At 46.8% G+C, this 1,046,024-nt stretch overlaps 22 protein-coding genes, 2 long non-coding RNA genes, 2 other non-coding genes and 1 pseudogene across 74 annotated transcripts; 16 read left to right on the top strand and 11 right to left on the bottom strand.

Moving 5' to 3' along the window:
* Positions 1-8,717: 8,717 nt before the first annotated feature.
* Tada3 (transcriptional adaptor 3) lies at positions 8,718-21,412 on the bottom strand. Of its 2 annotated transcripts, none has more exons than XM_046425642.2 (9): positions 20,910-21,412; positions 20,025-20,257; positions 18,429-18,679; positions 18,242-18,347; positions 15,972-16,113; positions 15,765-15,868; positions 13,771-13,880; positions 12,932-13,117; positions 8,718-9,208 (listed from the first exon to the last, which is right to left on the bottom strand). In XM_046425642.2, exons 2-9 carry the CDS (start codon positions 20,229-20,231, stop codon positions 9,016-9,018), a joined length of 1,299 nt encoding a protein of 432 aa, XP_046281598.1. In that variant the 5' UTR covers positions 20,232-20,257; positions 20,910-21,412; the 3' UTR covers positions 8,718-9,015. The 2 variants fall into 2 exon arrangements, with proteins under 2 accessions (XP_046281598.1, XP_046281597.1); XM_046425641.2 differs by having other exon boundaries at positions 20,914-21,411.
* Positions 21,413-21,662: 250 nt separating this feature from the next.
* Arpc4 (actin related protein 2/3 complex subunit 4) lies at positions 21,663-33,908 on the top strand. The gene is made up of 6 exons (XM_046425648.2): positions 21,663-21,817; positions 24,956-25,074; positions 26,371-26,482; positions 28,955-29,050; positions 30,199-30,369; positions 32,992-33,908. Exons 1-6 carry the CDS (start codon positions 21,815-21,817, stop codon positions 32,995-32,997), a joined length of 507 nt encoding a protein of 168 aa, XP_046281604.1. The 5' UTR covers positions 21,663-21,814; the 3' UTR covers positions 32,998-33,908.
* Positions 33,909-34,049: 141 nt separating this feature from the next.
* Ttll3 (tubulin tyrosine ligase like 3) lies at positions 34,050-59,421 on the top strand. 13 transcript variants are annotated; one of them, XR_006847475.2, is made up of 15 exons: positions 34,050-37,234; positions 37,430-37,521; positions 39,597-39,765; positions 39,860-39,987; positions 40,970-41,098; positions 41,985-42,099; positions 43,214-43,312; positions 45,043-45,238; positions 46,325-46,473; positions 50,411-50,654; positions 52,243-52,678; positions 57,579-57,849; positions 58,401-58,477; positions 58,780-58,877; positions 59,107-59,209. XR_006847475.2 is itself a non-coding variant. In XM_046425636.2 (15 exons), exons 1-15 carry the CDS (start codon positions 36,835-36,837, stop codon positions 59,222-59,224), a joined length of 2,667 nt encoding a protein of 888 aa, XP_046281592.1. In that variant the 5' UTR covers positions 34,050-36,834; the 3' UTR covers positions 59,225-59,421. The 13 variants fall into 13 exon arrangements, 11 of the variants coding, with proteins under 11 accessions (XP_046281592.1, XP_046281586.1, XP_046281587.1 ...); XM_046425636.2 differs by having other exon boundaries at positions 58,834-58,877; positions 59,107-59,421; XR_009225038.1 differs by having other exon boundaries at positions 58,401-58,877; positions 59,107-59,157.
* Positions 42,988-68,726, bottom strand: Rpusd3 (RNA pseudouridine synthase D3). 3 transcript variants are annotated; one of them, XM_046425647.2, is made up of 9 exons: positions 68,602-68,710; positions 68,141-68,280; positions 66,818-66,862; positions 66,578-66,677; positions 66,139-66,246; positions 65,972-66,056; positions 65,642-65,765; positions 43,686-43,799; positions 42,988-43,282 (listed from the first exon to the last, which is right to left on the bottom strand). In XM_046425647.2, the coding sequence occupies exons 1-8, from the start codon at positions 68,700-68,702 to the stop codon at positions 43,714-43,716; spliced, it is 789 nt and encodes a 262-aa protein (XP_046281603.1). In that variant the 5' UTR covers positions 68,703-68,710; the 3' UTR covers positions 42,988-43,282; positions 43,686-43,713. The 3 variants fall into 3 exon arrangements, with proteins under 3 accessions (XP_046281603.1, XP_046281599.1, XP_046281601.1); XM_046425643.1 differs by lacking the exons at positions 42,988-43,282; positions 43,686-43,799 and adding exons at positions 63,710-64,309; positions 65,097-65,236 and having other exon boundaries at positions 68,602-68,726; XM_046425645.2 differs by lacking the exons at positions 42,988-43,282; positions 43,686-43,799 and adding exons at positions 64,168-64,309; positions 65,097-65,222.
* Positions 68,727-75,009: 6,283 nt separating this feature from the next.
* Positions 75,010-85,312, bottom strand: Cidec (cell death inducing DFFA like effector c). Of its 2 annotated transcripts, none has more exons than XM_046425716.2 (6): positions 85,244-85,312; positions 83,982-84,059; positions 83,000-83,153; positions 79,607-79,765; positions 79,342-79,523; positions 75,010-75,579 (listed from the first exon to the last, which is right to left on the bottom strand). In XM_046425716.2, the coding sequence occupies exons 2-6, from the start codon at positions 84,032-84,034 to the stop codon at positions 75,414-75,416; spliced, it is 714 nt and encodes a 237-aa protein (XP_046281672.1). In that variant the 5' UTR covers positions 84,035-84,059; positions 85,244-85,312; the 3' UTR covers positions 75,010-75,413. The 2 variants fall into 2 exon arrangements, with proteins under 2 accessions (XP_046281672.1, XP_046281671.1); XM_046425715.2 differs by lacking the exon at positions 85,244-85,312 and adding an exon at positions 84,297-84,427.
* Positions 85,313-93,588: 8,276 nt separating this feature from the next.
* On the top strand, positions 93,589-96,240 carry Jagn1 (jagunal homolog 1). The gene is made up of 2 exons (XM_046425490.2): positions 93,589-93,808; positions 95,319-96,240. Exons 1-2 carry the CDS (start codon positions 93,720-93,722, stop codon positions 95,779-95,781), a joined length of 552 nt encoding a protein of 183 aa, XP_046281446.1. The 5' UTR covers positions 93,589-93,719; the 3' UTR covers positions 95,782-96,240.
* A 5,726-nt stretch (positions 96,241-101,966) lies between these two features.
* On the top strand, positions 101,967-114,508 carry Il17re (interleukin 17 receptor E). 4 transcript variants are annotated; one of them, XM_046425726.2, is made up of 16 exons: positions 101,967-102,325; positions 102,663-102,678; positions 103,375-103,497; positions 104,989-105,086; positions 105,325-105,484; positions 105,583-105,722; positions 106,959-107,027; positions 107,967-108,033; positions 108,951-109,126; positions 109,215-109,262; positions 109,346-109,391; positions 109,527-109,681; positions 111,433-111,501; positions 111,999-112,050; positions 112,125-112,223; positions 112,701-114,508. In XM_046425726.2, the coding sequence occupies exons 1-16, from the start codon at positions 102,194-102,196 to the stop codon at positions 113,327-113,329; spliced, it is 2,079 nt and encodes a 692-aa protein (XP_046281682.1). In that variant the 5' UTR covers positions 101,967-102,193; the 3' UTR covers positions 113,330-114,508. The 4 variants fall into 4 exon arrangements, with proteins under 4 accessions (XP_046281682.1, XP_046281683.1, XP_046281684.1 ...); XM_046425727.2 differs by lacking the exon at positions 104,989-105,086 and having other exon boundaries at positions 105,389-105,484; XM_046425730.2 differs by lacking the exons at positions 102,663-102,678; positions 103,375-103,497 and having other exon boundaries at positions 102,199-102,325.
* Positions 114,509-114,598: 90 nt separating this feature from the next.
* Il17rc (interleukin 17 receptor C) lies at positions 114,599-128,918 on the top strand. 4 transcript variants are annotated; one of them, XM_046425723.2, is made up of 18 exons: positions 114,599-114,906; positions 115,196-115,217; positions 115,632-115,784; positions 116,037-116,111; positions 116,206-116,315; positions 117,859-117,970; positions 118,303-118,347; positions 120,817-120,929; positions 121,116-121,175; positions 122,869-122,923; positions 123,004-123,185; positions 123,279-123,329; positions 124,468-124,513; positions 124,668-124,789; positions 125,037-125,096; positions 125,793-125,841; positions 127,918-128,013; positions 128,254-128,918. In XM_046425723.2, the coding sequence occupies exons 1-18, from the start codon at positions 114,802-114,804 to the stop codon at positions 128,883-128,885; spliced, it is 2,088 nt and encodes a 695-aa protein (XP_046281679.1). In that variant the 5' UTR covers positions 114,599-114,801; the 3' UTR covers positions 128,886-128,918. The 4 variants fall into 4 exon arrangements, with proteins under 4 accessions (XP_046281679.1, XP_046281678.1, XP_046281681.1 ...); XM_046425722.2 differs by having other exon boundaries at positions 120,790-120,929; XM_046425725.2 differs by lacking the exon at positions 118,303-118,347.
* A 149-nt stretch (positions 128,919-129,067) lies between these two features.
* On the top strand, positions 129,068-138,322 carry Creld1 (cysteine rich with EGF like domains 1). Of its 2 annotated transcripts, none has more exons than XM_046425732.2 (11): positions 129,068-129,241; positions 129,722-129,914; positions 130,158-130,240; positions 133,651-133,761; positions 134,073-134,164; positions 134,871-135,047; positions 135,131-135,226; positions 136,152-136,235; positions 136,408-136,503; positions 136,722-136,856; positions 137,639-138,322. In XM_046425732.2, exons 2-11 carry the CDS (start codon positions 129,741-129,743, stop codon positions 137,851-137,853), a joined length of 1,263 nt encoding a protein of 420 aa, XP_046281688.1. In that variant the 5' UTR covers positions 129,068-129,241; positions 129,722-129,740; the 3' UTR covers positions 137,854-138,322. The 2 variants fall into 2 exon arrangements, with proteins under 2 accessions (XP_046281688.1, XP_046281687.1); XM_046425731.2 differs by having other exon boundaries at positions 129,071-129,499.
* A 622-nt stretch (positions 138,323-138,944) lies between these two features.
* Prrt3 (proline rich transmembrane protein 3) lies at positions 138,945-147,199 on the bottom strand. 9 transcript variants are annotated; one of them, XM_046425721.2, is made up of 6 exons: positions 146,857-147,199; positions 143,831-143,933; positions 142,396-143,693; positions 142,106-142,261; positions 139,420-141,056; positions 138,945-139,108 (listed from the first exon to the last, which is right to left on the bottom strand). In XM_046425721.2, the coding sequence occupies exons 3-6, from the start codon at positions 143,402-143,404 to the stop codon at positions 139,016-139,018; spliced, it is 2,895 nt and encodes a 964-aa protein (XP_046281677.1). In that variant the 5' UTR covers positions 143,405-143,693; positions 143,831-143,933; positions 146,857-147,199; the 3' UTR covers positions 138,945-139,015. The 9 variants fall into 9 exon arrangements, with proteins under 9 accessions (XP_046281677.1, XP_058428941.1, XP_058428942.1 ...); XM_058572958.1 differs by having other exon boundaries at positions 138,945-141,056; positions 146,857-147,196; XM_058572959.1 differs by having other exon boundaries at positions 138,945-141,056; positions 142,396-143,460; positions 146,857-147,196.
* Positions 141,030-146,555, top strand: LOC124079877 (uncharacterized). Its single transcript, XR_006847496.2, has 3 exons — positions 141,030-141,735; positions 144,309-144,404; positions 146,293-146,555. It is a non-coding gene; the product is annotated as an uncharacterized LOC124079877 (long non-coding RNA).
* Positions 147,200-156,909: 9,710 nt separating the features above from the next.
* Emc3 (ER membrane protein complex subunit 3) lies at positions 156,910-175,721 on the bottom strand. Of its 2 annotated transcripts, none has more exons than XM_046425486.2 (8): positions 175,401-175,718; positions 169,539-169,596; positions 169,107-169,200; positions 166,373-166,477; positions 165,561-165,642; positions 163,950-164,029; positions 163,088-163,170; positions 156,910-158,108 (listed from the first exon to the last, which is right to left on the bottom strand). In XM_046425486.2, the coding sequence occupies exons 1-8, from the start codon at positions 175,553-175,555 to the stop codon at positions 157,980-157,982; spliced, it is 786 nt and encodes a 261-aa protein (XP_046281442.1). In that variant the 5' UTR covers positions 175,556-175,718; the 3' UTR covers positions 156,910-157,979. The 2 variants fall into 2 exon arrangements, with proteins under 2 accessions (XP_046281442.1, XP_046281444.1); XM_046425488.2 differs by lacking the exon at positions 156,910-158,108 and adding an exon at positions 160,359-160,982 and having other exon boundaries at positions 175,401-175,721.
* Trnaa-ugc (transfer RNA alanine (anticodon UGC)) lies at positions 166,561-166,633 on the bottom strand. Its single transcript has one exon. It is a non-coding gene; the product is annotated as a tRNA-Ala (tRNA).
* Fancd2 (FA complementation group D2) lies at positions 175,694-233,448 on the top strand. Of its 2 annotated transcripts, none has more exons than XM_046425485.2 (44): positions 175,694-175,966; positions 177,347-177,430; positions 180,030-180,170; positions 180,808-180,875; positions 181,038-181,141; positions 181,818-181,878; positions 183,123-183,175; positions 186,610-186,688; positions 187,725-187,849; positions 190,198-190,285; positions 190,790-190,894; positions 191,280-191,377; positions 191,742-191,850; positions 192,413-192,442; positions 193,524-193,667; positions 195,164-195,298; positions 196,261-196,392; positions 199,115-199,222; positions 202,049-202,158; positions 204,065-204,122; positions 205,109-205,228; positions 205,636-205,709; positions 206,011-206,157; positions 206,834-206,934; positions 207,370-207,485; positions 209,377-209,485; positions 211,483-211,593; positions 211,853-211,965; positions 212,960-213,103; positions 214,264-214,380; positions 215,421-215,549; positions 215,662-215,780; positions 219,605-219,715; positions 221,553-221,683; positions 223,010-223,103; positions 224,002-224,124; positions 225,216-225,309; positions 225,899-225,970; positions 226,642-226,680; positions 227,531-227,605; positions 228,475-228,549; positions 229,612-229,758; positions 230,907-231,002; positions 233,023-233,448. In XM_046425485.2, exons 2-44 carry the CDS (start codon positions 177,367-177,369, stop codon positions 233,095-233,097), a joined length of 4,344 nt encoding a protein of 1,447 aa, XP_046281441.1. In that variant the 5' UTR covers positions 175,694-175,966; positions 177,347-177,366; the 3' UTR covers positions 233,098-233,448. The 2 variants fall into 2 exon arrangements, with proteins under 2 accessions (XP_046281441.1, XP_046281440.1); XM_046425484.2 differs by having other exon boundaries at positions 214,264-214,386.
* LOC124079895 (U6 spliceosomal RNA) lies at positions 215,040-215,143 on the bottom strand. Its single transcript, XR_006847508.1, has one exon. It is a non-coding gene; the product is annotated as a U6 spliceosomal RNA (small nuclear RNA).
* A 725-nt stretch (positions 233,449-234,173) lies between the features above and the next one.
* Fancd2os (FANCD2 opposite strand) lies at positions 234,174-235,899 on the bottom strand. Its single transcript, XM_046425619.2, has one exon. The coding sequence runs from the start codon at positions 235,060-235,062 to the stop codon at positions 234,466-234,468; it is 597 nt and encodes a 198-aa protein (XP_046281575.2). The 5' UTR covers positions 235,063-235,899; the 3' UTR covers positions 234,174-234,465.
* Positions 235,900-239,826: 3,927 nt separating this feature from the next.
* Brk1 (BRICK1 subunit of SCAR/WAVE actin nucleating complex) lies at positions 239,827-247,168 on the top strand. Its single transcript, XM_046425620.2, has 3 exons — positions 239,827-239,987; positions 246,219-246,301; positions 246,543-247,168. Exons 1-3 carry the CDS (start codon positions 239,870-239,872, stop codon positions 246,567-246,569), a joined length of 228 nt encoding a protein of 75 aa, XP_046281576.1. The 5' UTR covers positions 239,827-239,869; the 3' UTR covers positions 246,570-247,168.
* A 7,686-nt stretch (positions 247,169-254,854) lies between these two features.
* Vhl (von Hippel-Lindau tumor suppressor) lies at positions 254,855-261,826 on the top strand. The gene is made up of 3 exons (XM_046425680.2): positions 254,855-255,269; positions 257,429-257,551; positions 259,371-261,826. The coding sequence occupies exons 1-3, from the start codon at positions 254,930-254,932 to the stop codon at positions 259,544-259,546; spliced, it is 639 nt and encodes a 212-aa protein (XP_046281636.1). The 5' UTR covers positions 254,855-254,929; the 3' UTR covers positions 259,547-261,826.
* A 4,238-nt stretch (positions 261,827-266,064) lies between these two features.
* On the top strand, positions 266,065-321,717 carry Irak2 (interleukin 1 receptor associated kinase 2). Its single transcript, XM_046425586.1, has 13 exons — positions 266,065-266,241; positions 277,464-277,646; positions 293,741-293,884; positions 298,579-298,685; positions 300,696-300,890; positions 300,973-301,037; positions 305,103-305,217; positions 306,932-307,041; positions 308,922-309,117; positions 313,427-313,489; positions 317,421-317,621; positions 319,065-319,329; positions 320,518-321,717. Exons 1-13 carry the CDS (start codon positions 266,148-266,150, stop codon positions 320,628-320,630), a joined length of 1,851 nt encoding a protein of 616 aa, XP_046281542.1. The 5' UTR covers positions 266,065-266,147; the 3' UTR covers positions 320,631-321,717.
* A 1,345-nt stretch (positions 321,718-323,062) lies between these two features.
* On the top strand, positions 323,063-347,855 carry Tatdn2 (TatD DNase domain containing 2). 3 transcript variants are annotated; one of them, XR_006847477.2, is made up of 8 exons: positions 323,066-323,479; positions 323,593-324,009; positions 330,616-331,104; positions 339,679-340,563; positions 344,826-344,953; positions 346,541-346,724; positions 346,922-347,018; positions 347,142-347,277. XR_006847477.2 is itself a non-coding variant. In XM_046425667.2 (8 exons), exons 2-7 carry the CDS (start codon positions 323,599-323,601, stop codon positions 347,280-347,282), a joined length of 2,238 nt encoding a protein of 745 aa, XP_046281623.1. In that variant the 5' UTR covers positions 323,069-323,479; positions 323,593-323,598; the 3' UTR covers positions 347,283-347,317; positions 347,470-347,855. The 3 variants fall into 3 exon arrangements, 2 of the variants coding, with proteins under 2 accessions (XP_058428940.1, XP_046281623.1); XM_046425667.2 differs by lacking the exon at positions 346,922-347,018 and adding an exon at positions 347,470-347,855 and having other exon boundaries at positions 323,069-323,479; positions 347,142-347,317; XM_058572957.1 differs by lacking the exons at positions 344,826-344,953; positions 346,922-347,018; positions 347,142-347,277 and having other exon boundaries at positions 323,063-323,479; positions 346,541-346,712.
* A 5,173-nt stretch (positions 347,856-353,028) lies between these two features.
* Ghrl (ghrelin and obestatin prepropeptide) lies at positions 353,029-357,654 on the bottom strand. 2 transcript variants are annotated; one of them, XM_046425703.1, is made up of 5 exons: positions 357,540-357,654; positions 356,972-357,093; positions 356,622-356,738; positions 353,896-354,004; positions 353,029-353,168 (listed from the first exon to the last, which is right to left on the bottom strand). In XM_046425703.1, exons 2-5 carry the CDS (start codon positions 357,077-357,079, stop codon positions 353,149-353,151), a joined length of 354 nt encoding a protein of 117 aa, XP_046281659.1. In that variant the 5' UTR covers positions 357,080-357,093; positions 357,540-357,654; the 3' UTR covers positions 353,029-353,148. The 2 variants fall into 2 exon arrangements, with proteins under 2 accessions (XP_046281659.1, XP_046281658.1); XM_046425702.2 differs by lacking the exon at positions 357,540-357,654 and having other exon boundaries at positions 356,972-357,125.
* A 7,556-nt stretch (positions 357,655-365,210) lies between these two features.
* Sec13 (SEC13 homolog, nuclear pore and COPII coat complex component) lies at positions 365,211-382,152 on the bottom strand. 2 transcript variants are annotated; one of them, XM_046425479.2, is made up of 9 exons: positions 382,034-382,152; positions 379,240-379,284; positions 377,029-377,144; positions 372,214-372,365; positions 371,589-371,722; positions 367,410-367,543; positions 367,065-367,188; positions 366,593-366,739; positions 365,211-365,655 (listed from the first exon to the last, which is right to left on the bottom strand). In XM_046425479.2, exons 1-9 carry the CDS (start codon positions 382,034-382,036, stop codon positions 365,542-365,544), a joined length of 969 nt encoding a protein of 322 aa, XP_046281435.1. In that variant the 5' UTR covers positions 382,037-382,152; the 3' UTR covers positions 365,211-365,541. The 2 variants fall into 2 exon arrangements, with proteins under 2 accessions (XP_046281435.1, XP_046281436.1); XM_046425480.2 differs by lacking the exon at positions 382,034-382,152 and adding an exon at positions 381,527-381,545.
* A 4,349-nt stretch (positions 382,153-386,501) lies between these two features.
* Positions 386,502-738,408, bottom strand: Atp2b2 (ATPase plasma membrane Ca2+ transporting 2). Of its 11 annotated transcripts, XM_058572956.1 has the most exons (27): positions 738,317-738,408; positions 659,586-659,631; positions 577,035-577,129; positions 498,506-499,023; positions 468,887-469,084; positions 459,453-459,710; positions 458,358-458,483; positions 446,405-446,530; positions 444,719-444,751; positions 443,519-443,578; positions 438,274-438,315; positions 437,268-437,426; positions 434,391-434,605; positions 429,817-430,059; positions 417,747-417,988; positions 416,590-416,824; positions 409,953-410,132; positions 409,688-409,775; positions 406,113-406,219; positions 405,479-405,670; positions 402,824-403,037; positions 400,296-400,507; positions 400,076-400,183; positions 397,959-398,141; positions 395,957-396,132; positions 392,327-392,381; positions 386,502-389,588 (listed from the first exon to the last, which is right to left on the bottom strand). In XM_058572956.1, the coding sequence occupies exons 4-27, from the start codon at positions 498,702-498,704 to the stop codon at positions 389,277-389,279; spliced, it is 3,963 nt and encodes a 1,320-aa protein (XP_058428939.1). In that variant the 5' UTR covers positions 498,705-499,023; positions 577,035-577,129; positions 659,586-659,631; positions 738,317-738,408; the 3' UTR covers positions 386,502-389,276. The 11 variants fall into 11 exon arrangements, with proteins under 11 accessions (XP_058428939.1, XP_046281408.1, XP_046281410.1 ...); XM_058572951.1 differs by lacking the exon at positions 392,327-392,381 and having other exon boundaries at positions 389,422-389,588; positions 395,961-396,132; XM_058572952.1 differs by lacking the exon at positions 386,502-389,588 and having other exon boundaries at positions 395,961-396,132.
* Positions 547,997-554,263, top strand: LOC131423442 (uncharacterized). Its single transcript, XR_009225037.1, has 3 exons — positions 547,997-548,368; positions 550,111-550,192; positions 551,183-554,263. It is a non-coding gene; the product is annotated as an uncharacterized LOC131423442 (long non-coding RNA).
* A 94,454-nt stretch (positions 738,409-832,862) lies between the features above and the next one.
* LOC124079739 (large ribosomal subunit protein uL14m-like) lies at positions 832,863-833,300 on the top strand (annotated as a pseudogene).
* Positions 833,301-839,310: 6,010 nt separating this feature from the next.
* On the top strand, positions 839,311-967,933 carry Slc6a11 (solute carrier family 6 member 11). The gene is made up of 14 exons (XM_046425574.2): positions 839,311-839,616; positions 842,609-842,743; positions 842,865-843,005; positions 846,336-846,426; positions 868,633-868,765; positions 902,069-902,203; positions 939,146-939,249; positions 946,102-946,226; positions 953,496-953,608; positions 955,534-955,671; positions 960,358-960,460; positions 961,563-961,663; positions 962,629-962,799; positions 965,617-967,933. Exons 1-14 carry the CDS (start codon positions 839,355-839,357, stop codon positions 965,767-965,769), a joined length of 1,905 nt encoding a protein of 634 aa, XP_046281530.1. The 5' UTR covers positions 839,311-839,354; the 3' UTR covers positions 965,770-967,933.
* Positions 967,934-1,000,509: 32,576 nt separating this feature from the next.
* Positions 1,000,510-1,041,935, top strand: Slc6a1 (solute carrier family 6 member 1). Of its 2 annotated transcripts, none has more exons than XM_046425615.2 (16): positions 1,000,510-1,000,561; positions 1,024,159-1,024,213; positions 1,024,977-1,025,306; positions 1,025,998-1,026,129; positions 1,026,530-1,026,630; positions 1,028,106-1,028,215; positions 1,030,716-1,030,848; positions 1,033,753-1,033,887; positions 1,034,239-1,034,342; positions 1,034,687-1,034,811; positions 1,035,765-1,035,877; positions 1,036,252-1,036,383; positions 1,037,588-1,037,690; positions 1,038,559-1,038,659; positions 1,039,416-1,039,583; positions 1,041,691-1,041,935. In XM_046425615.2, exons 3-16 carry the CDS (start codon positions 1,025,069-1,025,071, stop codon positions 1,041,793-1,041,795), a joined length of 1,800 nt encoding a protein of 599 aa, XP_046281571.1. In that variant the 5' UTR covers positions 1,000,510-1,000,561; positions 1,024,159-1,024,213; positions 1,024,977-1,025,068; the 3' UTR covers positions 1,041,796-1,041,935. The 2 variants fall into 2 exon arrangements, with proteins under 2 accessions (XP_046281571.1, XP_058428932.1); XM_058572949.1 differs by lacking the exon at positions 1,000,510-1,000,561 and adding an exon at positions 1,004,976-1,005,253.
* Positions 1,041,936-1,046,024: the final 4,089 nt, after the last annotated feature.

The following is a 1,046,024-nucleotide window of genomic DNA, read 5'->3' as shown; positions in this document are numbered from 1 at the left end:
CTTTCATTTGATGCTTGCTTAAGTCCTCTTGAGGAAAAGGGAAAGAAAAATGGAGAAAGCAAGAAGGAAGGAAGGGAAAGAAGCAGATACAGTCTGAAAGGAATGCTTGGTGTACCATATGCCAATGGTATCAGCTAGGATACAGGTTTGGTTTCTCTAACAGACACCCGAAAATAACTGTGACTCAAATAAAATGGAAGTGTACAACAGCCTGGCCAAAAACAGACTGAGTCTGACATGGTGACTACATGGTAAGAGGGACCCTGGCTGCCTCTCCTCTATTGCTCCACTGTTGGTTGGGATTGTCTCTGACCCTGTTTCAAGATGGCTTGACACCACATTTCATCCGAGTTCAACAGAAATGTGCACATAACACAGCCCTTGGGAACCGTGATCACATAGTTACACAAATCTCTTCCACCCTCTACTCACATCTTATGGATCAAAACTTAGGCCCATGTTCAAAGAGAAGCTGGGGTATTGCGTCTTTCAGAGGCACAGGTCTAACTAAAAGTCAAGGCTTCTGTTCTATAGAAGAAAGACTTTGGAGGACATCTACTGCAACCAGTGTTTTTCTTTGCACATGCTTGTTTTCTCCCATCACCCTGACTTGACTTTTACCCCCTCTAATCAGTCCACTAGCAGAGTATGTTCTGATTCAGAGTGCAGTTATGGCACTAATTTGCTTGTAAACCAGCCATAGTTCCCTTGTACCTAGGAAAGTGAGTCTCAGACTTTAATGGGCACCAAGAATCATGTAGAGGACATGTTATGTTTAATTTTTAATTATTTATTTATTCTTTTTTTTGCAGTTCTGGGGATTAAACTTGTTTCACACATGCTAGATAAATGCTCTACTACTGAGCTACATTTCTAGCCCATAATTCTTATTTTTTTTTTTTAAGGCAAGGTTTCACTGTGTTTTCCAGGCTCGCTACATACTCCTGGGCTCAAGTGGTCCTTCTGCCTCAGCTTCCCAAGCAGGTGAAGCTGCAGACATGTACCTCAGCACCTGACTCGGAGGGCATGCTAAAACATGGCTAAGTCCCATTCCCAGAGTTTCTGATTTTGGAGGTCTGGGGCCTGAGAATTTGCATTTTTAGCAAGTTCCTAGGTGAAGCTGTTGCAGCTGGTTCAGGAACCATACTTTAAGAACTATTGACCTGGAGGAATATGAACATGGTGGCACATGTCTATAATCCCAGTGACTTGGGAGGCTGAGGCAAGATTGCAAGTTTGAGGTAAGCCTCAGTAACTTCATGAGACCCTGTCTCAAAAGGGACTGGGTATGTAACTCAGTAGTAAAGCACCCCTGGATTAACCCCTAGTACCAAAAAAAAAAAAAAAAATTGGCCTGGAGAATAAACTCCATGCTAAGTCCGCCATCTAAAGCCTCTCCCAGCCTTGTCTCAACCTACTTTCCAGCTTCATCTTTTATCCTTCCTCCCCCCTCCACACACCCAGGGCTCCAGTCACACTGAAGTTTTCACCTCTCTCTAAGCAGGCCAGCTGTTCACACCTCTGTGCCTTGCTGTTCCTTTTATCTGGAATGTCATCTTCTGCCTGGCAACTTCCTTTCCACATCCTTCTGAGCCTCTCTGGACTCTGATCTATTGTTTTTTTGTTTGTTTGTTTTGTTTTGTTAATTTGTTCTAATTAGTTGTACATGACAGTAGAATACACTTTGACACATTGTACACAAATGGAGGACAACTTCTTCAAAGACATGGACAAATTTCTAGAGAGATATGACCTACCCAAACTGAATGAGGAGGTCATACATGATTTGAACAGATCAATTTCAAGTAATGAAATAGAAAACACCATCAAAAGCCTACCAATCAAGGAAAGCCCAGGACCAGATGGATTCTCAGCTGAGTTCTACAAGACTTTGAAAGAATAATTAACACCAATACTCCTCAAAGTATTCCAAAAAATAGCAAAGGAGGGAACCTTTCCAAACTCATTCTATGAGGCTTAAATCACCCTGATACCAAAACCAGACAAAGACATATCAAGGAAAGAAAACTTCAGACCAATATCCCTGATGAACATAGATGGAAAAATTCTCGATAAATTCTGGGAAATTGCATACAAAAACATATTAAAAAGATAGTGCACCACGATCAAGTGGGGTTCATCCCAGGGATGTAGGGTTGGTTCAACATACGAAATAAATACATGTAATTCATCATATAATAGACTTAAAAACAAGAATCAGGGACTGGGGTTGTGGCTCAGTGGTAGCACACTTGCCTAGCATGTGTGACGCACTGGGTTTGATTCTCAGCACCACATACAAATAAATAAAATAAAGGTCCATCAACAACTAAAAAATATTTTTTAAAAAAACAAGAATCATATGATCATCTCAATAGATGCAGAAAAAGCATTTGACAAAATACAGTACACTTTCATGTTCAAAACACTAGAAAAACTAGGGATAGTAGGAACATACCTCAACATTGTAAAAGCTATATATGCTAAACCCAAGGCCAGCATCATTCTAAGTGGAGAAAAATTGAAAGTATTCCTACTAAAAACTAGAACAACACAAGGATGTCCTCTTTCACTTCTATTCAACATCATCCTTGAAACTCTAGCCAGCCAGACCAATTAGACAAAAGAAAGAAATTAAAGGTAATTAAAGAAGAACTCAAACTTCACTATTTGCTGATGACATGATTCTATATCTAGAAGATCCAACAAGTTCCATCAGAAAACTTCTAGAACTAATAAATGAATTCAGCAAAGTAGCAGGATATAAAATCAACACCCATAAATCAAATGCATTTCTATATATCAGTGATGAATCCACTGAAAGAGAAATTAGGAAAACTACTCCATTCACAATAGCCTCAAAAAAAAAAAAAAAAAAACAACTGAGAATCAGATAGAGGTTAAAGACCTCTACAATGAAACTATAGAACACTAAAGAAAGAAATTGAAGAAAACATCAGAAGATGGAAAGATCTCCCATGTTCCTGGATAAGCAGAATTAATATTGTCAAAATGGCCATATTACCAAAACATTAAACGGATTTAATGCAATTCCTGTTAAAATCCCAATGACATTCTTCATAGAAATAGAAAAAGCAATCATGAAATTTATTTGGAAAAATAAGAGACCCATAATAGCTAAAGCAATCTTTATCAAGAAAAGTGACGCAGGAGACATCACAATACCAGACCTCAAACTTACTACAGAGCTATAGTAACAAAAATGGCATGGTACTGGCACCAAAATAGACTTGTAGACCAGTGGTACAGAATAGAGGACACAGAGACAAATCCACATAAATACGGTTATCTCCAGGGTGCCAAAAACATTCACTGGAGAAAAGATAGACTATTCAACAAATGGTGCTGGCAAAACTGGAAATTCATGTGTAACAAAATGAAATTAAACCTCTGTCTCACCCTGCACAAAAATCAACTCAAAGTGGATCAAAGACTTAGGCACGAGAACAGAGATCCTGTGCCTAATAGAAGGAAAAATAGGCCCAAATCTTCACCACATTGGCCTAGGATCTGTCTTCCTTAACAAGATTCCTAAAGCGCAAGAAGTAAAATCAAGACTCAATAATAGGATGGATTCAAATTAAAAAGCTGCTTTTTAGCAAAGGAAACAATTAATAACATGAGGAGGGAGCCTACAGATTGGGAGAAAATCTTTACCACATGTGCCTCTGATAAAGCATTAATCTCTAGGATATATAAATAACTCAAAAAATTTAACTCCAAAAAAATTAATAAATAAATAAAACAAATCAAAATGTGTTAAGGAACTGAACAGGCACTTCACAGAAGAAGAAATATAATTGATCAACAAATATACGAAAAAGTGTTCAACATCTCTAGCAATTAGAGAAATGCAAATCAAAACTAAGATTTCATCTCCTGTCCGGATGGCAATCATCAAGAATACAGGCATCAATAAATGTTAGCAAGGATGAGGGGGGAAAGGTACCCTCATATATTGCTGGTGGGACTGCAAATTGGTGCATCCACTATGGAAAGCAGTATGGAGATTCCTCAGAAAACGGGGAAAGGAATCACCGTTTGACCCAGCTATCCCACTCCTTGGTTTATACCCAAAGGACTTAAAATCAGCATAGTACAGTAATGCAGCCACATCAATATTTATAGCAGCTCAATTTACAATAGCTAAATTATGGGACCAACCTAGGTGTCCCTCAATAGACTAATGGATAAAGAAAATGTGGTGTATATACTCAATGGAATATTACTCAGCTTTAAAGAAGAGTGAAATTATGGCATTTTCCAGTAAATGTATGAAGTTGGAGAATATCATGCTAAGTGAAATAAGCCAATCCCACAAAACCAAAGGCCAAATGTTTTTCTCTAATATGCAGATGCTAATTCACAATAAGTCGAGGGGCACTTGGGAAGAATAGAGTTACCTTAGATTAGATAGAGGGAGGTGAAGGGAGGCGAGGAGAGGGGAGGAGAGGGTTGTGGAGATAGGAAAGGTAATAGAATGAAAGAGACATTTTTAAAAAATATTTATTTCTTTTAGTTGTACACATACCTTTGTTTTTGTTTATTTATTTTTATGTGGTCAAACCCAGGGACTTGCACCCGCTAGGTGGGCGCACTACCTGAGCCACAACCCCAGGCCCCAGACATTATTACTTTATGTATATATATGACTACATAACCAACATGATTCTGCAACATGTACACTCAGAAAAATGAGAAATTATACCCCATCTATATATGCTATGTCAAAGTGCATAAATGCACTCCACTGTCATGTATAACTAATTAAAACAAATTTAGAAATTAAAAAAAAAAAAGCACATAGTGGCTGGGTGGGTAGAGCACACCTGTAATCCCAGCGGCTCAGGAGACTGAGACAGGATGATTGCAAGTTCAAAGCCAGCCTCAGCAAAAAAGCAAGGCACTAAGCAACTCAGCGAGACCCTGTCTCTAAATAAAATACAAAATGGGGTTGGGGATGTGGCTCAGTGGCCTAGTGCCCCTGAGTTCAATCCCTGATACCCCAGGAGGAAAAAAAAAAAAAAAAAGCACAGAGTGGCTGGATGAATGGGTGAAAAGAATGGATGAAAATCAAGATCCACCAATATGTTTTCTGCAAAATAATTGACTTAAGGACACACATAAGTTGAAACTAAACAGATGGGAAAAAGATGTTTCATGCAAAAGGTAATCTCATAGAGCAGGAATAGCTATACTTATCTCAGACAAAACAGGCTTCATGTCAAAAACTGTCTCCAGAAATACAAAAGTAATTTAAAAAAAAAGAATACATTTTGACACATTGTACACAAATGGAGCTCAACTTCAACTTCTCATTCCTCTGGCTGTACACTAGTGTAATCATGTTTGTAGATATGGTAATAATATCTGTCTCACTCCACTGTCCGTCCCACCCCCACACCCCTCTGATCTGTTGTTAAGTCACTGTCTGCCCCAGGTGCCTGCAGACTTAGTGCATTCTTCTAAGATGCCTCTGTCACCTTTGATAGAGATTCCATCCAGTATCTTCCCATCACCTGAGCTTTAGTCACTTCATAGCTCTCAGCCATGTCAACAGTGTCACTGGGTGAGAGACAGAAGTCTGAAAGAAGAAATGGAGGCAAGTAGAGGGGGTCATAAATGAATGGAATAACTGGGCACGTGAAGAGTAAATGAACCCTGAGGGAGGACATGGCTCATGTGTAGTTCTCTCCACTGAGTCCTGAGCCCCAGGCCAGGAAAGAAATTTACTCCTTGACTCTGTTTCTCCAGAGTTCCAGCCATTATTTCCTTCTCAGCAGGAGTTAAGTGAGAGGCAAAGTGTTCCCCAGAGCACTCAGGACCCCCCACCACACACACACCATGGGTCAGGGCTGAACCCCTCTACTTTTATTCCCCTTGGTGTTTCCTTTTCTTTTTTGGTACTGGACATTGAACCAAGGGGTGCTTTACCACCAAGGTCCCCGGGCATTCTTATGTTTCATTTTAAGTCGGGGTCTTGCTAAATTGAGGAGGCTGGCCTCGAACTTGCAATTTTTCTACCTCAGCCTCATGAGCAGCTGGGATTACAGGCGTGTGCCACTGGGCTGGCTCCCCCTGCTATTTCTCAGGGTATTTGGGATTCTAGAGAAACATGGTTGTACACGGTGGCAGCCTGCTAGGGCCAAGACACAAAAGCCTTTCCTACAAATTACTGATAAAGTACCGGATGATTTTATTTATTTATGTTTTTTAGAATGTTTTTAAATTGAAATTTAAAATTTGAAGTCCTCGAACTAATTTCCCCCTCTTCACGGGGAACCCAGCTTCCTCCAAACCTCACAAGGGAGGTCCCTTTGACTCCAGATGTAAGAACTGTCAAAGGCAAGGCATGGTAGCACACGTCTGTAATCCCAGCAACTCAGGAGGCTGCGGCAAGAGGATCACAGGTTCAAGGCCAAGTTCAACAACTTAGTGAGACCCTGTCTCAAAATAAAAATAAATAAATAAAAAGATCTGGGGATGTGGCTCAGTGGTTACACACCCTTGGGTTCAACCCCAGGTATAGAGGGTTGGGGGTGAGGGAGGGAGAGAAAATAATTGGTGATTTCACAACTGATCCTTGAAAGTTTGGTCTTTTCCCTAGTGAGCCAAGCCCACTCAGTCTTTTAACATTCTTCCTTCTATTTATAAGATCTACCTTCCTCTCCCTTAAAATTCTACCCAACTATGGGACCTCCATTCCCATTCCACCTCCTGCACAAAACCATTTCTGTTTCTGGAACTCTCTACCAATGACGCCTACCATACTTATGGTCTTGGCCTAATGAATATGGAAATGAGTGGTTAATTAAGAGAGAGGTATCTACAAATAGGGTTGCCATGTATGGCTGCACAGGTTGGGCACTGCCCAAGTGTAGGAAGTACTATTCATGTAAAATAATGGGACTGAAGAGGCTCTACCACCAAATCAAATGGCCTGACATTGAACACTGGCTCAATTACTCAATTGTTTGACTAAGCCTCAGTTTCCTCATCTGTGAATGGAATGGATGCAATTAGTACCACCATATGGGATAACTGGGAAGATCAGGTAGTTGAGCAAGCTTAGGACAATACTTGGTATCTGGTTAACATTTACTGAGCACTTAATTTCATTATAATTATTATTATAGCTGATTTCTCATTTCATGTATGGGTTTCTTTTTTCTCTGAAAAGGCTATGAGCAACTTGGGGAAAATGAGTCACTCAAAAATTACAGCAGCTTATCCCTGAACCTAAGGGGAAGCAGGATCTCATGTTGTCCCCTCTTAGGAGCCTATGCCATTTCTCTTTTTGCCAAAGTCCACTTTTACTAGTTAGGCATTTTTTAAGTTATAGATGACAAAACTTCAAAGCAAACTAGCTTAAGCTAAAAGCAAGATTTATGGGCTAATGTAACTGGGAAGTTCAAGGGAGGATCTAGTGGCTTCAGATGTGGCTTGATCCAGGCCTCTAGCTACATCATTGGGACTCTATTTCCTTCTCCATCTCTTGGCTCTGCTTCTCTGAGTGGACTTTATTCTCAGGCAGATTCTTCCACATGGCAGGCAAGCGGGACAGTGGGTGGTCAAAGCTTATCATCTGTGGCTTATGATCCAGAAGGAAGTGACACTCAGCATCCATACAGGAATCTTAAGGAGGGCCTGAGTGGCCAGGTTGGGTTACATGGCCATTCTGCGGGTTAACCACTGTGACCAGAGGGATGGGGTGCTGTGATTGACCAAGCTGGGGTCATGCATCTACCCTCATTTGACAGTGACAGTTACACAACATCCACATGCAAGAGGCAAGGGACATTTATCCAGCAGAAAGAAATTTGCCATCTTTCTTATAGCTCAGTTCACATGTCACTTCCTCAGGGAAGCTTCTTCTCCCCTGTGCCTTCTGTGACCTCAACTTTCCCACAGTAAATTATTCTCTGACTCTCCTTCAGACTAGTCTGGGAACTTGAGACAGGGACAAGAGCTTATTTATCTGTTTCTCAGGCCTAGCTTTCTCCCCAGGCTGAGCTGCTGCTGGTGGCCTGTCTGTCTAGCATTCGCTGCCCCCTCCCTACTCAAACCATGTTGGGTTCCACCCTTTCCTCCCATGGCATAGTGGAGTAGCAAATTCCACTCTATAGACTAGCTTACACCCGTTAGAGTCATCCCTTGCCAAGGGAGTGTTCCAGGAACAGGCATGTGAGCCCTCGTTTGGGTAGCTGAGACATACAGATACCTGAGAAAGAGCTTTTTGCTCTTCTGAGTGGGCCCTGGGAGCCAGCCAGCTCCTGCTCTCTCCAGTGCTGGACATAAACAAGGGAGCATTTGGCCTCAGCTGCCATGGCCTGCCACCCCACAGCTGGCAGGGAACCCCCCTGAAGAGGAAGCTGACATGGTGGAGAGTAGTGGGGTGACAGCTGAGAAACCTACACCCTTGATGGCCCTGTGAGTTGCTGGATTGGCCCATCCTGAAGTCAACCCTGCCCTAGAACTGCCGGGAGCCCTGCCACCATGTTTCTGGGGTGTTCTGTTACCTGTAGCAACAAATAACCTCAGGAAGGCCTCCCTTGGGCCAGGCTGGGCTACCAAGTGTGCCCTCTTAGACCCCCTGCCACGCACACCAGTCCTTCCCACCTCACAGTCGCAGACACTCAAAACACCTGGATGTTCTCTGTTTTTTTTTTTTTTTTTAAAAAAACCACAGCAGTCACTTTATTCTTAAGTTTGCACTTTACAAAACCACAAAGGAGAAGTCCTTGGTGGGGGAAGGGAGTGGGGGATGGTGAAGAGGGAAAAGAGGGAGACCCAGAAACTAAGCCTTGCCCCTGGGGACCAAGTAGAAACTGGACCCCAGGACAGCCCAGTACGGCCTCCTGCAACCTAGCTGTACAGAGCTAGGCCTAAAGACCTCAGAAGAGGGCTGCAGTCCTCTAATGACTGTCACCATTTGATGGGCAACCATAGGCCAAGGCTTTTGCACCCAAAGAAGGAAGTGGGCCTGCACCAGGGCTACCCATCAAGCAGCTTCAGGATGCTCTCACGCTCCTTCAGGGTCTTCCAGGCCTGGTCCTTTTCCTTTTTGGTGGGGGTCCGCTTCTTCTGCCGGGCAGCCATGATCTTGCGAAAGGCGTCCATGACTTCATTGTCTGCCATACGGACCCGCTGCCTTAGCTCCTGTCGGCTCACCTCCTCCTTCGCCAACCTGTGGGGAAAAGGGGCCATGCTCTTCCCACCTCCAGAATGTGGCCCCTCCTTCCAGACTCAGCCCACCATCCTAGGCTGGCACTCCTGTGGCCCATTTCACACAACCATGACCAAAGTGTCAAGTTAATGAACACGCTTATATGGTGCTATGGCTAGCCACTATTTTAAGCTCCTGAAAAATACGAACTCATATTGATTATGGCTGTGCACATGTGAGGCAGGGGGTATGTGGGAAATCTCTGTACCTTCCTCTCAATTTTGTTGTGAACTTAAAACTGCTCTAAAAAATATGTAGACACACATACTTTGATTGATCCTTCTAATAATCCTGTAAAATAAGTACTGTTATTCTCATGTTAACAATGAAGACACTGAGGCTCAAGAAGGACAAGAGATGTCCCAAGATCCCACACTTAGTGAGGGAGATTTGGAGTAGGCTGGCTCCAAACTCTTTTTGTTTTTTAAAATTTTCTTTATTCTGCTAGGTGTGGTGGTGCACACCTGTAATCCCAGCAACTTGGGAGGCTGAGGCAAGAGGATCACAAGCAACTTAGTGAGGAGACCTTGTTTCAAAATAAAAAAGAGGGGCTGGGGCTCAGTGGCAGCACACTTGCCCGGCATGGGTTCAATTCTCAGCACCACATGTAAATAAATAAAATAAAGGTCATTCAACAACTAAAAATAAAAATAAAAAATAGAAAGGAGTGGGGATGTAATAGTAAAATGCCCCTGGGTTCGATCCCCCCAAATTTTTAAAATTATTCTCATTTATTTTTGGGGTCCTAGGGACTGAACACAAGGCACTCTACTACTCAACTACATCCCTATCCCTTTAAAAAAATTTTTTTTGAGGGGGGTACTGGGACTGAATTCAGGGGCACTTGGCCACTGAGCCACATCCCCAACACTATTTTGTATTTTATTTAGAGACAGGGTCTCACTGAGTTGCTTAATGCCTCATCATTGCTGAGGTTGGCTTTGAACTTGAGATTCTCTTGTCTCAGTCTCCCAAGCCGCTGAGATTACAGGCATGTGCCACCACACCCGGCCCTTTTTAAAAAATTTTGACACAAGGTCTCACTAGTTGCCCAAACTGCCCTTGAACCTGTGATCCTCCTATCTTAGGTTCCCATGTTGTTGGGATTACAGGCAGGTGCCACCTCACCCAGCTCCAAACTGTTTTTAAATAACGCTGTTTAAAAAGTGTTCTGGTGCTAACAGGAGATCTGTTTACTTCAGCATCCATATTCCATAGCAGCCTAAGGCCTTGGTAGCCTGAGGCCCATAAGAAGTAGGGAGTGCTCAATCAGTCCCTCCAACTAAGATCAGACTTGTGAATTCCACTGATGGTGGAACTGAAGGTCATTAAGAGATCTGGTCCAACCTGTTACTTTTTTATAAGGGAAGCCTGCAGCTTGGGTAAGGAGTGTCTTGTTTAAGACCCGGAAGTTGGTCCACAGCAGGGCTCAGGGCTATCTCTGGCCTTCTGATAGCCTTAAACTAACTCTCCACTGCTCATTACTTCTGCAACTACACATGTGACTCTTCTCTCTTCTAGCTCTTTCTCCCCTTCCCTCTGTACTGTTATTCTCATGTTAATAATGAGGACACTGTTGTTTTTGTATTTCTTTTTGTATTTCATCTTCTTGCCCTTGAGAGGAAACATGAACTAAAAAGAGGCTTAGAATCAGCCTTGGGCTCCAATCTCAGCTTGGCTGTTTAATGGCCATGTGACATTCAGCAGAGCATTTCATTTCACTGGACCTTTATTTCCTCATCTGGTAAACAGGGAAAATACTACCTACTGCCTAGGTGGTTGTCAAGATTAAAGGAGGTGGTGTGCAGAAAGCCTGGGTACATGGTAGGCACTTGGGACACATTAGTTCCCGTTATCCTTAAAACCCTACCAGCTTGTCGGAAACTACTACTTCTGGGAGTGGTGCACTCTTTTTCTTTTCTTTTTTATTGGTGTATTATAGTTGTCCATAATGGTGGGATTTGTTGTTATATATTAGTACATGCACACAATGTAACAATATAATGTGGCCAATACTGAATGGCGCATCTCTTTACTGATCATCTACTAATAGACTGGAGGTCCTTTGCTCTGCCTTTCCTCCTAGCCCCCAGGACAATGTCAGAAGAGATGCTAAGAGCTTGGCCAAATGAACAAGTGTCTTGCCTTGTCAGGGTTCTGTGAAAATAAGACACAGTACCTGCCTGAGAGAAGCAAACAATCTTGTGTAGGTTGTTTCTTTTCTTTCTTTTTGGTACTGGGGGTGCTTTACCACTGAGCTGCATTCCCAGCCCTTTTTATTTTTTGAGACAGGCCTTGCTAAATTGCTTAGGGCTTAAGTTGCTGAAGCTGGCCTTGAAGTTGTGATCCTCCTGTCTCAGCCTCTCAAGTTGCTGCGATTACAAGCATGTACCACTGTGCCTGGCTTGGCTTATTACTTGATCTCCCTAATAACAGGACAGTTCCTACCATGGTCTTCCTCTAAATGTCACCTATATCCTTGTTGTGATCAATGTAGGGCAAGATGGATGGGAATTCATATAAAATGAATAGCACCATAACTGATTTCCTAAACAATGAGTTTTTCTGTTTTTTCCCCACCTGGTTCTGGTGACTAAAACCAGGACTCTGCCAGTGAGCTACATTCCTAGGCTTTTTTTTTTTTTTTTCCATCTTATTTTTACACTGAGATTACAGGTGTATGCCACTGTGCAGAACAAGTTTTAAAACACTGGTCACTTTCAAGTGATAGACCAATAAAAATCATACATGTCTAAAAAAATGTTAACAGTTGATCAATCTAGGTGAAGAGCATATTGGTATTATTGTATTATTCTTTCTGATTTTTTTCTTTGAATGAAATGTTTCATAATATGAAACAAAACCATGAAAGAAAAAGAAAATAAGGTGAGGGCTGGGGATAGCTCAGGGGTAGAGTGCTTGCCTAGCATGTGTGAGGCCTGGGTTTAATTCTCAGCACTACATATAAATAAATAAAATAAAAGTCCATTTGCGGGGCTCAGTGGTGCACATCTGTAATCCCAGCAGTTCGGGAGGCTGAGACAGGAGGATCATGAGTTCAAAGCTAGCCTCAGCAATGGCGAGGTGCAAAGAACTTAGTGAGACCCTGTCTCTAAATAAAATAAAAAATAGGGCTTGGGATGTGGCTCAGTGGTTGAGTGCCCCTGAATCCAACTCCCCCACCTCAAATAAATAAATAAAGGTCCACCGACAACTGAAAAAGAAAAAAAAAAAACCAACCCTCAAAACACCAGGCACAGTACAGCACACCTGTAATCCCAGTGACTTAGAGGGTTAAGGTAGGAGAAGCACAAATTCAAGGCGAGCCTCAACTACTTAGTGAGAACCTTCTCAAAGTAAGAAAATAAAAAGGCTAGCAATGTAGCTCAGTGGTAGAGCACCCCTAGGTTTAATCCCCAGTACCGAAAAACAAAACAAAAATCCCTCAAATCAATCAATCACAGGTGCCTGAAGGCCTTAGTCCTGCGGAATGAGACTCCCTCAGAGGCATAACCAGAGGGGTGTTGCCTAACACTGATATTTTTTTCAAGACTTTCCTGGTGATACAAAGGCTCAGCTAGGTTTGAGAAGCCTGTCTAAAGCCTTGAGAGGTGACCAGCAGTGGCTGAGGCCTCCTTGGCCTCTTCCTTGAAGCCCCTGGACCATGCCTTGGTCTATACTCACCTCAGCAGGTCGTGCTTCTTGGTGCGGTTGTGAGCACTGAGTGCCTTTAGCTCAGCCTGTCGTTTGCGCAGCTCAGCAAGGACCTCATCCTCTGAGTCCTCTGCAGGGCGGTCCTCAGACTCCAAAAGGCCCTGGGCAATCAGCTCTTCCTTGATGCGGCTCTCCAGGGACTTGGTATGCGGCACACTGTGGGGCATGGCAGGCCCCCTTAGTCTCCAGAAAATGGCCCCTCAGCTCTAGGGTCATCTTGGAGGGGGGGTGTACTTAGAGGTTCCCAGGGCTTCCGAAAGTCAGAGAACACTTTCTATTTGCTCTGGGAACCCCATTTCCAAATATAGATACACACGTACATATACATATTTTCCAGATTTTGCTATACATTAATTATAATGTTTGCTATAAATTATTCCAGGGAAAACTATGCATACACATTTAAATATATTTTAAGTAAAAATAGGATCATACTGTCCATATTGGACTACAATGAATAGTTTCACCATTTGTTACTCTATTGTTTATATGCTTTTATGTCAATTAAGTATTTTTTTTAATATGATTCAAAGTTGCAAGTTACCTCACCATATGGAGGTAGGACAACTGAGCCAACAAATCCCCTTCAGTTGGGCATGCAGGCTATTTACACGATAAGCAGTATGAACTAGCCTGTACTCAGCCTGTGTACGCAGAAATGCTGGGCTAGCACTCATGATGAGACTTCTACTGGGCTTTACTAGACTCCCCAGCTTTGCTGTTAATGCAAATCTCCCCACATCAAGATGAGCAGAAGCCAAAAGGCAAGCAAGGGCCAGGCTGCGAGGTGTAGACAGGATGCCACTCACCTGAAGGGCTTATTCTGATTGCGGGGAGAGGTGCTTGCCCCGTCGGCCCCTGATTCTTTCCCAGACATGTCAGGAATAGGAGAGTCCTCCATAGGGGAAATAATATTTTCCTGGAAGACCACAGAAATGGAGTGGAAAGAGAAAGACTTGTAGTATTTCGTTTTTCCTACTGATCTTCATAGATAAGCCTTCAGGGGCCAGAAATACCCTTTAATTTTTTCATTTCACCCTCTTCTGGGAAGCCTTAGCGAAAAGTGTTGATCATTCTACAAATTCCTTTTTTGTTGTTATTGTTTTGGGAATTGATACCAGAAACAGGAAACACAGAAGAATAATGATAATAACTCAACAACAGTAGTAGGAGCAGCTAAGGTTGATAAAGCATTTGCAAGGAACCCCACACTGTGGGACATGTGTGGGAGAGGGGGCGTGCCGACCCAACTGTGCTCTCCTTTCTTCTATAATAGCTGGGCACAACTGCATTTCCTAAGTTCCCTTGTAGTCAGGTGTGGCCATGGAATACTTTTCTCCAGGGGAAAATAATCAAGAGATGTCCCAGCTAGTTACGGCCCCCAAAGCTTCCTTTACATATTGCTCCTTGTTGCCCGGCACAGTAGTGTATACCTGCGATCCTAGTGACTCAGGAGGCTGAGGCAGGAGGATGGAAAATTTGAGGTCAGCCTCAGCCAACTTAGCTAGGTCCTAAGGAATTTAGTGAGACCTTGTTTCAAAATTAAAATTAAAAAAGACTGAGGATGTAGCTCAGAACCTGGGTTCAATCCTCAGAACCAACCAACCAAACATACTCTTCCATTTTCAATCTTTGTAGGATTGAAGTAGCAATCACATCCAGAGTGACTGTGCAAAGCCACCATCAGTCTTGGTGGTGTAGGGCCATGACCTTCCCCTACCTCTACCTTATTCAACCTGGAACATGTGCCCCAGATTGTTATATGAGAGAGAAATAAATTATTGTCTTTGAGACAAAAGAAGAAACTGAGGCCCAGTAAGGTGAGAGGTTGTGCCCAAGGTCAGGCAGTGGGTATTAAGATATAGACCCTGAAGTAAAGGTTTGATCCTACCTTTGCCTATTAGCTGTGTGATCTTAAGCAAACTTTTCTGAACCTCAGTTTTCTCACATGTAACACAGAGCTAACCACTGTCATTGCTCGCATAAGATGTGTGGAAAGCCTCACACAAGACTTAGCCCTTTGCCTACACTCAGCAAAAGAGACTGTGGAAGAGAAGCTATCTTTGGAGGTTAGAGACTAGGAAGGATGTGAGACTAGCTTCTAGAATATAGTAATGTTTTATTTTATGATCTCTAGGTTGGTAATACAAGCTTATCTGTGAAATTTTATAAAGCTGATAAACATAAAGCTCTTTCTCCTTTTTTTTAAAAAATTATTTTGTACAGGGGATTGAACCCAGGGGCGCTTTACCACGGAGCCACATTCCAGTCCTTTCTATTTTATTTTTGAGACATGGTCTTCCTAAGTTGCTCAGGGTTTTACTAAGTCGCTGAGGCTGGCCTCAAATTTGCCATCCTTTTTTTGGCGGGGTACTGGGCACTGAACTCAGGGACCAACACTCAACCACTGAGCCACATCCCCAGACCTATTTTTTTGTATTTAGAGACAGGGTCTTAGTAAGCTACTTGGTACCTTGCTGTTGCTGAGGCTGGCTATGAACCTGTGATCCTCCTGTCTCAGTCTCTCAAGCTGCTGAGATTACAAGTGTGCACCACTGTGTCCAGCCAAACTTGCCATCCTTCTGCCTCAGCCTCCTGAGTCACCACACTGGATAAAGCATTTTTTTTTTAATTGTACATGGACACAATGTCTTTATTTTATTTATTTTTATGTGGTGCTAAGAATTGAACTCACTGCCTCACGCCTGCTAGGCAAGTCCTCTACCACTGAGCCACAACCCCAGCCCTAAAGCATTTTTTTAAAAAAGGAAATGTGGTTCCTGTTTTGAGCTGGCATACTCACCTCCACCAGGGCCTGCAGGAGGCGCTGTGTGAGGGCACCAAAGGGGCACCCATCTTCTGGCTGTTCATGCTGGGCCTCTGACTTCTTCAACAGAGCATCCACATCTGAGGTAGGCAGAATAGAGAAGGACAGGTGGGCTGAAGATGGAAACCCAAGTCCTGGCCTGGGGTGGGACAGGAAGGGAGGGGCAAGGAGGAAGGAACCTACCTTTAGTGTCTAGTTCAGTCAGTGGCCCCATGAGGCCTTTCTTCTTGTCAGCCACAGCTGCTGCCCGGGCCCCGTCCTTCTGCTCTTCCAGCAGGTCCTCCTGGGCCCAGCGCTGGGAATAATGCTTCCCCAGGGGTGGGATCTGTGGGAGAAATGCCATTTAGCCTTGAAGGGTAAACACTAGCTGGCCATGCCTAGAGCATGGAAGGCTCTGCTTGCACTTGACATTGCCAGCAAGCTTTCCATTCACTTATTTTTACTGTCCCCCAAGTCCTTAACCCAGGGTCATAGGTGGTGCCACATACAGATGAAAAGGAACAAAGAAGATAAAATCTCTACACTCACATTCTAGACAGGCACATAAAGAACCCAAACACAGCTGGGCACAATGACGCACACCTGTAATCCTAGCAATTTGGGAAGCTGAGACAGGAGAATTCCAAGTTTAAGGCCAGCATCAGTCATTTAAGCAAGAACCTCAGCAACTCAGTGAGACCCTGTCTCAAAATAAAAAATAAAAAGGGGTGGGGATGTAGCTCATTGTTCATATGCTTTTATGTCAATTAAGTATTTTCTTTAATATGATTCATAGTTACAAGTTACTTCATCATATGGAGGTAGGACAACTGAGCCAATAAATCCCCTTCAGTTGGGCATGCAGGCTATTTACACTACCTGGATTCAATCCTGAATTGAAATGATTTCCTAACTATGGAGTCCAAAATAATATGGACATATGGGCTGTCTCAGTCACAACTATTGCCTCCACAGAAGAGAACTAGGAGATTCTGGGTGAAAGCAAATTATTTTTTGTGTTGCTTGAGCTTACTACTGCCTATATGGACTGCTTTTTCAAGTAATTTGGTGGTTGTTTTGTTTTGTTGGTTGAGTATTGACCATAGAGCCTCTCAAAAGCTAAGCATGGGTTCTGACACGGAGGTAGAGCCTGTCCTCAAATTTTAAAAAAATTCAGACACGTGAAATTAAAGAGGTAGATTCAAGGTGTTGTGGTAGTACAAATATGAGAATGTTTTGTTGTGAAATGTGAAGTCATTTTGGTGGTGGTAATACGAGATCAGGGCCTTGAAGGGAAAGTCAATCCCTGAAGGGGAGAAGAGCTTATGTACGGGCCTAGAGACCTAGAGTGATGGCAAGGTACTTGGCAGGGCTGGTAAATACAGCAAGGAAGAGGGATGTGGCCAAGGAAACTAGAGAGGGGCACTGGGGCAGTATCACCATGAACCAAGACACTTGAACTCAATCCTGTGGATAACAGCAGCTAGGCCAGGCCTGGAAGCAGGCCCACGTCATAAGCACCTCTGATTGTGGCAGGTGAGCTATTGTAGAGGACCCCCGCCCCAAGTACTTTCTCATATTTTCTTTAATAAAATATGCTTTTATTTTCATTGTAGAAAAACTAACTTTTAATGTGGGCATAGTAGTGCATGTCTGTAGTCCCCAGCCACCGAGGGGGCTGAGTCAGGATTGCTTGAGCCCAAGGGTCAAGGCTAGCTTGGACAATATAGTGAGATCTGTCTCTTTAAAAATTCTTTTAAGCTGGGTGTGGTGGCACAAGCCTGGAAACAAGCTTCAGGAAACAGGAGGCAGTAAGATCACAAGTTCAAGGACAGCGTGGGCAACTTAGTAGGACCCTGTCCATAAATAAATAAATAAATGGGCTGGAGATATAAACGGGTATATCTCCAGCCCATTTATTTATAATCTCCAGCCCATTTATTTATGGTGCCCTTTGGTTTGATCCCTAGTATCTCTCATACACACACACACACACACACACACACAATTCTCATATATTAAAGTAAACTCAGTCTGAGGCAGGAAGACTGTAATTCAAGGTCAGCCTCAGCAACATAGTGAGACCCTGTCTGAAAATAAAAAATATAAAGGGCTGTGACTTGGTGGTTAAGCACCCCTGGGTTCAATCCCTGGTACACCCCACCCCCACAAAAAAAGAGGCTCTATAAAAGGTGAAGGCTTGAACCAAAGCAGAGGGGATAGAGATGAGGGGACAAGGGGGAACTTCACTGATGTAGCTGCCTGAGGCTGTGGTGCCATGTCTGGGGTCCAGAGAAAGTGGTGCAAGAAGAAAGCTGAGAGTCTGAGTCTGGAGTCTGGATAGGCTAATGCAGCATACAGGGGGCTGCCAGGGTAGGGAAGGGCACATGATGCATGGCTCTGCTGTCTATGATTCTGAGGCACCACTGACCCTCTTGTTCTCCCCCTTGTCTGTGCAGGCCCAGCATTTCTACCTTGTAATGTTCAGCTTCATCTTCTGGGGGTTTCAGGAGTTCCTCCAGCGTGCGCACCTCCTCACTGGTGATATCAGCACAGTAAGGCTCCACAGAAGCCCAGAACCTGTAGGGAGAAGCAGATCCTGAGTGAGTACCCTTCTGGGCCTCAGTCTTGGGTCCTCCCACTGTGTTCTCTAACCAGAACCTGTTGGGGGCATCGTTCTTGGGGATCCGCGGCACATCGATTGGGTCATCAGTAAATTCATATTCCTGGATCTTGGGTTGAAGGTTTTTGGATTTGGGTCGCCCAGGGCCAGGGCCTGGCCCATGTCCAGTCTTCCCTTCCAGTTTCTGCTTCTTGGGTTTCCCATGTTTAGGGGGAGCTCCAAGCTCATGGTCTCGACCCAGTTTCATGAATCTTCGGTCACCTTTCTTATCCTGCCAGTCAGTAAGGATCTGAAATTTACAGAGATTGTCACTGAGAAGGAGGGAAGACATAGAATAACTCTTTTTTTCCAATGAATAAATGAGGATCTAGAATTCAAGGAGGCTCCAGGATTTCCCCCTTACCGTTTTGCTTAACAAACTCCTAACCATCCTTTAAAACTAAGTTGTTTTTTTTTTTTTAATGGATCATTTATTTATTTATTTATTTATTTATTTAATATGCTGGGCTAAGGAGTGAACCTAGGGCCTTACACATGCCAGGCAAGTATTCTACCACTGAGCCACAACTCTAGACCCTAAAACTCAGGTTTCATAGGATTTTATTCACATACTTCTCAACTTTCCATTCACCTGTCTGTCTGTAGTCTTATTCACCTATGTATCACCCAAGCTAGTCACACACAGTAGAAAAGTCAAATAAATGATCAGACCCCAGTGCATGTCAGCCCTGGGGAAATATGCTGGAGGTGACTTTTTGTGAAGACTCCCAGTAAACTTTAATTTCAAATGTCAACCGCCTGCAAAGCTTTCCTTGGCTCAGTTACTTAGCTTCCTTGGTTTTAAAACACAACTGATTGTACCACAAATTCTTTTAGGTAAAGTTAAAATGGCATCTCCTCCCTCTCTGAATCTGGCACCTTGCACTTCCACTGGAGACCCAATCATGTTGCCTGATCACACTGCAAAAGCACTGTACCTTGTCTCTTTACTGGACTAAGCTACCTGAGATCAGGAAACTTATCATAACCATCTCTATTCCCCAAGATCCAGATTGATGCCTAGGACTTGGAGCTCTGGGGATGTTAATACACTGAATAAAAATAACTGGAATAGTAGCTATAAATAACATTTGGAATGTTTACTTAGTGTCAGACACTGGGCTGAGCCTTTGCAAACATTCTTTTAATCCTCACAAAAGATCTAAAGTGAATTCTATTGTTAAGCCCACTTTGCTGACAGGCTCAGAGATAGGAGCTAACTTTCTCAAAGTCACATAGGTAAGAAACATCAACACTACAAAGTGCTTAGGCAAAGGTTCAAATCTAGATCTCCCCATTCCTTTTAGTTGGCAAGTTCCCTGATGGCAAAATGGTTCTAAATTATCTCCCTCTACTGACTAGCACAGGACCCAAAACATAATGGTAAGTGGGATCAATAAAAGCTTAGTGAATGAGAACACTTGCAATTTACAAGGATTATGAACATTATATGTATTTAATGTATCACATGAGCTGTTTGTGTATCTCTCTCTTCTCATCAGTCCCTCAACCTCAGCATATGAAGCTAACCTAATGACCCACCCCATAACTTGACACAGTGCATTTCCGGTGATGTCCCCTCTTTGGGGTATCACCTGGGTTTCAGCCTCCAGCACACGCAGACGCCGGCTGGCAGAGGACAGCAAAGTCTCAAGCTCCAGCTGCAAGGTGTCCAACTCCTCAATGCCGATGCCATCATCCTCAGAGCGGGCCAGCACTGCTGTGTAGCGAGGACACACCTTCAAGTGGTCCACAGATTTGAAGTCATGGAACTGCAACGGGCAGTCCTTTAGCTCACTCATGGCCCAAGAGATGTAACCCTGTGGAGCTGGAGAGGAAAGGGCTGTTGATGGGAGACAGTGGCATAAGAAAAGCCCAAAGGCTTCTTCCACTGGGGAATTCAACAAAAAAGTCAAGTTTCTTCCTTACTAACAAGATTGACAGCACAGCTCCTATTTACAAAGCACCTACCATGCACTAAGCTAGGTGCAGAGCTTATCTTACTGAATTCCTCACCCACCTCCATATGCAGGGACCACTGTGATGGTCTTTTTACAGAGAAAGAAACCAAGACTCTGAAAGGGTGAGGACATGCTTAAGCTTACAAAACTCAACTTGACCCCAGGTAGTTCCTGAGTGTGCAGTCTCTGTGCCCAGGCTTCCTGATGCCCTTCCCTCCTGTTCTTCTCCTGAGCCTCTGAGTTTCAATCATCCCCCTCCTTACAACGTTCTCAGTGCCTCCCAGCCTCTCCTTGTTTCATCCTATTCCACCTTTTTCCCCTTTCTATGCCACCTTGGCTGGTTTGGAAGGCTGGTCGGGAGACAAAACTGAGTTCAAGCCCATTTTCTACTTATGTGCCCCTGAACACGTTATTTAAACGGAGTCTCAGTTTTTCCATACGCAAAATGGGGACAAAACAAGAGGTCTCTGTTTCCCGCATAGAAGTATGAATCTGTAAAATGGGGACAACAGTACCTACCTACCTGGGATGTGCTGAGGATTAAGAGATGATGCCCAGTTCAGTGCCTGGCACCGAAGAAGTGGGACTGCTTAATGGCTGCCCCACCCGTGGGTCGCCTCAATGTCCCGCCTCCAGCGTCCCCGTCCTCTAGGGAGCCCCTAACGCAGCCCCCGCCCCCTCTGCCTCCTCTCTGCGGCCTCCCGCGGCCCCCGGGCCGCAGGAGGGGGCGGGGAGCCGTGGTCTAGCCGAGCAACCGCCCCGGAACTGGCTATGGGCGGAACCCTGTAGTTGACGCGGGGGCGGGGAGACGGCTAGGGCGAGCCCACTGAGGCTAGCGGGGTGGGGGGGGGTTGGGGTGCGGGCAGCCAGCGAGCCTGCGGAAGGCCCCTGTAATAGGCCTCCAGAGGACCCTTGGGGACAGCCCGAGGCCGGGGGCGGGGCTCGGCAGCCGAGATCTCCGCGCGGCAGTTAGCTCCACCAAGCCCCAGGGGCTGCAGGTAGGAGGGGCGCGGAAAAAGGATGGGGGCGCAGCGCCGGAAGGAATTGGAACGTAAGCTTCTCCGCCTCGGCTTGTCCTAATTTGGTGCCCAACCTAAGGTCGGGCTGTACTATTGTATGATAGGGGGAAGGCTACGGGAAAAGGTGGCCCAAGAGTCGAAAGCATGAGGGAAAGATGCATGGGTAGAGGGAAAAATTTGATTAGTTATTTGGAGCTGCAGGACTTTAAAGATACCATGATAGTCCCAGAGTGAAAATTTCATGAAGATCCAAACGTTCCTAGACTGTCCTGCCCTGTTCTGAAAACAAGATGGTGCCGCCCGGAAGTCTGGGCGGAGACTGCGGCTGCGCTGCTCGCGAAAGGGCAGTCGTCGCGGGGCCGGCCACTTCCGCACTTCCGCTTTCCGGCCGAGCCAGCGCCCGCGATGGTGAGAGAGCCGGGCCCTGCGCCAGGGACCCCCTCAATTCTGTCTTAAGGCTACGGGTTTAGGGGAGATGCTACTTCGCCGCGGTGACCTGGGGCCGAGGGGTGTCAGAGAGTGTGGGGGCACGATGAGGGTTGGAAAAAGGGTGGGGCGCGGGCCAAAGTGAGGAAGGGGCAAGCAGGGGAACTGGCTGATAAGAAGCAGGCCTTGCGGCTTCCTGGTTGGGCATGCAAGGCAGGTATAGAATATTCCTGAAGCATGGAGGAAGCCGGAAGCGGGGCATCTAGGCTTGTGGTAGTGCCTGAAGGCCCGCAGTAGGCCCAATAGCCTTGTCTTGAGGCCGCTGAAGTATGTATTAGGGCCACTTCCTTGTCTAGACTAGAGCTTCAGTGAATACACCGCCTCGTCCTCTCTTTCCTTCTTGACTCCACTGTTTTACCAAGTCAGGTGCCCACTTTTCCTTGACCTCCGGTGGGTACCTCCAACCTTGTTTCTATCCCAGTGGAAGGTCACTCTGTGTTGCCTCCATTCACGGGTCATCCTATTCAGAGCTAAACTGTGTTGACTTTATGTAAAGTCGTACTGTCCATCCCTCCCTTCCTGGGAATCTTTCCCTTTCATATATGTGATAGTTCCAGGGAGTTGTGACTGGCTCACCACCTCTCCCTCTTATCACTTTTCTTGCCTCCAGGCTTTGGTGACCTGTGTTCTGGTGACTCCTTAGTCTGCATTCCCAGCTGTCATTCAAGGATCACCTAGTTGTTTTGAAATTAGACCACTAGTTCAAAAGCCTGTCTAAACCGCCTGTTCCTCCTGTGCTACTTTTCATACCTCGCTGAGAAATGTGGTGATGGGGTTTTTGTTTGTTTTATTTTGGTCTGATTGAGAAGGTGCTTTTTTACCTATTTATTTTTGCGGTTCAGGAGATAAAATTCAGGGCCTCATTCATGCTAGACAAGCTCTCCGACACTGAACTACCTCTCCATGCCTGTGTGTGTGTGTGAGAGAGAGAGAGAAGGGAACGTCCTTGGAAAGGAACCTGGGGTGCTCTACCATATTCTCAGCCCTTTTTATTTTATTTTATTTTGTATTAGGGTCTGGCTAAGTCACCCAGGCCACTTGAGATCTTCCTATCTCAGCTGCTGTAGTAGCAGGGATTACAGGAATGCACCATATCTGGCTTGATTTTTTAAAAAATTCAAGTTTGAGACATTTCATCATACTATCTTATTTTATTCATAAAAGTAAGGCATCACAGGGTTGGCCACCTAAATTTTACCTTTATATTTATTATCTATAAATGTTGACAGGCATGTAACCATTGCTACAATCAAAGTACAGAATATTTTCATCACCTCACAACATTTTTTCCAGTCCCTTTGTAATCCTCTTCTTTTCCCCAACCCTGAATACCACTGATTTTTTTTTTGCCCTTATAGTTTTGTTTGCTTTTTCCATATTGTCTTATATATGGAGTTATTTCATGTACTAGCTTTTTATTATTATTATTATTTTACATGATGCAGGGGATTAAACTCAGGGCCTGGCACATGCTAGGCAACCACTCTACCAATGAACTATACCCCTGTTCTCTAATATATAGACTTTTAAGTATGGCTTTTTGCTCTAATACATTTGACATCCATTCATGTTGTGTGTATCATAGTAGTTATTCCTTTATTGCTTAATAGCATTTTATTGTATGAGTGGACCATGTTTTTTTTTTTTTTTTAATATCATTATCTTCTGCATCTAATGTCACTCCTTGTGGTTCTCTGTCCTCTTTACTGTCCCTGTCCAGGTTCTCATAAGAACTTCTTGAATAACCCTCTCTGCTGTATGTCTCACTTCCCTCTCCAGCCCATTCCCCAAAGAGCCACTGTGCAGCTGAAGTCATGTAACTTCCTCCTCAGAAAGCCCCAGTTTAAAAGAAAAGCTAACTTAGTAGCCTAGCATATAACATCCTCATGATTTTAGACCAGCCTTCTGTTGGCAGCTTCATCTATACAATCTAAAATGCTTCACATGTACAGAAACCTTATACTTGTTACTGCTATTGGAACTCCTAATGCCCTTTTTTATTCTATCCTTGTTATTTCATTTTTTTCTACAGAAAGTTGGTAAGACATTAAATGTGAGGTACTGAGCTAGCTAGGTCCAAGCTGTGTAACTGAATGAGGTAGACATGGTTTACAGTCTAGTGTGAAAGAGAAATCACTTTACAGGGAGACATAAAAGATATGTCATGGTAAATTATAATAAATGCAAAGAAGGGGGAAGTCAAGAAAGATTTCTTTGAGGAAGGAAGAGGCCTTCCCTAATAAGCTGAGCTCTGAAGGATTGAAGCAGTAAGAGGAGAAAAGCCTCCAGATAGGTGTTCAACTTGTATAATGTCTTGAGGTGAGAAAGAACTTGACTAATGTAACTAACCAGTGTAGGTAGAAGCTGATTCCTCTACTGGGAATGTTTTTATTCTATTTTTTTTTTCCTCATTGTAAATTCCTGATCCTATATCCAGTCAAAACCAGTTTTTTTTTCTGTCAATATAGATTACTTATAATTCTGATTGTTTTGTACTTATAATTCTGATTGTTTTGTACTTCGTCCTACATTAAACCACATGTCCTCCACCCAGTTGAGCTATTTGAGGGCAGAAATGATCTACACATCTTTGAATTCCCAGCTAGCTCACTGCCTGGCAAATGGTTGACCTCTGTGCTTATTGGCTTAATGTACAGGTTAAGGACATTCACCTGGGTACCTCTGGATCAATTACTTGGCACCTTTTACATTTAGAGCTGGATGATTTTGTTGTATGTCACAGGATGTTCAGCATCACCTCTGTCCTAACCATAACCCTAACCCTGTCCATTTAATACCAGTTGTACCCAGACAAGTCATGACAATCCATATGTTTATTCTGAATGTCTGGTCAGGCAAAATTGCTTCCTGTTCAGAACCACTGCTCTACACTTAAGACTGAAAGGCATCTTGAAAGCCTAATGGATTCTGTTCACTGTGACATCCCATAGCTGGATACTTTCAGGCCAGCCTGGCTCCAGGAGAGCTGGAGTAGTAGACCAGTGGGGTGGGTGAGGCAGATTCTGATTCTCCCCAACTCTTGTTTTTTTTTTCCTACAGACTGCCACTCTCCGCCCCTACCTGAGTGCCGTGCGGGCCACACTGCAGGCTGCCCTCTGCCTGGAGAACTTCTCTTCCCAGGTTGTGGAACGACACAACAAGCCAGAGGTGGAAGTTAGGTAGGAAAGGAAAACATCATCAGGGGCAAAGTATTAGTGCTATTTAGACAGTGCCATGAACCTATGTCCTGGAATTGTCAGGATAGCTTCAGTTCACATAATTTGTCTTGCTGCCAAGGTGAACAGTGATTCCTGATTTGGAGTGAAGAAAAGAGGGTCAGTGGATTGGCAGGGCAAAACCCAGGGGAATATTTCTTTTGGAGCCAAGACTGCCTGAACAGGGCTGTTCATGAAGTAACTCCTGTGGCTTTATTGAATTCATTGGCAGTTTAAGTAGAGTTTGGATAATTTGTTTATCTGAGATGCCATCTCTACACGTCTCTGTTGTTTTTGTTGTTACTGCATATTGAACCCAGGGGTACTCTACCACTGAGCTACACCCCCAGGACCACCCCCCTGACACCTTTTTTTTTTTTTTTAATGTTGAGACTGAGTCTCTTAAGTTGCTGAGGCTAGCCTCATACTTGTGATCCTCCTGCCTCATCCTTCCAGGTTTCTGGGATTACTGATGTGCACCATCACACCCAGCTACTGTTATGCTTCTTAATATACATGGTTTCTACTAGACATTTAAAAATATTAACAGCTCACAGACTGCCACAGTTAACTACCTTAGAGATAGCAGAGATTTGGAGGTGTTAACTTGAGACCTGAGCTTATAGGAGTCCCAATGGTACAAAAGTGAATCATTCTAGGTTAATAATTAAAGGACTTTAGGGCTGGAGGTGTAGATTAGTGGAAGAGCACTTGCCTAACATGCATGATGCCTGGGCTCAACCCTCAACCATGTCCCCCCAAAAGAAGAAGAAATTAAAAGAGGCTAAACTGTGTTTATTCAGTTTTAGCCTGTCATTATTCTGGAACAGAGGCTTTCCTCATCCCCTAAGTGGCATATTGGTTTGCCTATAATCATTAAAATCAGCTATCTTTGGCAAAGCTCTTAACATGTACTGGGCACACTGTTTAGACATTTGAGCCTTTTTGATTTCTCCTAATCTTCACCTGTGAAATAAGAATCAGAGTCATTTTACAGATGAGGAAGTTAAAATTCCAATCCTGTGACATGTCCAAGGAACATAACAGGAAGCTGAATTTCAAAACCTTTTTTGCCCTGACTCCAAGGCCTGTGCTCTTTCTGCTGCAGAATATGCTCCCTGGCTTCTGTCTTGGAGTATTCTTGCTTGTTAATCTTCTATAGTTTGGATTCTGTGGTCTCAGTGATGATAGGACCTGCTGTGAGGTCACCTTAACTCTTCTTTCTCTAATAATGAGGTCTCTGTGACTTTGTGTTTTCAGGAGTAGCAAAGAACTCCTATTACAGCCCGTTACCATCAGCAGAAATGAGAAAGAAAAGGTGCTGATTGAGGGCTCCATCAATTCTGTCCGGGTCAGCATCGCTGTGAAACAGGTGAGTCACCATGCAGGAGGCCCATAGTTAGGAGCTCTCTTTGAAATAAAGGATCCACATCTAACAGACCGATGTGGCATATTTAGTTTAGGTTCTTCTTGCTTGAATGTACTCAGGAAATGGTTTGCCAAAGCAGGTCAGAAGAATAATATGAGCAGTTATGTCCAGTAGACCTTGCTCTGGATTAGAATGCAGCCAAGGTTGTAGGACAAGTTAGGGATCAGGTCACAGAACCATTCTTAAGGAATGAGGAATACATTTACTTAAGAAAATAAAAAGCAATGCCGGTACCAATTTCATAGCCATACTGTTTGCCACTGCCACTTAGTTTAAGAAATAAAGTACCAGGGCTGGGGTTGTGGCTCAGTGGTAGTGTGCTCACCTAGTATGCATGAGGCACTGGGTTCAGTCCTCAGCACCACATAAAAATAAAGACAATAAAGTCCATCAACAACTAAAAAAGTACCAATTCTACTATGTTTCCTCAAACAGCATTTCACCAATATCTATACTTCCTGCTACCCCTCCAGTGCTTGATGTATTCATGTAGGACCTGGATGGTTAATTTACTTAATGGATTTTGAAATTTTGACTTATTTCCCCTTTCTCAAATTGGAAAAGAAACTTTATGCCATAAATGGAAATACAGTATCACTTTCCACAATCTATTACAACTCTAAAAATAAACACAATAAAAACAATGTTATTCAATTCAAACTAGATACTATTGCCTACATAAAGCTCCAACATGAGGTCTGCTGTCTTTATTCAAAATGGAAGATCGCAAAAGCCTGTGATCCCCGCTGCTAGGGAGACTGAGTCAGGAGGGTCACAAATTCAAAGGCAGCCTCAGCAACTTAGCAAGAACTTGTCTCAAAATAAAAAAGAAAACAAAAAAGAGCTGGGAATGTGGTTCAGTGGTTGAGTGTCCCTGGATTCAATCCCTGATAATAAAAAAGAAGATCAGCTAGATATGGTGGTTGTAATCCCAGTGACTCAGGAGGCTGAGGCAAGAGGAGTTCAAGTTTGAGGCTAGCCTCAACGACATAAGGAGGGCTTCAGCAATTTAGTGAGACCCTGTCTCAAAATTAAAAAAATAAAATGGACTCGGGATGTAACTCAGTGCATGTGGCCCCTGGATTTAATCCCTGGTACAAAAAAAAAAAAAAAGGGAAATGAAATTGATCAAATAATGTTGAGTGCATGTATGTAACAACGAATTTCATTATTATGTATAATTAAAGTGTACCACTAAAAAAATAAATAAATGGAAGATCATCGGGTATAGGGAGGTATTAAGGGCATTCTAGCACCCAGCTATAGAATTCTTCTTTAAGAAATATTGAAATAGTTCAAAAGGTGAAAACTCAGCCGGGCTCAGGGTTGCACACCTATAATCCCAGCAGCTCGGGAGGCTGAGGCAGGAGAATCACAAGTTCAAAGCCAGCCTCCGCAACAGCAAGTCACTAAACAACTAAGTGAAACCCTATCTCTATAAATAAAATAAAAAAAAGGACTGGGGATGTGACGTGACTGAGTGGTTAAGTGCCCCTGAGTTCAATCCCCGGAACCCCACCACCACCCCCCAAAAAAGGTGAAAACTCTGTTGATTGATGTATAGTGACAGTAAAACAGAGACTACCTAAAGTTGTCTCAGTTACCCTGGGTGGTATGTGCCACATATTTCGAGAAGTAGTGCACTGTGAAACGAAAAAGAGAAATTTTTTTTTTTTTTTTTTTAAACAATGGCCTAGGCCTGTAATCCCAGCTACTCTAGAGGCCGAGACAGGAGGATTGCAAATTCAAGGCCAGCCCCAGCAGCTTAGCAAGACCTCAAAATAAACAAAAAGAGCTGATGAAGATGTAGCTTTAGTGGTGGAACATCTTTGTGTTCAATTCTCACTACTGGAAAAAGCAGAATGAAAGAAATCAACAGAAATCATCTAGGCAGTACGATTGAGGATCATTTTGCTGGGCATGATGGCACATACCTGTAATCCCAGAGAGCTGGGAGGCTGAGGCAGGAGGATCACAAGATTGAGGCCAACCCAAGAAACTTAGCGAGACCCTAAGTAACTTAGTGGGACCCTATCTCAAAAAGGGCTGGGGATGTGGCTCAATGGTAAAATGCCCCTGGGTTCAATCCCCAGTCCAAAAAAAAGGCAGCTTTGAATGGAGATGTGGACTGTGAAAGAGCTGATAAGAGGTTTGCCAGAATTGCCCCCCTGGAATGGATGAGGATGCTATTACAGTAATGCTTCATTAGGATAGAGGGGCCCTTAAGTAGATCCTCCTTTCAGTTGGCATCTATGTCCCCACCATTCACAGTTTTGTCAGTGATTGATCCCAGTACCAAATCCCACTGTCTCCCATGGGCCTGAGGGCAATTGGGTCCAAATACCAAGCTACTAGTTGTTTTTGGCCTCCCAGTGTCAGCTTTAGAGAACCATCTTTTTCCTTTGCTCTCACCAGGCTGATGAGATTGAGAAGATTTTATGCCACAAGTTCATGCGCTTTATGATGATGAGAGCAGAGAACTTCTTTATCCTTCGAAGGAAGCCAGTGGAGGTAAGACCTTATATATCTATGTCTCTAACTCCTGAGATTCTGTGCCTGAGTGGCCTATAATTGTCTGTTGAGCCAGGATTGCTACCTCTTAGGTGTTTTTTTTTTTTGTGTGTGTGTGTGTGTGTGGTGCTGGCTATTGAACCCAGGGCTTCATGAACACAAGGCAAGCACTATACCACTGGGCTACAGCCCCAGCCTGCTACTTCTGCAGCTATAGGATACCCCCTGACTGAGGTGAGAGTCGGCCTTCATCTCAGCTGGAGTAGTAGCAGGCAAGATTAGAAGCTTAGGGTCTATACATCACTCATTACCAGAGTCTACAACATAACAGCAGAAAGAGCACAATGAATTAGAAATCCTTTTAAACAGGCTGGGGATATAGCTCAGTTGATAGAATCTTGCCTCGCATGCACAAGGCCCTGGGTTCAATCCCTAGCACCACAAAAAGAAAGAAAAAGAAATCATTTTAAACTCTGCCACCAATTTGAATCTTAGTTTTTCAAAGCCGCAGTTAACATTGGGTCAGTTGTGGTGTGACTTTGTACTTGACTCCTTTACACAGATTCCCTACCAGGTTAACTTAAAATATCCCTACCAGCTGCAAGGCAGAGCATGGGCAGAACAGGCAGATGTGTTGATTAGACACACCAGATGTGTCCGCCAAGTTTTTCCTCATCTTGAGCCATATTCTCTCTCCTGGTCTTAGAGCTAACTTCAGTGGCCACATAGAGTAAATAAAATTGCTCTTCATTACACACCCTCTTGTAGTAAAAGACATTCTTACCCGCCAAGTCTCACCCCTCTTCCATGTTATCTATTCTCTGGACTAAAGTCTTCTTTATTGTTTGATTGGATTATTCTGAAGCAAGATTACAAGTCCCTTCATTCTCCCTTAACTTATTTTGAATGCAGGGCTTTTTGTGCCACAGATAGTTTTCCAGAGGCATCTGATACATACAAAATTCTCTTCTGGGTTCAGTTGTTTGGGTCCACAGGATGTGGACTCCTGACAGGGCCAGTTATCTTGGGAGAAGATCACAGCCAGCTAGAAGCATGTGGGTAAGTAGAGTAGAAAACATGGCTAGTTAAGTGTCCCCTGGGGCTAATTCTCTCCTGTTTCTTCTCTTCCTCCTCCCTACCTTCCCTAGGGCTATGACATCAGTTTTCTGATCACCAACTTCCACACAGAACAGATGTACAAACACAAGTTGGTGGACTTTGTGATCCACTTCATGGAGGAGATAGACAAGGAGATCAGTGAGATGAAGCTGTCAGTCAATGCCCGTGCACGTATAGTGGCTGAGGAGTTTCTCAAAAATGTAAGTAGGGGGCCTTCCTGCTTTCCTGCCTGAGGTGGAAGGAGCCATGGGTTGTGTGGAGTTAGCACCTGGTGGGAAAGAGGTGCCAAATTTCCACATCTTAAAATGTCCACAAAATTCTTAATCTATTCAGCCCCCAAGTGAGGCTAGGGAAGTGCATATGCCAAGTTTCCAGAAACATAACAGTTAATCGTCATGTAATTCCATTTCTCAAACAGAATTAAATATCTTTCTTTAGCATCTGTTTCTGAGGCTTCAGGTCCTGATTTCCTCAGCCTGTTTCCCATCACTTTGATGGCTTAAGGCCTCTGGATCCCTCTGAAATTGTTTGTGCCTTTCTAACAGAAAGGACTGCAGTTCTGAAGAGGAGGTAGTGTTTACATTGAGAAACTGATGACATAGTTGTTCTTGTTTAGATATTCAGGACATGCCTTCTTAGGCATTTTCCCCCTTTCTTCCAAACAATCTTTGGTTTGTTGATATGTTCCACTCAAAGTTGACTGTGATCCCCAGATGGTAGGTTTAGTGTTTACTCCTCCCTGTTCATACAGATCACCCAGAAGGAGCTCAGATTTCTAAAAATGGAAATTTAACACACTTCCCCTGGGATTTAATCATACTGAGGGTGGCCCAGTGCACAAAGTCATTGTACCATGTGTGCAAGGGAGTACTGTCGTCCAGCTGCCTACCAGTCAGACCTCCTGGGTGTCAGTCTATTTCCTTTGCCTACTCAGCTATGTCACTGAGCCTCTCAACTAAGCCTGAGTTTCCTCAGCTGTGAAATGAGGATGCTATTAATATTTACCTTTCAGAGTGGTTGAACTTTAAATGAGATCACGTATGTCAAATGTAACGCCTGATACCTAGTAAGCTTTCTGTGTATGGTGGTACGAAAGTTTATGCCCAGGGCACTAGGAGGCCTCTAGATTCAACTAGCATGTTCACAATTCCTACTTAATATTCAAAACAGGAGTCTAATACTCCCATGCGTTTGACATGTGAAAAATGTGGTGTGTTTTTTCTCCTACTTAAAAAACACAAAATTCTGCTAGCCACAGTGGCCCATGCCTGTAATCCCAGTGGGTTGAGAGGATGAGACAGGAGGATTGCGAGTTCAAAGCCAGCCTCAGCAATGGCAAGGCGTTAAGCAACTCAGTGAGACCCTGACTCTAAATAAAATATAAAGTAGAGATAGGGTTGTGTCTCAGTGGCCAAGTATCCCTGGGTTCAATTTCTGGTACTTAAAAAAAAAAAAAAAAAAAGGCCAGAAAACCCAATCTTTTGAGTTAAGTGTTACTGTGTGATTTTGCGGCATGGGGTACTGGGGATTGAACTTAGTGGTGCTTTCCCATTGAGTCATATCCCTAGCCCTTTTTATTATTTTGAGACAAGTGTTCACTAAGTTCCTGAGGGCCTCACTAAATTGCTGAGGCTGACCTTGAACTTGTGATCCTCCTGCCTCAACCTCCCAAGTTGTTAGGATTACAGTAATGTGTGCCACTGCGCCCAGCAGGTGTTACCATAATTATAGATGAATAAACTGAGGTCTGGAAGTTATTTAATCACCTGCTAAACGTTCCAGAGCCAGGAAGTGGAGGAACTAGATGTGGAATTGGGTTTTCTGATGTAAAGATCTAAAACAGTACCACAGTACCTTGTGGGGTTACAAATTCAGGTACATACACAGGTCAGGCAGCAGCACATGTGAGCGAGGTGGGCTGAGTGGGGACCTGGTGAGCTTGGGCCTCATTTGAGGAACATTGCCACCATGTAGCTCCAGCCTGTTGTACTTTTCGAAAGAATTCCAAATCTAGATTTATATATGACATCTTCCATGTTATCAAGGTTGGCAGCTAATTCATAGTCTTTTAAGCACCACATGGGCTAATCTTTGGGCTATGCTCGGTCATCAGCCATTGATTCACAGCCTCTGGCTTATTAAGTGTTGTTCTTGGCACCATGGGGGATATTTGAGGGCAGAAAATTTTCTAAGGCCTGTGCTGGTTGGAGGATCACCCAAAGCTGTATCCCTCTCACCTTGGCCTGCAGAGTTCCCATGTCTTTTTTTTTTTTTTTTTTTTTTTGTCTTTGGTATTAGGCATTGAACCCAGGAGTTTTTGACCACTTGAGCTACATCCCCGCCCCTTTTTATTTTCTGTTTTGAGACAGAGTCTTGTTAAGTTGCTTAGGGCCTCTGCTAAGTTGCTGAGGCTGGCCCTGAACTTGTGATTCTTCTTCCTCAGACTCCTGAGTTGCTATGATTACTGGAGTGCACCCTGCACCCAGCACCCAGCTCTGAGTCCCCATGTCTAAAGAAGGCAACTTCTGTTTATATGTAAGACACTGACAGAGCTTTATGGCAGCATCCATAGCAACAGTCTAGGGGAACTGTGGAGAAGCCCTCAATACTTATCTAGTGCTAGATTTAGGGTCAGTGCCCCCACAGGTCTCTGCTGAAGATTGGCTGAGTTAAGAGTGTGCTCAAAGGATGTTCTGGGACCCAGCCCCACCCTTCAGAACTCTGTGTACAGTGGCAGCTCTCAGATCAACCCACCATCCTGGAGCAGGCCCACCCAGATACAATAATAACCACCATTCACTGCCTCTTGGTTCTCTTGACAGTTTTAAACCATCTGGCTGGATCTCGCGGCCTACCCCCTCAGCCTCTCCCTGTGTCTCTGCGAAAGCATCCTGGAGTCACTCCCCAGAGCGGCAACGGCAACAGCGGCAGCAGAAGCGGGGAGCTGGGTCGGGTGGGCACTAGATGCGGGAGGGGGGTGGTGTGCTTGCTAGCTGGGCAAGAAAGCAGCAGTGGACCTGCCCCAAGGCCACACGTGCCTGGTCAGGCTGGCTTCTGATGTTCAGTCCCCTGGGCCGGGACAGATTTTTTTTAACGTCTTGAAATTTAAACTTTGTGCTTGTAGGAGACTGTAACCTTTTTGTCTTTTTTTTTTTTTTTTTTTTTTTTAAACAAACAACCTCCACCTCCAGTGGCTGTGACTGGTCCCAGTGATTGTATCTTATTGGTCGCTGTGGGTCTGGGCGGGCCTGGAGCCAGAAGGCGACTACTTTTTCTCCCCTGTGCTACCCCAGGTGGGGAGAGAGGGAGGTTTTAGACTCCAGTTTCTCTCCATTGCTCTCTTAATCCCAAGCCTCCTTGGGCCCAGTAGAGGTGGTGGGAACCCTCTATGAGCTTCCTGAGCTCTGCCTGAAGATGGCCTCCCAGCATTCAATGGGGACAAGGGCTGAATCCATGAGTACCAGCCATACCTAGGAGCTGGAGCCCAAAAGCCAGGCAACTTCTGGCTGCATGGGGCCGCTTGGTACCCTTCCAGCTGAGAGGGGCCACTGTCATGCTTTATCTCAGTGCAGTGCCTGTGCTAGAGGTGTGGAGAGGTAAGTCCTCCTCCAGAGCTCCCGCTGGGCCCTCTCCGCCTGCTCTGGCTCCTCTGCTCCCACACGCTCGGTTTCTTTTCTGATTCTAGTGGATCCTCCCACCCCTGATTAAAGTCTCTTCTTGCCCTTTTGGGGCTGCATGAGGTCTGAACTCTGTGTGTATATGTGAAGGGAAGGGAGGTGGTGCTATTTTTATTTCCTGAGACCAAGCAGCTGGTGCTTGGGCCTGGAGCTCCCCATCAGTCTTATAGATTGATCCCACCATTATCCCTGCCAAAGACTCCAACCCAGTAACCATTGCAGTCCAAGTACCATGTGTTTCTGAAAATGTTCTCTCTGCCTATTCAGTGTTGGTGCTTTTCACATGATCTCATGTGGGCTAAAAGATAACCTCAGAGAAACATCCGTCCTATTTTTGGATAAGAAAACTGAGGTTCAGTGAGATGAAATAGCTTGCTGCAAGTCTCCAGACCATGAGCAAGAAGTTTAGACTTCTGCCTGGGCTAAAGCAGTAGTTATTTCTTTTGGTACCAGGGGTTGGACCCAGGGGTGCTTAAGTACTGAGCCATATCCTTACCCCTTTTCATGATTTATTTTGAGACAGGGTTTTTTAAAGTTGCTCAGGGCCTTGCTCAGTTGCTGAGGTTGGCCTCATATTTGTGATCCATCTGCCTCAGCCTCCTGAGTCTCTGGTATTACAGGCATGCACCAATGTGCCTGGCTTCACCTTTATCTATTTAAATTACTACAGTTAAATGAAGTTTATAATCTGGTTCCTCAGTTTCTCTGATGTCATGTTAAGTATTCAGTAGCTACAGTGACTAGTAACTACCATATCAGCACATATATTTCCATTGTCAAAAAAAATTATATTGGATAATGCTAGACCTTTTTTAGTGATAACTTGAAGTAAACAAACAAAACTGATTTATGTTTGAGTTCTGACTCTTGTTGCTGGATTTGGACAAGCTGTGTATATTCTATGCCTCGGTTTCTTTTTTAAACTGGGGATTGAACTCAGGGGTATTTTTACCACTGAGCTACATTTCCAACTCTTCCTTTTTTTCGGACAGGATCTTACTAAATTGCCCAGGTTGGTCTAGACCTTCCAATCCTCCTGCTTCAGCCTCCCAGGTAGCTGAAATTACAGGCATGTGCCACCATGCCTGGGTCAGTTTCTTGATCTCTGACATGGAGACTATGAAAGTGAACTGGCACAATCTCTGCCACGCAGGCACTGAATGAACCACTAGTTGTTTGTTCAGTATCTGAGTTGTCTGATAAAACTCCAACATGCTAGGCTTGGGGATATCCCTGCTTTGAGAAGACTTGGGGGTCCAGTAAAAGAGCTAGCCATGTAAATAAATATATTGAAATGTTTCATATGTATTGTTGGAAGTCTGGGGACTGGGAGGGGGCCATATGTATAGGAGGGTATAAAGCTTCTAGAATGGTTGGCCTTTGAGCTGAACTTCACAAAAAGATTTTCTTAGAGATGGCCAAAGGGATCTCTTGAAGGGAAGAATAAAGAAATAATAAAGGAAGGAGGGGCTAGTGGTGGGAACAACTTGAATAGGTATAATCCCCTTTATGACATTACCTCTGTGACCTCCTGCCTTGCTAAATTAGCTAGGCTCTCCTCAGAGGCACATGGCTATGTTGTATCATTGCAATGAATGTGAAAGGTACTCGCAGCAAAGTGCGTGACCACGAGTGTGTGGCAGTTTCTTACTCCCCTCTCACAGGATGGCATTTACCAGGTGAGCCAGCAAGAACCCTAATTTGTGGCAAATTTCTCTCCCAGGATCCAAAGTTCCTTAAAACCAGATTTGCAGGCTAATGAGAACAGACTGTGTGGTTTTAGTCAGCTGGTTCTCTCTTAGGTCTCTCTTACCCCAGCTAAGGGGGTTTGGGAAATGTAATCTTTGGTGTCAGTTGGACAGGTAGTTAAGGGACCTACCTTCACTGTAAGAACGGAACTGCCCAGTGACTGGGTTCCAGCCAGGACTCTCCTGGATTGCACTTGCATGGGCAACTGCTCAGGTTAGCCTGTCAACCTGCTGATTTGGTACTTTGTGATCAACAGGTCAAACCCCATTGAGTGATAATCACAGGAAGATATATATAAGTGTGTGTCAGACCTGGGTTCCAGTGTTGCCTGTGATTTGTGGCAGTTATTTAACATCTTGGAGCCATATTGCCCCTATGACTTTTGAGGATAATACTTTACCACTTTCTCTAAATGGTCATTTACAATCTTGACCTTTTAAATTTATTTTGCATTTGATTTGAATGATGATCAGTTTTTCTGTTTCTGAGTTACCAGGAGAGGAGGTATGTGTTCTGCACCCATGATTGCTCCCCGCAAATACAGCCTCGACTTTCATTTTCATATCTGTTCCCCACCACCACCAAACTTATTAGCCGCATCTATCTGCTAGGCTTTCAGATCTGAACTGGGCTCACTAGGCTCCAGCCACACTGGCTGCCTTGTATTTCCCCAGAAAGGGTCTTGCCTTTCGAGGTTGCCAAAACTGTTTCCCCTGCCTAGAATGCTAAAATGTTACCTCTTCGGAGAGGACATCTTTGCCCTAATGTGTACTTCTTTCCTGGTTTCAGCTCATTGCTTATTCACTGCCCTCATACCTGTAGCTATTTTGTTACTTGCTTTTATCCCACACTGGGCTATAAGCCTCTTGGGGTCGGGGTTCACTTGTCAGTCCCCAGCCCAGAGCTTAGCACGTGGCCCTCTATAAATATGGTTGGGGCCGTTCCACGCAGGAACTGCTGGATAAGGAACCAAGATTCCAGCCCAACGTTCTGTTCTACCCACAGTGCCTTGCCCATCAAAGGGGTGGGGATAAATGAGGCCCAGAGCCTGGCTCACAGTGGAAAACCCCAGCTCCTCTGACCCAGGGCGGCTCCGGAACCCTCGGGTCTGATTGTGCCCGGGGGAATGGTTTCTATAGTGACAGCAAACAGAGGGCGGGGCCTGGGTGCTTCTCGGACAGGCAGCGCGGGGAGGGAGGCGGGCTCCAGCGCTGGAAGGGCGCGCGCAGCGAGGGGCGCATGCAGGGCCCTGGCGGGGCACTTCTGAGCACCAGGGAACTGGGCCCCGTGAGCCAGGGTTCGGCCACCTTGTTCAGCCAGGATCAAGGCCCGGCGTGCAGTTGGCGGCGGAAGCCGCAACCACCAGATCCACACAACAGTTACCCCGCCTCTTGGACCTGTGTTCCCTACCCACAATACCGGCTGCCTGGGAGGCTGCCATGGCCGGGGCCCGCCTCCGCCCAGCCCGAGGCGAGTGGCGCTGGCCGTCAGCGCCTGGCCAGCAGTGCTGGCTTCATGCCCTGCCTAGGCCGCGCCTCCGTGACTCCTGCCTGCGGCACTCGCGCCCAAGGCGCTGCGGATCCCCATCTATTCAGCCCCCGGCCTGCCCAGGTCCTGGATGATCCCCCCACGCAAGACGGTGAGGCCCAGAGCGTTGCCTGCCCTGGCCGGTGGCAGCTGCAAGAAGAAGCATGGGGACGGAACGAAATGGTGTCGGAAGAAGAGTGGCAGTGGGTGGGCGTCCTGATGAAGGGTGGAGGGAGGGAAGAGGGTGCCAAAAAGACCCCGGCTAAGCCCCAACCTATCCCCGCCCCTATAACGCCTCTTTCTGCAGGATCCCTTGTCCTCTGGCGAGGATTCTCCAAGACACCTCACCACATGGGCCGGCTCGGAAACGCCAAAATCCACGTGGAGAGAGCTGTCAAGGTCGGAATGGGTTGGTGGGGAGGAGTTTAGAAAGGACTCTGGAGTAGTTTGTCCTGCCTCCTTGTGGTATTTTTGTCATGTCCTTCAAAAACAACCAAAAAAACTCAATTCTACACTCATCTTCCAATACCTCCCCATTTTCACTTATCATTCAGGGCCAAACTTCTTGACAGAATTGTCTGGGCATTGTTCCACTTCTTTACCTGGAATTCACTCCTCAGTTCCCTTCCCTCTGATTTCCTGCCTTTCCCATCCCATTCCTTTTAAAAAACACTCTCATTAAGGCCCTTGGTGACCTCCAAGGAGCCAAATCCAGCAGCGCCTCTTCAGTCCTGCCATCTTGATTGAGTTGCCTGTGGGTGTGCACTGATGCCCCACACACCCATCCTCCTTAGCTATCTGACTGCACACTCCTACTTTTCTTTTCTCTCTTTCTGGCTGCTGCTTTTCAGTTGCTTTGGGCAGTTTCTTAGATATTAGTGGTTCCATAGATCCCTACCCATGCATGCTGCATGCATTGCTTCTCTCTGGTTGTGAGTCCAATGTGCTGCACCCACTGCATACCCTCTCCAGCCCCCTAGTTGACATCTCTACCCAGAGTTTATCAACATTTCAATCTCATGCTCTGATAATCCTACCCAAACTTGTCATTCCTTCTAGTCTGGACTTTCTCATCTCAGTTGTTCAACCCCAAATCCAATATTTCTGTTTTTTCACTACCACATGGGATTACATCAGCAAAATCATTCATCTCTGATTCCAAAATGAATCCCAACCCCACACTTTTGCCCCATTTTCACTGTAAGCACAACAGCCTTCCAAACGGTCTGCTTCCATACTTGTTCCCATCTTTTTTTCCATACAGTAGCAAGCCAAACTTAACAAAGCTTCCAACTAAGCACACCCTCACCTAACCTGTATTGCTTCGTGCTACTCATATAAAAACCCATATCCAAGGCTCAAGCCTGCAGGGCTGTCCATGGTCTGTCCATACTACCTAACTTCTCATGGGCTCTCCCTTTCATTTTCCAAACTGCACTCACCCTTTCAGTTCCTTTTGGTCTCCATTCTGCCTTTGGGCCCTTGCACATGCTTTTCCCTCTGCCTATACTGCCATTTGCTCAGCTCTGTATATTCATGACTCTTTTTTGATCTTCCCTAACCATGTATTCCTAAGTAGTTTCTCTGGGTCTCATTAAGGATGTAGATTTTAGACTGCCTGGATTTAAATCCATACTCTTGGGGTTGGGAGTGTAACTCAGTGATTGAACTGTGCTTAGCATGGGTGAGGCTTTGGGTTCAATTCCCAGCACAAAAAGAAATCTCTTTCACTTAACCATGGTATGTCCAAGCTACTTAACCTCTCCACATCTTTATTTCATAACCAGTGAGTATCTAATAAAAATGTATGTCATTGTAAGTAATACATGAGGGCTGGGGATGTGGCTCAAGCGGTAGCGCGCTCGCCTTGCATGCATGCGACCCGGGTTCGATCCTCAGCACCACATACAAACAAAGATGTTGTGCCCACCTAAAAACTAAAAAATAAATGTTAAAAAAAAAAAAATTCTCTCTCTCTCTCTGTCTCTCACTCTCTCTTTAAAAAAAAAAAGTAAGTAATACATGAAGCATTTACCACATAGTAGATACTCAGTAAATATCAGCTATTATTGCCAACATTGTTACTATGCATATTTGTTTATTTTGGTACTAGGGGATTGAACCCAGGGGCACGTTACCATTAAGCTATGTCTCTATAGAGCCCTTTTTGTTTTTTTATTTTTAGACAGTTCTTGTTTAGGGCCTTGCTAAATTGCAGGGACTGGCCTTGAACTTGCAATCCTTCTGCTCTAAATTCCCAGGTCATTGGAATTAACAATCATGCACCACCACCCCCGGACACTATGCATATTTATTTCCCTCCATGTTTTTTAGCTATTTTTCCCAGTAGAATATAAAAATTCCCTACAGAGGCCAGCTTGGAGGCAGAGACTGTAACTGGGTCACCACTATATCCCCTGTGTTTGGCACCTTGGCAATGCTTATTGAACAAGTCTCTATCTCTCACCTTATAGCAGAAGAAGATCTTTATGATCCAAGGCTGCTACCCAGTGATCCGGTATCTCTTACGCCGGAGAGGCTGGGTAGAGAAGAAGATGATCCATCCCCCGGGCACCACCCTAATGCCATCCCAGAAGGATCTGGACAGCTCAATGCTAGGTGATAGTGACACCACTGAGGAAGGTGAACAGTTCCCTCTCTTTCCACAAGACCCCTCCCAGTCTTCTTCCTTATGTTCTCACCATCCCAGGGTTGAGGATTTGTACCTATGGGGCAGGGACATGGCTCTCATCAGGTCTGGGCTCTGCATACATTGAAGATGAAGAGCATTATCAACAAACACAGCTGTTTGACTTAAATGGCCTTCTGGAATTTGATGACCTAGATGGGACACATGCTTTGATGGTGAGCGTCCTGGGGGCCAGCTGAAGCACAGGATTGGCTGGAGGGTGGCTATTCAGAAGGAGAGGTCTGGCGCCCAATGGGGTGACCTCAGACAAATCCTTTTCTTCTCTGGGTCTCAGTTTCCCCATCTGTATAAAGATGATTGTTTCTCTAAAGGCTGGATAGGCCCCCAGAGCAGTGAAGGACTCAGTGGGGCTCTGACAAGGCTGTTACATCCTCTGTGCATGCTAGTTATCCCTTCCAGGTAAAAATCTCTTTGTTCATCTGCTTCCTTTGCCCTTAGCAATTGAAGGCTCGTAGGAAGGGCTTACACAACTCTGAGAGAGGCTGGTGAGATGGTGTGGAGGACATGTGTGTGGAGGTTAAAGACACTTGGATTCATTAGATTGGCACCAACTCTTACTAAGTTGAACTATATGAATAGCCATTTCTGCACGTCAAGATAAGTTGAAAATCGGTAGTTTCATGTGGTTCAGCTTTGTGAACCCTGGGGCAAGTTGTTTACCCTCCGTGTACCTCAATTCCCTCACCTGTGAAATGGTAGCTCCTACCTCATAGGGTTGGATGAGGAGTCAATGGATTAACATAGAAAGTATTTCAAACAGAGCATAGCATATGGTGTTATTAGTTAATAATAACCTACCTCCCAGATTTTTAGAAAGGATGGAGAGGTGGGGACCACAAAAGAACCTCTGTTACATGCTGTGTGCACATCAGTTTGGAGGCTGTGTCAGACTTCTGGCAAGTAACTGATGGCCATTGGTCAGAGAAAGGTCCAGCATTCTATTGTGCAGTTTAACACTCAGACGAAGCCTGCTCTCTTTTGGCCAAGCTTGTGCCCTGGAGAAGAAATGCCCTTCATGCCTTACACAGAAACGTTGTGAGGACCACAGGATAGTTTGGAAGTATCCTGTCCTTCGTGCTCAGGAGGGTTGGGGAGAAGCTGCCCACACTGGCCTCCCTATCTCTATCTCCTCCCCAGTCCCGCATGGTTCGGAATGAGACACCTTACCTTATCTGGACCACCCGGCGAGATGTGATGGACTGTCGCTTCCTCTCTAAGGATCAGATGATAAACCACTATGCTCGAGCTGGCTCCTTTACTACAAAGGTGGGCTCCTCAGGGCAGTAGGAAGGACAGCTTCCAACCCCCACCCTTAGACTAGTAGTCCCAACCCCGTCTCTCCCCTTGTCAGTAAAAGAAAGTTCTCAGGAAAGCAGGAGATAAATAATTCAGTGAGACCTGAAGTCAGGAAGACTTGGACTCTAATTCAACCCTTGTGGGATATCTGGTAGTGTAGACATCTTGACTAAACTGGACTCCAGCTGGATGTGATGGTGCACACCTATAATCCCAATGGCTTGGGAGGCTGAAGCAGGAGGATCAAAAGTTCAAAGCCAACCTCAGCAACTTAGCAAGACTGTCTCAAAACAAAAAAGGCTGGGGATGTGGCTTAGTGGTTAAGTGCCCCTGGGTTCAATCCTTGGTACCAAAAACAAACAAATAACTGGGCTCCAGGATTCAAATAGGATCTGAAGCCCACACAAACACCAAATCCAAACTGTGAGCAAGGGTACATCTGGCTGATGGCTTCATTCTGTCTTATCTCTGATAGCAAGTGGCTTTACATCTCTGAGCCTCAGTGTCCTCATATTTAAATGACAGAAGCAGTAAGGTCTGTTTTCTAGGGTGAAGGATGAAGAAAGAACTTTATAAAATGGTCTGTCATTTTATCATTGGCAGAGACTTGGAGAGGAATTCCTAGACGAGGCAGGTCTTTAAGGATATGAATGAAGGGTGAATGGGATTTGTGACAAAGGGGACCACGAGGCAGACATGGATATAGATGTGAGTAAGTTAAGCCTAGTGAGTGGAATAGAGGCTCTGAGAGCATTTGGGCAAGGTCTTCCTGACTGGATGTGTGCTGCCTGTGGGGGAGTCTCTTAGAGCTCCCTGGGCAAGTCCTACCCTGCCCCCTCAGCAGCTAACTCCATAGGTGGGTCTGTGTCTCAATCTCCGGAACTTGCCCTGGTTTGATGAAGCTGATGCTGACTCCTTCTTCCCACGATGCTACCGCCTGGGTGCTGAAGATGACAAAAAAGCCTTCATAGGTAAGGAGAACCCCCAGCCCCATGCCTGGACCACCCAGGCTGAAGGACCAAGACTAAATCTCTGGCTCACACCAGGGAATAGCAGGCCTCTCCTTATGCCCTCATCTACCCCAGCAAGTTCCTTCCCTATCCCCAGTCCTACTATACCTCACTTAATGATACTCCTAGCTTGGCCAGCCCTGACCTCCAGAAAACTTAGGTAGCTTGCTTGTATTCTAGAGCAGGTTCTAAAAGTTAGTGGTTGGTTGAGTTTGGAATCCAGAATGGATTTCAGGCTTATGTCAAGTTCTGTTGGCTGGATTGGGTTCCATAAAAGACTATAGGTTATGGGTTTCTAAGGCAGAATAGCTTCCAACTCCACAATATGTTCTAAATAGAATTTGGATCCAGGTTAGATGCTAGGCCTTAAGTTATGTTCCAAATCTGAACTAGGTTTTGGGTCAAGGTTTGGGTTCTTAGGCTAGAATAAGTATCAAAAGTATATAAGGGGGACTGGGATTATGGCTCAGTGGTAGAGCACTTACCTAGCACACGTGAGGCACTGGGTTTGATCCTCAGCACCACATACAAAAATAAATAAAATAAAGTTATTATGTTCATTTACAACTAAAATATTTTTTAAAACTGTATGAGGAGCCGGGCGCAGTGGCACATGCCTGTAATCCCAGTGGTTTGGGAGGCTGAGGCAGGAGGATCACGAGTTTAAAGCCAGCCTCAGCAGCTTAGGGAGACCCTAAGCAACTTAGCAAGACCCTGTCTGAAAATAAAAACATTAATAGGGATGAGGATGTGGCTCAGTGGTTACTCACCCCTGGGTTTAATCCCTGGTACAAAAGGGGGAAAAAAAAGTAGATGAGGAACTGAAGAAAGAACTAAGACAACAGACAATCTGGTCCACACCAGATTCTGAAGACAGAGTATAAGCCAAGTCCAGTCACATTGTCACATTCTGGGTCTAACTGAAACAGGATCCAGGTTCTCATTCAGGTTCTAGAGTCAGAAAAGGTAGAGTCAGGTTACACATCCAAAATGGGGCAAGTCACGATCAGGTTCCAGAACCAGAACAGGCCTTGAGCCTAGGGGCTGAGCAGGGTATCCCCTGCCCCGGGAGCAGAGGACTTCTGGCTGACAGCTGCCCGCAACGTTCTCAAGCTGGTGGTGAAGTCGGAATGGAAGTCATACTCTGTCGAAACAGAAAAGGAAGAAGCTGCAAGTAAGTACTGTGGTTACCTTCACTCCCTTACCCTCCGTGCTCCCATTATCCATATCCATATGACCATCTAACACCTTTCCCACCCTTCTTTTCATCCATGTGTTCACCCATCCTTCAGTCTACCCATTAACCCATCCATCCATCCATCCATCCATCCATGTATCCATCCTCCCACCTACCAACCCACTGTTGATCTCCTCATTCACCTACTTGCCATCAGCACACTCCCTATCCATTTATCCACTCCCCACTTTCCTTCCCATCCTTCTACAAAACCATTTATCCATGTATTATTCCATCTTCCTAACTACTGTTTATCTACCCTCTAGTCTGCTCACTCATCCATTCTTCTATTTCCCAACTTCCCACATACCTGTCTTCTGGTTTGTTTGGTGATCAGCCTATGCATGGGCCTGGCATGTGAATGAGCACCCTACAGAGAGCAGGCTAAGAAGACATGGTCCATCCTTGTCTGGGGGAGATAGGTCTAGGAGAAGGAAGAAGTGAACCCAGCAGTTTACAGGAGTCCTGAGCACCCTATGTGACCAAAAATAAGGAACATCTGGGGCTGGGATTGTGGCTCATCAGTGGAGCGCCCACCTAGCACGGGCGGGACCTGGATTAGATCCTCAGCACCACATATAAAATAAAGGCATTGTGTTGTGTCCATCTACACCTAAAAAATAAATATTTAAAAAAATAAGGAACATCTGGGAGTAAAGGGCACACAGAACACAGCCCATTACTTGCCCCTTCCCTTTATGGACTTAGCTCCTACCTCCAAGCCACTAATCCTTTAAATGCAAGGGCTCCTTAGCCAGGGATTCAGAGAAGTAAAGGGCAACTATAAGGGAAGGAGAAAAAAGTCCCTGGCTCTTCCCCATTCTGTCTCTTACATAAGTGTGCCAGGTACAAGATGACTCTTATTATGTGCTAGGATCAGGAGCACAGGGGTCCCCTACTAGGCAGAGACCCTGCACTTAAGCTTTCTCTGACAATGGGCTCAAGTGTGGGTCCGGCTGCAGGGGGTTAAGGGCTCACTTATATTTCAGGATGTTCAGGAATGAGTCAGGGCTGTGGGTGTGCATTGAGTCTTCTGAGATGTCAGTTTCTAGAGATTCATTTTCAGGTGTATGTCAGGGCCTCGCATTGCACATGTAAGGTTAGTGTTTCTATGGGTTGATGATGGTTGATTTATGTCAGGATTCTGGGAGTGAGTAGATTTCCGTTGTGTTTCAAGACTTAAGAAGCCATATTGGGGGCTGGGGATGTGGTTCAGTGGTAGAGTGTTTGCCTGGCATGCATTCAATTCCCAGCACTGTGAAAAAATAATAAAATAAATAAAGAAGCCATGTCAGGTTTGGTTTCATGTATATCTAGGTTCAAAGGCCAAGGTTTCCAGGTGCAGGGTCTCAGATGTGTCAGAGGTCCCAGGGTTAGAGAGGCTGCAGCTATGTGCTGGGGCTTTAGGTGCTGTAGGACTTTGGGGACATTTAGGGTGGAGTGGGGGCCAGGGATGAAGTGCTAGAGTTGCAGGTAAATTTAGAGCAAAACCTCAGGTAAGTGACAAGTCCCAGGGCAGCTGGGGATCGGGGTTCATGGTAGGCCTCAGGTGTCTTTCAGGTGAGGCCTGAGGTGAGTGACAAGCCTCGGGTTGGTAAGCACTGTAGCATGTGTCATTTTACCTGCCTTGATGTGTTCTAGTGACAGACTCTTCCCTATCTCTGCAGGAGAGAAGAACCTCAAGAAACAGGAAAAAAAGCTCATGACAGTGTCCCCAGAGTTTGTGGATGAGGCCCTGTGTGCATGTGAGGAGCACCTTAGCAACCTGGCTCACATGGACATCGACAAGGACCTGGAGGCTCCACTGTACCTCAGCCCTGCGGGCTGGACCCTCTTCCTCCAGCGCTACTATCAAGTGGTCCAGTGAGTACTCCTGCAGCCAGGGCTATGGGCTGAGGCAGGTAATTAGGAACAGACTCTCACAATCTAACACAGCCCTCACCTCCTCCTGAAGCCTCTCATTTTTGTTCATATTGCTACTCTTCGGCTCAGGAACCCTCAGGGATTCCCACTGCCTCCCTGATAGAGTCCAGACCACTCTTCCTGGCTCTTAGCACAATGTAGGCACTAAGATGATGGCCTGTGCTGTCAGGTAGACCTAAGTTCAAGTCCTGGCTTTGCAACTTCCAAGCTCTATGACTTTGGCAACATCACTAATCTATTTGAACTTTCCTTTTCTGGACTGGTGGTATAGTTAAGAGTGCTTGCCTAGAATATGCAAGGCCCTGGGATCGATTTCCAGCACCATTAAAAAAAAGAAAGTTCTAGTTTGGGGAGCCAGATGATAACCAAGTAAATGAATGGGTCAGGTGGGGGTGAGTGATGGGAAGAGAAAGGAAGGGGAGCTATGATACAGATGTGCTTGAGTGAATTAATCTAGAAGGGAACCCACCTATCAAGCATTGTTAGGTCTAGATAAAGAGGACAGGAATGCCAAAAAGCACCTGCAGATTAACTAATCAGGCATTTGAATCCTGGTTCAGCCACCAAGTGGGTAGCCTTGGGCAAATACCTTAATTTTCCAAGCTTTAGTTTACTTTCCTCTAAAATGGGACAGGTGATACCTCCCTGAAAGGGCTGCTAGAGGATTAGAGATAATACATGGAAAGCCCTTGGTGTGTTGCCCCATCATTTGGAGCTGGAATGATTCAGTTTTAATAGGAAGGGAGTGGGCAGAAAATGGAATATTGGAGTGGATTGTGAACTGTGAAGTAAATGGGATTTACTCAGTCATTCCCATTGCTATGGTCTGGGCAAGAGGGCTCGTGGGGTGGCTTGAGGTTGAAGATGGAGGTTCGAGAGAGATCCATGTGGATCTCTAGGGGGAAGGCATGACCAAGGTGGTTGAACCTTGGCCTAGGGGGAAGGAGGAGGATATGTCTCCCCTTGTCCTGCCCTCCTGCCTGCCCCCAGGCCTTGCCCTGCCTAAGTCCCACCATCTCCCCACAGTGAGGGGGCAGAACTCAAGCATTTGGATGCACAGGTCCAGCGCTGTGAGGATCTCCTGCAGCAGCTGCGGGCTGTGATGCCCCAGATTGATATGGAAGGGGACCGCAACATCTGGATCGTGAAGCCAGGAGCCAAGTCCCGTGGACGAGGTGGGGGATCAGCCTTTGCTTTTTGCAACAATACCCTGTGACCTTGTCCCCCGTTAGAGGCCAGGGAGGTTAATAGTGCACTCTGCCAAACTGGACTGAAAGCCCAGCTCTGTCAGTAATATTCTTTGTGACCTAGAGCAAGTCACATCACCTATCTGAACCTCAGTTTCCTCCTTTGTGAAGTGAAGATTGATAAAGCCTTCTACAAGGTGAGATTAAATGCAGAGTACATCTTAAGTTGTAGGTCAGCACAGTCACCCCCATATGAGAGCTGCTGGGATGATAGTCCCAACTGTTCCTCTCCTGCCCCTGAGTTTGGATCAGTGCTTTAGGTAAGTTTGGTGACACTCACAAGCACTTAGTTGCTTATTATCTAAAGGGTCTCAGATTTCACCAGCACATCCCTATAGTCCTAAGGCCAGGACCCCTAGTTCAAGGTTAGCTTTCCCCTACTTATAAGACTTTAGGCGGGGTTAATTAACCTTTTCTGTGCCTCATCATCATCACTGGTAAAATGGAGCCAATACTTCCTGAGAAGATTAAATGAGTATAATGTTTATAAAGTATTTAGAAGCCATGCATGGTGGCACATGCCTGTAATCCCAGCAACTGGGGAGGCAAAAATAAAATAAAAAATAAAAAAATCTAGGGATGTATCTTGGTGGTTAAATGCCCTTGGGTTTAATCCCCAGGACCAAAAAAATGTACTTAGGTCCTGGATCTGTGCATAGTAACTGCCACATTGATGCTTCTATTATTAGCTGTTATTCTGACTCCTCAGCCAAGTGTGACTGGAATTTGAACAGGAAAGCCAGCAGTGCCTTAGCCCGGCCTTTAAAGACTGTGAAAGGATGCCCAAGAGCTAGAAAACAGATTTCAGTATCAGCTTCTTTCGAATACTGCTCTTGGATGGGTTTATTTATGCCAGGGTGAAGCCATTGCAGCTCCAAACATTGGAATGCTTCTCTTGAGGATGTCACATTAAAATCAGGAGGGCTGGAGATATAGCTTAATGGTAGAGTACTTGCCTAGCATGCTTGAGTCCCTGGCTTCAATCTCCAGTACCACCAAAAGAAACTGTTAAACAACTATCATTCACAATGGTACACACCTGTAATCCCAGCCACTGGGAGTCTGAAGCAGGAGGATTTCAAGTTCAAGGCCAATATAGGCAACTTGGCGCACGAGACACTGTCTCAAAATAAAAAGGACTGAGGATAAATCTCAGTGGTAGAGCACCCCTGGGATCAATCCCACAAAACAACAACAATGAAAAAAGCATTGGATTCTTTTCTTTTTATACCTTAGAAATACTTGATTTTTTTCCCAATCATGAAAATATGTGTTTATTGTTTTAAAAAAAGAAAACAAAACAATATAGGAAATTAGAAGCAAATGTCCCTTAATTTCACCAAAAGATAACCTATTAACTTTTTAATGCGATTCTATCTATACTTGTTTCTATGCATTTGGTGTGTGTATTATAAGTTTTTCTCCTTTTTTAAATTTTTGGTACCAGAGATTGAACCCAGTGGCGCTTAACTCTGAGCCAACTCCCCAGCCCTTTTTATTTTCTATTTCGAAACAGGGTCTCACAAAGTTGCTTAGGGCCTTGCTAAATTGATGAGGCTGGCGTTGGAATTTCGATTCTCCTACCTCATCTTCCTGAGTTATTGGGATTACACTGCACCTGGCAGTTATAATTTTAAAAAAACATATTTTTGTTGTAGATGAACACAATACCTTTGTATATTTTATTTTTATGTGGTGCTCAGGATCAAACCCAATGCCTCACACGTGCCAGGCAAGCACTCCACCACTGAGCTACAACCCCAGCTCAGCAGATGTAATCTTTTCTTATACAAGGCATTATGGTCTTGGGCCAGGCACAGTGTGCATGCTTATAATTCCAGGGTTGGGAGGCTGAGGCAGGAAGACTGTAAATTCAAAGCCAGCCTCAGCAACAGCGAGGTACTAAGCAACTCAGTGAGACGGTCTCCAAATAAAATTCAAAAAAGGGGGCATGAGGCACTCAGTAGTCGAATGCCTCTGAGTTCAATCCCTGATAACCACCCCACTCAGAAAAAATAAAAAGATATTATGTTCGTGGAAATCCTGATGATTGGTCTACCCACCACCCTTTTTTTAAAAAATATTTTTCTAGTTGTAGATGGTCACAGTACATTTATTTTGTTTATATATTTTTATGTGGTGCTGAGGATCAAACCCAGTTCCTCACACGTACGAGGCAAATGCTCTGCCACTGAGCCACAACCTCAGCCCTACCCACCACCTTTTTAAAATATTTTTTTAGTTGTCAATGGACTTTTATTTATTTATCTATTTTTTAATTTATATGTGGTGCTAAAATTTGAACCCAGTGCCTCACACATGCTAGGCAAGTGCTCCACCACTGAGCTACAACCCCAACCCCAATCTGGCCCTTTAGGAAAAGATCCAGACTGGGAACCAGGCACAAGTTTTTCTGTGCCATTGGCAGGCAATAGGCTACTTTGGGCAAAGGAATGAGATTATTTGTGATTTTGTGTCTGGTGATATGATTCTGATATTTACTAGCATTAAAGCTATGCCTTAAGCCAAACAAGCTGGTGCACATTCGAAATCCCAGTTCAGAGGCTGAGGCTGGAAGCTTGCCTGAGCCCAGGGGTTCCAGACCAGTCTAAGCAACATAGTGAGAACCCTGTCTAAAAAGAAAAACCTTGATGGGCAGAATCAAAGTCTCTGGGACACAGGTCCGCTGTGTTAGCAAAGCAATAAAACTTCTTTTTCCTTTTCCTCAAAAAAAAAAAAAAAAAAAAAAGAAAATTTTCTATCTAGAAGAAAGTCTAAAATAGATAATCATAATCAACAGTGTTGGGTAGGATTTGAACAAACACAATTTCATACATTCTTGCTGGGACTGAAAATTAGAAGAACATCTTTGGCAATATAAAATGAAGAATGTGGGGCTGGGATTGTGGTTCAGCGGTAGAGCACCCCCCTAGCACGGGCAGGACCCAGGTTCGATTCTCAGCACCACATAAAAATAAAGGCATTGTGTTATGTCCATCTACAAAAAAAAAAAAAAAAAAAAATATATATATATATATATATATATATATATATATATATATACTCTCTCTCTAAAAAAAAAAAATTAAGAATGTACACACCCTTTGAGCCAGCAAACCGATGGCTAGAAATTTATTAAACAGGTGATAGTAATATGTGTTAACATTTATTGAATGTTTACCTTTGCCAAGCCCTATCCCAGACCCTTATCCTGCTTTAATTTGTGTAATACTGTGTAACCAAGGCATGTTTATTCTCCCATAACCTGGAAGAAAATCCTTAAGGATTCCATAAATGTTTAGAAGCAGTAGTTGGCTGCCTCTGAAAAGGGAGATGTATTTTTAATATGCCATTTTTTTTACTAATTTTTGGGTTTGTTGGTTTATATTTTGTTAATTATTGGAGAAAAATAATATATGCACATACTTTTAAAGCCCAGTACAAAAAAATAAAAGCAGCAGCCCATTACATGGCAGGACACAGTGGCACATTCCTATAATTCCAGTGACTGAGACAGGAGAATCACAGAGTTGAGGACAGCCTCAGCATTTTAGTGGGACCCTGTCTCAAAAAGTTTGGGGAATGTAGCTCAGTGGTAGAGCACCTCTGGATTTAATCCATAGTACCTCAAAAATAACAACAAAAAAATCAATACTATTCAGAAATTTTCAATGCATATATTCCTTTTCAATCAACCCAAAATGACTTGTTACCAAAAAAATTAAAATCATTTTCAGTTTTCCCAAAGGGAACACGATACTAATTGACAAAAGACATCCTTACCCATGTGGCCTGACAGTTTTGTGGGGATGAGGGCCAGCCCAAGTTTGACCTCCTAGACCCTGATTACCCCTTTTCCTGCTAGGCATCATATGCATGGACCACCTGGAGGAGATGCTGAAGCTAGTGGACTGCAACCCCATGATGATGAAGGACGGCAAATGGGTGGTACAGAAGTATATTGAGCGCCCCCTGCTCATCTTTGGCACCAAGTTCGACCTGAGACAGTGGTTCCTGGTGACCGACTGGAACCCACTTACTGTGTGGTTTTACCGCGATAGCTACATTCGCTTTTCCACACAGCCCTTCTCCCTAAAGAACCTGGACAAGTGAGCCCCACCACTCACCTCCCATGAACTCCCAGACTAGTTGGGGAGCTGGCAAAACAAAACAACACAACAACAAAAAAAGGCAATGAAAATATGCAGTGGAATCTATGCAGCATTGCTGGGTTCCAAACACAAATTGAGCAGGCAGGCAGGACCTCTACCCAGCCATCTTTCCATCCAACAGATATTTACCAAGAGTGTACCCTGTGCCATTCATTATTCTAGGCACTTGGGATACAACAAAAACAAATGAAGAGCCCAGCTCTTAAGTGTTCATATTCTAGCAGGGAGAAACACACAAGCATTGATCTAATAGGATAAAGTGCAATATGTGTTTTAAAAAAAGAAAATATAGAACAGGATTAAGGGACGTCAGTGGAAATTCCAGAGGAGAAAGGCAAGATGTAGTATTAATTTGGGTGAGGTGAGAGGAAACCTTGCTGAGGCCTCAGTTCAAATTCCATCTCTGTAGCTTCCAAGCTGTGGGCCTTTTGTTCAAGTGAAAACCTATTTAAGGGCTGGAGATGTAGTAGAATGCTTGCCTAGCATTTGTAAGGCCCTGTGTTTGATCTCCAGCACCACACATACAACAATACTTGAACCTAGCTGGGCATGGTGGCACATGCCTGTAATCCTAGCAGTTCTGGAGGTTGAGACAGGAAGACTGTGAGTTTAAAAGCCAGCCTCAGCAACATAAGTGAGGCCCTAAGCAAGACCCTGTCTCTAAATAAAATACAAAAAAGGGCTGGGGATGTGGCTTAGTGGTTTGAGTGCCCCTGGGTTCAGTCCCTGGTACCAAAACAAAAAAACAAAAAAACTTAAACCTCACTTTCCGCATCTGAAGAATGGAGGAAGTAATATGAAAGTGAAAACTGTTGATTATCAAGTGCTTCATGTGTGATAGATGCTAAGCACTTTATGTACATAGTTATTTTTCATAAAAGCCCAATGCAGTAGGTACTATCATCCCTATTTTACAGGTTCAATGACTTGCCTAAGATCTTACAGCTAGTCAATGTGAAGATGGGCTTGACTTCATCTTGACAACTACAAGGCTTTATGGTTACCTACCTGCTTGTCTTCCAGGCATTGGGAGGACAAACAGACTAGGCACAAGCACTTAATACTGTGGCTATCATGATTAGCACCCTCAAAGCCTCCTGAGAGATAAAACTAATTCTCACCCTAGAAGAATATAGGGTCCAGGCCTTTGTCATTCTTGTCCTCCCCAGTAGGGCCCTATTTCAAGTCGAACTGACCAGCGTGGCCCAGGGCTGATGTCGAAATTTTCCTGCCCTCCCTCATTTTGGATAGGTGGGGCAGCAGGAGCTAAGCCCCAATTTTCTTTCTTTCCTTTTTTTTTTGGTAACTGGGATTGAACTCAGGCACTTGACCACTAAGCCATATCCCCAGCCCTATTTTGTAATTTATTTAAACACAGGGTCTCACTGAGTTGCTTAGTGCCTCGCCATTGCTGAGGCTGGCTTTGAACTCACAATTCTACTGCCTCAGCCTCCCAAGCCGCAGGGATTATAGGCATGTGCCACCGTGCCCGGCTTGAACCCCAGCTTTCTACTTTGTGTTTCAGCTCTGTGCACCTCTGCAACAACTCTATCCAGAAGCATCTGGAGAACTCCTGCCATCGCCATCCCATGCTACCCCCAGACAACATGTGGTCCAGCCAGAAGTTCCAGGCCCACCTGCAGGAGATAGGGGCACCAAATGCTTGGTCCACTGTCATCGTGCCTGGCATGAAGGCTGCTGTGATCCATGCGCTTCAGACCTCCCAAGACACAGTACAGTGTCGGAAGGCCAGCTTCGAGCTCTATGGTGCTGACTTTGTATTTGGTGAGGATTTCCAGCCCTGGTTAATTGAGATCAATGCCAGCCCCACCATGGCACCCTCCACAGCTGTCACCGCCCGGCTCTGTGCCGGTGTACAAGCAGACACCTTGCGTGTGGTCATTGACCGGCGGCTGGATCGTAACTGTGACACAGGAGCCTTTGAACTCATCTATAAGCAGGTGAGGTGGACGTGGAGGACTCCAGGGAGTGTGCCTTCTTTTCTAGGCTGCTCCACAATGAAGCACAGGGCTCTGCAGTCAGACCAGTTCAAAACCTGGGCTTGAGGCCTGGTTTTGCCAAGTTGTCCTAGTATATAGCCACGTCCCCTCCTCAGTTTCCTCATCTGTAAAATAGAGATATTACCATCTTTCTCATGAGCTGAGTAAATACAATGAGTTAATATGCCTGGATAATAATGCATGGACTCTGCGACATCCTTGGATTCAAATCCTAAGTCAGTAACTAAGCTGCATAACTTCAAACAAATTCCCAACCTCTAGGTGGTCTGTTTATTCATCTATAAAGAAAGAACAAAAATACTACCTAATTCATAAGATTATAAGAATTAAATAGTTAATATAAGTGAGGTACTTCAGAATAGTGCCTGGCATACAATAAATGCTGTACAAGTTTTAGCTATTGTTATAACCTAATAAGGTTGTTAGGAATTTCATGAAAAATAGCATCACTTGTGAAGTGCCTGGAATATATATAGTAAGAGTTGATTACAGGCAGCTGCTATTATTTTTATTATCTTTTGGAGGTATTGAGGACTGAACCCAGGATCCCTTTACTACTGAGCTACTTCCCAGCTCCTTTTTTTAATATTTATTTTTTAGGTGTAGTTGGACACAATACCTTTATTTTATTTATTTATTTTTATGTGGTGCTGAGGATTGAACACAGGGCCTTGCATGTGATAGACAAGCGCTCTACCACTGAGCTACAACCCCAGCCCAGCTATTTATTTTATAGGATAAGATAGGGTTCTTAAAAATCAGGACTGGAATTGGGTGTGGTGGCACACACTGTAATCTCAGAGGCTTGGGAAGTTGACACAGGAGGATCGCGAATTCAAAGCCAGCCTCAGCAATAGTGAGGTGCTAAGCAACTCAGTGAGACCCTGTCTCTAAATAAAATACAAAACAGGACTGGGAATGTGGCTTAGTGCCTGAGTGCCCCTGAGTTCAATCCCTGGTACCCCCTCACACCCCAAAATAAAATCAGGGCTGGACAGCTCATGAGAATGAGACAGAAGGACTGTGAATTTAAAGCCAGCCTCAGCAGCTTAGTGAAACCCTAGGCACTCAGTGAGACCCTGCCTCTAAACAGAATATAGAATAATCAGTTAAGAAAGCTATTTTCAGTTTTTTTGAGCTTAGGAAGTTTTTTTTTTTTGTTGTTTTTTTTTTGGCAGTTAAGGACCTTCTGACCAGCATTCTGTTTCTGTCAAAGTTTGGTTATATACAGGAAAGGTGCCGATCCTATGCCGATCCATTCTCTCTGGGATTATAGGCATGTGCCACTGCACCTGGCTCCAAATGCCTTTTATTGCTGATTTGTTTTTTAGGCCACTGTGTAATCACACCCTGTACTGGCGGTTTTGTCTCTTTAATCTTTTTTAATCTAGGACAGCTCCACTACTTTTCCCCCCAATCATTTTGATCTTTTGAAGGGACCAAGCTGGTTGTTTTATAGAACTGTCCTACATCCTGGATTTATCAGATTGTTTCCTGGTGGTGTCGTTTACTTGGTCTTCTGTTATCTAGATGTCCTGTAAACTAGAAGTTGGGTCAAACAGCTTGAATGAGGTTCAGGTAAAACATTTTTAGCAAAAATACAGCAGAGGTGATGCTGGGTACCTCTTGTAATGTCACAAGGAACCTACTGTTAGAGTGTCTCATGATAGGTTAATGATGCTGAATTTGACCATGGGTTAAGGTAGTGGCTACCACGTCTCTCCATTGGAAGCTCTTCCTACCCTATTAATTATATTGTGTATTAGTCCATTTTCTGTTGCTAATAACAATACCATACACTGGAAAAATTATAAAGAAAAAAGGTTCGTTTGTGCTCACAGTTCTAGATGTGCAAGATCAAGAAGCCACATTTGTTTTTTTTGGCTTTCTTGCTGGCAGTGTCCCAAGGTGGTATAAGGCATCATATGTCAAGAGACAGAGAGGCACTGGAATGTAGCTCAGTGATACAGCACTTGCCTAAGCACATGCATAAGGTCCTTGGTTCCATTCCCAGCACCATACAGAGAGAGAGAGAGAGAGAGAGAGCGTGCCTGGCGCAGCAGCGTACACCTATAATCCCAGATAATCAGGAGAATCAAAAGTTTGTGTCCAACCTCAGCAACTTAGTGAGGTCCTAAAAAAAGAGAGACAGACATGCATACATGTCTGTGTGCCACCAGCGTTCAATCATTCAGGCTCTACCCTGATGACTTTATCTAATCCTAATCACCTCCCAAAAGCCCGATCTCTAAACATCATAGATTAAGTTTCCCCCTCTTAATAACTCACTATGGTGATTATATTTCAAGACATAAACCCTTGAGGGACACTCAAAATATCCAAACATAGCACTTTATAAGATGGTACTTTGGCTGTCTTCAACTTACCCATTTCCTGTCATCCTTTCTACTGGTTTTGATATCCAGTTTTGATTCTTACCTATTAGAGTTCCAATTTCTAGTTTTTTTTTTTATTGTTCACTCTACGATTGATTATTAAATGAGGTTTCTGCCAGGAGTGGAGGTGCATGCCAGTAATCCCAGAGGCTCAGGAGGCTGAGGCAGGAAGATTGTGAATTATTCAAAGCCAGCCTTAGCAATTTAGCAAGGCCCAAAGCAAGTTAACAAGACCTTGTCTCAAAATAAAACATTAAAAGGGCCAGGGATGTGGCTCAGTGGTAAAGTGCCCCTGGGTTCAATCCCTACTACCAAAAAAAAAAAAAAAAAGAGGTTTCTTCTGTAAAGATGACCTTTCTCCAATCACCTAGGGCTATTTGGTAGCTCAGGTTCTGCAATGGTTTTATTCATTTATTCATTTTTTTTTAAAGTAGGCAAAGATCCAACACCCACTTACAATTTTTTTTTTAAAGAGAGGGTGTGAGGAGAGAGAGAGAGAGAATTTTTTTTTTAAAGTCAATATATATTTTATTTATTTTTTTTTTAATTTTTTATTGTTGGCTGTTCAAAACATTACATAGTTCTTGATATATCATATTTCACAATTTGATTCAAGTGGGTTATGAGCTCCCATTTTTACCCCATATACAGATTGCAGAATCATATCAGTTACACATCCATTGATTTACATATTGCCATACTAGTGTCTGTTGTATTCTGCTGCCTTTCCTATCCTCTACTATCCCCCCTCCCCTCCCCTCCCCTCCCCTCTTCTCTCTCTGCTCCCTCTACTGACATTCGTTTGTCCCCCTTATATTATTTTTCCCCTTCCCCTCACTTCCTCTTGTATGTACTTTTGTATAACTCTGAGGGTCTCCTTCCATTTCCATGCATTTTCCCTTCTCTCTCCCTTTCCCTCCCACCTCTCATCCCTGTTTAATGTTAATCTTCTTCTCATGCTCTTCGACCCTACTCTGTTCTTAGTTACTCTCCTTATATCAAAGAAGACATTTGGCATTTGTTTTTTAGGGATTGGCTAGCTTCACTTAGCATAATCTGCTCTAATGCCATCCATTTCCCTGTAAATTCTATGATTTTGTCATTTTTTAATGCAGAGTAATACTCCATTGTGTATAAATGCCATGTTTTTTTTATCCATTCATCTATTGAAGGGCATCTAGGTTGGTTCCACAGTCTTGCTATTGTGAATTGTGCTGCTATGAACATCGATGTAGCAGTGTCCCTGTAGCATGCTCTTTTTAGGTCTTTAGAGAGAATTTTTTAATATTTATTTTTTTTAGTTTTTGGCGGACACAACATCTTTGTATGTGGTGCTGAGGATCGAACCCAGGGCTGCACGCATGCCAGGCGAGCGCGCTATTGCTTGAGCCACATCCCCAGCCCAAAATAAAGCTTTTCTCTTTTTTTTTTTTTTTAAGAGAGAGAGACAGAGAGAGAGAATTTTTTAATATTTATTTTTTAGTTTTCAGCAGACACAACATCTTTGTTTGTATGTGGTGCTGAGGATCGAACCCGGGCCACGCGCATGCCAGGCAAGCGCGCTACCACTTGAGCCACATCCCCAGCCCTCATTTATTCATGTATTTCAAAACCTAGGGTACTCTACCACTGAGCTACATCTCCAGCCTTCTGCTTTTTATTTTGAAACAGGTTGGCCTCAAACTCATGATCCTCCTGCCCCAGCCTCCCGAGTAGCTGGGACTATAGGTGCACATAACCATACCAGGTGTGCTCTGCCTTCTTTCTTTCTTTCTTTATTTTAGTTTTTTTTAGTTGTAGACAGACACAATACCTTTATTTTATTTATTTATTTTTATGTGGTGCTGAGGATCGAACTCAGTGCCTCACCTGTGCAAGGCAAATGCTTTACCAACTGAGCTACAACCCAGCCCCAATGCTTTGCCTTCTTTAAGGCTCTTAGTTTCTGCTCCCCTGTGACTTGAGCTCATATAAGGTTCCAGGCAGTCTCTAAGCCTGCTGTCTATGTGGGTATCATAAGTCAAATTCTCTCTGTAGAGACTCTGATTGTTGGTAGTGACTTGTAGAACACAGCCACACATATTCCATCATGGACTGGAAGCACAAGCAACCTGAGAGGGCAGTAGATGTGGAGGTGTGGTTGTGGGGACTTGACTAGAATTCCCCTCCTCTTCTGGGTTACTAGTCCCTGAGGCTCTGTGACTCCTTAATCACTCTAGGATTAAGGGGTCTCCCAGAGGACAGAGGTGGGCTTCCCATTTCTCAGCTCAGTTTTGATTCTTACCTATTTTATTAGAATTGCAAAAAATGCAAATTTCTAATTTTATTTTTCATTCTACATGACCAGGTGCTTCAGAGGAAAATTCTATCCATCTCTGCCCTGGGTCCTGCTGCAAGGATTCCAACACCACTGACAGGGCCTTGTCTCTTCTTCTTGCCCACAGCCTGCCGTGGAGGTGCCCCAATATGTGGGTATCCGGCTCCTGGTGGAGGGTTCCACCATCAAGAAGCCCACAGCACTGTGTCATCGGCGGATGGGGGTCCACCCATCACTCCCTCATCTGCTAACCCAGCAAGGCTCTGGGGAAGGCAAGGAGCTGGGGACCCCTACCCACAGGTCAGCTTCCAGGAAAGGTGCTGGGTCCAGGAGCCAGGGGCACATTGAGAAGCCAGACTCCACTGCTACCACCTCAGTCCCCGGGAAGGGGAAGAAAGGCAAGACCAAAAGTGCCACAGCCCTGCTCTGCCCCATCCCCCATAAGTGGGACCCCTCCCCCAACACCAAAATGGGCTACATTGTTACCATGACCTGTGTTAGTGGGAACAGGCAGTCTCATTCCTTGAAAAGACTGCCATTGAGTAAGAGGAAGACCTCAATCCCTGGGTAACAGCATTCCCTCAAACACCCCAGTGTCCCAAAGTGATTTCTTCTGTTCTCTAAGCCCCTCAACCACTTGGATTTGTCCTACCATTAGAACCACCAATAGATGGAAAGAACCACTACTCACAAAGTAATCTTTTAAAATATACAGCCAAGTAAGCATTGTCCTCTCCAGAGTCTCAGTCACCCTGCCTGGACTCAGTCCCAGGGTGCTCTGTCTCCAGAGTCCAGGCTTTTGCCACAGCAGTATTCTTCCTTTGCTTCCATGCAGAATGTCCTTTGGGGAAGAAACTAATCACTTAAATGTTCACTACCACTACCTAACCAGCTCCTTTAGTCTTCACAGCAACCTAGTGAGATAGGTGCTATCGTCCCCATTTTCCAGCCGAGGTAGCAGAAAGTTTAAGGAAGTTGCCTGAGGTTGCACAGCCCAGAAGGGGCAGAGCTGGGATGCAGACCCAGGTCTGTTGGACTCCAAACCCTGGATTCTTCCCACTGCCTCTGGAGGAGGAACCGGGAGGGCTCCACTGCCCTCACCCTGCCCCTGTCTTCCCTACCCTATGCACATACCCTGTGGGGCAGCAGGGCAGCTGGTCAGCCTCTCTAGGCCCTCACAGCTTCCCTTGCTCCCACAGCCCCTTACCACTTCCCCAGCCTCCACGCCAAGGCACGGCTTCCTTCTTCCTGTGTGCTCCAACCCCAGGGGCGCATCCTCATAGTGCAGCCCTGCAAACTGGTGGGCACTAAGGCCCTGTCGCCCACAGGCAAGGCCCTGATGACTATACCAACCGCCAAGGTTATGATTTCCCTTCCACCAGACTCTGACCTCAAGATGGCACCCAGCATCCCAAAGCCAAGAAAGGTGGGCCTGGATCTATGACTCATACCCTGGTGGACAGTGCTGAGCACTGGGGTCAGGGCTGGAGGGCACAGGCAGAGAGCAGCTCCCAGGCTGCCCAGAGGGTGTGGGTTTGTCCCTTTCTCAGCAAGGGACCATTATCAGGTAAAAGGGAAGGACTTGTCCCCCTCAAAACCCCTTCCTATACAGATTCCTGATCATCTCTCCCTTTCTCCCCCCCTTTCACACCGAGGCTGTTGCTCCCAAGCGCCTTCGAGGTCCCCAACCTGCCCGTGTCTTGTGGCCTCAGACCTTTGAAGTCGGAACTCTTCCCAGCACCCATAGGAAGGTCAAGGGCAAAGGCAAGTTGAAGGCCAGACTCTGCGACAAACCCAAGGCGGAGGCATACCCTATGAAGAGGCTGGGCCATCCTATATCCCTGCCCCTTACTGATACATTCCAGAAGCTGAGGGGTACGGAGGTTATGAGGCTAGGGAAATCTTGCTCTGTTCTTGTGGGGCACTGCCTCTGTCCTGGATCTAGCACCAAATAAAGAGGAGCAAACAAACTGTGGAATTGTGGTAGGCTTTGGCTCCACCACTATTGGGTGAAAAACAGATGGGGTGAAGTCTCTATCCAACAGTCCAGATCAAGAGCTAGCAGCAGCCATAATTCCCACTTAGTGACAGACATGGGACTTCCTGTTCAGATACTTCCTTGGTATGTCTGAGCCTTCACTTATATATATGAGGAAACTAAGTCTGAACAAGAAGATGTGGCTTGACCAAGATCACACGGCAGTGAAAAGTCAGGGACACATTGCCAGACTGTGGACCACTGGGAATCCCTAGCCCCAGAGGCTGAGCTGGGCTGGAAGAATGGCATCCAGTGGGCATAGAAACATTTACGATACAACACAGGGAAAAGGGTGGACCTTGCTGAAACCCCAGCCTTTCTCCAGAGGGTGTGGGTTTGTCCCTTTCTCAGCAAGGGACCAATATCAGGTAAAATGAAATATCCAACAAACCACACCTGTGTGTAAAAATCTGGTATTACCTAGTCTTAGTGGATTGAATGGTGGCCCCCTAAAAGATATGTCTGTCACCTGCATGTATGTCCTTAAACAGGTAAGGAGTTTTGTAATTGATGATCTTGAGATGAAAGCACCCCAGATTATCTGAGTGGTCTCTAAACCCAACAATAAACCTCTTTGTAAGAATCAGAAGAGATGATAAGAGATGTGGGAGCCAAAAAATTCTACTTCCATTTTCTTAGATCCTAACTGGATCTGAGAATTAAATTACATAAGTTATATTAACAAGAGAAAATCTGCCTATAAATTTAATGTAAGTTTGACTTGGCATGGGAGCCCTTATAAATGAAGACCCAAAGAGGCACAGTCAGTTACTTATGATTCTGGCTCAGATAAAGAATAGTTGTGAAGAAGCTACTAAATTATATAGGGACGATTAAAAGATGGGAGTTGGCCATGCTTGGGATGGAACCCAGAGCCTCACACATCCTACACAGGCACTCAACCCTTGAGCTACATCCTCAGCCCTGGAGTTACTTTAACAAGGTCTTTAGAGAATTCTCTTGGTTTTGACATCTTAGGTATAAGTAGGGATGCTGTATATTTCTAGCATAGGGAGAGTATCTTTCATATTGGAATGGAGTTTCATCTGCTTTTAAGAAGATGCACAAAGGTCAAAATGATGTTTTTCTCTTTTGCCTACTAGGGATGGAACCCAGGGCCTATTAGGCTATGTGAGCACCCGGCCATTGAGCTACACACCCAGCCCAGAAATGATCTCACACCTACTGCCTTTCAAGTTCCATACAGTCAATCTGCCAGGGTGGACTTTTTTTTCCCCTCCCCGTACTGGGGATCGAACCCAGAGAGAGTTAACCACTAAATGATATCCCCAGCCATTTTTACTTTTTATTTTGACAAGTGGCTGGGATTATAGGCCTGTACCACTGCACCTGGCCCAGGCTGGTATATTTTTTAACTCCTTCAATGACCATGTGAAACTGGGTATGGTGGTGCCTGCTCGTAACCCCAGCTACTTGGGAAGTTGAGGCAAGAGGATTACAAGTATAAGGCCTGCCTGGGCAACTGAGTGACACCCTGTCTCAGAATTTTAAAGAAAGGCTGGGGATATAGCTCAGTGGTAGAACATTTGCCTAGCATGTGTAAGGCCCTGGGTTCAATCTCCAGCACACACACACAAAAAAAGACAAATTAGTATGGGATACTGGAAACCACAGAAGAATATAGGAGTGGTTCTCCCCTAGAGCTCTTCATTTTGGATTTGCCGCCTTGGTTTTGGATTTCTGGTCTCCCAAAAGGAGAAAATCCACTTCTATTTTTTTTTTTTAAACTATTCAAGCTTGTGGTAATTTGTTAGGGCAGCTCTGGGCAGCTCTTGACACTAGTCAAGTTGAAGATACAAATGCTATGACCCAGAAATTCTTGCATCCCTGAACCAGGAAATGAGTGCAAGCAGGTTCACAGTAGCTTTGTGGTGACAACCAAAAGATGTAACTGTCCAATTAATGGTAGAATGGATAATTGTGGTCTGTTCAAATTCTGGAATTCAAACTTATATGCCATACAACACAACTGCAGGTCACAATGTAGAACAAGAGCAGGTTGCAAAAGAATACACACAGCCTGAGCTCTTTTTTGTTTGATTATTTTTGGTACCTGGGACTGAACCCCAGGGCGCTTAACCACTGAGCCACATCCCCAATCCTTTTTATTTTTCATTTTGAGAAAAGGTCTCACTGAGTTGCTTAGGGCCTCTCTAAGTTGCTGAGGCTGTTCTCAGACTTGTAATCCTCATGCCTCTGCCTCCAAAATCATTGGGATTACATGTATCTGTCACCATACTTGGCAGCATGAGCCCTTTTATGGAAGCATCAAAAATATAGGGTGTGGTTGGAGCACACCTGTCATCCAAGCAGCTCAGGAGGCCAAAGAGGGAGATCACAAGTTAGAGGCCAGCCTTGGCAACTTAATGAGACCCTCACAAACTTAGTGAGACACTGTTTGAAAATAAAAAAGGATTAGGGCTGGGCACAGTGGTGCACGCCTGTAATCCCAGGGGTTCAGGAGGCTGAAGCAGGAGGATTGCGAGTTCAAAGCCAGCCTCAGCAACTTGGCGAAGCACTTAGCAACTCAGCAAAAGACCCTGTCTAAATAAAATATAAAAAAGGGCTGGGATGAAGCTCAGTGGTTGAGCATCCCTGGGTTCAATCCTCAGTACCAAAAAAAAAAAAAAAAAAAAAAGGATTAGGGATATAGCTCACTGGTAAAGTACCCTTGGGATCAATCCCCAGTACCAAAGGTGGGGAAAAAAAGGCAAAATGAAGAGTATTGTTTAGAGATACTTAAGCATGCAGTATAACTTAGAAAGAAAAGCAAGGAACGAATCCTCACAAGTTGGGCAGTGGCTTCTAACCTAGACTGAACAGAACCCCTTAGGGATCTTTTTTTAAAAGACTGATGGCTCGGGGGTGTAGCTCAGTGGTAAGGAGGGGGTATGCTTAGCATGTGTGAGGAAGCCCTGGGTTTAATCCCTAGCACTGCAAAAATCAACAAGCATTGCAGTCAGGATCTCCACCAAGCCAATTAAGTTAGAACCTTTCAGCTGCAGAATCATGGGGAGTCCTAGGGATTTAAACTTCCTAGGAGGGGAGGAGGATTCTAACATGGGCTCAGGGTTGGGAATTGTTGCTTTGCAGAAAGGAGAGGGAATACATCTATGTGCTCCAAGTGGGGTTTATATGGGTATCATTTTATCATTAGTCTTTGATATTTTAGGCATTGTCAGCATGTTTGATATATTTCAAAAAGTTTTGTGTGGGGAGCGGCTAGGGATGGAATCCAGGGCCTCCTACATGCTAAGCATAAGCTCTACCACTGAGCTACACCCCAAGCCCTACTCTATGTCACTTCCTTTTTTTTTGGGGGGGGGTACTCAGAATTGAACCCAGGGACACTTTACCACTGAGCTACATATATTTCCAGCCTGTTTTATTTTTTATTTTGAAACAGAGTCCTGCTAAGTTTCCCAGGTCCAGAATTATGATCCTCCAACCTCAGTCTCCTGGGTCACTGGGATTACAGGCAAGCACCACTGAGCCCAGCTGTTTCACAATTTTTTATTTTATTATTTATTTATTTATTTGGTTCTGGGGATTGAACCCAGGGGTGCTTAACCAATGACTCATATTCCTAGCAATTTTAATTATATATTTTTTGAGACAGAGTCTCAGTCACTTAAATTGCTAAGACTGTTCTTTTTTAAAAAAAAGAGAGAGAATTTTTTTAATATTTATTTTTTAGTTTTCGGCGGACACAACATCTTTGTTTGTATGTGGTGCTGAAGATCAAACCCAGGCCGCACACATGCCAGGCGAGCGCGCTACCACTTGAGCCACATCCCCAGCCCTCTGAGACTGTTCTTGAACTTTCAATCCTCCTGCCTTAGCCTCCCAAGCCTCTAGGATTACACCACCAAACCTAGCCTCACAATTTTTTTTTAAAGTAAAAGGTCTAATATATCCACTTAGATGGAGATACCTGGAGTAGTCAGTTTCATAGAACGTAGAATGGTGGCTACCAGGGACTGGGAGTGGGGGAAATTATGAGTTAGTGTCCAGTTGGGTACGAAGTTTCACTTTTAGAAGATGAAGACCTTTCTGGAGGTCGACAGTGGTTTTGGTTATAGAACACATTAAGTACACAATTACCAGAGAGCTTGAGGCAGGAGCATAGTTTGAGCCCAGGAGTTTGAGGACAGCCTAGGCAACATAGCAAGACCTCATCTCAAAAGAGAGAGAAATGGTTAAGATGGTAAGTTATGGTGTATTTATTTTTTTAACCACAATTTAAAAAAATCTAACATCTCTTCCTAGTCAGGTTCACAACAGAAACTGCCAAATAAAAAGACCACATATTCAAATCAGCAGAAAGCATGGTCCATGGTAAATATTTACTTTCTCAGCAAATCTCCAAATCCAGATCATGAGGTGTAGGAGCTTCTATTATTTCAAGTCCAGACAGAAGTCACTTACCCAACACCACACAGCAAGCAAGAGCCCTAACCAGGTTTGCCTGACTACAGAGCCCAGGACCTTACATCACGGCCTTTACCATGTTGAACACTGACCTCATTCTCTTTGGGCCTGGCTGGCCACAGGCCCCTTCCCCTCAGTGCACTCTGCTCTCCAGCTGTGGGGTCAGGAACAGAGGCCTATTGTTGGCAGAGCCCCAGGTATTGCAGGGTCCTGGAGAAATAAGGGGGCAGGGGTGCCAGAAGCTCCATGGGGGTGTCCCTGGGCCCAGGGCCTGGGAGGAGAAGACGATGCAAGTGAAGGTGCAAGGGCAGCTGGGAAGACTGGGAGGGAGTCAGGTGGAGGCATCTGAGGAGAGCTTCATCCAGGACCTGGAGAGGAGTGAGTGAGCACTCAGCCACCCATGTTCCCACCAGCTAAGGACTAGCTCTAACCTAAATGGTAGTGAAGTGAGCACTTCCTCCCTCCTCCCCCCCTTCCCCTTATGGCCTACAGCTATTATTCATTTCCTCTCTCTGTAGGAAGACACACATGCATGTACATACACACATGGTTTGGGGTCCATCAAACCAGTTTTCTCCTGGGCACACAGCTAAAGCTTCTTCTGTAACCCCTCATGCAGTTTGGTAAGGCCATGTGATTGAGCTCTAGCCACTAGAGTGAGTGGAAGTACACATGCCACTTCCAGACCTGTTTCATAAAATCCTCATCCATATGAATCTACACTGTCATCATCTGGCTGGATTATCAACAGCCTGGGCTCCTGAGTGCCTGGAACAAAGCCCACTCCACATCCCTCCCATGTAACAGATTTCATGTAAGGAGGAGATCACTGATTCAGAGCCTGGACGACAGGATTACTTGCTAGAGTAGGCAGAGGGGCCCTCACACACACAACCTGTGTTACTCCCCTGCAACAGACTTAAAGAACAGCAGACTTAGAAGGGCTTTTAGAAATCAGACACTTCAACTCCCTTATTGAACAGATGGGCAGAATGAAGCCCAAGAAAGCAGGTGTTTGAGCCACACAGAAAGACAGGGGTACAGACAGCCCTGAAGGCCAAGAGGGTTGTCTCCTAGTCCCAAGCTACATAGCTAATATCTGTAGATGCTGGCCACCCTCACCCCCAACCCTGGAAGGAAGTAGGAGCTTGGTACCTGACTCTGGGGCTTGGTGCTCTGGGCTGACAACAGGAAGCGCTGACCCAGGACAGTGCCCAAGCGAGCAGAATAGGTGTGGTCCCCAAGCAGAGGGCAGAGTTGCAGCATCATGTGTACCTGCAGCTGACCAGGGAACACTGGGTGACAGGACACAGGAGAGATGATGGGCAGCTCCTTTTTTCATCTTAACCAGGGCTATCCGCCCTGCTCCGCTCTGGGGAAACACTACCCCATTCTCAGATCACAAAGAGGCGGTGAGGTAGCCCCTGCCTTCTGGGCAGGGCACAGGAGCAGCTCAGGACTGTCACCTGGCAATGTGCCTAGCTTCTGGGGCTCCACCCTGATGTCTCCACCTACTGGCAATAAGGACTGCTCTTTACTGCTGAGGTGCTCAACTGTGGAGAGTGACACTGGAGTGGTCACTTATACCCTTAGGTCCATCAAATGCCCCCCAAGCTGTTAGGGAGTCACCCTCTTCCACCCACCCACCTTGCCTCCCAGATCCAAGTACAATTCTAAAGGCCGTGAGGCTCCAGACCCACCTGTCAGTGGCTGCAGCTGGACCAGGGCACAGCCTGAGCCTGTGGCCATCACACGGAAGTGGCTGAGAGTCCTTTTGACTCCTTCCAAGATGTCCTTTCGGGATGGGGACTTTACTGGAACTACCTGTGGTGTGAGCAAACTTCACATATACCTGGGAGCTATACCCTGTTCCCAACAGACTCAGGCTAGGCCCATAGTACAGAAGGAGGTCACCCACTTATGTTAGGGGACAAGAGAGAGCCAGCCACCCCAGTCTGGACCTGGGATTCCTCTGCAGGACTAATATATCTGGAGGGACCCCTCTACTTCCCTGCCAGTCCCCAACTCACGAGATTGACGCCATCAAAGCATTCCAGCCTCAGAGCTACCTCGATCTTCCCCTCAGCAGTAGCTGGGATCCCATTGGTGATGGCACTGAGAATGGTGACAGGAGGAGGTCACCAAGTGGCTTGCTGGGACCTCCCCACTGTTCTAGAAGTCTTCCCCTCACTCTCACCAGTAGGTGGCTGTGGGTCTCTGGGTCTTCCTTGAGTGGGTGAAGAACTTCTGGAGGCGGCTTGCTGTCTGGGGACAACTGGAGAGAAGTACAAGCCCAGAGGCCTCCCTAAAAGAACAGGATAAATCACACAGGTTACTTTGGGCTTGCTCACAAAAAAGGAGACCCTATGAAGGAACAATGACTCACTTAAGGGCAAAAAGAAATGCCAGGACTATCACCCAGACTTCCTGAGAAAAAGGTAAGGTCTCCCCTTGTTGAATACCAAAACTATGTAGCTCAATGTATTTCTCATTTTGCCCTTGCTCTCAGGGAGCTCAGAGTCAAATGTCAACAATGAGCACCAATTACTAAGTGTCTACCAAATGCCTGGTACTGTACCTGGAATTTTACATATACTAACTGTCAAATAATTATATTCTCCATCTGCATCACTTACTTCCCAGGTGCTTGGACAATGTGAAGCTCCTGCTCGCTGAGCCCCAGGGACTGACTCAGCTCTGGCAGCACTGAGAGCAATGTAAGCTCTCCTGATTTTCCTGGAAAATAACAGAGGAAAGTACAAGTTGCTGCCAGAGGCCAAAGCTGAATTCCACCATCCCCTTCTATTCATATTCCCCTTCTCAGACACAATGAACCCCCTTTCATTGCATTTCCTCCCCATAGCCCTTGCTCATACCTGTCACTGGCAGACCCTGGGGCTTGTTCAATGTCACTAGGGGTCCTGAAACATATATTGCAAGAGCAGCAACAAAAGCAACGTTAAATCTTTATGCAGAACTTAAGAATTTACAAAGCACCTTCCCATTCATCTTAGCATGGGACACCACAAGGACGCTCAGACAAGAGTTATCAACCTCACATAAGCCAAACTCCCTGCCACCTCAGGGCCTTGGCACTTGCTGTTTCCACTGCACCAGATTTTCACAGGCCTGGCTGCATATCATCCTGGCTCAAATGTCATGAAACAGGTGTGAATTCCCAATGTACTGTGTCCCCCCACCCAGTTCCTTGCTATCATAACATCCTGATTGACAGACTGATTTTTGTGGTACTGCGGATAGAACCCAGGGGCACTTTCTTTATTCCTGAGCCATATCTCTAGCCCCCCACCTTTTTTTTTTTTACTACTTTTTTTTTTTTGTACTGAGGATTGAGCCCAGGGGCACTTTACCACTGAGCTTCATCCCCAACCTTTTTTTTTTTTTTTAGTTATACATGGACATAATGTTTATTTTGTTTGTTTATTTTTATGTGGTGCTGAGGATCGAACCCAGTGTCTCACATGTGCGAGGTAAGTGCTCTGCCACTGAGCCACAATCTAAGCCCCCCAGCCCTTTTTAATTTTTTATTTTGACCCAAAGTCTAGCCAAATTGTTCAGGCTGGCCTTGAACTTACAATCTTCCTACCTTAGCCTCCTGAGTCTCTGGGATTACAGGCATGATAACACTGTTTTAATTTATTCAAAGCACTGATCACTAGTAACATTTATTTGCTGATTAAGCAATTTCTCCCACTAGAAGTAGGATAGGAACCATTTCTCTCACAGCACTGCAGAGTCCACCCAGGACAGTGGGTGGCACATGTTCAGCACATAATTGAGGAAATGAACAAATCATTAAAGGTTCAGAGTTTACCAAGGTTCAGGAAAATGAGGTTATTTTTCAAATGTCACACAGCAAACTGCTTACAGAATCTAGATACATGTGATTCCAAAGTTAGTATTTTGACAATCAATGAACAATTTATTATTATTACAGCAATTTTTGTTACTGATTGCCTACTATTGGTAAGACTGCCTGGTTATTTACACCCCAGCCCCACCACCCTATTCCCATAATGCTGAGGCTCAGAGAGATTATGTGGCTAGTCGCAGTTTATGCTGCTAGTGGGAAACAGAAAAGGATTTGGCTCCAGGGCTGTAGCCAACACCCCAGAAGGCTGGCTCTGGAGTGAGTCTCTGTTCCTGGGTCTCTGTGCAGCAGTCCCTCCATCCCTCACCTTTCTGGTCCACCACGGCTTCCCTAAGCACATCAACCAGCTCCTCCCTGCTGAGGTTCTTTAGCTGCAGCACCCCCGGGAAGGGCTGGTCCCGGGGGACACCCGACCGTTTACTGGAGCCTTGTGGTTGCAGCTGATTCCTGGAAGAGGTGGGAGAAGCAACAGGGGAATCACTGGTTTGGCGAAGTCCATTCCATTTATAACTCCGCCCACCTCTTCTCAAATCCTGCCTCCTCCAAAAGCCTCAAAATGCCCAAGCTGGGTTTTTGGAAAATTGAGGTTCGACTTTAACTTCCACTTTACAGCGGAAGGATCTGAGGTTCAGAGAGGCCCAGGAACTAGTTTAGGGTCACAAAGCGGAACCAGGATTAGAACCTACAACGTACGTAAATCCTTATTTTGTACATCCCCTCCCCCTGTCGTAATCTCCCTTCTACACGAAGGTGGGGGAGCTTAATCACCGGGATTTGGTGCTATAGCCTGACTCCTTGGGCGGTCCGTGGGCCCCCAGGGCCCGCCACCAGCCACTCGTGCCCCGACCCAAAATACGGAAGCCACCCATCTTCTGAATAAGACTAGTGCGCATGTGCGTTCAGAAGGGTCCTTGGTCACCCACTGCACGCTGATTGGTCAAGTCAACTGTCAATCCGAATATTGGGGGAGGGACTGAGAACCTTGAGAAGGTGGGGCTTTGCCTCCGCCCGGGAGGGAATGCATAAATTCGCGCCGTTGATTTAGGGTAAACCAAAGCGCTACATCGGTGTTTACCTGGGGTGGAGATCTAGTTTTAAGACAAAACCAGTAAGGTCGAGGTGTTCAGATTGCCGTTCAAACTCTTAGGAACCTTCCAATTTAAAGCTACCAGTGTCAGGGCTGGAGATGAGCTCAGAGGTAGAGCTCCCGTCCTGGCTTGTGTCACCACCACAGGCTAAGGGCGCTGTCACTTTCAAGTCGCATTAGCAAAAGACTATAAATAAATCTAAATCCATGGAGAGGAGTGGTTAAATCAATTGCAGCACATACGTAAGTTTATTGTGAGTTTAAATAAATCAAACTTAAGAACATATGAAATCAAAAAAGCAAAGTAAAGGGGCCGGGCACAGTGGCCCACGCCTGTAATCCCAGCGAGACAGGAGGATCTAGAGTTCAAAGCCAGCCTCAGGCATCAGCAACCGTGAGACCCTGTCTCTAAATAAAATACAAAATAGGGCTGGGGAGGTGGCTCAGAGGTTGAGTGCCCCTGAGTTCAATCCCCCATACCAAAAAAGAAAAGTAAAGCACAGTGCGACTAGAATATACACATGTGCGTGTGTGTATATATTTATTCATTGTGTTATATACTAATCTATTTCCTAAAGGCATACAAAAATGGGAAAGAATCAAAGGGAATGCTATGGTTTGAATGTCTCCCCAAAATTCATGTGTTGGAAATTTATTTCTTACATTCACAATAATGGCACTTGGAGGCGGGCCTTTGGGAAGTAATGAGGATTACATGAGGTCATGAAAGTGGGGCCCACATGATGGCATTAGTGTCTATGTAGGAAGACAGACCCTCTTCCTCCAGAGCAAGAAAGCTCTGGTTGGGGGGTGTAGGGGGCTGGGTAGAAGTTCAGTGGATTAGGGGAAGGGAGGGGGTATAGAAAAGACAATAGAATGAATCTTACATAACTTTGTATGTTCATGTATGAATACATCACCAATGAAACTCCACATCATGTATTGTTGAGAGCCACAGCGGAAGAGGCCCCAGCAAACTTTCAGCTGCCCGCTGATGATTGGCTCACAGAGGTCCCAACAAACTTCTAGCTGCCAGCTGATTGGCTCCTCTGCAGTGATGCTCATTGGGCTGTTTCCCCGCCCTTTCAGACCAGGGAGCTGCTCATTGGGGGACTTTTTTTTGGCTCCGCCCACACAATCCAGCCAATGGGCCTCAAGAGCAGGAGGAGTGGGAAGCCGCAGTGGCAGTTGGGCTCTGAGGGAATTCCTGAGCTCTGTGGTGTGGGGTGTGTTCTAAAAATAAAGTTCCTTTCTGCTTGATAAGTGGCTCTTGAATTGTGCCCAGCCAGACTGAGGCAATGTATAGGATCCTAAGTAGAAGAAGTTGTACTCCATGTGTGTATAATATATCAAAATACGCTCTGTTATGTATATCTTAAAAAAAAAAAAAAAACCCTCGCCATATTCCCAGAAGTACTGATGCCTTACACTTGGATTTGGCAGCCTACAGAAACATGAGCCAAATAAACTATTTTTTAAATAAGTTACCTAGTTTCAGCTATTTTGTTACAGCAACAGAAAACAGACAAAGGTAGAGGTGAATATGAGTAATTATTTTTATCCTTTGGGACTTGTTACGGTTTGGATATGAGGTGTCCCAGGAAAAGTTCATGTTAGGCAGTGCAGAAAAAGTTCAGAAGTGAGACTATAACCTCACCAGTGGATTAATCCATTTGATAGATTAATAATTTGGATTTTGGGTGGTAATTGTAGGCAGGTTGAGTATGACTGAAGAAAGCAGATCACTGGAGTGTGCCTTTGGGGATTATAATTTTGTCTCTGGCTCCTTGAACTCTTTGGTTCTGGGCTTCCATGCGCAGATCAGTGATCCTCCATCAGGCCTCCCGCCATGATGTTTTTGCCTCATCCGGGACCCTGAGCAATGGAGTCAGCTGACCGCGAACTAATCCTCTGAAACGTGAGTCAGACTAAATTTTCCTCCTCCAAATTGTTCTTGTCGGGTCTTTTGGTTATAGTGACAAAACGTTAAAAAACACAAAACTATTCAAATTTTGTACTTTGTCAATATATTTCTTCTTCACACCCTTGCACACAAAGTTTAAAAATCTAAGCCAGAGAGCTGGGGTTGTGGCTCAGTTGTAGAGCACTTGCCTCCCATATGTGAGCCACTGGGTTTAAGCCTCAGCACCATAAAAATAAAGTAAAGGTATTGTGCCCATCTATAACTAAAAAAAAAAAAAAAGGAAAAAGTCCGGTGTGGTAACACACGCCTGTAATCCCAGCAATTTGGAGGCTGAGACAGGAAAATCACAAATTCAAGGCCAGCCTCAGCATCTTAGTGAGACCTGCTAGCACAAAAAGACCAAATTTCACAAATCAGCTCAGTGCTTTTATTCAGGAACAAAGTTTCACACACAAACAGGGGAAGCAGGGACGAAGTGACTGCGTGGTGGGACCCACTTTCCTGGTGGAAAATGAGCCCCCAAACAAAAAAAAAAAAGGGACTTGGATTATATAGGTTATCCTGAGAGGTGATCAGTTTTCTTGGGCACACAGGAATTTGGGGTCTAATTGATCAGTGAATGTGTCAGTTTTAGTGCTTAGGAATTTGGACTTTTGAGTTGGGGATCTGTGTTCCATGTCTGAGGGGAATTTACTCTGAGGGAGATCAATGCCTCCCAGATATTTGTCACTTTAGGTATAATGAAACACCTCCTCCCACCTGCAACAAGCATTTGTCTTGAGGGAGGAAAGCTGTCAATGGATGGTTTTCTTTCTCAGGTCATATTATCTTGGGGATTTTTCATTTTCCATATCTATTAAGACCCTGGTCTCAAAATTAAAAAATTAAAAGGGCTGGGAATGTGGCTCAGTGATCCCAATACCAAAAAAAAAAAAAAAAAGACACAACTAAGCCAGATACAAAAGACTGATTCATAATATTTTTTTTAAATGTACAAAAAATAGAAATAAAAAAATTAAAAGACAGAATCAGGTGTGATCCCAGCACCTACATAGATGGAGGCAAGAGGATCACAAGTTAGAATTCAGCCTTAGCAACTTAAGGAGGCTCTAAGCAGCTTAAAATGACCCTGCCTCAAAATAAAAAAAATAAATGGACTGGGGATCTCTGTAGCTCAGTGGTAGAGTGCCCCTGGGTTCAGCCTTCAGTACCCAAAAATTTTTTTAAAAGACAAATACAAAAGGCTGGCCTTGTATAAATCTGTGATTCTCAGAGTTGAAAATTACGTCATTCCTAACACTTAGTATAAAGCCCATTTGGATTCAGTAATTACTAAGACAAAGGGTTGGGTTACCAAAGCTAGTCTGGGAAGCTAATGCTGGCAGTTGTCCCCTGCCCTGCAGACATGTGGGAAAAGCTCCCAAATTCAGCCAAAGAGAGCTTTCTACTCTGGGCTGTCCTGCACTTGCAAGTTGTGGTGGAGGCCGGCTCCATGGGGTGGGTCTTCTGGCAGGGAGGCATAACATTTGTATTAGCACACAAGTTATTCCTGTTCCACTCTCGCTGAAACAGTGGCCTACCCACTCAAAGTTATTAATAACTGAGTTGGAGAGGGACAGTGCAAGCTGGTTTGTCCCAAGCTCCATTCCTCCCAAGGCCAGGAGTTTCACAAGTGAGTCTTGAGTGACGAACTGTGGTTTCTTGGCACTGAGCCCTCTCAGCCCAGGGGAAATTAGGTTCTTCCTTTTCTTCCAGGAGTTCAGGGTCTAATGGAGTCAAAGCAGCTGTAGGAAGTGAAGAGAAAAGTGCAGTCCTTGGGGAACTGGGGGGATGGGAAGGGAAAATTCCAAAGAGCAAAGGAGCCGGGACCTCTGGAGTGCCAGGGGCCAGTCCAAGTGGGAGAACGGCCTTTCCTGGACCAGGCACAGCCAGTGGAGGAGAGGTCTGCTGCAGGTGGGCTGTGAGCCAGACCCTTGAACTTAGTTTTTCCTTAGTTCTTGCTCCAACTGGTACTTGAGTGCAGAGAGGAATTTTCAAAAAAGGATTCTCAAATACTGAGAGCTTATAACAATGCAGTTATACCCTCAAGGTGGAGCATTTTTGCTAAATTTCTTGTCAGTCTTGTGCATCTTTTTTTTTTTTTGTACCGGAGACTGAATTCTGAGGTACAACCACCGAGCCCCGTCCCCAGCCCTATTTTGTATTTTATTTAGAGACAGGGTCTCACTGAGTTGCTCAGCACCTCACCTCTGCTGAGGCTGGCTTTGAACTCATGATCCTCCTGCCTGAGCCTCCCACATCACTGGGATTACAGGTGTGCGACACCCACAACCGGCTAGTCTTATTCATATTTTTTAAAAATTGACTATTTGTCTGGGCATGGTAGCACATGTTTGTAATCCCAGTGATCTCAAGTTTGAGGCCAGCCTCAGCAATTTAGGTAGGCCCTAAGCAACTTAGTGAGACTCTGTCTCAGAATAATAAATAAAAAGGGCTGGGGATGTAGCTAGATGGTAGAGCACCCCTGGGTTCAGCCCCCAGTATCAATAACTAAGTCAATAAATGACAGCATGACCCTATTTATATGACATTTTTAAAAAGGAAAATTATATTGGCAGAAACGAGTGATTGCCAGAAGTTTGGGGTGGGAATAGGTGATGGGGGGATAGATGAAGGGACGTAGGAGGAATTTAGGGAATGCCAGAAATGGTGGTTACGTGACCACCATGACCATATTTGCCAAAACTTATTGAACTATCTGTATTTTTGTCTTTCTTCCTGGTACTGGGAGTTTAACTCAGGGGTGCTCTACCACTGAGCTACAGCCCAGTCCTTTTTTATTTTTTCAGACAGGATCTTGCTAAATTGCTTATGGCCACAATAAATTGCTGAGGCTGGCCTTGAGGAAATCCTCCTGCTTCTACCTTCTGAGTTGCTGGGGTTATAGAGTGTGCCATGCACCAGCCTTCATGCTTGTGAGTTGCCTGAGATTGAAAAATGCCAGTTCACACCAATGAGACACGAATCTTTGTACTTTGAAGCTACCCTAAGGGCTTTTTAAAAAAAATTTGTTTTTGTAGTTGTAGATGGACACCATGCCTTTATTTTATTTGTTTATTTTTATGCAGTGCCACGGATCGAACCCAGTGCCTCACATATGCTAGGCAAGCTCTCTACCACCAATAAAAGCTCACTTGAAATCCCAAGGTTGAAAGTTCTGAACATGCCAGTCCCAGTAGTGTACAACTATAATTGCAATGATTTGAAGGCTGAGGCAGGAGGATCATAAGTTTGAGGCCAGCCTCAGCAACTTAGCAAGATCCTGTCTCAAAATGAATAATAAAAAGGGTTGGGGGGCTGAGGCTGTAGCTCAGTGGCAGAGCACTTGCCTCGTATGTGTGAAGCACTGGGTTCGAGCCTTAGCACCACATAAAAATAAACAAATAAAATAAAGGCATTTTTTCTACAAAAAATTTTTTAAAAAAGGGTTGGGGATCTAGCTCAGTGGCACAGTGCCCCTGGGTTCAATGCTCAGGTACTAAAAAAAGACAAGAAAGTTCTATCATGAAAGATAAACTAGCAAGCTAGGATAGGCATTAACAGAGAATTGCCTTATTGCTTGACTAGTTCTTTTCCACCTCAACATTTTAAAAGTTGTTATAAAATGTGACACTGAGGAGTTAGAAGAATGACTAAATCCACTAATGGAAGCTCTTCCAATAGGCAAATTTCATTTTGAAGTTGACCTGGTATTGGTTACATCATCTGTTCAAGGCTCAGATTCAGCAGACTTTAAATCCAAACTTGTGATTTTTTGGGGGGAGGGGTGGTAATTGGGGATTGATCCCAGGGGGCACTTTACGACTAAGCTACATCCCCAGCCCTTTTTATTTATTTATTTTATTTCTCACTAAGTTGCTTTTGATCTGGCTTAGTTCCTGAGGCTGGCCTCAAACTTGTGATCCTCCTGCCTCAGCCTTCCAAGTTGCTAGGATGACAGGCACATACCACTGCCCCCCAGCTGTGATTTTCTTAAAATAAAAAGTGCTGTTCCCTGTAATGCCACCTATACAGAATTATTTGCAAGTGGATTATTCTCTTGCTTTGATCTTTTTCAACCTTCCAAACAGAGCCCCACCCCCAAAGAATACAAGCAAAGAGGATATATTTGTATAAATAGTTTATTGTGAACTCTCTACTCTCATACATTAGTGGGCTTGACGATTCACTCAGGAGTAGGGTGGGAAGGCAAGGGGGAGGGAGTGGCATAAAGTGCAGCATGTGGAGACAGATTTTTGAGGGACAGACTGAGGGTGACCAGTCTTAGGTCAGCTAAGCTACCTGGGGAAGGAAGGAGCTGGGTCAGGCCAGGAACCCAAAGTTCTCCTTTGACCAGCCCACCCCAGGGTCCCAGTCCTTCCTCTGCTTCCTTATTCATGGTCTTCTGCAGTGAGGGAAGTATGGGGGAGGTAAGAAGCTCTCTAGCTGCCAGGCTTGTGGGTGCTACCAGCTGAGCACAGGGTCCCCAGTCTCGTCCTGGGCTGGTGGAAGACCTTGAGATCTGGGCTTTCACTGCAGTATCTTCAGACAACCCGGAATGAGGGATGAGGCCTTGGCCTTGGAGGGCTGCCCTTCTTCCTCTGTAGCATCCAGGAACTGCTGCAGGTAGCAGGAGGTGCCCAGCAGCATGTGGCCTGTGGCCTGCATGCTGAAGAGGACCCAGCGAATCATTTCCCTGGGGACGGGCGGGGATGAAAAAGCAAAGTCAAAAATATGAACACTCTCCCTCCTTGCATCCTCTCAAATGCATCCTCCCCCAGATTCCCACACTGGCCTGGAGGAAGTACTTTCAAGTTAGCTTTCTCCATTAATAAAATGAAATGTCCACTGAGATAGAAAGACTAAAAACACTTCTTGATTTTAGAGCAACATGCAAAAAGGAGCAAGGGTTGTCTTCCCTCTGCCCATGGAACTGGGTTAACAGAAATTAGCTAAGCTTTCTGGAACCTCAGCTTTCCTCATGCAAACGTAGGCTCCTTGAATAAGGCCTTTATTTGTATATTTTGTAGTGCTGGGGATTGAATCTAGGGCCTGGTGCATGCTAGGTAAGCACTTTACCTCTGAGCTACTAGCCCACCTCTAGATTTTTTCCAATTATTTGATTAATTTATAATAATATGTGGGGAGGGGTGCCAGGAGTGTGGCTTGTGGCTCAGCAGTAGAGCACTTGCCTAGCACGTACAAGGTCCTGGGTTTGATACCTATCACTGCAAAAACTAAAAATAAAAATAAAAAAATAGAGAGACATACATATATACAAGCATACATATACTCACATATATTTATAAAATGAAATAATATACTTAAGGGATATATAACTGAGAAATACACCCATTTCTCAAGTTTGAAAACTCAGGCTTTAAACCTAGCTCACCAGCCATAAAATGGAATGAATTTCTGTCAAATGCTACAATACAAATGAGCCTCAAAAAACACTATGCTATTTGGCTGGGATTGTGGCTCAGAGGTAAAGCACTCGCCTAGCATGCATGAGGCACTGGGTTCAATCCTCAGCACCACATAAATATAAAATAAAGACACTGTGTTCACCTATAACTAAAAAATAAATATTTTTAAAAAATCAGTATGCTAGGGCTGCGAATGTGGCTCAAGCAGTGGTGTGCTTGCCTGGCATGCGCGGGGCGCTGGGTTCAATCCTCAGCACCAAATAGAAAAAAAAAATGAAATGGAAATGTTGTGTCCACTGAAAACTAAAAAATAAAAAAAAATTGAAAAATTCTCCCTCTTTCTCTCTCTCTCTCTCTCTCTCTCTCTTAAAACAAAACAAAACAAAAAAACAGTATGCTAAGTGAAGAAAGCCAGTCACCAAAGGACAAATATTGTGTCATTCCACTTTTACGAGGGACCTAAATAGAAAAGTTGAGAAAAAGTAGAATAGAGGTTGCCAGGACCTAAGGGCAAGAGGAATGAGGGTTATTATATAAAGGGTACAGTTTCTGTGTTAGGATGATGAAAAAGTTCTGGAAATGGATAGTGGCCATGGTTGCACAACATTGTAAATGTACTCAACGCTACCAAATAGTACACTTAAAAATGATGAAGATGGTAAATTTTATGCTATCAATATTTTATCCGAATTTTTATTAAAAAATGTAGTGACGGGGTTAGGGCTGTAGCTTGGTGGCAGAGCACTTGCCTGGCACGTGTAAGGTGAGAGGCACTGTGTTAATCCTTAGCACCACATAAAATAAAATAAAGGCATGCGGTTCATCTACAACTACAAAAAATTTTTTTTAAATGTAGTGATAATACTAAGCTAAGTCCAGCTTGGTTTTGATTTTTTTTTTTGGGGGGGGTGAGCGGTACCAGGATTGAACTCAGTAGCACTCAGCCACAGAGCCACATCCCCAGCCCTATTTTGTGTTTTATTGAGAGACAGGGTCTCACTGAGTTGCATAGTGCCTCACCATTGCTGAGGCTGGCTTTGAACTTGCAATCCCCTTGTTTCAGTCTCCCAAGCTGCTGGGATGACAGGTGTGTGCCACTGCGCCCAGCTGCTTTTGATTTTTGATAATGATATATCTACTTTGCTTAGGTCTGAGAGTTCCATTTCCCGTAAATGGACTGAGTTTAAAGGCTAAAACTTCTTGCTTTAGATTTTGAAATCTGGTAGATACTGACAGCAATCTCATATCAAGATGGGGAACGGTATGGCCATATGACGGGGGAAATAGCTACTGGGGAAAATAGAAGCTTTAGCCACAGAACCAGGCTCCAGCCTGCCCCTGACTTGCCTCTGACAGGTAGCACCTCACAGCCTCAGTTCCCCCTTCTGAGATCGGCTACGCAGAGGGGAAACTAAACAAGCCAAGAAACCTGATAATAGTTTAGCTATACATGATTTGGTGGAGCTCTGGAGACCCTCAGTAGGATTTCCCTGAAAACAAAGATCACATACATTTTTATTCATTCTACTCTGTCCCCCTGCAATATCAGGGATGGAACCCAGGGCTTCGGTGGTGCTAGGCAAGCACTCTACCACTGAGCTACACCCCCAGCTGATTATTTGAATAATTCTATGATTATTTAATAATTGAACAATTCTATGATTATTGCATAATTCTATGATTATTTGAATAACTACTATGTGCTGGCATTCACCAAGGTTCCAGAAGCAACAGACATTCTTGCTCTCATGGAACCTTGTTCTTGTTCTCATGTCTGATTCATCTCTGTATCTTTAATTTGTAGCATAGGACCAGGCACACAGTATGTACTCAGGAAACACTAAATAAAACAATTGTGGACAACTAAAATCTAGCATAAGAAACTGGCTGGAGGCCATGCTCTGCTGCTATCTAGTTTTGTGGCTTTGGACAGATTGTATCACTTTAGCCTCAGGGACCATAAGCCACCTAATGGGATAAGAATTCTCCAGAACGACACTGGGGCAGTAGGATTTGGGAAACACATCGTAACCATACTTGTCTTATGATTTCATATCCTTTCATGTTTCTTGTGATACTTGATTAAACTTTCAAAAGAAAAAGTTTAAGACAACACAAATACTTCTTCTCCATAGACATACAAATTAATTTGTCCCTATGGAAGGAAGATTATTTCATCTCTTCTACCGCCATGGAAAAATTCTTTTATTTATTTTATTTTTTATTTTTATTTTTTTTGCCATGGAAAAATTCAGTTTGTTATCTATAAATTTTTAACTCATCATTATCAGCAGAACTACATATGTGGGAATTTGAATTGTTCTTTAAACTGATTGTAACTTCTTGCTAGTTCTCTCATTAATTGATGAGTTCAATAAAATCTTTGACACGTTTGTTTTTAAAAACTTGATTCATTGGCTCAGGGTGCAGTGACACACACCTACAATCCCAGAGGCTCAGGAAGCTGAGGCAGGAGGATCTCGAGTTCGAAAGCCAGCCTTAGCAACGGAAAGGTGCTTAACAGCTCAGTGAGACCCTGTCTCTAAATAAAATACAAAATAAGGCTGGGATGGAGCTCAGTGACCGAGTGCCCCTGAGTTCAATGACTGGTACTACCCGCCCCTCCCCCAAAAAAGTTGATTCACTGCTCATCGCTATAGCATGTGTTCAGTGTATATGGGGCTCTGGGTTCAATCCCTCCCTCCTTTTTGCCCCAAAAAAGTTAATAAGAAGACTGCTTAAGAAAACTTACTTTTTTAGGTGAAAAGATGCAGTTTGCCATAGTAGAAGGTAAACAACTACCTGTATCCAGGTTGCATCATGGAGTACCTGTACCCCTCTGGCACACACTAGGAGTGCAACTCAAGCACTTAGATATAATTCTAAGTCCTACATGAATGCTTACTGTTACGCTTGTTACTCCAGTGCCAGACCCAGGCCCTGAGAAGGGCAGGGCTCAATATGGACAGATAGGGGCTCTGCCATTGCTCTGTACCCACTCTGACCCCACTTCACCCCAGTTCACTCACTTCACCATGCTCTTGGCTTTGTAGCAGTGCAGATCATAGGAAAGGGAGTATGTATTATAGAGTGTTGCCTTCACATTCAGGCAGCCAATGAAGTCCTGTGGGTTCAGCTTGTACAGGTCAAAGGTTATGCGGGCCACATCAATCTTCTTGGTGGGCTTATGGGAAAGTTGGTACCTAAGCCCCTGTAGCAAGACAAACGTGGTTGGCATACTTCAAGACTTCTCCAAAGCTCTCTGTTTTCTCCCCTACATAGGTAGGAGCTCACCTGTTTTGATGGAGGCTGCCATTTCTCCCCCTTTTGGAGGACCATGAACACCGTATCATCTGCCAGGGCTTGGAAATACTCTTCTGTCTCTACAATTGTGCCATCTTTCTCCAGCACCAGGGAGAAGGGTTTGTTTGCCAGCATCAAGACATCCCGAACCTGGGGAATAAGGTTAGTGATGCTTCTGCCATCCACATGTAGCCACAGAGCTGGTGTGTGGAAGACACTCATCATACCACTTCAGTTGCCAGGTAAAGAGCCAGGGTCTCAAACCAGGAGATGGCACAGAGACCCAGGCATCATTCTACCATGGCATCCCCACCAAAGATTTTTATATTATGGTACCTCTTGGTACTTGACTTCAGAGTTAATAGTCTAGAACAGTGCAGTCCAATAAAATATAACAGAGGTTATATATATGAAATTTCATATATATATGAAATTTTAGTGAGATATAATTTATGTACAATAAATTTCACTCTTTTAAAGTGCTTTTCAGTATATTTGCTAAGTTGTACACCATCATTACTATCTAATTTCAGAGCATTTTCATTACCCCTGAAATAAACCTACTATTCATTTTTCCCATTCCCCATCCCATAGCAACTTTCTACTGTCTGTATCTATGGGTTTGTCTTTTCCAGACATTTCATATAAATTGAATTATACAACATGGGATCTCCTAAGACTCACGTCTAAGAATGTTTTCAAAAGTCATCTATATCATAGCATGATTCATTCCTCATTTTGGCTAGTAATATTCCACTAGATAGATGTATCATATTTTTAATTCTTTCAACAGTTGATGAACATTAGGGTTGTTTCCACTTTTTACTATTATAAAAATGCTGCTGGGAACTCTTATGTACAAGTTTTTTGTTTTGGGGGTTTTTTTTTGGTAGTGGAAATTGAACTCAGGGATATTCAACCATTGAGCCAAATGGAAATAGTAGTAACTACCTTAAGGTTTTAATTAAAATAAATAAATTAATTAAATAAAGGTACCATGTCCATCTACAACTAAAATATATATTTTTAAAAAATGTAAGTGTCCTTTTAAAAAATATTTATTTTTTAGCTTTTTTAGGTGGACATAATATCTTTATTTTATTTGTATGTGGTGCTGAGGATCAAACCCAGTGCCTCACGCATGCTAGGCGAGCGTGCTACTGCTTGAGCCATATCCCTGGCCCTAAAATTGCAAGTGTTCTTGAGTTCACTTCCTGAGTTTAAATGCCAGAATATGGTCAGGCACAATGGTCACATCTGTAATCTCAACTACTTGGGAGGGTGAGGCAGGAGGATCTCATTTGCCCAGCCAACCTGGACAACTTAGTGAGACCCTGTCTTACAATAAAATAAAAAGGGCTGAAGCTGGGTGTGGTGCCGAATGCCTGTAATCCCCGTGGCTCAGGAGGCTGAGGCTGGAGGATCGCGAGTTCAAAGCCAGTCTCAGAAAAAAGAGAGGTGCTAAGCAACTCAGCAAGACCCTGTCTCTAAATAAAATACAAAATAGGGCTGGGGATGTGGCTCAGTGGTTGAGTACCCCTGAGTTCAGTCCCTGGTTACCACCCCACCTCCCAAAAAAAGGGCTGAGGATGTAAATCCAGCACCCCTGAGATTAATCTCTACTACTACTACTATTAATAATGATAATAAAAATCTCAGAGAATAAACTCAGCCTCTGCCTCTGGAATATGGAAATTGTAGTAACTGCCTTAAAGGTTTTAATTAAAAGAAATGCTGTAAAATGGGCTGGGGATATGGCTCAAGCACTAACGTGTTCGTCTGGCATGCGCGAGGCACTGGGTTCAATCCTCAGCACCATATAAAAATAAGAAAAAAAAATAAAGATGTTGTGTCCACCGAAAACTGAAAAATAAATATTAAAAAATTCTTTCTCTCTCTCTCTCTTCTATCTTAAAAAAAAAAAGAAATGCTGTAAATCATCTAGCAGAGTACATGATCCATAAGCAGCATTTACTACATTTGTATACTGTATTGATTAAAATGGAAAGAAATCCATGACATGTCATAGAATATATGTTTATATAAGAATAGACCATTCAGGACATTTATAACCACATTATTATATTTTGGAATGACAGAATTCTCACATTTGTTTTTAAAAAACTTTCTAAGTTTTAGATGGACACAACACCTTCATTTTATTTTATTTATTTGTATGTGGTGCTGAGGATTGAACCAGTGCCTCACACATGCTAGGCAAGCGCTCTACCACTGAGCTACAGCCCCAGCCCCTCACTTTACATTTCTTGATTGATTCACTAGAGAATATATTTTCCTGCTTAAAATTCTTCAAAAGGGGTCTGGGTTGAGCAATACACCAATAGATTAATATACCTAGCTTCCAGATCCTGATTTTTGAAATACCGTTCTCCTTGGAAATGAAGCAGAATTTTTAGGAGAAAAATGACCAATCCAAAGACTAGGGCAAGGAAAATACAAGATGAGCCTGCAGTAGGATTCCCTTCAGGCCTGTCTATCATCTTGAAAAGATGGAGTCTCACTGTTGTTCCTCCTCACATTTTTTGGCAATAGGACTGAGTGGAGGACTCCAAAGCTCAGTGGCTACAAGAATCTCCTTTTGAACCGGGGACAACGAGGCAGGACACTGCATAGGAATCAGGAAGCAGGTTTATTTGGCTATAGCCAGGTTCAGAGGGCAAAGCTTTCTCTGTAATCCATCAATCCCCCTGAACCCCAAGTTCAGGCAGTTTCAGAACTTTATACCCAGCATGTAAGGGAAAGGGCTCAGAAGTTCACAGTCTGCAGAAGTTCACACAAAAGCAGCTTTTTTCTTTCACCTTTCTGGGAAATTAACCCTTCAAGGACAACACCTGAGAAGGGGAGAGCTTCTTCTCCCCTTTCTTCCCTCCCCCTGCTATCTTGGGAGTAAACATCTCTGTGAAGCTCTGGCTCAAGACCAGAGGCCTTGTTAAAGGATCTGTCTTTTTTTATCACACTTTGCATTTGCAAACACACTTTTACAAACTACTACACTGGATATTCCATAAATGTTTGTGAAAAACTAGTAAAGGGGTGTTTAGCACCTGGAGTGCTGATCTCTTGTAGGCTGGTGGCCAAATAAGATAGAGCAATAGGAAATACAAAGTTTAACTACATTGAACTCTTTTGTAGAGACGCTTTTGCTGATAGTCCAAAGATCAATTATGGTGAAGAAGATTTCTGGAGAAGCTTAATTAAGATTTTCTGTGAAAGGGTACCAAAACACCAGGGTGCTAATATCAGAAAGGAAGACTTTCCACTCCTGTCAAATCCCAGCTCATGACCTGGAAGACAGAAGGCAGGGCCAGCTCTCAGCCAAGGCCCCAGGACTTGGACTGTGTGGAGTACAGGCAGGCCCCTCACCTTGTGGAGCAGGTCCTTAAGGCTGTGTGCCGTGATGCCCTTGCGCACTCTCCGATCTGCTGTGCTTACTCGGCAGGGCCGGGCCCTGGGGGCCTCCAGGCTGGGCTCAGACAGCAGCTGCTGGGTCACCACTGAAGTGCTCACTGCCACATGCCTGGGAGAAGTTGGGAACATCAGGATGAGCCACTTATCTACCACTTCAGACTAGGATCATCATGTGCCTTCTTCATCCCACCCAGATGGTGGGATGTGCTCCAGATGGCCTTACTCAAAAACCTGCTCAGACTGTGATGGGCATATAAGTCACCTGCAGATCTTGCTCAAATGTAGATTCTGATTAGTGTGGGTGGGATGGGACCTGAGGGTCTCATATGTCTAACAAGTTCCCAAGTAATGACAATTTGGCTGGTTCTTGGACCATGAAGAGTAGCAAGTTGATAAAAGACCCACCCAGCATTCCCCCAAAGACCACTTTCTTCTCATGGCCTTGCTAATTTCACCTGTAAAGTGGGATGAAGTCGGGGAAGCCTGTGAGATGTTTTTGGACACTGAGGTGCACAAAGCAGAACTAAAGGAGTAGAGAGAAGATGGAGCTTGGATTTGCATAGGCCCAAATTCAAATCTTGGCTCTGTTACAGATCTGCTAGGTGAGGGAGAGTGCCCACCCTGTGCCTCAGTTTCCTTTTCTATCCATTTGGTATAATGAACCCTACTTCCCATAGTCATTGTGAGGCCTACCCAAGATCAGGAATGGAAGTGCCAAGCACAGAGCCTTCCCACCCCTACCCCAAGTGTGGTCGTGTTCACTTCACCTAGGGGCTTCTCAAACTTGCAAAACCCCAGGTACCACTTCAGATCTCCAGATCAGAATCTATCTTTTAACAAGATTCCCACGTGACTTATGCAACCATTCACATTTGAGAAGGTCTCACCCACAGCTCCTAGGTAGCTCTCCTACCCCTCCACCATTGACTCTCCTTACCTGGACAGGGACTTGGGGTGGAGAAGGCTGAGGGACTTCATGGCATATTCCATCCTCCTCAGCTGGAGTGTTTTGGATCTGGGAAGGAGGCAGAAAAAGGTGGTTAGAGTGGGAAGGAAGGGTGTCCCTCTCTCTGGTCATTGGACACAGTACAACTCAGCCTCCAGTCCAGCAAGTCCCGGCACTGATCTCTCATCCCAGTTCACACACACCAGCCCCATGCATGTCTATGACCAAGCCATAGGCTCCCCTCCTCATCTCTGTGCTCAGGCTCAGCCCCCCTGGTAGCTGCTCCCCTGCCCCAGCTCCACTCACTCCATGTTTCTCTGTCACTGGCTCTGTCACACTGAACAGGGATCCCAAGTTGGGGCTGAAGAGGCCCTGCCTGGGTTGCTCCTGTCCCCAGGGCAGAGTTCACTTTACACTGGCAGGAGGTGAGTCACACCACCTCATGCTTGCTTCTGGGGACCTGAAGGTCACCTATAGTCCAGAGACTTCCTAGGCAGCCAGCCTGGTCTGAGCCTGCCCTCTCCCATGAGTCCTTAAGTAATCAAGTCATTCAGACTTCCCGCTGGCCCAAAGAACTTTCTGTGATGGTGGAGATGTTCTGTTTGTGCTCTCCAATACCATAGCTATGAGCCACATGGGGCAATCGAGCACTTGAAATGTGGCTAATATGACTAAGAAGCTGGATTTTTAATTTTGTTGAATTTTAGCTAACTTCAGTTTAAATTGCCACTGTGGCCTGTGACTCCTGTCACCCACATTGAACAGCACAGGTCTAGGCAGGTAGCCCTGGGCTCACCTGCCTCCACGTTTACTCCCATATCACCACACTGAAACTTTTGCATACTCCAAACCTTTTGCACAAGTCACTCCTTCCTATAATGTCTTTCCCTGACACAGAGCTGAACATTTAGTCTTGAAGCCCCAGTTTCTAGTCTCTCCAATCCCTGGCTACCTGGCCTTGAGCTGCTCGCTCTTATTTTTAGCGCCCAGCATAGAGAGCGCTGGGCACAGAGCAGGGGACACAAGGAGTGGGCATGGAACAAAAGCCCCCTCCCCAGACAGGTAGCATTGCTCTTCCAAAATCTCCGGGCTCTCCCCAAGCCAGCCCCCACAGAGGCCGAAAGCCCCGCTTTCGCACTTAGTACTACCTCAGCCCACTTGCTTTGGCCACACTCCTCAGTCCTGTCCCTAGGAAAACTGCCAATCACTACCACACCTGCTCTCCAGGAGCACAAACACCCCAGACTCCTCACCTCCCCCTCACAGCCTCCTAGCCTCCTTGCAGTTGTGCCCAGCCCGGCCCAGGCCTCCCTCCATTTTATTTCCAGTTCCCAGGAAGCCACTCCCCTGGCCTTCAGCCCAGCCAGGGAAAAGAGCATAGGGAGTAAGTTTGCAGCTCTCCCTAGGGATTCCAAGCCAGTCTGATTTCCAGAAAAGTCTTGAAAGGAGGGAAGAAGGCATGTTTTGAAAGCTTTGGAAATGGGTATGGTCCAGACCATGCTATCAGGTAAGAGGGCACAGAAAGCAGGCATATGCAAGTTAGGGTTCTACCTCTGCCCCACATGGGTTGTTTCGGCTCAAACCAGTCCTCTTTCTTCTGTGAGCTCCACAGAGACAGTGATTCCTGTTTTATAGGGTTGAGGTGAGGATTAGTGATGGTAATGGTTTTGCAATGTAGAGAATGGATGGAGTGATATTGGTGTTATTCACAGTAAATTTTAAATATAGCAGAAAGTAAAAGAAATTGAAATGTGTCGTGGGTAAGAGTGTTAGATTGGCTGTGGAGGCTGAGGCATGAGGATTGTGAGTTCAAAGCCAGACTCAGCAACTTAGCAAGACCCTAAACAACTGAGCAAGACCCTGTTTCGGGGTGGGGGATGGGGTTGTGGCTCAATGGTAGAGCGCTTGCCTAGCATGTGTGAGACACTGGGTTCAATTATCAGCATCACATATAAAAAAATAACGTTCATTGACAACTAAAAATAGTATTTATATAAAAAAAAGACCCTGTTTCAAAATAAAAAATAAAAAGGGCTGGGGATGTGACTCAGTGGTAAGGCACTCCTGGATTCAATTCAAAAGTAAGATCTATAATACAGCAATCTCTCTCTCACTTTCTCATTCATACACACACAAACACACCCTTAAGAGAAATGAAAACATATGTCCACGCCAAAACTGTATACAAATGTCACAGCATATTTCTTAATAGCCAAAAGGTAGAACTAACCCAAACGTTCATCAATTGATAATGGGTAAGAAAATAGAGTATATACACAGTATATCACTTATCAAAAAGATTAATAAAATATTTTATTAAAAACATACATGTTACTATGTGGATGAACCTTGAAAACATTATGCAGAGTAGGACTGGGAATGTAGCGCAGTGGTGGACTGCTTGCCTAGCTTCCACCAAACCCCAGTACATAATGTTTTGTAAAATAAACCCCATAATGTTTTATGGGGTTTTATTTATTTATTTATTTATTTGTTGTTGTTGTTGTTTTACAAACCAACCCCAAACATTATACAGAGTGCAGGAAGGCAGTCACAAAAGATCATATCATACACCTACTGTCTGATTTTGTTATGGACCAGAATACATGGGCAATGACCAAACAGACTCCATTTTACCCCGAGACTCCGTATCATATAAGAAATGCTTCTCCCATGGGAACACTCTGCCTCTGTACCTATCTATGGTTGCTTAGCATGGCATATTTGGCAACCCAAAATGGCAATTCTTATACAATGTAAAATTGTTCTCTCTTTGGTTCCCTTTTTTCTTGGCCTGTCAGAGATTATCTAGACATTAGTAACCATTCTCTATCTTGTACCTCAACTAGGGTCATTTTGACCCAGTTCCCTTCTGCTTGCTTGTTGTTATGCCAACCTGGAAAGTCCCCTGGGAAATACCAATGTACCCATTGCATTGTTTCGCTAGCTACTCAATTCAGCTTCTGTACCCCTGCTTGCTTGTAGCTACGTAAAACCAGATGTGGTTTTTGCGGGTTTTTTTTTTTAATATTTTTTAGTTATAGATGGATGCAATATCTCTATTTTTGTTTATTTTTATGTGATGCTGAGGATTGAACCCAGTGCCTCACATGTGCAAGGCGGGCGCTCTGCCACTGAGCCCCAGCCCCAGCCCCATAAAGAACTAACATTTTTTTTGTGTGGTGCTGGGGATTGAACCATGTGAGTCAAACACTCTACCAACTGAGCTATATCCCCAGCCCCGGTTTTTGTGGTTTTTGCCTTCAAAGATCCTGAAATTATCAGGCTCCATGCTATTCTCCAATTTGGACAAAAATTGGACAAAATGGACTTGGTATGTTTTCTGAGCAGTCTGCCCAATAACAATTCTACATATATTTCATGCACAGAATAGACAAATCTAAAATCAGAAAATAGATTAGTGGTTGCTTAGGGGTGTAATTGTAGAGTGGGAGGGAAATGGAGAGTAGCTGCTAGTGGGTACAGGGTCTCTTTTAGGGGAAACAAAATGTTCTAATCTGTTCATCTAAGTACAGTGTATTTTGGTGATGGTTGCACAACTCTATAAATATACTAAAACTCATTGAATTGTATACTTGATTGGGCAGATGAATTATAGAGTAAAGGAAATATATATATGTATGTGTGTGTGTGTATAAATATATAAATATATATATATATATATATATATACACACACACACACATTCATCACCTGTGCCTGACATGGAATTATATTTTAATAAGGTGGCACATGCCTATAATCTCAGCAGCTCCAGAGGCTGAGACAGGAGGAGGATCTCGAGTTCAAAGCCAGCCTTAGCAATTTAGTGAGGCACTAAGCAACTCAGAGAGACCCTGTCTCTAAATAAAATACAAAATTGGGCTGGAATGTGACTCAATGGTTAAGCACCTGTGGGTTCAATCCCTAGTACCCCCCAAAAAAATAAATAAATAAAAACAAATAAAAATTTAATCTTATCTTTCTTTTAGCACAGGGTTTTTACACTTTAGTGAATCATAATCACCTGAGGGCTTGTTGAGGTTCAGATTGCTGGGCTCCACCCCAGACTTTCCAGCTCAGAATGTCTGAAATGGCATCTAAGAATTTGCATTTCTTTTTCTTTTTTTTTTGGTGTTAATTGTGGTGCTGGGAATCAAATCCAGGACCTCCAGCAGCACCATGCTCTTCCATTGAGCCACACCCCCTGCCCCAAATTTACATTTCTTTCCTTTTTTATTAATTAATTAATTAATTTGTTCTAATTTATTATACATGAGAGCAGAATGCACTATAGTTCATAGTACACAAATGGAGCACAATTTTTCATTTCTCTTGTTGTACACAAAGTAGAGTCACACCATTCATGTTTTCATACATGTATCTAGAGTTATGATGTCCCTCTCCACCATCTTTCCTACCCACATGCTCCCTCCTTCCCCTCCCTCCCCTTTGTTCTATCTAAAGTTCCTCCATTCCTCCCATGCCCTCCTACCCCCATTATTGATCAGCATCCACTCATCAGAGAAAACATTTAGCCTTTGGTTTTCTGGGATTGGCTTACTTCAGTTAGCATGATATTCTCCAACTCCATCCATTTACCTGCAAATGCCATGATTTTATTCTCTTTTAATACTGAGTAATATTCCATTGTGTATATATACCACAGTTTCTTTATCCATTCATCTGTTGAAGGGCATCTAGGTTGGTTCCACAATTTAGCTATGCTATTGTGAATTGTGCTGCTATAAACATGGGCTTCATGAATGCTAGGCAAACACTCTACCACTGAGCTACATCCCCAACCCCTCTGTAGTTTTCATTGTAGAGGTTTTTCACCTCTTAGTTACTAAGTTGATTCCCAAGGTTTTTTTTGTTTTTTTGTTTTGTTTTGTTTTGTTTGAGGCTATTGTAAATGGGGTAGTTTTCCTTTCAGAGGATTCATTACTGATGTACAGAAATGCACTTGATTTATGAGTATTGATTTTATATCCTGCTACTTTGCAAAATTAATTTATTAGTTCTAAAAGTTTTCTGGTGGAATTTTTCAGATCCTCTAAGTATAGAATCATGTCATCAGCAAATAGTGATAGTTTGAGGTTTTTTTTTCCTATTTCTGTTCCTTTAATTTCTTTCATCTGTCTAACAGCTCTGGCTAGAGTTTCAAGGACTATGTTAAATAGAAGTGATGAAAGAAGGCATTCCTGTCTTGATCCAGTTTTTAAAGGGAATGCTTTAAATTTTTCTCTATTTAGAATAATGCCCTTGGGTTTAGCATAGATAGCTTTTACAGAGTTGAGATATATTCCTATTATCCCTAGTTTTTCTAGTGTTTTGAACATGAAGGGGTGTTATATTTTGTCAAATGCTTTTTCTGCATCTACTAAGATGATCATATGATTCTTATCTTTAAGTCTATTGATGTGATGAATTACATTTATTGATTTCCATATGTTGAACCAACCTTGCATCCCTGGGATGAACCCCACTTGATTGGGGTGCACTATTTTTTAATATGCCTTTGGATTCCATTTGCCAGTCCAAATTTGCATTTCTTCCCCTTTTTTGCGGGGTACCAGGGATTGAACTCAGGGGAACTCAACCAATGAGCCACATCCCCAGCCCTGTTTTGTATTTTATTGAGAGATAGAATCTCACTGAATTACTTAGCCCTTGCAGTTGCTGAGATTGGCTTTGAACTTGTGATCATCCTGTCTCAGACTCTCTAGCCCCTGGGATTACCTCCACTGTGCGGACCCAAATTTGCATTTCTTTTTCTTTTTTTAACTTTTTTTTTTTTAGTTGTTGATAGACCTTTATTTATTTATACATGGTGCTGAGAATCAAACCCAGTGTCTCACACATGCCAGGCGAGTGTGCTACCATTGAGCCCCAGCCCTAGCCCCCAAATTTGCATTTCTAACAGGTTCCTTTGCAAAGCCAAAGTTGTGGCTACTTTGAGAACTGCTGGTTTAGCACTAGCTATATGATCTAACTTATCTAAACTTCAGTTTGAGCTGATCAATGGGGATACAAATAGCTCCTACTCCATCAGGTTTTCACAAAGATTAAAAGTGATATCAGTCAGGTGTAGTGGCGCTTGCCTTGTGTGTTATTCTACTCAGAAGGCTGAGGCCAGAAGAATCTCAAGTTCAAGGCCAGCTGGGCAATTTAGGAAGACCCTGTCTCAAAATAAAATTTAAAATGGACTAGAGGTGTAGCTCAGTGATAAAGTGCTTGTCCTACATGAAAGAAGCCCTGGGTTTGGTCCCCAGAATGACAAAAACAAAAACAAACAAACAAACAAAAAAAAACCACACATATATGCACACACACAAACAAATTTAAGGCAGACCAAGGGCCAGGGGAAAAGTGCAAGAGTTCAAACACTACACATCAGGGAGGAAGTTCTGGGGAAAGGGTCAGGCCCCTCCCTTGGACATTCACGCCTCAAACATTTATTGAACATTCCTTGTGTACTTGGTGTCCAATGACAGGCCAATGGATGACTCAGAAGCAATCTGGGTCTTGAGGAACTCCAAGTACATCGGGGAAAGCAGACTCATCTGACAAAGATAACACAAGCTAAAGCCAGAGAACATCTGTCTGCGGGGGAGGGTGAACCTGAGGATTCTTCATGGTGCCTAGGAGAAGAGGATGGTTTGGGCTTAGTTAATATATTCAATGAACATTTTATTCAACTTTTACACTATGCCTGGCAGTCAGTGATTCTGGGGACACAAATTATGCTGTTCTTATTTGTTCCTTTGGAGAATTCACCTTCCAGTGAGGGAGGCAATGTCTAAGCATGATTCTCATACTCTATGCATGAAAATCATCAGAGCAAGCGTAGTTGCACATACCTGTAATCCCAAGGACTCAGAAGGCTGAAGCAGGAGGATTGCAAGTTTGAGGCTAGCGTCAGCAACTTAGCAAGACCCTGTCTCAAAATTTTAAAAAGATTGGACATGGTGGCACATACCTGAAATCCCAGCAGCTCAGGAGGCTGAGGCATGAAGATCATGAATTCAAAGCCAGCCTCAGCAACAGCGAGGTGATAAGCAATTCACTAAGACCCTGTCTCTAAATAAAATACAAAATAGAGTTGGGGATGTGGCTCAGTGGTTCAGTGTCCTTGGATTAAAAAAAAAAATTCCCAAATTCTGTGTGTTCAGCTTGTAACACTATAAGCAAAGTCAAGACATGCTATGAGCCAGGCAAACTGGCCCATGCTTGTGGTCGCTGCTGCTTGGAAGGCTGAGGCAGGAATTGAATTCAAGAGATCTGGGCAAACATGGTCAATAAAACAAGATGCTTGTCTCTTAAACAAAAACAAAAACAAGCAAATAATAAAACCCTGACATACAATGTATAGGGAAAACACAGTTCAACTAACATTATAGACAAGAAACTAATTCATTCTCTTTCCCTGTCTCTCTTTTCCCTTCCCCCTCTCCATATAAATTAAGAAGGCAACACAATAGAAAAATGAGTATAAAAACATAAGCAATTCAACTCAAAAACCTTTACCCCAAAATATCAAATAACCCAATTAATAAGTGGGCAAACAAGTTAAACAGACACTTCTCAAAAGAAAAAATACACATGACCAACAGATCTTTGAAAAAAATGTTCAACATCATTAGCAATTAGGGAAATATAAATCAAAACTACTCGGAGATTTCATGTCACGTCAGTCAGAATGGCAGTTATCAAGAATACAAATAATAATAAATGCTGGAGAGGATGTGGAGAAAAAGAAACACTTTTACATTGCTGGTTACCTTAGCAACAGGTTGATAGGGTGGAGGAAGTGCTCTGAAGGCATTTCAGTCCCTCACAGGGCAGTCTCCAACATCCAGGACTCTTTCAAATTGGCCTCCTTAATCCAACCTGACTTGATTCACCTGTCTATACCGACTGCCTGACTAATTCTGTTTTCACCAGCGGCTTGGGAGGCTGAGGCAGGAGGATTGTGAGTTCAAAGCCAGCCTCAGCAAAAGTGAGGCACTAAGCAACCTAGTGAGACCCTGTCTATAAATAAACAAAATAGGGCTGGGGATGTAGTTCGGTGGTAGATTGCCTCTGACACAATCCCCTGCACCCCACCTCCCAAAAGAAGGGAGGGCTAGGATAGGGCTATGGTTCATTGATCACCTACTACACTGTAGGCATTATGATTGGAAGACTGAGGACAAAGGGAGATGGGGGGGAGCTCAAATGGTTACATTTCAACTACATGGTTTAGATGACAATAAATATACTTATTTTTTTTACATATTAAAAAATGCAGACTACATGTTTAACTTTTTAAAAAATCTTTATTTTATTTATTCATTTTTATGTGGTGCTGAGGATCAAATCCCACGCCTCACACATGCTAGACAAGCGCTCTACCACTGAGCCACCACCCCAGCCCTACAGGTTTAACTTTGACAGGAAAGAGAACATAAATCTCACAGAGTATCACTGCCACCCATTTTCGGAATGTTTTCATCCTCTCACACAGAAACTGCACCCATTAAACAATAACTTCCCATTCCCCCATCCATACTGCTAGGCAACCACCTTTCTACTTTCTGATTTTACAGATACTATTTTATTTGGAAATTAGTTCTTTTTTTCTGTCATGATCTTGAAAAATTTTGACTACAGTCCAACTACCTCATAGAGCATCCCTCCATTTGGGTTTATCTGGCATTTCTTCATGATGAGGTTCAGGCTAAGCATCTGACAGGCGTATCACAGAAGTGATTGCTGTGTTCTCAATGTATCAAAAGGCAAAAGATTTCAGTTGGCTCATTATTGGTCAAACTGATAATAATAATTTTGGTTACTTAGCTGAAAGGGTGCACGCCCACGTTTTTTCGCTGTAAAGTTACTGATTTCTCCACCCCCCCCCCTTTTTTTTTTCTTTTGGATACCTGGGATTGAACCCAGGGGCGCTCAACCACTGAGCCACATCCCCAGCCCTATTTTGTATTTTATTTAGAGACAGAGTTTCCCGAGTTGCTTAGCCCTCGCTCTTCCTGAGGTTGGCTTTGAACTCGCGATCCTCCTGTCTCATCCTCCGGAGCCGCTGGGATTATAGGCGTGCGCCACCACCCCAGCTGATTAAGCGATTTTAACCAATTTTTTTTTCTATGTTCTTCTTCTTCTTCTTTTTTTTTAGTTGTAGTTGGACACAATACCTTTATTTTATTTATTTACTTTTATGTGGTGCTGAGGATGGAACCCTGGGCCTCACACGTGCAAGGCCAGAGTTTTACCGCTGAGCCACAACCTCAGCCCAATTTTAACCAAATTTTGGGGATTTATGAATGCTGAGTGCTGGCATGGAGCAGGGTGAAAGAACACTTCCTGGCAATCCGTTTCCCTGGCTGTGAAATGAGAACACCTGCGTCTTAAATTCAAGTTGGAGCTTAATAAACTGTCAATGCAGGAGAGGCCTTCGGGCAAACAGCATAGGACGCCTAAACTGGAGATTAATTTCCTGCGCGCTCCACGCGCGCAGACGTGGGGAGGGGCCCGAGAGACCGAGAGCGCATGCGTGAGGGCAGTAACCACAGAGTCGGTCCTCCCGGGACAGAGAGGCCGGAAGTCCTCCTCGCAGAGCCGCGCGGCTGTTGGGTAACTGTGCTGAGGCGGCGCGAACAGGGTCCCTGGGGTTCTTGACTGTGTAGTTGTAGCCGGTGGGCGCGAGGGGCTCTGGGGTTCTGTTCGGACACAATGGCTTCTCGGGCAGGCCCGCGAGCAGCCGGCACCGACGGCAGCGACTTTCAGCACCGGGAGCGCGTCGCCATGCACTACCAGATGAGGTATGAAGTGAGGCGAGGAGCACGGAGGCCTTCCTGGCTGGAGCCTGCAAGGGTCTGGGAGGCAACACCAGTCCGGTTTCAGCGTTTTACTCCCCAGCCCCCGCGCACCTGCCCAGACCTCGCCGCCCGTGACGGCCTCCCCAGTTCTGGGGAAACCCCATCGCCCCTGTGAGCTCCACCCATTGATTTCGCGTTAGGGGATCCAGCCCTTCGTGGGCTCTGGAGTCGCGTAAATGCTGGTCATGCCACGTGACCTTGGAAACTTGAAAACATCATTTCTGCTTGAGCCTCTGTTCCCTCATCTGCAGAGGGAGAAAATAATCCACCTTTTAGGTTTTGATGAAGCATTAGCGAATAACTCGTGTAAAGGACATAGCATAGAGCCTACTCATTGATTAGTTCCATAAATTCTTGTTGAGCTTCTACCCATTCTGCATTGTGTTAGGATACAATAGGGAGCAAAAGCAGACGTAGTCTTTGTTTGCATGCCACACCTTGAAGTTTATTTTAAACCAGGCACAGTGGCGCATGCCTTTGTGTAGGCCCAGTTACTAGGAGGCTGAAGCTGGAGGGTCGTTGGAGGCCAGCCTGAGCAACACAGGAGACCCCAACATTTAAAAAAAAAGCAACTCTCAACCTTTACCCCTCATAAAGCTTGAAGTCTGGAGGTGTTTGACACACACCCCTTCCCCATACTTTTTTATAATGAATATTTTTAAATTAAATTATTTTCTTTATTAAATTCATTGACTCCTCCCAGAATGTTCTTCACATCTTTCTTCAGGATTTTGAAGAATGACAAGCTCTTTGGATCCTCACTTCATTTTCAACCTTAGGCCCCTGCCTAAGGTGTCCTCACAACCCAAGCAATGTTTTCTTGCCTCCCCAGAGCAGAAACATTGCCCACAGGAGTATGAGAAGGTTACATTTGGGACCGAGAGAATTCAAAGAATAGAAGAAATATTCTTTTAGATGAAAAATCTATAGCTGAAGAATGGGCAGCCTTAGCTGGGTCCTTGTTGCCAATACCTTCTCTCTCCAGGCTGTAGTCCTCTGGTGCAACATTGCAGCGTTATTCTGCCATTTATAGTCTTTGCACCTTCATGTCCTGTTCCCCTCCCATTCACATTCAACCATTTGGTTTCCTGGAACACGAATGCTTATGCTTTTGTGCCTGCATGCTATTGTCTCTGCATAGAATGCTCATCTCTAGCCATCTCTAGAGCTTGAATCAAATATCCCAGTTGAGATAGCCTTCTGTGACATTCCATCCCATACAGAATTGATTCCTTTCTTGTGATCCTGTATATCTTGGAACGTACATTTTACTAAAGCGTTTTTTCATTTTTTTTCTCTAATTGTTTTTTTCCTCTGTTCTTTGTGCTCAACGTCTGTCAGAGACTATATCATTCAAATTTGTATCCCCCTGTCCAGTAAAATTGCCTGGCATATAGCTGGTGGTCAAAAAAATTTGAATGAAAGGTGCTTCTCCCTCTGCTCTGCCCCACAGTGTGACCCTCAAGTATGAAATCAAGAAGCTGATCTACGTGCATCTGGTCGTATGGCTGCTGCTGGTTGCCAAGATGAGCGTGGGACACCTGAGGCTCATGTCACATGATCAGGTGGCCATGCCTTATCAGTGGGAATATCCATATTTGCTGAGCATTGTGCCCTCTCTCTTGGGCCTTCTCTCCTTTCCCCGAAACAATATTAGCTACCTGGTGCTCTCCATGATCAGCATGGGGCTATTTTCCATTGCTCCCCTCATTTATGGCAGCATGGAGATGTTCCCTGCTGCTCAGCAACTCTACCGCCATGGCAAGGCCTACCGCTTCCTCTTTGGTTTTTCTGCTGTCTCTGTCATGTACCTGGTGTTAGTACTGGCAGTACAAGTGCATGCCTGGCAGTTGTACTACAGCAAGAAACTCCTAGACTCTTGGTTCACCAGCACACAGGAGAAGAAACGAAAATGAAGCCTGCTTGATTGATGGACTTCTCTGAGTGAAGCCCAAGCCTCCCATTGAGCAGAGAAGGCTAGAAGAACTGTTTGTAAATCTCTTCCGGTGATTAAGGCAATTGTCATGTTGGCACCTAGGGTAGACTAAGCCCAAGTTCTGGCTTAGAGTTCTCCTACTGCCATCTGCTGAGGTGGCAAAACTATATTTAATTTATTCCTGATTGGCTAAAACTGGGTGACCAACAGCTGTGAAACTTCAGTTGGTTGAAGTTGAGCCACTTAGGACTTTTTCTGCCTTACCTTGCCTCCTCTTGGTCATTCTCCCCACTTCCATCAAGACCGAAGGAGATAAGGAATAAATCATTCTATTTTAATCAATAGGGCAGGAAACATTTGGGAAACTGCTCCCCCTGAAGGCTGTGCTCTCTACTGAAAAGCATTTTAATTAAATAAAAAGAACCTCAATAAAAGTTAAGACTGCCCTCTCCAACTTGTTCCTTGTGTCTGGGATTTGGTAAGAATGTGAAAGGTGTGTTGCTTGAGTAGCCTTAGAAATGGGGGTAAGCAGCAGCTCTTAAGAAACTTGGCAGTAGCTGGAAAGAAATGAACTGGGCATGGGAAATACAAGTCATAGTTGTAGTCCTGCAGCTGATTGGCATAAACTCCCATGGGTAGACACTTAGTCTCTACCCATAACATGGGCCACTTTCATTTATCTAGCCTGGGTTATAGACTCTTACTAAATACTCATGTTTATCATTTATGTGCCCAAAAGAATTTCAAAATATCTTTGTGCACAGGAAGTGTGAGCTGAAGTAAATCAGACAAAAGGTTTATTTTGGCTCTTGGTTTTGAAATTTTCAGTCCCTTTTCAGTTGTCCCATTGCTTTTGGTGAGGTAGTAAATCATGATGGGAGCATGTAGGGGAAGAAGCTGCTCATCTCATGGCAGCTGGGAATTGAAAAAGAGGAAAAAGTCTCAATATCCCCTTTGAAGGCACACCCCTAGTGACCTAACTTCCTTCTATTTGGCTTCACCCCCTAAAGGTTCCATCATCTCTCAGTAGGGCCACAGGCTAGGGACCAAATCTTTTATACATAGACCTTTGAGGGACAGTATCCAAGCCATACCAGGAAATTTAGCGATCCAGTGGGAAAGAGCTGTGTGTGTAAAGTAACCAGTAAGAATAGGATCTAATGGTGTGGAGCAGATAATTTTTAAAAATATTTTTTAAGTTGTTGATGGACCTTTATATTTTGTTTACTCATTAATATGTGGTACTCAGAATCAAACCCAGTGCCTCACGAGTACTAGGTAAGCACTTAACCACTGAGCTACAACCCCAGCCCCCTGAAGCAGATAATTTAAGTGGAAGGCTGTGGTCGTAACTTAGTGGTAGAGCATTGCCTAGTATGTGTGAGGTAATTTGTTCAATCCTCAGCACCACAAAAAAATGTGTCCATCTACAACTAAAATTAAAAAAAAAAAAAAAGAAGTGGAAAAGAAATCTGTTACTGAAATAACACTTTGAAGTTTGATGCACAGTAAATATTTATTACATGAAAGATGAATGTCCCTTTGCACTTCATTATGTATGAATGATGCCCAGACCTACAACTGTAGAGCTCTGCCCTCTCCAAAATTGTAGTCATTCTTTATTCTAGAAACAGGATTTCTGTACTGTCTTTATTACATACTTGTGATAGTTTTAACTGCAGAACCTCTTCCTTTAGTTGTCCTGTTATCTCAAACTTATGTCCCAAATTTAATTTTGCCTTCTGCCTCATATTCATTACTCTTCCCTGCATCCCTGTGTTCAAGTGAGCCTACCAAGAGCATAGATTTGCATCATCTTCCATTCCTATCTTTTGGCAGAGGGGAAGTTGAACCCAGAGCCTCACACCTGCTGGGCAAGTACTGAGCTACATCCCCAGTCTTTTTTTTTTTGGAAGGGAGGGGGGTTTACCTGGGATTGAACTCAAGGATATTCAACCACTGAGCCATATCCCCAGCTGTATTTTGTATTTTATTTAGAGACAGGGTCTCACTGAATTGCTTAGCACCTTGTTGCTGAGGCTGGCTTTGAATTCATGGTCCTCCTGCCTCAGCCTCCAGAACTGCCGGGATTACAGGCCTGCGCCTCCACACCCAACTAAACAAACTTTTAAACATAAGTACTTTGGATTGCAGTACTACTGAGCTACATCTCAACCCTTTTTATTTTGACACAAGGTCTTGCTATAATTCCCAGGCTGGCCTTGAACTTGGAATCCTCCTGCCTCAGTCTCCTGAGTAGCTGGGATTACAAGTGTGCACCACCATGCCTGAACTCCTTTTCTTTAGTAACTACCCAGCCTTCAGTATTTTGTTATAGTAATGGATACCAGAGTACTTAGAGCCATCCAATGAAGACCTTGAACATAAACTGTAAAAGTTTAAATATTCTTCTCTCCCAACTCCCCCACCCTGCCCGCAAAAGCACTTCTGCTTTAGCCAGAAACCTGAAAGTCACATGACACCTGCCTGTCCAATCAATCAGCGAGACCCAATGATTCAACCCCAAACCTACTTCTCTAGGCTCTCTGTCCTATGGCTGGCACTAAGTCCGTCACTGTCTCTTGCCACCTGAACAGTTGCAACAACTTCCATTTAGTTTCCAGCCTTGACTTTTGTCTCATTACAATCCAGTCCCCACCCAGCAGCCAGAGTAAGCTTTTTCAAATGCAAACTCTACCTTATTCCCCTCCCTTAGCTTCTGCCTCCTGCTAGAATAAAGCACACATAGAGCCAGGCCTATGGGGCATGCCTGTAATCCCAGAGATTTGGGAGACTGAGGCAGGAGTTCAAAACCAGCCTCAACAAAAGTGAGGCACTAAGCAACTCAGTGAGATCCTGTCTCTCAATAAAATACAAGATAGGGCTGTGGATGTGGCTTAGTGGTCGAGTGCCCCTGAGTTTAATCCCCGGTACATTTGCCTAATGGGTATACATAGGACATACAAATAGTGTATACAGTTGCTCCAACAGACCTTAAGAATTGGTCAGGAAGATCCTGGAACTGCTGCACCATGGTCTCTCCAGAGTCTCTGCATGGCAAGGTTAGCACCAAAAAAGGGAGGGAGGGAGGAAGGAAGGAAGGAAAGCTGCCAGAAGTCCCCCACAGGTGCTCTACCTGAGCATGTGCAAAGGCCTAAGGCCTGTGAAGATCCAAGTTCCTGGCCTGGTCCGCTAGTAAGCGTTATTAGACCATGAGGTCTTGATCAGGTCATTCAGACACAAACCATAGGTGGGTCAAGTCTCAGTCACACTTAGGGAACACAAGGCCTCTGGGCCGAGGTCCTAAACCACACCCCTGTTGCCTTCATACTAGTTGGCCACCTCTGATTCCAGCCATCCAGTTACTTACTTACTCCTCCCATATTGACACTTGCCAGTCTCCTCCCTCCTACAAGGAAGGGACTGCTGATCTCTCACTGTCATAATGCCTACTTTCCTTTATTCTTCCAACCATTCCAATTTTTCTCTTTGTTGTTTACTCTGCCAACACCGCTAAATCTAGTACCTTCTGTGGTCAACAGGATCCAGAAACCTCTGATTCCAAGCAGTGTGTTCTGGCAGGAAAAAAAAAAAAACGGGAAGACAGGGAGATAGGGTGGTATATTCAGTTGTGTGTTGGAACAAGTCACCTAATTCCCCTGAGTGTTTCCCGGTCAATATAATTGGGTCATAAGCCTGACCTCAGGGGTTTTAGTGCCAATAAAATGAGATTAAGTGAGCAAAGCATTTGATGCTGAACCTCATCATAGGAGTTTAGCATTATTGATCTCGTCCCCCACTCTTCCTCAGGATGTCCTGGAATTCATTCCTATGCTTTTTTACTTTAAATCCTTTTGGGAACAGGTTCCACACTAAATAAATAAAAGAAAGCCAGGAGGGTTGGGGTTATGGCTCAGAGGTAAAGTGTGCGCCTAGCGTGCATGAGGCACTGGGTTTGATCCTCAGCTCTACATAAAGTAAAATAAAGACATTGTGTCCACCTATATCTAAAAAATAAATATTAAAATAGTAAGCCAGGAAAACAATAAAATGTAGACCTACTTTTCTCTTTTTCCCTATTTTTTTCATCTTTATTCCTTTTCTACATGCTCCTTTTCTCCTTCTCCCCTTTCCCTTCCCTCTCCCAACTTTCCCTGGTATCTCCATTTTGTTCAAATCTCCCTTTCTTTCTTTTCTGCTTTAACCAGGGTCAGAGAGAAATTAACCAAATATTTTCACTTTGAAATTGAAATCGGAGGATTCAGAGGTCTAGAAGGACTAGTGTTACAGAATAGAAACAAGCTTCTCATTTCATGCCCAAGATTTAGAAAAACTCAATTATTTATATAGAGCAAAGCCACTGTACTGTAGAGTTTGGGGCAAGGCTTCCTAGCCCATTTATTTATTTATTTATTTATTTATTTATTTTGTGTGTGTGTGTATTTTGTGGTGCTGAGGATTGAACTCAGGGCCTTGTGCATGCGAGGCAAGCACTCTATCAACTCAACTGTACCCCCAGTGACTCCTAGCCCATTCTTGGTATGGCTAGACCACCTTTTCTCTCTTCAAATTTTACTAATTTGTTGCACAGATGAGCTCCAAGGCCATAAAACAGCACTGTGTCAGGCAGATCCTCGGTTCAAAGAGCAGAAGAGGATCAGGCAGTGGGAAAAGAGATCACAGGATGCTAGAAAGAGCATTTGAGTTGCGAGGGCCTAGCAGAAGTGGGGCTTCCTGGGCTATAGACTTTGACCTTGTCTAAATCACTCTCCCATCTGCTTCCTTATTTCTCTTTATGAAATGAAAACAATAATTCTCACTTATCTGTCTCATAAGGTGCTTGGCTCAGATAGGAAAATGCTTTGTGAAGTGTGAAACAGATAAACTAGTTAGATGAAATGTATCTAACTTATATTTGTTCAACTACAGAGCACCAAAATTTAAGAGATTCACTACTAGGTATTGGAAAAACATAAAGAATTTTTATCGTTTTTTATAATTTTTTTTCAGTTGTATGGATTCAATGCCTTTATTTGTTTTTATGTGGTGCTAGGATTGAACCAAGTGCCTCACACTTGCGAGACAAGCACTCTACCACTGAGCTACAACTCCAGCCCAAGAATTTTTATTCTTTAGTGAGCTCAAAAGATAGAGGATATTTTTAGGATAATGGATAGGATGAGTCCTTCAGGTAGAGCACCTGAACATTTAGGCCAAAAGAAGGTCATGGTTAGAGCCAGGTGGGGGGTGTGTACCTGTAATCCCAGCTACTTGGGAGGCTGAGGCAGGAGGATAACAAGTTCCGAGCCAGGCCTGGGCAACTTAATGAGACACTCTCAAAATAAAATAGCTCAGTAGTAGAATGTCCCTGGATTCAATACCCAGAACAGCTAAAAAAAGGAAATAGAAGAAGGCTTTGATCAGGCTACTGAGGATTTTTAGGATTAAGTCGCCGAGGGACAAAAAACAACCTCAAAATGCTTTGAGTATACTGAGTATGCCCCCAAACTTTCCTTCTACTGTGGGTGTCACCAATATTAGGGCTGAAGCAGCTCAAGTACTCCATGAGGGGGAGGAAGCTGTGGGATGATGGGGAGGGTCCCCACAAAGATTGGAGCCTTGTCAGCCTTTTCCTGCACCGGAAACCACAGGAAACCAGGTCAGTGTGTGGGGCCCGCTCCCTCTGCTCCAGGGCTCATCTATGAGCTCTGGGGCTTCCTTAGCAGGCTGTACTGTTTAGTGGGTCCTTGAAGCTGGAGAGCCCTTGACATGAAACCCTTTGCCCAAAAAGTCTAATGGGTAGAAAGAGCCAGCCAGATGGGGGAACCAGGGTAACATTGGGGCATATAAGATTTCTGTGCACCCTATAGTGTCTTTTTCTTTTTCTTTTTTGCTCAACTTTAAAATGGTTTGTCACTCACCTCTAAATTTTCAGCATCCAGCGTAGAGTAGTGCTGCTTAATAGCTTTATTAATTCTCCAGGCGAGGGGAAGAAGCTTGTGTCTATGGGAGACCTAAATTCAAGAGCATGTTAATGGATGGGTGTTTAGGTGTAGGAGGGGTTAAGAAATGGGTACACCATCCCCCAACTTGGTAGTGGCCCCTTTCCTGTTATTTCTCTGCCACTGCAAGAGCCCCTGATTGTTTCAGATGGGAGCGAAAGGTTTTCTAGGGAACAAGTAACCCCAATCCCTTTGCTTGGAGAAGGAATGTGACCTAGCCTGCTGGTTAGGATCAAGGAGGAGCTTTGGGGCAGGGCGGGGCCTGGGCAGGGTAAGGCGAGGGCTCCTGCTGGTACCGTACTCCTACTCCCGCTGCTGCACAGCAAGGCCCTGCTGCCCACCTTCAGGCCACAAAGCCATGTCCTGGGTTCCCTGATCCCCCAGAAGCCCATGGAGAGCCCTAGACCAGCAACCCTGCTACTGCCTCTCCTACTGCTGCTCATCGGCCTCTCTGCCTCTTCTGGGATTGGCTGCCCCCACCTGCCACACTGGATTACCCACTGTCTACTGGCCTCTCACATGGTAAGGTGCCACTGCTGGGGGGTGGGGGATACCTGCCTGGCACAGGCATAAAGCTCCCCACTCCTCTACCTGCCAGTTCTTACTTCTCTGTCCCTGTGTTCTTGTGGTAGCCACAGTGTGTCCTCTAAAGTCTGGAAGGGATTGTCAAGGTCCTGGTGTGTTGAGGGCATGGGCAGGGTGGAACTCGGAAGAAAAGAGCCACGGTGGAGGGCTTTTAGCCATGGGATTAAGAACTGGATAGTTCCTGGCAAAGAGCCCAGGGAGAATGCTTCTTAAAGGGAGTATCTTCTATTAATACCTCTTTTCTTCTTTTTGCTGCTGGGCCCTGTGCCTTCAGGACAGGAGTTTTCCTGGTGAGTCTTATTTCCTGCCCTACTAGTGCCTCTTACACTCCCTTTTGTTCTATATCCCCAGTGAGCCCTTTATTGTACTGTTTGGTTCCCACCCTGGCAAGTAGCATAAATCAGTGCAAACGTGCAGGACAGCCTGGACTTGCATGGCAGTTTACCCCAAACTCCATGAGTGGCCTCTTTTACTTAAATCCTCTTCAGATTCTGAGCTATATAGTAGTGGTGGAGAACTGATTATACCACAGAGACAGTCTTTCTTCTGACCTGTGGGGAGGATTAAGTGAGGAACATGGATACATCTGGCAATCCATGAATGTGGTTCTTCCCCTTAACCAGTCCTTTACTCATAAAAATACAAAACTAATTATACAAATAATACAAAACTAATCCTTCATATTTTATAGTACATTCTACTTGGCCAGGCATTTCCTCACATATCATCGTACTTGATCCTAACAATAGCCCTGCTTTATGAATGAAGAGGCAGATAGGTAGGTCCCATAACTTGCCCACAGTCACCTGTCCAGGATGTAAATGTCAGAGTTCAGCATGAAATCCAACGGTTAAAAATCATCATCATCATCATCATCATCATCATCATCATCTAATTGGTCTGAAGGAGGAGAGACCTCTTTATTTTTTATTTTTTGAGGGACCTCTTTACACCCTATCATTTCCTTTCCTTTCCATCTTGCATAGGAAATTCTGTGCCTGCTGTCTGTCATACGAAGTTGGCTCTCCTTCTCTCCACAAAGCCAAGGCATGCGTGGGTCTGGTACTGGCCCTGCTGTTTGTGCCTGCATCAGGTATCAGAGCCCTCAGGTATGAGAAACAGCCCAATGGAGGTGTGAACTGGGGACCTTTTTTGGGGTGGGATACTTAGGCTGAGGCAAATGGGACCTGTCATGGTAGAACAATGTCAACCTCAACAGGGACTTAGAGCATCCTCAAATATTACACCATGACTGATATCCACAAGTGTAACTGTATGATTCTGTGAAGGTGTTAATCTCTTCAGTCAATTCAAAATTTGGACATTTCTGTTAACTTGAAGGTTATTATTTCCTATTTTTTAATTTTTATATTTTTAGTTGTAGATGAACACAGTACCTTTATTTTATTTATTATTTTTTATATGGTGCTGGGGATCAAACCCAGTGCCTTACATATGCTAGGCAAGTACTCTGCCACTGAGCCACAACCCCAACCCCATTACTTTTTATTTTTAAGGTAGGATATTCTTTCTTTTTCAACTATATTTTCATTGCCTTGCATGGTTACATACTAAATATTCATATAATGCTTAAAAATTAGAAATTTCTAAGTTTTCACTATTAGAAATAATGCTACCTTTGATCCAGGCATGGTGGTTCATGCTTGTAATACCAGTTATTCAGGAGTCTGAGGCAGAAACATTAAAATTTTGAGGTCACTGGGCAACTTTGTGAGACCCTGTCTCAAAACAAAAAATAAAAAGGGCTTGGGATGTAGTTCAATGGTAAAGTGCCTCTGAGTTCCATTCCCCATTACAAAAAAAAAAAAAAAAGAAGAAGAAATAATGTTACAATGATCTATTCTGAATATGTGCATGTATCACTTTTTCTCTTCTTAATAAATTAACTGTTTTTTCATTATGTCTTACTTTTTATATAAATATTTATTATATTTTAGGTGTAGATGGACACAACACAATGCCTTTATTTTTATATGGTGCTGAGGATCGAACCCAGGTTTCGCCCGTGCTAGGCGAGTGCTCTACCGCTGAGCCACAATCCCAGCCCCTCATTATGTCTTACTTTTGAGGATTAAAGAAGCTTGGCATCATTATGCTTCTTTTTTTTTTTTTAATATTTATTTTTTAATTCTCGGTGGACTCATCTTTGTTTGTTATGTGGTGCTGAGGCTCGAACCCGGGCTGCATGCATGACAGGCGAGCGCGCTACCGCTTGAGCCACATCCCCAGCCCCCATTATGCTTCTTGATAAGATGATTTACAATCTGGGTGTGGTGGCACATACCTGTAATCCCAGCACCTCAGGAGGCTAAGGCAGGAGGATTGAAAGTTTGAGACCATCCTTGGCAATTTAGCAAGACCCTGTCTAAAAATACAAATAAAAAGGTTGAGTATATACCTCAGTGGTAGAGCATGACTGGGTTAAATCCTCAGGACCACAAATAAATAAATAAATAAATAAATGAAAAATAAATAAATAAATAAATAGAATGCCTTATTTCCCAACATTGGACCACATCTCCAAATAGGAGAGAGGCATTGAAGCCTAGATACTGAGTATGTCCTCCTCCCCTGTGCAGGCCTTCAGAGGGCCTGGTTCTACCTCCTGCTGCTGAAATCCAAAAAGTCTTACAAGTTCAAGTCCTCTCAGAGGCACAGGATGCCAGCATCTTCTCAGGTACTCTCTCTGCCAGTTTCAGCCCTGCCATGTACCCCACAGCCCTTTGCTTCTTAGTCTCTCATTTTGTTCTCTAGCCACATGAGGGAAGTTGAAAATGTGGAGATTACACAGTAAGGGAAACTAAGGCCAAAAGAGGTTGTTCAACTTGCCTGTGATTCCTCAGGTTCCAGAGGCACAAATAGAAGCCAGATTTCCTGATTCCTGACCTAAGGCCAACCTTGTTCTCTGCTTTCAGTGGAAGCTGCTAGGTAGCTGCACCCTGTCTGAGAAGGACTATCATATTTCCATCCCTTCCCCAGACATCTTTCAGAAGGGGCTGCGCTCTAAAAGGACCCAACATTCGGATCCAGAAGTAGTGGAGAGTCTCCCCAGACCAGGTTCACAAAGGAACGAAGGTAGGTTTGGGGAACAATAGGAGTTTGCTTGAGTTGTGTAGTGCTACCTGCTAAGCCCAAGTGACAGCCCAAGTAACTGAGTACCTAACTCTCCTCAGGACCTGAGTTCTCCTTTGATTTTCTGCCTGAGGCACGAGCTATTCAGGTCACCATTCCTCCAGGCCCAGAGGTCAACGTGCGTCTTTGCCACCAGTGGGCACTGGAGTGTGAAGAGCTGAGAAGTCCCTTTGATGCCCAGGTATGGAGTGTCATCCCTCTGTAAAACAGAGCCAGATCATGCTGGGTGCAGTGGCACATACCTGTAATGCTAGCTACTTGGGAGGCTGAGGCAAGAGGATTTCAAGTTCAACACCAGCCTGCTTGTTGGAGACCCTGCCTCAAAATAAAATTTTAAAAATGCCTGGGGAGGTAGCTCAGTGGCAGAGCTCTTCCCTGACATGTATTAGGCCCTGGGTTCCATCCCCAGCACACATGCACAAAAAGAACAAGAAAGAAAGAAGCTAAAACACCCAGTGCTATAGCAGATGGGGAGAGTGGGGAGCAAGGTCATTGTCCCAGACAAATTGAGATGTCTAGATTAAGCCTTCTTTGGACTAAATAGGAAAAGCAGGGGTCCTGTTACTTGGGAGGAGAGAAAAAAAAGGGGCAGGTAGAGTCCTGGAGCGACCAGGAATGATGAGTAGCAAAATGAGTATGTTTTGTACCCCCAATAAGACCTTCAGTGTGATTCAGCTTGCATTAGAAGCCTTTTCAGGGCTGGGGTGTGGCTCAGCGGTAGAGCACTCGCCTTGCACGCACGATGCCCTGGGTTCGAGCCTCAGTACCACATAAAAATAAATAAGTGAAATAAAGGTATTATGTCCAACTATAAATAAAAAATAAATTTAAAAAAGAAGCCTTTTCAATTCCCACAAGAGGTTCTTCTCAAGGGGAACAGAGTGGTGACATGTCTTGATACCCTCCCTTCTCTCATCCTTTGTTGTGCCCCTCAGGGAATGAGCATTCCCTCAAACTCCCTGCCCTTGCCCTAACATCTCACCTCCACCTCCAGTTTCCACAGATGTCATGTGTACAGTTAATACAATTTGCACAGACTGATGCCATACCCCAGAGGCCCTCAGCACTCTTCATTTATTCAGTGGTGTTGATAACTCACAACTTCTCTCTGATATTAGTATATGGATTAACTTAATTAATGCTACTAATACACTGTCTGGCATATAGTTGGAGCTCAATAAATCCATATTCCTTTCCTGTCTTTTTCCTCCTCACTCCAAGTAGAATACCTAGAGCAAATGGTCAGAATACAGAACAGAGACCCTGAGAGGAAATTTTTCAGTGTAAGAAATAAATGCCATATAAGAGAAAAATAGAGTGTGTGGGCCAATGTCCCAGCTTCCTCTTGCCCTTGTTCATGGTTCCCATATGCTCTTTCTCAGATGTCTCTTCTGACCCTTTGCTGTCTCATCAACAGAAAATCGTTCCTGGGGGCCACACTACAGACTTGCCTTATGAATTCCTTCTGCCTTGTCTGTGCATAGAGGTGAGCAGAGGAAAATGTGTGGGTTGTCGGTGGCTCCTCGGTCAAGCATCTCTCTAGTAAGTCAGGTTTTTAAAAGAACTGGATAGGGCTGGAGGTGTGGCTGAATGGTAGAGCACTGCCCAGTATGTGTAAGGTCCTGGGTTCTATCCATAGCACTATTTAAAAAAAAAAAAAGGAAGGAAGGAAGGAAGGAAGGAAAAGATTGAGTGTGACTGAGATGCTTAGGAAGACTGGTACCAGTGGGGTTGTGAGCCATATGGGGTCCAAGGTGGAAGGGTCCTGCTGAAGGGTGAAAGGGTGATCCAATCAGCCTCACCCAGATCCAGCATTCCCTGTGCAGATCTGGCTCAGCCTATAGAGAAAATACTGTGTGTTCTGGGGAATGTTCTAGCCCCAAATTCTTCTCCCATCTACCCCTCCATTTTAATCCTCCACCTTTCTGTATAAGTCTGAGGTGCTAGCACAAAACCTTGTTTGGATTAGACAAAACAAAACAAAACAAAACAAAAAAGCAGGGGAATGTCACTGCAGAGACCAGACAGCAGGCACAGCAGAGAGCTGGAGCAATGAGCAACTGCCAGTTGGAAAGCAGTTGGGTACTTGGGCAATTCAGAGTGAGGGTAACAAAGGGTACTGTGCACCTTGGGAATGGTCAAGGTGGAGGCCAGGGCAGGTGAAAGTTGAGGAAGGTGAGCCTTGTGATTTTCTTCTTGCTGGGACTAGTTCTCTCCAGGGAGAAGAGGTATCAGCCCCTCACATGCTGATCTCTCTCATACTCTGGAGTTCTTCCCCATCTCTGCCCACACCATACCCTGTCTACCCTCCGTGGTACCCTGCTGGCTTGGGTAGCTTGCATTACACTAAGGTAGAACCAGAATGAGTTTTAGGTCTGAGTGATGCAGGGAATGCCACGCCCCTGACTCTCTCCCGTTCCCCCAGGCATCCTACCTGCAAGAGGACACTGTGAGGCGCAAAAAATGTCCTTTCCAGAGTCAGCCTAAAGCCTGTGAGTGCTTCTTGTATGTACTGTAGTGCGCACAAACCCTCTCTCTGTTTCTCTTACACACCCATCACACACACACACACACACACACACACCACCTGTATTGGAGGAAGCCCCAGAAGGCATGCAGGCACTTCCCCCTGCAGTTCTGTCTGTCTGCACATCAGCCTGCCAATAAGCCTAGGGTACTGAGCATTGTAGGACTGTGAAAAGGTCAGGTGAAGTCCAGGATGTGGTCCTAAGAGGTAGGGCCAGAGACTTGGGTTCACCCCTCAGCTCTGCCACTTATTTTCCTTTGAGCCTTAGTGTCCTCATATATAAAATCATGGAACTTGTGCTGCTTCATTTTCAAACTATAAATCTTTAATAAAATATTACATGTGAAGATGGTCTGTGATATCTAAAGTGCTGCATGCACATTGTCCTCCAGGAGAAACAGGACACTGACACAAGTAAGTAGCACCAGGCAGCCTGAAGCATATGCAGGGCAGAGTTATAATTAAGGGCTAGGCTTTGGGACATAACCTCAGAAAGGGGACAAGCCCATGAAGGCTGTTGTGAGTAAAGACATTCCCTCAAAGGATCTAGGACCTGAACAGGGCTCAGAAAATGGGAGGATTTAGAAAGGAGAGATGGGAAAGGAAGGCATTCCAGGTTCTGCAAGGAGCCTAAGCAGATTTCCAGCATGGAGTACAGCAAGGGGCTGGCTGTAATGGGGCCAGGATGGAAAGAAGGATAATAAAAGGATAGAAAGGTAATCAAAGAGACTCAGAAGTAATGTTTACTCTCTGAGTACCTATTCATGCCAGGAAACATGCTGGACACTCCCACATCATCTCCTGGTGCCACTGGGATGGGGGCAGCAAGATGGGCCTAGAACAGGGCCGAGGCCTTACTCTTTGACCCTGCCACCTGCTCAGATGGCTCCGACTTCTGGAAATCAGTGCACTTTACTGACTACAGCCAGAGCGATCAGATGGTCATGGCCCTGACACTCCGCTGCCCACTGAAGCTGGAGGCCTCCCTGTGCCAGAGGCAGGATTGGCATGGCGTCTGTGAAGACCTCCCCAATGCTACTGCTCAAGAGTCAAAAGGAGTGAGGACAGACCCCCTTCCCCTCACTTAGATGGGCAGGCTTGGGACTCAGAGACCTTCTTCCTAACTAATACTCTTCTCTCCCCCAGTGGTACGTTTTAGAGAAGGTGGACTTACACCCCCATCTCTGCTTCAAGGTACAACCATAGGCAACAGAGGAGGGGGAGAGGGAGTGGGTGGTTCCTGGAGCTTGCTGACTTGCCATTTCTGAATTTCTCAGTTCTTCTTTGAAAACACCAGCCATGTTGAATGCCCCCAGCAGAGTGGTAAGTCAATAAATGACCTCAGTTAGAATCCCCTCCCCATATTTTACCCTTACCCAGATGTGACTGAACAAACCCCAGTCCAGTACTGACTTCCCTGTTCACCATAGCCCAGCCCCAATCACCTTCCACAAACAGGGTCTCTCATATCCTGGAATGTGAGCATGGACATCCAGGCCCAACAGCTGGTCCTTCACTTCTCCTCGAGGATGCAGGCCACCTTCAGTGCTGCCTGGAGCTATCCAGGTTTGAGGCCGGACACCTTGATTCCCCCTGTGTACAGTGTCAGCCAGGTATGGCCCAGCCAGGGCTGGCTCCACTAGGTCCTGTTGTTTAGAGCATGGCCCACACATCTACATGCCACCTTGGTGAGATAAATCCTGGGTGGGTGGAGACAAGCAAAACCCTGATTTCTATCTGGTTAATTTATTTACCAATCAGCCTTTGTTTAGCTGGTCCTCTGTCAGCCAATGGGTCCTCAAATGGGCAATTTCTAAACCTTTCAGCTCCTGTACTGTCACTGACCTTTCCACATTTAGCTATTCTCTAGTCCACCTGAACTGCTGCCACATTTCATATTAATGTCATCCCTGAACACAGCTCTCCTCTACCCACTCTCCTATTTCCTCAAGGCACCTGAGCAGAAGTTCTCTGATTCTCTCAAAAGTCAGAGCCCCTAGAAGCCAAAGTGTTCTCTGTACAATACTGTGAACAGATTTAACACAATATGTAGACTAAGAACAGTTTGACTAATAGACTCTCTTCTATGTATATGATATAAAAACCACAATCAAACATACCCACAAAACCACAGCACCAAGCTTACTCAGTATGACTAGCTTGTTCCAGTTCTTTCTTAAATGCTCACTTGCAGGTTATTTATTTGTTTTGCATTTTATATATATATATATATATATATATATATATATATATATATATATATATATATATATATATATATATATATATATATATATATATATATATATATATGGATTCCCAAATAGATAGTGGCAAACACATAGGATTTAAGACCAAATTATATGGGATAACCTAAAAGTAAGACCTAAACCCATTGATTCGTGTATTTCTGCAAGGTGTGGAAAAAGACTACCTTCCTTTTGAGAATCAAAAGGAAGATATAGTGATTTGAGAATCACTATATCACTATCTGCTTACAAGCTGACTGGAGAGTTAGGTTTGAGACAGGTGTGAGGCACTGGGTTAGAGCATAGAGGGTGCTCCTCAAAGATGGAGACTGGTCAATCCCCTATTTCTCAGAACACAGAGGGGAGCCACATCCCACTTGTAGACAGATAGCAATCATTTCTGTCCAATTCAGCGTGTATTTGAGGACCTACTCAGTGCTCACCCTGTATTAAGCTCTGGGAGATACAAGAGAAGTACATAACACAGTCTCTACCCTTCAGAAGTTCACTGTCTAGTAATAGGTACTACCAAAAAATGAATATATACTGCAGTTTATTAAAAGAGCATTCATATACATATCCCCTTTTAGTGCCCTCAACCCATTAATGTATAAATATTATGGCTCCCTGGGTACAAATGAAGAAACTGAGGCCCAGGGAGAAGAGGTAATCATTTCCATGCAAAAATCAGACAGCTAGGATTACAAAGGCAATAGTTAAGCCTGAATGTAGTTTTTCTGACTCCATAACTCAATTCCTCACAATATTACCTCCTTTCTTGGGTGGGAAAGTAAAGGGAGCACATAGAATTAGCCTCTCTGGTTTGTGAGCTGTTGAAGGACAGAGACAATGTCTGTGGCCACCTTCCCCAGGGCTTGGCCCAGAGTAGCACTCAGAAGATGTGTGTTGTGTGACATCTTTTCAGGAGTTGAGATCTGGGAAAGATCAGTAGGGGCTGCAGTAGCCAAGGAATCTTGACTGAAGTGACACTTGGGTCTGTAAACCTGGGTGGAATATTTTGGGGCTGGGGAGAAACTGCATAGGCAAAGACTCAGAAGCTGTACAGAGCCAGGTTTGCTTCTATGGGACAACCATTCTGCTGTTTGTTCCTACAGACCCAGGGCTCAGGCCCAGTGGCAGTGGACCTCATCATTCCCTTCCTGAGGCCAGGGGGCTGTGTCCTGGTAAGGAATCCTCCTACCCTCACTCTGTGTATACTCCCTAGCTCCTCAGGTAGTAAACATGGAAAATATAGTCTGAAAAACTGGCTTTAGCCAGGATAGTTTTTTAAATTGGATATGATTGTCATATTTACATATTTTTTAGAGCTGTATTTCAGCTTTTCCTGAAAAATTAGAAAAGCTAGGGCTCTATGTCCACATTTGGGCATGGTGACAATGGTCTAGGGCTCAGCGGTGTCTGATTGTTTCTGCTTTCCAGCTCCCTCCTGTAGCCCTGGCCAACTTTGTGAATTTACTTTTTGAATTTGGCCACATCACACTTGCACTTGCCACCCCTGCCCTGTTCTGTGCCAGCCTGGGAACTGGAACACACACAGCCTGAACTGAAGGCATCCCCTAGCCAGTGGAGACTTCCCTTCTTGTCCCCACCCCTCCTCACCCAACTCCCCCTGGAAGGCAGGGATGTTGTGGCTCAAAGGGCAGGGGCTCTGTGCCCTCAGGTGTGGAGATCCGATGTCCAGTTTGCCCGGAAGCACCTCTTGTGTCCTGATGGTGAGTTCTTGGGAGAGAGCTAACAGAGGTTGGGCGCTGAGGAGCTGGGTTTGGCCTCACCCTGCTTGACTCAGTCTCTCATAGACGCCTGGGGCTCTTGACCCTGGCACTGCTGGGCCTCACCACCCTACTGGGCGTTGTTCTGGTCTTCACCTGCCGGCGCCTACTGCCAGGTATGTTCACCTGGGGGTAACCAGAGGCTTCAAACGTGCTGGCTCCTAGGTTAGTTGCTCCCTCCTGTCCGCACCCGCCCCCAGCTCCCGACCTGTGCCCCTAAGTCTCTCAGGCCCCCTAGTGGGCAGAAATGGTTAAGGCAGAGCAAAGGGTCCTCTGTGTAGGTTGTCTTGGTACCAAGACAGTGGGCGGGGGGGGGGGGGGCAAAACTCCAGTCTGCACGGAGCTTGCCAAGTGTTGTGTGCTCCATAAGGTGTGCCTTTATTTAATTAGCCCACAAGAACCTTATGGGTCCAAGCTGCCCTAGGTACTGACTCTTCAGCACAGATAGGAGACAGCGGGGCGGGGGGTGGGGGTGGGGGAGTCACTCTACCGTGTAGCCGAAAGGCTGGGGAGGAGAGGGCCGGCTGTCCCTTGCCCTCCCCTCCCCCGCCCCGCCCCACCCCACTCTGTTCAGGTGTTGCTCCCGCCCTCAGGCCGGGGCAGAGCGCGACTGGTGCTGCTCCTGCACGCAGCGGACTCAGAACCTCAGCAGCGCCTAGTGGGAGCTCTGGCTGAACTGCTTCGGACAGCGCTGGGCGGTGGATGCGACGTGATTGTAGACCTGTGGGAGGGGACACACATGGCACGAGTGGGCCCATTGCCGTGGCTCTGGGCGGCGCAGGCGCGCGTGGCACGGGAGCAGGGCACCGTGCTACTGCTGTGGAGTGGCGCAGGCCCTGGTCCCACCCAAGGCCTGGATCCTGGCTCCACTTCCCTGCGCGCCTTGCTCCGGGCTGCCCCACGCCCGCTGCTGCTGCTCGCTTACTTCAGTCGGCTCTGTGCCAAAGGCGACATTCCCCAGCCGCTGCGCGCCCTGCCGCGCTACCGCCTGCTCAGAGACCTGCCGCGCCTGCTGCGGGCTCTGGGCGCTCGGCCTTCCACCCGAGCCACCAGCTGGAGCCACCTTGGGGCTCAGCAGTGCTTGCGTGGCCGTCTGGAGCTGTGCCGCCAACTAGAACGTGAGGCCGCCAAATTCGGCTGCCAAAGCTCGGCGGGGTTCCACCGCAGTCCCAGATGTTTGTGGCCACAGTCTGTAGGGGCACTGGCTGGAACCCCAGAATGAGCCTTTGGACCTGGATTCCTTAGGGGATCTCTTGAGGACTATTGACAGAAAAGCCTTCTTGTCTGCCTCCTAATCCAAGAGGCCTAGCCTGGGCCTCATAGTTTTGGGTTTCCTTTTCAGACTTGCTTGCCTCTTACAAACTCTAGGGGAGAGAGGCGCCCTTCAACTGAGAACTCAGACCCAGGTTCTGATGGAGAGAGGGCCCTCTTCCCATTCGAGCTCTCTAAAGCTCCAGGAAGAGCTGTCTGCCAGAGCTCTAGTCCATGCTGGAGGGGATGGGGCAAGGGTGGTGACTGCAAGAGCTGTCAGTCCTTCAGGGGGTTGGAAGAAAACCACCTGGGGCCAGGGTTCTCCATATTTTTTGGACCAAGGGAGGACTCTTGATCAAGGAAAAGTTGCTTTGGTCCTGGGTGACAAGGCTAAAGGTGGAACAGGATCCAGAGATCCAGAAATATGAATAAAAGTGTACATTATAAAGGAAGGAACACAACATGCTTCTCTAGTATGGCTGGAATGCCAAGTTGGGAGAGGGTCCCTGTGAGCCTGTGAAGTATGGGGGACATGGGGTGTATGGGGGAGTTGTATCAGTTTGTGAGTCCAAATCTTCTGCCTGCACACCTACACCCTTGACCATGTGTTCTCACAAGTAGTGCCTGGGCAAGGCAAAGGAGGACCAAGCAATCTCCTGGATCCTCACAGTGATTCTTTCAAGAGGAGGGAGAAGAAACACAGGCTCTACTAGGTGGTGTGTTCATCCTCCTGTGACTAGCCATGGCAATAGCACAGGCAGGACCTCGGCCTGGCTCTGGATCCTGTTTTCCTTCCCCGATACCATACTTGAGCCTAGTCTGGGCAGTGGGGAAAAGCCACTTTCTGGTACCTTTTAGAGCTCCTGTCCCACAAAGGGATAATGAGACCCAGGAAAGTGTGTGAAACGGGACCCGAGGTATCCCTAAGAAGGAACCCATTGGCCCTGGGATCTCAGGTTCACATGGGAAGTGGAAGTGCCCCAGGATTGCCCAAGCCCTGGGCTGGATTCAGTTGGAGCTCCTTTTTAGGACTCCCAGGATGAGTAGGAATTCCCTTGCTCAGCTATGATGCTGCACTGTCTTTCTGGGGTCCCCTCCCAGTCAGGTGTCAGCTATGGAGGAGGAGGAGAGGCCACCATCCCAGTCCAAGACTGCTGGAAGCCAGGATTGGTGTGGGTGGGAGGGACAGGGCGGGGCGGGAACAGCCGGTTGCCTGCTGGGAGCCAAATCGAAAGCACTCGGCTGGAACTGGGACTGGAGTCAGGGCTCCCAGGAGTGGGAGCGCATAAGCTCTCAAGTGCTGGGACCCCTGAGGCTGGGGAGGGATTCCAGCTCCACTGCCCACAGACACTGGGCTGAGTGGGGGCTAGGATAGGGTGTCTGCCCCCCCGTGGGGGGGGCAGGACAGGGCCCCAGGCCTGGGTGCTTCCTGGCACCTGGAAGATGCCTGTGCCCTGGTTCCTGCTGTCCTTGGCATTGGGCCGAAATCCCATGGTCGTCTCTCTGGAGAGGTTTGTGGGGCCTCAGGATGCTGCCCGCTGTTCTTTGGTGAGTCGGAGGCCCTGGGACGGTTGGGGAGGCTCAGGGTTCAGGCTACGGCTCATCAAATCCTTAGTCTGGCTCCTGTCACTGCCACTGCCACCAGAACTGCCCTGGCTGGTCTGTCTGGTATGGATGGGGGAAGAGAAGAATAGGAAGGGGGCTGGGGCTGGTCCCGTCTTCTTCTGGAGGGAGACTTGAGATAGAGAGCCTCAGAAAGAGGTGGAGGGGTCTCGGGCAGGGGACATTGCTTAGACTTGGGGGTATAAATTCTGACTCTACTTTCCCTCCCTTCAAGGGCCTCTCCTGCCACCTCTGGGGTAAGTATCTCCACTTTTTTTTTTTTTGGTACTGGGGATTTAACTCAGGGGAAAACTTGACACTGAGCCATATCCCCAGCCCTTTTTTGAATTTTATTTAGAGACAGGGTCTCCCTGAGTTGCTTAGTGCCTCGCTAAGTTGCTGAGGCTGGCTTTGAACTTGTGGTACTCCTGCCTCAGCCTCCCAAGCCACTGGGATTGCGGGTATGTGCGACCATGCTCGGCAGTATTTCTTCTTTTATAGAGAAAAGAACTTTCCATGTTGATGAAAGGGAGAGAAACCTTCCTAGCCCCATGCCTACTCTGCTCACCCTCATCCCAGGAAGAGCTGGGCTCCTTGGTGCTCTGGGATGTAGGTTTCAACTAAACTGGGTTCTGAACAACTTCAGCTTCCACCCCACCCTTCATAAACAGATGGTGATGTGCTCTGCTTACCTGGGAGCATCGTGTCCACCCCAGGCCCTGTGCTGGTGCCCACGCGCCTGCAGACAGAGCTAGTGCTGAGGTGCCACCAGGAGACAGACTGTGACCTATGTGTACGTGTGGTTGTCCACTTGGCCGTGCAAGGTGAGTGAGTCATCCTGAGACTGCAAGTGTACATGTCAGCATGTCTAGCGCAGGCATGAGAGCCAGGGAGTATGTCGGGCAGTAATAAGCATCTTCAGTGTTGAGATGACTGGCCAAAGGACCCCAAGGTCCACCTGGTCTCTCGAGGCTTAGCCCATGCTTCTCAGCACTGGAATTTTTAGAAGGAAGCCACGCCTAAAGCCAGCCCAGAGCTGGGGATCTGATCTGGTCCTTGCTCTCTGGTCCTTCCAGAGCATTGGGAAGAGCCTGGAGAGGAAGAAAAATTTGAAGGAGCAGCTGACCTGGAGCTTGAGGAGCCTATGAATGGTAAGAAGAACCTGCTGGCCCAACTGGCCCTCACCAGGGTCCCTGGTCCCTGCCCACATCCCTGGTCTGCCTGACACCTGCCTGTTGCTCACAGCCTCTCTGCAGGCCCAAGTCGTGCTGTCCTTCCATGCCTACCCTACTACCCGCTGTGTCCTGCTGGAGGTGCAAGCGCCTGCTGCCCTGGTGCAACCTGGTCAGTCTGTGGTATGTGAAACCCTCCTTCTCACAACCAGACTAACCACCTGCTAGATATGAACTCTAGAAAACACTTTCATAAGCATTATTTCCCTTCGTGCCTCAGTTTTTCTGTCTGTAAAATGGGGATGAGAATATCCTACCTCATATGTTTGACTTTATGAAAAACTATCAAGGAGAGTTCTACTATTTCATACCTATTAGCAGTACATGGGAGTTCTAATTGCTTCCCGTCTTTGTCAACACTGGTATTATAATTGTAAAATTTAGCCATTCTACTATGTGTATAGTGGTTTATCATTATGTTTTTTTCTCTCTTGTCATTCTTCCTTCTTTCTTTTTCCCCTTCCTTCCTTCCTTTCTTTCTTTCCTTCCTCTCTCCCTCCTCTCCATCTCCCTTCCTCCCTCCCTCCTTCCCCCCTCTTTTTTTTTCTCTCTCTTTTTTCTTAGTTGCCTGTAATCCCAGCTACTAGTGTGGCTAAGACAGGAGGATCACTAGTTCAAGGCTGGCCTCTGCAATTTAACAAGGCCCTGTCTCAATAAAATATACAAAAAAGCCTGGGGATCTAGCTCAGTGGTAAACTGCTCCTGGATTCAGTCCCTAGTTCCACACAAAAATAAATAAATTTGGGGGGTTACTACTTTAAAAAAAAATAGTCCTACTGCATACGGCTGGGTTTTCTTTGTTTTGGTTTTTTGGTGCTGGGGACTGAACCAGGGCCCTGTGCATGCAAGACAAGCACTTTACCTACTGAGCTATATCCCCAGCCCTGCATATGGCTGTTTTAAGAATTAAATAAATTATTATCTGTAATATACTTTGTATAATACCCAGTGCTGAAGGATATCAATAATTTTTTTCCTTTCTTTTGTAATACTGAGAACTATCCCCCATGAACGAGGCATTGTTATCACCCTTATTTTCCAGATAGAGAGACTGAGGCTTGGAGAGGGGTAGTTTGTAGTCTGCATGCAATTCTCCAAACTCTTGAATAATAATCCTGCCATCCCATGGTATATACACCTGGTTGAAGGTGTTGGGACTTCTCCCCGCCTCAGGACATCACACATGGTTCCAAGAGCTCTTTGCTAGAGTTAGATCACTCAAACTCTATGACTACTCCTGCACACCTAGGCCCCAGCTGGAAAATTGTAAAATGGGAGAAATTCTTAGCCCACCACAGTCCTACTGAGGCACTGGGTATTGGAACCACTTCTATAGGGAGGGGTGAGCCACATTTGTGCTGGGTATCTCATCAGCTTAGCTTTGGACAAGTGGTCCAAGCCAGCAGAGGTCAGGGCAGGGACTGGGATAGCTAGAGCCCATTCTTGCCTTGCCCACGCTGCCACAGAGGATGTTTGCTTCAGAATTGGAGACCTTCAGTGGGAACTCTGATGGTAGATTTCAGGGTATTTGGTACAATGGAGTCATTGGTTAGGAAAGGCAGGTGGTGAGCAGAGTGGTCCATGCAGAGAAGCCCAAGCCCTCAGTCTGGATTCTGAGCCCTTTACCAGGGCCTCTCTCTAGCCTTCTACCACCCTTTCCTCACAGGGCTCTGTAGTCTTTGACTGCTTTGAGGCTGCTGTGGGAGCTGAGGTACGAATCTGGTCCTATACTCAGCCCAGGTATCAGAAAGAACTCAACATCACAGAGCAGCTGCCTGGTAAGTGCCTGCAGAACCTCAGAAGCCCCACATCCTAGCTTCCGAGTTTCTGTCCCCTCCAGGCACTCCCCTCCTGCTTTTACCCTCTTTCCCATTCACCATTCATCTCAGGCAGGAGTCTGGGTTTGCATCCTCTCAAGGGACTGATTCAGTCCCTCAGGCCTCCTCTCCCCATGTGACACAGTTTTCCGGCCCCTCTGGAAGAGCTTTGTGCACTGGATAGATGTGGGTAGTATTTAGGGGACAGGGTGTTCCCCATGGGTTGGATTGCCCCCCTTTCTGTCTTTGGTGCCCAGTCCCACTGGAGGCATTTCTGTGATCTCTCTCTCCAGACTGCAGGGGGCTGGAAGTCCGGGACAGCATCCAGAGCTGCTGGGGTAGGGGCTAGGGCCATTGGGCTGGGAAGAGGGAGGGGCAGGGTTTGGAGTTCATGTGAGGGACTCTTGGAGTTAGCTTCAGACTGGCCTGCCACACTCACAGAGCCCATTCATTCATTCATTCATTCATAACACATGAAGTACGGCAGCTGCTATCTGTGCCAGGCAATGGAAATAACAAAATTGATTTCTCACTTATAACAAATATTTATTCATACCAGTAACATCTAGAGGCCCAAAGCATTGTCAAGATTATGGTGGTCTCATCCATATATCAATTATAATAAACCTGTAATAAGAGCTAAGAAAGGCAAGTTTCTGATTTGTCTCTCCTGTGTGCACTATTTGGATTCTGCTTTTTTTTTTTAATTAAATTTTTTTTTTTGTAGTTGTAGATGGCCTTTTTGTTTATTTTTATATGGTGCTGAGAATGGAACCCAGTAGTGCCTCACACATGCTAGGCAGGTGCTCTGCCTCTGAGCTGCAGCTCCAGCCCGGGATTTTGCTTTTTTTTTTTTTTTTGTACCAGGGATTGAACCCAGGGGCACTTAACCACTGAGCTACATCCTCAGCGCCACCCCCTTCCCTTTTGTGGGGGAGTACTGGGGATTGAACTAGGGCACTCAACCACTGAGCCACATCCCCAGCCCTATTTTGTACTTTTATTTAGAGACAGGGCCTCACTGAGGTTGCTTAGTGCCTCACTTTTGCTGACGGTAGATTTGAAGTTACGATCCTCCTGCCTCAGCCTCCCGAGCTGCTGGGATTACAGATGTGTACCATCATGCCTGGCTGTTGTTTTGTTTTTATTCTCTGTGTATAACATACATATAGAAAGGTATGTAAAGTGCATTAATTTTAATGTCCAGATCAGTAAGTTTTTATATATATGTACATATATAAGTATATATGTGTGTGTGTCTGTGTGTATATATATACACTTGCACACTACATACACACACTTGCATAACTGGAACCCAGATCAAGATTTAAACACTGTGTAATGTTTTGAACAGCCAACAATAAAAAAAAAAAAAAAAAAAAAAAAAATTATTATAAAAAAGATTTAAACACTGTGATTTTTTTTTTTTTTTGTACTGGGGATTGAATGGGGGGAGGGTTAACCACTTAGCTACATCCTACAACCCCCCTTTTTAAAATTTTGATGCAGGTCTCACTAAGTTGCTCAGGGTCTTACTAAGTTTATGAGGCTAACTTTAAAATTGTGATCTTCCTGCCTCAGCCTCCCAAGCGGCTGGGATTATAGGCATGCGCCAACATGCCCAGCTAACACTGTGATTTTTTTTTTTTTTGGCCAGAGATTAAACTCAGAGGTGCTTAACCACTGGGCCACATCCCCAGTGCTTTTATAATTTTTTTTAGAGATGGGGTCTTGCCAAGTTGCTGAGGCTCTCTTTAAACTCATGATCTTCCTGCCTCAGCCTCCCAATCCACTGGGATTAATTATGATTTTTTTTAACTATTAAACTTTTTCAACTTCATTTTCTTTTTGTTTCCTTAAACTTGGCCTGCCTCTTTGGCAATCCATAAAGATCCATCAGCACCAGGGCTTTGAAAACACAGATGCACATCCTGCATTTCATTTCTTGATTCATTCAATAGACATTGTTTCACTTATTCAAAAGATATTTACTGAATAATTACTCTGCACCAGACATTGGGGATAAATCAATAAACAAAACTGACAAAACTCCCTGATTTATGGAGCTGGGAGCGGGACTGGGGTAGGGGCAAGGGAGGACACAATAAACACATGGAGATATGAAGTAGACAGTAAGTTAAATGGTGATTAGAGCTGTGAATAAAATTCAAGGAGGCGGGATAGGAAGGTTGGGGTTTGTAGCAGTGGAATGACCTCATTCTAGTGAAGGAGGTGATGGAGGAGCCATTTGAGAGACAAGGGTTCTATGGGGAGAGAATAGCTGGTGCAAAGGGTCTGGGGTGGAAATATGTCTGGTGTATTTAAGAAGTAGTAAGGAGGCCAGTGTGTCTGCAGCAGAATAATTAAGGACATAAGTGCTAGAGAATGAAGTTAGAGAGGTCACAGTATCTAGATTGGGTAAAGACTCCATCTTTTACTGGGAGCTCTAGGGGAGGACCATATATGGGTTCTGAGAAGAGGAAAGTGGTTTGTTTAATAGTGGTTATAGGATCCAACTGGCTGCAGAAGAAGAAGCAGGGAGAAGAGCTATCCCAAGATCACATACTGGGACCTCTATGGGCTTGACCCTAAGTCAGTGGCTGGGGACAAAGTCTGGTCTGAAATGGAGATGCAGAGGACACACCCAAAGCAAGGGCCTCCTAGTGTAAGAGATTTGAAGGAGACCAAAGGGTCAGTTGGTAAGTATGGCCCAAGCTTAGGTTTGTAGCAGAGGTGAAGGAAGTCTAAGCTGCCCTCTTTCCCTGTGTCTCCCCCACCAGCCCTGCCCTGGCTCAATGTGTCTGCAGATGGTGACAGTGTGCTCCTGGTGCTGGCCGTTTCTGAGGAGCAGCACTACAGCCTCTTACTGTACTGGAATCAGGTCCAAGGTCCCCCCAAGCCCTGGTGGCACAGAAACCTGGTGAGGCCTTTCCCTCTCTGAGTCCATTTTCAGTCCAAGCCAGTGCTTATACTAAGAATATGCATGTCTTACCAAAGGGGATCCTTGAAGAGGACACACCCAAAGCAAGGGAACATTGATAGGGGAACTTTTACTTGTCTGATTTTCTTGTTTTCTCCAACTTCTCTCCTTATGCTTTTCCCACAGACTGGACCACAGACCATTACCTTGAACCATACAGACCTACTTCCCTGCCTCTGTATTCAGGTAGGAGCAAAGTCTAGCAGGGCACCAGGAGAAGGGGACTGGGAAGATGTTGAGAGGGTAGATGCCACCTTCCTGGTCTTACCATCTTCCGTACTGTTCTTTGAGGCAGAGACTCCTCCTCCCTTGACCCTTACTGTGCTATATCTTCTGCCTATAATATACCTAGAATGCTCTTCCTGTTCCTCCATCCATATTACTCCTACTTATGCTCCATAGTCCACTCAGACATCACCTCCGACTTGAAGCCTTCCTCTGTTCCTTAATTTCCCTCTTTGTGCTCACAAGGAGAGTAGAGTATATGCTATGGATTCAGACTATTTTCAATCCTTGCTCTTGTCATTTGCTAGCTGTGTGATCTTTGAGGAGTCACAACCTCTCTGAGCCTGTTTTGTATCTGTAAAGTGGAAATATAATCGTACCAACTTCATAGGGCTATTATTAGAAGGAAGTGCACCACATTCTGGCTTAAATTCTGATTGTACATTTAATTGGTCATCAGGTCCTATTCATCTGACCTCTCCACATTAGTGTCTTTCATTCTCTTTCTCCCTGCTTCTATCTCAGTTCAGTTTGGGCCTCTGTCATCTTTCTGCCAGACTGTTTTAATAATTCCAGCCCCATCTCCCTTCCCATCACTTCTCTGGCATTTTGGACCCCATACTCAATCCCCAGTTGAACCTTCCCCACTAGGTGTTCCCCACGATTCCCCTTTATAGGAATTTGGTATGTCCAGTGGAGCTGTTTACCGAGGTACAACCACCTCTGTGCCTTTGCTCAGGCATTGCTCTCTCTCTGAACTTCCCTTACCTCTTTCCCTACAACCAAATTTTCCCAGCTCATATGGCATCTCTTTCCCAAAGCTTTTCTCTAACCACCTGGCCTCTCCTAGCTCCAAATCCACTTGTACTTCCTCTTTCCTTCCTTGTCTATGTATCATTTCTTTTCATATTTGGACAACCATCAGCTGCTTCTTCTACACGATAGATACTCAATATATACTTAAAAATGATTGATTTATTTACTAATTTATGTACATATTTTATTGTGACTACTACTGTGAGTTTGTGATTTCCTTGAAAGCAAGCAAAGCTTATCTAATTTAAATATGATAACTTTGCCAGAGCCTTGCACAGGGCCTGGCATATAGTAGGTGCTAACTAATGAATGAATAAATGAATCTCTACTGCCTAGCACAGAGGTAGGACACATAGCAGATGTTTAAGAAGGAAATGTTTGCTGTAAGTTAACTGTCCTCATTGCCACACACAATGCCTAACCACATAGTGGGTGCTCTTAATTAAAAGGTTTTTTTTTTAAATTTTTATTATTGGTTGTTCAAAACATTAATTAAAAGTTTGATGAATAAAATAATAGGTGCTCTTTAAAAAATCTACTGAAAGGGCTTGGGGTATGGCTGGGAGGAAAGGTGCTTGCCTAGGAGGTGTCCCCAGCACTGGGGGAAAATTGTTGAATGAAGATATTGCCTGTATTCGGCAGAGTGTTTGCTGACAGAATGAATTTTTGCATCTCTAGAGCTTTGTAAAGGGTTGATAAGACCTGGTAAGTGCTTATAAAATATCAGCTGAGTGATTGTGTCCCTAGTGCCTAGCAGAGGACCCTGGCACTGGCTGGTAGAGGGCTGGAATGAGTTGGGTGATTTGAATAGAGCTGAGCATCCCTTTTTTCTTTCCAGGTGTGGCCCCTGGAGCCCGACTCTGTTAGGACCAGCTTCTGCCCCTTCAAGGAGGGTAAGCAGATATCCAGAGGTGAGATTGGGGTCAGCGGGGAACCAAGCCGGTAGCAACTTGACCCTCATGCCCTCCTGCAGACCCCCGCGCGCATCGAAACCTCTGGCGCGCCACTCGGTTGCGGCTGCTGTCCCCGCGGACCTGGCGGCTAGACGCGCCCTGCTCGCTGCCTGCGGAGGTGGTGCTGTGCTGGTGGACACCGGATGGTGGCCCCTGCCAGCCACTTGCCCCGCCCTTGCCCCAGGAGAATGTCACTGTGAATGTAAGCAAGGCCAAGGGCAGTGCCCAGGGTGGGGGATGGGAGGGAACCCAGGAGTTCATTTTTACCACCTGACCTCTTCCCTGCTTTTTGCAGAAGGCCAACGAGTTCCCGTTGCTGAAAGGCCACCCCAATATCTGTGTCCAGGTCAGAATGGGATACCAGAGCACTGGGTTTGGGGCCAGACACCACATAGACACAGAAGTCAGTCTTCTGCTTGTACTTTGTTCTTCAGCCCCTAAGGCATAGTAGTTACCAGCTTCCTCTTTGGGAGTCCCCCAGTGGACTTCAGCAGTGCATGGGACCCTATGCACTTCACCTCTCTGAAAGTCATTCTTCTCATCTGTTTAATGCAGATGATAATAACTACTTCCTCGAGTTGTTATGAGGATGAAATGAGAGAAGTGCTTTGCCTCAGGGGCTGGCACAGACCAAACACTCAATAAGTATAAGTTGCTTTTATTATTGCTCTCATAATCCCATTTCCCCATTTGTAGAATAGGTTGCTCTACAGCTTCAAAGGGTGGTTATATTCAAGATTTATTTATTGAGCATCCACTTTGTGCCAGGTACTGTTTTAGGCCCTGTGATCTGCAAATGAACAAAATAAAAAATGCTCCCTCCCCATACATAGAACCTATTTTCCGATGGAGAAAGGCAAATAAGATACCATAGTGAGTAAATTAAAGTACATAGTAAGTATGTCAAGGTGGAATACAAACACTACCAGTAAAAGGTGAAGGATTGGGGCTGCAATTATAAATGGGGTTGTCAGGTAAGAATGGAACCTTCTCTTTGAGAAGGCACTTGGTTGAGAAGGGAATGTAATAAAGTGCTTGGTTAGGACATTAAAAGAGCTTTAAGATCAGGTGTGGTGATTAATGCCTGTACTCCCAGCAACTCAGGTGGCTGAGGCAGGAGGCTTACAAGCTTCAGGCCAGCCTCTGCAATTTAGCAAAACTCTCAGCAACTTAGATACTGTCTCAAAACATAAAAAGGGCTGGACATGTCATTCAGTGGTAGAGTGCTCCTGAGTTCAATCTCTGGTACCCGTCCCCCCGCAAAAAAAAGCTTGAAGGGTCATCAAGCCCTTAAGTGCAGATGACTTTGCAAGGCTGAAACTGAGAAAGATGAAATTACTCCTAACCAAGGAACTTTGAAACCAGACCTGCCCAACCTCAGCTCCACAGTGCAGATTCCAACCTGGCTTACTCTTGTCTGCCCCTTCTCTTTTGTCCTTTCTGGCCTTGGCTTTCTGTTTTCTTGTGCCCTTAATTCCAAGCAGGTGAGCAGCTGGAAGAAGCTGCAGCTCCAAGAGTGCTTGTGGGCTGGTGAGTGGGACCCATGGGGAGGCTGTGACCAGGCCACTGTAATAAGGGTGAACCCTGGAGGTGCTGGGGGTGAAGGTCAGGGCATGGGAGGGGGATAAGGGGCAACTCCCAGAAAGACTGAATCTTGTTCACAGTCACCTGTCATTCCTCCCAGACTCACTAGGGCCCCTCAAGGATGATATGCTGCTAGTGGACACACGAGGCCCCCAGGACAACAGATCACTCTGTGCCTTAGAACCCAGTGGCTGTACTCCCCTGCCCAGTCGGGACTCCACGGTGAGGGATAGTGGAGGCATAGATCTGTCCAGCTCTATCTCACCTGACTTCAAATTTTCACTCCACACACGTTGTGTCAAGGCTTGTGCTAGTCTTGGGGGATGGATGTGTGAATGTGTTCATATGTGTGTTCTGTGGCCTCTCAACTCTCCCAGCGGGCCTCCCACTCCAATTCTGCCCATCTGCAGCCTGGTGGTTTCCCCAGGGTTCTGACCCCAGGTGACAGTCCCCATTCCTTTCTTGGCAGAGGGCAGCTCGCCTTGGAGAGCAGTTAATACAAGATCTGCAGTCAGGCCAGTGTTTGCAGGTGAGTAAATGGCAAAAGGGCCTTTCCCTAATGCCCAAGGGCAATGGGCCTAAAGCTAGTCCTCACTTATCATTTGTATTTCTTTTGCAGCTAGCCTTGGAGAGGTTAAGGGTAGAAGAAGCATAGTTCCTATCTCTGTGGAGTTCACCACTGGCTAGAGACCAGTAAACCAATACTTACACCCACAGTGCTAAGTTTGGGGACCCAGAGAGAGTTTCAAGGAAGGATCTCATCCTGTGGGTCAGATTTGGCATGGAGGAAATCCACCTAGAGAGTAGATAGCTTTAAAAAGTGCAGAGTATGGGCTGGGGTTGTGGCTCAGTGGCAGACATTTGCCTCACATGTATGAGGCACTGGGTTCGATCCTCAGCACCACATAAAAATAAATAAAATAAAGGTATCGTATCTATCTACAAGTAAAAAAACATTTTTTTTTTAAAGTGCAGATTATGGGCTGGGGTTGTAGCTCAGTGGAAGAATGCTTGCCTAGCATGTATGAGGTACAGGGTTCGATTCTCAGCATACAAACAAATAAAAGTCAACAACTAAAAAATATTTAAAAAAAAAAGTGCAGAGTAGAGTGCAGAAACTTACAGTGTGGGGGGAAATCTGCATGGCCCAGGCTGGCCAGAAACTGGTGGATGTTGAACACCAACCTGGAAGGAGGTTCTGGACTTGGTTGTTTGTGTCTTGCAGTTGTGGGATGGTGACCTGGGAGCACTATGGGCCTGCCCCATGGACAAGTGTGAGTATTACAAGAGCTGCCCTTCCTCTGCATACTCGGAGCTAGAATCTTGACAGGGACCATTCCTGAGACAGCACATGCAATGGCCTTGTCCTTCCCTGCACTCAGATAAATCAGAGGGTCATTCCTTTATTCAAAAAAAAATATCATGAGCCATATGTGGTGGAACTGGAAGATTGCAAGTTCAGGACCAGTCTCAGCAATTCAGTGAGACCCTGTCTCAAAATTTAAAAAAGAAAAAGAAAAAAGAAAGATTTTAAATTTAAAAAGGACTAGGTGGGCTGGGGTTATGGCTCAGTAGTAGAGCACTTGCCTAGCAACTGTGAGGCACTGGGTTTGATCCTCAACACCAAAAACAAACAAACAAAGGTATTATGTCCATTTACAACTAAAAATATTTAAAAACAAAAAAGGACTGGAGGTGTAACTCAGTGGTAGAACACCTCTGGGTCAATCTCCAGTACCACAAAATACATGAGTGCTTACAGGGATGCCAGCATCACTAAAATGATACAATCCTGCCCCCAGTAAAAGAAGATAAAAGATAAGCCAAATAACCCATTACAATTAGTAACTATGAGCTACTGAATATTCACAAAAGTGTGAGCTTACAATAGGGTGAGCTATTGAAGTTATAGAAGCCCTCTAAAATGTTCAGTGCTGTAAATGCATATAATGGAGACCTACGTGAGATAAGGGGTTCAGAGAAGTTTCTAGACACACTCTGAAGGCTGACCTAGGTGATGGGAACAGGAATACATTTTTATGAAGACTATGAGATACTTTTCTTGAGAAATTCCAAGGTAGTATGGATAGAAGGTCCTGGTCAGACAGATCTCTGTCATGAGATGAAGATGCAGAGGCCAGGCAGGGAATTTAGGTTTTATATTTACAGCAGCAGGAGCTTCCATTTTATTGAAGGGTTATAATAAAATGTGTATACATATTTTTTAATTTTTTCTTTTTTAAATATTTATTTTTTTAGTTGGACATAATATCTTTATTTTTATGTGATATATATTTTAAAACTTAGGGCTACAATTTTTTAAAATTTTTTTTAGGTGTAGTTGGACACAATGCCTTTATTTTATTTGTTGTTATGTGTGCTGAGGATCGAACCCAGAGCCTTGCATGTGCTAGGCAAGTGCTCTACCGCTGAACCACAACCTCAGCCCCTACAATTTTTTTTTTACATTTATTTTTTAGTTGTAGGTGGACACCATATGTTAATTTCATTTTTAGTGGTGCTGAGGATTGAACCCAGAGCCTCTACCACTGAGCCCCAGCCCCAGCCCTCTTTTAATATATATTTTAATTGTCAATAGACCTTTATTTATTTATATGCAGTGCTGAGAAAGGAACCCAGGGCCTCACACATGCTAGGCAAGCATTCTACCACTGAGCCACAACCCCAGCCCTAAAAATGTATATTTTAAAAAGATCTTTGAAGATGCCACAGAGGAAATGGATTGGAAGCAAAAAAAGATGGACTGGGGGGGCTGGGGATATAGCTTAGTTGGTAGAGTGCTGTAGGCTTAGGGGACAATGTTAGCTAACATTTGAGCACGTACAATGCTTGGCATCCTATAAACACTTCATGTGCAACTCTATTAAGTTGGTACTGCTGTTATCTCAATTTTACAGCCACAAAAACTGAGGCAGAATGTAAATTCACTTACAGAGGTTCGCCTAAATAGATGGAGTTATGCTAATACACTGGCTTTGATTATGTGTTTTTGGCAATGACTTCATTTCTTTTTGTTTTATTACTATTTTTACTTTTTGTTTTTCAATCATATCATTTCTGTACGCCTGTTTTTCACCTCTGTGATGTGGGGTGAAAGTGTAAGATTTTGCTGAGCATGGTGGCTTGCACCTGAGGCCAGCCTCCACAACATTTAGCAAATCAGTGAGACCCTGTCTCAAAAAACAAAAAGGACCGGGGGTGTAACTCAGCAGCAGGGCACACCTGGATTCAATCCCCTGTATACCAACAAAACAAAACACAAACAAACTAAACAGAAAAAGAAAGTGTAAGGTTTTCTAACTAGCCGTTTTCTTCCCTGGCTTTCTCAGATATCCACAAGCGCTGGGTCCTGGCGTGGCTGGCCTTCCTTCTCTTTACTGCAGCGCTGATCCTCTTCCTCCTTTTAAAAAAGGATCGCGTGAAAGGTGAGAGCTTCCCGGCTCCCCAGGAGGAGGGCCACAGTGGGCTTGAGAGTTCCCCGAGGGAAGGGGCGGACGAGCTCACTGGCTGCCTAGGCCCTCTCCCTCGCAGGGTGGCTGAGGCTCTGGAAGCAGGACCTCTGCTTGGGGGGTGAGTGTGAGTGTGCGTGGCCTAGGACTGACTGCACGCAGAGGCCAGGCCGCTAGCTTTCTCATCTCTGCCCACACCTCTGTCCTTTCTCGTAGTGGCCGCTAGGGGCCGCGCGGCTCTGCTCCTCTATTCCGCTGATGATGTGGGCTTCGAGCGCTTGGTGGGCGCGCTGGCATCGGCGCTGAGCCAGCTGTCGCTGCGTGTGGCCGTAGACCTGTGGAGCCGCCGTGAGCTCAGCGCTCAGGGTCCCCTGGCCTGGTTGCACGCACAGCGGCGCCAGACCTTGCAGGAGGGCGGTGTGGTGGTCCTGCTCTTCTCGCCTGGGGCCGTGGCGCTGTGCAGAGAGTGGCTGCAGGACGGTGCAGCTGCGGCCCCAGGGGCTTACGGCCCGCACGACGCCTTCGCCGCCTCGCTCAGCTGCGTACTGCCAGACTTCTCCCAAGGCCGGGCGCCGGGTCGCTACGTCGGGGCCTGCTTCGACAGACTGCTCCACCTGGACGCTGTACCCGACCTGTTCCGCACAGTGCCGGTCTTCTCACTGCCCTCCCAGCTGCTGGACTTCGCAGGCGCCCTACAGGGGCCCAGCGCCCCACATCCCCGGCGGCTGGAGGAGTGGGCGGAGCAAGTGTCCCAGGCCCTGCAGCCCGCTCTGGACAGCTGCTTACAGTTCCCGGGAGCCCCGGAGCTGAGGCGTGGGATGGAGCCTGGGGCGGGGAACTGGATTTGAATAAAGGCAGACGCTATTTTTCTATCGTCACTACCCACACGTGCCTCTGTGGCGGAGCAGCTAGGCTGGCAAGTCCTCTTTTAACCCCGCGGCCCTTTAAAGCCAAGACAGGTGCAGCCCGTCGCCGCCTCTGGTTGGTTATCGTGGGGTGACGCAATGGCACATGGCCCGGCGCTATTGGCTGGGAGGCAGGCTCCGCCTCCCGGACTGCGGCGCTGGTGAAGGTTGTACGTTTTACGCAGGCGGTGGTGGCCGTGGCGTTGACGAGACGTCGCTGGCGGCGCCCAAGGGCTGGGCTGTAGCTGCTCTTCCCTCCTCCGCGGTCTAGGCGGGCCTGGATCCTCCCCTGCCGACTTGTGAGCCGTGACTTTGCCTACCTGCGAGGCTCCCAACCTGACCCCTGCTCTTCATATCCGGATCCGGGCTCTTCCCAGGACTGGGGTTCCAGACTCCTCCCCCAAGACCGCCCATCCGGCCTCCTCTCTCCCAGTATTTGGAATCCGACCCCTTCTCCTTAATTCTGCGGATTTGACCCCTAATAACTCTTATTGGGACCCTAAAACAATGGGCTGACTCCTGTCCCTTTGCCAAGGATTCCGGCCACTTCCCCCACGGTAACGGGGATAATTTATTTATTTTCTGGAATTGAAGATTAAGCAAGCTTCTTTCTCCACCCAACTCCACTCCCTCCTCTCTAATACCCCACTTTATTTTCCTTTACTGATAATTACGCAGGCCTTGGTTCTCTGCCCTGCGGCACCTCAGAACCGACCCTTCCTTTCTCACCTGGAACCTGACTTCTCCAGTGAACCTTCCTCACCCCTTCTTATCTGCAGGTCCTCAACCTGGGAAAAGATGGCCCCCCAGTCCCAGAAGGACTTAATCCCAGCTCTGCTCTGGGGCCTGAGCCTCTTCCTCAGTCTCCCAGGTCCTGTCTGTCTCCAGCCCTCTCCTCTTCCCCATTCTTCTCCCCCACCTGAACCCCATCCTTGTCATACCTGCCGGGCACTGGTCGACAGCTTCAACAAGGTTGGTGCACCAACAGCCTTGAGGGTGGGGGTCTCAGCTATTATAGCACAGCAGTAGTGAGTAGGAAGCTCTCAGAGGCACATCTGCATGGATTCACATCTTGGTCACTTACTAAAACTTCGTTGCTGGATGACCATAGGCAAGTTGCCTGTCTTTGTCTTAGTTTCCTGGTCAGTTAGATAGTAAAGTGCTAGAATGTGTCAGTCTCTGTACTTAGCTATTATTAAATGTCTTCATGTCCAGGGCCTGGAGAGAACTATCCGGGACAACTTTGGAGGTGGAAACACTGCCTGGGAAGAAGAAAAGTTGTCTAAATACAAAGACAGGTAACGGGTTGGGCCAGGGAGGAGTGTACTCTTGTCTCCCAATCTCAGCCTTGGAGCTCTTGGGGAGCACTTACTCAGTGAATATCGCAGAACATCTTTAGTACAAGAGTAAACAAAGAAGCAAAGTCCAGTTTTCATGGAGCTTTAGTTCTAGTAGAGGAGATGAGAAATGAATGAGTAAATTATGTCAATGAAAAAAAAAAAAGCAACAAGGTAGACTACAGAAGGGTGGGAGGCAAGATGTGAAATTTGAACAGAGACCTGAAGTAAAGAAGCAAGCTATGTGAAAGTTTGAGAAGGGATTTGGGCACAGGGTAGGACTGATCTTGATCTATGTCAGAAATGGCTGGAATGTAGTGAGCAAAAGGGAGGGTGATGAAAATTCAGGACAGAGGTCCAGGCATTGAAGGCTACAGAAAGGAGTTTAGATTCTGTTCAGAGTGTAATGGGAAGGTTTTGAGTAGAGAAGTGATGTGGTCTTATTTATTCCTTGAAAAGATCATTAACACTGCTGTAACAGGGGCCAGGGTAGAAGAAACAGACTCCTTTGGGAAGCTAAAGTACAGCCTAGGCATGAATGCAGCATGAGCCTGCGTGACATCTGGTGGTGGATATGGTAACAAGGGGTCAAAATCTGGGTATATTTTGCAGGTAGACAAGTGGAACTCATTGATAGATTTATTATGGAGGTATGAGAAAACTAGAATAAAACACTCTAGCCATTGGGTGAATAGTGCATGTGTTTTCTGAAATGGTAAGACTACAGAGAAGATTTAGGGGAGAGGTGGGATCAGGCACTTTGTTTGAAGGTGTTGGGCTGAGATGTCCACTACACATCCAAGTAGACTCCATTCTACTCTGTATCTCAGGGGAGAGAGGTAGAAACTGGAAACAGGAATTTGAGGGTTGTCAACATATAGTCAGTACATAAAGCCACAAGGAAGATAAGGAAGATTCAGAAAGCCGGACCTGAGCGTCCTAGGCTTTCTGCCTTTTCTTTCTTTTTATGTACTGGGGATTGAACCTAGGAGTATTTAACCACTGAGCCACATCCCCAACACTTTTTATTTTTTATTTTGAGATGGAGTCTTGCCAAGTTACTTAGGGCCTTGCTAAATTGCTGAGGGTGGCCTTAAGCTTGTAATCCTCCTGCCCCCAGAGTTGCTGAGATTACAGTTGTGCACCACCACACCTGGCTACCTTCACCTTTTCAAAATCTGATGGAGAAGGGGTCAATGAAGACTTAGAGTTATACCTAGTTGTCAGTCCTTACCAGTTTGTAATCTTGGAAAGGTCACTTATCCTCTGAGAGCCACAGTTTCCTCACCTGTAAGAGAGGTATACTAACACCTATTTTGCCTCTCTCATGGGATTGTGGAAAGAGTTAAAAGATTATATTGTGATGCCCACCAGAGATTAAAAGTTTTGCTGCACCAGGTGGTGCATGTCTGTAATCCCAGCAACTTTAGAGACTAAGGCAGGAGGATTGCAAATTTCAGGTCAGCCTGGGCAATTTAATTAGAATCTGTCTCAGAATAAAAAATAAAAAGGACTGGGGATGTAGCTCCAATAGTAGAACCACCCTAGGTTCAAACCCCAGTATAGCCAAAAAAAGAAAAAAAAGGGTTTGGTATTCTATGATGGTCAATCTCCTTTTCCTCAGTGGTCCTCAGTTTCCTTATTTAGGAATGAGGGGATTGGCCAAGATGACCCCTTGGCTATAGTGACTCCTGGGTTATTTCTGTTGTTTTGTTTTTTAATCACCTCCTATATGCCAACCACTGTGCCAAATTTTTTAAATACACAGTACATCAAGTTTTGTACATTAATTTTTAAAAAATTGTGGTAAGATACACATAAAAAATTTACTATTAGGAACATTTAGTACATTCACAGTGTTGGGTAACCATCCCCACTATCTATTTCAAGACCTTTTTTTTTTCCCTCCACTATTAAGACTTGCACCCAGGGGCTCTCTACCACTGATCTACATCTCTAGTATTTTTCATTTTTATTTTCTGAAAGGGTCTCCCTAAATTACCAAGGCTGGCCTTGAACTTGCAATTCTCCTGCCTCAGCTTCCGAAGGAGCTGGGATTACAGGGGTGTGTCACAGTGCTTGACCCAGAATATTTTCATTACCCCCACCCAAAAAACCATACCCTCCAAGTAGTCATTCCTCATTCTTCACTTCCACTAATCTGCCTTATTGAAGCAGAAATTTCTGTGGTTCCTTGGGAATCATACTGTATATTTCATAGCTTTTGGGGTCTAGCTCATTTCACTTAGCATAATGTTTTCAAGGTTCATCCATATTGCAGTATAGTATTCCTTTTTATGGCTGAATAAGTGAATGGATATACTGCATTTTGTTTAAACATTTATCCATTGATGAATATTTGGGTTCTTTCTACCTTTTGGCTCTTACAAAGATTGGTTGCTGTGAACATTTATGTACAAGTTTTTGTTTAAACACCCGTTTTCTGTTCTTTTGGGTTTATGCCCAGGAGAGGAATTGCTGAGTCATATGATGGCTCCATTGTTAACTTATTGAGAATCTTCTTTATCATGATGGTTGCTCTTTTTTTCTTTTTATACCAGGGATTGATCCCAGGGGGCACTTTATCACTGAGCCACATCCCCAGCCCTTTTTTAATTTATTATTTTGAGATAGGATATTGCTAAGTGGCGTAGGGTCTTGCTTTGTTGCTGAGGCTGGCTTTGAACTTGTGATCTTCCTGCCTCAGCTTCCCGAGTTGTTGGGAATATAGGTGTGCGCCACCATGCCCTGCTAATTGTGCCTTTTTTCTATTTTTTTAAAAATTTTTTTTGTAATTATAGATGGACAGAATTATGTGATGCTAAGGATCGAACCCAGTGCCTCACATGTGCTAGGCAAGTGCTCTGCCACTGAGTTACAGCACCAGCCCTAGTTGTGCCATTTTTTATTCCAACCTATAGGGTAGAAGGGTTCCCAGTTTCTCCAGTTCCACTCCAACATTTGTTATATGAAACACACACACACTTTTTTTTTTTTTTTGGCAGTGCCTCAAGCATGCTAGGCAAGCACTCTACTACTGAGCTACGTTCTCAGTCAGTCCTATGATACATACTTAATCGTATCTACTCAGCAAGGGTATATTCTGTTGTTCACTTGCAGAAACTGAGATGTCATCTAACAAACCTGCAGGGAAGGTATTGCCCCCATTTTACAGATAAGAAAAACAGGTTCAGAGAGGTTTAGTGACTTGCCCAAGGACACACAAGTAGATTTAAAACCATAAACAGTATCCCTTCCATTATGTTCTATGGCCTCTCCTTTGATATTGTCACAGAACAGGAAGGTTAGAGAGATCTGAGGTTGGTGGATGGGGCAGAGCATGTTCTGACCACCCTGCCTTGTTCCTACAGTGAGACCCGCCTGGTAGAGGTGCTCGAGGGCGTGTGCAGCAAGTCAGACTTTGAGTGCCACCGCCTGCTGGAGCTGAGTGAAGAGCTGGTGGAGAGCTGGTGGTTTCACAAGTGAGTGACATGGAGGCCTTCCGGGAGTAGGTTACAGGCAGGGCCTGGTGGCAAAATCTTAGCTTGGCCAAGAAGTATAGGGTTGTGTGCGTGTCCCAGTTCAGTGTCTTCCAACCCCAGATCTTCCAAGGACTTGCTGGAGGACCCAAGCTCCCGTGCTGAGGTTGTTTAACTCCTTGCCAGATAAGAGCATGATTGGGTGGCCTTATGGCCAAGATGGGTGGAATCAGAGATTCTGTGGGCAGTAGGGGGCTGAGCAGCACCTCTGACACTGTCTCAGAATCCCCTCCCTTTTACCTAACCTGCCTCAGGCAGCAGGAAGCCCCGGATCTCTTCCAGTGGCTCTGCTCAGATTCCCTGAAGCTCTGCTGCCCCTCTGGCACCTTTGGGCCCTCCTGCCTTCGTGAGTTTCTCAAGTTCCTCTTGGGGAATGGGAGGGATTTGCTAAGGCCAGGGATTCAGTTCTTTCTCTACCTCCTTGTGAGCTGAAGCTATTCAGATAACTTCTCTGAGTATCAGTTCTTGGCTGCCTCAGGAGCAGGTAAGATGAGCAAATCAGTGGGTTAGGCTTTGAAAAAATGTACAGGGGCTAGACTGAGCGAGATGCAGTTGTGGTTATTATCAAGTTGTGGTTATTATCAAGAGAGCTCCCTTGCCCTCTTCATTTCCTGCGCCAGACCAGACTAAGTTACCTTCCTGGGAGGAGCAGGGGTTGCCCTGAACCCCGATTATTCACCATTGATGCCCCTCCCCAGAACTGACACAAGAGCTGAACTTACCACCAGCTCCTGAAGATAAAAGGCTGGAGCTACTAAGATGGTCAGTTCAGTCTCTGTAAAAGATTTGGGAGGGATGTAGCTCAGTGGTGGAGTGCTTGACTCCCATGTATGAAGCCTTGGGTTCAATCCCCAGCACTACCCAAAGGGGGGAAAAAGATTTTTAACAAGCTATGTGTTCTACAATAGGATATAGATTGTGCAGTTTTATGACCAAATATGTAATCATTAAAATAAACTTTCCTCTCCAAATGTATTTGATGTTATGCAAAATATACTCTTCTATGTCAAGGTGGTATATATGGTCTCACCCAGTTTGGTGTCTGCCCACAGCTTGTCCTGGGGGTACAGAGAGGCCCTGTGGCGGCTACGGGCAGTGCGAAGGGGAAGGGACACGAGGGGGCAGTGGGCACTGTGACTGCCAAGCCGGCTACGGGGGTGAGGCCTGTGGCCAGTGTGGCCTTGGCTACTTTGAGGCAGAGCGCAACACCAGCCATCTGGTATGTTCGGGTAGGTAACCAACTGTGTGGTGGTGGGCAAGGGCAGAAGGGGCATCTGCCTGCCCATCTTCATACCACACCTATTCCACCCAGCTTGTTTTGGCCCCTGTGCCCGTTGCTCGGGACCCGAGGAATCAAATTGTTTGCAATGCAAGAAGGGCTGGGCCTTGCATCATCTCAAGTGTGTAGGTAAGTGGGGCCTGTGTGGTCCTGTGTGGTCTTGGGTGGGCAGGGCCTGGCTTCATTTTTTTCAACACACACACACACACACACACACACAAACACAGGTGCCTGAGCTAGACAACACAGTTCTCATCTTCATGGAGATCTCACCCTGGCTGGGAAGGCAGAAAAGTAACCAGTGGAGATTGACCTGTGTCTGGTGAGGGGTGGTCTGGGATGCAGCTCAGGGGAGGTAGTGGTGAGAAATCAGTGGCTTCCTGGAGCATGTGTCACTTTGGCTAAGTCTTGAATATTGGAGAATGTTTAGCCAGAGAAACAAGGACACTGAATGTAGGGTCAGGAAACCTGGGTTCAATACTTATTTTGGTTCCTGCTTTGCCACTTAGAGGGACTAAGCCATTGTAATAGAAAGATTCCCAAAAGACTGTGACTTGAAGAATGTAGAGATTTATTTATTGTTTTATATTACAGTCCTGAAGTGAGTGGGCCAGTCTGGCAGGGAAGCTCTGTTTGTCACAGTCACTCAGGGACCCCGGTTCCTTCTTTCTTACTACCTAGTCCTCCCCTTGGGCATTATCTGTGTGTTTATGCTGAGTCACAGGTCCCTGAGATCCATGTCCGGACGTTAGTAAGTGAGAAGGGGAAGACTGTTTTAAGGCCAGGCCAATAGTGGAGTACATTACTTTTGTTTACATCCTGTTGTTCGGATGTCAATCCCAGGGCCACGTTCAACTCCAAGGCAGGCTGGAAACCATAGTCTCTGCATGGGCAGCTGAGTCTAGCTACACCTCTACTTCTGTTTGTGGGAAGCTTGTCGTCTCTGCCACAGCACATAATCCTAAGCAAGTTTATTCTTTGACCATTCTGGCCTCGGTTTCCCTGCTGATTAATTAAATAAGGATTGAAATTCCCACCCTTTCCATCTCTGCAGACATCGACGAGTGTGGCACTGAGCGAGCCAACTGCGGGGCTGACCAGTTCTGTGTGAACACAGAAGGCTCCTATGAGTGCCGAGGTCTGTGTCTGTCCTGTGGAGGGGATGTGAGTGTGAGGAGGGGAGGAGGAACTGCTGCATGCCTCTCCCTCCAAAATTCTGTCTTCTCAGGCTGGAGTCCCCTAGGCCTCCTCTTCTGGAGCATTTCCCCAGGCCTAGGGGCAGCTTTCATGTTTGTCTCTCCCTTCCCTAGACTGCGCCAAGGCCTGCCTGGGCTGCATGGGAGCAGGGCCAGGCCGCTGCAAGAAGTGTAGTCCTGGCTACCAGCAGGTGGGCTCCAAGTGTCTCGGTGAGTCTTCTCTGATGGGACCGGCATCTGGGAGGGCCTTGTCCACCGTGAATTGAGAGGGGCTGGAATACAGGCAGGGAGCAGAAGGAAAGCAGGTGGAATGTAGATTGGGCAGCAACAGAGAGAAATATCAGGTCGAGAATGGGATTGAGTCAGGGTGCTGCATGGGGGGGCCTTGCAGTCAGCACTCTGACCCCTCCCCATTCTCCCCCCACCAGATGTGGATGAGTGTGAGACTGCAGTGTGTCCAGGAGAGAACGAGCAGTGTGAGAACACGGAAGGGGGTTACCGCTGCATCTGTGCTGAGGGCTACAAACAGGTAGAGGGCATCTGCGTCAAGGAACAGATCCCAGGTGAGCCCCTTCTCCAGTTGGCAGCAGCAGGAATAAGCTCTTGTCCCATCCCCACTGCCACTCAGTCCCCTAGGAGGCTGCACTGAATTCTGGACCCTGCATCTTCTGTCCAACTTGGCTTTTAGTAGCTTTACCTCCCAGGGAAGAATGAAAATTGAACTTGGGATCAAGTCACCCTGTTCCCTAAGCCTGTTCCTCATCTGTTCAGTGGCACCAGTCCCTGTCCCCTGTGCCTGAGAGCTGCCATAGGCTGGAGATGTGAGAAGAGTAATTACAGCCGTGACCTTAGGGACTACTTCCACAGCTCTTATCTTGTCTGACATGCTGTTCCAAGCACACGAAATGTATTATTTAGCTCCTTGAAACAACCCAAGGCCATACAGATTCTCATCCCCATTTTATGTATATGGAATCTAAGATGCAGAGAGGCAGAGAGGCGGAACAACCTACCCAAGCCCACATTGCAAGCAGGTTGCAGAGTTGGGATTCAAATGGGGATGGTCTGGCACTGGAACTGGACTACACATAGTATGTGTTCTGCCCCCAACTCGCCCATTGCATGGCCTTGGACCAGCCCCTCCATCTCTCTGAGCCTGCTTTCCATTTAGCAAGACTGGGGTAACTGCCCCATGTGGAGTCATTCTGAGCAGTAAACAATGCTGTGTGCCTGGTGTGCTGTGCAGGCCTGGCAGCAGTTGAGTATGTGGGAGTCCTGGGATAGCTCCAGGAACTGCCAGGAACAGGAGTAGGAATGACAGGCTGCATCTTCTCCTCCTCCACAGAGTCGGCGGGCTTCTTCTCAGAAATGACAGAGGATGAGCTGGTGGTGCTGCAGCAGATGTTCTTTGGTGTCATCATCTGTGCATTGGCCACACTTGCCGCTAAGGGTGACTTGGTGTTCACTGCCATCTTCATAGGGGCTGTGGCAGCCATGACTGGATACTGGTTGTCAGAGCGCAGTGACCGAGTGCTGGAGGGTTTCATCAAGGGCAGATAATCCCTGTCACCACATGTAGGATCTCCTCCCACCCAGGCTGCCCCCACTGTTGGGCCTCTCTCCAGATAGTCACTCAGGGCAGCTTGGTTTATTTTGGAAAGTGGGATTAACATCCCCTTCCTGCCTTATGGAGGAGCACAGGCTCTCAGGCCTGGGCAGGCGTGGCCCCTGTGGTGAAGAAGTAGCCCTGATGCTGGATCTCATGAAATCTTTGCCTGTAGGGGTGGGAGGGGGGACTGGGCAGCCTTCACAACAGTATTGTGAATTTGAAAGGTTTCCCCTCGTGGTGGTTGCTAGAGAACTTTGGCTCCTGCCTAGGATGAGAGGGGTCCCCACAAGGGGCAGGGCTGCCACAGCCCTCTCCTGCCAGCTGCATGCTGCCAGCTCCTTTTCTGTATTCACCCCATCTCCCTCAGCCATCCATTTATTTATCCATCTCAGGAAATAAAGAAAAGTATTGGAAAATGGAGTAGCTCCAGTCTTACTACCTGTCTCCCACCACCTGCTTAGGGAAGTTTTTTAACATTCTGGGAAATTGAGAGCTGACCTGAAAAAGTAGAGGGAAGACAGAAGGTTGGCCCTGGAGTAGTGTTAAGAGGAGGAGGATAGAAGAACCAACCTAAGAGAGGGACTCTCTGTGTTCAGTACCAGCTGTCATTTGCAGAAGGACTTAAGATAAATGGCTTTTACTTCTAAACTTCACTCCTTTTATTCCTAAAATGGGTCTGATAATGTTTTTTCAGGCTTAATGTGAGATTTTTTTTTTTTTTAATGTATACTGGGAATTAAACCTAGGGGCGCTTTACCACTGAACTACATCTGCAGTCCTCTTGTGAAATTTTGAGACATGGTCTCTCCAAGTTGCTGAAGGTAGCATCGAACTTCAGACCCTCCAGCTCAGCCTCTGGATTATAGGCGTGCACCACCGTGCCTGGCCTTAATATGATAATTAAATGAGATGATGTTGAGAGCTGAAATCAGTGCCCAGCAGATATTCTGGTGAGACACTGATAGTTGTCATTAACAAAGCCTGGAGCAACTTGTCCTCTTGTTGGATACTGGAGCCTGGCTTGAGCAGAGGGACGCGTGAGCCAAATCTTAAGATTTTATTTCTTTGGCACAAAGAGGACAGTCAATCTGGACAAGCAAGGCTCATCTCTCCTCACTGTGGGGAACCTGTTCCCTGTTCCCGACGCTCAAATCCATGCACTTCCACCCTGTATTCCCTGTAAGTCACGGCCTCTGTGTAAAATACCTGCTGAAAAAAATAGAGATATTTAAAAAAAAAAGTGGGGGGGGGGCGAGTTCACGCCTGGCTGTCGGGTGGGGTCCGGTGTGCTGTCAGGTGGAGGCCCAGGAAAGCCAGTTTTTCAAATGGTCGACTGTCCTGGTATGCCATAGCGCAGGGTCCAGGTCCTGCAGCGGGACAGCTCAGAGCTCTATGGTATCGCTGGAGGCGCTGCGGGAGTCCCCAGCCTTGCAGCGCGGCTTCACCTCACCCTGGGGCTCCCCAGGCCGCGCAGGAGAGGATGCAGGGGCTGGTGTTGCAGCGGGCAGTAGCTGTACCGTGCTGGGAAGTTCATCTAGGGGTAGACTATCCACCGACGACAGCCCATGACGCCATGGATTCCAACTGATCTTGAGCGAACCTCTGGAGAAGCTGTCTAGGGAGCTGCCAGAGGCAGCTGCCGTCCCGTCTGGCGCGTCCACTACGTGCGGCGGGACCGGCCCGCGCACGCGCACATCGCTGAGTGACCGGCAGCGGCCGCGGAGGAGCGAAGAACCCGCGCCGTCGAGCTCGGCGTCCGGGTGGCTGCCCCTGCGCGGCCGTAGAGCGCCCCCCGGCGGTGGGGAGGCCAGGCCACGCAGGCCGCAGCGCTGAAACACGCTGTCTCTCACTAGATGTTCCCGGAAGAGAGCGGCGTCGATGCTCTGGCTCAGGTTGATGGGTGATGGCGGCCGCAGGTCTAGCTCGCTTAGCGACGGCGCCGGCCCCATGCTGCTGCGGGATATTCCCGGGCCATTCAGGGGACCGCGACCCAGGGACGCAGCTGAGCCCCAGGCTCCTGAATTTGGCGTGACAGGCGGCCCGCCTTCTGCCGGGTTGCGGATGAGGCTCTTGCTGATGTCCAAGCCGCCTGTGCCCATGCCACTGGGTCCCGCATAGCAGTTATTGGGTCGCTCAGGCACCTCGCTCTTTCCAGACGGTGCAGGGCACGCCAGGCGCAGCAGCTTAGCCCAGCAAGCGTGCTCCGTGGGCGGCCTGGGTCGTGCAGCGACCAAAGCGGCCAGAGCCAGGGCGAGCGCCCACGTCAGCTCCAGCAGGCGCAGCCAGAAGTGGACGCCCCACCAGGCCCACGAAAAGCGGCCCACCCGGCCTGGGCCTGGGTACAGCCAGAGCGCGGCCGCCAACTGCAAGCCGCTGGCCAGCAGCCCCAGTGAGCCCGCCACGGCCAGCAACCGAGGACCGGGGCTGGCATCCCAGCCCCGAGGGCCTTCCAGCAGGCGGCGACGGCACAGGCATAGCGTGCCTAGAGCCACCGACGCGCCCCAGGCGCAAGATAAACCCTGCGCCAGGAGGTTGAGCACAGGCCTCACGGAGAACAGGTCTGTCATGAGCAACCCCACGCCGTGCACCAACGCCACAACCCCCAGCAGGAGCGGGTTCTGTAGCGGCTGTGGCAGCCCCACGCCCAGGCCGAGTAGGGTCAGGGCCGCCAGGGCCGTGAGTAGCAAGGGGAACGGCAGGTTGTAGAGCACCAGGCCAGCGCGCATCCCCAGCCGCGCCTGGGCGCCATAAGGGTCGGTGAGCATGTAGGCAGACCGCAGCCCTGAAGCTACCAGCACCAGCACCGCGGCTACCAGTGCCAGTCGGGGTCCCGCCAGGGCGGCTGCCAGCGTGGCCAGTGCCAGTAAGGCAGGCAGCAGGAAGAGGACTCCCACCCCATAAACGTGCAGCTCCCAGGAAAAACTCAACACCCGTCGCAAGGGCCCCCAGCGCAGGGGGGGTGCGGTGGCGTTGGCTGGGGGGCCGGCAGCGGGCGCTGAAGCTGTGGAGCTGGCTGAGGGCTCCGGAGGGGGCGGCTGGCCCAGGGCTCGCTGCGTAGTGACACGAATGAGGCCCCTTCGTGAGGTTGATGGGGCCTGGACTGGGGGTGCCGGGGGATGGCTTTGGGGACGTCCAGGCCACTCCTCCGATTCATCTGCAATAATATTAAAATGCCTTTTGAAAAGTGCTCTTGATTTTCCATCGTTCTCTACTGTGGTTGGCAAGTAGAACATTTAACTTCTCTAAGAACATCCATCAAATGAAGAAAACAGCTCCTGCCTCATCGAGTCGTGGAGAAGAATGTTTAACATGGTGCTGGATGCCAGTGAGCACTTAGTGGGTGTGAACCACCATTTTTATTAAGCTAACTATTAAGGAAATCCCAGCATTTCTCATCATGCCCTGCATATTGGAATCACCTGCAGACCAAGGAATCAATTTCTTGTAATGTGACCTGGAGCCTAGGATTTTTTTTTAATATATATTTTTAAATTACCTTTATTTTGTTTATTTAGTTCGTTTATGTGGTGCTGAGAATAGAACCCAGTGCTTCATGCATGCTAGGCAAGCACTGTACCACTGAGCCACAATCCCAGCCCTTTTTTTAGTTGTTGATGGACCTTTATTTTGTTTATTTATATGTGGTGCTGAGAATCAAACCCAGTGCCTCACACATGCTAGTCAAGCACCCTACCACTGAACTACAAGCCCAGCCCTCACTGGGATTTTTGAAAAACTCCTCTGGAGATCACAGCACCAAACGTGTCCATGTTACTATGTTACAACATTCTAGCCCCTCGCAAAAGAGCAAATGACTTCTCTCAGAGTACCCAGTAAGTATTAATTTATTATCCTCAGTTCTTGAACAAGGTCTTTGCCAATTTCTTTCTTTCTCTCTCCCCCACCCCTCCACCCAGGGATTGAAGCCAGGGTCATTTTACCACTGAGCTACACCCTTAGCCCCTTTTATTTTTTATTTTGAGACAGAATATTGCTAAATTGCTGAGGCTGTCCTCAAACTTGCAATCCTCCTGCCTCAGCCTCCTGAGTTGCTGGTATTACAAGCACATAAACAATTTCTTTAAGCAAGTATTTATCTCCGGTTACTCCTGAGCTCCCTTTCCCCTCTGCGAACATCACATGGGTTCCTGATTATTGAACAGAGTATACCCTCTCCCCCCAGACCCCCAGCCATGCTCTCACCTGGCTGCAGGGCTCCCATAGGGCTCTCTGTTTGGTTTGTAGCTGGGCCAGGGTCTAAGAGACCAGGGATGAGGGACTTGGGGGTTCCTGGAACCTCCATTGCTCCTCTCACCCGCTGTGGGGAGATGGGGTCTGCTCCATTCATTGCTGCTATCTCTGAAATGATTAAAAAAAAAAAAAAGTCCAAATGAGGAAAATGGGACCTTGAGTCAAACAGAACTGGGGTCTTCGACTGCACAGGAACATTGTCCCTTCCCACCCCTGCTCAGCACCCTTTCTTTGATACCTACCTGGCTTTGGTTGCCCATCAGGAGCCTCTGAGGCTGGAGGATGTGTGGGCTGAGGTCCTGGGGGATCCTTAACATCAGGGAGGTCCGTCTGCATGGGCTGGGGACCTGGGGAGCTGACTTCCCAGGTTTCCCCAGCTCCAGTCTTCTTGGGAGGCTCTACTGGTAGCTCCTCAGCAGGAGGAAGGCTTCTAGCCAATGCCAAGTCTGGCCGGGACCCTGCTTCCCGAGTGAGTGCCACCTCAACCGGGGATACTGAGCCAGCATTGGGGACTGCTGGATCTTGTTGGGTGAAGAGGGGGCCTTGAACTGCCTCTTGGAAATCCTCCTCATGGCCCACCTCTTCCTCTAGCACTGGCCTCTTGACAACACCTGCGTGGGGCTCAAGAGTGTGGGGAGGGCCCTGGGGGTCTGAGGGAGAAGTCTGTGGGAGCCTGATCTTGGCTTTGGCCTTTGGACCCTCATCTCTAGGTGGTAGCTGTTCTGCTTGACCTTGGGGCTCCTGTGGAAGGGGAGGAACTGTGGCTACCCTGAGTTGAAGCTTGGGAGTTGGAATGAAAGGGAGGTGGGGGAGACCCACTGGGTGGGGGACTGCTGCTTCTGGCTCTGGAGGCTCCTGTGAATCAGGGGGTCCTGTCCAGCCCTGGGAGCTGGGCCCTCGAACTATCTGGAGGTCATCAGTTACTGGGAGTCGCTCTCCCTGAATCCCGTGAGCTGCTTTGGGCCCATGCAGAGCTGGGCCAAGGGGAGAGTCTGCAGGCCTCTCAGGGCCTTCAGCAGGAACCTGGGGGACATCAGAGTGCCAAGGGCCCTCATCACTGGGGTTCTCCCAGAGGAAATCAGAGGCCTGGGACACTGAGCCAACAGGGCCCTTGGGGTGGGCTCCTGGGGTCAGGTGGGGTTCTGAGTCCTCAAGTGGCCTGGGAAGGCCCCTTCCCAGAGCAGGGCCAGCCCCCAGGTTCAGCAACAGTAACAGCAGCAGGAGGCCATGCGCACGAGGCCGTGGGGCCATGATCTACTCTGATGTCCGGTGTAGAGACCTCAACTTCCAATCCTCACTGGATGAGCCTAAAAAGAGGAGAGAGGATGACGTGAAGGTTGGGGGTTCCTATGGCTTCCCCAAGGGACTGGTGGGAAAGAAAGAAGAGACACAGGCAGTAGCTTCTCCCCTGCTTTTAAAACTGCATCTCTCTTGGGGCTGGGGATGTGGCTCAAGCGGTAGCGCGCTCGCCTGGCATGTGTGCGGCCCGGGTTCGATCCTCAGCACCACATACAAACAAAGATGTTGTGTCTGCTGAAAACTAAAAAATAAATATTAAAATTCTCCCTCTCTCTACAAAAAAAAAACAAAAAAAAATTGCATCTCTGGTCATGCCCACTTGCCCTGCCCACTTGCCCTGCTTCAAAACCTTCCATGGCAGGGCGCGGTATCACATACCTGTAATTCCAGCGATTCAGGAAGCTGAGGCAGAAGGATCTCAAGTTCAAAGCCAGCCTCAGCAACTTAGCGAGGCACTTAGCAACTCAGCAAGTCCCTGACTCTAAAGAAAATACAAAAAAGGGCTGGAGATGTGGCTCAGTGGTTAAGCACCCCTAGGTTCAATCCCTGGTACAAAAAACCAAGAACAAACAAACAAATTCCATGGCTCATCTCTAGGTGGTGGCTGTTCTGCTTGACCTTGGGGCTTCCTGTGGAAGGGGAGGAACTGTGGCTACCCTGAATTGAAGCTTGGGAGTTGGAATGAAACACTGCCCTTAGGAGGGAACACAAGCTCCTTTCCCGGCCTTCTAAGGCCACAGCCAGCCCCGTCTGCTCACCTGTTGTCCTAATTCCCAGGGCTTTGCTCCTGAGTGCCTTCAGCTTGGAATACCCTCTGCCTTCTCTTTCTTTACTAATTGAAATTCTATTTTTGAAGGCCCAGCTTCAATAAGAGAATGGTAGACAGGAAGAAGAATGTGCACCTGTCTTTGAGGAGGGACCAAGTTGGAATCCCTGCTTTGCCATTTACTGGGTGAGAATGACTTGACTTTTTTTTTTTTTTTTTTTTTGCCATGCTGGGCATCCATCCCTGGGCCTCACATGTGCTGGCCAAGTGCTTTAGCACTGAACTACATCCTCAGCCCTTTTTATTTTATTTTGAGACAGGGTCTTCCTAACTTGCCTGGGCTGTCCTCCAACTTGTGATTCTCCTGCCTTAGCCTCCTGAGTTGCCGGGATTATAGATGTGCTCTGACATGCCTGACTTTTTTTTTTTTAATACTTTTTAGTTGTAGAAGGACACAATACCTTTATTTTATTTATTTTATGTGGTGCTGAGGATCGAACCCAGGGCCTCACATGTGTGCTAGGTGAGTGCTCCACCACTGAACCACAACCCCAGCCCTTGACTTCACTTCTTTGCTTCACAGTTTTCTCATCTATAAAGCAAGATTATAAGAGCACCTAACTTCAAGGGGGTTCTCATGAGACTTAAAGGAGAAAACACACAGGACCAGGCCTATAATAGGGGCTTAGTTAACATTAGATCCCTATTGTTTTTCCCTTTGTCCAGAAAGATTTTTCTCCCCATTCTCTTTTTTTTAAAAAAAAAAATTTATACTTGTCGATGGACAGAACACCTTGAGACCCACCCCAACCCTCTCTGTTCCTCTTAATTATTTCTTTTTTAAAAATATTTTTTAGTTGTTGATAGATCTTTTTTTTTTATTTATTTGTATGTGGTGCCGAGTATTGAACCCAGTGCACTACCACTGAGCCACAGCCCCAACCCCTCTCTTAACTATTCCAACAAATAGATTGAGCGCATACTGTGTGCCAGGTCTTGGGGATAAAGCAGTGAACAAGATTGCCCTCATGAAGAAACAGACAATAAATAATTTTAAACAAGTTAAGCTATAAAGGAAATAAAACAGGGTTAAGAAAGAGAGGGATGAGGGCCTCTTTACACAGGGGGTGCCAGGAAGGCCTCTCTGGAGTGATAACTAAGCTCAATGTTGAATACTAAGAAGGTTGGAAGGAAAAGCAGTTGGCAGAGGGTCCAGAGAGTGCAAAGGCCCGGAGACAGGCATGAGCTAATGAGTTCAAGAACTAAGAACACTAGCGAGGCTGGAGCACAAAGGAGAAAGTAGAAGATGAAGTCAGAGTTGGGCGCGGGGTGCACACCGATGATCCCAGCAACTCAGGAGGCTGAGGCAGGAGGATAGGAATTCCCAGGCCAGCCTCAGCAACTAGCGAGGCCCTGTATAACTCAGTGAAACCGTGTCTCAAAGTGTTTAAAAAGGGCTGGGAAGGTAGCTCAGTGGTACAGCCCCCCCCCCCCAGGCTCAATCCCACTAACCACTGCCCCCAAATCAGGAAGGCAGGGGCTAGATCGAAAGGTGTTTTGCAGGCCACCATAAGGCCCTTGGAGGTTATTCTTCATGCCCCAGGAAGCCATTGGAGACGGGACCATGGGAACACCAAGGGAGAGAGAGGCCAGCGCAGATAGATACCCAGGAGCAGTAAAGCACTGGCTCATTTCAGCCTGGGCCCCCTTCCTCCAGGAAGCCTTCCTTGCCTGACCCCTCCTAGGCCCTGGTTGTCATGGTTCTACATGTAATAATTTCAGGGGGGTTCCAAGACCTCAAACCCGAATCCAGACTCTGCCTTTACAGCCTGGTTTGTTGGTTTCTTAGACATTCCCCAAGCACAGTGCTGTGCTCCCAGCCCAGGGGAGGGGCTGGAGACCCACAGACAGGTCTCAGTTCCAGGGTTGGAACTAAGGGTATGCAGAGGGTGACCCAGAGAGGCCCTTCTGTAACACAGGTACTGGTTATTAATAGTGCTCCTGGGCTGAACTACCCATTAGGCTCCTGTGCTAAGCTGAGCTCTAGGTCATTCTGCCCTCCTTTTACAAGCAGGTGGGAGTATACCCATCTCCCAAGGGAGGAAACCAAGGTTCAGAGAGGTTGAGCAACTGGTCCAAGGTCACACAGCCAGCCTAGTGGACACACCAGGGGAAATGAAGCCCACTATGGCTCTTCTTGCAGAGGGGATTGGAAAAGCTTTGCAGAGGAGGAGCTGGTTCAGTTGAGCCCTCAGTGGTAGAGATGCCATCTGCCTACCACCCCCATCGATCGGAGAGATGTGGGCACGTGCAGATAAGGCGGGGGCTCGCCCAGAGCTGGGGACCCACTGCTGGAGTGACGCTGGGGGGTGGGGAGGTTTCCCTGCCGCAGGACGGAGAGAATGGCCTGGGGGCAGGGCCGGGGCTGCCGCAGGGCAGCCCGCAGGAGCTGGTCGGTCTCCGGTTACCTCTCTTCCTCCTCCTCCGGTCTCCTCGCCCTGGCTCCGCGCCTTCCCGCAGTGTCCCTGCTGCGGGTGGGCTCCGTGCCGGCCTGGTCGCCCGCACCCTCAAGGAGGGCTGCAGGCCACGCGCCCGGCCTGGGTCCTGCCATCGCCCCCTCCCAGGGCCGGCTCCTCACCTGGGCGCAGCCCCGTTCACCTTGCGCGCGTCCCCGCAGCCGCTCCCCGCCGCAGCCTCCGAGATGCTCAGACTTGGCCAACAGAGCCCGGCGCTGCCGATCGAGCCCGCCCACAGGAGCGCCAGCCCCGCTTAACCCTTTCCCCTTGGGGGTGGACTCTTCTCCCAGTCCTGACCTCCCTTCTCTCAGAGCTTCTCTCGGAGCAGAGCTGAGGTCGCCTCCCAGGGACGTGGGAAAACCTGCAGCATCCCTGCAAGCAGGACAGCCAGCCTCCGTTTGCATTCCTCCCAAGACGGGGAGCTCACTTCCTTGATATCTTATGGGGACTCACACATGCATGCATCCTCACCCACTGGTAAATCCTCCCTGCAGCTTGGTGTGTATTCTTCAGATCATTTTCCAATGCAGTTACATATACAATTACATAAATAGGAATGAGATCATACTGTATGTGTTGTTTTTGTAACTTGCTTTCCCCCTTCACGTTACAAAGCATCCTGGCACATATCTCACGTATATATCCAAAGGTCTACTTCACTTCTTGTGTATGCTGTTGAGAATGCCTGCATATGGTCAGCTGGTAATCTTTATTTTTCCTGTCCCTTGTGGTTATTATATTTAGCTTGGGTCTAGCCATTTACTAGCAGGAATAATGGAGTGGGGCCATTCTTGCATGCATGTCTTGTGCACATTGACACCTGTCAGACCTGTCAAACTGTTTCCTAGCTGAGGCATGGTTAGATCTGTAGTTCTGTACATTTTCATGTCTGATATCAAATGTCCAAAGGTCCCACTTTGGATTGTTCCTGACATACTAAGTATCCATCACTACACTCAATGTACACTTGTACATTGCTGGTGGGACTGCAAATTGGTGCAGCCAATTTGGAAAGCAGTATGGAGATTTCTTGGAAAGCTGGGAATGGAGCCACCATTTGACCCAGCTATTCCCCTTCTCGGTCTATTCCCTAAAGACCTAAAAAGAGCATGCTACAGGGACACTGCTACATCGATGTTCATAGCAGCACAATTCACAATAGCAAGACTGTGGAACCAACCTAGATGCCCTTCAATAGATGAATGGATAAAAAAAAACGTGGCATTTATACACAATGGAGTATTACTCTGCATTAAAAAATGACAAAATCATAGAATTTACAGGGAAATGGATGGCATTAGAGCAGATTATGCTAAGTGAAGCTAGCCAATCCCTAAAAAACAAATGCCAAATGTCTTCTTTGATATAAGGAGAGTAACTAAGAACAGAGTAGGGTCGAAGAGCATGAGAAGAAGATTAACATTAAACAGGGATGAGAGGTGGGAGGGAAAGGGAGAGAGAAGGGAAAATGCATGGAAATGGAAGGAGACCCTCAGAGTTATACAAAAGTACATACAAGAGGAAGTGAGGGGAAGGGGAAAAATAATATAAGGGGGACAAATGAATGTCAGTAGAGGGGGCAGAGAGAGAAGAGGGGAGGGGAGGGGAGGGGAGGGGGGATAGTAGAGGATAGGAAAGGCAGCAGAACACAACAGACACTAGTATGGCAATATGTAAATCAATGGATGTGTAACTGGTGTGATTCTGCAATCTGTATATGGGGTAAAAATGGGAGCTCATAACCCACTTGAATCAAAGTGTGAAATATGATATATCAAGAACTATGTAATGTTTTGAACAGCCAACAATAAAAAATAAAAAAAAAGAAATATATATATGTATATATATATATATGTATATATGTATATATTTATATAATACATATACTATATAATTTATATCATATATATATATATATATATAAAAAAATATATATATGAGAGTGCTTAGTTGGTAGTTGCACGTACCTGAAATCCCAGTGACTTGGGAGGCTAAGGCAGGAGGATTTCAAGTTCAAGGCCAGCCTCAACAACTTAATGAGGCCCTTAGCAACTTAGTGAGACCCTATTTCAAAATAAATAAATAAATAAATAAAAAAGGCTGGGGATGTTGCTTAGTGGTAAAGTACTCCTGGGAGTTCAGCACCCAGTACAGAGAATAAATAAATAAAGGAAGAAATAAATAAAGAAAAATTCTTTCCAAAATTAAGTTAAACCTCCCTCCCAGTGGTTTCCTACCTCTGGCTATGCCAAGGCCTATATCATGTAGTTCTCTCTCTCTCTCTCTTTCTCTCTCTCTCTCTCTCTCCCTCTCCCTCTCCCTCTCCCTCTCCCTCTCCCTCTCCCTCTCCCTCTCCCTTTCCCCCTCCCTCTCCCTCTCCTTTAAGATGGGCCTTGCTATCTTGCCCACGCTGATGTTGAACTCCTGGGCAGAAGTGATACTCCTGCCTCAGCCTCCTAAGTAGGTGTGGCTCCAGGTCTCTTCCCCCACGGCTTCCCTGAAGCTCTTCCGACTCTGGAAGGTGGCATGGGCTTTTCCCATCTCACCATTGCCATCTGACCAGCCCTCTTTCCACTCTGTGAGCCCCTTCAGAATCGGATCGGCCCCTCTCATTTCTCTGGAGTCTTCTTCCATTTCTTTCAGCCTTCCCTTTTAGAACAGGATTCTGGGCTCTTGAGGTTATGGTGTCTCTCCTGTTTGCTTCTTACCACTCCATGATGCACCCCTTAAAGTACGACTCTTGGGAATGAACCCTGTTGGCCATAAACTAAGCTTTCACCTCCTCTTTCCTAATATCTACTCCTGTGTTAATATGACCTCTTATAGATTGATTTGCAGTGTCTCTCAAGGGCTCATGTGTTAAGGCTTGGTCACCAGCCTGTGGTGCTACTGGGAGGTGGTGGAACGTTTTGGAGAAAGGGATGAGTGGAAGAAAGTTATGTCACTGGGGGTGGCCTTTGAAGGGGTTATTGGGACCTCAGCCACTTCCTTCCCCTCTCTCTGCTTCTATGAGGTGAACAGACCTCCCTACCACATGCTCCTGCTATCATATACCGTGCCACAGGAGGCCCAAACCCAACAGGACCTTATAGTTTAGATATGAGTGTCCCCCCAAGAGACAACGCAAGAATTTCCAGAGGTGAAATGATTAGATCATAGGAGGCATGACCTGATCCATGGATTAATCCATTCATGTGGATTAAGTGGGTGATAACTGTAGGCAGGTAGGTGTGGCTGTACGAGGTAGGTCACTGGGGATGTGCTTTTGGGGTTTATGTTTTTTTCCTGGGAGCAGAGTTCTCTCTCTACTTCCTGGCCATCCTGTCCTGAGCTGCTTTCCTCTACCACACCCTTCCGCCATGATGTTTGGCCTCATCTTGGGCCCAGTACAATGGATGCAGCTGACCACAGACTGAACCCCTGAAATTGTGAACCAAAATAAACCTTTTTTCCTTATGAGTTGCTTAACTCGAGCATTTTGTCACAGTGACAGAAAGCTGAGTAGCACATGACCTCACGCTAAATGGATGTTTTTGGAGGTCAGGTCATTTTGTTGACCAATATGGATCTACTAGGTCTTCCCTATCTCTTGTGTGCTCTTGGTTTCCTTTTCTTTTAACTTTTTTATAGTTGTCATAGACAGGATGCCTTTATTTTATTTGCTTACTTTTATGTGGTGCTGAGGATGGAACCCAGGGCCTCATACATACTAGGCAAGCGATCGACCACTGAGCTACAGCCCCAGCCCCTCTTGGTTTCTTGGTCCTCAATCTAGCATTTGACCCGTGCTGGTTAATTTATCTTGTTAGATCTGGCCAGTTGTTCTGTCCTTGTTGGACATTCTCCGGATCTTGATTCTATGTATAGCAGATAACTGGCATTTTGGGGGATTGTCCCAAATCTTCTCCTCTGGCCAGTCTTAGAGGTCACTTCAGAAGCTGCAGGGTCCAGATCCCTCCTCTCGCTGCTGCCCCTGGCGACCTCTGATGGACCTCCTTTCGAGATGTCAAGATCCCCTTAGCAGCTCAGCACTGGCCTGGTTCTCGTCCTCAGTTTCTCCTTAGGGGGCAGGTGTGTGTTCAGCCCCCATCCGCAGGACGGCCCTCTGGCTGCCCTCTTTGGAATCAGGAGCCCCAATCCCGTAGTGTTTCCAAGCCACCCATTGCAGACAAAGGCAAGAGAGATCATGATCCCTTTGGCCAGAGGCCAGACGGGGAGTGGAGGGAATGTGAGTGGGGAACATTAGGCACCAGGTGTGGTCAGGAAACAGCTCCACAAGGATCTCTCAGCTTCAAACTGGGGACTCTGGGATGGCAGGGGTCAGGCCCTGGGGTGTGTGGGGAGAGTGGTGGCCGGTAGCTCCCATTGAGGTACACACCTTATGTGCCTTCTTCTTTTTAAGCCCTCACAACAACCCTATATACTATTATGCTCTTCATTTTACATCTCACAAGTGGAAGCAACTTGTCAAAGGTCACACAGCAGCTAAAAAGGCCGCAAGTCGGACTTTCATGATGATGACACCGTTCTGCCTCTCTGGAAGAGCCTCAGAGAGAGAGAGAGAGAGAGAGAGAGAGAGAGAGGAGAGGAGGATGAAAACTCCATGCCTTCCAGATGGCCCCTGTAATTTGGAATAGAGTCTATGAAATCCGGCCCTCCAACTGGGAACTCTGTAGAGAGGACTTCAGACCAGCACATCTGGAATCCGTTGGGAGCTGTCACTCAAAAGTACCCTGAAGGCTTCCAAGGAAACAGAGAAGGAAGGAAAAAGTAAGGGAGATGTGGCTGGCAGAGATGAATTCTCAGTCTTGGATAATGCCCAGAACAGTGGGCTGGATTTTCCTTCTGGCTGGTCACTCTGGAAGGCACAACTAATGAACAAAACTGGTGCGGGCTGGTGCACCTGCCAGCTGTCCTTAGCTCTGGGGGCGTGGCAGTTCTGCTGGCCAAATTGAATCTTCCCCCCTCACCACCCCACACAGTGCTGGGGATTGAACCCAGGGCCTTGTGCATTCGAGGGACACATTCTACCAACTGAGCTGTATCCCCAGCCCCCAAAATGAGTCTTAAGGGCTCCTGAAGTCTTAAGCCATTCTTACTCAGATTTTAGCCTCCAGCAACACCAACTAAACAAACCTGATCTTTTTTATTTTACTTTATTTTTTTTTAGTATTTATTTTTTAGTTGTAATTGGACACAAATACCTTTATTTTTATGTGGTGCTGAGGGTCAAACGTGCTAGGTGAACGTTCTACCGCTGAGCTACAACCCAAACCCAAACCTTATCTTTTAAACAAGTTATTTTTTTTTTTGGGGGGGGGAGGCTGGGCATAGTGACACACACCCATAATCCCAGTGATTCTCTTGAGAGGCTGAGCCAGAGAATTGCAAATTTGAGGCTACTGAGCAACTTAGCAAGACCCTGTCTCAAAATAAAAAAGATTCTAAAATAGGTTGGGGATGTAGCTCAGTGATAAAACGCCTCTGGGTTCAATCTCCCATACTGAAAAAGTTATTTTTTTGCTGGGTGTAGTGGCGCAGGCCTGTAATCTCAATAAGTCAGGAGGTTAAGGCAGGAGGATTGCAAGTTCGAGACCAGCCTCAGCAACTTAGTGAGATCCCCAGAAACTTAGTGAGACCCTGTATCTAGACAAAAAATAAATAAGAGAAAAGAACTGGGCGTGTAGGTCAGTGGAAGAGCACCCCTGGTTTGGGGTGGGGACTGTAAAACAGTCATTCAAGCCAATTGAACAAGTGTACTGTGATTGTAATTGTCTTCCTGGGCGTTTTGTTTCCTCTCGTGGTAAGAACTGCTTAATTTTTTATTTGCTTAATCTATGCATCCATCATCAGTTCATTCTTCTTTTTTTTTTTTTTTTTGAAGTGAAGATTTGATTTCCTCTCCAGACAAGAATATTTTCTTGTCACAGAATTCTCCAGAACGTACAAATAACACGGTTTCTTCAACAAATGATGGGCTTAGGGTGGGGGACAGGGGAGGGAAGGAGGGAGGGAAGGTGTTACATAAGAGAGATTGAAGAGACCATAGCAACGAAATGCCACAGGAGGGCCTCATTGTGATCCTCCTTCAGACAGACTTGATGTCAAAAGACATTTTAAGACAACTGGGAGAAATCTGAATGTGGACCAGGTCTTAGAACATGGTAAAGAACAGGCATGTTTATGTCACAGTGGCCTTGAAGGTTGTTATTTATTGATTTATTTGGGGTCCCAGGGATTGAACTCAGGGGCACTCAACCACTGAGCTCCATCCCCAGCGTTATTTTGTATTTTATTTAGAGACAGGGTCTCACTGAGTTGCTTATGTCCTCGTGTTTTTGCTGAGGCTGGTCTTGAACTTGTGATCCTCCTGCCTCAGCCTCCGGAGATCCTGGGATTACAGACGTGCGCCACCGCGCCTGGCATCATTTATTTTTTATTTTTATTTTTGTGGTGCTGGGGCCTTGTGCATGCTAGGCAAGTGCTCCACCATGAACCACATCCCCATTGCTTTCATGGGTTAAAAAGAATTCCTTACCCATTAGAAATACTTGCTCAGATGTTTATTTGTGCCATGATATCTGGGGTATCATGTCAAATATTTGCAAATATTCCAGTCCCCACCCCAACAAAACAAGTGGGTTTGGGAGATTATATATTGATAATTATGAAACAGAGTGACGGACACACAGAAATTTATTATACTATACAAATTCTCCATAATGAAACTTTAAAAATAAAAAAAGATTCCAGAAACAGAAGAAAGGAAAAGGGTACGCTGGGCTGGCTCACCCATCTTGTGAGCGGGTTGCAGAGATAAAGTGTTTAGCTGGAGGTGGGGCTCAGTGGTGGAGCACGTGCTGAGCATGCGTGAGGGCCTGGGTTCCACTCTACTAGCACGTGTGAGGCACTGGGTTCGATCCTTAGCACCACATAAAAATGAAATAAAGATATTGTGTCCACCTACAACTAAAAAGTAAATATTATTATTTTTTTAAGTGTGTGATTTGTTAGGTACTCACTTCCTGAAACCCAGTTTTTTGAACACTGTGGGTCTTCCCAGGCTGACTCCAGTGAGGCAAAGCCCAGAGCTGGAAGGAAGCCAAGGTGGGACCAGGTGGGAGCAGGGCAGCTGGGCTGTGTTAAAGCACAACAGAAGCTCAGGAACGTGCTGGCTGGCCCCTGAGACCCCTTTGCACCCAGCGACACAAGGGTCTCCTTGATAGTCATTTTTTTTTGGGGGGGGGGTAGGGGCAGTACCAAGGCTTGAACCCAAGGGTGCTTAACCACTGAGCCACATCCTCAGCCCTTTTTTATATTTAATTTTGAGACAGGGTCTCGCTAAGTTGTTAAGGCTGGGTTTGAATCTGGGATCCTCCTGCCTCAGCCTCTCAAGTTGGGATTACAGGTGTGCAGCATGGCACTCAGCTCTTCAGTGTTTTTTTTTTTAAGTAGACTCAAAGAGTTCTCATCTATCACCACATTATTATTATTATTATTATTTAAATTTTTCTTTTTTTTCTAAAAAGGGCAACAGAGACCATCGCCTGTCCCTTTGCCCATCTCTCAGGACTGACTGACCCATATTCAACTGCTGTTCACATGGAACCCTTCTCCACTTTGGCCTTCAAAGTTCTCCTTTGAATATTTGATACTACCACCAAGATCTGCACCTGTGGCAGCTCCAAGGGGCCACCCCCTAGGCTTCCAGGCTCACCACAGCGGCCCTCCTCCTCCTTTAGCAGGTCTGCAGATCTCTCTCGCCTCGCCCCTGTCCATTGTGTTCTGACAGCCAGCGACAGCCTGGTCCGGGCCTATGCTCCAGCAGCATCCATTTTCAGGGCTAGTTGATTCAGCAGGTGAGTTGTTACACACTCCTTAGCGGATTCTGACTTCCATGGCCATCATCCTGCTTATTATTATTTTTTTAATATTTATTTTTTAGAAGTAGTTGGACACAATACCTTTATTTTATTTATTTTCATGTGGTGCTGAGGATTGAACCCAGGGCCTCGCACATGCTAGATGAGTGCCCTACCACTGAGCCACAACCCCAGCCTTCACCACATTATTATTATTATTATTATTATTATTATTTTTTGTGGCACTGGGGATTGAACAGGACCTCATGTATGCTAGGTAAGACCACTGGGCCATGCCCCCAGCTCCTGTCACGTTCAGCTTTAGAACACTTCCTGTATCTGCTAGTTTACATCTGGAGTGTCCCCCAAAGGATTATGTGTTGAAGGCCTGGTCACCAGCCTGTGGCTCTCTTGGGAGGTGGTAGACCCTTAAGAGGTGGGGCCTAGTTGGAGGAAGTTAGATCATTGGGGGGCGTGTCCTGGAAGAGGATATTAGAACCCTGGCACCTTCTTTTCTCTCTGCTTCCAGCTGCTGGGAGGTGAGCAACTTTGTTTCACTGCACACTCTCACTGTGATGTGCTGCCTCGCCACAGGCCCAAAAGCCACATGAAGTGAAACCTCCCAAACCGTGAGCCAAAAAAAAACCTGTTTTCTCCTTTCAAGTTTAATTTCTCAAGCTCTTTGGCACAGCAATGGAAATCTGCCTAGTACATTACCTCCAACAAGAAAATCAAGACCCATTAGCAATTACTTCCCATTCTTCGTCCCCCAAACCCTGGCAACCACAAATCTACCTTGTATTTCTATGGATTTGCTAATTCAGGATGTTTCATAAAACATGGGAGGGGTTATGGGTGTGGTACAGTAGTAGAGATGAGCTTAACATGTGTGAGGCCCTGGGTTCCATCCCCAGCACTGCAAAAGAGAAGAAAAAAGGGGTATGTGTGGTGTGAGGATTCACGGTTCATCTGTACTGTAGCGTCAGTACTTCATTTCCTTTTATTGCTGAATAATATTGTCATATGATGCACCATATTTTATTTATCCATTTATTAGTTAATGGATAGTTGGGCTGTTTCTCACTTGGTGACTTTATGAATAATGTTGCTATAGCTGGATGCCATTGTGCACACTCGTAATCCCAGCAACTCAGGAGGCTGAGGCTAGAGGATTTCAAGTTGGAGGTCAGCCTGGGCAATTTAGCAAGACCTTGTCTCAAAAATAAAAGGGACTGTGGGTGTAGTTCAGTGGTAAAGTGCCCCTAGGTTCAATCCCCAATACCCGCCCCCTCAAAAATGCTGCTATGAATATTTGTATATTTTGTGTGGAATGTTTTCATTTGTTTTTACTAGTTGTCTATTGATAGGACGTTCAGATTGTTGCCTTTCTCCCTTCTACTGTTTTTATTGTTTCCATAATCATTAGCACATGGCAATAACTGCCTCACATGTACTGCTTGGCATGTCTACTGGCAGCACTGGTACAAGAGGTGTTCCAGTGGCATGCTATTAAAGGCAATAGCAAGTCCCTCTTTAATTTCTGTATTTAAAATTCACCCGAGGGGGGGGATTTTTTTTTTTTTAATGGACCAATTTTGAGAGCCTCCATGTTTCTAGGTGAGCAGATGAACCCGCACATTGCTTAGCCACTTAGAGCACTTACCCTTCAGCTTAAGATCAGGGAATACCCTGTCCATTTTGTCTATCTGCTAGCAGATCTGCTGGGTCACCTGGAAATTTTGTTAGCTTTTAGAGGACTGCCAGACTTTTCCCAAGTGGCCGCACTATGTGATCCCCTTTTGACAGATGAGGAGACTAAAGCCCAGAGAGGGGAGGTGTATTCACGCAGAGCCAGGCAAAGGCGAGTGTAGGAGCAGGCACTACTGCTCCAGGGGAACCCAAGGCCACCCTATTCTGACCTCTGGACCATCTCACTCTCACTTCAACACTCTGCACCCCTTTCCCTCAGTCCCTCCCAAAGGCTCCCTCCTCTACCACCATCAGGGTCAAGTCTGCTTCTGAGATGACTCATGAGCTCATCTGCCTCTGGCCTTAGATTCTCAAAGAGGTTCTGTGACCTTACAAAAAGGGTTTGTTATATAAGGTTTTGTTTTGTTTTGTTTTGTGTGGGGGATGGAACTCGGGGCCTTGTGAATGCTAAGCTCATGCTCTAGGGCTGAGCTACACTCCACAGCCCCCTCTCTGGGTTTTTTGTGGGCATGGGTCACATCTCTCACTGTTACTCTCTCCAGCACAGGTCTCAGACACTCATAACTGGTGGCAGAAGCTGTCAGTGACCCACAGAGGCAACACTTTCACAGGCAAAGAAAAAACAGAACGGTTTAATTTGTAGAGTCAAGAGTCGTTTGTTCTTGATTACAGTGCTCAACATGCAAATTACATCCATCTCTTGGTACAGAAATGGGTCTCTGCCATTTCCCTGGGACTGTTAATCTAGACAGAAAGATTCCTGGGCACCCTGATCAGCAGCTGCCTTCTCTCCCCTCTGACAGTGATATGTGAATTCTCTCCTGTCCAGAGTAACCGGGAAATGAGGTCTTTCGTTCAACTGAGTAGCCATTTACAGTACAGCACCATTGATTTGTCAATGGGTTTGATATATTCTGAAGTCTAGATCAAGAACTTATATTATTGAACCTGTCTTTGATAATCCCAAAGGCACTTGAGAAGCCGGCAGTGCCTCGGGGTCATTGATTTTCACTGGACAATGTTAAGACTTATCAAAGGTTTGCTTATCAAAAGTCTGCCCTGGCCCTGGGTATTCACTCTGAACAGAGTTTATCTGAACAAGGTTTGGACACATTTTCTGTGTCCTTCTGTAGGCTCAAAGTGAATAATACAGGGATATTCATTTTGCTCATCCATAGTTTCTAAAATCTGGGACATGAAAAAGGGGTACTTTTGTAAAGAAAGTTAAAAATACTAACCAAAAAATTGAAGGTAAAATGCAGAGGGGAAGGTGCTTGGATCCCAAGAAAACAGGAGTTCACTGTGGTTAGAAGTCAGGCTGACTGAACATAATAACTAGTTATAATTGACAATGCTTCTTCGAAAGACGGAATTTTTGCTAAGTTTTTATATATTATCAGTAGCTTGAGTTTTCCCCTTTCTCTGACTGTCACTACTAGAGTCACCAGAAGGAAACTTTAAACACTTTTTAAAATAGTGAATCGCTGGCATACTCCTCCTCTTCCCTCTAGTTTCCAACGTCAGGGGAACCCAGCTCAGACAAGAACGAGCCTTGCTGCACGCCCGCCAGCCCTTGCACCCTCCTTTTTATTCTCAGAGGCTCCAGCTCCAACGAAAGTTACAAGGTTAAATGCTACTCTTCGCTCCTGACACAGCTAATCCTGGTTCGGTCTTCAAAAAATAGATGTCTGTAATTCCTTTTTGAACATGCCTTCAAAGTGGAGGTCTTTGGCCATGAGCTCCTCTTCTACATCATCTAGTGCCCACTGGTGATCCGTCAGCTCCAGGGCTTCCCATTCTGTCTGTAAAGGAAGAGAAGAGCAGGGCAGGGAGAGAGGGGCTTGTTACTGACAGCTCTGGCTGACATGGAGGATTCTACCAGAAGCCGGCTGAGCTATTCACATGTGTAAGCTCACTGTGAGGTAGAGCTACTGCCCTCTCCCACCACCTCTATTTAGATTAGAAGACTCAGGCTAAGAAGGGTCACAATTTATTCAGAGTCACTAGTATCAGTAACTGATGCAGCTGAGATTAAATTTAGTGCTTATGACTCAAAAAGTGCATACCCCATTGGCTCATGGTCACTAAGCACCCACTATATGCCCTGCACTATCCTTGAGGAATACACAATAGATTAGTGCTTTGTGATTCTGAGTCCTTGCCATCCAGGAGGGAATATCATTAAGGGGTTTAAGAACATTTCCTCTAACCTTATGTATAAATACATGACATTTCATTATGGTTTGTGGAAATCTAGTAATTTGCTACCAACTTCAACAATGGAAGAAAGAATGATACTATGAATCATAAAACTGCTTTGGAATATAATTATGTTATATTTACTTGCACAGAAGCTATTAATTTTGAGCAAAACAACATTTGTTTGTTATATTCCATTTGTTAGAAAACCTACTTTTGCCTTAGTGAGTTTTAACAAATGATTCATGAATTTTTTAACCCCAGCCCCCTTCATGAAATTTTAATACAATGTTAGCAATACAAATGTTAGTACATGGGTAGGTTTTTTTTTCTTCTCTTTTTTACCCCCACATTTTCTATTGGTACACTGTAGTTGTAAATAATGGTGTGATTTGTTGTTACATGTTCATACATGCACACAACATTTGGGTGTGGTTTTTTGAGATAAAATTCACATGCTAGAAAATTCACCTTCTTAATGTATCCAAGATGTGATTTTTAATACATTCACAAATATGTACAAACATTTCCACTAATTTCAGAACACTTTTATCACTACAGAAAGAAACTCCACTCTAAATGCAGGCCAATCCCTATTACTCACTTCCTTCAATCCCTAGCAACAACCACATTATTTCCTGTATCTTCCAGTTCACTTATTCTGGAGATAACATGGCCTGTCCTTATTGTTTCCTTTTACTAAGCATGTTTTCAGGGTTTATTCCTGTTGTACTATGTTTCAGCACCTCATTTGTTTTATAGCTGAAAAATATTCCACCATATAGTCAGTGTATATATACTCCAAAAATATCTCATTTTGTTTACCCATTCATCAGTTGATGAGCATATTTGGATTATCTGTTTGCTTTCTAAAGTGGCTGCACTAGCAATGTGGGAGGGTTCCAATTTCTCCACACCCTAACCATTTGTAATTATCCATCTTTTTGACTGCAACCACCTGAGTGGGTGTGAAGCAGAATCTCAGTAATTATTTTTGCAGTATTGGGGATGGAACTCAGACCCTCACACATGCTAGGGCAAGGGTTCTACCACTGAGCTATACTCCAGCCCTTTTTTTCTTTTTCAGGGCAACCAAGAGATCTTTATTGCAGTGGCATCTGATTAACAGGGAAGGAAGAGAAAGAGAGAGAGAGAGAGAAAGAGAACAGGGAAAGAGAGAAAAAAAGAGAGAGAACAAATTGTGTGTGTGTGTGAGAGAGAGTGGGGGTGGTGAGAGGGGAGACAGAAAGAGAGAGAGAGAGAGAGAGAGAGAGAGAGAGAGAGAGAGAGAGAGAGAGAGAGAGAGAGAGAGCGCTATATTCCAGTCCTTTTTATTTTTAGAAAGTATATTTTATCAGTGCCTAGTCTAAGGTCACAAAGATTTAAGCCCATGTTTTATTTTTATTTTTTTGTACTGGGGGGGTGCTCTACCACTGAATTCTACTACCATCCTCATCCCTTTTTAAAGTTTTAAAAATTTTGAGACAGCATCTTGTTAAGTTGCCCAGCTGGCCTTGAACTTAAGTCCTCATGCCTCCTGAGTTGCTGGGATTACGGTGTGCATCATCAAGCCTATGTTTAATGTTTTTTATGACTTTTATTTATTTAAACAAATGTTTTTTGGTTGCAAATGGACACAATACCTTTATTTTATTTATTTCTTATGTGGTGCTGAGGCTCAAACCCAATGCCTCACATGTGCTAGGCAAGTGTTCTACCACTGAGCTACAACTGCAGCCCCCCCATGTTTAATTTTAAAATACCATAGTTGTATCTTTTATATTTAGGTCTTTGACCCATCAAAAATACTTTTTGAACATTTAATATTTTTATTGGAATAAATAATACGTACAACATCAAGCCTGCCACTTTTAGCCATCAATCACATTCATGGTGTTTTATAACCATCTCCAGTATCTATTTCCAAAATCTTTTCATCCTCTGAATAGAAGCTCTGTTCCCAGTAGGCAATAACCCCCACTGTCCCCTCTTCCCAGACTCTGGTAACTGCTAACCCACTTTTTATCTCTATGGATTTTCCTATTCCACATATTTCATGTGAGCAGAACCATACAACATTTGGGTCTCTGACCCATTTTGACTTAATTTTTGTGCATACTGTGAAGCATGCATCTTCATTCTTTTTTATGTAGAAATCATTTTCCTAGCACCATTTGTTCAAAAGACTATTCTTTCCTTCACAGAACTGTCTGGCATTGTGGCTAAAAGTCAACAATTATATGTTAGTATCAAATGATCATAAATTTATTAAATCATAGCTATGCATTTATTTCAGAACTCTCAATTCTATTGCATTAATCTACGTGCCTGTCATTCTGCCATTACTTCAGAGTTTTGATTACTGTCTTTGTAGGTTTTTGAATCAGGAAGTATAAGTCCTCTAACTTGTTTTCTTTCAATTTTAGGCAATTTTGGGTGTCTTATATTTTCCTGTGGTCTTCACGATCAGCTGGTTTCTGTAAAAAAGGGAGGTAGATTTTGATAGGGATTGTGCTGAATCTGTAGGTCAATGCAGGGACTATTTCCATCTTAACATGATGCTCAATATTCTTATCTATAAACATAAATGTCTATTCATTCTAATTTAGATCTTTAATTTCTTTTGGCAATGTTTATGGAATTTTCAGGTATAAATTTTACATTTCTTTTGTTGGACTTATTCCTCTTTTTGAAATTATTATACATAAGTGGAATTTTTTTTTCTTAATTTCATTTTCAGATTCTTTGTTACCAATGTGTTGAAGTCCAGTTAATTTTTTTCTTTTTTCATTTAGAGACAGAGTCTAACTAAATTGCCCAGGCTGGTCTCAACCTCATGATCTTGCTACCTTATTACAATGCACCTGATTACATCTATTTTGCATATATTGATTTTTTTTATGCATTAATTTTTTTTTTAATATAGTTGTGCTGAGGATTGAACCCAGTGCCTCACAAATGCTGGGCAAGTGCTCTGCCACTGAGCTACAGCCCCAGCCCTGTATATTGATCTTGTATCCTAAAACTGCCAAACTCGTTTTTCAGCTCTGATGGTTATTTGTGTGTGTGTGTGTGTGTGTGTATTTCATCTGTAAAGAGAGGTAGTGTTACTGCCTGATTTATTTCTTCCATGCCCAGCTGTCCTGGCTAGAACATCCAGTACAATGTTGAATAAAAGTGGTAACAGAAGTGGCAGATATCCTTGTCTTGTTCTTGATCTTGGGAGAAAAGCTTCCAATCTTTCACCATTAAGTACGATAGTAGCTGAGGGTTTTTTTTTTTTTTTTTAATAGATGACCTTCATCAGGGTAAGAGTTTCCTTTTATTTTTAGTTTTTTTTTTTTTCAGTGCTAGGGACTGAAAGTAGGGTATTTTTAGTTTTTATCATGGAAAATTAGTGAGGTTATATAGGATTTTACAAATTCCAGAATCCTTTAATGAAAAGGCTTTAAAGTACTGACACTTTATGGATGCAGTGAATGAATGACTTATGATGCTGGGGATGGAAACCAGGGCCATCTGAATGCTAAACATGTTCTACCACCGAGCTACATCCTTTGTCCCTATATATTTATTTATTTTTAATGCAATTTATACCTGATGTCTGCCAGGTTCAAGAAAGTTTAAAGTGTCCCATATGTTACATGGGGCCTTTGAAAGGATTGTTTTATAGCCTCATTTACAGTGTGGATTAAATTTGGGTGATCATTTAATACCAGTGAAAGTGCCAAGAATCTCCAATTTACTCAACAGACGATTCTGTCTCAGGAACAAAACACACATAAACTTTATTTTTCCTACTCTAAATTCAAACAATGAAACCACACTACATTCACTGCAGAGCTTTTCTTGTTGTTTGATATGGTGGGAGAGTGGGTCTCACTATGTTGCCCAGGCTGGCCTTGATTTCTTGGGCTCAAGAAATCCTCCTGCCTCAGCCTTCTGAGTACTGGGACTATAATGGGACATTGTGCTTGGATTGAGAATTCATTTTTAGTTTTTGTTTAATTTTTTTTCTTCTTTTCTCCTTTTGGTTTTTGAGAATTTATTTTTAAAGTATAATAATCCCCCCTTATCCCCAGATGATCTATGTTCCAAGTCCACCAGTGAGTGGATTTCCATGACTGCAAAGCAGTACTAAATCTACATATACTATTCTCCCTATACATACATAACCTCTGATTAAGTTTAATTTACAAATTAGGCACAGCAAAAGATTTAACCTGAATACCTAGTAACAAAAATAGACCAATCACAAGAATATGCTGTAATAGAAGATGTGAATATGATCTCTCATCTTCCATGAGGTGGGTTGTGTGTGATGTGGATGCACTGGACAAAGGGATGACTTGTGTCTTGGGTAGGACGGAAGAGGACAGAGCAAGATTTCATGACACTACTCAGAACAGTGCAGTTTGAAGACTGTGACCTGTTTATTTTTGGAATTTTCCACTGAATATTTTTGGATGCAGTTGACCGTGGTAACTGAAACTGTAAAAAAGTGAAACTGAGTAAGAGAGCACTACTGGTTCTGGGAACCATTCAGAGCCTCAATAAAGCTCTGGAAGACAATGAAGCGTACCTTGAAAGCTTTGTTGGTGTCTGCAGGCATGGCCATGGCTGCTCCGGTCATCTGCTCCTGCATCATTCGTGATTGGTCAGCGGCTGCAGTGTAAGACATGCCAATGTGAGTGCTGAGGCTCAGCAGGCACCCCTGCACCCTTGTAGAGGAATGAGCACTGCACTGCATTTAAGCTGTCTAGCAGTGGGTTCGAGAACTAGACAATTGGCCCTGTCACCCACTGGCTGTGTGATGTCAAGCAAGTCATTTTATCTCTCCTGAAAAATGGGGATGACAAGAGCTGGAAAACAGAAGGGAACTAAAGGAAGCTCCAAAGTTTATTTCAGACTTCAATAACAACAGCTACCAGATAATTAGAAACTACTATATGCCAGATTCTTTGCCAACTGCTTTGTGCATTCTTCCTTATCTACTCCTAATCACCCTATAGTTAACTCCCAAGATCCCTATTTACAAGACAGCAAAAAAGACAGGATCAGAGGAGTTAAATAACTTGTCAGACGTCCCCACCATTATATGAGAATCAGGATTAGTACCGGCAAGGTCTCTAGTCAGTGAGCTAACTGAACCATTCAGGCCTTCTTTAGTCTTCAAATTAATGGTCTTCATCACTGGTGCTGGATTCCCCAGGGGTGTCAGACTTGGGGAAACCAAATGATGTCCTAGTGATTGCCAGAGAAAATCAGATCTTCAGTTTGGACCCAGAAATTTTGAATATGCTTTCAGAATGTTGAAGAAACTTAAAGAATGAAGCACCATATTTGAATGTGCTAATGAACAGTATAACCTATATCTTTCTTGCTCTAGCATGGATGAGTCATCTATTGAAGTTTTTGCTTATTGAACCTGATGTGCTTCTTACCATTATCTTGGCCCAGAATCAGAGAGTATATGCTCCGAAGCCCAAATACATTGAGAAAGTACCAGGATGCAGAACTCACCCTAGCAAAGCAAAGGTATTAATGAAGTTTAATTAATTTCAGGTATTAATGAAGTTTACACCTTTGTATCAGGCAAAGTTGTTCAGCATATGTAAGGAAATCACCCAGGATAGGCTATATGCAGCCAAAGCACAACCAGAGAAGAAATATAGGTATTAAGACAGTCTGACCAATATAGAAGTATATTAAATAAAAAGTGAAAGAGTCCTCCTGTTTGGTATTCCATTCTTTAGAAAAAAAATCACAAGTGTTGGTGTGTTCATGTGTTCCACACTTAGGAAGGATTAGAGGTGGCTTTCAAAGCTGAGGATGGCAGCAACTGGGAAAGCATTCCAAGTTTGAATTTTATCACCAAGGCTTCCTTTATCTTAAGTTTCCCACCTTGCCAATGAAAAATAATTTGCATATGATAAAACTAAAGGGAATATGAAAAATGATACATAAATGGAAAAGTTCTGTACTTCATTCCAATACTTGGGTCACAGGAGTCTATTCTGGTCACTCCATCAGGTTGCAGGTAAGTAAATGATCTCTCTGTGTACAATATTGCTGATCTATCTGCAATGGTAATTCTTCACTCAGGCTATAGTTTCCCCTCTGTCCTTGACATTATCAGACACATACCTGCTCAGAAGCTTAGAAAAGATAAATAAGCTTTTCTTTAACCTATGGAGCTATTGCTTAGCCCAAATGAGAGTGGACGATCAGAGTTTAGTAGAATCATGCTGCTCATATGAAGTACAGCTTTTCTTCTATACTAGAGCTGTGCAGACCCAAGACTCAATCAGCATCTGGTCTGCCCCACCCCTCCCACATAACCAGAGATGCCTCTGCTCAAACCCAGTGAATCCAATCACTGCTGGTGACCCCCATGGTCCATCCTCCTCTTCTTAACTGGTTCTTGCAGAAGCCCATGGTGTTAAGGGAAAGTGATGGAACCTTTTGGGGCTTAGTGGGAAGTCTTAAGTCATTGGGAGTGTGTCCTCAAACAGGACTGGGGGTGTTCTTCCTCTTTTCTCTTTCAGAACCTGATCACAAGGTGAGTGTTTTGCTCCATGATTTGCCTTACTACACGACCAAAGCAATGGGGCCAATTGTTCATGGACAAAAACCTCCAAAACTATGAGCCAAAATAAATCTTTCTTCATAATAAGCTGATTATTTTGGGTATTTGTTATGGTAACAGAAAACTAATACAAACATCCACTCATAAGCTCCAGGGCACTTCTAAAAGATTGGCCTAACCAGAGTTCTTTGCTTAACCTTTCAATTTTTAAGGGGGTAAACACATCCACCCTTGTATTCCTAAGCCCTATGAAAAGAGACTGACATGTTCTCCTCTTTTGCAAGGCTTATGTAAAAACGGCTATAACCCAGCAGGGACATTTTGAGTGGCGTTTAATGGGACAAAATGCAAAATTAAAAAAAAACCAAAAAACCTATTCCCAGTGAAATATGCAAATTTGATCTTTAAGAGACACTGGTTTTAGATTTTTGGTTCGTGTTTTTATTAGATAAAAGAAAGTTCTTACCAGGATGCATCTAATGTGAGTAGCTCGATTCCTTGCTGTAGCATAGGCTTAAAACGAAGGGTCAGTGGAAATGGCACCTTGGCTGCAGAGAAGAAAGAGAAAGTTCACAACCACTCCAAGCTGTTTTTATTTTTAGAGCAGTCGAAGTGTGAATGCACAGCACATATTCTTTCCCTAAGGAGGTGAGAACTCTGAGCCACACAGCTTTTGGAAAATGATTTCCACAAGGAAATCAGTGGCAATTTCAGAAGGAAAAAAATAGTCAAGATGTTGCTGTGCTCTAGTTTTCTTGAATAATACCACTTTCTAGGTGGCTGAAGAAGCAAGAACTCAAACTGAGCTGTGACCTAAAATTCAGAAGAAATTTATATTGATCCATTAAACCCTGAGTGGAACAGGTACACACAAAGACCTACATCACTAAGAAGCCACACTGATTAAAACCAAATCAAATAAAACAGAAAACTTACCCCAACACTTAGTAAATGAAGTGAAAAATAGAAGTAGGCTTCTCTCTATCCTATTAACTGGAATACCTATCAGTTGTGGAGGTCAACTAGCAGGTCACTCATTTGAATCTCTATTAGTAAAAAAGCAACCACATATGAACTTAGGATTGGTTTGGAACAGGGTTGCCATAACATCACAGCAGATTAATTTTTTGTTGTTTTTCAAAGAATGTTCTTGGTTTCCATAAGAAAACATAAGGTCTGTGATGTTAGGGTCTCAGTAACACTTGAATTTCTCTGTACAAGGACAGGAAAAAGAACACAAATGATGTAAACATGAAGTCTGCAGGGTCTGTAACTTACTTGTAACAAAGCCTGAAAATGTCATGTTGATCCATCCACCAATAAGAATCATAGGGAGGACGTTGGTGACATTCCCTTTCATCATGTCTGTGAGCATAGTGGGATCTAAAATAAAAGCACAAGAAAGAAACCACTAGGTTTACTTCTGTTGGCAGACCATCTCATTTTCTGTAATTTTTTTTTTTTTTTGGTGGTGCTGGGGATTGAACCCAGGGCCTTATGCATGCAAGGCAAGCACTCTACCAACTGAGCTATATCCCCAGCTCTCTTGTAAATTAAATTTTTAATATATTTAATGATTTGAGTAAGACGTGTTCATTGCTAAAAAATGCAAATAACAGAAATGTACCATAAGGATGGTTCCTCTCAGTCCACTCTCTAAACACTTTCAACTATTCGTAGCATATCTTTCATCTTTCAATTCACACACACATACTATAGATATATATATATTTTTATATACATATATATGTATATATATTATATTACATATATTCTGCTTCTTTTAATTTTTAAAAATTTGTTCTAATTAGTTGTACATGACAATGAAATGCATTTTAACACATTGTACACAAATGGAGCACAATTTCTCATTCCTTCTCATTCCACCATACTATTCTGCTTCTTAATCACCCCCCCCACTTTTTTTTTTTTTTAATTTGGCACTGGGGATTGAACTCAGAGGTGCTCTACCACTAAGCTACATCCCTACCCCTTTTCATTTTTTATCTTTGAAACAGGGTCTTACTAAGTTGCTCAGGGTGGCCTGGAACTTGCAATCCTGCCTCAGTCTCCCAAGTTGCTAGAATTACAGGCATCTGCCACCATGCCTGACTTGTGTTTCTTCGTCTTTTAAAATGAATAATTTGTGAAAGGTATTTCTCATGGGGATAATATCTATCCCTCAATATTTTCAGTGTTTAGGCAGATTCTACTATATGGTTGCACCATTTATTTTTTGATAGACCTAGAGGTTGTTTCCAATTTTCTTTGAGACTAAACAATGCTGCCAACACCATCTTGTACATAAATTGCACGTTTATGTAAGTATTTCTTTTTTTTTGGTGGGGGGGAGTATCGGTGATTGAACTCAGGGGCACTTGGCCACTGAGCCACATCCTCAGCCCTATTTTGTATTTTATTTAGAGACAGGGTCTCACTGAGTTGCTTAGTGCCTCGCAGTTGCTAAGGCTGGCTTTGAACTCGTGATTCTCCTGTCTTAGCTTCCTGAACTGCTGGGATTATAGGCATGAGCCACCACCGCAGGCTATGTAAGCATTTCTGTAAGATAAATTCTTTAAAAAATTTCTGGATCAAGGGACTCATATATTTAAAATTGACAGATGTTAGGACTTTGTGGCAGGGTGTGGTGGTGTATATTTGTAATCCCAAAGACTTGGTAGGCTGAGGCAGGAGGATAACAGGTTTGAGGGCAGCCTGGGCACCTTAGTAAGATCCTGTCTCAAAAAATAAAAAGGGCTGGGATGTAGGCCAGTGGTAGAGCACCCCCTGGATTCAATTTTTAGTATAAAATAATAAAAAAGATTAGGGGCTTGGAGTATAGCTCAGTGTAGAGTGCTTGTGTAGCATGTGCAAGACCCTAGGTTCAATGTGCAGCAATGCCACTCCCCAAAAAACAAAACAAAAACAACAAAAACAAAAAGATATAAACCGTCAGGCCCCACCATTTGATACTCTCACCAGTGATGAGCGGGCCTAATTTCCCTCGACCTTGACCATAGTGACTTTGGTCAATCTCTTAATCTTTGTCAATTTAATGGGTTATAAAAAGGATATCTTGTTTTGTTTTGTTTGCAGTACTTGGGCTGAACCCAGGGCCCCACTCATGCTAGGCAAGCACTCGACCATTGAGCCATACTCTGAACCCTTTTTTTTTTTTTTTGAAATTCCAAGACAGAGTCTCCCTAAATTATCCAGGCTGACCTTGTGATCAGGCTGCCTCAGCCTTCCAAGTAGCTAGGATTATAGGTGTGCACCACTGTGCCTGGTAACATATTATTTTTATTTGTCTTCTGTGGATTATTAGAGAAATCAAATATATTTTCATATATACTTTTGAGACTTGGAAGTTTTTTCCTAAATTGTGTTAATTCTAATACCTTATTCATGGGTTAAAAGAACTAGTTATCTCATCTAAAGAAATGAATACTGAAGTGAGAAAACAGTCAACAAAGAAAAATAAATTATTTTGTTTTACTTTACGGTATATTTTTCATAAGGCAGAAGTTAGTGGAAGTCACATATCTGTTGGAGCAGACATTGTAGGATGGACTAAGCAATCAGGTCTGACCAAGAACTGGTTGCTACTGGGAGGGAGGCAGCTCCTCCTCATTTAGGCAGAAGCTGGGTAGCCATCTGTCAGCAATAGGATCTAGGCAGTGGGTGGGAGCTGGGACTGGAAAGCATCCTCAGCTGTGCTCCACAGAGCCATGGGTCTTGAGGACTAGCAACGAGGAGAGACCCAGGGACAACAGTGTTGGTTTCCCCACTCTATCAGCTTTTTAAAATTTGCTTTATAAACTGGGTTCCCAGGAGATTTATTTGAAAAAGAGAACTCTACTATATTAGATGATTTCTAAGGTCACTTACATTATTAATTCCTATAATTTATTTAAATAAAACTATATCTGCCCTGCCTTCCCTCCTTCCCCTCTCACTCAGTACCCCATGTAAACTTTTTTTTTTAAAAGCAAGAGAAAAGGAATGAACATACCGGTCATAGGAGAAGGTGGCACTACCTTTCTTTTAGTTTTTTTGAAAAATCCATCCTCTGGGTTGTTGAAGTAATATTTTCGTGTCAAGAAAGACTAGTAGGAAAGAAAAAGCTTTTTAAATCCAAGAACTGTGATATGGCAAGTTGTCAAGTGACTCCCCAGAGATTTGGTCAGAAGGGCCTTGGAATATGCTGTTGCCCTCAGAGCTGGCATCCTACTTGGCAGGCGACCTGACACTTTAGCTGAGTCACATTTAAAAACAATTTCCTAAGAGTGAGGTCACAGTGACAGCAAACACCACTGGGCCACAGCTTAATTACTGAGTGGCCAATCTCCAGTTCTCCCCAAAGAGTCCCCTTATAAAACATTCAGATTATCTGCTGCTCTCCACAGTCAATGGTGGAGCTTTTTAATAAAAGATAAGTAAGTACCTGTTTGGGAATGTATTTTCCATTTTCCCTGAGGACTCTGCTTCGAATTAAGACTTGGCTGAAAAACATGACCAAGACAATGAGATTTTTTAAAAGTGAAACACTAGAAGAAAATGAGAGTATAAAGTAGAAGATCTGTCTAAACACGAGAGGACCTATTTGGCAACAGGTGCATGTGGAACATTCAAGTATCCTAAAAACCAGCATGACATAGTTAACCTTACATTCAGGTTTTCAAAAGAGCAGTCTTCACAAGTGACTGTGGTTCTGTACACAGATTTCTAAGTGAGGCATATTTGGGATATCACACTCAGTTTTTTTTTTTTTAAATTTATAATGAGCCAAGAAGGAACTTTCTCTGAGGGAAAAGTGTAGCAGTTGGATGATGTTCAGAAGATGTGGGGGCTGGAGGAGGGGAAAGGCATAGGATAAAAGAAGGGAAGAAATTCTTAATATGCATGGAGCAATGAGGACAGGTAGCCAGGTCCAGTGGTGCACACTTGTAATCCCAGCTATCTGGGATGCAATTTTGAGGTCATTTTGGGCAACTTAGCAAGACCCTGTCTCAAAATTTTAAAAAGTGAAAAGATCAGGTGGTGTAGCTCAGTGGTAGAGCACTTGCTTAGCCTGCACAAGGCACTGGGTTTAATCCCTAGCACTGGCAGTGGGAGTAGGGTGGGGGAGGGTGGTTGCATATTGTTGTGGGGGACACAGACAAGAAGAAATGAGAAGTCTCAAGAAGATTATTATCTGATTGACAACAAATAGAAATGCCACTCAGAATTCCAAGTATAAGTTCTCAATAAACAATGAATAAATGAAATTATTTGGTGTTATCAGGGCACAGTTGATCACTAAAGATAATAGTCCATGTAACTAAGATATAAATAGCAAACAGAGAAAAGAACACTGTGCTTAACTTTCCCTTCTTTACTTCTGTGTACAAACCACCTGCTGTGAGCAGTCAGTGCCCCTAAACACATCTCAGCTTCACTGTATGATGTGTGAAGTGCTTGATGGCCCCTCTCCTTTGCTGGTGCTACCTCATCAAGCCTAAATACTTTCCTCAAGCCCCGTCTTTCCCACAGTCTCTTCCTGATGCTGGAACTCTTGTGGAACTTTCCCTGGTTTCCCTCCTTTTGGCCTTGTTATATTACACAGTTGACTAAACACAAGCTACAGAAGTGACCTGTAATACATTCTGTTCCTTGGGAGCTAAAGTTACTCAGAGTGTGGCCTATGTATCAATGCTGGTCTGTGACAAGGTGAATACAGACATATATTCACATAGAGGGTAAGGGTTTAGAGACATAATAATTTGATATTACCAAATATCCAAGCATGTGATCAAAATATTTTAGCCAGCTGGACTAGAAATTAAAAAACAGCTGTATGGGATATGGCTCAGTGGTAAAATGCCCCTGGCAGTATCTATCAATCCCTAGTATCTATCAGTTAACCAACTAATTAAAAAGAAATAAAATTTAAAAATAAAAAAGCCCCCAAACTGGCCCTTTACCACCAACAGTTTAAGAAGCACTGGATATAGAAAAATGAATGAAAATTTAAGCTCTAGAGTTGGGTTCAAATCCTGTTTTTGCCATTTATTAGCTGAATATCTTGGCCAACTCATTTCAATTCTTTAATCCACCATTCACATTCTGTAGAGTAACAAATTTATGCTTTCAATGAAAATATATTTCTTAAATTTCTAATTGTCAGGTACTGTGTACATGAACAGCAGCGATCAAAACGCAAATATCTCATGATGGTAATTCTAGTGGGAAATGCCAGGTGTGGTGGTGCACACCTGTAATTCCAGAGGCTCTGGAGGCTGAGGCAGGAGTCTTAAATGAGGTCAGCCTCAGCAACTTGTGAGACCCTGTCTCAAAAATAAAAAGGGGTGGAGATGTAACTCTCTACAAGAGCACCCCTGGGTTCAAACCCTAGTACTGCCCCAAACAAACAAATAAAACCAAAAAAGTCTGGTGGGAGAGAAAGAAATGAATCAAATAACCACATGAGCCAATGTGAAATTTGACTGTTATATTCTAGGAAGAGAGATGGATGGGGAATTCCCCCATTCTGGAAAGTTAAGGTCTGAAAGAAAACCTTGCTGAGAATATAGGATTAGGTTGGAATCTTATATGGGAAAATGCTGGAGGGAATGTTATGGACATAGGCCCTGTTGCAGGAATAAATACTATGTCTCTGAGGACCTGAGAAAAGGCCATATGGAGAGAAAAGAGGACTATGTGGTGAAGAGGAGGCTAGAGAGGTGGGCAAGAGCTGGACTACACAAGGCCATGTAGATCCTACTTATTAAATCATGAAGAGCAAAAGAGAAACAGAGGAGGGTTTTAAGCTGAGTCCTTTGTGTGTATTACCTTATTTAAAGCTGAGATCCATCACTATATTTTTTCAAAGTCTATAAATCCTGTAACAAGTTTTTAATTTTGTGTTTTTATTCTGATGAGTACCTAAAATAAGTCATTTACTGGTTGTAAAGATAAAGCTTTGGTAATCTGCAACTGAAAGATCTTTTCTTAGAATAGAACTTTAGTTTTTTTTTAATATTTATTTTTTTAGTTGTAGTTGGATACAATACCTTTATTTGTTTTTATGTGGTGCTGAGGATTGAATCCAGGGCCTTGCGCTTGCTAGGCGAGCGTGCTACCACTGAGCTACAACGCCAGCCCCAAACTTTAGTTTTTAAAGTCAATTCAAACTAAAGTTTCCTATTCTTGTTTTTTTGTTTTGAGGGGATTGAACCCAGGGGTGCTTAACCACTGATTCACATCCCCAGCCCTTTTAATATTTTTAAATTTTGAGACAGGGTCTTGCTAAGTTGCTTAGGGCCTGGCTAAGTTGCTGGTTCAACTCTACTTCCTCTCAAGTGTTTTATAATTAATATTAAAATTAGGTTTGAGAATCTAATTCCATTTTCTTTATGAGGGGGGCACAGTTTTTATGTTTATAAAATTTCTAAGCACCAAATAAACATATGAGAAATTGTACTTTATGAAGAATAATATACCACCTAAGAAACTAATGTAGTACTACCTTCTGTGATATTCATCTATATTAGCCATCTATTAACTGGTCCCAGTTAAAGTGATTTTTTAGTGAGGTGCATATATATATATATGACTTCTGCATTATGCCTTATACAACAGTTGTGCCCAAGCTCCTATGAAATATAAATTACCACAAATTACTTTTCTTTTATTTCTCCTGATTATTACAACTAAATCATAATGTTGCTTTTAAAAAAATAATTCCCCTGTGGGCTGAAGAATTAGTTCAGTGGTAGAGTGCTTGTCTAGCATGAGCAAGGGCCTGAATTCAATCCCTAGCAAAAGAAGAATGAAACCAAAACCAACCAATCAACCAAACAAACAAACCCAAACAAATTCATATTTAGATTGTACCAACTGTGAATTTCATTTTGGAGATGGAAAAAAAAAAAAAACAGCTGTGGGTCTGATACCATTCAGAACCACAGCTCTAAAATGACATAGTAAAAACCAGGATAGGAAATTGTGTCAGAATATCTATCGTAGCAGGAATGGTGGTTAAGAATCATCATAGTATCTGGTAAAAAAAAAAAAAAAGAATCATGACAGCAGGATCAGTGAACCAATCTAGGTTCAAGAACATGCACAATATTTTACAACTTTGGTTACTCTGGGAATGCTACTTAATTTCTCCAGGCTTCCTTTTCTTCAACTATTAAAATGGGTTTAGGATTACCTAACTCGAACTATTGTAAGGATAAAATGAGAATAATTTCTAGGTATCATTGAATGCTAATTATTTGAGCTCTCTCCACCCTGCATTTTTCTATAGGATTTCTTTTTGTGGTAAACTGACTTTTTCCCTCTCCTAATATTGGGATATTGGGGATTGAACTCAGGAGCATTCTACTGCTGAACAAAATCCTTAAAATTTAAAAAAAAATTTTTTTTAAAGTTATAGATGGATACAATACCTTTATTTTATTTATTTTTATGTGGTGCTGAGGATTGAATCCAGTGCCTCACATGTGCTAGGTGAGTGTTCTACCACTGAGCCACAATGCCAGCCCCGTAAAAAAACTTTTTTTTTTTTTTTTTAATTTTGAGACAGTTTCAATAAGTTGTGCAGGCTGTGCTTGAACTTGTAATCCTCCTGCATCTGTCTTCAGAGTGGCTGGGATTAAAGGTATTAGCTACCACATCTGGTTGTAAACTGACTTCTAAAGATCAGTTCTAGGAGGATGGCTCAGGTCAGTTCTCAAATTGATGTCTCAAAAAAATAATCCAAGTGGCTAATTTGTAGTAAAATGGAAAGAGCCTTAGGCTTGGCAACCAGAAGACCTTGCTTAAAGTCCTGAATATTATCATATGTGACCATGGAACCCCCTTAAGCTTCAGTTTCTATAAAATGGGAAAACAGTACCTACCTCATAGTTGCTCTGCGTTTTAAATAAGTACTTTAGCATAGTGCATGGTACAGAATAAGTATTTAATAAACGTTCGCTTATTATTATTGTCAGCATAATTGGTAAGGACAACTGAAAATGATAAAGAAGTTTCCCATACTTCAGTAGCACTTATACTATATGTACTTAATATTTTTAGACATCAACTTTTCTTCTGCCTGTATTAGTTTTTTAAAAAATATTTTAAGTTGTAGATGGACAAAATACTTTTATCTACTTATTTATTTATTAAAATTTTTTTAGTTATAGGTAGACACAATTTCTTTATTTTACTTTATGTGGTACTGAGGATCCAACCCAGTGCCTCACACATACCAGGCAAGTGCTCTACCACTGAGCCACAACCCAGCTCCTATAAAATTTCAGCAAATGGAAATCCAGTATGACTTGCCACAAAACAAAGCAATTTTAAAAATAAATACAATAAAATCAAAACAACATTAAATTTTCCCTAGATACTGTCATCTGTAGAAAACTCTTTAAATTTTTTTTTTCTAGTTGTTGATAGACCTTTACTTTATTTATTTATGTGTGGTGCTGAGAATGGAACCCAGTGCTTCAGGTATGCCAGGCAAGTGCACTACTACTGAGCCATAGCCCCAGCCCATCTGTGGAAACTTCTGAACCTGATGCTTGCTCTTTTTGTTAAAAAGAGATTCCTAAGTAATCAGGAGGGGTTAAAGATAGAGTACCACTTGATTAAGATGGTCTCTGAAAATAATCATAACAATTGGCTGAAAATTGTTATTTATTTTAATAGAAGGGCACGTGTCTGGATACCATCTAGAGCCATCTCAAATTTGTTTCTGCAAATACTAAATGAAAGCGTGTGAGGAGGAAGTTGCCTTCACTATAGGAGGGAAAATGATCTTTAAAAATCCACACATCTCTAATGGCACTTTTACGGTTTGCAAAGCATTTTGTTTCTTAGCATCTCTGCTGATCATTACAGTAATTCAGTAAAATGCGATTATCTAATATTATCAAAGAATAAAAAGACCTGGCACTCAGTGGGCACTTTTCCTAAGGAAAGGATGGGATCGGACAGTTCACAGATAACCCCACTGAGAGTTGGCTACTAGCCTAACAATGTTAACAACGTGTTTTTTTTTTTTTTTTTTTTTTTTTAGCACTAATACGTCCCAGGCCCTATGATCAGGCTTTAAAGATGTCACCTAATTTAATCCCCACGTCTGTTCTATGAGGTAGGCACTGTTATAGTTCTCATTTTAGAGACGACAAAAGTGAAATACAGGTAACGGCCAAGGTCACCTGCCAGCAGGGGCGCGACGAGAACTCAGGTAAACTGACAGAACTCCTGCACTTTCTTGCCCAAGGTCACGAGGAGTGAAGGCGGCCGGTTAGGGTAGGGTGCTGACCTGTCGGAGACTTGTTCCTGGGTCAGTTTCTTGTCGCTCTGCAACAGGATGGACACATAGTGGCGGATCATGCCCACGAAGAAAGTGATGATAACGATGGGTAAAACCACCCAGAGACGTATGTTGGAGTCGAGCAACAGCTCTGGCCCCGCCATCTTCTCTGAAGGCCGACTGCCAGCCGCGGGGAGTCGAGTTCCTCTTGGATTTCGCCTCCGGGCCTTCTAACGTTCCTCAATCTGGCTGGCCCGGGACTCCGCGACTGTCTCAATCCGCCGCTTACGGTTTCCAGCTGGGCCGCCGGGCGCCGACTTCCGGCGCGGAAGTTTGACGTCACTCAGCGGCGCGCCTCGGTAGCGTCAGAGCGACGTCGCGCCGGGCGGGAAAGTCGAAAGTGAGGGGCGGTGACGACTTCTGCGTGTTGAGTGGATCTGCAGTTGGCGTCGCTCGAGGCTTCGCGCCACTGGGGCCTAGTCCCTAGGTCCAGGCAGAGCCCGGCCTTTCCTTCTGGGGCTCTGCGCCCGGAACCTGGCTTCCTCATCCGCCCTATTGTGGGGTAATTCCCTCAGGTACCTCCAGCGTCGTTACAGGGACGAAATGAGAAGGGACGCTATCGCTCCCATCCTCCAAACCTGAATGGTCTGGTTTTGGTGACTGGCCCTCTTCCTTTAGACTTTTCTGGAAACGAGGTGGTGTCGCACGTGTTGAGGGTGTGTGCTCTAAAGTCGCAAGATCCTTAGTTGTCTTAGTTTTTCTATCTGCAAAATGGCCGACAATGGTTTTACAGTATTAAATGAGGTAATGGATAATATAGAAGGATTAACACATCGTAAGTGTTAATCCTTGTTAGAAGCCATTGTTAAGTACTGGTGGTAGTTAATGTAGATTCCGGAGTCGGTCTGCTGGAGTTAGAATCCTGGACTATGGAAATAATAATTGTATTATTATTATTTTTATATTACTATTACAATTTATAATATAATGTAATACAAATTTATGTTATTATTATTATTATAATTCCTCACACAGATTTTTGTGAGGAATAAATGAATTATTAAATACAAACCACTTTAGGAAAAAAAAGCCCGGTAGGGCACCTAAAATACTGATAATTTATAACATTTAAGCGGGTCGGCAGGCTGAGAAAGGAGCACCGCACGTTCAAAGCCAGCCTTGGCAATTTAGCGAGGCCGAAAGAAACTTAGCGAGATCTTGTCTCAAAAAAAAAAAATAAATAAAGGCTGGGGATGTGGCTCAATCCCCTGGATTCAGTCCCTGGTACAAAACAAAACAAGAAAAAAAGACTTTCTGGGGCTGGGAGCATAGGTCAGTGGCAGAGCTCTTGCATAGTGCATGAAGCCCTTGGGTTCCATCCTTAGCCCTCAGGCGTAGGGAGGACTTTCTCCGGAAAATTGTCCCTGCTTTTCTTCTCCACCTAGACTAAATTTCATTGTAAGCCTTCACTCAGAGTAACCTGTACTTTCCTTTTATAGGATTTACCCAACTGAAGTTAAATGTATTAAGACTATTAGCCTTTATACTGTAAACTCCCTCTGGGCAGCAGCGTCCATGTCCATCTTGTTCACAGTTGTAACCCCAGCACCTAGCACAGTCCTTATATTGTATTGAATTAATGAGTTAAAAGACAGGTGTCTTGAATCTCAGAGGAAGAGCTGTGAATTTTCTCCTTTTAGGAAGTGTTCTAGTGAAAGAGGAAACTAGGAAAACAAGTCTTGAAGAATTGCCCAAATGTGGGAGTTGAAATGTGTTGAGCACATGGTGATAGAATTAGTATGAAGACTAAAATTCTTTTGGTTTTGGAAAGAACATTTATTTTTTTAAACTGTAATTTTGACTTATCAGAATTTTGCTTCTAGAGGATAACTTTTTTCCTGTCGTTTTACTCTTGTAAGTTGACTCTTGTAAATTATTTACTCTTGTAATTTAAGTGTGGAGAACTTCACTCAAAATGATTTCCAAAAGAACACTTTCAAAATCTGAGGATAAAGAGACCCTGATGGAAGATGCCTCCAGTAAGTATTTGCCATTTATTGCTTTATTTCCTATAGGAAATGTATGAGACATTTAGTGATATGTAAAGTTTTTACTTTTCAAGTCCTAGGCATCATCAAGGCCTAATAGATACAGCATGAAGAATCTACTGTCAGGAGATCTGGGATAGAGTTCTATCTCTGTTTCCACATATAACTTCAGGCATACCCCTCTAAGCATCAGTGGCTACATTCATTAGAGGATTTTGTCTTATCTGTGGACTTCTGTACATTATCTCTGTGTTGGGACACAAAGAAAAGACAGTCCCCATCTTTTTAAAAAGCTTGGTCTTTTCTAGCTTAAAAAGTTAAGGTAGCTATGGTAGTGATATATAAAGGAAAGGTATGTGAAAGCAGAGGCAAAGAAACTGTATAGAGCTTTGCCCAAATGAGAATGTGACTGACAAAGACCCTAGGAGTTTGGAAAAGAAGAAACTGAAAGTTCTTTTCATTTATTAAACTCATTTAAGGGCTGGAGTTGTGGCTTGGGCTGGGGTTGTGGCTCAGTGGTAGAGCACTCGCCTTGCACGTGCAGGACCCTGGGTTCGATCCTCAGCACCACATAAAAATAAGTAAGTGAAATAAAGGTATTGTGTCCAACTACAACTAAAAATAAATATAAAAAGAATCATTTAAGGTTGTTCTAACTGATTGAAGTGTTCTTTCTTATTAGCTTATAGGAATTTAGGTCTGACTCATGGTCAAATACAACTGATGTTGATGAAAATGTTATTGACAATATTTAGAATAAAGAAATAAAATTTTAAGGCTAAAACCCTGTTAGTAAAGGCTTGATTTAGGCTCTATCTGTTGGTGAAGGAATTGTAGAATACAGACAAATTGATAAAAAAATTGAAACTGAAGAAAAATAATATAAGAAGTTACTAAATGAAGATTTTGTACTTTCAAAATACTGTTCTCTAAAAGGGAAGAGACTTCTGAGTTAAATTTATGAGAAGGGACTTTGTTTTTTTTGGTGTGATGAGCAAACTCAATCTTTTCTGGTTATGCCTAAATTTCTTTTTTTTTTTTGGGTTCAGGGATTGAACTCAGTGGCATTCAACCACTGAGCCACATCCCCAGCTCTATTTTGTATTTTATTTCGAGACAGGGTTTCACTGAGTTGCTTAGCATCTTGCTTTTTGCTGATGCTGGCTGTGAACTCGTGATCCTGTCTCAGCCTCCTAAGCTGCTGGGATTACAGGTGTGCACCACTGTGCCAAGCCTAAATTTCTTTAAGGAAGGTAGTGAGTGGTCTTTGTTTCATTCTGTTTAAGGCTTTGTTGTTGGTTTTTTTTTTTTTTTCCTTTGTTAGGAGGGATTAAACTCAGGGCCTATCCCCAGACCTTTTTCTTTTATTTTGAGACAGGGTCTTGCTAAATTGCTTAGGGCCTTGCTAATTTGCCAAAACTGGCTTCAAACTTTGGATTCTCCTGCCTTAGCCTCCCCACCCCCATAGCTGGAATTACAGGTGTGCACCACTGTGCCTAGCTTGTTACTTTTTATTGGTTGAAAACCTTGGGATAAAACCAATCTGTGCTTTGTATTAAAGATGTGATGTAGGAGAACCTGTTCCATTCTGTTATTTATTTATTTATTTATTTTTGCATTACAATTCTTAATACACCATTATACAATGATTTATCATGTCTCTGATTATTTATAAGGTATGTTGATACCAAATTCACATCTGTATTTTGTATAATGATGAGGGTCTCCTTTTACCATCCATGCTAATCCCCTCCATTCTGTTTTTGTATACACACCATTGATCCTCAAATTTGGTGTACATCAGGATTATTACCTGAGGAGTTTGTAAAAAAAAAAAAAAAATTAGACTCCTAGGTGCCATTCTCAAGATTTCACTCAGTAGTTCTAGAATTTAGCCTGGGAATGTGCATTTTTTTTTTTTTTTTTTTTTTAATTTTTTAATATTTATTTTTCAAGTTTTGGCGGACACAACATCTTTGTTTGTATGTGGTGCTGAGGATCGAACCCAGGCCGCACGCATGCCAGGCGAGCGCGCTACCACTTGAGCCACATCCCCAGCCCCTGGGAATGTGCATTTTAATAAGCTTTTCAGTGATTTCAATACAGTGGTTTGACAATAACTTGAGAGAGCTGACTGCTTTAGGTTTTGGGTGGAAAGCATTCTGTTTATTCTTGTTTCAAGTGGTACAATTTGATTTCTTCAAATGAAAACCTGGTAAATATAATTCTGTGTGCTGCTTGTTTTATTTTTCTATTTGGAAGTCAGTATTGCTGACCATTGTTAGAGATAGTTCATTTCATTGTAGCACCAATTCTAGTCTTAATACTTCAGGAACACCCCAGATTTCCTCTCAAAGGTATTATTCCTGGATTTACATTTTAATCTTTTTTTTTAAAATATATATATATATATATATTTTTAGGTGTAGATGGACACAACACAATGCCTTTATTTTTATGTGGTGCTGAGGATTGAACCCGGGTCCCACCCGCGCTAGGCGAGCACTCTACTGCTGAGCCACAATCCCAGCCCCTTAATCTTTGTTTTACTTTTTTTTGTCATAATCTTTAAAATTTTGTCTGTTTTCAGGAGCCAGGAAGAAATCACTTTCCAAAAAGACAAAGGAACCTTATGCTTCTAATGAAGTTGAAGAAAATGACAGTGTCTTTCTAAGACTTCTTAAGACATCAGGACTTATTCTTAAAACTGGAGAGAATCAAAATCAACTAGGTAATATTTTATCTAAATCTGTTTTTGGGGTTTAATGACAGGGCTTAGGATTAAATCGTGGATTTTTCTACATTGAGAGGCAGTGAAGATTAAAGATGAGTGGATCATCTGTCAGGAGAAAAGAATGAAATTACTTTTTAGAGAATATTGTTTTATTCTGTTGTACTGGTTAATGCACATTAAGTACTTCTAATTTTTTTTTTCCAGGAAAAAAAAAAGTTATATGCTAGTATTCTTCCATGCTTTCTTGTGAAAAATATATTAATATCCAGGAAGTAAATAGATTGTGTCAGAATAATTTCAGAGAAAAATGTATAGAGTTACATAAGGCCCTGTTTTTAGGGCATAGTTTATTCTATTGTGCTAAGGTTATGGCAGGTGTTTTTTTAGGACACTTAGTGACTATCCTCTATTAAAACTACATCTAGGGGCTGGGGTTGTGGCTCAGTGGTAGTGCGCTTGCTATTGTGTTAAAACAACAACAACTACATTTTTACTGCGGGTTTAGGAAGCTTCAAACAAAATTAGGTTGAAGATATTTTAAGTGGTTTTATCAGATTAGAGACTCAGATCTTTTGGGAAGAAAACTGTTAGATGTCACAGACCATGGTAACCAGCTCTCTTTCTTTCCTCATAGCTGTGGATCAAATAATTTTCCAAAAGAAGCTATTGCAGTCCCTGAGGAAGCATCCTTCGTATCCCAAAGTATGTATTTTCTCTGGTATTTTTGATTTTTTTCAGCAGTACTCTGGAATTAGGAATTTAAAGACACTTGCAAATAGTTGAGTGGGCTAGAATAATTTTTAGTTGACAATAAATGTTAAAACTGATAGTCTTACTCTCATTTATATTTAAAATCTCATTAAGGTGATAGAAGAATTTGTTGATGGCCTGGAATCTTACATTGAAGACCATGACAGTTTCAGGAATTGCCTTTTGTCTTGTGAACGTCTACACGACGAGGAAGCCAGGTGTGGAGAGGAGGCATGGAGCCTCCATAAATTCAGTCTCTTACAGTAACTGGCTTGGGTGTGGGGGGTGCAGTTTTTTATAATTTCACTTTTGATTTGTAGCTCGTTTTCTCTCAGAGTTTAAACCTAAACTTAAAATTGTTAAATTTGTGACTTTAAGGCTAAGCACTAGAGTGTTTTCTAGACTACTTCTACCTGTGTTGATAGAACTTAAAATTCTCTACCTCTCTATCATGTTCTGTATTTCTTGTCTAACAAGATTATATAGTGGCCACCCGCATGCCTGTAATCCCAGTGGCTTGGGAAGCTGAGGCAGGAAGATCATGAGCTCAAAGCCAGCCTCAGCAATTAAGTGAGGCCCTAGGCAACTCACCAAGATGCTCTAAATAAAATATGTGAGGCACTGTCGATCCTCAGTACCACATAAAAATAAACAAGTAAAATAAAGGCATTCTATGTATCTATGACTACAAAAAAACAGGGAGTGGGCTGGGGTTGTGGTTCAGGTTAGGCACTGCTGGGTTCAATCTCCAGTACCACACCTCCCTAAAAAAGATTATATTGTGGGCTTAATCTTTAGATTGTGTACCTAACCAGTTTTCTGGAGAAAAGATAGTAAAAATGTTAAAAAAAAAAAAAAGGAAAACAAAATAGTAAACAAATGTGTCTTTTATAGCATGGGCGCATCTTACTCTAAGAGCCTCATCAAACTGCTTCTGGGGATTGACCTATTACAGGTGAGACTCTACTACTTTTTCTGTGAACATTTGATAGATATGATTTGTGGTATGTGCCCAATTATAAGTGGCTAGAACAGGGCAGAGTAGGGTTAATTGGAGAGTTTAAGTTTGCAACAGCCTTATCATAGCTCGTTTGGTGAGCTGAGTCTGTTAGGGTTATTTAGGGTATTATTTACATCTCTGAACTGTGCCCATTAGTCCCTCTCATCTGGCAGTCCCTTTTATTCACTCAGCATCTAAGTCCTCTTTCTGAAGGCTGCATCCTATGTGCACTGAGAACCTTATAATCTTTGTCACACTCACATTTGCATCATTTCCCAATTAGCTTTTTAGTTGCTTAATAATTTAATTTTTCCCTTTCCTTCCCCCTTCTTTCTTTTTTAATGTATTGAGTGTTATGCAGTGGTATGTTTTAAATATCTCAAATTATACAAAATTAATGTACAGTGGAAAGTCTCCCTCCTATCCTATCCACCATTTTTCTTCTCCCCGTCTTTTATCTCTTCGTTTTCATTGGAAATCTTAAATATAATGCTTACCTTAAGTCTAAGAGCTCTTGTTCTCTGAAGAGAAGTCTTCTTCTCTTGAAAAATGTTCGATAAATTGCATGGAAATGGAAGGAGACCCTCAGGGTTATACAAAATTACATACAAGAGGAAATGAGGGGAAAGGGGAAAATAATACAAGGGGGAGAAATGAATGACAGTAGAGGGGGTAGAGAGAGAAGAGGGGAGGGGAGGGGAAGGGAGGGGGATAGTAGAGGATAGGAAAGGCAGCAGAATACAACAGACACTAGTATGGCAATATGTAAATCAATGGATGTGTAACTGATGTGATTCTGCAATCTGTATACGGGGTAAAAATGGGAGTTCATAACCCACTTGAATCAAAGTGTGAAATATGATATATCAAGAACTATGTGTGATGTTTTGAACAACCAACAATAAAAAATTTAAAAAAAAGTGTTCGATAATTTTTAAAGAGTACATTTCATAGATTAACAGTTATGTTTGTTCATATTTTATTATCTGATTATTTTGTCTTAGCAATTGATTTTTACTATTTTAAAAGACAGATTATTCATATCTTTGTATTTCAGCAGCTTATGTTCAGTATCTATGTGAACATTCTTATAATTAAGAGGACATCAAGAGCTCTGGTGGGAGAGAATTCTGGCTAATTATATATTTCTGTTGTGTATTTTGAGACTATCTTGTAATGCTCTACATTTTTTTTTTTAGCCTGCCATTATCAAGATCTTATTTGAAAAGTTGCCAGAATTTCTTTTCAAAACGTAAGTGAAGTTTTTCTGGAATACTTTTAGCACCCTGTTAGAGTTGTTTCTCTCTGGAACATCATTGTTTTCTCTGAAGACCATGTTAATTATGATGCCAGGTTCTTACATGAGTACTAAACTTTTATTGGGGTACCTTTCTTTGAAATTTCATCTATTATTGGCTTCATAAGAAATTAGCAGAAATGTGGTTAAAAGTAAATAATATATATGTATGTACATGCATGGGATTATTCCTAGTGCCAATTGACTGGAGGCAGGTATTCTCTGAATATTGTTCTTTACCTTTTTGTTTTTATAGTGTATGTGTACTGCATATTTTTAAAAGTTTTTTACATTTAATTTAATTTTTTATTTTTAATTTTCTTTTAGTTGTAGATGGACATAATAGCTTTATTTTCTTTGCTTTTATGCGGTGCTAAGGATTGAACCCAGTGCCTCACATGTGCTAGGCAAGTGCTCTACCATTGAGCTACAACCCCAGCCCAGTACTCTCTAAGTGCTCTATCTATTTAAGTACTCTACCACTGAGCTACAACCCCAGCCCTGTACTATCTATTTTAAAAATTATTATGTCATAAAAAACTGAACAGTTTATAATAGAAAAGTAGACAGAGATCGTGAACAGACAATTCACAAATGCAAGAACATTAAACATTAAAAGTTCAATTTCATTAGCAAAGACACAGTTTTAAAACAATAAATGCATTTATTCTTTCCATTCTCAAAAGGGTCTTCTATGTTGAGTGTAATTAACAGGTATGTGCATTCATTGCTAATGAGCATATTAATTTGTTCAGTCATTTGAAAATCAAGAGGTAATACGTAAAACCTAAGGTTTTGGCCATGCGCATGCAACATGCTTATATTCCTAGGGGCTCAGGAGGCTGAGGCAGGAGGATCGTGAGTTTAAAGCCAGCGACTTAGGGAGACCCTAAGCAACTCAGTGAGACACTGTCTCTAATTAAATACAAAAATGGGCTGCAGATGTGACTCAGTGATAAGAGCCCCTGGATTTATTCCCTGGTACAAAAGAAAAAAAGGAAAAGAAGAACCTAAGGTTTTAGGTTGATGTAGCATAGTAGTAGAAGTGTGTGTGAGGGTGCTGGGTTCCATTCCCAGCATCACATACACAAAAAAAGACTTAGATTTTGCAGACCCTTTAATTCTCACTGCTCTCTCCTGTTTTACCCCAAAATGTTTACTAACTGAAAACAAAGACATAAGATTATTGTCTAAAATAACAAAAAAATTAGAACTGGTTATAGATTAGTGGTTGAGCTCTTGTACAGTATGCAGGAGGCTCTATGTTCAGTCCCCAGCACTGCAAAACAAAGCAAAAGAAAAACAACAAAACCACAGACAAGAAAATAACAAAAAATTGTGAACAACTGACATATTAAAAAATAGAAACATCATGTGGACATTAAAATTATAATGACTGGGGCTGGAATCATGACTCAGTAGTAGAGTGCTCATCTAGCAGTGCAAGTCCCTGGTTCAATCCTCAAGCACCATATAAAAATAAATTAAAGGTATTGTGTCCTACTACAACTAAAAATAAAATATTAAAAAAAATTATATTGACTATTTGATGCCATACATTAATTGAAAAAAAAAAAAAAACCCATGTTATAAATCAATGTCTTGTTTTAAAAAAATATAAACCATACATAATGCATTATTAATAGTGGATATCTTCGGTATGACAGATACATAGTCATTTTCATTTTCTCCATTTTATGTCCTTTACATAATATACTTTGAAGATGCATTTTTAAAAATTTCAGGTTTTAGATGAATGGTTCATAGTGGATGCTTTATGTTCTGGCTAAGTCTTTCTTAGTGCTTAAGATGGGCTGTGGAGGAAGGAGGGGAGGGCATGGGGAATTACTGGGGAATGAAATCTACAAAATTATGCTGCATCTATGTATGAATATACTAGAGTGAATAATAATAATTCAGTAATTAAAATACAATATTAGGGAGATCAGTGGAGCAGTCAGATGGCAGCTGGAGGAGATGAGGGAAAGAGAAAGTACTTGGGAATGAGATTGATCTTATTATGTCCATGTATGAGTATAGTATAGTGAATCTCACTATTATTTATAATTATAATGTCCCAATACAAAAATTTTTTTTAAAGATTGGTTGTAGTAAACAAGAACCAAGAATACTGTTAAGAAAAGGAGCTGGGGATAGTCCAAAAATTTAGGTTAGGAGGAAGGCATAGATTCTTATTTTGTGGAAAATAATAGTAACTGAGCCAACATTTCTTCATAAGTGAAGAAATGCTCGTCACAATACTTTCATGAACATAATCTAATTTGAACTCATGAGTTTTCATAGCAGTTGATGTGCTTGCCTTTTCTTTTTCATTGATGTAATAATTTTTTTACCTTTTGAAAAATATTATTCTATTCAGTTTTAATTTGTTAGCTTTCTATCTTTTAAAAATTATAATATATTAAGGTCCGTGTGATGGTGCACGCCTGTAATCCTAGGGAATCATGAAGCTGAGGAAGGAGGATTCTGAGTTCAAACCCAGCCTCAGCAACTTAACTAAGGCCCTGAGCAACTCTGTGAGACTCTGTCTCTAATAAAATATACTAAAGAGGGGCTAGGATTGTGGCTCAGTGGTACAGTGCTTGCCTGGCGTGTGTGAGGCCCTGGGTTCAATCCTCAGCACCATGTATAAGTAAATAAAGTAAAAAATCTAAAAAAAACCCCAAAATAAAAAAAACCAACAATCATACATTTTATATATATATATATATATATATATATATATATATATATATATATATATATATATATATATATAAAATAAAAGGGCTGGTGATATGGTTCCGTGGTTCAGTGGCTAAATGTCCTTGGGTTCAATCCCTGGTATAGAAAAAATTATATTAAGAAATACTATCTTGGGGCTGGGGATGTGGCTTAAGCGGTAGCGTGCTTGCCTGGCATGCGCGGGCGCTGGGTTCTATCCTCAGCACCACATAAAAATAAAATAAAGATGTTGTGCCCACCGAAAACTAAAAAATAAATATATATATAAAAAAGAAATGCTATCCAGCCCTATTTTCCCTTCTTTTATAAACTCTCTCCAGCTGTAGCCGTTGCTAATAGTTTGACGTGTCTTCTTCCAGACCTCTTTCTTAATATGTGTAACCCTATGTCTGCTGCTTTTTGGTCTAGCACATTGCCCAGTGCATGGAAATATTTCAGTAAATGTTAATTGAATGAATGGAATATTTTGCACCGTATTAGTGCTGTTATAGAAAAATCAGAAAGGCTAAGATCTGGGGCAGGGAGTGTAGCTCAGCAGCACTTCCTTAGCATGTGTGAGGCTCAGTATTCAATTCCCTGCACAAAAATAAAATAAAATAAAAAACAAAGTCTAACTTCCTTGAATTCTCATTCTAACCTTTCAGTGCGAGCAGTGATGGAATCAACATGCCTCGACTCATTTTCAGTCAATTAAAATGGCTTGACAGAATTGTGGATGGCAAGGTAGGCTTTGGAGCTTTATTATTATTCATATTTAAAGAATGTTTTTTGAGTGGATGTGAATCTGCAATATGTATACGGGGTAAAAATGGGAGTTCATAATCTGCTTGAATCAAATGTATGAAATATATATGTCAAGAGCTTTGTAATGTTTTGAACAACTATAATAAAAAAAAATTAAAAAAAAAATAAAGAATGTTTTTCGTACTTGCCAACTTTTAGAATTTGTAGGGTTTTCCCCCTTGTTTTTATGCTGAGCATTCACACTTTTCTGACTATCCATTAGCTTTTTCCAGTTTTCATAATTTTAGAATTATGATTATTTTGCCCTTTAAATTTTTTCAGAAAAGCTTATCTAATTATAAAATTAGATATCATTTAATATATAAATTAAATGTTTGGAAATAAATTACTTTTTCTAAGTAAAGAGATTGAAGTGTATTTCTGAAGTGATGAGATACCAAACCATCTTACTTCACTACAATTGTTTTAATTTGATTACATATTGAGGAACATTGTAAAAGTTTTTGTAGTTATATGATTTGTTATTCAAGCACCTTGATAAAGTTAAATCTATTTTGAGCCAAGTGCTTTAGGTTCATTTTTCTTTAGGAGTTTATAAATTCATCTTTCTAAGTTGACAGACATTCTGATGCTAAATTTCTGTTTGGAAGAATATGAGTTTTGGGGGTTTCATCTGGGATGGAATTTGGGGTCTGCCAATTAACCATGTATCCTTGGGTAATTCATTCATACATTTAAAATATGGGAATTATTGTAAAACCCCATAGTTGTGAAGATTAAATGGAATAATGTATGTAATAGACCTATTAGATAATATACTATCCATCTTATATTTTTTTCTGTTTTGTTTTATATGAAATGATCTGGGCCATTTGCCTCTAAACTTAAGTTTTGAGCTTGCATCTGTAGTTGAGATATTGTACAAAAGATAACTTGAGCTCTGCATTTCATGAGTAGGTAGTGTTTCTGTATTCAGGATAATGTGCTGCAATTCTAATAGTGTCCCTCACTGCAGGACCTTACCACCAAGATCATGCAGTTGATCAGTATTGCTCCAGTGTACCTGCAACATGACTTTGTTACCAGCCTACCTGAGATCTTAGGGGATGCCCAGCATGCTGATGTGGGGAAAGAACTCAGGTAGATGAGCACTCTGCTACTATCTCAAAGAGGCACCAATATGGGAGCTTTATCGCTGCAGTGTGTAGAGTGGTAGTAATATGGTATCAAAGGAGCATGGTATATCTATCTCTCAATAATAGGGCATGGGATTTGACTTGTATTTTTAATGACAGGTATATATTTGAATAGACCCATCTGCTTTTTATTCTTTTTTTTTTTTTTTTTAATTTTTTATTGTTGGTAATCTGCTTTTTTTCCCCCAATATTTTTTAGTTGTAGAAGGACGTAATACCTTTATTTTACTTTACTTCTTTATTGGTGCTGGAGATTGAACTCAGGGCTTTGTGCATGTATCAACTGAGCTATATTCCCAGCTCTATTTTATTTTTATGTGATGCTGAGTATTGAACCCAGTGCTTAACATTTGCTAGGCAAGCATTTAACCACTGAGCGATAACTTAAGCCCCAAGACCCATATACTTTTTAAAAAATGATATACCTGTGAATGAAGATGTCTTGATTAGGATTAGGTATACAAATTTGGCATATAAGAACTTGAACATGATGACTTTGTTTCATTAGCATTTCCTCCAAGGAATTCTCAATCTGACTTGCACATCACGATTATTTATGGATTTTTTAAACATCTACATTCTTTTTTTTTAATTCTAATTTGTTATACATGATGGCAGAATGCATTTCAATTTATAGTACACATAAAGCACAATTTTTCATGTCTGTGGTTATACACAGGGTTACATCATTCGTGTCTTCATACATGTTCTAGGGTAATGATATCCATCTCATTCCACCATCTTTCCCACGCCCCCTTCCTTCCCCTCCCTCCCCTTTGCCCTATCTAAAGTTCCTCCATTCCTCCCGTGGTGGCGGCCCACTCCCCATTATGGATCAGCATCCACATATCAGAGAAAACATTCGGCCTTTGGATTTTGGGGATTGCCTTACTTAGCATGATATTCTCCAGCTCCATCCATTTACCTGCAAATTTCATGATTTTATTCTCTTTTAATGACAAATAATATTCCATTGTGTATATATACCATAGTTTCTTTATCCATCCATTTATTGAAAGGCATCTAGGTTGGTTCCACAGTTTAGTGGATTGTGGTGGTATAAACATTGATGTGGCTGTTTAACATCTACATTTTTTGAGTCCCTACATGATTCATTGTGATATACTCCCTGCATTAGACCTGTTGCTGATACCCATTGCTTACTGCCATTCATTTGAAAAATAGTACTATAATTGGTGGATTAGTAATAAAGAAGGGAGAACTACATCCCTAGAATATAGCTTCTGTATTAATGTAACTTTTTACTTGTCCTAGAGGTAGTTTTTAAAAAATTTGAATTCTGCAGTTGCCTACTTCCAAATATGTCCAGTGATTTGCTTTTGTGCTTTTGGGCAGGATGCTCCCTTTGGGTGGGGTCCTAACTGCTCACTTTGCCTGCTTCCTGCCAGCTTGTTCTTTTGTACAGCCTTCTTTTAGAGTCCATCCCTATACTTTTCACTACTGTATGCTCTTGTAGCACCCTGTATATGCATCTTTTATATTTAATCATGCTCTATTGTAATTGTTCTGTTTTTGTTTTTTTTTTTTTTTTCTATTTTCAGGAAGGATGTTTGCCAAACTCAATAGTGACCTCTGGGTAGTTGGTGTGGTGAAGGAGGGCTTCTTGTTTCTTAATTTATTTACTTGAATTTTTATAATGAGCAATGAGCATGTATTTTTTTTTATAATGAAGACAGCTTCTAGTGAAATATAACATCAGTATTTTAATTGGAACTGAGTACAACTGGCCCTCTGTATGCACATCCTCTGATTCAATCAACTATAGATCAAAACTATTCAGAATAAATGCTGCATCTGTATTAACATGTGCAGACTTTTTCCTTGTCATTTTTCCCTAAGCAATATAGTAGAAGAGGGGCAGGGGTTGTGGCTCAATGGTAGAACACTTGCCTGGCATGTGTGAGTTACCGGGTTTATTTCTCAGCGTTGCATATAAATAAATAAAGGTTCATTGACTAAAAAATATAGCAGAAAAACTATTTACATAGCATTTACCTAGTTTTAAGTGTTATAAATGATTCAGAGATGATTTACTGTTTATAGGGAACTGTATAGGGCATATCCAAATGCTATGCCATTTTATGTAGGGGACTTGAGCATGTATTCAATTTGGTATCCATGAGGAGTGGGGTCCAGAAATCCAAGGTCAGATACCAAGGGACAACTGTGTATCCTGTCTTTCCATAATCTGATGAGTCATTTTTCTCAAGTGTTTAATCTGCCTAGTTCTCTTTAAACCTTTATACAACTTTCTTTTTCCAACATTCACAGTGACCTATTAATGGAGAATACTCCCCTTACCGTCCCAATCCTGGATGTCCTTTCCAGTCTCCGACTTGACTCAACCTTCCTATCTAAGGTAGGAAAGACTGTGCCCTCCAGAAACAGGGCCAGCTTTCTGACCTCTTGGAACCATTGTCAGTTAGGCATTACCTTGGAAGAAATTATGTAAAGAAAATTGCCCTTTGAAACTGTACTGAATGACATTTGATCTTTTTTTCTCTTCAGTGAGTTTCAGATGCTCTAAAGTTAAAACTTTATGTCTCAGCCTCCTGAACTTCTGGGATTGCAGGCATGCATCTCTGTGCCTGGTGGGATAACACATTTTTATGCTTTCTTAGAGCCAATTGTGAATTCGGGCTTCAAAATGTAAGACAATACACTTGCCAGCTGTTTGTGAGGAAGTTTTTGCATTAACAATTGAAAACTTGTAATTTGGAGGATAGCAAAAGAAGGCGTTTTTTTCCCTCAAGTTGTGGATGGGAAAACTGAGAGTTATGTTTCTGATTTTACCTAAGAAGTCAGTTTGGGGTTGAGGTAGAGACATGGAAATAGTTAAGGTTTGTGTGCTTTCTAATTTTAGGTCCGCCAGTTGGTGATGGGTAAGCTGTCCTCAGTCGCTTTGGTTGACTTACCTGTGATAATCAAGTTCATTCTTCATTCCATAACAGCCACCAATGCACTTGAGGTATAGTACTCTTTCCCACCCAACGTAGATAAAGGTACATCAGGATAAATTTATTTAAATTAATAGATCCATATTGCTCTTCTCTGGCCCCAAACTAAATGATAAATACTGATTAATCCACATAGCATTCAGGGAAAAGAATGATACTATGATTGATTATTATGTATAAGCCCTTACAGGAATTTCTGTGTACCTCAAAGAATTCTGGAATTTGGGTGTGACATACTATACCTGCATTAACCATTCTCATCAACTATTTCAATGTTGCCTTGTCCAGCATTTAAACTTTCTTCAGTCTTTAAGGGGTTGTTATAATTCTGTCGAGAGAATGGGCTGTCTCTATCCACTATGACCACAACAACATGGCTAATTTTACTTTCTTCAGGTAATTTCTGAGCTTCGGGAGAGGTTGGATCTGCAGCATTTTATTTTGCCATCAATGTTTCAGGCTTCCCAAATCAAGTTGAAAATTACAGGAGCAAGGTAATAGAGCTTTTGACAGTTGCCATCCTTTTTCTAGCAGTAAAAGAAAAGTTTTCTGACATCTGTTTTTTCTGAAAGTCAGGACTGTTGGAACTTAATACTTAAAATTTACAAATAATGGTAGTAATATTACATTCACGTACAGTACCATTTAGTTTCTCACGTCGTGTGTGTGTGTGTGTGTGTGTGTGTGAGAGAGAGAGAGAGAGAGAGAAACGCCATTCAGATCACTTCCATCTGGACTGCAAGTTTTTTACATATGCGATTATGACTTGCTCCCAGGTACCTGGCTAGGAAACAGGTACTGAGATGTTCTTCTTTGGTCAGTAGAAGAAACAATTTTTTTCCTCTCTTCTACTTGTAGTTCTTCAGAATACCAAGAAGATGACAGTCCAAACTGTGTTATGCTTCTCTTTGATATCTTAAAGTTGACTGTTAGGTATGAGAAAATCATTTCAGAAGCCTGGATTAAGGTGAGTGAGATCTTTGGAACATCATGGAGGAAAGGGGTGTTAATCAGTGATGGATAATGTAAGTAAGAAGTAGAAATGAACTCCCATTTTTACCCTTATACAGATTGCAGAATCACATCAGTTACACATCCACTGTTTTACATATTGCCATACTAATGTCTGTTGTGTTCTGCACTTGAATCAAATGTATGAAATATGATATGTTAAGAACTATATAATGTTTTGAACAACTAATAATAAAAATAAAAAAAAAAAAGATAAGTAGAAATAACTGGGCATGGTGACGCACGCCTATAATGCCAGTGCGCAGGAGGAACATGAATTCAAAGCTAGCCTCAGCAAGACCCTATTTCTAAATAAAGTACACTCAGTGGCTGAGTGCCCCTGAGTTCAGTCCTGTTCCTGTCCCCCGCAAAAAAAACTTAGAAATAAAAACTGAGATAAAAATGATAGATGATTGGCAGATTGGCTGTCAAGTCACAGAACAGGGCATGCTGAATAAGGCATGAAGAAATGTTCCACTGATCTGTCGTAATGTTTTTGTGACCCTCTTTTTCCCCAGGCAATTGAAAACATTGAGTCTGAGCACAAGGTAATGCTTTTGTCCTACGAATTTTAAGTATTATAGTCTAAGTAGTGACTTCAGCTAGCTTGTTCTGTTTTCTCTCTCCCTTCAGTTGTTCCTTCTGTGTCTTCTCTAGCTCCTCCAATAAATAATTGCTACTGGGCAACTTGCCAGATGGTCTGCTCCTACTGGTTAATTTTTGCAGCAAAATAAGCCTATAGTATCCAGAAAGAGAAATCTGGACATTTCAAACATAAGTTGTAGTCAAAGAAAGTGACATCTCTACTTGGGTCAGTCCTATCCCTGCTTTGTCTGATAACCCTTTCTTTCTCCTACCTGGTGGAATTGTCGAGATGATGGCATTTTGTGTTTTACTTTACTTTATCCATGTAGTCCTGAGTAGATCAAAGTCTTCCCACTGTCAAGATCTGGTACTGGTCTTTCTCTTATTTCTAGAAGCCAGATGATTGAGTTTCTTATGTACTGATTTGATCTCCCTAAAGCTTTTTTTTTTTTTTTTTAGTTGGAATCTGTTTTGTTCTGTGGGATTTTTGTTAGACTATTCAGTTGTTGTTGAAAGACTATCTTAAAAGCTTTTCTGATATGGAATAAAAGACTGAAAATAATATTTTTTTAAAAATAGTTTTTTAGTTGTAGGTGGACACAATACCTTTATTTTATTTACTTATTTTTATGTGGTACTAAGGATTGAACCCAATGCCTCGCTCATGCTTGGCAAGCACTCTACCATTGAGCCACAACCCCAGCCCACAAAACAGTTTTTTTAATGATGAAAATATATTCTGGAATTGGCAAGTGATTTAATCTTTTGACAAATGTGAAGATGTTCAAAATTACTTCTTTGATAATATCACTTTCACTTATGTTCTGATGTGTTTTTAAGACAGTGGTTAATAATCATGGCACTTTATTTCTTTGAAAAATATTTCTGGCTTTTGTGAAAATTGAGGCACTCCCATGGGAGTATGTTGAAAAAGTAAATATATTTATTCTGAGTTTTAATGGGAAAATGTTGAGAGCTACTCTTTTATTATAGTAAATGTACTGATTTACTAACTATTTTCATCTGTTGTGTACTTATCAATAGAGTTTCGACCTGGCAATGATTTTCATCATTTATAGCACTAATACTCAGGCAAAGAAGAACATTGAGAGGGTGGTAAAAAACAAGATCCGATCTGGCTCTATTCAAGAAGACTTGCTGGAGAGTACTTTCTGTATTCATTATGTGGTAAGTGTCAGAAAGTTAGGCAATATTAGTCTGACATATATAGAGAGGTAACTGTTCCTATCCAGTGTAGAATTCCTAATATCTTTGCTGAGTGTTTGTTTTTCAGAAGGAGTTCCAACATTTCAAAACATGTGAGAGGTCTGAGGGCATAGCTCAGTGGTAGAATGCTTGCCTAGCATTCACAAGGCCCTGGGTTCAATCCCCAGTACTTAGGGGAAAAATCCAACAAAATAGGATTCTTTTTATTTATTTTTTTAATATTTATTTTTAGTTTTCGGTGGACACAACATCTTTGTATGTGATGCTGAGGATCAAACCCGGGCCGCATGCATGCCAGGCGAGCGCGCTACCACTTGAGCCACATCCCAGCCCACAAAATAGGATTATTACCTTGATTGAGACATTATCGTCTTAGTAAACAAATCTAAGGTTTTTTTTGTTTTTTTTTTTTTTAAGATTGATTTTCATGAAATTAAAACTAATTTTAACTGACTTAAATTCAGTTCTTTTATAGGAATTGTTTTAATTCAGGTCTTCGGATTCTGCCCTATAAGTTGATTTTTAATCTAAGATAAAAGTCTTCTACAGCTGCCTGTCATCTCATTATTGAGACTTTTGAATCTTTTTTTTTTTAATATTTTTCAGTTATCGACTTTACTTATTTATTTGTTCATATGTGGTGCTGAGAATCGAACCTAGTGCCTCACACATGCCAGACAAGTGCTCTATCACTGAACTACAACCTCAGCCCCAGAGACTTTTTAATCTTAATTTTGCATTTGTCATTTTACTTGTCTGGTTCTCTGCAACTTGCAGCTTTGTAAATTGGCCTTACAAAATCTTGTCCAAAGATGTTTGTAAAAACCTTGAAAAAAATAAGAACCAGAAGAATGCTAGTAGAGATGTAAATATGGATCTGTTGATCCATTAGTGTTTCAACATTTGACATTGAGAACCGCAGGTGATGATTCTTATCAAAATGTGAACCATTCAAACTGGAATTTCAGAAGCTGGGAGTAGTGTTTTGCTAGCTAAATATTAGAAGGGTTTGGTTTAGGAATTAATAAAAATACGTAGTTGCGTCTTAAGATTTTATATAGAAAATGGGTTTAATATTTGTATTATTATGTTATGTATTTTGTCGAGTACTGGGGATCAAATCTAGGACCTCACACATATAAGACAAGCAGTCTACCACTGAGTTATAAGTTATCCCTAGCCTTTTCTTTTCTTTTTTTTTTTTGACAAAGGGTCTCACTAAATTTCCCAGGCTAGCCTTGAACTTGGAATCCTCTTCCCAAGTCACTAGGACTGTAGGTGTGTGCTGCCATGCCCAACCAAAAGGGATATTTTCTTAAGAGATACTAGTGGTTAATAGCAACTCTTAGAAATAACCATTATTTCTAATAATTATTTTATTAATTATTAAATAATAACTAATTATTTCTAATAGTTTTTCCCATAGTTTGTTTTCTGTTTATTCTTTGCTTTTTCAGGTTCTGAAGGATATTTGTCCATCCATTCTATTACTGGCTCAGAGTTTGTTCCACTCTCAAGATCAAAATATAATTTTGTTTGGCAGTCTCCTATACAAATACTCATTTAAGTTTTTTGACACTTACTGCCAGCAGGTATGTTGAAATATTTATTTTGGTTAAGGAGGTAAGAGAATGAAAGAATTCTGAGTGAATTGCATGTGATGTAATGTTTATTTCTTCAGTTGGAAAGCATTAAGAAAGAACTGGACTTTAGGAAAGGTCAGTTCTGTTCCCTGTCTTAAAATGAGGAGTCTGATGTGGGGTATCTTGTGAGCTTCAGAATTCTTTGGGTCTAAAATTAAAGTCCAAATTCATTCTACTTCAGATACACATGGCTGAATGGGTTGGGTTTTTAGGTAGCTTTCCCAGTACAGGGATGACAAACTTAGCTTTAAATAATAAACTCCATTTGATCCTAGAGTTGTCCCTTAAAAATAAGTATAGTAAAAAATAAATGAGAAATATTTAAGTTCTAACACTGTCCCCATGAACATGAGACACAAAATTTAATAGTGCATATCCAGAGGGAGGGCTATACTTGTGGAGAGTGATTATGAAAGCTAAGCAACTCACCAAGATGCTGTCTCTAAAATACAAAAAAGGGCTGGGGATGTGGCTCAGTAGTTGAGTGCCCCTGATTTCAATCCCTGGTACCCTCCTCTTCTCCAAAACAGAAAATCTATAAAACTTTTACCTCCTTGAGTGCCATCTTTTCAAGAAATTTCAACAGATGATGTCCAACCTTAACTTTAAGAGTAAAATTCAACTCATATGGGAAAGAGAAAGAAAGATACACCAAGGATCAAAATCAGGAGGGCTGAGATAGTGTTCACTGATAAATTGTGGGAAATAGGTTAAGATGGGATGATAGTGAAGTTCCATTGTCTGAAGCCAATGACAATGAAAATTAGATAATAAATAATAAGACCAGGTGAGTTGTGATTTTAACAAAGGAGAAACTGGAAAGTTCTTGGGCATGAACCCCTTTTGATAGACTGTGCCGTATTTTTTTTTTTCCCACACTGTCCTATTGACTCCCTCTCTGCATTGTACAGGAAGCAGTTGGTGCCCTAGTGACCCATGTCTGCAGTGGGAATGAAACGGAAGTTGATACTGCATTGGATGTCCTCCTTGAGTTGATAAGATTGAATCCATCTGCTATGAGACTGAATGCTGTCTTTGTGAAGGTATGTCTTGGCTCTTTTGTTGTATGTATTGAATAATTTTTCTTTGTTGAATGTGTTTGAGAGTAATCTAATGTCTGTTAGTAGTCACTTATTTTGTATTCTTTAGATTCTGAGCATTACAATGGGTGGGAAGAGTGGAAGGAAGTACATTGATGGGCCAATAATACGAAAAAATGACTCATCACTTACATATTCATTCAGTAAAACTTCTTAATACTTAACTATGTGCCACACTGTTCTGGGTGCTCTGGATGTAAAGATCTTTGCCCTTGATGATAGAGATTAAGACACGTAAGCAAGTCACTGAAATAGAAATGATGAAGTCTGTAATGAAGAGAAATTGCTATAGGTATAACAGAGAAGGAATAATTAAATTTGGTCTGCAAAGCTGGAAAAGCCTTCAAAACGGGGCTACCATTTGAGTGAGTTTTTTTTTTTTTTTTTTTTAAGGAAAGGAAAGACTCCAAGAGGAAGGAAGGAAGGAGTGAGTTCTGGAAGAGAACAGTGTGAGCAGAAACAAAGTAGTGCCTAAGTCCATGTGTGCCTGAGTGATGATAAGTGGAAAAGCATGGATATAGAGTAGGGTATGGCAGGAAGTGTTAGGAATTGAGACTGATAGGACAGGGCCAGGTATAGAGGGTATCAAAACCATGCTAAAACTGGATGTGGTGGTGCATTCCTGTAATCCCACTTGCTTGGGAGACTGAGACAGGAGGGTTTTAAGTTCAAAGGCAGCCTGGGCAATTTAGTGAGACCCTGAATCAAAAAGGGCTGGGGATGTACAGTAGTAGAGCACCCCTGGGTTCGAGCCCTGTACTGTAAGAATCAAGCAAACAAATCATGCTAAGGAGTTTCAGTTTGATTTTATAAACAATAGGGAGCCAGTACTGACTTTTTTTTTTTTTTAAGTATTGGGGATTGAACTCTAGTCTCACACATGCTAGGTGAGCACTTTACCACTGAGCTGCATTCTCAGCACTTTTTATTTTATTTTGAGGCAGAGTCTCACTAAATTGACCTGGCTGGCTTTGAACTTGAGATCCTCCTTAGCCTCATGAGTAGCTTTGATTATAGCTGTCCACCACCATTCCTGGCTTGCTAATAAAGATTTTTATAAGAAGTTGACCTAATCACATATTGTGGTTGGATTGGAGACCACTGAAATGGTCCAAAGGAGTGAGAATAAGAAAAGAGAGGGAATGATTTGCTTTTAAGACAAGTTAGTGTTACCATCCATATGATTATCAGGAATATTTAACAAATGAGGAACAGAGAACTAGGTCCAAATTTTGTATCTTAGAAAACTATCTGATTGGCTGTCCATTTCCTGAGCTGAGAAGAGCCGGAAGAGAGTTGCATCTTCTGCAGAAAGGATAATGAATTCAGTTTGGTATCTCCATATGTACCTGATTATGGAGAGTTGGAAATTCTGGTTTGGAGCCTAGGGGACATGTGTGGAGGAGGGTTTAGTTTAAATGTGCATATATCGATAACCATACAGGTGTGAGTTAAAGTGAGACAGTTTTTGAGGCGGAAGCCCAGGAGAATGCAGAAATTTTGAGAACATTAAAGTGGTAGACTAGAGCAAATGTCCATGCAAGGAGAATGAGAAAACAAGAAGGTGAATAATATAAACTAGCAGGATGTCAGGTAGTAAAAGCTCAGTTGAGGGGCTGAGGTTGTGGCTCAGTGGTAGAGTGCTCACCTAGCATGAACGAGCCACTGGGTTTGATCCTCAGCACCACATAAGTGTAAAATAAAGATATGGGTCCACCTAAAACTAAAAAATAAATATTAAAAAAAAAAAGCCCAGATGAAAGGGAGCTTCAAGACTCATGGATTTTCTGTAGTGTTGGATGGTATAGAGAATGAAGGTCGACAAGAAGCCATTTTCTTGGGCAGTTAAGCTATCTCTGGTAACCTTTGTCAGAAGAGTGTTACTTGAATAAGGAGCAATAACTTGGGGGTATGGAGTCAACATTTGAGAAAACTTAAGGGGGGGAGGGAGTAGCTTGAGAGAGAAACAAGGGAGATATATTTAGGTGACGAGGTTTGAGATAACTTGTGGACCAAAAGAAGGATTCAATAGAAAGGAAGAAATGGAAAACATTCTTTAATTAATTAGTTGAAAATTTATAAAGCTAGTACTACATCATCCTCAGGCCACCTTTGAAAGGCCTTCTGTTATCCCTTTATAAGAGAAAACTGAGGTGTTGCCCAAGGTCAAAAAGTACAGTTTCCTGGTGACCTCCTCCAGATCTGCAGAGACAGGATAAATAATTCATGGAGTAGAAGCTGGAAAGGGATGACATCATAAGGAGTAGGATTAGAGACAACTTTTGGTGGAATATTGTTTTCACTGAGAAAAAAAAGGAAGAGTGGAAATAAAGAATACAGTGAAGTCAGAGGTGTACTAGGAAGACAAAGAGGCCAACGTGATAAGGGCAAATATGCCAGCCTCAAGAGTATGGAGACTTTATCTTTCCTGGTGGTGCTTCCTAGTCTCTGATAATAAGATGGGCTTACAAAGCTTCATAAGCCCTTTCAGCTTACGTTCAGAATATGAAATCTTCAGGTTCTGAGCATAGTGTTCACAAATTAAGCTTTTGGTGAATAGCTGTTGTGCTATATGTTTATGTTTCTTATAAGGATTTTAAGTTTCTGATTTAAAGAGAAAAAAATGTTAGCCAGTAAACTCACTGTTATTTTACTCCCATCACAGGGCATTTTAGATTATCTGGATAATATGTCCCCTCAGCAAATACGAAAACTCTTCTATATTCTTAGCATGTTGGCATTTAGCAAACACGAAGCTAGCAGCCACATTCAGGTAAGAGTTTGTGTGTTAAGAAAGAATCTTTACTTCTTTACTAAAATTTTGCTAGGCAAATCACTCTAAACTGTGCAGTAGTGATGTAAAAGAGAATACATAGTGACAGTCCCGAATTTTTCATTCTTTTCTTACCATTAGCATTAAAGTGCCTACTGTTTGCCAGGCACTGAGGTGCTTGGTAGATTGGATCTTATGTCTTGGAGAAACTTGGTCTTTTGGAGTAAAGATGGGTTGGTAAAATCAAGAAAGAAAAGCTGTTTAGGCCGGGCATGGTGGTGCATGTCTGTAATTCCAGTGGCTCAGGAGGCTGAGACAGGAGGATCATGAGTTCAAAGCCAGCCTCAGCAGTGGTGAGGCGCTAAGCAACTCAGTGAGACCCTGTCTCTAAATACAATACAAAATAGGGTTGGGGATGTGGCTTAGTGGTCGAGTGCCCGAGTTCAATCCCTAGTACCAAAAAAAAAAAAAAAGAAAAGAAAAAAGCTATTCAGGTTCTATTTTGAGTGTTTTAGAGATTTTTTTCTTCTTAAAAAAAATACTCTCTCTCTCTCTCTCCCTCTCCCCCCTCCCCCCCTCTCCCTTCTCCCCCCTCTCTATATAAATAAATTAAGAGCAGTTAGGTTGGAATTATAACTCCTAGTGATTTTGTATCTTTAGTGCCACCTTGTGGTGGTAATCTGTATTGGACTATAGTTTGAACAACCAGTGCTTCTTAATTAAAAAAATATTTTGGCAAGATAATATATACATGTGATACAAAATTCAAGATGTATAGAAGGCGGCTGGGGCTGTAGCTCAGTGACAAAGCACTTGCCTAGCATGTGTGAGGCACTGGGTTTGATCCTTAGCACCACATAAAAATTAAAATAAATTCTGTGCATTTACAACTACAAAAAAAATTAAAAAAAAAAAACCAAAATGTATAGAAGATATATAGTAAAAAATAACTCCCTCTCTCCCAGTATTCTAGGCATCTGAATTGTCTTTCTAATGACAGTATCCCTATTTATATCTTTCTGAGAATTCTGAGCATTTACAAATTTGTGTTTATCTGTGGTCTTCCCCTCCCTCCTCTTATTCTATGTCTTTGCTTTTTGCATTTAGAAGACTATATTGGAGATTGCTTCATTATCAATGATGTAAAACTACTTCATTATTTTTATTTTTTATAAGGTATTGATTCTATTTTATATATATTTATTTTTTAGTTGTAGTTAGACACAATATCTTTATTTTATTTATTTTTATATGGTGCTGAGGATTGAACCCAGGGCCTCACATGTTAGGCAAGCACTCTACTGCCAACCCCCTTCATTATTTTTATTTATTTTTATTTTTATTTTTTTAATTTTATTGTTGGTTGCCTTCATTATTTTTAAATTAGTAAAATATACTTAACATAAAATTTACCATTTTAACAGTTTTTAGGTGAATAATTCAGGGGCATGAGATCATCATGATAGGGCAAATAAGCCAGAGAAAGGAGAAGATGCTGGAATGGCACAGCAAAAGAATCTATGGGTGCTGGGTTAAAAAAAACCAAAACTAGACCAGGAAGGATTCTATCATTTACTGTGTGATCTTCAGCAAATTGTTTCATCTCTCTGAGTTTCAAATTTTTCCTCTAAAATGGAAAAGATTGCTTTAAGGATTGGAGACAAATTATAAAAAATTTCTAGAACATTACCTGGCTCAGAAAGACAAGTATTGAATGTTTTTTCTCATGTGGAATATAGGGGAAATTTTTAAAAAGATCATGAAAGTAGAAGGGAGTCTGATTAGAGAAGGTAGAAAGGGAGCAGGGAGGGGAAGGGGGCTAATGCGGATGGAAACGATCAAAATGTGTTATATTTATGTATGAAAAGGCTACAGTGTAACCATTTATGTGCATAAAAACAAAGAGCAAACATTTCCTCTGATTTTAGGAGTTTCTCATCATCCCAAATAGAAATCTTTTACTCTTTAGCCAATAATTTTATATTTCCCTGCTCTCAGCACCTCCTAATCTCTAAACCACTGTCTATGGATTTGTCTATTCCAGATACCTCATATAAGTGGAATCATACAATATTTGTCTTTATGTGTCTGGCTTATTTCACTTGGTATAATGTCTTAAAGGTTTGTCTATGTTGTAGGATATGTCAAGACTCACTCTTTTTTTTTTTAATATTTATGTTTTGGTTGTTGTTGGACACAATACCTTTATTTTATTTATTTATTTTTGTGTGGTTCTGAGGATCGAACCTAGGGCTCGCATGAGGTAGGCAAGCACTCTATCACTGAGCCACAACACCAGCCCCCAGAATTAACTGTTTATTATAGCTGTATAATCAATTTTATATATACCACAGTTTATTTCATTTATTGATGGACACTTGGGTGGTTTCTACCTCTGGCTATTTGAATAATGCTATTATGAACATTGGTATACATTTGTTTTAGTTTCTATTTTTTGGATGTATACTTAGGAATAGAATTGCTGGGTCATTTGGTGATTTATAATATTTTGAGGAAGCCAGGAACAGGGACATAACCGTATAGAACATCCACCATGATGATAATAACAGTTTGTTATTGAATGTCTATCATGTGCCAGGCAGTGTTCTAGAAATTTTTTATAATTTGTCTCTAATCCTTAAAGCAATCTTTTCCATTTTATAGAGAAAAATTTGAGACTCAGAGAGATGAAACAATTTGCTGAAGATCACATAGTAAATGACAGAACCCTTCCTACTCTAGTTTTCTTTTAAGCTCAGCATCCATAGATTCTTTTGCTGTGCCATTCCAGCATCTTCATCTTTCTCCATCTTTCTCTCATTGCAGGATGACATGCATCTGGTGGTACGGAAGCAGCTCTCTAGCACCATATTTAAGTATAAACTTATTGGTATTATTGGTGCTATCACCATGGCTGGTGTCATGGCGACAGACAGGTATGCGTGAAGATTCTGACTTGTGTGTCTCAAGATCCATCAATCAAGTTGCTGCCTTAGAAAATAAAATGTTACTTTGTGCTTTAACAGTAGACATTAAAGCTGATAGAAACCAGGTGCAGTGTTGTACACCTGTAATTCTAGCTTCTTGGAGGCTGAAGAAAGACAAGGCTAGCCTGGGTAACTTAGTGAGATCCTGTCTCAAAAGATTAAAGGGAGAGCCAGGCATGATGGCACATACCTGTAATTCCAGTGGCTTGGGAGGCTGAGTCAGGAGGATCATGAGTTCAAAGCCAACCTCAGCAATAGTGAGGTGTTTAGTAACTCAGTGAGACCCTATTTCTAAATAAAAATACAAAAATAGGGTTGAGGATGTCCTCAGTGGTTGAGTGCTCCTGAGTTCAATTTCCAGTACCAAAAACAAACAAACAAAAAAATTAAAGTGGACTGAGGATGTGGCTCAGTGGTAGAGCGATTACTTGTGTGAGGCACTGGGTTTGCTTCTCAGCATCGCATATAAATAAATGAATAAAATAAAGGTCCATCAACAACTAAAAATTAATTAATTAAAAGGGCTGCAGAAATAGCTTAGTGGTATGGTGCTCAGGTTTCATGCCCCAGTACTGGGGGTCATAAGAGAAGTTAACTAATGTCTTTTGCTACTTTTCTATCTTCCCTTCTAATCTTGACTATGTATACCATATATAATATTTACAGAATTGTGATCAAAGTCATTATATTTTGTTGGTTAAACACTAGGAATTGGGACTGTAGTTCAGTGGTAGGGTTCTTGGCTAGCATGGGTGAAACGCCCAGAGATACAATTCTAGAAGTCTTTCATTAAAAAAAAAAAAAAAGGAGAAATTTGATCTTCCTGCAATGTATTTTTTTTTCTGTATCTGCTCCTCACGTAGGCAGTGAATCGTGCAGGTCTACATTGCTGTGTTAATTCTGTCTAAAACTTCATGTTTGGTATGAATAAGGTCTTCCTTGTAGATTTCCTCCCTTTTTGCTCCTGGATTGTAACATCTAAAGTCATGTTGGATTTGGGGTTTGATAACGGTGTTGCCATTTCAAACTGACATTAGTTTAATTCATGCTTTTTGGAATTATTTATCAGAAATTCCCAAGACCCCAGGATACATCCTTAGAATCAACATTAATAATCTGAAGAGGCCTCATTGTGTATTGGTTAAGAATTTATTCACTGAAGCCACACTGCTTGCCTGGAGTCAAATCCTGGCTTCTTTGTGTACTAGCTGAATGATCTTGGGCAAGTTACCTCACATCTGTGAAATGAGGACAATAATAATATTTAGTTCATAGTTACTGAATGTATTAAGTGGTTAGAGCAGTGTCCAGCACATAGTCTACACTTAAGAAGTGTTTGCCTTCAGCAGGCATGGTGCTTCACATCATAGTTCCAGCTACCCAGGAGGCTGAGACAGGAGGATCACTTCAGGCCAGGGGTTCAAGAGGCCAGCCTGAGTCAACATAGGTAGATCCAATCTAAAGAGAAAAAAAAAAAGTACTTGCCCTTATTTGTATTATTTTTACTAATTTTCTGTGCCCTTAAAAAAAAAAATGTATGAGCTGGGTGTGTTGGCGCCTACCAAGATCTTAGCACTTGGGGAACAGAGACAGGAGGATTACGTAAGCCCAGAAGTTTAAGACCAATCTGGGCAACATAGTGAGACTGCCTTCCACATCCCAAGCCAAAACAAAACAAAAATCATAAAAATATATATTAGATAGCTGTCCTTTGCTCTAATCCACATTTTTGTGGACAAAATACTCCTCCTCCATGCCTTCATAAACTTTTATCTTCTGCCTCAGGGAAGGCAGGGTTCTTAAACTTGTAAATAAATAAAATTTTACAAAATGAAACTAAAATTCTTGTTTCTAGAATTATATCTGCTTTGACCCAAAGGAGAGATGACCTGAACAATGAGCAGTGTACACAGGTGAGTTTGTGCAGTATAGTCAAATATATTTATGAGTAATGTGAATTGTTTCTCATTACTGTCAGTTGACTAGAAAGAGTACTTGTTTTTAATAATTTGATTTCCTGAACTCATACCTCTTATGATGTTTACCATTATCGGCACACTTAGAATCTATTGATATAGACCCTATTTCTATATCTGTTTAATCTTTCCAATTAAACTATAAATTTAAAAAAAAAATTTTTTAGTTGTAGTTGGACACAATGCCTTTATTAATTAATTTATTTATTTTTATGTGGTGCTGAGTATTGAACCCAGGGCCTTTCATATGTTAGACGAGCACTCTACTACTGAGCCATAAGCCCAGCCCCTAAACTATAAATTCTTACCAAGAACAATGAGCCATGTTTAAAGAGTAGCAGGGTGGTTCCGTGTTAGATCGTTTACCTGGTGTGTACAAGGCCCTGGGTTCCATCCCCAGCATAGCCAAAAATGAAAAAGAGTTGCAGGTTGGTTGGAGTATAGGGGATAATAAGTGTACTTAAATCTAATTCAGAGGGAGCCATGGTTATAGTTCAGTGGTAGAGACTTGCCTAGCCCATGTGAGGAATTGGATTCAATCCTCAACACCACATAAAAATAAATAAACAAATAAATAAAAAGGTATATAAAAAAATAAGCTAGTTCAGAGATAGAAAACATAGGGATGTGAATATCAGACAGATATTTTTATTTTACTTTTTAAGCAGAGGTAATCCTTAAGTTTTCTTAGCATAGAATTGAAATAATTGTAGCTTTTGCTTTAGAAAAAATTAATGAGACTGCATATGTCTTATGTATTGGAGAAAGTATGTGACTAGATAGAGACAGACTAGTCAGGAGGCTCAGGAAAACCTCAAGTGAGAGGTAGAGCTTTGCCATTAATGTTGGAAGGAGCTTGATATTGAATGGAGTAAATGGAGCTTAGGGAGGGGTGAAGCATTCATTCTCTTCCACCACTCCAGGAGACCTCCTTGTTGCAGTTGGTTCATTCCTGTAGTGAGCAGTCTCCTCGGGCCTCTGCACTTTATTATGATGAGTTTGCCAACCTAATCCAAGAAGGGAAACTAACTCCAGAAACCTTGGTAAGGCTGTGGCTTTTCTTAAATCAGTAAAGCATGAGAGCCTCAAATTCTGTCTGTTATAATGTGAAAATAGATTATTCTGTGAGTTCTCCCACATTTTAATGGAAAGGCTGTTCTACCCTTCCCTGTTTCAGGGCTCTCCTCTGATGCCTCCTTCTCATGATAATAGTTACGAAGAGGAGGAGGAGGAGAATTGATGGAGGTGTTGATAGACATCATTCGTTTGAGAGCCCTATTCTATGCCAAGTACTCGGCTAAGCACTTTCTATGCATTCTGTCTTTCCTACTTTCTCCTTTTTAGAAATGAGGAACTGAGGCTTAGAAAGGTTAACAATCATTTGTCTAGGGAAAGTACATCTCTATCACAAGTACATCCTGAACTACTGTTTCTTTTTTGTTTCCTGAAGGAATGGATTGGACCAACTGTCTTTAATGATTTCCAAGATGCCTTTGTGGTGGATTTCTGTGTTATTCCAGAAGGGTAAGAATTGGTTTGGTAGTAGTGGTAAAGAAGTTGCCTCAGTTCAATCAGTAACTGTTGCAAACTTCAGAATACCCTTGACCTCAGCCAAATCTGCCCACTCCCTCTGCTTCTTTCCTCCAAGCCCCCAACAGTCCTGTACCCCCAACTCCAGAATTGCTAAGATTGCCCACTTGTTCTATTCCCCATTTCTAACTTTTCTCCATAATACTTTTGTTTGAAATTGGCTTGTTCTAGTGGTTTCTCTTATAACCTTACTTAATCCTGAGCTTGAGCATCAGCTTCTGGGTTCTCTTCACAGTGACTTTCCGTTTCCTGTGAAAGCTCTCTATGGTCTGGAAGAATATGATACTCGTGATGGGATCGTCATCAACCTCCTGCCACTGCTATTTTCTCAGGAATTTGAAAAAGAGGGAAGTCAAATGACTTCACAGGAACCAGGCAAAAAGTCAGTACAAGTTTTCTTTTCTATAACCTCTGTTGATATTTTGAATGTTTATAGGAAATGCCCATAGTTTTTTCCATCTGAGGAAAGCTTGAGTCAAACAACTTGATTCCAAGGGGCTGGGATTTTTAGCTCAGTGGTGGAGCATTTGCCTAACACTTATGAGCTACCAGGTTCGATCCTCAGCACCACATAAAAATAAATAACAGTTATTATGTCCATCTATAACTAAAAAATAAAATATTAAAAAAAAAAAGACTTTATTCCAAAAGAGATGGTATTTGGAGGGAATAGAGAGACTGGAACAGAGTTTTTGTTTTTTTCTTGGATCCTAGAGTTGAGATTTGTGTTGCCTGTCTGAGAGCCAACAGACGTTCCAGTGAGGCTATTTTCTCTATTCATTATTTCTTTCTTTCCTCTCATGAATATCTTGGCTACCTCTGTCTCTGTCACACCTTCCTTGATCTCAGTTCTGCTTCACGTTCATTCCACATACTCCCCACCTTCCTATAATTTAGGTGATTGTTTGCTGAGCATTCTTGCCATTGGGAAAAATGGCAAGAAAGTAGACATTTATTGTGGGCAAACTTTTTAATTATAAACTTGAGCTCCTAATAGGCTTGGACTGACATAACTGTGACAATAGAGTGTGTTCTAGCAGTGGGTTTTTCTTTCCCAGATTGGTGTCTCCGTTGTGCCTGGCTCCCCATTTCCGGTTATTGAGACTTTGTGTGGCAAGACAACATAATGGAAACCTGGAGGAGATTGATGGTCTCTTAGGTATAGGAGAAAGCTCTCAGATCCTTTCTTCTTTGTGACCTTTTGGTATACATAGACAAGGACCATACCAGTACATGGTGTATGTGGAAAGCAATTTTCTTACTTCATAGAGTGGTATAGCAATAATGATGGGATTCCAGAGACAAAATAGTCTGAATGGAATCCCATATGTTAATAGATCAATTGTTGTTGTAGTTTCATATTACTTCCTAGTGTTTCTGTCCATAATTCTTATAGAAACTTCCTAATTATATTTGTTGTTTGCTGTGTAATATTCAAGTATTTTTTTGAAACTAGTATGGAAGTATTTTTTGAGGTGAATCAAAGCTTGACCCTCAAATATGAAATAAGGTGAAAAGTTAGTAATCCAGGGGCACAACCAGATTTTTTTGGTTTAAGCTAAAGGTGTTGGAAATATTTTTTCTTCTCCCTCAGATTGTCCTATATTCCTTACTGACTTGGAGCCTGGAGAGAAGCTGGAGTCCATGTCTCTCAAGGAGCGTTCCTTCATGTGTTCACTCATATTTCTTACCCTCAACTGGTTCCGAGAGGTGAGCAGAGTTGCTAGGATATTTCACCTATTGTCCATTGTTTTTTTCAAAACAAAACTGTTTTCTTGGCTCTCATAAGACTCCCTGAAAAGTCTCCACCAAGCACTAATGCCTGTGTGCCTCTCTAGCTATTACATCCCACATCTCACTACTCTCCAATTCTGTGTACTTCTTCAACTCACTAAATCAAAGTACTTTGCTCATGTAGCCCAGCTTTGCCTCCTCCCAGCCTCCTCTGCTGAGAATGAACTCTTCACATCTCCACTGTGGAAATGATGCTTATTCTAGCATAGGCATGTGCTGTTGTTTGGAATAAATGAGATGAGTGCTGGTAGTTTCCCTTCCTTCAGAACATGTTTGTGATTGACAGCAGTGGCAACATCTTTACTACCCTCTCACTGACTTTCCCTTGCATTTTATTTCAGAGAATGTTTGTGCGCTTGAATGAACTTAAATTTGATTGTCACAGTTTTATTTTGATATGGGCAGGAGAGGTGTTTGACCTCGTTTTACACATAGGGTTTCATGTACAGAGTGCAAAGTCATTAAAATGTTTAAGTGCTGAGATGATTTCTTTATGTTATTTAATTCATACAACAACTATATTTGTATTTTATGGTTGAAGAAATAAAATCTCAGAAAAGTTAGATTGAGCCAAGGTCACAGCTAGTAAGTAGCAGAGTAAGACTTGTATCACTAGAATTTGTGTTCTCCAGCTATTCTCCTTTTTTTTATAAAGTAGTATAAAGTAGAACTAGGATTAAAAGTCATCTTTCTTGTGTTTTAGCCTAGGGATATGTTTTCCTCTGTACCACTTTGTTGAGAATAGTTACATTATTGACTTTGTTAATCAGCTTTTCCATCACTATTAACAAAATACTTGAGAAGATTAACTTTGAGAAAAGGTTTATTTTAATTCATAGTTTTTGAGATTCCAGTCCATTCAGTTGCAGCACTGCTTTGAGCATGTGATAGTGCAGCACATTATGATGAGGAGCATGTGGTGGACCCCCCATAGCTAGGAATCAAAAGATGAAGAAACGGGGGTCCCATAAGTCCCTTCAAAGGCACACCCTCTGATGTCCACAGAACCTTCCCTGAGGCCCCACCTCTAAAAGGCTCTACCCCTCCCAATAGCACCATACTTGGGGAGATGTGAGCTATTTTTTTCCCCTTTCTTTTTTTTTTTTTTTCGTAGTGCTGAGGATTGAACCTAGGGCCTTGCATATACTAGGGAAGCACTTTACCACTGAGTCAAATCTGCAGGCCTATTTTTTTCTTTAAAGAAACTTTTTTTTTTTTTTTAAGTTGCAGTTTGACATTTATTTATTTTTATGTGGTGCTCAGGATCAAACCCAGTGCCTCGCACACGCTAGACAAGTGCTCTAATGCTGAGCCACAACCCCAACCCTACAGACCCATTTTTTTTTTTTTTTTTAAAGAGAGAGGAGAGGGAGGGAGGGAGAGAGAGAGAGAGAGAGAATTTATTTATTTATTTTTAGTTTTTCGTTGGACACAACATCTTTGTTTGTACATGGTGCTGAGGATCGAACCCGGGCCGGCCGCACGCATGCCAGACGAGCGTGCTACCGCTTGAGCCACATCCCCAGCCCCAGACCCATTTTTTATTTAGGATCTTGCCAAGCTGCCCAGGCTGGTTTCCAACTTGTGATTCTCCTGCCTCAACCTCCCAATTCGCTGGTATTACAGTCATGAGCCACTGTGACTGACTACCACATTAGCCTTTTGGGGATATTCATGATCCAAACTGTAGCACAGACTAAATTCACAGATATGCTGCTTAGTGACATCTTTCAGATCTGGGAAATAATGCAAATAAGATTGAAATCTAAAAAGTTCAAAGGATGAAAATGTAGTTTGCACTTTGCAGGTTGTAAATGCCTTCTGCAGACAGACATCACCTGAGATGAAGGGGAAGGTGCTCTCTCGATTAAAGAACATTGTAGAACTGCAGGAAATTCTGGAAAAGTACTTAGCAGGTAAGGAAGTCCTATATTGGTAGCCCTAGTAAGGTCAGTGGCAAGGAAATAAGGAACTAAGCTATTGAGCCTGGCTCAGTGACAGCAGTTTCCTATACCTCTAGATCAAGAAGGATGTGTGCTCAACAAATTTTTATTTTTATTTTTTAGTTGTAGTTGGATACAATATCTTTATTTATTTTTATGTGGGGCTGAGGATCAAAGCCAGTGCCTCACACGTGTGAGGCAGGTGCTCTACCACTGAGCTATAGCCCCAGCCCTGAACAAAATTTTTGATGAGTACTTCTGTTTTTCTCTGAGAGATCCTATTGCTTAAGGAAATAAAATATAAAAGGAAATAAAATATAAAAAATTATGTGCCTTGCATGTGCAAGGCCCTGGGTTTAATCTGTAGTAGTGCCCAAAAAACTATTTTATATAAAACATTGGTTGGGCTATTTTAAAGTTACTTTGCTACTTTAAAATTTATTTATTTATTTATAAGCATAAGCAGAAAATTACTTAAGAAAGTAAGGAGTGCTAAGTGTGGGCTTTCTCAAGAGTAAGAAGCCAGGGCCGGGGTTGTAGCTTAGTGGTAGGACGCCTGCCTAACACATGTGAGGCTCTGGATTTGATCCTTAGCACCACATAAAAGTACATAAATAAAACAAAGGTATTTTGTCTATCTACTACTAAACAAAATTAAAAAAAAAAACAACAAGAAGCCTGTTTATTTATTTATTTATTTTTGCAGTGCTTGGAATTAAACCCAGGGACACTCTGCTACTGAGTTATGCCCCAGCTCTCTCTCTCTCTCTTTTTTTAAAAAAATATTTATTTTTAGTTATAGGTGGATACAATATCTTCATTTTATTTTTATGTGGTGCTAAGGATGGAACCCAGTGCCTCACACATGGCAGGTGAGCGCTCTACCTCTGAGCCATAGCCCCAGCCTGGCCCCAGCTCTTTTTAAAGTTTTAATTTATGTTATTATGTTAGTCTTGCTAAGCTGCCTAGGCTGGCCTCAAACTTGTGATCCTTCAGCGTCAGCATCTGAGTAGCTGGGAGTATAGATAGACATGTACCACTGTACCAAGCTACTTTGCTGTTTTGGATGTTAAACTTCCAGTGACCTTTTGCCTTCTTAAACATAGTCATGAGGGCTGGGGATGTGGCTCAAACAGCAGTGCATGCGCCTGGCATGCATGCGGCCCAGGTTCGATCCTCAGCACCGCATACAAAGATGTTGTGTCCGCCGAAAACTAAAAAATAAATATTAAAAAATTCTCTCTCTCTCTCTCTCTCTCTCTCTCTTAAAAAAACAAAACAAACAAACAAAAAAAAAAAAACATAGTCATGAACCAGGAGTAAGGATTAAGACCTTGCCGGGTGTGATAGCATGACTGTAAACTCAGCTACTTCATAGGCTCAGGGTAGCCTGGGCAACTTAATGAGCCCCTATCTCAAATAAAAAGGACTAGGAGTTATTAGCAGAACATTCCTGGGTTTAATCCTCATCAGTACCCCTCCCACACACACACAATAAATAAATTTATGTATACATAAAGACCTCTTCATACCTTTTGATTATTAAATAAACTGGTTGGAAGTTCTAGCTTGATTTCTCTGAAGAAAATATGAAGCCTCCCTTAAATTTCATCTAAAATAAATGGGTATAAAGCAAACTGCTGTGTGATCAAATGTTATTAATATTGTTAGGTTTTAAATGTTAGTCTGTTTATTTTTAGTCCTTATCTGTTTGGTTATTTTATATCATCATTTAGAATGGTTTTATGTTAATTGATCATTATCAATCATGGTAATATAATTTTCCTGTAAGTTCTCTGGCCATTTGCTTATGAAAACAATATCAGTTGACTTTAAATGTGTCTTACAAAAATTCACTGCTATAATTGGTAATTTTAGAAATTGGTTTTTAGCCTAGTGGGTGGTTGCATCCCATGTCTGATGGTGATATATGGTTGGTATACATTGGGCTTCTGCCTGCTCTATTTCAGTCACCCCGGACTATGTTCCTCCTCTTGCAAACTTTGACTTGGAAACTTTAGATGTAATACCTCATAGCAATTCTGCTGCTTCAGCAAAAAACAGAAAAACAGGAAAGATAGGTGAGTATATTCTTTTGTCTTACCGCTATCTGAGCCACGTTGAATTAACCCAAGAGGTTATATATTGAGGCATCAGTAATTGAAAAGATGATGTAATTAAACCTCTTTGTTAGTAGGCTTATAAATGTACTATAATTTGGTCATAAAATTAACTTCTTTTACCTGTAGGTAGTGTTCAAAAGTTATTTCTTGAGAGCAGAAATATTTGGCAAACCATGTGTTTTGATTCTTGAGTTTCTTTTTCTCTTTGAAACACAAGGAGGAAGGAAACGAAAAGCAGATGGCAGCAAAGCACCCTCCCCTGACACACTTTCAAAAGAGGATAATTCAGAATGTGATGCTATGCCAACTGGTAGAAGCCAGCTAGAGAAGGTATTGGAGTGGTGGGTGTGTGACAAAGGTGTGCAGCAGCCCAGTAAGATCTTTAGAGAGCCAGCTTTATTCTCCCAGCCCTTGGAGGACTCTCTGAATAACAAAATTCAAATTATACTCCTAAATCCTCTTGCCTCCCACATACTTAGTTATTTTCCCTAATTATTTTCTTGCATGTTTTACTTCCCTTGTTCTGTACCCCAGTGGTACTTGAATTCTCTCTCATAGCAATTATCAAGTTGTCAGTCTTTTAAAATTATATTTCTTAAGCTCCTTCTCATTCTGACCCCAGATTATCAATTTCTCAATGAATTGAGATAACTTGAAATGCTTTAGACAGTTTCTGGTAATTGATTAGTACCAGAACTTTGTACTATTCATGGAATGGTTTTCATGTATTTGTGAAATTGCCTGAACCATGTGGAACCCAATTATTTCTGTTTTTCAGTTACCACTTTTTAATGTAATTTATTATGTATGATTCCAATAATTTTTCTATGGCTGGTATTAATGTCTATATTTAATACATGAGGCAACTAAGACCCAAGGAGGATGAGTAACCTGCCCAAGGTCACACAGTAAGTGCTTGAGCTAGGAGTTGAAGCCAGATCATATTGCCCTAAGCTCATATTTTTCTTTACCAAATTATAATGTCATGATCTGCTTAATGTTATCCCTAAGCAGAAGCCAACCAAGAGTCTTGATGTTGACTTATATTTCCACATGAAATTAAGTGCTCTGCCTTAGAATATTTAGGGATTTTTGTGAAAAGAAGGTGATGATGTAATGGAAATGTAAATTTTTGCATAAAATTAATGTGTATTTGCACTTTGGAATCTTCTTTAAAAATTAGATTGATACCGGGCTAGGAATGTGTAGTGTGTTGGTAGATAGTATCAATGGTTCCCCAGTACTGCCAAAAAAAAAAAAAAAAGTTAGATTAATACAGAAGACCTTTTTTTTATTCTCTTGGTTGCTGATACTTTCTTCCCAGGAGCTCACAGGGAAGGAAGGAAAAACATCAGTGTCACTACAGAATTACAGTGCATTTTTTCGAGAGGTGGACATTGAGGTCTTCTCTATTCTGCATTGTGGACTTGTGACCAAATTCATCTTAGATACTGAAATGAACACAGAAGTAAGTGACATACTGGGATCTTTGAAATTAATCATCTTTCACAAAATTCCTAGCTCTATTTTTGTTTCAAAAAGAACACTGTGATATTGAAACACTGTGACATTAAAATTTTTAGAGGGCTGTGGGCAAGGCCCTGAGTTCAATTCCCACCACTGAAAAAAAGGAAAAAGAATGATGACTTCAAATGCCTTTGTATGTGAGAATAACAATGCGTATTTGTGCTCATCTTCTATGGTGTTATAGACTATAAAATATTGTGCTGATGTTATTCTTGACTTTAGGGTAATAAACTACTTAGTTTACTTTTGTAGAGGAGCACTGTTCTGGTTTATAGAGGTCAAAGCTGTGTTTACTTTTTTAGGATGTTGAATGTCCACTAATGTAGATAGTGGGAGTAAACTAGTACTTTTAGCATGATGCATGCTTTCAGATAGGTTATAATCTAATAGAGAAAGTAGAGATAACTAGCAGTACCTGTTCTATTGGTGGCCTATAATATATTAATGGTCTGAACTAAGTGTGTACAAAACTCTGATAAGAGAATGGTTTTTATAATAACAGATTTTTTTTTTTTTACCTGATACTTGTAAGAATATAGGCACCTTCAGAATATGATTTGTATTTTTTTTTTTTTCATTTCTTGCTACATTAGTTTCCCCATGGAGATTCTCCATAAATGTGTGTTAAGTGAATAGTTGAAAGTGAGACTATTTCACCCTTTTCACCTATGGCAATGTAATATACTTTCCACCTATAGTTTATAATAGTAAAATATTAGGAAAAGAAGTATATTAGGTGCAGTTGCCTTGAGTTAAGTCATATTTTTATCATAGTATATTTAAGAGATACATCTTGGTTACACAGGTGGAAAAATACACAAAGGAATTTATTTCTAGAGAAAAATTATGACTTCTAATGTATACTGTGTCTCAAATTCCTACTTTAATAACTTGAGAATTTGTTTTATTTTGGAAATGCTTGACTTTTTGATAAGTTGATAGAACACAACAGCCATTCTTTATACGAGATAGGGAAATTTTTTTCTTTTTTTTATTAGAAATTCAATTCTTCACCTGTTGGGAGGAATGTTTATGAAATGTATCAAAAATAAAATGACTAGGACATATCTGGAATTATTCCATCTTTCTTCTATGTCACAGGCTACAGAAGTTGTACAGCTTGGGCCTCCTGAGTTACTTTTCTTGCTGGAAGATCTCTCTCACAAGTTAGATAATATGCTGACACCATCCTTTACTAAGAGAAACCCCTTTCTCAAGGTTAGTGTAAGTACAAGTTTAGAACCTGGGTTCAGTGGATTTGGAAACAAAGCTTGTAGTGGTGAATAATTATCACTTTTTTTTTTGCATTGTGTTTGGGTCACTGGGTAAGATGGTGGCAGCCCTATTGCCAGATCATATTCACCTTGAATTGAAGGATTCTGGGACTAGCCTAGCACACATGAGGCACCAGGTCTGATAGCACTGCAAAAAAAAAAAAAAAGGAAAAGAAATGGAAACCCAGAAAACACAAAAGATACCCATAATAAGACATTTATTTCTAAATTCCCTGAACATTCCTGAATTCTCATCTATGCACAGGTTTTGGGTTTTTTTGTTTTGGTTTGTGGTGCCAGTGGCTGAACCTGGGGACTCACAAATGACCAAGCAAGGGCTCTACCACTGAACTACACCTCCAGCCCTTAGGTTTTAGTTTTAACAGCCTCCTAAACTAAGCCTTAGTATCGTAATCAGCTGCCTAGAGAGGCCAGAACCTCAGGTGTGTACATAAGGTACAAATGTGGACCTGCTGGGGGAAGCAATTGATGGTGCAAACAGTACAATGTGAAGGTCTTGGGTATCAGCACTTAAACATTGATACAGATAGTTACTTGATTCTTTGTACTATTTGTTCTAAATTTCTGTCTACCTAAATGATTTTTTTAATAGAACACTTCACAAATTTGTGTGTTATCCTTGTGCAGGGGCCATGCTAATCTCTGTATTGTTCCAGTTTTAGTGTATGTACTGCCCAAGTGAGCACAGTGATTTCTACTTTTGTGTGAGTTTTATGTCTTTAGTTATGATGGGTCTGTACTTCTTGATCAGACACTATTCTTACTCTAGAAAGGTTAATCTCAGTCATTCAGAAATGGAGCAAGATTTTTATCCCTTTGCTGAATATAGTCTTAGACAAATAACTCATTTCTCCCACCCAGTCCTACTTAATGACATAAGTTTGACTAAACTCCATGAGGAACACGTAGATTCAGAAAAGATGTCTAACAGTTTCTTCCCTTATAACTCTGAATTTATTGTAGAATAAAGGAAACCGGAATATTGGATTCTCACATCTCCATCTGAAGTCTACCCCAGAAGTTGTTCATTGTGTTGTTCAACTGCTGACCCCGATGTGTAACCATCTGGAGAATATTCACAACTATTTCCAGGTCAGAAGACTATCTTATCCTTATAGAGACTTAAAAGTCACCCAGTGAACTGGAGATTTCCTTTTCAAAGAAAAATTGAAGGGAAATTAGGACAATTTGTTTTTCTTTTTAGAGCTTAGTTGCTGAGGATCATGGTGAAGTTGATGGACCAGGAGTGAAGGCTCAAGAGCACCACATAATGGCTTCCTGTTATCAGAGGCTACTGCAGATTTTTCATGGGCTTTTTGCTTGGTGAGTGTATGGGAAGTATGATTATAGACAGAAATGAATGAATAAGTACTTAATTATACTTGATGATTAGGCGCTGGGATATAATGGATAGGCCCCAAACTTTGGGTAACAATGGTGATTTAGTCTTTTTCATTTGCTCTTGCATCCTCTGGGTCTTATGGGGCCATTATCATTAACCTATTTGACAAATTGAATGACTTGCTGATTAGCTAATGATGACAAATCTGGCCATATTATTTCTTTTGTTTCCTGTCACAAATGTTCTATAATAACTTGGAAGACTGTTACTTAAAAAATTGTGGTAGAGTGCTCACCTAGCACATGGGAGGCTCTGGGTTCGATTTTCTATACCACATTAAAAAAATAAACTAACAAAATAAAAGTATTGGATCCATCTACAACCAAAAAAGAAATTCTTTAAAAAAATTGTTTCTCAAAAAGTTGTAAATAAATCACAGATTTTGTGGTAAAGAACTGAACACAGTGTGAGCTAGGATATTTTTGGACACCATGGAAGCAGGTAATCAGGCCTTTAAAGGGTAGGTGGCCTTTGGGGAGGTTAACAAAAGAATTGAAAGGCACAGCATGGGTGAACATAGAAAAAAAGGATGTCTGTCCCATAAATTTGATTCCTCAGAGCTAGGTCCTGTCCCCTCTCTCTTTTCTATACAGGTTTTCTGGGTAGTCTTACCGAAGCTTAAAGTTATGCCAAATTTTATCCTCTGAGCTCTAGGCATTTATATTCAATTGCCTACTCAACACCCCCTTAGATGTGTCAGTAAAACCTCAGACTCATCACATCCCAAGCAGAATGTGTCATCACTGTTCCTCCAGCTTTCTCTGGCTCTGTCAATGGTACCACTAGTTGTCTGAGCTCCAAATTAGGAGTTATTTTTTGTCCCTTCCTCTACTTTCTAACCTTTCTCTCTCCCACATGTGATCTCCAAATTCTGATGACTTCATCTCTGGATAACATTTAGATAACCATCTGTCCTCTCTCCACTGCTGCTAGACTCCCATCATCTCCCACTTATACTAGATTAGTCTCACAGTTGGTTTCTTTGCCACTGTTTCTCCTGCCTGGGTCCATTCCTCACTTACGAGTCACAATGATCTTCCCATCACAGACCTAATCTGATCTTGTCCTCGTTCTGGTCTCTGATTGCTGTTAGATTTTTCAAACTCTTTTGCCTAGTTTCTCAGGCTTTCTCCTGCCGCCTCCTGCTCCACCTGTTGTCTTTTCTTCTGCCTGTAGTCATATTGAATTCGAACTAATTCAGCACCCTACATGGCTTTCACCTAAAAGGCTTTACACATACTCATCCTCTGCCAGGATCCCCACACTTCTTGATCCTTACTCTTTTCTGACACATCTAATCTCCTGAGAGCTAACTTCACTTCTTCAGTGGCATTTTCTTTAGCCCTTAGACTAGGTAAACCTTTTTTATGCCCATCGAGTCCCACGTTCCTCCTACCACTTTTATATCCTCTTATGATAAAACATCACATTTTTCAAAAAATGGCAATTCTTTTTTTTTTTTTTTTTTTTAATAGTTTTTTAGTTCTTAATGGACCTTTATTTTTGTTTGTAGTGCTGAGAATCAAACCCAGGACTTCACACATGCTAGGCAAGTGTTCTACTGAGCCACAATTCAAGCCCCAAAACATCACATTTTTTATAATTACTTGTTCAGCTGTCTTCCCTGCTATACTTTGAGCTCCATGAAGGCAGATATCAGTCATTTTTGTATTCTCTATACTTAAAAGTAGTGCCTGACAACATATTTGTATAGACCATCAAGGAGATTTATTTATGACAGATGATAAATGAAAGGATGTTTGTTATTTTTAGTTATTAAGGAAATTCAAATTAAAAGCAACTTGGGGTGCAGCTCAGAGGAAGAGCACTGGTCTAGTGTTTACTAGTGAGGAATTGGGCTCAATCCCCAGCACCATAGAAAAGCACAGTGAGATAGTACAACACACTAGCATAGCAAAATGAAAAAAGATTTTATGCCATGTGTTGGTGAAAATGTGGATCAGCTGATATGCTCACTTGTTGCTGGTCTTACTTTGGAAAACAGTTTCGAAAGTTTCTTGAAAAGTTAAACAAATACCTACCATATGACCCAGTTGTTCTATCCCTATTGTATTTACCCCCCAAAAAATGAAAACACATGTTCACACAAAGTCTTATGCATGAATGTTTATAGTAGTATTATTCGTAATAGTTACAAAGTAGAAATAACCCAAATGTTGATCAATTGGTGAATGTATAAATAAATCATGATATATACATATGGGGGAATGCTACATGCAGCAACATGATAAATAAATATGCTAAATAAAAAGCAAGAATATAAGGAATCACAGTATTTGATTCCCTTTATATAAAATTCTAGAAAAAGCATATTTGTAATGATGGAAAATTATCAGTTGTTGAATAGCATTGGGCAGGAGGTTTGAAAGAGGAATGGATTACAAAGGAATGTAAGGAATCTTAGGGGAGTGATGGGTATATTCAGTATCTTCACTCTGGTGGTTTCATGAGTTTATAAATCAAATCTGATCAAATTCAGCATTTTAAATATATATAATTTATTATTCATCAGTTATACCTCAAAATGGTGGGGAGAAAACCTGACACATAGCCCTCAGAGTACATTTGTTGAAGGAAGGGCAAATAGCACTGGTGATGTGGAGAATGTTTCTATAGAAGATCTAGGGGTCACATTGTACTGAGCCTTGAAGGTCTTGCAGAATTTAAAAGTGCAGGGAAGCAGTTTGGAGTTCTGTGATCACAGCCATAATATAATGAAAGCATTTTAAGAAAATCTTTTTGGTAACAGTGTACAAGACAGTGGAAAAGGATGCAAAAAGATCAGCAGGTGGGGCTGGGGTTGTGGCTCAGTGGTAGAGCACTTGCCTAGCATGTGTGAGGTTCTGGGTTCGATACTCAGCACCACATATAAATAAATAAAGGTCTATTGACAACCCAAAAACACTAAAAAAAAAAAAAAAAAAAAAAACACAGCAGATGTTGTCATGATCTGTGCATGTAATGACAGGGACCTGGCCTGGAATGATAGTCTGGACTTGGGGGAAAAAGGGACAAATAGAAAATCCAAGATAAAATTGTTAAGACAATTTATTAACGTAGAGAAAGGGTTAAGTACTTTATTGAGCACCTACTGGGGACTGGACATTAATTTAGCAATTTGACAAAAGACTAAGGCTTACCTCTAAAATGTAAGGGAGGAGAAGAGTTCCCTGCCCCCTTGATAATAAGCCTTGAACGAGGCTTGGTGGTGCATGCCTATAATCCCAGTGGTTTGGAAAGCTGAGTCAGGAGATTGCAAGTTTGAGGCCAGTCTCAGCAATTTATCAAGGCCCTAACCAACTCAGACCCTGCCTTAAAAGAACAAGGGCTGGGGTTGTGGCTCAGTGGCAGAGCACTTGCCTTGCACATGTGAGGCATTGAGTTTGATCCTCAGTACCACATAAAAATAATTAAAACAAAATAAAGATACTAAAAACAACAAGAACAACAAAAGACTGGGGATGTAGCTCAGTGGTACAATTACCTCTGGGTTCCATCCCTAATACAAAAAAAAAAAGAAAAAAGAGAACAAGCCTGTGAGAGGACTGTTAGGTCCTTAAGGATGGACTATTCTGGGTATACCTCAATTTATAATCTGATTCTTAGAGTTGAGATTGGATTTGTCAATTGAGGATGATGCAGACTGGAGCTGAGAATCCTTGAATACTGTCCAGGTAATCTTCCTGAAACCCAGCTAACCCACCTTACCTTGCCTTTCCTTTAGGAATGGATTTTTTAACCTTGGATATCATAATTTACTGTATTCAGCCCTTGAGGTCCTTGCTAGCCGACTGAAGCAAATAGAACATGAGCAGTCATTGGAGGAATTGGTCAGGTGGGTCAGATGCATGTCCTAGAGTGTTTTCCCAAGAGACTCTCAGGAGCTGGATTGTCAATTTCCTTGAAAAGGGCTGGGAATATAGCTCAGTTGGTGGAGTGCTTGCCTCACATGCACAAGGTCCTGGGTTCAATCCCCAGCACCAAAAAAAAAAAAAAAAAGTCCTTGAAAAATTTTAGGACTCTCAGTAGTTGGGAAGGAAATTGATATTTTCAACACTTTTCCTCAGCATATGAGCTTTCTCACTTACGCATTTGGATAAATTGTGCAACATTAGTTATACCATGCTAAATCTTCATGCATACATCAGCCCTTGAATGTGCCTTTTCAGGTAATGATCACGAAAACATTAACCATCTACATTCAAGTCTTGAGTGTCCAAGGACTTCCTCTGTCTCCTACCAGGGTTGGATGTGTAGATAGCAGCTAGTTATCACTAATGGCCAGTCTCCTTTCTCCATCCTTAGAGGAAGACCATATGTGACTGAGGGCAAGGCTATGGAGGAGGGAGGTGAGAATATAATTTAAAGGACAGGCTGTCAGCCTCCTATCCAGCATCAGCCAGAGTGACTTGGTCTTTCCCTCTCCTCCTTGATAGCCTAGGCCATCACTATGTCAGCAGTCAGTACTTGTCTTCCTGCCTGTAGGGCAGGACCTTATTTTAAATTGACTACTTTTAGAGGTATAGCTCAGTGGTTGAGTATTTGCCTACTCTGCTTAAGGCCCTGGATTCTATCCCCAGCTCTGAAAAATGAAAGGGAGGAAGGGGGGGGGGGTGTGCAGAGAGAAAGAGAAAATGTTTAATTTGACCTCTTTCTCACCAAACAATCAGGAATTGACTCTGGTATCATTTTAACAACAATTTAACAGTTCTAGACTGATTTTCATTCCCTATCTCCCATTATTTTATTGCATTGAAACTAGACTGTGTATGATGCATTCATTAAAAGCTGTGTTTTCAGCCAGGCAACTTAGTAAGATACTCTCAAAATAAAATTTTAAAAAAGGGCTTGGGGACTGGGGTTGTAGCTCAGTAGTGGAACATTTGCCTAGCATGTGTGAGGCACTGGGTTCAATTCTCAGCCCCATTTAAAAATAATAATAATAAATATTCATTGACAGCTAAAAATATTAAGGAGGTGGGGTGCTGGGAATGTAACTAAGTGGTAGAGTATTTGCCTAGCAAATGTGAGGCCCTGCATTTGATCCCCACTACTGGGGGAAAACAAAACAAATAAACTATGCTTTCTCTGCATTGTATTATAATTTCCTTCCACATTGTCTCTGTTGGATACACACACAAACACACTCTTTTTTTTTTTTTTTTTTTTTTGATACCAGAGATTAAACCCAGGGATGCTTAACCATTGAGCCACATCTCCAGCCCTTTTTATTTTTTATTTAGAGACAAAGTCTCATTAAGTTACTCTGGCTTTGAATTTGTAAACCTCCTGCCTCAGATTCCTGAGCCTCTGGGATTACAGGTGTGTGCCACCATACATTGCCAAACTTGGATTTTAAACATGATTTTCAGTGTTTCATAAGTCTTTGAAGGGCAACTAATTTATCAGGGGTTGCACAAATTGCATTTTTGACATACATGACCCTTTTGAGGCCAGCATTCCATTCCTGGGGTGCTCTTTTACCCTAAATTTCTACATATACAGAGTTTTCTGTCAAGATGCTTGAAACTTGGTCCTAAAGCACCTGAAAATGAGGATTCTGATTTGGCTCTCACTTACAGGGAAGTTGGGCAACTCCTGTGGATTTAAATGTGTCTTTAATACATGTGATGCTGTTGTGTTTTGTTGTTTTGTTTCTTGTCTCCTTACAGTCAGAGCTTCAATTACTTGCAGAATTTTCATCCCAGCATTCCTAGTTTCCAGTGTGGTCTTTACCTTATCAGACTTTTGATGGTCCTGTTGGAGAAATCTACAGCTCCTGCTCCAAAGAAAGAAAAAATTGGTGATGGGCCCAATTCCTCTTTTTCAAGAATAGAATTAATGTCTAACTCTTTAAATTTGGAGCTTCCCAGAACCTTGTACATTTTTGCATGTAAATCCCCACAAAGTCTTGGATATGCCCTCTTTGACACCAAAGAGGCCTTTTTTCCCTAAGAAGCTCTGACTGACTTCTGCTGACATTGCTTAGTGTGACATTGGTCAACTGTCTAGAGGATTTTTTTTTCTTTTTTTTGGTACTGAGGATTGGAACCCAGGGCCCTAGCACATGCTGACCACAACCAAACTCTTCACACTGAGCTGCATTCCCAGTCCTGGATAATTTTCTGTTTGGCTCAAGTTTTAATCATATCCTTTAAAAAAAAAAGAAAAAATAATTGGGGACTGAGGTTTAGCTCAGTGGTGGAGCGCTTTCCTAGCATGTGTGAGGTACTGTGTTCAATCCTTAGCACTGCATAAAAATAAATAAAGGTATTATGTCCATTTTCAACTAAAAAAATTTAAAAATTATCTGACACATTTGACAAAAAGACATAAACCATGAGGTTAATAAAGTGGGAGAAAAACATGGGAAGATTAGACAAACTCTAGATAGGGCAAAGGGGAAGGAGGGCAAGGGAGGAAGCAAGGGGATAAAAAAGAATGAGCTGGACATTATTACCCTAAGTACATGTATGGAATCATGAATGATGTGAATATACTTTGTATACAATCAGAGATATGAAAAACTGTGCTCTATATGTATAATATAAATTGTAATGCATTCTGCTGTTGTATATGACAAAATAGAATAAAAAATCTTTAAAAAAAAAGGGAGAAAAAGATGAAATAAGGATCAGGTGTAGAGGAAGTATTAGCCTCTTCCTTGACTTTTCTTTAACTGTATTATATCATAATTCTTGGAATACACCTCACTGATTATACATCCTAGTTAATAGCACAAACAGCAGCATGAAAATGTGAAATGGTGCTTTGGGAAGGGCCACTGACCTGCTCACCAGGAGCACGTTTGACTTTCCCACTGCCCAGCAGTATCCTTGTGTGGCTGTATTGGTTTATGTTCATAGCAGCCTTCTAAAAATTTCTTGATAAGACAGGAACAACTTAGTAAATTTAGAATAATAATCCCTTTGAACAATGATCATCCCAAAAGCCTGGAAGACAAGTGAGGTTATCTGATCATTATACATTATATACATACATTGAAATGTCACTATACCCCATGAATGTATACAATTATTATGTGTCAAAATAAAAACTTTAAATTTATATTTTTTAAAAAGAGGTCATTTTCCTGCTAATGAGAACTCTCTGTCTTGTTTTCTAACAGCTTCCCTGGCTAGACAGTGCCTCTGTCGGGCATGGTCACATGGGGAAAAAGAGAAGAGCAGCATCTTTAATGAGCAGCTGCATGATATGCTTTGGTGAGATGTTTGGTTTCTTCCATAAGCCAAATACCTCTTTTCCATTTTACTACTGATGGGATTTCTCATCTGGTTAGGGGAGACTTGAGAGCAATGAAGTAGGTTTAAACTAAACAGAATTTGGAATCTGGATCTTAAAATCCTCTGCTTCTACCTTCCTATTAGTTAAAATTGTTAAAATATAGAGGAAGTGGAGGAGTTTGCAGTTGTATCCTACCTTATTAATCAGCCAAATACATCTATTGTCTACCATATTCAAGATGTATTAATCACTTCCAAGGTGTCTGTTTCTAATTGGGTCTCATTTACTTTGCCTTTGGACAAGTATCTGGAATCTTTGTTATTAAAAATAAAAGCCCGGGGCTAGGGCTGGGGCTCAGTGGTATAGCGCTTGCCTAGCACGCATGAGGCACTGGGTTCGATCCTCAGCACCACAGGAAAAAATAAGCAAACAAACTAAAGGTATGGAGTCCATCTTTAACTTAAGAAAATAAAAATAAAAGCCTGAAATTGTTTTTATGGTGTGCTGGGGATCAAACCCAGGTCCTTGTGCATGCAAGGTAAGCACTCTACCAACTGAGCTATATCTCCAGCTCCTGAAATTGTTTTAAAGCTTAATACCAGCCAGGCTTGGTGATGTATGCCTGTAAGCCAACTGTGGGGAGGCTGAGGCAAGTTCAAGACTGGGCAACTTACCAAGACCCAGTCTCAAAAAACGAAAAGGACTGGGAATGTGGCTCAGTGGTTAAGTTCTTGCTAGCATGCATTAGACCCTGGGTTTAATCCTCAGTATTGCTGGGGCTGGGGGAAGCTTGATATTTGGTAACATCTCAAGAAAGAAATCTGAACTACTTAGAAGTTCAGTAACGTGTTCATACTCCTCCAACTCTCCATGCAGCATCTACCTGGAGCACACAGACAATGTTCTGAAGGCCATAGAGGAGATCGCTGGCATTGGTGTCCCAGAGTTGATCAACTCTCCAAAAGATGCATCTTCCTCTACATTTCCTACACTGACAAGGTAAAGGAATTCTTGCCTCCAGTTCTCTTTTTCGGATATGTTTACATTGTTTAGTGTATATAGTTTCCAAATAACCACCTTACTCCTCTAATTTTTTAAAAAATATTTATTTTTTAGTTGTAGTTGGACACAATACCTTTATTTCACTTATTTATTTTTATGTGGTGCTGAGGATCGAACCCAGGGTCTCGCACATGCGAGGTGAGTGCTCTACTACTGAGCTACAACCCCAGCCCACCCCTCTAATTTTGATACATTTGGTAGGTACCATCTTTAGTTAGTCTATGCATTCCTTCCAGAGGCTCTCAGTCAAACTATGTGAGTGGGCCTTATTGTGGAATAAATTGTCAGAAGTTACAGTTTGAAAGGAGATGAACTTCTCCTATCTATACTTTTGTCCTTTAAACTTGAAACTAGGACTGGGGATGGTAGCTTAGTGGTAGTGCATGCCTACCATGCATGAGGCCCAGGTTTGATGCCGAACATCATAAAAAATATGTGTGTGAGTGTGTGTTTGTGTGTATGTGTATAATATAAGCTTCAGGCTATTGTTCTAATATTTTAACCACTTTGAGAAGGTGATTGTCATATCTAATCATGTATGTCTCAATGAGTTTGTGTCTCCTATCAGTAGTTATACTTGTGTAGTCTTTCAGGTTTATAAAGCACTTTAACATTCTTTATCTCATTTGATTGATCCTTTTAATAATTCTATCAGGTAGGTATCATTACCCCCATTTTACTGTTGAGAAAAGTGAGGGTAAGAGAGGGAACCTCTCCAGCTTGTAAACAGTAAAATGAATGTGGAAGCAGGATTAAACTTGGGTCTTCTCCCTACTGCTTCACTACTCTTTCTATACCACTCTATCATCTCCTTCCATGAAGCTACCTCAGACCCATTGTTTTGTAGGTCATCTACTTGGACCCATTTCTGAAGCCTTTCCACTTTCCTATTCTCTTTTCAGTGGACCCTAGTGAAAGAACATTCAGAGGGGTGGGGGAGGAATTATTGTGGTTCCTGACTTCTTCTTGGGAAGTTCTTCCTAAGCAGTGCATTGCTGTAGGACTATGTATACTTGTCCCTCTTTTAGGCACACCTTTGTCATTTTCTTCCGTGTGATGATGGCTGAACTTGAGAAGACGGTGAAAGGTCTCCAGGCTGGCACAGCAGCAGACTCACAGCAGGTGGGTCAGATGCTCCCCCACCAAGAAATGGACTCTGGATTTCTTGGAATTTCCTGATCCTGCTATTTCTTGGGCCTAGGGTTTCTCCTGAGCTACTTACTTTGAGTTACCAAAATACAGGATATTTTTCAAAGACTCCTGCTTTAATTTCCTTTCCCTCTAGTTGGAGGTGAGAATTGGGCTTTATTTTCCCTGGCCACTGTCCAATTTGTCACTTGTTTGCTAGCATGAGGTAAGTTAGTCTGTTTGAGATGCTGTGGATCTTGGCAGCTTGGCTAACCAGAACTGAACTGGATTGTTGAGATCAAGGGCTAGCATAGGCAGTCAGAAGCCACTGAGATCTGCTGCAGAAGCTGTACCTACTTGGAAATTCCTAAAAAGACACTCTATCAGGCACTCCAATGTTATCACAACATGTAGGCCTTAGAACCATCTTGTGGGTGCACTGGTTGCCACATTTCTTTGGTAGCGTAATTAGCTTTAACCTCTGAATATCTGTGTGATTGAAGAACTGTGCATTAGTTGGGAGTACAGGATAAGAATGATTCTGTGAGCTGTGATTCAGAGGCATCTGTTTGTTTGTCTCCAGATTCATGAAGAGAAGCTTCTCTACTGGAACATGGCTGTTCGAGACTTTAGTATCCTCATCAACCTGATGAAAGTGAGCATGGAGGCTCCAGTTATCCAGATAACTGTGGAAAATGAGGCCCTGGCTTCCAAAATGGATCCTGTTTGCTCCTGTCCTCACCCTTCCTGAGACATATCTCCTCCATACACACACATTTCCATTGTCTTATTGCCTGTTCTCCTGCCCATCCGTGCTAACCCCTTTCTCTCCTAGGCAATGTCCTTTTCCTTTTCTTCCTGCCTCCCACACACAATAATAATACTTAATCTCTGTCATTTTCTCTCACCTTGCTCTGGGTCCTCTCTAATCTCACTCCCTTTTCCAACCCTCAGTGTCTTCATTATTTTTCAAACTAGTGCTTTCTCTCCAAGATTTTGTTCAGGTTGGTCCCTCAGCCTAGGATGTCATTCTCTTATTGTTTCACTTCACTTATAAAAAGTTTTTCTTAAAGCATCAGATCAAGGTTTTGGCCCTCTTATGTCATATTCTAACATCTCCAGTTAGAATCAATCTCTTGTCCCTCTTTGCTCATTTCTTCCTTTCTTTAACCTCAGCTATGGCAGTTACTCTGTTCCGTAAATTAATTTGTAATTAAACTGTTGACTTGCTGTCTTCATTTTAGAATTCTCTGCAGTACCCAGAGCTGTGCTGGGATGCTCAAAGGAGCCATCCTTAGCTTTGGTTTCTTGTCTTTTCACCTCCAGGTATTTGATAGTCATCCTGTTCTGCATGTATGTTTGAAGGTGAGAGCTTTACTGGCCCTGTTCAATATTTCTTCTTCTTGTGGTTGTTCTAAAGAGGCCTCAGCTAAAATGAGTTGCCAATACCTTGCATACGTCAGAGGCTGAAGGATCTATTCTATGCTAATAGCCTTAGGGAAGGCAATAGATATGTTAGCTCAGTGGTACAGTGCTTGCCTAACTTGTGCAAGACCCTGGGTTCCATCCCCAGCATTGTTTAAAAAAGAAGAAGAAAAAAAAAAGAGGGAAGAGGAAAGGCCTTTGGTGGCCTTGTGAATGTGGAAACTGATATATTCTATGTCTTCATGACTCCTCTCTATGGGGATTTCCCAGATTAGCTCTAGATTTGATAGTAAACCCAATGGGAATATTGTAGAGAGAATGCTTCTTTCCCACTCCTGATGTCTCCTTCCAAGTGGGTTGGTGCCCCATTCTATTTTCTGGCCTCTCTACTCTCATACACTGGGAGATGGGGGAGTCGGGGACAAGGGGTGATTTCTTTGATCTGATAATATTGGAAATTGGTGTGGGCTCCCTCATCCCTACACAGTTTCCTCCTCTTGAGAGTCATTCATTCTCAAGAGTTGGGAGTTCCCGGTGCTCCTCTCTGCTCTCATTCTTGAGTTAGGCCTTTGGCCTTTGGCTGTGTCTGGAATAGGTAATTCATCAAATTCTGGGGTTTGTTACAGACAATTTTCATATTAAACTACCTTCTCCAAATTAACCTTTTGGACTACTCCCAACTATTTTTTACATATAAAAAAGGAACATAATGCCTTTGGGCTGGTGATGCTATGGTGCTTCAGCAGGGGCCTTTCAAGTAAAAGAAGTCACCAGTGTCTCTTTTCTTCAGTATGGACGTCTCTTTGTGGAAGCATTTCTGAAGCAGTGTATGCCGCTCCTAGACTTCAGTTTCAGAAAACACCGGGTAAGAGCAGAGAGCAAAGAGTTACTCTCAAGAGTTGCTTGGGGACTGCGTTTGTGGCTCAGTGCTTGCCTAGCATGCATGAGGCACTGGGTTGGATCCTCAGCACCACATAAAAATAAAGATATTGTGTCCACCCAAAACTAAGAAATATATATATTTTTTTAAATCAAGTTGCTTGGAGGGTATATGCATAGTGACTTATGGGGTAGGGTGGGGGTGGGAGTGGGAGCAGTCTCCTTGCTCACATTCTGGGCAGAACTGTTTAGACCCCTCCTGTGCTTCTGCCCTAATGGTGCTTTTTCTCTTAAGCTTGATTTCATTGTGATACTGCACTCCTAGGACCTTGATTTCAGTTGATTGCTACTTTGTGCTTCCCTAGGTCTACTCTTTGGAATAATAAAGATGGAGTTTATTTGTGTCACAAAATACTTTGCTGTTTTAAAGAACAATCTTGATAGTTTTTTTTAGTAAAGTAGTACCCAGGGATAGATTAGTGAAGTAAGGAAAGAAACAAATGATTTCTTATATATCTTTAGCAAGTAAAACTTGCAAAACACCAATAATAAAACATCTAGGATATTTGGTTAATCCCTCATAACCCTAAAAGAGAAAGGAGAGGTGGGGAAAATTGAGATGTGGTAACCTATTTAGCTCTATAGTCAAGGTCTTATGGCAGTAGGGGCAGAAATGGGACACTAGAGAAATCTCTTTAGCTAATTCTGTTTCTGAGGGCCAAATGAAGACGATTGTCACCATAGGCTGCAACCTGTAGAATGTATCATCTTTGATTCCCTCAGTTACAAGGATATCTTGCATCTAAAATGAAATGAGAATATTTCATGCTGCATTTATGAATTTTGTAATCTTAGGAAGATGTGCTGAGCTTACTGGAAACCTTCCAGCTGGACACAAGGCTGCTTCATCACCTGTGTGGGCATTCCAAGGTGAGAGGGGAGTAGGTCAGGCACTGCTGGCTGGATCTGCAGGTGCTTTTGGGAGTTCCATTGGTTCTATTTACTTCTTCCTTTGTTACCCCTTCTTTAAGCCTTTAGATCTTAGACTGTGTCCAAAGGCATTTTATGACTATTCAGATCCTTAGTTGCTGGTTGATATTGGGCAGTGTCTAAAGGGAAGTTCTGCGTCTGTAATTTGATTCAGATCCCATAGCCGTTCTCTAGAAATGCTTCTTGGGTGAGGAATATAGAATGCTGCTGGATGGCTGGGCATGGTGGTTCACACCTGTGATCGGAGCCACTCAGGAGGCTGAGACAGGAGGATCACAGTTTGAGGCCAGACTGGGCAACTTAGTGAGACCCTGTCTCAAAAAAATAAAAAGGACTGAGGATATAGCTCAGTAGTAAAGTATCCCTGGGTTCAATCCCTAGTTAAAAAGAAGAAAAAAAAAAAACTTACAAAGTGCTCTGGGTGGGAAAAACACTAGGTCAGGGGTGGCACTGTTGGGCAAGGTATTGCTAAAGCAGCCATCTCAGATTTTCCAGCTGGACTACTTAGTTGTCAAGGGGCACATCTGTTGTGAGAACATTTTTGCATTGAAGGGTTTTTCTGCTTGAAACCCTCTTAGAGTTGATAAACCATTGTCACCTTTTTTTTCTGAAGGAACACGGAATCCTAGGGTTCTATAGTCACTGGAAAACCAAATGATTCTTTGAGCCAGTTCCTATTACTTATTTCCTCTCCTGGTTTTAAGTTGAAAAGTTCTGAGCAATGGAATTTTAAGGACTCTGTGCTAAGCAGAGATTTTTTTTTTTTTTTTTTAATATCCATGTAATATTGGCTCAAGAATATTTTTGGTGCCAGGTGAGGTGACTCATGATTGTTACCCCAGCAACTCAGGAGGCTGAGACAGGAGGATTACAAGTTCAAGTCGGGCTTCAACAACTTAGTGAGACCCTGTCTCAAATTGACAGGGCTATGCTGTCATTCAGTGTACAGATTTATGCTTGACGATAAGCTCAGATGAGATGTATGTATGTATTTTCATTCAGATTCACCAGGACATGAGACTCACCAAACATGTGCCTTTACTCAAAAAGACCCTGGAGCTCTTAGTTTGCAGAGTCAAAGCAATGCTGGTCCTCAACAATTGCAGAGAGGCTTTCTGGCTGGGCAATCTCAAAAACCGGGACTTGCAGGTAAGCCTTTGGACCACCAGTGCTAATACCTCATTCCCATTCCTTGACAGAACATCAGAAGGAATGTAAGGAAGGTCACTTAAGCCCTGTTTTGCCAATGAGACTGCTTTGAAGTCTGGTTGTTTAGTTTTTAAAGCTAGGGTACATTGCTGTGGTCTCTAGTCACAGGCTGTACTAGAGACAGGCAGCAAAGGTGCCATTGGTGTGAACAGGTCTCAGAAATAGAGCCAGATTGGTGCAATCCTCTCCAAGGCAGTTTTAAGCCCTAGTCTGTATTTTTCACGAAATCATTTTGGCTAACGTTAACAAATGAACATTTCTAGGGTCTTACAGTTGTCTGACTGAATGAAATCTTGTGTTGATCATAGTATTGCTTACAGCATTTTTCATAAAGGATCTAAGCCCTTTTTTTTTTCATGCTGACAATATCATAGTTTTATAATTGGTTATATATGAAAATAGACCCGAGAATTAGCTTCTTTTCCTCACCTCAGCTGTATGAGATTGATTCTATTTGAGAAAATTGAAACTCAGAGAAGTAACTTATGTAAGGCCTGTCAGCAGCAAGTGAGTGGAGCCAGAGCTTGAGTCCAAACAGTTCTGATCCAGAGTTGATGTTCTTCAACCACTTGACTGTTCTTCAGCCTCTTCATAGCTGTTTGTGGTTCCTGTGTTGGAACTTATTTACTTTAAGATACCGGGGACGGCTGGGGTTGTGGCTCAGAGGTAGAGCGCTTGCCTAGCATGCGTGAGGCACTGGGTTTGATCCTCAGCACCACATAAAAATAAAGATGTTGTGTCCACCTAAAACCAAAAACCAAATATTTAAAAAAAAAAAATACTGGGGAAACTAGATCTGTATTCAACGATAACCAAAAGTCACTAATACATTCTTACCTTGTAAATCTACTGTGATACTAGAATACAAAGATAAATTCTTTTTTGTAGAAATACATATTATATCAGAGCCACAGGCATCCCAGAAACCTGGGGTTGAGCATTCCTTCCCTAGATGCTGTAACACAAGTTGGTGTTAGTGTTTTGAATGACTTAGAACATCTTTCTTTGTATTGCTCAGCCTTTCTCCTCGTACGAACCCTAATGTAATCATTATAACCCACCATTTGTCTCTGTCCTTCCATATTTAGGGTGAAGAGATTATATCCCAGAATTCCCAGGAGAGCACAGCAGATGAGAGTGAGGGTGGCACGTCATCCCAGCTCACTAAGAGGAAAGCAACAGAGGTATCGAAAGGGCACCAGAGTCTGGCATTGATGGTTTCATGTTAACTGTTGTGAATTGGTAGAATGCAGACCTTTCCCTGCTTATATTTGATGATATAATACTATTTCTTTACTTATGAATTCTTTGGGGCCCAGAAAAAAAAAAAGAGTTCCACAATTTTAGAATCATTTGAGTATCTCAAGCTGTGGCATGTGTTATGGAGTTGAAAATTGCCTTCCAAGTGACTTGGGCTGTGGCTCACTAGTAACGCCTGTGCTTAGCATGCACAAGTCCCTGGATTCAATCCCCAACACTAAAAACAAAGAAAAAAAATTTTCCCTTCCATTGTGTATTGTACTGTTTTCTACAAACTCATGTATGAAACTATTTTAGAAGGAAGAAAAGAAGAGTTTAATATATTTTCTAAGTTCTGAGAAGATGAGCTAAGCCACTTAAACATGTTTGAATAGACAAAAATAGGCAAGCCAGCTTGGTGGCCCACACCTGTAATCTAGATGGCTCAGGAGGCTGACGCAGGAGGATCATGAATTCAAAGCTAACCTTAGCAAAAAAGAGTTGCTAAGCAACTCAATGAAACCCTGTCTCTAAAATACACACACAAAAAAAGACTGGGGATGTGGCTCAGTGGTCAAGTGTGCCTGAGTTCAATTTTTGGTTCCCCCCTGTCCAAAAAAAATCACCAAAGAAAGCATTTGATGGAAGCCAAAACCTAGAGTCAGAAGTTGCTACCACATAGAAATAAAATAACAGAACTCCTTTTTTTTTTTTTTTCAATGCTTTTGTTAATTTAAAGAAAGCTAAATAAAAATTTGCATATTTATAAAATTTTGCTATAATTCAAGTGGGTCATGGACATCAAGAAGTTCAGATACAAGAATTCCTGCTGTGTGGCCTAAATAAAGGCCGTTTAGTATGAAAAATTATTTGCATGGTTCTCTGTTTTAATGTATAACATGCCTCCTGCACCTGTTAGCTTTGTATTTTATCCTAAACAAACCTACCATACTAGATTTGCGAAGCAATTTTATGTGTATTCCCTGTTGAATATGCCAGTACTTTTAATATCTATTTCATTTTCTATTGAAGCATATGGTGATTTTGTTTATGTCACATCCATGTAGAAGAGCTGGAGAGCTATGGCCAATTTTAAAAATCATGAAAATTTGGTTTGCTTGCAGTATGGGATGAGTCAGTATCAAAATGATCTCCATCCATGGTCTTGGCTTAGAGCTCAAGAATTAAGATGGTGTTGAATGCCTATAATTCCAGCTACTCAGGAGGCTAAGGGCAGAAGATTTCAAGTTCCAGACTAGCCTGGGTGACTTAGGGAGACTGTCTCACAAAAATAAGAAGGGCTGGGGATATAGTTCAGTGGTAGAGTACTTGCTTAGCATGTGTGAGGCCCTAAGTTTGATCCCCAGTACTTCAGTAAAAATGAGAAGAGCCTCTGGTTCATTTTACAAAGAAGGTATTATTCAGCTTTTCATCGCTGTGACCAACATATATCCAAGAACAACTTAAGAGGAGGAAAAGTTTGAGGCTCACAGTTTCAGAGGACTCAGTCCATAGACAGCCAAGTCCATTTCTCTGGGCCTAAGATGAGGCAGTGCATCTTGGCAGAAGGGTGAGGTGGAGGAGCACTGCTCCACTGTGGCAGCCAGGAAGCAGAGACAGCAGGTGAGGAAGGGGCCACAGGGAAGATGAACCCTCCCTTCACTCACACCTCCTGTGACACTTTTCCTTGCCCCATCTGCCTACAGTTACCACCCAGCCAGTCGATTCAAATTAGAATAATTAGGTAGCAGGTCTCATAATCTAATCATCTCTCCTCTGAATATCCTTGCATTAACACAGGAGCATTTGGGGGTCACCTCACATCCAAACCATAGCAGTAGTTTAAAATCTATCATTGGTTTCAACAATGAAGTAGTATAGTATATATCGGTGGGAACTTTTTTGCAATTCATTGAGTCTCCTAGATCAATGGCCTAAAATACTTACTTGTCCTTTGCTCCTTAGGATGGTGAAGAAGAAGAAGCAAGTGATGGAGAAAAGGAGCAATATAGTGATGAGAGTGACGACAACTCTGATTAGACCCCAAGAGGCTGCTGCTGTCTTTCCCTTCTCTGCCACTCTCTTACCATTTTGTATTCAGGGTTTGAAATCTGCTCTTTCTGTTTGGAAGTATCCTGTTTTGTCCTCCAAGAGGGGGTTTATTTAATTTGTGAATTTCACGGATTGTCTAGCATTGTCAAAGTCCCTGGCTTGGAATCCCAGTGAAGCGTTGTTTCTGGTTTCGATAAATGTGGCTGTGCTGTGCTTCAGAGTAAACTCTCTGAGTCATGATTCTGGACTTTGTGCACTAGTTTTGAAACAGATTTATTCTAGAATTTAGGCTTATATCACTTTAACAAATAAATTCTAAGTTTTTCCTTAGTCATCTTATTCTTGTTTTTTAGATTTCTTTTATTAATCAAGGACTAGGTAGAATTGAAGTTTGTGCAGAGAAATAATAGGGATAGGTGCCAACATAGTTTTTCTGCTCAAAATCATCTTCTCTATTACAAGGACTGTTCTCACATATGATGGCAACATCTTTGTGATCTTTCTAGAGAAGTGACCTGAACTTCTTTCAATACTCAAGACAGAATCAAAAGGAATATTTTGCTACCTTATAATTTTTTGGATCCTTATAGTAATATAAGACAAAGGAAGAAGAGGCATCATCAAATTTATGCTGACTTTGCATACATATATTTATTTCCACATTATTCTGAATTGCACCTATAATCTAATTACAAGAATACTACAAAATTGTTTATTAGAAACAGAACATTATGAATATACTTCATCTAAAATGGAGGGCTCTCCTTTCTTCTGTCAAAAAGCCCAATTTCAGTGCTGCTACCAAGTTCTTTCTTGCCAGGCTGTAAAGATTGTTTAATATTTGTTAATATTTCTATCCATTTAAGTACTATCCTGAGGTATTGTTTTTTGGTCATTGTATTGATGGGGGAAGGCTATTCAGTTTTTAAACTAATTCTTGACTCATAAATATTTTTTACCCCATCTTCCTCTGGTACAAAAAAATGCACACTCCTTTCTCAAAATCCCCTTTTCCCCCAATTCATTATTGTCTTTGGTGTTTAAGTGAGTTCACAGTAGGCTCATTGATTTATATGGTTTAATGGTTCTTTATCACATGTACATGTCAATGCTAGTTTGACTCTTTTAAATGGTCGTTTCAAATTTACAATGGAAATGTTCTCCCTTGCACTGTTATCACTGCCCACCCTCCCCTTATTTTGGAGAGACAGGGGCTCCTGAATTATCACTGCTTCACAGGAAAGCAGAATAGCTGGGGCAGTGTCACAGTTTCATTTATGTGAACAGATTTGTGTAAGCTTCAGGTACATACCAAAGAACATGGTGTGAAGATTGGGGGGATCAGATGGGGACCCTTTACTTGGAGTGTTGTAAGGCAAAGGTGCACTTCTTATATGTTGCATACAGCAGGAGGATGGAGCGCAGCATCTGTTTGCACATAGTCACTGTCATCTGAATCTGAGGCTCCTTAAGTCCAGTGGGCCACTGGTGCTCCCTGCTGATAATTTTGCAGAAGGCTGACTTGTCTGAAACTCTGAAGGTCCCAGTCCACTTGGGTGGCTGAGCCGTGATGACCCTGCCAAAGACAGAATCCACTCCACTGAGGCGGATGGGCTGGGGCTTCCTGACCAGTCCTTTCTTGTTGCTCATGGTTCGGAGCTCTGACGTGTGGCAGGGTAACTTGGGACTCACTCCGGTTTCCAGGAATGGGCTGTCTAGGACTAGAGTGACCTCTTGAAAGCACAGCTGCACTTCAAGGTCAGAAGGGGTATGTGGAAAACAGGGGGAGGCCCTAAAGGGGTGCTTGGAGGAAGGGGTAGGTGTTGTGTGCCGCAGCCATTGGAAGCTCTCATCCAGTGGGGTCCATGGTGACCAGAGCTGATATCCTGCCATTGACAGTCCTAAAGGAGAGGAATCAAAAACATGGAATTTCCCCGGCGAGGTCATGGCCATGACAGTTCACATCTGTCTCATTACTGACTTATTAAACTTACTTTGTGGTTCCCATGAACAGATTCCAGTAGTGATAGGGTATTAGTAATTCTAGAAAGGACAGTAGGGGATGGGGATGGTAATGAGTATTGAATGTGTCAACTGATATGTGCACTAAAATTCTATTAAACCTTTTACAAGCCTCTAAAGGGAGGTTTTAACCCATCCTACAAATGAGGAAATGGATTTGTCTGACATGGAATGTCCCAATCCACTGTTGGGACTTGGGCTGTGTTGGTAACTGCTCATGACAGAATATATACCTCTGAGGTGACAGAGGGTGCTGGGACTTCATGATGAGATCTTATTATTTGAGATTAGAAGCAGCTCAGGCCATATCTTAAAAATAGGTCACCCTTAATGCCATGTATTTTAACATCAGTGGTTCCCAAGTATGCTTTCTGGACTAACAGATTGAACATCCTTTGGGAAGTAGGTAGAAATGCAAATTCTTAGGCTCCAATTCAGACCTACAGAATCAGAAACTCTGGGGTGGGGTCCAGAAACCTGCATTTATACAAACCCTTCAGGGGACTCCACTGTACTTTTCAGTTTAAGAACAACTTACACTGTTCCTTTTAAGCACTTCCAGCCAGCTTGCACTATTTTTCATAATGGAGACAGTCTGCTCCCTCTTGCCCCTAAAAGTCTGTTTCCTCATACAAAGGTAACAGCTCTTCTGAGTCCTAGGCAACTGGGGACCACCTTAGAGGAGTTATACCAGGCTGAGGGGAAACACTTCCACGGGCAAGTCTCTTAAAATGTTCTAAAGCGTTTTTTTGTTGTTGTTTTTCTGGGTATGGGTTTTTGTTTTTTCATCCATGTGAGACCCACTGACCCACTGGTTAAGACCATGATGATGATGATGATGATGATGATGATTTTGTCTTTAAAAATGAAGGATTGGGAGGTGGGCTGGGGATAGAGCTCAATTGGTAGAGTGCTTGTCTCACATGCACAAGGCCCTGGGTTCAATCCCCAGCACCACCTCCCAAAAAGGGGCGGGGGGGGGGGAGGTGGGTTGGGAGGAGATTGCTAACTCATACTTTATCCAAGTAGATTTGGAGCTTTCCATCATTCTGTTTCAAAACTGACAATACTTAAGGGCCTTACTGATTTCAAGAGATGCTCACATTTCTTGAGTATCTACCTTTTATGTCAAGGGACATATACAGCAAATCCCTTTTCTTTCTAGCCTAGTGTATTTTTCTCTCTCTTTGCTTCTCCCACAAAATACAGTGGTAGATTTGATCTCATCCTACCCAGTAATTGTCATCATTGAGAAGTTGACAGCTTCACCATAGTGTTGAAGCAATGAAATTCATCTTTTAAAAAGAATTGTTGGTGACATTTCAACCCAGAACTGCCCCAGCAATGGTTAGTATGAAGAAGATGGGTTGGTTTACTGCAGCTGGTATGTTTCTCATGTTCTATGCAGCCTTCCTGCAAATTACTAAACATTCAAATATCTGGGCTGCCTTAGGATGAGAAATTGGCACCCAAGGGATAATTATCTATTCCAGTCTCTGAAGGGCTTTTGATGCAAGATATCTTGACCTTAAGAACATACATACAAGATTGGGGCCACTTTGGTATGCCACTTATGACAAAATGGGATGGAGAATATTAATTCCTCTAAACATATGCCCCCTCCCCCCAAAAAAAAAGAAGTCAAATCCTCAGGATTCTTTTCTTGACCCTCCTAAGAGGAAACAGCCTAAGTTAAAAGGCTTTGTCACATGTCCAGCCTGAATATTCAGAAACAACATGGAAGAGAGGGCTTACTTCACACAGGTTTAAAAATGGTTCAGCCCATCCCAAGCAAGAAGTCACTGTCACCCATTCCAGGAGGGATTGAATAGGAAGTATACTAAAACTACTGTAATAGCTCCGAAATAGGGAACACCTGGTTTTTCTGGCCCCAAAGTATTCCCTTTCATACCATTCCTCCCATTCCAAGGGACCCAGTCCCTTGATTTCCCCACCTTGGAAAGGGGAACGCAGCGCCCAGATGCAGCTGAGGTCCTCGTGAACTGTGTGAACAGATCCCGAGGAGCTGGAGTGCTTGGAGAAGGGAATTGTCCCCCTGGGGCCCCTCCCCGGGTGCGGTGGCCAGACGGCGCTGGCCGAGGCGGAAGAGGAGGTGGGAGCCCGGGCCCGGTCCCACCATCCGGGCCGGGGGCTCACCTGCTGAACTCCGTGGGCCGCACGCTCCAGAGTGGCAGCAGCATCTTTTCTCCACCCGCGCTTGGCAACCGCCTTTGTGACCCAGGACCCCTGGGGGAGAATCCGAGCCCCGCCCCACTGGGAGGTGTCAGGATTGGCCTCCCACTCACTCCTTGGAACGCCTGGTCCAGGACTCGGGTTTCAGCAGGGCTAGTTAGAATTCCTTCCCATCCCCATCCTACCATACCTGCGAGCCTTTGATCAGGTCACAGAGAACAGAAACCCCCACCACAAAGGCTGTGGTCAGGTGTAAAAATCCTGGGCCTGTAGTTAGGGATAAAAATCTGTATCAAGCCGTGGGTGGTGGTGCACGCCTGTAATCCTAGCACCTTGGGAGGCTGAGGCAAGAGAATCGCGGGTTCAAAGCCAGCTTCAGCAATTTAGCGAGGACCTAAGCAACTCAGCAAGACCCTGTCTCTAAATAAAATACAAAAAAGGCCTGGGGGTGTTGCTCAGTAGTTAAGCATACATGGGTTCAATCCCCAGTACTACTACTACTACTAATAATAATGTGTATTAATTACCCTCTGCCCATATTCAGGATTAAGGACCGAGGGTCCTGAAGGCTTTTGCTGCTGTATTGAAATGATCCAGTGCAAGGAGACAGAACTTATTACAAATGTTTGCCTGTCAAGAGGGGAAAAAAAAAAATCTTTCCTTGACTTCCTGATTGAAAACCTGTCTGCTTCTGTTAAACTTCAGGATTATTATTCTGGGGAATGGTGGCATATGCCCTGTAATCACAGCTACTGGGGAGGCTGAGGCAGGAGAATCGCTAGTTCTAGATCAACCTGGGCACCCTAGTGAGACCCTGTCCCCCTAAAATAAAAAGGGATAGGGTGTAGCTTAGTGGTAGTGCATCCCTGGGTTCATCTGCTAGTACTCACAGGTTGGGGAGGGCGATTCTGTCTCATGTTGCAATGCTGAAAAACTGATGCTTTCATCATACTGAAAAAGTGACTTGACAAGTTTGTAAGCATTGCTTCAATTGCCTTGGATGGCTGAGGGAAGGAAGGAGTCCACCAAGCTAACTCCTGAATCCCCAGTGCCTATCTACTGCATTGTCTAGCAGTATTTGTGGGGGGAACTAATGGCCCACCTGCCTTTTTCTTGTACACCCATAATTGTCCTAGCACAGCACCATTAAGAATGGTTACCTTGGGCTGGGGACGAGTTCTGGAAGTGTCATTTATCATCCTTCCAAGTGTGATATGAAGCAACATACGGAAAACCAGAATCTCCTTGTATTAGCTTTTTTATTCCTGCAATGAAATAGCTGAGGCAGGTTACTTATGAAGGAAAAAAAAAAAGTTCTTTACCTTGCAATTGTAGAGGCTGAATCCATAACAATGTGGTGTAGGCTCTGGAGAGGGCCCCATGGCACATGGTGGCAACATACATGAAAGATGGAAATACAAGGAGAGGCAGGAAGCAGAGAGGTGGGAGGGGCTGGCAGGGTTCAGGCTTTTATAACAACTTCCCTTCTGGAGAACTTGCTCCAGGCGGCCAGTATTCCCTTTCCAGGGCAGCCCTAATCAACTAACACATAGTTGCCACTAAAGAAAAATATGTATTCTGTTTTCCCCTTCAGTTTATCATGTGACATTTTATGTTGCCAAAGTGATCATAATTAACATTTCATGACTGCATAATATTTACAATATTAGCCATTCTTCCATAGTTATACTACTACCACGAAGAACATCTTTGTGGTTAAAGTGGTCTTTGTGGGTTCCCCCCCCCCACTGATTTTTTTTAATGAAATGATTAGGGGGTCAAAAGCTTTGAAATGTTTACTTGCTACCAGTTTACAAGATTCCTTCTGAAAGGATGATACTAGTTAACATTGTGACCAACTACCTCTGACCCTACCAATTTTGGCTTGGCCTCTCCATCGCTGGGTCTTAAACGTTTATTTGCGTCACTGGGAACTGAATCCAGGGGCGCTCTATCACTGAGCTAACACCCCAGCCCTTTTTATTTTTATTTTTATTTTTTTTTTACTTTGAGACAGTGGCTAAGTTGCCCAGGCTGGCCTTGAACTTGTGATCCTCCTTGCCTTTGCCTCTCAAGTCGCTAGGATTACAAACGTGAGCCACTGGGCCCGACTGTTGCCATGTTTTGCTCATTTGTTAAACGCAAAGTGGGACATCATATTACATGGTGCATCATATGAAAGGCATTTCCTAAGTGACTTGTATTTAGTGTGGCTTAATCAACCATGCCTGTCTTATTGCTGAGACAGATTGCGCAAAAGATCTTGGAGCCGCTAAGGGAGTAGGCGAGGGGAGCCCACGCGCCCCCTAATGACCAGAACTGCCAGTGACAGGCGTGGGTGTGCAGCTCGCCCAAGGAGTTCAGGCATCTGTTTTCCAGGGCGTGGGAGCGGAGCGAGAACGCAGGCGAGGGCGCTACAGTGCGCAGGCGCACCACAATGTCGGGGTTTAGTGGGTACCGATTGGGCGTGGGCTGGCGGCGCAGGCGCACTGGCGGCCTATGGGGTCGAGGCGCCGGCGCACTCACTCTTCTTCAGACGGCAGCCATGGCGGGACAGGAGGATCCGGTGCAACGAGAGATTCACCAAGACTGGGCGAACCGGGAATACATTGAAGTCATCACCAGCAGCATCAAGAAAATCGCGGACTTTCTCAATTCGTTCGGTCAGCGGGCGGGCTGGGGGAGGCGGGGAGGAGGGAGGCCTCGGAGGCGGTTCTGCAGGGGCGCCGAGGAGGAGCTTTCCGGGGACCCCCGGGAGACTTCTGCTCTTGCCGGTTTTCGCTTCCTCCTTTAGGCTCCACCTTTTCCCCCGACCTTAGGCTCCACTGGCAGTTCCTGTGAGGTTGCCCAGCCCTAAGCTGATGGTTTCGTTGTCATCTCTCTGGACTCATTAACAGGCCCTCTCCCCAGACACATAAGGCAGCGCCCTCCGCCCTCCGTGGGATTTCTCCTCCTCAGTGGTCTCCTGGTCCTTTGGGCTCCGCATCCATTCCAGTCTCCACTTTGCATCTAGACCGTGCAGTCTTGACAGTGTCACTACCCAGTTTAAAGACTCCTCAAACAGTTCCCCGTCTCCTTCAGGATCAAGTCAAAACCTCTTTCTTTAGTCTCTTTTAGTCGCCCCTGTCATCCATTCACTGTTCATTCTTTCCTGTCTTCAGTGTATGCTGTGCTCAGAATGGTAGGCGGTGAGACAGAGTTAAGGCCCGGGTCCTGTAGGGCCTTGAAAATGCCCTCTTTATGGATGGTATATTGTTTATAGTAGGTATTCTGCCTTCTTCTAGCCCATTCTTCCAAGCAGTTGTTCTCAGTATAGAGACAACTTTACCAAAATCTCTCCTGGGTGTAATGCTCGTGACAGTCTTAAATTCTTTATGCACTGTTCATATTCTTCTGGGCAGTAACCTATAGTAGAAACTTCTACCCTATGTTCTCCAAGTGTTTCTTTCAGACGCCTTGGTGCTGGATAGACTTTCTAAGATCTCTTATTATTTAATTTTGGTGCTGGGGATTGAATCCAGGGCTTTATGCTTGCTAGGCAAGCACGTTACTACTGAGCTACTTCCCCAGCCCTGGATAGTGTTTCTTAGGTAATTACAAGAAGAAGGGATGATGTCTAATAATCTTTTTTTGGTACCACTAATTCAGCAACATCAAGTTGTTAAGATTAAATAGGAGCCTGAGCAAAGGGATACCAGCTTTGTAATACCAGCTTGTGATACCAGCTCCTAATACCAGCTCCTAGGGAAGCTGAGGCAGGGGGATCAACTGGCCAAACCTGCCCCAAAAAAGGTGCTGGGGATATAGCTTAATGGTAGAGTGTCCTGTGTTCAAACCCCAGTAGTAGAAAAAGAAAAAAGATTAAGTAGGAAAAGCTGATTATTTAAAAAAAGAAGAATTGAGAATGAATTAACTGTTCTGTAGAGAGAGGACTGATCCTTGTAGCAGGAGTAAGGGTTTTGTCAGTGGGCTGAAAGTGTAGCTCAGAGGTAGAGCATCTGCTTACCATAGAGTGAGTACTTTAGTTCCTTTCTCAGCCATGTTAAATAGCAAAAAAGAGGCCGGGTGCAGTGGTGCATGCTTTTAATCCCAGTGGCTTGGCAGGCTAAGGCAGGAGGATTGGGAGTTCAAAGCCAGCCTCAGCAACTTAGGAAAGGTGTTAAGTAACTCAGGAGACGCTCTCTCTTAAAAAAAAAAAAAAAAAGGCTGAGGGTGTGGTTAGTGGTTAACCTAGTTCAATCCCTGGTACCAAAAAAAAAAAAAAAAAAAAAAAAAGATTAGTAGTATAAACATATTCACACATAAGAAGTTGCTGTAGAAATTTTGGTAGAGGATGGTAATCAGGATATTATAGAGCTCATGTATCCTAAAAAAGAACTTATTTTTTTCTTTTAAGAAATACAAGTGAAGGAATATGATTTAGTGGAAAGAATGGATTTGGAGCTAGGAGACCCAGAAAGGCTAGACTGATTGATTTTAATGACCTGAAGATATTGCAAAAATACAGGCCTATTTACCCTATTACTCTTGTAGTTTGGGTACCCTCAGATTTAAGATGGGGTCTAGCTATATTGCCCAGATTGGTCTTGAACCCTTGGATTCAAGTGACCTTCTCTTATCCTCCCAGTGCTGTGGCTACAGGTCCATGCTATCACACCTGGCCTTCACTGCAAATCCGAAACTCTTTTTCATTCAGTCCCAAGACTCATCCTAGGAGTAAAATGTACCTGCAAAAACAGTTCAGGATGTAATTCCAGTGACTCAGGAGGATTGAAAGTTTGAGGATAGCCTGGGCAACTTAGCAAGATGCTGCCTCAAATAAAAATTTTAAAAGGGCTGGGGATATAACTCAGAGATAGAAAGTTCCTGAGTTCAATTCCCAGTACCCCTCCTGCCCACACCCCTCCTGGGAAAAGAAAAATTTAAGAGAAAAAAAATTTGATGTATGTAGTACTAAGATTATATGAAATAAGCATTCAGAGAAGTAGCTGACAACAGGCATGTACAACTGTGGTGACGTGTGCACACTATTAAGCATCCTAATAAGGTAGCATTTGCTGTGAAAATCTTGTGATAACGTATACATTAATACACTCTGGTTTTAGATTTGTCCAGCTGCTGAATGCTTTCTCAGTGTTTTTTATTTGAATCAGTACATATTTAATGGGATCTGAATATGACTGGAGTTTCTGCAGCTGAACATTTTATATTCTTCAGTGCTGTTTATCCATGTAGGCCAGTAGCATAGTATCATTACTAGATTCTGGTTCATTACCAGATTGACCACTAGAGTAGAAGCAGTCAGCCAGGAAGGAACTCTTCCTCTTACCTCTCCCACGCTACCCATAATTTTGGTGTGTCTCTCTTCTTGGGAAATGACAGGTTGTCAGAGTTGATATTCATGTTTTTACTAAATGGCATACATAATGTGTGTTTTTGAGATGAAAAACAGTCTGAAAAACAATTTGGTTCTGTTGAAAATGAGAGTGTATCTAGGAATAGTGGGGTATGAGGTGGTCCTGTGCAAGCTAGATCTGGGAATTAGAGGAAGCAGCTCTAGCAGACAGAAAACAAGACTGAAAAGAATAGGGCTATAGTGGCACACACCTGTAATCCTAGTCACTCAGGAGACTGAAGCAGGAGGATAATTAGTTTGAAGGCAGCCTCCACAACTTAGCAAGGCCCTGTCTCAAAAGGGCTGGGGGTGTAGCTCTGTGGTAGAGCACCACTAGGTTCAATCCCCAGTACCTCTCCACAAAAAAGGCCGGGTGGTTGGGATATAACTCAATGGTAGAGCACTTGCTTAGCATGGGAAAGGCCCTGGTTTCCTTCCCCAACACTGTAAAAGAATTTTTTAAAAAAATAAAAAGAAAAGTGAAGAATATTCAGAAAAGCCAATTCTGAAGAGACAAAGATTAGTGGGTTCCAGAGGACGAGGGGAGGTACAGTGAGGACTGAAAGTACTAATAGGAACAGGTGTCTTTTAGGGATGATGAAAGTATTCTAAAATTAGATTCTGGTAATGATTGTATAACTTTGCAAATAATACTAAAAACCATTGAATTAGATACTTTATGCAGGTGAACTTTTTGGTATGTAAATTACCAAAAAATAAGAGAGCAGGCTGGGGATATAGCCTCAGTTGGTAGAGTTGCCTCACATGTTCAAGACCTTGGGTTCAATCCCTGCAATCACACACACACACAAAATAAAGAGTAGGAGTGAAAATAGGCAAGAGTGAGAAAGAAAAGCATAAAAACAGTAAGAAAAATAAGTAGAAAGTGGAAGACTTGGGCTGTAACCAAATTTTAAGAGGTGTGGGGAATAAATTATAGCTCCCTAGGCTCTGTAATTTTTAATGACTTTTTTTTTTTTTTTTTGGATGCCAGGGATTGAACCTCATGCTTGCTCTAGGCAGGGGCATTCTACCGCAGAGCTACATCCCCAGCCCCTAATGATTGTTTTAATAGTTCTTTATACTTTACAGACCTTTCCTTTAACGCTGGGCATGTTTTTGTTTTTTCACCATCATAAGTAATAATGATGAACATTCTTGTTAAATCTTCATGTAAAGGGGAAGTAACAACCAAAGACCAAGTACACTAATAACTTAGAGACTAGAAGTTCATCCACAATTGTTCAGATAGATTCAGAAAAGGTTGATTATGTTCTAGTAAGACCTCCCAAATGGAATTTGAACTGGGTCTTGATGGAAGATGCTTAGGCAGGCAGGATGAGTAAGATTTGGACAGGATGAAATGAAACTTGAGGCAGGATCAGAGTGTAGGCAGATTTGTCAAAATCTGCTGAAGCACTTTGCAAAACAGCCAGGGAAGAGATGAAAAGGAAAGTTGTTAGGGTGTTGAATCATTGTGTGGGAGACTCTCAGGGAGTGTATGTTTTAGATATAAAAAGTAAAGGTTATTGAGAGATATGACTGAGCGACGGTGTTGGAGGAGGTAGTGAGAAATAATCACCATGCTTTGATGCCTTTCTCTTTTTTATGTTGAGGGTAGTTGGAAAAAGAGAGGTCAAGCAGTTTCGGTGAGAGGAGTTTGCAGAGGAAAAGTTATTTTGGGGGAAATCTAGGTTGCATTTTGGGTGAGGTGAAAGGAGACTAGAAAAGGTAGAGGAAAAGAAGGGATTTGGGCTGTTTTTCACAGATGGAGTGTGGGTTCCAGAGGGTTCTTGATGTTCTCTGAGTTTTCTCTAGTCCTAAAAGGTCTAGGCAGATAAAGATGAAAGATTAAGTATACTTCTAGGGTTGTGGTAATGGTGAGGCTTCCAAGAGCTCAAAAACTTTTGATACGGGCTGGGGATGTGGCTCAAGTGGTAGCGCGTTCGCCTGGCATGCGTGTGGCCCGGGTTCGATCCTCAGCACCACATACAAACAAAGATGTTGTGCCCGCCGAAAACTAAAATAAATAAATAAATATATAAAAAAAACCAAAAAACTTTTGATACCTTATTTCTTCTCCTTAATATCTGCTGTTTTTTTGGCCTCAGCTTTTCTCTCTTGGCATTACAGACATTACATCCCTGACTTTTGATGGTCCAACATTAGACTTTTTCAATTTCACCATGGTTTGAAAGTAATATACATGCAGTAAAAACAATACTTCATTTTCCCCCATGCTGAGGATCCAACTCAGGACTTTTCACATGCTAGGCAAGTGCTCAACCAAGATAAGGGCTGGGATATAGCTCAGTGGTAGAATGGTTGCCTAGCATGCACAAGGCCTTGGTTTCAGTTTCCAGTACCGCAAAAACAAAAGCTGGACATGGTGGTACACACCTGTAATCCCAGTGACTGAAGAGGCTGAGGTAGGACAAGTTTAAGGCCATCCTGGGCAGCTTAGTGAGGCTCTAAGCAACTTAGTTAGACCCTGTCTCAAAATAAAAAATTAAAAAGGGCTGGGGATGTAGCTCAATGGTAAAGCACCCCTGGGTTCAACCCCTAACACCAAAACAATACTGAACCACGCCCCTAGCTTGTCAACTTCCTGTGGGTTTATTGGACATAACCTCATCTTAAGTTTGGGCATGTCTATTTTCTTTGCTTTGTCACTTCTCGTTTTTTCCCCTACATTTTTTATTGGTACATTATAGTTGTACATTTTGAAAGGATTTTTTAAATTAAGTGTTTGCACATGCACACAATATGTCTCTTCTCTTGAAACTTAGTGGCCTTTTGTACATCCTTAGTGTGTTAGTTTTCTATTGCTGCCATAATAAATTTTCACAGATTTAGGAGCCTAAACTAAATAAATGTATTTTACTGTTGTGTAGGTCAGAAATCCAACACTGATCACTAGGCTGAAATCAAGGTGTCAGCAGGCCTTCCTTCTGGAGATTCTGAGAGAGGGTCTACATCTTTGCTTGTTAGATTGTTGGCAGAGTTCACTTTCTTGTGGTGGTGGGACTGAGATTTGTTTCCTTGTTGGCTGTCAGCTGAAGCTATTTCCTGTTTCCAAAGATCACTTACATCCCTTGGCTCATTGCCTCCTCGCCTTTTCAAAACCAGCTATGACAGGTTGTATGTGTCTTCTTCATGCTTTAAATCTCATCTCTTTCTTCCATCTCATTTCAACCTTCTACCATTGTCATCTATATTTATGGACTTGTATGATACATATTTACAGGTTCCAGGAATTAGGGCATGGACGGGTTTTAGGGGCCACTCTTCTGTGCCTTCTATCCTTAGTAGGTTGTTCAGTAGCATCTGAACAACTGTGCTTCTAAGATCCTTCTCACCTTGTCCACTAAGGTCCCATTATATATTATTCCTCTTCTTTAGCACAGGGTGTATGTGTTTCTGTGTACTGTGTGTGGGTGCATGTGCTTACATGTGTTTGGAGTGACATTAATCCTGAACATCAGTCTCCTTTTACCAGATATGTCTTGTCGTTCAAGACTTGCAACACTAAATGAGAAATTGACAGCCCTTGAACGGAGAATAGAGTACATTGAAGCACGGGTGAGTATGATGGGCAGGGGCTATCCCAGAGAGAATGCATGTTTCCATTTACTATTGAGAAAACTGAAAGCAGAAACAGGCGTAGAGGAATTAAGTACCTTGCCTGGATTTAGGTATCTCTGACTCTTTTAATCTTTGATCTGAATGATATGAAAAAAGTGTTTTTTTTGTTTTTGTTTTTGTTTTCAAAGGCTCCCTTAGTCCCTTTGAATTTATCTGAATGTCAATTTTCCTTTGACAGGTGACAAAAGGCGAGACGCTCACCTAGAACTATGCTGTTCTGCTGCTGGGAAGTTGCTTTACAGAACACAGGCCACGTGGGAAAGGCCCCAGCAGCCTTCAGCTCCTTGTCTCCTTAAAGAACAACAGGGCTTTTTCTTGTTTTTCTTTTTTCAAAAGTGTGGCCTTTGGGCTCTGCCATGTACCTCTGGGAGTGTGATGTGGCATGGGGGAGAAGTCCAGGGGAATTGTTGGAAACAACATTAGGCATTTTACCTTTTCAGTAACATTTTATGGACCTACTTATCAATGTATTTGAGGTGTTCAAAGCCAACAGTCTGAGATTCTTTGTTAAGGTCCTTTCACTTCTGTTTCTCTCTCAGACTTTTCTCTTTGCCTCTGCACTGATTCTGTGGACAGTCTTTGTCTCATTCCCACCTTGGATAGGAGGTGGGGGGCAGTCCTGCTTGAGATACTTGTGCACTGGCAGTGGCTGCCAGAGAATGTTATTGCAAACCCACTGATTTCCCTTTTTGGGGAGGTCAAGGCCAGGCCCCCACCTGGCTTAAAAGGACATTTCAGAGTTTTCTTTCTGTCACTTGGGGTGTCTATGCCTCTCATATTTCCTTAATAAACTCTTCAACTTCATCTGGCTGCTTTGATTGTGGTGGGGAGAGAAACTATAGATGGTTTTATCTAGGTCACAGAATCGTTATATATAGGATTATTATTCTAACTTACAACTTTCAGATGTAGCTGTTTGATTCAAAGTCTAGGTAGCTTACCAGCCTGAATCCTGGTGTTTGTACTTCAGCTAACTAATTCATCCTGGAAATCGTTTGGTCATTCAGCAGGAGACCAAGTATTACTATGCAGGCACGTTATTCACCAATAAAAGAAAGCACTGAATCAGACATAATGGTTATATTCTGTTGAAATACCAGCATCCACAAAATTTAACCACAATCCAGGGCAGATTATCAGTTTTACAAGATTCAAGCTAAATATCTACTTCCTTTGAAAAGCAAACCCTGGAGTTCAGACAGAAGAGTCTATAATGGTTCATCCTGGTATGCAGAGCTTTCTATAAACTTGGGCCAACCTGCTTCTGAAGGCTTTTGTCCAAAATCAAATCTCCACTTTTGGGGCTGGGGATGTGGCTCAAGTGGTAGCGCGCTTGCCTGGCATGCGTGCGGCCCGGGTTCGATCCTCAGCACCACATAATAAACAAAAATGTTGGAAAAAAAAAAAAATCTCCACTTTCATCACATGGAATTCATCGTGTTCTGCACACACTAATTTTCCTCTACACAAGTCATATTTGCCATTCAAAGTCTAACTCAAATCAAACTTCCCCCAGAAAGTACCCACAGACTTTTCCATTCAGTATTTGCCCTGTCCTTTTTCTTGGTTCCTCCTGTCACATTGTGCTAACACTGCCCTTCAGCTCTGGATTTGATCTTGTTGTATATGCATTCCATTCCCTTTTTCCTATACTGCCCAGCTGGATGCCTTGAGGAAGGTGTGTAGTCAGTAAATACTAATTAAACTGACTTGCAGAATTCAAGCTGTGTTGCACTGAGTTCTTTCTGTGTGTGTGTGTGTGTGTGTTGCTGGGGATTGAACCCAGGGCCTTGTGCATGTGAGGCAAGCATTCTACCAACTGAGTCAAAACCCCAGCCCCTGCACTCAGGTCTTTTTTAGAACCCCGGGAAGACCATTTTTAGTAGTACAGATGGAGCATCCATGAAATTCTCCAAAATCCAGTACTTTCTGAGCACCAACAACATGATACCATATGTGGAAATTTCTGTATCTGACCTCATGTGGGCTGCTGTCAAAACAAGCAACCTACACATATAAGATTAACTTCAAGCTATTCTAGGTGTATAAGATGTATATGAAACACTAAGAGATTTAATATTTAGACCTGGGTTCCATCACCAGATTATCTTATGTATGTACAAATATTTCAAAACCCCCAAAAATCTGAAAGCTGAAAGACTTATGATCCTTGCATTTTATATAAGGCATTAACCTGTACTTGTATTTAAAAACAGAATCTTATAATGGAGACAGCTGACATCCTTTACCGTGGTAAGTGCTCTTTTCAACATTATTGAGCTCATGTAGTATATTTTTAGAGTCACTTGAGTTTGTTATTCATAATATTTTACCTGTCCTTTTTCTTGGTTCTTTTCCAGGATGAAAAAGCACATTTAAAGGCCAAACGTTAGGTTATCTTGTGCTCTCAACATTGGCTTCTGTTATGTGTAAGGACCATAACATGAGAATGCTAATAGGGGAAAAGTAAGGGTAACCCATATATGCAGAAAGGCCCTTTTCATGGGATATGTGTGAAAATGCTCACGTTTTATCACCTTATCGATGCCCATCTGTTAATTTATTGGTATTACAATACTGAGTTTCTAGGTATGGTGGTGTATGCCTGTTATCCTAGCAACTCAGGAGGCTGAGGCAGGAGGATTACAAGTTTTAGGCCAGCCCTAGCAATTTAGCAAGGATCTAAGCAACTTGCTAAGACCTGGTCTCAAAAAATAAAAAGGGCTCGGGATGTAGCTCAATGGTAAAGCACCCTCGGTTCAGTCCCTAGTACCACAAAATGAAATGAAAGAAAAATATAAAAAGGGCTGGAGATACAGCTCAGTGACAGAGTGGCCCTGGGCTCAATCCCTAATACCTTGGGTGGGGGTAGGGGCGATGTAATGAATGTTAAAGAGTTAGTGCCCTAAGTACAATATAGGCTGGAAAAATAGCAATTGGTATGTACCATTTGTTTTGGAGAAACTGGTGAACCTGGCCTCCTCTAGTGACAGCAGTTCCTACATCCTGCATGGTGCTTTAATTTGTCCTGTATAATCATCCCCTGTTCACACCAGGCCCTGGCCTTCCAGGAGATGTGTGTGTATACACAACCACCCTCTAAGTTATTGTTACAACATGTTAAGTGCTTTATGCATTTTCTTTAATTTCATCCTCAAACAACATTCAAGTTGTTTTGTAACATATAGGCATACAGGCATTCTTATCTCTAGGTGATGGTTAGGAACAGGTTCAGAGAGGCTGCAACTTGCTCATGTCTTAAAAAGTAAAGAGGTGCTGGATTTGGGCCTAGATCTACCTCACTTACAAACTTCTTTAATCAGATAGGCATGATGACACATGCCTGTAATCCAGCAGTTGGGGAGGCTGAGGCAGGAAGATTTTGAGTTCAAAGCTAGCCTCAGCAATTTAGCGAGGCCCTAAGCAACTCAGTGAGACCTTGTCTCTAAATAAAATATTAAAAAGGGCTGGAGATGTGACTCAATGGTTAAGTGTTCTGAGTTCAATCCCTGTTACCCCCAAAATAAATAAACTGCTCTAGCCAGATCTGAAACTGATTTTCTTATTCCTAGTTCAGTGCCTTTTCACTACTCTCAGATATTTTAAGCAATCACACACCCATGCAAGTCTTATATACCTCCACACCATCATTCTTTTTCTTCATCTTTGGGGATGGAACCCAGGGCCTTAGCATGCTCAGCTTGTGCTCAGCCCCTGAGCCACATCTGCCTATGCTCGTTCATTTTGTGAAGATGGTTTCATGAATTTCCCTTGCAGAATCTGGACTACTACTACTTGTGTGGCTTCACTTCTGCCAGCTTTCCTTATATTTTATATATATATATATATATATATATATATATATATATATATATTTTTTTTTTTTTGTAGATGGAAACAACACCTTTATTTTTTATTTATTTATTTTTGTGTGATGCTGAGGATTGAACCCAGTGCCTCACGTGCTAGGTGAGCTCTCTACCGCTGAGCCACAACCCCAGCCCTCTGCCAGCTGTCTTTTTCCAGAGGCTTCTCACATGCCAGGAAAGTGCTCTCTGAGCTACATACTCATCTCACTATGTGGTGTTTTCTAAAGTCTTGCCTAAGGAATTTAATCCATTCCAGCACTTCCTGTAGCTATCTCTGAGTTACAGATGCTTCTGGAGCACAAAGAAACAGCTCTATTTGGTTGGGCTCCAGTAACTGGGATTTTACTTGCAAGTCGCATCTTTGTTCCCAGCTTGTTGCAGTTCATAAATAGTGTTATGCTAAACCACCATTTATTTTTGTCTCCAGTGCGTCACTAATCAATGTATGCAGGCATGGTTCTAGAATACTAACATTTCACTTTCCCTGGGGACGATAAAATTGTTTTTACATTTTAATCTAGGTTTGCTGAATGTTTTTTTTTTCTCTTTTTAAACATTACATTTAATTCTTATAGCAAAGCTAAGATGTTGACAAGATGGTTATTTTAAACTAAGGAGACTTGAGTTTCAGAAGTTAAAGTGTTTCCAGAGATACTGAATTTTATTGTTTTCAGTTGCTTCGTCATAATGGAAAATTGGATTTAGTTCCTTTTCTTCTTCCTAGGTTAGACAATACAGAGAAGAGACTCACATTGTACCTCCCTTCCTTTTGTTACAAAACCTTACTGGTCTCTGAAGAAAGATTATGCTGAAAAACTTTCCTGTTTTCTCCTGTGAGAAATGAGCTAAATTTTAAAAATCAGCCATCCAGCTGATGTACATGTACAGCACATGCCTGTAATGCCAGCAATTCAGGAGGCTGAAGCAGGAGGATTACAAGTTCAAGGCCAACTTCAACAATTTACTGAGGTCCTAAGCAACTTTAGCAAGACTCTATCTCGAAATAAAAAATAGAAAGGGCTGGGGCTATAGCTCAGTGGTAAGCACCTCTAGGTTCAATCCCTAGTACTAAACAGTTGGACAACTGGGCTTGGTGGCCCATGCCTGTAATCTTAGCAATCAGGTGGCTGAGATAGGAGGATTGCAAGTCTGAATTCAGTCTCAGCAATTTAGTGAGACTTCAGCAACTTAGCAAGATCCTGTCTCAAAAAATAAAAGATATAGCTTAGTAGTAAAGCACCTCTTAGATCAATCCCTAATACCACAAAACAAAAACAGCTTGAGGACAAGAGGTGGAGGTTTAGCTCAGTGGTATGCTTAGCATCCATGAGCTCTGAGTTCAATACCAACACCACAAAAAGTAAAGAAAAAGAAAACCTTGAACTGGATTTTAGAAAGCAGGAAAAAGGGGAACTGATCATTCGGCATTAGACAAGTATCTACTTCTCAGCTCTCCTTCTGTTACTCAAGCCTTGAACTACCTCTTGCATCAAGTTAAAGAAGTACACATAGGAGCCAGGTACCATGGCCTGTCATCTCAGTGATTTGGGAGGCTGAGGCAGGAGGATCACAAGTTCAAGGCCAGCCTCAGTATCTTAGTGAGACCCTGTTTCAAAAAAGAAAAAGGACTAGGGATGTAGCTCAGTGGTAAGAGTGTTACTGGGTTCAATCCCTAGTAACCCTCTCGCAAAAAAATATACACACATAATTTTTATACTATGTATGGTATACTGTAAGCCATACTAAATGGGGTAGAAAGCCCTTTTATCTCTAGGCTCCTTCCACACATTTGTATTCAGTTTCAAACAGATGCCTGCAAAAAAAGTTTGCCCTCACTCTTCTGGAGAATGATAGATGAAACTTGTTCTGGTAGTTTGTAGACAGTTGCTGCCATTAATAACTACCAAAATGTGATTGGGCTACGGGTAGAGTTCAATGGTAGAACACCTGCTCGAGGATTTGGGCTCCATCCCCAATACCACATAAGAAACAAAAAGAAAAGCTACTGTTGTAGTCAACTTTTCCATCACTGTGCCCAAAAGACCTGATAAAAACAATTTTAGAGTAGGAAAAGTTTATTTGGTGATCAGTTTCAGCAGTTCACAGATGGCTTACTCTAACCCGGGGTAAGGCAGGAGTTCATGGGGGAAGAGTGTGACAGACGAAAGTGGCTCAGGACACAGCCACCAAGAGCTACAGAGAGAGCTCTCCTCACCAAGGCAAAATATAAACCCCCAAAGCACACCCACAGTGACCCACCTCCTCCAGCCATATCCCACTTGCCTACAGTTACCACCCAGTTAATCCATATAAGGGGATTAATGCACTGATTAGGTTAAGACTCTCATCCAATCATTTCATTTTGAACTTTCTTGTATGAGCTTTTGGGGGTCACCTAGTATCTAAACCATAACACCTACCTGCAGACTAAGTTGTCAAAGTTTAGTATTAGCTACAATTAAAACTCAGAACATTAGGACAGGTAAGATTATCTTCGAGATAATCTTTGTTTCTATAAAAAAAGAAGCAAACCCAGATACGCCAAGTAATTATACCCACTATAATGGCAAAGCCAAAGCTAGAACCCAGTCCTTATTCCCAAGGTCAGTGCTGAGTCACTCATGTTACAAGGGAGTTTCATTTTCTGAACCATGCTGGTCATCTATCAACCTCTTTCTGGATCTCACTGACAACTCAGAGCAAAAGGGCAGTTGCCTGTGGCATTTAGTCAGGTGGTGTCCATTGGCATAGACATTTGCATTTGAGGGTGTCTAGGACAAGTTTATCTTTGGTTCCTTTGGGCTTTGAGACTAAGAGGGAGGTTGGTATTGTGTCTCAGTCTGCATCTCCCAACCATAATCTGTGAAGCATTTTTCAGACTCACAGAAAAGCTGTAAGAATAGTACAAAGAATATATGGATTCATCACAAAACAGTTTTGAATTGAGATTATCCTCAACCTGAACTCATTCAATGTGACAAACTCAGTGTTTCTTTTCAGAGTGAATACAGGGTGGGCATGGTGGTGTACACCTGTAATCCCAGTGATTTAGGAGGCTGAGGCAGGAGGACTGCAAATTTGAAGCCAGTCTTAGCAGTTTAGCTAGGCCTTAAGCAACTTGGCAAGACGCTGTCTCAAGAAAAAAAAAAAAAAAAGGACAAAATAAGTGTAGTCAAGGATGTGAGGAAGAGAGACCTTTTGTATATTGTTGGGAATGTACATTAGTATGGTCATTATGTAAAACAGCATAGTGTTTCCTTAAAAACTTAAAAAATAGAACTACCATATGATCCAGCAGTCTCACTACTTGCTATGTAGATGGTCCATAACCTAGAATGGCTTTACTATTTTTCAGCTTTACAATGGTTTTAAGCACAATAGACTTTTCAGTGGAAATTATCATTTCCCGACTATGTAGTACTCTTATGATGCCCTGTGGCAGCACTGAGCTGCAGTTCCCAGTCAACCTATGCAGGGTACTGCACTGCTAAACTTTTTTTTTTTTTTTTTAACCCCTGTAGACGGTTTTGAACCCAGGGACACTCTACCACTTAGTTACATTCCCAGCCTTTTTTATTTTGAGACAGACTACTTACTAATGTAATTCCTCAGTCTGCAATCTTCCTGCCTCAGCATCCCCAAATGCTGGGATTACAGGGGTGTGCCACCATGCCCTGCAGCTGTGCTATTTGATAGACTAAATATAATTAAATGTAATTATATAATTAAATTTCAATTGAAATATTTTCGCCTTCTGAAAGTTTATCAAGGCATAATTCTGGGCACAAGTGAAAGAGTATTTGAAATACAAAGGAAATGAAATCAGTATGTTGAAGAAACATCTGTACTCCCATATATAAGTAGTTATAGCCATAATAACCAAGATATGCTCTTGGTGTGATGGTGCACACCTATAATCCCCATTTACTTAGGTTTCATCCCTAGATCACAGGCAAAAAACAAACAAACAAACAAAAAAACTCTTCTTAAACTTGTTTAATTGCTTTCATATGCACAAGTATCTTTGAAAGAAAGCAAAACAAGTCGGACCTGGTGGTGCACGCCTGTAATTCCAGCGGCTCGGGAGACTGAGTCAGGAGGAGCGCGAGTTCAGTCAGCCTCAGCAATTTAGCGAGGCCCTAAGCAACTTAGTGAGACCGTCTTAAAACATACAAACAGGCTGGGGAGTGGCTTGGTGGTTAAGCACCCCTGGGTTCAATTCCTGGTACCAAAAGCAACAACAAACACCGGTTATACTTTTTTGTTTCCAGGAACTCTTTCGGTGAGTGGGGGGTGCAAAGGTGGGAGGGAAATTTTGTCCCTTAGGTACGCTGCTGTGCATGTTAAATTTTGTAACCCAAAGTAGAGACGAAACAAACGATGAGTAAGAAAAACTTTAAATGATAGGGCAGATGGTAAGAAAAACGTGGCAAATACCTTGAAAGTCTTAGGAACGAAGGAAGATTAAGAGAGGAAATCGCGGTAGAAACGCGACAACGGAACACACCCACTCCGCCCCCGGCTCGAGGTCCCATCTGCGCACGCGCATAGTCTCTGCGGCTGCGTGTTCTATGCCTGACCGAGAGCGCGCGAAGAGTGGCGCAGGCCTGCCCGGGGCGCGCACGCACGTCCCGCCCCGCGTCCGGCCCGCGAATCCTGAGGCCACCGGGCCAGGGTTGCCTAGGCTGCTGGGGTAATGCCCCGGAAGGCGGGGAGCCGGGAAGGGGCTGAGGAGGGCGCCGAGGAGGCGGGCGCCGAAGAGTACGGCCCTGAGGAGTACGGCCGGGAGGAATCGGGCGCTGAGGAGTCCGGTCCGGAGGAGTCAGACCGGGAGGAATCGGGCGCCGAGGAGGAGATGGAGGCCGGGCGACAGCGGCCGGTGCTGCGCTCGGTGAACTCGCGCGAGCCCTCCCAGGTCATCTTTTGCAACCGCAGCCCGCGCGTCGTGCTACCTGTGTGGCTCAACTTCGACGGCGAGCCGCAGCCCTACCCCACGCTGCCGCCGGGCACGGGCCGCCGCATCCACAGCTACCGAGGTACGAGGCCCGGCCGCGCCGCCTGCTTTGTCCCGGGGCGCGAGGCGAGCCCTTGCGGATGCCGATGCTGATCGCTGCTCCGCTCCCTAGGCCTGTGGACCGCAGGACGATAAAGCGATGCTACTCAGTCCTTCCCCCATCCTGGAAAGCAGGCGAAATTACTGTTTTTCCCATTTCATGGTCGAGGAACAGAAGCCACACAGACGTAGTGACAGATCCAAGTTGATGCTGCAGGTGGCAGAACCTTCTTTGTAAAACTGAAAGATTTACATTTGAAGGTGGCTTTTCCCCCTTTCAAGTGCATTTATCCCCCAAATGTGGCTCCATCTCTAATGCCTGTTCGTTCAGTCCTGATATTCCCAGTGCTTCAGTTTCCAATAGGGTCCCTGCCATCGTGGAGACCATAGTCCCATTGGGGAGAGAGATTCATGAATAGACAAGAATAAGCCAGTGTCATAATTGCTGCGATAGGAACAGAGCTCAGGGGGTTGTGGGAGCGTGGGAGGGGATTGTGGTCTCAGTTCAGAAGCAGGGTTGACTAGAAGTCAGCCAATCCAAGAAATATGAGTTCAGTTGTAGACAGAAGGAACCTCGTGTGCCAAGACTGGGGCCTTGCCAGAAGGGGTGGTGGATATGGAATGGTAGGAAAAGAAGCTCAGAAGTAGCCCTAGTGAAATAGGGCTGTTTGACATAGTCAGATTTACATACCAAGAAGCTCACCCAGGTTGCATAGGGGCTTGGAGAGGGAGAACTACTTACTGGTCTACCAGTTAGGAAGCTGTTGTAAAAATCTTGGTGAGGGGAGGCCAAGGATGTGACTCAGTGGTAAAGCGCTTGCTTAACATGTGTGAGGCCCTAAGTTCAGTCCCAGCACCGCCAAAAACAAAACAAAACAAAAAACCCTGGTGAGGGATAACCAGGCCTTATCTAAGGTGGAGTCAATAAGCTTCCCCTAGCTCAGGCAGAGAGTAGTCCTACTCTGGATTAATTTTCCTAATTTTCTTGTGCTGATCCTTCTTGATGGGTCTTTTCTTCTTTTAGGGTGACATACTTAATAAGCTAATGAATTTTTTATGGTACAGGGGTTTGAACCCATGACCTCATGCATGCTAGGCAAGCACTGTATCATTGAGCTACACCCCCAGCCCTCTCCTTTTTCTTTTCTTTTTAAAATTTATGTAGAAAATAAATGTATTTTAAATAGTTATAGGTTAAGAAATCTTCAGTCAAGGGGCCACATCTGCTTTGAATCTGGTGTCAGTCTTCTTGCTGTATTACAACATTAAGTTATGTCTCAGCCTTTTAGACCAAACTAATGTTTGAAGAGGAAGAACACAGACACAGTGCCTCCAGGGATCCATATTTCTATAGAACTTATTTTATGGAGGAAATTGTGTGAGTTTTGTATTCTTCAAAATTTGCCTGGCTTAATACAAAATTATTTAAAAATGTGGATTTACTTAATGCTACCAAATTGTACTCTTAAAATAGTTAGTGTTAAATTAGGGGGGAGACCCCTTTCACCTGGGTATATTTTGCCACAGCAAAAAAATTACCAGTTTAAAGTTCTGAAAATTTCCCACCTAAATCTTCAAGTACTTATGCCCAAGGAAGGAGTGCGATATTTATTCTGAGCTTCCTTCCTCAAATGGAATCTTGGTTCTGAAGGTTTGCCTCCTTCCCTGTGGTCCCCCCCCCATTTTCCCCACCATTTGTTAATTTTGCCTGTTCATACAGAATGCACCCTATTTTTGTCTGGCTCATTTCTCACACCATGCTCTTTTTGTACCTCCTTTTTGAGAATTAGATATGAGGAACCTGTGGCTTATTCTCTTACTGTTTGCAATGTTTATTATGACTTGCAATTGATTACTTGACCTAGGCTTTGCTTTTCTGCCCAAATTTTAGATTTGGAGCCCTAGGTACAGGTTCTGCATTCTGTATGTTGCCTAGAGCAAGTGACTTGCCTTCTTTAACCAGTTTTCTTATCTGTAAATAGATCCTTTTTAAGGATTGCTGTTGTTATTGATGGTGGAAAGACTTTGTGACTTGTCGGCAGAACAAGAGGCAAGCACTTCATGTATGTCAGGGGAGAGAGAGAATAGGTGCCTTGTCTTAGACCAGTGTGTCTCCTTAACAGCCTCTGCTTGTGTTAACAGGTCACCTTTGGCTCTTCAGAGACGCAGGCACATATGACGGGCTTCTGGTTAACCAAACTGAACTATTTGTGCCATCTCTCAATGTTGACGGACAGCCTATTTTTGCCAACATCACTCTGCCAGGTACTGATGCTCAGTCTTTTTAAAAAGATAAGATTGTTCCTTGGAATAAGTAGAAGATAGGTTACTTGGAGTACCATTTCTTACTATTTTTTGCTAGAGGTTTGTGAGCCTTCTCATTCAGTCTTTTTATGCTTTGTTCTCTACTGTAAATAATATTTTTTCATATGTTGTGTGTATGAGTGTGTGTGTGTGTGTATGTGTGTGTATGTATGGTATTGCATATTAAGTCCAGGGGCTTTTAACCACTAAGCCACATCTCCAGTCCTTTTTAGTTTTTATTCTGAGACAGGATCTGGCTAAGTTGCTGAGGCTGGTCACCAATTTGTGATCCTCCTGCCTCAGCATCCTGAATTACCAGGATTATAGGTGTGCACTACCACGCCTGTTCAATAGATGTGTATTGAACAAAGATGTTTTGGTATCTCAAAAGCACTCTGGGCTCTTAAAAGATGGTCTAAACTGAATATCTGATTGTAGAATTATGGATGCCATTTGGAGTAGGCTTGTCCCTAGGGTCCCAGAAGAATAGGAAAATAAGATATCATGGGGCTGGGGTTATGGCTCAGCGGTAGAGCGCCCGCCTCACACGTGTGAGACCCTGGGTTTGATCCTCAGCAACACATAAAAATAAATAAACAAAATAAAGATATTGTGCCCATGTATAACTAAAAAAATATTTTTAAAAAAGATATCATGGCTTATTTGTTGACTTCTGGTGTTATATTTTTAATTTAATCCAGTTAAACTCGGTGTCAATCAGGGATTAATAAATCAATGAATTAAAGATTAATACCATAGTTCACTATTCGTTTAAAGCTCAAAATATTTTATTTATTAAGTTGAACCCTGTGAAATTAAAGTTCTTCAGGAAAAAAAAAAAAAACCAAATAAGTACCTATGGGTTCATTGGGTTAAAACTAAAATGTATGTATAGATACTGTTTTAAAGAAGTGGGGCCAGACTCAGTGGTGCATGCCTGTAATCCTAGCAGCTCAGGAGGCTGAGACAGAAAGATTGAAAGTTCAAAGCCAGTCTCGGCAACTTAGCGAGGCCCCAAACAACTTAGTGAGACCCTGTCTCAAAATAAAAAATAAAAAGGGCTGAGGAATGTGACTCAGTGGGTGTCCCTGGGTTCAATCCCTAGTGGGGGAAAAAAAAATGGGGGGGGGGTGTTCAGAATGAGCACTGTTAGGTTAAATTTTGCCTCTTTTGATACCTTTAAAAAGTTAGTTCCCCAGTGAGATTAAAATAAAAATTGAGTTATTCCCAAATCTAGTTACACACTGGTTTTGATATCTATTGCAATATGGCAACAGCCCCTAAAACTTAAAAAAAAAAATCTGTTCTAATTCTGCTGCCTATGCTGAGTTCAGCTTGGTGTTTATTTTGTAGACTGGCAGTGTTGCTGTCTTCTGCTGGCAGGTGGCCTGGGGTTGGGCCCCTCTTCCAGGTGGTCTCAGGGACTGTCCCTCCTGTGTGCTCTCTCCAGCAGTGAAACTCAGGGCTCCTAAGAATGTAAAAGCAGAAGTCACCACCCCTTCTTAAGGCTTAGGCTCAGAGAAGCCAGCATCACCTCATCTGCCTTCATTTAAGCAAATCACAGTCTCACTTTCAAGGGGAAGTTACTATACAGGGGCATGAAACTCATGAGGCACCCATTAATGTCACACACAACATATGTGCTCACCCTTTTCTTTTTTTAACCTAATGTAAGGTTCGCCTTTAGTAAACATACTTGCTGGGATTGGCAGAGCCTCTCACTCATTCCTTGCTCTGAGGCCTAAGCCTGCCACTGAGGATTTGGTTTCCTGCCTTACAGTGTATACCCTGAAAGAGCGATGCCTGCAGGTTGTCCGAAGCCTAGTCAAGCCCGAGAACTACAGGAGACTGGACATCGTCAGGTCCCTCTACGAAGATCTGGAAGACCACCCGAATGTGCGGAAAGACCTGGAACGGCTAACACAGGAGCACATTGAAAATCAACGACTGGAATAGGAGACTGAAGAATTTAATTGAAGTTACCGTTCCTGCATCTCAGCTTTTGATCATACTGATGAGGATTGATCTAGATATAGGACTGGTCACTTACTCTCGGTTTCAAAATATCTTTTTTGGAGTAAAATAAGCTCCTATTGCCTAGAAAGAAGTATGTTAACTGACTTCACTAGGCGCTGTGATGCTTAGGGGCAAATGTCAGAAGTGTCACTTAGTACCTGCTCTTTTGAGAAGTACTCACCAAGAGAAAATACTTGCATTTTTGCCTCCTAGTAAGTCAGGAAAGTTTCAGTGTAAGGATATTTGTGTAAGTAATTCAGTGAGAATTGCAGCATGTTCTTTAATGGTAAGAAAGAGGCAGTGTCTGCTTTTAAGGGACATGTGGTGGTTGGGGATATGTCCACCTCCCACTTTTGCAAGACTGCAACGTCCTTGAGACAGGGACAGGTTTTCTCCTCTTTGAGACCCTAGTGCCTCGGACACTGTGCGCCTTCAGTCTGATGGATGATTTAGAAGAAAGCGTTTGGAGGGTCGGCCTCCTCTCTTGTTGAGGGGAAAGGAGGGAGGCCTTAAAGTGTGTGCAGTAAAGAAACATGTTAAAGGGAATCATTTTTATAGAAAGCACTTTTTCTAAGTGTTGCACTTTTCTTGTCCACTCTTGTTGTAATACTGTTTTATTAATGTTTCTAAACGAGGATCAGGTTTCCATAGCCACTGTGATAATAGTGTTTATGCTTTTTGTTTTTGTTGTTGATACTGGGGATTGAACCCAGGGGTGTTTTACCACTGAGCCACCTCTCCAGCCCATTTTGTTTTTTATTTTGAGACAGGATTTTGTTAAGTTGCTGAAGGTCTTGCTAAATTGCCAAGGCTGGCCTTGAACTTAGAATCCTGCTTCAGCCTCTCAAATCGCTGGGATTATAGGCATGGGCCACTATGCCTGACTGATAATAGTGTTCTTGTAACTTGACATGTATCTAGGCAATAGCAGGAAAGAGCCATCCTCATGTTTAATTTAGTGTGGAAGAGCTCCTACTATAAAAAAGTTGTTGCCAGGCATGGATATCTGTTCCTTTCTGTAAAACCATTACATTTCTGTTCAGTTCAGCATTTGCATCAGTAGGACCTGGTCACACTTTTTTCTGGGATGTGGAGAAGCCGAACCCCTCTACCCTCAGGCTAGTTACTCCCAACAGTAGGATTGTCAAGGAGCCTGGAATGTTTTACAGTTTTATGAACATTCGCATCCTTTCTTATAGATTGGATTCAAATTCAAAACTTAATTCAGACTTACTTCTTTGTAATTAATATTTTTTGAAAAAAAATCCTCCCATGAGAGAAAATTTAGAAGAGACAGGAAAGTTAAAAAAAGAAGAAAAAAAAAAGATCACTGTAGACACATTACTTAAATACAACCGCTGTTGAGCTTTTCCACTAATTTCTTTCAGCCTCTTACAGGGCATATTTTGTTTTATTGCTTTTGACATAGTTGAGATCATAATGCATATACAGTTTTGTATCCTTCTTTTTCATTTAACTTTATAACTTAAATATTTTTCCACATTAGCATAAGCTTTTCATAAACATTAGCATAGTCCTTCTTTATAATTAGTGTTTGGGGTATTTCTTGGCATCATTAGTTCCTTTGGGCACAATCCTATGTTCTAAAACCAGAGTGAAGCAAATGAGACAAATGTGAATAGTTTTCCCTATGCCCTTTAAGCATCATCTAATCTTACTCCTCTCTTTCAACAAATAAATTGGCTTTTTTTTTTTAGCATGTTATAGTAGTTTTAATTCAGTGACAAACCTCTAAATATTTAATTTTCTGTTGAGGAAACAAGGGTGGAGGGGGAGAGTTCCCCGTGCAGCTGTGGGTGGTGTGGTGTGGGACAGAGTGGAAGCTGTAGGAAGTCAGCTGGTATCACAATAGATTCAAGGTTGTTTTAGTTCTTTAAACTTGTCTTTGTGTCAAAATGAGATTTCACATTCCTCCCATAAAAACACACAGGTTGAGTTCTGTGTTTTTTGAGTGGAAACTGAAGGAAGTCAGCTGGTGCTGCAGTAGTTTAATGTTGTTTTTATTTCTTTAAACTTGTTTGTGTGTCAAAATGAGAGTATATGTGTCAAAATGAGATTTCACATTCCTCTGGTGAAAACGCAAGGTTGAGTACTGTGTTTTTTTGTGTTGTCCAAGGAAAACTGAAAACATATAGCATGAGTAATGTTGTTTTTCATTTGGAATCCTGTGAATGTATTAAATGTATTGTTCTTAAGAGATTGTGATGTTTCCTGTTTTGATTTTTTTTTTTAAGGCTGTTTAATACATTAAATGGCACAGAGTAGAAGAAACAGGTAGGGCAGGTTATTTTAACCTGATTTTTCTCTGAGAGAGAGTTTTGAAAGCTGTTTGCTTAATGGCTTTGTGTGGGATGGGGAAGCAAACACAAGTAACCTCATTCAAGTCTCTTTTTCCAACCTTAGGTTGCATATGTATTTATTTATTTAACATTGCTTCTTCTAGCTTTATTGTTTTTATTAGAATGAAATACCATTGTAAAAAAAATTAAGCACTGCAGAAAATTTTTAAAAAGGAAAGCATTCATACTGGAAACAGTTTTTCTTTACGTCCATGAAAACATGACCAAAAAAAGGTAAGTTAATATTTTTACCAGCAGCTACGTAGAATCATAGGAGAGAGTGCTGGGCTAGAAATAAGAAGTAGGGCTGGGGGAATACAAATAGTTCAGTGGGGAAGCACTTGCCTAGCATGTGAGGGGACCTGGGATCTGTCCCCAGCAACACACACACAAAAGATGGGAAGTCGAAATTGATGCTTTGCCCTCTTGATTCATGAAGTCCAGTCTGCATCTTTTAGGTTTTCTTGACATTATAATTCTGCATCTTAGGCTGGGGGTGTAGCTCAGTGGTAGAGTGCCTTCCTAACATGCCCAAGACTCTGGCTTTTATTCCCAGGATCAAAAGAATAAAAAATAAGTAATAAGTTGGATATGGTAGCTCATGCCTGTAATCCCAGCTACTTGGGAGACTGAAGCAGGAGGATTGAAAGTTCGAGGCCAGCCTGGGCAACTTAGATGCTGTCTCAAAATTAAAAAATAAATTAAGAGGGCTGAAAGTATAGCTCAGTGGTAGAGTACCTCCCAGATTCAATCCCCAGTACCACCAAAGAAATAATAATAAAAGGCTGAGATAAGCTAGGTAAGGTGGAACACCTGTAATCTCAGGTGTGGGAGATCAACCTTGCACGTGACTGAGTCACATTCCCTGGCTGGGTGCTGAGGCGCTCAGTCGCAGAAATGTGGCAGAGCTTTCCCCACCCTTCTTGGGTGCAAGGGTCAGTGTCTTGTGCATGGTTGTGTCTTGCTACAGCCCCGTGGGTGAAGCTACGCTCACCTGTTCCTTTGTAATATAACCCCTTGTCCTGTTTAGGATAGAATCTTCCATGGAAGTGCCTTGTGTGTATCCCCTTCTCTTACTGTGCCCTTGGGTGTGGCCTACCAGGTATCAGTCAACCTGCTTACAGTGGACGTCATGAAGATACTCAGCCCCCTGAAACCTGACCCTTGCCTCATTTGAATAGCTTCTCCTCAATAAAAGGGGTCAGCGCGTGCTCTCGCTCTTTCTCGTTCTGCGGACCCTTAAGGTTAGAGGAGCCGTCACAGCGACTCCAAATAAAAAGGTATTTGTGTCTCGTGTGGTTATTTCATGTAGCCCAGTTAGCCCAGTTCAACTGGAGTGACCCCTGAGCCTTTTAGTCTCGAGAACAGAAACCCAGCACTCAGGGGCTCAGGTGGCTGAGGATTGCAAGTTTGATGCCAGCCTTGGCAACCTGTCTCAAAATTAAAAAAAGAAAGAAGGCCTGGGAGTGTAGCTCAGCAGTAGAGCCCCTGGTTCAATCCCTAGTATTGTTGAATTAAAAAAAAATAAATACATAGAAAAAGAAAGGGATAAATAAATGGGAGACTGTGCCAATAGAGAAAAGGGAGAAAGATGAAGGCCTTGGTTCTCCTTTGTCCCCTTGCACCTGGGTTGTAGGTGCTTTCCTGCTCAGCCTATCAATCCATCCTAGTCTTCCACCTTGGAGTCCATCTGCAACCCTGCGAATACCCTAGAAGAGCATCTCAGCACACTGAGACATGCTTCACTTCTGGCCTCAAGGCCATAGATGTCCAATCTCTGAGCCACATCCCCAGCCCTTTTTAAAATTTTATTAAATTTTGAGATAGATTCTCAGTTGCTTAGGGGCTTGCTAAATTGCTGAGGCTGACCTCAAACTTGCCATCCTCCTGTCTCTGTGTCCTAAGTTGCTGGGATTACAGGTGTTTGTGTCCCCCCCCCCCGCCAGGTTCCTGCTGAGTTGCCCAGACTGGTCTTGAACTTACGATCCTCCTGACTCAGCCTCCTGAATAACTGGAGTTATGAATATGCACCATTGTGCCCAGCTCATTTTAGATGTTCTCGGTGGACTGTATAATTTGGTCTTATTTGCTTCCTTCACTCACAATGCAAAAGTTGTAGGGGAATGATCAGTCCCACTTGTGAAAAACAAGGCTTGACCAATAAAATTGTTACTGACCTAGCCCTCTTAGACCCAGAGTTGTAGAAATAAACAAAGGACCCTGAAATGATTTAAACATGCAAGGGTTTAAGGACTTCTATTCTAGACAGAAGGGAGATAGCACTTGGGGGACAAAGATCCCTGGGGAGAAGAGCTTTTATGGCATCTGTGGGGCAGGCAGGAGCTACAGGAGCTCAGCCACTTGATGTCATTATGCATACAGGTGGCACTGAAGTTGCATCTTTGCACATCTCATTCCCTTGGGGGGGTGTTTTATTATGCTAATAAGATAAAGGTAATTGTGGTTTACTTTAATGGTAACTATTTTACCTATGCATTTGTCACTCATCATCTGGGAAAGTATTATTATTTTCAGAGTAGTGCAGACCCTGCTTTGCCTGTCTTGGGCTGGCATATCTGCTGACCGACCGAGTGGACTCAAATGGCTAAGCCCACTTCCCCAGCCTCTCATCTTTGGGGCTATTACCTCATTTCCATAACCTTAAAAACTAGCCTACCTTTTAACTCCTCATTTTCTGGAATGTGTATCAATTCCATAAGACTGCTAGCTTGGCCCTATTTCCCCTGAAAGGTTTTCATTCCTTAGTCCTAAGGGGTCCTATTTTGCGTAGGGGAGGGGTCCCTGACCATGTCAAGGTAAGCTGTCCAGGGTCACAAAGCCTGTTGATGGCAGAACTGAGATTTGGTCCCAGGTCTTTTCATTTTGATTTCAGTTTCCTTCTGTGGCAGCCACACTCCCAAGCTGGTGTTTACAGCTACATGTTATACTCAGTGCAGTTGCCTAACCTCTTGAAACCTATTTAGCCCTGTATAAAATGGGAATAATAAGTTGGATGTGGTGGTGCACAACTATAGTTCCAGCTACTAGGGAGGCTGAGGCAGGAGGATTACTTGAGCCAGGAGTGCAAGGCCAGCCTGGGCAATAGAGTGATTCCCTATCTCAGCAAACAAAAAGAATATAACACAGGCTTGTGAGAATTACCTAAAATCAAACAGGGAAAGCACATTGTAGAAATAAAGAAACAGTAATTAGGGTAACAGGCAATTTGTGGCTAGTGGGGAAGAAGAGTTTGGCACTAAGACTGTTTGAGTTCACATCCCATTTCAGTCACTTTGTACTTATATTATTTTAGGCACATTATTAAATCCCAGCTTGGCCACTTGTATATGTGTGATTTTATTTTATTTTTTATTAGAGAGAGAGAGAGAATTTTAATATTTTATTTTTTTAGTTTTCGGCGGACACAACATCTTTGTATGTGGTGCTGAGGATCGAACCCGGGCCGCACGCATGCCAGGCCAGCGCGCTACCACTTGAGCCACATCCCCAGCCCTATATGTATGATTTTAGGCACTTTATTTGACCTGTATCTCAGTTCCCTCATTTGTAGGATGAGGGTTAATCACCATACCTACATTGAGTCATTGTAAGGAGTAAGTAAAATAATCTGGGTGCAGTCTGTATATAGTTAAGTGCTTAATAAATATTAGCTATTATTAGTATAAATTCTGTTCCTCCTACTTCGTTCATGTAAAGACAAGTTTGGTACTGAGGATTGAACCTAGGGGCACTGTACCACTGAGCTGCATCCCTGGTCCTTTTTTCTTTTCTTTCTTTTTTTTTTTAAATTTTGAGACAGGGTCTTGCTTAATTGCTGAGGTTGGCCTCCAACTCGCGATTCTCCTGCCTCAGCCTCCTGAATGCATGAGGCGGTGTAGTGCCCAAAGCCCTGGAAGTGGACTTATAAGGCTTCCCGTGGCTGTCACAGAATGCCCACGCGGCCTGTGTCCCTTCTTGCGGCGGCCTCACTCCCCCCCCCCGGCTGCGCGGCCCCTCCCGCTAGTCTACGCAAGAGCGAGCTGTGCCGCTGGTGACCGCTGGGGGGCGGTGGCGGCCGGCGCGCCCCGCCCACTTCCCGCGCGGCCCTCGCGCCTAACGCCAGAGCCGTGGCGTCCGCGGTTCGCGACACAGTCTCTCTTGGGCCCGCCGGCCAGCCTGACATGGCCTGCTACATCTACCAGCTGCCCGCCTGGGTGCTGGACGACCTGTGTCGCAACATGGACACGCTCAGCGACTGGGACTGGATGCAGTTCGGTGAGTGGGGCCCCGGGCGGCTGTGAGCCGCGGCTTGGGGCACTCCAGCCGGGACTCGGCCGGTCGGCGGCTGAGATTTCTGTACCCCGGCCTCGCCGTGTGGCCCTGGGCAGGTCCCCGCCGCCGCCCCGAACCTCCTTTTAGCCTTCTGGAAGGTAGGGTGGCCTTTGAAGACTTGTGTCACAAGGCTGTCGTTGGGTCGTCATCGCCTCTACCTTGCTTTTACAGTTTACAGGCAAACGACAGTTAGGGAGCGCTTCCTCTGAGACGGGCGCTCTGCTCTCTCTAATCCCCGCACACGGCCCGGGAAGTGCGTCCTCCTCTCCCTGTGTCGCACATGAGGCAGAGGAACTTGCCCGGGGGTGGCCCAGTGGCGGAGTGGGGTGGGATTGGGAGCCGGGGCTCACTACCTTGTAAATCCTCGTTGGGTTTTGCTTGGTGTTTGCGGCTTATGATTGGCCGAGAGCCCTGGCAGCTAGGGAGAGGATGCGTGCGTGATGGGCTCAGCTTCCAGCCTCCTTCACTTGTCAGCTGTGTGACGTGGAGACGGTTTGTTAGAGCTGCTCTGTAAAGTTGTTCTAAGGGAGTAAAATACTGTGTAGAGAGTAGTCTTATAAGGAAGTGAAAAGAACAATTGTTATTCTTGGCTATATGACTTAAATCAGTGTCCAGGTGGCACCTAATTTTTAACATACTGTCACATATTATTTTTTTCTTTCCACACCTTTTATTGGTGCATTATAGTTGTATATAATGATGAGGTTTGTTGTTTCATATTTGTACATGCACACTCTATGACAATATAATTTGGCTACTATCACAATCCTCAAACACTTCCCTCCACCTTCCCTGCCTTCCATCCATTGGTCCCTTTCCTCTACTGATCTCTCTTTGCTTAAAATATAGTTATATATTTTATTTATTTTTAAATATTTATTTTTTAGTTGTAGTTGGACACAATATCTTTATTTTATTTTTATATGGTGTTGAGAATCAAACCCAGGGCCTCGCATGGGCTAGGCAAGCACTCTAGCGCAGAGCCACAATTCCAGCCCTAGTTATATATTTTAATTAAAATTTTTAGATTATAAAATACACCATTTATCCAAAAAAACGTATATACTACATATGTGCTGTGTACACACACACACAACACACACACACACACAGTCAAAATAATAATAAAATGAACATGTATGTGTTATCCATCCAGATTGAACAAATGGTATATTTTAGGGCTGGGGGTGCAGGTCAGTGGTAGAGCACTTGCCTAGAAATACTAGGCCCTGGGTTCCATCCTCAGTAAAAAGTTAAAAAAAAAAAAAAAAAGAAAGAAAACAACAAAAGAAATAACTTGTATTTTAATCTAGTGGTTCTCAGTCAGGGACACTTTCACACACTAGGGGACACTGCTAATGTCTGGAGAACAAGTTGTTTGTCACAACTTGGTCAGTGCAGTGGATAAACACCAGGGACATTGGTATCTACCAACATCCAACCCAAAGTGTGAATGGTGCTGAGGTTCAGGAACCCTGTTTTAACCCAGTAAAAACAATACGTACCCATTGTAAAATACTGTGGGAAACAAGCAACAAAAAGATTAGCTCAGACTGCCTCTCAGAGATAACCATCCCGAGTATTTGGTGCAGGAAGTCACAATAACAGCTGATATTTCTTGGCTTCTTACTGTGCTAGCAGCCTGCTACGGATGTTCAACCTGGTCGTTTTTGTAGACATATTTATATATGTGTATGTATCTTTCAAAAATCTCCACTTTGTGCATTCATTATACATGCTATGCTAGTACACCCCCCGCCTTAAAATGTACCACACTCATTTCCCCTTGCCAGGCAATAATCTTGAACAATATGGATAGAAGTTTTTATTTGTAGCATGTATTTTTATTTAGCTATCATTACTTGAAAAGCAGAAAATGCATAAGGTAAAATGATGTAGATACCACACCTAGGATGGGGAGATGTCTTTCTCTTCCCTGTTGCTCAGTCTCCTGCTTCCCTTCCTTGCAAGCTCTGCCTGAGGCTCAGGGAACCTGTGAGAATGTCTTTTTTTAAAAAAAAAATATTTAATTGATTTTATTTTTAAGTACATGACGTAGAATGCATTACAATTTTTATTATACATATAGAGCACAATTTTTTGTATCTCTGTTTGTATATAAAGTATGTTCACACCAATTCATGTCTTCATACATGTACTTTGGATAGTGATGTCTATCATATTCCACCATCTTTGGTAATCCCCCTCCCTTCCCTTCCCACCCCTCTGCCTTATCTAGAGTTCATCTATTCCTCCCATGCTCCCCCTCCCTCCCTACCCCATTATGGGTCAGTCACCTTATATAAGAGAAAACATTCAGCACTTGTTTTTTTGAGATTGGCTAACTTCACTTAGCATTATTTCCTCCAACGCCATCCATTTACCTGCAAATGCCATGATTTTATTCTCTTTTATTGCTGAGTGTATTCCATTGTGAATATATTTTTTAATACATTCATCTACTGAGCGGCATCTAGGTTGGTTCCATGTTTAGCTGCTACAAATATTGATGTGGCTGTGTGCCTGTATTATGCTTTTTAAAAGTCCTTTGGGTACAGACTGAGGAGTGGGATAGCTGGGTCAAATAGTGGTTCCATTCCCAGTTTTCCAAGGAATCTCCATACTGCTTTCCATATTTTCACCAATTTGCAGTCCGCGAGAATGTCTTGCACCTAATTTTCTAGGTGACTCTGTGTCCCATTTCTTGGGTGACTTTATTTGAATGTTTCCTGGTCAGTGATTCATCTGTGGGTGGGACTTCCTCTGATTTCTTCCACATTAGCTCAACTCTTAATTATAAGCAGTAGAACAACTTATCTTCCTAGGAAGTTAATTTAGAAGGCACTGTATGGTTTTTTAAAAACAGCTGGGAGCATTGGTTCATACCAGTAAACCCTGCGTTTTGGGAGGCTGAGGCAGGAGGATCACAAGTTTGAAGCCAGCCTCAGCAATTTAGCAAGACCCTGCCTCAAAATAAAAAGGGGATGTAGCTCAGTGATAAAGCACCCCAGGTTTCAATCCCTAGTACTAAAACAAACACACAAATAAAACAAAAACCCAGCCATACAGTTCACAGAGCTGGAGCATATCTTAAATGGAAGAGCATGTACTTCGTGGATGTGAGGTCCTGGGTTCAGTCCCAGCACCAAAAGCAAAGATAAATAAATAAAAAAGGCATAATTCACATACCATACAATTCACCCATTTAAAGAGTAGAGGGGGACTGGGATTGTGGCTCAGTGGTAGAGTGCTCGCCTAGCAAGTGCGAGGCCTTGGGTTCGATCCTCAGCACCACATAAAAATAAATAAAGATATTGTGTCCAACTACAACTAAAAAGAAAAAAAGAGTAGAGGGTACAGAGCAGTGGCTATCTCCACAGTCTCAGAACATTTCTATTACTGCAGAAGAAACCCTGTACCCCTTAAATGTCACTCTAAACCCTCATTTTTCTCCAATATGCCTATTCTGGATATTTCATGTAAATGGAATTATGCAGTATTCATTGTCCTCTGTGATTGACTTCTTTTCATTTAGTTGTAGATGGACACAATATGTTTATTTTATTAATTTATTTTATGTAGTGCTGAGTGAACCCAGTGTCTCTGCCACTGAGCCCCAGCCCCAACCTCTCTTTCTTTTTTTTTAATTGCAGTGCTGGGGATAGAACCCAGGGATTTGATATGCTAAGCAAGCACTCTGCCACTGAGCTACACCCTCAATTTCTTTTTAAAACAAAAATAATGTTTCTGGGCAAGGCACAAACCTATCATCCTAGTAGACTTGGAAGGCTGAGCGGGGAGGATCACAAGTTCAAAGCCAATCTCAGCAATTTAGCAAGGCCCTATGCAATTTAGTGAGACCCTGCTCAAAAGAAAAAAGTGGCTGGGGATGTGGCTCAATGTTAAGTGCCCCTGGGTTCAATTCCTGGTATCAAAACAAATAAACAAAGAACCCCACAAAACAAACACTAAACAATATGGGGGTACAGGGATGCATGCCTGTAATCCCAGCGACTCAGGAGGGTAAGGCAGGAGGATGGCAGGTTTGAGGCCAGTCTCAGCAACTAAGTGACACCCTGTCTCAAAATAAAAAAAGAAACAGCTGGGGCTCAGTGGTTAATTGCTTCTGGGTTCAATCCCCAGTACCTAATATGATAATAATAGTAGTGAGTGATATTTCATTGTATGAAAGTACTACATTAATTTATCCATTTGCTAGTTGATGGGAATTTGGGTTCTTTCCACTTTTTGGCAATTATGAAAAATGTCTTTGGATGTTTGTATAAGTGAGTGTGGACATGTGTTTTTGTTTCCGTTTGTCTATGCAGTATGTACCCAGGAGTGGAATTACTGAGTCATATGTTAATTCTTTTGAACCATTTGAGGAACTGCCAGATTGTTTTCAGAGTGGCTGAACCAATTCACATTCTTACCAACAGGGTAAGAGGGTTGGGATTTCTCTGAGTCCTGGTCAACCTGTTAGGGTCCCTCTCTTGTTTGTCATCCTGCCAGCTGAGCAGGTGTGAGGTAGCATCTCCCTGTGGTTTTGATTTGCATTTCCCTTGTGACCAGTGCTGTTGAGCATCTTTTCACCTGCTTATCAGCCATTCTTACATCTTCTTTGGGAATACCTCTGAGTTTGCAGCCCCTGGAGGTACCAGAATTTCCCACAGGAATTGAGGATGTAGTCTACCCTCCTCACCTGACTTGCCAGCTGCAGCCCCTCTGACCTTTCCCCCTGCCTCAACCTCAAGGGCCTCCTCTGTCCAGACTACTCAGGGCCTTTGCATTTGTTGTTCTCTCTTCTTGGAAGGTTCTCCCTCCCTGCCTTTTCGATGCCTGGTGTTCTAGTCCGTATTATTTTCCTCTTGTTGGTAAAACAAGTTACCACATTTGAATGGTAATTAAAAACTGCACAAATTTATTATCTTATGATTCTGGAGGTATCTTTTGGCTCATGACCCCTCCCTCCGTCTTCAAAGCCAAAAGTGCAGTGTCTTTTTTAAAAAAATTTATTTTTGTAGTTGTAAATGGACAGAGTGCCTTTATTTGTTTATTTTTATGTGGAGCCAAGGATCGAACCCAGTGCCTCACACATGCTAGGCAAGCACTCTGCCTCTAAGCCCCAGCCCTAGCTCGGCAGTGCAGTATCTTCAGATCTCTTTCCAACTTCTGTTTTTGTCATCACTTCTCTGAATCTTATACTCTGCCTCCCTCTTATGAGGATCCTGGGAATCACACTGGGCTGATCCAGGTTATCTAGGATGATCCCCTCATCTCTGAATCCTCACTTCATCCCATCTATGAAGTTCCTTTGCCACACTGGGTACTACACTCACCCAGATCTGAGGATGTCTTTGGGGTGGGCATTATTCTATTGGCCGTTGCCCTGTGGGTCAGCTCACTTGGAGAGGCCTTTTCTGCCCCCCTCCCCCCAAGCTCTTTAGTCCATTGTGGGTTTCATTTCCTCCATTCCACTCAGTGAGCTATGTATTACCTTACTCCTGATATGTTTATGTCAGTCTGTCCCCATGAGATAAAAATGCCACCAGGGCAGGGACCTTGCCTGTTTAGTTCACTTCCATATTTCCCAGAGCAGGACCCATGACATGCTTCTCACCCTGCAGAGACTGCTTTGAGCCCATGGCTGGCTGGCTGTTTTGGGACAGAGGTCACTGATTGGGTGCTGATTGTGCAACCCAGTCACTTGCTCTCTCTGGGTCTCCGGACTCAGGTTTCCTCATTAGTGACATGAGCAAGTCCCTCCAATCCTAAAAAGTCTTTGCTGACATGAGTCATTTTAGAAAGAGAGAGTCTCTCTCTGAGATGATTGTGGTCCTGGGAGGAGGGTGTGGGGGCGTAGGAAGAATTCTAAAGTGAAGTCGAAACTCCCACAGTCACAAATATGTATGTTCTTCTGGATTTGACATCTGTTGCCTCTTGATTGTTTCTCTGTGATTGCAGTTGTGGCCCTTTTTGCTGTTGAAGAAATAAATGCTGGGGGCTGGGATTGTGGCTCAGTGGTAGAGCGCTCACCTAGCATGCATGAGGCATTGGGTTGGATCCTCAGCACCACATAAATGTAAAATAAAGATATTGTGTCCACCTAAAACTAAAAAATAAGTATTTAAAAAAATAAAAAAGAAAGAAAGAAAGAAATGTTGGAATCTGAGTTCGTGTAAAGTCGGCAACTTACAATTTCACCCTTGAGGCTATGTGCAGTGGGGCTGGGGATGAGAGGCTGTTTAGTGGCCACCTTGTTCGCTGTGCCAGGCCTGTGCACAGCCTGCGCTGCCTTGCCCAGCTGTGTGACTTCAGACCTGTCTGAGCCCTTATTTTCCTCCTCCATAATGCTGCCCTCACAGAGTCATGGAGAGGTAGAGGGATGCCATGGGTGCAGAGGTCATTGGGGCTTCCCCTTCCTCCACCCAGGGACGTCTAGTTGGTCTGGAGCAAGGGCATTTGATGCTGGAACAGGTCATTTCAGGAGGCTGTGCCATCCTTGCTGAGGCCTTTGAGGATAGGCCAGATTTCCACGGGATTCAAGATCTTGAATATGGAGGGACAGCGTGATGGTCTCCACATGGGATTCCTCATTGACTAGATGACAGGTTTTCACAGAGTCTGGGTTGCTTGACATTTGTGTCATTTTTTTTTTTTTTTAAGTTGTAGATGGATGCAATACCTCTCTTTTTATTTATTTATTTATTTATTTATTTATTTATTTTGATGTGGTCCTGAAGCTTGAACCCAGTGCCTCACACCTGCTAGGCAAGCGCTCTATCACTGAGCCACAATCATAGCCCTCATTTGTGTCATCTTTTCTCTGTGCCAAGCTCTACTCCAAGCATTTCTGTTCTTAGAGCTCATTTAGAGCTTGTTCAGCAGATGAGGAAGTTGAGGCCAGAGAGAGGTGAAGGGCCTTCCCCAGATGCACAGCTTGGGTTCACATCTGGCCTTGGAACCAGGGTTTGGCCTCTGCACCGTTTCTGTACTGTCCTGCTCACTCTTGGTGTCACTATGACAAGTGCCTGAAATAATCCACTTAGAAGTAGAAAAAATTTATTTTAACTCATGTTTTCAGAGATTGCAGTCCATGGTCAGTTGGCCTCATTTTTTTGGGCCTGAGGCAGCACATCTTGGTGCAGAGCCTGTGACCAAGTAAGCTGCTTACCTTGTGGCCAGGAAGTGAAAGAAGGGAGGAAGAGGAAAGAGTTGGGGGTCCCATTATCTCCTTTACTGCACAATCTCCAGTGATCAGAACACCTTCTTCTAAGCCTCACTTTAGGTTTGCACTACCTCCTGAAGGCGCCCAGCTGGGACCAGGCCTTGAGACACATTTATAAACTATAGCACATATGCATATGTTATTTTTTTTTAGTTGTAGATAGACAGAATGCCTTTATTTTATATTATTTTTAATTTTTTTGTAGTTGTAGATGGACAGAATGCCTTTTATTTTATTTGTTTATAAGGTGCTGAGGATCAACCCCAGTGCCTCACATATGCTAGGCAAGGGCTCTGCTGCTGGGCTACAGCCCCAGCGCTTATTTATTTATTTTTTTATGTGGTGCTGAGGATGGAACCCAGTGCCTCATGCGTGCTAGGCAAGCGCTCTGCCACTGAGCTATAGTCTTAGCCCCCACATGGTTTTTTATCTATAGGAAAAAGTCTAGACTAAAGGATGCAAAAATGTTACCAGTGGTTTTCTCAGGGTCTTCCAAGTGGTTATATTGTGGATACTTTGATTTCTTCTGTTTTCCTAAGGTCCTACAGTGACCAGGTGTTGAGAAAAAAAAAAAAAAAACCAAAAAAAAAAAACAAACCTGTGACTTAGCAGAAGCCCTCGGTAGTGACTCATCCTCTCAAGATCTCTGCCCTGTCCTGACCCCTTTTCATGGGTGTGGGTAAAGGCTGATGGGCCAATACCTTAATATACGTCGCATTCTTGGAAACTTAAATGTCTAAGCTGGAGGCTGGGACAGCAGAGCCCTCTCCCTGCACACGCAAGGCCCTGGGTTCCATCCAGCGCCATGAAAGAACAAAAGGAAAGAAAAAGAAAAAAGAAGTTCAAGCTGGAAGAACCCCAGAGTTTAATTCCTGTTTCTCCAGGATTAGCAGGGGAGGAAAGCGCGTCCCAGAGAGGGAGACTGAGGGCAGAGGCTGAGTTCCCACTGCCAGCAGCCACAGTGGCAGGGTAGGCTTGTCTTTCCCACGACATGCCCCACCCCATGGGTGGGAGGTGAGCACATGACAGTAGCATTGTGTAGGGAAGGGGGGTGTGCTGGAACAGGTTCCTTCCTCTTCCCTCTACTCTTTGTAGGCTGGAAGCAGCTTCTGTCCCCACTGACATCACTTCCTACCAACCAGGATTCTGGCCTGGGATTTCCAGTGACTAAAGTTATAACTCCAAAACTTTCCATTCCTAATTGGGCACTTCTCCTGCGGGCTTTTTTTCTGCGGGAGGCCATCAGAGCTCTTCCTCATTTCCCAGAGAGGAGAGACATAATCTAATGTCACTCCCTGGCTCTGAGATTTTCCATGATGCCCCAAGGCTCTATTTTCTTTTTTGAATTTAGGGGTGCTTTACCACTGAGTTACATCCCCAGCCCTTTTTACTTTTTGAAACGGGGTCTTGCTAAGTTACTGAGGGTCTTGCTAAATTGCAGGGGCAGGCGTCAAACTTGCTATCTTCCTGCCTCAACTTCCCGAATCTCTGGGATTACAGTCATGCACCACTGTGCAGGGATTGATTTTATGTTTTTCTAATAGAAAAGCCACATGGGGTTTTAGTTTACTCACTTCAATATCTCTAGTGTTTGTCACAGACCTAGTATACAGCACAGGCTCCATGATATTTTATTGAATGATGAATGAGTAAATGAACGATTTGATGTTCACATAGATTTTTGCTTCATGATTTCTGAAATCCTGGAACTGAAGCTTAGGTTTGTTGTTTGTTCTGTGGTGTTGGGGATTACACCCAGGGCCTTGCACATACTAGGTCAGCACTCTACCACTTAGTCACACCTCCCAGGCTGTTTTATTCCTAGTTTTATTTTATTTATTTATTTATTTATTTATTTTTTAGAGAGAGAGAGAGAGAGAGAGAGAGAGAGAGAGAGAGAGAGAATTTTAATATTTATTTTTTAGTTTTCGGCAGACACAACATCTTTGTATGTGGTGCTGAGGATCGAACCCGGGCTGCACGCATGCCAGTCGAGCGTGCTACCGCTTGAGCCACATCCCCAGCCCATTTATTCCTAGTTTTAAAAAAATGCTTCTTTCACATAACAATAAAATAGATCAGCTATAATAACATATTGCAATAAATGTTATTTAAAACCTATGGGCTGGGTGTGGTGGCCCATGCCTGTCATCTCAGTAGCTCCAGAGTCTGAGGCAGGAGGATCATGAGTTCAAAGCCAGCCTCAGAAAAGGAGGTACTAAGTAACACAGTGAGACTCTGTCTCTAAATAACATACAAAATAGGGCTGGGGATGTGGCTCAGTGACCCCTAACCCCCCCCCCCCCCCCCCCCCGCCAAAAAAAAAAACACCTATGAAGTATGTATAACTAATTAAAACAAATAAAAAAATAAAAAAGGGCTGGGGCTGTGGCTCAGTGGTAGAGCGCTTGTCTACCATTCATGAGGCATTGGGTTTTATCCCTAGCACCATATAAAAGAATTAAATAAACAAAATAAAGGTATTGCGTCCATCTACAACTAAAAATATTTAAAAATAAATAAATAAGAAACAAAAAAGACTCAAGTCATTAAACTTAGTGGAGTAGTGGTTTACCTTTAAAAATGCCATTTATGAGGCTGGAGTTGTGGCTCAGTGCTTTTGCTTAGCATGTATGAAGCACTGGGTTCGATCCTTAGCACCACATAAAAATAATTAAATAAAATAAAGGTTTAAAATGCCATTTATGAAGAGCTGTAACAACTTGAACAAAGTTTATGCCATAATTTAATAAATCAGAGCAGGATTCAGAATCTGTTGGACAAAGTGTCTGGCAAAACCTATGCTTAAAAGTTACTGGGCGCAGTGGTGTGTGCCTATAATCCCAATGGCTCTGGAGGCTGAGGCAGGAGAATCACAAGTTCAAAACCAGCCTCAGTAAAAGTGAGGCATTAAGCAACTCAATGAGACTCTGCCTCAAAATAAAATACAAAATAGGGGGGCTGGGGATGTGGCTCAAGCGGTAGCACGCTCGCCTGGCATGCGTGCGGCCCGGGTTCGATCCTCAGCACCACATACAAACAAAGATGTTGTGCCTGCTGAAAACTAAAAAATAAATATTAAAAAATTCTCTCTCTCTCACTCTCTCTTTAAGAAAAAAAAAAACAAAACAAAATAGGTCTGGTCAAGTGCCCCTGAGTTCAATCCCCAGTACCACCACCCCCCTACCACAAACAACAAACAAACAAACTACACTTAAAGCTATGCCTATATAGTTGGGGTGATTTTTGGAAAGGAAGAGAGTACCCTAGTGGCCTTGGGGAAGGTGGTGGGATGCTGTGTATCCTGCCCATCCCCTGCATGCTCCATATTTTCTTTAGTTTACAAGCATTAATTGTATGTAAAAATTGAGAAGAAGGAATGCATTATTTTTGCTATCACTGGCCAACAGTGGCTTCCTACAGATTTTGTCTGGTACTTCAGAATTTAAGGAGGCACCTACTCTCATGGTCCTGCAAGTGCAGGATGAGTCCTGATAGCCAGGGCTCCAGGGGCCTCCCTTGCCCTGCTGCCTCATGCTGACCCTGCCCAACTCTGCCATGCAGTGTCTTCTGTACAGTAAATAGGATGAATGAAACTCCCTGCTGTGTGGGGTGTCCATTCTAGAAAGGAATGTGGGAGGAGTTCTGTTCCCCACTGAGGTTCCAGAGGGTGAAGTGACTGTCCCTAGCAAAGAAACTGCGTGCATTCAAGACTCCTGTCTGTGTGTTTCTCGTCCTGTGATCTTTCTTCTGCCTTGGGCAGCAGCCAGGCTGATACTTATGTGCCAGTCCCCATTGGTATTCAATAGGATCAGCGTGGAGAATGACAAGTGGGGCTGTACTCTGCATAGTGGGAGTGGCTAGGTTATTGTGGGGATCCCTCAGAGGGATTGCTGCTCTGCTCCGACTTTAAGCAGAATTCTCTCTCGCCCTCCAGCCTCCAAAGTGATCCCAGACCTGACCCAGCTGCGGAAGATCAAGTCCATGGAGCGGGTGCAGGGCGTGAGCATCACCCGCGAGCTGCTCTGGTGGTGGGGCATGCGGCAGGCCACTGTCCAGCAGCTGGTGGACCTCCTGTGTCGCCTGGAGCTCTACCGTGCTGCCCAGATCGTCCTGAGCTGTGAGTAACCAGTTGGCTTCTGCAGAGTTTTGGCGTGGGCTGTATTCTCTGGTCTTAGACCTTTATAAGCACCCTCCACCTGCTGTGATCCTGGAGATAGAACCCCAAGCCTTGTCCATGCTAAGTAAGCACTTAGCCATTAGCTCAGCCTTAAAACCTTTTTAATTTTGTGATTTTAAAAAAAATTAAGAGCTGGAGATGTAGCTTAGTGGTAGAGTGCTTGCCTAGTATACGTGACGCCCTGGGTTCTATTCTTGATACTGCAAAGAGAGGAAAAAAAGAGAAGGATGGGTTATCTATTTAAAAAACAGTTAAGTGAAAAAAAATTTAAAGGTCTGATAGCTGTTACATAAAAATTCAAAATAAGGCATAGAATAAAAATAATTCACATTGCCCTGTTTATATCTTAAGTGGTAACCACTGTTAACAGTTTCTTGTCTATCTCTCTGTCTGGACAGCCCCTGTTAACACACTAGGGCACCCAAGTACACTGTTGTACACTGATGTTTCAACCTAGCACTAGATCTTGGAGACTGTTTCATGCTGACATATTTTTTTATTTGATTGTTTATGTCTTTATTTTGTGTGGTGCTGGGGATGGAACCCAGGTTTTTTGGGCATGCTAAGCAAGCCCTCTACCACTGAGCCACATCCCCAGTGCTGACATATTCTTTTTAACAGTTAGAGATTTGGGTTGTTTCTAGCTTTTTCCTCTTCTATACAGCATCATGATGCACATCTCTGGACATAAGTAACTGTGCTCTGCACACGTTTTGAGTATAGCCATAGAAGACTTTCTAGCATTGGAGTGGCTGGGTCGGAGCTTTGCGTATTTCAAGTTTCATTTGCTGTTGAGATCAGTATTACTAAATTGTTCTCCTACAATCATAGTGGAAACATATTTAGCAGCAATCATACCTCCCTGCCTGGAAGGATGGCTGTGGAATTGAAGGGTCATAATGTGATAGGTGCCTCATGTTGAGCAGAAGGCAGTAGGGATGTGGCGCCTGGTTACCTGGACCCTTCTCTGTCCCCAAGGACATCCCTTCCATGTGGGTCAGGGAGCCATTCTGAGCCCCTGGCTTGTGTCTAGTACTGTGTTTGGTTCTAGAAATACCACATAGATGACAGTTAGTCCTCTGCCCTCAGAGAGCATTGTCTTGAGAGGAGGCAGTTAATAGGAAAAGAAGTAAAACTGGATATACCAGTTAAAGAAAGAAGCCAATAGGACAGAGTGACCAGGTAGGGGAGTCTTCTAGGACAAGTGGTCAAGGAGGTACTATCTGCTGAGATGAAACTGCAGGAGTGGAAGGGAGACAGTCACATGGAGTTGGGGTAAGAGAGCCCTGGGAGAGGGACCAATTTGTACAAAGGCCCCAAGGAGCCTGGGCTGTGGAAGGAGATGGAGCTGCCTTGTGTGGGGTTCCTGAGCTGAGGATAACCTCGCTGGACCAACACACGCAGGTTCAGCAGTTGCCTGAATGTCTCTGAGACCCTTCTGGAATCAGGGAGGGTTTCCAGAAGGAGGGGCTTAGAGCAGGGGACCAAGGGCTGGGTGCTTCGAGAGCACCAACCTCAGATAAACTGGGGGCATCTAGAACTGCAGACCACTTGTGACTTTCAGAGTCACTATGAGCAGATCACACTGGGTGGGGAGGCCAGGCAGGATAGCAGGATTGTCATTACTCTTCAGCTGCCAGGGGACTTCCCAAGACTTGGCATGCTGGGGGGACCTAGGGTTTCACACACCAAGACTTCCTGCCAGAAATGGGGACAGTCCTGCTCCAGTGGGCGTGACATTCCCGCATGAGAGACTCCAGCCAGGCTTGTTTCTGCACAGGCCTGTTATCTACAAATCTAGTCAGTGTCTCTTGAGTCAGGTCCTTTCCCAGGCTTCTGCCTGCCCTGCCTCGCCAAGCGTGCCTTCCTCAGCTTGGGAAGGTGAGCTGCCCAGCATACAGCCTGCCCACCTTCTAGAACCCACCTGAAGCCCCTCCCTGCCCTGTTCTGGGGCTTCAGACCCATGTGCTGTGGTTAGTCAGAGAGACTCAGGTGCTTTAGGATCAGTGCTGAGGCAGTCATTTGCTCTCTGGTGACCCTTCCTTTCCTTGGGCCCCAGACCACACCTTTGTCCACTGGTAGTGTGACCAATACCTGCCAGCTGGATTGGCTTCTCTGTGTTCCCAGAACCTGGTATGTGGCAGATGCTGAGAAATGATCATTGACTGGATGAGCCCTAAAGTGTTTTTGAGAGAATTATTGGTAAAGTCCTATGAAATCCAAAAGAGGCAAGGAGAGGGCCATGGGCGACGGCAGGAAGAGCTGCTTGCTCACGTGTGATCAGGAGCACAGGGCTCGGGACCAGGCCAGTCTCCTTTGGGGAGGGATGCAGTGAGGCAAGGCCTGTGCAGACCCCACTGTTGCCCTGTGGAGTGGGCTGAGGTGTTCCAGGGGGAACACACTTCTTGTGTGAAGTATGCCCCCTGGGTGAAGGCAGTTCTCTGAGGACTGAGACACAGGTCCCGGATAGGCATCCTCTTATGGATGTCAAAACCTGACTGCTGACTTATGTGAATAGACTCTTTGAGGTCAAGAAACAGCACAGGGCTGGGGATTTAGCTCAGTTGGTAGGGTGCTTGCCTTGCATGCACAAGGCCTGCAATTCCCCAGCACCACCCAGAAAAAAAAAAAAAAGAGCACAGCATAAGATTTAGGGAAAAACACCCATGTAGCAGGACTGTGCCTCAGCAGGACACTTAAACTCACATTCAGGAGTACTTTCGAGGTGCTGGGTCCTCTGTGGAGTGCTTGGCTCCCTCTAGCAGCCTTAGAGGGTGTCAGGAGCCTTTCTCCACCCAGGAAACCAGGCCTTGCATGGCTTACAGCCTCCTCCAAGGGCCACAAGATCACATCTACCTGTCTGCATCCAGAGCCCTCTGCCTAACCTGTCATTGGAGCTTCAGTGGCAGGAGTTGCTACTCAACTGTGGGCTCTCAGCCCTCCCAAAACACCAGTGATGTCCTGCCCATCTGCCTCCATTCTGTAGAACCTTCCTTACCCATGCTCTCCTGTTCTGCCTCCACCTTGCTCTCTTCTGATCCCCTCAGCTCTGCTGATTCGAGTTGCCTGAGGAAGAGGGACGGAGGCTGTTTCCAGACCCGTAGTCTCCTGGCTGTTCTGCATAGGGCATCTGGTTGTATTTTTACTATTGCTATGAGTCCTGAGGCAAGGCATTGCCCCTTTCTGTGTCTTGATTGTGGCAGTCCCGGTCACTTTCTAGAGGTAAACATTCAGGCCATTTGTGGATCATTTTAAGTTTCTATAATCACCTTGTCACCCCCGCTCCAAAAAAAAAAAAGGTTGTTGCTCAGTTGGTAGAATGCTTCCCTCGCATGCCCAAGGTGCTGGGTTCAATCCCTAGCACCACCATTCCGCGCCCCTCCCCAGTTATAACATTGTTTAAACCTTATTGCTCAGCTGTACCTGGCAGTCTGAGAGACTGATTTCTGCCAACTTTTTTTTTTTTTTTGGTGGTACTGGAGATTGAATCCAGGGCCTCCTACATGCTAGGCAAGCACTCTACCACTCAGTTACATCCTCAGCCCTTTGTCTCTTTTATTTTAAGGCAGACAGCTAAGTTCTTGAGGCTGGCTTTGAACTTGTGATCTTCTTGCCTCAGCCTCCTGAGCAGCTGGAATGACAGCCATCTAGCCCACTGCCTCCAAGGAATTCTGATGCACTTTAAGTTTAAGGACATCTCAGATACCTGGTTCTGTGGTTTTTGACTTCACCTCAGTGGGCAGCAAGAGTGGAACTTCCTTATTCTTTACTCCCTGAAGCCTTATCTGAAGTGGAGTCAGAAAGCATGTGCTTTTACTGAGAACTCCTTGATTTTCACATCCTTTTCCTGCTGGTGTGGTTTGAGGGCCCAAAGGGAGTTGGGGGAGTCAAATAATCACAAGGTGTTTTCTTTTTTTTTTTTTTTTTGATGTACTGAAGACTGAACCCAGGGGTGCTTTACCACTGAGCTACATCCTCAGCCCTTTTTATTTTTTAATTTTTTGAGACAGGGTCTTGCTAAGTTGCTGAGGCTGGCCTCCAGCTTGTGATCTTCCTCCCTCAGCCTCCCAAGAGGCTGGGATTACAGGCCTACATCACTGAGCCTGTTTGCTAATCACAAGCCTTTATCAGACCAGGCCTGTGGTTTCTTTGGTGATACAGTTCTCACGAAAACTAGAAGCTTCCAGTTTCTTGGTTTCTAATCACTTCTACTGTGGTTATCACAGCCAGAGATCCAGCCTAGACCTATCAGTACTGAACCCTGACACCTTTTATCTTTCCTGCACTGGCTTCTAAGCTTAGTTGCCCACCAGTCCTAATTTAAAGTACTTACCAGGCGCCTCCCTTGATGCCACTGGAACCAGTTGGATGGGAAGTGTCAAAGGACAAAAAGTATAATTTAAAGATTTACCTGGTATGAAGTTGTGAGGAAAAAAAATAGTGTTACCTTAGAATAGTTAGAGAGAAGTGATGGGAGGGGAGGGGAGGGGATGGGGAGATAGGAAGGATAGTAGAATGAAACAGACATTATTATTGCTGTGTGTATATATGTGACTGCATGACCAATGTGATTCTACAACCTGTTTACTCAGAAAAATGAGAAATTATATCCCATCTGATTCAAATGTATGATATGTCAAGGTCATTATACTGTCATGTGTAACTAATTAAAACAAATTAAAAAAAATAAATTCCTACATAGCAAACTATTAAAAAAAAGATTTACCTGTTTTAATTTTTAATTCTAGAGTTGTGCATTGTTTACTCTATGTAATAGCGTAAATATACCAGTGAGGACAGCAGAGGAGGTTGGATTTAAAGACAAGACAAAGCTGAGCAAAAGAAATAAGGAGCTGGTGATGTAGCTCAGTGGTGAAGCATATGTTCTGCATGCATGAACTCTGGGCAGAATTTACTTTTTTCATATATGTATGTATGTATGTATGTATATATATATATATATATATATATATGAGATAGAGTTCTCACGAAAACTAGAAGCTTCCAGTCTCTTGGTTTCTAATCACTTCTACTGTGGTTATCACAGCCAAAGATAAACAATAAAGATGGTTTATTTTTAGGTATATATGTTTTTTTTCTTTTTAAATTTAGAGAGAGAGTTTTGCTAAGTTGCTTAGGGCCTCACTGAATTGCTGAGGCTGGCTTCAAACTCTCAATTCTTCTTCCTCAGCCTCTTGAGCTGCTGGGATTACAGGTATGTGCCATCTTGCTCAGGGTAAAGTAGCATTTTTCAGACTATGCTCTCTAGAAGAAAGATGTCTCTTGAAAACAAAAGGTTCATGTAGCTGGGCATGGTGGCGCATGCCTGTAATCTCAGTGGCTCAGCAGGCTGAGGCAGGAGGATCGCAAGTTCAGAGTCAGCCTTAGCAAAGGGGAGGTGCTGAACAACTCAGTGAGACCCTGTTTCAAAATAAAAAACAGAAAGGGTTAGGGATGTGGCTCAGTGGTTAAATGCCCCTAGGTTCAATCCCTGGTACCCCATCCAAAAAAAAAAAGATGATCCTGCTCCTGAGAGAACTTGATCAGGCTCCAGGCCTAGCTGGTGAATGTGAGGTAGCTCTAGAGCTATCTTAGAAGTTTAGGAGCAGGAATTGGGGCAGAGGTCATGGTATCTCACAGTGGCTTCCAGTGAAAGGCAGCGCTCCAGGAGCTTGAATGCCATCAAAGGAGGCGGTGCTACCAGCCTAGGAGCTGAGCCTGTGGGTGGAACTTGACAGTGGGGTCTGGCTGCGAAGGTTGGTGCTGAGAACCAGCTGTGCCTAACGTGAGGTGAACTTCTCCATATATATATGTTTATTTGTTTATTTTTATATTTAGGCAGGGTCTTGCTGAGTTGTGGAGGCTGGCCTCTCATTCATAATCCTCCTGCCTCAGCCTCCCACAAGGCTGGGATTACAGGTGTGCACCACCACGCCCACTCCATTTCTCTTGTATCCTAGAATCTGAATGAGAGAGTCAGTGCTAAACCAACAAAACACTTACCCAGGACTTACGATGAGCCAAACAGGGACACAGCCATTAAACCACCAACCGGGTCAGCTTTTATCTGATGTGGGAGACAGATACAATAATTACACAGATGCACTTACCAGCCACAGTGTAAGGACTCAAAGAAATGTACAGAGGGCAGTTTGGGTAGGCAGTGTTACTGCTGTTGACCGGTGACGAGTCTTTGCTTCCCCAGTGTTGAAGAATAACACCAGAGAAGCACGCTGAAGCAAGGTCAGAGTAGAAATTAGAAGTTTATTAAAGGGCAACAGAAAAGACTTCTCCCGGAGGAAGAAGGGGACCCAAGAGGTGGAATCCGTGGAAGTGCGGTTGTTTCCCCTTTTTATAGTTCTTTCAGTGATGGAATGTAGGTGGGAAGGCCTGAGGGGTGGGACACAGGAGGGCCAAAGAAGTAATAGGCCTAGGGATGTTGCTCAGTGGTCGAGTGCCCCTGAGTTCAATCCCTGGTACCCCACCACCAAACAAAAACAAAAACAAACAAACAAACAAAAACCCAACCAACCTCTTTAGCGCAAACCATCAGAACACTTATTATCTTTTAAAGAATGGAGTATTGTTCAGTTCTAGAACCCCGAATGAAGTCATTTGATATTGTTTAAGGCTGGGTACAGTAGTGTACACCTGTAATCCCAGCTACTCAGGAGGCCAAGGCAGGAAGATTGCAAGTTTGAGGCCAGCCTCAACAACTTAGGAAGACCCTGTATCAAAAAGGGCTGGGGGTGTAACTTGTCTAGTATGTGCAAGACCTTGGGTTTCATCCCCAGCACTGTGTACATTCACATATGCAAAATTGTGATTTGAAAATTCACTACCACTCTGTGACTATGAGGTTCCTGATGCTTCAGGTTGCCAAAGGGACTTGGGAGGTGATCAGGTTTTTATTTTCCATCTGATAATTACCATCTTTCTGGGAATTTTTTTTTTTTTTTAAAGTTTTGCAATTTTCACACAGTCTCTTGTTGGTTATGCAATCCTGACGGTTTCAAACTTGGGGTTTGACATCTCTGCCAAAGTCATTTCCTTCCTGGAGCAGGGCTCTTTTTGAGAGGGGAATTTTGGGCTGCTGCTGAAATGAAACAGGAGAATGGTCCCTCTGTTTTCCAAAGAGGCTGGGCTGTTGCAAGGTCCAATAAGGGTTTCTGGGTTTGCTCTCCTGAAAGGTTCTGCACATCCACCTCTTTCTACCCTCTTGGGAAGAACAAAACAGGGATCAGATTCTGACCCCAGGGTTAATAAGTCCTTGTTACTGGAGCTGGAATTGAGTTGGGCCAAGACTCCCAGGGCAAGAACTCAGGGTCTCTGGATTCTAGGAATAACTTGTATTTAGCAAGTAATGTATGTTAGCAAGCATCTTTTCTTGTTATTTTTATTTTATAGATGTGGAAACTGACTGAGAGACAAAGGACCTTGCCCAAGACCACATAGGGCTGAGATGGGAAATGAGGTCTGCTTGACGTTAATCCATATTTGAGTAGGTCACTAGATGGCATGAATATTCACTTTTCCCTTCTGAAAAATGGGTACAGACATTTCCCTGTTTACTTTGCTTGTAAACCACGAAGCTACACAACAAAAGTATGGTATTGTTTTAGTTATTGCATTGAGGCTCATGACATATAACCTGACTTTTCCTCCATTTATTAGTTATTCCATAGTTAAAAAAGGTGTTAAATGGGCTGGGGATGTGGCTCAAGCGGTAGCGCGCTCGCCTGGCATGCGTGCGGCCCAGGTCCGATCCTCAGCACCACATACAAACAAAGATGTTGTGTCTGCCGAAAACTAAAAAATAAATATATAAAAAAAAAAGTGTTAATCATTGATGGTTTCTTGGGAGTGTTGTGATAATGAACAGAGGTGCATGTGCAGTGCATTTAAACTGGTCCCCAAGTTTTCAGAGGGTGGGTAAGGTGAACTTCAATTTATTTATTTTGTTTTATGTTTTTTGCAGCTCTGGAGATTGACCCCAGGATCTCATGCATGCTAGGCAGGTACTCTGCCACTGAGCCAAATGCCCAGCCTAGCTGTCATTTGGCTTCTCTGCTTGACTATGCTCCTCTGTATTGAAAGTTTTGGACATAGATTATGCAATAATCAGGACAGGCTAGATTGTGCTGCAATAATACAACCCCCAAAATCTCAGTTGTTCAACACAATTAAGATTGACCTCTTGCTCCTGTGGTTTTGTATGGGTCAGGCCACCTCCTGCTTTGTTCTGGAAGTGACAGAATCTTCACTTAAGGTCCATTGGCCAGACCAGTTTTATTCTCCTTCCTAATTGTAAGGGAGGCTTGATATGAGAGGGGAATGAGTGGGTGTTTGGTAACATTGTCTCATCCAGAGGTTATCTCTCTACGAGCTTGTGAGAAGTTCCTGCCTAACAAGGTCCCCTTGGTCTCACTCTTGCCCAGCTCTCTGACCTCATCACTACCAAATCCTTCCTCTTTCCCTTGACTCCTTCAGCTCGACCACTAGGGTCTTTATTCAGGGGGATGTGCCAAACTGTTTTCTGCCTTGGGACCTTTGCACATGTTGCTCCTGCTCCTCTGAGCACCGATTTCTCCTCACCTCTTCTGCATTCTTTCTGTGGCTGGTTTTCATCATCTTTTGGGTCTCTGATTAAATGGCACCTACTCACTGAAGTTTTCCCTGGCCACCCTATAGAGGTAGGCCTATTAGGCCACCCTCCCTTAAGCTTCTTTAATTAGATATCTTTTTTTTTTTTTTTTTTGTATTGCTGGATGGAATCCAGGCCCTTGCTGATGTTAGGCTGAGCTACACCCTCATCCCCTAGAGAGTTTTTATTTAATAAGCTTAATGTAGAGATTTAGTCCACTTTGATGAAGGATGCTTCCTTAGTCCCTAACAGCAAATGAATGAGGCACCTTTGTCACCTTGGCCGTGGATGAGATTCTCTGGAGAACCAGGGTGAGAGCAATCTAGGAAGACAGATCCTGCCCTCAGATTTGCCTGATTTTATGTCTCCAGGAGGTTGGAGACTGGAGATGAGGAAGGAAAGGTGCCTCATCCCTGGTATGGGCAGCTGGCCCCTGGGTTAAGCTGTGGCTGAATCCCTTTGTTTTTGAAGGAATCCATTTCAGTCAGGAGTCAGCTTCAGAATAAAAACAAATACACAGATATTGATTGCATCACTGTCTAGTTTGAGGGTGAAGGGTGGGGGATTTCCCAAGTGTGCTCACCAGGGAAGGACTTTGTGGGCAGCTGAGCCCTGTTTTCCTCAGTGAGGAGGCCTGGATTTGCTATTGTGCTGAATGTCCCCAGGCAGCAAGTGAGGGCCCTGGGGTCAGCCAAGGCCTCAGCATGCAGAAACCTCCTTCAATCCTTTGCATGGAGGAAGGTGGGAATAAGTACAGACTGTAAGTCACTGTTCTAGCTTCCACTTTCATGGAGTAAAAGACAGACCTTTGCCTCAGAGCTGTGATCTGAATTAAGTAGGCCACACTTGGGGAAAGTGCATAGAGAAAGAAGGCCTATCCAGAGTCGGTCAGGGAGGGTGTGGTAATTTTTACCTGTAGTAAATAATAATACCTTGAATCTTTCTCTTTTTTTTGTTTTTTTTGGTATTGGGAATTGAACTCGGGCACTCAACCACTGAGCCACATCCCCAGCCCTATTTTCTATTTTATTTAGAGACAGGGTCTCTAAATAGTGCCTTGCTGTTGCTGAGGCTGGTTTTGAACTCAAGATCCTCCTGCCTCAGCTTCCCAAGCTGCTGGGATTACAGGCGTGCGCCTCTGTGCTCTGCTTAGTCTGTGTCTCTTGAGTACTTATTCATCTCATGGCAAGTCTCAGGTGGTGGAGGGTCCAGTTCCTCGTCTGATTGTCAGAGGAGGAAGCAGAGACTGGGAGAGACCACCTTGGGGGAGCCCAGCTGCAGAGTGCGGAACTGATGGAGTCCATGCCGAGCGAGTGCTGGGAGGCCAGTAATTGATTCACACTCATTAGACAGAATGCAGGACATTCCCAAAATACAACGGAGAGAGAAAGATAAATGCCCATCAACCAGCCCTGGTGAGTTGTGAATGGGACATACTGAAGTGCTGCTGCCCCCACCTGCTGTCTTCCTGCTGCCCCAGACTTCACTGTCACTCTGGGTTAGATCTGCTGTCAGCCTCAGTTGTCAAAATCACCCCCATCTAATCTGATTGTCTGAGAACCAAGTTGTCAGCCTCTTCCTGCTCACAGCCACCAGTTTCCCGTTTGTCTCCATAGGCCCCCAAGCTGCCCACTCTGCTATGTGCCATGAGGCTGGCCACAAGGGCACAGGCAGGGGAGAGCAGGTCCCCGCCTCTTCTGCCACCACCTGGCTCTTGTGTCGTTTTGCCCCCTTGGCCATATCTTTGGGGTCATTCACCAAGTTGCCGCCCACCTGGATTCAGTTTCCATGAGAGCATTTAAAATGTGGAAAATTGTCTTCTATCTTCCATGCCTCCTTCAGAAGCCCTCTATGGGAGCCAGAGGTGTGTTTTAGGTAGCCATAAGGGACATTCTCATCACACTGAGCCTCTGGGTGGGGCCAGGAGGAGGAGGGTTATCATTTATTTCAACTCCCCTGAAGAGGACAGGAAGCTGGGGGTGGGGGTTAAGAAACTTGGCCACAGGCACTCAGCTGCAGTGATGGAGGCTAAGGTGGCCCAACCCGAAACAGAAGCTTTAACCACTTACTCCTGGAGAAGAAAAAAGGCGTAGTTCTGGAAGTGTGAGGCTGTCCTGTGTGTCAGGGATGAGAACTCTAACCAGCCTGCTTCTTGACCTTGACAGACAGGAAGCCCAGATTGAACCCTCTTTACCCCTTCTTATGAACATTTGGCTTCCTTCGCCTCATCCTGCGTTGCTGTTCTATTTTTATTTCACCAGCATCTTAGGGTGGCAGCCTGAAGGAGTGGGCATTGTATCTGCTTAGCAATCAGAGAGCAGATTTCCAGAGAACGAGGACAGAGAGGCCACATTTTCCCTGTCTTGCAGGTGTTTTTTTTTTTTTTTTTTTGGTACCAGGGATTGAATGCAGAAGCGGTTAACCACTGAGCCCCAGCCACAGCCCTTTTCATTTTTTTTCTTTTGAGACAGGGCCTTGTTAAGTTGCTGAGACTGGCCTCTAACTTGTGATCTTCCTGCCTCAGCCTCCTGAGCCGGCTGGCCTGCAGCTTTGATTGTAGGAAATGAGGCAAAGACCTGTCCCGCCTCTTCCAATTCAGATCACATATCAGCAATTCCAGGGCAGAAATCAATATGTTTAAAATTTTTTGCTTTGTTTTCTTCTTTTGTGGTGTGGGGGATGAAACCCAGGGCCTTGTGTATGCTGAACCACACCCCAGCCCAAGTTGTCTGGTGTTTATTCATTATATTTATTGTTTGCATTTAAAAGACATTTAGTCAGGCCTAGTAAGTCACACCTTCAATCCCAGCTACTCAGGAGGCAGAGGCAGGAGGATCTCAGGTTCAATGCCAGCCTGGACAATTTAGCAAGACGTGTCTCAAAATAAGAAGGGATGGGGATGTCACTCAGTGTTAGTGTACTTTACTAGCATGCATGAGGCCATGGGTTCAATTCCCCAGTATTGCCATTAAAAACAAAACAAAAAAAGATATCCAAATCCAGAGCACACTGAGACAGGGGTTTCAGGAAACCGAAACTTCTCACGAGTCCTGACATTGGCTGTCAGCTGATGTTGGTGCTGGGTGTGGCTCTCCAAGTGTGACTAGGTACCTTCTGTGTGGGAGGATGGCTGTCACCCCAAGGGAACCGCCAGGTTTCCTTGAAGGCTGATGCCCTGTCCCCGCCCCAACGCCCTTCTGTTACCACTGTTTATCGGTGAAGAGTCCTTGCTTCCCTGAATGCTGAAGTATAACACCAGAGAAGCGTGCCGAGGCAAGTGGAGAGTGGAAAGTGGAAGCTTTATTAAAGGATAGCAGGAAAGACTTCTTCCCGAAGGAAGAAGGGGACCTGAAAGTTGGAATTCGTGGAAAGGGGAGGTCTTCCCTATTTTATATCTAAGGTCTTCTTTTGTCCTCTCTCATCTATCTTTTGTTTCTCTCTATCTTGCAGTGATGGGGGATGCAGGTGGGAAGGCCAAAAGTTGGGATATGGGTGGACTGATGGATCAGGGAGGAGTAATCTGGGCATTGGAAGGGCCTGGGGTGGTTTGATTGGCACCTCCCCATTTGCTGGGAGTTACTTCATTAACAGTTCTTTAGGATGGGTCGGAGCCTTGGGGACATTAAGATTTCAATTTCCCCAGGTGTTGTTCTGGTTTCTTGGACTCCATTCTCCACATTAGACCCAATTTACCTAACTACACTAACTACCTGTCTTTAAATCTGGCATCACTTCCGTGTGATCCAGAGTGCCACTGTGTGTCACTGAGAAAAGAAAAAAAGAGACAGAAGAGCTGGACTCTCCCTAGGATGAAAACAGAGAAAGAAGCTTCCTATATTCCACATGGTTGGAGCCCTCAGGGGTCACCAAATGGGCTGGTGGTTTTGATGTTCCTACCAACTATGACTTGACAAAGCAAAGATTTGTACTGAACAAAGATGTCATCGGGGGTGGGGCACTGAGGATAAGTGAGGCCAGATGGCCTCCTTCCCCCAGTGGAAACTAAGGCTCATACAGACAGGGCCAGGTGCCTCATCTGCTGTGGCCAGGGCTGTGCCCAGTGCAGATGGGACCCTTGGGGAGTGTCACACACTGTGGGCCTGGCCTCTGTAGGTCACTGTTGGGGACCCTTCCCCAGCCAGCACGAGGGAGCCACTTCTGCCCTTGGGCTTCACACATGAGGTAACAAGGATGCCACCAATGTGGCAATTGGAGGAACATGGCATTTCCACCCGACGTGGTTCTGTGGAAGGAAGGTGATAGGAGAGAGGCAGTGTCCCTGGCCAGAGAGCCTAGGCTGGGGAATAAGATGCCTTGGAATGGCATGAAGTGGCCCTTCCTCCACACCCTGGGAGTGGGCAGCTCTGTCCCAGACCTGCTCTTGAGTCACTGTTCTCTTGTAATTGTTCTAATTGTTCTTTGCTGCTGTTGTGTACCACGACCCATTGTTCCCTTCCTGCCTGCGCCTGCTGAAGGCAGGACACCATGGGGGCAGGACACCATGGGGCCAGGTGGCTGCCGGGAAGGAGCTGCTGCTAGAGTCCCTCTGCAATGTGAGAGGACCCTGGGGGGAGGGATGACATCCTGTTGGGGAGGTGCCTTCCTGACTCAGGGCCTTCTCCTCTCTGCATCCATCCATCCATCCATCCATCCATCCAGGTCTGGTCTCATAACTTCCATGAGTCTGTTTCCTTACCTCAGACTTCCAGGGTGTTAGGGGGAGGAAGGGTACTTGGAGTGAGAAATAGAACATCCGTGGGGAGGTAAAAGCACAAGTTAGTCAGTTGAATCAGTGGAGGGCTGGCTCATGGGCTCACATGCTTAGGAATTGGGCCAGTGGTGTCCCCAGGGCAGGCTGCTCACTAGGGTGTGGAAGATCCATCCTAGTCATTATTTGAACTCACTGGCTCACTCATTTTTTTTTTTAGCGAATATTCTTTATTTTGCAAATAATGAATGATCATTGTTGAAAAATTCTGTGATATGAATAAACCAAAAGGAAAAAATAAACAATATAAAATCCCTGCCACTCTCTCCACCCTGAAATGATCACTGTCACCCATATTTTGATGTGATTCTTCAGGTTCCTTTTCTCCTTCTCTCTTTTATATATCTGTTTATTTATTTTTATTTAGTTACTGGGTATTGAACCCAGGGCCTTGCATGTCGCGACCCCTCGCTGGCAAGGGAAAACACGACACAGGATTCTTCTTTCAGCAGTTTATTCAGGCCTTGATTCAAGTATCATCTTCTAGTGACCCCCCCCGCCGAGCGCCCAAGCACAGCCTAATAAAGCCTCCCGCATACCAATCCCAAGCTGCCACGTGGATCTCTCTCATAGGGTGGTAAGGGATTGCGCGCCAACTCTCCAAAAAAGGAGTTGTTTATCACAGGCCACAGTGGAAGCCGGCGCCATCTTCTAATGGCGGCCACGGTCTATAAGAATGGCTTACCACACTTGCATATGCTAGGAAAGTGCTCTCTACCACTGAATCACATCCCCAACCCTTTTTATTTGTTTATTTTTAGGCAGGGTCTTGCTGAGTTGTGGAGGCTGGCCTCTCACTTATAATCCTGCTGCCTCAGCCTCCCAAGTGGCTGGGATTACAGATGTGCACTACCATGTCTACTCCTTTTCTCTTTATATATATAGACTTCTTCTATACTTTTACACGTATTTTACACCAAGCTATTAACATATGATATATGCTCTTCTGTTGCTTACTCTTTTTATTCAACAGTATGTTCTTAGCACCTTTTCATGTCAATGGATAAAGTCATACATCTTTTAATTTATTATTATCCTTATTCCAGAGTTCAGTTAACTAAAGCCCATATGCCAAATCTGGCCTGCCTTTTGTTTGTATAGATAAAGTTTTATTGGAACACTGATGAATTTACATAGTGTCCCTGTTTATGTTGCTATGATGGCAGAGGTAACCAGTTGCAGGAGAAACCATTGGAGGCCCACAGAGCTTCTAGTATGTTCTGGCTGGTGCTTGTCAGCTCTTGCCCTATTTTTTGTAACTGATCTGGTGAGTTTCCTTCCTATCTCTGTGACTGTGTCAGAACGCCCTCACAGCATCTTTGGGGTTTCTCAAATCCATGTCAATGGGAAGTGATTGCTCTTGAGGAGCAGAGGACTTCTGCAGCCAGCCCAGCCTGCCTCTGGCTGTGTGATCATGGGCAAATCACTGACCTGCCCAGGCCTCAGTTTCCCCATATTTAACAGAGATGAAACACAAAGATGTAAGGATTTAACTTCTCTGACACTGGACCTGGACCTGGCTTGGTGGGTCCTCTGTTGTGCTGATGAGTAGCATGTCTACAAACTGGGGAAGGGTACTTGTGTTGCATGGCTTATGGAGGGAAGCTGTAGGACAACAAGAACTTTTATGCCTCTGAGTATAAGGAGCAACTTAGAGGGACAGGTTTTTATTTTTTATCTTTTTTTTTTTTTTTTTTCAGTGCTGGGCTGCAACCTAGGGCCTTGTGCATGCTAGGCAAGTGCTCCACCACTGAGCTGCATCCACAGCCTGGGAATGGGTATCTTTTTTTTTTAAAGAGAGAGAGAGAGAGAGAGAGAGAAAAAATATCTTAATATTTATTTTTTAGTTCTTGGCGGACACAACATCTTTGTTTTTTGTATGTGGTGCTGAGGATGGAACCCAGGCTGCACGCATGCTAGGCAAGCGCGCTACCGCTTGAGCCACATCCCCAGCCCAAATCTTTATTTTATTTTTATGTGGTGCTGAGGATTGAACCCAGTGCCTCACGCATGCCAGGTGAGCGCTCTACCACTTGAGCCATATCCCCAACCCTGGATATCTTTTTTGTTTGTTTTTTTAGTTGCAGATGGACACAATACCTTTATTTTATTTAATTTATTTTTATGTGGTGCTGAGGATTGAACCCAGTGCCTCACACATGTTAGGCAAACGTTCTACCACTGAGCTACAACTGCAGCCCTGGGATTGGGTATCTTTAACTTGCTCATGTGCTCACAGGAAATGGATGGTGTTTAAAGCCCTTTCACACTTGTGTTCTCATTTCCTTCTTACATCAGTCCTGCAAGGGAGGCAAGTGGATGTTATTATTATCAAGATCTCTATTTTATAGGTAAGGAAACAGGCTCAGAGATGGAAAGTCACATGTCTGAGGTTACACAGCTGGCAGGGTCAGAAAACAGGCGTGTGTAACACAGAATGTCAGAGCTGGCGCATTACCAGGCATCATGGTGCATAGACTTGATCCAGAGAGAGAAAGACCCTTCATCCCAGGCACTCTGTGAATCTAGGGCATAGCCAAGTCTGTTACTTCCAGGCCCAGCCTCTCCATGGCTACCCCATGCCAGGAAATGATAATGACCTTCTTTCCATCTTGTTTTCAGGGAAACCAGTTCCTGAAACCAGACCTTCCTTCCCAGCCTCCCCAGAGGTGGTGAAGCCAGGACCTGTAGCAGCCTCTGGGAGAAACACCCAGGATGAGCAGGAAAGGGGGCAGCCCTTGAGACCCACTGCCTTCCCAGGTCCAGGTATCGTCAATTTAATTTGATTTTTTTAACTTACAGCAAAAATGTTTAAGGAAACGAGGATGTATCTAGAAGGACAATCAACTCAGGATATCAGATCAGAATTTTAGGGGTGGGGGATAGAAAAATGACAGACCTTCATAGTGATAAAGTACAGTTAACGATGTCGTAGATATGTGCATATTCATGGAGACATGTTCACATATAGTGAGTTAAAAGTGGGAAAAAAAAACCCATGCCTGTAAGTCCAGCAACTCGGAGCCCAGACAGGAGGATCACTAGTCCAAAGACAGCCTTAGCAAGTTAGCGAGACCCTGTCTCAAAATATAAAGGGCTGGGGATGTGACTTAGTGGCTAAGTCCCTCTGAGTTCAATCCCTGGTAGCAAAAAAAGCAAAAAAAAAAAAAAAAAAAAAAAGTGAAAAAAACCCCCCATAGTTCTAGCACTTGGGAGGATTGAGACTGAAAGATTGCCTGAGTCCAGGAGTTCCAAATAAGCCTGGGCAACATAGGGAGACTCTATCTTAACAAAAACCCAAATCCCAAAACAAGCAAAAACCAAAAAGTAAAATAAATTGGTAACAAACAAAAATATACATATGGACTGGTGGTGTAACTCAGTGGTAAAGCTTGTGCTTAGCATATGTGAAGCCCTGAGTTTTATCCCTAGTACCTAAATAAATAAATAAATAATCCAAAAGGACATATAGAATTTGTTACCTTCTTATTCTGTGGTGCTGGGGATGGAAGCCAGGGCCTTACACAGGCTAGGCAGGCACTCTACCACTGAGCTGCATCTCAGCTCTCATTATCATCTTTGTCAAAAGCAAAAAATTACTCAGTAATTAAGGACCTTTAATCCTTAGCCAAGTATATGAGTTATGTATTATTCTTATCTCCACTTCACCAATGAGGCTACTGAAGTATAGAGAGGTCACACAGTCTGGCCAAGGTCAGGGGTTACCATGTTTAACTGGTGCCTTCCCATAGGTCAGGCATAGGTCAGGCCTGCATGGGGACTCTGAGCTGGGTGCCTGACCCCATCTCTGTCCAGAGCCCAGCATTCAAAGCCCAGCCATGGAGAGAAGAGGGTGCCCTCCCCCACGCCTCCTCTCTGTCAGTCACAGTTCTGCTCCTTTGTCCTGAGGGACCTGAGATAGGAGAGTGACCCCTTTAAGGGCACATGAGTAGGAAGAGATGTCTGGGTCATGGGATCTGGTTGCATAAGTCCCTAAGTACTGCACATGCTGCTATCCCAGAGCCTGGCAGACCACTTCAGATTCATTTCCTTCCCCTGTGTCCAGACAAGGGCTGGGGGACAGTTTGCCAGATGAGAGGATGTCTCAGCTGATGGATGGCTTCCCAGGAGAAACCCATAGTTGGCTTCTGGTCTCCCTCTTGCCTCTGTAGCTGAGTCTCACCTCCTCTCTCTTGTGGCCTTCTGAGTGGAAGCCAGAGATCCCAAATCCATGAAATCTGTTTACTGACGCAGTTTCCAGAGGCCAGGGAGTGCACTGGCCAAGAGGAGCAGATCTTTGGCATGAGGCAGACCTGTATTTGAATCCCATGGCTGTCACTTTCTAGCAGGGAGAATGACTTAGCCTCCCTGTACTTTCAGTTTCTTCATCTGTAAAAATAACAGAACCCATTCCATGTTGTTGGAAGGATCATACACTTCAGTGTTGCCAGGGTGGTAGTGCTCACTAAATGTTAACAGACACTAGGAACATTCCAGACTCCCCAGCTAGGTTGAGTCTGAATAATTTCCTGTAGCTAAACATATATTTTTAAAAGTACATTCAGATGTGGTGGCACCTGTCTGTGTTCCTAGCAACTCAGGAGACTGAGGCAGGAGGATCACAAACTTGAGGCCAGCCTTAGCAACTGAGCAATACCCTCAGCAACTTAGGAAGACTGTCTCTCAAAATAAAATAAAAAGGGCTGGGGATTTAGTTCAGTGGTATAGCATTTGCCTAGCACAGACAAGGTCCAGGGTTTGATACCCAGTACCTGCACCACCCTACACATACACACACAAAAGAAAAGAAAGAGGAAAAATAAATACAGACTTCTAATCAGCAATTAAAGGTAAGGGGAACTGGTCCAATAGCCAGAGGGAAAAATAAGAGAGGGGAATTCTAGCCAGGCACCCCTCAGGATGGAGCAGGTAACAGGTATAGCAGTTCCTTCCAGGATTCATTATCCCGGTTACTGTAAAAACAAGCGTCGCCTTGTCACCTTTGCCACCAGTCTTTGTACTGTTTACTTTCTTGCATGGCCCGGGGAGCAGGTATGCCTGGCAGGTCCAGATGATGACTGCAGTGTGAGACAGGAAGTCAATGGTCTGTTTGCCCAAACTAAAAATAGGAGAGTAATCATTCACAGCGTCAGATCAAGGCCTGCTCTGCCTTAGGAAAACCCTAAGATTTTACATCAGAACAGCCACATGGGGATCAGCACAGGGGCCACACCTACCTTTCTTAGAGTCACAGGAGGTGAACCTGCATTCCATCTAGAAAAGCAGGTGTTCTACAAAGAGTTCTGAAATAAGTGTTTGTTTTTTTGTTATTGTTGTTAACAGTTCTCAAAGGGTTAATTCCCAGTGTTTTGGAGGCACTTATGTAGATAGTGCCTCCCCTGACCTTGCTGGATAAAGGAGGCATGAAAGTGCATTCTGGCCCCCAGGCCTTCTGAGGTCCTCTGTGAGCTCACAGAAGAGGCCAGTTGCTTACTAGCTGTGGGACACACCAGCCCTGTTTCCTGACCCACTTGTGGCTCTTCTTGTTGAAGATCTTCAACATACATACATGGAAGCCACACAGCAGTCCCACCCATGCCACCCCACAGTACCCATCACCCACAGGTCACCCATGACCCATCTTGCATCATTGGCTATTTTGACCTATTCTCCTATTTTTCCTTAGATACTCTCTCTCCCCCACCCCCAGTACTGGGGATTGAACCCAGGGGTACTCTACCACTGAACCACCCCCAGGTTTTTTGATTTTTATTTTGAGACAGGGTCTTGCTAAGTTTCCCAGGCTGGCCTCCACCTTGCCAGCCACCTGCCTCAGCCTCTGAGTCACTGGGATTATAGGTGTGCCACCACCTTACCTGGCTTAAAACATTTTCTCATACAGGAAATTCCATACACTTACAAAAGCAGAGTTTAATGACCTTTCCTGTCCCAATCAGCTTGCTCAGTAGTGATCAAACAATGATGAAATTCTGATTACAGTTGTCCCTTAGTTACCCATGGGCTTGGTTTCAGGACCTCCATGGCTGCCAGATTTTGGACACTCTAGTCCCTTAATTATAGTGTTGTTTGCAGATAACCTGTGCATGTATTCCTGTCTATTTTCAGTCGTCTCTAAATTTCTTGTAATACCCAATACAATGTAAGTGTTGTATAGATAGTTGTCAGACTATTGTTTAGGAAATAATGACAAGAAAAAAATCTGTCTGTGTTCGGCACAGATACTGTCTGTTAAGCCTATTTTCCATCTGAGCTTGGTAGACTGCATTGGTGCAGAACCCATAGCCCGATGCACTTTGAACCAGACCCTCAATGGCAGGAGAATCCCTCTCTTCCTCTTCTCTCTGCTCTTTGGACATATAGTGGGAGTCTTTGAAGATTGTTATTGCGGGTGCTGGAAGTCTAACTCAGCAGTAGAGTGTGCGCTTAGCATATGCGAGACCCTGGGTTCCATCCCCAGTTCTATCTCTTCTACCATAGTCGCCCTTAACATGGGGAGCTAAGACTAAGTCCCAGCGCACCTTACCTGACTCATCCATTGTGCTATATGTCCAAGCCCCATTCCCTTTTACCAGAACCACAGGGAGAGATGCAGCCTCTCTCCTGGCTAGTAGCCTTCCTGGCATGGGATAGACCTTAATGATCCACCCAAGTCAAGAGATGAATAACACACGTGAAGCGTTTAAAACAGGGCCTGGTGGATCTGCTGTGCTGGGGCCTCCCGCTGCCCTGCCTCTGCATGGCGGATCCACTGCCTCAGTTCCTCCCACCCCACATCCACTTAGCAAAAAAGTTTCCCCACGGGGTGATGGCAGCAGCCTGGGAGACTGAGGCAGGAGAATCACAAGTTTGAGGCCCAATCTGGGCAACTAGTGGGACCCTGAAAATTATTGTTTGGGGGGCTGGGGGGTAGTAGTAGAGCACCCCTAGGTTCATCCCAGCAACCCTTGCCACCCTGTTAAAAAAAGTTCCCCATCTTTCAAGGCCAGGTCTAATGCTCCTTCCTCCCTGAAGTCCTCCCTTTTCCCAGCCCACTGTGGTCTCTTTGGCCTCTGACCACCATGGGCTTTGGCCTCAGAGGTTGCTCACTGCCTCGTGAGCTGCTGTGGAGGCTTCTAGAAGGCATGCTTGGCAGCTGGTTGGGCTGAGTGGGTGGTGGCACAGGGCAGGGGGAATCCTGGCTCTACCACACACCAGCTATGTGGTCTTGGGTGTGGCCCCACCTCTAGTGCTTCCACATCTCCACCTGTCAAGTTGTCAAGTTGTCACATAGCTTAAATGAGGTGATGCCCACCTAAGGAGTGTGTGGCCTGGCGTGTGGTGAGTGGCAGGAAGTGGCAGCACTGAGAAAGTGCCAGTCTTGGTCTGGGGACTAGATGGGAGCCCACCCCTCAGCTCCTCCCCTTATAGGCAAGTCCTGACCCTAAGTCCTTCCTTTCCAGGGTCTTCTCCAGCCAGAGACCAGCAGCAGGCCTCTCTCCTGCTTTCTTCTAAGGGGGTTGTGCTTCATTCCTCAAGACCTCACCTCCCCACCTCATTGGATTCAAAGGTAAATCCCCACTCTACTTCTACCCCTTTCTGCACTGCCCAGCTCACGGAGCCTCTCATTTCTTCATCCTGAGACCAGTTTGAAGGTGGGGAAGAGAAGGGAGACCCATGAAATTACTCGAGCCCTCTATGACCACAGGCATAGGCAGGCAACAAAATCTGCAGGGGTGGAGAGAGTGCACTTCACGGAGTGCATTTTTCTTTTCTTTTCTCTTTGTGAGTTGCTGGGGATGGATCTCAGTGCCTCACACATACCGGGTAAGCGCTGTGCCACTGAGTTACCCTCCAACCTACATACATGCTTTTCATGGATTTTCCCATTATTTATGTTTAAATGAGAGATGAGCTGATTATTGACCTCCTTCCTCCCCAAATGTGTTGACACGGTGGTCATTTGCTTATAAACCCCCTCCCCTACCTTTTTTCAACTCACTTGTTCTGGGTTGAATAACTCAGTCTGAGTTAGCTGTATTTTGAGTGATTTGGGTTTTAGGATGCACTGACTTCCTTTGCTAACAGAAACAAACAAACAAAAAAAAAAACAGAATTGTCTTTTCTGACATTAATATTCATATAAATATTAATCCACATTGGATTAAAATGAAAACCCTCGGCTGGGAGTGGGTGCAGTGGTAGAGTGCATTCTCAGAGCACATGAGGCTCTGGGTTCCGTCTCAGCACTGCAGAACAAAACAAAATCAAACAATTTTTTTGATTCTAAAAATACATTTATTTTCTTCTAATTTTAAAAGAAACTAACGTGTTTTCATGGTCCTTAAAAGTATTACCGGTTCAGTGTCTTGGGTAGAAGGCAGCTGCATGGATCTGATTAATGAAGTTCCGCCATAAAGAACTCTTTCAAGGGGGCTGGAGTTGTGGCTCAGCGGTAGAGCGCTCGCCTAGCATGTGTGAGGTGCTGGGTTCAATCCTCAGCATCACATTAAAAAAATAAATAAAATAAAGGTACTGTGTCCAACTACAGCTTAAAAAAATGTTAAAAAAATTTTAAAAAAAGGAACTCTTTCAAGCAGGGATTTTCATTTAAAAAAATGTTTTTAACCCTGGTGTGGTAGTGCATGCCTATAATCCTAAAGATTCAGGAGGCTGAGGCAGAAGGATTACAAGTTTGAGGCCAGTCTCAACAACTTAGCAAGGCTCTGTCTCAAAATAAAAAATGAAAAGGGGCTGAGGGTATAGCTCAGTGGTTTAGCGGTAAAGTGTGCCTGGGTTTGGTCTGTAGTACCCTCCTCCCCCCAAAAAAAATGATGGTCTAATCCCTTAGGAGAATGATCATGGTATAATATCAAGAGGAAAATAACTAGAAATTCAAGCTGTATATGTGTGCAGCACAGGCCTGTTTTTGCTCAATAAATCCTGATGTAGCTTACTGGCAGGAAATACGCTAAATTTTAATAGCAATTAAATGGATAATGGGATTATGGAGAATATTGTGCCCCCAATTTTCTAAAACTGTTAATAAGAGCACATATAACTTTGCCAAATTTCAATTTGTATGTATCCCTTTTTAAAAAGGGAAGGTGCTGAAGGAGAGCATCTTTTTATAGGGTTCCATGTGCACCAAGACTCCGAGACTGTAGAGAATTGTGCTTGGTTTTATGAATCCATTCCCCACTTCCTGAAGTCTGGAGGCCCAGCATCCTGCTATGTTACAGGACTGAGGGCACCAAGTGTGGCAGTTGACCAGATGTGTGACCTCACTTCATTTATTTGACTCCCTGCACACCAATACCTTAGTGAATCTTCAAAATTGCCTTCCGGGGTACTATTGTTATATTTGCCAGTGGGGAAATTGAGGGGTTGAGTAATTCATTCAAGGTCACAGAGGTACAGCTGGGATCTGAGCTCAGGCCCATCAGTGTCCTTTCTACCACTTCCTACTGAATAAGATGATCAGCTCTATTCCCTCAGCTCTGGTTTCCAGGGACCTTGGAGGTAGCAGGGGAAGCAAGCTTCCATGGTAACCTCAATCTCTCTCTCTCTCAATTCTTAGGACTTCAGTACCTCCGTTCCACAGCAGGAAAAGTGCTCGAACATGACTGAAGAAAGCCTTTTCTGGAGTGAGGCAGAAGTGATCCAGGCAACAGGTGACTTTGACCAAAGCCACAGAATCAGCGAAGGCACCTTTGCTGATGTCTACAGAGGGCAAAGGCACGGAATGCCCTTAGCCTTCAAGAAGCTCAGAGAGGTGAGCCTGGTGGGTTTCTAGAGAGGGGTGGAGGCTACACAGGAGAGGCTGGGTCTTCATGTTCCAGTGTCTTTCTCCACAGACAGCCTGCTCAAGTCCAGGGTCAGTGGAGAGGTACTTCCAGGCAGAGGTGCAGCTTTGTCTTAGGTAAGTTCCCCTTTGGAAAATGCTTTGTCCAATTATGATAACAGGTAGCCCCTCTATGGTGCTTCCTATGTGCCAGGGGGGTGTGAAGTGCTCTGTGTTGTCTCTCTTCTTCTTATAAAGCCACTAATGCTGTCTTAGGGGCACCACCCTCATGTCCCCATCTAATCCTAATTACCTCTCAAAGGGCCCACCTTCAAATACCATTAACGTTGAATTTGGAGATTAAGTTTCAAACACATGAACTCTGGGGGGCACATTTAAATCAGCATATAAACTCATTCAGTCTTCATGAACACTATAACATAGCTACTATTATCACTTTGTTTTACAGGTGGGTGAGTGGAGGCACAGAGAGGATAAGTGTCTGGTCCAAAATCACAAAGCTAGTAAGTGGTAGAGCCACTTACTGATGAACCTACATGGTCTGTGTCCAGAATCCATGCTTTTCCCATGTAGCAAGTATGTGCATAGGTTAGAGTTATAAAGGAAACCTGGCTCATTCCATCCCCTGCTTTCCATGTGGGAAGAAATGTTTCTGTCCCATGCTTTGATATAGGCAGAGACTTATGAATTGCAACTCTAATGGTGAATCCACCTTAAAATTGTAGCCCACTAGAATTGGGTTTGGCAAATGCAGACCCACCGGCTAAATCTGGCCCCACTTATGTTTGTACAGCCTGAGAGCTAAGAATTGTTTGTACATTTTTAATTGGTTGGGAAAAAAGTACTCCATGACACAAGAATATTATATAAAATTCAAATTTTGGTGCCTATAATAAAGTTGCATTGGGAACATAGCCATAATTACTCATTTCTAAATTATCTGTACCTACTTTTGTGCTACAGGGTATGGTTGAGTAGTTGGAACAGAGACTGTATGGCCTACAGAGTCTAACCTATTTACTAAGCAGTCCTTTACTGGAAAAGTCTGCTGAAGGGCTGGGAATATAGCTCAGTGGTAGTGCACATGCTTGTAAGTGTGAGACTGAAAAAAAAAAGGGGGTTTACTGAACCCCAGGGTACAGAAATAAAGGCCTTCAAAAGTGATTTTCAGCTGGGTGCAGTGGTATATGCATATAACCCCAGCTATTTGGGAGATCGAGGCAGGAGGATTGCAAGTTTGAGGCCAGCTTCAGCAATTTAGTGAGATTGTCTCAACATAAAAAATAAAAAGGGCTTAGAGATGTAGCTTATAGTGGTAGAGCATCTTGGGTTTAATCACCAGTCCCACAAAAACAGAAGTTAAATCTGCTCATTTTACAAATTGATAAATTCAGACCAGAGAAATGAAGTGGGCCTTCCAATTCCAGAGCTGGGTGGGGACTGGGAAAGCTTTTTCACAGTCCTGGGAACTTTGTCCTGGCTCTCCCTTCATGAACACACATTGACCACCTATTGCATGCTGGCCACATGATGCATGATTATTATGGAATAATGCATGATTACTAGGGAGTATTTTAAGAAATAATATAACTTTGAGTACTGGATGTGTAGCCCCATGGTGGAGCTAGCATGCATGAGGCCCTCCCTAGGTTCTATCCTCAGCACTGGAAAAAAATTATAAATAAGAAAATATATGAGCTGGAATTGTAGCTCAGCGGAAGAGCGCTCGCCTAGCATGGGCGGGATCCAGGTTTGATCCTCAGCACCACATAAAAATAAAGGCATTGTGTTGTGTCCATCTACACCTAAAAAATAAATATTTTAAAAAAATATTTAAAGTACCATAGCAGTGTGTATTAATATTTTGTTTTGTGTGTGATACAGGGGATTGAACCTAGGGAGGGTATAGTATAGCTATACTACTGAGCTACATCCTCAGCTTTTTTCATTTTTGAGTCAGGGTCTTGATACATTGCTCAGACTGGCCTTCAACTTATGATTCTCCTGCCTTAGCCTTCTTCTTCTTTTTTTTTTTTTTTTTGGTACCAAGGACTAAACTCAGGCACTTGACCACTGAGCTACATCCTCAGCCCTACTTTGTATCTTATTTAGAGACAGGGTTTCACCAAATTGTTTAACAACACCTTGCTTTTGCTGAGGCTGGTTTTGAACTCGTGATCCTCCTGCCTCAGCCTCCCAAACCACTGGGATTACAGGTGTATGCCACTGTGCCCAGCCTGCCTTAGCCTTCTAAGTAGCTGGATTACAGGTGTGTACCACTGCGCCCAACATTTTTTTTTTCTTTTTGCAATGCCTTGAACTTACTAGGCAGGTACTGTATTACTGAGTTACACCCCCAGGCTTTCTAAAATTTGTATTTTGAGAGAGGATCTTGCTACATTGCCTAAATTGACCTCAAAGTTGCGATCCTCTTGCCTCAGTGTCCCAGGTCACTGGGATTACCGGCAGGTGCTGCTGTGCCTGGCATTATTTTGATACATTTTCTTTCATTATTTTTCTTTTTGTTGATGGATATGTGTGTACACGGTGCACATCTCCATCAGTGCACAAGGCTGCCAGTGCCTTGCCAGGGGGTCCCTTTTCCTGCCCACGAGGTTATAAACCACCACAGAAAATAAGTCAGAAATAATTAGTGAAGAACAAAAGATACAAAGTCAGAAATAGTTTTGAAGCAGAGCACCTGATAGATCCAGCCCACACAGGAGTTGGAGCTGGACAATTAGAAAATGGCTCCTGTGGTTTATTTAAGGGTGTACATCAAAGCAGGGATAGGTTTCAGGGATGGAGTCTTGCTTCTGATGTTTTGCAGTCAACAGGTTGATTGTCATCTTGGCAGGTCAAACCCATTTCTGAGAGGCTGTGCTACTACAGCAGGTCACCCCATCTCTGGTACTGTGGGGGACCAGGCAGAGCTGAATAGGGCTCACATGAGTTTGGACAGTTACAGCCAGAGGAAATTTCCACTGGAAGAGTTCCCAGACACCAGATTCTCCTGTTCATTGGCTGCAATGCCGATTTTTGGTTCACACATAGCGCATGGATGGCTCTTGACATACATACACACACACACACACACACACACACATATATATATATATATATACACACACACACACACACACACACACACACACATACATACACTTTATTAAAACTGGAAACATAATTCTGCTTCCACTTTGACTTAGTGCCTGGGTAGAGTTGGCAGTCGCTCCCTCATTCATTGATTGAAATAATGGAGCCATCCATCCCTTTCCTAGGCTCCAGGACATGCAGACCTGAAGCAGTCGGTCCCTGCCTTGGAGAAGTTAATGGTCCAGTGGGGGACTGGCCTGTAAATAACTAATGGGCATGACGAGTGTGGATAGGAAGTAGAGGGGGATAGAGAGATCAGGCAGAAGGTGGAGGGAAGCAGAGAGGCAATGGGATGGGATGGGGTTGACCAAGGCCAAGGAGAGGGAAACGAAGAGGCATTTAGAAAGCTGTCTATGTGACAAATAGTGACTCATTAGATGGGGGAGGTAAGGAAGCGTCCAGGAAGCTGGATAGGTGGTGTGCCCATTGCAGATATAATAAATACAGATGGAGAAGCAGGTTTGGTACTTGCTGAGCCTAAGATGACATTGACTTGAGCATCAGGATACAGTTAGACATTCAGGTGTGGAGCTGAGGATGGGGCTAGGAGTCAAGGGGTTTGGGATTGTTTCTAATAGCAGCAGGAGGCACTTAAAGCCGGCTGAGGAGCTCAGCTGCAGGAGACCCTTATTTCAGAGGAAGGCAAAAGAGAAGGGTCTTAGTAAAAAGTCTAAGAGTGGCCAGAAAGGAGGGAGGTGATCCTGGAGGGAATGGTGACTGAGACCCAGTAGGAAAGGATGGCGGGGAAGAACTCCAATCCCAGAGTCATACTGACATGGAGCTGGGTCCTGGCTTCACTGCTTATTGGCTGTGGCCTTGGGCAAGTTCCCTAATCTCAAGGCTTCTGTTCCTGGAAATGGGTTGGTAAAGGTGTCACACTACAGGGAAGTGCAGCAGGGTGAGGTCATTAGGGGTTGGAGTGTGTGGCACCTTTGAGGTTGCCATGGCCTTGTGGGTGGAGAGGGTGGAAGTCTTTGGCTCTTCTTGTTGTCTGAATTGTCACTGTGCACTGATGTCTGATTTCAGATGTTGCCACCCCAACATCTTACCTCTGCTGGGCTATTGCTCCGGAAAACAGTTTCACAGCCTGATCTACCCCTACATGACAAATGGTTCTCTACAGGACAGACTCCAGAGTCAGGTAAGGGACTGGGTCATAATCAGAGAACAGGAACAGGAAGCACCCAGTTAGGGAATCAAGGTAAAGGACTTATTGGAGGGCAGAGGAGAGAAGGCCACTCGGGGAGGACCAGGGATGGCTTTGAGAAGAGAAGATGGATCAAGGGAGATAAGATCTGAGTAAATGTCTTCAGGAAAAACCTATGCAAAAATTATTTGACAAGAGGCATGTCGTTCAAGTCAAGAGCAAGCCAGAGGTATGCCACAGTACTAATTAGGTTCATCATTGTTCTGGAGGTAGCAGCCAATGCAGCAGGATAAGAAAAATAATTAAGAAGAAAGAGTATAGAAAAGTGGAGGTGAATTTTTATTACAAATGTTAGTCCAATATATACCTTTTTGCTTATGTATTAATGGACTGTCCCTGAAAAGATATGTAAGGAACTGGTCAACTGGCTGCCTCTGGGAAGGATAACTAAGTAGCTGGGGTACAGAGTGGGAGGAAAACTTACACTATCTTCCCTTTGATACCTTTACCATCATGTGAATGTAATACCTGCTAAAATTTATAGTTTTTAAAATAGACCTCCTGCTTATAAAATCCTCTGACAGGTTAGAGAATTTCTCCACAACAAATTGTTGCTTCCCTTGGCAGGGACCAACGAAACCATTAATTGTGGTGTATGAAGGGTCACCAACTGTTCCGAACTCTCACCATGTGCCAGATACCTTGAGAAGGGCTTTACATGTGTCGTTTCTTTTGGCCTTGCAACAACAAAAAAGGTCCCTCCTCCGTTGTCCAAAAGAGGGGTCTCTGGCACAGGGACAAAGTGACTTTCCCAAAGGAGCACATTTGACAAGGGTATGAGCTGAGCCATCGATTGGGTTCCTCTGGCTCCAGATTTTGGTGTTTTTGAGAAGAAATCTATTAACAGGGGCCATCCAGGCCAGTTGTTGGGGGATATGGGAGCTAAAACAGTGGTTGAAAAATAGGTGGTGGTTTCGCCTGGGAGATTCAGTCTCAGAGCAGAAGTGCCAATGCCTGGGAGCAAGTGGGAGGCTTCAGCCCACCCTGCATTTCTCTCAGAGCACATGAGATGGGCTTAAGGCCTACGAACGAGGCATGCAAACACAAGCTCCCTAGCTTCTTTTCCAGGAGGGAAATCTCAAGAGCTGCCCCTGTCATGGTAAAAATGACTGCTGTTTATTGAACACCTACTGTAAGGCAGGCACTATGCTTTACCGCCCCTGAATCTTTACATTAGTCCTACTAAAACAGGGATAAATCTTCCCTTTTTTTTTTTCTTTTCTTTTCCTTCCTTCCTCCCTCTCATTTTCCCTCTGTTTTCTCTGTCTCTCTTTCTCCCTCCCTCCTTCTCCCCACCCCTTCCTTCTTTCCTTGCTTTCATTTGAACCCAGGACTTTACACATAGTAGGTGAGCACTCTACCACTGGGTTACACCTCCAGCCTGATGTTTCTATTTTTACCCAAGGAAGCAGCCTCAGAGACATTAAATGTCTTTACCGAAGTCACACAGCTAGTGTGTGTCTGAGGGGATTTACACACAGTTCCGTCTGATGTCAGGGGCCATAGTACCATGTCAGTGAGTCATGTGGCTGAGCCCTGTTGTGAGGACAGACATGAAGGACTAGGGGAGAGAGGAGACCAGGACCAGTCCATCAGGACCTTAGGAAGTGGCAGGCGTGACTGTTTCTACACTTTTCCTTTCTTTTAGGGTGACTTGGAGCCCCTTCCTTGGCCCCAGCGTGTCAGCATCTGCTCAGGGCTGCTCTGTGCTGTTGAGCACCTGCATGGCCTGGAGATCATCCATGGCAACATCAAGAGGTGAGAGTTGGGTTGGACTCACCAAGGGCCTGGGCTACAAGGCTGGGCCTAGCACCAGTTCTTGCGTCTCCTTTCTCCCTCTGCATCTCATCTCTTTGCTTTTCTCTCCCCACTTCCCTCCCCTAGATATCTTCTTTCTCCTTGTTATGCCCTCAAAAATCATTGCTTTTGGGCTGTGCCCTCTGGTTGCTCTCTGCATTCATGCCTGCCTGACTCCATGTTTGTCTTCCTGAGCTGCTGTTTTCCCAGCAAGCCCTCCGTGCCTCAGTGCATTTCACTGTCCACTCAGCAGCCACTGTGGACCTCATTCTTGAGCTTCGGGCCATGTCTGCCAATCCCCCTGGGATTTTGAGCTCCCTGATCTTCTTAGAGACCCGTGCACTGTTGCTTGTGTATCATGGTGATAGCATCTTGTCAGGAGAGCTTCCTATACTCCAGCTTCTCAGTAACATGTGTCCAAGAATAGAGGTCACAACATGGGTTTCAGCATCTGCGATTTTTAAAAGATTTCTGAAAATCTGATAGAACCAGCTGTGGAATCACAAGACTCATAGTTCCCCAGAGGCTTATCTCCATTTGACACATGCAAATGTGGAAGCCCTTTCCTCTTTTCTCTCCCCTGATTTTCATTTCATTGAATCCACAATTGTATTGTCAAGGAAGGAACTGGAAGGGCTAGAGGTCATCACTGGTATGTATACTATCCTGACTCATCAGTAGGCCTTTGGTTTTTTTTTTTTTTTTTATTATTATCTACACATGACATTACAGTGATCTTGGCAATTCATACATTTGTATCATTGGGGTATAATTTCTCATTTTTCTAATTGTACAGATTGCAAAATCACACTGGTCATAGAGTCACCCGAGCCTTTGTTTTTTTCTTTCTTTTTGTAGTACTGGGAATGGAGCTCAGGCCCTTGTGCACACTGGGCAAGTGTTGTACCACTAAGCTGCTCCCCAGCCCAGCCTTTTTATAGCTTGTTTCAATTCCTCCCTACACAGATCCTTAGTCCTAGATAATAGTTGACTGGTTGCCAGTTCATCTTCTGTTTCCTCTCTTTATTTCCCCACATTGAGTATCAACCTCGTGGTTAGTGACTCCATAATCTTCCATTAAAAGGTTTTACCCGTAATTTACTTAACCCCTCCTAACAGTGAGTGTTGGAATTGGTGTCTACATTTGAAGATACACATGTCGCCTAGCTTATCTCCCCACTTTCACATTCTTTCCCAGAGTTATTTCCCATCAATGAGATAAATGGGTCAAAGAATATTTTTATTGTTTTTTGTAAAATTTTTTATTGCCCTTTTTATTTCTTAGGATCTGGGATGCTGATATTTTGACTTGCATCAGCCATGCAGAGCTGGGGTCAGAACAGCTTTGGAAGGGACCAGATTGGCGCACTGCGTGGGCTTGGCCAGCTGAGCTGATCAGGGTTGACATTTGTGGGGAGCAGGAAGGCTCCACCTCTGTAGCCACATTCCTGGGGCAACAAGACTAATTCTTTTTTTTTTTTTTTTTTAATTTATTTTTTAGTTGTAGTTGGACACAATACCTTTATTTTATTTATTTATTTTTATGTGGTGCTGAGGATCAAACCCAAGGCCTCATACATGCTGGGCGAATGCTGTACCACTGAGCCACAACCCCAGCCCAAGACTAATTCTTAAGTCCATCCTCATTTGTTAGAGGAAGTGGGTTCCCAGTGCCCTGCCTTTGCCTGACTGGTCTGGCTCGTGAGCTCTGTGTTGAGGGTCTTCAGTAACTCCACCACTTCCAGGGGCTGACATTGCCTACCCCTAAGTCGTCTTCCAAAAGAGGGTCCATGGCAAACCTTCCAGCTTAGAATGAGAAGATTCTCTTTGCTTTTCCACAGCTCCAATGTTTTGCTGGACCAAAATTTCACCCCCAAGCTGGCTCATCCAATGGCTCACCTGTGTCCTGTCAACCAAAGGTCAAAATACACCATGATGAAGACCCACCTTTTCCAGGCCTCCGCGGCGTACCTGCCAGAAGATTTCATCAGGGTGGGGCAGCTGACAAAGCGAGTGGACATCTTCAGCTGTGGAATAGTAAGAGCTTTCTTCTTGGCTCAAACTTGGGTCTGTACTCACTTGCCTTCCCAGAGCTGCTTTGTAAGCCCAGGATATAATGGGTTCTGGGGTGGGGGGACATACGTATGTGATCGACTGTATGTGGTTCAAAAAGGCTAAAATATTTCCTCTCTGGCCTGTTAGAAAAATGTTTGCCAACCCTTGAAGAAAAGGCATTCCTGACTGTCTGGATTCTAAAAGGCTATAGATATTATCTCCTGACTTACCTAATTCCACCCAGTCATCCATCAGTTGTTTATTTGTGGGGTTTCCCTCATTTGTTCGTTCACTGTGCAGCCATCTATCCTGTGTCCAGCATCCATTTGTCCAATAGCCATTCAGTGCCCATCTACCCAGCCAATATCCCTCCCTGCCACCACCTCCAACCTTGCCCTTTGTGACCGTGCACCAGGCCCCCGGGGTATAATGTAACTACAACACATTTCCTCCCTCAGGAGCACATGGTCCAAATATAGCAGTCCTCAAAATATCTCTCTGTATAACACACCCCAGTTCCTTGAGATCTCTACAGGATCGATGTGTTGTTAGACCAGGATGCAAGAAAAGACCCCTGATTCCAATTAAAATCAAATTAAAGCAAGCTTATTATTTCGACCGGCCGGGCTGCCTCTCCCAACAAAAACCACGGGAACAAGACAGCCCTGCAACTTTCTTGCAACCCAGCTTTATAGCCCAGAAAGTTACACAAAGGGGGGTTACAGATAACACAACTCTGAGGAGCATAACACAAAGGCTAGTTTACATTTTTGCTGGCCCCGACATCAGAATTTATGAAGGTCATTAGAGCCTCAGAGAGGGTTGTTATCTGGCCAGGGAAGGCCAAGATTGATGAGGCATCACTAAAGTTTCAGAGAGGGCTACTATCTGGTCAGAGAGAACCAGGCATGGGTGAGTTCAAGGCACGGGCAGGCATTCCAAGCTAGTTCAGAATTTGCAGGAATTTATAGTAAAACTGAAATTATCTTTTCATGGCTTTGTGGCGAGATGGCTCCCAATTTTAAGAGAAAATCAGGCTGGGTTTATCAGTGTAAAAAGGGTTTTGTAGCCAATCATGTTTGCAAAATACTGGGTTGGTTAAACACAGTCAAGCAGGGTTCTTTACGTTGTGAATTCATCAGAGAAAGGTATGCTGAGTTTCCGTTCACTTGACCTTGTTTTCTCAGAGTATCTGTCAGCGTCAGTGTTCCATGGAACCCAGTCTGGGAAACATTGGCTAGAAAAGCGGCAGCCTGTTTGGCCTCAGCCAAACACAGTCAGCTGTACCTGGGCCTTGTCCTCTCTCTGCTGCTCCAGTCTTGAACTCTGCATTTCCGGTCTCTGACCATGATGTCTTACCCAGTCACATCTGCCACGAGAGCCCTCATCCGGACCACCGTGGGCCAGATTCAGCTGCCTTCTGTCTCAGCTTGTCTAGCTCTGCTGGTTTGCTCGCCTCCCTTGGCCTATTTCGAATTTTCCTGTTCCTTTAAGAACCAGCAGGCCAGGCATGGGATGCATATCTGTAATCTCAGCTACACAGGAGGCTGGGGTGGGAGGATTGCAAGTCCAAGGCCAGCCTGGGCAACTTAATGAGACCCTGTCTCAAAAAAATGAAAATGGTGGGAGATATAGCTCAGTAGTATAGCACCCCAAGATTCAATCCTCAGTCCTACAAAAAATAAACAAATAAAAAATTTAAAAAGTGAAAAAGAATCCATAAGACTGAACTCCTAAGTGCTGAGCACCTAGACCCAGCTGTTACTTTCTATCCTGTGGCCTAGATTACATTACCCTTATCTCTGGGCCTCAGTTTTATCTTCAGTAAAATGGGGGTAATGGTACATATGGGATTATATATGTGAACTGGTTAGCACAGTACCCTGCACACATCGAGATATTTATTTATTTGTTTATTTATGCTGGAGATGGAGATGGGGCCTTGTGCATGATAGGCAAGTGCTGTACTACTGAGCTGCACCTTAAGCTCTCCCAAGTATTTTTTTTTTTTTTTTTTTGGTGGTATTGGGGATTGAACCCAGGGGCACATGTCACTGAGCTACGTCCCTGGCCCTTTTTCAAAGTCCAGACTGGCCTCCATCTTAAATTCTTTTGTTTCAGCCTCCTAAATAGTTGGGGTTACAGGCCTGTGCCACTGGGCCCGGCTATTAGCATTTTTTTTTTAATATTTATTTTTAGTTTTTCGGTGGACACAACATCTTTATTTTATTTGTATGTGGTGCTGAGGATCGAACCCAGCGCCCCGTGCATGCCAGGCAAGCGCATTACTGCTTGAGCCACATCCCCAGCCCTATTAGCATTTTTTAAAATACATTTTTTAGTTGTAGTTGGGCCCAATACCTTTATTTATTTATTTTTATGTGGTGCTGAGGATCGAACCCAGGGCCTCGAATATGCTAGGTGAGTGCTCTAACTGCTGAGCCACAACCCCAGCCCCCCTTGGCATTTTTTTTTTAATTTCTTGTAGTTGTAGATGGACAGACTACCTTTATTTTGTCTATTTTTGTGTGGTGCTGAGGATCACACATGCTAGGCAAGTGCTCTGCCGCTGAGCTACAGCCCCAGTCTCTTAGTGTTTTTTAAAAACTTTTTTATAGTTGTAGATGGACAGAATGACTTTATTTTATTTGTTAATTTTTATGTGATGCTGAGGATCGAACCCAGTGCTAGGCAAGTGCTTTGCCACTGAGCTACAGCCGCAGCCCTCTCTTAGCATTTTTTTTTTTTTTTTAGAGAGAGAGAGAGAGAATTTTTTTTTAATATTTATTTTTTAGTTTTCGGCAGACACAACATTTTTATATGTGGTGCTGAGGATCGCACTCTGGCCGCACGCATGCCAGGCGAGCGCGCTACCACTTGAGCCAAGTCCCCAGCCCCATCTTAGCATTTTTTTGATGAGCACCAAATAACTGCTGTAAATGGCTCATCCATTACAGGCCCTGTGAAAGGGGCAGAGGAAATATTTGCTTATTAATTTCCCCTCATTCTCTCCCTTCCTGGAAGGACCTGGACTTTGAACTGGCTCCAGTCCCACTTGCTGCAGTGGTGCCCTCTGCTGCCCCCTCCTGGCCACTGGGTCATTCAGCCAGTAAATGGGCCCCTATTCCACCTTGGCTGAAGGAGAGTTTTGGGAAAAAGATTTGACCCCAAGGGTCAGATGTTCATTCCTGTAACATTCTCATGTGCTTGATCCCTATTTCACAATTAGGACACTGAGGCTCAGATTTTAATTACTTGTCCAAAGATCCCCTAAATATGTGAGGAACAGTCACAGAGTTTGAACTCAGTTCTTTACCACCACACTTCTCTCTGCTGCAAATTCTTGTTCAGAGGTTTCCTGTTTAGTAAGACACACATCATGGTTTTACATAATGGTGGGGTTCATTGTTAGGTATGATAATATAATTTGGGTATAATATCATTCTCCTTTTCCTTCCCTTCCTCCTTTCCCTGGTCCCTTTCCTCTGCTCTGTTGATCTCCCTTCAATTTTCATAAGACATTCCCCCCAACCATCTTTCTTTTTCCTTTTTCTTCTCTAATTTCTACATATGAGATAAAACATACAGATTCTCGACCTTCAGAATTTGGCTTATTTTGCTCAACAAAATGATTTCAGGTTCCATTGATTTTCCTGCAAATGACATAATTTCATTCTTTTTTATAGGTGAATAAAAATCCATTGTGTATATATACCACAAAATGAAATAATCTTTAAAAAACAGCATGTTGGAAGCCAAGCAAAGTGGTGCATGCCTGTAGTGAGGCTGAGGCAGGAGGATTGCACATTTGAGGCCAGCCTCAGCAATTTAGTGAGACCCTGTCTCAAAGTTAAAAATAAAAAGAGCTGGATGTAGCTCAGTGGTAAGGTGCTCCTGAGTTCAATACCTTTACAAAAAAAATGTGTATTGGAGCTGGGCACAGCATCACATATCTATAATCTCAGCTAGTTGGGAGGCTGAGGTGCAGGAGGGAGGATCAAGAGTTTGAGGACTCCTGGACAATGCAGCAAGATGTTGTCTGCCAAATAATAACAACATACACACATTTACACACTTGACTTTTTGAATTCCATCCTCCCTGTTTTGCTGTTGGTGAGACTGCTGGCAGCATGTCCCAGACTTTGAGCAAGTGTCTGCTGGCAAATGGCAGAGCCATCCTGGGGCTCAAACTGCACTACAGAGAAGCTTCCCTTATGGCCAATTCTCCCGCTGACCTTGTGCATGAATGTCAGAGCTGAACTGTGGTAACTCCCTGTTCTGTTCTCTCCAGGTGCTGGCAGAGATCCTCACTGGCATCCCTGCAGTGGATAATGACCGCAGCCCAGTTTATCTGGTAAGGGACTAGGTCACTTCTGGCCAACAGGCTGGTACCTGTGGGTCATTGCTGTGTGTAGGGAGGTCTGGGTCCGTTTTAAACACACTCATGAGGCCTCAGTCCAGGGTTTGATTTGCATTTGTGCAAAATGACTTTCACTGCCCAACCTCCATTGGCCAAACAATTGCTTTCTCACGATGGTTGAATTTAGAATGGGTAGGGAAGACCCATTTCTTCTCTACCTATCAGGCAGTGAGATAGGGTTGTCTTCAACTTGGTCAAAGTTAATTTCTGCCCCTTTAAGTGGGTTTTTTTAAAAAAAATAATAAATGGGGTTTTTGTGAGACTGGGGTTGTGGCTCAGAGGTAGAGTGCTTGCCTAGCATGCATAAGGCACTGGGTTCCATCCTCAGCACCATGTAAAGTAAAATAAAGACATTGTGTTCACTTATGACTAAAAAGATTTTAAAAAATGGGGTTTTGTAATAAAAGCAGTACTTTTATAGGTCAAAGATCACACAGACACACACAAACACAGTGTCATTTCAAAAATGTGCTGACTAGGTATGACTCTGCTCTGTGCTAGGCACTCTTCATATATAATCTTTCAGAATCTTCTCAAAATCCCCATGATGGGATCATGATGATGGTCCACAGATGAGGAATGTGGGCCCTGAGAGAGACCTCAGAGTCCTACATGCCACAATTCTGACTTGGGTCCTTTGGGTTCCAGATCTTAAGCTCTTGACCATGATACTTTTCTGAGTATTTAACTATTGTGACAGTCCACCCATCCAAACTCACAGTTATCGCCCCCATATTGCTGCTGAGAAAGCTTAGGCTCAGGTGCCACATGGCAGGGCTGAGATTGAGTCCATGCCTTCTGCAGAATTGCTCAGGGGCTGTGCTAGCCCAGGGTACTTTCCTGCCCAGATGTTGAGACCATTGGAAAACCAGCTGTGTGTGTGTGTGTGTGTGTGTGACCCCCAAACACACCCTGTGCTCTAGGGTGGGGAGCCTGCTGGCCTTCCTTTCTATATAGAAAAATCACCCTTGTCCCTTTGCTGAACTCTGTGGGCTCCACCCTTTTTGGCTCTGGATCCCAGATGCTGTAAAGAGGGCATAGATCCAATGTGGATGTGGTTTGGGGCCCTTTAGGGGTGATCTTTCTTTCCTGACTTTTCCTCAAGACATAGTCTCTAGCAGTCCTCTGGGACTCCCTGGAGAATGTCATATGAGGAGGAGGTTTTTTTTTTTTTTTTTTGGTTAAATGGTTTCCACAAATGTGGAGGGATATCATTTTTGATAACCCTTTTTTGAAATGAGGGGACAGTTAACGTTTGACCCCCAAATCTAACCACTTTGTGTAATGTATTATTATTATTATTATTATTATTATTATTATTATTTTTGGTGCTGGGGATTGAGCCCAGGGCTTCTTGAATCCTAAGCATGTACTTTACTACTGAGCTACACCCCCAATCCCTGTCATATTTTAAATTTTAACAAAAAATTCTTGTAATACTTAAATACTACTATTTTTTATTTCAGTCACTCCATACACTTGGCTTAGGAAACCCAGCAGCTCAGGGACTCCATTCCTCTGTCTCCATCATCCCTTCCTACTGCAGGGATGGTCACTTCTCCAAACCCCTTGTTATCATGGACAATTTTAAAGCAAATCCCAGATATTATGTGATTGTATACATGAAATAGTTATTTTCTTAGTTCCTTGATATGATTTAATAACCACTCCTTATTAAGAGTGGAGTTATTAATGGAGCCAGAGCCTCGTACATGCTAGGCAAGCACTCTACCACTGAGCTGCACCCCCAGCCCCACGGTTGTTTTTGCAAGGTGGTTTGCTTGTGGACCCAAAAAAGTCCTCAGTCCAGTTGTTTCTTGTGGGTGTCCTCTCTCGGCCCCTCCTCCCTTTGCCTTTTGAACGTCATTGCATTTTTGTGAGTCAATAGTAGACTGCCCCACTGTGTCCTTATGGTGTCTTTCACTTGTTTCTCTGTACCCTGTATATTTCCTGTGCCCTGGCTGCTGGCGATTCAGACTAGGTGTGGGTTTGTGGGTTCGTGTCAGTGCACTTCCTCCAGGTGCCCTGGGCTTGCAATTGCATCAAGCGGCCCTGAGCCCTGTGTCCTACTCGTGAATGGTGAGTGCTGAGATTAGCTGCTGACTCCTCCATTGTGAAGTTCCATCATCCTGTCACAGCCTGTTCTCAGCACCTCTTGCTGATGGTGGCTAGATAAGACCTGTCTTTCCATCAGGCTGCTGCTTTTATCAGTCTTGCAGCATAATCACCCTGAGTAGTTTCTGGTTCCATTCCAGGCGGTGGTAACCTATGTGCCTGTCAATCACAAACCTTGACTGTCACTTATTCGTCTGTCCACTTTGAACACCATTATTTATTTAATTTTATGATGCTGGGGATGGAACCCAGGGCTTTGCTGATGGTAGGCAAGTGCTCTACTATTGAACAACACCGCCAGCCCCCATTACACTTTTTAAAAATATAAACATTTAAAAGGCAGAGCTCATACAAGGGAATTGTGCAAATGCACCCCTTATCTGCTACAGGTTTCTCTCCAGGTATTGAGCTTGTGGCTGCTTCTCAGATCCTCTTACCCCCCATTGGCTGGATGGGGAGACTGCAGTAGAGTGGGATTTGTTTGCTTATTTATTTATTTAATTTGTTTTTGAAGTAAGCATCATGACCCATGACTGATAATCTTTCAGAGCTGTTTTTTTTCCTGAATTGTAAACATACTTGTAGTTTTTCTTCCTTTTTTCTTTGGTACCAGGCATTAAACCCAGGGGGTTTAAACACTCAACAATATTCCCAGCCCTTTTTATTTTTTATTTAGAGACAGGATCTCGCTAAGTTGCTTAGGGCCTTGCTAGGTTGCTGAGGCTGGCTTTGAACTGTGATCCTCTTACCTCAGCCTCCTATGTCACAGTTTGGCACCACAATGCCCTGGCACTACCCTTAGCTCTCTTGTTTCTTTTGATCGTTACAGCTCCTGTTCTGAAATTCCCAATTCCCAACTTTTCCATTCATTTTTATTCTCTCCTGAAGAACCTGCTGGCAATGGCAGTGCCCAGGATTCCATCTTCTGCAGGGTAGGCACAGGCAAGGGTAAACTTCAGAACCTGCTTTGTGCCCCTGACTTCAACCACAAGCTCTTTAATGGGGACCTTGATGGCTGTGGAGGAAGAAAGAGCCCATGTCATTGTTAACAAGACTTAAAGTCATAAATGTGAGTCAGGTGCTCAGCTTACACTAAGACATAAGTCATAAATGTGAGTCAAATGCTCAGCCTACAGTAAGTGGTATGCAAATGACAGTTGTCACATGGGCTATTGCATATTGATTCTGCATCAGGTTTCCCACTGTGCTGTGGGTACATTATCCTGATAATGTTTGTGTTAGTCCTAGTAGTAAGGTATTTTTGTTACCCTATTTTCCTGCTGAAGCAACTGAAGCCTAGAAAGGTCAGGCCCTAGTGGTTGTGGGGTGAGGGCACTATGGGATGCCTTAGGTATATAAGGAATTTAGATTTTCCAGTTCCTGAGTATTTCTCTGGTGTCTGGGACTTGGGTGTTTTATTTTATTTATTCACTTTTTGGTACTGGAGATTAAACCCAGGGGCATTTTACCACTGAGCTACATCCCCAGCCCTTTTTATTTTTTATGTTGATATAGAGTCTCACTAAGTTGCTGAGGCTGGCTTTGAACTTGGGATCCTCCTGTCTCAGCTTCCCGAGTCCCTGGGATTATGGGAATGTACCACTGAACCAGGCCTGGGCATTTATTTTTAAAATTTCCTGTGTGTCTGAGAAGGTTTTGAGGCTCAAGGGCCGTCCTGGAGGTGGGCAGGGCAGGTGGGTGGCTGCCACAGCCTGCAGCTCACAGGGACCTCACACCCTTCTTCCCACAGAAGGATCTACTCCTCAGTGAGATTCCCAGCAGCACCTCCTCACTCTGCTCCAGGAAGACGGGTGTGGAGAAGGCAGTGGCAAAGGAGATCTGCCAGAAGTACCTGGAAAAAAGAGCAGGGGCGCTGCCAGAGCACTGTGCTGAGGCCTTGGGCACAGCCATCTGCCTCTGCCTGCGGAGGCGCAATGCCAGCCTGGAGGAGGTGAGCCGTGCCCTCAGCTGGGCCTCACTTTCGGAGGATGCCTGTGCCTGCCTTGCCAGGGCTTGCTGGGCATGATCTCATAAATAAGGGCTGCCTTTGGTGACAAGTAGAACCTACTGGAGTGCTCATGAGCAAAAAGGGGCAGTGTGTGGACAGTGGGGGGGAGCCTGAGAGCAGGTGTGTGGCTGGGCCAGACTCTCTGATGTTTACAGACTCTACTTGCTTTCTCCAACGGTGTTTCGTTCCCTCCTCTTCTCTCTGGGTCCCCCCTTCCTCTTTTCCTCCACCCTCTTTTTTTAAAATATATTTTTAGTTATACACAGGCATAATATCTTTATTTTGTTTATTTATTTTTATGTGGTGCTGAAGATTGAACCCAGTACCTCACATATGCAAGGCAAGTGCTCTGTCACTGAGCCACAACCCAGCCCCCTCCATCCTCTTTTTGAGGGTGGGAAGTAGCAGGATCTAGAGACCTACATGAAAACTCATTGTGTGTTATATGTGAAATCTGTAAAATTCACACCTGTGCATTTTTTTTTTTTTATACTGAGGATTGAACCCAGGGACACTTTACCACTGAGTACATCCCCAGCCCTTTTTATTTTTTATTTTGAGATAGGATCTTGCTAAGTTGCTGACAGCCTCCCTAGTTACTAAAGTTGGCCTGGATCTCGCGATCTTCCTGCCTCAGCCTCCTGAGTCACTGGGAATACAGGCGTGCACCACTGCATCCTGACCACACACTGAACTTTTACAAGGCACCGAGGAAATGTGATTTGTTACTATTATTAAAGGTCTGCATGGACTGGTGTACAACTCCTGGGGAAAAAACAAAGGTCTTCATGTATGCCTTTGGTGTGTGTGTGCATGCATGCACGTGAGTGTGTGTGTGCAAAAGTGGAATTAACGAATTTAGTGGTTCATTTGACCAAACAGCAGAGAGAGCCAGCCTTGCTCTGCTTTCAGGGCAGTTAGACCCCCTAGTGAGTCACTGTCATGTGTCTATGTCTCTGGCCCTGTCTCCATCTCTTGTCTCTACTCTGCTCTCTGTTGGGGTTTTGTAAATGGATTTCCTGTGTTTGGTGGGGAGTCTGGTTCCACTAGAAAACAAAGGGCACTCTTTCCAGCTCAAGGTGGGAAAATCCTAAGGCAGGATTCCAGTTGTCTCTCTTGGGTTATGTGCTGAAGCCTGGACCACTCACATGGCCAGAGGAATGGGGTTCTACAATGGGCCCATTTGGGCTCGTGTGCTGTCTCTCATTTATGGCTATGGGGGCAGGAGTCAAGTTCAGATCTTTTCAAAGGCAGGATGCTGTTCTTCCAATAAAACAACAGCCATTTCATGGTTTAGTGTGTCTCTCCTGAGGCCTGGGTGACAAGGTTTTGGCTTTCGATTTTAGAAAGGGTTCTTGACAAGTGCTCTTCTCTCTCTGCCCCGAGGCCCGTGGTTCTGTTGCTCTGGTGGAAGAGTGGTTCCGAAGTCAGGAGACCTCGCTGCCTTGGAGCGGGTTCTCTGAGGGCACAGGAGCTTCCTCCAACACTCCGGAGGAAACAGATGATGTGGACGATGGTAGCCTTGATGCCCCCTCCTCTGTGAGGACCTCACCTGTCCCTGCAGAGAACGGAGAAGGAAGGCTACAGGACACCAGAGGAGTGGAGGCAGACTCCTCTGAGGCCTGCACTGGCCCACGGGCTCCCGAGGATGGTAAGCAGGGAAGGTCCTCCAAGGACTTTTGCACCCTCATTGGTGTGTCCCTAACTTCTACTCATCATTTCTTCCTCTGTCGCCCCTTTCACTCCTTTATTTAGTTATCCATTCATTCACTGGCCAGCCAGTTGCACAATGAGAAACCCAGGAGTTATCCTTGACATTTCCCTCTCTTCCTGAACCTCTCTGTCTCCATCTCTGCCTATCCTTATCCACAGGCTAAACTTCTGTCCTTCATGTGGGATGACAGCACAGCCTCCCTGCATCCTCCTTTACCCACTCGAGTCCCTCCTTTACCAGTTCTTTCTCTGGAAGCCAACTAGAGTGGTTTCTATGTTTATGTATGTATGTATGTATTTCTCTGGTGCTAGGGGTGGAACCCAGGGCCTAACATATGCCAGACAAGTACTCCACTAAGCTATACCCCCAGCCCTAGAATGGGTTTTTGTTTTGTTTTCTTTCTTTCATACTAGGGAATTGAATCCAGGGGTGCTTTTCCAGTGAATTATATCCCTAGCTCTTTGTTTTTTTATTTGGAGACAAATTCTCATTAAGTTTCTTAAGGCCCTACTATGTTGCTGAATCTGGCCTTAAACTTGCAATCCTCCTGTTTCGGCCTCTAGAGATGCTCCAATTACAACACCATGCCAGCCCTATAGTGATTTTTAAAAACAAAGTGCTCATGACACACCCTTGTTTAAAGTCCCCATCTCAGAGACCAAGTCTGAACTCTTTCCCCAGACCATCAAGGGCCCGGTGTGGCCTCTCCCAGCCTACCTCTTCATACTCATCAGCCATTTCTAAGAAACCTTCCATTCCTGTCACATCCAGGCTTCCTTCTGAAATAAAACTTAGGAAGATCTTTTCTATGAAGTGTTCTGGTCCCCTTAATGTGCCTCAATGAATATCTAGGCTCGGACCACTCCTACTGCTGCTCCTCCCAGCAGGGAGAGAGAGGCTCTAGTGTTGTGGACTCTAAACCTCTTTCCACTGTGGAGAGGAGCATGGGAGCCCCCTCCTGTCTGGAAAGGTGGACTTCCTTGCAAAGGAAGAAGGCATAAACATGCTTGTTATCTGAGGCCTGATTGAAAAACCTAATTTAAGGGAGACTGTGCCCAAATCTTACTTTCAAAGAATTATAACTGTTGTTCAGGTTGCTCTTTTTTATTTTCCATTGAACTACAGCTACAGAGACTTCATGGGAAGTTGAGATAAATGAGGCCAAACGGAAATTGATGGAGAACATCCTGCTCTACAATGAGGAACAACTAGACAGTGCTGAGCTCTTTGGACCTTGATGACTGGAACATAGCTGAGGAACCTTGTCCTCAATTGGAAAGACAAAGTGTCCAATCAAGGAAAAGGTCTGAGGCAGACTCCAAGTTCTGCCAAGAAACCAACATTAGCTTTCCATATGGAAGGGAAAGAAACTTCCATTTTATCAGAGTGAGTTAGGGGACAAGGGACCTCAGCTTTTACAGACCCCAAAATCTACAAAATGTTCTTCCTGTCTGGGATTTGTTAGTCAGAGCCGGGTATCAGAAGAGACTGAAGCAGAAGCCTGGTAAATGGACCCAGGATGTGGGTGATTTTGTGGTTCTGGGGAGTCCATGACGATATCCATACCAGTAAAAGCTGTCACTCCAGCAGCTGTCAGCCCTTGACAACTGATGGAGCAATTCTACAATGTTGATAGGGATTTCCAGAGTTAAGACCCGTGAGTCACATTTGCCAACAACCACCTTTGAACTTCCATACCCTGAAAGGTATTCAACTTGTGTCACAGTGAAGTTCTTGACTTACTCTCAATGTCTCAGATGTTACAATGCCAGGCACTTGGCAAAGGACTTTCTGGGCTTACTACTTCCTCTTGGTGATCTTGTAATTCACAGATATTTATTAAGTGCCTGCTGAGCATCTGTATCCTCCCACCCAACTAATGTTTGTATTTTTTTTTTTCATTTTTTTAATTTAATGTTTGTATTTTTAATGGAGCTTTTATTCTTTGTGTTATTTATGGCTGGATGAAGAATAAGGAGAAATAATCTCATGTCTGATTCAGCTGCTATGGAAGTCATTTAATTTCTGGGACCTCAATTTCTTTGTAAGTAAGAGCACCTGCTCATTCTCCCTGCCTCATTTGTAGGGAGAAACATGTGCAATGTCTGTTCAAAAACAATACTTGTCCTATTTTATAAAATAAATAAAGTATTAAGTGTGTATTTCTGCCACATTTCCAATGTTTATGCACTGGGTATGTTTTTGAAAAATCATGTTGAAAATATGTGTAGGAAACAAATGCTATTTTTAATGCACTAGGAGAAATGTCATATTTAAAATAATTCTATTTTTTGTGAAATAAAAAAAAAATATTTGTCAATCCAACGTATATCTTAAGAGATGTTTTTGTGTCCGGATGAATTTAAGGTTGCTTGCCTTAGTGATATTTTCAGTTCACTATGGGTTTAATCAGATGTAAACCTCACCATAAGTCAAGGGATATTTATTTATATATCCAGTTCCTCAGTGGATATTAAGGTTGCCGCTACTGTGTTACCTTCCAAGGATCTTGTACTAATATACACATCTATCAGCTCTATAAGGGAATGTGCATTCCCCCACATCCTCAGCTACAAAATATATCATGCTTTGATCACTGCCAGTCTAGTGGGCAGAAAATTATAATTTTATTCATAGTATTTATGTGTTGTGTGATACTGGGGATTGAACCCCAGATGCTCTGTCACTGAACTACAGCATCCCCCTCCTTTTAAATGTTTTAATTTCGAGACAGGGTCTGCTAAATTGCCCAGGCTGGCCTCAAATTTTGCCATCTTCCTGCCTGAGCCCCCCCGAGTTGTTGAATCATAGGTGAGCACCACCACGCCACCAGGCTTATTTGTGGTTTTTAAATGACTGAAGTTGAGCCATCTTCTCATGTTTAAGAGCTGTTCCTAATTTATTCATTAGTTATCTTATTGGGAGTATTCTATCTAGTCTTTTATAATATGATGCAAATTTGTTTCTAAATTTGCCCCTTCTTTTGATATTTTTTGCCAGGCAGATAGTCTACATTTTTGTGTAGTCTCTCTTTGAGATTTCTTATTTCTAATCTCAGTTCTGTCACCTCTGTGTGTGTCATTTGGTCTCTCTGAGCCAGTTTCCTTTTTCTGTAAAGTGGGTGATGATGCTAAGGACTTGACGTGGGTTCGACGTGCGAATCCGGACACGAAAGCTTCTGGCAAAGAGGGCCGGCCTGAGGAACTGCGGCCGCGCCTCAGCTTCGCGCTTTCCCGGCCCACGTGAGTGGCTCCGCCCCGTCTGGCTTGTGACCAATACGCAAGCTTCGTAAGGCGTTAGGTCCCGCCTCCACGCCGTTTGACCAAGAGGAGAGCTCCGTCTTGCTCGGAGTTCCGCCCCTTGCCGATTTGAGCAATGGGCTTTCTCCGTTCGGCGCAGGTCCCTCCTCCGCCGCTTGCCGGGCCGCGGGCCGCAGGGCTCCTTCCGGGGGGCGGGCGCCGCGGCGGCCGGAGTGGTTGTAGCCCGGGCGGAGGCCGGGCCTGGCTGCAGGACGAGGGCGGGGGGCGAGTGAGCGCCCAGGCGGCGCGGCCGGGCTGGCGTCTCAGCCGCGGCGGCAGGGACGGCTAGACGGCCGGGCGGGGTAGGGGGCTGTCCTGAGGCGGCGGGCGGAGGCGCCGCCGGCTCCCGAGCGGCGGCGACGGGCGCCCCTTTCGGCCCGGGGAGGGTCGTCGGGGCCGCTGGAGCAGGGCGGGCTGCGGAGCCGGGTCGGGCCCTGCTCTCCGGCCCGCCCTCGGCGGCAGGGCCTCTGGGCCGCGCGCCCGGCCCGAGGGCTGCGGTTCCGGCCGCCATGTGTGGACCTTAAAGCGTCTGTGGAAGCGCTTTGACATCTGTGAAGGGCTTTGTGTAGCAAACTAAATTGAAGCGCTTAGCAGTCCCGGAAGCGCTTTGAGGTCTGCGAAGTAGCGCGGTGCAAACAGAAGCGCTTGGTGATTACGGAAGCACTTTGTGGGTTTAGGAGCCAAACCGAAGCCTTTAGTCAATCTCTAATCGTTGGGACTTCTCCGAAGCGCTTTGGCATCTCTGAAACCTTGAGAACTGTGATGGGCAGTGGAACGAAGAGGGAAAGGTCAGTGAGGCCAGCCCGTGGCCTTGACCTTCTTTCTTTCTGGCTTTCCTTACCCAGGGGGTCGGGTGGCGGGAGGGCTGGTGTTGGAATCCAGGCTCCCTTTTGCCTTGCAGGTGCCCATGGCGTCGGAGCGGCGCAAGGTCAAGTACCACTGGAGCAGCACTTCGGAAGGCTGTCCCAGCAAGCGCAGCTGCCTCCGGGAGCCCAGTGATGTGGCCCCCTCCAGCCGGTCAGCTCACAGCTCTGCGTCGCGTTCACGAGGGGGCAGCAGCTCCAAGCGCCTGAAAGCACACAAGGAGGACGATGTGGCCTGCTCGCCGAGGTTATCCAGGAGCTCAACTCGACGCAGAAATTCCTCCTCCTCCTCCTCTTCCCATTCCTCGGGCCCAGGTGTGGGCGGGGCCGCCTCCAAAGGCTGCCTGATTCGGAGCGCTCGCGCGTTCCTTTCGTCGAAGGGAACCTCTATGCGTCCTGCCAACCCCTCTCTAGAAGAAATGGCTTCTCTAGAGGAGGAAGCCTGCAGCCTTAAGGTAGGTAGTTGCCACGCCGTGCAGTCGGCGAAGCTTCTTCCACGTGGCTTGAGAGGTTGGGGATGGGAACTTTGGTGGGAGGAGACTCAAAAGGATCTTGTCCTTCAAGGTCTCTGGGGTCTTCCCTACTCCACCCAAATGCGGAAGACTAAGCAGTCCGCCAGGGGTGGCCTGAAGCTCGGTAAAGAGGTACTCTTCAAACTTGGTAGCCTTGTGGAACTACTTGGAAAGCTTTAAAATACTTGTGCTTGCTTCCCACCCCAGAGAAAAGAGATTCCTTTGGACCGAGGTGTAGTCTGGGCTTCCACATTTTTTACCTGCTCCTTAGGTAATTGTAAGTGTGCAGCCTGGCTGGATTATCACTGCAGTAGGAGGTGAATTGCATGCTCAAGAGACAGATGAATCTGTTTTAGTTGGTCATTTTAAGGAATGTTTCCTTTGTATCGAGCTACTCTGAAGTGCAGAGCCAAGGAATTTGGTTGTTGGTGTGGCTTTGCACCAAAGTCATGGTTTCCAGCATTTTGGGGTTTTGTTTGGAGGTGGTTTTTAAGTTGTTTTTTTTTTTCTTTTGGGGAGAGGAAGCCAAGTCTAGTTCCCTATTGGAAACACACAGAGGGTTTCACCTGTGCTTGAGGCCCACTGGGAAGTGCTTGAATCAGATTTGAAGAGAGATTTATTGAAGGCCTAGTTTGTGTGGTGCAGTGTCACAGGTGTGTGTGATTCTCCTGACAAAGACCAGTCTCCAGTTTGCATTGTAAGTTTTGGAGCTTCAGGCCTGAAAGAGTGAGGGGGGACTCTGTATGTGGGAAAAGTCTGTTTATCTTGGGGAGCCCTTTGCCAAAGTGCCAGGTTTTATCTGAACTCAGCACATGGATTTTTTTTAATTCATCAGTTAATGAGCTGAAAAGCTGTCTGGCATAAGAACATGGAATATGATTCAAATGTAAATCACGTAAATATTGGGCTTTGCTCATACAACTTGTCATTAATCCCTCCGAGTGGAATTGGACACATTATCCAAATAATATTAGTCAATTATAATTAGCTTCACTGACAAGCCTCATGTCAGGTGGAGGAATTTAAGCTTGTCAGGCAGGAATTTATTTTACTTAGTTTCAGGTGTGCTGCATCCCAGACTGAGGCTGTGCTGATTGGGGTTTAAGACTAGAGGGTGTGGCCAGGGGTGGAAGTGCACACCTGTAATCCCAGCAACTCAGGAGGCAGAGGCAGGAGGATTGCAAGTTTAAGGCCAACAGTCAGAAATTTAGTGAGACTCTGTCTCAAAAACTAGAAGGGGCTGGGAACTAGAGTGCCTCTGGTTCAATTTCTAGTGTGGGGGGGTTTAGGGTGTGGCCCTTGATCTGGATGGGTCTAATCCTGGGGTGAATCCACATTTTTCTCATCAAAGTCAAAGGAGTTTTAGCCCTACAGGATACACCTGTAATCCTAGAGACTCTGGACAGTGAGGCAAGTGCGAGGCCAGCCTGGGCAACTTGGACCTTATCTCAAAATAAAAAGGGAGGGATGTAGCTCAGTGGGAGAGTGCTATGGATTGAAACACATTGCTGCCAAAAAAAAAAAAAAAAAAAGTGAAGGACTCTTGATGGCAGAACCCAGTTTAATAGTTTCAGTAAGCACCTGAGAGTAACTGTGTGCCAGGTGCTACTGGATCCCTGAACTCTGATCACATTGTAGTGGGAGGATTGGAGGTCACATGACTGTCCCACAGTGTGGTATATTGGAGCAGAGAGCCCAGGATGGATGCTGGAGAGCTAGGCAGGGCAGATTGCTGCATGATTTTAGTAGCTAAGGGAATTTGGATTTTATTCTAAGCAAATTTGGATTGTATTCTAAGCCATTAAAGAGTTCCTATAGGGTTCTGTACAGAGGAAAGGCAAATTGGCATTGTAGAAAGATTGTCATGCTGAGGGAAGATAACAATCTAATTGTCCATTTCTAGCCCTGCTAAGGTCTCCCTAGAGCTGTATTTATGTCTCTGGTACTTTTCTCCTCCATCCACACCTTTCACCTTGTACTGCAGTCCTATGAGAACTTTTTTGACTGTTAAATCCTAATGTTTCTGAGCAGGCACACCTAAGGGGCACTGACAGAAAAAGCATGCCCTTCCAAGGTCACCTTGCCCACCTGTTCTCCTATGTCTGTTCTGTAAACTCTGAGGGACACATATTTGGCTTTGTGTGCCCCACAACCTTCAGCACAGTTGTGTGTGCTAGGACATGGAACATTCAGAAGGGAAGATGTTTGAATATTTTTAGTGGTGCTGGGCATTGAACCCACAGCCTCATGACTGATAGGCAGGTGCTCTTCTGGCACTGAGCCACACCCTAGCCCCTGGGCATTTCAAAGTCACTAGAGATTCCTGATGGCCAACCTCACTTTCGTTGACTCCAGGGGCAACTGAGAAACTTTCTCAAATTCTAATGTTTATAATCCCTCACTTAAAAAAAAATATATTGCTTGGCATATTTATGGGGTAAATGTAATATTTCAGTGCATGTACACAATACAAAATGATCAGATTGGGGTAAATGATATCCATTGCCGCGAACACTTATCATTTCTTTGGGTTCGAAGCATTTAGAATCTATGATCTGGATGTGTGGCTCAGTGGTTGAGTGCTTGCTTCTACCTGGGCTCAATTCTTAGCACTGGCAAAAAAGAAAGTAAAAAAGAATTGTAGACTTTACATATTGAATTTAAGTTTATCAGTCATAGAATGTAAAATAAATATGCGTTAGTGATAGAGCACATACTCAGTATGTGCAAGGTCCTTTATAGTAAAACTCCATTTTACTAGCTGTTTGGAAATATACAGTTGTTGTCAATCAGGGCCTTTCTTTGTGCCCTGGATGATGGGGTTGGAGAAAGGTGGAATATGATGCTCAGAAGTTTGGGATTTATTCTATAGACAAATGCAGCGCCTTGGAAGGGTTGTAAGCAGAGGCAGGACATTGCGGGATTTGCTGGAGAAGAGATAGGAGGAAGCAGGAAGGGAGCCGGTTAGGAAGCTTGGAAATTGTTCTAGGCCATGAGGGCTGGAGTTCTTGCCTTCAGAGACGCTCAATTCTCCACGTGGTGCTGCCAGGGGTAAAAACGGGAATTGTTTCTTTTTAAGCCAGGTGCTCTCTTTTGCACTTTCTGTCTAGGGTCTGCCTCATCCTAACTTTTACAGGTTTCTTTCACCTGTTGAACTTGCCTAGTGACCTTCATTTGGTTCTTGTTGTCTCCTGCCTCTGCAGCCTTTGTTAGTGTTTCTTACTCTCATAGTTTCTCTACTTTTCTCGCTTGGTTTCCAGGGTGTTAGAAGAACTTGAGTTTGAATCCTGTTTCTGCCACCCACAAGCCATGTGGCAGTTTCCCTCTCTATAAAAGAGGGATGACAGCTGCAGCAATTCTGTTCATTATAAATCCATATGAGGGCTGTGGATGCGCGCTTGCCTGGCATGCCTGCGGCCCAGGTTCAATCCTCAGCACCACATACAAAGATGTTGTGTCTGCCGAAAACTGAAAAATAAATATTGAAATTCTCTCTCTTAAAAAAAAAAAAAAAAAAGAAACCTTGCAGCTGAGTGGCACCTGATCCCCCAACCTAAAGGGTCAGCTGCAAGTTTCTAAAAAAATAAATCCATATGAAAATGTAAGGTATGTTAGCATATTTCTAATTTTTCTTTCTCCCTTAACTACAGTCTTGATCTTTATAGCTGGAGTTGGCCAACAGCTGGTGCATGGATTGAAGGTAGCCTGCTAGGTCCTTAAAATTTTGGAAGACTCATTTTAAAAATTTGACTCTGGGATGAGGTGTAGATCAGTGATAGAGAGCTTGCTTGGCATGCAGGAGGCCCTGTTCCATCCCCTACAACATGATAAACACACATTTATAACTCTGGAATGGGGGTGTGGCTCATAGTAGAGTGTGTGCTTAGCATGTGGAGGTCCTGGGCTCAGTCCTCAGCACCACAAAAAACCACCGAACTTAAGATCTAGGTAATGTCTCCCTCCCCCACTATCTCTTTATCATATATATAAAATAATGCATATATATGTATGCATTTATTTGCAGGGGTCAGGGAAATGGAATCCATGACCTTGCATGTGCTAAGCAGGTGCTCCACCACCCAGCTGTGTCTCTCGTTTTATTTTTCTGCTTAGCATTTGTCACTCTCACATAGGTTTCACCAGTTTGTCTTGCCAATCCTCTGGTTTTTCTTTCCCTCACCAACTGGAATATAAGCTCCAGGAAGCAGGCGATTTTGTGTCTTTTATTGAATGTTAAACTCCAGATCTAGAACAGTGCCTGCTGGCAATAATTAGTGCTGAGTACTTGCTGAATGTCTGAGGAGTACATTAAGAGATTCCTGGTTTTGCTTGGAAAAACCAGAATCCATAACTCTGGGTGGGTTCTCCCAAATGTTGGCTTGAGGTGAAGAGCAACTACCCCTCAGTGGGTCCCTTCCAGCCTACCAAAGACCTCACCTTCCATGTTGCCTTGCACCTGGCCTGTGGGGAAGAAGAGGGCAGAAGTGGAGAAGCAGCTGAAGGCAGGACAGGGCTTTAAAGGATGAGTCCCAACACAAAATGGGACTAGCGCAAGGGTGTAGCATGAAGTGGAAATGTGACATGCCAGTGAATGTCTAAGAGGCTGTGATGGGCCAAGGGTGCAGAGGTGCCAGGGAGCTGGTGATAATAAGAGACACAGGTACTGTAGAAGCGAACTTAGTAGTTAGCTGTACAGCAGGCCCAGAGGTCATCAAGTTTATTTTTTATTTTTTTGTACTGGGGATTGAACTTGGGGGCACTCAACTACTGAGCCACTCCCAGCCCTATTTTGTATTTTATTTAGAGAGAGACTCTCACTGAGTTGCTTAGTGCCTCGATTTTGTTGAGGCTCACTTTGAACTTGATATCCTTCTGTCTCAGCCTCTTGAGCTGCTGGGATTATAGGTGTGCGCCACCGAGCCCGGCTATTTTTAATATTAGATTTTCATTTCACTTTTTTTTTTTTTTTTTTTTGCATAATGCCTAATGCCTCGAATAGAACCCAGGTCTTGCGCATGCTATATAAGTGTTCTATCACTGAGCAACAGCCCCAGCCCCAGCCCTGGGCTGCTTCTTCGCATTTATTATACTATTGTCATCAGAGCAGTCTCATGATTTTTCTTTTTTTGGTGGTGTTGTGGCTGGAGCCCATGGCCTTGTGCATGCCAAGGGTGCACTCTACTACTGAGCCACACCCCAGCTTACAACCTCATGTTTAAGAAAGCCATGGTATTTTGTAGTGTCTGCTTATTGATGGACATCCCTTGGAGTAAATTCCACTTTTCTGTTGTGGAGGAGTGTTTGCTTTTGAGAGGAATTTAATGAGTTAGAACCAAAAATTATAGGGGTTGTAAAATATATTGGGATAATGGTAAGTCCAGATCATAGCTAGGGAGATTTGGAGTTGTACTCTTTTGGAATGATTCTTTGTGAGGGGAGATTTTTATGGCTAAGCCATGTCCCCAGCCCTTTTTATATTTTGTTTAGAGACGGGGTCTTGCAAAGTTGCTTAGGGCCTTGCTGAGTTGCTGTGGCTGGCTTTGAACTCATCATCCTCCCCTTGCATCAGCTTCCGGGGCTGCTGGGATTACAGGTGTGAGCCATCACACCTTCTTATGGAGTGTTCTTAATGCCAGGCTGGTATTAGACTGGATCTGAGTTTTACAGGAAATTAAAATTGCAGATAGCCTAGTTTTTTCTTTCTTTTTTTCATTGGTACTGGGGATGGGTCCCAGGGGTGTTTTACCACTAAGCTACATCCCCAGCTTTTGTTATTTATTTTGAGGCAGGATCTTGTGAAGTTGCTGCGACTGACCTTGAACTTTCGATCCTCCTGCCTCAGCCTCCTCTGAGTTTTTGGGATTATAGGCGTGCACCACCATGGCCAGGCCAGTCTAGCTTTCCCTATGGACTCCTGGAGTGAGTGGGGCCTGAGAAGCTGAGACTTCACTTAAGTCTCTAAGGACATGGGCAGGGAGGGTCTTGGGAGAGTGGTCCTGTTTCCAACACCAAGATTCTGGTTTCTAACACCAAGGAAGGGTGTTGCAGTGATTTAAGAAGGCTTGGGTGTGGTGGGAAAGCTCATTGAGGACTCCAGAGGCTGGAGTCTGTGAGAAGTTGGAGTTCCTTGGTGCTGCCTTCTCGAAGCTCACCAGGTCCTCAGGTTTCCTTGGCTCTTAGGTGTGGGACTGGGCTGGCTGGGGATCCTGTGAGCTGCTGTTTGGTGTCTGTTGTGAAGTATGTGCTGGTCGTGGGCTTCCAGGAGCTTGTTCCTTCCAGTGGCTGCAGTAAGAGGGGATCATCTGATGAGCTAAGGAGGTGTGGACAATTAGAATAGCTGCCTTGCAGTTCAGTCCCTTTCAAGCAGCACCTCGTCAGTGGGGGGGACAAAACCACTGTCCGGAGAGGAAAGTGACCTGTCTTACCAATGCTCACTTTCTATTTGACTAGTAGAACCACTGCTGATGTGCCATTTGCCAAGTGCTTCTTGTTTGAAATTCTTTTGGGACCACTTTTCTAAGTTTTGTGGTTTCTTTTCCCCCCCACCAGGTTGATTCCAAAGATAGTTCTCGTAACTCCATGAACTCTGAATTTGCAGCTGAAGCTGAGGGTCAGAATGATGGGATGGAAGAAACAAACAAGGTCCAGAAAAGGAAGAGGAATAGGGTTGGGGACCAGGGCTCCGCAGTGATCTACTTGAAGGCTCTACAGGGCATTCTGGGGAAATCCATGCCCAGAAGGAAAGAAGCTGCCACCCCAAGGGTGAAGCCAAGCCCAGGAGTGCGTCCCAGCCATGCCGAAGGACCAGCCAGAAGTGTCACGATCTCTCCTCCTCAGAAAGAAAAAGAGTCGCCTCCAGAGGTCAAAGCGGAGGAGGAACCTCCTGACACGAGCAGCTTCTGTGATAGGAGGGTGATTGTGGACCCTCAGGAGAAGCCAGTTGAGGAGCCACTTGGTGACCGAAGGACAGTCATTGACAAGCCCTCTCCCCCGCTAGAATTTTTGGATGACTCCGACACTCAGTTAGAAATCCAAAAGGTAAGTAAGCATGTACTAAGCATCTGGGTTTGAAGATCTCTTTGATTAAATGAATGTTTTCTAGTTTGCTGCATGATATTTTATCTGTTTGTCTATTGTGGTTCTGGGGATCAATCCAGGCCTCATGCATACTAGGAAATCACCCTACCCTTAGCTACGTCTCCAGCCCTCTAAATGTTATTAACTAAAGCAGAACTTTACTTAACCAGGACTCCAGGAAGCTAGGTGGTGATTATCTTCCAACATTCCTTTTTTTAATTGTAGATGGACACAGTAGCTTTATTCAATTTATTTATTTTTTATGTGGTGCTGAGGATTGAACCCAGGGCCTCACCCGTGCTAGGCGAGCACTCTACTGCTGAGCAACCGCAGCCCACATTCTTTTTTTTTTTTTTTTTTTTTAATATTTTTAGTTATAGATGAATGTAGTACCTTTATTTTTATGTGGTGCTGAGGACTGAACCCAATGCCTTACACATGCTAGACATGTGTTCTACTATTGAGTCACATCTCCAGCCCCCAACATTCCTTTCAGAGTTAATAATAAATCTCAATTTATTGTCCCCCCGTCCTGCCCCATTTACGTGTTTGTTAGCCCAAATGGAAGTGGCTTTAATTGTAGAGGTTGGGCTTGAGCAATGACTCTCCAGCATCGTGGATCCTGCTGCCATCCCTCCATACTGTCTTTTGGTGTGAGATGGCTACTCTGAGAGGGCTCGGAGTTTATGACATGAATACTTGGCCAGTAGGAAGAGGAGAAGAGTAATGTGCTTCATCCCTTTTTTAAAATTTTGGTACTGGGGTTTGAACTTGGGGATGCTTTCCCTCTGGGCCACATCCCTAGTACTTTTTATATTTTATTTAGAGAAAGTGTCTCCCTAAGTTGCTGAGGCTGGCTTTGAACTCATGATATCCTGCCTGAGCCTCATAAGCCACTGAGATTACAGGCATGTGCTACTATGCCTGGCCATTTCCTCCCTCTTAGGAGCTTATCTCCAGCCAGGTGCCAGTGACTCAGGAGGTTAAGACAGGAAGATCACAAGTTTGAGGCCAGCCTCAGCAATTTGGCAAGGTCCTAAGCAACTTAGTGAGACCCTGTCTCAAAATCAAAATAAAAAGGGTTGGGAATATGGCTCTGGCTCAGTGCTGAAGTACCTCTGGATTCAATCCTGATACCCCCCCCCCCCCCAAAATAAAAAAAAAAGAAAGTTATGTGTCACATCTGCCCAGACCTATTGAGAAGAGCTGGAAATCTGGCTAACACCTAGCCAAGGAAGGCTAAAAAAATAATCTTCATTGGGGCAGACTTGCATCCACATCAGTTTCTGTGGCTATAATAGCAGGGAAGGATGATAACTGGAGGGAAGCTAGTGATTTTTAACATAGCTTATGTGGTGGGGGAAGGGGCTATTCCTCTGTCCCCATTTCTACCCATTTTTTTTTTTTTTGTAAAAAAATATATTTTTAGTTATAGATGGATAATAGTACCTTTATTTTTATGTGGTGCTGAGGATTGAACCCAGTCCCTCACATGTGCTAGGCAAGTGCTCAGCCACTGCACTACAAGTTTAGCCCCAATTTCTGCCCATTCGTCACTGTTGCTCCTCAGTGGCAACCTATTTCAGTCAGCTTTCTTGCTGCTGTGACCAAAAGGCCGGATGAGAACAATTAGAGAAGGAAAAGTTTATTTGGCTCATGGTTTTAGAGGTGTCAGTCCACAGATGGCTGACTCCATTGCTCTGGGCTGGAGGTGAGGTAGGACATCATAGTGGAAGAGTGTAGTGGAGGAAGGGAGCTCAGGACATGGCAACCAGGAAGCAGAGAGACAACCCCACTCACCAGGGACAAAATAAACCCCATAGGCATGCCCCTGTGACCCACCTCCTCCAGCCACACTCCACCTGCCTTCAGTCACCACCCAGTTAATCCCTGTTGGGGTTAATTCACTGATAAAGTTCTCCTAACCCAGTCATTTCACCTCTGAACTTTCTTGTATTGTCTCACACCTAAGCTTTTGGGGGTGTCTCGTATCTGAACCATAACAGCCCTTATCAGCTCTTCCAGCTCTGTGTTTTTGAGTTGCCTCATATTTCTAAATAATAATTGTGCTGTTACTGATTTTTTCAGTTTTAGAAATCTGTGGATGTCCCCCACAGGGCCATGAGAATTTAGTTTTCTGCTTCCTTTAATAGCACCCACACTGCAGCTTCTCCATGGCATCATTTCTGTGCTTGTTTTTTGCAGTATTCGGATTGAACCCAGGGTGCTTTACCATTGAGCTACATTTATCCCCAGACCTTTTTTGTGTGTTATCTTGAGGCAGGGTCTTGCTGGCTTGCCCAGGTTGGCCTCTAATTTTCAGTTCTCCTGCCTCAGCTTGCTGATGGGTGGGGTTACAGGTGAACACCGCTGTGCCTAGCACAGTTTCTGTCTTCTGTTGTGATGTCTGTCTGTCTGCCAGGAGGGCCAGGAGGGCCTGGAGGCCCAATGTGGCTTCTGGAGTTCTGGGAGTCAGGCCGAGGGCAATGCATGGGTTTTGCTGTCTAGCAGGTATGTGTTGTTCCTGGCTGTTCCATAGTCACCTTTCCCAAGTATGAACCTTCTCTTGTTGAATGGAGAAAAGGCAGGCACATTTGCCTGGGGAGGAGCAGGTAGCTGGGGGATCTCCATCTCTACTTCATTTTGAAGGTCTGGTACCTTCTTCATCTTCTTGGAGTCCTGTAGTCTATTTCTGGATTTTCTCCCTGTGTTCTTAGGTTTTGGCCATTTGTGATCTGCTTGCTAAGCCAGTAACCATTCACGTGTCTGCTATCTAGCATCCAATTTTTATTTAGTTGCTGTTTACTCTTTATGCTTTCTCCATATAGCTTTATTAAGCCTTTTCAAATACATTTCCTGTGATTTTAGAAGGGTTTTTGGGTGGGAAGGACAAAAACCACACGTGCTACATATAATTGGAAATCCCATATGAAGGTTTTATAAGCTAATTTCCCCATTAAATGTACATGGTGGCTGTGTTTTCTGACTTGTAGATCTTTGTCTTGTTGGTTGCCTACAAACCTAATCATATGAATGAAAATTTTCAAAGTTACATCCACACTCCTCTATTTGTTTGATGGGGTGCTTGGGTTGTCTCCCTTGGGTATAGGGTGGGTTAACACATGCATGAATGTTGGGATAGCATCAAAGCATTTGGGTCCAGATCCTGGCCCTGCTGCCTGAATTGTGATACTGAGAAAAATCACTCACCCTTCTTGAGCCCCGGTTTCTTCCTCTGTCAAAAGGGATAGTTCTTCAAATCTGATCACAGTTAAAAATAATACAGGGGTCAGTTTTCCCTGAAGGATCATATAGTAAATATTTTAGGTTCTGTGGGCTATACAGCTCTGTGGTAGCTCTTTAGCGCTGCATGAGAACAGATAAAGATAACTTGTAAATGAATGCCCTGACTATCCTAATAAATATTGCCATATGGGCTTAAATACAGACAGTATTTAAGGCCATCTTAAATACAGTCTCTTATTTTCCCCCTCCCCACAAATCCAAATACTTTTTCTTGGTGTACTTGATTATGTAAGTCCTTCAGGGATTTAGAGATGACATGGTAAGTTTGTGATATATACTTCTAGTTAGATGTGTGGTTTTTTTTTTTGGCGGGGGGCACTCAACCACTGAGCCACATCCCAGTCTCATTTTTGTGTTTAGAGACAGAATCTTACTGAGTTGATTAGCACCTCGCCATTGCTGAAGCTGGCTTTGAACTTGTGATCCTACTGCCTTAGTCTCCCGAGCTGCTGGGATGACAGGTGTGCACCACAGCACCTGGCAAGACGTGCGGTTTTGAAATCACTTTTCCCTCTGATTCTGCCATTTTCCCTACTTTTACATTTCCTTAAACAGCTTCATCAAACCTTTTCACATGTCTTTGACGTGTGTCTTTGTTGTCACTAGAGTTACTTTTTGAATTACTTAATGTGATTTTTCTGAACTTCCCTGAGAGAATGAGAGATTCTGACTCAGAAGGTCATTGATGAGACCTGGAAATCTTTCTTTGTTTTAAACAAATACTGAACCCTGGTTTTGGAAGTTTGGAGTACAGTCAGAAGACACCATCTGCCCTTCCATCTGAATTGGAATTTTATTCTTCATTTATTTTGTGGGATGGAACCTAGGGCTTTGTGCATGCTAGGCAAACCCTTTATCACTGAGCCACACCCTCAGTCTCTTTTTTGACAGAGGGTCTCACTATGTTGTCCAGGCTGGCCTTAAATTCCTGGGCCCAAGCAGTCCTCCCTCTGCCTCCTGAATAGCTAGGACTACAGGCATGCGCCACCATGCCCATGCGCCACCATGCCCAATTTTTTTTTTTTTTCATTTTTAAGTTGGTATGTTATGAACATAACAGTGGGGTTCGTTGTTATATATTCTTACATGCTGACAGTGTAACAGTCTAATTTGGCCAATGTCATTTTCCAGTATTTTCCCCTTTCCCTCCCCACCTTCCTCCTTGGAATTTGATTTTATTAACTCTTACATTTTTAAACCTTTTCCTGGAGAATTTAAAACATTTATGAAATACAGCTACACACCCACTGCTCATCTGCAGCAGAACTCCCTCTAGTCCTGCATTGCTGTATCCCTTTTCTCTTCACGAAGTATTTTAAAGCAAATCCTATCTCATATCTTTTCATCCATAAATATTTTGGTGTGCATCTCTAAAAGGTAAAGGATCTTTAAAAAAAAAAAAAAAAAAAAACAAAACAAAAACCCAAAGCATCCTCGTAGGTTTATCATACAGAAACACACACACACACTCCCTCCCTCCCCCACTCCTCCTCTCCCCCCCCTCCCCCTCCCCTCTCTCCCCCCCCTCTCCCCCTCCCCTCTCTCCCCCCCTCCCCTCTCTCCCCCCCCCTTGAATGATCAGTTACCCAGTCAGTGATTAAATATCCCATTTTATTTGAAACAGGATCCAAATAAGAGCCATATGTAGCAATTTCTAAATATGGCAAGAATCTTAGTCTCTAGATTCTTCCTTTTCCCTGTCCCAAAATGTTCTGATTTGTTTGTTGTAAACAACAGGGTCATTTGCCAGGCAGTTTCCTGTAGCTGAGATCTTGCTGATGAGATGTAGCATTTTTAGAATCTGCATATGGTCCTGTTCCTGGAAATTTTACTTCGTATTGTAGCTGTTCCCATCACATTGCAGGCACACTGATTTTTCCTTCTTCCTGGAGTTGTTTTGGGATTATTACACCAGCACCTCCAGCTGGTTTTCAGGTCTCTCTCTCTCTCTCTCTCTCTCTCTCTCTCTCTCTCTCTCCCTCCCCCCCCCCCCCTCTCTCTCTCTCTCTCTCTCTCTCTCTCTCTCTCTCTCTCTCTCTCTCTCTCTCTCGTGTTGGGGACTGAACCCAGAGCTGTGTGCATGCTGAGCAAGTACTCTACCACTGAGCTACACCCCCAGCCTGTGGTTCAAAAACAGAAGGAATTTAGTGAAAAGGAGCTTTCTAACACTATCTTGTTTTCCTCTGAGACACAACTCCAGCCCATGGCTTATTCTCTTGAAGAATGAATTTTAGGGCAAAATCTGACGAAACTTCTATATTTTTGGTCATTCTAATCACATTAACTTTTGTTGTTGGAAAAAAAAAGATAGAATATTTCTTAATATACAAGAAGATTTCTAAGATATTGATTATTTTATAAATAGTACAATCAATTTAAGAGTGGCAAGATATGCCTCTATAGATGTATCTATAAAGAGCTGGATTGCAGTTATGCTAATTATGTGAGCCCACACTAGACACTTAACTCCTAGGTGTACATGCGCTAAAGTAGAGTGACAATTCCTGTGATTGTGTCAGTGTCTCTTACTGGAACATTCAGGAAAAGCAAAATAATACTCCAAAACTTGTTAAGCAAGTTTGGCAAGATTGCAGTGTTTCATTATCTAGGTTGATGGAAATTTTTCATTATAAGCAACCTAGTCTTCAAAGGATTGTTTTCCCTTATAGATTAATTTTTAAATATGTATTTTTCTGAGTTATAGGTGGACACAATACCTTTATTATATTTTTATGTGGTGCTGAGGGTCGAACCCAGTGCCTCACACATGCCAGGTAAGCGCTCTACCACTGAGTCACAGCCCCAGCCCTATAGATTAATTTTTAAAACTTTTTTTTAGTTTGCTTTTTGTTTTGGTGGTGCTTGGAACCAGGGCCTTATACATGTTAGGCAAGCGCTATACCACTGAGCTACACCCCAGCTCATTTTGTTTTGTTTTATTTTGAGACAGTGTCTTACTAAACTGTCTAGGCTGGCCTGGGCTTTGTGATCTTCCTGTCTCAGCCTCCCCAAGTAGCTGGGATTGTAGGTAGGAGTTTAATTTTTAAAACTTGTTATGGGAAATGTCAAACATTCAAAGTAAATAAAATAGTGTGTTGAATCCCTACGAATCCATCACCCACCTTTAGGAAATAGGTTTAAACTTTAAACGTGCTGCAATTTAAGTTATCTTGCCTTTTTTTAAATGCTGAGGATTGCATCCAGGGCTTCTTGAATGCTAATAAGCATGTGCTTTACCACAGAGCTAAACCCCCAGCCCATCTTCCATTTTAGAAAAGATTCTAGTTTTGAGATTTCTGTTCCTCAAGAAAGCAGTAGCAGAAATATAACTGGCAAGTTTAAAATGGGAAATTTATAATTCATTAATTTTTGTTGCCAGTATATATTTTTTGGAGTATAGATAAAGATATGGAGAATTAGTATAGACAATAGAAGCTTGTTTTTCTGTTTTAAATCAATTTATCTGAAATGCTGTTTTAGTAGTGATTTATTATTTTTTACCAGAATGCTGGGTATTGAATCCAGGGGTGCTCTAATACTGAGCTACATTCCATGCCCTTTTTATTTTTTGTTTTGAGACACTGTCTTGCTGAGTTGCTGAGGCTGGCCTTGAACTTGTGATTCTCTTGCCTCAGCCTCCTGAGTAGCTTGGATTACAGGTCTGTGTCATTGTGCACAGCTGAATTTATTTTAATGTGTTATATTTACTTATAGAAACACTAAAGAAAAGGTCTCCTGCTCAAGCTAGCTGATGCTGGGATTGTAGATGGCTTTATTAGCAAGAAACTGTGACACTGAAGTAAAGTATTTTTTGCATAAGTTTTTATCTGTTTGCTTTAGTACATTTCTCTAGGCCTTGTCTACATCAAAATTATTGGAGAATTAAACATAGACTCCTTTGCCCTCTCTGGACCTACTGAATCACAGTATCTCAGGGTGGAGTTTTTAAGAATCTGTTTTTGAGATGCTCCTCTGGGCTGGTCGGGTCGCTCAGTGGCAGAGCACTTGCCTAGCATGCATGATGGGTTCCATCCCTAGCAATGCCAAAAAAAAAAAAAAGATTCTCTTTTGTTGGTGGGGGTGTGAAGCTGAGCTCTGGAACCACTGCACCATTTATTCTACAGTTTAGTTCTGTGGATATTTATGGGCATTCCCTGTTCTGGGCATATCATCTGACCTTGCAGAGCCTGTGTTCTATTAGGGCTAAATTGATTTAATGCAAGATTTGGTTGTTTAGGTAACTATCACTGGTTAGTGGCTTCAATAGAGTTTTATTTTGCTTTCAATTTTGTGGGTCAGGAATTAAGAAAAGTCTGGATTGGGCAGGTCTCACCTGGCGGCGGGTGTCTTTCACATGTTGCGGGGGCTGCAGTCCTCTGGCTCACCCAGGCTTGTCATGTGGGCCACCTGCTGACACCTACATAGCAGGCTTTTTGGCAGAGTGTCTTAATTCTGTATCATTTTTCCCCAGTGCTAGCTTCGCTGAGGAGCAAGGTGGGACCCCCATGAAGGTACACTACTTCTCTTTTGCATTTTAGTGGTTGCAAGTGAGTCACTAGTAACCCAAGGGGAGAGTTACAGACCCGTTTCCCAGTGAGGGGTAGTGTCAGATAACTGGAGGGTATATATTAGCTCCAGTGGTTGTGGTTTTGCATCTTAAAGGTATTGGAGCTGTTTTTCGGCATTACTACTTTCTCACTGTACTGGAGAGCACTGTTCCCAAGAGGGATCATTAGAATAGGGAGCACAGGTGGAGCATCTCCTTCAGGGTGGCATTATGACACCATGATCATGGGTTTATTCCCTGAGCCTTCTGTGTGTCACAGCTGCCGCCTGGCCCACTTCTGAAAGTTGTAAGCTGAAGAGCCATCGCAAGGCCTCCAGTGTGGCTCAAGAAAGGAGCCAGAGTTGGTGTTCTTCTGGTGCCTGTGTGTATCAGTCTGTTTGCTGCTGCTAATAACACAGAGTCACAGCCTAAGTTAAAAAGAAAAGAGGGTTATTTTGGCTCAGTCTTCTGGTTCGGATCTTGAGATTAAGAGGCCATGTCTGGCGATGGCCTTGCTGGCAGAGACCAAGGTAGGGCAGGGCATCACCACCACGTGGTGAGAGACAGGTAGCCCGTGTCTTCCAGTCTCTTCCTTCTCATTAAGCTGCCATTCCTCCATCTTGGGGGCTCCACCCATCTAATTAGGTGAGGATCTCACCTAATGTTTCTTTTCTTTTCTGCAGCATCAAGAGAGGGAGGTGGTGATTGAGCACCCCTCTTCAGGAAGCGACTGGTCTGATGTGGATGAGGTCTCCACGGTCAGATTCTCTCAGGAGGAGCCCATCTCGCTGAAGTACTCCGCGGTTCCAGAGCCTTCTTCCTTCCCCACTGATTATGTCATGTACCCCCCTCATTTGTACAGTAGTCCTTGGCGTGACTATGCCAGTTACTGGGCCAGCAGCCTCAAGACTCCTGGCCATGCCTCTGTGGGCAGCAGCCAGGACACGCCCACGGCACAGGTTGGGACAAGCAGCCACGGCCTCCTAAGTGATTATCCCCCCACCTCCACAGTGAGCTCCCAGAGCACCTCCAGAGACCTGGAGGCCGCTGATGAAGGCAGATCCCAGAATTCCCGTTCCCTGCGTTTCTCCAGAAGCTCCATAGAAGAAGTGAAGGAGAAAAGAACATTCCGAGAGGAGTCTCCACCTCGTCCCTGTGGCGGTCAGGCATCTGGCTCTCTGCCACGGAGCCACTGGGAGTCCAGCCTGGAGGAGGGCTTCATAGACACTCACTGTCACTTGGATATGCTGTACTCCAAGTTGTCTTTCAAGGGGACCTTTACAAAGTTCAGAAAGATTTATAGCAGCTCCTTCCCCAAGGAATTCCAGGGTTGCATCTCTGACTTCTGTGACCCTCGGACACTGACGGACTGCCTGTGGGAGGAGCTGTTGAAGGAGGACCTGGTCTGGGGGGCCTTTGGCTGTCACCCCCATTTTGCACGTTACTATAGTGAAAGTCAAGAGAGAAATCTTTTGCAGGCCTTGAGGCACCCCAAGGCTGTGGCCTTCGGGGAAATGGGCTTGGATTACTCTTACAAGTGTACTACGCCTGTCCCAGAGCAGCACAAGGTAACCAGACTGTCGGGTCACTTTTTATGTTTATGTCTTTATCCCTTTAGCTGTTGAGACCTAACAGTGAGGTTTCTCTATTTCTAGAACTAACGAATTTATAATTCCTGTCCAGATCTGTGGATGTCATTTGTCAAATACTTTACAAGCCATTTCTTATCTTTCAGCCATTTTTGTCTCTCTCGTTTTGTGGAAGTGGGGATGGAATCTAGGCACCGAGCTGCGCCCCAGCTCACCAGCATGCTTGGGGACCAGGGAGGAGGGGTGTCTTCCGACTTCTCATGGCTAACAGCAGCATGAACCTTTCCTTCTTGGGAAGCAGCCAACTTTGGGTTTTGTTTTTGTTTTTTAAAGTGAAATATGTTCATTGCAGGATATTTGAAAAGTGCCAAAAAATTACGTGTAAAGATCATTCTCATTCACCCTGAAAGTTTGACTTGCCATCTGGTCTTTCTTTTCCGCCCAGTACTTTTTGAGCATGGCGTTGTGAGGGTAAGACTCCTTGCAGCATTTCAGTGGAAGTTTCTGATTGGGGAGGAGAAAGACTGTCTCCCCTTGTCCTACCTGGTGCCCCAGGTGGAGTTTGTAGCTGGAAAGTGTCACTCTCCTGGGATTGTATAGAGGCTTGCTGGGTTGGTCTGGATCCCAGTAGGCTCCAGGACTGGAGTGGAAGGTCTCCCTGTGCAGAATTTGACTCGCCCGCTTCTCCTTCAGTGCTGTCACATCTGGCTCGAAGTGTAATTTATTAGCCAGAAGTGAAGACTAAAACAGCTAAGGTTGAACACAGGGGAAAATAGATTTTTAGGAAAATGAAACAAATGTTTAATATTCTGCTTTCACAACTGGTGTTTATGGTGCAGGGTGGGGATGGTATGGAAAGAGCAGCAGTTCAAGCAGAAACACAGAGGAGTATTATACTGAATAGTATAGCTGATGCTCAGTGGATGCTAACTTGGTGCCAGGAAATGTGAGAAATATTACACAGTACTTTTTTTTTTTTTTTTTTAATTATAAGGATCAGCAAATGTGGTGGTGTGTGCCTATGATCCCAGTAAGTAGGAAGCTGAGGCAGGAAGATCACAAGTTCAAGGCCAGCCTCAGCAATAGAGCAAGACCCTGTCTCAAAAAATAAAGAGGACTGGGGGTGAAGCTCAGTGGTAGAGCACCCTAGGTTTAATCCCCAGAACCAAAAAAACAATAGCAATAAACAAAAAAACAATTGATTTCCGTTATCTAATATTTTCTGGAAGGAGTAGGGGGGAGAGAGGAATGCTAAAGAATTGGAGATAAAATGGGTAGTTATGCTGTTAACCAGAGCTAACTACTACTTTTTCCTTGTGTTGTATTCCCACATTTAGCTATCTAACCCTTCAAAGGTAGATCTCTGACAGTTGGTGTCTAACTTGTAAGTTGCACACATCAGACAATAGAATTCTTTGGTTCAAAAGCCAGAACGGAGCTTCCTTCCCCTACCCAGATTCGCCTGCCTCCATTTGTGCTGGACTGGAATTAATTGTGGAGGTAGCAAGTGTGCAAACAGTGCCTGAGGCTTCCCCCAAGAGAGATGGGTTAACTCTCCATCCCTGGAAATAATGGCTCAGTTGGGAAGCAGAGTTCATGCAGGCCAGGGAAGTAATTATGCTGGGTAAATAATTTACCTGCCTTTCATTCACTCTTCTTTGTCACCTGATGAGGACAAATGCTTGTAAAATATCTCCAGCCACAAGTTCCTGTATGCTAGAGAAAGCTTCCTCCATTTTTTAATGTATTTGGATTTTTTTTTTTTTTTGGTACTGGGGTTTGAACCCAGGGGCTCTTTACCGCTAATCTATATCCCCAGCCCCCCCCTTTTTAAAATTTTTTTTTAGTTATGGGCGAACACAATATTTTTATGTGGTGCTGAGGATCGAACCCAGTGCCTCACGCATGGTAGGTGAGCACTTTCCTTCTGAGCCACAACCTCAGCCCTTTTTATTTTGAGACAGGGTCTCACAAAGTTGCTGGGGCTGGCCTCAAACTTGTGATCCTCTTGCCTCTGCCTTTTGAGTTGCTGGGATTATACTGGGCAAAATTTGAATATTTCATGAAACATTACACATTTAATGTTATTTCCCTTGGAAAGTTGCAAGGGACAGTGGTGGCTTGTCTTAAAATTACCTATTAAAAATCAAGGAAATGTGTATTATATATAATGTGCTTTTTTTTTGTACTGGGGATGGAACCCAGGGATGCTTAACCACTGAGCTGCATTCCCAGCCCTTTTTATATTTTATTTAGAGATAAAGCCTCTCTAAGTTGCTGGCTTTGACCTCATGATCCTCCTGCCTGAACCTCCTGAGCTGCTGAGAGTACAGGTGTGTGTCACTGCACCTGGCACATATATATGCTTTTTAAAAAAAGGAAATTACAAAGGGAATAGTGCTGAGAGCCACAGCCGAGTTGGGATGGCGCCAGAAGGAGTGGTTAAGAGGTGACGCCAGTGAGCCATTAAGATGATGATAATTAAATTATAATTGCTGTGACTGGATGATGCTGGATTGGGACAGGCTGTGTACTGAGTTGTATATGGACCCCTGCTGTCTGGCAATAGGGTGGCTGGGGAATAGGGTGGCTCCTGCTACCTCAGGCGCCCGCCACTTTGAAGTTCCCGTTGAGTTCTCCCGGGAGAGAGAGGGCAGAGCCCAGTGGAGAGCGGGGAGAGTTCCCGGGAAGTGTGCGTGGAGTGCTGGTGGAGTTCGGGCAATAAAGGAGTTCCTGTTTGAACCTTACAAGTGCCTCGTGGTGGCTCGGTTATTTTGTGCCCAGCCAGACTGCGGCAGAATAGTTTTGAATTTCTAGTTTTAAAAGTTTTGCCATTTCATTTAACTATACTTTGAAAAATATGCTTTTTGATAGCTATGCAATGTTCCACTGCAAGGTTATAGTTTTTTAGAGACATCAAGTAGAAGGTGGAATTGGAGTATTTTGAAACCTGCCTCTGAGGGTTCAGGGAGGGGCAGATGAACAGGCAGCAAATGTATCTGGAAGGGACACCAGCCCCACCTGTAGTTGCTACCTGCTCTTTAAAACCCCTACTGAGCATTCTATAATTTGGTGTCTGTGGTCATTTTCCTTTAGTTGAAAACACAGGTCAAACTTAAAGGTGCATCAGAGTTAGTATTGGCTAGTGTCACTATTGTAGGAAGAGGTGACATGAAAATTAGACTTGTAAATGTCATTTTCTGGTCGATATCACTTGTTACCAAAAATGTCTTCGTATTCGCTGCTAAAAATGCAAACATGAATTATATTCTACAGTTGAAAAAACTGCTCATGGATGCATTAGGTTTCAGAGGTGATAATTTGCTCATAATTAATACTTGGTTCTTAACCTGGCCTTGTTACAGGACAGAACATTACATTGTCAACAACGTGTGCATTTTACTAGCAAGGATTTAAAAGTGGCTAGAATTAAAAAGAATGGAGTGGCTGGGCAAGATGACGCATGCCCGTAATCACAGTGGCTCAGGAGGCTGAGGCAGGAGGATTGCCGAGTTCAAAGTCAGCCTCAGTAATGGCGAGGCATTAAGCAACTCAGTGAGACCCTGTCTCTAAGTAAAATACAAGAAAAGACTGGTGATGTGGCTCAGTGGTTGAGTGCCCCTGAGTTCAATTCCCAGTTACCTCCCCCCCCCCAAAAAAAAAAAAAAGAAAAAAAGAATGGGAGGGCTGTGTAGGTATTGACCTAGAAGGGTATCCAGCTTGGGTCAACCAAAGGAGGCAAGCTGTAGTAAATAGTGTTTATTTCTTTGAGAACCACCAGGCATTGTGCTGGAGGGCACGTGAGTGTACAGCCCTTTTGCATAGGGAAAGGTTTGAAAGTTGGTACCTTCTTGGTAGTAGAGGTGGGCACAGCCATGTGCAGGACATTAACTTTGCCCTTTATGTTCTCCATCCCTGTCTTGCTACTATATCCTAAGTAAGCCTTGTGAGCAGTGACTGGGCACCTGCTTCCCTGTTGGCACTCTGGCACTACAGCTTCTAGCTGCCTGTCACTTGCCTTCCCCACCTGCTGGGCTCCTGCAGCCCCTCCTGTAGGAGCTTGTGTATACTGCAGGTGCTTGGAGCACTCCCCAGCTCTATAGAAAAAACCCAGTACGTGTCTGATTGTCACTCTGTTATATCATTTGAAAATAGAGAATTGGGGACCACAGGGGTTCAAGAGGCAGTGGGCTCTGAAGTGCCACTAAGCCGCCGGTGTTTGTCCCTTTGTCTCCTCCCAGGTATTTGAGAGACAGCTGCAGCTGGCCGTGTCTCTAAAGAAGCCCTTGGTCATTCACTGTCGAGAAGCTGATGAAGATCTGTTGGACATCATGAAAAAATTTGTACCCTCTGACTACAAGATCCATAGGTCAGGAGGCTGCTGCTTCAGCGGGACATGAGGCTCTTCCCTGTCTGGGACATTAGTTGGAAAGAGGAGAGCTCAATGAGGAACACAGTGGTCGTGTGTCTTTTCTTCTCTCTTTTTGAGGCCCCTTTGGGATCTGAACCCATATTATGTCTTATTCAGCGTGTTTTCTGAGGAGTCAAGTATTAAGTTGAACCATGTGAAACTTCTGAGGATTGAGAAACTTACCTGTTTTTTGCTCACAGTGACTTCATTTGGCCTTTGGTTTGGGCTAATACCCAGAAACTGCCAGTGGGCAGAAAGGGGATTTCAGTTTTCAGAAACGAGGACCACTGACCCCAGGAGAGGCTGTGGTGGGGTCCAGCACATGGCACTCTGGGGCACCAGAAAAGATACTTCTTTCCTGTTTTGAATTTGAAAACTCCTCCCCCCACAGTTAGCATTAAAGTCCAAGGTGTGTTTTATCTGAATGGCATCTTTAAGTTCTTCAGCTCAGTTTGGTAAGCTGCCTTGAACTCCTACCACCTGTGTGTGCCAGTGGTGGCCTGGCTCAGGGATGCCCCAGGAGAGCTGCCCAGATACACCTGGGTCACTTCGGGCTTTTGTGTATGTTGAGTGTGGACTGAGCTGGGCTGTGCACAGTTGGGCCTTTATTTTGCCATGGATGGGATGGGTTAGGAGGTGACGCCTGAGCTGTTTTTTTTTTTTTTTTGTACTTGTGATTCATCCAGAGGTACTTAACCACTAAACCACGTCCCCAGCACTTTTCTTTAATTTTATTCTGAGGCACAGTCTAGCTGAGTTGCTTAGAGTTTTGCTTAGTTGCTGAGGTTGGCTTTGAACCTAGATCCTACTGCCTCTGAGCTGACTTCTTAATGATGGGCGAGAAGGGAGTCCAGAGCCCAGAAGAGGCCTTCTCAAAGCAGAAGAGCAGGTGGGAATTTCAGGCCTCTGCTGCTGCCTTTTCGGTGCCTAAGGAGACAGAGCAGGTGGCGCACCCCAGAAGAAGGACATAGGCCCTCAGCTCTTATGGGCTGGTTGGATTTTCATTGCCTCTTTTTGGGCTGACTTTAAGGGAATGTGAGTGGTGGTAGGCACATCAGGGCTAATTCAGCCCAACAGGGTGTTGCTGGAGGAAGCCCTGAATTTTTACATGGGGTAACTGCGTATGTTGCACTAGGAGCATTAAACAGCTGCATGTTTAGAGAAGAAAATTCACCTATGGCCCATTCTCCAGTGTGTTCATTTTTTCCCGACGCATCTGACTGCGTAGGCCTCACTGTTACGTACTTGGGAGGACTGGTTTTAATTCTTTAGGTTCCTTTGTGCTGCTGCTGTGTGTTGTTCACAGTGGTGATTTTAAGTGGCTGTATCGTGTTGTGCAGTAGGAGAGGGGCTCGTGAGCACCGCTCCCCCAGTGCCAGCTTGGGTCTGGTGGTGTTTGAACCCCCTCTTGTGTGTATACTTACTGTGGCATTCTTCCCTTGGATGCAGCCTCTCCATTTCTGGGACTTCTAAAGGGGGTGACCAGCTTTAGGGTTGCTGCTGAGGGCACTGGGGGCAAGCCCTGACCTAGAGCTCTCCCCACAGGCATTGCTTCACCGGCAGCTACCCGGTTATTGAGCCCCTGTTGAAGTACTTTCCCAACATGTCGGTGGGCTTCACGGCAGTCCTGACCTACTCCTCCGCCTGGGAGGCCCGGGATGCTCTGAAACAGATTCCACTGGAGAGAATCATTGTGGAAACGGATGCCCCTTACTTCCTGCCTCGCCAGGTAGGGGTGTCTTCAGGCTGAGTCGAGGCACTGAAGAGAGAGGGTGGGGAGGGTGGTGGTCATCCGTTAGGGTTGGCAGGGCCAGAGCCCCAGTGACTTCCAGGCCCCACCCTGGGCTGTGTAGATGTTTCCTTGTTGCTCTGCAGAACCGAAAGTCAAGGGGGCTGAGAAGCTGAAGGGTAACCGCTCTCTTCCAGGCAGTGCAAAGCCCTACCCTGTAGAGGGCAGTCCACGGAAGCGTGGGACCCTGCTCACCCAGAGCCCCCCTGACTAGGACTCTCCCTGCACCTGCAGGTAAAGGGGTCTCTGCAGGGCAGCCCCGAAGAGGTCCTTGCTGGGGAAGGGATGGGAGGGAGTCCTGCGTTCCGGCTGTGCACAGAAAGCACAGCGATGTTCTGAATGTTTGGTGTCTTCCAGGTTCCCAAGAGCCTTTGCCAGTATGCCCACCCGGGCCTAGCCCTGCACACGGTCCGAGAGATTGCCAGGGTCAAAGACGAGCCGCTCTCCCGCACACTGGCCACCTTGCGTGAGAACACCAGCCGCCTCTACAACCTCTGAGCAAGGAGGGTGCCCTCAGGAGTCGCCCAGGAAAGGTCATGAGATTCACATGATGTGCTCTGTAAAAATCAGGAGAAGAAGGTCTTTGGCTGCCTTATCTTAACCTAGACAATGTGAACACGTGAGCTTGATGCCTGACTTGTGCTTAATGAACTTGGCCTGGAACCATCTTCCTTCTCTCTTCCAGACCCTGCAGGGCGACCAGTGGTCCCTCAGAACATAGGCTGCCCTCCAGCCCCACCTGTGTCCTGGGTCAAGGATGTGTCTGCAGAGCCCACTGGGACAGAGGGAACCAGGACAGGCTGTCTGCTCGCGACCTCGCCTCAAGGCTTCAGCTTCTGGCTGGTGGACGGGTGGCCGCGGAGGGTAGGTGCTGCGGGAACAGCATCTGGGCTCTGCCTGCCAGCCAGGGTGCTCCAGGGCAGTCAGCAAGAGCAGAGTATGACCGAGGGTCTAGAGTGTGCCAGTCCGAGTCTCTGTTCCCTGCAGCCTGTGTTTTAAGCAGTGTGTGAATAAAGTCTCCTCCTGCTCGCCCCAGCACACGTGGGCGTGCAGCTGGGCTCCTGCTTCTCAGTTATGGAAATGGACTCCCTTGTGGGAAATGTCTTGGGAAAACTTACTGCTCCGAGGTTTGTTTCTGGGAACCAGCGAGGCTGCACCCTTCCCTGGATAGCTCTCGCATTTGCCTGTCACTGTTCCCTTGTCGACTCCAGTGTGGGCATAAGTGGGAGGATTGTCGCCGCGCTCTGGTTCCACCATACAAGTATGGAGGGATGCAGTGGGTGCTCGTTGTCCTTGGGAAGTGCCGGCTGGCGGAGGTGCAGGACAGACTGGGGCACTGAGGAAGGTGTCCCCACTTACAGAAGCCCCAGGGCTCCTGCTTGGTGTGGTAAAGGGTTAGGGTTGAGTCTGCAGCATGAGGTCCCTGCCAACTGGGTGCTAGGGGACCAGCTGCCCCTGCTCTCTCTGGATTGCTTGGCCACACAGTTACCCTTTGAGGGCTCACCCAGGTGGACAGCTGAATTCAGAGTTCTCGGGGCTCCCTGGGGTGGTGCAGCATGAGCAGGCCTGTGTCTCTCCTGGTGTCCCTTGCCTTTGCCATCTCTGCTCTGTGTGTGTTTTAGGAGAGGGCCTCCCCTTGGACTTGGAGCAGCCGAGTCATCTCAAGTTCAGAGCTCTGCTCTGCTCTCTGCTGTGCCTTGGAAAGGTGTGTGCCTCACAGGCCCCAGAGGTTACGATGGCCAGAGGTCAAGTGTGAGTGGACTCCTGAGCTTTGTTCAAAAGGGTCCTCACCCTTATCTGCAGTTTATTGGAAGCTTACATCGTACAAGCAGTCTCTTACTGTGGATTCCTCTAGGTATTTCTCGAAGGCACATCTGAACCTGTAAGCTGAAGGGGATGGATTTACTATTTCCTTTGTGCAATGTGTACCGTGCCCCTGCAACCCAGTAACTGGCCTGGGAAGCAGGCCTCGGTGTCCGTCCATCTCCTCGGTGTTTTTGTGCCTCAAAGTTGCCAGTATGGGGAAATTGGGGGCCTCAGTCGCTTGTTGGAAATATTTAGGAAGCTGCCAAGTCTATCAGAATGCTTTACTATCACCCAGGTGAACAGCAGCATAGCCACGTCCTTCAAGGACAACCCCTGTAAGTCAGCACTGCCTGCTTGTGAGGCGGACTGCGTGATGTCTCTGAGGTCAGTCCCCTGCCGAGGAAGAGCACAGGGTGCTGTCTGCCCGCTTTCTCCCAGGACTTAGGACTGTTGTGTATGCGGGTCACACGGTGAGACCTTACCTTGGTGGGGCTGGCGGCGGTTTGGCCTTGTGTTAGGTTCTGTTGGTGGATGGCTGGCTTGATGGCTCTTACTCGCTGCCAGGGTGCCTCTGTGCCTCTCCCCCACTTCGCCATTTCTCTCTGGAATAAAGTAGCGGATCCTCTCTCCAAGTCCCGTGTGTCCATGTCTGTCCAGAGTTCTGTGAGTGATGCAGAGGTTAGCCCAGAGTTGGCCGGCTTTGTGACCTGGGCATCTGATGTTGGGAGACATTCCAAGTCTGCGTGCCTCGCTGTAAAATTAAACCGGATGTGAGAACAGGTTGTACCTTCCTAGAGTGCTGCCTAGAAACATGGATGTGCTGTGGCTTCCTAGCAGTGCAGAGGACATAGGTGACATTCCCTACTTGAAGGAGAGCAGTGGAGGAGGGAAACTCCAGGACGGGGGTGTGATGGGGTGGTCTCTCCAGTGCTTTTGGTGGAAAGCTGGAGGAACTTCTCTTTCACTGTTGGCAGGCAGTTAGATGAAGGTGTTGCTTGTGGGCCTTGTTGTTTGGGTGCTGGGACCGGCCCAGGGCCTGGCGCTGTGCCTGGAGCTGCACCCCAACCCCTGTTCCTGGTGCTCCTGGACACAGCTCGTGGCTAGGAGGGAAGGCTACTCGTGCAGAGGAAGGCTCCCCAACAGTGCTCCAGGGAGGCTGGGCCCGTGCTCTAGCCGCACCTCACACATTGTCCATAATGTGTTTCTAGCATGTTCTGTGACTTTGAATCTGTTCCTTCCCGGTCAGACACGTTCAGCTGTCTGCTCAGTGCTGTTCTGCCTGGGGCTCTCCTGGTGTGTCCATCTTCCTTTATGGGGTGAGTTTAGGGTTGATGCTGATCATTTACTGTAGGCACTTTGTTTTTTTTCGCATCATTTATTTTTTATTTTTTTCCACAATATATTTATTTTTATGTGGTGCTGAGGATCGAACCCAGTGCCTCACACGTGCGAGGCAGGCACTCTACCACTGAGCTACAACCCCAGCCCCTCGCATCATTTATTTGTATTAAATAAGGACGAATGGCCAAGGGGTTGGAGCAATAGAACAGCAGCCCCACTGTCCCTGTCAGTGCTCCTCAGTGTGGTTTAAAGAGGGTGTGGGTTCAGGAACGTTGCCTAGTGTGGGCGCCTCACCTCTTCTGTTGGTGCATGGTCATGGGAGAGTGAGCGCACACCTCTCAGTGTGTGGTAAGTTGAATATGTGCCCTGTTGTACTGATTACAAAACAAGAAACATTTTTTTTTTCCTACTGGGGATTGAACCCAGGGGTGCTTAACCTCAACCCCACTTTCCCAGCTCTTTTTATTTTTTATTTTCAGACAGTGTCTCGCTGAGTTGCTGAGGCTGGCTTTGTACTTGCCATCCTCCTGCATCAGCCTCCCCACTTGCTGGGATTACAGGCATGTACTACCACACCTGACAAGAAATTTTTTCACATGGATATTTTTTTTTCTTGAGCACATAGTCTTGCCCACCCTAGGGGTACTTACACCCCACTTCAGAGACCCTTAAGTTGATGGTATCATTAAATAATGCATGAAGAGCTGGGCATGGTGGTGCACACCTGTAATCTCAGTGACTCTGGATGCTGGGGAAGGAGGATCTGAAGTTCGAGGCTAGCCTCAGTAACTTAGTCATTGTCTCAGAATTTTAAAAAAGGGCTGGAGGTGAGGCTCAGTGGTAGAGCACCCCTGGGTTCAATTCTCAGTACCAAAAAAAAAAAAAAAAAAAAAAATCCCATGAGGTGTGTTAAGAAAACTAACATAGGAACAGGAAAGGAACAGGGTTAGAGTGATACCAGCAGCAGGGCCAGGAAGCAATGCTGACTGGGAGTTGGAGGAGTCAGATGGGAGGAACTTGCACCTGAGAGGCTGCTGTAGGTGCTGTGTGGCCTTGGGAAGATCACTGTGTTCTCCAAACTTTCAGTTTCTCCTAACCAAAGAGGCTAGCTGTGAAGGTGAACTGAGATCACGCTGATGTGCGCAGTCGTGAGAGAGGTGCCTGGCGCAGGGCAGGGCAAGTCAGTGGTGGCTGCTGGGGTCACTGAGTGCCTCCTCTGTGCCTGAGCCTTTGCCAGGTACCCTGTGGTGTTCAGTGTGTGGGTCTGGATCTTGGGGCTGGTCCTTCTGTTCTGGCTGAGTCCAAAGCCCCCAGCTTTGCACCACCTGGGGCCTCCTGGCCTTGCCGAGAAGCCCAAGTCTGGGTGTCGCTGCTCCATTGAGTGAGCTGCATGTGGGGGAGGCATAGGCAAGGTCTTGCCTTTGCAGGGGGCAGGGGAGCATCAGGTGACCAGGAGTCCTTCCAGGGCCAGGTCCCCACCCCCATCCTCATCCAAGCCCAGTCACTGTGTGGTTTTTCACCAGGTCAGTTGATTTCCTGGGCTGCTTGGACCATACTGGGGCCACATCAGGGAGGGCTGTGGGCAAGATCCGGGGCTGTCTGGCTTAGTGTGTGGGTCTCTGCGTCAGTGTTCAGGTGCCCTCGGAGTAGGTGAGGCCCTTCCCTCCACTTCCAGCTTCTTCCTGCCCTCTTGCCACCTCACTGACTGCCTAGTCCCTTCAACTACCCCCAGCCTCGTGATTGTTACTGAGGCTGAGACAGATGCTTTTGGGAGCAAGGAAGCCACTGATTGTCACCTGGTCAGGCACCTAGGTACTTGTCCTGGAGATGGGAGGGTATACGTATGCCTATGGGACAGATGGGGTTGACCACAGGACTGGGGCAGGAGAGATGGGGGAATGGAAACAGGACACCTTTTTTGGTGTGTTCCTGGCCTTGTCCTGTGTGCAGGCCACCTGGCGCTGTGCTGGGCTAAGGTGCAGGGACAGGATCCGCGTGCCTCTAGGCTGTGTTGTGTCAGCACTTGGAAGGGCTGGGAGGTGGTGGAGGTGCTGGAGGTGCTGGAGCCCCAGGTTCCTGGGTCTTTCCAGATAGGAGGGATAAGGACGCACGGACCACATGGTTCCTCTGCAGGGGTGGCAGTTGGATTGCAGATTGAGGGTCTGCCCTGTCTGGCCAGTGGCCATGGCATTGGCTGTGGGGTGGCCGGAGTGTTCCTGGAGCAGAACGTGGCCCCTAAGCCCTCTGTCATAAAAGTTTTCCAGGGTGTGCATGTCACCCCCATCTGGTATCTGCAGAGTGCCCTGGGGCTCATTTGTCTGCATTGGGAGTTTGGAAGGGGCTTATCTTTGGGCTCCCCCTCATGTGGCCCATTTATTGTTGCCAGCACTAGGAAATTGGCTCTCAGACGGTCATGAATGTGCACGTGACTGACGGTGACGTTCTTCCTGGGGAGAGTAGGTTCTTGAGTGGAATTCAGAGGTGGGATCAAAGGGTCAGGGCTCATCTCTTCTGTGAGCTGGACTTGGGGCAGTGTTTGGTGGTAGCTACCTGGTGCCAGTAACATAAGCCAGGTGATGGCCAGCCATGCCCAGATCTTGGTCCAAGCATGGGGAGGAAGGAGGGGAGGTCCATGTAGCCCCGTCTGGCAGGCCTGAGAGGCGTTGTTAAGCACCTCCTTGATATCTAACTTCAGGTTTATTCTGGAACTTTCTCATGGTCCTATTTTAATCGCCCTGTGACTGATCTGGAATGTGAGTCGACTCCTCTGTCACCTAAGGCTTGTGTGTTCATAACAGATATTGCTGGTTGCCGATCAGCTCCAGTGCAGCTTTGAAGCCTTGAGGGGGCGCTCGTGTGGAGGCGCAAGGCCCTGTCCCCCTCTTCCCCCTGCTCCTCCTCTTCCAGGACCCCGTCACACACTCCTCCACTTGACCTGCTTGAACAGGCAGGTTTAATTTGGGTTTCTGGGCGTTGGTGTGTTCTTTTCTCTTCCCATTGACCGTGGACTAAGATTTTTTTTTTTTTTTTTAATAAAACATGAAATTTTCTTTCTTTTTTTTGGTGTGAAATAAATCCTCCTTTTGAACATTTGGCATAAGTGAAAGTGTGAGGTTTTATTCACTCAAACCTAGTACAGGAGGACTGGGGGTCGTGCAGAAGCAATCTGAATGCCAGATTGGGAGGAAAGCTAAGAGCAGGCCCATCTTGGAGGTGGTCACTGGTCAGCCAGGGCCTCTGAAAAGCAAGAGGTTGGGTCACAACTCCAGGCTACCCTCCTGCTGGCCTTCCACAGTGTGATGGGGGAGGTGATGTGGTGACGGGGATGGGGACATTGTCCTTGGAGTTGGGAGGTGGTGTTGGAGTGTGGAGTGTGATTCTGGTCTGTGCAGCAGGGTGAGCACCCCCAGCCTGCATCACATTGGGGTGCATGTTTGTGAGGAAGGAGTGTGGCAGATTGTCATGTGCACCTCCAGAGGCTGGTGCTCTGCCCCCTCAGGGACAAGCTGGGGTCTTTTACCAGATACTTGGGGATTCAGAATGAATCCAGAATCCTTTGCGTATCTGGCTGTGGAGCCTCTTCTGAAGGCAGCTGTGGCCCCAATTCCCATGTGATGTGAAGTTACATGGGCAAGGTGCTGTCATGCCAGGTGGCCATATGTATTCATGATGGGATCTGGAGCCACTTTAAGGAGTCAAGGCTCCCCTGGGCCCCAGAGCTGGCTAAGGTGCCAGTGCTTGCAACATGGTGTTCTTTGACAAAGGCTTTGAAAAGCTCACTCCACTCCGTGTGGCTCTCCAGGACCAGCCTGGCTGCTTCCTGCAGGGATTTGGGGAAGCTGTTGGAGGGGCAGAGTTGGGGAAGGAGGTGTCTTGTGTCACCCAGCAAGCAGGCTCTGGTGGGCTCAGCTCCCATTTAGGATTTCAAGGCAAAGGGATTAACCTGACCCAGGAAAAGACTCACCTTTGGCCTCTTCCCAAAGGATGTCCTGAAGAAACTTCCTCAGGGCCCGGCTGTGCTGCTGGTACTGAGCCCCAAACAGCTTGATTGCCATGTCAAAGGGGGCATTGAACTGGGGGTAGAGCAGGGGCGTCAGGGTCTCGCCCCGCCCCTCTCCCTAGCATGTCCCCTCACTGGAGGAAGCTGGGTTCTCCTGGCTGCTATCTTGAGGACATTCACCAGCCTCTCTCATGTATCCTGGCCCTAGCCTCAAGGAGGTCTCCTAGAATGCGTTCCCACCCCCTTATAATTTGGGCAAGATTGAATCACTGGTGGTGGTCGCATTTCAGGCCAGTGGGGAGCTTTGCGGGGCAGGGTGTTCCCAGCATGCAGGCCACTAGCCTGGCTGAGGTTCTGGCCCACCTTTCTCTGTGCTTCCTTGTGCTTCCTCCTGCTCTTCCCCCAGCTGCTCCTCCCCCAGGCCCAGGAAATGAAACTGGATGCTGATTTTTTTCCCAGAAAGATGCTCCAGGCCAGATCTTTTCTTCTTAGGGGGAGACTGTCCCCCTTCCCTGTTTCCAAGCCATCTTCTGGGATGGTTTACTGGGGCTCACACCCTCTGGGGTGGATGGGAATGAACTACTTTTGTGGCTATATCGTAGATCTCTCTGGAGAGCAGGCACGGTACCTTTCTCCTTGCTGGTGGTCACCTTGGTGCCTGGCTGTGGTGGTCACCCAGTGTCTGAATGGGTGGGTGATGGAATCTTAGTGCTGGAAGGGAGCCTGGGCTAGTCCTCACAGCAGGATCCCAGAGAGGCTGGACAGCCTGCCCGAGGCCACAGAGGCAGTTGAGGGCAAGGACTAGAGCCAGACCTAAGACCCACCCAGGCCTGAGTCCATACCAGGTGGGCTCAGGTTCCCGTGGGTAAAGAGGCTCTGGGAGTGGCCACAGGGAATGGCCGCCCCTTCCCTCTGCAGGCTTGGTCTCACTGCAAAGCTGAGTGGGGTGCAGGGCTGGTTTCTTTAGGGACTGGGGTCTTCAGGTCCCTCCTGTCCCTCCTGCTGATAGACAGTTTTTTTCTACCCCTGTGACCACTGTGTATGGTCAGGTCACCTTGCAGTGTTCTTGGGAATCGAGGGGTGCTGACTGTGGGAATGCCAGGCTGCTGTGACATTGGGGTGGTGTAGTAGGGCAGGTGTGAGGTGGACTGGCTGCATGAGACCTTCGATAGCCCCTCAGTGTAGGTCCTGGTTGTCTGTCTGTCCAGTGAAGGTGGGGCTTGGTCGCAGAGGTCTGAAACCTGATTCCAGGAGGAAGGGCAGTGCCCAGAGGGAGGCCCGGTCAGGTACACCCAGGGCCACCCAAGGCCACCCAAGGCCACCCAGGGCCAGCAGCTGCTCTGGGCTGCCCCAGCCCCCTCTGGGCATTCCTGGCTTGGGCTCTAGTTGAGGTGGGTCTTTCTTCCAAGGCCATGTTCATGTCATCCCGGACCCTGTCACCATTTGCAGTAAGGCAGAGAATTCTGCCGACTGGGTGGCTGTCCCCTAGCTGGGGCTGGCTGAGCCACAGGAATGATTCCTGGGCTTGGCTGAAGGATTCACGCCATTCCCTTAGGAGCCTCTGGGGCTGAGAATACGCCTGGGTCCTAGTGAGGAGCAGAGAAGGGTTTGGAGAGCTTGAGGTTGTCATTGGCCTTTGACCAGAGAGAAGGGTGGGAACAGGTAAAGGAGGCCGAGGGGAGGACTCGCGTCCTTGTTTCTCAGGCCGCAGAGGCCACTCCTAGGCCATCATGTTCCCTGTGTGGTCGCCAGATCCAGGAGGAGGAAGAGAGGAGGGCGGGGCTGCACCCAGTCCTGACCTCGGGCTCCATCTCTGCCATGTTGGCCCTGGCACCTTGGGCAAGTGAGTTCACCTCTCTGAACTTCTGCTTCCTGTCTGCATAGTGTGGATTTTAGTGTCACCTTGCTTACCCCACAGGTTGTGGTAGAGATTAAATGGCATGGAATGAGGGAGACCATGGCTGGGGTGCAGCTTCGGGGTAGACCCCTGGCCTGGCATGTGTGGGGTCCTGGGCTGGATCCCAGCATCACAAAAAAATAGAAGTAGAACAATTGTTGGAGGAGATCACAGCTCCAGGCACAGCTGTACGGTAACTGCCATCAGGAAGTACCCCAGAAGAATCCCAGGGTAGCTCCAGAGGGGTGTCCCCCTGGGCACGGACCCCCAGCCAGCCTGGGGAGGTTGCACCGACTGGCCCTGTAAAATCCCCTTCTCCCTCCTCGTCTGGAACTGTCTCAGGTCTTCCTTTCCTGTGCAAGATACGTGAGAGCAAAGACCAGCCCGCCCTGCTCCGTCCTTTCTGCAGGTGAGGTCAGTGCTAGAGCCTGGGCTGGCAGCCAGCTCCCCTGTCCAGGGTTCTGTCTGGAGCACTCCTGCCCACAGCTCTTACTCCTGGTGCCTTGGCTCTGTGCTCACCAGCTGCCTCTGCAGCCTGCAGACCTCCAGCACCTTCTCTCTGCGGTTGGGGCGGGGCGGGCTCCTCACGTTGCCACGCTCTTGTAGCAGGTACTTGGCGACAATATTCTCTGACCAAAAACCTTGTAGAGCCCAGTGCAAAGCTCAGCTATCTCGGTGCTGATTTACAGTTACAGTTTATAATCCTTGAGCCCTTGTTCTTAGCTACCTGTTCCTGTCCTGGCCCCTTCCCCTGCTTCACAGCCACAGATGCATAAAATGCAGAAGCACCAACCCTGATCTCCAACTCGTCCTCTGCGCCATCCGCCTGGTCTGTGTCCTCTTGGTGGAGCCAGCCATCGATAGCTCTGGGCTGCAGTTTGGCTGGTGGCTTCTTGGACTCCTTTCTTTGCTGGAGAGGAGAGAGTTCTGTTTGGGTCCTGAGTCGTTCTCCCCCCCCCCCCCCCCCGCCCCGTGTCCTTCTAGAAACAGAATCAGGCCAATCCTAGAGCCCTCCTTTGTGTTCTGGGAGAGGCACAGGCCTGGAGAGGTGGAGCTGCTGCCCCAGGTCACGTGACTGTTGCTAAGTGGGGCAAGACCTTCCTCCCCCGTCAGAATGTGGGGCTTTGCAGCGGAGGGGCTCACCTGGGCTTTCTGATGTTCGGGGCTCAGGAAGCTGGAGCCTGCCATGGCCACGTCCACCCAGAGCACACTGAGGAGCAGCAGGCTGCAGATGGTCCCCGCAGAGAACATGGCTTCAGGTAGCCCTGAGGGAGAGAGGGTTTCCAGGTTGCCTGTCTCATCCCCTTGATGTGCCTCAGAATTGTTTGGGAAGGAGCCCAGCGGACAGGTGAGGGGACTCAAGGACCTGAGTGGTGACTGTGAAGTAGGGAGGGTCTCCCTCTCCAAGGTTGGGGAGAAATAAAGGTTCTGTGAATCTTGGTGTGGGAAAGACTTGGGGCATCCACCCCAGTGCTGGTTGTCCTAGTCCCTGATGATGAAGCTGAACCAGCAGGATCTCCAGGGGACAGCCTGGGATTGAGGCAGCTTTTAAATCGAGCCCTGTCCCTGAGCTGTCACATTGACCTTGGTTGTCCTTCTCCCCTTTGTGAAAATGGGTCGGCTGAGCCCAGAGAGGTTAAGCAGATGGCCAGCGGGCACACAGTAAGGCAGACCTGTAAGCACACACAGACATAAAGAGGAGTGAGCCTACCTGGGATTCCTGGTAAGGTGGTGCCCAGGGGCCCCCTGGTCCTTATATAGCAAGCCTGGTGTTTGTTTTAATCCAGCGACCTCATCTCAGAGGCAGCTGGCTCCTGTGTGGGCTGATGGACATTCCTAGGGAACTAAAAATGTTCATGTCCTCTGGGTAGAGTCAACAGTGGAGGTCACCTGCCCTGCAGATTGCTGGGTTGGCCCAGGTGGGACTGCTCCAGCTGCCTGGCCCTGGGGGAGGGGAGGGGAGGGGAGGTAAGGTGAGGCAGGTGCTGGGCTCTGCTATCCGTGACCCCCATCTTCCCCTGTATCTGCCCTGGGGGGCAAGGCCCTGGGGCCTGATTCAGTCCTCTCCTGTTTTCTCAGCTAAAGCTTCTGGATCACAGCAGGAGCCAGGGTCACAGAATCCTCCCCGGTGAGTGCAGGTTCCATTGCACAGATGAAGAGGACTGGGGATGAGGCGCTTGCTGCTCCCTTAAGAGCAGGTATAGGGTGGCCACACTTGGTGTTTTCCTGGTAGTGCCAGCGGCTCTGGGCTTGGCCTTGGTCTTGGCCTTGGCAGTTGCTTTTGTTTCTTTGGAGGTGCTGGGGATGGACCACCTAGAGCAGCACTCCAGCCCCTAACGGCTCGCCTTCCCCTGAGGCTGTGGTCCTGAGGGTGAGGGGAGGGAGACTGAGTGGACCTGGGGAAGTCCCCAGCCCTGCACTGGTGCCTGCCTTGTGAGCTGTTTGGCCCCAGGCAGATCCTGAACATCCTGGGAAAGCCACATAGGCTGCGCAGCCCTTCTGAACCAGGCCCACAGGACTTGCAAGCAGGTGTCAAGGCCATTGCACCATCAGCCCAGGAGTTCCTCACTCCCCGTGCTTCCTGTAGATGCTGACAGCTGCTCCCCAGGGTCCAGCGAGTCGCCTGTGCAGAAGCCTCACTGTTGAGAGGAGGGACTCACTTCAGTCTGGGGCTTGGCTACGGTGGGAGGCTGCAGGAAGGCCAAGTGGTGGCCTGGGGCGGCCTGGGATGCAGAGTGCTATGCGGGAAGGTGCAGGTGCCGAATGGGCTGTGCGGCAGCAGGGCTGAGTGATCAAAGGGCTGGACGTGGTTTGAGGTCCTGTTGGGGTGGCCTGGAAAACTGCTAGTCTGAGAAGTTCGAGGTCTGTCTGTGGGAGGGCGGCCACGGAGCCTTTGACCTGGGAGAGCCCAAACCATAGCATGGATGAAAGAGTTGAGAAGACTTGAAAGCCCCCGAGCCTGAGCCCTTTATTTTACAGGGAGAAAACCTAGAAAGCAATAGGGCTGCACTTTGCCCAAAGCCGTGCAGATCTGGGACAAAGCCAGGACTCCCTTCTCGTGATGTGGTGCTTTCCGATAGCCATCTGCTTCCATGGTGACCGTGGTGTTCAGGAAGATGGCCTGTGTCCAGTCAGGAGGACAAGGACAGCGGAACAGACAGTTGCCAGGGTCCACCCTGACTTAAGAGATGGCCTTCTGTGGGGATTGGGCCCTTATAGAGACTCGGGCAGGAATCGCAGGCTGGGCTGCATCCCTAGGGAGAATGTGGGGGCTGAGAAACTCCTGGAGAGAAACTTTGTCATCTACCAATGGTGGCCGACATTCCCACGTCCCGACAGCACCTGTGCTTTCACAGCTTGTCGTTACCTGAGCCCAGGAGGGGCCAAAGGTGGAGGTGGAGAGAACTCTGGAGGCCTTGGAGGCCTGTGGGTTTTTCCAGAGCCATTCCTACCCCAAACACTCCAGAACAGACAGTGCCTGACCATGGCGACCCGGGCACCTACAGGGGACAGGAGCCGGCTCACTGTGTTGATCTTAGATAAGGCCACCCCCAAGCAAACACCCACTGCTGCTCTCTTATCTTTGGGGCACTAAGAGGTGGCAGGGGTTGAAGATCCAGGTGCATACCACAGGGTCCTGGAGGAGGATGGGGAGGAGGGATTTGTGAGAACATGGGAGAGGCCCAGGAAGCACCTCACGTCGCCCTCCCCCCCCCCCCAATTGTAGAAGTGGGGTACAGGCCGGCTGGAGAATGTAGATCTGACCCAAAGGAGTGGGGAAGACCGCGTGACTGGAGGTCCAACATGTGGCTGTTTTCCTGCTCTTTAAGTTTGGATAATAACCAAGACCCATTGGGCAGCTTTCTGAGGGTGGGGACCTGACCTGACCCGACTGGAGCCGGCTTTTTCCTGGAACTTAGTAGGGGTTTAGTGTTTGCTGATGTCCTTCCTGTGGCCGCTTCCTGGAGCCTGTCCTTAGCGACTTAATTGCTAAATGTGGCTGCCTCTGAGAACAGGTGACCTGTGCTCACTCCTCACTGCAGTTTCTTCTGTTCTGATAATTACTTGGTTGTAGGAAGCACGTTTGTTTTTTAACCAGTTTGGCCAATCAGCTTGAGGCTGATTTGGGGGTTATAAAAGAGATGATTATTTGAGTTAGGTGTTTTTGGTGGGCACCTACGACTTCTAGATTAGCATTTTCCAATAGAGATGTAATGCTAACCTCGAATGAGTTTTATGTGTAATTTAAATTTTTCTAAGAGCCACATTTAATAATTCAAAAAAGAAACAAGTGAAATGAATTTTAATAACAACTATATTTTACTTAAACACTACATCCAAAATGTTATCACCTAAAGGTATAATCAGTGTAACAAATTCATTTATTTATTTTTTGGTACTGGGAATTGAACTCGGGGCACTTAACCACTGAGCTGCATCTCCAGCCCTTTTAAAATTTTTTTTTATTTTGAGACAGGGTATCACTTAAGTTGCTTAGGGCTTCACTAAATTGCTGAGGCTGGCCTTGAACTTGGCATCCTCCTGTCTTAGCCTCCTGAATCACTAGGATTACAGGTGTGTGCCACTGTCTGGCTCAGTGTAACTAATTTGTTGAGATAGTTTGACTTTTTAAAATACTAGTCTTTGAAGCCCAGAGGGCATTTTATTCTAGTGGCACATTTCATGTTTCAGTGGCTGCACATAGCTCCTGGCTACTGGGCTGGACGTGCTTGTCCTCGTGTCCAAGCCAAGCCTCCCACTGGGCTTCCCTGTTCAGGCTGTCTTGGGATCGTAGCCCCAGCAACTTCTTTCCTGTCTTTAGTCTCTTTCTTGACAAAAGTGTGTGTCCTTAGCCTTAAGATATGTCCCCTCACATCACCACCCCAAGCATCCATTCCTTTCCCTGTGTCCACTTCCTTTCTGGGGACTGACCCCTCACCCTGTCACCTGACTCCCTTCATCACTGTATGGAAGCTGTTCTCACAGAGGTGCTGGTGATCCACACTGGGGCCTGCAGACCTGAGTTGGGACACACTGGGTTCAGGGGGGAGCTTCTAAGAAGGCAGATTGGTAAGGTCTCCTCCTCAGATTTGGATCCAGGAGGTCTGGAGCAGGCCCCAGATTCAATTTTAACAAGTATTCCAGGTAATTCTTTTCTAAGTATAATACTTACTTGCTTTCTAGCAGAAGATTTGAAGGTGTGTGTGTGTGTGTGTGTGTGTGTGTGTGCATGCGCTTTCTGGAAAATTTCAGACCTACAAGAGTAGAGTAGTATGAGGAGTCTCCAGGGCTCCACATCCATGTTTTATCTGTCTCCAGATGTATGGCTGTTGCTTTCTCAGGACCCCACCTCTACGTGTGTCCCAGGCATGTACTGGGCCCCGCACAGACTCAAAGAAAGCAGGGATAACCCAAGTGCTGGTTTTGGCCCTGGCTGATAAGGAATGGCGCCACCAACTCCAGACTCTACTGGGATCAGGGACAAAAAGGACCAACTAAAATTATTTTTAAAATTTTTGATGGTGCTAGGGTTGGAACCCAGGCCCTTGCACCTGCAAAGCTTGTGCTCTCTGGCTGAGCCACACCTCAGCCTCAGAAGTGTTTTTTAAAGCAAATCCAAGCATGGTGTCAGCTCATCCTTGGAAATGGCAACGCTGACAGGTTACGATGCATGTGGGTGGCTTGAGTCGGAATCCAAAGTCCAGTTTCTGTTGAGACACCTTACCCTCCTCCACCCTTCCATCCCCCCAAAAGCTGTTTGTCCTGTACCACGTCCCACACTTTGAACTTTTGTTGGTTGCTTTCTTATGGCATTGATTAACTTCTGCCCCGCCCCCAGTGCTTTCTGGAAACTGGCAGCTACACCTGTTCCTGGACACTTGGACTCGCCCCTTTTCTTTTGGTGTGAAAACGTCTTCCTGGTGCTATGAATCTACCGCTGCGCCACACTGCAAGGCTGTTAACGTTGGCTGGTTCTGTTTTTCTTAAGGATAATCCACGGGCATCACCAGATCCATGTTTGTTGAGGTTCCCCATTATTACCCTTCCGCCTAAGGGTCTTATCTACCCTTGTCCGTGGACCCATGGTTAGGGATTACAGATGGCCTAGCCCTTCTGTGTTTATTAGCACTTTTTCCTTCAGCAGTTACTTTACTACCTGGATATACAGGAAAGGCAAGACAATGGCTTCATCATTTTTTTTGTACTTAGAAAGTGCTGGAAAGTCAACCTTTGAAAATTACTGTCATTTTCCCATTACGAAGTCATTGGTTTTTATGTATGAGCTGTTTCAGTTAATTACAGTCATTGGTTTTTTTGATTCTTCCCCATTTGACTAGTGGATTCCTGGGTGCTTTGGGCAGTGACCCCACAGTCTTCTTTTTTCCTTTAGTACTGGGGATTGAACCCAGAGTACCCAACCACTGAGCCACATCCCCAACCTTTTTATTTTTTGAGACGGGTTCCCCCTAAGTTGCTGAGGCTGGTTTTGAACTCAATCCTTCTGCCTCAGCCTTTTGAGTTGCTGGGATTTTGGGTCTGCGCCACCATGCCTGGCCCCCACAGTCTTTAATAGCTTTCTTACTTTCTGTCCCAGTAAGACATCTTGGGCCCATTTTGTTCATTTCCATGTCTCAGACCAAAAATGAACACCCCCCCCCTCGCCCCCTAATACCTTTTCTTCCTTTTAAAGAAGATTTGGTTCCCATCAGTGGCAAATAGTTTTTAGAGACCACAATCTAGGTGTCACATTGATATTGTTGCTTCTAGGACCTTTCAGTACAGAAAGGTAAAGAGTGGCATGAGTTCATGTCTGCAGTTCCACTTTCCATAGTTTGAATCACCTCAGCTGTGATCTGAAAATACTACATGGAGAATTCCAGAAATAATTCATACATATTTTCTATAATTTTGTTTGTATTTTGAGCTGTGGTCTCACTGTCCTCAGGCTGGTCTTTCAAACTTGGGCTCAGGTGACCCACCTGCCTCCCTTGTAGCTGCAATTATAGGCAGATGCACCCAGCTTGAACATTTCTATTGCATATGTTATAATTGTTCTAGTTTTCATTATTGTTGTTAATCTCTTATGTGTCCAGATTCTACTTGAACTTCATTAGAACTATGTAGAGAGCTTAGTCCTGGTGGTATCTTCAGTCATCCACTGGGATCTTGGAACATGTGCATAAGGGGACAACTGCAGTTCCAGTGAACCTCAAAAACCAGGTTTTTGCACTTTCTTTTTCTATTATTCAGAGACACTGATTTCTGATTACCTTCACAAAATAACCTCTCTTGCTTTCTTTTACTATAGCAACATATTTTGAGAATAAAGGATAGTTCAGTAACTACTAAGCATGAAACTATTTAATGCAGGCACTAGGGGTATAGAGTCAAAACGTCTTTATCTTCTGGTTCCTGAGCTTGACATAAAACTTATATTTCATTCAAGGTTTTTCTAGTTTTTAGGAAATTTTCCTTCATGATTTTGTTATATAGCATTTACATGGTTCCAGAAATGAACCTTATAAAACAAGGGGCATTTGGAGAGTACGTCTCCTGCCTGTCCCTTCTACTCTTCCTTTCCCCCTGTAACTAACTATCTTGTTGTGACTTTATTTTTTGATCCATGAGTAATTTGGAAGTGTATTGCTTCAGTTTCCAAATGTCCAAGGATTTTCCGTGTATGTTGTTGATAGAGTATGTCCTACATGATTTTTGTAGCTTGAGGTTTATTTCAAGGTCCAGAAATTGAAGTATCCAGGTGCAAGGAACGAAGGCATTGTGGGTGGGCGCTGTGTTGAGGCAGCTGGGTCAGGCTCTGAGCGATGGCTTTGTGGATTCTAACCACACAGATGCTTGCTGGAAAAGCATAATGGTAAATTATTTCTCATATTTCAGAGCTGTTATGTGTGTCCACATACAGGATAACATCTCTATCCCCCTTATATTTGTTGTTCTAAAGTCTATTTTATCTTTTATTGATTAATGTCTGTACATTACACTTTTTTCTAGTGTCAGGCACTGAACACACGTGCTTTACCACTGAGCTACATCCCTAGCCTTTTTAAAAATTTTCACTGCGGGGGCTGGGATTGTGGCTCAGCAGTAGAGTGCTCGCCTAGCACGAGCCGGACCCGGGTTCGATTCTCAGCACCACATAAAAATAAAGGCATTGTGTTGTGTCGTCTATCTACACCTAAGAATAAATAAATATTAAAAAAAAATTTTCACTGATATGGGGCCTCGTGGAGGCTGGTCTCACAGGTGAGTGCCACACTGCGCCTGGCTGTTATTTTGCAGTACTCTACTACTGAGGCGTGTCCCCAGCCTTAAGAGGGCCTTTGAGATTTTTTTCTTTTGTGATAGGGTCAGACTGGCCTTCAAGTCCTGCTGCCTCAGCCTTAACTGTAGATGGGCACCACCCCACCCACGTAATTTGGTTTAAGTCTCCCATTGAGTCACATTTTGTGCAGTAATTTTGTATTGGATACTGAACACTGTTAAGAGCTGGATTTTTTTTTTTTCTACAGACTGTTGGGCTTTTCCCAAACATTGGAATTACTTCTGTTTGGTCCTCTTCCTGGTTGCTTTTCAGGTCTGGCTCGGCCTTTGCTGTAGAGCTCATTCACAGTGTGTTACTGGGGCACGAGGCTGCCTTCTCCTAGGGCTGTATCATGAAGTCGTTCCGCTGTCAGGAGGCGAGCAAGGGCCAGAGATTGGCCTGTTGCTTTCTGGCCACTAGTTACCATTACAAGCATGAAGTGTCCTGCCACGTTGGACACTTGGCTAGGTGGTGTGAGCTACTGAGCACACGGCTTGCTGCAGCTGACGACCAGGAGCAGCAGCCACGGTAGGAAGACAAAACCATTCTCCTTTTGTTGAGGGCATCTGGCACTAGATCTAGGAAGCCTGTCCTTTGCTTGCAGAGCAGAGCTTGTTAGGAAAGGCAGACCTGGACATGAGGCTAACCCGAATCAGGGACACCCCTGTACTGAGGAGTGCATGCCAAGGGGTCAGACAAAATAGGATCACATCAGACTTGAACACAGCAAAGAAAACTGGCAGGAGAAATCATATTGGTAAGGGGTGAAAATTTAGATAAAAGGTAAGTGTTAGGGTGTTTCTGTTCTCTGAAGGCCTCTACTGTCATTTCAACCAAAGTGCTTCCACTTTCTTTCATTTTATTGCTGAGGAATAGGGGTCCATGGTTGCCTGACCACATTCACATCAACACTCTTACAGAGCCTGGTCATAGCCCTTCTGGTCCACCCATCAGGACAGAGTCCTCACAACTGTGGTGCCTTCAACATGAAGCAAATCTTGAACTCAGAGTGAGGCAGGTTGAGCTTTTGCCTCGTTAGTGGTGTGTTAGGAAAACGAAGAATTATAAGCAATATGATTTTATTTAGTTTGGGAACAACCTCCCCCCAAATAATGCCCAAACCCAAAGGTACATAAAAATGGCCAAAAGTATTTCAAAATAATGGATTTGAAGTCATCTGTAGTTTCTTCAGGACATGAATGGATTGAGCCGGGCAGTAAATTACAAACCTCATGGAATCATGTTAAGGCAGATGATCGATCTGTGGTAGCATTTGTAAGTGTTCCTAGGAAGACGGTCCTGGTGGAGCTGGGTGCTCCTCTTCCCACTTGCTTGGTCAGTTGTCCCAGGAAAGGGCAGTCCTGGAGTGGGGAACCAGGCCCCACCTGTGTTGTCACTGCTCGTTCTGCTGGCCCTCTGTGACGGAAGCTGACACGGAGCCCTGGCCCTTATTGACGTCACTGATGCAGACCCACTGCCCATCCACGGATTCCTTCCACAGGGTTACCTGCAGGTTAGCACAGAGACTGTCACTCATCAAAATGCAGGTAAAAGAGCAGGCATCACACCGATGCAGGGAGAGGATGTCCCCAGACCAGGGAGCTGGTTATGATTGCACAACCTGACTTCAACTTGGAGGTTAAGTTCTTAAAATTGGTCACAAGTTTTTTTTTAGCAGTAGTGTGCCACTTCTACACTGAAGAAATAGCTGAGAGCAGGCAAGATCTGTCTCTGCAGAGTAAAAAAATATCTCCAAAGGAAAGGTTTTATCTCCCCAGGACGAACACTCTGTGTCCTTTGTAGGAAGCCTCAACGTCCAGCGACAGCACCTCTGCCTTGTGAAAGTTACCACACACAAGTCTGGGCCTCACGGGAAGGGGGAGCCTGATCGATCTTTGTAGGACCTCAGCTGCCTGCTAGCAACACATAAACAATATGCTCAGTTAGCTTTAAGGGGGGAGTTTCTGACCCAGGTTATTGTGTGGCTAAAGAATTTACCCCTTCCCTCCTGCACAGATTTAAAAAAATAAAGAGTGATTAGGGGTCCTCAGGGGACAGTGACATTCCTAATCATACAGGGTGGGCTGTCATTCCAGCCCTCACCACTCTGGGTCACAAGAGGGAAGTGTGACATGAAAGCCTCAGGTAGGAGGCTCATAAAAATAAGTACCCTCATGTAGTAGACAAACTATTAGAAAGTGGCTTATGCTGCTTTGTGACACCCCTTACAAGTCATAGCTCCTTTTTTTTTGTACCGGGGATTGAACCTAGGGGCCCTCTTTTGAGATAGGTTTTTCTCAGTTATTAAGTGCCTCACCAAGGCTGGCTTTGAACCTGGAGGAACAACCTCTAATGTCCCTTCCAAGCCAGTGATCATAGAGGCCTAGCTACAGCACACACCCCATGGGCAAAGCAGAGGGCCCCCAGCTGTGGAATGGACCTACCTTATTGTCTCCACCAGAGACGGCAAGGATGTTGGCGGTGATGGACCAGCTCACATGCCACACGACATCGTTGAACTTATGCAGTAACTTAGGTGACCACATGTTGCCTGAGGCATCATCACAGGTCCAAATGAACACCCGGCCATCCTGGGAAAAGAGTCAGGAGTCTCCCTCCACAGCTTTGAAGCTGGCACCCTTGCTCGTCTCTACCCTAAGGAACTTAGGCCATTGCTCTTGTTTTCTCTAAGGCTCCCTCATGCCTATCAAGCCACTTAACGGAGAAATAGTAGGGGCGGGGCACAGGGTTTAATCCTCAGCACCCCATAAAAATAAAGTTGTGTCCACTAAAAAGTATTCTCATTCAAAATTACTCGCCAAATGGCCTCGCTCTCTGGGGGTGTGGAGTGTAATTGGGGAAGGGGGTCCAGAGGGGCGACTCCCGCTAAGCCATCAGGAATGTGCCTGGGCTGACCTGGGAGCAGCTGGCGATGGTGCTGGTGGGCAGGCCAATGGAGGGGGCCCAGGCGACATCGCGAACCCAGTCGCTGTGCGCCTCCAGCTTCTGCTCTTCTTTCCACTGGCCGTCCTCCTCCTCCCTGCGGGAACAGCACAGGAGCATTCAGCAGGGAGCTGTGCCACCTTCCTCTCCAGGCCAGTCTCACCCGCCACTGCTAGAAGTGCAATGACCAAGAAGTTGCTTTGAAAAGGGGGGGGGGGGGCGGCGGGTTTTTTAAAGAATGTCCTGGTTTGGGTGGCGGTAACAGAGGTGACCTTGTGATCTGGCTGAGCATGGTGGGGGAGCACACAAGCCACTCACTTCCACAGCTTGATGAGGTTGTCACAGCCCCCAGATGCAAACTTCTTGATGTAACTGGGCTTCTGTCCTGACGGCTGGTCTATGAGGCTTCCGGGGACCACCGCAGGGGCCCAGCTGACTGCATTGCAGCCAATCTGTAAAGAGGGACCCAGGTGACGAGCTCGCCCTTGTGCCCTGCAGCAACACACCTCTGTACACACCTGAGGCTGGTGGTCACATCTCCAGTTTTCAGGACTAGACAACACGGCCCAGGAGAGAAGAATTAGCCACTGATGATTCTGTCAAGGAAGCCTAATCTGCATCTACGCACATGTGGAATTAGGGACTTAAAGGTCACCTTTTACAAATACTTGAAAGGAGGCCACAGTGGGGTCCATTAAAACCACACAGATAAGCAGCACTTGGCCTAATGAACTCTGAAGCACTCTGGAAACCCTGTCAAGAAACCACCACCCCCTACCTGAGAAGCCTGTCACTTTGTCCCCTCCTAACCACACAGCCCAGGCCCCCTCAGCTTTTCCTTCTCCCCTGCTACTGTTACCTGGTGTGCCACCCATGTGCCCATTACATGAACCCATCTAATACAGTGCTCCTGATTTTTTCCTCCTTATAGTTTTCCTGTTGAACGAACCAGAGTCACCTGACCCCTGCCCAGTCGGGCTCTTCTGAATTCTTGAACACTTATCTGGAGGCCAGGCCACAGGTCTCCAGCGCCACTAGGAAGTGCCAGGTTGTTGATACGTGGCCCAGGTTGTCCACTCAGGGCTTCATTCTAATTTCATGAGCTACTGGACCCATATGCTCATTTGACAGGTTTTAGTTCACTTATTTTTGGTACTGGGGATTGAACCCAGGGGCGCTTAACCACCGAGCCACATTCCCCCCACCACGCTCCCCGCCTTTTAAAGGTCTTTTTAATTGAGACAGTGTCTCACTGAGTTGCCGAGGGCATGCCTAAGTTTCTCAGGCTGGCTCTGAACAACTCCTGCCTCAGCTGGGATTACAGGCATATGCCACCAGACCCAGCTCACTGTATTCTTGTCACCCTCAGACTGCTCAGCTGGGCTTCTCTGACAAAACTCTACCGTGTCCAACACAGCTCTGATCATTTCTCTAGAGGTACCACGTTCTAGGCTTTCCCTGTACACTTCCTGCCTCAGACCTGGGATCTCTCTAGTTTGAGAAACTATTTCAAAATTATAATCTGGATTCTAGGGATGCTCACAGCCCCAGAATTACATGTGGTTTTGTCTCATTTCACACAAAACTTTCTACTGCCAACATGGTTACTAAAGACATTTAAAGAGACTACAAATATTTTTTTCCCCATTCTCCCTCACACTGTCCATCCCCACCAACTGGGGAGGGAGTCTAGGGGTGCCCTACTACCCACCCACCCAGCCTCCCTTTAGTTGAGACAGAGTCTGGCTAAATTGCTCAGGCTGGCCTCCAGCTTATGATCCTCTTGCCTCTGCCTATCAGTAGCTGGGATTATGGGTATGTCCTTGTGCCCAACTCCCTTGAATATTTTATGTTGTTGGTACCAGGAGTCAAACCCAGAGGTGCTTAAACACTGAGCCATATCCCCAGCCCATTTTATTTTTTGAGACAGGGCCTTGCCAAGTTTTTGAGGCTGGCTTTGAACTTGTGATCTTCCTGCCTCAGCCTTGTGAGCTGCTGGGATTACTTACAGGCCATGTGTCACCACGCCTGGCTTGAATACTTCAAATATGTGGTCTCTGGTGCTCGGATAAACCCAGGGCCTTGTGAATGTTAGGCACACACTATCACTGAGCAGCACCCCCAGTCCTGAACTCCTTTTTCTTATGCATGAATTATTATGATTGAAGAAGACTCTGATTATCTAACTCGGTTTTGCCCAATTTGTTTTGTTTAAAGTCCAATAATTTTACTAGAATTATGTCTTTCTTGGTGACTCTGGGTTGATGTTCTTTTTTTGGTAGCAGATATTGAATCCAGTGGCACTCGACCACTGACCCAAATCCCCAGCCATCTTTATATTTTCAGACAGGGCCCAAGTTGCTGAGGCTGGCTTTGAACTCACAATCCTCTTGCCTTAGCCTCCCTAGTCCCTGGCATTACAGGTATGTGCCATCGTGCCTGGCGTGCGGTGATGTTCTTAAATACAGAATTATATCTCCTAATCAAGTTTCAAATCCTTTAAAGATTTTCTTGAATCTTTTTAGTATTTCGTTTTCTTCAGAGACTTATTGGTATACTTCCCATTTGCCTCTATCAAAAGCTTGCTCCTGTACTTCTAATTTCATGTTTTCTGTTTCCAATTCTTTCCTGAGTTCCGTTTCTTCATTTTTGAGTTTCTCTAATTTTGGTTTTTTTTTTTTTTTTTTTTTTTGGTACCAGGGATTAAACCCAGGGTTGCTTAATCAATGAGCCATATTCCCAGCCCTTTTTATTTTTTGGTGGTGTGTGTACTGTGTATGTGTGTTTTTTTTAATTGTTGTTCTTTTATACATGATAGAGTGTATTTTGACATATATACACGTAGTATAACTTCCCTTGTGGTTGTACATGAGTTTCGCTGGTTGTGTATTCATATAAGAACATAGGAAAGTTATGTGTGATTCACTTTACTGCTACTTTCCTATTCCCATCTGCCCTCCCTTCTTCTTCCTCTTCATCTAATCCAATGAACTTCTGCTTTTCCCTCCCCTGCCCCCTTATCATGTGTTAGCATGACGATTTCCAGTTCCATCCATTTACCAGCCAATGCCATAATTTAATCTTTATGGTTGAGTAATATTCCGTGTGTGTGTGTTCTCTCTCTCTCCTCATTTTCTTCATCCATTCTTCTATTGGAGGGCACCTAGGTTGGTTTCCATAGCCTAGCTTTTGTAAATTGAGCTGCTATAAACATTGATGTGGCTACTTTTTGAGTCAGGGTCTCACTAAGTTGCTGAGGCAGGCTTCTAACTCACAATCCTCTTGCTTTAGCTTCCTGAGCTGTGGGATTACAGGCATGTGCCACCAGGCCGGGCTCTCCCGATTTATAGCTACTCCCAGCCTAGTTTTCTGCTTTATTTATGAGATTAGTGTAGTGATGAAGGTCAGCAATGCCTTTCTAAGTTCAGACCTCTCTCTCTCCTTTGGGCAAGTGGTGGCTCACAGTAGTTCCTGACCCTGTTTCTTCCCAATGTTGGTGTCCTTCTGTGTCCCTAACTGGCTCAATTCTGATTTCACCCCAGCAGTCTCCCCTTGTGACAGGACTTAGTTCTTTAGTCTTTCCCACTGTGGTACAACAGAGTGTAAGACCCTCCAGGCATTTCTCTAAAGAGGACATAGAAATGGCTAGAACCACAGCAAAGATGCCCATTTTGATGAGCAAAATGCAAATACAAACCACAGCAACAACCACCTCACACCCACCAGGACGGTGCTGACCACAGAGATGGCTGTTGGTGAGGATGTGGAGGAGGAGCACCTGGTGCTGCTGGTGGGAACACAGTATGACGACATGGCTTAGCAAGTTCACCTCGGTGCACCCAGGGGAAACCCACCCACTGATGCAGAAACCTGTCCCTGAACATTCACAGTAGTAGCATCTGGTCATGACAGCTAAAGGGGCCCATCAGCTGGGGAATGGCCAAACATGACGTGCACAGCCACAATGCACAACCACAGTGGAGCATCACTGGCCATAGAAAGGAACATGCAAGACATTCTGTGATGTGGGTGAGCCCTGAGAATCTCACAACTGTTAGTTCCTCCTTTCATTCATGAGTTTGTGAGAACAAGGTACACACGGCAGGGGCTCCAGAGGTGTGTCCCCCACTGTCCACACTGTTTTCTGGACAGTTTCAAACTTAAGGTCCAATGCCCAGGAACACATGGAACTCAGCCACCGTGATGCTTTCTATAGCCACCTCAGCTCTAGGGGTCTCAGTGGCTGTTGTAGGGTGTGTTGACCAAGCGAAGGCAACAGGTGGGTGGGCTGCTGCTGCCTCAGCCCTCCCTACCGGGGGGCTTACCAGGAGGAGCCAGTGCCAACCCTGCCCTGGGCAGCACATGCTGTGCAGTTGCTCGGGCTTCAGAACAGGAGGCTCAAGCATGTGACCAGCAGCCCTCCCGGCCCACAACTCACCCCCCCCCCACCCCGGGCCACAGCACTACCCTGTGCATGAAGGCAGGAGCTGGACTTACGGTGTGAGCGTTGTTGATCTTCTTCACTTCCCACTGGCCTTCCCCGGTGTAGGTCAGCAGGGAGATGGCCCCATCCGAGCTCCCACAGGCCAGGATCAGGCCGTAGTCATGGGGGGCCCAGCACACAGAGTTCACTGCGGAGGGAGGGAGGGAGCAGTGAGTAGGGACAGCAGGCGCGGAGCCGCAGACCGTCTGTTTCCCAGATCTATGGCTTTACTACGTTTCTAAAATAACTGTAGGGATCACTGCGGGCAGTTGTGATTTTGTCAAAGACGCAATTATCTACTAACATTATCATTTCATAGTCGGTCTTCAAAAGAATAGAAGGAAAACCACCTGAGAATAAAGGCTGGTACTTAAAAAATGAATAAACCTTCAGGAAAATTCACTGTGTTGTGCTTACGCTTCTCATTTTGCTTTGGACTGGCTTTGGATTTGGGGCCTTATCCCAACTATAAGGGGCGTCAACCTGAGGTATCCACAGCTAGGGTGAGAGTGAGGGACTAGCAGAAGGCCAACCAACCCCAGGGGACAGAAAAGCCCCACTACAACAAGGGAGCTAGGGCTTCAGGAAGGACAGAGTCCCTCTTCACCCAGGGGTTGAATGCCCACGAGCCCCATGTACCGGAAGAGTCGTGTCCCGAGTGCTCGTGGGTCTTCTCCCAGGTGCCGTTTTCCTCTTTCCAGATAATGACTTTCCGGTCGTAGGAGCAGGAGGCCAGGATATTGCCATACATGGGGTGGGCCCAGGCCACCTGCCACACAGGACCCTCGTGCCTGCAAGGGGAGGGGTTGGAGCTGCTCAGAGGGAGTCAGGGGAACCCAGGGCTCTGCCAGGCTCTATTCTGGACAGAACTAGATAAAGTCTGCCCAAGAATTCCAAAAGGGGGGCTGGGGCTCAGTGGTAGAGCGCTTGCCTAGCACGTGTGAGGCCCGGAGTTCGATCCTTAGCACCACATAAATAAAGATACTGTGTCCATCTACAACTAAAAAATATTAAAAAAAAAAAAATCAAAAAGGGACAGTACAGAATGCCACTGCCACAGGGACACTTACTAGACAGTGAGGACCCTAATGTCCTGAGAGGTTGAGCACCTTGAGGTCACAGTCTTTTGACAGACAGGACTCCAGCAGCCTCCCTGTGGCAGCCAGGAGAAACCTCGCTCTGACTGTGGCCAGCAGTGCCCGTGTCCACTGTTGTCTACACCCATAGGTGATCAGCACCTATAGACGGAGTCACAATCCACTCTCCACACTCAGCTTCTGTGTTTTACACTTTGATATTTTTCATCTGTTTAAAAGGTACGTCCTTCCCTTCTCTCCTCATCTGACCATTCACCTGCCGACAGGCACCATCTGCATAGGCTGCAGCAGGCCTGGCACGGGGGCTGCTCCTGTGGTCAGAGAGGGCTGCACGCTCAGCACACAGCGGGCAGCCTGCAGGTACTCAGGCCCCTGCAAACCCACTCCCCACTCACCAGCTCTGGACTTCGGGCCAGGGTCAGATCTCCCTGTGGCTTTTTTTGTTTGTTTGTTTTTTAGTTGTAGATGGACACAATACCTTTATCTTATTTATTTATTTATTTATTTTTATGTGGTGCTGAGGATCGAACCCAGGGCCTCACACCTGCCAGGCAAGTGCTCTACCACCGAGCCACAGCCCCTTGACTTTGTCTCTTTATTTAAAAATGGATCTATCAATAAGATTTCTTTCACAAGGTGGTCACAAGGGTTAAATGTGATAACTCACATACAAAGCTTAGAAAAATGCTTGGTACAAAAAGAAAAAAAAGGATGAGGGGGAAAAGGTACATTCACACATAGCTGGTTGGGACTGCAAATTGTCGCAACCATTATGGAAAGTGGTTTGGAGATTCCTCAGAAAACCTGGAATGGAACCACCATTTGATCCAGTTATCCCACTCTGTGGTTTATACCTAAAGGACTTAAAATCGGCATACTACAGTGACACAGCCACATCAATGTTTATAGCAGCTCAATTCACAACAGCTAAACTATAGAACCATCCTGGGTACCCTTCAACAGATGAATGGATAAAGAAAATGTGGTACATATACATATGCAATATGTATATGTAGGAACTCAGCCTTAAGGAAGAATGAAATTATGGCATTTACTGGTAAAAGGATGGAGCTGGAGAATATCATGCTGAGTGAAATTAGCTAATCCCCCCCAAACCAAAGGCTGAATGTTTTCTGATATGCACATGCTAACTCAATAAGGCGGGGGGGTGGCTAGGAAAGAATAGAGGTACTTTAGAATAGACAGAGTAAAGGGAGGAGAGTGGGTAGGGGGTAGGAAGGAGAGTAGAAAGAATCTCAGACATTATTACCCTACGTACATATGTAACTACATGACTGGTGTGATTCTACATCATGTACAACCAGAAGAGTGAGACATTATGCTCCATTTATGCATTTATGCATCACAGTGCATTCTACTGTCATGTATAACGAATGAGAATAAAAAGACACTTAGCCTTTAGCTCTGAAATTTAAATGAGACAGTGTTAAAAGTGTGCTGCAAGTCCCTAAGAGCACTGTTATGACAACGACAAGACATGAGGTGCTCCTGAATGGAGCGGTGTGTCACCCACGACCCCACACACTGTGCAATCCTCATGGCCACCATTTCAGAATCTCACCCTGTGGGTTTGCTTTCTATAGTTACTTGTGATGCCAGTATCTTGGGTTCAAGTTCCTCTAAAGAGCAGACCTTAGAAAAGGGGTATGTGTAGGCAATTTGTTTTTGAAAACAATCCTATAACTAGGAAGAGAAAAAAAATGGTGAAAGGGGAAACCAATCCACTGTTAATATTTTTGAGCCGATTCCTACAATGTGGATTTGGGAGTATCAACTGCTGGGAACCTTTGCAGAAACACGGGGAATATACCCCAATATTGTCTGGCCAAGGCAGGGAAGCAGCAGCATATGTCTACTGGCTCTAATGCCATAATTTAATAGGAACATCACTGACCTGGACCTCAAAGTTTACATAAGACTTGGAATGTCGAGATGTCTTATTCCGCCAGACTCATCTCTACCACCCCCTTGGTATTTCTCTGAAGTAATTAAAGTCAGATTTCTTAATGACACATGCACACCCATGTTCACAGCAGCACAACTCATAAGAGCCAAATCATGAGAACCAGCCTAGGTGTCAGTCAACAGATGAATGGATTAAAAAAATGTAGTATAGGGGCTGGGGCTCAGCGGTAAAGCGCTTACCTTGCACGCACAAGGCCCTGGGTTTGATCCTCAGCACCACATAAAAATAAATAAGTGAAATAAAGGTATTGTGTCCAACTATAACTAAAAAATAAAAAATATTTTTTTTAATGTGGTATATATACACACAATGGAGTTTCATTTGGCCTAAAGAAAAAAAATTATGTAATTTTCAGGAAAATGGATGAAACTGGCAAGCATATGTTAATTGAAATATACCAGACTCAGAAAATCAACAGTCATATTTTCTCAATTATGTGAAAGGTGGAAAGAAAAACAGGGAAAAAGGATTTCATGAAAATAGAAGAGGGACCAGTGGCTCGGGAGGCTGAGGCAGGAGGACCACAAGTTCAAAGCCAGCCTCATCAACAGCAAGGCACTAAGCAACTCAGTGAGACCCCGTCTCTAAATAAAATAAAAAATAGGGCTGGGGGTGTGGCTCAGTGATCAAGTGCCCCCAGGTTCAATCCCCTGTACTCCACCCCAGGGTGGGGTAGAAAAAGGAGGGAGCCCTTTAGGATAGAAAAAGTGAATTAGGGAGAGAAACTGGAGGTACTGGTGATTGATTTAATCAAAATCATCATGGCGGGGGGGGGGGGGGCGACCACCAAACCAAACCTGCTCAATGCCAGGAGACGCCCTTGGTTACTTCTCTGCCCTAGAGCAGCAGCCACTGCCCCCTGGCTGGACAACACTATGTTCCCAGCACCTGCAAAGGAGCTGCTGATGGCATTGAACGGACTTGAGTCCCAGCAACGGGCAGAGTTCTGACGGAGGCACATGTTTGGCTGTGTCTTTCACATCATTTGAGCACGAGGAAAACCTGCAGGGAGCTCAGCTCCTGCACAGGACTCTGGCAGCTGGCTCCTCAGTCACTTGTCCTCAACACCCAGGTGGAGGGTGACTTTCAGTCTCATTTCCCCAAATGGGTGACTTAGTCTGCTTTAACGCAGCTCAATACACCCTGGCACCTCTGTCAGGGCTCTGCTCCTGGGCAATCTAGCAAGGTCAGGGATGCTCAGAAGAGGGCACAAAAAAGACAGAAGCAAACTGACCACGCCGACCCCCCGATCTTGAAATAGGAACCCAGACACTGAAATCAACAACTGATAAGCCCACAGATGGCGTGACTGACTCTAGTGGCACATCTAATAACCATTGTGATGCAAAGTCACGGTATTGTAAGAGCTACAACTGCAATGTAAAATGAAAATACCTGTGACATCCAATGGTGCCAAAGTGACAGGCACTAAAAACACTACTGTGGTTTCTGCTACACCTCCAAAATTGAAGGAAGTGTGAAATATCAGAGTCACTAAAAATAAAGGTGATTCTTTTCCCTCTTGCTCCAGTTCCCAGAACCCTGTGTTCTTCCCACAGCACCTTGTGGATCTCAGGTTAAAACCCACAACTCTGTGAAAGGCGGGGAACTTGGGGGTGAGCATAAAAGTGATTCAGGATCTCAGTAGGGAGAAGGGGAAATCAAACATATTCAGTCAACACCTGCCATTGGCAAACAGAACAACAGATTAAAAAGTTTATTCTTATAGTAAAGCTCTTGAGATCACACAGGCTAAACCATATAAAATGGCATCGTTTACCACTATTTTTTTTCCACATTCCTTTTTTGGGCCAGGGATTGAACCCAGGGGCACTTAAGTAGTGAGTCACATCCCCGGCCTTTTTAATTTTTTTGAGAGACAGGATCTTGCTCAGTTGCTGAGGCTGGCCTCAAACTTGTCATCCTCCTGACTCAGCCTTCCAAGTTGCTGGGATCACAAGCATGTGCCTCCACACCGGCTGTTTAAATGTATCAGTACCTGCTCACACTGAAGATGAACTGGGGGCTGGCTGTGTAACACATGCTCCTTGGGAAGGAAGCAGGATGAGCCCATCTTGAGGGTATGTAGATAAGGATTCAAGAGGTAAACTGCCTCACCTGCCCCAGGTCCTCCAGTAGGAGTGTGGGTGCAGATCTGAGATTCACGGCCGGATCCACCTGTGCCCTTAGCTGCATCCCCCCTAGGGACATATGGTGAGGTCAACTGGGGTACTGGGACCCAGCCATCTTTGCTAAATGTACTTTGGGGTTGCTCTGAATCTGGGCTCCATCCTTTCCCTTTAGGCTCAAGGCAGGGCCTGAGGTGTCACATGATCCTGGCAAACCTTCCCTGGGCTTGCCCACACTTACCCCCTGAGATCGGCGATGAGGATCTGTCCCCCGTTGCGCACATCAAAGATTTTGACGGACCTGTCTGAGGAACAAGTTGCCAGGCGGGTGCCATAGTAGTCCATTTGGGCATCATGCTGCAAAGGGAGGACAGCTCAGGAAGCCTGCAGGCTGGGCAGGCCGGGTGAGGGCAGTCACCAGACATAGGTTAGTTTAGACTAATCTACCTAGAACTCACTTTTTGGTACTGGGAATTGAACCCAGGGGCACTTTACCACTGAGCCACCTCTTCAGCTGTTTTTAAGACAGGGTCTTGCTAAGCTGATGAGGCTGCTCTGAATTTGTAATTCTCCTGCCTCAGCCTCCCAAGTCCCTGGGATTACAGCTGTGCACCACTGCGTCCAGTCACCCAAAACTAATTTGATCTCAAAGAATAGTCATCACTAGGCAAGGAGATACTCTCTGCTAGGTGACGTCTTTCCGAAAGGGACAAAACAAACCATACTCAGCTGGTTTTACACACCCTTTATACACTCTCAGGAAGGTCCCTTTAATCCTGTTCTGTTGGGTGAAGATGGGAAAACCAAAACTGGCCCGGCCCGGGAAAGTACACTGAGGTCCAGCTCAGCCCCAGAACCCAAGATCCCAGACAGGTCCTCTGGCCTAGACACAGGGTCCCACTCAAGATATTTGGGTTCCTGACTCCACCCAGGAGACCTTTTCCATACTGTTGTGCCTAGTAACTCTGACTCCCACCCAACGGAAACAACACTGCAGGTGACACTGGCTGTGCCACTCATGAACCAGATGCCGGATGCTGCCTGACCACCCAGAGATGGGCTGGCTCCTAGACGGTTTCAGAAGTGATTAGCTGTCACCCCTATGGTCACCATGAGCAACCATGCCCTATGAAAGGAAGCATTCCCTGTGTCTGCCTCAGCCCTCCTTTCTCACTGCCCCACCCAAGGAAAACCAACTCCTCTTTGGGAATCAGGCCCCCTCCCCTGCTGTGTCAGGTTTGGCTTTCTGGGGGGCGGGCAGTGCAGGTGTATTCCCGAGGCTGTTCTCCAGCAGGTGCTACCTCTCTCTGGGAGGAAGCAGGTGTAACCCAAAGAGATTCAAATCCTAGCTCCTTATCTGCTGTGCAACCTTTGGGTATTGACCTCACCTCCTTTAGCTTTAATTTCCATATTTAAAAGTGGTCTAACGACTGCTCTCTGCTTCAACATTTGTAAGGCAATCTGAAGGAGATATGAATGAAAAGTACTTAGTATGGGGTCTGATGTTTAGTAAGCAAATGTCTATAATTATGATTTTGCCTCACCTGCTTCCCAAACTCATGCAAGTAGGTAGCATAGCCACCATTCTTCCCATGAGGCTCACAAAAGTTAAGACAGTAGCAATAGAGCCTCACACTGGATCTTCCTGCCCATAGTATCACGCTGTACCCAAGGAGGTATGGTCTCACAGCTAGACTGCTTGTGACTAAACCAGAAACAGATTAACTCTGCCATTAGGCCAATCTCAGAAACCTGAAAGCAGTTATTGAGTGGCCAGGCTGAGGGTGGTAACCCTGCATGAAACGCTGTTTAAGCCTGTGTCCTGCTCAAAAATTACCTGTACTCCGTGGCCCTACACGCAGCAGCTGGAGTTTTTCCTGCTGGAGACTTTGATCTCTGGACCTCCTGCAGTCCTATTCTCTTAGGGTGAGCCTTGTGTTTGCCTCTTAGGAAATGCCCTCAGCAGTGACTTGTGGTTTGAAGGGCCTTGTCTGGTCACCATCTGTGGTGGTCCCACCTGCTCTGCTTGGGCTTTCACTGTGGCTGCTGGCTGGCTTTCTACATCTTCCTTCTCTCCTCATTTAAGCCCCTTTGCGGAGGGACCAAGAAGTGACAGCAGGAGGAAGACTGGGAAGACAACAGTCAAGCCTCACACCCACTTGGCAAGTTACTGTGTTGGCCAAAGACCAAGGGCCCTGAGTGACAAACTGCTCCTAAGCACCCCTCAGCAGGGAGGTCAGACTATCATAGCCCTGCTGACTCAGACGACACTGCTGACTCTGCTGGGAGAATGACCACGCCCCCTGAGGCTACAGCCTGACTAGCAACCACCGTACAGCCACACCTGGGTTCCTAAAAATGATCAATAGAAAGGGGAATGAAAAATCCACGCTTTGTCCCTCCCACAGAAATGCCCATGCCCAAAGCCCCAGAGGGAGGATTAAATACTCACAATCATATCCTCATGGGATGTGTCCACGGTGTTGATTACTGACACCTGGAATCAAAGATGGCGCTGGTAAATTAACTGACAGCAGAATGCAATATCACCTCATTAAGTCCACTTTTTTTTTTTTTTTAAGTTCTTGACTGCAAGAAGTAGTTGTCTTTGAGAAGTTTACATGGTAAGATAAATCTTTTAACATTATAGGAGCCCTAGGGGGTGGCGATGGACATGGACTGGACCTAGATGAGAAGGAGCAACTGACCAGATGGCGAAGGGTGGGGCGAGTACTGTCTAAGCAAAGGGATAAACCAGCAAAGACACAGGGGTCTGAGAGAGCTCGATGTGAACTGCGGAATGACAAGCAGTCTACCTCTGAAGGTGAGGTGGAGCCTGGAGGGAGTTACAGTCCACGTTCCCTTCTTGGATGGCAGCCTCTGAGGTCCCAGGCACTTTATGCATAACACGATTAACATCTACGACTTGGAGACCTGATTCAAACTTCTCCTGAGTCAGCTCCCTGGTCTACCGCTTATGATGGACTATCACACCTAGTGGCATCCAGGTTCAATAGTTTGAAGGGCTGGGGCACAGGTGTTATGGCATCAACCTCCTCATTCTGTGAGATGTAGCTCAAATGAGCCCCCCCTTAAAGATTCTCAAATCCTTGACTGGCTGGACTCTTGCATAATTTCAGCCCTGCACACCTACAACACTTTGTGCTGTTTCTTCTCTCCACTAAAAGGGGAGCTCCCTGGAACCCTGCACTCAGTCACATGCAGTTTTAAAACCCTTCAAATCATCTACTGCAAACACAAGGAACTCGGTGACTATTTGCTGAATGAATACATGAACAAAAATTGACTACTTTTTCTTTGCTCAACCATTATTCTAATTCATTGGATAGAAAAGGAGACTTGAAAAGATTTCAGTTTGGAACTGACATTTCTTTCCTTTTTGTTTTGATACTAGGGATTGAATCCAGGGATGTTTTACCACTGAGCCATACCCCTAACCCTTTTTTTCTTTTGGTTTTTATTTATTTAATTTATTTTGAGACAAGGACTAAGTTGCCCAGACTAGCCTTGAACTTGTCATTCTGTCTCGGCCTCCCCAATTGCTGGGATTATAAGCACGTGCCACCACGACTGGCTGGTACTAACTTTTCTTAACTATTTCACCCAGTTCATACTTTCTAGCACAAACCCTGCAAGTATAAAATCTGACTTCAGGTTTTCAGAAAGATGCATCACGGGAGAGGATGGTAGCAAAGCAGGTCAGAGGCGCATGCTGAGTAAGCACCAGTTCTCTCAGAAAATTCTAACTCCTCCAAAAGTGGGCTCCCAGGGTCCTCAAATGCAAGAAAGGAAAAGGAGTCTCCTTGCGTTGAACTGTCAGGATACAAAGTGCTTTCACATGTGCCCTGGGAGGTACCACGTGCAGAGTCAATTACAATCACCTGACACACTAAGGCACTGAAGAAGCCCAGAGAAGAAGAAACACTTGTCAAAGTCACAGAGCTAAAGGCAGAGCTGGGGAAAGAGTCATCCCCCAATCTACCAACTCCCAGCCACAATCCATTCCACCAGACATCCACTGAGAACATAAAACAGTTGTGGCGCTGAATTCCCTAAATCTCATGGCTGAAAGAGTCAGGAAGAAAGTTTGCTGACAGATAGTTTCGTACTGGATTACTAAAGGACTTTAGAAGCAGCATTCATTTCTAACCACCCTCACCCACCAGCCAAGATTGGTGAACCATGCTTGTAAACAAGTGTGTTTTAAAGCCTTTTGTTCTCCCAAGCAGAATGCAATATCACCTCATCAATATCTCCTCCTCTTTATCCTGGCGGGATAAAGGATAATAATAACCTGAAATAATCTGTTACTATCACTGTTAAACAGTAAGCAGCAGCACTCAAAAACCAATTCATCTTTTCAGAATCACGAGTCACAAGTAACTTAGAATGAGGTGAACACTGAGAATAAGTGCTTCCAACTTTATTAAGCCTAAGAACCAGAGGCCAAAAGAGCAGCAGAGTAGCTCCCTGCAGAACAAGAACTAATCCCAGGGCTCTCGTTCCTGGGTTCACGAAGGCTCCCTCAAACCTGCAGCTCAGGCATACCCATTTTCCTAAGAGCATGCATTTACCTCAGGGTACCAAACTCAGTCTGGAGACTCCCATTCATTAGTTCATTCATGCTCATTGAACTGAACAGTAAGCGATAGACATCACAGAAATTTTAAACAACGGCGGCCTCATTCAGTTGGTCTTTCCCGAACCGCCCCTCATACCTGGAGACGCTGAGCTCAACTGGTCACAATTGAGCTGTTAGAGGTGGTAGGCGGCAGAACGGGAGGGTTAGGAAGGTTCGAGAACTCAGCTCTGCCCCTGACCAGCTAGCTCTGCAAGAGGCTTTACCTCTCAACGAAAGGTTTTCTCGTCTGCAGGGTGACGACACCTTCACGAGGCTCGGCTGGCGGAGATTACGAGCAACACCTGGGGTTTCTAAGGCCTCGAGATGGCGTTTGGGGTTTTCAATGGCGGAAGGAAGAGGACGGGGATAAGAGGAAGGCAGGGCAGCGGCGCGGCCCGCAGGGCCCCGGGAGGTGCCGCGGCCTCGTCCGGGTCTCAAGCTCGGAAAGGTCCACAAGGACGCGGACAGAGTACCCAAACCTCCAAGTAGTGAGGGGGAGCTGAACGGCCCCAGCCCGGGCTTTGAGCCTCAGCGTGGCCAAAGCCTTGGTGTGGTCCGAACCCTGCTCCGCGACCCCAGCTGAGCTGAGGCGAGAGCGACTTACCATAGCTGCTGCGAGAGCGACTCCCGGTCTCGGACGTGGCAGCCTGAGGCGTCGCGTCCGGACGTCTCACTTCCGGCGCCGTGTCGGCAGGACTAATGGCCCGTCGCTCTGAAGCCTCCGGGTAGCAACACGCTCGGTTTGCGCGGAGGTCCGGCGTCTTCCACAGGCCGCGCCCCGCCCTTCTGTGGCTCCTCCTCTTTATCCTGGCGGAACGCGGGAGATCCTCGGGGCGGGGCTCTGGTTGCCTTGGCGACCCGGGCGGGGGGCGGTTGGACTCCGAAGCTCCAGGGAGTTAGCTATCCTGACCTAGCCGTCCCTTTTCCTGAGACCTAGAAGTGAAAGCATTAATAATGGCAGCTTCACGGGCCCCTCGGCGGTTCTGGGTATGACCGGCTTTTTGATGAATATTGGAAGATGATTAATTTTGTGGGGTCTGGTCTTAGCTCTTCATTTTTGATCCCTCCTAAGGACCGCCCTGCCGTCCCTGAGCCCCAGGACCTATGACTTTAGAGACTCCAAATTTCCCCTTGCAAACGGAAAGCCTGGGATCTGTGAGGCTGGCTGGCTTATCAGGTAGATTCCCCCAGGCGTGGAGGACCTCAGCCAAGCTCCTGTATCTGGAGTCCAGGAGTCCAACCCTCAGTGTCCCCAACTCCTCCTAGATGCCTGGCTTTCCCAAGGGAGGGCAGCAGCCAAGGATCTCTCCACAAGCACATGGAGAATTCCGCACTGCAGCACAGAGCCTGGGCCACACATGGTCTAGGCCTGGGCCCACTCAAGTACTAGGGGGCAAGCAGCTTACAGGGGAGACTTGCTTTCTTTAGTGAGTCACAGTCCTTCAGTTTCCTCTGTAGAAACTGGGGCTATAAATCCTGCTCAGTGATGTCCCCAGGAAGGTGTTGATAGGCACAAGCTGTCAAGGAGCATTGGAGAGGAGGCCAGGGGAGTTCCCTGTTAACTAAGCCTCAGGAAGCAAGCCAGCCTTCCACCCCCACTCCAGCTTCTGAGATTTATTTCTCTCCAATGAAGAAATATGGTGGGGGCATGAGGGGATTTTTTTTTTAATGTTTTTTAGTTGATGGACACGATTTCTTTGTTTATTTTTATGTGGTGCTGAGGATTGATCCCAGTGCCCCAGTGCCTCACATGTGTGGGGCAAGCACTGTGCTGCAGAGCTACAACCCCAGCCCAGAGGGAATGGTTCTTAGGATAGAGCAGGAAACACAGCCAAGGGGGACCTGTTGGTCTCCTGTTCTTCAAGGGATCCCTAGTCTTGGATGGGTAGTTGCATCACTGATTTGGGTGATAAGATCAGGTCAATTCTTTCTGAGCCAGTGGGAAATTGGCATAGAGGCATATTAGATATAATTTAAATATAATGCAGCAGCGTAGTCGTTATTAATGGAATTTCCTGGTGTAAACATTGAGGTTGAAGAAACAGAAAATTTGGGACAAACAATGGGTATGTATTTTACTCATATTTGTACTCACAAGATATTTGTGAGCGGGACTGAAAGACTTTGTTATACAGAAGTTTAGGTGCTGATCCTGGCATCAAGACGGACAGGTATCAGTACCACACCTCTTGCTTATTATATGGGCAAATTCTTCATTCACCTCTCTGAGCTGCCGTTTCCTTCTCTGGAAAGTGGGAAATATAGTACAGGTTGAGTATCTCTTACCTGAAATGCTTGGGACCAGAAATGTTTGATTTTTGGGGATATGGAAAATTCACATATTCATAGTGAGATGGTTTGGGGATGGGACCCAAGTCTAAACACAAACACTTTTATATAGTATTTTAAATAAATTTTTGCATGAAGTGAAGGTTTGTGGTGTGTAATTTTTACTCATGATGTTATATCAGCACCCAAAACATCTTTGGATTAGGGATGCTCAACCTGTAATGCTGCTTCTGAGAACTGATGTTAAATAAACGAACCTTGGATGTGTAATTACTTGGAAGTAGGATGGGCCAGTGGTGCTTGTTCTAAGCATCAGTTCAACCTGAGAAGAGCTGGGATGGTGTGTGTATAAACCTCAGCTTTTGAAGCAACATTGAGAATTGTTTCTCAGTCTGGGAATATTCTCCTTCTCTTCCAATGCTCAACAGAGCTTGGCAAAGTTCAGACTCCCTCTGTCTTCCCCCTCCCCAGTGGAAGATGCCACCTGTATCCTATGTCTGTCTCCTCCCTCTGGTTAATCCCAGACCCCAAGTCGTTCTTAGCTTTCTCCAACCTGTGCCCTTCACCTCCCAGTCCCTTTGGCCCAGAGTTTCTTTATATCCTCTGGAGGCCTTTCCCCCGCAAAGTCTTTCTAAGATGGTCAGGTTAAGTTTGCCTCCTTCATTTGGTGGGTGGTCAAAAGGTGCGACCTAGTAGAGGGAGAGCAAAGTGTCCTTCCCAACCAGGGGCTTGACTTCCCCAAATTTAAACCCACAGAGGGTGGGGGCCCAGCTGTCCTTCAGAAAAAGGCTTTGTGATGGGAAGCATGCCTGCATTTCCACGTGTGCATTTATTGTTATTGCTCAGTATAGTGTTGAAAAGGCAGACAAATCCCATTAGTTACAAAGAGCACAAGCCAGAGATACAGAGAAATAAAGAGTGTACAGTAAGAGCACAGTCTCTTCCCAGCCCCGATTGTCCCAGAGCCCCCCCCCCCCCAGCCCGGGCAGCTTATGGAAGCTGGAGGCGGCACCAGTCCCTCACTACTCTGTTATAAAAGATGTGCACACAAGAGTTAGCAAGTGTGGCGACCCCCGAGAGGAACGGCTCGGGAGGGAGAGCACCACAGACATTACAAAACAGACTGAGGGGCTGAGGGGTGGCCCCGAGAAGCCTCGAATCTCTTGTTTTTGGAAGGGGTGGTGATGGCAGCTGCCCAGGGCCTGGGATCTTTCTCCCTGCTCTGTCTCCTGCCTTTTGGGTGGTGGGATCTCTACATTTAAATCAGGAGAGCTTGATTTGGAATTTGGAAAAGACCTGGGGTTTCCTGTTGTCCCATTATGGCCTTGGCTCTGGAAGACCCTAAAGCCCTCAGGAAGCAGCCCTTCCCTGCCAGATCATCTCAAGTGGGGTTCAGATGTTGCTGCAGGAAAGATTTGAGGGGGAGGCTCGTCAGATGCACCAGGTTGGCAGCCTCCGGTAGACAGAGCAGGTATGGGGTGAGGGGAGGAAGGGCACAGAGAACATCCGGGCAAGAAACTTCTGTATCTCACAGGCGCTGAAGCTCTGAATTAAATAAGAGGGGACCCCCACTCTCTGGAAAAAAAAACACCTGAAATAAAATAACCAAAAACAAGTTCAGGAAGTGGAGACAGGAACTAACGTTTCTCCCATGAACAGTACAGCGTGGGTCCCACATTCTCTCCGAGCTCACCCTCATAGCTCTGGGTCTAGGAGAACCCCTTTTTATCTTCTGATGATTGGCGGAAGATGGAGGGTCCACCTCTGCATAATCATGAGGTGACTTTGGTTCCTAAGCTAAGGCTGGGTGGGGGCTCAGTGGACTCTGTCTCACAACTCCTAGGCCTGGGCAACAGGTGAAATGACAGGAGGGACATCAGGCTTCCTTCGAGATTCAGGATTCCCCTTTTGTCCCTTCTGACAGGACACACTGTATTTAGTGACCCTGGGGAGCAGTAATTACAATATGGGGAGAGGGGTGGCACATAGGGTGACAGGACCCAGAATCTGGGCTGGGAGGAGGGCAGAGGATGGAGGTCTTGGCAGATTTTTAACATTACCTCAGAAGAATAGATATGAGAGAATAACTAGGAGATTTTGTTCAAGTAGGGTGAAGGAAACTCACCCTGCCACAGAATAAAACATTCCAAAGTGACAGTAAGCAAAACAGCGTGGCTGGGGCCAGAGGAGACATCCAGATGAGGGAATAGAAGATAAATTGTAGAAAGGCCCAAGACTACATAGGACGTCAGGAGGGATAGACGCGTCATTTTAACACAGTTGGGCAGAGGGGCTCTTGAGTGTCAAGGTTCAGAGTCCTGGCTCAAGAGCAATGTGCTCTCAGAAGCAGGGTGCCCCCGCTCTTGCCAGTTCTATGCTGGGGTTGAGACACAGGGCCCTGGTGAGGTTCGTGGAGCATTGGGGTCTGCTCCTGAGTTAGAGAAAGCCCCATATTGCAGGAAGAGCCCTCCTTTCCTTCCTCCAAAGGTAGGTCAACCTGTAGCATCAGGAGTCACTGAACATGTCTCTGCTTTTCCCTCATCTCTTATGAGGTGGGGAGCTTAGACCTCAGAGCTCTCCCTCCTACCTTCTCCTAGAGCCTGGGTCTAGAGGACAGGACAGAAGCAGAGTGTGTAGTCCAAATGAGAACAGCATAATTTACACAGTATATATTGACTATGTTCTGCTTGATGGTGTTTCTTTTTCTTTTTTTCCTGAAACCACATCTCAGAACCACACTGTGGGAGTCAGAAGAGTCGGCAATTGAAAGCATACCCATTGCATAGTATTAAATGAACAGAGACGGTGAGTTCTTTATTTACAATTATTGTCTAGATAAAAAAATTCATAAAAACAGATGAATGGTCATAAATTATTTACCCCCTAATGGGGTGATCTGCCAAACGTACCCCATGCTGCTAGATATAGGACGCAGAGTGCAAGCTTTGTATACTACAGTGAGTTGTGACAAACCAACCATTTCCTGTGTGCGTGCGTGTGTGGATGTGTGCAAGTTTGAGAGTGAGGGGTCTGTGTGTGCGATTGTCCATCATTCCTGACGAGAGAAGACCAGACGCCCATGTCGGGCCTTCCTGGTGGCTTCCATGGATCCCTGTCACCCCAGCTGGGATCTGCTCAGAGCACCCCTCCCATTTGCCTTGCATCCCGGCTCCAGGAGCACAGGGGAGTCTGGTGAGCAAGTACGACCATCCTGATATCATGGAATGAGGTCACAGATACGTGATTGAACAAAGAAGGGGAAGATGGGAAAAAACGTGAGAAAGGAAAACTTCGAAAGAAACTACCATGTTCCAGGGCTGCCCCATGTTTCCTGCGTGCCGGTCTCTCCTTCCTCGGAGGAGCGAGTGGGCTGGCTTTGGTGGTGTTTATACTAGAATCCAATAAGCGCATCCGAGGGTGGTGTTTCCTCTGCTGGATACATTCAGAGAGACTTCTTAGTGACACTCAGGCGATGCTCTTTTGCACGGAAGGTCATCCTTAGAGAAAGATTTTGCCAGGTGGGATGGGCTGACTTTGAACCCCAGAGCTGTCAGGTTTTTCCACAGCTGTGCAGACACGGGCCCTCCCAGCTGACTATGGCTCTTTTCCCGGTGGCTCTCATCTTGGTAGTGGAAGAGTTCTCTGGGCCTGGAGAAGGGGCAGGGGCCAGGCGGACACGAAATGACTGTGGGGAAGGGTCAGTGTGACGAATGGACTTTGCAAGCGAGGCGGGAAGTGTTTGGTTTTCCTTGAAGCATGGGACATCATCGATCATGGTATTCAAAATGTCTTTTGCACTGTACAAGTTTATGGAAAAAGATTGTATGCTGAAAAGTCTCAAAGCAAACTTTGTATTAAATACAAAAGTTCTTTTATGAAAAAAGCTGAGACCCACAAAGTGCTTAGCAGTTAAGAGGCTGACAGACAATTAAATAAGCTCTTATTAAGTGGGATTACTAGTGCTGTTATTGTCTTGGGGGGGGAAATAGCCACCTTTTCTGACCTGTGATATGGGAGGGTTTCAGAATGGCTTTCTGTCTGGGGAAGCAAGACTTGCTGTTACAGGTTACAGTATATATTGTGGCTAAAGGAAGACAATTTGGTTTAAAAATCACACTGAATACATCTCAATATACACATCATAAGGTTCATTCGGATCTAAATAGTGCAGAGAAAAAGGCTATTCTTCTTCAAAAATAAAAATAAAAGCAGCAAGCCATACCGATCTTCATCCAGTGTGCCAACAGCTTATACGCTGCCATTTATAAGGAAATAAACTTCTAAATTACTAACTAAAAAAAAAATCAACACAATAGCATTTATAATATTTCAACACTACCTCAATCTCTGTGCAGACAGCGCCAAAGACAACCTATTTTGGAAATGCTCTTGGTAAACTCAAGTGAGTTTCATTGAGAGAAAAGTCTTGAGCCAGTGCTTTTGACATCCTTGGGCCGTGACAGCCGCTGGTGCCACAAACCCAGGAAACCTTCTCTCCTCTTCTCCCTTCGTCTACGGAGCCTGTGGCTGAACACCTCCGGATGGATCCTCAGTAGCATTTGGCTTCTGCCTGAGCCTCCCATGGTAGTGACGTCATTGAACGGAAATAGCAGGCAAAAATCAGAGCATGGCTATTGTAAAACATCGAGGATGCAATCCAGGGGAAGTGTCTGTTGGGCCGAGCTATTTTTATAGCATCTGAGCCACCAGTGTTCTTGAACCGTACAAATAGCCAAAGACATTATCTACAGGTTTGTAAACAAATTACATTCTTCTTTTAGGACATAAATAAGTTAAAATAGAGCAATTTAAGCAGAAACAAGGCAACATGCCGGCAAAGAAACTTTATGTCTCCATGTATATATATTTATATATATATATATCTACCTTCTATATGGACGTATACAGTCTTGGAAAGTATACGTTGATATAGATACAAAGAAATGGATATAACCTCGTGAGTGTCTATGAAGTTCTTCGGTTCCATCGGTGCAAATCTACTAGGCGAGTTAAGCTCTGCGATTTCAAAAAGTTATTAAATTAATCTATACAACTGAGACCATGCTGCGCAAGCATTTCAAAAGCTCACAGACCAGTGGATCGGATAAATAGTCTCAGAAAAGAGTCCTGTTTGCAGTTCCCGCCTAAGAAAACAAACGAACAAAAAACCCCTCCCCCTCTCCAACCCCCCCAAAACCAAACAAGGGGAGGATGGAAAGTGTCCAGTACATTCATGCGGGGGACGTGGTGGCCGGGTGGGTGCATGGCTGGTCCATGTCTTGAGTGGGAGCCAAGAAAGGCTCCCTTTGGGATAACTGCTCACTCCTCCCAGAGGCCCCCGGGAACCCGGCCCTTGCCTCGAAGTGAAAAATTGTTCAAACAGCATCGCAGCCAGAGAAAGGTCTGTGGGTGGAAACGTCGGTTTTCTCTCCAGTATTTGGTTTCCTGGGGTTGCTCCTTGCTGCGTGGGTGAGTCGGGTGCCTGGAGGGTGGGTGCCCGGGAGCGGTGGCAGCGGGTCCCTTAGGGCGGGCCGGCGGGTGGGCAACAGGGTCCTCAGCTAAAGCGACGTCTCCAGGCTGTGAATGGGGCTCCCTGGACTTGAAGAGGTAGCTGATTTGCTCGTGTCGGTCGTCAGGTTGATCCCGCTGTCGATGGCGCTGTTGTTCTTGTTGAGCGATGACGGTGGGCTGGAGTTCTGCTTGAGCGCGGCATCTTCTTCCAGGTCGGTGTCGTCGATGAGGGGGATGTGGGGCTGTGAATCTTCGATCCGGAATTCAGGATGAGCCATGAAGTTATGGATGGAGGTTCGAGACTCGGGCTTTTCTAACCCTTCATAGAGAGAGCTACGGAACGCCTTCACGACGCGGATCTGCAAGGGAAGCACAGGGCTCAGGAGCAGCCCTGGGGCCTGCGGGGGCTCCGGGGGCGCTCAGAGGATGGGGCTGGAGGAGGGTGAGGGCAGCAGGCGGCTGGAGTCCACAGTCGCTGGGTGCTATGCGCCTCGCAGGGAGGGAAGAATGGCAGAGGGGCTCAGGTGATGTGCATCCATGAGCTGGATTTTAAAATGGCTTTGGTTTTGGTCAGAACTACAGTATTAGGACAGGAGGGTCATCAAGCACCATGAAAGAGATGCTGGGACACAGTGGTGAACGGAAGCATGGTCCACTCCAACGGGCACCCCGACCTAGTGAGAGACTGAGCCTGGTTAACTTGACAGCAGAGGTTCGACCATGCAGAAGGGAGAGGGGCAGGGGAAGAGACGGGGAAAGAGGAAAGGCTTTTTTTTTTTTTTAATTAATCTTAAAAATAAACCAAAAAACCCCCCAAAACCACACACAGTTAAGAAACCAAACCACATGGAACAGGTTACGTGTCACACAGTAAAGGGACAGGAAGGAGAGACGGCTGGATGAGCGGGGATGAGAGAAGACATACGAGGCCAAACAGAGAACGGGGACATCAAACTGAGGCAGCAAAGCGGATGAAGCCAGCTCAGGTCTTTCTGAGGCGCAGAGCAGAGGCAGCCAGAAAGCACGAAGGAGCCGCAGATGGTGACATTCAGGGGCAGGGAGCATGCCACAGCAGGGTCAGGAACCACACAGCACACACAGACGGACACACGGCTACACTTGGAAGCCTGGGCAATGTGAACGAGATCGTTTGTACCCAGCGTTTCTTTCCTTCATGCATTTGGGAGGTAAACACTCGAGTATAGACTCACAGCCCTGGCCAGTCAGTGGAGCTTGCTTTGGTGGTGGTGGGGGGTTCTCTGGTTTCCTGGGGTGTTTTGTTCATTTCTTTATTTGTGCTTTGAAAACACAAAACCAAAAAATGAGGCCAGAAGCAGATGGCCAAGCCCAGCCTCCCCGGGCACTTCCGGGGGGCGTGTACAGTGTTTCTTGTCAGTGGTGAGCTACGCAACGAGGCTCAGCCTCCCCTGAAGACTGGAAGGAGGCTGCTCATTGGGTCTTCAAGGACAGTGGATGGGGACTTGGAAGTAGGAAGAGACCCAAGTGTGGGCTCTGGCTCTGCTGCCTTTTGTGCCTTGGCTGTGGGAGACCCACACTGTCTCTCTGGTCATGCTCTGTCCTGCCTTACAGGGTGCAGAGGGGCAGGACCCTCACCTGGGAGAGAGGTATCCCCTCTCTGGGCTCCTGGGAGAGGGGACATGCCTGTCACCTCAGGGGACTGATGGGCCTCGGGACAAAGGTGCCTTGTGCTCTCTTCCCAGCCCCAACTCAGAGCAGAGTGAGAGGTGGAGGAACACGGTGGCTGGGTATGGAGTGTGTATGGGGGGTGGGGCCGAGGGGCAGGGCCTTGGTGACACCTCCAGCCTGCAGGGAAGCAGAGGACCCTGTGGAGATGGTTGTGGGGAGGCCCTAGAAGTCCCAGCCTGAGCTCTCGGCTAACCCCAGGGCTGGCTCCTCTGATGGCATGGTGTGGAAGCCTGTTCCCTGGGAGTGAATTTTCTGGGTGCCTCTGGTTGGTGATTCTGTGTATCATAACTGAGGTGTATTTCACTGTTTTTGGGAGAGGGCTTCTATAGCTCTCATGTGCGCTCTGTCTTCTGAGGACAAACACAGGGAGAGTTTAACTTGGGTTCTGCTGTCGTCCTTCTTGGTCTGGTGCCAGGTCACCCCATTTGGCTCTCTCCTCCCCCCTGAAGTTCCCCTCTGCTGTGGGATATCAGTTATCAGTGCTGACTTCCGCATGTTTTCTAAGGAGCATCTCTGTCTCTCCAGAGTCCCTCCAGAGTCCAGCACTTGCTAGAATCATGCTTTAAATAAGAGACAACAGAGTTGGCCAGACACTGCATTAGTGCTGGCACTTTGTGATGGCCCCCTTGGCTGCCCCGACTTCCCTATTGGTGGCTCTGTAGGGATGATGAATACTCGGATCTCTGGATATATGGGCCATCACACCATTGACTGAGAGAAAATGCAGAACAAAACAAAAAGTCCTCAGTTTTCTCATCTGTAAAATGGGGTAATCAGTGTCACTAGCACTGCCCTAGTGCATGGGCTTTCTGAGGCTGATGTGCATTGAGATGCCGGCTGGAGCACTTGGTGCATGTGTGGGGGAAGGGGACAGTGGCAGGCCCCTGTCATGTGACTGACAACGCAGAGGGGACGACACACAATGAGATGAGGCCCTTCCACCCTCCCCCTGGCATGGAGACAACAGAAATAATGAACTGCTCTGGACAAGACTGTGGGGACAAGACTTTTCGGGACACCCCGCCACGGCCATCTCAAGTCTCCACTTCGGTTCTCTCTGTGGCTGAAATGGAAAAAAATATATATGGGAAGAAAAAAATGCTCTTCCATCTCCCCTCCCTGCCTGCCGTGGAGATGGGACTTGGGGGCAGAAGTCAAGTTTGGGTACAGGGACCAGGAAAGAGGAAGGACCCAGTGGGCGGGATTCAGCTGGTGTGGCTTGGTCAGCACAGGGCACCTGGCGCTACGGGAGGGCTCTGGGGGATGCACAGGCCCCTCTCTGAGATGCTTCCTGGGTTCCACATACTCGAATGTTTACCCGGCTTCAAGGAAGCCAAGAGTCTGGGATTGATTCACATTCATTTCAGGCTCAAGGTTAAAGACTCACAACCTGTTTTAATTTCACTCTCTCTTGCTGAACTCTGTGTCCAGGGTTCTCTAGCCCTCTAGGGAAACAAACACATGGCATATTCAGACAGTGGAGAGGTCTGGGGCCCCCCCCCCCAACCCAGAAGCAAGCCATTTTCTTGCCAACCCAAGTCGCCTAAATGAGTTACCAAAATGCTAAAGAGAGGTCCAGCTTTCTGTCCTCCTCCTTGTCTTGATTTCTCTTCCTCACTGCACACTCCTTGCCCTAGCAGTCCTCAAAACCAGGACAGGTGGTCCCCTGTCTGTCTAGGGAGGCATGGTGTCCAGAATGTGGCCCAGGCCTGGCTCACGAGTGGGTCTGAAGGAGCAGGAATTCACTGATGAACATAGAACCTGCTACAGACTTGCTCAGGACAAAGATGGCTTGAGATGAGTTAGGATTTGAGGGGGAGAAGGGGAAGAAGAGGCCGTGCAGCCTGGCGTTTGATGAAAGAGCCGAATGGGGTTCTGGTCACGAGTGGGAAATCATGCTGTGTCTCGTTCCCTACCAGGCTGGGGGACTTTTCCCAGTGAGCCTGTGGGTGTGGGTGCCCGCTGTGGAATGGAAGTTCAGCCTCCATGCCTCCAGGTCTGTGGACCTGTCTGGGAAGTGGTATGGGGTGATGGGACAACGAGGGGACAGACTTCTCGCCACTCCTTTGCTGTGGGTGTCTGTCAGTGTCTTCCTCTGTTCCATTAACATGCTGGTAGACTGTCCTTTCTTCCTAGTCATTTTGTGACAGGGCCTTGCTAAGTTGTCCAGGCTGGTGATCAACTCTTGTTGGCTAGGGACAGTGGTTTGACTCCTCTAGGGGCACACAGACTGCAGCTCTCTGTGCCTCGGCAGGCACATGGCCATGTTTGCTGAAGAGCCCCCAATGTGTAGATCCTGCTTTGTGGGGGCAGCCCCTGTCTATCCACCCAATGGGGCCCTGCTGCTGTGTCCTGGCCACTTGATTCAAACCTCCCTGTGGGCAGGAAGCATTTTTGGCTTCTCAAGGGACCTTGTCTCATATTTAGAGGGTCCTCAGAGTCCTTGGAGACCAGAGGAGGTGACATTGTTATGGAAACTATTCAAGCAAAGGACAAGGGATGTTTACTTAGTGTTTGCACAGTGACCCTCATGACCAAATGTGTATGCTGAGACTACAGAGGTTGGGATCCCTCTTGGAGCCCGTGCCCTTGGGCAAGAAGATGGTGAGGTTCTTTTTGGGACCCTATGCCCTTCTGGAACCCAGTTATAGGCTGGACTCTGAAACAAGAGGGTAGGAATGCTAGGTTCCTGGCGATGGGCTTGGGTGAGGGAGTTGGTGTGACCAACCCCACTGGGGCTTCTGGGAGAATGAAGGGTCAGGGGTGAGGACCAGTAGGTCAGCTTTGGGACAGCCTCTGCCTAAGCTCCATTCAGAGGCTTTTTCCAAAGTTGAGGTCAGTTGGGATAAGGGGGGCTGATCTGGGCTGGAGGGAGTTTAAGAGTGGGCATAGAGGTGCATTTCTCTGAAGGAACAGTACTGTCCCACTACTGGCCTCCTTGAATGGTTTTACAAATGACACAAAAGAAGAGTGAGAAGGAGGCGCGGAGGTGTGAGTGGACTGAGCTTTCTTCTTGATCATGAGGGCTAAGCTGAGGGACTAAACCCAGGGAGGGTCTGCCAAGGCTGTGTGGGTGCCCAGGAATGTTGGGTGAGTTCTGTCCTGGCCGGTGCAAAGCACTGTGCTTCAAGAAAGAGGCTGAAAGAGGCCAGGCAAGGTGGCGCATCCCTGTAATCTCAGTGGCCAGGGAGCTCAGGCAGGAAGATCACAAGTTCGAGGCCAGCCTTAGCAACTTAGCAAGGCCGTGTCTCAAAAAAAAAAAAATAAAATAAAAAAGCAGGGCTGAGGATGTGGCTCAGTGGTTAAAGGGAATGGAAAAAAGAACTGAGCTTGCACCCAGGAGCCACAGTCCTGGCAATCAGGGTCACTCAGAGCAATTCTGGAGTCACCAACAGGGGTGTCTCCGTACCAGAACACTTGGAGACTGCACTTCTAGACAGGTGGGGTGCTGTGCAAGGTCAAAGTTAAGCTGCTACAGGGACAGGAAAGAGTAGAAGAGTCATCTGGGGTGAGGGCTTTGGTCTGAAGGCCAGAGAAGTTGGGACTAAAGTGTTTCCTGCCCAGAGAAAGCCTGGCAGTGATCTCCTAGTGACGGCACCTTATGGGAACATGACTCAGACACCAGCTGCTTACATACATGTCCACATCCCGTGGCGCATCTGGTCACCTCATCGCTGTGTTTTTGTGCTAATGAATGAACATTTTCTGCATCCTTCCTGCAGTCTTGTGAACTGGGCAGGAGATGAGCGCAGGCCATGGACAGGATCAGGTTCTTTGTGGTCATATGGAATAGCTCCCACACCACACACACCCTGCTGGGGAGGGAGGAGCGTTGCGGCTGCTGTGGTTTTGGGTGCAGGTAGGGGCACTTCATGAAGCCTCAAGAGGTAAGGCCTGGAGTCTGTTTCCCACTGTCTGGTGGGAACACTGGACCCAGGGACTCCCTTGAGTGTGGGGGGTCTAACTGGAGACAAAACCAGGGAGCATCTGGGAAATACAGACTGACTCCTTCTGGGGCCTAAAGTCACGGAGAAGCCAGGAAATCCAGAGATGAGAGATGAGGGACTCAGGTCAGAAGGGGCGGCATGAGGAGAGGAAGAGGGAGATGAAGGAGGGCTCACAGTCCCTCGGACCCTCAGATAAAGAAGGACAGGATGCCAAAGGTTAGACCTGAACCCTCCGGGCCTGCTGGCACCCAGAAGAGATGTGAGGTATGCCCCACACCCATGGGCAGGAGCCTTGTCTTTTCCAGGAGGGGGTCAGAAATTTAGCGTGTCCCGACTTCTAGTAGGGGAAGTGTTTGTAAGTCCCCTGATGCCATCAGATGGGCAAGGGGAGGGACATTCTAGAAGGGAGATTTCAGAATTTTGGGACTCCTGACTGATGGTGACCTCTGGCCTACAGTGACCTCTTGGCCTGTCTGTCCCTCTTGGTCATGACTTCCAACACCATTAGGTATTATCTGATCATCTGGGAAAGCCGAGATGACATGACCTCTCTCTTGGTGGGATCCCACTATTACCCCTGAGGGGCTTTTACCCTGACCCACAGTACCCATTGCTTGACTTTGACTGCAAGATTGTGACCTGCAGGCCAACTCTGACCCTTGTCGTCATGGGCTAGGCTTTTCCTGACAAAGTACAACTAAACTAGATGACACTCTGGCCAGCTCTATGACCGCCTGTCTTGGCTTCTGGGACCTGTGGTGGACTGAGACCATTAGATCACTGAAACCCAAACCCTCCTGTCCACTGGTGATCTTCTGACTCAGACCTTTGGACGGCTTGTGACCCTAACGACACTGACAGGTTGGTTGTAACCCCTGGACCCAGCTGACCCTGGCCTGCTGAGTGACTGGCTATGACCTCCTGACCAACTGGGACCCTCTTCAGTGGTAGTGACCCTTTAGCCCCCTGGGCCTGACGTGACCAGCTGCCCCCCACGTCCTCTGGCACCCCTGCCCCTGCCCGCCCCAGGGGCTGGCGTTGGTGGCGCCAGCAGAGGCGGTAAGGAGTCACACTCACGCCCAGCTGCAGCAGGAGGAAGGCTGGTCGGAGAGGAAAGAGCATTGGACAACGACACGCGACTAGGGCTAGAGAGATTGGCTACGTCCTGGCTCTGGCTGGTGACGGAGGACTGTCTCCGCAGGGCCCCCTGAAAGGAGGCCCCGCTCTTGAATGTATTGACTACTTCAATCTGCAACGGAGGAGAGAACGAGACAAGTTGCGAGAAGAACGGACACGACAGCTACACAACTGACAGGTGCAAGGTCACGAGAACAGCCGCAGCCACGGCGACAACGACAACAGTCACTTAAACCAAAACAAAAAATACCAGACACACTCCAAGGCTCTGAAAGATGTCTGCTCAGCTCCGGGCCCATCTGTAGGCCCCAGGGTCCCCGGGAGGACACAGGGTTCCAGCCTCTCCCCTGTGCTAAGGGCTGGGGACCGTGGCTGGGGGAGGCTGGGGGTGAGCATGCTGTTTGGCCAGAAGAGTAGCTGCTCAGCCTCCCTGGGCCAGGCCTGGAGCCAAGAGCATTGTGGTGGGGGCCCTGGGGTGGGCAGACCTTGGTCCAAATTCTGGCTTTTGTCACTTACTAGCTAGGTGACCTTGGGCAAGTCCCCTGTCTGAGTCCTGTTTCTTGTCCTTAAGAAGGGGCAAAGCCATCTACCTGGCAGGCTTATCTGCAAACAGCAAACACCAGGCCCACGTTAGTGCTCAGGAAGAGGCGGGTATGGGTATGCTCTGCTCATGCCCACTCTAGAAACTACAGTCTTTGGTTCCTCCAGCAATCTGGAGACCTGCAGGACAGTGACAGTCACAGGACTGGAGCCACCGGATGCTCTGCCCCCACAGGAAGTGGGGCCACTGGGGTCCTGGCTAGGGAAGGGGGTGCCCAGGCTGCATCAGGTAGCTCTGGGTCTGAAACCCATTCCCTGTCCCATCCGGGTCATGCCATCTCAGCAGAAGGGCCACCTCAGGGGCTGAGTGGCTTCTAGAACTGGGGAGGCAGACCCACCTGTCCTCTCAGGCCATAAAGGTCAAATGAGATGAGGTTTGGGACTGGCACTGTGGGGTGAGAAGTGGCCCAGGGGAACCACCTGCTGCACAGGACAGAAATGAAGTTGCTAGTCCACCTCTGGAGACCGAGGTGCAGCGGTGGCTCTTTGCCAAGCTTTCCCAGAGGGTCAGGGAGGGATCAAGGATGACCTCCCCAGCTGGAGTGCCCCTGGTGGTCTCTCAGGTCAGAAGGCCTCTCTCTTGGTTTGGTCCCCTTTTGATCCCGGCCTCACAGAATGGTGACAGCATGCCTGTGAACAGCCTCTGACTGGGGGAGGGGGCTCTGGGTGAGCATGAGGCTTGTGCCTGTGGAGGGACATGGTTTATTACATGTCGCATGGTGGCTCCCCACGCGTGTGTGTGGCAGGCACAGGTGTGTCTGTGTACCTGCTCCCCAGGGCCTCCTTGACCACCTGTGGGAGTCTGGGGGAGTGTCTGGAGCCCTTGTGGGGGCAGAGGATGTGCGTGGGTGCATAAAGGTCTCACCCCGGGGCCCTGAGAAAACGTGAGGCAATCCTGGCCTGTAGCTTCCACCTAGCCTTGCCCTACCCCTCCTGGTGGCCGTCCCCAGCCACCACAGTCCCCTCACTCACCTCAGCCCTCAGAGCTGCCCCTCTACCACCCTCCCAAGGGACTTCTCCTGGAAACCCAGGGTGGGATCGACCCCTGCAGCGGCTCCTGGGGGGGGCCACAGTGTGATGGAGTCTTCCTGAGGAGGCTGCTCTGTCCTTGTAGCAGCATGAGTGTGTGTATAAGGAGCGTCGTGTGCGAGTGGCTGGTGACACAGTGAGGGCTGGTCTGGGGCCTTACAGTACTCTTTGCAGGGCGCTATGAAAGTCCCCTGGGCCTTTCTGTGGCCACCCTCGGTGCCAGAGCCAGCTCTGGGGATGGCAGGCACACACTGACCTCTGCCACCATCTGCCAGCAAGGCCTGGGCCCCACCCTGGGGCTTCCTGTACCTGTGTCTGAATCCGATTCAGGCCCCGGAACCACAGGATCTGGCCGCGGCGCAGCTCCCTCTCGGCGTGGTCGATCTCCTCCACGTCCTCGTTGAGCTCCTCCTCAGGGATCTCCTCCTTCTGCGTGAGCCTGCCTGCCTCCTTCAGGAACTTGAGCCTGCTCGTGGGGATGGTGGCGATGACCTGCAAGGGACACCACCCAGCAGGGGTTCAGGGCAGCCTGTCCTTCCAGCTTCTCCTCCACTTCCTCTCCCTCCTCCTCTACCAGGGCGTCCAGCCTCAGGACCCACTTGCTCCTTAGTCCATCTCTCCCATCCCTTGGCTCAACCTTTTACAAGTCCTTGTTAACTTACTTTTTCACTCACTCGTCTAGACTCAGGGGCACAGTGGGACCTCTGGGCCTTCAGAAGTTGCCCAGATGTGACTTGGAAGACATCACACTGTGCTGGTTGTGTAGCCCTGGGCAGGTCATGTACCCTCTCTGAGCTTTGGTTTCCCCATCAGCGAGGATGCAGCCGGGAGTGTAAGTTGCTGTGTAGACCTTCGCTTATGGCTGGCCCTCAGGTCTCCCGGGTGCATTTCCCCCTGAGGTCACTGGGTCAAGGGATCTCCAAACCGGGGGAACAAGGGCATAGGTCCAGGTGGCCTGGGGCTAGCCAATCTTATACTGGGAAGGCAATACAAGAAGGGATGTGCCTTCTTCTCCATCTGAAGGCTTCCCAAATGGCTTGTCCATGGGTCCGAGGCCCAAGAGTCAGCCTGATGTAGCAGATGCCAGAGATCCCTCTAATCCATGAGGACAGACACTCAGCCTAAGGGTTCTTGGGAGTTTAGGGACAACACTGTCCACTGGTATAGACCTTAGTCCTTCAGAATCTGCTCCCCCAGATGCTGAGAGTATGGGCTTCAGTGTGATAGAGATGGCCTGGTCCCAAGAGGTGCCCAGAGAAGGGGTTCCTAGATCAAATTGAGTCTATCAATTTTCCAAAGAAGCTCCAAATTTTAAAGATGAAACTCCTGGGTATGGTAGTCATTTCAAAATGAAACCTGTAATACCAGAAACTTGGGAGGTTGAGGCAGGAGGGTCACAAGTTCAAGGTCAGCCTGGGAAATTTAGATCCTGTCTCAAAATTAAAAATAAAAGGTGCTGGGAATGTAGTTCAGTGATGGAGACCCACTGGAGTTCCACCTCCAGTTCCAGTACTGCTGATAACTTTCTTCTGTATCTTCTAGTTAATTTTTGTCACTGTGGCTTCTTACTCTAGCTTGGGGACAGCCATGAAGGAGAAAATGATGTCTCAGGCCCGTGGGGTCCCCACGGCCTGGGTGTCTGAGCACTTTGGAAATCAAGCTCCTTGGGTCCAGGATGAGCTCTGGACACCTACCCAGCACCTAGGTCATGAGCAAGCTGTCAGAGTTGTGATGGCGTGTGCGTGCGTGCGTGTGTGCGTGTGTGCGTGTGCATGTGGGTACACTCAATGCTCGTGTGCGTGGAACTCGGCAAACATAGGGGAGGGAACTGGCTGAAGAATGTCCTGGGATCAGGGCTAGAGGGGCCACCAGAGAGTATTCCCAAAGCCAGGGAAGATCTCCTGTGACCCCAGGCACAGTACTGTGTCACACTGCAAACATGGCAGGATTTGTACCTCTGAGTCAGGACACCACTGACTAATGTCCCCTTTCAACACACTGGCTTCAGGCCCTGAGCCTTGGCAGGCCACAGTGTCTAGCTAGCACTTAATAACATTGTGTGCTCATGACATTAAATTTTTTGTTAGCTTCTATTTATGGTAAGTGACTGATTTTCTAGTTATGTTAGTAATATTATGTTGCCTTTTGAAGTAAATTTGTTAAAAAAAATCCCAAATTGATTAAAAAATATTAATAACAGGAGCAATGGTAAATAGATAAAAGGCAAAATTCAGAGTGGTGGCATATAGATGTCTAGCATTTGGGACCTGGATAGGTCCTCTCTGCTCAGATGCCTAGAGATGGTGAGGGCCTTGCCTGGGGTGGCAGTGAGTCTATGGCAGAGCCAGGACCCATTCCTGGGGGCTCCTGTCCAGTGCTCTTCCCCTTCCCCTGCAGAGAGGCACCTGCAACCCCCAGGAACCCACCTGGCCCCAGACGAGCTCTCCCAACCCGATGAATATGCACCACATCCACTGGTCCAGCTGCAGCGGCGAGCAGCTGAAGGGCTTCCCTCCAAACTGCACGATCACTATCTGGAGGTCAAAGGGAGCAGAGACACAGGGGGACAGGCCCTCAGCGGCTGGCACAGAGGGCTGGGGTGCTCACTGCCCAGCCCAGCCCAGGTGAGGGCAGGGGCCTGGCTACCTGGATGGCAAAGGTGCCCAGCACGATGGTGCAGAAGATGGGGTTCCGGAAGATGCCATCGAAGACGTTGCGCTCGCCATGGATCTTACGGGCGTTGATCTCATTGAAGAGCTGCATCATGACGAAGGTGTTGAAGATGATGGTGTAGTGCTCTGAGGGTGGTGAGTGCAGGGGGGCGTTCCTCCCACTGTCGATCTGGAACATCTTCTCGCCTGCCAAGCCGAGAGGGCAGGGGCTGGGCTGGGAGCAGCAGAGGAGGGAGGCACGGCTGGAAGCACGGGGCAGGGTACAGCCCGCACTGCTGCCTGGTCAGTGAGGGAAGGGTCAGCAAAGCCCTTTCTCTAAGGGGCAGGGGGCAAAGACCTTGGGGAGCTGTCTTCCGCCTTTCCTGTGGAAATCTGAGAAAGGTAAAATGCCAGTTGCATACTGGGTGACATTGCTTATAAGAAGTGACCCTAGATTGGCAAGTGCATCTGGACTGGGAGGACAAGAAAACCTGTGGGAAGGTGCTATGGTTTGCCAGTGTCCCCCAAGGCTCAAGTGATAAAGGCTTGGTCCCCAGCCCACAGTGCTATTGGGGAACCTTTAAGAGGTGGAGCCTAATGGGGGGTCTTATGGTCCCTGGGATATGCTATCAAAGGGGATTCTGAGGCCCCAGCCTCTTCCTCTCTTAACTTCCCCTCCGTGTTGGGCAGTTTCCTCCAGCCTGTACCTCCTCACCACAGGCCTAAAAGCAACAGACTGACCATAGACTGAAACCTCCAAAACTGTAAGCCAAAATAAACATTTCCTCTTTTTAAGTTGATTATCTCAGGTGTTTTGTTACAGCAACAGAAAGCTGATCACACGGAGGCCATGGATTTGGGCTTCCCTGACAGTTCTGCTGCTTGGCACTGAGCATGCCCTTGCTGAGACCTCTGGAAGCTCATGGGGCTGTTTATAAGAGATCCCCATTCCTATGTGAGTGTGGGGCTTCTAGGCTGGGATGGCCTTGGAACCACCCTTTTGGGCTTCATCCTTTCACACCTGAGCTGTTGCTTGGGGTGGTCCCCAGATGGCTGCGTGGATGCCTGTTGGTGGCATGTCTGATGCATCCTGTATCCTTTTGTAAAACCTCATGAACTGGTGCCAGGAAGGTCATGGAATTTTCTGGGTAGAAGGTGTCCAGCCAAACCCAAGAACGGCAGGTGATGAAGTCGGGGTTGGGTGGTGGTGCGGGCAGCAGGCAGTAGGAGCCCCAGTTCTCCTCCCTTTCTCCCACCACTTTCTCCTAGTGTCTCAAGGTTTTCTTTCATGAGGCTTCCTCTACAGCTTTTCAGGATAATTTTTACAACAGTAAACTATGTCCCGACAACACAGCACTTTCCATATTTACAGAAGGTGACTGCCCTTTCTGGACTGAGACCCTTGCTGCGCCACCATGCATACTCTGGGCGTTGAGGGCACATGCTCGTTAGCATTGAAAACCCAGCTCCAGGCTGGGGACGCTGCACTGGCCTGTCTCTGTGTGGCCAGCCCCTTCCTCTTCCTGAGTTGGGGACCATGATCATCTCAGAGGCTCCACAGAAACCAGGCCATTCTGAATCCCAGCCAAACCTGATTCTCTTTCTAGTTCCTCCTCAGACCAGCTGTGTGCCCTTAGGTAAGCACCTCACCTCTGTGAGCCTTGGTGCCTTGGAGTAATGGGGGGTCAAGGTACTATAATTTGGATCTGGAGTGTCCACCAGAGGCCCATGTGTTAAGACTTGGTCCCCAGGGTGGTGCTACAGGGAGGTGATGGAATCTTTGAGAGATGGAGCCTTGTGGGAAGCCTTGTGGGAAGCCTTGTGGGAAGCCATGCCTGTGACAGGGACAGGCATGTCTTCGAAGGGGGACATGGGCCCTGGTCTCTTCTGCTCTCTCTGCCCCCTGGCTCCCAAGACAATCAGTTTTGCTCTACCCCATGCTCCTGCCGTGAAGTGCTGCCTTGCTATTAGCCCAAACACCTGACCGTGGACAGAAACCTTCAAAACTGTGAACCAAAATAAACTTTTCTAAGTTTTCTTGGGTAGTTTATTATAGTGACAGCCAGCTTCCTAACACAGGAGCAAGGGCACCTGCCTCATGGCTGGCTGGAGGCCTAAATGAGGCAACTTTGGTGGAAGTGTTGTGCAGGCAGCTGGCAATTACACAGACGTCTCCATGAGGACGCCTTCCCTGGTTCAAGAGAAGGTGCTGGAAGAGGTCAGGGAAGGGGTCCCAGCTCTGATGAGCTGACATGAAGTGTCAGCCCTGCACCCACCTTGTGTGATGTGCACTCAGACCTGGGAGCTGCAATCCATGGAAAAAACCCTAGATTTGGGGTCAGCTAGGCCTGTGACAGGGACAGACTCTGCTCAAAGCTCCCTCTGTGACCTTGAGCAACTTACTTTACCTCCCTAAGCTTGAGCAAAATAGGAAGGTGGCTGTGAATCCAGATGCCAGGTCTGGGCCAAACTGTCCCTGGAAGGTGGTGACAGGGCCACTGAGGATGTGGGCAGGGGGCTCACCAACGAAAAGCAGGGTGAAGATGAGGGTGAGCTGGTAGACTGCGTGGCCCAGGATGTTCTTCATCATGGTCCGGGAGATGAGGGGCTTGTTGCGTCCGTATGGCTTCCTCAAAAGCAGAGTCTCAGTGGGCGGCTCTGTGGCCAGAGCCAGGGAGGCGAACGTGTCCATGATGAGGTTCACCCAGAGCATCTGCACAGCCTTCAGAGGGGAGTCCTGGGGAAGTGGCCCAAGGAGAGCTCTGTCTCAGGAGCCAGCCCCTCCTCTGCCATAGAGTGCTGGTAGGATGTGATGGAGGTCACATGAGGCTGGCCTGCCCCGTGGGTTCCTGAGCAGGTGCACAGCAGGTTCTAGAAGCCTCCTTTGGAGGACTGGGAGCTGCCCACCTCAGCCCTGTACCCCGCTGCCCCAGGAGAAGGCAGAGTCAGTCCCCCAGGCCCAACAGCCACCAGCTTCTGGTAATCTTAGCTGCATCCCCGCCACCTCCCTCCCCCCTGCTCTTGGCCATGTCACAGCACAGACCCTGCCACTCCCCCCTTCCTCTGCACCTCCTGCTGCCTCTTTCCCCTCAACTGTCTGTGGCTCAAGTCTCTCCTTTCCGTGACCCTTGTCCCCAATTTCTCCATGCCTCTTATTATCCTACGTTATTCTAAAAAACCTCTCTTTGTGTTTCTATGACTTTAAAAATAATACATTTTCATGCTGGGAAATTTTGGCACATAAGGAATAGCAGAGGAGGCTAAAAGTCTCTGGGGATCTCACAGAGGTTACCACTGCCCCTATTCTGGTGTGTGCCCTTCCAGACCTCTCGCTGACTGAGACGGAAGGGCACCAGGTGTCGGGCACAATCACAGCGCAGGGTCTCCACTGCCTGAAGGAACAAGCTGCTGGTCGCCCTCCCTCCTCCTGCCCCGTAGGCCTTGACCATAGCTGTAGGCTTGGCCCCTCTGTACCCCCAAATGCCTTTCTCTGTCACCAGCCACTTCTGTATCAGATTGAAGGATCCCTCCTCCAGCCTCACCGCAGTGCCAGGCCACTCCGGACCCCACTCTCCTGGTCCTCCCTTTCAGAGGGCTCCTCCTCCCTCCTTTTAAAACTGGGTTCCTGGGCTGGGGTTGTGGCTCAGCGGTAGAGCGCTCGCCTGGCATGTGTGAGGCCCTGGGTTCGATCCTCAGCGCCACATAAGAATAAATAAATAAAATAAAGGTATTGTGTCCAACTACAACAACAACAACAAAATATATTAAAAAAACTGGGCTCCTGTGGCCCCTTCCTGGGCCCTGCTCTCCTCTGTGTACCTGTCTCCCTAGCTTTAAGGGACCCACCTCCTCCCACCTGGCCTCTCTCCATCCCAGACTCCCTGTGGCTTTAGCCTTGCCCATCTGGGGGCCATGGAACACAGCCTTCAGGAAGCCCACCCACCCTGACCCCTCTGCCTGCACCCGTGCGCTCGCTCACCTCCTAGGCAATTGTCACAGCCCCTCCTGGCCAGCTCCCCGGCCTCTGCCCTGGCTCAGCCGTCCCTCTTGGGCTTCCTCCTGCCCCTCAGCTTTCTCTGGTTGAGTGCACCTCAGGGACTGGTCCACCTATTCCCCCTGGTCCCCTACCTGGTTCAACTACCAGTTTTCTTTGAACCTCAGTTTCCCCACCTGGTACCAGTTGGATCCAAGAAGCCCGAGTTTCTGTTGCCATGGCAGTGTCCCCAAGCTGCCACTAGAGGGAGCTTCTCATCCACAGGAGAAGAGAGAGGACTCTTTCCAGCAGAAGGGAACCCAACCCTCCCTATCTCTGCCCTTCACCCCACAGGGCTCTGACTCTCAGACTGGGGCAAGCAGTGGCCACCAGGAGTGTCCCCATGACTCAGGATGCAACAGAGGGGAGCAGGGTTCCCAGGGCCACCCAGCTCGGTAGCAGCGCAGCACTCTGGGATTCTGCGGCTCCTGAGTACAGGGGCTTGAATACTGAGGTGGCTGCTGGAAGGGGTCAGGCCTCAGGGACCTCCCAGGGCTGAGGCAGCCTACCCTCTTGCCCAGGCCAGGCTGGTCAGCTCCTGGAGGAGGTGGGCTGGTAGCAGTACCAGGAGGCTTCAGGAGCAGTGGTAGGTGCCTCTCCTACTCTGAGCCTCAGTTTCTGCCTCTGTCAAATGGGAATCATCCCAATTCCTGTCTCAAAGTGAGGACGCGGTGAGGCTGAAGACCTCCAGGTCTTGTTTTCTGCAGGCCCCACCTAGTCCAGAGGACAGGGCTGCATGAGACCCAGAAGAAGTGATCTGGATAAACACATTCCCGCTGCCTGTACTGTCCCCATCACTGCAGAACCAAGGCCCCCAGGGGCCCCGCTGACCCTCAGCCGGTCCCGTGATCTACATTGGGCCTGCACTGGCCCTGTCTCCCCCTAGCCCTGGACCAAGAGTCTGGCCAGTGCCTGGCCCAGGACCATGGGGGTATAAGGCTGACGTCTTCCACTTACTGGGCCACCTGAGCCATGCCACCTCTCGGGGCCTCATTTCCTCCACTGCACTGGGGCTGGCACCTGCACCGGGAACTGTGATGCGGTTCCTGGCAGGTGCTCCAATCACGGGTGCCCCAGTCCAGGCATTCTGACACAGCTCAGGAAGCTCTCAGCTGGGGGTCTCTGCCCGCACCCCGAGGACCCACCTGTGTGATGCATGCGCCTGTGAAGGCCACGATTACAGCCACCACGTTGACAGTCAGCTGGAACTGCAAGAACTTGGAGATGCTGTCATAGACGTTGCGACCCCACATCACCGCCTTGACGATGCTGCTGAAGTTGTCATCTGTCAGGATGATGTCTGAGGCCTCCTTGGCTACATCCGTGCCTGCGATGCCCTGTGGGGACAGGGACAGGAGCCTGGAGGGGTGGCCGGGGGAGGTGAGTGGCTCTATACTGCTGTCCCCATCCCTGGCACATCCTCAGCCCACCACAGCCCACTCCTGTTCCATTCCAGTGGGCCCAGCACAGCCAGACCACACACAGGGACACACACAGACCCCCCACCCCCGGAGGAGGCCTTGCCCTGGGCCCTCTCCTCCCTCACCCTCCTGGTCCCCAACCTGCAAGTGCCCCTCCTTGCCAAGCTCTCCCTGAGCAGAAGGACTCCTCCCTTCCAGGAAGACCTCTGGGGCCATGTGGAGGCTGGAGAGCATTGAATGCACACAGGGCCAAAGGGTCAGCTGAGTGTCAACTGGGGGTCCCACAAGCCACTTCAAGGCTATGTAGCCTATATGCTCCTGCCAGATTCCACCCCAGACCCCTGAGAGCCGCTCCTACCATGGCGAAGCCCACGTCAGCCTTCTTGAGTGCAGGCCCATCGTTGGTCCCATCCCCGGTCACAGCCACCACCTGCCGCTGCTCAGTGTGTGTGCTGTCGATGATGCCTGTTGGGGGCAGGAGTATGCTCAGGGCCTGGGCCAGCCCTGAGCCTTGGCCATGGCCATGGCCCCCTCTCTGGCCCCTGCTTAGCTAGCCCCTTCTGGCGTGGCTCTTCCCAGCACCTGCAGGGCATTCTGGGCACTTGGTTAGCCCAGGGCTGGCTGGAGGTCCTGTGTGGCCTGGGTCCTGCCCACTTTCCAGCACTGTCTTTGTTTCTTACAGAACTTGGCCACACTGGCAGCCACCTTAACCAGAAAAACTGTCCCCTTGGCCCCTCTGCTTATATTCAGGGGCCCCTCCACTGCTCCAAGGATATTCAAGGTTTCTCTGGGGTCCCGCCATTTGCCCTACCAGCACCTTCCCCTTACTACTCTGACCTTGGCCTCTCTCCAGACACTCATCCTCAATAAAAAATTCAACAAAAATGAGAATGAACAGAAGACACGTGGCCCCAGTCACCAGCTGGGTCAGTGGAAGAGGGTAGGTGAAAGGTGTCATCATCAGGGACCTTTGGAGTGTATGGGACTTGTTACTCATGAAGCTACCAGGCAGAGATGGCCATGGGCAGGACAGATATTTGGGTGTTGGCCTTGACTCTTATTCCACACAAGAGACGCATCACCAAGGCCTTAGATTTCTGGCTCCAAAATTTCACTGAAGTCCTTTGAGTTCTGTCCTGATCTCTGCAACTGGCATTTCCACTGCCCCCTCACTGACTTGGGGCACCCTGGAACTTGCTGCAAGACCTTGTTTGAACCTGTCCCTTGCCCCTCGGAAAAGCCGTTCACTTCTTCCCTCGGCCCCATGATAACATGCAGGAACCTCTGAACCCCATGACCAGGCCTCTCCACTCTGATCTCTTCTCTTGCCCCTGGCCATGTCCACCTCTTTGTCACATGCCTGGCTCCCACTGGCCTCTGTTCCTATATAGGTTGTTCCCTGGGTTGGATATACTCCTGTCACCCACCTATAGCTTCAGCTTGGATGCCACCATCCACAGGAAGTCTTTGTAGTGCCCTGAGGACCCCTGTCACCCCAAAGCATCCCCGTAGCTGCTGCCTCCCCTACCCCCTGAACTCCCTAACTTGGGGTACTGCCCCTCTAAACTGCTCCCCTCAAGACCTAGCTCCCATGCCGGGTGCCCTAGGAATCATCCTGAGTTGCCGCCACACAGCAGCCAGCCCCAAGGCCCTCTGCCCTGAACCTGGTCTCTCTAAGCTGGTCCACTAGCATGCACACACGAGGCCTCTGTTCTCCCTGGTTCCCTCAGCCTTAAGGGGGCTCCTCTGTGGCTAGACAAGGGGGGATTCTTTTCTCTGTGGCTCCCTGGGCTGGTAACGGGCTTTTCCTGTTCCCAACAGAGCAGAGATCTGGGACAAAACCCTCCTGGGGCTGTCTCTTCTCACTCTAGGCCCAGTGTGGCCCTGCCCTGCGTGGCCTTCAGGGGCTTCCCTGTGGCCACATCTGTGTCCTGACCCTCAAACTACATCTGCCCTCCTTTCCCATAAGCTTCCGTCCTGGCTTTCCTGTCACCCACATCACTCCTGCTCATTCTTGGCCACTGCCACCACTCAGGTGGGCATTCCTGGGTTCAGCAGCTCCCCAGCTCTTCCCTCTTGTACCCCCAGCCAGGCCTGTGTCCCAGGCCCCGCACTCTCCTGCCCTGAGGGCCAGCCACCTCTGGACAGCTCCGCTCGACAGTCAGAGGCCGCAGCGTGGCCAGTCCTACACTGAAAGCGTCAGTTTTCCTCAGATCTGTCTTGTCTCCTGTGACTCCTGGTGCCCAGCTGCCCACTTGAAAGGCACTGGGCCTGCAGTGGGCCCTCAAACAGGCAGACAGCAGAGGTCCTGGGCCCCTGCCCCTTAACCCCCTTACCATGTCCAAACACCCTGCTCAGACTTCCACCTGGAAGTGTTTCTCAGACCTGCTGATGGCTGGCCGCCCTGCCTGCCACCATCTGGTCCTTGTGGCACGTTAGGCAATCCTGGTGGTCCCTCTTGCCTGCGGGTCACTCTCCCAAAGCAGGCTGGGCTTTATGAAACGGTGGTCTTTTCCACCTGGCCCTCCCACTTCCTGAACTTGGGGTAACAGTGCAGGTCACAGCCACCTACGTGGCGAATGCTGTGGTCTACAGGATGCGACGCCACAAGCCGCCTCCAGTCTCCTCCTCAGCTTTCCCTCTTTCAGGACTCCCATCCAGGCAACTGAATTTACGTTCATTCCTTGATGTGCTGGGGAAAACTTTTTTCTCTGGACAGTTCCAGTGCGATTCTCTGCCCTGTCTGAAAACCAGACCCTTCCTCCTGGAAACACCCCCCCCCCCCCCCCACCACCCCTTGCCTACCATGGCCTGTGACCTAATACCCTACCCAGCCAGAGTCAGAGGGCAGCAGCGGGCCCCAGAACAGCCTTCTCTGCCACCCATGCAGCCTTTTACCCTCTGCAGGGACAATGCCTATTTAGTGTCCACTGCCTGGGACCTGCACCACGAATTCCAGAGGGAAGGACCACATCCACCTAGATCGGGGCCTGGATATAATAGGTCCTCAATAAATGGTCATTGAAAGAATGAATAAATGAATTGATGAGCAAATGAGTGAATTAATAAGAAATGAGCATGGGTTGGAGAACTTTTGCTTCAAGTATCTGTGCTTCAGGGGTTCCGTTTCTGTCCCCAGGCTAGATCTGCCTCCATTAATGTCCCTGGGTGACATGTTTGAGACAAGAATCCTAGACACCTACGGATGATCTCAGGCAGAAGCCTGGATCCCACAGCCAATTTACAGATGGGTAAATTGAGTCCCAGAGTGGAGAGTCTTGTCCACGGCCACAGAGCAGGTCAGCAGCAGACCCGGGACATGAACCAGAAACACCTAGAACCTGGCCCCCAGAGCTTAGCACGTGTTGTGCTCTCTCTGGGGGGAAATGGGGAGAGAGAAGGACTGTGGCATTGGGCCTCACTGCTCAAATCGCTGTGCCCAGGACAGCCCATGCCTGAGTCTCAAGATGCCAAGCACACCAAGGCTCTCGAACTCCTGAGCTCTGGGGCCAGACTGAGAGCAAGTGAAGAGGGTTGACTTTCAGATAACGAGCAGTAGTAGTCTGTCAACCACAAAGAGCAAGATCTGTATAAAGTCACTCAAACTCGACATTTAAAATGCCCCACTGGCCAAATAAAACATATCTGTGGTCCCCATATGGTAACTGAGCCATGAGTTTGAGACCCTAGATGGGCCCGATCCTAACGCTTCTTGGAGGAATTGGAGGCCCAGAAAAGAAGGCTCACAACCTCCTTTGGGCCCTCAGCAGGCATCCCGGGGGTGAAAAGCATCCTTTTCATAAGGACATCACCAGGTGTGTAGATGCCCAGAGAGGGTCCCTTCCCTGCGTCCAGTTGTATGGAAACACCACGTGCCAGGAAAGGAGCATTGGTCTCTGGCCTCAGAATTTCCCAAGACCTCCCACGTCTCACCTTTGACTAGGGTGTGCTTGTCTGTCGGGGAGGAGCGAGCCAGCACCCGCAGTTTTGGCCAGATCTTGTCAATTCGCTCCTGCTCAATCTGCAGAGGGATGAGGGAGAGGGTCAGCAGGATCAGGGAGAGAAACTGAGGATCGAGGAAGAGCCCAGAGTACACTGGCTGGTCTCTGCACAATCATGCATCACAGCGCCAGTGCCTCCCAGCTCCCTGCCCCGTCAAATCTAGTCCCTCTGAGGACATTTACCCTGGGACACGTACCTCTCCCTTCTCATTGCGGATCCTCCGGTTGAACTCTTTGCCCTCCAGACACAGGAAGTCTTCCCCAGGATGGATGATACCACACTTGATGGCGATGGCCCGGGCCGTATTGATATTGTCACCAGTGACCATCCGGACAGTGATACCTGCTCGCTGGCACTTGCGGATGGCTTCTGGGACCTAGACAGGAGGGTAGGATCCATGGGGGAGGGCATCACCCCTGGCAGGCCCTCGCTGCCTTCATGGGTCCCAGAGTGAGCCCTTCTCATAAGCAGCTCCACTTAAAGGGGAGTAAAAACTCCATGAGATACTGATGGCACAGATAGAATACAGTCCATGGCTTCTCTTCCTGTGCCCATGGCAGACATTGTTAATCAATCACAGTATCCTGGATTGAACCTGATGTGGGTTCAGAATTCTTCTCAGCCAGAATCCCAGGCAGCCAGCACCTAGTGACCATGATAGTTTGTCCTGAGACCAAACCACTGGATCCCCCAAACTGCACAAATGCTTTGGAAAGACCCTAATGAACACCTTCTCAGATCAGGCCCAGGCCAGAGTACAGAGCACCTAGTTACACTTGAACTTGCCCAGCTTCATCTACAAGCTCCATGATAAGTCTGTTTGTGTATTTTCAGTTTTTTTTTTTTTTTTGAGGGGGAGATGTTTGCATTTGGAGGCATTTTATTTACAGAATGTGACATTGGATTAGAATAAATCCGAATGACTATGCTGTCACTTAAAATAGGACATTTTGCTGAGAGTAAGGATTGCATCCTGCCTTCTCTGACTATAATGACAGACTGATGTCTGGGCCGATTGGGTCAGATCAGACCCAGCCCAGCCAATCAGAAGGCGGAAAGGCCCGTCACCCGCTAGGCCCCAGTAGCTTCCCCAAGCAGAGCTCTGGATTTACCCAGCAACCAGGATGTGGAAATTAGCCTGGAGCTGTGGCAGCCCTTTATACAGAACACAGATCAACTGAATGAGTGATTCTTACCCATAGGCAATAACAAATAATAAAATAATAAGACTATATTTGCTGCAGAATGTCTTTGAGGGGAAGAGAACACATCAAGGGCAGAAAATCCAGTTGTCCAGAAATACTAAAGCACTAAAGCACATTGGAATTCTGGACCCAAGAGCTGAGTCGTGCACACCCTAGTGACTGAGGCCTCACTCCCATGCATCCTCTGCCAAGCCACTGCTGAGCTTGGAAATGCATTTTTACCAAAAGAGACACCAAAGTCCTAAGCCCCCCATAGCTGTGAAAATGGCCTTACTTGAAGAAAGGGTCTTTATGAAGGTAATTACACTAAGATGAGGTTCTCAGGAAAAGTCCTCATCCAGTATAACCGGGTCCTTAGGCAGAGAGGAAATTTGGATGCAAAAACATGCACAAAAGGAGATGATGTCAGGGGAGGGATAAGGCATGTCAAAGAACAACAGAGAGGGTCAGCAAACCTCTAGAAACTAGGAGAGTGGTCTAGAGCAGGCCCTGCCCACTCCTGGATCTTGGACTTCAGCTTCCACAACTGTGAGACAAATTTCCACTGTTTGAGCTGCTCAGTTTGTGGTTTACCTGCTGCTCAACAGAGTTCAGCCCTGATAAACCCACCGTTAAGATGAAAATACCAAAAGTCAAATATGCACCAAATAGACCTAACCTACCGAACAGCCAAGATGAACATCAGTTACCCAGGGGTTGCTCCCCCTCGTGATCGTGGGCTGACAGGCAGCCGCGGCTCACTGCCCTGCCCAGCATCAAGAGGATTTTCTGCCCCATTTTGCTAGTCTGGAAAAAGATCCAGATTTGAAATTCCAAGTACACTTTCCATGGAATGCGTATTGCTTCCACACCTTTGTGAAGTCAAAAAAATTCAAAATCTAATTATCGTCAGGTTGGGGGCTATCTGTACTTGGCCATGGCAGCCCTGGAAAACTGATGAATAAAACACTTAGCATCTACTATAGTTCAAATCTTGAATGTCAAAGGCCTGTGTGTTCAAGGCTTGGTCCCTAGACTATGGTGCTATCGGGAGGTGGTGGAACCTCTAAGGGGTGGGAGGTCTTAGGTCACTAGCGGTGTGCCCTGGAAGGGGACAATGGAATCTAGGTCTCTTCTTCTTCTTTCTCTTTTGCTTCCAAGCTGTGATGTGAACTGCTTTGCTCTGCCATGTATTCCCACCATAATGTGTTGCCTCGACATGGGCCAAAAAATAATGGGGCCCAAACAACCATGGGCTGAAACCTCCAAAACTGTGAACTCAAACAAACCTTTCTTCTTTACAAGTTGATTCATCTCAAGCATTTTGTCATAGTAACAGAAATCTGACTAATACAGAATCCTTTCCCATCTCCCTGACTCTGCCCATTCTGTTCCTTCTGCCCTCCCTCAACCTCTGTGTGTCATATCTTACCCATCTTACATGTAAAATGCTTTCAGCTCATGAAGCCATTCTGAATTCTTCCAATCCAGTGGGATATTTCCTTAAACTATTCTCAGTAGTTTCTTCTATCACTCAGACATTTGTTCATTCAATGAACTGTTATTGAACATCCTGTTCAAGGCACTAAAGATGCAGAGATGATTAAGACTGAAACCCCAGAGGCATTGATCTGGTTGAAATATGCTTTCCATATAAATAAAATTGCTGTTAATTTTTTTTTTTAAAAAAGGCTTCTTTTGCTAAAATTATCCTAGATATTTCTCACTGAGGAAAAACAGCCAGGAAATGGGCGCTTCCTGTTTTCATTAAATAAAGGCTTTTAAACATCTGTTGTTTCTGGTGACAGCTGTTGTCTGTGACTCTAAGGGCTCCAAACACCCCCGGATAACCCGGCAAGTCCCAGACCGCCAATCTCCTGATGGCTTCATTGATGCTGGCTTCCATCAGCCTCAGCAACGTCTCAGGGAGGGAGTTTTGGCAAATATATTTTTAACTGATTCTTGCCTTTGGTGGTCTCCAGGGAGGAAGGCAATGTGGAGATTCACCCCACTGACAGCTGGGGAAACCAAGGTGGGCATAAATTATCTTCCTGCTATTGCAAAATGAATCCTAGCATGTCTAAGGACCCTAGAGGTGGCCCAGGTAGAGGCCATCCTCCTTTCTGGGCCTCGGCAGGCTGGAGGCACTATGCAGGGTATTTGCCCAGGAGACTCAAGGCAGGGTGACCAGGAAGGCTGTAGGAGAACAGAGCCCAGCAGAGTTTGCAGAAATGCACCCACCATAGGCATGGATACTCCCAGAGGGTCACTCACAAAACTGGTGACAGTGCTGCTGTGGAGGTGGGAACTGGGGACTAGAATGGTGGTAGGGTTATTTCACACTTCTGTACTTTCTGAATTTGGTTCCATGCACACAAATCACCTATCTTAAAAAGCAAATCAGTAAGACAACTGTATCCACTGGGCTCCTCAGGGCGTGCACCCATCCCACGCCCCCCAGGGGGAGACGCAAATCAACAGGTCTGAGCTTTTATGCTTTCCAGTAGTGTCCCCAGCAGCCCTGCCGTGTCCCTGAGTCGCGAACATCAGACCGTCCAAGTGTCTTGTTTTTCAGATGGGGAAACCGAGGCTAAAAGGGGATGCACCTGAGGCCACCAAGAAGGAGTGGCAGGGGCAGAATCAGAGCCCACATCCTCTGACTCTGCCAGGCCACTGCTGTTAAATTCAGCTTACGTCTTGAGGGCAAGCCTGGGGGGCGGGAGAGGGCCAAGATGGATTCCCTGATGGAAGGAAGGATGAGCAGATGAGAAGGCAGAGGCACAGAGAGGGCCCCAGTGGCTTGTTGGTGGCAAAGTTGGGGCTGGCATCCAGGTCCTTTCCGAGTCTGCGTCTGAAGCCACTTACTCTGGATGACCCTGCCGTCAACAGCAAATGCCAGGGACCCAGCTTTGCTCCTCTCAGGTCCTGGGTGTGGGGAGTCTTTCCTCAACCTCCTGACACAGAATGACTTTCCCCTTCTGTTTTGTGGCATCTAGGCAAAGGCCCTGGGGCAGAAAGGCAGAAACCTGGCCTAATCTGGACTTGCTCAGCCTCTTACAGGGAGTCTTTGGGGACATCCCCGTCCCTCTGTGGGCCTCAGTGTTTCCATATGCAAACTGGGATGTGTAGGAAGCTGTCTGGGTGAGATGAGGGATCAGACCTCTAGCCACGCCTCTTGAGACAGTGGATGTTGATCAGCTTTAACAAAAAGAAGGAAGGACAGAAAATTCTGCACTACATGGCATTACTTTGTGAAATTCTTGGGTTGGTTAAGCGTGTGTGCTGACTTGAGTCATGACATAAAATACATTTCTTCTTATTGTGGGTCAGGGCCAAAAAAATGTTTGCACCAGATTCTCTTTCCCAGCCCACCTCAGAGGTGTTTCCGAGGCGTGGTGATGAGCCGGAAGCTCACGGAGGGGTTGAGGAGGCTCCAGAAAGCAAGGACAAGGGAGTCCCCAGGGCGTGGTTAGGCCAGCCTCCTACCGCAGGGGACGAGGCACTGCTGCTGGTTCTGAGAAATTTCCAGTAAGGAGGTAACACATCGCCGTGAGGCCTGAGCCCATTAGCGGTTGGTAATGAGCAGGCGTCCCCTGGGGGAGCCGATAAATGGCCTGTGGGCCCAGGGAGGGCCGCGGTCTACAGAAAAACACACGCGGGCTCTGGGGCCAAGCGCCAAGCTCCAGGGTGCTGACTGTCTTTGCTGTTTTAGGATCAGGGTAGGATGAGGGGGCCACAGTGAGACCCACTTGTGTGTGTGTGTGAGGGGGGGGGGGGGGGAGAGAGAGAGAGAGAGAGAGAGAGAGAGAGAGAGAGAGAGAGAGAGACACTTGAGCACCAGACACGGTGTTGGAAGACTGGGGTTCAAGTCCATTCATTCTCATTCATTCTACAAATCTTTATCGAGCACCTCCTAAAGGCTCAGCTGTGTGTTAGGGGACACAATGTGTCATTGGATCCAGAGTAATGAATCTATGGGGAAGGTGGGAAGAAAGGGGACCTTCATTTTGGGGCCATCTACCTCATGCCAGACACTCTGCTTTTGTTCATTCAAAATGGTACGATCAGACCCTTCACAATATCCCAGGGTGTGTGTGTGTGTGTGTGTGTACATGGGGGAGGATATTATTATCCGAAGTCTACAGATTAAGAATCAGAGAGCTTATGTGACTGGCCCAATGCCTCACAGCCAGCAATTCTGGCACTCAGGATCCTGGTCCGTCCCATGCCAGAGTTCATTCACTCTTTGATTCCTCTCCCTGATGCCTGAGTGGAATGTAGAATCTTACGGCATCAGGCCCAAGAACTTGGAGGAAAAAAATTCTACCCTGTTTCCCTTTAAAGAGGGGAAACTGAGGCTCTGATAGAACAGGGACTGGCCAGAACATGGTGTCAGGGCAGGAGGGGACACTGAGGCTGTCCCTGCTGGCACACTCCACACTGGGCAGTTCATCCTCCTCCCTTCCTCCCGCCACACTCCAGCTCAGGATTCTTGTCCTTCTCCCTGCAGGATGCAGATTCAGCGAAAGGAGACTGAAGACCTACTGTGTGCTGAGTACCTGTTAGGGGCTCTCCCACAATCACCTCCTCCATCCATGTGAGGAAGGTGCTGTCGCCTCCGCCCACCTGCTGGAGAGTGTGACCTGACATTGAGAAACTGATGTGACTCAATTTTTGAGAAACCAGCCTCGACCTCAGAGCAAAGCCTGTCCAGGGAAGGGGGTGTGGCCCTTGTCCTTGGAAAAACCCACGGAGCAGTCCTAGGCACACACCCACCCTGCTGAGTTGTTTGTCTGCAAATAACAGGAGAGATCTGCGGCGCCAGGTGTCCCTGACTCAGTCAGGCTAGGTGGGGATCCATAGCAACCCCCTAGCAACCACCAATCAGCATGAGACAGGGAAAATACCTGGGATGCCAGATGACCCCCCCAGTAGTTTACGGTGGTTGATAACATGTTGGGAAACCATGTAGTTCAGCACGTACACCCCTCGTGGCTTAAACCAATCAGTTCAAAGGAATCCCCCTCTTGTACTAACCAATCACCCCTACCCAACTTGTTCCCGCCAGTGAATGTGCTAATCAATGTTAAGAGTTGTTGTTTGACTTTCCTGCGGTATGGAATGATTTGCTGTGTGATGTTGTGACACGTAGAGTATCCCCCCAAACCTATAAAATCTCACTGAACAAAGGACCGGGGCTCACTCCCTGGGACCGCTGTGAGTCCAGGCTCGAGCTTGCAATAAAGACTCTTGTGTGATTGCATCGGATTTGGCTCCTGGAGGTCCCACGAATTACATGACACCATAACTTGTGCAAGCTCTGTTCCTCTGAATGTCAGAGGTGTTACCAGGCAAGCTGGCCAGGGGATGGTGGTTGCTAAACTGCACCTGGACAGAGAGAAGTGTAAGTACTGATGGGGACACCGCACTTGGTGTTCTCCTGAGAGCAATGACCCTTGTCATTGGGTGTGTCCTTTGCCCAGGCCTGGAACCTGGGCCAAGGGGCTTGTTACCAGAGCTCCTGGTTCCTGTGAGGTAAAAGCTTCTAAGGCAGGGAACTCCCCACACCTGTCCCTGGGGAGGGGGGCAGAGGGAAGAGCACCTGGCGGCGGGGAGGACAGGCCCCGCAGCAGAGCACCAGGGCCTTACCTCAGGCCGAACGGGGTCCTCGATGCCCACCACACAGATGCAGGTGAGGTCATTGAGGATGTCATTCTCGTTGTCCCAGTCGGGCTCGGGGCTGCTGGGGAAGTCACGGTAGGCCACACAGATGGTGCGGAGCCCGTCGCAGGCCATGGGCTCGATCACCTTCTTCACCATCTCGTCCCTGTCTCGGGGCCGGAAGACCCGGGGCTCACCTGCCCCACTGAGGATTTTGCAGCACCTGGGGGAGGGTGAAAGGCAGGTGAATAAGGCCCAGCCAAGGGCCTAAGGGGTATTCCCCTGCCCACTGGGGACGTCCAATTGGCCACAGAGTTCAGGCCAGGCCCACCCGGTCCATCTCCCATAATGCCTCAGGACTAAGTGCACCCACAAGCGCCCAGGTCTGAGGTAGGGTAAAATCAGGTGACCTTAAAATATCTGCCCAAGGCCATTCAGGAAGAGCAATCCTGCTTTGGTCATCTATATGTGTTATCCCCAAGGTTTCATTTGAAAAATTAAAAAAATGGTTTCCAAAGGCCATCAAACCTTGGCTAGTAGTTTTTGGCCCCACTTATATACTAGGATCAACTGGGGGAGCATTTAATAAATACCCACGTGTGCACCCTGCCCTCGGGTCTCCAATTCAAGTTATCTGGGGTAAGTCCAATGATCAATGGATTTTAAAAAAATCTCCCTGGGGTGATTTGCATGGCGCTGCTGGCGCTGAGAACCATCGGGCAAGATCAATCCCTTCAACGCACGAGCCAGGAAACTGAGGGCCACAGAGGGCAGTGACCTGCTTAGCTCCCCAGGCTTATTTCTGGCACACACTGAGTCAGAGGAACTTGCCTGATGAAAACCAAATAACTGCCACCAACCAGCCCTATGAGAAGGGAAGCAAAATCTAAGTGTGACTGCGGGCAGAACGTCCTGAGGATCCAGTCTCTCAGAAGGCAGGGAAGACTCTTATCCGTAGAAATTTTTAAGAGGATATAGTGAAAAAATCGGTGGGTAGGGGGTGAGTCTTGCTGTGTGACCTGGTGCTAGATGGACTCTCCAGTCCAGGGGTGCTGCTAGGTCCAGCATGGACGGTGATGGCATTGCATGGCCCAGAGGCCCTTCCAACAGCTCGGCCCTCAGCCGGCGCCCTGCTGGCCACTTACTTTTTGAGCACGATCTCAGAAGCACCCTTGCTGTACATGCGGAAGCTCTCGTCGGGCATCTTGATGACGGTGCTCATGGACTTGCGCACAGAATTGAAGGTGTACACCTTATACAGCTTCTCCTCCGGCATCTGGCTGCGCACAGGCTCGTAGTCCTGCTTCAGATCCAGCACAAAGCCCAGCAGGCCGCATTCTGTTTTGTTGCCCACCTGCCGAGGCAGGGCACCCTCCTTCTCTGGGGGCTGTGGAGAGAGGCAGGTGCGGCTCACACAGGGCAGGGCATGCCCCCAAGGAGCCCCTGCCCTGGCTGCCACAGAATGGCTCTTGGGGAAGGGGCTGAGCCCTGGGTCCACCCTTGGCACCTGGCCTGGGACGTAAGCCACTGCATCCCAGGTCCTGACTCCAGATGCAAATCATGAAGCAAGACAGCTTTTAATAATTATAAATTATTTCAAACAACTATGAATTATTTCAAGCAAAAAAGAAGATAATGATGGAAACAATTAGTACCTACCACCCTGCTTTGTAGAATCTTGACATTATGCCATGTTTGCTTCAGAATTTTCTTTTTTTTAAATATTTATTTTTTAGTTGTAGTTGGACACAATACCTTTATTTTATTTATTTATTTTTATGTGGTGCTGAGGATCGAACCCAGGGTCTCGCACGTGCTAGGTGTGTGCCCTACTGCTGAGCCACAACCCCAGCCCCAGAATTTTCTTTCTTAAGAAGCAAAACACGTCAAAGAAAAGTTGAATCCCCTCTGTGTATCTCTTCTCATCTGTGTACTTCACCCTTTACCCAGAATAAACCTTTATGTTAAATTTGGCTTTAGTTTTTGCCAGGTATGTGTTATTCTTAGATAACTGCAGATTCACATGCAGTAATGAATAATACAGAGAGCTCTCATATATCCCCTTTGTCCAATTTCCCCCAAAGTTAACTTCTTGCTTCATCAAAGTATAGTGTCACAAACACCATCAAACTGGCCTTATTCAGATCTCATCAGCTTCACTTCCACTGTGTGTGCACATGTGTGTGCACGTGTGCATTTAGTTCCTCAAAATGGCATCATGCCTGAATTCCCATGATTACCACCAGTGTCAAGATATAGGACAGTTCCCCCCAAGGGGCCCCATGCTACTCCCTGGTGGCCACAGTCAAATCCTCCCTAGCCCTGGTAATCAATAATCTATCTCTACTCTTTCGTTATCCCCTCCCCTTATTGTGGTGCTAGGAAGTGAACTTGGGGTCCCATGCATGCTAAGCAGGTGCGCTACCACTGAGTTACTCCGCCAGCCTGCTTCTGTCATTGGAGGCATTGATACAGGGAGTCGCACAGTAGGTTAATTTGGGAGATTGGCTGTGTCCACTCAGCATAATCTCCTTGAGATCCAGGCAAGCTGTTCCATGTGGCCATGATTTATTCTCTTCATCAGCTAAGTAGTGTCCCACCGTGTGGATGGATGGGCCATCTCTTGTGATTTCGACTCAGGTTGAGCCAAATGAAATGGCTAGTTCTGCATGTCAAAAATGGCCCAAAGGTGGCAATTTCATGAGGTCATTTAACCTAATGTCTATCCGGGTAGGACTCTTGCACGTTGAGCACTTCAGACCCGGGGACTGTACACATTCTTCTGTAACTTGCTCTACTCACTCCACATTCCATTCGTGAGATTCTATGTGTTTTGGTTCTAGTTTGTTCTTTTTAACCTGTTGCGGAGATTCTCAGTAAAACAAGGGCTGCCTCTCTCCCCAGCACCCTCACCCTCACCTGATTTCGGCCTCCGCTATTTCGGCCTCCACTGCTATTCTGGGTGGGTCCTTCTCCCTTTCCTGCTGGGCACAATCCTCCTCATGTTTTAAGGACCAACTCAAACATCTTGTATTTGAAGATTGCCTCTGGGGGTCTATCTCTTGTGTTCTATTCCTCTCTGGGTTCTCAGGGGCACTGCGGAGCCCAGCACACAGTAGGTGCTTACCAACTGCTTGAATGGCTCAAGGCAGCCCAGTCTTCTGGGCAAGATGCACGTTTGCAGGTCAAGGCAAGATGCTCCACAGGGGCACTAAGGGGGCACTAGCCCCTCGCGGTGGGAAGGGAAGATCTGCAGGTATGATCCACTCCCTTGGGTGCCCCCACACATGTGCACACCCACACAAAGCACTTGACATTAATATGCAGTCACTCAGGTGGAGGTGGCTTGGGGAGCAGGAAAAGCCACCAGAGGTAAAATCAAAACCAGAGAGCTATCAAAGAGGGACAAATAGCAAGAAACATGCCTGTCCTCCTCTGTCCCAGTAGTGACATTTCACGGGTCTCAGATCAGCCTTGCACCCTGGTCCTCAGCTTCCTTGAGATTGCTCAAAAGAGCAGGGTGGGCAGGAAGAACAGGGATTCAAGAAGATGCTAGCTTTGTAGGGACCCTCCATCGTCAGTTATGTCCTGGGCCTGTTCTCCCCTTCTGCAGTTAAGGTTCAGGCCCAGGAGGCAGGTCCCAGTCACGTGGAGACACAATTATTGACACACACAGTGGTCCTGAGACCCATGAAGGAAAGAGACTTAGAACATAAACATGTCCTCAGTTTCTCCATCTGTGAAATGGAACGGGTAGGAGCAGATGGTTTCCGAGAGAGAAATCAAAGCTTTCCTTAAAGTAGACTTTGGTGAGGGATGGTGGAGGGGAGAAGGTCCGTCAGCAGGTGATCTGGGGACCAGGGAAGGGGACAAGGCTCAGAACATCTTCCCAGGTCCCATGACCACATTAACCTACGTCTCAGCATCAAGCACCTTGAAGAGTTGCCCTCTCCACGCTCCATGATGAGATTTCACTTGGAAGCAGAGAAATCTTTGATACGACTTCCCATTTCTGGCATTAGGAAAATAAATTCTAAGAGCTTCTTTTTGTTTCCACAATATGTTGTTAGGCTCTAGTGTAATATATATAAAATACAATTTTATAATTAACTTTCTGGTGATTTCCAGAGTTTTATGTATGTTCCACAACCGTTTTTTTTTTCCCCTCTCCACTAATGAAAGAAAACTCCAAGGACTTAAATAAAAATGCCTAATTACTTATTTGCCCAAGAGAGCTGAGCAGTCATGCCTGCAAAACACCCAACATTTTATTACCCTCTGTGAAATATTTTAATTTTCCTCTAAAAGGATTTCAAACAATCCATGGTTGCAAATAGCAAGCGCTGCCTCCTCCGTAATTCAATTTGTTTCCATGAACTTGAGCTCTGAAATCGCCTACACGCGTTACTAAGAAGCAGGCACCCTCCCCTTTTCTCTTTCTGCATTTTTTATCCTGACAAGCTCAGAGGTTTCGCTCTTGCTGTAAAAATTCCAAGAGCCTTATTAGCTCCAGGACTCCAACTCTGCAAAGGAGTTAAGGCGTTGGTAGTGTTCCTGTTTCTAGGGACAGGAAATAGCCCAGGAGGGAAGTGACCTGCCCTAGGCCACAGTCTCACTGAGGGCTGGGGTCCCAGGGCTGTCACTTCAAAGCTTTATCTGGTACATTTCCCTGCTCGGCTGTTGAGCCCTTTGGGAGTGCGAGGTGCAGCCATGGGCGTAACTTGGGACAAGTCATACTTCTGATTTGGAATGCTGGATGTTTGGGGAGTGAAACAGATAAAAATCAATGAATGATGATGAATTATAAATAACAAACTATAAATATACATGATCCAAATTGTAAATAATATCTGCAAAAAAATGAGATTATAAAAAACCCAGAGCATGTATCACCTCGTATCCATTAGGATAACTATTATTAAAAACACCACCAACAGGGGCTGGGGATGTGGTTCAAGTGGTAGCGTGCTCGCCTGGCATGCGTGAGGCCCTGGGTTCGATTCTCAGCACCACATAGGAATAAAATAAAGATATTGTGTCCACCTAAAACTAAAAAATTAAAAAAAAAAAACCACCATCGACAAAAAAAATTCCCAGGAAATAACAAGTGTTGGCAAGAATGAGATGGAACTGGAACTCTTGTGCATGGCTGGTAGGAATGTAAAGTAGTGCAGATGCTGTGGAAAACAGTATGGAAATTCCTTGAAAAGTTAATTTGCAAGTCCAAATCCTAGGTACACACCCAAAATAACTGAAAATAGAGACTTAAAGAGATATTCGCATACCCATGTTCACAGTGCTGGTATTATTCACAATAGCTAAGAGGTAGAAGCTATGTGTATGTCCATTGATGGATGAAAAGTAAATAAGATGTGGCCTATCCGTGCTATGGAGAATCATTCAGTCTTAATAAGGAAGGAGATTCTGACACATGGTACCATACGGATGGACCTTGAGGACATGATGCTAAGGGGAAAAATACCAGTTACCGAAGGACAAATACTGTATGGATCAACTTATATGAGGGACTAAGAGGGGCTGAATTCATAGACAGAAAGCAGAGTGCTTCCCAGGCACTGAGGGGAGCAGGGATTGGGAAGGAAGAATTTAATGTGGTACAGAGTTTCAGTTTTGCAGGATGAGAATTCTCTGGATGGGTGGTGGTGATGTTTGTGCCACAGTGTCAAGGTACTGAATGCTACTAAAATATACATTTAAAAATGGTCAATTTTATGGTATGTGTATTTGACCACTATTAAGAAGGAAAAAAAAATCAAAAGAAATTCCATGATAATTGCTACAGTTTGAATCTTACATGTCCCCTAAGGGCCCATAGGAAAAAGGCCTGGTCCCCAGCTTGGTGCTATTGGAATGTGGTGGGGATTTTAAGAACTGGGGCCTAGTGGGGCGAGCTCTTGAGTATTGGGACCTCAGTCTCTTCTTCTTTCTCTCTCACTTCCTGGTTGTGAGCCTGCATCTTGCTCCCCCAGGTCTCCCTCCATGATGGGCTTCCACAAGCCCAAAGCAATGGGGTTCATGAATCATAATCTGGAGGCTCCAAAACTGTGAGCCAAACCCCACTCCTTTTTTTTTTTTTAAAAAATAAGCCAACTTACCTCAGATATTTGTTACAGTGACAGAAAGCTGACAAACACAGTAGGGAACCCCATGGCATGATAAGCTGCGATGTGAGGATGGACCTTGGAAGTGAAGCCTCTCTCGATGCCAGACTAACCACCAGCCCCACCTCAAGGGTGGCCATGACCACCTCTCCGAATGCCTGCTCTGTGCTCACCGCTTCCCTGAGCTCTTCACGTGCGTCCCCTCATTGCACCTCCACAGCTCATTCCACAGTTATGCACATTGAGCAGGACGAGGTTCCGCTGGTAAGAAGCAGCTGAGCCAGGACCCAGGGGGTTCCCTGGTCTGCGTCCCACAGCGCATGCTCCCCGACAGCACCTGCCTCTCCCCTCCAGCACTGGAGACCACTGGCTAATAGCTAAGTGGAGGGGCCACTGAAGAGCCCTGGGGGTGCAGGGCAGTGTGTCCTGCTCCTCTCTGTACTCACCTCTAGCATGGGGTGGTGGGGAGCCATCCAATAAGTGTCAAATGAACTGACGAATTGTTTTGTGTCTATGTCTGGGCTGCTGCTCACCAGATGGAAAGGAATTTAGGCAAAATTGGGCTCCAGAACTGTCATCTAAGGGGCTACCTCTGCTGGAGAGCTTCTCAGGTGCCAGGTCTGAGGAGAGTGAGGTGGCCAAGCCAGGCCAGCAAGCCACAGGACCTTCCCTGGAAGCTGCAAAGGCAGATGTGGGTGTCCGGGGTGACAGAATCCCCCAGCTATGCGGAGAGATCTTTGGAAAGTAAACTCTCTGGAGACCTTTCCAAGTTCACGGGTGCTTTGTTCTGTGTGGTGTTTGTGGTGTGTGCGCATGTGCGTGTGCGTGTCAGTGTGAGAGAGAGAGAGAGAAAGAGGAGGCAAACAGGGAGGGATTCACAGCTCTATTAAGAGTTGGGCTTCATTCCACCAGGGATGATTTGCTTTAAGTCACTTTAAGTTACTATCCCAGAGACGGGAACTGCAAAACTGGTCCCTGGCATTTCACCTATCGCAACTAGACCCTCACTTCAACCCCCCATCTCATGTCTTTCAAAGTCCCTTTCAGAGCCTTCCACACCCTCTGGCCCCTCTGTCTTGTCAGGAGGCCAGCTTCAGAGCACAGCCTGACTTGGGGGACTTGGAGGCTCATTTGAATGTTAGGTCGAGCCCTGAGTTTGAAGCCTGGAGCCCTGGGTTTGGGGCGGTGTCTCTGCTCCTCAGTCACTTCCCCTTCTCCTCCCCTTGGCCCTTCTCATCATCTGCCCAGGTTCTAATGTTCATGGAAAATACAATCCAGCAGATTCTTCCTGCTGTTTGGGGGTTCCTGGGGCTAGGCATCTGGGGTTTCATTTTTAGTTTATTTGCTTTTAGGTACTGGGGATTGAGTCTGGGCTGCTCTACCACTGAGCTACATCATCAGTCCTTCTTATTTTTGAGGCAGGGACTTACTAAGTTGCTGAGGGTCTTGCTAAATGTCCGAGGCTGGCTTCGACCTGGCAATCCTCCTGCCTTAGTCTCCTGAGTGGCTGGGATTTCAGGCAGGTGCCACTGCACCTGAAATCTAGATTCTAACTAGAAGAAGTTGGCTTACCTGTTCAGCAAAACCACACTTCCAGGACCCTTCTTCCTCCCCAATCACTTTGGGGGCTCGAGGGAGATCAGTTTCTCTCCCCACAGTTTATGATTTTAGACGCTTGACACCCTCTTTTATCAGTTCAGCTCCGCATGCATCCATCTGCAGTTTAATAATTCAAATGTCACCTGGAGAGTCACCTGACTTTATAAGAGGCCTCATAAGATACAAAACTCAAGCCTGCTCGGGTGGTTGATATGCAGGCTAAACGTGGGCAGAAAAGGAGATCATTTCCCCAAGAAAGCTCAGTGCCTCGGGAGTGTGAGCAAAGAGCTATTTCCATCGAAAGCTCAGCTGTGGCTCAGAAAAAGAGTGGCACGTTGACAGGGAGACAAGAAGCAGCCAGGAGAAGTCTTAACGTACAAAGAGTTGGAGGCCACAAAGCAAATGTCAGGGTGTGCCAGGATTTCTGAAGCAGGGAAGCAATTTTTGACAAAAAGAAGATTCATGTAGCTTCCCTTGGGGGCAAGGGAAGTCCCTAATGATCAGAAATAAGAGTGGAAAGAGCCCCCTCACCTACCATCTCAGAAGGGACGGGCATGGGGCTGAGGCTGGCCTCCTGGGGCCTCCTTTTCTGGCCACCCTTCCTACAACCTTGGCCCTTGTACCTGCCTCACCTGTGTTTTGAGTGATTCTTTTGGGTCCCGTGAGGAGAAAGCCTACTGGGGACTTATTTGCTACCAAAGAGCTTTGCTTCATGCTTCAGGCTAATTTTGCATTATTCTGGCCCTCAAAGAAATGCCCGGGCCACACACCACCATGTTTTCTGAATAAGCCATGAATTTTAAGTTCTCTGGGTCTCCTGGATTGTCCCTCCTCCCTGACCACCATGGAGAACTTCTCTGGAATTTTCTGGACTCAGCTTCATCCCTGGTCTTCAGGAGTGACTGTGGCAGGTTACTTGATGTTTCTGCAGCTCAGTTTTCCTAGCTGCAACATGGGAGTGGTCCTGTTTGGCCGGATGGGATGAAAGGGATGTGTAGGGTCAAGTGAGACTGACCGGCAAAGCCCACTGCAGAGGCTCAGAAAGAATCATGGTGGTAATGAGAGTAATAACTGACATGGACGGAGGGCTTGTTGCACTGTCCTGGGTACTCTGCCTTCATTAGCCTCCTCTAGGTGTCACTGCTGGCTGGTAGCATATGCCTGTAATCTTAGCAGCTCTGGAGGCTGAGGCAGGAGGATTGCAAGTTTGAGGCCAGCCTCTGCAGCTTAGCGAGAGACCCTGTCTCAGAATTAAAAAATAAAAAGTGCTGGGGATGTAGCTTAATGATAGAGCACCCCTGGGTTCTTTACCTACCCTTGCAAATACACATGTAATTTGTTCATGTTTGAAAGAAGAAAGGCGTCAGCAAATTAGGAGCTCTCTGGTTCAACCCGCACAGCCTGGATGACTAAGGGAAACTGCAGAGTCAGCTTGGTAAGTTGGAGGGGTTGACAAAGCCCTGGTGTTGGCCAAGGAACATGGAACCTCTGGCTGTCACAGGAAGAGGTTATCAGTCCTGCCCAGAGACCCCTATTAATTCATAGTCACCCATTCACTCATCTACCCCGACACACACCCATCTACCTACTCACCCTCCACCTTCCATTCATCTGCCCATCTGTTCCTCCCCCTCTCTGCCTTCCTGTCATCTCATTGATTATTTATCTATCTGTTTATGGACCAACCAATTCACTTACCAGCCCATCCACCCACTATTTCCCAAAGGCCTAGGCTGCGGGGAATGGAGAAGACCCAACTGTGTCTCTTGTTCTCAAAGACCCCACTGCCGGGCTGGGGATGTGGCTCAAGTGGTAGCGCGCTCGCCCAGCATGCACGGGGCGCTAGGTTCGATCCTCAGCACCACATAAAAAAATAAAATAAAGATGTCGTGTCCACCAAAAACTAAAAAATAAATATTAAAAAAAAATTCTCTCTCTTGAAAAAAAAAAAAAAAGAAAAAGACCCCACTGCTTGCATCAGATGGTGAGAAGAGACAGAGGACTGTTGCCCTCAGGAAGGGGAAGACATGGTGTGTGCGAGCCCAGCCCTCGCCAGGGTCTCATTTTCCTTGGCCAGGTCCATTTTTGCACGGGAGCAGATGAGTCGTGAGAGTGAAGGGCACGGCTCCTCCTTCCTGCCCACCTCCTCTTGCATGGTTTCAGGGCGTCCTGCAGTCTAGATTTCCCAGCCTGGTTGGGAGATGCCTGGACTTCTACCCTGGACCAAGCTGCCTTAGCCTCTTCACTGTCTTCATCAGGACGAAGAAAGGGTGGTCCCCGCCTGAGAGCCACTGTGTTCTATGGCCCAGTTGGCAGGGCCTGGGAGGGAAACTTACCCTGAACTCCGGCCCTCATTCCCAAGACAGTCTAATGGTGTTGTGGGATTGGTTTCAATGACTAAGAATCTGGCTGGGCCCCTGGACTCAACAGCTGGCTATAAGGTGGCCAGAGGTTGACTTTGCTGCTAATTGGCTTTTGGACAAGACCCTTTTCCTCTCTACCCTGATGCCTCTGCTGTAATTTACTTACTTGTTGGTCTCTGCATTGCCAAATGGAATCCTCCTGTGCTGGGTAATTTTATTGCTGAATAACCACCCAGTCATCCTGTATGCTAATTATGTGCCAGGTGTGGTGCTCAGCACGTCCCACTTACTGATTGGCTCCTCACAATAACCCTATTATTTTACCCAAGAAACTAAGGCACAGAGAAGTTAAGTAACTTGTTTGGATTCACACAGCTAGCGAGGGGTTGGAACCCACGCTGTCTGGCCCCAGAGTAGGAGTTTTGACCACTGTCCGCTCATACCAGGGGCTCTACTGTCCCTCCCACACTGATGGCTGTCAACAAAAAGAATCATGTGGCCACGATACTTTCAGGAAAGAGCCAGAAATACAGGCACAGGGGTCCTAGGATATAGCGGCAGGGGACCCTATGTGACAATTGACGTGGATTACAAACCAAGGACCCCGATTTCCAGGTCCCTGGCCTGGCCCCAGCTTAAGCAGCTGCACCTTCTCCCCAAGTGGACTCACTGACCCTTGTCTCTTATGCCACCTGGACACAGCCTCAGTCCACCAATATCTGGAAGTGAGATTCTAGCTTTGCCACCGCTGTTCCCGAGACCATCTGAGATTTAACACCATGGAGAGGTTTCAGCAGCTCTCCCGATAGATCCAGGGACTTCCTTACTGTAACTGAATAAGCTACGTCTCAATCCAAGCCCACCGCACAGGGCTTTGCCCACATGGCTGCCCCCATGGCTGGAAGCCTGTTCTGGGAATCGCCGCTCCCCTCTCTGCCACATCTGCAGGACAAACTCATTCACAGCGTGGTGGCTATTTTAGGAAGGCCTGGGGAACCAAATAAAGCATCGCTGATCTCTCTTGATTCCCAAATCAGGGGAGAAAGGAGACAAAAATGTCATCTCTGGCATCACCCGCAGGGTTCTCTGTCACCAGTCTGCACACGTTCTCCGACCTACTTTCCCCTCTGTGGATTCTGCCTCCCTTGGCCTGCAGCTCCAGGGTGATGGGGGTGGCTGTGAGAGGCAGGGCCCGGAGCTGCCTCCTTATCCCCACAGCAACCCCCAGTCCCTCGCTGCTGACTCATGCTGCTGACTCCCCAACTTGGCGGCTCCCACAAATCCCACCGGATTATGAAGGCTGCAGCTGGCTCCCGGCAGAAGGGGAAGGTCAGGGCTCGGGCACATGTGGAGGGGAAGCAGAAAGCTCCGCTGATTCACCCCGATGCCCATGAAGCAGAAATGCCCTGCATCTGGGTGCCCGTGGCCATCTGGATGAATGAACTCTGGGCTTCTCGTCCATAGTCCAAAGGCTGGTTAATTACCAAGAGGCAACTTGTGTTTCTAAACCCAAAAGGCATCACAGCATGATGAGACTAAGTAGCATAGCTGACAGAGTAAGGTGATTGTTATTTTATTTTAGTTTTTGGTACCAGGGATTGAACTCAGGGGCACTCAACCAGTGAGCCCCCATCCCCAGCCCTATTTTGTATTTTATTTAGAGACAGGGTCCCACTGAGCTACTTAAAGTGATTTTTTTTTTCATCAAAATAAATAATTTTATTACTCTTACTTACAACAGTGGTATGATTGGTGGCAGATTGTTTATAAAAATGGCCACAATTATTCCCTTCTATGAATCCATGTCCTGTGCAGCACCTCTCAGCAAGAGGCGGAATCTCTAATTCACTCTGTGAATCTGGGTTGGCCTCCCAACTTGCACTGGTCAACAGAATGTGTCAAAGTGACAAAGTTTACAGCCCAGTTCTCAAGAGACCCTGAACACCTCAGTTCTAAGAACCCTGTTGTCACCATGTGAATAAGCCCAGACTAGCCTGCCAGAGGAGGTGAGACTACACGGCAGAGCAGAGGTAACCTAGAGGCGGCCAGGTCAGATCAGCCAATGGTCCTGCCAAGATCAGCAGAGCTGGCCACTTGAAGCTCTGCAGATGCATGAGGGAGCCCAGCTGAGACTGGAAGAACCTCCTTGCTGAGCACAGCCAGAACCACTGAACTGCAGGATTGTTAGCTACATAGAGCCAGCTCTTAGTCCCTGTGGGGGATTGGTTCCAGGACCCACAGCAGATACCAACGTCTTTGGATGCTCAGCCCCTTAAATAGAATGGCACAGCATTTACACAGAACCCACACAATCCTCTCCCATACTTTTTAACTTGTTTCTAGCTGACTTATAATACCAGTCTAAATATTACATGTAAAGAGTTGTTTTAGTGTATTGTTTAGGAAATAATGACAAGGAAAAAGTCTGTATGCGTGCTGTCCAGATGCAACAATTCTAGTCCTAACTAGAACTTTTTTTCTGCATATTTTTTACCCACAGTTGATGGAATCAGCATACGGAATCCACAGACATGGAGGGCTGACTGCAGTTTCATTTTGTGTTACTAAATTTTGAAGTGTGTGTGTGTTTTTTGAACCAAGGGGTGCTTACCTAGTGTGCCACATTCCCAGCCTTTTTAAAAATTTTTTGAGACAGGGTGTCACTAAGTTGCTTAGGGCCTAAATTGCTGAGGCTGGCCTTGAACTCTCAATCCTCCTGCCTCAGCCTCTGGAGTCAAAGGGATTACAGGGGTGCACCACGATGTCTGGCTCGAAGTATTTTGTTTTGTTACATAGCATAAACTAATTGATAAAAACATTTTGGCAAGGGGATCAATGGCAGGATTTAAAAAATAATAATTGATGGTGATAATTAACAATCTTTTCTGTTTGATCACACAGACATTAAAGTTGGAAGAATATCAAATCAAACAGAAATGAATTGTTTATTATCTGATCACCTGGGAATGCATCAGCAGGAGTTGAGAACGACAATGCCATCGTTCAATCTGCCCAGGACTTCTGGGTCGAATCATGGACAGATGCGCCCCCTAGCGAAAGCCTCAGGTACCTCTGCGTCATCTCATGACGATGCGCCCCCCTAGCGGGGGATGCCGCAGGTGCCCACTTACCAGAATCTTGGTGGTGTAGGCGCTGTTGATGGCGATGGCGTTGACCAGCAGCTCCATGGTCTTGGCGTTGATGGAGCTGGGATCCGGGATCTCCTTGTAGTGGACGTCACCGACATAGGCCTGCACCACTGTCATGCGATTGGTGGTCAGAGTGCCTGTCTTGTCCGAGCAGATGGCTGTGGCATTGCCCATGGTCTCACAGGCGTCCAGGTGGCGCACTAGGTTGTTGTCCTTCATCATTTTCTGGGAGGAAGGACAGATAAAAGGGTGATGGTGAGGAGGGGGGGTGGGGGAGATGGGGTGCCTGGGGGGGGAGCCCTGGGTGATATGCAGTAACTGAGGCAGAGCCTCGGTTTCCCTTTAGCCTCTGCACATCAGAGGATCTTGGTTATAAAGGCCTCTTACACCTGGACTCGTTTTGACTGTTATGGCCCTTTTCTTTCTCTTTTATCATTTGAATCATTTAAAAGATCATTTAATTTTTTACCTCAAGATACAGAAGTAATCTACATTGTCTATGGAAAAAAATGGTGGAAAAAATATACCAAAAAAAAAAATGCTCATCATCTCTAGCAATCAGAGAAATGCAAATTAAAATTACACCAAGATACCATCTCACTCCAGAAGAGTGGCAGCCATTACGAAGACAAACAACACGTGCTGGCGAGGATGTGGGGAAAAAGGCACACTCATAACATTGCGGGTGGCACTGCAAATTGGTGCAGCCAATTTGGAAAGCAGTATGGAGATTCCTTGGAAATCTGGGAATGGAACCACCATTTGACCCAGCTATTCCTCTTCTTGGACTATACCCAAAGGACCTAAAAACAGCATACTACAGGGACACAGCCACATTCAATGTTTATAGCAGCACAATTCATAATAGCTAAACTGTGGAGCCAACCTAGATGTCCTTCAGTGGATGAATGGATAAAAAAAATGGGGCATTTATACACAATGGAATATTACTCAGCAATAAAAAATAATAAGATTTTTTTGCAGGGAAGTGGACGGCATTGGAGAAGATTATGCTAAGTGAAGTTAGCCAATCCCCCAAAAAACAAATGCTGAATGTCTTCTCTGATATAAGGGAGATGACTCAAAATGGGGTTGGGAGGGAGAGCATGGGAGGAAGATTACCTCTAGATAGGGAATAGGGGTGGGAGGGAAAGGGAGGGAGAAGGGGAATAGCTAGGATGGTGGAAGGAGAGGGTCATCATTATACAAAACACATGTATGAAGATGTGAATTTGGTGTCAACATACCTTATATACAACCAGAGACATGACAAATTGTGGTATAAAGGTGTATTAAGAATTGTAATGCAAAAAAATAAAAAATAAAAGAAATAAAAAAAATTAAGGTTGGGTCTCTCTTGATTACTTCAAATATTTTACTCTTAACTGAGCATAAATAATTATTCCTTATTTGGTTGTGGATTTTTCTCAAATGTATCATCCTCTACTGGTGCCTGTTTTTCAGTGTCATTTCAATTTTGCCAAAGGTAAGTAAGTTTAGCATACACGTGCTTATAGATATAGGAAATCATTTGGAGAAATATCAAAATATGAATGTCATTATCTCTCAGGGATAGAATTTTAGATTTTTATTGATTTCTTTTTATAAAATCCATAGATTCCATTTTTCTATAATGGGCACATAACTTGCACAATAAAAACTATGAATTCCTTTTAAATAAAAATACACAAGAAGGAAAATGAAAAGTGAGCCATCAACTGCCGCCTAGAACAGCTACATCTTTATACATCAACATCTGTTCTTTTTGAATTTATAACACAATGAAACCCGACTATACATATTATTATTTTTATAGAGCCTCCCCTTTTCTGGCTCAGTCCCTGCTTCTTCTAGGTTTTTAAACAAGTAATGAAATAAAGTAATTTTCAAAGAACCACCAATTCTCATGCAGGTACCCCTGACAAGTTGACCCTACCTGGTAAGGAAGGGAGAGCAAAGCCGCTAGAGGCTGAATCAGATGGAGTCCTAGTCTGTGCCTAGAGATTTTTTTCCCCCTCTTGATACCAGGGATTGAACCCAGGGTGCTTAACCACTAAGCCACGTCCCTGGACCTTTTTGTGTTTTATTTAGAGACAGGGTCTCAGTGAGTTGCTTAGGGCCTTGCTAAGTTGCTAAGGCTGACTTTGGAATTGCAATCCTCCTGCCTTGGCCTCCCAAGCCACTGGGATTACAGGCATGTGCCACCCTGCCCGGCTGGGCCTAGAGATTTCATTTGCTTTATTCTTGCTCCTCATTATAATTCTTTACAGCAAGGGTAAAATAAGAGTGCAACTTGAATAACTTAACCAGAGGTTTAAGTTAGATACTGATAGGATTATTGCTATGGAATTTTCCTGATTATAACCCGTGATAACAATGCCAATAAATATTACGCTGAATGGTTGACCAACATTTGGAATTTGCAATACACTTTACATTCTGCAAAGAACCTTCTGCATTTATTTTCTTGTCTGATGTTGTAAGAATCCCATGAACCCTGAGAAGATCTGTTTTGGCAACTGAAGAAATCTAGGCAAAGAGATTAGACCAGGATCACACTCCCAGTGAGGTTGAAGGCTGATGTTTTAAGCTCTACTTAACCGCACAGCCTAGATCATTCCATGGAGCCTCAACCCATCTGCTCTCTGAAGAGGGTGGTCTACTAGGCTTGAGAATCCCTAAGTTGGGACTGTCCAATAGGGTAGCTCCATGGGGCTACCATCGAGCACTTGAAATGTGGCCATGATGTCTCCCACAAGGGCAGAGGTGTGGTCGTGTTTATAAATAAGGCCAAAGGGTACATGCAAAAAGCACATTGCATTTTGAAGACACTATGAAAAAAGAACATGTAAAAGAAATCTCTCTATAATTTTTACATCAATCACATGTTGCATTGATAATGATTTGGATATATTGGGTTAAGTCAATTGCATTATTAAAGTTATCTTCACCTGTTCCTTTTTTACTTTTAACAAAATGGGGCTACCTGGACATTTAATGTGGCTCACATCTGTTTCTCCCAGGTAGCACCCATCCAAGTGGTCACTACTGGGCTCTTGACGGTGGCTCCCAGATCCAGGCTCAGAGAGGAATCGTCTGCTTCTCCTGGGCTGGGTGCTCTAAGTTTACCAAGTGACTGCATAAGTAACATGACCTAAGATGACCAAAGCTAACAGGTGCCAGATATACAAACTGCAGACAGCACAGGGGCCTAAGATTGTCTAGACACACGGTTCCTCCAAACCGGGTCTGTGCAGTTTTCAAGGAGATCCCCAGCTTGGTGGGGTGGCTGTGGAGCCCCTGCTCATGGCTATGTAAATATTGCCCTCTCTTGTTCCTGGGCTCCCGAGGAGCATCTTCATGAGACCTGTTTGGGTTTTGGTTTGTGGGATGGAGTTTCTCTGAAAACCCTAAAACAGAGAGACGATAAGGGCTGTATATATTTCACAGAGCTGCTACTTCCTGGCACCAGCCTGGAGATCTCTTTTCTGGATGAAATTACATCGGAGAGCCCAGCCCAAATTCCAACTTGGAAACAGATGCTCACTGTGCCCTCCAAAAGCCCTGCCAATTTCTTGGAGTGGGGGCCTTATTTATAAACACGACCACACCTCTGTCCTTGTGGGGGATGTCATGGCATCAGGACCCTGGGCGAAAAGAATCCAGAGCCCTGCCCTCCAGGGTGGGGAAACCCCGGGGGCAAAGGGAAGAAATGAGCAGGGCGTGAGAGCCTTGGAGTGACCCACAGAGGGTCAGACTTGTGGTGTTTGGGACCCACGGATGACCACTGCCTGGGCAGGTGGGAGTGGAACTCTGCCATCGATTGTGCTTAGGAAAGCCCCCCAGACCCAAGCTGCCCCAGTGAACATCCACTGCCCAAGAGTCCTTCATTTAACTGCTTTTAAAACCTTTCAGTCTATAACCAAGGTGAGGAGGCTTCTGTTAAATTAGGCATCATTTTGTTTTCATCTTACCTCTCTCAAACTTTTTAGATTGCGACCTCTGAGATTAGTTGTGTAAATACTATGGCTACGAGGGGCCTGTTACTGTGGCTGCCAGACCTCTGCCTATGTTCAGTGGGATGGGGATAGGTTTTGGCCTCAAAGCGATATCTGGATTTTATTTAATTTTTGCAGTACTAGGGATGGAACCCAGAGCCTCATGCAAGCACTCTGCTACTGAGCTACACCCCCAGTCCTAACTGTTTTAGGGGATTGAGCTGATTGTCAATACAAATCTGGAGAATTTACAGTAAGTGCAGAGTTTTGACTTCTCTTGAAAGATGTGTGAAGATCTGACCCCCTGGGCCTGCAATCTACAAGGCGACATTTGGCTGGGCTAAATAGTGGAGACCCCTTTAGCTAGGGTGGGGCTCTTGGGTCTGTCCCCAGCCTCCTCAGGTGTCTGAGTTTTGGGGACAACAGACACCCCCTCTGAGCCCCTGATGTGTCCATATGCTTCTGGGCTCATCTCCCAACCCCAGCGAGAACCCTCGGGCCCCTCCCCAGGCTCCCAGCTGGGGATGTCAGCTGACTGGTCGTGGACTCCCAGCTCACCTTCACGGAGTAGGCCAGCGAGATGGTGACGGCCAGAGGGAGTCCCTCGGGCACAGCGACCACCAGCACCGTCACACCAATGATGAAGAACTTGACAAAGTACTGCACATAGACGGGCGTGCACTCGGGCAGCCACGGCTTCTTGTTGACCACGAAGGTGTCCACGGTGAAGTAGAGCACCAGGATGATCACGGTGATGGCTGACATCACCAGGCCTGCAACACAGGGGGACACCTTCTTAGAAGGCTCCGGGCAGGGCCCAAGGGGCCCTGAGAAGTGAGGTATGGACTAAACACTTGGCTGAAAGGTCCCCAGGGTCTAAAAGAACTCAAAGCACCTCCCAGCTCTGCTCCTTCCTTACTCTGTGACCTAGAGTAAGTCCTTGGTCCTCTGTGAGCCTCAGTCTCTTCCTCTGTACCATGGGGATGCAGATTTCCTTCACATAAAGTGCCTAGCACAGTGCCCACCTGACTCTTAGCAGGTGCTTCAGAAATGTGTGCCAAGGACTGGGTGGGCACAAAAAGAACCATTTGCACAGAGTTTTCACAAAACAGGGAGGTGAATTTGGAATCACTTATTTCCTCATTTTTAAAAAAAATTTTAGTTGCTGATAGACCTTTATTTTATTTTATTTTATTTTTTTTTTAGCTGTTAATGAACCTTTATTTTATTCCTTTATTTATATGTGGTGCTGAGAATCGAACCCAGGCAAGTGTGCTACCGCTGAGCCCCAGCCCCAGCCCCTTTCTTCACTTGTTGATAAATACCTTTTGAGCATTTGTGACATGCCAGTCACATAGTAGTTCCTAGGCTAGGAACTAGAGGCACAGCAGTTACAGAGTTCCTACCCTTGGGGACCTGATGTTCTAGGGGGACAGGCATACCAGAAACAGATAACACAGCCACAAGATCATTGATGCTGCAAAGAAAAACCAAGCTGATGTGATAGAAGGTGACGTGGCAGGGGAAGTTGCTTTATCCAGGATAGCCAGGGAAGGCTTCCTGGAGGAGGTGACCTTGGGGCAGACACAGGAACAACAGGAAAAGGAAACTGAGGCTCAACAGGAGAAGGGTCTTGTTCACGGCCACAGGAGATCCTGTAGCAGTAGGGATGCCGTTGGCAACCTCCCGAGATCCCCTGGGGTCTCTCTCACCAGTTCAGTGTGCCCATCTCCCACCTGCGGCAGGTGCTGCAGAGACTGCTTACATCTGCAGCCTTTGCCAGAGGGAAGTGGCACTGGGGGCGATGGGAGTCCCCTTGTCAAGGTAGTGAACCAACCCCCATCTGGGTTCTAGTGAACCCACCCACCCACCAGTGGCTGATGTGGGGGGTCCCAAAGCCCAGGCCCTGCTGCAAGGTGGATGGGCCCTGCCATGTGGCTCATGGGCCTGCGGAATCAAGTGGAGACTAGGAATGTTCCAGAAATCTCAGTGGCACCTGGCTTCCTCCCCTTACTGCAGGCTCCACACGAGAAAAATCTCCGTAAATCCCTCACCACCCATCTCGGATCTGCTTGCAGGAAATTCAGCCCAAGAGGTAGGCTGTGAAAGGTCGGGGAGGGAGGGGAGGGAGGACTCTGAGGGCCACGGGGCTGTTGTCTTCTTAGTCTCCTCCCCTACCCAGGGCCACGTTCCCACGGAGTCTTGTGCCTGTGACAGCGATGGTGGGGACAGAGGAAATCCCTGGGCCCGTCATTCCCCACCCCCCACCTCCAGCTGTGGGGCCTCAGAGCCGGGCTCTATCCCTGTCTCACAGTCACAAGGGGCGGGAAGCCAAGCTCCCAGCAGCCCGGAGCTGTCACCAGGCCCCCGGGTTTAAATATAGACAGCCGGGCCTATAATTTTCCTCCCTCCCGCTGCTGTGGTGTCTATAATTAGAGCCAGGGAGACAGCCAGGTGGGGATGCCTTGGCACTGGCCGTATCCTTAGCCAGGAGGGGCAGCGAAGGCTGTGTTGGAGGGTTGGGACTCACCTTGCAGCTGGGCTCAGCTTCTCAGGCCAGGGGGGCTGTCACCAGCCACCACGTGCAGCCACTACCTCACTTGGGAAGCCCTGCTTGTTTGGTTGGAGCGCAGACCATGGGCTTCTCCCCTGGCTCCTGGCATGCCCTCGGCCTCTTTAATCTTTCCTCTGCACTGCAGCTGGTGTGGTCATTGTAAAGCCCCAGTCCGTCCCTGCCCAGCCCTACTCAAATCTCTTCCATGGCTCCCACTGTCCTCAGGATAAAAATCTGAGCTGCCTAGATCTCCAGGCCCTGCGGAATCTGATCCCTCTTTAGTCACTGCATGTGCCAAGGGCTAAGTACTCTGTATACATAATTCCCTTTAATCCTCAGAGCAACCTGTCAAGTGGGGATGACCTGTAACCCCATTTTACAGGTGAGAAGACAGAGGCTCAGAGCAAGCTGATGATACTTGGCCCAGTTCTCACAGCCATGTATGGACTGCAGTGTAGGCCATCTGCCCCGATCCAGGGTTTTACCCTCCTTGTTCTGCCTCACTAAGTGCTGAGTGTTTACTGCATACAGGACTCAGATTGATGGCTATGGCAGGAAAGCCTGGGCTTCCAGGACCGTCTCTTTCTTGTTTATTTTTTGGTACAGGGAATTGAACCTGGGAGTGTTAACCCCTGAGCCACATCCCGAGTCCTTTTTATTTAGTTTAAAGATCGGTTCTCACCAAGCTGCTTAGGGTCTTGCTAAGTTTGCTGAGGCTGGCTTTGAACTTATGATCCTCCTCTGCCTCAGCTTCCTGAGCCCTGGGATTTACAGGTGTGTGCCCCCCACCCCCCCCGCACCCGCCCGGCAGGACCCTCTCTTTCAAGGTGGGGTCTCACTGGTGGCTTCAGTCCCCTCAGCCCCCACCGCTGCACACTCACCCGCTTTGCCAATCTGCACTGCCAGTTTGGTGAGCTTGCCCTGCAGCACAGACTTCTCCTTCTTGTGCATGTTGGCCTTCTTCTTGTCGTCTGCGTCGCCGCCCTCGGCACTCTTGAGGGGCTGCATCTCCATGGCGGCTGCCCCGTCCTGCTGTTTGGCTGGAGGAGAGAGGCAGAGCACGCACATGTGCGCGCGCACACACACACAGACACACAGATGCGCACGCAGGTCAGCCTTTCAGGGTGGGGATGCTGGCACCCACCCTGCCTGCCCAGTGGAGGGGTTGGCTGCCCTGACTGGGCCCCCCCATGGTGGGCACAGAAGCCCAGGACGGGGGCCTGCCTCTTCCAGTTGGAGTCTCGGGCTGCCAGGGGTCTCACTGCTTCAGAGAGCAGGCTCTCCCCTGGGTTCCCAGCAGGAGTGGACTGGGGTCCCCTTGGGGCCTGAACCAACCCACAGACCCTACTCAAAATGGACCCTTGGTCTTTCCCATAGTCAGATAGGAAAGATAGTCTTGGGCCTTCCCAGCATGCCCCTGGGGCATGCTATTAAGATATCGAGGATCCAGCAGACAGGAGGGTCAAAAATGAAAAATATGAAAAACACTTAAAAAAGGTAAAAGAGGGTGAACCTCTGTGCACAGGTACCCAGTCCCCAGTCAGTATGGCCTCTTCAGCATGGGACTGAACGGAGGACCTGTGGCCCATTTTTGACAGAGATTGGGCCAGCTCTTAACCTACCCCATCCTTCGACCTGTAAAGAGCTCAAAGAACCAGTTTTGAGTCTGCAGCTGAATGGGCCGGGAGCTCAAAGGCTGGGGAGACGCTGGCCCAGGAGTGTCCTCTCTTCTCCCCAGGGACACCTCTTTATTTGGCCTGGCACCCATGAGTACCACAGCTACATCCCCAGGGACACCAGGCCTCGTAACTAGCCTCCGCCTCTGGTGCAATCTGGTATGGGTGGGGAGGGGCCGCGCCGACCACAGAGGCCGGGTCAGAGGTTTACCTTTGCTCTGGCTGGAGTCCACATTGCCATCTTGCATTTTACCTACACGACAAAGAATTTTAACAGACAACAGAGAACAGACGGCACAGGTCGGTCATCACAAAGACGTAACAGGCCATGGACATTCATGTCACAGATGGAGGAAGGACTGAGCTGTTCAGGTGCTGCGTAGGCCCGCAGAACCTGGGCAAGCTGGCTGCCAGGCCGGCCACAGGGGGCTGTCAGCCTGAGTGACTGTGGATTCTCTAAGGGACTCAGGAGAGAGGGTTTCTGTTGCAATCACCTTGGCCCTGAGTGTTTTATAGATTCAAGGACCATATTTGAGAGTCAAGGGGACAGAGTCTGCTGGCAGGAGGCGGGAGAACTCCAGACCCCCCCAACCCAGTGAGGCTTTTATAACTTTTTGACAGCTGTATTTTGTGGGCTGGGAGGGGGCAAAGGGGAATGTTCAGCTACAACCTTTTTGTTTCCTTGTAAAAGAAAACATGTAAACACAATGGAGAAAGAGAGAGACAGAAAAAGAGGGAGGGAGGGAGAGAGGGAGGGGGGAGAGAGGGAGGGAGGGGGGAGAGAGGGAGGGGGGCGAGAGGGAGGGAGGGACAGAGGGAGAAAGAGAGAAGGGTGGGGGGTTGATTCTAAAATAAGCAGAGTCTGGATGATGTACGTAGTTCTGTGTCTCTTTGTATCTGGCTCCAGGGGACAATTCTACTTTTTCCTCATCTTTCTGAAGGGCTAAGAAGCTATTGCATGGATGTTTCTGACAGTGACCAGGGCAAAGAGTGAGCAAGACGTCCCCAGGAGTGGTCTTTGAGGGGCCCTGAGCATGTCGGGGGGCTTCATGAAGCATCCTCATTCCCGAGGGGAAAGCTACAACCCCTGGTTAAGGGGACTTTATTCTGCAGCTCCGGCCATGGTAGGCAGGATAAGTAGAGTCAGTGGGTTCCCCTGGATGGCTCCTTCTATGCCAGGGCCTGCTGCTTAGCGCAGGGGAAAGGGTGACTATGGGGCTCCCCGCCCACTAAACAGGGCAGGTGGGTGGCACTGGTGGCTGCTGTCTCTCACCTGGAACACCTGCCTCTCTCCTGTACCCTCTGGTCCCCTGGCCTGTGCCGCTCATCTGGATTTATTCCTCTGGTCCTTGCCACTAAGGGAGGGGTCTGAGGGGGCCGGCCACCCTTGGACATCTGCTGCCACGCCCACCAGGTATCAGGCTCGGGTGGCCTCCACGATTTCATGTGATCCTGTCCATGGCCTCCCCTATGAAGGGTACTCTTGAAACAAACCCATTTACAGATGAGAAACTGAGGCTCAGAGGGGGAGATGGCCCACTGACGTCTCTGCAGGACAGTGGACAGCTGGCCCCAAAGTGTGTGTGTGTCTCCACTCTGCTGTCTCATTTCCTGAAGCCCCTCTGAGCCCAGGGAAGGGCATGTCCCATGGTGCTGCTGGGATAGAGTTCCTGAGGGTCCCTGTTTTGGCACCAACTAGCCGTGTGACTTCACATCTCTCAGCCTCGGCTTCCACCTTTATCCCAATAGTCACCTCCCATAGTGTTCAAAAGTCACCTTCAGCTGGGCACAGCGGCATATGCCTGTAATCCCAGGGACTCAGGAGGCCGAGGCAAGTTCGAGGTTAGCCTAGGCAACTAAGAGTGACCCTAAGCAACTTAGTGAAACTCTACCTCAAAATAAAAAATAAAAAGGGTGGGGGATGTGGCTCAGTGGTAAAGTGCCTCTGGGTTCAATCCCCAGTACTTAAAAAAAAAAATTCACCCTCTCAATAACCACTTGCATGGTTCAGCCTTCTGCCATTTAAAAGGGCTTTTGCAAGGGTCACCTCTTGTCATTCCCTGCAAGGTGGGGTGGGAGGGACTGTCAACACTCTCATGTTACAGATGAGGAAACCGAGGCCAAAGGATGTTCAGAGGCAGCCTGCATTTACGGGCAACCTCAGCATCACCTTGAAACCACATGATTAGCTTGTTACCATTTCTGAACCCAATTTTTAGGTGACACACAGGAGGGAACTGGCTTCCCTGGTCCCTGCTCGGCACGTTCTGTTCCAGTGTCCATGCTGGGCTGTTCTCACCAGCCCTCATAGCAAGGCTGGGGTTTAAAGAGAAAGGCCCCCATTGCTCTATTGTTAAAGTCTTCCTACTGGATTTATAAAACAACAACCAGAGAGAAAACTTTTCAGAGCAAACAGGAATGAACAACAATTATTTTTATTTCTTAAAATAATTTTACTAACTAGGCTAAGGGGCACCAGAGGACTCAGCTTCAATAGTCTCTTTTAGAAGGCTCGAAGGGGCCTTTATTTGAATTGCATATTATCAGATGCGCTAGCCGGTGTGCGTGCCCATTAGACCCAGCTAGCAATTTCCTCTTTTATTGCCACAGTGATCACGTGGCTAGAAAAATAATTGCCAATGCATATGTTGGAGGGAGGGAGTACATGGTAGGAGTGCTTTGGTGCAGATGGCCTGGTTTCTCAGAAGCAAGGGACTTATTTGGGACTCTTCTTGCCTGCCTGGTTCTGCCTTGTGATGGGACAGCCAGCTCTGGTCCAATGAGGGACCAGGAGGGTGGGCTGTATTTCAGGGGAGCTGGGATGTGGCAGGATCTGAGAGCGGGGCTGGGAGGGGTCTCGGAGGCCCTTCTCTTCCAGATGTGGCTGTTTCTGAGTCCATTCTCTTTGAACTTCAGGAGGGATAGAGGTGAGAGGAGCACAGATTTGGAGGAGACAGACCACCAGCTAGGAGATCTGGAAAATGTCACTGTGCCACCCTCTCCTCCTCTGTGAAATGGGTCCATATCAACTAAGGTGATGCTCATGGGAAGGACCTGCAAAGTGCTACATAAATGTTAGGAGTTAATGGTAATACGTTATGACTCCTGCTTATAATAATCTAAGTGGTGTATTGAATAGCCATATGTGAACAAGCATAAAAAAAAATAATAAAGCAATTAAGGAAATCACACCTCCAGGATGCATGGAACACATCTATCTTTGAGTTGTGGAGCTTGGGGGAGTAGAGTTGGGGGATGCTGGAACCCCAGTTTTTTTTCCTACAACATCTAAGTCATCAAGATTTGGCTCAGAGGAAGGGGATAAAATTACAGTTAATTCTCTCACTTATCAAGCCTCATAAACTTTCATGGTGCTCTTTCCTAGAGCATGAAAGATTTGTTAAAATTCAGATTTTCATTGTGTTGATCTGGGGTGGGGCCTGAGATTCTGCATTTCTAACAAGCTTGAAAGCGATGACCAGACTTTGGGTCCTCCTGGCATAGGGCAGTTTCCCAAAGGGTATTTATGGGGCATACCAGTCCCACAAGATTCAGCCAGGAAGGGTCCTGCTGTCAAGTCAGCCTGGGCACCCTTTATGAGTCTACAGCTCTCCGCTACCATCAGCAAGTTCAAGGTTCGAGCAGTTCTGCAAGTGAGGAAGCAATCAATTCAGACCAGGGGTTCTCAAACATCTTTGACCACAGGATCCTTCTCTTAGGGGAAAGACCTCTTCTTGTAAGTTTCACTCCATCAAGAGATCCTGGTTCAGGAGGAGCACATACTTTGGAGCCAGCCCCGTCTGGGTTCTGGGTTGAGATCCTAGTTCTGCTACTTTCTTGCCCTGTGTTCTTGGGTGCGTGTCTTGGGTCTCCTCGAACCTCAGTCTCCTCATATTTAAATTAGAGATAATAAAACCTGTGTCATGGGGATTAAATAAGATGGAAATCCTGCAACAGCATCTGCATATAACAGATGATTAAGAAATGAAAGTTCCTTATTTCTCCTATGATTTTTTTCCCTCTGGATGCTGGGGGGTTGGGGGCTGCAAATTGAAAGTGAACTTTACAACCCCCTCCTTTTTTTTTTTCCTGGAGCTGGTTGGCATAGATGGGGTCTGCTGCTCATTACCTGGGGGAAGTGGGTACCAACACCTGGTGCCTTCTTGCCCCGGCTGTGGGTTTGCCCATCTCTGTTCTGTCACCTCTCAGCCAGCCCTCCCTGACGCGTGACACCTCCCACATCCCAAGCTGTTCTCCTTTCTCCTCCTGGGCCTGAAATAGACCTGCACCCAGATTAGCATACTGCTTGTGGAAGCGCCTTGTCTAGCCCCTGACATCTTCTAGGAGCTTCCGTAGCTGGTCACTTTGCAGACAGGTAGCTTGACAGAGGTCTGGGGCAGAGGCTGGGGGCGGTGACAAGTCTCCATGCTTTGCAGGAGCAGTGAGGAGTGAATGAAACAGAGGATGAGAGACCTGTGGCCCAGGGCCTGGTGTGAAGGGACACCAGAGAAAAAAGACATTTCTGTTCCTTCCTTGGTTTCTCTGGAGTCATGTTTTCATGGCTTTGCCATAGTGGCTCTCAGCAATCCCGGAACAGCCTGGTTGATTATCATGTTACCTAACTTTGGGGCAGGGGCAGTATCTGAGTCAACAGAAGCCTCATCTGTCCTGAAGAGAACTAAATCTTCTGGAGGCTTGGAGGCAAGTGCACGGAATTCCTCCCAGGCCGTGCGTAAGGAGGGACAGATGCAGACCCCAGCTACATGGGGTAACCCCGCCCTCACCCACCACCCCAGGGGGCAGTAAGAATGCAGAGTCCCACAAATGCCCCAGCACAGGCAAAAGCAAGAAACACCAGTCCACATCGGAGGGACAGAACTAGGCCCGAGCCCAAGCAAACCCCCTGCCCGTTAGCTCCGTGAAAGAGAAGAGGAAGAAAACTCCACCAGGCTCAGCCATGCTCTGGGGTGGGGCCGAGGAGCTGAACCCTGGCTGGGATCCCCCTGCCTCCAGGGAATTTTAGTGGAGGCTGGGACTCTTCACTGGGGACCCAGATGCCGGCTTCAGCTCAGGTCCAGGCCCCAGGCCATCTTCCCAAAGCCAGGGCAGAAATGCACTTAGTCGGAGGGCCACACCAGGTGGGACACTGCTTCTTGGGGGCCAAATCTGAAGCCAAAGTCATGTCCCACACTTTGGGTTCCCCTGGGGGGGTTCAGGGCCCAACAGGAGCCAGCACCTTTGGGTAGCTACAAGCAGGTGTGGAGTTGGTTTCCGGCTGTGGCTCTGCTCTTAAGCGCCTGCCCCATGTGAGAGGGTGACTGTCCCAGTGCGAGATCCCATGCACATCCGAGATCTGTGCAGTCCAGAACAGGGAGAGAAAGCCCAGAGTTGGGAGTGGAAGAGAGAGAGGCCCGTCCAACCCAGACCGAGACTGACCATTGCCATCGGAGACGTACCATTGACTAGGCTGGCCCTCACACTATCTGCAGCGTTTGAAGCTGCCACACCGTCTGCCGCTGCAGAGGGAGGGTGGGAGGGATGGAAAATGCAGTGTGTCACAATGGAGAAAAGCAACAACGATAAAGACATGAACCCACTGGCGGGAAAACCATGTGACTCTACAGCAACAACAACAAGTCTCCATTAGAAATCAAGAAACTCAAATTTGGGGGTGGAGGTGAAATGTTCCCAGGGAGATGCCACAGGGGTGGGGTTGGTGGGGACTCAGACAATGGAGGGTCTTGAAATAAAACATGGAGGATGAGCAGGGTGATCAGGAGGATGGCATTCTTCCGTGGTGAGGTCTCTACAATGTTGGCCCAATGGGTCGGGTGGGCCCCATGTTGGATGGAGGGGTCTGGCTGCCCATTAGGACCAGGGGGCCCGATGACCAGGAGTCAGCTCAAGCTGTTCAGTGAGGGGCACAGCGTGTGCACCAGCCATGCAGAAGGGCTATCTGCTATGATGGCCATCACTGTGTCCTGGTGGACCAGCAGTCAGTGGTGGTGACAGCTGTTAGGATCCTGCCTTCTCTCAGGGCACTTGCCATCACTAGCTCTTCCTTCCCTAACCTGCATACTAAAGATCGCCCTGATGACCCCCTGGTGAGATAGCCTTCTGTTTAAAAGGTAGCATCAAGCATGTCTCAGTTTGTACACAAGCAAAGGCGCTAGTGAAGTTTTCTTAATTTAGCAATTAAGAATGATTTGAGATGGACAAAATTCACGTCCGTTGCTCTTTCTTGGGGGACTGGGGTTCTGTGGGGAGGAGGAGAATGAGACCCTGTACGGTGAGAGATGCTGGTGGGTGAGGCAGACACGTTGTGTGGTGGGGGATGGGAAGCCAGGTGGACTCTGGGGTGTGAGTGGGGGTGTCGGGGTCTTGTGTACTGTGAGGTGTCATATGCTGGTGTGCAGGGCTGAGGGGACTGGGCAGAGCGGGGTGGTACCATAAGGTACACTGAAGTCCCGTAAGGCAAGAGGTGGAGTGAGGTGCTGGTGTGTCCTGCTGGGCTGGCATCCCATGAGGGCACAGAGGGGCATCTGTAATAGGGCCACCTCCCACTGGGTGCTGGTGGTCTAATGTCAGGCCCTGGTGACCAAAGGCTGCAGCTATTTCTAAAAGCCCCTTCTACTCTAAAGGGTGTCTTACTGTACCTGGTAGCTGAAGGCCATCCCCCTTCTTCACACCTGTGTGATGATTTTTGAGACATGTTAATGATGGAGAAGCACACACAGCCTCATCTCACACAGACGCACACACACCCAGGTCATTCTGAAATGGGAAATTGCAACTGGAGGGCTCTAAGCTGTCTCCAGTTGAGACAATGGGATGGGGGGATGGGATGGGAGCGGCTGAGCTACTCATGATGGCCTGAGATGCTGGCCCACCTCCTAGGTTTCTTGTGCCACGTCCCCTCTGCATCCCACCTCTTCTCCCTCCATGAAGCTGGATCTTTCAATATTTTGTCTCACTGGTGCATGCTCAGAGAGGGACCTTGACTACACTCCAGGGCCACTGAGATCTGCCTTCCATAGTGGCTTTGCATAAACACAGGTCTGGCTTGTGGGAGCTTCTGGGTGTCCTTGTCCCTGAGTTGAGCCCAGTGAGGCCAAGGAGGTTCATACAGGCCACAGCATCCTGCCCAACTCCCTACACCCTGTGCCTGGCCTGACCACCCTGGCCACAGATTCTCCCTTGGTATATGGACACTGTCTTGATGCCCCCTGGATGTTCCTGCCAAGATTCTCTCCTCCATTTCAACCTTGGCACCCTTTTGCTCTCTCCAGCCTCTTGATTTCCCAGACCACAGCTCAGATCCAGTGTTCCTGCTCGTGAGGGTGGGTGCAGAGTCACAATCTCATCATCTGAGGGGACCCACTGAAAATGAGTTTTGCCCTCAGGAACAGGTAGACTTCAATCCTGACCCAGGCTCTATGCCTGGGTGGCCCCTGAGAGCTGGAGATAGCAGAGTTGTCCCTGAAACCCAGGCAGGGACCATCTGCCGTCTTATCTCTCTTCTTCCCAGGCTCCAGAAGTTCTGGGTGTTGGGGATCTTCCCCTGGAGCTTAGGGAAGAAGATAAAAGACTGAGGATGTGAAAGGGGGCTGACTCGGAGACTGAGTATGGGTGTCAGGTAAGCAGCGGGGTGTGCTGGGGCCCGAAGCCCAGATCTCTGGATTTGGGCCTGGCCCGACGGGACTGGAGTTTTTCACAAGAGCATCCCTTATCTGTCCTGAGAAGCATTTCCTCACAGGCCACACCCACTGCACTGCTGGATTTTTTATTTTCAAGGGGGAGGAAGGATCAGAACTGGGACAAGGTGGCAGCTTGAGGGGGAATCAGAGAGGTGGCCTAGAGCAGTATATTTACAGCCATGCTATTGGCCTTCTTCCCCAGAATATCTACTGCCCACGTATGGGACAAGTCTATGTTGGGTAGCTTTTCAGCTCTGCCTAGTGGAGTTGACAATGGTGGCAGGAATAAACGTCAGTGGGAATTTCTGCTCAATATCAAGGTGATGAGACCTATTCATGCTGGCTGTTTCTGCTGCTTGAAACAGAAGACTCAACCTCATGCTCGGCATCCTTGGACTGGCCCCAAGGGGAAGGAGGGGCCTCTGTGACATGACTGGACAAAACAGAGACTGGGACAAGACCCTAGAGATGAAACGGACAGAGCCCACCTGGCCCCAGCAGGGCCTTGAGGATGGAGGTGGCTGTTGGTACAGGGCGTGGACACAGAAGGCACTCGGTAACTATTTTGCTGACTAACAAACAAAAACAACAAAAAAATGTGGCCTTAAAAGCTCCTCTCCTGGTCTGCAAGGGGGTCGTGCTTACCTTTTTTGTCTTTCTTCTCTTCCTCTTCACCACCAGCCCCCAGCAGGGTAAAGATGATGCCAGTCTGAGAGTTCACACCTACAGCAGTCACCACCATTCGTCCTGAGCCCTCCATCACATGGGTACCTAGAGAAAAGAGCAAAAGCCAAGTTATCATTACATCCTCCAAACTTCCTCCCCAGAGGAGTAGAAGGAATGGTCAGCTCCCAGCTCTTTTGCTACAAAAATTGTAGGGTACCACCTATGGTTAAGGGTCACACTGTATGTGTGTGTGATGGGTTTCTTAAGATGTTTTCACCTCAGGACAGAGCCAGGATGGGCCTGGGGCTGAAGACTGCTGTCCTTCAGTTCTCAGGCCCTCCCAATCATCTCCAGGCTCACCACCTATTACCCTGTTCTGGAAGGTCATTTTCTTCCTCTGTCTCCCTCTCCCTCTTCCTTTTCCACCCTAACAGCCCAAGCTGAGGGATACTCTCTCTTTTCCTTATTGATAGTATGTGGAGCCAAACCACATCCTAGTAAAGAGGAGCTAACTGAGGACTGAACACTGCTCAAAATGGGATCCATCTTCCCTCCTTATTTGTGGTTCAGAGGTTTGTGAGTTTGGATGAGAAAAGTATAATGCCTTTGTCTTCACAAACCTCTGACTGCCATTTACCATTTCTTCCCACCATGAATATAGGAATGCTATTGGTGCACCATCACATGCATTACAAAATTCTCAGATTTTTTTGGTATCATTTTTACAGCTTTGCAGATTTTGTGGCTAGTTTTCTCTATTTTTCAACTATTGTGGTTATTAAGCATCCTGATGGATCTTGTTGTTCAGTGTATTAATCAGGAAGCGCATATATTTTTATACCACTTATTTTTATACTTCTTTATTTTAACATAATTGGTTTTCCTTGTAATCTAGTATTTTTTTTTCTTTTATTTTCTCTTTTTGGTACCAGGGATTGAACTCAGGGGCACTCAGCCACTGAGCCACATCCCCATCCCTATTTTGTATTTTATTTAGAGACAGAGTCTTACTGAGTTGCTTAGCATCTTGCTTTTGCTGAGGCTGTCTTTGAACTTGTGATCCTCCTGTCTCAGCCTCCAGAGCCACTGGGATTACAGGCATGTTCCACCTCATCCTGCAAAGCTTTATTCTAAGAAGAGGTGGCACTTAACAATGCCACAATTCCCCAGGGGTTCATGCTGCAAGAAAGATTAAGGACCCCCTTCCCAGAGTTTCAGATTTCTCAAACTAGAATTCTTTCAATGATCTGGAGGGGCAGTTGTAAGGGATGAAGTGGCTATTTTTTTACTGATGCATTATGATTACATATAATAGTGGGATTCATTTTGAATTCTTTATAGATGTACATAACATAATTTGATAAATCAATTTCATTCCCCATCATGACCTTCCCTCCTCCCTTCCCACCTCTGACTCCCCCTCTCTCCTTTATTGGTCTCTCTCCTATTTTTTTTCCCCCTAATGCTGGGGATAGAACTCAGTGCCTTGCACATGCCAGGCAAATGCTCTACCACTGAGCTACATCCCCAGTCCCCTCTCCTCTATTTTCATAAGGTCCCTTTTTATACTTTGTTCTCTCTAGCTTCTACATATGAGAAAACATGTGACCCTTGACATACTGAGTCTGACTTATTTTGCTTAACATATAATCTCCAGTTCCATATTTTTTCTATAAATGACATATTCATTCTTTTTATGGCTGAATAAAATTCATGGTGTGTATATATTTCTTTACCTGTTCATCTGCTGGTGGAACCTGGGATGGTTACATAACTTGGCTATTGTGAATTGTGATGCCATAAACATGGGTTTGCATGTATTGTTATAGCAAACTGATGCTCCGTATACACAATGGGAGTTCTATTCAGCCTTCAAGAGGAAGGAAATTCTGATACACTTTGAGGACATTGTGCTACATGAAATCAACCAGTCACAAACGGACTATAAATACCATGTGGTCCCACTCATGTAAGGTCCCTGAGAGTAGTCAAATTCATAGAGACAGAAAGTAGGATGGGGGTTACCAGGGGTTGGGGAAGAGGAACAGGGAGTTTTAGTTTGGGAAGATGAAAAGTTCCGGAGAGAGACAGTGGTGGTGGCTGCACGAGTGTGAATGTGTTTAATGTCACTGAGTTGGATGGCTGGGCCCAGCCCGGGAAGCTGACAGAATCTACATAAGTGAATTTTTGCTCTCCAGACACCCATTTTCCCCCCTGACTTTAATTTTATCATTCTGGGTAGAAAACTTTCTACAGTGCATCTTGCCCTTCCTTTTTAAATGCAGAAGTAAGAACTCTGTTCCTGCCTGGTGCCTTGTCTCAGGCCATCCTTATGCTGTGCACACAGTAAGTACCATACGGGGATTTCCAGATGTTGCCCAGGGGAGGCCTTGAGACCTCTATACTGAGGCCCCAACCTCCAGGACTTGCTTCTGGAACTCAATTCTGCGTTTTAAACACTGGGTGCCCCTTCTCCATGTTTTCTGGGTGCAACCTGTCTCTAACACCCTTTCTGTTGATTTCTAATTTGCTTGGGATTTGAAACCCAGGTCAGCAAATTCATTAGAATCTACCTAAAACAGGAGTCTATGTGTTCTGAGCCAGGACCTAAAGCATTTTCCTTATGCGAGAAATCCACTCCCTCTTTTCAAGGGGTTCACCTGCCTCATTCCTTTCCTGCCAGGATTTGTGTAATATCTTGTGTGTGTGTGTGCATCTGTGCACTTGCATGCCTGTGCATGTGTGAATGTGTGCTACACTAGCACCTTGGCACGAAGATCTTAGGGTCTTAAAGTGCTCTGCTGAGAGGCAGACAGACACCATCCAGTGTGCTCCCTGAAGGCAGGAGAACATCTTCCTGTCCTGACACAGATGTGGGAGTCACATCATGAAGGTGTACACATTGGGCAGGAGGCCCAGTGAGCTGTCAAGAACTCAGATTCTCAGGTGGGAGAATTCCCAGGACAGGAATCTCATGCAGAGAATGCGGGGGGAGGGGGGTAACCCCGAATGAGTCCAGATGCTGACTCTGGGCCGAGCAGGCTGGCCTGCTGACTTCCCATCTCAGGTCGATGCAGGAGCCACCCAGTCCTCACGAGGCCCCATGTCAGGACCTTGGTCATTGAAACAACGTCTGACAAAACACTTTCTGTGACGGCTTGTGTAGGGCTGTTGCCTACCACCACTCGACCAACAAGGAAACTGACATCATGTAGGGGAGAGGGGGTCACTGGAAACTTCAAAAGAGGGAAAGAGTCACACGCAGTTGCACTTACAGAGTGGAGACGGCAGTGACAGCAATCCAGCTAGACAACACCTACTGCGTGGCAGGCACAGTGCTACCCAAGGTGAGCAATTATATCACGTGATGCTCACGCTGGCCCTCAATTGATGCAGGAGGAAACTGCGGTTGTTGGGGGGGAGGTGGCTTGTCCAGGGTCCCTGGCAAGGGGCAGAGCCAGGATCTGAAGTCTCTGCCTGTTGTCTTGGTCACACGGAACTCTACCCAGGAGACAAGGCCTCAGTAGCTGGGTTTCCAACATGTGAGTAAAGAAAGTTGGCTGAGAAATGAAGGTGCCGGTCCTCTGGCTTGGGTGGTGACAGGGAGGCTGCCCTTCACCTCCCAGCACAGATGATGGAAAAAGATGCAGGGGGCCAGTTTCCACCATGATAATCAGACCTCAAATCACCTTCTAATCTAATCGCTCCCATTGCAGCAGAGAACTGGTCGCTCTGCGTCCGTAAATGGAGGCAGGAGGGGGGAGGAGGAAGCCAGAGGCCGGCTTGGGGTGAAGTCGAGCACAGCGGGGTCCTCTGGGGCCTGGCACTAGATGGGAGCAGGGGGGCTGAAGGTATCCACCTTCCCCTCTGGTCCTCTCTCCTCTGTGTTCCAGCAGTCCCCCAGATGCCACTCTGACCAGTGTCCCCCAACTCAGGTACCCTGCTGAGGGTTTGGGTGGCTCCCTGAGATCCAAAGCACTCCGTCAGCACCCTGGGATCAGGCCCCAAGCCTTCTCTGGCCCTTTACCACCAACTCCTGCTGTGTGGCTTTCTTCCTAGGAGAATACACAGCTCCCTGGCCTTTGTGTCCAGCCCCCTGCCTCTGCTCACACAAGGATGCCATTCCCTCACCTCTTGGCCCCCATCTCCTCCTCAAGGCTCAGGATGAATGTCCCTTCCCTAGGGGGCCCTCCCTGACTCCCATGAGAGGATTTCCTCTCCTTCTTCTGAACCAGCTCTGTGGCCTTCCTTGGGGTACCCCCGGCCTGGCTCCCCAGGGAGCCCCGGGCAGGTAGGGCCTGTGCACATCTCCCCCAGGGGCCTCCTCAGCAGAGCCTGGGGTGCAGCTGCCACTGTAGCCCCTTCCTTGGGGACCTCCTTTTTTGGTATCTCCCATGGTGGGCAGCACTACAATGGAGAATATACGCCCTCCTCCCAATCCACTGTGTGGTCTTACAAAGGCCACCTTAGTCCTGCTTTGCCCCCTGCTTCCCACAGCTCCCTGGGTGGTACCCTTGTCCTCCTGCCAGAGGAGGAATGGCATAAACCAGCCTGTGCTCCCCAGGCTCTTCCTGATCAGCTCTGGAAGTCCCTTGCAGGGGGCGATGCTTGACACCAAGGCTCTAATGTTGGGACAAGAGGCCTGGAGCTTAAGGTCAGCTGACTCCATCTCTCAGAGGAAGAACAGCAGGGTCTCTGCAGAAGGGCAGAGGTGAGAGCCCTTTGGATATGGTGCCCTTGCAGCAGGACCTCACTGTGCGTGCGTGGTCCCTTGGACACTGCTCTGCAGCCCCTACCTCTCCTCACTACCCAGGGAGCCCCTCGGAGCACACAGCACGGGGTGGGGGGGCGTGGACAGAAGGCCCTGGGCTGGAGAGCTAGTCTGGTGTCTGATTCTGATTTGCTGAGGGGCCTACGCCAGCCCCTCGCCTCTCTGGGCCTCCGTTTTGTCCTCTGTGAAATGGGAGGGTTCTGGTCGAGGTCACTACCTCTCAGCCACGGTGAAAGGGCATTCTGGGAAATTCCAGGCAAAGGTAGGAGGGGCCCGTGTGACAGCAGTGGGACATGTGGCAGACACTCAGGGCTCACGAAGGCAGGGTGACAACGTTGCAATCTTGGTGTTCCTAGCATTTAGCGGGGAGGGAGGGAGGAAGAGAAGGCATATTAACTTAGCACTCGCTACGTGCCACAGACAGTCCAGTGGCTCTTCCTACTTCATGAGGTCATGTGAGGGCAGAGCTGGGATGGGCAGCCCAAGGGGGAGGTGGAGGCGGAGCAGCGGGGACCTGGGTCAGCCAGCCGTGGAGGGGGTGACTCCCATCCGCCAATGAGAGAAAGAGGAGCCCAAGGCCAGTCGGGCCTGGAACCCAGGGCTCCTTGACCTCTTGGTTTGGCCCCTGAGCCTGTCTTTGCCCAGGGAGAAGGGAGAAGCAGCCACATCTCCTAAAGGGCCTCCTTGGGTGAAGAGAGATCATGAGAAGGGAGAGGTCAACTCGAGGGCTCAGGATTCCCCTCCTGGCACAAGCACCAAGCTGTGTCAAGAGGATCCCCTGCCCAGTCACCCTTGTCCCACCCCATTGTTATTAATGCAGCTGGCAAAACGTCCCCTTCACAACAGCCCTATGAGGCAGGTTTTGGTGCAAACGCAAGCCCACCTCCCTCTGCCCACCTGTGGCCTCTCTGGCTCAGAGAGGCTGAGTGACGGCCCAGAGTCACACAGCAGCAAACAGCGGAGCTGGGACTTGGACCCGTGCTCTATCCACTACACCCCGCTGCCGCTCATGGAGAAGAGGCAGGGTAGTGTAATGGAGAGAGTGCGGGCCGAGTGGCAGACAGGGCCTTCTGCTGTCACGGTGTCGTCTTAGGCTCCCTGAGGTGGTGGCCCTGGTGGCAGGTCCGGCTCTCTGCTTGGCCTGGCCTTCCACTTGGCGGGGTGGGCAGCAGGCATGGGAGGTGGGCAGAGTCCCCCGAGGGCTTACTGATGTCTTGTGCAACCTTGTGCTGTCACCACTCTGGCTGGGGGGTGACGGAGGCTGGTGGGGGTCCTGCCTGTGGGATGCTCCCCCACCCTGGCCCCCGGCTGCAGCCCCCTCCTCTGATACCCAGCTGCTGTCTACTGTCTTGGTGCAAGGGCTTCCGATGGGCCACGCTATAGTCCGTGCGGACCCTGGAGGTGAGCTGGGCTTGGGCAGATCCCAGGGCTGGGGGGACCCAGGGGCGGGGTTCATCTCCAGCTCTGCCTCTGCCCCCTGTGTGGTCTGACACCCCTTCCCTGGGTGTCAGTTTCTTCAGCTTCAATTTGGGACAAGACCAGGGTTCTCTAGGGGATATTTGAATCCCCTGAAATGCTGCAAAATCCCAAGTCTGGACATCTCTTTCTTGTAAGAGGGATCATTGCTTCTGGGGACTCTCATGGGGGTCATGATCGACAAGCATTCATAAAAATAAAAATAACCAAAAACCAAGATAAAACACTGGTCTTTCATAATAAGTCAAAGCAAAGATGAGGGGCTGTTTCAAGTTCAGGGGGGCTGGAGAGACAAGAGAGATTTCAAGAGTCTTGCAGGCCTGCTGGGTGTACCTGTATAATCCCAGCGACTCAGGAGGCTGAGGCAGGAGGATTGCAAGTTTGAGGCCAGCCTCAGTAACTTAGCAGGGCCCTGAGCAATTTAGTGAGACCCTGTCTCGAAAATGAAAAATATAAAGGGCTGGGGATATGGCTCAGTGGTAAAGCACCCCTGGGTTAAATCCCTGGTACCAAAAAAAAAAAAAAAATGTCCTGCAGGCCCTGCATCCCATACCCTGTGCTGGTCTGGGACAGGGACAATCAGTGGAATGTGACTGTGGATGTTCATTAGGGAATAATTTCTTATCAATGTCAAGTTTCTTGATTGTGACGGCTGTGGCATGGTCACTTAGGGGGATATCGTAGTTCTTGGCGGTCCCCCTGCAGGGCTGAGGGAGAAGGGCCACACCCCTGCAGGAGGGGAGAGACTGAACGGGAGCCCATCACTACGACCATACCCGGGTTCTCCTTGTACCATTTTTTGCCACGTTTCTGGAAATTTAAAATGGTCTTAAAATACAAAGCTGAGAAAATAAATAGACCCAGGTCAGAGTTTGCTCTCCAGGGACCATCTGTTGTTTGACCACATGAAAAAAATTAGAATTCCGTCAATTCCCCAAACACTGGGGGACAGTGCGTGAACATCTGGATTTCTGGTTCTTGCCAAGTGAGCTCTGTGGCCACCCAGGGTGGTGCCCGGGGCAGCTGTGTTCTTGCTGGGCTTTCCCACAGATGTGGGGTCGGAGAGTCCTGAACCTTCCCCCCCCTGGCCAGTCTGCAGATATGTGGGACACGGGCTTGCACAGGACTGTCTGTCATGGGGGACAGTGCGTGACTGCCTGAGCCTTCCCACTGCACGCAGCACCCCAGGCCTCTGGCATTTGGAAAGGACAGTCACCTCCATTCATGCCTGTGGTCCCCACAGTGGCCCTGCAGGGTAAGTGACAGGTGTCATTGCACAGGCACAGACATGGAGGCTCAGGGGGGTGAGGGCCCTGCTCGGGGTCACAGGCCAAGTGCGGCCGGGACAACTGACTAGAACTGGAGTGTTCTTTGCCTTCTGTAATGCAAACCAATGTGTCGGACGTCCCTAGGGGGTGTCTGAAGCACCATGAGGACCCTGTGAGTGTCCCCAGACTTGTCCCTCTGTTTCTCAAGGGCTCAGCATGGCCTCTTTGCAGAGGTAAGGGGCTGATGGTTTCTGGTCATTCTCAAAAATTAGCCTCCACATTTGTTCTGCAGCGGGTCAGGGCCTGGGGAAGACGGCAACCAGGAAGACCCGCCCCCTGGAAGAAGCTGGAGTCGGGAGGACCTGCAGGGTGGAGTGGAGTGGGCAGCCCAGAGGGACAGGAAAGGGCAGATATTGAGATAAAGAAGACAGGGCGAAGGATACTTCTGAAGACTCCATACGTCCACACAACCTCTCCCACTGGGGTTACCAACCCATTTTAGACATGAGGAAATGGAGGCCCAGAGAGGGTAAGAAGATTGTCTGGAGTCTCCAGCCAAGGAGGGCAGATATGGGGTAGGAACCCAGGACTGTTTTACCCCCAAGTCCAGGCTCCCCTTTGGGGACAGGGAAAGGAAACAACAAGCATCTTAAATAGCTCTGTGCCAGCATGATGCTAGGGACTCCACCTCCATCTTATCACTAGTGCCATCCCTATCAGCCTCAAAGGTAAAACGAGGCTCAGAGAAGTGAAGCAACATGCCTGAGGCCACACAGCCAATTCATCTCAGAGTGTAGGAATGGTTAAGCTGGACGCGGTTCTCAGTTTTTTCTGTGATTCCACACAGCTTCTTTCTCCTGGGAGGCCTGAAATGAGGCTGGGCATGACCTCCCGACAGGCTTGGGCTCAGAACTCCTGGAGGTTGGACCTGTCTAGCAGAAGGACTGGTGCAGGAGCATACCATGGCTAGGACCGTCTGTTATGGCCAAGGATGGAAAAAGGCCCCTAAAAGTGAGATTAGTTAGATCTGGTCGGGGGGATGGGATCATAGTGGATTTTGTTTATCTGAGATGGTTTCTGCAGTGCAAAACATAGCCCACCTTACAGGGCTGTGCCCAAATGGGCCAAGCACCATGTGGAATGGTGGGGGCTAAAAGATGCACCCAGGCAGAAAGGGGGTGATCCCAGAGGGCAGTGGGGGTCAGGGAAGTCTTCGCAGGGGAGGTGAGTGGATGGTCAGGAGATCTATGAGCAAAAAGGAAGGCAAAGGAACATCTGGGACGAGGGTCTGTCCTTAAAGGCAGGTCAGAGGGAACCAATCAGGTGGCACTGCAGGGAGGTACAGGGTGAGGGAGGGGGACGGTGAGCCTCTGCCTTCAGGGCTGAAAGGGACATCAAATGCAGTGCCCTCTCAGTGGCCATTTCACGGCCCAAGCTCATACTCAGTGACAGGGGACTCACTGCCCTGCGGACAGCCTCTGTTGTCCCTGAACAATTCAGAATGTTCTAGAATTATTCTCTTTCCATTTACACTCCTTCCTACGAGGCCAATTATACCCCTTCTGTTCCCTGGGAGCCTGGGCGGCCATCTGCCTTGGACCCTCCTGGAAACTGGGTTTCTGGTCACCAGGCTGCAGGCTCACCTGCGCCCTGGGGTGATTCTGGGGATCCCGACTCCGCCCTCCCTGCGCTCATGGGCTCTGAGCTCGCTGGGCACACTTCCCGCAATGCACCAGGACAGACTTGCAGGCCAGGTGGCCAGAAACCTGCCAGGTCCCCAGCCTTCCGGGGGCAGTGTAAACTGTGGAGCCCCCCGGGCTGGTCAGCACCCCTCCTGACCTCCCCAGGAGGACATCCCGGCGCCCTGGCGGGTACCTCCTGACAGGCAGAGGCTAGAGCCTCCTCCTCCTGCGTGGTCTTCCAGCTAACTGGACAGATCAAGACCAAAGCCTGGGTTCAACATGGGCTCAGGGACTCAAAGTGGCTTCCTGGGTCACCCCTCTGTCGTCTCCGTGCTCACAAGCCACCTGCTCCTGAGCCGACACCAGCCTGAGATTCACAGGACTCAGCCAGATCCCTACGGAGACCTGGAGGGCTCTGTATTTGTCCCCAGTCCCCAATCCTGCCCCACCCAGAGGGGAGGAGCCTCCAGGGTCTAAGGGCCCCTAGGCCTCAGCTCTCTTGTGGGATCCCTGGGCCTCCGGGGGCTTCTGGCTCCCCAGAGACATCCACAGCCCCTCCCCAGTTACGAGGCTTCTCCTTGGCAGGTAGAAGGGACGCAGAGATGGAGAGATGCTCCCCAAGCCACTGGGATCCCCCACAGCTCCCCACAGCTCCTCTTTTGTCTCCTGCCCTGGTTTTCTCCTCTGCCTTCAACACTCTTGAGGATTTGGTCTTTCTGCTGCCTTTGGGCCCTCTGGTCTCTGCTCAGAGGCTCCGTGGCCTGTGATTCACCTGGGCTGGCTGCCTGGCTCCCTGTCCACCTCTGTGCATCTGTCTTTTCCAGGGTCTCTCTGCACCTGTGCCGACCTCTTTGGCTGGTTTGTGATGCTGTCAAGCCAGCGATTCTGGACATTTTCTCTCCCCGGGCCTCTGCCAGCATCCTCCCTTCCCACTCCTTCTCCAAACTCTCCGGAACCTTCATTGCCCATCCACACAGGCCCATGCCTCCCTGCGGCTCTCGCGGAACAGATGACTCACCCAGATGCTTCCCCCAAGGATGCTCGCCTTGCCAACCACCTCATCCCAGAGGTCAGTGCCAGGGCCGAGGGGCTGTGACCATCTCTTGAGCTCTCATGTGACCCTGTGTTCCAAGAGGGTACTTAGGACCTTCCGTGGTTGCTCATTCAGACCCCAGGGCCTTTGCACTGCTGTTCCTCTGTCATGGATGACATTTTCAGGGTTCCACTTTTACAAAGCCCCTCAGAGAGGCCTTCCCTGAGCCGCTGAGGTTCCGACCCCCTTCCTCAGGGCCTCTTTCTCACTACAAGGGTATGTCTTCATCTAATAAATCATTATCTAAAATAAAGTCACCTACTTGTTCCTTTATTGGCTGTCTTTGTCACTAGACTCTCAGCTCCAGGATGGAAGGGACCTTATTTGTCCCTTGCACATGGTAGGTGCTTACTAGATGTTGGATGGATAAATTCTGGATAAATCAATTCCTCATCCTCAGTCTCACTCCTTTCTACGACCCTACCTACCCTACAGACCTGTGCATCTTCTCGGCTTTGCACATGCTCATCTCGGCTGGGAGGGCCCTTTCTCCACAATGGGGCTCGGTGAGCTCCTACTCAGCCTTCAGAACCCAGCTCAACACCACCTCCTCTGGATGCTTGGCTCCTCTCCTGGCTTTCATGTCTACTGTGGAACAGCTAGTTGTAGGTCTGTTCCCCCAAGTCCATCCGGGCGGGGGCTCCCCAGGGCAGAGGCTGGGTCTGAATCTGTTTGTGGGCATCCCTGTGCTCAGCCCGAACCTGTGCTGGACCACAAGGCCGTTTGGTTTCTCTGCAGGGAGCGTGTGTTACCTGGCCAGCGCCTCATCTGTGCAGAGTCTCCCCACCCCTTTTCTTGTCCCCTAGAAGCCACAGTAACCTTAAAAAAATGAAACTGTGATCAGCCCCTTCTTAAAATGATCCCGCCATCCCCATCACAGTCAGAATAATTCCCAAGTTTTTGATGCTGAGGCCTGGCCTCTGGCCCCTCCACTTCTCCGTTTTGCTCACCATCCTCCGGTGTGGTCCTGCCTCTGGGCCTTCATCTTGCTGTTCCCTCTGCCTGGCAGCCCTGTCTCTTGGGGGAGTGACAGGCTGGCTCTTCCTCACCCGGCTCAGCTCACATGTTGGCCTCTACAAGAGGCTGTCCCTGACCTCTCCACACCCCATCCTCATGTCCTGCTGGCTTTCTTCATACACCTGTCACTCCGGGCATGTCCACCTGGCCTCCCTCTCTCAATTCGCCACAGGCTCCGCAGGACTGGCCTTGCCTGCCTCAGCCACTGCGGTAGCCCCAGCACCCACCGTGGGGGGCCAGGAGCACACTAAGGGTCCGCAAAGATTGTCACCAGATGGATTCTTTCTCATGCCTGATGAGAAAGCGTTGGTGTTTGGCTTTTGAGTAATCCAAGTCACTAGAAGGTACGTTCCACGGGACGAGGGGTCACTTTGAAGTGACTGTGACAAGGTTGACTTTCTGCACTGAGCCAGCCCCAGGGTTCAGAGCATTGCCAGGTGCCCAGGAGGCTCACTGTTTAGTTTCCTGGGGTGAAGGGACGGCCTTCTCATTGAGGCCTGAGCTTCAGAGAGCCCAGAGGCCAGGACCAAGGTCCCTTGAGCTCCTTTGGCCTCATGAAGGGGACACTCGGGCATCGCCCTCCTTGTGGGGGTGGGAACCAGCCCACTGTGGGGCCGCAGCTCACCTGACAGCAGCATGGGGTCTTTGTCCACGGACTTGCGCACCTGGTCAGACTCCCCTGTCAGGGAGCTTTCGTCGATCTTGAGGTCATTGCCCTGGATGAAGAGGCCGTCTGCAGGGAGGAGGTCACCTGGTGGAGGAAGGGCAGGGGAGTTGGCCGGCCGTCTCAGGTGGTCAGAGAGACTGGGACAGTCCATGGTGTGGGAAGGTTCTCTGCTGAGGACCGGATGCCTAGAGCCCCCAGGGTGCCTGAACCAAGATGGCGCCCACCACAGGCCGAGGTCTAGCTCAGGACTGGGGCCAGGTGAATGGTGCAAGGTCTGGGGAGCAGAGGTTGGGCCCAGTGATACTGCAAACACAAATGGGCAGGTACTTCACAAAGTGCTTCTCTTGGCCTGGCCTGGAGTGCGAGCCCAGGTGGTTTTCTCCATGATTCACTCTTTTCCAGTCTCAGCCAGGCTTGGGGGAGATTTTTTTGGCTGAGACCAGTCTGACTTGGGTAGGCTGAGGGGATCCCCAACCAAGGCACCTCATCCGGGGGGGAATCAAGCCCTCTCAGCTGAGGGAGGAGGGACGTTCCTGTCCCTGCCCCATGGTCTGCCTCTACTTACCCAGAACATATCTAGTCAGACTCTCTTTGATGGCTCCTGCCCACTTTCCCGCTGGTAGTATTATAGGACCAGAATATTTGCTCATCTACTCCTGCTTCCTCTATCACCTCTGCTAGCCAGCGACCTTCCACCATAGCCAAATCAGGGATGGGAAATAGATCTCATCTCACAAACCCATTGGGAGTAGAAATGGTCCTTGGAATGTTGTGTTGAGAAGGCTTCAGAGCTGTCCCCAGTCTCTGGGCTGTGATCACTTGGTAATATCTGCTACGGGTGGGAGTTTGGACAGAAGGGATACATGTGCTAAGTACTTGCCGTTTCTGATCTAAATGGATTCTGGGGTCCCATCTCTTCTAGGATTTCAAGGACCCTGGAGCACAGCCTGGCTTGGGATGTGTTCAGGGACCCTTCCCTGGTTCAGCCTCTCTCTGCCTCTGCCTGGCCTGTCCCACCTCTGTCCAGACGCTGGGCTTTCGAACGTGGCTCACCGTATTTGATCTGGGCGATGTCCCCAACCACGATCTCAGCCACAGGGATCTGGACCACCTGGCCAGCCCGGACCACCGTGAACTTCTGCTCCTGCTCAATGCGACTCTGCAGGCCCCGGAACTGTTTCTCTTTGCTCCAGTCATTGAAGGCTGTGACCAGGACCACGCAGATGACGGAGAGGAGGATGGCGGCCCCCTCGATCCAACCTGCTTCTGCCTCTCCTTCATCCTCGGCCCCGCCCTGGGCCGTGGCACATCCTGCAGAGAGAGCAGAAGGGGTCAGCAAGGTAGAAAGGGCCTCCTGGCCTGGGTTTAAAGTCCAGCTCAAGTAACAAATATTAATAACCAGGTGACAATAATCCATTTGTTCAGCGGGTGCCAAGCTGGGGGCCAAGAGCCTCCTGTGGCTCAAATCATAAAAGACTCTGCCCATTTCACTGAAGTGGAAGCCGAGGGTTCTCGCCCAAGCTAGGAAGGGCAGGTAGGGTGCTCAGAAGTGACCTCAGGCAGTGTGGCTCAGGGCCCATTATCTTAGCCACTTCAGTTTCCTGCCTCCGTTCAAGCTGTGAGATCCTGGACATGTGACTTCCCCTCTCCAAACCTCAGCTTTCTCCTCTGTAAAATGGGAAGCATATTCTTTATCTCAGCAGCCTACTGTGAAGGTTGAAATTTAACGAAGGTTGAAATCTTGCACGGCCTGGCACAGACGGGTCCCCCTCCTCCACTCACATCCAAAATGGGGCCTAATTCATGAGAAAAGTGAAAAAGTGAGGTTGGGAGAGAAGGAAGGCAACCAGTATTTGCCAAAAAAGGGTAGTTTTGTTCATATCCCCTTTTTGTTCATTCAGCAATGGTGAGACAGACCCACAGGCAGTGGGGACAGCAGGGTGGTGGTCCGGTGAGGGGATTAGAACCACAGTCCTGGGCCTGCCCTCCAGTGCTCTGAGTGACCCTGGGTGACCCTGGGTGAGTCTGTCCTCCCTTGGCTTCAGGGGCCTCATCTGCAAAACAGGGACCACTGAGACCACTTCTCCTGGCCTGGGCTCAGCACACGGGGCTTCTCACCCAGCCCCTGTTGGATGACAGCTGAGGACAGGCCCCACTGCACAGTGAGGACTCCGACTCAGGCTGCAGGCTGCCTGTTTGACCTGCAGTGACCCTGAATCCCCCCTAGCACCCCTGAACCTCCAAGCTGGGCCTTTGGACTGCTCGAGGACTGCTAGGGCCCGTGTGATGAAGAGAGAAAGAAAACACAGGGTGCATCAAACCCAGGGCCTCAGACTTGGGTGCTCAATCCCTGCTGTGCTGAGGTGAAGTCTTCCTATCCTCTGCTGGCCTGTACCCCAAAAGGATCCCGAGAGCGAGAGGTGTCCCCCCTTGTGCAGATGAAGAACATGAGGCCCAGAGAGGTGAGGTAGCACGGCCAGCTGAGATCAGGACTTTTTATCCACTGGGAGTTGGAGAGCAGCCGTCTCCATGGAAGGGCCCCTGAGCAGTGTCTGACCATCCACCCCTGAGGAGCTCAGAGGGGCTCCCTTCCATGGGACCTAGACAGGCGGTGGGGAAATCTGCAAGGCCTACGGTGTGCCAGACATTTACTTTTACCCTCAAGCTGACGGAGAGAAGAACGGTGGTTCAGAGGACAGCGACTCACCTGGGTTCATGCAGCAGATCTGGGATTTGCAACCAGGACCTGGAATCTGACATCAGACCAGGCCTGCCCACTGCCTCTGTCTGCCACATACGGGCCTTCCAAGGGAAGGTTACAAAGACTCGTGGCTGACGAGTCTAGAAGCCCAGTTTGGTCCCAAGGAACAGGTAACAGTAGTTTCAAGAGACCCTAACATAAGTTTCTGGAAAACCAGGGGTTAGAAGCAATATGATAAGAAGGCCACATGGGAGTGTTTGTGGCACTCTGCTCATGGGCGAGTCGGGGTTAGGCTGGCAGCCCCGAGCTCGTGAAGGTAAAGCCTCACTGTGGCCGAGGAAAATTGCCACTGGAAAATTCCAGGTCTCAGGCTGCACCAGCTGCTTCCTGCAGGCCAGTCAATTATGTCACCATGTGGGGTTCTCAAAGCTACTTCTTCTCCCCCTTGGGAGTTTCAGGCATTTCCAATAACTTTAAACTGCTCAACCAGACTAGCCCTTGGGGGTAAGGTCATCACCGTTGTGCTAATGAGAACTGACGCTGGGCCAGCCGCGAGTTTGAATCCTAGCTGCACCACTTAGCTGCAGCATAGAATCCGATATTCTTGGGGCTGGGATTGTGGTTCAACAGTGGAGCGTCTAGCACATGCGAGGCCTTGGGTTCGATCCTCAGCACCACATAAAAATAAACAAATAAAATAGAAGTATTATAAAAAAAAAGAATCCTATATTCTTCTCATATGCAAAATGAGGGTGATGATGGGTGTTCCCCTCAAAAGGTGATGGAGAGGACTAGGGCAGGCCTTCATACGACACACTCACTGCAGGGAGCATACAGTGGGTGCTCACATGAAGCTGCTGCTGCTTGTTTTCCAGCAGATGGGCATGCGTGCTGAACACAGGTCCCATGGCCTGTGTGGGTAGAGTCTCGAGTCACCTGGTACAGAGGGGGGTCCAGCTGGATTTGGGTTTGATGGAGGCAGGAAAGGAAATGGGGAAGGTGGCCCTGGATCACCTTGAATGACATTCGTAGAGACCTAAAAAACTAAGAAACAGCCAGATGTGGTGGTGCATGCCGGTAGCCCCAGAGACTTGGGAGGCTAAGACAGGAGGATCGCAAGTTCAAAGCCAGCCTCAGCAACTTGGCAAGACTCTGCCTCAAAGTAAAAAAATAAAAAGGGCTGGGGGCAGGGGCGCTGGGGTTGAGACTCAGCGGTAGAGCGCTCGCCTAGCACATGCAAGGCCCTGGGTTAGATCCTCAGCACCACATAAAAATAAATAAAATAAAGTTATTGTGTCCAACTACAACTATAAAAAATAAATATTCTTAAAAAGAAGGGTTGGGGATGTGGCTCAGTGGTTAAGTACCCCTGTGTTCCATCCCCAGTACCATCAAACAAACAAAACATGAGAAACACAGATGCTCCTTGCTAGATGAAGCTCAGCACACTTGGCCTTCTATATTGGTGAGTTCCAACCAACCCGAAGGAAAAATAATAAAGAAAAATAATTTGGCCTGTACTAGCATGCATAGTTCTTTTCGTTATTATTCCCTAAACAATACAGTATAACAACTATTCACCTAGCACTTACATTTCATTAGGTACCATAAGTCATTGAGAGACAATTTAAAGAATATGGGATAATGTGTGTAGGTTTTGGGCCAGTACCAGGACACTGTATAGAAGAGACTTCGCATCCTCGGGTTTGGTGGCCACATGGGTCCTGGAACCAATCTCCCATGGGTCCTGAGGGGCGACTAGGCTGAAATTCATGATTTTGGAGCTGAAGGGTGGACGGGGGAGTCGACATTATAGACAGAAGCCTGCTGCTTTGTTTCACAGGACGTCTGGCGCCTGCCGCCTTTACGTGCTCTGTCATGGAGAGGCCATTTCCCCTGTCCTGTGCTTCCTCCATGGGCCCCTGTGAGAGCAGTTACTGGAGGATTCGGACGCTCCCTGACGAGGCGGTAGAGAGCTTGTGGGCTCTGGAATGGGAAAGACCTGGCTTCAGTCCCAAGCTGTTCCGTGTGACTTGGCCTCTCTGAGCCCCGGTTTGGAAAGCTGTAAAGTGGGATGGCCCCAGGGGCTTGGGAATCCAGGGCCGACCATATGGTGGACTCATGAATGTTGGTCCTCCCGTTTCCATGATCCCCTCTTCCTGAACTGGCTCACAGAAGCCCAGGGCATGGTGGTGGGGTCTGCACCCTGTTCCCTCAGCTCTCAGCCCTGTCTGCTGCCCTTGCTGATTCTATATTGAGGCGCCTCTGCGCCTTGAAGGGCACTCGCTCTGCCAGCAAAGATGGATTAGCTTCATCTCCTTTTGAGAACTGTCTGATGGTCCCATGGTGCCTCGGGACAGCCAGAAAGTAGATCCCTGAGGTGGGCCTTCAGCCACCCAGGAGCTGCAGGACCCTGGAAGCGACCCCTGTGCTCTGGTGCAAATAGTGGGAGAAGAGAAAGGAGGGACGAGGCGGGTGGGCAGGTCCTGTGGAGTCTCCCCTGGGCCCTTGGACTGGGCTGGGGACAGGATTTGGAGACTGTGCCTTCAGGTACAAAGTGATGTGGGTGAGGGAATCACAGGCTGTGGAGTGTCCACAGTGTCCACAGCCCTTCTGATTGCTTTCTTGCTGGTGGCTGTGATTGCTTCACATAGCAGAAGCCATAGAGCCAGCTCTCAATCCTAGGTCTTCAAATCCTAAATTGGGGATCCTTCCAGACAGCTCACTCCCATCCAGCTGACCTAGTTCATCTTCCATGGTTTTGGGGAGAAAGGATAAGAGCCCTGAGTGCCCTGGAGTTGAACATTGTCAAACTAGGCAATGTCAACAGAGTAATGATGTCACTACTGGACAAGGGCACAGGTCAGTGAACAAATCTTGACTGACCCCTGACTATGGGCTAGATGCGATGCTCTACTCCCTGCACACACTAATCGCATTCTGCACATTTGTGCTGGGCAGGGGTCACCTGCCCCATTCTACAGACATGGAAAGTGAGGCGGCACAGGGAGGGTCACTTGCTGGGGACTCTCTGTGCCTGGACATTGCTCCACGTTTCCCATCTGCTGAGAGCAGGCCTCCTTCCTCCGGCGGGCGTGTGGTTGGTGGGGAACAGCCAGACCCCAGGGCTGCCCGGGTGTCGCATCCCTCTGCCCGCCCAAAACCTTTTCTTGGAAATGATCCCAGAAGTGTGTGCCTTTCCTCTCTGGCCCTTTGAGACCGTCCCCACCCAGGGAAGCCCGAGGCCTGGCTTGGGGCCACTGTCCCCATCTCTGGGAACCATTCCAGGCAAGTATCCTCTCCTCCCAGAGCTTTAGTCCCCTCACCTAGAGGTGGCAGCTGGGGATACCATGTGCCTGGTTACCGTAAGAGCTGGGGGCTGCGTGCGTCAGCGCTCAGCATGGAAGATGGTGGTGGGTGACTGCGCCAGGTGCACACTGGGGACTCGGGAGAAGCTGGTGGGTGCTGTCCAGCTTTCCCGGGGGCATGGTATAAAGAAACTGCCCACTGCCTTCTCCCTCCCTCCCTCCCTCCCTCTGCCTGCAGGGCTCCATTCAGGTCTGCAGGAGAAGCAGGGGCCCCTCTCTGGCTCCAGTGGGCGTCCCCAGGAGCCATACCACAGTGCGGCAGGCACCAGCGCCAGGCATGGGGATGTGGAAATTGTGGTCTAACCTGCTCCCACTGCTCCTCTCTGCTGTGCAGCAGAGGACCTCAGAGTTGGGTGCTGCAGAGGATGCGGCTCCATCTACCCACGGGGGCGGCAAGTCCGGGTCCCGAGTGCTGGCTCTGCTCGGGCTCTCTGGGATGTGCTCCGGGGTCCTGCATTCCCTCCAGTCCTCACAAGGGTCCCATATAGTAGCTTCTACCCCATTTTACAGCTGTAAACACTGAGGCCGCGCATCGGTATGCTGGCCTGTGGTCCTGCATTGGACATGCAGGACTGGGCCCTGAGCCCAGGCTCCCACCCGACTCTGGTGCCTCCTGGCAGTTGGCAGCTGGCATTGAGAGAAACCAAGGCCAGAGCCTGGGCTCTCAGAAGAAGGACCACCTTGTGGGGCTGTGGCTCCTGCAGCTGCCTTGGACCCAGAGTGTGGCCTGCATCAGGGCCCCAGCCAGAGGCAGAAAGGGAAGAGGTGTGAAATCTCGCCTTGCTGCCTACACCTCAGGGCCTCAGGCAAGTCCCTCCCCTCCAGGGGCCTCATGTCTGCACCCCTGAGTTGCATGCCATGGCGGCCAGCCCTGGAGCTGAGGGGCAGCTGTCCTAGAGCATGCTAGATGCCCCATCCATGCTCCCCCCTCCCTGCCAACACCTGCTCTCTTGAGCTCTAGGCCTGCACACCACTGGGTCACACAAGGCCATCTGTCTGGGTGGCAGTGACTCAGTCCTGTCCCTCTCTGAGGAAACACAGCCAAGGGACAAGAGCGAGGAGCCAGAATGCCTCCGTCTGAGTCACGGTACTGTTGCTTCCTCGCTGTGTGGTTTAGCCAGTCTTAGCATCCCAGGGCCTCGGTTTGCTGGGTAATAATAGGACCTACCCACAGGGCTGCTGTGAGGACTGAGGGTGAGAAATGGACTTCCACCACCACAGCTCCCAAGTAGTGGCAGCTATAAAAATGCCACAAGTCTGATCATCACTATGTGTTTGTGTTGTATCCTTAGGTTTTGTTCGAGGCTTATTCAAGTAGCTATATTTAATCTTCTTCTATGTTTGCTTTGACATCTCTGCAGAGAAGGCTGCCCATCATGCGTCTCTGATAATGTCCTATGGGAAAGTGCATCCCAGAATTCATTGTCAGGAAAAATGTCATCTTCCTCCTTGTGGACAACTTGAGCTATGCAAATCATCTGAATTCCTTTTCTTCCCTTACTGCTGGGAAGCTCATGTCAAACATAGATCTCAACCGTGGTAGCAACTATAGCTGGCTTATTTGCTTCCATCCTTTTCCTGTTCGCTTTCTGTGAGATGTGTCCCTCTTATGTCTTTATATCCATTATGGAAAAAGTTAATGTGGGGAAAAATTAGCTTATTATTTTGTATAGGATTGAGGTAGTTGTTCTAATACATCTGGTTATCCAATTTCTTGAGCAACTTAGGTTTGGGAGGGGGCAGAGCAGCACATGTTCAAGGGACCTCAGAGATTACATCTTTAATTGGAGAAAATCAGGCCCATTATGGTTATTTCTTACATACTACTAGTATTTTTTTTTTTTTTTTTGCTTGCCGGAAGTAGTGACTGTAGGATGATCCATGTACACAACACATTTGTCAGAAGATGCGTCATCATAATTATAACAAAAGAAAGTGTTTGCAAGGTCTAACTGATTGAAAAAAAGCACATTATAAAGTGATCAAACAGCAAAGCAATATATCTTACATAATCCCACGTATCCACGGAGTGTGTCTAGCTACCTGCCTGCCTCTAGGTCACAGAGGGTTCTCTCTGGGTGGCGGGGTTACAGGTGGTTTTATTTTTCTGCTTTGTGCTTACCTACATTTTAGACTTTTCCTATTGTGAGCTTGCATACAATGAATCAATATGTTAATTGTGTGAGTTTTTTTCCTATTTAAGGAAATGCCCATCAGGGGAGGTTTGAAGTCTTGGCCACCATGCAGGGGAGCAGGCATGGAGTCAGCCGGTGCTCGGTGGCTGTCTTTGGAGTGAAGGATGAGTGGAGGTCAAGGTTCTCCGTGGGAGCCATCCGTCCTGGCTCTGGGAAGAGTGGGTTTGCTCCAGTTTGTCCCACCTCCCTAAGAGGGTGAACCAGCTTTTCCTTGGTCCTGGGAGCAAGGTCTCACTCTGCCTGTGAGAAACAAAGTCGGCGCCTATCCAAGTGTGTGTCGTCCACGGGCCGACTTCTGGGACAGGACCACGGAAAGGCAGAGGTGCAGAGGGACCGAGTGGCATTTCACACAGGGCACAAAGGAAGTGATCAGAGATGAAGATCTGAGAAGGAGGACCAGGGCAGCCACAGCCCTGGAAGTGGCAGTCCAGCACCCACCACGAGACCCTTTCTTACCTCTGCACAGTACCCATCTGAGGAAACAGAGGATCAGAGAGGGTATGTGGCTTGCATAAGCTGGGAAGCAGTGGAGTGATTTAACCCAGGGGCATGTGACTTCAGAGGCTGTTTTTTTTTTTTTTTTTTGGATGGCAGGGGGCAGTACTGGGAATTGAACCCAGGGGTGCTCTACCACTGAGCTACATCCGTAGCCCTTTTTGAATTTTATTTTGAGACAGGATCTCACTAAGTTGCTGAGGCTGTCCTCTAACTTGTGATCCTCCTGCCTCAGCCTCCTGAGCAGCTGGGATTACTGCACCACCACACCTGGCCAGAGGTTATGCTTTTAATCACTTCATTTTATCTCCACACCCAAAGGGTGTGTTGGAGACAGGATGAGAGAGAGAGAGAGAGAGAGAGAGAGAGAGAGAGAGAGAGAGAGAGAGACGTATCAAGACAAGAGTGGAAAGGGGAGAGAGACTGATAGAGAGAAAAAATGAGAGAAAGATTTCAAAACTTTCTATCCCACTCTTTCTGGACAGAGGTGGAAAAGGCCCAACAGGAGGTACTTTAGGTCAGCCCCCGCCCCCGCCAAGTGAAGGCCTCCGCAGGCAGGCGGAAGAGTAACGAGAATCATCAAGAATCATACAAGGACAGGGCCGCCCAGCCTTGGCCTGAGCAGCACAGTGTGCCAATCCCTGCTGCAGGAGGTGAGGTGCAAGGAGTCACCTCCATGGTGAGCCAGTGACTTGGGGGGTTCTGGGAAGAAACCCAGTTGGAGAGTCCCTCAGATGTTGGTGTGCCCCCAGGACAGGGACCCCAGAGGGATCCGTGAACAGGGCTGAAGCACCATCAAGTCAGCGGGTCAGGAGTGCACAGGGCAGACGGTTCAGGCTTTGTCCCCAGCGGCGAGTGCGGGGAGCCCTTGCAGAGCAGCCTGGATGGATGTCGGGGTCACCGTCACCCGGTCTGCAGCACCCATCTTCATGAACAGCATGTGACTGTCTCAGGAGGGACCTGGCCCTGGTGTCTTAACAAACTCCACAGCAAAACCCGAGGACTCTTTTTAGCTGGGTGCTGTGGTCTGGAAGGTCTCCCAGGTCCTTGCTTTGGGAATTTAATCCTCACATTCGTGTGTGGATGGGACCTGGAGGTGAGGCTTTTGGGAGGTGACGAAGGTCATGAGGATGGGGATCCCGTGACGGCATTAGTGGCTTACGGGAAGAGGCCCAAGCTGGCAGCTTGTTCTGCCTCACTATTGGGTCCCCTTCGGCCACATGAAGATGCAGCAGAAGGTCCCCACCAGACGGTACTGGACTTCTAGCCTCCAGAAACATGAGAAGTCAATTTCTTTTCTTTAGAAATGACCTTGCCTGTGACATTCTGTTCTAGCAACGTCAAACAGATTCTGGGTAACCTCGAGTAAGTTAACCCACTTCTCTGTGCCTTGGTTTCCTTGTCTTTCTGATGGGCACAATGATGGCCCCTTGCTCACGGGGTATCTGGAAGACAGCTCAGCTCAGAGCTTGGCACACGGTAAGTGCCTAATAAGTGCTCGTGGTGATCACTGTTACTGTTGGTCTGATCCTTGCATTTCACACAAAGGAAGACTGGATACTGAGGGCTTTAGACTGCTGCTCATTCGGTGTGTGTGAGGCCTCAGTTTCCTCATCTGGAAGCAGTGGTGGCCGTGGGCCCTGGGTGCCCTGCGGTGTGGGCACTGTGGCCAGGAGTGCATGCTCCATGCGGGGCGGGGATCAGGGGGTCTGAGGCCCGCCAACCTACCTTCGTTGCTCTCGCCAGGCGGGTGGTAGAAGGACAGTCCCAGGGAGATGATGGCCGCAATTTCCAGGATGATGAGCGTCACATCCTGCAGGGCTTCCCACACGAGCTGCAGGAAGGTTTTTGGCTTCTTTGGAGGTATAAAGTTTTGCCCAAAAATCTGCTTCCTCTTTTCCAGGTCTGGGGCGGTGCCTGGTAAACCTGTGGACAGAGTGCAGAGAGGTGGGCAGGGGGCCCTGGAGGGACGCGTGTGTGTCCCCGAGCACCGACATCAGCCCCCAGCTGGGCAGAGCGTCTCCCCCGGGGCCTCTGTTACCAGGAAGGACCGGGTCCCTCCTGTGGTTATGGAAGGCTGCACTAGAGTGGGAACAGGAGGCTGTGCCGGGTGCCCCTGCACCATCGCCAAGGTGAACCCGGGGTCAAGAGGAGCCGTGAGAACTGCATAAGATAATCCATGCAGTCCAGGACAGGGCCAAGAGCAAGACAGGAGGTGACTTCCCGGGGCCACATATGGAAGGTGCTGGAAGCCACATCTGGTGGGTGGGAGATACTCAGCTGGGCTGGGCCAGAGCAGCGAGGGGCAGCCAGATGTCGGCCTCGTCATGCAAGGGCTGGATGGACGGCGCAGCCAGGTTCACGGCTAACTCACTAGTTCTTCATTTCCAGATAGTTCCTCCAGCCTCAAGAGCCCCACCCCACCTCCTTCCTGCTCAGCAATCGTGGGAAGCATCCCATTATCTTCTGGTAACTTCTGATCTATGTCTGTGGCCCTAGCGGTCACCACTGAGCCTCACCCCACCAGGGCAGGCAAGTCCCTGGCGGGGAAGGGCTTCCCGTGCCCTCTGTCTGCTGGCCCCCCACAGAGGTCAGCCCTTCCCACGTTGCTGTGTCATTTTGTTTCTCTGTGACAGCTCCTGCCTTTGTTCCTGTGGGCCAGGGACATCCTGTCCTGCCATCGACACCGGGTGCCGTCCTCAGCCTCTCTGAGCAGCCTCCCCTCTACACCAGGTGGACAGCAGCCTCTGCCCTTACCTCTCCCCCGCCCTGATCACAGCAGGGCTTATGGGTTTGCTGGGCCAGTTGGTTTTGGGGGCAAAGACTGGTCTGATGCCTATTTCTCAGAGCCTGGCACTGGAGGTCATGGCGGAGAACGTAGCACGAATGGCTCTGTCAGCTGGGCAGGCTCAGCCACATCTCCCCTGTGGCTTGATGACAGCTGGATGGGGACAGGGAGGGGCACAGACCTCTCACTGGACCTCAGGCCTCCAGCCCACTACTGAGAAGGGAGAACTGGAAGAAGCCCAGGGGGGCTGGAGTGCTCAGTTGTATTCAGGGGAACTTAGTGGACGAATATATGACATGGCGCTAGGACTCCAAGTCTGTCGTTCATTGGCTCATTCATCCGTCCATTGGCTCAGTCTGTGTCTCTTTCTGGTACCAGGGGTGCTTAACCACTGAACCACACTGCCAGCCCTTTTTATTTTTTTTCTTTTGAGACAGGGTCTGGCTAAGTTGCTTAGGACCTCGTTAAATGGCTGAGTCTGGCCTTGAACTTGCAATCCTCCTGCCTCAGCCTCCTGAGCTGCTGGAATTACAGGCATGTGCCGCCACCCCCAGCTCAATCCCTATGACTGGAGCCCCTGCTGTGGCCAGCTTGGTGCTGGGCACTGGGGAGAGGTGTGCATGGGACATCCCTGTGGCTCATGGACACAGGAGCTCAGGGAGCTGGGAGTCTGGCAGCCTGGGGTTCAGGGGTGCAGGGCAACAGGCATGTTCCGTGTCTGGAATTCCAAGTGCAGAGCCTCCTCTGAGTGACTCCTCTGACCCACAGTGAGCCCTCCATTGGGGGCCCGAGAGCCAGGGGGCTGAGACCCCAGGGGAGGACTGCACGTTCCCAGGAGGCCCTGCACCAGCCTCGCCTGCAGCATGGACGCTCTGGACAGCTCTCGTCCTGCTGTGCAGTGAGAACGGGGGAAGCCACAGCCCAGGTGCGCCCATTTTATGGATCGGGGCCTGAGGCTTCCCAGTCACCAAGCTGCTGCCTGGGGCTACTCTTGGGCTGTGCAAAAGGCCAGCCCTGCCTTCTCAAAGCATGTGGAGATGTCTCCACGGTCCCCTGCTGCGGTACCCATCAGGGGTAACACCTGTATTTGAAGCAGAAATTCCAGAAGCTGCAGGAATCTCCCTCCACGTGTCCAATTGTGCCCACAGCCAGGGTCTGAACTTCCTTGGGCTTTATACTTCTCACCAAAAGCTCTGATTCCTTTAGACGCCCAGAGGGGAGAAGCCATCATAGTTCTGGTCACCGTAGTGTAAGAGCTCCAGGTCCCTCTCTGAGTGTGTTTTGATGGGGGAGGGAAGCTTGGGAGGGTGGTGGACCTCTGATGGAGAGGCCACGATGGCCAACACTAGCCTGGTGTGGCAGTTCGTTGTGCCTCAGGCCACTGATGTCCCTTCTCTGAGCCTCAGTTTCCTCATCTTGCTAACGGGGGAGTTCACCATGATGGGTGAGTCCCTAGGATCCCGGGGGTCCAAGGTTCGCAGGCCCTGAAGTGGTCCTGCTGGGCTCTGTTTTTACCTTTAGGGGCTCTTTGTGAGGTCTGGTGTAAATAAAGGGCTTAGATCAGAAAAAGATGGGTTGGGGGGGCTGCTCAACTTCTCTCCCCACCCCCCTGATGGGCAGAGACACGAGTCTCTGAATCTTGTGAGGCTCTCGGTTCAGATGCGCTGGAGTCTGGAGTGTGAATGGTTGCTTGGTCATGCTCTCGGTTCCCAAAGTCAGGCCACAGCTCTGGGAGGTCTGTCGTGCTGGGGACCCACACACTAGGCCCTGCGATCTGGGGTTCTGGGACAGCAGACAGGGTGGGGACTCCAAATTCAAATAGCTGTAGGTGCTGCGCAGGTTTGGGGAGTGAGAGGAGTAGCTGGGTGGCAGACAGTGGGGAGTGGTGGGGACTGGGGCAAAGAGAACACTGACCCTTCTAAAGGGGCAGATGTTTCTAAGGGCCCCTGTGGGGGAATATGCACCCAGCGAATCAGATCTTCCAACCTAGGAGAAGGAGGACACCTGGAACTTGACAGAACATCTCCCCAGTGAAGATATTTCAGAGCCAAATACAACAAATCTATGGGTGGGATTCTGCCCGAGGTTGCCAGTCTGAGACCCCCCCAAGGCTATGGGTCGGAAGAGGGAGAAGGCTGGGAGGGAGGGGCCAGGGCAGAGAAACTTCTCTCTCCCTTCCTCCTCTTTTCTGGGCAGCACCCCCCTAACACCAGGCCCTGTCCTGTTCCCCACAGGCTTCTGGGGGCCTCCTGGGTTATTCCCATGGTCAAAACTAACAGGAAGTCTTCACAACGACAAATTCCCCAGAATATACACCCTCAAGTGGTTAGGCTCACAGGGTCTCCGAGTTGGCTCATGGTAGGTCCTGGCATCTCACTCCTGGGCCATGTTGGAGCTGGGGATGCCAAACCCCAAGAACTCAGGTGGGTTTGGACTTGGATATCCTGTGTTCAAATCCCAGGTCGGAGTTACTCTGAGTAAGTGATTTTGCCCCTTGGTCCTCAGTTTCCTCATCTGTAAAACACAGGCAATAGCAGGGCCCACTTCCCAGGGTTTGGGTGCAGCTGCCGTCTCCACATTCCATGTAAGGGCCGCAGAGCTGGGTCTGGACCCAGGGGAGCGTATTGTATTTACTACTGACTCGTTTGGGGCTGTACGTGTGATGAGCCCAGCCCTCCCGAGGAAAGATGGCTCGCCCAGACAGGGTTTCCATAGGAGAGGGGAACTCAAGGTGAGGTGAGGACAGCAGAAGGGCCTTGGGACTGCAGAGAAGCCAGCCACTTCCTCTCTGTGGGCCTCAGTTTCCCAACATGGGACATGAAGGGATGGTCTAGAAGCGGGTTGAGGGTGGGTGACTCTGGAACCTTGTATGCAAAGACAGTGGGACGCTCACCTGGTCTAGCCCACCCTCCGTGTCCTTCCCAGGACTCTCAGTCTCCCCACCTTCCTGCTAGATACCAACATGCCTATTTTGGGGAGCAGACACAACAGAGACTGGGGTGAGGGATGAATGGTGTCAGAGATTCAATTTAGATTGTGGAGCATCTCGCCACTTAGCATATTAAAAATTAATACAGTGTGTCAAATGTTGTTGGACCCACCAGCAAGGGTCTAAAAATTCAGGAAAAAAAATGCGCAGGACAGAGGCTGCATGGGGTGTGGGTATTCAAGTGAGAAGTTTCTTTTTATTTATTTTTATTTTGTGGTACAGGGAGTTGAAGCCAGTGGCTCTTCACCACTGAGATTCATTCCCAGACCTTTCTATTATTATTATTTTTTTTAAAATTTTGAGATAAGGTCTCAGTTAGTTGCTGAGGCTGGCCTGGAACGTGTGATCCTCCTGCCTCGGCCTCCCAAGTTGCTGGGATTCCAGGCATGAGCTACTGTGCCTGACTGAATTTTCTCTCTATACAATTACAGAGCACTGGGCGGGGAGTTGAGTTTGAGTCTTGATTCTACCACTGACTGGTGAGTGAAGCAACCCAAGGCCCCCCAGAAAGGGTGAGCCGTCTACTTAAGGTCACACGGCAAGGAAAGACAGAGAAACACCCTTGGAGACTCAGTTTTCTCATCAATAAAATGGGAGGAAGTAACCCCTACGCTGTGGTGGACCACTGTCAGAGGAATAGCTGTGAATACTCTGGGCAAATGGTGGGAACACTATCTGTGTGCCTTCATGGAAAAAATAAATTTCAGCTGTTGTCTAGATTCTTTTACTGGGGCCAGAATTTGGGCGTCCTGTTATTTATGTAAGAGAAGAAGGCCACAGCTCCCAGAGTGGGGGTTTCAGTTGTACAGAATTATTTGCTGTGATGGCTGCTTGCTGTCACTGGACATTTGAGGAGTGTACCTCCAGCTGTCCTGGACACTGATTGGGTTCTCTCCCAGCCTCTGAGCCCTCGCCCTGTCACCCCCGGTCTTCTGTTTCCAGTGAGTGGCTCCCTCTTCTCAGTCATTTCAGACTCGTCTTTGATGGCTGCTAACAGCTCTCTCAGGCTGTCAGAGAGGTTTTTTTTTGGTTGGCCCAGTGATTTAAAAAAATGGGAAATTTTCACCAACATAAGAAATGCAAGCACTTCTAAATAGAAGTCCTCACGTTTGGCTCAGGGAGTCACGTGCCCCTACCTAAGGGAGTTGGAACCTGTGAGTGACACCTCTCTGATGCGAACACCCCCCCACCTCTGCTCCAGTAAGGAGCGCTGGGGGCGGAGGAGGGGACCGTGCATGTCAGCTTGAGTTCTCTTGGGTGCAGAGGGAACTAACTGCACCTTGTATGAAGGCAGATTGGTGGGACTGGAGATACGATGTGTGTCAATCGTGCCTGGCACATGTTGGCCTTCATGATTTCTGGATGCAGTTCTTACTAGTTGCCACCGCTGCTACTAACTACCACGTTACCACCTCTGCACTATGGGCCTGGACTGTGCATCTCTGGTTTTGCCCTCTGAATTGTCACCTATTAGATCGCCACCCTATCTGAGATTACCACCCCTGACATATCATACCTCTCTGTAGGTCCTGAGACCTGGTTTGAATCTATCTTTCCTTGCTGTGTGACCTTAAGGAGATGGCTCACCCTTTCTGGGGGGCCTTGGGTTGCTTCACTTGAAGAGCAAACAGAACCAAGGCTCTGTGCACTGTAACGTTCTGCTGTTGTGGTCACCCCACTGTGCAGATGTGGACCCTGAGGCTCTGTTGGAGCTCCGTGGTCAACCTGCCCTGCTGCAGCCTGATCCAGTCAGGGGTCGTCTACACCTGCTCCCAACACACACCGACAGTGACCCCACCTGATCAAGCTGACGGGAAACCTTGATTCACACCAGCCTAGTGCCTGCTACTCTGGGGTGCTTGGGAAATTTCAGGTCAAACCAAAGATGAGTGTTTTCCTCTGTGGCTTCCTGGCCCTGCTACTTGCATTTATGAAGCAGAGACAGGGGTTCAGCTGAAGGGCACCCAGAAGGCAGGTGTGTGACTTAGTGCGTGCAAGAGGCTGTAGGCGCACAAGTGCATGCTCAGGAGTGCAGCCAGATAGAGGTGTGTGGCACCGGGCTGTCCACGTGTCCTGTCCCCTGTCAGAGGCCAGGCAGAGCGGGCAGATTTCAAAGGCACCACAGCTGGGACTTGGGATTTCTTGGTGGCTCAAGATACAATGGTGAGATGGGACAGGAGACTTGAAGCTCCCGTGGGCAGCTCTGTGCCTGTGGGCAGGTGACTTCCACTCCCACCCTGTTTCCTCATGTGTGACCTTCCAGCGACAACAGCGTCTACCTCAGAGTTAAAGGACCTAGTGCCCACCCCGTGAGGACTTGGTTAATGTCAGCGGCTGTTACTACGCTGTCCTGACAGAGCCACCCTCAAGGCCCCGGCTCCTAACTTGGTTGCAAGTTGGTGTCACAAAAATGTTTCTGGCTGGGCCTTAACTCAGAGGTTCTGACTCAACCACGGCCCAGCCTTGGGGGGCTGCAGAGCTCCCCGGGATTCTGCTGTGCAGCCAGGGGTGGGACTGCATGGTCCCCCGGGCAGCAACAGCACCTCAGGCTCTGCCTGGACCTGCTCAATGAGACAGGACGCAGCCTGGGGTGGAGCCAGCCCTCTGCGGGAGGTGGGCTGGGGCAGACAGAGAAGGTCTGTCCCCTCTGAGCCTCGCCAGCAGTCCTGGGACATGGGGTTCTTGCTGGTGCCCTGAGAGCAGCGGCTGGTCCAGATCACACGGCGGTAACAGAGCCTGAGGTGACAGAGCCTGGGGAGCGTGGTCAACCCTGCACTTTTCTGTAAGGTTGTCCAGCTCCCCAGGGCCCGTCTCCCTCCCTGAGAGCTGATGACAACAGATCTTGGTTCCCAGCCTCCCTTGAGGCCGCAGCACAGGTAGCGAGTTCTGCCAGTCAAGAAGCCGACCCAGTGGGCTGAGGTGGAGGGGAATATCAGCCACACTCTGTGTCTCCTTTGGCACAGACGAGGCTGCAGGAGGACACTAGGAACGAGGCGGGCAGGGAAGGACCCGAGGAGGAGATCCCATCAGCGTGGGGCCGGGAGCTAGTCCTGCAGGGTGGTCTGACAGCGTCCCTGCCCTGTCCACAGCCCCTCCTGGCTCCCCGTGCCCTTCTCAGCTGTCCACCTCCTGGGCTCACAGTGGCCTCTCTGAGGTTGTCCCAAAGCCTCCCCTGCCTCCCTCCCAGTCACATCATGTTGATCCCACTCCACTGCCAAGCCACAGGCCCCATTCCTGTCTGGCCTCAGTCTTGTCTCATCTGGCTCCTAACCCAGGCCATCCCCCTCCCCTCATCTGCTGACCTATTTAATCTTCAGAAATGCACATGGGCATTCGCTGCCTCCTCCTGAAAGCCTTCCCTGATTGACCCAACAAGAGTGGTCTGTCCCTCTGGTCCCCCAAGAGCATTTGTCACCCAGCTCTTTCCTTTGATAGCACACATCCATCAGCCATTTCTCCCAGGCTGGGGTTTGGCCCTGAAGGTCAACCAGCAACTGAGATCCACCCTTTGTGTCTCCACTGCCTTCTGGACCTCTCAATGCCACCGTCCCCTGGTAGGGGGAGCTGCCCAAGTCATCCCATAGCAGGCCTTGGAAGGCTCCCTCCCTCCCCTGCCTCTGAGGGCCAGAGATGGAGAGCTGGATGCTGAGGCTGCTCAGGGCTCCGCACAGGTGCCGAGAGACAGGGCTTGACAACTCTCTGCAGTGAACCCGCCATGCACAGGCCTGCCCTGTGGCCCGCGGGACCAGGTGCGTATGTAGTTTACGATCACGGTCATGCATTGATGATCCCGATGGCCGGGTGCAGGGTGGGGAGGTGTCTTTCTGGTACACAGTGGCCTCACGTGGGGCTGTCTATGGACCCAGAGTCTAATAATCATGGGCAATCATGTGGAGGGGGTAGGATTACAGGTATGCGCTCACATGCAGATATGGAGCCCCGCTGTGCACACAGCACTTGACCGTGGACCTGAGTACTCACGGTCACGGCACTGGGTGGTCTCTAGGTCCACAGATGCAGTGTCCACTACTTTATGTGCTCACAACTGGACACCAGGGAACAAGGACACAGATGCTATGCGCCTCTGACCTGATCCCCACGTGGATACAGGATTCCATCATATCTTGTTGCAGCACGGACTGAGCTCCTGACCCTCCCTCCACAGTGGGACTTCTTTATAAAACCTCTCGGCTCCACAATTTCCACTTGGGCAGGGATTTGGAGAGGGGGTGGAGGGTGGTAGTGGGGGTCTGGTCCGAAGCTGTGAGTATATGAATTACCTATACCAAGGAATGGGGGTCCATTGGGGCTGGGGTCCTAAGATTTACCAGACAAAATTTAGTATGCCTAGTTACATTTGCATTTTAGATAATTAGTGTAAGTTATGTTCGTGCAGTATTTGGGACATAGTACTGATCAAAAATTATTTGTTGTTTAGCTGAAATTCAAATTTCGCTGGGTATCCTTGACTTCCCTTTGTTAAATCTGACAATTCCACCCCCAGGGGTCCCCAGTCCCCTCCCTTGGGTCCACTGTTGGATCAGAAGTCCTGTGGCCGGCCAGGCTCCCACTCCCAATCGACAGGCAGGAAAACAGAGGCACAGAGACAGGGAATGACGTTACCCAGATGCAGGGTGGGGCAGGCTCCTTCCTCCTTGGCCCAGGCCCGTCTCACCACGCCATGGAGACACAGGAAGGAGACGCTCGTCTTGCTTATAATGAGCCTTATCATATAGAAATTATGGCCATTGCAAATCCTCCCCTGTCAACCTTACTGAAGGTATTTGATTCAACCTGTCCTGAGGTGGCTTTTTCCTCAGCCCCTGAGAATCCAGAAAAGCCATTTCTACTTCCCTCTGGGAGAGGGGCCTAATGTCTGGACACAACCCCAGGGGGGGCTTCCCCATCCCTCCAGGAGGGGGCGCTCCACACAGCTGCCCCCTGTAGCCTCCCAGGGCGGGTTGCAGAAGCAGAAGGTGCTAGAGTCCCAGTTTCCCCTGCCGTGACTCAATGAGACCTTGGGCAAGTGGCGCTCCTTTGTGAGCCTCATTGTCTCATGCGCAAATTGGGCCAGGGATGACCTAGCTCTGCCCGCTGGGGTAGATGAAAGAAACTGCAGCATTAGAAAGTCTCCAGAACTGGGCACAGTGTCCCTTTCCTTCCTTTGAACTCCAAAGCTACCTCCATGGGCATCGGCAGCCACAGTGGATGTTTTCTCGTTGTCCTCTGACTGCAGGTGACCCCTTCAATGATGCGGGACCGACCTCCCAACAATGCCCCCACTATACTGGGGCTGCAGACACTAAGTATGCACACGTGGTCTCACGTGACCGTCATTTTAAACTGTGGGTAGCTTGCATTTAATTTTCCTGGCTGTTCTGTAAGATTGGGATTATAGATAACTTCATTTTTACAGATGGAAAGACTGAGGCTCAGAGAGGTAAAGAGCCTTGCTCAGGGTCACACAGCAAGAGTCAGGATGTGAACTCTGCTGTCCGAGGCTCAACAACTGTATTCTTTCCGCACCATGTCAGGCTGCCTGAATTAGGATCCAGGGCTGAAATCAAAGCCAACAATTCTGCCATTCTCCTGTTGCTCTCAAGACAGCCTTTTCCCATAAACAGAGATTTGGCAATGGACAGGAGCTATCTCCCAGGGATGCCAAGCACCTGAAGGAAATTGCGAAAACTTAGTCACCAGGCAGGGTGTTGCTAAATATTTGTGTTGTCACTGTGATGTGGGCTCCTCCATTAGCATCAATAAAAGTCTTATACTTTGAAGGGAAGGAAAAAAAAAAACCCTACAAGCCTCTCAAAAGCTACATTTTTAGAAAAATGCATTTCTGTCTTTGGAAAGCAAGTAGGCTAAATAAACTGTGGTACATCTAGTCCACAGTAAACTACACAACAGCCGAAAAATGAGATCCATTTATATGTTCTAACATAGAAGGTTCTTTAAGACAAACTGTTGGATAAAGACAACATTGAACATTGCAGCCACAGCATGTTCGTTCAATTCCACTTTGTAGAACGAGAAACTCCACAAAATAGGCTGTATTTCCCATGGGTATCTAAGGGTATGTGTAGCAAAATGTCTGTAAGGATCTGCTCCAAACTCACTATAATGGTGTCTCTGGGAAGAGGCAGTAGGATTGGCTACAGTGGTCAATGTTTTGCAGTGGTGAGATTAGACTAAAATGTTTTAATTTTTAGCACGAGAATGTGTTCATGTTTTATTTGAATAATTCAAAGTTTAATCCGAAATCAGTACATACCTTCCTAATTTGCTACCAGCACGTCCTTGACTGAGTCACTTCACCATCTCTAGGTTATAGGACATGGTGCCCAGCTCAGAGCCTGGCTATGAAGGTTGATATCAGGCAATGGGCGTGGCATGCCAGGGACAGAGGAGAGGCTCGATATATGGCCCCCCTCATCTCTTCTTTCCCTCTGGGTCCTGCCTGTCTCTCATCTTTTGACCTAAGTCTGCAATCTTCTTCACACAGAGCAAAACTCATCTCAGATCTAACCACCTCCTCGGTGGCCTCAATATGGGTCTGGGCTGATGGCTTCAGTGGCCACTTCTCTGATCTCCTGGCTCCCGACTCTCAATTTAGTTCCTATGCAGCAGCCACAGGGAGGTTTTAAAAGCATAAAGGTCATTGGGTTCATGTCAAGCCCTTGCTGACTGCACTCAAGGCCTCCTATTACATGCAGGTAAAATTGCTCTCTTTATCAAGACCTGGATGGCTCCTATGGAGGGTCCCTGCCCTCCTCTGCAGTCTCATTGTTCCTTACACACCACGATGCTATGTGCCCAGCAGGATCAGCCTCCTTTCCAAGGCTTCAATATGGGGTTTTCCTGCCTCAGGGCCTTTGCACACGTTGTGCCCTTACCAGGAAATCTCTTCTTTGCATTTGTACCTGACTTAGCACTTCCTTTGGCTAAGCTCCCCTCCTGGCCAGGTTGGACTCCCTTCCAAATATTCACATAACTCCCTGAAAATTCCTTTTATTTGAATACTTCACAATGTAATTGGCTTTTCTTAGTGGAACCCTTTATGACTGTGAGCTCCATGCAGACAGACACTGTTGAAATATAGGAGATGCTCAATAAACTCGAGGCCTCTCCTAGACACCTGTATAGGGAGACGGGGTGAGGAATGGGTCATGCTTAACTCCAGAGCAGTGTCCACCCTGATGGGCACCTTCAGGCTGAGGACTGGGGAGCAGAGCAGAACCTCAGGGTCTCCTCAGGTCACTTTCCTCTCTGCCTGAGGCCACACACCAAATGCCCTTTTGCTGGTAGGACGGATGCGGGAGCCTCCAGCCAGCCCACCCCCCCCCCCAGGCCACGAAAGGGCTTGCTGGGGACACACACATCCACCGCCTCTGCCCCAGCTTGGGACATCCCTCCAACTTTCCACTTACTGCCGGGGCAGGATGGGGTGGGGGAGGCTGCTGGTGAAACCCAAGACCGGAAATCAATGCCAGGAAAGTAGAGGCCCTCACGTCTGTGACGGGGGCTCCTCCCTGCTCTCACAAAAGGCAGCTCGAGGAACCGGAGTGTCCTACCAAGAGACTTCCCCCTCCCGATCAAAGAGTCTGGGGAGTGGAGGGAGGGGACAGGAGAATGGGAAGGGGCCGAGAGGGCAGCTGGAGCGACTCAGGTACGAAGGACAGAAAACCCAGGGAGACCCCAGAAAGCTGAGTGGGTCCCTTGTGCAGGGTGGTTTAGAAACTGCCTTCACATCCACAATCACGTGGGAGCCTACAAGGTGCCCACGATGAAGTCTATATTTCTTAGATGAGGAGACCGTGGTTCAGACAGGACCCAAGGTCATGCACCTAAGCTTCTGCCCCATCACAACACAGTGCCACTGAGCCTCCTATTACATGCTGGTAAAATCACTCTCTTTATGAGCTTTAAGCCATTTTTTAAAAACTATTTTTAGTTGGACCCAATATCTTTATTTTATTTATTTACTTATTTATTTTATGTGGTGCTGAGGATTGAACCCAGTGCCTCACACATGCTGGGCAAGCGCTCCACCCCTGAGCCCCAGCCCCAGCCCCCTACCTCACTCCCCAGAACACAACCTGCACCCCATCCTGGAGAATCCAAAGGAAGGCAGATGCCAGGGCAGGAGGCTCGAGCCCGCCCTGGGCTCTGGTCCCCCAGGTTGATGGATCCGTCCTTGCTGGGCCTCTGCTTCCTCTGGACTGAGGGGCTTGGATTCACTTTCTACTCCAAGGGTATCCTCTCTCCCCTTGATTCAGCTACAAAAGACTCTTTTGTAGCTGAATCAGTCATTCATGAAGCCATCAACCTGTCCTTAACCCAGGCCCCAGAGCACCGCGGCCATTTTGTGGAGATCTAAGAGAGACGCACTGGCTCTCTCCTCTCAGCTCTGCCCCACTGGGCACCTGCCTGGGAGCCCTTCTGGCGGAGAACAAGGCTGGAGTCCTGTTCTGGACCATGGTATCTGGTCTCATTCATTCATTCATTTATTCAATAAGTCGTGACCTGTGATTGTGGGCCATACACTGGACAGCAAAAATGTCAGTGCCCACCCCCTGGGTTTGCTCACTCCTAGGAGCTCTGCGGGGCAATGCTGTGGTATGATTCCTACCATTTTGTAAATAGATCTTTCTCTTTTTCCTTTGGGGGCTGAGCGCATCCTGTGTTTGTTAGGAACTGTTACCCTCTTCTGCTTGTGTCTATTTTGCATTTCGTCCCCCGCCTGTGAGTCCCTGGGGTTCTCTGCCTGCCTGGGAGGGGCTGTGTCTTGGGGGCCTGTAGGAAGGTAAAGGGATGAGCCACTGTCCCCTCCCCGCACTGGATTATACCTGGTTGCTTAACAACCAGGAACACACATCTCCGCCACCACTCGCAGTTTTATGGGGAGGCGTGATGAGACACAGTGTTCTGGATGAACCCTTAAATCTCATTCCATTGAGTTCTTTGCAGCCTGAGGCCCCCCAAACCAAATGAACCAAACAGAGCGCTGAGACATCTGAGGGGCGAAGGCTGTAAGGAGCCGGGGCTGGGTTCCTGTGCACGCCCTCCCTGACAGGCCGGGCCACGGTGTGCAATGAGTGGTGAGAGGCACCCCCAGGTGTGAGTTCAGAGCTGGCCTTGACCTGAGCTCACGGCTTAGCCAGCTTGGCCTTACCTGCAAACCTGGGGGCCTAGTACCTGCCTGTCAGGCCTTTGGGGAAAATAAAATAATCATGTATGATGCCCCCCCCCCACCCCACTCTCCAGGGTCCCCTTCACTTTAGAAGGAAAAAGTTTCCTGGGGCTAGAGGTATAGTTTAGTGTAGGGAGTGTACTTAGCATGAGTAAAGCCCTGGGTTCCATCCTCAGCACCATAAAAAAAAAAATAAATAAATAAAAAATAAAGTTTCCTTATACCTGATGCTTAGCAGGTGTTCATGGGCCTTAGCTGACACCCTTCAACTCCATACTGCTTGGACTGCCATCTACTGAGGGCATTTTTTTTTTTTTTTTGTACCAGGGATTGAACCCAGGGGCACTTTACCACTGAGCCACATCCCCAGCCCTTTTAACTTTTAATTTTTTTTTTTTTTGAGACAGGGTCTTGCTAAGTTGCTTAGGGCCTTGTTAAATTGCTGAGGCTGGCTTTGAACTGGTGATCCTCCTGCCTCAGACCCCCGAGTTGCTGGGATCACAAGTGTGCGCCACCCTACTCGGCTGGAGGCAATTCTTTATTACATTATTTATAGCAAAAGAAAAATCATCAAAATAGTCAACATGCTAGGAAAAAGCCACCATCCATGGCACTTTTCAGGGGCTAAACTTCAGAAGGGAGCTGGCATGACATACCCTAACAGTTTCTGAGGTTTAAAGGCACCTAGTGGGGAGAGAAAACCATGTGAGACAGGGGGACAGGAACTGACTGGGAGCGGGGTCCTGACCCGGGCAGGCCTGGTTCATATCTCACCTCTGTGACCTGTAGGTGCGCGACTTTGGGCTGTCTGTGCTCCACATCCTCATCTGTAAGTGGGGATAATACTGAGAGGAGAGGTCACGATAAAGTGCGCGTCCTCCTGTCCTCCTGTCCCCAGCGCGCAGGACACTTTCTGCATTACAGGCCTGAAGCCGGGCTGGCTCCTGACTTGGGACTTGTTAGGACAGTTTAGGAAGCCTTAGGGGGTGGGGCAGTGGGAAAGCTGGCAGTTCCAGATCAAACAGCCCGCTGTCCTGGGGAGCCAGAACATGACAGGGACAGTTCTGCAGCCCGGCCTCCCATTAACGACAGCCCTCAAAAAACCGATTATTTCAAACGCCGGTGCCGGTGCTGGGTGCTCCACATTCTCTGGGTAATTAGACCTCCCAGGACTTCAAGAGGAAGCTGCGGCTTCCTGCTAGAAGCCAATCTTGCTCAGCTTCTATGTCCCCGAGGCTGACAAGGGGCCTGCAGGGGGCGTGCCTCTGCTAGTTCAGGTCACACTCGCTCTCGGGGCTGGGATCTTCCCCCAGGACTCCACTTTCACGAGAGTCAAAGGGACAAAGCTTTCCTCATCAGGGACAGAAGGAAGAACAGGGGAGTCTGGCCAGGGTGTGCACGGGACAGAGGCAGAGATGTCACTGTTGGCCTTGGCCAAGGCTGCAGCGTCTGATGTCTCATGACCCCCACAAGCTGAGCTGGGCTGTGGGTTCTGGAAGTGGGTGAGGGGCCATGGGGGTCCTCAGCTCATGCCTGTGCACCTCCAGGGCACACACTCGCTCCTGAGTCCCTGCCAGGTGCTGGGGGTTCAGAGGCAAATGAAACCACCTCAAATCTGACGGGTATAAAATCCCAAAGCCTGGTGTGCATGGCATGTGCTAAGCCGCCCCTCTCAAGTCAAAGGGAAGCCCTTTAGCCCTTCAGGAGTTGAGCTAAAGTGTGGGAATACACAAAGCTGCCCTCAGCACTCAACAGTTGGCCTTTGTGGGGATTTTTTCCCCCCTGCAATAGGGGGCACCCAGGGCTCTCCCCACATGTCCATTCCCCAGGGACTGGCCAAAGTCTGTGACCTCTTTTTCTTTATTGAATACTCACTGGCCTCTGGGGACTTGGCTCTTTCTCCCAACAGTGCCAGGTCCTGACAGACCAGCCCTGGCCCTTTGGTCTCATATTTGGGCCTGATGTCCAGTGTGCCTTGGAGCCTCTAAAAACTCCCGGGCTTCTGAGCCAGAGCCTCATCCTCTTTTGACAGATGGCTGGCTTCACCCAGGTCTGCGTTTCATTCCCACAGCTGTGTGACCTGGGCAAGTCAGTCAACATCTCTGTGTCTCCGCTTCCTCATCTGCAAAATGGAGTTAGCAGTGATCTCCTGCTGAGGTGTGGCAGCTGTGGGTGTATCGGGGCTGTTCCTGGGGGATGCAGCAGCACCTGGCCTTGGTTCTTTTCCTAAATCAGATCCCCAGCCTCTGCTGGCCACCAGATGAGCCTCATTAAGGAGGCAGCAGGTGGGGTGAGGTTTGCAATTGGCATCTGATTCTTCACCCTGGCCACCTGAGACCTGTGTCTTCCCAGAGGGCCAAGGGAGTTCCTGGGAGGTCAGGGACGCACTAGGCCCAGCATGCCACCTGCCGGTATGTGGTAGGGAAACCCAAGTCTTCAGGGGCTCTTCCCACCATCTGAGGACCCCTGCGATTCCCACTCAGGCTCGTCTATCATTATGGGTACTAAGGAGACTCTGCCCTAAGAGACCCTTCAACTGGGGGCGTCTATGTTCTTTCAGAGACAGGTGGACCTCTAAGTGTGGACACCCAGGCCACTCAGGGAGCAAGACAGGGGGCAATTAGAAAAGTTAGCTTATTCTCTTCCACCCCTGGGGAAGGAAGAGGGCTAGACTGGGGGTAGGCAGGGATGCTCAGAGCCCCTGTGCCTCTCCTGGCTGGGTCCTTTGGTTTGCTGTCCTCTGGATAACACCCTGGACTCCCCTTTTTATTGTACCAGGGATTGAGCCCAGGGGCACTTAACCATTGAGCCACATCCCCAACCCTTTTTAATTTTTATTTTGAGACAGGGTCTCACTGAGTTGTTTAGCACCTTGCTAAGCTGCTGAGGCTGGCTTTGAACTTGGGATCCTCCTGCCTCAGCCTTCTGAGTTGCTGGGATAACAGGCACGACATCCAGCTTAGGGATCCTTTATAAGGATTCTGGGACTTCAAGTAATTAGGAATTTTTAAAAATTGAGATATCATAAAAGAAAAAAAAGTTCAACTTAAAGAAATCATCTAGAAGAGAAAAAAAATGTTGTTTTTTGGCTGTCCAGGGGCACACCTCTTTGCTCTTTGAGGTTAGGTCTCCCCTACTGTGAAGATTCTTGGTGGCTGTCAATCAAAATGTCTCCACCTTTCTATCCTAAGGGTGGGAGGGTCATCAGGCTGAGCCAATCACCTCCCAGAGATGCTCTCCCCCTGGATATGGAGTTAATGATTGGTTGCAGTCAGCCTACACCTGCTGGTTAAATTTTTAGGTATTTTGTGAACTGATTGTTAATTACAGCCATCATTAGAATTCAGTGTTATAAAGTTATAATTACATAAATTATACTTTAAAAGTCAATAAACACCCCCGACACGTCACTTCCTAATTGTTTTAGTAAATTTTACAATGATTTATCCTCTGGAATATCATATGGTGCTATGCATCTCTTCCCAACTCCGTGTTTACCAATGTCACCTTTGAACCATGGTGGCAGTATTTATACCACGGAAATCAGCACACACTACAAATGGGGACTCCTTCCCACATAAAGGGCCAGCAGGCTGGGTGTTCAACATCTACCAGCATGGCGCCACTGGGAATCCTGAGTGATACAAGGACCCAAGATAGCTGGAGCGGATTGCTTCCATCCCCAAACTCCCCCAAGGGACACTTGCTCTGCCAGTCCTGCCACCGATCAATGCATACGTCAGTTTCCTTCTGAAAACCTGAGCTAGTTTCCCCAGACTTTGCTCCATTTGGGGAGAACACTTCCACCATCCTCCACGTCTCCATGACACTGAGCAGCCAGCCTACAACCAGCAGCCTCAGGGGACCCCTTGGGAAGACATCACCACCAGGGCAGAAAGAGAAGCTGAGAGGAGAAACCATCATTCCAATGGCAACTGCTGTCCCAACACAGGGTGCATTCTAGAAGTTTTCTGCCGGTCTCTTTTCCTTGCCTCTGTCCTTAGGGAGTTGCTGTCATTGTTGGAACCACAACACCGAACCCCACTATTTCACCAGCCTCATCTATGGTGCTTCGTGCTCAGTGTGACAATTGTTTTCTGGGTGGTTCTAATAGGCCCGTGGAGAAACTGAAAGGGACTCAATGCTTCTCTTCGTGTAGGGCATTTAGACATTGTTATCTCCCCTGCCCCTTAACATCACACAGGGATGTGATTACAAAATCTGTGACTATGGGTCAGGAGACCCGAGTTCTGTCTGGTTCTGAACCAGGTGGCTGTGTGAGCTTGGGCAAGACCTTTCCCTCTCTGGACTTCAACTGAACCCATATGATGTCCAGGATGATCCTGTCGATGACAATGATAACCATGGCAGTTTCCATCTCTGATGTGCTTCCTGGGCTTAGTGTGCTATGATTTGCACCAGCTCGTTTATGCCTTTCAACAGCGCAGGAATGAGGACAATTTCACAGGTGAGTACACAGGACCTGAGAGGTGACGTCATTTGCTTGGCACAACACGGCTAGTAAGTGGCACAGCTGGATTCAGACTCAGGACGTCTGTGTCTTAACTGTCATGCTGCATGGCTACTTTGTAGTACCTGTGATTGCACTGGGGAGTAGGGTCACTCCTACAGTTTACAGTAAACAGTTACCAAGTTAAGAGGAGGCCATCATGGTGATCCACGGTATGAGTGTGCCCTTACCTAAAGGGGAAAAGGATACAGAGACAAGCATGTGCAGAGGGTGGACATTGTGAAGAAATGTAGGGAGAAGACAGCCACCAATAAGCCAGAGAGAAGGGCCTGGGACAGACCCTACTCTCGTGGCCCTCAGAAGGAAGTGGCCCACCATCTTGGTCCGTTTTAACAGAAACCACGGGCTGTGAGGCTTGTAGACAACAGAAACTTACTTCTGGTGGTTCTGGAGGCTGGGAGTCCTAGGTTCAGGTCTTGGGGTCTGGTGAGGGCCCACTTCGTGGTTCACAGACCCCATTTTTGTGCTGTGTCCACATACAACAGAAGGGAAGGGCGAGGGGCTTCTTTTATCAGGGTGCTGATCCCATTCATGAGCCTCTGCCCACAGGACCTAACCACTACCCAAAGTCCCACCTCCAAATACTGTCACTCTAGGGGCTGGGGTTTAGCAGTGAATTCTGGGGGACACAAACATTCCCTCTGAAGCCCCCGCTGATCTCTTGGCCTCAGCCTCCAGCACTGTGAGGATCCCCTGCTGCTCTTAAGCCACCTGGCCTGGGGTACTTTTGGGTAGCTCCCTGGCACACCAGTAGAGGGACAGGCAGGGTGGTGTGAGGGCGGAGGGGAGAGGGGACCCAAAGGCTGCAATGGAGACCACAGAGGAGGGGGCTCAGTCCCCTTCACAAGTCCAGGGATGACCCTCCTGGGCTGGGGCCCTTACCTACTGTGTGCTGGGGCAAGTTCCTTCTGTCCCAGGCCTCAGTCTGTCCATGTGTGCCCTGGGATGGCAGGAGAAAGTGGCCCCGGAGGGCTCACCCAGACCTGTGGTTCCAGGGATCCACGAGTCCCCTGCTCTCTTCCCATCTGCCTGGATGGGGCTGAGCTGCAGTAAGGAGGGGCGGCTCCAGGGAGTGCTGTTCTGCTGTTCTGATTGCACAGGGTTCCCAAGGGCTCATCCAACAGCCTGCCCGCCTCAGCAAAGACTCTCTCTTTCTTACTTTCTCAGTTGCCACGTCTAGTTGAATGCCAGTCCAGCGTCAGACACCCTGATCATGCCACACCTGAGTGCAACACCCATCCTTAACAAGTGCCCCTGCTGAATCTCCTCTTGCACATTTAGGGACTATGCTCTGTAGTGGGCAGGGCTGAGTAGTGGGGAGGCATGCAGAACCCTGCCCTCCTGTGGCTGGCCTCCTTCTCTGCCGCCTGGAGACTGCAGAGAGGGGACTCCTCCACAGTCATCTTTGTCACTAGATGTTCCACCTCCAGGCCCAGCCTCTCACTATGTTCCGGATCTGCTGTCCTACACCCCAGCCCTGCAAATGCACAGTGCCAAGCCACGGACCTTCCACCTGGCCTCACGATGTGCTCCTCTCTGTCTTGCAAACTGCTTCCAGGTTGACACCTCTGTCCCCCTCGACCCCCACTCATGGTGTGAGTCCTGCTGCTTCACACTCACAGTCCCTTCTCTCTGTCACCCCAGCCCAGGTCCAGCCATGATCTCTCTCTTTCAAATGCCTGCTCCTCCCTTCTCACAGGGGTGTCTCCTTCCCAACCACACTCACCACCAGCTGGCTTAGCCACATGACTCCTCTGCTCCAGAACCTTCAGGGGCTCCCGTTTGCCTCAATTTAGGCCCAAACTTTCTGAGCGACAATCACATCTGTTCACAGAGGTTTCTAACACGGGTTCAGAAGTTGTCTGCCTGGACTTGAATCTAGTTCCTCCATTCATTAGCTGTGTGACCTCAGGCAGGTGATTTAACTTCTCTGTGCCTCAGTTTCCTTGTTCATAACAAGGGAGGTGATGCAACTTGCACTCACCTCCTATGGTTGTTGGGAGGCTAAAGGAGGTAATGATGTGTGCCCAGATTTTAGAACAGTGTCTGAGACATCTCTAAATAAAGCTCAATCACTCTTGATTATCATCACTTCTCGCTACCCTCTGCTCCGAGGCCTGGCCAAACACAACGAGCTGTTGTTTCTTTCACATCCCCTTCTTTCTTGCCTCTGTGCCTCCGTCCCTACTGTCCCTTCTGTCTGGAGTGCCGTGCCTCATTGCAAACCCCGCTGACCTTTCAAATGCTTTAGTTCTAATACCGCCTCCTCTGTGCAGCCCTCCTGGGTCCCCCAGCCAGAAAAGCTGGCTCCTGTCTCTCAACTCGGTGACATGTCCAAAGCTTTTTCACAGGAGGAGCGGGGCCTTGCAGTCATACACTGTCCCCTGGGTCATTTTGTGGACCTCAGGACTTTGCAGGGGACCCTCTCTTTGGGGCGGAGGCTGGTATGGGCAGGTGGGTACCAGGGAGCCGCCGGCTGAGGTGCTCATTTCCACAGACTATAAATAACACTGGGCCTGAAACCTCAGCGGGGGCCTGGGCTGCACCAGGAGGAGTAAGGTAACCGCTGGGAGGTGAGGGGCATGTATAAGTATCTCACCCGCCCTGTCTGGGCCTCTCAGGTGACAGGCGGGCCTGGAGGGACAGGCTGTTCCAGCTGTCTTGAACGAGGCCTCGGGTGCACAGCGGAAGTCACACTGACATCAGAGTGGTCCAGGCTGCAGTTACTGAGGACAAGTCTCACCCCTTAGCCATGCGATGGGTGAGGAAACTGAGCCTGGGGGAGGACAAGGAACTGAAAACTAGGGTCCAGGGTGGTCAGCTGCCAAGTCCAGGCCTTGGGAGCCATCAAGGGGAGGGCCAGCTCTGAACAGAATGTGTCCCCAAAGTTCCTGTGTGGGCAGCTTAATCCCTAATGCAACAGTGTTCAGAGGTGGGTCCTTTAAGAGGTGATTAATGGATTAATGCCATTAAGGTGCGGGGCTTGCTTTCCCTCTTCCTCATCTCTCAGGCACGTTCCCATGCTCTCACCCCCTTCGGCCTCCCCTTGGGGTGATGCAACAAGAAGGCCCTTGCCAGATGACCCGTGACCTTGAACTTCCCAGTTTCCAGAACTGTAAGACACAAATCTCTGTTCCTTGTAAGTTTTCCTGTCCTAGGTGTTCTGTTGGAGCAGCACAACAGGGACTAAGCCAGACCCCAAAGTCACCTGGTAGGGAAAGGCTGCTGGGCAGAGCTGTGGGGCACAGGGTCTAGGGCACCGCCCTGGCCCAGGCTGTGATGGGACCTTTGCCAAAGCCCAAGGCTTCCAGGGCACGGGCTTTCTAGACAGGACCAGTCTGATGTGTGCACTGCTGGGGTCCTGGGGTGGAGAGTCTCACAATTCTAGAATGTCTGAGCCTGGAGGGGCCTCAGGCCCTTCCAGACCCACCTACACTCTTTATTTTGCAGATGGAGGGACAGAGGCCCAGAATGGAGGAGGACAGGGTCTTAGTAACTAAGGGCCAACGTCAGGCAGGTCCCTGCCTCTTCCCGGTCTCCCACATCTAGGCACAGGTGATGGCTCGAGCACCCTTTTCCTGCCCAGGCACATTCATCCCTCTGGGACCCAGCACATGTGGCCAGACTGTGCTCAGGGTGGGGCAGCTGCAAGATGAACGTCCCTTAAGGTCCCACTGTGAGCCAGGCCCACCATGTGTCTCTCATCTAATGCACAGTAAGTAGGGGCCCTGGGAGCTGGAAATTATCTTCTCCATCTCACAGATGTAAGAACGGAGGCACTCTGAGAACTCCTATGATCCAGGATCTGATCTGGGCTTGTAGATACTCTAGTTTGGCATTTTTTTCTAGTCTTACCAAAATTCTTCTGCTCAAAATATTTTCAAAAACTAAGCCGGGTGCAGTGGTGCACACCTGCAATCCCAACAGCTCTGGAGGCTGAGGCAGGAGGATTGTGAGTTCCAAGCCAGCCTCAGCAACATATTGAGGCTCTAAGCAACTTAGTGAGACCCTGTCTCTAAATATAACATTAAAAGGGCTGGGGATGTGGCTCAGTGGTTGAGTACCCCTGGGTTCAATCCCCAGTACCAAAAAAAAAAAAAATTACTCCCCCCACCCCCCGCAGTCCATGGCTGGGGCCCTCTGCCCTTTGAGATGGGTCCCAGGCTCCAGGACCAGAGTTCCTCACTCCTCTCTAAGCTACCCCAGTTCTCAGCCCAGGGCCTGTGCCCCTGTGATCCCCCTTGAGACTGGACTTCTCCCCCCCCTTGCTGCACACCCAGCTCCTCCCTGTCCTTCAAGACCTCACTAGGGACACCTCTCCCGATTTTGTCCCTCATCAGTCAGAAATGGTACCCTCCGACCTTCCCCTGGTTCTCTCTTGCTGTAGTTATTTTTGTCAACAGCAGACACTGGGTTGAGGAGATGGTGTGTGCTCATTTAGGGACCAGACAACCTGGGGACTGCTCCTGTCTAGGCCAATTTTTAATAGAGGTGCTCTGGGCCTTGGTTTCCTTCTCTGTAAGCTCAGTGACATGGGGATGAGAGGGACATCATGTGAGATGATGCCTTTGCACCTCAACACCCCCTTTCCTGGGGATCTGTAGGAGACTCTGGGGCAGGGGATCCTGGGGGGGGGGTCCCACCTCCTTCTCTGTGGCTGGGCTGAGGTCCTGGCTCCCCTCTTTCCTATGGACTCCTGCTGTCCCCTGTACCCTTGGAGTGGCTTCCTGCCTGACTCCCTTTCCCTCTCGGATGGAGTAGCATCAGATTGAGGGGCCCCATCCTCACCTCCCCACCCGTTCCAGGTGCAAGTCACATCATGCAGACATTGCTCCCCAGGAGTGGGATCCAAAGATCCTTTCCCAGAAGGGGACATGTCACCCAAACCTGCACATAGTAGATGCACAACGTACTTGTTCAACCAATTTGTGTGCCTCCGTTACTTGCCTGGCATAATAGAACAAGGGGGAACCCCTGGGGGGAACCCCTGGTGCACATCTATTCTGCCAAATGATGGTGTCTTCACCGTAAGAATCAGGCCCCATCTCTTCAAGCCTTTGTTACCTGCTCAGGGCGCTGCAGCGAGGATGTGCTAGAAGGGCGTGGCCCTGATATGTCTGTGCACAGTAAATGACAGCCATCAGCAGACTTGGGACGTGGGCTTTTTGCATGGTGGGTCTGTCTGAGGTGAGGTCCTTTGAAAATCCTCCCCCTCACATCTCCTTCACTACCTCTCCGTGTGCCTGGCTGCACAAAGTACCTGCCAGGCCAAGCCACATCGCTCGTGGGCAGTGAAGGTCCCTCATTCTGCTGGACCTACATTGGAAGCCCACAGGTCAGCTGTAGGGTGCACTTTCTCTAACCATTCTGTGCCCTCCCCTGCCACCTCCTGACCTTCAGACTGTTTGCCTGGGACAATGCATAGCATGTATTGATCGACTCGTGGGTTTATTTTATTGATGATTCAGAAAGATGTGTGGGTGGTGTTCTGGAATGCTTCTACACGTGATTCATCAAACCTTCCTATCAAGCTGCTTTTAAGGGACTTTTTTCCCATGGTGGTGGCGGTGGTGGGGTGTGTATGAGTTGCTGATATGAGGCTGACACGTTTTTTATTTTAAACCTACAGACTCCCCTGCATTGCTCAAATCCAAGGATGCACCCAGATATACTGCCTTTCTCTCTCCACTATTAAAACCCAACGTGTCCCTTAAAGTCACCCAGAGAGTTCCCAGAAGAGAAGAATAATGACAACAGCTTATGCTGATATAACACCTACCAAGTGCCAGGCACTCAGCTGACACTTGAATCTTTATGGCAATACTATGAAAGAGGACCTGTTATAACCCCGGGTTACAGATGAGGAAACTGAGGCAGTGCAGTTAGAGAACTGGTCTGACATTCTACAGCTGGGTAAGAAGTGGAAACAGGATCAGAACCGCCACAAAGTCAGCCTCCTCACTGCTGTGACACTCCCCTGCCTGGTGAGGCTCAGCGGCTGCCTATTGCCCTGGTGTAATTGTTAACACTGTCGTAGTTTGGCTGGTGACACCGATGGTCATGCTAACTCTGGCATTCCTAAATGCTACTTTTGTTCCTCGGCCATGTCTAGGCCGGGCCCTCCTGGAATAGGTTTGCTCTTCTTAAGCACACAGTAGGAGCCTTCCGGGTAGGAGGCCCATGAGCACCCGGGGTTTGCATGGATCTTCCCCTCCTCTAATCTCTGGGTGGACTGGCCTGCCCCCTCTGGGTTGAGCATGTGACCAATCAGCCTTTTCCACTCCACAGCCACAGGGATTGGTTCAGGGGCAGCCATATGATTGCAGGGGACCCAGTGAGAGTCTCTTCTGTGATCTAAGGGACAGTCTATGTGGAGAGAGGTGCTACTGGCTGCTGGGGTGGCTGGGATGGGAGGGTGTTAGCCTGAGGCTGTTGGGGTCCTTATGTGGTGGTGCCTGCCTGGGAATGAAGCCAAAGACAAAGGACACCAGATGTGAAAAACAGTGGGAGAGGGCTGGACAAAGTCCTCTAGAGAACACTGGAGCCTGGATCCAGCCATTTCTGAGACCCCACTCATAGTCCAGAACATTCCTTTTTTTCATAGTCTGTTTAAGATGGGTTTCTGTTCAATAGAACCCTAGTGGATAGAAGTGCCCAGTAAATAAAGCCTATTCTTTTGTAGAATACTTTCACAACATTTTCAACTCACTGAAAGTGGCCCAAATCTCATTTCAGAGAGAAGAAAACAGGTTGCAAGAGTCTCACAAACCTCCTTAGTGACAGAGGTGAGACCGAGATACCTCCCTAGTCTTTGTGCCTTCTCTTCCTTCACCCCCACATTGATTTGAGAAGGCGGCTAGGTTTGCTCAGCCTCTGAAATACATGGGAGAATCATTTTCCCCCCAGGCCTTACATCTGACAGAGTTCAAAGCCTTAGAAAGGAGCCTGGGCCACTTTATATGGAGCCCCCAGGGAGTGGGGAGGAGTCCTCCCCTTTCCCTACCTAGAGGCTGTATCTCAGCTGAGATGCAGGACCTGCTGAGCCGAGAGCTAGTTTCCCCACTGACCCTGCAGGGGCCCAGTGGTCCATGGGGAGACAGAAAACATGGAGAACTGTGCACACAGAGGTCCTGGCTCACTGCCCCACAGCCTCCCTGGTGCCCAGCTGGCCAGGGTACGTGGATGATGGGGTGCTGCCGGCCTAAGGGGCATTCTCCTTTAATAGCGTATGTGACACGAAGCAGCCACCGTCTGTGCTCTGCCTCCTGCCCAGGCCGAACCCCTTTCTCTCTCCCCCCTCACCTGGGCAGCTGTGGGATTCATGCAAAATTAACCAGAGGTTCCGTTTCGCAACACACGGCAGTATCCAGTTCCCACCCACCCCTCACCGCCCTGTCTTCTTTGACCCTTTGATCATCCCCAGCGGGAAACAGAGTGGTGGACACCTGACAGGGCCCTGTCTGAGCCATCCCTTCTGACAGCCCAAGGTGCAAGTTTAGGAAGTGAAGGCTGAGGGCCACCCAGCTGTGTGGCTCAGGGCTGCACCACACGGGGCCTGGGGAACTGAAGCCAACTGTCCCGTGGGTGACACTGGGTGTCCTGTGTCCTGTCTCTGGCCTGCAGCTTCCGTCCTGGGCAGCTAGACATGCCAGGACACCCGGTCTTCCTTTTTTTCTCTTTTCCTTCCTTCCTTCTTTCTATGAATCCTTCTTATGCCCCTGGGCACTGAAGTAGGTTCTGGGGACTGGCCCCCAAACCGGCCACCCATGTTTGTGCCACTGAGGGCACCGTGACCCTGCACTGAACACTGTCTGATGGCCTCTTTCATGGGGGTGGGACCCAGGCATTTTGTTTTTCAAAGAAATGTTTGGGTGTAATAGGAACAAGGTTTATAAACACGCCTTGTTGGTCGCCTGGGCAGGGACTGTTATCATCCCCGTTTCACAGAGATGTCAGCTGGGGCCCAGAGAGCTTGGATTTTACTCTCTCAGTGCCCCTCAGAGAGAAGCCCCTCAAGACTGCGACTTTACTGCCCCAGGCTGGAAGAGTGTGGAAGGAAAGGGAACAGAAGGTGAAAAGGGAAAGACATCAATCAGAACCATAGCAGATGAGGAAGGAAAGGTGCGCAGATAGGGCAGAGCGGGCCAGGGTTACCCAACAGGCATCACCCAAGTCAGGCTCCCAGGTGGAAAATCCAACAGCTCCCAGGTTGGGGAAGCTGTGCCCAATTCCTTTGGTGCAACAGGCAGTGCCATGGGTGGGATGTGGCTTCTGCCTCAATTTAGCTGGATGTGAAGGGACGGCTAATTTATGCAGGGCCTGAGCAGCTTCCTGCAACATGAGTAACTTGGAGGCCAATTCTGGACTCACATCAGCAGATAAGTGACGGGGTGTCGGGAGTGGCCAGAGCCAGCACAGCCCAGACTACCTGGCTTTTAAGTCAGAGTTGAGACTGGAGGCTAAGCATTTCTTTAAATGGTGGGAGGCTCAAACAGGGTGATATAAGAGTCAAGGTAAGGAAAAGTGTCCCTGGTGACCCCCTTCTACTCAGGGCTGCCTCAATAGTGGACACCAGAGAGGACTGTTCCCAGGTGGACATGCTCAGCTTGAGTTGTGTGGAGCCGTGTTCAAAGCCTGCTGGGCCCTCATGATCCTCATTTGTAAAACAGGGATCCTGCAATCTGTACACGTGGTAAAAATAAGAATTCATAACCCACTTGAATCAAATGTATGAAATATGATATATCAAGATCATTGTAATGTTTTGAGTAACCAATAAAAAAAAACCAAAAACACCTGCTTTCAGGAGCATGCGTCATGAGGGAAGCAGAGCAGTCTAGTCTAATTCAAAGTGTTGCTCCACATGAAGACCAGGGATCCAAAAGAGGCACATTGCACCCTTTCTGGGGACTATGACTGCTTCTTCCAGAATAATGACTCCCAGGATGATAACAAGGAGGACTGACATAGCGGGCACACAGACACTGGGCACTCGGCTTAGTCTCATTCAACGTGCACAGCACATCTTATTGACAGGGAGATGGAGGTGCCTACTCTCTGAGGCTGAATCCTGACACAGAACCACCGACATGTCTTCACGACTCCAAGCCACCTCACTTTGTCCTCACCACAACCCTAGGAGGTCACCACATTGTTATCCCCATAAAAGCGGAGGCACAGAGAGTTTGATGAACATGCCCAGAGACCCACAGTGGACAAGTGGCAGAACTCGGATTTGAACCCAGTCCATCCATGTCTGGGATCTAGAGCCTTCTGCTCTTCTGCTGCTCCCCAGATCTCTCCCACTTCTACCCCTGCCATATCCTGGAGATCCTTCTAGAGACCAAGACAGCAGGAATTTGAGCTAATCCTACAATGGACTTTCCTCCTCAAGGATCTTCCTCTCAGAGATCTCAACTGGTCCTCATAAGAAATCAGGAAACCAAGGTCCAGAGAGGTCAGACCAAAGGCCCAGAGGTACATGGCTGGCAGGAGGCACAGCAAGTTAGAGATGTCATTCTTTTAGTTTTACAGATGACAAAATTGACTCCATCGGCTTTTACGTAATGAGGAATTTCTTGAGCACGCCAGAAGGCTGCAGAATTCTAAGACAGGCTGCTCTAGATCACACTATAGGCTTTATTTCTATTTATTCCACAGCCAAACATGAACACCCCTTCCTCCAGGAAGCCTCCTCTGACCATTGCTGCCCACCTGCCTCACCTCCCTGTGAGCCCTGGAGTCCCTGCTGCTTTTGGTCCCCATGGTCTGCTGTTTGGTCAATCAGCTGCCTGAGCTGCTTCCCAGGGGCTGGGGACTCGGTGGCCGCATCTTAGGTTTTTCCCGGGTACTTCCAGAGCCTTCCTATATCAGGCACAGGCGGGTGCTGAGTGAATAGAGAGCAGACAGGGCCCACCCCTCAGGTTTGTGGGTGCTTCTTCTCCCCGGCAGGGGAGTGGGGGTGGTGTCCAAGAAGGCACCTGGCACTGGCTCTGCACAGGGCTGGACTTTGACCATGTACTGCCCAATTCCCTGGGAGAGGAGGGTGGGTTTCTTAACTTGGAGTCCACGGCCCAGTTTCAAGCGGGTGTGGAAGCCCCCTGACAGTATAAGCCACATCTGTGGCAGGCAGTGGCTGTTCCTGGGGACAGTGATCCCAGCTTCCTTCAGGTCTTCCCCAGAGCTGGGACCCAGAGATATTCAAGAATTTCTGACTCAAGGGAATATCCTGGTTCCCAATCAAGAGGCAAAGGCCGCTCAGGCAGCTCTGCCTCCTCGCAGGCCAGGGTGCCGCCTGATGATGGGATGAGCATGGTCCATTCTGCCAGGGATTTGTGGTCACACAAGACTGGGACCCAGGACCCTCCAGTAGAACCTGTGCCCATCTTAGGGCCACAAGCGGCCATCTTCAGGCCTTGAGTTAGAATTGATGCTTCCCTCTTCCCTCCACTCCCACTGAATTGTAACCAAACAGCACCATGGGAGGAGATTCACTTTTAAACTTCTGCCTGGGCTCATCCTACAGGCACAGTCTCAATGAGAGCAGTCAATATGAGAACAGGTCTCAGTTTTGCCTCCTGACCACAGACATCCAGGAGATGCAGGGTGTGTCAGGGTGTAGGCATGTGTGGCCACTGCACTGTCTGGCTGGCCCTGGTGGGCCCCAGCTGAGCAGCAGGGCCCGTGACGCAGCCTCTGCAGAAACGAGTTCAGGATTAGTGGTCAGCAGTACCAGACATGGGGACTGGGGGACAGATTTTTCCAATCCAGGTGCTATATGCTTCCAATTCAGGTGTGATCTACATTTGGGGGAGAGACTGTTATCCACTTCTAGAATAATCATACTTACTGAACACCTACTGTATACCTGGGCCTGCACTAAGCACAGTGTAGGAGGCATTGACTGCATGTTACAGAGAACAGACCAAGCTCAGGACAGTTTTTGTGCAAAGTCACAGGACTGGAAGAGTCGGGCAGGGCCTTGGATCCATGCCTTTGGGACCTTTGATTCCCTTCTGAAAAGCCCTAGGAGCTAAAATCCTCTCTCTGGAAATCCCAAGCCTGCTTATTTTGACAATTGCAAGAAAACTCCACTTTCACCCTCAGGGAAAGACAAACAAGGAAATCTGTCACCCTGCCTATTATGGCTCATCTTCTTGCTGCCCTGTCTGCCCAGAAGTCCCACAGTCCACAGCTGCCCCAAGATCTACAGCCATCCCCAACTGGAATCTGGATTTGCAAGAGAAGGACGTGACTTCAGCCTGGCCACAGGGTTCCCTTGGGCAGCTGGAACTGGATGCACCTGCAATGCTGTGGTTCCCGCCCAAGCCCAGATGAGGGCATTCCTAGGGTCTGGGGTAGGGGTCTGGGGGCTGGGCTTCCAGATCCAACCAGTGTGGCTGAATAGAGGAAGCAGGAGTCTCTTCTGGGCCTGGATGCAGGTAAGCAAGGTTGGCTCCACCCTGGTCCCTTCCAGTCAACCTCCTGCCCCAGTTGAAGACTGGATGTCCTTAGGGCTTCCGGGATGAGGAACCTAACCCCTTGCAGTAGTGATGTTCCACCTCTTTGGGATGGAACCTTCTGCCTAGAACACGGTCTTAACCCAGCTCTTTTCCAGTAGCTCAGGCCTTGCTGGAGTTTGGTCAGACGCTAACCCATGATGACGCTCTTTCCCCTGGCCTCTCCAAAGTGGCTGACGCCCAGCTAGAACACATTAGAATGGCAATTCTGGCAATTTCAGCCCATTTCTGACACATCTCTGCCACTAAATATTTTGAATAGAGTTCCTGGTGCCAACTCAGTGGCCACCGGGCCTGCAGCCCCGGGTTCAAGTCTCCCACACTTACCTTCCACAGGTGAGGTTTTGAGGCGCCGGCAGATGGCTTCAGTGTCCCCGTAGGTCTCCTTGATCTTGACCACAGCCTCTGTGCCCCGCAGCTCCATGAGGGAGCGGAGCTCCTCCATCGTGCACCCAAACTCACCCCCATGGCTCGACTCATTTCTTTGGTTTTTGGAGTAAAAGTCGCTGTTGGTCATATCACCCATGTTTGCTGAAGTCCCTGCTCAGGGTGGGCCCAAAGGTCAGCACTGGACAAGAGGCTTCTGGGTGATGGCTGTGTGTGGCTGTCCTCAGCACACCCTCACTGGACAGCTGCAGCTCCAGGTGGCCGACTCCGGGTCCCAGGGGGAGGGGGTGGCTGAGGAGGGCTGGCGACAGCAGTGGTGAGCTCCAAGGTGTGTCCCCAGGTGGGGGGCAAGGTCCAGGGGCCAGAGGGGCTCAGGGCTGTAGACCCAGGAGTCTCCATTCAGTGGGGTCCATGTTGCTACCTGGAGCTGGCATCTACATGGTCAGGGGTGGTGGCTCCTGTGGGGACAAGCAGAGAGGGGGTCAGGCACTGGAGTCCTCTTGAGACAGGTGCTCAGTAAAATCCAGGCTGTGGGTGTGCATTTATAGCCCCAAGTAACGCTGAGCACACACACATACACTCTCACTCAGGCATTAGTTCAACAACTCCCAACCCACTAGCAACGCTGTACACCCGAATGGTTAGCAGCACCCACCGAATGCCCTACAACAGGGCAGCCCAAGACACAGCCTGGTAGAGCCTCATAACACACTGATCCCCAATTTTCCACGCTGTGTAACACGCTGAGTTCCGACCAGCCCTGTGCCCACACCGTCTGCCATGCAACACCCAAAATGCATATTCCTAGCCCCCCTCCCCCCGCACTGCCAGACACACGCACCAACACACAGGCCCCCCATTCACACCACTCTGAGGAACAGCCCCACCCTGTCACACACTGTCACACTTCTAGGCATACAACTTCATATCCCCACCCCTGCCTCACCAAACGCTATGTGCACACCAGACCCCATTTCCTTTTTTCTCTGACTATGCTTGTTTACCTACATCCCAGCCCCACAAAATCTGAGACATGCCCTCCCTCTCCCTAGGAACACAGGCCTCTGGACACACACACATGACCACTCCCATCCACGCCACCTCTGCCCATAGTACATTCTCTTCTCCCCACATTCCTTCCCCACTTGGGCTTCATAGGCACAGGGAAGGAGAAAAGATCCCCACCTCCGCCCACAGCCCCCAACCACGTTAATCAGGGCCCTTGGCCTGGCTAGAGAAGCTTGTCATATATATATTCACGAGGCACAGAATAGAGCCTCGAGCTTGGTCCCTCGTATGAGCTCTGGTCACGGAGCCCTCACCTGGAACCCCCTCACATCAGAACCCTGGACAGTGGCCGATTGTCCCTCTCAGGAGCACAGGAGGAGGGAGCCCGGCCGCCGGCTTCTCCCTGCCCGCCAGGCCACCCTTGAGGGAGTGCAGCATCTGTGGGGCTGCCAGGAGAGAATCCAATCTGCCCAGACACCCAACACCAGCGACCGAGGCCCCGGCAAGCGTTGGGTGACAAAGGGCCCCCGCTGAGCTCGGCTGAGCCTGGCACAGGGACCCGCCCCGCCCAGCCACAGACAGCTGGCCATCTTGGGCTCAGGATAAAGAGGGGGAAGGGGTCCAGGACAAGAAGAGAGGACTGAGTCCCCTGACCCAGCTCCAGACCCCAGCGCTCCTCACAATCCTTCCCTCTTGCACACATTTTAGAGCCGAGCATTTGGGTCATTGAACTTTCCCAGAGGGTGCCCGAAGCTTGGAGAGTGAAAGGAAACTGTCTTGAGCTATAGAGAACAAGGAAGTGGAGAAGCCCAGAGAGCGGGGTGGTCTCCTGGCTGCTAGTCCCGGGCTCTTCCTCTCCCTTGGGAAGCAACCTTCTTTCTCTCTGAAGTGCCCGGGTGGCGGGAGCGCTGTGTAGGCTGCAGCTAAGACACAGGATCTGGAATCGGAGCAGTCCCCGTTCAAATCTGAGCTCTCCTACATCCTGGTGTGGGTCCCTGGGCAAGTCCCTTCACTTTGGAGCCCAGGCTCCTTCATCCGTAAGATGGGGATAATAATAGTCACTCTCCTCTGTCCCCTGGCTGCCTCTCAATTTACTGGGGATAATGAACTGTGTTAAAATCCACTTTGTTTTCATCCAGGGTGTGCAGCCTCCCAGCCAAGGGTCAGGAGGTGCCGGAGGCTTTAGAAGAAACTGCCACACCTTACAGAGGAGCACTTTTACTCAGGGATGCAGGAAGAAGCAGTCCCCCCTGCTCATTTGGGACCAATGAGTATCTCATGGAGTAGACCACAATATGGACCCACTGCCTCAAGAAGAGATCAAGTATACGGTGTGCTTGGTACTCCCCCTTCCAATTATGCAAGAAGTGTTCCCACAACTTGGCCACTGGAGTACACACTGTTCCCAGAACTCATGAACTTTGACCCTAACAGAACAGGTGAGGTGGGGTGTGGCCAAGTACATCCCTGAAGAACAACAATCCAGTTCCACTCTCCCCACTTCTTAAACATGTACAACGAATCAGGCCCTGTGTGCTCTGCATGTTGCCTCATCCATGTGGGGACTGGGGTGTAGTTAGTGATAGAGTCCTTGCTTAGGATATGCGAGGCTCTGGGTTTGGTCCCCAGCACAAAAAGAAAAAGGTGTCTGTTCATATAGTGTAATCCACTGAAGGTAGATTCTCAGGGGGCAGGTGGTCAGTATAATATGTGCTGCTCTGACTAGAAAAGTACCTTGTTCTTCAAAAGTGCCCAATAAATAATTGTTGAATGAATGAATGAATGAATGAAAAGCAAGCAAACAAAATCTCATTGCATCCTTACGACCCTGAAAAGTGGATACTGTGATGATACCCATTCTACAGACAAAGACAATGAGGTTCATAGGAATGAAATCATTTGCACAAGGTCACACGGAAATGACAGGGAGTGAAAGGTCTTTTGGATTTGAGGCCTTGGACTCTTTTCTACCATCCCATAAGAAAGGTTTAACTGAAGCCTGTTCCAGCACCCTGAGCCTCTCTGGAGAGAGTGTTGGTGTTTGGATTTGGGTGAGATGCTCCTTTCCTTTTTCTAGAAGTCTTTGAGGGTCCTTAACGTGCCCCATCCCCAGTCTAGAATCTGCTGCAAGGGGAGATCTATCAGAGCACGTGGGCTCCTTTCTCAGGGTGGGGTGAGGCCTTGGGCCCAACTCAAAGTTTGCGCAGGGGCTTTTGTGTTAAGTAGAACCACCCCCCACCAACGCCCCCCCCCCCGCCCCCGCTACCCACCAGTGTGAATGAGTTATGGGTAAGTTCAGGAAGCTGTGTAAGGAAAAATAAATGGCTGGATCAAGACAAGGATAGAGTGTGGCAGACAGGGGCACAGCCATTAGGAGAGAAGGGAGAGAACAAGGTTAGGGCCCCTTCAGGCCAGCAGGATGAGAGGAGAGATGGGTCTGAGATGCTCAGGGAAGGCAAAGCCCTTGTTGGAGGCTGACTGACTGGAAGCCTTCCAGAATGGCCTTTGTTTTCTCAGGGACAAGTGGGAGTTGAGGAGACTTAGACCTTCAATCCAGAAAGAACTGACCTATAGCCCAAGGAGGCCTCAGTCCTCAGCACATATGCAATAAGTGTGGGCCAGATGAAAGCAAGGCCAGTTGACCATTTGCGACCCCCAGACTCACTCTAACCTTCCTGATGGAGCAGGGAGATCAGTCTGCGATCCTGAGCTAGCCACCCAGCTTCTCCTGAGTCTTAGTTTCAGCATCTGCAGTTTGGGGATGCTAACATGTAATACTACTAAATTAGTGGCATGCGGCGAGCATTTATTGAGCATCTGTTAGGAGTTGGGCACTCTAAATGCTTTCCAGGGACATTTCTTTCAGAGATGCTACTGTAAGGTATAAAGAGTAGGGACTCTGGAAACCACAATATATGGATTCAAATTCAGTTTCTTCACCTCCCAGTAGAACGGGAAGCAAATAAATTTTGCTTTCATTATCTTAAAAAAGCTGGGGAGGGTGCTGGGGTTGTGGCTTAGTGGTAGAGCGCTTGCCTAGCATGTGTGAGGCCCTGGGTTTGATTCTCAACACCAAATAAGAATAAATAAATAAAGGTTTTGTGTCCATGTACAATTAAAAATACTAAAAAAAATGTAGGGTTACTCAGCAATAAAATGGCATTTGCAGGTAAATGGATGGAGTTGGAGAAGATAATGCTAAGTGAAGTTAGCCAATCCCAAAAAACCAAATGCCTAATGTTTTCTCTGATACAAGGAGGCTTATTCATAGTGAAGTAGGGAGGGAGAGCATGGGAAGAAGAGACGAACTCTAGATAGGCAGAGGGGTGGGAGGGGAAGGGAAGGAGCAGGAGGTTAAAAAGATGGTGGAATGATGGATATCATTACCCTAAGTACACATATGAATACACGAATGGTGTGAATATACTTTGTATACAACCAGAAAAAAAAAAGTAGGGGAAGGTAAACAATACTATCTAGCTCATCAGAGTTATGAGGCTTAACTGAGTTGTTTTATGTAAAATGATTATAACCCAGTCTGGCATGTGGTAAGCATTCGGTAAATATTGTGATTCCTATTAATACATCCAGCCATTTTATGAAACAGTCTTGTTATTTCCACACATATGCAGAAACAGAGGCCAAGAAAGGTGCAGCAAATTAGCCGAGGTCACCATGGCCTGGTAGCGGTGGAGGGATTTAAACCCTGGCCGTCTGGTTCCAGGGACCTACTCCTAGCCAGGATGCTTTGGGGCCTCCCATGGTGAATCTCCCTCAAGGGGTTCTTATGAGACTTAAATGAAGTACCATATGTGAACCAAAGTGTTTTGCAAACCACAAGGGACTTTTTAAACCTGAGGTGCTGTTTTCTGTCTGTCCCCCTGCTACCTGCGGCGTGGCTTACAGGCACTGATAATTACATCTCTGACAGCACGAGCTATGAGAATTGTTAGCAGCAATTATGTCTGTGATCACAATAGTAGGCATGAGTTAATGGTTACTGTCAATAGTAATGACTATTGTGTTAAGATGAACTGTGATGTTCAATCATCTATCTGCCCACTCACCCACTACTACCTGCCAATCCATCTACCCACTCACCCACCCACCCACCCTCCATCCATCCATCAATTTATCCATCTACCCACTCACCCATCTACCCACTTATCCATCCATCCACCCACTTACTCATCCATCCATCCATCCATCCATCCATCCATCTATCTACACACCCACCCATCCATTCATCCATCCATCTACCCACCCACTTATCCATCCATCCATCTACCCACTCATTCCCCCATCCACCTTCCATCAATCCATCCTTTATCCATTTATCCACTCATCCATCTACCCACTTACCTATCCATCCATCCATCCATCCATCCATCTATCCACACACCCACCCATTCATTTATCTACTCATCTGTCCATCCATCCATTCATCCACCAACCCATCCATCCATCCATCCATCCACCAATCCATTCATCCATCCATATACCCACCCTTATCCATCCATCCATCTACTCACTCACCCACTCAACCTATCCATCCATCCATCCATCCATCCATCCATCCATCCATCCATCCATTCATCTACCCACATACCCACCAATATGTCTGTCCACATCCATCTAACCACCCACCATTTGTCCATCTATCTATCCACCTACCCATCCACTCACACATCCATTCAATGATGATATTTTGGAAAGCTACTTGGTGTCAGGCACCGAGGAATTGAGACATGACCTCTGCCCTCTAGGAGTTGACAGTGGGGAAGAGACATGATTAAATTAGTGATGTTCATGACTTGGTGAGTTTGCCATGATGGGGATTCCCAGGAGCTGTGGATGCCCAAAGCAGGAAGGTCTGACCTGGCCTAAGGAATTGGGGAAGGTCGTTCCTCTCAACTCCAAGTAAGAAATACTTTCCCTGTAAGTTAAGCAGAATTTAAGCTAAAAATACAGGAAGAAACAGAAATATACAACTTTCTCTAAGTGAAGGTTGGAGGAACATAGTGAAAGGTGCAAGAAGGGACCAGGGTGAGCAAGGATGGATGCAGCCCTAGGATAACAAGGTGGAACCCTAGGACAACAGGCACTGATAAAAGGTGGTGCTCTGCCCCATAGGTGACTGATCTTCTGTGCTTCTTCTGATGCTGCTTATCCTCAGCCCCCGCATCTCACAGGTGCACACACAAGGTCACCTTTGTTCTGGATGTCTTGCCTGTTTTTTTCCCCTTCTAAATTACATAACTCACTGTGGTTACTCTCTCTGGCTGGGAAATTTGCTCAATTCAAAAACATGGGTTCCCCAGGCACAGAAGCACTTCACGATGTAATACAAATGATCTTCCGACAGGTCGACAGAACTGAAGACCCAGGAGTTTGCAGAGACTCTATCAGCTCCCTGAGTCCTACAAACCTGCAACCCACACATCTGTACTGAACCTTCTCAGATCCTGGGCTTCTGCCTTCCTGATGGCTTCTGTCTTCCTGTCTGCCCCAGTGCCCCTTTCTTGGAAGCCCAGCTGACCATTTATCTAGCTCACATGTTCCTGGTTCCCAGATGATTCTTGGATTGTAGCACATTTCACATCCACTGCTCAAGCCTGCTTAACTCCTTTCCCCAGGAGCCTGGGAGCACCACATGGTCAGCAGCCATGTCTATTTTGTACCTAGTGCAGTGCCTGGCATCCAGAAGGAGTTCAATAAATGTGTAGCGAATGAAGGAACATCCGAGCCTGCTGTCTATAACATTAGTTATGTTTTCAGACCTCAGTTTCCTTGTCTGTAAAATGGAGGATTCGTATCCCCTCTACTTTGTGGGTGGGCTGGGGGTCAGGAAAGCTATCAGAATTGGTGGTGATGATTTTTTTCTTTGAGCTGCTGCCCCTTCCCTCCTCTCCCCAGCATCCCTTCTGAGTAAGAGGCGGGACTGTGAGGCTCCGCCGGATTCTGATGTTCTTGTTGCCTTATCATGTGTCCCACCTTTCCATGGCTGAGGGATTAAATGAGCCATATGACCTTGGAGAAGTCGCTTCACATTGCTGAATCTCATCTGTCCTACAGGCTGCTGCAGGGACCCAGTGAGACCCAGCCCCTGACTCAGACCAGATGTTCCCTGATGCTGGCTTCCTTGGGAGCCCTTGCCTCCCCTGGTTTTAGCAGGTGCATCTTTCTCATGGTTTCTTCACGAGGGCCACCTACAGCCAGCTCTCAACACCGCCTGGGTGGGCACCCTGTCCTAAGCCAATGCGCTCAGGGCCTGGGTGGGGCATACAGCCAGCTCTGGCCTCGAGAGCTCAGTGAGAAGCTCCACTCCTTCTTCCCAGCTCCAGTGGAGTGACCTTGAATAAGCCTCTTTCCTCTCTGGGCCTCCCCATGTGGCCAGTGAAGGAACTGGACTAGTGCTCTCTGGGGTCCCTTCAAGCTTTGAAGCTCCAAGCCCTTCAGAATCCAGGAGAACATTCTGACAATATTGGATTTATGCATTTCGGTTTCATCTTATTAGCATTTAAATGACTCCGTATTGTTACATTTCAATGACTCAAGAATAGGTTAGGGGCACCTTAATAAAAAGTCTTTGCCAGGAGGGATGCTGGCAGAGGAAGGAACAATATTTTGGGAGGAGTCAATTTAACAAAGAAGGAAGCTATCTTTCAAAGGCAGAATTAACACACACACACACACACACACACACACACCACAAGCCAACAGCTTTTCAGATCCTAACTGAAAGATGGTGGCTGAGACAGTTGCAAATGAATTATGTGCTAAAAATAACTTTCGGATGCCAAATCCTTCTGTTTTAAGATGTGCTGAATTTAAATGCCACCTGAATATGTATTTTTAAAGTCACCATTTCCTTTGAATCATCACTGGAAGCAATGACTGATGTAGGGACCCAAGACCAGTATGGGGGGAGGTCCCTGATGACCCAGGCCTATCTCTGTTGAGTTATTAGTTGTGCAACTTGGGCAGGGCTCTTAATCTCCCTGTGGCTCAGTTTCCTCATCCATAAAATGGGGACAATCCCACAGTCACCCTTACAGGGTTTTGTAAGGATTAATTGAAAAAGAGCTTAGCACGGCTCCTGGTCATGTTACACGTGACTAGGACAACGATATGATCCTAACTGTATTGTCCTTAAAACAAGAACTCAGATCCAACTCTGCAATGCCCTCAAAGCTCCCTGCCATTCCTCAGATGACTGGGAGGTTTGCAGCTTGTGGGCTCGGTACACAGGCTGGCTTGCCCAATGCTCTGATCTGGAAAAACTCACGCTAGTACCCATGGAGTAGGGCATTTTCTTTCCCTCTCTTGGTTGCAAATTCTGTCCTTTCTCTAGGGGCTGCCTTGGTCCAGTGATGGGGAGCCATTATCTCTGTGTTGATCCCAGAAAACAGGTAAGCTCAGCCTGGCAGCCAGGGATGGAACAGCTGCTCCTCCCTTCTCAAGAGTCTCAGCCATCTCTCACACATCTCTTCCTGCGTGTGGAGGGACTTTCCTCTGCACATGTGCGTGAGACAAGAGAGCTTGATGCATGCAGGGTGCATGAGGGTGTAGTTGTGTGGTGTGTGGGGTGAGCGTGGGTGTGCGGTCTGTGTGGATGTGCTGGATCCCTGGGAGTGCATCAGGGTGGTGTGTTAGCACGGGGCACGGCTGAGTCAGGAGTGCAAAAATTCCAGAGTTGGGTTGGGTCTGTAGTCAGTGTTATTCTGTGTGAGAGAGGGTCTCTAGAGTGGTGTGAGTGACCCTGAAGGACAAGGTATACCATGCATGTCTACTGGAGTATGTCATCAGGAGTGTGTGTGTGAGCCAGCCAGAGACATCTGTGTGCCACCCTCCCCTCTGGGTGTGCAAGTGCCATAATGTGCGTGTGCATCAAAGCTGACAAGGACAATGTCGGCTCTGTTCTCACAGTTGAGGAGAGAGAACAGGGAAGGAGGGAAGAAATTGAAAATGTATACCCCAGAAGCAAATTTGGTGCTATTTTTAGACAACTCCTATTCTGTTAACCAGAAAAGGAACATCTAAAAAAGTCCAGAAATCCCACAGAAACAGCCTTGCATCAGCCTTCAAGGCACAGGTGGCACAAACAGGGCTGGGGGTGGGTGGAGAGGGACCCAGGGCTTTTTGTGCAGCTTGTCATCCTCAGGGTTAACTGTCTCCACTGCCCCTGCTCTCCAGCGGGGCCACCAGTGTTAGATGGCAGGAAAACCCCTCTACTGCTGGTCTTTCAGGCCTGGCACAATACCCATCTATCTACCCACCCATTCACCCATCCATTCATCCATTCCTGTGCCCACCCACTCATCTGTCCATTCATCCATTCATCCGTCCATCAGCTGTCTGTCCAACTATTCATCTCTCCATCAATCCTCCCACCCACCCAACTAATAAGTCTAACAAGGTGCTTCTCAGGCCCTGGTCTGAGCACTGGGATTGTAGAGAGAGCAGGAAATATGCTTAGATCCTCCTTCCTGGCTGCAAAGGGTCTGATCACTTTGCTACAAAGAACCCCATATGACTCCAGAGTGAGGATCTGCAGGTTGAGGTGGGGAGTTCCTGTACAGGGTTTAGTTCAGATTGGGGGAGGATGTATCCTAAATGGCCCTTTCCTGGGAATCAGGTCCCTCGGGTCCCGATCTTAGCTTGACCACTATTGTTAACAGCAATTGCATAGCAAAAGCCTTCCATGAGCTGGGTCTACTTTACAGGCAAGGAGGATGAGATTCAGAGAGGTTATGGATGGCCAAGGCCATATGGGTAGGACTTGATATAGTTTAAATACAATATGTCTCCTTCAGTCCAAAGCCTCTGTCTATCCTCTGTGTCCCGCGTCCTTTGTTTTTTTTGGTACTGGGAATTGAACCCAGGGGCGCTTAACCATGGAGCTACATCACTAGCCCTTTTTATTTTGAGACAGGGTCTCACCAAGTTGTTGAGACTGGCCTCAAACTTGCTATCCTCCTGCCTCAGCCTCCTGAGCTGCTGGAGTTACAGTTGTGTGCTTGGTCCTCTGTGTTCCATGACTCATAGTTTGGCCTTGGGCCACTGTTCCCCCTTAGGTAAAGTGAGGAGGTGGGATGGATAGATCCTCAGTCTTGAAGGGCCATTTTAGCACCCTCCTTAAGGATTCTCCCATCCCAAGATTCTTGCTTCTCAGGAGACACACAGTAACCCGACCTTCCTCGATGCCACCTTGTCTCCAGTGGAGAGGGATGTCCCAATTGCAAGCCCAGCCCTGCTTGGCTGGAGGCTGAGGGAAGGAGAAATGCCCTAGAATCAGGGAGGCATGAGCTGATTATAATTCACCTTCTTCCTTTGACATCCACTTCCCACCCCCAGGCCTCAGCACAACATCGTCTGCCTTTCAAGATTCGTACCCTTTATGTGCTCCAGGTTTAGAAATCTTTGCTTTAAAAAAAAAAAAAAAAACCTTTGTGAGTTTTCTGATGAATTTAAAATAGGAAAGTCACTAGCAGTTGGATATGAGGAAGCCCAGTTGAGGAAGCAAAGGGTTGTGGGGCAGCTGTCACCTTAGACTGCAAGGAAGAGGCTTGCAGTGAGAAGGCTGAGGTGCTGGCCTTCCTGGGGTCGACCAGCTCATCTCCACGTTGTTCTCAAGTTCCACCAAATGCCTCTGCCAACCCTCAGCTCTTCTCTCACCCTAAGTCCGGAACTTTTAAAGTCCCCTTTGCAGCCAAAGGGGACTTTAAAAGTTCCAGACTTAGGGTGAGAGAAGAGCTCCAAGCCTATGGATCCTAGCTGGCCTAAGTGACCAAAGTGAGTCCTTCTGCATTTAGCCCCTCATTCTTTCTTAGCTCCTGCTCCGTCTCAATGGATTACAATCAGAGACTGGAAGGAAAGACAAAAAATGATGGCGACACTAACCCCATGTCCACTGTGGGCCACACACTGCTCCACGCATTCGCCATCTCATTTAGTCCTTCACGACAACCCTGGGACCCAGGAACTTTCAGCACCTCCCCCTTTTTACGGAGAAGACAGAAACAGAGCGAGAGAGCTAGCCCAAGGCCCCATAGTGAGGGTGGCTAGGCCAGCTCTATGTCACACACAGGCACTCTGGAGTCCCCCGGGCTCGCTCACTGTCCTCTCTCCAGCAGGCCAGGCTCCTGCCCTTCTTTCTGTTTCTACAGTAAGGCCCAGGGTTCCTCTGTGGCCAGCATGCTACCACACACCACAGGCTATCTGATGGGGCCTCAGGCTTCACCTCTGACTGTGGAAGGAGGGGGCCCAGGAGCTGACTCCGGGGTTGAAGTGCTGATGGATGAATGGAGGTGGGTGCAGGGGAGGGATTGGGTGGCCGAGGCCAGGGAACTTGATAAGGGCAGACCTCTACCCGCTGCGGGCTGTCAGGAGAGGCTGGGAGTGAGAGCTGTCCACGTGGTCCTGGTGCTGAAAGACAGGACGGGGGATGACAGAGAAGCAGGCACTGACTGCACTGGGAGCTGTCACTGAAGCCATGGTGCTGACCAGGGAGGTAGGGGTGGGCTTTGAGGATGAGCTGTCCACATGCTGTGGTGCTGACAGAACAAAGTGTCATGAACATCCAGAGGAGCTTTCTAGGACAGCAGGGCTGACCTCTGGAGTGTGGGGATGGGCAGGTAAAGCCAAGGTGCGTCCCCTGACTCAGGAGCGGGGTGTGGGTGCTGGAGATGGCACTGAGCCTTTTCCATGAGTTCTTGAGCAGGCATAGGGAGCTGATCCCCGATACCAGAGGCCTGGTTCTCAGGCAGGGAGACTGTTCCAGTGTGCAGGCCTGGGCAAGATAAAAAACATGAACTTTGCAAAAGGCCACTGAGGGCCATTTAAGTGCACGGACAGAAAGTCCACCTTGGTCCATCAGTGCCATCTGCCCCCAGTGCCCAGAAATTCCACCAACTAATGAATCACTCTTTTGTATGCGCCTCCTTGCTTCCCTCCAGTTCCTGCCAGGACTGGGAGCATATTTAGGTGGTGGGATCTCAGTGGGACTGAATTGATTGAGTTGTTTCCTCCCTGGGGTAGAGGAGAAAAAAATTTACTCACAGAAGTGCTGGGCATGTGCCTAAGCTGGGCGATGACTTTTGAAAAGCTGAATGGGTCCTTTGGGCCCAGATCAGTGAAGCAGGAAGCTAAGACCTGGGAGAAGGTCTTTCTGTGTGCCCCGAGACTGCAGAGGCAGGACATCTAACTATAGGGAGAGAGAGGGATTAAACAGGCAGAAAGTAGGACTCTTGGAATCAAGGGAGTGGAGGAGTCAGAGTGACAGATCGCAGCGGGGATTCATGCATGTGTGGGGGTGAGCTGTCTTTTGGCTCCTATTTCTCACTCTTGTGGCCAGTCACTGTTCTATCTCTTCTAAGCTCTAGCAGAGGTGTCCCTGGTTTGGTGACTGTGTCCTCATTGCTCTCCATGCCTGAGCCCAAGCTATCTCCACCCAGAGTCTCTTTGGTGCAAAGCCAGCAATCTCTGTGATGCCCCCCCCACCCCCCCCCACTTGGCCTCAGACCTGAAGGAGGTGAATATGAAGACTGGAAGCCAGAGAAGGAGCCGAGAGCAGGTGAGAATGAGTTGGAGTTTGTATGTGGGCTTAGTCCCTCCCCTGTAGCAAAGGTGTCCTTTCCTTCCTCTCCCGATAAGGACTTCTCCAGGCAGAGCTTGGGGTCCCCAGAATGGCTGCTCAAAGAGGGGTTCCTTGGAGGGACACCTGAATTGACATCACCTGGGTCTTCAGCCCCCACCTTGCAGGGATGGATGAGTGTGTGGCACTTGGGGATTTGAAAGGAGCACAATCATTGCTCCAGTGCTTTGGGGTTTCCACCCCCCCCCCTTAGGCTCACTTTCTCTCATACCCAACACTCTCCGGGTCTGGGTTCTAGAATCCTACCTTTCTCCTGTGACTTCTGGCTCAAAATCACCCCAGTCGCCTGTCCCCAAATATCCAAATGGCACTTCCAAATAGGCCAGGCTGTTAGTGGCTCCTGGGGATGGCCGGCACCACCCAACTCCAGGGCCCTTGCCACTCCTCACATCCTTGCCCACAGTAGATGTCCCCACCCCTCCTCCTTCTTCCCACTCTTCCTGGGCTTCTGTGGTTTTTCTGTTTTGGCCAACTGAAGGCTTTACCCATGGTTCTGTCCTTGACCCCTGAAATGTCTCTCCTGGGTGATGCCACCCATCTGCCATCAGCTTATATGCTAACACGAGTCACTCCCAGGCTGAACCGTCCACCTCGCCCTCTCTCCCAAGCTCTAGAACTGACCTTCCTATGGCTGCTAAGTGTCCTCTCTGAAGGTGTTCCAGGCTCTCAGACTCCCTTGAATGTCCTTATTCTTCTGTGACTCCTGTGTTCCACAGAGCATCTAAAGTGTCCTATCTTGACTCTGCTCCCTCCCTCACGTCCAATCAGAGGCCCAGACCCGAGAATCACTGGGCAAGGGCCCATGTGCCTTCCTCTTCCTCCCCTCCCCAGGCTCCTGACCTGCTTCAGGCTACTCATTCACAACCCCCTAATCAGTCCCCCAGCTCTGCATTCCCCTGCTTTCTCCATTTGTCCACAGAATGAGGATGATGATGATCGCCATGTACACAGTAGCTTCTGAGTGTCAGAAGCTGTGTCAGGCTGTGCATATGCCTTCTCCTGCAACTTGAAGAGGTAGGTACTTCACTACTTTCCACACGAGGCAACGGAGGCTCAGAGAGGCAAAATAACAACATGCACAAGCTCACAGAGTTGATGGTTTGTGGAGCCAGGAGCAGACTAGTAGTCTAACTCTAAAGCCACCATATTAGGCCACCTTTTGGATTTAAGCATGCCATTTTTCTGGATTAAAAACCATCAGTGGCTCCTAGGTGCCCATTTTAAAAACACAGACAATGATCTCCAGGATCCTGTCCAATTGGTTCCAAGCCAGCCTCCCCGGGCTCTGGTCTAACAGAACGCTCTGCCATTTTCTGAACAACTACTACATGCTCTTACCTTCTGTACACATACTCCCCCTATTCCAGAAAGGTCTGCCACTTGCTTCTCTACTAATTGAAACATGGCCTTCCAAGACCCAGCCCGAAAGTGGACTTCTCTGTGAAATTTTAGTACGCCATGCTCCAAATTTCCACCCCTTTCCTCTGGCAGCCCATCAAACGTGGCTCACCCCTTGACACCACCCGCTGCATACTCTGTTACCAGCTTGCTTCCCTCACGAGCTCCCCAAGAACGGGACCTTCCCAGTCCCCAGCATAGGATGGACTTTCACTAATGTTGGCTGCATGACAGAGAAAGCCACTGAATGGGGGAAGGACACTGGGAACAGTGAGCCTTAGGGTGAAGTCTGCATTTCCAAGGGGAAACTGGCCAATCAGATGGTAGGAACAGCATATGCCCAGTGTAGCTTCCCCAGGGTTGAAGACTGTGCCACAACTTTCTGGATATCAGATCAGCGAACCCTTACTTAAATCCTATGCAGTAGCTGCTACTGGGATCCCATTTGTTAGGTGGGCAAATAGAGGCTTTGATAGGAGGTTGCATAGAAGGTGGCCCAAGGTCTCATAATGGTTGGATTTGAACTCAGGCAGACTGCTTTCAGAGGATCTGCTCTGAGAAGAGTTACTGTGGCCACTGAGGTGGTTCAGATTTGGGGTTTCAGCCCAAATGGGGAGTATCCCAGTCCTTCTGGACAGTTCGTCAGGTCCACGTCTTCACTACATCCAACTGTCAGGTCCCGCTGGGGACCCTGGGGCCCGCCTCATCCCTCCTTCTCCTCTGCCTCTCCGCCCTCCCCATGTCCTGAGGTCAGGACCAGGACACTCAGAACCTGCCAGGAGGCAGCCTTGGGCTAGGTGCCCAGGCCTGGGGGCTGTGTGGAGGCACACGATGTCCCCCACCTTGAGCTCATCCTCTGCGATGTCTGCCTTGGCCCCAGAGTTGCCTCACCAACAGCCACAGCCCCCAGCCCCCAGCCTCGCAGGCCCTGGGTGCCTGTGGCCTCTCTCCAGCTCCTGCATCCAGCAGGTGCCGATGAGGCACCATCCCACCCAGAGTGTGGTGGAGGGGGTCCCGGCTAGCTCTGCAGCTCTTGGCCTGACTTGGCATGGCTGTCCTGGCCACTGCAGAGATGAACAGAATCCACTCGGCACCTTGAACAGATGGTACCACTTCTAAAAATAACGTCGCACCACGCTCCCGGGCGCAGCCGAGTCCCCGCGACAGAAGGGGGTGCGGGTGGGGGTGGGGGCCACTAGCTGCTCTCACCAGCCATCTGCACTGGGACAGAAGCAAATACAGCCTCCCTGGGGACGCGGGCCCACAGGACCCCAGCCCTGCTAAAGACAAGCAGAGCCACAGGCCCGGTGCTCAGGCTGTGAGCCCCCCCAAATGAAAGTAAACAAGGATGCTGTGGGGTGAACGGCCTGGCTCCTCTCTACACCCACTCTTGAGGGCCCTCCTGCAGGCCCACTCTCCCCCACTGCACCGTGGCGGGGATCCCTGCCTGCAAAGCCTCGTCTCTTTCTTTCTCTATTAATTTTTACACCATCTCTAGGTCTCAAGCCCTAAGACCATCTCCTCCTGGGGATTTCTCCATTCCCAAAGACTTCTTCCCTCTATAGATTCTTTTTTTTTTTAATTGTAGTTGGACACAATACCTTTATTTTGTTTATTTATTTTTATGTGGTGCTGAGGATCGAACCCAGGGCCTCGCTCGTGCTAGACAAGCGCTGTACCGCTGAGCCACAACTCCAGCCCTCTATAGATTCTTTAATGACTTTTTGTTTGACTCACAAAATAGTGGGGTCAGAACCCCTTATGTGAGGCTTAGATTCAGATAGATCTCAGAATCCTCGCTCTGCCACTACCAAGTGGCCATCAAGTTAGCTCTCTGGCCTCAGTTGCCACGTTTCTAAAAACTGGAGACCATCATCGGCCCTCCCTCCCAGGCCCACTGGGAGGACAGTGTGAGTTAATCCAGGACTCAGGCCACAGCCTGGCTGTTGAAAGACACCATAAACTGGAATCATAGTAATTTCTAGAAGGATGGATACCCTGAGGTAGAAGGCACTGGCCCAAGGGAACAGAGCAGGTGCTAGCAGAGCTAGGCTCAGGCCCAAGGCCAGTCACAGATGTCACCATCCTAAGCCACCCATTTCCCTCTGCTTCCAGGATGTCCCAGGGCAGCTGGTCTGGGTAGGCCTGAAGAACCCCGGAAGACATTCCCTTCCTCGTTTCTTGCTAAGAACCAATCTGAGCCTCCTCTGCCCTGAGCCCTGGCCCGACCTCTTCAACTCTTACAGAGGTCCAAGCCTTACCCGAATCTCTCAGCCAGAATGTTCAAGAGTTCCAAAGTTGAGGTGCTTCCAGAGCCCTAGGAGACCCCAAACCTGAGACTCCAAAGGTGTTCTCATTCAACTACCCTCACCCCAAGTTTCTGCTCCTGCTTTTCAAGCCCTTCAGTCCTCTCCTCCTGCAAAGCCCCAGATTCAAGAGAAGCATCATGGTGGATGTAGTGGGTCTTTCTTCCCCCAGGGGCTGTGGCTCCAGATGCATTTTGAAATTTCCTGGAGTGTTAGGCCCCTACCATGCTGCCCCCAGGGCCTGCTCTCCTTGGGGTGTCATAGTCTGGGGCTGGGTTTCAGGTGCAGTCAGAGCCCAGGTTCAAATCTCCAAGTCAGATTCTTCTCCAGCTAAGAAGAGACTCCTGCCTCTGTAGAGACTTCAGTCCCTGAGACCTCTCTGCTTTGCAACACCCAAATCTGGGCCTTTGCTGCCTGATTTCTTGTTATAAGGGACAGACAAGGCCAGAGCTTGTCCAGGGACATAGTTTCTTTCTCCAGGGTCAGGGTGCTAGCTCCGAGGGCTTGGGTGTGTGCATCCCTAGTGGCTGACTCAGGTCCACAAAGGCTTCAGGCCTGGACAGAGCGGGTCCCTGACCACTGTCCTGTACTATGTTACCAGGGTCCTAGGAGGGTCCCTGCCCGGAGCAGAGGCTACCAAAAGGCATGTGTTTGCAAAACTCATGAAGGGGCTCTGGTTCTCTGAGCTCATTTGAATCCAGAGACTAGAAGGGACCTTAGAGGTCAAAATCCCTGTGATGCTTGATCCTTCCACAGCATCTCTATCAAGTCCTGCCTCTGCTTGCTTGCCTCCCGCCATGACAGTCTTAGGCCAATGTGATGGTTATGGGCTCTTTAGGTGGGGCTGGGGTTTTCGTCTGGCTGATAATTTTTATTGTTTTTACAGTTACGGGGTGCTCTCCGATCTACTCTCAGTACTGTCAGGGCAAAGTGCAATTTTGTGTGTGTGTGTGTGTGTAGGGAGTGTGAGGAAGCCAGGGGTCATGGCAGAATTTTACTACCTGGAGCAGGGTCAGTCTCCATGTCTAGGAGGTGGCTGGGTAGTGAAAGGGAGCACCCACAAACTTTCTAGAATAGCATAGAAGGCTGACCTTTCTAAGATGCCTCTTCACTAACTCTGGGGCTGTCCACAGGGAAGTCCTGAACCCTTGGACTCTGGAACCCCCAAACCATGCCAGCGGATGACTTTAGCTCTCACGGGAAATCTGCCATTAAGTTGTACCCTGAACAAAATGTCAGCAGTATTAAAATGGCCTTTGGAAAGAGTGCTCGTAAAATGCTTTCCGGTTTGAAGCTTAGAAGATCCCATTTATTATTATTTTTGACTCACAAATAAGGAAACTAAAGCTGGAGAGATTCAGGGGCCTGGGGCCGGTCCTTCAGAGACAGACATCTCCAGGCTGTGACCCTGGAGGCTCATGGGATTAGTCCCGGCACAATAGCTGGTCACCCCAAACCATGGTGGGTTGGCCTGGCTGGGAGGTCCAGCATTAGCTGTCCCTGCTACACTACCTTTGGGCCTCAGTTTCTCCATCTGTAAAATAAGGAAGATGAGCAGATGGTTTCCAAGAGACCTTCACAAGACGACTTGGGCAGAGTCTTTGAGCTCAGGGAAGGGCTGGTGGCACCCCTTGCCCCTGATCGTATAGGACACATTTGCGTTCTTGTCTCAGCCAGTGTTACCTTCTGACCACTAAATCTCTATGTGGGGAGATTTTCTTGTTTTAATAAATAATAATAATAGTAATAATAATAATAATAATAATAATAATAAATCAACTCAGAGCTGCCCTGTGGATCACCTGCTATGACTCCGCTTCTCTGCCTGGTGGACTCCTATTCAGAGTGTCCCCTCTTCAGTAAACCCTATGTTGACCCCACTGTCCAGAGTCAAATGATCCTTCCATGTGACTCGGTCATTTATGCCCTTTAAGCATTATCCATCTCTGGTCCCCAGCACACAGTGGTACCTCACAAAAATTTGCCAAGTGGAAACATGGAAAAGTGGCCCTGGGAACCTGTGTGCTGACCCCAGAACCCGGAAAAGCACCAACTGCCTGGGTCTCAGGCCCACCCACTTCTTGAACAAACACTTGTGTTTGAACACAAAGGTAGAGGACATGCACTGGGCACCAAGCGGCCTCCGGTTAGAATAAAAATTAAGGTTGAATAAGAGGAAAGGAGATAATATTTCTGGCAGGGCTACGGCCAAAACATGAAGTCACCAGGGTAGCAGCAACATTAAGGGAACAATCCTGCTCCCTGCATTCACCTTGGTTCTCATATCATCTTGCAAGGGCCCACCAACACCCCCTGAGGTGGGTGCTTTTATCTTCTCCATTTTGCGGATGAGAAAACTGAGGTTCCGTCTGTTGGAAGGAGAGGCCAAGGTCACACCGACAGGGACAGCTTGGTGGGGATCTGTATCAGGGCCTGAGTCCCAAGGCTGTGCTCCCTCCTGACCTTGATACACCATGGACCCAGCGCACACAGGGCTGCCTTGTGGTGGGGATGCAGAGCACGGGAGTGGAATGTTCTAGGAGGAGACAGAGCCAGGGCTGCCCGCTGCCCTCCTCCCCACCCAAGTGAAGGATCGTGGGCTGGGGCCGGGAGAGGCAGCTCCAGCATCCTCCAGGGAAACCCCAGTGGGATTCTTCTCCCTTCCACTGCTGACAGGTGCGAGGCCGGGGCCCAGGCAGGAAAGGGCGCAGGGGCTTTGGCTGACCTGGCAGGTGGGGTGTGAGGGGCAGCAAGCAGATGGCAGCCCCTTCCTGTGTTTGGAAGAAGTCAAGGATGAAATTCTGGAGCCTGAGCCTGGCCGTAGCACCTGCTGTTAGAAACAGCCCTGGGCCAGAGGGCTGGCAGCCGCCCAGCATGGATTTGTGACAATGACGGCCCCGGGGAGGCGTGGCCACCAGCTCAGCCCTCTTCCACGGCATCATTAGCATGTTATAAATAAGAACTGGGATTGGAAGGGACCCTTTGGGGGTGTCTTGCCTCCTTTGTCTCTAACCCTGGAGAATGGGAAAAGATGCCCATTTTACCAACCGAGGCCTTAAGGGGAGAAGTGATGGGCTTGACACGGGTCACCCAGATACAGGGTTAGGGCCAGGGTGAGGCTGGTGAGGCACCTCGGGCCTCCCATGTGAGAAGGCCCTCCCTCCCGGTTCCCATCAGTGCCAGATCCGGCTTCCTCCACCATCTGTCCACCTTGCTATTTACTGCCCAGAGCACCCACGGGGTCTATTCGCTTCCACCCCAGCCCCAACAAAGGGCAAGATGGAGAACCTAGACAGGGATTTCAAACATCTTTTGGTGACTTTGTGGAGGGTGCAGCCGTAAGAGAATCAAAGGGACACCTGGAATTGTAAAAGATCTTGAAAGCGAGGGCCTCGGAGCTCGGAGCCCTGAGCAGCAGAGAACCCCAGGAGAAGTGCTTCACCTCTCATCTGCACATTTGATAAACTTTTGCAGTGGGCCCACCACGGGCCTGGGATGCGCTCACAGCTAGAGAGGAACAGGACTCGGCCCTGCTCTCCAACAGCTGGACATCGTCTCCCCCTTACCTGGCATGGTGCCTGGATATTATAACAGTTTAATAAAATTAATGAAAAGCTGACACTCAGGGGCGTTGCCTATATGCCAAGCCCTGTGCTAACCACATTATATGAATCACCTCCTTTGAGCCACACCACAAGTTTACGAGGCAGGCATTCTTATTTCCCCCACTTTACAGATAAGGACAACTGAGGCAAGAAAGCTGAAGTAGGAGCTCACGTTAGAACTGTGGATACCCAATATTTGCTGGGTGAAGGAACTAAAATGTGGAAGAAGTTGGGTAGGGAGGCCAAGAATACATGATACAGCTGGGCGCGGTGCATGTCTACAATCTCAGCCACTTGGGAGGCTGAGGCAGGAGGATCGCAAGTTCAAAGCCGGCCTCAGCAACTTAGTGAGACCCTGTCTCAAAACAGAAGAAAACGACCGTTAACAAAGAGCTGGGGATGTAGCTCAGTGGTAAAGGACCCCTGGGTTTAATTCCCAGGACAGAAAGAAAGAACACATGATACATAAGGGAAGTGATTTCTTAACTGTGGCCTCGAGGCCCACGCAAAGCACACTGGGATCTCCAGGAGCTGTTATCAGGTTCCCCAAGGAGTCAGGGAGTTCTCCAGGCTTTTAGGTAAACTTGGGCTGCAGACTTCCAGGAAGAGGGGACAGCGGCGGCCGCTGTATCAGCTAGCAGAGGGGAGGCTCCGGTTTCTCTTTCTGAGCCTGACCACATGCTCTACCTATAAATACACCCCAGGCCAATGGCCCCTTTCACCCCCAGGAAGTGGGTTCTCAGATAGGCTGGGCCTGGACAGGTGTGGGAGGAAGGGGATGTCCCCCTGGGGCTGGCCCAGGCAAGGGTTCCCCGTCCTGAGCCTTCCTGCTTCCTAGAGCCTCCTGGGAGGGGGCTGCGGCTGGACACCCTGACACCCAAGCCTCCCTGGCGCCTCAGTTGCCAGGCAACCAGGCAGGACGTCCCTCACCCCAGCTCAGGTTTCCAGCGCCCAGGCCTGGCTGAAGGTGTGGGTGTTTAATAACAGACTGCCCAGTCCCGTGGGGGCTGCTGAAACCCATGGATCTTAGAGCTGGGCAGGGCCCGGGTGGTCCTGTGGTCATTTTGCAGAGGGAGGGACTGAGCATGGAGAGGGAAAGGGAGCTGCCTGAGGTGACCCAGCGAGTGAGTGAGGAGGCAGGGCCCTCGCGGACTCTCTGATGAGGAGGTTGACGTAGAGATAACCGTCTGCCAATGACAATGACGAGTCTAGCTGCTGCATGTGGGACCCTGGCTCTGTGCCTTCTCTCTGGTGGCCCTTCTCATCCTCAAGATAAACTCAGTGAGCTGTGTGTTGTTCACACACCCATTTCATAGATGGGAAACTGAGGCTCAAAGAGAGAGGCCAGATGCAAACTCAGGTCAGCATGACTCGGAAGTTTGCAGGTTTCTCCCTGAGCTGACCCTACCTTGCCCCTGGGGACCCATAAGAGTTAAGTAGGGACCGAGGGCCCTGCCTCCCAGCTCAGGGAAGGCGTATAAAGGATTTGAACTCATGGCTCCCTGGCCTCCAGGCCTGGGCCTGACCCTTTGTGCCCAGTCCCTGGCAGACTCTGGGGCTGAGCCCTTGCTCCAGGCCACAGGGTCTCCCACCCTCCCCAGCAGAGGGAAGCTTCCAGGGGACAGGACCCCATTCCCCAGCCCCCGAGATGGCCAGCAAGCTCCGGCATAGAGAGGTGACCTTTGATTCTAGGCCACTGGACCTCTTGCTCGTCCCCCCCCCCATCCAACCCCCACCTCCCGCAACTTGAGCCTGGGCTGGATGGGGACACGCAGGTTGCCATGGCGACAGCACATCGGATACTGACCTGGGGACCCACTGGCTGTGCAGGGGAGGGGCGGGCGTTGCCTCAGAGGGATGGCTGGAAAGGCGGAGGACAGGGGGCCCTGGGGCCCTATGGCGGCCGTGGTTGCCGTCTGGGTCAGGCTGGGCACAAGCTGCTATTTATAATTCTGCTGAATGGGCCCAATGACCTGATCTGCTGTCCCACCTGCCTGGGAAGGGAGGAACAGGCCCAGAAATGTCCTGCCTGCCCCCAGCATGGCGCCTGCCACACACCCTGCGGGAAGGTGCAGGAACCCCTCACCTCCGTTAGCTTCAGCGCCCAAGCCCACCCTTGTCCCCGAGGTCTGAGGCCAGGACAGACTGGAGCCTGGGCTCTGGTCCTCAGAGGGCTTGCGCAGGCCTGTGTCTGTCGTGAGCGTGGCGCGTGGGCGCGCGTCATGTATGTTCTAGGAATTCTCTTACGAGAGGGAGGAGGGGAGAGGGGAAGGGGGAAGGAAGCTGTGAGACACGGAGGGGAGCTTGAGAGGCTGGTGTGGGAGGGAGAGGGACGGGGGAAGGAAACGGGGAGGAAGAAAAGGCTGCAGAGAAGCACGCAGGCCCCAGAAGAGGCAAAAGGAGGCCTGGAAGAGGCGGAGGAGAGGGAGAGGAGGATCAGGATGCTCAGGAACCAGAGCCAAGACACAGAGACCCACGGAGATGGAGCCCAGAGACACAGAGGCAGGCGAGAGGGGAGCTGCGGCTCCAGGGCGCGTCCCCTGCCACCTGCCAGCCTCGACCCTGGTGGCCAAGCTGCTGGTCTGAAAGGCACACCCAGCCTCAGACAGCTTGGTGACAGGAGGAGACGGCTTCGTGGCCTGTCTCTGATCTGTCTGCGCAGCTCCTGGGCCAGGGCCAGGGCCAGAGCTCTGTCCTGGGCATCCGTCCTCTGCCCTTCTTGCCACCTGGGGGCCTTGGGGCAGGGCGAGGGCCACTCCCAGGTCGTCGAAACCCGGCTGGGAAATGGCATGGCTCCCGTGGCTCCCATGGCTCGCCGGGCTGTCCGCCTTCAGATCCGGGTTATTTTGGGAGCTGAGCAGCCAGAAGGCGCCCCTCCTCCCCTGTTCACGGGCCAGTGGCTGCTGACTCAAATCTTCTCTCAAGGAAACTGTCTCCCCCAAACCTAATGTCACTTCTTCTGGGAGGCCTCCCCTGACTCTCCCAGAATGCACTTTGGGTGGTAGCTTCAGGACAGGGCAGATCCCAGGGAACCACTGTCCGAGTGTCCGCCCAGCGCCCTGACAGACTGGGAGCTTCACGGTGGCGGGGCTGGTTAGGTTCGGGCGCCGGGCACAGGGTTTGACAGCAGCAGCTAATGCTCATTAAGCACTTAGGAGTCCCAAGCACTTGATGGGCACCATGTCACTTAACATCTCAGTAGCCCTGTGTGGAGGCTGCATTAGTCTACGCTTTACACAGCCAGAAGCTGAGGACCCAACGTCTCCCAGTGGGGAAACTGTTGAACTGAGCCCTGATCTAAGGCCACTCACACAATCCCCAAATAAGATGACCACAAGGCACACAAGCTCCCTGCTCTAACGTTCAGTTCCATAACCACGTCTCTGCTCAAGAATGTTCTATGGCTCCTCAGATCCCCCAATATCAAGTCTAAACATCCTACCCCATGAGTTCCCTTTCTTCTATTTGTTTTGTCCTTTGGAATCTCATTCTCTTTCCCTCCTCTAAAATTCTAGCCCCCCCCCCCTCTATTCTTGAACGGATTTCACTCAACTGTTATTTAATGAGCACCTATTACGTGCCGGGCACACTGTGCTTGCTCGGTTATGTTCTGTTGGGGAAGATAGACTGTGAAAGGCTCCACGAAGAGAATCAGGTCTTACTATTAAGACGGTCAGGGAGCCTGTTTTGCAGAATGGATGTGTAAAGAGCTGGGGCAGTATGTTCCAGGCAGAGGGAAGAGCAAGCCAAAGACGAGGTGGCAGGGGACAGGGTGTGTACTTAGTAACTCAAAGAAAGAGAGTTGACCTTCGAGGTGAAGGTCAAGAACAGGGAGAAATGGATCCTGCGCCCTTGAGGTGAGCAGGGTGGCAATGGCGGTGAAGAGATGGGGGCTGGAGCTGACAGGTGGTTCCCCCAGGGCGAGCTGGGAGAGGGAGTGGGAGGAACAGGCAGAAAGTTCCAGCAAGTGGCGGGGGTGGGGGTGCTGCTGCCTTTTACCGTGGTGGGAAGTTGGTGAAGGAGCCAGTGTTCCCGGGGGGCTGGGGAGGCTGGGGTGGGCACCATCGAGGGTCTGGTTTTGGACTTGGTGACTTTGAGATGTTCGCAAGATGCCAAGTGGGCAGCTGGGTGTATGGGTCGGCAGCACAGAAGAGAGGCCCTGGCTGAAGGTAGAAATGTGGGAATCAGCAGCTTAAAGGTGGTATTTACAGCCATGGGACAGGGTGAGATCATCAAGAGACGGAGCTCAGAGAGAGCAGGGCAGACTCCGAGCCCGGCTCCCAGCACTAGAGGTCAAATAGAGGAGGAGAAGGGAGCCGTGTGGCCACAATGGCAGACCCGATGAGGTGGCTGCCCTGCTCCAGGGTCATCTGTGGCTCCCTAGTGCCCTAGGAGCAAGGTTCAAAATCCTCAGCCCAACACGCAGGCCCTGCCTACTTCTCCAGACTCACATCCTTGTCCCCTTCCTTGTAACCTTCCTGCAAATCATAATAGATACCATGTAGAGTTTCACATCTGCAGACTTTTGGGCAAAGGTGGATACTCTTTGAACACGCTGCCCTAGAACCTTCCTCTAACCTCTCGAACAGGCCTAGCAACACCTGCCCTGGGTTTCTAGGGTCTTTGGGACACACCACACTGTTACAGTCTTTCTGGGAGCTCCCGGGAGGGAGGGGGCTGGTGCACCTTGGTGTCCTGGACCCAGCCCAAAGTGCTCTTGCCTCACAGTGACCTGCCACGTCACCCACAAGCCAGAAATGCAGGGGAACAGGGGTGGGCGGAGCTTGGCTCACCCACGGGCAGCTTACATCTGGGCTGCAGGACAGGGGGCAGGCAAGAAATTGGCCGCCAGAGGGGTGGCCACACTGGGCGGTTGCAGGGCCTCCTGCCCACCACTGGGGCAGGAGGGGACAAAGAAAAAGACGAAACCAACCAAACAGAAACCAGCAACTGGGTTCATCCTTCCCGGAGCTCATGACAAGAGACTATGATGTAGGAAATCAGACTGTGCAAGAGGACATGTGGGACTTGGGGGTCACATCAGACCCTCCACATCCTCCCCAGGCCACTGTCGCTCTCTGTGATTGAATGTGACCACCTGCAGGCTCCTGGGGAAAGGCCAGCAAGGCATTCTGGGAGAGAGGAGGAGCAACGGGTCCATTTATTGAGCATCTACTATGTGTCAGACACCACTCCATTAGATCAAGGGCTACACAGACAGGGGCTCTGATTCTAGCTGGTTCCAAGGCCTTTTGTCCTGGGCTTCACTGTCTTCAACTATGAGGTGGGCGGCTGGGGTGGGTGGAGCATCCAGATTGAGCAGAAGAAGAGTGGAGTTTGAGAATTCTCAACTTCTAAGCCAGTGACTCCTAATTTAGGGATCAAGCAGGCAGTTTGAACTGTCCCGTGACTCAGTTTCTCCATCGGCAAAACGGGCATGACCATATCTTCCCCCAGAAGATAACCAGAGGGTGGGGCAGAAAAACACTTGGTGTGACCTTGGTGTCACCCTGGGCCATCCCAGATGAGGCCGTCACTAGCTGAGGCCCATGGAGGCCATCAGAGGAGTCCATGTGCCTGCGGACCTTCCCTGGAAGTCTGTGTTTTTCTGGGGAGGGAGCCTCTACCTTTCACCAGCTTCTCAAAGACGTCCCTGACCCCCAGAGTCCCACGAGGAACCACAATCACTGTCTAGTGGAACCCGGTGAACTCCCTGCTTTCCAACGAGTGCTGTGGAGACATGACACCAAGATGGCAGACACAGGAGGCCCAGACTACAGGGGTCTGGGGATGGGAGAGAGATCAAGTTTCAAGGAGAGATTCTGTGCTCGGAGGCCCCCAGAAACACAAGGCCAAGAAACTGCCCCTCACCCTGGAGTCTCTATGGCCTCTCTGCAGCCGCCCAGGGAGCCATCTGGAGTCACTGGTCCCCCTGCAGGCAGCATGGCGGGAGGCGGGAAGACAGGGAGGGTGCTCTTTCCCAGCAAAACACAAAGCTAACTATTCCCAAGATCCTTTAACCATCCCTCATCAACGTGGAGTTCATAGGAAGCTGGATTTCATCGGCCTCTCCCCTTGGCCTTGGGAGGGGACTGCAGGCCACAAAGCTGAGCAGAGAGTGGTGAACAGGGAGGACCCCCAAGGGCGTTCGGAGAAGAAGTAGATGGAGGGTCAAAGCTCTGTCTCAGCAGGGGCTGCACCCTGGGGAAACACTTGGGGCTCGCCTGCAAAGCACCCCTGACTCGAACATTCTAGAAGCAGCCCAGAAGTGTTTAGTCTAGTGCAGTGGATCATAAGGTGGGTCCAAGAGGCAGACTGTGGCTCAAGATACCGGTTGAACGCAAGAGTCTGATGTGCGGCTTCCTCTGGCCCACAGACCCTGCTCTCCCCCCGTCCAGTCCCATCACGACAGACTCAACAGCTTTCAGTGTGTCCGGGTTTTCCTTTAAGGTCAGTGTTTTCTGAGTCTTCCCTGAAAAATCATCCCTTCCTCCTATAGCAGGTGAAGATGTTCTCCTATTTTCTTCTAGAAACTTCATGGTTGTGACTTTTATATTTAGATCTATGAGCCTTTTTGATGTATTTTTTTAATCGTGGTTAAAACTATGTAACATAAAAGTTACTATTTTAACCATTTCTAAGTGTATAGTTTTGGGGGTACTGAGCTCATCCACACTGTTGGGGGACCCATCACCACCATCCATTGCCAGAACTTTTTCATCTTAAACTCAAACTCTACATCCCCTAAGCACTAACTCCCTATTTCCCTCCCCTGGCTCCTGACAACCCCATTCTCCTTTACATTTCTATGAATCTGGCACTCTAGGTACCTCATGAAAGTGGAATGGTCCAGTATTTGTCCCCTTAGTCCAGGTTTATTTTACTTAGGATAACATCTTCAAGGTTCGTCCGTGTTGTAGCATGTGTCAGAATTTCCTTCCTTTTTTAAAGCTGAATAATATTCCACTGTATGGATAGAGCACATGTGGTTTATCCATTTACCCATGGAGGGACATTTGGGTTGTTCCCAACTTTTGGCTATTGTGAATAATGCTGCTATAAACACAGGTGTGCAGATATCTGCCTGAGTCCCTGCTTTCAATACATTTGTGTAAATACCCGGAAATGGAATTGCAAATTACTTGGTGATCCCATGTTTGTTTTTGGCGGGGGGGGGGGGGGGGGGCGGCCATGCTGTTTCCCACAGCACCATTCTGCAGTCTGACCAGCAAGGGACGAGTCTGCTACTTCCACATGCTCTTGCTAACGCTTAGTTTGTTGTGTTTTGTTTTTGATAATGGCCTTCCTAATGGCTGGAAAGTAATATCTCATTGAGGTTTTGCTTTGCATAATTTCTCTAATTATTAATGATGTTGAGTCTCTTTTCATGTGCTCATGGGCCCTTGGTGTACTTTCTTTGGAGAAATGTCTATTCCAGTTCTTTGCCCTTTGTTTTTTGGTACTAGGGATTGAACCCAAGGGTGCTTTACCACCAAGCCACATCCCCAGCCCTATTTTGTATTTTATTTAGAGACAGGGTCTCACTGAGTTGCTTAGGGCCTTGCTAAGTTGCTGAGGCTGGCTTTCAATTCGTGATCCTCCTGCCTCAGCCTCCCAAATTGCTGGGATTACGGGAGTATGTCACCACGCCCAGCTTCTTTGCCTACTTTTGAATTGGGCTATCTATCTTTTTGTTGTTGAGTTGCAGGGGTTTGTTATATATTCTGGAAATTAATCCCTTATCAGATGTATAGTTTGCACAAATTTTCTTCCATCCTGTGGGTCATTAGGATAACATCTTCAAGGTTCGTCATTACTACAGCATTCCTAGGGCCTAGCATGGTGTCTAGCAATGGCAGGTCATCTGTAAATAGTCTGACAGAGAAGTGGGCACAGAGGGAGAAGGAAACACTGATTTTTGTGGAGGAACAAGACTGATTTCCCTCCCGAGGCAGGAGTTCGCGGATCCCTTGAAGCTATAAATCTCAGTGCAGGGCCTTCAGGTAGAAGGGGGTGACATTCACTTTCTGTAATTTCAGATCTTTGGGGGACATTATTATATGACAGATCCCTTGATCAGTCTCAGTTTCCTCATCTGCAAAGAGGTAATAACAACACTGCTTTGCAGGCTGATGGTATCAGAAGAGATGATGCCTGCGAAAGTGCTGAGCTCCACAGAGGTCCTCCTGGCTACACTTCCAAACACAGTCCACATCTCCTGGGTTCTCTGTCACAATCTTCTCTTCACCGGCTGCCAGATGTGGGCAGGGACACATGCCCAAAATGGTGTGATGAGAACGAAACCTCTTCTGGAGCAGACAGTCTTCCAGAACAGCCCCAGCTACGTGCCCTGGAGAAGCCTAACTCAGTCACCCCTGGGTCTGGCCGTGCCTGAAGCAGGCCTGACTCCTGGTCATAGCAGGAACCTTGTGAAGATAACCGTGTCTCATCTCCTTGGACATTCACCACGAGAGCCATTCTAGAAGTGGCCCCAAATCATTTAGCCTAGACCAGTTGGGTCTGGACCCCCTGTGCCCAGCATGCCTAGGCGTGGGGCAGCTCTCCCCCTGCATGTGGCCTCTATGGTCAGCAGGGGAGACTCTTAGCTGCCCTTGGTTTCTAATACCCCGTGAAGGCCAGGCCAGGTCCTGGGGAGCTCTGAGACCCCACCAGGATTCTGATGTTCTCAGGGGAACATGGTCCGCCTAGACCCAGGACTGCAGGAGGGGGTGTGGCCAGAGCTGAAGCAGGAGGTGCACCCAACTTGGGGCCTCCTGGAATCTGGGCTCCCTCCCTCTCAGCCTTCCCTGAGCCCCCCCAAGTCCAGCCTCTTTGTTGAGTCTCCATTTCCACCCACTCTCCACCCGGCAGCCGGAGTGCTCTTCCTACAGCATGAATAGGGTCAGGTCACCTCCTTGCTTAAAACCTTCTGGTGAATTCCAGCACCCTCAGAATGAAGTTCCCAGTCTTCACTGGATCTACACGGCAGCCTGGCCACCCACTGTCCCACCTCTGCATCTCACACACTGTCTGCTGCAGCCATCCCGGACCTCGCTCCTTCCCACCTGCAGAGCCCAGACCTCAGAACGGCGCAGGTAGGAGGTCTGCCTGGGGCTGCTGGGGACCTTCCTGAGAATGAAGCTAACACAGAATCAAGGAGAAATGGGAAAAGACCAGACCACATTTGAGCACCAGGATACAGCCACACCTGAAGCCAACTCTCCTTCTGTTCTTTTTTTTTTCCTGTTAAGTTAGTCCCTACATTTTTTTTCCCGTGAAGCTAACTTGAGTTGCTATTTATATCACTTCCTTTTGAAGGGAGTCCCAGTTAACTCAGATGGCCAACGCTCTGTCGTTATCCTTATCCCTTCTCCTTCCGATCTTCCAGGACGTCAGCACGTTTCCTCCTCAGAGCTTCTATATATGCTGCATGAGGTCCCTGCCCAAATGTCACCTCCTTGGAGGGGCCTGTCCTAACTACCTCATGGAAAATAATAAGCCTTTATCATCACCCCTACCCCTGACTCTGTTATTTTATTTTTAATAATTTCTTTTTTTTGTCCTGGGGATTGAACCCAGGGCTGCTCCACCACTGAGCTACATCCTCTGTCCTTTTTAGCTTTTATTTTGAGACAGGGTTTTGCTGAGTCTCCCAGGCTGGCCTCAAATTGGCAATCCTCCTGCCTCAGCCTCCAGAGTAGCTGGAATGACCACACCCAGCATAAAACAACACTTAAACCCATCATGCATATTATATATTTACTTACTGTCTGTCTCCCCCCATGAGGGCAGAAACTGCGTAAGGTGACCAGCTGTCCTGGTTTGCCTAGGACTGGAGGATTTCTTGGGACACAGGATTTTCCATGCTAAAACCAGGAATGTCCCAGGCACAGCAGGCACGTGGACCCCCTGGGCTGCTCTTCTTGTTTCCTATGTGGTACCACTGGCTGGATCTGTGCCCGCACCCCGTAGGTGCCCCCCATGCAGCCGAGTGGGTGAATGAGCCGAAAAGGCCAGGCGGCCACAGTAGTCACAGCGTCTTTGCAGTCAGTCGGTATTGGGTCTCTTGTCCCCACTTTACAGATGAGGAGGCTGAGGCTTGGGCTCCCGGCTTGGGCCACATCTTTAGGGCAGTGGGACAGCCAGGCTGGGCACCAGACTCTCCAGAGGCCGGGCCCTGACTGCTCTGCGGCCCATGTCTCTGTGCCGCCCGCTCTGCCAGTCCCGCAATCCTGACCCCTGTCCTAAACAGCCACCTCTAGGCAGGAGAAGCCCAGGACCCACTGTGCCCAAACCAGGTGGCAGAGAACCCACCCGGGGCAGCCCACTCCTGCCAAGAGGTAGAGGGGCAGATGGCGCAGGAGCTGGGGGTGGAGCTGCCCCAAGTCTGGGGTCCCTGAGTGCAGGGGCTACTCCCCCTAACCTGTGTCCCTAGGGCACCTCTGGCCTAGGCCCACCAGCGCCCTCAGCAACCACAGCCACCTTCTCAGTGGCCCCCACCCCCAGGCCTGGGCTCCACAAAGCACATTCTGCTCCCAGGTGCCTGGACAGAACACCCTTTCCTCTGCAGCCCCCCCCCCCCCAGCCTGTCGCCACGCTCTGCCCTGTTGAATGTGCCTGGCCTCCGGGGCCCTACTTCCCTGGGGTCAGAGCAGGAACATCATCACTGGGAGAAGGATTCCCATTCAGTCCTGACAACCAACCTTCATGTAGGAGCTCAGCCTTCTCCCTATTTAATGAACAAGGAAACGGAGGCCCAGAGAGGTGAAGTTGCTTGCCTAAGGTAACACAGCTTCTAAGGCACAGACTTAGGCTTCTCAGAGAGATTCAGGGCTGTCTCCCAAGCTCACATGCTCCCTATTCCACCTTGTCTCCCTGGAGAGGGCGATGCTGGAGATGATAAAAGATGCTGTCACTCCCAGAGCCAGGCACCACGCACACATTAATTCTCATTTCCCAGTGCCTCGTAAGGTAGGTATAATCGTCCCCATTTCATAAATTGAGGACGTTGGACAACAGAGGAATCAAGTGACGGGCCAAGGTCGTATGCAGGAATGGTTCCTGATGGAACCGACTCACCAATCTCCACGGGCAGCCTACCTCTCTACCCATTTAATCACTCACTGACGTGTGTCACTGACGCACAAGGCCCTGACTGGCCTGTGCCCACAATACCCTAAGCAGTGACAGCAAGGTACAGTCCTGGACTTGGTGGCCACCCTGGCTCCTGACCCTGCGGCCGGCGATCCCTGGGATCCAGCGGGAGGCGGACTGGACTTCCCAGCCAGGATCCCTGGGGCTGATCAGAGGTCCACTTGGGACTCTCTCACGGGGGAATGAGGTTTAATTCTGGGATCTCAGCTGCTCTGTCCCCTGCCTGGCCACCAAGGAGCTGTTTTTTCATAACAAAGTGGGGCGGGAGACGGGCCCTGGGAGGTTTTCATAAATCCATTGTTGGAAATTTCCACGGTGGTGGAAAACTTCCAGAATACAACTGCTGGCTGGGTCCACTCTGGCCTGAAGAGTTACTGGAGGCACCCATGGGAGACACCAGCCCCCCCCAGCACAGAACGGGGTACCCAGAGGCTCCAGCATGGGGAATCCCCTGCCCCACCCCCCCGAAAAGTGTAAAAACTCGCCTGGAGTGCATGTCTCTGCCCTGGTTTGCTGTGTGACCTTGAGGAGTTACTAGATCTCTCTGAGCCTGTCCAAGGAGGCAGACGGCAGACACTGTGCTCCCTGAAGCGGCAGGAGAGCTGCCTCTGACTTCGGGGCTCCCGAGTTCCTGGAGCTGAGGGCAGAGGGTTGCCCAGAGACTGAGTCCTGCAACCCTGCATTCCTCCAAGGGCCAGGGGCTCCCTGGGAAGGAGAGAGATCGCCCGGCGCCCTGCCACTGGGGCCTGGAGGTGCTGCCCCGGGTGGGCAAAGGCCTTGTCACTGTGCGAGGCTGGTGCCTTGCGCATGGGCCTGTGGCTCCCAGGTGGGCTCCCATGAGATTTCTAGGGATGGGCTGAGTGTCCAGGGACAACCTCAGCATCTCGCTGCCTTTCACGAGCCCCCCGCCGTCCCACTGCTGGCTCTGGGGGTCTGAGTGGCATTTTGAGCCTCCATAGTCGGCACCGCCTGTACCCACGGGGCTCCGTCCTTGTCACCTGTCCCAGTTCCTGGCTCTCCTCTTGCACCAGCCAGGCCACTCCCAGTACCCCCAGTCCTGAGGTGTCCTGCCTACTGTCCTCAGTGCCCCCAAGGCCCAGGGCGCGAAGACTGACTCGGTGGCCATGGTGAGACTGGACAACACCTGAGGTAGTGGCGCCTGGTCCCCCTCCTTCCACGTCCATCCGACACATCAGAGGCCCCATGACACGGCCCCCACCAGCATCAGGGAGGGCTGTGTCCTGTGTCAGCTGCTCTGGAGCACCCGCCCCTGGCTGCTGGGCACAGCCCCGAGGCTCAGTCTCCTGAGCTGTGAGTGTCCACACTGTCGGGAGCTTAAGATGAGACTGGGTGGAGGGGACCCCGGCCGACCTGGCCCGGGCCCTCTCGGAGACAGGGCCTGGGCGAGTCTCCATCTGACCCCGCGTGGTTTCTGCTGGGTGGGGCGGAGAGGGTGAGAGGAGGGAGACGCAGGCAGGGGCAAGGGCCGGAGGTGAGGGAGGCCTCAGCAGGCCCAGCAGCCAGGGCCACCACTGCCCCTAGCCCAGGACTCTGACAGGGCACTGTGTGCCAACAGCAGAAGGACAATTTTTCAGACGCTTCTAGTAGAGCCATGTGACCTCCATGCTCCCTGCTGTCATCCCTCAATGGCCTTGAGCCAATGTGGGTCATTCCACCTCAGGACCTTTGCACATGCTGGTTTCTTGGTGGGAACTACTCATCTCCCAGCTGGAGGCACAGCCAGCTGCTTCTCATCTCCAGTGTCACCTCCTCAGTGAGCCTCTTCCTGACCATCCTGCTCACACTCTCCCAGCAGCCCCTTTGATTCATTCCCTTGTTAATATTTTCGTATGATAATCATCACGACCTGGTGGTTATTATTTTACTTCTTGCTGAGATCTCCCCTGTCTTGTGCTGTGTTCCTGCTGCTGTGAACATCCCTGACACGTAGCAAGAGTTCAAGAAATATTTGCCCAGCAAATAAATACGCACAAAGACGGACACACAGTAGGCATTCAATACATCCTCATTCCTTTCCTTCTACCCATTCCTAATATGGCCTTGACCTCTAAGTGTGTGCGTGCATGGACAGATGGGCAGGCAGACAGATAGACACAGACCAAAAAAAAAAAAGTCCTCAGATGAAACCAAAGAACAAAAACTCCCCATGAGAAAACCCTGGGCTGGAAGGGGGATGCTAGCTGGGGTCACTGGGGTTCAAGTTCACTGGCAAGGCCCTGCCTGGCTCGTCTGGGGGTCTCCACTGAGGCCACAGGAAGTCAGGTTCCCTGGACGGAGCGCTGCTCAGCCTGACGTTCATAGGCCACTAGGCCCCCCGAACCTCTGGCTCTGTGGCCCTGGTAGGGGCTGAAGAACGTGTCTTTGCAAACAGGGACTGTGTTTCATTTATGCCCTCCGTGTCCCCTGTCTTCAACTCAGAATAAGCGGGTGAGGGTGGAGGGCTCGGACAGGAGCCTTAGGACCCGGTGGCTGCCCGGGGTCAAAGCCTCCCCTGCAGATAGTGTGCCATCCTATCTGCTGGGAACACTCCTAAGGCTCCTGTGATTCCCCGAGTAAAAGCCAAAGCCCCTCCAAAGCCCCCCACCCCAGCCCCTGCATGACCTTGACCTCACCTCGTTCCCCTCCTCCACTCTGCCTGGCTCAGTCCCCTGCACCCCGCAGCCTCTTGCTGTTCCTTCCACCCACGGAGCCTGTGCCCACGGCAGGGCCTGCGCGCCGTCTGCTCCTTCTGCCGGAAAACATCTCCCCAGACCCACAAGCAGCAGCCTCAGGCCCCTGCACACGCCGGCTTCTCAGGGGAGCCTCCCCCTGACTGCTTCAAACAGCCCTCCTCCTCCTCCTCCTCTTCTGGATTCTTCCCCATGCACGGGGTCTCCCGGCCCAACCACCCACCACGCCCTTGTGACAGCTCTGCTGCGTGCAGCCTGTGGTTCCCAGGGCCCGGCCCTCAGTACCCTCAGCCGACACCCAGGGAGGGAATGGATGCGCCCCTTCATCTTCATCCTTCGAAGGACTTGGCATTTCTTTTGCTAGTGGGTCCCACATATTTCTGTTTGCAAAAGCGACACCCCGCTGGCCTCTTGCTGGACAGCCTGCAGGCCCCTCCCAGGGTGGGGATCATGGGCTCTGCCTCTCTGCTTCCCCCTCTCGCCATCCTGTCCCCTCCACCAGCCAGGACGCCCCTCTCCCCAACTCCCACGGTCCCCAAGCCCCGGTGGCCCCTGCCTGTCTTGGGAACCTGCCCTGCACTCCTCCTCTGCCCTACCCATCAGCAGCCCAACTCATTACCTTCACTAAAGCCACAGGCCTGTCCTAAAAGACCAATCGGGTGACATCACTCCCTAGCTTAAAAGTGTCCAGCGCACAGCCCTGGGCCTGGCCCAGCTACCTCTCCTGCTGCGTGCTCACTGTCCCCGCCTGGTACCGTCTGCTCTGCGCGGCTGGTGGCTGCCTCTCACCCTGCTCACGCTGTGCCCCTGCCTGGAGCCCCTCCCACGCCCCACCTTCCTTCCACTCCACTGGCTCTTACTTACCCTTCCACTTGGCCCTTCTGAGGCTCTTGTTCCCTGGCAGCCTCCATGATGGGTCAGGGCCTCCCCAGGGCTCCTATCCACCCCCTTGGCTTCCCCTGGCCTGGCTCCTGGCAAGTACAGCTCTGGGAACAAGCGCTGGTGGCTTAGTGGTTAAGCTGGGGACTTGGAGTCAGCTGGCTGTGCGCCCTGGGGCAGGTCAGATGTCAAAGAACCTTGGTTTCCTCATCTATGAACTGGGCATACTGGTGGCCACAGGGCATTGGTTCAGCAAGCTCTGCAGAGCTCTGACGCCAGGCCTGATCCACAGGGCCTGATCCACGGTGGTCGGCTGCACTCTCAGGGAATGCTGGGAGGCGTACAGGAGGCTGGGGCACCCGGTGTATGGCTCCAGGGCCTCCCATACCTAGCCAAGGCTGAGCCGGGGGTCCAGCAGGCCCCCTTGCCCTTTCTGTGACTCTCTCTTTAGTAACAAGCCTCTATTTGCGTCGGCTGGTATTTAAAAATTCTGGATTATTTGCTCTGGGGGAGAGGGCAGCGTCTTGCAGGTTGTGCTTTTTGGTCATTCTGTTTTCCCTTCTGACCTTTGGGCTGAGTTTTGACTTTGCCTCCTGTCCTCTTGTTTGTGCGTGTGGCTTTTTTTTTAGCTCATCGTTGGCAATCAGCCTTTTTATCTGAGCTCAGACTCGGTGCTGTGGGCTTTGGGTGTCAGGACTCTTTGGCTGGGGAAGGGGCGACGGCTTGTCTCAGGAGAGCACACTATCTGCAGGGGAGGCTTTGACCCCAGGCAGCCACCGGGGTCAAAGCCACCAGCCTGTGCACGTGGCCAGTTCCTCCACTCTGCAGCAGAGACACAGAGTCACTCAAGGAATGGCAGGGCTGACAGATCCAAAGTCCCTGTCATTGGTACTCTGTTGCTTCTCATTCAAACATTACTGAACCATCAGGAGGGTTAGGATACACTGCTAAGGGACAAAATGAACCCTGGGGTATACAGCAAATGATCCCAATTTAAAATTAAGGAGAAAAAAAAAAGAGCCTTCTAAATCCACACCTGCCCCCCCCCCAGTATGCAAAACAGCAAGCCACAGATCCCATCCCATCTCCGTGGAAGCGTCAAGTCCAGCCATGACCTCCCAAGCCACCAAGACAGGGAAAGGGCTCCTGATAAAGCTATGGCAGAGCGTCGAGTGCAAGCTGCGTCCTGACCTCAGAGAGGCTACCATGGTGGTGGGGAGGGTGCATCATCCCCAAATCCACAAAACAGGCTGTGAACCGTGTCCCATCAGGCCCAGTGTGGGACGTGAGGAGAGAGCGCTGCGTTCGGCTGCAGACCCTTCTGTATCGTTCCAGTTCTTTCCACAGCGTGCATTATTTTTGTAATTCAAATGGCTGTAGTTTAAAAAAGGAAAATAGGATTTTTCCAAGCAGTTTGTGCCTCGTTTCTTTTCTGGCCACCTTATGGGTTGGGGACACAGTAAACTGGCAGCTCTGGGGTGTGCTCTGCTTGGGGAGAAGCCTGGGAGCTCTTGGGTGGGGGGGAAATAAGTGTCAGGCAACAGGCACAGGGTACTCTGCAGAGCCTGACCAACTCCTGTGGGTCTACTCGGCAGCAATCTCCCAAACCTGTCATTTCGGCTCTTTTAAGCTTGAAAGTACACAGCGATGCTGTGAACAATATGGCAAGACCCAATTTATCAAAAAACAGGACAGTCAAGCCGGGCAAAGTGAGGTATGCCTGTAATCCCAGCAGCTCAGGAGGCTGAGGCAGGAGGATCGCAAGCTGGAGGCCAGCCTCAGCCACTTAGCAAGACCCTACTAAGTTACCTACTCAAGCTCACACAGCAAGGAAGCAACTTAGTGAGACCCTGTGTTAAAAAAAACAGGCTAAAAAGGACTGGCGACGTGACTCAGTGGTAAAGCACCCCTGGGTTGAATCCCTGGTACCAAAAAACTCTGGTCATGCCTTCTCTGACCTCACACCCCTAATACAGCACACCCCATTATTCTACCTCACAGCATCACTGCTAAGATGCGGTGGGTGGGATGCACCGCTGCACTGGTCTCTTCAAGATCCCACGCCCCAGATAGAATGCACATCGCAGGCTGTACCCTCTACCCACTCCCTTCTTTCTCGGCCTTCCCTCCCTTCCTGGGCATTCAGGGAGGCTCATAAAAGAGGGCACCTCTCCCTGTTCTAGGCCCTTGGATGCAAGAGTGAATGAGGCAGATAAGCTTCCGGTTGTCTACTGGGGAGACAGACGACAAACAAGGAAACGAGTACAGGAAACCATGTGCATTGCTAGTGAACCATGATCAATGCTAGGGCAAAATAAGCCCCAGGACCGGGAATGCTGGGGCAGGTTGATGTGGGGAGGGGAGTGTTTTTATGCAGATCAGTCAAGGTTTTGCTGAAGAAATGCTGTTCAGCTGATGAGAATGGGTCTTCCATATACACAAAAAGAGAAAGAGAATTCGAAATGGGGAGACAGCATGTGCCAAGAGCCTGAGGCAGGAAGGAGGCTGATGAGTTTGAGGAATCAAAGGGAGGCCAGTAAGCTGGAGAAGAGTGAGGAGAGAGGCTCTGGGTGAAGGGCCAAGCCCAGAACGGCTTGCAGGCTGCGCAAAGGAGTCTGGGAGTGATGCTGAGCGTCATGGGAGGCCTCTCGAGTTCTAAGTGGGGACTCCCTGATCTGATTTCTATTGTTGAAAGGATTCTTCTGGCCACTCAGGAAGAACAGAGGATCGATGGGGCAAGAGAAAATAAGGGGGACCCGTTTGGAAGGTCACCTCTTCCTTTCTTCCACATGTGCCCCTTCAACAAACAGAGCTCTAGTGAAATGGCTGAAAGACAAATAAAACACGTTGGCAGGAGCATGACTCAGAGGCCCAGGGCTGCTGCCCGGGTGGCTGTGACCCGGGAGAGGCAGGGAGTCCTCCCAAAGGACAGGGCATTTGAGTGGAGCTCTGAAAGACAGGGCAAGGGACATCCAGGGACGGGCACAGCTTGGACCCAAGGCTCAGAGGTGGGGAAACGGCCCCTGGGAACCGGGGGCTGCAATTCCCAGCGAATGGCTGACCTCCTGAGCTGGTGACCAAGAGGAAGGCAGGGAGGATGCTGGGAAGCAGTGGAGGATGCTGGGAAGGTGGGTGGGCTGGGGGCCACTGGTGCACACCCTGGACACAGGCCGTGGAATCTGGGTTCTAGCCACTTGTCAAGGGGGAGCAATGGAGAGTCCGGCCAGAGTGACAGGTCTGGTGGACACTGTGAGAAGTTCCTTCCCAGAGGCCACGGCGGGCCACGGAGGAGGCTGGGGCAAGACTCAGGGACAGAGGGAAGGTCTTGCTCCACCCCCCTCACATTCTGATTCCATAATTAAGAACAATAACAATAGTTGACACTTCCTAGGGCTTCCTAAGTCTCAGGGGCACTGTTTCAGGCTCTTTACAAGCCTATTAAATTAACTCAGTCCTCACTAGTACTGTCATTGACCTCTGTTTTTCCAAGTGAGGAAATGGAAGCACAGAGAAGGTAAGTTACCGACTCAAGCTCACACAGCAAGGAAGTTATGGGGAATCAAGTCCAGGCCCTCAGACTCCAAGGTCAGCTCTAACTGCTGCCTTGCGCTGTCTCCTCCATCTAAGACGCTACAGTTCTGCATGCAGTCATTTGTCTCCGTGGCGGAGAAAACCCTCTCTGGATGTGGGCCCCTCAGGCGACATTAACTGACAAGCGCCCATTCACGCTCTGCTGCTCACCTGCTGTGTGGCTGGCAGCAAGTCCCTGGACCTCTGAGGATCTGTGAAAGCGATGCTATGACACATGGTGGCCAGGAGGACCATGTGCTGCTAGCAGGGAGACAACAACGTAGCTGCCAGGCACAGGGCAGGACCGTTCATGGTCCTCCACCCACATCTCCATCTCCACCATGGGAACAGCCATGTCTCCCCATTAGACAGATGACAAAACTGAGACTCAGCAAGGAACAGGAGCTCAACTGGAGGACAGAGCCAGTTGGTGCAGCACTGCCCCTCGATAGCTGGCCCCCAGATGTGCAACCAGCTATCTCTGATTCCTGGAGGGTCCCCCAGCGTGTCTGGGGGAGAAAGGAGGGAAACTGAGGGCAGGCGAGCTCCTGGGGCCTGGGCTGATGTTGCTAAAGAGCCAGCCTCAAGGATGCCCTGAACTTGACCCCGTGCCCCTGAGGGCAGCTGTGTGTTGGGGAGGCGAAGGCCTGGAGGGAGCTGCCCTCTTCCTGTGTTGAGGCCTGGCCTGGCCAAGGCCCTGCCTTTCTTCCTGGAGGCCTGGGGTTGGTGACTGGTACCATGGACAGAGACCCTGTAGATGCGACCTTGGGCCATGCCACTGGGGCCTCAGTCTCCCAAGTCCAGTGCATATGGCAAGATGAGGAGGAACTGGGGTTTGGCACGTGGGCTGCCCGGGTCCCCCAGCTCTGCCCTTCTTAGCTGTGACAGCCTCGAGAAGCCACCTGACTCTCGGAGACCATGTCTGCTCTTCCATATAGCAGTCCAGTGAGGCGGGATGGGGCTTTTGCACATGGAGGTCTTAGCTCAGGAAGAGCTCAGCCAACAACAGCCCCTTGATTCCTGCTCTGTTCAGCTCAGAATTCCCTTCCCCAAGGCCGGAGGGGCAGAGCCCCTCCTGTCATTTCTCAGAAGGCAGAGAAATGCTCAGAAACAGCCCCAGGCACCCCCCAGCCACACAATGGCCCATGCCACAGATTCTTCATTACATTGACCCATTTTATAGGCGAGGAAACTGAGGCCCTGCAAAATCCAATGCATATGATTGGCAAAGCCAGGTCTCGATCCTATACCCCAGCAAGGTGTCTGTGATCTACTGCCACCATGAACCTGGGTCCGTCTCGTCTTCCCAGCGAGAGCCACCACAGGAGCTGATTCATCTCTGGGCTTGGTGAGCAGCCCGGCACCCGGCCCAGCGCACACCAAGCACCCCGTCAATATTGGTTTTATTGATTTACATTCGATCCCCTCTTCAAGATGCCGCGAGCTTAGGAACCCGAGTTGGCTGGGGTGGGATGAGGAGAAGGGCCTCATTTCCATCTGAAGTGAGTCATGAAGTTGATAAATTTAGAAGAGGCCTAAAGAGCTCTTAATCTCCTGCCTTCAGACACGGGCAAGGGAGAGACTTTGCATCCCAAATGCACACCATAGAGTGGACCGTGTTGGTGGCCTGCTTGGGCCCCTGAGCCGCCTGCAGCTCCCACACCCAGGATGCCTGCTATAGAGCTCGGGGCCACCTCTTCTGCACCAGAGCCCAGGAGGAGAGGGAGCAATGGTCCCCACATTTGTACACATCGTTTTGCTCGGAGTGGGAGCTGGAGCTGCCTGGTATCGGGTACAAAGGGCCAGCTACTTGGCCACAGGCAGGGAAAACCCCCGGGGTGCAGGGCACGTCCCAGAGATCTGCATGAGTCAGTCTGAGGCTCCGGCTAAGCCTGCTTCCTGCATCTGCCCCTTTCTTCTGTCTCAGCCCAAGACCCACAATGCAATGTGTGCTCCCGAGGGGGGCCTTGTCTGAGCTCCCTCTATCCCTCGGGTTCCCTCCTCTGTGACCTTGACCATCAGCAATGTTTGAGCGACTTCAAAGTCACTGGGGCCCATCTGACCCCCAAGTCCTTATTGGGAAACTGCTGGCCAGAAAGGGGCTGTGACTTATCCAAGGTCACTTGGGAGTATCTGTCACAGTCGGGTGGCACCCCCTGCCTCCTGATCTCCTTTGTGGTCCTATCACTGCCTGGTGGCTGGTTCGGCTGCCCAGTCAGGGCTTCTGCTCTCTCCAGAAAGTTCTGCTGTGTCAACTCTGCAGCACCTCCTAGAGGCCAGGGGAGCTGGTGGGGAGACTGGCAGGGTGGTTGGACCAAGCTCCGTGACCTTGGGCAGGTCTTCTGTTGAACTAGAAGAAACCCATTAGAAGTTCATCAAATAATAATTGCCTATGCTTCTGTCAAGCACTATGCCTAAGCGCTTTTAATTTTATTTAATCTTCACAATTCTATGAGTTGAATACTTGGGTTCTGCCCATTTTACAGGTAGTAGGATGAAGGCACAGAGAAGTTAAGAAACTTGCAACAGGTCACACAGCCAAGAAGTGGTGGGGCAGGAGTTGGAGCTTGTGCTTTAAATTCCTCCTTGGACTGTGGACTTTGTTGTTTGTTTTAAGCTGCTCTTTATTATGCACCCACTGCATATGGGCACTCTGCTGGGCATGGGATACATAAGTTCACTGACTCTTCACAAGGGTTCTGGGAGGAGGGAATTCTCTTGCTTATAGTTTCAGACAAGAAACAAGGGTTGCTGTGAGGCCCACTGTAACTGACCCAGGAGACAAACAGGAACCTGGTTTGTCCCCACCAGCCTGGTGTCCTGTCCTAAGCTCTTTTGAAGTTTTCTTATTGACCGTACCTTGTTGGGCCCATGTGGCACTGACAGTAAGATGCATTAGTACGTCATATATATTTAAGAAGAAAAAGGGTGTAGTTGGCTCCACTGTGGGGTGTCACCAGTTCTAAGGGACACCCTGGTTCCTGAGATGTCAAAGCATGCAATTTGGAACTTACACAATTCACTATCATCTCAGCACCTTGACACTGAAGGCCTGACTACTACTGTCCCCATCTCTCACAAGGGAGAAGCAAGACTTGGGAGACAAAGGACATACAGCAGGTTGGTGGCCAGGCCTCAGATTTGAATCCCAGCAGCCTGTGTCCAGCCCTTGTCCCTAAACACTGTGCTAGATCCCTGCTAAGCCAGGCCCATGTCGGAGGTGTGCTCAGCCCCGGGCACAGATGACAGCACTTGGGAAGGCCCAGGCACCTGGGGTCTGCGGCCTTGGTCTGGATGAGTTGGTGCCCTCAGTGTGGGCCAGGTGACAGCCTGAAATGACTGCCTAGGAGCCCCCTCCACAGCCTCCCGGGCTCAGCTCTTTGTGCCACCCTGGGGCTCTGACCCAGCCAGGCAGGAATGAGGCTGAGGTGAACTCATCCCCTGGGGCAGCCAGATGTGGTCCAGGGGAGCAGCCCTGAACACAGAAAAGCCATCAGAGGATAGAAAACCGTCTCTGGATGGGGCACAGGGGACACCCGTTTCCTTCCTTCAAAGTTTCATGGTGGCTGGACCCAGAATGGGGTCATCCACTCACAGCCTTCTCCCACGGGCATTTACCAACCCCAAGTTCCGACTGCATCCACAGCGTGGGAGGCAGCGAGGTGGGTCTTTGCAAAATTCAAATCCGCCCTCTTTGGACTAGGATTTGCCCCTTCTGGGGACATTTGTGAGATGCTCAGAAGCAAGACAGAAGCTTGACCTATTTCAAATGCCTGTTATGATTGAGGTCCCATTCAAGATGGTTTCCTATCTGTCAACTGAGGTCAGACACAGTGTTATGAGGCAGGTTTCTTCAACCCTTCTTTACATATAAGGATGATGAGCTCAGAGAAGCAAAGCCACTGGCCCAAGGTCACACTGCAATAAACACTGGTGTTAGAATTTAAATTCGAGTCTTCTGATGACATATTAGCACTGGTGTCTCTGGCCCTGAGCCAAGCCCTTCCAATGTATGACTTCACCACATCCTCACACAACAAATAATAGCGTCCAGTCGTCGTCCCTTGGTATCTTTGGGGCGTTGGTTTCAGGACCCCTCATGGATGTCCAAATCCCCGGATGCTCAAGCCTCTTATATAAACTGGCATAATATTTGCATGGAACACATTTGCACACAGTTCTGCAGACTTGAAATCATCTCTAGATTACTTAGAATACCTAATGCAACGTGAATGTTATGTGAATAGTTGTTCTACTGTAATATGCAGGAAATAAGGACAAGAAAAAAAAATCTGTACGGTTTAGTACAGATGCAATATTTTTGGACAGTATTTTTTGTGTGTGTGTGCGTTCTTGGTTGAATGGACAGATGCAGAACCCGTGGAGAAGAGAAGGCAGACCATAAAAAGAAACCCAAGACAGCCCCCATTTAACAGGTGAGGAAACCGGCTCAGGGGTGGGCACTTGACCTGAAACCCTGTGGCCTCTTACAATGACCAGGCGTGGGGCGGGGAGCGGGTGTGGGGGGGTTACTGATGTTCTTCCCATTTTATGGAGGAGCAAACTGAGGTTAAGTCACTCATTTAACCACGTGCAGCTACTGAATGGTAGCGCTACTTATTAGGAAGCGGCTTGGAACAAGCCATCTCCCTCCCACACAGCAAGTGAAAAAACATTTGTAAAGTGCTTGAGGATATACTTTAGCTCCTCGTGATGACTATTATGATTAGTATTGGGGAACTTGGCAATTACCCCACGAGGTCAGTGCAGCACCCCCACTCCCCAGATGAGGATACTGAGGTTCACAGAGAGTCAGCAGTAGAGATTCTTATGGAGAAACTGTATCTTTCCACCCTCTGCCATGCGTTGGTCTCCTGGGCCCAAGGCAGACTGCTCCCACACCTTGAGCTCCCCCACCTGCCTTCAGCTCTCCTTGATGGGGCCCTGGAGCCCCCTAGGCCCTGGGTTTTGACGGGCTAGTTTGGGTTCCCGGCTATGGGGCTCCTACAGGTCCCTGGGCACCCCTCAGCAAAGCCCCCAAATGGTGGAAAGAAGGCGCACCAGAGACCTAGGTTCAAATCCCAGCCCTTGCTGTGTGACCTGAACATGTTATCAACCTCCTTGTGCCTTGGTTTCTTTTTGTATGATACAGGTGACAGTGAGGGAGAAGAGAGGCACTGAAAGGGTCTTAGTAGCCGCAAAACATTCAATAAATATTAGGAGCCGCAGCGAGAGAAGCAGTGTCCCCTCCTGCATTCATGGAACCTCGGAATCTGACCTTATTTGGAAACAGGGACTTTGCAGAAGCAATTAGTTAAGCTCTTGAGACAAAGTCATCCGAGACTTAGATGGTCCTAAATCCAATGACAAGTGTCCTTATAAGAAGAAGAGAGGACACAGGGACACACACAGAAAATACGGTGACATGAAGATGGAGGTAGAGAGTGGCCTGATGCATCTATGAGCCAAGGAACGCCAGGGTGTGCCCACCCGTGCCAGAGGCAGGGGAGACGCAAGGGATGGCTTCTCTCTTCAAGTGTCCAGCGGGGACTGACCCTGGCAGGCCCCTGACTTCAGCCTTCTGCCCTCCAGAAATGCGAGACCATACGTTCCTGCTCTAAGCATCTAGATGGTGGTAATTTGTCGCGGCAGCCACCAACTGCCATAGCCTTCACTGTGGTACTGCAGGCTCCCAGCGTCTCAGACCCTTCACCGCACAGGCCAGCTATCCTCAGCAAGGACATCCCCTTCTACAAGGGGACAGCTTGAGACCACTTGACACCAGCTCAACCTGCCAGTGACTGAGCAGGTCTGGTGGGGACCCAGCTAGGCCAAGGCTTTCTTCCCCACGCCTTGGGACCTCTGAGCATCAGGGCCCCAACCTGCCCACCTGAGACCTGGCAGTGTAGCCCCCACCCCCAGCCTTGGCCCCTGGTCACTCCTCTGGAATGCTCTGGCCCTGAAGAGGTTTCCTGGCTGTACACAATGCTTCTAAGGCCTTAAAAACCCTCCTGCTTCCATCCCAGGGTTCTCCACTGGAGACCAGGGCAAAGCCTTTAGCACACCGCCTCGTGGCAGGTCCTCGTGGAAGTTTTTATCTGTAGCATCATCCTTTTTTTGGGCGGGGGGGTAATCCTACAGTAACCCTCTGAAGCGGGCAGTTTAGGTACCATGTTCCCATTATACAGATCCCCAAACTGAGGCTTAAAGAGGTAAAGGGACTAGCTTCCAGGCCCTGGGCTCCCCCTCAGCGAAGGTGGGTCTCCAACTCACACCTTCTGATTCTCCATCCAGACACATTCTGGTCTCCAAGGCTTCCATTTGCTGGGCCATAAATAGGCACCACACCCTGAGCTCAGCACTGCAAGTCTATTACTTCTCCGTTTTTGCCTCACGTCAGCCTGAGAAGCAGATTCTGTTACCCCATGGTCTAGATGGGACTGAGGCTCCACCCTACTGTCTCCAACACCAGGTCTGGTCCCCTTTCCCATCCACCACCAGCTCCTACTGAGGGGTAAAGCCAGCCTGTCTCTGTCCAGGGGGACTTTCTCCTTGCTGGGAGAAATCCCTGGAGGTTCAGGTTTCTGGCCCTGAAGAAGAGAGCAGGGTACAACGGGCACCCAGATTCTCAGTAAAACCTGCACCTTGCTTCCCACATGGCTCCATGTGTTCGGGGTGGGGGGGAGGCTGCCCACCCACCACAATGTGTGTGCCTGTGGCACTCAGCTTGGTGGCAGCCCCTTGGGAGCTGAGGGCAGCTGAGAGGAGCACTGTTCTACGCCTTGACCTTGCACCTACTATGTGTCGCGGCTTCCCACACAGTATTTGAAATATTCCCAACATCCCTGCTTTAATTCTATGGTTTTAGAGAAGAAAGACAGGTTTAGAAAAGGAGCAGTCATTTTTCCCAGAGTCACAGGGCTGGGGAGAGGGATTCCCGGACCTGAACCCCAAGGTCCACGCTGAGGACCAAGATCCAGGCCTGCTGGGGAGGTTGCGCCTTTTGAATGAGAGGGGTTAGGGGTGGGGAAGGGCTGGTGAGTGGGAGATGAGTTTCCATCTCACTCTGCCATTGTCTTTGCAGAAGACTCGGTTTCCCCAGGTGTGACAGGTCTGGGTCCCCGTCAAGGCGATCTCATTCCAAATCCCCTCAGCTCCCTGGGGGAGAAGGGTGGAAACCTTCCAGGATCTGAGAACATGTAGCTCGGGACTTCCGGAGTTACAAGGGGAGGCCCAGCACCTGTCCCACTAGGTGACCACTAGGGCTTGAGACTCATCAGCCCCTTTCTCCCTCTCCTGACCTTGGAGTTGGCCATGTCCAGCAGCAAGATGCTCCCCTGCTCTAGCTCCAAGTCCTCACGCCAACACAACTTTGAGCACAGCACTCTACAGTGACCAAGGCTCCAGGACAGTCAAGGGATAAGGAACAGACTCATGTGGCCACAGGTGAGGAGACTGAGGTACATGCAGGGAACTCAAATGACTTGCCCAAGGTCACACAGCTGGTCAGGAGCAGAGGCTGGGGCCGGGCGGCTCATTTTTTGATCTGGTGTCAAACGCCTGGCAGGGACCAAAACAGGCCCCTGCCACTTTTTTGCCTGGGACCACGAGAACTTGGCAAGAACCCAGTGCTTCAGGGAACACGGTGTGACCTTGGGAAAGTCCTTTCATTTGGGTGGGCTTTGGTTGCCCTCTGAAAGATAGAACTTCAGAATGCAGGTGTCTGCTTTGGATTTCTGAGTGAAGCGGTGGCAGAGCGGTCTAGCTGCAGAGGACAGGACGGCAGCTGCTCATAGAGAGCTCTGCCTACCACCCCAGGACACCCTCTGCACCCCTGCCTAGAGTTTTGCCCCCAAACTCCAAGTTCTCCGTCTACTGGTTCCCAGGATGTTGGAACTGGCCTTATCCCAGAAGGTCTAAGTGGGTAGGCCTGACTTCTACTTCACTTCTGCCACTTTCCTGCTGTGTGTGACCTTGAGTGAGTGACTTCATGTGTCTGGACCCAGCTTCCTCGTCTGGGACATGGGGATGACAGCACTGTGGGCGGCCCTCTGGAGGCGGCATGTGCAAATCAATGAGCTCGAAGAATTCTAGCTGGGTTTCTTCCCAGGTCCTCTGACCCCTACCTGTGGCTGGGTGAGGAGGAGGGAGACGGGACAGTGGGAGAGCAGACGCAGGGGCCAGCACATGGCACCAGCCACAGAGCTTTTTGCCCTTCTGGATCTGGAGAGGACTATGGGGGACGCTGGGGGCATCCCAGGCCCCTGCTCTTAGAGACCCCACACTAGTGGGCCAGTTCCTGATGCCAGGAAGGGGTCAGCCTGGCTTCTGGTGGTTGGGCCCTGCATGGGCAGCAGCTGCGCCCGCCCCCTCCCTGGTCTCCTTTCCAACTCCAAGCAGCGATCTCTGCAGAACATCAATAACCCGAGATGGCCTTGCTGAGCCCCTCCTCGGCTCCCTGGGAACGTGAGCTGGCCCGCTCTTGAGGCCTGTGTGATCCTGTGGGGGCCACATGGGACCCAGCATCCCTCTATCCCCATGGACAGTCCCCTAAGGGGCCTCTCCCCAGTGCCCAGCAAGCCACCTGCACTCCCGGAAGCTGAGGGGTGTGTGTATGCACGCAGCATCTGCAGAGGTGCTGCAGCTGTGTGCCCGTGGCCGTCGTGTGGCGTGCACAGCTGACATTCACCTGTGGGCACATTCCAGCATGCGGTGCACCTGCCGGTGCAGGGACAGGCATGCAGATGGCACTTGAAGCTCCACATGTGTGTGCCTGTTGTTTTCACACCTGGGTCAGCCCTCACACCAGCACACTCATTGGTGGCTGCTGCTGCTGCAGGGCTCCATGTGCAGGCTGCTGCATCCTGTGAGGGCTGCAAGCGGGTGTGAGCCGCCCAAGTTCACAGGTGTGTGTGTGTGTGCTCGTGAGCGTGCAAGTTGCATTTGCGTGTGCTGTGTTCTGCATGCAAGCATGTGGCAGTCAGGGATGTGGGCTGTACTTGCAGGTGCTGGGGTGTATTTGTGAGCGCAGGCATTTCAACTGTGTGGGTGCTATCCTTGTATCTGTGGGTCTGAGTGCATCTGTGGACATGCATGTGTCCTGATGTGAACGCCACTGGGGGTGTGAAGGTGGCTTAGATAATGCGGGCCATCCTCATCTTTCCTGGACCCTCCATCTCCCAGGAGGGCTCCCCAGAGCTGCAGCCCCTTCTTGCCACTGCTCCTTCAAGGAAGTTAGCAGGCGGAGGCCCCACAGCCTGCCTGTGCTCCAAGCCCCCTCCTACTGCTCACGTCAAAGGAGAATTTCTCCGGATGGCGCCCGCTGCTCCTGGAAATGCCCCGAACGTCAGCTCTGCCGCCTCCCAGCAATTTGGAGAACCATGCAGGAGAGAAGGGGAGCCCCTAACACACGGAGTAGTGTCACTCCAAGACCCTCTGCCCGCCAGCTCGCCTGCTCACTTATCCTTCTGAAGGTCGAGTCAGGTGGAGCCTCTTCGTGGGGGCCCCCAGGGCTCCCCCAGGGCTCCTGGGACCCTTGTCTGATTGGGGCAGGCCAGCCACAGAGACCCCTCCCATGAAACCTGGGTGAGCAGCGGACAGCTGTGGTGTGGAACAGCCACTTGGCTTAAAGGGGGTGGCTGCAGGTAGTAGCCCACCCACTGCAAGTCCTGAACCCCTTGGCTGCATTTCCTGACCCTGCAGGGGGCAGGGAGGAGCCCCAGGTGTCCTAAAGCTCAGCCAGATGCCACAGAGGCTAGCGAGGAACCGGGCTTCCGGGGCCAAAAGTGCCAACTCCACCACCCAGCATGATTGCTGCAAAATGGCCAGGCCACCCCATTCCTACCACCCTGCTGCCATGGAGGGAACTTGGGGACACGTCCCCAGCACCACATGCACCGGATGGCCTGACCGAGTGACCTGGCAGGCACACAGCAGCCCACCACAGCAAGGAGACCCTTCAGAGGAGCCTCCGGCTGCCTCTTTCCTGGGTCCCTGGCCAGGGTGGGCAGGGGGCACCCTCCTGCCCTCTTCATCTCCCTGGGACTAGGCTGAGAGAGGAGGACCTTGCTCCCCCGCCACCGCCACCAGCTTGCTAGCCCTTGCATAACATCCTTTGGGGGGCAGTTGCAGTCCAGAGGCTGCCGGAATCTACCTGAGACTCCAGGCATCCGTCCACTCCTCCGAGGCCCTCCTGCTCGGGTCCCCAGCATTCCAGCCCCCCCAACCCCCAACATACAGACCCTCACACTCGTGTCTCCCCCAGCGGCGGCTCCCAAGGCAGCCTCAGCGGCCGCCAGATAAACAAGCCCTGCTCCCCCCTCCCCTCCACACCGCCACCACCACCGCCACCACCATCAGCAGTGACAAAAAAAAAAAAAAAAATCAAATGAAATGAAACAAAATAAAAATGGGTGCGGGAGGAAGGGGAGAGCGGAGTGGGGCGCTTTTTATTTTTTATTTGCTCATGCCGGGGAGGGGGGATGCCGGTACTTACTTGGCTACGAAAATCACCACCAATCCTGCACGGCTTCCAGGCGGGCAGCCCCGTAATCGCGGTGCGGCAGCTGGTGCCGCGGCTGAGCCCAGCCGGCGTGCCCGGGTCCCTCTGCAGACTGTACCATCCTGCCCGAGCGGCTGGGGGGGCGGGGGGCGGAGGCGCGGCGCCGGCTCTAGGAGAGCATCGCGCCCGCAGAATGCAATCCCGGGGGAGGGGGAGGCCGCCCTCGGCTGCCGGAGGCTGGGGGAGGGCCGCGGGGCGGGCGGCCGCTGGGGGCGCTGGGGGCGCTGGGGGCGGAGAGTGCGGGGCCTGGGGGCGGGTGTGGACCGAACCACCGCCGTGTTGTTGGCGGTTTGAATTCCTCCCGTGGGAGCCGGAGGAACCAAAGCTGGCAGAGTCCCAGGAATATGCCCGCTCCCCAGGAGCAAGAGGGAATGTCAAGGGCATGGGGAGGGGAGGGGGGGCTGAGCGCGAGGGGAAGGGGTCCCCAGAGTGGTGCGAGGAGAAGTGGGAGCAGAGCGGGGGCGGGGGGACAACCGGTTTGGCTTTAGATAGCCCCCGAGTCATCCTTTACTTTCTGGGGACTCTTAGGTTGGGCAGGGGCTCTGGGTCCCCCCTCTTTGTGGCCGGGATGCCCCCCCCCGACCTGGGGGCAAAGGTCGCCTGGGGGAGAAGCGGACTGAACACAGCCTAAATCCGTCTGTGGCTGCAGGGCTCCTGGAGCAGAGCCTGCCGCCAGCTCCCTGCGGCCACCTCAACATTCCCTCTGCAACCGGCCCCCAACTGTGTGCACCCCACCTGCCCTGGGAGGGGGCCAGGACTGGCAGTAGACCCCCCTCAAAGGGTCATTCTGTGGCTGCCAGGGGCCCACCAGGAGGGATATACGCATGTGTCTGTACTTCCACGTAATCTGCGTCAAGTTGGGGGCTGGCTGCTCTCCGGGGCTGACCATGCCTGGGGACCCCAGGGATCCCCTAATGAGGAGCGTGAAAGAATGGAACCCCCAGCCAGCTACCCACTTCTTCCTGTCTGGTCTCTGGTACGTCTCTGCCCCTTTAATTCTGGGCAGGTGGGATCACTACCCTAGGAGCAAGTTGGGAGGTTAGGGTGGGAGAGGGGTCTCTCCATGGTTCTGAACCCCCCCTCCATTGCCCTGTCCCCCTTTCCCAGGGGTGCTGTGCTGGAGGGAGGGCACAGAAGGTGGGAGAACCTTCAGGATGAGTGTCTTGTGGCACCTGTCAGTGTGGAGGGGGTGCACGGGGGGAAGGGGCAGGGTGGGGGCTGCCCCAGGAGCCAGTCCCAGGCTGAGGCAGCTCCTTCTCCTGCTCCCATCCTTTGCCCACCTCTGAGCTGCCCGCCCAAGCGTCCCGCGCTGCCGCTCCATCCCTGGGCTGGCACAGAATATCAATTTGTCTCGTTAAGCTGAAAGTCTGCACTGCACCAAAATCAGAACCCGGCCGTGTGCGGAGGGGCCGCGGGAGGGAGGGCGCCAGGAACGCCCATGCAGGGCCCACCAGCAGGACCTGCCGACAGCCCATTTCTGCTCAGCCCCCCAGCCCCACCCAAGGGTCCCATCTGCCCCTGGCAGTGGCTTCAGTGTACACAGGATGCTGAGAAGCTAGGGATGCTGAGCCCTGGGTTGTCGGTCAAGGTTCTGGGCAGGGCTGTGGTCACAAACCAGGGAGGGTCTCCTGCTGGGGTTCCCCCAGAACAGCCCAGGACCCCCATCAGAGAGACCCCTGCCCCCACACCAACAGCCAGGGCCTGGCGGTTTCCAGAGCAGCCTCATCCTGGGTGTAGGAGGGAGAATTCTACCCTTTTGCAGGGGCAGATGGGGGGATCTGAATAGCAAACCTTCCACGTGGACTTCCAAGTTGGCTCCATCCCTGATCAGCACCCCCCCCCCAGGCCAGGGCCAGGCCAGGTGCCACCCACTCCCCAGACCTGCAGACAGTGCTACTTCCCACGGTGGGACCAAGGGAGGGTGCTCTGGGATGGCTGGGGTGAGCATGGGCAAAGGGCAGGGGGTGAAAGGCCCTGCGGCTCCCATCTGGCCAAGCAAACATGCCTATGCCAGGAATGGCACCATTATTAGTGCACCATCTTTGCCAACTGTGTTCTCTAAGTACAAAACAAATAGCCCCAGAAGTATCCCATTATGAGCCACCACCCTTCATCAATACGACCCCTCTGTGCCCAGCACCCTTGACAGTTTGTCAAGACCACCTGCAAAACAGTAAACCATTTCATTCTTACAAGTACTGTGGCCACCCAGATGAGCAGGCCCTGTGTGGCTCAGAAGAGTGTGGTGGCGAGGGTGAGTCTGCACAGCCAGTGAGGGGTAGACTACATGTGTGACCGAGGTGGTTTCCAGCCCAGGGTTCCCTATGTGGGAAAGCCAGCTGGGTGAGGGCTGGCTAGGAACTCCGTATTTATCCACTTGGAAGACTGTGTCCTGTCTGCCCAGTGGGCTGGGCCTCACCAATAAGGTACCAATAGCCAAGCTCTGAGGCCCTAGCACTGGCCCCAGGCCAAGATCCCATCTCCTTGGCATTCTAGGCCCTGTGTTCTTCCAAATCCAAGTCCATACTTCAGTAATGCATGCTACCTATCTGCAGAAGCAGCCCAAGTGTTGAGTTGCATAGTGTTTCCTGGAATATACATACTCTGCCTCTAGGCCCATGAACTCCTATTCATCCTTCAAAGTCCAACTCAAATACCCCTTTGCTGAATAGTCCTTCCTGATTCCACAAACTGAGTGGGCTCCTGCCTCTGTCCTAGCTCTGACCAGGATGGCCTGTCTCTCTCAGCTATGACTACATTGGATGTCTCCAGGGTCTCAGGTGCTACCTCCCAGCAAGTGGTAGGTACCATAGTCAAGGCTTGAAGAGTTTGCTGCTATGTGATTTTGAGTCACCAAGTGCCAGACCCAGAAGGACCCTGAAGCATGCATACTCAATCCTCCCATTTTACAGGTGAACAAACAGAGGCCTCAAGAAAAAGCTGTAAGGTATTGGCCTAAAGTCATTCTGAAGGCAGGGCTGGCCACAGGCACCCATCTGCTGTCCCTGCCCTGCCTCTTCCTGCAGCACTCATATGTGGGTCATCTGACCTGTCCTTCCAGGATATGTTGGGGGACGGGGCGGGCAGAGGTGTTGGGAAATCAGACAAACAATGGCGCTAGTGTTGCAACTCTGGGAAGGTTGGAAACGACAGGTCAGGGTCATTCACGGGGAAGAGGGAGGAAGAGGCAGGGGCCAGCCAGAGGGTCACTGACAGTTCTGTCCCAGTCTGATTTGGCTCAGGGTGGACACACTGAGGGTCAGGCCTGGGGAAAGGTACGGGAAGTTGGGGAAAGGGGGAGGGCGCCAGTCTCATTTGGTTTTTGGACAGTATTTAGTTGGCCAGATCCTGTTTTGTCCCCTCGGGAGAGATCTCGGGGCTGGGGCACAGGGCCAGGGTGGGGAGCTGGGGCCAGTCTGTTGGGGCACCTCTGCCCAGGAGAGATGGACGAGGTAGGTACAGACAGGTCTGAGGGAGGAGGATGGGATGCAGGCAGAGGCCGGCAGCGTCACTCTATGAGACACAGGCTCTGGGTTTCCTGGCTTCTTACAGGAAGCACAGGGAGGGGACTCACCCACACTTGAATTTTTTTTTCTTGGCTCTGGGTCTTGAGACATGTGGGCAGGGGGCCTTGGCCGCTCTTGGGTGGGGTTGGCAGCTGCCACAAAGAGTGGCTAGGTGGCCCCTCAGGCGCAAAGTCCTTTCCTAGGGCCCTTCACCTCTCTCTTCTGACCTCCTCGGATCACCCTCGGATCACCCTCAGGTCTGTGGGCATTTCCCTGTTTTACAGAAGAGGAAATGGAGACCTGGCGACCTCAAGGATTTGCTTCAGAGTTCCAGAGCCAGTGAGGGCCAGAGCTGGGAGAGATCACATCTGCCCCGTGCAAGCCCCAGGCCCTTCCCTCTGCTCCTGCCTGAAGTGACCCAAGTCTGAGGCAACCATTCATGATCTCCTAGATCCGTGACCTTGAGGAGCTGTGGCCACACACTACAGGAGACCGATGGCCTAGCTTGTCCCAAATCTCCCCTCCAGCTGAACTACCTACTCCTAGGCCTGCCAAGTCCCCAAATTCCCTTAGCCAACCAGGTCTGGGGTGGGGACTTGTGGCCTCCAGGCCTAGGTTCAACTCCTAATCCCTGTTTCATGATGTGTGACTTTGGGCAAATGACTTGATGTCCGAGTCCCAATTTTCTCATTTGCAAAATGGGCACCACACTGCCTATTTGTAAATTAAAGGAAAATGGCAGCTGGTGTTAGTAGAAGAGCATGGGTGGGGCTCCCCAGAAGGCCTCTGGGAAAATGCTCTGTATATGATGGTTCTTGGTTACCACCAGGCCCCCAAATGTCCCCTCCTGCTATTGGTTCTTGTTTCCTCAGTGAGGAGGTGCAGGCCTGGCTTCTGGTGAACTCCAGACAGCCACCATTCAGGTCAACCTGTTCAGGTCAACAGGGCCTTCTGCACGGTGCCCAGTGTGTGGCCTTCGCACAACCCTGAGAGGTAGGTCCTCCTTTATCCCCATTTTACAGATTAGAAAACTGAGGCACAGCAAGGTAGCTGTGGGCATGTCTCCGGGGCCACACAGGTCAGAAAGCAGCCCCGGGAGAGCCCACTCCAGCCTCCCACCTGGGCAGGGCAGGTGTGTGGTGATGGCTGCCTCTGCCTCCCTTTTGGGAGGCCAGAGGCCAAAGTCAAGGGTTTGAGTTCACACAGCTGCTGCAAATGGAGCCTGTGAGGCCAAGAAGAGAGCTGAGCACTTTCCCTCCTGGGAGGACAGACAGTCTGGGGATCAGGAGCATCTGGGAGGACTGCCTGGGGGAGGCTGCCTCTTCCAGTCTCATCCTGCCACCCCTGCAGGCTAATGCCACCCTGACACATCTCACACCTCCTGACACCGCCCATTCCCATCCAGCCACCCTGCCTCCTCTGCTCTCCTGCTACCGACCCACCCCCTGCAGCTTTAGCGGGCTCTAAATCCCCTTAAACCCTTTTTTTGGCCGCCCTGTGTCATCTACCAGCGTAAGTCCCAAATGCCTCATGACTGTCTCAGACCTGTCCCTCTCCCCTCTGCCCCACACCAGCCTCCACTGCTCCCCAAGCACACTCTTGTGTTTCCACACCTCTGGGTCTTGGCACGCCGCTGCCAGGAATCCCTTCCTTCCCCCCACTTCTGCCCAGCAAACTCCTACTCATCCATCAAGAGCCTGCTCCAGCAGCTACTCTTTCATGATGACCCCACCAATGCCCTGCCCCCCAAGCAGAATTTGTCTTAATTAAATTTTTTTTTTAAATTAGTAATGGGAATTAACCCAGAGGCACTAAACTGCTGAGCCACGTCCCCAGTCCTTTTTATTTATTTTTTTTTATTTTGAGACAGGGCCTCGCTAAGTTGCTGAGGTTGACCTTGAACTTGCAATCCTCCTGCCTCAGACTTCTGAGTTGCTGGGATTACAGGCATGCACCATGGTACCTGGCTCTGTGTGTCTGTCCCTCTGGGTAAGGGATTCCTAGTGGACAGGAAATAGTCTCACTTGCCTGTGGTACCCCCAGAAGTGGGCACAGAGTCTCAATTATTTTTATTGGTTGAACTCATGAGTATAGGTTTGTTGAATGAAAAACCAGCCCCCCTAGTAGTTTTGAACTGTGTTTGCATCTCTGTAGCTTTGGAAATGTTTTTTGGAGTCACTGAGGAGCCCTGGCCTAGGATTTGCTATTTTCTGAGCCTGTTTATGAGCTTTGGGAAGAGCAGAAAGTAACCCCAACTTCAATCAAATACTCGTGTTCAGAGATGTCTTAACTGGAATTAGGATGTTGGAGTCCAGGGTTGGATTCCTGGCAAGATGAGCACTCAGGGAGGAGTCCCTGTCCCTAAATGCTCCCTCTCAGTTACCTATGGCCTGACATTCCACCATTAGTGATTCATTTCTTTGGATCATTCAGTCAACAAATCTTTATTCAGCTCTCCCTGGAGGGGAGGCACTGTGCTGGACCCTTGAGTTGACATTTAAGTGTGTATGTGCTACTTCTCCTTCTGGAAGGAAGGAAGAAACAGAAGGGGTGGGATATGAGTAAGACTGGAGGACTGGGCACTACTGGGATCATTAGGGATCAAATAGCCACCTCAGTCTCTGTCCTGTCTGAATAGCACAGAGGCCACGTGGTGTCTTCTGAGCATGCTCACACACCCCCACACCCCCAACAGCCCCGCTATGTGGAGTGTCACTACCATCTTACCCATGAAGAAACTGAGTTTGGAGAGGGGAGGCGATGAGCCCAGGATGACAGAGCTGGAACCAGCATCAGAACTCAGCCCTGCCTGGGCTGCTCAGGTGCAGGGGGCACTGGCTCACCCCTTACTGGTGTCCAGATGGCCAGGGCTCTCAGAGCCACCACAGCTCTTCCTTGCCACTCAAGCCCCACCCTCTGGGACCCAGGGTGGCCCATGTGCCTCTTTGTCCTCCACTGTACAGGCAGCAGGGGTGCAGGGGTAGGTGCAGAGAGCACGGGAGCTGGGGCTGATGGCCTTCCACAGAGCCCTGCTCCAGCTGATGGGCTGTGTGACTTTGGACAAGCTCCTCAACCTCTGGGGCCTCAGGCTCCTCATCTGTAAAATGGGCAGGATGCTGTGTGCCGCCTGCCTCTCCGTCTGCTCATTTGTTCAACAAATACCCATCGAGCACCTTGTGCCCAGCTTCTGTGCTGTGTGCTAAGAAGACGGTGCAGAAAGAAAAGCTCCTCCTGGGCTGGGGATGTGGCTCAAGCGGTAGCGCGCTCTCCTGGCATGCGTGCGGCCCGGGTTCGATCCTCAGCACCACATACAAACAAAGATGTTGTGTCCGCCGAGAACTAAAAAATAAATATTAAAAAAATTCTCTCTCTCTCTCTCTCTCTCTCTTTAAAAAAGAAAAGAAAAGCTCCTGGTTCTTGCTCTCAGGAGGGGTTATAGACAGATGTGAAATGAAATGATCAGGCAAATCAGGGTGTATTTACAGAGGGCTCTAAGACACCATGGAAGAGGCTGTGGGTATGTTCAGAAGGAGACCGGATGCCTCTACAAGAGCAGCAGGAACCATAGAGGGTCTCTCAAGGGGGTCATGACTCAGTAGGGCCTGAAGGCCGAGCAGAAGCTCACCAGGTTAAAGGAGGGGGTGGTTTCTTGATGCTGAGAATGGCATATGCAAAGGCCCTGAGGCTGGAAAGAACTTAGGAATTCAGAAGAAATGGAAAGGAGGCCTGAATGACTAGAAGGAGAGAGTGGGCAAGGGGCAGAAGAGAGGTTGGAGCCAGGCACACGAAGTCCTGTGATCAGTTTATAGATTCCCATTAGAATTGTACACCAAGGTCAGCCACCTCCCACCAGCCACCAAGGTGCAGTCACCTCCCACCTTCAATAGGCATTGACGGAAAAATTATGCGTGTCAAGTGCTCTTTGTTTAGAGTTTCCCACACATGGACTCTTTTAATTCTCCCCAAGACCCTTTAAGGTCATTCTGGTCACCATTCTCCATGGTGAGATGGAGGCACAGAGAGATCACGTGATTTGGTCAGGGTGGTCGCGCTGGTGAGTGTACTTGGGATTTGAATTCTGAGACCCTCCCTGTGCTTCATTTCCTTGCTCTGGGTCTGGGTCCTGCTTGGGTCCTGCCAGGGGGTCCAGCGAATGGCCCTGGGGAGCAGAACAGAGAGGAGGTGGGATGGGGGCCAGAGCAGGGCCTGGAGGGGGAGGATAGGCAGGAACTGGCTGCCCTCGGGAGACTGGGGTGCTGATGCGGCCTTGCTAGGTTCCTTGAGGTCATCCCCACGGGAGTATTGCACATGCTCCCCAGAGGCTGCTGGGGCCCAGAAACTTCTGGAAAGTCCTTCTTGGATGCGCCTTTGGGCTGGTTTATGGGGACAGGCTTTTGTGTCCCCCCAGCTAGTCCTACTCTTCCATTTTACAGATGGGGGTCCCAGGGCCCAGACAGGGGTCACCTCCTGCCATGGACACAGCAAAGCCAGGGTTGGGAGGTGAGGGCTTACAGCCCTTCAACCCCATAAGAAACTCCTGTTACTCTGTGGGGCCTCCTTGCTCAGAAACCGCCCTTATCAGATGTGCTGTCTCCCTGGGTGGCCCCCTCTGCAGGCCCTGTGTGGATGAGGATCCCCAAAGGCTGGGCCAGCTCTCTCACTAGCCCACCAGCAGGCAGCCCAGGAGGCGAGAGGAGCACTGGGCCAGCCCAGCAGAGGTGGGACAAACTGTGGGGGACAGGAAACACTTGGGCCTCTTCCCTCCAGCCCTCCTGACCCACCAACCTTCCAAGGCTGGTTTGCAAAGACCAAACAAAAGCAGGACATGGGACGCTCTTGCAAACCAAACAGCTTCTCAGATATAAGGTGTTATTTCTTTGGGGGGGCACGGAACATAAAGCAGGGTCTTGGTGATCAGAGAGAAGTAGGATTGAACCCCAGCTCTGTCACGTATTAGTAGGGGGCATTATTGAGCTGGTCACAGGGCCAATTTGAACTTTAGTTTCTACACCTGTGCAAGGGGAATAATGATAACTGGAACTCTGGGAGTTCTGGGAGGCATGAATGACTGATGTGTTTGTTTATGGCACGTAGTAGGTGCTCAGCCAAGTCTAGCTTGCTTCTCTATTGTTTCTGTTCTGCAAAAGAAGCAATGCTTTCAAATTACAGAGCATCCAGTCTTTGGTTTCAAACAAAATTAAAGAGAACTTCAGGGTAGCATTGACTCATTCTTCAGCGTTAACTGAGTACCTATTACATGCCTAGTGGTGGGAGACAGACTCAAGCTTGGCAGAAAGACATTCAGTTGCAAAGAAGTACGGGGAGGAGGAAGGGTTTGCGGAGCCCAGTGGGCTGTTGAGGGGTGCATCTGCCCTGAATAGAGGGGAAGGTCACATTTCTATTTTGATGCTTCCCTGAAAGGGCATCTGCAACCTCCCAGGACCTCCCCCAATGGTGGCAATCATCTCCCTGTGACTTGGTGGAAGCTCCCAACTGCCAGAGCCATAGATGAGCTCACCCATTGGCCTCCTTGACAATTGAACCCCTTCACCTTTCTAAGCCTCATTTCTGTCAATCACATGCCGCTCATAGGTACCTCAGGCCTGAGAATGAACTGAGATGCTGCCTGTAAAATTTTTCTCTGCTATGTTATATGCACCATAAATAGTCTTTTAAAAATTACCCACAAGGCCTTCCTCTGTTCCTTGAAACTAGCAGGCCACAAGTAACTCCATTTTGTGGCATGGCTTCGAGCGTTCTGGAATTGCTGGCCCTGGCTCACAGAGTCAGCTGAGCACATCAGTGACCTCATACTGAGCTTACACTCTGCTTCCATGGGACTGTTTACCCACAGAGACTGGCTAATACCATAAACCAGGACACCCACCCCCAGAGAGCCTGCTGTTAGCCATGTTCCAGCACACCACAGAGCCTGGGCAGGACCTCCACACAGCTGCCTGGAGCCCACTACCTTCCGGGTCTCAGGGCCCTTTTCTGCCCTGATTCCCTCCACCTCCTCCCTCCGGGAGATGGCTGCCCTGGCCCTGGCCTGGCCCTGGTTTTCATCTCAGTGATGCCGATTTCTCTTATCTCTCTTGCCACTGATTGCCGATGGTCCTAAAGGGATTTCAGTGTCAGATGAGGTGAACCTGGTAAGGCATTGCCCTAAAAATCTACTGGCCACCATCTCTCTCCTTCTCCTCCTTTATCCTTTCTTGCTGCTGAACCCAAGGGCCCCTCCCCAATCCTTATCCTTTCTGCCTTGGGTGCCCCAGATAGTACCTCATTTAAATTCTCCTCCTTGAATCTCCAGAACCCTCAACACCCACTCCTTGGACCTTTCCACATCTAAGGTTCTTCCTCCAGTCCCGAAAGTTGTACCAGCCCTAGAACTGGTTTGGTCCTTCCTTCAGCCTGTGTGGCACTGGACAAGTTACTAGACCTCTCGGAGCCCCAACAGCAACAACAGCAGTATATGCTAGGCTCTCGCCACATGCCAGGCACCATCCCCACAGCTTGCCCTGTTTCCCTGTCTGCAAAATGGGGGCAACCCAGGGCCTCACCCCGTGGAATTGTGGGATGCTCTCCAGCAACAGATTTGTGAAATGGGCTTGCTGATGGAAAGCGGCACCCTAACGCTGTTACTCTACTTTGAAGGGCAACGCTTGTTTAGATCTACAATTTTTAGATGTGTTTAAAAAAAAAAAAGTGCCACAGGCATGTTATTTATAGTCAGCTCCCATACAGGTGTTGATGGTTCCTAGCCTGCTCTGCTAAAAATAGCCAACGACAAAGGGCAAGTCTGCTCTGCCTACCTGAGGAATCTACAAAGAGCCAGGCTCTTGATTCTCTGCCTTAGCGATGGGAGCACTCCTGCCGGCTGAGGGCCAGGCCGCAGCCCCTCCAGTGAGTCCTCACTGGAAGACCTGGGCCCACCGGAGGAGCTGGGGGAGGCTGGGGGAGACTGGGGGGTCTCTGGACGCCTGCTAGTGTGTGTCACTGGGCAGGCATGTGCTGGCCTTGGTCACCTCTTCCCCCTGCCTGGTGAGAGGTGATGGTGGAACAACTGTAGATTAAAGGGGAGGAGAACTGGGCCTGGCCCCTGGGGTGCAGTGTGAGCCTCAGTTTCCCCACATTCAAAAGAGAGGGTTGAAGGTAAGAGGCATGAGAATTTGCTCTCGATCGAAGATGCACACAGGCTCTGTTCTTCTTTCCCTCCCTCTGGCCTGCAGACCTGGGGACTCAGGTAACGCTCACCCTCTGGCCCGGATAATGGCAACAGAGGTGATGGAGATACTCAGCCCCTACCTGTGCGGTGACTCACCACGCAGGCCCAGGCGGCCGGCAGGGGGAGTAAACTCACTGAGTCCTGGTCACCCTGCTGGGGAACCCCTTTGTCCCCTTCTGACAGATGAGGGAGGAGACGGAGCCCAGGGAGGCGATTTCATATGCAGTCTCATACCAGACAGTGCCAGCTCCTGGCTTGCTCTTGGCTCCTGGCACCAAATTGGGCCCAGTGGGAGGGGGACAGGAGGACCAAGAGCTTGCTTTGTCCACAGCTGAGGGAGTGATGGTCATGCACAGGATGACCCTCCTGCAGGCAGGGAGTGGCAGTGGATGGTCAAGCTGTTTCACATGGCCTTACCAGTTGGAAAATGGCAGGGAATGGCATTCCAGGGCTGGGCATAGAAGGTGGAGGGTTGGGGTGGGACTCACAGAAGATGAGGACCTCGGAGGGGAGTGCATGCAACCCCACAGCACAGAGGCTCACTTACCAGGAGCCAGAACCCCTCAAACCTCAGTAGTGATGTTTGGCAGCCCCAAAGTAACACTGCTATAGCTGGGATCCTAACCTACCTTGAAGGCCCATGTGTTAAAGGACTGGTCCCCAGGGTGGAACTCTTAGGAGGTGGTAGACCCTTTAAGAGGCGGAGCCTAATGGGAGGTGCTTAGGTCTTTAGGGGGCATGCTCTGGAATGGGTCCCTGGAATTCTGCCCCTCCTCACTGGCTCCACGGTGAGAGGTTTTGTTCTTCTCTTTCTCCACAGACCTGCAGCAATGAGGGCCACTTAATCCCAGAATGGAACCTCCCAAATTGTGAACTAAAATAAACCTTTCTTCTTTAGAAGTTGATTATCTCAGATATTGCGTCATAGAAACAGAAAGCTCGAATATGCACACACTCAAAATTTGTCTTTGAATCAACTCCTTAAAAAAATACCAGACACCTATTGAGTGCCATTGGCCCTCTGCATCCACAGTTTTCCATATCTCATATCCAACCAACCATGGATCAGACATATTTTAAAATTGCCTCTGTACTGAATATGTACAGACCTTATTGTTTCGTCATTGTTCTTCGAACAATGCAGTCTAACAACTATTTACATAGCATTTACCTTGAATTTGGTATTATAGGTCCTCTAAGGGTGACTGAAACCGTAAGGAGGATGTGTGTGGGTTTTATGCAAATTATACCCATTTTCCATAAGGGACATGAGTACCTATGGATTCTGATATTTGTGGGGGTTCCTGGAACCAACCCCTCTCAAACACCTTGGGATGACTGCATTATCTTAAGCCTTCAGAGTCACAATATCATGAATTCCCTTGCAATGTGTGTTTTTCTTCTAACACATTAAAATAAGTGCACAGTTATTAAAATAGAAAGGGTGGGTCTGGGGATGGAGCGCAGTGGTGGAGCACTTGCCTAGCATGTGCGAGGCCCTGGGGTCCATCCCCAGCACCACAAAAAATGAAATGAAATGAAATAAAATAAATAGAAGTGAGAACTTACTCATCCACCAAAGTGAGAACTCACTCACCCACCAAAATGGTAGTTCTGCCCTTTGGAAACCGTACCCATGACCTTGGCCCCAGGTGGGTTTCAGGGGGACAAACCTGGGCTACAGAAACACCTCTCAGAGCTCAGGGGCAGGAGAAGCATTCCTGGGGGTCGCTCCTGTACCCATGAAGGGCTTGGTATGCACAGCCCCAAGCTGAGGGGGTGCCTGCCCCTCAAGCTGGGGGGGGGTGCCCACCTCTCGCCCAGCCACAGCCTCTTGCTGGCCTCAGCCCCCCTGTTTCATTGGGCCCGGGGAGAGCTCGCTCCTGGACACACCCGTCCCCAGCCAAGCGCCGCTGCGGCCTGTCGTTCTGACCTCAATGACTAACACACATTCCTGGCCTAGTTAGAAAGCCCCTCGCCTCTCATATTTATAGCCACCTCCCGACTCCACCTGGCCTCTGAGGGAGGCTCCACCCTTCCTAGAACCTTCTTTCTCTATATCTTCCCTTCCCTGAGCCCTGCTCTTTCTATAGGTCCTGTCACACACTCCTCTTTGAGCTCAATTTCGTTCTGGGTGACCATGCACAAGAGGCTACCCCTCCTTGAAAGGAATCTGTAAAATGGGAACCCATGTGTACTCACCAGACTAGGCTATGAGGAGGATTAAATGAGGTCCTCATTCTGAAATTATAATGGCTAATGTCTGGGAAGAGCCCACAGTGCACTAGACACACTCAGTTAATTCCTACTACAGCCCCAGGTTGGGTGAATGGTTGTTACCATGTCTGTGTTGCAGAGGACGAAACAGAAGCACAGAAAGATTAAGCAACTCACCTAAGTTTGCACAGCTAGCTGAGATTCAAACCAGACTCTAGAGTCTACACATTGAACTTGGCACAGAGTGGGTCCTCAGTCATACAATAGATTCGCCACCATTTGTTTCCTGCCTTTGGGGTCTCCTAATGACTTAAGCACATTGCTCACAGTCTGCAACAAAGTGCTTGGGGTGGGAACAAATAAGGAAGGCCAAGTGCAGGTCACGGACATAGTCCGGTCAAGATAGTCCTCTTAAGGAAGTGATCAAGAATGTGGCTAATGAGGGAGCGCAGCAGGCCGGGATGAGAATCACAGCTGGGAAGGGTGGCCTTTGACAGAGGGGGATCTGAGGCCCAGAAAAGGACAAAGCAGACAGGCGTCCGGCAGGGAGGGAGAGGTGCTGGGGCTGCAGGAGCGGGGACCTCCGTCCTGGTCCTCACCCCACCCCGCCTTCTTTCACCCTGGAATCCAAAGGGGAAAACCATCCAGCACATTTTTTCATGTAAAGGTTTTGGGAACTTGTATGCATTGTCCCACGAATGGGTGCAGCTGTGAAAGAGGATTCAAGAGGGAGAAGGAATATTGACCGTTTGCACGTGTGCCCCGTGTGCAGCACTGGGCCAGGCATGTCGGAGTCACTTATTCACTCAACAAACACCTCCACACCAGCAGTCGGTGTGACTGCTTTATACGGGGATCTCCTGCTCCAGGACACTCAGCAGCAAGTGAGCCAATGCAGGGGCTTTCGCTTACCCCTGTGGGTGCAGGGACAGCCCACACTCCCCTAGCCACACAGATCTGGCTACACCCTAACCTGATGGTACATCCTCACCCTGACAAAGTAAGAAGGAGCAGCGGGAACATGCCCTTTCTTTAAATTCAGCCCTAAGATAAAACCGTTTTCAAATTCAAATGAAGCTCCGAGCCTTGGTGGTTTGGGGATCATGGAATTGAGAGAGGTGTCGGGCTGCTTGCCCTTACCCAGAAAATTGATGGCCGACCCTGATTTAATTAGCTTTTTCTTACAGTGATTTAAGGAAGCCTGTAATTAGCCCAGGGCCCGCAGGGAGAGGCCCCGGGTGTTGGAGCCAGCGCTGGTGCAGGCGGCAAGGGAGGGGCGGGGGCTACTTTCAAGAGGAGACTCCGGGCCTTGCCAGGTGATGGAGGTTGGGGGGACACCAGCTGCCGAGGAAGTGTGTGGATGCAGCAGGAGAGGCAGGGGCTGGAGGGGAAGGGGGTTGGCTTGGAAACTGTGCCTTTGCATTTTGTTCTGTATGGGACCAGGTTATGTGGCCTATGAGACTTCTGCGTCCCCACCCCACCGCAGATTCAGAGGGTGGCAGTTAGACTAGGTCACTGCAGATAAAGTCTGGGAGGCCTTTACCATGGCTGAGAGGACCTCCCCCATGCCAGGGCTTTCCAGCTAGTCATGGGGACCTGTTCCCCATTATGAGAAGCTTCCAGAACAGGGTATACATTGCATGCAGGGTAAGTGGCCATTAGCCAGGCATCGGACAAGGTCTTGCCTGAGACCCTTGGCAGCTCTGGGCTTCAAGGCCACATAATCTCCAAAAGGGTAGAGCCGGTTTGAATGTGGCTTGTCGCTACCAAAACAACTCACACTACAGGTTGATTCCTAAGTGTAGCTGCATGGGAGGTGACCTGGGTCATGCGGACAGAGCCTGCAGGAGTGGGTGAATGGCTTTCTCCCCAGAGAGAGTTCTTCCTCCTGCTGGGTCAGGGGCCACACACGCAGTTGTTTAAAGCAAGCAACTCCACGTTCTGCCTCATTCTCACAAACCCCTTGCCCTTCCGCTTTCTGCCATGAATTAGTCTGCACAAGGTCCTTGCAAGATGTGGCTGACCAATCTTGGACTTTTCAGCCTCTAGAACCATGAGCCAAAAGAAATTCCTTTTTTTTTTTTTTTTATAAATTAGCGACAGAACCAAAAAGTGGACCAAGACAAGAAGTAGATTGTCCCTCTGGGCCTGAAAGCCCTGCAGGCAAATCACACCCCCCATCCTCTAAGGAAGCAGAGACAATCCCACCTTGCAGGAAATTCACCTCGACCCTGGAGGCATCGGAAAAGCACCATAAACAAATCAGTTGACCGGGGATTCAGGACCGGGTAGATTATCAGCCACGAACTTTCAACTTGCAAACTTTCACAGCCAGGAATAAAGCTGGTGGTGGCATTATTGATGATGGACAGGTAGCTTTGGGCCCTTCTTTCAGAGTGATTTGTCTCTTGATGCTCATTTCTGAGCTGTTCTGTGGGTGCTGTTAATAACCCCACCATGTCCAATTAGACAGAAGCAGTGAGAGTGTGGGCACCACGGGAGGGGACTACAGGAGCCGCGTGAAATGCCACCCTTGGAGGTGGAGATACCCCAGGTACTTGTATCGTGTCGTCTGAGAAACAAAGGCCAACTGATTGGGAGCTACTTGGGAAATTAGTCTGAATGAGATTAGAGAAGCCAGATGTGGCCACACTTGGAAGGAACAACAGCATTTGCTGGTGCCACTTGCAGAATCCCTACTATGTGTCAGAGAACATGCCAGGCGCTTCCACATCCATCATCTCTAATTCCCACCGTAGCCCTGCTAGGGAGGCAAATGTTGGCCCATTTATAGAAGAGGAAACAGAGGGTCAGACTATTCAGCCAGAGAGAGCAGAGGTTGGATTTGAACCCATCTGTCGGGCCCCACAGCCTGTGTCCTTCCACACCTCACCAAGGTGGGGAGGCAGGGCTGGGATTAAGGATAGGAGGATGCAGTGGGAGGCTCGAGAGGAAAGCGAACGTGAAATTCGGTTTGTTGAACATGTGCTGCGTTCTTCCTGTGAGCTAGGCCACCAGATCAAAGTGCCCTCTAGCAGCTCCGGGCCCAGTGCGCCTGCAGCACTGAGCACCCTTGACCTGTCTCTGTCCCAGTGTATGTGTGCCACCAAGTCCCGCTTGCTAGCCTTCTCTTTCTGGGTTCAGTAGTGAGGCCTTCTCCGAGGGCCCCTTGCTGGGTTTCTACCCTCCCCTGACTCCCTACAGGGTCTGCCACCCCAGCCTTGGGCCTGGTACTATTGTCATGGATGTCTTTGGACCCCCATCTTTGCTTCTTCTCAGCTGCTCACCCCCCTTTCATCCTAACAAACATCTATATGAGGCTCAGAGATGTTAACTAGCTGGCTTAAGGCCACGCAGCTAGTGAATAGAAGGCCTGGGATTAGCTCCCACACCAGGCTGCGGTCTCCCCTGCGGCCATCAAATCCGACTCCCTCTGCCGCTCGCCATCCCAATGGCATTTACTGGCTTTAAGCACACGCCAGGCTGAAGCCAGCACTGCGCTTGTCACCTGGAGGCAGGTGATGAATTTTGGAAGCCATCCAAGAAAGAGACACAAAATGACTTCTCTTGGTGGCTCTCGCTGCCAAAATGCACTGAACCCCAATCAGGAGCAGGCCTCCAAAGGACTCATGGTGACACTGTCCATTTGGCTGGGATTTGCAGCTGACAGGGCACTTTCCAAGTCACTACCTCATGGAGCCCCATGGCAGCCCTGGGTGGGCATCCTGAGCCTCTGTTTACAGATGAGGGGGCTGGGGAGTCTGAAAGGTACTGGGGCTTGCTCAAGGTCACGTTCACATGGCTGGGGGGGGTGACCTTGGATGCATCACAGTTCTCCATCAGCAAGCATGGAGATGATGCTGGCTTCCTAGGACTGCTCTGGGGGACCCAGGAGACGGCGGGAGGTCTGGAACAGGGCCTGGCCTGCGAGAGGAGCCCCACAGCTGGCACCTCTGACTCTGCCGACAGACGGGAAGGACACAAACGTGGAGACTAAAGAAAGGCCAGAGAGAGAGATTCTCCAACCGTGGCTTGTGCAAATAGGAAGGCTGGCAGCTGCTGGCACTGGTCACGGTGGCCGCTTCTTAACAGTCTAATCCCCTACATGTGTTGTCCCATTTTATCCTCATCGTAAGCTGTAGGAGGTGGGTTTGATCTTGATTCCCATTCTCCAGATGGGAAAACGGAGGCACGGACAGGGGAAGTCAGTGGGAACCAAAGATCAGTTTTGCCACAGAAAAAGAAAAAGCAACTCAAGGGCAGAATATGACAAACCTATAAATTAACCCACTCCCCTGCCAAATACCCACCCCAAACTTCTGGACCTGCCTCTTTTCTTTCCCCAACCTCTCCGGCCACCTCCTTTATGACAGAACTCAACACCAGCTGCTCCCTGGCAGGCCACCTTGGCCACCTCTGCTCATGGGAAATGCTGAGGTCCGGGATCCCTTGGAATCTACCAACCTAGGGCTGGGGGTGAAGCTCGGGCTCTGGAACCTGTCCTGTGACTCTGGAAGTGGTGGAGAGCCCTTGATGCAGGGTGCGAATGGTGTCTGGTGAATTTACATCCTCCTTCAAGTATGCTATTTGGAAGATTCTGGTCAAAGGTCAGTGATCAGTGGGGATCAGTGGGGATCAGTGGGGAATCTCCCGTGAGGTGATCTGGCTGTGGAGCAGACGGGGTCTGGTAGACTTGTTGCTGGCCCCACTACATGGTCAAATACAATAGGGTCTGAGCATTCTCTCTGGGCCTCAGTTTCCTCTTCCCTAAAATGCAGGAAAAAAAGAAATAACAAAAAGGAAGCCAAGTGGCAGGGCTAGACTGGAGTAGAAGCTGTAAACGAGCCACTTGTGAGAGCAGCCAGCTTAAAATAAATTTGTTTGTTTTGCTCAGAGCTTAAAATAAAACTGAATTAAATGCCAATGTTTAAAAATTGGAGGATTGTGCCGAAGAATCCAGATTTCTAGCTTCTCCTAAAATATTGTCAAGGCTGCCCACCCCGGAGTTGGCTGGGGGTGGCGGAGGTCACAGAGCTGGGCATCTGGTCATCGGGGTTTCCCTGTTCTTGTCCCACTTCATTATGGACAGCGTCTCCCCTGGCCTCAGGGTGGGTGAGCTCCTAGTGCCTGAGTCTCCAGCTGTCCTGAACGTGGGGCCGTTCAAAGGAGGAGCTGATGTGGCATCAAACCTTCCCAGGCATTTCCTGAATGCTCACTCTCTGCAGGGTGGCTCTGGATGGGGGGGTACAGCCCCAAGCACTCTACACACACCTAACAACCACTTCATCTCCCAACCTCTGGGGCAAGTACCCTTGTCATCACACCCACTGCACAGACGAGGACACAGAGGCACAGAGAGGTTAACCCACATGCCCAAGGTCACATCATCAGTAAGTTGTGGCACTGGGATTTGGACCCTGGCAGCCTGGTTCCCAAATGTGTGCTCTCACTGTATGGGATGCTGTTCCCCTTCCCCCTCTTTTTTTTTTTTTTTCCAACTTTTGTCTCTCAATATGGAAAGAAAATCATCAACCTCCCCAGCCCTCGTGCCCTGCTCTGTTGGTTATGACTTCCCCACGTCATGCGTCAATCGACTCCTTTAATCTTCTCAATAGCCACATAAGGCCTAGGTTCTACTGTTATTCATCCACATCTTAAAATGGGGAAATTGAGGCACGTGTAGGAGGCCATGTGGCCAGAGGTGGCAGAGCCAGGACTGAACCACCCTCTCACTCCCCTGTTTCCCCCCAGCTGACTACCGGCCTTCACTTCTCCATTTCTTTGTTTACCCCTCGTCCAACACTCAGCTGAGGCTCCATGCCAGGGCCATCCTTGTGCTGGTATCAGAGTCACCCAGACACCTACAATACGCTCCCAGATGCAGCTTCATGGAGCAGGCTGGGGTGGAGGGTGGCAGCCTGCTCCCAGAACAGGAAGTGCCCCTGGACACTCCCTCTGGGGCCAAGGCCAGCGGGAGAACTGGTTTCCAACTCACAGTTCTGCAGAGTCCAAGAGGTGGTCAGAGAAGGGAAGTCAGGGAGCCCCTGACAGCTGCCTGCAGGGTGAGATCCAGCCAGCACTGACAGACCTAGGGAGGCCCCAGCAGTCCCCACCCATACCCACCCTTTACAGCTGGAGCCTGGACCCAACTTTTGATCCTGGATCTGCCACTGAACTACTGTGTGGCCCTGAGTAAGGACTCCCCCTTTCTGGGCCTCAGTTTATCCATCTGTAAAATGAGGGCATTAAGTCACTGGAGGTCTCAAAGTGGCTGCTTGAAGGCCAGATCCAGCCCTTGGATGTACTCTGCTTGGGTATTTGCAGAACTGCTTTTTTTTTTAAAATCAACTTTGGGTTTTAGAACCGCTTTAGATATACCAAAATACTGTGAAGATACTACACAAAGCTTCTATCTACCCATATCTAGTTTCCACAGTTGTATGTTTCTTATGATTAATGAATCAATATCAATACTTATTATTAATGAAATTAACATTTAATTCAAATTTCCTATGTTTTTAACTAGCGTCCTTTTACTGTCCTGGGTTCCCATGTTATATTTAGTCATCACGTCTCCTTAGGTTCCTCTTGGCTGTGACAGTTTTGCAGAAGACTTTTTTTTCAATTAAATTTGATTACCTCAGAAGAAAAGTTTTGGACTAGTAGAAGTATTTGTATTTGTGTGGTGGTTACACAGGTGCAAATGCATGGAAAATCATCAAGTGATTAATGCAAGATTAGGCACTTTACCCACTTTACTTGTGTCTCAATTAAAAAAAAAAGATGAAGCCGGGTGCAATGGCGCATGCCTAATAATCCCAGCAACTGAGGAGGCTGAGGCAGGAGGATCACAAGTTCAAGGCCAGCCTTAGCAACTTAGCGGGGCTCTAAGCAACTTAGTAAGACCCTGTCTCAAAAACAACAACAACAACAACAACAACAACAAAGGTTGGGGATGTAACTCAGTGGGAAAGTGCCCATGGGTTAAATCTCTGGTCCCCCGCCCCCACTGTCCCAAATGATTGACTCTCCAAATAGCTACACTCCCTATTGTGTTCTTCTCAGAACTGATCATCACTTTGTATCATCTGCTTGGTGCCTATAGTTACCCCGTTGCATATTAAGAAGGCTCTTCTAGTTCACTCAGCCGTAAAAGGGATATAGTAACATCTTCTACCTAATCAGCCTGAGGTGGAGATGAACCCAGATAATGTGTTTACAGTTCTTAGCCTAGTGCCTGGGCCACACTCAGTGTCCATTAAATGGGGATGGTTATGAGTATTGCTTGTGTTGTGGTAGCATTATTAAAACAGGTGCTCTCCTGCTGGGTGTGGTGGTGCAGGTCTATAATCCCAGTGACTCAGGAGGTTGAGGCAGGAGGATCGGAAGTTCAAGGTCAACATTAGCAAGGAAGGGAGACCCTGTCCTGGCTGGTGTGAAGTGCTGTGCTTCAAGAAAGAGGCTGAAAGAGGCCGGGTAAGGCAGCACACACCTGGAATCTCAGGGCCAGGGAGGCTCAGGCAGGAGGATCACAAGTTCAAGGCCAGCTTCAGCAACTTAGTGAGACTCTGGGCAACTTAAGGATACCCTATCTTAAAATAAAAAGGGCTGGGGATGTGGCTCAGTGGTTAAGCACCCCTGGGTTTGACCTCTGGTACAAAACAAACAAAAATAATAATAAAAATAAATAAATGAGACAGTGCTTCTCCCAAGGTTTCTTCCTGCTCTCCCTGCCTTGCCTCCTCATGTTCCTCCATCCCTCTCTGCCAGGGAAAGCCAAAGGGTGGAAGAGACAGAAGCAGGCCTGTGCCACCTGTTAACAGAACCAGAAGACCCTTGGAGATGACCCCCAAATCTGCCCCCATGGCCAGGGAAGCTGGTGGAAGTTGGGGTCCCATCCTTCCCCTTTTAAGGAGCCTGTTGGGGTAGAAGGAGCCCTTCCCAGACACCTGTCACCAAGAGCTGCATCCTGTTCCCTCAGAGACTTCCCCCAGCCGAGGACACAGCAGGGGCCTGGAGGGCTTTCAGAAGGCTGCTCTGGAAACCATGGGGACAAGATAACTCCCCACCTGGGCTCTTGGCTGGCCCAACTTTGGGGGGCAATGCTGGCTTTCTCTGTGTGGCACCCCCAGGACCTAAGCCCAGAACCAATGAGGTCAGACAGTGATGAGTTTCCAGATGTTCAAAGACCTCTTGCAAGGATAACACCAAGAAGGACAAACAGCTGCCTATAATAACAGCTATGTAGAGGGGCAACAGAGACCAGTAAGGGCCAAAGGAAGGGGTAGGACTGGGTCCTGTCTTGCCCGCTGACTCGCTGTGTGACTGGGGGCAAGCCCCTGCCCTCTCTGAATCTCCCTTTCCTAATAATAATAAGAGCAAACAGTAACAATAGTGACAATCATGACAAAGATGGTGGCAACAGTAACTCCTGATTTAAGATCAAGGTATGGAATAAGCCCACGGTGTGTGCAGTACCCTTACGAGCACCCGGTGAGATGGTCCTGTTAATTATCTGCATTTCACTTATGAAAACATAAGTGAGGTCAGAGGATGGGAATTTGTCTGTCTTCCCAGCTGACAGATTTGCACACACAAGGTTCAGACACTGGTCTGTTGGACTTACAGTGTGAGACCTTAACCTGGGCCCCACCTCTGGAGTTGCAGCTGGAAACCTGGCAGGTCATTGCAGGGTTTCTGAATGTGCCTTCGCATAGGGATCTCACAGACTGTCCCTGGGGAGGGGGCTCTTCATCAGTATCCAAAGAGCCATTCTGGACAGGGTCTCCCCCTCCACCGCTCCTCCAGTGCAGGACACAAAGCTTCGCAGGTCCCTCCCCTCATGCCATGCTTCATCTCAGCCACGCACCTTCACTAGAGACCCAGGCTCCTGAGGGGACCAGCCAGCCCACGAACCCAGCCTCTCCTACCTCGGCCAGAGATGGTGGCAGATCCAATGGTGTCCCCTCTGGGATCCAGGCGACAGACAAAAAACCCACACTCTAACCTCTCGGCTTCAGTTCCACCAGCCGCTGCAGAAATCTGCCACCTGTGGCTACACCCTGCGAAGTGGCCACTGGGTCCAGGTCCAGCCACCAGCCGGGCTGCCTCCCTTTCTGGCCTGGAGACCAGCAAGGAGGGGAGAGGCGAAGGTGGCGAGAGGCGGGGGAGCATGGCTGGTCACCAGGGGCTGTGGGCTTGCCTCCACAGTGCCATGACGAAAGGGTGTCTCTGCCAAGTCAACGTGAACAGTGGACATGTCTCTGTGTCCTCAGCTTCCTCCTGGGCCACTGTTCACCTGCTCACGAGGCCCTGATCCTATCAGCGACGCTCTGGCCTCAGTCCTGCTTACCTGGAAATTCTTTTGTTCTGAGGACTCCCTGTACAGATGGCTGGGGAAGGGTCGCCTTGGAAACCAGGAGTGCATCTGGCCCAACCCAAGAAGGCTTCTGACGAAAAGGGACGCGTGGGGGTAAATGGCTGGCCAGAGGCCCGGCCAGGAGAGCAGGAGCGCCCTGGCCCAACAGCTGGGAGGGTAGCCTCCCCCAGGAAGCCTCTCGGAACAGTCTCCACCCTCCCCATTTCTGGCCCCATGACTCTCCTTGCTTCTTCCCTTGTAAGAGGCCCTGGCTCTTTCTGTTTTTTGACAACAGGAAGAAAACATCCTTCACGTGGAGTGACAGGTCCCCTCTCCACCATCCCTGGGGAAAGAGCACTTTCCACATGAGCTAGTTCCATGGAAGCTGCAATCTGATTTTTTCAAACATTTCAGGTATAAAGAACTTGCCCCTGACGATTTCCTTGCTCTCACGTGAATTGATATTTTGCTAATCACAACCCTGAGTTGACAAACAGAACATGTAAATGGCAGATGACAAGAGATCAAGTTAACCGCAGGTCCTCCTCCACTTCCCGGCCCCGGGCTTTTAAAAATGTGACTGAAACCAGAGACCACAGTGATGTCTTCTCCTCCAGTGCAGCCTGTCTAGGAGCTATGAGGGTGATTGCTTAGGGGTGATCCCTCGGTGGCCACATGAGCTCTCAGTTACGTGCCTGGACTCACCATTTTCAAGTTACACTGGATTTTCACCACTGTTTTTGACTTCAACTCTGCAGTCACTCCAAGATGCACTGTGTACCTGCTTCTGCTAGCAAACTTTCCACCCTGTGAGTTTATAATGTAATCCATCTCGAGAGCTCCTTGCGCTTTCTCTGCAAGTAGTGAGCACCTGCTGTATGTATGTCAGGGGGTAGGGATACACAGATAAGCAGGACATAGATTCTGTGCTCAGGGAGGGACAGAAGCTCATAAAGACACTGACATTCACCCATGTGCTCAAAGAGGTTAGGTCCGTTCCTCTGGGTCACACAGCTAGGAGGAAGTGGGGCACCAGTTTAAAGTCAGGCATCTTTGAGGATAAGGTCGAAGGCTCTTTCCAGGGCCGAATGCCTCCTGGGGGAGTTTAAGGTCTAATAGAAGAGAATGTAATTCTCCCAAACTAAACTAAAACAATCTGAAATATCCTACAACCAAGACCTATCTAAAGAGCTATAGGGACAAGGGAAAGAATGATAAATTTTTAATGAGGTTACAAGTGATATGGGGATGTCGGGCATTCCGTTTGGAAGCCCTAAGAAACCAGAGAGCATGCATGCAGATGGAACTGTGCTGCGGTAGGAGTTGCGAGGTGCTGAGGGAGGCAGGTTCAAGTACGGACTTTGCCAGCTTTGCCCCTTGCCACACCCTCCCATGCCACCACTTGCAATGAGGTCCCTGCTGCTGGGATCAGCCAGAAGGAAATGGAGAAGTGACCGGGCAGAGAAAACGCCTAGCAGTAGGCGGGGCTGCTGAGCAGACCTTGGTTCCTTCTAGGGAGATCCTGCAGGGTTTAGGATGTAGAGGGAAGCCGGGTACCCTTCTGGTTCTTCCACTGATGCCAAGGAGGGCAGCTTTTGGCTCCAGGCAAGCCCGGGCTGACAGCAACGCCCTCCTGGGAGACCCCTCTGCACTCAGGTGCAGCAAAGAATTTTGAGCATTTCCCTTCCAGCCCCCATGGCAGCCCGAGGCAGGGGGACGCTGCTTCTTCATAGAAGGAGAACAGAAGTGGGTCTCATCCCAGGAGAGCTGAGTGAATGGCAAGAGGGAGTCGGGGCTCCCTCATGGTCCTCAAAGCACCTGGGAAGGGCATTTTTCCCCCTTCAGGAAAACAAAGACAGGGAGTGACTCTGGAAGGAAGCCTTGTTCCCTCACCTTTTGAAGACCACTTGCTGGAGCTTGGTGGCCCCAGCACCCACATGTCTGACATCAGCAAGTTGCATGCCTACCTGTCCCATGGCCATCCATCTTGTGACCATCTTGAGCTAAGCCCTTGGATTCCCATGTGTTCCCCGGGACCCAGTACACAGGTGTGTTAAGAAAGTGCTTGGGTTCAAATCTACTGCTCTTCATGTAAGATCATGATTGGCCCAAGAGACCCGGGATGGGGCTGGGGTTGTGGCTCAGTGGTGGAGCAATTGCCTAACACGTATGAGGCACTGAGTTTGATCCTCAGCACCACATATAAATAAATTAAATTAAATAAAGGTGTTGTGTCCACTTAAAACTAAAAATATTTTTTAAAAAAAGACCCAGGCTGGATTTGGTGAGGGTCAGGTATTGACGGGCATCTCCTGGAAGCTGGGGCATCTGTGATTTTGAGAGGAACACTGCCCTTTTGGAAAATATCCTTCGAGTCTATTTGAGGATCTCCATGTCATGAGTGAATGGGTGGCTCATCCTTTAAGCTTCAAGTAATTACGATGGTGTTAGGGATTGAATCGCGATCCCATGTTGTAGTCGAAACTCCTAGTACCTCAAAATGTCACCTTACTTGCAAATAGGGTCTTTGGCACTAATCAAGTTAAAATGAGGCCATTAGGGTGGGCCCTAACCTGAAATGACTTGGTGTTCTTATAAAAAGAGGAAATTTGGACACAGATATGCAGAGGCAAGATGACATGAAGGCAGGGGACTGGAGAGCCACATCTATGAGCCAAGGAAGGCCAAAGATGGCCAGGAAACCACCAGAAGCTAGAAGAGAGGCCCAGAATAGATTCTGACACCCCACTGACACCTTGATCTCAGACTTCAAGACTCCCGAACTGTGAGACGGCACATTTCAGTTACGTCAAGCCCCTCGGTTCATGATCCTGTGTTACAGCAGCCCTGGGAAACTAATTTGGACAGCAAGCTCTTTTCCCTGTGCTGTGTGGCTGAAAGAGACCAACAAAGTCCCAGAAGAAAGAAGCCTCTGAGGTCCTCCTGATTCAAGGCGATCATCCCCACTGCGGACCACCAGGAGAACAAGAGCCACTGAGCAGTCTAGGGCCCGTTCTGGGCACATCATATTTTCTCTTCCCATTTCATCCTTCCAATACTGTCAAGTGGGAGTGCTCATCACTCCCATTTAAAAAAAAAATACAGAGGAGCAGAGGAGACAGAGGAGCATTTAAATAGCTTGGCTAGGACAATGCAGGCAGGACCTGCACCTGGCAAGGTGAGATGTGTGTTGTGCCACACCACCTCTGCATGAAGGCAGGGGACTGGAGAGATGCAAGGACAGAAGCCACGCAGGACAGCTACAGGTCCTTCCCAGAGGCTCAGGGTATTGGCTCCACATCTTTGCTCTGTCCCCCTGTATTTTAGACTATGAGGCAATCTGGCCAGGGAGAGCCTGTGTTTTCCTGGTTTCTCTCACTGAGAAGCAACACTGCAGGGAAATAGCCAAACTCTCTGCGAGGATAAGCTGTTAAAGAATCATCAAGTACTTTAAAAACCCTGATTCGAGCAAATTTTCATCTTGCACAAAGCACTTTCATGTATGTGGCCTGCAGCACACCACTCAGGTGGGAATTCCAGTCATTCCTCTGTACCCACAGGCTCCACGTCATGGATTCAACCAAGTGGGAATCAAAAATATATTTAAAATGTTGCATATGAACTGAACATGCACATATTTTTTTCTTGTCATTATTCCCTACACAATATAGTATAGCAACGATTCACACAGCATCTGCGTTGTATAGGGTATTATTGGTTGTCTAGAGATGAGTTAAAGTACACTGGAGGACGGGTGTAGGTTTCATGCAAATACTAGGACATTTTACATAAGAGATTTGAGCATCCACAAGTTCTGAACCTTGGGTGGGAGGCATTGGGAGGGGTTCAGGAACCCATCCCCTTGTCTGTATTTGAGGGAGTGACACGTTGCTTTGTGAACTATCCTTAGTTGTGATTGCCGATACATCACTCTGATGTGGAAATTCTGCCAAATGGAACTTATTTACAAGGAAGGAAGCCTGCGATTTTTACCTAGACAGGGTTTCTACTGCGGATGTTTTAGGTGATATTCTGGCACAGAGTTGGAGTAAGACATTTTCCACAAATGTTTTCTGACTCAACTCATCTTGCAGTTCATTTTTTTTTCCCCTCTGGATGCTCCTCTTGGCAGGGATGGAATTTCTCAACTCCCTTGTCAGGAGATTATCTTTCCAATCAGATTGTGTTGATGTTGGATAATCTGTAAAGACCCTACTTCCAAATAAGGTCACATCGCAAGGCTCCAGGGAGGACAGCTCAGCCAGACTCTCTCGTGGCTCCTGGTTGGGGGGGGGGTCTGCTCCCACCCCACACTCCAGATCCCCAGGGACCACCCCAGAAGAGCTGCTGCTCAATTCTAGATGGGCGAGTGGCCTTGACCCAGACTTGGACACGCAGACATAACTGATTCAGATGATCGGTTCCTGCACTCCACTGCATTTTGCTAAAAACCTAGACTCCAGAGCCAGACTCTGCCTGGGTTGAAATACCTATTAGAGTAGGTCACTTGCCCCTGTGCCTCAGTTTCTCCCCCTGTAAAATGGGGATCGTAGTCACAGGGCTGTAGTGAGGACTAACTGATGTGTTTTTAAACACTTAGATCAGGGCCTGGCACGTAGCAGGTACTGTATTAAGTGACCTCTCTGGTTATTTGTGCCACTGCTGCTTTTGTTATTATGAATTCAATTAGCCAACACGGATTGAGGACCATATGTGTGGAGTCAGCTGGACAGGGTTCAAATCTCAACTGTGCTACTTCTTTGCTGAGTGACCCTGGACATTTGACTTAACCACTCTGTGGCCTGGTTTCCTCCTCTGTGAAATGGAAATAATAAAATTACAGATGTCATAGGCTGGGGTGAGGATAGGGCTCTCGTTGCAGTATCCCTCTCACTGTGAGTGCTAGTATCTCCTAGACACTATTTCTATGATTGATACTGCTGTGACTGTGAGGGATACTCCAGCCGCCCTGGGAAAACCTAAGGTCACCTTGAGGCCTAAGATGGGTTCACCAGGGTTCTGAGGCTGGAAGGACACTCATGGGGTCAGGTGGCTCCTCTCGTGTGCCCCTGCATTCTCTCTGCCCACCACCAGAAACCCAGATCTAGAGCTGTGACCTGGTCCTTCCTAGTGACCACGTGGCCTGTGTCCTCTGCCAGCTGCAGAGGGATGCTCCTCATACATTCATCAGATTTCTGGAACCCCCCTGTAGCTTCACTGCTGCGTATCAGTTACAATCCAGCTCTTCACAGGAGCCCTGTGTGCCCTGCCCCTCGCCACATGCCCACTCCTCTGCCCACATGGCCTGTCAGTCCTGCATACCCCTCTCCAGCCCCGCTGCCCTCCTCTCTGTTCCTCCCAACACCCCCCCCCCCCCGTTCCTTAGAGCCTTTACATCTGCAGCAATGTCCTCCCCAGACCCAAGACCCCTGCATGCTGGCTGCTCTACCATCCAGACCTCTTGCCAAATGTCACCTCCTTTGGCCACCTGCCACTCCACCCTGCTTACTTTGTTTGAAAAGCTTATCACACCTTGAAGCTGCCTTCTGTATTTAGCGCATCACAGTCTGCAGGGATGTCACCGCCATGAGGACAGGGTCTCATTTGCTCTTTTAATTCAAGGGCACCCAGAGAGGGATAAAAGGCAGACAATGACTGTACACAGAGGTGCTCAAGAACACTCAAGAACAAACAAACGGGAAGCCCTGCTTTCAAGCATCCTTTAGAGAGAAGACAACACAACCTTATTCTATAATAAAACAGGTTGCACTCAACAGTGAAATTCCACTATGTGGTTGCCACCAACCGGGGACAAACCCATGAGGAGACTTTCAATCCATCTCAGGAGACAGAGAAGGGACCTGCCACCTCCTCCCTCTGTGGATGGCTTGTAGATAGCTCTCCTCGACCTCCTTCCTCACCCAAGCCTGCCAAGAACTGCTGGGTTTAGATGCCCATCTTTCTGTTCTGTATTACCAATTGTTTAATATTCAAGAGATGGCATTAAATAAATATGTGATCAATTATGTTATGTGTTTGAAAACAATCTGGTTAGTCCCAAAGTGCTTGGGCGAGAAATCAAACTTCATAGAGGCAAGAGGTCTGGGGAATCTCTGAGGGAGGAGGTGAGGCACAGCAGCCTGCAGGCCTGCTCCATCCTGGTTCTGCTCTGGGGTTACTCTGTGCAGGTAGGAGCAGGGGCAGGTGGAAGTCTGCTGTATCTTCAGAGTCAGAATCTCACAGTTGCATCCTGGATGCAAAGTTGCTTCTTGGGGTCTCAGTTTACTCGTCTGTGTAAAGGGCCAACTACATCTACTGGGGGGGGGAGGGCAGGTGCTGGGAGGATGTTCTTAAGGAAGATAAGTTGGATCTGATGCTGGAGATGAGTGGTACAAGCTCTGGTTCCTGATATACCATCATACAGCAAGGTGGGTGGAGCGAGGTAAAATCAGGCCAAAAGGAAGGGCTTCAGGAGCACATAAAAAGACACAGTTGGTTCCAGCAAAGGGCCAGGGAAATCTCATGGAGCTGCCATGTGTGCTAGTTCTGCAAGGTGAATGGCATTTTGACCCCAGGGAGAAGGCTGATTCCATTCCAGTAGCACAGATGAGATACCTAGTGCGTAACAAGTATTTATTGGGTACCTACCATGTTTCAGGTACTCTGGATTATCTTTGTGTACATTTTGTAAGATGCCATTCTGGTCTCCATTTTATGGATAAGGGCATGCTGGCTCAGAGAAGCTTCCTCAGTTGCAAAACTGGTATTTTGAACTCAGATCTGAGTCCATCTCTCAAGCTCTTGATAACCACTAAACATACTACGACCACTCAGCCGACTGGCACTCTTGACTCTCTTAGCTCAAGCATGGGTCACAGTAAGCCCACCTCTGAGGCTTCATGTGCAGCCCAGATGGTAGAAGAAGGAACCAGGGCCAGGTGATGTTACCGGCCTTCATGTGAGCACCAGTCTGTCCTCCCAGGACAGAGGCAGTGTCAGAGTTGCCTGGATCCCCCAGCAACAGTCAGGGCTGGGGCAGACCCTGGGAATGAAAACCATCTATCACGTGAAGTCCTACTGCCTTCCACCTCCAACTCTGATGCCCCACTTCTAATTCAACCGCAAAAGGGTTTCCAGGGAGTTTCTCCAAACAGGCCAAATGTTGCACAATGATACATGTATCCCCAACAGGATAGCCAATGGAAGGTAGCTGCTTTCAAACACTCTGTGCTCCTGCTAAGTTGACCCTCCATTAACAACCTCTGCTCACGCGGCACTTGCTCTCTACTCAGTTTGCCCTCCTCCCCACAACAAATCCCCAGTGTCAACTCACCCCTCCACGTCTTCTGGTTAAATGAGAGGCGTCAGGCCTTGGAAAATGGGGCCCATGTCTTGCTGGCTCTGGGGACTGGGTGACGAAGTTCAACTCTGGAAAAGGGAAGAGATGGATTGGTTAGGGGTCACATGACCTGATTCAGGTCAGGAAGTAGGGTCAGGAACAGTGGTGTGAGTGTCCCCTGAGTAATGGCTCTGGGCTAGGGCCAGTATTGGGGGTGTAGATGTAGGGGAAACAGGGGTGCCCCTCCCCCAACTCCCCTCAGGGCTGACGCAGCTACACAGGACCCCACCCCTGCCTTCTGCATTGAGATCTGCCCAGGTGGGTTTCACCACTCCCAGGCCCCATGCTCATCTCAGGGCAGCACGTCCATCTGCTGGTAGGGGTCAAAGTGGAATCTCCCTGTTGGTGGCTGGTGTGACCGTGATGGTAGAGGGGGTATGGTGCAATGGTCACAGGTGTGTGCTCTAGAGAAACAGAGTCCTTTCCTTGGCTAGTGGCTTTGAAGCCCCTGCTTCCCCACATGGAGAACAGAAAGAATACCCATTTCTCAAGATTTTTTTTTTGAGAGGTAATGATATGTATAAATACTTTGGCTTTAGAAGGGTTCAATAAACAGCAGCAGAGACCAAATGGATGTTATACGTGTCTTTATTGGCCCCCTTTTATTGATTGGTCTATCCATCCACTCTATCCATCCATCCATCCATCCATCCACTCACCCATTCATCCATCATTCATCCACCATCTATCCATTTATTTATGTATCACTTTTTTTAGTTTGAAATAGATATAAATTTAGAGGAAATTGGAAAGAAATGTACAGGGAGGCTCCATGCACCTCCCTCAGACACCCCCCAAATTAACATCTTGCACAACCAGAGTACATCATCAAAAATAGACATGTGAAATTGCACAATTCATAGACCTAATTCAGACTTTCCAGTTTTATATGCATTTATATGCTCCAGGAAACTTTACATATGGTTTTATGTAATCATCATCACAACCAAGATCCCAAAGTGTCCCATCACTATGAGGCTTCCTCGGGCTACCCCTTTATAGTCACACCCATTTCCTGCCAACTCTCATCCCTGATCCCTAACAACCACCAGCCCATTCTCTATCGTATTAATCTTTCAATAATGTAAACATGGAACAAGGCAATATATAACCATTTGGGGATTGGCTTTTTTTTTTTTTAACTTGGCTTAATCCTCTGGAGACTCATCCAGGTTGCTGTGCCTATCAATAGTTCATTTAATTTTATTGTTGAGTAATATTTCATGCATGGATGTGCCACAGCAAGTTTAATCATTTACTCATTTAAGGACCTCTGAGTTATTTCCACTTTTGGGGAATAATTATGTATAATGCTCCTATAAACAATGGTGTACAAGTTTTTAAAAATGTGAACATAGTTTTCACTTATTTGTGATAAATGCCCTAAAGTGCAATTGTTGGGTCACATGATAGTTGCATATTTTAAAAGGAAATTGCTCGGGGCTGGGATTGTAGCTCAGTGGTATAGAGCTTGCCTAGCATGGGTGAGGCACTGGATTTGATCCCTCAGCAACACATTAAAAAATAAATAAAATAAAGATATGTGTCCATCTACAACTAAAAATATTTTTTAAAAATGATTTTTAAAAAAATAAAAAATAAATAAAAAGATATTGTTAAACTTTTCCAGAGTAGCTGTACTATTTTATATACCTACCAGAAATGCATGAGTGGCCCAACTTTTCTGCATCCTTGTAGGCATTTGGAGTTGTCATTATTTTCCATTTAAGTCCCTCTGATAGGTGTGGGATATTATCTCATTGTGATTTTAATCTGCATTTCCCTGGTGGCTAACGATGTTAAACATCTTTTCATGTGAAATGAAAAATGAGTCTTCAGAGAGATGACTCTTCATGTCTTTTTCTCATTTTCTAATTGAATTGTTTAATTTTTTTTTTTACTTTTGCATTTATGAGTTTCTTTTAAATGCCAGATACTGTAACCTTCTCAGATTTTATGGTTTGTTAATATTTTCTTTCAGTTTATATTTTTTCATTCTCTAAACAGATGTGTGTGTGTGTGTGTGTGTGTGTGTGTGTGTAAAGCACAAGCTTTTCATTTTGGTGAAGTCCAAGTTATCATTTTTTTTTTCCTTTTACGGACCATGCATTTGGGGTCAAACATAAGAACTCTGCTCCTTAGCCCTAGATACTGAATATTATTCTCTTGCTTTTTTTCTAAATGCTTTATAGTTTTGCATTTTGCCTTTAAGTCTGTGGTCCACTTGAGTTAATATTTAAAAAAACTTAGACTTAAGTTGACATTATTGTTATTATTATTGTTTTGCCTATGGATGTCCAGTTGCTCCAGCACTATTTATTAGATAGACTGTGATCTTTCCTCCACTGAATTGCTTTTGTTTCCTTGTTAAAATCTTCTGGGCATGTTGGTGTGGGTGATTTCTGGCCCATCTATTTCATTCCATTGATCTATGGGTCATCTTTCTGCCAATCCCATTTGGGCTTGATTTCCGCATAATGAATCTTGAAATTAGATAAACTTATTCTTCTTTTTCAAAACTGTGTTAGTATTCTAGCTCCTTTGGCATACCACATGAATTTTAGAATAGTCTTTTCAACATCTACATAAATATTGTTGGGATTTTGATAGGAATCGCAGAGAAGTGATATCTTTATTATATCTTCCATTCATGAATACAGTACTACATCTCTTCATTTACTTAGATCTTTAATTTCTTTCTTCAGTGTTTTACAGTTCTTAGCATACCAATCCTATAAAAATTTTTGTCAAATTTACACTTAAGTGTTTCATTGCTTTGAGTGTTATATAAGTGGCACTCCAACTTTTATTTTGGTGTCCACATGTGCATTGCTAGTACAGAGAAATGCACTAGATTTTTATACGTTTATCTTGGGTCCTATGACTTTTCTAAATTCACCCATGAGTTCTGGAGAGGTTTTGTTGGTTTGTTCCTGTTTGTGTGTTTGTATATTCCTTGGAACTTCTTATGTAGACAATCAAGTCATGTGTAACCAAGGAGATTTTATTTCTTCATTTGCAATTCATATGCCTCTTCTTGTCTTCTCTTACTGAACCAGCTTCGACTTCTAGCACTATGTAAAGTATAAATGGTAAAATTTGGCATTCTTGCCTTATTCTCGTTCTTAGGTGAAAAGAGTCAGTTTGTAAGTACTTAGTATAATGTTAGTTGTAGTGGTTTTTCTTTTTTTTCAAATGCTCTTTATTAACCTGAGGAAGTCCCTTCTATTCCCATTTTTCTGATAACTTTATCATGAATGGGTGTTGAATTTTCTTTTCATTCATTGACAGATATAATTACTGATATTCCTTCTTTAGCCTATAACAAGGTGATTTATACTGACTAATTTTTAAATGTTGAACCAACTTGTATCCCTGAAATAGGTTCCCCTGGGTCACAATACATAATTCTTTTCATACATTGTTGAATTCTATTTACTAATGATTTATTAAAGACTTTCACATCTATATTCATTAAGGATATTGGTTGGTAGTTTTTTATTTTTTGTTTTTGTTCTTTTTACTATTTTACGGATTTGATACTAGCTTCATCAAATCAATTTGAAAGTGGCCTTTCTCTACTTACTGGAATACATTGTAGAGAAATGGTGTTAAATTTCAAACATTTGATTAAGTTCTCTGGTAAAATTATCTGGTCTTGGGGATTTCTTTTGAGGGAATTTTATTTTATTTTTTTTTATTTTTAATTTTTTTAAATTTTTTATTGTTGGTTGTTCAAAACATTACATAGTTCTTGATATATCATATTTCACACTTTGATTCAAGTGGGTTATGAGCTCCCATTTTTACCCCATATACAGATTGCAGAATCACATCAGTTACACATCCATTGATTTACATATTGCCATACTAGTGTCTGTTGTGTTCTGCTGCCTTTCCTATCCTCTACTATCCCTCCCTCCCCTCCCCTCCCCTCCCCTCCCCTCTTCTCTCTCTGCTCCCTCTACTGACATTCGTTTGTCCCCCTTGTATTATTTTTCCCTTTCCCCTCACTTCCTCTTGTATGTACTTTTGTATAACCCTGAGGGTCTCCTTCCATTTCCATGCAGTTTCCCTTCTCTCTCCCTTTCCCTCCCACCTCTCATCCCTGTTTAATGTTAATTTTCTTCTCATGCTCTTCGACCCTACTCTGTTCTTAGTTACTCTCCTTATATCAAAGAAGACATTTGGCATTTGTTTTTTAGGGATTGGCTAGCTTCACTTAGCATAATCTGCTCTAATGCCATCCATTTCCCTGCAAATTCTATGATTTTGTCATTTTTTAATGCAGAGTAATACTCCATTGTGTATAAATGCCACATTTTTTTATCCATTCGTCTATTGAAGGGCATCTAGGTTGGTTCCACAGTCTTGCTATTGCGAATTGTGCTGCTATGAACATCGATGTAGCAGTGTCCCTGTAGCATGCTCTTTTTAGGTCTTTAAGGAATAGACCAAGAAGGGGAATAGCTGGGTCAAATGGTGGCTCCATTCCCAGCTTTCCAAGAAATCTCCATACTGCTTTCCAAATTGGCTGCACCAATTTGCAGTCCCACCAGCAATGTACAAGTGTACCCTTTTCCCCACATCCTCGCCAGCACTTGTTGTTGTTTGACTTCATAATGGCTGCCAATCTTACTGGAGTGAGATGGTATCTTAGGGTGGTTTTGATTTGCATTTCTCTGACTGCTAGAGATGGTGAGCATTTTTTCATGTACTTGTTGATTGATTGTATGTCCTCCTCTGAGAAGTGTCTGTTCAGGTCCTTGGCCCATTTGTTGATTGGGTTGTTTGTTATTTTATTGTCTAATTTTTTGAGTTCTTTGTACACTCTGGATATTAGGGCTCTATCTGAAGTGTGAGGAGTAAAGATTTGTTCCCAGGATGTAGGCTCCCTATTTACCTCTCTTATTGTTTCTTTTGCTGAGAAAAAACTTTTTAGTTTGAGTAAGTCCCATTTGTTGATTCTAGTTATTAACTTTTGTGCTATGGGTGTCCTATTGAGGAATTTGGAGCCCGACCCCACAGTATGTAGATCGTAGCCAACTTTTTCTTCTATCAGACGGCATGTCTCTGATTTGATATCAAGCTCCTTGATCCATTTTGAATTCACTTTTGTGCATGGCGAGAGAAAGGGATTCAGTTTCATTTTGTTGCATATGGATTTCCAGTTTTCCCAGCACCATTTGTTGAAGATGCTATCTTTCCTCCATTGCATGCTTTTAGCCCCTTTATCAAATATAAGATAGTTGTAGTTTTGTGGATTGGTTTCTGTGTCCTCTATTCTGTACCATTGGTCCACCCGCCTGTTTTGGTACCAGTACCATGCTGTTTTTGTTACTATTGCTCTGTAGTATAGTTTGAAGTCTGGTATCGTTATACCGCCTGATTCACACTTCCTGCTTAGCATTGTTTTTGCTATTCTGGGTCTTTTATTTTTCCATATGAATTTCATGATTGCTTTCTCTATTTCTACAAGAAATGCCATTGGGATTTTGATTGGCATTGCATTAAACCTATAGAGAACTTTTGGTAATATCGCCATTTTGATGATGTTAGTTCTGCCTATCCATGAACAGGGTATATTTTTCCATCTTCTAAGATCTTCTTCTATTTCTCTCTTTAGGGTTTTGTAGTTTTCATTGTATAAGTCTTTGACCTCTTTTGTTAGGTTGATTCCCAAGTATTTTATTTTTTTTTAAGATATTGTGAATGGAGTGGTTGTCCTCATTTCCATTTCAGAGGATTTGTCGCTGATATACAGGAATGCCTTTGATTTATGTGTGTTGATTTTATATCCTGCCACTTTGCTGAATTCATTTATTAGCTCTAATAGTTTCTTTGTAGACCCTTTTGGGTCTGCTAGGTATAGAATCATGTCATCAGCAAATAGTGATAATTTAAGTTCTTCTTTTCCTATTTTGATGCCTTTAATTTCTTTCGTCTGTCTAATTGCTCTGGCCAGTGTTTCGAGAACTATGTTGAACAGAAGTGGTGAGAGAGGGCATCCCTGTCTTGTTCCAGATTTTAGAGGGAATGCCTTCAATTTTTCTCCATTCAGAATGATGCTAGCCTGAGGCTTAGCATAGATTGCTTTTACAATATTGAGGTATGTTCCTGTTATCCCTAGTTTTTCTAGAGTTTTGAACATAAAGGGATGCTGTACTTTGTCGAATGCTTTTTCCGCAACTATCGAGATGATCATATGGTTCTTATTTTTAAGTCTATTGATGTGGTGAATAACATTTATTGATTTCCGTACATTGAACCAGCCTTGCATCCCAGGGATGAATCCTACTTGATCATGGTGCACAATTTTTTTGATATGTTTTTGTATCCGATTCGCCAGAATTTTATTGAGGATTTTTGCATCTAGGTTCATTAGAGATATTGGTCTGTAGTTTTCTTTCTTTGAACTGTCTTTGTCTGGTTTAGGTATCAGGGTGATGTTGGCCTCGTAGAATGAATTTGGAAGTTCTCCCTCTTTTTCTATTTCCTGAAGTAGCTTGAAAAGTATTGGTATTAGTTCCTCTAAAGGTTTTGTAAAACTCTGCTGCATACCCATCCGGTCCTGGGCTTTTCTTAGTTGGTAGTCTTTTGATGGTTTCTTCTATTTCCTCAATTGATATTGGTCTGTTTAGGTTGTCTATATCTTCCTGACTCAATCTGGGCAGATCATATGACTTAAGAAATTTATCTATGCCTTCACTATCTTCTAATTTATTGGAGTATAAGGATTCAAAATAATCTTTGATTATCTTCTGTATTTCTGAAGGGTCTGTTGTGATATTGCCTTTTTCATCCCGTATGCTAGTAATTTGAGTTCTCTCTCTTCTTCTCTTTGCTAACATGGCTAAGGGTCTGTCAATTTTGTTTATTTTTTCAAAGAACCAACTTTTAGTTTTGTCAATTTTTTCAATTGTTTCTTTTGTTTCGATTTCATTAATTTCAGCTCTGATTTTCATTATTTCTTGCCTTCTACTTCTTTTGCTGTTGTTTTGCTCTTCTTTTTCTAGGATTTTGAGATGAAGTATGAGATCATTTATTTGTTGGTTTTTTCTTTTTTTAAGGAATGAACTCCAAGCAATGAATTTTCCTCTTAGAACTGCTTTCAATGTGTCCCATAGATTCTGATATGTTGTGTCTGTGTTTTCATTTATCTCTAAGAATTTTTTAATTTCCTCCTTGATGTCTTCTATAACCCATTGATCATTCAGTAACCTATTGTTCATTCTCCAAGTGATGTATGCTTTTTCCTTCCTTCTTTTATCGTTGATTTTCAGTTTCATTCCATTATGATCAGATAAGATGCATGGTATTATCTCTACTCCTTTATATTGTCTAAGAGTTGCCCTGTGACATAATATGTGATCTATTTTTGAGAAGGATCCATGTGCTGCTGAGAAAAAAGTGTAACTGCTTGATGTTGGGTAGTATATTCTATATATGTCAATTAAATCTAGGTTATTAATTGTGTTATTGAGTTCTATAGTTTCCTTATTCAACTTTTGTTTGGAAGATCTGTCCATTGGTGAGAGAGGTGTGTTGAAGTCTCCCATGATTATTGTATGGTGGTCTATTAGACCCTTGAACTTGAGAAGAGTTTGTTTGATGAACATAGCTGCACCATTGTTAGGGGCATATATATTTATGATTGTTATGTCTTGTTGGTGTATGGTTCCCTTGAGCAGTATGTAGTGTCCCTCTTTATCCCTTTTGATTAACTTGGGCTTGAAATCTATTTTATTTGATATGAGTATGGACACACCTGCTTGTTTCCAAAGTCCATATGAGTGATATGATTTTTCCCAACCTTTCACCTTCAGCCTATGTATGTCTTTTCCTATCAAATGCATCTCCTGTAGGCAGCATATTGTTGGGTCTTGTTTTGTGATCCATTCTACTAGCCTGTGTCTCTTAATTGGTGAGTTTAAGCCATTAACATTTAGGGTTATTATTGAGATATGGGTTGTTCTTCCAGCCATATTTGTTTATTTATGTTACTAAACATGGTTTGTTTTCCTCTTTGATCATTTTCCCCCCTTTACTGTCCTACCTCCCACTGTTGGTTTTCATTGTTATTTTCCATTTCCTCCTCCTGTAATGTTTTGCCGAGGATGTTTTGAAGAGATGGTTTTCTAGCTGCAAATTCTTTTAACTTTTGTTTATTGTGGAAGGTTTTAATTTCATCTTCCATCCTGAAGCTTAATTTCGCTGGATACACAATTCTTGGTTGGAACCCATTTTCTTTCAGTGTTTGAAATATGTTATTCCAGGATCTTCTAGCTTTCAGAGTCTGTGTTGAAAGATCAGCTGTTATCCTGATTGGCTTACCCCTAAATGTAATCTGCTTCCTTTCTCCTGTAGCCTTTAAAATTCTCTCCTTATTCTGTATGTTGGGCATCTTCATTATAATATGTCTAGGTGTGGATCTCTTATGATTTTGCACATTTGGCGTCCTGTAGGCTTCTAGGATTTGGGATTCTGTCTCATTCTTCAAGTCTGGGAAGTTTTCTCGTATTATTTCATTGAATAGATTGCTCATTCCTTTGGTTTGAAACTCTGTCCCTTCCTGTATCCCAATGACTCTTAAATTTGGTCTCTTGATGTTATCCCATATTTCTTGGATGTTCTGCTCATGGTTTCTTAACAGTCTTGCTGAGCTGTCTATGTTCTTTTCAAGTTGAAATACTTTATCTTCATTGTCTGATGTTCTATCTTCTAAGTGTTCTACTCTGCTGGTAGTATTCTCAATTGAGTTTTTAATTTGGTTTATTGCTTCCTGCATTTCTAGGATTTCTGTTTGTTTGTTTTTTATAACCTCTATCTCCCTGTATAGTTGATCTTTTGCTTCTTGGATTTGTTTATGTAATTCATTGTTGAAGTGATCTTTCATTGTCTGATTTTGCTGTCTGATGTCTTCCTTGAGACTCCAGATCATCTGAAGCATGTATATCCTGCATTCTTTATCTGACATTCCATCTGCTGCAGCTATTACCTCTTCTAACGTTGAGTTGACCTGCATTGCTTGTGGTCCTTTCTTTCCTTGTCTCTTCATACTGTTCGCGTTTCTTTCTGCTTGGTGAAACTTTGTGCTATTGGATTTTCCCCCTATATATTTCTATTTGTCTTGTATAGTTGCAAAGTCTCCCTCGCAGGCGCGGGCGGCGGCTCTGCCCCCTCCTCCAATTGGGGCAATGTGCCTACCACGCCGCTGGGCCTGTTCTGCCGGTGGGTAGCAGGTCCGCCTACCTTGCAGGCACGGGCGGCGGCTCTGTCCCTCTGCGGGCTGCTAGGCTTGTTCTGTCGGTGGTCGCAGTTCTGCCTACTTTGCAGGCGCAGGCAGCGGCACTGCCCCTCTGCAGGCCTCTGGGGCTGTTCTGCCGGTGGGTCGCAGGTCCGCCTACCTTGCAGGCGCGGGGGGGGGGGCTCTACCCTTCCGCAGGCCACTGGGCCTGTTCTGTCTGTCGGTTGCAGGTCTGGCCTGTTCTGTTGGTGGTCACAGTTCCGCCTACCTTGCAGGCGGGGGGGGGGGCAGCTCTGCCTCTCAGCAGGCCGCTGCCCCTGTTCTGCCGGTGGGTCGCAGGCCCGCCTACCTTGCAGGAGTGGTTGGCAGCTCTGCCCCTCCGCGGGCCACTGGGCCTTTTCTGTCGGTGGTCACAGTTCCGCCTACCTTGCAGGCGCGGGGGGTGGGGGGCGGCTCTGCCCCTCAGCAGGCCGCTGGGCCTGTTCTGTGGGTGGTCACAGTTCCGTCTTCCTTGCAGGCGAGGGGGGAGGGGGCGGCTCTCGGGAATTTTAAAATTACAGATTCAATTTAGTAATTATAAGAAAATTAAATTCAAGTTATTCATTTCATATTGGATGAACTGGAAGAGTTTTGTGTTTTTCAAGGCATTAATCCCATTTTCAATTTCTCAGATTTATGTGAGTAGTGTTATTCATCGTATTCTTTTCCTATTGATGTCTACAGGGTCTGTAGTGATGCCCCCTATTTCATTCTTGATTTTGGTAATTTTTCTATTTCTGCCTCTCTGATTAGTATTGCTTGAATTCTGTCAGTGGTATTGATCCTTTGTAAGAATAGTTTCTTTGTTTCATTGATTTTCTTGTCTTTCTGTTTTAGATTTTTGATCTTTTCATTATTATTTTCTTTCTTAAGGCTTTATGATTTCCTTTCTTTGGATTGAGATTATTTTTCTCTTCTTTTTTTTTAAATTTTTTTCCCCAAATGGGAGTTAGGACTATTGGTTTGAGGCTTTTTATCTTTGTGAGTAATGCCTAATGCCATAAAATTTCCCCCTCAACATTACCTTAGCCATGTCCTACAAACTTTGATATGTTGTATATTTATTTTTATTCAGTTCAACATATTTTTAAATTTATATTTAGACTTTCTCTTTGAACCATGAGTTATTTTATGTATATTATTTAGTTTTCAAGAGGTTGGAGATTTTCATGTTATCCTACTATAATTTTTATTTTGATTCCATTATGGTCAGAGAAAATATGCTCTATAATTTCAACTCTAATTTTGCTGAAGCAAGTTTTATGACCCATCTTAATGATCAATCTTGGTACGTTATCTGTGAAAGTTTAAAAAGAATGTGTATTCTGCTGTGATTTGGTGTAGTCCATAAATATCATTAGATCCTGTAGTTCATGGTGTTGTTGAGTTAGTTGTTCTATCAGTTATTAAGAGAGGGGTGTTGAAGACACCAGCTGTAATTGTGGCCAATTTTATCAGTTTTTGTTACACATATTTCGTAGCTCTGTTGTTTTGAGTATACACATTTAGGATTGCTATGTGTTCCTGATGGACTGATCCTTATATTAAAATAAGATATCCTCTCTAGTCCTAATAATTTTTTTTACTCTGAAGTCAACTGTTTCTGATATTAACATAGCCACTCCTACATTCTTTTGGTTAAAATTTGCATGATATAATCTTTCTATCCTTTTACTTTCAGCCTTCCCATATCGTATTTGAAATATCTCATAGACAGTATATAATTGGTCATGCTTTCCAATCTATTCTGCTAACCTCTGTCTTTTGAATAGTATTTTTGACCACCTATATATAATATAATTATTGATATGTTAAGGTTTAAGTGTGCCATTTTATTTTTGTTTTCTGTTTGTTCTTTTTACATACATCTACAATCATATCAGATAGTGTTATAATTTTGGCTTCAAACATCAAACATAATTTAGGAAACTCAAGAAGCAAAGGAAAGTTAATTGCCTATTGCATTTACCCATATTTTTACTTAAAATGTTCTTGGTTCTTTCTTGATGGTGTCTCCAAATTCCCCCCCCCCCCCCAAAAAAAAAAAAAAAACCCTGCTTCTTTTCTGTTTGGAGAACTTTTTTAGTCTTTTTTTTTTTTTTCAATGGATTTTTCCAAGGGGTGTTTTACCATTGCACTACATCTGCAGTCCTTTTATTTATTTATTTTACTTTTGAGAGTCTCACTAAGTTTTTGAGGTTGGCCTTAAACTTGCAATCCTTCTGCCTCAGCCTCACAAGTTGCTGGGATTATAGGCGCACACTGCACCTAGCTTAGGTGGTTCTTTAGGGTAGGTCTTGTGCCAACAAGTTTCTCTTCCTTTTCCTTCATCTGAGAATGTCTTAATCTCCCCTTCATTCCCAAAGAATATCTTTGCTCGATATTCGATTGATAGTGTTATTTTTCCCCCTAGCATTTCAAAAATACTTTAACATGGTTTCCCATGAGAAATCTATTGGCATTCTAATTTCCGCCCCCCACCCCCTGCCACCATATGTGAGGGATCATTTCTATCTCATTGCTCTCAAAATTTTTTGTTTTGATTTTAGTTTTCAAAAGTTTAACTGTTTTTAACCTTGTAAATGGTGGATTGCTTTGAATCTATCCTCTTTGGGGTTTGCTTAACTTCCTGAATCTGTGGGGCTTGGGGGGATCAGCCATTGTTTCTTCTTATGGTTTTAGTCTCTCTCTCTCTCTCTCTCCCCCCCCCCCTCAGGAGTCCAAAGGGATGAATCCCCTTTTTGTAGTTCCACAGGTCCTTAAGGATCTGTTGACTTTTTTTCTAATCCATTTTCTCTTATTATTTAGATTAGGTAATTTCTATCATTCTATGTTCCAGTTTATTGATGCCTTCTTCTGTCCTCTTCAGTCTACTGTTAAACACATCCATTGAGTTTTTAAAATTTCAGACCTATTTTTCAGTTTTAAAATTTCCATTTGGTTTTCCTTTATATCTTCTATTTCTTTGCTAAGACTTTTCATTTTTTAAAATTTGATTCAAGCGTGTTCATTGTTGTCCCTTGGAACTTTTTTTTTTTTTGAGGACTGCTTTGAAATCTTCACTACTAGATTGTTCTAATATCTCTGCCATGGCATTGTTGACATTTATTGTCTTTTTTCATCATTCAGTTGGAGATATTGCTGGTTCTTGCTATGATAAGTGAATTTTAGTGGAAACTCATGCATTGGAAGAATCTATTATGAGACTCTGGATCTTGTTTTAACTTTCTATTTCAGCTGGCTTCCTTTGAAATCACTCCACCAGGGGAAGAGGATGCTGGCTTGTTAACTCCAGGTAGGGGGTACGAGTCCCAATCAACCTCCACTGACACCTGATGGGGAATTCCTTGCTGTTGGGCAGGACAGGGAGGGGGATTCCAGCTCCCCACTGGGCCTCTGCTGAGACCTCCCTGGCTGGAGGGGCAGTTAGGAGTGCCTGCTACAGCTCCAATGTGGTCTCCTCTGGCACCGTGGGGGTTTGGGGTGAGGTGTTGCTAACTAGTGGGGAGCAAAGTCCTGGCTCTCTACTTGTCCTTCTCTGGCACCACTCCAGTGGGGATTGGGGGTTTGAGTTTCCTCATTATAGTCTGGTGAGGGTATAAGTCTAGTTTTCCCACTGGGTCTTTGCTAGCATGGACCTCAGTGTTTTCTGTGCTGTTTGGCTGAAGCAGAGCTGTTTTTGTCTAAAAGTGTGTTTGGCTAGGTCACCCTTTCTGGTTCCTTAGCTGGAGCAAGCAGGCTTCTGCTGGGGATGGGTTTGGTCTGCTCACTGGTATTTTCTCATTTCTGGTATCTTCAGCTTCAGCCCTGGGATCTATGGGGCAAAAAGAGGACCCAGAGAATTCCCACCACTATTTCTTGGGGCCTTGGTCTGTGTTCTTCTTTCAGAATTTTCTTATATTTGTTCTACATACAATGTCTAAGGGTTTTTTGTTGTTGCTGTTGTACTTAGTGGGAGGAATATAGGAAAGTACCTCGACCCCATCTTCTTGGAATAAGAAGCCCCCCCTACAACCTCTCAACAAGTGCCCCCCACCTGCCTGGAGTTTTCCAGAATACCATCTATTCAAATCACAGTTTCGGAAATCCCTGTCATTTTCCGTGGGCTCCCAGTTTTCTGCTTGACTCAGGCGATGGCTCACCTGTCCTGCCAGGAGGTAAGCAGATCTATGAACTTCTAGGAGTATGTACAGTAAGGGGAGACTTGAAAAGATGCAATATTATTAAAACTAGAAATCCATGTGTGAATCTTTTTCAAGGTCTTAGGGCCTTGCTTGCCCTGCCAGTTATCTTTAGGGGAACATGGGATCTGAATATTCCCAGCTCTGCCTCATTTCCCATTTATGGCCAATTCCTCCTCAGAGCTGTGCATTTTCATTTATGAGGTGCTCTCAGGCCTGTGCTTTATTTCCTCCCTTCCCACAGTTCTTGGAGGCAGGCATCACCCACTGTCCTTTATGTAGCACTATGGTTTGGCTATGGTTTGAGTGTGTTCCCCAAGGGTCCATGTGCTGAAAGCTTGATCCTCAGTGTGGTGATGTCAGGAAGTGGGGGAACTTTAAGAAATGAAGTCTAGTGGAGGGTGTTTTGGTCACTGGGGATGCTATCACTGGAAGAGATTAAGGTAGATCTTGTGGGGACCCTAAATATTCACACAAGAGTGAGTTGTTACAAAAGAGACAGGTCTAATCCCTCCCTATTCTCTCTGGCTTCCTGTCTTGCCATGTGATCTCTCCCTGTCACTCTTGTTCTTGCCTTTGTGATGCCATCCACTCTGAGGCTCTCATCAGATTCAAGCTGATGCTGGGGCATGCCTGTGAACTTCCAAAACTGTTAGCTAAATAAATCTCTTTTCTTTAGTTATCACCCAGCCTCAGGTATTGTGTTATAGCAACAGAACACACATTAATACATGTGTGGAGCATCCAGCTTCCAGAAGGCTGTGACTTGCTCAAGACCACTTAGTTGTCTACTGCCAGAGCAGAGGTTTTGCCCAGGACTTGTGACTCCAGCTTCAATGTCATTTCTGAAACTCTTCAATGTCTGGCTGCAAATTCTTCCTGTAGCTTTTTTTTTTTTCCTAAGTCAGCAGTTCTCAAAGTGTGTTTCATAGTCTGTGGAAGGTTCCCAAAGATCCTTTCAGAGGTCTAAGAGGTCAAACTGTTTTCCTAGTAACACTAAGACATTATTTGTCATTTTCATAGTGTTGACAATTGCATTGATGATGGTACAAAATAATGGTGAATGAAGCTATTGGTGCCCCCACGTGAAGTTAACAGTTGGCTCCAAACAAAACTGGCAGTTGTCATAATGTTCATTTGTTGTGCACTTGTGGAAAAAAAAAGCCAGTTTCACTTAGGAATGTCCTGAGAAGTGATGAAATTGTTAATTTTATTAAATCTAGACCTTTGAGAACAAAAAATGGGAAGTTTGCATAAAGCACTTCTGCCCACTGAAGTCTGAAGCTTGCTAGTGGAACACCACTTTCCACAAAAGAACTACCTGCAAATGATGGTGGTTCTGACTTGGGTAAGTTTGGCAGATGGTTTCTCAAAAAATGTACCAAGTGAGCCTATTCACTTTTGGGAAAACAACCGACAGCATTTGATAATGAGGACAAAATGTGAACGTCTAACATAAGAACTTTGGGAAAATTTGTATCTGCTATCATGAGCTTGCTGGCTTCCCAGTACTTTAAGATACTACTGATGAGGTCAGTATGAGGTCACAAATGCAATTTTTTTGAGACAGTATGACAAAATGTGCAAATGTTTAGAAGATGCATGTGATTCAGTGAGCCTATATATATATATATATATATATATATATATATATATATATATATATATATATGTATGTTGTAGTTGGGCACAATACCTTTATTTTGTTTATTTATTTTTATGTGGTGCTGAGGATCGAGCCCAGGGCCTTGCACATGCTAGGTGGGTGCTCTACTGCTGAGCCACAATCCCAGCCCGAGCCAATATTTTCCAAATGAACAATGCATGATGTTATAAAATCATGCCTGGGTAAAAGAGTCATCCAAGTGTAAATTAAAAAAAAAAAAAGGTGGAGGGCTTTAACGTATACTGGTTAAGCATCTCTAATCTGAAAATTTGAAATCCGAAATGCTCCAAAATCTGAAATGAACATTGTGTCTACTCAAAAAGTTTCAGATTAGAGGCACATTTCAGATTAAAGGTGCTCAATCTGTCAATACAATGTGAATATTCCAAAATCCAAAAAGCTCCAAAATCTGAAACACGTCTGGTCCCAAGCGTTTTGAATAAGGATATTCAACCTGTTAGTATGAGAAGCTCATTGTAATGGCTTCAGATTTTTCATTACAGCTGATTTTAATGATCCTAACTGCTGTGAGTTGAATTCTATCTCTCCCAAATTCATAGGTTGAAGCTCTAACTCCCTGAACTTCAGAATGTGACTATATTTGGAGGCAGGGATCTTAAAGGAGGCTATTAAGTAAAATGAGGCTGTTGGTGGAGGCCCTAAAAGGAAGGGGAAATGTGGATACACAGAGACACCATGGTTGTGTTCATGTGAGGACACAGAGGAAAGCAGCCATCTGTATGCCAAGAAGAAAGATCTCAGGAGAAACCAAGCTTGCAGATACGTATATCCTAAACTTTCACCTTCCAGAACTCTGACAAAATAAGTGTCTGTTGTTTAAGCACCCATCCATGAGCTATTTTGTTATACCAGCCCTAGCAGACTTAAACACTATCAATAGCTGAATTTAGTATAGTATCATAGAAGAATATCTATGATGATTGTAGAAGGTTATGAAAATACTCTACCTTTTCCTAAAAATATATCTATATGAGATTGGATTTTTCTTCACGTACATCAAACAAAGCATCATATCTGGCTATATACAAGGAGAATTCTGCTGTCTTCAATTAAAGAGATTTGCAAAAATATAAAACAATATTACTCTTCTAATTTTTGTTTTGGAAAAAAATAGTTATTTGTTATAAAATATGTTATTTTATGTTACTGTGAAGAGTTTACTATTGTTATTTTAAAATACATTAAGAAATGGACTATTGAAGTGTTTGAATTTCTAATATGGAAAATATAGAGGGAGATAATCACCTTCATAAGCAACACTCTTTGGTGTCCTTAGTAAATTTGAAGAGTAAAAGGTCCCGAGACAAAAGCTGGGGAATGGCTGATTTACTTCAGCATTTCCCAAACCTCAATTACTGGATTATGACTGTCATGATGGTTACTATCTGTCCTTTTATTGACTTTATGATTTTTTTCTTTACTTGATTGATTGAAACTTAAATGCATTTATTTTAAGAGGAACTTTTTGTAGTCCCACCAGGGGAAAACTAGTACCACTCCTAACAAATGAAAGACCATGACAAAGAGCGGGAAAACCACAGGATGTCCTTAAGTTTAATAGATGCTATGGCCCACCAAAGGCCCTGAGTCTGCTCTCAGCTCAAATGGAGTTTAGCAAACATTTGAGAGGGGAGAGGGTGGTGGTTAAGGATTCAATGGATCCAGACGGAACGTCTTGCCTTGATGTACCCGGCAGAAGGAAAGAGAGCTGACAATGGACGAATTTTCCTATCAGCGATGGACTCTCATTTAATCCCCCCTGAGATCCTCTTATGTACCATCGCAGTACATGCCCTGCATGCTGGGAAGCTCAAACTGAGTGGCATTGAGACTGAAGAGCAGACACCCTTTACAACTGTGTTTCTGCCTGCTTGAAGGGAGGCCCAGGAGAGGGTCCCTTTCATGAGCCCCACACTGCTGACCATGGCAGCAAAGCCTGACCCCAGCATGCTCTAGCTCAGCCAAGCTCATGGGACAATCGATGCTCTTTGGAGCCCTGCACCTATATCACACCAGCTCTGGCCTGCAGACAGCTCTCCTTAAGCCTGTGCATGCTGAACTCTTGATCTGTTTTCCTCCCTATATTCCTTTCTTAGGTGAATGGCACCCAGGTCAGAAATGTCTCCAGTACCATTGTTTACAAAAGTAGAACCCTGGGAGCAATCCACATGCCCACCAGCATGAGGATGAATGTGACCTCATCCTGCCAGGGACTAGCTGCCCCAGCCACAGAGATCAATCTGGGAAACACCATGTTGCCCTAAAGCATCAAGTCTCAGAAGGTTACATGTGGTATGATAAAAGAAAGACAAAACTAAACAATATGTGGTGTGAGAAATACAGTCATGAAATAACAGTTTTTTTAAAGTAAAGAAATGGTTACTTCCTCTGGGAGAGGCAGGGTTTTGGGATGGACTCAATAGCAAATCATTGGTGACATTCTCATGCTTGAGTTGCATTGCTCACAATATACATTGAATTATTAAACCAAAATATATGTTGGATAATTTCTTTTGTAGATATCAAATATATTTTTTAAACAACAAAGGAAAAAATTTGCAGTTTCTGACCTAGTCATTTCACTTTTCAGGAACTTTTTTTATTGGCAGGTGCAGACATAGTTATGAAGACATTCATTATAGTGTTGTTGTTTTTAAAATCATGACAATAATTTGAATATAACTTTAATATCCAGTATAAGGGAATTAGTTCAATAAACTACTGAGCAGCCATAGGATAAAATATTGTGCATTTTCAAATGATATTTAATGATCCAGGAAGATGTCTTACCCTCCAAGTGAGAAATATAGATTAGTAAACTGAAATAAAATAGGATTTCAATTTACATGACCCCAACAAGAAACTTACTTTTTATGGGTCAGAAAAACAGGTATAACAATGATATAGAATAGAGGATACAGAGATTAACCCACAAAATTACAATTATCTTATATTAGGCAAAGGTGCCACAAACATGCATTGGAGAAAAGACAGCCTCTTCAACAAATGGTGCTGGGAAAACTGGAAATCTCTATGCAACAAAATGAAACTAAACCCCTATGTCTCACTTATGCACAAAACTCAACTCAAAGTGGATCAAGGACCTAGGAATTAGACCAGAGACTCTGCGTCTAGTAGAAAAAAAAGTAGGCCCTAATCTTCATCATGTGGAATTAGGCCCCAACTTCCTTAATAAGACTCCTATAGTGCAAGAATTAAAACCAAGAATCAATAAATGGGATGGATTCAAACTAAAACGTTTTTTCTCAGCAAACAACAACAACACAACAACAAAACAATCTGTGAGGTGAACAGAGAGCCTAGGTCCTAGGAGCAAATTTTTACCCCTCACACATCAGATAGAGTACTAATCTCTAGGGTATATAAAGAACTCAAAAAGCTAAGCACCAAAAAAACAAATAACCCAATGAATAAATAGGCCAAGGACCTGAACAGACACTTCTCAGTGTCTTCAATCACACTTCAATCACAATAGATGAAAAAGATGTTCATCATCTCTAGCAATTAGAGAAATGCTAAGATATCATGTCACTCCAGTCAGAATGGCAGCTGTCATTTATTTAAAAAATAAAAATGAAGACAAACAACAATAAGTGTTGGCGAGGATGTGGGGAAAAAAGTACACTCATACATTGCTGGTTGGACTGCAAATTGGTGCAGCCATTATGAAAAGCAGTATGGAGATTCCTTGGAAATCAGGGAATGGAACCATCATTTGACCCAGCTATCCCTCTCCTCGGATTATACCCAAAGGACTTAAAAACAGCATACTATAGGGACACAGCCACATCAATGTTTATAGCAACACAATTCACAATAGCTAAACTGTGGAGCCAACCTAGATGCCCTTCAGTAGATGAATGGATAAAAAATGTGGCATATATACACAATAGAATTTTACACAGCAATAAAAGAGAATAAAATCATGGCATTTGCAGGTAAATGGATGACATTGGAGATGATAATGCTAAGTGAAGTTAGCCAATCCCAAAAAATCAAATGCTGAATATTTTCTCTGATATAAGGAGGCTGATTCATAGTGGGGTAGGGAGGGGGAGCATGGGAGGAATAGATGAACTCTAGATAGGGCAGAGGAGTGGGAGGGGAAGGGAGGGAGCAGGGGGTTAGCAATGATGATGGTATGTGATGGATATCATTATCCAAAGTACATGTATGAAGACACGAATTGGTGTCAACATACTTTATATACAACCAGAGATATGAAAAATTGTGCTGTATATGTGTAATAAGAATTGTAAAGCATTCTGCTGTCATTTATTTAAAAAATAAAAATAAAAAATTCTTAAAAGTATTTAAAATATTGGAAAAAAAAAGAAAACCAGGTATAATACTGAAAGATATAGCGGTCCCCAAATCAACATTGGGAGTTAAAAGAAGAATCCTTCTATAAAATGCCTCTATTCTGAGCTGGGGTTGTGGCTCAGTGGTAGAGTGCTTGCCCAGCATGTGTGAGGCCCTGGGTTTGATTCTCAGCATCACATATAAAATAATAGTTCATTGACAATGGAAAAAATATATTTTTTTAAAATGCCTTTATTCCCCTATTTTCTATGGTAAACATGGTGTGTAGGAAAACACGTTAGCACATGGTGCTTTAGTGCTGGGAGACCAGCTTCCTTTTGTGTGGGGACTCTCTTCTACATCCATCTCCCAGCACCCCACAGCTCCCGCCCCTCAACTGACTACCCAATGACAGCTGGAGTGGATGAGCCCCCATAAGCCTGACTTCAGCAGGGGTGAGAGGAGGAGGGAAGCAGGCGGAGACACCCTCTCCCCACCTGCTCTCCCTTCCAGCCTCAGCTTCCTGCCATGGCGCATGCCTGAGAGTTCTTCTCACCCGCCTCAGCCCAGAGCTCTCCTTCCCTGGATGCTGTTCACCCTCTGCCCAGGGCTGGCAGCTCAGAGCAGACAAAGAGTCTGGGTCCCATGGCCTGGCCTGGTCATACCCCAGCCAGCAGCCTCTACCCCCAAGTGGGGCCACTCAGACCCTACTTGGGGGATGGCAAGTCGGCACCTTGGACAGCTCCATTCCACTTGCGCAGTGGTGCCTGCCAGGGACTCACTCCTGCCCTCTGAGTTCCCCACCCTCCCATCACTTCCCTTCTCCACAGTCGGAAATCAACTCCCAAAGTCCAGCCACCATATCTGCATTTTTCTCTCACAAAGAGGCCACCTGCTTGTCAAATTGACCGACTATGATCTATTGACTTTACTGCAGCCACTGAACAAATGGGAAGACGGAAGTGCTTACAGGGAGATTGCTGTATCTCAGGGTGCACAGCTAATGGTGGCAGAGCAGGATTCAAGCCCAGGCGGTGGGGCTCCTAATATCATTCTTAGATGAATACTGCCCAGCGCTCCAGACCCGCTGTCCTCATCAGTGAGTGCTGTGCACTTGCGCAATGTCCTCTTTGAGTCAAAAATAGGCCCCGAGGCTCAGTTTTGCTGTACCATCTGCCATACACCAACTCAGAGGCAGAAATGTTGACTTGCTGCAGAGATGGAACGCTCCAGCAGCCGGGGAACTGAGCAGCCAGAGGCCCCCCGCACTCTCGAAGGCTCCCCTGCCTGGGGGCTGGTCGATTACGTGGGTGCCCAGAGGGGGAGAGGGGCTTGGGTCAAAGGTCAGGGCAGAGGGCCCAAGGTGGGCCCAGCTCTCAGCAGATGGTAGGGCAGATTGCTGAGCTGGGAATTAGCAGCGATGGGGCCCGGCACTGACTGCTACTGAGACTGCGTGGCCTCGGGCAAGTCCTCTGCCTATGGGCCTCAGTTTCCCCACCACAAGAGTTTTGGGACCTATGAGTCCTTTCAGGCCTGACAAGGTCATATTCTATAGCTGTAGGTCACAGGGGACCTACATATTCCTGGTCCTGTGGGATTTGACGATAGTTGGTGGAAAGAAAAAGGAGGCTCAGAGACTTGAGATCACATCCTTCCTGACAACATCTGTGACAATGATAAAATCACTTCCCTCGCCAGCAGGCTTGGGCAGCATATATCTCCCAAAGTACTCTCACATTTTTTTTTTATTTCATTCACCATCTCCATTTTATAGACCAGAGAATAGACCCAGAGAGGGAGAGCAAGTTGCCTTAGGCCACACAGCTGGCTGGCTGGTGGCAGGGAAGTCAGATCCTTGTTGTCAATCATCTGTTACAGGAAATTTGTGAATTTTAGTCCCTAGAGAAGCTGAAGGCATGGGCTTTGTAAGCTTTTACCTGGGGAAGCTGAAGCCCCCCAGGGAGGCAAAAAGTATCTTGGTGCCAAAGCAGAAGATAATCCCCCCGGGAAAATGTTCTGTTTAGACATCTGCTGATCATGTTTTCTGTGTTACAAAAAAAATAGACCTTGGGCATCCCAGTGGGAGGGCTGGCCCAGTGCCCTCCACACGGTGGCAGGCACTTCTAAGGCAGCTGGGAGGTGCACTGGATGGGAAGTCCAGTTTTGGTGCTCTGGGTACTGCCCTGGCATGTCGGTCATTCATCCTCCAACTTCCTGGAGGGGCCAAGAATGCTGATGGCCAGGGCCCTGCTGGTGGAGCTCATAGCTGTCCCCAGTGCCTGACAACTCAGTAGCACATTGCTGCGTGTAGATTGAAGACTGGGTTCTGTGGAGCACTCAGGCATCTGTTTGAATCTCACACACAGTTGCTATGATAATTTGGATCTTGAATACAAATTAACCTGAAATGAACCCAAAGGCTCATATGTTAAAGGCAGTGTCCCCAGACTGGTGCCACTGAGAGGTGGTGAAACCTTTGAGAGGTGGGGCCTACTCTCAGATCACTAGGGGCGTATCCTTGAGGGAGACTGTGGGACCGCTTCTCTTCTGCTCTCCTGGCCATGCGGAGGAAGCAGCTCTCTCCACCTCCCGTTCCCACTCAGCACGGGCCCCAAGGCCACAGGGTCAACTGATCATGGACTGAAACCTCCCAAACTATGAACCAAAATAAACTCTCCCTCTCTTTCAGTTGATTGTCTCAGGTATTTGTTATGGTAAGGGAAACTTAAGAATGTAGAGTGCCACCACACAGTGAGTGCTTAATATGGGATCATTCTCCAAGCCTGATACAAAGGAATCCACTTAATCCTCAGAGAGACAGCCCATTGGTGTGGCTCTGCTGTGGCTGCCCTGCCTTCATCCCCCGAGATCCGACCTCTGTGGTATAGGCGGGCTCCGTTCACACCCAGAGCCTTCACCTCCTTGTCTGAGCACCTTGCTTGGTGGGCAGGTGCCTCTCCTTGGAGAATAAGTATTCCAGCCTCCCCTCCCTTCCAGTGGGAAAACTATGAGCCGTGGGTTTTGCACTAGCTGTCAGAGTCCCCAAGTGTCACAGAGCCCCAGTTGGCCACAGTCGTAATTAAGTTGCTTAGTAACTCGTTCCTTTTTCCTGCCTCATTTTTTCCTCCCTACCAAGGTGTCTGTGCCTCTCCAACAGATTACTTGCATGAGAATCCATGTCTCATGGTCTGCGTCTGGGAGACCCAAGCCTAAGACAAGAAGGCTCTAAGATCAGTCCCATTTTAATGGAATGATTTCCCAGGGTGACAGGGAAAACTCTAATTTGAACCCAGGCCTGTTTAACCTCAGGGGTTTTGTTTTAATTCTCACAGGTGCCAAGAAGAAAGAACTACAACTGAGATTGGGAATCCAGAGGGAGAATAACTGTGGGGGAATAGTGACTCATTCATTAATTTATGCAAAGACTTTTTTTTTTCATTGAAATCTGTTACTTGTAAAGGTCTGAACTGGGGGTGCTGAGGGTACACTGATAAAACACACTGGCTCTATAATCAGCCGAACCAGGCTCTAACCATATGTCAGCTGTGCAACTTGGGTGATTGGACCTCTCCTGTGAATCACCCTTTGTCATCTGTCAAAAGGTGAAGGATCACGTGGAGGATCACTGCATGCCTGTCACACAGGTTGTGGGGAGAGCAAAGGAACAAGTGCTCAACATGTGCTAGTTACTAGATGATAAAGGTGCCCATGTTGGCCACAGGAAGTGAGATGTGGCAGGAGCACTATCATTTTTTAGCATGTTTTATCACACACTTAGGCCAGCCCATGTGAAATTAATAATTATGAGTTGCCAATGGGTTTAAAGTTTGCATTTTCCCTCACTTTTTCCCCTCCCTCCCTCCCTTCCTTCCCTCCTCCTCCTTCCTTCCCTCCCTCATTTCCCTGCTCCCTTTACCCCACCCACCCAAAACCAGGTTCTATGTGCCAGGTTCTGTGCTGGGCACAGGGACATAGAGATGTCAAAGACTCCACCCTCAGGAGTCTCCTGGGGTCTGGGAGAGATAGACAAGTGTGGTAAATAAAGTCTAGCACAGGAGAAAGGGACCAGAGGAGGGGCAGCTGATCTGGCCCAGTGATTCTGGAATTCAGGGAGGGAGCCCATGGCTCATAGAGGTTAAGTCACTACTTATACTCACACAGTTTAAAAAAAAAAGTCTGACTCCAAATTCCACATGATTTCTAATATCCTGGTGTGGGGTCACATTCTGTTAAGGGTCACAAGGAACCCATAGTAACACTGACTTTTATCACAAGATAGATCTTGGGAACTCAGTCCAAGGGAATCTCTGGTGGCTGGCTAGCCACAGAGAACAGAGCCTCTGAAGCAATATGGAAAGAGCAACTGATGAGCTGAGAACAATATAAAAGCAATAAATGTTTACTACTGTAGTAGACATAACATCCTGAAACTTAGAACTTTAAGTAGCAGAAATATGACAGAATACTTCACTGAACCATGAATCAGAACAGCCTGGAACATGAGGTATTTTACCTTGCCATGCAATATTGTTTTTTCAGTTTCCTTATGATAATCTTAACTACATAACAATTTTTTTTACATAACTACATAACAAGTTTTCTTTTTTCTTCTGATTTTTTTCTATTTAACACACAAATAATCTGGATCCTAATTTTATAACCTCTGGAGAAGGTACGCTTTTCTTTATGTGATACTTTATAAGAAAAGTTTGGAGGAATCTGAGATACAGATCTCTTGTCTTTTGGCATTCGACACTTTTGCCTTCAGAAAGACAGATTCTCAATGCGCCAATGAGACTCAACAAGCACATGGGCTCTGATCTACAGAAATCCATTTCACAGGACCCCCGTCAAGACTTAATGTATCCATTCCAGGATCCCCAGCTGCCTGTGTGCTGGCATTGCAGGCTCTTCTGATTATGGCAAGGAGCAATGTCACCCCAAAGTCTATGGAATCAGCTGCTGAAGAGTTTTAAATAGTAGCAAAGCCATGCTGGGTGAGGTCATGGTGAAAACCAAGGGGCAATAGTCACAGTTGTTCTGGGAGAGAAGGAAGCTGTTACGCAGAGTTGCACAGCCTGGCACAAACCAAATGCTCCAACCAGGCCAGGGCTGCTGGCAGGACCTGACCAGACCCCTGCTGTTTCTTTGGCTAAATGCTGTAGTCTGGCTCTTCTCACCTCAGGTCCAGCAAGTCAGAGGCTCAGACAAGACCTAGGTATGTGGGAAAGTGTGGGGACCCTGCTTGCCCGCCCTGCTAGAGTCTGTGCCTGTAACTGTTGGCCTGGGCAAGTGTTTCTTTTTTAGGACTGCAGCCAGGGAAGTGGACATCACCCAAATGACTATGCAAATATTTTTGACTTGATCCTTCTTCCAACGCACAGCTTCCTGAAACTCAGCTCTGATTCATAATTAGCTCACAGGACAGTTAGGAGTAGCTGATAGAAGAACAGGTAGTGGATTCAGTGGGGAAAGACGAAAGGCGGTCCGCAGTGAAGCAGGTGGCTTGGCTCTCGGATCAAGCAAGGCAGCGGCGTGTGCATGCGCTGATTTTTAACATGCATGACAGGCAGAGTGGAGGTGGGGCCGGGGGTGCTAACCTCAACAGAGATCTGTGACCATCATCGCCCCTCCTTGCAAAAAGCAATCCTCAATACGGCACCTTTCTCTTTAACACCTCAGTCACACACATCTCTCACGCGGCCCCTGCTTTGGCAATTCAAAGTTTAGTATAAAGAAATACTTGGCTGTAAACATGCATTTCTAGCCTACACTGTTATATTTAGAGACAGATTTTTTTTCTTTCTTTTTTAGAAATCAAGAGTTCAAACCTCCAGCCTGACAGCAAGATACAATTGCTCATGATTGTTTCATTCAAAAAAGAATAAAATGTATCATATTTACCTGCTTGGCTCTGTCTCCAATCCCCAAGGCTAACTGGGCTGGCCAATGAAGCAGAGCTCTGACGACTGGGGCAGAGAACCTCTGCTAGGGGTGTCCTGGCCATGTGACCTCAGGCATGGCTCAGTTTCCCCAGGACTCTAGGCTCTGTCTGGGCTGCTGGGAGAGGACTTGAGGTGTGTGTGAGCTGGGCCAGTTCTCTGGGGCCCCCGGCAAATGGAAGTTGTGAACCTTAACACTACTTTTGAACAATGCCAAAGGTTACATAAGCAACGTAGCGGTGCCTGTCGTGGGGCCTGGTTTTGGCTTTCTGAAGCACTGATTTTGAACAATGTCAGAAGTTGCATAAGGACCCTGGCTGTGCCTGCTGTGGGGCCCAGTTCTGGCGTTCAGGAGCTCTGCCTGCAGTGGCATTTCTGCAACCGGAGAGGGAACACCCTTCCCACGGCGCCGCCTCGGTGCAGTGGTGACTCACACACTGGCAGGGGCGTGGGCGGGAAACCACTTAGGCATCACCATGGAATCTGACAGATTTGCCCCCTTGGAGCTACTTTGTCAAGACAAGGGGAAAAGGGGCTTCCTTCTCCTCCTGCGAGGTGAGCGGAGCGTGGAGGGGACAGTTCTTCTCAGCCAAAGCCCCTCACCACGGATGTGGCTAGAAGCCAAGCCTGGAGAAGGTGGGAGGGTCCTGCATTCCTCCCAAAGTGGATGCTGGCACTGGCTCGTGGGTGGGGAGCAAACCCCACCTTGTGACTGCTGACCCCAGCCCTGTCCACTCCAGCCCATGATCAGGTTCAAAGGCTCCTGACATAGTGAAAGTCAAAGGTGAGCACTGTCTGTCTGTGTGCTGGGCTGGGCTGACGAGTGCCTTGTGAAGTGTTTTGCTCCATTCCAGCCTCAGAACAGCCTGCCTGCTCTTGTTCCCATTTCACAAATGAAAAAACTGAGGCTGGCAGATGCCTGAGATCATGCTGCAGCCATGAAGTGGATCTGTGATTTCAACCCAGAGGAACTTCCTGGGCTCTGAAAAGGGTCAGGAAATCCCCAGGTAGGTGTTTCCAGGCAGCCGAGAAGCAGGTGAACAGTTTAGGAAACTGCTGGGGCCACTGCACGGCTCAGGGTGGAAGTGCTCATCTTTGGCATCCGCCGCTTTTTAAAGGACATTCTGTGGGTTGCCCTGTTTCCTTTCCAGAACAATTCTATGAAGCAGGTGCTAGTAGCTTCATCTCACCGGTGAGGAAGTGCAGGTGGAGCCATTTCCCAAGACCACCCAGACGCTCTGCCCTCATGCCCTCTGACCTCCAGCTTCCCATCCTTGCAATGGGGCTATATTAGAATCCCAGCCTCCGATGATGTCAGGGTTAAATAAGGAAACGCAGGGGAAATGCTTTAGAAGCTGCAAAATGCCACTGGAATACTAAGGAGTATTATTATTTACTAAAATAGCTTAGTGGGGACAAGGCAAGCGAAGCAGAGAATTACAAGGTTCTGGATTCAATCCTAGATTTCTGCAGAGTGCTTGAGTGGCACTCTTCCCAGGACTGGAAGCTCCTGAAAGCAGAGAGTGTGTCTCGTCTGCCTCAGTTTCCCTAGGGCCCAGCTTCAGGTATGGCAAAGAGAGAGTCCTAGAAAACCCTTGGCTGAATGATTCAGGATTAATTTCAGGACTCCGGAAGAGGGTGGAGGGGAGGAAAAATGGAATCAAGGGCTAGCAGTGGCCTTAGCGGTAGGTGACCAGAAAAGGGACCTTCTAACTGGGATGCTTTTGAGAATGACAAGGACGCTTTTAATAGTCTTGGTAAAGCGTGACATATCATCACACTGTTTAGTGCTTGTTTCATCTGATCTGCATATTGTTCAGGAAACTGAGGCCCAAGAGGTGAGCAAAGCCGGGTGGGAGTCCAGGGCTCCCTGTTCCTTCCAACTTGCTCTTGGAAGAGGGGACAGCAGCTATGAGTGGGTGGGGCTTGCTTATGAGGCTCTGCAGTTCTCTGGAAAAAAAAACAACTGGGCATTATCAAGAAAATCTAAAGTTTCTGTTGGATAAATATCAACACTTCTGGGCTGGTTACTAAGGGCCTGAGCAGTTGCTAAGTGGCCGTCTGACCTCATGAGGGGCCATTGTTCAGTGCTCAATAGGCATCCTTGAGTGACATTCCCCAACTCCCAAATCCCAGGGGCCCCTGGGGTTCTGTGAAAAGAAGCAAGAGATTATAATGAGCAGGAATGGTTCACAGAACCACGTTTGTTTTCTGGGGGGTGCTGCATGGAAGTGGGGGGGGGGCAGTTTTTCAGAGCAAAGAGTACCAGCAAGAGGTCCTCAGCTGCTGCAACTAGTGACAGAAATACCCTAGGAATAAAGAACTAACCCCATGTAGAGGGCCTGACCCTTTATAATCCACTTGATCACACGTCACCCCACTTTGTTTTTAGAGCAGCCACATGTGGTGGGGGTCAAAATGGTCACCTGCATTTCATAGAAGAGAAACTGAGGCTCAAAGAGGGGAAACGGCTTGCCCAAGACCTCCCAGAAGTGCCTTCGTTTCTAGGCTTGGAAGACAGAACAGCAGCTACCCAAAGAAGCCCGCGTCCAAGTTCCAGGAACCATGACTATGTTATGCTACAAGCAGAGGGGATCCGAGGTTGCTCATCAGCTGACTCTAAGACAGAAGCCTTGTCCTGGGTGACCTGGGAGCCCAATCTAATGACAAAGGAGGCTGTTGTGGTTTGGGAGAACTTGAGTGTCTCCCATGTATTAAAGACTCGGTCCTCAGCATGATGCTACGAGGAGGTGGTGGAACCTTTAAAGAGGTGGGGCTTAGTGGGAGGTCTTCAGGTCACTGGGAGCATGCCCTTGAAGGGGAGAGCAGGACCCCAGACTCTTTCTCTTCCTCTCTCTTGGCTCCCAGCCATGGTCAGCAGTTTTGCTCTGAGACATGCTCCCTGCTATGCTGTACGGCCTCACCTGGGCAACAGGGCCACTTGATCCTGGACTGGACCTCTGAAACCGCGAGCCAAAATAAACCTTTTTTCTTTAGTAAGGTGACTGTCTTAGGTATTTGTTATAGTGATGGAAAGCTGACATGGAGACAGCAAGTCAGTCTCCAGGACTTAAGGAACATGGGCAGCATCTAGAAGCTGGAAAAGGCAAGGAGACACATTCCTCCCTAGAGCCTCTGGGAGAAACATGGCCCTATCTTGATTTTAGCCCTGTGACCTAAGTCCAACTTCTGACCTAGAGAAAATGGTCAATTTTAAACCACTTCATTTGTGGCAAATTGTTATGGCTGCAACAGAAGACTAACCATGGTTAGAAATCCACAAGTCTAAGCCAGCAGTGGGGCTCAGAGATCATTTAGCTCCTTGGAGCTAAGGAAGCAGGTGGCCCTAGAGAAATAAAGTGATTTGTTCAAGGTCCTACAGCAAGTGACAGAAATAGTGGCAGACCTCTGGGTGTGGGTCATGCCTCATGAAGCTACTGAGAATGTTGTCAACCGAGGAATTGCAACTTCTAGGACACTCTTCTGCTAATCCACCCTCAACAAGCCTAATGAGGGCTCTAGCTGTGAACCCTCTCCCCTTCTGCATCTCTCCTGGGCAGAGGCAGGAAGAAGGCCCATCCTATGACAGACAGGAGGGAATTCTCCTCTCCTGGCCCCTGCCACCACAGGCAGCCTTGGGCCCAGCACGGGGACTGTGATTTCCTCATCTGAGAATGTGTATAGCACCCTTCACATTAAACCATGCGAATGAGGTGGGAGCGCACAGTGGGACTCAGTGCCTTCTCCTCTGGGTCTCTCAGCCAGCTCAGGCCCTTCCCTCACAGGCCTCTGGCTCCTTAGCTTAAGCTTCCTTTGTAATCTGAGGATTCCTGCCTCACTTTGCATTATCTGGGGCTGGCACACAGAAGGGACCTGCTAGAGGCATGCTGAATGGACCACAGGGTCCATGCCCGAATGTCCCTCTCTCTCCTTGAAAGCTCTTATTCCTATTGATTTATTCTTTCCTATTTTGTTAGTAAGAAACTCACATTCATTGATTCTCTCTCTCTCTCTCTCTCTCTCTCTCTCTCTCTCTCGCTCTCGCTCTCGCTCTCTTTGATATGAAACTACCGAAGATTCGCAGGAACCCTCTGCAGTAAATATAACATTCACTGCAGATGCACAGAATTTTTTGCAGATGCACAGAATTGAGGTCCAGGGAGGTGAAGTGTTTTGCCTAGGATCACACAGCAGGCAGATGCCTAAGTCAGGATTTGAACCAAGGACTGTGTGATATATAGTTTATGTTTTCTACCAGGACTCTAGGTTGTGGTGGTCCTTGGGCTCCCAGATTCCTGCTATCCCACTGTGAGTCACTGCTGTCTTGGAGATGATTCCCTCCTTGCCTCCTGGCTGGGCATTTCTAACTAGCATCCTGGGCCTCCCAGCCTGGGTCTCTGTTCTGATATAAAGAGGCGAGTGTGTGGCTTAGAGTGGTCACCAAAGGCTCTAGAAGGCAGTTCCAGGGGCCCAAAATGTCACCCACTGAGGAGGCAGATGAAGATGCCATACAGCAGGAAGATGTTTGGAAAGTGTGAGAACTTATAAAAAGTTCATCAGAAAAGTGGAACTGCTCAGCTGGGTCTGCTTGAGTTTCTCACAGCCCATGCAGCATCTGTGCTGCCTGGAAGAGGCTGGGTTCCCAGGGAGGCCACGCCCCTGCAGCTCAATGGGCCCTTCTGGTTAGAGACTGATTAAGGCAGCAGGCAGTGATCCTGGGGGAGGGTCCCTGGAGACCATCACGCTGCAGTGAGATGCAGGGCGAGGGGCTCAGGGTGGGATCCTAGAGGACAGGGTGCTGGAGTTGCCTTCACCGAGTTGTGGGGCAAAAGGAACAGCCTGGGATTCAGGGGTTCTTGTGGGGCACAGCTGGGCACAGCTGCGGAGGGATGTATTCAGGGGTGGAGAGAGAGAGGTAGGGGGTAGCTGGAAAGAGGCGTGTGCCGAGGGCAACCTCCTGTACCGATATTCTGTCATCATTTATCTCGGTAAGTGGCAGAGCAGGGCTTTGAACCCACATTCCAGTGATCTGAAGCCCATGCTGTTTCTAGGCCAGTGTCCAGCAGCAGGAGTGGGGATCATCATGGTGGCAGGACCAAGGTGGCTGGGGAGGAGCAGAGACAGAAGGTCACATGAGGGTCCCGCTCAGAAGCTGCGGGTGTGGGGCTGCCTTCTGGCTGAAGATGGTGCCCTGAGGCACAGTGGCCAGTTACACATGGATATTATGCAGGAATAAGGTGACAGAGCAGAGAGAGAACTGTACACTGAAGAGCACTGTGGGTCTCAGCTGGCACCTGTGCCCCCTCCTTCAGGTCAGGGCAGCTTGAACTGCTTTTGAGGAACTGCTCCCCCCGCTCCCCCATCCCAGTTTGTGCGGCTTTGAGGGGGCTGACTCTAGTTGGGGCTCCCAGGATGGGTATGAGTCCCAGCCTTGGTTAAATGGAACTTTATAGTATCCAGCCAATGAGCAGTTGGTGGAAGTGTCCGTGACCCATGAGCCTCTGAGTCACTTAAATATTTTCCAGGATTGCAAGGAACGAAGCACTCTCTTTTCTCTTTCTGCGGGGATAACTGAGCCAGTAGGATGTAAACCTGAGCTACAAAAAGGGTACTTTTGCTACCACATAAGGAGCAGCTGCCTGAGGATGCAGCCAACACAGGGGTACGAGAGAGAGAGAGAGAGAGAGAGAGAGAGAGAGAGAGAGAGAGAGAGAGAGAGAGAATATGAATAAATGCTGATGACATTGTTCTACCCCTGGATCCAGCTGGGCCTGAAGCCCATTACCTTGCCACGTCTCAGTTACTCAACCCAATCAATTCCTTTTGTGCTTAAGCCAGCACAAAAGGAAGCTGACTCTTTGACAGAAAGTACTAAGCGAAAAAGCTCATAGCCTTCTTGGAATGAAAAAAGGAGGTGGGGGGGGGATTCAGGAAAAAAAAGAGAGGTGAGGGAAGAGAATAGAAGGATAGGGAAGGAAGGCAAGAAAAGGGAAGGGAGGGGTAAGAGGAGAGGAGAAAACAAGTGAGGAGAGTAACAGAAGGTGGCCCTGCACCCTCCAGGAGTGAGGCCAGCTGCTCCTGTCACCTCCTCTGCTATTTATATACTTTGTGGCTCTCCACGTAACTTCACACCTGTTATCCCTGCCCTTCAAACACAAATTTGTTTTCAAACATTTTAGAGATGCTTTTTTTTCCCCTGAGAAATACTGCCAGCTTCTAGGGGCTCCTTGTTTCTGAAGTACAAGTACCCCCCTAGGAGGGGCAGTAAGATGAATGACATGAACCACAAATGGGCTTTCACTAACAGAGCACACTCACACACGCTGCGTCTGATTTACTCCTAGCAAAAGCCTCGTGAGGCTGACAGAGAAGTTTCCAGCCCCGTTTCTCATGCGGGACACAGAGTGACTTGCCCAAGGTCTCCCAGCCTGTGGTGCTCTGGTTTGCATCCAGGTCCCTGGTGGGAAGGGAAGCCATCTGGGATGACGAGCAGAACTCAGTTGGCTCTTGGGATCCATCCTGGGCTTGAGTTTCAAAGAAAGTCCTTGGAGACCCAAGGCCCATCAAAGATAGCGCTGCTTGTGTCCTCCCATGGGGAGCTCAGGATGCATCCGGGGTGGTCCATTTCCAAAGAGAGACAATTTAAAATGCAGCCGGCAGTTCAAATGCTGGGAACCGTGTGACACTCTTCCTTTCAAGTTTCCACGCTGAGCAATTTGGTTTCCATTTTGGGAGGAGTAAAGTGGCTCCGACTTTAAGGAGCTGTGACAAGAACGATGCTGGCCTCTCACAGCCTTTGATCATGGCGCATTTAACTCTGACTTCCCAAACCTGAACAGCTGGTCCAGACCCTCTCAATCCTAGAAGGCAATTAAATTTCCACAAAAAGAAGTAGGGACTCCAGGGATAACGAGACGGGAGCAACTCAAAGGCGGCCGCTGAGCTCCTGAACTGGTGAAAGCCACCGCGGAGTCGACGCCCTTTATAATGAGGTGTCCCACGTGGATCTGGACAGTAGACCAGGATGGGAAACCCTCGGAGCTGGGGTTCTGCAATGGCAGTGTCCCAGACTTCTCCTGATGGTTGTGGCCGGGCGAGGGACTGGCCTCCTAGCAGGGTCGGAGTTGGGCAGGTGTTGAGGACGGGTGCCCACAACCAATACCTCACGGGGACTCTCTGATGGGATCCGAAAACCAAAAGATCATCTCATGGCTGGCCTATTTTTCTGAATGCCAGAAGCACCTCAGATGTCACAAGACCCAACTGGACCCCGTCTTTTCCCCCACTTTGCCCTCCCTCTGTCTTTCCCATCCTGAAACCTGCTGCCTGCTTCCCTCTCTCTCACCTCAAGGCCATTGCCAAGTCCTCTGAGTCTGCATCTGACACCTCTCGAATTCTCTCCCCCTCTACCGCCATCACCCTCACCAGTCATGCATCCCTGATCACCTGAAGGAATGCAGTCCCTCCCTCCTGGTCTCCATGCTTGCCCCCTACAGCCACTCCCCAAAAGAAGGGTCTTCTGGAAGCCAGATCCTATTACACTGAAGCTTCAACCCCTGGATGGCCCTGTTGCAGCGAGGATGACATCCAAACTGCACTCATTTCCCGGAGGCATCTGTCTGCCCTCCCTGTAACACCATCTTCTCCCTAAGTTCTGGAACTCTGGCTTCCTTCAGTGTCTCCATTGTGCAAGAAGGGTTCCTACTCCAGGGCCTTAGCACATACTAGTCCTGCCTGAAAAGCATGTGCCCTGCATTCTCCCTCTTGTGGCGCCTCACCTAGAGTGGCCGTTGTATAGTACCTGTGTGACATTTTAGTTCCTATCTCCTCCATGGGGCTGAGAACTTTTTGGGAGCCCAGAATATTTGTCCTGTTACAATTATAATGCTCAGTGGTTTAAATGAGTGACAGGGAGAAGTCCTTCCACTTGTCCACCCACCCATGCATCTGTTTGTCCACTTATTTTGTCTATGTCTCTGTTCACCATCCAGCCACCATCCATTCATCCATCTACCTACCTTCCCACTTACCATCCATCCATCCATCTACCTACTTTTCTGTTTATTATCCATCCATCCATCCATCCATCCATCCATCCATCCACCCGCCCATCCAGCCATCTGTCTATCCATCTAAATGCCCACCACCCATTATATGTCATCACCCACTGTTCACTTGGTAGTCTAGTGGGGTAGTGTAGGAGAGAAGAGAAAAGCCAATAGCAAGTGAATGAGCATTTCCATATCCACAAGGCCTCTGTGTGACTCCACTAGGAGATGTGATGAGTTGCCAGAGTCTGGGTCCTCCCTGGGCTGGACAGGTTTACACCGAAAGGAAGACTATGTTCAACCGAGGACCATCAACTCCTCTCGTTATATGTGACATTCTGAAGTGAGGGATAACTACACATATTCGTAGATGTACATCAAGTCACCAGGAATTTGACAGCTACTAACACAGGGCTGTTGTGTCGGTGTTCTGAGTACCAAGAGGTAGGTATTAAAATAGGGATGGTTGTTGGTGAAATTGCAGATAAAATGAAGTACAGTTTTCTAATAATTTCCTTGATAGTTTCATTCCTGGAAATCCCAGGGTATATTAACAGGTTGAGATGTCATGGCTCAGATGTGTACAAACAGGGTTTTCACGGACATCTGCATCCAGTGAGACATTGACATTCAATGTGTTGGCTGCAGACAGATGGTCAATGTGCGGGGCTGTACTGTGCATCATGGGGCAATAATAAGTTAGGTCCTTGTTCCTAACTATTGTGACAACCCAGAATTCTCACCCACCCCCAGAGGAGTGTAGCACAATGACAGACAGATTTGGTCCCCTCCTTCCACAGCCATCTCTCCTGGTCCCAGCCTACCTCCCAGTCAGTTTGAGAGGGCCAGGGGCTTTCTCCTGGCCACAGCCAATCAAAGCCCACCAAAGGATAAAATGTCCTTTTGGAAATTGGGGGGCCACATGTTGCAACAAAAGTGGATTTGCAACCTCAAGTCCTGAAGCCAAAGCCTGGTATGAGTGACCTGGGGGAAGTCTATTGCCCTCTCCGATTCCTAGTTTTTTTGAAATGCCAAATAGGAAGAATAATCTCTCCTGTTTGGAGCTGGTCAAACCATACCTGCACTTTCTACTCCTAAGTCAGGTTCATGCTCATAGAGGAGGCACAGAGGTGGGACAGGGCTCAGGAGCCTGCTGATCTTGCTTTGCAACCCTGCTTATCAGCTGAGTGGCCTTGGGCAAGATGCATAACTTCTCTGAGCCTCAATTTCTTTACAGGTAGTAGGGGCTGTTTCACATGGCAGTTTGTGAAATATTTGTTAGAAAATTTGTGCAAAGTATTTTTCCAAGGTGCTTCTCCTACAGCAAACCCTCAGTGAATGTTAGCCAGCCCTATTATCACAATTTCTATTTATTAATACTTATGGAACATGAGAAATAGTTGTGTGTAAGAGGAATGGGATGCGGTGGTAGAAAACCCAGCCAAGCCACCCTGCTCCCTGCAGTGCCAGATTCGTCACCCTCTGCAGCCCACACTGCAAAGGCACGTGTGTCCAGGAGGACAGTTGCAAAACCACCCCTGGCTTTCAGGTACCTGAGAGGAATAGAGGCTAGGAGTGGCCATGGCATGAAAGTCCACATACTTGATATTCAAAGAAAGAAAAGTCTCAGCTTAAGATCAGCAAAGAAAGTCTCAAAGTTCTGCGCTTCAGAGACCCAGGTTCAGGGGGCTGGAACTCAGAGGAGGAAGTTTCCCTCTCCTGCCTCTGTTCTGGCTGGTGAATGATCAGTCCACAACCAGGTATTTTTGGCTCCAGCTGCTTCAGAAATGCCGTTTTGGAAGCAAGGCCTCGGGGAGCCACAGCCTCCTGTTCGGCTTGAACATCATGCATGACTTCCCCGATAAGATCAGGCAACATCCCTTAATTGCTGCTCAAATGATTCTCATAATGCGCTCCCAGCCCCCGCTACTTGTTCCAACCCCAACACGATCGTTTCCACTACTCAGCACGCAGATGTGCGGCTCTGGGGGTCACGTAGCCTTGCTTTTCCCTTCTCCCTGCCTGGCTTTTTGTTTGAACAACAGGCAGGTGAAATTCAAACCTACCCACCAACCAGTGTCGGGGGCCAAAAAGAAAGGATATATATTTTCAATCAACTGGATAAAACAGGCTGAATATAACCTCTGTAGCTGCTGCTATCTGCAGAGCCTTTCTCCATTTCTGCAGAATCCTGTTCACTCTGTGATGTGGTATCGCTCTCCTCTTTTCACAGATGAGGAAAATGAGGCTCAGGGAGGTGATGGGAGTTATCAAAGCTCACCCCCTAAGGAACATCAAAGCCAAGCATGAAAATTATATGTGGCTCCTAAGCCCACTTTCCATCCAAGAGTAACAGTGATGGAAGTGACGATCAGGAAGGCAATAGGTGCCTTTTATTGAGCACCTACTGCATGCAAAATGCTATCCTGGCTATACAGGTGATGTATTAATTGGAGCCACTCTTCACTCACATCCCCAAGTGGAAGAATGAACCCTGTATTGCAGGTGAGGAAACCAAAGCAGAAGCTTGTGAAGGCAAAGTGACTCGTCTTAGATCCCCCTGGGAGCATGAGTTGGAGCCAACTCATCTTACTCCTTTCTTCTCCCAAAGAGTGGTACAGGTATTTCTAAATGGCACCTGGACCGTTTTTTTTTTTTTTAAGTAGTTTTCTTTAAGAAAAAAGATTATTTTTATGAATAAGACAAAAACATACAACTAGAACTTGACCTCAGAGGTATTATTCCTTATGTCAAAGCTGGTCAGCCAGAGGATACGGGGGGGATTTTTCCAGAATGGAAAGAGAAGAAATGAAATTGGGAAGCTAAACTAGTGGCCTAATGAGGGGCCACTTTGATGGTTTCTCTGGACATGGGGAGAATATTTAAAATACAGCCCAGCCTACCACATTATTCCTGGGGCCTTTATCATTTACTTTGGATACCTGGAGTCTGATCCCTTCTTCCACCTTGGGAGCTGCCCATCCTGAGACTCAGAGCCCACCTTCCCATTCTAGAAGCTGGAAACACCTGCAATTGGCCTCTCTGGCTGCCCTGGACATGACATCAGGAGCTACTGAATGTAGGGCAGTGGCCTCTTCCTCAGGCTGGTTTGAGGCCTTGATCCTCACAATCCTGAGCTTGGTTTCCAATCCATGCCTAGGGTTCCTACAAGGACCCATGGCTATTATTAAATTTCTCTTTTTGCCCAAATCATTCAGGGTCAATCCCTGTTATTTGTAGTCTAAACTCCTGGCAGATCCAGTACTTCATGGGTCACTTGTCCAGGGGCAATCTCAATTAAACTAGGAGGCCCCACAGGAAGAGGTCAATGCTTAACTTCCACAGAGGGAAAGCTCATGACAGGGGAATGACCAGAACAACAAGAATTGCAGGGACCCAAGTTCCAATGCTATTCCAGAGGCGCTTTACCTACATCACCAGTCTTTTTTATGTATTTTGAGACAAGGACTCACTAAATTGCTGAGGATCTTACTAAGTTGCTAAGGCTGACCTTGAACTTGGAATTCTCTTTTGGCCTCAGCAGTTGCTGGGATTATAGGATTATAAGCCCCTGCACCTGGCCTTTCACTGGTCTTGCTGGACACAGTATCAGTAGAACCTCATTCTTCTCTGGAGCTGCTTATCTTCTCCAACTTCTGCAGCTGTGAACATTCCTTGCTGAAGCCCCTTCCTCCATCCTCAAAGCCAGCAAATGTCCTATCTCTCTGATCCCCTTTTCCATGGCTACAGCAATACCTGACCACAGCTGGGAAAGGTTCTCCACTTTTAAGAACCTAGGTGCTTAGACTGGGCCACCAGGATAATCCTGTATACTTTCACGCATCAGGTTCTTTAATTATACCTATAAAGTCTCTTTTGCAAGATAAGGTGACAAATTTACAGGTTGCAAGGATTTGAGTAATGACATCTTTGGAGGCTGTTATTCTATATACCTAACCATACTCAATTCTATTACCTAAACCATATTTTTTCATCTATAAAGTGGGGATACTAAGGTCTTTCCTAGCATTAACAAGAGGATCGAGTGAAAGCATTTATCAGAAATGCAGTATTTCAGGGCACATCCCAGACCTACTGACTCAGAATGTGCATTTTTAACAGCATTTCTAGGAGGTCAAGATGGTGAGTTTGAGGCACATTGGAATTGAGGATTGCCAGGGTGGGACTGAGAATCTGATCACTTGGATTGCACTTCCAGCTCTGCCACTGGTTTACTCTAAAATTGAGTGAACAACACTTTGAGCCAAGATGTTGAACTAGATATGATCCAAGGCTAACTGCAACCTGGCATTTTATGATTTGGTGACTAAAGTGTTAATGGTGAAATGGCACGCAAGGGATTTTTAGCAGGGTCAGCTTCCTGGCTCTCCTCAAATCATATCACTAAGGTGACCACCCACTCTGCTTAGCCACATGGACAGCCTGGTCCATGGTTGAGACTCTAAGGAACCCAAGTCTCCCCAGAGGGCTGGGCTGGAGCTATAATAGGTCCTTCTTATGGAACTCGAAACAATGTAAGTTGTGAAATATCACAACTGATTTTTTCCCATAATTAAGGCAGAGTTATGAATGCAGACTGTCATTTTTCTCTAGAAAAATTATCTGAACACAAAAGTGGAGAGAGTTACCTGGAAGCCACCTGCTGTGTTGAGCAGTCAACTGGCACAAGTCAGTCCCCACTGGAGCCAAGCCCCAGGCTCTACTGTCAGAGTCAAAGACTTTCTGTCCCCTCCAATGACAGACCCACTTTCCTCATGACTTCTGGCCCCCTCAACATGACGCCATCATGATCAAGGCTTGAAAGGCCCTTCTCTCCACCATGCCCAAAGAGACCCACTTTGCCCACATAAGGCTCTTGCTCCCCAATCCTTAATGAAGATAAATTCTCACATAGAGAAAGTTGGGTTTGAATATGAAATTCTGGGTTACTGAACTGGTTAACTTCATTTTTTATTTTTCATTTATCACAGACCCTAAATGAAGAGAGAAGTGGCTCTGTATTTTAGTCGTTCCAAGAGTCCACAGAGGACTCAGATGCGGGGGAGGAGGAAGGTGTTCTGGAAGTTTCCTCTTGCTGTAATTACTCTAAGTGAAGAAGGGAGAATATTCCCAAGATGATCTTGGTGCTCCCAGGGCCAATGCCATGGCCTTGGAGTTCTCCAGCTCCTCCAGATGGGCAGAAGCTGGGGAAGGCCCTTGTCTGGGGCCAGGAGGACTGCCAAGTGGTGCCAGGGACTGGAGAAGGTGACTTGTGGCCTCATGCCCCATGGGCTGTGAGAACCCACTGTGCCAGGGGAGCTAGCACCCTGCCTGCAGTCTCTCATGGCAGACTTCCTGTCATGAGATCCTTTCAGAAGAGATCCTTTCAGAAGGATTTAGAAGCCTCCATGGTTTTATGAGCAAGTCCACATGAGCCAAGCACGGGCATGGGTGTGGGGCACACAATCTGGCAAGATCTGGGGCCTGGAAGGGGCTCCAGCTCAGCTCCCAGAAGCCCCGAGTGCCAAGTAAGAAGCTCTGGGTGGGCTGATAAAGTGTTGAAGAAAGCTGAAATCATTGTGGTAGGAGGTGGGGACTCCTGTACTTAAAGGCACCCTGGACAAATCCTTTCCTGAAGGAAACAAGCTTTGCAGGCTCCTATCCAGCAGGCAGTAGTCTCCCGTGGGACTTCCCACAGCAGCTCAGCTAATCCTTTAAACAGTCTTGTGAGGTAGAAATTATTAAAGGGAGGGAGAAGGGGAATAGCATGGATGGCATGAAGATGTGAATTTGGTGTCAACATACTTTATATACAAACAGAGATATGATAAATTGTGGTATAAAGGTGTATTAAGAATTGTAATGCAAAAAAGAAATAATAGCGCTCCTGTATAATGGCATAATTTGGTGTAAACATACTTTATATACAGAGTTATGAAATATTGTGCTGTGAATAGATAATTATGATTGTAATGCATTCCACTGTTGTCATGTATATAAAAATAAAAATAAATAAATAAATAAATAAAAGAAATTATTAATCTAAAATAGGGCTCTGGAAGATTACACAATCCACCCCAATTCTTGAGATATCCCAGAATCTGTGTTTTTGTTAAGTTTCTTCTATTCAAAGAGCAGAGTCCAGCTCGCTGTGGCTTGGATTTCCATTGGCCATTCGACTTGCTTTGCTCAACAGAACAAGAGGTATACCAGATGGAATCTTGACCTCAAGGGGCAAGGTGGGCTTCCTCCAATCCCTTGTGCCTCTGCTGTGACCATGAGAATATTGCTATAATGAACTTGGTGGCTCCAGGCAGAGAGGCTCAGAGACCAAGGAAGCCAGCCAACCCCAGCCCACCTGCAGACTGGTGAGCTGAAGAAGTGCCTATGATTGAATCATTGTGTCTGGCTGAGAGATTGTAGTTATTTTTGTACAGCATTAGTATTTCCATGGATAACCAGTATGCAGGGAGAACAGCCCCTACCTTCTAGAGTTCTAAGGAGGATTCTAGGCAGACAATGCACGTAAATGCTTAAACAAGTTTCCTTAGGGGAAGTTGAAAGATTTCTGGAGATGGATGGTGGCAATGGTTTTGCAATAACATGAATGTATTTACTGGTACTGAAACATATATTTAGAAATGGCTGAAATGGTAAATTCTAGGTTATGCATTTTTTTAACATTAAAAAAACCACAAATAATGATCCTGGCTGGCATATATGGAAGTTCTTGGTAAATGTTAGCAATTATTAGAAGGTTCCAAGAGTGTGGTGAGATTACATTCAAGTCAGAGGAACAAATGGGTCTGGAGAGCATGCCTGGCCTCTCCACTCATCTCCTCAAAGAAGGGGTGTTCATTCATGCCAATGGGTGGAAGGGCATTGACCATGATTGCATGAAAAGGAGGATAATGTTAGAGTTAGGAGACTCCTTGGCAGGGTCTAGCTTCAACCTCCTTATTGCAGGAAACTGAGATTGAGAAAGGCAACTCAAGGTCACTCAGGAATTTGGTGGCTGATCTAATTGGAAGCTGGACTCCTGACTCTCAATCCAGGGCTCTTTCTGTTCTGCTACAGGCAGGGACATCAGGGCGCTTCATCTAATTGTTAATGGTGGAATTTCAGGCCCCTGCAGATGGATGTGGCCATTCCATGCACATCTCTGGCCACATGAGCAAGGCAGCCAACCACCACACAAAGCAATTCCTGCCTGCGGGTTCCTCTGACACGGTGATAATGAGGTGAATGCTTTTTTATTTCCCCCCTCCTTCTTCCTTTTTATTCTTCTTTTTCTATTTTTTTAAATTAATTCAAATACATTTCTTCATGGGATCTTTACTCTAGTTTTAGAGTTAATTAAAAGAAAAAAATACATATTTAAAGGCCAATTTGATTACTGCTACATATTACTAATGTAATGAATAATTGATTGAATGTCTGTGTTAATTGCTTCCTGAATCTGTGATTTTGCTGCTAAATATCGAAGAGCTGTTGCTATTTTGAAATTAGTAATGATTCGTCGCGCCCGATGACAGAGCTTGCCACACAAGACTATCCCCTTGGGCTTGAACCCACCCCTGCTTCCTTTTCATCTGCTCTGCCACTGACTGCTGGTTCAGTTTCCTGCCTGGATCCTTGTGCACTACGTGCTCCTGAAGCCAGCAGGTCTCAATCTTTGGTCTATGTCAAACTCCCCAGGGAGTCAGTTAAAATGAATTTCCTATCCCTGCCTGGGTTTTTGATCTGACAGGCCTGGAAATCTGTGTTGTTACCAAGTGTCCCAGAGGCTTGGTTGGGGATTTCCTTGCCACAAGAGCTGGCTGGGGTAGAGACACCCTGTGGGCACCAGGCTCCAAACGGAGAGCAATGCTTTTCTCTCTGGGGGTTCAACCCACTGCTTCCTAGCTGGTGGATAAGTCGAGCTACCAGGAAGTTCTGGAGCGCCCCCGAACTCCAGTTATCTAAAATGAACTCATCACTGCCCTGTTTCAACTTGCCTTCTCTTTGCTATCAGCTCCCAAAGATGATCTTTGTCTGGTTCTCCTTGCTCAAGCCAGAAGCCGCTTCTATTTTCAAACCAGCCCTTCCCCAAAAGTCCATTCGGGAGCCAGATCCTGCCCATTGCCCTTGTAAATCCTACTGGCATGCTCATTGCTGCTACTTTAAAACATTTGTTTCCAAGACTCTTTTTTTGTTCTCCCAAGGATGCTTTTATTGCTTCATTGGTAGTATGCAGCGGCGTCTCTCTCTGAGATGTTAATTATACCGGTATTGGAAGTTTTCTTCTGCTAAGTGCATCATCTCTATTTTCTCCCTGTTCCTTTTTTTTTTTTTTTTGTCTTTTTTTGGTCCCTGCTTCCCTCAGACAAGAGAATAGACAACTGCTGAGCCTGGATGTCTATTTCCACTTGAGGGAGAAGTGCTTACCAGCTGGCTGGGCTCCTCGGAGTGAGGTGAGCTGGATGGTGGACTTCCCTGAAGGGGCAGAGCTGTGCCCAGAGAGGCCCCATGTGGCAGTAGCCAGGGTGTTTCTTTGGAGGCTGGTGAGACGTCATTGTGGACTCACTCAGCCCTCTTCCTGGTGCGGGGGGTCTGCCTGGCATTCTCAGGGCACACTAGTCAAGAGGCTTCCCCACATTGATCTTTTCTTTGGTTGAACTTCACCCCATCCCATCCTTCTGCAAGGTCTAGGTGATGGTTACCTCCCTGGTGAATATTTTGAGTGATTATTATTTTATCAATTTTCCTATGTCTAATTTCTAGTGGGTCTTTAGGCTTCTCTATACATATACAAATTGTGGAACATGGAGAACAGATATTTTTAAATAATAATATTTTCTTTGAATGATGTTTTTAAGATTAAATTAGGTCAAGAGTGGAAGGAACTCAGCAAAGCTTATGTTATTAATTTAAAAAGTAAACAGGTCTCAGCAGGGTGGAGGAGGAAAGAGTGCATCACTTAGGAGGAAGGAGGCTTGAGGGTACAGGAAGGTACATGGGGGTGGGAGACCTGATGAGGACGAGGGATGTGGAGATGGGATTCTTGGGCTTGCAGGTATGTAGTGGGGACAGCCAACTCACAAGGGGCTAGCTGATTTGCCTCTCAGTGCCTTTGGGGTTAGGACACACCTAGTCCCCTCTTGTTAACACTCTTGGTGAAATCACCCCCTCCTGGCCGCTGGATGCTTGGACTCTCCTTTCCTCCATGAGAGAAAAGTGAAGGGTAGGGAAGGGATGAGGGTCATGTTCTCCAGTCCCCTTCCACTTAGGTGCCATCATTAGACAAAGCCACCCAATTTGGCCGAATAGAAAACTGAGGCAAATGGAACTCAGATGAAATAATGACAGTAAGAAGTCACTGGGAAAAGCATTAAGACTGATTCCAAAACCAGGGCCCATGCACGATAGACCCAGGCCCTAGCAGAAACTGAGAGCTGTGGGAGGAGGGGCCAGGAGCCGCAGAAACCTGGAAATGGACACGTTCAGGGAATGTTCTGGGGTAGGCAAGTTTCTCCGTTTGATTAGGATGTAGGCTGTGAGGAGGGAGCAGGGAGGCATAGGAGTTCTGTTGAGCTTTGGGTGTATGAGGAGACTTTGTAGAGGATTCCAGAGGCCATGGGGATCTATTGAAGGTACATGAACAAGGGAGGAGTAGGTGGATCTGCCTCAGATAGACTTAGCAGTTTGTTGGGCACATGGTATCTGGTAAGGTCCTTGTCCTCAGCATCAATTGGTGGGGTGAGAAATTCCCCTGGGCTGCCTGGCTGGTTGCTCCTGCTGTCTCCGGCAAAGCTGGGCCAGAGTGAGGCTCTGGCTTTATGCAAGGTCATGTTTTGGAGTGTTGCCTAAATCTATAGCCTTCTAGGACAAGCTAGAGAAGGGATGAACATTTGAGGGAGAATATGGCTTCTGGAACATTCCAAAGTCTGGGTCTTAGAGGCCCCGTGTGTTTAGTTCCAAACAAGGAAGGGGAATTTGAAACCATCCTTACACAGAGGCGGGCATTACCCTTAGTGAGCACTGGGCGTGGATCGCCTCTTCTCCTGCACAATGGCTCTGGGCTGTGAGTGCTGCTGCTGTGTTCATTTCACAGACGTGGAGGCTGAGGCTTTGCACAGCCCCGGAACTCACTGCCGGTGGAACCAAGCCTCCACCCCAGATCTGAAGACTGTGCCCAGGCCTCCAGAGAGGGCTGAGACCCTGTGCTGCCTTCCTGGGTAGAGAGACCCACCTGGAGAAAAGGCAGGGGCAAGGAGGACCGCACCGGTGTGGGCAAGCCTCTCCTGCTGCTTTCCTACCCCAGCTGCTGGGGCCAATGCTAGGGTCAACGCTGAGCTCAGCCAAGGTTTTAATTTCAAGGTCCAAACTCCATTTGAAGAGATGGACAGCAAGATGTGTTTGGCGTCAGGTGGGAAGCTATCTTCCTATCAATCATTTCATGTTTGACTTGTTGTGCACTTGGCAAAACGTATACCTGGTACTTTTTAAAAAAAATTTACTTGTTTTAATTAGTTATACATGATAGTAAAATGCATTTATGTACTTTGATACATCATACATAGATGGGATATAATTTCTCATTTTTCTGAGTGTACATGTTGAAGAATCATATGGGTCATGCAGTCACATATATACACACAGTAATGTCTGTTTTATTCTACTGTCTTTCCTATCTCCACATACCCTCCTCTCTCCTTCCCTCTCTTCAATTCCCTCTACCAATCTAAGGTAAAATGTTCTTCCCTTATTATGAATTAGCACCCACATATTAGAGAAAACATTCAGCCTTTGGTTTTGGGGATTGACTTATTTTGCTTAGCATGATATTCTCTAACTCCATCCATTTTCTGGCAATTGTCATAATTTCATTCTTCTTTAAAGCTGAGTAATATTTCATCAAATATATATACCACATTTTCTTTATCCATTCATCTACTGAAGGACACCTAGTATACCTGGTACTTTAATCCAGTAATTCATCTATATTACTTGTTAGGATGCACCTAAGTTTTAAAAACTGTGATTTAACGACAAAGATGGGTTGGAGAAGGACGGCTGAACTCCTGGTACCCAAAGTGTGCCCACGACAGTATCCATACCACCCAGAGCCAGATGGAAATCCAGGACCTCAGACCCCAATTCAGTAGGTCTGGCTGGGGAGGTAGGTCCTGGCCACAGGAACTCTCATACATTGCAGGTCAGAGTGTGAAGTGGAACAGCTATTCTGGAAAAAAGAGTTGCTAGTTTGGAGTAAATCTAACCCTACATCTTGTTCTGCATTGAACAAGATCCCCAGGAGAATCAGGTGGATGTGGGAACTTGAGGAGCACTGGCCTGGGTGGTCCACTAAATTGCTGCTGGAATGCCTGAGATTGGTGCAGAAGTCCCAGGCACCAGCCCAGACTATGGCTTCTTAGTCCCTCCGTGTTATGGGCAGCAGCTAGGGCTCAGAGAGTGGGTTGTTTTCCAGAGAAGAATAATCGATGACTGTGAGGACAGCAGAGCCTCTGCGATAGGGACTCCACAAGGACTCCAGGCTGCACAAGGGCTCTGGGCTGCCAGCTCCCCAAAGAACAGTCTCTCCTGGCAAGCCCATGGGGTTGGTTGCATTCCCGGCAGTGTGACAGGGAAGGTCAGGGTTACCGGGGAGCCCGGGATCTCCCTGGGGGTGCTGGCGGGGCCCAGGGCACCATGCCACAAGAAGATGAGCACTGAGATGGGAGTCCGCGGACCAAGAGCCCGGTCCAGTGCTGCCACTGATGGTTTTCAGCCACCCACTGCATGTTCAAAAAACATTTACAAGTGCCTCTTATTCTAATGCTGTCCTGAGTTCCATACCTTTAATTGTGGCTACATAGTCCCAGGATTCAGAATCTCACCAAGCAGCAAGTCTCTGCTCTATTATCAGAAGCTGTATGATCCGGAGAAAAGGACTCAGTAGCTCTGAGGCTTAGTTTCCAATTCCATGATATGGGTATAGTTACGTGCCCACCAGAATGGCTAAAATTAAAATGACTGGCTGTGTCAAGGGTTGATGAGGCCGTGAGGCAACAGGAACTCTCATACATTGCATGTCAGAGTATGAAATGGACCAGCTATTCTGGAAAAAAGAGTTGCTAGTTTGGAGTAAATCTAACCCTACACTTACCCTATGTCCCAGGAATCCCACTCCAAATAAGAAAAAAATGAAAATAAATGCCAGCACAAAGACTTTCACACAAATATTCATAAAGACAATTCATAATAGCTTAAGACTGGAAATAGCTCAAATGCTCACTGCAGGACAGATGAAAAACTTTTGATAAAGTCACACAATGAAGTATTACACAGTCCTGAAAAATAAAGGGCCATTAACATGATTGCCTTCGGAGGAGCTGGCAATGTGTTACAACTGGGACTGGGTGGAGGGTATGCAGCCATGGACAGGTAAAATCCCCCCAGTCATGCACTTGTGATGTGCCCATTTAACTGTGCAATTTTACTCAAAAAGAGAAAGAGAGGGTGAGGGTGTGTACGAGAGGTAGAATATCATCCCTATTCCTCAGCGTCCCTGAGAGCAATGGTGGAAACAATCACATGTCCTACTCCCAGTAGGTGACCAGCTGATGAGTACTACAGAGAAGCTGGAGTCTAGCACGGGAAGCACCTCTCATTCCTTTAGGCCTGGGTTTCTTGTTCTGTAAAATGGATATCCTAGGCACAGAGAGGCCCCGAGGGACTCATGACGCCTGACCCAGGGGCTCTAACAGTGAGGACACTCTGAGACCCCAACCACAAGGACCACGCTCCCAGGAGCCTACATCAACAGGAAGAGCACCTGGATCCTCTGTCCCACTGTAGCAATAGAAACAGAAGGCTGTAAAACCTAAGAACAGGTTCTGCTACGCCACCCTGGCAGGGAGGGCAGGGGCTTCAGAGTCTTGCTCCCCTTGTGTTCTCAGCACACAGCACCGTGTGTGGGACACGGCAGAGGCTCAGCCCTGCAGAATCGGCGATGCTGTGGTTCACGGTGCTATTCAAGGTCAGCGGGCCTCGACTGAGGTTTCCAGGCCCCGCCCAGGATACCCCGCACCTGCGCAGTGGGCTCCCCCGCTCACTTTCCTATCTTTGGGTGTCATCCCTGCGGGCAGCAACTCCCCACTGCCTCCCTCTCTTCATCTCCCTGCCTTGTCCTTCTTAGAAACTCTCATGACTGAGAGAAGGGTAAAAAATTTTTTTCCATTGTTTGTAGCATTTCAGAGATAATAATAAAGGTTGCTCCACAGACCAGGTGTGGGCAAAGCATGGTCTGTGTCTAAATCAGGCTGCCATCTGTTTTTGTAGATAAAGTTTCATTTATTTGAACACAACCACATTAATTTATTTGTGTGTCTATGGCCGAGATCAGTCGTGGGAACTGAAGTCATCCAAAATAGTTGCTATCCTAGCCTTTTAGAGGGAAGGATTGTGGACCTCTACCCTAGACAAGGTTCAGACTATGAGTTACATGTACTCTTTTATTACCTCTTCACAGAAACCCTTCAGAAGCTCAGGAACTACTGTTATGCCCATTTTATGGATCTGGAAAGTGAGACAATGGGACTTGCCCAAGATTGTGCAATCAGTAGACAGTGGTGCTGGGATCTCAATCCACCAATGCACGCCCCTGTGTTCTGAGCACACCCTAATTACAAAGCCTAGGCCAATACAATGGGACTAGCTTGCCTGTTGCAAGCAAAATCCACATGCACAAGGGAAGTTTTGAAGAAGAGGGTAAATGGGGCCAGAGAAGCCCCGGAAGGCTCTTGGAAGGGGTGGAATCTGAGCTGAGTCATTCAGGGAGAAGAGACTTAGCCAGATGGGAGGAGGGTGAGAAGGGAGGTTTGGAAGAGCCCATGAAAGAAATCCAGAAGAGCGGGCCAGATATTTGGGGCAAGGCCAGGGCACAAGCCACCCAGGGATGGTGGCTCAAAGCTGGTAGACACTCAGAAAATGATGTTTGTGAATGATTCATTCTTAGGGTCCCAAAAGGCTGCTGGGTCTACAGACTGGTGAAAGAGAGAAGTGGGGTGACAAATTTGTCCCTAGTCATTGGAGGGAATTTCAAATTCCCCAAAAGGACCCAAACCAAAGTGGGTAGCTTTTCACAGGGTGGGTTACAAGCAAGGTCTTCCCTATGGCCAAAATGTTAACAAAAACTCCCTGAACTAATTAAAAAAAAAAAAAAAGGACTCCCTGAGGTCACCAGCCACCTGAACTTGGCCAAGCGGTTTAACTCATGGTGCCTCAATTTCCTCAAATGTAAAATGGGGAATGCAAGGGGCTCGTGTGAGGTTCCAGGCGTTGATATTTGCAAAGCACATGGAACAGTGCCTGGCACAGAGTAAATATGGAGAAGGGTTTTTAGGTAAATACAGAACACAAATAAGATCCAACTTCAGCAAATATCAACTCCCAACTTTTTTGCCCCAAATGATTCACACACTGCTCGGAATTCGCTGGGCGCGCAGTGTGGTTAATTTAAACACTGCGGCAGCGTGGCGAACCTGAGCGGCATTTCAATGAACACAAACCTTATTTTTAACAAGACACACTTTGGCACTTGCTAGAACATTTAAAAATACCTTCCCTGTTCCAAAGCAGCATTGTGTGGCAGCCAGGTCCAGGGAGAAAGCCTTAGTTTTGGGGTCACTGTTTTCTTTGGGACATGGGCTTCCAGGGTGTTGGCTCCGGGGTGTTGCCCATCTTGGACTGAGAGTGGGAAAGAGACTTTGCAGGTGATTGTTTTAATTCCCAGGATGACAGCCATGGGCAGACATGTCTGCTCCTCTCTGGATGGAGGAACTCTGACTTCTTTGAACAAACACATAGGGATGCCTGCTATGTCATGCGGACCTAGGGATGGCACAGTGGAAGGGTTCTCGCTCCCAAGGCTGGGAGACAATGACAATGGCAGAAAAGATCACTACAGAGAGTTGCATGTGCTTTGGAGAAAATAAAATAGAGAAGTGGTACAGAGAGGCCTGCTGTCTCTGGTGGCAGGAGAAGTCTTCAGGTGGGCAGAGAGAGACTCTTGGAAGAGGTGACCTTTGAGCTGAGAACGGAATAGGGAAGAGAAGTTGGTCATACAGGAGCTGGGAAGAGTGTTGGTGGCACAGGGAACAGCAAGCACAAACTCCCCAAAGGAGGTTGAGTGTGCAGAACCCAGAAGAGGTGCCGTGGTGCTGAGGGATGCGCAGGTGAGATCCGATGAGGTCCAGTAGGAGAGAGAGGCAGGCCAGACCCACAGGATAGAGACCCATCTGAGGGTGCTGGGTGGCCTGTGTGGTGTGGAGACAGAGGCCCGGGGAACAGTGGGAAGCCATGCCATGTGACTCCAGTTGGTGCCACTGCACTTGGTGTGGATGGTGGTCCTTGTCTTGCTCAGTGTGGCAGTTGCAATGGTACTGCACTTGACACACAGAATGTACTTAATGAATGTTTAACGAATAGACACAAAACCCTTCTTCAACAAGCACACAGGGACGCCTGCTATGTGCCCACACGGCGGACCCCGAGACAACACCGTGAACGGGCCCTTGCTCCCAGGGTGCAACAGGCCTTCAATCCTTAGAACATTTGCCTGTTTTTAAATTGAGCACATGCTTCCTGAATTTTCTTCCTTTTGGATGGTTCCTGTGCTTTTCTTCTCAAGACCTCAGTTGACTTGACTGTTGGATGAGAGGAGCACTCGGTGTGATCTAAACCACGCAGCACCCTGAAGCCCTGGCAAGGAGGCAGGAGATCTCGGCTTGGATGCTAACTAGCCCCATGGCTGGGAAGGACGAATCAGAATTGAGGCTTGGAATTGCAGTAAAATGTTGATGTCCAAGTGTTTAAGGAGCCATAAATAAAATAGAGCCTGCCCACTAACAGATTACTTCTTTCAGAACTTCCCTAACATCCAACAAAGTACATGCGGAGTATTTAATGTCTCATAAAGGAAAAGCTGATTCATTGACCATAAGCTCCATTTTGACCCCCAGCATATTTAGAGCCTTCACAGTGAGAGAGGGTAAGATCTCAGGCTCCCATAGTTCATGCAGGCATTTAGTATTTCAGGTGGCTGATGACAAACGATGCAAGTTATTTCCAGTAAGTCTCAAGAACAATATTAGGCAGCTTTACCAACGGAAGCCCACTAATCCCCCCATCAGAGATTCCCAGTTTCAAGATGAGGAAGGTGAGGGCGGAGGAAGTTTAGGGATGGACGAGGACAGTGACTGGTGGTCTCAGACTGACCTGGGTCTTCTCCCTCCCGATCCTGCACTCTTTTCCCTTAAAAGGGGCTAACACTGTGCAAAAGCACTGTCATGTCGTGGGGTCAGGAGAGTGCTGTGCAGGACACTGATCCTCAGTCCTTGGTAAAACCTCAGCACAAAAAGGAGACCAAGCAGGGGGCTGTGCCCACAGGCCTGAGGACAGCTCTTGGGAAAATATAATTCTGTAATTTCTCGCCAAGCGCCTGCTACTTGCTGGGCCTTGTGGCAAACTAAACAGATGCAGCCACTGCCCTCCAACAAGGGACAGTTTGACCGAACAGCAACTATTAAGCCAAAGAAATATGGTAGGGAGTGAGCTTTCCACTTGGGCTGCTGGCCGAGTGACAGGGTAGGAGGCCCAGGGAAGCTCAGAGAGGGACCCGACATGCAGAGGAGGGAGGCACCAGCCCACCTGGGAGGCTGGGGATGGGGAGGATGATCGTTTCTGCAGACAGTCTGGTAGCCCCTCAGGGCAGGGAGGAGCACGTGGTGTCCAGGTCACACTTAGTGCCATGAGGCTTGAATTCAGATAGGGTTTCGTGCCAAGACCTTTCTTGTTCTCTTCTCCAGGTCCTGGCACAGCCCACAGGTATTCAGACCTCGGAGGCTCCACAGATGACACCCTGGGGCTTTCTAGGTGCTTCCTAATGCCTACAGGTACTTCCATACCCAGTGGATACCTTCACGTGCTAGAGAAAGACAGACTGCCTCTGTACATCTGTGCAGGGTGGGGCTGACTGCTCAGAGCTGAACTTCCTGCCGGAACTCCCTCTTTATGACTTTCTCTCTCTGGGCGGTCCCAATGCTCCACCTTTCCATGCCACCATCCCCCAGTGTTCACCCCTGATCCCATGTGCCCAATCTGTCCCCACACCTCCCCCTCCCCCCTCCCCCAATCTCTCCATTTTAGAAAATGTCCACCCCCCTCCCAGACAAAACCCAGGAAGTTATCCTTGATTCCTCTGGGTCCCTCCTCCACCAGCACATCCTGCTAGCTGCATCTCCAATAGCACTTGAATCTGATCCCTTCTGCCTCCTTCTCTGTCCTACCCAGGTTCCAGCTACCATTGTCTGTCATCTGGATGTCTGCAACTCGTTCTGCCTTGCACACCTGCACAGGTGTGGACTAGTTCCCACAGCGTGTCCAGAATGGGTCTTTCAAAGCAACATCAGATTGTATCACTCCCCTGCTCCAATCCTTCCAGGGGCCTCCACTGTAATGAGAATCCAGTGGGAACTCCTTTCTCTGGCCTGCAAGACCCTACATGATCCAGCCTCCACCACCTCCCCAGCCTCTTCTCTACCTTACTTCCACAGTCACTTTTTGCACATGGTCTCCTTCTTTCTTACTGACATGCAAGTTTGCTGCTGCCACAGGGCCTTGGCACTTGTTATTCCCTCTGCCTGGAATGTTTCCTCCCTCCCATGATTCAGAGTTCAGCTCCAAAGCTCCCCAATCATTAAGGCCTTCCCTTATCACCTTGCTTAATGCTGTCTCCCTTGACACTTTCTATCACATCACTCTGTTTTGTGATGATCTTAAAATCACCTTCTGCATTCATTAGGCATATGTATGCCTCTCTCCCACTGCTAGGGAGCAAATTCTAAGAGAATGTTTAAGTCTAAGAGAATGTAGACTGTGTCCTCTCTGATAACCACTGGGCTTCTCTAGCATCTATTATTGTGCCTGGCAAATAAAACAGCAGGTGCTCAATAAACATCTGCAGACTTATTGTCCTTCCCCCCCCCCACCCCGTGCTCTTGCTCAGGCTACTCCCCCCTTCCTATGCTGCTCTCCCCTGAGAAGTCTTTTTTAAAAATTTTTTAGTTGTACACAACACCTTTATTTTGATTGTTTTTTTTTTATTTTGATTGTTTTTTTTTTTTATGTGGTGCTGAGGATCGAACCCAGGGCCTCGAATGTGCTAGGCGAGTGCTCTACCGCTGAGGTACAACCCCAGCCCCCTGAGAAGTCATTTTTAAGAGCAAAAGACATCCTTGGAGAAGATAAGTAGTAGCATTTGTTTGCTTCTGATCAAAACCATGATGCTGTTACTTTTACCTAGTTACCTCCTTATTCTGCCATGATTGAAAAAAGTAGCCAGGTGCGGTGGCACATGCCTGTGATCCCAGCGACTTGGGAGTCTGGGGCAGGAGGGTTGTAAATTAGAAGTCAGACTTGGCTATTCAGGAAGGCCCCATTGCTTGCTAGCTAAATGAATGAATGAATGATTAGATAAATAAATAAATAAATAAATAAATAGAGCTAGGGATGTTACAACTAAACAATACACATTTTTTTTAAAAAAGAGCTAGGGTTGTCACTCGGTGGTAAAGCATCTCTGGGTTTAATCACCAGTAAAAAAATTAAAAAAAAATTAAAAATAGAAAAGAAGAAGAAAAGCAAAAAGTAGTATTGGAAACTTATTACCCCACGTCTGTAACTGGGGCCCCTTAACTCAAGTTGCCAGCCAGAGTGGGAGGGTGCTGAACATGGGGCGGTGTGTGTGTGTGTGTGTGTGTGTGTGAACTTGAGCCTGACTGGAGCTTTCCACCTGTCATCTCATCTGAGGATCTGTCATCCCAGTGGGGCCGACGTGGTTGCCATTTTGTAGATTAAAAAAACTGAGGCTCAGAGGGAGTATAAGCAACCCGCCCTGCTCTCACAGCTGGGAAATGGTGGGATTTAGACAGGAGGCTGCCTGCCTCCGCAGGTGGAGAACCTCTAAGGTTCCTCGAGGGAGTCTTCTATTTCCATCCTTGAGGATCCTGTTTTTAAACACCTGTGCGTCCTCTGGCTCCTTCTAAGACACTTCTAAGACAGTCGCCTGCAGCCTCTTTTCTCAGAGGTGTTCAGGGGGAATCTTGATGGGTTGCAGTTCCAAAATAAGAATTCTGCTATTTCTCGAAGCTGGACAGAGACCTTCCAGAGAAGGTAGCTTTGCTTAAACACACACGATGCCCAGACATGCTCCATTTATCATGTCATTTTTCTCAGATTCACTCAGATCGCTACTCAGATGTCACCTCCTCAGCAGTGTCTCCTTCAAGTAACCAAATGCCCCCTCCCTGCCCCTTCACACTCCCCTCACGGGGCTTTCCTCACAGCCCTTACTGTCAGTTGACTTGATTATACTATAAGCATCATATATTTATTTGTTTGGTTCTTTATGGTCTCTGCTAAAATTCGAGCCCAATGGATATTCCCCACTGTTATATCCCTACTGCCTAGAACTGTGCCGGGTACAAATTAATCACTACTGGTTAAGTGAATGAACGATCTTAATTACTGTATAATATTCAGTATATATTTTATGTCTTTATGATGTTATTCTGATTTTACTTCCTTTAAATGAAGGTTTTATTGTATAAGTCGCAGTGGGAAATTAAAAAAAAAAAACTGTATAGATAAACCCAGAGGAAAATAAGAATCTATGTTAATCCCACCATGCTCCTGGTTCATGCAGGAGTACTCTCTTCCAGATTTTACTTATCCATAGATGCATATGTATAATTTTGTAAATTCCTTCATTGAGATACTACTTAACACATGTTCACTGTGTTCCAGGCATGGCTCTACGCATGGCTGTTACTGAGATCCTAGATTAGAGCAGGGTTTCTCAACCATGACATGATTGGCATTTGGGGTTGGATAGTTCTTTGATGTGAAGCCACCCTGTTCATAGCTCCTACCCACTAAATGCCAGTAGCATCTCCCTAGTCATGACAATGATAAATGTCTCTAGACACTGTCAAATGTCCCCTGGGGCAGGAAGTAGGCAAAAACCACCCTACCGAGACCTGCTGGTCTAGAGGAGGAGACAAGTTTTAAAAAGGATCATACGGTACATTGTCTCCAGTGCCCAGCAATTGCCACTTACTGTTATTTGTGTCCCTCTTTCCACATCTCTAGACATGTTACTGATGGCTGCCCCTTCTGTAATTGACACCAAGTGTCCCATGGCTGGACACCTAGGCTGTATATCTGATTCTGTTTCAAAGTCAGACGCAAGAACACACAGAGCCCCTCTGCCTAACTCTGGATGGGTCTTGCCCAGCCTGACCACCAGAACTGCCACAGATTTCTGGAGGAAAGGATCTCAGGCCCTACACCTCTCCCCCAGCACCCCCTGAGGACTTCTTGGAGGTTCCCCTGCTGAGTGATCAAGAGGTGCAACTTCACTGCATCTCTACCACAATCCTCAGGGCCATGTTTTTTCGGGGTAGTGACTGACTACAGAATGATCAGGGGATTCTGGGGGTGATGGAACTGCTCTACGCTTTCACTAGGGTGGTGGTTGCACACCTGTATGCATTTGTCAAAACTCACAGTGAAAACTTATGCCTTGGGGCTGGGGATATGGCTCAAGTGGTAGAGCGCTCGCCTGGCATGTGTGAGAAACTGGGTTCGATTCTCAGCACCACATAAAATAAAATAAAGATATTGTGTCCACCTAGAACTAAAAAAGTAAAAAACTTATGCCTTAATTTTTAAAATTGAAAAAATAAAAAGCCTTTTGCTGTGTCCTTGGCATAATGAAGGCTCCAGAACCCCTCTCCTACTCTGGGTCAATCCTGCAAGCCGTGAACTTCCCAGAGCTGGGGGTCCCTCACTCTCCTTTCTTGGAAGCCAGTTCTTTTCTACTCAAGGTGAAGAGAGACGAAGAGCTGCTCTCAGATGGACTGTGCCCCCTAATTAGCATGGGTCTTCTGTCAGTGGCTACCCAGGGCCTTGGGAGCAAGGGGTTGGTCCTGCTCAGAGCATGCAATGAGAGTCTAAGACTAAGGTAAGAGTCTCAGAGTGAGTGTTTACAATTGTGCTGCCAAGATGGTAGCCACTAAGCACACAGCTTGGCTATAGAGCACTTCAGATGTGCTTTAAGGTAAAACATTGAGGGGCTCCAGGTTTCAAAGGCTTACTATGAAGAAAGGCAATGTAAACCAACTTATTCTTTTTTTCCTCCCATAATGTCAATTACATGTGGAAATAATATTTTGGGTATGGCTTGTTAAATAAACTATCACTGGAATTAATTTCAACTGTTTCATTTTCCTTCTTTTAATGTGGATGTTCAGAAATTTATAGTTACTTCTCTCGTTTGGGTCTGGAGTGTCTCCCAAAGGTCCTCGTGTTAAAGGTGTGCTCCCTCAGATGGCACTAGGTGTAGGCGGTGAAACCTTCAGGGGGGGTGCTATTGGGAAGTGTTAGGTCACTGGGAAGGAGATTATGGGGCCCAGGTCTCCTTCTATGTGTGTCTTCTGTTTCCAGGCCGTGAGTGAGCAGCTTGCTTGGCTACATGCTCCTACCATGATGTGCTGCCTTGCCACAGGCCCAGAGCAATAGGGCTGGTGGATCGTGGATTGAAACTGTAAGCCAAAATAAAGCTCTCTTCTTTGTAAGTTCACTGAATTAGTATTTTGTTACCATAATGGAAAACTAATATAATTCCTCACAGTGGCTGTTCTCAATATTTGAGAGGAACATGGGTTGCTCAAATTCATTTCTATTGGATAGCTATGGTTTAAAGACTAAGATATTTCATATAAAAATCTGGAATTCTGAATCGTCTTGAAAGCTCTGGGAGCCATGACCCTGTAGATCAGCAGTGAGCCTGGGCTGAGAATCTGCTGAGCTCTCGAGATGGGACATGTGCCTCCAGTGCACCACAGTCCTCATTATTTCCTTATTTATGCAATATGCCTGGTCCCTATAGACACATGGGTTTCCAATTCCTGGTCTACCTACACTCATCTGAGCAATTCCCTGCCTCCCACCTTCCATGTGAAGTAGCTGCAGTGCTGTGTCTCTCAAGTCAACTTACCCTCCAGGGTAGACCTGCCGTGCACTTCCCACCATGCATGAACTTCCCCAGAGGACATCCCAAAGTCTGCCAATACTTCTTTCGTGAATATTTGGTTGGATCCCTAGTATGTGCCAGGCACTTGGGATTCAGTGAGGAGTGGACACGGGTTCTTTTATGTGCACATTCCCCAACTCCCTCAGTTGGTCTCCTCAAGCAATGTCACTCTTATCATCCTCCACACAGCAGGCACGACTTTATCCCACCCGTCCTCCCTCTCAGAACTCATCAGTGGCTCCAATGATTTCATGATCAGGGTCAAGGACACTAGCTGACCCTTGAAACCTCCATGACCAGGGGCCCGAGGACAGTCAAGCCTCATATAAGAACTCAGCTAGCGGTAGTCTGGCTCCCTTCTACCCCGAATCACCCCTTTAGCTCCCTCTCTACTTATCATTCCCATCAGCTTCCAAGTGTGCTGTGCTGTCTCCCATCTGGAACATTCTGTCCCTTGCTCCTGGGCTTCGATTGCTCCCTTCCTCTGTTTCCCTCAATGACTAAAATCCTCTCCTACAATGCTTACTCCAAAGAAGATAAAGAGCGGAATGTCAGGCATTATAACAGTCTTAACAGTTTAAATTTCACAAAGTGCTTTACAATACAAAGTTGGTACTATTCCAGATGAAGAAGCTGAGTGAAGATCTTTTAGCTAAGGTGCTAGAAATCCATGTTTCCCGACTTTCAATTTTTTGTTATATTCATTAGTCATCAGATACCCGATGGTGAGGGGCAACTAGAATAATGGGTTCAAATTCCTGAAGGTAGGAGTGCATGCAGAGGTCCAATATGAGCAGAAGGAAGACCAGAGGACCTGAGTGTGAACATCCCATGTTCAAGTCTGTCACCATCCAGGGATCCACTAGATGAGGGTCTGGGAAGGAAAGGGAAGTCACAGATAACTAAGGACTTGACCCCTCTCTTTCTTCATTTCCCAGACACCTCATCCTTTTGGTATCACTATTATCCCTGTTTCACAGCTTAGGAATCTCAGACTCAAGTGAATATTTAATGCCTCTGGGCTTCTCTTCTTCTCTATAACACAGGAGAATGGAGGGAAATGGATGGGGGAGTAGATGAGATTTTTTTTTACATGTTTGAAATCTGCCATAAATATAGTTAAACACAAATAAATTCACCCAGCTAAATGGTGGAGCAGACATGGGAAGTCAAGCCCAGGTGACTCTTGCACCCATGTCCTTTCCTTTCTGTCCCACAGAGACTCTGCCCATCTCAACTTTATGGTTTTCTGCTGGAAACATTGTACACATCCAAATGACCAAGGACCATTAATTCATTCTTTTTTCCTTTTGAAGATGGAAACTTGGGGACCTCTTTTTCCCCAATCACATCCTAGGGCATTATCCCTTCTGAGAAGATATCTCTCTCTCTCTCTCTCTCTCTCTCTCTCTCTCTCTCTCTCTCTCAACACAACCATGGAATGCCAATGGTCAACTGTCTTAGATGTCCCCCAGGAGCAAGGACATTCCCACAGTGGCTTTACCTCACCTAAATGTAAGTCAGTTTTCATTTCATTCATTTCATTTCATTCCCCGTTCCCTGGACCATAACCATATGCATCCACGTACTGTCTTTCCCTTTTAATGGGGACGCAGGGAAGTATCATCTGCTGCAGGTTTAGAGATTAATTTCAAATTCAATTCCGCTTTAAAAAGAAAAGGGACATGTTTAGGATTACCTAAAAGTTCAATCCAAATCCACAAGTCTCCTCTGTGTACTTGCTATTAGACTCTATTAAGTATGTAGTATTAGCCCTGATTTACAGATGTAGAAACTTAGACTGGGGTGGTTAAGAAACTCACAAGATGAGGAGGAAATAGCTGGAATTTGAACTAGATCTGAGGGACCCTAGGGCCCATGCTGTCGTAACCAATACCTTGACCTAGAATAGGCTTCTCTGAGAGTTCAGTGCCTGGACAGAGAAACATCATCTATTTAATGAGAATCTATATTTGTTTGGCATTGTACAAGGTTCTTTCGGTGCATTTATCTACACAGCCCAAAAGAGAGATATCATCACCCTCATTTTATAGGTGAGGAAGTGGTTTTAGGAGTTTTAACTCAGGTGTGCCTTATCCCAAACGCAGTTCTTTTCCAGAAACTCATTCTCCATCCAAATGTGGCAACCACAATTATATGACCCATGCAAAGGCAGAGCTACAAACTGGGATAACAGCAGTTTTCTGGGAATCCTCAGCTGATCCGATCAGGACCCTGGAGAGCTCCAAGTGACTCCATGTTGATTGGTTCTAGGATGCTGACTTCAGGCTCTCATAGGCCCATCCTGGACAGATCCTCCTGCTCCAACCTGGAAGCCCTGGAAGGGGTGGCATCATCAGGCCTTTACTTAGAGGACCCCATCAGGTATCTGGGGGCCTTTGGGGAAAAGAGGCATGGGGAAGATCCTCAGGTTGTGCGTGAAGCAAGGTGTCCAATAGTTAGATGTGTTTCTTATGTACTCTGGGAGTTGGGCATTTCTGCTAGGCATGATCTAAGGTTCTAATTAGTAAAGTGTGCTTAGTGGAGAGTTCCCAATGGGATAATAAGCTCAAGTTCATAAAATGCTTCTCTGTGGCATTATCACTTCTATCTTCACAACAGCTTGTAAGTCAAATATTGTTCCGTGTGTGCCAGATAAGAAAACAGGATCAAAATAGTAGATGACTTTCCCAAGGTCACACAGGACATCACGGAACTGAAGCTTAAACCATGAGATCATTATACTAAGTTGCCATGACTCATTTAAAGAGACCCTGTCAGCTTCCATTAAGGATATTGTGCTCATTAAAATTGGTTACTGATGCTTGAGAATTTTGTTTTGAGAGCAAAATAGTAAACGTGACCATATTCTATCACCTCTCCTGGATTCCAACATCAATTGTTAGTCAACAGAAATGCAGTCTGCTTACTAGAATAAAATATTGCTTTTCCCTGTGGCTTGCAAGACATGTCCTGAATTGGCCCATACTCTGACCTTATCTTTTATCGCTGTCCCCTTCAGGCACCAAACTCCAGCCACAGCACCCTCCTGGCTGCTCCTTGAAGTCACCAAGTTCATTTACAACCGGACACTGCTGCAATGACTGTTCTCTCTGCCTGGGATTCTCTCCTCTCAGATCTCTGCATAACTGGCTGCTTGTCTCTCTGCTCTCATCTCAAAGTCCCCTCTTCAAGAGGCCCTCCCTCAGCTAAGTAGTCTCTTGTCACCCTATCACGTCACCTTTTTCCATACCCTCCCTGGTACCCAGCAGTATCTGAAATGACCGACTCAATTGATCACTACATCATTTTCCTTCTCTTTCTGTTTAGAACCCAGCTTCAGGAGGGCAGGGACTTTGTGGGTCTGAACATCAATAGGTCTCCAGCACCATGCATAGTTTAGACACCTGGTATGTGTCCACTGAAGGAATAAACACCATTGCATCTCAAGCAGGCAAGACATTCTTTGATTTAGATTCTTCAATGTGTCTGATTGTTTTGAGGGAGATGCCAAGGCTTTGAAAACAAAGTTATTAAAACTTTTTTTTTAAGTAGCACACCTCAAATGACAGTTGTAGAGGGTAGGACTGTCACATCAGAGTAGTTAAGTGTCACATTAGTTGTAGTCAGAAGAGACCATATTTCTTCAAAGAGGAGTAAAAACAGCCCCAGACAAGGCTGTGAATTCCTTGGCCATTGATCTTCCCTGGCTTAGTTTGAAAAGAAGACCAGAGTTTCCCAGAGATGGGCCACTTCTGTTCCCAAAGATGGATACTCAACAATGGTTGGCTGTCAGCAACAGCCCAAGAATGGAAGAAACAGCCGAGAAAACCTTCACTCCCAGAGTGAGTCAGAGGGAGCCGTGAGGGGCTTGCCTTCCCCAAGCACACTCACTATGAAGAATTCTTGGCAGACAGGGCACAGGGGAGAGCACAGGCATGAGCCCATGCAAGTGTGCATGTACACACACACACACACCATCATATCATCATCATCATCACCATCATCATCACCATCACAGGACCTATACACAGCCCCCTCAGCATTCAGAATTCAGATCTCTCAGGGCAGTCAGAGGGAGATACTAGGTTGAGAAGAAAAGAAAGAGGAAACAAGGAATGGAACTGAAAGAGAGGTCAGAGATGAGCAATTAAGTCATTTTTCAATATTTGCCATGTGCACGCTCGCCGCCATGAGCCAGCCAATGGCAGCTGAATGAGATGGTTGAGTGTGGATTCTCCCTGAGTTTGAATCTTGGTTGTGTATCTCAGTAGCTGCCTCAGTTTCTCCATCAACTAAAATAGAACGACAATAACAACAGTATCTCTGGTTTATAAATAAGTTCTACATGCATCTTAGCTTCTGCCATTGTCATTATTAACTGCAAATCTTTGAGCTTTGGTGTCTTCCTCTATTGGCTGGCCCTCTAGCCACCAACCCTCAGAAGGACCTGGCAAGGCATAAATGGGAAAAGGACTTGAATACAAGTGAATATCACATCATTAGGGCACGGTAATTAGAACAGGAGCTTAGGTGACACAGCAGGCTGGGCTACGGGGAGGAGAGGCACAGAGTTCAAAATTTCTGCTCAAAGGCAGATATCAAGGGTAATGGTGGTTGACATCAGGATTTTGTGGAACAGAGTTCCTGGGTTCAAATCTCAGTTACTCTGCTTCTAAATCAAATGATGTGATCATAAATAAGTGATTTAACCTCTCTGTGACTAAGATCACTCAACTATAGACGCGATTAAAATACTTCCAGGGGTTGTTACAGAGACTGAGAGAGGTGATACACCTTAAGCACTTAGTCTGATGTCACAAACTTTATATTCTTAAATGACAAAACTTCAGGAAAAACATGAAGAAGTGTGTTGTCCATATGAAGGAAAAGGAAAAGAAAACTTCACTCTGAGGCTACAGGGATTGAATATAAAAGATCTTTAACCTCCTCCTTAACTTATTTCAGACCTATTGTTACCTCTATGCCTTTGTCTATACTTTTCACCTCGACTTGGGTAAGTTGTAGAAGGATCTTTAGTTGAATAAAATTTACAAACAAGTAAGCAAGCCAACAGAAAACTGGATCTGCACAAATGTTTGCTGATTGACTGTATAACACATGTGATCGAGGGCACAGAGGATGGCATCTCTTAGGTGGTGTCTTAATCCTAGGACAAACCAAGCAGAGGGTGATGACCTGTAGTCCCAGGTTACAGTGATGCCATACCTACCCTCTCAGCCACTAATTTAATAAGACATTTATCCCCTCTGAGGAAGGCATATCTTATAACAGGTAAGTGATCCCCCAGCCCCTGCATTACCACCCCAGTCCTCTGCTGAGACTAGCACTGAAAATAATCCTCAGAGAGGGACCTGGTGACCAGAATCATATTCCATTTCCCCAGGGGCAACAACCGGAGGCCCTGAATCTTTGAGTATTTGGTCCATACTCTAGGCTACAGCCTGAGTAATCTTCCTGAAACACAGGATGGAGATCTGATGGGAGATCACCCCAACTGAATAACCTCGAATAGCTCCCCACTGCCCAGAGAACAAAGTCTAGAGTCTGGGTGTGGCACTGGAAGCCCCTTAGAGTTGGTTGTAACTTACTCTCCTGCTGTGCCTCTCTCAATCCAAGATTTCTCAGGGTTGCTTCCCAGAACTGGCTACTTCCTCCCAAGCACGCCATCTTGGCCATGGTCTCTTCTTTCCCAGATACTCTGGCTCACCTTCCTCAAGGACCCCCTTTTCTCTTCCTCTGCCTAGATTCCCTCTGGCCCTCCATGACAGCCTGATCCCACCAGACTGTGGTTTCCTGTCTGGCTTCCCTCTGGACTGGGCACAGGCGATGGGCGTTAACCAGCACTAACCAGCACAGGGACTAGCAGAGAGCAAGGCAGGGCTCAGTAGCTTTGCTGATTGGATGAGCCCCAGCATCACAGAGTTCAAGATGGACTTTAACACTATTGAAATTGGGTAACTTTTATTTATTTGTTTGTTTATTTTTGGTGCTGGGGTTGGAACCCAGGGTCTGGTGCATGTTAAGCACCTGTTCTGCCACGGAGCCACACCTCCAGCCAGGTCATGTTTTAGGTGGAGACTCTGCCCGCAGGTTTTACTTAAGTGTATTTATTCAACCATTTCTGAGTTCATGATCTGTGCCAGGCACTGAGGGAATAAAACAGCATCCCTATCCTCATGGGCTTATGTCCCACCAGGGGGAGATAGTGAATATGAAAGAATTCAGGCAAGTACACAAGATCCATTCAGAAGGCGTGTGGTGTGAGAAGGGATAATCTGGATTCTAGAGGGCTTCTCAGCGGGGAAACTCAAAGACACAGGAGGAAGGCGAAGGGGAGCAGGTAAGTGGGCTGGGGCCTCTTGGTTTAGGGATTTGACTGCACTGTTTTGCTGAGTAGTGAACCCTTTCAGTGCAAGAAGTCAGCATAGGGCTGGTGTAGAAAAGGGTAATTGACAGCCGAGGGGCTGGGGTCCTCAGGGGTCCACAGCTACCCACCTGGGGAGTGAACAAAAAAGTCACCCCCAGCACAGCTTTATACCTGAGCCCCTGCTGGACCTTAGTAACATAAAAAAAAAAAAAAATCCTTCTTCTGCCCTCAGGTTTAACTTCCCTGTGAACTAGAAGATGTGTTAATCAGTGGATGCCCAAGGAAGGTTGGCATCCTACAGGGTGAATTCCTCTGCCCTGAGCATTAACCCACTGTGGACCAGCTCACAACTATGGCCCTCGAATGCTCCTGGCCCACCCTCTGCTTGCCATTTTCTACAGGAGTGGGGTCCAGACACTGGGCCACATGTCACCCTCCTCCTCAGCCCTGGAGCAGAAGGCCAGGGCATCTTGTCAGCCCCAGCCACTGCATATTTAATTAAAATGGAATCACAGCTCACCCAGGAACCAGGGAGGGGCTGGGATAAAACAAAAGGCCCTTTCATGGTGGGAGCTGGCTCCCCTTACAGAGGAGGCCATGGGTTTATTCAAAGCCTCTGGTTTCAAACTCCAGACAGGACAGGCAGCCTGGTTCTCAATCAGTAGGATCTGCAGCCCTCTCCCTGCCTGAGGCTTAGCAGTACCTGCTCTGGACAGGTGGGCTGTGAGTGACTGCATGCAACTGCCTTGGGGCACCTAGGGGTCACTCTGCCACTCACCTTGCTTTCCCGAAAACCCACTTTTTGTGTCCATGAAGAGGGCTGAGTAAGGACTGGGCGAGTGCAGTGGTGGGGGATGATGAGCTAGAATGAAGGAGGTAACAAAAGAAAAGAGACAGATGTCATAGAGAAGCCCAGGTGAATTCATGGGGCACGGCAAGGCTGAGAAGTCCCCCAGGAAAGAGGCTGGCTCTGCAGTCATGGCTAATTACCATGTAGCTAAGGACTCATCTGACCTGCTGCCCTGCATTTAAACAATACCCCCAGATTCCAAGACCTGGAAAGCCCCTGAGCCTGCAAAACAGAGGAGGTCCAAGGTAACAAAGGGTGTCAGCTGGCAGTTCCCTTGTGGGTGCTGTGTGCCTACTGTGCACTGAGCATTGCCCTGTGGCTGGCCCCAGTGGTCTCTGAGGAGTCTCTGAGGAGGAAACTGGCTGCCAAGTCTGGCAAAGGCCAGGGGAGGTAACCACAATATCTAGGCAGGAAAGGGAAAGATGTTCCCAGAGGCCATGGTTGGAGCCCATGTGAGCAAGGACGCTCCAGGAACACTCAGAATTGGCACAGATGAGTCAGGTTGGGTCGTACCTTGTGCCTGAGGCCTATAATGGGAACACCATCTGGCTGGTCCCCAGGACAGGCTCTGAAGCCAACCACAGCATAAGAAGCATCAGCCCTCTGAGAGGAGGTGAGATCGTGGAGGGAGGGGAGCCTGGGCTCTGTCCCATACCAGCTCTGAGGCCTTCCCCTCCCTGGGCCTGCCTCAAATTCTTCATCTGTAAGATGGAGGGCATGATTTGCTCCCTGGTTGTGAGTAACGGTGAACTAGAGGGTCTCTAAGAACCTTGCAATCTAATATTCAGCTGGTCACTCAGAAGCAATCTGTCCTCCCCTCACCCCCTGCCACGGCTCTTCCTATGGTCAATAGCTGATCAAAGCCCAGCAGGCGAGGAGAGGGCCATCTATTATGCACACACACACATACAAGCTCACATGGGATGGCCTGAAGGGGGAGACCAGGAGCCCAGAATTTAGAGCTCAGACCTCAGAACAAGCCAGAACTCAGACTCGAAGGGAGAATTCAGCGAGACTGATCCCACAAGGAGCCATCCTCCAGTTCCCGCCTCCCTTTTCTCCTGGGGAGAGAGGGGAGCTTGCTTACTTTTCTTCATTTCCCCCCAACTGAGCCTGTTCTTGGGCACATAATTCATTAATATGGGATTAAAGGGATTATAGGCTGCTCCACCCTAAGGTGACCCAGGGCAAACCTGAGGACAAGCGTGAAGGGGGCCTCAGGGATGTCCTCCCTCAGCGTCAGAGTCAGAAACTGAGGCTTGAGCAGCCGTCCTGGAAAGCAGAGGGGGGCAATACGGTGACACCTCCTCTGAACCCCCTCTTGCCTCCAGCCCTGGCCTCTGCCCCTCCCCACCGTCATCACAAGGGACACTGCACCAAAACTGTTTTCACTTTCTGAGTCACAGAATGTGGGGGCCTGTTCTGCAATCCCACTTGCTCCCCACGCTCTTTTGTTTTCCTCTTGTGGGCTCCACTGTAAGTTCTGGAAGGGTCATAAGACCACTCTTGGAAGTGGCTTTCTGTACAACATGACCCCAGATCGTGAGGTTCAGAGAAGTGTTTTTTGGAGGCACTAAATGATGAAAGGATACCAACCCACGGCGTGGGAACGGGTTCCTGTTCCCTTTGATTCTTGCTGCGGATCTTCAGGAAGAAAGGCTCGCTCAGGGTTAATGTGCCTTCAGCCCCTCCCACCTTTGCTGAGCCCTCCCTGCTAGCCAAGAGAGACGGAGCAAACCTCAGGCCACCGCCGAAGGCAGAACTTAAGAAGGCAGAACTTAATCATATTATTATTATTAATTTCTTTGTATCGATTTTGATGGATAAGCTTCTACTTATTTGTTAAAAAAATGCTTTTAACTGTTGATGGACCTTTATTTCATTTATTTGTTTATTTATATGCAGTGCTGAGAATCAAACTGAGTGCCTCACACCTATCAGGCAAGTGCTCTACCACTGAGCTACAACCCCAGCTATTTTCTATTTATGACAAGTGGTATTATTTCCATTTAAGTTATTTAAGTTGCATAATAAAGTTTTTTATTTTTATTTTTATTTTTTTTAGATAATGGAAACAAGTAAAATGGTGACCTGATAAAAAGAATAAAAGGGTAAGGCTAGGGATGTGGCTTATTGGGAGTGCATGTGCCTAGCATGTGTGAGGTCTTGGGTTCGATTCCTAGCACTACAATAAATAAATAGATTAATTTTAAAAAATGGGAAATGGTGTGGGTGGTTTGAAGATATGATCAAAACAAATGACTGATGCTGGGAAAAACTGATCTGAAGGGCCAACGAACTCTACCTGCCTCAGGTGAGCTGGTGGCATCTCTGGGATTTGGAGGAGGCCACACCCAGCACCACCCTCCAACCTTCCCTCCTCCTCCACTCTGGGGACTGATCCATTCTTCTCCCTGTTCTAGGCCTCCTCCTCCTCCTCCTCCTCCTCCTGAATGCTCAGCTCCTTCTCTTCCACCTCCCCCTCTTCTCCTTTGTCCCCAAACCCTGTGAAGCTCTAGTTTGGACCATCCTTGCACTGATCAAGGGGCAGAAACCTGAATTAATGGGAAACCACTGGGAGACGGCTAGAAAGAATGAGCTCTTGTGGCCAGCCACGGTGACCCTTGCTGAGTGAACCTCCCTCCCCTGGCAGCTCACCCTCTTTGGGCCTGCCTCTTTTCCTCAGTAAGAAAATGACGAGGACTCCACTCCCCAGGGACTACTGCGAGGCTTAAATGAGCCAATGTCTCTAAAACGCCCAGCCCCGCGCCTGGTGTACTTGGCAGATGCTGGCTACAGGTTGGTTCTCTAATAGAATGCAGTAGTTTCTTTTTCGAAGGATCCAACATTGCTGTGAATGTCCTTGCTATGTTCGGTGACACTCTTGACAGCAGATGAGAGTCTTAAAACTGCCTTTAAAAATAGATACGAAGCCATTGATAATGTGTACACTCATTGTTGGAATGAAAATGCTGCTACTGAGAGCCTGGCCTCCTAAGTGGGCTTGTTAAGCCATCAATCTGCTTAGCAAACCCTTTTGTCCTCTCAAGTGCAAGTGAGACCCATGTGTGCAAGAATTCAGGGCGACAGAGCTCAGACTGGCTCTTGGGAAGGAGATGTTACTAATGTGGTAACTTCAGGGCCTGCCTGGGTAAGCAGGTGTTCTCTGCCCTATTTCTTCCAGCTGCCCAAATCATGGAGTAGGAGGATGGCAGGTCTTTTATAGTCAGCCACAGTCCCTACCACTCCTTAGTTCTGGCTCTAAGTATCAATCCATCTTGTTGCCCTTCAGCCTTTCTAGAAATGAAACCCAAATCCGAACCCAAGAAGGAAACTTCTTAACCTTCAGGCCACAGAGCAACCACAAAGATCATGATCTTAGGGGCCCTTGAGAGAGTGAGAGGTCCAGCTGGGTGGGGGTGTCACCTGTGCCTTGAGCTCTCCCTCTCCTGAGAGCTGCATATTCAGCCAGAGTGGGTCCCGTGGGCATCTAGACTCAACAAAACCTGAACCAGAGTCACTGCCCCTCCTCCCACTATCCCCACACTCTTCTCCCAGATTCCACACTTTGGTGAACAGTGCCCTGGAGCCACCCACCTGGCGCAGGAATCTGGTGGGCACCCTGGTCTCCTTTCCCTTCGACTCTCCAAATCAATCTCTGCATAGATTTGAACCTCTGGAATCCTTCCTCTCCTCTCGCCCCAGCTAAGTGGTCCAGACCCCCCTGACCTCTGTTTAGAGCCCTGCTGAGCATCTCAGCCCACATACCTGCCTCCCATCTCCCTTTCCCAAGTTACCCTCCACAGAGCAGTTGGAGGGATCATGAGACCAACTGCCCATCACTTCATGCCTTTGCCTCCAACCTTACAATCTCCCTGAAGCTTTCAGGTGAAGTCTAGGCTCTCCAGCTCATCTGTAGAACAAGGTTTGACTGGGATGGCCTGTGGCCCAATGGTCAGACACAGCCCTGCTAGCACGGAGCTTTACCTCCTCTCATGCCACCAGCTACCTCCTGCCCCACTGTGAGGCCCTAAATCAGAGCTGCAGATTGGCAGCCCCCAGGTTATATTTATTTTATTTGACTTCCCCAATGTTGGTCCCAGGTTTCTAAGTTGGGAGATTCCACATAAAACCCCGGGTTCCTGGAATCTCTTGAAAACTTAGAAGACCTGGCAATACTAGGCCCTTAAGAGCAACCATTGTGTGGAATTGGGCCCTACTTTCCTTTTAGAGCTGATAAGCACTTTACAGTCAGCCACAGTCCCCACCACTCCATATTGTCTGTTTTTCTCACTTAGCTCGTATGTATGGGCCCAGGTTCTGGTAACCTGCTCCCCCTGCTCCATGTACAGTGCACTTCCTGGAATGTCCGTTTCACCATGTCTGATGGCAAACATCGCCCTCTTATATAAGACTCCTCTTTAGAGCTCTTTAGAGCTTTAGCCTCTTGGCAAAACATGCTATAGCCTTCTGTGCCCCACATATTCAGTATATATCTCCTTCCAAGCCTGGATTGCAGCAAAGCCCCCTCATGTATGAATCCTTCCATCTTTCCCCTTAACCTGATCTGTGCTGGACTAGCTAGCCCCAGGCAGCTTCTCCTGCACTCTCACCACCCTGTTCTAGGCATCCTGGCACAAGGCCATTCCAAATGGTCAAGAGTAACTAAGAACAGAGTAGGGTCGAAGAGCATGAGAAGAAGATTAACATTTAACAGGGATGAGAGGTGGGAGGGAAAGGGAGAGAGAAGGGAAATGGCATGGAAATGGAAGGAGACCCTCAGGGTTATACAAAAGTACATACAAGAGGAAGTGAGGGGAAAGGGGAAAATAATACAAGGGGGACAAATGAATGTCAGTAGAGGGGGCAGAGAGAGAAGAGGGGAGGGGAGGGGAGGGGAGGGGGGATAGTAGAGGATAGGAAAGGCAGCAGAACACAACAGACACTAGTATGGCAATATGTAAATCAATGGATGTGTAACTGATGTGATTCTGCAATCTGTATATGTGGTAAAAATGGGAGCTCATAACCCACTTGAATCAAAGTGTGAAATATGATATATCAAGAACTATGTAATGTTTTGAACAACCAACAATAAAAAATTTAAAAAAAAAAGTAAAAAATTTTTAAAAAAAAGATCAAGCATAGGCTTTTAGGGGCCACCAACATTCCCAGCAACATTTGCATTCAATATCTAGAGAATCTGCCCACAGCAGGACACAGTACCCCTTTTTCCTATTTGTACTTAAGTCCCAGCAGTGAGGGTCAGACCAAGCATGCAAAAGGTGCAGGGTAAGCTCCCACTGTTTGAGCGATAGCTGATACTACAATCTCAGTGACTACATGTGGGCCCATTAAGACTCTGGAGGGCATGTGGGGGACACAGCTGGCATTGACTCAGCATGCCCAGCAGCGTGCCACGGAGCCTGCCAGAGTACAGCACTGTCAGGGCCTGCAGATGAGGCTGTTTTACCTCTCCTACCCCCACCTCCATCTGCTCCTCCCATGTCCCCTCTCTCATTAAGATGTCCCTTCACATACCCAGGCCCCACGGTCAACTTTGAAATCACCCCAGACTCTCCCTTCCCCCTCACCGTTGGTCCTTGTCTCTCAAACTCTGTCGTCTGTCCTCCACCTCCAGACTCCACTGCCCTGGCTCAAAGTCAATGCCTCCTTGAATGTGAAAACGTGGCTTTCTCTCTGGCAGTGTCTCTCTATCTCACCCAACTCGCAGGGCAGATTCCTATGATACAAAACTGACCGCAAAGTGCTTGCTTTAAAATTTTCAGTGCCTCTCACCTGTCTGAGGATCAAGTCCAAGTTCCTTTATTGGGTATCAGAGGCCCTTCAGCATGCAGCCCTGTCAGTATTTGAGGACTTTCTGCAGACTCCGCTCATGTCTGCCAAGCCTGTCACCACACACTGTCACATTCTGTATGTCCAAATCTCTTTATAGTCCCTCATAATGTCTTGGCTGCCTTTGGTCCTCTGCGAAGCTCCTACTCATCCTTCAAGACCCAACTGAAATGGCCTATCCTCTGTAAAATCTTCTCTAGCTCCCTGAAGATTCTGGGCAGACCTTCTCTCATCACAAATTGCATAACACTAGATGATTGAAATAATCACCCTCCTGGCAAGCTATGGGTATTTCTGGGTAGAGGTTCTATTATTGTCCTCTTTGAATCCCCTGATATCTAGCAGGGAGCCTGGCATGTCTAAGGCCCTCAATAAACATCTGGCAAAGAGTAAGGGAAGGAGCTAAGGTCATTCGGGGAAGTCCTATAATGGCCTGGCTTTGGGTGCCAGCCAACACCAACCTTCCTTCCCCAGAATTCTGGGCCACCTCAAATTTGGGCAGAGCCAAGTCTTGCCACTGCTTCACAGAATTACCAGGAAAGTGCTCTCGAGCTATGACCTCCTTCAGTCTCAACAGGAATAGTCCAAACACAAGCAGCTTCTTCAGCTGTGTTTTTCTGGAAGTCCCAGAGCCAGTAGCTCCTCCTGGCCTCTGGGGACCCATGGCACCGGTAGTCCCGCTCACTTACCCTCCAGAGTGCGCCCTGGGCAAGCTCTGCAGGAGGAGTGGGCTTGTCCCAGCCCTGCGCTCCAGGGCTCCAGGGCTCCGAGGCTTCGGCTGCGGGGTCTGCAGGGCCAGGAGCTGTTGGGCACTCTGGATGCCAGTAGCAGAGGCGCTTAGAGTCGCTGCTGCAGAGCCCGCAGCCGCCCCCACCCAGGACTGCGGCTCTGGCAGCCGCAAGGAGCCTGGCGGCATCGATCAGTCCTGCTACTACAAGCCTCCTCGGCACGCCTGGCTGAAGCCCGGAGCTTCCCAAGTGTGTGAAAAGAAAGGGAAAATTAAAGAAACACATCTAACAAAGGCCACTGGAGGGGATTTGGACAGCAAACCATTTGCCAATACAGAAACGCCACCAGATCGGGCCGGGGAGGTCCCCCTGACAAGTATGTGTGAGGGGAATGGGGGCCAAGGGGCTCTGGATAATGAAGCTTAACCCTGGAAGAGCCACGAGCACCACCAGCATCAGGATTCTGGTCTTGTTCCACTTTCATAGGTATGCCATGCCATCACACTCACGACGAGCAGCAGCCCTGGCTGGTAACACCAGCATCCTTTAGTGTCTCAGGGCTTAAGAAGAACAGAACTGGCTTCTAACAGGCTGTGTCCCTGCAGTGCCTGCCATAGATTCACGGGTCAGTGGGCTGTTTGGCCAGATGCACAATGACCCTATACCGCTGGCTTATGCTCCGAGGGCTGGGGCTCCCTGTGTCTCAGCCCCTAGCACACTGTGCAGCCTCTGATGTCAAGTCATGTTCCAATTTCTATAAGAGGGCTCATCATAGTTCTGGAAAAATCTAGGATTCAGTCTATAATCTTGCCATCCTGGTCAGAGTGTCTATTTCTGGTTCCTTTGTATATATGATAGGAAAAAACGCATACAGTATGACTGCATATGAACACACACACGAACACACACACACACACACACACACACACACACTTTTCCTGGCCCACTACTCTAGGCTCTGACATTGGCCATCCATCTGATGATCACATTCCTTGAAACCTGATCATCAATTGTGCTCTCTGCAACTACGATGTCTCCATTTCCTTGGCTTATTTTGTGGGGATAGCCCAATATGGGAGTATGTCTAGGATCCTTGGGGCTCTTCCAGGGTTTGAGGTCAAGGATTCCTAAAGTGGGGCCAACATGTACTGCATTTGAGGAGACTGGGCCACTGGGGCTTGTAAAGATGACGGAGTGGGAGGAGAAAGCAATGGAGGGGCCACGTGAGGAACAACGTCAGCACTGGAACCCAACATCCAGCCTGAGAGAGGATGCTCAGGAAGGGCGGGTGCTGCACACTCAGACCCAGACTGTGGTCCTGTGGACCAGCTTCCCACCCAACACTGGCCACTCATCACTAACTTGTCCAGGGCAAGCAACTGAGCCTCTCTAAGCCTCAGTGTACCCACAAGTGCATCAGAGAGAGCGACGCCCACCCCGTTGAGAAGCAGAACAAGTCTTCTATGAAATCATGAGCAGCAAACTCCCAGCTCAGTGCTCCGCACATTGCAGCTGCTCCACAGACCTGGTTTCCTCTTTCCTAACTGCCCCCTCCCCCAGATCTCCCAAGAGGTTCATAGAAGATGCTGAGAACCAGGCAAGGAGGTTCCAGAAATCTGTGAAATACGACCACAGCCAGAAACAGGCCACGGAGGCATGCAAATCAGGACTTCTGGCAGGCAGCATGGAGCCCCCTGGGAGAGAAGAGCAGGCTCTGGGTTTTTAAGAACTGGCCCTGCAGCTGCCAGGTGAGAGTGGACACACCAGGAGGGGTCAGGAAGTCCCCAGACTCACACACTGCCTGCCTGCAGATTGCACATGTTTTCAGACCCAGTCCCCCAGCCCAAATTTCAGAACCTCTTTCAAAAGCACATGTGTGTAGGTGTGGCACATGATTCTTTCCTTCTAGAGGCTTCTCCTCATCCCCTCTCCCACCCCCCACCCTCCCACAGAGTCTGTGACTACACCACTGACATATTCACAGCATGAGGAATAGAACAGGAGGCTCATGCATTTCCAGGTAATCCTGGCTGGTCAGGTTCCACACTGAGAATGTTCTAGGTCTTGTTCACTTTCCAGGTGTTTGATGGAGCCAGGATTCCTAATAAGCAAAGGTGAGTCTTCACCCTCCCTACTTCACATCACCCTGGGTCTCCTCCCTCTGCTCTCTGCTCCCTCCTTGACTTCTTTCCTTCCCTCTGCTTTCATGGTATAGAAAATATTGGGAAGGAAATGGGCAACAGCTGCGAAAGGGAACATTGGGCCAATTTCCCTGGGCCTCAGTTTCCCCTCTGTGAATAGTGGCATGGGAGGGCCCCCTGATTGCCTGGATACACCATGTGTCAAGGCAGGCAGGACTGTGCCCCTGCTAGGAGGACCGGCTGGAGCGCCTCTTTCAGCAATGGCACTAGCTTGTATAAGCACCTCCAGCCCAGCCGGGCTCCCCCCACAGTCCCCCTTGCCCTTACTCAGGTGGGATGCACCCCCTGTGCTGGTGGAAAACAGGACTTGTGGGCTCACAGGCCTCCATAGAGCTGATACACTGCAGAATCAAACAGCTGCTTCAAGTGGCCACACCTCCTCTGTCTCCTGACTCCTCAGTCTGTCAGAATGAGTGGTGTGCCCCACTCCTGACAGTCATGACGCTTGGCTTTGGCTGGGCATTTTTCTTCCCAAATATCATTTCAGGTCATACTTATGCACCCTGGCATGGGTGGCCGGGGCCCACTGCTCTCCCATTTTACAAAGAACAATGAGGGTTGTGAGCAGAAACGCAGCCTGCCCTCGGTGTGTTTTTGGAGCAGGGTGTGGTTGCTGAATGTGGCAGAGGGAGTGGGGGCTACAGCCCTCCCCCAAGAGGTTCCTCTCAGTCTCCCCTCTGCCTCAGTCCTGTCCTCCTTGCACCATGCTGACTTGGGGGTGGCAGGTCACCTCCCCTTACCAGCTGAAGACAGGCCAAAGGGAAAGTAGCCTGCCTGAGGCCACATCACAGGTGATCTGAGTGGAGTGTGCTCCAGGGGGACTGTCACTTTTCTGAGCTACTCAGATGGGATTTAGGAATGGTCCCACTTCTGCTCCATATGGGTCCCTGCCCAGGGCCCTCTGCACTCACTGTCCCTGAGTCATTCCAGCCCATCCCTTCTCCCTACTGACACTTGCCTGAAAAATCCCTGGAAACCAGCCTTCATCTCTAACTCTGGAAATGCCTAAGGATGGACTGGAATGTAAGCTTTGGTTTTCTCACCTGTAAATGGGGGACCATGTCAGGACCCTGAGGATTAATGGATTTCAAGGGCCAGGCACACAGAAGGTACTGCACAGAGATAACTGAACTAATTGTGATGTCTGCCCTGATCATCCCGTCACAAGTGATTTTGCCTTTTTTGTCACCCACATAGCATTTCTCACACTCTATCCCCTGTCTCCAACACACTCTGAGCTCCCAGAAGACACCATAATTTCTGGCTCAGAACTGGGCACACAGGAAGTGTCAGATCGTGCTCTCCAGCCACCAGACATGCTGCTGGAGCTCCCACCTGACCCATTCCTGGGCCCACAGTCCCTCTGGGGTCTTTGTCCCCTGCCTTTGCTTCCTTATCAACCATTATCACCTTGGTCATCTCCAGTTGGCCCTCATCATTCTCCCTTCCCTGAAGCCATGTGGCTCAAGGTTTCTGTGGTCTCCATCTGGCCAAGTCCAGCAGCCACTGATGGTCCTCTTCCTTGACTTGCAGCAGCATTTAATGTCACTGGTCAGCTCTCCCTGTGGACCACTTTCTTGTGGACCCTCCTCCCTCTCTGGCCCTCCTCCTCTGTCTCCATGGCTGCCCCTTCTTTTCTCCAACCACTAACTAGAAGCCTCCAGGTGCACCCACCTGCTCTTTTTTTTCTTTCCAATTGTACTCACCTCCTGAGCTATCATCGCCAGTCCCATGGCTTTAAATAAGATCCATATAATGATCTTTCTCTGAGCTCCAGACTTCTAGATCCAACTGCCTGCTATACATCTCCACTTTGATGTCTATTTTATTTTTCAAAAATTATTTATTTATTCTAATTAGGTATATATGACAGTAGAATGCATTTTGATTCATTGCTCAATTGCAGTACAGCTTTTCATTTCTCTGGTTGTACATGATGCAGCGTCACACCATATGTGCAGTCATACATGTACCTAAGGTAATGATGTCCATCTCATTCCACCATCTTTCCTGCCCCCATGTCTCCTCCCCTCCCCTCCCTCCTCTTGGACCAATCAAAGTTCCTCCATTATTCCCACGCACCCTTCACCCCCATTATGGATCAGCATCCATTTATCAGAGAAAACATTCAGCCTTTGGTTTGGGGGGATTGGCTTACTCCACTTAGCATGATATTCTCCAACTCCATCCATTTACCTGCAAATGCCATAATTTTATTCTCTTTTAATGCTGAATAATATTCCATTGTGTACATATATCACAGTTTCTTTGTCCATTCATCTATTGAAGGGCATCTAGGTTGGTTCCACAGTTTAGCTATTGTGCTATAAACATTGATGTGGCTGTGTTACTATAGTACACTGATTTTTAGTCCTTTGGGTGTAGACCAAGGAGTGGGATAGCTGAGTCAAATGGTGGTTCCATTCCAAATTTTCTAAGGAATCTCCATGATTCCTTAGATTCATCCAGATTGATTGCACCAATTTGCAGTCCCACCAGCAATGTAAGAGTTGCATTTTCCCCCACATCCTCACCAACACTTATTGTTGTTTGTATTCTTGATAACTGCCATTCTGATGGGCATGAAAAGAAATCTTAGAATAGTTTTGATTTTCATTTCTCTAATTACTAGAGATGTTGAACATTTTGTCATATATTTGTGGATCAATTGTATATCTTCTTCTGAAAAATGTCTGTTCAGTTCCTTAGCCCATTTATTGATTGGATTGTTTGGGTTTTGGTGTTAAGTTTTTGAGTTCTTCATATATTCCGGAGATCAGTGCTCTATCTGATGAGCATGTGGCAAAAAATCTAAACACCTTGGAGTTCACACATCCAAAACATTACTCTCCACTTTGCCCTAGCAAATATATTCCCTCCTCTCCAAGACTTCTGCTAATCCTGGCCAATGGCACCACTATCCATCCTGTTATATAAAAAAGAATTTGATTGGTTTTTGTCCTTGATCTTTGGGAGGGAAGACTTTACATCACCTGGAATTTCCCAAGTGATAAGATTGCACCTGAGTTCATGCCAAGGTACAGCATGTAGAGCTGAGCACCAGAAATACGAACTATGGGATTAGAAGGGAGGTGCTTTGAGCTATTCAACCTTGGGGGAGAAGATGGACTGGAGATTGAGTTCAATCTCATGGCCAGTGAGTCCATCGATCAGTTCAGTCTATGTCATGAAACCCTAATGAAATCTCAGGACACCAAAGCTCAGTGGAGCGCCTGATTGGTGAATACATTAATGTTTCCGGAGGGTGGTGTTCCCTGATTCCCTGGGGAGACGGCATGGACACTCTGCGTTCAGACCTTTCAGACCTCTGTCTGTAGTGTCACATCATTTAGCTGGTCCTGATTTCTATCCTTTGTAATAAAGCTACAATCATAAGGACAATACTTTCCTAAGTGCTGTCAGCTGTCACAAGTGAATTGTCCCACCAGAAGGAACTGGTCTGAAGTGCCAGTAGCTTGGGGATTCCACATGTGGCTGCCATCTCAGAGGAGGCAGTCTTACTGGGGACATAACCATGCCCTTTAACTTATGGGGTTTATACTGATTCCTGGTGTCTTGTGCTAGAATTGAATGGCAAAACACTAGATGGTGTCAGGGCGTCTCTTGATGACACCCCAAGTGTCCCCCTTGGTCCTTCTCAGTCTGTCTCCCCCACACCAGTGTAAGAATAGGTGCTGTTAGTTCAACCATCACCTCTATTCAGAATATGGCCCTTCTCGCCTCCACCGCCACAGTCCTGGTTCAGCCCCTGACACCATTCTCCATGTTACAGCAACATCCTCCCTGGCCCCCCTGCGCCCACCCTTCCCCCTGCAGTCTACCTTACGAACAGCAGCCTGGAGATCCTGCCCTGCTTGAAGCCCAGTGTGTCCCATTTCCCCTGGAATTAGGACAGAGCTTTCGGTATCTGGTGCCTCTCCTCCTTCTCTGACCTCGCTTCCCACCGCTCTCCGCCCTGTTTGGGATCCGGATTCTTTGATGTTCCTCAAACACCCCAAGCTTCAGTCTGCTTCAGGGCTTTGGCTTTCTCTTGGAAATATTCTGGAATGTTCTTCTGACACCTCATTACCCTCCATTCTAGTTGGAAAGTTCACCTCTTCAGAGAAGACTTCCCTGGCAGTTAGTTCCACCCGCCCAGCCCTTCTCTCTCCTTACCCTGCTTTATTCTTCTCAATAGCCCATGGGATATATTACGGCTTGTTCACTGGCTCACTAACGAACTTTCTTAGTGGAATGTCAGCTCCCTGAGGACAGGGACCTTCCTGAGGCAGGTTTGTCATGTTCACTGCTGTATTTCCAGTACGTGGCTCAACACTCACTTGTCAAATGAATGAATAAATGAATTAATAAAAGGCTCCAAGACATCAGGCAGCCACAAGGAAAGGCACCGTATCAATGATTTGGTGCCTCACGGAACACTTTTCTTTCCAGCTGATTGTTATAAAGACGTATTTACACAGATGTGGAAGGAACCTCAAAAGGGCTTACAGTTTCAACAGTGTGAGCAGAAGCAAAATAGCTAACAAATAGACACTCTCAAAGCAAAATGTGCCAGGTCATTTGCTTCCAAAGTTGCTGAGAGATTAAAGAACAAAACACAATTGAGAAAAATATATTCAACGTGTCCCATGAGTTGGGATTCATCTGTTTCTCCCATTTCCTAGTTGTGTGACCTTGAGCTGTAGCATCCTCTCCCTGGGCCTTAGTTTTGTTGTCTGCAGAATGGGGAGAACAATAACACCTCCCGGCCTATGTCCCAGAATCCCTGTGAGAGGTGGGACAGTGGGAGGTTCTCTAGTTACTCATCTGCTTACATCTACCAGGACAGGAAGTCCCAGGACATTTGGGCAAGAGACATAAGGAAGTCAAGACAGAGTGGATATCTAGAAATATCAGCCATTTCCAGCCTCCCAGGAAAATGGCAGAGACAAAAGATTTTTGCTGAATCAGAGGGAAATGCTGAGACCAAGTTGTGAGGTGTCATGGGGCCAAGTTTACTCAATCAACTATCTCCTCCACAATGAAAGGATCCTAGGCACAGTCCTGGTTCCCACCCTACAGAGCAAGAAGATTGGAAATACAGAAGTTGAGTGTCACTAGGATGCAGAGAGCAAGAGGGTGCTGGTGGGGTCAGAGGTCAGAGGTGAAGGCAGGAGGGCAGCATCATACAGTCACCATCAGCAGGAGAGTTTGGATTTTAGCCCAAACACATCTGCAAGCTCTTGGAAGTTTACATCCAGGCGTAATGTGAACTGGTTTATGATTTTCAGATTGTTTTGCTGTGGGGTGAAGAGATGTTCTGGGCCAGTTAGAAGGCTGAGGCAGAGGTCCAGCAAGAAACAGTGGTGGCCTGGACTCCATGATGGCCATAGGTGGCAAGGAGTGGGTGGAGGGAAATTATGGTCAAGACATGGGCAGAAGTGGAGGGGGAGTCAAGGGTGATTCCAGGTTTTGGGTGTAGGCAAGGCTAAGAAGCAGGACATTTGAAGATATTTGTGGGTGCCATTGCCAAACTCTCACCCCATGCTGAACTCCAACAGTCCAGCTGCCAGCCCTTCACAGTGGTTCAGACCCACGGCGACCCTAACAGATTGTCCATCAGGGCTGGGGCGCTCCTTACAGCTTGTGTCAAGGTCCTGAGTGATAAAGCATTGCTTCTGCTAAAATCAACAACTTCTATCCTCCATATCCATCTTCCTATTGCCATGACTCAAATGTGTCTCCCACAGGGTCAGCTGCTGGAGGCTTGGTCCCTCAATGTGGAGGTGTGGAGAGGTGGCATCTTTAAAAGGTGAGCCTAGAGCAAGGTGAGTAGAATATTGGGGCGCTGCCCTGGACAGAATTAATGTAGTTCTTGAGGACTGTGGTTAGGTTAGCTCCAGGGACAGTGAGTTGTTATAAAAAGAGCAAGCCTGGCCTCTGAATCCCCTGGCTTCCTGTCAAACCATGTGATCCCTTCTGTGCATGTTCCTACCCTTGTGCTGCCATCTACCCTGAGACCCTCACCAGAGGCTGAACCTAATCTTGGACTTTTAACATCTAAAACTGGGTGCTAAATGAACCTATTTTCTTTTCCTTCTCCTCCTTCTCTTCCTTCTTCTCTTCCTCTTTCTTATTATTTTATTCTTTTGGTAATGTTGGGGCCTGTGCATGCTAGGAAATGCTCTAACACTGAGTTATGTCCCTGACCCCCAAGCCTCTTTTCTTTATACAGTGCACAGCCTCAGATATTTTGTTATAGCATCAGAAAAATGACTAATACAATTGTCCTATTCCTTCTCTGCACCACTGATTTTATCAATCAAGATCACTTTTGAGTGGATAATAATAAATATTAATTTATAAATTCAAGTTTTAACATCTAGAGCCCATTTTAAGTATTTCATTTTTTTTATAGCTAACTCCTTGCTTCTCGCCTCAGCCAAACCACTTGACAGTTTCTTAGTAAAATAAATTTCTGCAGGCTGAATTATTTTGCTCTGACCTTGAGTACCCCTTTATGGTGGATGGGATCACCTAGGGAAGGCTACACAACTGCTTTTGGACCTTGCTGGAGAGGTGAGGGGTAAGTCAGGTGAGTGGTTTTCTTGGGCATTTGCATCACACTTCACTAGGTCCTCTTAAAGACGGGACCATGTCTTCTGCATCTGCACCCACCTTCCTCCCTCAATCCCACTCCAGCTCCAAGCTCAGCGTTCTGCAAAAATAGATGGCCACAGTCACCAGAAGAGGCTGCCCCTATTTTGGGCTGAATTGTATCCCCCCAAATTCCTTTGTTGAAGCCCTAGCCCCCAGTACCTCAGAATGTCACTGAGCAGATGGTCCCTGACTTAAGATGGCTCACTTACTATTTTCTGACTTGGTAATGGTGCGAGGGCGATATGCATTCACTGGAAACGGTACTTCCAGTTTTGAATTTGGACCCTTTCCTGGACCAGCCTTCTGTGGTACAGTCTTCTCTCTGGCAATGACGGGCAGGGTGGTGAGCTGCGGCTCCAGCCAGCCCGGCCATGGCAGGGAGCTCGGTCGCTCAGCAGGCTGGCTGCATTTTATGCATTGTCAACTTTCAATATGGAAGAGCATCTGTGGTTGGAGTAGGGTCTTTAAAGAGGTGACTGAATTAAACTGAGGTTCTTAGAGTGGGCCCTGATATCCAGTCTGATGGATGTCTCCATAGGAACAAATCTGGACACCAACAGACACCAAAGGAAGACCATGGGAAGACACAGGGGAAGGCGCCTTCTGCCATCCAAGGAGAGATTTCTCAGAGGACACTAGACCTGCCAACACCTTGACTTTGGATTTCCAGTCTCTAGAATGGTGAGAAAACAATTTTCTGTGGTGTAAGTCATTCATCTGGGGTATTTTGTATTATGGATGCCCTAGGAAACTAACACAGAGCCCAAAGCCAGCACTCCTAGGACCACAGTTCCAGGGACAGAAGGGAAACAATGTGACAAGGACACTGGCTTTGGTTAAAAACATATTTTGAGAAAAATCACGCTTTAGAATGAAAAGTGACAGCAGGACCATTTTTTCTCATATGGCAAAAAGGTCTATGACACATGGGTGGGAATAGGCATTTTCTTAATGTGACTACTCTTCTGATTATATAAACAGCAAATGTCTCCCCGTGGGAAACGGAGGAAAGGCAGAAAAGCACAAAGAAGGAAATACATGACCTCGATCTTCCTGCACTTCTGTATCTGTTTCTCCAATCTCCTCTCCCTCCCTACTCTCTCCTCTTTCTGCCTTGCTCACTTGTGGTTTTTTCCTGCATATTTATAAACACAGTTAGGACTAATTTTGGTAAATCGCCTTTTCCCTTAACACTGACAATCGAAGATGACCCACTACATTATTAAAAAATTCATCTCAAACACAGTTCTCAGTGGCTGCCGGAACCTCCATACCTGCATGTGCCACAATGGGTCTCTAACATCCCTGGCTGCTGAGCCTTCTCATTGTTTTCTATTTTTAACTAATATAAATAAATAACTGATATAAATAAATATCCTTGGAGATAAATCTTTGTACACATCTTGGGCGATTTCCTCAGGGCAAAATTTTCTAGAAGTAGAATTACTAGTTACTTATATTTTGAAAGAGGAAAGATCTTTAAAATGTTCTAGTCAGTTATGCAGTTTCTGAGGTACAACCACGTCTGACCACAAATGTTCAAAGATTCTTAGGGTCCATGTTGTAATTTTAAACATCCACCAAAAAGAAAAGAAAAATGAAAAAAGGGAGAAAGAGGAAACCTAGATTATCTGTTGATAGCATAAGAAAGTGACATCCAACCTGGCAGAAGAGGAGGTCCCCTGAGGTGGGAATTCCAGGAAGAGCACAGGAAGAGGGGACCCGGTTGCATTTACAACATTCTGTGAAGTAGGCACCCGTTTTACAGGTGAATAAACGAGGTGCAAAGTGGTAGAGCCACTTACTTGCCAGCAGACACCAACAGCTTGTCAAGAAGCAGCAGTCAGGGTTAAATTCAGTTTTTCATGACTTCAGAGACCAAGGGCTTAACCATTAGCTCCACCACCCTAAGGCAGGGGCTGTGGCCACTGGTCTCTTCACAGCACAGGCAGGGCAGCTGGACAGGGCAGCTCCAGGACCAGCCCACATCAGTCCTGCTCTGCCTTCCCATCATGCTAGCATGACAAGGATGTGGGTGTGCAGGACTGGGAGGATGAGGGTGTCCATGTGCCCTTTTCTGGGGAGCACAAGCTGACAGTGGCTGCCTGACCCCCACCAGGTGACAACCAACATGCTCACCCTGCCACACTCATCACCGCAATGACCTCACCAGGCCAGCCACAGTGGTGCTTCAGTCGAGAGAAGGATATACCAACAGGACCGTGTCTTACAGATAAAAGTAGGAAGGGACCCAAGGACACCCCAAACATGCTCATGGCACGAAGTCGGTGAAGTGGAGTCGTTTTCTCCATTTCCTAATCTTCTAAAACACGATTTAAAAACAGGGATGCAGTGGGTCTCTGAAGTCAGGAGGTCCTGGATTCCAATCCTGCCTCCTACTCACTGGGTCACCTTAGGCAAGTCACTGCATTCCTCCTGCTGGGCAGGGATCATCCTTCCACCTCATGAACTCAAGGAAGAGATTCCTGTCACATCCTTAGCACCATCCCTGGAGGGGCGAGTAACTCAGCAGTACCAGTTCCCACTCAGATAAGCACCTTGCTGACCCCTGGAAATGCAGAGGGGACAGCTCCTGCCTCGGGAGGAACAGAGTGTGGCGAGGAAGAGCTAATGACAGGCTGAGGCGATGAGCACTGGAGCAGAGAAGACAAACCAAGTCCACATTATTTTCAGAAATATCACGATTTGGGTCTCTTGCTCCTGGTTGCAAGAAAATGAAAGGGGGGAGGCATGGGGGGGAGGGGAAGGTAAGAGGAGGTACTGGGGAATGAAACTAAAAAAAAATCATGTCATATGCATGTACGGACATGCCACAAAGAGATCACCATGCTGTATCATTAATATGCACCAATAAGAATAAAGGAGGCCCGTGCACCTTCCCCAGTATCACCGTTTGCTTTTCCACCAAGACTTACCTGTCCCACAGCCCAGCCCCAAAGACCTACTATCCGCTGGAGTTAATCTGGTCAGATAATTTCTACAACACACAGTGAAGTCCAGGGGTCCCTAGACTACCTCAGACAGCACTTGGGAACACATGAAAGTAACATGCATTTATTACATAAAACGCCGAAAACCTCAAGTTGCCCACAATCTCTTAACTTAGAAATCGCCACAGCTAACCCACAGATGACATTTTGATGGAAGCTCTAAAGGCTTCTTCCTCATCCGCTCCCAGGGGATGACGCAAATGGTGGTGATTTAGGCACCTACTGGGTCAACTGGAAGCAGGTGTAGGATGCGGAAGTCTCCCCTCCTATCAAACCCCCTGGAGCGACTTCTGATCCTGTCCAGGAACAAAGCCAGCTCTGCACACACCCACCCCAGGGAAGAAGGGTGCCAGGGAAGTAGCAGCCTGGGGCTGCTGGCAGCCATGTGCTGGCTGGTCCCAGAGGACTCCCAAGGCAGCCCCCAGGACAGGGGCTGTCTCTGCAAATGTCTATTTGTCAACAGATGTTCTGAGCCTCAGGCAGACTTTTAGAGGATGGTGAGGGTTCCAGGCCGCTCCACAGAGCACCCACCGACTCAGGACAGGGACCAAGGACAACACCTCCAGAGCCAGCTCAGAGTCGTGGCTGAGCTTCCAGGAATGTCCTCTGCAGGCTGGTCCCAGGCTGAGCCAGTGCCCTGTGTACAGGGTTCCCCTTTCTCAGTCCTCCCTGTAACCCTCACCTCCACAGGCTGACTCAATGAGATAATAATGGGCAATTAATCTGATGCAATTAAAAGATACTAAAGTAAGAGTGACTGATATAATAACCATATGACCCTCATCAGAGTATTGTTCTTTGTCTCAATAAGACATTGACAAGTGTACCTTTCTTTTCAGGGAATAGCACACCAAGGTAAAGCTGTTAACAGGCAGGCTCTGGGGTAGGGGGTGGGGGACTGGGAAGCTGACGTCACCAAAGGAAAGGGATCCACACTGCAGCTTTCAGACCAGCATCCAGCTTCCCTCTTCCTCTCCTGCTACCCACAGGGTTTGGGGAGTGGCAATTAGAGGTGGCAAGGCTGGGGTAGTTTGGGCAGGGGTGGCTGACTGCACACACAGGTGGTTTGCAATCAGGGCCTCTCTCAATCTGGGCTGCTGTCATTGCTAACGTGTGTACACAGCGGCAGATGGGATTCTTAGAGCTCTCCAGGTGAACCAGAGGTTTGGGTTGTTACACTCACCTGTCTTCTCCACTTCTCCCAGTCCACGCTCTGAGTGTGGGGAACTCTACAAGAAAACGAGATCAGAAAGGTACATCAGGGGGGCTTGTATTTTTCCAAGTCACAGACTAGTGGCCAGAGATTAAGATCACGCTGCAACAATATTTAGAATTTAATATTTGAAGCAATTCTAGCATTTAGAAACTGAGGGATTTCAAGCAGAAGACAGGCTTTTGGGCTCCTCTTTGGAGATGTGAACCTTAGAGTTTCCCCAGTGCCCCACATCTGGCTCCTGGAGACTGGAGCCCAAAGCCCCTGCAGCAGCTCTGACGATGTGACCTGCAAGGTGCAGGTGGGCTTCCCTTTTGGTAGACGCCTCTCCTGAGCTCACAGTTTCCTCCTGTCTCTTTTCCTTTCTCCTTATCCAGACCTAGAAACCCAGAATTCAGGAGGGAGAAAGCCAGACCAGTCCCTTGGAGAAACTGAGGGTAAGAAGATAAAGTCACATTCTGCACAAAGCTGGCGAGGGCACTGCTGTCCACACTCAGGGTTCCTTTTCAATATCTGGGGGCACCTGCATCATTTGAGGAGTTTAACCAAGACAAAGGAGCAGGAGAACCTCCGTGTATAGTGCAGCTCACTGGGAGAGCAAAAGTGTGGGGTCCTAGAATCTCTAGTCCTGGGAGGAGAGAATGGGTTCCAGACCCAGGCACAGAGAGAGCTGTGTGGAAAAGACCCCCCGATAGCAGTTGTCCCCTGTGGTCAAGACAGGAAGCTGGCCCCAGGTGATTCTGAGGGGTGAATCTGGGAGACTAAACCCTGGACATCTCTGCCCCACCACCCTCTACATTCTGCCAGATCTCCCCATTGGCCACACCTATCAGCAAGCCAAGAAGTCTGGTGAGGCAGCCTACCCAGGCCATGGGGACACGGCAGGCTGGAAAGGGAAAGAAAGCAGACTTCAAGAGGCAAATGACAGCTGTCTGGCCCAGCAGCTCTGCCTCCCTATATTGTCTTCACCCACCGGTCCACATCCATCAGGCTTCAAGCCAAAGCTAGCCAGTCCTGCAGTGTCCGGAGGCTGATTCCATCCCAATGATTATAAATTGGCACTGGGTGCTTGGTGTCCACCCTTTCTGTGACTCTGTTCTGCTGGCCTGAGCCTATGTGGCCTGCTCCGTTCTCCAGGAACCCATCTCCCAGCCCCACTCTGGCACCAGGAGCCTTATCTTTCCTGCCACCTCCCCAGCCTGTTCCTTTCCACGTACACCTTACAAATTCTTCTCACTGTTGAGCCAGGTTGTCCCTTTCCTGGAAAAACGGCCCAGCCCAGAACTCACAGAGATCCTGGAGCAGAGCTGCAGGGAACCCACAGTCACGGGGCTGACGCAGCAGTCACAGGGCCAGAGTGGGCAGCCTGGATGCTCCCTCCCCAGATCTCTTCTGGGAAAAGCAGCAGCCTGACAAGAGGCAGTCAGTCACATATAGGGTTTTGTGAAACCCTAAGCTAGAAGGAATCATTTCTTTAGTTTCTGTATTTTTTTTTTAATCGATGGAGAAGCTGAGGCCAGGAGAAGGGTGGGACTTGCAATGGTCACACAGCCAGAAAGCAGCAGAGTCAGTGGTGTGTTTGCCTGCTAGGTGGTCCCTTCTTCCTGGCCTGGGACAGATGAAGCCATGCTCATGTCAGGAGACTGGAGCTCAGCTGAGATTATTCACCAGCAACCTTCCAAGCAGGGCCAACCTTGAGTGCTTCCTTTGAGCCACACTAGGCTCTTCACTCCTCACCCCACCTCTCTGAGGCAGAACAGTCATTACGCCCATGCTACAGAGGAGGAAGCCGGGTCTGGAGAAGTTACCTCACAGGCCTAACTCACACGATAGGTGAGGGCTGGAACAGAGGCAGCTACGTTCCCAGTATGGCCAGAATATCAATGAGTGTCCCCAGCTAGTGTGCTTTCCTTCTCCACTGGGCCTCTGCTGGGTCCTCACAAGCATCGTCCCATTCAGTTTTAGTGGGAGAAGCAGAAGCCACATGGTGAATTAGATGCCTCCCGACCATTTTGCTCCATACACTGTTTCTTTCTTATTTTTTTAAATATACACTTTAAATTTTTACTTGGTACCTAATGATTGTACATATTTATAGAGCACAGTGTGATATTTCTTTTTCTTTTTTTGGTACTAGGGATTGAACTCAGGGGTGCTCTACCATGGAGCTATATCCCCATCCCCTTTTATTTATTTATTTATTTGTTTATTTGTTTGTTTTTTTAAATATTTATTTTTTAGTTGTAGTTGGACACAATATCTTTATTTTATTTATTTATTTTTGTGTGGTGCTGAGGATCGAACCCAGGGCCCTGCACATGCTAGGCGAGCGCTCTACCGTTGAGCCACAATCCCAGCCCCTTTATTTTTTATTTTGAGACAGGATCTCACTAAGTTGCTCAGGCTGGCCTTGAACTTGCAATCCTCCTGACTCAGTCTCCTAAGTCTTGGGGATTATAGGTATGTTCTACTACGTCCAGCTATGGTGTGATATTTCAACACATGTGTACCATGTATAGTGATCAGATCACAGTAACTGGCATATCCATCATCTCAAATATTTCTCATTTCTTTATCTTGGGAACATCCAAACTCCTCTCCACTATATTTCGAAATATACGATGAACTGCTGTCAACCCTAGTTACCCTGGAATGCTATAGAATACCCAGCCCCACCCCATACCCAGTAATTATCCTCTCTCCTTCCTCCCCCAACTTCTGCCCTCTTCCCAGCTTTTACTATTCTACTCTCTACATCTGTGAGATCAAGATTTTTAACTTTCACATATAGGTGAGAATGTGCGGTATCTGTCCTTCTGTCTCTGGCTTATTTTGCTCAACATAATGTCCTCCAGGCCTATCCATATTGTCACCAATGACAAAATTTCTTTCTTTTTATGGCTGAATAATATTCTACTTCCACACTTTTTCTCTGACTCTCTGTGGACCGTTCCCTAATGTCTCAGCCCATATGAAGTAGAAAGTTTGGGTTCATCCACCCATCCTGCCCAGTGCTCTTCCTGTGATATTTAAGGGGCTTCCACAGGCTTGATTGGGCCCTTCTGCCCCTGTCCAAGGCCCTGATCTCATATAAATGGTGGTAATATCCCCAGGTTATGGGGCAGCCAGGTCATCAGCCGTGCCCCCATCTTCTCCAACAAGGACTGTTGGGATGAAAGATTGATGAGTGAGCCGTCCTCACTGGTGAATTTTTAATTATGGAAGAAAGGAGACCCCAGCCCTCAGCCCAGCCCAGAACTCTGGGAGGAGGATTGTTGGATGTCATTGCTGTTAAAATTTCATCCACACTAACAGCAGCCATGGACCCTGCAGCTGAGCTTGTCTGTCCATATACAAAGGAGAAGGTGGGATGGGGAGGAATTGGTGGGATACCTCCAACTCCCAACCTGGAGTGACGTGGGGAATGCCAATCAGGATATTAGGAGGCCAAGGGCAGGTCTCAGTACAGGGCCCTGGGACAGGAGCCTGGGGTCATCCCAGCTGCCAATCTATGCTGCTCGCCTTCCTACTTTGCAGGTGACTGCACCTCTCACCCCGGATCCTCTTTCGGTCAACAAGCTGAGATGGGGCTGATCTCAGAGAGAGGTCCCAGGCTGGAGGTCCTGACCCCAGCCTCATGGAGACCTGGACAAGTACACTACTGCCCCAGAAAAGCAGGATGCCTGTGGGATTACCCCAAACCCAATTCCATCAAAAACCAAGAAAGAAAAAACAAGGCCTGGGTATGAATCTTGGCTCTAGCATTTTCTGAAGCAAGTCATTTTGATCTCCTAAGCCTCAGTTTTCTCCTCCACAAAATGGGAATGGAAATGGATCCTGGAGAGAGCTGTGGTGAAGATAAATGAGCAGACTATGGAAAGCACCTAGTGGTGCCCCTGGCACTTAGGAAGTTCTTAATAAACCACTATCACTAGGGAGAATGAACCACCAATTCTGTACTCAAATGACATAAACTAAAGAGATCTCACAAAGTATAAACGCAAAACTTGCAAGAAGGAATGGAGCAAGGAGCAAAGACAAAACAGCACCACCACAAAGACCCAGGTGAGGATTCCGAGGCCGGCTGGGGAGGGGTCACTTGGGTGTGGGGGTGGCAATCAGGTGAGGCTTCATGGAAAAGGAGGCCTGGATAACGCATCGCCAACATTTCCATCCTTTGCAAGGTCAGAGACTAATCTGCTTGTCTTTCACACTGAAGTCCCCTCTAGGAAAACTGGGTGGTAATGAGGTTCCAGTATGTACCTGGCTCTCTGGGATATCACTGTTTAGTCGCTAATACCGTGAGTCACAGGCTCTCAGGGGCTCCCTGGCTTTCCTAGTACAAGTCCCACCTCCCCAGAAATTTTCCCAGAATTGCTTCATCCTACATGAATCCCAGTATTTTCATGTGCCAGTTGCACCCAAGATTCAAACTGTGCCCTAAACAGGAGGCTTGAAAGAGAGAAGCCCTGGGTCTTGTGAGAGACTTGGCAAATACCAGCCCTTCTCTGGCTTGAACAAGAGTCCTCTAGAGTGAGCTCTTCGGGAGCACTAGCCTTTCAAAAAGCTTCCTAAATCAGACACGATGGTGGAAAATATTTGGGAATTGTTCCACGCTGTATCACCCCACCTCTATTTCTAAATATTCCACAGGCAATGAATACATCAAAGCTCTGATAAGGTCTTCAACACAAAGACCAGTTTAGTTTAACTTGACCCAGCCTTGCCCATTCTAACTTAACCTTGGATCATTTTTTGGAATAAACTAACATTCCTCAGTACACACACTGTGGGGAATGGGAATGGTAGCCTCAAAGATGTCTCAGATACCTTCCTGCTCTGTCATTCTCATTCAGAGATTCAATAAGAGCCTGAGGTGTGGAATTTCACCTCTGGGTAACTTTTCCAAAGTGTCTCTCTTTCATTTCTGGCCAAGATGTGAGGGCACCTCTTCCAGCTCTCAAGGTGGGCAGAATGCTGGAGTTTCCATCACAACAATCTTTGCGGTGCAATCGCAAGTGTCTCCTCTGCAGCAGACCATATGCTCTTGGGGGAGGACCATGCGTGGACACTAGGGTTTGACAGGCTTAGATCCTGAAACCCACATGTGTATTCAATTACTATTCTTACACGTGGAGGCAAAGTTGAAAATATAAAGTGAGCAGTCCGGCCTTGGCATGTACCCAAGGAGGACATCTTGAAATAGCTTACAGGGCTTTCCTGAATTGCTTGCGGGTGAAACATCAGCCCTGGTGGAATGAATGAATGAACGAATGAACAAATGAACTGCAAGACCTGGACAAGGGACTGCAAGTGTTAAGTAGAGAAAAAATGTACTAAGACAAAGCCCCGTGGTAGGTTTTGAATGATTCCCCTCTTCTGGGCTTTTTCTGCCTTATTTCCTGGAGAATGGGGACTAAGAAGTACAAGGACAACCCTTCCCCTCTCATTGGCATCTGCTAAAGTGGAGGTGAGATGACAAAGTGGGCTTCTTTTTGTCCTTAATAGAGCTGGCAGCGGCTTTAGTATTTCAAATAGCCTTCTGAAATCAGAATCCAAAGTGGAACATTTTTTAAAGTAAGTAATACCGGTGATATCAGTGTGGTTGCAGGAGGTGTCGCACCCCCCAGAGGCTCAGAGGTAGGGGTTGCAGGGAGGCCTTGGGGCAGAGTGCCACTTCAACCTGGGCCTTCTGGCTCCAGTGGGCCACCTGCCTTCCAGAGCAGTGAAGAGGCAGTCGGGCCCTGAGGGCACTGGCATAGCTAAGAAATGCAGTTTTTTCTGATTATACTTGATAATGCCACAGGGGCATTCAGAAAGGCTACACTCTGGGGACCCTACACTGTCATGGGCTTTGGAGATCTGGGTCAAGGGTGGGAAGGGATGGAGCCAGGGGGTGGCTGAAGGTAAGATTAGACAGGGTCAGGGCTGTCTCTGAGTGATGGGCTGCACCTGATGCCCACTAAGCTCCTGGATGGGAAGGCTCAGATTTCCATATTGTTTTCCCTCCTCGGTCAGGATTTGACGCAGATACCACTGGCTTGAGTTACAGAATCCGGCTCACAGCTTCCTGACCCCTGGCTCCTCAGGAGGCTTGTGGAGGGAGGGGGCGAAATTTCAGGAGGGGCTGGGCCCAGGGTGCATCTAGAGGGCTCAGAACAGGGTGGCCAGGACAGCACCTGGGGAGCCCCTCCCCACCCCTGACCCCACCAGGAGGTGCACCACCATGTGTAGAAGGACCCTTCAGTGGTGACCCTCTCCCCACTGCCACCCAGTGATAGTGAGGCACACTGCAGAAAACCCCTCCCAGGAGAAAGCCTGGGTTCAGTGTAAGCATCCTGTGCATATGACACCTCTCTAATGCCTGTGAAATTCTCTCTTGAGCAAGGAGAGCAGGTCTCCACGAACAGGAAGCGATCTCTCTCTAGAATTTAATAACAGCAGCAATCTGCCTCTTTAAAAAAAAGTTTTTGTTATTCCTTCCTCTTTATGACAGTGGTTACCATTTTGTCCATTTATGGTAAATAAAATGAGTTTAGTTTGGTTAGAAAAATAGTGAACTAAATTGAATAAAAAGATGAAGGCCTTTTCAGTACAGGTGATCTGATCTGGAGGTGTGGAGGGAGGCCTAGGGGTGACCAGAGTCTGGGAAACTCTCATCTAGCCCAACCTACCCACACCTCAGGTGGGTAAACTGATTCCCAGAAGAGAGGGGTGATGTCTAACCATACAAAGTCACTTAGTGGCCAGACAAAGACTGAAGAACCCAGGGCTGGGGAGCGAAGACTTTCCACTTGGTTGCCTGCGCTTTGTGAAGCCAGGATACGAAACCCTCCCTTAGGGTGGCCCTCACAGTGTGGGGAAGAGTGGGTTTTTAGATGCCTGGGAACTGGGGGATCTGGAGAGGCTGGAGCAGAGAGCAGTCACAGAATTGGTGTTCAGTGCTGGTGAAAGGATGGGTGGATGACAATTGGATGGTTAGAGAGGGGTAAGTGGAGAGATGGAGATGCAGATGGAGGGAGAAGGGGATGGAAGGCTGGGTGGAGGAATGGAAGGAAGGATGGATGGATGAGGAGATAAATGAATAAAGTTTCTGGCTGATCACTTGAGGCACCCCCTGCCCCACTTCACCTATCCAAGGGTATTTCCATTCCATTAGAGAACTAGCAGAGATTTCTCTAGGACTGAAGAATTAATGGTGGTATTTCAGATGCCATGGTAGACTGGTGGGGACAAAGGACCTTCCTCTGTTCCATTCTCTGCTCCTCACTCCACCAGTGAGACATTGAGCCCAAGGTGAACACCACAACCCAGAGAGCCCAGAGTCTTCATTCCCTGACCTTGGATGAGCTGCCTCCCTACTCTGAGCCTCAGTTTTCCATTATTTCAGGGGGAGTGTGTGGCTCCCCCAAGGCCTGCCAAACACCAAGCCACCCCGATGCTGATGACAGGCTCTGAACTGTCAGTGGGCCTTGGCTTCTCTAAGAGGTGAGCCCTTCTCTCCAAAGAGATGTGTAAGACAGACAGACAAGCAGGCAGATCCCAGGGACAGCACTGGGTTGGGCTCCATCTCCCTTTGCCTTTGGAGCAGAAAGGCTGGTGACATGAGGTCAAGTCCACAGTCCCTAAGAGATGTATCCCTTCAGGTACAAGATCACAATAAAGAGGCACAGAATGACAAATATGACATGGAAGAGGCAGGAAGGATAGGATAGGCTCCAGGGTCAGCCAATCCTGGGTTCAAACCCTCTCTAGCTCATTGGGCTGTTGTGCACGGCCGGGCTCAGCAGACCCTCCTAGTGTGTGAACTTTGAGGGGGACAGTCTGGATCTCGCTCCTTAGGATCTTCCCCAGGTGGGTAACATGGGGTGGTGTCTTCTCACATCCACATGTTGACTGAGCATGTAGAATGTGCCAGGCCCTACACTCTGAGGACTCGGTGGTGAGCCAAGGCAGCCCAGTGTCTGACCTTGTGCACCTTACAGTCTGATGATCATTTAACAAATGGTCACTCAAGTAAATGTGAAAAGTTTCTGAGACAGGAAACCTAGAGGGAGACTGGGAGCAGTGTGGTGGCCGGACTGCTGTCCAGGCAAGACACAAAAGACACAATGGTGGCCTGGCCTGAGTGGTGGCCACAGAGTGAACAGCAGCCAGGAAAAGCCCTCCTCCAAGCTCTGGAAGGTGACTGGAATGCAGGCAAGTGAGGGATGGGAAACCCAGCAGGACCTCCTCAGCCCCTCAGTGAGTCTCTTACAGCCCCCAAACTCAAGAGCCCCTCCTCTCCTGAGCCTCAGCACAGGACAGCTTCCCTGGAGCAGGATACCCATGCAGTAGTTAAGGCAATGACTTTCACAATTCCAATCCAGGGACTTTACAGTCTTTCCCCCTTTCACAACCTATCTTACATTTGATCCTCACATCAACTATCAACATAGGAGAATTCCAAACCCCAACCTCTTTCTTGACTCCCTATGAAACATAAAAACAGTCATCGTAATAACTAGTAGTGGAGCTGATTCCCCTATTCAAGGCAGGTCCATTCTGTAGTCTCTGTGAACACTGAATTAGTGAACACCGAACCACCCGCTCCCCCGGGAAGTACAAAGCTGGCTTCCTGAGAGCCCCTGATCACCACGTTTTCATCAACTGATTGATAACCTTACTTCATGCATTTTCCTATGTAAAGACACCTTATTTACTATCTATTATTGATTCCTTAACACTGAATTTACAGCCGAGCGGGCTAGCACACATGCCCGCGCAAAGCCTTTTCCACACGTGGATTTCTGTATGAGACACACAGCCGCCTTCTCGGCTGAGCAACACAAGGATGAACTCAGCAAGGCACTTGGGGTCCACATGGAACAGCTAGATCATCAACAGCAAGCACCAAATGTGACAATCACGGCACCAGATAGAGCGCCAAAGCACACGTGCTTCTCATTGGAGCAGAAACACGGAGGCAGAGCGCTGCCTGGGTCAGGCCAGCTGGGAGCGTGCAAGCCGGGCGCCTTGACTTTTTCACTCTGCGCATGTTCACAAATGACCATGAAAGCATCACGAATATTGATTTTAGGGTCACAAATAATCCTATTAAGCAGGTGAGTTTGCAAATACAGACTCTGCAAATGACGAGGATGGGTGTGCTGGCATTCATTTTTTGGGGGCTTTCAACGAGGCACATGCCTCTCGAGTGCTGGGGAGTCCAGGGCACTCTGTGAAATTCATTTTCTTGCGTGCACAGTGTTGTGCTGCCTTGCCACATGCATGGTTTCCCCCATCCCCATTCTCCCTGTCCTGTGAGTAGGGACTCTTGTTTTCTTGGGGAAGAAGGAGGAAGATTTGGTTGCAAGGATCCCACAGGGGGAAGTGGTGGAGCAGCCAGCTAAGCTCCATCCCTCTAGGCGTTACCTGCACGTCTTCATTCTAAAAACTGTTTTCATACCAAAGTTCTTAAAACTGTTTATTTCCCACTTACTGCCAAGTAAGCAGTTCAGCTCACAAACTATATTAATCCCTGGCATAAATTCATTTAAACAAAATATTGCCAAGCAACGCAAAAGCAGAAATCCTCTTACAACCCACATGGGTATCGATGCTATGCATAGACAGAGGACTGAGCCTCTTAGCGTTGGACTGTATATTCACCCAAATCCTCGAGCACAGGCTCCAGGCAGTGCTGGAGGGAAGCCACCAGAACAAGCCCCTCGGCCTAGGAACAGACTGACCACTGGCCTTGCGTGGCTGCAAGTGAAGGTCGCTGCTCTTTGCTTGTGGGTTTGACTAAGTCTGATGGACGGTGGAGGGTAATGCTTAAGTGCAACCGCTTTAATGATAACAGTTTTATAAGTTTGGCTAACTTCCCGGAGCCCCAGCTTTCTCATCTGTAAATCAGTTTAGGGGAACTTAATGCTATTCATATTATTATTATTTATACAGCACTGCAAACTTTATAAAGCACTCTCCTGTCCAGTGGTGGACTCCACTTTCCTCCAATTGAGATGATCCCAATTTAGAGATGAGGTGAGCAAGGCTGGAAGGGGGTGGGGAACTGCTTGCTGGTTGCATCACACAGCCTGCCAGAGGTGGAGCTGGGATTGGAACCCATGTCTCTCATCTCCCAATGGCACAGTCTAATGGTCGACTCCCTCAGGTAAGGAAAGAATAGTTTCTTCCTTTGAATGTCTCAATTCCAAACTGGAACCATTTCAGAACTAATCAAGCAGAAAAGGAGCGGGGAAGTGGTATGAGCCCAGACTCTCAAACACCCAACTTGGATTTGCAGCCTGACGGTATGCTCTTAAGCAAATTGCTGCTCTATGTCTCAGTCTCCTTATTTGGGAATTTGTAGAATAGTACCTGGCAGCCAGGTGGTTGCAGGATGAAGCAGGGCAATATCTGTAAAGTGCTTAGCATGGGGGGGTGGTGTACTTAGTAAATGCTATATAAATATCTGTCAAATTTTGTTAAAAAAATTAAACTAGATATAAATCAGAAGAGGAAAGCATTTGTAGAATTTGTTGTTACTCAACACTTTCTGTTTCTTAATTCCGTTGAACTGCAGGTTGATATGCTGTAGTTAACATTACCATTAATCACCAAGCCATAGGCCCATTATTCTTGTCTTTAGGAACTTTAAGTAGGAAGGAATCCACAAAATAACCCTGCATGCGTATATTATGAATCCATTTTACAGATGAGGAATCCCTAGGCTCAGAGAGGGAGAAGTGACTTGCCCAAGGTCACAGAGCTGCCAAGTGAGAGAGCCAGGGCCCAAATCCAGCTCTACCAGCTCCATGGTCTGTGCTCCTCATCACTTGGTGGGCCCGTGCCATGGACAAAGGCTCAGTCACTAACTAAGCCTTGGTATGGTCTCTCCAGTGTCACTGGGCCCCTTTGCTGCGGTGGCTCAGGGAAAGTGAGGCCCATCTCTGCTCCCCTGGCCAGCTCTCCCTGTGCTGCCTGGCTGGGGGGCACAGAACTGCTGGGAGGGCATCTGAGGACAAGCTAATGGAGAGAGCAATGTCTTTTTGTGACTTTGGATCAGGCCCTCAAGAGACGGTGGCTGAGTCAGAGCTCCCTCAAACTGAAGAGGATAAAAAGCAAAGATATGCAGGGCTGGATGGGACCAGTGACTCTGAGCAATAGGGGACAGGGATGGGAGTCCTCGCTTAGCCACTTCCCCACTGTACGATCTCAGACAACTGACTTAACCTCTCCTTATCTGCAAAACAGAAAATCGAATAGCTACTTCATTGTGCTCCTGTGAACTTGAACACCCATAGATGTTTTTCTCTACCCTGCCCACACACTTCTACACACTTCTACTTCCCAGGCCAGGTTGCTGTCCATTGGTGGAATACAGCAGATACAATTTCTTCCACCCTGGACTTGCCACCACTCCCAGAAACAATATTTCTCTTACCCAAGTCTCATCCTGCTGGAAATCTATGAGTAATGGTTCATTCTTTGAAGTTAACATGTTCTAATTTGTCAATGGACATAGACCAAGAAATGAACCTATCAGTCACTAATGTTTTAGTGTGAATTTGTTCAAAATCAAATACATCCTTTCCTGAAGGCAAGATACAGGGATGGGGATTTAAATGAAGAGTATGATACTGAAGTAGTGGGTGCTTTCAGAGATTAGCAGGGTGGGCAAGAAGAACTATGTACCTGCCAGGGAAGGTGAACTAACTTTACCTTTCACATTCTAGCACATTCTGAAATAATAACCCTGAGCATCAAAGCTTAGACAATGTGCATCTTTAGACATCTGACAGGAGCTCCACAAGATACCCAGCCCAGCCTCCAAACTATCATTGAGACAGGGCAGCCTTCAGAGGTTGTCCACCCAACAGTCATTGTCTCCTCCTTCTTCTCCATGTTGCCAAAACCTAACAGAGGCAAGAAATGCCCAGTACTCTTTACCCTAAAGTCCCTTCCATCTCAAGATGCTCCTTGAATCCATACTAGCTAGTAAGACTTTGGCTAGAAGGATCCCAAGAAAGATTTCCCTCCCCAGTCTAAAACAGAGATGTGCAAGGAGAGCCCTTCCCTCCGTCTCCTCGCTTCCCATCTTTGGATGCTGCTCTGTGGGAGATGAGACTTAAAGCTGTGGAAGCCACTTTGCAACCATGAGGCTGACACAATGAGATAGCATTTGGGTTCTTCCTGAATCAATGCTGGAACACTGATTCAGAAACACAACTGTAGTAAGTTTATGAGTCACAACATTGCTTCAGAACACAACAGTAATAAGTACTCCCAGGTACTTATTACTTTAGTACTTCCATGCTCTGCTACCTATAGGCATAATGCTCCTAAGTGCTGCACAAGGCAACTCAGGTGATGTGACTTGTTTACACCGGAGTCACTGTTAGTCGGTGGCAGCTGCTTGGTGAGACCCTAACTTCACTGGTTCTAATACCTGTTACATCCCAAGGCAATACTGTCCAACTCAGCCTGGGACACAGCCTGAGGGGGTGGCCCAAGCTAAAACTTCACTCAGGAAATGTACTTTTAAAGCCTCTCAAAGATGTCCCAAGCCATTCCCAACCAACTGCACCATTTCCCTGATATCAAAGAGCCCCAGGATCCTCTCTCTGGGGCTGTAGGGAAACTATGTCTTGGCAGTGAGTCACAGTGACATTGAAAAAACATAAAGTACATCACCTTGGTGGCCTCTAATCATAGGCTTAGAGAGCTAAGAGCCTAGAACAAGCCATTTAAGTCATACCCCTGCCTTCAGAGGAGTGACTGTCCTTTTCAAGAAAGAAGAACACTTGAACACCTCCTGTACCCTGATACTATGACAGACAACCAGAAGGGACTCCCACCTGCCTCCCTAAGTCCCTGGTACCATGAGCCTCTGCACATCCAAAACTCCATTAAGAGGTCATACTTTCAGTTTAGGGCTTTGCCCACTGCCAAAACACTAATCTCCCCTCCCTTCCCGAGAAGGAGCCCTGGATGACTTTCTGGAGAGACAGGTTGGGTGGGAGGCTCTATCCCAAGTATAACCAGGGCTTTTTGTTCATATGATCAGAGGTTGGGTGGGGTGTCAGGGAACACAACAGCACAGAATCAGCTTGAGGCTGTCACAGAAAAAAAGGACAGGATCCACATGGGAGGCTGTGGCTTCAGGGACCCTTGAGTTGAATGGGAGGGGGAGTGGTCCTGCAGGATAGAAGATAGCACCTCTGACACTCATAGGGCCATAAGGTAAATGTCAGCAGGAATCAGGTAACTGGAGTGGGTGGTCCTGGCCCCTGTATGGGAGGTGTCAGGGAGAGGTGGGGCCTGGGAAGATGCCAAGATTTCTCTGCCTCTGCTCAGGGTTGTAATGAGCTTCTAATTGTCCACAGAAGTCAGAAACCAAAGTTTTCACATAGTGTCTTCTAATTTGAAGACGGTGGTAATTAATTCCAGTTTAAAATTCTGGGAGGAATAACGTCATGCACACATAATTAAACACATGTCCACAGAATTAGCCCAAGGACCCCCATTTGGAATTTAGGGTTTCAGTAGTTATGAATGTTGCAGGGGGCTGGGGTGGTGGCTCAGTGATAGAGCGCTTGTCTAGCATGTTTGGGGCACTGGGTTGAATTCTCAGAACCACATATAAATAAATAAAATAAAGGTCCATTAACAATTAAAAAAAAGAATGTTGCAGGCCCCATAATCAGCAAACATCTCTAAAGACTATGGGCATTTCCCCTGGTGCCACCGATGGCACCCTGAGGATACGAGGCAATACCACTTTCTGGTTGGGAGATGTCTACAGTGGCGAAGTAGCCCATCCTGCCCTGTGCCAAGAGACACACTCAGACTCTGAGGAATAGTACCTGCTCCCACCTCCCTGCTCCGTATTCTGAACACCCTGGGTTGTGGGGAAAGACAGGAGGCAGCAGTCCAAATGGTCTGCCCCAGCGTGGCCCTGGTGGAAATCCCACCAGCACCCCCAGGCAGTATTTTGCACATGACAATGACAGCATCCACAGACATCTGTTCATACAGGCCTGCTCCTGCGTGATCAGCATGGTGCCCTGTGGGTCACATTCATCAGTCTCTGCCAGCTTTGCCATGACCAGGTGAGGCCACCTCAGCAAATGGTCCCCCAGGGGGTGTTTATCAAGTGCTCCCTGGCCTTGGCTCAAAGTGATTCCTGCCAGCAAGGGCTAGAAAGGCAGCAGCGGTGACAGCTTCAAGAGTCACTCCCAGGCCTTCCTGCTGAGACTTTAAGGGACATAGGCCGGGGACGGAGGACCCCTTAGGGCCACCCAAATGGGATCCTGGGCCTCAAATCTGGCACAAGTGCTCAGAGACAGACACTCTGCCACTTGGCAGCTGGGTGACCTCCTTCGCCTTCAGCCTTCTACGAAGGGGATAAATATGGTGGCCTGCCGACTCCATGGGGGTCAGGATGCGGAAGAGCCTGGCAGTGATGTGCTGTTCCTGTATAAAGGTCATTGTCTTCTCCTGGGGCCCACGAACATCAGCTCTCCAGCTCTTGCCAACAGAGTGACATGTTGCGTCACTCATCCAAGCACTCCCTGCCCACTAAGTGCCAGGGACCTGCAGACAGGAATGTGAGGTGACAGCAGGGCAGGCTGGGCTACCTCCCAGAAGCTGCAAAGCCTCTCATCTTGGGGCTGCTCTTGAAGGGCTGGCTTCATGCTGGAACTTCCTTCCTAGGCTGCAGAGGCCAGGAGAATTTGCCCACTCAGGCCAAGGGGTCTGCAAGTTGGAGACCACAGGGGAGGCCAGAAAGAATTTCTAGAGACAGGGATTGTTCTAAAAGGCAAATCTGGTCCATTGCTTCCCTGATGGACCAGATTAAGTCAAATACAGTTGTCCCTCAGTAACATGTGGGGGGGCAGGTTCCAGGACCCCTGCAGATACCAAAATCCATGGGCACTCAAGTTCCCTTATGGAACTTCAATTCCAGCCGACAGATTTACCTTCCCATCTGCAAAAAGCTAAAAATGGGCAAACTACATGAAAAGACAGTGGGTTTGCCAGATCCTGGGCATGAGACAACAATAGTCAACAATAACTGAGGTCAAGAGATGAGGCCTGTGACTGCCCCAGCTCACTGCCTTGAGAGAGCTTCCAGATCGTGGCCTGGGGAGGGGCCCCCAGTGGAGACTAGCAGACTTTCTGAGTGGGGCAGAGCTAAGAGTCCAGGACAGAGCACTGGAGGGGAGAGGGCTGCACAGAGAGAACCCTGGACACTTGCCCAGGGCCCTAGAATATTCAGTGGAGAGCTACATACTTCCCTAATAGGGTGAGGAAGCTGTCCAAGGCCAGGAAGAGGACGAATGGAAGGGACTACAGGGAGCAAGGCCGGGCACTCAGGGCTGGAAAAAGTGCCTATCACCATCAAGCAGACCAGAAAACCTCAAGATTCATGAGAGATTAATTCGAGTACAGTTGTCCTTCAGTAACATGGGGGTCAGGTACCAGGACCCCCACAGATACCAAAACTCATTGACGCTCAAGTCCCTTACCTGGTATCTGCATGGAACCGATGTGCATCCTCCTACAAGCTTTAGATCATGTCTAGATGACTTAGAATATCTAATACAGTGTAAATGCTGTATAAACTGCTGCCACACAGTATTTACTTATGGAATAATGATAAGAGAAGGTGGTATGTTAACATACGGTTTGGATCTGAAATGTCCCCAGAGACTCATGGTTTGGTCTCCCATGCAGCGATATCCAAAGGTGGAGCTTTAAGGAAGTGACTGGATCACGAGGGCTCTGACCTCTCAGTGGAGTTATCCACTGGTAGCTGAATGGACTATTGAGATGTGGGAACCTAGCTGGAAGAAACAGATCACTGGGGAGTGTCCTTGGGGACAATATCTTGTCACTGGCCCCTCCCCCCTCAGTTCCTGGGATGCTAGGAGCTCACACCTTTCCTTTGCCATGCCCTTCCACTGTAACGGTCTGTCTCACCTCAGGCCCGCCCCACTGAAACCTCTGAAACCATGAGTCAAAAGAAATCTTCCCTCCTCCAAGTTGTTCTTGTCAGGTATTTTGGTCACAGCAACAAAAAGCTGACTAACGCAGTACATGTTCAACAAATATGAAATTAAAAAAAAAATTTTATCTATGGCTGAATCCATGGAGACAGAGGGCTGACTGTACTCAGAAGAGTTTTGACTTAGCACTGAGGAACAGTTAGCCCTATGTTGAGCACGGCTCTGGTCCTACCTAGCAAATGTTAAAAGCAAGATCCAGGGTAGGGTATTGATCAGTGGCAGAGCAGTTGCTTGGCATGTCCAAGGTCCTGGGTTCAATTCTCAGTAGACATGTGCGCATGTACACACACACACACACACACACAACCAGAAAGGGGAAAAACAAAGCCACAAGACCCCAAAGAATAGAACTGCTTCCAAGTAGCAGTTCTATTCCTATACAAAACTCAAGAATCCTTAATGGAAAGCAAAACTGCATTACCCTCAACAATGTGAAATACACAGGGTCTGACACCTAACATAAAAATCACCAGGCATGCAAAGAAGCAGAAAACTGCAATCACCCTGAGACAATAAACGAATTAATAAAACCTGACCCAGAACTGATACAGTTGTCAGAATTGTTAGATAAAGATATTGTAATAGTTGTTTTAACTATATCCTATTGTTTCAGAAAGTTAAGTGGAGACATGGAATATATATTAAAACACACACACACACACACACACACAGTGAACTGCTAGCAGTAAAAACTACAATGTGTGGCATGAAAAGACATGGACGGGGTCCGCAAAGGAAAGTGTCTACTGCAGAAGGAAAGATTAGTGAAGTCCAAGATGGCAAGACAAACCATCCAAGAGGAAACAGAGAGGATAAACACCTGAAAAGGTCATCAAGTGAGCTTTAAGTGGCCTAACAGCCTAACGTCGGTGCAGATGGAGCTCCCATAGGGGAGGAAAAAGAAGAGGTAATGCAGACAAAAGTTCCCAAATTTGACAGAAAAAAAAGATAAAACAAGATTAAGAAGCTCAAAGAACCCTCTACCACACAAGAAGCATTAAAAAAAAAACTATACCAGGGCTGGGGTTGTGGCTCAGTGATAGAGTGCTTGCCTAGCATGTGTGAGGAGGACTGGGTTCAGCACCACATAAAAATAAATAAATAAAATAAAGATATTGTGTCCATCTACAACTAAAAAATATTTTAAAATAAATAAATAAAGGTATTGTGTCCATCAGCAACTAAAAATATTTTTTTTTAAAAAACTATACCATGACTCATTACAAATTACTCAATGCAATAAAATCTTAAAAGTAACAAGAAAAAGTGCTTTATGATAAAACAAAGATAACGATGGATTTCTCATCAAAAACAATGCCAGTGAGAAGACTTTGGAATATCTTTAGATGAAAAGAAAATGTAAATCTACTAGTGAACAATATTTTCAAAACCAAAGGGAGAATAAAGGCATTTTGAGAGACACAAGACCTAAAAGAACTCATCACCAGCAGATCCACACTGTAAGTTGAAGGAAGTCTCTAGGATGGAAGGAAAATGACAGATGGGAATATAGATCTTCACAAGAAACAGAGGGCATTAAAAAACAGCAGCAACATGGCACAGATTAAAAAAAACCTTAAAAATTACTCAAAACTTAAAAAAAAAAGATGGGCTGTTTAAGCAAAAATAATAACATAGCAGCATGGTATTAAAATATGCAAAAATAAAATATATGGCAATAGTGGTACAAAGGTCAAGAGGAGGAAAAGTAGGAGTATACTATCATGAGGCACAGTGCACGTGAAGTGGTTTAGTATCACTTCAAAACAGAATTGATAAGGTAAAGAGCTATTCTACAGATCCAGAACACACCACTAGAATAAGAAAGAACTAGAGTTAGTAAGCTAACTAAATAAATGAAATAGAATCATGAAAATTATTCAATTAATCTAAAAGACAGAAAAAAAGAAAGGGAAAGGAACAAAGAACGGATGAGACAAATAGCAAGATCTGACAAATCTAGACAAAGTTAGAGACAAATAGATTTAAAGTTAACCCTATTGATGATCTCAATAAATGTAAGTGGTCTAAGCCCCTAATTAAAAGGCAGAGACTTTATTGAGGTACATAAAGGTAGAATTCACTCTGGCATGTTTATCTACATATGTAGCATAATTTGGTCAATTTCATTCTGCAGTTCCTCCCTTTTCCCATCCCTCCTCTCTTCCCCTGTCAATTCCCTTCCTCTACTTCACTTATCTCCTTTCTGTTGTTATGGCCTCCCCCCCCACCATCTGTAGGAAAGATGCCTACATCTGTCACTAATAAAATGCAAATTAAAACCATAATAAGGTAGTGCAGTGGCACGTGCCTGTAATCCCAGTGGCTTGGGAGGCTGAGGCAGGAGGATTCCGAGTTCAAAGCAGCCTCAGCAACTTAGTGAGGGCCTAAGCCACTTAGCAAGACCCTGTGTCTAAATGAGATATAAAAAGGGCTGGGGCTGGGGCTCAGTGGTTCAATGTTCCTGTGTTCAATCTCTGGAAACAAAAACAAACAACAAAAAGCCTCACAATGATGGTTGGGGTTAAGGGTCAGTTAGCCCCTGGGTTCCACCTCCAGCATTGAAAAGCAATAAAAACAAAAACAAACAAAAAACATCACAATTAGATACACTACCAAAGAATTAGAATGACTCAAAAGACCAACAATGCCAAGTGTTGCTAAGAAGGTGAAGCAAGAGGATTCTCATATACCATTGGTGGGAATGTAAAATGGTGCTGCTACTTTGGAAACCAAGTAAGCAGTCTCTTAAAAAGTCAGGCATGCATCTGTGATATGATCTATCCATTCCACTCCTCTTTACCTCAGGAGAAATGGAAGTATATATCCACACAAAGATTTATACACAAATGTTCAGAGCAGCATTATGCATAATATTCCCCAAACAGAAATAACCCAGTTGCCCATCAACAGATGAATGGATAATAGTGGCATATGCCAGCTATGGAATACTACTTAGTAACAAAAAGAAAGTACAGACATATGCTATGACAGGGAGCAATATTAAAATAATAATATATTGTGAGTGGAAAAAAACAAACCAAAAAAAAATTTTACTAATGATATGACTCCATTTATATAAACCTCTAGCACATGCAAACTTGTAATTTAAAGAGACAGAAGGCTGATTAGTAATTGACTGGACAAGGGACCTAGAAGCAACAGGAGTGGGGAGGGGGCCACAAAGACACAAGTAAACATCTGAGGTGACACATGTCTTCCTTATTGATAGTAGTGATGGTTTTATATGACAATATTTGCCAAATTGCATACTTTAAATAAATATATGCAACTAGTCATATGTCAGTTACATCTTCGTACAGCTTCTAAAAATTTAAGCAACTAAAATAATCTCTTCAGAGGTCTGCACTATGCTTATGCTGTTGCCCAGATGCCTACAGGAGGCTGCAAGACCCTGGGAGGACAAGCTGGTGCCCTGTTATCTCCAGCCTTGCCACGGCTAATCCCCAGGCCACCCTGTCCCCACCTCCCCACCAGACCTCATGTGCCACCATCCAGCCAGGCTCACCTTCTACTTCCCCCAAGGATGTGTACACAGTCTTGTCACTAGGCTTTTATATCTGAGGTTCTCTTTGCCAAAAACCCCCCTTCCACATCCAAATTCACGAGGTATCCCCAGCTCATCCCTTAGTTCTGGAAACCTCATTCTTTATACACCAGGAATCACGCTTATCAGTTTGTATCATAATCATTCAATTGATCTCTTATAGGAGGTTCCAAATCAGTGTTGATTAAAAGATTACCATCCTATCCCCTGAGCTCTGTAAGTCCAGACACCGAAGTCTGATCAATTTACTCTATAATCCCCAGCACCATGTACATGCATAGAGAATTTATTATGTAAGCCACTCTACAATGACTGACTCATTTAATCTCTAAAGCATTCTCACAAGGTAGAAACAATTATTACCCCACTTTTCTGATGAGAAAACTGTAGCTCAAGGAGGTTAATTAACTTACTGAAGGTCACACAGTCAGGAAATGGTATGTCCATCACTTGAACCCAGCTGGTCTGGCTCTTAATTACAATACTATGCTGCAGTGTATAAGCTTCAAACATTAGAGCTCAGGCATGGCTTGGTCATTGATTCCAGCCTCTTAGTAATACGGTTCATGGTGGGAGGGTGGCGGCTCCTTCTTGTGCCAAATTAAGTAGGAGGCCCCAGCTAACCACATCATCGTATCCTGCTGACCATGATGACTGGTTAGAAGTGGTCACAGGGACCAAGTTTGTTCTATCATGTTCAACAAAACCTAACTGCAGGACTTTTGCTGGAGTACTGAGTTGGACTTGCTTTCTGCTGGTGTAGCTGAGCTGGTAAGATATAAGTTTAGAGTTTCTGGGGGACATCTATATGTCACTGTGGTGAAATCCTGGCTGAGCAGAATCCAGTGCAGAGGCAATCAGAGACAACAGGTGGAGGCAGTCAAATAGGTAGCAACTGAGCGGATGTCTCTGGATCCAACTTTGCCTGAGGCTATCCATTTTAGCTACAAGAACCCATATAATCCCTTTTTAGCTTACAACTGTTGAAACTGAGTTTGCTCAGCTTACGATGAAAATGGTAAAATAAAGATACCAGACAGGGCATGATTAACAGAAACTAAAGTGACAGGCCACTGAATATAATAACAAGCGACAAAGAACCTCAGAATTTCAGAGCTGGAAGGAATCTTAGAATTTAAAGTGCATACTGTGTACTAATCATTACTCCTGTGAGGCCACATCAAGACCACTGAGCTGGATTTCAGAAGAATGTTTTCTAAACCAGTGTTCATCCCTGAACCCAGATATTTTTCCACACCTCCCCAGCAGACACACCAGTTGTGTTTACAAAACAGCGGTCCTCAGATTCAGCTCCAGCTGACACAGAGGGAGCTCCATGGAAGTGCTGCATTCCCAGATGTTCAAATGGCCTCTGGAAAACTACGCTGATCAGGGAGCTGGTGGGAACCGACATGTCACACCCTGCCAGATGCAAAGATGGGTGCAGCTGAGCAGGAGGAGAGCGCGAGAAGCCATGGGGCTGGGGCCAAGAGAGAAGCTTTGACTGTTGTGCTTGTCGCCAGTGCTTGCATGAGAACAAATGAGAGCAGACAAGTGGCATTTCCTCACTTGGATGTGTTTTGGGGGGTGGGGGACAGAAGAGTCCTCACCCAACTCACACAGCAGCAAAGGCCTGAGTGCTGAGAGCCACAGCCGAGTTGGAATGGCCCCTGGCATTTTGCCAATAGTATTGGTTGAGAGGCGAGCCATTAAGATGATGCTGGATTGATTCAATTGTATACTAGACCTTTACTGTCCGCCTGGGCCGCTACTTTGGAGTTCTCGCAGGGATTCCTGGAAAGTTCGCATTGGTTGGGGAAGGTCCGGAGGAGGGATTTCCGGTTGGTGTGGTGTGTGCCTGGTGGGGCCGCGTGGGTGGCGTTAGAGAGAGGTTCCCGGGGAGCGTGTGTGGAGAGTGCTGGTGAGAGTTTGGGAATAAAGGTTGCTGTTTGAACCTACAAGGCTGCGTGGCGGCTCGGTTATTTTGTGCCCAGCCAGACTGCGGCACCTGAGGAGGGCCTCACACTGGTTACTTTTTAGTACACAGGGACCCAAAATTATACTGACATGTCTGAATTTCTAAATCTTCCAATTTTTAAAGAAAAAGCTGGATATCAAAATTCAACTCCCTGTATAAATATTTTTTATGTCATTGTTGTTATGCTTTGGTGGCCAAAGAGAATAAAATAGTCATAGGCCAGGTCTGGCTCTCAAGATGATGCCTGGCAACATCTGGTCTCAGAATAAAGGTGGTGGTCGTCCCCTTATCTCTGATCAGCTGTAATCGGGAATACGATTTTGGGAGATACATTGTAAAAGGGAGTGAATTCAGAGGGACCGGGAAAGGAGGACATAGATACACTCCCAGAAAAGAGCTAGTCAAAAGGAGTAGGAAATGGGGCTGGGGCTGGGGCTCAGTAGTAGAGTGCTTGCCTAGCATGCACGAGGCACTGGATTTAATCACCGGCACCACATAAAAAAATAAACAAATAAAATAAAGGTATTGTGTCCATCTACAATTTAAATTTTTTTTTAAAAAAAAGGAGTAGGAAATGGAAGGGCCACCATTTGGGGTTGACTCATCTATCACTCCTCACCATCTATCCATCCATCCATCCATCCATCCATCCATCTCTCTACCCACTTGTCCATCCTTCCCTTTATCCCTCCCTCTCTCCCTCCCTCCACGTATCCACCTACTCATCCACTCATCCACACACTCAGCTATTCGGTCATGCACTGTCACAATCAAGGGCATGAACTCTGCAGCAAGACTCTAGGAGTGAGGGTGGCTCTGCCACTATTTGGCTCTGTGAACTTGGTAAGGAACTCAACCTCTAGGAGCCTCAATTTCTTCATCTATCAAATGGCACTGATGACCACAGGACTGTTGAGGGAACTGAGAGAGTTAATTCATGGAATGTGCGTTGAAGAGTGGCTGGTATGTTGAAGCTGCACCATGTTGGGGGGCTAAACCTGGCTATGACCATTCACCCTTCAGTCATTTACAGAGTTCCAGTCACATGGCAAGCACTGTATTTGGAGCTTGGAGGTGAATGAGGCCCAGTCACAGGCCTCGGGAGCTGATGGTCTCTGGGAGGCACAGATCAATAAACAGGTAACCTCATAATCTCATTCTATGGAACAACAACAACAAAAAAGACACTGCGTAACGTACACAGCCACTCTCTCACTCAAGCACACATGATGTCTCGTCCCTCAGCTCATTAAAGTACTCCATTCTTATGTTTAAAGAATACATGATGTTTCATGGCTCATCCAGCTGGAAATAATCCCAACTATGCACAGAGATTTGGAAACAAAAAAGTGCATGCGAAGTAATGCGTGTGCTGAACTGTTTTGAGTACTTGCCATGGTGGACTGGATGTCACACCCTGTGACCTCAGAGGATTCCTTCAGCATCAGAGTAAGGTAGGGGAGTAGCTCTGGCCCACAACCCTGAGCTCAGTGCCCCCTGCCACTCCCCACGGCACCCAGATCTTGGTCTGATATCATTTCCATCCAACAGGAGCCAGAGATCCTGGGAGAAATGACAGCAGGGCTGGGGAAGGACAGCTTCAAAATGAGCCAGGAACATCCTGTTATGCCAGAGAGTTAGGGGGAGCTTAAATACACCCACCCCCACAAGAAGATGTAGGCAGGCCACAAAGACACACATGTCAGGTTGTAGGGATTCCCAGTAACCAAATATGGAATGATTTGGTAATTAAACAGGGTAAAGAAAGATATGCTTTGGGGGGGGGGGACAGGAATTCATGAATTCACCTAGAAAAATGGATACATCGATGAATCCCTGAGAGAGAAGGGAGGGTCCTTGCTTAAAGCGGAATGCTGAGGCCCGCCTGGTCCATGCCCAGCAAGTGCTGCAGCAGCAACAATCAGAAGCTGGATCAGGCAGAGTCACCAAGGTAGGCTGCTCTGGGGATTAAGAAGCAGGATTATTTGCATAGTTTCCAAGGGCCTCCCCACAGACTGAAGAGAAAACAGTAATAATATGGTGGACAAATCAAATGACACCTCGCCTCTGTAATCAAAACAACCATCTCCAGTGCTGGGTACGAGGGCATCATGTGGCTGTGGCTGTGGCTGTGGCAGCCCGGGAAGAGCATATCATCTAGGTGGTGTTCCAGCTAAGACATGCACAACTGGAAGCTAATCCCAAGGAAACATCAGACAAATCCGAAATGAAGGACATTCTATTAAAAAAGAAAAGAAAGGAAAAGAAAAGGGACTATATTCAAAAATGTTCAATGTAATTAAAGACAAAAAAAGACTTGGCACATGTTCCAAATTAAAGGAGGCTGCTATAGGTTTGGATGCTGAATGTCTCCCAAAGGTCCATGTAGTATTAAAAGTCTTGGTCACCCGGGTGGCATTGTTAGGAGGTAAGGCCTATGAGAGGTCCTTAGGTTACTGGGAGTTTGACTTTAAAGAACCCAAGTTCTTTCCTCTTTTTCTTTGTTCCCTGACTCATAATGTAAGTGGTTTTGTTTTGCCACGTGCTATCTACCAATGCCATCCAGCACCCCCATCAGGGGCCCAAAGCAATGGGTCTGCCTGATCATGGACTGCAACCTCTAAAACTGTGAGCCACAATAAACCTTTAATTTTTATACATTAATTATCTCTGGCATTTTGTTATAGTAATGGAAAACAGATTAATACAGAGGCTAAGGAACATGACAACAACAATCAGATGCAATATCTGATCTTGGCTTGCACCCTGTGCTGGAGGGAAAGTAGAGTCAATTGATGAAATTGAAATAAGGGAAGCAGATTAGATAGAAGTAATATATCAGATACCCAAAGGAAAAGCAATGAAAGAAAAATAGATTATATTGGACTTCATTAAAATGAAAAATCCTTTTGTGCATCAAAGGACATTATTAAGAAAGTGAAATGACAATCTACAGAATGGAAGAAAATATTTGCAAACCATTTTTCTGATGAGGTCTATTATCCAGAGTAAATAAAGAACTTCTGGAACTCAACAATGAGAAGATAAGTCATTGTAAAAATGAGTGAAGTATCTGGATAGGCATTTGTCTAAAGAAGATAAACACATGACCAAGAAGCATGTGCAAAGATGCTCAACATCTTAACCATCAGGGACACACAAACTGTAACCACAATGAGATACCACTTCATACCCACTACAGTGGCTATCATAAAAAAATGCTTTGGTGACCATGTGGAGAAACTGGAAATCTTATACAGGGCTTGTGAGAATGGAAAATGGCAGCCTCAGGAAAACATACGGAAAGTTCCTCAAAAAGTTAAACATAGATTTTACCATCTGACCCAGAAATTCTACTTAGGCATATGCCAAAAAAAGATGTGAAAACAGGGACTCGAACAAAGATGTGTACACATGTTCATGGCAGTCACAGTCACAGTAGTCAAAAGGCAGAAACAACCCAAATGCCCATCAGCTGAGGAGTGGATAAACAAAATGTGGCATATATACTAATGGACTACTATTCAGTCACAAAAGGGAATGGAGCACTGATATATGTCACAGCAGGGATGAGCCTTGAAAACATGCAAAGTGAAAAAAAAATCCAGACACGTACTGCATATTCTAGGATCATATTCATATAAATTGTTCAGAAATGATAAGTCCATAGAGACAGAATGTAGATCAGTGGTTGCCAGGGGCTAGAGGGAGAGAGAATAGAGAAACTGATTAATGGATATATAGTTTCCTTTTGAGGATGAGGGAAATATTTCAGAACTATATGGTGGTTAGACAACATTGTGAATGTTCTAAATGCCACTGAACTGTTCACTTTAAATGGTTAATTTTATGTTATGTGAATTTCCCTCTCCATAAAAATATCATATCAATGTTAATTTTATGGAATGTATAATTTGCACTATGGCTATATAGAGAATCTCCCTCTTAGGAAATACGCTCTGAAGTATTTCAGGGTATGGGCATATGTTGAATGCAAATTACTCTCAAATGGCTTAGGAAAAAAAATACTATGTACATGGATAGATACATGGAAGGCAGACAGATGATAGATGACAGGCTGATAGATGGAAAAACTTGAGATATAAATGTAGGAAATAATGTATGTACCTGATAAAGCAAATGGAGTAAAATCCCAACCACAGTTGAGTGTAGGTAAAATACATGGGTGTTCTCTGCAGAATTCTTGCAACTATTTTGTGAGCTTGAATTACCACCCAGTCAATAATCAAAACTTGGGGGTATCCTCAAAATAAGCCAGAGGAGGAAAACTTCACAGGCCATTATTCAGGCAGTGGATGAGGTGTGGGTACAGACAGTGAGTCAAGCAACAGCACTAGAATCACGGAAATTTCCCGTTTGATGCCCACACACTGGTCTGTGTGAGAGGACATCATCTTTTTTCTCAGGAAGTACATGCTGAATCGTTTAGGAATGAAGGGTAATGAGGTCTGCAATTTACTCCAAAGACATATACCATCACACATGTGCACACACAGTTTAAGCAAGTGAGGAAAATGAAAATAACTGATGCTTCTGGTTAAAGTATACAGGAGTTCTTTCTGAAGTTACACCAAGACAGAAAAAAGCCACGGAAAGGGAAAGATGGGGTTGGGGTAGAAGACAAGGCCTGAGAATAGGTTTGCATTTGTCTCACCTAACGTTGCCCCAGATGATGCCTAGAAAAATGGTAAACATGACTCCTAAGAGTCCCACATTTCTTTTTTTTTAATTTATTTTTTATTAGTTCTAATCAGTTATACATGACAGCAGAAAGCTTTTTGATTCGTTGTACACAAATGGAGCACAACTTTTCATTTCTCTGGTTGTTCATAATGTAGAGTTGTATCACATGTGCAGTCACACATGTACCTAGGGTAATGACATTCATCTCATTCCACCATCTTTCCTACCCCCATTCCCCTTCCCCACCCTCCCCTTGGCCCAATCAAAGTTCCTCCATTGCCCTCCCATCGCCATTATGGATCAGCATCCACTTATCAGAGAGAACATTCGGCCTTTGGTTTTTGGGGTTTGGATTACTTTGCTTAGCATAATATTCTCCAACTCCATCCATTTCCCTGCAAATGCCATAATTTTATTCTCTTTTAATGCTGAGTAATATTCCATTGTGTATATATACCACCGTTTCTTTATCCATTCATCTATTGAAGGGTATCTAGGTTGGTTCCACAGTTTAGCTATTATGAAGCCCCATTTCTTCTTCATCTTTGGTTAGTTCCAGATGGGTTGTAGATGGGGTTTCTTTTTGTTCTTGAATATCTAATGCCTCTATATGTGACTAGAACAGAACCAAGGAGAGGGCTGGGAGGCAAACCTACAGTGTTTGCAACAGAATGCCCACGGCCTTGGGGTGCTCACAGTACCTCTGATGTGTTCCCACCAAACCTGGGAGGACACACTTGATCCTGGGCAGGACCCGTGTTGCACAGATGTGGACAACAGGAAGTACTGCTGGTGGGCAGATATATTCATCTCACAGTGTTTGTGGGAGATTTGTTCCAGGATTTCCTGTGAATCCCAATTTTCTTGAAATCCGAGGATATTCACGTCCCTTACCCAGATCTACTCCCATAGATCATCTTAGATCATCTCTAGATTACTCACAATACCTAATACAATGTAAATGCTATGCAAATTGCTATTACACTATATTGTTTAGGGGAAAATGTCAAGGAGGAAAGTCTAAACATGTTTGGTGCATTCGCAATTTCCCCCCAAAATATTTTCTATGCATAGCAGGTTGAATCTGCAGATACTGAGGGCCAAATGCGCTGTCTAACCCAGGTTCCTAAGAGCTCCAGCCAATGGCTTCCTTAGAGACCACACAAAGCCTGTCTCTTCTGCATCTCTGGATTCACCTGCCTTGGAGACAGGAGAACCATATTGACAGAGGGCATAGAGAGGCACGTATTATTGTGGGAGTCTGTACTTCAGAGTCAGAAAAATTACTTATTTGGGGACATCAGTGATCCTCTTGAAATCTAGAAAGAATCCTAGGTTTCTGCAGATCAGCCTGGTTTCCAGCCTTCTCACATTGTCCAGGGGATGCCCGAGAGGGCATGCTTGCTGAGATGCTGGAATATGAATCTCTTTGCCTGCGTGTGCTAGGCCCTAGGAGCTCTTACAAGATGGGGGCCTCTCTCTGCTATTTCTTCGCTTAGCTCCCCCTTCATCCTTAAAGTCCCTGCCGGGTACCACCCACCCAGTGGACGTTCAATACTGCTAAGTGACTAAAGCACAGAAGGCAAATGAGTTACATAATGAGAACAATCTTTGGGAAAGATTTTTCTGACAGCAGGATAAAGGATGGGCTGGAGAAAAATCTACAACAAGTCCATCCATCGTCACGCGTTCATTGAGCATCGCATGTGTGAGCCACTGCACAGAGCTGGGAGGATGGAAAGCCAGCTAAGGTGCCCGGACTCCCGCCCAGAACCTAATGCAGCTTGAGGAGACACCACGTGGGGCATTACACAATAATACAAGGCAGGAAGCGCCTGCACACGCACAGCATCGGGATGGCGCAGCAGGGTGTAGTTAATTGCCAGGTGAGTGATGGACTACAAGGAGGGCGGTGTGATCTGTGATTCAGCAGAGCTGTAGGGCTCTGGTGCTCAGTGGGGCTCTGGGGGCGAGGATGAGTGTGGGCAACCTGTGCTGCAGTGCTGCAAAAGGACTCAGGAAGGGAAAGGGAATGGATGGAGTAGGTCCAGCCTCAGGTGGGGAGGGGAGTCCTGCTGAGGCTTCTGAGGGTGGAGCAGGGGTTCTAGCAGCAGATGCTGAGTTCCCATTTGGAAACACAGGGTGGGAAGCCAAGGAGAGGGTAAAAGACGCTCTCTGGGAAGTGAAGGTACCAAACTAAGCAATGTTTTTTCACAAGAGTAGAGAAACCTGAATAGGTGTGGGAAGAGAGGAAGTCAGTGGTGAGAAATAAAAGAGCAGGCAGATGAGGAAATAAAACTCCAACAGTGGAGACCAGAGAAGAGCACAGAAAGAGAAGTCAGTCCTCACAGGGAGGGAGCAGGTGGATATCTGGACCAGGTAAAAGGGAGGATGATGGACTTCACATGCTATGGTCTTATCATTTGATTCCAGGCTGCCCTCTACTTTTTCAAAAAGAGAAGATGACCTGTAGTCAGCTGACGTGAGTATTTTCTGCAAATCTGGACCAACTGAGGAAGGGAAGGGAAAGGTGGTGAGCTGTAGAGGGGAGGCATCAGACGGGCGTTTTATGGCCAGTCCTTCCTCAGGAAAAAAAAAATCACCTATGCACACTTAAATCTAGGTTTGAAACCCCAACTGGACACCTGTTGGTTCTGCCCAGTAGGTCCAGCCATTTCAGGCAACTTGTGCCTCACTTCTCTTTGCCCACAGGGTTATGGAGGGAGCCACCGTATGAATACAGCATGGCCCCACCCCCAGAGAAAGCTGGCTCCAAATGGACCAATCAGAATCTTTCCCGGAGATTTTAGAATCTGAATTGAGAAGTGAAGTCTGTTTTTTTTTTTCCATCAAAAAATGATGACTGGGGCTGGGGCTGGGGCTCAGTGGTAGGGCGCTAGCCTCGCGCGTGTGAGACCCCAAGTTCTATCCTCAGCACCACATAAAAAAATAAACAAGTGAAATAAAGGTGTTGTGTCCAACTACAACTAAAAAATAAATATATAGAAAAATGATGACTGGGGGCTGGGGTGAAGCCTAGTGGTACAGAGCTTGCCACTTGCCTAGCACGCACTAAGTCTTGGGCTCCATCCCAGTATGATAAACAATAAAAGAAAACTGATGACTGGTAAACTCAGGAGTTGTTAATGGAGTTGGATGGAGCCAGGGACAGTAAAGGGCAGCTGATTTCAAGAACAAAAAAAAAAAATGAGAGAGAGAGAGAGGGAGAAAGAAAAAGAGAGAACAATAACAAAGAAACACAGGTAGAGCCAGTCAGAGAATCTTCCAGGCTTCTTGGTTGTCTTCTCTATCTACACCCACTACCAACATGACTTCATTCCATTCTGAGACATAAATGCTTCTTCTATGTTTATGACTCACTAATTAATATCTCCAGGATGGACCATGGCATCTACCTGCCTGCTCCGCATTTTTCCTTAGTTTCTAGTAGGCATGACAAGCTGAATACATCCCCAAACAAACTCCTGATATTCCTCCCCTACCAAGCTTTCCTGGTCATTGCCATCTCTGAAAATGACATTTGCATCCTCCCTGTTTCTCAAAGTCAAAACCTTGGAGCTTGTCCTTTGCCCCTCTCCACATCCAATCCAGAATCTGACCTTCTCTACCTTCCAGCTCTTTCCACCACTGTCACCTCTGTCCTAGATTAGGGCATCCCTGGTCTCACTATTTCTTCCCAAATCATCATGACACATGACTCCTTGACTCAGAACCTCCTTTGGCTCCTGACTGCTTCCAGAATGAGAGAAAAGGGCTTGCCTGGACCCTGGGCCCCTGTGTGGTCTCCCCCCGTTCCCATTCTGATCTTTACACCATCCTGCCCTCCCCTCATTCCATATGCTTTACTCACATGGGTCTTCTTCCCCCTTCCCAGGCTTTGTTCAAAAATCACATCCTCAGGGAGGCCTTCCCTGACTTATCCAAATGCACCCTTTTCCATTATCCCCTGATCTTTCTCCTTGCTCTCTCTGTCTCCATAGTACTTATTATCATGTAATATACAATATGTTTCATTTATTTATTATCTGTCCCTAGGGTCTAAAACACTGCCTGGCACATAGCTAGATCCCTAAATAAAGGAATGCATATACACATAAAAGAACAAATTCCTTGCAACATTCCAATTCCCCTATTTTGGTATATGGAAAACAGATTTGGATTGTATCCAATCAAGATATGTTCTAACACATATGGAAATTACTGGGAAAATAAGGTGAACAACATGTATGTGGAAGCAGAAGACAAAGGAGATCCAGATGTAGAGTTCAGAAGGAAGTTCTCAGTCCTTCTAGTTCTAGAAGAGAATAAGGATGGTGGAAATGCAGATTAAGATAAATTAAGAAAATAAAGGGGCTGAACCAGCTTCTTTTTATAACTGAATGTGAGGGACTAAATTTCTTCTTTGAGACAGAATAACTACTAGTACTCTTTCTAGAACTCGGTTTTTGCAATGCCTCCAAGAACGTGGAAGGAACTAGATGCTGGTCAAGAGCCTTACTATAAAATTGGCACCCATCAGGACTGGGTGTACAAAGTCACCTTAAACTAGTTCTCAAGCCTACAAGACTTGACAGCAACTCAGTGGAAGATATGAACCACCAAAGAAGTACAGTGTGGGTTGGACACAGGCAGGCAGATATCGGAAGGCAAGGACAAACACTAGCTGTCCCCAGCTGACTGTGTTTGAGCTTGGTTACCTTGACATCCACTTCTCTACCTCTGATGAATATGGTCCTGCTCTTGGCCAAACTGACCTCTCACCAGTTCTCCAGCCGATTCCCACCCCTCCATCTGGAAACAGGCTCTTTCCTTGGCTTCCATGACCACCACCTCCCTTGTTGTCCCCCTCTGACACCTCCTTTGATGTCCTCTCCATCACCTCTACAGATGCCCCTTTCTGCATCCAGCAGCTAAGTGGGAGGATTAGGCCTAGGCCACCTCCTCTTCTCAGATTCTCTCCCATCCAGGCTGGGGCTTCCATTTCTACATATTCACAGGTGACTCACAGGTTTCCGTCTCCAACCTGCACTTCTCTCCAAAGCTCCAGCTTCCTAGTGGACACCTCCTCTCAGACAACTCAAAAACCACTCACACTCCATGTGACCTAAGCAAACGCTCCAAACCTGGTCCTCCTTCATGGTTCTTTGTCTCAGAGAGAGCATCACTCTCTGGCCTGTCGTGCTGGCCAGAGACCTGAGGGCTATACCAACACCTCTGCTTCCAAAGCACCAACACTTCCCCATGTCCCAGTGCTGTTGATCCATCCCAGCCTCTCCCAAACCCCTTCCTTCTCTCTCCCTCCATCTCCAGCTCGGGTCCCCTCCTGTCTTCTCTGGACTATGGAAGAAGCCTCCTCGCTGAGTTTCCCTGCATCCGCGCATCCTCCTCCATCTGTTCGTCACACAGCAGCCAGAGATAACGGTGACCTTGTTGAGTCACCCCTTGCTGAGCCCCTCCATTTCACCTCCCACTGTTTTTAGAGTATAGATCTGTGCTGTTCATTGCAGCTGCTACTAGGCACTAAATGAATTCATTAAAACAAAATAAAACAAAAAGTTCAGTGCCTTTAGTCATATTGGCACCTCAAGTGCTCATCAGTGTTAGCTAGTGGCTAATATTTTGGACAGCGCAGTATAAAACATTTCTGTCACCACAGAAGGTTTTGCTGGATCTAGGCAGAGCTCCCTGTGGTGTGCTTCATGCCTACATGGGCCTGGCTCTCGCTCATCCCTCCAGCCTCATGGTGTGTCATCCTTCTGGAAGGACCAGTCCCCTGATCCTTCTCTACTGGCTGAGAAGTTCCTCATCATGGCCCTTTTGCATGAGCTGTTCCTCCACCTTGGCGTAACCTCTCTTTTATTAGAAGAATTAACTCCTATTCATTCTCAGACCTCAGCTCAGGGAAGGATGGGTGGGTGCGTGAAGGAAGAGGGTAGTATATCAAGCTATTGTCAAGGATTGTAACTTTATGGAAAACCTTTGCCTATTGTGAGAAGGAGTCCTTTAGTTTCTGTCTCATTCCCCTACTTCATTTCAGGGCCACCGTCTTCTGATGCCCACCTAGTTTTTTGAACCAGAAGAGAATGGATGACAACAGTTCTAGGTTTCTGTTTGAAATGATGTTACTTCCCTGGAAAGTCAACACAGTATGTCTTACTCATCTCATTTTCTTCTCTGTAGAGGCTGAGGCTTCAAGGATTGTTGGGATTATTTTCCATGATAAATAATAAGACTATTTCTCATGGTAAATGAAAGAAATGAGCCTTCCTGTACCCACCCTGCCCCAGAGATGGCCTGGTTGGTGTGAATCTACCTCTATGGGCCAAGGACCTCAGGCTCTGCCCAGAGGAAGTCCCTGAACCCCCCAAGAAGAGGGGCAGAAGCTCTGCACCATCTGCCAGCAGAAACATTTCCATGTTTAAGATGCAATCCATTACCCACCCATCACACATCGGGGAACACAGAATAATGTGCAGTTGTCTCTAGAAGCCAAACATGAGGCATGGCTATGAGGTAAGATCTTTTCAACTCACAAAGTAGAGTTGTCAGTTTCTGGTTACTTTAGCAAACTAGACTTTAGCTGTAACTTAGTCATTTAAACAACTAGAATAACACCATACACCAATGCCGCAGGGTGACCTGAATCCAGGGAAATTTTTGGTAAATCAGTACTTGGATAAATGCATCAAAAGTCACTCTCTCTGATGTAGCCACTGCGGGAACCGGTACAGAGGCTCCTCCACAATTTAAACATAGTTACTACGTGATCCAGCAATGCCATTTTTTAGTATGAAGCCCAAAGGATGGAGAGCAGGAACACCAATAGATAACTACATTTATGTTCATGGAAGCTTTATTCCCAATAGCCCAAGTTGAGAACAACTTTGGTTTTGAATGAAAAAACAAAATGCGGCATATACTGGAATATTAGCTGGGTATTAAAAAAAAAAACTTCTGATTCATGCTACAACATGGATGAACCTTAAGGATATCAGGCTAATGAAGTGAGCCCATCACAAAAGGACAGATACCATATAATGCTACTTATGTGAGGTCCCTAGAGTAGTCAAATGCATAGAGACAGGGGCTGGGGTTGGGGGAATGGGAGTTAGTGTTCAATGGGTATAGAGTTTCCATTTGGAAGATAAAATGTTCTGGAGATGATGGTGGCGATGGCTGCACATACTGTGAATGTACTTGCTGCCATTGAACTGTACCCCTAAAAATGGCTGAGATGGTAAATCTTACAGCTACATGTATTTTACCAAAATAAAAAAAAGTGTTGTTTTTTTTTTTTAACAGGGAACTTATTCTTTTAAAATTTTAAGGGAAGTTCTTTAATAGGGGGTTCTAAAGCCAGCACCCAGAGCCACAGGCTGGCATGAGTCCTACATGGGTTTGTACCAGACTGACCAGTCAGGCCACCACTGACTTCCCTTTAATGTGAGTCCCCCAGAGCACTTCAGTGCAAGCCATGTGGTGGCTTTAATTGCATAGCTGCTGCCTATGACCACCCTGGGAACACTCTGTTCAAGACCTTTTTAAGAAGTGCCCAATCTTCGTTAGCTATGGGTGAGCTTGCTTTCCAAAGAGCCCAAGGGCATCCTTAGCCACTTGTGATAGAGATAGGACTGGAGAGGGGAAGGAAGTGCCTGAGCTGAGTGACCACTCGGGGTTCAGACACAAGGCCAAGCTGGGATGCAACGTAGCTACCTCCCCTGTCCACCCTGTGGCTTCTGCAACTCACCCTTGAGGTGGCTCCCAATGCAGTTTCTAGAGTACTCTGCCAAAGACAGACTCCCTGGATGTAAATAAGCACTCAGGTTATAGCCCAGTGGTACAGCACTTAGCAAGCATGCATGAGGCCCTGGGACAGATCCCCCAAAACTGCAAATAAATAAATAAGTACACTTTGTCCATTCACCAAAAACATACACTCATCTTGTAACCCAGTGCCTTGCTAGGACCTGACATACAAAAAGTGTTGATAAACATTTGCTCAATTAGTGACTGACTAGCTCAAGGAAGAGACAGTTTCCCGTAGCTCTGAATCACTCTGGAATTGTTTCACAAATGGTATTTCATCACCTCTTCTGCAATGAGAACAAACATCATAGGAGAAGGCAGGGGAAGGAAAGACAGGTATGGGCCAGGAGAAGGCTGCCTGGAGTTCTAAAAGAAGTCCTAAAAGAAGGTTCCCAGGTGGCAACCTGCCAGGAAAAGAACTGGAAGCAGAAATTCCAGCAAAAACCTGTGAGAAGAGAATCCGTACTCAGCTCCCTCCAGCATGGAATTATCTTGTGCCATCTGGGGTGGAAGGAATGTAGTGAAATGAACGCTGGGAGTCCGGCGGAGTGTGTAGGGAGGCTGTCCCCATAGAGGAGTGGTCCTCAATATATTAGAATCCCCTGGTAAGCCAGTAAAACAGTGCAGACCCTGGGATTCCCTGGAGATTCATAAGGCCCAGGGCCAGGGAATCTGAATTTTTACAACTCCTGAGAGAGTGTCAAAGCTGTCACAAACACACTTAGAGAAATGCTGCCACAGTGACTGACAACATGGCCCCTGTCCTAGCAGCTGTCACCAGAGGCCCTCTCAGGTCATACCTGATATAAAAATGCCAGAGAGCACAAGATTCTAGTTTTTCTATGATCTAGAGCTTGCAAATAAAACCACAAATGTCTGACAGGTCACAGCTTGCGTGGAGATCCAAACATAAAATAACCTTGGTCAAATGGAAAGGCCGAGTTAATTGCCCTCTCGCTCAGCTTCAATTGTACCAGTGGCTGCTGCTCTTGCCTCTGCTCTCCCCTCTCCACCCCCTCCCTGTTCCTCTGCCTCCCACTGGGATTCGAAGACAGTCTGGCTTCCAAGGTATCCCACTCCCTAACCTGCCCTTCTTCTCCAGCACCTAAGCGTGGCCTACCACGCGCTGAGACTCTGGCCTCATTGGGGCCTAGAAGACACACACATTCTCCGGCCCACCCCAGACCTGCCCAACTAGAATCCCCTGATTAGAAACAAACAAACTCTACTTTGTAAAGCCTCTGGGTATTCCAGAGAAACCCACCCTGGTTGCTACCACTATATTCTAGTCCCCTAGACCCTTGCTACTTAAAGCACTGTTTAGGGACCAGGAGTGACAACTTCTCCTGGGAATTACAAGAAATGCAAGTTCTGAGTCCCCTCCAAATCCGCAGGTGCACTAAGTGCAAATGAAGGAACCCCAAGTTGCCTCATTTGTTGGGAGTCACCTGCCTTACACAGCCTCCTCTGTCCCACCTTATCTGTTTATCTGGGTTAGAAACAATTCTTTCCCTCCTATTAAACAATACTTTGCCTTCAGGAGTAACAAGAGAAAACCTTCCTCAAGAGCAATTGTGGAAGCCTGATTCCAAAAAGTCTACTCAACCTCTTCATCGATGCTTGTTTATAAGTTGGTAGATTTCAGCTTTTTAAAATCCAATGCCAGGAGCAGACAGAACAATTGTCCTCTTGGAAAACAAACGTCAGGGAGGGGAAAGACAGACCTCTGAGTCTTCATGGAATAAGGTCTTAGGGCCCTTGGGAAAGGTCTATGCTGGAAAAATTTGAATAAGTCTCCTGACTTATCGGTGGGACAGCTAGCGGGGTGGGGTTTGAAAGCAGGAAGAAAAATCTGGAGAGGAAATAAACATCTGTGAATGAAAGAGACGAAGGACACAAGTGAGAGAAGCTGAGGAATGATCCAAGAGCATCTCTCTGTGGGTCTGGTCCAACTTCTATCATTTGTCTTCTGTGGCACCCTAAAACAGGATGGGGTCAAGGAGAAGCGGCATGAATCCCAGAGCCGACTGGTCCAGTCCTGGACCTCCCAGGGCACCCTGGCCATGTTCTCCTTCCTTCCTCTCCACATTGGAACTGGCTGAGGCAGTGTCCTTAACTGGCAGCTCCCAATACTAGAAGGACAGTGTCTAATACCTTAGCGTGGTATTCAGGGCTTCCTAACACCTGTCCTGCCCACCTCAGATCCCTCCCACACTCTCAGTCAAATACAGCAAGTACTCATGAGCACCTACTATGTTCCAGGAGCTTCTATGTACTAAAGGCACTTGGGATAAAGAGGGAGAGAGACAAGAGCCCCATCCTCAGCTCAAAATCCAGTAGAGAGAGAGACTATCCAAGGGTCACCTCCCTGACATCTTCCTGGAACACAGCTGCCCTGGGTGCCAGCACCACTAGATACAACCATCTCCTACAGAAGACTCTGGATTCTTTCAGGGCAGGACTGGATCCCCCACTCTTTGTTTACCACCCTGATGGTGGAAGGACATCACTGTGTGAAGGAACATCTTGCAGTCACCAACTGTGTTTTACAATGATAACAACTTGCCCCCAAGCCAGGCAAGATGGCAGTCAGTTCAGAGGTGATCGTGTGGACGGTTCCCATCTACGCTAGATGGTCAGGAATACCAGGATGTCCATTTCACGGAGGTGGAAGCTGAAGTTCAGGGAGGAGCAAGGTCGCAGAGCAGGGGAGTGGTTCCCTGGGGATCAGAACCCAGCACTGCTTAGCTCTGGGGCCAGTGACTTGCTTCCTTCACCCTTTGCCCCTGACACCTCCCTCCCTGGTGTGTTTCCCAAGGGGAGATCACATCTGCCTCTGCTTGGAGGCCATCCGAGGCCCCACCCCACGGTGGTGGCAAGCAGTTGTGTGGGCTTAATTTGTCCTTAACAACAGAGCAGCTTCTGGGTCCCCAAGGAGACCAATCCCTATATATCCCCTTCCCCAAAGCAAAGCCCCTCTCCCGGGCCCCAAGTTCGGGGGAGTCGAGCTACTTACAGAGGTTTGCAGCTCCTTTTTGGAAAGATCTGCCTGCGGCAACAACCAAGTGTCACCCAAGGGCACCTCTGCAAGGCTCTGTGGTCATGGGACTCGGCTCCCCTCCACCCAGCGTGGCCCCACCAGCTTTGCTGGGACTTAGGGACTAATCCTATTCACCAAACATTTGTGAGCCTCGGGCCTGGGTCTGTGGGGCATATTTTTCATTTGCTTGTTCTCAGAGTCAGAGAGATGATAACAGATCGCTGGAGACACATGAGCAAAGGCATCTGATCTGCCTGGTGCCTTGGAAGGAAAAGGGGACAGCCACCCACCTTTGCCTAGTTGGGGTAAGAAGAAAAACTTGATCTTCTTTTCTACAAATTCCAGTCTCCCCCAGCTCAGGAAGAGCCACAAACAACCACCCATATGCCTAAACCAGGACCTAGGAGACAGCTGGGCACCAACCCCCCATCCCTTACCCTCGAGCATCACCAACATCCAAGCTCAAGTTGCTCTGAAATCCAGTCTCTCCTCCTCATCTGAGCCACTAGCGCTGCCCTTCTGGACAATTGTGGTGGCCCCCTCTGGGGCCTCCTGTCCACCCCAACTGTTTACCATCTGATCTTTTGATAATGCAAACTGAACTTCATCCTCATGCCTGCTCCCCGGTTCCCCCTCCTTTGAGCTCCTATGTAGCTTCCCTTTGCAGTGGAGATGAAGGATAAAATCCACACACATCTGGTTCCCACAGACATTTGCCCCAACTCATTTGTGAAGCTCTGGCCAAGCCACAGGCTCTTTCCACAGGCCAAGCTCTCTCTCTTCATTTTCCTTGGACCAACTCCTCGGGCCTCCACTTGATGCCACCCAATAGAGACGACATTCCTGACTACAGTGTCCTGGCTGTGCTTCTATTCTCATTGTCAGAGAAATATGGAGGAGGGATTGAACTCAGGGCCAGTTAATAACTGAGACACATCCCCAGCCCTTTTTTATTTTTATTTTGAGACAGGGTCTCAAGTTGCTTAGGGGCTTGCTAAGTTGCTGAGGCTGGCTTTGAATTTGGGATCAATAGGAAGGACTTCTAAGAGCTGCATGAAGGACCCCCACTAACCATTTCATACAGAAAGAAAGCAAAAGTCAAAGAAATGTAAGGACTTCCGTTTTGTTTTACAAAGTCAGCAGCAAAGGAGGGAGATGCTCCTGTTCAGTTTCTTAGGGCTCCCCGGCTTCACAGTACACCCCTGATGCTCCACCTGGGTCCTTGGGCACTGGGTCCCCAAGGACATTTACAAGCATCCTTTAGTATCTGCAGAAAACCGGTTCTAGGACTCCCTGCCGTATTGAGGAAGCCCAAGTCCCTTATACAAAATGGCATAGTATTTGTGTTGAAGCACACACATATTCCTGTGTACTTTAAATCATCTCTATTAATATATTAATGCCATGTGCGTAGTTATATTGTTTAGGGAAGAATGACAATTTTAAAAGTCTGAACATGTTCAGTATAGATGTAATCTTTTTTAAAAATCTTCTCTATGGGTTGAATCTGTGGATGCGGAACCTGAGGGCTGACTGTTATCAGGAGTAGTGTGGGGTTTCGGGGTCACACATTCCCTCTCCCTCTGCACCCCGCCACAGCTGCTTCCAAAAGCAGAGACTTGGTGATGGCCACGAGGCAACCAAGTGGGAGAGGGCAGTGACTCCAGTCGGGGGTAAAAACATTATCACCCTGGCCTTGTGCCAACACTGGACATGGGCCCTGCTCCTCTGCCCCAAGAGTGCCTTCCGCCCACAAGCCAGGTGCTCTGTGCACAACCCACTACTCAGAGCGTCATGATCCTCCCCATTCTCCTCCCTGAAGCTCAGGCCCTTCCTATGCTAGGAGGCCACCCCAGAGGCCAGGGGTGCCTGACTGTCACCGGTTCACAGTCCCTGTGGCCTCTAGTTCACCAGGAATTTCCATTTGTACTTCTGTCCTCCCCAGTTAAAGAAATCTGGAGCAGATTTGATCTTCTCTGCTGTCAACTCAGCACCCAGCAAGATGCCTTGGTGGAAGCCCAGAAAACAGAAGAATAAGTGAGGGAACAAGTTTCCTGGCAAGTCCCCGCCATCTTTCTCCTGCTCCCCTCCTGGCTCAGGAGGCCACTGCCTATGCTTCATGTCATTCCTGGAGAGCCCACAGGTGGCTGTCAGGCACCAGCCCCCAGTCTGGGGTCAGGGGAGGGACGGCTGGCCAGGAGCCACGTCTCTTCCCTTCAAGAATGCCCCGTTCTGCCCACACTACTCTCCAAATTTTGAGATCCTACCACCTGATGTGTTCCAGGCTTCCCACAGTGGGGTTGCCAGGCAACAGGAACTCTCGCTTCCACCCTGTAGCCTCTTGTAAGGGTCCAGGCAGTGCCTCCATCCTTCCTGGGGCTCAGAGTCCTGGAGACACAGAAGGCCCCGCTTAACTTCCTGCCAGCGGTGTGTCCTTGAACTGAGCCACCCCCCTTGGGGTCCTCAGTTTCTCCACCTGGAACATGAAAGAACTAGGCAGGACCATCATGGAGGCGGTCCCTACCAACAGCTTTTCTTTGGTGAATGCTCTTCAGTGGTCCTCACAATGGCCAGAGGAATTAGGTATTTTCCTCATTTTACAGATGAGGAAACTGAGGCAGGGAGAGCAAGTCACTACCTCAAGGTCACCAGTTGGTCAAAAGTGGCAGGGGATTTCTGCCTGGAAAACTAGTATTCACAGGTACCACAGCAGGATACCCGGGGGCACTTCTGAGACATCTCTGGCATATGGTTGGGTAGATGAGTCCCTGAGGCCACACTTTCTTAGTATAAATTCTCTAGAGACAAGGCAGCAGGGAAGGGTGGCTTTAGAGCCTGGCCCTTCTGGGCTTCCTGTACTGAGCATGCAGCTTGGCCTGCCTTCCACCTCTGAAGTCCCAGCAGGGTGCCACCCTGTCGGGATGCACCACCCACTCCATACCGACTGCAGCCAGTCACACCAACCATCTCTGAGCCTCAGAAAGAGCTCCTGAGCGCAGTAGAGTAGGTGAAGGGAACCCCATTCCTCAGATGGGAGAATGAGGTCCACAGAGAGAGAGAGAGGACCCCTGCCCAATTGACATGACCCCCATTCAAAACCAAATCCTTGGGCTAGGCCTGGGGCTCAGTGGTAGATCACTGGCCTAGCACATGTGAGGCACTGGGTTCGATCCTCAGCACCACATAAAAAATAAATAAAGTAAAGGTATTGTGTCCATTTACAACTAAAAAAATATTTTAAAAAAAACCCACTAAATCCTTTAGTGATGGTTCCAGTGTGCTCTGACCAGGAGCAACATTCAGGGTGACCAAGATGGAGAGAGCCAGGCAGGTGGGATGGTGGCCAAAGGAACTCTGAACTCAGCACTCTCTCCTGTCTTCAAGGTAAATTCCAAGCTCCCTTCCTCGCCATGCAAAATAAACAACCATGACAACCTAATTAGAGGGAGAAGAACTCAGGGATCTATTTTCAAAAATCAAGGACTGCTGTTCCATCTTTAAAAAGAAATAGCTGAATTAGGTGAGCAGGGGTAGGGGAACTCACTATCCTGGCCTCCTTGTGCTATATGACCTTGGGCATGTGGGCTGCAGTATTGGGGTGTGGATTCCCAGCCTACAAAAATGGGAGAGTGACACTGGGGACTCACAGCAGCTCACGGGTATCCTACAGTTTAGGGTCAACTCCATGCTTCTGTGCACTCGAACTGTAGGTCTCATCAGTATCACCATTGGGGGGAAGTTCAGAGAGGTTAAGTGGCTTGGACGTGATCACACAGCTTGAGAATTACAGAGCAGGGATTGGAATCCAGATTGATCTAACTCCTGAATCGCACCCTAATTGCCACATGCTTCCAAAGTGATATTCTAAGACTCTTACTAATAAGGATAATAATGATAGTGTTGAGCAATTTAATCACATGCTATGTGCCCCTGGTCTCCAGGCCTGCCCCTGCTTTAGGGCCTTTGTGCTAGTTGCTCCCATTTCTGGAAGGCTTCTTCCCAAATATCCTCCTGGCTCTTTCTCTCATCTTCTTCAACTCTTTGCTCACCCATCACTTTTCCTGATCCCTCATTTAAACCCCCTGTGCTGCCGCTTCTGCACTCCAAACTCCTTGTCCTTTTTTTTTTGGGGGGGGGAGGCACCCCTCACTGTCGATACATCCTGGATTTTGTTTGCTGACTGTCTTCATGAGACATGCTCAGGGCAGGGGTCCTCCTCTTCTTGCTTCCTGCTGTGTCCCCAGTTCCTAGGACAGAGCTCAGCACCCCAAAGGCAGCAAACAGTAGGTGCTCAGTGGGTCATGGCAAGTCGTGACTGCTCATGGCAACTCAGGAGGAGAGACCCTGTCCTGAGTCACGGGGACAAGTGATGTAAACCTCTGTAAATGGTGAAGCGCTGCACTCAATCCAGCCTGGGGAAGCAAATATCCAATTACTCAGGTGCTGAGGACACAACTGGGGGCTGGGGACATCCTTCTCAGAATCGGGGGCAGAAGAACCCCTGGGAAGCCACCGTCCTTGAAAGATCAGAATTTGGAGCAATTCATCAAATGCTTTTCTCTTCTTGGCCAAAAGCCCACTCAATTTGCTACCCTAGGTGCCACACTGATGGCATCCTGGACTAAGGATCACATCTTTGGGGCGCAGTAAGGAGAGACTGCAGGACCCTCCTGAGTCAGCCGGGGCTAGGGTACAGTCTGGGTACATGCATCTTCCAGCCCCCCCAGTGCAGTCTCCTGGGAGCCCCTCCCTAGCCCAGCCACACACTGTTCCTATTCCACAGCTCTTGAGGACACTGCCCTACCCTTTCCCAGCTTCTCTCCAGGCCCAGTTCCTTGATCCCTGTGTCCTGGGTCCCCTCTCCATCGCCCTCACCTGCTTCAGCCCTAGCTGTGGCTTCTAACTGCAAACACAGGACCTGGGGTCCTCCCCCAGACTCCAGGTCAGACATCTGAGTGGGTCTGGGTGTCTGTATTTTTGACAAGTTCCCAGGAAATTTTTATGTGGGTGATCCATAGACTCCCTAGAATGTGGGGTCCCTTGGAGGCTTGTGCCCCAAGATCCTGGTCTTGGTTTGAGCTGATCTCTGTGCTCTGGAGGTGGTCTGTAAACCTCCTAAGAGACAACATACGCCAACACTATTATTCTCTCACTCTGACCTTCAACTCTCAGTAGGTGCTCAATAAATTCCTGTGGGTCGACTGAGGTCAGCCCAGCTGGGAGAGATGACAAATTCACAAGGTAGAAGACTTGAGAGCCAAAATTATCCCAACAGGCAGAAACGCTGGGCCAGCCAGAGAGAAAATGATGTTCAAGGATAGATGAAAGTCAAGCATCTGTACTCAGAAAATTAAGCACAAATCAGTGGGGAATCTGCTTGGTGGTGGTTTATGTGAGAAAGACTTGAGAATTTGAGAGGCATATTTGACAGGGTTACTATGAGTTAACAGTGTGATATGGTTACTTAAAAAAAAAAGTCAAGTTGAAATTAGGTTGTGTTTAAAGAAGTAAAGAGTATCTAATCAAGAATGGTGGGCTGGGGATGTGGCTCAAGCGGTAACGCGCTCTACTGGCATGCGCGAGGCGCTGGGTTCGATCCTCAGCACCACATACAAATAAGATAAAGATGTTGTGTCCACTGAAAACTTAAAAAAAATTTCTCTCTCTCTCTCTCTTAAAATTCTCTTAGAATGGTGACTATACCCCTTTGTTAGAATAGGCAAACCTCAGCTGGCATATATGTGACTCTCTGTAAGATGACATTGGAAGACAGCTATCACTCTGAAAATAATGACAGATGGCAATTGAGGTTTTCAGATGGGAAGTATGGCATCTAAGTATCATTTTATTCAGCAAATAAAGTTTAAAAACCGGGCTGTTTGTCCTGGAGAAAGCAAATCTTGATATTAGGTTTTTTAATATCTAAAAGACTCTGTATGGAAGAGGGCCTGGGCTTTGTGAACTACTTAAAGAGAGTAGGGTTCAGATCAGTGGGTAGAAGCTGCAGCAAGAAGAAATGAAATCTAATCCTGGAAAAGAATATGCAAACAAATAGTGGTTTTCCAAGAAGGCAGTTGGTGCCATATGAGGTGGTGACTTCCTTGTCACTACAGGTATCCAAGCAGAATTGGTGGCCATCAAGGCCACAGGGACGCTGTGACAGGGCTTTCTGCATTGAGTGGGAGGACACCGATCAAAAGACTTCTAACATCCTTCAACTTTTGAGTCCTCAGACACTTTCAGGTTCAGGCGAGGTCACCTCTCATGTGAACAGAATTCTCTCTGAGCATCAGGTGAGATTGGCAGGCTTGTCTAGAGACACCCTAGGAATTCGGGAACCCCTGTCCTCCCTTCTCCTGGGGATTCCCGGAGCAGTGTAGAAAGCCCAGTCGGAAGGCAAAGAGAGAAAGGCAGAAAACCAGCGATCTCAAGAATGGGCTCCAGTTCAGCTCCTGACTCGCTGTGGCCTGGGTCCTGCTCTGCGCCTCAGTTTCCAAACAGTGCAGTGGGTTCATGGCTTCTCCAACTTCCCTGGGCACAGGGATCACTTGGGGATCTCGTTGAAGTGAAGTTTCTGGCTCAGTTCAGTTTAAGCCCTGAAATCCCTCATCGCAAGAAGTCCCTATGTCCTGGGCAAGCTGGGAGGGCTAGTCACCCTAGGGAGGGGCTGAGGTTCTGCATGTGAGGGAAGTGGTGCTGGTGGCAGGCTCCCACTGAGAGCAAGGATCTGGAGTCTCCTTCTCTTCTCATTTGGACAGTCCAGTCTGTGGTTCTAGAATCCTTTCTTCTGCCACACAGGAAAGGCGGGGCTCAGGTGGGTGCCAAGGTGACTTGCAATTGCCTCTTCTTCAGATTAGGAGACTGGTGGGAAGCTCAGTGGCCCCCTGGTACAGGGTGAGGTTGATGATCACTCTGCATGCTTAGCAAATGAGAAACCCGAGGACTCTGGTGGCCTGGAAGGAGCCCCAAATCCCTGAAGTCACCACGATTTGACATTTTCACAAATTCCAACCTATGGAGGAGGCAAAGGGACCCTGGTGGTTTGCCTCATGGGCAGAAGGTCCTGACTTATATTGTAATATTTATGCAAATGTCTACATTTACCTGCTAGAGAGCCTCAGAGAAAAAGCAATGTCATTTCACGCAACACAACAGCTGAACGAATATCCGATAAGGTGTTTTGGGCCTGCAACTTTCTGGCGATCTTTCAAGATAACACTCCTCCACCAGTTAAAATCAGAGGCTTGAGTTTCTGCTGAGAAAGAACCGTAAGCAAACAAGATGCCAAAAACCCAAGCTGACCTCTGCTTTCCCAACCTCTTGGTGCTCTAATTTCCAACCCCATAAGCAAGGTGTGGACAAACCGTGAGCTCAGGAGAGGCCCTCGGATTTGACCCACAGTAGCGGCTGGGGTCAGTACAAGCTTAATTTGAGGCTCCTAGCTTTGACAAGAGGGACTTTCTGGAGGGACAAAAAGGCTCAAGAAGAAAAGATCAGGCAGGTGCAGCTAAGTTTAGTTAACAATTGGGCTTTTCCCGAGAGCCTGAGTGTCTCCCAGTGCCTGCTCTTTCTAGGATTCCCAGCCCAAGAGCCTGCATCAAAATGCAGCTTTGCATTCGGCACAGGGCGGTTTGGATTAATCATTACTAAGGCCGTTCTCATCACTTAGAGTGGTACGCCTGGCGCGGGCCCAGGACACAGCCACTACATTTTAAAGGTTTGCAGATTACTGGCCAGTGAGCAGTAATCTGACCGGGGTGTGCAGAACAAGATTATTAGGGTCATAAATTTTTATTAAAGGTCACTAACAGATTTATAGAAAGCACTGTAAAATGACACTTGTTTTTGTTAGCATGAATCCTACCACTTGACAGAGAAGTTCCTGGGCTGAAGCGAAGCCCAAGAGCTTTCTCTAACAGAGAGGCCTTTGATTCAAGTTCTTATTACCCATGGGGGATCAAGACTGAAATCCCCAGGCTTCTGGGTAAAGGGGGAAGGGCGCCCCAGGCTTATTCAGAGACCCCCTGGCTGTGATGAGCAGAAATAGCACTGGTGGGGCTCAGCTCCCACCTCTGCGACATGCTGGCTGGGTGACCTGGGGGAGTCATGTCTCCTCTCAGCCTCAGTTTACCCTCGTTAAGAATGGAGTGGAGGCTCACGTGACTGCTGAGAATGAGAAAGTCCTAAACACAAAGGTGTCCCAACAGTTCTGCCACTTCTGCTCTTCCCCACATGGGTGCCAGCTGCCTGAATAGCACGGGAAAGACACATCTGCAATCCTGTGCTGGAAAGGGCTAACCTCAAACTCAGGAGTCTCTGGACACTTGACACCCTCCACTGAGTGGAGGGTGTCCAGGTTGCTCCAGGGGTCGTCGGGAGTTCTCACATTAACATCTAACTCCAGTGAGCTGGGAAGGAAGAAGGAAGAGAGGAAGGAAACGATAAACAGGCCTGTGGAGAAAGACTAGAAAGGCTCAGACAGAGATGAAGCTGTGGGGGTGCAGGGCAGGTGTCCTTTTCTCCTGCTATATTTTTCTAGACTTTCCATAATAAGAAAAGTGGTGATATAAAAAGAAGCCAGTCTTAGGCTTTGGGGGCAGGCAGACTGGGATTCAAATCTCAGAAGTCCTTTCCTTATAAAAGTCTTGGAAGAATCATACAGTCCCCGAGCTCCTGATATGCACAACAAAGTAAGACCATGGGCCTCGTGGATGACATCCAAGTACAGGAGCTATTTGAGGCAGCCTTCCAGCATCTTCTCCCTCCTCCCTTTGAAGAATTTTCCCTCTACCTGGTTGGTCCTGATGCCATCTTATTATGCCCAGGAGAAGAGAATATGTTTGACAATGAAACCAAACCAGAAAAAGCAGAGCTGAGAAAAAAGAGGGAGAGAAAAATGGGTCACCTATTTTAAGTCCTGGATCAAACCTGACCTGAAGCTTTATTGCTCCTGGATTGTTCAAATATGTGGGTCAATGAACACTCACTTCAGTTATTTGATTGGATTTTTATTACTTATAAAGACCTAACTGGCTCATGAGAGTATATACAATGCATATAAAGTGCCTAACACAGCACAGGACACATACATAGCTATAGCATGATGAGAGTGGTTTTAAGTTAAAATAGAAAATACTGTATTTTTCTTTCATTTATCAAATTTTTATCTTGAAAAATTTCAGTCCTTACAGATTTTCAAGAACAGTTCAATGAGTACTTACATAAATATCCTTCACCTACATTCACCAGTTGTTAACATTTTACCCCGTTTGGGCCTTCTGTGTCTCCTCATCCCACCGGCCACACACAGGCCCTTTGCAGCTGTCGGGCCTTTCGAGAGATCAGTTCATTTCAATCCGACTACGATGCCATAGGAACCAAGATGTTCTCCACACACCCACAACTCAACCATCCCACCCAGGAAATTCAACATGAACACAGACAGAGTGAAACCCACAGCCCATATTAAAGCCTCCCCAGCTTCCCGATGGCTTTGCAACGTTTATTCTCCCCACAGTCATGCATTAGGCTTAGCTGTCTTTAGTCTTCTTTAATTTAGAACAGTTCTCCAGACTTCTTCCTTCTTGCAATGTTGATATTTGGGGGAGCCCCTTAATTTGGATGTGTGTTGTTTCCTCATGTGCAGATTCCTATTAAACACCTCAGGCAGGAATACTACACAGCAATATTGAAAATGGGGTTTAATTGTAGCAAACATTTTATGGAAGTATCACTGATACACAGAAACATGACCAGATACTGCATTTCACCATGTTTCAACGTATGTCTGTGGTTCATGCATTTATGATTATTCATATATTATTCTCACAAGAATAAAGAGTAAATCAGGTCACATATGTTTGCGGCCATAAAAAATAAATTTGAGGTTCTGGCATTGTCCTGGCCCACTGCTCGACAGGTACCTCTTTGCTCGTAAGTCAAGCAGGAAATACTACCAGAGGCCTAGGGCACAGCCCAAGAGGCCTGCTGTTTGGTTCCTGGCCTATTCTAACTCATAACAGCTTAACTCATCTTGACCTTGACCCTGAGCCAGGCCACCCATCTGCCTCTGGATTCAATGTTCAGAACTGCGAGGCCCCGGTCATCTGCCCACGTCCCTCTTCATTGACTAGTTCCTCCCCTGGTGCACTCTAGCCACATGGTCTCCTTTATTTTTTTACCTCAGGGCCATTGCACATGAACATTTATCTGCCCATGTGGAATGAACTTCTCTCTCTTCTTGTGATCTCCAATTCATCTTTTAGGCCAAGGTATAACTTTCACTTCCTTATAGAGATCTTCCCAAGGCCCAAGGTGATGGGTGCTTCCCCATTGCTCGCTCCCATAGCAGCACCAACTTTCCCTTTAGGATTTGATCACAATTTGCAATGCTATATTTGTGGAATTTATGTTTTTGCTATCCATTTCTTCCACTAGTTCCATGAGGGCAGAGGTTGTATGTGTTTTGTTTTTGTGTTGTGCTGAACTCTTAGCACAGGATCTGACATTTTCTAAGTTCAATGAAGATGGGAAAATGGAAGGAGAGAGCTAAAGGAGAGAAAAAGTAGAAGACCAGCAGGACTCTGGCTTCTGGATCTTTTTTTTTTCCCCTTGGTGGGTTCCAGCCACTTCTACTGGTGGGGTTGGAGTGCCACAGAGCTCTGAGAAACCCTGTGACTGTCCCAGTGGTCTAGCCTCAGACCCTCTAAGCACGACAGTGGCAGATGGCTGATTCAAACGAGTTATTTCCCCCAAGGAACAGCAACCCCCTCCTTCACCCATTACCTAATGGGTCAAGTCTGGCCACTGATCCTCTATGTGGGGGCTGAGGAGCGACAGAACCACACACACTCCTGGTGAGGGACAAACTGGAGACACAGAGCCTCTGAGAGACAATCTGACTCCAAATTCTGGCAATCAGTAGGAATGCTATGACGACTTCTCCAGCGAACAGAATGTCTCTTCGGCCCATTGATTCCACATCTAGGGATCCATTCTGAGCAAGGAAAACCAAGGAGTAAGGGTGTGCCCAAAGACCCAGATACAGGCAGTTCCCTACAGCATTATTTATAATGGTTAAAGAATGAAAATTTATCTAGATAAAAAATCAAGTCTTGTTTAAATAAATTATGTCCAAGGCGATTAGCCATTTAAAATTATGGCCCAGTGCGAACTACTAGCCTGCCTAAAATCCAGGACACGGACAACACCAAAGGCTGGCAAAGATATGGAGCCACAAGAGCTCTCACTCATTGCTGATAGAAGGCAAAATGGTACAGCTACTTTGGAAGACTGTAGCAGATTCTTACAAAACGAGACCCATTCTAACCATAAAGTCTAGCAGTCACACTCCTTGGTATTTACCCAAAGTTGCTGAGGACTTTTGTGTACACGAAATCCTACACGTGGATGTTTATAGCAGCTCTATTCACCATTGCCCCAACGTGGAATTAACCATGATTTCCTGCAGTAGATGAAAAGATAAACTGTGGTACTTTCAGAGAACAGAATATTATTCAGTACTAACAAACAAAGGAGCTATCAAGTCATGAGAAGACATGAAAGAGACTTAAATGCATATTATTAAGTGAAAGCAGTCAATCTGAAAAGGCCCTGTAGTGTATGATTCCAACAATACAACATTCTGGAAAAGTCAAAACTTTGGAGACAGTGAGAAGATCAGTGCTTGCCATGCATAGGTCAGAGGGATGGGTGAATAGGCAGAGCATGAAGATTTTTAGGGCAGTGACCCTACTTCCTGTGAAACTGTAATGGTGGATATGTGTCATCATGTATTTGTCCAAAACCAAACAATGGGCAACACTGAGGACTCTCAGTACGCTATGGACTTTGGCTGATAATGTTGCTGTTGGTTCATCCGCTGTAACAAATGGACCACTCTGGTGGATGGCGTTGATAGTGAGGGGTGTGGTGGGGTGGACAAAGGGCCCGTGGAAACTGTCTGTGCCTTCCTCTCAATTTTGCTGTGAACAAGTTTTAGCTCTAAAAATAAAATGAAAAATTGTGTTATAGATGGGCATTTATTGGCAAGGAGAGATATGCGATGCAAAGAAAGGTTAGAATATATTGAATATGATCCTATTTTTAACAAAACAACATTAAGGGCTGGGGCTGGGGCTCAGTGACAGAGCACTTGCCTAGCATGTGTGAGGCACTGGGGTCAATCCTCAGCACTACATACAAAAATAAATAAAATGAAGTCATGCTGTCCATCTACAACTACAAAAAAAATTTTTTTTTAAAACCCAACACTAATGACTTCAAATCACATCAAACAAATTGTCTGTCAGGCCCTGTTCTCAGCACTTTCTATCCACCACCCTGTTTACTTCTCCCACAGCTCTGCAAGGCAGAACTATCGATGTGCCCATTTTACCCATGAGGAAACGGAGGCACAGAGAGGTTAAAGAACTGTCCAGGGCCATCACAGGCAGGCAATAAGGAACCAAAACTAAACCCCAGTTAGTGTGGCTCCAATATGTGTGTTCCTAACCCCTAGGCTTCACTGCCTGCAGGAAGACACTAATATGCAGTCAGTGACTCTGGCTGTGGAACAGCACTCGAAGGACTAAAAAAAAAAATTAATTACAATCGACCCCCCATATTTATGGATCTGTATCCATGGACCCAACCAAAATCAGATTGAAAATATTGGCAAAAAATGTTCCAAACATGTATAGATTTTTTTTGTCACCATTCCTTTAAAAATACAGAACAACTATTTACACAGTATTTCTACTGTGATAGGTATTATTTGTAATCCTGAGATGAAAATTTAAAGTACCCAGGAGGAAGTGCTAGGTTCTATGCAAATACTCCTCATTTTCCATGAGGATCTTGAGCATCTACAGGCTTTGACATCCACAAGGGTCTTGAAACCTGCTAGGGAAGGAGGCTTCCCTCTGTTCTGTTTGTTGGTATATATTATAAGATGTATATTTATTGTTTTTATAACTTAAAAACTATAAAAGCTTTGAAATTTACTGCTTTTATAATTTTAAAAAAATGGAAAGGTTTGATAAAGTCTGGGTGGACATCCCTAACTTAACTGGATCATTGTGTCCTCATCACACTGTGAAATGAAAAGCTAATTCAAAGTGGGTGTTCTCTGAACTCCAATTGTGGATCAAAAGATGGACTCAGCAGCCCCCAGGGTGGCTGGCTGGCAGAGAAGGTTAAAAAAAAAAAGAGAGAGAGAGAGGAGAGAGAGAGAGAGAGAGAACAAGTTGCCCACGGAGAGCAGACACTTCAGAGCTCGGCTCTGGGTCTGGGGGCCGAGGTGCTGGTCCTGCCTCTGGAGTTGTGATGTAGCTGAGGCGCATGGGCGCTGGGAGAGCACATGAGGCCAGGGGCCCTTCTCCACTCTTGGAAAGTGGGTTGAGACTCCTGGAAGCAGCAGACAGCTTGCACTCCCAAGTTAGACTTGAATTTGACTCGGTTCCACCCACCTGCTCCACGTGTAATCTGGGTTAAGTAACTTAGCGAGTTAAAACAGTAGGGTGACTATAGTTCACAAAAACCTATCATATATTTTGTGAATAACTAAAAGAGAGGAACATGCAGGCTCAAAATACGAAGCAATGATAGGAGATGGAAATGTTAATTACCCCGATCAGTACATATCATAACATGTACTGAACTAAATATGTACAATTATTACATGTTAATCATAAGGTTTTCAAAAAGTTTAAGGAGGTGAAAATATTAACTACCCTGATTTGGTCACAGTTTACATACATCAAATTATCACATTCTATCCTATACATTTGTACATTTAAAATAATAATTAATAAAGATATGGACAAAATAAAAATAGATACAATAATAGTATCAACTTGTAGCAGGCACCGTTCTAAATAGCCCCTGAGATTTCCACCCTGTGGTGCATACACCCTAAATAATCTCCTTCTCCCCATGAGTGTGGGCATGACTGGTAAATACGATGATATCACTCTCCTGGTCATTTGAAGTTACATACTAAAGATGAAGGAATTTTGCAGACAAAATTAAGGTTCCTAATCAGTTGATTATAAAATAAATCAAATGGAGATCACCCTGGGTGGGCCTGATCTAATCAAGGGATCCTTTAGCATCGGGTCTGACTTCAGAGACTTCTAGTCTCACTTCTGTTTGCCTCAATGCACCATGAGTTCTATGGAAATGGATTCTGTTGACAATCATATGAACTTGGTTGAGGACCTTGCGTTGGTAGATAAAACCCCAGAGTCAGGTGATTGCAGCTTTGTGAGACCCTAAGGAGAGCATCCAGCTAAGCCTTGTCTGGGATCCTAACTCATGGAAACTGTGAGACAAGGCATGTGTGTGGTTTTAAGCTGCTATGTTTGTGATAATTTGTTATGCAGCAATAGATAATCAATACACTCTGCCACAGGAATGTCACTGAGATAATGCAGGCTCTGTTTCATGCACACACACCTGTCCTATAACCAGTTATTTGATTCCCTTTCCCTTCCTCTAAATGACAGGGAGCCAGGGTATCTCTAGGGTTGTTAATGTTGTCATATCCTTATGCTCTCTCATCAAACCCACTGCCTGAGACCCCGGAGGAGCCTCCAGTTCCTGTCAAACTTGGAGGATAAACATTGAAGTTAAAGCTGGATGGGAAGAGAAATTCTTGCCCATTTGCCTAACAAGAGACACACAGAAATATTCATGGCACTTGGACCTGTGAAACAACCGAAAATACCTCCAGTAGGAGGATGGACGAATAGTGTGTCACCTAGTCATACACAGAAGACAATACAGCAGCACAAGATAAACTAAAGCCTGAAGTTTTTGTGGGAATACATCCTCACATAATAATGACTCGCAGAAAGATACCTACAGCCCAGTGCCATTTATGGAAAATTTAAAAACATGCATCTGATGCCTGGGAATGGCATCTCCAGGGTGGGGGAAGAAGGGACAAAAATAAAGAGATTAGGAAGGTTTTGACTGGGGTTGTGGCTCAGTGGTAGAGCGCCTGCCTAGCACAAGTAAGGCACTGGGTTCAATCCTCAGCACTGCATAAAATAAATAAATAAAATAAAGGTATTGTGTCCATCTACAACTAAAATTTTTTAAAAAGAGAGATTAGGAAGGTTCAATGATATCCACAATGTTTTCTTTCTTAAGCTAGAAGTGGGTACATAGTGTGAGGATGTTAATAGAATGTCAGCTCCAAGAGGGATTTTTGTATTGTTCATTGCTGAAGCCCTAGCACCTAGAAAAGAATTGGCACATAGTAGATGCTCAATATACTTTAGTTCAATGAATGAATGGTATTGCTTAAATTATTTTCTGTTAGATTCTGACATGCATATTTAAAAACAAATTTGATAGTCCCACCAGAGACATCCAATTTCCAACCACCAACTTGCTCTATGGTCCTCGGGGAGATCACTGCCCTTCTCAGGGTCTCTACTACTTTGCCATCTATAAAATGGGGGACTCCACAGACTTGTCTCGGTTTCCTCCTGCTACAGGGCTCTGTGGTTCCTGAGGATTCCAGGGTTCTGATGAATGGCAGGTTGGGCTATGGGGACTGTGACAGACCACTGTAACTGAGGTCTGTCGCTGAAAAATTTACTCCTCCATTGAACCCTTGGTTACTCTCATTTTTGCAGGGCAGGCCAGACTTCACAGCAGGATATGGTGGCAAGTGCCAGCTCTGGTCTGAGTGGTGGGACCTCAGGCAGGCCAGCTACCTCTGAATGCCATTGTGTTCTTGCATGGAAAATGAGGACTGTAACCCATCCTCAACATGCCAGTCAAGGGCTACGACCTGTGTGGCATTAGGTCTCGCTTCTTGTTCCCAAGATGTAAGGATCAGAGAAGGGCATGCTAATCCTCTCCCATTGACTGGCAGAAACTGCTCTGTACATACTCGTCCACAACAGAGTTCCTTGGGACATACACTTTCCTGGAGAGCAGGGGTGCTCTCCGGACTCATCTGAGGCTGGCCTCCTGTGGGCTGGATACCCCAGTCAACAGATTCCTACACCCTCTCCAACCCTCTCTGAGTGCACACTTCCCTGGGCAGCCCCATACTGGGGTCTCAGAGACCTGGTCACTGTCACCAGAGGCATAAGATTGCAATCTCTCCTCTGTGTGCCAGCCACTTTGTGGTTTCCAAGGTGCTGTCACGTCCCATGCACCCCCATTAATCCTGGCAACAAGCCGGTAGGCAAACATCTCCCCATTTCATATATAAGGGGATTCGGGTACAGAGGATGAAGCGGCCACTGTCACTCAGTCACCTGTTCACACAAGCATACAGGGCACCCACTGGGTGCAGGCACTGTGGTCCTCAAGATACAAATGTAAAAAGCGATTCATAACTATCAGTAACATTTAGGAATCACCTACTGCCTGGCAACAACTATTTGGCACCTACTATATTCAGATATATTAATTTCTGTACTATTTGAAGCACACTACGAGAGGCAGGTACAGATGCACGTTGAGTGTTTGCTGGGTGCACTACTCCGCCTGACCTTACTTGATCATCTTGGCCCCTCTGCCAGGTAGGTATTAATATTAGTTCTATTTTAAGGATCAGGAAACTGGGGTCAGAGAAGTGAAACCACAGAGGACTGTCCTGGGCTTAGAACCCAGGTTCATGCACAAGAAGCTACAGTCTATAATCCCTTGGATGAGTCAGATAAAGAGGCAGAGGAGGAAGAATGGGAGGGAAGATACAGCTAACATAATATGATGGTGGAAAACTTCCTCACAGGTTGCAGAGGAGGGACTAGGGGGCAGTGTTGATTAAAGATAAGTTTTTGCTGGGCTGGGCGTAGTGGTGCATACCTGTAATCCCAGCAGCTCGGAGGCTGAGGCAGGAGGATCATGAGTTCAAAGTCAGCCTCAGGAAAAGCGAGGTGCTAAGCAACTCAGTGAGACCCTGTCTCTAAATAAAATACAAAATAGGGCTGAGGTTGTGGCTCAGTGGTCAAGTGCCTCTGAGTCCAATCCCCAGAACCAAAAACAAACAAACAATAACAAAAAAAAAAAAGATAAGTTTTATTGTTGTTGTTGTTGTTTTTTACTTATTTCTTCATGTAAACTTGGGGAAGGGGTGAAACACTAATAGGATAAAATGAACACCAACCTTAAGATTCTCTTAAGAGTCAAAGGAGTTCCCAGGAAGGAGCTATACTTGTTCTTTTGAGAAGGCTACCACTGAAAATATCATTCCCAACACCACTTACAAGATTAGAGGTAAATCATTCATGAAAATACATCTCATTATTTTATTTATCTCATTTTGACCTAAAACCTTATTGCTTGAATTGTGATCTCTGTTAGACTGTCCTGCTGACACTTTGCTCTTTCTAGAAACTTCTTCTGCCTTTACAGTGAGCATCTCCAGTGGAGAATGATCCAAGGCAGGAATTGGGCAAAGCTGTCAATACATGCCTCCCTTACTCTCCAGCCTCAGGGGTGGGCAAGTGACCACACCTGGCCAATCTCAGCCATCTCTCTGACCTCAGTGATTTGTCTCATGGGAGGGCACATGACTTCATCTAGGCCAATCGCTGTCCTCTAATCATTTGTTCTGTAGAGACAAAGAAGGAGAAGACTGGTCTTTGTCTAAGTGAACTGGCCAGAACCATATCAGTCTCACAACTACTAGAAGGCATCTGACCCACCAAGAGGAAACAACGAAGCTAACACTGAAAAGTAGAGCTGAGGGGAGAGGAAAACAGGACCTGAGCAATATGGTTTGAGCCTCTGAATTTAGCTCTGACTGATGTCTTCGCTCTTGTCCTTGGCAGATGTGTGAACCAACAATTTCATTTTTTTGCTTAAGCGAGTTTGTGTTGTGATCCAGTCCCCAGCCACTGAAAAAGTTCTATCAAATACCACCCTCCAAGGAATCATCAATTGTCGATTTATTCAATAATTATCTATTCAGTACTCATTCTGGGCCTGGCACTGATATGCTGTCTGGCTTTAATGGAAATTAGGATGACAATTTATCATTGATGGAGTCTTTGGGGGAAAGGGGACCCAGTCTCTGGAGGCAATTTCAAAAGAAAAAAAAATGTCCAATATGTCTGACTCAAGTCCATTTTGATAGCAAATGATGATGGTGGCAATGACCGCAACAGGGATTGTACTAGCAACAAAATCTGAGTTCATGGCAACAAGTTACAACAGATATTGCCCACTAGATGGCTATTTTACTTGAGATAATACACAATCAAGGCGACAGATCAGTCTCTGCTGTTGTAAGTTCATTATGGAAGACAGTTGGTCAGGATGGGGTTCAGGTCAGGTGGACAGAGGACAACAATCAAAGACTGTGAGATCATGAAAGGTCACACTTTCCAGGGAATTACCTGAAGACAAACTGAGCTATAGAATCACCCAAGACCAGGTGACAGAGGGCAGACACTCTGCACCCAGGTCTCCTTCTCTGAGGTTCTTAGTGTCCATTTCTTCATCTGTAAAATGGGTGCATTAATTCCCATGGTTTTAATCCTCAGGCCCTCTGGGAGGATCAGATGAGGAGTTCTGCAAATGGGAAAGGCTCACAGCTTTGTTTTCTAGCACAAGCAGGTATCCAGCCAACTGAGGAAATAAAATCGTTCTCCAGAGTGAAACCAACAAGTGTCCTCGCTGGGACCAGATGGGTAGTTGAAGAGGCACAGGACCAAACAGATTAGCTTCAAGACGGTGGCTGAACAAGCAGAGTGAAGCTGTGGGTTTTACAGAAATGACTCTTAGAAAGAAAGTACTGCTGGCATCCTGTGGAGACTGGCAGAGGTGTTTCCACTCATTGTGAGATTATCCGAGCTCAGGGAAAGGTGTCCTCACCCTCCTGAGAGAAGGAGAGACTGTGTGCATGTGTACGCACACGCACAGCTCCACACAGGCCAGGAAGACACGAGGGGCTTCCGTCCAGCTGACTGTCCACTTGCCAGAGTGCCACAGGGCCTCTTCTGCCTTTTCCTAATGTGCCCTAGAGCACCGTCTGGTCTAGTGGCAGGCACGTGTGTACTCACAGGACTGTGCACATGATCCCACAGGTGTGTGACAGCAGCGGGAACCTATGTGTGAACCTTTATCATGGATAAATCTTTGGCTACTGGAATTCTATTTCCATTCCTCACCGATTTCTTCTGTGAGCCCCAATGAGAGGGTGTCCCATTTCTATAAATTTCTTCTTAAGTGACATCTGGGCATCTAAGCTAAAGTCTTATGAGTACCACCTTTAATCAGAGGGATCCATCTAGAGCAATGATGACTTTGTTTCATTGAGCCTTACTTTCTCTTGTGGCTAAATTGCAAAATGCTTATGCCATCACTTCTTTCTCCTTCTGGTCCCTTGTCCCTGTCCCCTCCTTACTGGCCTGGAACTCTGTGATTGTCCCACTTGAGGTATGTAGGATGCAGACTTTCATTTGTTTCAGTAGCGATAGGTCAAAATGCTTCTCTGACCAAAGGCAGCCTGGTTCATACTGTTCCCCACAGAAAAGTACCAAGAGATCCGTTAACCTCTGTCCGATGGATGTTAGGCTTGTGGACAGGGACAATGTATTGGAACCTCCATGAGTATCTTTGTCAAGTGTCTCTATAAAACAGTAGCACTTCTGTTTTCTAAAGTGAGCAATGATTAGTCAATTTTTGTATTATGAGCACCATGTTAAATGCTTATCACTGTCCTGCTAAATCCTCACAACAACTCTACTTCACAGTTGAGTAAACTGAGGACACTTTTTAACCACTTATTTCTATATCTTCTAAAAAATAAACTAAAAAACCAGGGAAGTGAGACTCAATCATGGAATCTACAAGTTCTGGGACCCTGGGGTGAGTGTGGGGTGCATTATAGAAGCTACCTAATATGCCTGATTTCAAATGGGTATATTAAGGCCCAAGACAGAGGCTGGGATGTTAGAAAGGCAGGGTTGAAGATCTGGAAGCCTGTCTTCTGAAAGCAGAAGAGGCTATTAGAATATGGGATTTAGGGCTGACATACACCATGTGTGGCCCACACAGGCAGGATAGAGAAGTGGCAGCTACACGGAAGACCTCCTCGTACATGTGCATGTTGAGTAGCCACGAACCCTTCTGCACCCAGGTTTTCTCATACACAAAATGGAAATGATACAGATACCTTCCTCAAAGTGTTGCTGTGAAGACTAAATGAGAATCTTCATAAAAGTTTAGCACCTACCAAGTGCTCCAGTACTGTAAACTTTTATGATCTCAGAGGGCTAATGACAGTTCTTAATGATTCCACTTCCAAATGAATCAAATGTCCAATGCTTTTCCAGTGTTATTTCAAGTGAATACCGTTTTCTTCAATTTAGAATCTGCTAAAAACAACTGTAGAAGAAACATGCTCTATGCAGATTCTTGAATTTTAGGAGAAAAAAAATAATTAGATGATAAAATAGTTGGAATAAAAAGGGCCATTGGGACTCAGGTCATCTGCCAGCTGCTAGATGTGTGACCTTAGAAATAATAACAGCCAGTAGCCAATATTTATTGAATAATTCCCACATGCAAAGTATTTATTTTATTATATATATATTCATTATATTAAAGATTAATAATTAACATTTTCTATATTAATCATATGACATATTAAGCACTCATGAATAAGTAATATACTCATTAAATAATTAAAATAACCCACTCAATAATTAATATTAAATATATTCATTATCTTTATTCATATATATTCATTAGATTCTCACCACCATCCCCATGAGGAAGGTATGAGATGTCATTTCCACTTTATAGACAAGGAACTGAGGTTTTGCCTTGGTTTATCACTTTCCTGCTTCTCGCCTCAGTTTCTCCATTCGTGAGGCTAGTCCACTCCTGCCCATCTCGAGGAGTTCCAGGAGGACTCAGAATCGAATGCATCTGAAGTTGATCCTCAAAGCCCAAGTCCTGGAAAGCCAACAGACTCCAGCCATCGTGAGCTGAGGTGTGCCACACAGGGAAGCAGCGCCGTTCCAAGGGAGCCCTTCCCGTCGGCACTTGGACTCGCCTGCACACACACTTAGCAGGAGATCACGTCTGCTTTCTTTCCTTCAGTGCTCTTCTTGCTTCCTTGTCTTTAACTCCGACTACTCAAGTTCAGCAGGGAAAGTGTTTATTTAGAAACCAATCCAACTCTATTTTAGTTATAGATTTGTTCCTGTGGATTTACACCAAATGACCCGAATCCTCCACAAGAGCCACAAGAGAAAGAGAATTTTCTCTCAGACATGGATGGCGAGAAGGTGAACACCTTTCCACATTGGCATGATCGGTCCCTCAGTAGGCCATTGGTGGCCAGCCAAACCAGCAGAGTCACTTTACCAAACCCTCAAAGTGCTTACTCACCAGAATGCGGGCCATTCGCTTCCCTTGCACACCAGATGGGCCTCGTGGAAGCCCTGGCTTGACTGAGGATGGAGTGAAGTGGAGACCAAATGGGAAGCAGCCCACACAGCCATTAGAGTGGCCTCCAGTTGAAAAGGACAAAGCAAAGCCATTGTGAGAGTCTCTCTCTTTTCTGCACCAATGTAACCACCTGGGTGATGTTGATACTGCTGGGCACGCGGCAGGGCAGAGGGGAGGCTCATGATGCTGGGAGGGATACAGTCTGGGCAATGTGTGAGGGTTTGACTGAGCCAAAGACATCAGATTTGAAAATCCAATGCTGTCACCTCATTTGTTGGCACAATGTATCTAAACGGGTTTCTTGGACCTTCTCATGAAACAAATCCTCAAGTTACCTGCTATAGATCTCAATATATCCTGCTAAATTCATCGTCCTGGACCATCCTGAGCCTCTCTCAGAGTAGCCTGGAGCTGAGCCTTGGCGTGCATCAGAACCACGTTCAAGACTTGCCTTTGCCACTGTGGGCTCTGGGAAAACCCTCTCTGTACCTGAATTATCTCAATTATTACAGATGGGGAAACTGAGGCTTCTATAGGTTGTCACTTGTCCTTGTCACTCAAATTTTGGAATGACTTTAACCTCTCTCCCTTTTGAGGAGTGGGAACAATTATATCTATTTCATGGAATTGTCAGAAAAATTAAATAACGGTTCCTCCTGAAATGGAATAACTCAATCTTTCCCAGATTTAGTGATGTCCTGGGCCACTAAAGAGAGCATAAAACAAAACAAATAATGGAAAATACTAGGTGAGTCCATCTAGCAAGGCCAAATAGAAACATAAAGAAAAAAAAAAGCTTTCTAGCATCAGTGTCATAAAAGACAGGCCATTTTAACACAGAAAGAATCTTAGAACAAAATGGCCTTAGAACAAGATGAAGTACTTGGACACAAAGAGAGAGCCCAGTGGGTGCCAGTTCCCTTCCCTGCGTATCCCCTTCTGCCATGCTGTCAAGGTGTTTCGTATATCCTCCCTCCAGGGGTGAGCAGGACCCACATGCCCAACAGAGGAGGGTGTCAACGAGGGTGGGGTGAGCGAACCAGAGGAGGAAGAACATCCCAGAGAGAACAAAACTGAAGGGAGGGGGAGCACTGCTCATCCACTGACTTCCCACGGCTGCTCCCCACAGGCAGAGGATTCTGTTCTCAAATGGCAAGGCAAACCCAAGGGCTCCAGGCGCAATCAGACTGCAACAATAATGGTTCTGTCAAAAGAATACCATCCTTCACTTCGAAAAGGCAAAGCAAAAAGGCACTGGGAGGGAGCCACATCACAGCCATGACTTTGTCCACCATCTGGGACTGACACAGACAGGGACAAAGCTCTGATTCCCAAAGAAGGTCCCTTTTTAAGGTTGACAAGAGGCACAACATTCTGTCTGCTGGGCCAGCAGCCATCGCTGTGGAAGGGCACAACTGCACTTCTTGAGCATGTGCACATGGTAGTGTAGACTGAGTGACCGACAGACAAGAAAAACAGGCCTATGTCTACTCCACATCTCCACTGCTCCTTACAAGAGTTTCTCTTTGATCCCCAGAACCAGATGCACAAAAAGGAGCTACTGTGTTTCCCACTTTACAGATGGGGAAACTGAGGCTTCTATAGGTTGTAACTTGCCCAGCTCCTGAACAACTTCAAACTCTTTCCCTTTTGATGATTAAAATGAATGAGGCAGGTGCCACCTCCAGAGACAGAAAAGTGACTTTGATGGGTGCAGGGTCAGCCTGAGTGCAACAACGCTAAACAGAGAGGAAGAGAAGAGAGGGGGGAATCAGATCTTAGAGGAAAATCACTCACTTCATGACAGGAAGTGGCATGGTACATTGATTCTTACCTGGTTATGAATTATAGGTTAAGCATCCTAACTGGAAATCCCAAATCCAAAGTACTCTGATACCCAAAACTTTTTGAGTGCTGATATGATCATCAAAAATGTTCAGATTGCAGAGTGTTTTTGGATTCTGGAGTTTTAGATTACGGATAATCAATTGGAAAATCCATACAACTATTCCAAAATCCAAGAAAGTTTCAAAATCTGAAACACTTCTGATCCTGGGTATTTTGGACAAGGGATGTTCCACCTGTACAAATATCCACAACCTTTGAGAAAAGCCTTCGAGTCAGATATTTAAACTCAAATCCATAACCACCTATTGAACCACTCCTTTGTTCACTGATGAATTTGTTCACAAATTCCTAGCACAGTACCTGGTATGTAGTAGGTGCTCAGCAAGTACTTGTTGAGTCTCAATTGAGTTATTTTTCCATGTGAGAGTCACTTTCTGAAGGCCTACTCAGTACATTCAATTCTTCCTAACTGATGTTTTCAAGTCAGAATGAGAATATTTCTTTTAAAACAAGAATGTAAACATTAGGATTGGAATTGTAGTGGAGCACTTGCCTCACACATGTAAGGCACTGGGTTTGATCCTCAGCACTATGTAAGAATGTGCCATGTGCCCCTGTAGCTATGGAAGGATCAAGACTATTGGCCCCATCTGGCCAGGGGAGGGCTTGGGCTCCTCCACTCTTCCAGCTGTGGTTCTCTGTATCCTAGTCAGCTGGTAGGGCCCTCGATTCCCATCCCCAGCCTGTTCCGGTAACATCCAGAAAACATTTACTCCTGTTCCTCCACACCAGCTCCTCCAGCCAAATACCAGGAGGCTCAGCTTTATCCATGAAAGCAAACTGCTGCTTTTCAGAGAACAAAACATCACATTGAACACAGGTTGATTTGTATTACATTTGGACCCAGCACCAAGGGCTAGCACCAGAAGTCCCCTAGATCTCCGTGTGCCTGCGCACTTAGAACTTACCAGAAAAAAAAAATATATGTGCTCTCCAATAAATGTTATATTTCCATTTCTGTGTCCCAGACCTGGACGCTGACGCAGAAGGCTGGAGATTTCCCATCCTCCCACATCACAAGCTGGTGAACCAGGCAATGAAAAATTCCCCAAATCTAACATCAACTCACGCAAACCTCGAAACCCAGACGCCGTGGTGCTCTTCCCAGGAAGGAGAGTCACTTTCGTTGCAGACGGTGGTGATGATCTGCTTTATAAATAGTCTAACATCAACTAGGGTTTGCAGGAGCTGCGAGCTTTTCCCAATAGTATGGATTCTTGCTAAATCTTCCAATGATGCTATGGTCCAATCCTCACCTTTCAGCAGAGAAAACTAGAGCCCAGACAGATGTAGCTAACAGAATGTGGAAAAGCCTGGATTTGAACTCAGGTCATTCCAACCTCAGTCTATTTTACTGGCTGGTTTTGAGAAGGTTTTGATGAATCATATTAAGTCGGAGGGTGCGGGGAGGAGAGGAGACAGAGAGAACTGGTCTTCACAGTAGCTCTATTTTTTTCATTAGTTCAAAATCTGCATATTTTTATAAGACACACAAGTCTGGAGTTGGCAAGCAAACAAAACCCAAGCCAACGTGATTTCGATTTCTGCTCAAAGGGCGGGCAGAGTTAACACACAGATGCAGGCATTAGGATCTGCTTTGGCAGAACGAGCCTAAAATAGCTGCTGTCTATTCCCTGCCTCTCTACCCAACCATCATTCATTAATTTCTGCTTTGCGGGCGCCGAGGCTCGCTGGCTGCAGACAAGTTATCTGGCCTGGCAGCCTTTTTCTGCAGCGGGGTAATAAATGTTCACAAGGACCTGGTGGGAAATGGATGAGGGGACATGTCGAGGTCACGATCATAGCTACCGCTGTGCACGTTCTGGGGGGATCCCTGGGTCTGAAATGATTATCTCGGTGACCTCAAGAGCATCTTCATGTTTCATCATCTTGGCTGGACAGTCTGCAGTCCTATGATGAGGACGGCAAGGCAAGGCACCAGCTGGTGGGATGTGACTTCTAGGATGTTAGGTTCCTGGGCTCCCCAGAGTGACCATGAACAAACCTCGTACCTGTGACCTCGTCCTTCCCACTAGCCTGCAAGCTTATTAGGACAGTGCGAGGCTTGGTTCAAAGCCATATAGCCAGGAGCAGTCACAGGCCTGGCTCAGTCCAGGCCTTCAGGACATATTTAGTGAGTGAATGAATGAGCAAGCAGCTTTCGGTTTTCTCCCTGGTTCAGTTTTACTACCACACAAACTCTACTGGTCGTTCAATGGAGATGAACATCTTTTTTTTTTTTTTAACTTCAGATGCCATGTATTATGCAAGCGTTCCTTGTGATTGAAAATTCAATAGTTGCCTTTAAAAAAAAAAAAAACTCAACGTATATCAACTCAACAATCAGTCCCCCAGGGTCTGTTCTGTGCTAAACCACACATAGGGACATAGAGAAGGAAACAGCAGATTTCAGAATCGTACTCCCATTTGAGTGGGGTGCCTTCCTCGTAGCCCACAGGACACATGTGGTGACTGAGAGAATAGGCTGAGCAAGATTAGAGATAAATGAGAATGCACACCTGTCTTGAAAGGCCTTGTGTAGCTGGGCACCGTGGCACACACCTGTAATCCCAGTGGCTGGGGAGGTTGGGGCAGGAGGACTGTGAGTTTAAAGTCAGCCTCAGCAACTTAGTGAAGCCCTAAGCAACTTAGCAAGATCTTGTCTCTAAAATAAAAGTTTTTAAAAAAGAAAGAGCTGGGAATGCGGCTTAGTGGTTAAGTGCCCCTGGGTTCAATCCCTGGTATAAAAACAAAACAAAAGGCCTGTACACATGGGCCATATACTCTGTCACAGACTATGTAGTTGGGTGGGGTGGGTGACTGGTCCACACTGTGGCACTGTATCCCTTGCTTTCTGTCATCTATCATTGTGTGCCTACATGAGGGACTAGACACTGACATCAAATATATACACACACACACACACACACACATATATATATATATACACACATCACATATATACACATATATGTGTAAACATTACCCCCAAAACAGGATTGAGAGCAGGCTTAATGAGACAATGCAGAGGCTGTATCCCAAAGCACAAAAGTGTGGAATCATTCTCCAGCCAACAGCTAATGGACAAGAAAGACCTAAGACTTCTTGGGATTGGGGTAGGAAACAGTTTCCTGATGAAGAAGTTGAAAGAAATGGTATCTGGTATCCTCAACCAGTTGTGAGTTTTGAATCCATACTTCGCAGTTCTTTGGTGTGGAAAAGCCAATATGCCATTGCTCAGGACCTCACGTTTCTAGCAGCCAATCTGCAAAATGGGTGCAACATACCCTTTGCTTCAGCAGCTGTTTGAATGCCTTCTATATGCCGGCCTTGCTCTGGAGTGGGGGCACCACAAAGGAGAGAAAGAACAAAACTGCCTGCCCTCATGGGGCTTCCATTCTAGTGAGGTGGATGGGCTTGATGGCAGCCAAGGGCGCACCAACACTTGGCTCTTCCTTCACTTGATTGTGGATCTTTGTTCTTCTTAAAATGAATAGCACCCCAAATGCCTGAGTCTGCTTCTCGCTCTTTCCTTACAGAGACACATTTTGGAGATAGAACCATGTTGGCACAGAGACGTGGATCCACCTCATTTCCCTGCTTCTGCAAGGTGGAATTCTTTGGTGTGGCTGCTCCATGGAATCAGCTCCCTCTTGTGACAATCATCAGAATGAAAACTCCACAAGGGCAGGGGCTTGGCCTGCATTGTTCAATGTTTTATCCCCAGAGCCTGGCACAGTGGCTGGTCCACGGAGGCACTGGATAAATAATTATTAGGTGACTGAATACATTCACGTTGTTCTCAATGCTTCAATATCCAATAGAGTTCAGTGACCATCTGCATAAGCCTCCCAGACACTATGCAGTGGACTTCCCAGGCCACAGACTTGCGTCTTTATTTTTAACTTTTTATTTGGAAATAATAATAGATTCAATAATAGATTGCAAGGAAAAGTACAGGGGAGACCTCCAGTTTCTCCTAGAATGAGCATCTTGCATAAACAGAGTATAATATCAGCACCAAGAAATGGGCATTGGTACAATCCACAGAGCTAATTCAGCCAGTTACACAGCCAGTGATACAGACACCCATTTCTCTTTTTAATATTTATTTTTTTTGTTTTAGGTGGACACAGTATCTTTATTTATTTTTATGTGGTTCTGAGGATCGAACCCAGTGCCTCGCGCATGCCAGGCCAGCGTACTACTACTTGAGCCACATCCCCAGCCCCAGACACCCATTTCTGTGTTTGTGTGCAGGTGCACATGCATACATGCACTAGGCAATTTTATCACATATTACTTTTGCATAATCACCACCATCCAACTCTACCATCCCCATAAGACTCTCACATGATCACTAATCTGTCCCCTTTTCTGTAATTATGTCATTTCACCTATGTTATGTAAATAAAATCATGCAGGAGGTAATCTTTTGGATTTTGGCTTTTTTCACTTCTTGAGATTCATCCAGGTTATTGTCTATGTGAATAGTTTGGTTTTTTCATTGCTGAGTAGTATTCCATGGAATGGACATACCACAGTTGTTTAACCTGGATTTCAGGTTAACTTAAATAGATGTTGCCCAGTTTCTATTGTTCTGGCATAGACACTGATCAGCAGAGCACACAGTCAATACCTAATTCCTCCCCATTTTTACCAATACTTGATAGTATGAACATTTTAAACCTCTACCAGTCTGGTAGTGATTTCTCATTGTTTGAAGACAAACATTTTCCTGATTCCACTGATAAGATTCTTCTGTAAAACTCATGTCACACCAAGGGAGTCTTGGACATCACAAATGCTTTAAGGAGGATGGCTGTCTACCCTGACATCCCTGAAGGCCAATGCTCAGGTAGCCACAGATGTGAAGGCACAGATGGTTGTAGTTAGAGGCTTCATGGATTCAAGCCATTTCCAGTCTGACTTTGTGGTTCCTTGCCACCCAGAAAGGAGGTCTATTTCCCTTCACCTTACATTTTTCACCAATTTTCTCTGACTTGCTTTCTCCAATAGAGCAAGTGACATTGCAAATTTTGAGCCCAGGTCTCATTAGTCCTTGAGTGCTTCTGTCTCTCTCCCTCATAACTCTGCTGTGATCAAACTCAGGCTAGCTGCTTGAAGGATGAGACACCACATGGAGCAGAGGTACATGACCCAACTGAGGTCAACCTAGATCAGCCTAGAGTCAGCCACTCTCACCATGTGAGAGCCCCCGAGGATCCACAGAGCTATCTATGTGACTTAGAGCAGACCACAGAGAAGCAAGGGAACCCAACCAGTACCAGCACCACTCAGCTGACCCATAGGTTTGACAGTGATAATACATGCTTGTTCCCTTACGTTTGAGTTTGGGGCAGCTTGTGGCACACCAAGAGCAAAGCCACAGCCACAGAGGAGGAGTCTCCAGCCAAACCAAACTCCCCAAGCACTGTGACATCCCCACAAGTGGCATCTAAAGGAGTTTCTGGCAAGTTGAATTTCAGATATTTTGGTTCCAATGTGAAAAAGTCCCAAACAAGTTCTCTGGCTCCATCCCCGGCCTCCAGCCACCCACTCTAAGTAAGAAACTTGAACAACTTCTGTCAAAGACATTTCGCATCTTAACACAACAGTGGGTGAGAAACCCAAAGTGGTGAGCCGGCCTCCTCCCTGGCCTCACCCTATGAGGCACGGGGGTTTGCAGATAAAAATACTCTCCCCTCCTCTCCAGCATGGAAGCTGTCCAGGGTCAGCCTCCCACACACTTCCACTCAATTTCTGACTCTGGTTATAAAACCTTGTGCCCAAAAATAGAATTCAAGGGGATTTCATAGACATGTTCTCTGGCATAATTGCAGCGTTCCTGCAAACTTTGAGAAATTCAATTTCAGGCTCTGAATATACAATCTTCAAAGCCCTGCCCCCCAGGTATTAAACATCAGGATGAGCTGATTGATCTCTCCCCCCACCCATTGCTCCACGATGAGGGCAGCTGTTCTCAACTTGCTTCTGCCTCATTTGCCTTCCATTGTTCACCCCGGCACCCTCCTCCAGATTGCTCAGCCGGGGTTGTCGAACCTGCCTAGTCCTCACTGGCTGCTCGGCCTGCTGTGGCTCCCAGGTACTCTTCTGTCCCTCTTCTCCCCTTGCCCTTTTTTTGCTCTCCCAGGACAAAGGCAGCCCCAGACACCCCTTGGTTCTGATCCCTTTAGTCACTACAGCCTCCCTTTTCCACCTCACACAACACAGGACTTGGAGCAAGGGTGGATGCTACAAAACATCCAGCATGCCCCCCTTATTCTACAGCTGGGACTGGAAAAGCCCGGGAGGGGGAAATTCAAGGTCAAATGTGCAGGTAGTGACCAAGGCAGAACAGAACCCCAAGACTGCACACCAAGGAGTCGGCTCCAGGTCTGGTTACCCATGAAATTCCAAAACAAGAGTAAAAATAAGGCCCATCATAAGAATATTGCTATTTATTAAATTCCTATAATATGCTGGGCACTGAACACATTGAATTATCATCATTATATTATAGATGGAGAAACTAAGGTACAGAGAAGGGAAGGGTCCTATCCAAGGTCACACAGCTGTTAAGTGACAGAGCAAAGATTTGAAATCAATGCCGTGGCCTTAAGCCCACCTTGAATCCTGTTATGAATGCTTCTGCGTATGCCTTTTCACATCTGCACTTTTGCTGAATCTAGTCTCTCCTAGGTCCTCCTGTCAGTTTCTAGGCTCCCCTTTGCACACTCATCTCACCACCTGCTGGTCTTAGGTGGGCCCTCAATGGCCATCAGAATGGATCTACTTTCTTGACAGGCCTCATCCCTTGCTGGCTGTGCAATGTTGTGCAAGCAACTTCATATTCAGTTTCAGCTCCCCCAATCCCTAGCACATAATAGGCTCTCAAGAAGAGTCCTCTTCAGACTCTCTCCCCCTCACACCTGTTTTCTGAGGACATAGGTGATTTTTTTTCCACCACATACCTCTGCTCGCCACAGTGTCCTGTCCCTGTGGGGTCTCCTCCCACTTCTCTGGGTACCAATGGATACTCCCTTGCATGTTCAGTCTACATCAGAGCCCAGGCCCAATGACATATCTTTCTTTCTAGTGTTTACTACCCAACTAAATTGCAATTTCCTTATAGCTGGTGGCGTTCCTATAATCTCTGAAGTACCTAAACCATCCTGCCAAATTGCCAGAGTATTGGGCATGACTGGTGCATTATGAATCCTAAATATCAGGATTCAATGGAGAAACACCTACTGATGCATTTCATTCATTCATCCAATCAATCAGTACTTTTCTCTTTCATGTGCCAGGCCCTGTGCCAGCACTAGGATAGAGGATGAAATATGCCTGAACCCCTTTCCTTGCCTAGCTCCCTGCCCAGTGAGCAGTCAGTCAGCAGTCACTGGGTGCTGCCTCCCCAGTGGCTTCTCCCTCCACCTTCCCAGCTGGGAGAGCTCTGACTATGATCACATGTTCCCAGGCCCCTAGCTCACTCAGACAAACCCTGGTCCATTTATGCCCCACTGGTCCCATTCTCTTGGCAATGATTGGTTTGGGCGTGGCCACATGACCCAATTCCAGCCAATGAAACACAAGAGGAAGTTGGCTGGATGCATCCGGAAAAGAACTCCCTGATTAAAAAAAAAAAAAAAATGCCTTCTGCGATTTTTGTCTCCACAATGATCTTCTGTAAAGTCGAGATGGAGTCTTTCCTCTGAGAGTGGGGTAGGTTTAAATGAGACTACATATTTGAAAGTGCTTGTAATCGCCTGGTTTTATAGATTCTGTCACCCACGGGTACCTTTTCACTACGGAATGGCTCACCTAAAACTGGGCTGGAGCTCTCTTAAATCATCTCCCTGTTCTTCCTCCCCTCTACATCCGGGCCCTACTAACCTTCCAGCCCAGGCGTGATCCCTTATTCACCTCTCTTCCTTCAGACACTTTTGCATGATATTCTTCTTTTATTCTTTCACCCCAAATAGTTTAGTCTTTGACTCCACTCCGGGAATTCATCATCAGGAGACGCCTGCTCATTTGCCCAGGGGCTCACATCAAGAATGTGACAGTGTTGCCTATGATAGCAAAATTCTGGACACAACCTAAGTACCCATGAGGAAGGGATTTGTTCAATTAATTATGGCAGAGCCACTTATAAAAGATGAGGTGGAGACATATTTATTGATATTTAAGATGCCCATACTCTATTATTATCTGCGTACCTATCAGTCATAGAGAAATATCTGGAAGAACATCTGACAACATGTTAACAGGAGCTAGCTGTTCCGTGGCATTTTCATCTGAGTTTTACTTTCTTCTTTATACTTTTTGATACCATTTGAATTTTATATAATCATTATGTAACAGCTCTATAACCAGGGGGAGAAAAAGCTACTTTTATTTTGAAAAGAGAAAAAATACATATAGACTGGCAGCCAAGATCCACCCTCTTTGGGCAGTCTTCCCTACAGTCATGTGAGGCAGGATCGGAGAGTCTGCTGCACTCCTGCTAACCTAGAGCCCCCTCCATGACACCTGCCTCTGCCTGGAAGCTTTCTAGTGCTGTGAACACAGTACTGGGCCGGGCCAAGCTCTATGGGCTAGAAAACTCTCTCTCATTGAGCAGGAACCACTCTTGGTCCTAACTCTGCCTTCAAAGAACAAACCCAGGGCTCCTCTCTCTCTCTCTCCATGCACTTGTCACTCTCCACCTCAGACACTCAGCAAGTGACAATGATTTCCTGGTGGATGCCCCATTCAGGGCAGAGCATGAGCAAAAGCTTGGAGATGTGCAGGCACAGGGCCTATTGCGAGGATGCTCTAGACTAGTGAGACAGCATGGAAAGATGAACCCAGGGCAAAACTAGAAAAGTCCACATTGGCCATGATGGGGAGATTGGCTGTCACCTCACAGCGCAGTGGTTACAGTATATTAAAACACGAACATTTTTGGCACCATAGCCAAAGTAATTAAAAGACTCAAATATATCTCAATAAATGCCAGGCACAGTGGTGCATGGCTGTAATTGCAGCAGCTCAGGAGGCTGAGACAGGAGGATTGTGAATTCAAAGCCAGCCTCAGCCTCAACCTAATGAAGCCCTAAGCAACTTAGCAAGACCCGGTCTCTAAATAAAATATAAAAAAAAAGGGCTGGGGAGGGCTGTGGCTGTGGCTCAGTGGTAAAGCACTTGCCTAGCATGAGTGAGGCACTGGGTTCGATTCTCAGCACCATAAAAAAATAAATAAAGTTCCACCAACAACTAATAAAATATTTTTTAAAAGGCGGGGGTGCTGGGGATGTGGCTCAGTGGTTAAGCATTCCTGGGTTCAATCCCCAATACCAAAAAAAATTTTTTTCAACAAGATATTACTATTTCAGCTTACATCCTACCTAAATCAGTTAGTGTAGGCTAAGTTAATCTGCAGTGACAAACAAGTCCAATACACTAGTGGCTTAAAACAAAGGCATTTTTCTCACTGATGCTACAGGGCCATTTCAGCATGACTGGGGTCCTATCCTCTGGTTTTTGTTCAAACAATCACACTGGGGGAGGCTCTATCCCATGCTACCTAAATCAACAATAAACAAAAAGGGGGAAACAGCCTGTTGGTTATTAAAGCTTCATATAGAAATCACTTCATCTCAAAGTTCATTTGCAAAGGCAAGACAAATGGCTATAACTAATATCAAAAAGGAGAAAGTTTTCAATATATCATGTGACTAGAGAAGAAGAAGTTGGAGATACTTCTATATTGCTAATGACTAGCCAAATTCCTACTTTATAACAAAAAGAGAGAAGAGGAAGGGGGGAAGGAGGAAGAGGACAAGGGAAAGAAATGATGTGCATTGATTTTTTGGAGAGAGTTGAACTTTCCTAGCCTCATGCTCTTATCTACTCCTGATGGCAATATTCTGGAGATTCCATTCATGGTGGCATCTGTCCCTGATGCCAGTTCTCAAATACTGCATCTCTTACATACCCTGCCTATAGGCGTGCCCTCTTCACATCCTCACCACTAAAGGCTTGCCCATCATGATCGCTGGCTGTTCACCTCAACATCTCATTTTCTCAAATAGCATCAAAAGCAGATTTTTCAGTTGATCACAATTTGATGGCCCACCCTGAGTCCCTATAGAACACAGGACAACAGTCACCGTTTAGGCATGGTGGACTTATCCTAGAGTTGTGTTGTCACTGTTTTTTTTTGGGGGGGGGGCACTATTTGAATTCATAAGAAATAAAAAAAAAATCCACCTTATTTTCATGAACCACCTACTATGTGCCAGGACCCAAGAATGCAAAGAAGGAAGAAAGTTAGGAAGGAAGGTAAGCTGGCCCAATCAGTCCCACCTTCTCTAAAGCCCAGTGACAACTGGGCAACAGATGTTGAGTCCTGTTTCCATTTGGGGGCACAGCCTATTCTTCCCACAACTTCGCCCTACAAGGGGCTAAAACTTTATTCTTTCCAACCTCCAGCTCACGCAACCTGGGGGGATCCGACAGCAACATCTTTGTACCAGTGAGCTGCTGGCTACCCAGAGTGGAATGAGAAACCCAGGGCCTGGATTGGCGATCTGGCTTCATCAAGCAAAACCACCTTATGAGGAAAGGAAGTTGATGTTTATCAGGCCACATCACAGGCTTGCTGTGAGAATGAAGAGATCTACATATTGGTGAAAAGTCCCATCCATGACAAGGTGCATTGGTGAGAAAGAGTAATGGCTGACATCGTGAAGAGCTTCCTGGGTGCTGTTTTGAGGACTTCTATCTTATCCATGAGATAGGTACTATTCATATCCTTTTTTACAAATGAGGGGAATAAGAGCCCAGAATCCACTTTCCCAAGATCACATGGACATAATTTTGAGCTCTTCAGGCTTGAATGGAGGTGCTGCAAATGTGGACTAAACAGCCATTGTTTTCTCCTTCTAGAGACCTTTGGGTTCTTCACAACTGGTGTTAGCTTTGGGGGAAAGGAGAGCTTATTGGGTTGAATTGTGCCCCTCCCAAATGATAGGCTGAAGTACCTGCCATGTGACCTTATTTGGAAATAAGGTCTATATAGATGTAAAAAAATAAGATCAGGTGAAACTCACTTACAGTGGACCCCAATCCAGGATGATTGCTGTCCTTATGAGGAGAAAGATTTGGAAACAGAGAATAAGACACGAAGAGAAGACAGCCTTGTGAAGACAGGTAGAATTTGGAGCAATGCAACTACTAATCAAAGAATGTTAAAGATTGCCAGTGACTGCTGGAGGCTAGGAAGTGGCAGAGGATTCTTCCCTGGAGTCAGTAGAGAGAGAACAGCACTACTGTCACCTTGATTTGGGGCTCCTAACTTTCATAACTGTGAGAGAAAAAATGTCTGTTGCTTCAAGCATCCAAGTTTATGGCAATTTGTTACAGCAGCCTTGAGAAACTAATATGATCATGCATTGAGTGTCTACCATTTTCTGACACACTGGGGATGTTGAATGAAATAGGAAGCCAGAACCTAAAATGTTCAGTTTGGCAGATCTGGCTCAGTCATAACTCTGACCTACATAAAATAAATAATAACAAATCTTTTCACTTTTTCTGTCAGATCAAGGAGTTGGACCAGTTATTCTCCAAGGGACCTCTTGGTCCTAAAGTTCTCTGGCCTGCTATGGTAAGGATGGGTGGGAAAGAGCAGGTAGAGAGGCAGCCTCCCCTCTCGAGCCGCATGTGTATCACGATCTTCTCTGCTCCTCTGCCTCTAGATTCCTGCAGATTGCTGCCACTCCTTCTACCCAGGGCTGAGACTAGCATCCAATGCCTCCAGAACCCCATCCATGCACAATTCCCTTTCTCTATTCTTTCCAGAGCTCCAAGAAGGATATCCATGACTTTAGAATCCAGAAATCTAAAGTCCCACAGCAGGGATGGTGTAAAATGTTCAGGAGATGTTCAGAGACTCTGGAGAGATGGGAAACAGCACCCTGGTCCTTGGGCATCAGAAGGGGAACACCTGAAGACATAACAGTGAGAAAAGCAGAGGCCAAACATCTAGAGGTTAATCATAGGAGTTGAGAGGGCAGGGAGGCATTGAGAGATGCCTACAATCTCATTTGCCATGTGACCATGGGCAGTTTTCCAAACCTCTGTGGTCCTAAGCTAACACTCCCTGCTTTTATTCAGTAAAGCTGATGATAAAAAGTACACCACATGTCCGGGTTCACAGCAAGCCCTTGATGAATAGCTACCTGGTTATGGATTCAGGGCCCTAGTCTTCTCCTAGGTGAGTGTGTGTGTGTGTGTGTGTGTGTGTGTGTGTGTGTGACAATAGTATGAAGACAGAACCTGGAGGTGGCAGAGGAAACTGCTCACCTGGAGAGCGGTGATAGAGTCGGAGGTTCAGAAGAAACACTTCTGATTAGAACTACCCATTAAAGCCATTTGTGCTACTACTTGCAGTCCGATTCCTTTCTGGGCAGAAGGATATAAAGAGGACAAAGCATCAAACAGGTACAGATCATTATTTTCACTTTTATCATTGCACAAGGACATACAAACTCATCTGCTCAGTCTTTATCATGTTCATCTGCCAAACCCGCCCCCATCCCACAGCCATTTTCTTAGGCTGAGCCCAGTACAAGCTTTGATCATTTTTCTAAGTCCCACCTTTTGATTTTTAAATAAGGAGGCAGGTTACTCCACCACTATAGAACCCTGCCTAGATGTTACATTACAACATAACAATGTTTATGGCACCTGAGCTGGTACCAGAAAACACAGGGAGGCATTCGGTTTCTCTGCATATTCACCCTCCTAAAACCAAAAACCAAAGGGTCTTCTCTTGGCTTGGGAATTAGGTTAGCTGCGGCTTGCTCAGCACCCACCCTGCACCCTCACCATTTGTTTACTAACTCAGGGCTGCTTCCTATTACTTAGGAATCTGATGAAAGCGATGGGACCCCTTTCCTTACACTCCAAAAAATGCCCAGCCTTATAAGATGTTATGTTTGGTGGACGGAAGGGGTTTACCATCTTCTGCCTTCCTCACTTCCCTGTGAGGAATGTGCTTCCTCATTCCCCAGGGTCCCTTCTCTAGGGGGAGAATCCTCAGAGTTCACTCTGCCATACCCCTCCTCTCCCTAGCTCTGCCCTCAAAGAAGAGGAGTCTTATTTTATTGGTCAACTTGGGAAGAGGGATGGGGGTAGGGTTATCAGAACTGCCATTCTTCCTGTTGGGAGGAAGCTTCCTGGACCATAAGCATGTCCTCTGTTCTGCCTCTCTCCCTGAAGGTTTATCTGGGCAGGACAGGACCTCCATGTGGACACCCTCTTGGAGGTCACCTGGAAGGCCCCCATTTGATACCTCTCCCAAACTTGAAGCCTTGACCACTAACTTCACCTCTTTGTCTCTGGAAGAAAAATTATGCATTCATCCTTTGGTATCCTCAGTACATTGGTTCTAGGACACTTCCCCATGCCAAAATCCACAGATGCTCAAGCTCCCTCACATGACATTGTGTAGTATTTACACTGACCTTCCCACATACTTTAAACCATCTCCAGACCATACTAATACAATGTAAATGCTTAAGTAAGTTATCATGCTGTATTGTTTAGAGAATAATAATAAGGAACAAAATTTATACAGGTTCAATGCAAACATAATTTTTTTCCAGTTTCCATCTGTGGTTGCTCAAATCCACAGATGTGGAACCTGTGGACAGGGAGGGTCAGTTGTGTTTTCTTCCTCCACTTTCCATCCCTCAACTTGCTGTAGGTGTGTAGAGGAGAGATTATAGTTATGAGGGCGGCTCATGCACAATCCGGACCCTTCCCATTTCTGTGAAGTCTGAAAGCGCACATACCTTTCAACCCAGCATCACCTCACCAGTCAAGTGATTTGGGTCTGAACTCTAAACTTAAATCTCTTTGAGTCTCAGTTTCCTCATTTATAAAACAGGGAATTGTAATAACTGTTTTTCAGTTTCTGAATTTGACACTTGACATCTTGAGGCCTTGCTGACCCTGGAGGGACTCCCCACCCCAGGGATACTCAGTTTCTAGAAAGAGTAAAAGACTCACCTATGAAAGTGTGCCTTTCACATGCAAGCCACCAATCGGAAGCCCACGCTCCCAGGCACCTCCTTTATGGAACTCAGGCATTCTGGGCCACTACTTCCCTGCCTTAATCATCCCAGATTTGGTACCAGATAACTAGGGACAGCCATTATGCCCCAGAGTCTGCTGAAATGAGCCAAACGGCTTCCCCTGCCCCACCTGTGTCTTCCCAAAGAAACCACAACAAAGACTCCTGCGCCCTTTCCACTTGCTCCCTCTGCTTCCTGACTGCCCCTGGGGGCTTCCGTAGGCCCTGCCTGGTGTGGCATACCCTCTCCTCTTGGGAACTGTAACTGTCTTTTCTATGGCAGCTGTCTCCTGGTCTGTTGGCCTTACCACACCTGAATAATAATAAACCTACATTTTAAAACAGGGATAAGATTACCTCTCTCATGATTGCTATGAAGATTAAGATAGATAAACAGCATACAGTCTCATACAGCATCTGGCATAGGGAAGGACTTCTATTTATTTTTTAATTTTTTAAAATTCATTTTTTTAATTTATTTTTTGCAGTGCTACACCCCAGCCATAGCTGAGCCTTTTAAAATGTACTTTCTTTTCTTTTTCTCCTATCTCTATCTTTCCCCGCTCTTTCTACATCTTCTGGCCCTCAACTTTCTTCCTCCCTAGATAAGTTACCTAATGTAGGAACCAGTGTAAACTGAAAAATCTCAAAAATGACTGAGATTTGGAACATGATGATTGGAGAGCATTAAGTCAAGTGCAAGGATCCTTCTCAGTGCCACCCGCCCCCTCCACGTCACTCTCACAAAACTGGCCCTGCTCTCTCCTCCTCTCTTCCTTTCCATCAACTTCTCTTTTGCTTCCCAAATCTTTCTAGCCTGACTTTCCAATCCCAGGCCCTAAAAGTTAATCACCCCCTCTTTGTTCTTTGTTACTAGATTCAAATTTTTAGATCTATCAAACTTTAATGATTCCACTTAATTCGGGAGGGAGGAAAGGAGGCCAATCTAAATTAATAAGAAGTCTGATAAATAAGTCATTACTAAAGAAATGCAGTTTTATTGCTCTCAGATTTATATGGCAACAGAGAGGTGACACAAAGAGGAGGGGAGGGAGGTGGAAGTTAGATTTTTCTGGTATGTGATTTAACAAATGGAAAAGATTTAATTTATAATGAGAATATTTCTTATTTGCAAGTGATACAGCTAAAACCTCTCTCCCTCAACTAAGTTAATATTTCTCTTCTGGGCAATCAGTTTGCTTGGTGAAACCCCTTTGCTGCTACGGGCTGATAAAATTCATCTGCACTGATTCTGTATAACAAAATGACTTCCATGACCTTGCAGGCAGTTCATAGTATAGATTGGATCATGGAAAAGTCAAACAGAAAATTCTGTATGACAAATTCTCTCTCTTGCTCCCTTCCTACTGAATCGTTAAGACTCCAGAGCATCCTAAAATTCAGAAGGTCTCCCTTGCCACCACACGCCATGCTTGGACTTAAACTCTGCTGGCTTGTAGTGTTTCAGAGCTAACACTTGTCCTGTCGCAACTGGATCTGGACCTATTTGGGGAGTGGTATCCCCAAACAGTCTGCATAGCTCACACCTCTAAGCTTTAGCAACCTGGGCCTGGAATTATTCAAACCCTCTACCACTGCCATCCCCGAACTCCGACCTCCACAATCTATCAAACTCCTAATTTATGTTTCAAGGTCCAGCATAAAGGAAAGTCCCCTCCTCCATGAAGCTGTCTGATTTTTCCAGGCAGAATCTGTCTCCCTGTCTGCTTCCAAACCACATCAATTATAGCATTTGCGCTACTGGCTACAAGTCATCCGCGGGCCTCTTTGAGAGGACTATGAGCACCCTGGGCTCTGGTGTCACCATCTTTGGGAGGCTCTGCAGTCCATCAGTTAAGTAGTAGAAGTGGTCCCAGCACCACAACCACCAGGGGCATGTACATGGTAATGCCAACTTCACATGCAGCCTTGTGCAGATTAAATCAGTTGACAACCCAAGCGTGCTTAGCCACAGAGCCTGGCAAAAAGCAAGTCCTCAAAAAATATTAACAGCTCTCTCAGACACGGGCCTATAAACTCCACAAAGTTACAGGGTGGCCATGTATCCCAGTGTGACTGACCCTTTCCATTTATGCCTGTGGTCCTGGTGCTGTTATCAGTCATGCCCCTCTTCCTCTCAGAAGTGTCTCAGTTTGGGTGATAATTTATGTAGCCAGGCTACCTGACTGGAACTTGGGTCTGTTTTACTTACCCAGGTGTTTCTGGTATATCAAACAGTGCTTAGCACATAGTAGGTATATACTGCAAAAGTGTCACATGAATGAATGTATCTTCAGTGCCTAGCAAATGCCTTGAATCTGGTAGGAACTTTATTGCTAGTTATAGTTGACCTCTGAGTTATTTACAAGTACTTTTTCACTTAGAGAAGGCAAGAATCAAGGTTTGGTGAGTGAGCGAGTGAAGAAGCCCCATTCCCCACCTCTGGTGCCAGGAGGGCATGCTGCTCCCACCAGACTGTGTGGCAAGAGGGTGTCTTCCTGGGGCTGCAGCAGGGCCCTGTTTTCATTTCCCGATTAGAAATAAGGTATTGATTTCCCTGTGGAAGCAACAGGAGAGCATAGCCCAGAGTTGGCCCACGCAGCCAGGTACAGTGGGTTCCTGAGGGTGCTGGCTCTGGTCTCCACTGAACATTCTATGTAGAGGCACAGGTTCCAGCCAGGGCTGCCCTCACCACCCCACACCACCACAGGGGAGAACCCACCTAATCTAGGTGCCAGAAGCAGAAGGAAGAGAATGGGAATGATTAACCCTTTCTGCCCTCCCTTCCAGGCTCAGAAAGGAAACTCACAAGCAGGTAGCCAAAATATTCTGGCCACAGACCATGCATTAAGCATGATGGTAAGAAGTTTAGGAACATTCACTCCTTCAACCACCAGAAAAGCCCTATGAAGTGGCTTCTCCTGTTTCACATGAGGGGGAAACGAAGTCAGAAAGAGGAAGTCACACAGCAAGTAAAAGACAAGAGTCCTAGAGCCCAAACCCCTCAGGTGTAGAAACCAAACAGGAGTCTTCACCAATTTATCTTAACCCATCCTAAGAAAGCCCTGTTTTCCCTGTTCCTCTGACTGTGTGACCTTGAGGCTAGCTCACCCTCTCTGGGCCTGATGTCCCTTTTCTGAGGATAATGTTCCAGGAGGCTGTTTCTAGAGCTAGGACATCCCTGACCACCAGGATGTCCCTTTCTCCCGAGGCCACAGGGCAGCCGGGATGATCAGGCCTTGGGTGAATCCAAGTGTTCAAGAACTTAGTGGTCCACCGGTGAATGCATGAAGCATTCCTGCCCAAGTCCCCTTTCCCGGGGAGTCTTTGACACCTGCCTGAAAAACATGACATTGCGGATCTGAAAGCTCTACTTACTGAGGAGGGGCTTCTGAGCTCCCTGTGAAGGAGTGGCATGTGTTTAGGGAAGGGCTGTGGACAGGATGGGGGATACCTGGAAAAGGTGGTGAGGCCAGAGATGCGAAAAGCACTTTGCACTGGGTCCTCCACCACCTCTGCTCTTAGAAGCTGGAAACCACTTTTGTGGAGGAGAGAAGACCCCAGCCCAGAGTCAATGTTCATAGCTCTGGACATGTCCCTAATCCAAGGGAAATAGCCAGAAGAAAGGAGGTCCCCCAACACTAAAGGGGAGCCAGGTAAAGAAATCAAAGGCAGCAGGGAAGGAGGAAATTTGGGGGCTTCTAGCACCTCGGACGACCCCCACCCCCAAGTTCAGCGCAGCTGCTCAGCCCAGAAAGTTTGCGCGCCATAGGCTCAAGGCTTGCCCCCTCCCCGGCCGGCCGTAGCAGGCGGGTCTGCAGGCGCCCACCCCCGCCCGCCCCGCCCGCCTCTTGGTGCCCGCTCAAGGTCACTGCTGACAAGGCGCCTGCCTCCTCGGAAAGAGGGGACCCAGGACCTGCTTTGGTTAGGGCTCAGACTCTTGCCCGGTGGGGGGGTCCCCAGGACGAGCGCCCAAGAAAGAGAAGCCAACCGGGAAGGAGGTAGAGACCGAGGGAGCAGGGAAGAGGCCCAGAGCCCCGGGCCGGCCGCCCCTGCCTCACCTGCGCTGGCTCCGGGAGCGAGATGCTGCCGCCTTCGCTGCCGCTGCCGCTGCCGCCGCCACTGGTGCGCGCCCGGCCCGGCCCGGCCCCGCTGCGGCTGTGGCTCCTCGGCCGCGGCTGCCCCGCGCTCGCCTCGCCCCGCGGCCCCGCCGCCGCCCGCCTGCCTCCTTCCCTCTGCCGCCTCTGCCACCGCTGCACTGCGCTCTGCCCGCCTCCCTCCCTCCTCCCTCCTCCCCGCTCCCTCCGCCCCCGCGCGCTCCCCTCAGGCCCTCCCCAAACTCTGCACGGACAGCGCCCCCCTGGATCCAGAGCGCACCATCCCATCCCATCCGCGCCCCCTCCAAGCACGCGTAAGGGCGTCTGGAGAAGGGTCTCCAGCTTCTCCCTGGGGCGCCATCTCCAGGTACCTTCATCAGCACCAGCCCCTTACTCACCCCACCCCCATCCGCAGCCTGGCCCTTGAAGGCACCCCTCCCCACTCTTCTCCGTGGGTCACAGTGCCCCAAGGCTCCCTGGCACACTAAAACCTGTGGACCGGTCACACGGGGTGGAGTGAACAGGGATGCGGAGTTGACATAGAGGGAGGCGAGCTCAGGATCAGGGAGCTGGGGACCACTCCTATGGAGTTTAGCCCAAGGGCTCTTAGACCCTCGGGAAAGGATCAGGGAGGGAACTAAGGTACTGGCTGGCCCAGCCTCCTGCCTGGCCCTGGCTAGGGCCTGAGAAGTCTAGGACAGAGGCCCCAGCCTGCCTGCAGAAAAAGTCGAAAACCCCAGGCACACACGGAAAGCACCTCCCCAAGGCAGGCTTCCCCTCCTTGGCGCAGGCCCCAGTAGCTGAAAAGCGGAGCTCCACCAGGAAGCCTGGAGGGCCACCTGACTCCCATCGCCTGGGTCTGCTCCATGGCATCAATTAATCATGCCCACTTGCTTATTTATTTATTGGCTTTATAAAAAGCCAAATGCACTGCTCACAAGGAGAAAGGAGAAGATGGGCCCCCACCAGGTGGGAGTGGAGTAGGAAGAACTAGACCATGGTAACTGCCCTCCTCTGGTCTTGACTTAATGAGTGAGGGCCTTGGGGAGACCCTGGGTTCTGGGTATCTCCAACGCCTGCTTCCTGAGAATGGCTGGGATCTTGCCACCATTCACAGCACCCACATTGACCATGGCCTGCCCTCTACAGTCCTAGGATGGGACAGAGGTTATTCACTATTGGGGACTTAAGTTTAAGAGGAAACAGAGGCAGCCTGAGAGGCCAGTGACCAGAAGGAAATCCCACAAATGTGAGCGGAGGTGTCTCCTGGCTCTTCTTGGCTCAGAGCATTGCCTTCTCACTGTTCCACATTCGGCTTGGCACGTGGCACTTGCATCTCCTGCTATATCCAGGAGCATCCAGAGGACGTTCCTCCATAGATGCCCCACCAACCCACATCTCCTCCCACCTTGCTATCCCAGTAAATGACACTGCAGTGCCTCCTGATGGCCAGCACTAGCCATTCCCACCAGGCCTTCACAGAGGGGGCCTCCACAGTCTCCCCATCAGTCTGCTCTCTTGTCTGTTGAAGAGCTCAACACGTTTCAGATTCTCACAGTGATATGCTCTCAACCTCCCTTCTGCTGCCACATGAAGCCAGATGTGGATTATGCCCGGTCCTGCTTTAAAACCTTTCAGGGCTCCCCAATGTCCTCAGAAGTCTCATAGCCTCAGAATGTCATTCCAGGCCTTTCCATGGCCTTTTCTACCTTGATTAACAATGTCCTTCCCCATATGCACAAAGCACTGTGCATGTCATCCTTCAATGAAGATGTCTTTCCTCTCTTTCAATCAGTGTCTGCCTAGTCATGCTGCTAAGGCTTGATCTTAGTAGTGATCTCTTCCTATGAAAACTTTAGAAACCAGAAAACAAGTTGAAAAGGCAAAAAGGAATATGCAGCAAAAGCCACAAAACAAGAGGAATCTCAGTGCAGAAGTGAGTGGCATCATAAAAGTACCAGTGACAAAATTCATTAGCTGTTTGACTTTGGGCATGGCCTCAACCTCTCTGAGCTTACTGGTGCATCTGTTAAAAGGCTGACCAATTGCATAGCTTCATTTGGCTATGACAAGCATTTAATAAACGATCGCTACAGTTGCTTGTGAACACCTATTATGTGCTAAGGCAGCGGGGGTTTTCAAAGATGATTGGGTAAGGACTTGGGGGACAGCGAGGATTATCAAATGCCTGTAAGGACTATGCAATACCAAGCAAGGTGGTTTTGCTCTGGCTTATGGCTCTCTTTTCTGGAATCTACCAATAAGAGAAAAGCAACAATGTATGTGAGGTGACAAATAGCAGCTGACAGTGGCTCTGTGTTGGAAGGTAATAAGGCCTGATGGGGTCTGTGGCATCACCCAGTGGAATGGGTACAGCTACTACTCAGCACGGTTCGACTGTGGCCATACAAAGTCAACCAGATTGCCAGTTTTGTGTTTTCAGGAGAAGGTGGACGTCTGAATTTTTATGTGAACATTCTTGATTTTTCAATGTCATCAATTAACTTAAAAAATTTTAAACTCTTAAGGCCAAACACAACGTAACTATGGTCAGCTTTTGGCCATCAGGCTAGCAGTTTATGACCTCTAGGTCAGTAGGTGGACAATCAGTGCTATTTGTTGTCTCCCCGGGACACACACACACAGACACCCTCTTCTCTCCCTGGAAGACTGTGGTCATCTCCATCTCAGAGACACTGCAGACCAGGGGAATGGAATGAAAGAGGCGCCTCAGTACAGATGGCGGGATGGGGAAGGATAAGCAGGTAAGGATTAGAGCAGACGGCCTGCTCTGTCCCTGCTGCACTTGGAAACTTAGACAAGTCCCCTGTCCTCACTGAGCCTCTTTCCTCATCTGACAACTGCCAGGCAGTGGGGCAAGGGAGGGTGTAGACCTACTCCCATGTGGCAAAGGTTACTTGAGGTGACCAGTGTGTGAGAGCTGAGGACACAGGAGGCTGCACTCACAACTCAGAAGCCCATCTGGCGGAGAGGAAGCGTCGCCAATCTGGACACCCAGGAGAAGTCTTACTCCACTAAAAATAGGACCTTGACAGACTCTTAAAATTTGAAGACTTCTTGAGAGATGAAACTGGCAGCAAATGCCAAAGGAGATGGCCGCTTCTCTCTGCTGGATGAGGAAGAAGAGATGGGGAAGTGGCTGGCACTTGGCGAGCCAGGGCGCATGTCGTCCCCGAGTTCATAAGAAGAGAGAGAAGCTGGGTCCCTAGTGTCATCCTGTGAGCAAGGCAGGAGCCAGAAATATTTAAGAGCAAAACTAAGGATGGTTGTGCAATATCAGGGACAGAGTCAGAAGACAAGCACAGGGCTCCTTGGAAGCCCCTCAAATCTAGTTCTGACGTTCTGGGATTAAGGGTTCCTTTGTAAATTTTTTTGCTTCCCACAATGACGTCGTGTTGCTAATTTAGTCAAACTGAAAGTAAGTGCCCGTGCACAACACAATAATCTTATTCACAACAAAAAAGGAGACATCTAAATAAATTAGTGAAATAGACATTCATTAGATGGAAGCCACCTTTAAAAGCATGCTCTCAGGGGCTGAGGTTGTGGTCAGCGGTAGGGCAGTCGCCTAAAACATGAAAGGCACTGGGTTCGATCCTCAGCACCACATAAAATAAACAAACAATAATAAAGGTAGTGTGTCCAACTACAACTGAAAAAAAATATGCTCTAAGATAGATTTTTACCAACTTACCTGTTACCAGGACCTGTGAAGAGATCCCTGAGCCTGAGGCAGGTCTCCTTATGGGAATCTCCAGGAGGAGGCTGGACAGGTGTATCTGACACCTCACTCCACCCCATCCTACGATCTAGAAAGTTCGGCTCACACACTAAGCAGACATTTCTTAGAAAAACACAACCCATATACATAGCCAAGGTAAAAGTGCCACCCATAAAGATTTCACAGGGCTTTATCCTGCTAGGACATGGGGCGGCGGGGGGGGATGTCCTCCTCTACACATTTCAGATGCTGTGAGGGTCTTTTACAGTAATGATGGAGGCAAGTCCTACTTGTGCAAATTTAAAACTTAAATGAAAAGGAAAAAAAACACTAAGTGCTGAAGCAACCTCAAGAAGGAACAATTCAGTCTCCAGAGAGCCGTTGATGGAGACTTCTGGGGTGGAATTTGTGCTGGGTTTTGAAGAAACAGTGAAAATGACAGAAATCACAGTTAAACACTGTTGGGTACGATGCTTGGTATCTTCAACATGCTGGTTTCACCCTCCTAACAATTCTGCAGGGCAGATGTGTGTGAGCAGATGCTGTAGATAGCCCATCCCGCCCTCTACCTGGCAGGTACACCCAGCCCCCAGCTCTGAGGGTGCTGCCTGTACCCTTCACCTGTACCCTTCTCTGGAGGACATTCTCTTTGGCCAGTGGGAACCACTAGGTGGCAAAAATCTTCTGAGGTGCCATTTACACTCCTGGGATACCCACTGGATCAGAGTGAGAGTGGTCATCTCCATACATTTATTTAACACATGCGCCTCCCCAGCACCACCACCCCCACTGCCCCCACAAGACATGCAGCATGCCGGGTCCTTGCAGCTGAAATACAGGGTTCAAAGACATGCATGGCCTTAAGCTGAGATGTAGAAGGGGATCTGGAGAGGGGACAGGTTCATGAAAACTCCAGTTTGCTCAAGAAAGCAAAACTGGACCACTTTAGCAGGGTTCTGAGGTAAGAGAAGGTAGGCACAGGTGGACATAGGGGGGCATAAGGGAGAAATGAAGAAGTGCTTGGAACTCCACTTCTCCATGCAAAAGAATGAGCTTTGGGCTGAACTTAGACCAGTATGGCAAGGAAGGACAACTCCAGGCTTGCAAATATCTTGACTGGCTGATTCCTCCATGGTTCTGTATTTATTAAGGTAAAATTAAACAAGGACAAAGAGCTGGTCTTGCAGTGTAGTTCTAAGGATGCAGTCCCCCTCGAGATCAGATGGGGGCTCTTCACCTCACTTGAAAGTCACAGATTTGATGGAGAACACTGGGGATTCAAACTGACTCAGATTTAGTATTTTGCCAGGGATGGCTGTGGGAACAGCTAATGCAGTTGTGGGCAGGAAACCTTGTCACGTCAGGGACTGCAGACAGTGCTTGGGATGGAGAGGAGTTTCCTGGCCACATTTGGATTGTGATGTACCAGAGGGACAACTATGTTCTGCAGGAACAGGGAGGATAGGGTGGGGCTACCAGAGATCAGACTGCAGCCCCCAGAGGGCATGGTCTTTGCAGAGACCTTAGGCTGAGCCCCTTTTCTGGGAGAGAATGTGGACCGAGTAACCTCTGGCTCTGTGCTGGGAAGCATAAGGCCCAGCGGTGGCAGTGGTGTCTGCCCTGGTGAATGGGTACAGCCACCACTCAGCCTCATGTGTCTTGGGCCAACCAGGGACACCAAGCTAGATTTCCAGTTTCCAAGAGAAGCTGGACATCGGGATTTTTATTAAAACACTCTTGGTTTTTAAATGCCATCAAATAACTAAAAACTTTCTAAATTCTAAGAAGACCAAACACAATACAGCTATGGGAAGATTGGACGGAGGATGTGATTTAATCCAGACCTCGGAGAACCTGACCACCCAAGTAGAAGAAAGAGGGTAGGAGTGTGGAGGGTGGCTGAGAAGGAAAGGACTTTCTCCCATAAATATTTGGTCTTTAAATGTCATCTTGGAAGAAGATGCAGCAGCCTTTTGATGGTGAGACTCTGTGTGGCATTCAGAAAAGGTGTTGTTAGTGCCTCTCTGTGTTCCCTTGGCAAATAAGTTTGTCTTTTTGCTGGAGAACTTTTGTCTGACCACCAGCCCACATGCAGGGCAAGCCTGCCCTGTGAGGGAGCAAACATCTGCTGTGAGCGGCTCTCAAGGAGGAACTGATGGGAACAGATGTCCATGTTCTCCAGTTCTCTTGCCCTCGGGCATGATGACCATGAGGTTTGTGTTCTCCAATAGCCTCCAGAGGACCCTCTAGTTGCCGTGGTGGTAAATGGCTTGATGACACTCCCCTGTCTGCCACTCTTCCCTGACTCACTCCCTGCTTCTTTTCTGATGGTTCCTGGAAGAACCTCCCTGCACCTGAGTCTTTGTTTGTCTCAGGGTCTGTCTCTGGAAGAACAGAAACAGTAGAGCATCCCAGTTAAACTCATGGGCTTTGAGGCTCAAGAACTCAGGTTCAAGCCTCAGTTCTGGTCCTTACCTGAAGCAGGTTCTCAAATTTTCCAAGCCTCCATCTTCTAAGCTTAGGTTTGGGAAGTCCCCAAAAGGCCCATGTGTTGAAGGCTTGGCCCTTCATGTGGCACTACTGGGTGGGGGCGGAAGCTTTAGGAGGTGGTGCCTGGTAGGAGGAAGTTAGGTGGTGGGGGTGTACCTTGGGATATTGGGACCAAAGCCCCCTTCCAGTCTCTCTTTGCTTCCTGGCTGCTATGAGATGCACGGTCCTCTGCAATATGCTCCTGCCATGATGTCCTGTGCCAAAACAGGCCCAAGAACCATGGACTGAAACATTGAGCCAAAATAAACCTTTCCTCCTTATAAGTTGTTTGTCGGGTATTTTGTCACAGTGTCAGAAAGCTGACTAGCACAACTTGTGTTTCAAGTAAGGGTGAGACAATAACTGTACCAACCTCATATGTTTGTAATAATTCATCCATTTATGTATTCATTCATTCCACAAATGTTTATTAAACATCTGTGATATACTAGGCGTTGTTACAGGCTGTGGAGACACAGAAGGGAATGAGACAAAATTTCTGAGCTCATGAAGTTCACATTAGTGAGGAAATCAGATACTAAATAAACATGATAGCAGGCAGAGATGCGAAGCTAAAGAGAAAATATAAAACTGAATAAAGAATGATTGGGGTTATTTTAAACTCTAGCAAATTAAAGGAGATAATGCATACAAAGTGTTGCACATGCTGTACGACACATAATAAGCACTCAATAAATGTTTGCTAATAAAATATTCACTACTGTCCTTATTATACCCTTCTCTCCCCTACTCCCTCCCTTCTATCTGCTCATTAATTCAGCTAAGAAATATTTCTTGGTAACCTCCTCAATGCCAGGCCCTCTGCTGGGCTCTAGGGATACTTTGATGAGCAAAATGAATATCATTCTGACTTTCTTGCACTCATAGTCTGTGGAGAAGATGGTAAAAACACAGATTATAACACATTTGCATACTGAAATAAGCAGTCAGTGGGAAACTAAACTAGGCACTATGAGGGAAGAAATGGGCCTCTACACAGTTCCTTGAAATTCCACACAGATCTACAATTATTTCAAAACCAAAGTTAAAATGAGAATGGGAGGGTAAGCCATGGGGAGCCATTGATAGTTAATAAGTCAGGTGATCTGAACAGACCGGCAGTTTGAAAAGATCCTGTTGATTTCCTTGAGGATGTGAGGGGGAAGCAGGTAGGAGGCCTGAGGATGATTCAGGGGAGAGAAGATGCTGGCTTGGACCCTGGTGTGGCAGTGGAGGTGGTGGGAAAGGGAAGGCATTGAGAGCTGTTGGGAGGTCTATGGTGACCAGTTATGGACTGGCTTGCTTGGAATGGAGGGAGGGACTGGCCCAGATTTGCAGAAATATCTCTGAGGTCAACAGAGAAGGTTTTCTCCATTGTAGGTTTCAGGTGGGGCATGGCCACCCAGAGCAGGGCAAAGAGCCCTTCTTGTCAAGCTGACAGAAGAAAGAGTAAACAGAACTCAAGCTCCACTTTCTGCACAAAGAGAGGGAACCTCCCGCTGGACACAGAAGAGCTGGGGTCATGGAGCTTGAACTCCCAAAGAAGAGAGGAGGGGTACGCACCTGGGGGCCCTTGAGCATCCCAAGCCTGAAGAGGACCCTCAAGTCCTGGAAAAATGCCCAGATACACAGCAGAGCCATCACCTGGGTCCTGAAATATCTCAGAGGACTCTGGGAGAAATGCCAGAAGGCTGGAGGCAGAGAGATCTTGTCTTGATTTTCAAATGAGAGAAGTGACATTCTGGAAATTACATCCCCAGGCACTTGACTGATGGCCATTACTGTGATGGGAGGGACCAATGTGGGTGTCAGTGGCTGCCCCATGCTGGGTCCCACCCAGGCACTGCAGGTGGACAGTGATGGACCGTCAAAGGTGACAGAGCTCAGAGTCGGACAGAGCTGTGTGGTACACTAAGGACGAGGCTGCGGGGAGGGTCTATCGGCTCAAGAACACCTTGGAGAGCTTCACAGAGGAGGTGGATCAAAGTTGGATATGCACTGTAAAGCCTCAATTATTTCTTCAGTGTGGTACCTGCAAATGAATAGCTAGGCCTACCAATGGTCCACAGAAACAGGCTCCCATCCACACAGGAGGCTGGTAGAAAATAAAAGCACCTCCAATCAGTGGGGTTTTTAAACACATGGTGCTGAGACAAACAGGTAGACAAGTATCTTTCCTCCGTTGAGGAAAGATAGATAGGTTTTGATCTATATTATATGCCACATCCTACACCAAATTGCTCAAGTGGATCACAATTTCAATTTAATCGCAAAAATATGAAACTATAAAGATCCAAAACAGAGTGTGGGCAGACTCCTTTAAATCTTAGGAGTCAGACCTTTCTAGCCCTCAAAATCCAAAGGGCAGAAAAGATAAAAGTGATGAGTTTAACAAGATTAAAAAAAAAATCTTAAAACTTTATGGGGCCATCAAAAACCAAACAAAGTATCAGGAGCAAAGTCATAACAATGCAAATGACAGACTGGGAGAAAGGAATATCACAAAAAGTTTAATATGAATAGTTTCTAGAAATCAAGATAGAAGAGACCAGCAATCTAATAAAAATGGACAAAGGAGATGAAAAAGTAGTCCATATGTTTAAGAACCCAAAAGGTTCTTAAAAACCTTTTGGGTTCTTAAACATATGTAAAGCTCAACCTCACACATCAGAGAAACATATTTAAAATGATACTGGTCATAATAGTAAGGCATGGGGAATCAGGCACTCTCACATGCTGCTGGTGGGAGCGTACATCAGCATGGCTCTACAGAAGGAACTTTGTGATACCTGTCAAAATTACAAATGCAGCACTCTGACCCAGCAATCCCACTTGGAGAGGTTTGTTCTATGGTTACGCCACCCCATGCATGGAATATGTTATTCCTGCGGTATTGTCTGGGATAGCAAAAGTGCTGGAAACACCCCAAGTGTCTGTCAGCTGGAGACACAGTAAATAAAGGCTGGTCAGCTCACACAATGGAATACACTGCTGCTATACAAAGAACAAGGAAGCTCTGAATTCAGCGATCAGGAAAGAGCACAAGCTACATGGCTATGTGAGAAAATGCAAAACTCTGTCTCTCCATATATTTAGCAGTCTGCCTTTTTAAAAAATGGCTTTACTGAAATACAATTTGCATACCATAAAGTTCACTCACTTAAAGTGACAAATTCAATGGCTTTTAGCATTTTTACAAAGTTGCAACCATAATCTAATCTTATAACATTCTCATCATCCCCAAAAGAAACCTTAGTTACAAGAAGTACGGGGAGGATAAGAAAACACACACATGCACACACACAAAGGCATCCACATAAACATGGCTGTACACACACCACATGTATTTGCATGTGTTTATGTAAGGAAACCGTAGAAGCACATGAGTTACTACCACAAGTACCATGGGAAATTGTACTGTATGTGAACAGACTGGTGGGAATTGAGCCAGACAAGCCAGATGGGGCCAGATTATTTAAGGCCTTATGTACCTGACCAAGGAGGTTTTTACCCATTAGAGTCTTGTGCTGTCCAACAGAACTTTCTGTGAGGAAGAAAATATTCTGAATCTCTGTTTGTCCTATAGTAGCCACTAGCCACATGTGGTTGTTGAGCCCTTGTAATGTGGCTTGTGTGACTGAGGAACTGCATGTAAAACTGTATTTAACTTTAATTAATTTACCTCTAAATAGCCATCTGTGGCTAGTGGCTACTGTACTGGACAGTGCAGCCTAGGCCATAGGGAGCCACAGAAGGTTTTTGCAGGTGAAGAGGGACATTGCCAAATTTTAGTTTGAGGAATTATGTGAGAGATAGAGTCCAGAGGGGCCGAAAGATGTTGGGTTGTTTGGTTGTTGCAACAGCAATGTTTTGTGAGGCATTATGGGGGAGGGTGGCCACTAATCCAGATTAAAGGCCCAGAGATGAACGAGAATGTTCTTGAGAAACTTCTGGAAGGGAATAAGAATGAGATTGTAGATGGTCAAGGTAAGGGAAGAGGTGAAGATGACTCTGAAGTCCAGTGTGAGTGGCTAAGGGGACCAGAAGAACATGACGCAGGGCTTCTGGGGGCAGTGGATCTGCTGTAAGTGAGAGTACTGATAAGCTCGGAGTGAAGAACATTTCCTGAGGACACCTACTTAAGAATATATAACACAGACTCCTTACAGGGACTGCCACCTCCCCACACTCATCTTCTTCCACTCCTGCAGCCTCACCCAGCTCTGGTCATGATGCCTGCTTACTCTTCCCCCAACAAACCAAAGTTGCTCCCACCTCAGAGACTTTGCACTGGCTGCTAGGAACACTCTTTCTTTGTACTTGCTGTGCCTGGGACACCCTTCCCCTAGGTCTTCACATGGCTGATGTCTTTGTTTTATTCAGATCTGAGCTCACATATCCTCTTCTCATAATAGCTATCCCTGACCACTTTTTCTGAAGCTGCCTTCTGTACCTTGCAACCTTATTTTTTCTGTAGTCCCTTATCTCTCACTTAGGTCTTGACTCGTTCTCTTCTTCATCCTGTAAAGAGGGGACTTTATCTTTTTGGTCCATGTTAGTATCCTTACCACTTATCACAGGGCCCGGCATAGAGGAGGGTTTGGAGGAGAGTTGGTGAGCAATGAATAAGGCCAAAGGAAGGGAAGGTGGAGAGAGATTCCTACTCCCAGTTTTTTCCCAGAGAATGTTCCAGAGACCTGGAGAGGGGAGGTGCTGTGGCCATCATGGTGACCAGTATCTGTGCTGAGGACATAGGTTCCAGATGGGAAAGACCCAGGGGGCAGGGCTTGACTGACATCAACAATGATCAGCCACTAACAGTGGCTGCTGCTCCCTGCTGAAGGAGATGTCACGTGACCAGAGTGAAGATGCAGCCCCATCAGAATCCTCAAGGAAGAGAGGCCACTGTAGCCCTTTGGCTGCATCTGTTGAGTGCATCATCCAGTGACAATGTGGGGATAAATAGGGAGCCCTGGTCCTGCCACCTCTTGACCCTGCTTTCCTTCCTGATTCTGCCTCTGGAAGCTGTGGGACTGAGAATCCTCCATGTTCTCATCTGAAACTCTGGGAATCCTTCTTATTTTTCACAATTGTCTTTAGTAGTACAGGTACAAATATAAAAGGCATGACACACAGTAGGACTGCAATATTTGTCATTAATTGGGAACCCCTATGGCTTATGGGGCCTCATCACTGAATAAAAAACGTAGCAGAGAGTCCAGCACAGAAGGGGTGAACACAGTTAGCCTGGAAATGACAGGGCGTAGTCAGAGACAACCCTCAACATCGTCATTATAATAATAATGACAATTACGAGCACTGTGGCGCCAGGCACTTTGGAGTGCTTTGCTTTCACCAGCTTATCAAATCCTCAACCTCAAACAGCCTCTGAGGTAGGTCCCATTCACAGATGAGGAAACTGAGACAGAGAGATTAAGAAACCTGCCCAGGACCGCACAGCCTCTACACTGAAGAACCGTCCTGACAGTCCGTGGCCTGCATGAGCTCAGCCCAGACTTCCCCCTGGCTCTGAGGAGATACATCCTTCACATACGGGGCCCAAGTCTACCTGTGAGCCAGAGAACTACCATGATGAGGCCGCACACCTGTTGGTCAGGAACCGGGATACCAGGCAGGTGACTGAGCCAGGATTTAGAATCAGCTGCTTTAGGAGAAGCCAAGATGCCAGGCCTCGGAACGGAAAGGCTGGATGGGTGGACAGGCTGCCTGACTTCTGAACCTCGGTTTTTCACAACTGCAGGTAAATGGTGTCTGCCGTGCAGGGCTGCTGCCAGCACTCATGAGCTGTCCATGGGCAGCACTAAGCACACAGTAGGGCTCCATGAAGTCCAGTCCCTCCCCCTCAGGAACAAAGCCAAGTGTGTGGAGATGGCCTCGGGGTGCTAGAGACTGGAGGGGCAGTGGAAGCGAGACTGGAATGGGGCCAGAGCCCAAGCACCAGCAGGTCAGGGTCCAGAGTTCAAGGCTGTGCCCAGGGTTAGAGGGGAGGCTGTCATGAAGAATGGAGACCCCAGATTTCAACACCCTGGTCATGACAACATAAAAATCAGGCATCCGCGTGGACAGTGAGAAGGAAAGCTAGAGAATAAAGATAGTTTTGCATCATGTATCACATCTTTTGAAAATGCTACACATTTATTAGTTAAAGGGATGATCACGATAGCCTCTGTCCTTCTGGTCTTTTCCTTCTATTTTCTGCCCAATATGTGTGCCTTTATGTCAACTGAGCAGGGACCACAACCAAGTCTCCTCAGTGTGACAGCCCCCAGGAGCCAGTCCTGTATGCCTTCTGACTTGCACGGTGGCATCTGAGGTGTGGTCCAGCATGGCGGACCTCAGTAGCTTGGACACAGACTCCAGGAACCCCTGGATGGCTTCAGGCTCCTGTGGATTGTGCTCCTATTTGGGGAGCTCCTTGTCAGGGCCAGGCCCTTTGCTGGGTAGAAGGAGACTCAGACCAGAGACCCCCTTCCTATCCTTGCAGAGTTCTATGGCCTGGGTTCCTTACCTTACCCTTAAGGTAGTTGGGAAGGTGCTGTTGAGATGAGCTGGAGTCCAGTCTGAGATACAAGTTGAGAACATCCTGGGGGAGGGTGTGTGCATGGTGCCTGTGTATGTGTGTCTTAGTCCGTCTGGGCTGCTAGGACAAGACACCACAGACCCGGTGGCTTGCAAACAGCAGAAATGTATTGCTTACAGTTTTGGAGGCTGAAGTCCAAGATCAAGGTGCCAACAGATTCAGTGTCTGATGAGAACCCACTTCCTGTGTCATGGCCGTCTTTGGCCATACGATGGAAGGGGGAAGGGAGGCCTCTTTTATAAGGACTAGACCCATTCATGAGGGAATCCATCTCCATGAGCAAATCAAATACCAAAGGACCCTTCCTCCTACGACCACTGTGAGGGTTAAGATTTCAACAGAGGAATTCTGGGAGGACATTCGGTCTGCAGCACTGTGTTAATGTTTGTGTGTTTGTGTTTGTGTTTGTGTGTGTGTGTGTGTGCGTGCATGTGCACGTGTGCTCAGATGCTTGTCGTGGATGCAATGGAAGGAAGGGTGTGCCTGGGAGCAGGTACAGCAGGAGCAAAGGCAGTGAGGTGGGAAGCAGAATGGTACATGGAGGTTTCTAGAAGAAACTCAGCTTTCTGGAGTTCAAAGTGGCAAGTGTGAGGGGAGATGAGATGGAATGAGTAACAGAGGTCAGAATGCCGCAGGCCTCAGGAAACCACGTGATGAGGCTGGATTCCACCCAGAGGTGGCCGGGAGCCGTGCAGGAGCTCACAGCGTCTGATGTGATCAGATTGGCAGAGGGGCTTCTCTGGGAGAGCTTCTGCTACCCCGCATCCTCCTCCGCAATGAATACTTGTGGCCCCAGGACCAAAGTCCTGTCATCTAGGTTTCCACACTCCCCCAGCAGTGGCTGCCACCCAGTGCAGCACAACCTGAAAAGTCCTGACGTTCAAAGCTTCAGGTTCCATGAAACACATCAGTGACCTACTTTTTATGTGCTGAGCGAGAAATGTGATAAAACAGATGCTCCTGTAGATTGTCCCAGGGAAGACAAACGGGGCGGAACTGAGGCATATAAGTGCCAGGGCCAGGCAGGCGGACATGGAACCAACAGAAGAGCAAACTTTCTCATGGTCAGAACGGCCCAGTGACAAGATGGGCTTCCTGGAGCGGTGAGCCTGTCAAGCCGTCTCCCTTGACCTTCCAACAGGCCTGGGCTGGGTGGTTGTCTGCTAAGGCTAGCGGACCGAGACTTCCACAAATTGGGATAACCGTATTCAGAACAGAGCCTCTTAAAAGTTTGCTGAGAGCAGATGAAGACCTGTGAACAATCTCCGATCCATTGGTTAGAAGTAGCTTGTTGAAAAGTGAGCTTGTTTTTTTATCTCCTTTCTTTTTGTTTAGCTCCCTACTATAAATATTTATTATCCCCTCTGGGATTCAACTACACCAAAAAAGAAGTTGATGGGGGGAAAAAAAGAACTCTGAATAATGAGTTCTCTGCAGGGTGGAGAAAATGTTCATTTTAAAAATAACTTGAGAGTGCAGAGAGAGATAGTCCTCATTTCTTCAAGATGAGGCAAAACCTAAATGACTCTCTGAAGTGTCCAAGGGATTTTTGTGAGAGGTAGCCAATAAATTGAGCCTTGTTGATTTATTTATTTGTTTGTTTTGATGTGGAAATGGAGCCCAGGGCCTGGCACATGCAAAGCATCCAATCTACCATTGAGCTTCCCACTAGCCCAAACTGAGCACCATTTAGAAGACACCTTCCTTCACCTCTGATTCTGATCATAAAAGTAGCTGTTTTTCCCAGTGTGGTGACTTGTTCCTGTGACCATCTGAATATGGCAGATACTTGTGTCTCTCTGGTCACCACTGTGTCTTTTTTTCCTACCTAACATCCTTCCTTGTCATGGACATCTTTTGGCTCTCTGTGCCCATGGGTATCTGGACCACAATGAGGAAAGTGCTGGGGCTGGTGATAAAAGACACACTTGCACTCAAGTCCTGGCCTTGTTCCTAGCTTGCTATGTGAACTTGAGCAAGTGTTTGACTACACTGAGCCCCAGTTTCCTCATCTGCCACCCGGAATTAATAATTTCTACCTCCCTGAAGTGTGGGGCAAAGAGTAGGAGCGAAGTGTTGCAAAGTCCCTCAGGCAGTGACTGGTGCCCAGGCTGCTCAGTAGGACTGAGCTACATTCTAAAGGGATGTGTCCAATGCATGGGACAGCCGTTAGGGGGTTCCAAATAGTCCAGACATGCCCCCGCCCCTCCCTGTCTCAACTTGGGGCCACCTGAATTGCTCTGGCCCATGGACTGGGAGCTGGGGAATGTATGTCATTTCTAAGGGGATGCAGGCAAGAACCAACAACTGTCCCCAAGTCTCCCCTCCTGGTCACAGACACGTGCAATTCCATAAGTTGTGATGATCAAACCCAGAGGTCCCTGAGTGACCAAATGCAGAAGAGACTGCAAGAGCAAGAAATGCATGTTTTGTATACAAAGCCACAGATATTTCAGGGGTTTGTCCACTCCATTAATTAAAAAAAAAAAACAACAGATAATCCATAACAAATACGTATTTTTAAAAAATAATACTTACCAAGCAGTAACTAAACATGTGCAATCAAGCATCAATCAACAATAGGGATATGCTCTAAGAAATGCGTCATTAGGTGATTCTGTCACTGTGCACACTTGTTAAGAGTGTATTTACACAAACCTAGATGGTCTAGCCTACTACATGTGCACACTACCTATGGCTGCTCCTGGGGCCATGCAATAAACAGAAGAACTCAAGATTAGATCAAGCACAGGAGAAAATAATACCAGGAAACAGTAAACACAAGATGTATGAGACTATTGCCAGAAGAACGCACGAAGCACAGTTTTATAGTCAACTTTCGTTTTATAAGTAGAAGCAGTGCATTCTAAAATAATGATTACGAAGTATGGTATAGCAAATATATAAATCAATAGCATAGTTGTTTTGCCATTAAGTATTATGTACGGTACGTAATTGTACACACTCCACTGTTATACAACTGGCAGTAGGTTTATTTGCCCAGCATCACCACAAACTCATGAGCAATGTTGTATTACCAACGTTACAATGGCTACAGTGTTGCTAGGCCATAGGAATTTTTTTCAGCTCCATTATAATCTCATAGGATCACCGTTGTAGGAGGGTGCATGACTTGCATTTACCAAATGTTGGGCTAGGTGCCAAGGATACAACAGCGACCAAGGCAGATGCAGAGCAGAATGGTATGTGCAGCGAGGGAGACAGGGTCTAAGGTGGGCACATGAGGAGAAAACAAGGCAGGCCACCTGTCCCTTGCAGATCCTACATGTTGCACAGGTCTTGAGAGCACAACTCTATGTGCCTTGCTTTTGGGTACAGTAAAGTTTGAGAACCAGTGATCCAGAGGAAGAAATGGAAGGGAAGTCTGTACACAGGGGCCTGGGTGTTCTCAGTTTTTGAGTTGAAGCTCATGAGCTCCGGCCTATCCCCATGTTCACAGAAGTGTTATAGCTGGGTTCCCCCTAACATATGAGTAGATAGGTAGAACTAGGATGAGACAGGTTCAAAAGTTGACCTCTAGTTGTACATGATGTAGAATCACACTGCTTGTGCAGTCATATATGTCCACAGGGTAATATATGACTCCCGATTCATTCTCCTATCCTTTCTATCCCCAAGCCCCCTCCCTTCCCTTCACTCCCCTCTGCCTAGTCCAAAGTACCTCTATTCTTCTCTAGCCCCTTCCACTTATGGTGAATTAGCATTCACATATCAAAGAAAACACTGGGCTTTTGGTTTGGGGGGGATTGGCTTATTTCGCTTACCATGATATTCTCCAGCTCCAAAGTGCATTCTATTGTCATATACAACTAATTAGAACACAAATTGACCTTCAAATTACATTTAAAAAATATAATCAGCTGGTGTAGTAGCACATGTCTGTAAGGCTGAGACAGGGAGGATCACGAGTTCAAAACCAGCCTCAGCAAAAGCAAGATGCTAAGCAACTCAATGAGACCCTGTCTCTAAATAAAATACAAAATAAGGCTGGGGAGGTGGCTCAGTAATTGAGTACCCCTGAGTTCAATCCCCGGTACCCCACCAAAAAAAATGTAATTGTGGACCTCCCTGTCTGCTATCATGGGGATCATGGCATGGCGGTCGCCTACAGGAGAGGTGGGAGTTTATTTGGGATATTTCCTTCCAGTGCCTTTTCTTTGTGGGACTGGTTGAATGATATGATCTTTTCCATTGCAATGGTGCCCTCATGTACCCAGTGACCACTTTTCTGAGAGCCCACCATGTGCTGAGCCTTTCCTGGATATTAAGGGACACAGAGGAAGGTACATCTCTGAGACCCAGAAGCCCAAAGTCAGCAGCTTAGAGATGAGCTTGGCACTAATGGACATCCCCTTATGCACTACTTGTGAATCTAAAAGCATACAGATGGCCCCATACAATTTTTATTTGATGTAAAGAGTTCAACAACAAAGCTCTGTGCTTGCCTCATGCTTGCTTCTGAGACTGAAGTCTCCATCCTGTGAGTGAGAAGCAGAAACTTGAAAAAGTACACAACCACTTGGAAACCCAAATGGCACATCTCTTAATTCCTAATCCAGGCTTCTTTCCAACCTACAAAGAGGGAAATAAAATCTCAAATGCACCTAAAGAGAGATTAGGACAGGCTCTGTGCACCCCCTCCAATGTTGATGTGTCCTATTTATCCAAAGGAATGGCCAAACCAAATCTTAGCAAATGGAATCACATCTCTGCCTCAGCATTGTGCTCCAAAGTGCTGAGGAGGCCATATTCTTTCCCAAGCATCGCAGAAGCACTGGAATGTAAGGTACTATTTGCAGCCTGACCCATGAATCATTTAGAGCCTGAGATCCAGCTTGGAGAGTGACTGGGCGTCCACTCATCCATCCTCACAAAGCACAACCCAGATCGATGTTCGCCTCAGAGCCTAAATCGGAAACGCAGTCAGGCCATTGGGCAGGCCATTATTGGGAGCAGCGGAAAGTGGAAAGATTCAGAGATTGCAAGTTCTGGATGGGGGCCAACACTGGATGGTAACGCCTGATAATAGTGCCCTGTATGTGTGAAGCATTCCCAAGGTTACAATGCTCCTTCATGCCTATTATCTGGAGAATCCTCCCTGCAAACCCCAACAGGGGTGAATCCACCAACTGCATTTATAGACGAGGCTGCCTATATGGCCACTGGTCAGGCCCCCAAAACAGGCATTTAGCTCCCAACGGCCGCCCTGCCCACTGATTTATGCCACTGCTGCCTGCAGGATGGTCACAGAGACCTTCCTTGCACCTGTGTCCCATTGCTTTTATCCCCAGGTCACTTATGGAACCATGATGTTTCCTGCATCCTATGAGGTGCTGTTGATGCGCACGCCATGTGTCTGGGGAGCAGCCCATCCTCCTTTCTCCCATCCTTCCCTGCTCTTCCAACTTCCTTAGCAGAAGCCCATAAGCCCTGCAGAGTGGGCATTAGAGAGAAAGGTGGGAAGAGACCTGGGAGGTAATTTGGGACAAAAGCAAGAGTGCAGGGGAGAGGTGCCAAGGAGTGTTCTCTGGGCCATGGATGGGTAACAGAAGTTTGGGTCTAGTTGTGCCTTGGGAAGCCAGTGGCCATACTACAGGGGCTGGGTTGGAAGGGAACAGACTGTAGGTGACAGGAGGACAGTGGGGTAGTAAGAGGCAGGGCAGTCAGCCAGGGTGGGGTACCTGGAAGATGGAAGGTCAAACAGGGCTGTGGACTGGAGCTAGAAAAAAACACTTAAGAGGCATTGTTGTCTGGCTGGTTGGAACTGAGCAGGATGAAGAAGCTGACCATCACACCAACCTCAGCGCCAGCAAACAAAAAGGAAAAACCTTGTGTAAAAAGAAATGCTTCTCCCATGGCACGTTTACAGAGTGTCTACTCAATGTTAGGCATAGTGGTTCTGAGCTACAGACCCCTGGAGAGCAATTATTTCATGCCCAACACCATATAAGTATCACTGAACTCAGAGAATGACAGAGCTTAACTCTAGCCTGCACAGCAAAGGGAGTCAGATGCAGACCTCTCAAGGCTCCCTTCTCAACACTTGTCTGGTGTGGAAGAATCCACACTGAAAGCATTTTGGGGTCTTGGATCCAGCTGGTCTTGGATCCAGCTTAGCATCTAAGGCAAGACCCTGCATTTACAGGCAAGCTTAGTGCCACTGCTCTGATTTTTGGGTGCAGGATGGCTTTGCTTGGATGCTTCTGAGATTAATCCCCCTCACACAGGACACTGGCCTGTGGGGATCTTGTTCTTCCTAACCAGTGAAAAATAACAATCTTGTGAAAAACAAAAGGGAAACAGGAAGAGTGAAGCAGGTAGTATCACTATACCAGACCTTAAACTATTCTACAGAGCAATAGTAATAAAAACAGCATGGTATTGGCACCAAAATAGACTGATAGGCCAATGGTACAGAATAGAGGACACAGAGACTAACCCAAAAAATTACAATTATCTTATATTAGACAAAGGTGCCAAAAACATGCAATGGAGAAAAGATAGCATCTTCAACAAATGGTGCTGGGAAAACTGGAAATCCATATGCAACGAAATGGAATTAAACCCCTATCATCTCTCACCATACACAAAACTTAACTCAAAATGGACCTAGGGATTAAACCAAAGACTCTGTGTCTAATAGAAGAGAAAGTAGGCCCTAATCTTCATCATGTGAGATTAGGCCCCAACTTCCTTAATAAGACTCCTATAGCGCAAGAATTAAAACCAAGAATCAATAAATGGGATGGCATCAAACTTAAAAGTTTCTTCTCAGCAAAAGAAACAATCTGTGAGGTGAACAGAGAGCCCACAGCCTGGGAGCAAATTTTTACCACTTACGCATCCGATAGAGCACAAATCTCTAGGATATACAAAGAACTCAAAAAGCTAAGCACAAAAACAAACAAACAAATAACCCAATCAACAAATGGGCCAAGGACCTAAACAGACACTTCTCAAAAGAGGATATACAATCAATTAACAAATATATGAAAAAATGCTCATCATCTCTAGTAATCAGAGAAATGCAAATCAAAGCTAAGATATCATCTCACTCCAGTCAGAATGGCAGCTATTATAAAGACAAGCAACAATAAGTGTTGGAGAGGATGTGGGGGAAAAGGTACACTCATACATTGCTGGTGGGACTGCAAATTGGTACAGATAATATGGAAGTATGGAGATTCCTTGGAAATCTGGGAATGGAACCACCATTTGATCCAGCTATCCCTCTCCTTGGTCTATACACAAAGGACTTAAAAAGAGCATACTACAGGGACACAGCCACATCAATGTTTATAGCAGCACAATTCACAATAGATAAACTGTGGAGCCAATCTAGATGCCCTTCAGTGGATGAATGGATAAAAAAATGTGGCATTTGTGGAATTTTACGCAGCATTAAAAGAGAATAAAATCATGGCATTTGCAGGTAAATGGATGGTGTTGGAGAAGATAATGCTAAGTGAAGTTAGTCAATCCCAAAAAAACAAATGCTGAATTTTTTCTCTGATATAAGGAGGCTGACTCATAGTGGGGTAGGGAGGGGGAGCATGGGAGGATTAGATGAATTCTAGATAGGACAGAGGAGTGGGATGAAAAGGGAGGGGGCAAGGGGTTAGCAAGGGCGGTGGAATATGATGGACACCATTATCCAAAATACATGTATGAAGATTCTAATTGTGTGTCAACATACTTTATATACAAACAGATATAAAAAATTGTGGTATATATGTGTAATAAGAATTGTAATGCAAAAAAAAGTACATGTATAAAGGCATGAATTGGCATGAACATACTCTATATACAAAGATATGAAAAATTTTACTCTACATGTGTAATAAGAACTGTAATGCATTCTGCTGTTGTGTATTTAAAAAATAAAATCAATAAAACTAAAAAAAATTAAAATGTCCTATCCTGTGGGCCTTTGAGGCAGAAAAAAAAAGTCCAAAATCAACATATCAGCAGGATGATGATCTCTCTGGAGTCAATAGAGGATGATTCTTTCTTCCCTCTTCTAGCTTCCATTGGTTTGCAGGAAATTCCTAGCATTCCTTGGCTTGCACCTGCAGCACTTTGATCTCTGCCTTCAATGACACATGGCTTTCTCCTATCATGTGCCCATGTCTCTATGACTCCTGTTACCTTCTTACAAGGACACAAGTCTTATTGAATTCAAGGCCTAGCCTACTCCAGTATGATCTCATGTTTATTAACTACATCCACAATGACCCTATTTCCAAATAATATCACATTCTGAGGTACAGAAGCTTTAGGACCTCAACATATCTTTTGAGAGGACATAATTCAACTCATAAAATATGCCAAGATGAGGCTGGGCATGGTGGTACATGCCTGTAATCCCAGCCACTTGAAAGGCTGAGGCAGGAGGATCACAAGTTCAATGCCAGATTGAACAATTTAACAAGATCTTCAGAAACTTAGTGAAATTCTGTCTCAAAAAATAAAAAGGACTGGAAATGTATCTAGTGATAAAATGCCCCCTGTGTTCAATCAACAGAACTCAAAGCAAACAAATAAACAAATGCCAAGAACCAGAGTCCTGGGAAGAGAAAAAGAGAGGGGTGACATGTCAGGCCAGCCTTAGTTCAGGAACAAGGCTGAAGCCCAGTTCTCAGAAGAGACCACATGATCAGGGTAAATGCAGCAAGAAACTCCACACAAGGGTCTGTCCTCTACTGGTAACAGGAAATGTGAGGTGACGATGATGATGATCTCTGTCAATTACCGTACTGTTAAATGCTTTACATAATCTCAATTAATCCTAATAATAACCCTATGAGTTAGATAGTAGGACTACTGACATTTTATAAACGAGGACACAGAGGTCCAGAAAGATTAGCAACTTAAAAAAAAAAAGCTAACTGGATATTAGAAGGATGGGATGTGGTGATGGGCAATGAAACATTAGAACATGTATACTATAAACTTGTAGGAATTAAGAGATCCATCAGTTCATTTGGGCCATTAGAGCAAAACAACCAATGATCAGATAGCTTACACAAACAAACATTTATTTCTCAGTTACAGAGGCTGGGAAGTCTAAGATCAAGGGACTGGTAAATTCAGCATCTAGTGGGGGCCCATAAATGGCTTCTTTCTTGCCATGTCCTTATATGATAGAAAGTGTCAAAGAGTTCTCTGGAATCTCTCTCTCTCTAAACAGCATGAATCTCATTCATAAGAGCTCCACCCTTATGACTTAACCATCACCCAATATCATCACATTGCAAATTATGATTTCAGCACATGTTCATAACAGTGGTTTTAGAAAAAAATAAAGGCAAAAATTCCTATGAAATGGAATAGAGCTTAACAAAAAGAGCCAGATCAACCATACAATCACACAGGGAGGAAATGGATCCAGATCCCTACCTCACACCATATGCAAAAACTGATTTCAAATGGACTTTAGATCTAAATACGAAAGATATAACAAAGCAGTGTTATTCACAGTAGTCCCATAGCAGTAGCAACTTAAATGTCCATCAATAGTAAAACATAAATTATCATATGTTCATACAACAATAAAAAGGGACAAATTACTACTATGCACAACATGAATATATGTCACAATCAGAATGTTAAACAAAAAAAGTTAGAAAAAAACCAACATATACTACATGATTCTATATATATAAAGTTCATACAGGCAAATCTAACTGATACCATTAGAAGTCAGGATATTGATTATTTTGGGGGAGGAAAATGAGGATAATGAATGACAGATGCAAGGGAAGTTTTCTGAGATCCTGGTAAAGGTGGTCACAGAGGCATGTCCACTGTGATAATTCATCAAGTACTTCCTTATGACTTGTATACTTTTCCATATGTATATTACAATTAAGTTATTTATCTTTAAAATTACCAATTGAGAAATTATCTGCAACAAAGTAACAAAGGATAGGGTAATAGCTTTAAATATAAAGCAAATAAAAAACCCTCTAAGCAAACACTAAGGTAACTCCTCTAAAGAAAAAATTAGCAAAGGAGATGTGAACAACTGGTAAAACAGACATTATAAATGGCTTTGTATGTACCAGAAAAAAAATCTTTACCCCAGATAATAATGAAGCAAGTTAAACATTTAAAATAATGTCATGATTTATATTCATACCAGCCACAGTGAAAGGACTTTGTAATACACAGGGCATTTAGTACACTGCTTAGAAGGTCACTTCCTCATTAGCGGAGCCAAATTAGGTCTAGAGTAAAGGATATTCTGCCCCCACATAGTAAAGTTTAAAAGCAAGCCTCACAAGTATCAAACTGTATTCTAGTGATTTAGCTGCATCTCAGATCAAAGTTCAAAATACTCAAAGAATTCCATCACCATTTTCTCTAACAAAAAAATTCACAATAAAAAAATTAAAATTATCTGGTAAGCAAATAAGCAGAAAAATGTGACCCTGCTGTGGTTTAAATATGTTTTATTCCCTTAAACTCATGTAGAAACTTAATCTCTAAAGTCAAATGTTAATGGCATTAAGAGAGTGAAAACTGAATTTGGCCATGTTGTATGGAGGTGAGAGCTTTGCAAAGTAACAATTAGATGTTAGGATGGGACTCCCATGAGTGAACCCTAGTAGCTTTATAATAGAGGCCACACATGGATAGAAGTACATATGTACTCCCAAGACAATGTGATACAGGCAAGGGAGACCCTTCCCAGAGCCTATACCATGCAGTTTAGATGTCCAGTCTCCAAAACTATGAGCCAAAATATTTAGTCTATTCTCTTTATGAAGTATCCTGCCTCAAGTATTTCATTACAGCAATAAAAGCTGTCTAACACAGATCCATAAAGAGCAGAACACTTGCCCAATTGAAAAACACTCACAAATTATGCAGATGATAAAATTAGTAGAATGACATTAAAGAAACTATTCAACAAATACTGTATGTGTTCAAGAAAGTAATGGAAGCATAGGCATATATAGGAGAGATATAAAAAGTCCCAAATCAGACAAACAGAGATTAAAAGTGGAATGTCTGGGATATACAGAGGATTAAGGCTAAGTTAGGTCCAGCAGGAAAAAAAATATTAATGAGCTTCAGGAATACCAATAGAAACTATCCAAATGAAACACGGAGGGAAAGAGAAGGAGGAAAAGGAGGAATAGAAGAGGAGAAGGGGAAGTAGCAGGGAAGGGGAAAAGGAGAAGGAAGAGCAATCTGTGAACTGTGGAATAAGGAACCTAATGTTCATAAAACTGGAGTTCCCAGAAAAGTGGGAAAAAGGGATGAGAGGGGCCAATAAATATTATATCCAAAGAAATAATGGCCAAATATTTTAAAAATGTGATGAAAACTATAAATACATAGACCCAAGAAACTCAACCAAGTCCAAACACTAGAAAAAAATCACAAAGCTACACTATAACCACACTGGTTAATAACTATCGACAGAAAATCTTAAAACAACCAGTGAAAAGGCATAGATCAGATAGAGAATCCAGGAAAAGAGAAGACTAACAGGCAACTTTTCACTGGAAACAATCAACACCAGAAGAAAGTAGATCATTTTCAAAGGATTGAAAGAATATTGACAACCTAGAATTCTATACATAGTGAAAATATCTTTCAAAGAAAAAAGAAAATAAACAAAAGGTGTTAATGAAGATGTGGAGAAATTGGAAACTTAATACATCGTTAGTGAAACTGGAAGATGATGTGATTACTAGGGAACCAGTGTGACAGTTCTTCAAAAGGGTAAACAGAGCCATGCATGATTCAGCAATCCACCCCCAGGCAGAAGAGAGTCCAAGAAAATAGAAAACAAATTTCCATACAACATTTGGTTGATGGTTCTTACACTCCATAATACTGATTATAATATTTAAGGCATAGAATGTAAATCTTAAAATAACACTAAAAATTAGGTAATAAGATAAAAGGGAGATGAAATAGAGTCATAAAACCATCCTCAGTTGGTCCAGAAAACCAGATAAAGAGGAAAAGAATAGACAGAACAACTAGAAAGCAAATAATAAGATGAGAGATTTAAACTAAATTATACCAATAATCACATTATATTTAAATGGTATAAATACCCTAGTTAAAAGGCACATGTTGTTAAATTGGATATTTAAAAAAAATACTAGACCCAAATCTATGCTGTCTAGAAAAAAACCACTTTGACTATAAAGATAACAATAGGTTATAAGGAAAAGTACAGTAAAGAAAAGGATATACCGTCAGATATTAATCTAAAGAAAAATTGGGATGGGTCTATTAATAGCATGATGTGAAGAAGGATTCCCTGGGGGTAAGTTGGTTAAAATGTGGATTCTGGGTTCTACTTGGGGATGGGACAATCCCACAGGGCTAGTATGCTGTGGGCTCTGAACAGCAGGCTGAGGAGCTGGTGTGGACTTTAACATATGGTCAATTCACAGAAGGGTTTGGAATACACTGTGTGGATTTCCTGGGTTGTGCTGCAGAATGGAGACAGACCCAGTGAGGTGCCCAGACATGGGGTAATGGAGGCCCCAGACCATTGTAGTGGCCATTAAAGATATAGTTATGGTCTTGAGAAACCACAGAGGTGAGATTGAAAGATAGAAACCGAGAACAGAGGAGAGGGAGAACAGAATTTGTGCCATAGGAACTCAGAGACAGGTCCATGCCTAGAAATGGGAATATAAGGAGAAGCGAGGAGAGACAGGTTAGAGGAAGGAAGCTGATCCATTTAGAATTTACTATGTATCTATTATATGACAAGCCCTGAACTAGTGGTACCACAGAGAGGTTAGAGATAAGGAAGGTTCAGATCCAAATATACAGAAGCAAAATGAGTCTGCATGACCAGGATCTGTATTATCCTAACCTGCATCACCAATCTCTTAGAATGCTGTGGAAGACAGCATTTCCCAGACTTCTTTAGCCATTTGAAGTACAGAAGTATAGCAGTGGTTATCAATTACTGAACCTTACTGCAGGCCAGATACTTTACCTGTAGCACACTCTCACTTTGCCATACATGTTAAAGATGTGAAGCACTCCCCACCTTAAAAAAAAAAAATCTCAACTGCAAGTATGTCTCGTTCTTACAAATGTCCATCATTGCTACTGATAAGGTTGGAAGGCAGGGAATCAATGTCAAGTCCTGTTGCAAGGAATGAGATAGGACTTCCCACAGGTATAGAGTTATACCATAAGTGAGCTCAATCAAGTTAGGGTCTCTAACTCAGCTCTACCCTCTGACAGATACAAGAACCCCCTTCGTCAATTTCCTAGACTGCTGGCTACATGGTTGTGCTGGTATAACATAAAAAGAATAGCAGCCAACAAAGCAAGCTGCAGATGAATTCTACTTTACCTTTAAGAAAAATTTCCTTCATTTCTTCCCTTATGAGACTGTAGGACTATTACACCCATTTTATAGATATAGAAAGGCTTATGGACTTGCCAAAGGAAACACTACTAATAAATGGTAAGATCTGAACCTAGGTCAATGTGACTGCAGAGCCCAGCCTGTGTAGTGTGGCTTCCTGGGGTTAGGAGTTAGAGGGACAGTGTTTGCAAAATGCTTCTGTACAGGATAATGAAACTATGGTCCCTTTAAATAGATTACCCAGGGGCAGTAATACAAGATGAACCTGGAATATTTTGTGCCAGAAAATAAAGAGATGTTCAAAGAATATTGGGACATGTAAGAAAGGCATGCAAGATGGCTGGAGAGACTCAGACTGGCCAAATCTGGAACAATGTATCAAATAATGGATCATAACCCATTAAATAAAATTGGAATCCACAACTCCTTACAGGACACATACATATATAAGTTAATACAGAGAAGAGAGAGCTTTTCCTTATGTGGGATTGCTGACTGATAAATGGAGAAGAAATGACAGAATCAGAGAGCCCACTGTTTGTTAGCCATCTTGATACAGACTGTCCCTGACTTACGATGGTACAACTTAGATTTTTCAGCTTTATGATGGTGGGCAGGCATAAACATACAATCACTGTTCTCAACTTATAGTACAGTATTCAATGAATTGCATGAGATTCTCAAACTTTATTATAGAATAGTCTTTATATTATGTGGTTTTGCCCAATTGGAGGCTAACATAAGTGTTCTGAGCAGGTATAAGGTAGACTGTGCTGCGCTATGATGTTTGGTAGGTTAGGTGTTTAACTGCATTTTCATTTTACAGGATTTTCAACTATGGGCTTATCTGGATATAACCCCATCATAGGTCGAGGAGCAACGATACTTGATTCAGACAAAATCCTCTAAAACCGGTAGATGGAAGTATTATGAGGAATGGAATATTCACATTATTCCAAAGTATCTACCCCACAGAATACTTTCTGATGACAAAGGGGAAAAGAGTAACTTTGCTGTAGAGAAATCTAGCAGGTACTACACTCTAAGTGATCAAAGCAAAAGTGACTAGTAATAGAACAAAGAGAAATTTGGTGCTGCCTGAGGATGCTATGAGAAGAACATAACACGATTTCTGTTCCTACCAAAAATAGGCAACCTGAATCCAATAATGAAGACATAGCAGCCAAACCACAGTTGAGGGACATTCTGCACCATATGTGGTTCATAATCTTCACAAGTGTCAAGGTCGTGCAAGTCTATGGAAGACTAAGGATCTGTTCCAGAAGGAAGGATCCTAAGGATCCGTGACAATGAAACACAGTAGAACTGGTCTAGAACTAGACCCCTAGCACTGAGGGCATCTTTGGGATAGTTGGTGAAGCATGGAAGGGCTCTGACCATTAGATAATTATAATGTACTGATGCCAATCCTGATTTGGGTGCTTGTGGTTATGAAGAAAATGCCCTTGTTTGTAAAGAACACACACGACGTATTTGGAGTGATGGGGTATTGGGTTAATAGCTTACTCTCACATGACTGGAGTGGAAGAGCTATTTGCACCACAGCTGTGAATTTCTCCTAATCTGAAATTATTCAAAAGGGGAACAAAAGCAAAGCTTCTTTGAGAAACAAAGATGTTTCCCATGGAAAGGAGAAGAGAACTTTCTGGAGTGCCAAAAGCTTCCTTTGTCATCCCATGCAGGGACTACTGAGGCTCCTGGGCATTCCTCCCACGACAGAAACCACTGCCTCCACCAGTGGCCAAAGGTGTCAGGAGGCACCTGGCCACAAACATCCCAGGAAAAGGTCCAGTAGATCCAGAGATCTGGGCTGCAGCCACCTCTGCGTACACACCTGCAATAACTCAGAGCTCATCATGTTACTGTAAGTTGATTTTCATACTAGCCCATTCTAGTTCTTGTAACCTGTAACTTCTTGCTAAAAGAAGGCTGATCTTTCTGATCTAATCATCAGGTCAATTTTATCCTTAGGTGTCTCCTTCCCTCAACCTCCCAACGCCGGGTTTGGCAGTGAGGGCACCCCCTTGTGTCCAAAGGGCAGGTGCAGCTGCCTCAAGCCAAGATGCTTCCAGGATAGAGGCATCTCTTCCCTCAACCCAAACACAGTTCTCCTTGAACCAGTCAACTCACTCACTCCCGTTCATTTAGGCATTTGTTCTTCATTTCATTCATTCATTTGTTCAAGTGGCCACTGCATACCATGTACTGAGCTTTACTCTGGAAGTAAAAGGATGGATCATTCTCAGGCTTTAGCACCCAGTTCTCAGTCTGATGGAGGGTCAGACTTACTGTGCCCCCTAAAATTAAGTGCAAGGAATCTGGGAGCACCCATAATAATCTACAAGTATTCTAGGAAAAAAATGATCATAATTCATCTCCTTTTTATTCCCTGTTGCTGCCAGCATGGATTTCTCCAAAGCTCTGCCCTCTGCCCTTGAGCCCAGGGCCTTCTGCCCTTGCCTGCAGGGTATCCTCCTCTGTCTGTACCTGGCTGACCTAGGGATGCTCTCCCAGGGCCCTACAACTGGCCACAGAGGCATCACTGCTCAGTGGGTCCCTCCAGGCAGACTTGATAAGCAGTTTCCTCTGCTCATATGGTTATTGATGACAGTGATGGATAATAGTAGTTCCATCTAGTGAGTGCTTAGCTCTTCCAGGAGCTGTGCTAAGAACTGTATGTTACACCATCTAATCCCTGCAACTGCCCATGGATGTGGATTCTGACATTATACCCATTTTACAGCAGAGAAAACTAAGGCTCAGTAAAGTTAAGCAGAGTAGATCTCACCAGTGACCTCCAGTCACTGAGTGTACAACTTCTTGTGATCTGTACCACATTCCGCATCCTCCCCACGGTTCGCCCACTTAAGATCCCCACTCTCGCCAAAGATCAGCTCTGGATCCCATCTCTGGGCAGGTTCTAGAAGGCCTGGCTCTATAAAGACCTTCTAATATTTAACTGCTGTTAGCTATTGTCCTAGTCCATGTTGTGCTGTTATAGTAGAACACCTGAGAGTGGATAATTTACAAACAATAGAAGTTTATCTGGTTCCTGGTTCTGGAGGCTGGGAAGTACAGGGGCCTGGTACCAGCTTATGGCAAGGGCCTTCCTGCTGCATCATCCCACAGCAGAAGGTGGAAGGGCAAATGAGTGTATGAGACAGAGAGAAAGGGGGCCAAACTCATATCAAGAACCCACTCCCATGCTAATGACATGAATTGATTCATGGGGCATGACCTCATGTCCAAATCACCTCTTAAAGGGTCTACCTCTTCAAATAAATTTCAACATGGGTTTTGGAGGGGACCTTCCAACCACAGCACACATCTCACCTCCCTTTAGGAGATTGTTGTGTGTAGGGGTCTGGGACTTCCCCAAAACACAAAGCTAGGCAAGACCTCTGTATATCCTGGGGATGGTGACATTTCCATTACCCTAAACTCCTAAGTATCCTGTCCTTAGATACTCATTGAATATCAGTTTGCTTAAAGGAATTTGCTTCCTGTTTTAACACCTGACAGTGGTCTAATGCAATCAGAACTGTTATTTCCAATGCTGGGACTGATTTTGTTTTTGATATCTGGCTAGAATCCTCAGACCATGCCCCATGGGATACTGAGCTGCCACCGGAGGGCAATGGTGTACACTTTGCTGGTGCTGGTGTGTCAGACATAGTTATGTGCCTTGTATCGTTGATTTCTTATGGAGTTCACTTGACAGATAAAGTAGAGTTTGAGAGCTGAGGACCTCTAGTGCCTGGGGCACACTCAGGTCCACTCCTCAGGACTCCTGTTCCCCTAAAACTCTCTGCTCATTCTATCTCCAGGCCTTGCCTGTATGCTTTTTCTCTAGACTCTTTAGTAGGTTGGTTCCTTCTCATCTTCAGGTCTTCACTCAATGTCACCTCCTCTGACCAGTCTCCCTACCCTGTATCACCCTCTGTCCCACCATCTTGCCCAGCATGATACTGACTGTGCTCTGCAGCCCTCCTTAACTTACGTGCTTGCTTGTTCATTGACCTTATGTCTTACAAGCACATAAGCTCCCCAAGAACAGAGACTCTATCATTGGTGTCCCTGGAACGAAGCCTGACCCATTGTAACTTGTCTTAGTCCATTTTCTGTTACTAGAACAGAATCCCCAAGATTGGGTAATTTACACAGAAAAGAAATTTAGATTTTATAGTACTGGAGGCTGGAAAGTCCAAGATCGAGGGTCTGCAAGTGATGAGGACTGTCTTGCTGGGTGGGACTCTTGCAGAGTCTGGAAGTGACACAGGGCATCGTATGATGAGAAAGATCAAGAGATCAGAGAACACTCATTTTTATAACAAAGCCACTCTATCTATGGCCCATTAATCTCTGGATCCATGAAGGCAGAGCCCTCATGACCCAATCACCTCCCAAAGGTCCCACCTGCAAATACCATTAACGTATAACTTTGGGGATTAAGTTTCCAACACATGAATTCTGGGGAAAAACCTTCAAGCCACAGCACAGATGCTCAGTACATATTCGTTACGTGAGTTAACTCCTCCTCCATCAGGTCCACTTTTCCCATTCCCTCCTCACCCTTCTCCTTACCACCACTATAGTTACAACTGTAATACAGGGAACTCTGCCAGGTGTTGAGACATCCTATAGTGCAGTCTTTCTAGTCCACACTGTCAGACTCCCTCACACACACACACACTCATTTTAATGCAGATGGTAATAAAGTCTGTCATCAGAGCTGCATTAAATGTTCCCCGAGGTTTATATCATCTCAGTTTAGAGATGTTGGAACAGACACTCAGGTGGGTTAAGTGACTTGCACAAGCTCACATAGCAACTAAATGGCAGATCTGGGATCTGAACCCTCAATGATCCCCGAGCCCCTTCTTTGCTAATGTCTTTTTTAGTGCATAGTTTTCACATGCATCAAACTTGAGAGTGCATTAGAGTCATCTGGAATGCTCATGAAAACACAGATTACTAGGCTGCACCCCCATGTTTCTGATTTGGTTGGCCTGGGGTGGGACCTGAGAATTTGCATCTCTAGCAAGTTCCCAGGGCAGGCTGGGCTGTTGGCCTCATGTCTCAAAAACCACTGCCTAAAAACATGTATATCAGCTCAAACATGGAACTCTGTCAATAGTTTCAGGAGGGTCACAGACCTCTTGTCACCTCTTCAGGCAATTTGGCAATGGGAGAGAGTCCGGGCACCTCAACTTAAGAACAACCATTTAAAGAAACAATGAAAGTCTGACCTATCACAACCCCAGGCCCAGAATTCTGTTCAGTGCGTTTTCCTTTAAGTGAGGGACACCTAAGTCTCCATCCCTATTCCCTCTGCAAGTCTATAATAAAGTTAATTATCTGACCTTGAAACTTACTGTGGCTGACACTCCATGGAAAGGGCCTCAGCGTGGCCCTTTGACACAAATGATAAATATAGAGCCCGGAGCAATTTCTCTTGGAGATTTCGTGTCAGTATTTTAATAATCATTGAGCAGAGCCTTGGGAGCCAATTACAAAACTAGGACAGGTTTTTTTTTTTTTTTTCTCTAAAACTATTTGGTTCCAAATTGTGAAAACTTGTGGGTGTCTGATACTGACAGGTCCAGAAGGGTTTTGACATAGTTTCCCCCAAGCATGATTGATGCATAGAGTCCAAAATTTTGTTCCAGTTAAGCAGAGGCCAGGATGCTCCCCAAGTCCTGCCTCCCACCTTAGCCTCCCTTCGAAGCAGTCTCAAAAAACCTCACTAAACCTAAGTTACCCTAGGATTTGAACCTGAAGGTTGGAAGCCTGCCCGATGGTGAGCCACGGGTGCTGGGAGCCCTCAGCCTTCACTGTCCTTGCTCTCTCTCTGCATGTCCAGGGCTGGGGAACCCAGCCAACTCACTCGGCTGCAGGGGCCAAGATATGGGGAAGTTCTTGGGCTGTGAAGAAGGCCAGGCCTCCTGGGGACAGTCTCAGAGTCCAGGACCCTTGGGAGTTTGCCTGGCTTCCCCCTTCCCACTGGTGATTTCCTGACTTCAGGTGCACAGCTGGCACAGGCCTGAGTCCTGTTAAAATTAGATCATCTTCCCGGGGTGCTTGTGGAGCAGGGTGACACTGTCACTGACGTCAGCATTGATGGCCATTATCATTTGGTCATCAATATTAGACTTCAAAAATGTCAATTAGACCTTTTCATGACCCACCACCCCCTGTTCATTGTCTCTCCATCACCAGGGGAGGAAAGCAAAACCTCCTCTAAGTCCTGCTCCAGCAAACCTCATTGACTCTGTTTCTTTACATTCTCCCCTTTACTCTGCCCATTGGCCACATGGGTCTCCTTGCTTCCTGTCCTGTCCTTTCCCAGGGCCCTTGAACAGCAGTTCCCTCCTCTCCAGAGAGATGCATGGTAATTCCCTCCCTTGATTAAGTCTCCATTGAAAGGTCACCTTCCCAGATACCCCCAGCCAAGGACACCCCTCTCCCCATAAGCTGCACTGTTTTATCATGATGCCAATTATTACCCGTGTAATCCAGTTTACTGTGTATATTTATTGTCTTTTTTAAAATATATTTTTTAGATATATGGACCTTTATTTTATTCATTTATTTATATTTGGAGCTGAGAATCAAACCCAGTGCCTCACACATGCTAGGCAATCGCTCTACCACTGAGCCACAGTCTCAGCCCCTGTTTGTCTTTTGGTCTCTCATGAATGCTGAGGCCAAGTCTAGTCTTTGCTCACCATGGTGTCCTTAGTGCTGTGCTCATAGGAAATGCTTGCTCAATACTGGGTGCATGGATAGATGGATACTGGATAGATGGATGGACAGATGGGTGGATGCTCCCACTGAAGGAGGAGACAAGGAGAACTTGTATCGATCTTCCCACTCACCCTACAAGGTGGGATTGCTGGCTCTCTTTTTAAATGTCACAACGGCTCACCCAGGAAAGGAGAGTGACTTGTCCAAGGTCACACAGTAGTAAGGGGGGCCCGGACTAGGAATCCATGAGTTCGTGACTCCAGGGCTGTGCATGGGTGGTTACCTACTGAAAGTGGAAGGACCCTCTGATGGTGATGGAGTATAGGTAAAAGGTTAAAAGGTCAGAACCTGAGGGCCAGGCAGATGGGGTAGCTGTTGTGAGGGGCCTGAAGGATGTCCCTAAAGGGAGACTGAGGACCAAGGCAGGGATGTAGGTGAACTTCATGGTAGGACTTGGAGCAAATGTTCTGTTCCCAGAGTAGGGAGGGGGCTCTGAGAGTCTGTCTAGGGGCCAGGGCTGATCAGGACAGGCTGGTCTCCAAATCCTTTCAAGTCCCATACCCACGATTCATGGAGCTAGGTGGCCCCCATGATTCCACTCTGCCAGGATGGCCTTAGGCAGGGCTGATGTAAGAGGTGGGGGTGGACATAGAGGCTGCACTGGGGCTGCAGACCCTGCTGGTGGGTTGTCAGCTTCCAGCTAGGGCAACAGCAGACACTGCAGAACCATCAAGGGAGAGAGGCACAGGTTCACTGCTCAGGGCATCCCAGAGCAGCAGGCAGGAATGAAGGGCCTGGGCATCCTCACTGTGAGGACAGTGCGGGGCCCAGCACACTCCCATAGGGAGGCAGGAGAGAGTGGTTAGAATTTCTCCTCTCCAAGCCATCCATCTAAGCACATGGGAAAAGGAGGAATGCTGCTCCAGCCCGCAGAGCATCCTCCATGCTCACTCCAGGAAACACTGCGGGGACACTGGTGTCCTAAAAGCAGGACAAGCCTGCCACCCAGTGCTGCCCAGCATCACCACAGCAGCCAGACAGCAAAGCTGCTTCTGGTGGCCCCACCTGGTGGTCCCCCCAACCCTGTGCCTGGCTGCTGAGAACAGCCAAGGCCTTCAGAGCTCCATGATGAACCGGAGTGGCCTCGGTCCCTTCTTACCTGAGAACAGGTTCTCACGTCAAATCCGTCAATCTCCATTGTCTTCAAAGTTCAGCGGAAGGACATGAGACCCCAGAAGGGAAGCCCTGTGGGAGATGTCGAATGTCACGGCTGGAGCAATTTAGAGTCACAAAATAAATGAGCAGCCAGGACAGGGGTGGACTGGAATATCGGGGTCCCATGGATAAAGGTCACTGTGAGAATGGGGTGACCATGGGGCGGGGCAGGTGCTCAACTGTAAATGGAAATCAACATTCTGCCTGGCTCATCCTTACTTTCTGGGAGAGACAGCTTTGGAGTGGTGGAAGGATCATACCTTTTTAAAAATATTATTAATATATAATGTTACATAGCATATATTTTATTGTATTTCTATGTCAAATATAATCATATATTATGTATTTTACTTATATTTTAATAGTGTTTAACAGAAAGGTAATTATAATAAAAAATATAATCATGCACTGCAAAATTTTCAGTCAATGATGAACGGCAACTAGAGAATCCCATGAGATTCTATCACACAGGAGTATCACGGCCATCTTAGCGTGAGCATGCTCTATGGTGTCCCACAACATGTTTATTAGAATGTCTCCCCATCATTAAGCAATGCATGAATATAATTAAAATAAAATTAATCATAATTTTCATACCACACTATGACCTGGGAACCCTCCTTACCTGTACTTTGTAGATGAGGAAACTGAGGCACAGAGAGGTGAAGTAATAGGTCCAGGGTCCAAGCTAGGATAATCCAGATCTGGGATTTGAACCCAGGTCCCCTGGCCCCCGGGGCAGAGCTCAGTAGCCATCATCTCACAGAGGCTTCTTGGCCATCCGTACATTCCTGGAGAAAAAGACACTGACTTGAGAGAACTTTCCAAAATTACCACCATCATATGGTTTTACGAACACTGCTCTTTAGTTGTACATGATAAGTACTTTTATATTTCTAAAGGGGAAAAAGAAAGGAAATGATACTACCGACAGGGCTAGTTGATGGTGAATTTGTGAAGTTGATCTCATCTCCCAAACCTGTGCTCACCCCCTCTCTCCCTTTTCTGGGGTCCTGTCCCAACTGCTACAGCTTGGATTTGGAATGTCTCCCAAAAGCCCAAGTGTTAAAGCCTCCATTCCCAGTTTGGTGCCACTGGGAAGTGGTGGAACCTTTAAGAGCTGGGGCTGGTGGGAGGTCTTGGGTCATTGAGGAGGTGTGCCCTTAAAGGGGACTGTGGGACCTTGGTCCTTTCTTCTTCCTCTTTTTCTCTTCCAGGCCACAGGCTGAATCATTCTGTTCCATGAAACGTTCTCATCATTGCCATCTGCCGCTCCATCAGAAGGGCCTGGTCTGCCTGATCATGGACTGAGCCCTCCATAATCATAAGCCAAAATAAACGTTTTCTCTTTATAACTTAATACCCCAGGTTTGTTACAGTGATGAAAAGCTGATGGACACTCCCATCCTTGGCCACCTCTCTTAGTTCTTAAAAATATGCATGGATCAAAACACAGTTACAGGCAATAAAGCTTCAATAGTGGAATTTGTGGTCAGGTGGATCCAAGGCAAGAGAGAGGAAGGGAGTGCCGAAAGAAGAGACCAAGGGAGGGAGGAGAGAGTTGAAGTTTACTAAGCTCCCGACAAAGGACACTGACATTCCAGGTGTGTTCCCTTATATGGACCTATTGCCATCTCTGGAATGGACATTATTTCCTCCATTTAAAAGATAAGGAGGCAGAGGCTCTGAGATGTTTGGAGATGAAGCCAAGCAGCTAGAAAGAGGCAAAACTAAGATTTGCATCCAGTTCCCTTGATTTAACATACAGAGTTCACTGTGTATTCCCTGAGCCCCCAGGGGTGCCCAGACAAATACAGCCCAACTCCTGGCCTCCAACAACTTGGGCTATCCTGGAACTTATGCCCAGTGGGGTTTGTATGATCAGACCTCTAGTTCAGACTGGGCCAGTCCTGTGTTTTGGATTGTTGAAATATCACACACCCATCAAAAAGGATCACTAAGAAGACAGTGCTGTTCAAAGAAAGGAGAGAGCACATGCCGAGAAAAAAGATGAGATGTGGTCTTTTTTAAAAAAAGATTTTTAGTTGTAGTTGAACACAGTATATTTTATTTATTTATATGTGGTGCTGAGGATCAAACCCAGTGCCTCACACGTGCTGGACGAGCACTCTACCACTGAGCCACAACCCCAGCCCTGAGATGTGTTCTTTTAAGTGACTCCCTACTTGGTTAACTATGTGACCTTGGGTAGGTCACTTAATCTCTCTGGTCTTCTGTTTCTTATCTCAGCCGATCCCCTCATGGTTCCAGGAGAATTGAAATAACATAATGGGTATGAAAGCAACTGTAAACTGAAAATGTTTCACTATCTAGGTAAAATTACGATTATAATAAAGTGCTGCCAGTTGATTTCTGAATAATTCTTATCGATTAAGCTAGTGTTAAGTGCTCAGTCATTACACTTGGAGAATGTGAGAGCGGCTTAGATCATGGGTGACTCTCCTGTCTGCCTCCCAGCCTCCATCACTAAAAAACTAACTTGCATATAGGTCCTCAGCACAATAGGCATTCCCTCAATTTACAGATGGGGAAAATGAAATTCAACCTGCCCAACATTCCTCAGCTTGAAAATCAGAGTCCAGATAGACCAGGTTCTCTGCCCCTTTCTGTAGCTCTCCTGCCTCCTCCAACCCCCATATAAAAGATGAAGACAAGAAGTGAAGCTGTACGTGAGTCTGCTGTAAGAAGACAACCCCACAACCTGGGACCCAGCTCCTGACGAGTGAAGACCTCATTTATCCAACCAGAGAGAGTCCGGAGAAAAGTCAACTAGAGTAACGAAATCCCGAAGAATTTAGCTCTCTGTTTGAGAAACTATTTTTGTCTGAACCAAGATGAAGACAAAAGAAAGTGCACCAAAATTGAAGAGAAACTAATTTGGAAGACATAATAGAGAGCAAACTTCTCAAATTTCCTCAGAGCCCAGGAGACTGTGATTATTCAAGAAATAATTAGATGCTATCCTGGGGGTAATGAAAGCTAAAAATGAAGAGGAGAGAAATTGAAAACTGCCAGAAAGGTCACGGGCTGCTCTCAATATATACATTTTTTTTCCTTTACAGATTTGAAGATGCCAGAATTAATTTGCAAAAGAACAATAAAAGCTGTTTAAAATCATGGAGGAAACTCAAGTGGGAGGAGCTAAACATCTCACCCATCTGTTCCAGATGATTCTACAGGGAAATCCTGGGCCAGATGAATCCTGGACCTAGAACCAGCAGACCATCCTTTTCTCAAATGGCTGTGGGAGAGCAGAAGCATGACCCCTGCCCAAAGCTGAACTATTCCTTGGCAAACTTTTTTTTTCTGCAAAAGGAAAGTGAATATTTTTGGAGTGGAGGAAATATAGTCTCTGTTCCATTTACTCTCTTATACTTCTGTAGAGCGAAAGCAACAGTAGTCAGTATGTAAATAAATGAGTATGGCCATGTTAAAAAGTAAAACTTTATAAAAAATAAGCAGTAGATTCGATTTGATCTGCAGGCCATAGTTCATTCTGTTCACCTGAATGGCTACAGTAGTTCCCATCTGGGTTTCCCACTTGCAGTCTGACCCTGTTCCCATCCACTCAAAAACACTGGCTATTAGAAGAACTTCTTGAAACTTAATAAGTGGTAGTAATGATGATGATGATGACCATGACAATAATAACAACAATAATATGACAGCTTCTAGCATAGAATTAGAATACTATATACTAGGGATGGTTCTTAGCCCCTAATATAACATTTACTATCTTTTAAAGAAAAAAACCCTTATAAAGAAGATAGGGAACTAAGGCTCAGAGAGGTTAAAGGGACTTACCCAAGATCTCACAGCCAATGAGTGTCAGAGGCAACATCTGAACCATTCAGACAGCCTGGCTCCAGAGTCCATGTTTTTGACTTATACGTTACTTTTTTATTATATTTTTTCTTGTACTTTACTGTCTCAAGTGTGATTTGCTCCAAATTCTTCAGTAGGTTCCCACAGCTTACAGGGTCAAGTCTAATTTCTTCCATTCAGCACACAAGGTCATCTGAGGCTCGGTGCATCTCGCCTCTCCAGCCTCATCCTTCTCCAGGTCTCATTTCTGCCCTAAACACCCAGAACTTCTTAAAGAGCCCTAAACTCCCAGGCCTTTGTCCATCTGTTCCCTCTGCCTAGGGTCCCCTCTCCTCCTTCATTCATTAACACCTGTTCTCCCTTCCAGACTCAGCCCAAGAGTCACCTCTTCTAAATAACCCTCCTTGACTCCATTTCCCGTTCCAGGTTGATCAAGTCACCTCGCTTCTTTGGGACTTAGTTTGTATTCTTACAAATTGGTGGAGAGTAGTGGAATGGCCGATTCCCCAATTGCCACTACACTTTAGTATGAATTACCCTATCAGATTACCTTGGTTGCCTAGGAGTGTTTAGAAGAAATGAAAAACATAAAATATAAGCTTGAGAGTAGGGGAGAGAAAGGTTGCATATTGTGTGACTCAATTTTGTTAAAACTGATGCTCCCCGAGATCAGAGCATGGCTCAGTTTGCCTGGGAGCCTGGCAGCCCCATCTCCCTGATGTGTTTTCCCAGGACCAGGCTCTGTACCCTGTATCTGTTTAAGAAGAGAAGCTGCTTGACTTGAACCCAGATTTCCTAACTCCAAAAACAATATGATTTTCCCAGCTCTGTACTGTATAAAGAAATTGCATTTGTCAGGCCGAGCAGGTTGATGAAAGCGTTTCTTCAGAATCCCAACTCCTTCTGCTCTAATTCTGATCCTCCAAGGAACTTTTAACCTATAAATTAGTTGCTTGACTCTGATCTAAATCTGTTGTACGCCAATGCACTATTCACTATTTCACTCTTTCATCCATTTCTTCGCCTATAAGCACCTGGTTTATTTCACTTAGCATGGTAGACAAATACTGCATGATCTCATATTTGTGAAATCTACAATAGTCCAACTCCTAGAAGTGGAGAGTTAGGGTGATAGTTACCAGGGGCTACAGGAAGCAGGAGATGTGGAAGACCTTGGTCAAAGGATAAAAGGTTTCCGTTACACAAGATAAATAAGTTCTGCAGACACAAAGTATCACAGTGTGACTATAGTTAATGACACTGTATTGCATACTTGAAATCTGCAAGAAGATAGATCTTAAATGTCATGTTCATTAACTTGATTGTGAGGATTCTTTCCCAATGTATGTCAAATTATCACCTTGTTGTGTACCTTAAATACATGGAACTTAATTGTCAACTGCATATCAATAGTGAAGGGGGGAGGGTAAAAACTAACTTTGAACCTTAGCCCAGGATTGTGACTCCTATTCTAATATAGAATGTAATTCTCCCATTCTTCTATCCACATATCCCTCCTCCCATCTTTCCTCCCCGTCAGCCTCCCATCAATTTCTCCATCCTTCCCTCCATTTATCCTTCCTTCCATCCATTTTTGACCCAACTCTCTTTCCATGCCTACTTTCACTCATTCGTTCACTTGAAAATTTCATGCTACTCTAATCCACCGACAGTGGACCTGGCAGATGAGGTTCTACTCTCATGGTGCTTCCACTGTAGTAGGGAGCACAGACGTGAGCAAGTGCTCGCTACCCTGCCTGTGGATGTCCCCTCCTGGGCCACTGACTGTAGTCCTGTTTCCTGGGGGCACCCAAGGTCCTGCCTCCACCCTCATCCCCTTCCCTCCTCTCCCGTCTTCCTACCTCTCTCCCAGGCTAATTCTTTCCTGGCTTCCTGACCTCACTTCCTCATGCCTTTTTCAGTCCTGGTCTTTCTCCATTATCAGTTTTCTTACTTATTTTAATATTTACATTCACAACTACCATCTCTCTGGTCTAATCACTGCAAGTACCTCCTCGCTGGCTTCTCAGCCCTCCCCCTGGTCTTTTCTCAACATGCTGGTCCCATCAAACATCAGTCAGATATTGATATCTGCTTCAAACCCTGTAGTGAGTCTCCATCTCTCTTGGAATAAAAGCCAGGGTCCTTACGCTGTCCTGTCAGGCGCCACATGATCCTGACCCACCACGTCTCTGGCTCTTCTCCAACTGCTCTCCCCCACTCACTCACAGGCCAACCACACTTTGCTGTTTCTCAAACACACCAAATGCACCTGCCTCGGGGCCTTTGCCCTTTCTTTTCACTCTACCTAGAACAGTTGCTTTTAAGACCTCACACGGCTCAGGCTCCTAGTCCACTCCGGCTCACTCAAGTAGTCCTCATCAGGAGGGCTTCTCTGACCAGCACTCAAGAATAGCATCTCACCTCCCCAACAGTCTCTGTTCTTTATTCCTGCCTCTTTTCTCACAGGGCATTTCTTTGTCTTTTGCTGTCTTCCCCCCATTAGAAAGCAAACCCCATTAAAAAGAAACAAGATGGGGTTTCTGCTTTTATTTATTGTGGTAGCTCCACTATCTAGACCAGTCCCTGGCACACAGTAGGACTTAATACGTATCATAGGTAAATGAATGAAAGAATGAATGAATGTCTACCTGCCCACTGAATCTTTCCCCTCAGCCTAAGACATGTCCAAGGCAATATTGCTTAAAACAAAAATTGCCTCTTTAGTTTATCATCTTTGTTTTTCCTTCCACCACTTTTTGAAAAATTACTCAAAACCTGTGTGTTGCATTACTAAAAGCATCTCTATTTCAGGGCCCTGTTCACAATAGCCATGACAAGGAATCAACCTAAGTATCTGCAGAGGAGTGAATGAATTAAAAAATATGGCATGTACACAATGGAATATTATTCAACCATAAAAAAGAATGCAAGTCTGCCATTTGCAGCAACATAGATGGACCTGGAGGATGTTACACTAAGTGAAATAAGCCAGACACAGAAAGCGCACACTGCATGCCTTCACTTCTATGTGGAAGCTAAAAAGCTGATCTCAGAGAAGAACAGAACATTATTAGCACTTGGGGAGGGCAGATGAGACAGGATTCCAGTTAACAGCTACAGGATACAGTTGGATAAGAGGAATAACTCCTCAGGTTCCACAGCACAGTAGGGTAATTATAGGTGACAACAATTAATTGAATAATTAAAATAACTAGTAGGGTGGATTTTGAAAGTTCCCAGCACAAAGAAATATATGTCTGAGTTGGTGGATATGCCAATTACCCTGATCTGATAACCATGCCCTGTGTACATGGGTTGAGATGTCACAGTGTACCCCTCAAGGAAAATGGTTGCATGACCCAGAGCAATAAAAATTTTAAAAAAAACTTCATGATGTCACAGAGCTAAAAAGGCCCTCCCATGATCCCACCACAATCCACAGTGACTACATTTGCCTTTCTCTGTGGCCTCTTTGAATCCTTAACCAGGTGCAACTACTTCCTACATAAGTGCTGTCAGGGGGTGTGAGTTCTGAGGTCTTCCTCCACACCTACCATCCCCTGCACGAGCTGACAGATGCTCCAGGTGCAAGGTGGCTTCAGGACAGCAGCTCCTAAGGCTTCCTTCACTTTCATTCCACTCCTGATCTTTTGACACATCCTCACCCTCCCCCACTCTCTTTAATTCAACATTTTTCTTTAAAATAACTCATTTAAAAAATTTAAATAAAGTTCTTTTTTAAAGAAACTTTATGCAAAAATAAGGTGACTGGCCAACATTAGAATGTAACTATAAAAATAAAGTAAAAACAAAACAATGTGATTAAATTCTAGATGGAGACTGTTCCCTGGCAGGGGCTCTGGGCCTGGACCTTCCCATCCTGACTCTTGCTCTTCATGAAAAGTGATCTGAGAGTGCCAGAGACCCATTAAAATCCCACGAGCTCCAAATTGAAATCCTCCAAAACTCAATCTTTTTCTGAGTGGAGCATGAGCCACTCTTTGGAAGATCCTTTCTGTCACTCTAACAAATATCTGAGATAAACTAACTTATAAAGAGAAAAGCTCTATGTTGGCTTACAGTGTTGGAAGTCTCAGTCCATGATCAGCTGGCCCGTGGCTTAGGCAGTAGATAATGGCGGAAGTGCACGGTGGAGCAAAGCCACTCACCTCATGGTTGAGAAGAAAAAAGAGGAAGCAGAAGGGGCCAGGACCCCAAGATCCCCTTCAAGAATGTAACTTCAGTGATCTGAAGACCTCCCATGGGCCCCGCCTCTTCAGGGTTTCATCCCCTCCCCTTGCGCCAAACCAGGGACAGAGCACATGAACCTTTGGGGGACCGCTCCAGACTACAGCAGTCCTGAGATGGTGGGAAGGGCAGCAGACTTCTGCCCAGCTACGAACCTGCTCACCACCTCAGATAAGTCACTTCTGTCCCCTGGAACTCAGCTTCCTTGTTTCTAAGAGAAACAAGTTACTTGTGGGATTTCTAACAGTTACAATCCACTGGGTTCTATGTCATCATCGTGTAGCATTTTAACTGAATGTAATATTCCACTAAATTAATACACCACAACCCACTGAACCTTACTACAGAACATTTCTATGGTTTCTGGTCTTTCATGATTCTAATGTTCCCCACTCCAAGAAAGTACTTTTTCTATTTTTAAATTATTTCATATGATACATGTGTAGAATTGAGATTCCTGATTCAAAGCACATGGGTCTTGAATCTCTGGGGCCAACACTGCCCCCCGCCCCCTGCCAAAGCACACACAAGGTTTGTAGCATTTCAGAGCTGCAGACACAATCTGGGAGGATGCTCTGGAAATGGGCCATGAATGTGAATATTAGGAATATCTGACATAGCTTTAGACACACGAACTCATCTGGGGCTTGGGATATGAATCAAAGGGGAAGAGTTCGTTCTCCTTCAGGCAAGATTGTGCTTTGGCTCAGAGCTCAGCTCTTGGAAGCTCTAATGCCTGCCAACGTTTTCCCTCTTTGCCCAAATCTCTGCTCTTCCCTTTCTCTAGTTCTCTGACACCAAAAACAAAGTAAAGGATTCAGAGAGAAGCTTTCCCTCTTTTCTTTCCCTTTCCAGTCGTTCCTTAACCTGTTTTCCACCAAGGAGGAGGCCCTAAGCCCTGGTGCCCCTAGCTCCCACCAGGATGGGAAACTAAAAATGCACCCAAGACCCTTGAGATTGGCTTCGATGTTTGGGGATATTTTATCCTTTGTTCAGAGGGAGGATGTGTGATTTTTCTAGAAGTTTCTCTTGTTGCTTTCTTGGACATGATTTCTCAATGCCACACAGCAATGGCAAAGCTTTCCTCTAACAGCAACCCACTATTGACTCCTGTGTGTGTGGATCAGCTCCTTGGGGGAGAGACTCATGTCTGTCTTGTTCACAGCTGGATTTCTTGTACAAAGAAATGTATGCCTGGCCCATAAGGGGGTCAGTTCCTACTTGCTGAATGAATCAATGTTGCAACCACATTCCTTCACTCTGTCTGGGGGCGGTGTAGGAATGGGGTTGCCAGGGTTTGGATCTGGAATGTACCTCATGTGTTAAAGGCTTGGTCTCCAGCAAGGTGCCACTGGGGGGTAGTGAAACCTTTAAGAGGTGGGACCTGGTGGGAGGTCATTAGTCACTGGGCTGTCCTCTAGAAGAGGATTGTGGGACCCATGCCTCTTACTCTTCTCTTTCGGTTTCTGGCTGAGGTGAGTGGTTTTGCTCTGTCATATACATCTTTCATGATGTGCTGCATTCTAGAGGTCCCAAAGCAATGAGACCAATCCATCATGGATTGAGCCCTCCAAAACTTAAGCCAAGATAAACGTTTCTCTTTATAAGTTGATTATGTCACATATTTGTTTACACAAGAACAGAAAGCTGACTAACACAGGAATCAAGCCATTTCAAGTCAGCTCTCAGCCTCAAAGAGAAAGGAAATTTTCTAACCCCATGATGGATTACAGAGAAATAAGGATTTGCAAGATAGAATTTCAGGATTTTTCAAGTTCAAATTCATTATGTGAATAAAGTAAAATCAATACTAATCATTTTCTTCAGAAGATAATTAGAATGCTTAGCTTTCTGTCCTTGGAGAAAGGGGACACTCCACCTAAGAAGAAAAGGGAGAGAAAAAGATGTGAGAAAAGAGAAAGAAATGAAAGAAAAGCAAGAGTGATAACAGAGAAGAAAAGGAGAATGTGTTAAAGAATAAAGCAATCAATGAATAGAAAGCAAAAAAATTCTAACCCTAGGTTGAAATAATTTAAAAGATCATTTAAAAACATTGTGGGGGGTAGTTTTAAACCTGGTTTAAAATAGATTTCTGAATGTTTTCAGGGTGGTGTGCAAAGCCATCCTGAGCTCTGCATTCTGACATTGGAGAGCAGTGCCTTCAGGGGAAAAGGGATGCAGGGATGAGGAGCCAGCATCTGGTACAGGAACGGAAGCCAGGAGCGGGTCAGGACCCTGGAGAGCTCCAAGCTCAACCTTGTCAGGCAAATCTGACCAAGCCAGAAGTGTTTCTGACATTTCAAGTTCTGGAGCCTTCTGTTCCTTGTGTTAACAGGGATGCAGAGGCTAACAAATGGAATCTTGGAATATTGGGGTTGCAAGTGCCTGTTGCTGATCTCCCTCCGAGATTCCAACCTTGGATCTGACTAGTCACCTGATCACCACCCTTGCTGCTGACTGCTAGGTCCAGTTATATTTGATTGTAAGAACCGATGATCCCCTACTTTGCCCATGTCATAGGCACTTAGTGCTCTAGAAATGAAGTAAACTAGTCATGAGATGATGCCTCACATTCAGAATGAGAAGCAGATGTACAAAAGGTTGGGGGATGTGGCTACAATTCCTCCTTAAGAGAGTAGAAATAGATTCCTTGGGGTTCCCATAAGGTATCCTATCTAAAGACCCCATTCTTGTGATCCAGTATGTGCAGTTCTTTGTACTTTACCTTACCTTGTTTTCCTCTTTCCCCAGTAGAATATCTACAGGAAGAGCTACTTAAAAACCCATAAACGGCCTACTTTCTATGAGTAATGGTCGTCATGCTTGTCGTAGCTCACTAGATAGTGGCTGACTCCTCACTGCTTAGAGAACATATAAGTCCCCACTCTGTACCAAATTTTCCTTGGCTTAGGTATGGCCATAGCTTACTTCTTCTGGGGCTCATCACTGGGTACTCATCGGCTGTGAATGCAGAAGTTGCAAGGCCCCAGTGGCCACAGCAGTACAGGACGGCTGGATCCTGGAGCCACTTTGCAGCAGGAATCACAACACAACTTAGAGAGGAAAAAAATGCTCAAGATCAACAGTAAAGACACAGATCCCAGCACCATGGTAGGGACAAGAAAATGAAGTGTTCTGGATTCTCAAAAGAGAGCCAAGCCATCAAAGGTGGTGCATCTCCCAGGGCCTATAGTACACTCCTGTTTACCCCCAGCATATGCTACAAGATGTATGAAAATGTAGTCTCCTGTCGCTGAGTATCCACTCCCCTGGTCAGAACAAGGTCAGAAATTCCCCTTGCAGATGACAGGTTTTATTGGGGGTTGTGCACTACCCTTTCTGCATGCCTTCATGTAGAAGGCAACCACTGACTGAGGGACTTCCAAAGCTGGCCCCTAGTTTTAGGTGGAGCAGGGCTTTGTGAAGCCCCCTTTCTCTCATGACCCTTTCAGTCTGTGGCCTGGGTGCACTCCGAAGCCCTCCTAATACTGATGCTACTTGGTACTATTGTCTAGGAGAGGTTGGCCCTCCAGCTGCATGTTGGAACTACATGGGGAGATGAAAAGACAACCCAATGCCAAGGCCACACCCAGACCTCCAACATCACATCAGAATCTCTAGGGATCAGCCAGACCAACCACAGTGGTTTTCAGAGCACTCCAAGTGAGGCAAGTGCAGCCAAGGTCAAGAGCCACAGCCCTCCTGGGCCACTGGATAGTTCTCCTCCTGGGAGAACGGCAATTCAACCACCTCTATCTCCACTGGGTTGAGCAGGTGCCCCACCCACAGAAAGCAGTGTTTTTTTCAATGCCTTTTGCACTGGTTTCTATTGCAAGTAAAACTCACGGGATCTTAAATGGCAATGCTGAGGGCTGGGGTTGTAGCTCAGTAGTAGACCACTTGCCTCGTATGTGTGAGGCCCTGGGTTCGATCCTCAGCACCACATAAAAATAAATAAATAAAGATATTGTGCCCATCTACAATTAAAAAAAATATTTTAAAAATGGCAATGCTGACCATTTTAAGGTTTATTATATGGAAAAGATAAAAGTCAGGGACAGCATTAAAAAAAAAAAAAGATATAGAATGCATGACCACCAAAGCTGTCTCCTCACAAGGATCCTGAGAGGCCGAGTGAGATCTCCAATACTGTGTCATATCAATATGTTTTCCTTTCGGATCAGGAACAACAACAAACATCTACACTTAAAATATTATAACCAGAAGCACAAAAGGAAGCATCGGTGGGGGCTTCTTACACCCTGGTGGTCACGCAGGCACACACCTGCTACACAACCAGCCTCCACACAGAGCTCCCCCAAGGGGCTTGTGGAGCAGGTGCAGGTCCTTAGGGTCATCATTATCAACAAACAAGGCTGACAGGCTGTCACAACCAGCTGAAAACTGCCTCAGACTATAGCTACAAATCAGGACCCTCTTGCCTTCATGCCAGGGAGGGGGGTGTCCGAACTGCGTAAGTGCACAACCTGTCACTTCAGCAAAACAGCCCAGGCTGATTCAGGACCAACTGCAATAAACTTTCGGTACTGCTTAAATAAAATGTGCTGTCCTTAAACCTTGATACTCAGGGTGTGGTCTTCCACCCACAGCATGAGGGTCACCTGGCAGCTGTAGAAATGCAGAATCTCAGGCCCCCTCCCAGACCTATTAAATTAGAACCTACTTTTCAAGAATGTGTTCCCTCAAGCCCTCTGCACAGTTATGTCTGAAGCTTCAGCCAGTCCCCATGCCCACCAAGTCAGTTCAGGCCGGCTGGGGTCTCCTTCGTGGGCTGACCCTGGGAGAGGGGGTGGGGAGAGTACAGTTCCTATGGTCTGGTCCACTTTGAAGGGGTCTCAGCATTACTGAGGGCTAGGTGACTGTGTTACTGGCACAGGGTCACTGGTCTTAGGGGTCCATGAGGACACTCCCACCACTGCCCTTTTCTTCTACCCAACATGAGAATTCAGATGAAGTCAGATTAGAGCTACAGTCAGTAAAGCCTTCAAGGCAAAATCAGTATGACAAATTTACTGTTAATACTACTCGTCACAAAAACAGTTAATACTGAACACCCATCTTTGAATCAACCTATCAGCTAGCACTTATTTGGGCATCCAATCCGTACCAGGCACTACACCAGTGCTTCGTCCACATTAGCCCATTCCTCTGAACAACCCTACAGAGTAAATGGTTGCTATCCCCATTTTAGAGATGTGGAAACTGATCTTAGGTTAGGTATCTTGTCCAAGGTCACAGACTAAACAAGCAGTGCCATGACATAGATTCAGGTACATGATTCCAAAGACTCCTCTCTTATCTCCTGCCCTGCTTTTCTTTGGGAATTGACCTCACTGAAGATTCTGGAGTTACAGAAGCAAACATGCAGCTATAATTTGTGCCTTTGTGAATGCACCAGCCTAAAGAGGAGTCATTTCAGTGCACATGTGGCATAAACTCAGCTTTGCTTATATTCAATCATCTATTTATATGAAAATCCTAAAAGCAGAGGCTATTATTATTCCCACTTGCCACACTGCAGCAGGGTTCAGAGAGGTTGAGTAACTTCCTCAGGGTCACACACAGCTGGGCCTGGCAGGGTGTGGAAGGAGAGGGCCAAAGCTGTGTATTCCTGAGCCAAAATTTTAGAGTCCTCTACACTCCAATGGAGAGAGGCTAGTGTCCTCTTTGCCACATTCCCAGGTTCCTTGCCCCACTTAGCTGTGCTCTGCTTCCTTGCCTAGGAATCTCTCCCTTTACCTGGTATGACCAATGCGATGGTCAAATGAACCAGTCCGTGGAGGAGTATCAACAGTGGGATCCTGACACGTGTCAGTTACTTCTCTCAAATCTCATGACAGGTTTGAGGTTATGCAAAAGTCACACCCACTTTGGGAGAACATTAGTTAATAGGAAGTTAACAGGGAGCATGAGAATTTTTGAACATCAGCAACATTTTTTAAAAATATATTTAGTTGGGCTGGAGATGTGGCTCAAGAGGTAACGCACTCGCCTGGCATGTGCGGGGCGCTGGGTTCGGTCCTCAGCACCACATAAAAATAAAAGATGTTGTGTCCACTGAAAACTAAAAAAAATAAATATCAAAAAATTCTCTCTCTCTTTTTAAAATATATATATATATATATATGTATATATATATATATATATATATATATATATTTAGTTGTCTATGAATATTTATTTATATGTGGTGCTGAGAATCAAACCCAGTGCCTCACACATGCCAGGCAAGCATTCTACCACTGAGCCACAATACCATCCCTCAGCAACATTTTTTAACATTTCCCAGCTCATAGGGAACATGTAGCCTCAGATCACAGAGATGCAGCCCCTCTGGACCCAGCACTAACTTTCAGGGGCTCAAGGGGCAGAGGCCAATGCAGTAGTGCAATGCAATCATTGGCCACATGAGGGCAGAACATACCCATACAAAGCCTGGCTCTAGTCACAGTGGTTCTTGGGGATGGGGAGCTTACAAATGTGTCCAGAGGAAGGAAGAGGTGCTGAGCTCATGCACAGAGCACCATGAGAGCTGCGACCCTGGTGCCCACCCGCCCTACTCTGCCCATTTTTCTTTCTCCTTCTCCCCTACTCACAGCTCCACATCCTCTAAGGTCAGTGCTTTATTTGAGGGTTAAAGTCACAGGCTAAGTACCTTCCTGTCCCTTTCCATTCAGCAAATAGGCACTGTACACCTGTTTCATGGCATACAGTGTAGCAGGTGCTGGGGATTCATCTGTCACAACATAGGAAAAGATCCCTGTCCTTACTGAGCTCCTGGTCTAATGGAATTTATTAGCTGCCTTCCTCCATACGTTGTACTGTGTACAATGTTCAAATCTGCACAAAATCTTTTTTAAAAAATTGAACAGTGAACCCCATAGACCTACCACCTTATTATATAACCCTCTATCCATACATTCTAATTTTTGATGCTTTCCAAATAAGTGTAGACATCCCTAAATCTCTGTTGTAAATCATCATTACTTAGAGATCAGTGTTCACTTGATTTTTGGGTTGTATTTTTTTTTTTTTTGCTTTTGTTTTCTTGTAGTGGTGACTGAACCCAGGGGTACTTTATCACTTTACCACTGAGCTTCATCCTCAACCCTTTTTAATTTTTTGGTTTTGAGACAAGTTCTCACCAAGTTGCATACGGCCTTGCTATGTTGCTGAAGCTGGCCTTAAATTTGCCATCCTCCTGCCTTGGCCTCCCAAGGTTCTGAGATTAAAGGCATGTGCCACTGCATTGGGCTCATTTATGTTCTTTCAAAACATGAATCAAGGTCCAGTAAACGCCCAGATCTTAAGTGCACAGCTGAATGAGTGTTGACAAATGCAAACATTTATGCTCCTGATATAATCAAGACATAAATATCATTAGCTATCTGACTAGTTTGGCAACTTTGCAATGGTTGTACAACTTTGGTAATTAGTTTTCTTATTTAAGAAAATAAAGTTGTTGAGGAAATTAAGTTAATAACATATGGCCACAATGGATACGGGATACCTAGTCAGCATGTCTGGAATGGAATTCTCACTCCACTAATTTCTGTTTGACTTTGGGAAAGTTGCTTAACCTCTCTAAGTCTCTGTTTCCTCCCCAGAATTTTTTAGTCATAAAACTCACTTTTTAGCACTAGTCTCAACCCTGGATGACCTGAGGAACTTTTAAACATGACCAGCTAATTGATTCCTAATTATTTGGAAATAAATAGATATATGTTCTGATTAGAGAATGATTAGAGTTAGAACTAGGTTCAAGTAACTCTTCTGCAGACCTGGAAGACATCAGTTAAATACACTTAAACTCTCTGAGCCTCAGTTTTTCCCATCTTTCAAATGGCCGCATCATAGGCTTGTTATGAAGTACAGATGAGCTAATAGATACGAGAGGACAAGTTTCCACCCTTGTGAAATATTATTTAGAAAGTCTGGGATCAGAAAGCACCTCCTAAGTCTTAATTTGACAGAATTAACCATTTTAAATAAGGATAACTAAGGCACAGAGAGATAGTAAACTTTTTATTATACCTGCGTTAATGCATCCTGGCCCTGCTGATGCTTCAGACCCCTCAGGTGAGTGACCCTAAACTACTCATGTCTTCCTTCCTTCAGATAGCTCTCCTAACCATACCAGTCTCTCTTTCCTATTTTGCTTTCTTTACATATTAATAATTTGTTACAAACACCTATGTTCTCTATTGTGTAGAAATAAAGAAATGAAATTTGTGGCAGTAAACCTCCACTACCCATTCCTGTGCCCAGACATTAATCACGAATGATTGCCACTGAGTCCGTGGCTGTCTTAGATGTCTATTCCACAGACTCCTTAACCAAAAATGGCCAAATCATCAGAGTTAACAGATGAAATGAAACCTCTCTTGCCATTTTCCTGATACGAAATTTGAATAAATACTGGCTGGCAATGTGAGCTGCCTTGCTTCTCCAAAGAGAATCAATTCTTCAAGGATAGGAGACCATGTATTATTTTCTTTTGCATTTCAACAAAGTTCCAAGCATGTTTAAAAAAAAAGGCATCCTTAAGTTACCCCTCTTTGGCTGGAAAGGTCTTGTGCCATGGTGCAGAGCTCATGTCTCTGGATAAGACAATCCTGACTTCTAAACAACAAGGCTCTGCCACATACTGGGGCAAACTAACTTCCTTTCTCTGAACTTGGTTTCCTCATCTGCAAAATAGAGGATCACACTGTCTCTCTTGTAAGATTCTGTGAGCCCATGTAGATAAGGCATTTACATAGTGCCTGGCACAGAGCAGGTGCTCAAAAATGACATCTTGTGTCAGCAGCATGCTTGTAGAGGTGAAGGAAGAAAGATTTGAGCCCAGTGTAGAAAATAATGTCAGATTTACTCACTGGAGCCTGAAGGAGAATTTTAAAAGATAATACTACTGCTGGAGATAGGTGAGTGCATGATAAGTACATGTTACTTTACATGGTGGCTGATATAGGTATTGGTTATTGCAGAGTTGGTATCTTCTGGGACGGGACTCTATCAAGAAATGCTTGGGTGAATGTGTGTCTGCAGAGCACATGGTATGTAGGAGAAAAGGAAGTGAAGGTAAGACTATGCCAGTTAGCTCACTATGCTGGGAAGGTGATGAAGAAGGTGAGCCTGGCAGGTGTCAGGAGAAGGCAGCTGGTGAGTCATTCCTATCAAAGAGCAAGACACTACCTGTGGGTGTCCCTACGGGTGAGAAAAACCACACAGCCACCTGGGAACAGGTAAGAGCCAGGGATCTAGGGAGGCAGGTGTGAGAGAGTTGTCACTCTCTGAGTATGGAGCTGTGGAGGAGGGTCCCAGGCTTAGGGCCAGGGATAGTAAAGAACAAGAGCAGGGTATGCAGCAGGGATTTGGGTCAAACAATGAGGCTTCACTCAGGACAGCCACCAAAGAAAGTGCAAGGTCAGAGAGCTGGGTCACCTATGTCCCCGAACCAGCAGTCTGCTGCAGGGGCAGGGGACGGTGCAGTGTACCCACCCCTTCCACCACTTTTGTGGCTCTTGAGGTGCCTTGGCCTACCCGCTTTCCCGAGCAGCCCCTCTGGCCCAGCAGGGCTGAGCAAACATCACTGGCCTCTCCTTGTCAGCAGCTGTCAGAGCACATTTGTGACAGCAGCCTTCATCCACGCTCCAGGAAGTCAGCAAGGCTGGGTGCTTCAGGGAATGGCCATATTTAGTGATGCCTAATATCCCTGGATGACATCAGTGGACTCATTTCCTGGCCCAGGCAGTGGAAAATGGGACTGGGAAAAAAAGAAGAAAGAGAAAGAAAAAGAGGGAAAGGAAAGGAGGAAGGAAGGAAGGGAGGGAGGGAGGGAATGAGGGGAAAGGAAACTCATTGGAAGGAGGAAACTCATGGATCGTCTGCTCTGCAATGTTCTAGAACTCCAGAGTCCCACACAGGGATGGTCATGATCATGTACTTGTCCCTCAGGATCCCAACCTCTTACCAGGTCTCAAACCCATTGGGGGGGGCACCAACATTGGGATTCACTCTCCAGGGCCTTGAAGGAAATGGGGAAGAGTGCCATGAGTGTCAGGCCCCACAGCCTGCAGTCCAATCCAGCTGGGCTACTTCCTGGCTTGGAAACCTCTGGGCCTCTCTGGGCCTCAGTTTCTTCACCTGTGCATTCCCTCTCAGCCCGGTGGTTACATGTCTAAATCAGTGTAAATATATGAATGGGGTCTTTGACCTGCAAAGTACTAGATATATATTAAGCCCAGTCCTCCCCTAAATCCATATAGTAATTCCTAGGGGCTTATCCTGGCAGGGCAGACTGGGAAGTAAATGGCTGTGTCTGAGTCATATCACATGGTTATCCTACCTCCTTTAGTATCTCATTTTCAGCTGGGTTCTTTCCTTACATCAGTTGAAAAAGAGACTTCCAATTACTCTCTAATCCTACCACATACCTTCAGGCCTCAGGGCCTTTGCTCAATCTGGCCTGGAATGCACTTTTCCTCCCCAGTTCGCAAACTCCTATGCATTCTTCAAGACCCAATGCCAGTGAAAACTCATCGGGGAGGCCTGTCGTGTGTCTGAAGTCCCTCCCCCAGGCAGAAGTGGGGAAGCCTCCCTCCCACAGACCTCCAATGGGAAACCAGAATAAGACCAGTGAGAACAAAGTTGTCATGGTGTGTACCTCTCCCACACTCTCCCAGCCACCGGGCAGAGCCGACCTCAGGCAGTCTCTGCCTCCATGATGCTGTGACTCTCTGTGTTGGGGGTGTGTGGCCATGGAGGGGCAGTGGTCACAGGGGAGCCAAGAGGCAGCACCGAAGGCCGCTTGTTGTCATGGAGACAGGGCCCCGTGGGCCAGCCAGGCCCGGGCCGGTCAGTGAATGAATAAACGTGGCCCATTTTTCTGCCTTTGTTTGGAGCCTCCCTGCGGCTTCCTGCTGTCAGCCCCAGCTGTGGGGAAGGCGGAATTTGCCTGATATCGCTGAGCCACCGCCTGGCAGCGCCAAGCCTGGCCTGGGCCGCCCCACGCCAAGATTCATGCCCAGCAAACAAGTCGCACTTTGTTCCTGTGGGAAAGTCCAGCCTCTCAGGAAAGAGCCCTCTCTCTGCCGGCCCCTGGTCTGGGGACGCAGTGAGGCAAACAAAGCCTCCATCCGCTGGCGACAATTCATGGGCCCCAACGTCCACCTCCGTACCCAGAGAGAAGACGGATCTGCTCTGGGAGGTGGAACTCCGGGCCATCCCTTTGTCCCCCTTATCCGGAAGGCCCAAGATGCAAACGGTCTGGCAAAAGGTCTCTCTGGCCTGCCCTTGCCCGCCTCTGGTTGCAGAGTGTTTGGGGAATGGGTGTGAGGCAGGTGGGCCTGTATGAGGACAGCATCACCAACTGAAGCCAGCAGCTGCCCAAGGCTCCACAGAGGCCAGCCTCACCCCTGAACCCTGCACTGAGGCCAAGGGGAGTGGCAGCCTGCTCATGCCCTGGTGCCGTGTGAGAAGTCCCAAATGGCACCACTATCCAGATGGGTGGCTTTGGCCTCATCACAAGCACTCTTCTGCCTCAAGAGGCTGTGCCCTCCTGGCTCCTCCCAGCTGCCTCCCAGGATGTCTCAGTGGTCAGTCACAGGAACAGCAATGGGGAGTGACTTTATTTAGTACTGGTGTGTGCTCTCTCAGCCAAGGGCATCCTAAGAATTACCCCACTGGAAAGGTTCTCAAGATGAGAATTCACAAGCTCAAATTCACAAGCAAAGGTGTCCACAGGAAAAAACAGGCTGGTAACAGGACAGAAGGATGCCATTCAGAGGGAAGGGAGCGGAGGCTCTTGGGGATCCCTGCTCCACCTAATATCCAATGACCCAGCACTGGCAGTTGTTACCGTGTGGGGACGTGGGTCCAGCTATGTTGAATCTTCTGTTTTCTAAGGAAGTTGGAAATACAGATTTTGATGTGAAATTTCTCAATTTGTGAAAATGCAAAACTAAGCAATATATATATTCTTTATGTCTAAAGTAAAGCTGTATATAAAACTTGGGGATGAGAAACATAAAGTTTAGCATGTGAATACCTCTTGGGGATGGAGGGGAGGGTCTGGGAAGGGGCATTCAGGGGCTCAGCAGTCTTGAGGTTGGTCTGTTTCTTCAGCTGGGAGGTGGATCCATGGAAAGTTATTGTGTGATTCTTTGTCTTATGTGGTCATGATATATTCTTCCTTGGAGGAATATGTCATAGAATCAGCAATAAATTTTTTAAAACTACCTAGGAACCAGATCACACTTATTTGAAGACTCTATCCAATCCCCAGGTCACCCATTTGTGACACCTCCCCTGTGACTTAGGTACTATTTTATTGAGGAAGAACCTTGGACCTCAGGGGTTTATGTCACATACCCAAGTTCACTCAGTTTTCCCTGATTCTCCCAGAAGCAGAGTTTGAGATGAAGGTTTGAGGGATATGATCCCAGAAAGCACCAACTGCAGAGTGGACAGTGAGAGAAGGAGGGGGAGACGCCAAAGTAAGGGAAGTACACTAGGAGCCCCCAGGGACAGAACAGATATCAATAGAGACACACATGAGGGGAGTTATTGGGGGAACTGGTTCATGGGATTATGAAGGCTAGAAGCCCCACCATAGGCCTCATGGCTGGAGACCCTTGTATGTTGGCAGCATGGCTTTGATCAAGTCCAAGGATCTCAGAACTTGCAGCGGGGTGGCTATAGTGTAACTTGTACTCCAAGACTGAAGCCTGAGAACCTTGGGGAGTAACTGGTGCCAATTCTGGAGTCCAAAGGCCAGAGGAACCTAGAGTTCTGATGATCAAGGGCTGGAGAAGAGTGACCAGCACCAGGGGAGGGAATGAATTCATTTCCTTTGCCTTTTTGTCCTGCCTGGGCCCCTAGCCAATTGGTTGGTGCCTGAAACACTACCATAGACATTCCCAGAAATCATATTTTAGCAACTATCTGGGTAACCCCTAATCCAGTCAAGTTGACACCCAAATTAACTATCACATCAAGTAAATAGTCCCTTTGGGCAAGTGGAGCTCAGTCCTACCTGGGACTTCTGAGAAATAGTATAGTTATCCTGTCCAAAGGACAAAGTTGCTGAGGTCTGTCCCTCCCACTTCCATCAGACATTGGTTCAGGGCTGCTCCCAGGAGATACACGTTCCACAGTATGACTGGCCTATGGGTTGCAAGAATGGAGTGTCTCTGAGGCTAGAGAGAGCCTTCAAGAAAGGGATTCAATGATGGCTGAGAGGTGTGCACAAAGAGGTCAGAGTGAGGAGCTACAGCAGGACACTGACAGTGCCTGCTACAGTGCTTAGACCATTTGAAAGCCAGGTCGCTGGGTTTCCTTCACTATGATGTCACTTGCCTGCTCAAATTCTCATACCTGAGTAGCTCCCTACTCTATATCTACTGAACAAAAACCTTGTACAGGCTGGAGGAAGGTCTAGGGTATCGTGTTTCCAACAGTCCTGTGTGATCCTGATAAACACTGGAGTTCCAGAACCATTGGCATAGGAGAGAAAGAGTAGGTCTTAGCCTGGCATCCAAAGTTGCCACCACACTCTGCTTCTACCCTGCCCTGCCCTGCCCTGTCTCAGTCCCCTGGGCCATGTCCCCTCAACCTGCTCCCTTACGTCTCAGAGGAACAGCCAGTTCTGGAAATGCAATGCTTGCAGGAAAGTTCATGCACAGCAATTTCAGACTTGTGGGATTTAAGAAACTGCCCAAGTTGAGGGTTTCTGAAATTACTCCACTTATCTCTTCTTGGCCTTAAGATTTCTTTTTATAAATTGAGATGATGGAAATGTTTCTCCCTTCTATGGAGAGGCATAAAGGGAAGCAATTCCGTTTTGTAACCCAAAACACAAGCTTTAATTTTCTATTTCCCCTGTAGCCACAGTAAAGCTGTTAATCTTTAAACCTGCACTGATATTCCCATCTTGGATGTTAAAAGGGAATCTAAAAGCTCCCTCTTCTTCCCTCTGGTTTATCTGAATAGAACTCTGTGAAACAGACATGGGCAGCCAAAGCCTTGAGATCATTAGGGAGTCCTTCAACATGAGGAGGGTATCTGTACTCTGTGGTACAGTATTTAGTGAGCATCTACTATGTGTCTGGGCATGGTGCTGGGTTGTGGGGATACCAAGGTAAGCACATACCAGCCCCACCTGCTGTGAGACAGCTGGAACACTGGATGACTTCCCTCCATCCAGTGGGAGGGGAGACATAAGGTGCAGGGATTTGACCCTGATCATGGTACCCTGACCCAGTGAGATACCTAGAGACGTAGTGATAACACTCACTTCCTTGTGCCATTTAGGGATGAGCCATAATCAAACCTGTTGCAGAATCTAGCTGGGGCAGTTTCTATGCTATCTCCTTCCTCACTCTTTTTAGGCTCCTTCTGAGCATTTGGAGAGTTTGCACAGAATGCTCAAGTTTCAGTCTCTGTCTTCCGGGTCTTTCAGTTTCTACATACACTGGGAAAAATACCCTGGTGGATAGCTAAGATATCTTTTATATAAAACATTCTGGTTCTCAACAGAAGATCCCTGGCTGTTTCAGGGATCAATGAAAGGATCATTTAAACCAGTGGGGGTATGGCTTTCCTTAACATCAGTCTTTTTGGTGATGACTATCTCACTATTCTTGCAAGGAAGGTCAGGGGACATGATCTGAAAAGTAGAAGAGTATCTCAGTTTAAGTGGATTCCTCAGTTCCCCCTGCACACTTAATGACATGCTGGGCATGGAGCATGCACTGAGCAATGAGGGTCCATAGAACAACAGATTTTCAGACAAACCTTTCTTTAGGGTAAATGGGGTCCAAGGACCAGTTGTACCTCTAGGAGAAGGTTTATGATCCAGGAAATGTGAGAACATGTACATTGTTGTGAGGGTCCCAGCAGGATGAAGATGATATTGACAGAAAGTCACCATTAATGTTATAAAAAAGCTCTAAAGGGCTGGGGTTGTGGCTTAGCAGTAGAGCGCTCGCCTAGCACATGCAAGGATCTGGGTTTGATCCTCAGAACCATATAAAATAAAATAAATAAAATAAAGGTATTGTGTCCAACTACTACTAAAAATAAATATTAAAAAATATCATCATACAAAGTTCTAAAAAAAAAACCTAAAAGGTCACTAAAGGCAAAGTCCAAAGAAATGGACCTGTTTGGTCTAGAGATCAGTGATAAGCCTGGTGATAGTATAGCATGTACCCTGGTGGGGCTCAGGCCTCGGCCACTTCCTATGTCCCCGTAGAGACAGTGAGTCGTTCATTCTAGCAGCTCATGGTGTGAAGCTTCTGCCAGCATCAGAACCTTGATTCTTTCATTCTCTGGGGTCAATATTCTCCCGTGACCCATCTGGCTGCAGTCTGTCTGCTCAGCAGGAGCAAGAATCTTCTTGAAGTCAACTGCAATCCCTTACTAAATACTGACTGCTGCTCTGCTAGACCAAGTCTGTGGAAAGGCAATTTCTAGATTTATCATCACCCAGCAATGGTTCCCAAATGCAATTGCCCACTGGAATATCAAAAGGAGCCTTAAAAAATACCCATGGAGAGTCCCCCCAAAGGGATGCTATGTGTTGGTCTGGGGTGGAGCCTGGGTGCCATGATTTCTTAAAAGTTAATCAAGTGACTCTTACATTCAGCTAAAATTGTGAATGCTGACACAGAACAAAAAAGAGGTCCATATAACTATCTTCTTCTTGAAAACCAACAATGCACATTATATGAGAGGTCCTGAGAGAAACTGAAAGAAAGACCCGTTTCACAAACTTATTTAGCTGTAAAAACCTTTTGTCTCCTGATACGGAAAGACATCTACAGAGTACATGAGAGTACATGCTGGGGACACAGCTGAGGGACTGCAAAAAAAGGAACTTTCAGACAATCTGTAGGGTGAAGTGGTCACCAGGGTAGTGGGAATAAAGACTCTACAGAGACAGGACATTCTGATATTTGCCCAAATGGAAAACTTTGGAATTGATCAAAATAGTCACTTTCCCTACACTGACCTCTGGCTTGGTCATCAGACTGGTTAATGAAATGTGAGAAGGAATGACATATGTCCTTTCTAGTGTTAAAATATGAAGAGCCACTTCCTGGTGTCACTGAGTTCTCTGATTTTCTTCTATCATGAGGCAGCAACATATCAGATAGAGGCTTCTCCCATAGCCTGGATCTCAGAATAAAGGAGACATGAAATAGAAAAAAGCAATCTGCAGCAGACAAATAAGACTTGCACAAGAAAAAAATCTTTGTAATTGCAAGCCACTGAGATTTGGGAGACATTTGTTACTACATCATAACTAAGCTTAGACTGACTGATGCACCCATGGACATGGGACTGATGACATGCTTGTTCTTGCCATAGGAGGTAAGCATTTAGACTAAGTGATATTCAAACTGTCTATATGATTTGAATTTTCCCTCTTGAGCACGTATTTCATTAGAAAATTTAAAAAGTATTTAGAAGTGTTTTAAGATTGACCTTCACAGATGAAATCTTCCTTCTGCTCAGGATGGCAGAGTTGATTGGAAGCTTTAAGTGCATTCTTTGCTCAAATAAGACAACAAAATGCCTTTCCTGGAGGAGATGCCTAACCTTTAAAAAATATCCTTTCAGAACTTGGATGTGCAGAAGGAAACGCTTTGGGGGACATGACTTTAAAATCAGTGAACGTTATTTTTGGTCTGTGCCCAACACACACAGGCTCTGGGTCACCCACCTGGAGGGGAAATGGCTCAGTCAAAATGTCAAGGCAATAACTTCCACAAGACCTTTCAGTTTCCTGCTCTGGGGACAATTAGGCAGCAGAGAGTAATGTATACCCAGCCTCAGAAGAGATATCCAAGAACAGCATGGAGCTCATCCTTTGACTGGCTCACTTAAAGCCAGCTGGATCCCCTAAGTTTGACCCCTATTGAAAAAATATCTCCCTCAATTAACCTATCACAGCGTTTGTGATTCCACCATTAAAACTTTATCCTTCAAAGCCTTCAGGCCTCCCACAAAGCTCTATGATGGTACTTTGCCAAGTAGAATCTGTGAGTGAGACTGTTTCCTTGTGAAGAGGAACATGTAATTGGCATCAGTTTAGGGACCTAAAGGGTGATATTATGGGATGGAAGTGAACCATAGGAATCACCAAGTTCTGCTCCTTCTGGCCATCTAGACATTCTCTTTGTGAAGACCTGGTCAGGGCTCTGCAAAGGGCATGATTAGTGTTCAGCTGAAATGAACAGGGCAACTCAACCTACAGTTAAAAAGCTGAACCAGTTCCTTCCTACTGCAAATAGCAGCTATCATCATTGAGGTAAAGCTTGAATGGGGAAACCCTGAGCACAGAACAGTGATGGAATGGCCTTCTGAGGTCTAACTCCCACCTTCCAACACTCTTCTCTATTGAACAAACAAAGGGTATGGAGCCACATGGTCAAAGTACATCTTAAAAGTGTATGAGTGCTTTGTTTTGTTTTGTTTTCCAGCTGAGAAAAGGCCCAGGGAAGCAGAATCTGAATTGCAGTTTACCAAAAAAAAAAAAAAAATTAAAAGAGGCATAGAGGGAAGGGGTGGGAAAGGGAACTAGAGACAAAGTTTTCCAGCTTCTCTGTGTTCAGAGGAGCCACCTCATACTATTAAGCTGCTGTTCAGAGTAGTCGGGGAGGTGCGAGCCTCTTGAATAATCACACTCAATGGGTTTACGTCAGGACAAGAGATCCCAAAGTGAAATGTCTGAACGAGAGGTGGGGAACCTTTGAAAATACCCTAAATACCCAAGTATCTACCATATGTGAAAAACTCCTACAAATCAATGAGAAGACAGATAGCCCAACAAGTGCCTGGGTTAAGGACTTAAACAAGCACTTCTCAAAGAGAAGTTCCAAATAGCCATTAAGTATGTATAAGAAGGTACAGCCTCATTCCTGATCAAGGAAAGGCAAATTAAAACAACCAACATAACACTGAAGAACAGAAGCTGAACATGAAACATTATATACTGTAGGTATTGTTCATGTCATGTTAAAAAGCAGAATGGTGGAACACAAGTCCACATGCATCCAAGGTGCAAAAGCTCTTCCTGTGCTCCCTCTCATTCCCTCAAGATACTCTGGTGTCCCCAACCCCTTCTGTCCTCCCATCTTCAGGGAAAGGCTCCATTATCCCATTATGTGACTTGGCCAAGACCCCTTCTCCCTACAAGCCTCAACCATCTCAATCAGAAAACAGGAAATTTGAACTACATAAATTTCAGAGTCTCTTTCAGCTTTCATATTTGGAAATTTCCCATTGAAAATCAAACTCTCAGCCCCTTCTCTTCAGATTAAAATTAGGTCCAGGTTCAGGTCAGGGATGGAACTTCCTTACATTTCAATATCCTAAGCAACTCTCTAATACCAATTAAAGGCAACCCTCTATGGCAATGGGTCCCAAACATGGTTCAGAATTTCTTGAGAGTACATGCTAGTAATCTGCATTTTAAAATGTTATTGTATGCTTCATTGACACATGATAATTGTACATATTTATAGAGTGTGATGTATACATTTTGATAGATGTATACAATATATATAATGACCAAATCAGGGTATTTAATATATCTATCATCTCATACTATAGGTAACCATATTGTAGTGCATATGCTAAAATAACTAGAAGAGAGGATTCTGGATGGAAATCATCATTTTTAGACACCTCCCAGGAGATTCTGATGAATTGAGGTATGAGAAATACCAGCCTCCCATTCAGAGAATTTATGCTGGCCCAAGCTCCCCTAATTGGCACCCAAGTCTTCCTACCTACCTGTGCCTCAGTTTCCTTACACTCAGAGTGGAAATAATGACTTCATTTAGCCTCTGACAGGCGGACAGAGACACAATTGGCTCCTGGGGCAGTGAGGCAGGGTGCCTGATCCAATTCTCCTACCAGGGAGAATTCTAGGCTCTGTGGCTCCTGGCAAGGCTGGGTTGGGGTGAGGAGGAGGAGGCCAGCGCAGGCCCACCTCGTAAATCACAGGCCAGGAAACCAGGGCAAGCGCCCCTGCCTCGATATATACTACACATTAGATGCTTCACTGGTGTCCCACAAGCGAGCTTTGTGAAGCAAGGCTCGGGGAAGAGGGTGGGCAATTACCAGAAATCAAACTGTGGGCCAGCTCACCCCCAGGGTCTCCAGTTCCACAAGCCTCCTCAGGCAGGGGCTTGAAACATGGCTTTTTTTTTTTTGGACGGGGAGTTTTTGGCTCTGAGTTTGAGGGCACACAAAAGGCCCTCAAAAAGGAGACAGAAATCTATTACCCGCCTGTCCAGAAATAGCCCCGGGTGAGGCTGGGCTATAGCCAAGTGCTGAGAAGTGGACCTTGGGGAAGGGGAGGCCTCTGCAAGGGGAGCAAGGGCTGCTGGCTGTAGGGAAGGGCTGCAAAGGAACACTTTAGCCTCAGGAAATCTTGGAACAGTGGCTTTCATTCCAGACTCCCCAGCTGTTGAGGAATCCCTCATGATTGTAAGAAGCAGTGATGGATCAGCGTTCAGGTGCCCAAGCTATGCATCAAGTAGTGGGTTCAGGTGAGTCTGTACCAACCAGAGAGGGCGCCCTTGACTCATTCATCTGCCAGAAGGGACGCCTTTGCCTCATTTATACAAAGGCTCTATATAGACAGTAGGAAGCTCTGGCCAAACCTACCTCCAAGGCTGCTTTGCCCAGCCAAGGGGAGTGTGGAAGGAAAAAAACATGGTGTGCCTAGTGGCTGAGCAGGGATCCACAGACCAGTCAGCACCTGTCAGCATACAGACAACATCCAGGTCAAGGTCAACAGCACCTGCCCACTGGGTATTATCCTAGGGCTCAGAATTGTAGGGAGGGACTAGATGTTGGCACCCAGGCTACTAGCTTATTTCCTGAATGGGCTTAGAGGTTGGGTGATCCTGTGGCTGCAAGGTAAATGTGTCCTCCTGAGATGGGGGATGAAGGTGTAAGGAGGATGCCTGAGCTTAGCCACCCTGCAGGGTTCCCCATCATCAGAACTCATTAATTTGCACTTTTTCTCACCCTCTCTGCACCATCCAAATCTACATCTAGACTGCCTCATTCCTATCCATCAAGTTGGCAAGAAGTGGAGGAGGGAGCCCATAGCACAGCAATTTCCTGAGCAGTGATCAGGATGGTTAAGCAGGTACCAGGTGGTAGGTAGGAAACTCCTACTAAAGTAAACAGTGCCTCCCCTCCATGTGGCTGGCCCAGCCCAGAGGCCACCCTTGGAATCACACCTCAGAGGTTTTTTTTCTCTCCTACTTTGAAAGGTTCTGGGGGAGGCCAGGCAGAGTGAATGCTCAATTAAATGCATTTAAAGGTAATGAAGTGTAATGTTCCTGCTGGAAATGCAAAGGCAGCTGGGAGATGGGGAATAGCAGCACTTCCAGCCAATTCTTGGGGTCCCAGATTTGTGGCCAGATAGGGGTGGAGAATTTGGGGGAAAAGTTGTCAGATATCGACACATGACTCTGAACAAGGGCACCCAGTAGACAGAGGGTAGACAAAATGTTCTATAGAAAGGAAATGAAGGCTGACACCTACCAGTGGCAGTATTGCAGCCCTTTAGCCTGTCTATAAAGGGCTAAGAGGAAAACGACACTTGGGTTGGAGGTTTAACTTGGAGACAGCCTATATGACAACTGTTGAAGACACTGAGCTTTGCACCGGATACAACTGGGGTCAAATCCTTGGGTTGTTTTTTTGTTTTTGTTTTTTTTTGGTTTTTTTTTGGTAGGAGGGGTTACTGGGGGGTTGAACTCAGGGCCACTTAACCATTGAACCACATCCCCAGCTCTATTTTATATTTTATTCAGAGACAGAGTCTCACTGAGTTGCTTAGTCCCTCACCATTGCTAAGGCTGGCTTTGAACTTGAATCCTGCCTCAGCTTCCCAAACTGCTGGATTACAGCATGAACCACCATGCACAGCTGAATCCTTGGTTTATCATTCACAATTTAGCTGATCTTGACTAAAAGATTTCACCTCTCGAGTCTCAGTCTTCTTATCTGTAACATGGGAAGTGATAGTTTTGTACTTACTTCCAGGGTGGATAGGAAAGTTAAATGAGAGAAGGCACAGAGTACTTAACATGTAGCTGGCACTCAATTATCACTAAGAAAGACAGATGTTTGTGGGCTGATACAATAAATAATAGCATATGGATTGTTTACTATGTGGAGTTCTTGCCAAACACTCTTATGCATTTACTCATCTACTCAAACAGGGAGCAAGGAGAAGCAGAGCCTACACAGATTAACTCAGCAATAAGAAAGGGTTCACATGATAGTTAGCAGGGACAGCAGGAGGACAGTCATTAGTCATCCATGTCAGAGGAAAGGAGGAGAACCCAGGTTGTAGTGGCTCTTGGAGGCTAGCAGGTAGCAAACATGCCTTTATGGGATGCCAAATCTTGGCCTGCAAGCTACCACCCTGAAGCCTGTGTCTTGGGTCAGTGTAACCAATCCATCACAGAATGTTCCCCCCTGGAAGCCTCCAAGTCTTTCTCAATAAGGTTGCAAAAAGATGTTAAATCAACTTGCTGTCTTTGTACTCAGATTAACTCACAAGGAATGGGTGGTAGGTGTGAGAAACATTCCTTCACCTTGCTCTCAGAACACCAGCCTTCAACAAAGTGCAACCTCTATGGGCCAATGGGGTGCTAATTCCCTTTTTCCCCAAAATGTACATGACTCTGTGGGTCAGGATTATCTCAGGAAGGAGCAGGGACTGAGTCTGTAAGTTTAAGAGCTCTAGGACTGCAGCTGAGCACAGACTGGAAGAGGCAGTGGCCTCCAACAGCCCCTTTCTCAATCAGTGCCTCTGTTTCCCCATTTGGAAAATGCCAAGAATGGTACAAGCTCTCAAACAGCCTCAATTTTTCTAAAACCAAGCTGTACAACCCACCACAGAGTTGTCTCTAAAGAAGACATTTATGGCAAGGAGCAGCCTTGCGTCCAGCCCCAAAGAGCTTCCCGAGAAGAATTGAGGGTTCAGAGTCAAGGTTAAAAATCTCCAAAGTCAGGCTGGGGTTGTAGTTCAGTGGTACAGCACTTGCCTAGCATGTGTGAGGCACTAGGTTTGATTCTGAACACCACATATAAGTAAATAAATTCTATTGACAACCAAACAATAATAATTTTAAAAAATCTCCAATGTCTGACAAGAGCCCAGCTGCATATTATGGTATATTATGGCATTTCTCAGAGGTTCCTCTGTTGTCTAGTTCCAGGTGTGAATTGTTCATTTTATGCTTTCCCTGATTCAATCACTCAATTACCCAGCCAGCAGGTGCTGCCTCCTCTATGTCACCCTTAGCATGACTCAGGAATAACTAGAAATTTCTACCCTCCAAGGACTGGCATTGCTTCTGTTTTACATTCTCCAGGAAAATATGTCCCCTGTTAGGTTCTTTCTTATCACCCCTCATTTCCATTATTGTATTTTTTTCACTTTTATTCACCTTTCTCAGCTCAGGGTGGTATAACTTGCAGTTAGTCTGCACTATTTTGAGTTCATTTAGACTGGTGATATGTATCTTGATGCCTTCTTATAGGCTAGTCAATGAATCAGAGAGAGTATGCACACATATTTTTTAAAAAGGATGAAAGATAGTATAGATGAGATGTAGAAGCCACTACTAGACTGTCTTAAGTCTTCACTTTGTATCTAAAATACTCTTTTTCAGTGCTCCAGTTTTGGGTTCTGTGGACACTCCTTCCCTTTATACTTGACCATAACATGCTCAGAATGGTTTTTGCCTCTTACTACCATCTGGCAACAGATCCAAGAGCTGGTGAGCAAGCTGCAGTGTAGCTGGAGGAACCACAGCCAGTAGGGGTTAGGGGAAGAGTTTGCAGATAATAGCCAGGATGGATGGTGAGGCCACAGGTCAAGGCCCAGGACCCGGGAATGTTTAGTTGAGGATGCAGGGTGAAAGCAACAGTTAATCAGTTACTAAAGCAAGACTGGGCTGGGTGTTAACAATCAAGAAAACTACGTCCCTGAGTGGTATCTGTAATCAAGGCCTTCACTGTGAACTACACAATTCGACTTCACTGTGGACTACAGAATTCAACTTTACTCCACACAATTCAGTTCCCTCTAGCAAGTTAGTTATACAGGTGTTTTTGAGAACAAAACCCGATTCACATTGCAGGCAGGTATATTGCCTTACAAGGCTCATTGTATTTACATTTGTGCACATCTCGTACTGTAAGCTAAACTGTAAGGTTGGAGGCAGGGGGCATAGTCCCTGACTTCTTTTTAGTGCCCATAGAGGGCAAAAGTAGCAATGACCTTATAGGTGGCTGCTTCTACTTAGGGCCATTTTGAGGATTGGTGAGATTATATATAAATCACAGGGCACCTGGCTGCATGTAAAAACTCTCCATTGTGGGCTGGGGTTGTGGTTCAGGGGTAGAGTGCTTGCCTAGCATGTGTGAGGCACTGGAATCAATTCACAGCACTGCATATAAAAAAACAAATGAATAAAATAAAGATCCATCAATCTAAAAAAATTTTTTTAAAAACTTATCTATTGTCTGTTATTCTTCCTTACTAATCAGAACATGTTTACTAATTGCTTTTCTTATTTGTTTGCAAGTGTCAGGGCACAGAGACATAGGAAATGTTCTTATCCAGGTAGCCTCTAATATTTTGGGGTGAAGAAGAAATTCAAAAAGCAGAAAGTGACTATTGGAGGCAGGTATAGCAGCATGAATCACAGATACTATAACTTAATGATTTGAATGGTAAAAGCTCTCAAACAGCCTCCTCTGTTAGATTAGCCTTCTCTATTACATTGCTTGGGCTGTCAAATCAATGTACCACAGATCGACTTCAGCCATGGACATTTGTTTTCTCCCAGTTCACGAGGCTGGCAGCTCAAGACTTGAGTGTGGTTTCCTCTGAGGCCACACTCCTTGGCTGACTCTCTTGTTGCCTCTTCACGTAGTCAGCCCTCTGAGTGGTCACCTCTGATGACTTTGTTCTTATAAGGACACCAGTCACTGGATTAGGGGCCACCCTGATGGTCTTATTTTACCTTACGCACCCTGTGTAAATTCCATCTTCAAACACAATCACATTTCAAGATACTGGAAATTTGGGCTTCAACATATGGAACAGGGAGCAGGGGCACAATGCAGCCCTAACACCTTCGACTCTTTCTACTACACCATTTCATGGGTTTTGTGCCCTCTAAGAGTGCTGCAGTTTGCCCATTTCCCTGAGAGCCACAGCAGACTGTGAGGTCTGGCCCTGGGCATTACCTTTACCAGGGTCACAATGTCTGCCTCCATCCTGCCCTGTGGAACCAGCTGGGTGCAAACTTACTCTCATGCAATGCTTGAAACAGTCCCTGTTCTCTCCCCACCATGCTAACTGCTTCCCAAAGAACAGCACACACCTTCTGAACAATACAAGAGGGCCAGAGTCAGGAAAAAAGTTGGTGTGAAGCTTTCCATGGCTCTCAGGTCCCCTGAACTCTGCAAATCTGAAATCTCCTGATCCAGAGAGTGGAGGGAGACAAATATTGGCCTTGCTGATGGGTGGGGCATTTTAACAGGGGTGGACTACTTACAGGATCCTAAAATACTCCTGCCTTACTGTTGACACTACCAGCTGACATGGGAACTGCAGGAGAAGCCTGCACTGGAGTCCTGGCTCTACCACTAGGAGAAGAAGTTACATTCCATCCTAACTTTGGTTCCTTGTCTTCAGAATGGGGTTACAGGTTGCTGTAAGGCCAAAAAAGGACTGTGGAACTTGGATGGGAGGAACCATTCCTCTTGCTGGGGAGGTGTTCCATCTAAGAGTGAGCACAAAGCTGTCAGTCCTGCAATGCAAGCTTCAGTGATTGGCCCAAAGACCCACATGAGGCCCTGTAACCTTGGGCTCCACCTTCCTAGACTCATCTGCTGTTCCCCAGCAGGAAAGTCATCTGTGCCTCTCTACTCTTGCTCAACAGTAACTTCTACCTGAATGCCCTTGGCCTTTCTTCCAAATTCCTGCCTCTCCTATCCTGTTGTGCTCTGCTCCTTCAATATGGGACTCAGTGCTTTGGGAGCAGACATTGGTTATATCCCCTGTGCCATCATTTACCAGGTGGGTGGCCCTGGCCATGTTATGAAAACATACCAGGCATTTTATCTTTTTTTTTTAATCCCCTTTTGAGAATACATCTGGAGTTAATTCAGACCTCACATTAAACTTCCTCTGTCTTCCTAACTCATCTCTGTATCCAACAGAAGGACAAACTGGGACACATGACGAACTTTGATTAAGAAAGACAGATTCAGCAACATTTCCTGGACACATGGATGGCATAAAGCCCCTGTGGCTGGAATAAGGGGATACTCTCTGAGTGTGGGAGTGCCACATCCTCAGCTCTTGAGAGCTTGATACACATTGGTCCCCATTTCTGATGGTTCAACTGAAGATATTTTGACTTCAGCACTGTGTGAAGGCAAGCCATACTACCATGCTGTTTGTCACTTACAGTACAGTATTCACTAAGTTACATGAGATGTCCAAACCTTTATTAGAGAACACACCTTGTGTCGGGCAACTTTCCCAACTGCAGGCTAAAGTGAGTATCTGAGCACATTGAAGGTGGGAGAGCTGAGCTCTGATGTCGGGTGGCATAGGTGTATGACATGCACTTTGGAGGTGTTCATTTGGGTATGTTCAACATATGATGAGCTCACTGTACTCAAAGAGTACACCAATCTGTTGCTCCACCAAATCATTCACAAGTGCTCTTCAGTGCTCAATTCAACATGTTTTCTCTTAGTTATCTCATCCACTTCCTCAGTTTCATGTCCACCATTACTCCAATGACACCCAGGTACATTTGCCACATGAGCTCTCCCACAAACCCAAACACATGTAGCTAAGAGTCACCTGGACACATCCACTGAGATACCCTACAGACAGTACACACTTAACAGGTTCAATGTCAAAGTCATCATTTCCTCCCCTCACCATCAGCTCTTTCTCCTGGGTCCCCCAGGTCAGGAACAGAGTACCTATCAGTTACCCAAGATAGCACTTGCTATTCCTTCTCAAACTCATGCTATTCACCAGGTGGCTCTTCCACTGGAGAACCTTTCTTGATCTCCAGTGTCCCTCCCTGATGTAAGCCACTTATATCTGTTGCCAAGACAACAGGAATAACCCCTTCTCATATTGCCCTTCTCTTCCATCAAAACTTTTCACTTGCCATCCAGGTGACTTTTCCTGAACATAAATATCTGATCTGGTCATTCTTCTGCCCTGGCAAGTTCAAGATGACTAGATGATGCACAAAATGAAAGCTGGAAATGACAGCTGGGACCTCATTTACCATTTTTATGATTCATGGTCCTGGGAGAAGATAGATGGTTTATACACTAAGGTGGATATTGGGAGACGTTTGATAAAATGACTCGTGACAACAATGTGAGCAGAATTTTAAGAGGGCAACAAAGAAGGCAGAGCACCCAGGGCAAGTATATTGGAAGCCTTGGCCAGCCTAGGCCTGAAGAGTCAGGAAAGGTGGTCACCTTCACCCAGAGAGAGTGGCCTGCCAACATCTGTGACATGGGAAATTTGTTCACTGCTGACCTCCAGGGACAGATCTGGGGTGATAAATGTCTCTCCCTTCATCCTTTGGTCCCTTGCTAGAGCCTTTGTCACCTCAAATCAGCAGCCAGAGGCATATATCCCTACTGAGGCAGTCCATCTACAATGTCAGCCTTTGGAGACACAGAGCAATGCAGAGAAGGGTGACCAGTGAGCCCAAAGGAAGCAGTAGAAGAGGCCTGTGATAAGGATGGCATCCAGATGTCTTGGCTTGGCATTTGAAGTTCTCTTAAATCTAACCCAACCCCCATTTCCACATGTCCTAGGCCCAACTTCCTCCTAGGATGCTGCTTCTTGTCCAACAAAATGACACCCTGTCTAGGAAGCCAGTCCTCCCTGTCCTGGAAAGTTAGCCTCTCTGTTCCCATTGACATAACTTATTCCTTATAGGATAAATCACTTTCTATTCAAATTTCTTTACATGTCTCTCTCTCTCTCCCTATCATTAAAAGCACCATTATATTTATCTCTATATCCCTAGCATCTGGTACCTATTACATGCTTAGTAAAACATTAACTAGTAAATTAATTTAAAATGACAGAATAGAATTATGAAATATGATCATTTCTAATGCCTGAGTTGGAGGTAATGAGTTTTTCTCTCTCTTGCCAAAGATAGTGAGCATTCTTGTACCTTCTGGTTTTTAAAAATTGATGCAATGTCTTATGAATTTGCAATCAAAAGTTGATTCAGTTTTGTTAATGAATACTCAAGGTAAAAGACCCAGAGGGTGCTTCAATTCAGGCCTAAGCAAAGCCAGACACAGGGAAGTTGGAATCAAGGGAACCATTCCCTTAGTAGCAGTAGACTATGCCAGTTTGCAACTCCTGCTTTGGCATCTCAAGCATCATAAATTAATGGAATTGAAAGCCACTATTTGGAAGCAAAGTTTACAGTCCACTTACCGATAGAGAGGCATTTTGTGGACATGGGCTATGAAACTTGTTTTCATTTCGATGTTTTTAAAAATCTAATTTCCATGCAAATAGGAAAGGATGTGTTTAAGAGTGTCAACTTTGGGATTTGTTTGAGCATCAAGCTGCATGACTAATATTTGGGGGTTGGACCGTGTCCAAGGACACTTAAGGAATTCCAGTATTACAAAGGAAGCCAAATATGTTGTGATGAGAGAATTTGCTGTCCCCAGCAAATAAATGAGCTGGCTCAGAAGAAGAGCCGTTTTGCATTGTCCATTGGCTTCTGGGTAATTTTGTTCCCATGGAAGGAGAATCATGGAAGGAGAATCACTATTGAAGCAGTGGTTAAAAACTCTTTTATTCAGATGATTTTTATTTTATTTTATTTATTTTCAGTTGTATTTAGACACAAACCTTTATTTTATTTATTTTTATGTGGTACCAAGGATCAAACCCAGTGCCTCGCACATGCTAGGCAAACACTCTATCGCTCAGCCCCAGCCCCAGCCCCTTATTCAAGCGCTCTTAAAGTGGGATTTTAAATGTTCAGATGAAGAAAAAAATGCAAAATTATAGGCCTCATGTGGGATGGTCTCATTAATAGAGTTTTAACAAGTAATTCATTTTTAAATTTAATGGGAAAATAAACAAGGAGAGATATGAATTACAGTGGATGGGGTAGAGAGAGAAGATGGGAGGGGAGGGAGGGGGGATGGTAGAGGATAGGAAAGGTAGCAGAATACAACAGTTACTAATAGGGCATTATGTAAAAATGTGGATGTGTAACCGATGTGATTCTGCAATCTGTATTTGGGGTAAAATTGGGAGTTCATAACCAACTTGAATCTAATGTATGAAATATGATATGTCAAGAGCTTTATAATGTTTTGAACAACCAATAAAAAAATAAAAAAAAATAAAAAATAAAAAATAAATAAAAATAAATAAAAAAAATAAAAATAAATAAATTTAATGCAGTGAAAAACACTGAGAATAAACCTGAACTTCGAAAATGGTGGTAAGGAGGAAGGTAAAGATTTAGTTGCCTAGAATCCCTCTCCCGAATAAAAAGGAAAAGTGTCATCAAAATCAGGTGGGAGGAAATTGGGTATACAATCTTAGGTTTTAAGAAATCTTTCTCAGAAGATGATACACAAGAATTCAGCTTTGACCTAATGTATAAAGAAAGGTCTTTATATTTGAATGAGAAAAAAATGAAGTAAGAGAGGTCGGTAGCAAGTTCTTAAGTTTGAAAAGTGAAGTTAACTTATTCTATCTGGAATAGCCAGTGAATATGTAGTTAAAAGACTTCTTAAATAACCAATTTCAAGGCTCCATACAGAGAAGCAAGCAGTTGAGCTAAGGACCCAGGAACCCCTAAAAGCATTGTTTCTTCCTAACATCACTCCAAGACCAACCTTAGCATATGTGACATTTGAAATCAGTTCAAGTTTAATATGAGAAAAGATGCAGTTTGGATTTGTCATTGTCTCTCTTATTCTAAATCTAATAGCAAGACCTCATATTTCAGAGTAATTGGATGGTATTTTCCATTGCTTTGATAAAGAGTTAGATCTTTCTCAAAGAGAAAACAATAATACATACATATGATTTGTTCTTAGTTATACACTCTGGGTTAATGTCCTAAATCTGCACTCATTGCTGCCTCCCCTAGCAGCCATCTCCATAACTGCAGGCCTGCATCATTTTACGCACCTTGGCCAAGGTACTCCAGGGTAAAAGCTATCAAAAAAAATTTGATTTCACAGAGATTCTTGGTTTCTTGTTTGTCTTAAGGTGCACTGACACAGGGGCTTGAGTACAAAAGAGGCTTTGGACCTTTCTTCCCAGATTAGAAAGGTTGGTTGTACCTGAAAGGTCTGCAGCTTGACATCTATTGATCTGAACCTTTGTTTTATTCTTATTCCTGCTCCAAGAACCCCAGGTTTGCATTTCCAGGTTGCTGTTTCAGTCTAATAACCCAACAACCACTCCAAGGTACTCGATGACCAGAAAGGCAGAAGGGATACAGGGAGAGAGATTTGTAAAGATGTGTGTGTGAAGAGGAAGCAGGGTGGACATGAGTGAGAGTAAAGTCGGGAGGAAAGGAAGAAGGAAGATAGGGAGGAAGGAAAAGGAGAGAGAAGATGGGACTGATGAGAAAGGAGATCATTATGGTTTGGATATGTGGTGTTTCCCAAAAGCTCATGTGAAAGACAATGTAAGAACATTCAGAGGCAAAATGTTTAGACTGTAAGAGTACCTTAATCCATTAATATGGATTAACTGGGTAGAAACTGTAGACAGGTAGGATGTGGGTGGAGAAGGTGTTCTTTTGGGGTATAGTTTTTGTTACTGGTGAGTAGAACTCTTTCTGCTTCCTGATTGCCATGTCCTGAGCTGCTTTGCTCTGCCATACCCTTTGGCCATGAAGTTCTGTCTCATCTCAGGCCCAGAGATATGGACTGAGACTTCTGAAGCTGTGAGCCAAATAAGCTTTTCCTCCTGTTCTTGTCAGGGCTTTTGGTCATAGCAATGAAAAAGCTGACTAAAACTGAAACATGAACAGAGAAAATAAATGGAAGAAAGGGGGCTGAGACAGAGAAAAGGCAGACAGGAAAGAAAGGGCCTATGTCCCCTGAGTTAAAAGTCACCAACAGGATCCAACCCCTCAGAGTGACCCAAGACCAGCAATGGTTGAAATCAATGCCCTGACATTTACCATACATAAGGCAGATAAGGCTCATCCAGGGACACCAGGACCCAGGGATGCTAGAACACAGGACAATCCCTTCTCCCCAGACAGGAGAGCCAGGCAAGCTGTTGCTCAGGGTTAGAGTGCCCTCCATTAGGAGATGGATTTAGAGGTTGGTGCCTTCCCTTTGCTTGTTTCTGACCCTGACCTTGCTATCCCCACATCTATATCCTGGAGAGTTATTCTGAGTTCTGTTTTATTACTGATCCCAGCTTCCAGGAAGTTCTTGGCCTAAGTGTTTTGGTAATTGAAGGAAAAGATTTTCAGAGAGATGCCTTTACCAATCTAAAAGAGCTCAACTTCTGGCTACTCTGAACCTGGTGGAATATGTTTAAAAGTTTTCCCTGAATGCTAGGAGACTCCCAATAACCTTTATTTCTACCACATGTTAGCACAGAAGATGGGTTTAGAAAAAGAATGCCTCAGGCCCTCCAAAATATGTCCCTACACTACTAAAACCAACAATCTTTAAATATGCACTTAACAAACAAAATGTGGTCACGCAGTACTGCAATATTTTCTTCTCAAAATGTTGAGATGACCTTTCTGGACTTGTCCATTGGCAGAGTGAGTATATTGATGAGCTACTTAACATGGAGCTGATGATCACACCAAAAGATTGAAATCAATATGTCATAGGGATATTTGTACTCCTGTGCTGATTGCAGCAGTATTCACATTAGCCAAGATATTGAATCAAACTAAGTCTCCATAAATGGATGAATGAATTTTTGAAAAAATGCTACATATACTCAATGGAATACTATTCAGCGCTAAAAACAAGGAAAGAACATCATGCTGAGTGAAATAAGCTAAACACAGAAAGACAAATATCATATTTCACTTATATATGTGGAATCTTAAAATGTTTTTTTCAGGGAAGTACAGAATAGAAACCAGAGGTTGGGGGTGGAGCATAAGAAGGGTGGGAAGAGAGATCTATTGATCATAGAGTACAAAGTTTCACATTGATAGAAGGAATAAGTTTTGAGATATGTTGCATAGCTTGGTGACTAGAGTTAACCATAATGTATTGAATATTTCAAAATAACTAAACTAAATTTCAAATGCTTCATCATAAAAAATGATAGGAAAGAGAGGTGATGGATATGTAAATTTGTTTTAATCATTTCACATTGCAAGAAAACATATATATGAAAACGTACAATTATTATTTGTCAATTAAAAATAGTAATACAAAAATATCAATCGTACATCATCTTGTACAGAAAAGAATAAATATTTCCCAATCTTTTATTTTGAGATGACATAATCCTGATACCAAAACTGATAAGAATACTACTACAAGCAAAGAACATGATAGGCCAGTATTGTTCATGAATACAGATGCAAAAATTCTAAACTGTATATGATGATATATAAAAAAGAAGATATAACTAAGTAAGACTTAATTTAAAAATGTAAGGATTATTTAATATTCAATCAATATAATTCACCATATTCACAGGAAAAGTCATTTTTTCAATAGATTTAGAAAAAGGTCTCCACTGCTAACACCGTAATGAATGATGAAATATTGCACTCTTTCCCCTTGTGGTCGGGAACAAGATAAGAATGTCTATATCTGGCTTCTAATCTAAGGGCCAAAGTAAACAATTAGAATAAATAAGTGAAGTTGTCAAGGTCAATCCATACAGAATTGATACACACAAATCAGCAGGTATAAAAGTACCTGAAAAACATAAATTATGTTCTTAAATAACAATGGAATAAAATAAGAAATTAATACTACAAAGATATGTAGAAAATGCTTGGTATTAGGAATTACACACACTCCTAATTAATCTATGGGTCAAAGAAAAAATTACAAAGGAAGTTAGAAAATATTTTCAACCAAAGGAAAATAAAAATAAAATCTGTGGATGCAGCTAGAACAGTGATTAACTGAATTTTTATACTGAGAATAAGCTTATATTAAAAAAGTATAAAGATTCCACAACCCAGGCTTTTAACTTAAAAACCCAGAATAAGAACAGAATAGCAAATCCAAAAACAGTAGGAAAAAAAATCATGAAATAGAATAAAAGAAATACAATAAAGAAAAGTAAAATTTGATTCTTTAAGAAGATTAATAAAACTGATAAACCTCGAGTAGACTACCCAGGAAAATAGAAAAAGAGAAGATATAAATTACCAATACAGGAATGAGAGAGGATATCACCACTCTACAGACATAAAGGTTTGTTAAAGGGATATTTTATGCAACTTAATATCAACAAATTCAAAAACTTAACCGGAGTGGAAAATTTCTTTTAAAAGACATTAATTACTAAAGATAAACCAAGATAAATATATATCGTAAATAGCCAAAAATATAATAAGTGGTTTAAGTTTGAAATTAAAATCCTTCCCACAAAGAAAACTCGACCCAGATGGCTTCACTAATAAATTATTTAATATTTTTAAGGAAGATAATACCAATTCTACATTAGTCTCAGAAAACTGAAAAGGGGGATCACTTCCCAATAGATTCTATGAAATCAACATTAACTCGATAGCAGACCCAGGCAAAGACATTATTAAAAAACTCAGCAACAAAAAATAATATCTTTTACGAATTCAAAGTAAAAATACAAAATTTTAGTAAACCACAACTATACCATATAAAAAAGTGGAGTTTATTCTAGGAATAAAGGTTGTTTTTACATCTGAAAAATTAATCAGTTCACAATTTTCACAGCATTAAAAAAGAAAATAACAGTGAAAGCACATAATCATGTCAATAGATGAAAAAAATTAAGAAGCACTTGACAGAATTCAAGAATAATCTATGATAAAAACTTAAAGCAAAATACCAATAGAAGGGAACTCAACCTGATAAAGATGATCTACAAAAACCTATAGTTAGTATCACTATACTCAATGAAGAAAACTAAATCCTAAGATCAGAAGGGAGGCAAGAATGACATCTCTCATCACTTCTATTAGATATTATGTCAGAGATCCTAGTCAGTGAAAAGGAAGAAGGCAAGGAAAAGGAAGAAGAGGTATAGAGTTTGGAAAGGAGGCACAGAATGTGGAAATACCTGTCTTTACTTGTAGCCAACATTAAAGTCTTTGTAGAAAATCCATAAAAATTTACAAAAATGAAAACAAACAAAAACCCAAGAACTTATAAGTGCTTTTAGAAAGGTTATAGGTACAAAGTTAATCCAAGAACTAAGTGTATCTTTATATACTAGAAAAAAACAATTGGAAATTAATTTAAAAAAACAACACTAACAATGGCATCAAAATTATGAAATATTTAATATATGAAAAGTTTAGTGGTAGATTTGAAAAAATACACAAGCAAGAACTTCAAAATATTACTGACAAAAATGAAAGAAAACCTAAACAGATGGAGAAATATATCATGTTCATGAATTGGAAAACTAAGTATTGTAAAGATGTTGATTCTCCCCAAATTGATCTACAGATTTAATCAATCCCAATCAAAAAATCCCACATGGATTTTTGGGTAGAAATTGACAAATTGATTCTAAAACTCATATGGAAATTCAAAGAATCTAAGATACCCAAAACAATTTTGTAAAAGAACAAGTTTGGAGGACTTACACTCAAGACTTCTTATAAAGTAACTGTGATCAAGGTAGTACAGCATTAGCAAAAGGACACAGTATCAACAAAAGAGAATAGAAAATCTAGAAATAGACCAACAGATATATGGTAAATTGATTTTTCAACAAAGTTTAAAGTTGAATGAAGGAAACATTAATGATCCTCGAACAACTGAATATTCAAAAGCAAAAATAAATCTGGGCCCTTAGCATATCATATCACTCTATAGGCAAACAACGATTCAAAATGGATCACCAACCTACATGTAAAAGCTAATGCTACAAAACTATACCAGAAACCATGAAAACAAAAACCGTTGTAACATACATTGGGTTTGATAAAGGTTTCCTAAAAAAAAAAAAAAAAAAAAAAAAAAAAAAAGCATCAACTATAAAGAAAAAGAGTAGGTTAACTGGACTCCTATCAAAATGGGCTGGTAGCTCAGTGGTAGAGCACTTGCTTAGCACATGTGGGGCGCTGGGTTCGATCCTCAGCACCACATAAAAATAAATAAATGTATTTTTAAAATGTAAATTGATACTGTTAGAAAAATGAAAAGGTACTATCACAGGCCAGAAGAAAATACTTGAAATATATATGTCAACAAAGGAAGTGTACCTATAACCCAAGAAAATTAATGGGCCAAATCTTTAAACTGACACTTCACCAAAGGAGATATATGGAGGGCAAATAAGTGCATAAAAAGATGCTCAACATCATTAGCCCTTAGAAATGCAATTTCATACCACAATGAGATGCTATCACCATGCAACCACTGGTGTAGCTAAAATTAAGATGGATCACTTCAAATGTTAATGATGATATGGGCCAACCAGAAATTTCATACTCTGTTGATAGCTTTGGAAAACCAGTCATCTCACTCCCTCACTCCCAGTTATATACCCAAGACAAAAGAGATGAAAATAAGTGCCAACAGAAAAGCATGTTCATGAATGTGCATAGCTGCTTTATTTGCAATAAGCCCTAAACTGGAAATATCTCAAATATGTATCCATAGATTTAAGTGAGCTGTGTTGTATCTATGCAAGGACTACTCAGCAACAAAAAAGGAACCAAGTGGTTACATGAAGCAAAACATGGAATAGGAAGGGCACGGGGGAAGTTGATGTTTTCATTATCTTGAATGCAATTATGATTTCTCTCCCTCTCTCTCTCTCTCTCTCTCTCTCTCTCTCTCTCTCTCTCTGTATGTGTGTGTGTGTGTGTGTAGCTACTCAGGAGGTTAAGTCAGGAGGACAAAAAACCTTATCAATTGTCCACTTCAATCATATACAGCTTTTTGTACCTCAATTACACCTCAGTAAATCTGTAAAACTCAATCATATTTACACAACTATATTTTTATAGCAATATGCAACAGGAAAATGAACTTTTTAAAATGTCATTTACAATAACATTGAAAATGAAAAATACCTAAGAACAAATCTAACCAAAGATATGCAATCTCTCCACATTGACTATTATGAAACATGACTGAAACATCAAAAGGGACTTATGTCAATGGAGAAACATTCCACATTCATGATAGGAAGAATCAACATTGTCAAGACATCAATTCCCCTTGAAGTGATCTAAATTCAATGCAATCCCAACCAAAATCCCAGTGATTTCTTTTAGGAGAAACTGAGAAATTATTTTTTAAATATATATGTAGGGCTGGGGCTGGGGCTCAGAGGTAGAGTGCTTGCCTAGCTTGTGTGAGGCCCTGGGTTCCATCTTCAGCACCACATAAAAATAAATAAATAAAACTACAACTAATAATAAATAATAAATAAAAATAATAAATAAAACTACAACTAAAAATAAATATTAAAAAATTTTAAAAATATGTATATATATATATATATATGTAAATGCAAAAATTCTAGGATATCCAGAACAATCTGAAAGATCAAAATAAAGTTGAACAACTTAGGTTATCAGGTTTCAAGATTTAGTAAAAACACAAACAAACTAACAAACAATGACATACCAAAAACAGACTAGAGAGTAGTTAGGATAGTGTGGTACTGAAATAAGAATAAACAGATATCCATGAAACAAAACAGAGGGTCCAGAAAAGATCCACACCTATATGGTTAAACAGGAGAGCCACTATAATTTAGTAGAGAAAGGACGTTTTAAAAATGCTGTCAGAGCATTTAGATATCCTATATCTAATTGAAATGAAGAAAAGAAATAAAAAATGAATCTTGCCATCTTGCCCCCTTGCTCATATCTTAAATAAGAGTGAATTCCAGATGGCTCATAGATTTAAATATGAAAGTTAAAACAATATCACTTTTAGGAGAAAATACATATGCCTTTGAGTATGCTAAGATTTCTTAAACTGAAAGCAAAAGCATAAGACTTGGAGAGAAAAACAATGAATTGAATTAAATTAAAATAATTAAAAGGTTTAAAGGAAAGATGCATACATAGTGGGAGAAGATGCTGCAATACCCTATCTCTGAAAACACCTAAATTTAATAAAAATTCCACAGGAAGTAAACAACCCAATGGGAAAATGGGCAAACAACCTGAAATAAGCATTTGCAAAGGAAGGTATCCAAATGGTCAATGAATATTTGAAAAGTACTAAATATCATTATTCACCAGAGAAATGCACAACAGTAAATTAAAAACCCAATACAATATTGCTACACACCCTGGAGAATGGCTAAAATTAAAAAATGCAAACAAAACCATATGCTGGGAAGTATGTGGAGGAAATGGGACTCTCATACCTTACTGGTAGAAGCACTGACTGTCAAAACCATTTTGAACACTCTTTTGCAGATTGAATGAACTGGGATACATATACTCTGTGATACAGCTTTTCTACTTCTTAAATATATACCTAAGAGGAATATGTGCATATGTTTACTGAAAGATGTATATAGAAAATCCCTGTAGCACTATTCCTAAAGCCTCAAATGGAAACAACTCAAATGTTCATCAACTATAGAATAAACAAAACTGTAGTATCTTCCCACCATGGAATTAAACAAATTATAACCCCATAGGTGAAGCTCAACCCAGATAATGTTGAGTAAAAGAGCAAGATACAAAGAGTACATATAATAGGATTTTGTTTATATAAAGTTTATGCAAAGAGAAGAGTAATCCATAATGTTGGAAGTCAAGGTAGTTGCTATTCTTATAAAGGATGGTGACTGGGAGTGGGCGTGAAGAGTTCTAGGTGCTGGCCATTTTGTTACTTGATCTAGATTCTGGTTTTGCAGGTATATTAATTTTGTGAAAATTTACCCAACTGTACAAATAGATTTGCATACTTTGCTTATGTGTGTCACATTTAAAAAATAAATTAGACTTACTGTAGAAAGCTCTGTGATGGGGCTGGGGATATAGCTCAGTTGGTAGAGTGATTGCCTAGATTCAGTCCCTAGCACCAAAAAAGAAAAAAAAGAAAAAAGAAAGAAAGAAAAAGAAAAAGGAAAAGAAAGAAAGAAAGAAAGCCCTGTGATAAAAACCAGCATGATGCTGGAGACAGAATTGGTTGGGGTAGTCAGTCAGAAGGGATCCTTTGGGGAAGGGGAATTTGACTGAGAGCTAGAAAGAGAGAAGAAACCCACCAGGAAAACAGCAGCAAGAAAGAGCTTCCTAGCAGGTGCAATAGCATCCATGAAGGTTGGGAGGCTGGGACTGACCACAGCAGGGAGCTGTGGCTTGAGCCTGTTCTAAACATCTCACTCCAACCGTGGGCTCAGTGAGGTCACTTCTTTTAGTCAGTTTTGTCATTATTGTAACCAAAACACCTGAAAAGAACAATTTTAGAGGAGGAAAGGTTTATTTTAAGAGTAAAGAGTATCAGAGGTCTTAGTCCCTAGACAACCAACTCCAGGACTGGGGATAGGGCTCAGTTGGTATACAGCGCACCATGCACAAGGCCCTGGATTTAATCCCCAGTAACACACACACAAACAAAAAAGAAAGAAAGAAAAAAAAAAAAGATAACCAACTCCATTCTTTGGGGCCCAACGTGAGGCAGAACATCAAGGAACAAAATATATACCCCAAAGCCACGCCCTTGATGACCCACACCCTACCTGCCTACAGTTACCACTCGGTTAATCCCTATCCAGGGATTAATTCACTGACTAGGTTAACATGCTCATAACCAATCAATTCACCTCTGAACTTTCTTACATTGTCCCACACATGAGTTTTTGTGGGACATCTAACATCTAAACCATAACAGTCATGTTGGTAGCTTGGGATATGCAAAGAGCATGGGAAATTAGCAAATTACATAAATCTGGACTTTTTCCTTCCAGTAATCAATTGGCAGGAGGACAATGATTTTAGTGTAACAGACTTACATCTTTAAAATTCACTCTATCAGGTCCTAGAATTGTGGCTTTGGTACTCAGCTTTCTTCTCTCTTATGCTGGGAAAAAGAAAATGACTTACATTGAAGGCAACTAAAGAAGAAATATGCTTTCAGTTGTCAGTTCATTATTTTTCTGTAGTACAGAACAGAAATTGACAAACTACAGCTTATGGGTCAAATTTGGCCCATGTCTGTTTCTATAAAGAGATATATTTGTGGGGCTGGGGATGTGGCTCAAGGGGTAGCGCGCTCGCCTGGCATGCGTGCGGCCCGGGTTCAATGCTCAGCACCACATACAAACAAAGATGTTGTGTCCGCCGAAAACTAAAAAATAAATATTAAAAAAATTCTCTCTCTCTCTCTAAAAAAAAAGAGAGAGAGAGATTTGCGTATGTATTTTCTGTGGCTTGTATTTGTGTGGCAGCAGCAGAGTTGAGATGTTGCAACAGAGCCCACATGGACTGAGAAGCCTAAAATCTTAGTTATCTGACCCTTTAAGTAAAAAGTACATGAACCTCTGTAGCTCTGCAATAGTCATCCAATCCCATTCATCCTTGGGGCTACTATTTCCTATATGTCTGTCAAAAACCCAATGCAGCATGCCTGCCAGTATGTTCCTTTCCACAGGTACATCCTCCCAGTACTCCACTTGAGAAAGTGGGCTGCCTCTGCTAAATCAGACACCAGGGAGGGGGACCTTATCTCAGCCAGGAAGTAAGTGATTCAACTTCCAAAGCCTAGCTTATTACCTGCCTTTTCAGACCAGTTCTAGCACCAGCTGTCGGAGGATGGGTTCCCCAAAAGTGCTGAGATGGGAGTTAAATTCAGATCTTTATTAGGGATCAATACCTATGGAAGGAAGAGAAAAAAGTTAAAGCCCAGTGAAAGTTTGATAAAGACTCAGCTAATCATGGTGGGCAAGGAGAGCTCTGGTTCAATCTTAATCATCAGTGTCCTATGCCAGCTATATTGGTTGGACCTCTGTACCCCCAGTTGGGAAGGAATGACTTGGGTGAGGGGGGTTTCTACCGCTGAAGCAGATGCTGAAGGAGCTTACAGCTGGAGATCATACCCTGCAGCTGGGAGGCAAGGCCTCCCTGAAGCAGGGTCTGGGCAGCATGAACCAAGGAAAATCTACCATAGCCCCATCACTCGTGATGTTTTGATGTCCCAACTTCTTTCCACAGGGACGCCCTTATATAATTGCTTCTGCCCAACTTCTAAAAGTCTGCACCTAACAAACTAACCACATTGATGAAAGGAGGTAAATTTATAATGACTGGTGGACTACTGTGTATTTTATGAATGTGACCTCATGAAAGTAACCCCATCATAATGCTGCAACCTGCAGATGCAGAGACTGAGACTGCTGTGTGAACTGACCTGCCCAGGATCACAGAGTTAGGAAGCTGGTTATTAAGATATAGTATGAGCTAGGTGGGTGGCACACGCCTGTAATCTCAGTGGCTCAGGAGGCTGAGGCAGGAGGCTCACAAGTTCAAATCCAGCCTCAGCAAAAAGTGAGGCGCTAAGCAACTGTGTGAGAACTTATCTCTAAATAAAATACAAAATAGGGCTGAGGATGTGGCTCAGTGGTTCAATGCCCCTGAGTTCAATACCCCCACCCCCCAAAAAGGATAGTCTGTCTGACTTTAAATTACATTTTTCCACTATAGCCCACCATAGTAAAGCAAATATTGTGTGTTACAACAATTTATCAAAGACAATGGGGCCATTGAGTCTTCTAACCTGCATGAGCTGGCAAAGTAACTCACAAAGACATAGGGACATGTCTCACTGGGTATCAGACATTGTGCTAAGCACTCAATATGGACAACCCCCACAGCAGCCCCTGGAGAAGGTGCTAATTCATTCCCCTTTTGTAGATGGAAATATGAGGCTTAGGAGAGGTTAAGTGACTTGCTGAATGCAAACTGTCACACTTGGTCTGTTCAAGAACTGCATACCATTTCTTCCTATCCTAGGGGGAGGAAAGTCCATCTCCAACAAAAGCAAGTACTGTTAGTTTCCTGGTGTCCTCCTAGCAACAGGAGACTATAAAATTTAAGCTTGGGAAACATTTACAATAACACAAGATGTCTCATAATTGTGTTCATAGAGCCCCTGAGACCCAGGTACACAGGATGCAATCTACTTGATATGGTAATGACAGGGTTTGGAAAAGGGGGACAGAAGTGGTGTCCCACGGGAGGAATATAGGAATGATAGTCAATCAATTTGGGGATCCTTTTCTTTGTCCAAAATTTTTATCTGTTGCTTCTCCACTTAAAGATCCAGCATTATATGAAGTGGCATTTGCCTAATTTCATTTTATAATATGATAGTGATAAACAGCATGGGCTCTGGAGTCAGCATTCAAATCTGGACTCTGCTCCTTACTAGATGTGACATCTGCTAACTGTTTTTACTTCTCTGAGCCTCAGTTTCCCCACTGTCAGGTCTGGCTTATAATATCCATATTTCCTGGTGTTTTCATGAGATAATGTATAAAGTTAAACACAGAACAAGTATGCAGTAACACTGAACAGATCACTACAGGACCTGGGCACTACAAGACCTCAGTTCTTTGGCCACTCAGGTAGATGCCTCCCACTTTCAGCTCAACATCCCTCCTCAGAACAGAAGCCCTGTCCCAGTGGGCTGGGCTCACACTCATGTTCTCCCATTCCATCTTCAACTGCAGATAATACCACCTCCCTGATCCCTGACCAAATATGAATTCTTCCTACAACCTATCAAGAATAACATCTTGAAGATGCAACATGAGAAGCTGGCCTCTCAAGCCAAGTTCAAGTTGATTTGAATTGCATCTCACTCACCACTTGTTAGCTGTGTAGCCCTGGACATGTTTCTTAATATCTCTGAGCTTCCAATTTATCCTATGCACTATGGGAATAAAATCATACCCACTTCATGAAATGGTAAGATCCATGGGCATAGATATGAAGGCTCTTTGCACCTAATAACCATACTGAAGGTGCTCAATAGATGTCTGCTCTTCTCTCCTTTTTCTATTCCCACCTATTCAAAGCAAACACTTTCACTAGTAACCCCTAAGAGAGCCTTTCTACATAGCAGAGGACTTTCTACACCCCTGGTAGCATGTTTGCTACCAAGAACAAAATTCAACATTTATTATCTAATCAACTGTAACAATACAATAATGGTTAACTACGTTGTATTTGAAAGTGGTTCCAGTTCACACTCCTAAAATCCACACAGTCTTGTGGGTAGAGACTGATTCATAAACCATAATTTCTGAGAATTAGAGGAACATGTGATAGACCATTTACTTCTCATAAGAACCTTATACCTAAACACTATTTTTGTACTTATGTGACAGGTGAAGAAACTAAGATTAAAAAGGCACAGTGGTACAGAGGCAGAAGTAGGATTTGGGCTCCGGCCCTTCTTGCCATAATTTAGCTGTGATAAATATAGGGTCAGTGGATGAACCTCATCAAACTTTCAATAGAAACGTAGGCTAGTCATTCAAAACTTTTTCTATTTTTGATTATTTTCCATGTGATGATGATTGGATTCAGGGCTTTAAACTTGCTAAGTGTATGCTTTTCCCCTGAGCTACACCCTCAGCCTCAATGTTTTAAACAGGAGTCAGTTTCAGTTATTAACACTGCCATTGGAGATCTATCTGCGAAGGAAGGAAGATACATGCACCAAAAAAACTAGGTCTATGATACCTTGTTTTGAAAAAGAAAGGTCTGCTGGAGTCATTAGTCAGAGGTAGAGGAGGTCAAGGTGGCATGTGGTCTAACCCCTTCATTTCTAAGATGAGTGAAATGGGGCTGGGGTCCTGGCTTAGCAGTAGAGCACTTTCCTAGCACGTGCAAGATGCTGGGTTTGATCCTCAGCACCACATAAAAATAAATAAATAAAATAAAGGTATTGTGTCCAACTACACCTGAAAAAATATTTTTAAAAAAAGATGAGTGAAATGGGGTAAGAGAAGGGAAGAGAACTATTTAAGGTCACAAAGAAATCACTGCAATGGGTCTCCATAGTGGCTATATATCAATCCCAAGGAATATTATTTTTTTAAAAAAATATTTTTAGTTGTGGATGGACCTATTAATTTTATTTATTTTTGTACATAGTGCTGAGGAGTGAACCCAGTGCCTCAAACATGCCAGGTTACTGCTCTACCACTGAGCCACAATCCCAGACCCCCAAGGAAGACTCTTAATTGGCTCTTTGGGGTAACATGTTTATTATTACACAAATCATTGTGGCCTTGTGGCCAGAGGGCAGTCCTAGCCATGAGAAGGGAACAGGACAGAAGTCCTGAGTGATAGCTGTATCAAAACACTCTTCCTGAGATGCCACAAAATTGGCTTATTCTCAGGACTTGGATGTGGCCTCAGACAGGCCACTCCCAACCACTCTACCAAAAGTAGAACTCTCTTCTCACCCTGTTGGTTTGTGTAGTGTTGTTTATATAATTTCATACTTGGATATTAACTTATTTTTCTTTCCTCATTAGAATATAAAGAAGCTCTTTGACAAGAAAGGCCTTATCTTATTTATTCAGTACTGTATCCCCAGTGTCTAGAATAAGACTTAGTAAATAATGGTGCTCAGGAAATATTTTTAATTGAAAAATGAGGTCATCAAGAAATAAGAATGATCTCTTCAAAAACTGTGGATTGGAAACTCAACAGCTACATGCAAAAGAATTAAACCGGATCCTTATGTTATACCATATACAAAAATTACCTGAAACTGGATCAAAGACTTAAATATAAGATTAAAAACCATAAAACTCAAAGAAAAAGCTTCATGACATCGGTTTTGGCAATGATTTCTTCAATGTGACACCAAAAGCACAGAAAACAAAAGTAAAAATAGACAAAAAGGATTACTTCAAACTAAAAATTTTCTTCAGAGCAAAGAAAACATTCAACAAAATGAAAAGGCAACCTATGGAATGGAATAAAATATGCAAACCATGTATATAATGAAAGGTTACCATTCAAGATATTCAGGAAACTCCTACAACTTAAGACAGAAACTCCTGAAACTCAATAGCAAAACAAATAACCCAACACATTAAAAAATGAGCAAAGGAACTAACTGAGTAGACATTTCTCCAAAGAAGACAAACATGATAAATTGGTAGAGGAAAAGGAACTCAACATCACTTTCAGCAGGGAAATGCAAATCATAACCACAGTAAGACATCACTTCATACTAGTTTAGATGGTTATTATCAAAAAAGCAAAATTAACTATTAGTAAGGATATAGAGAATAAGGAAGCTTTGTATACCATTGGAGGGAATGTAAATTGCAGTAGTTACTATGTAAAACAGTACGGAGTTTCCTTCAGAAAAATTTTTTAAAACTACTATATGATCCAGTCAATCTATGTTTAGGAATGTATCCAAAGGAACTGAAGTCAGGGTCACTTCTATGTTTACTGCAGTCTTATTCACAATAGGCAGGAAGCAAGATAAACATCCATAAATGGACAAATGGATACTTTATATACAAACAGAGATATAAAAAATGTGCTCTATTATGTGTAATAAGAGTTGTAATGCATTCTGCTGTCATGTATTTAAAAATAAAATCAATTAAAAAAGAAAAAGTGATATATAATACAATTAAATATTATTCAACCTTGTAAAAGAAAGATATCCTGTCATTCGTGACAACATGGATGAAATTAGAAGACATTACGCTAAGGAAACAAGCCAGATGCAGGACAAATACAAAAATGAGGAATCTATAGCAGTCAAACTCATAGAAGCAGAGAGGGAAAAGGGTTTGTCAAGGGGGAGGAGAGAAACAGTAGGTATTAGTCGAATGGTCAAAGTTTCAGTTACATAAGGTGATTAAGCCCTAGAAATGTACTCTATAGCATAGTGCCTACAGTTAACAATACTGAACTGTATACTTGAATATAATACCCTGAAACCTGTTAAGAGTACAAATCTTGCATTAAATGTTCTTATCATCATCAGCATCATCAAAGCACAAGAGGAAACTTTAAGAGGTGATGGGCATGTTTGCAGCACAGATTATGATGAGGGTTTCACAGGTGTATACTTTGCTCCAAATTCACCAAGTTATATGTATTGATTTTTACGTCAATAATCCCTCAATAAAGTGGTTTACAGAAAACAGGGAGTGGGGGAGAAGTTTCCCAAAAGATCTGACAAAAAGGGAGAAAGGAAAAGCAGGCTACTCAGATGGCATGACGGCATCTTATGACACCCTCCTATGATGCCCTTAGCAATTCATTTTTAGGAAAATCAATAAAGCAATTACTTTTTCAATAATAAAAAAGTGAGGTCAGTCAGATGTCTGGAATCTTTGGTTTCTCATCTACTCCCCTAGCTAGATGGCAGAAATGAGGACATATTTATCTCTGCATGCTTGGAACTGAAAGAGCCTGGGGCAGAGTAGTTACTCAAATCAGGGTTTTGGATGAGTAAACCCACTTGTAACGTCTTAGTACTGGTTTCTAAAATGTTAATGTGCATTTGAATCATCTGGGGATCTTGATGAAATGCAGATTCTGGTTCAGTAGGCCTGGGATGGAACCTGAGATTCTTCATTTCTTTTAAGTTCCTAGAGGCTGCGCAAACCACACTTTGAATAGCAAAACTCAAGTCTATTGATAAGGAATCTGTGGGCATTCCACTATGAAACAAAGATTCAAGAAGGATTTTCAGAAAGAAAAATGTCAGAGGAATCAGGGAGGTGGATTCTAGTTCCAGATCTGCTATTTAGGAGCTGTTCAACTTGGAAAAGTTTCTATACCTCTCTGAATCTCAGTTCTAGTTGCTAAGTTGCCCAGCCCTCCTCAGTGTCTGAGCTGCCATAGTCAGGGCTGGGAGCTAGGGCACAATCTAAGGCCAACTGGATCCCTCACTGCCCTAAATAAGCTTTAAGATCTTATGCAGGGCTGGGGCTGTGGCTCAATGGTAGAGCGCTCACCTAGCACGCGTGGGGCCTGGGTTCAAGCCTCAGCACCACATTAAAATAAAAGTGAATGGAATAAAGGTATTGTGTCCAACTTTAAAAAAAGATATTATGCATTAATATGCAATCAAGAGTTAAGACCAACACATGCCATAGGAAAGAATCCTAGAACTCTCCCAGCTGCTACCCAGCATGCTGACTTCTAATTTTGTATTTAACACTATTTTATAAATTATCTCCCATCCACATTCTGATGGTTTTCTTCTTTCTTCCTTTCTCTTTCTTATTGAAGATTGGATCCAAGGGCACACTCTACTACTAAGCCACATCCCCAACCCTTCAATTTTGAAACAGGGTCTCACTATGTTGCCCAGGCTGGACTTATCCTTATCCTCCTGCCTTATCCTCCTGAGTTGCTGGGATCACAGACGTGCACCACCATACCCAACTGGTTATCATTTGTCTAACAGAGTTTTTTTCTAATCACCAGAACCCCATTCTTTTTTTCATATTCCAGTGCTAGGGATCAAACCAGGGCTTTACACATGATATACAAGAACTCTATGGCTGTTGGATTGTGGAATATTTCTTATATATAATGTGCTATCCTAGGGATGGCAGCCAAGCTGAAACATAAAATTCATCAATGTTTCATATACACCTGGTACACAAATGCTGAAGGTAATTTTAATATATTTTCAATGGGACTTCATTTTGACTGTGACCCATCACGTAAGCTCAGGTGTAAAGTTTCCTATTGTGGCATCAGAAAGTGTTGAATTTTAGAGCACTTTGGATTTTGAATTTTAAATGGATAAATAAAATTTAATAGAACACTATTCATCCACAGAAAGAAATCAGTACGAATAAATACTATCATGTGGATGAAATTTGAAAACATTATTACATGAAAGATGCCAAATACAAAAGGCCACACACTTTATAATTCCACTCATATGGAGTGCTCAGAATAGGCAAATCTATAAAGAAAAGCAGATTAGTGATATCTAGGGCTAAAGAGATGGATGGAGAGTGATTACTAAAGGATAGAGTTTCTTTGTGGGATAATAGGAACTAGGGTGTTTGAGTTTCCTGTACTAATGATTGTACAATTTTGTGAATATACCAAAATCACTGAATAGTACACTTTAAATGGACAATTCCATGACATAAGAATTATGTATCAAAGCTGTCGCTAAAATGTATAAAGAAAATATTAGATAATACTACAGTTGGCACATGAATATGAAAAACAAAACATTGAGGAGAGACGGCAAAGTCTGAAAAACAGTGGATTAGATCAGCCATCAGTCTAATAACCCAATAATTTGAATGTTGTTTTCCTATTATAGAGGAAACTGTTCTCCAAGAAGCAAATCACTCATCGAAGGGCATAGAATGTGTGACTTTTGAACCCAGGCAGCTGACTCCAAAATCAGTGCTCTTACCACACAAGCTATACTGCTTCCTAGGCCCCAACCCCCAAATCCAGTATCCAGTCATACTCTTCTTAACAGTCTCTCTTAACCCAACCTATACCAATGAGCATCACATACTGCTCTGACTTGGGCTGGAGGCTGCGACAGATGGTAGTTTCCATACAGTGGGGATAAACAAGCTCATTGTACAGAGAGGGGCACTAAGGACTAGGTCACACAGGTAGTCAGAGACATCACTGAAACTCCTGGGGGGGGGGTCTAGGACCAAGATAACCAGCTGGTCACTAAATATTACCTTACCCATATGTAGAACTATCTGGAAGAAATGTGTTCCTACTTGAGACCACATTTCCCAGATTATCTTGCAACTAGGTGTAGCCCCAGCTGAGCAAAGAGCTCAGATGTGGATTTACTGACCTTTACTATAGACAGTCCCAACTTTTCTTGCTTAATGCTAATTGGGCTGCCACAACTGGGTGGCTTAAACAACAGAATTTATATTCTCATAGTTCTGAAGTCTAGAAATTTGAGATCAAGGTATCAGCAGGGTTTGTTTCTTGTCAGGCCTCTTCTTTGCTCTTAGATGAAGCCAGAGGAAGACAGTTTTACTGCTGTCTTTATGTGACTTTCCCTGTGCACATGCGTCACTGGTATCTCTTCTTATAAAAACACCAGCTCTCTTGGATTAGGGCCCCACCCATAGAACCTCGTTTAACTTTATCATCTCTGAAAAGGTCGTATCTTCAAATATAGTCACTCTAAGGTACTGGGGGCCATGCTTTAACATAAGAATTTTAGGGTGACACAGGATTCCATAACAAATATTTAAAGTGTTTTACGTGTCTTGTTAAAAATCAGGGAAAAGATGGAATTAATTTAATGGTATATTTTACTTAATGCAATATATCCAAATATTGTCATTTTTCAACATGCAATCAGTGTTCCAAACACTGACGAGGATTTTTATATCTGGTTATTAGTACCAAGTCTTCAAATTGCAGAATGTGTTTCACACATCAGTTGGGATCAGCTACATTTAAAGCTCTCAGTAATCGCAGGTGACTATTGAACAGCAGTTTTAGGAAGTGGCATTGCCAGGCCTACCAGGCACTTCTATGCCTTAGCCCACACTGTTCTTTGGACATGAAACAGCTTCTCCTTCTCAGATCTGAGCTCTTGCTCAAACTTCAAGGGCTTAACATAAATGTTACCTCTGCCCTTAAGTCTTAACACAATCTCCAGAGGAGGGGTTCACATTCCTATTTCTACTGGACCTTGTACCAGTAGGACTTGAGTGACTGTCAAGATGAATGATTAATTTTTTTAATATTTATTTTTTTAGTTGTAGTTGTCAATACTTTATTTTTATGTGGTGCTGAGGATCGAACCCAGGGCCTCACATATGCCAGGCAGGCACTCTACCGCTGAGCCACAACCCCAGCCCCTGGATGACTAATTTTAATGTCACTAAAAAGCACGACCACTTCTGAGTGATCACCTCCATGTAGCACATGCTTAGCACATAGTAGACCCTCAATAATATTAGCTGATTTTAGAAACAAATGTGGAGCACTCAGGAATCAGGATGTTGGGTTATCAGAATTTCTTTAAAATTTCCAGAGAGGAGAGGAGAGGAGAGGAGGGGAGGGGAGGGGAGGGGAGGAGAGGGGGAGAGAGAGTTATAGAGTAGCATTGTTACCAGAAGACCAAACCAGAGAACTACATATTTGTACATGCACACAATACAACAGTGTGGGATTGCATGTTTCCCTTTTTTTAAAATTAGTTTCTCTTTTTACATAACTGTCAAAAAGTACATTGAAAAATCGGAAGGATGACTCCTTTACTAATTTGTGGCTTTCATCACTGAGTCCAGGAAGGAAACTCTAGTCTCAGTTCTCAACCAGGAAGCAGGTAGTGGAGGCAGGTTGCACATGGTAGAATGCACATCCCATCCTTTTTTTCAATAATTTCCACATTTTTTACTGGCACATTATAGTTGTACATATGTGGGATTTGTTGTCACATATTTGTACATGCACACAATATAACAATATAATCTAGCCAATATCACTCCCGAAGACTTCCCCTCTCCCTCCCCCTCCCACCGTTTGGTCCCCTTCCTCTATTGTTCTTCCTTTGACTTCCATGAGATCTGCCCCTTTCTTTTCCATTTTCCTCTAGCTTCTGCATATGACAGAAAACATATGTCCCTTGACCTTCAATGTTTGACTTATTTCAGCTAGCATGATGGTCTCTAGTTCCATCCGTTTTTCTACAAATGACATGATTTCATTTTTCTTTATGGCTGAATTAAACTCCATTGTGTATATATACCTCATTTTCTTCATCCATTATCTATTGATGGACACCTAGGCTAGTTCTATAGTTTGGCTATTGTGAATTGTGCTGCTGTAAACATGACATTCCATTCTTATTAAGGCAAGGTCTTAGAAGTGGTCTACATCTCTTCCAGGTACATCCCATTGTGCATATCTTAAGAGCTTGGCCACACTCACCTATAAGTGGAAACTACCTCTATGATAAGGGGGAAATAATGAAGTTAGGGGTAACAAGAGAGAGAACATGAATATCCAAAACTAAGTCAAAGATTTGAGTGCCTAGATTTGCAGCCATCCATCATGGGGGTGTCTGGCCATGCAGAATGCAAGTACAAGTGGCAGACAGTGAATGCTCCCCAAAGCAACCTATAACCAATAATGAATGGAAGTTATTGAATAAACATGCCCACTTTTTAACCCACGGTTGGCATAACTTTGAGACATTCTAGAATGTTCCCAGAGTTCCCGGAGGTACTGAGCTAGGTGCCTACATGGTAACCTGTTTTCCTCCCATTTCATTTCCTGAATCCTCTGTTCAAGCTTCCTGGGATCACTTCCAACGTACAGTGCTTGATTCTAGTTTACTTCTGGGAGAGCCCAAATGAAGAACAGATCTGGGATTCCTGGAAATCCAGAACAAAACTAAATATAACTGCTGTATTTAGAAAGCAGAAGACAAATCAGTTATTCAATTGAGGCAAAGCATTTTTCTCCTCCCTACCCTTTTCCACTTCATTTTAAGCGCTACTTTCCCACTGTCTGGTCTTTTGTGGTATTCATTCACATTTGTTCTCCCTTGGACCTATAAGTTCCATGACCATTCATTCGCTGCCCCTCTTTTTAAAAAAAGCTATAATTGTTAACTCTAATTATTTTGTACATATTAATTGTACATGAGAGAAAACATTCAATACTTGTCTGACTTGTCACTTAAGATGACGATCTCCAGTTCTATCCATATTTTCTTGAAAATGACACAATTTCATTTTTTGGCTGTATAATACTCCACTATGCACATATACCACATTTTTTTTAAAAGAGAGGAGATAGAGAGAATTTTTTTAACATTTATTTTTTAGTTTTTCGGTGGACACAACATCTTTGTTTGTATGTGGTGCTGAGGATCAAACCCGGGCCGCATGCAAGCCAGGCGAGCGCGCTACCGCTTGAGCCACATCCCCAGCCCCACACATATACCACATTTTATCTGCTCATCTGTTGATGGGGATCTAGGTTGATTTCATAACTTGGATATTGTGAATAGTGCCCTGATGAATATGGGTACCCAGATATCTCTATGGTATGTTGACTTTTAATTCCTTTGGACATATACTCAGAAGTGGTATAACAGGATCATATAGTAGTTCTATTTTTAGTTTTTGAGGAAATGCTATACTATTTTCCATAGTGGCTGTACTAATTTACATTTCCACCAATAGCACATAAGGATTCATTTTCCTCTCATCCTCACCAGCATGTGTAATTTTTGGTTTTCTTGAAAATAGCCATTCTGACTCGGATGATGGAATCTCAGTGTAGTTTTGATTTGCATTTCTCTGATGGATAAAGATGCTGAGCATTTTTTCATGTATTTACTGGCCACTTCTTCTTTTGAGAAGTGACTATTCACCTATATTGCCCATTTATTATTAGAATTACTTTTTTTGAGGTCTTCATATACTCTGGATATTAATCTTCTGTCAGACAAATAGCAGGCAAGAATCTCTTCCCATTCTTTAGGCTGTCTCTTCATTCTGTTGATTGTTTCCTTTACTATGCACAAGTTTTTAATTTGTTGCAATGCTACTTATCAGTTGTTATATTCCCTGAGTTATCTGAGTCCTGTTCAGGAAATCATTGCTTATATTTTGAAGTGTATCCCCTATGTTTTCCTCTAGTAGTTTCCAATTTTCAGGTCTTACATTAAGGTTTTTGATCCATTTTGAATTGATTTTTTTTTTGGGGGGGGTACAGGGTGAGAGACACGATCTAGATTCAATCTTCTACAGAAGTTGAATCTTTCCAGCACCATTTGCTGAAAAGGCTATCTTTTCTCCAATGTATGTTTTTGGATCCTTTGTGGAGAATCATATGGCTGTAGATGTGGGTTTATTCCTGGGTTTTCTATTCTGTTCCACTGGTCTGTGTGTCTATTTTATGATAATATCATGATGTTTTTATTACAATGACTCTATAATATATTTTGAGATAAAATATTGTTATACCTTTGGCATTGTTCTTTCTGTTCAGAATTATTTTGGAAATTCAAGATATTTTATGCTTCTATATGAACTTTAGGATTATTTTTTCTAGCTCTGTAAAGAATGTCAATGGGCCGGGTGTGGTGGTGCACACCTGTAATCCCAGTGGCTCAGGAGGCTGAGACAGGAGGATTATGATATGAGTTCAAAGCCAGCCTCAGCAAAAGCGCTTAAGCAACTCAGTGAGATCCTGTGTCTAAATAAACTACAAAATATAGGGCTGGTGTTGTGGCTCAGTGGTCAAGGACCCATAAGCTCAATCCCCGGTAAACCCCACCACCTCCACCAAAAAAGAATGTCACTGGTATATTGATGGGATATTACATTGAATCTGTAGATTGCTTTCAGTAGTGTGGCCACTTTAACAATATTAATTCTCCCAATCCATGAATTTTGGATGTATTTCCATCTATTAGCATCTTCTTCAATTTCTTTCATTAGTGGCAAAACCATACTAAATAGGAAAAATCTGAAAGAATTTCCTCTAAAATAAGGAATAAGACAAGAGTGTCTCCTCCCTTCACTTTTATTCAATACAGTACTGGAAACTTTAGCCAGAGCAATCATGCAATAGAAAGAAATATAAGAGTTACAAATAAGAAAGGAGGAAGCTGAATTATCCCTGTTTGAGGATGATAGGACATAAAATCAATATACAAAAATTCATCTTTTTCCTATACACCAACAATGAACTTGGTTGAAAAAGAAAACAAAAACCCCATTCACGAGAGCTTCAAGACATAAATAAGCAGATCGTTTTTTGCCTGGCAGGTCCAGTGTGCCTGGGCAGAGGGCATGTGGGAGAAGGCAGAGCTTGACAAGTGGGGCTCCAGGTGGGATATTCTAGGGCAATGTAAGCAGATATGTCATCTGGGGAATCCCATGGCTGTTTTTAGTGGACTCTGGGGCCCTTTTACAAGTGTAAACAGAGCATTCAGCTAGAGCTGTTTTAGTACCACTGGGAGCCTCGGTGTGATTGAGAAGATAACACAGTTGCATGTGGTGGACCACAGCACCCTGGGGAACACCCCATATCATCACCCTCCTTGGTGTACCTATGTCTATAACAAGAATGGGGTGGGCAAAGTTAGCAACTGAATACTGCTGGTCATCAGGGGACAGAAGAAAAATGCATTCATTGTAGGACACCACAGGCCTGGCCACTGAAGGACCCCTAAGTTCGGCTCTAACAACATGGTCCTCACTGAGAACAATGGGAACCCTATAGAGATCCAAATTAAAGTACCCATACCCAGAAGCCTGCGCCAGAGGGAAGGAGAGTATTCCATGGTGCTGGCCATCGCAGGGAACTTTGTGTGAGCAGAGCCCAGGCCTTCAGCTGCAGGGGACTCATGAAGAGAGCAGTTTCAAGAACTGCATCTTTGCTGAGAGGAAGCCAGGTTGCCAAGTGGTTGCTATGCTGGATCAGTGTCCTGGGAGAGAATAAACATTTTCATGTAAAAAATAATAATAATAAAAATAAATAAATAAATAATGCCTAAGAATTAATCTAACCAAGGAGATGAAAGATCTCTATAATGAAAATCACAAAATACTGGGGTTGTATGTATCTTGAAGAATCATTCAGTCAGTTCTTGATCTATGATCGTAAGAAATAAGTATCTGAGCACCCTTGATATATAGTCCTCTTTATGTACTTTTCCAAGTCAACCATAGTGTGGAAATATTAATGGAGATTTTCAGAAATGAATAACTTGTCAGTTTTAAATAATTTTAATTATAATAAATTGTTATTATTTTCATTGTTAATCTTTTCCTGTGCCTAGTTTACAAACTAAACTTTATCATAAGTATGCATGTATAAGAAAAAACAGTATGTCTAGGGCTCCCTACTGCCCATGGTTTCAGGTCCCCATTGGGAGTCCGGGAATGTATCCCCCACAGAATACTGTACAACTACAAGGTACCGTCTCTCTAGGGCCAAAAAGATATATGATCAAGAAATACATGATTCATTTGACAAGGGACAGCATGGCCTTTTAGCCGGGTCAGTTGTGGCCTGTCATAAGGGGCTTGGGATCATCCTCTCGCACAATTCCAGGGGGCACTACAGAGTGACAACATGAATGGTACCCCAGGAGTTGAGCCTGTGTGGCAGATTCAGTAGGTCTGGGAGCCTTATCTAAAGGTAAATGCAAATATCTACGATGTGACACTGACTTTAGACATCTGAACCAGGTAAGTGAGTACATAAAAATCACAGGAAATCTTAGAACATAAGGAAGCATGTGTGTTCACACACAGAGATGCTAGCCAACTCCAGAAGAGAACGACGCAAGTATAAAATCAAGTGTTTTGGAATTTGGAACGCATTCTCCCATAGAAACAGGACCCAGATGGGGGCTTCTTAGGTTGGCATCCAGGATATAATGATTAAGTTCTGAGCCAATGTCTTTGGGTTAGTTCCCCTTAGAAAAGGAAGAGGCTATGAATTTACTCCTTCATCCCCTACTTTTTCCACCTAGATCAAAAAGAAGAAGACAAGTTTATGTGGTTAACACCACAAGAAGAGTCCTGAAGTCAGACATTGCAGGATGTAGAATATAAATCAGAAAACTGGGTTGAATTCTGGCTCCACTGTGTGATTTTGAATAAGTAGCTCAACCTCTCTAAGCTTCAGTTTCTTTATCTTTAGAACACAGGTACTGCCATGCTGATGCCACAGTATGCAGCGTAAGAGAGATGGGGTGTATGAAGGCCCAAGCACAGCCTGTGGTAAGTTTATCAATCACTTTTACTATGCAACAATCTCAAAATCTCAGTGGCATATAAGTAAGTATGTCTCTGGGCCTGAGGTTTGGTTAGGGAAATCTCTGCTCCATCACCTCCTTTTGGGACCCAAGATGGAGAGGCAGCAGCTACATGGAGCAAGCATGGTTGCAGAAGATGAACATAGGGAGTAATCACTACCTGGACAGGATAGTATTTTGATTAGCTTTTATGCTGCTATGACTAAAAGTTCTGACCAGAACAATTTTAGAGGAGGAAAACTTCATTACAGGGCCCACGGTTTCAGAGGTCTCAGTCCACAGACAGCCGGTTCCATTCCTCGGGGCTCAAGGTGAGGCAGGACACCATGGTGGAAGAATGTGGTAGAGGGAAGCAGTTCACATGACAATCAGAAAAGCAGAGAGGTCTCCACTTGCCAGACACAAATATATACCCCAAAGCCATGCCCCAATTCCCACCTCTTCCAGCTACACCCTACCACTTCAGCTAATCCCTATCATGGGGATTAATTCACTGATTGGGTTAAGGCTCTTACAACCCAACCATTTGTCCTCTGAACTTTCTTGCATTGTCTCACACGTGAGCTTTTGGGGGATACCTTACATCCAAACCATAACAGATAGTTTCTAAAGTGTCAAGGTTGCAAATGTTGTTTTATCCTGGGTGTTACTATCACCAAAGAGCCCTGAGCGTTTCCTTCAGAATTCATGAAGGGGAGCATTAAACTGGGTTTATAAGAGCTATATCTGATGAGCAAAGGGGAGTATCTGAGAGCACATGAGCAAAAGTCACTCCTGAAGTAAGGCAGCTGTGGTGCATAGGCACAAAACGGAGCAGAACCATCAACTGCTTCATAGGATGTTGTAGTTCAATGACCCAAAAGATGTGCCTGATACCTTCCCTTCCTTTCTTACCATCTCCAATCCTAGATCAAGTCTTTGGATGTACTCCCACAATATAACCTTTACCTTCCTCTGTCCATGGCCTGATGTGTCATCATCTTTTGTCTGGACTACTGCAGTACCTTCTTCATCATTACCTGCCTGTCCTGTAATCTATTTTCACACTGGTTAACAGTGGTCTTCCCAAGGTGAATATGCTCTCATGTCAATCACTGATAAAAATGCTTCATGTTCAGGAGTAACATCCTCCACACTGTGCTTTCCAGCTTTGATCCCTGTGATTATCTTCAAGACCCCAAACCCCTCGTAATCCAATTCATTACTCCTCTCTATTCAGGCTTCCAATTATCTGTCACTTATTCAGAGAGCCCTTCCTGCTCTCCTCAACAAGATCAGAGCCCTCAGTTACAAGCTCTTCCAGCACCACTGACCTCTCCTTTGTAGCATCTGATATGATATGATATGATATGATATACCTAAGGTCACAGAACTGTCCATCAACAGAATCAAGTCTGGGTGCAAGCAGATGATGTGGTCAGTACTAGGCCTCTCTTTGGTTCCAAGTTACTTTCCAAATGTCTTGTAGAATCACAGCTGCTCAAAGCAAGTAGTCCCTGGAGTTAATGATGCTGTGCACCAGTACAAATTAAAAATGTAATTGGATTTGAAGATTTACAAAGATCTGGGGTGATAGGATAATACTGCAATATTAAGATTCAGGAAAATGCCTCTAACTTCTGATGTAGTTATTGACTTAATAGATGAGCCCCTAGTTACTATGAGGCTACTGGGCACAGGTACTATATTCAGCAATGGGGAATCACCTAAAAGAAAATGGAAATACTGATAGTTTAGCATGTGAAGAAAATGGCATTTATTTAGAAGGAAAGGCTGGGACAATCAGATTATGGGACAATGTGAATGAGAAGGTCAGAAATTTGGTTTCATCCTATAGGAAAAGAAAAGCCAATGAATGAAGGCTTTTAGCAAGAGATACTTTTCTTCCTCCTCTTCATCACAATAAAAATAATGGTGACTGTTCACAGAGCACCTACTGAGGCTACTAGTTCTGACCACCCTTTGGGATCAGAACTAATATTAACCCCAACTGAGATGGATAAGGAGCCTTAAGCAAAGAATTAACAGAACCCATATGTCAGAGTCTGGGTGCGACGCCCTATCTCACCCTGAACACCCTATAGAATCTTTGCTTTCAAACATACTCCAGACAGCATTGGGGGGGGGCAGAGATTTGGGAGCCATCAACATTTCATTGGGTTGGTTCAAAGCAGGAGAAAAGCCAAGCTTCAGGAGAGAGAGAAAGGGGAATCAGAGAAGCAGGGAGAGAAAGGCAGCTGAGGTTAACAGAGTCCAGAAAAACCACACAGGTGGAATTTTCCAAAGTTCAGGAGGGAGGGCGGGGCAGAAAGTTACCTAGTGGTCAGGCAGGATGGGGATGGGAAAAGAACCACAGGATCTGTCAGATGAAGAGGGCTTTGGGGACTTTACAGGCAGGATTTTCAGAGGAGTGGTGGGGGAGGGCGCCAGATTGCTGTGGGCTGAGGAACGAGTGGGAGGTGAAGACAGGGCCGATGCTGCGACTCACTCTTTCAAACACTAAGATACGAGGGGGAAGGGAAGATGGCCGAAGGGAGGGTTTTCTGTGGGGATGGAGATACAGAAAGACTGGTGCCGCTGGGAGCCAAGATGAAAGGAGAAGCAGGCAGGCGTTTGAGGGCTGCAAGACGCTCTCCAGGGCAGGACCGGAGGGAGGGCATTGAGCCCCAGCTGCGGCGGGGGCGTCCCCTGAGCTGTACAAAGACCAGAGTTGGCCTTCGTTTTCTGTTACCCTAACAAACCTCAGGTAATCAACTTATAAAGAGGTAAGATTCATTTAGGCTCACAATTTTAGGTGTTTAAACCCAAGGTAGGCTGGCTGCTGACTCGTTGAGCCTGAGGTGAGACAGCACATAGCAGAAACAGGCGGAAAGCCGCTCCGCTAGAAGTTGGCGGGAAATGAAAACAGGAAGAGGAAGAGGCGGGGCCAGGCTCCCACAATCCCCTTCGAGGCCACACCTCCAATGGCCGCAAGATCTTTCACTTGGCCTCATCTCTTAAAGGTTCCACAGCCACCCAATGAGCACCACAGGCTCTTGACCAAAGCTTTGACACATGGGCTTTTGAGGGACACCTATCCAAACCATACCAGCCTCTTTTTCTTAATAGCCACAGATGTTGACTGAGCGCATACTCTGTGCCAAGTCTTGTGCTAGGTTCTGTGGCTGTTGTAATGAAGAGGAGAATTATAGCATCCTTACAATTGACGAGGGAGACAAATATCAATGTGGGAAGCCATCCTGACACGTGACTGGGCGGCTCCCGTTAAGGGTCTGAGGCTTCTGGCTGTGTCGGAATTTTCCCGGCCCTTTCCTGATGAGAGAACCCGTCCGTGTGGGGGTGTGACTGACCACTGACCGGGGGGCCCAATCACTGACCCTGACCTTGGAGTGCAGTCCCCCCTCAACCTTCATTGGATGGAATTATCCCCTGAATTTCTTGTTCCCCAATAAAAGGCTACTCCCTGGCGTGTTCACTCTCTCTCTCTCTCCTGCTAGCCCTGAGTAATCCTTGCTGCCCTGCTGGGCGGTTAGAGGTTGGAGCCAGAGAGGGGAGCCGTCTCGGACCTGGCAATAGAAATAAGGTAACTGAGTCTGTGTGTTTTATTTCGATCTCTTCTAACTAACTTTATGCCAAGAACCTCATTAATGAAACCATTGCGCAGGCCGCATGGTGGAATCAAGATGCCTAATTAAGATGTGTGTGTCCAAACATGGTAACATTAATAATGGCTAACGTTCATTGAGCGCTTCCAACGTGTTGAGAACTTTATGACCATTTTCTCATCAGCCTTTCACCAACAATCCTATGAGGCAGACACTGTTGGAGTTACCTTTTGTAGATCAAGAAACTGAGGCACAGATAGGTCAGACGACTGCCCAAAGTCATCCAATCAAGATGAGCAGAGCGGGAATTTCCTCCTAGATTTGCCTATCTCCAGACACAAGCACTTAACACCTCAACGTCTGACTCAATGCGTATTTGAGCATGGGGCACTAGGATGAACGAGCCTGTGTCTGCGGGATGGGAAGAAGCCTAGCCCAGCAGTATCGGCTTCACCTGGAACTTGTTAGAAACGCAGTCTCCAGCCCACCCCACCTACCAGGCCAGGATCTGCAGTTTAACAAGATCTGCAGGTGCCGAGCGTGCACATTAAAGTTGGAGATGTCTGGCCTACTTCTTAGTAGGGATGGGAAACTGAGGCCCCACCATTAGCAGGTTACAGAGAGTGGTGGAACTTCAGGGTTTGGTTCTGGAGTCCACCTAGTCCTGAATGGATGCTTCCACTCTTGTCCTAAGAGGATAATAGGACAGCAGAAAGGGTGGGCACCGCGGGCGCTTGGCGCGCGCAAGGTGCTTGGCGCGCGCAGGGAGCTGGGCGCGCGCAAGGTGCGCTCGCAGGCTCTCGGGGCCCAGTTGGGCCCCGGCAGCGTGGGCGCCCTGCGGGCCGGGCCGCCGCGTCCCATTCTCCGCGCTGGCCCGGCCCGGTCCCTCAGCTCCACCCCCTGCCTCCCCCTCCCGCCCGCTCGCGCCTCCTGAAAAGCCAGCCCGCCCGGGGCGGCGGCGCAGAGCCGGGCCGGCGCACGAGGCAGCCAGCGCGGCCATGACGGCGGAGAAGGCGCTGCCCCTGGGCAATGGGAAGGCTGCCGAGGAGGCGCGGGAGACTGAAGCGCTCGGTGGTAGCGGCGGCAGCGGTGGCGTCGGCAGCGGGGGCGCGGCGCCCGCGCGCGACCCGCGCGACAAGGCTGTCCACGAGCGTGGCCAGTGGAACAACAAGGTGGAGTTCGTGCTGAGCGTGGCCGGGGAGATTATCGGGCTGGGCAACGTGTGGCGGTTTCCCTACCTGTGCTACAAGAACGGAGGAGGTGAGGTGGCACGCGACAGGGAGAAGGGGAGGGGGTGCCGCACGCTCCGTGGGGGTGGGGAGACGGGGGGTGGACGAGCGCGAGACCCCTCTCCTGCGCCTGCGTGCAGTGGGACCCTAAGGGAGAGCCTCGACCCCAGGCCACTTGAGTGAGCTCACCCGCAGGCACGGCCCACCTGTTCCATGGAGCGAGCGTGCCTATGGGTTGCTTCGCACCTCAGTGTGCCACCTGCCAGTGCGCAGGGACTTGCCCGCCAGGAGAGATCTGTCCCCAGCATGAGGTAACAGCTGAGACCAGCAGGCCTTTGATTTTGGTATTTTCACTGGCATTTTGACAGGAAACATTTAGTCCCTTTGAGCCTCAGCCTTTTTTTTTTTTTCCTCCCCACTGGAAAGGGACTCTGGTTATTGCCTCCGTGGTCTTGGTTTGGGGGAATTTGCTCAAGTGCCAGGCACCAGGGCTAAGCTTTCCCTATCTCACTTTGCCTTCACTGTCACCTTTGGAGGCGGTGGCATGCTCGTCTTGCAGACGAGGAAAGTAAGGGTCAGAGAAGTTCCTCATTTAACCAGTGTTTAAGATGGGATTCTGGGACCAAAAGCCTTGTTTTAAACTGCAGTTGGGCTGACAACGGGGAGAACTTCTTACATGAGCCTTTGCTGTTAGCTTTTCTGCCTCACCTTTTTTTAACTTTGCTCTTAGGGTCATTTCTGGGGCCAATATATTGGGCCTCTCTGGTGGAAGAATTGGCACCAAGCAGTCACATTTATTGACCTCAGAGTCACCCACAACACAGAGCAAGGACACTGATTTAATGTTTTTGAGAGATTAGAGATTGTGGAAGGGGGAGAGGGAGAGGAAGGTGTTGAGAGAGTCATGTGTAGTAACAACGTCTCCAAGTCAGTTTGCCAGAAGAGGCAGTGGTAAATCTATGACTCTCTCAGTTCAGAGAAAGGGCTCCAGACTTCAAGACTTCCTTCTGTCACATCAACAGGACAGCCCTGCAAGTGCATGGGAAGGGGTCTTCCAAAATCTTCGGTGGCATGTTTCTCCAAGAGAAAGCCTGTGCCAGTACAGTCCCCCCTGACTCTTTTATGGTGCCCCCCCTTCCTCTAGTAGATCCTTAAACAAGGTGGCTCAGAAGTCGGCTGGCAGGGCCGGTGCTGGACTTCCTGCGGGAGCTGCTTGCAGGGAGAGTGAGAAGGATACTGCTGGGCCCAGGCCCTTTCTTTGGAGACATTCATTTTGAAGGTACAGGCTGCTCCAAGCCTGCTTTGCACTGGTAATGAAGTGGCCACCTATGTTGGTGGTTTGGCAAGGGGGGTACAGAGGTAGTGGACTTGGAGACCCCAAATGTGCCCTGTGCCCTCAGTTGTGAGTCCTGCCTCTCTTGATAGACTCGGCCTTTGTAAATTGTGATGTGCACTTGGAAACCTGTGGAAACTCTTAAGGGGAGGCCCAAGCCAAAAACAAAAAAAAGTTTGAATATATTTGTTCATCCAGGCAATTATTGTGCCAAAGTAATAAGTGTTCCTAAAAGCAAAAATTGGGTAAATTACAAATTCTGCCACAGATTAAAAAAAAATGTTGTAGTGAGTGAAGTTTAAAAATGAGTCATTGCTGGATTTTCTTTTCCTTTCTCTGATTTGCCGAGAGTCTCCATTGGGTACACAGATAGCCTGGCTTGATTGAGTTAGTTATTTTAAGGATTACAGTACAAGCTTTATGAATACACAGGCCAGAAGGCTTTTACGAAGTGCCATCTATTAGGTTTCAGAGGGTTCCCAGGTAAATTGCAGTGTATTAAGGAATGATTTCAGCTGTTTAATCAATTAGATTTAGATTCAGTAAACAGATATTCTTACTTCCTTTCACATACTTTTGCCTTTTTATATAGTTCAGCTGTTTGTATATCCACAGTTTCTCTTTTTTTTCAAAAATCTACATAGCTGTACTCATAGATGCCACTGATAGTTTAAAGTATTTCTTTCCCAATGTGAAATTTTGAATTAGTTGCTTGCCCAGAAAAACCTAAGACCCTTCAAAACCTGGTAGATAGGACCCTGTTATCAGGATTGATCAAAATTGTTGCTATTAATCCTTGCAGTTAAAGAGGCTTCATTTAGTAAAAAGCAATTTCATTTAAGGCTTCATTTGTGAGATCAGATGGTCGGAAATAGCATGTTTTCATGCTTTGTTATTAGACTGGAGAAAGAGGACGAGGGATTTGGAAAAAAATCCCCTTCTGTTTGTAATAGCCCATGTTCACCTCAGTTATTTAATTTGTTTTGCAGAAAGGCCCAGGCAGTGGATATTGTGTTTCAAGATAGGAACACTAAAACTGAGGGTGGTCTTTTCCCAGACTGATCCTAAGCCAGACTTACTGGATAGGTTCTTGTTGTAAACTCCATACAATTCAACTGCACAACTGGGACTTGCATATAGGGATGTTTAACTCTTTGAAGCCTGATATTGTTCATGATATAATTCCCTGAGAATGCTTTTTCATTATGAAAAAAAATATATTTTCAGGTCATTCTAAAAGTAAATAACAGAAAGGGATCTCCCTTACCTAGACTGTTGACATCACTTTAGAATTAAAAACAAAGGGTATAGTATTCAGGATGGTAATCATCTTGACCTAAGTCAAAGGACAGAATACATAAATTAAAGAACTGAGCAAATAAAACCCTTTCTTTTATATTGTCTTCATAGCTACCCATTAATTCTGGAAGATAAGCTATGTAGATATTAAAGTCCCATTTTACAAATGAGGGAGCTGAGAATCAGAACTGTGTGGTAGACTTGCTTAAGGTCATAGATGGCAGAGAGCACAAACCTGGGGCCATACTTTCTGACCCTAGTCCTAGCTGAACTGGACCTCAAGCTTAGAGAACAGCATGTCTTGCCTGTGGTAGGTGCATAGTAAAGATTTCCTGTGCCAAACATGAAATGATGAGAAAAGTTTTAAAGTCACTCCTTCATGTTCTTCCAGGGGCATTCCTGATTCCCTATGTGGTATTTTTTATTTGCTGTGGAATTCCTGTCTTTTTCCTGGAAACGGCTCTGGGGCAATTCACAAGTGAAGGAGGCATTACGTGTTGGAGGAAAGTCTGCCCTTTATTTGAAGGTAAGTGTTGATTTAATGAGAATTAAGGTTTTGCCCCCAAAATGTCAAGCTGCAAAGAGTAGCTAAAGACCGTTAGGAAAAGATAGAAACTCAAATTGTTCCCTTTTCTTTATCCTTTCAGGAATTGGCTATGCAACGCAGGTGATTGAGGCCCATCTAAATGTGTATTACATCATCATCCTGGCATGGGCCATTTTCTACCTGAGCAACTGCTTTACCACGGAGCTCCCCTGGGCTACCTGTGGGCATGAGTGGAACACAGGTATGGACTGCAGGGAGGGTCTCTCTGCTGGTGCTGGTGGAGGACCCGGGATTGGGGTATTATCCTTGACCTCTGGGCTCTTGTCATGAGTCCAGTTTCCTGGGAGTGGCTTTACTGGTCTGGGTCTGTTTTGTTAGTTACAGCCTAAGCTGAGCTTTGGTCCAGGGTTTGGCATGGTTAGGAGAATGGAGATGCTCTTGGCTTACTTTGTTAGATGCAGAGAATGAGCCCCTGGGGGACAAGGTGTAGAGTATGAATAAGTGTTAGATTCAGAGAACTAGATCCCCAGTTTCAGCCCTACTTCTCCAAATGGCCAGTTTTCCTCTGTAACAGAAAGGGGTTGGACTAGATTAAGGGCTGCAGGTGAAGGGCCTTTAGGCTGATCCATCTTTAGATCAATGAACAGCAAACTGAAAAATGTATTTGTTTACCAGAATTTTAAAGTCTGAATGTTTCATGTGAAAAATCCAGACTTCCAGCTTCTCTTTAAAAATTCAGAGATTTGGCAACATTCCTACTTGGCAGCAATGGCTGCAGCTGAGAAGCAGCTATTGCCTTTGGGTGACACATCTGTCCTCAAGTTTCCAGTGATCCCACCCAGATTACTTTGTTCATTTGCTTTACCTGTTCAACCTAGCTTGACATTTGAGTTCAGCAGCTGCCCCCTTCCGAGAATGGATAATACTTTTGATTTGACAGACTGTTTTGTTTTTCAGTTTTAGAATTGGGTTTTATAATCTAGGGAAGAAAAATCTGTCCAACCTATTTCTGAGATGGCTGTGCTTACAGCAGGCATCTCTAATTGATTACAGCAATCTCTTCTTTTGAGTCTAGTCTTAGGCTTGGAGCTCTTATCCGTGCTCTGGGCAGCTGCTACCTTTTGACTAGAATTGGGGCTCACAGTTAACCCACTCACCATCCATTTTATAATCTGTAGTGAGATCATGTCTGGAAGTGTCCTCTCAGGAGATGTAGCAAGACTGGGTAGGGTGCTGGTCACCAGCAGACAGAACTGAAGGCATTAGACCTGGAAATTTCTGAGATCTATTTTCTATCCCCATATGACTGTCCCCTGACACTCACATCTTGTGGTGGCTTCACTGTCTCTCTTCAGAGTGTTGTTAATCTTCCTTTCGCAAGGGACCTTAGATGTTCATCAAACTCAAATTCAAGGGCATATTCTTGGAGGCCTGTGAGTCTTCCGTGATAATTTAATTGTGGATATTATGAGAATACTCTGAAAATATGTGCATGTTCTGAATCTTAAGCTGAAGATGGTCAGGAGAGTCCACTACCTGAATTTGCATGTGTTTGTACTCTAAGAGCAATTCATGGCAAATAGAATGATAGTGGCCAAGGGAAAGAACAGAGAGAGGTTTAATTCATAAATGGTCTGCTGGGGGACTGAGGGTTTGGCTTGGTGGTAGAGTGAATGCCTGACATGCGTGAGACCCTGGGTTCCAACCCCAGCATGCCAATAAATAAATAAATAAGGTGCATTGGTACTAAGCAAAGTCCAGTTGAGAATGCAGTTAACTGTACGAATGAAGGTTTTGCACAAGTGTAACCAGCAGAAACTGGTTGTAGAACTGAGACTCAAATAGCCTGCGGAAGAATGAGGCAGATGATCTCCACAGACTCTACTGTTTACCTGTCAGGTGCATTTTTTTTTTTCAGTTGGGGAAGCAATTTAATTTCAACAAACGTCATTATTCTACAGTCATGTGATATATAGGGATTTTGAATCGTGTTGGTTCCATAGTTGAGTTGGTATTTGGCTTCTAAATTTAATCTTTTCTAGTTTTATGACTTATAAAACACAAAGACTTCACTAGCCCATTGTCTATTTGTACATGATTAAATATCATTTTAATAAAAATAACTCATGAACCTTGGGTGTCTGCAGTTTTGTTTTTTTTTTAACTTTAGGCAAAAACGTGAGAAACTTTATTTTATTGATTGATTTCTTGTATTTTATTTTGAGCCCAGGAAAAGGCCCAAGAAACATCAAGTCATTTTACTTATAATTTCAGTTTTCTAGACTCCTCTTAAGACTGACTGTGAACCTCCAGACCACTTCCTTTCAGAATATAGTTAGCGCTTGCCAAAAGGAACCATAGAGGCATTTCTCCAGTGGACCACCAACCTCTTTCTTCCACTCGTTTGCCGTCTCCTTTCTCTAAGGCATGTGAACCCTTGCAGTGTGCAAAGTATCATACACAGGATTATAATTTCTTCCCCTGAAGATGGCAGATGTAATTTGAATGGTTCTTACACACATGAGAAGAAAAAATGTACCAGAGCCAAGTGGGTGCTGGCCACTGTTCTGGATACATAAGGTTCTGAGCGAGCCAATTCAGGAAGCCCTGTCCCTAGGCAGCTTGCAGTCTGGTGGCCCAGGCAGCTCTAAACAGAGTAGCACGGGTTCCATGGTGGCTGATACTACCAGGGCATTCACCATGCCAAAGAAAATGGAGCCCTGGCTAGAATTTATTCTCAGTTCCTTCTTTAATTGGTGGGTGGCTTTCTAGAGGAAAGAAAGGGTTTGTGTGTGAGGAGGAAGGTGTCCCTTGACTTTTTCTGAACCTTAGATTCTTTCCAAAATCGATGGAGTTAGAGAAGGTAATTCCTGGGAGGGCTTTTGAATTCTGGCTTGCCTAGAATTCAGGGGAAGGAGATCAGGGTTGGCTTCCTGGAGGAGTAGGAGGGATTAATGGGTTGCTCTGGGCCTTTCTAATGAATTGGATCCTATAAGGGAATGGTGAAGAAACCAAGGATCTTTTACGCATGTAGCTTCTCACCATTTTATCCAATCCTGACATCTTTATAAGGCAGATTGTAGTCAGGCCCCCTCCCCCCCTGCTCCCCCCCCCCTTTTTTTTAACATAGAAGAAAAATCTCATCTGTGTTTCTGCCCTACGGATATCACAACTAGATCATTTCCTTAAATCTCCCCCTTCAGTCCAGCAAGGGCCACTGGGTAGGAGAGAGAAATACTACAGATAGGACTTGGGGCACAAAAGTGGAAAAAAGCAAAAATGGTTTGGGAATAAGGCTGGAGGAAAGAGCAGGATGGGGCCTGTTGGCTGGGAATGGAAGAGACTCAAGTCCCCTGCCCCCACCCCTTTCCTCCTATCCTGCTCAGGCCGAGCCTCTTGTGAACTATCGGTAAAGCATTGATTTCCACCCCTAATGCTCTTGGAGTCATGTTTGCTTGGAGCGGCGACTTAAAACTGCCAGCATTGCACCATCAGCGCTGAATGTTTTCCCAGCTTTACCTCTCGCGAAGGTTAATTTTCTTGTATGTCTTGTTTTTTTTTCCCACTGTAGAGAATTGCGTGGAGTTCCAGAAACTGAATGTGAGCAACTACAGCCATGTGTCCCTGCAGAACGCCACCTCCCCCGTCATGGAGTTTTGGGAGTAAGTGGAGAAGCACTTGTCTCCCTCAGTTGGTGGGGACTCTGTCCTGCTTCTGCTCATTTGACCTTGCCCGCATGCCTGGGCAAAACCTGACCTTTCCTCCAGTCTGGCAGTTCCTGGCTTCTGCGGGCTTTTTCTTTTTTTAAAACAATAAAAAAGAAATGTATTTTCTTTTAGTTGTAGATGGACACTAATACCTTTATTTCATTTATTTATCTTTTATGTCGGACTAAGGATTGAACCCAGTGTCTCACGTGTGCTAGGCAAGTGCTCTACCTCTGAGCCACAACCCCAGCCTCTTTTGTGGGCTTTTGATTATTTGAGAAGCAAGTGTGAAGATCCTCTGGGGTTTCCTAAAGGGACAACAGAGAGAAATACCTTCTTGTTTTTTGATAACATGTCAGCATGCCTAGTTGCTTATTAGGGCAGGAAGTGTGATTAAAAGGATAGTTTAAAAATTCATCTCGAACAAAAGAAGATAGAGCGTGTTTGTAATAAGTGAAGTCAAGAGTATATTTAGCCTCGCAGAAGTCTCCAGGGGGGACAGGTCTGCTTGCTCTCCATAGCTGAAGTGGCATGTGGAAAGGAAGCAGATTCACTTTAGTGGACAGAAGTTACAAAGAGGCAAGTTTCAAATGTGCTTAAGGATGAAGTTGGTCTCACAGTGTTGTCTGAAACTACTTTAGAAGATTGTGAGCACCCTTTACCTGGAAGTGTTTGACTGGAGTTAGACTGCTGATTACCATCAGAGATGTATCAGAATCCCCTGAAATTCTAAGCAGGATTGTATGGGTGGGCATTTTCCTAGAAATGGGCATAGTTTCATCAGAGTTCCAAGCATACAGTTGTCTTAGTTGCACACTTTACAACCTGAGGAAGCATTATGTACATTGTGAAATGTGCCCTCCAGGATTATGTAGTATACAACCTGTATAGCCATACCCAGAAGTCCTGACTTTGGAGTTTCTAAAGTAGAAGAAGGATTGTCCCCTGCCCCAGGGTTTTGAAGAGATGTTTCCTTTATGATTCAAAGTCTGGACTAAATGTTTTCTGAGATTTTTCAGGCAGAAAAGACCTGGCTCCATTGAAGAACCCTCTCCTTCCTTTATACTAATACTAATAGTGTGTGTGGGGGGGCAGTGTTTCATGAAGGATTGTGTTTTATCCAAATATCATTTCTCTCTTTCCCTTTCTAGAAATCATTATGCTGAATTTAGATTTGTAATCCTAAAGCACATCTTCAACTTGTTTCATGGCTCTAATAGTACCAAGGTCTCGCTTACATTTTTTTTTAATATTTATTTTTTAGTTGTAGTTGGACACAATATCTTTATTTTATTTATTTATTTATTTTTAGGGGGTGCTGAGAATTGAACCCAGGGCCTCACACATGCTAGGCAGTGCTGTATTGCTGAGCCACAACCCTAGCCCTCTCTTAGATATTTAAGAAACAAATTATATCTATGGTATCCATTACTAACTTGTTTTACAACAACTTTGTTTCTTTGATCAGTGCTGGTTTGGAGATGTATCCATATGGTTAAGTGTAGCTTTGGTTCTTTATTTCCCCTACACTGTGGTATATTGTTGTATTATATGAATAGCCTACATTGTATTTACCCAGGTCCTCTTGATGGGCTTTTAGCATGTTGCCACTAGTATTAGGCACACTTAGTGAATGTCTTGTCCAGTGCTTTCTTTAGTACCTGAGTGGTTTCCAAGCTGTGTAACTGTCTTGTCTGTTAGCTGGTTCTTGTCAGAAAACCTCAGACCTGGTAACTCACAAAAAGTTGTTTCTTGTAGTTCTAGAGCTTGGGATGTGCCAGGTCGAGAGCCTGGCATATGGCAAGGGCCTGCTGCTGTATCATCCCATGGTGGAAGGCAGAAGGGCAAGAGAGCATATTTGCTTGAGCAGTCAAGGGGGCCAAACTGATCCCTTTGTCAGGAACTCACTCATCAATAACTAACCCACTCCCATGGTAATGATATTTATTCATGGGGACAGAGCCCTCATGACCTAATCACCTCTTGAAGGTTCCACCATTCAAAACTGTAGCATTAAGGATTAAGTTTCCAACATGGGAATGGTGGGGGATCATAGTAATACCTAATAGTGGATTTGGTGGTTTGTAGGGTACATGCATGTTAAGTTTTATCAAATATTAGATAATACAAAGTGATTCCCTAATTTACATTCTAAATATGTATGTGTGCAAGAATTTCTGCTGCTCTATGTTTATGGAACGCTTGGTCTAGTCAGTCCTGTTTTGTTCATAAAATGGGTGTGATTGGTATTTCACCATTTTAAAGTTGTATTTCTCTAATTACTTATGAGGTTGAGCACTTTTTCATGGTCTTTTTAAAAATGAATTTGGATCTTCAGGTTCATACTCTTTTCTATTTGGATTGTTTGTTTTTTCCTATAGAAAGGAATTCTTGGTACAGGCTAGATGTTATGCTGGAAATATATTTTCCCAGTGTGTGGATTTTCTTTTTCATTTATGGTGTACGGAATTTTCAATTTTATTGAAGTTATATTTGTCAATCTCTAAAGAGATTGGTTTGCATAATTGGAATCTAATTTAAGATATATTTCTGTACTCCAAAGTTGTAAAAAAAAAAAAAAGTTATGTATTTTCTTCTAAGAGTTTTGAAGGTTCCCCCCCCACACACATTTAGGAACATAGTCTTTTTATTTATTTTTTAGCTTTAGGTGAACACAATATCTTCATTTTATTTTTATGTGGTGCTGAGGATTGAACCCAGTGCCTCAGGCATGCCAGGCGAGTGTGCTACTACTTGGGCCATATCCCCAGCCCCAATCTTTTTATTTTTTATAAATTTCATTAAAAATTCTTATTTTTACTGTGTATAAATTTTGTTCAGATTTTTATTTTCATATATATATAACCAATTTTCCCAACAGTACTTCCTGATCATTCATCCTTACTCTACTGACTTACAGTGCTATCTTTTATATATCATTTTCCTAAAAGCACAGGTCTGTTTGGGGCTCACTGTCCTGTTTCATTGTCACCTTAGTCTATCTCTGTGTCGATACCAAAACTATAGTTTTATGTAAGACAAGCTCTGGCAAGGAGGCTTCCTCATTTTTTTTCCTTTCCAAAGTGTTCTTAGTGTTCCAAATATATTTTAGAGTCAGTTTGTTAGATTAAACAACAGCAACAACCATAAAGAGAAACAAAAACTCTGGGATTTTGATTGGAAGTCTATTGGAGAAAAGTGACATCTTCGTGACTGAGCCTTTCTACCCATTTATTTAGGACTTTTAAAATGCTTTGTTAAGTGGCACTTCTTAAATGTGTTCTACCTAATAGTGGAATTGGTGGGTTGTAGAGTACATGCAGTAGCATTCAAAACTCCTGCTTATCTACCCCAGACCCAGTGAATCACAGTCTCAAACCGAACATCTGTAAAATATGTACTGGAGAGGGGGCTTCTGTGCTAAGTGAGACTGTGTGGTTTATTCCCGACTTCAATGAACTCTAATTTCCTGGAGGAATGTCACAGAGACATATTTTTGGACTTGCACCTTTAAAGGGTCAACAAAATATAGCTTCCATACTTCCCTAGGGAACCCATTCCAAAGTCCTAGATAAGACGTGGTCTCTATGTAAGTTCCTGGATTTTTTTTTTTTTTTGCACCATTCATTCCCTTTGTATCATGTATACAGACCTTTAGTTGAATATTAGCCATATTATATATTTGTTCATTGTGTTCACTGACAGGCAGTCATGAAGCAGCACCTGTCTGGTTTTACTCACCACTGCCAGGATATGGAAAACCCTCAATGAATATTTATAGAATAGATGGATAGATAAGAAGCAGGGAGGCAATATGTTCTAGAAAATACTATAGGAGATGTGCCAAGGGGGCCCTGGCAAGAGCTCATGCTGTCATTAATATTCCCACTCACCAGCATTGATCAGTTCCAGGACCTGTTTGCAGTATCCATGTCACTCACTCATTTTGGCCACCACGTGGCAGGAAGGGACAGATGGTCTGCATCCTCTGTGTAAAGACCCTTTTGCCAGCTACTTGGCCATTCTAGATGAATGTGCATGGGAGAATGAACTCATGAGTTGGTTTCCTATTCAGGTTGCATCTGTATTATCTACACAGTGTTGAATTCTGTATTCTGAAAGTACTCCAATTGTGGTGTGACACTCATCCCTTCGTGACGTGCTTTTGTCAGACAGCTCCAATTCATCTTTTCCCCAGAGATGAACTTGGGATGCAGAGACTGTAGGAGATGTTGATAGCATCCTATGAAAATCTGTTGAGCCACAGCAGCTTGAGGAGGGCTGAAAACTATGTCTTGGTGAGAACATTCATGTACCTGAGGCTAACCCAAATCCCCAAACTTATTCTCCTGTAGAATAAATTGGAATAATTTCCCTCCTCCCCCTGAAATCTAGCATTTCACTAAACTTGTCTGGAAAACACTTTGCTATGAAGAATTTTTTCCTTAAATTCAACTGAAAGTTAGTTTCTGGGGCTTTGGATAAAGCATTCCTAATTCCTTTTCCATGTGACAGCCCTTCAAATATTGGACCCACTTTCTTAAAAAAATTTTTTTTTCCTCACCAATTCTCTTTGCTTGCTCTCCCCTGATGTGGGTTGTTCATGGTTTCTCTAGTTCTGTCCATGACTTTGTGTGCTGGCTTCTGTCCTTGCCCTGCCCCCAACTCCAGGGGCCTCATTCAGGACCACACTGCTTGGTTAAAGTAGAGGCCATGGCTGAATGCTAGTTCATTCGTTGCACAAATGTTTGCACTCCTGGTGTGCATAAGAAAGACACTGTGCACATTCAGACCAGGCAGAGTGAAAGATAACATTCTAGTCTCTAGAAGCAGAGGTGAAACCAGCCCATAGATTACCATAAAGTCAGTAATAAGGTGCCACTTTCCTATCCACAACTGGATGTGGCTTTGCCTTACCATGGGCACCTGACCCAACCCACTTCCCGTCTTAAAATTTCATTTCCTTTTTCAGGACATAATCCCTATTACTGATTTAGTAGTGAGAAATACTCAGGCCCCCCAGGGTGGTCTTGATTCTGATCCCGGCAGGGGGCCTATGGGGCAGGGACAGCTTGTCTTCCTAATGTCAGATTTTAAAACCAGACCATCCTAGTTTCCCTTAGTAACCCATTATGCATTGGCATCCATGCATTTATCTAAATATGTTTGCATTTCTAAAATTTGAGTCTCTAACCTCCAGTGGGATTGAGTGCTCTAAAGTGTGTAACTAAAGTGTCATGACATGAAGTAGACCTGGATTTGTCTTCCCTTTCTCAGACCCCATGTCCTGTATATCCAGGGTTTTGTGAGCAACCTCACTCTCACTTCGTATACAATCAAAATTGCTTTTGCATGCCTTCTGATTGAGGAACATGTGTTGAGCACATATTGTGTGCGGGGCCCAAATTAAGCTCTAAGGGTATTCAGTTCTCCTTCTTTATTCAGAAGGATGAGGCCTTGTCTTTCTGGATTATCTTCATCTTTTTTTTTTTTTGTCTTTCTAAGTCATATGGACATTTTAATTGATTTTCTTTGGACATGAAATTGGGGATCAGAGGTGCTGGAGTGAGAACTGGTTCTTTTCAGGGGATAAGGCACCTCCCTGCTTCCCTCCTACACTCATCTTCCTCTCTGCCTTGCCCTTTGGACATCCTGGGCTTATCTGAGGGTCATTTGGCTTTTGTGTTCCCTTTGCCTAGAAGAACCCTCTCCAGATCCTCATGTATCTGGCTCTTTGTTATCCCTGAATCTTAATTCCAGTGTCATTTGGGAATCCCACCCTGACCAACCCACCAGGATCAGCACCGCAGACAGCTCAAACCCATCCCTCTGTTTCAATGTCTACCTTGTTCTCATCTGAAATCATTATATCTTTGTTAATGTGTTAATTCTCACCTTCCTCTGTTTTTAAGCTCCATACTGGCAAAGACCACATCTGATTTATTTGTTATTGTTTTGCCAGCACATTTTAGGTTCCTATTAATAGTTTTTTTTTTAATTTTTTTATTATTAGTTGTTCAAAACATTACAAAGCTCTTGACATATCATATTTCATACATTTGATTCAAACAGATTAGTTATTGAAACGAATAAATGGAAGAGGGAAAGAATGAATGAATATTTCCTAAGCCCTTGGAGTTCAGTGTCCTTATCTATAAATTGCAAATGAGACAACACCCACCTGATGATAATGGCCTTGATAATAGTTTTCCTATACTCCACAGTTCTTTGGAAAGCATTAAATGCATAAGTAGAATGCTTAGGACTGGTTCTCCCATCTGTGAAATGGGGATTGTCTTAGTCAACTCGCTGTTGCTATGACAAAATGCCTAAGATAAAAAATTTAAAGGAGAAAAGATGTATTTTGGCTCACGGTCTCAGAAGTTTCAATCGATGGTCAGTTGTGGCCCTATTGATTTGAGACTGTGACACCACAGTACATCATAAGAGGAGCAAAGATGCTCACCTCATGGTGAGAGAGACAGAGAAGGAGCCAGGTCCCCAACATCCCCTTCAAGGGTGCACCCCAGTGACCTAACCTCCTCTCACTAGGACATACTTTCTAAAGGTTCCACCACTTCCCAGTAGCACCATGGACGGTGGCCCAAGCCTATAGCAACTATGATGATTCCTTGCCTTATCAACCTCTCTGGGTTGCTGTCAGGATTAAATGAGGTAATGTAATTTGAGAACGTTGTAAGTGGGGTATGTGAGATAGTTCTTATTATCTGAGGCACAGTATCCCATTCCAACCCTGTTGCTGCAGGTGCAGATTCATAGCTGGGCCTGAACTGCCAAGCCCCATGCAGAGCCTGTTCCTTTACCTCAAATTTCAGGGTCAGACATGCTTCCCAGATCTCCTCTCACTGAGCACTGTGCATCACCACCTAATTTCTGCTAGTGTTAGGTTACCTACCTCCATTTGACTCAACCCCAACCCCACCTGATCACCCTGCACATGACTGTAGATTTTAGTGGGCAACTTCGCCAGCCCAGTTTAAGTCATTGCCTCCTCCACCTGTCAAGGGCATGTCCCTGAGCAACTTACATATCTTCTCAGGGCCTCTCTGTGCTCCTCTGAAAATGTAACGATAAGTCTACCTACCTCTTGGGGTTTTCCAGAGCATTAAATGAGTTGATGTTTATAAAGCACCCAGTGCATGGTCATTGCTCAACAGAAGGTAGCTACTTACAAGGAAGTCTTTATCCAGATCTTTGAACATCTAAATGGCTGCTTTTCAGCCTTGTTCAGAGAAGGCTCATCACCCAGACCTTGGTCCCTCATAGTGGATGTGGTAAATAATAAAAAATATATTTTGATTATTTCTTTCAAAGTTCTCTGAGCATCTAGTGGGTGCTGAATGCCAAGTACCTCATCTGTAGCCAGAGAGATGAAGATGACACTGTCCCTCCTTAAAGGAGCTGTGTGAAGAAGCAGCCTTCTAAGGAATGCTGGGGAGTGATGGAAGAAAAAAATTTTTGAAATACCAGATAACAGGTATCTGTAGGATCCTTGTACAGAGCCAAGTAGCCTGGATGCCTGGCCTTTGGGAAGAGATTCCTGCAAATGGTGATACTTAAACTGGGTTTTGAAGGTAAATATAAGTTCATGTGGAGCACTGTGGACTGAGTGAGTGACATAGCAGGTGCAGGTAATGACAAATTCAGGGGTCCAGAGACCTGAAGTTGTATGTTGAGGCATGTAGATTTTACCTGCAATGCTCCTACTGCACCTGGAGGCTGGGAACTTTGCTGAAAGGCAAGGCAGGGCCAGAGCATCTGTTCAACTCCAGTAGTTCTCCCCTTATCGCTGGTTTCAGTTACCTCTAACCAACTGCAGTCAAAAGTATTCAATGAAAATTCCCCCAAATAAACAAGTTCTAAATTTTAAATTGCACATTATTCTGAGTAGCAAGATAAAATCTCTTACTGTCTGTCTCCATCTCACCAAGATGTGAATCATTCCTTGGTCTAGCGTATCCCTGCTGTATATGTTACCCGCCTATCAGTCACTTATTAGTCATCTTGGTTATCAGATCAACTGTGGCAGTATTGCAATGCTTGTGTTCAGTTAACTCTTCTTTTATTTAATAATGGCCCTCGCGTACAAGATTAGTGATACTGTAAATTCAGAGATGCCAAAGAGAAGCCATGAAGTGCTTCCATTAAGTGAAAAGGTAAAAGGTTTTGACTTAATAAGAAAAAGAATCACATGCTGAGGTTGTCAAGGTCTATAGTAAGTTATTATTATTAATCTCTTCTGTGTCTAACTTATAAATTTATATAATTTATAAATTATATATTATCATGGGAATGTATTACAGGAAAATGCATAGTATATATAGGGTTTGGTACTATCCGTGATTTTAGGCATATAGTGGGGGTCTTGATATGTTTACGTCATGGATGAAGGGTCATTGCCATACAGATCTTTAGTGAGCACATACTATATATCAGGCATCAATTTAAGTTCTAGGATGCAGCATGAGCAAAACAAAGACTCACCCTGATGAAGCTGACTATGCAAACAGTTAAATAAGCAGAAACTATGGCATTAAGTTGAGACCAGTCTCTTAAAATGCAGGCAGGGTGTGGGATTAAAGAGTGTCTAAGGGTCAAAGTGGATCTCTCTGAGGCAGTAGGATTTGAGTAGAGACCTGAGAGAAAAGGCAGTGATCTGTGGGTATCAAGAATAAGCTCTGAGGCCAAGGGAACAGTGGGAGTGGGGAGTGACCTCACACTGGGAGGATATATGCATGTTTGGAAAACAGCCAGGTGGCCAGAGAGACTGGAGCACAGCAAGAAAGGACCTGGGCCCCTCTGAAGAGTTTTCAATGATTCTGTGGGATGCCTTGAAAGGAGCCAGACATTTGGGTCTGGGAAGAAGGCAGAGCCCCCAGGTTGCTAGGAGGAGGTGCATGGTGTGGTCCAGGTATAGGAAGCTGAGAAAAAAGGAAGCTGGGTGGCATTGGGGCCCTCAGCTGTTGGAGAAGGCAGGGGCGGAAGCAGTCTTGGAGGGTGATGAGTCCTTTGGCTTGGCTGTGGCATGAACCTGTCCCTCTGATTTATTAACATTTCTGTAGCCACCCACCTGATATAAGGTTCCTCTTAACCTCGCATGTCCTTGGAGGGCTTTTCCTGATAGAGGCAGATGGGAAGCTCCAAATTTGCCTGGACTCCATTTTTTTCTTTTTTCTTTTTTTCCTAGACAGAAGTAGCAGCCAAGTTAGCAATAGCTGTCAGCGTTTGGGCTGCACATATGCTTCATCCCCAAAAATCCCACTTGTGGAAGTTTATTCTGGGACATGACCACATTAATTATGTACATCCTGAGCATGTCCATGGCAGTACTGTTTGTGGTACTTAAAAAAAAAAAAAGACAAAGGAAGTGTAAAATGGCTTTATATATATGATATCTATTAGATAAGTTATTCAACAACTACAAAAAAAAAGAATGAGGCAGAAGGTGTGTTAATACAGAAATGATTCCTAAAATTAAAAGGTGAGGTATAGAAAGTTGTATATGCAGGTTGAACATTCTCCTGTGAAATGCCTATGAGCAGAAGTCTTTTGGACTTTTTTTTTTTTCATTTTGATTTTGGACTGTTTGTACATCCATAATGAGATATCTTGGGAATGGGACCCAAGTCCAGACACAAAATTCATTTCTGTTTCACACACATATCTTACACAGCCCGAGCATAATTTTATACAGTATTTTTAGCATGCCTGCATTTTGACTGTGACTGTCACATGAGATCAGGTGTGGAATTTTCCACTTTTGATACCATGTCCGTCCTCACAAAGTTTTGGAGCATTTCAGATTTGGAATTTTCAGTTTAGGGATGCATAAAAATATACATGTATGCCTTTACGCCCATGGGACATCTCTGGAAGGATGCACCAGATATTCTTCACAGATTACCAAAGAGTAGGACCTGGGGATAAGGGAGGAGATGGCAAGAAAGAGAAAGAGTCTTGCTTTTTTTTTTATTGTACTGTTTTGTAGTGTTTGAATTTTTAAAAGCTAAAGCCAGGAACATGATTATTTTATAATAAAAAAAAAATCACAGGAGGGCTAGGGCCCTAGCTCAGTGGTAGAGTGCTTGCCTAGCACACGTGAGGCACTGGGTTTGATCCTCAGTATCAAATAAAAATAAGCAAATAAAATAAAGGTGTGCTGTCCATCTACAACTAGAAAAAAAATATAGGACCTATGGAATTACAGAATAAGCTTTCATTTATTATAATGATTCCTCCTGTTTGTGGGACAAATCCCATTTACAGCCCAGGTTTTAACCCACTAATCTTTATGTAATTTGTTTACTTATCAAATCAGTTTTGTTAACATTGGCTCATTTAAATGTTAAGCTAGCCCTGTGAGGTGGGCAGAAGAAGAAATCTCCATTTGCACTTAACTAAACACAGTCTTGGAGGCACTGAGGGGTTCCCCCAGCTCGTGTACCCAGAACCCAATGCCAGCCCGTCTTTGGTTCCTACAACCCCTAGGCATCTCCAGTTTCTCCTGCCTCTTGATGTGTGTGCTAATCCTGAACACAGAGAAGCTCATCTTCCCTTTAAGAAGGGGTCCTTTTGCTCTCTGTCCCCACCAGTAAAGCACTTGAGACCCTGAATATCGTCAAGAGAACAGGAGATTCATTCACCAAAGCAAACCCAAATCTGCACTTTGTTACCACAGCAGGATCATGACCATTTTATTCTAATCATTGACTGTTTAACTGCAAAAACAGAAAATGACATAAGCAATTAATACCTAAAGGTATATATTTGTGTAACAGATTATAAATAACTTATATTTCTGCACCCCCCACCCCCTAAGAGATCATTCTTTTAACAATTCAGAGTCTCTTCCTGTTGGCATTGCCTGTACCTTTAGGATCATTCTCCTCTCTTTAAATTCTTTGTTCCGAAATCGAATTCAGTTCTTGTACCAGCTCCCTTTCATAGACCTGGTTTCTCCAGCAGATCCTTGGTTTCCTTATTGCAAAGGTGATTTCTGTCTTTTTTTGTTTGTTTGTTTTTTGGAAGAAAATGTGGAAAGTATATTTAAGTAAAAGAAGAAGAAAAACACACAATAGGATTTCGGTTTCCAAGCTGCTGAAGAGGGGGGATCGTTGCCAAAGTTCAGCATTCCAGCTTCCTTGTGTCCACCGGACCCTCCGCTGGTGGCCATCCCAGAAGCCCAGAGCAAGCCTTCCATTCATCAAGTAGCATGAAGCACTCCTCCGCTGCCAAGGAAACTAGAGAGATGGAGGCCCAAGGGGGGACCCAAGGTCTCTCTCTTGCCCCTACAGGGAGCCCTCTCCCCTTAGTCATCTGCACCAGGGGTGTTCCTGGGCCCAGAGCCCCTGCTCCAGGAATGACTGGTTCATGCATCTGAGAATGATGCAATCTCAGCACCCCACTGCAAGCCCTGCTGAGGGGAGAGGTGCAATCTGGATGCACAGTTGTTGCAGTGCTATATACAAGTACTGTGGTGTGGGGACCTAGAGACTTGGGCCTAGGGGACAGACAGCAAGGATTTCAGCTCCATCCTTTCCACTTATTAACCTTGGGTTTGTTGCTGAAATCCCCCTCACTGTCTTGCTCTGCAAAATAGGAATAATTGTTTTGGCAGCAGTAGTCGTCACAACTACTACTATCTTAATCGTTATTTTAAAAAAATATATTTATTTTTTAGTTGTAGATGGACACAATATCTTTATTTTATCTATTTATTTTTATGTGGTGCTGAGGATCGAACCCAGGGCCTCGCACATGCTAGGCAAGTACTCTACCGCTGAGCCACAACCCCAGCCCTACTATCTTGATCTTTAGGGTATTTTGCCTGTGACATCAGCAAGGCAGGTATTGCCATTTTCACCTTGGGTTTCTCCCACTCTGTAATGGGAAGGAGTAATTTTCTAAACTGATAGTTTTGTCTGAGGTTCCTTCTAGGTCCTGATGGGTGCAATGGGGGAAGAGAGGTCCCATTTAGTTATTAAGCACCTACTGTGTACCCTGGCCTTGCACACAGCCCTCTGGGCATGTTTCTTCCTTTAATCTACCCGCCCAGGAGATGAATGACATGACACCACTGTCCATATCCTCATCCCACACAGGGAATCTGAGAGGTTAAGGGACTCATCCAGAGCTCCTCTCATGGTGAGCCAGAGCACCAGTAGGACTTCCACTTGGCCTCTGATCCCGACCTGGGTCTCTGCTGTTGCATGCCCTTCCAACCTATGCATTCAACTGCCTGTGTTTCCACAGGCACAGAGTTTGGTTGGCATGTGCCTACTCTCTGCAGCCCCCTCACCGCAGCCCAGTGCATCGAAGCTTGTGAAGGATATTTTTTTATCAGGTGGGGAGTATATTTGATAGAAAAAGGAAGAGAGGGAAGAAGGAAGGCTTCACAGAAGGCCCCAGTGGGTGGCAGAAACAAACACAGCTGTTGGGTCATGTCTTCCTCAGGCTTCAAAGTGTTCCTTTAGGTTCAATGACTTGAACCTCATTTTAGAAAGAATACTGTGGCTTCCAGCCGAGCTGAATGTGAGACCCATCCTGACTCTAATCTGCTGTGAGGACAAGGGGTAAATTAATGCTTGCTTGTGGTGTGTACCCTGCAGCCCTCCAGCTGATGGCAGGAGGCATTAATGAATCGATGACTTTAATTCAGGGCCAGGAACAGAAGAACTCAGAAATGGCTATAATGTGTCATTTTCATTATATATACATATATATATATATATATATATATGTGGATTTTTTTTGGGGGGGTACTTGGGATTGAACCCACGGGTGCTTAACCACTGGGCCACATCCCTACCCCTTTTTAATATTTTATTTAAAGACGGGCTGTCACTGAGTTGCTTAGGACCTTGCTAAGTTGCTGAGGCCAACCTTGAACTCATGATCCTCCTGCTTCAGCCTCCCAAGCAGCTAAGATTATTTTTAATAAAACTATACAGATTGTGTGTGTGTGTGTGTGCGCATGCACGCGCACACACACACACACACACACTTGCTCACTGAGTAGTAGAAGACATCCAGGCTAGGGAAGGATCACTCTAGCTGGGGACAGTTTAACTCCTCTACCTCCTAATGGGACCTTGAAGAAGTAGTCCTGAACTTTCACTTCCTCCTGGTTAGAACAGCAGAGCTATAGACAGACCTGAAGTTGAGCATCAACTTAAGATTTTTAACTTTATGCTGGCATGAAAGTGATAGGCATTTGGTAGACTGGGTTTTTGGATCTTGAATTTGGACCTTTTGTCGGGATAGCAGTATGCGGTCACATCCCTTCTCAGTGCTGGGCAGAGCAGCCAGCCACAGCTCCCAGCCAGCCCCACGATCGCAAGGAGAAACAAGTGACCCTCTACAGTGTACCATGTTGCTCAACCATGATGCCCAAGAGTTTTAGGTGTATTCGGTGCATTTTCAATTTAGGGTATTATCAATTTCATGAATTTATCATGTGGGATCTGATCACCAATCTGTCTACCACACTCCAAGGTCAGCATTCTATCATGAAGCATGATAGTTCTAAGGTTTATCCATGAAGCCTATGGCATACATGGATCAGTACAGATTGCCCCTTACCTGCAGTGCCTGGGACCAGAAGTGTTTCAGTTGCAGATAATGGAATATTTGCATATGCATAGTGTGATATCTTAAGGATAGGTCCCAAGTCTAAGCACAAAATTAATTTGTGTTTCAGAGACACCTTGTACACATAATGTGAAATTAGACAATGCTTTCAGTGTGTCTGTGGTTTTTATTGTGATCTGTCCCATGAAGGCAGGTATGGAATTTTCTACTCATGTTGTCACGTCAACACACACAAAAAATTCAGATTTTGGAGCATTTTGGATTTGAGATTAGGGATGCTCAACCTGTACTTTATTCTTTTTTGTAGTTAGATAAAATTCCGTTGCATGAATATGTCATGTTGTTTACCCATTCATCAGTTGATGGACATTTGGGTGGCTCCCTCCTTGGGCTATTAGGAATAATGTTGTCATAAACATTTATGAGTTTTTGTCAAATGTGTGTTTTCTGCTTCCTTGGGTATATATCTAGTGGAATCGCTGGGTTTTTATGTTTAACTTTTTTACAAAACTACCAAACTGTTTTCCAAAGTGGCAGAACTGTTTCACATTTCTACCAACAATATAATAGGGTTCCATTTCTCCACATTCTCACACACAATCATTATTGTCTGTCTTTTGTATTATAGCCATCCCGGTGGGTGTGACGGGGCAATCTCATCATGGTTTTAATCTGAATTCCAGTGAGGAGCACTTCTAAATAAATTTGGGAAACACTGGGTTAGATGAAGCCATACAGATGTCTGTTTCAGGACTTCTCAGAGATCCTTTAGTGTTCTCCTAAGTATCGAGAATCCCTAAAGGAAGTCTGGAGTGTGCAGTATTTTCTCAAATAAGATCCCAGTGTGACCTGAGAACCTAGGACATCTGGGAGAATGGGTGTTCTTTAGGAATCTTTAGCCGAGGTCAGGGGTCAGCAAATTATCTTCCAATTCCCATCCGCTGCTGTGTTTTTTGTAAATAAAGTTTTATTGGAAGAGAGCCACACCTCTGCTTTTACAAATTGCCGGTGGCTGCCCTCACTCTTCAGTGACAAAGCTGAATGGTTAGAGAGGGACTGTGTGGCCTGAAAAGCCTGAAGTATGTACAGTCTGGTCCTTTATAGAGGAAGCTTACTGAACTCTGGCCTGGGAGTGCCTGGTGCATGGGCAAGAGTCTACTTCACCTGTGGATGGACTTGATACTATGTCTGGGGACCAAGGAAGCACCTGGTGAGGTGCTTGTGGGATGGATAGAATTTTGATGGCTTGGGAGAACCAGGAAGGACATTCCCTGTTAAGGGACCAGCAAATCGAATGCTGGAAAGTGAAGAGGTGCTGGGGACTGATAGGGACTTATGTGGCCAAAGAGGAGGTTTCTTTTCTTTTCTTTCTCTTTTTTTTAGGGGGGGGTGGGTACTGGCGATTGAACCCAGGGGCACTTTACCACTGAGCTCCATCCCCAGCCCTGTTTATTTTTTATTTTGAGGGTCCCACTCTGTTGCTATGGGCTTCATTTAGTTGCTGAGGCTTCCCTCAAACTTACTATCCTCTTGCCTCGGCCTCCCAAGTCACTGGATATGTCACCACACCCAGGTTTCTGCAAGGATAGAAGAAATTGGAAAGGTCACTTCAGACTCCTCAGGCCAATTTAGGTTCTCAATTCTGCTCCTTGGATCCCAGAGGTCCTGACTCTATTCACAAGGATACAGTTCTGGTCCATCTCCCCCAAGATAAGGTGGAGGTTCTGAACTGTCACTGGAATTCAATATACATGGCTCCCTGTTCTGTCTCTGCCTTCCTGGACATGTCACCTCTCCCTAAGCCACAGTTTTCTTATCCATAAAATAGAAAGAAGAGTTGCCCTCCCCTCAGAAGATGCTAGGAAGGTGAGATGACCTTCTGCACTTGGTGTGCTAGGCCCTAGCGGGCAGGTGGGACATGGCAGCTGTCACTGCCCATGGAGTCTTGTGACCCATGTATAATAATCTCCCCGAGGGCAGAGCAGCATGCTCATTTGCCCCTGTAGTTATGATCCTTAGGGGTGCTCATCATATAGGTGGCACTCAGTAAGTGTCCACACAAGGAATGCATGATGCCAAGCCCTAAAATTCATGCCGAGAAGGGGCCTCGCTCTATCTGCATCCCCAGCTTGGTTTCGGGCCCTGTGCTGTAGACATTATAGGAGTCCCCCTGCCCCCACGCACGGGAAGAACTGGGGGAACTGCCCTTCTCTCTGCACTGAAAACTGTGAGCAGAATCCCCAAGGCGGCTTCCCCTCCCCACGAGGGGCAGGAAAAGCACACTTGTTTTGGTGATGGGCCTTTTTTTGTTGGTGCGTTGGTTGCTTTGGGAGACCAAGCAAAGCTATTTATAGCTTCGCCTCCATGCCAGCTTTTAGGGCAGTCTCTACGTCCCTGGCAGCACTTTCCTCCATGGCAGGTTAAAGAAAGGTGATCTGTTTGTGGGCTCCGTGCAGGGCATGAAGATGAGGCCTCCCCAGGCCCCGGCTGGGAGCTGTTCCCGCAGGGCCTCTCCCAGGCTCCCAGTTGGAGGGAGGGGCCCATGCTGTTCTCCAGCTTGGCTGTCTCTGGTCACACCAGCCCTGGCTGCTCTGAGAGGCAGTTTTCCTCTCCCCAGAGCCCGCCCCTCTGTGTCTGTGAGACACCAGGAGGGAAGCAGGTGTGTCGGCATCAGAAAAGAACTTGGTTGCAAATTCTGACTCGGGCAAGCTAGGCAATTGGCTTCACCTCCCTGGGCTTCAGTTTCTCAATATACAAAAGGGGTCAGTCGTCGGCCCTCCATGGGTTCTGAACCCCAGGATTCAACCAAGCATGGGTTGAAAATATTTAGAAAAAATTATACCTGTCAGACCTTTTATTTCCCCTTGGCATTGCCTAAACAATACAGTGCATTAACTATTTGCATATCGCTTGTATCTTCTTGGGCAGTGGCGGTAATCTTGAAATGACTTCAAGTACACAGGAGGATGTGCACAGGTTACGTGCGAATACTGTGCCATCCTTTATAAGGGTCTCGAGCAGTCGTGGACGTGGTATCTGCAGGGCTCCTGGAACCAGTGCCCTGCAGAGACAGAGCCAACTGTGATGATCTCCTAGCATCAGTTAGTGGCTGTGAGGACAGAGCAAAGGGGGACGGGAGCCTCTCCCATAGCACCCTCCACTGCCAGCTCTTTTCCGTTTGGTTCCTTCCTCCATTTCTTAATGTAGACGCATTCGGTTTGCTTTTAGTTCACCTCTTGGTTTCCTCCCGCTCCTTCCCTCCCTCCCAGCCCTGTGGAAAGGATGTCTCCACCCCTAACTCCTCCACCTGTGGATTCTTTCTCTGCCGCATCTTAAAGCCATTACCCACTTTCCTCCTCTCTCATCCTCATTCCCTTCTGGAAACTTCTCCCTCCCCATGTACCATCCCGGTCACTCCAACCCGAAAACAAGCATGGCTAAGACAGGCTGGGAACCCCATGGCCCCTGCAGTTTCCTGCCAGAGCTAAACTTCCTAAAAAGAGCCACCTCACTTAGGGTCCCCCCATCCATCTGCTCCCCCACCCAGTCTCCCCCACCAGGCCCTTCTCCCGTCTCACCCTAGGCTGCACCAGGGCATTTGGCACTGAGCTGATTGACCCCAGGAGACTCCATCTCCCTTTGCCTCTGGGGACACCCCTCGTATGGTCACCCCTCTGGCTCTCTGCCCACTCACTCTTGGCCTCCTTCAAGGGCTCCTCCATTCCTCTCTGTACCCTCGAATGTCGGGATTCTGAGGACTCAGGTGCAGGACCTGTCTCCTCCCCTTCCTTAGCTCTTAAGGACCTCAAGTGTGAATGTCCTCCCTGCCTGTCTCATCAAAGTTTTGCACCCAGAGACCCGGTAGCTTCTGGGTGTTGCATGGACCTGGTGGTGCCCCCTGCCCCGCCCTCACCTCAGAATCATTTTGTCTTAACAATTGGCCATTTACTGCCTTCTCCTTCACCCTGTTTGCTGCCTCACACCTGCTCAGATGATGACCCGCCCCCCTCATCTGTCCAGGCATCCACAGTGGGAACCTGGTGCCAGCCCAGCCCTCTTTCTCCGCTACCCACCATGCCAGGCAGTCACTTTCTACTCCACCACATTCAAACTCATTCATTTCTCTCCAGTACCTTTCCCATCCCTGGACCCAGACCCTCCCCATTAATTGCCTGAAGGCAAAATCCTCTGCACTACGCCCCCTGCCCTGTCTCACCCTTCCTGTCCATTCTTCCTGCTACAGCCAAAGAGGGTTTCCTGAAACATACATCTGGTAGGGTCTCATCCCTATTTAGACCTTTCTAGGCTTCCTCCATCCTCAGGATGCAGCCCCAGCCCCTCAGCAAGGCCTACACTGTACCTCATCCTGGCCCCACTTGTCACCACCACTTGGCTGCACCGACCAGAGACACCCTGCCCTTCCCTGGCCTCACAGAGCTTTCTCTGCAGCTTCCCAGCTTTTGCCCTTGGTGGCCTTTCTGCCCCAAGTGCCCCCACCTTCTTTGCTAGCTTTCCTCCTACTTTGAAGGACCCAGCCCCATCCCCCGAAACTCTGATACTGCCCTCAGTCCTCAGAGAGGGTCCCCTGCCTTGCCTCGGGCTTCACCACCCTCACCTCTGCGTGCTGTATGCTCTGACTGCTCCTTCTCTGCCTTTCCCATTAGGCCTTGAGCTCTTTCAGGACCTCTGGGCTTGGCACAGTACCTGGGGTGCTTGATGGCACTTTCATAAGAATTACTTGAATAAATTAATACCTACATGAATGGCTGGTGCTATACACTCCTTTTATCTGGCGCACAGAGACATATAAGATAGCTTTGTGGTGTGCGTGGACTGTAGCTTTAGTCTATAAAGAACGAGGAAGGCAGTGAGTGATTCCAGGGTTAGGAGGAACCGGGGGCAAAAAGTGTGGGCTCTGCAGCCAGAACCCCTGGACTCTAGTTGAAGCCCTGTTGCATGCTCCTGATGTGACTTCTGTCGAGTTCCTTAGCCAGTCTGCACCCCATTTTCCCATCCTTGAGATGGCAATGGTTTTTGAACCAGTCTCAGGGATAGGGGTGGGTTAGATTCATGTATGCTTGGAAAGCCATGGAAGGTAGACATCCTTATTCCCATTTTACAGGTAGGGAGGAAGCTAAGACTAGACAGGTGATGTCACCTACCTAAGATAGAGCAACTGGCAAGATGCAGAGCTGGGATTTGAGCCCAGCGTGTCTCTGCTTGTGTCAAGGGCTGGAGGTGCTTGGACACTATACCTCCAAACTCTGATTTTAGCATCTGGGTGGAAATCTCCAGAAATCCGTTGCTATGGCCTGAAAAAGGTGCTTCAGGAAGAATCTGTTGTAATGCCTGGCATATAATAGATATGCAATAAATATTATTTGCATACATGAATCCCTCTGTAGAGGCCTACCTCATCATCTGCACTTCCTACGTCCCGAATGCTGTTGGGAGGTTCGTTCCTGGGCCCTGGCTGGCCAGCATGTTGGCAGTGAATTCTTCCTTATTCAGACCTCTCTTCTGTCCCAGTGCTTCATCAGGGAGGGTCATTAAGAAAACTCTTTCCCAGAAAGAGCTGTGCCTTCCCCCAAGTCTCAGAGTTGATTGTCCCAGCCCCCACACTCTCAAAGGCTGCCCTGTGGGTTTCAAAACAACCCTGCAGGCCGAGAACTGGCTGCTGAGCCCCGCTTTTTTTTTTTTTTTTTTTTTTTTCTGGAAACTGAAGGTCCATTCCTGGTGAAAAATCAGTATCAGTAAATTCATCCTCCATGGCTTTCAGCGCTCTGCTTCCCATTCTGACAACGAGGTTGTTCAGTTACATGAGAGGGCACCAGGGCAGACTGCAGGACTCAAAAGTTGGTAGCATCCAGAATGCGGAAGAGAGGGGACCGAAGCCAGCTCACTCCTGGCAGCTCTGCCCATCCTGTCTCACTCCATCCCTATGCAGTTTTAATATCCGTGTCTCCGGTTCAAAAGACAAGTAGATCAAAGAATGCACGGATGGGGCGGGGTGGTGGCTCAGTGGTAGAGCACTTGCCTAGCACACGCGAGACACTCACTGGGTTCTATACTCAGCACCACATAAAAAATAGTAAAGTTATATATTTAAAAAATGCATGAATATGTGTGCATGTGCCCCTACTAGCTATGGAGGCCCTGTAAGTATGTCTTTCATGAAAAGTTCTGAGTCGGGAGCAAGAGAGTCAGGGCACACCCAGGTTATTACCATCTGCCGTGACCCAGTTTCCTTGTTAACTCTGGTTATACCTTCTCACTCACCACCTGATGGGCTGTCACTGGGATTGCTTTGGGTGACTATATGTAAAGCAGTATGTATATGTCAGCTATGAGCCTCCTAATTTGGGGACAAGAGAGTTGGTGGATATTCTCAAATTCCTTAAAGAATCTCAGAAGAGTCTATTTCTAGGGAGAAAATCTATCCCTGCAGTAACTTCTCAAAGGATCCTTATAGTATGAGCAAGAAATAGACTTCGTTGTTTTATGCTATTGAGATGTTTGGGAGCTCTTGTTGCTGCAGCATAATCCAACCTATCCTGACTACTTCAGGGGGTGTGGGAAGGTTTCCTGGAGGAAGATATTGAGCCACACTTTGAAAGATAAATGCAACTGAACCAGAAGAGGAAGAAAATAGATGCTTCCTTCCCAATTTCCCTTTACTTAAAAAAAAAAAAAAAAAAAAAAAAAACACTTGGATGGCATTTGTAGCTCATTCCTTTATGACCAGGAAATCTCCCTCTGTGGTGCTCAAACCTCATTGTGGTTTAGAAACTGGGTTTGTAGCTCACTGGAAGCCATTCTGCGAAGATTGGGGTTCCATGGGTCTGGGGTAGGTCTCAAGAATGTATTTCTGGCAAGCAATGTAAGGACCGTATACTGGGATATCATACTGTTATAATATGGATTCTCTTAAAATCCTCTTCTGTAATAATGCCTAACATTTTTAAACCAAATCAAGCAGGAGAGCTAACACAAAAGAAGCAAATCAAGTAAAGGTCATTACCATAAGTGAGTGGCTTCTTTCTTGGAAGAAGTAGTAGCTTGAGCTTCTTTTCTATCCAACTTCTCCTAGAAGAGTGTCAAAGTCGTATCATGCTTACCTTTAATCCTCAGTATCTAATAGCGTGCCTGGCACATATTAGGTGCTCAGTAAAGGTGTATTGAAATGGCTGTTCCCGCTTCTCCTGATCCAAAAATCTGGTTTCCTTTCTAGTAACTCTGATTCTGCACACAGTCTGATTTTGTTTGGGGGCCTGCCTGATTTCTCCCGTGGGGGTTGGGGCTGGAGGAAGCCTGCCGACCAGTGCTAATTGGTGTCATTGAGTAATTAATGCAGAATCAGGCCCGGAGCGGATTCCCAGGGAGACGGACACTGAGGGCTGCTTTCATGCTTGGTGGGATGGGAGCTCCTTTCTCAGAGGACATTGGACTGGCACAGACTGGTGGGGGGTGGTTTGGCAGCCAGAATGGGGTTCGTGGAGCAAGTTTGGGGGGGGGGGTTGTGTTGGTGCCATGGCTCTGCACCATATGGAGCGTGGCGCGTTTGACTTTAAAGAAACACAAACCTGGGAGCCAGGCCTGTGTTGACTCTGAAGAATTGATGGGCTCCAAGGAAAGGCTGTGGCTGGAGACATTCGCCCAGCACACCCAGGTCCCCACTGTCTTGTGGCCTGGGCCCTCTGCGATACCCTTAACCTACGGCATGATATCAAAGGCTCCAGGTATACCTTCCCTTTTTACCCTTCCTGCTATTTCCTCTCTCCCGCTCTGCACGCTCAACTCTCTGTTCCCGAAGTGCACCCGCCCCTTCTTCTGAGTTTAGCTCAGCCCATTTCCTTGACCTAAAATAATATCTATTCCCTCTTTCCATTGGCTCAGTTCCACTCATCTTTCAAAAAGGGCTTCACACATCATTTCTGTCAGGAACATTTCCAAACTCCCTGAAGCAGTCAGGATGGGATGGTTTTTGCTGCAGTAACCAGTGCTCAGAGAGCAACATAGCTTAAAACAACAAAGTTTAATTCTTGCATATTTCATCTGTGACTTGGGATGGCATGAGACCTCAGGTTATTCTTCAGGGACTCAGGCTTCTTGAGGCTGTATCTTGACACTTTTCAATGTTTCAATAATGATAACAAGGGAAAGGGAGGCTGGTGAACCATGCCGCCTGCCTGAAGCAAGTCCTGTGGTTACCCTTGAGTTTGTCAGGATGGGGGTATGCAGTCTTCCCTTAGGAATATGGAAAGTTGTGGATGGTAACACGGTCTCCCAGGCACCCTCAAGATAGGTGGCTCTGGTCTTCCCTAACCCCCTGAGCCACATCTTTTTGCCCCCAGGAGAGAGGATTCATAGAGGCCAGGGGCTAATTCTCATTTCTTTGAGACAACCAGGCCCAGCCCAGCGTTTGGCTTAGAGAGGATGCTTGGCGAATGGCAGGGGTGGGTGCATCCCTTTCCTTCAGGCTTGGCTTTGCTGCACGTGGACCGCAGTGGGCCATCTTCAGCCCCATGACTCTCTGCCTTCCCTCTGCAGGCGCCGGGTCCTGGCCATCTCTGATGGGATCGAGCACATTGGGAACCTCCGCTGGGAGCTGGCCTTGTGTCTCCTGGCAGCCTGGACCATCTGCTACTTCTGTATCTGGAAGGGGACCAAGTCGACAGGAAAGGTAAGAGTTCTCACCTTGAACGACCGCGGGCAGTAGAAGGCGTGAACCGTCCTTGTGTAAGCTCACGGTTGACCCGGAACATGCCACAGGGTTCTGATTGTGAATACCAACTTTTAAGTTGGGTGTCAGGAAGAGCACTAGACTGGAAGTCCACCCCGGAGCCCAGAGTTAGCTCCACTGCGTATCTGCTGCGCACCTCTAGGATGTGCTTTTTTACCTTCTGAGCTTCCGTTTGCTCATCTGTGAAATGTCTGATCCTTTTTGAGTTGAGAGCCACATGAGATAAGGTGGAGTTAAAGTGGGAAATGCTAAACTGCTAGGATTGATTCTTTTATCAAGACACAGCTCCAGGCATGCACCAGGGCAGGGGGTGCCGGCCGTCGCCACTGACAGACTGTCTTTCTCACTCACCTGCAGTCTGTGGAGGGAAGAGCAACAGCTTCCATCTTGCAGTCTCACTGTGCCACATGCACCAACCAGGTGGCCTTCAGGGTTGCCACCTGATTAGGGGAAGAGAAGTGGAAGAAGGCGGCCAGCTCATAACCACATTGGCCTGGAAGTTACACGTGTAACAGGACTGTGGCCAGCACCCAAGGCACAGCCTTACCTAAACCACAGGGGAAGCCAGAACTCTAGGGAAGCACAGAAACCTTTGGCCAGTGAGCATATCATGTGCCATAAGGATCAATACAGAGGTTAGAAATGTGAATTTCCTGGACAAATCCAGCTCACTTATCTATTTTACTTCAAAAAAAACAGAAAGGGTAGGGCACAGGGAATTAAATGCCAACATTTAGAAATTAGGAGATTTCACATAGAAATTCTGATCCTCTTATCCCTTGGACAGTAAGATTTGGCCACACCAGACTTGGCATACCCACAGCAGCACGTGGGTGAGTGACCAGTAGCCTCTTCCTCCTGGGAATGTTCTGGATGGCCACAGTCCCCACCATTCCTTATTGCCCCTGATGCTGTGGCTAAGTCTCAGAGCTGTTAGTTTCCTCTTTCTTGCGTCACAGGAAAGAGACAGATGAAGCATTCTGTATGCCTGAGTGAGCCCCCATCACTCCTTGGCCTCCTGGTTGTGATTGACATGTTTCTCATAAGCCAGGTTCTAAGTATTTGGCTGGGGCAGGGGGCTGGAGATAAAGCCTTCAAGGAAATGGGAGCTTAACCACTTGGGGCCCTTATGCAAAAGATGGGTCTGCTTCATTCCTACAGGGGTGGGTAGGATAAAGGGGAAACTACTGGAACATTAGAGGTGGGCTGGCCTGTGTGGGGAGGTTAGGAGCATAGAGCAGCATGTGAAGAAGGAGGGTTTACTAAACCTAGTCATACTGGTGCCTGGGGACCACAGAAAGTAGAACGGGAACACGCATGTCCCTTCAGCCACGGTGATTCTGCTCCTGTTTGCTTTCTCTAGCTTGTATCATAAAAGCAAAAGGACTCGCCTCTTTTTCCAAACATAAAATCGTCACATTAATATTTGACTTCGGTCTGCATCCAGGCTGTTCCTCGTTCCCCTCTTTGCTGCCTCTTCTGGCCAAAGAAGAGGGGACCCAGTGGAGGGGTTAAGAAGCAGGGTCTGCAGTCAGCACTCAAACCCCAGGTCTGTCACTCGCTCGCCGTGACCTGGGGCACATCAGTTCAAGTCTCCAAGTTTCCATTTCCCCTTCTAAGCAGCGAGGTGGGCAAGAGAGCGCACTGAGTGAGAGTCAACTTCGAGGATGTGCCATTGAGTGCTTAGCAGTGTGTGTGACTCATAGTTGATAAGGATTAAATGGGGACTTGTAAATTTTTTGTTGTATAAAGATAAAACATATTCATTCAAGAGAAGTAGTTTCTGAGGTATCTACCACACACTTAGCATTATTCATCGTGTTTCCAAAATCAAGTACAGCACAGCTGGAGTCCCACCCAGGTAACACGTGGACGTGCCTGTGGTGGCTTAGAGAAGGGAAGAGGTATTGTTACCATGGCTTCCACGGCCACCACTTCTTGGGAATCCATGTGGAGGCCTGTGGGGCCTTGCAGGACTTTATGTGGTCAGGAGAAGGGCTTCCTGGATGAAGTTTTGGTACACTGGCTGTGCCCGCATGTGGCCTCCATCTCTTGGGTCACAGCAGAATCTGTTTCCACCCAACCCTCAGGAGAAAGCTCAGTATCATGGTGGGGCCACATGGCCCCTGGCTGGGTGACGGAGCCCAAGCGTTGGAGAATTACTGTGTGAGAACTGGGGTTTCCAAGAAAGGCAGGCAGGCTTTGGTCTAGGAGATTTCCAAAGAGGCTTGTGGGGAAGGCGAGGAAATAACCATTCATCCTGTCTTTTACACACTTGGCATTCTGCTAGGTGTCTTCCTTCTATGTGAGTGCATCACACCTCCCCAGTGGGGGAAGTCGTTGACGTCTCTGTAGGTGGACAGCCAGAGGATAGGAGCCATTAAGCAGCCTGGAAATAGTGGTATGGCAACTCTGCACCTCAGCGCTGACCACAAAGCTACCCTATCCTTGCCTCTCTTGGGCTTTTGATTGATGTGGGAACTTTGTGTTGTTTTGAGTGATCACCCTACACACATCTTCCTGAGCCTCCGTTTTCTCATCTCCAGTAGAAGTGGTAACGGTAGCAGTAGTGACAATGATCCACAGTAAATAGTTAATTATTGTTTTTTAATGTTTTAGTTGTAGTTGGACACAATACTTTTATTTTATTTATGTATTTATTTTTATGTGGTGCTGAGGATGGGACCCAGGTCTCGCACACCCTAGGCGAGCGCTCTACCACTGAGCCTCAACCCCTGCCCCAAATAGTTAATTATTTATCGAGCATTTCATCCTGTTTCACATGCCTGTGCCACTCAGGCATGTGGAACAACCATGTGAGGCAGCAGCTATTAGCATGTCCATTTTATGGAAGAGGAAACTGAGGCTTGAAGGGATTAGGTAACTTGCTCAAGGACCCTCCAGTAGGAAGCAGAAGATTGGAATGAAAATCCAAGCATTGGTGACTTCACAGCTCATATTCTGGATATGTCATTGTTATGCTGCCCTCTGTAATGTTGGTTCAATTAATGATTTTCCTGTGGGCTGGTTAGAAAGAGGTGATTAATGAGATAGCTGAACATATCATAGGTTCTCTGTGATTGTTGGTTGCAGTATCTAAATGGTGCTTTTAAGGGAAATGCTGAAATCTAATGAGCCAAGGGTCTTCTTGAAGGCTGGGTTTCATAGATTGCTACATGTCCCACACCCAAGGCCACCATTAGCATCCAGGAGGAAATGTGAAATTCCTTAGAAACCATCCGGTCCACCCGTTCCCTTATTTTATGCATGAACAAACTGAGGGTCAGAGAGGGGAAGGGACTAGTCCAAGGTCACATAGTGTCAGGCAGGCAACAGGAGCCTAGACCCCCAGCACTTTATAAATGATGAGGTCCAGTGGGTCATGTCTTGACAGTTGAAGAGGGGTCCAGGAATCCCTGAATCATCAAGTGAACTCTTCAGAGGACGATGTGGCACATTTGTTTCTGTTTATTACCTGCTTCACCTTGGAGATGAGCCCAGTGTCCAAAGGTCTTTTGGGTTCTGTACAAAAACAGCTAAAAATAAAACACTGGGTCATCTGAGACTTCCAAAGCAGGCAGAGTGGCCCATGGCCCCCCGACCACGGGACCCTAAGCAGAGCCAATTTCATGGAGCTGTAAAGGAGGGACAGATCCACTCCCCTGGTATCGTCCAGGTGGTAACTGAGTTGCCATTCCATCTTCGTCTCCTCCCTGGAGGGTCCAGCCTGCTTCTCGTGGTCAGACCTCAGCAGAAATTTCTGTGTATCATAAACGTTCATTTAAGGGATTAAGTAACTGGCTCAAGGACACTCTGGTGGGAAGCAGAAGACTGGGATAAAATCCATGCATTGGTTCCTAGTGCCCTCTTGCCTCCAAGATGAAAACTGTACCTTCAACTTCAGCCCAATGCAGCCAGCACTTCCTGTGCTCAGGAGGTAGACATCATAAACCTGGCCTTTCAGCAAACGGATTTGGGACCAAGTGACACATAAACAGGTGAGGCGGTGGGAACACCCCAAGTGAAGTCCCAGCAGTGCTCTGTAGCAGAGTCGTCAATGCATGGACCACAGAGGCTTTGCTGGCATCAGCATCTCCCCTGGAGACAACTAACACCACAGAGGTTCCAGATTGCCCCAGCGTCAGAGAGCGATCCATAGTCTTAGAGAACCTCCTCGGAGCCAGAGAGGTATTCAAAAGTCCCAGCTTAAGTGCACAGCAAGGAGCCTGCTCTGTACCTGTTGCTTTGTAAATCCATATAGAAAGCCTGAGTTCCACCCATGCTTCTAGCTCTGTGGGGGAGGTTGGGGATACCGTGGTGAAGACAGTGGTTGGTTTGAACCCTACAAAGCCTGCAGCCCTCTAGGGCAGGACACAACCAGGAAAGCATTCCTAATGCAGATAGTGCTGGCATTAAAAAATACAACAGCTAAGCAAAGCAGATTGTAAAAACCTGGGGATTCTAATGGCAGAGAATTGTCTCCCAGAATATTGCCATATTGCATGTCAGAGCCTGGAGGCATCTGGGTTTCCTTAAGTGGAAACCCTGTTTTATAGAAGTGGAGGCTCAGAGAATGTGGTGAAGTTTGCCCAAGGCTACCTGCTTGCAAGGGGCAGAGGTAAGATTCAAACCTGGGTGTGACTGCCTTCCCTAATTAAGGTCTTCCTTCGTTCTGTACCTCCAGCAAGGAAGGAATGTGCACATTCAAGGCAACATGTCCCTGGTAGTTCTAAGCACACGGGAGGCACTTATTAATTTTTTCTTTCTTTCTTTTTTCTTTTTTGGTACTGGAAATTGAAGTCAGAGGCACTGAACCATTGAGCCACATCCCCAGTCCTCTTTTGTATTTTATTTAGAGACAGGGTTTCACTGAGTTGCTTAGCGCCTCATGGTTACTGAGGCTAGCTTTGAACTCAAGATCCTCTTGTCTCAGCCTCCTAAACCGCTCAGATTACAGGCATGTGCCGCCTGCCCCAGTAAAATAGCTGCAGTTTAGTGCTATATAACTATTCTTTCACTTTCTAGACTTTGTTGGAAATTCTAGAAATTCCCTATGGACTTTAAAAAAAAAATACTGTCTCAGCCAGGCACAGTGGCACATGCCTATAATTCCAGTGGCTTGGGAGACTGAGGCAGGAGGATTGCAAGTTCAAAGCCAGCCTCAGCGAAAGTTAGGGGCTAAGCAACTCAGGGAGACCCTGTCTCTACATAAAATACAAAATAGGGCTGGGGATATGGCTCAGTGGCCAAGTGCCCCTGAGTTCAATACCTGGGACCGCCCCCCCCCCCCCCAAAAAAAAAAACCTTTCTCAATCATATATTAAGTCCTGAGAAACAGGATGCTGAAATATTTGCTTTCTTTAGAAGGAAACTTCTAAATCGTGGCTTGTCAGCTTTCATTTTCACTCAGGATATTTGAAACGAAGTGACCAGAATGTGGAGATATCTTTGTGGTTTCCTGTGTATCCCTATTTTGTTGATCACCCAAAGTCATCTTTCCCACTGCTGCCACCTGCCACTGCTGCTCGTCTTCCTGGTCTCAGAGATCTGAAACTATTAAGTCACATCCACTTACACATTCAGCAAGCATTGAGCATTCAGTAGCTCCCCAGTACCTCCTGCAGGAAAATTGATCTCAGAACTATCCCTTTTGCTCAAGCATCTCACCAGGATGTACATGATGCACCTGAGTTCTTCATATTCTACAAAACAATAATTTCAAATTATTTTGAGGGGTTCTTCTTTTCATTCTATTTTATCACACTAAAGCCTATACAATAATGTTACAGTTTGGGGCTATTTTCTTAGTAACTCTATACATATTTGTTGAAGACTGAAAGGCCCTACGCAACTTATTGAGACTCTGTCTCAAAATAAAAAATTAAAAGGGCTAGAGATGTGGCTCAGTGGTAAAGCCTCCCTGGGTTCAATCCCCTGTTCAAAAACTAAATAAATAAATAAACAAAAGCCTGAAAAGAAACTTTGTATTACTACGTATCCTCCTCTTGTGGCTCTGTTAGGCCTGATATAATTCAACATTTGGTTGTCTATGCCTTGAGGGCCAACTGCCTGTGTTTAGAAGTAAAGTTTTATTGGAACATAGACACATCCATTTGTTCACATTATCTTTGGCTGCTTTTGTGCTACTAAAATGGCAGAGTTGAACAATGGCAACAGAAACTATGTGACCCACAAAACCTAACATACAGGTTCAATATCACTGATCCAAAAATCTGAAGTCCAAAATGCTCCAAATTCAAACAAAGCTATTTCAGCGCTGAGATGATGCTACAAGTGGAACCTTTCACATTGTGAAACTTTGTTTGGTGCACCAGATTATTAAAAACATAGGTGGTTTTAGAAGAGGTATTTGAAACAAATGAATTCATATTTAGACTTGGGTCCTATTCCCAAGATATCTCAGTATGTATATGCAAATATTCCAAAAGTCGACCAAAAAAATCCAAAATCCAAAGCATTTCTGATCCCAAGAATTATTTTTTTTTCTTTCTTTCCTTCCCTTTCTTTTTGGAGGGGTTACTGGAAATTGAGCCCAGGGGCTCTTTACCAAAACTGAGCAATATCCCCAGTCTTTTTTAAAAAATTTTTTTAATTTTTTTTTTTTTTTTTTTAGTTGTTGATAGTCCTTTATTTATCTTACGTGGTGCTGAGAATCGAACCCAGTGCCTCACACATGCCAGGCAAGTGCTCTACCACTGAGCCCCAGCCCCAGCCCCAGCCCATCCCCAGTCTTTTAAAATTTGTTTTATTTTGAAACAGAATCTTACTAAATTTCTGAGGCTGCCCTCCAACCTGTGATCCTCCTGCCTCAGCCTCCAGAGTCACTGGGATTACAAGTGAGCCTGCACCTGGCTGGTCCCCAGTCTTTTTTGATGAAGTTTGTTTATTCAACTTGTATTCAGGATCTGATCTTTGACAGAAGTCATCTGTGGACCAATAGTATGGTCTAACCTCATGAACTAAGTTATGTAAACTTTCCCACTTTACAAGAGATGAATATGAAAGTTACTGTCATCCAAAGTATGGCTGCTTGGACAATGAGAAGTGGCACTGGTGGTTTGCAATGGAAAGCTTTTCTGAAGAATCCTTAAAATCTCCTCCTTTTAGCCCAAAGTGTTTTGTCTTTTCTATCGAGATGCTCAAGTTTGCTAGGGATGCTGTTCGTTCACACAGTCATTCTGTCACTCATCCCCTGAGTGTTTATCATGCACCTACTATATTCCAGGTACTAGACTAGGGCTCCTTTTCAGTGGTGAATGAACCAGACCCTGGAGCTTATGGTCTTTGAGGTCAGAAGTGGAAAATAAGCTTCAGAAAATGCTGCAGGAGGGAGGGAGCAGGCAGTGAAAGGGTGGGACCTCCCCAAAGAGGACAGAGCCTCTGCATACCACAGGAAGGGCAGGACAGAATGGAGCACCATGAGGTTCTCAGGTGGAGAGGTCCTGGTGAATTTGAGAGGCAAAACACAGCCAGGCCTGGAATCAGTGATGGAGGGAGACAGCGGCAGGAGATGAGCAGAGACACAGGCAGCGGTCAGGTCTCATAGGCCACAAAGAATCGAGGAGGATTTCATTCTGAGTCCTGCAGAGAGCCCCTGAATGTTTTTAAGTGGGAGGGGAGCATGGTTTGGTTTTCTTCTTTCCAAGCTGCCTTCAGATGCTTGATGTGGATGGATTGGTGGGGGACAGGGGCCACAGACATCAGGGACTTGATGGTCGCGGGATGGAGAGAGGTGCTCAGATGGAGCCCCTGTTGCAGGTGGGCATCCTCATTCTGTAGGACGCACTGCAGCGTAGGATTCTGAGACATCACCTTTTAAATGAGAGTGACCACCCAACCTCTGGCCTAGACGCTCTGCCCTCCATAGACAGCCATCCCCGCCCACCAGATAGTCACAGTGTCCCCTCCCGTTGCTCCCATGCCACCTCCCCAGCTGGCTGTCATTCCCTGCTCTCCCTCCTGCCTGGTCCTCCTCCTGTCCTCCTCTCGGTGGATGATTTATGGATTTTTGCCCCTCGTTTCCTGGTCTCCAGGAGCAGTGGTTGGGAGGGGAGGGCCCTGCAAAAACAATTCTGATCCTTCCCCGCCTCCTCCCGTTGCCCCTTTAAAGGAAGCTGCAGGATTAGCTGGGATTTTAAGAAGAATCATGCCTTTTCACTGCTTTAGGGCTCTGTTTTTATTCTTTTCATAGCTCTAGGACACCAAGGCAGGAGGAAGAAGGAAAAAAAAAAAAAAAAAACCCACACACAGACAGACACACTCACCCAGAAACAGCTGCAAATAGCCTTGAATTGATTTTTTTTTTTTTAATTGCTTTCCCTCATTCACCAACAAGTGGAAGGACTGGAGGTGACACAAGGACTCCCAAACAGACCATGCCGTCTGGATAATGGTAATACTAAAGCAAAGGCCGGAGGGGGCGCCTTCTTCCACCAGGGATGTGTTCTGAGGCCTTAACCCCTTCAGGCCTCAGAGCACGCCTCAAGGAAGGAACTGCGGTTACACCTATTGCACAGATGAGAAGACAGAGGCTCAGGGGGCTTGTGCTTTCAGACCAGGGAGGGGATGGAGTCAGAGCCCGTGGGGTCAGGGTGGAGCCAGGTGGGCCCCAGGCTGATGGGAAGGTGGGCAGCGGTTTGCAGACCCTGCAGCTGCCAGGTGCAGACCCAGCCTGGATTGGGCTGCAGGAGGCCTCTCCTTCCCCCCAGCGGGGGAAACCATCGGGAGCCCCACACAGACAATTTATTCTTCAGGAGCACCCTATAAAGTGCCTAATGGGTTCAATGAGGCATAAAGCAAGAGTAAAAGGGGGGCAGAGGGAATAAAAGGGAGAGATGTGTGAAAGAGCAGAGAACAGGCCCAGGAAAGGACTGGGCAGCGCTGTCCCTCGGCCCTCAAGTGCCCTTTGTTGCTGCCTGAAGCAAGCCGGAGAGCGGCCTTGGTGGCGGGGCTCTCTCCCAGCGGCTGGGGCCGATGTCTGCATTCAGAGAGGAAACTAGAGCGTTCATGAGATGCATGCAGAGCACCCAGGCAGCCGGCTCGGGGAGATGCCCTGCCCCGGGGTCCCCCAGAACCCAAGGATACTCGAAGCCAGCGCCGAGGGGTCCTTTGTGCAGCACTGGAAGCCCTTCTCACACAACTGTGGTTCGGGGAGAGTGGTAGATGGTGACGTTAAGTCAAAAAAGAGCCCAGCATCTCGATTCAACCCTTTCTCTGGCCTTGAATGACGGGGCTTCACCTTTAGCGGGAACCCTGGCAGCGAGGAAACTTGGACAGGAGGGAGGCTTTGCGACTCAGTAACACTGTCTTTATTAAAGCACAAAGGCCCCCCAAAGTCCGAGTGATTGCTGGAGGGGGGGTTGTTCTGCAGGGCTGGCCAGCTCTGCAGAAAGCCTTCAGGGCCCCCAAGTGGGGCCTGGCAGGAGGTGGGCACTGTTAACCCTTCCTGAGCGCCTCCCGGGCACCTGGTGCTGCACCCTGCATGCACGGGTCTCCCTGAGATACAGAAAGCACCTTCCCACGTGGCAGGCACAGCTTTGCCCTCAGCACAAGATGAAACACAATGCTGCTGGGAAAATAAAACCAGAAAGGAGTGGGGAGTTTATTTTGCACCTGTCGAGTGTGTGAGCCCCGTGGGAGACACGATGAAGATGCAGTGAAGGGGCGCAGGATGAGCAGTTGTGGGGACTCAGGTCCTGCCCAACCTCTGGCCAACCATGTGCTTTAGTCCAGGCCACCCTGCACTTTTTTTGGCTCTGCCCGTGCACGTCACTTTACCTCTTTGGGTCATTTATCTCCATTTCCCCTGATGTTGAGGTTAGCTCTGAAAGTGTGGTGACCAGTAGGGAGTTGTCCCCAGCGAGAGGAAGAGCCCATGTTGGGCATTCAGAACAGGCAGCAGGGCTGCAAGGCACTGGGTCTTACCTGTCCGAGAGGCTCCGAGCTGGGGTGACTTGTGGGCTTGTTCTGACAGGTGACAGGAGCACTGATTAGCAAAGGCCCCTGGGGGTATTTGAGGTGACAGTAAGGGACGATGTAAACCTTGGCAGATAGTAGACTAGAGAGTCGGTCACAGCTGGCATGTCACAGAGGTACCTGCTTGCTGTCACCAATAGACAGGTGGCCAGCCTCCCACCCCCACCCAGTGCAGGTGGGATGGATGGAAGCTGCCATCTTCCTCCAGAGCACCTGCCAGGTTCTTCCTGCCTCCCCATTCCCCATCACCACCTGGATGGGCCAGCGTCCAGCTAGAGAACAGACCCAGCAGGAGAGAATCCTGCACTGGGGAAGGATGTTTTAATCCACAAAAGATCACATGGACAACGACGGGTCCCATAGGATTAATCACAAGGTTGGAAAATTCCTACCGCCTAATGACATCATAGCGATCATAATGTCACAGCATAGCCTGTCACTCACATGTTTGAGAGGATGCTGGCAAACATAGCCACTGCACTGCTGGTTGTGTAAAATATGGCACACACAATTGTTTACCATGCATACTTGACGATGTTCCTGGTTCGTGTATTTACTGTGCTTCTTATGGTTATTTTCGAGCACATTCCTTCTACTCATTAAAGAAGCAAGTTGATTTGAAACAGTCTGCTACATTACAGCCTCAGCCTCGTACATCCTGTATCCACCACATCTCTTGATTGCCTGTAGAGGCCACATGGAATGAGTGACAGAGACCATCCAGGTTTATGAAAGTGTTCTCGGTGATGTTCCTCAGCAGAACCACCAAGGGACGTATTTCTCAGAAGGTGTCCCCATTGTTAAGTGATGTGTGACTGCAGAGGAAGATCAGGAGCAGGAGGAAGTGGAGGTGCCAGGGCTGGCTAGACAGGGCTGAACCCCAAAGGGCAGGCAGCAGGAAGGGCAGGCTGAGACCCTCCTGCACAGGCAGAGATTTCTGCCTCATCCGGGCAGTCTCAGCCATGCTCTGTGGTCTGCCACCTGACGGGTGGTCTATGCTCACCCAGGTGGTCTAGCATAGTCCCCCTCTCTGACACTCAGCTGACTGTACACAGGTCACGTCTACAGAGCTCCTTCACAGCAAGAGCTTAGGTGAGTGTTGGAATGGCTCGAAGGACCTAGATGCCCTGCACATTTCAGTATCTCCAAAGCACCTTCATCTCACACCTGCGTGATGGAACCAGCAAGCTACCCTCCCCTCCCAGGCTATTTTGCCTGCCACTGCCAGGCTCCAATCCATCACGGTGGCTGGCGTCCTGTAACTCTCGCTCCCAGACCTCTAACAGTAGCTTCCATCACCCCGAGCGCCAACCTTGATTTTTAAAAATCACCAACAGTAGTCTAATATCAGCTATTTCAAAATAAAAGGATAGTCTTCCCAAATCCCACCACCATAAATTCTTCCTTTGCTCTTTGCCATACGTGTTTGTTACAGCTGTCTAGCCAAAGCAGGTCTCCATGCAGATCTGTCTGTCTGTGCTGAGGTGAGTGCTAAACCCTGCACAGCAGCATCTCCATTAACTCTCACATCAGCCTTCTGGAGACCACAATAGTGTCTCTGCCGCCTCTTGTAAGGCAGGGCTTTGAAGCCAGTGTGAATATTCAGACCCAGATGTGTCTGATGCCAGAGCCCTTGCTTCAGTATCACTCCTTAGCCTGGCATTCAAGCCCCTTCTCGGTTGTAATCCAGGCTTCCTACCACGATATCATAGACTTGGTACATTTATAAATTTATTATGTGTTTATACACATGTCTGAGCTTTAAGAAAATAAACCTCTGAAATTCGGGGTTGCTAGCCCTGAACCCGGAATTTAAATTTAAAATGATGGGTAGGTGAGTAGGTGGGTGGGTGAACAAGTAGGTGGATGGAGGTCTGGATGGATGCATGGGGAGTGGCTAGGTGAGAGGGTGGCTAAGTGGGTGACAGTGGGCAGAAGGCACTTGGATAGCCACATGGACAGGTGGACACCTTTTTCACTGCTCTGACTTAAAGATCAGAACAATTGTAGAGGAGGAAAGCATATATCAGGGCTCAGGGTTCCAGAGGTTTGTCCATGGACAGAAGGCTGCATTCCTTTGGCTCAAGGTGATGCTTTAGGAGGAAGAGTGTGGCAGAGGGAAGCGGTTCAGGATGATCAGGAAGCAGAGAGATTCCACTCACTAGATACCAAATATAACCCCCAAAGGCACAACCATAACGACTCACCTCCTCCAGCCACACTCTACCCACCTTCAGATATCACCCACTTAATCCCATCAGAGGGTTAATTCCCTGATTGGGTTAAGGCTGTCATAACCCCATCATTTCTCCTCTAAACCTGCTTGCATTGTCTCACACGTGAGCCTCCGGGGGACATGTCACATCAAAACCGTAACATGGACAGATAACTAATCCACAAACTCAGCCCTGTTCTCTCCCCAATGAGGTCCTGGTGTGCTTGAGAACACACAGCCAACCATCAGCTACATAAAATATCTCCCACTGAAGGAGGTAGGCGCTCATCACCGCCTGTTTTGCAGACATGAAAAATGGAGGCTCCAAAGGTCTAAATCACAGGTCAAGGTTAGTTCCTGGTGGTGGAGCAATGATCTTGGTTCCAGAGCAGCTTGCTGGCCCCAGAATAGGCAGGTTCAGACTCTCCATCCCTGGTTTTTCCTGCCACACCCTGCCATCTTGTGCACCTCCAGGAAACCCTGAATCTCTCCAACCCTCATCCTTCTCAGCCTGTTCCTCATTCCCACGACAGCCCTTGTCAGCATCAGCAGCTGCCCCAAGATCACCTCAGCTGCTGGGTCATGACCGTCAGGCTTGGGGGCCCAGAGAGATTTCTCATCACATGGGGCAAATATTTGCTGAGCGTGTCTCGTGTACTGTGCCCTGTGTCAGGGACTGCAGATGCCAACTCTAACAGAGTTACAGGCTGCAGCGGGAGTCGGGTCAACAGGGCCGACGACAAGCAGGGCCCCAGGAGGCAATGTCATCCCTCACTGGAGGGTGAAGTAGGGACTGTGTTTAGCTGCTCACAGGAGAGAAAGGGGACTCTAGGGGGAGCAGGGACAGTGTGGACATGGCTCATTTCCCTCTTCCCTCCCTCTTCTCTTCTGCTTTCCTTCCTTCCTTCCCTCTCTCCATCCCTCTTCCTTCCTGTAGATAGATAGATAGATGGATCAACTGGTTGATCGATCAAGGAGGTCTTGTTGCATGTCAGGGATGCCAAGAGCATCTGTTACCTTGTCCCTAGGGTAAGTCACATAGCGTGCGCTGTAAGTGGTCACACAGTCCATTTCAAAGTAGCACTAAGTATGTTAGGCCTGTCGTGTGCTAGGACCTGTTTGGTTGATGGGGTTGACAGTTATATATAGCACTTCCCAGGACAAGTCTCTCTCTCTGCCCACAGTGGCTAAGGAAACAGTGGAGTGGAAACTTGTCCCGGAGAAGACGAGTGAGGATTAAAGCAGGGTGGATAGAAATGTGTGCTGCTCTGAGTGTTCTCAGTTCCCTTGTCTGAGAACCAGGAGCAAATGAAGGGTAATCACAGGTGGAAGGGGAGGAGGCGTGGCACAGAGCAGCAGAGTCAGGGAGACCCAGGTTCAAAGCTCAGGATCTCTCTGCAAAACTCGGGAACATTATTTACGGAACACCTGCTGCATGCCTTCCGTGGGGTTCAGCACTCCCCTTTCACCACTTAATTCAACCTTCACAAGAGGCTGGTCAGGCAAGTGTTGGGCAAATCTACTTTATAAATGAAGATGCAAAAGCCCAGAGAGAGAAATGATAGGCACAGAGTCACAGAGTGAGGGAAGGATTCAGCACTTGAACTCAGGTGTGCTCAGGTGGATCCCAGACTGGCGCTTGGTGGTATATGAGTACCTGTCTCCTCCTCGCCACAACGGTCCACCATTCATCCACCAGGCAGAAGAGAGCAGAGGCCTAGGGCTTTGCCTCTGGATCCAGGCCAGGGTGGGCTTGGATCCTAGCTCTGCCTGCAGGGTGGTCTTGGGCCTTTCTTTGCCCCTGAGCTGCTTCCTCAGCTCCAACTGAGGACATAAGAGCACCTGCTTCATTCTAAGGCTCATGAGAGAGGATAGTGTGGAAACACAGGCAAGGCGCTGGGCCTCCTGGGAACACACAGCTGTTAGCATCACCGTCATTTTAACTTTATTGCCTGTAATTTTTATAAACTCTTTCCCAAACTGCAAAGTGTTCTCAATCTGATGGGCAAGTGAGATTGAATTCACTCACCTAAAGACAACCCGCGTAGTAAATACTCATTGTCAATGGCACCGTCAGTTGCCTGTAGGGAGTTTGGCTCAGGAAGTTACTGTGGTCCTGCCGGTGACTTGGAAAGGCCTCCCAGAAGCAATGAGACTCAAGCTTCCTTCGGAAGGACAGGTAAGAGGAGGGCTAGAGCTGGGCCTTCCAATGGATGGGAGTTGAGGAAGGTGGAGTCTAGGGTGGCTGTGAGGTTGGGAGGCAAGTAGGCTGGGCCAGACTGCAGAATAGGGGGACGGAGGTGCCAGACCAAGGTCCATGAGCATTGCGGAGCCCTTAAAGGTTCTTGAGTAGGGGCATATTCTGGAAAAGTGGAGGTGGCACCGAATAGCCTCACATAGTGCCGTATGCTGTGACAGCAGCTGTCTTCTTTCCTGTTTGACAACCCCCGATGTGTGATGAACTAGAACCCCCAGTGAGAACACTGGCGCCAACAGAAATACACTCTGCAGAAGCCAGACAAGATCTTCATCCTGAATCATAATTATGTCATGTCACAGTGATGACTGGCCCTGTATGTATTAATAATCAGAGTGCCAACATCCAGGACAGAGGGCTTACTCTATGCCAGCCCCGGTACTGGAGCCTCTTCAAACCCTTAACTATTCTTAGGTCTCTCATGGACCCCAAACCCCTTGCTTATGACAAGGAACTTAAAACAGACCTTGACCAGCCTGAAATGCGATTCTTTAACAGTCTTCCTGTACAGAGCAGTTCAAGAAAATAGCTTGCCTTGCTGGTGCACACCTGTAATCCCAGTGGCTCAGGAGGCTGAGGCAGGAGGATTGCAAGTTCAAGGCCCTGAGCAATCCTGTCTCAAAATAGAAAATAAAAAAGGGCTAGGGATGTGGCTCAGTTGTCAAGCACCCCTGGGTTTAGTCCCTCGTACTTAAATAAATAAACAGAATATGGACACAATGCCCTAACTACATTATAGGAAAAACCAAAAGGCAGCAACTTCTAAATAAAATAACACACTTCCTTCAGTATTTAAATGCTCAGGCACATCAGAAACCATAATGAACCAAACAAATGGGCATGAATTGTAAGGAATGTGTACGGATGTGAGATGGGAAAGCCCATGATGCCCCAAGTCATATTGTAATACTATTCCTCTGTGTTGGACATCTTGAAATAGGAGCTAAGCGCATAATATTATTTTTGGATCCCCAATATTGCAACAGTGACAAATGTAGACTGATAGAAGACTGTAGGCATTGGTCACTCGGATTCCACAGGGCAGTATTAACATCAGTGACACAACTTTCTGAAGTACTAGACGATGTTTGGTAATGTACTGGATAAAAGAGGGTATGTCCTTTTCTCAATTTATATGGTAACTGTGTTTCTGGAGAATTCAGCATAAATTAAAATGAGGTTAAAAAAATAAATTATTTGATGCTTAAGGCCCTGGATTCAATCCTACAATTCATTGAAATCCGTTATTTTTGTTCCCACACTATATATGCACACTGGGGTACCAGAACCTGCTCTAGGTCAGAGCTGGAAGTGGAACCTACTCTGTGTTTCTGCTTCACCATTTCATGTGATACTGTTTTGTTGTTTTATGGAGTAACATGGCCTCAAATGAATTCAACTTGCATTTTTTAAAATATTTACTTTTTAGTTGTTGTTGGCAGAGGAAAGGAATGGAAGAAGATCTGTGTGTCCAGAGTGGACGGTCCTCAAGGGGGAGTAAAGAGAGACAGGCTGCAAGGGTTGGTAGGGGGCTTGTTGGCGACACTGAGAATAATGTTGTTGGGAATAATGGAGAGTCACTGAAAGGCTTAAAGCCAACAAATGATGTGTCAAGCTTTCTTTTTACAAAGCCACTGTGACTGTAGAACAGGCAACAGGTAGAAGGCAGCCACAGCTAAAACACAGGTGGTTCCAGTAGGAGATGGTGACAGCTTTGAGCTGAAGAGCAGAGGATGGGATTAGGAAATACAGAGGAGTGTGAATTCACCACCACCCTACCATGTCTGAACATAGAGGGTGAGGGAGATAGAGAAGTCCAAGATGAAACCCAGGGTCCAGGCTTGAGTGGCCAGTGCTCTGTGGGGCTGTTGGGTGAGATGGAGGAATATAGTAGGAGGCAGAGATGTGCTGGGGTTGAGGGAGAACATTCATTGCTTTGGAGACTCAGCAAATTTGCAAGTGCTGATATTTGGGCAGCAGACGGGAATGTCCAAGCTTAGGAGACAGGCCCGTGGGGTGCAGCCCCTTCCCTCTGTGTCATGATTCCTTTATCTGTGGCCCATGGGTGCTTCAGGGGGCCTGTGAATCACACACACACACACACACACACACACATACACACATATATATAAATTATGGGGTCATATGGATATGTACATTTTTCTAGGATGAGGATCCCTAGATATCATCTGGTTTTCACAGGGACCTGTGTTCCCCAAAGGAGAAACTTCTGATATGACATATTTCAACTGATCTAAGTTATGACATCCTTTTTATACAGCCAAAGTTATCTAATGTTTCCAATTAAGAAGGACATTTATGGGGCTGGGAATGTGGCTCAAGCGGTAGCGCGCTCACCTGGCATGCGTGCGGCCCGGGTTCGATCCTCAGCACCACATACAAACAAAGATGTTGTGTCGGCCGAAAACTAAAAAAAATAAATATTAAAAAAAAAGAAGGACATTTATCAGAAATAACAATACCTCCAATTAATCTGCTGCACATTACCTTGGCATTATTTCTGTATGACACGTGAAGTAGTCACACAGGACTCTGGTTACTCTGAAGTAACCAGTTTTGTTTTTAACTTCTCCCAAAGGAATGGGCAGCTCCTCTTGTCCTCAAATATGTCATTTGCAGTATTATTTGACAATCAGTTTGCATGTCCAGCAGTATCAGAACATAAGATAGCTTTCATCTACTTGGGGATATCTTCTTTTTACTCTTTTTAAAAATGTTTATATATATTTAGTTGTTGATGGACCTCTATTTTATTCATTTATTTATAAGTGGTGCTGAGAATTGAACCCAGTGTCTCATACATGCTATACAAGCACTCTACCACTCAGCTACAACCCTAGCCCTCTTTTTTAAAAATTTTTTGTTTTGCAGTATTGGGGATTGAACCAAGGGCCACTGAGCTCCATCCCCAGCCTTTTTTGTTTTGTATTTTGAGATCGGATCTCACTAAGCCAACAGAGTCTGGCCTCGACCTTAAGAGCCTCCTGCAACAGCCGCCTGAGTTGCTGGGATTACAGGTGTGCACCACCAAGCCTGACTGGGTATCTTCTTTTGCTAGACCCAGAGACTGCTTGACTATTCCTTTTCAAGAAAATATAAAATCATGATCATATATCTAATGATTTAAATTTGCTTCATAGTATCAAATTTCACCACCTATTTCTACACCTTTCTCTAGGAAACATGGTGTGATCTTTTTAGGACATTCTAAATGTTATACAATCGGTTGAAATTAATCTAAGATATGTTAACCAACAAAGCCCATAGCTCAGTGATAGCAATGACAATGGAAACAGCTAGGACTTTGTCTAACACTTTGGCAGTGGAAACTTCTTTATTGCTGCCACCTGGGAGTTTTCCTGATTTACAGAGATAATAAGGTGAACAATTTCTATGGATTGGATATGATTTATCCTCCAAGGGTTTGTATGTTTGGAAGCTTGGTCCCCAGAGTGGTGGTGCTGGGAGATGGCGTGGAACCTTTAAGAGGTGGAGCCTGGTGGGAGGTGTTTAGGTTAGTGAGGGAGCTTCCCTCTGAAGGGATTAAGATAGCTCTCATAGGATGCCTGAAGATTGCAATAGCAAGCACAACCTCTAGATCACTCTCTGGCTTGCTTCCAGTTTTGCAGTGCAGCCTCTCATTCATGCCCCCACCATGATGTCATGAGGCCTTCATGAGAGCTGAGCAGACGCAGGTGTCATGAGCTTGAATCACCCAGTGATCTAAACAAGCCTCTTTTCTTTATGAATTTAGTCTGCATCCGTTATTTCATTATAGTAACAGAATACAGCAATTTTAAAAGCACATGCCTTAGATCTGAAGGAGTTGCTACTGCAGGAATAGGCAGATACCTAGTAAGAGAATGCAAGAGAGGGGTAGAGGAGGGAAGAGGAGACCTGGGACTAAGAGGAGGAGAACCAGAAAAGAAAATGATGAGAGAGTCTCTGAAAAAAATAGAGAAAAGCCAGGATGATGGCTTATGGAGATATGAAGAATTCTAGGAAGTGGGAGGAGGGCTAGAAATATATGAACTGGGAATGTCCACTGGAGCCAACAAGGATAAGCAAGAGCATGAGCCGCACTACAGCTTCATGGAAGTGACTTTCTCCATTTCAAAAGATTAACTCATGTAGAGGGGAGAGAGCGGGAAGCTGAGACCAAAGAGGACACATGGGGGTTGTAACTTGAGTGACACCATTGTCCAAGAAGGGGACACAGAAGGAGAGTTAGATCTGGGGAAGAAAATAATGGCTTTGGAGTTGAACGTATGGAATTATAGGTCATCTTCTTGGGAAATCCACGTGGGTAGACGTATGGGATTTGAAAATCTGAGTCAGAAACTCCAGGGATACCACCTGGTTGATGGGGGGAGGGGGATGAAGAGCATCAGCACATTGGTGGCTCCTAAGATCATAGAAGAAAGTAAAAAACCCAAGAGAGTGTGTGTGAGAGAATAGAAGAGGGGTGTCTTAGTCTGTTTTCTTGTGCTATAACAAAACATTTGAATCTGGGTAATTTATAAAGAAGAGAAGTTAATTTGGCTCATGATTCTAGCGGCCAGGAAGTCCAAAAGCATGGCAGTAGAATCTGGTGAGGGCCTTCTTGCTGCCTCATAACATGGCAGAGGGCATCATGTGGTGAGACAGACCCAGTGTCTCACTAACTCAGGTCTTCTTCTTAAAAAGCCACTAGTACTGTCATGGGGGGCCCCATTCCTCATGACCTCATCTAATCCTAGTCACCTCCAAATATCATTAACATGTGACTTTGAGGATTAAGTTTCCAACACATGAACTTTTGGGAGGTACATCGAGACCATAGCAGGGGTAAGGCTGGACTCTGAGGAAGCAGCTTAGAAATCTGCAGAGAGCAAGCCACAGAGCTAGAGGACAGGGCTTCCTCCTGGGCCCAACATACGATCTGGTACTTAATAGATGCTAATCAGAGTTGGCTGATGGATTGGTTGATTGACAGGCTGACTAAAAGAATGCACAAAGAAATGAATCTGTTGGGAAAGAGACTTAAAAAATGGAGAAGGGAAACAGAAAATTAAAGTCTAATCAAGAAATGTTTTAAATCTGCCAGGATAGAATAGGGGCAAGCACTAAGAAACCATTAGGATGGACTATTATGGGTGCCCTGCTGTCCTCTGCAATTTCCGCTGGGTAGAGAAGTGGGAGCAAAAGAGAGATTGCCATCAACTAAGAGGAGAACAGAAGGTGAGCATAGATTTTTTTTCCAAGAAATGGAGCAGTTTGGGAAGGCACACCAGTATAAGATAGCCTTCGAAGGATCCCATGGTGCTCAGGATTCCTGAAGAAAGACCCAGAAGAGCCCAAGTCCTTGATTGATTAAGCACATCTGCCTTTGAGAAGAGGGGATGCACACAGAAACCAGGCAGCACCCCACTGCAGGTGTGGCCCCTGAATATTGTTCTCTTTGCATCCTCATCACCCAACAAGTGTAAAGAGTAGAGGGACGCGGGGTTGTATTTCTCATCCAGCAGCGACCCCACCGCTGCTGGTGAATCCATACCAGGGAATGGTTGCCATGGAGACACCAGCCTTCCAGTTCAAGAAGACGGACAGGGTTTAAATCATTCTTAGCCAAGATACCGAATGTGTTTTCCAGGCGATGAATAATAGCTCCTAACACAAGTGCAAGCTTGGCTGGGCATGGCATAGAATATTTATGTTGCCTGGGCTTGTTTTGGGATTTGTTTTCATTTTTGTGTTCTTTATGGTGGAGCTCTGCAAAAAAAAAAAAAATCAATAGCATTGACTCCCTGGCTAATCTTAATTCACCATGAAATAGGCTTAAACAGTAGCCTCCCCGATCCAGTGACTTCCAGATATCCTGTAGACAAGGATTTAAATCGGGTCCAACCGTCTTAATGAGCGTGGTTGCTATTTTAGGATCTCGTACCCTGGCATGCAGGGTTTGTTTCTTAACCTTGGAGGTGACTTTTCTCAGGTCAAAGAACCCCGCCTGCTCCATGACCTGAGTCCTTCTTTTTAAGGAACTTTCTTTTTCCATGCAGTATGCTCTAGATCCGGACTCTGGGAGCAACAAGAACATGCTGTTCCCCCTTCTAAGCCAAGCTCCAGGAGCAGCTCTCTTGAATGTTCCCCCAATAGACTCATGTGTTGAAGGACTAGTCACAGCCCAGGGTGCTTTTGGAGGTGATGGAACCCTCAGGAGATGGAGCCAAATGGAAGGAATTTGCTGAAAGTCAGGATAGAAAAGTGGCAGAGACTGGTACTTAATAGATGCTAAAGTCAAGACCAGTCCCTGAATCTATGCCATTATTGCTCAGCGTGCTATAGGCTATTTGAGGAGTGTTTCATTCTGCCTGAGTGGTTCGTACTGAGTCCTGGGAGACATGGTAATGATTGAAATGGCCTTGAAGGTCAGAGTGATTTTGGTAGGCAGGGAAGGAGGAAAGGATCTTCCAGGTCAAAGGTGTGGCAGAAGCAAAGGTAAGCAGGCAGGAAAGTGCAGGGTTTGTCCAGACAATACCAGAAGATGTGGCATGAGATGACCCTGCTTGGATCAGGGGGCTTGGGATTCCCCAAGGGTCCATGCAGTGGTGGAATGCAAACTTTGGAGTCAGATAGATCTGAGCTTGAATCCTGAATTCCTCTGCCCACGGAATCCTGGACCAGACATAACTTCTGGGTACCTCAGAACTCAGTGAAACGGGCATGATACTAGTCTTTGTTTATATGATTTACATAAGAACAAGGCATACACAGAGCAGATAATAAATATGAGCTTCGTTGGTAGTATCTCCTGAACTGGGTACTTTTCCTTCCTGAGTCCTCTGTTTCCAACCTGACACTCCTTGGTTGTTAAATAATGGAGTCATGGAATCACAGAGCTGTAATGAGCCCTGGGTGTAGGTGATCTTTACAGTTTCAATCATCGTGGAATAGAAAGAATAACCCCCATTCTCAGAGCGCCTAAGTGATTTGATTCCTTGCCCCTAAGGCCCCTGGCACCGAAGATTCCCTGATGGTCTGATTCTTCCCTTATGGACTATCAAGAGCTGGGAATGGGCAACTGGGGTCTTGGCTCAGTGGTAGAGCACTTGCCTAGCATGTGCGAGGGCCTGAGTTTGATCCTCAGCACCACATACAAATAAATAAATTAAAGTATTGTGTCCAACTACAACTAAAATAAAATTTTTTTAAAGAGCTGGGAAAGGCATTTTAACATGAGTATCTGAAAAGTCTCAGCCATGTTACCTGGATAAACTGTGCCTGAGTTGCCAGCAACAAAGAGCTCCTCAAGCTCTTACCTTGTCAGGTTCCTGGTGTGTCATCAACTTTTTTCCAAGTTCTCTGGGGATATAGCTCACAAGTAGGGTGCTTGCCTTGCAAGGCCCTGGGTTCCGTGCCCAGCACCACACACACACAAAAAAAAAAAAAAAAAAGAAAGAAAAGAAATGATCAAATATTTTCAACATTTTCATTGTTCTTAGCTTCTCCTGAGAGTCTGGCTTCCCCTTTTATAGGGCATGTTTTGTCCCTGTGTATTATTTGTCTGTCATGAACACACCTGGGTCCCATTCTTCTCTTAAACTCAACTTCTGAATGTCTTTTTTTCCCTCCTTTTAAATTGGAATTTGGTTGTAACCAGGTTTCATCCTGGTATGATTTCTTCCATTCCATGTAAGTATCATCGGTACCCTGGCTCCTGAGCTGCCCCAGCTGATGGCTGGAGTTGGGACTCCAGCGAGGATTCTCATCTCTAATGGCCACTCTGGCTGGCTCTTGACACCCTCTGACCTTCCTTTGAGAGTGGCTGCTGCAACTCCTCCTGAGGGCTGAGTGTGCTTCCTTCTGCCCTGTGATTTCTTCTTCTCCCTTGATTCTGTCCACCCAGATCTTCCCAGCCATTGAGTGACCACCTCTTAACTCCAGCCTTCCACTCTTACCACATTGCCAGTTAACCCCCCATCTGTCAGAAGAACCTATAAGGATTCCCAAGAGCTACTTCCTACCCCAGCTCTGTCTGCATTCTTGAACCCCCAGATATGCTGTTCTCTGCCAGCCAAGGCCACTCAGTCACTGAGTTGGAGAGGCCTTGCTTTGTGCCCAGTGCTGGCCAGCAAAGGCCATCCCCAACTTTCTCATTATTAAGCAACTTGTTCGTGTCATGCTTTGCATGGTGATCTCTAATCTACCTCACATCATCATGTGAAATAGGCATTATCCTCACCTCACCCATGGGGAAGAGGGAAGCTCAGTCAGGTGTCACTGATCTTTCAACCCATGCCCATACCTTGTGCTTGGTGATGGGGTTCATACCAAATATAGCTCCTCCACCTGTTTCTAAAACCATCCAGAGAAGGCTAACACAGTGGCTTCCAAGAATTGGTGGTATCTTTGGCAGGTCTGTTCCAACTGCCCCTTTAATTTTACAGAGTAGACCTCTCTAGAGGCTTCTTGATTCTATTTGTTGATGTTTCTGCTTGGTTCCAGATGGAGAAGGTGGTCACTCTCAGTGACCCACCTTCAGTATCCTCAGTTCATCCTCAGAAACTTCTCTTCATGTCTGAGTGGAAGGGAAAAAGGTGGGCTATAGGGGAAGTGCCTCCATTAAACAAGAAGTAATAGAATGGGAGAGGACCTCCCCAAGATCACAGAGGCAATGGGTGGTTGGATCTTTAGGCTCCATGTTTCACTCTTATTATGGAAACTTCAGAGAGCAAGAATGTCAACAGTGACTTGTTTTTCTCTCCCATAACAGTCCAGGTGTGAGCTGCTGAGGTTCAGGGACCTAGCCATCTTCTCTTTTGTTGCTCAGGCTTCCTTGGGATGTTGCCTTCATTTATAAAACCTAAGAGACCTTGTCTTCATTAGAGCCCATGGGAAGGGCAAGAAGGTAGGGATAAGATACAGCCTTTCCCTTTAAGGACCTGACTGGGAAGTTTTATGTAGCACCTTCATTCATACCTTATTGGCCAGACATGGTCACATGGGCCCATTTAGCTGCAAGAGAGTCAGGGAAGGGTTTTTTTTCTAGGTAATCAAGGATCCAATCAGAAATGAAGGTTTTGTTACTGTAGAAGAGAGAAGAGATATTAGCAGAGGGCTCGTGGTCTCCATGCTGTGATAGAAGCGCAGCTAGAACTTTCTTTTCCCATCCCATAAACTCCTCCCAACTCTAATCCTGTTCCTCAACACCCACCCTGTGTGCCTCCACAAACAATTTCAGGGATGATGCCCTGAAACCTGTATCCTAAGGCAGGCCATGTTTTGTTCTATTATTTTAGTCACTACACAAGGTCTAACTTTCACAGCAAAACCATTGCTTGTTCAAAAATTATGACTTCAGTTTCTTGTGGAAATATTGCTGCATCGTTTACCTGCTCAGAAGAAATACCTTTATTTCCTGGTGAAAACACAACTACCTATTAAGAATTTAGTGGCTTGAAACAAACAAATTCCCAAATTTACAATTTACAGATGTCCCACGTTTATAATTTCTGTTAGAATGTTCTAGAATGGCACATCTACAAGTGGGGAAAAAAATTGTAGAGAGGCCAGGTATGTCTATGGTGGCCTCCCTTCTTCAGATTTACGTTTTACTAGAATCTTTCCCCCAAAGATTAGTGATACCTAATTGGTGGCTATGCCAGACTATTTGGTGACTGCTGTAGTGTTCTTTCCTGGGAATTTGGGTTAATGGTGTCTAAAAAGCTGAAGAGTGTGGGGAGGGATCTGTTAATATTCAAAAGAGTGGTTGTTTAAGGATTGGATGTTCAGTGCAATGCTTGGCGACCATATGGGATGGCCCCAGGCACAGAGGTGGGACTAATTAGAAAGGGAAGTGGGCGGAGCTTCGTGGTGTTTCCCTGGCTAGGTTAGTGGGCAATGAATTTCTGCCAAAAGTCAGGTGAGAAGATGCTTGAGGTTAAGGACAGTGAGAGAAGACAGGGGTTGAAAGTAACTATAGAGAGCACATGTAGCATGTGTGGTGGAGAGAGGGGACTTCCTCCCTAGCTTTCCTGGGTTTTATCTGCAAAGTGGAGACAGAACCCATTCAAGTGGTATGAAGATCAGTTAGAGCAGTATATGGGACACCTCTGGCACCCAGTAGGTGTTCAAGTTAACTGCAGCATCTTCTAAGGCTCTGGGTAGCTGTCTCATAGAAGATTCAGGCCAAATCATTTTAAGGACCCTGGAGAGCTCCAAGGGAGGACTGGATCTTTGAGAAAAGGGTTGCAGTCAACAAACGGACTGTTCTAGAAAACACTGTGACAGCTGGGAAGTACTTCATAAATCATCCATCTGGTCTTTCTCACAAATGCAGAAAGAAATCTTCCCGTCCATGGGATGATTTTAGTGATGCACAAATGCAGATTAGACGGCATTCTATCACCTGGTGGGACAGCCATCTCCTTTTCACATCTCCTGAAGCAAAAGGGATGCTGAAATTCTGGTTTACCTTAGCACCCCTGTTGGACTTGCTGCTTTTGCTTTGAAGAAAGGCAGAGCATGGCTCTGACTCAACACCTTTGGCTAGCATTTAATCACATTTTATTTTTACTGTATTTATTTATTTGTGCTCAGACATAATAGTTTTGTGTGTAGTGATAATTCAGTTTTCTCATCCTGCATATTTACTAGCATAAGATTTCTAAATGATTGCCAGGTATGGTGGGGGGTGAAGGCCTGTAGTCCCAGAGGCTCGGGGGGCTGAGGCAGGCGGATCGCAAGTTCAAAACCAGCCTCAGCAAAGGTGAGGTGCTAAGCAACAAAGTGAGACCCTATCTCTAAATAAAATACAAAATAGAGCTGGGGATCTAGCTTAGTGGTCAAGTGCTCCTGAGTTCAATCCCTGGTACTGCCCCACACACACAAAAAAAAAGACTTATGGAAAATGTTAAGTAATTTAGAGTAACACACATACATGGGACAGTAGTTAGAAGAGTGATTCAAGTTTGGATTAGTCTGCCGCTGCCTCTTTGCTGGTAGTAAAATGCCATCCCAGAGGGGTCAGTGCCCGCCCCAGCTGCCCACATGTTGCATCTGCTGACCCTGGGTTCTCACCCCCATGCCATTTTGCTTTTTCCAAATGCCTTTTGAACAACACTCAAGTTTCCAACTGACCCCATTAGCCTGAAAAACTTCGGGAGGGGCGGCCTTTCTCCGACTTCCCTGGCATTCCCAATGATCAGACAGTCTCTCTGCTCTGAAATAAATAGTTGTATCCTGGAAATAGGGGGAGAAACAATTCCCCACAATTCCAGTATTGGAATGCAAATGAGCAATTAGAGTCAATTAAGACAGGATACAGTATAATTACCACCAATTGCACTAACCTTTCTATTCAGAAGGACTTGACCTGCTAAAGGGGAATTAAACAATAGTAAAAATCCCTTCTTAACCAAGGGGTGTATTTGGGGGCAGCCAGGCCTCCTGTCACCAGACCTGAGATGTCTGACAGGTTAGACCCGCCTTCCCCCACGCCCACTGCTCTGAGTCTGAACCACCCCTGGCAGCAGCAGCCAGGCTTGATGGTACCTTGTCAGAGACCTTATTGTGCCCATCACTGAACGCTGCATAATTTAGCAGAATGCCTGAGCTCTGCAGCAGCAGCCTCTTGCCTCTTCCAGACAAATCCTAGGTCCTTAGACACATTCAGCGGGACCCAGCTTTGCCAGGAAGCACCTTGCACTTGAACTTTCCTGCCCTCTGAACCTGACCTCCTGGTCTGTCTTTCAAAACCAAATTCCTCATGACATTCTCACTGATAATCACACCTTTTAAAATCTGGCCCAAGATTTCTAAATCCTGATTTGTGTAGATCCTGCATTTCCTGTGGAGACAGAACAAAGTCCTGTTCTTAAAGACCTATGTTCTAACCTGAGTTCCACCTCTCAGCCTGTTTTTTTTTTTTTTCTTTTCTTTTTCATCCATCTAATAAGTATGGTTTGAGCACAGCTTATGGTTTTGCGGGTGCAGCCTGGAAAGTAGAAGACAAAAATCTTACATTTTAGAAATCTTAAACCTTTATGAGGCAAGGAAACTGCTGGCAGAGAACACTTCTTGGTGCCGGGAGAATTATGGAATGGCCTGAGTGATGAATGTGGGTGAGTCTCTGGGAGAATGTAGCGATGGTCATCTCTACCACATCTGGGCAGACAGCATGGTTTACAGGTTCAGAGAAGGGCGGTGCCCATAGTAAGACAGACAAATTTCAAATTGACCACTCTGAGCCCCTATTTCCAGACCTATATAAGACAGGACGGTGACTTCTCAAGAGAGGGCTGGGCATTTGACTTTGAGGAGTCCTCAGTCCTATTGTGGGGATATTAGACACACAGAAAATGAACACCTTGGAGACAGATCCTGTGGACAGACAGCGGCTAAGAAGAGGCAAGAAGTCCTTAAGAAGCCTGGCGTGGGGCCAGGTGCCATGTCTATAATCCCAGCAGCTCGGGAGGCAGAGGCACGAGGATCGCAAGTTCAAAGCCAGCCTCAGCAACTTAGTGAGGCCCTAAGCAACTGAGTGAGAACCTGTCTCTAGATAAAATATAAAAAGGGCTGGAGATATGGTTCAGTGGTTCAATCCCTCATGCCCAAAAAAAGAAGCCTGGCATGAAGAAGGATAGAGACAGACCAGAGCCACACGGGAAGTTTGAGCAGAGCCGATTTTTTTTTTAACCTTTATTTTATTTATTTTTATGTGGTGCTGAGGATCGAACCCAGGGCCTCGCACGTGCAAGGCAAGCGCTCTACCACTGAGCCACAACCCCAGCCCAAAGCCGAATTTGATTTCAGGGTTATCTTTCTCAAAGCCTAACCTTTTCACTAGATCCCACCACCTTGAATGTGGGGCTGGGTGGGGAGTGGGTAGACCCAGAGGAGCCAAGAAGAGACACAGTGGATTAGTATTTTTGCACCTTGGGCTGCAGCATGGACAACATCAGGCTGTCACGGTGACTAAGAAGGACGCTGATGAAGGGCCCTGTGATGGGGAGGAATGAGATGCAATTTCAGAATACAATTGAAGATGAGATGGGAAGGATTTGGTCCCCGACTGCATGTGGGACAAGCTGAGGAAAGAGGCGAGGCTAACTTGAGTCTGAGCCCCTGGGTCACCACCTGGGGGCTCCTAGATGTCCCAGGGGGCAATGTTCTATGGCCATTTCTGCATCCTTGGCTGGTTCCATGTCTTCCTTGCCTGAATCAGCCTCTCCCATTCCCGTTTATACTTGGCCACTCAGCTCCCACTCACTTTGACAGATCCCATCTCGCAGACCCTGGAAGTGCTTTTCCCACTATCTCTGTAGCCTTTTTTCTCATCGGATCCTGCCTGTGCATTATCATGACGTCGGGAGTCTCGTGCTTATATGCATGCACACAGGCACCAGGTCTTTCCTTGAGGTCTTAATGTGGTAGAGCAAGGCAGGAACACTCGCAGCTTAAGAGCTGACAGGCTGTGGTTTTGCACGCTGTCACACAGCTCTGCTTACTGACATTTAACCCTGGAGGCTTGCAAAGGCTGACAGGTATCTGCAGAAGATAAACCACAGTAGGAGAAGCAAGAAACAAAGCAATGGGGAGAGAACAATCCCCCTTTAGGCTTAGTGCACTAAAAGTCCCTAAGCCCTGTGAGCTAAGAGTCCCTAGGCTGTTGACATGCTTGCACCCATATAAGAAATGTAGAATGTTCCCTCCAATAGAATTGCATCAACTTCCTTGCCTTGATGTACCCAAAATGTGCTTATGTATAAAAGTAAGAGCTCTGCTATGCTCGGGGCTCAGACTTTGGGAATTATTCCTCTGGGGTATGGTGCCTCTAATAAAGTTGCTTCCAGATCTCAAGTGTCCTGACCCTCATTTCCCACTACGTTACCATTCTGTTAAACCTCAGGAGACTCTTGAAAATGTATAAATGCAACATGGATGAGATCACAGGTCACAGAGAGAGGGATTCCATCCCCGCTGATTACAGGGTCTGCCTGGAGGACTGGGTGGAGGTGTCTCTGTGGCTGCATCCAGGCTTTTGGCTGCAAAGAATGCTGTGATCAATTAGTGATGCCTGACAAGAGCACAGGAGGGGCGAATGGGAGCATACGAGTCCTTTATGAGCAATCTCCTGATGACAGGACCTGTATGGGTTTTGACAGTCTACAGCTGTTCTCAAGGAAAAAAAAAATGAAATGAATATCCCAAGTGTCTGGTGTGGCCAAGGATAAACACAGATTAAAAGGAGCTTTTAGAAGAACCGGAACCAGCAACAGATTCCACTGTGCTCTGCGTTGCATCTACAGCTTTCATACCACCCTCCTCTGGTATGCATTACATAATGGTGCCCCTAAACCACCTTTTGTACCTTAACTCGAGGCTCTCAAACCTTAGCTTACAAATGAATTTTTCTAGGGTAATGTGTGCCAGCCAGTGGTTTACTCTTGGCAGCTAAATACGTCTGCACTCAGGTCTTTGGGCAATTCATTTGAATATTTTATTTCCTTTATGGTTTTGTAAAAGGAGTATAAAAATGAAGTTGTGGATTCCAGTGGAGGGAATGTGGTTCTGCTAAAAGTAATTGAAAAAGCAAGAGCATTCATTTAGACCTCTAAACAATAGAACTGCTTCAAAAATAATCATCAGCCACTTAATGAACCATGTCACTGTAGTGGTCAAGGAGTCACTTATGTCGGTTGCCTGGGCACAGCCTGGGTACATTTAGCCAGGGTCACCCCCCGCCACCTACCAACACCCTTGACACCCAGTCCACTCCATGGAGACTGGGCAGAGCAAAACTGGCAAGGTTAGTCACATTAAAGCAGTCTTGCAGGTAGGTGAAGGACAAATCTCTTAAGATTTTGAGTTGTTCCTGTGTTTGACATGGTAATGTTCTGTTTCCTTAAATTGCCTGAGCATGGGAGGTTAAGGTGGCTAAGCTGGAGAGAGATCATGAATCTGGAAGAGGTCAGCTCCTGGCCATTGGGGATAAATTAATCTGCCACACAACAGAGCAACTGGAAATTATTCTGTGAAAGCAACAAATTGTTAGCCTCAACCTGTCTTTTTGTCAAGTTAAGCTCACTGACTGGGGACTGGCATTCATCTTGGAGGAAAACAAAATCAAAAATTGATATGAGATGCTGAAGATCTATCCTAGCTAGTGCCTAGAAAGCCTAATGAAAGTGGAGATTGTATAGTACTGGGCAGGAACCATCAAGCACTTATTGGTTGCTGGCCTCTTATTTATTATTAATATCAATTGCTGACCTCTTTTTTTATTATAAATATCAATTGCTCTTCTATGTTTGGCTTGTGTGCCCCTTTTCTGGCTCATATATGACAGCAAGAAATTATGTTGAGTATGTGACATGTCAGTTGAACTAATGGTTGACTTGGAAACAGGGATGCAGGAGTTGGTGGCTCTAGGGACAATGCCATCATTGTCGTTGATTATAGAAGTGGGTGGATAAAATGATCCGACCTTCCAGGTTATGTCCACAGGACACATCATCATTACCCCCTGTTGGCCCCGATTTCCTACTTTCTGAGGTCTGGGTTGAAATCTCTGCTTTGTCACATATTCACGGAACAACTTAGCTTCTCTAAGAGTCTTGTCTCCCAGGTTGAGAAAATAACATGGCGTTCCTGTGGCTCTCCTGATGGGTGAAAACGTGATCTTGGAGTCAGGCAGGGCTTGCTGTGAATCCCACGTCTGGTCACCATTTGTTGCTGGGTGACCTTGGACAAGTTACTGGTGACCTCTCCCAACTTTCTCGTGTGTAAAAAGAAGACGGCTACACCTTGTCAGGAAATGAAGTCCTGAACAAAGGCGGCCAGTGCGATCATTGTGTGTACCTGGCATAAAGCAAGAACTCTGCTTCCCTCTTCCTTCCATCCCCGTTTTCCATGTCCTGAACTCCTCTTATCCTCTGTGAGCCAGCATCTGTGTCACCTCTTTGGAGGAGCCTTCCCTGACTGCTCTTGTCACGAGCTGCTTCCTCTCCATCCTCTTTTGCCCTCCCCGGACTCCATGACCCATTATCTGTTTTCTGCATGTCTGTCTTTTCTACCAGTTGAAAGTTTCTTGGAGCAGAATTCCCATCCCCCGAGTCACCCTTATTTATACATTCCCAGGGCTTCGCTCAATGCTGGGCCCTTAGGAGCATCTGTGGTATCTGAGTGAATGGAGCGAGTAGGCAGATGGCTGAGCAAATGAATGAATGAATGGAGCGAAGGACTGAACTCTTCTGGCCACGGAAGCCTTGGGCTGAGCAGGAGTGAGAAGCGAAACCAGAGCCAGGCTCAAAACACAGGGGTAAACTGAGTCTGCATCATCACGGAGGATCCTTCATCTCTGGGTCTGCGCATTTGCCGGGAAGGCCCGGACTGTCCTCGGATTCTCAGAAATATCTCTGGCTTCTTGCCAAGTTGCTGGTCTAAAGTGGTGGAGCAGTAGGCCCCGCCCCGGGGGATGCAACCAAGGCATTGGAGAGAAGGTGACAAAGGAGAAAAATATCAGACCTGGCAGGATACCAAGCCCCACAGGGACCTCAGATGGGAGGTGTGTCCAGTGCCTGTGTGCAGCCCCCAGGACTGAGATTCTTGTAGCGTGCGAAGGTCTGCCTGATCCCATCTAGGCAGCATTTGTGCAGGGAAGGTTTGTGTGTCTTCCACGTGCCTCGGCTCTTAACCTGAATCTGCCAGCAGAAGGGGTCTCTCAGGTTCATTGGATCCAATCACCTGCCTCTATAGCTGAGCAATCTTAAATGACTTCAGGCCCATGCCAGCACTTTTCTACCCCCGTTTTCTTTTTGTCCCTCTCCTCCCTCCCTCCACTCTGTTCTCCTCTCTGTCCTTCCCCTCTCCTATCCTATCTTGGGATCTAAAACCTTGATCTTTATTAAGAGCAGTATTTTTTTTTCAAAACTGTGGGTTATGGCTCATTGGTGCATTATGAAATGGATTTTAAGGATCGTAACCAGCCTTTTAGAACATGAAACAGAGCCGGGCATGGTGGCACACACCTGTAATCCCAGTGACTCTGGAGGCTGAGGCAGGAGGATCACAAGTTCAAAGCCAGCCACAGCAACTTACCAAGGCCCTAAGCAACTCAGCGAGACCCTATCTCTAAATAACAATAAAAAGGATTGGGGATGTGGCTTAGTGGTTATGCACCTGAGTTTAATCCCTGGTACCAAAAAAAAAGAAAGAAAGAAAGAAAATGAAATGATGGACAATATTACCCTGTGTCACACATGCAACTGATTTTGTGAAACTCCTTTTCAGCTCAGTGTGCACCGGATTGTGATAATAAATTTCTTTCCATGGGCTGTAGTCAAAAATGCTTGACGCGCAGTACCATCAAGGTGATTGTAGGCCTCAGTAGATATTTTCTAGAAGATCCAGTCCTTGAAGGGACAGTGGTAGGAGACAGTGCAGGACAACAGGCTGCATCTGGGGTCCATTCTTCTTGCTTTACTAGGAAATTATTCTTCCCATTGGTCCCTGCAGGGCCCACCAAAGTCATCGTCTTTTTAAATTATTTTATTATGGTAAGAATCTTAACATGAGATTTACCATAACATTTTTTTTTCTTTGCACTCAGTACTGGAGATGGAATCCAGGGCCTCACACATGCTAGGCAAGCACTCTACCTCTGAGCTACATTCCCAGCCCTCCCTTAAATTTTTAAGTGTGCTGAGCTGGGGTTGTAGCTCAGTGGCAGAGCACTTGCCTAGCATGTGTGAGGCACTGAGTTCAAGCCTCAGTACCACATAAAAATAAATAAATAAAAAATAAAGGTATTGTGTCCATCTGTAACTATAAAATATAGATTTTAAAAAATTAAAGCCGGGCGTGGTAACACACACCTGTAATCCCAGCAGCTCGGGAGTCTGAGGCAGAAGGATCCCAAGTTCAAAGCCAGCCTCAGCAATGGCGAGGCCCTAAGCAACTCAGTGAGACCCTGACTCTAAAGAAAATACAAAATAGGGCTGGGGATGTGGCTCAGTGGTCAAGTATTCCTGAGTTCGAGCCCCAGACCCAAAAATAAATAAATAAATGAACTTTTAAGAGTGCAGTACATTACTGTTGACTCCTGGTATGGTGCTGGACTGCAGATCTTCGGAGCACATGCCTCTTACTTGATGGGATCTTTATGCCCAATGACAAATGACTTCCTATTTTTCCTCCCTCACAACCACCAGTTCAAGTTCACTCTTTGATTCTATGAATCTATTTTGATACTTTGTATGAGTGAAATCACGCAGTCCACAATGGGCTCTTGGTGTTGCATCTATGGATTTTACCCAAATGAATAGAAACTATTCTTTAAAACCTGAGGATGTAGACTTTTCCATTGCTGTTGTTCCCTAAATAATGCAGTCAAATGACTCTTCCCCCCCACACACGGTTTCATTGCATCAGGTATTATAAGTCATCTAGAGTTGAACCAAGGGTCTCTGCAAATACTAGGCCATTTTATCATGTAAGGGGCATGAGCATCCGCTGATTTTGATACCCATGGGGCTGCTGCAGCCAACCTGCTTGGTTGCCGAGGGATGGCTATGTTTGTTTGTCTGTGACTGCGATACACAGATGAATAAAGAAAGAAAACACAGTGTGTACATACAATGACATACCAGTCAGCCTTCAGAAAGGACAACATGTGATATGCAGCAAAATGAATGAAAATTGGGGATGTTGTGCTAAGTAACCCCGACATTGTCACCCCTTCTTGAGTCTGTGCTCTCCTTTCCCCGGGCAGGTTGTGTACGTCACTGCGACATTCCCCTACATCATGCTTCTGATCCTGCTGATCCGAGGGGTGACGTTGCCAGGGGCCTCTGAAGGCATCAAGTTCTACCTGTACCCTGATCTCTCCCGGCTCTCAGACCCACAGGTAAGGGCTGTCTGCTCAGTGTTACCCACAGCCAGTGGAGGAAGCTTTCTGCAAAGCCCCACCCCCAGCACCCCCAGAGGCTCAATGGCCTGTTAAACAAGTTGGAAACCTGTGGACCTCTTCTCAGGACACAAAATTTTAATGCATCCATTAAATTTGTAGGAAATCAAAGATATCAAAATACAGTTACATTTATAAAAGGCAAATTTGTCACATAGGATATATAGGCACTTTTTTTAACAGTACCTTAAATAGCAAGATCCACAAGCAGGTCTGACTACCAGTTGAGGATTCCTTATTCCAAGTGCTTGAGACCAGAAATATTTTAGAATTTGGATTCTTTTCTAATTTTATAATATTTGAATATACATGATGAGATATCTTGGGGAGAAGACACAAATCGAAACACAGAATTCATTTGTTTCATGTATACCTTGTAGACATAGTTCAAAGGTAATTTTATACAGTACTTGTAACAGTTTTATGCATGAAATAGTGTTTCATGGTATAGGATTTTTCACTTGTGACAAATGGACGCTCAAATTCCAGAGACTCAGGTGGCTGAAGCAGGAGGATCACAAGTTCAAAGACATCCTCAGCAACTTAGTGAGGCCCTAAGCAGCTTAGAAAGATCTTGTCTCAAAATAAAATATAAAAAAGGCTAGGGATGTGGCTCAGTGGTTAAGCGCCCCTGGGTTTAATCCCCATTACCAAAAAAAAAAAAAGATCAGATTTTGGGTTCTGGATTAATGATGCCTGGTACCGTGATTTCAAAACAACTCTGAGCATACATGATATTTTGAGATGGCAGTGCCATAGTATGAAAATATCTAGGCTTTCCATTGCTAATGGTACTAGAAGTTATTGCCTGCACTTGCATTCGTAATTGAAGAAATAGTAAATAAGGAGTTAGTTGAAAGTGCAAACTTTTTTTTTTTCCTACCCAAGAGGACAGACCTCTGCAGAGGTGCATCTTAGTGAGAGAAACTTCTTCCTGCAGGGGTAGCTTGCAGAAAGAAAAAAAAAAAAAAAGAATTGGAGAAATTGGCTAACCTATTAGTCGTCTTTGGAAAGGCATTGACTGGCTTGAGTAGCAAGTACTAGTGTTTATGCCTAAGCTTCTCTAAGTGGGTGCATGGTGATGTGCCTGGGAGTTCATTAAACAAGAGATGGAGACTGAACACCTAACCTGCCAAGCCCAGTGGCTCTCAGCCTCCACTACATGGCAGAAGTTTCTGGGGAGCTTTTAAACATTCCAGTTCCAAGAGCACAGCCTAGAGCAATTAAAAGAAACTCTCTGGGGATCGTTCCCAGGTATCAGTATCTTTAAAGTTCCCCAGGCAATTTCATCACAGAAAATAACGTACTCAGAAGACATCTGGGTGGGCGAGGAAGCACCCATCTTTCTCTTAAACATCGATGGATCACATGCAATCTCTGTATAATCTTCAAGGAGAATTGAAACTTGCAAGAACTTGCAAACTTGAAACTTGCAATGTCAGGTCTGTGGTTTGGGGCCTCCCTGTGTTAGGGGAGCTTGGGTGGGAATGTCCGTGGAGTGCTGGTACATGGACCTCATCACAGTGAACGAAAAGGGACGGTGGAGTGGAAAGAGTGCTCATTTTTGTCTCAGTGTGCCCTGCCTTGCAGCTCAGGGCACCTCTAAGCACCTCAAGTGCATCCTGAGCTGTAGGCAGAATTCCCAGGAAGAAGGAAATTGGCTCGTGACTGTTGGTCTTGCCAAACCCAGCCTCTCGGGGCAGAGGCTCATCTGAAGAAGCAGCTTTAGAAAACACTGGTCTGTGTATTTTTTTGAGATCTATACTTTCTCTGCCTTGATCCAGAGCAGATTTCCTCTTGTCTCTTCTGCTCCTAGACTTCCTTTTCCTGGTCTTTGGAAGGGGTGGTCCTGAGCATTCTCCAGATTTTCTAAATCTGATTAATCATCAGAATACCTGGGAGCATTTTTATTTATTTAATTTATTTTTCACTTGTAGTTGGACACAATACCTTTATTTTATTTTTTTTAATGTGGTGTTGAGGATCGAACCCAGGGCCTCACACAAGCTAGGTGAGTGCTCTACTGCTGAACCACAACCCCAGCTCCTTGGGAGCTTTTTTAAAAGGAGATTCCAGGCCACAACCCTGGAGATTCTGATACCTGGGCATCTATCTGTCTGTTTTTGTGTGTATGGACATAAAATTCAGGGCCTTGTACATGCTAGACAAATTTCTCTATCACTAAGCTACATTCCCAGCCCCTGGGCATTTCTGTTAAGAAGCTTCAGAAGGGATGAGGATTTATTTAGCTCAATGGCAGAGCTCTTGCCCAGCATGCACAAGGCCCTCAGTTTGGTCCTCAATCCTGAGAAAAATAAGAAGCTTCAGAGGTGATTTTGATGATGGAGAAAAAAAAAAAAAAGGTTGAGAATTCGAGTGCTCTGGTGCATGCCTGTAATCCCAGCTGCTCAGGAGGTTGAGGCAGGAGGATCACAAGTTCAAAAAAATAAAAATAAAAGGTCTGAGCATATAGCTCCATGGTAGTGCACCCCTGGATTCAATACACAGCATTGCAAAAAAATAGTTCAGAAAATCTGGTTGGTACCTATGACCTTAGAATCCTATACAGAGAGAGACAGACAAATAGGAGCACAGAGATAAGGCCAAGCCATTCACCGTTCATCTCTTCTGCCCTAATCATCCCAATTTCCTATCATTTCCTTCCTTTCAGGCCCCGGCTTCCAGGCCAGTTGGTATCCGCAGGGCTGTTCTGGGGAGTAGTCACTTGGAGTACCAGGGAGCACACTGAACTGAGAGTTGGGAAGTGGGTTCTCCTGGTTCTGCCACTCATCCTGACCTTGGACAAGTTCCCTCCCTTTCCCATTCTGGGCCTGAGTTTCTCGCTTGATGGTATGAAAGATTGAATTCAGTCTGTGATTTTCAGAGTAGAGCCAGACAGGCCACTTGTGCAGGGGCTGGCAAACTATGGCCCTTAGTCCAAATCCATCCCTCTGCACATTTTTATTTTGATTCCTGTCTGCAGGAGTCCAAACACCTCTGCTCAGGTGTTTTTCTTGTTTTTCCATTAATAACAGACTGGTAGAATCAGCAGTGCTCCACAATGAATTACACAATGAAACTCTATGGAGAAATAGAATAAGCTCTCCAAGGATGCATATAGAAATGAGTCTGTTGGTGGCTTAAAAATGCAAGGTGCTGAATAACTTTTTTATTAGTACATTGTAACTTTATATAATAGTCACATTGTTACATATTTGCACATGTGCAAGATTTAACAATATAATCTGACACTGAGTGACTTTTAAAGTTTCTGACATTTTTTGAAAGAAGAAGGACTTCAGAGTAGATATTCATGTTTGCTTGAATTTGCATAAATTAAATAAAAACTAATAGAAGTGATTATTCATAGCAAATGGGCCCAGAATTAAAAAAAAAGAAAAGTCTATTTTAATAATTCCCAGTCATATTTTCAGAGTCTGGAATTTTTATGGGGCATTTTATTGAGTGCAGCTATGTCTGTCTAACATGACCCATTGCAACCTGCAGAATTCCAGGCTCTCAGAAGGAAACGTGTGCCCTATGGATCACACAGCTCAAATGGTCTAGGTGTCAGCCTCAGTGGAATTCAGTATCCCAGGCACGCAAAAACAGCCACCTCAGGGAGTGCCACAGGGAACCTCTTAGAAGCTATGTTCCCAAATATCAGCCAAGAGCCAGCCTACAAGCAGGACTTCCCTGCATACCTGCAAAAACTCAAATATTTACTCTTTTGCTCTTCCTAGAAAAAGTTCGATGACCTCTGCCCTGGAGAATCCCCATGGGCACATGAGCAGGGAGAATGGCCTCTGACCCTCACATGACCCCACTCTGTCCATGTGGCTCTCTACTTCTGCTATCGCCACCCTACTTCAGGCCACCACCATCTCCCATTTGAAAGCTAGACTAGCCTCCCAACTGGTCTTCCAGAAATGACTTTTGACCCCTCTAGGCCACTCCCCATCTAGCAGCAGAGTGATCTTTTTGAAATGTGAATCCATCAGGCACCTATTGCTTATATCCCCTCTAGGGTTCCCTGTGGTCTTTGGAATAAGATCCAAATAGTAGGTCCCCCAACGTCTTCCAGAAGGCTCTTTGTTGCTGCATCCCCTGTTACACTCCCCCTCTTTCAATTCATTCCAGATAATGGCCTCCTTTTAGGACCACAAATACATGTATTGCTTCTGCCTCAGGGTCCTTGCACATGCCTTTCCTATATTGGAACTGTTGACTCCTTCCCCCACAGAATCTGCCTTCCCCACTGTGGCTAACATCCACTCATGCTTTAGGATTCAATTTAACCAGCCTTCTCAAGCAAGTCTTTCTCAACTGCCCACCATGCACCGTTACCACCCAGTACTCCATACTTATTTTCCAAAGTACCTACGTTTGCAGTGAAATATCTATATAGTTATCTGTGTATGTGTGCACATTTTTATTCATTTGATATCCATTTGTTTAACAGGTATTTGCTGAGTGCCTCCTTGGTGTCAGACATTCTTATGGGTATTTAAGATATGGCAGTCAACAAAACAGATCCCTGCCTCAGGAATCCTGTATCATAGTTAGGGCAGAAGGCACTAAACAAAATTGAAATACAAAACCTAGAATCTACTAGACGGTGACAGGTACCCTGCAGACAAAGTAAGGCAGAGAGAGGGGCTGGAGTGCTGGAGAGAGAGGAGGATACTCCACAGGGTGACCCAGGAGGGCCTGGCTGAGGAGACAGCTTGGGACAAAGTCTCATCTGTCCTCCCCACCAGTGGCCCGGTGCCCAGTACATAGTAAGGTGCTCAGTAAATATTTGTTTCAATGAGTATAAGAGACAGAGCTCTTTCAGTGTTTGAAAATGTTGTGGTTCTTTTAACAAAAAGTCTAGTAACCTCAGGTTACCAAATCTGTAAGCTGTAATGTGCTTTGATTCTGTCTTAGTGATGGCAGGAAACCTAAGGGCATCCATGTGCATGTTCTCAAAAGCACCTGTTAATCGTCAGGGGAAGAGATAAAGATAGTGGCCCCAAGACGGAAAGAGGAAAGAAAACTGCTTGTAAGCTGGGTTTTGTTTATTTGGAAACCGGGGTATGGTGCAGGAAAAGCTCCAACACGTCCTGGTCAGCTGGCCCCATCTGTGAACATCCCAGACCATGAAGAGACAGGAGGGCTCTGGGTTCCATTCCTGCCTTCCCACTCTTGGTGGTGTGGTCCTGAGTTAGATCCCTTACCTCTCTGGGGTCAAATGCTCTCTTCCCTACAGTAAGGATCACAGGTGGCAGGTACCTGCCTGTCCCAGCAGATGGCCTTGAAAGTCAAATTGCCAGGAGAGCCAGGGGTGTAGCTCAGTGACAGAGGACTTGCCTAGCATGTGCAAGGCCCTGGGTTCCATCCCCAGCACCCGAAAAAGAAGGAAAGGTGAGGGGCAAGTCGAGCATGGTAGCTCAGTTGCTGGAGAAACATTATTTTTTGTTTTATAATTATGCATTTATTAAATTTGCATTAGGGGATAAACCTGGGACATAAAGGACATTAAAACCATGCCCTCATTGTTGTAATGGCTAGAACGAGGCCATATATGATATGTGTATCACACAAAATTCATCCATACCAACATGCTATGCATGCATGCATATATGTATCATATGTGATTTAAAAGAAAGGTTCGTTTTAAAGGCAATTATTAAATAAACATTAGAACAACTATAGACAATGACAAAAATGGTTCAGGTGGAAAGTAGTTGGCTGTCATTTGGGACACAGTGCTGCTAGATGGATTCTTCCAGAGCTTCAGGCAGCCACAGAGTCACCCTGGAGTCGCCAGAGGCACAGCTCCAAGTCAGGGCAGGTTAGATGAGCTGCCTGCTGCAAGTATTTTCTCTCAGGAGGTCAGTATAAGGTCCAGGCTTATCTCTCTGGTTGACATTCTCCAAGTTCTGATTGTTTTTGCCCCTGGTATTTTTTCTGAGTAATGATCCTGACTTGGTTTCCCATGTGCACTTTAAACTGCACCAGAAATAAAAGTTCCCAGAAGGAGCACATAGGCCCAGTTGCTTGGCTGGTCTGGGAGTGTGGATACCCCCATTTGTTTGGGGATAATCTTAAAGTTGCAATATTTAGGCCTCCTGAGCCCGGATGCACTGAAGGGGTCATTTTGTCATTGCCAGAATCTTCCAGTGGTTGGCCAGTCAGGAAGGAAGGAAGGAAGGCTGATGGAGGGGGAAGGAAAGCCCCTGGGACCCCTCGGGCCTCCTGGCTACTCCATCCAGTCCCTCGGGATGGGGCCTCCAGTGGACTGGGGGCTAATAGCAAGTAAAACTAGCACTTGAGGGGAAGAGCCTCCAGGTCAGATGCTGAGGCAATCCCGTGTACATCTCATCTGTCACCAGAGCCCAGCAAGTTTATCCCACCAGCAGTGTGGGTGGACCCAGGTCCTGGGTGCAGAAGCACATCTGCCCTCCTGTCTCCAGGAGCCATAGTCCGTGGGGAAGTGCAGGCTCACCGCTCTTCTTCCAGGTGGTCCCCATGGTCTAGGCAAGAACAGAGCTTCTGGAGCATCCTTAAGGTCCATGAAGGGCGGGTGGCAACCTGTTGTCGGTGATCCCCATGCCAACACCTGCCAGCTGCACGTGCCTCTGGTGCAGCAGAGTGGAGTTCAAGTGCAAGTATCCACACCCTCCCTTTCCCTTTCTTGCCTTCTCATGGAGGAAGCAGGGAAGGCCAGTGGCTGATGGATCTGGCATTAGACAACACCTGGGTTCCCTGTCTCCTGGGGCCTGAGGGGCCAGCCAGTCCCTGTGCTGCCATCACAACTGGGGTGGTCCATGTCATCATCATCACCAGCATTGATTTCTCTCAAGATAGGCCTGGGACCAGAGGGGTAGGACATGTGCAGGTCACAGGAGAGGCTAGTCAGTCCCCAGGGCGCCTCCTCCCACTCCCCCATGGGATGCCAGGAGGATCCCCAGTCCCGATCTCCATTGCTTGCAGACCAGGGCCACTTCCCCTTCCCAGCAGGCTTGCCAGGGGCTTGAGGTTGCCTGTTCTTCGCTGCTATGTCATTGACATTTCTGAAGGCACATCAGATATCTGGTGCAAAGCTCTGGACCTTGCTTGCCTCTGGGGTCCAAGAAGAAAGTCCCCACCCATCAGGAGCCTTCCTGGCCTCCCTGGGCTTCTGTGACAGGGAATCTGCTGGAAGGCGGTGCAGTGTTGAGACAGAGAGCACGTTCACAACAGCTCCCTCTGCCTCTCTCCCGACCAGGGAAGCCAGAGAGTTCCAGAATGGGTGTCCACAGGGAGCTCAGCCCACCAGGAGGCAAAGCGAGTTATTCCCACTCCCCCTCTGTGAAGCCTCACTCATCTGTAAAATGGGGTGATAGCTTCTTCGTGGGTCGAGAAAGATAACCATGAAAAGTGTGTAAAAGCCCATCAGGGGGCTGGGGCTGGGGCTCAGTGGTAGAGCACTTGCCTAGCATGTGTGAGGCCCTGGGTTGGATCCTCAGCACCACATATAAATAAATAAGATAAATTTATTAAAATAAAAGCCCAACAGGGCAGGCACCCAGCCATAGTAGTCCCAAAGCTCCCTGACCACCATATGTAAATGTCACCCTCTTCTTCATCCTGGCGCATCCCATCCAGTCCCCTGGCTTGGTTCCTCCCTAGCCTCTTCCAATATCTCAGACACTGTTCCAACCACTGTTCTGTGTCTGTTCCATCACGGTGGAGTCTCCGGCCCCTGGGACAGCACCTACAACAAAGGGGATGCTCAGTAGATGTTTCTGAATGAATTTAAGGATGAAAGGGAGGGAGGGAAGGAAGGAAAAAGGAGAGAAGGAAGGAGAAAAGGAAAGGAAGGAAATTTCTAGCCGGGCCTGTGTTATTTGGTGTTAGATGACGCCGCTTCCCTGCAGTGGCTTTGCTAATAGAACCTGATGTCAAAGGAAGCAAATTTGAGTTTTTCTGCCATTTCCCAGCTGGGTGACCTTTAGTCGGTATCTTTCCCCCTCTGGGCTCAGGGTTTCCACCTGTCCCTCAGGAGTAAGAATACCCACCACACAGGGTGGCCGTGAGGCAAATGTGCAGACAACTGCCAAAGCACGCCTGGTTCTCATTTTAGGTGCCCATGCCCAGGGCCTGGTGCATAAAAGGGTTCCAGGAACACCAGCGGTGTTCCCCATTTTGGCTTGCACCTTACTAGCTCTGGGCAGGACGAGTCCGGGCCCCACAGCCCAAAGGGGGGCTTTGAACTTGGAACCAAGTGCCTTTATTTTAGGTCCAGTAAATTAAGTTTCTCGTCAAGAACTTGAAGCAACACAGCAGCTCAGCCTCTTTGTGCCCCTGTAATTTGCATTCTGTGGTCTGTTATAACTTTCTAAACATCTATTTGTCTTCCCTGTCAGCCCTCTGTTCTCTCTGAAGTGTGGAGTGCTTCCACTCCATTTTTGTCCCCCCTCTTTTTTTTTTTTTTTACTTTCTTGCCTTTTCAGTCTTTGGGGAGCCAAAAAGGGATCTTGTAAGAAAACCCATTGTCCCTGCCCCAGATTCCTGCCACTCTCCCTCTGCATTGTGTTTCGAGTATGTATTTTCAGGGCAAGAACAGAAAAGGCCGGTCACAGGTCCAGATCGCAGGGTCTGCTTTCCCAGGGCACTGGGACACCCGTTTCCAGAGTGTGCCGCCAGGGAACCGGAGCCTGAGGCCAGAGGTGTCTGAATCCTGGGGCTGGGGCAGACCTCAGAACCTCAGATCTCTCCTACTCCCCCGCCACCCCACAGGACGCCCAACTGGGGGAAAATAAGACCTAGTTCAAAACCCTACCTGCTGAACCTTGCAAATGTGACCATGGAATCTGCTGCCACCTGGTGGCAGTGTACTCTGATTCTCAGCCAAGGACCCAGGGAAAAAGAAACCACTTTCCGGGCTGCGGGAGCTTTCAAACCAAAATGTCTATATCAACCTTCAGTTTAGAGACATATGTAAAAAGATTGTAAACATCACCGATGCAGGGCTCACTCCCTGGACTGGAGAGCCCGCAAGGTTTCCTTTCAACATATTTGATTCTGGGTTTGGGTCACTGACTGTTTCCACCAGGACTGGTTTGCTGTGTACTGGGTTCCAGGCGCTGGAGATGTTCAGTCAACTCACACATGGTGGTTCTTTTCAAAGAAGTCCCAGGCTCTTGGGAGAGACACAATTAAGTGCCTGCAACAGTGGTGAAGGGCGGTTCTGGGTTGGAATTGACCTGGCCATGTGCTTCTTCGGGTCTGCAGTTCAATTCCTTGGGAATTAAAGATGCATTACTCATCTAACATCATGCACGAGGTAGCAGATCTTTCTTCTTTTCTTGGCTCCTTGGGATTCCTGGAGTCGCCCCCTGTGGGATTAGAATTCTTGTGTATACCCCACTGGGGTTCTGTGCATTGCTGAGATTCCGTGACGTTAAATAGTTCCACCTACAGGTTTGCTCAAGGTGAAGTTTTGTGGTTTCTAGTTCCAAGCCATTTTAGCAGCACCATATAATCAGCAATCTTGGTGAATGAAGAACTGCATGGGTATCTATAAAATTAGTGATACTGGGGCTGGGGTTGTGGCTCAGTAGTAGAGCACTTTACTAATACACGTGAGGCACTGGGTTCAATCCTCAGCACCACATTAAAAAAATAACTTTAAAAGCTATAAAAGGGCTGGGGTTGTGGCTCAGAGGTAGAGCACCCGCCTAGCATGCGTGAGGCACTAGGTTCGATCCTCAGCACCCCATAAAAGTAAAATAAAGATATTGTGTCCACCTACAACTAAAAAATAAACATTTTTTAAAAAGCTATAAAAAATTCTTTAAAGCATCATTCTCAGAACATTTAATAAAAAATTTCGTGATATTAGAGGCTGAGGATGTTAGCCCTGTGGTAGAGCATGGCTTAGCATATAGGGATTTGATCCCTAGTGTAAGAAAAGTGTAATCACATTAGTTAACGTGTACACCAGGTACTGTGCTTTATAAACATGTCATTTAATTTATCCAGTTTACTCAATCAGCAAATAATTATTAAAAAGATTATGTTCTGAATGTGGAGGCTAAGTACCATCTACAAGTAAAATTCCCATGACTTATAAGTCTTAAACCTGCATCTTCAAGGTTTGATAAATGAGGGGACTGTGGTTTACAGAGGCTAAAGTTTTCATAGTTAACCCTTGAACCCAGGTGAGCTGACTTAGAGGTCACAGGGTACAATGTGGAAACTCTGTTGGATCTGATTTTCTGACTTCTCTCTGTCTGCCCAGCCTTGGGCTGGCCAAGGTTGGCTTGGAGTCTTTGAGTATCCCAGACCTGGATGACTACTTCACCAGGTTTAGTCCCTATGTAGTGCAGAAATATCCTCAAGGATAATCTGCCTCTGATGGATCCCTCCTGCGAAGGGGAGGCCTCACCTTCAAGTCTTTGGATATATTTGTAGTACCTACCTTAAAGTCTATGCTAATCCAAAGTCCTTTTTTTTTCCAAGAGAGTGAATCCTGTTTTCTTATTTTTTTTTTTTACTTGTCTGATAGTTTTTGATGAAATACTGCATTTTATGAGTATGCTGTAGACACTCTGGATTCTGTTATCTTCCCCAGGAGATTTTTTAATTTTAATGTTTTTTTAAATTATTGGCTAATCACCTTGAACTTGCTTAGGCTAGTTTTTTGAATGTAGATGTGTGGTAATCCAAAGTTGTTTTCCAAGCCCTTCGAACTTCATAGGACCCAGTAGGACTTGATACCATTCCAAACTCTGTGTCACTTAATAGGTCTTGTCAGGACATGGCTTTGCACTTCATTAAGCTAGGAATAGAGTCAAATTTGACACAATAACAGTGGTTCTCAACTGGGGAAACTTTGCCTCCCTGGAGACATTTGGCAGAGCCTGGAAATATTTTTTCGTGGTCAGAGTTAGGGGTGATACTGGCATCTCCTGAGAAGAGGTCACAGATGCTGCTGAAACATCCTACAATGCACAGGGGTAGCCCCCACAATGACAACAAAAAATTATCAGAGTAAAACGGTCAGTAGTGCCAAGGTCAAGAAACCTGTGGGTCATTCTGTGTCTCATTTGGGTGCCAAAGATGAAAATCTGGTGTGGACCGTGTCTCCCCAGCCCAGCAGGCGAGAGCCTCAATCCTCTGGTGGTGTTCCTCTGCAGCCAGTGTTTGGCCCCCAGCCACTCTCCAGTGGAGTTTAGGTGGTCTCACACCAGGTGTCCAACGCCCACCCTGTCACAGCCTCATAGGAAACCTCCCCATGAACCTCTGCCCTACCACCCCATGCACCTCTCCCCTTCCTAGTGTCCCTTACTGTGGATTCCAGCTGTTTCAGCCATCCCACTCTTTATCCTCCTTCCTGTGCCTGGTGAGAGCACACAACTCTGCTCGAAGAACCCAGGCTTTCTGCACCCTGTTCAGGAAAAGTAGGCCGAGCATCTTGCCCCGAAGATTTTCCACTGCCGGAAAACAGCTGCCTCCTATATATTTTTCTGCTTTGACAGTTGCTCTGTTGGTAGCGCTGCTGTGATCCCAGTTACTCCAAACCAGAAACCAAGGTCTTACTCCCCTGCTCACCACCTTCCTCTACTGGTTGAGGTTAAAATCCAAACTGCTATCTGTGGTCAGGTCTAATGCCTGGTCCCCAACTCCTGCATGGCCTGGGGTTCATTCCTACTTTTGGATTGTGACAGCTGCCTGGGCTATGCCTCCTTTAACTCTTCCTGTGACTGGCTGTGTCTCATTCTGCAGGTTTCAGCTCCAGTGTCAGGTCACCTCTGTCCAGCTGAGCTCAAACATCCCCCTGTAAGTCTCCTGGCTTTAACAAAGCCCTGTTGTCCTTTATTCACAGCGCTGATGGCTTTCTGGAGTAGACTCCTGTGTGGATGTGTTCAATGGTAGTCCCCTCCGTTAGAATTTTCAGCACTTTGTGAGCAAAGAACGTGTCTGTCTTGTCTACTTCAGACTCCATAGCACCGGGCAGAGAGTCAGGTACGGGGGAAGCTCCTAGGCAGCACTGGATGGATGAATGGATGGTTGGTGGACAAATGGATGGATGGTGGGTGGATGGATAGATGGTGGGTGGATGGATGGATGGATAGTGGGTGTATAAATGAGTGGATGGTGGGTGGTTGGATAGATGAATGGGTGGATGGTGGATGGTGGCTGGATGGATGGATAGATGAACAATGGGGTGGGTAAATGGATAGTGGGTAAATGCATGGTAGATGAATGCATGGTGGATCAGACGGTCAGATGGTGGTTTAAATAAAGGAATAGAAACGGAGGAGAAACAAATTATTTCTAGTTGCACATCCTACAGAAGACTTTATGAATAGGTAGTCTTTGATGAGGAAGGGAGGGCTACTTACTTAGGAAGTTAGCAAGGACCGGAAGTAGGAACGTCTACGTACGTGCAGGACTTGGTCAGCAGTTCATTGTGGCTATGGGATAGATTTTGTGATGCATAAGACGTAAGGTTAAAACGACAGACTGACGACCCTTCAGTGGGAACCTGAGCTGTGAAGCCAAAGGGTGGAGACTTCATTCAGTGGTCTATAAGGAAGCTATTGAATGTTTCTGAGCATGAGATTGGCATGAAAAGAGCTGAAACTTCAGATAGTTACTCAGACGAGAGGGAGGCTCAGTCAATCTGGGCGGCAAAGAGTACACGTTTCATTTTTTTGTTTTGTTTTTGTTTGTTTGTTTTATTGGTTGTTCAAAACATTACAAAGCTCTTGACATATCATATTTCATACATTAGATTCAAGTTGGTTATGAACTCCCAATTTTACCCCAAATGCAGATTGCAGAATCACATCGGTTACACGTCTTAGAGTCACTGCTCTGTTGTCGAATCAACGGAGCTGCTTGCTGCTCCCTGCTGTGTGACCATGGGCAGGAGACTCGCCCCCACTGAGCTTCAGTTTCATCTCTTCCAGAGAGCAGGGTCCCATCTTTAATTCATCCCCTGCCCCCGTGCAGACGTGGCAAGTTTAGATGAAGCCATACATGTAAGCTCCTCTAGATGTTACAGAAAACCTGAGCAAGTAGAGGGAGTGGGGAAGGGGGGTGAAAGAATTAGAGACACGTCAAATGACCTTGAGATTGGTGTGTGTGTGGGGGGGGGCATCTAGCAAAGGAGGAGTCTTTGTGCTGTGGATGGAGAAGGCTTTGCAGTCTGGTAGGGGTATGAGAAGAAGCCCTCCAGCTGTGACATTGTGGGCAGCTGTGGCTGGAGCTCAGTGGTTGTCTAGCTGCTTCTAGAAGCTCAAAGTCTCAACAAATGAAAGAGATAGCAGGGTCACTTCAAAGAGACGTCGGTAAACATTCAAAGTGCATGCATGGCTGTGCTCAGGAGCACAAGGGGTGAAACGGGTAGTGCCTTGCCCTTGAGGATTTTGCAGTCTCCTAGAGGTGACAGCTGTCACCATGATGTAGTCATAGCAAGGACCGGGGAGAGCTCTGGATAGCAATGCGCCAGGCTGCACCAGCACAGGAGAAGATGGACCCGGTGCCCATATCCAGAGATTCTCATAGGAGGCATTTTGTTAGAAATCTTGCCTCATGTTTATTCATCAGGAAAATATTTATGGAGCACCTGCTCTGTGCTGGGCATTGTGCCAGGATCTGCTTTTTAAATGAATCAACAAAAATGCACCAAGTTGTCTACTCCCGCTAGACATTTGCTGGGCACTGTGGGGGAAGGGGTGGATGCGTAAGACATGGTTTCTGTTTTCTAGGACAGGAGTTTTCAGCTGGGGGAGGGTATTGGACCCTCCTTCCCCCAAACTGTATATAAAATATTGTGCAGATTAATGCTTCAGATTAATATATTTTTAATTTTTTAGCAGTTTTGGGTTTACTAAAAAATTAAATAGCATTCTCAGTTTCCCTCATGTCTCAGTTTTCCCTATTATTGTTAGGATAGTCTATTATTATTATTATTATTATTAAAGCTGTATTGATACATTACTGTTAGCTAAAGACTAGTTTGCATTATAATCCCAGTGGCTCGGGAGGCTAAGGATGGAGGATCACAAATTCAAAGCCCCCCTCAGCAAAAATGAGGTGCTAAGCAACTCAGTGAGACCCTGCCTTTAAATAAAATACAAAATAGGGCTGGGGATGTGGCTCAGTGGGTGGTCGAGTGCCCCTGAGTTCAATTGCAGCTACCAACAACAACAACAACAACAAAAGACTTGTTTGCATTAGAGTTGGCTCTTGGTGTTCTACATTCCATGGATTTTGACAAATGTATAATGGCATGTGCCCAACATTATAAAATCATACAGAGCAGTTTCCCTGCCCTAAAAATCTTCTGCATTTTGCCTATTTAATCCCTCCCTCCTCCTGAACTTGTTCCTATCTCTCTATTTTTACCTTTTCCAAAATGTTACATAGTCGGAATCATTCCATAGTTGGGAAAGTATGTTGCCTTTGCAGATTGGCTTTTTTTTCCCCCCACTCAAACATTACTACCTAAAGTTCCTCCAGGCCACCCACATCAGGGAGCTTGTCACATGTGCTGGCCTCAGGACCCATCCCAAATTGCTCCATCAGAATCCCCATTTTAGCAAACCCAGCCACCTCTGCGCCACTAGTGGATTTGTGCACACATGAAAGTTTGAGGAGTAAGAAAACTGTTACGGTGTGAATATGAAGTGTCTCCCAAAAGCTCAGGTGTGAGATGATGCGAGAAGGTTTAGCCGGGCATGCTGCCATGCACCTCCAATTCCAGCATCTCAGGAGTCTGAGGCAGGAGGATTGCAAGTTCAAAGCCAGCCAGTCTCAGCAACTTAGTGGAGATCCTAAGCAACTCAGCAAGACCATGTATCTAAATAAAATGTAAAAAAGGGCTGGGGATATGGCTCAGTGATTAAGTGTCCCTGGTTCAATCCCTAGTACCAAAAAAAAAACAATAATAATACTCTAGAGAGCTGGGGCTAGAGCTCAGTGGCAGAGCACTTGTCTGGCACATGTGAGGCCCTGGGTTCGATCCTTAGCACCACATAAAAATAAATAAACAAAGGTATTGTATCTCACTACAAATAAAAGAAAATATTTTTTAAAAAAATTAACAAAGAAATGCTATCCATCTACAACTAAAAAAAAAAATGAAAATGAAAACAGTTTAGAGCTGAAATGTTTGAGTTATAAGAGCCTTAACCTAATCAGTTCATTAATCCATGGATAGTGATTAAGTTGTAGGTAACTATAGGCAGGTTGCGTATGGCTGGAGGAGGTGGGTCACCAGGGATGCACTCTTGGGCTTCATATTTTTTCCCTAGTGAGTGAAGCTCACTCTCTGCTTCCTTGTTTCCGTGTCCTGAGCTGGTTTCCTCTACCACACCTTTCTGCCATGCTGTTCTGTCTCACCGCAGGCCCAGAGCAATGGAGTTGGCCATCTATGGAATGGCCAACATTTAGGAGTTGTTCACCTTCTAGAACCACAGGAGTGACACACCATATCGAACTATTTAAATTGAAATTAAAGCCAGGTGTGGTGGTGCCCGCCTGTAATCCCAGTGACAGGGGAGGCTGAGGCAGGAGGATCGCAAGTTCAAAGCCAGCCTTAGCAAAAGCAAGGCGCTAAGCACTCAGTGAGACCCTGTCTCTAAATAAAATGTAAAATAGCACTGGGGATGTGGCTCAGTGGCCAAGTACCCTTGAGTTCAATCCCCAGTGGAAGGAAGGAAGGAAGGAAGGAAGGAAGGAAGGAAGGAAGGAAAGAAGAAGTGAGTTAAATAAAATTTACAGTTCGGTTTCTCAGTTTCACTAGTCAAGTTTCAAGCCATCCATATCCACATGTGGCTAGTGGCCACCATATCAGGGAGCATAGAGACAGAACATTTCTATCATTTCAGGAAATTCTATTGGACAGCAGTGATTTATAAGAAAAAAAAAAAAAAAAGACCCCAAACGCAGGACAGTCTGTGGAAACTGGAGCTCAGATTGAACTGGGTGCTTGAAAATGGAGCATACTGTCAGCTCCTGTGAGTTTTGTCCTTCTGCCACTCGGGGGTCTGCTTATTCCCTGCAGAGTTCCAGGAATGCACCTTGAAGACTTAGCACCAGAACTGTGGTGATGGTTGCCTAAGGCATTAAGGGCTAAGGCTAAGATTTACCTGTGAAGTGCTGCAGGAGGCCATGGTGGCTGCATGTGCAGTAGCATCCGAGTGGGAGGAACCGGTCTTCCCTTGAACACAGGGAAACACGAGAGATGTAGGTGCTGACTCAGTCATTGTGACCGTGACTAACTTTACTCTTTCTGAACAAGAAAATACCCTAGGACACGAATTTCCCTCCAAATTCCATACTACTGTCCTCATCCCTGTATTATAAACTTCTTAATTCTGCTTTATTACTTCTTAAGACTCAGTACTTGGATTTTACAACATGATTTACCAATTTCTTCACTCTTTATTTTCATTCCTCTCTACAGGATTGAATTTTCTTCTTATTGAAGTACATGCTCTAGTACTTTTTTTTCCCCACAAGGACCTCAAGGAACTAATCACTAATGGTGTGTTATCACCCTCTTGGCTTAAAAGACGTTTGTTTCACTAACTCTCGAGTGGTAGTTTAGCTGGGTATGGAATTCCAGAATGCTATGGATGTCTGCATGTGTGTGGTATTGGGGATTGAGCCCAGTGGTGCTTTACCACTGAGCTACATCCCCAGCCCTTATTTTTTTTTATTTCAAGTCAGGATCTCCCTAAGTTGCCAAGGCTGACCTCAAACTTGCAATCTTCCTACCTCAGCCTCCTGAGTTGCTGGTATCATAGATGTGCAGCACCATACCCAGCCAGGATGGTAATTTTTGAGTTACGTTTTTGAACTTGGGTGCTTCTATTGTGGGAGCAGCATATGGTCATAATCATACCTGGCACTTCCATGCCGAGTCGTAGTCTTTAGGATAGGGTTCTCCATCTTCTTCTTCACTATAAGACATTCCCTTTCTGGCTTCTAGCTTTTTGCTGTTAGCCTACTCCGCTTTTTGTCATGCCTAGAGCCTGTAATCGTAAATCTGTTCTTGGAAAGGAATTTAAATCCTAGCTTTTTAGGCTTCTGTTTGGTCCCATGGATTGGTGGGTCTAATCCTCCTCCTCAACTTTCAGCTTTATCTCCTCTTAATTCTGGCATCTGGAAGAAGTTGCTATCTTCCTTTCAAGCCAGGCTACGAATTTAAAATGGCAATTATTTATCATATGTGTTCTGTATTTTCCATAATTTTTAAACTGTCAGCATTTGCTTCTGTGTGTGTATATATATGTATGTACGTATATGTATGTATGCATATGCATATGTTGTAGATGGACATAATATTTTTATTTTATTTATTCGTTTTTCTGTGGTGCTGAGGATCAAACCCAGTGCCTCACTTGTACTAGGAAAGCACACTACCACTGAGCTACAGCTACAGCCCCCATCTCTAGTCTTGATCATGACAGTGAGTACCCATAAGTGATCCAAGGAGATTCAGTAGAATGTTCAAGTAACAAATTAACATTAAAGGAAATATTTACCCCCTAGTCATGCACACTAAATACAGTAGCTCAGTTTTAATCATAACATCATATGTTCTTGGTGAAGAGGTCCTATTTAATAGTGTCCATGATTATGTTTTTGGCACCAAATTTGGTTTCTTACACATAGAGTGAAATTATATCCATCAAGATAACTGGGCAAAGAACCACATGTAGCTCATTTATTTGCTCCTTTAGCAAGTTGGAAAACCAATAAATACGTCCAGCTGCTGCTTTTGTAGATGAGTAGCTGAGTTATCAGAGAGAGGACATGGGTCAGTGGTGCCACCAATGGTGCAGAACTACACCGGGTCAGAAGAATCCCCATTTGAAACATCTGCCACCTTTCCAACTTTTGTGAATCTGTTTCCTCACCTGTGAAATGAAGAGGTCCAACCCATGTGGAATCAGGTCCTGACTCACTAGCTCTGTGACCTTGAGCAGGTTGCATAACCTTCTGGGCTTCCGTCCTATAAGTGCTGCCCTCTCTACCTCAAAGGGTTGTGGAAACTACCAGACCCACTGCCTTGTAGGAACAAGCTCTGAGAAATACAAGGGCTACCAAGAGGTGGACGTAACTCTTATCACTGAGAAGCCGAGACCAGCTTCTGTAACTCCTCCATGGTTCAGAAGGCATGAGCTCTGCAAGCTCAGGCTGTTCTGATGATTTCTGACCCAGCACAGCTTCAGGAGAGAGCAGGGATTTCTTCTGTCCGCCAGCTGCAAGCTGACGGGGCTTTGATACCTCTTGGTTTGCTGGGACTGTGACATTTGATGTCCTCCTCTGTGAAAACTCAGTGGCGTGTGAATCTCGTGTTCCATTTCTCTCGCTTCTCATATGCGAGCCACACACTGGAACACCCTGCAGGGCAAGTGCCCGGTGCCGTGTAATGTTCGCAACGAGGTCACACAGAGCTCTGCTCCTTGATCAGAGCCTCAGTGATGTTCCAAATGGCAGAGGCCAGTGGGCTCAGCTCAACCTCGGTCATCGCATTTCCCACCCACACCCTCAGGAGGCAGTCTTGCATGGTGGGAGATTTCCCAGCTTACAATCAGGGGACCCAGCTCCGTCACCAGCATGGAGCAGTTACTGTCCCTCCCTGGTGCCAGTGTTCCCTCAGCCATAAAACGAGGGCTCTGAGTAAAATCACTGGTTGTCAATCTTCGTACCCTTTATTTTTGTCTCTCCCCTTTAACCCTGCCCCGTGGGCTGCCTCATGCTAGCAGGAAGCTCCTATTAGCAGTTGTATATGTCTGATTGATGAAAGGTGACAAAGCCCAGGAATTAGTCCTTAAAACGTCCTTTGGGAGAAACAAAGTTCCGAGAGAGGAGGTGATTTTATCTGGGGTCAAACCGATGTTTTTACATCTTGTGTTAGCTTTCCATCGCTGTGACCCGAAGACCTGACAAAAAGGAAAAGTATTTGAGCTCACGATTTCAGAGGTTCAGTCCATGGTCGGTCAGCAGACTCCATCACTTTGGGCTCAAGGTGAGATAGAGTATCATGGCAGAAGGGTGTGGCAGACGAAAGCTCATGGCAGTCAGGAAGCAGAGAGAGAGCGCACAAGTGAGTGCCCGTGAGTGCTCCAAGGACAAGATATGAACCCCCAAAGCATACCCCCAGTGACCTACTTCCTCCAGCCACATTCCACCTGTGTACAACTATCACCCAGTTAGTCCATTCAAATTATTAATCCATCAAATAGATTCATCGACTGATTTGGTTACAGCTCTCATAATCTGATCATCTCACCTCTCCAAACATTGTCTCTGGACCTTTTGGGGGAACACCTCATATTCAAACCATCACCCATTATAAGTCATCTGACAAGGGGAGAGTTTTATCTCTGAAGTTACACAGATGACAGTGAATTAAGATTTCCCAAGGTCATGGAAGTAAATAGACCGAAAGGCCTGAATGAATGTCATTCTAAGCCAGCACATGGTTAGCCTCCTTAGGGTGATCCCTGGCTGCTCTTGATCATAACCCAAGAGAATCAACCAAAACATGGACCACATCTTACTCAATTCTGCTTTCCCAGGGCTGCTTTCCCAGGCTGATAACAGGTGCTCATTGAATGCTTATTGTCAGATGCGATCATCGTGTCAGAACCATACTCCTTCCCGGGAAGGTGGTACCATCATAATTGTTAAAACCTCCGGACAGGTGACAGAGCTGTTGGAGAAGACCCAAAGTGGGGGAAAAAGAAAGGGTTCCTTAAGAAAGACCAACGAAGGAAATAAATAACAGACATGGGCTTCTTCAGGGAATGCCTCGGAGAGAGACCCAATGTGGAAGGACGCCCGAGAGTCATGCAAGGTGACACTTGTGGAGGCAAACTTGGCCCTTCTTGTTCCTTACTGTCCTTTCTCCCTGGAAGACTGTTCCACCTCATCCAAAAGGGAATTTGTGACTAAAAAAGTCAGGTTTAAGAACAGCTCAGATAAATCCCCACTTCACAGAGGGATGACAGCAAGAGTTCAGAGTTGTTTTTAATCTTTAACGTGCTGTCACGGAAGAGACACCCAAATCCCAGAAATTTCTTAAATTTTCGGGTCAGTGACTGAACACTGGTTCTGGCTCCTGGCATCACCTGGGCAGGGCAGGGATTGCCTCGGTTTACCCCACTGATGCACAGGGCATCACAAAGTGCGTCTTCTCAGCAGATCATCCCTGGGAGTGTCCCCCCTCGCCCTCCTCCCTGACCCCGCCAGTCCCCACTGCTGGGATGGGAGTCTCCCTCTGCCCCACCTGGTGGGTTCTGCCACACAGGGAACACCCACGTGCCCACCCGGTGCATGCCACCAGTGCCATTCCTCTCCATCCACCTTGTGACAGACCTCTGCAGCCTCCTCTCCACCTGTCTTAATTCTTCCTACATTTCAAAGTCAGACGTAGGCGTCAGTGCACTTCACCACCACCCCCAACCGCGTCAGCGTTCATCTCTCAGTGTTGTTCTGACGGACCACGTCAACATCCATCTCTGGGTTTGTTTTTTAAATGATCCTTCTTGGTCTTGCTGCTCAAGGCAGAACCCTGGGGGAGGCGCCGCGGGAGGCATGAGGAGTGAGGACAGGAGTTCACTCCCGGTGGCTTTGCCCCAAACCCAAGGCCATGTGTCCCAGAGCACCCTTGGGAGGGAGTGATGTGGCCGCCTGTCAATCCTCCTTTGTTGCCCTGGAGTTAGCCACCCGTCCTGTTGGCTCATCCTGAGAGACCTCGAAGTGGTGAGGACTATGGCCTCAGGGTGGGTGGGGTGTCCAGCCGCCCCACTGTGCTCATTCAGGCACCCCCAACTGCTGCTCCCACTGCCCTGGGCACATGGGGCTCCTGTGTTCATTCGACTCCCCAGTATCTGACTTTGCTTAAAGCTGTCCACTCTTCCCTTCAGAGGAGCAGAGGATAGGCGTGCGAGCAGGTGGCCGTGTGACCTTGAGGGCTGGCAAGAATTCTGAGAGGTAGAAAGAGAACAGTCCATGGGAGGAGGCAGCCGGTCACCCGGTGTTGAAAAACAAACTCTATGTGATTGCTGGATCCGTGGACATTGGAAAGTCCAGCAAGGCATGGGGGCTGAGAAGGGACACAGGTGCCCAGCTGCTCTGCGCAGTCCCACCTCTTGGTGGAGGTAGAAGTGAGGGCTTGGGGCAGGCACAGGAAGACAAATGCCATGTGATGTCATTCAACTGTGGGATCTAAAAACGTCAAACTCATAGATGCAAAGAATAGAATGGTGGTTACCAGAGACTGGGGGTGGGCACAGACTGAGGAGATGCTGGTCAGCAGACACAGACTTCAGTTGGATTGAAGTGAGTTCAAGAAACCTGTTGGACAACTTGGTGACTCTTATAATACCTTTGCCTCTACGTATACATCTGTGGCTCTGCACCTGCAGGTCAAACCAACCTTGTATTGAAAATATCTGTGCCTCCTGGGCAAGCTGCTTGTCTAACTCGTTGTTCCTTGGGTACCTGCTAAGTTCCAGGAACCTACGCAGAGGATGGGGGGTGTCTTAATCATCTGTATATTCTGCATGCCTGGCAGATGTATAATGCTCAGAAAATGTTGAGGGCCATAGTCCCACTGACTGTGAAGCTTCCTAGCAGCAGAAAACCCCAGATACCTTGTACCCCCAATTCCAGTGCAGTGCAGGAATTTCCTCACCTGCATCCCCAATTCTTGGTTACCTCTAGCCACAGGGGGCTCCGCCCAGTGCTGGACTCTCAGCCAAAGAGGAAGCTCTTCCACTGTTGGCTGGGATGGTCTCCATTCCCCAGCCAACATGGATCCCCTCTGGAGGCTCCTGGGGGCAGAATCTGGGGCATGTTCACGTTCACTGTCAGAATTCTACAGGAACGGAGGAACACCTTCCTGCTTCCTTGCTGTAGCTACCAGGGGTGTTTTCCTGCATGGGAACTTCCAGCCAAAGATTCACTGATGGATAATAAAACACCATGGAGCTCTGGAAGGTCCATTCCATCCCCTTGCTGAAAAGCGTCCCTATTAGGAGCAAAGGTCCTCTTTGCATCCCTTGTAATTCTCACGGGAGGCTGGTGTGGCTTCTCGAATCCATTCCAGGCTCACTCCTAGTACTGCCCAGGGCAGATGGCTCCAGAGAGACCAAGGGACTCCAAGAGGTCCTCAGATGGAGCTCCCTAGGAGTTCTCCACTGTCCTTAGGAGAGGAGATGTTGACCCCTCAAAGGAAGCTGGGCAGGGCCATTTCCTGACTTCCTGGGCCTTAGCTTATGCCATTTGCTCCACTATTAAGAGACTTCTGCTTCCTTCAGATTTCTAGGCAAGGATAAGTTCCCCAAATCCAATGAAAACATTACCTCCATGAGCATGATGTCATTTTCCTTCTGTTACAAGGACTCTTGACCCTTGTGTTTGACTTGACGCTGGTCTCTAGGGTGGGGCAGGAGCTTATACATCCAAGTGGTCCAGTATCTTTCTGGGCTTTCTGCAAAGAAAATGGGCCAAACTGATCCCAAAATATCAAAATATATCCTTGCCTGGAATGTCTGGGCTGGATGGCCCTCTCTGTCAGGTTTTAGCTCGCTCACCATCTCTGGTAGTAGACATCTCTCCCCATAGCTGGACTGAGAACAGAAGAGTGCTGGGATTGATTAGCAATTTCTGTTCCATGCATGGGGATGGGGGGTGGGATGTGCCTGACACATATTAGCCCTCTCCATTGCAAATCCAGCTTTCTTATTTTACAGATTGAATGACAAAAGCTAGGAGAAAAGAAAAAAACTTTGGGGACACCACACAGGAACTTTGGGGGCAAGCCAGAAAGGGAGCCAGGTATCTTGTCCCTTTCAATCCACCAACTCGCCTCCCTTGGCCTTATAGTTAGGTCTCTCCCTGAGCCCTGAAGCCTCCCTTCCCATGTGCTGGAGACTCTCTAGACGCTCAACGAACGTTTCTCTAATGCTGACGCAGTGCCAGGCAATGCGGGAAGTGCTGGGGGTGCCGCTCTGTGGACACTAGCCTGGCATGTGCGGGTCCTGGGTTTGATCCCCAGCACTGAAAAAAGAAAAAATTCTTAAAGATCTTCATTTCTTTGCCTGAGGCAGAAATGCACCCAGAGGTGGCTCCCTCTCTAAAGACTAGAGCATCTGCTGTCCCATGGCTCTTGCAGGGCACAGGGCATCCCGGCTCGCCATTTCTTTTCCCGGCTCTCTGCCTTTGAGCCAATGCCATGGTTATTAGAGGACAGAAAGTGGCTGCAGGGGGCAAGGATGAGGCTCCCTCGCAGGGCCTGCTCGGCGGACGCAGGAGAACGTGCCAGCTCAGGGCTCAGATGAGGAGCTCCAGTCCGGCTTGGCCCAAAGGACCCTGGCCAGGTGCTGCCCTGTGGGACGTGGGTTCTGCAGCCCCACTGCTGCTGCCAGCTCGGGTCCTCCTGCCTCAAGGTCATTTGGAAACCGACGGGGTCATACTTAAGGTTGCCACTGCAGGTACTCTAGCCTCTTAAGGTGACTGCAGGTACCTCTAGCCTCTCGAGAGTGGAAGCCAGTGAGATAAATAATTGTTATGGAGCTTCCAAGAAACTGAGGCACCATTATAACCCCCTCCTCAAACCCTGATCAAGTCAGAAAGATTTTCAGACATGTCACTCAAAGTAACAGGGAGGAGTTTATTGAAGGCTAGAATTATTCTCTTAACCTTGTGTTCCCATCAGCCTCATCTGTCTGTTCCCCAACACAATGAACAAGACAGTCTTACTTGATGAATTGCATTATCCAAATGCCAACAGCAGGACTGGGAGGTAGCTCAGTAGTAGAGTGCTTGCCTAGCATGTGTGAGGTCCCCTGGTTCAATCACAGCATTGCCAAAAAGGGGAAGGAAAAAAAAAAAACTCAAAATGCCAATAGCATCCCCTGGTGAAATTCTGCTGGGGGGGGGTGGGGGAGGCCTTGGCCCAGAGCAGAGCCCATGAGCCTGTGTGGGCAGCACTGGAAACGCTCTGGGCTGAGAAGTCACAGCCCAGCCTTGTCATTTCTCTGAATGTCCTCCATTTAAACTCTTTGGCCAATGAGGCTCAGGTGTCCCCTGTGAGGGGTTAAGGGGTGAATATGCACACAGCGCCCCCAGGATCCTAACCACATAAACCAGAAGTCACTGCCACCTGCCCGGTGCCCGCAACTGCCCACCCACTTCCTCTGTTCCCTGTGCCTGGGACATGGCTGTCCAGCCTCCCAGGCAAAGCCCCAGCCACAGTGTCCACCTGCACGCCCCAGACGCCCCCACCAAGAGACAAACAGCTTCTCACCGCCCACGGTGCAGACCTTCAGCCCAGTGACACTTTACTGGCAGGGTCCCCCCGGGTCTGCCCCAGGGCTGGCTGCCCGGGGAAGGGCTTGGCAGCTGAGCCAGAGGCCACAGGACATGTCTCCAGTGGGCTTCCAGGCCAAGAGCCTCAGCCCCTTCCCACCACTGTCCCTGCTGGCCCTGCCCGCCTGCCCAGCGCATTAGCATTTAAATGCATCCAAAGTCATCTCCACCAAAGCCTCTTCCCCCATTGAAGCCACTGGGGGGGGGGAGCATTTGAATCCTTCTCTCCGACTCCCCTTCCCTCAGAATGGCCATACTGTATTCATCTGCTTCTGTATGTGGCATTAGCAGAAAGAGGGAGAGAGGGCGCCTAGCAACCCAGAGGAGGCTGAGAAAGAGGTGGGAAGGAAGTGATTTTCATGTAATTATTCACTTCGACAAAAGCCGTTGTCAGGTACACACTGGAAACACAGCTGTTTTATTATTCTCCTAACCTACTTTTAATCTTTTGAGAATCCTTCCCAATATAAAAGGCAAAAAAAGAAAGGGCTTAATTCAGCCATTTTCTGCCGGGGAGCCGTATAAGTTATGTTTTTGCCTCAGCCGAAGGGCCCCACTTAACAAAAGTTGTGTTGTTGTGTTGTTTGTACGTGTGTGAGTACGAGTGTGTGTGTGTGTGTGTGTCTGTCTAAAAAGAAAATGTTAAAGAACGAAATGGCTGTGAGCCCTGAGCACAGGGAGGGCTCCCAAGCCCAGTCCTGGCTCCTTGGAGCCAAAAGCCAAAAGCCGCGTCTGCTGTTGGGGCTGGTGGTTTTCATGATCTGCTTGGCCAGAGCGTGGGGAACACAAGGAGCCGAGGAACCGCGAAATGTTGACTCTTTCCACCCATTACTGGTGCCTGAGCGCATGGCCCTAGGAGGCAGGTACCTCCGCTCTAGAGCTGCGCAGCCACAGTATTTGGTGCATCTTAGAAATCCGAATAGCTCACCTGGTGTGGAAGGAGACTGGGATGCTGGGAATAGCCCAGGAGCTGTTGTGATAGCATCAGCCACCAGAAGAGATCAGAAAGAGGGGATGGAACACACTTTCTATCCATTACATCTTGAGCCAGAGAGGCTCAGAGAGGTGAAGAAACTTGCCCAGGGTTTCACAGCAGGTAAGTAGAAGAGCAGGGCTCCACCCTGGGTCTGCTGGCCCCAAAGCTTTTGTCCTTTTCATAAAGCCCCTGCAAGGGTCAGGAGGAGGCACCTGATGACAATCTTGTTTCATCTGGTCCCCTTGTGCACAGGGTTTTGGTCAAGGGCAGTCCGTGACTGTGCACATTGGCCACCACACATCTCTTTAGAGATGAATGGACCAGGACTTCCCCTCTCTGGCTGCTGGCTTTCTCATCAATCCAAAGGAGATAATAATAGCAGGGGTCATGACTGTGAGGATGAATGAAGCGAGTTTAACATTGACAAAGCGCCCATGTGTTGAAGGTCTAGTGAAGGCCATTGACTTCACTGCGGTCATCAGTATCGCCAGCACCTCCTCCCACTGTGCTTTCCCAGCAGGATGCACCGATGTGTGTTTGTCACCTCAAGGCATCAGTGCAGCCCACTCTGGGATGGCCTGCTGGGCCAGCTTCTGGGCACAGCCCTTTGGCCCTGCCCAGTAGCTCTGTTTGCAGACCTGAAAGCATATCTCTGCAGAAGCTTCTTTCTGTAGCCTGAGCCGCCTTGTATGCCCTAGCAAAGCTCACCTTCTCCTCCAGCTCCCTTTGCACTCCCCAGGGCAAGAACTGCCCCTTCACATGGGAAGGGCGGGGCCCTGGCCCCCAGTGCCCTCCTCTTTCTGCTCCTCCCCAAACTCGACCCTCCCCGCCCGATGGTGTCGGGCAACATCCCTGTCTTTGCTTATTGCCCGTCTGTCCTGCTGGAGTGTAAGTAACTTGCAGGGAGAAGCTGGGTAAAGTTTGGTGCCTGCTGCAACCTTAACTATAGGAACTATGCCTGGCACACGTGCATATTTATTGTGGGGGGAAAAAAGAGCCTTTTATTTGATCCAGATTTTCAAATATCTACAGGGATGATATGTAGACTTGGGGAAGGGCGGATTTTTTTTTTTTTAGAGAGAGAGAGAGAGATAGAATTTTTTAAATATTTATTTTTCAGTTTTCGGTGGACACAACATCTTTGTTTGTATGTGGTGCTGAGGATCGAACCCGGGCCGCATGCATGCCAGGCCAGCACGCTACCGCTTGAGCCACATCCCCAGCCCAAGGGCGGATGTTTGAACAAGCGTCTCCTTCTCATTATTGCTAGTGGCTGGGCTTCTGAGTCCCCTCCTGGGCTCCTGCATGGTGTCTAAGAGCTGAACCCTGTGCCCACAGTGACGTGTGCACCACCACTGTGGATGACAATGCCCACCTTGGGCGGCGCTCAAGAGACATAGTCTTGTAAACTGTAAAGTGCCATCCTTATGGTTGGAGGCATCCATCGTGACAAATGGGACTTCTGAGTGTGGGGTGGGGAAGAATTTGTTCACATCCTCCACCGGCACGTCGTTGCTTCTGCCAGCAAATGTCATTGAGGACCTATGCCGCACAGCCCTGTGCTAGATCTAGCTGGGACGGCAGGTTACACCCTGATTCATGCTCTCTGTACCTACTCTGTACTGGGTACTTGAGAACCAGCTCATTAGAACCAGTTGCCCTGAAGGAGGTGAGGTTGCCCCAGCGCCAGAGGGTGGGCCCACCTCCTCTCAAGGGGCTCCACTTCCCTATTCCCATGCAAATCTGTCCTCCTAACTTCCGAAAGTGGACCGCCTCCGTCTGTGCTGCCAGAACGCCCCCCATTCATTGCTGCAGAGCATGGGGAGTGATGGGTTGCTCCGTGGCTGACCCAGCTTCCTTGGGGTTCACTTTCTGGAGATTATTTTCCCTTCAAATTGTGTTGGGGAAAAAGGGAGAAAGGGCTCCTTTCTCTCTGCAGGTTCCTGGGAGATGCTGGTCAATGGGGCTCAGAGTGGTTTAAGTCCCAGCCGAGACTCCAGGCCTACTCAGCAGACCACATGACCCCTGCTTTTCTCCAAAATGTAGAGCCAGATCGCCATGAGTGGGTTCAGACCCAGCTCTCCCCTTAACAAGCTGTTTGACTTTCTATGGATCCATTTTGTCTTTGGTAAAAATGGCGACTGTGCTATTTAACTGGTGAGATCATTAGACAAATTATGAGATTTGTACATGACAGCCTCGAAGACATAGTAGGCTTCATCAGATGTTAACCCGAGTTTCTCGCTTCCTAAGGCACCATCAGCATGAAGGACGGGTCCATGGATGTTGGATCAGCCTGTTCTCTTTTCTCAGCGCCCCGAACCCTTTCTTCTTTAGTCCACTCATGCCAGTGGCCACCAGGATTTTGTCCGATCTCTCTGTATTGTAGAATTCCTAGTTGAAGAAAGAAGTTGCCTTAAGTGAAACAGACTTGAGGTGATACCTTAGTAGAGGTAATGCTCTGTGTCCACCAGCTATTTTTTTTTCCTCTTCTTGGATAAGTTGGAAGTCTTGCCTGTAGGTTGGGACCACGTGGGTTGGCTCTAGTCAACATATATAGGCAGAAATGACCTAGCAACTCCCGGGGCAGGCTCTTTAGTATCCTCCAGAAAGCCTCTGGCTCTCCGTTCCTCTGCCTCCTAGGCTGTGTTGGAAGCTGGTATTGAGATGGCGTACAATAAGAAAGTAGGAATTCGTGTCTGACCAGTGATGGAGTGGAAGAGAGTCCCTTCACAGTCTGCGTGCAGCTTTGTGTAGTGGGTTAAGCCACTAAGGTTTCAGGATTTAATGTTTAACCCAGCACGGCCTAGCAGTATCATCTTAACAAATATAGCAGCTCACGGATGAGTTAATCAGCCCCTTTCTAGACTCGTGGCAAGGCTGACTGGGGGGGGGGGGGGGCTGTTGCATTTTTGCAACCACAGGCATATGGTCACAATCTCTCTCCTGTCAGTCTGTTAATGAGCTCAGTGATGCAGAATCCATGTGAAGACCTAATGTGATTCTTCATGGGACTTCTTCAAGAAATCTAATGCTGAATGTTCTCAGGCTTTGCTGTTCTCTACAAGCATGTGCCCCAGCAGGAATGTTGACATCAATGGGCAAAGGAACTGAACAGACACTTCACAGAGGAAGAAATGTGACTGGTCAGCAAATATATGAAAAAAATGTTCAACATCTCTAGCAATTAGAGAAATGCAAATTAAAACTACATTGAGGGGCTGGGGCTGGGGCTCAGTGGTAGAGCGCTCGCCTAGCATATGCGAGGACCTGGGTTTGATCCTCAGCACCACATAAAAATAAATAAACAAAATAAAGGTATTGTGTCCAACTACAACTAAAAGTAAATATTAAAAAAAAAAAAAAAACTACAGTGAGATTTCATCCCACTACAGTGAGATTTCATCCCGCTCCAGTCAGAATAGCAATTATCAAGAATACAAGCAGGGACTGGGGTTATGGCTCAGCGGTAGAACACTTGTCTCGCATGCATGAGGCCCTGGGTTCGATCCTCAGCACCACATAAAAATAAATAAATAAAAGTGAGGATATTAAAAAAAAAATATAAGCAACAATAAATGATGGCAAGGATGAGGGGGAAAAGGTACCCTCATACATTGCTGGTGGGACAGCAAATTGGTACAACCACTATGGACAGCAATAATGAGATTCCTCAGAAAACTTGGAATGGAACAACCATTTGACCCAGTTATCCCACTTCCTGGCATACACCCAAAGTACTTAAAATCAGCATATTATAGAGACACCGCCATATCAATGTTCATAGCAGCTCAATTCACAATAGCTAAGCTATGGAACCAACCTAGATGCCCTTCAAAGATGAATGGATAAAGAAAATACGGTATATATTCACAATAGAATATTACTCAACCACAAAGAAGAATGAAATTATGGCATTTGCCTGTAAATGGATGGAATTCGAGACTATCATGCTAAGTGAAATAAGCCAGTCCCAAAAATGTCAAAGGCTGAACATTGTCTCTGAGACATGGATGCTGACTTTTAATAGGTGGGAGTGGGAAAAGGATGAGTGGAGGTTCACCAGATTGGACATGGGACAATGGGGAGAAAGGGAGGGGGAATTGGAAAGACAATAGACTGAATCGGACATAACTTTCCTACATTCATATGTAAATATATGACCAGTGTAACTCCACATCATGTACAACCACAAGAATGGGAAGCTATATTCCATGTACGTATGATATGTCAAAATGCATCCTGCTGTCATGTATAACTAAAAATAACAAATTTTAAAAATTTATTTTAAATGTTGAAATCAACATGCATTGCCCAAATGTGGAAAATAGAGGAGACCAGTGGAGAAAGTTCTGGACCTGGAGTGAGGAAGACGTTATGTTACTACTAAAATCCTGATGCTTTTCAAATCTGTGTCTTTAGCCCAGACCTCTGTGTTTAGCCCTTGACCTGGTTCCTGAACATCTCACTTGATGTCTCAGACTTGCCTTCTCTAGATTAATCCTTACCCATTTCCCCACATACACCTACTACCTCCTTAAAAAAAAAACAAAAAAACTCAGATCATTCTCTAGTGTTGCACCCCTATCTACCATATTACTTAAATCTAGATATTCTTCTCTGACCTTCAATCAACAACAATTTTATATAATCTTCCTTGTAAAGATTTCTTGAGAATCAAGATGAAAACTGAAATATATATATATATATATATATATATATATATATATATATATATATATATATAAAATAGTAAAATAAATAAATGAAATAAAATTAATTAAAAACAAAACTATGAACAGCACCTGCAGCATAATAAGGTGACCCCAGAAACGGTCAACGTACATGTGAATGGTGGGCCCATCCCCAACTGCAGCAACATCTGCGTGATTTTAATTCTAGAATTTTCTAGATTTTAATTCTAGAAGGTGAGGAGGAAGGCAAAAGGGAATTTTGCAAATTCAAGTGCAGGAAACCCAGACAGCTCTGATACACTCATCCCTAAGAAAGGACCCTGTGGGGGAGCAGAAGGCTGGTGGGCCTGAGAACAGCAGCCCACACTAGGAGGCTCCTGTACAGACCCCAGGTCCTCGGTCAGTAGGGAGAGCTGCGGGTTTAGGCAGAGTTCTAGGCCCTGGGAACCATAGGGACAAAGAGCTGAACCACCATTGCAAGAAGACCCACCCTGCATCAAAGAGAAGTTACTGGAAGCAGAATCCAATTTGAGCAGGACAGAAACACTAGAGGAAATGAAAAGAGACATTTTGGACAAAATTGCAAAAAAAAGAAAAAAAAGAGAGAGAGAGATAATAATTTCAGAGAGTACTGTGTATGCAGACATAGTTTTAAAGACTTATTGGTAATAACAAAGGAGGGAGCCCTAGAACCACGAAGATGGGAAATCTACCCTGAAACGCCTCTGTTCCTAAGAGTAGGAAAAACTTCATCTCACCTACAGGTCTGCAACAGAAGAGGACTGTGGTCAAATTCCATGCAAAGCTATCATAAAAATATTATAAGATAGTGTCCCCACAGGTAATGAATTCATTCCACAAAGATGGGCCCATGAAACAGCTCACATTGAAACTTAATATTTCTTTCTGTGGGGAGGGAGTACTAGGGATTGAACTCAGGGGTATTCCACCACTGAGCCACATCCTCAGCCCTATTTTGTGTTTAGAGACAGGGTTTCACTGAGTTCCTTAGCACCCTGCCATTGCTGAGGCTGGCTTTGAACTCACAATCCTCCTGCCTCAGCCTCCTGAACCACTGGGATTACAGGTGTGTGCCACTGCACCAGGGAAACTTAATATTTCTTGTTTGGTTGGTTTGAGTTTTGGTACTGGAGATTGAACACAGGAGCACTTAACCACTGAGCCATGTCCCCAGCCCTTTTGATTTTTTATTTTGAGACAGGGTCTTGCTAAATTATTTAGGACCTTGCTGTGTTGCTGAGTCTGGCCTCAAACTTGCAATCCTCCTGCCTCAGCCTCCTAAATTGCTGGGATTATGGGCATGTGCCGCCATGCCCGGCAAAACTTAGATTTCTAAACAAGCTAAAAGAGAACCAAAGGATACTGTGAGAAAAATAGCATAAATGTAATTGTCAGATAAAAGAAAATTTGAAAGGAGTGCTGACAACAAGGATAGCTTACAACAGGAGAGTCATTTCAGAAAAAATAACTACATAGGAGTTATAAAAGAATGAATAGTGACCATGGGTAACATCATAAGGTAAGGATAGAAAGGAAGAAAATAAAAAATAGAGCCAAATAAAAATGAACAAATGCATTTTTTTCCTCCTGATACAAAAATAAGACTTGTGCTTGAATCTTTTCTTAAATGTATCTTAACTGATGCATTAAAACATAAAAATTGTACCTAGCAATGGGGTACCATGTTATGTTGTAATGCATATATACATCGTGTAATGCTTAAATGAAGGTAAACATATCTAACTCCTCAACTGTTTGTCGTTTCTTTATGGTGAAAACTTTCTTCTAGTTTTTTGAAATGCTCAGTACATATTGTTATCTGTAGTTGTCCTGCTGTACAATATCCCACCAGAATTTCTTACTCCTCACTGCAGCTACGAACCTGTTGATCAGTCCTTCCCCATCCCTCCCACCCTCTACTCTCCTCAGCCTCTGGTAACCACCATTCTACTCTCAACTTCTATGAAATCAACAATCTTAGATTCCACACATGAGGGAGATCATGTAGTTCTTGTCTTTCTGGGCCTGGCTCATTGCACTTAGGATAGCACTCTCCAGTTCTATGTCCATTGCTGCAAATGACAGGATTTCATCCTTTTTATGGTTGAATAGTATTCTATGATGTCTGTGTACCACAATCTCTTTTTCCATTCATCGGTTGATGAAGACTTAGATTTTTTTTTTTTCCATTTCTTGATTATCTTGAATAGCACTGCACTGGACAGGGGAGTGCAGAAGGATGTGAACTTGATCTTGAAGAAGCACACCACAAACATGAGAAAAATCAACCCAAAACAGTCAACATTAAGACATGGTCCAATAGAACTATTGGGCCGCCAAGAGAGAAGAAAAAACTCAATTGGGCATCCAGACAAAAAGAAAAAGTGCATTTTAAGGAGAAGCTAATTAGATTGGCAATCAGTCTTTTCTACAGCAGCACTTAGTGCTGGAAAAAAACTTATTTCAGATGGTCAGAAAAAGAGAAGTGAGGATTTAACATGCAGCCCAATGGACTTTCAAGTATGAAAGCCACAGATGAATTACTATGCACATACAAGAACCCAGGACCTATTCCCATGATGCTTTCCAGAGAAATTTACTAGAAAACAAGCTACAGATAACCAAAATAACTGGCAAGGTTTTGATGGAAGGCCTAGGGATGCTCATTTAATTTATAGTCACCACAGAGTAGAATGGGTATAGGACAGAACCTGATGTGTTGGTTTGTTCTAATAATGCATATAAAATCTGTGTATTAAAAATTAGAAAGACATGGATGTGTAACCAATGTGATTCTGCAATTTGTATACGGGGTAAAAATGGGAGTTCATAATCCACTTGAATCAAATGTATGAAATATGATATGTCAAGAGCTTTGTAATGTTTTGAACAACTAATAATAATAATAATAATAAAATAAAAAATAAAAATTAGAAAGAATACAGGAGAAGTATCACAGAATAATTTCATAGATTGACTTCCCTCCTGCCCATACCAGGGTTTGAATACAGGGGCACTTAACCACTGAGCCACATCCCCAACCCCTTTTATTTTTTATTTTGAGACAGTGTCTCACTGAGTTGCTGAGGCTGACTTTGAACTCATGATCCGCCTGCCTCAGTCTCCTCCCAAGCCGCTGGGATTATAGGTGTGCGCCACCACATCATAGAATGACTTCTTAACTGGAAGCAAATTAATATTTCTTCATATTTGATGCTAGGGGAGAGGGAGAGAAGAGAAAGATAGTCTAATGGCTTTATTTCTAATATCCCTCACTGTAGGGAACCATGAGACAGGAATTTAAAAAGGAATGACTAAAGGTACTGTTTAAAGGTTAGGGTTTAAAATGGTAACCATTAGAAGGAAAACAACAGACTTTTTCCTACAGAAGTAGGAGAGCAAGAAGGAAAAATCATTTGAGTACACACACACACACCCTCTCACCTGGACCAACATGCCCTCTTCTGCATCTTGTCCAATGTTGAAAGAAATGTCTCCTCAATCACTCCTCAGCCTTTTGATGAAGATCAAGTGTAAAAATGTCTCTTCCAGGAGACATTCAGCCTTCTCTGATTGCTGTAGCAAATAGAACTCTCTCTCTCTCTCCTCCAACCCTACTTAGCTCTCTCGGTACTAGACACCTAGTTTTGTGAATGTTTCATTTATTTCTCCTGAGGTCAGAGGTGAAGTGCTATATAAAATGGTATGATACCATTTTGAGAGTTTGGCACAGAATTCTGCACACAGAAGGTGCTCAGTAAGTGCTGGGTCATCAGTAATTTACATTGATTGAAGGATTAGGGTTTACACACTCTGGATTTTTCTAAGAGCTTACCATTGCTATTAGGCAAAAGATATCAGTTTGAAGCGACAGTGATTCAATTTAACTGACTTAGGAAAAAGAGAAAATTATAGACCTCTGAAACTGAATGCTCTAGGGCAGCGAATTTCAGGAATGACAGGATCTAGGGACTCAAGTCATAGCACCGATTCTCTGTATTTCTTGGTTCTGGACTCCGTTCTTTCCTGTGTATTGGTTTTATTCTCATGCAAGCTCTTCCTTCATGGTCAGTTGTGGCCTCCGAAAGTTAAGGAGCTTAGCATCCTCATCAGAAAAGAAGGTGTCCTGTTTGCAAGAGTCCAGTAAAAGTTCCAGGATTGAACCTCATTGGCTTAGCTTGCATCATCTGCTCATCCCTGAGCCAATCACTGTGGTCAGGAGAAACGCTTTGCTTTGATTGGCCAGCTCTGCGACCTGGGACCTCCCCTGAAGCTCCCTGTGAGTGAGGAAGAGGCCACTCCCCAAAGGAAAATTGAGCTGCCCCTGGCCACAAAGGGGAGGTGGATGCTGAGTAGGCAAAAAAACAAACAAAAAAAAACGGTACTTTCCCTATTTTAGCGTTGTTTCTAATGAGCAAACTGCAAGAAAATGACTTGCTAGTGATTTCACTGGTTTGGGGGCACATCTTTGGGGCATGTGGATTAAAATTTCCTTTTGGCGTTTCTGACACAGAGGGTTTTTACCACTGTGGTATGGGGGGTGGAGAGTGCGGGAAGAGCCCCTCTACTGGATGGCAGGGTGCTGTTTGAGGGAGCAAGCTTTTTCTCACCTATCTCAGGGACTCTCTCTCTCTCTTTGGCCTGAGGACAGTGAGGGAGGGATCCTCATTTGAGAAGACTCCAAGGTGAGCGCATGTGCAGGAACCAGGCGTCTCAGTGGCCACACCAGGTCCCTCCTGCTTTCTGCATCTCTGTATGGTTTACTTGCCTTTTGAGTGGAAAGGGGAATTCACTAGAGATAGCAAATGGGGAAACTGAGGCATGGCAGGAGGAATTAAAAACACACCCATTTTTCTTCTGAACCCTCAACATTTTATTTCTCCATAGGACCCTTCCTATAAATATTTAAGCAACCTCAATTTCCCACTTGTAGCAAAATTTCTCGAGTTCTTTTTGGAGGGGGTAATGGGAATTGAACTCAGGAGCGCTCAACCACTGAGCTGCATCACCAGCCCCATTTTGTATTTTATTTAGAGACAGGGTCTCACCGAGTTGCTTAGCACCTTGCTGTTGCTGAGGCTGGCTTAGAACCCACAATCCTCCTGCCTCAGCCTCCCCAGCCGTTGGGATTATAGGCCTATGCCTCCACATCTGGAGAGTTCCTTTTTTATTTTTATTCCCACTTTCCATTGCTTCCTCTCGGGTCTGCTGTTGTTCTCCATCCCCAGCCCCACTTCATGAAATAGCCCTCCCTGAATTCTTCATGGAGCAGTAAGATCAGACCCAATGAGCCAGCTTCGAGGAGAAAAAATAATAATAATCCATGCTTTAGATCAAGAGGCAAGCCCTGGAGTCTGTTGAAAGATGTAACAGACTTGAGAAACTCCAGAGTAGAGTGACCTGAACCAGGTAATCAAATCCCCAAGAGAGAGGACATATAGATAGTTGATCTGCAAATGAGAGAGGTTGGGGGTTCAGTAGGGAGCCACAATTTCTTCAGACCTCTAAAGTACTGCCAGGCAGAAGAGAAAGATGTGGTCGAGTGACCCCAGCAGTTGGAAAGGAATCTTCTTATTTTAAAACATGAGCTAACAGTCTGACTCTCTAAAGAAGAAATTATCTGTGTCTAGAGATGGTGCCCTTCCTGTCATTGACAGCAATCAGAGATTCCTCTATCAGAAGTACTGAGAAGAGAGTCCTGTGTTGGGAGAGAGGTTACACCAGGGGACTTCTGAGACTGTTTCCAAATCTCAAAATCCAAGCTGTATCTCAGTGGTAGAAGGCCTACCCAGCATGTGTGAGGCCCTGGGTTCAATCCCCAGCAGTGCTAAAAAAACAAAACAAAACAAAAAAATCTGAAATTCTGAGACCAGTTAAGCATGCATCTCTGAAGATGGGCCTCCATGGATTTGCCTCCACCCCTTCCCAGCTGTGTGATCTTGGGCATGTTACTCACCCTCACTGTTCCTCAGTCTCCTTAGGTTGTAAAAGGGATCTAACAGTCCCTCCTGCACATTGATGCCGTGAATATTCATGTGGTCATTGTGTCAAGGTTGAGCAAGGTGCCCGGCACATCGTAAGTGCCTAATAAGTTCTGTTTTCTGTATTTAGTGCCAAATGCCATTCTCTAGAGGGTGCATAATGCCCAAGCATGAGTCTCATCAGCTGCATATGGGCTTTAGCTGTAGATTTTCCTTGGTAAGTTCTGGGAGCCGAGCTCCAAGAGAACCCCTGGTGACCACTTCCCCGCCTCCCCTGTGCTCAGGGAGGCTGTCCAAATGCAAGCCTTGAAGAGTCTCCTGACTGTGTTCCTGTGGTCTTGTTAACCACCAGTAAATGACAGCATTTGTTTGGCTTACACATGACTTACCTTAGGAGCAAGCATGCCCCGCCCACAGAGGGGTGGTACTCCTTACTTGAATGACAGACAAGTTTTTTTTTATCCACTTTGCAGGTAAGGACACTAAGCCTCAGAGAGCTTAAGTCACTTTTCCAAGGGCACACAGCTGAAACCAGGGTCCTCAATATCCAAATTCATTCCACTCTGTGAGCTTTTATCCATGACCTCTGGAAAATTCTGGAATTCACTCAGGATGTAGGTATTTCATCAGGAAGTCCACAAAACTAGGACTTCTTAAAAGGGGGTCCTGAGAAGATTAGGAAGTTTGATGATCCCTTTGTGGACATTTTTATGGCGGGTGGGGGATATCAGAAAACAAGACACCGCCCCCCACCACACACACACACACACACACACACACACACACCCCTACACCTGAACTCACCTCTATGCCCACTTCTTTGTCCTTCCTGCAGGTGTGGGTCGATGCAGGGACGCAGATCTTCTTCTCCTACGCCATCTGCCTGGGCTGCCTGACTGCTCTGGGAAGCTATAACAATTACAACAACAACTGCTACAGGTGAGCACCCCGGGCCCGGCCTGCCCTCCTCCCTGCTCCCGGGGACCCTCTGCAGCATCACACCAGTCCCTTCAGCTGCCTGCCTTGCAGGGTCCAGGAGGGAACGTATGGGCTGCTTGCTGACCTCCTCCTGCCCAAGGATCAAAGAGGGGGCCACCAGAGGAGGTAGGGCTACTAGAGCAATCAGAGTCTGCTGCAAGGTGAATCCGCCCCCAGAATCTCTCTCTAGCCTCTGTCGGTGTCACCTTACATGGAGGCACAAATTTAGCCCAGAGCCGGCAAGGAACTTGCCCAAGGTCATGCAGCTCACTAGTAGCATCATCAACACATGACCCAGGTGTTCCAGCATAGAAGGGCTTATCCTTCCACCTTCTGTTCACAAATCGGCTTCCTTGCCTGTCTTACTTGACTGTAGGGTTCTCTCCTGTCCCACTTAGAGTGGCTGCTGCCCCGCCTTGCCCCTTGGCCTGACCGGCCTCCCTCCCTGACGTCCTATAGATGGCCATACCCAGGTGGCAAGGTGAGCCCCACAGCAGGGCTGAGACCTGCACGTGCCCAGAGTTTCCCAGCAGCACAGGGGCAAGTGAAATTTGTGCCGTGATTGTCTGTTGGTTGAGGTCTCTGCACCTCTGGACCCAGAGCCCTGCACAGGATAGGGGAGTACTTACAGGTGGATGGTAGAGGGTCTCTTTCTAAGACCCCCAAGATCACCAGAGATAAGACTGTGGAATAATGACAGCAAAGCCATTCCCGTCACACGTTGGTGGAGAAAGGAACGGGGTTGGAACAAGTGATTCTGAGATGAATATTTGGGGGAAATAAGTTAGATCCTCAAACCTCATCCCATATAGTCACATAATACAATTAACTAAAGAGTTAAATTTTGAAAGGGAACTATCATCAAATAATGAATAATAAAATAATTTTAGAATAGGGAAAACATGTAAAAATCATTAGAAAAAAAGAAATCACAAAGGAAGAGAGTGACATTGGTTCATGTAAAAATCTACATTTTTTTTTTCTCTTTTGGTACTGGGGATTGAACCCAGGGATGCTTAACCACTGAGCCTCATCCCCAGCCCTTTGTATTTTTTATTTTGAGACAGATTCTCACTAAGTTGCTAAGACTGGCCTTGAACTTGCAATCCTCCTGACTCAGACTCCTGAGTTGCTGGGATTATCGGTGTATATCACCACACCCAGCAGAAATCTAGATTGTTGGGGTTGGGGTTGTGGCTCAATGGTAGAGCACTTGCCTAGCACATGCGGGGCCCTGGGTTTGATCCTCAGCACCACATAAAAGTAAATAAATAAAGATATTGTGCCCAACTACAACTAAAAAATAAATATTTTTTTAAAAATTTAGATTGTTAAATGTTAGACTTCTAAACTTTAAGATTTTCTATAAAGAAATTTTTTTTAAAGAGAAAGAGAAGAGAGAGATTTTTTTCATATTTATTTTTCAGTTTTTAGTTGGACGCAACATCTTTATTTTATTTTTATGTGGTGCTGAGGATCCAACCCAGTGCCCCGCGCATGCCAGGCGAGCGTGTTACTGCTTGGGCCACATCCCCAGCCCTATAAAGAAATTTTTAAAAACTGTTCAAAATAGCCTAGAGACTGGGCCTCGGAAGTCAGCGGGGGAGATGTCCTCCCTCATTTATACTTCCTATACTATTAAGACATTTTTCTGTTTTATTTTCTATTACTGTGAGTATCTATTGAGTTTAATTTAAAAAAAAAAACAAGTTAGTACAAATATCTACATGTTGTATTTTATTTAGATGTTGATGGACATTTATTTTATTCATTTTATATGCGATGTTGAAAATCGAACCCAGTGCCTTGTGCATGCTAGGCAAGCACTCTACCACTGAGCCACAACCCCTGTATGTTTATCTCTAAATAAAATATGAAAATCATCCTCAAAATTAAAGGGTGTAGTAGTATATAATATGATATTCAGTGGGGTTAGATCCATACTATGTTAAGGTGATGAATGTGTCAATATGAAAAACACTAAAATACAAAAGAAAAATAAACTATAGCCAGGCACAGGGGAGGAGCCCATGCCTGAGGCAGGAGAGTGCACAGGGCAGGCTAATGGGCAACTTAGCAAGACCCTGGGTGTGTAGCGTGGTGGTGGAGTACATGTCCAGCCTACATGAGTCCCTGGGTTCCATCCCCAGCAAGCAAAGTAAATAACTAAGAAGAGAAAAGAAAAATAAGCAACAGACTCTTATAAAAACAAGATTATTTTTCTAAACTAGAACATGAGCAGTAACCCCAAAAACGAATCCCCTTTCAGTGTAGGTGAGGGCATGTGGGAGAGGTGCGTGCCCCTGGGCCGGGAACCAGTGACCACAGAACCGGACCACGGCCTGGCTCCCGTGGAATCACGGCTTGAAAGACCTTTTGTGGATGGTCCAGCCCCTCCCCCATTCTCCCCGTCTCTGAGAAAGGGAAATCGGGGCTCCCGGAGGTGGTCCCCAGGTGGAGGTGGTGGAGTCTGGGCTCTGACCAGGCTCTCTGCTGTCCCTCCCAGGGGTCTCTGGAAGCCACCTTCATGCTCCCTTCACGAACCCGTTTGTCAAGTCTGCAGGGTCTGCCGTGACATCTGTGTGTCTGCAGAGCGTGAGGCAGTGGAATGGGTGGCACAGGAGACCGACAGTAGTGACCCAGTCTGTCGAGTTTGTCATTTGGGGAAACTGAGGCACCGAGGAATTTTTTTTTTTTTTTTAAGTAGACAGATCCAACATGCTGAAAAGAAAAGCTACCATGTCATTCAGTGTACCCTTAGGCCACAAGTGCCATCGTTTCTGGGGCCCTTGGGCTGAGGGGCAGTTGAGTATGGCTGGAAGGAGGGATGCCGGAGAGGTGGGCGGTTGGGCCAGGTTTCTGTAAGACCCTCGCTGTGCTCCAGGCTGTCACAGAGGAGATGGGTCTCGGGGTTGAGAGGTCAGGCAGTTTGTCAACCACAGTATGAAATGGGAACCCCGGGCAGCAAGGGAGAGGCCCTCAGCTAGGGACAGCAGCACAAGCAGGCTCCCAGCGCAGGCTGACGATGACCCCCTTGGGTTGTCTCAGAGAGGTGCTGGCACTCAGCACGGGACCCTGTAATCCCAGCGGCTTGGGAGGCTGAGGCAGGAGGATGGTGAGTTCAAAGCCAGCCTCGCAAAAGCAAGGCCCCAAGCAGCTCAGTGAGACCCTGACTCTCAATAATACACAAAATAGGGCTGGGGATGTGGCGCAGTGGTCGAGGGCCCCGAATTCAATCTCTGGACACTGGGAATCCGTAGTCACTGACAATCCCATCCAGCCAGGCCATCAGGAGCAAGAGGACATCAGAAAGGTTTCTCATTCTCCCTGTATCCTGTGGGCCAGGTCTCCTGTGACTTTCATGCCTTAAGACACCCATTTGTCACTTGTACAGACAAGGAGACGGTGGCCCATGGAATTTAAGTCACTTGCTTGTGTTCCCATTGCTGGTGATAGAATATGGCTTTCCTGGCCCTGGTACCCCTATTCCTCACTACCACGGATGGCCAGTTCCTTCCAGGCTATTAGAACTGAATCTGGCCGAGGCTGTCTTGTCACCAATCTGGGTCCCTGGGCAGTTGCTTCTTCCAAATGTGCACACGACTGACCGATACCAGCTACCCCCAATCCTTCTGCTTTCCCATCCAACAGCCAGGGATTTTATTTTTTTTTCCTTTCTGTCTCTTATCAGCAGAATAAAGCAAATACCCTAGGTGACATTGCAAAATCAGAAGGCTCATTTTAGTCCTGTTTCAAAAGCGTTCTGCAAGCGGGTCTTTCCCATCTCAGATGGAGTAAATTAATACCCTCTCTCCTGACAGCATAATCGCTTCTGGAGGTCTTACCAGCCCAGCTGAGCTCCTGCTGACTTCAAAGCACTGGTTACGTAAGGCTTCACCTAAGCAGTGCTGGCGCAGGGAAGGAATTAGAGGGATGGGAATGGACCCACGCGGACAGGGGCGAGCATCCCCTCAGAGCACACAGCACTAGGCTACAACTGCCTGAAGGCGTGGATGCCCTGGGGGGTGGCGAGCAGGTCGCAGGGATGGAAGGGACCCTAGGGCCCTTGAGAGCTTCTCTCTCTGTCTGCCTGTCACTCTGTGGTTTGAGGAAGGCACCCAAGAGACCTCTGCAGGAAGATGGGGATTTTGTAACTGGGGACATTTTCTTTATCACCCTCTGTATGGATGCCCAGAGATAACTGTCCATAACCCAGGCTCTGGAAGTCTTACTTCTTAGGGCACATCATTTTTGTTTAGCTTCTGGAAACAGCATCTGAGACGCATCCCAAACTTCACAACTGACTGTGAGACTTGCAGTAGATGATTCTCCTTTTCTGGTCCTCCAGGGCTGAGTGAAACCTAGTGTAGGGCCTGACACGCTGGCTGCAGCTCCTTTAAAAACGATATAGGAGCCAGGCATGTGGGGGTGAACACCTGTAATCCCAGCGGCTTAGGAGGCTGAGGCAGGAGGATGGTGAGTTCAAACCCAGCTTCAGCAAAAGCAAGGTGCTAAGCAACTCAGGGAAACCCTGACTCTATATAAAATACAAAATAGGGCTGGATATGTGGCTCTGGGGTTGAGGGCCACATCCTGAGTTCAATCTCTGGTACCCAAAACAAATAAGAATAATACAGGAGAAGTCCAAAATGTGGCCCACGTGGAGGCAATACATTCATTGCATTCCCAGCACCATCTCATGTCACTCTGTTCAATAAAGCAGGGCCATTTTACCCCAGACTCCAGGACCCAGGCAGGAGAAGCAGATTTGTCTCTGCCTTAAGAAGAGCTTGGCCCTCATCCAGGCCTGGACTGAGTTTCCTTTATAGCAGAGGCAAACGAGGTTTGCAGATAATGTGGCAGGGCTACCAGCCCAGCCAGCATTCACAGAGCGGTTTGGGAAAAAAAAAACAAACCTGTATCAGTCATCCACTGCCACATTAATGCTGTATAACAAACAGCCCCAGACCTCAGGGAAGATTGACCGTAGCAAACATTTGCTCTTACTGCTCTCCAGGCTGCCCATCAGCCAGGGAAACTCTCCGGGCTGAGGGTTGGGTGAGTCTAACTCCAGGCCAAGCTCAAGTGCGTGCCATGTGTGTGCATTCTGGGGTCCAGGCTCAAGAGATGGCAGCTCCCCTGAGGAATTCTTCTCATGGAAAATCACAGAAATGATAAAGGACAAGTCCAATTAGGCCAGCACAACTCAAGCCTCTGTTTGTGTCACATTGGCTCACGACTCATTGTCCACAGCAAGTCACGTGGCCAAGGCCAGAGTTGGCGGGGCAGGGAAATATACTCGTCTCCAGGGAGAAGGGAGCAGGAGTGACAGCTTGCTGAGAGTGATTTGATGGGACACAAATCCCAAGAGACCCAGTTACCCAAACAGCTGGCCTCGTCGTGGGTGAGACCAGACCCCAAATAAAGATACTGCAGGGAGGACTGGAACCCCAGGGTCCTGACTCCTAGTCCAGATGCTCTCCCTTAGAATCATCATGTCAGTCCCCAACCATGTTCTTATCACCTTTGGTTGCATTACATGAAGCACAGTGTCAGGAGAAGAGGAGGTGAACCTCTCACTCCGTGCCTGAGCCTCGTGCTCAGTCCCGGATATAATAATTGAAGAGGGGCTTGGCGAGCGGGGGGTACATTAGAGATCAGGAGCAGGATGAAGAGTTGGTAATGGAACTGGGATGTTGAACTGGGAGAACAGAAAACTCAAAGGGATATAAGTCCACTATCTTTAGATCTCCCCAGCCCGAAGGAGCGCCAGGCTATTTTTTTTTTTTTTTTGAGGGTAAAACCAAAACTTTTCAGAGAAGGCAGGTTTTGGTCTCTTGCAGTCTAAGCAGTTGGTGTAGTCCAGCAGGGGGAAGGGACTACTGAGAACAGGGGAGGGTCCTGAAGAAGCAGGCTCGCCACCCACTGGGTCACTGTCCCGCCCCGAGTCATGGCAGGGCATTGACACAGGCCGTGTGCCCAAGCCACAGCCCCCTCCCCCCATGCTCTTTGGTGGCTGGGATTCTGAGAGGCGGATGCCCCGACTTGGCAACAGGCTGAGACGTCAGGGATCCGTTTTCTCCAGGTTGACGAAGCCCTGACATTTGTAGTCTGATTTCTCCTGGGCTTTGTGCAGCGGGTGCTTCTTGGCCGGCGAGTCCCTCTCAAGAGCAGATGAGAGCCGCTGCCCCAGTAAATCCCTCCACGAGGGGTCCATGCTGGAAGGGGCTGCTCCTCATAGCAGCGGAACAGAGACTGAGCCGTGAGTTCTGTGAGATGTGGCTCTGGTCGGCAGTTGGTTTGGTCCCAGATGAATGTCACGATAAAACCTCTTCCCCGAGAAGCAGCTGGAGCACCAGGCGTGAGGTCCAGGTTGGTCCCCTGGCTCAGAGGCAGCCGTCTCTCAGGGAGGCTTCTCCCATCCTCTAAGTTTTGAGTTCCCAGGAATATAATCCTCTCCTTTCCCTGGCTTTCTCTCCTTCCAAGGATTCAGGAGAGTGTTGGTTTGTCTCCCAGGTTTCTTCTCGCTCGATCGGCACTGTACCACATGCCAGCCTCCGTTCCTTCCTTCACACCCCCTCTCCGTGCTTGTGATCCATGCCCTACCTTATCTTGGAGAAATGCAGGAGAAGCTGTGTGACCGTGGGCCAGCCACCTAACCTCTCTGAACTATGGGTGCTTCACCAGGGAAATGGGGCTGTCCATGCCCTCACTTCCCTGCCTGCCCCCCCACAGTGCTCAGGTGGACAGTGTTCCGGCAATGCACCTATCCTACCCACTCTGACCTGAGTCTCTCTTGCTGCTTCCCCACAGGGACTGCATCATGCTCTGTTGCCTGAACAGCGGCACCAGCTTCGTGGCCGGGTTTGCCATCTTCTCAGTCCTGGGCTTCATGGCATACGAGCAGGGGGTACCCATTGCTGAGGTGGCAGAGTCAGGTGAGTTTGCCGCAGGTTGGGGGTCTAAGAGGCCCCGGGGGAGATGGATGAGCAGAATGTTGGTGCGGTCTTCATCTCCTGGGTTCGGGTCCTGAGAGGCGGTTCCACCAGTCATCCACAGGCCAGGATCTCAGGGGGAAGCACCTTCACACTTCACCTCACTCCTGTAACCCAAAGCCTTCCTCGGCCGCTCATGGTGCTACGCTCAGCATAGGCCAGGCTCCTGGGGTTTCATCCTCCCATGCCCACTCTGCCCAATTTCAGTGGTCTACTCCCCTTTGGCAACATAAGTCACTCCCTCATACTGCAGGGCCTTTGCACGTGCTGCTCCCTCTGCTTGGAGAGTCTCCCTCCCTCCCCTGTTCTAGATGTAGGATCACCCCAGGTGTCATGGCCTTAAGTGTAGATGGATGTGTTTGTGTCAAACCCAGTGTGGGCAAGGTTGGGGTGCCAGTGGTGAAAACCCTTCCCTTGGTTTTCATGGTGTTTGAATTCTGAGCAGATACAGTATATATTTTTTAAAAAATACAAAAATAGTTTTGTTTACGTGACATAGGAAGCTAGGCTCCAAACTCAGAGAAGTGCAAATAGGTTTTTCCCATACAAGAATGTCCAGGGGGATGGTCTGTCAAGGGCAGCACAGGGCGTCTAGCCTCCTTGGCTTCCATCTGCTCGATGCCAGTTGTGCCCACATCCAGGGTGACAACCACGCTGCCTCCCTGGTAAGCCCCAGTGCAAAGTGTGGCTACCTCTGTCTGCTGTGCACAGTCAGGGCCAGCACCCTCTGCCCACCAGGCTGGGCAGGCCAGCACCCTCTGCCCACCAGGCTGGGCAGGCCAGCGAGTGTGGACTTCACAGGAGGAAGCTGTACCTGCTCGGGGTCCTCCTTTCTTGGGATTGTGTGTATCAGACATAGACATGGCCCCTGCAGAAACCAGGGGTCCAGAGCTAGACCAGAGGTTTGCAAATGAAGGCAAAGCTCTGTCACTGGGCTCCTGCTCTTTGGGTAGGAGATAGCTCACATGTAACCTCATATGATTCTTAGCTCAAAATACCATGATTAGACAGCTGCCAGAACACTCAGAGGAATGTTCCAGAACACCTATGAGGCTGAGCTAGGGAGGCAGAAAGTGCAAGACTCGTTTTATCCTGCTGTAAGCCCCGTGCCCAAGATTTGCTGACCTTCCTCGAATATCCCCTAGTCTGTCTCTCTGATACTCCTCGCGGTCCAGGTGCTCTTTCCCGATATAGAGATTTTACACTGCTTATAGTTGAGTCTTACTTTGAAATCCAGACTGATCATATTCTGCCTTCTAACTGGAGTATTTGGTCCATTTTTCAATTAGTGATATAATTTGGTCCTGAAGTCTGCTTCAAAGAACACAATGTCAGAATAATAATCAGAAATGGGAAGGGACAGATGTGTAGAGGAAGTACAAAGGGATACATTGTTAACTTTAAGTCAACTCTGCTGGAGTTATAGATGTGTATTGTTAGCCCAGCTGCTTAGAAAATAATAAAACAGAGCTAAAAAAGCCAACAAATGAAAATAAAACCGAATATCACAAAATACTGAGTAGTTGAACAGAAAGCTGGAAATGCACAACAGAGTAGAAGAAAGCAAAATGAACAAACAAAAGAAGACCAGAAGGGAAAACAGACAAAAGGCTAGGTGGGAACGTAACTGCGTTAGTGATTACACTAAGTGTGAATGGATCAAATATGTCAACTAAAAAGGAGAGATTGTCAGACTGGATTTTTAAAAAGTGAGATCCAATTATAAAATATCTAAAAGAGGCACATATTAAATTTAAAGACACAGAGAAATTTACCAAAAAAAAAAAAAAAAAGGAAAAGATATACCATCCAAACAATAAGCATAGAAAACTGGCTTTGCTGTGTTTGTTTTAGAGAAAGTAGACATCAAAGTCAAAGGGTATTATTAGAGAAAAAGAGAGATGTTTCATAATAATAAAGGGAACAATTCATTGGGAAGATCTAATGATACTAAATGTGTTTATGCCAGATAACAGAGATTAATACATAAAGCTGCCAGGCATGGTGGCACACCCTGTAACTCCTGTGACTGCTCAGAAGGCTGAGGCAGGAGGATCACAAGTTTGAGGCTAGCCTCAGCAACTTAGCAAGACCCTAAGTAACTTACAGAGACCCTTTCTCAAAATAAAAAATAAAATAAAAATGGTTGGGAATGTAGCTCAGTGTTAAAGTTCCCCTGGGTTCAATCCCCAGTACCAAAACCTGGATGGATGGATGGATGGATGGATGGATGGATAAAACTAAAATAAATAAAGCTAAAACAGAGAGAACCAAAGGGAGAAATAGACAAATCCACAATCATACTTAGAGATTTTAACATCCTTGTCTCACTAATGATAGAACAAGACAAATTATCAATAAAGACGTAAAATATGAACACTGTCAACCACACTGACTTAGTTGACATTTACAAAAATCTGTACCCAGCAACTGCAGAGTATAATTCTTTTCAAATGGACATGAAATATCCACCAAGATAGACCATGTCCTGGACCATGAAATAAGTCTCAAAATATTTCAAAAGAATGAAATCATATAGAATATATTATCTGGCAACCACTGGGGTAAATCAGAAGTCCTTAACCAAATAATATCTAGAAAGTCCCCAAATACGTGCAAAGTAAGCAACACATTTCTAAATATTCCATGGTTCAAAGAACAAAATATTTCAAGCTTCACAGTAATGAAATCTTAACATATCGAAATTTGTGGGTTGCAGTTAAAATACAGTGAAGTTGATAGCGTTAAATATCTATATCAGAATGAAAAAAAATGCTTACATTTTTTTAGAAAAAAATCTAAAGTTTGAATCTTAAGCAGGAAAGGAAATACAAATTAAACCAAAGGTAAATAGAACAAAAAAAAATAATAATAAAGATAATTGGGTTAGCTTTGTGCTGCTGCAGGGGTCAAAATTCCCAACCAGAGCAGCCAAGAGGAGGGAAAGCTCACGTTGGCTCTTGGTTTCAGAGATTTAGCCCAGGGTCAGGGGACTCCTTTGCTCTGGGCCCCAAAGTGAGGCAGAGCCTCATTAAAGGGACAGACATGATTTATAGGAAAATGATCATAGCTTCCAGGAGAGAAAAGAAGGCAAAAGGGAATGGAGAAAAAGCACCCTGCAACAAGCGGGTGGCGAAGGAAAAAAAGCAAGAAAGAGGTAGAGCCCCGCAAAACAGCCATGACGACAACAACAGAGAACCCTAAAATCCAGAAATAAAGAGGAGAGCTCACCCTTCCCCCACCAGCAAGACAGAAGCGTGCTGAGTCCTCGGACTTCACGGCTGAAAGAGGAGGCTGTTAAACTAGGAAGATCATCAAATACCCAGCAACCCCCCCAAACGGACTCGACTTCATGCATACACAGCTACCATATAAAGTCAGGAGTAGCCAGTCGGAATGGCAATCATCAAGAATACAAGCCACAATAAGTGTGGGCAAGGTTGTGGGGGGAAAGGTACGCTCATACGTTGCTGGTGGGACAGCAGATTGGTGCCACCACTCTGGAAAACAGTATGGAGATTTCTCAGAAAACCTGGAATGGAACCACGATTTGACCCAGTTATCCACTCCCTGGTTAATACCCAAAGGACTTAAAATCAGCATACTACAGTGACGCAGCCACATCAATGTTTATAGCAGTTCAATTCCCAATAACTAAGCTATGGAACCAACCTAGGTGCCCTTCAATAGATGAATGGATAAAGAAGTTGTGGTATATATTCACAATGGAATATTACTCAGCCTTTAAGAAGAATGAAACCATGGTTGTTCGCCAGTAAATGGATGGAATTGGAGAATATCACGCTAAGTGAAATAAGCCAATGCCAAAGAACAAAAAGCTGAATAGTTTAATGTTGAGTCATAATAAGGGGGTGGCTGGGGAAGAATTGAGTTACTTTGGATTATACAGAGGGAAATGAAGAGAGGGAGGGCATATGGAGGTAGGAAGGATAGTTGAATCAGACATTATTGCCCTATTTGCATATATGATTACTTGACTGGTGTAATTCTACATCACATACAACCAGAAGAATGAGCAGTTATACTCCATTTACTTATTATGTGTCAAAAGGCATTCTACTGTCATGTATAATTAATTAGAACAAATTAAACATAAAGAAAGGAATAGAAGTTTCCCACAGATCAACAAACAACCATACCCTTCCTCTGAAGACCAAATATGAAGTAGAAAGAGATTGTAAGCAGCCCTCACATGTCTCTGTCCATTTTCTGTGGCTATCACAGAACACCTGAGATTGGGTAGTTTATAAAGAAAAGGTTTGTTTAGCTCATGGTCCGGGCACAGGGAAATTCAAGAATGGTAGCTGCTTTTGGTGAGAGCATTGTGCTGTGTCACATAGCATGCAGATTTGGCGCCTATGCAAGAGTAGGGAGCAAGGAGGGCTACAGAGAGGGAGGGGACAAAGGAGCCCATTCACTTTTGCCACACCCTGCTCTCAGAAAACCACTCCCTCTCTCAGAAAACCACTCCATTCTCAAAAAGACTAATCCCATCTTCCAGAGAAAGACACTAATCCCTCTCACTGACTTGATCACCTCTTAAAGACTTTGTCACCTCTTGAAGGCCCCACACCCCCAAAACCACTAACCAGATTTCAACTTGAGTTTTGTCAAGGTCAAACCTTATCCAAACCGTAGCACCAACAGACTAGACATAGTCAACTGGGAATCTGACGACGCGGAAAGCAATTGAAACCAGAAATTCCAAACTAACAAGTGATGCTGGGAGCGGAATGGGAGATGGACAGGAAGAGAGTTAATTGAACTCCGGGGGGAAAAAATGAAGAAAAGAAAAGACAAAATTATCTTGAACATGAAGGGAAAAAATGACAAGGTATCCCATAGAAAATAGTCTTGAAAAGGAGCGTTGAAGAAAGACAGAAAAACACCGTGGAATGTAGGCAAAGAAATAATATTTATATTATCAGAGTTCCCGAAGGGGAAAAAAGATAAAAACTAGTGGCACAGAGGTCGTGTTTAAAACTATATTCCAGGGCTGGGGATGTGGCTCAAGCGGTAGTGCGCTCGCCTGGCATGCATGTGGCCCGGGTTCGATCCTCAGCACCACATACAAACAAAGATGCTGTGTTTGCCGATAATAAAAAATAAATATTTAAAAAAAAAAAAACTATATTCCAAGGAAAATTTTCAGACATGAAGAGCTGAGTCCACACATTGAAAGAAATTCCCTCAGATGCCAGGAAAAATTAACCCAGAATAATGAACTCTGAGGCATTCTGCTGAAGCCGTTAGCCTTGAAAGATAAAATCCTCAAAGTCTGCAGGCAGAAGAGATCAAATAACCTGCAAAAGCAGGAGCCCGGCACCCCAAAACCGACTTACAGAGTGCATTCAAGGCAACGCTGGAGCAGCCCTTTCATCTCAGATCCCGAAAAGGAAACTTGGATCAAAGCTTTAACACCTAGCCACAATTTTATTTTTCCACTATCAAAGCCACAGAAATCCATTCTCAATGTTGAGGAATGTGGGAGCTCTGCGCCCATCAGTCCTTGAGGGAACTTGAGTAAGGGTGACTTCAAGCCAACCTCACAGTGACCAGGAAAATGTCCAACAAAAGATGCACAGTGAGGGCTTAATGGTGCTTAGTTGGGGCTGGGGTGGTGTCTCAGTGGTAGAGTGCTTGCCTAGCATGCATGAGGCACTGGGTTCGATCCTCGGCACCACATAAAAACAAACTAATGTATCCACCTAAAACTAAAGATACATAAACAAATAAATATTTTTTAAATGATGCTTAATTATTCCTGGGGATGTAGCATGGTGATACAATGTGTGCTTCATGTGCACAAGGCCCAGGCTTTCATCCCCAGCACCAATAAATAATAATAAGAAATTAAATAACACACACATGAGCATGTATGTGTGTGTGTGTGTCTAACACGAAAAGCAATGTAGAGAAGAGAGAGGAGACTAATGTAGAAATGCTGAATATCATCTGTCATAAAGTAGAAATTATCCAAATAAATTATTTATTTATTTCTATCCATGGAAAGAAAAAGGAGAAAACGAAAAAGAAATTTAAAAAAAAAAAAAAACTCTGTTGTATAGACAACAGCTCTGTTAAAGAATATGGAAGGAAGAAACCTGGGAAAGCTGAGTAATAAAGGTTTAAATAAGAAAACAAGGGCTTAACAGCATTTTTAAAAGGTATAAGTATAAAAATAACCACTGGAACACAATCTTCCTGAATGCAAAAAAAAAAAAAAAATTATAGATGGAAACAACACTTAAGTCATTGAAAAAATGTAACAAATACTAAAAAAATGTAATAAGAAAAATGACTCAAAATGGGAAGTTAAGGTCAAACATATCAATCATATCAATAAACGTGAGTAGGCTTGACTTACCTATTAAAAGGAAAAGATCTTTGACTTGACTCACAAACCTAGATCCAAGTCTGTCCTGCACAGGAGAGTCAAACCTCAAGCAAAGTTGATTCACAAAGGCTGAACCTAAAGGGCTGGACAGCAGGAGCAAAGCTCAGGTCACAGTAGGATCCACGCCCAAGGGTGTTAAGCACTACCAAGAAAAACACTTTATGTTCCAGTTTACAACACACAATGTAGTATATGCACCAAACAACACAGCGTAGCACAAGGCAGAAACTGCAGGAGGTGCAAGGAGACTTCATAGAAACAGAGAAAGCTCACCATACTAAGCACATTTATCATTAGAGAGGAAAGAATGAAAATAAACTGACTTCCCCGCTCAAAACAACACAAAAACAAACGAGCAAAGTAAAGCACAAAAAAATGCACAAGAAAGCAAATAGTCGAAAGAAAAGCAGAAATTAGTGAAATAGGAATAGAATTAAAATCCTGGTTTAAAAAAAAAAATAGACAAGTCACCATTAAATCAAGGAAAAAAGGGAGGGGGCAGGCATGGTGACCCACACCTATAATTCCAGCAGCTTGGGAGGCTGAAGCTGGAGGATCACAAGTTCGAGGCCAGCCTCAGCAACTTAGCAAAGCCCTAAGCAACTCAGCAAGACCCTGTCTCTAAATAAAATATTAAAAAGGGCTGGGGATGTGGCGCAGTGGTCGAGTGTCCCAGAATTCAAACCCTGATACCAGAAAGAAAAAAAAAAAGAAAGAAAATTGGGCACCAGCCTAGTACCAACCACACAGGACTGACTCCACCAGCAGCTCTCTCTCTCTCTCTTTCTTCCCAGGTCCCGGCCTGGCCTTCATCGCCTATCCAAAGGCTGTCACCATGATGCCTCTCTCCCCGCTGTGGGCCACCCTGTTCTTCATGATGCTCATCTTTCTGGGCCTGGACAGCCAGGTAAGCAGCCCAGAGGGAGAGGGGCCGGGGAGGCCAGGGGCTCTTTTTTTATTTATTTTTATTTATTGGGACCAGGAATTGAACTCAGGTACTCGACCCCTGAGCCACATCCCAGCCCTATTTTGTATTTTATTTAGAGACAGGGTGTCTCACCGAGTTATCTAGCACCTCGCTTTTTGCTGAGGCTGGCTTTGAACTTGGGATCCTCCTGCCTCAGCCTCCCAAGCCACTGGGGTTACAGGCGTGCACCACTGCGCCCTGTGGCCAGGCACTCTTCCTAGGAGCGACCTTTGGTCCCAGCCACCACCCCTCCTGGTAACACAGAGTCCCATGCATCCCAACCAAATATCCAAGGACCCCAGAGCACAGGAAGGCACCTTTTCCTTCCTCCCTCGGTGTTGGGGTCGCCATGACACAGCCTGGGTGGCCACTTGGTTCTCTTGGCATGTGGGAGCTGTTCTGGGTGGGAGGCTATACAGGCAAGATGCCCCGTTTTAACAAGATGGCATAGCCCCCCCCCCCCCGAGCCTCCTGCCCAGCCAAGCCTGTGCAGGACAGTGCCCAGGATGGCCCAGCAGATACTGCCCCCACCGTACCTCTGTACAAGTCACTTAGCATGGTCAGTGTAGGCGTCTGTCAACCCAGCCAAGCTCAATTCTCCCCCTGAGCCGTTCCTCCTCGGAAACTGCTAAGCAGGGCTTCAGGAGCCCGGGTGCTTGGGCTGATAATCTTCTCATTGTTGCGGGCAGAAGCCTCTGAGGGATCAGGGATCAGCGCTGGCACATGACAGGACAGGCTGCCTGGCGGAGGAGGCGGGGTTGGAGCCGCTTGCCGTGTGCCTGGGCTGTGTTCTCAGTTCACTGTCACAACCACCATGTGGGCCAGGGACCCCTTTTGTTGCCCACCCACTATACAAAAGAAACCAAGGCCCAGAGATGCCAGGTCACCGACTGGAACGTACGCCCAGGTCTGTGCCTTAGCTGCACACTCCCATGTCTCTTCCTCTCCTTCTTTGCTTAAACCCTCTTCCTTGAATCCCCTCCCTCCCGGGACCCTGGAGAAAGGGTGAGCAATGCCAGCCCTTGCTCTGGAGGCAGAGCCTGGGCTTTGGAATCGGGCAGGGCTGGATTGGAGTCCCAGTGCCAGGACTCTCAACCAGCTGTGTGGCTTTTGGATAATCACTTTACCTCTCTGTGCTTCCTCCCCTTGGTCTGCACAGTAAGGACGGAAATATCTTTCCTAAGAAGGTAGAAATGAATCATAAAGGATTTAAGACCAAGAAGTCGCTCCAAGGAAGGGGTCGGTCAACATGGTGTCCATCAGAAAAAATTTTTTAAGTTCTTCTCCAGAAAAGGGGTCAGGCAGGAGATCTGCCCTCAGTTCTCTGAGAACCTGGGAGCAGGGGTGGGTATGGTGTTGGGATATTGAGTCTGGGTATTGACCAGGCAAGGAGTTGGCCTGCCTGATTGTGCCCAACACTTGGGATTCAGATGCTTAAATTCAGCCATCAATGCCTGGACAGTTTGGCCCAGAGATGGCAGAAACACAGGAGCTGGGTGTTGTCCTCCAACCAGCAGAGGGGCACTCGCCCACCAGAGCCAGAGGCCAGGGAACTCGCACAGCCCTGGAGATCACAGAGCCTGCCTCCAGGACAGTGACAGAGGGAGAGACCCCTGCCTTGCCCCAAGGGCCAGGACTCAGTCTCATTTAACTCATTTAACTCCAGGAAAGGGGCCAGCCATAGACCCGTGACAAGACTCTGCATGCTGAGTGACCTTGGGCAGGTTCCCTCCCCTCTCTGAGCAACTTTGCCCTTGTGTGTTAAGTGGACACGCCAGGTCCCTATTAGTGCTGGGGTAGCCGACCCCCAGGAACAGGCTTTTTCTTGGGTTTCACACCATCACATCTCCCCCCACCCCATCCAGTTTGTGTGCGTGGAAAGCCTGGTGACCGCCGTGGTGGACATGTACCCCAAGGTCTTCCGGAGGGGCTATCGTCGGGAGCTGCTCATCCTGGCCCTGTCGGTCATCTCCTATTTTCTGGGCCTCGTGATGCTAACAGAGGTGAGTGGCACGCGTGGCCGCGTGCAAACGCCAAGTGCCTGGGCTTTGGGGCAGGCACGTCTGACGTCACGTCCCTCCTCTGGCCCTGTCTGGCTGCCGGAGCCTGGGCCGGGCTAGTACCTTCTCTGCCTCTCAGTTTCTCCTCTTCCCAACGGGTCGAGGTGAGAACGGAAGGCAGGTTCCTGTCGGGTCGTTGCCACAGGGTCTGGCATAAGCCGCGCTTGGCTGACAGTAGCTGCTATTGCCAACAGAGAGGGGTAAAGCCCCAAGGGGACCCTTGGGCTTCGCCAGTACTTAAGAGCGTGGGGATGCCTGGGTCGTGGCTATGAGTAAACTGGTTGCCTTTCCTGGGTCTCCCGTTCAAAGCAGGCTATTCTAGGGGGGCTTCTGAGAATAGGCATCAGTGATATTTGGGACCTCCGGGCACTCTGTTCCAGCCTCGGTTTTGTCCGTGGCCCCGTCTTAGCCAGCTTTTTCATTGCTGTGACCAGAGTACCCCACAAGTCCAACTCTGAGGAGGCCTCCGTCCATAGATGGCCGACTCCCGTGGGCCTGGGTGAGGCAGATGATCATGGTGGAAAGGTGTGGTGGAGGAGAACAGCTCAGCTTGTGGCCGGGTCAGGAAGCAGAGAGAGACGGAGAAAGGGGGCTTCAGGGCAGATGCACCCTTCCAGGGCACGTCCCCAGTGACCCTACCTCCTCCAGCCACACCCACCTCCTACAGTTACCCCCCAGTCAGTCCATTCAGACTGGGGTGGACTGCTGAGGCCACGGCTCTCGTGATCCAATCATTTGAACCCCTGAAGAGTCCTGCATTCACAGGAGCTTTGGGGGACACCTCACGTCCAAACCAGCACAGTCCCTAGTGTTGCTCTGGCCAGGCCAGCAGGTGATTAAGGGGGGGTTCTCCACGGCCCCCCAAAGACGGTCTTGAGAAACCACACTTCTCCCCGCTCCTGCAGCCATCCTGGCAGACACGTTCTAAAGTGCCTCGGAAGGGTGCAATTTGGTGTCTCTCTCCCCACATGCACAAAGGTAATTCATTTGAAAAAAGAAAAAAAGAGCTCGCTGAGAGAAAAAGGTTTTGTAAGAAAGAAAGAAGGGAACTCGGCATCAGTCAAAGCAGCTGATGTGACGCTGGGGTCAGCCTAGAAAGCCAAGCCTGTGAGCGGGTTGACTCCTCCTTGGTGAACCTCCTGTCTTCCACCTCCAGCTCACAGGCCACCTCCTCCTGGGGACACCACTGCTTCTGCCCTTCTTCTCTGACACAGCCCCCACCCTCCAGCAGATCGCTCCTGCTCAGACCAGCCTCCCTCCCACCTTGGGTCCTTAGGTCCATCCCGTGTCCTAATCCGCCCTTCACCCACCTCCCCGACCAGACCCGTGGGTCCGTGAGAACCAGAGCTGGCATCGTCCAGCTTTGTGGCCCCAGAACCAGCTCAGGCCTGGCCCCAAGCCGAGGGTGCTCAGTGGCATTATTCCAGGCTCTATTATTGCTGCTTCTCGCCATCGTCAGCTTCGTGAGCCTGACAATCAGCACCTGAGCAAGTGAGGGGACAGGGTGGCGCGGCATTTCCTGGTCCCTCTCACCTCTCCCCACACAGGGCACCCCGGGCGCTGCAGTTAGCAGAGCCTCATTAAGCACCGATTAATTACACAGAGCAGAGTCTTTTGTCGCATGCAAATGCGGGGGTTAACCCGATGCCTTGAAGAGGCCAACAGGGAGAGGGTTACCAGAAGAGCCAGCGCTGGCACGGGTGTCCCTGTCTTGGAGCGCTGCCCACCCCCAGCTGCCCCCAGTTCGCAGAGCCTCTCCCCTGCCTTGGGTCTGCCCACGGGGTGCCTCAGGACCTCCAGGGACCATCAGAAAACCCGCAGTGTAGCCAGCTGCAGTGCAGGCGCCCTGGCTTCACACGCCAACCTTCGGCCTCTGCAGGGACATATCTGTGGGCCACTGCACCAGGGAATTTCTTTAAATTGCCAAACGGACCGTGTCCGCCTCCGCCTTCATGGTAATTGCTGGCCGGATCTTCTCCCTCATTTATATACATTAAAAGCTCAGCTCCAGGCCAGCGATCTGTCATCCTCTCAGGCAGTGTGGTGAGTGGGTAAGGCTCTGAGCCCTGCAGCCAGACCGCCCCTCCGAGAGCCGGCTGATGACCTGCGGGAGGGATTCTCACCTCTCTGTGCCTGAGTTTCCCCCAGTAATCACTGGGGATAACCATAGTCCCTATCTTGTAAGCACATGGGGACAGTCAGACAAGTGGATTAAGACCCAGGATGCAACTGGGCCTACAGTGGCACACACCTGTCATCCCAGCAACTCAGGAGGCTGAGGCAAGAGGATTGCAAGTTCGAGGCCAGCCTCAGCCACTTAGCAAGGTCCTAAGCAACTTAGCAAGACCCTGTCTCTAAATAAAAAAATGAAAAGGGCTGGGAATGTGGCTCAGTGGTTACATACCCCAGGGTTCAATCCGTAGTACCAAAAGATAAATTTAAAAAAGAGAGAGAAAGAGAGGAAGGAAGGAAGGAAAGAAAGGGAACAGCCAGGTACTGATGTGCATGACAGGAACGTGTTCTGAGAAGCCTGTCCTCAGGCAACTACTTTGTTGTATGGAGCATGACTACAATGTCACCAGGCAGTAGTCTTAGGAGACTGTCATTTATGCAGTTCATTAAGAAACATCATCAGGAGCTGGGGTGGTAGCTGTGGTAGAGCGCTTGCCTAGCATGTGTGAGGCACTGGGTTCGATCCTCAGCACCACATAAAAATCAATGAAAAAAATAAAGGCCGTCTGTCCATCCACAACTATAAAAAAAAAAAAATCATCAGTTGAGGCATGGCTGTATTTGACAAATGCTTCATAAAAGGTTTCCTTGATCTCTTTGGTGGTTTTGTTTTGATTTTGTTTTGCTACTAGGAAAGGAACCCAGGAGCGCTTCCCCACTGAGCCATATCCCCAGCCCTCTTTATGTTTTATTTTGAGACAGGATCTCCCTAAGTTGCTGAGGGCCTCGCCAAGTTGCTGAGGCTGGCTCTGAACTCACCATCCTCCTTCCTCAGCCTCCTGAGCCACTGGGAACCTTGTTCTGTTTTTCACAGATAATGTGCATGGAAGGAGAGCAGTTAGGAAGGGGACCTTAAGTTGGGACTGAGAAAGCCAAACCCACTGCAAGCCTCAGACCTACCTCAGACCTGCCTCATCTGCACTGTAGCAGTCACAGACAGGAAACCACAGATCAGATATGGCCCAGAGGGTTGTTTTGTGTCGCCCCTAACACATTTCTTTAAAACATGAAGAAGTCGGGCTGGGGTTGTAGCTCGGTGGAAGAGCACCTGCCTAGCATGTGTGAGCACTGGGTTCAAGTCTCAGCACCACATATAATAAATAAAATAAAGGTCCATCGACAACTAAAAAATATTTCAAAAAAACATGAAGACATTACCAACAAGAGAAAAAATTTCCTTGAATATCTGGCGTTCTGGCATCTCCTAAAAAATCCACAGATCTGGGGTCGCACCTACACACCCCCTCCCCAACAGTCATCACCCAGAGCTGTGTGGCCAAAGGGGCTATGTCTCTCCGGTTAGCCATGCTCCCCACCACTCCCCTATGACCATCCTCCCATAGACTTTCAATCATCTCTAGATGATGTATCACACCTACTACAATGTCAGTACTGGGAAAGTAGTTGTTATTTAGGGAATAATGTCTGTCCGTGTTCAGTACAGATGTAGGGATTTTTTTAAAAATTTTTTCCAATTACCTGTGGATGCTGATCCTGTGGATGCAGAGGGCCAGCTATATATTACAGAGGCAGCACATTCATCCCCTTCATCCCACAAAGATTGACTGTGCACCTACTGGGTGCCACCCTCTAGGCCAGAAACTGGGGCAGAGTTTAGGACAAGCCAGAGCCCTTGTCCCACAGACCCACACTCTGTATGATTCCGCGTGCATTTATCAGGGACCTACTGTGCACCACGCCCCGTCCAAGGGCTGGAGGCAAAAGGAGGACCCGTGTGGGGGGCCAGGCCAGCAGGAGTGAAAGCTCACAGAGCAGCCAGTGCTTTTTATTTTATGACCGTGAATCCCTAACACATGCTCTGGAGGCCCAAAGAAAGAATGAGGTTAAGAGGGTTTTTTTAGAGGAGGTTGCATTTGATCTGAGCTTCAAAGGAACTTGACAGGTGAAAGACTTGCTCTGTCCAAGAGGGAGTATGTTGAAGAAGGGAGGAGGACAAGTCCCAGCCCTGACTTAGGGAGCCGCAGGGTGATTTTAAACTATAGAGTGACACCGGTGGAAAGGTCCCTCAGAGAGCTGGTACACAAAAGCATTGCAGAGGGTGAGGCTGGAGTCAGGGAGGCTTTTCAGGAGGCTGTTAGCACCATCCGGGGAGTTGTGCTGAGTTTGTCCAACCTTGACTCTGATATTCCGTTTCATTTTTTTGGCCCTCGGGCAGATGACAAAGGAGGGGCTGAGGCAAGATAACCCCCCCACACACAGTCCCAGCAACCCCCAGAGGACGGGGCTTTGGGGACATCCAGGTGCAGTGTTCAGGGACAAGCCGAATCCCTACCAGTGGTAGCCGCAGAGCTGCAGAGCAGAGGGGCCCGCCCAGAGGCCAGCTGACTGACCCTGCTCTCTCACGTGTCTGTCTGGCATCTGTCCCCACACCTGCAGGGAGGCATGTACATCTTCCAGCTGTTTGACTCCTATGCGGCCAGCGGGATGTGCCTTCTCTTCGTGGCCATCTTTGAGTGTGTCTGCATCGGCTGGGTGTATGGTGAGTCGACGGGCACCTGCGCACACTCGGGCTGCCAGTCTCGGCCCCGGTCCTGGCTGGGCTCGGGTCTCCATGGTGGTCCTTGTCTGTGTGGGCCTCTTCCCCTTTTCTCTTCTGGGACCCCTTGGCCCCTTCCCACTGTGGGGGAGACCTTCCTGCTTCTACATACCTGCAGCACAGGGAGGGGCTCAGGGCCCAGGCACTGTGACCTCAGGCCAGTTCTTCACTGAGCCTCAGTTTCCCCCTCCATGAAATGGAGCAGCCAAGGCCCTCGGTGACACCTGCCTCTGGTCCTTCCGTTCTCCAAACCAAACCCAAGTGCAGGCTGCCAGGCTCAGGGTCAGGTGGAGTGTGGCTGGGAACAGCCACCTCTGCTCAGGGTCCGTCAGCTTCCGCCCTCTGCCCATGCAGGTCAGCCCCCCTCGCCATACCTGGCCTCTCCAGAGGGCTCACCTTCCTAACCTTTCTCCAGAATCTCCTTGCTGTTCTCTGGACCTGGCTGCCCAGGTCAGGAGAGCCCCCCTCCATCAGCCATCCAGAGTCCCTCCTGCCCACAGCTTATTCCAGACCGCGCCCACTGTGTCAGTCACCTTGGCATCACCGTAACACAGCACCTGAGACAGGCTCCTTGTGAAGTGAGAGCTAAGTTCATGTTGGCTCCGGGGTTCAGGAGATTCACGTTCAAGGCCAGGCGGCCCCATTGGTGAGGGCCACACAGTGTCGGGAATATGTGTCAAGGCCTCTCAATCCAGGAAGCAGAGAAAGAGAGATCAGGCAAGGTCCCGCAGTTCCTTTGGGAACCCCCCAGTGACCTATGGGCCTTCCATAGGCCCCACCTCCTACAGGTCCATCCCCGCTCCCAATAGCACCGCCCTAGGAATCCAGCCTTTATATAGGTAACTTTGGGGGACATAAGACATCCAAATCCTAGCGCTTTTTGCTAGGTGTTAAGTATTCAGTAAGGTCCCTGCTGCAATTTCTCTGTCTCAGGGTCAGACAGAGTATTGTCTTTGGGGCAAGCACTTCTCCCAAGCAAGCAAACAGACACCTAACCTCTGCTGACTTTTGTACTTGGCGGGCTCATCTGCTTTATTCTGGACAGGAAGCAACCGGTTCTATGATAACATTGAAGACATGATTGGCTACCGGCCACTGTCGCTCATCAAATGGTGCTGGAAGATCGTGACCCCTGGGATCTGCGCGGTAAGAGCCCCACCTGCAGCCCCTCCAGTTACCCACCTACTGGGTTTCCCACTTTTCCACGTTGTAGCCCTTCAGCCTAGCAGAGGCTGGTACTGAGAAGGCTCATGACCCCTTTCGTCCAAGCCACCTGACACCCTGGGGAGCTGGGGTCACAGGGCCAGGCTCTGGGCATGGCAAGGCAGGGCCCAGCTCTGCCACCAAATCGGGTGGATGTCCAGGAGCAAGTCTCCTCCTCCTCAGTGCTCTAGGTTCACCTAGGTGCTGGAATCTGCTCCTTGGGGATGGAGGATCATGTGAGTGAGAAGGTGTTGCCTTTTCATTAACAAAGAGGGTGACAGAGGTGGGGAGAACTGGGGCTTGTGCTCTTCCCTAAGACCAGACCACAGAAGGGCTTCAACGAGAGCATTTTTATTTAATTTTTAAAAAGCAAAAACAAAAAAAAAAGCAGCCAGGCAGCTCGGGAGGCTGAGGCAGGAGGGTCGCAAGTTTCAAGCCAACTTGCCTCAGCCACTTAGGTCTTGCTGAGTTGCTCAGGGTCTTGCTATCTCTAAATAAAATATAAAAAAGGGGCTGGGGATGTGGCTCAGTGGTTGAGGACCCCTGGGTTCCGTCCCTGGTACAAAAAAAAAAAAAAAAAAAAAAAAAACAGACTCATCACTGAAAGTCTGAAGAGCATCTTTGAAACTTGAAGAAGTAGATAGGAAAAAATTAAAATTCCTAACTGGACAGAGGCTAGGGAAGAGACTCCTGGGAATGGGTAGGGAGCGCCTCAGCCCTGGTGACACCTCAGGATCCCTGGGAGTCTGGTACCCAGGGTCCCATTCCCTGTATGAAAGATGACTGTGGGGAGGGTCTCCAGGTCCTTCTGCCCCACAGTCACTGTGGACATAGGCAAGGGGACCTAGATCTATCTTGGGTAAGCGGGGCTGAAGACCCTCCCCGGGGACCTCTCTGTCTCTCTGCAGGGCATCTTCATCTTCTTCCTGGTCAAGTACAAGCCCCTGAAGTACAACAACGTCTACACCTACCCTGCCTGGGGCTACGGCATCGGCTGGCTCATGGCCTTGTCCTCCATGCTCTGCATCCCGCTGTGGATCTTCATCAAGCTGTGGAAGACAGAGGGCACGCTGCCCGAGGTGAGACGGCTCCGGAGCAGGGTCAGGAGGGCGCCCACGGGGGCAGAGAGGGACACAGGGAGGGCTGGTGAGCAGGAGCAGATCCCGGCCCGTCTTCAGGTCTGAGCTTCCTCCTCTGGATCACAGGCATGATGGAACCTGTCCCTACCTGTCACACAGGGAAGCCATGGCACACGTTCATCATTTTCATCATTCCAGTTGTGTTGAGCATGTCTCTGTGAGGCCCCGGGGGCGGGGGAGCCAGCTGTGAACTCAGCCTCAGTTTCCCCATCTGTCAAGTGGAATAACAGCAGCTCCTAATGGATAGAGCTGATGAGGATGCTGGAAGTCCACACAGGGAAAGCACAGGACCAGGACCCAGATCGGGAGTAGCCAAGTGTTAGTGTTCAGTCTTCTGTTCATTCTATTCATCTAGCATTTGGGGACACCTATTCTGTGTCACCCCCTTACTGGGCTCTCTACCTGCTGCATCTTTTGCACTCCTCAGAGCAAACCAAGGCCCTGCCGTTAACAGGTGAAGGAGATGGAGGCTCGGAGAAGTGGAGTCACTTCCTAAGATCCCACAGCCCAAAGTTAGCAGAGCAATTTTTAAAAACAGCTTAAAGTACATATCGCAGAATTCATTCGTTTCAGATACACAGATAAATACACACTGTCCTATGTAGTTTACAAATACTAAGCCATTTAATCCTGTGAGATGCAGATGCTTATCACCTGTATACAGATGAGAAAACTAGCACACAAAGAAGTAAAACAAGTTTTTCCAGTGGGTGCACACCTGTCATCCCAGCAGCTCCGGAGGCTGATGCAGGAGGATCACAAGTTCAAAGCCAGCCTCAGAAACTTAGCAAGGTCCTAAGCAACTCAGTGAGACCCTGTCTCTAAGTAAAATACAAAAAAGGGTTGGGGATGTGGCTCAGTTGTTGAGTGTCCCTAGGTTCAATCTCTCGTAAAAAAAAAAAAAAAAAAAAAAAAATGAAAGAAGAAAGAAAGCAACTTTGCAAAGAGACACAGCCTCTGAAAAATGCAGCCGGAACTAAAGTCTGTGTTCCTGAGCTTTGCTGCCTCAGCTTCTTTGACTGAACTGACCGTGCTCCATTTCAGGGCCCCATTTCTGCCCGATGGCCACATCACACAGGGATGGCAGAAGTTGACTCTTGTCTCCTAGCTCAAGGATAGAGGGAGACAGCAGTAGGAAGTGTGTGTGCAGAAGCAAGTTCCAGCTCAAAGTCAATGTCACCTAATTCACCTGCTCACAGAGGGCCCTGGGCACACAGCCAAAAAGAGCAAGCCAGTAAGGAAGGTCCCTATGAAACCTGCTCATGCCCAGAGCAAGTCAGGCTCCTCATTGCTTGTAAGGAATGTGGGTGGAAGGCAATTGGTTAATACTGATCTGAGACCAAACACTTCCAGAAGGGAGCTGCCCTCGTGGCTTTAAAAGTTCACCCACTGGACGCCCGCACATTGAGTGAACTTTCAGATGACCTCTGGATGTTCAGAAATGTTCGGTGCTTTCTGCTAGATCCCCAGAGATTTTTTTTCTCAGCCCCTGGGTGTTAGAAAAGAGGGAGGGAGAGTACAGGCTACTTTCCTGAGCTTCCTCCATCTCCCTAAACTTACACCCCTTCTGACCCAACCTGGACAACGTGACTTGTGAAACAGCCAAGTCTCTGAAGGCGGTCAAACCCAGCTTCCAGGCCTCACAAACTTCTGCCCGCAGACAGGAAGAATCTGGAGGGAAAGTGGGGACAACAGGACCTGCCTTGGAGAACTGCCCTGAGGGAAAATCATACTCATAGAAGTAATGTGTCAGTACTGTGGCTGGTCACCTCATCTCAGCCTCATGACAGTGCTAGACAGCCGGTGCCCTTATTTTACAGATGAGGAAACCGAGGCACGGACAGCTTAAGTTTCTTGCCCTCGTGCCGTGGTGGAACTGGGACCCAGACCCAGGCTCCTGGGTCAGAGCCTGAGCTCTAAACCCTAATCTAGGTCAAGAGCCTGACACAGTGTCTGACACACAGGAGGCACCTATTAATCAGCCCCAGTGCATCAGCCTGACGCTCCTATGTGGACACTGTAGGTTTAGTTTCTCAGGCCTGGCAGGGTCTGAAAGAGAAGAACTTGAAGGAGTTACCTCCTCAATTCTTTGCAGCCCCCCGCCCACTCAGGAAAGCGTTTCTGATTGGAAAGGGCCTCCCAAATCCTGGCCTCGTGTCTTTTCCTCGGGGAACCTGGGAAGTCCTGATGAAGTTGATGTGGGGGCCCATTCTGAGAGGCAAGAGGTGGGGGATGACAGCCATCCAACTGTGTCCAGCCGGCAGGGCCGTGAGCATTGGCATTCGTGATCACGATTAGTGATCTGCATTTGAGCAAGGCCCCAGGAGCACATTACACACCCGTGCATTGCCCTGTGTGCTGACAGGGTGAGGACATCCCTTTTGTGGGACAGGTGCCCATCCATCTGGGAGTCCTTGTGTCAACAGCCCTTCCAGGAAGGGACTGTTAACCCATTTCATAGATGAGGAAAAGGTAGCTCACAGAGGTTAAGTGCAGAGGCTGAGCGGCGATTCAAACCGCAGCTTCTAGGTCCCCTCCCGTGGGTCCTGATCGTAGCTCTCAAGTCCTGATCACCTCTCACAGGCCACGCAGTAGGCCACGGTCTTCTGCACATGCCATCATTGCTCCTTACCTAAGGCCAGGGGTAGGGAAGACCCACAGAAGCCAACACACCATTCAGGTCAGATCAGTATGGCAGAGGCTGAAGCCCAGACCCCCGCAGCCCCTCTCAGACTGTTCTCCTCTCCAATCGTCTAGAAATTCCGGAAGTTGACAGTCCCCAGCGCCGATCTGAAAATGCGGGGCAAGCTTGGGGCAGGCCCACGGACGGTGATGGTTAATGACTGTGACGCCAAGCTCAAGGGTGACGGCACCATCGCCGCCATCACAGAAAAGGAGACGCACTTCTGAGCCACCTCCCGCCACCTCAATGCTTCTCTTTTCTTCTCTTCCCTCCCGTGTGTTTAAAAAAAAAAAAAAAAAAAAAGAATACCTGAGACACATACTTCTCCTAATGCTAGGGGCTTGCTCGTTTTGCACAGGATGTATTAACAAGTTAACTTCCAGCTGGCCACCGTACCCTCTGGTTTAAAGCCAGAGCCCCCTGCCTCGCCCTCTCCCAGTGACCATGGAAGTATCCACCACAAGATAATACTGTACAGTGACTAGCACACCCTTCTTGCCCTCGGGTGGTTTTAATTAGTGTTTTCTAGGGATTAATGTATCATATTGTGAAACTTTTATACTTGGGCCTGTGGGCAGGTGGGATGGGGAGTGAGGCCTGGCCTCCTCTGTTGGCCTTTGAACCCACCGGTCCACATCTGCACTTGTCCCTGACCGTCGGCAGCCGCCCCTCCTCCGTGCCCCCAGGGAGTGTTTTACTCTGAGCCTTCCCTTGGCCATGGACATGGGGTCTGCAGACTCAAGGTCACGTGGCAGAGAAGGACTCCTGATTTGTAGGACCCCCCCCCCTGCCCTGATCTCTTGGGCACTACCTTCCCTTCTCTGGGCTTCAGTGTCCCCATTTCCCCAGCTGGCGGGGAGGGAGCTAGAGTGGGTGACCTCTTTGCCTCACTGCCTTGCAGAGCTGCCACTGATATCAGCTTCTCCTGAAGACCCACGGGCCACCTCTGCCCTCCCTGCCGGACCCCCATTCCCACCTGCTTCTTTACAATCGGATGTATCATGGGACAATGTGGTGGCCATGTGTGTTTTCCCCAAAACTCTGTTTGATCTCATCCCTGTTCCTAGAGACGGGCGGGGCTCCCTCCCATCTGGGCCTCCCCGTCTCCAGGCCCTCTGCTCTCCCCCTGAGTTCTGTCCCTCCATCCCAAGCAGGGCTGTCTGGACTGGCCATGGGGACTGGTCTCCGGGGTCAGGAGGCAGCATTTTTTTCTCCTTGCAGCTGCCCCAGCCAAGATCTGCAGCCTCCCAGTGAGGCCCGGAGCCAGGTTTCAATCTGAGCCCCTCTGTGTGCCCAGGGCCACTTCTTCTCCTTCTTGCTGCCCCTGTGCTCACCCTCTTGACTGTGCTGGAGGATCTTGTGTGGCGGCTTCTTCCACACACTTTATTCGGGGGCCATCCCATCTGCCCTCTGTCTTCATTCCTGCTAAAGAGGAGAATCAGCCATTCCTACTGGCTGTTCCTCTGTGTGATCCTGGGGTCTTCAGGGGAGGCTGGTACTGCACCCTCCCAGCCTGGCTTCTGGCCTTCCTGGCTGGTACCCCCCTTCCCTGTTCATCGGCTGCTGGAGGTCGGGAAGGTGAATTCTTTTTCCTTTCCAAACTGAAGCTGCATTTTCCTACAGGGGACCCATGTGTTGGATTCACCCCCAAAGTTTCCAAACTGCTAGGTTCTCTGCTCTGACCAGCCCCCATCTAAAACTGGAAATTTGCTCAGAGGGATGCCCAGCTCCCACTCTGGGCAGGTTGGGGCACCTTGTTCTGGAGCCTCCTCTTGGGCACACAGCTCAGGCCTGCCCATTCATTGGTGGAAAGTCCAGTGTCCTCCTCATGGGAAAGCCAGTGTCACCCTGAGCTGTCTGGCCCAGTGGACCCGGGAAGATGGCCTGTGTGTGTTGGTCCCCAGCTGCTGTCCTCCCAGCAGTCAGGGAGGGGGCTTCCCAATGCTGCTACTGTGTCCTCCACCACCAACTCCCTCACGGACCGACCGATAGATCTCTGAGGTCTCGTCTTTACGGACACACACGTGGTACATCTGGCACTTAACACTTGACACTTAACACTACTCATCGGGCAGGGTGGAGGGAGGCTGTGGGAGTGGGAGTTTTTATTTCTTTTTTTTTTTCTTTTTTTTTTTTTTTTGTAATTTCCTACTAGTGTGTTTGAGTAACTTTAGGGGGGTGGGGCGGGCAGCGTGGGGGTGGGGGGAACACATCATTGTGATGACATTTTTGATATTCATTAGAAACAATACATCCTTTCTGAGATATTTACAGTATTATTAAAAAATGTAAAAGGTTGTACTGTTTTGCATAATGAACGTTTTTACTGGGGATCCAAAGGGCACAAGACTGCTTACTCATTTTTAAAAATTAAAGAAGTGAACTACCACATTCTTGTTCCCGGCAGGGTGATATTCTTTGAGTTTTTCTTGTTGTTGCTTTGTTGTTGTTGTTGTTGTTGTTGAGGGGATCGTTGTTTTACTCCCATGATATGCCTGCCAAACCATCTTGGTTCCATGTTTGGAGTTTATGGTCAGCATTGCCAATTGGAAACAACTGGAGCTGCCATTTCTTTCCGTTCACTGTTGATGTGGCACAGTGTGGCCATTTGGTAGCCACAGGTTTTCCTCCATTTGCCCACACGAGCTTGTAGGTGGCTGGTAAAGCTCTGTATCCACACTGGCTATATCCTGAAGGAACAGTTCCCAAGATCCAACAATGTTTCTAATATTGCTTAGAACTTAGACGAAAATCTCTAAATTTCTGTCTGACATTTCCAAACGTCCGCTCAAGACCACAGAGCACGTCTTGTCCTGCCAGTCCACAGTACAATCAACTCATCTCACAGTGTCTGCTCATTGCTATCCCTCAATTTTTTTTTTCTTCCAGTCCTGATCTCAGTGTTTACTTGTTTACCCTGTTGTGGTCTCTCACGTCTCTGAGGTGGTGATACCGGCTCACAGAGAAAGCATCCCACTGATGACATACACAGAGGGTCCCTGAGGACCTCGTAATTTCTTAGAGCTACAGGGATTGGTACAATCATCTGTTCCCTGCCACCTTCCCTCCCTGTGTCTGAAACACACATGTATGGGCAGCAAGACAAGAAGAGATTGAATCACAGAAATGTGGGTCTGTCTCCTTTCCAGGAAACCTGATTGGTAGATCTTGAGTCTACAGAATTGGTAACATGAGAAATTAATTTACACCTCACATCTAAACCATAACAAGTTCTGCTGACTGAGGGCAGGAGATGGATGTTTCAGCTCAAGCTGAGAGAACAAGTTCACCCATTCTCCACCTTTCTCTTCTACCTGGGCCTTTCACAGAACAGATGTTGCCTGCCACCCACATTGGCAAGGGCCATCTTTTTTACTTGGTTCAAAGATGCAAATGAGCATCCCTTCAAGAATCACCCTTGCAGACACACCCAGAGGCAATGTTTTACTAGCTATCTGGGCATCCCTTAGCCCAGTCAAGTTGGTGTCGAACGACCGTCACACACCACTTTGGGGAGCCTCTGAGTGCCACCCCAACTATCACTAGGGATGGATCATCAAGGCCATGGAAAAGCTACAGATGGTGGTGAAGGCCTTGCAAGAAGCCCTGAGGGTCTTTAGCAGCTTCAAAATACTTTGGTCCTGCAGGGTACCTCATGAAGCCTCCATAATTTCTCAGAAATGATAGAAGTCCACCGGAACTTGCTGAGAGGGACAAGGGGATATATGAGACCAGCGAGAGGCATTGAGGACAGAAGGTACCACCAGAGCCCCTGGAGACCTGAAAGATGTCACAAGGTCCTGGGAAGCCAGTAGAATCATGTAGCCATCAGTGAGTGATGGAAGTGTTTGGGGGTTATGAGGGCTGAGGGACAGGAGTTGAAAGGGGCTGTTGAAAGAAAGGGAGAATCACTGGGGAGTTTTTAGGAGCTGTGGGGGGCCTTCAGGGTCCTTAGTCACTATTGAAAGTCATTACAGCCCCCCCCCTCTCTCTCTCTCCCCCCCCCCCCAGTTAGAGGGTAGAGAGAGGGGACAGAAAACTGTAGCATCAAAGAAGAATCAATTATTGATCAATTAAAGGATGATTTACCTGGGACAAAGCCAGGCATTTCCCATAAGCCTCAAAACAACCTCAACTGTGGTTTGTTCCCATTTTAAAGTAGCATAAAACAACTCGGAGAGACAGGAGGGGGAGGAGCTCTTTGAAGCCAGGCAATTCAGTTTTTTTCCTTTATTTATTTTTTATTTTCTTTCATACCAGGCTTGGCCCCAGCGGCTGTGGCAGGGAATGGTCAACCCAGAGCCTCTCCTAATCCTTGCCTTCCCGCCCAGAGTCCTGGGCACAGACGGACAGGTTGCAGAAGACTGGCCACCAGGTGGCGCAATTGCTAAACCCAGACTGGTGAGGTCCAAATGGAAACAAGGACCCTCCCAAGAGACAAAGGGTGCAGAGGTCCCACCTGGGTGCCCCAGTGAGGGACAGAAGGCTGCCTTTGACAAAAGGGTGTAAATCATTCTCATAAAGCCCTGCCCCTACCCCAACAGCCAGACACACCTGGGTTCAGTTCTGAACTCTACCTCCTGGCTGTTTGACCTTGGGCCAATGACTTTACCTCTCTGGTTTCAGTTTCCTCATCTATACAAATGGACAGAATCAGCCTGTTTTGGTCAGCTTTTTTGCAGTGATGACCAAAAGACCTGATAAGAACAATTTGGAAGGAGGAAAAATATATTTGGGGGCTCAGGGTTTCAGAGGTCTCAGTTCATAGACAATTTTTTTTTAAGAGAGAGAATTTTAATATTTATATTTTAGTTTTCGGCAGACACAACATCTTTGTTTGTATGTGGTGCTGAGGATCGAACCCAGGCCGCACGCATGCCAGGCGAGCGAGCTACCGCTTGAGCCACATCCCCAGCCCCAGTTTGCTGACAGTATGCACCCAAGTGTCTGACACATAAGAAGAATGGGATCTCACTAAGTTGCTCAATCCTCACTAAATTGCTGAGGCTGGCCTTGAACCTGTGATCCTCCTCCCTTAGCCTCCTGAGCCACTGGGATGACAGGTGTGCACCCGGCTTTTACTAATTATTTTTTAAATGAAGAATATTGATTTTTATCTTCAAAAAAAACAAAATCAATGAAGCTGTTTTTAAAAATCCTCTCTCTCGGCCACCGAGAGGTTGGTCCCAAGTGAAGACTCTGAGGGGAAGGAAAAATGATTCTCTTAGGGTTAAAAGAAAGTGGTGAGCAGGCGTGGGCAAGAGCAAAGCCTTGTAGACTCTCCTCCAGTCCTGGGCTCTGGCCTCCCCTGGACAGCACATGAAGCAGCACCCCTCCTCTGGGCCACGTAACTCTTCATGACATCCACAGACATTTTCTGGGCTTTTAGCTTTTGATTTGCCACAGCTGCTGGAGAGGGAGAGCAGTGTATCATTTGCCAACAGCTGACGCTATGCGTGGTCCTGATTCCCTTTAGTCTCATTTGTGCATGAGGCTAGTTCTCCCTGCAGACACCCATGGAGGGAGCTGGGATTGGCAGCCCAATGGACAGATGAGGAAACTGAGGCACGTGCTTGCACCTCTCACTGCCTTCTGGATATTTCCTCTTGAGTGTTCCTTTGGGCATCTCAAACTCCATTTTCCCAGCGGAATTCGTCTCCTCCACCTCCACCCCCAGCTGGTCTGTCACTCCCCATCTCAATAAATACCACCGCCATCCGACCACATATTAGTGACGCACCCACCCTGCCCTAATGGAGCCTGCATGCTAGTCAGTGGAGACAGGATAATGAACATCTAAAAACGTAGACATACACAATGTGGCAGAAGCTGATAAATAAAAAGAGAAGAAGCCTTGCCTTATGTTAGCCCAGAACTGTGTCTCTTAGGACCTGTAGAGTGACCTTGGATAGACCCCTACCTCTCTGAACCTTCATCCCCTCCCCTGCAAAATAGAATCCACCTCTGACTCAAAAAAAAAAAAAAAAGATAATATTAATAATAAAGAAAAGAAAAAGCAGCTGACTGTGCGCTCAGCACATAGTAGGTGCTCAGCCAAGGTGCTAGTTTGGATCTCACCCCAGAGGCAGCTGGACGCATTGCTCCAGTGCCCCGCTTCCCAGCCAGGGCAGCTGCAGGCCCCAGGGATGGGGTGTTTTGATCTCCAAGCCGCAGTGGGCTCCGCAGAGCTCGGCAGAGTCCCCGGGCGAGCGGACAAAGAGCTGTTGTTCCCGCAGATCTAAAATTGCCTCCCCCTGATTGCTGCTATACAAACCCGGGCTGCGGCTCACTTCCCCATCCAGTTGGGTCTATTTCAAGAACACGCTGATTAGCGCTGATTGCGCTTTGATTAGGTGGCGAGCGCACCACCCCGCCCCCTCCCCCGGCTCCCTGGGGAGCGCATGCTCCTGTGCTCCCTCCCCCACAAGGCCCCGCCCCCACCCCGGGGACCACCATCCAGGCCTGGGGTGCATCACATCCCGATGGGGTCCTCATTCTGCCTCCACCCCCACGTCGGGCTTGGGGAGCCCCTCTCCCATCTCCCAAATCTCTCTTCTGAATACCAAAAATGAGGGACAAAAGATCATCTAGAAAAGGGTGGCTTTCATGGTGGGCTTAGGGACCCTGCGCTGGGTCATTGAAATGATTCTTCCAAACGCCCCCATCTCGCACACTCTTGGGCACACCTAAGCACCCACATAGAGACACGCACGCAGATACCGTCCTCGGGCCTCGCCCTTGGTAAGGATGGATGGAGCTCTAATAAGCAGACCTTCCCTTAAGCAGCCTGTGACACTGACCTTGGGCATATGATCACATGCAAACCCCACCATCGTGTTTTGAGACATCTATTTTGGGCCCGTTTTGCAGGTGAGGACCTACCTGCAGCTAGTGGAGCTGATTTGAGGGTGCCCCCAAATTCTAGACTATGGCCTCTGGGGCGGGGTGGGGGGGTGGGGGTGGGGGTTGATTCTTGGAGTAACCTGGAAGTGTATTTTTTTAAATGCAAATTCTGGACTCCATTCCTAGAGACCTGGAATCAGGAGGTCTTGGACAAGCCCACAAATCTACATTTTAAGACACTGTCCAGGTGACAATGGGTATTGGAAGGTCAGTGGTTGGTTCTCTTTGGGGAAAGCTGCCTTCCTCTGATTGGTCATCTTAAGCATCAATCAATCCTGCCCCAGACTCCCTCCCTGACAGCTGCAGCCATAGGCAAGACCTATTCTCAAATGGTCTCTTCACACCCCACAGTGCTACCCACACTATAACCCAAGACCCATTATCCCACACCTAGACCAAGGCCATCTGTGGTCTGTTTTCTACACAGCATATAGATGTGTCTGCTTAAAATTCAAAATATGAAATGCCAGCCCTCCCTCCCCCCTGCCAGCCTAAACCATCAGTGGCTCCCCATTGCTCCAAGGATAAAGATGATTAAACCCTGCACTGTGATCTACAAGGCTCCGTGAGAACTGGCACCTGCCCACTTCTCCAGCCTCACTGTCCACCCCTAACTCCCCTTTTGCAGCCAGGAGACATCTAGTCTTCTCTAGATTTTTAGATTTCAACCCATTGTGCACCTGTCTACCCCAGGGCCTTTGCATTGATGTTCCTTTTCTCTCCCCTCTTCTATTTGCCTCTCATCTACATTCATTAGACAGAGCTCTAAACTCCCTTCTAGCAAGTACCCTGAGAAGGATTGGACTGGCCTGGGGATAATAAGCTCCTGGTGCAAAGAAGGCAAGATTCTGCAAATCTGTCTAGAAGGAGCTTACGGAGGGAGTGTCTGCTTTCAATCCAAGCCCTGGATCCTTCTCCCTACCTAGGACAGCCTGAGCTTCTCTGGGACAAGTGAGCCTGCCATCCAGGGGTGTGGCGAGTGTGCATGCAATGGAGACCAGACCTTGGTCCCCAGAATCTGAGGCAACCTTAGCCAAGCCCTGTCAACCTGCAGCGCTTTGGCTCAGAGACTAGAATCCTCATTTGACTGTCTGCCTGGCCCCTGGGTCCCTAACAGAGCTGGGATGTGGAACAGTCACCTGCCACCCCCCACTTCCTGCTTGGCAGGGTTTTGCAGATCTGGAGTTTTCTGAAGAGTGTGCAGATCCGCTCTCTCCTCCCTTCTCTGCTGCTCTGAGGGCCCCCTCCCCTCCCCAGCACCCCACACCCTTCGTGGACTCCCTCCTCTGCTCCTGCCCTCTTTTCCTCTGCAGTATTTCAGATCCTCTCCGATCCCTGACCCCCACAAGCCTCCTCTCCCCTCTCTCTCTCTCCTCTCTCTCTCCTCTTCCTCTTGCCATGTTCATACTCTGCTCCTGGACTGATCACCTCCGCTCTCTGTTGCCATCTCTCTCTCCCATCTGTTTGCCAGACCCCGGGGGGGGGGCTGCAGGCATCAGGACCTGCCAGGATATTCCTGCAAATGGCCTGAAAAAGTGACCCTGTGGGTTAACACGCCCCTGGGCAGGGGGGGCTTAAACCCTGCTGCTAGCCAAAGCCCCCAAGATCCCTGTTTGGGGATGAGGCTGTAATGTCACCACACTGAGGAAGGACAAGAGGTGAACTCAAGCCCACAGAAGCCCTTCCCTGATGTCTTGGAGCAGAAGAGAGCATTCTGGGGGCCAGGAGCAGGCCATATGCTGGTGGAAGAAGCAAAGGAGGGACCCCGGGGAGAAATTGTAAGTTTCAGAGTCAAGAGCGCAAGATCTGGAGTCCAAATCCTGGCGGTGTGACCCTGGACAAGTCACCTAACCTCTGTGGACCTCAGTTCCTGCCTCCCAGAAATGGTAGCCAGGATTTAAAGAGCTAACGCAACACCAAGTGCTTTGTTAGCACCAGGCCAAGCACACAGTGGGTGCTCAGTACCTTTCATAGGTTGTTGGAGATTGGCTGTGTCCCGGGCTTCACATCTGGGGTACAGGGTGGACCTCTGAAGCATTCTCTGTATTTCTAGATGAGCTCTCAGAGGGAGGAGGGGACTCCAGGTCTGAGGCCCCCAAGGCAGCTCCATGCTGATCATCTTCATAACCTTCCCGATGACAGAGCCAATCATGGCAACTCACTGCCACGTAGCACAGGGAGAAGCCTATGTCTCGGTGTGGGGCAGGATTTGAACCCCTTGATTACCTGGCATCGTACCCCAGCTCCAAGGCTGGTGTGGTGTCTCCACAGCCCACATCCAAGATGCGGGACATGGGCAGGAGGCTCGCCTGGATCCCAGGATTCAGTCCCCCACCCCCGTTGCTAGGCAACAGCTGCTCACTGCTAAGGGGACCATGGGGGGAGGGGGGCTGGGCGCTGCAGCAGCTGGTTCTGCCCTTCACAGTGACACCCATGGGAGCTGTTCCCCGTGAGGCCCGGTGAACACTGGAAGCTTCAGAGCAGGGATTTGCCCAAGGTCACTGGAGATGTGAGTCCACCCATCCCAGTGCCAGAGCTTCAGAGCCGAGAGACCATGTGTGGTTCAGCCCCAAATTCCCGAGCCCAGTGTAGACGCTTGCTCAGCAATGGCCAAGTTCCTTCCCGTTGTAAAACACACCAAAGCTGGTGTGCGTGATGGACCTATTTATCATTTCCTTTCTGCCCCAAACCCCTCATCTTACAAGTGGAAAAAGAGCCCTAGAGAGAAGATGGGGAAGGAAAGGTGAGTCAGGATGCATCCAGCCCCAACTCCCAACCATGCCACCCACCAGGCCCTGCCTGCTCCCTTCCCCAGCGGCCCTCAGCATGGAAGCCCTGAGCCTCTAACACAGAGCTCACCCGGTCTCCCCATCCAGATGGGGCTCCCTGGAGTCTGAGCTGCAGCTGAGGGGCTCTGCTCACCCGGAGCGCACAGTGGGTGCTTTGTGTAAGTGCCCAGGGCTGGCCTCGGGGTGCCTTGCTGAGTAAATAGTGGGTACATGAGTGAGCATAAAATCCCTGCTCCCGGCCTTCCTAGCAGGGCCATGTGGTAGCCCAAGCCTTAAACTGGGCCGAATTCTGCCCCTGGGGCCACCCCTCGCCTCCCCAGCCCTGTTCCTCCTCTGCCAGGCTGAGGAAATGCCCAGTCCTGCCCCACAGAGTGTCTGCCCGCAACCCCCGGGTAGAGGTGGATGTGCCCAGCCTTTGCTAGGACAGGTCACTGCCTGGGTCCGCAGGAGCATGATGGCATTGTCTGCCCAGTGACCTGGGGGATGTGGGTGGTTGGGGCCGTTCAGAGGAGGGTGGCATTGGAGGGAGCTTCCTGTAGAGATTTTCTAAAGAGGAAGGTGGGATCTGAGAAGCAGTGGTCGGAGGAGATGTGAGTACACTTGAGCACACACGTGGATGCGCGTACACACACGTGACCCAAGCCCCCCACACCCACACAGAACCAAGATGATCATCTTGGTTCTCCCCCTAAAATGTTTCCATTGTCTTGATCTCATCTCAGATGTGGTCCTCCCAATGCAGCCAAGGAGCACAGGTGGTTCTGACATTGTGGACAGACAGACAAGCCTCCCCGAGGGGCAGGTGCCCACAGCTGAGAGGAGGCCAGCAGGTGCCATGTGCCCATCAGCAGTTGCTCTCCAAGGCTGGGGACTGGGAAAGTTTGTCCAATCGGCAAAGAGGGGCCTGAGGCCTTACTGGGTGATTGAGGGACTGTCGTTCAGGACAACTGTTTACTCTGTCAATCTCTTTTACACACAGAAACAGCAGTAAGACAGGGACAGGAGAGGAGATGCCCAGTTGGTCCCCGTGGGGTTAACAACCTTCAAGAATTTTTCACCAATTTCATTGAACAAAAGCTTAAGGAGGCCGGGCACAGTGGCACATGCCTGTCATTCCAGCAGCTCTGGAGGCTGAGGCAGGAGGATCAAGAGTTCAAAGCCAGCCTCAGCAAAAGCAAGGCCCTAAGCAACTCAGTGAGACCCAGTCTCTAAATAAAAAATACACAATAGGGCTGGGGATGGGGCTCAGTGGTCAAGTGTCCCTGAGTTCAATCCCCGGTACCAGCCCCTCACCAAAAAAAAAAAAAAGCTTATAGATCACCTATTCCGAGCCAACCACCATGCTAGATCTATGCTTTAGCCTCATGGAGTATAGATTTAAATTAGCAAGAGAGGGCAGACATCCATTGGCAAATAAAATGACAGTACAGTGAAGTCTGAAAAGGGGTCTTGGAACTGGAATCATAAGGCCAGACAGGTCACCTGACAGGTGGTCCACAGAGGATGCTCAGACGTCATCCCTGCAACCAACAGAGGGCCTACTATAAGCCATACCAAGATGTCCCCACCCTGTCCCTGTTTCCAGGAAGGTTCCCCTCAGCGGGATCCCAGGCCCCAGGGCTGAGTCCTCCAGCCACCCTCGGCCTCAGCTGCATGTTCAAAGAAGCAGCTGCAAAAACAGCCCCTCGGTGCTCTCCTGGCATGTGTGCCCCTGCATGCCGTCATCTGAGGCCCCCATGCTGAGGCCGAACCTGGAGAGCGTTCAAGAGAGCGGGGATTCCAGGAAGTCTGCCATTTTGTTCCCTAATCCAGGGGGTTTAGCCCAGGGAAGGACAGAAAGACACCTGGTCCCAGTTACCAGGAACCCCCCCCCCCAAAACTACTGACCTAGAATTTACCCTCCACATTCAGAATGAGTTCCTCCTTCAAATGGAGCTCCAATCCTACCAGAAATGTCTAAATAATCCAGACTCCCAGGGCGAATCCTTGACTCACCAGTTCAAAATCTCCCAGGAAATTCTAGAATTTTTTTTTTTTTTTTGGTACCAAGGATTGAATCCAGGGGTGCTTAACCACTGAGCCACATCCCCAGCCCTTTTTTATTTTTATTTTTTTTATTTAGAGACAGGGTCTTACTAAGTTGCTTAGGGCCTCACTGAGTTGCTGAGGCTGGTTTTGAACTCACAATCCTCCCTCCTACCTCAGCCTCCCAAGCCACTGGGATTATAGGTGTGTGCCACCATGCCCAGTGAAATTCCGAAATTTTTAACAAGCTCCCTCATGATTAGGAACCACTGCTCTGAAATAGAGCAAATCTCGCCATAGGATAGAAGGGAAAACTGGGGCCCTGGAATTAGAAAGCCCCACGTTTAAATCCTATCAGACTCCCTGTGTGACCTTAGACAAGTCGCCTAACCTCTCTGAGGCCTGTTTAATGGGGAAATGGAATGTAACTGCAATCCCTCCCTCCATTGCAAGGAATGTGTATGAGGTATGGCCAGTTACTGATGCATTGTGGGTGCTTAATCAGTGGCAGATGTTTTCCTAGTTGTCTTTGAAGGATGTCCTTCTAGATGTTTAGACAAACAAACAAAAAAAAAAAAACAAGACAAAAAAAAAAACCCAGCGGCTTATCTTGGTTCCCTAATAATTTCCAGGGCCACTGGCAGAGCTGCCTCCTTGTTCCTGCTCAGATGGGCATGCTGGAATCTCTCAGGCAGGTCTCCCTGGCTGCAGTGGAGGGGACCAGGCACATGCTTTCCACAGCAGAGGCAAAGGGGCAGAGAGAGAGAAGGGTCCCCCAATGTCCCCGGCAAGCTGATGGGTGGAGGGACCAGTCCCTCACACAGCCCTGATGGGAAGAGGAGGAGGGACCCAAGGACGGCTTAGAGAGCACACAGGCCCCAAAGTGGGTCAACGCTGTCCTGGGCACTCCCCCTCCTGCCCACAGCCCCGCTGGCCATGCCACTGTCATCTTGCAGTGTCCCCTCCCCTGCCTGGGCCTTCGACAACATTTTTTCCCTTACCTCTTGCCAGTGCAGGCAGAGGAAGTTTGGGACAGCCAGGCACACAGCACAGTACTTCAAGGGAGGTACGTGGCTTCGTGCTGGGTGTCCCAGAGGGGCTTGTCGTCCACCTCTTCTGGCCTCATTTAATGGGGGACTGGGAATCAGTGCAGTGGCCAAAATAGTTCAGGCTTAAGGGCACCGAGAGCAGGATTCTAAACCCATCAAATCCCCCCACTTCCGAACTTGAGTGGTCTTGTGCACGTGGCCCGATTTCCTCCAAGTCTTTGTTTCCTCATCTATCCATTGGGCTGCTGCAAAAATTAAGTGAAATAGTTTCTAGAAAAATCCTTACTTGGGGCTTGCTGAGAGGCATTAGAAGTTGAGGTTACTCCTTAGAATACCTTAGTAACACGTGCTATGCATCTAGGTTTGGGAGTTGGCCAGACCTGGCTGGAATCCTGGCTTTGCCCCTCCGAACCATGTGACTTGGGACAGGAGACAGAACTTGTCTGTGACTCTGTTTCCATATCTGTAAAAGGGAGAATTTCGCCTCCTGGGCTTCTTGATCCTCAGATCACATGCAAAGATGTTCATAATAGAACATGGTACGGAGGACACTTGCAGCCCAGGATAGCTGTTAATAATAATTGGAAGTGATGTGTGGATTCATTCACTACATGCTTATCCATCAATCCGTAGCCAGCAGGGCGCCGGAATCTAGCAGAGAAAAAGACTTATGTGCTCTGGGGCCCAGAGGAGCTCACGGAGAAGGGGACAGATGATCCTAGTACAGGTTGGCACTGAGACACCATCTCCAGGACTCCTTGTGGGGATGCCTGGTTTCGTTCAATCCCTTTGTTCATCAGAGATGTCTGAGGAGGGGGCGGGACCTAAGTTACCCAGCTGGGGAGGGAGGCTCTGGGCTTCAAGACCCCACACCACCTCCCCGATGGCCTCTGCTCCTCTCCATAAGCCTCTGCTGCTGCTGCCCTTAGGAATCGGGCCTGAGCTCCCAGAGAGCGGCCATTCAGAAGCAATCAGAGGTACTTGTGACTTGGCCAGCTTCCCAGCCACCCGTGGCCCAGCTCCTCTCCTGCCACAGCTGCTCAAAATGAAGCCCAGAGGCCACTTGATCTGGGTGGCTGTTTCTCAAGAACTCTCATGCCCATATCTCCAGGAAGTGAGCAGCTTTTCCCACCAGCCCTGGGTGGCAAGGCCCTGCTGAGATCCAAGTCTGGGTGCTTGGCCAGAGGCAGAGGGGAAGAACCACAGGGAGAGGAGGAGTCCACAGGGAGAGGTCTCAGAGGAGGCCTGTGGGGAGTTAAAAGGGATACTGCCAAGTTGGGAGCCCATTGGGAAAGAGACTGGATACTTCTAAGTGTTGGTGTCCTCATCTGTAAAATGGGACAAATGATTCCCCCCAAGATTCTAAAGAAAAGCATATGATATGCTTCCAGATTTATCCCTGGCATAGAGAACATGGTTCAAATAAATGATTTTAACTAAGATGGTAAGAGATGGGGCCCAGTCTATGGGCACAGACTCCCACCTTCCCTCACTGCTGCCCCTTTGCTGGTATTGGTCAGCCCCATGTCCTGAACTCTCCAAGAGGGATGGCAGCACCCTGGGGTGGGTGGGGGGCTTCATCCACGCCCTCCCCCACGTTCACACACCATTCATAGGCAGAAAATTGAGGAAGGCAGCAACAGCACTCAAGCCCCCTCGCAGCCTCTCAGAGACAAAAATAGAGTGTGTTCCTGTCAGACACATTATGGCGCTGTCAAAGGTAAATGAACTCGCGCCCGTGAATTATTAATGTCACAGGTCTATTCCGTGACAGCATGAAAGAGACATAAATGCTTATCAAGAGATAAAGAAATTCGAACAACAAACATGACAAAGAACTATGATGGCCCTTGGGAATAGTTGATCATGAGGTTCCCAGAATCCAGGAGCCAAGAAGGTAGGGAAACCCTGGGTCCCCTGTAGGTAGCGTTTCAGGACCATGGAAAGCGACACAGGTAAGGAAAACGTGGTCCTGGAACAAGTAGCGTTTCAGGACCGTGGAAAGCGACACAGGTAAGGAAGAGAGGCTCATCAGCATGGTGGCCAGGCTTCACCCAGGTGTATGGTCTAGGTGGGGCCCCTGGGGGAGCAGGGAGCATGGCTCAGAAATCTCTCCCCTCCTGCCACCCTGGATCCTCTGATTCTGAGGACAACAATCACACCTGTGTCGCCCCAGCTCAGATGCCTCCTGCTCAGACTGTGATTGCTTTTGCCTATGCCACCGTTAGAGCCTGGGACCCCTCGGGCTGCAGCCTTGAATCCCCAGACTCTGGCTCACCTTGGAAACCACTGGACCCAGTGCCCACTCACCTCCTCCACAACAAGAGGGACTGGAGCATCAGTTGAGGGTAATTGTCTTTCAATTCGAGGTAACTAATCAGCACCATGATATATATATATCATGATATATATATATATATATATATATATATATATATATATATATATATATATATACATACACACACACATATATTTTGGCTTGGCAGCTGTGACTGCTAATGGAGTTCAAAGCTGTCAAATTGAAGGTAATAATTGTCTCCTTTAAAAAAAAAACCTAGTTAATTAGCATAATCAGAGAATAAATGGGCCAAGATTCTAACCCAATGTGGGAGATGAATGTGAATCGTGGTACCCTGGGAGTCTCCAGTGGAGATATTGACACCAGCCAGGAGGTGGAGGTCACCAGTTCAGAAGGAAGAAGAGAAGAATGCAGGAAATCTTGTGTTGATGTGTTTGGGGGCTGTGACCATGTACGTGTCGCCAGGAAGTGTTATTTTGCGTAAAGCCCACCCCTGTTTGGAAGGCAGCAGTGTTCATCTTGGCATTTTTCCAGTCCATCCCTTTGATGTGTATTTACTGAGCACCTGCTGGGAAAAGAGCCGGGATTCGTTCTTGGTGAAAAACACACACACACACACACATTCAATTGGAGTTCATAGAGCATCCTCTCCATCCCCCAGTTCCCTCTTCTGCCTTCCCACCCCCAAAGAGGTTCTCTTTCTGGGTTGTCAAGGGGAGAAGGGAGCTTATTCTAAGTGACACGTGTGGGAAGGGCACCTAGAGGGCTCTAGGAATTGAAGGAAATCATCTCTTACATCTCTCAACATCATTTCTCAATCATGGCAGGCAATGACTTGCCTCATCTTGGGCTTTTGGAAAGACTGGGAAAAAAAACATAACAAATCACAGAAAAGCAGCCTTCCTATGCACTTGCATAAAAAGTGAATGTTCTATGTGCTTGAAGTTGGCCAGAACATTCCTTTAGTCCTCCCCATAACACTATTGAGGGGTACCCTTAGTATGCCCATTGTCTAGATGAAGACATTGAGGCAGAATATGGTTAAATAACTTGTTCCATGTCACCTTTCTAGTGAGTTCCAGAACTAGGATTTGAATACAAGAAGCTTAAATCCAGAGTTCAAGTTCTGAAGCCTCAAGGGAATGCAGTCAATTTGTTAGAGAAGGTCGAACATCCATGATAAAGGGTAGGGAATAGAAAGGAAGTGACATCTATAAGGTGCCACATGCATGGAAGCACTGATCTGAATCCTGAGGACACAGGGGCACTAAGACCTGGTACCTCTCATCAAGGCATCTGCAGGCTGAAGTCAGGAGTGGCGGACACACACTCACCTCTGGTTCTTGGGGAATTATTACTGTGCCCTGGTCTTGTCTGGGCATTCTTGGGCAAGGGTCTGAGTTGGGGCTGTACCCAAAACAAGGATTCAAGTTTGCATAGTTTGTTTGGGAAGTTAACCCTAGGAAATATTGATACCTACTGTTTAACTAATTACCCCCCCCCAATGTTTAGTGGCTTAAAACAGCAAACACTTATTATCTAATTGCTTCTGAGTCAGGAATGTCAGAGTGGTTTAACGGGGTGGTTATGGCTGAGAATCTTTCTTGAGGTTTTGGTCATGTTGTCACCTGGGCCTGCAGTCATGGAAAGGTTTGGTGGAAGCTAGAGGATCCACCCCCCAAATCATGTACGTAGTGGTTTGGGGCTTCAGTTCTGCACCACATGGACCTCTTCATAGGGCCAGAGGACATGATAAGACAGAGAGAGATGAAATGACATGCATGTGACGATGTGGCTCAGGGGGATCACCCCAAAGGATGGTCATGAAGATAAACTGAGACGACATCCCCATCACCCTGGCTAAGTCCCCATCTTTCCAACTCCGCATATCACCTCTCAGTCTCCAGACACCCATGCTCCACGACTCAGAGCTCTGATGCTCAGAGGAACCCAGAGACACACTGGGGATGGGAGCAAATTATTACAAAAGTTCCTGCCAACTTCAATGCGTACACACACACACACACACACACACACACACACACCACTCTACTTGAAACAGTTCAGTTTGCAGAGTGCAGACAACCAGAGAGAGCTGTCAGTAGGAGCTTCTGGCTCTAGGAATGAAGTTTGGAACCTAAATGGTCCCCAAAGACCTCTTATTTCCAGCCCATGAGGTCTGAGATGTTCTCTGATTCCCATCTTAGGAATTTCTCCTCCTCCTTCCTCATCTCCATTTCTATCGCCATGCCCTCTCCTCTCTCTCTCTCTCTCCCTCTGTGTTTATCTCGCCCCCTACACCCTCTCATCCTAAGGAGACCCAGCCAACTAGCTGACCTTGGAGGCCTCCCTGCCCTCTTAGGCTCTGATCTCTGCAGCTTTTACCCTCCTCTGAGAAACAAAAGCCCTCAATGAAAAGGCAGAAACCAGGACTTGGCTTCTCTCTCCGCTGAGATGAGCAAATCTCTTCAAAGCTCTATCGCCCCTTCCCACGGGGCAATTGGAAGAACTCGAAATACCAGGAACTATAAAAAGATCTCCTTAATGTAGCCAAGATGGCACCAGTACCACCAGCCAAGGGCACAAACTGTGATCAATACTGCCACTTTCCCAGAACAGTGCCAGAGACCCTCAGGGGAGGGCTCAGCTGGGAACCCAAATCTAATAGACTCCCAACTCTGGGGAGCTCTGAATCCTATAGCTGCTGTAGCCCTTGAGCATCCTTGATGTTCTACAGCCATGTCTGTCTTGTTTCCCACTATGTCCAGTGGATCCTGACACTTGGGGTGGGGGCTCCCCAATAGCACATTGCATGAATGAATGAGAACTTGAGTCCATGTACTCAAGAGCCAGAGGGGCTCTTCCTGTAATTTTGCCCTGATGTATTTCCACAAAGTCCCTCACCCCTGCACCATGCATGGTCTGAAGGAACTTTGGAAGAATCTACCACCCACTGACATTGGTTCAGCCGAAGACACACCTCCCATGGCCTATGATAATTCTATCCAGAGGGAAGAAAGTTCTTCTCTACTCTAATTTACTTCTTCTTCTCCCACATGGCCACGTTCCAATGGAGAGAGTGTGGGGTAGCGGGGCACAGTGGTGCATGCCTGTAATCGGCAGGAGGATCCTGAGTTCAAAGCCAGCCTCAGCAACTTAGTGAGGCCCGAAACAACTCAGTGAGACCCTGTCACTAAATAGAATACCAAAAAATGAGGGGACTTAGTTGTAGCTCAGGGGTAGAGCACTTGCCTAGCATGTGTGAGACACTGGGTTCGATCCTCAAGACCACATAGAAAAAATAAATAAATAAAATGAAGGTATTGTGTCTACCTAGAACTAAAAACAATTTTTTTAATTTAAAAAGGCTGAGGATATGGCTCAATGGTTAAGTGCCCTGATTCAATCCCTAGTACAAAAAAAAAAAAAATGAGGGCTGGGGTTGTGGCTCAGTGGTAGAGCGCTTGCCTAGCATGTGCAAGGCCCTGGGTTTGATCCTCAGCACCACATAAAAATAAGTAAATAAAATAAAGGCATTGTGTCCAACTACAACTAAAAAATAAATATTTTTTAAAAATGAAAATTCCAAGAACCACAGGGAGAACTGGGCAGACTTGCAGAGCTGGTAAAGAAATGGTAGATATTTTCCATCAAGACTTCACCTCAAGAACCTCTCTCACGTTAGGTTCCCCCAGGAACAGAGCTGGAGGTAAAGAATCAGAAGACAAGCAGCTTATTTGGGAGTTGAGTCCATAAAGCCTGATAAAGCTGTGGGGAGAGGAGAAACAGGAAGGAAGTAACGGAATGGCCCATGGCCAAGCAGGCTGGCACATGGGCGACCCTCAGTCCCTCAGTGGGGAGCACTTCCAAGCATCCCACAGAGGAGGCTGGACGCTGGGTGTTCATCCTCCAACGCATCCTCCAATCCTTGTCCCACATGGACTAAGGGCTGCTTCCAGGGGTGACAGGTTCCAGCAAATCCAACATGCCCAAGGGGACCAGGAGAAATCCCTTGGGTGAAGAGCCTTGCCACTAGAGCTACCCACAGCACGCACCATGGCTATCACGTAACATTAACCACGGGGCCCGGGGTGGAGCCCCCCGACCATGCCATGAGCCACGCTGTCAGCATCCATGAGCAGCTCTTTCTTCCCTTCCCAGTCTCCACACAGCCCTGGAAGGTTCTGGAAATTGCCCCACACCTTGGACAGACCAGGAAACTGGGATACAGAGATGACATAACTCCCCCAAGGCCGCCCTGTCAATAAAAGAACCAAAGCAAATTAAAATCCCTGCTTAAATCCTAGAGGAAGAAGACTGGCAGATGAATAAAATATGTAAGGCTTTCAAAGGTGATAGATGCTATGTAGAAAAATAGCAGGGGGCAAGGGATTGGGGAGATGTGGGGGAAGGACTGAAGTTAAGTAGGGGGATCAGAAAAGGGTTCCCTGAATGACAGCATTTAAATCAAGATTTGGAGGAATCAAGGGCAGGAGCATCCGTGCGGCTGTTTGAAGAAACCAAGTACCAGGGAGAGGAAACAGGAAGTGCAGAGCCCTGGAGCAGGAGACGGTCCAGAGAGCAGAGAACAAGACAGCCATCATCAGAGGGGACCGAGAAACAGAGGCAGGCCTCTCAGGGGATAGGGTTAGATCGCACAGGGCCTGCAGGGCTGCAGGGTGGCCAGTTTCCACTTGGAGGTGGCTTCTGGCAGAGGAGGGACCAGTTCTTTTTTTTTTTCTGAACTTAGGGGTGCATAACCACTGAACCACATCCCCAGCCCTTGTTTGTATTTTATTTAGAGACAGGGTCTCACTGAGTTGCTCAGCGCCTCACTGAGTTGCAGAGGCTGGCCTTGAACTCTCGATCCTCCTGCCTCAGCCTCCCGAGCCACTGGGCGAGGGACCAGTTCTGATTGATATTTAACAGAATCTTCTGTGGCTACCGGGTTAAGAAAAGAAGAAAGCAGTGTATGAATGAATGAATCAATGAGTATCCGGATCCCTTTTCACAGATTAGTTTTATCTACTTTAACGGAGTGATAGAAGGCGAGAAATAGAAGGGCAACCCTGGTGGAACATGCACACGACATACGAGTCTGGACTTGTGCCCAGCACACTGGCAGCTGGACCTGGCGGGAAGTGGGACTCTGTGGGGTCTCTGCAGTCCTCCTGCCCCCGTGCTCCTGCCGCCCGCCAGCACAACCCCAGGCATCTGGTGTGATCACAGACTTGAAAGTCGGTTCCATGCAGAGAAGATGATCAGAAGCCTTGTGACAACTGTTTTTGCTCCGAGAACAGCTTTCAAGATGCCCTGGGCTGTCCCGGGCAGCTTTCTCATCTTCCCCAAGTCCCGGGCAGCAGGCCCAGACCTTCATACTCCTTCCCAACAGGACAGCACATGAGCTCACAGGTGCCCAAATGATAACACACCGCGAGGGTATCCTGCTTCAAAGGGAGGAGAGACCTGCAGCTGCCTACACAGCAAACTGCAGGGCGCTAGTTCAAAATGTGGCCAGCAGATGCCTGAAATTCCCCCAATAGAGCATTTGTTCCCTTGAACTAAGCATTGCATGTTCTCTCTCTCTCTGTGTCTCTCTCTTTCCCAGGAAGGGAAAAAAATAAGGGAAGAAAGAAGCAAGGGATGGTAAGAAAAAAGAAAAGAAATGGCAGACCCCAGTGAACAGCATCTCCTAGTGAAGATATATCTCCAAAGGCTTTCTATTCATAATTTCACTGAATCCAAGCAATGGCCCTCAATAGGCCCATTTTGCAGATATGAAAATTGAGGCTCAGAAAGGTTCAGTTATTTGCCTAAAGACACAGTGGAGGAAGGGATAGAGCTAGGGCTCTGTGTTCTGATGCTGATCCTGCCTATATCTAACATTCTGATGTGGGGCATGCTCTGTGGTTCCTTGGAAGAGTCAGGCTCAGGCAAAGGAGCTTGGAAGAGGGGAAGATACAAGGTGAAGGAGTCAGGGATGTTTCTGTCTTGAGACCCCAGATCTGGTCCAGTTACCAGACTGTGATTAGCTCCAAGTGCCCTGGTTTCTTCTTTTATCTCTTGTCTTCTCCCAAGTGGTCTCCCTCCCTCCCTCCCTACCTCATCTCTCTCCATGCCAGGGATTGAACTCAGGGGCATTCAACCACTGAGCCTCATCCCCAGCCCTATTTTGCATTTTATTTAGAGACAGGATCTCACTGACTTGCTTAGTACCTCATTATTGCTGAGGCTGATTTTGAACTCGCGATCCTCCTGCCTCAGCCTCCCAAGCCGCTGGGATGACAGGTGTGTGCCACCACAACAGCCTTCCCACCTGGTGTCTTAAAGTCCCTTTACCGCTGGAACCATTCTGTTCAGCCTTCAATTTGCATCCTTCAAGTGGTAATTAGTCCAGCATTCCCATTGGAGATCTTATTCCCAATCCCACCCGCTCCCCCCACCAAAAAAACACAACAGCATACAATTATTCATCTGAATAAAACAGATCTCTTTCTTTGTGGGAGGAAAACAGGCCGCTGAGAACATATGATTTTCTGTACATTGTTATTCCCCTACACACAAATAAAAGGAAGAATATTGTTTGTTTCAATTGAGGGACAGAAATAGAGGAAGAGGCTCCCATTCCAACAGGGGAGGCTGGATGGGCCAGGCGTGTGATCAGAGTGGATTAGGGCGCCGGGGAAAGTGAATGGGAAGGAGACACTGGCCAGACCCTAATCAGGAGGCCAGGAGGCCAGGCTGAGCTGCTGGACATGCTGATGGGGCAGCCTGTGCTGCGGGCAGCATGGCTGGCCTGGGCCCTGGTGGCCCAGCCGGGGGCCATCTCCGTCTTCCTCTGGGTGAGCACAGAGTCGCTGTTTGGAACTGTCAGAAGTGATTAATTCATCAGAAATTTTTTTAAAAAGACAAAACCCCAGCACACTGGAAAAACTGGCTCTGACTCAATGGCTCGTTAATACGCCAACCCTGATGGGCTCCCAGATGCTAATTAAAGCCACTCTGAAGACATGGTGGCCTCCTGAGGGCTCCAGCAGGAACTTCTCCCTCGGTTCCCTTTGCAAAGGCACCCTGTAGGCCCGCGAGAGGTGAGCATGGAGCAGAAGGAAGGACAGGACGGGGAAGGAGCGAAGCCACAAGCTTCAGCCTGATCCCCAGTCAGCGGGGCTCAATTCTGGCAGCAATTTCATCATATCCAACTTTGCACCCAGCCCTTGGCCCAGGGCCTGGTACAAAGGGGCTCGACAGACTCACGAATGAGTGGGCTCTAATCCACGATGGAACGTAGAAAGGTGTTTGAATCAGGACTCAAGTGCTCTGTGACTCCGGAGGAAGAGGAGATCAAGGCAGGCTTCCTAGAAGAAAAAGCATCAGAAATGGGCCTTCTAGGAAAGAGGCAGAGTCTGGTCCCAACCTGCCTGGGGATGCTCTGAGCATCTTCTCATTTCATCCTCAAAATAACCTAATGGTTATTAGATCCATTTTTTAAATATTTATTTTTTAAGTTTTAGGTGGACACAATATCTTTATTTTACATTTATGTGGTGCTGAGGATGGAACCCACTCCCTCGTGCATGCTAGGCGAGCACTCTACCACTGAGCCACAAGCCCAGTCCCGGTTATTATATCCATTTTGCAGATGGGAAAACTAAAGCAGGTTCAAGTTAAGTCCTATACTCAAAAGTCCCACAGCCAGGAAATAAATAAACTGGGACTTGAATTTAGGTCTTTCTGACATCAACGCCACGGTCCCATGGAATCTGGAAGAACCATTCTGAGAGCTGTAGCCGGGGGACACCTGCTCAAAGTTCCCCAAAGATGGGGCCACTCATTCATGGGGTCACTGAAAGGATCCCAACCCCAGTCCATTCCAAGACCCCTTTTGCTCCCTCCTGCTGTGGGCTCCCGTCTATAAAGGGGGTCAGGCTGTGAGTCCCACGGAGGTCTGCAAAGGGCACCTTGATGCAGATGTGTCCTCCAAGGGCTCCTGTGGGGATCTCACGAATAGATGTGCTCAAGGTGATGGGCTCAGCTCCTGGACACAATCAGCACTGTCCCAAGTCACCTGTGGCTCTGCCTCCTGAAGACTGCACACTGGGACCCAGATTGCACGGGAGGATGCTGCTGCTCACCATGCAGAGGGTGAAGAGAACTCGAAGGGGCCCGGACCACCTCTTCACGCTCCTGCCCAGCAGTGACAAGCAGCAATTTCATTGCCAGCACTGACATGGGGCCAAGCCTGGCTCCAACAGGAAGGGAAGTGTCACCTCCCTTCCTGGAGAGGTATAGGAGAGATCTGTGAGCCAGAACCCAGCCCGAACTGCTGGCATCCCATGCACACAAGAAGCCAATGCAAATGCACATTTGCTCCGACATGGGGAAGGGGCTCCCTCGCCATGGTTTATGGGAGAAAGCGCAGGGGTGTCCATCTTCCTGTTGGAGCGCCTGTCCCCTGGGTGTGGACACAAGCCGGCTGGCATTTCTGAATGCATGAAATCGTGCAAGAGGGGTGTGCAAGAGCCTGGGGATGAATGGACAGATGTGAACGTGCACGTGGTGGTGGAGAGCCCGGGGCCCGAGTGTGTGACTGTGCGCATGCGCACTCACCCTGGTCCCAGCTCTGGCGCGGCCTCTGTATGTACACAGACAGGCCCCCGCACTCCCACCCGCGCACAAGCTCCCTTCCACGGGGAAAAGGCTGTCACAGATGGGAGGCGAGATGCTCAATTTCCCAGCTGATCATTTAGCGGGTTCCTTCACCCCTCATTTGCAGCCATCTGTCACCTCCCACGTGGTGGCTGTCTCCACCTGGCTTGCACTCTGTGACTGTGGCCCAGATTTGGTCTGTGGCTACCAGCTCTGCAGATAGGGGTCGCCCTCCCAGACTCAGGATGACACCTAGGGACAGGAGTCAGAGCCTAGGGTTGGGGACAGGTCCAGCCTTGAAATATCACCAGGACAGGTCCCTTCCAGAGGGGACGGGGGGGTTTCCAGAATGCTCTGAACTCCCCCCAAAGCTTTCAGCAAAAAGTTCCCTCCTCCTGGTCGGGCCCTCCAGCCAGAAGGAGCCAGCCCTGTTGGTCACTGAAAGGGTGGCCCTGTCCTTGGGTACTGGAGCCGTGACAGGCTCTTGTGGTTGGCATTTGATGCGAGAGTCTCAGTGGAGCATTGCAAACCCCAAAAGACAGTTCTCCCCATTGACGGATGAAGAAACTAAGGAACAGAGTGGTGCCCAGTCATGCACAGGGCACTTACAGCCAAAGTGAGGCTGGGCCATGGCCTCTCTCTTCACACCTTCTAAATGGGTCCAGGCAGCTCCCGAAGCCTCCAGGAAGCCTTCTCAACACCCAGCCTGATGACACCCAGCCTGGGCTGTGGCAGGACAGCAGTGCTGGGGGTGGACGTTGGGAGAAACAGAGCAGAGAGGTCAGGTCACCCTATCTTCTTCTCTGGCAACCCCCCTATCCTTCCCCCAGGGCCCTCCCTGGGATTTGCTTTCTGATTCTAATAGATTCTTGAAATGGGCCCTCCCACCTGGTTCAGCCTCGAACATGCTACACGAGGTCTCACCACCTGCGCCCTTAGGTTCCGAGCCCAGCCGTCCTCTTGCTTCAAGTTCCCCACGCCTGCCACGTCGGATTCTTTGTATACACTGTTCCTCTCCAAGGACTCTTCCTGTCTCCCCTGGCAGCTCCTGACCACCTTGAACTCCTCAGAGGTCAGTGATATAAGGAGAAAAAAAAGGAGGCTCAGGTAGGGCTGTGAGACAAGGACAATGACCAGGATGTAGAGACTTAAACAATCAGGAGGAAACAGCCAGGCAAAACTCAGAGAAGGGGTGCAGCAAGTGCAAAGGCCCTGAGGTAGGAGGGGGTTTGTTATATTCAGAGCATACACCTATGTAGCTGGAGTGAAAAGAACTAGGAGAGGTGAAGGACCACTAAGGTGGCAAAGGGGTTTATGGACTTTTTTTTTTTTTAATGTGCCCTCTGAATTTTCTAGCCTCTCTCCTCTAGAAAGCCCTCTACGGCTGCCCATCCCCCAGCTCCTATGCCCCAGTCCTCTCTTGGCTCCATTAGATGGAGGAGTCCCCAAGCTCTTGCCCTATCTCATTCAGAGGATGGAGAAAGCAATTTGCAACTGGACCTTCCTCCATGGCTGGATTCCACGGCTGGAGGGCATCCATGGGATTTGGAGAAGGTCCCAAGCAGGACACTCGTCTCCATATCAGCCCAGCTCCAAGCTCCAGTTAGCAGATCCCTAGGCGACGGGGGCTGGGCTGGGCTGGCTGGGGTGTAAGGCTCAGTTATTTATGGATTTCAATTTCCCCGGCTGGCTCCTGCGACTACCAGGAGCATCACAGTGAAGCTTCAGAAAAGAATTTTGTCTAGGCCTAACGGAGCAAGACCGTTGCCAAGTGAATCAAGCACCTTTGGAAAGCTCAGGGACAAGGGGAGACAGCAAAAAGGCTTCTAGACCTTGAATCAGAAAACCCTGGGTAGCTGTGCCCCAACTTTAGTAGGCGAGGCCTTCTCTGAGCCCCAGTTTGTACCTCTAAAAGGTAAGAGAGATTAATCTAGGTTAGAGATAGAAGATCTTGTTTGTGAAAGTCCACATAGTAAATATTTAGGTTCTGAGGGCCACATTGTTTCTGTCACAACTGCTCAACTCTAACTTGTAGTGCAAAAAACAGTCAAAGATAATATGTAAGCACGCCTGTGTTCCAATAAAACTTTATTTAAAACAAAGAGGTAGTAGACCAGGGCTGGGGGGCATGGCTTAGTGGTAAAGCAGTTGCCGAGCATGTGCAAGGGCCTGAGTTCTATCCCAGACACCAAACAAAACAAAAACACATAAATAAAAGGGTAGTAAGGCAAATTTGGTTTATGGGCTAAAGAAAGCTGCCCTTTGATCTAGGTGCCCCCACTGGTGTATTGGTCAGGACTCTTTAGGATAGCCAGCAACAGAATCCCACTGCCAACCAAGCTTAACATAAATACATATTATCTGGGGCAGAAAACCTTCTTCTGTCACATAAGAGAAAAGTCCATGGCAATTTCAGGCATGGCTGGATCCAGGGACTCAGAGGATATCATTAGGACTCACCATAACTGCCTTTCACTGCCACCACCACTATTTTTCAGACGGGTAAGTATTTTTGTAGGAGACAACAGGGCTGTCAGCTGCAAAATTCCCAGGATTCATTCTGATTGGCCCAGTTTGAGTCACATGTTCTTCTGTGAACCAATCACCATGGTGGAGAAGATGATTGGCCAGGCATGGCTCATTATTCATTCCTGAATCACTGCAGCCACCAAGTGATGCCTCTCTGTCCCCATCCCCTCTCTCCCAATATAGCCCACAGCACACACCATCACCAGATTAATTTTTGCCAAGGCTTCCAAATCATTCTCCTGCTCAAGAACCTTCCTTGGCTCCCCACTGCCCCATGAGGACTTTGTCTTCATGCCTCTGTCTAGGACTCATGGTTCCCCATGGTCTCTTCTTACTTCTGCTTCTCAGCCTCATCTCTTCCACTTTTTGATGCTGGATTAAGAGCCCAAGACCTGAGTTGGCATCAACATTCACTAGCTGTATGACCTTGATAAATCTCTGCCTTTCTTTGTACCTTCAGCTTCCTCATCTGTAATTTGAGGATCACAATAGATACGCCTTGAGAAACACAGTCATTTTTAAATGTAAGACATTATTAAAGTATTATTAAATAGTTTAAAACTGGTGCTATAGGTCAGGCACACGTGAGGACAGGAAAGTGCCCTCTCTCCCCTCCTTCACACCTGTTCCCTGGAGCTTCACAAGGTCACCAGGGACTGACCCTCATTGCAAACTCTACAGAAGGGACCCCTCTAGCTTCCAAAGTGGCCACTTGTATGTCCCAGCCCAGGGACTCCTGCCCACAGGCCACAGTGCAGAGGGAGCTCAGGGCTCTGTAAACTTGCATGAGAATAGCTTTTTATATTCTTTGCTTTCCAGTTGGAATGAAGGTCACAAACCACGGACATGTGAGCCATACCTGTGTGACCCTGCAGCCAATAGAAACCACAGATGTTTTAGTATCACTTTATGGTTGTTGAAGAAATCTCTTCCATGTTGTTCACATTCATCGCAGCTTTGAAATTCCATTAGTGGCCAGGCGCAGTAGTGCACGCCCATAATCCCAGCAGCTTGGGAGGCTGAGGCAGGAGGATCATGAGTTCAAAGCCAGCCTCAGCAACTTAACCATGCCCTGAGCAACTCAGTGAGACCCTGTCTCTAAACAAAATATTAAAAAGGGGCTGGGGATGTGGCTCTGTGGTTAAGCGGCCCTGAGATAAATCTCCTGTGTGAAAGGAAGGAAGGAAAGAAGGAAGGAATTTCATTTGTGACATTTGTCTTCAGCTCTTTCTCTCTCTCTCTCTTGAGTCATGGTCCCTTGGGAATTGGGTTTGGATCGTCTGACCTAGACATCACAATGATCTGTTGGCTGGATGTGGTGGGTACGTGATTAAGTGTGGTGATCAAAATCAACTTCTGTGTTCAGTATTGGAATAGTTTCTAAGGCGTAAATACCTGAAATGTCGGCCTGCTTTAGAAGAGAGAAAGGGAAGGAGAACAAAAAAAGGAGGGAAAGAGGCTGAGGCAGGAGGATCACAAGTTGGAGGCCAGCCTCAGCAACTTAGCCAGGCCCTCAGCAACTCAGTGAGACCCTGTCTCTAAATAAAATGTAAAAAGGGGCTGAGGGTGTGGCTCAGTGGTTGTGCACCCCTGGATTCAATCCCCAGTACCAAAAAAAAAAAAAGGAGATAGAACGGAAGATGAAATGGAAGTCCAAGAGTTCTGGAGAGAGGGAGGAAGCAGGTGCAGACACCCCCTGTCCCCTCCTCCCCGACCTGCCACCCCTCCAGCCCCTTCCCACAGGCTGCACTCCAAGGGCTCAGCAGTTCCTGTCGAACCCCCTGCCCTGGCCTCCTTTACCCCCCTTATCAGAGAGAGCAAGAAAGGCCCCCATGGCTGGCCCCAGGCCTATCCCACTGATTGCAAATTGTTTCTAAAGGGGCCTAGAAGGGTGGGCTTTCCAGTTCCCAGAACTATTCTAGGAGTGTCAATAGCTTCCGCTTGGAATGAAAGTGCTGAATCTGTATTTCTGTTTCTCTCATAAATAATGATATTGTGATTAGCTGCCATTCTGACGGCAGATGATGAGCGCGGAGCTCACACTCGCTGTTTGTGGGCTTCTGAAGATAGAGGCGTCCAGATGCGGCCAGCCCAGATGGGGCCTTCGCTCCATGCCAGGCCCTGAGTGTCATGAATCCTCCCACCTGTCGCCACTGGTCCCGGGTAGTCATGGCTGTGCCCGTGGAGGAGAGGAAGAAACCTAGGCCCAGCAATGACCCCCCCAGCCGGGAAATCCCAGGATAAACCCAGGACTTCTGGCTCCAAGGTCTGGATTCTTGATCCCTATGGTCCACTACCCACAGCTCTTGGAAGGCAAAAATTCCAAAAAAGGAGTAGCCTTTATGGTGCCCAAGCACTAGAGCTAAGATATGGAGTGATCCCCAAAGACCCATGTGTTCAAGGCTTGGTCCCCAGCCTGTGTTGTTCCTGGGAGGTGGTGGAACCTTTAAGAGGTGGGGCTTAGTGGGAAAAAATGAGGTCATTGGGAAGCATGCTCTTGAAGGGAATTATGGGATGCTGGTCTCCCTGTCTTCCTCTCTCTTTGCTCCTTGGTGGCCACAAGGTGAAAAACTGCCCTGCCGTATGCTCCTCCTGCCATGATGTGTGGCCTTACCACAGGCCAACAAACCATGCACAAAACCCTCTGAAACCATGGGCAAAAAGAGACCTTTCTTCCTTATAAATTGAACATCTCAGATATTTGTTGTTACAGTAACAGAAAGCTGACCCACATACCCTAGCAGCTGCCTTACCCCTGGGGAAAGGATGATTCCAAGGAGAGTGAGACACAGTTTCCTACAGTTTCTCCATGGGATGAAGCTTTATTCACCTACCCTGGCAGAGCTCAATCATGTACCCTCTATGGCCACCCTCTCTTCCCGATCTCCCATCTCACTCCCCTACCCATGTTCCCTGCATCCTGAATGAGCCACTGTGTCCAAGTTCTCTCGGACTGTTTCTGGAGAAGCCCAAACAAAGACTCCGTTAATCAGAAACTTTCTAATGAAGCTTCATTCCCCAGCCACATGCCTCTTAGATGGAACTTTCTAAGATTCAGATCTGATCTGCACCCTTCTCCAGGGCTCCCAAGATTAAGTTCAAAGGCCAAGGGTGACATTGGGACACTCAGAGGTTTTCCCTATTCACCAACCATTTCCCCAGTTCTGGTTATAGTGCTCCAAATTGGGCATGGAGGTGGGGGTGGGAATTTGCCTCTCCAAATTCAATCCAGACAGGACACAGTGTAGCATCAAGGTCAAGACTGTGGCTAAAAGAGTGTGGATTTGTGGGCTGGGGTTGCGGCTCAGTGGTAGAGCGTTCCCCCGGCATATGTGAGACCCTGGATTTGATCCTCAGCACCACATAAAGATAAATAAATAAGGGTATTGTGTCCATCTATAACTAAAAAATATTTTTTTTAAAAAGAGTGTGGATTTGAAGCCAGGCACGGTAGTGCATACCTGTAATCCCAGGTACTCAGGAGGCTGAGGAAGAAGGATGGCAAGTTCAAGGCCAGCCTCACCAATTTAATAAGACCATATCTCAAAAAAAAAAAAATTGTGACCTAGGACCAGGACTTCCCTTCACCGAGTCTCTCTTCTTTATATATTGGATGGACAAGGGTGGGACCTCCCACATAGGTCTTGTGGGAGTTAAATGGTTTTATTCACATAAAGTGTTGAGGACTGTACCATGCATGTGAGTCAGTGGGGTGATTCTACCCTCATTTCCATGGAAATGGGGTGCGCTCTACCACCGAGCCCCATCCCCAGCCCTTTTTATATTTTATTTAGAGACAAGGTCTCGCTGAGTTGCTTAGGGCCTCGCTAAGTTGCCAAGGCTGGCTTTGAACTCATGAACCTCCTGCCTCAGCCTCCTGAGAGTGGAAACCTTTTGAAGGGCACTAAAAATAGCCTCATAGGTTGGCATGCCAGCAATGTATGTGGAAGGGGATCCAAGAGTCCCAGGCTCCCTGAGAGTCAAGGTCAACAAGTATTAATCCCTCTTGTGTACAGGGCTCCACGGGAGGACAGTCTCTGTCCCCACCAAGGAGTCCAGTACCTAACAGAAGCAAAACCAAGATATGTGTGAGAATTCCAGAAGAAATCACACATGCATGGGACAAATATCAGGCAAGATTCTTAGAGGCCACAGCATTTAAGGATGACCTTGACCCTCAACTAGAACCTGGGGGCATGACCTTGACCATCAACTAGAACCAGATAGAGCATGAGAATTATAAAGACTCCTTACAAATGACAGCATAGTGATAAATACAGACTGAGCTCGTACCACATAGCAACTTTGTGAGACCCACACAATTTTAGTTCTCATTTTACAGATGAGGAAACCAAGGCCCAGGAAAGTGACACTCCTTGCCCAAGGCCTGTCTAGCTCCCGAGTCTACACATTACCCTCAGTGCCGAGAAATGTTGGTCAAGCCATCCCCTGGAGAGTGGGGGGGGGCTGTCTCCAGGGCTGTTCCTAGGCCATATTTGAGGAGGGCACAGTGCAGGCATCGACTGTGTGGAAGCATCAGCCTGTTGAAGTCTTTCAGTATTGATCCCAGCATGGTCTGACCTGCACAGATATTTAACAGTCAGCAATAAGCCGCAGCCAGCAGTGATATGCCCCAGTGTGACTCGGGGACAGGATAATGAAATGGTCTTAAGTTCTATTATCTCCTGCAAGGTTTACTGTGGCTTTTCAAGTGGTTGCACACGTGACTGCAGCAACTCTCCTGCCTTCAGGGGGGAATGTGCAGAGGTAATAGCATTCCTTCTGAAAGCAGCATACAAGGCCCATCTCCCCCAACGGAAGAGATTTGCTGTGTGTGTGTATGTGTGTGTATGTGTGTGTGTGCGTGGGGGGAGGGGGGTTCCTCCATCTTACAATAATTTTGGCAAGTCTGGAAGATGGAATTGTATGTTGTCATGGAGACAAAGCCTGCTATGAGCAGCGCATGGGGGTCCTGAGGAGGCTGAGATGAGAGGTAGGAGAACAGACCCTCAGCACAGCCTGGCCCACAGAGCATCTCGCCCGCAGCCTGGTGACTTGGGATGGTAGAACAAAAGTGCGAGTCCTTTAATTTGCTGGGAAGGAAATGGGTTCAGAGAGGGGAAGGGATTTGCCTGAGGTCACCCAGCAGGTTTGTTACAGCTTTGTGCATTTCCAAGCCAACTCTCTTCTCACAGCAGCACCTTGGCCTGATGAGAGGCAGTCTGGGATGGTGAGAAGGTTCAGGGACACAATTAATAAGTTACTGGCCCTAAGCCCTGGTTTTAGAGGTGGCAAAACTTCTGTTTCTCTACTGTGTGTCTCTGAGCCAGTGACTGAATCTCTCTGTGCCTTGGTTTTCCCACGTGTCAGTGATTAACAGGTAGAAAGAACTCAGTAACATAGCTAGTGGCCATGGTCTCCCTGACTCTGTCACCAGATAGCCAGGTGCCCTCAGGCAAGTCACTTCTCCTCTCTGGGCCTCAGTTTACCCATTAAAGAGTTCAACTAGGAATTATCTGAGGACCATTCCCAGTCAGATAGCCTTCAAGTCTATAATTCAATTTCCCCAAGTCAAAAAAAGAGAAAGGACTATAATAATGCCATTAATAGTAATAGTATCAAACTTTTACTGAGTACGGACCGTGTGCTGGGAGCTCAGGTGACTCACCCCTCACATCTATGATACTACAACTCCCTCCGTTCAGTCTTCTGACTCCCAATCTTCTCCCCTTCAGTCTATCCTACTTATGTGGCCAGTCTCAGCTTTCCTTTTTTCGAGGGGTACTCGACCCCTGAGCCATATCCCCAGCCCTATTTTGTATTTTAGTTAGAGACAGGGTCTCGCTGAGTTGCTTAGCACCTCACTTTTGCTGAGGCTGGCTTTGAACTCATGATCCTCCTGCCTCAGCCTCTAGAGCCATTGGGATTGCAGGCGTGTGCCTCTGCACAGGTAAGTCTCAGCTTTCTTAAACCCTACTCTTCAGCTCCAGAGTATTCAGAGGCACTACCCTGCCCCTCAAGGTCAAGGCGCAATCCCTTAATGTGGTGCTCAGACCTGCCCACTCTAATGGAATCTTCCAGAGACTCTGGTGTCTCTTAGTCTAGTCCTCCTCCATGCCCGGTGCTAAGGAAATGCACATTTGTTGAGTGAATGGACACATGAAACTATTTCGCTGAATTAGACCACTCAAACTTTTGCAAACCAGCCAAAAGGGTTTTGCAAAAATCTGTGCACCGTGTCTATTTTTATTTACTTAAATATTTTCCTTATTTAGATTAAATAAATATATCTCAAAAGGAAACTTTACATCACACTGTCACTAGAAGACCAGTATTACTTGCCAGAAATAGGTTTTCAAGGACAAATGAAAAATGCATCTAATGCGCATTGCATACCATTTTCTACCAAGGTTGGAGGCCCAGGGCTTACTGCCCCCCTCTTTGTTTTAATGTGAATAGTCAATTCTTTAAAGAGGTGATAAGTACTGGTTAGCATTTCTACTCATTGGTAGAAATCAAAAGAATGTCTCAGGGAGATGGTAGGAAGAGACTTTTCACCCTAAGCCATTCCACTCTACCAAAAATTCTCCTGGCTACCACCAGCAGTTGGTAGTGTACATTCCTGGAAATGCTGGTCTGCAGAGCTTGCAATCCTAGCTCACAGGGGGGAGTGGGGGGATGCATGTGAGTTCTCTGAAAGATCTTAAGCCAGGCTTTTTGGAAGGGCACAGATGCCCTTCATGCAGCCACCTCAATTTCCCAATACAGTGACCCTTAGCTGAAGTCCCATGCCCTCCAAACAGAGCTGAGAACTCTACTGTGCTAAGAGTCTGTTGTTTGAAATCATCTGCCTGGTGGAATAATGAGCTCCCCATCACTGGAGAGATGAAGACAGGTGCTGGACAGTTATAGAGGGGTCAGGTGGGGAGTGAGGAATGTGGTGGGGATCATTCGAGTGTCAGATGGTCAACATCTAGGAAATTGACTTGGCATAAATGATGAAAAGAGAGAGGAATTAACTTCTGATCAAGGATATAGGTAGAATTGTGCTGTCACCTGAGAAAGTTGAAATGAACCTAGGCCAAGCAAAACTAGCCCTCTGTTCTTGCTACCCTCCTCGATTTGCTGAAAGCTGTGCCCCACCCCTGCATCCAGAGAGCTCCCATTCATTCTTTGCTCTTGGGTCCATGGTACTTCCTTAAGGGAAAATTCCTGCACCGTTCCAAAATGAACAGGACCCCTGCCAGGGTCTGGCAGAGCTGGTGAGGTTGGCCTCCTGTGGCTATTTGAGAAAGCCTGTGTCTCACACTGGACCTGGACCACCCTGAGGTCTGTGCCTACCTGCCTTGTCCACCACCATATCTGCTACGGTTCAGATCTTAAATATCCCCCAAAGGCTCGCATCTTGAAGGCTTGGTCCCCAGTTGATAGAACTATTGGGAGCAGGGGGAACTTTCGCAGGTGGGACGTAATGGAAAGAAATTAGATAGGTCAAGGAAAAATCCGGGAATCCATGTTTATGGGGAAAGTGTGGGGAAAGAGATAAGAAGTCAGGGTGATCTTGGAGAGCACTGGGTTTGGGGATCCCAGATCAGATGAAGCAGGAAGGGTAGGTAAAGTGGGGGAATGGGGTGTCAATTAGCAAATGCCAGTTCAGAGGACAAATGTATGAGGTCAGATTAGATCAGACCTGGACAAAAGGACTCTTTTCTATGAGTCCTTGGGGAACCCAGAGGGGAAGGCTGTGGCTGCCATTTTCAGGAGCCTTTGTGAAAGAGGGTGGGGCGGTCAGGGCTTTGACAGGGTGAGGCAGCCTCCAGATTGGGATTGGCTGAGAGGGCAGTTTCTCTGGAACTGTTCCTCAAACCTTAAGAGCTGGAAGGTGGAGGGGGGTCTGAGTCCTTGGCCGTCCCTGTTTGTCAAGGTGCTGTTTCCTTTTGGGGTCCTGTTTACCACCTGTAGAGACAGACAGACACACACACACAGCTACTTGTTTGTGTCTCCATGACCAACCCCTGCAGTGGACAGTCCTACCCATCTACCCCCCAGCTTGGTACCAAGAGTCCAGTGATTCCCAGTGGCATCCAGTGATCTCACGGCAAGCCCCCCAACCACAGACACCCAATCACGGAGAGAGAGAAGAGGGGAGGATGACAGAACCAGAGAAACAAAGAGGACAGACAACCGAGTCAGGGTAAAAGCCAAGAAGGAAATCCATGTTGAAAAAGACAGGGACCCAACCAGGCAGACAAGCGGACCAAGGCAGGGGTGAGGCCAACAGACTGAAGGAGAAGGAAGGAGGGAAAGAAGGAAGACAGGGGAGAAGGGCCTTGGGAGAGGGAGGAAGGGAGGGAGGAAGGAAGGAGGGGAGAACTAGAAGGGGACATGGAAAGGGAGGCTGAGGGAAGAACAGCCAAGAAGAGGAGCGGCTCACGCCAAAGAGAGGGGGCGCCCGGGCAAAGCAGCTGCAGACTGGGCGGTAGGGGGCGGGGCGACGGGAAGCCCCGCCTCGAGTGGGCGTGTCCCCTTCCTATGCTCCGCCTCCTGTTCCCTCCCCCTCACCCCCGCCCCGCCCTCCCCCGCCGTCCCTCCTCCCGCCCTCGAAGACCCAGCGAGCGGCGAGGGTGCGGGCGAGCTGCGCCGAGCTGCGGAGCTGAGGAGCCGGCAGCGCAGCGCGGCCCGAGCCCGGAGCGGCCCCGCGCCCCGAGCGCCCCGGAGCGGCCGAGCCGCCCCGCGCAGCGCCCGCCGCGGGCCGCGCAGCCAGCCCCGGCCGCAGGTAGGAACAGGCCGCCGGCGTCGGGGCGCAGGGCGCAGAGCCCGGGACGGCGGGGTCAGACGGGCCATAGCCCCCAGCTGCCGCCACGGACCCGGCGGGAGCGGGGGCGGGCTCCGGGAGATTCCAGTCCCCGCGCCTCTTCTCACCCGGTGCCACAGGAAGGAGCCGGGCGCCCCTGCGACCCCGACGTGCGCTTCTGGCCATCCCCCCTGGGACGCGCGAGAGGGAGGCAAGGGGGCTCGAAGGAGGGTCGCGAGAATCATATGTCTGTCCCTTCCCTGAGGCAGTGCCGCCTGGACCCCAAGGTGGTCTGGATTCTGCTGGAGCCGTCGAAGCGCCCTATTCATTCCTTAGGGGACAGAGGGTGACAGGGACTGAACTGCGTTTGGGGGCCGTGCGCCACTTGCCCGGTCTCCGAGTCCTCGCCTGAGTGGAGATAGTGCGGTGCGCCTCATTTATTCTCTGAGGCTACTGCGGGGTAGGGGGCCACCTGAGGATGGTAACCTCCCTCCCATCCTGGGACATCTCAAGCTCTCAAGAAACCTTGGCTTAAAAGCGTGCCACAGCTGGGACTGAGCGCGCACACCTCGCGCCAAGCGCTCTCCCGACTTTACCCGAGGGATGTGGGGTGCCAGAGGCGTCTCAAAGGGCTGGAGGACCCTGTCTTCCTGCCGCCGCGGGGAAACAGGGTACTCCAACCCTTTCCTCCCTGCAAGAAATAGGGTCCTCATTGCCCGCCTAGGTTCCCCCGGGGAGGCAGTGACCATGAGTTCGTCATGAGCCACTGTCCCTTTGTACCTGTACATCCCCCGGGTGGGTTGGGGGAGGCTCCCACCCATGTCCTGTTCTTCCCTTGGCTTCGTCTCCAGACAAGGAACTCCTGACTCTCTGAGCTAATATCCTCCCCAAATAGACATGAACCCCAAGGAGAAAATTTGATTTTTTAAAAAGCCAAAAGATAATGCCAAGTTCCCTCTGGATGTGGGGTGGGGGCATTCACTCCCTCACCAAGGAAGCTGGGGTGGGTGATAAAATGGCTCCTGAGCTTTGGTGGCACCCCCAAAATTAGACACTGTGTCAGGCTGAGTAGAATTTGGGGTTGACCGTGTTTTGTTTTTTTTAATCTGTGACACACACAAGGTGGGTGTTTGGGCAGGAGACAGGGGATACTACTGCTGAATATTGCCTTATTTTTTTGTCGTTGAGAACTTTGTGGGGAGGGATGCATTCATAAGGAAACCTGAAAAGTCTACCTCAAGTTCCAAATTCCAAAACAAAGAAGGCGAGTGGGAACTATCCTGTGTTGCAAGCCCTCTCTTTCTCTCTGGAGCACTTACTGTGGGAAGGGTTGAGCCTGCCCTCTCGGGTCTTCATGAGAGCATCCTCAGACCCTCCAAAGTGGCCCTTCAGAGGTGTGAGCCCCTAGGGAGTGGGAGGGGCTTTTCCCAGAGCAGCCAGGCCAAAATGGCTGAGCCTCTCTTGAGTCTCAGAAATAAATCGTCAGGCAGGCTGCAAACAAAGAAAGCGCTCTGTCTCCAGCCAAGTGCTGGCTCAGTGGCCAGTCCTTAGAGGACAAACAGTGAGTCCCAGGCAGGGAGACACAGCTGGGCCTGTCTAGTAGAGCATCCGAAGAGTGGGGTTCCCTAAGAGCTGCACAGGATAGGAATAGGGACAGCCCCTATGTGACATGAAAGGGGAACCATCTCTCCTGATGTGAGACCCTTTATTTCAGGGCTCTAGGCTTGGTGAGAAGTGGGTCCCCAGGGACTTGGATGGGGCTAGGAGAGAGGGTCTCAAGGCCAGGGAGTAGGCAACCGAGAAGATAAAGACCAGGCAAAACCAAGTTCATCAAAGCTGAAAGATGCACAGTAGCTGTGTTTCTTCTGTCTGCCCTGGATTTCACATGGCTAGCGACCCAGGAGCTTCAAGGATGTGAATTTATTTACGCATGGCCCAGCACACAGCAGGAACTCAATAAATGTCTTAGAATGAAGTCTGCCTGGATAAAGGTGATAGAACCTACAAAACCTACCTGTCTTATTAGGCCAGGAAGGCAATCAAATGTCACCTCCAAGTCCACAGCCAGGAGTGAATGAGCTCCGTAGGAGGGTTTGCTTTGAGCACGGGCACTGCCATTTCCCGGCCCGTGACCTTGGCTAAGTTCTAGTCCCTGTTGACGGGAAGGAATGAAGTGCTGGAATCTTTCAGTGTACCAGATTTATAATCCTTACAATAACCTTGTTCAATGGATATTCTCTAATACGTACTTCAGAGGCAAGGCAACTTGGAGACAGAGAGGGAAAGAGATTTGTCCAAGGTCACATAGCTGGGAGGAGGCAGGACAGGGATCTGGACTCTGTTCTTGTCATTCCCAAGCCAACTTTGCCTTATTGAGGGTCTCTGAGCCTCTGTTTTCACATTCATGAAGTGAGGTAGTGGGTAGGGGGATGGTTATTGAGGACAGAATTTAAAGGTTGACAGTGAGTCGCCTTGGACCTGCTCTCTGAGTGCTATCTGAGCAATAGACGTTCCTCTACCTTCCCAGCATATGATATGCTAAGAGCAACACTAAGTAAATCACAAATTTCGGGTGGCTTCTTGCCATCACATAAAGACACTGTTCGTAGGCTTGGCTGTGAGCTTAGCAGCTAAGATAGAGACGTCCCAAGCCAGTTGGAATTTGGAGATGTCTTCTCTTTCCCCTCTTTTGCTTGTGTATGGCTCATAGGCAGAGTGCAACCCCAGCAAATTCAAATTCAGCCTTGCCTGACACTTCCAGCCTCTCGAATCTTGAAATCCAGCCCCTCACCCCATCCTTGGGAGTAAGAACGGTGCCCGAACCCGTCCCTGTTGCCTGGCCCAGGGTGTGTTCAGCTTTCCCTGGACCCCACACTCCATCAGCACAGCACCCCTCTCCCTCCGTTAGATCCCTGATGCCAAATCCAGCAAGAGCCCCAAATCCAGCAAGATCCCCCCCGCTCCCCAATGTGAGTGGCAGCAGACCCGTCTTTGCTCAGGCTGGAGCTGAAATTAACCATGCCATGATGCTGGGGCATCTCTGCGAGGGGAGAATGGTAGGCAGGGTGCAGCCCCTGCTAGAAGGGAAACAACCTTGAATCGACTCCATTTGTAAAGCTCATCCCCTACCTCCGCTGCCCCCACAGATGTTGAGATCGCTTGGCACCACCTAAGTGGTCCTTTTCACCAGCTTTGCCCCCTTCTCTGAAGGGAGATGGAGGGGAAGGGAAAAGGCTGAGAGTTCAGATGTGAACCCCAAAATAGGACTTCCCAGGAAATATGTCTCTGTGAGCTTGCTGAACATCCAACACCTTCTTCTATATCCTACCCAGCTGAAGACCTTTGGAACCCGTGGGAGGGGGACGTGGCATCAGTGGGAAGCCAGCTAATAGCAGAGATAAGCGATTCCTGGCATAGGCTGTAGGTGTGAACGCAAGCTGTGACATTTTGGCACAGAGCTAGGATTCAGACACAAACAGGAAAAAAAAAATACCCACTCAATATCATTGCAATGATAATATTGTCAATTACGCTAATAATTGTCAGTTCTTGCAGGTTGACGATATGCCAGGGAATGTGCTGTGTGCTTTACTTATATGGCTGCAGGTAATTTTCTGAAGACCCCGTGAAGTCCAGAGTATCATTGTCCCTGTAGAGATAAAGATAGTGACAGGCAGGATCAGTGAAGGCACTTGGTACTGGATCGCTAGGCTAGTCAATGGCATGGAGCCTCACCTCCGTGGTAAATCCCATGTTAGATTCCTGCCACAGGAAGGCCACTGGTATTGCTCCCTTGGCAGTGACCGCAGCTCCCCCATTTAAGGAACTACACCGTTTACAAAGCACTTCTCCATTTGCGCTGTCAATGGAGCCACAGCTCAGGGACACCGGGTGGCATGATAGCTACTGTTTGTTAACAGGGAAAGCTGAGGAACAGAGAGATTAAACTTGAGCCCAAAGTCCCTCAGCTGCTAAGTTGCAGAACTGGGTTTGAACCCAAGTGTCCATCCTGTTACAACATATTTGTGACCTAGACTTAAAATCCATTTAAAGCTGGCGTTGATGTTCCGCACCCAGCTACCTTTCCCTGACTCTCCGGGTGCCTCCTAACTTGTCCCCACCGTCCCACTGCTTGGGAAGCCACCCGGAGCTGCCTGACGAAGCCATCAGCTCCGTTTACCATGATCTGACATGACACAAAAAGTGGCATCCGATTTGATGCGAGCTGCCTGCAGCGAATGGCCTTCTATTTTTATATTTCTCACAAATTGGAAATTATAAGGAGGCCAGGTCTTGCAGAGTGATTGGCTGTGGCACTCTGGAAGCAGGGGATGCGCAGCTAGGTGGAACGGACCACATTAGGGTGCCAGAGCCTTCTCAGCTGTGAAGAGGGGGCCCCCCAGCTTCTGGGGCCGGATGCGATCTGGCACACAAGCCCGGGTGGGGGAGGCAGGAGTTCTCGTGGCTGCCTGGGACAGTGACCTGCAGCTCTCCCCACCTGTCGGCTGCCTGGTGTCTGCGCGATCTGTGTCTTATGCCAGGTCTTGAGATAACACAGACCTGGCCAAAGGGACACTCAAGGTCAAAGATGCCCTGAAAGAGATATCGACAGCAGGTTGCTTTCGTGGCCTTATTGTTTGACAAAGAAGATCTGTGCAGAGAGGGCACAAGGAGGTGAGTGGAGACCTTTGGTGTCAGTACTACAGTTTTGCTGGGACTTAGTGACCACCATGCTGCTCTCGGGCATGAGAATGGCACTTTACAATTTGAAGAAAAAAAAAAAAAAAAGCTTTTGCAAATGCTCTATCTTTTTATCTTCTGTGAAGTACTGTGTGTGTGCGTGTGCAGGGGGATGATCCTTGAGATTCTGGAGAAGAATCCTCTGTCAAATAAGGAAAGACTCTGTTAAAGCTAGTTTTCTCATAAGCCCAAATCAGAATGACCTTGACCCAAATGAATTCCCTTTGGAACTTAAAAATTAGGCAGAATTTCATAGTTTTCAAAACATTTTCGCAGTCAAAGCTTGCTACAGCCCTGGGAGCTCCCAGTGAAGTTATTATCATCATTATTCTTATTCCCATCTTTTGGATGGGGAAATTGAGACTGAGAACCCCGAAACTTCATCTCCGTTCCCTGGTTTCCCAGCCAATGGGAATCACCTTTACCACACCCAAATCGAAGTTCACCAGGTATCCCCACTAGACGGAGCCCAGAAGAGCCTGATTCTGGTAGGAAGGGACTGAGACTTGCTGGACGGCACAGCAAGGCACAGCCCTGAGGTTTGCATCTTGTTGGAGGCTTATCTGAGCTCTGGCCAGAGAAGAATATCTCCTTGTTCATTCCCAGATTTTGGGGTTCAAAGTGTGATCATTTGGTCAGGGTGCCCCCAGCCGTAGCCAGACTTTGTCAGGGAAAGGGGGGTTGGGTGCTCTCAGACACACCTGCATGCACGCAAGCATGTTTATCTGAAAGAATTCAGGTGAAAACAAACATCAGGGCCCCGTGAGCGTGTATAGAAGGACCTGAAAGTGTTGGTCACCCGGAAGGGTGTGGGAAAGTGTTCTTGTGTGGGCCTCGGGGTTGTTCGGGACCCAGCGCAGAAGCCAGATGCAAACAGCCCAGCCCAGACACCTCCTCACTCCCCTCTGCATTTGGACTACTGTCATGGTAAAGATTGTGACCCTATCAGGAGCTTTAGGAGCTTTTCTCTGGGGTTCAGAGGAAGGGTGTGTCACACCTTCTTGCTGCAAGGTGAAGCGAGAACTTGCCCAGTGGCCCGGATGGATCATTGAGTCTGGAGCACTCACTGGGCCCCCGCCCCCTGGGTTGGGACTTGTGGTTATTACTTCACTGATGCTGAGGATGCTGCTAGGAGGAGTGCTACATCCTCTCCAGCTGCCAGAGGACCCTAAAGCTAAGGGCAGTGAAGACACTCACCCCAGATAGCACCTAAGTTCTGATGCATCTTGCTGATGCCAACCCCTGGGTACTGTTCCCCCCATTCACCCTTCCAAGAAACACTGAGTCGTCATAACTGTGCAGGGAGACCCAGGAAGATGAGGGACTTTTTTCTTTGCAATTGCCATCTCTGTTTCCGACTTTACCATGCAAGGACCCAGGCTAAGTTAAAACAATACACAAGTGACCAAAGCCAGAAAAACCCCAGCTTCCCGGTGCTGTCTATGCTCCAATCCTGCTGTTGCACTTTGTCTTCTGCCTTAGCTGACTGTAGGGCTTTGGCCAACTAAGTCCCTAGGTTGGATGTTTCTAAATCTTGAGATCAGGAACCCTCCTATGGCTGGGTGTGGTGGCACATGCCTGTAATCCCAGCGGCTTAGGAGGCTGAGGTAGGAGGATCATGAGTTCAAAGCCAGCCCCTGCAACTTATCGAGGCCTTAAGCAATTCAGCAAGACCCTATCTCTAAATTTAAAAAATTAAAAAGGGCTGGGGATGAGTCTCAGCAGTTATATGCCCCCTGGATTCAATCCCCAGTATCTTTTTTTTTTAAAGTGTAACTCAGAGAAGGAAAAGAAATAGTCATACTGAAGCATAGTCTGTAAAGGTGCCATTTAAAGGCATGCATGCATGACAGAGACATTTTTAACAGGTTGCTGCGTCCACAGGGCTATGCAGAGATATGGACCTCCTTCAGTGTTGAACTGTGACCCAGGTGCTGAGCCCAGCTCTATCAAGCATTGCCCCAGGATCATCAATAAGGAAACTGAGGCTCCGGGAGCTCAAGGGGTTGCCCAAGGTTTTAACACAAAGCAGAGCTGGTGCTGAGATCCCCATCTGCGGGACCTGGAGGCCAAAGCTCACAGTCCTGAGAAAGAGGTGGGAGAGTCCCCCTCCTGCCTGGCTTCTTGTCCATAGGGGACCGTGGGCAGGTTCTTGGTCTCTAAAGCCAAGAGGTTGGGGCTGTCAGATGGGACAATCTGTTGCTCCCCGTGCATCTCAATGCCAACGCTCCAAGTAGGATTTGGGGGGAGGGATGCGACACACCCCACTTCCTCCTCTCCTCCTCCATTTTCACCATAATAGTCTCCGAGACTAATGACTGGGGAAGATAAGAACCCTTTCTCCAAATGGCAGCGAATGCTACTAATGACAGAGCAGATGCTGCACTGTTAATTATGCCGCGGGTATTCAATGAAAACTCCAACCCAGGAGGAGTTCAATAGCATGGCTGGGCTGCCATCAGCCCAGGGCCAGGGCAGAACGGCCCCCTCCCCGGCCTTGGAGCCAGACAGGAGTCACAAAGCTGAGGGGCCTTCCTCAGCTCCGGGTCTTCAACTTTTCTGTGGACATCAACCCTTGGCAGCGTCCGGAGTTTTTTTTAGACGCCCCTCAGAAGGCTAGATGAGTTATCTTCAGGGGCAGATGTGGGCAAACAACTGGACCCAATAAAATTGTGAGCTGCCTACTGTTTGGCAGGCTCTCCTGGGGAACATGAAGGTAATAAACCTGGCATTGTTTCTGTCCTGTAAAGAGCTGCTCCCAGCCAAGACCAGGAAGACAGTACCTGTGGACTTTTCAGGTCCCCAGCATAGAGAAGGGCACAGAATAGGTACTTCCCTCTCACTTTTGATTGACGGCTTGTTTCCTTAAGTAACAGCCAGAGGCTACACAGGTGGGGGCCACAGCAAGATGAGCTATAGACTGAGCGGGCAAAGGGACAGGGCAGGGGGCCTCTTCCCTAGGAATGTGCAAGTTGGCCTTTGTAGAAAGCATCCCTGTAGGTTCTGAGGAAGAGCTGGATTTGCCATGAGCCCAAGCAGATCCCTCTCTGAGCCTCAGTCTGCATATCTGAAGAATGGGCTGGCCTGGATTTGGGCAAGACTACATCTGCTAACCAATCCCAGCCCTGATCCTGGAGGATCAAAGTGATCACATAAACATCTAAAAGTGGCATTGTGGAGACGATCTAAGCACAAGGAGAGGTCCATGACCAAAGGCAGCTTCCAGCTCTTCCTGTGGATTTAAATCCCATTCACATCTCCCACCCATCTCCAGTAGCTCAGGTCTCTTGCTGCTTCTTCCTGGAACTAGGAAGCTGTTTCTCAGGATTTTTTTTTTAATATTTATTTTTTAGGTGGACACAATATCTTTATTTTATTTTTTATTTTTATGTGGTGCTGAGGATCGAACCCAATGCCTCACGCATGCCAGGCGAGCAAGCTACTACTTGAGCCATATCCCCAGCCCAGGATTTTTTTTTAATATATATTGTTTTAAGCCTGAGAGCCACAGAACCCACCCATTGCAAAACACCCGTGTTACAGATGGGTAAACTAAGGCCTAGCAAGGAGTCCCAGGCCCCGCAGGTGCTAGGACCTGGAGCCTGTCCCCCTGGCCCGTGCTTTTCCCCTGCCCCAAGCCGGCCCAGCTCCACTGTTGAGAAATTATTAAATAGAGTTGGTGGAAGGACTCGGTTGCCGTGACAACGGAGCCTGTGTCCTCGGGAGATAATGGCATTGCACAAGGAGAGTGATGTGTGTTGAATGCTGATTTGGGAGCCGGTGGAGCGAGAGAGAAAGAGAGAGAGAGAGGGGGGATTGTGTCTAGGATTTGAGGTTCTGCAAGACGGGAGTGCGGGATGTCAGGGGAGGGAGGGCCGCAGGGAGACCCGCCTTATCTCGCTCCTTCCTTCCTCCAGCCTCCTGGGAGAGGGAAGCTTCTCTGCACTTCCTGGACATGTGGAGTCAGGTGAAGAGAGGGACTTGACTCAGGTCACATGACCAAGAGACAGAGCTGGCATTGAGCCTCCAGCCTCTCCAGTGCCAGGGTGGGGTGGTTGAGGGACCGGGGCTCAGAAGGGGCCAACTGCAAAGGCCTGTCACTTGGACCACTAGACCTCTCTAAAGACTCCAGGACAGTGCTCATGGTGATCCTGATTGGGCCAGGAATGACAAGTCTAACTCAAGACGAAGGGGCAACAGTGTGACCAGGGAGCTGGGAGATATCAGCCCTGCAGCCAAAGTCAGAGCCCTTCCTGCCTCTTCCCAAGCCGTGTGTGTGACTTTGGGCAAGTCCCTTCATCTCTGAGCCTCTATGTCTTCTTCTGCAAGACAGGGTTCCGACCAGCACCCGCCTCTTAGGATGGTTGGGAGGATGCCTAAGGGCAGGCAGATGAAGCACCCCGCCCCATCCCAGCTGTCACTCAACCCAAGGAGAGGTTCTAAGAGAAGGATCCCCTCCCCACTCTGCATTAGCTTGTCATTTGTGCGGTTGAAAGAGGGGAAGTGGCTAAAACAAACACAGGTCCTGCAACAGGACTCTTCATTACGCGCCAGGAAATAGCCATGGAACAAATGAACAGTCCCTGCCACCTAAAATATTCATCAATATTTTGCATTTGGAAAGTGTGAGTGTGTGCACCTTGGGGGAAGTCTTTTTTTTTTTTTTTTGCTATCTCTTTGACCCCCTCCTGCAAACCCCGTTTGGATAATAAACACTGTCACCCGTGGCCTTTATGTCTGTTTCCCGCACAGCTGGCAAAATCCATTTACCTCCCCCATCGGGGATCAGAGAATAGGGGGTTAACACCCCAAGAAACCCCAAAGCGCTTCATTTGCATGCTGGCAAAGAAGCGAGCTGGCAGAGGAGTCTATTCCGTTTTGGAAGCGGAAAAAGGGTTCTGGATCCAGGCATTTGGCTGTTTCCAAGGCAGTAGAGAGAGCAGGGAGCCTGGTGATTTAGATGCAAGCGACCATTTTGTTTGCTTCTACAAACCTGTCTGAGCAAATCCAGCTCCAGAGATAGCAGACTTGTCCTGGGGTCCCCCAACACGGAGGGATATTTTGTTCTTTGTGGTTCCTAGGGAGTTGGAGGACAGGGTGGAAAGCCATCAGCCAGAGAGAGAGACCTCAGATCCTGACAATTCTGTCCCATGCAGGCAGGAGAGGGGTCAGAGAGACTCATTCAGCGAACAAATAAAGACGATTGACAATAAATCAGGATTTTAACAAATGGGATTGCAGCATGGTATACGTTGTCTACTTTGGAAATCCTGTTGGATGAATGATTTGCTGTAAAAAATTGATTTGATCAGCATCTCCCAGTAGATTCTACGATCCCCTTGTATGGACCACCTCTAGTTTAAGATAATGCTGGCATTCTGCCAAGGACTTTTTTCTCCACTGCTATCTTGAAAAAAAAAAAACTGCTAGCGATAGTCAGGTCATTTATTATAATATCTGTACGGTACCAAGCATTAACTGTGTCTCAGGTATTGTTCTAACCACTTTCTTTATTCTTTCATTTAATTCTAATAGCAGTCATGAAAGTAGATATTATCACCTCTATTTTAAACAGAGAGGTGAGGTGACTAACCTACAGTCCCACGGCATTGGATTGGTGGACTCCTTTTGCCTGTCCTATTGTAACTTATGACAAAGCAACCTCAAATCACCCTTTGACATCTCCACTGGAGGTTATTCCTAGGTTTGTTCATTGTTTGGGGGATTTAAGAAAATTTGCTCAACCACCTTGGCACACGCCTGTAATCCCAGCAGCCCGGAAGTCTGAAGCAGAAGGATCCCAAGTCCAAAGCAAGCCTCAGCAACTAAGCGAGGCCCTAAGCAACTTAGGGAGACCCTGTCTCAAACATGCAAAATAAAAAGGGCTCAGGATGTGGCCCAGTGGTTAAGTGCCCCTGGGTTCAATTCCTGGTACAAAAAAAAAAAAAAAAAAAAAATTGCTCATCCAAAATCTGATTTCCCAAATATTTAGTTGATTCTCTCTCTCTTTTAATTTTTCTGATTTAGAATCATGTTTAATGGAATCAATTTAACTTAATTGAACATTAAGTGATTTACCGTGGAAGTATTAACAAAAAAGCAACTGTGGTGTAACATAAATCAGTATTTTAAGTATTATTAATAAAAGTTGGCTTTATATTTCTTTCCATACCTTACTCTTATTTTCTTTCCTTTTCTTTATTGCCTTAAACTCATTCAGTTGTCTGCTCATGTCTCTTTGTTTTTCCTCCTTTCTTATCTTTAATTTTTTAAATACCTTTATTTAATTCATGTATATGTGGTGCTGAGGATTGAACTCAATGCCTCACATATGGGAGGCAAGTGCTCCGCCACTGAGCCACAATCCCAACCCTTATATTTAATTAAAAAAAAATTAGTGCACTGGAGCTATACATAATAATGGAGTTTATTTTGATATATTCATAAATGCATGTAGCATAGTTTTCTCCATCTTAACCCAGGGTATTCTCCCCTCTTCCCTCTCCCGATCTCCTTCCTCTACTCTATTGATCTTCAATCCATTTATTTTTTTAATTGGTGCATTATAGTTATACATAAAATTGGACTGTGTTGTGATCTGCTCATGCCTGCATATAGCATAATTTGGTCAAGTTTAGCTGATTCTTGCCACATAAGTGTTTTTGCTTTTATAAAAAAAAGAAAAAGGTGTCGGGATACATACTATACAATTTTTTTTCTTTTCAAATCGAAGTGAAGAAATCAGCAACAGCTGCCCTAGTAAAAGTGGGCATGGCTTTGAGTCTTATAAAATTAAAATCAGCTTTGTCTTGTGGGAAAATATTTCAGATGTTGGAATGTGACCCTTCAGCCCTGAAAATTCACGGCCCCCTCGTCCGTCCTTGCAAAACACTCCACAGCAGTGTCTCTCTCAGACGTTGTGTTTGTAATCCAACTGAGCCCTGATGAAAAGAACAGTAGGATTGGTTGTTTTCCAGATATTAAAAGTGTAACACCGAGTATGCTTCTCAAACTTTGGGAGTTTGACATGCCCCTAGGGAAGGGGCCACACTACCTTTGCCTGCCCTTCTGCTAACTTCTAGAGAAAATGCTTTGCTAAGTGACTAAGACAGCAACTGGGCATGTTAGGATTGCAAACTGAAGGCCATCAAGGGCCAGGCAGGTCATGCAAATGAGGAGAGAGGTCAGGGACAAAAGGATCTTAATGGCAGGGCTTGGAATGAACAGGAAAACACGTGCTCACGCCCCTCTCCAAAGCATGCAAATTCGCGTTTTAAAATTCGAAGCAGAGAGCCACTCAACTGGAACACATTTAGCCCAAAGGCTGCTGGTTTGAGATCCCTGGTGGCTCTTAACCGTGACCTTGTGTGATGCTGTTCCAAGGAGTTTATCTCTGGGGCTTCCTGGGGTTCCTTTGTAGAATGTGAGAAGGGGAAATGGGGTTCTAGGTGTGAAGCCCATAGCTTCTGGGTGCAGTTGGTGCAGCCCATTAATCCCAGTGACTCGGGAAGCTGAGGCAGGAGGATCTCAAGTTGGACATCAGCCTCCATTAACTTAGCAAGACCCTGTTTCAAAATTTAAAAAATAAATAAATAAAAAGGGCTGGGGATGTAGCTCAGGGGTAAAGCGTCCCTGGATTCAATTTAAAAAATAATAATAAAGAGCTGTCCCAGGGTGCCCCTGTCATTGATGTGCTGTTCTGTGTTGCTGAGACAACGCTCCATGGGGGGCCATCTCAGTGACATGCATTCCACATGCATTTCTGCATGGGACTTACTAAAGGTCAGCATTTAGTTCCACCAGCCCTGGCTCGTGGAATTATTTATTTTTTCCCCAAACTTGAGTCCTTAAAGGGCCTTTATCGTAATGCCCTTCGGAGTGCTTCAGGCAGATCTTGAACGTGACTGAACAGCTCTTAAAGCCCCGCGGGACTCTTACCAAGTGTGTTTTACAAGGCGAAGAGCCGGGTAGAATAATGCCAGGTGGTCATTATGTCACTCTTCTTTCCTGATCTGAATGAATCCTTTTTGGCCCCAGGAGCTCCGAGGCATCCCCTAGGAATCTAAGCCCTCTGGGAAGCTGGCACCAGCCGGAAGGCAGGCAGGGGAGAAGGAACCCAGAACAGGACCTCGTGGGCGCAGAGGCAGAGACCCTCCACCCGAGCCCCTGTGGTCTAGCTGGGCTCAGGCTCAGCACAGGGTTTGTCCTCAATAGATGCCTGAGCTGGTTGGCAGAGGCAGCTGTCTGCAAGGAAGGCAAAGACTGAGGGGCTGGTCCCCACGAACCCAGGCAAAACCAACAGAAGGGCGCCCTTCAGCCTGGGTTCAAATCCCAGCTCCTCATTGCTTCTACCCACCTCAGATTTCTCGCTGCTAAAACGTGGGCTCCCGGCCTCCTCCGGTTCTTAGGAAGATTGTGCAGCAGGCAGGAAGTGAAAAGCATCCAATTTCCCCTCCTCCCTTTCTTTCCTTTTTCTTTCCCTGGGTCTCATTTTCCTCCTCCAGCCTTCCTTCTCCACATCCTCTTCCCCTGGCCTCCGCCTCCCAGGCCTGCCTACTGCGCAGCCTCCTCTGACTCCCATCCCTCCCCACTCCTTTCTCCTCCGGGATCCATCCTGGGTGTTGGCTCTGGCCTGAGACCTCCAGGTCCCTCCCGTCTGATCCCAGGAGGCTGATGGCCAGGATGGCAGTCGGGCTCCCTGGCTGGCACCCTGAGGGCTGCTGCGGGGTCCCCAGGGCCACCTGAGGAGGAGTCTGTGCTCCAGGGCCTTCCTTAGAGGAAGCGATCAGCACAAAACCACTTGGAAGGCGACTTCAGATCCTCCCGGAAAATCACGGCTCAATGCGCAAAAAGACACGCATCCGAAGCCAGGGACCGCATCTCCTTCCCAACCCTAGGACCTCACTGTAGCATCTCAAATCAGCTCAGATGGGACTGTTTGCTCCACGAGAATCAGTTGACGGCCACCCGTTGCAATTTCTGCTGCATTTCCCGCGAGCCTGTTGTTTAACACTTAGCAGCCCACCCCTGATTTGGAGACCACAGCACGCTGACCCCCCGGGGCCGAACTCGGGGAGGTGCGCATGCGTCTAGCACTGCGCAAGCTGCCGTCGGAGGACACCGAGCCTAGGCAACACCCAGTCCCCGTCTGTGCAGACACGGCTGGATAGCTAGGGAGCTGCTGTGACAGCAGTCAGAATGGAAGCCAGGGCATGTGGAGCCACCAAGCCTTCCTTGTCCCCGCTTGCAGCTCTGTTACGACAGCCTCCTCCCATCCCACCGCCCAGCCTCCATCTCCCCACAGCTGACAGGTGGCCTTGCCAAACAGGCATCACCCCAGCGTCCTGCCCCAGGGAAAGAACCGATGAGGAGCAAGAACCTTGCAATCAAGTTTCCTCCCTGTGGATCTGGGACCGCGGGCAGGTGGCTTCCAGCCCCCGGGTTCCTCTTCTGGGCAGTGCCACGGTCCAGCAGTGAAGGGCACTGAACCGACTAAACACGTGGTGAACTTGTGACGTCATCGATTCCCATTCTCATCACAGGATTGAATGCACCCCCTTGCCCCCCACATTCGCAGTTCTTTACAGCTCCAGACCTGCTCCCTCAATCAACCCCAGAGTGCAGCCAAGCACACCTGGATCCTCACTGTCTCTCAACACGTCAGACATGTGCACCTATTCCCACTGCCTGGCACGGAGCAGAAGCGGGTAGGTAAGGTTGTGGCTAGGAGTGAGGATTCTAGAGCAGCTTCTCCAGCTCCGATTATGTGCCTCAGTTTACCCGTCACTAAAATGGGGGTGTGCTGATAATAGCAGGTTAGTGGATAGGAAGCATTTTGAAGGGGAGCCTAGCAGGTTAGAGTGGCCAGCTCACCTGCTGTCCTCTGAGCACTGGGGAAGAACTTAGATGGTGCTTGTCAGGGGCCCCTCTGCCAGCTGTCCTGAGAGCATGTGGGAGGTGACTCGCTGGAGGCGCACAGTGGAGGCAGGTTGGATTGGATTGAAAACTGTCATGACATAGTAAGGTGCTGCCTGGCACTGCGGGTACTTGGGGGCCAGCACAGATGCTAGCAAGCCATGGATGGTGTGAGCGAGACAAAGAGGATGAGTTCAGAAGGGGTGCTAGAGATCAGAGTTCGACTCCTCTGCTCACCCACAGAAGGAAACCAAGGCACAGAGAGGGTAAGGCACTGACTTAAGGCCACACAGCTAAGAAGGTGTAAGGTGACGGTTCAAACTCCTCTTTGTGGGACTCTAGGGTCTTAAGATAACTAACTGCCCTTCCTCTTCTCAGCTTAGCCTTAGAGATGCACTCTTCCCACGGATAGGCCTGTAGGGCTGGGTCTGGCTGTTACAAGGCATAGTCTTACAGTTAAAGAAGAGCTGAGGTTTCCAGGAGGGAGCATTACCCCCAGGACAAGCTGCCTCCTGGGAGACGCTTACTAGAACCTCCAGCTCCACTGCCCGTTAAGGGCTGCCAGGCCAGAATCTCAGGTGGCCTCACAGAGACTCCTAGGACACCCGTATGGTTCGTCTGACAAAACCTTAAGAGAGAGTTAGCCTCTTGGGAGCCATATTTCTGAGGCTCCAATGCCCAGCAGCCTCTTGGTTTTCTTGAGAGCCGCAGGGGCGCAGTGGTGAATGCCTGAAAACCCGGGGTCTTGGAAGGCTGAGGCAGGAGGATTGCAGATTGGAGGCCAGCCTCAGCAATTTAGTGAGACCTGTCTCTAAACAGAAAATAAAGGGGGTTGAGGATGTGGCTCAGTGGTTGAGCACCCCTAGGTTCAATACCCAGTACACCCCAAAAAAGAGCAGCAGGGATTTTCCTGCAGGGTTTGACCTGGAGAAACCCTCCTGCCGTGGACGGGCCACTTGCACACATCAAAGGTGAGGGGCCTGCAGAGCCCTCACATCAGAGCCACATACACAGCAGCCTAATTGCCTGGGTTTGAGTCTTGTTGCTCCTATCTTCTCCCTTAGAGACCTTTGGCAAGCCACTTTAATCTCTGTACCTCAGTTTACCCATCACTAAGATGGGGGTGTATTGATAATATCAAGTCATGGATAGGAAGCATTTTGGGAGGGCCCGGGCATGTTGGCGTGTCCAGCTCACGTCCTCTGGGTCCTCTGCGCTCTTCCGTTTCCTTCCCGGTTGTTGAGAAAATGCGAGGCATCCTCATCTGGATGCAGCTGCAGGAGACACAGAGCCCTGGGGTTACCACCATGGTGATGGGGCGCAGGCATCCTGTGATTTAGAAGGTGATGCTGTTTCTGCTCTGGGGTGTTGGGGTGGGGGCACCCTTAGCTTCTCCATCGTTGTGCTTTTGGGGGTGACCACCCTGCCCAGCCCTCAAAAGCTGAAAGCAGATTGGAAGACCTGGAACCTCGGCCTCTCCACTGGTCCCCGGGCAGGGGAGCCTGGCGAGCCACAAGCTCATGGGTCTGTCACTTTGGTCCCACCCGGCAGGCTCAGCTGGGTCGCAAGGCCACATAGTCTAATGGCTTCAGAGAATCCACAAAAGCCAAGGCTTTAGGAAAGCAGGTGACTGTGAGTCGGAGGGCCTGGGTCAAGTCCTTGGGCAGTTCGCGTGGCCTCTCTGAAGCTCATATCATCTGCAAAATGGGAGAGTAATGATCGTTTTTGCTTCGGTGTATTTAGTGCTTACTGGGCTGGGCTTGGAGCTAGAAAGTTCACACGCCGCGGTGTGAAGTGGTTCCTCTTGATCTCATGGATAAGGGAACAAAATCCTTGAGAGGGGAAAAAATATGTGAATTACTTGTAAGTCACAGTGAGAAGCTAGGAAGAGCAAGCACCTTGCATAGGAGACTAAGAAATGTACCTGAGTCTGCAGGTACCTCTCCGGTGGGTCCAGGCAGCCCAGCCTTGCAGTGAGTTGTGGAGAGTCTTTCCTCCATCCCTTGAGTAAGAACATGCAGTGGACTGGGAGTGGGGCAGGGAATTGGGAAGTCTGGAAGGACCAAGGCATTCTCATGCTGTGTGACATTGAGCCACTTGCCAGGCCTCTCTGAGCCTTTTTTCTTCATTTGTAAACTGCAGCCATCTTTAACTGTTAATTGGCCCCCAGCCTTGCACACCGTTTTGCTACCACAAAGCCCTTGCACAGCCATTCAGCTCTTTGAATGGAAGCCCCTGAGCTGCCTTTCCCCCCACCCCCTGCACTTCCTGTGAGCCAGGCTCTCCATGCTCACCAGCACCTTCCCAGACATCATCTTGCTTCTGATTCCACGGGCTATTCTGCAAAGTTCAAGGGTCCACATTTGCAGGAGAGGAAACCAATATGCAGCCCGTGCTTACACAGGGACAGGGGCCGAGCCCCGGGAAATACTCTGGGTCATCTTATCTCACAGTCAGAGCCTGCTACAGAACCTGGTTCCAAATCGGCTTCTGATTCTCTAGATCTGCAATCAGACCTAGGAGTCTTCATTCCTGGTAGGTGCCCTGGGGGACATGGATGCTGTCCCTGTCCCTTAGAGAACCTCACTTGGAGTAGCAAAGCCCGGAATTGCTAAGCCACATGAGACTCCTCCACCATAGCTGCAGGCTGACAGCCTCAGTTTCCTCATCTGCGCAGCCAGCGAAGCGCCTCTCGATTTGCAGGGACCCACGAGACCCAGTTGATAAAGCATCCGTGACGTGGCCCGGCACACAATAGGTGCTCAATAAATGCTGGCTCCTGTCCCTTGATAGGAGCTGGTGCGGGTTTGGGAACCCAACAGATGCTCACTAAAGCCTCATTCGAGCAGATCATTTTTCCCTCAAAGCGGACAAAAGACTCCATTATGTTTCGGCTTGGCGTGAAGCCAGACTCCATATTAAAAATTTTTTTTCTGCCTTAAACCGCTGCATTTCAAAAAGAAATAAAGGCAAGTGGAGCGATTGCAGTCTGAAGCAAGGCTCTGTAATTTCTGTAATTACAGAACGGGAGCAAACCGGAGAAGGAGGGGGCGGGGCCTCCTCACCCGGGCTCTGCTCCCCTCCCTCCCCTCCCCCTCCCTCCCCCTCCCCCTCCTCCCCTCCCCCCTTCCCTCCCCCTCCCCTCCCCCTCCTCCCCTCTTCCTGGAGCCCCTCTGTCTCCATGGCCCCTGTCCTGTCCTGGGACAATGCCAGCCCTGAGACTCAGGCCCTGGCCTTTCAATCTCTGCCTAGATCCCCCACCCCACACAGTCACCTGTCCCTCTGATGCAATGGGACAGAGAGAGAAAGACTGTCCACACATTCCCCTTCTCCCTGGCCTGTCCCAGGGCTGGGCTGCTGACAGCCAGCCCACTAGCAAGGCCTGCAGGTCCCGGTCTCCAGAAGAGACCCCCAGGCCCCTCCCCAGCACCTGGGCCCTGCCTGCCACCATCCAAGTCTCCATCATCTCTTGCCTGGATTCCGAAGCTTTGAAGGCGCCTCTCTGCATCCATTCCTGCCCCCCACTGCAGTCTTTTGGGGGCAGCCTGAGTGCAACTCCTCAGTCTCAGTCAGATCTCGCATCCCTTTAGAAGAAAAGGCCCACCACCTCTGGCTGGCTCTATTCTCTCTGTGCGCTCCAGCCACCTTGACCGAACTGTCTTTCAAACACAGACGAGCTTTCTCCCGCCCCAGGGCCTTTGCACTTGCTGTTTTGCTGTCCTCTCTGCTGTACCTCAGAGTGTCTCATTTCTGGCTCCTAATTCAGACTGAATTTTTTTCTTCCTTTTTTTTTTTTTTTTTTTGGATCTGGCCAAATAAAACAAGCCCAAGGGCCCATTTTGACCCATTTTGCCACTTCTGATCTGGGTCTTCCAAACTCCACATGTTTTCTTTGTCTCACAAAGCATCTCCTCATTCAAGGATCGGCAGAGGTGTTCTTTCTGCTCGGTTCGGCCCCATTTTGAGCAATGGCTTTAGGACTCGGTCACAGAGCATGCTTAGAGGAAGGATGGGGCGTCACAGGGATGTTTACCGCCTCCCTGGCTCAAGTCTCTTCCACCCCTTCCCTCCACAACACTTTAATACATTTTTATTTTATTTTATTTTATTTGTAGTTGTAGATGGACAGAATGCCTTTATTTTATTTATTTTATTTTTTTATGTGGTGCTGAGGATCGAACCCAGTGCCTCACGCATGCTAGGCAAGCGCTCTACCTCTGAGCCCCAGCCCCAGCCCTAAAACATTTTTATTAATGTATTATGTAAGTACAGAGGACAGTAGCAGTCCTTGTTAGGTATTGGTACCTGCAGATTTTGTTCGTGCATTTCCATCCACTGAGGCAAGTGCTCTACCACTGAGCCACAGCCCCAGCCCTTGTTCTTGTGCTTCTTGCAGCACTTGAATCACAGGATATTATGGTGAGCTGTTGGAAGAAGTGTTTCCCCTTGGAGGCCATGACATTGTGAAAGGCAGGGGCCTTGTCCTATTAATCCTTATGCTCCAATTGTCCCTACCAGCTCCATGCACGTAGTAGGCCCTCCGTAAATATGCACAGAATTCATCTTGCTGCTGGCAAGTTGTCAATTTGCTGATGCGAACCGTGGTGACCAGGGTGTAGCTCAGAATGCAAAACGCTTTCAAAACTGTTCTGCGGTCATTTCAGCCCTGAGCACGGGCTGAGTGAGGACCTGCTGGATGAATGAAGGCGTGAGTGAGCTGGTGACAGAGAAGGGGACTTGTCACTGATGGTCTTGTATTCACTGTGCCCTTTTGAATGTGGCTTTAGTGGAATTCAGTCCAGGGTGGTGTGTCAAGCACCTAGAGAAATGTGTAGGCAGATTCTCCATCTTCAGATGAGCAAGAATAGAAGACTCTGGAAGCAGATCAATCATCAGGAGGCAGGAAGTGTTCTTCCCCCTCCTTTACCTGCAAGTCAAGAAGGGTCACAACCTGGCCCTGGTGAGGACATCACAGACACATATGGCTCCTAGAGCTGTTCTGCAACACTGTCCCCAAGAGCCTCCAGGCACAGATCTGTGTCTTGGGAAAGGGGAAGTAACAACTTGCAAAGAGTTTTTTTTTTTTTTCTGGCTGGGCACATCGGAGGTGCTCACCTGTCATCCCAGCAGCTCAGGAGGCTGAGGCAGGAGGATTGCAGGTTGGAGGCCAACCTCAGCAACTTAGCGAGGCCCTAAGCAACTCAGTGAGACCCTGTTTCAAAATAAAAAATTAAAATTAAAAAGGGCTGGGGGTGTGGCTCAGTGGTTAAGCACTCTGGGTTCAATCCCTGGGACCCCCCAAAAAAAGTTTCTTCTGCCTCAGAGATAAGCAGAGACAAGGAATGTTCTAGAAAGACATTGCCTTTACCTGAACTTGCACACACCTCTGCTTTCTGCCTGCGGATTTTCATAAGAAAGGGAAGTGACACATTAACTGGTATCAGCAATTAAAATTCCCAAATAGCTACGCCCTGGCACTTCCTGAGATGCCCCTCGATGGAACTGAGGGCATTGTGGTCATGACAATTCATGGATGACGTCGTCTCCCAGAAGGGTTCCACTTTTGCCTTTCCGCCATCTTCCCATGGACCCTTTTCTTTTTAACCAAATTATTTCTAACAGAATCTTTCTTTGTTTTATTAACCAAACACACACGTGCACCACTCCTGGCTTGTGGCTGGCCCAGAGGGATGAATTGGTAGAAAGACACCCAAAGAGATGAGATATTTTTTTCTTCACTTATGTTCCCTATGGAGGACTCAAAGAATGATTCCCATTGGGGTTTTGAAAAATGTTGAGAGACCTGAGTAGGAAGCCCTCGGTGAGTGTTAGCTGCTGTTATTATCATAATTGCTGATGGCCTTCTGGGAATCGAGGCATGTTGGGTTGAAAACCACCAGCCCATACATCAATGGTAACAATCACAGTGACAGAAATGGCTGAGATTTCCTAGGACCTAACTGGGTGACAGGCATTACTTAACACGCGTCCCATATATGAAGTCACTTAGTCATCGCATCCCTGGGAGGGAGATGTGGTTATTATAATTCTCCCATTTTACAGAGGAGGATCAGCAAAGCAGGGTAACTCATCCAGCATTCCTAGGTGCTGGAGAGAGCCAGGCTCAGTCCCTGGCTCAGCACCGAGGTGATCCTGCTGCTGGATAAGGGGAAGAGCCTTCTCAATTCCGAATCGTCACAGAAGCATTGATTGTGTTCTTTCAGGGTTTCAAGTCCTCTATCTTCTTTAATGCTGCATTTTCTCAAAGGGAGAAACCATGCATGGGTGGGTGGCTCTTTCTAGTGGGTAATAGGCATTTGGCTGAATCCAAATACATGTCCCCCTATTCTGGAAATCACACCAGGTGTGTCCCCCTCACCGGGAGCTCTTCAGAACGGTCCCCACCTCTGATCCCTCAGGGCTTGGCCCGAGGGGGTGTTGAGAAGAACTCATGACTGGGACTTGCCAGAGGGGCCAGGCAGAGATTCAAGATGGTACCAGGGATCTGAAATCCAGTGTCAGCAAGCATGTATGGCCAGGGGTGTTGGCTTAGTCCACTTTATGTTGCTATCACAAAATACCCCAGACTGGGTCATTTATTATGAACAGAAATGTGTTGGCTCCTAACTCTGGAGGGTGGGAAGTCCAAGATGGAGGAACCAGCGTCTGATGGGGACCTTTGTACTATTTCATCTCATGGCAGGACAGCGAGAGCAAGAGAAGGTTAAAACTGATTTCTGTAACAAACCCACTCTCACAAACAAGGATCTTAATCCACTGTCTGCCCCATGACCTAATCACCTCTTGAATGTCCTACCTCTCAGCACTTTGCACTGGGGATTAGCTTTCTAGTATATGAATTTTAAGGGACATTTTTGACCCATGTTTTGTAAAATCCCAAAGCATAAGGAAGTCTGGAACTGCACACCAGAATGCCTTCAAGACTCTCTCCCTCCATTTTGATCTGTTTTCTTCCTCCTCAGCCGACGAACACTCTGAGTCTCTGCTACTCTGATAGGCAAAAGATGGCTGCCTCAGAGTTCCAGAGTCACTCATGAGCCTGCCCCTTCCTTAATCACATGCCAAAATCCCGGGGAAAGGATTTGATTGGTTAGCCTCGGTCAGGTGATCAGTCCCAGGCTGAAGTGATTGGATCAGTTGGAATAAATATGGCCGCTGGAATCCACAAGATGAGATGGTTGGAACAATTAAAGGCATTGTGGTCATGACAATTCATGGATGACCTTGTCTCCCAGAAGGGTTCCACTTTTGCCTTTCCGCCATTTCCTGAGGCTACTGTCGCCTGCATATCCCAAGGCTCCTTGGTGGACTTCAGGATCAGCTGCCTCCTACTCCCTCTATTCTTGAGCATGGGAGGAGGGCCCCTGGCCAAGCCCAGGACTCTCTCTGATGTGGCCATGCCCATGCTAGGATCTAGATGGGTGTCCAAGACAAGCCTGTGGGCCGTGGAGGATCTCAGACTGAGCGGGCGATCCCTGAGGACGAGAAGCAGGGGTGGCAGCACAGTATGGATTGGCCGAAGGTGCTCTGGGTCTCTGTGAACCCTAGGAGGAGACGATGGTGTTTGGTAATGGGTACTGCATGTGAGGGGCTGGAGGGTGAGTGCACAGAAAACTGGGGGTCCCCTTTGGGGCAGAGCCAAGGGAAGGAGGCCATCTGGGTCAGGACACAAGGCCAAGGGCCCGCAGCACACATTGCTTTGGCTCAACTACATCTGAGAATCCACAGGGCAGTGCTTCCTCCACGTGTTGCAATCGGTTCCGAGGGTTCCATAAGTTTATTTTGCCATTTTATTAATTAAATTAGATGGTTGCCGGGTGTGGTGGCGGCACATGCCTGTAATCCCAGCAGCTTGAGAGGCTGAGGCGGGAGGATCTCAAGTTCAAAGCCAGCCTCGGCAAAAGTGAGGCGCTAAGCAACTCAGTGAGATCCTGTCTCTAAATAAAATACAAAATAGGGCTGGGGAGGTGGCTCTCTGGGCAAGTGCCCCTGAGTTCAATCCCTGGTACTAAAACCCAACAATGACAACAACAAAACCCACTTCTTTGGAACATTCTAGAAAAGCTCAAAGAAGAAAACCAAAAAATTACTCAAAACTGAATCACTGTTGACATCTTTGGGTATATCCTGCCAGTATGGTTATTTTTGTTTGTTTTAATGAACAGATCTTGTGCGAGGGTAGGGGAGGGCAAAAACAGGATATTTAAGAAAATAAGTTTTCAAAATCTGCTTATCTCATTCCACAACACTGTCCCCCATGTTCTTACATGCTCTTGTATAACATTTCTGCAAATTCTGGATGGAGGATAGAGAAAAATATCAGCTAGGTTAAACTTTAAGCTGGGCGCCATGGCACATGCCTGTAATCCCAGCGGGTGGGGAGGCTGAGGCAGGAGGATTACAGGTTTGAGGCCAGCCTCAGCAACATAGGAGCAATCTAGTGAGACCGTGTCTCAAAATAAAGAATAAACAGGGCTGGGGATGTGGCTCAGTGGTTGAGTGTCCCTGGGTTCAATCCCTGGTACAAAAAAAAAAGTTAGATTAAACTTTTTATATATTAAAAAAGAAATACAAATACCAGCTACATTCATTGTCTCCTAGTGGGGCCTGAGGACCTGCAGCCTCCTTGTTGGTTTCTCTTTTCCTTCTGATAAAATTATGGAACATCTTCCTCACACGCCCTCGCGCCCACCTCCACGGCTGTCCTATGTCCTGCATGTTCCCAGCACGCTGTGGGCCAGTTCCATGCTGCAGTCCCCTGGCTGGGGACGCTCCGCAGACACATGCACAGCCCAGATCTCCTGGCAGCATCCTGTCCCCTGGCTACCCTCTGCCTGAAGCTACCCTCAGCCCTGCCTGTGCCTTCACCCTCTCTCCTCTCCCCCATCTTCTTTGCTTTGCAGGTTTTCTCCAGCAGAGGGAGCCATTTGGATCTGACCCACCATAAAAAACCACCAGGTAAAGTCCACCCACCCAGCCAGGCAGGGGAATGACACCCTCACAGCCAGAAAAGCTCATTTTTTCACCACAACTTTGCTAGCCAGAGAGATTTGACCCCGTTTTCTAGGTGGGGAAACTGAGGATCAGAGCCATCAAGAAAAGCATGCAATGGGAGTATCGAGTAAAAGTACTAAGTCACAGTACTCCAGCGGGGTCAGGCAGACAGGAGATTGGAACTCAGGACTGGTCTGACTCTGGTTTTGTACTCCTGTCCTCTACCCCATGCTCCCTTTGAATTTAAAGAAATGGGAAGGGTGCAGAGTGTGGGTAGAACACTGTGGGGATGACCAGGGGCTAAAAAAATCTCATCGAACCTAGTGGTCCTTTCTCAGTTGAGAGACAGAGACTGGGCCTCCTGTGTAGAAATCTTTTCTTGCAGACTTTCTTGAAAGTACAGATCAGGGCTTCTCCACAACCCAGCAGAGGATGTATTATTGTTATCCTTATTTTGAAAGCTAGGGAGAGTGGGGCACAGAGAGGTTGACAAGTTTACTCAAAGTCACACAGCTCAGAAGCAGTAAAGTGGATTGTGCACAGGTCCCAGCACCTCCAGACCCCACCACTTCCCCACCACCTGCAGCCAGGACACCTCTGCATGCAGCCCCAGGGAGAGCTCCTCCGCTGCTTGCCCTGATCACGGTGACCTTGTGGCAGAACAAATCCCCTGAGGATCTTATCACTGAATCTTGTCACTTTTCTTTGCTTGAAACCCCCCCCCCAGAGTAACCTTCAGCCGCAAAGCTGTTGTCCACGTGGACCGGGGCCGACATCGCACATCCATCCGCCAGGACCCCCGTGTCCAGATTCAGAGACATGGCCACCAATGGCAGCAAGCTGGCCGATGGGCAGATCTCCACGGAAGTCAGCGAGGCCCCCATGGCCAACGACAAGCCCAAGACCCTGGTGGTGAAGGTGCAGAAGAAGGCTGGGGACCTTCCCGATCGGGATACGTGGAAGGGCCGCTTCGACTTCCTCATGTCCTGCGTGGGCTATGCCATCGGCCTGGGCAATGTCTGGAGGTTCCCCTATCTCTGCGGAAAAAATGGTGGCGGTAGGTGGAGGCCTGGGGATCTCCCAGCTGGGACGGGACCCACAAGACAGGGTCCCGCTTAGGCATTTTCTGGGTTATTCTTAGCGGGAAAGGCTCCCTGAAGAATCCAGATCCTGAAGAATCCTATTTCTTGCTTCATGACATCTAAAGTCCATCTTTTTTTTTTCTTTTTGGTACTAGGAATTGAACCCAGGTGTCCTTTACTACTAAGCTACATTCCAATCCCTTTTAATTAATTAATTTATTTTTTTTAATTTTGCAACAGGGCCTCGCTAAGTTGCTGAGGCTGGCCTCCAACTTGGGATCCTCCTGCCTCAGCCTCCTGAGCTGCTGGAATCACAGACATGTGCCTACCCTTCCTGGCCCTCATCTCTCTCTCTCTCATTTTTTTTTTTTAATTTTAGCTGTAGATGGACACAATAACTTTATTTTGTTTATTTATTTTTTTATGTGGTGCTGAGCATTGAGCCCAGTGCCTCACACGTGCTAGGCAAGGGCTCTACCATGGAGCCACCACCCCAGGCCCCCTCATCTTTTAATTTTGAAAAGAACAGGGATATATTTTGAGCAAAGGACACCCCTTAGCGTCCGGGTGGCTTTGGATGCTGCTTTGGAGGCAGGGTATAAGGAAATCCTGGTGGGGTTCCCCAAAGCCTCAGGGCCATGAGCGAGCGTCTTCTCCGTTCCGCAGGGGCCTTTCTCATTCCCTACTTCCTGACGCTCATCTTCGCGGGGGTCCCCCTCTTCCTATTGGAGTGCTCCCTGGGCCAGTACACATCCATCGGGGGCCTGGGCGTGTGGAAGCTGGCCCCCATGTTCAAGGGTGAGTGTGTGGAGCGGGGCGCTGGGGACGTGGCTTTGCCCCTGCCTGCAGCCTATGGGAAACCCAGGGCTGCCAACACCCCCAGCCCCTCTGCCAAGAGGGAGCTGCTCTGTGCACATCTGAGCAGAGTGGTGTCCATGGCAAAGGGCCTAGTGACACCTGATATCACTTATGGAACATGTGCTTACCATGCCTTGGATCCCACCTGCCGCCAGCCTGGACCAGGCCCTGGCATGGGTACATGTGACCTCCCGCCAGTCACTGCCTGTCTCCTAGCCTCAGTGTCCCCCATAAGGCCCAACTGCAAGGTCAATGATGTCCCCCGTGCTGTGGAACAGGCCGGGCAGCGGCTGTCAGGACTGTACGCAGTGGAGGTGGTGACCGTGTCTTCTGTCCCCAGGTGTGGGACTTGCCGCCGCCGTACTGTCCTTCTGGCTGAACATCTACTACATCGTCATCATCTCCTGGGCCATCTACTACCTGTACAACTCCTTCACCACGGTGAGTGGCCCCTTTCATCTCCACCTCCCGCAGGGAACCAGACCCCAAGCGCGTCCTCTGTCCACTGGGACCACCCACCATTCTGCAGGCAGAGCCATTCCTCAAGGGGTCAAGGGAGTGATTTGGCTTCTGCAGCCCACGTCCTCCCTGCAGTGGTGAAGCACTGGGCACTGAGCACCTTCTCTGGCCAGGCGCTTCATGGGGGCCAACATCGAATCCGCCAGACACACCCCCAAAGAATTGGTAACAGAGTCACAAAAGAGACCCAGAGAAGTGTCTCTACACCCCAGTTCTCAGCAGCGTTATCCCAGCAGCCAGCAGGCGGGAGCAACCCACTTGTCCATCAGTGACGAACAAGGGAACAAAATGTAGCCCTTCTGTTCAGTGGAATAGCAGGCAGCCTTTTTTAAATATAAAGGGAATTCTGACGCCTGCTCCAAGATGAGCCTTCAGGATGGTATATTAAGTGAAAGAAGCCATTACCAAGGGACAAATGCTGTCTGATTCCCCTTATCTGAGGTCCGTAGTGTCATCACACACGTAGATTTGAAAAGTAGGATGGATGCTGCCAGGAACTGGGGAAGGGAATGGGGACTTCACTGTACAATGGGGACAGTTTCAGTTTTACAAGATGAAAAGAATTCTGGAGATGGGTGGTGGTGACGGTAGCACAATATCTTGGATGTATTTAATGTCACTGCACTTAAAATGATCATGATGGGCCAAGTGCAGTGGAGCACACCTGTCACCCCAGTGGCTGGGGAGGCTGAGGTGGGAGAATCACTAGTTGGAGGCCAGCCTCAGCAATCCAGCAAGGCCCTAAGCAACTCGGCGAGACCCTGTCTCTAAATAAAATATAAAAAGGGCTGGGGATGAGGCTCAGTGGTTAAGCATCTCTGGGTTCAATCCCCAGTACTGAAAAAGAAAAAGAAAGAAATCATCAACATGGTATATAATATTCTGTGACATGTATTTTACCACAGAAGTTGGGAAAAAAAACCCAAACTGAACCCACAGCATTAGGTTGTTGTGAAGGTTAAGAAGCAAATACTTGCCAAGTGCCTAGAGCCAGGCCTAGCAGAGAGCAAGTGCTGTGTTCTCATTGTCACCATGCAGAGAATCAAATAGAGAGGTCTTCTGCCCAAGGTCACATAGCTGGGAAGTGACTTCAGGGTGGACACAGCAACTTGACAGTATAGCTCTGAAGGCTGGTTCTCAGAGTAAGCAGAGTGAGGTTGAGATTTGGGCTCTGAAACTTAGTAGCTGTGTGATCTCAAGCAAATTGCTGCCCCTCTCTGATCTAACAAATGGGAATCACAGGGCTAACCTGCCTCCCAGAGCTGCTGAGAAGGAGAGGTGGGATGATGGCTCTGAGGAGGCTCAGGGGACAGTTGAGGGTGGATAGGGTGAGCAGGACCCTTTTGCTAGCCCTCGGGGGCTTATCGAGATTTGTCCTCATGACTCTGTCCTTGCAGACATTGCCCTGGAAACAGTGTGACAACCCCTGGAACACGGACCGCTGTTTCTCTAACTACAGCATGGTCAACACCACCAACATGACCAGCGCCGTGGTGGAGTTCTGGGAGTGAGTGTGGGACCATCCATGGGGGACAGGGAGGGCAGGTTGGCAGGGCCTTGCAGCAAAGGCACCCTCCGAAGAGTAATGCAAGCTGGATGCGATGGTGCACGCCTGTCATCTCAGTACCTCGGGAGGCTGAGGCAGGAAGATCGCAGGTTCAAAGCCAGCCTCAGCAAAAGTGAGGCTCTAAGCAACTCAGCGAGACCCTGTCTCTAAATAAAATACAAAATAGGGCTGGGGATGGGGCTCAGTGGTTAAGCGCCCCTGGGTTCAATCCTTGGGACCCCAGCCCCACAAAAAAAATAGAGTTATGCAGGAACCGGGTGACAGGGGTATTTCCATAGGTGTGGACAGGGCACAGGGAGCTCAAGCTATTTCTTCCTCTAGAGGGCACCAGACTGTGAAGGGGCCACTTCACATGACCAATGGCCTCCAGCAGAGAACCCCTTATTGGACAAAGCCACAGTCCAGTAGGGAGGGTAACTCCCCTGGTCTCTCTCTCCTCCTGTCCCCCCCATCTCCTGCCAGGGCCTCCCCTTCATCAACCCAATCAGAAACTTGAGTGCAACGGGACCCCCCCCCACACAGTGTAGCAGTCAGCCTCTTGGGGCACAGTGCAGGGCAGAGAAGATCAGAGAGTGTGGATGCAGAGGGCTAAATGGAAGGGAATGACCCACCTAGCCCAAAGGGTCACCTGGAGAGGTTGGCAACCCCTGGGTTCATCTCTTTTTTTATGTATGTATTTTTTAGTTGTAGATGAACACAATACTTATATTTTATTTTATTTTTATGTGGTGCTGAGGATCGAACCCAGGGCCTCACACATGCTAGGCAAGTGCTCTACCACTGATCCACCACCCCAGCCGTGGGTTCATCTTTTTGGCGTAAAAGAAGCCCCTGTGATGGGCACCTTTGAAGGATCTGGGAGCAACCCAGAAGGTTCTGGAACGCCAGGGATAAGCTATTCCCAGCAGGTGTCATCAGTACAAGCAATGCCTAGTCTCTTTTTTTTTTAATATTTTATTTTTTAGTTGTAGTTGGACACAATACCTTTATTTTATTTTTATGTGGTGCTGAGGATCGAACCCAGGACCTCGCACATGCTAGGCGAGAGCTCTGCCACTGAGCCACAACCCCAGACCAATGCCTAGTCTCTTTGCCGTGTGATGTCCTTGAGAATCACTTTCCTTATGAATAAAAACCCAGTTCTGCTCTGCCTGGTCCTGCCCACCAGCATCTCCCACGTGGCGGTCTCTCAGACACGTTTGCGGGCTTCATTCCAATGCTGGTGATGAGAATCCATCAGGGCCGAGTCCCAGTTCCCCAGATGTTGGAGACTGAACACCCCAAGAAATGCCTAGGCAAGCGTGGAAAGCAAGTTTTATTTGAAGGAGAGAATAGAGATAGACTTCTCCGCAGTAAAGGGACCCCAGGGCTGGGTGTCCTGCCCCTTTTATAGGTTTTAGATTTCCTTTGTCCTCATGTCCTTTCTCTAGTGACCAACAGGTGGGCCAAAAGGTGGGGAAGGAAGCCTTTTAGGGCTACCTTTCCATGTCTGCCCAAACAGGCAGGAAAGGAGCCACACAGGAGGTACTGCATTAACTCATTAACGACTTCTTGGGAGGAACAGTAGGCAGGTAACCTTGGCAACAGGTGGAGGAGGAGGGGGAAGGGCTCTGGAGGTATTAGCATTTGATTTCCTTTCCTTTCCAACCAGCCCCCATCTCCCCTATGTGATCCAATCATTTATAAATTTACACTGACTATCCTTTTGTCCCCCGACTTCAATTAAACCTTTTATTCCTTAAACATTTCTTGAGTACCTACTATGTGCCGATGTGATCGTAGACCCAGGTACGCAAACAGGCAACAGCAGTGTCAGGTGATGGGGCCATGGGGGGGACACACAGAAAAGCAGCTGGACCCATCTCGGTGCTGGTGAGGCAGGTGCAGGCAGAGAACAGAGTGGGCCAGGAGGTGCAGAGAGCAGGCTGAGTACAGATGGGGATTCAGCCTGATGGGGGTTGGAGGGAGCTGTTGGTAGGTGTTGAGACCAGAGGGGGAAGCAGGGGTCGGCTCACAAGACCTTGGGTGGCCCTCCAGGGAGTGAGTACTTTATTCTGGGAAACAAAAGGGAGCTCTTCTTTGCAGGATTTTAAGCAGGAAAGTAACACTTGCAGTTTAGAAGGATCCCTGGGGCCGCAGTAGTGGCAGAGTGAAAGCAAAGGTTGGGTCCCCCTAGGAGGCCGCTATGGCCCCAGATCCAGGTGAGCAATTATGGCTGCTGAACTAAGGCCCCGGCAGGTCCTGCTCTCTTTGACCTCTTCACCAAACAGCGCTTTTCTAGTGATTTCTGTAACAATCTTCATTGTCTCCATCCAAATTGCAGGGATCAGCAGTCATGCACTTTCCCCTGAGAGGATATTGTCTGTGCTCATGCCCTGGGCACTCCAGGGTCCCTCCAGCTCCCTCTGACCCACATGACTTCTCTCTTCTGTTCCACCAGGCGCAACATGCACCAGATGACAGACGGGCTGGATAAGCCAGGTCAGATCCGCTGGCCGCTAGCCATCACCCTGGCCATTGCCTGGGTTCTTGTGTATTTTTGTATTTGGAAGGGTGTCGGCTGGACCGGAAAGGTAGGGGATGTGGGTGCAAAGAGGGGATGGAGGGACGGGACTGGAGAGGATCGCTCTCTGGGGCTCAGTCTCCTCTGTGGAATGAGAACTATAAGATCCCCTACCTTCTAGATCAATTGTGAGCATTGAAAGCAGAGATGCAAGTCAGGCCCTAGTACAGCGTCAGCCTCACCCTGAGTCCCATGAGATTCCAGTGGGACTGGTGGCCATCACAGAACAGGAGAGAAATGTTGCTCAAGGACTACTGAACACACTTTTCCTGAGCATCTACTTTGTGCCAAGCCTTGTCCTCGGTGCTGGAGCCTCAGAGATAAGAAGTTCACATTCTGACTCAGGGATGGATAGATGAATAGTTAACGACTAAGGCTCTGTATTCTAGTTGTGAGTTTGGATTCTGACTTGGTTATCCTGTGGGCCCTGTGACCTCAGGCAAAACACGTTACCTCTCTGAAACTCAATTTCCTGTTCTGTAAAATTGAGCTAATAACGATGCCCATCGATTGGTTTGTTTCGAGAATCAAAGGAGCCGGTGATTCTGCAGAGCAAAATCTCCAACAAAGGAGATTGTCATTCATTTTGTTTATAAGAGTTTTTGTTTATCAAGAATTTAACCTTTATTTTATTTGTTGTTGTTGTTATTTATGTGGTGCTGAGGATCGAACCCAGGGCCTCACCAGTGCTAGGCAAGCGCTCTACCATTGAACCACAACCCCAGCCCCCCAGTATCACTTTAAGAAGCAAAATAGAGTAGAGTTTGAAGGCTTTGGAAGAGAGTTTGAATCTCAATTCCCCTGCTTTTAGCTCTGTGCTCTTGGGCAAGTTATTTGACCTCTCTGAACCTCTGTCTCCTCCCCTATTAAAATGGTCCCAATAACAGTATCTTACAAGGTTGTTACAAAGGGGGCTAATTTGTGCAGAATGTTCATTTGACACATAGTATTAACTATAATCATTTGGAGGTGGTATCAAGGATTCTGCAGTAGCACTGAGGATATGGCTCAGTGGTAGACTGCTTGCCCAAATGTATTCCTGCTTTCCTGTACATTAGAAGACTGTACTTTTGGGGGACAGAGAGTAGGGCCTCCTAGCTGCATCTTTTGGAGGTGTCATCAATATGCATTTATTAAATGCTTACTGTGTGCCTGGCTGCATGTTGAACATAGAAGACACAGGGAAGTACTAGGTCAAGCCAACGTATTTTAAGCAGGTTGTATGTCCTCATACAATCAAAATTTCTGAGTAGCAAGCGTGATTATACCCATTTTCCAAAGAAGACAAAGTGAGGCTCAGAGAGGATAAGACATTGACCCAAAGTCCTACAGCCTGTAGGTAATACAGATGATTCTGAATTCCCCTTTGCCTAACTCAAAGTGCAGTGGTTTTTCTAGAGGGTCAAGATTGCCTTTCCTAATCCTGAAGGATCCTAGAGTCAAATCAGGGAGATGAAAGTAGTTAAAAAAAAGCATGCTGGCATGGAAATAGGGGAGACTCTGAGATCCAAAGGTCATTGAACTTGAAAATTGCTCTTCTATGCTAGTGAGCTAAGAAACGCAATTTCACACAGCATCAGCCTTTTGATGACCAAACTGACAAAATAATAATTTTTAATATTGCTCTACTTAGGGCAGGCACTGCCAGGAAGCCTCAGTAATGCTGAATAGAATTCCATTTCCAGAACCAGTCGGGCAAGAGGGATCAAGAGACTTAGAGAAGCATATTCCTTTTCATCAGTGATCTCACTGCTAGAAATATTTCCCAAGAGTGGTGTAATAATTTTGTAAATCAAGATTCATATACAGAGATGTTCCATGTGGTATTTAGATTCACATAAAATTGGAAATAGCCTAAATGGTAACATCAGGGGTGGGAGGAGGACTTAAAAATAGATAGATTTCCCCAGGGACTACTTTCTATAATGAACAATCATATTGTTCATGAAAGAGTGAAAATCTATTTAGTAAACAAAACCGTATGTACTGTGGTTTTCAACCTTAAGCCTGTTAAGCAAATAGACTACTGCAAAATTTGAGTCTCGTTTTGTAAGAAAATGTAAACAGGGGCAGGATTTGTGGCTCAGTGGTAGAGCGTTTGCCTAGCATGCCTGAGGCACTGGGTTCAATGCTGGGCACCACATAAAATAAAAATAAAACAAATAAAATAAAGGTATTGTGTCCATCTATAACTAAAAAAGAATTAAAAAGAAAATGTAAACAGACATGCCTAGAGGAGTCTCACAGGAGGAACACTAGAATGTTAACATCCATGCTGCTACATAATTGTCAGACACTTATAGAGTGTCTGCTGTATACCATGGACTTTCCTAAGTATTTGAAGAGCAGAGAGGTGAAAATATAAGTCCTGTCTCTCATGTAACTTTTATTCTTGGAGCTGTTGAAGGCAGTGTGTGTGTGTGTGTGTGTGTGTGTGTGTGTGTGTGATTTAAAAATGTTCCCAACGGCTGGGCATGGTGGCCCCTGCCTGTAATCCCCAGCGGTTCAGGAGGCTGAGGCAGGAGGATCATGAGTTCAAAGTCAGCCTCCGTAAGGGCGAGGCACCAAGCAACTCAGGGAGACCCTGTCTCTAAATAAAATACAAAATAGGGCTGGCAGGTGGCTCAGTGGTCGAGTGCCCCTGAATTCAATCCCTGGTACCTTCCCCCGCACCTCTCCCCCCCAAATGTTCCTAAGAAGAAGGGGAAAACTAGGTACTGAGCTGATTGGTTCAGAAGGTGAGGAAGGGCTTCAGAAAAGTGGCCAAGCAGAGCAGGTTAGGAATCCAGGAGGGCTTCCTGGAAGAAGAACTGGATCCAAAGCCCAGAGCTAGGATAGGTCCCCATGTAGACAAAGTGAGGCAGAGCGCTGGAGCATTGGAGCAAGTGCGACCGGCCATTCCCTCTCCTCTCAGGTGGTCTACTTCTCCGCCACGTACCCCTACATCATGCTTATCATTCTGTTTTTCCGTGGAGTGACGCTGCCCGGGGCCAAGGAGGGCATCCTTTTCTACATCACCCCCAACTTCCGCAAGCTGTCGGACTCCGAGGTGAGCTTCACTCCCTACAGGGGTACCCTGGAAGGCACAGCCCAGGTTAAGAGTAAACTCGAGTCCTGAACCTCCACTTGTAAGTTACTGTCCCTCTCTGATGCACGCATGCAAACTGGGGTCATTGTTAGATAGCGCTGGTTGGTGAGCACTTTGAAAAAGTCCCCAAGGGGCTGGGGTGGTGGCTCAGTGGCAGAGCGCTTGCCTGGCATGTGTGAGGCACTGGGTCCGATTCTCAGCACCACACATACCAAAAAAAAAAAAAAGTCCATAAAAACTTAGAAAAATAAAAAGACCCCAGGGGGCTGTGGCTGTAATACAGTGGATCATTTTTGATCGTTCTGCCCATAGGTGTGGCTGGATGCAGCTACCCAGATCTTCTTCTCCTATGGGCTGGGCCTGGGATCCCTGATCGCCCTTGGAAGCTACAATTCTTTCCACAACAACGTCTACAGGTGCAAACCCCTTCCTTCCCGGCCACACCCCTTTATCACCACGCCCGCCTGTGGCCACGCCCCCTGGTGGTCCCCTGTTAGGTCCCTCTCTGACCTCATGCTCTCTCAGTTATTTTCTGATACACTCCCTCATGGTCACCTGTTCCAGCTTCTACCTTTCCCTGACCCTTCTGGCTGCGCCCTACCCTGGCTTGCTCTGGGACCTAAGATTCTGGGGCCCACCCTAACCTGTAGACACCCTCCCAGGTACCCTCCTCCCAGCCACGCCCCTGAATAATGGCGGCCCACTAGCTCCGCCTTTTTGCAGCCCCGCCCTCCCTGACCCCGCCCCTCCCTCTCTCCAGGGACTCCATCATAGTGTGCTGCATCAATTCGTGCACCAGCATGTTCGCCGGATTTGTCATCTTCTCCATCGTGGGCTTCATGGCTCATGTCACCAAGAGGTCCATTGCTGATGTGGCGGCCTCAGGTCAGCGACACCCCGTGGAGGGCCCTGGTTGCTGGGGAAGGAGAAAGCTAACCCCCCTGGCATGTGTGGTCATCAGGAACATACATTTGTGTCCACCTGCAACGTAATTCCTTCCATGATACAGAATCCCCCAAATTCATGCCTTTGTCCTGGCTTCAAAAATATTCTCACCACGTGGGCTGTACCCACCCTGCTCTCCACACCATTGTCAATGACAAGGGCCAGAGGAAAGTCGCCACCTTATTCCCTGTGCAAGCAGTCCTCAGGAGGGACTCACTGTGTGCACTGCAGAGGCCCTTGAGACTCAGAGAGGTGACACACATAACTTGTCCCTTAGAGAACTAGGTTGGTCATGTGGGAGGGAACAGTTCCCAGCTGGGGTTCTAATCTCCCCTACAAGGGCAGCTCCCATCTTATGACTCTGGAACTCTCCATTCACCACCATTTCCTCCCCACTCTCAGAGCCAGACACAGAGAGGTTAGTCTTTTTCCTGCTCATTCCAAGATTTCCCCCTGAACTATTATACTCAAATACAATATGTCCCTACCAGACCTCCCCAGCCTTCTCCACCCCTGTGTTCCCCATCCCAGAGGGGTCCCCCATCCAGTGCCCAGGCCAGAAACTCAGCATCACCCCTGAGCTTCACCCCACAATCTAGCCCATACCAGTACCACTCCTACACTGTCCTCTGCTCCTATCTCTCCATCTGCACCTCTCTGAACCTACATTATCCCGACTACTGGCCAGATCATTGCAATCCCTCATTGGGATGATGGTGACGGCTTCTTACCAATCTTGATGGACCACAAATTTGGATCGCCTACTCTGTTTCCTAAGTGGCTGATGACACTCACTGAGAAAATGAAATGAAATAAAGCTGGGAGAGCGGATGGTATGTGGGTACACCATAGGTGCTCAATACCCTTTGTCTGGCTTGCTCTTTCCCCCACAGGCCCTGGCCTGGCATTCCTGGCATACCCGGAAGCAGTGACCCAGCTGCCCATTTCTCCCCTCTGGGCCATCCTCTTCTTCTCCATGCTACTGATGTTGGGCATCGACAGCCAGGTGAGGGCTCCCCCTTCAAGCACCCTCCCACCCCCAGCCTCCTTAGTCCAGGAAAAAGTAGAGAAAGGAGGCCACCCTTCAGCCCCCCAAGAAGATGACCAAGAATTCCAGACCCCTAGAATGTTCCACTGTATGATACTTTAGGAAACAACTCGGCCACTCTCCCATTTCCCGGAAGGGAAACTGATGCCCAGAGGGACTGTGCTCTCTGAGTTTGCAAAGTGAGCCAGAGGCAAAATCAGGCTGGATCCTGGGGTTATCCTGGCCCTGCTGTCTCTGTGCTGTTGTGCCTCTTGTCTTCTCCTCCAGGGACAAACTTTGAGTGTTTGGGGCTTGGGACTGCTGCAGGTAGCTGACCTCTGTTCCCTCTGCAGTTTTGCACTGTGGAGGGCTTCATCACCGCCCTGGTGGACGAGTATCCCAGACTCCTCCGCAACCGCAGAGAGCTCTTCATTGCTGCCGTCTGCGTCATCTCCTACCTGATCGGTCTCTCTAACATCACCCAGGTGGGTTCAGTGGGTTCACCTGATGAACCCCAGAGCTGCCCCAGGGCCTCCATCACCAGCCCAGTCAGTTCCCACCTTCCATCTCTGCACTGTGCTCCAACTGTGCTGAGCAAGGAGTTAGACAGGGCCTCGGGCTGGTGACAGACACAGGCATGGAGCCAGAAAGTATAGGAAAAAGCCACAGAGTGCAGCACCTAACTTGTCCTGGGCACGAGCAACTGTTTCCTGGAGCTGACGTGCAAAAGGCCCTCATCAATGAGCCAATCAAGTTGGAGTTAGACCTTTGAGGTTGACACTGCCCAAAGTCTCCTTTCATTGACACTTTTGTTTTTGTATTGATATTCATGAGGAGTGTGCTTTGTATTCCATGCCCTCCCAGTTTAATTGGGAGATATACACATAAGAAGTGAATTGTACAATAAATATAAATGCTCTAAAACCATAAGCTCAGCTTCTGGGACTCATTTGTGATCCACAAACGACCCCTGGCTCTAAATACAGTTCTGATCCAGAGTCATTGTTTCCCCATTCCTGCATTCAAAAAAAAAAATGAGGATAACAGGATAGAAAATGACCGTCAGGCCTGAGAGGGACTCTACTTGGGACAAGGTGATCAGGAGAGGTTGATCAGGTATTTAAATAGTGAGGAAGAGCCAGTCAGAGGAGGATCCGGGGGAAGAAAGCAAAGCATGTGTAAAGGCCAAGAGGTGAGAATGAGCTTGGAAACCTTCATGGAGAGGAAGAAAGTCTGCATAGTGGACCCAGAGGGAGTGAGGGCAGCAGATGGGGTACAAAACTAGACCATGCCAGACCCTGGGGGCATTTGGATTCAATTTGATTTGAATTGATATCTCACTGGTTATTTATGTTATAGCATTATCTTCTTTAAGCCAGAGAAGGTTTTAAGCAGGGAAGAGGCATGATTGATTTTCTCTATGGAAAGATATCTCTGGTCACCAAGTCCCTCATTCTGCCCTCTAGCCCTACCAGAAATAGGGTGTCTCCCTCTACCACCTGGACAATCCCCATAAAGTGAACATTCTCATCCTGTCATGCTTACAGGGCCCTTAGTCCTTGCTCTAATCCACGCTAGAGCTTTCTTGCTGCAGTGTAGCCTAATCCCAGCCTCTTCAGGCTCTGAAGCTGAGTGCCCAGGGTGCTGGGGGGAAAGCGGATCTGCATTCACCCTCTTTTCCTCTTGCAGGGGGGTATTTATGTCTTCAAACTTTTCGATTACTACTCTGCCAGTGGCATGAGCCTGCTGTTCCTCGTGTTCTTTGAATGTGTCTCCATTTCCTGGTTTTACGGTGAGCACCATCCCTTTTCTCTCATTCATTCATTCATTCATTCATTCATTCCTTTTTTCAATCATTTCTCAACAATATAGTTTGAACACCAAATCCCTTTTCCCACAGTAATTTATTTAGTCTTCACAACCATTAACACAGGAGGCCCCCATGTTTAGTAGATTTGAAAAGAACAGCCAAATAAATTCATTTGTAACACAAGCTACATTAATCCTTTTAGTAAAGCCGTGGAAGAAATGGCTGGGAGGGATGTCAGGTGAGAGGGGCATTAGGAGTAGAGAAGATACATTTTATTTCCTTCTTTCTTTATTTTTTTGGCAACAGGGATTGCACCCAGGGGTGCTTAACCCTTGAGCCACGTTCCCAGCCCTTTTTATATTTTATTTAGAAAGGGCCTCACAAAGTTGTTAAGGCTGGCCTCAAATTTTCAGTCATCCTGCCTCATCCTCTCAAACCACTGAGATAACAGGCTTGTGCCACTGTGCCTGGCTGGAAAACACATTTTCTTTCTTTCTTTTTGGTGGTGCTGGGGATTGAATCCAAGGCCTTGTGCATGCAAATCAAGCACTCTACCAACTGAGCTCTATCCCCAACCCCTGGAAGACACATTTTCTAAGTATCCTTTTCTTAGTATAAAGCTTCACCGTTCAGGTATCTTGCTTTCTTACTTGCTGTAGGGATTTGGCTGTGGAAAAATGTTTCAATAAACAATAGCGTCAGTTCCATGTTCCAGACAAGGAAACTAAAGCTCAGAGAAGTTAGGTGATTGGCTTCTGGTCACAATGCAAGAAAGTAGTGGAGTTGGGCTTTGAACCTGTGGTCCCGACAGCTCACCCACCCCCTCCTGCCCTTGCTCTGGATATCACAGGTGTCAACCGATTCTATGACAATATCCAAGAGATGGTCGGCTCCAGACCCTGCATCTGGTGGAAACTCTGCTGGTCTTTCTTCACCCCCATCATTGTGGCGGTAAGGACAAGGCTTGACCAGCCCATCAGGATGAGGCTGGCCTGGGTCTGGCGACTACTCGGCTCCACAGAGAAACTTCTGGAGGCAAAGACAGGAGGAAGGGACCCCGGGATCCCTGTCCCTTAATAATACTTCTCCCTACCATTTGCTGAGCACCTGCTGTGGGACCTGCTCATGTGACATCCCGTTCACGCCCTCCGTGGAACAGGCATTATTATCTCACTCCACCACGGAGGGAACCGGGGCTCACCCAGCCAGCCTCACTCGGCAAGTTAGTGCTGAGGTTGGAAGCAGCTCAGCCTGACCCAGAAGCCCGAGCTCTCGGCACCAGGAAGCCTGTTGCCCTCAGTGACTCTCATTCCCTCCCACAAGGAGGAGGTGACATCCAGGTGGCCTGAAAGAAGCCACCACAGGTCCTTGAAGTGGAGGCTGGGCCACTGTGCCCATGTGTCCTGCACAAGGGCACCCAACCTGTGGCCTGCGGGGAGATGACACCTAACCCTTGCTCTGGAGGGAGGGAACCCCCTTTCTAATGGGTCTTGTCAGAGGAGATGGCTTCCTGCTGGCCTCCCCAGAGAGGTGCATTTTCTATTATGCACAGAGGAATCTTATGTGCCAGCAGTGGCTTTGGGTACAAGACTCCCGGGATGCTGGGCCTTTGTAAGGGTCAGCCTTGGGAGGAGGGTGGAGTGTCTACGGAGACCTTCGTTGTTTGGTCCTGGTGACTGACTGCTCCCTCTCCTCCACCCTCCGCAGGGGGTGTTCATTTTCAGCGCTGTGCAGATGACTCCTCTCACCATGGGAAGCTACGTTTTCCCCAAGTGGGGCCAGGGCGTGGGCTGGCTCATGGCTCTGTCTTCCATGGTCCTCATCCCCGGGTACATGGCCTACATGTTCCTCACCTTAAAGGGCTCCCTGAAGCAGGCAAGTGCTTTCCTACACTTGGAATCCATTGCTAGTCCTCTTCTCCCACTGTGCTGGACACTCCCACTGTCCCCCAGGCCTTGTGGAACACAAGGTCTAGCTGGGGAGCCCAGGGAAGTCAACAGCCAGTGACATACGAGTGTTAGAGGGGCATCGTTGGGGAATGAAATGGGGAGGAGATGGGAGCAAGTAACCCTGTCTTAGCCCTTCCTAGGTTGAGCAGGATTAGAGAAGCCTTCCTGGAAGAGGGAAGGCGTGAAGATAAACTAAACTTCGTGATAGAAGCAGAAAGAATGTTTCTAGAAGGGGAAGGGGAGGGAGGAGAAGATAGGAGGCATGTGCAAAGGTCCAGGGGTATAAACTGCATTTGGTGAACTCAAAGGACATCAGTGTAGCAGGAGGAAAGAATAAGGAGGGGTAGAGGGGAGCAGTAAGAGATGAGATTGGAGATGTATGAAAGCCAGGTCAGATCATGAAGGGCTTTGAAAATCAGGACAAGAACTTTAGACTTCATCCTGAGGGTTATGAGGGGCCTGCAGGGGTTTGGAGCAGACGAAGGGTGGGATCAGGTTATTGGGGGTGTTTCTCTAGATCTCATTCATGGGATTGATAAATATAGGAAACGTGGTCTGACTCTCATGGAAAGGTACATCGCCCCATCATTATATACCAGTTGAGGATCCCTTATCCAAAATGCTTGGGAATAGAAGTGTTTTGCATTTTAGAGATTTGGGGGGGGGATCAGATTTTGGGACATCTGCATATATATAATGAGATATCTTGGTGTTGGGACCCAAGTCTAAATGTGAAATTCATATATGTTTCCTATGTACGTATTCATGGACAGAACCTGAAGGTGATTTTGTACAATATCTTTAGTGCACCTCTGCCTTGACTTTGACCTGTCATATGAATTCAAGTGTGGAATTTTCTTCTTGTTGTGTCACATCAATGCTCCAAAAGCTTCAGGTTTGGGAGCATTTCCGATTTCAGATTTTCGTATGAGCGAAGTGCAACCTGGTCCCTGCTGGGTGGTCTTTGTTGAATGGCATTGAATTCCTGCATGCAGCAAGGCACTGCTGGAGGTGCACAGGGGAAAGAGACACTGGTGGGATACATGCAGGCAGAGATCACTCCACCAAGGAAGGGGGAGGAGCAGACTGTAGAGGGCAGGGCGTCCCCTGCAAGGCCAGGGTGTCCCCTGCAAGGCCAGGGTCAAGTGGTTCCCCCTTGAAGATGTATTTGCCAATTGCAGCCAGAAGGGGGAGCTCCAAGGCCGAAGGCTTGGGGAAGATGAGTGGTGGGTAGTTGCGTCCAGACCCTGGGCTGCTGGGCCAGCCTCCCCCTTTCACAGATGGAGAAACTGAGGCCCCGACCTGGGAAACTGCTTACCCAGCCTTTGCAGTAAGTTATTAACAGCACCAGGGCATGCAGCCCTTTCTTGTGACTCCAAGTCCAAAGCTTTTGTTTTCCATCATCCTCTGCAGAGCCCCAAAGGTCAGTTGGGTCTTGAAGTGGCAGAGAAGCAGAGGGAGGGCATCAGAGAACGCAGCCCATGCAAAGGCCCGGCGGTGGAAAAGTCAGAGGGTCAGGGAGTCAAAGCTGACAGGGCAGAGTCGCAGAGGATGTGTGTAGCAAAGGTAGCCAGGGATTCATCCACTCAGCAAGTCTGCAATGTGGTAGACACTGCTGTCAGTGCTGGGGACACTGCCATGAGCAAAAAAAACAGAAGCTCTGCCCTCATGGAGCTTCCAGTCTAGCAGAGGAAAGATGAACAATCAATAAAATAAGTAGAAATAAGATGGGAGTAAGTACCATGGAGAAAAAATAAAGTAAGTGGGGGGTTAGGTAGTGCAGGACAAGACCTCACTGAGAAGATAAGACACTTGAGCTCAGATCTAAGGAGATAGACAGCAAGCTGTGAAACTATCTGGAAGGAAGAATGTGCCTGGTAGAGGGAGAGTGTGTGCAAAGGCCCTGAGGCAGGAGCATGCCTGGTTTATGTAAAGAACGGTGTGGCTGAAGGATGAGTGAGGGTGGATGGGGAAGAAGGGAGCAACCCATCCCCTACCACCCAGTCTCATACCTCCCTCACTGGTCCCCACAGCGCATCCAGGTGATGATCCAGCCCAGCGAAGACATTGTCCGCCCGGAGAACGGTCCGGAGCAGCCCCAGGCCAGCAGCTCAGCCACCAAAGAGGCCTACATCTAGGGGCGCGGGGCCGCTCGCCGACCCAACACTGTCACCACCCCCCAACCTGGTTGAAGGCGACCACCACTTGATGACTGAAGATAACCTTCTATCTCCACCTACCTCAAGTGGCGAGTCCAGATTCCAACACCACACAAAGAGAGGGGAGGTGGGGGGGCAGTCAGACCCCTGGGGGGGCCCTGCCGGGGGGGGGGGGGGGCATGTAACCCAGTGGCTTCCAGCATCCGGCGGGCTGGTGATCTTTCTCCTGGGGGGGGACCCCATAAGCATCAAGCGGTCTGTTGACATTCATAACTGCCGTGGTAGCTCATTTTTATCCCGCCAGCGAGTGTGACCCTGTGACCCGGCCAGGCCACACACACACACACACACACACACACACACACACTCCTGGCTTTTAGTCGTATTCTTGACTGTTTTCTTGCCGAACCCTGTGACTGTTATCTTGGACTTTGCAGGAAGGTCGGATCCGCCAGACACTGCTCTGGACAAAGGACAAGGGCGTTTTGTATACAGTGGGGACTGCCAGGGACAGTTTACTCGAGGTGGCAGGGAGCCCGCGGGGAGCTCTGACTTTTTTTTTTTTTTTTAATTTTCTCCTTCCCGAGGCAGCTGGACAAAACAACAACCCCCAAAGACCTCAGTCTGTGTGTGTTCCCAGAGCTGTTTCTCAAGCAGCACGCATAGCATCCTTTGTTTCCCCCAGGGAATGGACACCTCTGCAGCTCCGTGTCCCTATCCCCATCCTTGCCAGCCCGGGGCCCTTCTGATTGGAGACCATCTAGGCCCAGAAGGGCTTAAAATGCCACAAGCACAATTCATTTCTTTTGATCGCCATTCCTAAGGAACCTCAGGGCCCCCTGGGGGACATTCCCCAATTGGGATCTCTGGTTTGTTGCAAGCAGCCCAGTTTTTCAGAGCACAAAACCACTGCAGAGTTGAAATCAAGGTGGACGGTGTGTGTCGGAGGGTCCAGACCATTCCAATTATCCTTCTGTTTCCCTCTTAAACTCTCACTCTCACTGCCAACCCCATTCCAAGCTGCCACCCCCCCACCCCACCCAGTCCCTTTCCTGGAATCTTCTCACTGCAGGGGTCTCCTCACTGCCACTCAAATCTACCCAACCCAGGAACCAACCCAGGAACCAGTATGAATCCAGAGACTCTACCCCCTACTCCACCCCTAGATGCCCAGACGATGATGATGTGCTTCCGGAGATTTCAAAGTGCTTCATTGGGGAAGTGTTATTTATTCCTCTCTGGAATCGGGCTCCATGGTGCTGGCAGCAACGAAGCGGGTGAAGACAGTGTCTCGAAAGTTCCAGCAGCTCAGTACCTTTTGCATTGGCCAGGAAGATGGGTTCCCATGTAGCAAAGCTGTATGTCGTGCCCCCTGTAGCTCCTTAGCTCGTTAGCTCACAAACTGTGTTTTATTATGACTAATCCTTAATAACTATGATAAATAACTGTGACTGTGGGTTTGTTTTTTTTTTTAATCTCTTGTCATTCTCAGCTGAAAGTGACCAGCATACCAGTTCTTGCAATAAGGTATTACCCTCAGAGTATTAAGCACATTATCGTAGAGAATAAATAATATGTAATGCACCTAGAAATGCACACCCATGCACACTCATTCTCACGTGTGGCACATAGGGTCCCATGTGATATTGTGTAGGAAATCTACAACCTTCTCCTGAGGTTGCCTGTAAAAAAACATAGTCTCATTGCTAAGGCATCCCCGATGCCGAGTGGCAAAGCCATGTTCAAGCTGCATATGTATTAAGTCCTAGGTTTAGAATGAAAGGACCCTGCACTGTGTCTCCTGGTCCCATCCCATCCCCATCCGTGTGTGAGTTCCTTTAGAATAAGAGCAAGGAGCCTTCTAACTTTCTCTTTGTTCTTCAATGTGAAACCGAGATCAAGTCTTTCTAAGTATATTTAATGTTTGTAAGCAATTCTAACTGAGATGTTTGGCAAGAAATCCCCTAACTGATTTCCATCCAAACTTACCTTATAGAGCACAATAGTGTAAGTGTCGTACATTTACTGTGAGAACTGTGAATATGTGTAACTTTTTTCCTTTTTTTTTTCTTTTTTCTTTTTTTTTTTTAGTATTTGCCCAGGGAGGGGAAAAAAGATATTGTATTATCATATATGCTTTTCTTTTTTGCAATAAGGATTTATTCTCAGAACACCAAGTAAATCTATCTCTATATAAAAAATATATGTAATATATACATATTCAAAGTATATACAGAGCCTGTTTTAAAAAAATTACAGTATTATTTAGTAAAATTATCTGTTCTATGGACCAAATGTAAAATATTTATAAATGAAGATACATTTTAAATGTCTATAAATGGTGTCATAACCAGAGCACGGGCGTTATGTACGCTTCTAAGAATTTAGAGGAAAAATAATAAAGGTTCTATGATATCCAACATCAGACCTTCAATTCTTTTTGGGGTGGGCAGGATAGCCTCTTTCATCAAAGCAACAGCACGAACATACAAAACTTTTTCCCCCTCTAACAGGGAGAGATTTGGGTGCAAAATTCAGTGAAATGGAGCTGGACTTTCCCAGTCTTAGAATGAATAGAAAATGAGTCTGAGCTATGTAAAGGAGGGGCATTTGGTCAACTCAATAAAGATATAAAACTGAAGGATGGCAGCAGCTTGTTTAGTTAACAATGACATTCATTCACTCACGGATTCATTCCTCAAACTTTTGAATTTTTTTTTTCAATGTCATTGAGAAAAAGTGAGTTCTACAGAGAGGTCATAAGAATAGTTCAATGGATGCCTGTGTATGCTTCACCCAGATTTGCGACTTGTTAACATGTTGCCACATTGATTTAAACCCTCTCTCCTCTCTGACTCTTATCAGACAGGGTTCAGTCTGGAAAGGGGTACTGCTATGAATATTATGGAACAGGGATTTGTTACAGAGTCGAGACCTTAGGCAATTGTGAGATTGGGACATAAAGATCTGAAAGGGGAATTGGGGGCATCAGAGCAAATGTCCCCTGTGTTCCTTGCCACCTCTCTTCCATAGGACCTTCAAGATGTTGAACCAATATAGAATTCCACTGGGTCCACAATGCACGGGGGTTGAGTGAGACTCAAAGTTAGTACATGGGAAGCATCTTATGTCCACAGTGAGTTATCAGGGTCTCCCAGAATCCTGAGAGGTCATACTCTCCATTGGAATTAAGAACTCGCTTCCAACTTGTCAGAAAGAAGGCAATCCAAGAAGAAACATAACAACCAGGGAACCCTCTCATCCTTTTGTATGCAAGTGCTATGGTTTGGTTATGGTTAGAGTGTACACCCCAAAGGTTCATGTACTAGAACCTTGGTCCCCCAGTGTGAAGAGGTGGAGCCTATTGGAAGGTGCTAGGTCATTGGGAATATCACCCTTTTCAAAAGGAATTAATGTTGTTCTCCTGGGAACCCAATTATTTCTTCCAAGAGGATTGTTATAAAAGAGCAAGAAGCTGACCCCTCCCAAGCCTCTGGCTTCCTGTCTCGCTGTGTGATCTGTCCTCTCTTACCTGCTCCTACCATGATGCCCACTGTCATGAATCCCTTACTAGAGCAGACACCATGCTGTTTGTACTTTTGGCCTCCAAAACTGTGAGCTAACTAAATCTCTTTTCTTTATAAGTTACTTAGCTTCAGGTACTTTATTATAGCAAGGAAACACTATAAAACAGCAAGTTACTTCTGTGTAGCTTTTACACTGAAAATGATGGCATGTCAAGGAAGGAGAGGGAAAGACACGACCACCCATACTTTATTTCTCTTACTTATAAATTAGCCAAAGGAAATGAGTGTTGGCACAAAGAGAAACTTGGGCTATGGCTATGGCTCAGTGGCAGAGTGCTTTCGCAGCATGTATGAGGCTCTGGGTTTGATTTTCAGCGCTGTGTAAAAATAAATAAAGGTCTATCGACAACCGAAATAAAATAAAGATATGCTGTCCATCTATAACTACAGAGAGAGAGAGAGAGAGAAACTTAATTTTATTTCATGTAGGGTTTCACGGCTCTCATAAGAATGAAATACACATTCATGTTCAAGCTTTGAAATACGTATCCTCTAATTTCACATGCAATTTGAATGATCTCATATCTGCATTTGCATATTGTAAAGATGAACAGGAAACTTTATGATACCAGTTTAAATTTTCCTTTATTTAGAACATTAAATAGCAAATAAACACTAAGC

Source organism: Marmota monax, unplaced genomic scaffold (genome assembly GCF_021218885.2).
Source record: "Marmota monax isolate L192 unplaced genomic scaffold, Marmota_monax_Labrador192_F-V1.1 WCK01_AAM20220418_F8-fsc00028, whole genome shotgun sequence".
NCBI lineage: Eukaryota > Metazoa > Chordata > Mammalia > Rodentia > Sciuridae > Marmota > Marmota monax.
The sequence above is the reverse complement of the archived record's forward strand: the minus strand, read 5'-3'. Positions and strand labels throughout refer to the sequence as shown.

Excerpts from the sequence above, each read along its gene's own strand:
- Il17re (XM_046425726.2), top strand. The coding sequence starts at position 102,194 with ATGGAGAGCCCTAGACCAGCAACCCTGCTACTGCCTCTCCTACTGCTG. Across the intron at positions 107,028-107,966 it reads TGCCTTGTCTGTGCATAGAG|GCATCCTACCTGCAAGAGGA; the intron begins GTGAGCAGAGGA and ends CCGTTCCCCCAG. Across the intron at positions 109,392-109,526 it reads TGAATGCCCCCAGCAGAGTG|GGTCTCTCATATCCTGGAAT; the intron begins GTAAGTCAATAA and ends TTCCACAAACAG.
- Ttll3 (XM_046425629.2), top strand. The coding sequence starts at position 36,835 with ATGCAGGGCCCTGGCGGGGCACTTCTGAGCACCAGGGAACTGGGCCCC. Across the intron at positions 37,522-39,596 it reads ACGTGGAGAGAGCTGTCAAG|CAGAAGAAGATCTTTATGAT; the intron begins GTCGGAATGGGT and ends CTCACCTTATAG. Across the intron at positions 52,679-57,578 it reads TTGAACTCATCTATAAGCAG|CCTGCCGTGGAGGTGCCCCA; the intron begins GTGAGGTGGACG and ends TCTTGCCCACAG.
- Creld1 (XM_046425732.2), top strand. The coding sequence starts at position 129,741 with ATGGCCCCCCAGTCCCAGAAGGACTTAATCCCAGCTCTGCTCTGGGGC. Across the intron at positions 136,504-136,721 it reads GGTGGGCTCCAAGTGTCTCG|ATGTGGATGAGTGTGAGACT; the intron begins GTGAGTCTTCTC and ends TCCCCCCACCAG. Across the intron at positions 136,857-137,638 it reads CGTCAAGGAACAGATCCCAG|AGTCGGCGGGCTTCTTCTCA; the intron begins GTGAGCCCCTTC and ends CCTCCTCCACAG.
- Slc6a11 (XM_046425574.2), top strand. The coding sequence starts at position 839,355 with ATGACGGCGGAGAAGGCGCTGCCCCTGGGCAATGGGAAGGCTGCCGAG. Across the intron at positions 946,227-953,495 it reads TGCTGAGGTGGCAGAGTCAG|GTCCCGGCCTGGCCTTCATC; the intron begins GTGAGTTTGCCG and ends CTTTCTTCCCAG. Across the intron at positions 955,672-960,357 it reads GCCTCGTGATGCTAACAGAG|GGAGGCATGTACATCTTCCA; the intron begins GTGAGTGGCACG and ends CCACACCTGCAG.
- Brk1 (XM_046425620.2), top strand. The coding sequence starts at position 239,870 with ATGGCGGGACAGGAGGATCCGGTGCAACGAGAGATTCACCAAGACTGG. Across the intron at positions 239,988-246,218 it reads GGACTTTCTCAATTCGTTCG|ATATGTCTTGTCGTTCAAGA; the intron begins GTCAGCGGGCGG and ends TCCTTTTACCAG. Across the intron at positions 246,302-246,542 it reads TAGAGTACATTGAAGCACGG|GTGACAAAAGGCGAGACGCT; the intron begins GTGAGTATGATG and ends TTCCTTTGACAG.
- Sec13 (XM_046425479.2), bottom strand. Across the intron at positions 371,723-372,213 it reads CTCGGGACACGACTCTTCCG|TGAACTCTGTGTGCTGGGCC; the intron begins GTACATGGGGCT and ends CTCCCTCCGCAG. Across the intron at positions 367,189-367,409 it reads AACCTCATCAAGCTGTGGAA|GGAGGAGGAGGACGGCCAGT; the intron begins GTGAGTGGCTTG and ends CTGTTCCCGCAG.
- Prrt3 (XM_046425720.2), bottom strand. The coding sequence starts at position 143,404 with ATGGCCCCACGGCCTCGTGCGCATGGCCTCCTGCTGCTGTTACTGTTG. Across the intron at positions 142,262-142,395 it reads TGATGGGCAACCAAAGCCAG|AGATAGCAGCAATGAATGGA; the intron begins GTAGGTATCAAA and ends TAATCATTTCAG. Across the intron at positions 141,057-142,105 it reads TATGGGAGCCCTGCAGCCAG|ATGAATCGGAGGAGTGGCCT; the intron begins GTGAGAGCATGG and ends ATATTATTGCAG.
- Emc3 (XM_046425486.2), bottom strand. The coding sequence starts at position 175,555 with ATGGCGGGGCCAGAGCTGTTGCTCGACTCCAACATACGTCTCTGGGTG. Across the intron at positions 169,201-169,538 it reads GAAAATACATTCCCAAACAG|TCTTTCTTGACACGAAAATA; the intron begins GTACTTACTTAT and ends CTTTCCTACTAG. Across the intron at positions 165,643-166,372 it reads ATTTTCAGGCTTTGTTACAA|CCAAGGTGCCATTTCCACTG; the intron begins GTAAGTTACAGA and ends TCTTCTCTGCAG.
- Irak2 (XM_046425586.1), top strand. The coding sequence starts at position 266,148 with ATGGCCTGCTACATCTACCAGCTGCCCGCCTGGGTGCTGGACGACCTG. Across the intron at positions 301,038-305,102 it reads GAGGTGCAGCTTTGTCTTAG|ATGTTGCCACCCCAACATCT; the intron begins GTAAGTTCCCCT and ends GTCTGATTTCAG. Across the intron at positions 309,118-313,426 it reads ACATCTTCAGCTGTGGAATA|GTGCTGGCAGAGATCCTCAC; the intron begins GTAAGAGCTTTC and ends TGTTCTCTCCAG.
- Vhl (XM_046425680.2), top strand. The coding sequence starts at position 254,930 with ATGCCCCGGAAGGCGGGGAGCCGGGAAGGGGCTGAGGAGGGCGCCGAG. Across the intron at positions 255,270-257,428 it reads CCGCATCCACAGCTACCGAG|GTCACCTTTGGCTCTTCAGA; the intron begins GTACGAGGCCCG and ends TTGTGTTAACAG. Across the intron at positions 257,552-259,370 it reads TGCCAACATCACTCTGCCAG|TGTATACCCTGAAAGAGCGA; the intron begins GTACTGATGCTC and ends CCTGCCTTACAG.
- Fancd2 (XM_046425484.2), top strand. The coding sequence starts at position 177,367 with ATGATTTCCAAAAGAACACTTTCAAAATCTGAGGATAAAGAGACCCTG. Across the intron at positions 191,378-191,741 it reads TTGAAAATTACAGGAGCAAG|TTCTTCAGAATACCAAGAAG; the intron begins GTAATAGAGCTT and ends TTCTACTTGTAG. Across the intron at positions 226,681-227,530 it reads TTCTGCATGTATGTTTGAAG|TATGGACGTCTCTTTGTGGA; the intron begins GTGAGAGCTTTA and ends TCTTTTCTTCAG.
- Arpc4 (XM_046425648.2), top strand. Across the intron at positions 25,075-26,370 it reads AAGCCAGAGGTGGAAGTTAG|GAGTAGCAAAGAACTCCTAT; the intron begins GTAGGAAAGGAA and ends TTGTGTTTTCAG. Across the intron at positions 29,051-30,198 it reads TTCGAAGGAAGCCAGTGGAG|GGCTATGACATCAGTTTTCT; the intron begins GTAAGACCTTAT and ends TACCTTCCCTAG.
- Slc6a1 (XM_046425615.2), top strand. The coding sequence starts at position 1,025,069 with ATGGCCACCAATGGCAGCAAGCTGGCCGATGGGCAGATCTCCACGGAA. Across the intron at positions 1,026,130-1,026,529 it reads GCTGGCCCCCATGTTCAAGG|GTGTGGGACTTGCCGCCGCC; the intron begins GTGAGTGTGTGG and ends TTCTGTCCCCAG. Across the intron at positions 1,036,384-1,037,587 it reads GTCTCTCTAACATCACCCAG|GGGGGTATTTATGTCTTCAA; the intron begins GTGGGTTCAGTG and ends TTCCTCTTGCAG.
- Ghrl (XM_046425703.1), bottom strand. The coding sequence starts at position 357,079 with ATGTTCTCTGCGGGGACCATCTGCAGCCTGCTGCTCCTCAGTGTGCTC. Across the intron at positions 356,739-356,971 it reads CCGAACATCAGAAAGCCCAG|CAAAGAAAGGAGTCCAAGAA; the intron begins GTGAGCCCCTCC and ends TCTCCTCTCCAG. Across the intron at positions 353,169-353,895 it reads CCTTTGGGAAGAGGCCAAAG|AGGCCCTGGCTGACCAGTGA; the intron begins GTGAGTCTTTTC and ends CTTGCTTTTCAG.
- Fancd2os (XM_046425619.2), bottom strand. The coding sequence starts at position 235,062 with ATGGCCATGACCTCGCCGGGGAAATTCCATGTTTTTGATTCCTCTCCT.
- Cidec (XM_046425715.2), bottom strand. Across the intron at positions 83,154-83,981 it reads CACCCCAAGTCCCTGTCCAG|GCATGTGGCAGTGAGCACTT; the intron begins GTAAGGAGAGTC and ends AACTTCTCCCAG. Across the intron at positions 75,580-79,341 it reads AAAGCCAAGAGCATGGTGAA|GGAAATGATTCGCTGGGTCC; the intron begins GTGAGTGAACTG and ends GCCCGTCCCCAG.
- Tada3 (XM_046425642.2), bottom strand. The coding sequence starts at position 20,231 with ATGAGTGAGCTAAAGGACTGCCCGTTGCAGTTCCATGACTTCAAATCT. Across the intron at positions 16,114-18,241 it reads ATGAAGCTGAACATTACAAG|ATCCCACCCCTGGGGAAGCA; the intron begins GTAGAAATGCTG and ends TTTCTCCCACAG. Across the intron at positions 13,881-15,764 it reads TCCTGCAGGCCCTGGTGGAG|GAAAATATTATTTCCCCTAT; the intron begins GTGAGTATGCCA and ends GTGGTCTTCCAG.
- Atp2b2 (XM_058572956.1), bottom strand. The coding sequence starts at position 498,704 with ATGGGTGATATGACCAACAGCGACTTTTACTCCAAAAACCAAAGAAAT. Across the intron at positions 434,606-437,267 it reads AGTGCAGATTGGCAAAGCGG|GCCTGGTGATGTCAGCCATC; the intron begins GTGAGTGTGCAG and ends CCTGTGTTGCAG. Across the intron at positions 409,776-409,952 it reads TCCGCAATGAGAAGGGAGAG|ATTGAGCAGGAGCGAATTGA; the intron begins GTACGTGTCCCA and ends ATCCCTCTGCAG.
- Jagn1 (XM_046425490.2), top strand. The coding sequence starts at position 93,720 with ATGGCTTCTCGGGCAGGCCCGCGAGCAGCCGGCACCGACGGCAGCGAC. Across the intron at positions 93,809-95,318 it reads GCCATGCACTACCAGATGAG|TGTGACCCTCAAGTATGAAA; the intron begins GTATGAAGTGAG and ends TCTGCCCCACAG.
- Rpusd3 (XM_046425643.1), bottom strand. The coding sequence starts at position 68,726 with ATGCGCACTAGTCTTATTCAGAAGATGGGTGGCTTCCGTATTTTGGGT. Across the intron at positions 66,678-66,817 it reads CCAGGGTCTGCCAGTGACAG|GAAAATCAGGAGAGCTTACA; the intron begins GTATGAGCAAGG and ends GTTATTTTCCAG. Across the intron at positions 66,247-66,577 it reads ATTGTCCAAGCACCTGGGAA|GGAGGCCTCTGGGCTTGTAC; the intron begins GTAAGTGATGCA and ends CTGTTCTTTTAG.
- Il17rc (XM_046425722.2), top strand. The coding sequence starts at position 114,802 with ATGCCTGTGCCCTGGTTCCTGCTGTCCTTGGCATTGGGCCGAAATCCC. Across the intron at positions 115,785-116,036 it reads TGTCCACTTGGCCGTGCAAG|AGCATTGGGAAGAGCCTGGA; the intron begins GTGAGTGAGTCA and ends TGGTCCTTCCAG. Across the intron at positions 118,348-120,789 it reads CAGCATCCAGAGCTGCTGGG|CCCTGCCCTGGCTCAATGTG; the intron begins GTAGGGGCTAGG and ends CTCCCCCACCAG.
- Tatdn2 (XM_046425667.2), top strand. The coding sequence starts at position 323,599 with ATGGCGTCGGAGCGGCGCAAGGTCAAGTACCACTGGAGCAGCACTTCG. Across the intron at positions 340,564-344,825 it reads CTGTCCCAGAGCAGCACAAG|GTATTTGAGAGACAGCTGCA; the intron begins GTAACCAGACTG and ends GTCTCCTCCCAG. Across the intron at positions 344,954-346,540 it reads TCTGACTACAAGATCCATAG|GCATTGCTTCACCGGCAGCT; the intron begins GTCAGGAGGCTG and ends CTCTCCCCACAG.